The 987,830-nt window shown below is 36.2% G+C and overlaps 24 protein-coding genes, 4 long non-coding RNA genes and 2 pseudogenes across 70 annotated transcripts; 15 read left to right on the plus strand and 15 right to left on the minus strand.

Annotated features, from left to right (window-relative positions):
• Window positions 1–10,340: 10,340 nt before the first annotated feature.
• Phyhd1 (Phytanoyl-CoA dioxygenase domain containing 1) lies at window positions 10,341–26,761 on the plus strand. Of its 2 annotated transcripts, none has more exons than XM_089734670.1 (6): window positions 10,341–10,435; window positions 18,630–18,770; window positions 19,598–19,714; window positions 21,102–21,252; window positions 23,496–23,741; window positions 24,664–26,761. In XM_089734670.1, the coding sequence occupies exons 1-6, from the start codon at window positions 10,412–10,414 to the stop codon at window positions 24,849–24,851; spliced, it is 867 nt and encodes a 288-aa protein (XP_089590796.1). In that variant the 5' UTR covers window positions 10,341–10,411; the 3' UTR covers window positions 24,852–26,761. The 2 variants fall into 2 exon arrangements, with proteins under 2 accessions (XP_089590796.1, XP_089590743.1); XM_089734617.1 differs by lacking the exon at window positions 10,341–10,435 and adding an exon at window positions 18,350–18,539.
• LOC149503606 (uncharacterized) lies at window positions 16,806–20,400 on the minus strand. Its single transcript, XR_016324605.1, has 2 exons — window positions 20,318–20,400; window positions 16,806–17,083 (listed from the first exon to the last, which is right to left on the minus strand). It is a non-coding gene; the product is annotated as an uncharacterized LOC149503606 (long non-coding RNA).
• A 5,304-nt stretch (window positions 26,762–32,065) lies between the features above and the next one.
• On the plus strand, window positions 32,066–40,010 carry LOC149503607 (uncharacterized). The gene is made up of 4 exons (XM_089734849.1): window positions 32,066–32,256; window positions 37,800–37,934; window positions 38,250–38,375; window positions 39,701–40,010. The coding sequence occupies exons 1-4, from the start codon at window positions 32,214–32,216 to the stop codon at window positions 39,757–39,759; spliced, it is 363 nt and encodes a 120-aa protein (XP_089590975.1). The 5' UTR covers window positions 32,066–32,213; the 3' UTR covers window positions 39,760–40,010.
• On the minus strand, window positions 39,823–42,121 carry LOC149503608 (uncharacterized). Its single transcript, XM_089734786.1, has one exon. The coding sequence runs from the start codon at window positions 42,119–42,121 to the stop codon at window positions 40,121–40,123; it is 2,001 nt and encodes a 666-aa protein (XP_089590912.1). The 3' UTR covers window positions 39,823–40,120.
• Window positions 42,122–45,179: 3,058 nt separating this feature from the next.
• Tango9 (transport and golgi organization 9) lies at window positions 45,180–59,706 on the plus strand. Its single transcript, XM_089734914.1, has 8 exons — window positions 45,180–45,486; window positions 45,780–45,927; window positions 47,481–47,630; window positions 49,648–49,795; window positions 54,904–55,068; window positions 55,817–55,981; window positions 57,392–57,518; window positions 58,201–59,706. Exons 2-8 carry the CDS (start codon window positions 45,781–45,783, stop codon window positions 58,385–58,387), a joined length of 1,089 nt encoding a protein of 362 aa, XP_089591040.1. The 5' UTR covers window positions 45,180–45,486; window position 45,780; the 3' UTR covers window positions 58,388–59,706.
• A 9,099-nt stretch (window positions 59,707–68,805) lies between these two features.
• On the minus strand, window positions 68,806–70,604 carry LOC149503610 (uncharacterized). Its single transcript, XM_089734968.1, has one exon. The coding sequence runs from the start codon at window positions 70,456–70,458 to the stop codon at window positions 68,806–68,808; it is 1,653 nt and encodes a 550-aa protein (XP_089591094.1). The 5' UTR covers window positions 70,459–70,604.
• Window positions 70,605–76,737: 6,133 nt separating this feature from the next.
• On the plus strand, window positions 76,738–87,041 carry Ldh (lactate dehydrogenase). 2 transcript variants are annotated; one of them, XM_028187390.2, is made up of 8 exons: window positions 76,738–76,878; window positions 76,968–77,025; window positions 78,578–78,705; window positions 81,516–81,633; window positions 82,498–82,622; window positions 84,105–84,327; window positions 85,031–85,272; window positions 85,612–87,041. In XM_028187390.2, exons 2-8 carry the CDS (start codon window positions 76,986–76,988, stop codon window positions 85,774–85,776), a joined length of 1,041 nt encoding a protein of 346 aa, XP_028043191.2. In that variant the 5' UTR covers window positions 76,738–76,878; window positions 76,968–76,985; the 3' UTR covers window positions 85,777–87,041. The 2 variants fall into 2 exon arrangements, with proteins under 2 accessions (XP_028043191.2, XP_089591542.1); XM_089735416.1 differs by having other exon boundaries at window positions 76,738–77,025.
• A 1,014-nt stretch (window positions 87,042–88,055) lies between these two features.
• trio (trio Rho guanine nucleotide exchange factor) lies at window positions 88,056–254,249 on the minus strand. Of its 8 annotated transcripts, none has more exons than XM_028187433.2 (47): window positions 253,971–254,181; window positions 252,174–252,386; window positions 251,385–251,577; window positions 250,875–250,988; window positions 250,554–250,734; window positions 248,340–248,566; window positions 247,302–247,405; window positions 246,790–246,941; window positions 246,031–246,251; window positions 245,189–245,269; window positions 244,351–244,551; window positions 243,685–243,807; window positions 243,254–243,445; window positions 242,731–242,900; window positions 221,124–221,283; window positions 220,679–220,810; window positions 220,222–220,429; window positions 219,215–219,443; window positions 218,902–219,133; window positions 215,643–215,843; window positions 214,626–214,891; window positions 213,950–214,117; window positions 213,372–213,498; window positions 212,365–212,576; window positions 211,058–211,190; window positions 207,282–207,542; window positions 206,799–206,960; window positions 205,872–205,948; window positions 205,611–205,707; window positions 180,921–181,179; window positions 131,562–131,634; window positions 123,927–124,230; window positions 123,231–123,362; window positions 119,192–119,260; window positions 118,588–118,671; window positions 114,564–114,767; window positions 113,611–113,708; window positions 111,734–111,920; window positions 109,842–110,039; window positions 109,399–109,587; window positions 107,135–107,376; window positions 97,189–97,393; window positions 94,013–94,786; window positions 93,332–93,610; window positions 91,631–91,864; window positions 90,746–90,937; window positions 88,056–90,278 (listed from the first exon to the last, which is right to left on the minus strand). In XM_028187433.2, exons 2-47 carry the CDS (start codon window positions 252,353–252,355, stop codon window positions 90,168–90,170), a joined length of 8,640 nt encoding a protein of 2,879 aa, XP_028043234.2. In that variant the 5' UTR covers window positions 252,356–252,386; window positions 253,971–254,181; the 3' UTR covers window positions 88,056–90,167. The 8 variants fall into 8 exon arrangements, with proteins under 8 accessions (XP_028043234.2, XP_028043232.2, XP_028043231.2 ...); XM_028187431.2 differs by having other exon boundaries at window positions 123,927–124,233; XM_028187430.2 differs by having other exon boundaries at window positions 123,927–124,236.
• Window positions 254,250–254,492: 243 nt separating this feature from the next.
• LOC149503611 (uncharacterized) lies at window positions 254,493–259,118 on the plus strand. The gene is made up of 2 exons (XR_016324713.1): window positions 254,493–255,112; window positions 258,815–259,118. It is a non-coding gene; the product is annotated as an uncharacterized LOC149503611 (long non-coding RNA).
• A 5,330-nt stretch (window positions 259,119–264,448) lies between these two features.
• On the minus strand, window positions 264,449–270,647 carry LOC114252811 (uncharacterized). Its single transcript, XM_028187463.2, has 2 exons — window positions 270,557–270,647; window positions 264,449–266,613 (listed from the first exon to the last, which is right to left on the minus strand). Exon 2 carries the CDS (start codon window positions 265,960–265,962, stop codon window positions 264,802–264,804), a length of 1,161 nt encoding a protein of 386 aa, XP_028043264.2. The 5' UTR covers window positions 265,963–266,613; window positions 270,557–270,647; the 3' UTR covers window positions 264,449–264,801.
• Window positions 269,030–415,291, plus strand: hiw (MYC binding protein highwire). Of its 4 annotated transcripts, none has more exons than XM_028187449.2 (73): window positions 269,030–269,236; window positions 272,900–273,014; window positions 273,575–273,827; window positions 274,253–274,399; window positions 274,483–274,689; window positions 274,778–275,104; window positions 275,387–275,563; window positions 275,731–276,000; window positions 276,622–276,756; window positions 277,108–277,257; window positions 277,914–278,066; window positions 278,155–278,266; window positions 278,713–278,881; window positions 279,363–279,529; window positions 280,321–280,494; window positions 281,041–281,216; window positions 281,293–281,518; window positions 281,590–282,088; window positions 282,600–282,784; window positions 284,349–284,533; window positions 284,966–285,721; window positions 285,810–285,965; window positions 286,098–286,202; window positions 286,290–286,523; window positions 286,933–287,142; window positions 287,357–287,494; window positions 289,092–289,270; window positions 289,740–289,986; window positions 290,712–290,881; window positions 293,099–293,261; window positions 294,501–294,622; window positions 295,167–295,271; window positions 298,224–298,393; window positions 300,507–300,672; window positions 362,266–362,494; window positions 367,789–367,929; window positions 369,488–369,706; window positions 374,185–374,397; window positions 377,728–377,880; window positions 378,093–378,186; window positions 379,054–379,106; window positions 379,259–379,350; window positions 380,269–380,362; window positions 381,407–381,547; window positions 382,896–383,091; window positions 383,653–383,799; window positions 384,625–384,768; window positions 385,585–385,696; window positions 386,214–386,512; window positions 387,442–387,618; window positions 388,373–388,566; window positions 389,853–390,006; window positions 390,846–391,084; window positions 391,576–391,707; window positions 393,026–393,249; window positions 394,289–394,397; window positions 395,214–395,444; window positions 395,689–395,803; window positions 396,320–396,507; window positions 397,238–397,396; window positions 398,603–398,773; window positions 399,256–399,369; window positions 400,281–400,369; window positions 400,459–400,666; window positions 401,286–401,458; window positions 402,779–402,968; window positions 403,380–403,661; window positions 404,877–405,077; window positions 405,157–405,264; window positions 405,676–405,876; window positions 407,087–407,245; window positions 414,278–414,386; window positions 415,104–415,291. In XM_028187449.2, the coding sequence occupies exons 2-73, from the start codon at window positions 272,923–272,925 to the stop codon at window positions 415,223–415,225; spliced, it is 13,101 nt and encodes a 4,366-aa protein (XP_028043250.2). In that variant the 5' UTR covers window positions 269,030–269,236; window positions 272,900–272,922; the 3' UTR covers window positions 415,226–415,291. The 4 variants fall into 4 exon arrangements, with proteins under 4 accessions (XP_028043250.2, XP_028043252.2, XP_028043253.2 ...); XM_028187451.2 differs by having other exon boundaries at window positions 386,277–386,512; XM_028187452.2 differs by having other exon boundaries at window positions 377,728–377,751.
• LOC114252806 (uncharacterized) lies at window positions 303,291–314,870 on the minus strand. Of its 3 annotated transcripts, none has more exons than XM_028187455.2 (3): window positions 314,607–314,870; window positions 305,218–305,399; window positions 303,291–304,803 (listed from the first exon to the last, which is right to left on the minus strand). In XM_028187455.2, the coding sequence occupies exons 2-3, from the start codon at window positions 305,359–305,361 to the stop codon at window positions 303,628–303,630; spliced, it is 1,320 nt and encodes a 439-aa protein (XP_028043256.2). In that variant the 5' UTR covers window positions 305,362–305,399; window positions 314,607–314,870; the 3' UTR covers window positions 303,291–303,627. The 3 variants fall into 3 exon arrangements, with proteins under 3 accessions (XP_028043256.2, XP_028043258.2, XP_089587450.1); XM_028187457.2 differs by having other exon boundaries at window positions 314,708–314,812; XM_089731324.1 differs by lacking the exon at window positions 314,607–314,870 and adding an exon at window positions 305,575–305,903.
• LOC114252805 (uncharacterized) lies at window positions 322,171–352,904 on the minus strand. The gene is made up of 5 exons (XM_028187454.2): window positions 352,641–352,904; window positions 337,101–337,353; window positions 326,217–326,389; window positions 325,779–326,071; window positions 322,171–325,626 (listed from the first exon to the last, which is right to left on the minus strand). The coding sequence occupies exons 1-5, from the start codon at window positions 352,887–352,889 to the stop codon at window positions 324,039–324,041; spliced, it is 2,556 nt and encodes an 851-aa protein (XP_028043255.2). The 5' UTR covers window positions 352,890–352,904; the 3' UTR covers window positions 322,171–324,038.
• LOC149503612 (uncharacterized) lies at window positions 328,631–332,479 on the minus strand. The gene is made up of 2 exons (XR_016323850.1): window positions 331,383–332,479; window positions 328,631–331,065 (listed from the first exon to the last, which is right to left on the minus strand). It is a non-coding gene; the product is annotated as an uncharacterized LOC149503612 (long non-coding RNA).
• Window positions 415,292–420,555: 5,264 nt separating the features above from the next.
• Window positions 420,556–430,378, plus strand: LOC114252772 (sodium- and chloride-dependent neutral and basic amino acid transporter B(0+)). The gene is made up of 10 exons (XM_028187400.2): window positions 420,556–420,810; window positions 421,730–421,970; window positions 422,496–422,638; window positions 422,740–422,780; window positions 422,894–422,986; window positions 424,044–424,304; window positions 425,419–425,623; window positions 426,269–426,485; window positions 427,233–427,498; window positions 428,442–430,378. Exons 1-10 carry the CDS (start codon window positions 420,787–420,789, stop codon window positions 428,862–428,864), a joined length of 1,914 nt encoding a protein of 637 aa, XP_028043201.2. The 5' UTR covers window positions 420,556–420,786; the 3' UTR covers window positions 428,865–430,378.
• A 1,902-nt stretch (window positions 430,379–432,280) lies between these two features.
• Window positions 432,281–474,786, plus strand: LOC114252833 (tyrosine-protein phosphatase non-receptor type 11). Its single transcript, XM_028187497.2, has 12 exons — window positions 432,281–432,572; window positions 445,650–445,812; window positions 466,130–466,306; window positions 468,091–468,244; window positions 468,765–468,908; window positions 470,421–470,552; window positions 471,083–471,210; window positions 471,334–471,498; window positions 472,344–472,454; window positions 473,314–473,404; window positions 473,703–473,851; window positions 474,634–474,786. The coding sequence occupies exons 1-12, from the start codon at window positions 432,418–432,420 to the stop codon at window positions 474,670–474,672; spliced, it is 1,608 nt and encodes a 535-aa protein (XP_028043298.2). The 5' UTR covers window positions 432,281–432,417; the 3' UTR covers window positions 474,673–474,786.
• Window positions 474,787–476,219: 1,433 nt separating this feature from the next.
• LOC114252733 (coiled-coil domain-containing protein AGAP005037) lies at window positions 476,220–792,238 on the minus strand. 22 transcript variants are annotated; one of them, XR_016323828.1, is made up of 26 exons: window positions 791,896–792,193; window positions 780,011–781,692; window positions 660,732–660,767; window positions 635,616–635,761; window positions 613,713–613,817; window positions 604,977–605,148; window positions 597,441–597,639; window positions 580,083–580,236; window positions 577,739–577,807; window positions 497,680–497,812; window positions 497,413–497,529; window positions 496,734–496,869; window positions 494,588–494,683; window positions 493,550–493,737; window positions 491,502–491,558; window positions 490,395–490,484; window positions 489,770–489,832; window positions 489,323–489,483; window positions 489,058–489,177; window positions 488,873–488,982; window positions 488,640–488,781; window positions 488,121–488,221; window positions 486,640–486,790; window positions 483,050–483,093; window positions 481,672–482,002; window positions 480,546–480,761 (listed from the first exon to the last, which is right to left on the minus strand). XR_016323828.1 is itself a non-coding variant. In XM_028187345.2 (25 exons), exons 2-25 carry the CDS (start codon window positions 781,668–781,670, stop codon window positions 480,680–480,682), a joined length of 4,341 nt encoding a protein of 1,446 aa, XP_028043146.2. In that variant the 5' UTR covers window positions 781,671–781,692; window positions 791,896–792,192; the 3' UTR covers window positions 480,540–480,679. The 22 variants fall into 22 exon arrangements, 18 of the variants coding, with proteins under 18 accessions (XP_089587300.1, XP_028043135.2, XP_028043136.2 ...); XR_003625165.2 differs by having other exon boundaries at window positions 488,640–488,784; XM_028187345.2 differs by lacking the exons at window positions 481,672–482,002; window positions 483,050–483,093 and adding an exon at window positions 483,416–483,465 and having other exon boundaries at window positions 480,540–480,761; window positions 488,640–488,784; window positions 791,896–792,192.
• Window positions 497,858–509,206, plus strand: LOC149503613 (uncharacterized). Its single transcript, XM_089731247.1, has 6 exons — window positions 497,858–498,476; window positions 498,742–498,844; window positions 499,309–499,414; window positions 505,076–505,284; window positions 506,404–506,467; window positions 506,559–509,206. Exons 1-6 carry the CDS (start codon window positions 498,469–498,471, stop codon window positions 508,670–508,672), a joined length of 2,604 nt encoding a protein of 867 aa, XP_089587373.1. The 5' UTR covers window positions 497,858–498,468; the 3' UTR covers window positions 508,673–509,206.
• LOC114252735 (pentraxin-related protein b6) lies at window positions 517,270–574,771 on the plus strand. Of its 2 annotated transcripts, XM_089731276.1 has the most exons (10): window positions 517,360–517,429; window positions 533,126–533,168; window positions 547,640–547,773; window positions 550,379–550,629; window positions 558,205–558,325; window positions 570,717–570,810; window positions 571,032–571,125; window positions 571,248–571,853; window positions 571,937–572,112; window positions 573,841–574,771. In XM_089731276.1, exons 2-10 carry the CDS (start codon window positions 533,160–533,162, stop codon window positions 574,012–574,014), a joined length of 1,659 nt encoding a protein of 552 aa, XP_089587402.1. In that variant the 5' UTR covers window positions 517,360–517,429; window positions 533,126–533,159; the 3' UTR covers window positions 574,015–574,771. The 2 variants fall into 2 exon arrangements, with proteins under 2 accessions (XP_028043149.2, XP_089587402.1); XM_028187348.2 differs by lacking the exon at window positions 533,126–533,168 and having other exon boundaries at window positions 517,270–517,429.
• LOC149503614 (uncharacterized) lies at window positions 560,626–561,502 on the minus strand. Its single transcript, XR_016323847.1, has 2 exons — window positions 561,234–561,502; window positions 560,626–561,203 (listed from the first exon to the last, which is right to left on the minus strand). It is a non-coding gene; the product is annotated as an uncharacterized LOC149503614 (long non-coding RNA).
• Window positions 665,727–761,849, plus strand: LOC114252736 (uncharacterized). Of its 4 annotated transcripts, XM_089731357.1 has the most exons (4): window positions 665,806–665,883; window positions 669,230–669,280; window positions 752,521–753,174; window positions 761,515–761,849. In XM_089731357.1, the coding sequence occupies exons 3-4, from the start codon at window positions 752,540–752,542 to the stop codon at window positions 761,534–761,536; spliced, it is 657 nt and encodes a 218-aa protein (XP_089587483.1). In that variant the 5' UTR covers window positions 665,806–665,883; window positions 669,230–669,280; window positions 752,521–752,539; the 3' UTR covers window positions 761,537–761,849. The 4 variants fall into 4 exon arrangements, with proteins under 4 accessions (XP_028043151.2, XP_089587483.1, XP_089587494.1 ...); XM_028187350.2 differs by lacking the exon at window positions 669,230–669,280 and having other exon boundaries at window positions 665,727–665,883; XM_089731368.1 differs by lacking the exons at window positions 665,806–665,883; window positions 669,230–669,280 and adding an exon at window positions 688,692–688,716.
• On the minus strand, window positions 729,242–730,202 carry LOC149503615 (uncharacterized; annotated as a pseudogene).
• Window positions 792,239–793,651: 1,413 nt separating the features above from the next.
• Window positions 793,652–826,573, plus strand: meigo (Solute carrier family 35 member B1 homolog meigo). The gene is made up of 7 exons (XM_028187365.2): window positions 793,652–794,091; window positions 795,054–795,176; window positions 796,430–796,660; window positions 805,111–805,172; window positions 805,602–805,749; window positions 825,563–825,698; window positions 825,870–826,573. Exons 1-7 carry the CDS (start codon window positions 793,900–793,902, stop codon window positions 825,935–825,937), a joined length of 960 nt encoding a protein of 319 aa, XP_028043166.2. The 5' UTR covers window positions 793,652–793,899; the 3' UTR covers window positions 825,938–826,573.
• A 9,743-nt stretch (window positions 826,574–836,316) lies between these two features.
• Window positions 836,317–925,110, minus strand: NGR-B2 (neuropeptide receptor B2). Its single transcript, XM_089728776.1, has 20 exons — window positions 925,099–925,110; window positions 924,909–925,050; window positions 918,704–918,844; window positions 876,529–876,639; window positions 863,678–863,835; window positions 861,478–861,581; window positions 860,971–861,133; window positions 853,398–853,473; window positions 852,010–852,163; window positions 850,271–850,340; window positions 849,450–849,535; window positions 848,883–849,066; window positions 847,379–847,467; window positions 847,071–847,184; window positions 843,182–843,295; window positions 842,701–842,916; window positions 842,097–842,219; window positions 841,426–841,533; window positions 839,207–839,314; window positions 836,317–837,158 (listed from the first exon to the last, which is right to left on the minus strand). Exons 1-20 carry the CDS (start codon window positions 925,108–925,110, stop codon window positions 837,077–837,079), a joined length of 2,355 nt encoding a protein of 784 aa, XP_089584902.1. The 3' UTR covers window positions 836,317–837,076.
• On the minus strand, window positions 881,912–894,731 carry LOC149503616 (tubulin polymerization-promoting protein homolog). Of its 4 annotated transcripts, none has more exons than XM_089731108.1 (4): window positions 894,656–894,725; window positions 894,476–894,563; window positions 891,550–891,791; window positions 881,912–883,411 (listed from the first exon to the last, which is right to left on the minus strand). In XM_089731108.1, exons 3-4 carry the CDS (start codon window positions 891,732–891,734, stop codon window positions 883,222–883,224), a joined length of 375 nt encoding a protein of 124 aa, XP_089587234.1. In that variant the 5' UTR covers window positions 891,735–891,791; window positions 894,476–894,563; window positions 894,656–894,725; the 3' UTR covers window positions 881,912–883,221. The 4 variants fall into 4 exon arrangements, with proteins under 4 accessions (XP_089587234.1, XP_089587226.1, XP_089587252.1 ...); XM_089731100.1 differs by having other exon boundaries at window positions 894,448–894,563; XM_089731126.1 differs by lacking the exon at window positions 894,476–894,563 and having other exon boundaries at window positions 894,656–894,731.
• LOC149503617 (uncharacterized) lies at window positions 912,151–913,815 on the minus strand. The gene has a single exon (XM_089731133.1). It carries the CDS (start codon window positions 913,813–913,815, stop codon window positions 912,151–912,153), a length of 1,665 nt encoding a protein of 554 aa, XP_089587259.1.
• LOC114252913 (tubulin polymerization-promoting protein homolog) lies at window positions 916,662–917,735 on the plus strand. The gene is made up of 2 exons (XM_028187603.2): window positions 916,662–916,843; window positions 917,546–917,735. The coding sequence occupies exons 1-2, from the start codon at window positions 916,662–916,664 to the stop codon at window positions 917,733–917,735; spliced, it is 372 nt and encodes a 123-aa protein (XP_028043404.2).
• Window positions 925,111–925,195: 85 nt separating the features above from the next.
• On the minus strand, window positions 925,196–949,057 carry LOC114252773 (uncharacterized; annotated as a pseudogene).
• On the plus strand, window positions 938,426–941,423 carry LOC149503618 (uncharacterized). The gene is made up of 2 exons (XM_089731140.1): window positions 938,426–938,909; window positions 939,157–941,423. The coding sequence occupies exon 2, from the start codon at window positions 939,530–939,532 to the stop codon at window positions 941,306–941,308; it is 1,779 nt and encodes a 592-aa protein (XP_089587266.1). The 5' UTR covers window positions 938,426–938,909; window positions 939,157–939,529; the 3' UTR covers window positions 941,309–941,423.
• A 23,462-nt stretch (window positions 949,058–972,519) lies between the features above and the next one.
• Window positions 972,520–980,181, plus strand: LOC114252723 (uncharacterized). The gene is made up of 6 exons (XM_028187315.2): window positions 972,520–972,639; window positions 974,130–974,239; window positions 975,007–975,229; window positions 975,557–975,604; window positions 978,172–978,210; window positions 979,978–980,181. Exons 1-6 carry the CDS (start codon window positions 972,520–972,522, stop codon window positions 980,179–980,181), a joined length of 744 nt encoding a protein of 247 aa, XP_028043116.2.
• Window positions 980,182–987,830: the final 7,649 nt, after the last annotated feature.

Consider the following 987,830-nt stretch of genomic DNA (forward strand, 5'->3'; position numbering starts at 1 on the left):
TCAGTTCACACACACGGCCGAAGCAAACTCTTCATAAATATTCTATTGTACTGCATCATACTTTTTTTTATGATTGATGGGTTACTGGTGGCCCGGAGGCAATTCCAGTTTCACCAGGACAAGTGGGCGAGCAAAGGCTCAGCCTAGAGGGGTGGGATTTGCTAACAGCTGCCCGAGCCGCGAGTATATTTAATCCAAAGGAGACCTAACAGCTCAAGAGCAGCTGCTTCGCGAATGAATCTACTACCGGATCAAAATCGCGACCCGCTGAGAAGATCCGGCAAGAAACTCAGCGAGCTGATTCATGGGTTAGGTTGCACGTCGACCTCTTTGTCGAGTTCGACGTGTACGGTATTGGTGTCCTTAAGCCTGCTCCTAGTGTTAGAGCTGAAGGCGTCTAATGCAAAGGTTATTGGATCTGATGGATCCGTCTGGACGTGTGAATCATTCTCTCACACAGCCAAAGTCCTATAAATGTAAATGTTTGTTTCATTTTATCTTATTTCCGTTTCATCGGGTTTCAAATAACAACGCTGCTAAAGTTTTGACTTCCTTTTTTTGGGTCCGTAAATAAATTCGTGAATACCGAATCCACAACGTGAATGTAATAAACGCCACTCACTACGCAATACAATATTGAAGCCGCGAATGCACAGATATAACTTTTATGCGATAGTACAAACTGATATCCATAATTGTTTACCAAAATTAAAGCATGCAGCTATGACAGAAGTTGTTTATACATTTTTTTCTTGAAGTTTTATTCTCGTAAGTTTTTTAGCGAGAAAGCTTTCTTTCGCTCTACACTAACAGTTTCTTGTGTCCTGCCCTAAATTATGAACCATAATATCTTTTAATTATAGTGATTTACTGATTTAGAATAAATGCCTTTTAGATATTTTTTGGATTTTTTGGATATCTTGAAATTTTTTTTATTGCTTAGATGGGTGGACGAGCTCACAGCACACCTGGTGTTAAGTGGTTACTGGAGCCCATAGACATCCACAACGTAAATGCGCCACCCACCTTGAGATATAAGTTCTAAGGTCTCAAGTAAAGTTACAACGGCTGCCCCACCCTTCAAACCGAAACGCATTACTGCTTCACGGCAGAAACAGGCAGGGCGGTGGTACCCACCCGCGCGGACTCACAAGAGGTCCTACCACCAGTAATTACGTAAATTATAATTTTCAGGGTTCCATTTTTATTACACGATGTTATTCCTTCACCGTGGAAGTCAATCGTGAACATTTGCTGAGTACGTATTTCATTAGAAAATTTGGTACCCGCCTGAGGTCGAACACCGGTGCATCGTTCAACACGAATAGGCCACGACGACTTCACATTTGTAATAATGTTCATTAAATGTGAGCCTTGACTTTCTTGTCTGGAGTTCGCACAAACAAACTCCGAAGCATTCCGAATGGAAGCGCTTGTGAAGGTCTCCTCAATTTAAGGAATTCTAATTTTGTATTTTAGCTACTTTAGTTTTCTCCTCCGGGTGTGTTTGTTAAAAGGTACCTCACTCCTATCGCCAAGTCGAATAATTTTATTTCATTTATTAATTCGCAATGTCCCAGTGTTTAAACATAAATATAACGACCCAAAACCAGACCCAAACAAATAACATTTGCCCACTATTTCGACCGAAACTATTTCCGTATTTTGCGGTGCTTAAGTTAACAAACAACAACTAACCAAAAGTTATCTTCAATACCACTGTTTTCTTATTCAGAGGACCGCAAAGCAAATAGCAGTTCTGAGTCGATCGAGTTTATGAGAACTAACTGAAATTAAATATGTATTTCGGCGGTGAATTTTAGTAATTTAAGCTTTGGTACAAATAACAACTAGGCTGCTTACATTTTTAGTGAAATGCTTGTTTCACCGCATTCAACTGATAATCATGAAACAGTGAAACAAGTTGAAATTTCCCGGAATAAAGAGCTGCTTGTGTCATTCTGTTCTAGAAATTGTCAGTCGATTTATAGGCCCGATGCGTACCTATTCCAAGCTACTGGAATAAGCTAGCTTTATGTAGGTATTGTCACGTACAAACGAACGCACTCTCGTGATTATTTCAAACCGTGCAAAATTCAAACACTGACACGTCCATTTCCGAATGCCATGCCCCGTAACAGAAATTGAGAACAAGAGCATTTTAGTGTCTTAAAAATAAACAATTCGGAGTAGAATCACAATATACGAGTTGTGCCTTTAATCATAGATAATACACATAAATCTATATATATAAAAGGAAGTCGTGTTAGTTACACTATTTATAACTCAAGAACGGCTAAACTGATTTGGCTGGAAATTGGTGGGGAGGTAGCTTAGAACCAGGAGAAGGACATAGGATACTTTTTATCACGTTCCCGTGGGACGTGACGTAAAACGTGGTATATATAACAAAATGAAACTAATATGGAATAACAGAACGCAACTGACAGCTAAACGTCTATGGTTAATTACAAGACAATTTTGAAGTTGACCGGTTGATGTGTTTGTTTCGAGTTTCTATTGGCTTATTGTGCCGAGATAGGTAATTATTAAGAAAGCCATGCTGGGACTAATAAAAAATTTACCTTGATAAAATCAAAAGTCTGCTCATTTATTGGATCTAAGGCGGAACAAAGTTCGCCGGGTCACCTAGTTAGTTATAAATAAGCAACTCAAGCATTCAACAAAAATGTTTGCGGGCGTCGGCCACTAGATGGCTTCGCTTCGATTAGTTTCTCATTGCTCCTATAGATGATTAATTTTTAATAAAGGATTTTGTAAATTTTCAGAAACCACTAATTGATAAAATCTAATCAATTTGTCTATAACAAATAAAGACTTGTATGATTTATTAATTTTTTTTCTGCGTTTAGTTACACAATAATTAAACGCCTTAACTTTAACAACATATGAGTTTATGGGCATTCGCTACAAGATGTCGATAGGTATGGTATTCGATGGTAGGTCGATGGTATTCGTAATAAAAATTTTACTTCGTCACATTTTAATTACCGTTTTGAAGATTTTAAGAACACAAAGACAGATAGTAGACAGTAAAAAAAATTGTAAGTGAATAAACTGTGTTTTTTTTTCAATCAGTACTCCATCATCCATTCAGCGGCATGAATACTAATTGTTTACAAAAACTATTATTTCTAAATCTGATAATTTATTAATATTTAATGCAAAATATGACTTCTATTGAAAACTATGAAATACACGATGTTCATTTGTATAGATGTATTTTATGATTTTGCAATACTCGACTCTCGGACTCGAAACATATACTCGAATGATGGAGATTAGATTCAGACAGAAATGCAAACTAATTTCGACTGTTTACGCAAATGGAAAACAGGAATGAGATGAAGAATTTGAGTATTATTTTTACTTTAGCTGTTAAATTTGTTATTTAAAATACCTATTGTAAAATTGAATTAGATCGAACTAATGAGCAACGAATAAAACTCACCTGTGTCAATAACAAACTTAGCTGCTGTTATAATTGTTGTAATATATCTATAGATTTACTAACGCAGGGGCTGTAAGTTAATGTCAGATGACTGCAACAGACACAGCGCTCTGGGAGCTATTCTGATATTGTACAAGACAGGATAAAATTAATTTAGAAGACGATTGGACGTAGCTGGGAAATGTATTATTAATTTTATAAAATCGTAATATGGGATTCTGTCCTATGTCCAGCTGTGGACTGCTATAGGCTGATGATGATGATGAGGATGGATTTTTTTGTTAATTATAGAGATTGTAGATACAAGAAATCATATACGTATTTAATGATGTATCTCGTGATAAAACACAAACTTTTAATTAAGCAATATCAATACTTACCTTACAAGTTCTGGTTCCAAGAACATTTAATTACTTTGTCCATCTAACATTGAAAGCCTCGTCTAAATTTCAATTAGGTATTTTCATTTCATTATTTTATATCAACTAATTAATAATACCAACACATCTTCATAAATATTATTACCTGGACCTTTATTTGCACATGAAAAACAAAAAGTGAAAATAGAAGCTGAATTTTTAATGCTAAACTGAGAAAAGTAACTGTATTTTATTAAAAAAAGTTTTGGTCAACAGATATCCATTTTCATTTGTGTTTGAACGTCGCTATGGTAATTATTAATGTTTTATCTTAAACTTATTATAAAAGGACGAAAAGCTCTCGAGTGGAACGCACCGGAAAGCGTAGCGTGGGTAGGTCCCCCCCCCACGAGTTTGACGACGACCTGCTAGGGTCGCGGGAATCCGCTGAATTCAGGCTGCGCGAGTCTGGTCATTAATTATGGCGAACCTTGGGGAGGCCTATGCCCTGTAGTGGACCTCTGTGGGCTGATGATGATGATGATAATGATATACGATTATCAGATAGATCCATGTAAGAACACATCCACTAGTGACGCAAATGCAGCTTAGCATATTGTCATGGTTTTAAGTATGTTTGAAGCCACTAGAAATTAGAAAAAATAAAAGAAACTCGAATTATTAAAGAAGTTCTTTTGCTACAGTCAGTTTAAATCTATTATGGAAATTTAAAATCAAATTAAATGTTCTATTTAATAAATATTTTAAACATTTGATAAATTCCAAACAGCTAACGTCGAAATTATTCGGATTAACAATCCACCGATTAATTACTCTTTCTGTTTTCCGAATAAAATTCGAGCAGAAAAATTCAAGCTCGTATAGAATTTTTAAGCAACGAAAAGTTTTCTTTTGCATACGAATAAGGGATCAGTTGCACGAAAACGTTGAAACAAAATTCGTCGACCCAAAATCCCTTTCGATGTTTCAACGTATTTTTTTCGGTAACCAGAGCTGTGATACCGCGAATTCAGCTCAATGAAATGTGCTTGTTTGTTGTGCACTATGGCCGGATGCGTAGTACAGTTTAAACAAGTTTTTTTAATTACGATTACTCTGTAAAGCTCAATGGTACAGGCGATTTTAATTGAATCTGAAGAGCATATTTAAAAAACACATTATAGAGTGGTAGTAGTGGTAGTAAAAAACACATGATTATAGTAGTTATAGGTTGTAATGTTTTTTTTATTGCCTTTGTTGGCAGACAAGCATACGGCAAACTGATGGTGAGTGGTCACCGTCGCTTATCGACGTCAGCAATGCCAGGGGCAGAGCCAAGCCGCTGCCTACCTGAATAACTGTTAAATAACTTTTTAATCGAACTTGACCTTTATGATTGGGATTAATACCTATCTCACCGTGGTATCGGCATTTACTGGTGGTAGGACCTCTTGTGAGTCCGCACGGGTAGGTACCACCACCCTGCCTATTTTTGCCGTGAAGCAGTAATGCGTTTCGGTTTGAAGGGTGGGGCAGCCGTTGTAACTATACTGAGATCTTAGAACTTATATCTCAAGGTGGGTGTCGCATTTACGTTTTAAATGTCTATGGGCTCCGGTAACCACTTAACACCAAGTAGGCTGTGAACTAGTCCACCCAGGTAAGCAATAAAAAAAAATAGTGTCTTTCAAAATATTAAGTCCAAAATTGCCGCTTAGTATACAGAAAGTAAGTCTTTTATATATATAGTTCTATCAATTAAAAGATGCACCCGTGGTATGCATATCTGACAGCACAGTGACAAATTTCTTGATGCTTCCTGAAGAAGCCAGATGTATATAGCCAATAAACTCTTTAAAAGCATTTTGTACTACTTCTGGGGTAGTGAACATTTCCGTGCTAATTCGCTGTCCTAATTTTCAAAATAGTAGAAGAATGTCGACGCACCGCCTGTTGAGTACGGTATTTAACGTAGAACGGAGAAATATAATCGTAAAAACAGTAGAATATTGAAGAAACCATCCGCTAAGTAGGCCGTCCTAACAAAAGTAAGCGATATGGAAGAAATTGCTCTTATATCTATAAAAACTAATAAAGGACCGCAAAATACATTTACGTACTTAAGTTTTATTAGCTCAAAATATCTTACACTAATCATTAAAGAGTGCCATCGTCGTTACAGTAATGTTTTAAATTTTCACTAAGCGAGGACTCGATCTTCGCGTATTCCCAAATGGAAACTCATCATTACACAGAAAAAAATAAAATGTAGCTTAAACGTTCCCCAACGATTCCACGACTAATAATGTTCGGTTAAATCGCAATTCCTTGTAATTACAAAGTAATCTTAGAGCTGCTCAATTACACTAAGACAATACAATTGACGTACTTATCATTTGAAATCTAAAACCTGGTACTTATTATTTTTATATTCAACTAGCTGTGCCCGCGACTTCGTCCGCATGGTATTTAACAAGACATTACTTTATTTTATAATAATTTTAGAAAATATAAACTGCTTATGTTACTCCTTATTACACAAGCTATCAACCAGTGAAAGTCGCGTCAAAATCGGGCCAGCCGTTCCTAAGATTAGCCGGAAGAAACGGACAGTCAGACAGGCAGACCAAAATTGTAAAAAAAAATGATTATGGTATATGCCCCGTATTTACCGTATTACCGTTTATTTATTTATATAAATTTCAAATTACACGATAATTGAAAACGATTTACAGAACTAAATAATGAATTTACGATTGAATTTTTTATTTATTTCTTTTTGAATTTCAATACTTAATTCTTTTAATTTTTCGTCTATTTTAACATCTACTTCAACTAAGTCATATTTATTGTACACTGCCCTGTTTATATTTATGATACTAAAACGGTGTCCTTGTCTAAAATTGTTTTCATTCCTCTCACGGGGCATGGCATTAGGAAACGGACTTGACAGTTTTAATTTTTTAATTTCAACTGAATCTCATTGAAGCGACCGTTAATGTATTTTTTTTTAGAAAAGAGATAATACAACAAGACATCCAAAGTGCAGAACTTCCTTTGTATTAGATCCAAATTTGTATTTCTGCCGTGAAGCAGTAATGCGTTTCGGTTTGAAGGGTGGGGCAGCCGTTGTAACCATACTGAGACCTTACAACTTATATCTCAAGGTGGGTGGCGCATTTACGTTGTGGATGTCTATGGGCTCCAGTAACCACTTAGCACCAGGTGGGCTGTGAGCTCGTCCACCTAACTAAGCAATTAAAAAAAAACAAATATATATGGAATAAACAATATAACTAGTCAGGCCATAAGTATTGTCACACAGTAAAAACTTTTCTTTTAGAATGCTGGCCACAAAAAAGTTTATTGAATTCGAATTTCGAATTGTTCATGAAAATAAAAATATATATACTTTTAGAATTTTACTCATTTTTAAATATGGAGTGGACGCTTAAAGAAGACCGTGTTGCAGTTATTGCGTTGCATCGTTGCGGTTACGCGCCAATTCAAATTTTTAACATACTGAAAAATTTGAATATAACCAAAAGATTTGTTTATCGTACCATCAAACGATACAATGAAGACTCTAGTGTAGATGACAGGTCAAGAAGTGGTCGCCCTCGGTCTGTTAGGACTCCAGCCTTGATAAAAGCTGTGAAGGCGCGAATTCAAAGAAATCCCAAATGTAAGCAGAAACTGTTGGCCCTTCAGATGGGGTTAAGCAGAACCACGGTGAAAAGGGTGTTAAATGAAGACTTAGGGCTTCGGGCATATCGAATAAAAACAGGACATCGTTTGAATGCTCGTCTAATGGACCTGAGACTGAAGAGATGCCGGGCTTTGTTGAAGCGGTACGCGGGAAAAAAATATCGGGAAATTCTTTTTTCGGATGAAAAAATTTTTACCGTAGAAGAGAGCTACAACAAACAAATTGATAAGGTGTACGCACACAGTAGTGAAGAAGCGAGCAACCGTATTCCGCGTGTCCAACGAGGTCCTTTTCCATCCTCGCTCATGGTATGGTTGGGAGTTTCTTATTGGGGCTTAACAGAGGTACATTTTTGTGAGAAAGGTGTAAAAACGAATGCAGTTGTATATCAAAATACAGTCCTGACGAACCTTGTGGAACCTGTTTCTCATACCATGTTCAATAACAGGAATTGGGTATTCCAACAAGATTCGGCGCCAGCTCATAGAGCAAAGAGCACACAAGACTGGCTGGCGGCGCGTGAAATCGACTTCATCCGGCACGAAGACTGGCCCTCCTCCAGTCCAGATTTGAATCCGTTAGATTACAAGATATGGCAACACTTGGAGGAAAAGGCGTGCTCAAAGCCTCATCCCAATTTGGAGTCACTCAAGACATCCTTGATTAAGGCAGCCGCCGATATTGACATGGACCTCGTTCGTGCTGCGATAGACGACTGGCCGCGCAGATTGAAGGCCTGTATTCAAAATCACGGAGGTCATTTTGAATAAACTTTAGTGTCATAAGAATCTATGTTTTGTTAAGTTCATTTTGGTATATGAATGGTTACATAATGAATAAACTTGTTTCAATTATTTTACATTAAACATGTGACAGAATTTATGACCTGACTAGGTATTACTTCACTAATCGTAATTCACGTTTTAATCACACTGCACATGAAGCGAGCATTACTTTATGTAAACTTCGACATATGGTATAATACATTGTACCTTTATCCTATCTACTACAGCAATCATGCATATCTATATTACTTCTAGTTCTTGGCGAAATGCGGGGCTCGTTTGCAAGTCAACGGCGATAAAAATAATATTAGGCGTTGTATAAAAACAGTTTTAAAAAGCATTGCTCTGTATCTTGTCAAGGAGTTTTACCAGAAACATGCGAAGAAAATTTAACTACATATATAGCTCTGAACGTTTTTTTTTTTACCTAGTGGTAGCTGGTAGCATACGCATAGGCTATTTAATCTAAGCTCTGACGGGTAATTGACCTCACGTGCTCGAAAGAATTTACTAACATCAGCCCTAACACGAACGGTACTTCGCTGAATCTACCACCGGATCAGAATCGCGATCCACTGAGAAGACCCAACAAAAAACTCAATCGGGTCCTGAACGATTGTGTACGTTTTACAGTTTACGGTTTAGCCTGCCTATTTATTATTTATTGTAGTCGCGAAGTAGTCATGCGTTCCGGTTCGGAGGGTTGGTCAGCAACTACACCAAGCAGTTGACACTTCGACCATTCATCCAAAGGTGAATAGCAATCACATTGTGGGCTCCAATAATTAGATTTACAAAGTCATCATAATTCATTTCGGCTAATTGAAATGTAGTGATGGGATATAAAATTTTATTGTTTCGCCAAAATAATATCATAAATGGAATGAAATTTATTACTTAAATTAACGATGCAATCACAACCTGTTATTGTTCCGAGTGCGTTGAAATACTCAGAATAAATATTTATCAACGAAAATCGTTCGTTTGGATTTTAGAAAGCCCCAACATACGTTTTGCATTGTCAGATTGATATATTGTTCAAAATCAAATAAGATTTAATATTTTTCTATCGGTTGTTTATTTGAATTCGCAAAACTCCCCAAAAATTAACAACAACTAGGCTATTTAATAAGAAACTTAATGTGCATAACTAGTAACATGCACATTATATAAATTACGATATTTAATATATCTTATTGAGCATGAAAGGTTATAAATGAAAAGTTTTCTTACATTTTTTGACAGATATCACATAACCACAATGCCATACCAATCTTCTTTTGCCATTACACTATTCTTTCTATTTAAAATAAATTCAAATGCACAAATGTGAGCCACCTATTGTTTAAAAAATACAGTACGGGATAAAAAACGGTCTTTACGTTTGAGGTTTAATTCTGGAAAAATTTGTTCGCTCATCTTTTTTATAGTATGGTTCGCTCTGATCTTACTAGACATCAAGCGATCTAGTAATCACAGCTAATAAATTAATTAGTGAAATAGGATTAGTTAAGTAATTTGTATCTGCTACAATATGTAATCTACCGAGAGATTTCAATAGTTTAATAGGAAAAATAAAACGAATGAATTAGAAAATTGACGTATAAGTACAATCAATCAATTGTATCCAATAAAATTTATATGATAATATGTAAATATGATGACAAAATGCAAATACGATAGCAACATGAATAATTATTACAAGCTGCTATTAAAATATGACATGGCCAAAAATGTAAAAGCAGAAATCTCGAGAGCTTTGACCCAAAAAAAAGAAAAAAAAAACAATCGTTCGCATATGGGAATCGCGCCCACCCTGTGCTATGTCACGAACGCGTGCGCATACGATGCATCACTTTCTCAGCTCATCCAATGCTCGTTCAAAATGTACATGTACTCATCGCAATGCTATTCAAGAATCGTTGGACGTAGTATTTAAAGTATCGTGACGTCAATGAAGTGGGAGTCCCGAGTCCGCGGCATACTGTCGCCGTCGACCGCTGACGCCCCCAGTCAGTCTTGTGTTGCCACTCAGTATCGGCGGTATTTAAATTCGTTTTGTTTTTGTAAATTTATTGCTAGCATCATGCACGACTCAATAAAGAGCCAGGTAAATTTTATAATTATTTATATTGCACTCGCGAATTAGTTTTCTTGAGATTTCATCAGCCCGTCCACATGTTTTCCAGTTAAATTTAATTGAATTTTAATTTTTTTGCGAGGTGGTGGGTACTTTATGATTCGATATTCTTGTAAAATGCTCGCATGTATTGCATTTCTTCAGATTTTGTTTTTTTTTTATTTATTTAGACGTAGTCTTCAAGTGTTCGTTTTGATCTTTTATAAAAAACGAATTTCTGGTTCGTTCTCTAACTATCGCCCAAATGCGAAAGCACGTGCTTGACAATAAAATAAAAATTGGATGGTAGATGTGAATACTCTGTAAATTACATTTATGTATAGTGCATTTACGTATAGTGCATTTATAAATATATATTCTCTTTATATATTTATATATATTATGTACAGCATACGCATTTTTTTTAAATCTTGTGTTAGTTAAATGTTAAAATTTATCGGCTTGATTAGCACAATTATATCATTTGAAGCACATAATTTATACAACATACATTTGCCCCTGGCATTGCTGAAGTCCATGGGCGACGGTAACCACTCACCATCACGTGGGCCGTATGCTCGTCTGCATACAGGGGCAATAAATAAATAAAAAGCTTTCCATCAAAGCATTCAAACACATCTTCAGTTTACATAAATTGCATTGTGGATGTTCATCGCTTGCCTTTTCTTATCCATGAACTGTTCGAATAACAAAATGGCGATTTCATCATTCTCGACGCCGTTAAATATCTATCTACCCCCAAAATAATTTGTCAACGATATTTCGAACAATGTGTATTCAAGACGAGGATTAAATTGATTTTTTTTTACTGTTGAATTATTTATTGTTGTATTTTCGATGCTCAAGCCAAACAATCGGACAGACAAAAAAAAAAGTGTATTGTAATCAAGGACACCGGGTATGGTATAATTTAATTGTTTTTAATACGATATGTGGGACCACGATCGCGTTCTCTTTGATTATTATTAATTAATGGACAACACAACTTACATTGCTTGGGTTTGGGGGTACATGTGATTTTATTCTTCGGTTTTTTTTTTATTGCTAGATGAGTGGACGAGCTCACAGCCCACCTGGTGTTAAGTGGTTACTGGAGCCCATAGACATTTACGACGTAAATGCGCCACCCACCTTTAGATATAAGTTCTAAGGTCTCAAGTATAGTTACAACGGCTGCCCCACCCTTCAAACCGAAACGCATTACTGCTTCACGGCACAAAATAGGCAGGGCGGTGGTACCCACCCGCGCGGACTTACAAGATGTCCTACCACCAGTAAATGCCGATACCACGGTGAGATAGGTATTAAGCCCAATCACAAATGTCAAGTTCGATTAAAAAATTATCTAACACTTATTCAGGTAGGCAGCGGCTTGGCTCTGCCACTGGCATTGCTGACGTCCATGAGCGACGGTGACCACTTACCATCAGTTGGGCCGTATGCTCGTCTGCCAACAAAGGCAATAAAAAAAACCATTAAAATACAAAAAACAAACAGCTATAAAATATATGCTCGTAGTTTAGATAAGACACATTAGATTGGCGATTGTTGACCATGAACACAAACACAGGTTGTATTAATTTACATTTCTATGTTTAATTTATTTCATTTTGTTTATCAGCCTGTTCTTAAAATGTCCGTATTTCATTTTGTAAAACTTAATATGTAACAACAGATAGAATAATGCAACTCGTTGAGCATAAAATTAAAAGTAATTTTATTTACAAATAAACACAATAACACTCTGTCGCTATGTAGGTACTTTCGAACGATAATGCGCACTTTTGACCTTTACTATCTCTTGCTTCAGTTTGATATGATAATACTACACATAATAATATGTGTTTATTGGCACTAACACACACAGCCTTAAACACTTTATTTAAAAAAATATGAATATTTTTATCATTTAAAATATACATATATATATATATTAGACACTTTAGTTTTTTTTTAATTATTCGGTAATATTATATTAACAACGTGTGCGATGACACTGATACTTACTTATTCATAGCTTTAGCGTGAATTAGTAATTGGAACCGCTTTCTTACGTACATAATAATATGTACAATGAAATTGTCTACTAGACAGCATTTGTGCGTTCCAGTTTGAAGAGAGGGTTACTTCACTTACTTACTATAATATACTTTTGAACTACTAATACTAATACTGCTATACTAATACTAACTACTACTAATACTTTTGGATACTTCATCTCGTGCCTAAAAATGGACGGCTTTATTCACTTTTTCTTTAAAGTCATTTGAATACGGAATATTTATTTTTATAAGTCCACACGGATCAGTTCCACTGACTTGTAAAATATCAGCCGCGAAGCAGTCACGAGATCCGGTTTGTTAGATACATTTCTGTGTCGATGGTCGGGTAACCAGTCGATACTAGATTGGTTGTTGACGTCAAATATTACAAATGTATTAAGCTTAAGGTTTAATCGACAATACTTTATTCATTTTTGCTACTATAATGAGTTTCGGCTTCAAGTACTGCGGAATGAGCAATAAATAAAAATCTATATATATTATAAAGATGATTTGCTGTTCGTTGGTCTCGCTAAAACTCGAGAACGGCTGGACCGATTTGGCTAATTTTGATCTTGAATTATTTGTGGAAGTCCAGAGAAGGTTTAAAAGGTAGATAAATATGAAAATGCTCGGATTTAAATAAAAATAACAATTTTGTTTTTCCTTTGATGTGCACCCCGTTAGACGGATTCCTTTTGTTTATTTTAAGTTTATTTTATACAAAAGTTTAGGTCTTTTATTTATCGATTGAGGCACTACGAAGTCTGCCGGGTCAGCAAGTATAATATATAATTTAATCAAATAATACAAAATTTATGTTTTAATACCAGAAAATAACAACTAACCACTTCTATTATTAATTTTTTTTTTCATACTTATATCGTTCGTATTGGATTCGAATTGAATCATCACATCGTTGTCAATGATTTAAGTCAGTACATATTTAATACCAGTTCATGTATTCCATAATAAGAAATTATCTAGGTCACTATCTAATAAACAAAGAATGAAAAAATCATAGTAACTTATATAGTATTTGCACAGAGACGAAATTACACAACTAAGTACCAAATATAATGTTGGTGGCGAATAAACTGAATAATCATATTATTCGAATTTTTACCTAAAGATACATAATAATATTTACATACATCATAAACTTTTATATACTATTTGTTTTTTATTTTTCCGTTTTCACTTTAATAGATTTATTTATTTTACGTAATATTGATAGAAACGTGACCTACGCGCATGATTCTAGAACATTATTCTGGAACAAAACTATAAGTAGCTTGTGTCAACGAGAATATAACAGAATAATAATTTCATACATTTTCGCGTGGTACGCGATTAAATGCCTGTTTAACAAATTTATCAATTCATTGTCGACAAAATATTTAAGCCATGGAAACATTATGAATTGTTTTTGCTTCAGTGTGCTTTAAATAAATTACGACATGCTTTACTTTGATATTGTTGTTTGACGTTCAATTATAGACGTTATAAGAATTAAACAGATATAATTTATGTACTTGTATTGTTCGTTTTTTTTTTCGCTTAGAAATACAGAAATAATTATACATAAGTTCTCGAAAATGGTAGGCGGATGTCGTGAGCGTACATATGTTTCACCGCGAACGCTTATTATGAGTAATTCACTAAAGCGCTGTACAACTAAACTGAGTCGTGACGCTTCCATTGCCCACGTGAGCGAACGTGTGCATCTAATAATAAAATACCGTAAGATTTACATATAACGCAGGCGTACACTTTAGGACATTTATAAAACATTAAAACATTTCCCTTACTGAGAATTACGATTGAAAATTGGAATTATTGAAATTTGCCAATAAAATATTTAATCACACGTTTCGAATACTGTACAGTATTGTTGGCCAGCAAGTTTTAATTTGTCTAAATTTCAGCTTATATACATAGAGTGTACTTACTAATTTTAATACGATTTTATTAGCTTCAGACGTATGTCTGTAACGGAATCTTTGAACATGATTTTGACCCCCTTCAAAACGTCGGATTAACTCTAAATTTGGTATACTTATTAAGGACCGAACACAATTCAATATTAAAATTGAAAAATTTAAAATTCAACTAAAAAAATTAAAAATAAATAATAGTTTAAAAAAAATTACAAAATACGCTTTTACAGAAAATCCAACTAAAAAATAGAAAATGAATTTTAATTAATTTGAATTAAAAATAGAGTAAGAAAAAATAATTTTATTGTAAATTGATTTTTAATAACTTGACGTGCAAAAAGCTACAGTCAAAAGATCTGACAGTTTCTTCGGTTTGATCTCATTTCAGAATAACCACTAACCAATTACTGTGTTCAGATTTTGATATTTTAAATTTCCGTAGTACTGGTTGACATCATCTGGTTTTCTTTTATTTATTTAGAATATCAAACCAATATTACTTTTATAGAATCACATCTAAGTATATTGAAATACATTCGTAACTGAGCAATACTATACCTAATATACCAATACAGCTTAGGCAGCTGTTAAATTCTCACGTATTTCCTGTTTCTTGCGCATAAAAAAAGGAAAAGTTAACTAGTTTTGTGCTCATTTTTGTGTAGTTATTTCTTGTCCTATTTATGGAATCTCAATCTAATTGATATACCATTTTGGAGTCTCAATCTCTCGACTACAACTATTACCTAAAAATAATACAGGAAAACTCATCTTAAAGCGACTACAGACATCTTGATCCGGGTAACCATTGCCCGAGATGTTCATTGACCTTACTTGAGGTCATTACAAATTTTGCGATATATAGTTTCCACCTCGTCCACCCGAAATTGACAAATTGCATCTTCAGCCAGGTTAATCATACGTGGGTTGATACCTACATTAATACTAATTACAAGTGCAATTCAAATTGCTCAATTTGACATTGATTTTAAAGCAGTGGATCACTTTTAATATCAAAATATTCTTCAATGTCCTTCAATCCATTACCAATGTTTAATTAACTCTTCGATCTTATGTCGTGAACTTATAGCAGTCATTACAGAACTTTGCCGTTAATCAACAAATATAAATGAGAGAAATTACAAAAAGAATTCTTCTGAGTCGGTCTCTTCATTGGTGAAGGTCGTGTATAGTTTGATAGTTTGTAACACTACTGTATCATAATAACAATATATTTAACTCAACTTACGGTGATGCAAATTATATTGGCGCCTTTAATGAGTCCGTCGACTTAATCTCCTTGACAAATTTATTTTTTTCTTGACAATTATTATACATCAAATACAATGCATAGCACGCGAGCACATGCTCACACACACAAACACATGTACAATATGTTGAATATAATTTGAAAAACAACGTAGGGCGTGTATACATTTAATGACAAAATAAATTGTTTTTTGTACACGTTTTTCTACTGAGCAACAACATAAAAATTTCAAGAAATATTAAAGAATACATTGAAAATACAGATATTCTTTAACACTTTACAAACTATTCTTCAACAAACAAACAACCTGTGTTTTGTTGTACTTTTCGAGATTATTTGTATTTTGAGTAATGCGATATTAACCCAGCTTGATCTGATTTTGAAACTAGATTATTTTGTTCTGGTAGCAATCGTCTGACTTAACGTCACTACCATGTTTTCAATTATTCTGTCCTGTGGCAGTAAGAAAACGTAGGCAACGCAGATAACAGTGAGGTCATTAACACCAGACGACTGATTCCAGCATTTTAACTGAAATACGAATCCTATTTGAACTAAGTATTTATGTTTTGAAATATCTAATTTGTCGTTGTCATAATTTCTATTATTTTGAACTGGTTGATATTTTTTTTTGTGAAACAGGCAAAGAATCCAAGTATCATTCAATATTTAAAAAAGCTATTTCAATAATTTAGATTTCAACCATTAAGGGAATACCTTTATTTTGTTTTTTGATAACACGGCTATTGCGAAAGATGGTTTAAATTGGTTCGAAAAATGAGTTTATTATTTCTTGTAACGATCTATTTTTTCTCGAATCACTGTGCGAAGTGATGGCAATGGCTATCTGAACCTGACAAATCAGGTCGCCTCCTTGGCGATGCGAAACGTGTTCCACATGTTACACATATGTGGTTATAATGATGTGATATATAGTGAGCGATGTGAGCAAGCACTCACGTTTTCCGTAACACAATTTATCTCGGACACTTCTCTTAGTTACCTTACTATCAGAACTAATTAGAACTAACACCTGATTTTAATTAGGTACTATGTGATGGAATAATGATCATAAATTTCATACCATATATTTATATATTTTTTATTTACAACTAAATTTCATTAAATTTCAATTCACAGACTGAAATTTTATTTAAAACAATTAATTGTGATGATTACTTTGCGGCACAATCAGATAGCTTGCACTAACAAATCTTATTTTGATTTGTGTGTGTGCCAGAGCGTAGATACCTCGACCCGGTGGCTGTCCGTGCAAATACTCTTGATAGTGAATGTTGAAATAACTAAAAGCCCTCAACTCCGCGAATAACTGTCGCTGCAATGCGCGGGCATTTTCCACTTGGACCTGTCATCAAAGATGGCGGATTAATTAAACACTAAGGTTTTTGTAAACACAGGCACAATTTTTAAATAAAATTAGTTTCATTTGAAATTGAATATATATAGAGAGATCATTGGCCAGATTAAGCCTTTGTGTTCAAATGTCGTGTAGGAAGATGAACGTATGATGCTTCTTTGATGTTAAGCTCCAGTTCGTGGAACTTTTCTTATAAAAGACAGTATTTTGTAGTAAGCCTCCGACAAAAGATAGAATTTTATTTCAAAATTTCCACAAAGAGACATAAACACTAATATGTTTACAGTCCACACAGAGCGTTGAATCGAAATAATCGGATTTACAGAAGGACATAAAGGACACCTTGTGCAAACAATATTAGCTGTAAATGTGTTTTGAACATCCAAACATTTCAACAACAAGCACAAAAGAAAATTATAGCGTAATACTTTTGGAAAATAGTATTTTTTTATATAAATTATTAAGCTTAGAGTTGTTATTTTTATAAACATTATGCTAATAAACATATAAGTGTTAAAAAATTCAAGCATTCAAACTTGAAACTTTACAAATTACCTTGGCGTCCGTGACCAACGAACCCATACTATTTTTTTTTTATAAAAATTTATAGATACAGGTACAAGTCAATTTATCTTTGATTTCAACTTGAAAACAAGGAGGCACCTAGTTTGCCAGCTCGTGGATGTACTGTGGAGATACCATCGCTGGAGTTTTTTGCAAAAAAGACTCGATCGTCATACCGGATAATGAAATTAAGTTATGTTCACCGTATGAAAATAAACATATTTTTAATATAACACCGTCCATATTTTAGCGTTTAGCATACTATCAATAATCCTTAGTAAATGCTTGTGTTTCGATAATTCGTTTACATAACTAAAAGTAGTTTTAAAATCGATTAACATTAGGGATTGAAGGTGTTCGCGTATCTAAAATCGCCGATAACCTTAACTTTGGGTAGACCGTAAAATCATTCGCTCAAAGAGTCCAAACAAAAACATGTAGTTGTTTACCTACTGTTGCACTAATATGTCAAATAAACAAATGTATATTAGACGAAAACCAAACACAACGTTCGGCATTGAAATAATCGTTCTAAAATAATGTAGAAGTTACAAATAGAACATTCCGTGGGGGCGGCAGGGACTGTCACGATCATCGTACGTGCTTTGTTTACCTTTAATGTTTTGGAAACGAAGTATTGCCAGTTTTTCACTATTATATTGAAAGCGGCTTGTTGTTTTAAGCACATTACATTCGTGAACGTAATAAGACTATGTTATAAATTTTAGATATCATGTTCGTGAACATATGAAGATGATATCTTAATTTGTAAATTTGTATTGAACTCAAATCGTGGCTTCCAATGAACACGTATCGAGGGATTCCAATTCCTCGTTGTATTCATGGCGCTTTCAACAACGCTTGTGGAGAGTATCAAGCGGTAGGCAGCGGTTTGGCTCGGCCCCTGGCATTTCTGACATCCATGATTCGCATTTCACAGCAATTCTAATACTCCTTTTTTTCACTTTAGTTGATTACGGACGGCTACGCGATCCTAGAAGACTTTCTTCATGTTGCGGAATGTGATGAAATCAAAGCCGCTGGATTGGAATTCACTGAAAACTTGCCAGACATAGAGGAGAGAGCAACGTTCTCGACAACAGAGAAAACAGTAAGTGACTTTGTTTTTTTTAACATAATATTATATTCGTGTAGCCCTTAAATTAAAATATAATTCCAGCGCTCCTCCTTCGTTACTGGAAAATATGTTTATTAAATGATTATTCCACAAAAGATAGGGTTACGTTTATTGTTAAGCAAGTTTTATCAATAATAAACGCTATTCAAAAATCTAAATTAATACATAGAACGTGTTTAATTTGGTACAGTTGAAAACAAAACGTTTTATCGTACAGCCAAGATACAAGTTATCACATTATTTATTTATGATACAAAACAATTTCCCAAACAAATAACAAGAGATGCAATAGGAAATTCAATTCCTTTCAAATTCAATTCGATTCCTTTTTTCGCTTAGTTTCTCAAGTTGAATAACGAAGCATCGAGCGATATTTTATTGAAAAAATTAAATGAAAAGTCTTTTGTACTGCTTCGTTGTGAGTTGCAAGTCACTACAGTCACTTGCAATAATATTCTGCCTGACATCTACAATGTGAATGCGCCACCCACCTTGAGATATAAGTTCTAAGATCTCACTATAGTTACAACGGCTGCCCCGCCCTTCAAACCGAAAGGCATTACTGCTTCACGGCAGAAATAGGCAGGGCGGTGGTACCTACCCGCGCAGATTCACAAGTGGTCCTACCACCAGTAACAACATCAAATCATATCAAAACGATAACATCGTAGATGCCTATGATTGATTTGACGAATTTTAATAACTTAAAGCAGATATACATAGCCTGCTTGATAAAAAAAACATTCCAAAAAGAAAACTAGTCAACGAAAATGCTAAAAGAAAATTATTTTTAATTCCAGCATTTAAAGGATAAATATTTCCTAGAAAGCAACGACAAGATAAGGTGTTTCTTCGAAGAGGGAGCCATCGACGCCGATGGAAATCTTACAGTCGAACCGGAGATTTCATTAAACAAGGTACACGAGACTGCACTAGCTGTTAGGGCTGCCACGCTAGTAATCATAAATCTACTTTAACTACTTATTTTGTATATCTTTACTACAAATATTTTTATATATTTTTTTTCTTTTAAATGAGATATTTATTATTATTATTGCGGCTATACGCACACCGCGTTTAATTTTTAGATAGCTATAAGATCTATGAACTTGTTACTGTACTTATTAATATATTTTTTTAAATAAATATACCAAAATTTTACAAATGTGAGCCCCATTTGAGGACTTTTCGTTAAGTCTACTAAAACCCAAATACAAAAACACTCGACCAAGCGATTGAATGGTTTCTAGAATTGCGTTTGGCTCCTGCCGTGCAACGCTGTTACAACAATTCTTTCTATTACCGGAAATGAAAAAACTGTATAAAAAAAATTATGACAAAAAGTCAGATTCTAAATTCTGTTTTTTTTTCGTAATGTAACAATGTTTGCGACCAGAGTCTGTACACAGGATTATTTATTAATTTATGTTTATTTATTATTAAAACAAAATGACTAAAATCCCCACTAGCTAGTAGGTACTATATATAACAACTAGGCTGTAGATCAAAGTCTCACTCACCTTATTGTGTATTTTAATAAATTGAAAAAAAGGCACTAAATGTGTTGCCACAAGCACTGAGAAATAATCACTGTGCCATCGTATTGTTTGCGCGAATAGCACAAAACAATTTTCTCGCTTCGCACACCTGTTAATAAATTGAATTCACGCTCGCATTGACGCAGAGTATTTTACAGGCAAATAAGGTGTCACAAATGCTAGAACTGCAGTAGTGAGTGCTGATGTGATTCGAGTTTCTTTATTCTGTTCCGTTGTATAAATGCATTCTATTTGAAACTTTAACAAAGAACACAAATAAATAATACGTGAAGGAAAAACTTTGTATCCCTTTTTACGAAAATTGCGCGGTCGGAGGAGTATGAAATTTCCCACACTTATAGAGAACATAGAGAAGGAGAAGGAGAATGTTAATATTATTTTTTTAATTATGCCTAAAAATACATTACATCAATAAAAAAAACCTTACACACACTACCATATATTTGACGCACACACGCATGCATACTATTTATTTATTGTCAACTTTTGTTCTTGACGTCTGTGGTCAAATTGAGAATAGATTAAATATTTTTTGTCTTTATTAATATTTTTCTATAGTGTAGTCTTGGCGAAATTTGTGACTATAGAAGTATATCTTTGAAAATAGAATAATAATAGTGTACAAACTTACAATTTCAATTAATTATAGTCGAATTTCGACTACTGCGAGACCACTAGTACAAATAAATATAAGTACGTTTGATTTTTTAATTCTAATGATTTCTTTTTTCTATTTCACATTTAGGTCGGTCACGCACTGCATCTCCTACATCCGATTTTCAGATGTTACACGTATAGTGAACGCGTGAAGAGCATTTGCAAAGAGCTTGGCTTTATCGAGCCGGCTGTGGTGCAAAGCATGTATATTTTTAAGAACCCTGGCATTGGTTCCGAAGGCAAGTATTATTATTACGATAGATTACACTATTGTTATATTAACTATTATAATAGAATGGTTTGGGGCAGTGTGTGTTTGTGTATATCTTATATAAAACGCAAATTCACAATAAAAAGCTTAAAAATAAATTAGGGTCGGTGCATTAACTCTGATTAGAACTGTCCGTTTATTAGCATTTTCTTTAATACAAACTTCTGTGAAAAATTTGTAATATTTGCTCTTAAATGCTCATTTGACAACTTCCTGGATCATAAATATAAAAACATCGAAAATATAATAATCATCCTACACATGCATATATGTATAAGGTGAATTCGCTAGTATTATATATTCTAAACTAATTGCAGACGGGTTCACAAGAATCACCTTTAAAATAATGACTTCTAGCAAGCTTAAGCTCTATATTTTATTTAAAACTCATAAAATGATCTCCGATTCTTATATTTTTCACGAATGAAAATAACTTCTTAACATTAAGTGAGCTGCCAGCGTCGGATATTATAGTAAAATTAATGTACCTTTATCTTAAAAAGTAGTTAAAAATATATTTTTACGAACGTAAAGTTCCTCCTGAAAAGTATCTCAATTTTATACTAAAACAAATCAAATTATATCTAAGCAATTTAAAGAAGAAAACGTATTTCTTTCGACAAACGAAATTCTTTTCAGCAAATAGCATTTCTTGTCGTTTTAACATTTTTTTACTATTTGAATCGCAAATGAAATAAAATTTATTCACTCGAAACATCAAAGACCTTAAAAAAATATGTTTTATGTGCTAAATGTAATTTAGTAAATTTATGTAGGGTACCAAATGAATAGTTTATTGACACAAATCAGCTCACCAAAAAAGCCGCTTTTAAAAAGGTTAATTTTCAACGTTTTCTACCTAATGATGACTACTGGAGGCTTTTATCTGGAGGGCTAATGGAGTCCATCACAAAAAACAGCTCCTACGTAACTTTAAATCATGTCGTTGTCGTCTCAAGTTTGTAACCAACATACGGACCACCGCCCCGCCTATTTCTGCCGTGAAGCAGTAATGCGTTTCAGTTTGAAGGGTGGGGCAGTCGTTGTAACTATACTGAGATCTTAGAACTTATATCTCAAGGTGTGTGGCGCATTTACGTTGTAGATGTCTATGGGTTCCAGTAACCACTTAACACCAGGTGCGCTGTGAGCTCGTCCACACATCTAGGAAAAAATTTGAAGTCGTCATGGTTAAAAGAATATGACCCCTCGGGTACCCGTGTTGATTGATGCGGTCGTGCCGGTTTTCTAATCCAGCCGGCAGCTACCAGTTTTTCTAATGAAATACATAATAGGTTCACGAATTACTTCCGCTATCTATGGGGCAACATATATTTTATTCTAATGCCTGAAATATTCAGTTTTCGGCTGCGGCTTTCATGCAGCTTTAGCTGATGAGCTTGTCAACCTTATTTTATTAAAACACACCATGGTTTTGTATTGAGATGCTTTATGCTAAAAATTCAATAAAATTAAAAACAATCGAATTTAAATGCAATCCTCAAACGATACATTAAAACGCAATGAATCTTAATCTAAAGACGAAGAATTACGGTAAACAAAAATATCAAAATTAATTCTCAATTTGCTGGGAGCGCTATTATTTTTCTTGGAAATATTTATTCGAAGTTGTTATTCCGAAGCTAATTATCCTGTTTTATGGAAAAAAAGTATTAGACTAAGCCATTATTTTTGGAATTCGATAACTAAGCGATGCCAGGGAAACCGCCTACGAGGAGTAAGTACACCTACATTCAATACTATTAGTCAGGTATCGTAACAAATTACATACACATATTTTGTGACGGGTCCGCCAAATTATTTCGCATAAATGATCAGGTATCATATTCGTATAAATTAGTTTCATTTAACCTTACAATAACAAGGTCGACGCTGCGCCGATTTTATACTATCTATCTATCAGCCCATAGACGTCCACTGTCGCACAGAGGTCTCCCCAAGGCTCGTCACATGCGATGTTAGGCGACCTGCAACCAGCGGATTTCCTTAGCATTCGACAAGTCATCAGTTCACCCTCTGGAAGGGCTGCCCGCGTCGGCGTTACGGCTTCCGGTACGTGGTCGCCACTCGAGAACTTATTGATTTAGCGGCCACCTGTTCTACGAGCAATGAGCCCTGTACCCTTAAACTCGTAATTCTAGTCTTTCAAACCATTACGTACAAATCATTTAAATTATCGTTTCTCCACAGTGGTTGCACATCAAGACGCAACATATCTGTACACAGAACCAACTCCCCCAGTTGGCTTCTGGATAGCTCTTGAAGAAGCCACAGTTCAAAACGGCTGTCTGTGGCTGTCTCGAGGCTCTCACAGGTCAGGAGTGCACAGACGTTTGATCCGCAACCCAGATGAAGACAGTGACGAGGCTTTAATCTATGATAAACCTGCAGCGGTTTATCCACAATCTAGCTTTACACCCATACCGGTTTCGAAAGGTATTTTTTCTTTAATTTTACTTATTAGCTAAAATAATCAATAAGCAATAAATTGACATGTTTATCTCCTTTGTACAGTTTTAGCGATAGTCATAGACGTGAAATAGTCAACAGTTTTTACTAGCCCACGGTATTTATATATTAAAACGTGAAGCAAAAACTTTGTATCCCTTTTTACGAAAATTGCGCGGACGGAGGAGTATGAAATTTTGCACACTTATAGAGAATATAGAGAAGAAGTGCACAATGCTAATATTTTTTTTAAATAATGCATAAAAGATACATTAAATCAATAAAGAAAACATTACACACACTACATACCATTTGACGCACACACGCATGCATACTATTTATTGTCAAACTTCTGTTCTTGACGTCTGTGGTCAAATTGAGAATAGATTAAATATTGTTTGTCTTGGTTCATATTTTTTATAGTGGCGAAATTTTTAATTATAGAAGTATAAAATACAATCATAATAGTGTACAAACTTACAATTCCAATTAATTATAGTCGAATTTCGACTACTGCGGGACCTCTAGTATATTTTTAATTTGCGGTTTCTGTTAGAACAGCGTGGTACAATAACTATAAACACGAAGCTCCTTCCATCTTGTTATTGCTAGAGAATCATTATATATTTTATCTCGCTAGTTCATCTAATTAGTTTGATCGTGTGTGCATGAATGTAAATAAATAAAGTTTGTCTATAATTTAAATCAACGTTTTGAATTTCCATTAAAAATGATTACGAGCTGGCTATAATTCCTTATTACGTAACAAAGGCTGAATATATCACAATATTTCAATCGTGGTTATATAAAAAAAAAAAAAAACAATTCAAATTTAAATTCACGTAAGAGTATTACGATCTTACAATGATTTTTAAAAAGCTCTCGATACAGGATCCGTTTCTTTTTTCAGGAACGTGTATATTATTACACGGCAACGTTGTACATAAGAGCTCCCACAACAAATCTGATAAGAGTCGCCACGCCTACACTTTCCACGTGGTGGAGACATACAATAATTTGTACTCGACCGAAAATTGGTTGCAGGAAGGCGAAGACGCTCCCTTTTGTAACTTGTACAACACATTACAGATGATTTAAGCAATAGAATAATCTCGAAATCGAATGTTCAACTATTGAACATCGAAAATTATTATACTTTTTTTTTACATTTTAGAATAAATAGCATGTCTTAAAAAAAAATTAAAATTAAATGAAATTTAATAAATTAAAACTACACAAGTGATTTTTGCAAATGGTAGATCCGACTTGATGGTTGTGATTTCGAAATCGTACATTTCAACAGCTGTGTATCTTATTTTTTAAAAGACCTATGTACTTAGTAATTCGTGCAACTTATGTATTTCCCGCCCGCCGAATGAACGCACTCTTTCAACGCCTTGACAAAAACTAACTGTGTGTGTATTTATTATTTTACCGAGACGTCTTTGTTTTAAAATAAGAAACAGCTATATTTTATATTGATAATTTCAAAATGTCACAAGTACACACGAGCTCATAAGCAATGTGATTTTTAGCAATAAAATATATTTTTATGAATTTATAGAGATCTGCACAGTACCTACACTCCGCGTAATGAAAAAATATATTTTAGAACTCTGTTTCTAAAAAAACCATATATATTACATAAAAAATCTAATTTTAGAATTTAGAGACATTTTATTTAGTAGTGCTTGTTTTTTAGTTACGTTCGCAATACAAATATGAAAAATAAAATAAAATCGATTCACTGATTCTACCTAACAGTAATTTTAAAAATAATTTTACTTAATTCTTAAACTGTATTGGTCGACACTCTTTAATTATCACTAAACATTCTACGTTAAGTTTTCAATTCCATGACTGCGTGGATTAATACTGAAACATATTGTAATAAAAATGGAAAACGAGGCTTCATACCATCATTCCAAATTCCAACGTATCAAAATATTTCACATAACATTTCACAGCAATTTTGCTTCGGAAAAATGCTATTTACATTAAGCTCGGGCGCACATTGTACGTCCATGATTGTCCAACAAATTTCCGGCGCGCACCCAAAGATACAGGGTTTTATTTTTTCCGCAAACGACCCGTCACTTGCCGGATCGTTCGTCCTCTTCGACCGCCTTTTAATAATAAAGGTTTGCACGTGCTCTTTAAAACATAACTTAAAAAGTTAATCGTGGCAATCCTGAATTCGCAGAATGTTTAAATTGTAATTATTAAATAAACTTAAACATTGAAAACTTATTGAAGGATCATTTATTCGGTATTATAATGCTGTATAATGATATTCAAAATACTATTAAAAGGGGTGTGGAGTGATCGTTTATAGCATTGATATAGATCTATATATAGGTCGTCACTAGTAACTTTATATTTTCTGGAAACTGCAATGTGGTGCAAAAGGGTGTGATTGGAGGCGTGTGGCGTGCACGTGGTACAATATACGCATCAGCTAGTTTTTTTTATTGTGTTATACTCGTATTGCCTTCATGATATTAATAAATTATCAATTTTCGCTATGATTTTGTGTTCGTTGCATCGATACGGTAGACAGCGGCTTGGCTCTGCCTCTGGCATTGCTGACGTCCAGAGCAACGGTGACCACTCACCATCAGGTGGGCCGTATGCTCGTCTGCCTAAGCGGGGAAGAAAAAAAAAAACATTTCAATAAATCATATATAGTGTATTGTTTCTATTTTTAAGAATAATAAAAGTTTAGAAGTAGCTTTTTCGTTTTGTATTATTATAAGCCAACAAGTTCGTTGATATAATAAAATATATATTTTTATACACAATCTATTACATGTTTTGAGGCCAAATAGTTACTAACATTGATAATAGATACTTGTTGTTTGTTCTCCATACACGAAATTTGCGTAATTTCGTTTTTTTGTAAACATCTTCATCACCATGTACGATTTTGCAGCGTAATGTGATGTAATATTTCATTCGCAAGTTCTATATGATAATTTTTCATTAATAAACATGTAACTATTGGAAAATATCTTTTATTGCTTACCGACTAATTTACAAACTTTTTTTCCTTACAAGAATACTCTTAAGATTCAATACCTAGAAATGCTTAGATAAGTAAGTAACCTTGGTCTATTTAATTTTAAAACGTGAATTTAATTATTTACAATATTTTCTGTATCTTTTATATTAGTATCATAGATCTTAATGATATTGTTGAAGTATTATTTCAAGGCATACAAAAGAAATACAATTAAAGCTTACCATTAAAATTTTTAATACAATGTGCTTGGGTAATTCTCATAAAACTTATCCAATTAATTGGATTAAAGAGGTTGCATTTTATTTATAAAACTGAGCGTCAACTAAAGCAAGCACAAGCTCTAAACAACAACAAAAAATTGATGTTTTTACATTATTTCAATTTCTCGGTAACGTCTACTGTGACGAGAGACAAAGATTAATTTTCTAGAAAAAAACAATGTAAACTCCGAGCGATACGCTGAGTATATTTTTTATTTCCCAAAGCAAATTAGTTTCCCCTAGCTTGAAGGAAACTAGCGCAGGCTAATTTAATAATAAAATGAGCGGGATATTTCATAGTCTCAATTTGTTTAACAAATGCGCTATGTTCAGAAAAACATTATTTACATGTTACATGACGAATAGCTTTTAAGCTTTTTTTCTCCTAAAATTGGAGAATTTTAATTATTTGGATTTACTTATTAAATTAAGCTTTTGTAAGGTTCGGAAAATTTTTGGAACTTGAATGAGAAAATGTCACTTATAATTTTTATACCTATACTGTTTTAAAAAATAGAGGGATTCCTGTAAATTGTAAATTTACAACTACAAATAATCTGTTTTCCACAGTTAATTTATCATTAATTAAAATCACTGGTCATTGAGTATACATTACTGGTAACGTATACTGTTAACCCACACAGCTATTAGTTACCACAATATTATTTTGACGCCGGTAAGAGCAACGCCATCTATCGTCGAATAGCAGAAACGGATAACAAAAGGATTAGAAAATCAAGAATGCTTGGGAAGTACAACGCCATCTATTGTCAAATGGCGGAAACGCATATCGCCGACTTGTCAGGAACTTTCTCGATAATTCTAGGGATGTCGTATTGACTACAAAAGCGTTGCAGGGATGTCACGAAGTCAGTATTCGGATCTACTCGAAGCCAAACAGAAGCAGCGAAGCGGAATAAGCGATTTGAGAATTTTACAGTGTTCGTTAATCGTTTTAAGTGTTAATAAAGTTTCTAATTTGTATTTCAATAGAATTTTTATTTATCCCCAAACTCAGCGCGAAACATTATTATTAATGTTACCACAAAATCTGCTTCTTCTGGTTGGGAACACAATTGGGACTTAGACTTCATGTCTCAAGATTGTGGGTCACATTTGTGATATCTCTGAACTTCGGTGACCATATAAAACCAAAGAGGCTGCAATGTCATTCATTTATGCTATAAATAAAAACTAAATATATCTATAAAATGTCGAATCAAATTAGCCTTTAAGCTAAGCAGATCCAAAGAAATGTAAATGAAAAGAAAAGTAAACAATACATTTTTATTTCAATTTCAGAAAACTAAAAGAAATTGCTTCAGTAAAAGTACACCACTAAACAAAATAAATCTCCATATAAATAATCGACTTGAAAGTACTTGTTCCAATAAAGTAAATGGTTAACTCAGATAAGCTTCCAATTTTCAAGCGTCTAAAAATAATAGCAAATTTAAGCAAATTTAATTTCCTGTTTAAGTGAGTTTTGAAAGACGTTTGAAAAACTAATGGAGTTAAATAAACCTAAGTTTTATGGTTAAAAGTGCATTTAATTATATTTCATCATCACCATGTCTTTTTTTTTAATTGCCCTTGTAGGCAAACGAGCATACAGCCCACCTGATGGTGAGTGGTTACCGTCGCCCATGGACTTCAGCCAGGCCAGGGGCAGAGCCAGGCCGCTGCCTACCGTCTCAGTACCATATGTCATCACTGGGCAAAGACTTGTCTTACTAAACTAAATAAATAATTCATGTATCAATTTTAAATTATATTAAATCTAAATTTTAAAGATAGTTGAAATTTTTTTATTGTTTAGATGGGTGGACGATCTCACAGACTACCTGGTGTTAAGTGGTTACTGGAGCCCATAGACATCTACAACGTAAATGCGCCACCCACCTTGAGATATGGTTCTAAGGTCTCAGTATAGTTACAACGGCTGCCCCGCCCTTCAAACCGAAACGCATTACTGCTTCACGGCAGAAATAGGCAGGGTTGTGGTACCCACCCGTGCGGACTCACAAGAGGTCCTACCACCAGTGAATTTTCGTTCTTACTTTAAGCTTTACATGTTTCTTTCTGTTTGCGGCGTTTCCTGTAAATTTATTCTGATAACATTCTGTTTGGCATTATAGTTGCATACTCGCCTTGTTTACTTCATGTTCATTTTTACTTGATAACAATACGCCTACTGTTCGCAATGAAGGAAGTAACAAAAAAAATCTAACTGTATCATCACGCCTGTTTGTTCCAGCATCAATATCAAATGCCTGCTATCAAACTTCGCAATAAAAACAAAATGAGATAAAAAAATGCCACAATATGATAGCCGAGGACATTGACCGAACCATTTCGGTGTATTTTCATTAACGCATAATTTGACGTGATAAAAATGTTTCCAAGTAAATTAAACATTGTTTACACATGCGCTAGAAAAATATGAAATAACATTTTAATGTTATTTGTTATGCCTTTTACATTTTTATTCTACAACATTTTGAAGTGAAACTTCTTTATCGACGTAGAGAGGAAAAAACGTATGTAACGGTTTTCGGTTACGCGCCATCTTAATTTATTCCGTTACGCGCCATGTTTATTTTATTTCTATTTAGTTTGTTATCAACAAATGTCGCTGCACGTAAATTCAACAATTCCTGAATCGCGGTGACGAGATGTTACACAGTTGATAGACGCTCTCGTATTTCTCTTGATAGATCATACCTACCTGGCGTCGGGATACCGTGATCATGCAGGCGATTCCCCCGGGGTGCGGCTGCTCCATTGCACTGCGGAGTGGTAGACCCTTGCGATTATTTTTATATTTTATAAGTTTCACTTCTACCGCGTGTGACAAGCACAGACACATTTTTTTTTAATTATATTACAGCATTTTTATGTAATGCTTTTTGGCAAGCTATAAGAAAGGCAAGACAAAACAAATTTAACAGAATTTAAACAGAAGCCTATATTTCGTCAATTGCAATCTAAAACAAACTTAGTAGAATCTCCAACATCACTACTACTACTGCGCTGGCGCTAGGACCCTGAAGTGGGTCGACAATGAACGCCGCCATCCATCCCGGCGCTGCGCAGCACTTTGCCAGTTCGGCACTTGGAGCCCGCGTAGATCCTCTTCCACAACGTCAGACCAGCAGCTTTCGTCTACGGGGCGACGTCCCTCTGGTACCCCCACTTCACAGCCCGAACCCGCTCCTTCTACACTAAATGTCCTAGCCACGTGGGCCTCCGCGCCTTCCTCTCTCGTAGAATATTTGGCTTACCAAAAAGATTCTGCACATATTTTTTGTTCTTCTGGAAGAACAAAAAAGATGCCAACGCGCCAACCAACATCATCTGGGACTGGCCCCAGTATCTTTCTCAGTACCTTTCGCTCAGTTCGCTCGCGTAGTCGTCGTGGCCTAAAGGATAAGACCTCCGGTGCATTCGCATTGAGCGATGCACCGGTGTTCGAATCTCAGGCGGGTACCAATTTCTCTAATGAAATACGTACTCAACAAATGTTCATGATTGACTTCCACAGTAAAGGAATAACATCGTGTATAAAAATCAAACCTGCAAAATTATAATTTGCGTAATTACTTGTGGTAGGACATATTGTGAGTCCGCGCGGGTAACCACCACCCTTAGTAACTTTGAAGAGAGAACCCAATAGGGTTTTTTTTTTTTTTGGGTGCACTGCATCGTTACGTTTTTTGGGCACGTATTTCAATCTCATTTTCTCTGTCATGCTCTGTTACAGTTCAGCCAAGGTACCGGATTTAGGTCTGAAGTTTTCTCGCTTCCGCCTTGTGTTTTTTAATGTACGCGTGTGAAGATACTTCGTCTTTTCCTGACTTACACGAAGGCCAATCAGAGAGGCTTTCTGTTTTAGCCAATTCAATGCATCTCCTAGTAAGGCCATCGGCATACCCTATCATCTTATGTTGTCCATTGAGCTGCAATCCATTAATACAAGTGTGTACATATTCCGTGTAACGTGTACAAGTACCAGGTTGGACCATATCACAAGAAACTATTTGGTAATATTATACAGGTTTTGTTTATTTGTGTAGATTATGAGGAAGACTAGCTTGCATGGATCTTATTAAGCGGTTTCGAATAATAATTTGAAATATGAGATCGAAGTTATATGTAAATACATAAAATTACAATTTATAATGAATATCTGAAATGAAATTTCAAATACATACTTAACAAAGAAGCTGTTCTTCTAAACTACAATGTTGATAAGCAATGTTTCTTACAACAACCTCCGCAAAACCATGTTTTCTATTCATTAAAAGTCTAAGAAGAAAACTGTTTTGTAAGTTTTTTTTTTTTAATACATTGCATGAAAAGGGCTTATTACTTCGTATAAATTTTTTAAAAGACCAAGGCAGACTAATTCGTTATTAAAAGCTTAAAAAACCATAATACGAATAACATAAACTTAGCCAAATAGAATACGAACGCTGAACTTTGCAAAGTGTTGAGTTCATTTAGAAATTACTTATGTAATTATTTTAAAAAATGCTATAGATACATAAATAATATTGAGAGAGAGATAAATATTAATATTAGGGTGGGGCATTTTAAAACCCTTGTTGGATTCGATATAACGAGAGGAATAGTATCGATTCGTAAAATAACTAAACAACCAAATTATTTAAAAAATACACATGTGGTATCTGTACAGGGCACATTTATTTTAATCATTCTTTCAATAATTATTGTAATAGCTATCATCACGCAAAATATATGTGGGGTCGCGGACTTCGGGACACGAACCTAATGTCGATATTTAAAGATTCAACATATATTTATATATGAATGTATCCACTGCATCGCTCACTATAACATAATCTACTTTTCGTCAATGAATGCTGCTATTTTTTTCAATTAAATAGCTAAATAGCGAGACCGTATTTAATTAGCCCACTCTTGCAATCTAGAGGCCTCAAGAGTACTATTATTAACGTCGTAATATATGTAGATCGCTTTATTCGTCGTTGCCAGTCAACCGAACCTCGTTGTACTATCATACTAAATTAAAAATAAGTACGCATATGAATTTAGAGATAATACTACAGTTGGACTACAGCGATACGTCGGACGTTCACTTATAGGAAATGCGTATCAGTCCAGTATTAAACCCAGGGCCGTGCAGTTAGAAACATGCGTATCCTCGGCATCTTAGCTGCTGTCGCCTGCTTTCAATGTGAGTGTCATTATTAAATTTGAATATTATATTGCGAAATATGAAACATAGAATGCGTGTGGTGTGGCTTAAAAAAAAGACTCTTAAAAACATTATTTAAATTACAGTGAAATTATTTTCTTGTATTCAAAATAATTTTTTTTAGATTTGTTGACAAACGTATTATAAAACTGTAAATAGAGTTTCATTAAAAAATAATGAAAACCGAAAAATATTTTCTATATTAAATGTACATAATTGTTTGATTATAATTTAAATTATTGTTTTTAATTCTCGATGACATTCTGTTAAATATATATATTATAGCAATGCACTCTAAAAGCACTAAGCAAAAGCTTTTAGTCTACGCTACACTCATTACGTAGTCACAATTAGCGTTTTCAAAGACTGTCTTAATCCATCTAAGCCTTTTTAAACTTTGATTCATGTGACCAAAGAGGTAACTTGAATTATAGTCGCTATTACATCCTGCGTTTACTGTTCTCTGTTTTTGTGTTATACAATTTTTGCTTGAGACAAAACATCCTCAGGATTGAAATAGTAGTAGGTGCCCTCTTGATATAGGTTTCTTAGATCTGGCTTGCGGCTGGGACGGAGCTCACTCACCGGTCCTTATGAAGCTAGAAAAGTCTAACCAAAAGCAATCTGTCCATCCTAAAAAAAACGATCATAGCGTCAGGAAACTTTTTGTATGGACTCTTAGCTCTAGCTTAATGTAATTTAAAAAAAAAGTTTTCTTTGATAACTAAATTGATATTTCTCGAATATACATTAAAAACTTTCCGAGGACTGAAATGGTAATAGATGCCCTCCCGATATAGGTTTCTTAGATCCGGCTTCCGGCTGGGAACAAGCTCACTCCCCCGTCCTTATGAAGCTAGAAAAATCTAATCAAAAGCAATCTCCTCATCCTAAAAAAAACGATCATAGCGTCGGACAAATTTTTACATGGGCTCTTAGCTCTAGCTGTAATTTTAATAAACAGGTTTCTTTGACAACTAAATGAAAATTTCTCGAATGTACCTTAAAATAAACTACCCGTCGAATAATCAGGGAACATTTACCATAATTTAAATGTTCTAGAGTATTTGAAGAACAATTATCCAAATCCTCATAGCTCTTATCCGAACAAAAAACCATAGAACAAAAACTTTAAGTAAGGCTATATTATTTTATTTTTGTTTGTTTATGTACCAAATTACTTCTATTTTTGTTTTAATTTTCACAATCTAATTCAGTTATAACAAAGATAAACATATCAGAATATTTATCTTAACCCAGTTGGGTAGCAGGTTTGATGTGTAAATATAGGGAATTTGAAAATATAAAAAATACGCTTTATGTTACACCGGAATAAAATTTTAAATTAAGATTTTTCCCCCCGATTTTCTGATTGGGAGATAGGCCAAAACAACAAATAATTATTCTATTGTTATCGATCCTTGATTCGAGTGCCAATGTTAGTCTCATTTATTGAGGTTGGTCAAAATTACATTACAGATTCCGTTACATAGACAGGTAAGGGTTAAGCTAAAAATAGCATGTTAAAATACAAGTCAAAATTTACTCGATATAATTTTGATATTACGTTAAATTGAATACTTTTGTGTAACAAAAAAGTAATCAAGGTATCCCGTTCCATTTATTTCAAAACTAGTTTTATCATGCACAGCTGAAGTAAAATACAGGTATGACTATTTGACTACTGAAAGCTACTAGAAAAATCCAAAAGGCTAGGCATTAAAATGTAAGTACAAATATAGTACTTAGACTGCTTTTGAAATTTCTAAAAACGGTTTCAATCGTTTTGTAGACTTGAGTGAGTGCTTTTCGAACGTTTCGTACTTGTCGCATTAATTTTCTCTGATTTATCATAAAAAAGACGTTACTGTATCAACAGACAGATGCCAATAGTGCATAAGAATATAAAGAATAAAGAATATCATTAATTTAATAATATATAGCATTGCGTTATTTTATATCTAACATATTGACAACTTGGATAAATACCAACAAGAGATACTTTCTGAGGTTTTATGGATATTTTAAAACATATTTTAAAAAAAATTATTTCAGAGTGATTCGATTAAGTATCAACTTTATGACTGCAACAAATCTATTTATTTATGTTCATGTATCACTTTCTTTTAATTAATTTTCTGTTCGTCTATTTGTGTAAAATCGGAACCCGCAGATAGCGCTGTGATTCGATTCGGGGATTATTTTTTCAGGACAAGAAGTTTGCGGGACTCACTATTGAATTAATAAATATTGCGATATCTTTAAGAAAAATGAATTTTGTCTTTCGACCTTTATTACACAACTACCCTGTTACCCACATAAATAATGGCCGTAATGAAAATAATGGACGGTATAAAACGACTGATGTCAACAATGACGAGGAAGTTGGCAAACGAGGCATTAGTATCTATTTCGTAACAGTATTCCGAGGGCGAGTACCGCGTTACTGCTCGTACAAATTTAGATGTATATTCGTGCCCACGGTCCCATATTAAAACATCTGTAATAAGGCCAATGTCGGCCATTTTATCCATCGGACGGTTGTGAAACAGATACCACTTGTAGGGTATAGAAGTTGATAGTATGTACCGATAATTGTATCTTTGGCTTAAAATTACTAAACTACAACGACAAATGCTTTATATCATGATAATTTGAGCAATGAAAGCTTCGATTTACTTGTTTTTATTGGAATACTTTCATTCGCGTATTACTGGCAAGGTATACTGAACCCTCATAGATAAACTTGGTACGACTGGTGGTAGGACCTCTTGTGCGTCTGCGCGGGTAGCTACCACCACCCCGCCTATTTCTGCCGTGAAGCAGTAATGCGTTTCGGTTTGAAGGGTGGAGCAGCCTTTGTAACTATAGTTGAGACCTTAGAATTTATATCTCAAGGCGGGTGGCGCATTTACGTTGTAGATGTCTATGGGCTCCAGTAACTACTTAACAGCAGGTGGGCTGTGAGCTCGGCAACCTATCAAAAATATATTTAAAAAAAACGTTGACGTTGGTTGGTACTTAACAAAATTACAGATACGTTGCATTGTGTCTACCGCCGTTGTTGTATCAAATTGAAAATTTGATTCTAATGCAACGGCGATCCCAACCTTCAAACTAGAATGCACGGCTGCTACAGGTGTATCAGAGGAATATGGTATCCACATGTTGACTTCCATACTATTTATCTGGACAAGATTTATTGATTACTAAATTAGAAAAATTCTTCTCCATATGCAATAAAGATAATTTAAATCAATACAATATTCGTCATACGATTTCATCACACAGCTGCTACAGGTGTATCAGAGGAATTTGGTATCCACACGTTGACTTCCATACGATTTATCTGTACAAGATTTATTGATTACCAAATTATACAAAACCTTCTCCAATGCAATAAAGATAATTTAAATCAATACAAGATTCATCAGCCGATTTCATCACAAAAACATATTCAATAACAATAGGAATCATTTCGTAAACATAAAGTTTCAATAGCACTAAACTAAATAGGGAATTAGAATAGAATGATAACCAGAGCTCCATTTATTTTATCATACACAATATAATAACAATTACATTGCATACATACGTTAAACAAATATAAACGATTGAACGAACGAACGATCCAACTTTTCATGATTTAAATTGAATACAAAAGACACGTAGTTAATTTTAAATGAAATTTACGAGATTACTTATTTTTTAAATTATTATTTAATTCGAAAATGGCAGATGAGTGGGTAGATTCAATAACTACGAATTGCTGCTATTGCTAATCCGCATTGCGAAGTATAGAACATCAACCGTGGCCTAAATGTAGTTTATTTTTAATTCATGATTGTAATACAAATATGTATTCATATCTTGTACCTTCATATTTTACAACATATTGTGTAGGTATTCTACAAGTTTTTTTGTGTTAAGTGGTCACTGGAGCCCATAGACATCTACAACGTAAATGCGCCACCCACCTTGAGATATAATTGCTAAGGTCTCAGTATAGTTACAACGGCTGCCCTACCATTCAAACCGAAACGCATTACTGCTTCACGGCAGAAATAGGCCGGGTGGTGGTACCTACCCGTGCGGACTCACAAAAAGTCCTACCACCAGTTGATTTTTATTACACGATGTTAATCCTTCACCGTGGAAGTCAATCGTGATTATCTGTTAAGTACGTATTTCATTATAAAAATTGGTACCCACCTGCGGGATTCGAACACCGATTTATCGAAATGAATTTAAAAAGCGCCACATCCCACCTACATGGACATATTATATCTTTTTCAAAACACACAACGTCAAATTAAATGTAATAAGAGAACTAGGCAGTAAATCGTTATCTCTTCTTCGAGTTGAAGGTCTCCGTACACTTAAATAATATCTACATGTAATTATGAGAGAGTGCATTGAACGAACAAAGCGGTCGTGTATCCTTGCGAATCATAAATAAAACTGGTGTGGAACGGAAGTGTGATAAAAACATCCTAAAGCTATAATGTATTGTTATAATAGTGTGGTGTTACTTCACGATTCAATGAATTTAATTGTAATTCTTAATACGTAAATATTCACTATTTTTAAATGTATGTTTTGTTAAATTTTTTTGAAGAATAAGGCCATCATTAAATTACGCTGTTAATTTAGTTAATTGACTAAACTAACATAGCCTCTCCATCACTGGTGTAAAAAAATGTCGAAAGCGCGTCGTTCCTGCCGTCGGATTGTCATGGATGGAGTGTAATATAGATCTGCACAACGATTTGGAATTAGAACCAATAAAAAATAGCTGAAGACAGCTATGAAACGCCACGAAAAGGCGGCAGGGCACGATAACCGTTTTATCGTAGCCGCCGCAAGTTACATACCAAACCCAGACGACGGGGCAACGCCCAACCAGTGTCGCCCCAGACATATCATTTCGGATCCTCCCGATCCACTCTCGGTGCTTTTACGCACTCCAAGCACCACTCGGTGCTCCTGACAAACCCGTCGAATAGGAAGAGTTCTAAATGCAACTTAACCTACAGACACAACCCACAGAGCTTCTCAAAGGATCTTCTCAGTGGGTTGCGAATCCGGTCCGAAGCAAGTTTTTACTAGGGCAGATGTTAGTTTATTCTCTCAAGCTGAGCCCCTGTGCTCTCCCACCAGCCATGGCAAAGCCAGAATAGTCACTCGAGGCTCCTGGGAGTTAGTTAGGTAGGCCAAAAAAGCGTCTCCCTCTTTTACAGGTGCGCGTTCGTGCCATACGGACATATCTTAAATTTGGTCGGAATCGTTTTATTTTATTCATATTCTCAAGTTCGAGCATAGCACTGGCTCATATATTTCTTCTTAGAGTATAGAATATTTGCAACTAACTATTATAAAATTGCATTGACTATTTGTCAGGCTTCAGCGAATTACATGTAATCCATAAGCCATTTGCGAAATTCCATGAAAATCCGCATTTATCGGTGGTAAATATACTAAAATGAGATTTATTTATCAGACACATTTTTTTTTCATTTCAGTGGGCGTTTGGGCGTGTGAGCCCAATCAGGCTCAGAATGGGTGCAAAATATACGGTAACTCGTGCAGTTGTGGTTACGGTTGTAAAACTGAGTACATTTATAGGACAAGACGTTCTTGTTTGAATGCACTAAGAGGTAAGGACACTTCATTCTTGAAAATTTATGGTTGACACTTCATTAATATCGTTTAGTGCCTAGATCGATTTGCGGCGCATTCGCTCGTCACTCAGTGTACTGTAGTGCCGGGTCTACTTCACGTAACCCGAGAGAAAGCTAATTCGTCTTGAATCTCACAAAGTAAAATATCAGAAGACAAATAGTAGGGGTAAAATTTTAGTTTTTAACTGCTCTCCCCAAAAAGTAGTAAACATTAAAATGTTTTATGATTCGTAGTAAAATTCTTTCTTTAAGCAAACAAATATGATATTCGTTCGTTTAAATTTTCCGCAGAGAGAAGTTCAAACATATGTTCTCGTACGCCTTGCATTCGTGGCATATGCACGCAGACAATCCAAGATCCAGGATTCACTTGTAAATGCGAAGGCACCGGGTATTATGGAAAAAGATGTGAAAGAAGTAAGTATATTTTTTATTCAAGCTGTCTGTCTGGCGGTCTATACAATGTCAGTGAGCGCACCGTTAGTCGTCAAATTAATCTTTAACAAGTGAATACCACTACCACATTAAATCAAGAATTCTCAATCAATCAATAAACAACCTGTCTAAATAACTTTTTTATTATTATAACTACCATAATGGATGAACGAGCTCACAGCCCACCTGGTGTTAAGTGGTTACTGGAGCCTATCCACGTCTATAACGTAAATGCGCCACCCACCTTGAGATATAAGTTCTAAGGTCTCAAGTATAATTACAATGGCTGCCCTACCCTTCAAACCGAAACGCATTACTATTTCACGGTACAAATAGGCAGAGTGGTGGTACTTACCCGTGCGGACTCACAATAGGTCCTACCACCAGTAATTACGCAAATTAAAATTTTGCGGGTTTGATTTTTATTACACGATGTTATTCTTTCACCGTGAAAGTTCATCGTGAACGCGAATTGAGTACGTATTTCATTCTAAAAATTTGTACCCGCATGGGATTCGAAGAACGGTGCATCGCTCAACACGAATGCACCGGACGTCTTGCCCTTTAGGCCACGACGACTTCAAACTTACCAATCGACTTAACTACACCTATATTCTCACTTCTTCTATATCGTTCCCTCACTGCTGAGGATTGCGACCAGATGTGACGTTCCTCCTGAGTGTTCGATCATGGATGGCATTGACCGCATGGTACAGACTACCGCCAAGTGCTTCCTTTACTAGATCTGACCATTTGGCCGGTGTCCTGCCCACGGCACGCTTGCCCTGTATGCGACCCGAAATTATAAGCTTCTCTAATTCATATTAATTCATACATTCTCACTTATCACTATTCATAATATCTGAAAAAGATCAGAGCTAGGAATGAAACTAAGTCGAACATATTAACATTACATAAGGAAATTGTAAGAGTAACTGAAGCACTAGTATCTTCTGAATAAAGCTAGTATTTGGACAAACAGTATACCTAATCTGTTTTGATACCAGTATACATAATCTTTTAGATTGAATGACCATTTATCAATACATTTTACGTTATAAGTATTTAATGGCGATTACGTTGTAATATTTTTTCAATTATTTTGACAATTTAGGTATGTCTTTTAGAAAATAATTACTGACTAGTGATTCTTCTCCATCAACATCATATTATTGTTAAAATACAGCTTGAGTTTTGTTTTCAAATTGATTTAGGGTCGAATCTTCAAAAAACGGTCCTATAAAACATTGTTTGATCGAAACTTTATGCCGTTATTTTATATAAATAATTTTTTTTTTCTTTTCCAGTCTGTCCAGCTACAGCAATACCAGGAACGTTCTTCCCACATGAGTGCATCGTTATCTAATCAATGATTGAAATGAGATTCCAATATTTCTTTTTTTTTAAAGTAAATATGAAAAATAAAATAATTTTTCATAACAATATTTTTATAATATTCATATTGACATTGTGTATTATACGCAATATAATAATATTTTCTGTTAATTGAAATTTGTTGTACCCAACACAACTTTGCGAAACACAATTAGGTATGTAAAAAATAAGATTTTGATTCTATGAATAAAAATGAAACATTTTAAATAAATAATAAATTTACTTTGTCTTTTTCTTGAAACAAACATCTAATTATCTTATTTTTCATTGTCGTAGACGTCTCCGAAGACAAAGTGTTGATTTGTATTGACACAGTGTGTCGCATTGCTATCTTAAAGGCTTTTTTTACTTTCTTTTTCAACTTCCGATTGGAGAGTGGCAGTATTGATTGCAGTAGTACGCAAACTTTCATTGTAATTAATGTCTAATACATATTCTTTAGGTTCCGACTTTGATATTAAATATCGACTCAAAACTCTTGTCGCCTGGCATCGTATGTATACTCTTGAATCATACAATTTTCTTAAATACAGGACGATAGGATCCTTCGGACCCCAACAGCAATCAGGAGAAAACACTAATAGCCAACTTTTCTTGTATTTAAATACGTAAACTAAAATTATGTACAGTCCACCAAATAACACAGGAGTCAAAATAATGGACCACGTCCAAAAGTAGTACTTGAACATATTGCCAAAGTTTGCTTTGATTGTTATTTGAACGAAGTATTTAATAAACAGGTAGCATTTAAAGAGGTAATACACGGGTACGATACGTAGGTTGAGAATCCGGAATCGAGTCGGCGACAATCCATATCGGAATGTAATATCATCCAAGAGTCTTTCCACTGGATACATCCAATAAATAACTAAAACTTCGACGAGGCTCACTAAAAATTTACAGACTAAACAAAAAACCAGACGCTGGTTGTAAGCGGTTATGGAATATATTACAATAGCAAGGCACGTCAGAAAAGCTGTTAATGTCCATCGCTTTGCCCATTTCCACTGACACACGATCACTTCGATCAAACAGAAATACGTTACAATTATTGACAAAAACTCCATCACAAAGTTTAGAGTAAAAAATAAATTTGTATAAATATTTCCGAGATAAAAGTTTGAAAAATAGATCGGCCAAAAGTAGAACCATGCGTGCTGATTATAATCTATGAAGTGAATGGGTGCTTTAACTACCTTCTCAATGTGTCTCATGATTTTAAACGTAAACAAACCTCTAAACACGTATAAAAATGCATTCGATGTTATCATAATTGCACTATCGCGGTTGGGTTCGATGTCTTGAATACTTCTGGCCGTGAGAACATGAACAACGGGTGGGGCAGTAGTCGATTCGGCCAGCATGTCAATGTCTGCGTCCCATAAAGAATTGTCGAATTTCTTTTCGGTATCTGCAGTGTGTATTAAATTGGATGATAAAATTTGAGAATCAACTGCAAACTCGGTATACCAGAGAAACATAAACGATAAAACATCTATTGTATTTATAGTCCACTGAATTACGTTGAGGATCTTCCAAAATAATTTATTGTAAACTTGTGTGTGAAAAAGACCAGCCAATAATAAAATCGCTGTAAAATAAACAATTGCTATATCAGTCTCCCATAGGTTGGATTTATTCTGATAAAATTCTATCTGTGCGACTTGGAAAACTTCACCACTGCTGTCCACATAAAAATTTTGGACAACAGTCACTGATTCGTTCACAAACTTTTTAGAGAACTCTGTGAAATTATAACAGTGGATGGTTATATTTTTTCTAACATAACTGTTCGATAAACATCTGTTCCACGGGTTCCTATACAGAAGGCCGTTAATAACATAATCAAATAACATAATTTGAGAGTCAATGCTACCCATAACCTCTGTGAATCCCGCCATCACAAAAGTGTATTGAAATCCATAAGAAATAGGCACCATTTTAGTCATAAACAAATGTTCTTCGGGGGCGTACGACGCAAGAAAGAAATATAAGTAAGAATGCGGTAAACTTTTCAAGAACAAATTGATAATATAATACCAGAAGAACCAATTGAACTGAATGTTTTTCAAGCAAATATAATGCGCTTTATTTGCTGAAGCTACATAGGTGCGATAATAAGACAAACGTTCAAATTTCGTGGCCTGTACGACCCTCCGATGTGATGACCATTCTTGCTTCTTGACTAAATTTACGTGATGCTTCTGGTTTACGTTTTTATATTTTGATGACCTCCGTTCAAGCTGTAAGGGAAAACTGGAAAAGCTTAATTGCCATTGCGATGATTCTTGTTTTTCATCTTCACGATTATAAAAACCTGCGTCTACTTCCATTCGAAAATATATAAAAATCAAAATATTAGAGCAGTCAAAGTGAAAAGTATTAAGGAGATTATTATTTAAAAAACTGACATTTGTGTTTCTTGCAATTGTTTAACTACTTCTATTTTAGAAGAAGTATTCGATAATTTCGTATTGTTGCAGCGGTAACTTGACCACTATTACAAGCAGCTAGTAGCTAATAGTATCAAAAACGAATTTATCGAATCAATAAAAAAGCAATATTTTATATATTTATTTATTAAATACAATATTGTTTCATACAAAAAAATGTTCCAACTTATTTACGAGGAAAATATATTTTACGTTACCTAAACGTTTTTATTATTTCCCGCAGCAGAGCTACCAACACCATAATAATATTATCTAGGCGGTAATGTCTCTGGATCAGCCGCTATCTTCTTATCCATAAAAAAGGAACAAAAAGAGCTATTTACGACTTTAGAAACTTCCTTAGGCCTTCTTGGGGCGAGGTGTTTGTCGGTTTGCAGTGTTGACTACGGCAGCCCCTCTTACATCTCTCATTAAGTGGTTGGCCCCTACCATCTTGGCAGTCCCTTAAAACTAGCACGCCCCGTCGGCGGGGACCTCACAGAGATTCAAACAAAAATAAACTAAAATACACAACACAATCACAATTATGTACCTCATGATTCAATAAAAAATCACAATCTAAAGATTAAAAATATGTTTTTCATGTAATTCAAACCTTGAGTTAATTTCAAGCAAGCGGGCCTTTCTACAATCAGATACTGTTATTAAAAAAACGTACCAATTATACGGGGGTAAAACAAACTAAAATCGATTCACTAGTTAACATTAGGGTAAGGGATATTTTAAACCTACACAGGTTCCACTATCTTATTTATTTCTGCCCCAAAACATTAATGAGGTCTGGTTTGAAGGATAACCGTTAAGCAATTGAGAGTTCAATTTCATATTTTAAGTGGGTAGGTGGTTGGCCTCCGATAACCACTGAAACGTAGGACGTCTCGTAAATTCACACGGCTAGGTACCATACCACCACACTGCCTATTTTTGCCATGAAGCAGTAATGCGTTTCGATTTGAAGGGTGGGGCAGCCAGCCACGAAAGTGTAGTTTGCTGTAGCGATGCGCGTGCACAACACAGGGAACCAATTGCAACTGCCGGCTAGTGACGCGACGCGGAAAGATTAAATCACGTAATCGATATGATCGGCGCTACCCCCGTTCTTATCTCATTCTCTTTTTTTTCTCCTTACCTATGCTGATAGCCTTGAGAGGCTATTTCAGCTTCTTGACTTATAAGTGAGCTCACGGGGCTCTAACCGGGAGTGCTGCTAACACTGGCCCTACCAAGAGCAGTGCTGCGCAGAATCTACCACAAGATCGAAAACGCGACCCTCTGAGAAGATTCTGCGAGAAACTCAGTGGGCTGTGTCTGTGGGTTCTCGTTCTCCCAAACAGTTCCATAAATGCACTTCTGCGCATCTTAAGGTCAGAGCTCACGACTCGTGCCCATTACTATCGATTACCTACTCGATCATGTTAGTAGTAGCTTGATATACTAGGTAATCTTAATATATTATATTAGGCTGACACTGCGAGTCATACAAAAAACATTAATGCCGAACGTGTTTAGGGATGTGGGGTAATAAATTGAGCTAAGCTTGATAAACAGCTTTACCATTACTCTTTCGGTCGAAAACGAATTTACAAGAGAAAGGTAAGTGTAATGCAGTGAATTTTTTTACCGGTGGTAGGACCTCTTGAGAGTCCGCGCGGGTGGGTACCACCACCCTGCCTATTTCTGCCGTGAAGCAGTAATGCGTTTCGGTTTGAAGGGTGGGGCAGCCGTTGTAACTATACTTGAGACCTTAGAACTTATATCTCAAGGTGGGTGGCGCATTTACGTTGTGGATGTCTATGGGCTCCAGTAACCACTTAACACCAGGTGGGCTGTGAGCTCGTCCACACACCTAAGCAATAAAAAAAAAAATAGAATCATTCTGACTCAGGAAAATTAGAGTACCAATTGTCCAGGATGCTGATAAAAAAATATCATTAATTAAATAATGATTTCTGGTTCTATTAAGTTTCATAAAACTCAGAAAATAATAATTTTAATTAAACATTTTAATATTTGACGAGTGCCTTTTACTTTATATATAATTTACTATCAGTAATACGGGAATAGGCAGTTTCCCTTTTGATTTCTGAGCAATCTTCATAACATGCTGCCCAAAAAGCGTCTACCAAACAATAACATGTAATGATGCATTTTAGAGGTAACAATTTTTCCAACGGCGATCTGCTTCTGTTGACCGGTGGTTGTTTTATTTTTATTGGTGTTAAAAAGTTATAAGAATATATTATAGATGTATAATTGGACGAAAAATTTAATTCAATTATCGTTTCGTGTAACTACTTTTGAGATTAAAACAATCTAAGGGTTTTAAGGGAACAATGTAGTTTAATTCTCTAGCTTTGGATAAAATCAATTTCTTTTTCAGAAATTAGCTACTAAGGAGGACAAAGAAGAATAAATGTTATCTACTAGATACAATTAACTTGGGTTCATTGGGCAAAATGATAGACATCTACTAGACATAATTACCTCGTTAGATGTGTAGCAAAGCGAACACAAACTTTTTTTATTGCCTAGATTGGTGGAGGAGCTGACGAGCTCACGGCTCAGCTGGTGTTAAGCGGAAGCCATATAAATCTTCAACGTAAATGCCACCACCCACCTTGAGATATAAGTTCTAAGGTCTCGGTATAGTTACAACGGCTGCTCCTTCAAACCGAAACGCATTACTGCTTAACGTCAGAAATAGGTAGGGTGGTGGTACTTTTCCGTGCGGACTCACAAGACGATCGAACCACCAGTAAACTTAGCACTTTATTAAATCCCCCTCACATTATAGCGAACCATAGATTACTTACAAAACGTTTATTGCATGGTTGATGAACTATACAATTTCTCTCTTTAGTCTGTGGGTTATATGTCGTCTGTGTTGTTGTTTTGACGTTAGAAGTTTGTTACAAAGAGTAAAAGAATATTATTTATTGTCCAAGACATGTCCGAGGAATATGGTCGAAATCCGGGATTCTGAAACGTAAAATATAAAAACCACATCTTTCTGATTTATCGGCACTGTTCATATATTAAGAGCTCCAGTATTAACTTAGTATATTTGTAGTTAGGAAAAATTTATATTAACTATTATTTTTGATTGCGTTCTACAAACATTGTGTGATATATTTTAAATTAATACAATCGAATAAAAAAATGCGATAATTTGACATATGATTATAAAATTACTGTAAATTTAAAACTTGAAGAAATATTAATTGTTGGTGACCTTTATTAAGCAAGTAAGTATAGAACACGAAAAATGCAGGTCATTGTTTTGTTCATGTCTAAAATCTTATTTATCTTAAATACAAAAGCAGCTTAAAATAATAATCCGTAAAATACTTTCAAATTTAAAAAACTTCACTATAAAATTCTTTTTAATAATTGCTATTCTATTACAGTCATTGTTTGCGTACCTAACATAAACTTTTACTAGGTATTTAAAGAAAAATATTATCTCAAGGTGAAACGGTGAAACTGTCCACTTTCAATGGTTAGCAAAGCAACAATATTTAACCTATTTATTTTAAAGAATGGCCTGGACAAACTACCAGAAGTTCCTCGCCCTGATGATGTTGGTGACTGGCTCAATCAACTCTTTGAGTACAAAATGGGCTGATATATTAAAATCAAAGGGGTCAGACGGTGAAGAAAGATATTTCAACCATCCATTCTTGCAGGTACAACAATATACATTCTTTAAATATAATTAAAAATAATATTGTAATTAACTCAATACAAAATAAAAAAGTCAGATTCTAAAATATTATTATTAGATATGAGCACTTTGACCACCATATATCTTCACAGCCCAAGCTCACCACAACATAATAATTTGTTGTTCTTCCAAGGTTTTTGTGTTTGATTCCCAGATTGCCCAGCATTTGTTTGATAACAACTGTCTTTGTTCTTTTTCTGAGCATTTTAGGATTTTTTTTAAACATATCGACGCTTGAAAGGCAAACATGACTAAGCGACAATAACTGCTTTGTACATAAATGATAGGCAATAACCATATTCGACGCGCAAAAAATATATATTTCTAGGTCTATTAAAATCATTTCAATCCTACAGCTACTAGCTAAATTCTACTACAGCTAGATTCGTTAAGATAAATTTTGTTTTCAGGTATTTCAACTTTGAATTATTAGTCTTCTGTAAAGTTCACACATTGTCGCTTAGTCATGTTTGCCTTTCAAGCGTCGATATATAAATAGTATGTATATCAGTCTCTGGTTTCTATAATAATTTTCTACTGTAAAACTAAATAATTTTGTTTGATTTGTCCCAAATTATTCATTTATTTATTTATTATCTATGACCTTCACAAATTATTCCTTCAGACTAGGAGCTAATTTAGAATATAATTTTTGGCTAATGTAGAAGAAAAAATGGGAGGATTATTACTACAGTAGAGTTATCATGATATGTATGCAATTATGACATTATCAATCTACTATAATTCTCCCAATATCTGTCTTGTTTCTTTTCCCTACATATTCGCTGGTAGCCTATGGGGCTTATCCAACTATACACGGATGCGTAGTTGAACTCACAGGCTCAGCCTGAGAAAATTTGCAAACCCTGGCCCTAGCAAGAACATGATATTGGATATCTATATACTTCCACTCTATTACCATCCTAACCTTAAATAATCTTAGCCATTTCAAATCTCATTCCTCCCCTAAATGGTCCTAATAACTTGGTGAAAATATCCTAGGCCATTTCTGTTCTTCGATTTTTGTATCTATAAGCAATTTTGTAAAGCAAATGGTCTACCTGACGATGAGTAACCACTGTTGCTCATGACCAAATGTAATATCAGAGGCACAGCCATATTTTTGTCCAGCACTGAGGCCTACCATATGTGTCATAGTTATGAGAAGACTGAAAAATGGGAGGCTTAATATCGGCCTAAAGTAGGGAACGGCTTGGCTCTGCCCCTGGGATTGCTGACGTGCATGAGCGACGGTAACCACTCACGATCAGGTGGGCCGTATGCTTGTCTTCCTACTAGGGCAATAAAATACATATAAAAAAAGTTAAAAGCGAAATGATAAACCCAAATACGATTTTCAAAAATGTGTAGTCCATGATTCCAGTAGGGAATAATACCTCTGCTCATGTGGTGGGCTTTGGGTTACAAAAAGTTGATGGTTTACAGAGACTTTTACTTTCAGCCTAGTGCAAACTACTTCAATATTGCAATTTCTAATAATACAACTTTTTTCAGACCTTATCTATGTTTTTGGGTGAAATGCTATGTTTACTTGTGTTCAAATTGGTGTATTACAAAACACGGAACACTGGGGGACATTCATTAACAGCTGGAACACAAAACTTCAATCCCTTAATTCTGATGCCCGCAGCTATGTTGGATTTGGTAAGTTACTTCAGAATAAATGAAATGCAATATTCATTTCAAATTCAGCCGACTACTTATTTGTTATAACTAATCCTAGTGTACTGTTTTATCTTTTTAATGCATGTTTGAATATTAACTGTGATGAAAAAGTGGGATGTAATACATTACTTTGGTCAACAATAGGTTTATTTATCTATTTACAATTCATTGTAAAGAAGGTCTAATACTATTAGCATTTATCTCACTGTGCATAACCAATGCAATGCACTTTTGTTTCTAATAAGTCCAATATTACTTTTAATCGCATTCTCTCCATATCCTCTCCATATTTAAAGTCGTCATGACCTAAAAGATAAGATGTCCGGTGCATTCATGTTGAGCGATGCACCGGTATTCGAATCTCAGGCGGGTACCAATTTTTCTAATGAAATACGTACTCAACAAATGTTCACGATTTACTTCCACGGTGAAGGAATAACATCGTGTAATAAAAATCAAACCCGCAAAATTATAATTTGCGTAATTACTGGTGGTAAGACCTCTTGTTTGGTAGTTACCCATTTCTGCCTGGGCTGTGAGCTCGTCCACCCATCCAAGCAATTTTTTTTTTTTGTTTTATTATTAGTAACAATATGTTTACAAAACATATTGTAAAACTGATTGTGTCCAATAAGAGAAAAGAAAACAAGCATAAATTGAACAATATATTTAAAAAAAATTAGTATTCTCTGAAAAAGTTTCCAGGAATCGAAATCTGTCAAGAGTGAAGACATTACAATGTAAATATTAAAATTTATTCACTGCAACTGTAGACGATAAACTACTAGCAATGTGAAATTAGCTCAGTGATAACTTTATCATCAAAAAGGTCACTGTTACATTATCTTATTTTTATACAATGAGATTCATTCTGCCGTGAAGCAGTAATGCGTTTCGGTTTGAAGGGTGGGGCAGCCGTTGTAACTATACTGAGACCTTAGAACTTATATCTCGAGGTGTGTGGCGCATTTACGTTGTAGATGTCTATGGGTTCCAGTAACCACTTAACACCAGGTGGGCTCTGAGCTCGTCCACATATCTAGGCAATAAAAAAATAATAAAAAAATTCAGTTTCAATCTTATTTAAAGTACAGAAAGAACGTTTTTAAATAATATTGGAATCCATTTCACTCACAAAGCGTTTATAAGTTGACATTGTGTTAAATTAATTACCTGCAACAATATAAATGCAAAATAAAAAATTATCTATTACTTCATAAAACCACTCATAATACAAGAATTGACTTGATTCTATAAGAGCTTCCAATTACAAACAATAATCTACGTTAGCAAATTCCTTTTCTTGTTACCTCAGAGCTACCATATTCAAAGAAATATGTTATATATTCATTATCAATAAATTATTAATTAATCAATATTTTTTATAATAATTTATTATTATTAGCTTTTTAGATCGGTCCCTTCCCTCAATCTATACTTTCTACCCATGAGCCATCTCCAATATTTACGTGTATATCTTGTAGTCTCATTAACCTTTGTTTAAATAAAGTTTAAACCAATTGACCCTCAATCTTTTAATCATTCATAGAAACAATAATTATGAAATAAATGGCTTTAACATTTCATTTTCGATAATAAATTAAACATAATAAATGACACAGTACTTAATAGTGGATGTATTCATCTGACTGATGTGGAAGCATAGTAGTTATTGTCACTGATTGCCAGGTTAAGGATCTTGGTTCAATTTTCAAACACTAGGGAATCAGCATAAGCTGACATTGGTGTGACCAACAAGTTTGTTTGATTGTTGTTTGAGTGTTTAATATTTAAATATACATGGTAATAAGTATACATGTACATTATATATACATGATATACATACATACATCTGATTCCCATAGTACAAGTAATCTTACCTTCAGTTCAGATCATTAGTGATTTGTCCCTGGTTGTTTATTTATTAAAACATACCACTACATACTGTGTTACAAATATATTATTATGTTGAATGCTAATTTTTATTTATTTTCAGATTGGAACATCCATAATGTATATTGGTTTGACTCTAACCTACATCAGCAGTTTCCAAATGTTCCGTGGGTCTATCATTGTCTTTGTGGCTGTGCTGTCCATGACATTCTCCAACAAACAGATCATCAAAAGAGAATGGCTCGGGATTGGTATGTTTTTGTCATATAATTTGTTAGAAAAGAAAGATGTGCAAAACTCTTCTTATATGTTCCGTTAACATCACTGCTGACAGTTGTGACCTGCACTTTATAATGTTTTTCTGTTAATTAAGAACCAACTGGCAAATGTATAAACTTAAATAGTTTTAAATATATCATAATTATACATACATACATTATACATACATACAATAATAATTAGTTTTGACCTGTATAGAAAAAGGGGGGCTGAGTTATTTTAAAGAAATCATATACATGGGTACATTTTCATTGATAATGCAATAAAATACTAATAAATTACATAGCTAGCTTCTGCCCTATTTCTAGGTATTTAAATTATGTTTATAAAATAAATGTGGACACAATGTTTTGGGTGCCACTAACACAATCAAACAATCAAAACAAAATGGTCAGGAACACAAGCATTGATATTATCATAACATTAGTGTCACGTTTAACATTACATATACTGTAATTGGGTCTCCTATATCAAGAGTTCCTTGTGTAATTATTACAATTAATCTAAATAATGAATTTTTATCAATGTACTTTAAATTTTTATCCATATAGGTTCTGTTCAACTGTATTACACGTATCGACGTAATTTTAATAACAATATGTAGTTCTATCGGTACTTACGTACTAACGCCACTGCGGCAAAAATTCGGTTAAACTTTCCTTTATGGTCCATCGATTTTGGGTCGGGGTGGGACTGAGGGGTGTAAGGGTTTACTCCCTGCACCATTCCTACCCCGCGGAACCCCATGGTTATGAAGATATCCACGGTTAATTTTTTTGATAAAAATTGCATGCATTGCATTATTTAGTCCAAACTCGAAGGGAACTTAGTTTGAATCCGCCTTATCTCCGGCGCTGCGGGAAGAGCGGCCCTTCCGCCCTTGCGTGCCGAAGCACGGTCACACGTACTCCGCTGGACTGAACTGGACTGGATGACTGCTCTCCCTCCGCGCCTCCGGTTTTTTATATACACTCTAGGGGTAGAGCAGACAAGACCAGGTGGAAAGTGGGGTGCTCTGATTCGCTTTTCCATATTTTTCGAGTTGTCCACACTTGCTAACCATTAAATTTTTGCCGCGGTGGGGTTAATACGTAATTACCGTTCTATCTGTTTTGACATTGCCGGGCTGCTATTGATCAAAATGATGACTGAGGAAACGTGGTCGTCTTTTGTCACGATTTAAGTCAAAATGACTAAATGAAAAATTAATTGATATTTTATGTAGTTGGTTTTAAATGCTCCACAAAATAAAGCAATCAATATATTTTCAATGCGGTCTACCGGTAATTAAACAGTGAAATTACTTTGCGTCACTGAAAGCTTTGAAATAATAATAATATAATTCGATTTAATATTTTCTCATAAGATAGAGTCCAGATTTGGGACGCATCCAAAATGGTATCTATACTTTGTTTAGGTCATCGAAATGGCAAATTTTAATACAGTTGTAGTTTCAACTGTCTGGAATAAAGTGCCCACGAAATGAATACAAAGATATATACTTGTAGATTAATTTTAAATATTATTTATAAGACACATTAAATTACGTAATAGAATGACGTAAAAAAATTGATACTCGAACCGTTTCAAATGTCTATTTTATGCTCAAATGCAGTCTCGTGGGACTAACGATTACGACATTTCTCACGTAATACGATCGACAAAGTAAATTCCTTGAAACGAATTTGCGCACTCACTATAGCGGCAATATTAATTGATACATGAGACACACAATGTATTTTGATCATATAGTTTCAGTGCTATCGTCATCTAGCCTATTTCAATCGCGTACCGCTTTGAAAAACGTCATTTCAATGGAATATCAACTTCTATCTCGTATTTCAAATTAAGCGATAATATTGTATTAACTACTTAATATCGGGGTAGGGGAGTGGGGGCGGTCATTAGCTCATCCACCCAGTAAATAAAATTAACATGAGTCATCATCGATACAGTGTAGCATTTTCAAATTGTAGTAGAAATATTCAAATGTGATTCATGTTCGACATCGTTATTTCGGAATGCGTACATTCATGTTTATCTGTTAGCAACAAAGCTTGTTATAAAAACATCTTCACAATTTAATGACGATCAATCGGTATCGGCTGACAAATACGTAGGGTTGCCAGATGTCTCGTATTTCCCGGGACGTCCCGTATTTTAGGCTTAGTTTAAAACGTCCCGGCAAGACTGACTCGGTCCCGTATTCGAACCGTACGATTATAATTGTATTAATTTTTATAAATATGTTAAAACCGATAAAAATATGTTAAAACTAACTTGCTCATCGGAGAAATATATAAAAAAAATGCCACTATATAATTTGGTTTTTTATTTGTCCCGGTTAGAAAACAAAATTTCTGTATTTTTGCCTATTTAAGCATTTGCCCCTTATAGGCTAAAAAATCTGGCAACCCTACAAATACGCAACATTTTTGTTATACGATTTTTTATGAACGAGCAACCCCATTCATATCTCCAACGTAGGTACTATAAATTGTTTTAAAAGTAATTTTATTTAGCACCGTGTTGATTTGAAACGGAACTAAAATGACACTCAAAAGGCAACACTAAAATTATACGTATAGGAGTTAACCTGCGAGTGAATGAGATGAAGATACTTTTGGAGGTTCCACTTCTACCGCTTGAGCACTTTGATTTCCACGATGACCTGGAGCTCGACTCTGTCAGTAAGTATCTACAGTCGGCATCATTGCGCCATTTCGAGAAGGCGGCACGACATGAGAACCCTCTTGTCATGGCCGCTGAAAACTACATACCCGATCCTGTAGACCGAATGGTAAACAGTCAACGTCGCCCAAAGCACGTCATTACGGATCCTTCTGATCCATTAACGGTGCTTTTAGGCACCACAAGCACCGTTCACCGTCCTCGTCGAACCCGTCGCTCGCGACGAAGGGCTCGACGCGCGAATTAACCCATAAACACAGCCCACTGAGTTTCTCGCCGGATCTTCTCAGTGGGTCACGTTTCCGATCCGGTGGTAGATGGTAGATTCTGCGAAGCACCGCTCTTGCTAGGGTCAGTGTTAGCAACACTCCGGTTTGAGCCCCGTGAACTGACCTACATACATTAGGGTGAAGCTGAAATAGCCTCTCAAGGCTATCAGCATAGGTAGGGGAAAAGAGAGTACTTTTTCGACGTTTTTAACCGTGTACATATTTTCTCTTATACCCATACGAGAGAAAAACCTTGCAATCATAATGCTTCATAATCATTTACCTATGTAAAGTATCTATATACTGACACCAAAAGTATCCCGTGATACAGTAGCGGACACCCGAACGTCTTGTGAGTCCGCACGGGTACAAGTACCACCGCCCTGCGTATTTCTGCAGTGAAGCAGTAATGCGTTTCGGTTTGAAGGGTGGGGCAGCCGTTGTACTGTTAAAACTGAAATCTTAGAACAAATGTAGTTGTCTATGGCCTTCGGTAACCACTTAACAGCAAGTTGGTAGTGAGCACGTCCACCCATTAGAGCAATTAAAAAAAAAGTTAATGAAGTGTCCAAATAATAGCGAAATCCCAGTGAAAAGGTCGTTGACCGCGAAACACCTGTTATAGTCACACAATAAATTGCAAAACGTCATTTCTAAGTAAACCGTAAAAAGGTGGCACCTTATTTGCTGTTAAAGTTGAGCGAAAAAATCGCGGTATTCTATAATTCTACTATTAAATGCGTGTTTATGATATTTGTTTAGTCAAAGATAAAATAAGTTAAGTCGGGGTTAAGACGCCCGATCGAACAATGCGACTATGAAGGGTTCGAACCCCGCAGGCAGGTATATTTTTTATTATTAAAAACGACCTTAACTCTATTCACTAATGACTTGCAAGATGAAGGAATAACATCGTGTAATCAAAATCAAAACCGCAAGAATTATAATTTGCATAGTTACTGGTGGTAGGGAGTCGTGTGAGGCCACATGAATAGGTATCACCACCCTGCCTATTTCTTCCATGAAGCAATAATGCGTTTCGGTTCGAAGGATGGGGCAGCCGTTGTACTGTAAGAACTTAGAACTCATGTCTCGAGGTGCGTGGCAGCATTTATATTGTTGATGTCTATGGGCTCCGGTAACCACTTTTAACAGCAGGTGAACCGTTGGCTCGTTCACAATTTTGCATCAAAAAATATATATCCAAATACTTCTTTCTCGATTGACAGCGTTTTGGCTATGCCAGTCTTCTTGTGGGACGGGAATCACTTACCACAAAGTACGAAAGCGTTATCCAAAAAAAGTTTAACTTATATAATAATAATAGTTCTAACCATTGGTGGCTTGTGTCGTAGACACCGCCCGCGCCATCAGTGGCAATCTATTTTTATATACCTAGTGTTTTTTAGAAACTGTATTTATAATATTTTTTTTTTTAAAAATACTGTGTAATTAATAAGATTTTAAATCAATATATATTATAATATTAAAATTACCGCACGATACGCGCAGTATCGAGGATAACCGCCTTCTGTATCAGACCTTTATCCCGGCCGGATAACGGAAGTTTTTTAAGGTGATGATCGAAGTTTTTTCGCTATCAAACCGTGTACTGACACAACTTTTGGAACAATGATGGTTGAATCAACATGCCACTTGGCGGTAGTCTCGTCGGATAGGTCTAAAATTTTTATAATAATAATAAAAGCCTTTATTCAGACGCCAGAAGGATATTTACAATTGAAGACATGAGTGGATGAAGGGGTTAAGTACCATTTTTAGATTTTTTTAGTTTTTACATTGAATGAAAGTGTTATGTGCCTATAAACCATATTAGACCTTAAAACACCGGGCTTAAAGGCTATTTTTAGAAATGGCATGTGGTAACGGAGCTATTTACGAAGAAGAAGTATAAGTAACAAAGGTTTGTTTCCCGTTTACATAAAATTAAACAAATTGTATCATATCCCCTTCATCCACTCATGCCGTCAATTAATAAACATAACGACTCAGCTGAATCGATCACATCCACACCTTCATCTGTTTGCTCAACTTCAGCAAAACTTTATATACAATGGAACGATTAATAGAAACATTTTCGCATATAATTTTATTTTCAGTGTGCGTCATCATCGGACTTTTGATCGTGGGAGTTACGGACGCTTTGTACCAAACACCGGGAGAGTCTAAAGGCCGCAACAGCCTTATAACCGGCGACCTACTGATTATAATCGCTCAGGTTGTATCCGCCTGTCAGATGGTGTACGAAGAGAGATACGTTACAGGTTAGTAACGTGAAAGGGAATTTAAAAAAAAAGTCCACTTTATCTCGAAACATAATAATGTTGAACGTTTCGTTGATCAACTTTGAAAAGAGCTACTGGTAAGGTAAAGTAAATACATTACCGTAATCCTATCTAATTTCTTATTAATATTATTATTATTATTATTTTAAGAAGTCTGTGAGAAATTCTTCGAAACGACGACGAGTACAGTAAAGTTAATAATTTAATTTTAAAATCAAAATTTCGTTACTATAAGTAATTTTTTTTGTTGTAAAACTAATCAACATTACAACTCAAGAACAGCTGCTTCGCGGATGAATCTACTAGCGGAATCGCAACCCGCTGAGAAGATCCGGCGAGAAACTCAGCGAGATGATGTTAGGCTGCACATCGAACTCTTTGCCGAGTTCGACGAGTACGGTTACCGGGATCCCTAAGCCTGCTCCTAGTGTTAGAGCTGAAGGCGTCTAATGCAAGGGTTATTGGATCTGATGGATCCGTAAGGACGCGTCTAGGGTGTCGACCCGTGACTGACTCCTGTGATTCTGGGGGATAGTCAGCAGCAGCAACGATAACGCGATTATCATGACGTTTAAGCAACACCTTAAACCCGGACCTGTGGAATGGGATCGTTTGCGTACGTTTGCCGCTAGGGGCGCTGTTCCAACTGCATACAAAATTGGCTTAACTTTTACGCTATCGAGAACTTTAAGAAACTCGCACTAAGCACACTGTACCAATTTTTCAGGTCAAAATATCCCTCCATTGCAAGCTGTAGGCTGGGAAGGGGTGTTCGGTTTCTCTGTGCTGTCCGGTCTGTTGGTCGTGTTCTACTGGACTCCGGCCCCGCCCCACTTCGACAACAACCCGAGGGGAACCATAGAAGACGCTATCGATGGCCTGATACAAATCGGTGAGATTCCTTTACGAATTCTAAACTAAAAATAACAAGATTCCAATTACCTGTTTACTGCGCATACAAAATTATCTATTAATAAAAATATAGGTACATCTTCAGTTTTAATAACGAAAAAAAAAACACGTTTAAATAACATACAGATTAACCTCTTTATAACAAATCGGAAAATCGGAAGGGGGGGAACAAGTAAATATTCGTTATATAAAGTAGTTCGGCAAACTGAGGTTTGTTCTATTAAAGTTAGGTTGGTCATTTGCTACAACGAGGTAAAAAATAATAATTTTATTCACCTCAACATTACGTAGGTACTCATCTTGTTATAGCGAACAACTTCTACTAATAAAATATGATAACACATTTTTATCAAATTACTGTACGTATTTTTTATTTGCTTTACTAAGTAAATAATTAATTAATTATAATTATCTACGTTATTAAAGGTATAAAGATATTTTTTTTATAATTGAAAATTAGTTATAAAGAGGTTGTAGTTCGCAAGATATCTTCGCAGTTTTTTTTCTCATAACTTTGAGAGGCTATTTCATCTTCTTGACGTGTAGGTGAGCTCACGGGGTTCAAACCGAAGTGTTGCTAACATTGGCCCTAGCAAGAGCAGTGCTTCGCAGAATCTACCACCGGATCAGAAACGCGACCCACTGAGAAGATCCGGTGAGAAACTCAGTGGGCTGTGTCTATGGGTTAGTTCGCTCGCCGAGCCCTTCGTCGCAAGCGACGGGTTCGACGAGGACGGTGACCGGTGCTTGTGGTACCTAAAAGCACCGTTAATGGATCGGGAGGATCCGTAATGACGTGTTTAGGGCGACGTCGACTGTTTACCATTCGGTCTATAGGATCGGGTATGGCTTCCCAATGTAAAGTTATATTTTACATTGACTCTTATGGACAATTGTAGGGGATAACGAAGAATTTATTAAATCGAGGACGTCGTTATATTGACGCTCGTTATATTAAGGTTGCACTGTATAATAAAATTTAAAAAGAATTATCCGCTTATACTGATATGGTATGGATTTATATGATACTAGAACGTTATAAAATTGTTGTAAATTTTCAAGTTAATCGGATGTTTTGAAGTCGTTAAAAATGAGATTCAAAGAAAGTAATAAAAGCAAGTTTTAAGATGTTAATCGTCTTATATTCAAGGGTGTATCCCGTATAATGGGTTCCAGAAACTCACGTATGAAACACGATAAGATAGAGGAGATAATTTACAAATATGCTGATAGTCCGATCGACGAACCCGACAGGAAGTCTTGGTACGAGACTTGTCGAGCACCAAGCCAATGAGAAGCTCTGAATGTTAACAAATCTTGCATAGGGAAACAAAAGAATTGCTTCGACAAAATAAAATTTATTTTACTACAAACCAATGTTATGTTTCAGCCAACAATCCATTGATCCTCGTGGCAACGCTTGGTACGATTGTATCGATAGCTTTCTTCAATTTCGCCGGCATCAGCGTTACCAAGGAAATGTCTGCTACAACCAGAATGGTGCTCGACTCAGTGAGGTAATTACATTTTTTTTTTTTTTTTGTTAATATTTGTTTAATGTAATATGTTATTTTCTAATGAATACGTACTTAACAAAAGTTCACGATTGACTTCCACGGTGAAGGAATAATGTCGTGTAATAAAAATCAAACCCGAAAAAATATAATTTGCGTAATTACCTCTTGTGAATCCGCACGGGGAGGTTCCACCACCCTGCCTGTTTCTGTCGTGAAGCAGTAATGCGTTTCGGTTTGAAAGAGGGGAGGCAGCCGTTGTAACTATACTGAGACCTTAGAACTTATATCTCAAGGTGGGTGGCGCATTTACGTTGTAGTTGTCTATGGGCTACAGTAACCACTTAACACCAGGTGGGCTGTGCTCGTCCACCCAAATAAGCAATCAAAAAAAGGTCTACGATCCTGTATTTCTATTCCTTTCTAAATCCTATGTGTTCACAATTTAACCGTATCGTGCCACTTTGGGATCAGATTTTCTAATTGCCCAAATATTATCATGTTACATATATTAGTATAGAAGTATAGATTTTTATTTATTTTTTATTGCCCAACCAGGCAGACGAGCATACGGCCCATCTGATGGTAAGTGGTTACCGTCGCTCATGGACGTCAGCAATGCCGGGGGCAGAGCCAAGCCGCTGCCTACCGCTTAGAATAACTGTAAACCGCTATAAAATTCCAGGACTCTGGTCGTGTGGGTAGTGTCTCTGGCTGTCAGGTGGCAAAGCTTCCACTGGCAGCACCTTATGGGCTTCGGAGTTCTCATCGTCGGCACCTGTCTGTACAACAATCTCGTGCCCCGCTGCGGTACGACCACCGAAGACGACGACGACGACAGCGTAACCGATATCGTGAACACGGAAGCATAGGCTTACCTTGACGCATAGATAATCTAACCGCTCATACTAATATATTCCAATTTAGATTTAATGATTAAACGTTGATCTTATCTGCCTCTGTGTAATGTTGCAGTAGTAATTTTTGACATAACCCAATGAAGTCATCTTGAATTTTTAACATAGAATAAATAGGTAACAATTAATTTCCTATAAATGAATAATTTGAAGGCCTTTAAAAACGGTGCTATACACAAACTAATCCAGCTGATTGTTTTTTGATCTTGAGATAAAAAAATGATTTAAACTAAACAAATCATTAACGTTTTTTCTTTAGTTTCATAGATTTTTTATATTTTTTACTCTTTATTTTCTTATTTTAATTTTGTCTTTATTAGATAAGGACAAAAATTTTATATTTCTAAAGATATCTGCTGTAGCTCTTAAGACTTTTTTATAATAAAATATTATAGTCTCTAACATTCTTAATCTTCACCAATTCATTTACATTCATAAGTATAGTAATAATATAAGTAGTTTATAGAATCGTCATTATTTGTTAGTTTTGTGATTTTTTTTTTTTTGTTTATGATCTTGAAATTGATTTTATGTAGAAATTGATAATTTTTTTTGTAGTTAAATGACAAAAGTGTTAAAAACACAAGCGTTTTGGTCTCTAAATTTTTTTACTATAACTTCATATTATTATAACGCAGTCCTTAAGCAATAACGTAACGTAAAATTTAATATAATCGCGTTTGAAGCCTAACGGTGATTTCTGACTTAAAAAATACGTTTGAATAAATAATCTAAAAGGTTTACTGCATTCCGCGCAATGTACTGCAAACTGACGCTAAGGTTTCGTAATACGATCTTATCTTACTAAGCCGACAACTGTATTTACTTTGTTTAGTATATATTCTAATGTTCGCTGAATAAACGAAATCCGACCTTAATAACCAGTAACGCAAGGTTTCGAATCATTTCACTTTAGTTATTATGATTTATTTCTTTTACAATATGACGTAAAATCTTTTATATCATCATATAGGTGCTAAACAAAAGAAACTGGTTGACAATCAGAGATGGAAAAGGTACTAAACCTATAACTATATCTTTGTCTATAATTTTAAAGATTAATAATGTTTTATTTACTTTGGGGTAGCAGTCATCGCACCCATACCGTAAATCCTATGTAAGTGACATTTTTTTTTAATTATTAATAAATACAATTATCGAATGAAATTTTAAAACAAACTATAAGTAGGTACGTAAGATTTTTATATTTGACTGACATGTAAGTTTTTCTTTTTGTTTCTTGGCAAATAAAGATTATTAATAAAATGAAAAAACTCCGTGTTTCGCTTATTTAAGTTTTCCCGTTTTATTTTTTTACTATTGGCTCCTATTTTTTTTTAATAGAAACGATTTTATGCCTGTATATGGAAACATAAATACAAAAATATTATGGATGCGAGGTAGACAGAATACGTTCAAATTTTCAGCCTCATGTAGAAATAAAATCTTCACGAAATTGTTTTTTTATGCTGGGTTTGTTTGTTTCGGTTATATGCATTGGATCTTTTTCATTCCCTTTTCATAAGTTCAGTTTTACAATATATATTTTTTAAATTGAAAACTAAACTTTGAAACAAATAACGATTTTTATGAATTGGGACACAATTCATTACTACAGGCTAATAAGGCTGGGACTCGGATTAGGCAACGCTGATATTCGTTTAACAATAGTACTAATCCTTTCCCAGCGAAACTATTGTCAGATTACAAAACAATATGTAAGGGTTTGGTTTTTCGAACTTGGTATGGAACCCTATTCAAAAATTCATTGTTGGCATACGAATAAACTATTGCGTCCACAAAGTTTTAAAAATGACATTTACGCAACTTTTTTTCTTAACGTCGCTTCCTATTTCACGAATAAAACACTTCCACAAAAGTAATCATGTATTAATCGAATAACTAAGTTGTAGTTCTTTCCTTATCCGTCGTGGGCTTCTGACCGGCAGCTGTAAGAATATACAATACATTATATTGTAATCAAATTGTTTATTTATTTATTATTGAAGTAAAACTTCTAATGCGACTTCTAACAAGGTTGCGATAAACGTTTAACGCTACCATACTAGAAAGAGACAGAGCGATAGTGAATGCGTAGTACTTGAACGCAAGCGCGTAGTATACCAGCAACAAGCCAGCGCGAGCGTTAGCAACGAGTAACGTCCAATATTTTAATGACGTATTTAAAAGAATAATGATATTTATTTTTCTGTCTATAATTTAAAATATACGAGTATACTCGTATAATATAAATGTTAAAGATGCCGCATCTCGCTATTACAAGAAGAATCTGATTTAAGGATGAATAATGAAGAAAACCGAAAGTTTCACTTCATTCACGTGCACCAAGCTGCACGCGCACCGTTTTTTAGAATTAGTCCCTTATGGATCTGTTCTTGTCAACCAGGAATCTCTCTACGATTTTCTGTGACGCACATTACCCATATTATATTAGTTTTTCGTAACTCATGCGGATATGGAGAAGAATAACCTCACCCAGAAGGATGCTAAAGACCGGGCAAAGTGGAGGAGCTTGAACCTGCCTCGTCACAGCTCATCATTGCTCTCCAAGCGAGTTAGCAAAAAGTTTGAATTATTAGAATACGACTTGAACTGGGCAAAAGATAACCAGACGGAGCGGTGAGCTCATCGACTAAAACAATCGCGAATCGATTAGCGATTATATCGGTTGTTTAAACATAATCGCACTCTACTGGTGAGAGCTTGGGATACGTTTCCCAAACCAAGCGTGTGTATAATGCATTAATACATAATATAATACATTGCTTCCTGCACTGATCCTCACGACGCGACTATTCTCGTGGAAAAGTTCTTCTCTTCATCTTTGTTTAGTATTTTGCATTGATTTAAAGTTAACGAATGATCGTGCATAATAAGCTTAAAACACAATTAGTACCTACCTATCATACCCGATCCTGTGGACCGATTGGTAAACAGTCGACGCGTGTCGCCCTAAGCACGTCATTACGAATCCTCCTGATCCATTAACGGTGCTTTTCGGTACCTCAAGCACCGGTCACCGTCCTCGCCGTACCTGTTGCTTACGACGAAGGGCTCGACGAGTAAATTAACCCACAGCCCACTGTGTTTCTCGCCGGATCTTCTCAGTTTTACGGTATACAAAATGTAATTTAATTGCGTGCTTCACTCACGTAAAATTTCGCCATTAGCCCAATAGAAATATCTGATTAACGATTTATCACGTTTGGATGCTTCCTCCTTTAAGTTTCCTTTCAGAGATTTGCGTAAAGTACGAGCTGCTATGTTCGAGTAGTTTACGTAACTAGAAAGGCAAAAATTATTTTTTATTTATTTATTACACTTCATGTAAAATTTACATTGGCGGACTTAATGCCTAAGGCATTCTCTACCAGTCAACCAAAGGTAGTGCAGAGTAAATAGTGGTAGGTGCAATGAAATTTATATTAAGTTACAAAAAGTATATACATACATTTTACAAAATTATGTATTAAGTACCTATGTATATTTATTGGGTAAGACTCGATACCTTTTTTAATGCCTTGTAAGCAAACTAGCATACCTACCTGATGGTGAGTGGTTACCGTCGCCCATGGACGTCAGCAATGCCAGAGGCAGGGCCAAGCCGCTGCACACCGTACGTTTACGATTCAAAAGCGCAATAAAGCGTTCAAGAATACACCCGTTTGTAGTTAGTGAAATGGTACAACATAACTAAAAGCGAGAACGTGTAAATTTTGTTTTTAAATGCTTTTATTGTCGTGGTATGTATGTTTATTTTTATGTAAGGGAATCTTTGAGCGTCATTTTCATAGACTACAAGGCGTCCGATTAACTTGAAAATTTGCGCACGCATCATCGCAAGGCCGATGACTATTCAATAATTTTATAACTTCACTCTAATCTGGTCTGGAGACTAGTATTCACAGGATCAAAAACAAGATAAAGTTAATTGTTAGTTAGGTTTGCTATTTAAGCGCGGTTTTGTAATTTTCAAATTACATACATACCTATATTTAAATAATGTCCGAGGACAAAAAACCTGGGTTCTGAAGTTTGGTTTGTTATTCCAAAAAAATTACATACAAAAGTATATATCAACAAAAATTATGTATTTTGAGGGAGACAGAATGAATGTTTGGGATTTATTAGATTTAATTAAATAATTTGTTAAGGGTTCTTTAATTATTAAAATGCCTGAAACATCAAATTCAACTTCACGATACCCATCCATAATGTTATCTATTGCATGTCTAAAGTGAGATAAGCTTCACATAAATATTCGCATCTTTCAAGAATTCTGTCCACATCCTCGATCATGCAAGTACCGTCTCCAAGGCTATTGGTTTTTAATTAAATGCTGTACCCAAGTTAAATCGGCAGTGAACTTGGATGATAGAAAACAATGAGCAAATTCCATGACGATCGTACTTTACGAACACTATGACATATTCTCTCACAACCCACATTTAAATGGCCCAACATTAGATTTTATCATGAAATAAATGTCCATTTTCTTACTTCAGTCCTGCCATTCTCCAAGTACTCATGACCGTTAAGTTCAGTTATCGTATCTAAATCGGGCGTCGATTAACTTTCTACTTTTAATCTGAGTAGATATTTAAAGGTCTTAAATCTTTAAAATATATTTTAAATACTATATTCATGCAGCTATTTTTGACGCCTGCAGTCTTTCAATTTGAGCGGAAATTTGAAATGTCAGAAAAGTTGATTACTTATCTATGGTTTTAATCTACTTTGGACTTAAACTTTTTAGTACTAGAAATGTGTAAATCGAAAGGGCGTTGCAGCTGGAGCTCCGGAAACGGTCAAGATGTCTTGAGTCAAGGCACTAGCCTCTAAGCCAGAGGCGATCAATTGGTATAATAATTTTAATAGTCTCGTCAAATCCCCAAAGTAAATAATATTAAGTCAGTTTTATTTATCTGAGAATGCATTTTTTAAGCACACTGATCAGTGTTGGTTGATATCATCATTCCTGATGACAAGCAAATATTATAGAATGCACTTTTTTACTGCTATGATAGCTGTTTTGAATGCCTTAAATTAAAGACTAGGATAACGTGTCCATCCAACTACCAATCAATAGCGCCACAACCCGAAAAAAAACCATACTAATCTATAACATTGATCAAACGACGGAATATACATAGTTACCCGAACAAACGTTATTTCACTCGGAATCCAGTAAAGAAACCGTTTTTTTTACATACACATTTTACATTAATACAACTTAGGTATAAATAGAGTAGATTAAAATTGTAAGACTATAAGAACAGTCTAAACATTTCCTGTTAAAAAAAGACTTTAGACACATGGATGTATGAGGGGTAAGCTAGTAGCTAGAGGCAGTTGTTGACCATGAATCTCTAATAAATGTTTTTTTTCAATACTATGCGCCTTTCATATAATTCTATAGAATTAACCCTCTCAGTCACAAAGCATATTCTCTGTAAAGAATACCTACTAAATAGTAAGTAGGTAACGTTTTTGCAACTACAATAAAAACGTTACGTACCTACTCGTATGCTATCATTTTATAAAAGGGGACATTCATTTATTTTAACGAGAGTTTTTAACGGATTTGAATTGATCGTGGTCAGAAAGAGATATTTTATAGTTAAATCCCGCTTTATATTCAGTAGCCAGGTGTTCAAATTGTGAAAGCATATTATGCCTTCGATCAACAGTTGTATTGTTGATCGAAGAATTATGCATACAAAACCTTATTTTAAATGAATAACAAATTATTCAACCGAAGCCACAAGCGACGATATTAAGTACCTATTTTAATTTTCAAAAACCTACCTTTATTCAACTGAAAGATTATGTATGAGTCAGAAGGTACCTGCTAATTGTATTTATTTAAGTCATCAAATAAGTAGGTATGTATGTCTCAACATGTATTATGTTAAAATTGTATATAAGTGATGAAGTTGTGTAAGCGCTTGGAACGTCTGGGTCTACGGAGAGATTCTCTCTGTGCTTTGTACCGTATGTTCCATGGGAAATGCTCTGAGGAATTATTCGAGATGATGCCTCAATCTCTTTTTTACCTTCACACCTCTATTATTATGTGGAACAGTTGCGTCATCAACAGTGCGCTTTCAAAGATCTTTTCTGCCACGTACCATCCGGCTTTGAAATAAACTCCCCTCCATGATGCTTCCCGAGCGCTATGACATGTCCTTCTTCAAACGAGGCTTGCGGGAGAATACTCAATAGCAGGCAGCGACTTGGCCGTGTCCCCGGCATTGCTGACATCCATGAGCGATGGTAACCACTTACCATCAGGTGGGTCATAAGCTCGTCTATTTACAGAGGCAATAAAAAAAAGTTTAAAGGAATGACTGTTTTTAATGGTAGAATAATTTTAGCATGACTGATCAGTACAGTGTTTTTGACGAACATAATTGTAAAACAAAGACGAATGAGATTCCTTACCATAAATTTTGGAAAAGAAATACATAATTAAGAAAAGTAATAAGATATTTAAGAGTTCAATTGAAATCTCATTAACGAATACAGAAGAAAGAACGTCGTAACGTTATCAAATAAATTTATATACCTACGCGACACGCGACAGTGACATTCACGGAAATTTCACGACTGTTACGAAAAACACAAGCTAAACAGAATATTACGTGTTTTCACTCATGTTTTCTAATGTGGACCCCCCTCTACTTTATACAATAGATTTGAACGTGACCAGATGCGTGCATGACTGAGTTGTGAGATTAGTCAATGCTACTTGGCGAAGACGATGTTGTCGATTCGGACCTACGTGACCAATACACCGTCTACACTGCTTACGCTTATTTGAACAATTTGCACAATAATTTTTTGCGATTTACTTATAGTGACATAGTATATGTTTTGTATTTTTTTTCCATTCCTTACAAAAAACTAAGGCTGAATTTGTAACTGTCAACATTTTTTTTTATTTTTTTTAAAGTTGCTTGGTTTTGTGGACGAGCTCACAGCCCACCTGGTGTTAAGTGGTTACTGGAGCCCTTCTAAATCCACAACGTAAATGCGTCACCCACCTTGAGATATAAGTTCTAAGGTCTCAGTATAGTTACAGATAGTAGGTCCGTGATAATCACCTCACGGATCGTTTGGAACCTCTGGATCTGCGGAGGGACTTCGGTTCCCTCTGTATTTTGTACCGTGTGTTCCATGGGGAGTGCTCTGAGTAATTGTTCGAGATGATTTTTTTTATTTTTTTATTTTTTTTATGATTGAAAGATTACTGGTGGCCCGGAGGCCTTTCCAGCTTCACCAGGACAGGTGGGCGAGCAAAGGCTCAGCCAGGAGGGGTGGGATTTGCTAACAACTGCCCGAGCGCCTCCGAAGGAGACCTAACAACTCAAGAGCAGTTGCTTCGCGAATGAATCTACTACCGGATCGGAATCGCGACCCACTGAGAAGATCCGGCGAGAAACTCAGCGGGCTGATCCATGGGTTAGGCTGCACGTCGACCTCTTTGTCGAGTTCGACGAGTACGGTTACCGGGGTTCCTCAGCCTGCTCCTAGTGTTAGAGCTGAAGGTATCTAATGCAAGAGTTATTGGATCTGATGGATCCGTAAGGACGTGTCTAGGGCGACGACGGTGACTTGCTCCTGCGTGATCAGGATTCGGGGAGTAGTCAGCGGCAGCAACGATAAGGCGATTATCATGACGCATAGCCTTATCGAAGTAACGTTCCGACACTGACTTCATGTGTTTGCGGATCGATTCGAGGCCTAGGTCGTCGTGTAGGTCGACGTTCCTCACGAACCACGGAGCCCCGACGGCTAACCTGCAAAAGCGGGATTGTAGGGATTGGAGGGTGTCTATGTGTGTGCGGGCCGCGTGAGCGAACACCACACTCGCGTAAGTCATGACGGGCCTTATGCAAGTTTTGTAAAGTGTCACCTTGTTCCGAAGGGACATTTTACTCCGCTTACAGATCATGGGATAGAGTCTGCCGAGAATAAATGCGGCACGATCGCGGACTGTTTTTATATGCGGGTGGAATGTCATGGATGCATCCAGGGTGACTCCCAGGTACTTGACCTTCCTAGCCCAGGGTATAGGTTGGCCGAAGAGGGTGATCGGGGGTGTGATATTTCTCCTCCTAATGCGGGAGGAAATAAGCGGTGAGTTTCCCCTTTGAAATAACACTGCTGTGCTTTTCGCTGGGTTGATGTCTATGCGCCATTTTCGGAACCACTGTCCGAGGGTTAACGCTGCACTCTGGAACTTACTCGCGATTAGGGACTTGTTTCTACTTGAGTAGTAAACGGTTGTGTCGTCAGCGAATAAGGCTAGCTGGGTCGGCGGCGACCGGGGAATATCGTTAATAAATAAACTAAATAGGAGCGGAGAGAGAACGGAGCCTTGTGGGACTCCAGCCGTGAGTGGTCGCGGGGAGGAGCGGGTTCCCTCTACTCGATATCGAAAAGAGCTGTTAGACAAGAAGTCTCGTATGATGAGCACGAGACTGTCCGGTACGCCCATGTTGAAAAGTTTGAAAATCAAACCGTTGTGCCAGACTTTGTCGAACGCTTTTGCGACGTCGAAGAAGAGGGCTCCCGTATAGATCGGTTTTGGTCGGTTAAGTCCTACAAGAATGTGCTCCGTGAGGCGGTGCACCTGTTGTACGCATGAGTGATTTGCACGGAATCTGAATTGTTCATCGATGAGAATGCCCTTTGATGAGACGAAGTCTCTGAGGCGTTTGTAGAGCAAACGCTCATACAGCTTGCCCAGAGACATGAGGAGGCTAATCGGGCGGTAACTCGTCGGATGATTTTTTGGTTTACCGGGTTTATGTATGCCGATAACGTCCGCTTCTTTCCACACCGCGGGAAAGATACAGTTCGCCATAGCGGCATTGAAAATAGATGCCAACATCACGATGAGTTGGATGGGTAGAAGTTTAATAACGCGGTTAGATATACCGTCGGAACCGGGAGCCTTGCGAGGACGTAGGTCTTTGATCAGGTCTTTAACTTCCATTGGGGTGACGGGTGGTAACGCATCCGAGGGTGGCAAGGAGGCTCTGCGTTCTACCTCACTGTCTACTAATTCTACATGAACAGGGTCCGCGGATTGAATGCTGGGCGTGCACTGGGTTTGCAATGTATCGGCCAGCAGCTCTGCTTTTTCGTCATTATCAAACGCCGCGAGTCGACCTGATGGGCCTACGAGGGGGGGGCATAGTTACAACCGTATCCGATTTGAGAGTACGAGCTAAGCGGTAGTAAGACCTTTGAGAGAGCGCGAGTCCTTCTAAGAAATCAGACCACCTGGCATCTCGGACTTCGGCGATGCGAGACTTTACGTCGCGTTGTAGGGCACGCATTCTAATACGATTTTCCACGGTAGGATACCTATCGTAGGCGCGGATCGAAGCGTTCTTAGCTCTAAGGAGTTCCCTAATATCGTCGGGCAATTCGAAGCGGTGAAGGAAGTCCTCCGCTACAACTTGCTTCGATGACCTATCTAATGTCGAGGTAATGTGTGACGTTAGGATGTCTATGGCTTCAGCGGTATCCTGAAGAGACGGGGTAGAGTCCGGGCTAAACGGGAGCGATGGTGGATCAGATTCAGCCAGGCTGATGCCCAGCGTGTGCCAATCCACCACAGTCCTCGTGACGGGAACGGAATCGGGAGCGCGACCGAGCTTCATAACGACGGGACGGTGGTCTGAATCTAACTCTGAAACTACTTCGATCGAGTGTAAGCGCAGAGCTACGTTTTTTAATAACGCTATGTCGAGTATATCCGGGCGATGCGCGATATTTAGCGGGTACTGAGTCGGGGTTAGCGGAGCGATGATATCGAAGGCGAGATCATCGACTAGCGCGTCGAGCCGCCTGCCATTAGGGGTTGTGGTGTGAGAGTTCCACCTGATGTGTTTACAATTTAGGTCGCCCGCCAGAATGACAGAGCTTCCCATGCTGATCAGCGCCTCGATATCACTGCTTAGAACAATCTTATCCGGTGGAAGATAAACGGACGCGATAACGATCGGCGCGTGTCCCGTCAGTGAGATTCGGCATACTGATGCTTCGATGTTAACGAGCGCGGGGGGATCGAGCGGGATGCAGTGCAAGGCTCTTCTGTAGTAGATGACGGTACCACCACCACGAGCAGTGAGCCTGTCGTTCCTAACCATGTTATAGTTCGCGATTTTAGGGTCGCGGCGCGCGGGCTTAAGTAGAGTCTCCTGTACTAAAAATATGTCAATTTGATGGTCACGCAAAAAAACACAAACCTGATCACGTTGATTTGCGAGACCGTATGCGTTAAAAAATCCTATCGTTACGGATAGGGGTTTCAGCCTACTTTTGTACGCCATTGATTACCGGCGGAGTGAGGGGAGGACGTACGTATTTAACGACGCGTATACGTCGGCGTATTCTTGCACAAAGGCGATGAAGTGCTGTGCAGTGGAGGCGGCGCGGATGGCGTCACCTAAAGCGTTAACGCGCTCAAAGTTAATCGATTGAAAGAAGTCGATCGCTAGAGCAAGATTGTCGGACGCTGTCGGAGGGCAATTCGCAGGGGAGGGGCGTATCGCGGGGGCGGGACGAATCGCGGAGGAGGGAGTTGTAGCCGTGTTCGTGTACGGCAGCGGTTTCGCCCAGGCCGAGCCACTGGGCACCGGCGCCGGAACGAATGCTGGCTTAGCCTGCGACACAGAGGGTGCCGAGGCTTTGATGTCTGGGTGGGAAGCTCGGAGGCGGTTTTGGCGGGCGACGCGGCGATTTATTTTCGGGGCTCGGGGGCATCCGCGGTAATTTGCGGGGTGACCCTGTGTTCGACACAGGACGCAGCTCGGCGGTTCCGTCGCGGTTTTTTGATCGCGAGTGCAAAGGGCCGTAGCGTGATCGCCTAGACACTTGACGCATCGGGGGCGCGCGTGACAGTTACGGGAAGAATGCCCGTACAGTTGACAGTTATGGCACTGGCTAGGAGTGCCTTTTTTATGGGGGGCTTCGACGGCGATACCGGAGAGCCTACAGACGGTACGTATGTTAAAAATTTGCTTACCCTCGGGGGTAGGCTGGAGGGCAACTAGAACCATATTATATGGCTCCCTACCGCGGCCGGTGTGCATGCGGTGCACTGAATTTACTGGTAGGCCTTGTTCCAGAAGGTCGGCCTTGACGAGTTCGGCATCCAACTCTTTAGGGATGCCACGTATGACGGCACGAAGTTCGCGCTCCTCCTGGAGCGTATACGTATGGAAACTTATACGCTCCTTACGGAGGTAAGAAGAGAGGGCCCTATGGTCGTCGGGTGTTTGAACCTTAATTTGAATGCCGTTCGCGAGGTTACGGGCATTCGTGAAATTAATATTTTTGGCCTTAAGGGCCAGGGAAACTCGTTCCCAGGCTGCCTTCTCTTGAAGGATTACCGGAGGAGGGGCTTGGAATTTTTTTTGTACTAATGGACGCGGCGACGGTGTAGCACGGGCAGGAGGAGCAACGGGGGTCGGTGGACGGAGGCGCGACGCGTTCGCGGCTCTGCTTACTTTGGCGGCCGTGGGAGCTCGGGCTTCCGCAGCGCGCCTCTTACCTTTTTGGACTACTGTGAATCCATCAGTCGAGGGGGCGGGGGAAAGATCGACCTCCATGTCCGACTCCGAGTCGGATGAAGAGGAGGGCGCGGGCGACCCGCAGGCGGGCATTTTAGAGGGCGCGGGGTTGACGGTCGCGACGGAGGCCACGGACAATCGCTCGGGGGCAGAGGACGGCGCGGGCGCGATGGAGGCCGCGGATGAACGCGTGGACGCGACGTGTGCTGCGGATGAGCGCAGGGCTGGAACCGAGACCGCAGCGATCGACGCGGGAGCTTTGCTCGCGAGTATTGGGGACACGGGAGCGGCGGGCGCGACGGAGACCGCTTCTGAGTTCGCGGCGTGATTGGCCTTAAATTCTAAAAATTCGGCCGATAATGTCGGGTACCTCAGACGGAGGAATTCCGCGAACAGATCGATCGTGGACTCCATTGTAACTGTCACGTGCCCAGGGGGGGCTACCCCGGGACTTTAAACACACTCGCCTTACGGCGAGGCCCCAAAATTATAATAATCACGATTAATTACGGCACACAACCGTCCGCTCACAAACGGGCCACTAAGTTGCCGAACGAATTCCAGGAATTTAGGGGTCCGCCCGTTCACAAACGGCGGTGCGACGCAATTAGCACAGGTAGTCACTTCCGAGAAAACACTTGGACGCCAGATGTGCCACGAACCGAGGTCGGGCGATCGAACGAACAATGAGCACGTCAGCACGCGGCGAGTGCTTGGATCGGAATGTTCGAGATGATACCGGCATCTCGTTTTTACCATCGCACCGCCCGTCACCGGAGTAGAGTTCATCCATACTACCTGGAACCACTGCGGTCATCCACAGTGCGTTTCCAGAGATATTTTTTGCCACGTACCATCCGGCTATGGAATGAGCTCCCCTCCACGGTGTTTCCCGAGCGCTATGACATGTCCTTCTTCAAACAAGGCTTGTGGAGAGTATTAAGCGGTAGGCAGCGGCTTGGCTCTGCCCCTGGCATTGCTGAAATCCATGAGCGACGGTAACCACGGACCATCAGGTGGGCCGTATGCTCGTCTGCCTACAAGGGCAATAAAAAAAAGGTACATAATATTGCTTTATTACACAAGGTATATGGTATTACTTATTTTATTTTAATTCAAATTAATAAAAATTCTTATACCTTTTACAAACTGATCTCTATATTACTGTGCGAGTATTTATTAGGATTGCATTTATTTTTAGAGCTACGTCTGTTGACGGCTATTTGTGTCGAGTTTTTATGGAACGCGAACAGTGTCATTAACCTCAAACTTTTAAAGGTTATAAAGTACTAAAATTATTATGAAAACAACTTACAAATCGTGCAACTTAAATTTCTTTATTTGACTATTAAAAAGTCATCTCTATAAGTAGTTTCGTTACGCGATCGTAATTAATCTTCTTTTTAAGCGATAACAATTAATAAGTACCTAATTCATTTTTCTATAAGTAAAAAGACAACGAAGAAACTTCCTCTTAGAAATAAAACACATTTATTTAATAGCGCTGCCGATGAAATATCTGTTTTAGACAAACTCCGTGGAAAAGGGAGAACATGAAAGGGAAAACATGCAGTTTCACAGACAAAGGTCATGGTTGTTGCTGGCAATGAAATCGCTGCAAAAAATACAGTAAGTACGAAATCGATTGCTACATGGTACTTACTATTCGGTAGGTATTTACTAAGTGTTAATAGGAATGTGGATCATGACGTTTTTCATTAAAATTATTCCTGAAGCTATAATGATTTAATATCGTTTATCGTTTGAACAAAACGCCACTACAGAGCGTGTAAGATATGCGTGTTTATATTTTAATGGTAGTTAATTAATTTATTTACAGGCAATGGTTACAAGACCTTATAGCTTAATGGTAGTTCTGTATACAGTGTTACCTTTTTCTTTTACTTTTTTTTACCTGCTGCATGGGTTTTATGATTCTACTAAAACTCGAAACGTCAAAAATTATGCTGACTTCATTTCTGTTTAATTTTTTGGCAACTGCATTAACATGCGTCCAAGCAGAAAGTCATTTAAAAGCATTGATTCAACGTTCAACGTTCTCCTGGAATCAACATTCTAAGCTATGCGGTACTTAAGATTCTTCGCTTTGTGGACTGAACATAATTATGAGGAACAACAGTTCCTAAACTAAAATGAACAGGTGCTTATCATCCAAATAAATCCCATAAGAAAACAGGCAGCTAGGTACTATTTAAATAATTAAACAAAACAAATTCCTCACTGCATTTTAATAGTCCACAACAAAGTGAACCGTAAAACATATTTTTCTTCGTGGCCTACAAATAATAATTTCTCTCTTGATGTGTTATTCAACACGATCACTGAATTTGGTATCAATGAATAACGGTATTTAGTACACGTTTTTATTAGCTTATGTATGTTTGGCTGTATGTAACGAAATCTTTGAACGTCATTTTAACCGACTACAAAACGGTCAGCTTGAAAATTTGCACAAGCTTAATCTATCGATTTGCACACGAAATACCAATGACAATATAATAATTTTATAACTTCGCTCTAATATCTTGACTAGTATTGCTTGCTATTTAGAGCGGTTTTTATTAATTTTTAAGCTGTTGTACCTACATACATGTCTGTAACTCTTATTTTTTTATTTGGGTATATTTCGACTATTTATATCGTGTGTAACCAATCAACAATAAATATTGTAAATTTATTCCTCATTATTTCTAACATCGATACTATCACTAATGCGATTCTTTTTAAATGTTTCAATTTAGCCAATAAAATACATCGTGGAGACTATGATGATGTCGGACAAGGGTTCTTTAAATATCTGGCGCTATTTTCCATACAACATTCGTGAGGTACTGCAGTACAGGACATGAGACTTTGCAGCCATTTCATGCCATTTGAATTTCATTGCAGGACAAAGCCGTATTAAAGATACGACAGTGAATAAATCCAAAAACAAAACAATGCTCTACATTGTCATTATTTATTTAATAGTCGAACCCGGCCGATTCTGCTGGCCGATCTTTGATTTGACTTTAATCCCATAGCTACCGTAGGATCCTCGCTACGCCAATTGCAATATTTCCTGAAATTTTCATTGAAATCGGTCCAGCTGTTTCTGAGTCTATTAAATATATAGATCTAATTAATTGCATTAGGTTCTATATAATTTCTTTAAAACAAAACTGTTGGTAGATAGTATTGTGAGTCCGTACAGACAGGTACCATACTCCTGCTATATCTGGCGCGAAGCAAAGATGTCTTCACACTATGAGGGTTGAGACAACCGCTATACAATACATTTGAGAGTTCAACCTCATTCCTCAAGGAAGTTGGAAGTAGCGACGTTAAGGTGTTTATGGGAAACAATAACCATTTAACATCAAATAATTAGACATATATAAAATATACTAATCACTAACAAAGAAGCAGGATTTTATTTTAGAAATTTATATTTATTGTTTCCTCGAAGGTTATGGAAGAGAAGGAGAACATTTCAAAACAGCTCCTGATACAGGTACACATAAAAATGAGGAAAGGGCCGATATTGTCCAAAAGCTATATGTCAGATAATTATTACTGAGCCGAAAAATGTTAACAGGACTTTTTTAAGCCAAAACAAAAATATGCCCTATGATTTTCAATAAAAATTAATTTAAATTGAAAAAGTCCGTTATGCATAAAAATAAATTTCTCTGTCATGATTCAGTGTGCATGAAAAGTTAAATCCACCATCCATAGATATTTACGTTAATATAATGATTGGTGAAAGAAATTTCGTTGTTCGATGTCCTGGAGTCCTTGAATGTCCTTGAATAGGTACGATGCTCATAGAAAGACAGATAGATAGCTAGACACTCGAAATGTACTGGTCACAGTAAAATCGATAAACTCTGCTAAACATTGAGTGATGTGATGCTAAAAACTAGATATTGGAATAATAGTAAAAATCTCGTTAATTTATGAACGCCCGTACGCAACAATGATAGCTTATTTAGACCGGATATACGGCGGAGACCAAGTCAATAATGCTATTTAAAATTATTTTTATTTGTTATTCGTGGTGTAGGCGGACAGGGCGGATTTGTTATTGTTAACCGTAACAGAAGAAAAAACCTTAAGCTGGGGGGCGTTCAACGTGGCACGTATCCCTTTACATAAAAAAAACAAACGAATGGTCAAACTCTATTATACTATTTATTATTTAATAGGTAGGTTGCTATAGGGACTTTACTCCCTGCCAATTTTGAATACATATTGTGTTGTTTTGTAATCCAATATTATCAACGAAAATCTGTCATGTCCGATCCAGAACTCCGGGATCAATAATGTTGTTTATCAACAACATAACGAGTCTAAAGATAAAGCACGCCGAAAATCAACTCAAGTGACATCAAGAGTGAAAAGGGGTAAGATTATTGTGCAATATTAAATCACGCAACTTGGCAAGACAAGGTATTGCAACATGAACAGTGTTTTTGCGTGTAGTTTATTTTAACAAAAAGAAATTTCGTCTTTTTAGTAAAATGTGAAGTTCGTTCAAATATTTACAAGATAAATTAAATTTATGTTGAAGAAATTCGAATCTGTAAATTTCGAAATAAAAACCGGTTTTAACTTTTCCACAAAAATCTTCCTTGGCCTTCTTTTGTCGGCTTTAATTTGTAGTCGGTCTGAATTCTGAAAAAAGAAACAGCCAGTTTTGGTTCAAATGACACACAACAACTCAGTAAATAAACTTTTTCATTATTGTAAATGCAATAAGTCCGTAATGTTAAAATATGACTTCAAATTTAGTTCTTAAAGCACGTTACGTATGGTTGAAAACGCACATCATTTCGTAATGAGTCGTTTAATAAATGGAAATCCTAAATCAAAACGTTGTATAGCAAATAAAAAGAATCTTGTGCTGTCGTGATGCGGTGTATTTTCGTTTGGCGATGGTATTTAATTCGAGCATGCGCGATGCCGTGGCATTCAAAACGAATTGTTGAAGGTCACCTTGAGTGTGATCCGCGAAGCAGCCGGCCGGCCACTCGTGCAGACGCAAACCCTCACTAACTCCAAGCACTACGTGACCAGTCCCACGGAACGCTAACTGAACCGTAAGTAGGTGCCCGATTGGAATTCAACTTTTTAATACTTTAACTTCTTGCGAAGTATAGGCAAAAGGAACCATGCAGCTAATTATAATTGTTCATAAACTTGAACTATAAACTTGAACTTTGAACTATTTTAAACTTTGATCATGATATTAATTTTTGAGGATTTAAACGGAAATGCAATATTTTTAGTTAATTTTTTTTGTTAGAGAAATTATTCATTCTTTACATTCGCCTTCCTGTAGTTTTTTTAAATATTTTTTATTTGTATAATATGTGTTTTTATGTGTACAATAATGGAAACGTAAGCCTTCTATTGAAAATCTCAATCTATTTGGTTAGTCTCTAAAAATAAAATTTACTTGCTTCTTTCTTTCATATGACCTTTTGCTTTCAAGAGTGTAACTTTCACTAGTTGCAAAAAGAAAAACAGTAAGTATTAGTATAAAATTCTATCTGTTGGTAACATTATGGTCTTACGATCGCGCTTAACGTTTTTAAATCTAGATAAAATACCTATATGAAGGATAAGAATTGTGTATATTTTTAATACGCAGGACAAAATTTACTGTCCAAGCCGGTCATCGTCCTCGTCGAACCCGTCGCTTGCGACGAAGGGCTCGGCGAGTAAATTAACCCACAGAAACAGCACACTGAGTTTCTCGCCGGATCTTTTCAGTGAGTCGCGATGGGTCCGATTCGGTGGCACCTAGATTTTGCGGAGCACGGCTTTTGCTAGGGTTCGTGCTAGCAACATCGTCAGGTTTGAGCCCCGTGAGCTCACCTACTAGTTAAAGTTACGCTGATATGGTCTCTCTAGAGTCTAGACCATCAGCCTAGGTAGGAAAAAAAAACTGTCCGAAGGAAACTTGCAGCATCAGCCTTATCTTATAAATTGGGTATTCTTTTGGTACATTAAATTAAATGTAAATTTATTGTACGTTAATACATACGTACATAAAATTATTTTCTATTAGATTCATGAGAAGTTGTAATCCGTTGTTATAGATCAATGTCAAATTAATTAGGTACATATGGCTAATTCTAGATTAATACGGATTGTAAACGAGGTCAGGAACAAGTCAATCAACTACACCGTTATCCTTGAATAAGGGCGTTAAAAAATTAACAATTTGTATAAACAAGAATAATAATCGAAATCTAACGTGAATTTAATTTTTTATTGCCTTTATAAGTAAGAAAATATACGGCCTATCTGATCCTGAGTAGTTATCATCGCTCACAGATGTCAGTACCGCAAGGAGCAAAGCTAGGCCGCTCTTTTCAAACCTCGTTTAAGTCCATCAATTCATTACCCGGCTACTCTGTGAAACCGTTGAACTTAATCAACTTTATTTTCCTTATGTCTAAATTCATTCTGAAAAGTGCAATTTGTTTACAATGCTATAAAACATTGGTTCTTATTAATTCCGAATGAGTCATCGGCTCCCCTCTCCTCTTTTTGAACGTAGTGCAACAGCGGGAAGACACCTTTATACTTTAGCTCAGCTCTGCACTCTCGTTCATCGCTCATAGATTATACTCGTACTGTCTCGTTTCTCGTACAGTCTCGCTCAATAGTTAGTTTGCTGTGCACGTAGAACTGTGCACGTTATTGATTTGACTTGTATTTTCCTTCATATTTAACTTTGTGTGTTAACTGTTCATTTTAGATTTATTTTTATTTTGTTCGTTTTGTTTTCGATTTCCTATCAAGACACTACGGTCGGGCAGGGTCAGTTACAATTCGCTATTCATGAAATGAGATTATCCTGATTTATTTAAGGTTGATCATATTTGAAAGCGTATTTTAACTGCTTACAGTATTAAATAATATTTGAGATGGCGACAAACAACACCAACGGGCATTGCGAGAACTACCGTGAGTTTTTAATTCTACCGTACACGTATTTGTTTGCGAACCAAAAGTTTTTCGCTTTTCGCTTTGATTATTGATTGATGCAGGATGCGTGCAGTTGCAGCCATTGTGAAATGTGATGAGTACCTTTTGAATCTTAAACGCTTCTCTTGTTCTACTTAAAATTAACATTCCCCGTTTTATTACGTATTACCAGTTTACTGACGCAGTAATTTAATGTTCCTAAATGATTTTGATCATTTAAAAAAAATCAATTCATCATTATATTAAATTTAATAATGAAAATTTTCTGCAGCAGATATGTTGGTTAAAGCTCAATTAAATAGTGCGTCATTTTTTTTGTTTCACATTGTTTTTATGCTTTTATTTTATTTTAGTGCCCTTAAACTTGTGCCACAATACCTTGACCTTGCGTCCATTAAAAATAAATTCGGTGTGATTTTGCCTAAACCTAAACTAACCGCATGACGAAGTACGAAAACTCCAAAAACCTCGAACATGAAAGTTTTATTGATTTTTATCCTAAATTAATTATAATAAAATATTAGCTTCAATGTTATCTTCAAATTCAATTGTCCGTTGTATTCTACAGATTTCCGGCGAATACAGCAATCCTCCCTAAAGCACGGTAGATTGTTTCCGCGTTATAGGAAACTACTTGTAGGATCATTCTTGCATAACGCGCTTGTATATAACTTGTTATGTACAAATATAATATATTATATATACAAATATAATTATACATAACCAATGTGTTTACAATTCAAAACCTAGGAATACAAATTTAATCAATTAATTTAATTTAATTTTATAACAACACAATGTGCAAAGGTACACGAAACTAATTATGAACTGTACAAATCACTATAAATTTCACAGTACAGAAATATGTATAGCTTGTGAAAACTCCGCGTTATATGGTGAATACCCGTGTTATACGCGGGATTGAAATCGCGTAATGCGTTAGAATAGTACCGTGTTATAAGAAGGATTACTGTATATGATAAACTTTAAGCAGTGGTCTGACTGCGTGACGAACCGCGGTCTACAAACGGCTTAATCTTAGCACTCGTACCGGATCATCAGCAAAGTATCGTAAAAAAAAGCGATAACCACATTTATTCGTACTTAACAATTCGAACTAATTTATCGCGCTATCTACATAATATCGTCCCACTCACGATCGTATCGCGTTTAGTCGAAACCTCGTTCACGAACTAACTGATCGTTTGCAACGACAAGCAAAGGTACCTAAACTAATAATTGAGACATCAATTCAGTTTGAGTGTTTTGTTTTAGAATCACGCAAGTCTAGGTGCTAAACAAAAAAATAGTGATTGAACACGATATTGATCTGTGAAGCCATGTGTAAATGTCGAAAATTGCTTACACTACTGTACAAATACAAGTTGAATACAAGGTTATTACCCTAAAACCACTTGAGCGTTTCATTGTAAGACATATCGGTTTCCGGACATAGGTCGAGTAATTCGAAGCTTCTCTAAGAGTGAAAGAGGCGGTGTGACTTTCTCACGTTTCGCTCTGATGTTATTAGACAAGATGGAGTCCCTGAAGAAGCTGTTCCAGCCCGTGCACGAGAAGGTGGACGAAACTTGGAGCAAGGTGACCATTGTCGGGGTCGGTCAGGTTGGGATGGCAGCAGCTTTCTCTATGCTGACGCAGGTGAGGACCATTAAGCATGCAAAATACAATATTTCAACCTTATCTATACTAATATATTAAATCTACAGTGATTTTTACGGATGTTCCGTTATAACTACTGAATCGTGCATCCGATTGACTTGAAACTTGGTATCCATGTAAAAAATACTGTACTTAATGGATAGGCTAATATTTATATGAGCGTTGGACTCCCTACACCAGTTGCGGGGGCGTTAATGATGAGAATATTTGTGGGGTGAGAAATAATAATGTTAATTTTAAATGCCCAGCGTAGCGCACGGGTACAGCTAGTCATAGTATATAATTCGGAAATAATTTATTAACATCGTTTACAGATTTTCAAAGATTAAAGTTTTCTTATTCTAGAAGCTTCCAATATAAAAATTTATTTACTCTATGTAAATGTACGTCAATGAATTTCGTACTAAGTTTTTTAATTTATTTATTAAAACAATGTATGTTCATGCTTCTTCTTAGCAGGGAATAATAATTTACATTAATTGAATCGGCAAAAGTGATCATCTATCAGGTAAAAAGTGCGAATGAATATATGCATCAGTACATATTGAAACAGCCAGGTTCAAGGAAAATATAGCAATGATTTACGGTGTCATAGTTAATTTTAGCTTACGCGATTTCCTTCGGCCAGATGTTGCTATTACGTACAAAATCTACATTTCAAGTATTGATATTGGCTTATTGCAATGTAGTCAGTAGAAAGTTTTTTTAATCTTGAGTTTTTATTTATGATTTGTGAATTGCTTGATAATGGCAAAATCGTGATAAAACTTATTGGGTTTATGAGGTTCTAGTTGACTTCAAATCATCAATACTAGAACCGTAATCATTTGTGATATCATCAAAAAAGTCTAATCTTTGAGGAAAGGCCATATTTCCCCACATTTCTGTAGTCTACCACTAAAGTCACAACTGTTTTTTTAAGTTAATATAATGATTCTTTTTTGTCTTCTGTGATGGCGTGTTGGTGAGCAGTCTGTATGTAACGTCAAAATATCTTACGGTAATGGTAGATTTGTGCGTTTAATTTAACCTTTAGTTTAGATTAGATTTTGAAGCTTGTGTGTAAATATGCAAATTTTCGGTTTGAGCTTATGTATGTCACCATATAAAAAATCGTATCTTCATTTTAAAGATTAATTAGTTGCGTAATTTGTATCTGTCTATTGTTTTAAATTTTAAAAATTGTATGTCTTATATAGGTTCATAAACGTTTCGTCCGATTATAATGAAACTTTATACTGGTTGTTATTCGGGTTCCGGGAAAGATTTGTGATAATACCATCTGAGTGGTACGTGAGTAGTTTAAAAAAACAGATATTTTTATTCATACAATTACCAATATTCATAGCGGAGCGTTTTACCGGGTTTCACTATATAATAATGAGTTTGTCGTAATACAATCGAACGTGTTGTTGTCACGAAACTCCTAGTTGTTCTCAGTGAATTTATATTGAAATAAAATTGAACAGCTAATATTTAACGGTGCTAATTTATTTCTTTAAACAAACCGAGTCTCTCGAGGTTTTGAACAGATTCAAAAATTATGTATATGTAATATGCATTGATTTGAATACCTTTATTAAAAAAACATAAGGATTCCCCAACCACACTGTATAACTATACGTATATAATGTTCATTAAAAATACTACACAAATAAAGTTACAAACACATGTAGCAGAAGCTTTTAACCAAAATAATCACTAGGTATAACAATTAGGTAGTGCTTTTTGACCAACTATAAAAATAATTCAAAATATTTTACAACTTCGCCCGTCTTAAATTTTGTTTACTCACTGTTTTGTTTACTCACTGTTTAAATACTGTTTAATATTCAATAGTAGCTTAAAACTTCGGTGCGCGAAACTGTGGGAAAAGCGGACAATATCACAATTAATGTGATGAAAGTAACATTGTTTATTATTAACCCGGAATGAAAAATCCAAACCCCGTGTTTCTGCAGCAGAGATTACGGATTGCAGCAACAATCGCTTAGTCATCACGGAATCAGATAGTGGATCCGTTATTTAATTTTATATTTAGAACTGTAGATAAGATTGTCCTTTACGTACGTACACGCGTCGCATCGGTGCAATGCTATAAATTGCTCCAAATGACATTTCGTCTGGCTTGTATTTAAACCATATTTATTTATCTCACTTTCGTTAATGGTAGTACTGGTAAAAATAATAATAGACGAATAGTATTGATTCACGATGGCCATTCATAATTTTGTACTTCCTAGTTTTCGCACAGTCGTCGAAAATCTACCATGATCAGTACACCTCAAAATTTCAATTTAGTTTATGCATTATACATATATTCTCTTTTGTTTTTGAATTTTTTTCTTATTTTTGCAATGTTTTTTTTTATCATTAACACTCAATATCTTTAATAGTTACAAAAAAAAAAAAATTGTTGAAAGCACATGAGAAAAAGGTATTGAACTATCTTTGCCCTTGCCTGTTTATACATAGATTAGAATTGCTACTTATACTTTAATCTTTAGTGAAAATCATGGTTAACTTTTTTATTTTCTTTCACGAGTATTCATAGTAAATACAATATTGATGTACTTGTTCTTTTCTTTATTCAAGTTTAATTTGAATTTCAAATAGAAAGATAGAATCGCTTGTTTGTAGCTTACTTTTGACAAATTACCGTTTTGAGTGGCAAATTCTTTGTAATAAATAGTACATTTTAGATTTTTTAGATTAGCACTGTAGATAGAGCCTGTTGAGTTTACAAGAATATTATGGGTGCTTAAATAAGAGTATGTTTCAATGCACAGAATGTTACGAATAACATCGCTCTAGTAGACATGATGGCTGACAAATTGAAAGGAGAGATGATGGACCTGCAGCACGGATCAGCATTCATGAGGAACGCCAAGATCCAATCTAGTACGGGTAAGCGGAGATTTATTAATTTACAATTTTATTAGTCCCTAAGAATTTTATTTATTTGTTTAATATCATTTTAGATTGAATGCTACGATCAGCGAACCGTAGTCTTTTGTTATTCTAGTTGATATGTTTTCCAAGACGTAGTATAGTATAATATAGTATAGATATAGTATAACATATACTTAGTTATTTTCTCTATATTTTACTGTATATTATGAATTAGGTATACCAATCGAAAAATACTTCATATTTTAAATTTATATCGGAGAGTCCAAAGGTGATCTATGGGGTAATAAAATCTACGCGCGATTTCGTATTGTCTCTGCAAGCTTGGTAGCAAGAAACTAAGGCTTATTTCGAAGTACAACTGTGTCGTATTTTTAAAAAATCAAATTGAATTTGAGTATCCACATTATGTGATATATGAAGAGATGCAGATATGCGCGGTTGAATAATTCGACAGTAACAAAGATAGATTCTTTCACTAGATAAATCATCAGTAATAAATATAAATGAATTTTATTATTTGAATAGTATGCTTCTTATAACACGTAAATCTAAGATATTTTACTGGTGTTTGGAGTCTAGTGGACTGACACGGGTAGAACACACCGTTCTGCCTATTTATCCTGCGAAAAAATAATACATTTCGTTTTGAACGTTAGGGCAACCATAGGACTATATAACTTATATCTCAAGGCGATTGTTCGCATTCATCACGTAAAAAAAGTGAAAAAAAACACTCAACAGAGACCTTTAAATGCTTAATGAATAGAAAAATAGTTTTATGTTTAGAAAATCGTTGTGCATAAAATTTAAAATGCAAAAACTTGGCGACTTAAATTTAATGTTAATGTTTTTTCGCAGATTATTCTATAACAGCTGGCTCGAAGATCTGCGTGGTTACTGCTGGTGTTCGACAACGCGAAGGTGAATCTCGTCTCGATCTCGTGCAGAGAAACACCGATGTTCTTAAACAAATAATCCCGCAGGTAAAAATGGTTTTTCCCCAAGGGTATTGGTATGTTTAGTTAGGGCATGCATTCTCTCTTTTTTTAAATTTAGTATCCGTATCGTTTAGGAACGCAGCCGCTCAATATCTATATATATAAAAATGAATTGCTGTTCGTTAGTCCCGCTAAAACTCAAGAACGGCTGGACCAATTTGGCTAATTTTGGTCTTGAATCATTCGTGGAAGTCCAGAGAAGGTTTAAAAGGTGAATAAATATGAAATTGCTTGGAATTAAATAAAAATAACAATTTTGTTTTTCCTTTGATGTGTCCCCGTCGGACGGATTTCTTTTGTTTGTTTAAAGCTTAGGTCTTTTATTCATCGATTGAGGCACTACGAAGTCTGCCGGGTCAGCTAGTACTAAATAAAACTCTCAAATAAATAACTCGTAAGAGACAAGATTTGAACAATGAGGCCGCCGTTCAAATGCGAAGTAAAACTATATACCAAAACTGGCCTTGCCGAAAAAGGACAGTAGCTTAGTTTTCGCAAATGATTTGCTATCGAATTAAATTTTTTTTTTCAATAGATGTATTACGGTTTGATAATTCGTTAACTATAGCGGTCTTGGCAAACACGATTGAGTTGATTTGAATATCAAACTACCATTAGTTTGCGCATGTTTTAAGCATTTTCTAATACTGTAGTTAGATTTTAATCTACATAACTTGTATGTATAATATGGTTGAAGCGATGCGAAAATGTTCGCTTTGCTGTCCCAAGTCTCCGATCAGCACTAAGCATCAAATAGCTTAGTATCAAGCAAGCTTAGCTTATTATCAAATAGTGCTATGTAGGGTCAAGTTCATATTTACATCACGGACATCTAATCGACTTATGTACGGATAAATACATAACGATTGTGAAAGGCTATTTGGTTTAACTGACATTTTTGCAACTTTACAAGAGAGCCATTTAAAAGTTTAAAATTTGGAAAAAATATCCTAACAAAAAACTTCTTTCAGCTATTTCAAAGGAGTAAACATAATTGAAGTTCAATTAAAACCATCGAACTGTTAATTCTAATGCGAAATAATAGTACGCGCTTTTAATTACAAAGATAAATGTTGCGTAATAAGTAAAACGTCGCTTAAACCAAATAGCCTTTGACCTTTCTATATATTTTCTTGTGTTTTCGTAACTGTCTAATATGTTTTTTTCTATTGCTTACATAACTATGTAAGTACAGTGAGGAGCTCACAGCCCGCCTGGTGTCAAGTGGATACTAGAACCCATAGACATCTATGACGTAATATGACGTAAATGCGCCACCCACCTTGAGATATAAGTTCTAAGGTCTCAGTATAGTTACAACGGCTGCCCCACCCTTCAAACCTAAACGCATTACTGCTTCATGGCAGAAAATAGGCAGGGTGGTTGTACCTACCCGTGCGGACTCACCAGACGTCCTACCACCAGTAAAAAGGTCTCATAATTTAATTATTTTGTTGATCCGCACAGCTGATAAAGTACAGTCCGGACACAATATTGGTGATCGCCAGTAACCCAGTGGATATTCTGACGTATGTGACGTGGAAGATTAGCGGGCTGCCCAAGCACCGCGTCATCGGGTCCGGCACTAACTTGGACTCGGCACGGTTCCGTTACCTGCTGTCGGACAGGCTCGGTATCGCTACCACGTCCTGCCACGGCTACATCATCGGCGAACACGGAGACAGCAGCGGTAAGGGGAATTTATCGAGCAAATATTGTTTACATTTTAACTTTTTTTTATTTCTACCCACAGGCAAACAACGAAGTTAGCTTACGGTCCTATGATCATAAAAAGAAAGGGACATTTTAATTTGTCGGTATAAATATAAACAATATAAGTGTTATCAACCAATGGATAAACACATATCGTCTTCTTGCATTAAAACCGTATAATCTCAAAACTTACTAATTTTACAGGAGAGTGTTTTAAAGGTTTACCATGTGATATTTTTAATATTAATCATCTTTGCAAAATTTATTTTTTACCAGTTACATTATCTGTCTTTTAAAGTAAGATAAAATTATGTATTAATTTTGTTAATAGTAGTCAAAACATTTCTATCGTTAACCTTTTCCATGGAGTTCGGGCTGCAGGGCGGGATCGATGGAGACAGTTGGTTGACGAAATCGGACGGAGTCACGATCCTCAGCAGTGAGGAACCGATCGAAGAGAGAGTGAAAACATAAATAACTAAAAAAAAAACTAAAACTAAACTACGCTTTTTTGACAGTATTTATGAGAAAAATACTTACTGGCAAATGATTCCGCATATTACCTAACTCAATTTCGAATATTTTTGGAAATGGTACACTTTTAATGCGAAAAGACGATTTCATGTATAATAATAATAATTGTATCCCCGTTTAATCCTAACCTAAATTTTTGGACACAGTTCCAGTATGGTCTGCAGTAAACATAGCGGGAGTACGCCTCAGTGATCTCAACAATCAGATCGGAGCCGACGACGATCCCGAGAACTGGAAGGAGCTTCACGAGAATGTCGTGAAAAGTGCTTACGAAGTCATCAAACTGAAGGGGTACACTTCCTGGGCTATCGGACTGTCGCTGGCTCAGATCGTGAGGGCTATACTCACGAACGCTAACAGCGTTCACGCGGTCTCTACTTATCTAAAGGTAATCTGAGTTATGGGCTATGATGAATCACTACATAGTATGAAACAAAGTCGCTTTCTCTGTCCCTATGTATACTTAAATCTTTAAAACTACGCAACTGATTTTGATGCGGTTTTTTTTAATAGATAGTAATTGAAGAGGAAGGTTTATATGTATAATACAATCCATTAAATAGTGGAGAAAAACTGTTATTTTTGAGGTTTCTAATGTGATGTCGTAAAAAATCAAGAATAAAATTTCATGTTTCCGAAGCAAAGCGAGGGCGGGTCGCTAGTGTTTTATATAATACTGTAATCTTGATGATATGTAAATTGGCCTAATCTCAACGTTTCTCCTTAGGGCGAGCACGGCATCGAAGACGAAGTATTCTTGTCACTGCCGTGCGTGTTGAGTCACTGTGGAGTCTCTGACGTCATCCGCCAGCCTCTAACTGAACTTGAAGTGGCACAGCTTCGGAAATCTGCTAAAGTCATGGCTAAAGTGCAGAACGACATTAAATTCTAACACGAATGCATCTGAGTTCGAAGGAATGTGGTTTTGGTGCGTTGAGCGGAGTGTGTTGTTGATTTGAAGAACCCACCAAAACCGTAACAGGCTGCGAGCCATTTTTGTATGTTTGCTTTAATTCCTTTGGAGTTGTATTATTATTTTTACGTATTTAGTGTATAATCACGTGCATTTTACTTTTAATATACAACCCTGTTTTCGCATTTCATTTAAATTTCTTGGAAAATTCAATGAGTTTAGATGGAGTCGAATCCTTTAACCTCTTCAGGGACGATTTTTTTAAAGTACATACGAAAACATGAATTTTTATACTCTTTATTCCGATTTGTTTATTTTATATTGGAAGCAATAAGTAAAAAATTAACAAAAGTAGTAAATATTCATTAAACATTATATATATCCACATAAGTGGCCATTTAGCGTTATTATAAAAATAAAAAAATAAAAACAAATGTACCCATATGTGCCAATGTCCCAGAAGAGATTAAGAAGTGCGTAAGATTACTATAGGTACAATTGTGCTCTCAAATCGGTATTATTGTTAAGTTTTTCTCTAATCTGTGCATTTAAATGCTTTAAAGCCAGAAAGCAAATAGATTTATCCATTCACTTAGCTATAGCAATTTCAGTGCTCGTATAATAAGCAGATGGGTGCTAGGGACCGTTTTCGATCCTTTGACATAAAAGTAATATTTGACAGCAAAATCAATAAAACAATGTAACCTCATTATTCTAATTTTTTTTCGATCATACGTAATTAATTGTTCGATCTCTAGTGAACGACAGCTTTTGTAAAAATCTCATTACTACCTCTAGTCACATCTTTATGTCATCTTCTTGTTCTTCGGTTACAGATAAAGCATACATTTATTAAGAGATATATTATTCTATGATTGTGCGAGCACTTGCCCACTGCCAATACCTGGTTTCATAGATCAAGTGAACCCATACGTACCTACTTCAAATATCGTAATATTATTGTATATCCTTTTGCCTATTTTGTACCCAAGATTGGATTTTTGATTGTCATTAGCCTATTTAATTTAAAATGATTTCCAGTAATTTATATTTTTTACCGGTACCTCACTTAATATTCTCAGTTTTTAGACATTTATAATTTATCCTTCACTTTCTTAAAAGTTTGTCAATGTATTATTTACATTGTTTAATTAACCCTACGTTTTACTATGATAATATCCGTGTATTAAAATTTCCTATTTGATAATTTACTTTTTGTTTAATAAAGGAAATTGACTTTTTAATGATGTTATTATTTCTTTGCTATAAATGAACGACGATCTTACGACACGTGAGAACGTAATCTTGAGACGTGAACACGATGTCTCTGTTGTATTAGATGTTTTTACAGCACTATTTTTTATTTATTTTAAACCGAAGCTTCTTCATACGTTGCACGCAATGTAACACAGCAATCATACTATAGAGAGAACGGGGAATGTATGCAAACTACCTACGCGATACATTTCTGGTTTTAAAAGTAAAAACTTATCAAAAATATCCTTTTTTTAATGCACATAACTATATCTGCAAATATATACATATATGATAAGTGAATAAGTTCAGGGCCTAATTGGCGTTAAGTAATTACAGAAATCCTTAGACATCAGAATATGATAGCCGCCAAGAGGTCTAAATTTCAATTGTAAATCTCAGCTAATCGGTAGAAATAGAGTGGTGGTGGTGATGATATTTTGATGTATGAGCTCACGAGATGTGCTACCGGAAGCTCAATTTATCAAATTAATGGCTTTTACCGTTCATGTTAGATTAGTATGTATTTTTCTGGTGTTTTAGATTGAGGAATAACAGTATTTGTTCGAGCGGTTTGTCTTCATGTAAGATCTCTTCCCATTTAAATCGGTGTAGTAAAACACAATTGCTTTGTGAGATGGTAACAGATAAGTAGCTTGCTTAGTATGAACCACGTATTCATAATACCACTAATTATTTAGGCTGCTTCTATGAGATCTTAGAACTTATATCTCAAGGTGGGTGGCGCACTTAAGTTGTAGATGTCTATGGGCTTCATTAACCACTTAACACCAGGTGGGCTGTGAGCTCGTCCACCAAAGTAAGCAATTTTTTTTTTTGCGTGGATACAATCGTGCCCTTTTAGTTACCAAGCTTTAATTTGTCCCCTTGCGTAGCGTTTCTGGGACTCTATTACAGTGAATCCAAGGAAATACATACGTCAATATTTAGATCGTTTGTTTCTTGACAAAACAACATGAAAAAATTACAAATAAAATACAGAATTTCACAAAATGATATATTTGATTTTATTATATTATTAACATCAGTACTAATACACGGTGATGTTTGATCGCGACTGACTACAGTCCGATGCAATTTGAATGAGAATTATAATTACAATAAATAATCTCTACTGGAGATAAAACTGATTAAAATTGCTCCTTAGTCCCACATCTCCGGCGGAATCTCAATAAGTCTGTCGTATAGTTTCAAGTTCATAAATTGTCGATCGGGATAAGATAACCCTATTTAATTATTTCAGTTTAACATTTTATATTTGTGCGATTGTAATTCCAGAACAAACTTATTGGAAGTTATTTTAATAAATCAACTGATAAAATATTCACCTCTTGATTAATTTGAATCATATGACAATTAAATCATTTTTAATTATAAACAATTACAAGTTAAGATACTTAAGAAACGCGGCGAAGTTATATGTGTATATATCGTGATTAATCCAATAAACATTACAGTACATTGAAGGTATAATATTACATCAATATAAAAAGCGTTCTTTAAAATAATGAATGCAAGAATCACGAATTGTTGCGACTAACGAAATGTGATGTTTAAAATAAGTTTGACGATCCTTATCGTAAGATCTAGATTATTTTAAAACATTACGAAATAATTCGCATCGCCTTGTTCGGACGTTTCTTAATTAGAAAATAAAAATTCAAGTTAAAAAGTATTCGATCACGTAATACTTTGTGCGATAATATCAATCAGTACAGTGAATACAAATTATAATAATAGAGTTGTATCGTTACATCACTTACAACTAATCAAGCAAGCTGGAACATATATCTTAAACTATATTGACTGCGATCGCTTATAAAAATTTAAATAGATCAAAACAAACATTTCACATAATTCCTTCGCCTATCCAAACAGAGACACGAACGTTGTTACAGTCAAGTTAAAATTTTCACGTTGCACTTACTTCAGAATTTAGAAATTTTGGTCACAAATTAAGACGAACATTTACGTGCTAAAACTTATATCTATATACAAATTAATAGTTATTTTTTTAACAAAGTACGTACATTAAATTAGGAATAAGCATGAATTATTTTTATTTTAGCATAAATCACAGACACTTTTCCTTACAAACGGCCATTTTAAGAAATACACAATTTAGGTACATATGCCAAATATTTAATTGTTTATAAAACTAGGTTGTGTTATCGCCATCACTGGATTCTTACAAAGATTACTTAAAAACATTTTATATAGAAAATGTCATAACATTAAATGAAATAAAATATACATTTTAAATATCATATTGTTAGAACGCAAAGAATAAAGGTATAGATTACATTAAAACTTATTATTAATATATAAAAGAAATTAATAAAAAAATCTTTAAAATGATATAGAGAATAAAAGTTTGGAATCCAGAAACAGCAAGAAGCACGACCCTGCTAATTTAACTACACTTCTGGAATGGCCTAGGAATTTATGATTAATCTGTGAAAGAGCGTCTTACACAGTTACACACGAATACACGATTTGGCATGTTCATAGTGAAATAAAATAAAATCGCCATGTTGGTTTATTAAAAAGACACGCCGCTAAACAATTTCACATTACTAAATAACCGAACTCAAAAGGTGGGCACATTGACTATAGAATGATTATAGTAAAAAAGAATTAGTCTAAAAGGCTAACGATCGTGACGTCGCATTAACTTGAAAACTTAAAACAGGCCGCCGCCGCAACCAAACCTATCACTGCCCAATTTCCGGTGGTAGATTCTGCGAAGCACTGCTCTTCCTAGAGCTAGCCCGTAAGCTCACCTACCGATGCGCGCGAAGCTGGAATAGCCCCTTAGGCTTAGAGAAAAAAAAAACTGCCCAATTTATTCATCAACGTCGCGACTACTTTCATGAAAGCGAATTTCGAATCCACATCTATGGCTGAGCGTCGACTCCTAATCCACAAACGAGCGTGTGAACTGAATAACAATAATTTCGCTGTAATCAAGTATGTGTGTTCTTTTGTGTTATAGTTAAATGTTGGATGGTTGGATGATCAGTCATAGTCGTCACCTGTGTCGCGAGCCCTCGCTCCGACGGCGGCTGTAGACGGAGTTCCTCGCTCGCGTCTCCTCAGGTGTCGTTCGGTGACCGGAGCGAGTGTAGGGCGTTGCCGTGTCCCGAAGGTCGCCGCCGATCCAAGAAGGTCTTCAGTTGGGTCGCCGACAACAGCGTCGACGGAGCCTTGAACGAAACAACAGTAAACGCTTAGATACAGATCATATCATTCGACCCTACTGTTGTCCTTTTTTTTCCTACCTAAGCTGATAGCCTTAAGAGGCTCTTTCAGCGTAACCTTAGCTAGTAGGTGAGCTGACAGGGCTCAAACCGGAGTGACGCTAACACTGACCCTAACAAGAGCAGTGCTGCGCAGAATCTACCACCGGATCGCAAACGCGACCCACTGAGAAGATCCGGCGAGAAACTCAGTGGGCTGTGTCTATGGGTTAATTCGCTCGTCGAGCCCCTCCTCGCAAGCGACGGGTTCGACGAGGACGGAGACCGGTGCTTGAGGTACCTAAGAGCACCATTAATGGATCGGGAGAATCCACAATGACCTGTTTAGGGCGACGTCGACTCTAATATATTGCACTAGTGATTTTGTATGAGAATTTGATGAATTTTTAATAACAATAGAGTGAAGTCGTTACCTCGTCAAACCAGGAGTGCTTGAGTGCATCGTGCGGGGAGAGTCGGTTGGCAGGCGCCGGGTCCAGGAGGCCGCGTATGATCTGCTGGGCCCTCTCCTCGATGCCGGACCAGTGTTCGGGAGGGAAGCAGTAATCACACTTGATGATGTTTGCTGTCGTCTCTTCTATTGACTCGTCTAAGAACGGCGATAGCTAAAATTCAAAATAAAATACACGTTTTTATCTTATCTTATAAGGTATAAGGTATAAGGTAAACGAGCAATTCTTGTATATATATAATTTGAATCTCGGAAACGGCTCTAACGATTTTGATAAAATTTAGTATACAGGGGATGTCGGGGGCGATAAATTGGTCTAGCTACGATTTATTTTCAGAAAATGTTCTTTTATTCGTGTTCCCAATAATCAACTTTTTCGATAATCAACTTTATGACTCTTCCCGACATCTATTGGCAAATAATAATACAATTTTTCTTAATTGAGAGCAACTAACTGCTTTAAAGACAATAACACTATCAGATGACGGCGTTGTTAAGCTACCCGAAGCCAATGAGTGTTTGGTTTAAGGTTAGACCAAGAAAAATAATTGTTTATTTATATTATTTGTGTCCTTTTAACTCACGCGTTCACTTAAAAATGCCTAAACGATCTTGGAATATTTTATCATTTTATCAATAAGTAATTAGTACTTAAATATAATTTCAAAAAAACACAATTTATCATCATCATCTAGTAAATTTTATAGATTTCATGTACACTAAAGAGAACACATTTGATTAAAGCTTAATTAAGACAATACAAATTGTATTTGTAACAATGTAAATTAAAATTTCGAATGTTAATGATTTTAATTAAAAATGACAAAAATAATGCGTAGATACTGACTCCCGTGAGGAACACGTATAAGAAGACGCCCGCTGCCCAGGCATCCCATGCGGGGGCCGGGGGTCTGCCGAGGACACACTCGGGAGGCGCGAACTCCAATTGAGCAGGAGCGGGAGGCAGCACCTCCCTGCCAGAGTTCCCTGCTCCGCCATCGATGGTTTCAACAGCAGATCCCAAGTCGACTAACTTAAGTTGCGGCTGAACTCCGCCCAACTCCACTAGGATATTTTCCGGCTAAAACAATCAATACTTTAAATATTGAGGCAGCTAACAATTTTTTGTGTGGTTTTGAGACAGATTTTTTTTTTTTGGTTTGCCGACCTCTCTGCCCACCTCACGTTAAGTGGTTACTTTGTCTGTGAAACTGCATGTTTTCTCGTCCCTTTTCTAAGGTAGAGTTTGTCTAAACCAGATAGTTCATCAGCAGCGCTATTAAATAAATGTGTTTTATTTGAATTGAAGTGAAAACTTCTTTAGAATCGTTGTGATTTCAAACCGGATGCAACGGAAAAAACGACAGGTAAGAGACACAAATACAAAAGAATGAGACAGAAATATACATACTATTTAATACAGCGCCATCTGTGAGATTTTTGAAGTGAAAACTTCTTTAGAATCGTTGTGATTACAAACCGGATGCAACGGAAAAAAACGACAGGTAAGAGACACGAATACAAAAGAATGAGACAGAAATATACATACTATTTAATACAGCGCCATCTGTGAGATTTTTTAATACTAACGTGTGTATGAAAGCTCTTGTAGTGAATTTTAATTTAGGATTATACGTGAAATTAAAATATCAATTCACAGAGGGCGCTACCTTACAATTATTTACTAATGACAAAATTTTAAGACGTTTAGGATAATTGTATTTTAATTTTGGAAGGTTTCACTTCTACCACGTGTGAATTGCACACATGTATTTTTTTTTTTAATTTAAGCTTACTAAAATTTATAAAATTAAAAAATTTGATTTAATTATAAAATTATACGTTGAAGTAATTTTGTCGATTTATTATGGAAATATCCAAATTAAACGGGATAATCGAAATTTACTTTTTGTTAAAAAAAATGCCTTTCTCTTTGATGCTGTGTTGTTTTTATTGTAAAGATAAGATGAGTGTAATTGCGTGAGTATGTTGCACTGTCGAATGTATATGTGATCAAAACTTATTTTATAAATACATTATGATTACACGTTTTTAAAACAATTGATATTCAATGTCACGTTTTTTTTTATTGCTTAGATGGGTGGACGAGCTCACAGCCCACTTGGTGTTAAGTGGTTACCGGAGCCCATAAACATCTACAACGTAAATGCGCCACCTAACTTGAGATATAAGTTCTAAGGTCTCAGTATAGTTACAACGGCTGCCCTACCCTTCAGACCGAAACGCATTACTGCTTCACGGCAGAAATAGGCGGGGCGGTGGTACCTACCCGCGCGGACTCACAAGAAGTCCTACCACCAGTAATTACGCAAATTATAATTTTGCAGGTTTCATTTTTATTACACGATGTTATTCCTTCACCGTGGAAGTCAATCGTGAACACTTGTTAAGTACGTATTTCATTAGAAAAATTGGTACCCGCCTGCGAGATTCGAACACCGGTGCATCGCTCGATACGAATGCACCGGACGTCTTATCCTTTAGGAAACGACGACTTCAAGTTTTGGACTGAATAAGTTGTACGTACCCTGACATCGAGATGTGCGACGTTGATGGTATGAAACCAGTCGAGGGCCGAAAGTAGCTGGCGCGTGTGGTGTGCGACCGTTTGCTGCGTGTACAGGGCCGGGTTGGCGGCCGCCCAGTCCAGCAGCGGCCCGCCCCCCACCAGCTCCAGCACCAGCGTGTGCGCGCCGGCCCGCGGCACTTCCGCGAACAGCGCCAGCGCCCGCACCACCGCCCCGTGAGCGGTCCGAGACAATATCTTGTACTCGCGAGTCGCGTCAGCACCGCGTCCGGCCAATACCTACGTTATTATATAAAATACATATTACAGTCTACAGTCAGTATCTAACAATATTATATATTCTACTAGCGACCCGCCCTCGCTTCACTCCGGAAACTGTAATTTATTATTGATTTGTCCACTATTTAATGAATGTTATTATACATATAAAACTTCCTCTTCAATGACTATCTATTAAAAAAAAACTGCATCAAAATCCGTTGCATAGTTTTAAAGATTTAAACATACATAGAGATATAGGGGCAGAGAAAGCGACATTGTTTTATACTATGTAGTGCTTTATATGTTTTAATTCCAATACTAATTCAACACTCAATTACATAAATGTGACAGTTTTAGATTTAATCAAAAAAAAAATAATGTATATTTTTATCTTAATGTGTGCAGTGTAAAATAACAAACCTGTTTCAATGCGACCCGTTGTCCTGTACCGGTGTCCCGAGCAGCCAGGACTCGTGCGGTCCGTCCGCGTCCAATTTCTTCTTCCACGCTATACCGTCTGGCAAATTGTTCTCGCTGCCAGGCGCCTCCACCGCCGCAGGCCGCGGGACCCGAGGCAGGACCCGGTGCACCGCTCCGGGCGCACAACAACCGGAAACTGTATTGTCCAGCTGGTAATTCTTCTAAAGCCAAAGTGTTCGCAGTGGCCGGAGTCTCTGTAGCACGACGCCACTCGCCTTCACCGACGCGACAATATTCGAGATGAGTGGCCGATGGCTCATCCCAGTGAACGACGAGGCCCCCGCCGGGATGAGCGCGAACTGCCGGTACCCCAGGTGTACCACCAGACCCGACAGTTAATCGAGCAGATGTCTGGACGCCGCCGAGCTCGTTACTGACCAGGCAACAGTAAACTCCCGCATCAGAAGCGCGACAAGCATGTATCGTGAGGGTCGCGAGTCCATCTGGAGTAAAAGTAATGGCGAAGCGACCGCCATGTCGTAGAGCTCGCGTTTCAGGGGCGGTCTTGCGCCAGGAGGCGGTGGCTCTCGTGGCTCGGGCGCGGCACGCGAGCGACGCTGAGGCTCCTGGTGCCACAGTGACGTCGGAGGCGGGCTCAGCGAGCTCGGGAGCACGCAGCTCGACGACGTGCCCTTCAGTACTGGACTCGTTGCTGCCGCTGGCGGCGCTACCGCCGCGTCGCAGCTTCAGGCCCCAGGGCCGTTTCGATAGGCCCTGCATCATCAGAGGGCGATGAAATCAACTACGCCATAACAAGCTCGACAGTGCAGTTCACAAGCGGTGCATGCATGCTCACCCCCATTCCGTTCTGGCGTGCCGGTTCACTTAACAGTCATTATCATCTAACTTTATTTAGGTACTATCAATAAATAAACTTATGCATATTTTATTTAAGGCGGTTATTCCAGATCACTAAACACAATTGAAGTCTTGCGCGTGATTTTAAACAGCCCGCTATCACAGTCTATGTTAGAAATGCATTCCATTTTAAGGTATCACCTACAACAAAAGAAATATAGAAAAGCTTAAAAACAATAACATGCAAAAGGAAATATAAAAAGCATTGAAATTTTTTCACAGACTACACAGCAAATAAAGCTTGTTCAGAGAAAATTTACTTAATAGGTACAACAAGTAAAATTGTAAAATTAGCATTTTAGTAGAAAAAATTCAGCCAATCTACGTTTGATCGAAGGATTGATTACTCTTTGTTTATTTTCTAATGTTAGTGAAAGCAGAGGTTCATCATTTAATTTGATTACGCCACATTTCAAAAATCCATTAAATATAAAATTAAGTTAATCAGAACGAACACAGTATTGTTTTTCGACTAGAATATCATTGAAGCTATTTTTAATGAATACATCTCATACACAGTCTGGCCATAAATACTATTACGAAAAAAAAATATTTGAAAACTGTTTCTCTCAATTCAGATGATTTCAATATACATTGTTTCTCATTTTCGTTCAATAAAGAGACGATCGTATTATTAAAAAGTATGAAGCAAAACTGCTGTTTTAAAATTCTACGCATTTATATACCGGCCTATTGATAGGTGAATTAAAACGTTTATATGTAACTAAAAATATATGAAAATCGATGAAACAGTCAAGAAAAAAATACAAAGAAATCTCCGAAAGCAAAATATTTATTTAGGGGAAAATAACGTAGGAATTGCAACATATATAAGATGCACTATCGATAATTTAAAAATAAATAGGATGTAAAATATGAAACTGCTTCTCAAAGTGTTACGGAAACAGTGATCACAACTTTTTATTGAAAATGGAAATTATTAATTCCGAGCAACAGTTGTTAACGTTATGCAATAGCGGAACACTTCTTAAATATTTTTATGTGATATGTATAAAAAACTTATCCAGCAATGTCAATAAGATTTTCAGCGACAGCTGGCCGCTACGTTTAAAGAATTTTCAAAGGCAAATTTCAGTTTGTCTTTAATAAATTCTAGTATGTTAATGTATGAACCGAACCCACACTGCATTAATATTTCGTTGAATAGAAAAAAAAAGTTTTCCCTATAACAATATTTATGACAAAAATGAAGTACATAGTTCGAAACTCTAGCGCTACAATTACTTTAAATAAACGAATTATCACTTTAAATGATGAAACAAAGGATTAAATAGTTTCTTCCAATTATTAACTGTTTCTAATAAGCTTGGACATGCCTTTAGATCAGATTTGGTATGTAAAGCAATTATATTAAACTAAGTATTTTTAATTTAATAAGTATCTAGTTGTTTTAGAAAAATAACAAGTACTATCAGGACTAAAGTAAATAAATAAATTACGGAGTCACCTATACGGTCACATTACCCTAAACTAGGGGAACTACGGTACTATTGGAACCGGGACTGTTATATATACTTATATATACGTTTAGAGAAACACATCTATATATAAAAAATCCAGCCACAGCAAATTTGTTAGTCACATTTTTTTTGTCCCTGCCTATTCGCTGATGGCCTAAGAAGCTATTGCAGCCGCACAGCCGAACGGGTGGGTGAGCTCACGGGCACAACCTGAGACAAAGTTAGTCACAAGAACGTTCGCCCGACGTGAGAATCGAAATCACGATTCTCGGCCAAGGTCGAGGCCACTGAGTCAGTCGAAGTCGAACGTACAGAAAAAGGCTTTTAAAAGACGTAATAAAACTATAAGGTCTAAGTTAATTTAACGGTTATACGTTGAACTAGTTCATAATAATAAAAGGTTCACATTATTTTGGCGTCATATTTAAGAAACGGAAAAATTCTTAAGTTTCAGAATCACTCGTCAATCATGTTTACTTTCGATACCAAATCTTCTCTAATTTTAATGTTAATAACGAGACATAATTTCGAACATCGAAATAACAAGTGCATTTAACTCATTTTATATTATTATGTTGATCTGTGACGTATATTAGTTTTTTCTACAGTGCATTTGCAACCTAGTGAAAGTATCGAAGACCATTTATTTTCTTTCAAGAAAATCAAGTCTCAAATAATAGTTCCAAATTTACCGTAAGCCATCCCATGCCAAGATGATATTAATTTAGGACGTAATTGAATATTATGCCTCGTTCTATATTTGAATCAGATACGTACGTTCGCGTGCGGCGGCGACGTCGGACTGAAGGCCGAGCTGGCGACGCTAGCGGCGGCCTTCTTGCGGTCCTCCGAACGTGTGGTGGTTGTCGTTGGCAAGTTGATAGTGTTGGCTTTAGTGTGGGGTCGCTGCGTCCTCTGTCGCAATTCAGGGCGTCCGTCTAACGATAACGGTACGTAATGCAGCCCGCACCAACCCTCCCCACTATTCGGACGGGAACAGGAATGTTAAACAAAAAAAAAACAAAAAAAACAAAAATAAAATGGGCTCTCCAGCTGTGTTATCGACTTCAATTCTTACGTGTTCTTAAATTTGAATTTAATTTTATTTAATTGACTGTAAAACTGCTTTGATTTTATCGCCAAAAAAGGTATAGTAGAATAACTCGACAGTTTTAAATTTATGCATATGACATAACACACAGAGATCAACGAGTAAATTTGAAAAAAAAATTGTGTGACTCTAATATGGCCAATGCATAATTACTACTTGTATTTAAAAAAAAATGTTACCTATTTCTCACCTTTCTTCAACCATTAGATACTACAGTATATTCGGTCAGAAATGTTACTTTATAATTGTATTTTTCCCATAAGTAAATTACGTGTTTGTAATGTATACACAGCCTAATTTTCGTGTTTCGTTCTAGTCGTACTGCTGAGATAAAAACCAAACAATTTCTGGCCTGACAATAAATACCTCATGAAGTTTCATAACTAAATGTATATTGTCACTTTCTCTACGTACAGAATTGAAGTCGATTTTTCAGTCATTAATGTGTATAAGTAGCTATTAATCAGAACTTGTTACAGGTTTAAAAAACTACGGCTTAACTGTGTCTAATGTGATTCGTACAGCGTCGGTGATACGCTATCTACGGTGTTCTTGGGACAGTATTCGTGTGTCTGGTCTGCGGCAACACTCCGCGCACTTACCGTGATCAAAGCACAAGGTGTCTCGAAAGTATGGTCGTTTAGTTTACTGGGGGAACATTTAATGAATTCAATGGGACGTGGATGTTATGTACAATAACGTGGTTTTTACTTGAAAATTCAGTCACTATAGGCGATTCTCGGACTGAGCGTTGTGTGTGATGATTAGGCGGACAATTACAATTGATTACTATCCGGCCGAGACGAATATTTTAACCGTTTTGACTATACACAGATCTTCACTGCACCATATTATGCACCCCTACAAAATTCTATTGGTATATGAATTAAAATATCAAGATTCTAGTCTAGTCTTTAGATTAATTTAGACTACTGACGTCTTTAAATAATGTTCACATCTAACAGCGTGTTACTTTCAGATAAAACTCATTTTTATTTAATCGTGCCGCAACTGGATTTCACGAATCCCACACACAAGGATCAGAAATACCATAACTGGCCTAGAGTGATTGTATGGGCCGCTATATTAACGCGAGTAGTTATCGGGCCTTGCTTTTTCGAAGAGGATAAAAAGGGATTTGCATTTGTGAATTCGGAGCAATATGTGTGAAATATCAGGCCACTTTCTGGCCGCACTGCAAAACTTTCCAGGTTATATATCCAGAGACCGTTTTCATGTTTAAAATACATTTTTTTTCTTACAAACGTCTTACTTTTTTGTATCTCACTAATAAACATACATTCTTTTGAGACCCCTTGTAATTATAATTTAGAAAATTAAAACGAATGTTATTAATTTAAAATGTCTGAAATTAGTTACAAATCTATGAAATACATGAATTAACTGGTAGTAATTACGATAGTTACATAGGATATGTCGCTAGGACCGGAGCTTCGAGGCGTGTGTGTGATATTTGTTAGTAGCGTTAGCCGAAAAGCTGGGCCCCGTAAATAAAATAACCAAAACGATACCCAACTAAACCAAGCATGCAGGGCTAAAAGCAGAAAACCACAAGCATTTTTCTTTATTTAATATTTATTGATTATTCATTCATATTAGGCAGTATTACAGTGATGTTAGTATATTAGTGTCGGTACGTTTTATATACACAAAAAATGTTGTTTTTTTGATAATTTTTGACATTTAATTTTGATTAATGATGGTTTTGTTACTAAATTTTGATGTACAACTGTAACTAACACAATTTTATATAAGTACAGATCGATATGGGTCCGTGAAGGCTAAGTACACTAGTGATAGATAATGATGTTCTTAATTATATAATGTTACGCTTGTTACACAAAATACGAGGTCGGGGGCGATCCTTTCCCGTGATATTAAACGATAATACAATATGATTTGCTGAACAAAGGGCCACAAGGAAGCGTGAACAATTCCATCTAAAAGCGATATATCTTTTTTCAACTTTAAACCTAAAACACTAGACGGTACAAACTGAATTCGTTTGTCAAAACAAATGACACAGCGTTAAGGCAATGCTCCATGTAGTCACCGGCAGCTGTAGTACAAACACTGAGTTATTTATCATCACAAACGTGAAGCGATGCATAGCGGTGCTCGTCATATACAACTTTCAACACGCGAACTGAACTTTATATAATTTTATAAGCTGCTTCGAGCTTTCGATGGTGGACATTTCAGCACGTTCATTTCTTAATAACTATAAACATCAAAAGCCGATTTCATTAAGCATTTCATAATTTTATTACTAGTTTTTGATATTATAATTTTGATTAAATGTACTTATTACTATCCCTTTGAAAGTTGAATAATCCAAGTTCATGTTGTAAAAAAAATATATATATAAAAATAAAAATAAGAAAATCAATGTTGGCCCCTGTACCTAAAATAAATGGAATTCAAATACGAAAATTGAGTTTGCTATTGACATTGACACTCTGATCGGAATAGACGAAATAATGTTCACCAAGATACATTCGATTCCAAATTGATTTTAAATCATATAGATAAATCCTATTCATCAGATATGTACGAACATCTGTATAGATAATTGAGAGTAACTACATACTACAATAGATGATTATAAGTATAATTAGTTAGAAAGACAGACATTCAGAGATTGAGATTTTAATGAAGATTCGATTTGTTACATGGACGCCTAAACCTAAAATCGAATACAGCATTAGTTCAATATGCGCCAGGTAACATGTAGGTACAATCATTTATTATTCCATGAAACTTCGATTGCATCAAGCCTCCTTCCTCTGTATCTAGTAATGTATCGTATCAGTAAATAGTAAATATTAACTTCGTTTTATATAACGTTACCTGGCGTGTATTTTAACCTAACATGAATATATAGCCTTATCCTAACATGCAATACACACTAATCCATTTCTTTTTCTCGTCTTATTAGTATCTCATTTTCATTCCATCATATCCAGTCTTCTTCGATTCCTAATTAACATCTAATCGAACGCGTCAAAATATTCTCACTGATGATGATTTTGATGATATTCACACCGTGTAAGTGAGAAATAGTAGATGTTCCATCCTGAATATCTAACAAGAGTCACAAGTTTTCGCTTATATTCGTTTTTACACGTTGAACGTTTTTTTTTTTCGATAGTGAAGCATTCGCGAAACTCGTGCTAATCCATATCTATATATTAATAGTAAATCAATAACTATCCCGCGTGGTGTGATGAAAACTTGATCATTACATACTCGAGTATTGGCTCAAAAAATGGATTAATAAAAGTGCTGAAAAAACTACATTATATTTCTAAAACTGTTTCGATTAAATATGAGTTTAATATAGAAATTTTACCTTCCAATAAAATTTGTATTATGTTTCCTAAGACGTCCGAAGTCCATTATGAGAGTACATCGTATGATTTCCACTGCAGGTCGCTAAATTTGACTACTTCCGTTTCCTAAGTCCCATCTACAGCGCCCTCTATAACGTCTGGAACCGAACCAACAAGCAAAGACAAGCCGCCATATTTGTCATTGTTCGGCTCATAATGATGGATGTAGCCCCAGGAAGACATTATCTGGACTTCGGACGTCTTAGGAAACATAATACAAATTTTATTGGAAGGTAAAATTTCTATATTATGTGTTCCGTTTGACGTCCGAAGTCCATTATGAGAGACTGTTTGTTATCTCCTGGTGGCTTGTATTTGAAATAAAATAAGATTTATTTAAAAAGCAACAATGTGACTTATTGTGTTTAATTAAGCAAAGCTTAAATTAAGCACGTAATTTAAATTAATTGAAGGTAACCGTATAATATTACCCACTGAATTCAAATCGACCTAATAAGATTTAGGACGAAAATACTGAGAAATATTTCTCAGAATTTATATCAGTGTTTGATGCATTAATAATAAGTTTTTGATAGAACTTTCTAAAAGTATGCTCATGTTGTCAGTTATCTTTAGCTGAAATATCATTAATTTGGTAATTTCCTACCCAGTTTAAAGTTTTCACCACCGCTCTACAGCTTCCAACTGAGGCCTGAATGCCTGAGTCTCCTAAAAGACTTTTTACCCAACTACTAATCCTCGCTGCAGTAGCTGGCTTAGTGGAGCCTTTAGTTGCTAAGAATAGATTAAATATTCCCACTGGTTTGCTGTGTCATATTCACTAGATTGCGTAGCCAGTATACTGCATCGATGATCAATTGGTCAGGAGCAGCCACGAATGTCCAACTGGACTGTTGGTGTGAAGATCAATTAGTTTTCGACCCAAATATCAGTAATTTAGAAGGTTCAGGCTTTGTCAAGGAAATAGATTTCAGTATGTTTCACTGTCGGGCTCGAAGCTATTTTTTATATCCGATAGAGTTTCACAAACGGACGCTATATAACAGACTTATAAACTAGAATGGTCCGGTAGGAGAGACCATGAGATAAATACAGATAACAGAGAAATCTAGCTACATTTTCTAATTCGGGTACACGAGAATTAATACATTTTCTTGACAAAACCTTACCCCTTATTCCGAATAGGCTCGTATGTTCTTATCGTAGACTCTCTCCTGCCGATGTCCATGTCCCTGTCAGCGTGTCCCACCCAAAATGAACCAAGCTTCCAGGTGTAGATTGCTGACAGCCTGGCGGTAGCATTGTCAGTGTCCACCAGACTGATGTTCAGATCTCTGAGCTTCTTGAGTCGCTTGAGGGCAGGTGATTTCAGGTCTGGCCTCCACAGGGGCTTCTTGCACTTGGGTACCACTAGTATGTACCGACCTGAGGTTGAGTTGAGGTGGTCCAGCACTCTGGATATCAGACTGAGCGGCGGAAACGGCCATGCTAGTCAGTAATGCCAAGATCTGCTGAACGCGTTGTAGAGGCAGGCGTTCGAGTTTTGCTTTGATGGGTGGACGAGCTCACAGCTCACCTGGTATTAAGTGGTCACTGGAGCCCATAGACGTCTAGAACGTAAATGCGCCACCCACCTTGAGATATAAGATCTAAGGTCTCAAGTATAGTTACAACGGCTGCCCCACCCTTCAAACCGAGACGCACCACTGCTTCAGGGCAAAATACCTACTCGCGCGGACTCACAAGAGGTAAACAGTTTTTTTTTTTTTTTTTTTTTTATCCATGAGCGGTCCGAGACGCGAACAAGTTCCCCACAGGCTGAATAGCCTAGTAGTTGCTTTTTCTGTGAGATACCACTCCAAGCCGCCGCGATTGCGTAAGAGGTGATCGGCTTCAGTGTTGTACAGTCCCGGTAGGTGGTGAGGGAGAAGTACAACTTTGAGGTGGTCTATTAAGTTAAGCAATTTTCCAGTCAGATCTAGCAATTATCGTGACCGGGTTCCTCCCTCGTTCTTTATGTAGGAAAATTCTGTTCTGTTGTTTACAAGGGCTCCCCACTGAATGTCCGACGCGTCGGTGATGACGTGGTTCGTGGCCATTCTCTGTGGATGAATTGGTGTGCTCTGACTGACTTTCTCTAACCACCAATCCAGCTCTGTACGTACCTCGTCCGAATACTGCTTTGGTAAATGAGGATACCTCCTGAGCTTGTTGCTGTGGTACTGCAAGGACTCGGCAAAGCAACTTTCCCCGGTGGGTGATGAAAGTCGCAAAGTTGAGATATCCTAAGAGGCTTTGCGCCTGCTTTAGGTTCCAACCGCCGGCAGTAAGTCGCACGAGCAAATTCTTGGGCAGGGACTTTGTCTTGGATTTGGTGTCCCATACGATTCCCAGAAAGTCTATCAAGCTCGTCAGTGTCATAACCGGTTGCTTAGATGGGTGGACGAGTTTACAGCTTACCTGGTGTTAAGTGGTTACTGGAGGCCATAGACATCTACAGCGTAAATGCCGCCACCCACCTTGAGATATGAGTTCTAAGGTCTCAGTATAGTTACTTGAGATTTCAACAAGTCTTTTGCCCTTGCAGGCAGACGAGCATACGGCCCACCTGAAGGTGAATAGTTACAGTCGCCGATGGACTTCAGCAACGCCAGGGGCAGAGCCAAGCCGCTGCCTACTGCTTAATTCTCTCCACAAGCCTCGTTTGAAGAAGGACATGTCATAGCGCTCGGGAAACACCGCGGAGGGAGCTCATTCCATAGCCAGCTGGTACGTGGCAAAAAAGACCTCTGGTAACGCACTGTCAATGAACGCAGCGGTTCCAGATAATATGGATAAGCTTTGCTCCGATGGCGGGAGATGTTCTGCCCTGGTGTACAAGCACATAACCTAGTCGCAGACCCTTCTGGCGAAGTATTTCGGCTATTTAGTTTGTCACTGAAGCAAAAATCCGCGGTGGTGCAGCTAAGCCGAATGGCAGACATATCATCTGAAGTAGACGACCCTGATAACTGATCCCGAGAAACGTCATTGATAGATGATAATAGGCCTGGCTCATATCCAATTTGACATTCCAATCTGTTATAAAACTTAGGAACTCGATGGTGGAAAAGGTGAAAAAGACTGTTTCATGTACTTGTTCAATGCCTTGAGGTTGAAAATTGTTCGATTTTTTATTGGTCTTGGGAAGTATGAAAAGAGGAAATCTGAAAGATGGTGTCGGGGGTGCGGGTTCTAAAGCTCTATTGAATTAAATTTTGGATTTTGATTGACATAAAGTTATTATTAATTTCAATATTACGTTTGGTGGATCGAGTCCAGGTGTTTCGATATAGTCTTAGACATCCGCCTGAAAATGCTGTTGAGTAATTTATTTTTATTTCCTGATTTTCGTTCCACTTTGTACTTGTTTCCCCTCCCCGTTTTTCTTGCTGAGGAATTATTTGGATAGCATCGCTCAGAATATCTGTTTTCGGCCTCTTTAGATGTATTGGAATGTGGCCTACCTCGACATGGCTTTGCATTGGCAGTACAAGTCGAGGGTTCCGGCGATGCGGGCCGGATGCGAGTAGCAGACGGTGCCGCTTTTGTAATTTATCAATACCACCAATTTTCTGTATATATGCCAATAATAAGTTGGGGTTAAACATATAATCACAAGAAGATATTTTCTCTATATCTTCCCTGATATATCTATCCTTTAATTTCTTTATGAGGTATCTACGACGCTATCGTATAACCTCGGCTCGCTTACCGAAAATTATTTGAAGGATATCGTTAGAAACTTTTATAGGCGAAATCGTTACCGAATAGCTGTTTAAACTTTTCGTAAATGGCGGAAGTATTAAGCTGAACATTCTCTGAATTTGACCAGTCGGCAAGGTTTTGTATGGCAGCATAACGCATTCGTTCTGTGCCAAAAGAAATACTGCACCGCGTTCCAAGTCGGCTAGTCAAATCTTTGCATATCTGGTTCTTTTATAGAAATGCTCAAATTTCAAAACCTACCCGCTTCTGGTAACGGACGGTCTGGTGGCAGACGTAAAAACTATTCGTCGTTGTCTAATTTCGATTAGAAGTTGAAACCAGATAAGACATTATTATTATAAGATGTTGGTATTTGTAAGTGTAAAGGCGGGACCACTGGTGCACGACCAGCAATAGCATGATTCGAAGTTAAAATAATATTCACATGACTCACCCATTATTGCGACAGTAAGTCAAACCTTTTATTCAGATCTCGCGACCAGTCACTTTTTCGAAGTTTTCTTGCTGGTCCCTAGTCTTTATTTTCCGACGAACCCGAAGAAATATCCGAAGAAATCGAAGAACTATCCTCACTTAAATTTTACTTTGAAAGGCGCGATAACCTCGTCACTCATTGTAGAGCCTTGGAGGTTTCACGAAACGGAAGATAATCATAACACTTGTTTGAAACAAACTTTCTACTTCAAATCTCGAAAGTTGCTTATAACATTTTAAATTACTAACTTCTTAAAATATTAACGACTGCACGTGGGAAAAAACGACGCAACAATGACAAATATGGCGGCTTGTCTTTGCTTGTTGGTTCGGTTCCAGACGTTATAGAGGGCGCTGTAGATGGGACTTAGGAAACGGAAGTAGTCAAATTTAGCGACCTGCAGTGGAAATCATACGATGTACTCTCATAATGGACTTCGGACGTCAAACGGAACACATAATATAAGTGAATATGCATACTGGTAATTAAGAGTCGGTAATTAATTACGTCTCATACGCGGATCGTACAGAAACTCTGACTCTGTTACGTCATCAGTTTCGGGTATAGACGGGTGATCGAGCTCATGGCTCAAATGGTTTTAAGTGGTTGCCGCCGTTACCCACATTGAGACATGAGGTCTCAGTCTCTGTATAGTTTGACGGGTGTTCCTTCGAATGGAAACGCATTACTGCATCGCGGCCGTAACCGGCATGGCGGTGATAACTACTTGGGCTGGGTCACAAGATCACCAATAATACCACTTCTTTTTTAATTGTGCTTGTTTGATTTTTATTATGCGATGATTCTCTTTCATCGTGGAAGTTAATCGTGAACGTATTGAGTTTCATTGAAATATGCGATCGGTATTAATCTCAAATGTCTTCTCTCTCGATAATACCTAACGATACTGAGTAAGCTCCCACAAGATTCACTGAGACAACGAGAGATATCAGAACAGCCGATAAATGATCGCGTCTCAACATATAATCTCAGACGGCATACATAAAGCTACTTATTTTTGTTCACAGTTTGCCAAATTCCGTAGTATATCTCGTGGAAGCGATTATGACATCGGCAGTGTAATCTCGGCATTCTATTCGCTGGAAAAATTCCATCTATTGGGTACGTACAAATTCTCTCACTTTAAATCATTGACGACGGCTTTTCGATAATATTTCAATACACATCATCCTAATCATTAAATTTCAACATTAAAAAACTCCGAAATAAATTTATCTAAATATCAATTCCAATGTTATGCGTAACCTATCATGGACATTTATTAATGACTAGATTAGTTTTATTTATTAATTTTGTGATGAAGCAACACGTCGTCTACACCAAAGATTAAAATAGAAGCGGACTTAAGAAAAATAATAATTCTAAACTCCTTATTATGAATTCTTTTTACAATGTTAGTAGTAGTACTGCACCCATCACCGCGTGTTAGTTAGTCAATGTGAAACAAAACGTTCGGCAAGCACAGGTTCAAGTTTAATTCATCGAAGTTACATATAATTTACATATAAAATATTTATTCGTTACCGATAACAATATAATGTTTGTTTTAGATCGTGACGTCACACATACTTCGTGACGTCGAAGCGAGCACGCGTGACATTACAACAATGTGTGACGTCACTGAGCCGATGCCGGTCTCGCTTGGCCGGGTGCCGTATAGCAGCGCGTTCTTATTTAGATCGGCACAACGAACCGATTAATTCTCACACATACATACAATTATAATTCAAACGTCATCGGCACGAACGTTCAACAAACGTAACAACATCATCATTAACAATATATTTAACAAATATAATATTATAATATATAGGATTTGTTGTTATTGTACTCTTTAACAGGCAGCAGGTGCTTCTGGTTGATCGTTTTTAAGCTAAACATTTGTTGAATTAAACTTGAAACGTGTTTGTCTGTTCGACTAGGGGTCCGCCTCCTCCTCCTCCGTGGTACTTGGTGGTACTTGATGGTACTTACACAGTATTGTGTTCGCGGTTATTGTCGCGGTGCTGCTGTTCGCGCAGGTAGGCGCCCGGGTTCTCGAGGGCCTCGCCGAAGATGCGCTGCGACTGCAGGATGTTGGACAGAGTCGAGACCCACTCCTGGCGCTTGCCGTCCGGAGCGCGGCACAAGAACGAATGACGCGGCTTCTTCAAAGACACCGAGTGTATAATGAAACCGCCCAGAGCTTCGGCCTCCTCCAGTTCCATTTTGTTCACCTGAAAATCGATTCGGGCCACACGTTGTATCACTGCGTTTTTTATTAAAATTTCACCCATATTTTTTTCCTACCTAAATTGATAGCCTTGAGAGGCTATTTCAGCGTAAACTTAACTAGTAGGTGAGCTCACGGGGCTCAAACCGGAGTGATGCTAACACTGACCCTAGCAAGAGCAGCGCTTCGCAGAATCTACTACCGGATCGGAAACGCGACCCACTGAGAATATCCAGCGAGAAACTCAGTGGGCTGTGTCTGTGGGTTAATTCACTCGTCGAGCCCTTCGTCGCAAGCAACAGGTTCGAGGAGGACGGTAACCGGTATTTCACCTAAATAAATTTAAAATAAAGTAAAAAAAATATATTTAAATAGAGTTTATTTATTGTAATTCATCAAGCGATAGCACCGTTGCTTTAATTATCGTTATTCTGTACTACTCGATGTGCCCTGGGACTGCGAGACAAGACCTGTCCCTGAATATATTGTTAGTCATAAAGAAGGCCCGTGAAGAACGTATGCCCACACTGGATGGACTTACTGTGGACATACGAGAGATCTTCTATCAAGCTATCATGATCAACCCAATTTAATGGTTACCATCATATCGTCATCAAATGTACGACACGTTAGTTTCCAAGATATTACAATGCAATTGGATGGCTGACTAACGTCATATGTTTATTGAAAACAAAAGGCTTAGTGCAGCATATATAATATTATTGAGCAATTATATATTGCAAGTGTTGAAGATATAATGTAAGTGTTGCTAATAAATTTTTTTGGGTCATTTTCACACAAATCAAATATTGTATGGCACAAGTGAACATAATATACTTCATTAATTAATAAAGTACGCTCTCTGTCTAATATGAAATTAGGTCTATTTGATTATCGTTTCGGCATTATGCGGTCTCCCAGACATGAATTAGAGCTCATAATTTCGGGTCGCATAGAGGCCAAACGCGCTGTGGGCAGAACACCAACTAGATGGTCAGATCTGGTTAAGGAAGCGGTTGGTGGTAGTCTGTACCATGAGGTCCATGTCACTCATGATCGAACACTGTAAAGAAACGTCACATATGGTCGCGATCCTCAGCAGCGAGAGAACGATGAAGAAGAAGAAGATTATCGTTCAAAAAATAACATCCTTTAAATTTTGTATTTGTTGAACTGTATCATTTGCTTTTTTTATGAGAGAGAAAGAAAGAGAGAGAGAGAGAGAGAGAGAGAGAGAGAGAGAGAGAGAGAGAGAGAGAGAGAGAGAGAGAGAAATGCGACTAGGTGATTCCCCGTCGAATAAGCAGCGGCGTTCTCTGATAATTTCACCGTACTGGTGGTAGGGGGTAATGTTATTCCGCGCGGGTTGGCACGAAGCAGTCATGTGTTGCGATTCGAAGAGTTTGTATAACTGTATTACAATACAACTCGAGCATCGACCTCGTGTTTCAAAGCGGGAGCTGCCATTCACGTCTGTGGGTAGCCGTAAGTTTCACACAAGGTACTCCGTGGGCTGAGCAAATGGAAGATAGCAATAAAAAAAAACAATAAGCATACTGAATGAAACTTTGACCAAAGTTAAAAACTGAGTGTCAGCATTCACGTTACGGTGTCTTTGTATGCTGCGTTAATAACTCAGGTGACTTTAGTGGTGGGGACAGTTCCGCGACGCGAAGACCGTATCTTGTAAAATGCACTAAAAGTCAATGTAAATAAAACGCATTTCACGTAATCTTTAACGAACAATTTTGAAACAGGTGAAACACAACATTAACTGGTGGTAGCCTCTGGTGAGTCCGCGCGGATAGGTACCACTACCCTGCCTATTTCTGCCGTGAAGCAGCAATGCGTTACGGTTTGAAGGGCGGGGCAGCCGTTGTAACTAAACTTGAGACCTTAGAGCGTATATCTCAAGGTGGGTGGCGCATTTACGTTGTAGATGTCTATGGGCTCCGGTTGCCACTTAAGACCAAGTGGGCTGTGAGCTCGTCCACCCATATAAGTAAAAAAAAAAAAGGCAGCTAACCTGAACGTGTCCCTTGTAGTTGTAAGTAGGGCTGGTGAACTGGGATCTCTTGCCGACCGCCTCGCTGAAGATGACACACTGCTCAAACAGGAACACGTTCAGTTCCTTGCCCTTGTCGGTACCGGACGGGTTGTCGGACACCATCATCGTCTCGTGAAGCAACAGTTTCCCCTGGGCGGTTATGTTGCCCTGCGAACAAACCATACACATTTCAAGACGTCCCAGGGAAAGTGTGACCGTTTCTAAATTAATTTACATAAAAATTTTGAAACCGGATAAACCAAGCTCGATATATTTTGTCTCAAAAGATAAATTGTGCGTTGCCCATTCCGAAATTCGCAGCACATCACAGCAGCGACACTAAAAATTCGCATAATTTTTTTATGATAAAAACAATTCGCTTTTGCTTTGGATACGTTTTAATAATGCATTCTCATATTTACCGTGAAGCCCTGCAAGCGTCCGAAGTTCATCATGAGGTTGGCGTTCTTCGGTATAATATCGGTGCAGTGGACAGCCTCACGCAGTCCGGCCAGCACGTGCGGGGGACAGTTCGCTTGCTCGGAGTACGACAGAATCTTCTTCACCAGCAAATGATATTTCTGGATGCGCTGGATCGGTTTGATCAATAAATCGCCCAACTGTAAAGAAACGATCGAACGATGTCAAACATGACAAGAGCATAACGATCGTCTAGTTTCGCAGGCATGCCGACAGTAAGCGTTACAATCAATACATTGACGTGTTCGAAGGTGGTGATGTGAGTCAGGTCAGAGAAAACAAAACATAAAATCCAACGAAACGTAAAACAAAACATAAAAAATGATTTTCATGTGTGTGCGTGAGTGTGTGTGTGTGTGTTTATTTTAAAGTAACCTACAACGGACAAATGGCGCACTAAATGATCTCTTACTGATTGCAGTAGTTACATTCAAGATCCAATACGCAACCAATAAGGTATCATCGAGTGGATTCATTTATCAAACATGCTAGCGCCGATATATTCATTAAAGCATTTGCGCAATGTCACTCCATGTGAATGCTGCTCAGAGCAGAGCTGGTACCGGACGAGAATTATTTTGGATGCCAATTGTAATTTTTTTTTTTTCGTTTCATTAAGATACAAAATAATTTAGACGCAATCTCTACTAAGAGGTTGTTTTTTTTTTCTTTTTAATTTAAGTAGGACTGAAAGCGGGATGTGAACCAGCATTGTTCTGTCTATTTAAACACTTTTCAGAGTGATACCTGGGCCAACGTTTCGCGAGCACCAGACAGGAGTGCGCGTTCCCTAAGGCGGACCTAGAATCGCAATAACGTGTCATCTGTGCGGAACGAACATGTCACGTGTAATTCGTATAACTAGCGTTTATCTAATTAACTATAAACATCAAATTGGCAATAATTAAAAAGACTTATCTCGTTCCAACAACTAGTTATACGATCACGGTTTTAGCGGTGCTAATGAATTAAGTATTAATAAGTTTACGTTTAGTCAAACTGAAACATGCGAGTTTTTTTTTCCTTGTTATATTGTATTAAACAAAATCCAAATTACGTTTTTTAATGTTAATTTATTATTCATGTTTTATTTGATCATATACAAGTATACCATGTTTTCGATGAGTTTATAAGCGAACTGTCAAAAACTCGGAACAATGAATTATTGATGTGAAAAATGAAAGGGCTAAAAAAGTTAACGATAGATAGATACGTTATAATGTATGACACAACAAACAGCAATACGTAGTGATAAAACGAAATCGTAACCAAGATAACTATATTTGATTTGTACGAATCGTTTATGAAAAATACATTTACGGTAACATTTTAAGCCATATAAAATACGATTGAAAAATACGTGGATACAATTCAAAGCTGCAAGTTTGTTAGTGCGGAAATAAAAGTCACTACGTTTTATTTGCGGCTCGTGTGTGCGACGCATTCAATTCATAAAACGAACTACGTCCGGAAACGTAAACTGACATCCCATTTACGATACAAAGTTTTGATAATCGCTACACTTTTATGCCGCCCCGCGAAACAACAACAAAACCGAAATTGCAATTTTTATTAGTTAAACGATTTATTACGGTAATTTTAAAGTTTAACGGGAAACGAGTGCGCGCACACCTCTAGCCGTTTGCGTTGTCAAACATTTTTTTTGAAAGCGTTACGATGGCTGTAGAAGCAATGTGACGCGGTCGCGTGTGCAGTTCGAACGGAAGCAGTTAGAAACGTCGATCATCTCGTTGAAACCGAAACGCTGAGATATTGTCTGTTAAGGGGGGAGGGGAAACGAGGAAGGGGAGTTGGGGGGGGGCGTATCACGCACCTGCAGCTTATGTCCGAGCTTGTGACGCAATTCCTGGAAGTAGTGCTCGTGTTCGGAAACGATATATTCGGAGACTGGCTTGTTGCGGCAGTACGACTCGTAGAGACGTTTCTCGAGGAAGCGACGGAACAACGTGCCGAGCAGTTCCGGGTGGGTCAGCGACATACGCAGCTCGCGCAGGAACTTGCTGCACACACAATCCACACCCGTCAGCAATACACGTCACCTCACCTCACATCATAAATCATCGCGGAATATTATATTACATGCCGCAATCGATCTTATCGCTCTCTCTCTCTCTCTCTCGCCTGTAACGTTTTGATGAAACGAAACAAAAAAAAAGCAACGACAAATAATAAAAAGTAGAACGCATAGCGAATCAACAAAATGAACCAAATTAAATTAAAATAATTATTATAGTCTTTATGATATGCTGTTATGTTGTTTTGTAGTATCATTTAAAAATTGTATTATAAATAGAATTATATATCGAATAAGTACTTATTTCTGTTACTATAAATATATATCCCATAAATATTGATAATAAAAAAAAAAAGTAGATAAATTTCAGTCATGAACCCCACATTCACTTTTGATGTACATGTAATTATGTATTTATACAAATTTATGAACCTCCGTGAGAGTTTGTCTCTACCTGCTAAAATATGTTTTGTATTCATGCAGATTGGTAGATTAGTCAAGGCATTGTCTACTATAGGTGGAGTACGTTTTTGTTAAATATGATGAAAATCAAAAATATTTACTGAGTTAAAATAATGGAATATTAAATTATATTTAAAGTTAGTAAGAGATCGTTATTGAAACCGAAACGCTATTAATACTGAAATTTAGCTTTGATTTAACCTGCAAACAAATTCATTTGCGGATCTTACTGTCGTCTTCGCAATTTGCTATTATTACGTACTTTCTTATTCGGATAACTAAAAAAAGAACACACATATATGAGCAGTTTTTTTTACTACCTCACGCGGTGAGCTCACGGGCTCAACTTGAGGGAATTTGCTAACACTGATCCTAGCAAGAGCAGTGCTTCGTAGAATCTACCACCGGATCAGAATCGCGTCCCACAGACAAAATCCGGAGAGAAACTCAGTGGGCTATGAGTGGTTTATTTGTATGTCCGTAATCGCCAACAATGCGGTAGTTGACCGTCACGTTTTGTACGCTTTCTATTGCGTACTGACCCAAATGGAATTACTGAAGCGACACTTATAACTTGAACGCAAACGGAAATATATTTTTTTGTTACTGAATTTCGATTATAACTACATATAATACATACAGGTCTATAAATGAATACACACATGAATAAATATAATATTTACATAAATATTTATATATTTTATATTCAATAATTCAATTTTATGTTCAACGAATATACAATTTGAATAATAATGCGCTAATGTTTGTAAGGATTAGTTAATTTTTTGTTCTCTAAGTATAATGGTTGTCTGTACAGAATACGTATACGAAGGGAGAAATCTCTCGCGTTGTAATCGTGTTAGGCGCATTAACGCGTCGCTTTGACGAGGCAGAAATACATTATCATAAAGAAAGAAAAGAAAGAAAAAAAACGAATACATTTTCGCTCTGCTGTCATTCACTTATACACAGCCTAACGAATAATCGCACAGCAAATAACGGATTTATTTACATAATTTTACAGCCTCGGCAAATAAGACGATTCTAGTGACGTCACTTGGGTGTTATTACCGAATGGATGATGCAAATAAAACCCCTCGGTGTTATCTTCATCTCTTCGTGGACGCCGACCTCGACGTTCCCCGGTCTCCGGTCTGGGTGCTGCGCGTACATTTAAACAATACATTTGACCGATAATGAAACGTAAGACTTACTCTCTGTGCCATTCGTAGATCGCCTCGATGTTGCCAAAGATCATTCTGTAGCGACGATCGCGCAGATTATCGGGCAGGATCGGTTCGCCGTGAGGATCCTAAATCAAATACGCCTTTTTAATGGATGTCTAATTACAACAAAAAAAACCTACCTATATTCATCCTGGTATTAGCACAATCTAAAAATATTCGACAATAGATTTTTTTAAAGATCTTGCCAGCTACAATACCTAAAAGATATAACGGTCAATCTATGAGATTGTCGATTAAGGTAAGATAAACAAAAATAGACATCATCGAATAGAACGAACACATAAATCTATATTATTAAAAAAGCGGAACCAACGCGCAAGCACGTTTAAGTTAGGCGAGTACGATCACCTCAAAATAAATTAAACTGTGTTGTATGTACAGAGGCGATAGAAGAAAATAGTAGAGAGAGCTACAAAGTAAATTCTCGAGTAAATCCCAACAGCATGTTTCGTCGTCGTCTGACGAATTTTATAGTTTGCGCGGCGCAGATAGTTTATCTCTCTCCGCATTTTGTAGGCCTTCAGGGAATTACATCGTACAAAATGTTATCTAAAACTGTATTCGCTGCTACAACATAGTATTCAACTTCATGTTTCGTTTAATGATCCACTCGTACACATATGTATGTATATTACAACGCGTCCTGGTTGATCACCAGACGAACTGTGGGTGTCGGGAGACGAGGATTTTATTCCCCTTCTTTATAATCGTTCTAACTTTGTTATTGTCAGAAAATAAATTTAAAAAAAATCATGTGTCCGTTTACTTTGCTGTAACGCTATTTCGAAATGAATTAGAATTAGAGTTGGCATTCTAATCTTAATTCGAATTTATTGGTGCTATAATTGGAAACTGTTTTCGACAGTATGAATTTAGTCCTACAAACATTTCTAATGAATTCGATGTCTGATTGTAAGTACCTGCATGTGACGCATATAGCCTTCGCAGATGAGACGCAAGTCAGAGACGTATATCTCTTCAGTGTCAATAAGTTCTCGGAGCACATATTCCCTTTTCTTAAGAATGGCCAGTTCCTCCGGGGTGTGAATCGGCAGGGCCTCCCCTTCTTGTCCTGCTTCTTCTCCTGTGGGCTCCTGTACGTTGGCAGCCCCACCATGCTGTTGCTGTATCAAACGTGCATAATCTTAGATAATTTATTTATCTAAATCCGAAACGATTCGTCCCTCTTCTTATCGAATGCAAGGCAAACATGACCAAAACACAAGCCACTCATAATGAATAATGCGTTTTTATTTTACATTATTTTCATTAAAACTTCTTCGAAATGCGTTTCGTTAAATACTACATTATAAATCTATGTATTATATAACAATTCTACTGCTTTATATGGTCCTCGTATCTTAAATTACTTTCGGTCTCTGATAAAAAATGTTTAAAGGTCAAGTGCTTTGTGCTACTGAGTGCAAGTTTTTTAATATCTGCAGTGCACTCGATTGCTAAACGAATTCTACGTTGATAAAGCTGCGCTAAAATCGTCTCTCGTATCAAGGAGGTCGAGACGAGTCACAATATATTCTGTCGTTTGACACCTCCCGTAATGTAATAACAGGAGTGAGTGGAGCAGGTGCTCTATTGCAAAGCAGAGTTTCAAAGAGAGGATTTTATTATAGGCACTCTTCGCTTTGTCCATTAGTGATTACTGTACAGCCAGACAGTGAAATCAATCTGGATTAACTTCAGATTACCGATTTAAGCGGTGTATTTTTTTTGTTCTCTTGTTTCTTTGTATTAATATTTAAAATTCATATTTTAAACTTTTACTTAATTTTCACTTTAACAAATATTATACATAAATCAGTGATTAGTTAAAATCAGGAGATCAAATCATTACGTAAAACGTTTCAAAACTTCATCAAATCAAAAACAAAGCCACACCATACATTTTAGTTTAGTTATCAATAAGCAACCGAATACTATGTATGCCTTTTAGTAATAAACGCGACGTAACCAATACCGGGTCTCATCGGGTTATGTCTCTGTCAAACTGGTGTATTGACTGTAAAATGCTAAAGACAGGACGTTATGGAACCATTCCTAGGTTACAGCGCGTTGATTAATAAGGACATACGAGATTAAGGTTTTCGAGACGGTTGCAACACCAACGTTCATTACACAATACATGCCATGCACAAATAAGATAAGATAACAAGGCAATATGAAAAGCGAAAATAGCTTTTAATAACATGCAACATGACTCAACGTACGTAATAACATGAATTTTCCTAAGCACGTGGTCTACAAACAAACACATCGATACGTTTATTTTTGACAGGACACATTTAAAACGCCTAGTATCCGAAGCTATTATAAGACGGTCGGAATTGTATTCGGATAATGAAAAAAGGTAGGTCGCCGGACCGCAACAAATATGTAAATCAAACCGATAACAACCAATGTTACACCAATAATTATACATTTACCCAGAAAGAGAAGAGCAGTGTTGTAACTACATATAAAAAATACACGCTAATAACCAGGTATAAAATGTATTAAAACTCGTTAGCCTGGACATCTCTTTGGATATATTTTTTTATTAAATATACTAGTATTTGAAAGTGAATTTGTAATGCATCTTATTTAATGAACCTGTAGTGTTAAATTTACAAATTTTAAAAAAAATACGTCTTAAAACATAGCGTGAGTCGAATCTATTAATTCAACAATCTCAAATTGCACAATCATAGAGCATTTGATTACTCTGAAAACGATTCCGACCGTCAGTCCAAAACTATTTAGACTTCTTTATAAATAACCACAGTAAAAACGTAATATGCGTACGGTAAGTGATAAATCAACACTACAATAACATTCCGCCCTCCCCTTAACGTTTAACGCCCATTTCATTGACTGAAATTTTTAAATATAACATTTTAAAATAGAGGTTTGTAACTTCATATTAAAGAAAGCAAATTGGGAATTTAAAAATCGAAATCGGATTTCTTAATGTCAAATTATTATTAACCTTCAGATGAAAAAATACGAAACAAAATTAAGGAATAAAGACAATTGTATTATTTATTTCGTGTATGTACAAATATAGTGTTTATGAATTGAATTAATGACAAATAAGAAAAGTTAATAGAATTTAATTGTGAAGTTGTTCAGGGACAGCTGATAACAATTTTATTATCATATCCAGCTAATGACTGCCACCAATATGAGGAGTGATGGTTGTCACGAATATTTTCGTCATTTTTTAATAAGTTAATTTTGGTCACTTATAGGATCCGCAAACAATTCTCAATATTTGAATGTCTATAATATAGTTCAGTGTATTAAATTTTCGAAAATATTAACCACGGAATATTTATATGATCTTTATGGAACATTTCATTTGTAGAATTCTACATTTATTATATAAAATTATTAACGTTGTTAATGAAAACCTGATATTGAAATTTAATATTTCCATTTTGAAGTAAAAAATCGAAAGTACCCAATTTTTTGCTTTCGTAAATCGGATCTTCGTGTCGCCTGTTCTTTTGTCTCTCTACAGCAACGACAACGCTTACAATAAATAAATCGATCAAGAATAACAAAATAGGAATAAGAAACACAGATTATGAGTAAAATTATTGGTGTCTTAATTTCAAGCTAAACAGAGAACGCACTTTTATTAAACAAAGACGTCGTCAATTTTTACACAACACAATTACATTTCAGCGAGTCTGAAAGTGGCACCTGTGACAGAGAAGCTGAGGGGTGCACGTTTGGGATGGTATGAACATGTGATGAGACGAAATTAAAATGAGGTTGTTAAGAGAGTGTTAACTATGAATGTAGAAGGATTTAGAGGAAGAGGTAGACCTAAGAAGAAATGGATGGATTGTGTGAAAGACGATATGGGTAGAAGGGGAGTGAGCGAAGAAATGGTATATGATAGAGGAGTATGGAAGGAGAAAACATGGTGCGCCGACCCCAGGTGACTGGGAGAAGGGCAGGATAATGATGATGATGAATTACATTTCAGCGATGGCCGATTGAGATTTTTTTTCAATACACGTCTTCTAAATTAACTTTTAGATTTGTTTTTTAAATCAACATTATTCAACTATCCTATGATTTGGTAAGCGCAAACCACGCCCTGGTCGCTTCATCTACGGACTGTCACACCCGTCAAGACACGCACGTTTGAAGCTTTAAACATTGCATCGTAATTTATATTTTCTTTATTATTTCAATAACTGAAATTAACTTCCGAATTTAGCTATTACGGAGACTGGCGGAGGCTGGCTCAAAACGACCGATAAACTGAGCAAGTCTAAAGTTTTATAACATGTGTAGACACATAGGTATCGGAGACATGTATACTCGTATAATATACATAAATGATGAGTAAATACGGGATGAAATGTAGCAATATTTTTAAATCAAAACCATTCAAACTTGGGCTGTTTTATTTTCTCGAAGTTAATTAAACTTCGCGTTATTGTTTCCATCTTAATGATACCGCGTAAATCAGTTGTTTTTCTCTTCATGAATATTAAATCAATTTCACTGTTTTATGATATTATTAGCAACTGTTCAACTGTTTTCAACTTCTTGTTTCATTTCAAAGTAGAATTTTGTTGGAATAACGTACAAACCCTAAATTGGTTATCCTCAACGAAACAATGTTTTGAAGTAAATACATAAAATATTCGGACTGTTTTCATTATTATTTAATTACGGGTTAAAAGACGTCGGTGTGAGTTCTCAGATACGGAAGTTGTGGGATGCCTTTATAAACATTAAGTAGAGGGCGAACTCTGAATAAAAACATGCATCGCTACATAGTTCCGACGAGAACTGATAAAACTATTTATTTCTGTTGATTTGTTTTAAAATTTAATTTGGCAATTAGGTATAATATTATTGGAAGGCAGCGATGTTTTTATCGCTTCTCGTGGAGCAACGTGACCATGCTATGATTCTAACTCGAACCATTTTCTCCTGAACGATCCGTTCAATTTCTGATATATCAGCCGGACCGCCGTTATTATCCAACGAGTCCATTGCCAACGAGTTCTGAAAATTTTCACCAATCACAATTACGGGTATGCAGCACTCGAGGAAAATATGGCACGTACAAATGCATAGATTATTATAATATGATTTATTATTAATTTGAATGTTATTGAGACGAAGTTAGTATGTTGCGCAGTGACAAAAATCGAATTATGATAATTAAGTGCCAAGTTTATGCTCGAGAGCTCTTCTTGTTTTATTCACAAGCACCTACGGGTCACCATAAAGTTAAGATAATTAGTAATGGCTTGCGTGGACGGTATGTTACTTTGAAACGCGAGCACCGAGCTAATGTTTATAATTGTCGAAGGCATATGGAAGTCTAGTAAGGAAATCGATTTAAGATATTTGTCGTCCGACAGTTAAGTCGTATTTACACACTGACTCCGATTGATATTTACGTAATATGACTTCTACAGGGCATTCGTCCACGCAGACATAATGTTAGAACAGCGAAACATGGGAGTTACAGACTAAAGTGATTATTTTTTTCTAAAAGCTACACAAATAGTATACGTACCAGGGCGGCGGGCGTAGCGTCCGCTGGTACGGCAGTTGAAGGCGCCTGCTGAAGTACTGCTTGAGGATCCTATGTACAACGATACCACACTAAACTAAGCAGTTGTAAATGTATTCGTATTTATGTGTTACCGGTGTAGGGTGTTAGGTACACACAGGTATGTAGGTCGCGGAGAAAACTATGTAAATTTCGGGGTTGGAAAGGGAAGGCGATGGTACCGAATCTGTTGTCAGTCTCGATGGATTCAAACTTTTCTAATGGGATACTTGAAGGTTCCTTGCAGAACTACAAATTTGGATTATTTGTGTTGTAATTGGAAAAATTTGATTATAAACCAACAATTAAATCATCATGTGTGAAATACTTTACTTAATAATAGTAAAATAACATTTTATTGTTAAATTATTCGGTAATCTTACGTCATTATGTTAATATCGTCACTTCGGATTTGAATATAAAATTAATTTCAAATAGGTGTGGATTGGAAGAGGCCTATGTCCAGCAATGGACGACTATAGGCTGTTGATGATGATGATGATGATGAGGTGCTTTGATTCAATTGATTGCTCGCGTTGAAAATTTTCAACATATTGAAATGATGAAGCAAACAAACAGCATGAAATAGACATTATTTTAAGAATATTTTCGTTTTTTTGTCGGTAGAACGTGAGTAGATTAGTAATTTCTGCGTGCATAACGTGAATGATGTAGGAAAACAAACTGTCTTTAGACTAAACATGTTTTAATTTTAGTTGTTATTACGTCACAAGCAATGCGCGTGTGTATGTGTGTGTGTGTGTATTTATAATATTAGATAATAACATTCAAACAGTATTGGTACTTTATTCGTATATACATGTAAACATAATAAAATGTATTCATTTGTTTCTTGGTTTGTGCACATTTTAGTCTCAACACAGTTTCTCCGACACAACGTGTAATTCAAATTCGAATACAGGACGGAACGCAACTCTACATTCATACGCAATTTACTTAATTTACTGTATTCAGAGAGTGATGAGAGCGTATGAAATAAGCTGAAATGAACTCTCCTGTACGGTGTTTCCCGAGAGCTACGTGTCCTGTAGGTAGGCAGCGACTCAGCTATGATCCTAGTATTGTTTATTTCAATAAGTATCGATAACCACTCACCATCAGGATAGTAGTATGCGCGTCAATCTTTTAAAGCCTTAAAATATTGATGAAATATCCTTTAATATTTTATTATATTTTTTATTAATTGCGTAGATGCGTGAACGTATACTCATGGCCTTCGTGGTGCTAAGTGGTTACCGTCACCCATGTTAAACACAACGCGAATCAGACCATCCACTTTGAGACATGAGGTCGTCGATGTATCAATTGCTTACTGGCGGTAGGACCTTTTGTGAGTCCGCGCGGGTAGGTACCACCACCTCGCCTATTTCTGCCGTGAAGCAGTAATGCGTTTCGGTTTGAAGGGTGGGGCAGTCGTTGTAACTATACTGAGACCTTAAAACTAATATCTCAAGGTGGGTGGCGCATTTACGTTGTAGATGTCTATGGGCTCCAGTAACCACTTAACACAAGGTGTGCTTTGAGCTCGTCCATCCATCTAAGCAATAAAAAAAAAAAAAATATATATATATATATAATAACATTGCATTGCATACCGGCTCCCACTCTTCAAACCGTAATGAAATGGACTCAACGGTAGTAGTACCTAACCATGAAGGCTAAAAATATTCCCTACTACATAATCTTGATAAAATAACATATTTTCTTGATTAAAAGTAATGTGAATTTCATCTTGACAACAATAAAAAGTATTCATTGTGATATTGGAATGTTTATCATTGCGTAATAAGTCGATAATGTAAACGAGAGTATTGACAGCGACGAAGGTCGCAAAAGACGTGGCCTCGAGGAGTTTATCGTTTATTTCATGACCACTTCCACCGGATTTATTTACATGAAAAAAATATAGTATTACATCTTCTACACGAGTCTATCTATATACGCTGTATGGTTTTCTACACATATAACGTTGTGTTTTCGAACCTAAAGTTAGTTGAATACTTAAAGATCATCAATGGAAAAATAAATAAAATAGTAAAATCAACTAATAGGATGTACTGATAAGTGAATAGGTTATAAAGTTATTATAGCTATTTTATTGTCGATGACGTCACAGAGCGTCAGCTGTCACGGGTATAACCGGAATATTTGGTGATCGCAATCCCGCTATTGCTGACCCGAAACTACTCTAACAAGGCCTCATCAACAGTCAATTTTCACGAATTTTATCATTTTTCAAACCAAATAATACGCTCAAAAACATGTTGAATGGATCCCGACAAAACATGCGAGTTTGTTACACACACAGCTCGATTTAAGTGCACCATGAATTATTGGAGACCTATCTTAGAATTGCTGCGTTGTTGTCGAATGATTAATTTATTGAAATCCTACGAGTAACGAATAAATAATTTATTTATGGCTTTTCTATAAGTTTACATTTATATAGATTTGGAGAAAAAATACAATTTGTTATTTTTCTACAACGTATGTAAATTACAATTTAACATTGCGTAGCACTATAGATTTTACGGTACTTTAATATTTTCACGGCGGGAGTTAGGAAAGAATTAGCTATGTTTTGTTTGGATAATTCCCTCATAACGCGCGATCGACCTTAATTAATTCAAAAGTATTTTACGTTACAAGAAAATGACGTAAAGAAAAGCACAGTAAGTACACTTATTAAGCCACTCAAGTTTTTCCACTGTTGACCGTTCCATACCGTTATGAACATTTTAATACTTTAAAACTTTCATTGCTGTTTCTAAGATAAATTAATTAAAACTTTAGCATCAGGAAGCATTACAAAGTTTCTTCTGCTAGGAAGCAAAGCGAAGCCCTCCGTAGAGCAAGCACTTTCAAGTCTTCAGAAGGATTGTAAACAACGATCAACAAATGCTTGTTTTTGTTTGTATGTATAAAAAGTAATTTATATAGTGTTATTTAAAAATTGCAAATTCAACATATCTTATACATTAAATTTTTTGCACAAAGAGTGCAGTGGCGGACTTATTGCCTAAAGGATTCTCTATCAGTAAACCAAGGGTGGTCTAGAGAGTGTGGTGGGGTGGAGTATTTTATTGTTGATTAATAATAATTAAAACCGCATATTCTTTTGCTGATTAACAAGATCGGTACATCGGCAGTCCAAACTCACGTTTAAGTCTTTAGGATCACAAACAAACATTTTTTTTTTCTCAAATTCGAATGCACGAACCTTTATAAATAATGTACTGTTTGTTTTCAGTGAAATTATTTGTGATATGACGATAGTTTATCCGAACACCTACTAAATCGGCTGTGTCTCGGTTACGCCGCTTGTTATGGGCTATCGTCTGACTGACACAGCCTCGTTGTTATGTTTAACTCACTAGCTAAATTCAGTTTCTGAATAAAAAGAACCGTTTACACTTGAATAAGCTAGTGTCTTTGTATGTAAATATCACTTTTCTTTCTATTTATGTTGTAAATTTGAACGACTTAAGTTTGAGAAAATATCTCAAAATAATACAAAGACCAAGTGAAGACGGGTGTTGCGTGCGATCGTTATTTATATACTTTTTTTTAATTCCTACATGTTCGTGTAAATAAATGTGAGTACATTTATTTCGAATTTAAAAAAGTGAATAATACCAATTATAATGACATCGGAACCGCATAATACTGATACCACGAAATTCAGCACGCCACTGTAACACGAGCAACCGTACACATCATGAGCGTTGCGAAACTTCGCCCAGTATGATACGCTATTAAAACAAAAATTTCGAGTTTGATCCCGTGTTTATTTGATGTAGATTTACTAAATTAATGTTTGAAATTTGCAAATTTTCTGCCTTCCGTCACCACATAAAATTGTAAGGTATTTGAAACGTCATGTAACACCGAAGTTAAACTGTTTCCGTAATTATATTTCTATAACTCATGAAATCGTAGAAAGATTGCTTAGAAGGCGGTCGTCGAGTCGGTTGTGTCTTACCTGAATCGGTTTCATGGGAGGCGGCAGCTCGACGTCGGGTAGATCATCTTCAGCCTCGTCGAGAACGGCGCACGCACCAAGCTCGCTGTCAATGCTATCATCACTGCGTACGTTGTTCACAAACGAAGGGAACTAAAAGAAAGTATAGCCCCATAAAGTAATCAAGTCGCCTTGTTATATTTATTATTAACTAGCTTTTGCCTGCGACTGCGTCCGCGTGGAATAGTTTGGCATAACGCTAAATTTTACTCGCCTCTTCATTTACGTAGAATATCATCTTTATAAAAACACCTTCACAAATAATGCTTCATTTTAGAACAAATTTGGTTAGCATAAAAAACGGTATAGAGAGCCAACCTTAACATATAGACATATGCCGTCGCGAACTTTTTTTTAGATCTTTTAAAGGGGAACAATTCTCTTATACATTATTTTAGCGAAACTTTAACCGTTTCCGCAGCGCACGCAGTGGAAGCTCTCAAAAGGAAAAAAAGAAACGATTTTGAAACAATATTTATTGGTGCTCCGCCTGCATTGGTCTTAGCGTGATGTTATATAGCCTATAGCCTTCCTCGATATCTAACACTGAAAGAATTTTTCAAATCGGACCAGTAGTTCCTGAGATTAGCGCGTTCAAACAAACAAACTCTTCAGCTTTATAATATTATTAGTATAGATTTAATTAACAATTGCTACCTTTAATTTCTTTTCAGCCGACATTTTCTTGGCAGGCGTTTTCTCGGTGTTATTCGCTGAAGAGCCGGTCGTGGCGTTAGCCGCAGCTGATGATGCGAGTGACGCAGCAGCTTGTGCAGCAGTAGGAGCGGGTATAGGGACAGTGGACGATGCAGGAGCAGAGTTAGCAGAAGTCGATGTCGTGGCAGGAGCAGTGATGGGAGGTGGGGCTGGAGCGCTAGCATTAGTGCTAGTAGCAGGAGACTGCCCACCGCTCGGTGTCTTCTCCCCTTTGCCTTGAGTGGTTTTCCTTAACCCTAACCATCTTCTTCTTGAAGGTGGTGAAAAGAAAACAATTTCCCTGATTTAATGTTTTTAAAAGTTCTTAAAATTATCGATATAGCTTACATATGTACATCATCTCCGAGATTTATAACAATAAATTCTTAACTAAAAACTGAACGCAATAACACCATATTAATTATTATAATATAACCGCCATATTACGTACCTACGTTATGTATGAACCTGCCAACCAGCTTCTAGTTCTAAAAGTTTCCTTTTCACCTTTCAGTTCTTTCAATTTGCTTTCATACGTTTCGTTATCCAGAAGTAAAATATACTCAACTTACATACATAACTGCTATACCCTTCGAGATAAATTTAACCTTAGTTTCCAAATGGCACAGAAACTGGATATCTTGAAACATCTTGAATCGAAAGAATCTTAATACTTTTAGGTATTTCCGAAGGGAGCCGTTGGAATTTGAGTGGTAAACGAATTCGAAGCATGCGTGGTTTAATGGATAAGAAACCCGACTGAAACTAAAATTCCACTGTTTTTTTAATATATCTAACACAATGTTCTAGTACGTTCTCCAGGAGCTTGTCGGGATAGATACTACCAATTTCATTAATATTTCGAACGTATGTCTTAAGGCGGGTGATGGCATTTACGTTGTGATATTTAAAATATATCATATTTGTAAATAGGTTAGCTTCCGAGCATACAGAATAAACTACTCTAATATTTTTTTATGCAAACTTATTTATCACGTTTCAGTAACTTAATTTGAACAATGTGCAGATAAACTTTTTAAAATCAATAAAGATCTGTAAATAGTCAAAACATAAAACAAAACAATACAACAAAAGAGAAACCCGCAAGCCTTAATGAACAGGGAGAAGAACCACTCTTACCGAACAACTCGTTGGTATACGACATACTAAATGAAATATTCCGCTGAAAATGCATTTCCTGTGAGCCTTAATTAAAAGTCGGGATATAAAAGCTCCATCAATGTGGACTGTATTTTTTGCTCGTATACTACGGGAACAAATCACTATTCAAATGGTAATTTTTCTATATGTACCCTTGACGGAGTTTCGTTTCCCTCGTTGTAATGGTTCCTAAAAATTTATTATTATTTAGCTTGGATTGAAATCTTACATGAAATCATGTTCACCTTAATTAAATTCCTTATGTTACATTACTCTAAGTACCCGTACATTATAGCAAAGGCTCATGTTGAACCGCATAACACATAATGTAACCAAATACACAAACCGCAGTGCTCGGATTGTATAGTTTACGAAATCGAATAACATGTTTGTTCGACTTATAAATTCAACTCATTTATTAACTAAAGGATATCATTTGTAGATAAATATGTATTATTTTAATAAGTAAGTATACTGTTTGACTATTAAAATATGATTCCTTGACCAGACATAAAACCAGTTATTATTATTAAAATATTTCCAGTTACCTCGTAATAAAGTTTAAATCACGTAATATGCAGCTGAGCTATGCCGAAGCCTCATCGAAAACGCTTTCCAGGTCAATTTACAAAGTGTGGTGATAAATCTCATTACTGAAAATTTCATGTTCCCGTGTATCCTGTAGCGTTCTGACAGCATTCGACGACTATAATCAACTTGGGGATACGACCTAGATTTCAGGAAATGCTTTAAATTTATCGACAGCTATTCCAAACATACTTTTTTACATATATGTATAAACTCGCAAAGGTACCAACCCTGTTAAGTGCCATTTAATCTCATCATTCATCATAAGCCTTCTAGAATATTAAATCAGAGCGTGATAATTTTTATTAATCAATTGACCCTTGATATTTTTTCTTTAAGTTCACTTCATAATTATGGATTATAAATACTACGCTCTTAATCCTACAAATAGCGTATTGAATTTTATCAATTCCTTATTTTATTGATTTATTATTAATTTTAAGGAGAGCTTCCATTTGAATATATTGAGATAAATAGCGGGGAAACTATTCTGCAACACATGATTTCCACGTACATGAGTCCGCGAAATTTAACTAAAAGCGGCAAACGTATTCTATCATAAACTCTCATAGCATTCCTACGACAAAGTTTGTAGATAGTTGGTCAGAGTTAAAGGGAGTTAACTGTTTTGCAATGCACTTCTTTTATAAAAAGATATTAATTTTTATTAGTACATACTCTTATACTATTATTAGTATTCTATATTTAAAATAAATTAGATACTTGAGACATTATTTTTAAAGCGACCTGTTTATACTACTAAGTCGACTAATAATCGATAATAGCAAAGATAAAGTTAGCAGAACGAAATACTCAGGGAATTTAATATATATATAATATAATATACATAAATAGGCAATAAAAAGCTCAGTTCCATTTCCTCATCGGTTTGTAAGCCGCTTTTATTTTGCGACGAGCTTTAGTTTTCCATAAATAATTTGGAAATAATAGGTTTTTTCTAAGGGCAATATAAGCGTGCCTTTTTCGACTTTGTTGGTTAACCGATATTTTTCTATTTCGTTGTATAATTACCAAAAAGCATTATTGGTGTACACAAAAAATATTGGCCAGTCATTTTTTTTAAATGTCGAATAATACAACGAAACAGGTCATATAATGTTGAGGTGCCAATGATTATGATCGAATTTTGATGTTTTGGAGGCTATTCCCCCAAAACAACCAAAATGGTTTATTAAAAATCATGTTAAGTTCATCGTTTAAGTAAAGTTTGGAACGATAATTTTATTTTGCCCGAAACATCCAGCAAGGCTTCAATGGACTTTTACTTATCTATATCATTTTTATTGTGGCATATTTATCACAATTTGTTTTATAGATCCGCTATCTTCACATTAGCTGTGATATTATTTGATCTTTAATAATGCAGTATCGCTACACACAAATGAGTATGTATCCTTAGCTAGTGAATATCATTTATTGACACTTCGGTTTGGGCTGTTTGTGGTGTTTCTGAAACGCGAAGTTTGTATAAGTATTTGTGTTCAGAGTTGACTGTAATTTTTACGATGTGCGATTTAATATAGGTACTATCTTACAATGTAGGTCTCCCAAATATGTTTTTTTCTTTAGTAAGCAAACATATCGTATACATATTTAATTTCATTTGATTGCGTGCTTACATATTAAGAATTTCAATCAAAATGACTCTGTTATAGTCCGCTCTTTAAAACAATTAGGGGCTAAACGCTAAACGCCGAATCGGTGTGTGTGATTAAAAAACCATGGGCGACCAAACAACAGTCCAAGGACATGCCGCATTGCGGTCGCACAACGACAGAAAAAAAGAGTTATACCAGGAAAACACTAATAACATTAAATAATTGTTACTCACTTGACATGAACGACTTGCTTCCACATCGGGAATGAGTATTCGAGAGCACATCACTTCACCGTGCCCCTCTTGCGTTCACTTGTAACTAACATGCAAATATACGTAACACGACACATTGTTATCTCGACGCTTGAAGGAACCAATAATCGGTTCTGAACAAGGAACGGTATCAAGATTGTGGTGAACGATAACTTTATTACGAGCGCAATGTCGACGTCTGCTTTGGAGGGGAGGGGACACACCACACGCTCTGTCCGCCTATTACTAGGAAATTATTCTGACCGATATTAGTATTCATTTAATATCTTATGTGCCGAATGTGAAACTTCCAAGCATAGTACATCTACATACGTATTATATACAGCCCTTTCTTTTTAAACAAAACGTGTAGAACGGACTCGTTCAAAATTTACAACCATTACAAATGTAGTATTTAACATTATCTAAATTCAATTCTTAAATGTATTTATGTAAATTCATACCAATATACACCTTCACAATTAAATATATAGAAATGTTCACTATCAAATCTATTTGAGAGTGCTTAATAGAACAAAGGTCACCATCTTATTATCAATAACGAACTAGTTTATGACATACTGTTTGAATAATTTAATGAGAACAACGAATCAGCAACCCCCATTTGAAAGTCAGATTTCGACATCCAGGTGAATGATTGGAGGGACTCTTTTGGGAATTGTGCTGTTATATGAGCCAACGTGAATTTCGTGTTAATATAGGCGTTCGTATGAAAAGTGCTAAATCACATCCAGGACTGTTGGTTAGAACACAAAGCTATTTGTTGAAACTGTTCCTATCCAAAATTTAGTAATAACTATTTAGAAATTAAATCAACAACATCTTAATACGCTAATCCAGACAACGTACTGAAGCAAGCAAACTGTAATTGTACATACAACTATTCATCTCGTTTATTTTGTGACGGTTTGAGGTGACATATTTTGAAACCTATTTTTTAGCGATGACAATCGTGCATAGGGAATGAGTCAATTAGATAAATAGTTTGCAATCGATAATAGATATAGCATAACAAGTTATAAAATGTATTTATGTTTAGGGATTTATTAAATAATAACGGCGCGTGGTAGACCGCGGTCAGAACCGATGTAGAAGTTCAATTAAAAATAACGAAAATCCTCATCTTAATTTCTTTTGAGAGTATATGACGCAAGAACACGTTGTAGTTACTTAAGTTTTGTTAATCAACCAGTTCTTACCAAAATTTTAATTAAAATTCTGTATTTCTCAGTACAATAAATGAGAACGTATAATAACGTATAATAATCGTATACAAAGGCGATTAACATTCCTTCATTGTGATATTTCTGTTAAAGGGAATTGAAAAGGTAGGTTAACCGACGCATTGGAGATCGTTGAATTGTACTGACATTTCAATTGACTTCTTCCGGCGAATAAAACAAAGGATTGATTTGAAACCTAGTTGGATCTGTAAATCGAATAAATGTTGTCCGCAGGAAACAATTTAACCAGCCGGCTTTGTTGGGAGGATGCGGGCAGGGTTGTTCGTACCTTTTGCTTTGATTCCAATCGCAATAGCCCCTTGGCTAGTAATTTTTTTTTTTAAATTCTATTTAGCAGTTATAAATAAGAAAGGAAAATATTGTAATTATTTTTCCATTACATAACACATTTATTGCTGGAGCTTTCCTTAGTTAATCATTTATCGACTGATTTACATTAACTCGTGTTTTCTGAAAGTAGTAGTAAGTCTTTTGAGAGGAGTTTTGTGTCCCGGTGCTGAGGTGAAACAACCATTCTTGTTTGTTGTCAAAAGGCAAGAACAATCCACATTTACAAGAATCGTATCTCCTAGAATATGGCTTTATAATTTTCATACATTTTTCACAAAAATATATCCATAGCCCTAGCAGAGAATTTGCTGTGTCCCCGAAGGGGTAACGACGCCGCAGAATAAAACTATGACTTTTGACCTATCATTTCGTACCGCCTAAGAAGTTCGTTTTGATTTTAACAATTATTTCATTATTAAATTAACTGTTAATAAAATAATGACCAAAATTTTTCTTTTAAAATACAAGTTATTAAGCTTTTATAACAGGCGATAAGATTCTAAGTAGGTACTATATTCATTTTCCTAGCTAAAATCTTTTGGACAGTGGTATTTCTTTTCCTGTTTTAATAACCTTTAGTACGAGTCTCGTTCGGTCAGAAACAAACAAAAGACGTTTCATTATACCTATCAATAGCCCGGTCGGTAGACAAACATTCGACTAATCAATTTCATGCGAATGGAATTTCAAAAACCTCATTCGAATCCATATTTACAATGTGTGACGCTATCACCGCAGCTTGTATTGTAGTTTTTTGTATGGCCAGATTTATATAATAATATATAGTATAAAAAAATAAATTTGAAAGCGGATTTGTTTGAACAAAAGTAGAGTGTAAATAGTAGATTACATTTTGGCCCAATCGAATTATTTGCGTGTCATAAATAATATGAAAATGAAAGTACTAATACATATTTATGAAATCTACCATACAGATTTAGTTTTTACGCTAATATCAGTTTAGTTTAATCCACATTAAAATGATTATCCTCGATTGTATGTTGAAAGTGAAGTAGTCTAACTTGTTTTAAGCAAACCTTTATGATTATTATAATTAGATTTAACGTTATCAAGTTTTTATTCAAAAACTAACATTATTACATGCATAATTTACAAAAAACATTTCTTTTTATTAGATTATTATTGAACGATTACGAAAACGATTGCAGGACGCCAACAGAAATTTCATAAAAATATATTTACAGGATACATAGTTAAATTAACTGTTCACAAGATACAAGATACTCATCAAACATAATTATGTAACCATAAGTGGTGCACAACACGAGTGGAACACTGAAAACATGTATTGTATCGATAACGGACGCGCGTCAGACAAACACTTCAAAAAAACAGCTGGACTTTCCAACTACCTCCGAAAATACCATTTGACTTTCGCAATATAATCTCGTCGAACTTATCAAACTTTAAAAATTAGAAATTTCGAGAACGATTTGAAGTTACGATTTAGAATATAGGAAAATTCTCACTTGTAAAACAACCTGATAATTCGGCAACAGTTCGTACAAGGTGCACGCGAGCTATCCGATTCTATGCCCGTCATCGCTGTGGGTCACGGCGCTACCAATAAGCAACTGAATGGTCGCAAACATCTTATCTTCCGAGGAATTAGATAAAGCAAACAAAAGATAACAGATGACTAATGGAAAGCGGCGGTAAAAGGTTTACTACGAGATACAAACAGATAAACGAAATTGTTTCGGAAATTAATACTTCTGGAAAATTGCTTCATTGTTTTGTAACAGTACAAGTACTGAACCGTCCGTCCGACTTTAAGTTACGCTATTATGGCAAATGAAACGTGAACGTAATTTAAATTTTATAATGCTCGCCTTACAAACGTTAACTTTGAAACAAATAAGAAACAATCTAAAGTTAATGTATGTTAATTCACATAGAGGAAGTTACGCGTCGCTAATACAAACAAACGCACATGAACAGCATTTCATATTATCCTAGGAATACCACAACTACAGCATAACCGGTACTATCTTCGATTTATTTTAATTTAATTAATGATTTATAAAGTCCTAATAAAACCATTAAGCGCTGGAAATAATCTTATCACGATTATTTTATTATGCCTGATCTTCTCGAGAAGTTTATATAATTCTTTAAGTGGATAGCTTTGGAGATAAACGAACTATGAAGCTGCTTTCAGACTACGCTATAATATAATAGCATATTATCATAGTATATATCTCATAGCACAACAATATCGCGCACCATACATTGCTATGGACACGTTCACACTGTACTGTACTATGTATTATTGGTTAAGTATACGCTGCTATACTATATGGCACTATAGCATAGCGTAGACTCAAAGCAGCTTAAGAGTCCTGTGATACGGTTACTCACCCGCTGAAACCACGACGTTGCTTGCCTGGGCTGGCAGCGCTCACACTGCTCCCAGGATCGGAGTTGGAAGCCTCTGTTGACAATGAAAACAATTAGTTTCTGTCCAAACATTTCATTAAGCTTAGAACGATTTCACTAATGAATTTATGACCATGAATACTCATTTAATAACATTCTTGTAGATCCTATTTTTCAAAAAGTGGTAAAGTTTGTGTTACAATCCAGTGAAATAGGAAATTGTGTGAAATACGAAATTTCAAATATGTACACAAGTCACAAAATTACAGCAACACAGAGCACATGTTCAAGTTATGATAAATATTTTAACGCCTCACTTCAGCGGAATTTATATTTTTTTAGTGTTGCACATTTGGTCTTTCACCAATGACCAGTTTTACTCATCACTAACAGTGACTTTATCTGTAATTATTATAGAAATCGTGTATGTATATTTATATCTTAATAAAAGTAATTTACATAATTTCTAAAAATAGATAAAAATGAATGATTGACTTTTAATATTTTTTCGGATAACAAAAAAATAAAGCGCCTTACTAGTTAATATGGAATGAGTACATTTTCCACCCTATACCTTTAAAAATTGTTATAATGTATTTAGTATAATTAATTAAAAACTGAATGAAAAGACCAATGCCAAGATTACTTAGTCTTCTTCTTGCTTTTTGTATTCCTCGTATATGTTTGATTCCGTTTTTTTGTTTTATTTAGGTATGTACGCTTATTTACCGAAATTTATATATTGTATAAAACCTTTTTAAAAGAGGAAGAAAACAAACCGTAAAAAGTAGTATCGATTTTCCACGCTATAAACGTAAATAAGTCGGAGTGGACAGCTTGTTGATCGTAGACTCAATAACTTTACAAGTACTTTAGATATTGGAACGTAGGTCATGCATATAAATTTAGCACTAGTACAAACAATATTGTGTTTCTTATTTTCTCTTTCGAAGATAATTCAAATAAAACCAGATCAGTTTTCGTTTCGATGCAAATATTGAATTATTATTTTTATTTATATGTGTAAATTCAGTATTTATTTTTAAAGATTTAAATATAAAAAAATGACAACAGTTATTATTAAAATTGAACTAATGCAGACAACTAAGCGTAGGAAAGTTAAATATTCTATGGTGGAGATCGATATGCGAAAAATGTTAAGGATACTATACCATTTAACCACCAAAAACATATCATATTAGTGTTAATTGGATATAGACTTTTTATAATAAAGCAATTTTTATATAGATTTTGGCAATGTACAGTTACACTATAGAAGATAATAGGAAACAACAGATATTACAAGAATGATCTAATTGCAAAAAAATATAAAATGATATTATGTATTCGTTTTTTTTTACAAAATTTCTTTAAAAGTCAATACATAATTTCAAACCAAGCGAACGTGGATGAGAGAAGGCGAACAGAGCAAGCGATACCACGACAAGAATGGCGCCGTAAACCTCGAGAATTCGCATAATTCTCAATTTCATATTCTCTTGTTTTAAACAAAGACTGAATAATTAGCGGTAGAAATAAACCGATTCGTGGTACTTATCTATTTGGATAAGTACCTATTTAGATAGTTATACATAACATTACATAATTACCATATTTGGATAAGTAGTCTACTTAGACGATACTATGTTTAACATTTCTTTTCACTATTCGTTCATCGTGAAAGTCATTCGTGAACCGTATATATATTTTTTTAATTGATACCTGATTTAGTACTAAAGGAAGGAAAGGGAGGACAAGGTGTAAATGTATTCTATACGAATACACTTAAAGTTTTAGCTATCAGCAGACCATTTCCCATCAGACGTGCCTATCTGGTTAAGGACGCTGTTGAGATACACTTGAAATAATTACATAATAAACACCCGGAGTGCTACACACTCGATCCTACGCTTTCAGGTTCAATATTGATGTTACACACCTGATTAGTACAATTAGAAGTAACACGTTGATTATTACAGGCAGTGGAACCCCGTGTTCTAAGCTTTAATTGTATATATAATTATTATATAATATATAATTAAAGTTTACTGCAATGTACTTAATTACGTATATAATGTATATACAGTATAATTGTATATATATATACATATTAATTACGTCCAATCATTATTAAAAATTTGAACTGTAAAGTGCTCAAAATTATATTCCCGGCTCGCATACAATACTATAATATGTATTTATTTTAATTGAACCTTAAATAAATATGCAAAAGGAGCTGGCTTTTGGACGTTTTCGCTGTATTTGATCAAAAACCAGCAATCCTCGTTCGGGCTCGTGTTTACAGTACATTGTGAATAGAGTTGTGGACAGTTCGTTGAAGGTGAACGAACTTTTGGGGTCTTCTGGCGAATCCCGATAATTTGTATTCGCTTATGATCCGCTAACTCCCAGCCCAATAATGAGCAAACAAGCGAATGTACTTTGGTGTTCTAAATTTTAATAATTAGATTTATTGGAATTCAACAACAACATCTCTGGCTTTTGTTAAATAAACATGATAATTTTGTTTTCATTGAGCCTAGGATTCAATATGAAAAGTCCAATAAAATCACAAGCTAAGCCTCGTTTCACAAAGCTTTTTGAACCGCTTTAATCCCTTTGTAACTACAAACCTTTCCATCGAGCACGGGAAATGCTGCATTTTAAACAGCGTACTGCCGTACAGTTGAGCACACAGGCTGTGTGAGCCTACCTACTATGAATTAAATTAAAATATACGTTTCTTTTCTATTTCAATTAAATCGTTCGTCCTACTGATTTTTGTGCAAAAACAATTAAAAAAAAACCGTTAAATATCCCTAAACAATTCTATCGCACATGTCTTATCCAAATATGTAAGCGGCCTAATGTTTGTGGACATACATTCCATAACCATTCCAACAATCTGCTGAGCACAATGTCAATCACAATACCGACATTCGGGAATCTAATAATACAGACAGCCTGAGAATACGTTGCATTCCACGCATAATGTTGCGATATAGTTCTGCGTTACACAAATATTGTTCCCATTAAACGCATTCAAGTTTGTCGACAAACCTGAATACTATTTGCCGATTCAAACTACACATAGTTTAAATGAGAAGACGCCCGGAACTGACGTCTACAATCAACCAGCTAACTCTACTTAATAATAGTTGTTTATGTCAAAGCTTGCAAACTTACTTCTATTAAACTAACAAGCCTGTCTCGTACCTGAATTACAAATCAAAGAGGTCGTACCAATACGTATTGTGATTTCAATTCCAACTTATTGTTTTGGTTTCCTACTGTTTGTTCAAAGCGAGACATTGGCCAACAATACATGTTTAAACAGGACCACAGTTAAGTCAAAGGAAAGTGAATTTCCAGAAATGTGCAGTGGACTATCTCTACTCTAGGTTACATACACCCTTTAACCGAAATTGACTTTGTGCGCAGTAGGTACGGAACCACTATATTGGAGTTCAGCGCTATTCAAATTTGCAGAACCGTGCACCAAACAGACCGCGCCATCCTTTAATTAACATTTTATTTGACGATCATCCTAATGGAAGTGAAAATATAAAGTACCAAACAAGGTAATGTAGTTTTTTTATTATTTTTTTCTAACTTTCATTGATAGCTTTTCAAAACCATTACATTAACAAAATTCGGAAAGATTCTTGAAATGAAATAAAACTTAAGCCCATAAAAAAAAACAAATCAAATCAAATTGAATTATAATTATTAAAATTAAAACTGTCAACTACTAATATAAAATTTAAATTATATAAAGGAACTAATACAAAAAATAATGGTATACTCGTAATATTAACTGAGTAACCACCACTATATCAGTGACTGTGTTAGATTAGGTGTTAGATTAGCGAGAAATAGATGCTTATTACAACAGTGTCTGATATAAGGGAAGTCCAGTCTGTTGGCAATCATAACCAGGATCGTGTTGGAGCTGCCCCTGTTTTACGTACCGAGGATGCGCACCTCTTCATTTTTTCTCTAAATAAACGTCTTAGGTTAATTGGGAAAGAAGACACAAATTAAATTAAAACTTTTTCTCTTAATAATTTCGTACTCATGTACTCAGTCTTAGTCTCAGCACTCACATGTTGGTGTGTGCATGCGGCGCCAAACGCGGGAAGAATTGTTTATACGTATGTACATCATAAAAGCTGTGAGTGGAGATTGAATTTGTACGAAAATGATCGGATGATGATAATATAAACTAGAAAACTTTCAGTTGCTGCATACTGTATTTATTTAGTTCCAACTTTTGCAATCCTTTTGTTGTTTTTAAAACTGGTATTATTTCTGTGTATTTTGGAAGATGCAGCATTTTGTTTTGTTATATCGCTTGGTAGTAAAAAATCACAAAATTTTATTATGTTAGCGATGCCATTACTTTTTATCCCAATCCCATCGAAACGTGAATGTAACAATGGAATATTAATTGATTGTAAATACGGCTAAATCAGTACAAACGCGCAATCAGTATAACTTGTTGAGGGTGAAAGGGATGTAATAATATTATCATAACATCCATATATTATCATCATAACACGAATGCAGAGGCGATGGCAATTTTCGCATTCGCAATATGTGCAGTGTTTGAAACAAATCCTCGAATAAAACGAGATGCACATTTAATTTTATCAATTTTGTTTAGATATATAATTCATGTATTACAATTTATTGCCAACTAAATAAGGGTTTAGAAACACTTCAACTACCTTTTTTCATTTAACATGTAATTCTTAATTTTTATTTAGTAAAAAGTACAAAAATCTGTGTTAAGCATATATTACCAGCAACGAGTTGTCAAAGGACTGCATTCCACTCACAAATTAAATTAAAGTCGCCTGTCCGTATTTGGCTGCTACGATGTCTTTTTTTTTGTTTTAATTACTTTTATGTACCCACTTTAGAGTTTTAAATAAAAGGTATAACTTGAAAATTTGTTTACTAAGGCAAATCTACTATCGATCAGAAAGGTAAAAAGAAATACACGTCATTTATGTATCTATATATTAATACGTGAAGCAAAAACTTTGTATCCATTTTTACGAAAATTGCGCGGACGGAGGAGTATGAAATTTTCCACACTTATAGAGAATATAGAGAAGAAGTGCACAATGCTAATAACTTTTAAAAAGAATGCATATAAGATACATTAAATCAATAAAGAAAACATTACACACACTACATACCATTTGACGCACACACGCATGCATACTATTTATTGTAAAACTTTTGTTCTTGACGTCTGTGGTCAAATTGAGAATAGATTAAATATTGTTTGTCTTTATTAATATTTTTTTATAGTGCAGTCTTGGCGAAATTTGTGATTATAGAAGTATAAAATACATTCATAATAGTGTACAAACTTACAATTCCAATTAATTATAGTCGAATTTCGACTACTGCGGGACCTCTAGTATAAGTAATTAGTGAAGAGGTGCCTCGCGTGCCACTGGACTATTTTATTAGCACTAGATGTTGTTCGTACACGTTACCTAAATGGCAAGACGCATGCTTATAGAAGGTCATCGAGCTCTTCGTGTGTTTAGTTTTTATTCATAATTTAATTTTTCATTTAAGATTAAATTATATTTAAATGATTAAACAAATAAAATAAACCTAACCCCTAACTGGGAGTCCCCGTACTGCGGCAACTCGAGATTAATATATAAACGTTTAAATATATCGATATAAAGCCATAAAAACTGTTCGTCAATGAATGTTTTCCTGAAGTGAGAATCGAACGGACGCGACTTACCGGAGCAAAAACAATGTTACGCGGCATATTATGAAGCTGAAAAGGAATCAGTGAACGTTACTGTAAAATACGGATTAGGTGAATTTAAATCAATTGTTAATTTCAATAAATGACAATCACAAACTGTTCAGCTATTCATAGTTATGGCAGACAGTAGATAGATTTTAGTATTCTTAAATTATTAAAACTACCTTAAGTTCTCCCGTTTTTATATCATAATTTTTCCTAGTTACTTCTGTGACAACTTTTAAATAACAAAGAAAAAATTTCAAATATACTAAATTATTCAGTACCTGCTAAAAGCAGTAAGGCTCGGTAACACCACGAGCAAAGAAACATGTGGATCGCGCTGATCGAGAGCTCTGCGACTGCCTGAGGCGACTGTCACGTCCCACCTACCCGAGCATCAGCTAGTGCTGTCCAAACATTATTAACGCGATCTAACAACTCAATAAAACCTTTTACTCAAAAACATTTATTATCCATTTCGTTCATTTCACTTTTGGGATGAATATATTCTTATTCACGAATAATATAGCGTTCAATACTGAAATGTGATTCTTGACAAGTGTGTACCTTTTCATTAAGTTTGGAATGTAGCATAAAACTTACGACACCGGATGAAAATCGTCGTGATTAGAATTATATTCTTCTTTTTAACATTGAGATTATTTTTTTTATCATTAAGATATTTTATGATTACTGGTGACCTGGAGGCCTTTCCGGTTTCACAAGGACAGGTGGGCGAGCAAGAGCTCAGCCAGGAGGGGGTTGAGATGTTATTGATGAACTATTACTATAAATGAAAAACTCGTAATATTATAGGAACAGTGAACTTCTCTCAGTAATATTAAATTAAGGATAATCTCAGTAATATTAATCAGTAATAATAATCAACTAATAATATGTAAATATTTTTCGTGATTAGTTTTATAATTACGCGTTATGATAGCATTCGATTCGATTAAATTTAGTCTCGATAACAAATTGCTACACGTGATAAGCATTTATTGTATGAAAAAAAAAAACTAAGCCATATGGAGAACAATAATTTACAAATATGTCGCGCCTCGTTTAAAATATGTATACAGCCCCGAAATCAGTGTTCCGTGACATCGGCTCTGGAATGGGGTGGCGCGAGAAAAGGCTCATCTATCGATTCCCGTCCGGTTGGTTAGCGGGCTCTCTCAATATTGACATTACCTTATACTCGTATTCTAAAAGGCAATACACGTCGCGACTCGTGCCGTCTAACTTCCTTTTCGAAATGAACATTAGAATTTTCGCTTCGTTATTTTTTTTTCTGAAAGTTTTGAAGAGTCACAGCGGTATTAGACACTTGGAAACTGAAATAAAGTTGGCAGAAGACGTGACCTTGTAATCACTGGCTTCAAGCGAGTTTATGGTAATATCATCGTGAAACTCGAGTGTTAAATTAGGCGTTTGCTCCATACAAATCGTGACAAGCGGCGTAGAGTAAGAGCGTAACGAGAACCGTAATCTATTTGTAGCCTGATTGAAACGAACGTGCGAAACTGGCTGGCGTCCGGCCCATTTGTTTTATTTCACACAGCTATAATGGCCTGTGGTTAATAGTAGAAAAAATATCATTACCGTTTCACTGTCATGGCTGTGTGTTTTTGTTTTCGTACTCTTAGGAGTTCTTTCAGAACGCGTCATTCATTGTCACTTTTCACGTGGGAATCATTAATGTTTTGAGTTAGTCGGTGATGTTAGATGAAAGTACTTTATTTTTTACTGAATTTTTATTTAGAAATATTTCTACTTTTATTTTTAAAATCGTTAACATTTACTATACAACATGTGTAATTGTAGTTACATTAGAATTATACGAGCAATTTAGGTTTCTGATTTGTATACAGACCGGACGATCGCTTAAGTGCCAATAATTCACGTTATATTTCTCTCATTGATCACGTATTAAAGCAGGCAATGAAACACGGCAACTATGGCGGAGTTTTCAAATAAATAAACAACAATCATTCAGATATTTAACAACCCGCTAATAATCTCTACGCTTTTGATCGCCGAGTTTCTTAGTGATCTGAATGGTACGGGCTGTATTTGAGTTCGATTGATATAATTGGTTTCCGGAGTCTCTTTACTTGTTCTTGTTTTGTAAATTTATGTCTTTGGCATCCTTAACATAGTAAAATGTAGTAGAAATAATGGAACTACACATTAAAGACAACAGAAAATATGTATAGTGACTCAATTTAATATTCATAAATTATAATATTGAAAAACAATTCCTTTCTGGTGGTACGGCGTATTGTAAGCCCGTGCGAGTCATCGACACTGTCCATTTCTGCCAGGCATCAGACATGCGTTCCGGTTTGAAGGGTGAGATTAACTGACATTAATGAAAATTACATTGCCTTCTTCAAACGAGGTTTACGGAGAGCAAATGCGTTGCGAGCGTTCATGAGATTTACACTTTTACCATCGATGACGATAGTAAAAAATAAAACAATTGAAGACTTCGATTTCATGTTTCAAGGGGAGGGTCGGTGTTCAAGCTGTGATGTCTATGGACATCGATAACTGTTTAACACCATACTGGATACGAGCTTTTTCTCCCATCTGTTTTCGTAATGTGTGTATAGAACACGTCATGTTATTGATTCTCACTTAAGATTTGTTACGGTAAATCGTTCCTCAATCATTGACATTGGACAAAATATGGATACTGATTGAATTGAATAGATTACACTCATTACTGAGTGTGCTCAAATGTTTCATTTCGAAACGGCCGTCTGCCTCAGTTAAAGTAAACTGTTTATGTTGTGCCGTTCGGTAAACTGTATGGACTGAAGAAATATGTTAACATAATTTCAATTATACATATACTGAAGTTATTACCTATACTAGAGGTTCCGCAGTAGTCGAAATTCGACTATAATTAATTGGAATTGTAAGTTTGTACCCTATTATGATTGTATTTTATACTTGTATAATCACAAATTTCGCCAAGTCTACACTATAAAAAAATATTAATATAGACAACCAATATTTAATCTATTCTCAATTTGACCACAGACGCCAAGAACAAAAGTTTGACAATAAATAGTATGCATGCGTGTGTGCGTCAAATACATATTAGATATATCTATATATTAATTCACGTATTAATATCTATATATTAATACGTGAAGCAAAAACTTTGTATCCCTTTTTACGAAAAGTGCGTGGACGGAGGAGTACGAAATTTTCCACACTTATAGAGATTAAAGAGAAAAAGTGCACAATGCTAATATTTTTTTAAAATAATGCATAAAAGATACTTTAAATCAATAAAGAAAACATTACACACACTACATACCATGTATTTGACGCACACACGCATGCCTACTATTTATTGTCAAACTTTTGTTCTTGACGTCTGTTGTCAAAATGAGAATAGATTAAATATTGTTTGTCTTTACTAATTAATATTTTTTATAGTGTAGTCTTGGCGAAATTTGTGATTATAGAAGTATAAAATACAATCATAATAGGGTACAAACTTACAATTCCAATTAATTATAGTCGAATTTCGACTACTGCGGGACCACTAGTACATATATACCTTCAATTAAAATAAGAAATGAATTACTGGACACCGGTCAGAGGGTCGTATTATAGAGGACGACACTACATTTGGAAAGTTGTCCGTACGACGACCGCGAAAAACCATAATTATTATTATAATTGCAACGCAGTAACCCTGTATATGGGAGTCGGTAACCCAGTGGCCGAGTGTCGGTTACGTCGGCGGCCCTGGCTACATCTCGCCAGAGTATCGTGTGATCCCCGACATACCATAATGTAACAAGAACAAGGTGCATAATATATTGTTTGAGCCGCCAAAAAACTTTGCACATGTGTACAGATGCGAAGTTATATTTAAATCATGGCGATCATCAGCAATGTTAAGGTTGAATTCCACAACATTTACGTCACGGCTTTACGCCCGTGTATGGGAATGTACTATCTCTTTACTGAACGAACGCCAATAGCTTACGTGACAACGGGAAATGAAATGTCATAATTGGGGTTGATATTTAAATATTAAAATATAGCATGTGTTTGGAAGGTAAATCTTATTGTATTTTAAAATATTGGGAATTCTCAACATAGGGTACAAAACACCACGATCGGTCACTCATTTTTAGATTTGCACAAATTAGCCCGCACGTGGATTACGGTTTCAATACCAGTTATTTTTAGTTTTGTAGATAAGTTACTAATATTACCTCTCATCTCTTTTTAATAATCGCACCAGTCACCTCGTGATTTGAAATCTACTGCCTGGGACAATATGTTTTTGAGATCATTGCTGCCATGTATAATCAGACTCTGTTTTCAACTCCCAAATACGGTGTTCTTCTTGAACCCAATTCGAACTGGCCCTCAGCGGCTTCACAGTGATCTTGGTAACGATAATGTCGATTATCACCGATTATCACGAATAAAAATCAATTCTTTTCGAGGTGGTTTTGAAAGACAATATAATAATTAACGCAACATATTGACAAGTATTTATGCTTAACTTCCTGGATGTTAAGATGGTAAGTATACTATTAATATAAAGAATTCCGTTAGTGTGGAAAGGACCGAGGGTGTGAAACCTCAGATAGATAATAGTCATGTCACAAGTATTTTAATTACAGGGCATCCCTAGTCCTCGATTGCCAGTAATAAATAAACGGACTGAATCCTCGTTCGAACGAAACATTGTCAACTTATACAAATATGTTTAAGGGGAAGCGAAGTTTTTCAGCTCGGTCTAGCAAATAATTTCATACATCACGATGTATATCCGCGGATATACCGAATTTTAAGTATTTCTTTTCAGACGACTTGATAAAAGTTGTTGGAGCGCATGTATGCAGATCGCTTCCAATCGATCAGTCTGGAAATCTGTGGGCGAAGTCTTCCTACAGCGTAATACATTAAGTGGCTATTAAGTGATGACTGTTTTGAATTTTATTAATATTGCATATAAACGTTTAAAGGGGATTGCCCACTCTCCATAGTGTGCTAGGCCCAAGATGGACATCAAATATTACTATAAAAATGTACTGATTCAAATTCTTAAATGTATTGGATATCTAAAAAATATATTGAAATTGACGCCACTATTATAAAAAATATAATAAAAATAAAAACTCGTTTTGAGGTTCATTTTCTATATAAATAAGTGTCGGATTATGAGATACTTCAAGAACTTTTCTTTTCTTAATGTTTAAGATGTCCCTAATGTATTTTTATCCAATAGGGTATAAAAAACAAACTTAATTCTTTAAATATCTATATTTTCTTCATCTTCATACACAATTAGTATCATCTAAAAATAGCAAAAGAGAGCATATACACGGTTTTAAATCTCGGTCAGGGTAAAACCACAATTCACACAATGTTTTTTAGTCGTAGTATGAAACGTTATTGATAAAAGTAAAATAAATCGAAGAAAAATCAAAACACATCCATTTTGTACGCAAGCACAACACCACGAGCAGCAAGCGAAGTGTCAGTCAGTCAGATTAAATTCAGTGTTGTCAGTATAAAGAAAAATAATTACATGAAATTCATATATCGATTATTTTTTTAAATAACCGATAATTGATTTATATCTTAATCTTTTTTTTACGAGTAAACATTATTTTTTATGTTTTTGTTTTAGTTGTACATATTTAAATAACAATACTAGAAAAGTTTTTTTTATTGCTTAGATGGGTGGACGAGCTCACAGCCACCCTGGTGTTGCTAAGTGGTTACTCCAGCCCACAAACATCTACAACGTAAATGCGCCACCCACCTTGAGATATAAGTTCTAAGGTCTCAAGTATAGTTACAAGTTAAAGTCCAAAGGGTATGTCTTCGATGTTATTTTATGTGCATAAAATCCATTAAAGTCGATTGATTAATGATAATAATTAAAATGATTTATTTATATGTTTTATTTATATACTCAAAATATTTACTTTATACATAAAAGGTTTTGAAGCTGGCAATATTTTTCCCGCAAAAATAAAAATCCTTGTTTTTTCAATAGAGTTACTTTTTTTAAACTACTTATTGTAAACTGTAGTGGCGCTTATTTGCAAGAAAGTAAATGCATATTTATTTATGACAAAATTAATGCACTAAGTATTTTTTCTATAATCTATTGTCCGCTTTGGGCCTAAAATGGGCCATGCCCTTTTGGGTCGCCTTTGGCGTAATGAGTTTGGAAACACGTTCGAGAACACAAGAATATGTTAACAACGTGCGTACGTATGATATTAAAACCACATCACCCAGACGAAACAAAACTATCCGTACTGAAAATTATGAAATGTGACTGAGTCAGCGTATAGCTTAATATTATAATACTAGGGATTTATTGCCTACAGCCTGAAGAAAAAGACTGTAGGTGCCTTTAATTTTATTTCATCCCGAAATTTATGAAATGAATTGGTAAAAACGTTTTTTATCGAGTTTAAATTCATCCGTGATTACGTTCATATGTCGTAGACGAAAAGCATTTATCGGTTATTCATTAGAACATGGCATCTTTAAGGATCTCATCGACTATCCAGATTACAACGCTCATATGTGAAAATCTCAAAGACCCTTTGTCGGAAAAATTTTCGATTCTCACAATCTTTACAGACAAAATGGCCCCATTCTACAGTAACGGATGTACTCGGTATAAACATCGATAACTGAAGTCAATATCAAAATATGGTTCTCAGACAGAAGCCTTTGTAGATTTAAAGTGTTTTCTTTCATTAAAATAACAGATCTGACTGAGCTCTCGGCATCTAAAACAGATTTCACAATTGCCTTCGAGAAATGATTTGTGTGTTTCAACTAAACTCCATTTAAAAAATCAATTATGTTATTTTCTGAAAGTAAATACTTGTTGAACGTCAAAAGAACTACCGCCAATTCACAAAAACTAGCCTCCGTGCTGAGAAGAATTGGCAAGAAACTCAGCGGGCAAGTCTTTTTTTTTTAATATTAGTATTTTTTATATTCATTTTTACAATGACTATTATAACGTAATTTATAATATATTGTAATTTATAATTTATAATATAATATAACATTTAATAGTTTTCTTAAACCTATGTATATGTAGGTTCTGAGCATCTTGTGGGATTTTGTTGTACAGGTGCACAGACAAACACCCGAATGAATTTCGTATCTTATGTAACCTACTCATCGGCACAACAAGCTTGTGTTTGTTTCTAGTATTTCTATTATGTATGTCCGAATTTTTAGGAAACTCCTCAATATGTTTACGAACATACATCAAATTTTCAAAAATGTACTAGGATGGCATAGTGAGAACTTTAATTTCTTTAAATTTTTCCCTCAGGGACGTCATAGCGTAGCTCTGATTGTGTGATTTTATTTGTTTAGGTGCCCCACTCATCTTAATAGTTTTGTACATATTTTTGTTATATATTTAACAAACTCAAGAGTAATATACATCAAATTCTGTGTATTAATTAAATGACCATAGAATTATCAGCTGGCCTTTAAAAGCCAACCCTTCTTACCCGAATGTTTCTAGTCCCGAAAGTCTAATGTTTATTGGCTCATATCTTCAAAATTTTGAGAATGTGCTCAGGAATCACCGTAGCCAATATAAAGCTTTATATGGAGCATCTCCTAATTTTATTTATCTCTTGTTCTTTGTAAGCATGATGATAAATCATATGAATAAATGAAAATTGACCAAACTTTTAGCCGACATAATAACGTATTAAAGAAGTGACATCTGTGCGCTTAGTGCGAATTTTTTAACGTTCTCGATAGCGTAAAAGTTAAATCAATTTGTATGGATTTGGAACGTTTGCCTACGTTTGCCGCTAGGGGCGCTGTTCCAACTGCATACAAATTTGAGTTACTTTTACGCTATCGAGAACGTTAAAAAAAACTCACACTAAGCACACTGAACTTATTGGACAATATATTTAAATTAGATCTGTTTAAGGACGTTTAAACTCGTTTGGACCTTCGCTCGCACGCCTGCCATAACAATCCTGCTTACTTCTGTGAATAAGTAATGCTAAATTCTAGTTTGAAGGAATAGAAGAAGTTAGGACTCCGGTTTCAGCTCAATACAACGATATTCATAATGTGATAACGCTCCCCAATATCCGTTTAATATCAGGTTGGCTGTGAGAGCATCTACTCGCTTATGCCTAAATACTTTATCACTTTATGCAAAGCTTCTTCATCCCTATAAATTGCCGATTTGAAAGGCACAAATTTAATATAAGTAATTTAATTTAAAATCTGAGTAAGTCTAGCGGAAGTCCTTTCACCTCTACGAAGACGTATTGAAGCATATTATTCTGTCAAGAGCGTTCTGGCTTCAACCGATTTATCGATGGAGTGAAATTTATTGAACTCGCAGATCGTGAGATATTGGATAGTTTTATTTTTCACAAGCAGCAAGTCTCAACAATCAGGGCTGGCTGAACAATCTGCTTTAAAATGATGAAGAGAAATTGTATTTGATATGTATTTACATACAATATACATTAAGTTCGTGTCATTATTAGATATTTGAATAAAAATTGATAAGTAAGTAGTTATGGAATAAAATCATAAACACGGTGTCCTACTTATTTGTGCCGTAAAACGTAGTCGCATAATCTTTCTATAACCTGGATTCAAAAGAGTCCTGAGCAGCACGGAGAGTTTTGGTTTTACTACTTGAATTGCTGGTCATTCCCCATTCGATGGGCCGTAGGTTGGCTCAACTGCCGTATAATCGTGGTTCGAGATCAGAATGACTTTCAAAGTAGGTATATATTCGAGATAATGGAAATTCGGCATGTGTTTTTAGATCAGAGTGTCATCATCAATTTAACAAACTTGTTCTGGTTCTTTGCCTGGATTTACGTGATGAAATCGAATTATAAAGTGGAAAAAATAATGACTGCAATAAAATATTGATAAGTTCTTTGGCGAAAATGAAATCTGCACATTTACATAGCTTTGGCGTCAAAGTACTTCATCTTTTCCGATAACAACACATTTTTAACAATTAGATTGGCTTACTAATGCATTCAAGGGTAAAACCACTTAGTTTTTTTAATAACTAATTTTTGTATTTTTCTATTAATTAAATACAACGCTTAAAATTAATTCAACGTCAGCCGCCAAATCAGATACATAATAAATCAACATAATTTTCTATGTTGATTTATACATACACTCAGTCAAGATTATAGACTGGTTCTGAAATTATATCAAATAACGATTCTACAGTTTTTAATAATCTATTTAACTCGAGAGTACCTAAGAAAACACTAAGTATATATTTTTTCGAAAAGTTATTTGAAATCGTTCATAAACATTTTCGTAGCATCACATTTTCAGAACTTATAGTACATAAAATTACATTATAACGTAATAACTTATAAAAACACATTCATCGTACTTTACTTTGGATCATAATACTACTATAAGCTCCATATCTTGTTCATTTCACAACAATGTGTATCTTTTGTTCGGACGTCAAGACACTAAAAACTCTATCCCGCGGAACGTGACACGCAAATAGTATGGAAGCAGCGATACACGAAAATATGACACAGTTTGTTGTAGATCAAAATAATATAAAAGCTAAAATAAAGTGTGGCGCCAGCGATGGCCGCTAGGCGCCGTCGTGGGCAGTCCGCGTACGCAATGGGTCAACGAGCCACCAACCACTCTCTTATAGTAAATAATGAAACGTATTATCTAAGAAAGCAAAAGAACACGTGGCCGCGATTCTTAATTAATAGTATCGCAATCGAAATATTAGAAAGAATTACTTCGGTCCGGATGATCATGTTGCGGCCTTCACGAATGTTATTTTTATTTATTAAATACATTTTCAAAAATTTACTTCCGAAAACGATTATCTTATGTGATCAACGAGAAGAGAACAAAATTATTACAAAAGATGATGAAAATTTAAAATATTGAATTACCATTTTGATAGGAGCGTTGTTTTTTTTTTTATAAAACTTTTTGAAATCAATCTCTACATGCGTTGTCGTTTCAAATCGATGCGCCGCACCGCTCGAACGAATATAACAAGCGAGTTAGTATTCAAATACAGAGTTACCTCTGTTTTGATATAATCAACCGTGTGAATTACTGAGCGCTTCAGTGATTACCGAGCCGCGATCAGAAGTGCATTAATTTTAATACTATAGTGTTACAATCGGTATACCATTTACAATCTAAGCATTAGGTTAAAAAATGTGTATGTAGGCAAATTTTTACGAATCTCTATTTGTATCATGTCGTCGTCTTATACGAGCAAAAATATTTTATATGAATGAGTAAAAGCACATATCTCATATCACATTACAACTTAAAAAGTAATTTCGTCAGACAGAGGAAACCGAAAGTGTATTGACAAGAGGATGGACGACGCGACTCTCGATTAATTTTCACGTAATAAAATATCCATTAAACTGACAATAAGTAAGTAATAAAACGATTTATAGTTGAAGTAATATTAAATTAATAACACCAACAAACTAAATTAATAGTGCACGGTTAGATTACGTTGAGGAACTAAAATTTAACTGCTCATTGAAAACGAAACGCGAACATCAATCAAAGTCGTCACGTATTAACGCTTGTTTTATTAATTTTGAAATAATAAATAGAGAGATAATTGAAAAATAAAAGCACAAAAACCGTTATTGTCAAAACGGTTGCTTACCGCGATGTTTATCCATTTAATGTTTTAGCAATAAAAAAATAAAGCGCGCGCACGGCGGCAGTGTGCGGAGTCGAGCGCGACTCCTGCGCGCACCGCGACCACTACCGAGGCGCATTATTGTGCAGGCCCCGTGCGGACTTCTATTCAATTACAAATAAGGTAGCGGCTTCGCGCACGTCCCATTGGACAGTTACAATATAGGAACCAAAGGCTCCCAAACGATATTGTAACTAAAACGCAGCTAACCGATACTCCGTTATTGTTCAACTTTACACATAAACATGAATATAACTAAATATTTTACGGATTAATGAGAAAATGAACAAAATGAAAAAAAAATGTGTTGGAATTGACAACCATCCTATGGTTAGATTGAAGGTATTAAATTAGAGTCCGTGGACTAATTTAAATTATAAGACCCGCCTAGTTTATTTCCAATTAGGTAACACAGCTGGAAGCGCATAATCTAAATTAAAAATTATTTTAACAACTCGTCAGGGCTTCGTTAAAGCCGAAATTAAAATGAGGCGCAAAGATTCTTTCGAGGAATTTTACTGCCGGGTGCCTCGAGGCAGGTCGATATCTCATCATTACAATTTTTAAAAGTATACATCAATATCGGTCGTATCTATAAATTCATACATGAACACATTTAGTCCACAGAAAACCTAGATACGGCACATGTACCATATAGTGACGTATTATTAGTCTGATAGTGAATACCGTTTACTATGCGCACTCGGATGATTCATAACATCTCTGTTTTGTTTTAACTCTCAACTTTTAACGTATTTTATCAGTATGTCTATGTATTTTTCCCTCTACTAAATTATAAAATACAAAGCAATTGCTACCCGTCGCTTTACAAATAGTCTTCTCGCATTAAAACTGTATAATCTCAAAACTTACTAATTTTATAGGGGAGTGTTTTAAAGGTTTAACGTGTGATATTTTTAATATTAATCATCTTTGCAGCATTTATTATTTATTTTTTACCAATTACATTATCTATCTTTTTAAAGTAATGTATTAATTAATGTATTAATTTTGTAAAGTCAAAACATAGGTAAACTAAAAAAAAACTAAAACTAAACTATGCTCTTTTGACAATATTTATGTGAAAAATATTGGTGATACCAAATGATTCCACATATTAACTCAATTTCGAATATTTTTGGAAATTGTACACTTCTAATGCGAAAAGACGAAATAGCTGTTAACAATTTCATGTTTTGTTTTTTTTTAAAACAATTAACGTTTTGAAAAAAATACTTCATTACTGTGAACAAACTGTTAGACAATTTCTTAGTAACCCTGTTTGTCATTTTGTCCTCTTGTTCTGATATTTTGTGTTCAAATCCGCAGCTTACCTGGTTTATAGCGGTTATAAGATCATACGAAAAGCAGTAGTTAAATAGTGACATGAGGGCAGACTCAATTTTAGTACTAGAACACGAAATATTAATTTGCTGTGAAATAGTATTGGCGTAATAATAGTACATCACACCATGAATCGCCACCTAAGTTGCGGTAGTATTTTAACTTTTTACAAATGACCGATCCGTCATTCATATTAGAAGAAAATAATTAGATTAGATAAGTGTCTTGTCAGAATTTAATTTGGATTAATTAGTACCTAATGTAGGATTTCATGTAGTGTTGGAGGCCTATGCTCAGAATAATATAACGGACTGCTAAATGGACAGACCAATCAATACCGTCGATATACAAAATGAATTTTAAAAAAAATTCTATGATGTTGTGATGAACGATCAGAACGAACGAATCAAAATCGATGGCGAGAATGTGTTCATACTTGGATGATGACCACCAACCACGATCATCGGTAATGATATACACAACTAAGAGATAGTAGGATAAACTCCGACACGGTCCCATACCATATTTTACCCATTACACCTAAATTGATTCCCTATCTATTGAACATACATTTTGACCGTAAGCACTTTGGAAAATCGAACAGAAAAAAAGGCAAAGCAATGAAAACTTTTCAAATTAATTTCAATAAAGAAAATCAGCTGCTTTGAATCGGATAACGACATTTAAAACCAATCTTTATTTAGGAAGCTTTATTATCAAAGTTGTGAGATATTTCTCGAATCGATGTTTTATTATTTATTATGCACGCAGAACTAACTCCACATCCTATAATGTTACATGCATCGCAATTCCAATAACATTTTAGATAGCAGTTCACAGAATTTCAGCACAGTATGCTTCACAGAAAAAAAAAAGGTATTTTAAAGATAATTTATTATTCAGATGATTAGAGAAATAAAATTAAAATTAAGAACTAACCAATAAATTTTGCTGGTTTGTTTGGGATTTCTAAATTTTAAGCGTATTCGGTATATAATTAAATTGTAATTTTTTTTTCAGCTGGAAATATATCTAATATTTCTATACTAATTTATAAATATTAATTTATTAAATGCTGAATGACCATTCATTCAATGGTAGTTTATTCACATGTCATAAAATGAATGCAAATCATATGTATATTTCAATCATAGCAAATTTTCAACGTTGGTCTCTGATAGAATTTGCCTACTTTACAATAATATATAAGAGTTATTTCGGTCTCAAATCCACGAGGTTTAAATTCAGAAAATATTTTGGAGTTCGTTCCAGATTTTTTTGTTGCAGCTATTGTGAGAGCGTTACGAAAGCTATTTGTTTTTACTTTTAGGTAAAAAACAGAGTTCAATGAAAAAATAGTCAAAATGCATGCAACAAAAGTTTTATCAAAAGGACTTCACGATTTAGCCCTGAATAAAGTAACGGAAGATTTGTTAGCATTCGTAAATTAAAACATTACATCGCTAGTTGATAATATTGCATGTTTTTTGAAGCCATACATTTTGTTAACTACACTTTTACGAATTTAAACTTGCAAATTTATACATCTCGTAGTTTCCGACATTTAAAATAATACTACACACTCATGATGGTCACGGTCGATGTTAAACCGAGAACTCCAATATTTTATTATTATTATATTGTTAAGTGTATATTTATTCATTTATTTATTTGAAATAAAGTAAAAATTTAATTTAAAGGTAATGTAAAAAATAAAGTCAATTAAAAAAGTAATGAATAGTTTCAATTGAAATTTCTTATACAACTTACCTGCACTGTCGTCATCTTCATCGTGGCTGCCCGAATATCGTAGATACTTGGACATTCTGCGATAAGCTCGCCTCAATGATGCCACCCGCGAATTTATTGTATTCTTGGCAGTGCCAGTTCTTCTTAGAGTGCCCTTGATTTTTTTCGCGCCATTGTTACTGGAATTTCCGTTGTTGCTGGAAGATGCGTTATTGCCGCCCGAGCTTGAAGACGAAGGAGTTGAAGAAGTTTCTCCGTTCGTAAAATCAGTTTCACTAGCATGACCCGAGTCTGACGCCATCCCGAATTCAGTGCTATTTGCTTAGTCGATGTTCAAGTTTCAAGTGCCGAGTGACTGCCGCTGCAATGCGTGTTGTCAGACCGGAAGTTGAGCTTGCTATGAACGCATCAGTCGTCCGGTAAGTGAACCCGGGGGGTCAGGAGGCGTGTCCTCGGTACACGGGGATGCAACGATGCAACGCAACAGGAGGCGCGCAGAAACCGCTGCCGCAGGTGCGGCGGGCGGGCGCACTCTTACTGTCCGCCCGCCCGACTGACTCGCCCGGGCAAAGCACGCCCATTCATTGTCGTCGACACCTTTTCTAATGCCAAAATGAGTCACAGCTCATTAGCACCCACTTTAAAGTTTAAACCTTTTTCGTTTAACTCGAATTGTAATTACATTCATAACTTCTCTGAACGCATATTACCAACGTTATGCCGCGCATTATTAAATATACTCTTAATTATTGAAAAATACTTAACTCTAGGTTATTAAGAAAGTCTATAAGAAAAACAATTAAAAAAAAAAAAATTCGTCATGATTTGTAAGAGACAGAAAAAGTAACATTTTGTAGTAGTTATTTTTTTATTATAATTGGCGTTGATAGCAACAAATCATTTCAACTTTAAAAAAATCAACTAAAATTGGTATAAATGAATGTTTTAGTTAGGTCAACGTGTTTCTGCTTATATACTAAATATATTGGATGGAGCTTACGTTTATCGAAATTAAATGCTAAGTATTGCAAACTAAATTATATGCCGGGACGTCACACCCAACAACTAAGACTATGATAAAGATTAAATGATTTTCACGGAGATTGATAAACAACTTAATGTCGGAAAGGAATATTTTTAGGGTCTTGAATTAAGCATTCGGCCACAATATTCTTTTAAATTTGCATTCTAAATCTTACTTACTATTAATGGCTCAAGCCAGTTTATAGCAGAAGCGGATGTGAAGAGCCCAAAACTGAGCTCAGTAACGCGTATTAGGATAGAACTATGTCCTCAGTAGAGAATAAATTCAGAGGTAATTGATTACATTTAATTACTGAACGCTAGGTTAATGTTAGCTGTATTTTTATAGTATTATATATACTAAATATATGTTTCATCTGACCATTATTTCTAACTGAAGTATTTAATATAAATTACGATTTTCTATGTTCTTTAAAACGCAATATCTGCGGTAAGGCCTGTTTTAAGCTAATAAAATAATTATAAATATAAATTCGTAATAAAAACATATCAGCTCGTTATTTATACCCTTAAGACGTATTTTCTGGGCAGGGGTATGGGCTTAATTTATTACTAAGTTTGTCCGTGTATAAAAACATTAATGTACATATTATTATGTTTGTGCAAACAAGGTTTGCCGCGATTAAACCAGCGTTAAATTTGAAATCAATAATAAAATTTAAAGTTTACACATGAATTATGTTAAACTGAATAGTGAAAAAAGAGCCACTTTTTACTTTATTTTTGATCTGTCTCCGGTCGTCGCAATAATATGAAATATGAACCATTTACTACTACTACTTATTTTACTACTAATTTCTCAGTCAAAGTAGCAACGAAAAAAAGGCAAATTATCACCGTCGCTCATAATATCAACGAAACTAACAAATACATAGTGTTTTCCAAAACGAAGACAGCTTGTATGGTTCGTGTTTCGTTAAACGATTACACTAAAAATCACTTTTGCTGGTGGTAGGACCTCGTGTGAGTCCGCACGGGTGGGTACCACCACCCTGCCTATTTCTGCCGTGAAGCAGTAATGCGTTTCGGCTTGAAGGCTGGGACAGCCGTTGTAACTATACTTGAGACCTTAGAACCTATATCTCAAGGTGGGTGGCGCATTTACTTTGTGGATGTCTATGGGCTCCAGTAACCACTTAACACCAGGTGGGCTGTGAACTCGTCCACCCATCTAAGCAATAAAAAAAATACATTCGAACACATCTTACTTTACGCAAAGTGAACCATAATTAAAATCAATTGATGCGCGAAATCTAAAGTGTCTGCATTTTCGGGACAAATGAAGAGTCGCCAGATGCCTTCGAGTTAAGTGCACTTACCGCAGCGATAAGTACTTATGGCTAATTTGGTAAATGAGCAAAATTAACTATAGGCTAGGCTATCTACTATAGGTTAATTCCATTTCGGCTTATTGGTATCATTTTACCCTGGATATCCACGTCCAGACACAAGTTTGGATCTCAACATGAACAGTCTAACTACAGTTATGTTTCTCAACTTCCTTTAGGCACTATATTTGTAACATAACAAAAGTCGACAAGAATGTAAATAAAAGTTATTAAATCAATAGAAGAGAGAGAGAGAGAGAGAGAGTATTATACACCAAAAAACAAATAAGCAGTGCGATACATTAAATACAAAAACGTACAATTGGCGGTCTTATCGATAAGAGCGATCTCTTCTAGACAACCATCAGGTGGACAAGAATCATTTGGAAATGAATTAAGCGCGGTGTACCAATCCAGTGAAATAATAATAAATTTATATAACCGACCTTAATTTTAATTTTGTTATTCTTAGCTTATTTGTGTTTATTTTAAATGTGTTTGCTTTGTCTTCATAGAAGGCGATGCAAGTTCTCAAATGCGTGTAGTTCTTAAAACAACGTTTCATCAAAAGGTACAAAGTCCATGCAAGTATTTGCTTAGACAAGTCAAAATAAAATGTTATTCTCTTTTTATCCTAAATTTCTTGCATAAACGCTTGCAATTTCTTGCAGTGATTTGCATTCAATGTCTTTCACGTACAAAGTGTTGCTTACTATACAATTTTAAGGGTAATGCGTATTCTATTGCATTTAATTATTGCTCTTGTATGAAAAACAAAATGCTGTTATGCATATAAAGCATGTTTATAAAAACGATGGAATTTCATGGTTAAAAGAAAAACGCAGAATTACTTTTTGTGTTCTAAAAACGTGTTTGCATTTAATACATATTTTAGCAAATAAATAATTCAAAGAGAGCTAGCTAGCTATTGATTGCAAAACAGTATGTTGTTAATCAGCATTTCTCTAGAGCCGTCACTACACTGATACAGTTTCATCGTTATTAGATATTTCAAATATACTTAATATTATTACCATTTTTTTAAATCAGCGTTTCTATTCACATAAGTTCATCGGGCGGATTTTCGCTTCATGTTCACTCGAGCGTGTGTTTTTAACCCCTAATACGTATATCTCCACAGTTCAGCGGGATGATGTCCGATGGCCGCCTGAGGGCCGATATAGGTTGAACTTGGGAATAAACATTTCCAAGGTAAAAGGGTCAAGCCCTATTAAAGCGATACAAGGTCGGCCATCGTTTATCTGCAGTTGAAGTTTTTGGAAACGAAATAATATCAAATAACAATCGGTATCCGTTAATAATTAAAAACATATTGTGTTCTTTTTTTTAATATTTAATATAACAAAACCGTATATTTTTAATAGGTCGTCGTTCTGATTAATATACTAGTATAGATTAGAATTTTGAAGTCGTCGTGGCCTAAAGGATAAGACGGCCGGTGCATTCATATCTAGCGATGCAATGGGGTTTGAATCCCGCCGACGGGTACCAATTTTTCTAATGAAATACGTACTTAACAAATGTTCACGATTGACTCCCACGGTGAAGGAATAACATCGTATAATAAAAATCAAGCCCGCAAAATTATAATTTGCGTAATTACTGGTGGTAGGACCTCTTGTGAGTCCGCACGGGTATGTACCACCATCCTGCCTGTTTCTACCGAGAAGCAGCAATGCGTTTCGGTTTGAAGGGTGGGGTAGCCGTTTTAACTATATTGAGACCTTAGAACTTATATCTCAAGGTGGGTGGCGCATTTACGTTGTAGATATCTATGGGCTGCAGTGACCACTTAACACCAGTTGGGCTGTGAGCTCGTCCATTCATCAGAGCAAAAAAAAAGTTCTCGTATAGCCATGCCTTTATTTAGGTGGGTTTTCAGCAATAGTGGGACAGTTGTAAGTGATGTTGGGTGAGAACGCAATATCTTGCGGTCAACGTGATTGCGCTTGCTCCCTTTCCTTTTGGGAAGGTTAAGCCAAGAAGTCTTCTATAAAAAACTTCTATAATAACAATGCGGAGTACCTTGCTCTGGAGGTCCGTCTCGAATTGGAGAGGGTAATCCTTATCTCTAAATCTAAATCCCGAAGACACGAACTTTTTTTCGTTATTCTTTACCCATGCACACAATTTAAACTTATTATTATTATTATTGTTGCTTAGACGGGTGGACGAGCTCATAGCCCACCTGGTGTTAAGTGGCTACTGGAGCCAATAGACATTTACAACGTAAATGGGCCACCCACCTTGAGATATAACTTCTGAAGGTCTCAGTATAGTTACAACGGCTGCCCCACCCTTCAAGTCGAAACGCATTACTGCTTCACGGCAGAAATAGGCGGGGTGGTGGTACCTACACACACCTACACAACAGGACCTACCACCAGTAAAGTGTGGAAATTACCCATACACGAAAAACCGAATATAACTAAAATTTATTGTTTTCAAATTAATGTCTAAATTATATTACTGTACTGAAATCTTTCTCATGTAAGTATCTGTTCCTTGTAAATCTGTCCCATCTAAGAAAAATATTAGGAAGTCATGTGTGAACATATTATATTTTACTCATATTAGTAAATTAGGGGCCATCCATAAAGTACGTCACACGTTAATGGGGAGGGGGGGGTATCACCGAAGTGTGACATCGTGTGACAAGGGGCATGGGGGGGTCAATACTTTTGTGACGTCACATGTTAAAATTTAAAATACTAAAACGCAAAGTTTGTATGTGAATTAAAAATTTTAAAAATTTACAAACTTCATCTATATTTATTAATAATTTTTTGATATATATTTATTGATCTATATTTATTAATAATTTAGCGAAAATTCGTCCTCAAAGAATTGCGGCTAGACGTGCCCGAGAAATTCTCTGTTTAATGAATGATGACGATGCTTTATGGATGGAAGAGAATGATGTCGACACTAAGGATGTTCCTGACGTTCAAATTCAGAACGAAAATGAAGTGCCTGATTTACCAGTAATAGCTGATATAAAAGAGTGGATCCAAAGTCCATGGACACTCGATAATTAAGTTTTTTATCTTTAATTAATATAATTAATCGTTTATTATTTTCTAACTAGTCGTTTGTTTTTTCGGTTTTATGAAATGTTGGACTTTATGTTGATTTTATTAGATTATTATTTAATAAAAATAAGTAAAAAATGAAAATAGCTGTTTTCTCTCGATTATTTTTAAATACATACATAAATTTAAAAAATGTGTGACGTCACATCAGGAGGGGGGGGGTTATAAAAATGTGACAACCTGTGACAAGGAGGGGGGGAGGGGTTCAAAAGTCCTAAAATTCGTGTGACGTACTTTATGGATGGCCCCTTAGTATGCAGCATCCAATTCTCGCTTAAAGTTATTTGTTATTAATTTGGTATTAATTAAAAAATTGTTTAAAAACATTCATATCGTTTTAGGACCCATTAACGATACCCCATACGCTAATGGTGCACGCGAAATTCTCTTTCACATAATATAATTATCTAGGCCCGCCCTAATTAACGTTTTACGCTATTTCATTACACAATTGGTTCGCGGTTTAGATAAAACACTTTTCCGATTCTATCAATTTAGTACCAAAAATGTCTGAAATAGGAAAATACATTTTTTTTTTCATTGAATTATGGAATACTAAATACACCGTTATACTACTGTAAAACCTTATATACTCCATTACTTTTGTATTCAAGTAAGGAAAGCAATTTTTCACGTTCAACACTTTCTTTAGAATACCGTAACAATGTTACGTAGTTTTTAAAACGCTGTTCAATGAACCTTAAAGTAACTCATAAAACAGAACACTGCATCTAGCTTTAAACGTTGTTCGATAAATATGGGAATCGGAAAGGCATTGTATACATTTTCATCCCTTGAAAGCGTGCAGTGGTGCGACTTCTTTTATCTATTATTTTTCCACAATAAAAAAAAACTTTTTGAACGATTGCGTTCCACTTTTGTGAAACTAAGTAAATGTGCAATGTTCGAACGTAATAAATCTTTTACACATAATTTTCGTTGCGAATGCGTCATGTGATACTTGAAACGATGCTTATTATTTTAAGAATTACATTGTAAGTTTAGGAAATATTGGTTTGCAATTAATCATCCAGCTGGCTTAACTCTTAATATTTGTTTTTCATTTATTTTAAAGTAGTAATGTGGGGAAAAGTCTTTTCACATTTATAGTATGGATGAAATTGTAATAAAATCTCTTTGGCTATACTAATTGTATCTGGCTGGTTTTGATATAAAGAAGATAATTCCAAATTTAAATTAGGAAAATGTGTAATTTTTATTTATTTTTCGTACTGTTAGGATGAGTGTATCTAATGAAGAAATTCTATACATTTTAAAATTTTACTACAAAACAGGTAAAAGTGCAAGGTAAGCCGCGAAAAAATTTTGCGATGTTTATGAACCTAGTGCAGTGTCTGTGAGAGTAGCACAAATTTGGTTTAAGCGTTTTCAATCTGGAAATGTTGATGTCAAAGATGCACGTCGCAACTCGCGAACAACTGATGAAATTAAAGCAAGAAGTTGAAAAAAAGCGGCCGGAATTAATCAACAAAAGGGGTGTGGTTTTCATCATGATAACGCCAGATCTCACACAGTTTAACCACTCAGCAAAAATTAAGAGAGCTTGGCTAGGAGGAGTTTGTTAATGCATCCGCTGTATAATCCTGACCTTGCACCTTCAGATTTCCACCTGTTTCGGTCTCTTCAGAATTTTTTAGGCAGTGTCAGGTTAACATCACGAGAGAACTGCCAAAGAAGCCCCAAAATTTCTATAGCAATGGGATCATGTCCCTACCAACAAGATGGCAAAAAGTTATCGAACAAAATAGTACCTACATAATTTAGTTAAATGTAAATAAACTATATTAAAAAATGTTGTGAATTTTCTTAAAAAATGCGAAGAAACTTTTTCTCCAACCTATTATTATCGTCCCGCAAGTTCAGTGGATGTCTGGACAGGTTTCCTTGCTCTATTTAATTATAATTACTCTTTATTGGACCATTCAAATTTTATTACCAATTAGGATGGAATGGCTCTTCAAAACTTCACTGAAAGAAAGACGCTTCTGCATATATTGACAGTAAAATTTTGTAAGCTTAGTCGGTACACTTTGAACTTAACACAATTTGCATCACAAGTATGCAATTTTGTCTTTAATCTCGCTGTTGTTTATATCCTGTTATTTGAATGTACATACATATTTTACGGTATGTATGAAAATATTTTATGATAATATGTAAAATACATTCATAAAGCAAAATTCAGCAACGGACATTCAGAATACTTCATATTTAAATATTTTTATAACATTAACAAAGTTAGAGGTACCTTGGGAAAACGTTAACATAAAGTGTTTTAGCAAGTTGTTCAAGTGGTTTTTTTTGTGTTTAGTAACTTCTTCAGTAGCGGGTAGTCAGATAGTAAAAGACGATCGGATCATCTCGAATAATTATTCTGAGCGAAGGACTGATGTTATCAGAGCAATGTTATAAAACTCTTAAAATTTGATTCTCTCTCTCTCTTAGATATATAAATTATCTTTTCGGTTATTGGTTTGATAGTACCCGTAACCGTGTAACAAAAAGGACAATAATATTTACCTACTTTTTCGTTGAAGAAGGTAGACGAACGATACAATATCCCTCGGTTTAGAAAATACCAGACCCCTCAGAATTAGCACAACGTAGAATCAGTATTCAATGATGAAAGCTTTTACCGTTTAACCTCGCGTTCTTTCTTGTCATTATATCGTTTCTCGACGTTTTGAACATTAACTTTACAGTATTAATTATTTTAAAGGAACAACGTCGTCCGTGTGCACGGAAGCTGCAACTGTAACTGTATTAGTTTATGTTTAAAAAGGAAAATTATTTAGAAGTCATTAGTGAAACCCGGTCACGCTTTGTTGTGACGATCGCTAATTATGTGAATAATATAGGTTTCTTGAAACTTGAACTACTCTAAGACTACTCGACACACGTTAATGGTACTAGGTATCATAGAAATCATTCCGGGAGTGCGAATATTAATTGTCCTAGATTTATTTAGTATATCTCAATCGAAAATGGCTTTCGAAAACATAAAAGAAAAGCAAATACAAAATTTCATCATCCAAATAAAATTTTATAGAACATCAAACGGAAAACCTATCAACAGGGATGTATGATTCGCTGAAAACCCAATTTAAATAATATGGTTCTAGTAATTTATTGAAAATCCGAAATTTCTGAAGAGAGGTGAGGCGAGCTCACAGCCCTGTCTGATTTTCAGAGGCTATTAGATTAAATTACGGTATGAATGCGATATCTTAATTGTGTATAATTATGTCTACAAAATTTTAAACACAAAAGATAAGTTATTTGTAACATCAACGACTGAGTGACGCTCTCCCTAAATGTTGCCAACACGTAAAAATCGAATATTGCCAATACGTAAAAAATCGAATGTTGCCAATATGTAAAAATCCTTGTCGATCCATAACTTACACGCAAGCAACTTTGACATAGCTGAAATGGCAGCACGTTTCGTTTCTGCCAAATATTACCACGACAAGAATAACTCGATTCCAATTAGGGGAATGATTTTATATTTTAATGAACATTTTGATCGAAAAACAAAATATCGGAAACGAGCCGTTTAATTAACGAGCCATACGATTTAAATAATGAAACCTGAATCGGGTTTTATTACATTTGGCATTATCGTTTGAGAGATGTACGGTTGGATCAGTAATTTATTATGCGAGACTGTGTATGACAACAGCAAATTGGTTTTCCTAAATCTCATAATAGACAACAAAAGTTCAATCAGGAAATTAGGTAAAACGGGATAATACAATATAAATACTGCGACCGCAACGTCCGATGAAATTATCTTGTGCAGATTGTTATGATATTCTACAACATACAAAGTTACGGCATACTGTTGCTACTGGAACTAATTAAACTATTGATGTCATTAATTACTTGAATTCTGTAGATACGTGAGATGCAGACATAATTATCTAATATATTGGTGTAAATGATGGAAGTAGCTCATTGCCCATCTGGGATTAAGTTGTTACCGAAGCCCAAAGTTGATAACACAAGTAACACCGTCCAGCTTGAGGCCAGAGATATGTACATCTGGGTTAAAGCGGAATAATGGATATCGTGCTGATCGATTCAGAACTCATGAATGTCTTTTATATTTTTTTTAATTTGACGGTAGTTTGTAAAAGATTTGTTGTTGTGCGTCAGCTCAAGATAGAGTTGATTTGTTTTCGTCTGAAAAATTACTAATAGCAAAAATGTTTTTGCTAACTTAGTTTAACGACTGCCCATTTATCATTGTCCATCTGAAAAGAGATGTTTCAATACATATTCTTCGAATACACCAAACTTCGCTCTGCGGGTGTTAAAATTACAGTTTTCTGTGCCTCTCGAATTACAGATGTCCCTGAGCGACGGTAACGATGGTGTGGGTCGACTTTTCGTTGACGTCTTCCTTTGATCGTTAAAAGTACATCTCGTCGAAGTTCAAATATTACATCACTCAAAGCAGACATCGAAGTTAACAAGAAAAGATACGAAAAACCAATACGAGCGCGGAAATACTGTGCACAAGTCAGAAATCGTCCGCGTTTTCTACATTTTAAAGTAAATCTTTAATAATAGGTTTACCTATGATGTTGCCGTTTTGTAATATTGGCTATTTCAAATGTAATTTATGTACAGGTGGAATTAAATTTCACTTTAAAAGAATGGAAATATATTTTCAAATTCAGTTATTTGTTTATTAATTAGTACCCTTTCCACCATAGTTTTTTTTTTTCACCAATATGGATACGATAAAATTTTGGTGTGGTAGCAATGCCGTACAATCAATTCATATTAGTAACGTGTACGGAGTGAACACTACAACGATATCCGACCCAGGCGACGAAGCAACGCAAAGCCGCCGTCGCCCGAACAATGGCTTATCGGATCCCCCGCACCCGACTCGCTTTCAGTGCTTTTAAGCTCTTCAAGCATCGGTCACTATCCTCATAAAACTTGTCGATGGCGACGAAGAGTTCGACGAGTGAACTAATCCATAGACAAAACCCACTGAGTTGCTCGCCGGATCTCCTTAGTGGGTCGCTGTTCCGAACCGGTGGTAGATTTTGCGAAGCACTGCTCTTGCTAGGATCAGTATTAGCATACTTTCTCAGGCTAAACCCCGTGAGTTGCCCTACCAGCCATAACCTAACTGGAAATAGTCCCTTAGTTAACTTAGTTAGCTACCAGCAAAGAAATAGGGAAAAATAAGTGAACGCAAAACTTACTATTGGTTTAAACGCTCCCGACATGGCAATTTCGTACGTAAAAAACCTAAAATATGATATCAATAATCAGAATAAAAACAAATTGAAACACAATATTTAAGATTAAAGTTGTGGATTAACTGCGTGCTAATTGTGACCGGAAGTAAATAAATAGCATGAGCACGAAGCCTTAATAAAATCAATACCAACTTTTACTCGTATACTATCGTTTAGTTGGTTCCTCCCTTAATGCGAATACGTGACGAAAATTATTACGCTCCAACTAACCGTTTCTTGTGGCACAATTCAGGTTCAGGTATTTGCTGTGATCACAATTAATTCCCATTAAAAGTCTTTAACCTCTTCAGGGACGAATGTTTTAAAGTACAAAAAATATGAATTTAGTTTATTCTTTATTGCGATTTGTTAATTTTATATTGAACGCAATTCAATAAACAAACAAAAAATAACAAACATATATATGAATATTAATAAAAAATAAATATGTCCATATATTTGGCCATTTAGCAAAAAGTTAAAGAAATAAATAACAAAAAACAAAAAAAAACAATCGTACACATATGTACACATGTACCACTATGTCCCTGAAGAGGTTAATGTTTTTGTGTCAATTGAAAGATTGGTGTATTTAATAGAGAGATTACAAAAGTGACAGACGTAGATGCTCCTAACAAATAACGGATCAGTAAATCTGTACCTAAATATATTTCTGATTCAGTCGCAATTCTTAGATCTAAACTGAAAATTTCAGATTCGTATTAAATTGAAAATTCTTCGTTTCGAAGTAATACAAAACGCACAGAATGTGAACTACAATTTTCATATTTGAAGTGAAGTTCGAATCCTTTGTTATGGTGGACGGACACTCAGGTATTTGCATCACGTTAGTTTATAAAGAATTTTTATGAGAATTTGCAATAGAGCAATGAGCAAATAGATTTCTACTTCCGAGACTAAAAGGAATGCAAGATAGGTATGCTTTATCGCAGCAGTCATTTGAAGAGAGAATTATTTAAACGACCTCTCGCATTACCTTTAATAAAATCTGAATGGGACACCGACGGTTTGAGTAGATGAAACGGTATGTTTACTATACAATGATAGTAAGAATTATAATTATTTCTATTCATTTATAAGAATTTAGAAATGATATTATACAATCATTAATAAAAATAATGGACAAAAAAGTAAATATAAATATTATGCGTATAAAATTATAATGTAAGTAATTATGTAATCTACACGACAGAACGGATTTTATGATTATTTTTTTTGTGTTTGAGTAGGTCCGTTTGATGGATTTAGTTTTATGATCGGTTCCGATAGATACTACCATAGGGTTCTAGGTTTTATACTTATATATGGTAAGCTTATTATTATTATTACCATAATTATTATATCTATTTACTGTAGCTTTTCGCTTTCACAAATACTTCAAACTTTGTTAATAATATAAAAATGATTGGAAATCAAACTGTTTACAGATTCACTTATTTATTCATCAAAAATTAATAATGGATTATATATGCAACGTACCGCTTTTATTATGTAGTAAAATTGATTATTTGCTAAGAGACTACTTAGCTGGCTGATTGCTTCATGACATCAGGAAGATGAATGGGGCTAATCCCAATACCGGACGCAAAGATGGATGACATTGCTCTTCATATAATGCACCAGTGTAAATATTGTTAGCATTGAAATATTCACACATATACGATATGTATTGTATTTATATTAGATTATTTTGACATTCCCTCAATGTAGTTTTAGGTATCTATCTCTACAGTATACCGAAGACATTAAAACTTCGTGATAGAAACCGTGATCCAAGTACCATTAAAGAACAACAATCTTCAACACCAGGAAACTTTAAAGTTTACGAATAATTAATTCACCACACTTCGAAGCACACCGCACTTGTAGCGAAGTTGAAAAATTCAAGTTCTACAATGTTGTTTGTTTAAATTATAATGATGGAAGTCTTCCGGTAAGAACAGTAAATGAATTTAATTTATCGGTATTTTCATTAAAATAATAAGTTAGCGCGGTTCACCATAATGGTCTAGCACGATTGAGAGGCTATCTTTAATTCGTTATACTCATCGAATCCTTTGCATTCGGGCTAATAAAATGCTATCACCAACATGCCATCGCTTTACGAAGAACGTACATAAATAATAATATTTCTTTTTTTATTACCTTTGTAGGCAGACGAGCATACGGCCCACCTGATGGTGAGTGGTTACCGTCGCCCATGGACTTCAGCAATGCCAAGGGCAGAGCCAAGCCGCTGCCTACCGCAACTATTACATTTATATTTAAATAATACTATATTCTGCATTTTAGCTTACTTAACGTACACGAATTTAATGTCAAACCTATGATTGTTTCTTGAACAAACATTTAAATAAAAAGAACACAGGCCTCGGAAGAAAGCACAAACAAAAACCGATTAAACTAGAACTAGAATTTTCCAGCGTAGTTTTTATAAACACAATTATTTTAATTGAAAAGTTGACCAATTTGTGGGAATTTGTAAGACTACTGCGTCTCTTTCTCGAGTGCGCCGCTACGAACTTAGGATTGCAAAATAAAAAAAACCGTCTCTTTAATTTGAGGACATATTTACGAATTAGGATAATGAATGGAAGGAATGGACCACGACGCCATAAACGTGCTCATTATTCAGAAGCAAAGGATGTGGTGGATCGGTTTTTGTAGGACGTTAGTAAACACATAGTGGGTTGTTAAATTGAGATTAACATGAATAAAATAATACCACGGAGAGTTAGTTTCAATGACAAAACTGACGTAAAATTATTTACAAGCTGTTTTGTAAAGTACTCGTATGTATGGCTCCAGTTTTGAATTAAGAAACGAGCTGTGATATCCAAATGTAATCAAAAGTTTGATTAACTACATATATGTGGAAACAGCTAAATGTGCTGGATGGGTGGTAGAATTAATTTCGTAAAGTAAAACCCTGTGTATAATTTACACTAAAGTCAGGCATATTTTAATTTAGTTGTATAGAGTAGCAGCAGGCTCACTCAGTATTTTGCTAGTATGACAAATTGCCATAATCGAATTGTGCTTATTATTTGGGTACAAACTGATGCAAAGCTGTGCCAAACACGTGTGAAGTTGAAGTCTTCAATATATTTTTATTTGTCATAAATAAAATATTAATGTTGAATCCATTAATATTTTCACGAAAGTGCAAAATATATACGATACAACAGTAAAGTCAACTGCTAAATTCTCGTTATTGCGTCACCACTTTGACGAAGTCACCACTTTATCTCTTATTAATAAAAATATATTTATATACACCGCTTTTCATCAAAAGCATACTCAAATTAAACAAGTTAGTTTTGTACTTCATTTGTTCTTAGCTTGTAGTGCTACGACACGGTGACAGTCTCTGGTAGATAATTTAAATGGACGCAAACCGCCATTATTGGCAATAATTAAAATTGTTTATAGTTTATTTTATTCTGTTATTATTTATTTAATATTTAGTGACACCGTTTTGATGTAAAAATGTTCAGAAGATTTTTAACATCTATATATTAATACGTGAAGCAAAAACTTTGTATCCCTTTTTACGAAAATTGCGTGGACGGAGGAGTATGAAATTTTCCACACTTATAGAGAATATAGAGAAGAAGTGCACAATGCTAATATTTTTTTAAAATAATGCATAAAAGCTACATTAAATCAATAAAGAAAATATTACACACACTACATACCATGTATTTGACGTACACACGCATGTATACTATTTATTGTCAAACTTTTGTTCTTGACGTCTGTTGTCAAATTGAGAATAGATTAAATATTGTTTGTCGTTGTTACTATTTTTTATAGTGTGGTCTTGGCGAAATTTGTGATTATAGAAGTATAAAATACAATCATAATAGTGTACAAACTTACAATTCCAATTAATTATAGTCGAATTTCGACTACTGCGGGACCTCTAGTTTAATTTATTATTCAAAAACATCAATGACTGTCAAAATCAACTCAAATATTAATAAGCATAAATATTAAATTATTTTATAATTAATATTAATACTTAGAATAACTATTGTAATTGTTTATGCCAAAATTAAATGGTTCAATTGACAATTGAGTAGAAAAAGACCAAACATATTAGATAATCGAACAACACAGTGTTCTGTCCCTGTACCCTCTGTCGGTAAAATTTGAATTAGTGCATAAAATTAAAAATATCCTAGAAGTGTCCTCAAATACCTGGATATCTATGGAAATAAAATTATTTATCTCGGACAAGTCATGTCTCGTATAAGTGCTTTCTAACGTCAACGAACTTTGAAGCATTTTCCTATACTCGTACTTCATTAAAACGGGTGACGCGGGAAGCTTTTAAGCGACTTCGTAAGTCAGCTTAAAGAATCGGTTTCAACTATCACTTAGTTCCGGTCGGATAATGTTTTATTTTTGAAATATTTCTGAGACAGCGCGATGAAAATGCTGATCATCAATTCAGGTTTAAATTTCATTTATTATATTTATCATAAGAATATACAGTTCACTTAAAATGAGATACAAACAAATATATTTACGTAAAATTTTATCCTTTGTTCAGTGAGGGAAAAGCGACAATAACTTACCAAGTGTTATTGTAGACTGCAAAAAAAACTTACCTGAAAATCAAATGATTAAAGTTAGATTATTAAATCCAGTTAGCTCGTTAGGATTAATTGTACCTTTCAAGCAATGTATTTGAGAGAAGGTTCATTTTGAGAAATTTGTTGTGTCCTACATTTATTTACTAACTGTTTATTTTATATTTATATCTTTTATTTACTTTTCATAATATTTAAATTTTCTTGGTTAAGACTATTAGCACAATTGTAGAAGAATGTCACAAAAATAAAGTACAATTAATAAATAAAACATTTTATACGTGCGGTCGATCGTTCCTGTAGAACTCTACGTTATGTTCCACTAAAATTCGTGTTGATGTTGTTTGCGACTTATCATCAGACAACGTTTTCAAAATTAATCTGACAACTTAAATTTGTTTATAATCCAATACTTGAATGATATACTCGCAGATAAATAAAACTACTTCAAAACAAAAATCGATGAGGAACTCTTAAATTAAAAAAATAATATTTACTGCATTGAAAGCACGCGGCTGCGTTCTAGTTATAAAGGCAATGAAAGGCTTCCCCTGCTCGTGATTAATAGAACGTTCCTTCTTTATTTTGCGCGATGAACGTACGCTTGAACCGGTGCTTGATTACTAATATGAAATACAGTCCCCTTTATGAACTAGACGCCACACGTGGAAAAAATCACAAACAATATTTTCTCTTTATGATGGTGTATTTCCATTAAAAGTACTCTTAACATGTGTCTCCTTTTCTCTTGTTTTAAAACGGTCTTTTGTACCCTAAATATTGAATTTTGATAAATGATTTTGAATCAATTTTGGTATAATAGGTTGGGGAAAAGGTTTCTCCGCATTTTTTAAGAAAATTCACAACATTTTTTAATATAGGTTATTTACATTTAACTAAAGTATGTATGTACCATTTTGTTCGATAACTGTTTGCCATCTTGTAGGTAGGGACATGATCCCATTGCTATAGAAATTATGGTGCTTCTGATCAAAATACCGTGACAATTAGTTTTGGCAGTCCTCTCGTGATGTTAACCTGACACTGCCTAAAGAATTCTGAAGAAACCGAAACAGGTGGAAATCTGAAGGTCCAAGGTCAGGACTATACCGCAGATGCATTAACACCTCCCAGTCAAGCTCTCTTAATTTTTGCTGAGTGGCTAAAGATGTGTGAGGTCTAGCGTTATCATGATGAAAAACCACACCCCTTTTGTTGATTAATTCCGGCCGCTTTCTCTCAACTTCTTGCTTTAATCTCATCAGATGTTCGCAGTAGAGTTCAGAATCGATGGTCTTGCCTGGTGGTAACAGCTCGTAATTAATAATGCCCTTCCAATCTCACCACACACACAGCATCACCTAGTTGCGAAGTAGCCCGGGTTTCGCCAGTCTGTGAAGCCTGACCGGCCTTTGACGACGACCTTTTTCGCACGTTTTTGTCATCAGTTTCTTCAAAAATGGTTCGGTTTCATTACGTCGTAATAAAGAATCACAAATGAGTGCACGGTTCATTAGGTTTCTTTTAGTGAACTCCTGAGGTACCCCAAATATCGAGCTTTTTTGTGTACCCAATTTTTTTCAAATGCACCTAAACTGTTTTATGATCAATTCCCAGTTCTTCAGCTACGTCGTAACGACTGATATGCCGAGCTTGCTCCACTTTTTCAAAAATGGCATCCTGTTAATACGTGATAGGGCGACAAGAGCGACGTGCATCTTTGACATCAAAATTTCCGGATTGAAAACGCTTAAACCAAATTTGTGCTACTCTCACAGACACTGCACTAATTCCATTAACATCGCAAATCTTTTTCGGGGCTTGCGTGGCTTTTAAACCTTTTTTGTAGTAAAATTTTAAAATGTATCGAATTTCTTCATTAGATTCACTCATCTTGACAGTACGAAAAATCAATAAAAATCACACATTTTCCTAATTTGAATTTGAAATTATCTTCTTTAATATTTAAACTTTTAATGATACAAAACCAGCCAGATACAAATAGTCTATACTATTTGGCTATCCAAAGAGATTTTATTACAAGTTGATACATACTATAATACGAAAAGACTTTTTCCCCAACCTATTGTAAAAATAAAAAAGTTTAGTCGTGTTGAATTTCTTAATACAGTGTTTAGTCAGTTTATACATAAATTTATGTTAACGTCATAGTAGCTTAATAGATAGGCCTAGGCGCGTAAAATGTACAAAACCATTAAAAAAAATGACGGTAGGGTATATTTTGAGCCCGTACGCTACGTGTCTTCTTTTTTTTTTATAGGGAGATAGCCGCTATACAATACAATTGACACTTCGATCTCATATATTAGGGCAAATTACGGTACTAATAGCGCCTTTCTTTTTTCTTTTCAAAACATTCCTGTAATAATGTCCATGAGTGACGCTGATTGTTTATGATTAGGTTGTTCATTCATAATTACGTCTGCGTTCTTCTTTTTAAATGATTTCAACACTTTAATATCATATAAATTTATTTAATGGAAATATATTAATTAATTAGTTCCGAAAGTCTAACGAAAAAACAACAATTTACAAAGAGTTTTTATCGAAATATATACGATCGATATAACGTTGAAACTGCTTTTACACGCAAAATTACGATTCAGTGCACGGGCCGTATGGATAGGAAAATATTTTAAAGCAAACATGTGTCCGTGACAGTGATGGCTTTACATACCTGGTTTCATTTTCCGTTGAATTACATTACATGCGACTATTAAAAAAACAATTACCGTGTTATTTTGAAGTCGTCGTGGCCTAAAGGATAAGACGCCCGGTGCATTCGTATATAGCCATGCAACGGTGTTCGAATCCCGCAGGCGGGTACCAATTTTTCTAATGAAATACGTACTTAACAAATGTTCACGATTGACTTCCACGGTGAAGGAATAACATCGTGTAATAAAAATCAAACCCGCAAAATTATAATTTGCGTAATTACTGGTGGTAGGACCTCTTGTGAGTCCGCACGTGTAGGTATCACCGCCCCGCCTATTTCTGCCGTGAAGCAGTAATGCGTTTCGGTTTGAAGGATGGGGCAGCCGTTTAACTATACTGAGACCTTAGAACTGATATCTCAAGGTGTGTGGCGCATTTACGTTGTAGATGTCTATGGTTTCCAGTAACCACTTAACACCAGGTGGGCTGTGAGCTCGTCCACATATCTAGGCAATAAAAAAAAATTAACAATAAAAGACACTAGTTTGTTTCGATTGAACAGTAAGCACGTTTAATTAAATGACATTTTGTAAGCTGATTAACTTATCGTATAATTACGTAGCCGTCTTGTTAGCAAATAATTAACTGAAACGGTTTAGTAATTGTCGATCGACTGAAGAATCAATAGAAGTGTAATTGATTAATAATTAATATTTCACGTTGTAGCTGTTTCCAATTTTCAATATTCGTTTGTCGTCGAATGTTGTTGCGATGAGAGAGCCAAGTAGTTAAGACGAGTCATTACTCATTAAAGCTAGAACTTGCATATTGACCAACCGGGTAGTCAATCAGCGTGGATTTCAAAGAGCTTATTGTATACTCAAATATTGGGGCTGCAAACGTGTGTATGCGTGTGACAAGTGATTTAATAGTCAGGTCGCATTCGTCAATGTAACAAACGGACAAAGCAATCCCGCGCGCACCGAGTTAATTGAAATCATCATAGAACAACGATTGCTTGTTTATAAAACCGTGAATCTTTTATTATTTAAACATACTAGCGGACCTGACAGACGTCCTGTGAATGCATACAAAAAAATTCATTCCAATCGGTCCAGCCGTTTAGGAGGAGTTCAGTGACATACACACATACACAGTAGAATTATGTATACAAATATAAAGATGTATCTACTACTGAATGCTGTCAATCGCGACCATGAAGTTTTGTAAATCACTAGAGGTCCTGCAGTAGTCGAAATTCGACTATAATTAATTGGAATTGTAAGTTTGTACACTATTATGATTGTATTTTATATTTCACAAATTTCGCCAGGGCTACACTACCTATAAAAAAATATGAATACAGACAAACAATATTTAATCTATTCTCAATTTGACAACAGACGTCAAGAACAAAAGTTTGACAATAAATAGTAGACATGCCTGTGTGCGTCAAATAGATGGTATGTAGTGTGTGTAATGTTTTCTTTATTGATTTAATGTATCTCTGAAGCATTATTTTAAAAAAATAGTATTGTGCACTTCTTCTCTATATTCTCTATAAATGTGGAAAATTTGGTACTCCTCCGTCCGCGCAATTTTCGTAAAAAGGGATACAAAGTTTTTGCTTCACGTATTAATATATAGATAGATTTGATAAACGACTCGCGCACACCAATTCTGAGGACTTCCTATTTTCACTGTACAAGAATTCAATACAATTCAACAAACGAGTCTGGAGCATATGAATCTGAGATAAATTTTACGATAAATTTTTGATGCATGTAGACTATATAAAAAGGAAACTATTTAGTTTTATCATGCTAAAATGATGCATGATAATATGCATGCATTGCATAATAAAATCTTAATCTCATCTTAAAAAGCATTTTTTTGTAATTGTATTGAGTCGTAATGCCCCGGATTTATCAATCGAAGCGTGATAACATGACTGACTGAGCTCGTATTATGATGCAAGCCTCAAGATCTTAACACTCAGAGCTGAACGACGGTGATGGAAGATCTTACACATATGCTCCGTGTATTTATCTGCGACTTTATTTTTGTGTGTGTTCTTGTGTGTTCACTTCATAACTTAGTTTAGAATCTAATTATTTATAAATTCAATAATATGAATTGAGCAACATTCAAAAGTTTAAAATTCAAATCTAATGTACATCTTAAAGATTTGTTTGTGCTGTCTATAGTGTCCATGACTGTATCAGATAATTTGGTGTGAGTTCAATCCTTCCGTTACTTAATCTATGACAGACGGGGACCCTAGCGTACCAACTGGGGGAAGATTGCATCCTGGATGTATGTAATTCGCGGCGACAGGGTCGACGTTATTGATTACTATATATTGCGACCTTACTCGACCGAATGTTACACATACACTGTGCTGAGAACATTATCAAATATTGTTCAAAATATGTATTATCGATATACTTTAATAAGTTTTGCTATTTAGTCTAATATAAAAATTATTGAGTATTAGATGATTACACGTTGATTTTTCATTTGATCAGATCTTTATTTCACTAAAATTATTGAATTTATAACAAAAACAAACATCCTACATGTTACATTTATCCGTTAATATCATTATATCGTCTTTTCGCATTAAAAGTGTACAATTTCCAAATATATTCGAAATTGAATTAATATGCGGAATCATTTGGTATCACCAGTGTTTTTCTCATAAATACTGTCAAAAGAGCGTAGTTTCGTTTTTTTGTTTTTTTTTGTTTTACCTTTATTTTGACTACTATTAACAAAATTAATACATAATTTTATCTTACTTTAAAAGACAGATAATGTAACTGGTAAAAAATTAAAAATAAATGTTGCAAAGATGATTAATATTAAAAAGATCACATGTTAAGCCTTAAAGCACTCTCCTGTAAAATTAGTAAGTTTTGAGATTATACTGTTTTAATGCGAGAAGACGATATGTTAAAACGCACAGAACTTGAGTGAAATAACGTTAAAGTGCCTTGTTAAACAGTTTACTCGAACGTCGAGCTTGTAAACCGCCTGAGAGAAAATCCGCTTTGCTCTATCATTACGCTCTTTGATATTAATTAGTCATTTTCCGACAACAAGTTCATACAGCCCTGGTTCTAGTCTAATCCAGGCGAAATGTTTCAAACGGAAAACGTATTTTCCGAATACTGCAGAGACATTTGCCACTATATTTGTATATCAAAACATTAATGCTTGTCTCATAGCAGACGATAGTAAAATTGAGTGCATGTATGTAGTTGTATGTAATTATACGTACTAGAGGTCCCGTAGTAGTCGAAATTCGACTATAATTAATTGGAATTGTAAATTTGTACACTATTATGATTGTATTTTATACTTCTATAATCACAAATTTCGCCAAGGCTACACTATAAAAAATATTAATTAGTAAAGACAAACAATATTTAATCTATTCTCATTTTGACAACAGACGTCAAGAACAAAAGTTTGACAATAAATAGTAGGCATGCGTGTGTGCGTCAAATACATGGTATGTGGTGTGTGTAATGTAGTCTTTATTGATTTAATGTATCTTTTATGCATTATTTAAAAAAAATATTAGCATTGTGCACTTCTCTATATTCTCTATAAGTGTGGAAAATTTCATACTCCGCGCAATTTTCGTAAAAAGGGATACAAAGTTTTTGCCTCACGTATTAATATATAGATACGTAAAATGTATGTTATTATGTACGTAGGACGTTCGAATTAAACAATCATGTGTGACGGGGTTTGGGCAGACAATGGAAACGTTCTATAAGATTAGATTAAACACTGTATTAGAATATAATATATACGGTTGTTAATACTTAAGCGACTTGAGGAAAATATAATACGAGCATATTGCAATATAATATGTTTCAAATTATATAACATAATAATATTAAAAGTTACATCTACAGTTCCAGGATGCATTTATCGAAGTTCGGATGAGGAAATTGAAGTATAAGTACCAAGAATAATATAAACACCACACAAACATAACTATGTCTAAGACACGAGACAGTGTATATCAAAGTATTATATTTTATCAGAAGAACAGTTTAATTATTATCCTTTGAAAAAAATTCAGTCGTCGATACTCTGACACGTGGTACCTACCTACCCACAAGCAGACAACAAGAAGACCAATTTTCGCAAATTCATTTGGACATCGTATTGGATTATATTTATGAAATGTATGTAAACGAAAAAACAAAAAGGGTTTTTTAGAGTTACATATATAGTGCTTATTGTAAAACCTTGATCGCGACGGGACAACGCAAAGCCGCAGTCGCCCAAACATGTCTTTTCAGATCCCCCGGATTCATTCTCGGTACTTTTAGGACCCTCAAGCACCCGACGAACGAACTAAGCCTCACACTAGACACAGACCACTCAGTTTCTCGTCGGATCTTCTCAGTGGGTCGCGATTCCGATCCGGTAGAGTAGATTATGCGAGGCACTGCTCTTGCTAGGGCTAGTGTTAGCAAATTCTCTCAAACTGAGCCCGTGAGCTCACCTACTCGTCCCGGCGTAGCTTAATAGCCCTCTAGGCTACCAACCAGTGAATAGGTAGGAAAAAAATCAATTTGTAAAACTTTACAATCAATTTTTATTCTAAAAACGTCACTTGCTTATTAGACGAGTAGATTTTTGTTCAAAATATTTTTTAAATATTGTATTTAATAGAGTTACTAATAATACAGTCTTATGACATATATATATATATATATATATATTATGTAGGTACATAAAATCATTAAAATTTAATAAAAACGCACACTGAATTTCTGCTTGAAGTGCAACTCAGTTTCTAATTATGTAAATTAAGAAAACGTCAACAAGCAAACGAAACGGAAATTTTCATTAAGATTTTACGGACATTATGAATATAATGTAATTTTTTGGTTTAGCGAGTCGCCGACATAATTAAAAATCGTTTTAGGTATTTGAAATATTTTTAGGTGATTTTTTTTCTAAACATGTTATTGTAAATGTTTATTTTTTTAAATGTGGAAGAAAAATTTCAATGAATGTAATATCGCATGAATGAACTTCCTCAGTTTTATTTTTTCCCTTTTTTTAACGTTGTTAGTATAAATATTAAATGCGATTATTCAAACGTTATAATTGAAAAGAAAATAGTTGAATCACGTCGTCCAGTGAGTGAACAAACCGCTGTAAAGTGCTTTTAAGTGCAATTGCGCATATAAATCGAATAATCCAGAAAGGAGTTTAATAAATTCATCCCCTAAGTGTTTGTTTTGCGAGAAAATGGAAAATGAATTTCACCAATGAATAAAAATGCCATATTAGAGTAGATTTGTAAAAATAAAGGATGTTATGTTAGATAAAATAACAAAACACCGAAATATTTATCAAAATAAATTAGATATTGGAACTTTAGAAAAAAAGTAGCTATTTCTAAACAAATTATCAAACAATAATATTTTGTTCTCATGTAATTGCTTAACATATTGAATGCTTCTTTGTCTTTGTTCGGTTAAATTCAATTTATTTATGTTAATTCTTAATTCGTAAGCTATGAATGATTAATTAAAAGACGTGGATATTATGTTAAGGTATAATGGGCATAATATATTTCTTTTCAAAGAGACTCCTGTAAAATTCGGCAATATTATATATTTAAATGTACCTAAAATGTTATTTTTGTAATTATAAACTACTAATAGTAATAAACCAGAAGAAACATGCGTGATCAGAACATGTCCGATTCGCCAGTTCATAGAACAAAAAGAGTAAATTCTTCGACCAAGCCAATTCGGTAGACCGAATTTCCAGGATATCATTGTTAGCAACCATGATATTCCTTTATTAATTTAAGCTTATTAGATTAAGCCAATAAATGCTGGCTAAATTAATAACGTATCGCATTTGCCCGGTAATTCGAAAACGACCGTTTACCTCGCCATCTACTTTTGAATATTCCACCCTATCCGAGATTCAAGAAAAAGTTTCCTGAGACTCAATTTATCATAGCCAGACGTCTACGGTGCATCCGGTACACGTACAGAAACGCTCGGTACATAGGGAAAAGTTGCGAAAAACTTTGCGGAAAATTTAATATTCTGTTCGTTCCCGATTTAGTACATGTACAATGTGTAAAGTACCTATAAAACGTGTGGACTAATTAACCGTCAATCTAAAACTAGTCTTGTTGAAATATTCACCGCACATGATCGTTTTTATAATGAAGACAATGTAATTAGTGAATATGGGATCGGTCATTATAAACCTATTCAGATCGGTGGCCAGTATTCGTTAGGTGGTTATCGATTTAATTAAAACTAATTGTCCGAACGTTCGAATCTCGTAGCCGTAGCCGAGGGACTTGATAAACGAACGTAGCTGTGGTAACATTCAAGTTTTCGGCAACTCGTTTAATATAAAAAAGTACGTTCGCCTTGTTTATCTGATATTTACTGGTGTACATTTCCAGCACCCGTAACGGAGGAAAATCCCTAGTTTAAAGGTCAAGTTGAATTTGTAACAAAATTACTATTTCTGAGACTCACTCCCCTCGCACTATCTCACCCGACGTCCGATATTTGCCCGAGACCAGAACCGCAGAAGAGTAGGCGGGTTCCTGTGTTCAATCAACACTACAATCAGATTCGCGGCGCCACCTCGAGGACGCTCGACTGACGGCGCGTCGAGACAATCGTCGACGTCCAACAACGTCAGGCCGCCCGGGCGATTACACTGATGTTCCGGGATACCTCACTGGGTCAGATCCAGCCGGCCAGGTCGGAACGCGATACACTGCTGACCGGCTCTTCCACAGTACGTCCAGCGACGATAGTGACAACGGCCAAGTGGACCCCAGCCGCTACCGCGTCATCTTATTTTCCTGGTGCCAGCGTTCTAGAGTGACGGTAGCATGCGGCACAACCTCGACCTCCTCAAATCGCCTCGTGACCAGAGGATGGCAGAGGACGAACGCCATCCTCCGGCCCCCGACTCAGCGACATCGGTATGGCGCCAAGAGGGAAGAAGAATTGTCCGTCTCCCATTCCGAGACCTCCTCGAAATCGTGGACTAGCAGAAGTCGAGTTGCTGCCGAGAATCGTAGCTATGGCGATCGGCAGCGATAGGTCGAGTCCTATCTTCGCGATTAGGACGCGGCGCTATTGCGCGAAAGAAAGCAGTACGTGAAAGTGATCTCTGCCGCGTCCTTGGCTTGGCTCTGCCCCTTGCATTGCTGAAGTCCATGGGCGACGGTAACCACTCACCATCAGGTGGGCCGTATGCCCGTCTGCCTACAAAGGCAATAAAAAAAAAAACTATTAGAGTGGTGGCACTTCCGCGACTCAAAGCATCTCTCAACTGGATTCAAGTGCATCCATAATGACAAAGAGACACGACAGACAACACGTATGGCAGTAAGTGGAAATCACACAAAACCTAACAACGTTGTGATGGAAGTATGTTTCCAATTTAATTCTAAGTGTTCTACGGTCGATGTGGAAGAGAGCAAATACAATGTTCGCGGGTTGTAGACTTGTGCTACGTTCGATATAGATAAAATGAATCGTTTCAGAACAAACCATCGTCCTCCAACCCTATGAGCATTACTATGTCACTCAAATTCTTGAGAAAGCTCTAAGTTCTTCGAAACGGGGTTAACAGCATTTTAACCAGATTCTAAAACAAGAGTTCTATAATCTAGAAAATAGGAAACTTCGATAGTAAAATTGAAGTATTATCGTTTCATATATCCCACCCGGAGCGTCCTTTCTCGCCGACAGTTATTGTGCTTTTGATTCAGCTTGCCATGGGCTATTGAGCTATCTCACGATGACAATATCGACATAGAGCTCATATGGGAACACTTATCCAGTGAAGTAATGTACCAGGGTATCAATAACTCATATGGGAACACTTATCCAATGAAGTAGTGTACCAGGGTATCAATAATCCGTAAATGGATTCCCCAGCGTTTAAAAAAAAGGGTAGCAATAACAGAACTACCACTTAAAACTCAGCTCACTGACGCTTAACGCTGCTAAAAGGTGGTATTTTAATTGCTATGTGTTCACTTTTAATATGAAGGTAAACCAGAATGAGTTATACAATTTTTTTTAAGATTTACCCGTTCTAAAGTACTTTTCATCTTACTACATACATTTACCGTTCAATTTAAGTTTACATGAAAATATAATGTTTTCGAAAAGATAGAATAAAACCAAATAAAATCATACCTGTAACTCGGGATATGAAAGACTCCCATGACAAAGGAAAAACGTATTAAAGTAAAATGAAATAATAAAAGCAAAAACCCTACGTTCCACTATCGGTAAGTGTGCACACATTTCGAAGCCTCGTTCTCCACCCCAGGGCTTTCGTCGGCCCCATTAAGAATATTAACGACAACACTTCCAATAGCAAGATTCTAGCTCTTATTTAGATACGAAATTGAATTAAGATCATTTATTTCTAAATAGGCAAAAGCATATAATGAAATATGTATAGTCTTATTTAAACCTATAAATTTTGATGAGTTGTACTCATAAATATTGTGAAATTCCATATATTTTCAAATACCATGTATATTCTTCTCAATCTTTTCTACACAATTATTAAGCTTTTATTGGTTGTATGTGTTTATCTGTTCTTAAAACCAATGTTCCTGGGTAACAACAAGAGCCGCTGCAATCCCAGCAGACAGTTCTATACTACGACTGCTACAAGTTGTTTGGTTGCTAGCACTCTATTGAACAGATGACAAAAACGGATTCGATTTGTACAGAATTTGTCGGAACCCTTTAACTTTCAAACATGTATGAAAATTTTTATGCATGTTAAAATTCAAGCACGCATTTTAAATTACGTTAAACTCAAATAGTAATTGTAAAAAGAATAAAATTTTTTATGTAAATTTAGAGATATTCATAAACAATTGAAATCAAATTCAAACATGACGATATCGTTACTTAGAAAATATCATTATCACAAATTATTTCAACGTTTAGATCAATTCGATTTCGCACCCAACGATCAAACCATGTTTCAACATTTAATTAGTCATTAGAAAACAAAGATTACTTATCTGTTCTTATCGATCGATGGAGTTAGCGGAATGGAAGACGATCACAGGAATAAGATGAACTCATCTCCGTGTCTCGAAGACAATGTTGTCATTATTGATGACATGGTTTTTTCATAAGAATTCTTTACATTTTCCTGTTATTTTTATGTAACGATAGAACCCAATTGCATTCCCGATTTCAAGAACATTTAATTTTTATTAACATGCTATGATCTATAAATTTACCTAGGCTCCTAGAACAGTGTTTATACGGCTCGCGTCCCTCCAACATCCGTACCCACTTTCAATCCTCTCACAAAACCTACCAATTGTCTCGGGATTTATTTACCAAAGGTTGATAAGCCCTGGCTACTTTCCTCCAGCAATAGCCATTCGAAATAAAAATAAAAGTAAAAAGTCTTCAAATACTAAAAATAAATCAGAATATTAAACGTTTATAATGGGTTTATATCGTAACCAATAATTTTTAGCTCTATCAAACAATTATGAATAACATCTTTGACAGTTTTCGTGTAACATAAAGGACTAAGCGATGAATGATTATATGTAAATCGATAATTTTCAAATTACGAACCACCAATTGTTGAGGGTAAATATATATGGGTAAATTCATATGGGTAAATATATATAAGTAAATATGTATGGGAAGAACGCCATCGTTCTGAAGGAACAGGCACAAAATTCATTTTTAAAACGATATTAGATAAAGTTGAAGAAAAAACATTAACTTAAAATGTACTAACACACATTCATTGCACATTAAATTGAAAGAAATTTAGTCTTTAACTTAGCGTTCTTTTCATTACTTCTCATTATAGATAATAGAAACATGGCCAATACAATGAACTGTAACAACTAAAATGTACAACAGCATCTTTATTTCATGAATGAACAAGAGTTCCAATGCTGTAATGCTGTTTGTTCCTCGTAAGCTCAGAACAATGAATCATACTACTTATTGCTACTTTTCAAGTATTCTTACAACCCTAAAGGAGAAAGGAATACTTTGAATTCTGTTTTATTTCGAAATACAGAAGAGAATGATGTATTTGTATAGCGTTTATTATCTACATTCAATTTCAAGATAAATCGCAAATAAGTACAGTATTTTTATCTGATTTCTTGATTCGTATGGGTATAAAATAACTTATAACTTATGAAATGAATTGCTGTACTTTTTTACTCACGTTCCAAAATAAATTCCACGAACATTTTATAATTGAATAATTTAATAACTATATAGTAATTTAATTTTAAAATATGCCTACTTCGATATCAAATAGAAATTAGGATAACAGAGCCTCGGTATTCAATTAATTGATATATGTATGTACCTTCGAGCTTTATTCTGACAAAGAGAATGTTACAAAACATAAAAATAAAATCATGTAATTCACATGTCAATTCGGATTTGAAACAAAGTGACTTTTCTTTGATGATACGGATATAGGATTTGAAATACGTCACGCATGTCCTCGATAATATTTGGTTGGTTTTCATTGATAGAAGAGGATTTTTGAAATTAAAATGAGAAACGGTATTTCAATTAAAAAAATTAACGATTTACCTACCGAATAACAGCGTGTATCACGCGAGGTCTAAAAGCTTATATCTGAATTTGCTCAAAAGGCGGTGATCCTAAGTCGGAGTTTACCATTAAATAAAGCAGTATGGGAGCCCGCAAGCATATTAAATACTTATGCACGTAATGCCGTCAAAAGGTCATAATATTATCTTCGGCGCGCTTTACAAATGTCCAAGTTGAATGAAAATAGCTCTCGACTTGCTTATGCAACTTTTTTGTTCTTTTAAACTTTATTCTTTATTTCATATAATTTTTTTTTTTATTGCTTAGATTGGTAGACGAGCTCACAGCCCACCTGGTGTTAAGTGGTTACTGGAGCCCATGGCCATCTACAACGTAAATGCGCCACCCACCTTGAGATATAAGTTCTAAGATCTCAGTATAGTTACAACGGCTGCTCCACCCTTCAAACCGAAACGCATTACTGCTTCACGGCAGAAATAGGCTAGGCGGTGGTACCTACCCGCGCGGACTCACAAGAGGTCCTACCACCAGTAAAAATCTGATAAATTACACTAAAAATCAATACGCATTATTAATTTTTAAATATATGCTGCATTTTACTAATTAAATCGTGGCAGACTGCGCTTTGGCTATCTTTGTATTATACAGTAACTTATTAAAACTTGTAAGCCTCCTATTGTATCTTGACGTACGACATAATATGTACCTACTTTCCGCATGACAACAACGGCACCAAACTTCAATTAGAACGGATGAAGTAGGTATTCGCAGAGATGTAAGTAACGCAGGATACAAAATATGATTTTGATAATTAATTAATGCTATTATTTTGGTACTACATATTTTTCGGTGTGACAAAATTTTTTTGCGCATCCATTGTGATGACGATACGAAAATTTAGAGAACATAGAACAAAATATTAACTGATTATGGTATTTTTATGTTTTTCCAGTTTTTAATACTTATTCTAGGAAACATAAATTAGTCCTAGTTATTTTAATTTCTTCAACTTACCTAGCGTTTCCTCACAGGGTTGGCTTAGAGGACGTCTGGAGGGTGATGTCTTATGTGGCGGATGTTGTGGCTGCGGCTTGAGCACCTGAGCTGGTACTGCACCTTCTAGTGGTGGCTCCCCTGGAACCCGGACCACCCACCAGTCGGGCCGAGTGGTCCACGGTTCTACCACCTCCACTTGCTGGCCTTTTGTCACGGTTAGTTCACCAGTTCCACCCGAGGTGTGCTCATAAATCACCCATGTCATTTCTGGTCCGGCCTGCACCAAAAGAAAATATATTTAAAATACATCACTCGTCGACGGCATGGCTATATCGTTAATTCTAAGATGTGGGTCAGTTTCTAATTGATTTGAGTTTATAAAAAATGCTAATTCTCTATTACCAAGGTAATTTGCAATTCTTAATTTACTAAGTGGCATCTTCGAAACCTTAAGAGATCTTCGTTAAAAATTTACGCTGGAACAGTTTTAGTGTTATTTATATATTATTGTAATCCTAAAGAGAGAAACCTGGAAAATAATTAAGTATTAAAAAGCTAACAAACTTTTTATTAAAACAAAAAAAGGAACGAATCGCACGAAACTCCACTATTAAGAAAATTTAAGAAAAGAAATTTAAGAGAAAAACAAAGATATTTTAAATTATGTATATGATATTTTAATTAAAGTCCGAACTCGTATTTGGAATTTCATATCAGTTTCAGTATCCTCAACGAGAAAGGGGTTTTCTTAAGAGTTTACTGGAATCGGCCGTCGAGGGATCGATGACAATCTAACAATCGCTTACCGATAAGGAAATATACCAATAAACGATAAGATCGATCGCCTACATTAGATAAAAATGGGCATATCAACAGATAGCACGTACAATGGTTTCAGCAATGAATACATCCCAGTTAAAATTCAACTGTCACGAAATCGGAAATTATTACCATAGCACGAAATAAATAAAATGTAAGTGAACAAAACATCGACACTTCGATCAATTCAAAATGATTCATGTGTTAAAAATGAATCGAGGGTCACTTATCAGTCGTCCGAATACGAATCAAAGCACTGCTTTCGTGGCGAGGCTTCTATCAAGGTCACGAAAACGGTAGTGTATTACGAAAATTGGATATTTTATAAATAGCTTGGGACGGTCTTGTTTCCTTTAATAATATATAAAACGCAAAATGGTACGCATGGTATGGAGCTGGCTCTGTCAACAAGATAGATTTTTTTGAAACATAACGGATTTCATAGTTTGAAATAAAAAAACGAGTTACATCACAATACATACTACCTCGAGTATTCTAGAATTATAGTTTATAAGAAAACATTATACAATATTCGAAAAAAGAAGAAAAATAAATTTAACCTTTGATGGCTTTATTATTTGAACTCATTCATATTGAGAACCTTTTCGATTTTGGATAAACAATCATCAGCATTAAATTTATAAATTGCAAACTAAACGCTAATCACATTATACTTATGTTACTTCAATCATAGCAATCAGATACGGAGAATAGTAAGAACAATGAGTATTCTGATGTGATCAAATTTCGAAGTGAGGTCTTGCATATGAAAATAAAAATGGCATGTCAGTCAAAGATATATTATTATATTAAATAAGCAAGCGTCTTTTTTGACCAGACTGCTTTTTAAAATTATTACAATAGTGTCATTCTCGTTTCTCATCAATTATTATCTTTAGCGATGGTCGAGAAAACATTTTGGCGATCTAATCGATCCCAACACATATAAATTTAGTTTAAAACTTCAATAACATACTTTGCTACCAGTAGACTATTGGCCGTGTGATACCAAGAAGAATGATTTAACTTTGTGATAGTAATTTGATAAAGATCATGAAATAGATTTGAAGGCAGCAACATAGTGTAGGCAATATAAATGCATTTTTAGACGCAAGAAGAGCTTTACCCTGCCATATTATATATCAAAGTTACCCTATCATGTAGGAGAAAAAAAAATGTTGAGCTCTCAGGAATCAAACCTGGAGGTGTTACTAGCTAACTAACCCTAGCAAGAGCAGTGTTTCGCAGAATCTACCACCGGATCGGCAACGCGACCCACTGAGAAGATTCGGCGAGAAAATCAGTGGGCTGTGTCTATGGAAAAGAACTTATGATATTGATACGAATTACATTATTTCAAACTAAAGTGATGCCACGGACGAAAAAAATACTAATATAATCTTGTTATTATTTAAAATTCAGGAAAATCTTGAACCAATATTTAGATATGACAAAAATGTTCGTTTTGCAGAATTCATTGATTGAAATTAAATTCATAACATTAGTCAAGTAGGAAGTAGGCAAGTGTGGGGAAGCGTTCTTCAGAGTATGTATAAACATTACGTTCTCGTACAGCAAATTGAGTCCATAAAAGATTTTATTAGACATCTTTATTGTTGCTGTAAGGTCTTAAGGCTTGTAAATCTCTGTCGTTAGCTGAAAGACATCAAATAACTCGTTACAATCATCGCTAAATATTTAATAAACAAAATGCCCATTTTTAAATATTCAAAAGTCCTAGACACTTTTTCGAATTTACTAATTTTATTAAGATGTTGACTTGAAAAATTACAAAATTTTTGATAGCAACTATTGAAGTTATTGTAAAATGTAAAGAACTTTCGAAAAAAAAAAGGTCGAAAAAATAATCTGCGATGTAGAAATTGTTTAGCGTTATTTTTTTCGGAATATTTAAATTTAAAAGTAGGAAACTTTACTAATTGCGGTAGGTATATATCTACTTCACTTGTTTGCTGTAAACCGAGATACACAGGCTTTCACTGGTAGGTTTTGATCGAATTAATAATTAGTTGAACCATCCATCCAACCATAGTGCATATAAATTCGTTTTAAAAGATAGTTGTTCAACTAAACTTAATAGTTCTCGTATGTGTAATGTTTTATTAACTGTTTTCTTATTGATGACAGCTGTTTATTGTTTTCTAAACTGTTTAAGTCGATAATTGAACGAATTTCTCTCGCATGAAATAATACTATTCAATAAGATCACCGCTCGCATTCTGAAACACTCCTTGGGTAAACAGGCCCCGAATTGGCTTGCGACACATTTGTCACATTGTCAGCCCCGGATTGATGTTAGGTGTAATATATTATATGAACCTGAATGATGAGTTTTCTTTAGTTACTTTTGAAATCGTGACCTCGCTTCTCCGTTAATTTAGAAAGCCGCATTTACGAATAGGTTCAGAAGAAGACCTAAAGGAGCTTGCCATCAATAAGTATTATTTAAAATGTTGCTTTTGCTCTGTGACGTCAGCATCGGGTGGCACCACCCTGTTTCCGGGGGCGTCATAACGAGCGACTAAAGGATTTAGAGGAAAATGGGTAGCGACATTCTCTTAGTATTATATCAGTATCCTACGATCGGTATTTATTGGTGGTATACCCGCAGGAATAATTATTACCACCTTGTCAATTCTTACCGCTAAGCAATCGGACGTTCCGGTTTGAAAGATGAAACGGCCATTGTACAACTGCGACTTCGGCCTCACGTCTCTAGGTTGCTGAGGAAGGCGTTTACGTTATAATACTGATGCTCCGGAAATCATTTATCATCTGGTGGGCGGTGAGCTAGATCATCCATTCACGGAAATTAAAAGTGAGCTTATAGGTACTAATACGAGCAGTAAGAAGCCGAACGATTATTTGGCATTCGGTTTTTTTTTATTGCCCTTGTAGGCAGACGAGCATACGGCCCACCTGATGGTGAGTGGTTACCGTTGCCCATGGACTTCAGCAATGCCAGGGGCAGAGCCAAGCCGCTGCCAACGCGGATCGGATGTCCGATGGCTCCTTTATTTTTTTTCAATATCGCTATTATGTTCTTTTTCATTATTTTTTTGTATTGTTCTAAATTAAAGCTTTCATAATTCATTTTCCGCGGAACTGGAAGCTTGCAAGCAATTTCACGCTCATTACGTGCTTAGTGTGCGCGAAATAAGCCGGGAGATAATTACAACTACATTTATGGTTTAATCTCGTGTTATTATAATCCTTTCATTACTTCCATAAATATCATAAAAAATCATTAAAAGTAAGTACAATATTCAAAACTACTTCCATTCTATTCTATTCCACTAATAACTTCTTAGTCGTCCATTGCCACGAAAACATAAGAATAATCCACGAAGAGAAAAACACAACTTTTATTGTAACGATGTGTAGACTTATATGGGTAGGATTAAAACAATTAACACAAAGCAGCTATGTCAAGCAATATTGTTTTTTATTGATCTAAGTGCAATCTTGTTCACAAATAATAGGGGTTAAAGTATGAAATTGCCGTTCTATTGTAATAAGTATTTCGAATTGATATGGAACCTTCATGGGTTGAGATTTTTGAGTGAAACTTTTTAGTTCTTCTATTATAAAATGTGCAACATTTGATTACCTGTCGACTTTCAGTTGTTTTTTTTTTATTCAGCTCAGACAAGAAAGATGATACTTCGAAAATTCGAGTGATTTTTGAATGCGAGTTCCGAAGCGGAACTAACACTGCAGAAACAGCTCGCAATATCAATGTTACGTTTGGAGAGGGGACTGCTAATGAACGCACCGTGCGATTCTGGTTTAAACTCTTTCGTGATAGAAATTTCGATTTGAAGAACGAACCACGTGGAAGACCGCCCACGCATGTGAATAACAATGAATTGAAATAGATAGTGGAATCGAATCCGAGCCAAACTACCCAGGAATTAACGGCATGGTTTATTAACGTTACTTTACCAACAATGTGTCTACTGTTTACGCGTAATGTTATCTACATAATAAATTCCAATAAATCAACACGCATTCGTTGATTTAAACCAAAATAAAATTAACTTCTACAATTAATATTTTAGCTATTTATTATCGGGTCATAATTATAAGTAAAAATAGTTAGTTCAATAAAATAAATACCACAAATAATTGACTTTTATGTTTTCTTCATAAAAACTCTAATTTTTGAGCAACTTGTTGGTAAATTAATTCCACTGTTCTTTACTGTATTCATGAGTTGTACTGTACATATTTGTAAAAACGACTTTTATATGAGTAGGTCGTATGTGAGGCGTGGTCATTTATCCCGTCTTCAAAACCGCTATTTCCATTTTGAATAATCTAAAAGCGATTTTACGATACAACGATACGAACGACGCTCTAGTGTTTTGACCTTCTAGTTCTAGTGTTGTTTTCATTGGTATACATTTTTATAAAGATGAAAGTTTAGCGCAAAAAGAAACAGATTGTTTGATTTTGGAATTCTAATTAACTTTATTCATAACTTCAATACAAGTTACTCTTTAGAATTTAGCAGATTTATAACTCTACCGCTGACAAAAAAAAAGATTTCGTTTAGTAGATTTGGGTTTTAGTTCGTATATAGTTTTGATACTTTTAAGATGAACACTTTATTGTTTCGTAACAGCACATTCATTACATAATTTTCACTATTACAATTTGTTGTATTTACTATTGTATTTTATTAACACTGATTAAGGACTGCAATCGAGTAATTACCTATCTTTTAATAAAATTATTGAGCTCGCTGACAGAGAAGAACCTAATACAATATCTGTCAATATCATATAAAAACGCTTCCAGCTTCCCTATTCCTGAACCATTTTTGTTTGAGTTTTATTGACTTGCTGTTTATTTTTATCTCGTTTTCGATACAAAAACAATCAACAAACATAATTCTATAAACTACGAAACGAAATTCGAAATTCTTCAACACACGCTACTTCGAATTCTGTTCACCCACATTGCTTACAATTATAACGCTTACGCTATTTTAACCTAGCTCAAGGCCAATCATAATTACAACCAAAGGCTACGAAATGGCTTTCCGAAACATTCCAAACAAATAAAATTAACATGTACATATGTGAATGCAATGCAAATTGCAGCGAAATTATTTGTTTTCAGTAATATTTACTCACTAAAATGAATACTTATTTAGTTATGGTAACAATAATAGGAACACGGTTATGTGTTACTCATGATTTAAAATGAGCGAGTGCTGTTTGTTATGTTTTATACGGACTTGTTCAACGTATACGCGTTATTTATTTATAAAACGAAGTTTATTTCCTTGTTAGAATAATAATTGTGATCGTTTCATATGCGTTTAATTTCAAAATACGAATACGATTCACCAAATGTGTTTTTATATATGTTTATAAAACAGCTGTTAGTTCAATTGAATTACTTTTATCAACCAGTTCATTGCTAAGCATTAAATCAATCTTGCGAATGTGTCTTGGCAATAACTTGATTAATGTCTAACAAGTAACTGTTTTAGCTATAGTAGAAAACTGTCTTAGTCACAGATTGTGTTTTATATTTCTTATAAAAGGTCATAATATTGAACAATATTGAATATTTTTTCTGCACATCCTAGAACTCGAGTATTATTTTACTCGCCTCTCGAAGTCGCTGGGTGTATCAACGATGTTGTAAATTTTTCGTTTCATTTTGCTGCAAAGTAAGCTAATTGTGGTATAACTGATATATTCTGTATTGTAAATTTGGTGGAATCCATAGATATCAGAGATATATATAGGGCTCTTAGGCTATCTAGAGTACAGACCAATTTGCGCTTGTGACCGTGTCATCAACGGCGTTGTAGCCGTATCCAGTAATCGAATTCAATTTAATTGTATCAGTGATTTTAAGTCAGCTGAGTACTTCTAGCAGTATAAAATACTTAGAATATTTAGAAGATTATCATTTCGAGATGCATTTTTGTGTGGAATATTTAATTAACGTAAATTATCCAATAATACTAGACTGATTTTAATTATTTTGTTTCGTATTTTATGTTCTATTTTAATCTCGTTAAGATATAATTATCTCAATAAGATTTGAAATAGTAAGGAATAGAAGCACTACTTACGGTAATCTACTATAACCAGAAAGCATTGTTTTATTTTCTCCATTCTTAATCTATGTACATTTAAAGCCCTGTAGATTTAATTGTATAGTATTAATCCAAGAACTATATTACTTTACTTTAAATTTTAGGATACTTCCTTTCTGAAATGACAATAGTTCTTATTACAAATTTAGATTTTCTTTAGCAATACAGCAATAAAGGCGCTGTTTTTATGACTATCTATCTGATATACATTGAAATATAAATAGGTACATTATTTTCCGCGCGTAATAACATCCTTCTGATTCGGTGAACACGATTCGCAGTATTTGCACCGCTTTGTTTCCGAAGATGATAGAATTAGAGTAAATTTAATTTTGAACACACACTACATTAGTAGTGTGTGTTCAAAATTATAATTATTTTATATTAAATATATTTTATTTTCAGGTTCATTTTTTGGGTCCGGTTCCGGTACTCGTATCATACATGTCATTGTATTGTCGCTCCGAAAATAATCGCACAAATAAATAGATACAAGGCAAGGTTCGTTAAAAATTACTATTAAATGTGAGTACGAAGGTGCCGCGAAGTGTTGAAATTAGTTACCGCCACACAACTATTGAATTTGACAAAAACACGGACGAAAACAAACCAACAGTATTTGGAGGTTAGAATATTGTTATAACCAGAAAGCACACACACTAACGTAAAACTACTGAGAGCCTGTCAAAGTCACCTCGTACGCAACTATCAACGTCAGTTCAGTGCTGCCAAGGCTATAAACTAAAATAACCTTAAATAATACGTTCCATTCCACGCAAATATGGATGAACAATTTGAACTATTCTTCGAAAAAATTAAAACTGAAATGAAGAACCAATCAGATTCTATAACAAGTACTATTATGGAAAAAATTGGTGAAAAATTAGAACCTGTGATAGAAGAAAACAAAAAATTAAGAATTAAAGTTGAGCTTTTGGAAAAAAAGATAGAAACTTTAGAGAGAGACAAAAAAAACAACAATATAATAGTCCACGGGCTGAAAGAGGGAGAAAAGACTACAGAGCAACTGCTTAAAAATACTAAGGAAGTATTTTTGAAAACATTAAATATAAATATTCAAGATTGTGAAATAAACAAGATTTATCGTATAGGGAAAGAAATCAAAGGTAACAAACCTAGGCCGACACTCTTATCCTTTGTTAGTGGATTGAAAAAAAACGAGATATTAAGGAATAAGAAGAAGTCGAAGGAAATAACATTCACAGAAGACTACTCTAAATATATTTTAGAAAAGAGGAAAGCATTAATACCACAATTAACAGAAGAAAGAAATAAAGGCAAAATCGCTTACCTAAAATACGATCAACTCATAGTAAAGGAAAAATCAAACACATATTATGAGAAAAGAAAAAGGGAGGTATCTACTTCTCCGCAATACTCTCAGCCAAAAAAACAACAAATTTCATCTTCATCGAAGGAGATAGTGAACGTATATGACATGATGAGAGCTAGGTCCAACTCTCTTACCTCTACAACCTGTTCAAGAGACAAAAAATCATAGCAATTGGATATCGGCGATCGGAATCAAAAAACAATCTATAAACAACTTTACAAATCAATAATAGCAAACAACCCTCCCCCAAGCCGGCTGGTCCCCGTGGGGGAAAAAGACCACAACCCTCCAGCAAACATTAACATTAATAATACAACTAATGCAACCAAAACAACTGGCATAACAAAACCACTACAACCAACCCTCAAAATTGGAACATTAAATGTAAGATCACTAGCTACAACAAAAAGCTTTATAGAACTAACGTATATGTTGCAACAAATAAAAATCGATATACTTGGCTTAGCAGAAATTAGAAGAATGGGGTATGCAATTGAAGAACATGAAAATTATATATTTTGTTACAAAGGTGAAACACTCGGCCAATATGGAGTTGGATTTTTAATAAACAAAAAACACAAGAATAACATTGTCAGTTTTTCAGCGTTCTCAGAACGAGTCGCTCTATTGAAAATAAAATGCAACAACCAACTGCTTTCAATAATACAAGTATATGCACCCACTGAAAAAGCTACAGATGAGGAGATCAACTCGTTCTACACAACTCTACAGATAGCGCATGGTCACACAGGAGAAAGCGTATTCTTAATCGGTGATTTTAATGCAAAAGTTGGCCAACTGAAAACTGAAGACAGTGAAAACTTTGTTATGGGAAAATTCGGTTACGGAAATAGAAATGAAAGAGGAGAAAAACTAATTCAATACGCACTGGAACATAAGCTGTCAATTATGAACTCCTTTTTTAAGGCTCGAAAAAACCGCAAATGGACTTGGCTCTCCCCTTGTGGTAAAGTAAAAAATGAAATTGACTTTATACTGTCAAACCACCCCAAAAGGATTAGAAACATAGAAGTACTACATGGCTTTGGATTCAGATCTGACCATCGCTTAGTTAGAGCTACGTACACGCTAGAACAAGGTAAGAAGAGCAGAATATCATTTAATGCACAACCTAAGCTACTAAGGACAAATGAGGATACATCTTCATACTTAAAAAACCTTGAGATCAATATACGTCAACTGGAAACATGCCAAGAAGAAGATATTCAACCTTTTTACAACAAACTAGCTAACATCATCAACACCAGCCTTGCTTGCAGATCAAAAAATAAAGAACAAAAAATGATTAATAAAATACTTAGCGAGTCTACAAAAACTTTTCTCACAAGACGAACGGAACTGCTAAAAATAAAACAAAAAACGAAAGAAATGAAGGAAGAACTAAGCACACTATTCAAAACTACAAGTAAGGCAATAGATAAAGACTACAAAGAATATAGACATAAAATCATTGAAGATAACCTAAACGAATACAGAAGTACGAAAAAAGCCTATAAGAAATTGAGCACACACAAAAATTGGATTCAGAACTTAAAATCTAAATCAGAAGAAACGAAAACCAGAAATGATATCATGAACTGCGCCACAAACTTCTACAGAGAATTATATTCCGAATCGATTTCTTGTATTACTACAGTCGAAGCAGCAATAGCAAACTCTCAAAACACGAATGAATTGCCACCAGTAGATGAGAAGGAAGTCATAAAACATATTAGCAAACTTAGACCACATAAAAGCCCTGGTCCTGACGGCATACAAAATGAAGCACTGAAAACTGGCGCTATCCTACTAAGTCGGCCACTTATGTATTTATTCAACAAGGTTCTGAACATAGGCCAAGTACCGATCCAATGGAAAAGATCTGATATAATCCTTATATACAAGAAAGGAGACCCTCAAGACATATCTAACTACCGCCCGATTAGTCTTCTTTCAAGTGTATACAAACTGTTCACGTCAATACTACAAAGCCGGCTGAGCCCGCAGATAGATAACTATCAGCCAGTAGAACAAGCAGGGTTTCGTTCTGGATTTTCTACAACGGATCATATACAAGTTTTACAACAAGTAATGGAGAAATACAAGGAATTCAACAAGCCACTTTACATTGCTTTCATTGACTACGCCAAAGCGTTTGATACGATCTCTCATGATGCTATTTGGGAAGCGCTGAATAAATGCTACATAAACGAAAACTATGTAAGAGTACTGAAAGACATTTATGAAGGTAGCGTAAGCCAAGTCAAACTGGAGACGCGAGGTCCTGATATACCGATCCGTAGAGGCGTAAGACAAGGAGACCCTCTCTCACCTAAGCTGTTCATAATGGTACTACAACACGTTTTTGATAATCTTAACTGGCAGGCGGAAGGGATTAGAATTAACAAAGATCGGCTTACACACCTCAGATTCGCAGACGATATTGTCTTATTTTCTGAAACAAGCAAAGGATTGGAAAGAATGATAACAAGTTTAAATGAAGAAAGCGAAAAGGTGGGCCTCAAAATGAACGAAAATAAAACAAAAATAGTTACTAATGATTACATTAACGAAATATACTTGAACGGAAAGCCGCTTGAATATGTGAGCAACTACATATACCTGGGAAAACAACTATCATTCGATGACAATAATGAAGAACTAGAGGTGGAGCGGCGTATCAACATGAGTTGGAAAAAGTTTTGGTCCCTGAAGGAAATCTTGAAAGGGGAATTCCCCCTTTACCTAAAGAAAATTGTGTTGGATACCTGTGTCCTACCTACTCTTACATACGGATGCCAAACGTGGACATTCAGCACCAAAACAAAAAATAAACTAATAACATGTCAAAAAGCAATGGAAAGAAGCGTACTAAAAATAAGAAAAATACAAAAAGTAAAAAGCGAAAAAATTAGACAAAAAACTAAAGTTATAGATGCCTTACAATATGCTTTAAAACAGAAATGGCAGTGGGCAGGACATATAGCAAGACGCACAGACAAAAGATGGACATTACAGACAACTATGTGGAAAGGACCAAGAGGAAAAAGAAGGAGAGGGCGCCCTAGAAAAAGATGGATAGACGATATAAAAGCGATAGCAGGAAGCGATTGGATAAGGAAAGCCATGGACAAAGTGATCTGGAAGAAGCTGGAGGAGGCCTTTACCCGAGAAGGGGTTCCGATCATTGATACAGGAGAAAGCAACGTTAGCGAATAAAAGAAAATTAAAGAAATTCTACCCTAGTATATTTAGATATTAAATCGCATGTAATATATTATCATTATGGATTGGAAATAAACAGGCTTTATTATTATTATTATTATTATTATATTTTATTTTAATATATATTAAAAATTAGTATTAACTAATTTTATTATCTTTTTGTATAAAGCAGATAAGTAAGTCAATTCAACTGGTCTTTACCGCCACTTATTATGAGACATGAAGTTAGTCTCATTTGTGTTGTGACAGCTTTTCTAGTATTCAAACCATAGCTGCAGTACCTACGCCTAATGTGTAAATCCTACCTACCTACGCTACAGTCAGTACCTGTTAAATTGTAACATTAACCCAAATCTGACCTAATCTGAATTTCAAGTTAATGAAGCGCTATTCAAGCTGCAACAGTACATTATATAATATTGTTACTGATAGATTGTATCGAATGACGACGAATTGATCAATTTCAATTTGTCTCACTGACAGATTACATCTGGAAATTGTTCATTATACTCATAGAAGGGTGTAGATTAAAGTTTGTGCTTTTTGAAAATCCTCAAGTACGGTATGCTCGTAGATTGATTACTTACATTATTTTTGTGTAGAAATAAATATTCTATATTTTGAGTAGATACGCATTTCGGTTTTACCTGCTTTCAATTTGAAACTCGGGCCGAAGTGTTTAGTTTTTTTATTTATTACTTAGATGGGTGGACGAGCTCACAGTCCACCTGGTTTTAAGTGGTTACCGGAGCCTATAGACATCTACGACGTAAATGCGCCACCCACCTTGAGATATAAGTCCTAAGGTCTCAAGTATAGTTACAACGGCTGCCCCACCCTTCAAACCGAAACGCATAACTGCTTCACGGCAGAAATAGGCAGGGTGGTGGTGGTGGTACCTACCCGCGCGGACTCACAAGAGGTCCTACCACCAGCAATTATACAAATTAAAGTCTAAAGTCATCTATCTAGTTTTGCCATAAATATTATGATAAGAAGAACGTCCTGTTTTCTCTATTAAATTGCACATTTATTAGTGCAGTCAGCCTTATTTTAGAAATTAAATAACATAATAGTATTTTAAAAGTATAAAGGTCGTTCACAATGATTTCCATTGGCCTTAATAAAGTCTTTGAAATGTTATGGCCAGTTTTACATACAGTTTCCACGTAGGAAAGTTCGCCACTGCCAGTTTTATGGAACGTTTAAGGACTCGAAATTATCGTGGCATTTAGAGCATGTATTTCTAGATGAGATCATTAACCATGTTCGTGCGTATTAAGATTTGTATTAGATGACGGTCTTCAGCTCTGATGAAGTCAGAAACGGTCCTTTCCAGACAACAATCTTGTATGGACGGAGTTTTATGACCGGGTTCTGAATCTCAGAGAAAGTACCGTTCTTCGTATCACGATATAGTTTAGCCGAAGTTTTAATACTTTTTTCACAATTTCACATTACTGGTGGTAGGAAGTCTTGTGAGTCCGCACAAGTAGGTACCACCACACCGCCTATTTTTGCGGTGGAGCAGTTAAAGCGTTTCGGTTTGAAGGGTGGAGCAGTCGTTGTAGCTATATTGAGATCTTAGAACTTATATTTTAAGGTGGGTGGCAGCATCTACCTTGTAGATGTCTATGGGCTCCAGTAATCACATAACATCAGGTGGGCGGTGAGCTCGTCCACCCATCTAAGCAATAAAAAAAATTATATATAGCTCAGTCACTGCTTGATAGCTAAAACTCCATTATACAATCACAGAGGCCGGATATTGCTCTCGTTGTACCTATGCTCTATTAATTGAGGAGCTTCTGTAAAGCTTTGAGCATAGCTCGGTCGTTTCGATTATTAAAATGTTGTATCTATATATTAATACGTGAAGCAAAAACTTTGTATCCCTTTTTACGAAAATTGCGCGGACGGAGGAGTATTAAATTTTCCATACATATAGAGAATATAGAGAAGAAGTGCACAATGCTAATATTTTTTTAAATAATGCATAAAAGATACAATAAATCAATAAAGAAAACATTACACACACTACATACCATGTATTTGACGCACACACGCATGCATACTATTTATTGTCAAACTTTTGTTCTTGACGTTTTTTGTCAAAATGAGATTAAATATTGTTTGTCTTTGTTAATATTTTTATAGTGTAGTCTTGGCGAAATTTGTGATTATAGAAGTATAAAATATAATCATAATAGTGTACAAACTTACAATTCCAATTATTTATAGTCGAATTTCAATAACTGCGGGATATATCTGTGACCTATTATTACGTACCCCCCAAGAAGTTTGTTCTGATTTTAACACCCTTTTTATTTTTAAATTATGGATTAAGGTTAACGACCACTGCGTTCCTTACAAGCTGCAAGTCCTAAGTCATCATTTAAAAAGTGCGACATGTTTGTATATTCATCAATTTATTCAGAATTCTTTCGAACAATGTTTTGTTGTATATTATTTTCTTTTCTGCTTTATCGGCTTTTTAGTACGAATACTGCGAAAATTGTCGGTTTGTTTGTTACAAATAGAATATGTTTTATTTTACCTTCCGATAGTCAGGTACACACACATTTCGACTAATAACAAGCGTATGGAGATTCAAAAAGTGCATACAGTTCCATGTTTTGTATAATGCTATTACAAGAATTCGGATTCTTTTGTGACCTCACTCCATTTTCATATCACAGTATTTAATAAAGAATGACGCAAAAATAAAAATATATAGAATTATTGTTTCAACTACATTCGATCACCCTTTAGCTCAGCTTGAAATCTATTAGCTTGAGTGACAGATAAGCAATCTGTTATCACGAACAATTGACGGGAATTGTTGTTATGGCTCTCACAGATTACGGAGTCCACTCAGTCATATGATAAGTTGAATTATTACAGGAAACGTAAGTTCGTCAATAATGAACACAAAACAGGAAAATCAAACCCTCACTAAATGAATAAATAAATGAAATCAGAAAATATATAGGAAGCGGTTCCGAAGTAACAAAAAAAAAACGAATAATTGTGCCGATTACTGTTATTAAAAGTGGTGAAATGTGTCACTGTATATAATCAAAATAAAAATAAAATTGTTGAGCAGTTTAAGGTGTAAATAATAGACACAATTGTTCGTAAGTTACTTTATTAAGTAGAATGTTTTAAGCAAATGATGTGCACATATCTTGCAGTATTTCCATCATGTTATAGAAAATTCAAAAAAACAGTGATGACTTTCAAAGAATTCTATTCACATGTTTGATTGCATATAATTATTTAGGATGTTGTCCGATTAATAAAATTTATAAAAATTTATATATTAAATAAATTGGTAATATTTGGAGGGCCGTAGTGCAACGAGACGTGCAGACGGCTTGCCGTCTGGGATGCATATGCAGGCGAATGCAAGCGCAGGAGTAGCGTTGCGCGACTGGCGGGAAAGCGGCGAATGGGAGGTAGTGCAGTCTCACTGCAACTTATGCCGTCAGTCGCATCACCTGTCGTTGTCGGTTTCCCTTTAGCAGTCGCGCGTTGAACGAGCTTGGCGTGTCGATAGTGTGTTGTCGGGAGAGGGTGGCATGGGGGGCGCTCACAGAACTTTGCCTAAACCATGGCAGCGAGATCTTGCGCCGGCTCTTGTGTTTGGCGGGAGCGGGTGGCGGAGTAGTTCCCATTGCACCGGCACGTGATCGCGCGTAGTAGTCGCGGCGCCGCCTCCGTCCGTCGCGGCGCGCGGCGCTATCGCCACTGCCGCGGTAGTCCCGCGCCGTTTGGCTCTTGGTTCGCTCACTACGCAGCCTCCGTATCGAGCTACATTTCCCGAATTTATTCTGAAAAGGGTCTTGCCGCAGAGTTCTGAAGGACGATCCTAATCAGATCATGACCAGCGAAGCAATTAACACTGGGCTCCCCATTGCAGCGGTGCCAAGATGCAAGCGCAGCGTGCGCATGCCTGACACTTCAGCAGTTGCACTCTAGGCAACTGTCTCATTTATATATGTATATATGCCGTTATCAATCTCGTTATGGCCTTATGCTCTCGGATTGTTGTTGGCATTTATTGATTATTTATTTATTGATATCTGGTTATTAATTCGCGTGTTAACAAATAAAACAAAAAACGTAATTGATACAATAGAAACAGAATATTGTTGTGTATTTCTAAAGAGTAAAATTCAAGTCGTACTTCGCGTAACAATCTAGTTTCTTATTAAAGTTATTAACCTGCCAGTACACGTGTTTCTCTTAATAGCTCGAGGGGCTTCGTTAAGTCGAACAAGGCGGGTTTCAATTTCGAGCCCGGGGTCCTCAGTCTAAGCTTCCATGAAAGCTTCCATCTAATCCATCAAAGAGCAAACAGCAATTTACCGTTATAGACTAGGTTATATTTCTTTTCTTATTATTAATTAAAAGAAAAAATTCTACGAATATTACATTTGTTAGCTAATTAGAACAGAATAGATGTAATATGTCGCATGTATTAATTACAAAAAGATACGGCGTTGTGTTTCGATATTTTTGTGTGGACGAGAACATTTATCTTTTTTTCTTTTTCTTTTTTTTTTTCTTGGAGTAAGTTTAAGCAGTGTTTCTTACAGATCGTTAATTCAAATTGACTATATTAGAATAATACATATTTTTTATTTACGTTTTCGGATTATTTTGTTTGGAAGTAAATTAAAACATTTTTAGAAGGAGGAAGCGGTAATTTTTATGCAATGGTTTACTTGTAGATTATTAAAAGAACAATCTCTCTTGTCTTTGATAACGGAAGAATTTCTTAAATATTTTACCAAATGAAACATACTCGCAGTACATTTAAAAATATTATGTTTCGAATCTCATTTCTCAATAATGTTATGATCTCCCTTGTCTTGTGTCGCACATTTTATTATTGTCTAGTTCTATAAAAGTCTTAAAATATCCAGTATAGTATTTTTTTTGCGATGCAAGACTAACGTTAACCACGACATCTCGCAAACAACCGTTTCCGACCGCAATTAATTTATTTTACAACGCTTCACATGGCAGCACGTATGCAAGCAGCCACCACAAACTTTCTACGTTCTGTAATTTTGTTCATTGTAAGAAAAACCCTCAGACACAGCCCACTGAGTTTCTCGCCGGATCTTCTCAGTGGGTCGCGTTTCCGATCCGGTGGTAGATTCTGCGGAGCACGGCTCTTGCTAGGGTTCGTGTTAGGAACGTCGTCAGGTTTGAGCCCCGTGAGCTCACCTACTAGTTAAGGTTACGCTGAAATAGCCTCTCAAGGCTCTAAATTAGAAATAACTCTGATTCGTGCTATCAACTACGGTTAGTGTCATAAAGTTATTTCTGTAAACGCGTGTATTGGTTTGTTCTAATAGTCATACGATTATAATTTTTACTAAATTTTTAGTTGGTCCTGACCGTAGAATAATTGTATGTGTAAAATTGGTACTTCTAGTACGTGATTTTAAGAAAACCTTATATTTCGCTGAGTGTTCTTCAAACTTTCTTCAAACCAAAAATGATTCTTCTTCTACAGTCCTAGTTTCTTCTTTTAATTTCAAATAGGAAATCAGAACGAAGAGTGAGCAAAAATATATAATGCAATCCTTAACTGTTTTTAATATACTTAGTTGTACCTATGGTTCACCCACGCTCCGTGAACCTCGCCCTTTATCTGCCATTGACCTTACAAATTTAATAACTGTGTCACAAACGTTTTTATTACGCAGTAACGGAGATGCCCTAATTTTAATCTTGTTGATTCTGGGATTATTTTGGGCACTTTAGACTATTTTCCTATTTTGTCGTACCTCGTATTTCTACTTCATTAATGATGTGCTAATGTCATTTAAGTTGTCTCATAAGTGAGTGATACATTAATATTTATCTAATAGGAAATCCTAACATATAATTAATGCTTACTTTCGTCCCTTCTATAGTTTTTTTTAATGTACATTAATAATGTGTAATGTGTATTTATATGTATCAGTCTAAATTGACAACAACTGAAATTATTGAAAATAATTTAAATTGAAAAAACAAATCCTAGATCGGTACACATCGTTCGTATCCTTTTAGAAAGTATTGGCCAAACACCCCACCAGAATTTAGTGCACCATTTGCATTTCTATGTAAAGATTCTTTTTTGAATACGTTTCGGCCTAGTAATATTTGGTGGAGTTTTACCCGAATCTTGGGACCCTACTTTAGGTACTTACAGCAAATAAAAGTATTGAAATATGTATTACATATTTGATGTTTCTACAAATTATTTAATTTTAAATCTCGAGTAAGGTACTATTGATTTTGATTGAAAAGCAATTTAAAATAAAAGAATAATTACATCGGAGCAAGGAATAGAGTGAACTGACTTAAGGTGAAAGCGGCCCCTCTTGCCCTATGCTGTTCTGCTACACAATAAAAAAGGTATAGTATATGTCGATCCAACTAGAATTTCAAAGTCTGAGATAGATTTTTCCTTGCTGCCGATCATAACTTAACGCTAGAAGCTTTAGACTTTTCTCAGAACAGGTAACATTGCATAAGTTCGCTTTCTTGACACGTGACAGACACCGTGTGGAGCTTAAATTGCAACCCTTGCGAAGGTGCATACCATAACTTTACAAACAGATGTAGTAGAGACGAGCCTGCGCAGGTTAGTTAGGTTAAGAAAATTAGACGCAAAGATATATTCGCTAAAGAAGAATAAGAATTCAAACAGTTCATTTGAACTAAGGTTCATTCGCTTACGTAAAAATGTACATGTTATGTGTCATCCGATAATTGTAATACGAAAACACGTTATTGTTTCCTTTCTCTTGGGAAGGCGATCTTCGATGAGCTGACGTCACAACCAATCCTATTCCGTCTCGGAGCGTCAAAGGTTGTTCAATTTACAGTCCGTCGAGCTGGGCATACGGCCGGATAATTTGATGACCTACTATTTTTATGCAGTTGATTTTTAAATATAACATTAACAAACATCAATCTAAACTAACGCTTTTATTTTATTTTTAACTTCTTTAGCTCTTTTGTTTTGCAATTAAATAAGACTTGCAATATTATACTATGAATCTAAGGTATTTGGAATCAGTTAAAGCGAATTATGCGGTGGCAAGTAAACTTAAGGTTAGCGTTAGAAACCTAAACAACTTGGACCGCACGATGTTAGATTACATGCTCCGAAGCTAGAGCAATCTCCCGAGGGCTTTATTAGCGACAACGTACGAAGTCATCTTCTCCGAGTTTATAGTATTTGGTGAAGTGACAATTACCGTGAACAAATTACCTAAAGTGCATTTACTCCACAAATAGCTCGACTAATGTGAAGATTTTTTTTAATTTTAGTAGGAACAGCTTTTTGTGTAATTTGTATATTGCCTTATAGCAGGCTTATCAAAATCGATCTGAATAACAATTTTAAAGATTTTACAGAATGATGCTATAACATTGAATAAATTTAAATTATTCATGACGTAATACATCAAATTCAGTCAGTTTCAATCAGATACTTATTTATATTTACATTGAATCCTTCTATTGTTTAATTCTGTACATTAAAAATTAAATCTTCGTCGTCGTCTATTTCGACGAGTGATTTAATGTAAGTGTACATAAAAATATCTAAGTAAGAATAAATAAACATTTGTATGAAACAAGATAAGTTACCTGGTTTATTTGCCATCCATTTCAGGAAACAGACCTTCGTCTCGCAATAAATGTTGACTCTATATGAAAAATTCAATGTTCGAAATGCAGAGTGATGTGGGGTCTATTAATAGATAGAATGTTACTTTATTTTGAAAAAGAAAATCAGTTTTTTTTACTTCATTTTCATAAATTGTGAAAATTGTTCAAATTCAGTTATCGACGGAGAAATTCAGTTATGGAAACTAAAATTGATATTGCTTTGCGTAATGACAGCGTGATAGCAAATTTATTAAAAAAAAAAAGTTGTTAGACACGCTACGTGTATTGTCTAAGGTTCCCTTTAAAATTGGAAAAACCGTAATTTGCACCTCTTTTAGGGACCTGAAGGGCATTAAGCTTATGATTAAAATATTAAAAGTTTCCAATGTACGCAGTATTATACCGAATTTCGACCCGAGACTAACATTCTGTATGTCTTAATACGTATATGCGTAATATACAAATGAAATTTAACAAGTATAGCAAAGGTTTAGCGATGAAATACATTTAGGTACGTGAAAAATTATTTGTTTATGGCGTTTCGTTTACTTGGTCACAGCTCTGTGATATTTCATTACCAACAGTACATAGCGAGTATAAACACCGTACTTCATTTCAGGCGCGCCGCATGCGACAAACGGTTTGTGTAGCTTTAGGAAATTGAGCTGCGACCACCGAACTCGTCACGACACAGACTAGTAAAACGAACGTCCATTTCACAGTCGATGATAAAACAAATTCATTTTAACTGAACTTTGTAACGAAAATAAATAAATTCGCGTGTGCACGTCTCTCTGGCGACATTTTAAGTTTTATATTTACTCTAAACTACATATAGACAAACGGTAAATAAGCTTTGTATGAACCGCAACATGTTTTTTTTTTATATTTACTAACAATCACGCCACGTTAACTGGTCCCGTGCTAAGTTCGTAAAGAACTTGTGTTACAGGTACCAGATAACGGAAATAAATGTAAGATTTTTATTATTCACATACATATATACATCCATAACCCTGGAAAAGACATTTTATATTTATCATACAAATATCTTCCCTTGGCGGGATTCGAACCCGCGACCCCCTTGTGTAGTGACCATGTCACTTACCACTACACCAGACGGCCGTTAAATTGAGAGAAATAATTGAAATGAGATTTAATAAAGTTAGAACAACGAGCCTCACGGGTCGATAGATCCATCATTTTTTTAAGTTTATAGAGTCTATGCTAATATTTGTAATCAGAGATCTATCGGACAGTGTTCAATAAGCCACTGAGCTTAGAGCTAAAACCGTGCAGTTTACAGAGGATTTGGATTACATTAGGATTTGTTCAAATGAGACGATCGTAATGTAACGCACGCACACATAAAGTTGTGTAACAAATCAAGATACTGAATTTTTTGTTTATTAAATTTACATTGGATTTCACTGAGTTTTCATTCGGCTGTGGCTTTTGTGGCTTTCATCGGAACATGTACAGAGCGGTTCTCCGAGTGTATACCAGCGTATAACGATCGCCAACCAGCATTTACTGGTAGTGAACCCACACGGGTAGGTACCACCATTTTGTCTATTACTACCGCGAAGATCAAAGAGCTCCAAATCAAACAAAGACTTTCGTCGATTGTGCAATTGCGAATCCTTAATATGTTTAGTGGTTCAAGGAAGAGTAGACGGTCAACGCTCTCGCGGCCGATCATCCACAAGGTGGACAGACTTGGTTAAGTTATCTACGAAGTGTTCTCTTACTGAGTGTACACGTACCGCCACAAATAGAGAAAGATGGAGAAGTCTCTCAAAAGCCGCAACCAAACATTAAGACTTACGTAACCACGACCACTCCGCCAGGAGTGAACGACTGAGAAGAAGAACCGCGAAGATTTCCGGATTGATGGATTAGACAACCGTTTTATAATAAAATTGAGATTTTGACCTCTTATCTTAATATGTGTTGTGATGTCGACGGGCTGGTAATCACATTACACTATGTAGACCATGGGCTCGTCCACACATTTACTTATTTATGAATTAAAAACCTGTTCTTATCTCTAAAGCTATTAAATAATTGCGAGTTTGCTATTACTACATAATGTTCACATCAATATTTAGAAAACTTAGACCTACCTCAGGATCGAACTAAGAAACTGTGACACGACTAATCTAATTACAATTTTCCATATTCGTTCACGGACTAGCAGCTCTCTAATCAATTTTAATGTGTAAATACAAAGTTTAAATGGATTTTTTTAAATTAAGTGACACTAAAAACAGTTTATTAGATTAATTTCTGATATTATTTTCACAAATATTACACATGTATCGGTTATTTGTACTGTATATACTATTTTATTCATAATAAGAATCAAAATAATTGATTTACTTCTCAAGCTCAGCACTCTAGTTAAATTCGGTTCAACTGACATCAAACGACATATTGCTGGAGGATCGCCGCCCACGGCAAAAGCAATTAGTCCATCAACGTACTAAGTCAAAGTACCAAACAGACAGGTAATTCAAACTTGTCAGCAAAGGCTCTTCGTATAGGAAACATGTTTGTACCAAATATCGTATCACAAACCTATGCTTGCTTTTAATTACTACTATTAAATTAAATTATTAACCTAAATAAAACTACATTTACGCTTTAGTTCTGCGTGTATTATTTTCATTGTGTTGTATTGTTTTATTGCCGACGTTTCAAATCCTTTACAGTTTTGTGAACACCAAAGCAAATATGAAACCTTTCTATTTTAAAAGTCACATAGATAACGAAAGATATATAGGGTCGATATTAAGGATTTCATTTACTAACAACATTAATAGAAGTACGACAAATATGACGTTGCTTGGTTGTGCCGTAATGTGGAACTGGTGGTTGGAATCATTTTTACATGTCTTTAAGCTCACGCGCATTTTAATATTTTCCAAACATGCATACTTCACGATTAATTATTTGAAATGCGCACGTAAATTATCATATAGGTTTGTCTTTTATTTAAGTATTCATTTACTAAATTAGCGTACATATTTTCATTTAAATACGGTGATAGGGCGTCTTATGTATCAGCAAGCATAGATGCCACCACCCTTCCTATTTCTGCCGTGAAGCAGTAATGCGTTTCGGTTTGAAGGGCGGAACAACCGTTGTACTGTTAAAACCGATACCTTAGAAGTCATGTCTCAAGTTTGGTGGTGGAATTTACGTTGTAGATGTCTATGGCCTCCGGCAACCACTTAGCACCAGATGGATCGTGAGTTTTTCCCTCTTCTAAGCTATAAATTAATAAAGAAACACAGTGCAATAAGTGAAATCCAAAGAAAAAGTTGTTTAAATAAATCCAAGTCTTTGATTGCTCCGACCTTCGTTTCATAATCCGATTAGAGTCGGGATGAAACGGCGGGAACGTTAATTTAAAAATTTTCGTTTTATTTATTTTTATTTACCGTATAATTGCTACGGTTAAAATATATTATACCGATGCTGGTACGTAATCAAGGACTCCGATTAGGGCTGATAAAGAATTTTCCACGCGCATCAGGCCAACGTCGTAGATTTTTCATTACAAGCTGTTTTGTCACAAAATTCTTTGTCGGTGCGTGGTGTTTTTCGGGTTTTTATTTTATTTTATTTTATTGCCACTATAACAAGGGCACAGCCAAGCCGCTACCTACTGTGGGGTAATAATAAGTACTCTTAAAGTACCGTTTACATTTATTATAGTTTCCTTATACTTAAGTACTTCGACATTTCATCCACCTCTATTATAAAATCTGAACAAAATTTGTGCATAGGTAATAGTGCAGCCGTAAATCAGGTATAAAAAATACACAGTGCGATGGTATGATCGATGGTCGCAGTAAATATGCACAGCGAGATTATAATATGGAGCATTAGCCGTTACTGATCTTAACCAATAACGTATTGAATAATTAGAGATAATTAAACTAACGCTCGAACCTTCAATTATTTGATTATTTTTACACTTTTAAGTTCATAGGTTTTCGTTGATTGTTTAAGTTTCATCTCTGTGTTGCACTATATCATTTTGTTGCTATACAAATTAACATCAAATTAATGAAGCTTTCAAAGTAGATTGTATATTCTGCTAGTTCTTGTTTAGTTGTTCTAGATTGTATATTCTTCTCGAACTATAATTCTGACGATCAACTTTATTAGTTTAATTTCAAAGTTGACAGCCCTACTTGGAATGCCTCCAGGGCGGACAGCGTGGAAGCGCTAATGAAATGTCAGCCATTTTCCAATTTCGCTTCGTACTTATATATATTTTGTTACCTTCTGACACACCGTGAACCGAATAGTTTTTGCGTTCGTAAAACTAAAATTTATATTAAATACCCTAGTAAGAATACATGTTCTTTTGATCAGACACGCCCTAAGAAAAATATTCTTACAGCTTGTTTTAGAACTATTTTTTTTACATCAAGAAGAACTTTAAATACTTGAATTATGTTTCAGGAAACCAGAGTCAGCAACCCATTAAACAGGTTTAGCGGTTGTATGGTTTTCAATAAACGTGCCGTGGTACCGCTCACGCAGAAAAGGGTTCAAACGAGTTGTTAGTTTAATTACTAATTTAATTAACTTTTCTCTTGTTTACGATCAAAACGGTACGTTTTGTGGTGAAACGTTCAATGTTTGTTCTTTTTTTTTTATTGCTTAGGTGGGTGGACGAGCTCACAGCCCACCTGGTGTTAAGTGGTTACTGGAGCCCATAGACCCTCCAACGTAACTGCGCCACCCACCTTGAGATATAAGGTCTCAGTATAGTTACATCGGCTACCCCGCCCTTCAAACCGAAACGCATTACTGCTTCACGGCAGAAATAGGCAGGGTGGTGGTATCTACCCGTGCGGACTCCCAAGAGGTCCTACCTCTAGTGAATTACGTAAGACTGTCGGTTGATAAGAATCCGAGGTTTAATTTGGGTGTATTTAAAGGTTCAATTATTAGCGAACGCAGCCATACCCATAATCAGTTTACCCTTGTGATGGATGAATGATGAAGCTATTCCAAGCATTTCATTTTTCACTGATACGTACATAGTCGTTTATTTGTTGTTGATAATTTGCATGCATTTATGCATTTATTCATTCATATTTATTCATTGCATTTATTTTGCATGCACAAAGCACTAGTTAATTCACAAAGGACATAGTAAATTGTAAAAATATGGTCAAAGGTTGCCTAAAATTTTGTATTTATAAACTTCAGTTGCATTGAATAGATATTGGTACAACTGGATACAAAGTGGTAGTAGAATGAGCCACTCTAAAGTTACTGCGAAAATACGTTTGAAGTTTGAATAAATACCTACATTTATTTCATTCAATTTCATTGTCTTCAAACGAATGCGAAACAAAGTAGGTACTTGAGAATTAAATGGAAGTGATTGTTGCATTGGAATAATATTCCTCTCTTCGGGATAGGAAGGCTGGATGCTTCGCGCATTTAAGGCACTTACCTTATCGGAATCCGTGGTATTACCACTGCCGAAAGACGCGAGCGAGTTTCTGTCGAGATTTTCCGTCGTTTCGTCTAGTACGGTGTCTTCGAAATCCCTAAAACAATCAATAGTTTTTAAGTGCTCTTAACAAAATAGTTTGAATGCTGGAAAAAACCCATGCTTTAGTTACGTTCGTTTTTACACACAGATTTATTTTTTTGTGGTAAAGAAGAAAAACGTTTATTTGTCAAATTATGTTAAGCATTAAGAAATAATTACCTGCTAGATCGTTGAGAGCTTGTAGGGCGAACCCGTGCAGGGCTCCTGGGAGGCAGGGCACAGCTGAAATAAGTTTCCTAAAACAACGACAAAAAAACAAAAACGTTACATACATTTTTCAGTTATTTATTTTAGTACTAACAATACTAATTAAATTACTAGATCGATCAAATTAGAATCATACTACATTCTGAATAGCTCGTTCGTAAATACTCTGAACACGTTTTACGTCATGTGCAAAAGTCGTCTATGTAACGTCGCAGCGATAAAGGCAAATGACTAAGAACTAGTCGAGGACAAAAACCGCTGCACAAAAACAATATATTCCAAATAAATTATTAGTGCCACAATAACGTAAAAGCGAGGTTTGTGTAAACAAAAATATTGTTGCTTATAAAGTTTTGTTCCTTTCAAATCTTATTCGAACAACCGAACCCCTGGAGACTCATTAATCAAAGCTATATGACTCCATTTTTCAATATATGATTTAGAAAGTTCAATACATCTTCGCGTTGTACAATTCTGTTGCAGAAGATTAGTTGGTATGATTCGTTTTATGTTTTATTGTATAGTCTGATATTGCATCTCCCTATACAAATCGATGTCACAGTTTAGAAAAACATTCGACAAAGTATTTGGATACTAGATAGAGCAAAATTGTTATGTTAAAAACAGAAACGAAAGATTTAGTACAGATCCCAAAGTGGATTAGTTACTTTATTTCTTGGTTTTCGAGATAGGTGAGTATACGGTTAGCAATGCTCGCAAAATGCAAATTAGCCAATGGCTCGCTGTCTATAATCCAAACTTGCACACAAAATTAATTTCAAGTATTTTTATGAAACATAATATACCATTAGATTCATTAAAATACGTTTATATAGCAACATTAATTTCAGGTTTGACAATACAAGAAATATATTTTACCTGTATAACCTCCCTGAGACTCCGTACCCAAGTTTGTTTCACTTCAAGTGAGGGTGCCTTGAGTACGATGCGACAGTCGCTGGCCATTGGCTCGCGGCCAGTCCACACCGAGAACTTGCATTCGTCTCCTTCGATGTGTTCTGTCACCCCAAGTTCTGATGTCTGAAATAATAATTCGTATTGTATTTTTTAAAGTAGCATACTCTACCAGTTAAAAGATAGTAACCGTTGGATTTAAATACGGTCATCGATTATTTTCGGCATTAAAATTATTAACTTTGTATAAGACCATATATTTTAGTTTTGAATCATTTTAATTGAGGTGTGCAAATGACCAGAATGGTGGAGCATACCTGTGCGAGCTCAAAATAACTACACAGAGTTTATAAATCTTATGCTTAAGCATATATATAATTTTAAATTTCCGAATTTGTGGGTACTAAGAAAAAACCAGCTCATTGTTTAAACAAAATGCTTACTAACCATAAATTTAGTCTTGTAAATGTATTTAGCTTTTCCGTGCGAATCCTTCACTTCTTTCGCCAAAAGCAGATGCAAGTCGAAAAGGAAGACTCTCCTCTCGCGTCCCTTTTTGATGATCTGACGAAGGTCCCACACGTGGAAGGAGTCCTGGAGGACGACCTCGCCGAGGCTGTCGGTCGGGACGTCACACCCCTCGAGCAGAGAGAGGTGCATCGCATCATTGGCCTTCTTTGGCACTGAGAGCATAACTTCCAAGCCGTCCTGTACAAACAAACACATCAAATTTAATTACGTATTTCTCATAAATTTGTCCTCCTTGTAACCTTTATTCCATTAGATGAACTTTCGTTTTTTTCTTTTCTTTATTCGTTGTTTAAAGGCGCTAAAGAGTCCACTTGGTCTAAACTGAATACAGCAATTAATGGCCGTCATAGACATCACAACGTGAATCTCGCCACCAACCCCGAATCACGAGACCGAAGTCTCCTTAAGGGATTACCCTCACGGATGTCCCACAATTTACACTGGAAAAAAGTTTGCTTCGCAGTATCAATAGGGCTTAAAATACGCCCTACCACCGTTCAATGAATTACATACTGTACTATATTTCCGCTTTGCGGACATTGCGAGGTACGAAGGTGGGCCTTTGTTTGGCAAATCAGGACAGAATAATTAAGGTTAAGTTAGAAATAATGTGAAAATAGTACTATTAAATACAGTCGTGTAATAATAACTGAAAGAAGTTGCATCTTCAGATAAAAATCTGGGTAGACTATCATCGTGTAAGATGTTATTCACATCTGGCGTCGGTTTTTTTTAAATATTTTATTACTTGATGACGTTTAAAGTTTCTATTTAATTTTAAAGAGTTGCTCAACATAAATCACTAAGTATGTTTTTACTTCATTGAGTTCTGAATTGTATTTTATTTAATAAACATGTATATTTTCGACTATTGTATCGTCGTGTGTCGTCAAATACCTAGTTATGTCTATTTTTCAATGTATCAAAATCGTCGACGAAGTCTGAGCCATGTACACAATAGCATAAAATTAGGTGGGGCGTAAATGTTCTGTTCTGTTTAAGCTAATAAATATCAATACGGATTGCAATTCAGTCTATACACTATAGACATGAAGTTACAACAGTGTACGTGCGGTTAAGTTTAATATATGTAAGTTTTTATGCGGGTCGATTTATAAATCTTACGCGATATAAACTTACTAATTCAACGTTTTAAAAAGTAAAAGTTTTTACTTTTAACCAATTTAATATTCGAGTCGTTAATTTGATTCTTTTTTTTATACGAGTATGATTAAGTAGTGTTTTGTCATTTATGTTCCAAATTATCGCATTATTTTGTTTTCGGGGTATGTTAACATTGTGAAATGAGCTACCATAGCGAAAAACTAAGGCGTACAAACGTAAAGCATATTTACGACTTATAGAAAACTTGAAAAAGTTAAATTATATTGCGAAAGGACAGTAAAATACATACATTATATTTGTAGGTGTCGTGCTTAAACAACGGTTCGATGCGATTGCTCCTCGGATTAGTGAAATACTTCAACATGATACAGATTAAAAACTCAACACCTGAGCTGAACATTACATTTTAATTTTGAATTATAAAACGAATATGAAAAAACAGTTTAATTAATCACTCGCGTACACTGAACGGCGACACGAAACACTGTGTCACTGTAAATTACGACAAGTGAGTCACAAGGAAAATATTGAACACGAAATCTATTGTTAATTACTACAAAACGAACTGGCCTGTTTAATCTCGGTCGGATCCAGGAGCGACGTGTATTTAAGTCGAAACAAATACGAACAAGTGTAGATAGATACACGGTAATGGACTAAAGCCCATTACGTTAACATCATTAGCGACGATAATAATAACGTCTACTTTTGGTACATTGAGTACGTGGTTTAGTGTTTAGCGCAACGCCTGTATTTCATCATTGAAATTCGGGTACAACAAAATGAACACAAATTTTGAAATCATGTCAACGAATTAACGAAATATCGATAATTTAAGCGAATATTGTTATCTAATCGGCAAGCAGCGGCTTGGCTCTGACCCTGGCATTGCTGACGTCCATGAGAAACGGTATCCACTCACCACTCAGGTGGGCCGTATGCTCGTCTGCCTATACGAGCAATTTAAAAAAATTCATAGTAATCGAATGAAAACATTGATGAACACAAAAAAAATGTTTTAAGGAGATATAAAAATAGTAATAGTTAATACGTAAAACAGATTAACATATCGTTTAAATATTAGTCGTTAACGCAACAAATAGATAACAAAATGTCATTAATATTTTTTTCAATTTCGTTAATTAAAGTTCTATCGAAAAAAGAAACATTGAGGAAAACCACATACACGAAACAGTTTTTATTTGTTTTGTTTCAATTGTCTTATTAATAGTAAGACTAGAGTCAAATTCACATCACTTACGTTTCAAACTGTTTATGTTGCAATTCGGGTCACTTTACAATAACGTGAGTAAAATTAGAAAGTTATCACTAGGCAATAAACATGCGTTATCAGTCAGACATTCCAACTAATTAATTTTAGCTAAGCATTAGATAAAACGTTTAGTATGTACAAATTATAATTTTAATGCAAGTAGTATGATTGTGCACACTAGCTTTCAATTGTTAATTTTCATTCTTAATAAAGGTCATGTTTAGAAAACTTGCCGTAACAATCTTAATGATCACAAACAACGAATGGACTGAAAGACTTGAAAGTCTAAAAAACAACACATTTTATCTTATCGCGTTTCGTATAATCTTAGGCGTAAGTCATGTTCTTGTGATAACTTATTAGGACGACATCGTGCATCCTTTGCCGGCGAATAATGAATGAAGGATTAGTGTTTGGGGTTCTGGTTCGATTATATTGAGATCTTCTAACAAAAGACTGTATGTGGGGATTTGTTTATCGGGAAAATTAAAAAAGGGATAATTTAAAAAAACTTAATTTTAGTACTGGCAAGTATCAGATTGTACACATATTATATTGGTTGTATTTAGTAGATTTTAAATATGTAATAATGAAACACTGTTCTTCGGTAAGCGTACGACTTGAAAACGGCGCGATTAAATATTATTATATATTATATCATTTAATATATAGTCTACAGTAGTCTAATTAGCTGTGTACGAAAATAAAGCTTGGAAATTTTTCCAGAATAATAACTTTTTTACAAAACAAGCACAAGCAAGATTTATTGAAATTTAAACAGAACGGCTTTTGCGTAATAGAACAAGTATAAACTAAAAACTAACGCCAAGTGGTACAATCGCCAGCCATAATCAGATACAAAGAAAAATTTTTTTTTTTTTTTTTCATTTATGTAATGATGCTTCTAAATCTAATAATGATTCACATAAACAGGATCAGATTATTTCGTAATACTAATAAATACTAAGGTAAATAATTAATTAAAAGGCTATCCAGTGCAGAGAACCACTACATATTGTAAATATTCCTACTATATACTTCAAGGATAGGGTAACCGAGGAGGAGACATATTATTATGATTTTGTTTCTTTCCTCATTATAACGGTCGAGATTTGACTAATACCACAAATACGCTGAATAACTTTTTGTTGGGCAATCAAAGTTATTGCTGCATTAAAATCGAATAGCGATAAATAATACAAGAAACTCAAAATTTAATTTAACCATATTATCAAACTTCAAATTTATATTACATCTTCGTAAATTTAACTAAAAGAAAGAAAATAATATTCACCTTTATCTCTCCTTGTCCTTCAGCGCAGCATGCCTGAAGATCCTTCAGCAGCAGTTGATACTTGGTAATCCTTTGAACCGGTTTGATCAAATAAGCGGCGAGTGGATGCTCGAGTTTTTTCTTTCTTTGCACCCTAAATGAACAAATTGAATCTATTAATTACTGTGATTTTGTGATATATAGATAACTAGCTGATCCGTCGAACTTTGTTCCGCCTCAGAGGCAATACTTTTGATCTTATCCAGGTCAATTTTTTATTTAGATAATTAATGTACATTAAAAAAAGTAAGTATTTTAGATTCTTTATTGACCAAAAAAGTAAGTATTTTAGATTCTTTATTGACCATGTATTTTAGTACATGAGTTCCCTGTTTAGTGAAGCACCTTGTGATAGACGACATTTTAGTTTTATTATCAGGTGCAAGAACAAATAACGCAGATGGTCTTTCGACCCGTGAACATGCCACATATAATTGACCATGGGAGAAACATGGATATTCTAGATTCAGACCAAAAAATTTTAAGGATTGGCCTTGTGATTTGTTTATGGTCATAGCGATTGCAAGACGGATAAAGTTCTATATTGTTCTCCTGGTTTTAAGCTACCTCCCCACCAATTTTCAGCCAAATCAGTTCAGCCGTTCTTGAATTATAAATAGTGTAACTAACACGACTTTCTTTTATATATATAGAAGATGAAAAACTATTTTTAACGTCCCGTTTATATAATATCTTGTGACAGACAAACAGAAATGAGTCAAAAATTATAAAAATCAACCATCTTTTGACTTTCGATTACTGGTGCATTAATGGAACGGCCATATATGGATAACATAGCTAATTTAATATTTTTAAGCACACATTCTAGTACAAATTAAGTAATAAACACAACATTAAATCAGCAACGTTTTTATGTAGCAGTATTTATGGCCAGACTAGTTATATTAGTATGTAAGTATGTATATTGGTATATAAATCAAATAGTTATTTCAAATGATATATAAACGATATACATCTATTTATTGCATGTATATATTTTCTATAATAGCGTATTGTCAATTTGTATGCAAGTTAGTAAGTTGTGCAAGTATGTTGTGTCAAGAATTTCTCTAAATTAAAACGGTTGTCTGAAAGAGATCGCTTTTAGCTTTAGCGATAAGACCGCCTATTGTAGAAATCTATATGCCTTTTGACTGTTTTTGAATGTATATTGTGTTTTGGTGTGCAATAAAGTATATTCTCTCTCTCTCTCTCTCTCTCTCAAGTTTTATAATACTTGTGATTGTATTTAAAGTGTTAGAACGTGCCTCTCAAAGTAATCGCCGGCGTGTTGGACGACAGCCGCATTGCTGTCTGGCTTGTTGCGACAGTACGACACGTACATGTCGAACTCGCGCGCCCAAGTCACGAAGCAGTGGCCGACATCTTCCGGCATCGTCTCGTATTTGTCCAATTCTCTGAGGAAAACGCGCTCGTGGAAACGATGAATCTCTTCTATGTTACCAAATATCAAGTCCTCCTGAAACAAAATTTACATTACATTTTTTTTAACATGTTAAAGTTGACTAAAATAACTGTAGTTAATCGATTCAAAGTGATTAAATAAACGTATGTACGCGTTTGTTGCTCGAATATTGGGCGATCAAGTTTACATAGTGACAAGACCTCAAAGATCAGAAGGATTTTGGGAAATATACATAAAAACCACAACCACATTATGGAAAATGACATTGAGGAGTCCAAAATATTTTAAATTATGAACGAATTAGCGACCCATCAATAATAAATTACAGTTTCCGACTGTAATTTATTATTGATTTCTCCACAATTTAATGGATGTTATTATACATATAAACCTTCCTCTTCAATCATTCTATCTATTAAAAAAAACCGCATCAAAATCCGCTTAAAATGCTTAGTTTCAAAGATTTCATACATAGGGACAGAAAAAGCGACTTTGTTTTAAACTATGTAGTGATTAAGAGATAGGTAAAGAAAAATATTATTATATGATAATTTTATTTGAGTAAACTCCTATGTTGTGCGAAAAGTGACAATTATTGATCTGATCACTGCACACGATATACCGAAGACCAGAATAGCCAAGAACAAGATTTATTTATAACATCATTATTTATTTTACCCATAAGCATTTCCACAGGGTCGATCGGTAATATCATTTGATTTTTATGAATTCGATATTTTATATGGCACCATTGCCCTCATTTGTTTGCATTTGAGAGTATGATATATGGTAATCCAAAGAAATGATTTCGATCTGGAAATCCCTTTAAACTGCTAACCACTTACTTACCTTTCCTTGAAGTGGCAGCGGTACGGAGGCGGGATCGGTACGCATTTCACGCAAATAACAAGTAATGCAGGTCTCCAGATCTTTCACGTAGGCACGTTCAGTTTGTAGCAGCTCTGCCATTATAAACCTATTAACATAAATTTTTTCAGATTTATTAACTTCTTTATTAATTCTGGAAGCCATCCCCAATTAATGCATAAGACGCCCCGTGTATTTATGACGAATGAACGACATTATTGAACAACGTATGAAATACGTACTAAAATGCAATTAAGAATAGATTACATATCCGAGCTAGGCTACAAACAAAGCAAAGCCGCCGTCGCCCGAAATATAGCTTGTCGGATCCACCGGAATCACTCGCGGAGCTTTTAGGTCTCTCAAGCAAGAGTTCGACGAAAGAAATTATCGATAGGCACAACCCACTTAGGTTCTCGCCGAATATTCTCAGTGGGTCGCGATTTAGATCAGGTGATAGATTCTACGCAACTTGCTAGGACTAGTGTTAGCAAATTCTCTTAGGTTGAGTCCGTGATGTCAAACTGAAGAGTTTTATAAAGAGGGAACAATAAACTTACTCTTTACGTCTGGCGCTACGCCGTTTATCATCGCCTATAGTTGGTGGCTGTGGTTCGGCACGGGTGTCGTTATCAGCAGATTGCGATGATGCCAAAGATGGAGCCACGCCTGAGTCACTTTCTGGTTCGCTCTCTCCACCTTCCATAGAACCACTGAATTCCGCATATCTAAATCAAAATTAGATTTATAGATATGTATTAAAGTTTTTCAAGTCAATTCCAGATTTTTTTTAACTAGGGATCTATTACCGAATTTTTCACGTAATCTAATAAAATTCGCGATAAATACGACACGAGAACTCTCTCATCGCGGCCGCCAGTAACTACATTCCCGATCCTGTGGACAGAATGGAAAGCAGTCGACGTCGCCTCAAACACGTCATTTCGGATCCTCCCGATCCACTAACGGTGCTTTTAGGTACCTCAAGCACCGGTCATCGTTCTCGTCGAACCCTCCAATCGTCGAAGGGCTCGACGAGTAAATTAACCCCCACTGAGTTTCTCGCCGGATCTTCTCAGAGGGTCGCGTGTCCGATCCGATGGTAGATTCTGCGAAGCACTGCTCTTTCGAGGGTTCGTGTTAGCAACGTCGCCAGGTTCGAGTCCCGTGAGCTCACCTACTATTATAGTTAAGGCTATAAATACACTTTAGATACTATACAAGAATTTTCCGTACCTGGCATCAACAGCAGCAACCCACTCTTTAATCTGAACGGCATGAGGGTGTCCCTTCTCGACTAGTCCGTCTGCCAGCTGAGCGAGCAAACGCACTCGCTCGCGACTCTCCCTGGCGACGCCCGCAGCAGCAGCGGCCGCGGCAGCTCCGCAGCGTTCCTGAGTTTCACGGATCCACTCGACTGCGGCGCGGGCCGAACGCTCGAATAAAGCAAACTGCTGACATTGTTCTAGACGCTTCTTGCGTACCGTCCAATGTTCCAATACCTATTGAAAAATCACGTATTTTACCAAAGTACAGGGTACAAAAAAATAATATATAAGTTAATTGCAAAAAAAATAATACCGGTTGAACTAACGCCATGAATAAACTTTTAAACATGATAAACTTTCGTTACGCACATAGGCCAGCATGGTGTGTGGTCAACTGAGTGACGACCCTGATATCATCGCGCGACCTCAACAATAGCCTTTATTGTCTAACGTCCGTGTAACGACACTGGCAATGGCCATGTCCTAACAATTAATAACAATAAGCAGCCTTACTGCATCACTGCATAATCCATAACTAGCACAATATATGTATGTCATTGCTAACATAATTTGAATTGTCCAATATTGAAAACAAGATATAAATATCGGTTTTGTTTACAAACTTTAACCGTTGTATTGAAAAGCAAAAATATTGACTGTTACGTAATGCATCGATAAACCATTTTAATATTATGCTAAGTTATACATTTTTTATGTATGACCTACTTACTATCCTACCCTACTACACAGAACTTTGTCGCGTTTAAGGATTTATTAACTGTACCATACACTTTCCTCTTTTTGAAATTTATGAAACCATTTTCAATTTAGTAACCCAATATTGCAGTGCGATTTGTAACCGTTTAATAATTATAGCCCACAATAACTATATCAATTTTTAAATGATAAAATTCAAAAAATATTTTCTAAGCATGGACCATTTGATTGTTAGAGTACATAATAATATTCAAACAATAATTCCTACCTTCGTTTCTTGGGCCAATAAGGTGTCAAGTATAGCTCGTGTCTGCTCATGATGAGCCTTGCTTGCGGCTGGAGTCTGGCCGTGAACTTGAGCCGAACGTCCAGCGTACTTTAAGAACGTTTCGGCTGTTCGGCGAGCGAGAGTGCAGGCCTTCAGAAATGCTTCTTTTTGTTCGCCATGTTTTACTATAAGCGCAGCCACCTAGAATGCACGTCATTGATTTGTTAGTACTGAAATGGAACTTATCTACTGTATTAGAAATATTTATCAAATACTTTTTGATAACCTTGTTTTTTGTCACATGATTTAAACCCAATTTTTTTAATTTGTCTGCCTTGATATTTTGCTACATAGGTCCTAATGGATAGATTAAATTAGTCTTTTATTTTTATTAATCTCCCAGATAAGTTGCAAGAAGGTTTCAAATTAGTCAAGCGGTAGGCTATGTTGGTTGCGTGACGAAACTCACAAGCAGGTCAACAGCATGTCCTACACTTATCATTAAACATGCCGATACAAATCATAAAGGGAATGCTGCAACGCCTTGAAACGTGAGGTCTAAGCTATACTGTTTAACGGCTATCCCTCCCTGCAATCTGAACCCGCCTGTACTTCGCAACAGGAATAAGAAGAACAGGAATTAACAAGATTCTTCATCGGTCATTCAAATTTCAAAATTTCAAAGACAGCATAAAGTAGACGAAATAGAACAAATCGCGCGAAATGTTTTGGGTTGCCTCCAGATAACTTATAACTTTTAGTTTAATCTAAATTATTCATCAAAAACTTTTTGTCTATCTTCTTCTTCTTCTTCGTCGCTTTCTTCATTGCTGAAGGTCGTGTCCCTGAAACTTGACCGTTGCCTGTCTCGTGAGCTGTTTCCATCTCGTCCGGTCCTCAGCTGCTCGAATGGCGGTTGCGACTGGCAACCCAGTTAGAGCGGTTACTTGATCACACCAACGGCTAGGTAATCGGCCGCGGGGTCTCTTTCCTTCTACTTTGCCCGTCACAATCACTTTGTCCAAGTTATCTGACTGTCGGCGGGCAATATGACCGAAGTAGCTGAGGATCCTCTGGTAACAGATTGTTGAGAGCCTGACTCGGATGCGAAGCTGATCCAGGATAGATTTATTTGTCCTCTTGGCCGTCCACGGAATTCGGAGCATTCGTCTCCAGCACCACATTTCAAATGCATTTATTTTCTTGCGCTCGGATGCCTTAATTGTCCAGGACTCTGCCCCGTAGAGAAAGATTGAGAAAACTAAGGTTCGGACGAGTCTCATTTTCGTGACGTTAGAGACTTTGCGATTTTGCCATATTCGTTTGAGCTTGGTCATCGCTGTTTTGGCCATCTGCGTCCTCCTCCTTATCTCTCCCTCACTGCCTCCGCGGTCGGTCAGTAAGGACCCGAGGTATATGAACTCGCTGACGAATTCTAGATCTGATAGCTCTCCAGTTCTTGAGAGTTGACTGGTTCTGTCCACTATCATGACCTTTGTTTTGGACTTATTAACGGAGAGCCCCACCAAACTACTCTCATACTCCACTCTACGGAATAGGTCAGCAAGCTCCTTCTCAGATGACGCGAAAAGCGTGGTATCGTCCGCATATCTCAGATTGCTAATTTTTATGCCACCGACTGAGATGCCCCCCTCCCACTCCTCTAAGGCTTTTCTCATTACATATTCTCCATACACATTGAAAAGAATAGGAGAAAGTATGCACCCCTGTCGCACACCTTTTTCCGGCTTAAAAGGTCCCGAGATGACGTCATTCACTCTAACCATAGACACACCATCCCGGTAAAGGCTAGCGATCAATGATACTAGATGTTGAGGTACGCCCATTTCCCGCAGAATTCTCCACAAACAGTCCCACCGAACACAATCAAAAGCTTTTGTGTAATCTATGAAACACAAGAGTATTGGCTTGTTAAACTCCCGACTTTTCTCAATTATTTGCCTTACATTTACAATTTGTTCTCGTGTTCCTCGACCCTTCACAAAACCCGCCTGTTCACTAGGGATCTGCCACTGAATATAGGACTGTAGTCTTCCGTTAATTACATAAAGCATTACTTTACTAGCGTGCGATATTAATGCTACTGTTCGGTAATTACTACATGTTCGCGTTGATCCTTTCTTGTGTAGTGGAATAAGCAGAGATTCTTTCCAGTCTTTGACCCATTTGCCTGTCCTCCATACCTGGTTACACAGATCAAGCAGCAGCTTAATTCCTCGATCTCCTAAATGTTTTAATTCCTCAGCGAAAATATCGTCTCTACCAGCTGCCTTATTCGTTTTAAGTTTATGCAGGGCACCTCTGATTTCGGATTCTATAATCTCCGGTTCCCGGTAGTTTATTTCTAGCATTCGGGATTCTCCATCCTGTCCTGCAGGAACGGCATACAATTTTTCGCAATACGATCGCCACCTCTCCGTTACCTCATCTATCTCACTCAATAGCTTGCCCTCCTCAGTCTCTATAGCCCATGTTTTTGCCTTAAACTCTCTCGTGATATTTTTGATTTTCAAAAATATGTCTCGGGTTTGAAACTTCTGCGCATGATCTTCAATATCCTGACAGATTGAGTTAAGGTAATCATTATAGTCCCTACGGCAGAGCAGTTGAACTCTTGCCGAGGCTTCGCGGTAATCTGTAATAGTAGATTCGACATTGCCTATGAGTAGTTCCTTTCGCTCTCTGATAGCCTTCCACGTCAAAGGGGGACTCCGGTCATTTATAGATACTTTACACCGGAGGTCAGTCGTTGGCAGCAGGGCGTACTGACTACCACAACCAACATCACTGCGGCGCAGAAGGCAAGGGGAAACCACTGCGCTAGTTTTCCCAAGTAATCCTATGAAAGTGGACCAAGTACAGAATGAGATTTTTGTCTATACTAATATTATAAAGAGGAAAGATTTGTTTGTTTGTTTCGAATAGGCTCCGAAACTACTGGACCGATTTGAAAAATTATTTTTCCATTAGAAGCCGACATTGTCCCTGATGAACATAGGCTACTTTTTTTTAATTTTTTTTTATTTTATTTTTTTGGTTTCAGGTGTGTTTTAATGTTTCCGAAGCGAAGCGAGGGCGGGTCGCTAGTGAGATATAAAATTGAATAAAATTGAAATTTGAAAAATTCAATTTGAACAACTGATATCAATCATATTAGGACCTTAGCCGAGTATAGCTAATGTCAATATTTTCATTATATAATGTTCATAAATAAATGTAAGAAATTGTGAAAATCTACCTGTGCGGCTTTGTCAATAGACTGAGCTAAAGTCGGCTCGTCAGTTGATGGAGCGGCTGCAGATCCACACCAGTCTTCATCTCTGCGGTATTCACGTTCCAATGAGTCGAGCACCGAACACACCTGTTCGGCTGTCTTGTAGAAATTGAGTGAGGCCGTCACGAGCTTGTGACGCTCCTCGGCGCAGGTCACTAATCGCTGCCAGCGCTCAGTTACCTCCTCTGATATTTCTCTGTAGTATTAAAAAAAATATTAAAATATACACTGAAATATTTGTAGTAAATTTTAAAATTTTCGATCAAGTTATACTAACCTGATGGTATGGGGATCGTAGTGATTGGCAGCCCTCAACGCATCAGCCCTGTACTTTACTTGAACAGCACTGGCGTGTGTTTTCTCCACTGCCACTTGAAATTGGTCGTGCTCCCTTTTAAGCTGCTCGGCCTCAGAAAGAGTTCCAGGAATGGAGAATGACGCAGCCAACATAGCCTCTCCGTTACGTATCCAACTGACCACCTGAGCTGCGTCTTTTTGAAATTGTCCTGCAAAATGTCAAGCAACAACATATTTATCTACTTTAGAGGCCAATAACTATTCTACCGGTGAAACAGAAAGAGAAGACGGCATTTTGTGTCTTCCGAAATGGAGATTCGGTACCCCAGTCCCTTCAAATCTGTACAGAATGGAAAATTCGATACTGCAACTTGCTTTGGATACTGGGTAAAGACAGTAAACTGACAACAAACTATAACTCTATACTAAAGAAAATAAGAAGATATGGTATAGAACTGGGTATGGATATGGATAAGTGCTTGCAACTCTAATATATCATTGACGAAATAAATTTGAATATTTCGTTAAAACTTTAATGTTGATAATGATTTATAACGCTATAACTGACATTGAAGTTCAAAACCAATTACAGACATAAACTCTTAAAACGAATTCGATATCTTTATCGAGAAAACTCTAGGGATTTTGACAATCATCTTGACAAGCTGACAGCAGTCAGAAACAACGATGTACACCTTAAATTCTTTGTTATTGAGGGAGACAATTCACATGCCAAGACACATCTATACAATTGCTGATAGTCACTATAGTTATGATGAATATTCATTCAGTGTTAGAGTGAGACCTTAGCATTGCTAATGTGTGAAAATTCTATGGCATTCTAATTTTGAATAAAATGTTTGCTTCAAACGTCAACCCATTAGTCCCATGAAGAGAAAGACAATAAGAGGATATATCCTGATGTTTTCTGGAATCTTAAGTAATGATACTTGTGCGTTCCCAATAAGTATTGATGTTTTGACTTACCAAGTTGCACGCACTGTTCGAATCTGGCACGTCTTTCTTCAGCCAATTCTTCCAAATCAAGCTGCCTGTCGTGAAGGAACTCAAGCAGCAGCTGCACACGACCTTGTGCATCAAGAGGTGCAGTTTCAGTCCCGTCAGAACCACTAGATGCCATTACATCCGAAGCGTCTGCAATAGCTGCTGCCAATTCTTGACCCTGCTGTACCACCTATAAAAATACATAAAATGAAGCTGTTACGACCATACAATGACGTTTCCTATAAAATGATATCCAAGTATAATTATTGTATATAGGTCACTAAGGATATAGCTCTAGCTATTAACGATTTTTTCTTCACCATAGAACACGGACAAGCTTACTACGATTGTGACAGACATTTACTGATGATAACGCGTATTTGGAACACGTACCAGTCATGGCGTTCTGGCATGATGAATGCAATGAAGTAAAAAATACCTGAAAAGTAGCGTGTTGCATTCTAGCAACACTTTCGTTGTGTGCTGCAAGGGCCTGCTCCGCTTGCTGAGGATCACGAGGCGGTTCAGTGCGTTGCAATTCGTCACCCCACAACTCTAGTCGGCTTGATACCTAGAAAACAAAAAAAAACACTGGGCATTGTTACGAAAACTTTGATTAATCTAAATTCGGACTGCAAGATGTATGAAAAGAGATACTCTTTTAGACATTTAAGATGTGTACTCTTGCTTTTGGGCCTGTTGTTTCTCTGGCCTACTCTCTGAAACAGCTGAACAGACTTTGACGAAATGTTCATTTCTACGACAATATTAATTATATGTTACCTGGTTTAATTGAACTGAAAGAAGAGTATAATATCAGGGTACATAAACCTACAGTTAGGTACTTATATAATTCGAGATTACGTAATTAGAAAAATGTATACCTCCAGAGCGTCCCTTTCAAAATGTCTAAGCTGTAATGTGAGCTCCAGTTTCCTTTCGCGATCGGACCACAGTTCCTCGAGTGCACTGCGTGTTCCTCGCAATCGCTCTAAAGTGGATTCCACGGCAGCGGTGCTGGTTGCATCCGAGTCGCCTGAAGATCTGCAATAAGATCGACATTAATGTTAAATAGTATTTAATAAAAAGTATAGTTTAGATATTAATGATGTATTTATATAACTATACTATGATAGCACAATTAATGCCTTAGATTCCCAAACTTTTTGACGATGCTTAGAGTACGTTTTGCTGATTTTGTTCTGAGAAAACTGATAAAAAATTATTTGATATTGACAATTAATTTTTGGCATCAAGTTTATTCTCATTAGCTATTAAGCGGTGATTTTGTAAAATCCCGACTGTGTACCTAACGTATATTTTCTTTTTTTTTACATCATGAAAATGGCTTATAATCTAGTTTTAATAAAACCAAATTTATTTGAAAATTCGTTAATATCTGTAATCTGTATGATAATAATACAGGTACGATACCATTGATCTTATCTGAGGAGACGGGTAACAGAACCCTTTAATAATGTCTAGTAAACTTATCTAGTTTGATCTCATAGAATTTGTCTCAACGGATACTATCTATAAATCGTTTTAATTCACCACTTTCTTCATGTGCTTTTTAACACGAATTTATTTTTATAGATTTACATTAAAGTAAACTGCAATAGAAATGAGATAACCGAGCATTATTACTGCACCACAACTAAGTAAATCGAATGATATAATATCTTTATGACCACAAACCTCCATCTTAAGCACTGCACTGGTGATTTATTCCTATGCGATCTTCGATGATATCTGAGCATTTTGGGCAAAAATGTTCATCTCACCGGCTATTTCAAATCGTAAATGAAGAAAAGTCGTTTTTTTTTTCGTTTATCGACACTACACTTTCACTTTTGTATCACTTCTAAATCTCTCATAAATGAATTTAAGCTACAAAATCATTAATATTTAATAATATATATAATTAATAAGTTGGGTGTAAAATTGCTGGATGAAAATTGAAATGTTCTAGGACGAGTCTCCAATTAAAAAATTAAATAAATCAAGAATCTATATTACATAAATATTTAATTAAACGATAAGAAATAAGTAGATGACCAAGTGCACATCAAACCAACTGTTATGTTACGGCTGGTTAGTAAACGATTCGAGCCACGATTTATTCCCTATAGTGCAAGCTAACTGTGCGCAGACATAACTGATTTGTTTAACGTTATTATTTACAAAACACATTACGTAAGTGAAATCTCACTTTATAGATGATTCTACCGAATACCGCAATTGTGATGTTACGCAGGTGTCTGAGCGCTGCCGATCTATTAATTGTTTCCCGGCGGTGACCTAAATAATTTAAATCTTTCAAATTTATATTAAAAATATAAAATCCTACAAGTATGCTTTTGTTTAGATAACTTGTTTGTATTGCATATCCTACACAAATCGTGCGAGTAAAATTTTTTCACATGGTGAGTTTAAAACAAATATGCGAACCCTTTTCGGATTTCGTTTTATTGTCCAGAAACGTAACGTCAAACATCAAAATACGTAAACACACGCAGATGCTGATGTATTTATTATTTATATTTTTCATCAACACGCCGTCAATTTCGTAAAGCGTCTTCGGATGCAATATCCCGCCATTGTGAAGGTGGCCGTCTAAAGCAGAATACGACAAATTATGTCGGTTGCACATATTTATGATGCTGTTGCCGATTTCTCAATCGGAAACTGACTGAATGTTCTGATTTAATAAACTCCACTACTTAAGTAAGGATGCGTTATGCGTCTGCACGAATTTACTACTACCGTCCTGTTTATTTCTATTTTACAATTTGAAGGTTAGATTACCTAGCTGTTGTTCTGACATAGATGAGACTTCGATATCCAATCTAAATAGGTGGAATCCGATACTTCTACATTCGTTCAATCTGCAGACGTTCTGATCACCGCTTAAAATGAAGTTGACCGTGAACTAGTGTGAAAGTCCAGTATTTCGTACTTTACAAACATTACCAAGTCTGCCTTTACTAATAAATTTTGTTTACTAATAAATTAATTTAATTCTTTAATTACTAAAGAAGCTGGTTTGTTGGCGGACCAATAGATATTGTTCCGAACATATATATGAAAATACAAGTATAATCTCAAGCGTCTAGACTGATGGAACCAGTCAAATAACTAGTCATATTCCGTTTACATTGTGATCGTGAATACAGATAACGTTAGACACCGGGTAGACGCGCTCGCTCTCCGTGGCTAACATGAAGAAAGTTTCCCTTGCACGCGTTTTACCGCAATAAACTGCAACATGCTGAATCAAGAGACAGAATCTCAAATCTAGCATCACGAAGTTAGAGTTCAAAGGCTCGACTTGTAGGTTTTGTGTGTCTCATGTTCGTGTCGCATGTGTGCAAATTAGTCAGTACATTTATAATATACTAGTCGTACTCGCCCGCTCCGCTGGGCATTTAAAATTAACATTATTATTTATTGTCATTATTATTACGGAGTCCAACACTCATGTAAATAACATGTATTTTCTACATGGACACCAAGTTTCAAGTCAATCGGATGCATGGTTCAGTAGTTGTAACGGAACATCCGTAAAAACCACTGTAGATTTATATATTAGTATAGATTCATTGAAATTTCCAATTTCGTATCAAGAAATATGTTAGTTTTTAACGCTTGAGAGATATCATTTGTGGTCGGTACAATTTTTTAACGTTTTCCCTACCTGTAAAAAAACACGGTAAATCGTTACGAGAAGGTATATTATGGATAAACTTCCATGTAAATTGTGTTTTATATATATTATATTATGTAGATAAATATTCCGGTGCTCGAAACCGTTTTAATGTCGTTGCTAGTGCTGCATACCTCGCGCTTCGGCGCCCAAACGGAACCAGAAGATAGTGGTGAAGACTCATGCACTATTCATACAAGACACATTATCGTGCGAGAGTGATTGATTTGTCCGTTTCAAATGAGCTCTTATTTGTCATTACCACATTTATAAACATTTATAAACTTTCTATTAAATATCAAGTAAATCAGACATTTGCTATGAATAGTATTTAATTGTTTTAATTATATTACTCATTTTGAATATTGATAATAATTATGGTTATTTCGAAAGTATAAAACGCAAAATAATGGTAGTCTCAAAAAAGTTATTCTTGGATATATTTTAAAATTAGACAACGACTTACGAGTTAGTAATTGCGTGAACAGTAAACAAGTTCGGTTGCGATGTAAAATGGTGTCTCCCAGTTTAATTAGCTCCAAAATAGACCTTAGTTTCCAAGTAAAATAACTATTTACGTCTTTAAAATACAGGTGCAAATTTAATCCAATAAGGTTAAGCGCGAACATTAACAACAACCATAATTACTTTAATTAATAGTCTCAAAGCGATCAACAATGAGTGAAGGAAGACATAAACAAAACGCTCGTTACAGACACGAATCGTTCGGCGATAACTGTTAAATATAGTTGTTAAACAAAAATTATGTATACTGCGACGGTCGCCGTAGGGTCTTTAAGAGTTTGTTTAATTTTGAGCGTACAACTCGTAAATATTCCGCTCACGAACCCAGCAGAAGCCCTCTAGTACAGAAGGCTAAGCCGTTCGACAATTAGGGCTCAGTGGTAGTTTTATGGGCAGTTAAAACGCATCCACTGGCGGACAACATTTTATATCCGGTTTTATTGGCGCAAAGCAATGCACCGTTTCAACAAAACCCTCGCTTCGACGCCTTCCTATTCCTTAAGCTTAGATATATATACGAGGTACTTAATTATGTATTGCAAGAGTTAATGTCGACAGTAAGGCGCATTGCACATTGTACGTTCACGTAAAAATATAATGCGTTCGTAAACATTTAACCTACCTACCCTTGCAACTATAAAATTACACGGGACAATGTTAGTAAAAATGTACAAAACACAAACCTGCAATACACACTATCACAAATATACACAAAATGAAGAATAAACAAAATAAAAAGAATATACGCGTCGTGATTATCAAACAATAAGTGCAGCATGTGGCCGTTTCTCAAATATTATGATAACGAATACTTGAAGTTGTCCTCTGTCATTGTTTCAATGTCTATAAATGAATACCTTTTTCGATGAGCAGTCTAATGTTCCTTCTTCAGCAAGTTACGTCAGCATAGAAGTCACAACGAAATATGGTTGAAATATGAACCAAACAATGTAAAAGTATGATTATATTATAAAATTCGGTGCAAGATAAAATACTTCTAGAAATTTCTATTCAGCATAATCATAATTTATTTTTATCGCAGTAGTCTCGAACAATTTGGACCATTAAAAAACTAAAACGTTAATAAAACTATTATAATTCCAATATACCCAAACAAGAAATGTCATTGGCGTAGGCTTAATAGGAATGGTCTACAAAATCTAATATTAACATTTTCAGTATTATACAAATTTTAATGCTAAATTTTTACAACAAAGCATAGGTGTCACGTATGAAAATATTATGATAAGCTCGGCTCACAATATTTTAGATCTGTCATAATAGATCAGCATTTATTGCTTCAACCATTCTATATTGGCAAATAGCGAAAACTTGTAGCGGACCTTATAAATATCCTAAAACTATGTTAATGCAACAAGACTGCAGAACAGGGAAATAATTAAATTTACAAGAAAATCTTAATACTTATATGCTCGTAACTCTCGGGCGCTGAACGGCAGAAACGATCATTATTTCCTAAGTCAATACACAATCTTCAAGAGTCCCGCGAGGAATTTGTAAACAAGATTGATAAAAATACGTGAATAGAAAATTGTAGTAGTTGTCGGCTGCTTTCTACGCGAGGCATCGCAAATTGCGTGACTACTGAGCTGCGACTACGGCGCCGGCGTGCAAGCGCAGACTGCACCGAGATTTATACACGACTTCACGACAGACTGATAGTTCTACTAATGTCGTGCTCACAAGGACCAGGACAACATGACTTAGAATTAGAGAAAAATCTAAGGTTTCAGTTTATTTTTCTTCTGTTTGTTTAAATACCGTTAGATGCTATTTACACTATAAGATTTTTTAGATTTAAACATGACTTTCGCCCGATGATTTAAAAATCAAGAACCAATTTACAAAATATATTCATTATTTCAGTTATATGTATATATAAAATTGCATGAAATATATAATACACTGCAAATATTTTACACATTCATAATCGTATGAATAGTATCTAACAATACATATTTTCTTGTCCGTTTACACTTCTTACGCTTAAATCTTCAAACTTAAAAACGCGAAAAGACAACAAATCAATTGCTTATATCATGAAAGCATGCAAACCTTCATGAAAATTGTTAACATAATATGAAAGTATTGTTTGCACTGTTCTGATTTATATCAACATTAATTAAACGAAGACTGTACTGATTTTTTAATCCATACTGATTGATACTAAGGAAACAGTTACTCAATTACGTTATAAAAACATAGGAATGATTGTGTTTATTTTCGTAAAATAATATTAATTAGTGTGCCCAAAGTTTGAACGTCGGATTAATAAAATGAAGTTATTTTTATTTCAATAAATCACTAAATTAAACAGATACTGCTGCGACACTGCCACGGATGGATACATGTGGGAGAAACGACCTCAAAACCGAGCAATAATTCAGCAATTCACTGACATTGAAAACCTGTTACCATAAAAAACAATAGGCAGTAGTGTTTTTAATTAATAAATTAAGTAAAATAACATGAGATGATCTCTAGATTTTTTTACGAATTAAAAAATATTTGTTGAAAAGTATGTATTTTAAAAGATAAATTATAGTAAATTATTTTAAATAAATTATTAATATCTTAGTGCTCAGTCGACACTTCCTGCCTGCTTCTAAGACATATAAATTAAACAATATCATCATAAAGTGAACAAATTAGGTATATACATCTATTTCTATATAGACATCTATTTCTATTTTTCAAAACTGTTTTTACTTGAATACAAATATTCAATTAATCCGAATGTAATATTTTACCATGAAAAAATAATGATCTCAGTAGAACAAGCTTCTGGAATAGTCTGACCACCCTGTCATCATCTTGAGCTCGCACTTATCCAGTGAGCCCTGAAAATCAGACTTCCCCTCTTCTCCTCCATTTACTATCAGCTACCTTTCATAAAGTCAGCAAATCGAATTATGAGTGGACAGCTGGATAGCATATATTGCCGCCAGTCGAAGTCAGTATCTTTGGAATTCAGCGTTTCAAAAGTATATTCAATATACTTTTTTCGGTACGAAGACTCAATTCAATTTGTGAAAATTAAAGCCTATCTGCGTGTTTTTTGGAGTTTTCCGATGAGCTTTTGCTAAGATTTTTAAAACCAGATGCTTTTACTATCACAGAAAATATCTATATTTTATCCATAAAACAGACAGTTTCCGAATTTTAAGTCCCTATTGTGCGTTTGATAACGATAACAAATCCATTTAATGTATTGATAATGGACAGTTGACAGATATTTTTAATTCATCAAACTAGAGTACAAATAACAAGATGAAATGCATCTGAAGTGTTCCAATTGAAACAATTTTAATGTATTTGATGCGATAGCGGGGTATGAGACTCTTTGTACATCGTAGAATTCGAAGGGGAAGCGCGGGTCACAACCACTGTGTATATACTTGAAACCGCCTTTCAGTCATATATAATTTCTTATTGAGCAATTCTAAATAATAAATCTGATTCTGGTCACTACAATTTTTACTAAATTTGAACTCGCATACATTCGCATTTATAATGTCAATTTTGAAAGTAAAGTAAATGAATAATGTAATCGGCATACCTCTTTTAATTTATTGAATTTTTATATAAAACACCTGAATGGAACGGCTCCTTGTTGTGTATGTTGCGCTATCTGTGACATAAAACCGTGAGAGTTTCGATCATATGCACTTACGAGTTCTGATTAGAAGCGTTGTGGCAATCGATGCAAACAAGAATTGTTCCAAGTCGATTCCCATTATTATGTCTAAAGTAATAACTGACAGGATGAGTGTCTCGAGTGTGTAACAATCGAGACTGTTTGTCAAGAGGGCGCGGTCTCGCAGCGAGCATAGGTGGCAGGGTCGTGTGGGTCCGCGTAACGTCCGTCGGTAGCCAAATAGACGCAACGCAGCACCGGAAGAGTCGATTGTGAGACAATTTGAAATCATTTTGGTAACCTATCAAGAATTTTTGACTTCCCGGTCGTTTTTATTCAATGCCAGTCTTTTATTGTCTAAATATATAAAGCAAGGACTACAATGCCAAAATCATAACATTGATGATTCCGTACGGCAGATTTGTCTTAATCCGGGTAGGTGTATATTCCGTCACAAACCTTTAAATGGCTTCAGATATTTTTAACGTAAAATACTAAATAAAACTATTACGATACTGATAGAGTGAGTGGAACTCAACTATTCTTACTAAGCTTATTTTATAATCCTATAAAATCATTATTACAAAAATATACAACGAATCACAGATTGTAGAAAGTAATTATAATTGTAAAAATCTTGCTCAATTTACAGATAATATTAAACAGAAAATGAAAGTCAATCAATTTGATAATTATATTATAGTATAAAGGTCAATCCTCTGAAAGAAGGAGATAATTCAAATGAGCATTCTCAAAGGTTCAATATCGGCTTTATTTACATAAATTACGGCAAACGTACAAATGAAATATTTAAAAAATATACTTAAAATCCTTTTTTTTATAAACTAATCTAAAATATAAATTGTTAGATACGATCAGTTTTCATAGAAGTTTAATAGAACAACATATGGTACATTTATATAAATGTAATCTAGTGCACGTACGGATATATGTATCTTGAAGAAAAAAAATGAAAGGCTATTCTCTGTACAAATATTGGTGAAGAACGTCCGAGCCCGTTTTAATAAAGGGGACGTCGTGAACACTGTAGGAAATGTTGCAAACAAAAGAACATCTGCTCAATATTCCGCTGCCTGGGGTTAGAAAAGCTCTGTAGTCTAGATATTCTGATGTTTTGTTTAAATAATGACTATTTTTCTTGTAAAATTAATGCTTGATACAAATGTCCTCTTTAAATTTTATTACGATGAGAATAGTTACATTTACAATTTCATACAAATAGAAAATTATTTAAAATACATATTCCGTAGGGAAACGTGACCATTCTATTCGCGATAAGAGAAGAATTATTAATTAAGCGTTTATTAAATTCTAAGCAACATATAATTTTTTATACTACAATCCGTTTTAATTAGCATATGGAACTGTTAAAATGAAATCTCTATGAATTATTGTATTTAGGATGAGATAAAATAATTAAACCATTCAATATATTGAAAAATTATTCTAAAGTCATAAATACATTAAACTTAAAAACTACGCACATAGCATCCTCTTGTATCGCAATATATTAATTAGTATGTGAAATAATATCAAGTAAGTACCCTGTCTAAGATATACATGAGTGTCACCCGAGTTATAATGCTGGACATAAAATATAATTGCATGTTTACGAAGAGGCAACACTTTGTTATTTCCGTTACATAAACTGGGGTACAATAACGCTCAGGGATTTAAAATAATTTAGATACCGTTATATTCAAGCGACCGCATTATCCCAAGAGGCGAGTGCCTTAGCTCAATACCCCAGGAGGACGAATGTAAGACTGATTAATTTCTTCTTTACGTACTGTTTTGCTGGGTCACAGATTAAATTAAATTCTCAGCGAGCCTGGTCTTTCAATAGTTGATTTTGATTAATTTACATGGTAATTTCAGTCAGAGCTGTATTTGTCCCTTTCATACTATTCGTGTAAGTTTTAAAGGTGCAAATAGCTATAGAAATTTAAAAAAACATTAAAAAGACTTAATAGGAATCGGGGGAATAAAAATAGGGTTTACTGATTCAGTAAGGTACGGCATATATAAATTTAGTGCCGTCACTCACAGAATTGCACAGCGTTTTCGGTTTGGTAATGAAGTTAATGTTTATTCTCAAATCATTATAACAAACTTACATTTACTATTAATGGATTCTTCTTTAGTTTAATTTAGTGCTTGTAAACAAGCACAACATACTAATTCGCAGTTTTTTCTCGAATTCAAAATAGTTTTCTCTGTTCAAGTAACAAAGTTTGCACAGAAACTTGAACCCATAATGGATTATGAACGCTTACAAAACTATTACACGTATCCGCGTCATTTTATTGTTACATTCACAGTGTTGCCAAAAAAAGATGTTTTGCAATAACGTGTAATATTTTTCCTCTATACAAAGACATTGTACTTACACATAAAAACGATGTAATAATTTAATTGCAACGGTAATTAAAATTGCTTTTTTGGATAGTAACTTGCTCTTTCAGTTATCTTAAATTAATTTCGACAAAATCAGTACACAGGTTTGGAAAAATTGTGCATAAATATTATTTAAAGTTTAGATAAGAGAAGCAATAACAAGCTGAGATAATATTTATCAAATGATTAATTAAAATATTATTATTAAGGTTTTGAATAGCCTTTTGAAGAGGCAGAAAAAGTAATATTTTCATTACAGTATAGTAAATTGCTTTATAAATATTTAATCAGCTTCATCCCTCAGGATCCTCATTGGATCAAGCAAGAACTTCTCTTGAATTTTAGGTATAATATTTCAGTTCGTCATCCATAGTGTATTTGAAATAAAACACCATTACATGTGAACCATAAGAAAAAAAATGTATCATGAAATGAGTTTTTACTACAAATACCATATCATGTCTGATATGATGTTGACTGATGACATCAGTATACTTCATGATCAAGTTATAATGTAAGATCATTAACGGTTAATCACGAAATCTGCTGACCTTAGGTTAATGAAGTCGTAGTAATAACTGTAATGTCTCAAAACACGTGTGTGCATTTTATTTTATGCCCCATCTAGATCCCATAACGCAATTCATTGTGTAGTAGTTTAGTTTTATAGATACTCCAGACATAAATGCCATTCGCAGAATATCTAGTTCGCGTAATTGTCAATATGCCTACAAACGTTGTGTCGTGCCTAATGTTAAATTGTGACCGACGGTTGAGAAATAAACAATGCCGCATGTGCTGTTAATGCTACTGCAGACCGGGATGCCTCATCAATCTTTCCCTAACATGATTGTTTTAGACCTCATCGAATTTATAGTTAGGATTTAGTCAGACTTAACAATAAAAAAATTGTTTTTCTTCTCCCTTTAATTCGCAGGTCAATACGAGACGGGTTTTATGAATTTTTAATGTCAAAATGTGTACTGTGTGAACCGATTCTGAGATCAGGTGCATAAGGAGTACTGTTTGAAGCGTATTTCTGAAAACACGTGTACGTAATGTGTGATACATGCATGAGTTCTCACGATTAACAACCTGTTAACAGTGAATTCATAGCGTTAATAGCCACGAGTGACAGTGGCACATAAAACCAAGTGTGCAGCTCGTGAATATGCCATCTTATCAGATTATATAATACAAAATGTCAATGTTAGCTTGTAGGTTATAAACTCGAATGACGGTCAATATATTGAACTTTATAAAATATTATCTTTGAGATATTACTCGGGAAAATTTAGTAGAGCATCATCAATTAGTATTGTAAATTATGAGAACCCGCAACCCTGTAAGTAAAGCTGGACTGTAATAAATACGAGAGAAACCAGGGCTGATGTACGAATTTTACCCTCACAATCAGGTGAATAAGCGCTTTCGTTATAAACAAACAGTCACACGTTCAGTTTAATATAATATTTTATAAAATAGATGTTATATAAAATGTAAAAGCGACGGAAAACAGACAAAAAATAACGTTAATACACACGATTTTTCTTAGTTGTATTCTGCGGTAGCTAAAGTAGCTAACTGAGTATATATATAGCTCTAAGAGCAATACAACGATATAAAACATCAAACGACATTCAGCCTAAGGGAACGCTTATCGACTTATGATTCTGGCTCGTGTTTTGACATTGATGAAAATATCTTTGAATCGCTCCCCTGTCGAAGGGCAGGGGAACTCATGAGCTACGTATTTCGTAGTCCGGGAGCAAGTTACTAAGAGTAATTCACGGAATCCAAACCACGGGACGTCTCGGCACCTACGCTATGAACGTAAAAGCATCGTTAATTTTTTTACTGCTAGTAGTAAAACGAGTTTTGACAACGATCGTTTTTGTCTGTTTTTTTTGGTTAAGGGTAAGGCCTTATTTATTACGATTACAGTTGGCTGTGCGGTCTCGTGGTTACCACAAGTGGGAAAGTTCTTTTTGGACATTATTGGAAGCAATTGAAGGCATACGAGCGTACACCCATCGAATGGTGTATATTTATTATCGCAGATGTACAACATCGATCCTGGGGCATAGTCAATTGGTTGACTAAAGCAAAATTCAAATAGTTGAATAAATGTAACGTCTACTTGATTCCTTCGAAAATTTATTTCAAAATTATTTCAATTATGAATACTTCTCGTTATTTCAAAATGTTTTTACCACTTTTTCTAAGTAAAAATCAGCTTGATTCTAATTTGTCTCGCTCAAACAAAGGCATACGTAAGCACGAGAGATAAAATTGAAATTTAACTACGTACTTTTAAATTCAATTTGAACCTTTTTTAATATTTATGAATATAATGTGAATTCACAAAACGGAAGTGCTTACGGACGTGGCAACAGGACTAACAATTCCCCTCTTAGCGGATATTCAATCATACCTTAAACCAGCATGGATTAAAAGGGTCCCTTTAAAACGAATTTCAACTAATTACAAAAACGATACACACAATATAGCTACTCATTGTTAAAATGCATTTTATCTATAGTAAACAAAGCATTTAAAACAAGTTGATAACGTACATAAAATATTTTCATTTTATTATGGTGATCGGTCACATAAATTATACGTTTAGTTTTAATCAATTTAAATGGTAACATATACGATTATAGTTACTTGTTCCAGAGTCTTTCGTATAGCTAGTTTTATGGTGCTAAACTACTCGTTTGTTGTATCCTAAATTTCCTATAAATTGACGTGAAACATAATTAATTCACTATTATATCATGTAATTTAACTTCTCGAAATCATTAAAATAATCAACAAAAAAACAACTTGCGATTCGTAAAATATTAGTACATTTAAAGTTAAAAATTTGCAGGATGGCGCGAACGGAAAAGCCGCGAGATTAAACTCAGAGCCCGCGAGCGCGTCGTACACGTCGTTCTACGCTCTGCCCCGAATGTGAACTGCGGGAAGCGGCCGCTTGCGACACACTGTTCACAAGCCCGCTATGTACTGACGAAAACAGTTTTCCGATGCAACATTGCGAGGAAATTAAAGGAAAAATCTTTCGCGCGAAAGTATCATTCCAACACTTATTAGAACAATGTTGTTATTTTGCTTTATACTTTTTCTACTATCGTATTATGTATCGTGAGATTTAGCAATTCATTGTTTGATATCATTATATTTTATTCCACATGGTTTTTAACAGGTAACTAATAAGTTATAAATATAATCTATATATTAAAACGTGAAGCCAAAACTTTGTATCCCTTTTTACGAAAATTGCGCGGACGGAGGAGTATGTTTCCCACACTTATAGAGAATATAAAGAAGGAGTGCAGAATGTTATTTTTTTTTTTAAATATGCCTAAAAACTACTTTATATCAATAAAAAACCTTAACCCATGTATTTGTATTTGACGCACACACGCTTGCATACTATTTATTTATTGTCAAACTTTTGTTCTTGGCGTCTGTGGTCAAATTGAGAATATATTATTGAATATTGTTCGTCTTTATTAATATTTGTCTATAGTGTAGTCTTGGCGAAATTTGTCATTATAGAAGTATAATAGTCTTTAAAAATAGAATCATAATAGTGTACAAACTGATAATTTCAATTAATTATAATCTAATTTCGACTACCGGGGGATTACTAGTAAAATGAAATACATTTAATGTTTCTTAGAAAAAATCTATTGTAGAAGTAATATTATAAATAACATGCGACATTACAAATATACCTTTCTATAAAATAAAAAAAGAATTGTTTTGTTAATTAAAACTTCAACTAATGTATTACCGCGGTATTCAATGATAAATGTATATGAACTGACTCAATTGAATTGCAACGCATAATACTGCGGAAAAGCATTGAGTACCCTACAGAGATGAGGGGCAGGACTTTGTATTGGGTTCGCTCCCTGGTTTGTTAAACATTATATAACTACCTACTTTATGCTATAACTACTGAACGTCGAGTGCTGTACTTTCGCAATTCGAAGGACCGTTTCTTTTACAAATATTATTGTTTCAAATAAAAAAACCCTCATTATTGTTTCCCGAGCCTAAGAGATTCCTGTTTACTGCTTTTAGGAAATATTGATTAGATAATTTTAAATCTAACAAGAATTTAAGTTGTCCTAACCCATCGTGTATTTGCTATCAACGTTAGGCAGCCCGACGCTTTTAACTAGATTGGCTGCCTATTTGCTATCTTCTCAAATAGCATCACTAGCACTACTATGAATATAAATCGATTACTTTTGTGAAAATTATGTCACAAGCAATAAGTGTTTTTTTTTAATTAATTTAATAGGCAAACTAGCATACTACTGTACAGTAAATCTTATTATTATAAAGCTGTGACAGAAGTGTGTGTATGTATCTGTTTATTGAATATTTATAAAAAATTAAAAGCATGAGGTCTAGATAGCCATGACTCCAAATCTAATATTTTGTATCAGTCGGTTCAATCAGTCAACCAATTTTGATTAAGCGGTTTTTGTTTAAAGAATTCGTTTTAACATTATTTTTATTATTTTGGATTTATTTTAATTTAATATATGAAATAAATTTTAATGAATTATTATTAACACAGCTAAATCAACAATCTATATATTAATACGTGAAGCCAAAACTTTGTATCCTTTTTACGAAAATTGCGCGGACGGGGGAGTATGAAATTTTCCACACTTATAGAGAATATAGAGAAGAAGTGCACAATGCTAATATATTTTTTAAATAATGCATAAAAGATACATTAAAGAAAAACAATACATCAATAAAGAAAACATTACACACACTACATACCATGTATTTTGACGCACACACGCATGTACAATTTATTGTCAAAATTTTGTTCTTGACGTCTGTGGTCAAATTGGGAATAGATTAAATATTGTTTGTCTTTATTAATACTTTTTTATAGAGTAGCCTTGGCGAAATTTAAGATTATAGAAGTATAAAATACAATTATAATAGTGTACAAACTTACAATTCCAATTAATTATAGTCGAATTTGGACTACTGTGGGACCTCTAGTATTAATTAATCAGCAACTTGGGGGGAACAAGCCATGCAAATGCTTCATGTGACTAATTAGAACGATGGCACAAGGGCACTAACATCGACGAGATAAAATCCCTCCGACACTTTTCAATCAGCTTAGTATAGATTGACAACGATGACAAATTTTCTGTATGTAAAGCAATTTCCTGAAATTGTTTTACTCAATTAGTAAATCCAGCTATCATAAATCATCATTTTTCCACGAGCACGGGCATTGACTTTTCGATGTTATTTGTTCATGATGCATTTAAGGAATACGCAGTCGCAGCGTCCCGCAGGAGACACCGCAGAAGAAGTAGCAATCTTTCCAATTACGGTAAACGGGTTAGGCGAGGGCTGATTCATTTTATACCGAGAACTAATTATGTAATTTCTTCTCTGCCAACAATCTAGACCAAGTAAATGGATATTCTTCGTTGTTTATTGATTGTGCTTATATTTTTATAGAAATTGTAAAAGCGGCCAGCCAATCAGATATTATTATATTTTTCTGATCAATCCACTATTAATTTCACAGTTGTAATAGCGCCTAATGATACTTAAACTGGTTTGAGTTTGTTGACAATATTGAATGACATAAACAAGTTTTTAACATATCGTCTATGAAACGGTTGTACTTAACGCTATTTAATTAAATAGACTTTATAAAATTAAATTTATGAAACGAATTTATGGTGCGGGTATTACTTTTTCCATAAATATGAACTCGACTTGATATAGCCGTACAAATGTGCGATGGATATGGTAATAGTATGTGATTCGAAGAGCAAGTTTTTCACCAATATAGTAAAAGTCACAGCGTACGATGCAATCGCTTAGAGTTCTGCGACCTTTAACGGATATGACTAAATGTGACCACAGTCCCTATAGGTCTAAGGATATGTTGAAATCCAATTGCAATGATCAACTATACCTAAGTATCTATAGGTAAGTCTATAAAAAGACGATAAAAATAGAAATGACGTAAGATTATTATTTTTTATTTAAAAAAATAGTATTATATTGCACATTCAGAGGAGAATATACCTTTACTACGCATCAAGTGGCAATGTCGAAATGTTTTACTTTTCTCCCGCAGTGAGTTTACTATGTTATTACATTTTATTGTTGTTATTAATAATGTAATAAAGAAATTGCTGCAAATTTAAGTGATAAATGCGCATGTGGCGACCCTTTTTATAAGTCTTCGCTAAGAACGAAACCTAATTTTAGATATATAATTTACGTATATATATTTTGGAAAGTTAACTGTTTACTTGAAAGGCAGATATTTTTAGGGTTTCGCAGGGAAAGTTTGTTGTTAAGTTGTTTTGTAACTTAAAGAAAATTTCCAAGAAAATTGGTAAAAACAAAATTATAAGTATGATTTTTTACGGAGTAGCATATAACCGGACTTCCACTCACGTGTTGGGGAACGGCAAGTATGTTTATTGATTTCAAACCTACTAAGACATTCTGTTACTTAAACGCATAATATGTGCGAAGCGAATCAAAGCATGAAGTTGCCGTTCAAACATAGTTAAATAAATAAAAATAAGGACGGTCCGATATTATGATTAAAATATGTTTGTATATATGTTTCTTAATCAATTATAACGCGAAATCCATCATATTGGTCGAAAAACCCCAACAAGACCATCAGTTGGACACTATATATTTAAATTTCTAAATTAACATAATTTTTAAATATCTAATTTCTTTTTAGAAATTTTGACTTCTTGTTGTAATTAAGTTCTTAGGATATAGTAAAAATGCCTTCATAGACTTTGTAAAATTCAGATACCCAATATTCTAAGTAAATAATCTTCTCTCGAGATTGCATAATAATGATTGCATTGTTGCATTCCATGTTTTTTTTTTCATGTTAACGTTTGTATTCAATTTATGTTGAACTCTTGAACTAATGAACAGATTTTAATGAAACTTCATACACTGAGTGTAATTTGATTTATATAATTTATAATAATAATATTTTTTATTTCTAATTATTTGTTTATTAATATATGAAGAAAGGTTATAATTATCTGTGAGCTGTATCAGTTTCTAGCAGATGGCAGTGTGTATTCAAAGTCGAAACGTCTCATATAAGCTACAATTTATATACACATTTGAGATCGTCCACTAATCTAAGCAAAAAAAAATGTGTATACGTTTATATTTTTGGATTTATATTTAAATATATAATATTCATGTTCTCTCGATATAAATCAATCTCCTCTATGCGCTACTGTGTGCTTAATGCAAGTTTTTTAACGTTGTCGATAGCGTAAAAGTTAGCTCATATTTGTATGGAATGGGATCGTTTGCCTACGTTTGTTGATGCATACAAAATTGGGTTAACTTTTACGCTATCGAGAACGTTAAGAAACTTGCACTAAGCACACTCAACCGTCGATTTTGATGAAACTTGGTACAGTAGCGGTTGGCGCTTTAGGGATGGTTTCTGTCATAGTAATATCAATGTACAATTAATGGCACGTGATTAGTTTCAAGAGATCGATTTTTTTTTCATACAATTTACCTTAATAACGTTTAAAAATTAGTGGTGATTGCGAATTTGGTCAAAAAACGCGATAATAATGTAGCACTTTAATGACATTCGTGGTACGGAAAAAAGGTAAGGTTCAATCTATGAATTGGCTTCGTAAATAACCTCGAAATTTAAAAGTAGATTTCGACGAGGAATCTGTGAAGTTATAAAGAAACTCCAACGTTTGCGTAAACTGACAGGTACCGGTGGACGCAAGCGGTTGTGAATAATACAAACAAAATCATCCTGTTTAATTCGTGTTAGTGGAAATAACAATGCTCTAAAGAATACGTAAATAAAAACAAAAACAAAGGCCGCTTCTCAATGATCTACAAATACGTATTCTTCCCGAAGACAATTTGAATTACAAATTTCTTCATAACGATTTCATTAAGTGTTAATGATAATAACATAATGCTTTATTAATTGACAATAACACAAGCGTTCAAATGCTAAACGTTCATTAATTACTAATTTTTAAATTTGTCGAATCAAGTTCGCTTATTACAATCACAAACACGCGTAAGCCTAATTAGTTAATCAATCGGAATCCCCTTTATTTATTCCAAACAAGAAATCTAAATTTGATGAGCCAAAGCAACATCACATAACAACAGTATTCGAACGTCGTGCAAATGTTTACATTCCTTAAACAAAGCAATGTAAATTTATTGCAAATTGTTTCACTAAAAACTAGCATTGTTTACGCAACTCTTAACAATTTGAAAAATCTTGTTTATAATACATTTATATGGTTTCCGATGTTTGCCTATCAATCAAATAAAATGTAATACAAATTATATAATAATTTTATCGGAGTCAGTATTAAGCGGTTAAGATATTATCAGGACAACAAAATGTCAGCGTTACTAAAACTTCGTATCTTTTTTTTAAAATGCAATTATTATTTTTAGTTTTAGTTTCGTTTCGCAGTGAACTTGTGTAATGGGAAATAAAAGGTACAAATCGATTTAAAAAAAAAACGATATTCCTAAATAAAATTACTAAACCGAAATATAACTAATCCTTCACAAACAACAGTTAGAAAATAAACTATTATATCACAAACGCAATTCAAATCTACTACTACGATTATTGAAATTTTAGATTATGTATTATTAAGGAGTGAAGACTGCTGAACTACACAATTATGTAAGTGACCATCTGATTTCGAAGTCGGTTTCACATACGATGGAAAATATTACAAGTACACATATACTCGCGTACACAAAATTTATTTGTATGCTACATACATATTACATATTTAGCTCGAAAGCATTGTCCACAGGCAGGAGCGTATCTCGAAAAACACAGTGTTAGTATTGTCCGAGAAACCGTCGTCACGGGGCTATTGTCATTTAGATATCACAAAACGTTTGCAAATAAAGAACAAAAACTCACTTGAATGTTACGTAATTCCGGAATTTTCGTTATTTTAATAAATATATAGAAAGGATTGAAAAACGAAAAGTTATTTAAGAAGCAATATATAATACACTAACAAATATAAAAAAGATAGTTTCGAAATAATAAAAAGTAATGTTTGGCCTGTGTACAAGATAATGTGGAAATTAAACACCAGCAGCTTTACCCGACACGAGAACAGTCATTTTTTATTGCTTATGTGGGTGGACGAGCTCACGGCCCACCTGGTGTTGAGCGGTTACCGGAGCCCATAGACATCTACAACGTAAATGTCGCCACCTACCTTGAGATATAAGTTCCAAAGGTCTCAGTATAGTTTCAACCTCTGCCCCACCCTTCAAGCCGAAAAGCATTACTGCTTCACGGAAGAAATAGGCAGGGCAGTACGGATAGGTACCAACCTATCCGTACGGACTCACAAGAGGTCCTGCCACGAGTAATTATGCAAATTATGATTTTGCGGGTTTAATTTTTATTACAATATGTTATTTCTTCACCGTGGAAGTCAATCGTGAACATTTGTTAAGTACGTATTTCATTAGATAAATTGGTACCCGCCTCCGGGATTCGAACACCGGTACATCGCTAGATACGAATGTACCGGACGTCTTATCCTTTATGCCACGACTTCAAAGTCGACTTCTATTTTTGTAGTATTGCTAAAATATGTCTTCGACATTTAAGAATATCTTTCTGAATACCCCGGTTAGAACAACGAAACATAATAATCGTTAGTAAAAACTAGCTCTGACTGTAGTGAAAACAAGGCGTCAAATTTAACAATGTTTTATAACAATGAGTTCCTGCAGCGAGGCAGGTTAGTTATTACACAAAGAACTTTTGGTAAAATAAGGTCGCGTGGACAGCTCGCGACGTCTCACCTCAGTCGCTAGCACTTGAGTAACAACACCTTCATACAATAGTTTTGCGGGAAATAAAACGTGCAAGAACCAACGCACGTGCAAGTTTTTTCGGTTTTAAATATGTTGATTTGATGTTAAAATTCAGCAAAATAAAAAAAAAACAAAATTTTCAAATTTCAAACCATGAGAATTATGAGCCTAAAGCTTGTAAATAACACTAACATTGGAGAACACGATTACTAACGGTAACATGCTTACTGAATGAATTATCAAAGGTTTATAATCCGATTGAAAAAAGCCTTTAAAATTTTTCGTCATAATAAAAATTATAAATAACACTTATAAACAGTTTTCTATACCCGGCCTTGCAAACCCCCATGACGCATTCAAAATAAGTTTATATATATTTGTTTCTTCAATTAAAAGATCAATAGTAATCGTACTGTTTATAATTATAAATTGACTAGCTGTACCCGTCCGCTTCGCTGGGCATTTAAAATTAACATTATTATTTTTCACCCCCACAAAGATTCTCATCATTAACGCCCCCGCAACTGGTGTAGGGAACACTCATATAAATATTAGCCTATCCATTAAGTACATGTATTTTCTACACGGATACCAAGTTTCAAGTCAATCGGATTCATGGTTCAGTAGTTATAACAGAACATCCGTAAAAACCGCTGTAGATTTATATATTAGTATTAGTATAGATATCTCTTCATAGTTATTTATTATCATTATTTGTAATTAAGTTTGATTGGAGTATTATTTTTCGTGTTTCTGTAGCACGATTTCCCTGAACAAAACAAAAATGTTCCTCCGTCGAACGAGTTTGATAACTAAGTAAGCTGTTGTCGTTGATTTTTATGTTTATTATTATTTAGAAGTTCAACAGCGGACACTTTTCAGATGTTAAATCAATATTGACTGATAATTTAGTTTGTATTATTATATACCATATACTCGTACATATATATACTCTGAGTCGTATAAGTTTTGTACACGAACTTAAAAGTACGTAGCAATTTTTTTTAAAGTAGAAAATGGAAAACACTTGAATTTTATAATGGTTTTCATGAGTCGTGGATATAATTAAAGCTTCTTTTGTATTTGTATATATAATTGATTTGATTAGGAACAAATCACTCACGATCCCGGCCCCGATTTACGAATCCCTCTGTTACGGGTACCAGACTGGCAAACATACTTAAATACGTTTAAATATAAAGATAATATACACCCAGACAAAGACGAAAGAAACCTGTTCATTACACAATGTTTGTCCGATGTGGGAATCGAACCCACGACCCTCGGCGCAACAGTCAGAAACGCTCACTACTGCACCACCGAATCAGTCATATATATCGAGTGGTAAAAGGCTATTTTTATTGCCCTTGCTTTAAGCGACATTTTCGCTTTATACGCGACATTTATCTTAGTATTAATTAATTACGGTTCGGTCCATTTTATTTGGTATTAGTGTCAACAATTTGATGTTTTTAATTGAACTTCAATTAAGGTTACCCCCCGTTCAAATAGCTGAAGAGATATTTTGTTATAATATTCCATTTAACTAAGGACTCGTCGGCCTTCGCTGTCAATAAGAATGCTGATTGGTTTGCTCGTGTACCTAACTCTTTTACTAAGCTATAGTAGAATTATTTTGTCCGTGCAGTTTGGTTCACAAATAATCGGAGCGGTGAAGCGAGTATTTCGTTCTCTTTTCCACTCACGGGCCTTATGGGCGGGCATAGTGATGCGCATTATTGTTTTCGATAAGCGTTATAGATAGTGTATTTAGTTTTGTCGTTTTGTGGGTTAGTGATAAAAATGAAAGTAAAAATCACTAATCGAACACTTACACCACATATCGCCGCAGCAAGTTAACGAAAACAACAGAAATTAAAACTTTGTAACTTTTCGGGATCTATTTTCATTTCAGTGAAAAATTTTAACACATTGTTGATAACAAGACGTGCAAATATTTTGAATAAATTCTGCCATTTTGGTACAAAACAAAGGAGTAGCCATTGTGTTACTAAAGAAATTCAGAGAGCGAATGCATAAAAACATTCCACTTCGATATATTATTTTGTACTATAATTTGCAGGTAAGTACAACAAATTACTCATAGCATAACAATGTCTCACCACCCTTCGTATACCGCCCTGCCGGCTTCGGTAACTCATTTGTTTTTTATCGACATGCTCACCGCCCTAGCCGGGCTATGATTTATACCCAAACTGCGCGGACAAAATAATTCTACTATAGTTAGTACATTTTAACATACCTTAAGTCTTGCATTAATGCTTCGCCCTGCGCGATAGTTGCAGCGCATGCGTCCATGCTAGCTGCTCGATGCTGGGCGCATTGTTCTAAAGCTCTTCGTGCCGCTTCGGGAGTGTCGTCTGTAGCGCATACACCGCCTCCGCTTCTCAGTGTATCCAACCATTGCAGCAGCTGAAAAATAATTTGTTTTAATCATTGAAGTTAACAGAAAAGTTAAACTCTTAAGCACGTTTTAAAAGAAATAACCAGTTTTGATGAAAGCAAAAATGCTGGTAGTACATTTAGATGTTTCCGTCTAATGTGGACGACCCATATGAGTAACAACTCATATACATACATTTCTCAAGCTAAAAAAAATATCACATTTCAATTGTTTAAGCTAATAGGTGCAGTCAACGGATTGCCCCTCGTGAGTGGAATTAATTATTGTCACAAGAAATCCAGTTGTGCTGTCTTCCATAAAATTCGTTTTTTTTTTCTTTACATTATAAATATAAGCTACTTTCCCTTCAGATAAGACTTACCTCTTTCTCATGTGTATACAGAAGTACGGCCAGGTCGAGTCGTCTTCTTCTTCTATCGACCCTGGCCGCGAAGGCAGCTACATGAGCTTCGAGTTCCCGCGCTACTCCAAGGACTTCCTCTGGATCACATTCACCCGAACGGGCTAACTCCTCAGCAGCTCCCAGCAGCTTCTCCGCGTTTGTGTAAGTATTCTGAGCAATTATTTTTTTTTTTAAATATATTATATACCATAGCAGTGTTATATGCTACATACATTACATTACATGCGTTATTTTAGAATAATATGTCTAATCGTAACTATTATACCAACTGATATGATTATACCAAGACCTCCAACGACATTCAGTCTGAGCTCTATTAATAATTTAAAGCCAGAGAAACGGTTTCTAGATGAAATACGAGTTTTATTGTGATAAAATTAAATACTCACTTGTGCAACATTTTCAAAATGTTCATGAGATTTCTGATAAACCCTAGCTTTATGGAGATTTCTTCCTATACCAGTATTTTTCTGCAAAAATACTTCACCATGGTTTGCCAACCAGTCTAATACCTGAAAAGAATAATTATTTTATTTTTGTTAACTTCAAAGATAGTTTAATGAACTTCATACATGTAGTTTATCTTTCCCAGGCATGGAATGCAGTATTATTAGTGTGGAATCCATGGACTCTGTTCAAAATATAATACAGGCAATATTCTAGTACCCTAAACATAAATTGTTTAGTATTGTTTTATTACCTAAGATAAACACTTAACAATGCGAATCCACTGGCTGCCACATGTATGATGTAGTCTAAATTTTGTTGCTTTGATACCACAGTTATTAAAACATTCGAATCGAAAACAAGATTGCAAGATGAACAAGCAGATTGCAACAAGATTGTCTTAACTGTCAAACTCAGGATTTTTAATTATATTTATTTTTCGAATTACACACATATTTTTTTACATTTGACATAGCTAACTCCTTCAAAAAAATTCTAAGCTCCTAACCTTAATATTTACCTTTTACGTTGATGGCGGCAAGATTAACGGTTGTTGCTGGTTTAACACTATTCACAAATAAATGAGATGCACTAATAACTTTACTAACCTGTCTACAGTCTTCTTTATAGAGCAACAAAGCTAATCTTTGATGCAATTTAAGTCTCGCTTGGTGATATCTAGCTTCCAAAGCCCTGTGATGGCCAAGAATTTGATGTATTACGGCCAGCACGTGGTTTGCTCCCGAACTGTAATCGGCTGCAGGATCGCCACCACTGCTACCCGCACTACTCACTGTGCCTTCACTCTGCTGATGAAAAACAAACACAAAATCACTGGCATTTAGCTGTTGCTTAATTTTCTTACAAGAAAACAGCATTCATACTAATACGCCTATGGTAACCATAATATTATTATATTACTATTAGAAAAAAAAATTACGGCTATGCGTTTTTTCAAAAATACATAGTTTTACGAATGCTACACAGAATTGACAATTAAATTCAATATACTTTGGGTTAGGAGCGACGAATGTCTGTAAACGCTAAAAAAATTATGACATTATTTATATCAATTGCTTAAATAAAAAATCAAAACAGAGAAATTAAACTGAATATTTATGAATCTAGATTATGAATATCGGTAAAATGTATGGATCATTTTTTGTAACTACTGGCACGCCATCTATTGTACTTTGATGTAGTATTATAGTATATCATATAATAATGTGACATGTATTAGGTACTATATATAAAGACTCAACGTTTAAATATGTATCAAGATACGTTTCTCTTGAAAGCTAGTATTTCATATAGTAAAAATAATACTTCCTAATACGAAAATTATCCAATGACCACAATTCAGGTTTTTTCAATACCAGACATTCAGTTGTTATCGGTAATATGATTTAACTCTATTAACTTACTATTTGAATTAGATATACTTACCATATCTGTGGGATCCGTTTGATGACATACTTGAACTAAATGATCCAACTGATATAAAAGTTTTTTACTTGTTGAATGAACCTGTAAATAATAGTTTTTTATGAAATCTAGATTTATAAGTCGATGTATCTATGGATGTATATATTTCCTATAGACACAGTAGCGGGTGGGTTGATTTCGATGAGTTTGCAGATTGAGCAGGTGATCCTGTGCAGTTTGGCAACTTTCGGTTCAAAGTCAAAGATAAAATCAGCAAAGCAGGTCAGACTTAGTTAGTATGTAATAAGTTCTGTACTTTCAATATAACAACAACATAAACGCTCAATTTGAGACATGAGGTCAAAAAACCTTAGTATAAAACCCTTCAAAACAGCTATGTGGGATATTAATTTTTCAAGAGCTCACAACAGGTTTTATCATCCGCAAATTTTGATTATTAAAGTGAGATCCAAACATAATCTGACGCAAGATACTAGTAAGAAATAATAAATATAGACAAAAGGAGAAAATCGTGCCTGACAAACTGGGGTTAACAATTAAACAACCATCTATTCAAATGGCATTATGATCGCAGGCTTTCATTAGACGATAACAAATAGTTTGAAAAATATATTGTATTTAACGTACATTACAATGTAATTAGGGCGTTATCTTTGGTAAAGTCTGGTCACCAGGCGAGACCTTAGAGCTTATGTCTCAAGGTGGGTGGCACATTTACGTTGTAGATGTCTATGGGCTCCAGTAAACACTTAACATCAGGTGGGCTGTGAGCTCGTCCACCCATCTAAGCAATAAAAAAAAACTTCTGCCTTCACTATCGTCACACAAATACCGCTCCTCACCTCAGTGTAGGCCTGACACATGTGTTCGTAAAGCTGGCGATGTCTCTGGGCGTGTTGTTCTAACGCCCTCGGATCGTTACAAGGCGCTCCTCCTTGACCCGTTGCTAGTTGTAGAGCGACGGCACACTGCGCTCCCCACCCTCCCACCGCTGAAGCGTACGCCTCAGCTTTATGATGAAATACCACCGACAGTGACAGCACTGCAGAACGTTCTTCAAGACCTTGAGAATATTATTTTATTAAATCTCATTTATACTGATACAATATGAGACGGTAAGTAATATAGATTATATAATATATTCATGTTATAAATTTATCTGTCAATCAACATAAGACCAAAGTTCACTAGTGTTCAAATTTTTACTGGTGGTAGGTAGGACCTCTTGTGAGTCCGCGCGGGTAGGTCCAACCACTCAGCCCATTCCTGTCGTGAAGCAGTAATGCGTTTCTGGTTGACGGGTGGGGCAGCCGTTGTAACTATACTTGAGACCTTAGAACTTATATCTCAAGGTGGGTGGCGCATTAATGTTGTAGATGTCTATGGGCACCAGTAAGCACTTAACACCAGGTGAGCTGTGAGTTCGTCCACCCACCTAATTAATAAAAAAAACATTAAAGCCCATAGACAATAACATGAATACCCTTAAACGCCTTGTTACATGATGTTAACATCTAGATAGGTGTTAAAATAAAGGTTTTTTTTGCTTCGAATAAGATAGAAAATGGTTATAAAAAAACTGTCAATTAAAATTATCTTACCGGCTGCCAACTGTTTGTAAGCTCTTTCGAGTCTTTGTGCTAATGCTGATATCTGACTTTCAGCGTAATGTCTCTTGTCAGCGAGACGTCGCGCGGCTGTCGTCACACGTGCGACACTCGGCCTTCCGCCGCTCGTACACGCCGCTGCAAATCTAACACGTATCCACAATTAAAACATCACAAAACCTCAGTCGCATATTCATTTTAAGCCTAACTCGAACTTTTCAAATTGAATTGTGAGTTTTACTTTTAATTAAACATTACTTTAAAATGCTGATTGATACATTTTAATTCAAGGTCGTCATTAAGACTTTTCATATTGAACATTTCAAATCGCAATTGTTCCAAATGCATTATAAACATTTTGGCGATAAACTAAATCCATACTGATTCTAAAAATACAGTCTAGATCTTAAGTAATGAGCAAAAAAACTACAAAGGATTAGGAAGACGTATTCAATTGTTTTTTGCAAAATTCGATACGTCCTTGTGCATCTAATGTCTAGACTTACCTAGCGTGTTCTTCCTGTAAACGTTTTGCGGCCGCACATGACCGTCCGATCTCGACGTACGTGGCTAAGAAGGCCGTACGGTGGTTCACGATCCATTCCAACATCTGCGCATTTGAAACATTATACTAGTACTCATTTCTTACAGTGTTCAAAAGTGAATACCAATTATGGTGAAAAATCTTTAAGACCGTTGCGATTTTAAAGTCGATAAAACGAGGAAACATCACAGAAAGAGTGAAACACTATAGGATTTCAGACTACGAGAGAATGATACAATTCTTCTGAAAGTTGCACTTTTACAGTGCGTGCAATGAATCTTTATTTTTATTCATAATCATGTCGCCTTTTCGGATTCAAAGTGTACAATCTCCAAAAAAATTCGGAATTGAGTTAATATGCGTTAACATTTGGTATCACTAGTATTTTTCTCATAAATACTGTCAAAAGAGCGTAGTTTAGTTTTAGTTTACCTATGTTTTGACTACTGTAAACAAAATTAATACATAATTTTATCTTACTTAAAAGACAGATAATGTAACTGGTAAAAAATAAAAAATAAATATTGCAAATATGATTAATATTAACAATATTACATATGAGTCGAATAGTATCAAAGCCGGCAATGTGACTTTTGGACAATTATTGGGAAATCAGAAAAACGAATTATTGACTTTGTATTCCATTGGCAGTCACAAAACTCTTCTGAACGACATCTTAGATAAATAACAGGTTAAGTATTAACCTTTATTTAATGCAGGTTTTGAACCGTATTCTTTGAAAGAGACGATTATATTCAAATCAATCTGTATTGACATATCAATAACATTTTTTTGTCCAAATGCACAGATTGCCACCTTTGATAATAGACGACTCATATTAGGCCTTTAAAACACTTTCTTGTAAAATTAGTAAGTTTTGAGATTATACAGTTTTATTGCGAGAAGACGATGTGCGTTAATTCAGGTATGAAATATTCAAGGGTAAATACGTTACAATTAGACCTACAATTTAACTTTATAGCTGATAAAAGAAAATTACCTTCTCGCAGTCTTGTTCAAATAATCTGAGCTGAAAACACTGATCTAGCTGCATTTTTTTGTGCTGCCAAAGTTTATGGGCATGCGCATGCGCTGACCGCACAGCCGAAAGTTGAGCTCGCACAGCGCCCGGCGATCCGCAGTGGAAAGCAGAACCTTCGGCGCCACTACCGCTAGCTTCGGAACACGCGGCCTCCGCCACTTCTAATCGTTGTAACACCCTCTCACCTGTTTACAAAGTATATATTTTCAATATGTTTTGAACACATTTTAAGATTACAACTATATTTGGCATCATAACAATATCATATTTACCATATACATATTATTTAAGAAGTACAAATCAAGACTTCAATTATCAATTAAAAAACCGATGAAAACATGTAACTTTCGAGATAAACAAAATGGAATTTTCGACATACCATTTTTTAATCCAATACCATTTTTATTTGAATACCAAAGACAATCAAAACACATTGTAAAATTCAAAACAAACTATAATAGCACTCCTTCACTTGTTATAACACCGCTGTTTGTGAAGTAACACTGAAACTCAACAGTTATTCAATCGACCGCCGACGGCAAACCATTCAACCGTGGGACAACAAATAAATATCTTTTTCCGCTGTTTAACCATTTTCTAAAACAATTCATTACATTAAACTAATGCAACAAGTTACTCTGCTGCCTTCAGTTTTAATTCTATTTAGACAAATGAATAAATTAATAACGAAATTTTGTGCACTTTTATTACAATAATAGTTAGTGAAGGTAGTTTAAGATTAAAGAAACATTAAGTTATCGAAACATTAAGTTATGATGATACGAAATTTTCTTACGTACATTTTTAACGTTATTGTACAATTCAGTCGTATCATCAAAAAGTGTTGTAGCTCGTGTAAATCGTAATTATGATGGTGCCAATTTATTTTAGTTTTTGCTTTCGGAGAAACTGAGCCCACATCTCGCGTAATTATAAGTGATTACCGTTGCTTGTGGTGGCATTACAAAGCCCGATTATAGGTTTTGTTCGTGGCATTTATGTAAACATTCGGTAATGTAACACAGTTACGATGTAGGGATCATTTCCGGTCTTAGGTAGCCAGTGACGTAAGAGTAAAATTAGATGATATCGGATACCTCAAGCAACTCGTTGCAAACACTGTCATTTGCTATACCATTTAAACGGGCAAATATTTGGTTATTAACTCTATTACAATTGAAAGTACGACGAGTCGAACGTCATATTAAGTGAAAGTTCACAGCAGCTCAGAGCTCCGCACTAAGTTCCCCCTCGAATGTTAGGTTATAAGGAAACGGAGCTAATTTTAAAGATTTTATAATTATTCTTTACGAACAAGCAGTTTAAACTAGTTGACTTCAAGCCTAGTCAACTTATTCATAATAAAACGCTTACCAAAGCTTTATAGAAACTGATATTTATTTTTGATGAGACTATTTACCTTTATCGACTATTAATGAGAGTCTTACATTAGAGTAATGTACAAACGAAGGCACATTGCAATACAGTAATAAATTTCATGCATTAGAAAAAGAAAGATTTTCTTTGTAAAAATGCACATAACAACATCTAAGCATCTGAACGCATACAACGAACAACTGAACAGAGCGACAAGAACCTTTTTAAATAAAAACTAATAAATCTTCAACAGATCTTTCGAGTTTATAACCACCCTCTTTTGGGCCAGGTCCAAATCTACGACGTCTTCGCGCCGAGAGAATTTCTTATCGCCCATTCTAGCCTTTTTTATATTGAAACATTAGCAACGTTTTTATGGTTCATGTATGTTGCAATACAATACAATATATTCGTGGAAACGTTGCGACACTGTAAGCTCATTTTCGTGTCCAGTGCTAACTACACTCGCGATCCGACTCATGTAGCAACCAACCACCGTCGACGCCGTAAACACTATGCGATGGATCCCCCTGAATCCCTCTTGGTTATTATACCTACCCCTACTAATTCCATATATGTGAATATTGTCCGGGTTTCATTTTTATTAGACAACATTATTCCTTCTCTAAGATTTATTTGCGAATATGCATTAGTTCCGTAACTCACACATACCTACAAAAAATTGTGCTTGCTGTATAATTTGAGGCCCTGCATATTATTTGTACTACTCCGGTCGCCTTATCCATTAATCTAGAGACAATTGAATTCAGAAATTTATTTATAAATGCATCTTACCTTGTGCTTCTAATTCATCAACAGGAACTTTGGCAAGTCGTTTACTAATGTCTGCATGTGCATCAATGGCTCTCCTTGCACCCGTCACATCATCAGCAAAATCTGCTCTGGCTACATCCTCTTGTAAATCATCTAATCGATCTAGAAGCTCACCGGCCTGCCACATCAATTCTTCTAATGCCTAAAATTTTTATGTATTTAGAACATGCATGAAATACAAGGGTTGGAAACTAAACTAGCACTATAAAATAGGTTATTAAACCTATTGTTGTTTGTACAAATATGTATGTATGTTGTATAAATATGTTTTTGTATACTCACCAATCTTAGATCAATCCACTGTGGGTGATCATACTGCAATGTACCCTCTAGATCTGGAGTCAATTGTGAACTATCTATAACTTTAGGAAGTGCTTCTAAACTAATCATTGTTGTCTGAAACAATTTAAATAAGTCTTATGGGTGTTTTTATTCTATGGTTAATGATTACACCTAGCTTGAACTAATCAATTCCTGAATGGTATTTGATTTTGACTGTTGGTTTTTATGTATAATCTAATCATATATTATCATACCAAATTTTAGAAAGAAGATTACCATGTCGTTGTACTATCAGACCTAGTGGTTAATTCTTACAGCATAGTATTGAGGGGAACATTAATATAATGTTGAGGACAGTGGTGATAATATTAAGAACTATAGAAATTGCTGATGATACATCATTGAAATGACTCAATAAAAAGTTAAATTTAGATTCTAATAATTTTAGTTCAGAAATTTGTAAGAAATATGTACATAATGCTATTGAATTAAATATATAACAGGTATTACCTCAAATTTGTATTTATGTGCTCCAATAGTTGTACGTTGTTTCTGCCAAAAATTGTCAGGTTTAACTACCAGTGCCTGATGGACGGATGATGGGAAGTGTTCTTGAAGAACCTTTAGGATTGGCTTGATAGCAGCCCACGCCGAACCTCTCATGTCAATTAATATTGTGAATCCGAGACTTTTCACAGATTCACTATAACAAAGAACATAAACATAGCAGTGATATCAGCTAATAAAATTTCTTACTGTAACTTGTGGATTATCTAAAAAATCATTAACAAAATATTGAATGGCAATATAGTTAATAATTTTTACAAAAGATACACTTTTACATGTTGACTATGAACAAAAACCAAGTCTTCTATTGTTCTACTGCTCACTCCTATTATGAGTCTATTAAATTTTGAATCAGCTTACTATATAAATACCTTTTTTTCCTATCTAAGCTGATAGCCTTGAGAGGCCTTTTCACCGTAACCCTAACAAGTAGGTGAGCTACAGGGCTCAAACCTGACTACATTGCTAACATTAACCCTAGCAAGAGCAATGCTTCGTAGAATCTACCACCGGATCCTGACCCACTGAGAAAATGCATCAAGCAATTCAGTGGGCTGTGTCTGTGGGACAATGTACTCACTGAGCCCTTCATCACAAGTGACAGATTCAACGAGAACGATGAGTGTATAAATAGTTGCTTGAGGCACAAAGTTATCAGAATAATATAGAATAGAGACAAATGTTAACATAATACACATTGTACCTATTTAACAAATATAAAAGTTTTCTTACCCAGGTATACTGATCAAGTAATGTATCAAACGTCTATAGTCATCTGGAGCGACACGATCCCTCCTTGAGTTGGCCGGAAACCAGATGATAGGACTTCCCCGGCGATCCCGACCACCAGTGAGAGACGCCACCCGCTCCTGCAGAAGCGGGAGGACGTCGAGAGCCCTTGCTCCTGCCTCCATCTCTACCCCTTAGGGCACTGCTTGAAGAAGCCTAATCAAAATATAAAATCAATGAAATCAAATATTTTTATCATATTTGAATTAATAGTTAGTAAGAAACTTCTCCATCCATAAGAAAAAAACCCCTAGCATACTTTACTATCTAGCTTTATTTATCTTATTTTTATTTTGAAAACTGGTGGTGTCATGTTAAGCTCAAACTGATTATACTGTACCTCTTTCTCAAGATGTTATGCTAACAAAAAGTTGTTCTTTTAATTATTTACTTCATGACATCAATGTTTAGTAGGCATAAAAAAAATTGATTTTTGTCCTCTTTTAATTATTGTTTATCCTACTTTGTCTTAGCTTTTTATTATTAGATTTATGATATTAATTTTATATTCTAAAGGATAGAAAATCAAAGTTTTTGACCACATTAAATAATTTAATTCTTAAATTTACTATGCTATGCTATGCTATTGTTGTATAATATTGTACAATTAAATAATATTTAATAAATTTACTTTTCTTTCTATTTATTTCAGCAAGCATTTTTTTTTGTTAAAATATCAATACTAGTTGTCTAACATAGCTGAAGCAAACATTAACATCAACTGGTGCATTGAGAATTATCAAAACAAGGAGAAGTGCAACTGACAACTTGAACTCACTACATTTATAATTTTACTATTCATTATTTAGTAATATTCACAATATTATCCTAAATATTTTATAAGAGAACAAAATATAGCAGATGGGATTAATTTTAGGCATAGCCACTTGTAACTCAAGGATAGAAGATAGAAATACCTGAAAATAGAGGAGAGGCCTTACTAGGAGGCACACTGAGCTCAAGGCTGATACTTGATGTTAAGCAGGGTTCTCACTTTAGGATAGAATTCTAATAATTTTAATTCATAGTTACAACATTGTTTGTTTTTTATATAAATTGCATTTCCTTATGTACAATTTATGTAACTAAACTTAAAATTAGCTAAAATGCACTGTTAAGTAAAAGAATGTGTATGATGCTAAGTTAGTATTTGTACAAAATATAAAGACATGTTAAGTAAAGTAATAATGAAAATGATCAGAGATCGTATAATTAGGACTTTCTTGAAAATGAATATTTTTATTTTGTGATAATTTTTTATTCAAGAACTTCATTAAAATCAGAGTAGTAAGTGCATGTTGAATTTTTAAACATTCAATTTAAGTAGTGCTCCTTTCATTCTCTTGTTATTCACTGACTCACTAGCGTCAAACAAACAGTGTCAAATAAGCTCACTGCAATTTTATTAACAAATTGTTTTACTGACGTCAATTAGACTAAGTAACGAAAATTATTTAGTATCACTAACAGTAACTGGTCTAAACTGTGGAATTTACAGATGTTAAGTTGTCTTACTTCTTTGTGAAACATACGACCGACGCTAGGGAGGGTCATTGTTTTGTTACAAATGTAGCATATTCCAAATTTAAAATATAATCCTGAACTTGTTACTATTGTTGTATTCTGGTTAAACTCTGTTTATATTTCGTTTAAACATTAACCGATTACAAATTACTGCAGACATATTAACTTTGCGTGTATGTCACAACAAATAACCTTAATTATAAATTTTGAACTAACCGTGATGACTCAAGACGCCAATTAATCAGGTATAAAAGGTTCGGCACACATTATTGTCATAGTGATTACTTTCAGTAAAACATTTGTAAAAAATATATTCATTACTGCGCTAAAACATTAAAAAACACACAAGGCGCATCAGTGACACACACTGGTTCACAGAATCACCGACTACCTCAATCAACCATAATGGCGCGCCAGTTTTTTACCGGCCTTAGCATCATAATAAACTATTGTAAACAAGTTTATTAATCTGTTAATCAAATGCTATAACAACAAAAACTCATTCTTTACTTTTGTTTTATTAATTGTATCGAAATGTAAATTTAAAATTTGTTGAGTTTATCGAACCCACTCAGTTTTTGAACGCGTAATGGAATGTGGTTAAGTTACATTTATCAGAATTTACAGATGTCGCATGATTTGAAATAATAATTACAAATTTTGATTATTGAATTATTAGCAAAATGTATTATTTTAAAAAACTTTAAATTTAGGTATGTATGTACTTAGAATAGTTATAAATCAGGGTTTGACTGAATAGGTTGTTAGTGTACACTTGGTACATTTGCGATTTTTAAACGAAGTGTCGCAATAGCTTCAGTCACAGATGCTGCATAAATGGGTAGATAATAGTTAGATTACTTATTAGATTCTTTAAGATCGATTAAATTAAATTCTGGACGATAAATTATATCTTAAAGAATAATAGGTACCTACTTAATATATTGCAACACATAAAATCATTTCGTGCTGTAGTATGTAGTCCTATTGTGTAAAGATAAAGAAAACGTTTATGTTTGGTGACAAAAATAGTAAAATAAAAGTAACGAATTACGATTATAATTTTTTATACAAGAGTCTGCAAATGTCAACGACAAGCATGGAGTTTATTTAAATTGTTTACTCTTGGGAGTATATTATATCAAATCCGATTTATTTTATTTTGACAATTATTTAGTATTTCCCCTAAATACTACACGTATTTCCTCGAACCTAAGAAAGTATGGTAATGTAGAAAAATAGTATTTATAATTTAGGGTATGACCTCATAATTTAAGGTGGGTGGTTCCTACACGTCAAATTATCTATAGATCCAGTGACCATTTAAGATCAAATGGACAGTGAGCTTGGTCATTCATGTATGTATGTAAAAAGAAATATTAAATAGTTTCTCGTTTCACAATAAAGCTTCATTCTTTTCTTAAATTTCATTTTCATTTACCTTTCACAATAACATGCATTCCGGTTTTTGTGTAAAACATTATATCGTTAGTTCCCTTTGTATGTCATGATGGAGAACGCAAACATTAAAGGCGGTTTTATTATTGTGATGTCACGTACACCCATAATACATTTCATAGAGCACCCCAACAAAATCGTCATGGAATAATGCTCACATTGTACCATAATAACTAATTGTAGATCGTATGTGTGGCTTATGTATTCTATTCTTTTTTTGTCTGTCATTGATATCTTGAGTTGCCACTGTTGCCAGTGTCGAGTTTTTATCAATCTAGGGAAAAAGTTTCTTCGCATTTTGTAAGAAAATTCACAAAAATTTTAATACAGTTTATTTACATTTAACTAAATACGTAGGTACCATTTTATTCGATAATTTTTTGCCATCTTGTAGGTAGGGACATGATCCCATTGCTATAGAAATTTTGGGGCTTCTGATCAAAATACCGCGACAATTGGCAGTCTTCTCGTGGTGTTAACCTGACACCGCCTAAAGAGTTCTGAAGAGACCGGAAATCTGAAGGTGCAAGGTCAGGACTATACGGCGAATGCATTAACACCTTTCAGCCAAGCTCTCTTAATATTTGCTGAGTGGCTAAAGATGTGTGAGGTCTAGCGTTATCATGATGAAAAATCACATCACTTCTGTTAATTAATTCCGGCCGCTTTCTCTCAACTTCTTGCTTTAATCTCAACAGTTGTTCGCAGTAAAGTTCAGAATCGATGGTCCTGTCTGCCTTCCACAGTCTGTGAAGCCTGACCGGCCTTTGACCACGACCTTTTTCGCACGTTCTTGTCGTACGTGATCCACTTTTCATCACGAATTTCTTCAAGAATGGTACGGTTTCATTACGTCGTAGTAAAGAATCACAAATGAGAACACGGTTCATTAGGTTTCTTTCAGTGAGCTCGTCAGGTACCCAAATATCGAGCTTTTTTGTGTACCCAGTTTTTTTTCAAATGCGCCCAAAACTGTTTTGTAGTAATTCCCAGTTACCGAGGAAGGCTATAGGTTATATAACATCACGCTAAGACCAATGCCAGCGGAGCACCAATTAAGAATGATTAAAAATCGGGGTTTTAATCCATTTTGAAAGCTTCCACTGCGCGCGCTACGGAAACAGTTAAAGTTTCGCTTAAGTAATGTATGAGAGAATTGTTCCCTTTTAAAAGTTTAAACAAAAAGTGCGCCGCAGCATAATTATGTCTATTATCTAGTTTGCTCATTAGTATCTGTTAGTAGTTGTGCATAGTTTCTATTCGTAAAGTATCATTCTCTTAATTCCTGTCTTTTACTCGAATAGCTGACCTTTTTTTTTTTTTTTTTCCACAGGAGAAAATCGCCGGATCCCCACCCGCGCGGCAGGTGGGGTATGTGGGAGTTGAACCTCACTAAAAACTCCTGCCGCTCACAACCGGCGCCCTACCTCGGACCGGGCCGGAGCCCAGTCGGGGTTATTGAAACGGCGGGACAAGGTTGACGCAGAGCACATTACATCCATCCCACCGTCCCACGGACGCCGGACCGGTGGCCGCCAGCGACACGACCACCGGTTCCCTCGTTCAGCGGGCCGAGAGCCCGCTTTGATGGCGCCGCGTTACACCTTCCCCCAGAGCGGTCGGGGGAACGCGGTCTACCATCACCCGGCTTCCTATTGCGGGTGAGCGTACAGAGCACGCCACCCCACGTCTGGGTCCCTCCCCGCACAAAACGGGTGGGACCCCTAGCTCTTAGGGGGCCAGGTCACGGATACGACCCCGGTCCCGACCCCCTGCTCGGCGGCGGCGGGTTTCTGCGTAGTGAGGAGAGCTTTCCCTGAGAGCTTCGCCCCGCCGCCTCCTTCTGCGAGATGGTGCACTCGCAGAAGTCGAGCATAGCCTTCCATGACTCATCGCTGCCAAGCATCGACGCCACGACGTCAGGCAGCGACAAGTCAGGTCCTATCTTTGCGACCAGGACACGGCGCTGCACCTCCCAAGCGGCGCAGATAGCGAGCGTATGCTCCGCCGTGTCCAGGTCGTGTCCACAATGGTGACACCTCGTCGTCGGCTCAGCCCCTATCCGGCGCAGGTACTTCCCGAAGCATCCGTGCCCGGTCAGCACCTGCACCAGACGAAAGGTGAGACGTCCTTCGCCACGATTCACCCAGTCATCAAAGACCGGGTAAACCGCCTCGACGGTCCGTAGCCCCCACGTGGGGTTGGCCAATCGCCTCGACCACGACTCGAGCACGGACCGCCGAGAATGGGCCTTCCGCGCCCGCAGCTCACTTTCGGGGAGACGCGCCACGCCCCGAGCACGAAGCTCGCTGCGCCACCGATAGTCGGCAGCGAGCGACTCCGCCTCCAGCTCCCATGGCGGCGTCCCCTGAATAGCTGACCTTAGCTAAGACCTGTTGAGACATTAAGAAATAAAAGTAGGACATAGGTCCTTTAATAATATTCAGCTTATACTCAATACAATTTACCATAGTGAATTCGTAATAATTAATATTCGTATTGAGCATCTTACTATTGCTCAATACACCAGCTATTATTACGGAAAACTCGGTTTTTATATTCCCGTTGAAGCAATTTTTATTACACACTTACAAAAAAATAGAAAACTATAAAATATTGAATTTTCATCTTTGTGGCACTCTCCTAGTCGTTATCTATACTATCTATACTTACTTATAGGACTTTTTGGTGGGAACGCGAGGAGTGAAGTTGTGTGATTTGTTTTATTTTGTCTCATTAGTGTTTCTTCAGGTTTAAATGTGTAATAACAGTGGTTTATTAACTGTTTAGTATCTGTGAAAGTGCACAAATGAAACAAAGCTACTGAACGTAACTGCTCGGGATCTTCCAAAAAGCCCACTGTAAAAGTCTCAGTAAATGACCACCATTTTACTGAGATTATACTTCATCCCATATCATCTCATCTCATTTCATTTCATTTCGTTTTCATTTCACTTCATGCCATCTTTCATAATATTTAACTTCATATCATCTCATAATATCATTTTCATATAAAAAAGCTACGTATTATTAAAATTAAAATAAGATTTGACCTAAAGTTCTTAGCTACCAGGTCATAAAATCCCATTAAAAAAAAAACTTATTATATTATAATAATATTATAAAGAGGAAAGATTTGTTTGTTTGTTTGTATTGCGTAGGCTCCAAAACTACTGATCCTATTTGAAAAATTCTTTCACTGTTTGGAAGCTACACCATTCCCAAGTGACATAGGCTATAATTTTTTTTTTTAATTTAGGGATCCTTATGTACTAAAACTCCAATAATGTAACCCAAGGTGTAAAAAAAATCCTAAAATACCTAATCTTTACATCGCGTGCCCTGCGAAAACTATTGATGATAGAATAAAATAATGTACTAGGACTTTGTAAAACACATTATTATTTACACAAAGTGCCGCTACATATATATATATATATATATATATATATATATATATATATTATAGTTATGTCGCAATAAGTGTTCTTTTATTTACAAAAAAAACAACGTCAAATATCGTTGAAATGTTTGTTAAAGACCCGAGCGGAGCCGGAGCGGGCCGCTAGTTATATTTATGAAAGTATCTAAATTATTTATAGGTGCTGGCAGATATGGTCAAGGAAAATAAATATGGGACGTTTAGTTGTGATGTTTCATCAAAAAAAGCTTGACAAAAATCTTGCATAATTTCAAGGTATTATTTCGAAGTTTATACCGACCACCACCACCGAGACAGACCATTGTCTGGAATGGTTACCTCGGGGCCCATAAGGGCCCACATTTTTTTAATTTATTTATTGCTTGGATGGTTGGACGAGCTCACAGCCCACCTGATATTAAGTGGAAAACACATCCACATGGAAGAATCTGATGATGAATAAATTGTATTCGCCGAACAAACAATAGTGTTTCAATTATTACAACCCGCTGGGGCCTATAATGGACAATCGATCATTTGCTTTTGCGTGAACTGCACGTCGATAGCACATGAGTACGAGCTTATGTAAAGATAGATGATATATAAATTATTAATTAAATAGACGACGTCTAGACAACTACCGTAGGACTTAAATGAAGTATACTTTTAAATCAATGAATTCGCAACTGCGCTGTCGTCGTCAATGTACTTTCTGCTGCACTTTGGATCGTAAATCACTGCGGGAAACAACGCGGTTGCATTAAAATTTATGAGTTATAGATGTCTGTGTCTGGGCGCATGATCGATATCCCGACTTTACCTCTAAACATTTATAGGTGATCTGCAAGGTATACTAGGTATAGAAACAATTAACAGAGCTAGGAATAAAAACTATTAACGATCGACATGTACCAAAACTTTTTTCAAATTAGCAATTGTTAAATTTTTATATAATATAAGTTTTGAGATGTCTTTCGTTATGGTCGAATTACAATTTTTACATGAACACTATATAGTCAGCTTTATGATTGAATATAGAAATATCATAATTCCAGGGCCAGTTCCTTTGAAGGCAGATAGACCGAGATAGGGTGAACAAAGAATATTGATAACTGCCGTTAGGTCTTAATTATACCTGCTGTTGGCAATGCGTAAGCCTGTACTAAGTCTCACAATTATTCTGTCGCTCCGATAGAAATCGAAGCCGTAATAATATATACCTAGTCAGGTCATAAATTCTGTCACATGTTTAATGTAAAATAATTGAAACAAGTTTATTCATTATGTAACCATTCATATACCAAAATGAACTTAACAAAACATAGATTCTTATGACACTAAAGTTTATTCAAAATGACCTCCGTGATTTTGAATACAGGCCTTCAATCTGCGCGGCCAGTCGTCTATCGCAGCACGAACGAGGTCCATGTCAATATCGGCGGCTGCCTTAATCAAGGATGTCTTGAGTGACTCCAAATTGGGATGAGGCTTTGAGCACGCCTTTTCCTCCAAGTGTTGTCATATCTTGTAATCTAACGTATTCAAATCTGGACTGGAGGAAAGCCAGTCTTCGTGCCGGATGAAGTCGATTTCACGCGCCGCCAGCCAGTCTTGTGTGCTCTTCGCTCTATGAGCTGGCGCCGAATCTTGGTGGAATACCCAGTGCCTGTTATTGAACATGGTATGAGAAACAGGTTCCACAAGGTTCGTCAGGACTGTATTTTGATACACAACTGCATTCGTTTTTACACCTTTCTCACAAAAATGTACCCCTGTAAGCCCCAATAAGAAACTCCCAACCATACCATGAGCGAGGATGGAAAATGACCTCGTTGGACACGCGGAATACGGTTGCTCGCTTCTTCACTACTGTGTGCGTACACCTTATCATTTTGTTTGTTGTAGCTCTCTTCTACGGTAAAAATTTTTTCATCCGAAAGAATTTCCCGATATTTTTTTTCCGCGTACCGCTTCAACAAAGCGCGGCATTTCTTCAGTCTCAGGTCCATTAGACGAGCATTCAAACGATGTCCTGTTTTTCTTCGATATGCCCGAAGCCCTAAGTCTTCATTTAACACCCTTTTCACCGTGGTTCTGCTTAACTCCATCTGAAGGGCCAACAGTTTCTGCTTACGTTTGGGATTTCTTTGAATTCACGCCTTCACAGCTTTTATCACTGCTGGAGTCCTAACAGACCGAGGGCGACCACTTCTTGACCTGTCATCTACACTAGAGTCTTCATTGTATCGTTTGATGGTACGATAAACGAATCTTTTGGTTATATTCAAATTTTTCAGTATGTTAAAAATTTGAATTGGCGCGTAACCGCAACGATGCAACGCAATAACTGCAACACGGTCTTCTTTAAGCGTCCACTCCATATTTAAAAATGAGTAAAATTCTAAAAGTATACATTTTTATTTTCATGAACAATTCGAAATTCGAATTCAATAAACTTTTTTGTGGCCAGCATTCTAAAAGAAAAGTTTTTACTGTTTGACAATACTTATGACCTGACTTGTTATATATGCTTGAACTAACCACATAATGAGTTTGTATAAAAACAGATCATATCTAATGTGCTACGATCCGCAATGTTTCAAAGGAACATAATGCTAATTAAGGAGTCATGTGTACTTAAATACATATTATTTTATTTTTAGGGGTCCGATCCTTAAAAGTTAAAACGGATCCCTAGTGAGATAACTTTTATTTCTGTCCGAAACTTCGAATCGTATTTCTCCGCAACGACTTAAGATATCAAGTTTAAGCATCTGCCAAATAAGAAGTTCAACGGTCAAAGGAAGCTGTAAAAGTCTCAAGCTTATATGTCAACGAAATCAAAAGATATATAGTAACCGGCAAACATCGTGAGCAAATGACCTTGGCTGCGCAGAACCGAATTTTAGATCACTTTGGTGGTGAGGGTGAGGCGCGACGGCAGGGGAAATCGTATCGAGCGCGTTATTGGTAGATCAGTCGAACCTTGCGTAAAGTACGCTTGCGTACAGTGAAAAATCTATCGTTATTAATCGTTAAGTTATATTTTATTATAATTGCTTGTTGACTTTGTTGCCATTGCTATTTGTTGAGTGTTTGTTGATTTTTTATAAAAAATACACTATGCCGCGACAAACTGGTGGAGTATTCAAAAGAAAGAGTAGAAAAATTGTGTACGACGTATATTGCTTCATTATAAAACAGGGGAAGAATGATATTATGGAAAAAGTAAAACAGACTTCGGAAGCAACAAAAACATCAGTGAGTACTGTTAGGTGCATTATTAACGAAGCTAAAGGCTCTGGCTTGCTCATCGTGCTTGGGACTCCGGGTAAGAAAAGATCAGGGAAGAAGAAAGATACCGGAATGGATAGTTTCGTTCAATCTGTAATAAAAAGGCTTCGAAAATTTTAAAGAAGATATACATTTTAATGGCTCGGAATGAAGTTTACGACGAATTATGAAAGAGCTAGGCTTCAGATGGAAAAAAAAAACAGAAAATAATCGGAAGCTGGTAATTGAAAAAAGTAACATTCGATTACTACGAATCGAATATCTTCAAAAAATAATTAATTATAGACAAAAAAGAAGATCGAACCGACCGAGTCGTAAACTACACCGATGAGCCCTATGTCGACTTAACACGATGATGACGACTCGGGTGATGAAAACAGTGATGATGATAATGGTCAAGATTATGATAACGAAAAAAAAATTACAAATACCAGCTTCGCTTCAACTGAACGAAGACCTGGCAACAGCTCTAGTTTTGACTTAATAGAAGGAATATCTATTTTACCCCAAGATTAAATTATTACAATTATTAACCTATATTTTTTGTTGATGTTCTAATAAATATATAAATAAATACATATGTTGATTTTAATAATTTAATTGCATTATGACGCAGAGTAAATAATATTTTTGCACGTGAGTGTACCATGCGCAAACTTACCCCCACTACGTCAACAAATGCTCAAGAAGTTTGCCGGCTATTATAGCTATTTTTGAAGTGAAAACTTCTTTAGAATCGTTGTGATTTCAAACCGGATGCAACGGAAAAACGACAGGTAAGAAACACAAATACAAAAATGTGTAGGATGAAGCCAGCAAAGAATGAGACAGAAATATACATACTATTTAATACAGCGCCATCTGTGAGATTTTTTAATACTAACGTGTGTATGAAAGCTCTTGTAGTGAATTTTAATTTAGGATTATACGTGAAATTAAAATATCAATTCACAGAGGGCGCTACCTTACAATTATTTACTAATGACAAAATTTTAAGACGTTTAGGATAATTGAATTTTAATTTTGGAAGGTTTCACTTCTACCACGTGTGAATTGCACACATTTTGTTTTTTTTTATCATAGAACCCGTAGGCAAATTTGGCAAAAACAACTAAAAGTCTGATATTATACACTTAAGCCGCTTTCAGACTAAGCTATAATATAATAGCATATAGTATATAGCTCATAGCACAATATTGTTGTCGCACACTATACATTGCTATGGAGGACACGTTCACGCTGTACTGTACTATATATTATTGGCTAAGTATAGGCTACTATACTATATGGCACTATAGTATAGCGTAGTCTGAAAGCAGCTTCACATCTTGTATCATCATCATCATTTTTTCCTATTACCGTCTGCTGGGGTGTAGGGCTCGAATCAAATCCTTCCATTTACATTGGGCTTGGGCAGTCTGTTCTAGCTCCTCCCACATCATGTCCAAGACACCTAGCTCCTGCTCCACCGAGCGACACCAAGTTGTTCTTCCTTTTACCAGAGACTTTCCAGGTAAGTGCTCTCTGTTTTTTTTTTCTTTTTCCTACCTAAGCTGAGAGCCTTGAGAGGCTATATCATCGTAGCCTTAACTAGTAGGTGAGCTCACGGGGCTCAAACCTGATGACGTTGCTAACACGAACTCTAGCAAGAGCCGTGCTGCGCAGAATCTACCACCGGATCGGAAACGCAACCCACTGAGAAGATCCGGCTAGAAACTCAGTGGGCTGTGTCTGAGGGTTAATTTACTCGTCGAGCCCTTCATCGCAAGCGACGGGTTCGAGTTAAGCGGTAGGCAGCGGCTTCGCTCAGCCCGTCATTGTTGAAGTTCATGGGCGAGGGTAACCACTCACCATCAGGTGGGCCGTATGCTCGTCTGTCTACAAGGGCAATAAAATTTTTTTTTTGTGGAAAATGTGTAGTTTTACGAATACTTAGAATTAGAACGGATCCGTAAGTTTCTGAAGGGAGCGTCAGAACGTTTCTTTGAGAAGGCGGCTCGGCACAATAACCTTTTATCGTGGTCGCCACAAATTACATCCCCGATCCAGACGACGGCGCCAAGAACAGTCATCGTTGCCCTAACGTGTCCTTTCAGATCCTATTTCTGTGCTTTTAGGCATTTCAAGCATCGACTACCGTTCTCGTTGAAGTTATCGAATATGACGAACAGTTCAGCGTGCGATTTGACCCATAAAGAAAACGCACTATTTCTCGTTGAATCTTCTCAGTAAGTCGTGATTGTGACTTAGTGATAGATTGAACGAAGCACTGCTATTGCTATCACAAATGTTACCAAATCCTTTCAGACTTGTCTTGCAGAATTGAATAGACTCGAGGCTGCTAGCAGATAGGTGACTAAAAAAATAAGTTTCTTTATAGATATGTTCTATTTGGCATTAATAAATATATTAACTTATTAAATAGTATTATAGTAGTAGTTTATTAAACAAAAAATAAATAGGGAAAGACGAAACTGATTTTTTTATTGCCTTAGTATCATTGTCGATAAAAAAATGGAAATAGTCTGGCTAAACATTTAATGTTATTAATTTACAAAAGTAGAAAAACCTCCTCTGTTCACTTATATTTCTTTTAAACTAGCTGATCCGGCAGACTTTATAGTGCCTCCATCGATAAATAAAAGACCTATTACCTATTACCACTAATATCACGACTAATACTATAATTAAGATAAATTACTTATGATGTTACAGGCCTTAGAAGATTATGTATTTTTGCCAAATCTTGAAAACATATTCTCTATTTGATGACAAAATTAATATCTCTGTAACTTAAATTTCTTGCATTTAATCTATAAAATTTGCCTTAAAAAAGTGTCTGCACTTTCCATCTGTAATTTAAATTATTCATCTTTAAGTGTTTACTGGAAAGACATCAACTACATTTGGTTTATTAAAGCCGTCCCCAAGCTCCTTAATTTTGATCATAAATTCAAAGCCTGGATACAAGAATTTATGCAAGCCATTATCCCAGATTACGCTCTTGCCAGTTGAACAATATATGGCCATTGCTGGTTTGTTGATATACATATCACATGTAATTGGCTTTAGTTCCATTTGTGTAGCAGTAACAATATCGCCCCAATCTATTTTCTGTAAACGTAATTTATTTCCAGGCTTAATTAATTCCAAAATAACTGCTCGCTCATATGCAGTTCCACTCAAAGATTTATAGGCAACTAAATTTCCAACCTCTATTTCCTTGTCTACTATCACTCTTTTACTTTTACAGTAAGCTGTAAAGTCACTGTGATCTAAGGAATATTGTTTAAAATCATAAGTTCTGGCAACAAAGAAGCTATCAAGTGTTTTTCCTGATTGGACACGGACGTGTAGAACTTCATCAATATGCAAATTCAGGCACTTGAATTCTGGTTCGATAAGTTGTGGCATTGGAGCCCTGAGCCTGCTGATACTTATCTCATTTCCAAAGCTCAGTGATGAATAATTGGTGTAAGCCAACATTGTTGCTATGTCATCAGGGCAAGAGTTAATCAAGTCTACAGAAAGCTGGTTATACATTTTATTTTTGACAATCATTTTTGTTCGTTCTTTGCCAATATAAGTCAGCATAGCTTCAGTTGTTTTAGCCTCCCAAATATCGGTATTTAAAGGTACACAGTTTGCTAGCTTGCAATGTATAGCCAAAGGTACCATTTTACTTGGTGTTTTTGGTTTATAGATTTTTGATGTTGGTACACCAATGTCGGTACATCCATAATCAATGGCCTTTAAGTCGCATTTCATAACATTATGCCAATGAATAAAGTAAACCAGCCCTCTCACATGTTTCCTTAAAGTCCCTGATAGATAGATGACCACTCTGCCTATAGTTACTTCAGAGTCTTCAACAGGCTTTCCACATTCTTCAAGAATATCTATGTCCATTCTAAAGTCGATCAAGCGAACAAAAAAACTATGCGGATTATTTACGTGAGTGACATCTATCCAGTATTCCTGTCCTACGACACAATCTTTAATAGGGACAGATGAAACGTAATCACCGAAATCCATTTTGACTCTGAGTGCAAGGCAGGGACAAGGTAAAATATTGTTAATTGCAAGAATCTATAGATATTTGCAATGACCGATACTCGACTGTAGCAAATAGCCGCCGGATCACGGAATAAAACTCGAATATATTAAGTGTTTAATCTATGAATAAAACTGAGCTGAGCCAGCGAGGTTAGCTACAAAAGCATTAATAAAAACAAAACACGCTCTGCAGTGCTGCCAGATCAGATTTGTATATTTACAATGTTTTTATTATAAAACGACATTACAGAACATACATATCTTCTGACAAAATAGAATTTTTACAGTAAATAAAAAACCCTACCATGTTCTAAAAATTACATTAAATAAAAACGAATTTATTTATCTACATACTACTATTAATTTATATTATAAAGCATAATTCCAAAATTTACGCAACTATCAACTACAACATGATATTTTTCTTGATTGTATCTATGGTCAGTTAAATCTCTTTCCTTCTCTGTTTTAATCAGTGGTTTTAATGCCACTAATCTCGCTAAGCTTCCTTTCGCACTCTGCATTTGAATTTGGTATTGATAAAATGTAGAACATAAAGTTTTTCTAGTTCGAGAAATCCTCTTTGTGCATGAGCTAAGTAACTCATAGTGAGATTTCAACGTTTATTTTCTGAAACAAATATGAAAATTATAGATAGATTGATTTTGAAATTATATACATATACGCCTGATGTCAAAGATTTTTTGGTGCCTATTACCAATACCATTTTTAATCTGGGTATTTGCTACAGTGGTTGGTAGCTTAAGGAGCTTTTCCAATTTCTTGCAGACGGATAGATGAGCCCATGAAGGTTAAACCTCAGAGAATTTGCTAACAGTAGTCCCAGCAAGAGTAGTGCTACGCAGAATCTACCACTAGATCGGAATCGCGACCCGTCGAGATTATCCGGCGGGACACTTACTGGGTTGTGTTTATGGGTTAATTCGCTAGTTGAACGCTTCGTCGTAATCAACAAATTCGACGAGGATAGTAACTGGTGCTTGAAGATCCGAAAAGCACCGAAGGTGATTTCGGGATCTGACAAGACTAGTTTCGGGTGACGATGGCTTTGCGTTGCCTCGTCGTCTGGGTCGAATATGTCATGAGCGGCGGCAACGATAAGAGGATTACTGCGTCGCGCTACTCGCCCTACCTTATGATACTTACGTATCGGTTCTAAATTTAGCTAGTCGTGTAGGTCGACACTCCTCACTTACCACGGTGCTCCGTCAGCTATACTGTAGAAACGAGATTGGATAATCGGGAAAGAGATTATATTTATGCGGGCTCCGTGGGCGAGCACTACACTTGCTTATGTCGTGATCGAATGTATGCAAATTTTGTAGTGTCATCTTGTTACGAAGGGGCAACTTACTTTGTTTGTAGATCATGAGGTAGAGTCGACCGAGTCAGAACACGGCTCGGTCACGTAATAACCTGATGTTGGGACCGAATCTCATCCCTTTGTCAAGGTTGACGCCTAGGTACTTGGTTTTCGAAGTATGGACTGGCCAAAGGTTGTGTTGGCGGGAATAGCTTTATCGCGCCTTATTCTGGACAAGATGTTGGTAACGGTGTCAGGAGGGCAATCCCTTTTGAAGAGCACAGTTGCGCTTTTCGTAGGGTTAATGTCGATGCGCCATTTCTGGAACCACTGTCCTAAATTGGTGGCCGTGACCTGTAGTTTATTAGGCATCTTCCTACTTGAGCCGTAGATGTCCGTATCATCAGCAAAAAGGGCTAAATAAATTGTTTGCATGTGTCGCTGGTGCAAAGATGTAACGACTGACCAACATATTTAAAAAATATTATTCCAGGGCACGCCAACCGAAATCGAGTGAATACTGAGCTGTTACACCCTATCACAGTGTTCCAAAAATTACTAACAATTTGACCGTCAGTAGGACAAAAATATTCGACAACACAAATTTTCTTAGTTGTAGCTATATCAGTACTTTCGTCAATGATCACTCTTAATCTGTAAGGTTCTAAATCTCATAAATTCTGCTTTTCAGATTTACAAAGTTTTGTTCGCTACATTTTGATTTTCCTCTCAGTTGTAAAAGCTTTCATTTTTGTTTCCGCAGATTTACGCATATGTTAATGTATGTATGTCGCGTAGTTACCGATGTTGCAACTTTTTAAATACGACAGCAACAGAGTTCGAGAAGTTTGAGTATTAAAAATATTTTCTTTACTTTTTGCTTTGGCGTTTCAATGCCCCCGTACAAATCAAAGTCAAATTACAACCATTTTTTGAAATGTTCATGCTGTAGCCAATCAATGTATAACTGTTGCTTAAAATTTATATTTCTTTTATTCGACCTTTGTTAGACAATAGAGTACCACAGTACTATTACAAAGCAATAGTACAAAAAAGTATCGAAAAACATACATTTATATTTTGTTTATTAATAATTATCTATAAGTCTTGAGTCTAATAATCAGTGAACTCCCGGAGATCTCCTTCCTTCAACTGAAAAAAACTATTTGTGGGGATTTCCCTGTTATTGCTTATGGTGAGCATAAGCTTTGCTTTGCATATGAAATACATTATCTTGTTTTTCATACATTATATTTTTGCAATACAGTAAACCGTAAAAGCAGTGAAATTACAGTGAATCTACTGTAATTACCATGCACCTGGCATCACTGCCATAACTAATTGTTTAAAATAATAATCTACATAAAGCCTCTTTTTCTAGCTTTTTTCTTTTTAACTATTTAACGTCTTAGATTCTTGTCTTTTAGGTTATTGTTCATTTTATTTTAATAGTTTAGCGATTTAAAAATGAGTTTAAACGAAATACGAATGAAGTTACGTCTAGCGGCTTTATTTCATTTTCCCACATTTGTGCACTTTCACAGATATTCAACAGTTCATAAAACACCATTATTACACATTTAAACCCGAAGAAACATTAAAGAGACAAAATAAAACAAATCACGCAACTTCACTCCTCGCGTTCCCGCCAAAAAGTCCATTTTAAATATTTTAGTTAGTATGTACCATAGATTATACACTAGACGTAGGCAGGCTTCAAGTGTATAATCTATGCAGGCTTCTGAAGCAGCTAACATTTATAACTCGTAATTCCTGGTAGCACTCAATTTTGTTATTGATTTTTGACGTTGAGTAGGTAGCTGGTAGGTATCCATCCACTATCCAGGTACATACTTGGTCGAAAGACATTTTTGAACTTTAAGTGAATATGTGTGTTAAATAACGAAAATGTCACCATCTTATAGACAGGTAGTAGATTTTGTTTCATGTTGTTTAATTATTTATTATTTATAAATATTTAAATGGAAAAATCGTTACATATGTAGTTGCGAACATAAATAAAAAAAATGAATAAAATTGCGACTATCTACCTAGCTCACGCGATTATGATTTATATTTCTATATCACGCTTAAAATATTTGTACAAATCGAAAGTATGTATAGATAGATTCTACTATTTAAAAAATATTTCTTTCTTTCTTTCTTTCTTTATATTCGTTTTCTTTTTATATTTGCATATTATAAATATATATCTCCTTTATTTATATACTTATCAATTTTAATAGTTTCAATATATATTAAGTATTTAAGTGCCAAAGCTGCTGAGCTAGTCTTGCGAACCACTTCTTATAGCTAAGCGAAGATCAGAATACCATTACAAGCTGCATTTAGCGGATATTAGTGACATTTAAGTTTAGAATTAAAGTCACTAATCACATTATGTGTTATTATTACTTATTTTGAACTATATTAGATTGGTAGACTAAAAGTAGTATTAAACAGTAACAATCGTACATAAGTACTACTGTGAATGTTGTTTTGTCTTGAGGCATAAAACAACTCACTTTGAGCTCATAAGTTTACCACTCATAAGGTAGAGCTTCATGAAGTGGTGGATTAGCTTTGTAAGTTAGGATACATGGGTTGCAAGAGGATTATGGGTATAATAGGGACAAAATCTCCCTGCAGGTATAGCATAGCTAGTTAGTTAATTCCTACCAAACCATAGCTCAAGCCAGATAATGTTAATATTTTAATTATTTGGGATGCCACTAAATTCTTGCTGCTTAATAAATGGCTGCAGCAATAAGTGCTGGTCGATTTTTACAAATATAAAACATTGTAAACTAAGCTTAGACATATGGTAAATAACCTACTTTGACACATTAGTGATTTTGTTGTTGTGTGAAATAGTTTTGGTTGTGTGAAAATATTTGCTTTTGCACCAAGTGAGTGTTATTTGTGGAAAGTGTTTTTTTTCTTTTATATGGAAAAAAACTGTTGGTGTAGCAAATTAAGACCTCCAAATAGTTTATGGTGATGCTGCGCAGTGCTAGAAAATGAGTAAATGTTAGTGCTGCTGCTTCAAATGCAGTGATTTTGATGTTTCCCTATGAGATGAGAATGAGAAGATTAGCAGGAGAACCATGATAACCAACATCCCAAAGGACTGTGAGGTAGAAATGGCAGAGGGCTGGTTACATTGCTTATAGAACAGATGGCCACTAGGTCTGAACAGTTCTTGAGTGGCAACTGCCTATTGGAAGACTTAGTCCATGCAGGCCTCACCTAAAGTGGAACGATGACCTGTTGAAGGTAGCAGGAAACTGCTGGACACAGGCAGCGCCGGACTGGTCATTGTGGTGAAGCTTGACAATCTGTGGGCTGAAAGATAGAAGATACATTTTGATGTTATCGTTCATCTGCTTGTCAGAAAGTCTAAGCCTTTGTAGATACTGAATGCAATGCTTCCAGGTATTGCTTGATGAGAATCACTCGCTATGGATTTTTTGTTGAGACTGATTCAAAAGCAAGGAACTGGGGTACCTTATAAGTTAATAAGATATGTTGTGTGGTGTTTTGTTTCCTGTGAATTACTTATCCAGTAGTACAAAAGGAAGGATTTTCTTCCTAAGCAACTTAAATCGAAAAACCTAAATAGAATCTTGGGGATTGTCCAGTCATGTTTCTACTTTGTCGACTCGACCAAATAAATATCACGCTGCAATGGTTATGTCCAGGTCGGAATGCCGAATATACATCATAATTACAAAGTTACATTCCAATCGAACGAAATTACCACTGGGGAACGTTAGCTAACACAATTAATGCGATAGGCGAAGCACTGCGCGAAAACGGCCACAATACCAGCAGAGGCATGATAAAGTGATTCTCTTCTAAAGAATAACTTAATTCGTGGATAGGCTCTAAAAACGAACACTTCTATGTCAAGGTATTTAAAATCGGCGAGAATAATAGGCAATAGTTATGGCTAGTAATGGGCAATACTTATACTTGAGACAAATATTTGCCCATTCTTTTTATCTTGCTCACTCTTTTGAAGTCGTCGTGGCCTAAGAGATAAGACGTCCGTTGCATTCGCGTTGAGTAATGCACCTGTGTTCGAATCCCAGGCGGGTACCAATTTTTCTAATGAATTACGTACTCAACAAATGTTCATGATTGACTTCCACGGTGAAGGAATAACATCGTGTAATAAAAGTGAAACCCGCAAAATTATAATTTGCGTAATTACTGGTGGTAGGACCTCTTGTGAGTCCGCGCGGGTAGGTACCACCGCCCTGCCTATTTTTGCCGTGAAGAAGTAATGCGTTTCGGTTTGAAGGGTGGGGCAGCCGTTGTAATTATACTGAGATCTTAGAATTTATATCTCAAGGTGGGTGGCGCATTTACGTCGTAGATGTCCATGGGCTCCAGTAACCACTTAACATCAGGTGGGCTGTGAGTTCGTCCACCTAACTAAGCAATAAAAAAAAAATTGCCACTGTTGCTCTTAAACTCAAATCACAAAATTTTGCAGCAATTTTTTATATCTGCGTTTTCTTATTTAAATAAAAATGTGTAGTGTAAAAATGTGTAAAAATTTGTTAATAATGACGTGTTCTTATCATTATTCAGAACAAATGCCTTAAAAAAAGCCACTCTTGTTAACGATCTAAATATGTACATAATTAATAGAAATTACACAATACCCATTGCCACATTTAGAAATAAATCCGAGCGTGGGATTCAGCCCTTCCCACCGGTTTGATGCTTATAGAATACTGCCTACACAAGCATAACATGTAGCATGCAGAAAAAGAAAAAAATATAAACTTTTGGGGGATTTCATTATTGAACGGAAGATGACATTGTTTTGGCCTAAAGGATAGAGCGCTCGGTGCATTCGTATCCAGGAATATGACTGTACCATTGTTCGAATCCCTTGGGTAGTTAGGAATTTTATAATGAAATACGTATTTAACAAATGTTCATGAATGATTTCCACGCTGAAGGAATAACGCGTATAATAAAAATCAAAACTCCAAAAATAATAATTTGCGTATTTACTGATGGTAGGAAGTCATGGAGTCCGCACGGATAGGTACCACTACCCTGTCTATTTCTGCCGTCAAGCTGTAATTCGTTTCGGTTTGAAGGACGTTGTTGAGTCTTCGAACTCATTTCTCAAGATGGGTGGTGGCAATTACGTGGTTAATGTGTATAGGTGACCACTTAACACCAAGTGGGCGTTGAGCTCCTCAATTTATCGTAGCTATAAAAATATATATACGTATGTCTAATTTCGGAGTCGGACGAATACAACATCTCATATTTAGGTGTTATTGGAAAAGCATTCCTATCCATCCCATATTCCAGGATATGAGCGATAACTGTGCCAAATGCCAGTGCCAAATACTTAATAAAATTCATATTCAATTATTATTGTTTTTAAAGCGACTGTGGTAAGCGTAATAAACACGACTTGTAAATTCGTATCGATAAATTCAAATAAGTTGATTTTTGTTTTGTTTAATGGCTTTGTATGTTAGTATTATATTACGGTGTTAGTGTTATATTCTTGAATCTGAAGTTATGAAGCCTATTGTTAAAGTTTGATGTTTGTTCCAGACATAAATCATCTCACTGGAAACATGGCACTCAGGGTACCAACACCAGAGCTAAGCTGCATAGATCCCGAGAACTACAGACAGTATTTTAGAGCCTTATGCTGGAGTGGCACAAGGTAATATTATATAGCGCTACAATCTGTCAAAATTGAATAAGGAATTTGAATTGAATTAAAGAAATAAATCGTTATAAAAACGTTTTTGACAGTCGTCGTGGCCTAAAGGATAAGACGTCCGGTGCATTCGTATCTAGCGATGCTGCGGTGTTCGAATCCCGCAGGCGGGTACCAAATTTCCTAATGAAATACGTACTTAACAAATGTTCACGATTGACTTCCACGGTGAAGGAATGACATCGTGTAATGAAAATGAAACCCGCAAAATTATAATTTGCGTAATTACTGGTGGTAGGACGTCTTGTGAATCCGCACGCGTAGGTACCACCGCCCCGCCTATTTTTGCCGTAAAGCAGTAATGCGTTTCTGTTTGAAGGGCAGAGCAGCCGTTGTAACTATACTGAGACCTTAGAATTTATATCTCAAGGTGGGTGGCGCATTTACGTTGTAGATGTCTATGGGCTCCGGTAACCAATTAACACCAGGTGGGCTGTGAGCTCGTCCACCAATCTAAGCAATAAAAAAAATGTTATTAAATAGTGTTTAAATTATTATTACAGAAAAAATGACAAAAAGACTCATAAGAAAATTGGGAAAAAAGATAAGTTCCACAGACTAAAAGCTGGAGGTACTCTTACAATATGCTACGCACCTGCTCTTCTGGGCAATCCATCTCAATTTGCTGTTTATGCTACGGTTAGGCGATCCATATTGGCCCGTTGGAGAAATCTCCAAAGTAATTCTTCAGAGGCATCTGATGACAGCGACAATGAAGAAGGTGTTTCCCCAGTTCCTATCAACAAATTGCCTAAGGTAATACATACGCCATCATTGTGAACGAATTTTTTTACGAAAAAATCAACTAGTGCCGTCGAACAACCTCCTTTTTCACTAGATATGGCTTCAGCTGTCTTCTTCATTTTGCCTAAACTCAAGTTACCACTTTGTAGCATCCGTTTTCATTCGGTAGACGACAAAAAATAATTCGCGGCGAGAACTAAACTCAATTCCGGAAATAGTGCCTAAAATATTTTGATGAATGGATTATTCCTTGGCGTAAATGCCTAATCTGAAGAAGCATACTTTGAAGATGATAAAATAAAGTTGGATGAATAACTAAAGCTTTGTAGATTCTTGTACTTTTCCCGGGGTACTTTCTTGACAGATTTAGTACAAAGAACATATTTTAGATTACTTTTTTAAACAAACACCCAATAAATTCATTATAATGTTTACAGATCACAGGAGTAGGTCTTCGTACAGTTTTCTCTCTTATTTCACAAGCTAAGATAACCAATCCGCATTTTTGCGAGCAAGCGTTAAAAGCACTCTTAGATGTGTTGCAAGGGCATTCTCCTGAAGAGCTTTCGCAAGAACCAACCGATGTAAGTAGCTCCTGAAGAAGAAAATAAGGTTTAAAACAATAATATTCATTTTTCTAAATTGTCATTGCGTTATTTATTTACAGATGATCTTTAATATACATTCTATGCTAGTTGAAGTGTCTAGTGGTGTGAGTCCTAGTGGTCGTTCTGAACATCCTTCAAAACTCACAGCTTTAAGCAGCTCTTGTTTGATTGCATTGTCAGTCGCACGTGGCGAAGCTGAATTAATATTAAATGCAGCGGCCTCCTTGGCAATGTGTGCTCCATTGTACTTAGACCAATACTTAAAGGTGAGAATTTCAATATTTAAAAGTTATGTTAAATATGTATCTTTTTTTTTGTTATTAACATTAATTTTGAATATTCATTTATTTCTAGACTCCTGCAAATCTGACCACACTACAACGAAGCGTTCAGTCCGTTATTCTGGGTTCTCCATCCCGTAACCAGTGGTTGCAGTACGGTGTACCATCACTGTCGCTCATCAACAGTTTTCCTGTAGATCTTCCAGTGTCGTTAACGTCTGGTTCGGGTGACCTAGTTGTCCGGTCTCTTGTATCGGACGGTTGTTATCTCTATGTTTTCACTTCCAAAGGATTGTTGAAGATTGGCTCTGGTTATGGCAGTTCTATAAAGCAACATGTTTACTCTTATAAACCAGATTTTTTCGCGGGTGAGCGACATGGATGGCTTGGGTATTGTAGGGTAAGTGTTAATTTATATCTGACAAAAAAAAATCGTAACATATTATGTATGGCGTTGTCTTTCTAGCTTAATTTTCTGAGTCGTGTCAATTGCAAACTCAAATTTATCTTGCTTTCATACAAAAAAAAACAGACTTGAATCATCAAAACGAATATAAGTCAATCCCGTTTTTTAAGTAAATTCTCGTTGTTTATGCTAAAATGTTACAAGGTTGGAACAGTGACAAAGAGAAAATGTTTTAAAGATATTTCCAATGCTGTATCATATTTTTTTATATTTCAGACTAAGTTGTTTGTAAGAATTGGTAGAAAAAAGACTGATATCTACGAAATAGATAGAGATACACTAGAAGTACGACAAACAATCAAATTAGATCCAGGGCTACCAGCACCGATTGAATCTAAATCCGCCGTGTTTAGTGATGGCAATCAAATTGGGCTAATCTTACTCACAAAATTTGTAAGTAACTAATATCTATCGTTTTCATGTCTTATGACATTCACTTTGTGATGTCTTTAAACAAGAGCAAGCATGCAACACCGTGAGCTGTTCGTTGAAATAAGTAAAATAAATGCACATTGTAACCTACCGTTTTGTTATTAATCTATTGTTTGTGTTAAAATCAGGACACGTTGACAATACGAATGTATAGTGTGGACACTGCAAGTCGTCAGGAAGGAACAAACATCTTGACTTCACAGAAAGAATTCAATGTGCACTTATTAAGGCGTAGAACGTTAGTAATGGGTCGGGCGCCATTTGAAGACATCCTGCCACGTCGGCCCCTTGATATGGACGTACCGGTTGCAACACAACTTGATGATAATGACGACGACCCCCTCTTGAGTATTTGTGGGGGACAAGAATTTGGACTGCTAGCAACTGTATCAGGAAAGGTTTGTTTATTAGAGTATTTATTTTATTTGTATGAATAATAGCAGGGTGATTTGTCACACAGGGCATGTGGCGGCTAGCTATCATAGAACATAAGATATTTGACAATTGCCTGAACCTTGCTTACGACATTTTCAAGATAAGTTAGTATATATACAAGTTCCGAACAACAAAATTCGGTCTACCGAGCAATATCACCCGCTCGGTTTGTCGTATACGTGCAGGGCACATTCTGAATAAATAAAACACGGTATTTTATACATCCATTCATCATAACATAGGCTTGCGGGTTCGTTAGCGGCTTGACTATCGGCGGCTTACTTATCTTTAACTAGCAATTGGCCCATAATTGGGTTTTTGTTGTGGAAATTTTGTCATTTTACTGACTGATTTATGAATATTTTTAACAAAAGTTAGTAATTTTATTGCTATTCCGATAGCAGTATGTCCCTTTTCGATCGGATAGAATTGTTCTGAAACAGTATTTTCCAAAAAGTTATAAAAAATCTATAATTATATATTATATCTATAATGACTATAAAATTATATAGAATATTTATCTTAGAAATCTTTAAAAAATGTAATACGTTGACAAAATCAAATTAAATTAAAAACTTTTACAGGTATATTACTGCGGCAAAGGCAGCAGTCTCGGTTACAAAGCGGCATCTGCTAACACAAAAAAATGGACTTTAATGAAAGAAACAACAGTCACGAAGAACGAAGCGCCGAATGCAAAAAAAGCAAAAATTGCTCAGGTGAATTTTATTAAAATCTGCACAATAATACGTTTTATTTAAATAACGAAATTATATTGTAGGAAATATACACTAACTAGCTGTACCCGTCCGCTTCGCTGACCATTTAAAATTAACATTTTTATTTCTCAACCCCACAAAGATTCTCATCATTAACGCTCCCGCAACTGGTGTAGGGAGTCCAACACTCATATAAATATTAACCTATCCATTAAGTACATGTATTTTCTACATGGATACCAAGGTTCAAGTCAATCGGATGCATGGTTCAGTAGTTATAACGGAACATCCGTAAAAACCACTGTAGATTTATATATTAGTATAGATATAGATATTTATAAATGATTTAAGGTGGCTGTCGGTCATGAGGGCGTACACGCTATATTAGTACTAGACAACGGCACGGCTTTGTTTACCGGTGTGGCAAGACGAGGAGAAGATGGTGATGCGATCAGACATCGACGGACACCAAAACCTACAAGGCCTAAAAAGATATTCAAGGTTTGTCTTTATAATAACTTGAAATAACTATTTACTTTGAAAAACCACTAAAATTTTGCGATAGCAACATTAGTTCCAACCTCCAACCGTACCAAAGACGACAGGGTCGTATAATAACTTCGAAACTTACATTTGAATTAATATCCGAACATATTATTGTACTGGATAAAATCCCTTCACTACTCTATTAAATGAATAATTTTGAAGTCGTTGTGGCCTAAAGGATAAGATGACCGGTGCATTCGTATCTAGCGATGCACCGGTGTTCACGATTGACTTCCACGGTGGAGGAATAACATCGTGCAATAAAAATCAAACCCGCAAAAGATATAATTTGTGTAATTACTGTTGGTAGAACGTATTATGGGTCCGCACTAGTAGTTACCACCATACTGCCTATTTCAGCCATGAAGCAGTAATGTGTTTAGGTCTGAAGGGTGAGGCAGCTGTTGTACCTTAGAACCTTAGACCTTAGAACTTATATCTCAAGATGGGTGGCGGCGTTTACGTTGTAGATGTCAATGGGTTCCGGTAACCACTTAACATAACAACCACAGGAGGGCCGTGAGCTCGTCCCCCTACTTAAGTAATAAAGAAAAAATAAGTGAAGAAAAAAAAATCACCGAAATATATGTACATTTTTATTAATATTCCAGGCTGAAGGACATCACATAGTTTATGCGGCTTGTAACTATGGCTCCACCGCTTTGGTAACGCGTCAAGGTCTCTTACTAATGTTCGGAAAAGACACCCTGCATTGCGATTCGTCGGGACTAGTTCTCGGTCTCAGACACGAACGAGTCATACAAGTATGAAGTTTTCCAAAAACATTAGTGATATCATGAAATAAATGATAATGTTTTACATGGAATTGATGTCGAATTGAAACTTTTTCAGGTGGCGCTAGGGAAAGCTCATGCAGTTGTTTTAACGAGCTTCGGACTGGTCTATACCCTTGGTATAAACAATAAGGGACAGTGCGGTCGCGAATTTGGATATACAAAAGAAAGTAAGCACACTTTCTACTGGTGGTAGGACCTCTTGTGAGTCCGCACGGGTAGGTATCACCGCGCCGCCTATTTCTGCCCTGAAGCAGTAATGCATTTCGATTTGAAGCCGTTGTAACTTTACTGAGACATTTGAACTTATATCTCGAAGTGGGTGGCGGCACTCACGTTGTAGATGTCTATGGGCTCCGGTAACCACTTAACACCAGGTGGGCTGTGAGCTCGTCCATCGATCTATGCAATAAAAAAAACAGTTTGAGTCGTTTTATCGTAATTGTCTCTTACTCTAAAATCTTATCTTGGTAATCTTGGTCCAAAGGATAAGACGTCTGGTGTTAGGAACACCAAGCCACTGTAAAGATTTCTGTGATGTCACTACTCAAAATTTAGATATCGAATTGTTATGTCTTTGCTAATAAAGTTTTATATAGCGTATTGTTTTGTTTAGAACCGTCTCATTCTCGTCATCATGACGAGAACAAAGACGAAGCCCGCATATGCCAGACGCCGCATAGTTGGACGACGGACTATTGTCGCGTGTGCGTGCTCTGCTGCGAGTGCACGGGATTCTCTAATGCGTGCCATTGCTCTCATTTACCAAACAGAGTGCCCGGCGAGTAAGTTTTTTTTTAAGGGATTTTATGACCTGGTAACTAAGACCTTTAAGTCATGTCTTATTTTAATATATTTCTTAATTTTATGAAAAAATATAATATGGAGCGAAATGAAATGGAATGAAAATCATTAATTTAGGACATTAATCAACTGGGATGAAATAAAATAAAATGAGATGAGATGATATGGGATGACATATATAATCTCAGTAAAATGGCGGTCAAAAGTTACGTCCAGCGGCTTTGTTTCATTTTCCCACAATTGTGCACTTTCACAGATATTAAACAGTTAATAAACCACCGTTATTACACATTTAAACCCGAAGAAACACTAAATAGACAAAATAAAACAAAATCACACAACTTTACTCCTCGCGTTCCCGCCAAAAAGTAAAGTGACGGCGAGTAAGTTATCAACGCGATCGTTTTCGTTACCGAATCCTGGAAGTTGACAAAATAGTAAATTTGCTTAAAATTTGTGTAGAAAGTGTGGGTGCGGTGAAGGCGATAGCGGCTGCAGCGTTTGTGGGATTTGCCGTCGATGTGCGGACGCGTTTGCCGCGGCCGGACGCGCCGAATGTACCGAGCGTGTCTCGGACGCCGACGACGACGCGGACGCCGAGACATCGACCGCAGCAGAAGCTAAGAATGGTATTGATTCTTCTTCTTCTTTCTGGTCGTTCCCTCAATGCTGAGGATCGTGACTGTATGTCAATCTTCTCCACTCGGTCCGGTTCTGCGCCATATGTACCGCTCCCCATATCTGGCCTCCAGTCACCTCCTTGAGATGGTCAACCCATCTAGCTGGCGCTCTTCCTCTAGCGCGCTTCCCCTCCATCTGTCCGAGAATTGTGAGTTTCTCCAGGCTGTGCAATGAGGATCGCATTATGTGCCCAAAGAAACTCCGGATCCTTTCCTGGCACATAGTCAGCAGGCGCTTGGTGACCTTCAGCTCTTCGAGGATGGAGACATTGGTTCTCATAGCTGTCCAAGGAATGCGTAGCAGCTTTCTCCAGCAATACATTTCAAACGCCTCAATCTTTTTGCGTTCCTTTTTCCTATTTTTTTTTTTTTTATTGATATCAGTACATAAATGTGCGATAAATTATTTTTGTGTTGCTTTTCGAGTGTTGTTTCTTATTTATTATTTCAAAACCTCTTGTCTTTTCTATGCGCTATTTAAATTTGTAATTCTTTGGTTCGATGGCGAGGTTGTTAATACCAGTGTAATTGCAAGCTCATCGAAATTTTTATAGTAGATTTTGCCTGAGGAACGAAAGGTAACTTGCTCTTCAACGGTTACAAGAGATAACCTTGTTAACTATGTCATAAATTCATTATTGTTATGAAAATAAAGTTTTATTTAAAATACTGAATTCCTGCAATCCATTTATTTAGCGAAAGTCTTGGCTGTGCGGTTTAACTAGTAATATTTACTTTAGACTCGGAGCCATCGAGGTATACGCAATACGAGGCCCATTCAAGCGGTCTAGACGATAGAGACACCAGCTTCAAAGTGAGTTGTCTTCCGCCTGCTCGCGTGGCTGTGCCCGGAGGACACCGCGTCGCGGCCGTTGCGTGTGGGCTTCATCATACTGTGCTACTCACCGAACATGGTGAGTTTTGCTGAGGAATACCTCTGAGACCGTGCAGCAAAGGTAGATTTTGCCTGCACATTCTATGTTGACAAAATCTGTAATACCATTTTACTATTTTCGTAATATCTACAGATAACCCTATAACAATCTTGTAAAATACCCATTTTACAACAGGGTTTCACTCTAACACGAAAAGAAAAAATCCCTAAAACTTTCTTTTAATACGGTACTTCTACAATACGATAACGAGATTTTTGTTTAAAATTATTTAGTAAATTACATTATGCACTATGAACACACAATATATGGGAATAACGGAAATTTTAATGTTTATTTTCTATATATAATAGGTAAAAAAATACATACAGGCATAATTGAAATGTTTCATTCAGAAAAATTACTCTCTCTCTTTTTATACTGGCTTTTAGTCTCATAGCACGGTTTCGCACAACACGGGACTGTAGGAACATATCTACCGTGTTTTCAAAGGGTTATCTATTATACATTTACAACATCTATCCCATAGATCGATGTTTGTATAATAAATAGGCATTTCGTTATTAGGTGAAGTCTTGACATTCGGCTCAAACCAGTTTGGTCAGTTGGGCGCAGGCGATATATCAACACATCATCGAATAATCCGAGTAAAGGTACCTAAAGCTTCAGCCATCGCGGCTGGCAGTAATCACACTGCTGTCCTGACTAGAGATGGAGAACTTTTCACTTTTGGCAGTTATCAGGTTAGTTTCGCTTTGAGAAATTTGTCGTAATATATTTATTATCTGTGTTGTTATGATTATTGTTTTTCGTATTCAGAAAGGGTCACTCGGTCGTCCTTGCGATGACGACGCGCCGCGCTCGGAGAGAGGTCTGATATGGTACGCTACCCCAGGGAGAGTACCCCGACTGGGTCCGCGGTATTCATGCAAGGCCGTTTGGATTTCGGCTTCAGGGGACCAAACATTCGTGCAAATCTCTCAAGCTCTCATCAAAACCGATACGCTTTTCAGCTCGACCATTACTTCCAACAATAACTGTATTCGTAAGTATTGTATTTAAATTAGATTTGATCTCTCATAGTTCGGCGATTGGTAAACATAACGTTTATTACAGTGATTCTTCCGAATCGCCCGGAGCACACATTTAAATGTCTGACCATAAATAAGAACGACGGAACTTGTAATGCTTGGACAGGTTCAGAACAAGTCGACTTTGTAAACACACTCGCGTGCCTCGATCCGCTTTACGATGTCCTGTGGTGCTACCATCCTCAGGTGCAAGTGATAAGATGTTACAACATACTAGCATTCGATGCGCACAAGATACAGAGGTGCTGCAACAATGACCCTGACGGTTACGATGATGACAATGATTTCGATTATCCGAGCTGCGGAAACATGAGGCGCTTGGAAGATTTCAAGAACTTGGAGAGTTTCGAAGTGACATGCAGTAATGAAGAGAAGCCGACCGATATCGTGGCTCTAGTGAACATGTCGGTTCTGAGCCAAGAGCTGGCTATACCGTGTGCGCCAAAGTGTTCAATCACACGAATGCACGCGGTCCTGCATCTGCTCGCGTGTCTCGACTCCCTGAACTATGCACACGATAACAAGTAAGTGTGTGTTTTATCCTAAGTTTTATCCTGCAACGGTTTTACGCTACTAGGCTTAGCTGAAATAATAACAGAAATGACTATGTAGAAATAACAGTAACGCACTATTAGCAAGATTTCATAGAATAATTTTCGATGGTCATTCATTTTGAAAATAGTTTTTGAATGACATTGTTTTGATTGATTTCGTTGAATTTGAATTAGCTCTTCATGGCCACTGATATGAAACCATTTTCATGTTTATATGCATTTTGTAAGTATTGTATTGGTTTGCTTAGATTTTCTAATGATTTTTTTTTAATAGATGACCGATTCCCGCACTCTCGAACGGTTTTATTGCAAGTTTTTACCCTACTTTAAGCTAGACACATGAAGGCTCTACGAAGTCATCGTTAATACCTACGTCATGCAACAAGTCACAATCATAAATCACAGTTTTTGCATACCGTTTTCAGTAGTATAGTGTTTGGCAAGTAGATGCTTTAGTTGACTTAATTTTATTAATATATAGATTGCAATTTGACGTCAGGCTGAGTCAAGTGGAGTGTAAACGAGACAACGCGTCTGCTCCAGAGGCGTCCATGAAAGAGGACTTCCTCACCGTGAACCGTTTCGAGAGCCACGGCGGAGGGTGGGGATACTCTGGACATTCCGTTGAAGCTATACGGTTTATGTGCGACACCGATATATTGCTAGGTACTAAACGGGTTGAATTACACAAATTTTTGGTTATTTTAAAGCACTTTTAGCTTACCTAAATCATAATACGAAGGTGCTACCATTTTATCATTTTGACAAGCAACATTTAAGCTTTACATTTGTTGGGGGGGAACTATAAAATATCCCTTCATCATAAGCTATGAAGCATTACCGATCAATCTGCCAAGCTTTGTACAACGCTATTTGATGATTTATCTTACTAATATTTAATAAGGAAAAGCTTTAAGCAGCATTAACTTAGCACACACTGCTACTACATTGCGATTCAATTATTATTTGGTTGATTAACAAAAGGTAAGTGATAAAGAATGCAATGACTCATGAATTCTGGTCAACAATGAAAGCATGGAATTTTGTTTCATTAGTAAAAATTCGTATTATGTTATGATAAAATTATTATAAAATTTAAACGCTCCAAAGACAAAGAAATGTGGTAAGTGTGGGTTTTATAGTTCGTCAAAGGTCTAAGAGGTAAGCAAAGTATTTTGTACACATGAAAATAATTTTGCTTTACCATTATAATACCCAGGTTGAGCTTGTGAGTGTTTGGTGCGATCACGTACCCCCGTTATGTGAGCATTGCTACAAAATTAAATGAATATTTGTTAGATTTGAGAACTAATATCAAGTATACTCGTAATAATTTTCGGAAACATAAATCTGTAAAGTTTTAATGAGCAGAAAAAATATGTGTTACAGAAAACTCTTGGTATTGTTTCAATATTTTTAATAGTTAGGTATAATGAATAAATAATCTGAGAAAAATCTCACACGCTTATCAGGCTCCAAGAAACAATTATTTACTTAGGTACATACCTTTAAATAAATACTTAAATATATTAAATACCAGGACTAAGCCACGATCGTCGGGCCAGCAATCATGGACAATAACTACGGTTCTATCACTTCGATCGATTAAACTTTGCATTATGACTGATGTAAAATCTGGATTGATTATTAAATTCATAGGCCGTAAAAAAATCCTCTGATCCCCAACCCCCAGCTGTCACTTTTATCCTTTTGATCAAGTCTTTACGATTATACTTTACGAAAAAAAAATTTAGAAGGTATTATTAGAAGGTTATATACTATCTCGTCTACTCCTATTTAATAAATTATATTTTCGTCATCGATCTTTGTGTACGAAATATAAAAAAAAAACCATATTTCGTGGCAGGCCATTCCAAGTTTGGTATGAAATCACAGTACCGTGTGTTCCACCACAAAAGCGATTGTGATTCCTGGTTCGAAGGTAGGACAGTAGTTTTTCAAATGCAACGGAGACTTGACCAGATGGAATGCTCATCTGTATACTATTTATGGTTATAAAATGAATTCATTCAACCCTAACTGTTTAGGTTGGTCACCGATACCTATTGCAAGGTATCCGGTTAAGCAGTTGATTAGGCAGACATTTTAAATGACGATGCTATTCAATTTAAGTATAAGCGTTTGATGGTCACGAGGGCCTTGCAAGGGTAAGATACCGAGCTTCAGGGCTCGAGTTAACATTGAGATGCTACATGACTTATTTTCTTAGGCGGTTATGGGCTGTTTGGGGGTCGTGGGGATTACACTGCGAAGATAAAGTTATATGACATTGGACTTGATGGCGGAGATCAAGAGGCTGATGGTGAATTGTTAGCCGAGAGCGACGAAATTGTATTCGAGTGCGCGCCGAGGGATCGTTTCCCGGTACTGTTCGAAACACCAGTACCAATAGTTGTGAGTATTAAGGTCTTACTAAATATTTCACAATTGACTTCCACGGTGAAGGAATAATATCGTGTAATAAAATAAAACACGCAAAATTATAATTTGCGTAATTACTGGTGGTAGGACCTCTTGTGAGTCCGCGTGGGTAGGTACGACCACCCTGCCTATTTCTGCCGTGAAGCAGTAATGCGTTTCGGTTTGAAGGGTGGGGGAGCCGTTGTAACTATACTTGAGACCTTAGAACTTATATCTCAGGGTGGGTGGCGCATTTACGTTATAGATGTCTATGGGCTCCAGTAACCTCATAACACCAGGTGGACTGTGAGCTCGTCTTCCCATCTAAGCAATAAAAATTAAAAAAAAATACAATCGCCAGTGAGTTACAAGTATTTGATTTAAAATAACCAGTACTGTGTTAAGTGATCATTTAAAAATTTGCAGGCAAACCGATGGTATTTGGCGTGGGCTTGCATGAACGGTCCATCATCGGACTGTGGTTCTTCGGGACAAGCGATGGTAATAAATGATGAAGTCGGTTTCCATTTCAAATCCTCAAAGAAATCGAACAACGGTACCGACGTTAATGCTGGGCAGATACCGTGCCTCCTGTACAATATTGCAACGCCCGATCATAATCTTCCAATGAGGATTACCGACCCGGGAGAACCAATAATTCCTCTCAGTAAAAATATATCAAGGAAAGTTACAGTGCCGTGCTTCAGATCTTTAATATCACTATTAACTTGGGGATGGGCATCTTTAAAAGAATTCATTTTGGACACGAACGGACAGATTCCTATTACCTACCAAAAACTGCTGTTGATGAAGCAGCAAAAGCGATTAGTGTACGTGGTGAGGTCTTGTCTGAGACTCGTGAAGTTCTACATCAACGAAATATACCCTCAAAACAACAGAAAACGCAATTCGCACGAGTATATGTCATACTTTGAATCCATAGGAGAAGTGAGGAATTTAATACAAATGATAATGGCCGATTGTACCCCAACTTGCTCTCGGATCCCAAGACGAGTGGGCAGGATTAGGTCTAGTCGAGTTTGCTATGTTCAGTTTGCGTTGGAGCTGATGCATTCAGTTTTCAATGAGGCACACGACACGGTCACTGCCTGTTTTCACGCATTCTTTCCGACGCCCACTTTAAAATGGAACCACATGTGCAGCCTGCTGTTTTATGTAAAGGTATGTAACAAAATCCATAACTGATAATCCGATGACTTGATTATGAGTGATTGTTTTATTTTTTATTTTTAATATTTTAATTTTTCAGGAGGGCACAGTGCCTCCTGCCCAAATTCGTGAGCTGACGGCTACTTGTGCCGCGATGTGTGTATCAAGGAGTCTGCGAGATGTTTTGCAATACATAGTTCCCGTCACTCAAAATTATCTCATAACGCATGAGAATAAGCGCCCCGACAGTAAGGTGGTAAGAGAATAAGCGATGCCTATCAACATTTTTGCGCAATAATTTTTTATTCTTACAAATTAATATCTTTTGTTATTTTAGAACATATACGCATTAAAAGCAATTATTCTGTATTACGATGCATACTTTTAGGTTGTCAAAGAAATGCCATTGAAATCGGCGACCGTACCTAGATCATCGTACGCCCAGAAGCCACCTCCTATTCCGCCCAGAACGGGAAATATGGAATCACCGAAGGTAACCGACTTAATGAATAAATATCACATTGACAAGGTGTTGGAGCTTATTATTTTTTTTAAAACATATATATTTTTTTAATTATAGTTTCAAGAGACGACTGAAACGAAGCAGAACTTCAGCGACTGGCATCTGCTGGATGTGATTACCAAACTACTGGATATTGTACTTCTTCCGATCAAACGTCAGATGATGACGCGTCCTTGCAACCAGCCTCACGATCACGGCGAGATCAAGCAACACGAACGACTCGCCGAGTTTTGCTGCAAACTTACCGTCAGAATAGTCGCCGAACTAACCCACAGCACTGCCAATATTAGGGTCAGTATTATTTATTATAAGATATTTTTTTATCAAATGTAAAACGTAAAATATAGAAATACATAATGTTAGAATATTTTTGAAATTACGCAAACCCTAGTTTTTACTGGTGGTAGGACGTCTTGTGAGTCTGCACGGGTAGGTACCACCGCCCTGCCTATTTCTGCCGTGAAGCAGCAGTATTGCGTTTCGGTTTGAAGAGCGGGACAGCCGTTTTACTGTAAACAGGGATACCTTAGAACTCATGTCTCAAGGCAGGTGGCGGCATTTACGATTTAGATGTCTATAGGCTCCGGTGACCGCTTAACATAACCACCTTAACCCTAACCTAAGCAATAAAAAAAACCTGCTAAAATCCATATATGTATATGGAAAAGTTATATTCATACAAAGTTATGAATTTGTTCAGGACGACGTGGACTCTAGTTCGGTGAAACACTTAGTGACGCCTTCGCGTTTTATGCGCGTCAATCAGTCGCGCGCCTGGAACACCGGCAACGGAAGTCCGGATGCTATATGCTTTACCGTCGACCGGTCCGGCGTTATGTTGGTCGGGGTTTGCGTTTACGGCGGCCCCGGCAACTACGAATACTCGATCGAGCTGCTGAACGACGTCAGGGTTTGTAACACACCGTATTTAGTCTGTGTGCTTAGTGCGACTTTCTTAACGTTCTCGATAACGTAAAAGTTAACTCTAATTAGCAGTTGGAACAGCGCCCCTAGCGGCAAACGTAGGCAAACGTTATCGGTATCGAGAACGTTAAAAACTCGAACTAAGCACACTGGTCACGTAAATTTGAGAGTTACTTTTTGAAACTAAGTATATTTTACAGCAGTCACGGTCGTCCCCGGAAGAAATGAATCCTGCTCATTGTTGGGTCAGCGTCGAAGTTGCTCACGGCGCTTTCAGTGGAGCCGAGTGTCAGCACGATATGGTGCAGTTGAAGTTTGATCGGCCAATACTTTTGAAAGTAATTTATTATATTATCTCCTACATTATATTATAACTTATTATATTATTTCACTGGTGATAGGACATATTGTGGGTCCACACGGGTAGGTGTTATAGTAACCGGCAAACTTCTTGAGCAAATGACCTTGACTGCGCAGAACCGAATTTTAGATCACTTTGGTGGTGAGGGTGAGGCGCGACGGCAGGGGAAATCGTATCGAGCGCGTTATTGGTAGATCAGTCGAACCTTGCGTCCCGCACCGCGCCTTCATTCCGCTTGCTCCCAAAAGTACGCTTGCGTACAGTGGAAAGTCTATCGTTATTAATCGTTAATTATTTGTTATAATTACTTGTGGACTTTGTTGCCATTGCTATTTGTTGAGTGTTTGTTGATTTTTTATAAAACATACACTATGCCGCGACAAACTGGTGTAGTATTCAAAAGAAAGGGTAGAAAAATTGTGTACGACGTATATTGCTTCATTATAAAACAGGGGACGAATGATATGGAAAAATTAAAACAAACTTCGGAAGTAACAAAACCATCAGTGAGTACTGTTAGGTGCATTATTAAGGAAGCTAAAGGCTCTGGCTTGCTCGCCGTGTTTCAGACTTCGGGTAAGAAAAGATCAGGGAAGAAGAAAGTTACCGGAATGGATAGTTTCGTTCTATCTGTAATAAAAAGATGTAATCATAATAACTACATAACAAGCAGCGAAACTCCGTACCGTAGAAAGGCTTCGAAAAATTTAAAGAAGATATAAATTTTAATGGCTCGGAATGAAGCTTACGACGTATTATGAAAGAGCTAGGCTTTAGATGAAAAAAAAGAACAGAAAATAATCGGAAGCTGGTAATTGAAAAAAGTAACATTCGATTACTACGAATCGAATATCTTCAAAAAATAATTAATTATAGACAAAAAAGAAGACCGAATCGACCGAGTTGTAAACTACACCGATGAGCCCTATGTCGACTCATCACGATGATAGCGACTCGGGTGATGAAAACAGTGATGATGATGACGGTCAAGATTATGATAACGAAAAAAAAAATTACAAATACCAGCTTCGCTTCAACTGAATAAAGACCTGGCAACAGCTCTAGTTTTGACTTAATAGAAGGAATATCTATTTTACCTCAAGATTAAATTATTACAATTATTATAACCTATATGTTTTGTTGATGTTCTAATAAATATTAAATAAATACATATGTTCATTTTAATAATTTAATAGCATTATGACGCAGAATAAGTAATGTTTTTGCACGTGAGTGTACCATGCGCGAACTTACCCCCACTACGTCAACAAATGCTCAAGAAGTTTGCCGGCTATTATACCACCCGGCTTATTTCTGTCGTGAAGCAATAATGCGTTTTGGTTTGAAGGGTGGGGCAGCCGTTGTAACTATAGTGAGTGATATATGTAGATGTCTATGGGCTTCGGTGACCACTTAAAACCAGGGTGGGCCGAGAGATCGCCTAACTAACTAAGCAACAAAAAAAAAATTTTTTTTTACCTCGGAATGTATTTTAGGGTATTATTGAATTCCCTAACACAATGCAGCATGCGATGGTACGTGATATAAAAATATGTATTTTTTTATTGTTTTAGGAAGAGATTCGTTACGCTATACGACTATGTAATCATGGTGGTCGAACGGCCAATGGTGACTGCGGTCTCCCCTCGGTGAAGGGCCCCGACGGAACGACCTTCCGTTTTGCTTCCTGCTCTCTAAGCTTCAATGGAACTACTCTGGCTCGAGGACAGATACCTTGCCTCGTTTACTATTCGTAAGTTGATTATTTACGTACGAGTCGTCATTACAATGTCGGAGCTCGTGGTAAATTCATACTCGATCCTGTAGACCGAATGGTAAATAGTCGACGTCGCCCAAAGCACGTCATTACGGATCCTCCCGATCCATTAACGGTACTTTTAGGCACCACAAGCACCGGTGTCCGTCCTCGTCGAACCCGTCGCTTGCGACGAAGGGCTCGGCGAGCGAATTAACCCTCAGACACAGCCCACTGAGTTTCTCGCCGGATCTTCTCAGTGGGTCGCGTTTCCGATCCGGTAGTAGATTCTGCGAAGCACTGCTCTTGCTAGAGTCAGTGTTAGCAACACTCTGGTTTGAGCCTCGTGAGCTCACCTACATGTAAGGTAAAGCTAAAATGGCCGCTCAAGGCTATCAGCAGAGGTAGGATTTAAAAAAAAAAATAAAGAAAAGTGGTGAATGCTTAAACCAATTTTATTATTCAGGCGTTCGTCTACAACATCGCTCTGCAGCTCGGAGAGTACTGACTCTCTGGTCACCGCCTTACGTACTATAACATTACGAGTGGCGTCCTTAGTAATGGAGAGGGGCTCAGAACTGTTCTGCACGTTGCGCAATGAGCTTACGGCCGAGGATCTCAAGAGGAATGCGTCTGTGCTGCAACAATCGCCAGCTATCAATACACTCATACCATACACTCTGGCCAGCCTGGATGGACTTGACGATCCAAAGGTATGTAATATCTCAATTGTAGGTACACGATTGATTTGATTTGCAAAAAAAATATTTACAAATAATAAAGTATTGTTTTTCATTTTTGCATTTTATTAATCATATTAATAAGTGAAAGCAACTATTTCGATTTGAATTAATTAAATGTATAAGACTAAATCGAGTGGTGACAGGTTGCTTGGTTTAAGCAATATTTCGCTTAATACGCGAAATTTATCTTTGTAAATAAAGGTCCGTTTTATTTGGTATTAGCATCAACAATTAGATGTTTTTAACATAACTTCAATTATGTTTACTCTATTCAAATAGCTGAAGAAGTTTATATATTTTTTTCTTTAAATGGCTCTCCTGTAAAGTTTCAAAAATGTCGCTTACAATAAATATCCATTCACCCCTCGATATGTACGTAATATAATATGTAAAATTTATACTGTTTTATTAGTTTGGCTATAGTTAAAAGCTCGAGAAGCCCACATTTTTTTGAAATAGATTGTCTGATATAAATTGTGCTCCCGTTTTGAAATACATTCATTACAATTAATATCAAATTTGAAGCGGTTACCTGCCGAAGACTGGATATCACAGAGTGAATGCCACTAATTACCTCTAAGTCTATTTATTTTGTGATCATTATTTTAATATTCGAACCGAAACTTGTGACCGTAGCGCTGCCGGCTGAAGGTTTTGGTTCCTGCAGGCTTTGACCTAGGTTACATTTCTCGCAGAGCGTCATCAAAATATTGGAGATGATCCGGAAACTTTTACCACACGTGGGTGCTATGAATCTACTCGTGCCTTCCGTGGAGGAGGCCAATATAAACACGACCGCGGCCCAATACTACAGTTGGGTCGAAAGTGAGCACCCATACAAGCAGGCGACTGTTACCAACATGAGGTGAGGAATAACAATGCAATGGCGCAGTAGAATACCGAATGTTCGCAATAAAAGCGGCACATATCTAAATATTTGTATTAGAATTTGTGAGATACGATTTTCTTGATGGCTTGGCCTTTTTTGTTTTTTTTATTGCTTAGATGGATGGACGAGCTCACAGCCCACCTGGTGTTAAGTGGTTACTGGAGCCCATAGACATCTACAACGTAAATGCGTCACCCACTTTGAGATATAAGTTCTAAGGTCTCAAGTAAGTTACAACGGCTGCCCCACCCTTCAAACCGAAATGCATTACTGCTTCACGGCAGAATTAGGCAGGGTGGTGGTACCTACATGCGCGGACTCACAGGAGGTCCTACCACCAGTAATTTCGCAAATTATAATTTTGCGGGTTTGATTTTTACTACACGATGTTATTCCTTCACCGTGGAAGTTAATCATGAACATTTATTAAGTACGTATTTCATTAGAAAAATTGTTACCCGCCTGCGGGATTCGAACACCGTTGCATCGCTACACACGAATGCACCGGACGTCTAATCCTTTAGGCCACGACGACTTCAGATTCTACTATAAACAGATATTATTTAGTTTTGAAAAGCGTCACAATATTGGACTAAATTTAATTTGTTGTCGTCGTCAAAGCAATACCTTATAAGAGGACTTTTTGGAGATTTTGACGTTTCGGTTGTGTACCATTTGTTTTTATGAGAGTCGTGTATGGTCACTAAGAAATTCACCGGAGAATGGGCAGCAGCATTCTCTGAGTATTATACTGGGGGTATTGCGATCGATAACTGGGGTTTACTGGTGGTAAAACAAATGAAGTTTGCACAAATGGTGGTAGGACCTCTTGTGAGTCCGCACGGGTAGGTACCATCACCCTGCCTCTTTCTGCTGTGAAGCAGTAATGCGTTTCGGTTTGAAGAGCGGGGCAGCCGTTGTAACTATACTTGAGACCTTAGAACTTATATCTCGAGGTGGGTGGCGCATTTACATTGTAGATGTTCATGGGCTCCAGTAACCACTTAACACCAGGTGGGCTGTGAGCTCGTCCACCCTTCTAAGAATAAAAATTAAAAAAAAAAAACAACTATGTACTACCACCACACAGTTCGATCGCGAAACAGACTTGCGTTTGTATGGTGGCACAATTGTACAATACGATTGAGGTTTCGACCACATTTCACAAAGTGCTTGGCGGCATTGAGGCTGTCATGTTTATGGGTTCTGGTAACTGAACGCCATGAGTTATCAGCATGTTCACCAACCTACGCAATAAAAACAATTATGACTAATTGGGTAGCGCATAGCAGATATTGGTTTTATAACGACGTTAAGCCGGTATTAGGTCGGCCGATATTTGATAGCATCGGGATTAATTTATAGTCCCACAATTCACCCCTATAGAGAATATCATAGGACCACAAGTTTCGTTATATGCGTATTAAATCAGTCTGGCAGGCTGACTCTTTAGGATGAATTCTGTATCGAGAATCTTTAGGATACGAAATTTAAAATCTAAACTAATCGTCACTTTAAAGTATGATGCTTGAAAATGCTTGGTTGCGTTTGAGACGACGCTACCAGTAACTTTCATAAAACTTACCTTTAAAGCAATCATTAAGGTAGGCAAGGTAGGTAAGGCTTACACGAACAATTGCACACTTATAAAAAACGAAGGTTTGCCAACCTTTTTTTTTCTACCCGCTTCCTTCGGTTAATGAGCTCTATATTTCGTTGCGGGTTTTTCGACGTGCTTAAATTTTTTAATATTTTTACTTTGAATCTATATTTTAATTATGTTAACATTTTAAATGTTTGATTTGATAAGGTACTTTAAACGACCAACTTAATAATTATTTTTTCAATATTATTAAATGCAATTATTAGCACCTCTTTATATCTATATCTACGGTCTACGTTGGAACGGTGGCTACTTGATTGAGAAATTCTATATTACATATGAAGTACTTTTTTTATTCCTGGATAAATCTACAAAATCGTGTTTAAATGCGGTTTGTGTACTGTTCCTAAGTGCTAACGCGTCTTCTTCAAATCGGGCAGAATACGTACATCTTACGGTGTGCAACGTCCAGGTCTGCCTCTAACAATGACCATGTGGAAACACAAAAAAATCGCATTTACTTCTGCCTATTAAGACAATAAAGAAAAAAACGATGCCGTACCAAGATCGAATTTGAATTTATCCTTTAGAGTGCTGTTTCCAACTACGGTGTCGTGGATTGTATTGGAGATGGATCCGAGGAGTATAACAGCTCAGCCGGAAGACACGCTCACTGTGTTCGCTGTGGCTGGAGCACCGAAACACAAGTGTCATTGTACTGAAGAGCCTCGTACCGATATACCGTTTAAGAAGGTATCATATCTATACTATACTAATATTTGAAATGTTCAAGGATGTTACTTTGTCCTTTTTTCATGTCGAAACTATTATAAGGAACGGATTGACATGATATTTTTTAAGTAATAGTATTAGATCAGGAGAGTAACGTAGGCTACTTTTATCCCGAAAAGACATCTCGTTCCCACGAGAACTATACTGACACTTTTACTTGACAAGCGTGCGCGGCCGCGGGTAAAAGCTAGCTTTGTATTAGATATCTTTGAATTTGCACAAACTGGGGTACGCATTAGTAATTGACGATGTAAAAAAAGTGCCGCAGTTGATCTTGAAATGTTAGTCGGATGTAAAAAAAACCTTCAAACTAGAACGATCCAAAGTCGGTCGGTTAGAACAAACGACACGAACTAGCAACTCCGGCATCTATCCATGTATCCTCTAGGGAAGTTATCTTTTGTAGTTTTATAAGGCTGTGGACAAATTTTTTACCTGACTGCCGAAGGAGTAGGGTATTTTTTTTAGCGTATGCATGCCTAATTAATTGGCACGCTTCACAACCCTAAATCTGTTGCTGATATATGAGATGTCGTTAAATTCGTTACAGTTGTGCGAGTGATTAGCAAATAATTGAAATATAATATTTACGTGCAATTTAAAAATACCCATCAGCAATACCTGCCAACATTGAAGTTACATTTCCATTAAAGCATCACTTCACTCTCGACAGAGTGGTAGTGATTGTTATGTGCTCTTGAAGGGGGTCTATTAATAGTATTGTACTCTTGTATTTTAAATGCAGAAGAGTTCATTGTTTTATTTAATTTATGTTTTTTTCGGAAATAACCCATGTCAAGGATCATAATCGTTTTGTGTAAACAAATAACTGAAATATAAGTGTCATTGAAAAGAGATCGGTTTATGTATAGTTCACCTAGTGATAAATCATCATTACTTATAGATCATAGCAACGCTAGGGGTCACAGCGAAGCCGTTAGGACCTACTGACACAGCCCATAGACACAGCCCACTGAGTTTCGCACCGGATCTTCTCAGTGGGTCGCGTTTCCGATGCGGTGGTAAATTCTGCGAAGCACTGCTCTCACTAGAGCCAGTGTTAGCACGTCGTCAGGTTTGAGCCTCGAGAGTTCACCTACACGTTAGGGTTACGCTGACATAGCTTCTAAATTACCTACCGCTATTGACTCTCTTGTGCTTGAAGAATTACAATTTTTGTAATGTAATAATATTTTGCAGCGTCTAGTACATTTGGGACCGGAAGGCGATTTTGACGATTACGTAGAAGCAGTTGACACGGACGCCCCGTGCATGCAATATAACTGCACTTACGTCAGCGTCACACCTAAGCTCTCCAACGTGTAAGTAAATATATTGACTGATTCGGTGGTGCAGTTGTTAGCGCCTCTGACTGTCGCGCCCAGGGCCGTGGGTTCGATTCTCACATCGAAATTTTTTTTGTGTGATATACAGCTTTTTTTGCTCTTTATCTGGGTTTGTATTATTAACATATGTATATATTTAAACGTAAATCAGTATGTATGTCCGTCTTTGGTACCCATAACACAGGGAATCAATTTAGAACCGGATGAACGCGCGTGATTTGTTTCAAATTATTATTATTATTGGACTTGATTTGTCGTCCAAAAGCAAATCAATATTCATGCGATATATCTACAATATAGATATATCTAGAATATAGGACTAAACAAAAAAAAACTTCATCATAATTACTTTATAATAAAATTGTTGTATTTTTATCGGTACCAGAGATGCATTTGCAATTCTTTTCGTTAAACGCCTCAGAAAAGGCAGCGATAACGTCTACGTTAGCAGTAAAGGAGTGTTTTTGAAACATATTGCAAAATATTTTTATTGTTATGAACGACGTATGATAATTTTTAGAGCATCTGAATGGCCGCAAAGGTCGTTGCTGGTGCCGGGAAACGAAGTGATATTTTCACTGGAAACAGCCTCAGATTATCTCACCGAATACAATAAAGCTAACAAGTAAGTTTACAACATATAAATGATAATTTCTATAAACTATTTATAAATTTAATTAACGATACAGTAATTAAATGAATTATTGTATATTATTTAATTATTATTGATAGTAATATTTTAATTATGGTATCGCTAATTAAGTTTATATTACGTTATCAATATCATACTGGTGGTAGGTACCACCACCCTGCCTATTTCTGCCGTGAAGCAGTAATGCGTTTCAGTCTCAAGGGTGAGGAAGCCGTTGTGCTGTAAAAACTAAGACCTTAGAACTAATGTTTCGAGGTGGGTGGCGGTATTTACGTTGTAGATGTCTATGGGCTCCAGCATTCACTTGACACCAGGTTGGCTGTGAGCTCATCCACCAATCTAAGCAATAAAAAAAACAAAAAACCGAAGATGATTTTTGAACAACGGAAAAACTCCTAAATCGTTTAATAAACGATTTCATATAATATAACGACAGTATTTAAGAAGCAATTAATATAATGTCCTTACAAAAAAAGAAATGACTGTATCTTGAGGATAATCAAATCGATCGATATACTATGTGTATTTTTCTCTCTTACTAATTTATAATCCATGCGTTAGCTCGTATTTTATCAGACTGCCTCGAAAGATGATGCAATTGTCACTTCAAGGAAGGTTTTCGTTGTACTTCTTAGTCGTGCGCTCTTCTCAGTGTGGTCGTGGGCATGCATCAGTCGAATCCTGCGATACCGATGCTCTCGCGATGCGACACCATGTGACACGATGTTTCGCAGAGTGAAAGCAATCATTTATGTTGGAGTGAGTCACAGATTTTATGAGGTCGGTCCATCGTATTGGAGATCGTTCTCGAGATCTTTTGCCCTTGACTTTCCCTTGCACCACCAACCGCTTAATTGAGTCCTCATTACGAGTGATGTGCTCGAAGAACTTGAGGATTCGTATTTGAACTGTTGACGATAGTCTCTCCTTGATGTTGAGCTCTTTCAGGATCGAAACGTTGTTACGGTGCGCGGTCCACGGAATTCTGAGGAGACGTTTCCAACACCACATTTCCATTTCGTTATATTTTATATAGTACCCTAAATTAACTATATAGTATTGAAGTTGACTCAATGGAAATGCTACTTATAACCCACTAAGATTCTCGCCGAATCTTCTTAGTCGGTCGCGATTCCGATCTGGTGGTGGATTCCACTAAGCAAATAAGTTAATAAAAAATAACACAAATTAATAAAATGAAAAAACAAAAGTAAAGGATATTTTCGTATCGTATATCCCAGTTTTATCAAATAAAATAAATAACATATCTTCTTCTTCGTCGCTTTCTTTATTGCTGAAGGTCGTGTCCCTGAAATTTGACCGTGGCCTGTGTCGTGAGCAGTTTCCATCTCGTCCGGTCCTCAGCTTCTCGAATGGTGGATGCGACTGGCAGCCCAGTTAGGGCGGTTATTTGATCACACATTTTTTTTTTCCTACCTATGCTGATAGCCTTGAGAGGCTATTTCAGCTTCGCCCTAACGTTTGTAGGTGAGCTCACGGGGCTCAACCGGAGAGTTGCTAACACTGACCCTAGCAAGAGCAGTGCTTCGCAGAATCTACCACCGGATCGGAAACGCGACCCACTGAGAAGATTCGGCAAGAAACTCAGTGGGCTGTGTCTATGGGTTAGTTCGCTCGTCGAGCCCTTCATCGCAAGCGACGGGTTCGACGAGGACGGTGACCAGTGCTTGTGGTGCCTAAAAGCACCGTTAATGGATCAGGAGGATCCGTAATGACGTGCTTTGGGCGACGTCGACGGTTTACCATTCGGTCTACTGGGTCGGGTATGTAGTTTCCAGCGACTACGATGAGAGGGTTCCCAAAATGGCGCAGCGATGCCGACTGCAGATACTTACTAACTGAATCGAGCTCCAGGTCATCGTGGAGATCCACGTTCCTCAGGAACCATGGTGCTCCGACGGCTATCCTGCAGAATCGGGATTGAATAACCTGAAGGAATTTCAAGTGGGTGCGGGCTACGTGAGCGAACACTACGCTTGCATACGTCATGACGGGGCGTATGCAAGTTTTGTAGAGAGTTAGTTACCTTATTACGGAGGGACAGTTTGCTTCGACTACAAAGCATTGGGTAAAGTCGTCCTAGTATAAACGCGGCGCGGTCGCGTACCGTTTTTATGTGGGGACGGAATGTCATCCCTCTGTCGAGGGTGACGCCTAGATATTTGACTTTCGAGGCCCACGGTATGGGCTGGCCAAAGAGAGTGATGGGGCTAACGGCGGACGTGTTTGCGCGCCTATTAAGGAGTGGGTGATCACACCAACGGCTAGGTAATCGGCCGCGGGGTCTCTTTCCTTTTACTTTGCCCGTGACAATCACTTTGTCCAAGCTATCTGACTGTCGGCGGGCAATATGACTGAAGCAATACCGAATAGAAGCAGTAGAAATAACATATACAAATAAATAAAATAAATAAAAGAGTGTCTGTTTGTAATATTAAATAACCACTTTGTAATAAATGCATATGTATGTATACATAGTACATACACCAAAAATGATTCTTTTTTAATTTTCGTCTGTCTGTTTCTTCCGGCTAATCTCTGAAATGGCTGGACCTATTTTGACGGGACTTTCACTGATAGGTAGCTGATAACATAAGGAGTAACTTAGGCTACTTTTTTAGACTAACTTCGCCCTGCAGCGTTAACCGTGGTACGACAATAACCGCGAGTAACACCGCGGAGTGCAGCTAGTAATAAATAAAAAATAAAAATCTTTTATTTCAAGTTATTTCAGTCTCATAGTGTGTAATAATAGTATTACAAATAACTTAATAACTATGTTAGTAAATCTATCTACTCCGTCCCTGGCAGCCTCAGGTTACCCAGGTTCGGTCCATCCAGTGCCAATAAGGTCCATAACACTATGCTCTGTACGTGATAAAAAAAATTTTTTGGTTATTTTAGCGAAGAGAATCGTTTCGGTTTCCGTTGTCTGGCCGTTGGCTACGAGGACTCCAACTTGACATCGCAGAAGCAAGGTCTGGTCGCCCTAGAGATGGACCTCATGTTCACCGGTGCGGCGTGCGCTTCGAAACTGCTCGCACCCGATCTTGAGATACCACCGATGAGTTTCGGTATGTACTCGTTATTAGATGTTATAAGACTGAAAGGTCGTATATGCGTTATTAGATGTTATAAGTCTGAAAGGTCGTATATGCGCTATTAGATGTTATAAGTCTGAAAGGTCGTATATGCGTTATTAGATGTTATAAGTCTGAAAGGTCGTATATGCGTTATTAGATGTTATAAGTCTGAAAGGTCGTATATGCGCTATTAGATGTTATAAGTCTGAAAGGTCGTATATGCGTTATTAGATGTTATAAGTCTGAAAGGTCGTATATGCGTTATTAGATGTTATAAGTCTGAAAGGTCGTATATGCGTTATTAGATGTTATAAGTCTGAAAGGTCGTATATGCGCTATTAGATGTTATAAGTCTGAAAGGTCGTATATGCGTTATTAGATGTTATAAGTCTGAAAGGTCGTATATGCGTTATTAGATGTTATAAGACTGAAAGGTCGTATGTGTGTTATTAGATGTTATAAGTCTGAAAGGTCGTATATGCGTTATTAGATGTTATAAGTCTGAAAGGTCGTATATGCGTTATTAGATGTTATAAGACTGAAAGGTCGTATGTGTGTTATTAGATGTTATAAGTCTGAAAGGTCGTATATGCGTTATTAGATTTTATAAGTCTGAAAGGTCGTATATGCGTTATTAGATGTTATAAGTCTGAAAGGTCGTATATGCGTTATTAGATGTTATAAGTCTGAAAGGTCGTATATGCGTTATTAGATGTTATAAGACTGAAAGGTCTTATATGCGTTATTCCGGTGTCAGTTAAACTCCGACCTTGTTGCTATACAGTAAGCGTTCCAAATTAATCGAATTACAGGAATCGAATCCGGATTCCGTGGTACCGTAGTTAAGAGTCACCGAACAACGAGACGAACCAAATATGTATCTCCAGAATATAAAATAAAACTTCTAACAGTATTAGTAAATCAATTCACGCAGGAATTAGTAGCATCGTCATGTATTAAATTTATTAAGTCGCAGTGTTTTTTTGTAATGAATCATTGTTTCTAATCATTTGCTAAGTGACCGTATCGTATGTGGTAAGTTGCGTGGTGGTACACACCTGCACGTTGTGCAATCACACTTGACTTGCATACCAATCATATATATATATCATGACTGATAGATAGCAAATAACTTCCAAGTTCCTTTACCATATAAATTGAGTAAAGAATGAAGTCTGCTTAGTAAAATGAAAATGTTTTTTTTTTTAATTAAATGAATTATTTATGTACTATCTATCATAATAGAAAATCGAATACCGATAATAAATTAGTAAAATTCTTCTAATACAATAATTCAATTAAAAGAAATATACACTTTGTACGTGAAGTACTAATGATTAATTTTTAACTCGCTCATTAAAATGTAATAAATTTAACATTATTTATTTAACCATTATTTAAGTGAAACCGAACACCAATTACAACATACCTACGATGCTTAATGCGGAATAATCTATCCATAGCTTGGCGATTATTATGACTGCAAAAGACGCAACACATGATACGTCCAGTGGAGTTTTTTAAAGTTGCAAAATATGAGCAGTTCCCGGTTGTTATTAATAAGTGTAGTTTAAAAAGCACGCTTTAATGGCAAGCAAAACTGAAAATAGAAAAGTTTTTTTCCCCTTATCTCCCTCTCCTCTCCTCTCCAGACTATAAGGCTATAGTAAAAAATATTGTATAGCTATCGTTCTTTGATAAGTGTGCAAATTTACAAGTTAATGTGACGTATACAAGTTGCGGAAAATTATGATGAAAGATTCCGTTGAATAGAAACAGGTCGAGCCAGTAATAGCGTGTTGAAAATCTTTTTTTAAATAATAAGACTATCTTGTCGTCTAAGCCACATTGTAGGCATACCAGTATGTTTTCCAAAGTAAAATAAATTTAGTAAAACTGTCAAAACCAAACATAAGAATTGTCAGAAAATAAACTAAAAAACATACGGAATAATATTGACCAAATGTCCACTTACTGCAGCATATTTTTCTGCTCCGGTGGCTATAATATTGATCCCTTCTCCTTGAAATCTGAAGGAATAATGTTTATGCAAATCATAAATTAACTTCTTCAAAATCATTGAAATAGTTACATTTTATAACAGCAACACTACTAGAAGTACAGCTTCAAGCGATGATAGGAGGCAACCCTACCGGCTGCGAGGACGAAACTCCCCAAGATGCTTGCGAAACGCTTTTCCTATCCCGGGGACTCGATCTGACTTCACTTCCAACAGTTCATCAAATTTTTGATGACCAATCTCTTCAGCAGTGAGTATAAAACACGAATTAGTTTGCTTTGAATATTTTAACTGTTGTACATTTCATATCTTTAACTGATCATCTTGACAAAAGTTTCTATAAATTCATTAACTGCACTAAGTTTTAATGTTTTTTTTTTTTTTTATCACGACTTTAACACACTGTATTTTTTCCATACAACTTTTCTTGACTAACAAACATAAACACATATAACCGAGTGTAAGGGGTATCTCTTATAAGAAAGAGGTACTGCTGGTTAATAGAAGACTACAGACAAATAAATGTCAAGCGAAAAATCAATATAGAAAATTGTTTTTCTCTCACGCTGAAGCCGGCTACGAATTTTATTTCACATTCTGTATAATATATAGTATTTTATATGTTAAGATTTTCAGTATTGCATGCGTGTTTTAAAATTGCATTATAGCAGTAGTTTAGTGTGTGTATTGAGAACTTATATCGGCTGTTTTCCCTATTAATTTGTCTCCATAAATTTTATAATTCTTTGTTAATCTTTTACACTCACCTATGGTCGACTGATTTACGTTTTCCTTTGCTATCTTATACTAACTTATACTACAGACTAACATATTATTTTCAATAAAATTTTAACTTGTGATAACTATTTGCGCCTTAAGTAACGTGTCTTTGTGTTGTATGAACCGTATAACGTCATCGTAAAATTGTTTTAAGTTTCTAAGAGCAGTGCCAACGATGTGTTAATATAATGATATCATTCTGATGTAGATGATACTTTTTAAAGCGAATACTTTGTGTATAAATTACCTCGACACTAATATCGTAAATGATAAGCAATTTTTTTTATGCAAATCAGAATAATTAATAAATAAATCGTGAGACAGATTGCTAAAATAATGAATCACGAATCACGAATTAAAATCTGAATAACATAGAAACGAAATGTTGAAGATAATATTTTTTAACGTATTTCGCCGGCATCTTGTAATGTTTTTTTTTTTTCATTTATTTATGATGTGTTTTGATTTAGGCACTGCTCCAGCCGCGAATATAACTTATAAAATTAACAAACCGCTACTTAACTTATACTAACAGATTTTCAGGGATCCGTCACAGTTGAAAAATAGTTAATGCTATAAAATAAATTATTCAAAATATGTTTGTTATATATTATTTGAAACCTTTATATTTAATTTTAATTTACTTAATATGGCTAGGATGAATATGGATAAACTTGAGATTTTTTTTCTTGGTATACCAACATAGCTATTGTACACGTCAAATAATATTTTATTTAATGTCACAGCACAATATATATATTTTCTGCAATTCACTGGCATTACAGCAACACCTGTTTTTTTTTAATTGCATATGTAGGTACATAGTAAAAGAAAAGCTTATGGTATAGCTGATTGTAGTATTATTATTATTAGCAAGCAAGATTCTGACATCGACGAACATCGAGATACTTGTGCGGACGTCATCTTATTTGATGTTATTTGTATGTTAAACTACAAAGGTAAGTAAAGTGTAAGTATTACTGTAGATACGACTTATTCCATTTACAGAACATTTGCTTAACTAAACTGACAGAGTTTTCTAAATATATTTGATAGTAAATATAAGATAATGCATGTTTAGGAAAAGTCAAGATTTAATGCGCATTCGTATTATCTTTGTGTAGCATATTTGCGTATTATAACTGCTAAAAAATATGTAGCTTACATTAGCTACAAATCAGTAAGTTATCGAGAATGCAATTTAATTTTTATACATGTTTATTAATATAATTCGACGCTTGAAAGGCAAACGCGACTAAGGGACAATAACTGCTTTGTACATAAATTATAGGCAATAACCATATTCGATGCGCAAAAAATATATATTTCTAGGTCTATTAAAATCATTTCAATCCTACAGCTAGCTAGATTCGTTAAAATAGAATTTTTTTCAGGTATTTCTCAGGTATATTTTAAATTAATTTCAACTTTAAATTAGTCTACTGTAAAGTTCACGCTTTGTCGCTTAGTCACGTTTGCCTTTCAAGCGTCGAATATGTTCCAGTTATTATATGGACGTATTCTGATCGTTGTTTGCTTTAACGTAAATAAATAACTCATAATCATAATTAATATATCTGTTTATCTACTTAAACATCGGCGAGATCAGTCGTTCTTCATGAGCCACAATGATTTACAAGTACACATTATCTGCGTGTTAGTGTAATCGCACTGCAATTTAATGATTGTTTACAAAGGTCAATAGTATTCAATTACGTTAATCTGTACACAGTTATGCGGAGTAACGCAAAAGCAGTATCACATATTAATAGTTTGCTGTGTTCTGGGAATGTATTTAGGGAACTGTCACGTGTTTCACAAAATATGTATTGTATTTAGAATGATTGTGACTTCTGACCAAAAGCGGACGGTAAGAGGTGGACGAAATGACGAAAATATTTGTGATTTCTGATAATCTTAAAGTATGTATGAACGTAAATCATCAAAGTAAATATGAACAGTTCGCTGTGCATGTTTTGATATAAACTTTATGCTATGAGTTTTGGCATAAATAACTTGAAGTTAAACAAAAATCATTCGCAAGGCGTGGTTACTTAGCTGTTGATAAAAATAAATAAAAGATTGAAATTAATTGTTTTATTTTATTTATTATAAAGTAATTTAAAATTACTGAAACATTCGTTATTACATCGGGTAATACTGGTCGATGTTTAAATAACTTGGCACTATTCAAACTGACGATGAGGTAGACGATTAATGCTATTCACAGATCTCCTTAACTTACGATCGATTACATATCGTTTAACACAATCACATATCCAACAAATAAAAAAAAATACAAAACGATCAATATTTTCGTAACGACTTCAAAATATATTAGTTGCCTATTAGACCGAGTAGTTGCCATCAGTCACGAATTTAATTTATTGAAAATCGTGGAGCGTCAGTTTAACAAATCATAAGATCATAATTCGGTGGTCAGTAATTCGGCCCTTTCTACTACTATATGCAATTCAGTCTCTCTGTAAGTCTTTCCATCTGGCATAACTATCTGCACCTTTTTTTTCTTATCATTTTCATGTCGTACAATGAAAAATATCGCAATAGCTACGAGAGTTAACGCTAATACTATACCAATAACAACAAAAATCCAGAAATTCTGCTTGAATGGACCGCACCTACTGTCCGTGTAAGTCGGCAAAGAGACAAAATATCTTTCTAGTTCGTACCAACACGCAATATTTCCGCCTTCGTCTTTAAGGGCTTTACGCCATTCGTCGGCTAGTTCACAACTGCATGGCACGTCTATGTTTAAACCGTCCACTCGCCGATTCAGTCGAGTGCGATTGTACATTAATGATGATGGGTTTAAATTCGTTATCGTATTATTGTCAATCAATAATTCTTGTGCTCCTGACACAGATGCTACTTCCAATTCTACTGTGAATCCAAGTAAGGCACCTTTTTTCAAGTTTGTCACAGTATTATTTCTAAAAGTTATGGGTCCCCTTGTGACTATATGAAAGGCGTCTCCTTCCACTGTTTCTATATTGTTATTTTCGATAAGGACCCTCTTTGGTGAGCTAACAAGGAACGTTAAACTATACAAGGATCTGGCGGTAACTCCTTCCATGCGGAAAAGATTCGTAACTTCTACGTCAGAGAGAAACCTACTGGGTAAAACGTTAACGGTACCTCCGCTTATTACGAAATTTAACATTGAGAATTTTTTGAAGACTTGTATGTCCATATTTTCGTACACATTGTTCGTAAGTTCTACATTATTAACACCGAAAAGACTAGAAAACGCGAAAGGTCTTGCATTAACAAATTTGCTGTTCCTGATTATGATGTCGTTAAACCGCCCTTGTATTGCGTGTGACGCTATTTCATCAATCGTTGAATTGTCTATTTTTATCCTGAGACCTGGATTCATTTCATTTTCCCTCAGAAACGGCGACCACGCCAAAGCTCTCTCATTGATGATAACGTGTTGAACATTTCTGATCTCGATGTTACGTAGATTGATAAGATCTCGGACGGTATCCGACAGGAATGATATTCGTCCGCATCCGTTGATAAAAATTGCTGTGATGGTGGATGGTACCCGGTATGGGCCATCTGGTCTTAGGGTTACCTCCTATGGAAAAATATGAAATAAAAATATTACGTTCCTTTGTAGTGAGTATGTCTTATAAATGACTAGGTATTCAATACAACAGATAAAAATCTCATAGTACTTCTAAGTATAATAGTTTTGTCTTGTAATGAGCAACATGGAACACTTTTCAAAGAATTAATTAGAATTAATTAAGTTAAAACGATAGGATAACAACTTAACAACATCGAGATATTATATACTACGTAATCTCGATGCTTAACAATTGATTTGACATTCTCAGCCCCAACACAATGTATGGCTTTGAAAGATTTATTTCATTCAGCTGTAATTATATTTATCGAATTACCTAACGCTAACACGAAGATTTGAGCTATTGCCTATTTGGCAGAAACAATAAAGTACATTTAGTAAATAACAAGTAATATCGCATACCGAGTCTGCACTGGTGCAGTTGCATATGAGTCTCGTGAATGAGTCGCAGCTACAATCATCCTCCTGGCAGACGGTTACCGTGTTGCTCTGTGCCAGGGAGGTGTTTAACAGGAAAATAATCTGCCACCACGTCGTCCAACGCATGCTAAACTCATCACGTCACCATTTCAATCACGCACTACCTGAAATAGTAAATTACATTAATAAATAATCAATGTAAACTAGGGAACACGGCTTTGTTAAGAGTTATATGTTTCATTAGCACAATTTGCACAATCATAGCACACCATCACGGCGCGCGATAATTTTAGTTTCGTAGATGTTTCATTGATTATGTCATTAATATCTTTAACTCACTATGATTTATAAAATTAATCACAACGAAATCGATTCGGAGTCTTTTATCAATACAGGTTTTACGCGAAAATTTTTACTATTATTTTAAGTAATTATAAAAATGTTAGGAAATCCCGCAGTCGTTTCTCAAAATGTTATAAAACTACGTGTTCGAAAGGTAATGAAGTGGATCTGAGTCAGCTAGGTATATCGTTATCGGGCCACGTTATCAGATACGTCGGCGGGTCGGCTCGCGGGCAAACGTTCTAGTGTGTGATTTTAGCAAGGCTATCGGGGGAGATAGCGTCGCGTTTGATAGTTGTGACAGCACGACCTCTTTTCTTCTGTACAAACGAGTAGAAATTATTTTAAATAATAATCGATCGATATCAACTTTTATGCAGCAAATAACAACGTAATTACTTTTTCGGCGATCAAAAAGAAAAACAACCATCTGACTGTTAATTTATTTGCTAAATTAAGTATGTAAATTGTTGCGAAGTATTTTTCTAATAATTACCTAGTTTATTTACATAAGGGTACATGTTTTGAACTGCGAAACTATGAAACTGTGATTTTTTTATAGTTAATATTAATTCAATAAATAAGTGACCTATATGCTACTATAATTTACAGGTTACGTGACTTATCTTTAGTTATTTTCAAGTTTATAATTCACATTAAATTTAGTCTTGCAGTCTTAATGGATAGCATCGATACAAGAATTTAACTTATTTTCTTACATGGAATCGCTCTAAGCAATTAAAAAACGTTTACAATTAATATGGTTTTATATTTTAATTATATTTATTTTCAGTAGTAGGTATACTTTATTAGTAAAAAAATAAAGAACATTGTATACATTAAAAACAGAAAAAATCGGCCAAAAGGCATAATGGATAACTTTAGCGCAAATATTATTAAATAAGGATTATTTCTTATTTCTAAATAAAGAAGAACTTTATTTTCTTTTAAAACCTTAATATTTTTTAAAAATAAAACATTTCTATTGCATTTCTATATTCGTTTGTTTTCTAAATTAGTTTGTTACTACAGCCACACAACTGGTGTACGTTCTATTTCATTGCTGCAGTCCTCTTCGTTGTATCAAAAATTTAAGACATCTTTTGTTCAATTTATCGATTTTATATTCAAGTTTGTAAATATTGACATTTGGCTGACTTTTATAATATTAAGAAGCATTTTTTTTTAAATTTTTTATTCTGTATTAGAGCCATACACCTATTAGGTTAAGTCGGCTTTTAAGAAGCATAAAGATTTAAATTAATATTTAAATTACGCACAGCAAATTAATCTATTGGTACGTACGAATACTATTCAATAGGTTTTGAATTAACAAAGTTTTATTTTTGATCGTCAAGTGCATCTCTAAACGTATCTTATGATATTTTGGCACGGCCGGGAGCTGTTTCGATGATTCATCCTAAAAGTACATTTCTCGGTAGTTAATGATTAGCAATATGAATAATGAGTTTGTTTACGCAATTACGCGCTGTGTTTCCGTTCACGTAGAATGATCACGGTATTGTAGCCGTTTCGAGCGTACCCAGTATTTTCCATGTCGACGCTTAGCGTGATATTTGAGTTAGCCGGAAATTGGTAATTTTGTTGCGTTCGTGGTTTAAGTAAGACGTGTTTATTCATATTAACTTAAAGGATTATGCCGTGGTTTGAAGCAGCCACAGAGTTACTTGCCGGATCTTTTCGGTGGATCGCGATTCCGATCTAGTGGTAATTTCTGCGTTAGCAAATTCTCTCAGGTTGAGCTCGTGAACTCACCTACCTGTCCGCGAGAAGCAGGTAGTCATTTAAATAATTTAAATGATATTAAATTATTAAAGTGGATTGATCTGGCGGCTGGAATCAATTTTATAAAAAAAATGTTAATTACAAACTACGAAGGAAGAAGATCGAGTTATAAAATTGATGGATTCGCTTAATGTACGGTAGTTATATCGTAGAAATTATTTTAACCTTTCTGCTTCTGTCGTGAAGCAATAATGCGCTGTTTTTAAGTAAAATATCAGTTACAAAATTCAATTGATTCGTCCGACCTAACTTTGGGCGTTCACGCTGTGACTCGTGTATGTGGTACACAGTAACCATTTAACACCAGTTGGGTTTCAAGCTTGCCACTTTATACGTCAGTAAAATGCTTTTAATTAAGTGTAAATTAAAAGAGCCAACTCCGAGGCCACCGGTACGATTAATATTAAAATGCTTATACCGAAGAAACTCTTAAAACTGCTTAAGGTGAACTAAACCATTAGCGATATTTATCATAAATTATACTTACCAAAAAAAAACCTGACTGCTTTATTTACAATCTTGCTACTTTTAAATATTGTGTGCAATGTATTCACGACTGTGTCTAGATAATAAAACAGGTTATTTGTTTGTCTTTCTATCGCTCACGATTTCGTCCGTGTGGTCTTTCCCGGTCGAATAAAGTTAAACTTGTACATCTATACTTCTATCTTTACGATTATTTATCTTCTTCATAACAAAGAATAGGTTCACATTATTGGCATGTATTGCTTTATATATGTAAATTGCGAGACCGTGGAACTGTTAAAGCGTTCAATCCGACCAAAAAATTCCTTTTAAAAACGTTGTTTTCAAAAGGTCGCTTTGTAAGTAACATTGGTTACGAATTTACGATTGAGATTACGTCATGCTCTAACATAAAATTAAATTAGCTTGATTAGATCACTACATAATAATAGTTGTTGAAGATAAGCTCGAAGGTGTTCTAGTATTTTTGTTTATTTTATTGAAACAAATATTTTTCAATACATTAGGTGATCTGTTAAAATAATTCCTAAGATTTGTGTGCTAATTATGAAAAAACCTTTTTTAAAAGTGGGTTGTATAATTAAGTCTTTCATGGGCAGTAAGGCGCGCACCCATTCCTTTTAAATTTGAAAGAAAAGGGTATAATGCGGAACGAACACTCACGTGCACGAACAAGTTTGCGTTTTTATTGTTATATACTAGAACAATGTACGCCTTTCTTTTGCTGCGGAGTTGGCCCTTTTAATGTACATTTCAAGTAATAACTTGTTATTTTACATTAAAATTTATTCTTTGATAACACCCGCTAAAACGCCGTCAATATTTGATAAGACACATGAAATCATGTCTAAACATCTTCGATTGAGAAACTTAAGTTTATAACGCATTATTCGATACCTAATAATAGTAATTTGTACTAGGCTCAATTATTCGGGATTGCACATTTGTTTACCTCGCGCAAGCTGGCATCGAAGGTAAATTACAAAATTTGCAATCGGTGACATTTGCGGACTATGTTCTCTCGAGATTTCTCAGTACAGAGGAAATACGATAGTGCTCTTTCATTAAGACGTTTAGTTAGCCCACTGAGTTTCTCGCTGGATCTTCTCAGTGGGTCGCGTTTCCGATCCGGTGGTAGTTTCTGCGAAGCACTGCTCCTGCTAGGGCCAGTGTTAGCAACACTCCCGGTTTGAGCCCCGTGAGCTCACCTAGACGTCAAGGAGAAGCTAAAATAGCCTCTCAAGTCTATCAGAATAGGTAGGAAAAAAAACGTTTAGGTTTGTTTTATGATTGATATTTTGATGATGACTATATTGTTGATGTCCCCAGTTTTATATTTTGAAGATCGAAATAAAAAAAAATTTCAACATAATACTTCTGAAAAGGTCAAATAAGACGTTTAAATAGTCTTCTTTAATTAAGTTTGCAATATTTTTCTCTTCTAAATGAATTTTAAATAAAATTATTTTTTTACGCCTAATTAATAATGAAAATGAAATATATTAAAGTGGCGTTACTAACTCAGGTAATCTCATCACGAAAATTAAACTTATAAACCTTGAGGTCAATTAAATGATGAACGTAGCCTATTTAATGCGTAATTTGTATCGCACTGCTCATAAAGTGAATTAGTCGAGTGAAACTTGGTTCTTTAAAAACATTTCATTACATTTTCTACCTGATAACGGAGTAAGTGAAGTGAATTTGAAACTGACGAAGGTTGGGAACAATAAATCAATTAATAATTTAAATATTCGCGTTACATTAGCGGTAAACATCTGTAGCGAAGAGTTTTATCGCGCATAAATATTTGGATAACAGTTACTTTATCTCTGTCGTGACCGCTTTGAGTCTATTCGGAATGTACAGTTTCCGTATCGTTTCTTGTCTTTTGATCATATTAATTAACTTATCTTAATTATTATTTTTAACTTGTGCTGGTAAAATCGACTAGAATTACAATAAAAACATTCAATTTATAAGTATGTAACGAATCATAACATTTAATCGTGAACTAAGTAGAATTAATGTAGTGTTTCAACTTGACTTCTTTGCAATAATGCGGAAGAGAAGTGCAACGTTATTGCGTTGAGTTCGTGACAGTGGCAACAGTCTTTTGAGAATCATATCGAGCAAGATCGAGGGACTGCTGATCAATAGCCTTTTCAGTAGGCACTTGGAAGGAGAAAAAAATATGTAATGGTATAAAATGTATATAATGATAGTTATGTGTTAGATTTTTTAAGTTACTAACATAGATTATAAGTAATTACTACTAACAAAAAGTTATGGTTTAAAAAAAAAACTGAAATAAAGTATTAATAAATAAATAAAATAGCTCAATATGTGTAAAATGAAGTACATAAAATGAAGTAACTACGTGCGCTAACGCTTGTTCTCTTAAACTTTATTGAATTAACTCTTAACTGGTGACTTCCCGACATTCATTGTTCTGAAATTTAAATCGACCGGGTTTCCCGATAGTCTTTCATTGGCCGTCATATTAGCTTTTAATACAGATTTTACAAATAATCACAGTAATCGAAAGGATATGGTAGTTTAGCTATGTGTAAGTACTGGAAAATGTTTATTCAAAATTAATTCATTTGACAAAAATATCGTGATTTTACATTTTCTGCTTATTTACTTTTTTCGTTCGATAAACTGTTTGAAATAGGATCGTTAATCAAGAATTATATTACTAAAATCACAACCATTAAAATACTTAACGTCAATATAACCTTGAATTTACTGTCTAAGTTACCTAAACAAAGATGAGATTCAATGGAAGTCCTTTTCATATTTCGTCCGGTGTCTGTTTACACTGATTGAGAGTTCTTAAAATTACGTCTCCGGTCTAGGCGTCGTCAGTTCGGTGTGTTTGCATATAACAGCACTCGTGGGACCGACGCTAAGGTGTTATTATTATACACTCTCGCTATCGTCATCATCTATATTTAAGATAATCTCGGCTATTTAATCCGTACAAAAGTATCCCTACATTTCCTTCCGGGGGGAAACCATGGCCATAATGACAGTAGAGAAAATGTTTCTATACTATATACCCTCTATAGCTACCGCTGCCTTATCCAATATTTTATTAGAAAAGGAAACAAATTATGTATGTACTAACGAAAAAATATGTGATCAAAAATATGTTCGAAATAATAATAAAATTATACAGTTTTGGAGGAGGAAACAGGGTAATACGAAAATATCACTTTCTAATTATTTTAACATACACATGGAATTTATAGTGCATGCAGCAATTGTGGTTTTTGTTCGCAGAGGGCAATAAACTAAAATGTTCAAATTTTATGGGCATCCGTATTTCCTAGACGTTGATTATAAGTAATCGATAAAAGCTTGCTCTATAAGTTGTATAATTTCAAAACAATCATGGTTGTCGGAGTGTTTGTAAATTGCCCCGGGGCTTGCAGGTTCGTATGTTGAGCTTTATGGCGGCTACGGTTTCGTGTTACCGGTGGACTCACTGCTATCGTTCTTGCCTTGTGTATGGTTTCACTGCGTCCAGCCTCACAACGTAACCACATTCCAATCGCATATCATATACTGCACTACTTTCGATCATACATTTTGTTGTCGTATTTCAATTATAATTATGTCTTTAAGAATGCAAAAATATCGATTGAAGTCATTCAAACAATACCATGCCTCTTCAGGTTGTAAGAGCATTGCAGCAAATATCTTCGTCACAGCGGTTTTTCGCACAAAAATATAGTCATAAAGGACTGAAGGCTGACGAAGCAAGTGTTAGGTGTATTAAAATTTTACAGTGCACAATATGTAATTAAAACTTAAACTATAATTAAAAGCCCTTCGTTGCGTCTAGTGGATCACGGTATGCGCTCGATTAACAATTAATTATATCTTTTTTTAAGAAAATTAAATTGAAAGAGAATAAATTGATGAAAAAATCACGCAATTGTACTCATGACTTAACAAGTGAACGGGGCGGATTTGTATCATAGTCCGTCTGCCTGCTATGTCTGCCATGGTATCTACCACGCCATTTTCGGACTAAATATTGGAATAGGCATTATTCTAGTCCCACCGAAACCGGTGTGCGTTGGCTCCGGTAACCGCTTAACACAATTAGAGTTGCCTATCCGTCTGTGTCAATTAGATAGGTTGGTAATGGTGTAAACGGTATAAAGAAGTTTTAAAATCATGATTTAGGCACTAAATTAGATTAACAGTAATTATGTCACGAGTCTTAATGCTACGTACATTGACGGTTTGAATTCTGTGCCAGTTGTCTAACTGGTTCGTCGAGTTCACAAAGCGTGACGTCATACAAGATGCTGATGATGCACTATGAAATTTTAAATATTTGGAAAATGCTAAGCAGTGACTCAATATTTTACATTGTACATAAAAGCAGGCTCAAGTTACTTAATTTACATAAAACGATCGTTGCGTAATATTTATGTGTCTATTATGTGGTAAATCTCGTTGTGACTAGTTTTACTTTTGAATGTGATTTTGGATATTTTTATTTACAAAAAAGACGTAAGTAGAACTATCATATATGAATTTATGTAAAAAGAACATTTAAACACAACTTAAACATACCAAAGCTCGGACCGTATTGACCCTTTCATTCTGTTTTGAAGCTAACCTTCAATGCAATAGACGCACATTTTACAACGTGATCTGCAGCTTTTCTAGTGACATAAGCGAAATATATTAATGAATATGTAATAATAAACTGATACCTAATAAAAGTCAATTGTTTACAAAGTTCTCGGAACACGAAACGAAATGTCAGTTCTGAAGATCAATCGAGAGAAACGTAAACTTATAAAATGCTTCCGCTCAAGCGATTACGAATCGAAGAAAATATGTACTTTACTTTGAAATTTGTTACAAAATAAAGTGTTTATTGCGTTGTTTTCACTTTGAAATGAACATGTGTAGGTATGAATAAAACTAAAATACTTCATAAATTGAACTGGAACTTTGTGCAGTTGTTCTTGGCACTTCGGGGAAGTTTCCTGGTATAATATGACTTGCGAACGGCAGGAAGAGCGCGAGGAGTACTTTTAAGAAATGTTCGAATTACTTCGAAGCGCGGCCTTCTTTCATTAGTTAGTAATTAAAAAAAAACATTAAATCAGGGGACAAAAATGATATATTACAGAAACGATGTTGAATGAAGTCATGATAATATTGTCATTCAAGCGTTGCCTTTTTTACATGATTTTACTGAGTTGACTGAGGGAAATATTTGTTTTATTGTGCTAAATATGTTTTATTATCTTACTTTGATTGAAACTATTGTAGCTGCGTCTCGTCATTCCTCCTTAAGAATAATATTGCACTTGGTTGTGGACACTCGTCAACATAGTCACACCGAATATAATTCCAATCTAATCACCCTAACGTATAGTTTGATTAATATAAATATTCATTAGCATTTGCGTGATATACAATATACAGGTAACCATCCTATAACACGATATTTTACAACACGGCTACACTCAAACACGAAAACAAAAAATCTCCAAAACCCTCTCGGTACTTCTACAACATGATAATGAGATTTTTGGTTAAAATTATTTAGAAAATTACATTATGCACTATAAACAAAAAATATATGGGAATAACCGAAATTATACTGCTTATTTTTTATGTATAATAGCTAAAACATACATACAGGCATTGTAAGGGCATTGTGATGTTTCATTCAGAAAAGTTACTCTCCTTTTTGTACTGACTTCTCAAATAGCACGGTTTCGCACAACGCGGAGCTTTGTAGGAACGTAAAATGTGTTATAGGAGGGTTTATCTGTGCATTATATAATCGAAATAACAAGCAAACCGGCTAAAATAACGGTATTTGGGGCCTTGTACACTTGAGTATCGTCTAGGAATTTTTATTAAAAATCCACACTATACTTACATACAGTCCCGCGACAGATATAAATTTAGGTATAATGCAATAAATATATCTGTCCATAGATTTTAATTCGTTCCTAAAGCTGTTTTCTTCGAGAATGAGTTTTAGTATATTTTTCGTTGCTTGTTCATTTCATACATAATAGAAATACAAAATTAATCAAATATAGCGTCATTACTTATACGAACATTTTGTAATGGTAGGTACCTAACTAACACGTGAATACAAGGAAAATGTAATTATTAAAAAACATCGCAATGCAGTTGATATTGCTTTACTTTCAATTGTTATTTGCTATTATTTCAGAATCACTACCTATCTAAGGTAACAAAGTTTCGTAGTAAATTCACAAGATCCCATTTTCGAATTTTGAACTTTTTAGTTAGAAGGTAAGATCAAAATAATAAAATGTCATGCGATAATTTTATTATGGTGTATTGAACATATTAAAGTTTTGGGTACTCGTATAGAAGTGTTTTCTTAATTTCAACTAAAGTTCAATAATGCGCTACAAACCTATATATTTAAAAAAAAACACCTGTGTACGGTATTTTTTGGAAGATTTTATGGCCTACGGCTGTTCGGAATTGAAAACGTCAATAAATAATTGATTTGAATATGGCATATGAATTTCGATTGCATCTATAAACGAATGAACACACAAATAAACGAAACCCATTCAAGCTTTTAAATCTAAATTATTTTATGAGCCACGTGCTCTTCAATTTTGATCTGCTGCCAATATTACCAGGCACAGCATTCGAATAGTAAACAGTCGCAAAAACACATCAAAACATAGACATATATTACTAACCTCCCACTAGTTTCCGTAGCTAATACAGCACGTCAAACATCTGTAACTGTCTAGTTTGAATGTTTCAATTTAGGAAGATCAATGAGTAAACATATTTTCACCTGAATTAAGTTTGTACGAGAGTTAGGATATAAACTGTCTTGCGTGTAAAATAAACAATAATACGTGTTATTCGTGCCGTTCCCGCGCAACCGACTGACTTAAAACAGACAGCGGGCTGCCAGCACTTATTTTAGAATTCGGTAAGAGACGAAATAAATATACATAAAGTACGGATGTTAGGGTAACATCGGAACCTAGCCGGTATTCATGGTAGCACACGTAATTAGATCTTATTTAATTGTAAGGTCTTACTGTTTACAGAATAAATGTTTTTATTTTCTAGTAGTTTCATTAAATAATAAATATAATACCTATAATTAGGAAAAAAGGATTAAATTTTTTGAAATAACAATAGTTATATTATAGACTGTTTAATTTCTGAACGCAAAAATGTCAGCGAGCGTCGCGTCCACCATGACAACAATCCCTTTTTAAACCCAGCTGCCAAGAGCAACGCATCAATTTTGTATTTCTCTTATATGAAATTCTTAATCTATACTAATATATAAATTTACAGTGGTTTTCACGGATGTTCCGTTATAATTACTGAACCATGCATCCGATTGACTTGAAACTTGGTATCCACGGATTCATCCAATGGATTGGCTAATATTTATATGAGTGTTGGACTCCCTAATAATGATGACAATAAATAATAATGTTAATTTTAAAGCCCACCGAAGCGGGTGAGTATGGCTATTTTAAGTTAAATTCGATCCTAATTTGACTTTCAAATTCGCTTCATTGCTTCAACAAGGAATTTAGCGATATCAAGGATGTATTGGTACGACCTTCGCAGGATCGTCGTCCTTGTAAATATGACCTTAAAGATCGAAAAAGGTCTGCGGGAATGTATGAAATTCGTTTTATTTCATCGTTCGCTCGCGCGTAGACTACCCGTTTAATTGTAAAAGACACATTGAACGAAATCCTCTGTGTTTTCTGGTCAACAACTGAAAATACTATTGTTACGCCGGTAAGAATAATGCCATCTATCGCCGAATAGTCGAACGAATATCGAAGGATCTAGTTTGTCATATAAAGGTATAATAAATATCTCAAAACAATAAATACAGTCCACGCTCAATTACCACAACGCAACATAGACTTAAATTTAATTAAAATGCAAAATCAATACATGTACATGTAATTTATTAGAAAAGATTGAAAAAATATTCTGAAAGCTGGCAACATTTTCTACTCAATAAACGTCATCTGGCTCCCAGAGGTGCGCTTGTGCCGCGCGACCTTCAAATCTAATGCTCTTCACGTTCACATCAGTAGATTAATTTTAATTTGCGACTTCAATATCGTATTTCTTAAAAATCGAATTTCTTACTATTAAACGTAATTTTCGTTATCTTTTAGTGACTCATTACAATGTATTGAAACTTCTCCGTAATTTAGTTGAAACGCATTAACCACTAATATTATAATTTGTTTGTTTTTTAACCTGCCTTCGTTATTTGAATCATGAACCGCGACCAATTATGTTAATAGCAAATAGAAGAATTGTTGAGAAAATTAATATGTACCCAAGCACTTGTCGTGCGTTGTTTAAGTGCTTAGCGTATACCTCAGCTCGTAAGCAACAACATGAATGTCACCGCCCACCTTGAGGTCTGAAGTTGAAGTCTTAGTTGTTTGCGAAAACGATTGTCAAATTATTTGAACGTAGTGTATGAATTTTAAAGTTTCGCTCTAAGATTAAAACATAATTTCTTTAAAATTTAGAACACCAGTACACTGAACATGGTCGTTATTTACGTTTGTATGATACCAAAGTTTTCCATAACTGCTGAACTTGAGTGTTAATTCAACTAAAATTTATATCGAGATACCTCAAACTGAACCGTTTTATGTAGAACTAGCGACCCGCCCTCGCTTCGCTTCGGAAACAAAAAAACACACATGAAACAAAAAAAAAAAAAAAAAGTTGCCTATGTTCATCAGGGACAATGTCGGCTTCTAATGGAAAAAGAATTTTTCAAATTGGTCCAGTAGTTTCGGAGCCTATTCGAAACAAACAAACAAACAAATCTTTCCTCTTTATAATATTAGTATAGATGTAAAGAAAATGTGACGAAATGTTATGGGTCTGTTTTTGACGAAACTTGTTTGTTGGTTGCCTGGAATAGCTTTATGTCATATGCATATTTGTCATAGTGCTGCAGATTGTACACGGTCGTAACCTAGCAATTGTAACTGTTCTGAGACGGCTCACGTCGATTTGCGAAACGTTTGAAATGCACAGTCATATGCGGCGAGACCAGAGAACGATTGCCCTTTGTACTTTTGAATAAAGCGAATATACATTCAGTACCGACTACATATTTTCGAAATCTAGTCAAATTTTAAGTGAAAAAATCATTTTTAAGATGAATTAAAAATGAAATTGGTAGGTACTTCCAAAGATAATACCATTGAATTTAATGCCCAAATGACAATGTGAATAAAATCATTTTTTCAATGGGAACGCGTAGAGTAAGTAGTAGGTAGGTACATAAAAAAATAAACTTCGATAAAACATGCTATTCCAAATCCATAAACGAGATTTGACAAATATATAATACTCGTAATAAAAAAAAACAGCTATCTTACAAAAAAAATTTCACTTTTCAATCACGCATTATATTTTTCGAAAGTCAAAAACTGGCAGTATAATTAAGTGCGAAAACTGATTGCCATCATCAGCCTTATAAAAAAATAAAATGGTTATGGCCCACTTACAAAAGGTCTGTAACGGGATCACTTTTACTTGAATATGTATATCGAAGAATGGTTATCGGCGGTTACCTCATTCTATCTACGTAATTCATTCTTCTCGGATAACCCAGGGTTACGATTTGTGGATAACGCGATGAGCTTGTGTATAGTAAAATAAAGGAACAGACAACTCAAACGACAACATGTTTTTGTATTAGCTGTAGTTAGTCTAGAATAAATGCGAAAAAAAAACCACGATCGTAATTCACTAAAAGAAATACCCTAAAATTTCACGTCATTCATATAACGAGAGACGCATGCAATGATTAAGGAATGTAGTAAGCGGCGCAATAAATTTTTAGTGACTCAGATCTGCATACGTTTTGAATTTCTCTAACCTTGAAAATGTTGTTAATATTCTTATTTTGGATGGGAAGAAAATATTTGATCCGATAAAGATAAAGCTGCATGCTATCTGTAGTCGTTTTGATTTTACTCCTGGGACCCTCACGCGGTCACATCAAAGTGCTTTGCCGCTCTATGCGCATTTTACTGACTGATTACCAGGGTCAATGTTGCTGTTATCAGCAGCGAGTGTTTTCTAGTATTTATTTGTTGTAAAACAGCAATAATATTTATTTATGTTTATTTTTCACTTTCTTCTCTTTTTCATCATATACAGCGACAAAGCAAAGAATGACCTGTAAATAAATGTGTTTGAATATATGTAAATCAATATGGTATCTCTTTTCGATGAGTTAGGTCTCAGGTCAACCAAGTTTGCTAAAATTAATTGATTATATTGTTATCGTTTCGTGTCAGACATTAAACCGGAACGTCATGCGTCATTGGGTAACTTGAAATGTACCTAAAATGTTAAAAAAAATATTATATAAAATAGATATGTACCGTTTTGTTATTAAATGAAAAGTATTAAGTTTTGTACAGAAGGAATAAACTTTGAAATTTGATTAGAAAATCAAATATGAAAAATGCATAATATTAAAAAAAAAATTGCATAAATGCGGGAACGGGCTTGCGGATCATGCTGTAAAGTGCTTGCTGCAGCCCACAACGTGAATGTCGTGATTCACTATTACGTGTAAATTTCTGACCCTTTAAACTGGAACCGATGATTGCTTTTCCACAAAAAGAAGGTGGATGGTGGTAGCTACCGGCGCGGGATTACAGTGCGCCATACCACAGCAAAAAAAAACTATCGAATAAATTCATGTTTATTTTCCAAAATACTAACTATATTCAAATAACAAATATAGAATCGGGACATTATTTTTTCCGAAAATCGTATTTGTTCGGTCTTATTTGATTTTTTCTTTGCCTTTTTCTTGGGGTCTGGTCTAGACTAATTTTAAGGTAAATTAATAAAATTGTTGCAAATATCTCTTCAATACCTTAGGACCAATTACTATTTGAAATGTTTACTTTTAATAGTTGAATATCATGTTTCCAACCTTGATAAACATTATTTACTGTTACGGCTTCCATCAAGTTTTTTCAATTGGTATTCAAACAGAAGAAAAATGTGCCGGGATCAGACTCACATATACATTTTACGTGGCCAATACTTTTTAAGTTATGGTTATTAACCCAAAATAGCTTCGCAGACAGTGTTGATGTGTTAATTAGGGAATTGAAATTTAATTTTCTGACGACGGGCTCCGATTTTTGTCCATTCGTTTTGACTATATTAGAAACTCTTCATTTAATATTGTAATGACAAATTTTAAAAAGGAATATACTCGTATGTAAATAGCTGTTACAATCGATGTAGTTAAATTGCCTGTTGATTTAATATCTTTTATACTCAATAAGTTGTCACCGATGTGAATACGTTTATGTCTATATTGTTCTGTATGTTTCGTAAGATGTCTTCTAGTGTCTAGATATTTACCGCCGGAAGTTTGACAGCAAATATAGTCGCATTATTCTTTGACACTGGTTGTTCTTGTTTGTTGGTATCGAAGTTGTATTGGTAATTCACAAAGAGAATGGTATATTTCTACAGTCCTCGGAGGTTAAAGAAAAATATTTATATTAACGAATTTGAAGATAATTTTTTGAAAATTTTCAGTGATTGATCTCTTAAAACTTCATTTTAGTATGAGAACTGTTAATTTTGCCTTTTCGTATTAACGTGATATCCTATCCGAAGCTAAAGTAATCGCAATAGTTTGAGCTTGTGGTTTTGTTATTAGATAATAGTAATTGTATTCGGTATGAATTATCCATCGGTTTTTTGATAAATATATAGAATTTGGGATATGTATCGTTCATCTGTTCTGTAACTCATTCAAATAACGGAACGTTTATTTATAGTTACATGTCCGAAAGCTGCGTTCTTCTACTCTTCTTTGGGGTATATAAACTTAAGATTTAAATCCGGGGTATGTGAGTTAGTTTGTTTTCAAATTAATTAACCTCAGATATAAACAACTCGCTTCGAAAACTTTCAAAACTACGGTTGCGACTTTATCTACAAAAAAGAAAGGTCGGAAATCGTGTAAACTGTCGGACTTGACGTTAGTTTCTTCGAATGAAGACGATATCCAGGCTTTCATTACTCGGACACGAGCTTTATTTGAAAGCGTCAGTTTACGTAATAATATATTCATTTATGTTCGTTTGTAAATAATTAATTTGTTTAGACTTCCTTGCCACTCACTGTTCAAATGGACACGAAAGGATTTATTCTAATGAAATAATATACTTAGTCTGGCCGTAAATACTGTTACAAAGGAAAAAATAAAATTTCTATTGCAAATAACATTTGTTACTTTTACAGTGTGTTAGTTTAATACATAAATATAAAACAATTTAAAGTATAAAAAGCTTATTCGAAGTGGTCTCCATTGGCTGCAATACAGTCCTTTAAACGTTGAGGTCAGTTATCAATAGAAGCACGCACTCTTTCCATGGGAAAAATGTTCACTGCCAATCGTACAGATTGTTTTAGGGACTCCAAATTATCAAGGCGTTTAGAGCAAGCTGTACTCTCTAAAACTGACCATAAATCATAATCCAGCGGATTAAGATCGGGGCAAGACGACAGTCTTCAGCTCTGATGAAGTCCGAAACGTTCGTTTCCAACCAAGACTGCGTAGACCGAGCTTTATGACCTGGCGCCGAGTCTTTCTGGAAGGACCATTCTTGATTATTGAACATGATGTTGTTGAGGGGCTTCACTACGTTCTCAAGAATGGTATCTTGATGCACTTGTGCCGATGTTTTGATACATTTTTCACAAAAGTATGGCTCAGTCACTCCTTCATAGCTAATACCCCACCAAACCATCACTGTAGTCGGATAGTGCCTACGTTGCCCTCTGTCGACTAACTGGGAAGTTTCCTTAGAGCTTTGAGCATAAATACGGTCATTTTGTTTGTTAAAATGTTGCTCAATTGTCAAAAATTTCTCATCCGTAAACAAAAATTTTCTATGACCTCCTTTTGCGTACCGCTTCAGTAGTTGTTTCGATTTTACCACCCTATTCTCTTTTAAATTATCAGTTAAGAAATGACCAGTACGTCTCTTATAGGCTGCAAGTCCTAAGTCATCTTTTAAAATACGCGACATGGTTCTAGGTGCTATCTTCATCTCCCGAGATAAAATCTTTTGCTTTCGCCTTGATCGCCTTGATTCGCGCTTGACCACCTTTTTTGTACGAACACTACGTGGACGGCCAGACCTTTTTCTGTCACAAACAGAGGAGGTCTCATTGCACCTATTAATATCCCGGTACACAAACATTTTACTAATACCAAGCGTATGGAGAGTTTTAAAAATTGCATTTGGCTCCATACCTACTTTGTGTAATGCAATCACAGCGATTTGGTTTTCTTTATCACGATACTCCATTTTAATATCGCAAAATATTGTATAATGTATTGGCGCCAAAATGAGAAAACTCAATGAGCAATCAAATAAAAATGACAGATTCTGAATTCAAATGTAATATTTTGTTTATTTTTAATTGTAACAGTATTTATGGCCAGGCTAAGTATAATAGTTATTATCATATATTATTTCGTTATTTTATAAAGCTTGCTATCGCAGAACATCATAATATATTTCTGTTGTGATTTTTTTTTATTGCTTATATGAGTGGACGAGCTCACAGCCCACCTGGCGTTAAGTGGTTACTGGGGCCCATAGACATCACGCAAATGCGCCACCCACCTTGAGATATAAGTTCTAAGGTCTCAAGTATAGTTACAACGGCTGCCCCACCCTTTAAACCGAAACGCATTACTGCTTCACGGCAGAAATAGACAGGGTGGTGGTACCCACCCGCGTGGACTCACAACAGGTCCTACCCTAGTATTAGAAATAAATATGTTCCGAACCATATAAAAATCACAATGTGAATGCTATCCTAATTTGAAATCTATGGTCAGAGTTCCAGGTGCAATGAAAAAAAATTGAAATATCCAGATAGAATTTTAGATCTGTTCTATGGTTTGGAAATTGTCAATGTTAATTGTAATATGAGATCACCTCTGATTCTGATTGGACGCAAAGACTAAAGTCATAATAATTGGTATAATATGCCTACATAAGTAACTCAAGATTCGTTTATAGATACCAAGTGTAAGAGCTATGCACGAAAAAAAATCAGTTTATTAGATCCTAGCCAAAGTGTTTAGATTAGATACAAATATGTAAATTTCCTTGATCTCTGGTTTGGCTGTATGACGGTTTTATTATCTGAGTTTTACCGGATAGAAAGAAACAACAGTTGATCACATCCAACATTTATTAATTTAAAATTCAACATCAATGGAATAAACTTGTCATACAATAGAAGTATATGACGTTTTGAAGTTAAATTACTTTTATTTAATAGATACGAGTATAATATATAGCTTTAAGTTTATATAACATTACGAATTTGCCATAGAGTTTAAAGTTCTCATGTTTACGTAAATTTAAGAGTACATTATGCTAAATCGAATGTACGATTCTTTGTGAATAAAGTAACAGTGAAATTGTTACTTTCTTTAAATTTATTATGTTGAATTTCCATATGACAGCGCTTAGCACGTTAAATATACATTAGTATTTAGTATAGTACGAACATTAATCAGTAGGTTTTAATGTGATGTTACATGAAGTTTTTGCAAATTACACTTAATGCAAAGAACGTTAAAATATACCAATATCCAATATACATATATGAATTTTATTTTATACCGACGAAGTCTTCGCTTAAGATCAAATTGATTTTGAAAAGTTAAGATTTTGCTAATATCTAATGCATATAATACTAACACGTAATTAACAATTATATAGACTATCGACTGTCGACCAATTGTCGCATTGTTTAATTTTGATGTTTAGAAATCAAATGCTCTAATATCTTATATACACTTCTGAAACATAATTATCAGTTTATGATACTGGATTTTTATTACACCAACTATCTTATAACATATGTGAATAACTACAATGTGATAAGACAAATATTGAATCTAATCCTTTTTACATTACACATTATATTGAATGTAAGATTATTATAAACTACATAGACGAAAATACTAAATTTAAAACGACAATGGTAATCTTAAATGCTAATTTTAAATAGGTAACAATTACTATCAATAGGATTAGGTAATTTGGATATTTTAAAGCAGAACTCTATATGCTTTAGGGAACACCTTCATTAAAAACTAGAAAAGACATCTAGAAATATACGATTTTGGGCAAATATTTATCTACAATAAAATAAATGAGACTCAAAATTAAATCACTAACCTTTGGGACGAAAATATGTAATTAGAGCCTGAACAATAATTGGGTAAAATTTTAACTCTAAAATCTTATTCTAACACCTTTTTTTTCGTGTTTTTTAATTTGCTTCAATGTATTATGGCCTACACATTTCGTCCGTTAGATCGCCTGGTTGTCATGATTCTCAATTTATCATGATTTTCAAATTAATATTTATGAATGGCATTTGAAAAATGATGTTGATAACACAAATGCCTACTAACTCTTTATCTAGTGGAAAATTTATGATTTTCAAAACAAATATGATTTAGTTATTCTGAAATGGACTGATTATAATTATAATCGAAATGGTACTTTGAAAATACTTCACAACATGGTGACACGGTTTTCAAATACAGCATATTAAGTGATTGTATACGTAATACAATAAAAATATAAATAAAATATAAATATGCTCTACGGTCAATATTCTATGAACCGTGATCTTATTCAAATAACACAAATGCCTCTTGTTATCGCTTGAGATGACACAGTCAGAAGTCTCAGCTAAACTTTAAAATTAATTACAAAATAATTATTTACAACTCAGTGTAATAACCCCGTTTCAACACAATCGCTCTACATATAATAAAAATAAAGTATAGTCATCAAAAATAATATCACAGCAAATAAAATTTTAAGCATAAACATGCGTAGCCGTTGTCTCATCAGCTTGATGTGAGAACGGTGATGTCATCCGGTTACACAAGGATCCAAGTCCAGGTAGAAGTTACCAGTATTCATAGCCGGTGGCCGCAGGGGACTCTGGGAACGGTTCACAAATCGAGCTTCATTTCTGCCAACGTGGACCGTTACCTGCGGCCACGGGGCTGGCACTCAACCTTGTTTTATAGTAGACGTCTCTACAGAGTCGACATTCTGGGGTTTGGCAGGCAATGGTCGGTTGATCATTTTACGAGATGATCCCGAAGATGTTGTTGATTCATGAGAGCGTGCAGTCGAGGAAGAAGGTGGGCTGCCAGTGGAGCTGCTGAGAGATTTTGCCGAAGGGCTTGAAACACCGCTAGTATTCATGACAGCCCGTAAATATGGTCCACGCGGCATCGCTTGTTCTCCAATTACATCCGGCATGGCACCAAGCAATCCTCGTTTTTCTCGTTCGGGGTTTGTTATTTCCGCGTACAAGTGTACTGCCATATCTTGAGGTTCAAAATACTCGTGGGCCAAAGCGGTTTCTCTATTGTATGGTGAAAGTGGCGAAAGTTTATCTAAAGATGGAGTTCGTGTGCCCACGCTGACCATTGTCTTATTATTTTTCCCTAAACGTGGGGCTGTGTTCTGGAATGGAAGTTCATAGATATTTTCCGCTACATCAATCAACGTCGGAGTGTTATTCCTTCCACCGTTTTCTTGTAGCTTGGTCATCTCGTACAAGTGTTCTATCATTTCTCGAGCCTCAGTGTAGTTATCTGGATTATCTAATTTTTCTTTCAAATTTTCTAATAATTCCCTAGTTAATTCCTCGGGTAATGTTTGGGTTGTTTTATCAATAACTGGAACAGTTGCTTCGTCCTGTAGGTTTGATTCTTGAATGATTTCCTGTGGAGTACGAGGTTCATTCAATCGATGTCTTTCCGAGTATTCGTTTACTGATAATTGAGAAATAGAACGCGCATTATCAAGCCCCGCACTTCCATTACAGAGGCAAATCCTTGAGCAAAACGCACCGCAACTTGAGTTTGTCGATAGAAATGATTTGATATTGACACAATTACCACGTCGTCGTAGACATTTAATGAAACTCACGAACATTGCAATTATGACGCATATGAGACATGTGACAATAACTATGCCAATAATTTTTTTGTCTCTCTCGCTTATACCGCTTTCTTCTTGGGTATTTTTATGAGGAAAGCGTGGGTTCTTTATCTCTACTAGCTCTCCTTCTGATTTGGTTTTAAAGGTTTCACATTGAACCGTTGGTTTTTCAGTGCATACGCCATCGAGAAATTTTTTGAATAACATGTTCTGCTCAGGTTCGTTAAAGCAACGCGCGAAGAATTCATCGACAGTACAGTAACTCTCAAATTCGTATGGTTCTATTGATACCACGTTAAGGGATCGTTTTAGTACTTGACTAATGTTGCAGTGGCATCGTTCACCATAGTAATTATTTTTGTATTTAATGCTGTTAGCAGAATGAGCTTCTGCTTGACCTATAAATCCTAAACTATTCGGATGTATCGTTTCAATTTCGTTGTCCACAAAAGTTAGTTCGTGTATAGCTGCATCCGGAGCGGCAATCGCATTAGGTACCAGTTCGTCGAATGAGTTTTTCTCCATTCGTAATTTGTTCCAGGAAGACAACTCGAATCCTCTCTCCATAAATTTATGGAATTCGGTGTTGAGGATGATCACAGATGCTACTGTGGTGTTGATAGCACCGGTGTTGATATTATCGAGCCTGAAATTCACAAATAGAAAATGTTAACTATAACACTTTAATTGCTGAATTTGATAAAAATCAACGTGAATTCAGAAAAGGGTAATTGAATCATCAGAACAACAAAAGTTTTGGTGCCTACTATTTACAAAATTAAGATAAATCATTTTTACCGTGAGTCCGATATGTTGAGGTTTCCTACTGCGGAAAGCAAAGCCTTGGACGCCAACTGTTGAATTCGACAACCGATGAAGTGCAAATGATTGATAAGGGACTTTTGAGTAAATGCTTCTTCTTCAATTAGATGGAAAGAGCAGTTGACTGCCATCACAATATTGTATGTGTTCGCTGAAAATGCACCGGTACGTATGCCGTGCACCTCTATCGATTCCATAGTAATTCTAGCAGCGGACGACCCAAATGTTTGTGTAGGAAATTCTGGGACCGTGAGATTTTTTAACTCAATCTGGAAAGGGAAAAATAATACCTTGAATAAACCAATCAGAAATAAACCAATAAGTATTATTAAAATGGATAAATTCGCCTCAAGAATCAATTCGCGTATTAAAATTCGCTAAAGCGCGTTGAAACACAATAGTTATAATACTGACCGACATGCCAGGACCATGCTCGCCGACATTGGCTGCTGTGTTATCTAACATAAACGCTCCTGGTCCCAAGTCAAGCTTTCGAACATCTATGATGTTCATCGTGAGAAGCCAGGAGAATGCCTCTCCTTCGAGTGAAACGAAATCGCAATTTTTGATCGTCACCGAAAGTGGACCTGTAATGAGAATGCATTATTTAAAACGATGCTCCAAACACCTTCAGACTTACTTACAAATGATCCTCAGTTTCCAACACGAAAATGGAAACAATAATATTAATGATCTAATTAGCGAAATATTTTTATATATTTCGAATTTCAATAGAGAGATGCTTGTAATTATTTTATCTATACTAATATATAAATCTACAGTGGTTTTTTACGGATGTTCCGTTATAACTACTGAACCGTGCATCCGATTGACTTGAAACTTGGTATCCATATAGAAAATACATGTACTTAATGGATAGGCTAATATTCATATGAGTGTTGCACACCTTACATCAGTTGCGGGGGTGTAAATGATGAGAATCTTTGTGGGGGTGAGAAATAATAATGTTAATTTTAATGCCCAGCAAAGCGGACGGGTACAGCTAGTGTCTTATAAAAACAACCAATGATTTACTTTTCAAAACTATTGTCTAAAATATATTACAATATTTAACAGCGGATCTTCTTGTTTTGTGAGTCATTATCCTGTTGCACGAATACCAAGTCGGGGAAACGGATGTATTTTTAGAAGAGAAACCGCGGACGGACGCTCCCTGCCGTCCACCTATCGCCTTGCTGTCCTCGATTTGAAATATGTTTAATATCTTTTTTCATTGCTCATGTTTTTAATTAATGCTCTTTTAGGCATACATAATTAATTCTAAGTTTCTAAGCTGCTACAAGAATCCTACTGACCATTAGAACTTCGATTTCAAAACTTGGGTATTTACCGTAAACAACTATGCTTTGTCCAGTCGCGAAGATCTCTCGTGTAAATTTATAAATTTTAAACCTTTAAGATGTTTATAGGTCTTCTAAGATTGGTCTCTATACAAATCCAGATAAGATTGCATCGCATCCGATACAACTGGTTCCCAACAACCTGCACTTAGGACGTCTACAAATGTAATATTTATATATCGAGTTGATAATTGAAAAAAAAAGCAACAATCATACGCATTGTTAGGGGCTGTAAATTGTTTGTTACTACCATACCAACTTCTATTAGATTAATATTCTGTTGGATCAAAGAATAGAAAAAGATATGATTTTATTCAAATTACAAGGAGGGTGGAGGTAAAATATTTTTTTTTTTAATAAAAATTAAAATAATTATTACTGCAATACACTGTCATGTTATTGTACGCGTATTTAAAATGGGGTAGCGTTAGTTTGAAGCGATGAAAGGTAACAGGGGAATGTCGACACTATAATCTAAATGTCACCACCGATTCTCAAACATTTATTTATTGATATGACGTCGAAGTCTTTATTAAATACGAACAATAGATTTCAAAACAGATAGCTTGGTTGCTTTTGGGATGCCCGAATAATAAGGTTGGTGACATTTATTATACTTATACCATTTCGACCTCAGGATGAAATAAACTGTTTTAGACATAATAATAATTTTACTAAAAACAAATAATATCTAAATACGAAAATTCGCTTTTACAATGATATTCGCGTTTGCAAAACATCAAATTGTTAATTTAATATGAAAACATCGTACTATTAAGTGTGAAAAATGTTGTTGAGCCATAAAAAGTTTAAATGCATTAACCACGTGTAATTTACATAGTAAGAAAGTTACTCGTAGCAAACACGTTTCTCTTAAAACATTTTTGAAATAAGATAAGCTCATGGTGCTTTTTGAATGAGGATTTGGATATTGATTTGCAGAGGTTGGCAACTATTCGGCTGTGGCCCACAGTTTGGTTAACAATTAATAGTAGGCATGATGAGGATAAGGAATCATACTACTCACTGATAAGGACGTTACTCGACTCGAAGACAAGAAAACAAAACAAAAATTATTTTAACAAAAACAATTACCCTATTTGAACTATTAATCAGCATAAAAGGGTACACATAGTGATTGTCGATGTGTTTAGGCGGAAAAGGCATACAGAAATAGTCCAGAATTAGTCATCACTAATGCGCAGTGCTACCGCGATCTTTATCGCTTACACTTGGTCATACTTTGAAGTTTCAAACATGAACCTACACCGCTATGCATCAATGTATCCAGCTTTTTTTATTATAAGATACAAATATATAAAAAAAAACATTGGATCGGAAAAAGTTTAATTGAATTATTCTTTGTATTATACCAGTATACCTTTTTATGTTAATGGTATATGTGTATGTCGGCGTTAAGTCAGGATTTACACACATAAGTTCTTTTACAATGAAAATACAATACAATTCTATAAAACTTTAACATTACTTGTTTACAACAAAAAGCCACGCCTGAGTTATTCAGTGGTTCTTACACAATTAGCCATTTTGTGTTGGTTATAACAACTACAACTTCTTTTATACAAACAAATGTAATTACTGCGAAACAATTCACAAAACATAGCTTAATATTCAAAATACATATTTTAGTGATTTTACATGACTCACATTTAATTTAATTTACATGAATTACTTTTAAGTAATATTAACTAACATTGTTATTATCCAGCCTAATAATAGATGGCGCCAACAACATCATTGCATAACAATTACAATACTTAATTAAATTATTAGTACTGTTAATTATCATATAAATTATTATTAATATTTATGCTTTATTCATATTTAATCATTTATACAGTCATTTGTGTTTTTAAACAATAATATAAACATTAAACATATTCTGAACATTTTCACATCAAAACAGTGTCTGCTAATTATTAAATATGGTAGAATAACAGTTTTGTTGCTAATAATAAATAAATATTAACATATAATAAACTAAACTATATATTATTATGTTAATTATTGCCAACAGTGGCGTTTGCGCCCATACGGCCATACTGATTCCAGCGCGTCCCTTGCGCTGTTTTAGCATTTCACATAACAGTAAACAAGGCATATCCCCTACTGGGATCTACCCAACACACAAAGCACCATTCACCCTTACGAGATCTAGCTAACACACAAGAGGATTACCCAACGGGATTTACCAAACACACAAAGCATCACCCATACGGGTCTAGTTAACTCGCAAGCCATCACCCTTACAGGATCTAACCAACTTACCAGGCATCACCCTTACGGGATCTAGCCAACACACTCGGCATCACCCATTCGGGATCTAGCCAACTCACAAGGCATCACCCACTTGGGATCTAGCCAACCCACAAGGCATCACCCTCTCGGGATCTAGCCAACCCACAAGGCATCACCCATTCGGGATCTAGCCAACTCATAAGGCATCACCCATTCGGGATCTAGCCAACTCATAAGGCATCACCCATACGGGATCTAGCCAACTCATAAGGCATCACCCATACGGGATCTAGCCAACTCATAAGGCATCACCCATACGGGATCTAGCCAACTCATAAGGCATCACCCATACGGGATCTAGCCAACAAGACCAGGTTTAAGGATTCGCATGGTGGCCCGCCAGCGTTTTAGGAAGGATAATTGGATAGGAAAATAAAAGTAGATACCATAACAAATTATAAATCATTTTACAGCAGAACAAATCTCTCTGCCCATACGGTCAATTTGTCAGTTATCAGAATCCTCTGACATTAAGAGGATAGATTTACCTATATCAAACCGTTACCATTACCAAACCTTTACCTTTACCAAAACACATTAGATGACAGAGACCGCTCGTCCATCCATTTTTTACCAGCTGATTCAACTTCCCCTAATTCATCATTCAGCGGACCATTTTCAATTTGCTTTATTTTAATGACTGGTAGGGAACATCATCCTTCTAATGCCTCTGCATTTTTGTTTTATTGTTGTGCTGCAGCTTTTAATCAACTAATTCTTAAAGCTGCCTGTCAGATCTTATTAATTGATATTACAAACATGTTACATTTATGACCCATCAATCGTTCAGCATGCCTGTTGGCCATACTCACTCTCTTTGGAAATAATGTAGTACTGAATTTCATACAGTTCACAAGTTTTTGAAACTCCTGAATTATCTTTTGTCTTGGTGAATTTTTAAAAGTGACAGGGTTCCAAAAATGTAACTAAGATTTTGAAAACAGAAATCAATACATAAATATCTGTGCAATCCTTTTTCTTGACTAATAATGAAGTGGCATCCCCACTAGAAACCTAGGGTGCAGAGAGTTAATCACTCATCCAAAAATAAATAATTATGAAAGGAAAAGTAATAATATGGAGCTGCTGAACAAGGATGAGCTGTCTCTTATTATGGCATTTTATTACAAGTTTATTTTTATTTTTATTGTAATATGCTTGAACTCCTCACAATAAACAGGAGACATACAGTATGTACAGCGTTATACTATGCTATCCAAATTAATTATTTCAAATCCAACTTTTATCTGCCTGATCACCATCTATGAGACATGATTTGCAAAAGTTACATGATGATTGAATAATTACTCCAAACTTGAGCATTCACTGGATAGAAACTTATAAAAATAGATAAGTTCTCTTCAAAGAGTGCAACACTGAGAACAGTTATTTTTAAAAGATTAAAACCTATTAGGATGTCAGCAAGACTGTCAGTATTACCATATGATTATGATTACCATATGAAATTCTATAATAGTTCTAATATTTCTCTCCATTAAAAGTCACAATGCTTTGTTTTGAAATCAGTTGACCCCTTATGCTCAAAAACTTTACATGAAGTTGTTTAGCTTACTAAACTAGATCTGCAATAATTTAAGTCTTATTTGTGGTGATAGGTTTGTCATCTTGACGGCGGTAACAAGTTTTCTCGAAATGACGCAAGTGACGCAGTAACCACATTTAAAACCTTAGTGTTACTAAAAGTGCCACGAAAACTGAGGGAATCATTATGTGATTGTGATAAAACTGAGTTATATTTAGATTATTAACATTATATTTACTGTCTATTTTCAATTTGACGCTTTCGGAACGTTTATAGAATCGATATTATTTAGGAAGCGAAATACATACCACCGCGTATTTCTCAATAACTTGGATCGAATAAATTTAAGTTAAATACCTGAAATCAGTATTTTTACCATCTCAGCGTCGGTAGCTTTTCTAAAACATCCACGGTCGAGAACTCATTTTAAACATCCAAATCCTTACTGAATGCATGGATCAGTTCGTCCCTCACTTGCTCCAATGTGGTCCAATACAAAGACCAGATATCGGCTTGTCTTGCTTGCTCTTTTGAACTCGATGTTCATGCGATGAAACAATTAGCATCATGATAGTTTCGTCCACATTTCCGCATCGGTCTTGATGTCACGCCCTCATCGGAACTGAACGGCGGCAAATAAAAGTTATAATGCCACCACAAGCCACAAGGGTACAGCATTTGCAGATAACATCACTTTTCGCCTTTTTAATACAGGTTGAGAGACCCATCACTTGTTCAACAGTGGGTTGCTTCATTCGGAGGCTTACGATTCATTTTGGGGCTGTGATCCCACTTCTGATGTCGGCGTTAAGTCAGGATTTACACACATAAGTTCTTTTACAATGAAAATACAATACAATTCTATAAAACTTTAACATTACTTGTTTACAACAAAAAGCCACGCCTGAGTTATTCAGTGGTTCTTACACAATTAGCCATTTTGTGTTGGTTATAACAACTACAACTTCTTTTATACAAACAAATGTAATTACTGCGAAACAATTCACAAAACATAGCTTAATATTCAAAATACATATTTTAGTGATTTTACATGACTCACATTTAATTTAATTTACATGAATTACTTTTAAGTAATATTAACTAACATTGTTATTATCCAGCCTAATAATAGATGGCGCCAACAACATCATTGCATAACAATTACAATACTTAATTAAATTATTAGTACTGTTAATTATCATATAAATTATTATTAATATTTATGCTTTATTCATATTTAATCATTTATACAGTCATTTGTGTTTTTAAACAATAATATAAACATTAAACATATTCTGAACATTTTCACATCAAAACAGTGTCTGCTAATTATTAAATATGGTAGAATAACAGTTTTGTTGCTAATAATAAATAAATATTAACATATAATAAACTAAACTATATATTATTATGTTAATTATTGCCAACAGTGGCGTTTGCGCCCATATGTACTTCATACTCAATTTTTATGAACAAATTATTGAACAATTAACATTTATCTTTCTGTGTGGAACTACGAGAGATACCTACCTCCGTTAGAAACACTTGAATTTTTAGCTTCGTGTAAGTTTGGAAATATGTAGTGTATTTCGGGAGATAGTAAACATTTCCTGAATGCCAGCATAGAAGTAATACTCCCGCAGAGCTAACCTTTCGGTTATATTCATAAACTACACCAGCAGGTTCTAATAGCAACATGCTAATTAGAGAAAAAAACAAAATTGTTAATTCTAGTCACTTACATTTCGGTATTTCGAGGAGCCATATCAATGTCTAGATGAAAGCTATGAATTTAAAATTGAATAATAAAATATTTACGATAATTTAATAATTTTATTATGTCCTTGAAGCTATTATACATCAAACATGACAGTATTTAGATTGAAATAGTCAACTTGCTTTCTTGTTTCGCATTTATATTTGGCCGATATAAATTGGGTTCTTGCCTTCCGAGTCGACCTAGTATATGTATAAACATACATTGAAGGAAATAGTTGAATAATAATCGTTTACGGCCTGCCGGTATGTAAATTGGTGATCAGAAAAAGTTTTAATGTTTTTTTTTTCCGTCTGAACGATTCGTGCGTCATAATTGTCACAGCTTCTGTCCACATGTCGCCATGGCGCATCGATGCGGCGCATTGCCCCTACTACAGAACTATAGACAAACGCTTTAAATGAATAATACGTTTGTATTGAAGTATTGGAATATGTGGTAGATAATCTTCTCTCATAATGAACGGTTTTGTTGTCTGCGACTCACAGACTTTCTTCCACGAAGGCGAGATAATTATGTTTGTTTATTATGTATTTCATATGACCCTAAATGATAATTCAAATAGAGAGATAGAATTCACAACTTGCGTTTTCAGTTAAGAGATCCTACTGGGTTTCTGTGCGTTATAACAGGCATGCGGGTCTGACACAAAAAAAATGTTTGAATCAATTTTGTATTACATTGAATCTAAAATCATGCTGCAAGCTGTAAAACAACCTAAATTCTTTTAAAACGTAATAGGATATTCGTAATAGAATTGGAAATCGTATAAATAGGAACAGTGTTTAGTACATTGGAATAATGAAAACTAAAAATATGACAAACGAAACACAATTATACCATTTTACGGTCTCGTCATAAAACTAAAACCGAATAAAGTATGTTTACTACTTTGTGTGTTTAATTACATTTACAGTGTAAATAAATGTATTTTAGTTTACGAAATAAGTGCCAATGTATAATATACAAAGTATTTTTCTCACGGGATCGTGTTCAGTGTTAGTGCACGTTAAAACCACTTGTAAAACACAAGTAGCTGCTGGTACTGGAACCAGTTCTACTTACGTTTACATCCTACCGCGCTGTTCAGAACGCTAAACAGTCAACATGTTGCGTAAATTACATTCACAAATATTTCACAATGTCTACCAATAAATGGTTTTCGTCTTAAAACGCCAACAAATGTTTTTAATTCGTTTATTTTTACATTATAATATAATTTCGTCGATACCTCTGCGTTTTTTTTTTATATCTTAAATAATTCAAGAATTGACTAAAACGCAATCAATTAGCGGAGTTTATTACTCGTAGCGATTTTTATATGCGCGATATTAGAACACTAAAGCTGTGTTGTGGGTGGACTACGTATTAAACACAGATCTGTCGGTAATAATAAAATAGTGAATACGGCCATCTAGTTCAAAATTGGACGAATGACCCGATAATCGTGTCCATCCGGTATTTGCGGCCGTCCAGACTCTCGACAAACCAGTTATCTTCACCTAAACGATTGTGTTGTGACGCTTGCATTGCCTTCTAACACACGTACCTAGTGTAAGTGTTGAGAGATTCACGCGTCAGTCCGTTACCTACCTATGTGTAATACAGTTTCTATACAATGCATTTTTGTCAAACGGGAAGCGAGACCTCGATCAGATCATTATGTTTATTAAGTTCAAATATTTCGGTTCAAATAGTTCTGTTTAATTTAAAATTGAAGAAATCAATAAACAGATGTTAAGAAAGTACAATAAATATATTTAGAATTGGTATTTAACACTTAATTTAAAAATGTAAAAGTGTATCCTTTGTGAATGAGAATTTATTTCCAATAACAATCCGTTATCGGTTCTATTTAAGTTTCGTTTTATATAGAGTCATAAATCTATAAAAAGTGTTGTACATACTACCGATGTTTCGTACGTAAATATATTCTGCGGAGCGGGTAGTGATAGAAAACACGTGGTTTAAAGTATGTAGTTTTGCAGGCAGATCACGTTCACTGGTGATGTAAACCTCTGTAATCTTTCATAAATGTTTATGGAAATTGCGTTAAATGCAATTGATTTATGAGTAAACGTTGTATCAATCAAAGAATCAAAAAAGTAAAAGATCAACTAAAATTTGGTTCGTACTGATTCAATAACGGATAATCGTTTAAAATATTTGGCCACACGATGTAAGAAATGAGTCGACTATTAACAAAGCCGGCAATGTGACTTTTGGACAATTATTGGTAAATCAGAAAAACGAATTATTGACTTTGTATTCCATTGGCAGTCACAAAACTCTTCTGAACGACATCTTAGATAAATAACAGGTTAAATTAATACTTTATTTAATGCAGGTTTTGAACCGTATTCTTTGAAGGAGACGATTATATTCAAATCAATCTGTATTGCCATATCAATAACATTTTTTTGTCCAAATGCACAGATTGCCACCTTTGATAATAGACGACTCAAATACGTACATGGACATATTTGGAGGAACACGAAGAAATATTTCATTTCTTTTCTTATAGTTTGTTGTACGCAAAAATACCCACACGGGTAGTTGCGACTGTCCTGTCTATGTCCTGTCCACTGCGAAATTCCACTGCGTTTCGGTTTAAAGGGTGAAACAATCGTTATATGTATAAATAATAATACGAGGGCTTCCTCCATATTACGACGTTTATTAACTCCGGCGACCACCTAACACCAGAAGAGCCATGAGCTCCTTAGTCACCGCCACAAATAATCTTTATTAAGAGGAACAGTAATATAAACCACTTTAAAACTTGAGATTCTGCAGTGCATTTTGAAATAAAAACTGCGTAGCTAAACTAAATAACCTATTTTATTGTCTTGTTAAGTTATTTTGGTAGTGAATGTAGCTTGTATTCACAGAACTACGTAGGTTTATTAATATGCAGAAAGTAGTTCAAATATATACAGAAATATTTTTACCGTATGGAAGACAACACTCTCACAAATATCTATAAATAAGATAAATAGTTTTTTTGGATAAATATTTTTTTTAATTGCTTAGATGGGTGGATGAGCTCACAGCCCGCCTGGTGTTAAGTGGTTACTGAAGCTCATAGACATCTACGACGTAAATGCGCCACCCACTTTGAGATAAGTTCTAAGGTCTTAAGTATAGTATATAAAACTATATTATATACTTAACTGTTTACTATACTAGGTAAGTATGTATATACAACGGCTGCCTCACCCTTCAAACCGAAACGCATTTCTGCTTCACGGTAGAAATAGGCAGGATGGTGATACCTACCGGCGCGGACTCACAAGAGGTCCTACCTCGTACCAGTAAAAAATGCTTGTGTATAAATTTATGTATAAAAGGATATTTTTTATATCACTTGCGAAGAAATACGAGAATATAGCGTAGTTGATGATGGATGTATATCGTCTCTCATCAACGTCATCAATATTAGGAGCATAGCGGGCTCTTTCAATTCTCGTTTCAAGGAGGGTGCCTCATAGTGGTCAGAAAACATAGTAGGGGGCTTCATTCGAGGGACGAACGTACGGTACGGAAGACAAATTGCAAGAATGATCATGGAAAAGTCATAGAACGCGGCTGTTAGATGGCGATTTCTGTTATGTTAAAAGATTAGATTATCTTAGACCACGCTATCTTAGACCACGCTTCCAGAAAAACTGGTGCCTGGTCTATCACTACTCTCCCAAATTAACATCCGCGTGAGAATGCATGTCATAGGAAGATAGCATATCAATGGAGGCGAGGAGGGAACCGAATCTACTGGAACACCATTGTTAATGGTCATGCTATGTGAGTAGGAACCCTCGTATTCTAAATTGATTCACTGTCCCTGTATAATGCTAACGATCCACTTGCAAAGTCCCTCAGATTTTCGAAGGTAACTGCGACAGAAATGGTCTTCAGTCAATATCAGCCCCTTTCGAAAGTTTTCGATTTATCAAAGCTCACAACTGATGCTTGCATAATCATTCCAAGTGTGGTAAACACCGCTGGCTGAACCTGGTAGAATCCGATGAAATTGTAATAATGTAAATTATCTAGAATCTCCGATCCAACTAATAAGTGGTCCGGTAAATAAGGTAGACGTTCCAATAACTACAATGTATTTAAGAAATATCTAATATGTTCGTGCCTGCACGGAATTGTACAGAAATTGTATTTAAATCCAGATTTAACAAAGTTCACATTAAACCAGTTACTATGGACATAGAAAACTAGGTCGCAATTTGCAGTTGATACGGGTTTACATTCGCACTGTTGCAGGAGGTCATTTTAGAATAGCTTACCTTCAATGTTGCTGAAAGTCCTCTCTTCGATGCGAACTAGATCAACATTGTCTATGTCAAGATACATGTTGACTACGTTGATATTGACTGCTGCGAACTTCCTCATGACTAGAAGTTTCGGCCCAGTTACATGTATTTGGCGGGCGTCCTTGAGTCTTGACAGGGAGTTCATGCCGAACATGACAGCTTCGGCTCCGGTTATAATTAGCTCGGTTGTTGAATCTGGCAGATCACCTTCCAAAACGTCCAGTTTCTGGGGAAACATATGATTCAAAATTAAGGCAAATTAATTTGTACGAGAGGGAAAAAAATATAGTACTTACAATAACACTGTTTTTATTGCTTATTGATTTCACTACTTATGTAGTAAAGGAAGTAAAATGATAGTACGGTGTATCGTGAGCCTACGCCGCGGCGCCGGTGGCCATATCTGCCACGAAGCTGTCAATTTACTCATTCATTTCTTCAGTCAGTCATTATCTGTATCTCAGGCTTGATGGAAGCGTTGAGGTCGTGATTCTATGGGCTCCGATTACCATGCAACAACCAGTGGACAGCTTCTTTTATTATATAAAATGTGTATAAATAATACAATGACATCATCGAGGTAGTTGCCATGTTCTTATCATGATTTTATTACGACGAGATCTTTAGGGCCACTTGATGACCCGAGCTGGTCTTCGATCGTCTTAACCTAATACCTAATGATTTATTTTAGCAGGGGCTACGTTCAGTGTGTTATCGAACACATTATTGTCAAATTTAAATTTTAATTAGGACCATTGTTTACTCTACTGATAAGACTGTCAGTAATTGAAAGTCCAGCAACGATGCGTTACTTATGTATTTTATTTTATCCATAGCAACATTTTAGACCAAACACAAGTTTTTTGATTTATGTTTCGATCACTCTGCTGGTGGTATCACGCTAAGGGGTCTTATATGAATACGACTTATGATTTAATGAAATTACCATTTACGCGGGAAAAATTTGAACACCTCTTCTGAAAAAGAAGCGGTTAAATTCGGAGAAAAGTGATTAATTAATAGGTGGTTTAATCATACCAATTAAATAATTAGATAAAGAATAGAAGACAGGGCTTAGGTAAAAGCAAATGTTTGATAGAAAAATTGTAATACATTCGTTTTCAACAATTGCCCTTTTTGTATGTGCCGTACATTTTTGAGAATTTCATTTCTTAAATGCGTATGTATCTATTATTAACCAAACGAATTCTTGTGTATTGTTATCGAAGAGTTATGTTGTGGCGACTGTTACAGATAACGCTCAGTATATATACACAGATATAATTGTAGATAACGAATATGACTCACCGTTTTCTTTGATTGTTGAACGAACAAAGGCTTGTTGCCTCAAAATATTCTTAAAACATTGATTCAAGTGTATGACTAAGGTTATATATGTATGTATAATGTGTAATTTTTTGTAATCGCTTTTATTTATTCACCTCAATTGTGATGCGTGAATTATCTATAAAGCGCTTTTTTGAAACAGAAAATCCTAAACAGACTAGGTATTTATCACTGCTCTAGTGCACGTTAATCTCATCAACGAACAAAATATTGATGTATTTGCGGTTTTGATTGATGTATTGAGTTATGGTGTCACTGCACTGCATATCATATCAACACGACACCACTGGGCTGTCCGTAATGATTCCATTGATATAAAAGTTTTGTGTGTGCGTAAAAGTGTTTTTGTTGTTGTTGTTGTAATAGTATTTATAATTTTGTCGAGTTGAAGATTAAAGCGAACATTCGCGGATCTTTAATGCATCCAAATTAGAATGCCAATATTTGACAAATTACTTTGTTAGTCTTGTGGTTAGTAACCCTAAACTCTAATACGTGGTCCTGAATTCAATACCCTTCAGAATAACTGTCTAAATATAATGACATTATAACTGAATATTCTTTTGTTTCATTGCATTTCACAACACAAGTAATAGCCATACTTGAAGCCAAAAAATAAATAAAATACGGGCAGTTTCTTGATCAGAATAACTATTCAGTTTTTTTTAACCTTACCACCGTTACTTTTGACATCTGTTAATTAGGCTTTGTCAATAACATGGCAAGACAAGATAAACTCAAGAAAAGCTCTCGTATATGCAACAAGAGCTTTTACTTACGTATATTAAACATATTTCAAATTCAATGTCCCGGCCTAAGGGATAAAATTCTAGCTCGAGACTGTTGAACGAGAAACCTTCTACTAAAATGGTTTTTGATGATATTAGATCATTTAAAATACCACCACATCACTAGTAAGTAATCGCTACTTGAGCTAAGGACGTTTCTGTTCAGATACAGAATACAATAGCAAATACTAGTTGTCTTATGAAACTAGATGAAGAAAGTTTTTAGGTAAAATAAAACAAAAGTGTAACATATTTTAATAGATTTCAAATTTAGTTTATAACTGATGTTTATTACGGAAGTTGTAATTCATAGTATATCTCAATGAATTTTCCAGTTTGTTTACGTTTCGAGCCTGGCGTACCTTTTATGATGCAATTTTTTTTCATTAACATAGTGTGATGTTAACTTTTACTATGTGTGCTTCTCTTGTTGCGTATCGAATCTTGACTCACATTCGAATCTTTGCCGGGCCTTGTTTCGCAACGGCGACTTGCGTTTACCATTTTCGGAGTTGAAATCGATGGCCGCCAGATACGTTGCAGTCACTCCCAATTTTCGATTGTTTCAGAGTAATATACGTGTTCCCCTTTGAGAGCTACTTGCAGTTGAAAATAATTCTACAACTTGTCATTTAATGCGTTATGTATTATTATTATTCAAGTAGTTCACCTTTCTTGGTGTCGAAATAATGGTAGTTTCATTTCGTGAATAATACAATATTATTTATTATTTATTGATATTACAATTTATTTGAAATCTATACAACTTTTTCGTTACTTGCCGCAATTAAATCTCTTTCATTAAAGTAGCAAGTAACTAATACAGTAGAATAGATGCTGGCTTGAAAATATTTAAATTTTATTAATAATTAAAAATTGTTAACCCGTTTCGAGAAAGATCATTTTTGTTGTTAAATTGGTGTAAAACCTGTTCTCAAAGGTTCACGAGCGCGACACGTCACACCGGGCAAGCTTGTTTTAAACGAATACGGCACTACATAAAATTATGGACAAGAACCAACAATCAATGGTGTGTTTAAGTTACGATTTAAGAGTATGTCTATGAAAAGGTTGCATTTCGTGAAATTTCTTTTTCTATTAATGTTTGTGTTAGTCTAAAGGAATGAAATAAATCAAACAACTTCGTCAGGGACCAATTTTTAAAAGTACAAAAAAAAACATAAATTTAGTTTATTCTTTAATGCGATTTGTTCATTTTATATTAGAAACAATTCAATAAGTAAAAAAAAGTGTAGTAAATATTCATTAAAAAAATGTCCACATCCATATGTGGCCATTTAGTGGAGAATCAAGTAAATAAATAATTGAAAAAATAAGCAAACGTCCACATGTGTGCCAATGTCCCTGAGAAGTTACATAAAATGCAACTTCGATTACATATTGTGAGCTCCTGACGGGTCGATAGGTCAGGGATTCAACGTTATAAATCACGACGGCTTTCACGCGAATAGAATAGGACAGTATAAGATGCAGTGCGAACTTGTATGACAATGTACAAAAATACATAACGGCCAGATTAGTCTAATTCTTTAAAATGTAGGTGTTATCGGCGGATGTCAAACACAATGCCCGGAGATCTTAGTTTCTCTGCAACGGGGCATAAGTCATTCTAAACAATAGATGGGCGCGATTCTCCGTTATGCTAATATAGTTTCCAAGCTTCGTAACTAAAATCCTCAACATGCAATAAATCATTTAAATTCTGATTAACTACACGCTATATTTTTTTATTACTACATATATGATAAATTTTAAAATCTACATTCAGCACTCTGATTTATTTTTGGGAAAATCTGAGTATTTTTCGTGTTCCTAAAAATTCAGTTAACTTACTCGGCACGCCATAAATTGTTAAGCAGTGTTGCAATCCGTTATTAAGCGTCGTTCATACGCTGTTGTTAGTGAAAATATGACATTATTATTTTCTACAGAGTGCTACGGTATCATTGACGATGACTGGTGGTAGTGTTTTTTATTAGTGCTAAGTCGCCAACGGAGCCCTTTGTCATCGCGCCGCGAATATTGTAGGTGTTTGCGTTGCACGCAATGTATCTATTGTATTATACAGTTCCAAACGGGCTAATATGCGCGGTCAGCGGGGTCTCCTAGTTACCTTCGACTTAGATTCAGGGAAATAAGTGATTGTTGGAAATACGTATTTATAACGTAGCAAATGTATGTCATTTTCCGTTAATCTTAGGTTAGGTCCTTTTAGCTACGGGAATAATTTCATTGTGTACACTGCATTTACATTTATGAGCAAGATTGACAAGTGATAAAACACAAATCTTTGTAACTTAGTAAGTCGACCTCGACTCTCTGGATGTTCACCTCGTTCATTGAGCGTCAATTAGTTGTGATTTGCGTCGTAAAGCTTTACAACGTGCAGTTATAATTATGGTGATTTCAATCTTACCCCGACCAGCGCATGGTCGTTTTTCCTTCAATACAACAACGTTGAACTGAGACATACACGTATTGTTTGAGTCATAACGCAGGCGACTTTAATTTTTAAATTGAATGTTATTGCCAGTATATTTTTGTTTGTGATCTAGTTTTAATGGCTTAATCCAAATTAGGATCAATTTCTATAGGTATGTCAAAACTCACTACATACATACGCTAAACATCGGATCTGTTAAATTGTTCATTCAATTTAATTATCCATTTAAAAAAAAACCTTTGTACAATATTACTCGTTATTGTTGGCATCACTGATATTTCATTGTTGATAATACAACACCGGTCTGACGTAACGGAGTTAATTATTGAAAATGGAACACAGTCGGGTTAAGTTAATGTTACTCTTGTAAATTTATAAATTACAATATTATAATAAATCGTAGTTGACTTGTACAGTAATAGCACTCTGACCTTGCGGCAAGACAATGGTGCTCAGGTCTAATATACGATTGGGTTTATAATTCTACTGTGGAGAAGGCTGTTTAATTTTCAATATTTTAAAATGCATTCCCAATCTCTTACTGACAGTAGATCGTCTTGTGAGTTTGCACGGATATTTACCACCAGCCTGCCTATTATAATAGCCGGCAAACTTCTTGAGCATTTGTTGACGTAGTGGGGGTAATTTTGCGCATGGTACACTCACGTGCAAAAACATTATTTACGCTGCGTCATAATGCAATTAAATTATTAAAATCAACATATGTATTTATTTATATATTTATTAGAACATCAACAAAAAATATAGGTTAATAATTGTAATAATTTAATCTTGGGGTAAAATAGATATTCCTTCTATTGAGTCAAAACTAGAGCTGTCGCCAGGTCTTCGTTCAGTTGAAGCAAAGCTGCTATTTGTAATTTTTTTTTCGTTATCATAATCTTGACCATCATCATCATCATCACTGTTTTCATCACCCGAGTCGCCATCATCGTGATGAGTCGACATAGGGCTCATCGGTGTAGTTTACAACTCGGTCGTTCGATCTTCTTTTTTGTCTAATTAATTATTTTTTTAAGATATTCGATTCGTAGTAATCGAATGTTACTTTTTTCAATTACCAGCTTCCGATTATTTTCTGTTTTTTTTTTCATCTGAAGCCTAGCTCTTTCATAATTCGTCGTAAACTTCATTCCGAGCCATTAAAATGTATATCTTCTTTAAATTTTTCGAAGCCTTTCTACGGTACGGAGTTTCGCTGCTTGTTATGTAGTTATTATGATTACATCTTTTTATTACAGATTGAACGAAACTATCCATTCCGGTAACTTTCTTCTTCCCTGATCTTTTCTTACCCGGAGCCCCAAACACGGCGAGCAAGCCAGAGCCTTTAGCTTCGTTAATAATGCACCTAACAGTACTCACTGATGTTTTTGTTGCTTCCGAAGTCTGTTTTACTTTTTCCATATCATTCTTCCCCTGTTTTATAATGAAGCAATATACGTCGTACACAATTTTTCTACCCTTTCTTTTGATTACTACACCAGTTTGCCGCGGCATAGTGTACTTTTTATAAAAAATCAACAAACACTCAACAAATAGCAATGGCAACAAAGTCAACAAGCAATTATAACAAATAACTTAACGATTAATAACGATAGATTTTTCACTGTACGCAAGCGTACTTTTGGGAGCGAGCGGAATGAGGGCGCGGTGCGGGGCGCAGGGTTCGACTGATCTACCAATAACGCGCTCGATACGATTTCCCCTGCCGTCGCGCCTCACCCTCACCACCAAAGTGATCTAAAATTCGGTTCTGCGCAGTCAAGGTCATTTGCTCAAGATGTTTGCCGGTTACTATACCGTCGTGAAGCAGTAACGCTTTTCGGCTGGAAGGGCGAGGCAGCCGTTGTACTATAAAAATGGAGACTTTTAAACTAATGTCCCAAGATAGGTGGTGGCATTTACGTTGACTACTTAATGTTGATGAAGACTTTGCTAACACTAACCCTAGCAAGAGCAGTGCTTCGCAGAATACACCACCGGATCGGAAACGCGACCCACTGAGAAGATCCGACAAGAAACTCAGTGGGCGAAATTGCATAGATGGGTGGACGAGCTCACAGCCCACCTGGTGTTAAGTGTTTACTGGAGCCCATATACATCTACGACGTAAATGCACCACCCACCTTGAGATATAAGTTCTAAGGTCTCAGTATAGTTACAACGGCTGCCCCACCCTTCAGACCGAAACGCATTACTGCTTCACGGCAGAAATAGGCAGGGTGGTGGTACCTACCCTTGCGGACTCACAAGAGGTCCTACCACCAGTAAAAGTGGGGGGGGGTCCTGCTAGAACATGACGTCCCTTTTTGCAATAGATGGGTGAATCAGCTGATGTGATCCACTTGGGGTTAACTGGTTATCGAAGATATGACGTTGAATTTTCAATTTTGTTGCATAACGGATGTTTTATCCTTCGCCTTTGAACGGATGACTATTTCGTAACAGAAATATACGAGATTATGGTATCTGCCCGTGCAGGCTCACATACGTCCAAAAACCAATAAAAAATATTTAGCAGATAAAGAACATGTAGTAAAACAACAAATCCGTTTTGGTTAAATAAACAACTTTCACTTAAAATCGATTTAAATTTTGTAATTAATTTCATGTTATTCTAACATTGGAAAGGACTAACTATTTTGTTCTTTAAATCAAACTTTTACCATTTAGAAAATGAGAAAAACCAAGTCTTTCGATTTTAACTTGTGTTTTGATACATCTGGATCAATGTTTTGATACCTTTTTCACAAAAATATGGCTCAGTCACTCACTCGCACTTGGTAGCTAGCTAAGTGACCCCACCTAAAATAATGCCCGCATGGATACATCGGACTAATTGAAAAGTTTACATAGAGATGTAAGCCTAAACTTAGTTTGTTTATTGAAATGTTGCACAATAGTTTAAAAAAAAACCGGCAGTATATTTTATGAATTTTTACGACAACCTTACTTCGCGTATCGCCATATAAATTGTTTTGATTTTATCATTATTTTCGTTTTCAAATATCGGTTAAGTAAACGTGTTTCTTGTAAACTGCAATTTGGTTCTAAGTTATCTTCTAAAATATTTTTTAATTTTTGTAGATATTTTTTTTTGCTTTGGAATAGGATTTCTTTAGCACTTTGCACTGATTTGATAGCCTTTTTTATCATGAACACTACGTGGAAGGCCATATATTTTCAAGCACAAATACAGAACGTTTCATTATACCTATCGATAGTACACAAACATTCAACTAATAACCGAGTAATAATTCGTGTTACAAAAATAACATTTGACTCCATACCTTCTTTGTGTAATTTAATCACCGGAATTACGTTCTTTTTATCGCTACCCTCAATTTTAACATCACAATGATATTGAACAAAGATTAGCGCGAAAAAGAGAAAGCATAATGACAACAAAAAATGAATTAAATAGTATACTCATGATTATAAAACATTATATAGCTTAATATGTTGCCTATATCGTAAGATGCATTCTTGGACCTCTTTATTAAACACTGCTGTCGCGTTCGTAAGAGAATAATATTATTGCCTATCAATGTTTACTATGTGCAAGTAGGATAACTACTTTTTAAATAAAACTCGACAAACTAGATATAACAGTCAAATTAATTACATCTAACAGCGCATGCACAGATGCACAGTTGATGTCACCAAAGCCGAAGCGTTCTCAACGATCACACATTAAAAACTGTATTAGATTTATATTCGATATGGTCATATTTTAATTGGACGAAGAATTTTAATACCGTGTATACTACTAATCCGTTCCAGACGCCGATTGACAAAGCTAAAGTATATTATGTCAAGTGCCAATAAAAGTCACGAACGGCCGAATGCCACAAACGAGTCTGAGCGGAGTATCTCGTGTCATATATTTTAATATTAGCCTATGTTCCCGGAACATGAGCGCTGCAGTTAGAAGCCCGCGTATGAATAATGTGGAACTTATTTTTAAAATATGTTGCCTCCTTGGAATGCTTACTGATTTGACCACGATATAACTATAGATTAAAACAAATACTTATTATTATTATTGTCCCTGGTATTTATTATCAAAGTTAATGATTTTTGACATCTACTCGTACTTTAGATATCTTCAAAAGAACCTTACCTAATGTTTCGAGCCAATAGTCTGTAAGTTTATTAATTTTAATCTTTATAGTTACTAGCGTTGTTGGACTCTTGAAACAAGTAAATTATGCGAGTTTGTTGCTAGTTCATTATTTAAACTGATGTCTGTCTAAAGTAATACATCGATAAGTAGCGTGGTAATCTTATCTATGCACCCACATTTTTGTTACACCGATAAATGAAAAAAATCGGATTCGTGTCAAATAGGTATTTGTTTTCAAATAAAACTCTTAAACTATAACTAATATTCATTACTTTTTTTTTTATCAATATTAATGTTATCCTAAACGCTAATATAGGTAGCTCCGTTTAGGAGCCTAAACATCATTATTAAGTAACATACTGAGACCTATAATACTGAAACCTTAGAACTCATATCTCAATAATTATGTTGTAGATGTCTATGGGCTCCAGTAACCACTTTAGACCAGGTGGGTTGTGAGCTCGTCCATCTATTTAAGTAATAAGAAAATATAAAAAAATCTTTCTAAGATGTGACGATAATAGATTAGATATTCTAGCTACGCATAATTTGATTAGTAGTTCGGGGCTCAAATAGAAAGACTGCTAAGATCTGCTGTAGCAAGAGCAGTGCTTCCCTGAATTCGCACGTCATCTCGGATCCTTCCGATCCACTAACGGTCCTTCTAGGTACTTCAAGCACCGGTCACCGTTCTCGTCGAACCCGTCGCTTGCGACGAAGGGCTCGACGAGTAAATTAACTCTCAGACACAGCCCACTGAGTTTCTCGCCGGATCTTCTCAGTGGGTCGCGATTCCGATTCGGTGGTAGATTCTGCGAAGGACGACTCTTGCTAGGGTTAGCATCGTCGTCAGGTTTGAGCCCCGTGAGCTCACCTACTAGTTACGGTTACGCTGGAATAGCCGCTCCAGGCTACCAGATTAGGTAGGAAAAAAAAAACAACCTGAATTTAAATATCACCCGATCGGAATCGTATATATTAGTATTATGCGAAAGAGTAATATATTATCTAACGAGCGTGGTATTTAAACGTTCTGTAAACGAATAGCAGTTAATACACTATTAGTGTAGCAAAATCGCTAACGTCACGCAATAACCAAAACTATCACATTCGGGTTTTTTTTTTTATATATAGTTAAATAAAAAAAATGAAATGCTTCCAAATGAATGAAATCCAAATTTGAGGTACACTGAAAGTATTTGTTTTGTTACGAAAACGCAAAACTATTGCGCTTTAACAGTTAAGTGGATTTGTTCTGTATTTGTTGAAATGCTATTAAGCTAAATGCGCCGCATAAAACATTAGTTTCGTAACATTATTAAGCTTTTGCGGCCAGCTTTGCGATCCATTTATATTCTGAAGGCTAAAGTGAAATTTAATTTGCTGGAAAATCATTATCGGCTTATTAAACCAACGTCATCCTTGCCGGCATTGAACGAAGCATTAAATTGCAAACTAAATATATAGTTTGTATGGGTCCTTAGACACCGAAGTATTTTATAATGTTATAACAGATATTAAACTTCAACAGTAAATGGATTTCCAACCTATATTAGGCTAAGTAAACTCGTATTAAAAATATACTGGTGGTAGGACCTCTTGTGAGTCCGCGCGGGTGGGTACCACCACCCTGCCTATTTCTGTCGTGAAGCAGTAATGCGTTTCGGTTTGAAGGGTGGGGCAGCCGTTGTAACTATACTTGAGACCTTAGAACTTATATCTCAAGGTGGGTGGCGCATTTACGTCGTAAATGTCTATGGGCTCCAGTAACCACTTAACACCAGGTGGGCTGTAAGCTCGTCCACTCATCAAAGCAATAAAAAAAAACTGACCCGTAAGTTCACCTGCATTTCTAACGTAATCATTCGTTAAATCAATTATGTAGATTATTTCTGATACAATAATCAAATTCTAATTCTTCGATGGCGGTCACGTTTCGGAACATCACAGTACAGGCCTTGGTCGAGACAGGAAGCGATCTCTCATTACGTTTTTTTTTCCTATTTCGTACGTTGCTCTCGTTCTCTCCTGCACTAAATAGAGCATATTCAGTAGAACAGTCGTGACGTTATCTATATATTAATACGTGAAGCAAAAACTTGGTATCCTTTTTACGAAAATTGCGCGGACGGAGGAGTATGAAATTTTCCATACTTATAGAGAGTATATAGAAGAAGTGCACAATGCTAATATTTTTTTAAAATAATCCACAAAAGATACATTAAATCAATAAAAAAAACATTACACACACTACCATGTATTTGGCACAACACATATATGTATATAAATGTACTCTTTGTTTATTGTCAATCGTCAATCTTTTGATAGTGTTTAAGGTCTGTGGTCAAATTGAGAATAAATGAATATTTTTTGTCTTTATTATTAGTTATGTATAGTGTAGTTTTGGCGAAATCTGTGATTATATTATATAAATACAATAGTATTTGACAATAGAACCATAATAATGCTTAAACATAAAATTTCAATTGATTAAAGTCGAATTTCGACTTCTGCGGGACCACTAGTTATAATTAATCACCAATTATCTGTAGTTATAAAATTGAAAGGAACATACGCCAAGTTGATTGTTACGAAATTAAACTATAGAATTTTGTGCTAACAATGGCTGAGTTATTTTCAACAATTTATATTTGAAACTTTGGTCAAAACAGTATTAAAAAATATAAGCCTTTTTTAATGACGACAGTACTATCAGTATTTATGTAATTGTTATACCGTCTGCTATGTATGTTGTGTTCATGCGTCTCTGCATGTACCTACTCTCCTCGCGTTCATCAACAGATTATATGATTATTATTCTTTGACCGAATCCGACCGTTCCTTTCTCGATACAATGGCAAATGTTTCAGAGATACAAAATAACACACGCTCAAGTTACTTTACTGGATATTTTTAAAAAGTTTTGACTACAGTAAATTAATTTAAAATTAGTTGTTTACGTGTTTTTTTTCCGTTCCCCGGCTTCAATTTTCAGTTTTGTGCAGTAATATGCAGTATTTTTACTTGCTGCAATGGCCGCTTTTTAAAAATGTGCTAAAAAACAACGTTATATAATAAAAATGAATTGCGGTGTATCAAACACGCACTGGCTGCGACTGAGTATAATTTCTCAAAGTTACATTGGAATCTCCCCCTTAGTGACGCATGAGCGTAACAGGTGCCCTTTTACTTTTTATGGCGTCCCGAGTTGTTGAGTCCCTTTGTGAGATTCTCATAGATTTCCCTAACCGACGCACACAGGCAAACACAACGAAATATACACACAAAACAACACGTGTTTACTTGAATACCCGTCACCTTCACGCGTTATCGACGCGTTTCTCTTCTACCAGGTAACAATTATGTTTATATAATTAATCAATGTTAATTTTTTAAATAAAATCATAATGTATTTGTAGCGTCTACATTTCACAAGGATTTGGACAACAGTACGTCAGCCATGTAAATCATGGCGGGCTTGAGTAGGCGTAACTGTATCGTCAAACTAAACTCTAAACAATGGTTTCAATAAGGATTAATACAACAGTAATTAACTCCTAGCTTCCTGCATAATGTGTACAATAGAACCCATCTGTGCGCGCTTTGATGTGGGTATCAGCTCCTATGTAGTGACAGTGTAAATATTGTAAAGCTCTCGATTCCCGATACTAACCGAATAATTGAATACCAAACTCCACCTGCATTATTAATTGATAATATAATAAGATTATTTTTCCAAGAATCCATACTACCTATATGTTCATGGCGCGCCCCCAGAATCATAGTTAGTGCCTGCATCAGTATAGTTTATCTTTCTTTTTTTGCCATTGATTACTATAGTCTTAATAGGAGAAATTGTGGATCATTATTTTATTCTAGCCTGTAGTAATATGTTGTGTGAAATTATTTCTTACCGTTCCAACTTATGAACAGAAAGCAGGGTCGAGGTTTCCTTATCATAAACCGTTATCACGCAAGTCAACTGATTCATAATATCATAGTCATTAATAGTTAGAAGAAATATAATTATTATGTGACCAGAGAACTTCTCGAACCTAGTTGTTGTTTTACAAATTCTTGAACTGTAAATAACAGTTAACGATTAAATGCAAAGCCTTGCTCGCTGATTCGATTAACGACGTCAATCGTCAGGTCGTCCTGCTTTTTTTTTTTATTTGCAGCATTTTCTTATATATAGGTAAAGCCGCTATTGTTTTCATTTACTCTAGGCGTAAGATATACAAAAAGTAAAACCTTTTTTTCTTTAACAATTTAGTAGACACATTCATACGTATCATCGTCCTCTGATTATACAATGAAACCAACTGTACTACCATTATTACATTTGAGCTAGCGGAATAGAAAAGGACATTGACATATTGAACTTTTGTTTCGTTTGTCACTTTAAAAAAATATTTTTTTTGTAAATTTGATCATATCGTTTCTCATTCGAATTCTTTCATCTATATATTAATACGTGAAGCAAAAACTTTGTATCCCTTTTTACCAAAATTGCCCGGAATATAGAAAAGTGCAGAATGCTAATATTTTTTGGAAATTATGCATTTAAAATACATTAAATCAATAAAGAAAACATTACACACACTACCATGTATTTGACACAACACATACGTATAAATATACTCTTTGTAAATTGTCAATTGTGAAACTTTTGTTATTCTTTAAAGTCTGTGGTCAAATTGAGAATAGATTAGTATTGTTTGTCTTTAATATTATTTGTCTATAGTGCAGTCTCTCAAATATTAAGTGTATAATCTATGATGCAGTCTTGGCGAAATCTGTGATTATAGAAGTATAATAAATAGTGTTTGACAATAGAAACAATAAGAATGTGCAAGCTTATAAATTCAATTAATTATAGTCGAATTTCGACTACTGCGGGGACCACTAGTAAACTAAAATGCATAATTTTCAAACGCAAACAAACTGTATTCATTCAGACATCTGAAATACCGGCGTCGGTATTTACGTTTGGATGTGTGTGGTGTACGTCATTTTTGCGTATGTTGTCGCGCTACCGCAAATAGATGGGCCCAGAGTAGAGCGTCGACGTCGCGACCGGCAAATCTCTGCGTCTGACCGTTGCCCCGGCTGCACTAGGTCATCCTTGGAGATTTTACGTAGCTTCTTGCTTATTGAAAGCCATTCAGACTGAAAATTCACTTAGCCCGCTGATAATTTTTCAATAAAAAAACTCATAAACGATCCTTTCATTGTAGTTTTTGTGACTGATGTATAATGTCGATGATTTTAACGAAAAAGTAACAAAACTGTATTATCTAAATTTTTTTATATTTTTCAATCGTTGAACATACCGAATTTCAAGTCAAATCATATCATTAACTTTTTTTATCGTTAATTTAAAATCACTTGACGCTTCCACTAATTGAAACAACAAACCCTGACATATAGTTTAATATTAATTCAATAGTGTACTTGTTAATATTTGACGAGTTATGACTCAAAATTAGACACCGTATGGCATCTTGAAATAAATGGCGTTGAAGTTATTGACAAAGGCACGATTGTCCATCTAATTCACCAGCGGTTCGTATGAGTAATGATCTCATTAGGCAAACGTATAATAACCTACAACACTGGTTCGCTGCCGGGCCTTTAATTGAATATAATTTCGTGACACTGTTTGTTATGTCTGGTTACACTATAGTTTCTGTACGCGAATGCAACAAAACATTATCAGTGATTGTTACCCGTATACAAAGTTTCTGTAAAGAAACGACCTCTCAGGTAGGAACTAAATTTTTTCTTTAATTTTTTAACTGTTTCTGTAAGATGTTTGTTAATATGTTTTTAGCGAAAAACGTGCGCTCAGGAAATAATAAGAATCAATCATAACTTTGTTGATCGGACACATGGACATTTCAAAATCCCTAGAAAATTTCTTAGTATTTAAATGATCTATATCCATGTTTAAGATTCAAATAACCATGAAAGTTAAACACATGCAAAGTTTTATGTCTTATACAAAGGAACCAATATGGCTTGACTTTCCGAAACCTGTTGATTAAAAGGAGTTGCCACTGAAACGGGGCTTGGAAGAAAAACAAAATAATTTATCTCTAAAGTAACAAACGTGTTCATCAAACTAAAACTACCTGATATCCGTTTGACCTTTTCTGAAGAAATTCTAATAGTAAAAAAATAATAATTATAAGAAGTAGGTATTACTAATTTTGTTGTATTTAAGTTTTAAATATTTTATTATTTATTTATATAATAAAGTAACTGGCGTCATAATCGTAATTCATTAGTATCGGCTACAAATTTATAACAAGTGTAGTAAATAAGTTGTTGGTATCTGTTTTTTTGTAGATTCTTCAAATGGAACTATCATCGCTTAGTTTCGAACTGTGTTACCATTCGAGATGTGTTGGTATTCGGCTCCGAGCTATTTTCGATATGCTACTCTACATTAAATCTGTACTTTGCGTCTTTTTGTTTATTTTTTACATTTCACACAAGGGTTTTCTTTGTAAAATCAACTCTTGACTTGTTGGGACGTGCTCAGAATCAGAATAGACAGTCTCTTCCGTAGTTTATCGTTTCCTACTGTCAAGCTACTTATCGTTTTGTTTGATTTACATGACTTAATTTACTATTCACAAAACGTTTGTGTGAGAGCAACTCAAGCGTCGATGTAATATTATTTAATAAACTTCACTGAAACTTTTATTTTATAAAGACTTGTCTTAGAAGTGCACATGAATGGAAAGGATACGTACCTGGGTTGTTGGAACTGTGCAATTAACAATAGTCCAGGAGGGGTGAGCATCTGGAACGCATTTGCAAAAGGATAGTTTGCAAACTCCGTTAGTGTGTTCTGAACGGCTGGGTGCTAGAAGCACAAAAAGCACAGTGCACACGAGAAATCGCGACATGATGGTGCTGGCACGCGCGATGGTCCGCACGCGCTCAGCGTCGACCACGGACTGGCAGCGCTCGAGATCGCGGCTTGTTGTCTCCCGGTCCATGCTAGTGCTGCCGCGTTCACATCCACCCACCAATTATAGATATCGATGATGCCTGTTCATTTATACGTTTAACACTAGACATACCCTAATTTTTATCAGTTTTATCACATTCCATTGTTAAACGTTGTAAACGTGGTGATTTTGTAATGACATGATAATTGTGAAAATTGATGAAAATCAAAATTATGCGTTTTTTTGGAGTATTTCTCATTGGAATTGTATACCTATACACCATAATAAAATGAGATGAAAACGAGACAAGTTTAATTGAAAAATTGATAACACGATTCAATTCACAAATTTATTGTTTACCATCATTCATCGCGTTTCCGATCCGGTGGTAGATTCTATGAAGCACTGCTCTTGCTAGGGTCAGTGTTAGCATCACTCCAGTTTGAGCCCCGTGAGCTCACCTACTAGTTAAGGTTACGCTGAAATAGCTTTGAGAAGCTATCAGCTTAGGTAGGAAAAAAAAACGCGCAAAGACTGATTATTATAAAGCGTGTTTCGGTTTCCAGGGTTGTACCTAGTTAAAATTTTTCTAAAATTTAATTTAACATTGACTTTCTAAGCCGTGTAAAGGATCGGAGATGTACTAGCTTTTAATCAAGGAACAAAAAAGTTAAATTTGAGGAATACAATTTTTAAAATAATATAAATATATAAATATAAATATTTACTAACAATCACGCCACGTTAACTGGTCCCGTGATAAGTTCGTAAAGAACTTGTGTTACAGGTACCAGATAACGGAAATAAATGTAAGATTTTTATTATACACATACATATATTTAATATACATCCATAACCCTGGAAAACACATTTATATTTATCATACAAATATCTTCCCTTGGCGGGATTCGAACCCGCGACCCGCTTGTGTAGTGACTATGTCACTTACCACTACACCAGACGGCCGTTATTAGAATAAGACCATACAATTTACGTTTCTTTACTGCAACTAGGACCAATTGCTGGCTGGAGCTGGGTTCCATGTCGTATGTTGTTCCCTGGCCTAGAAAGGCCAAAGAATCTTATATGATCAGGGTCTCCGGTTAGACCTTTAAGAAACCGGCGCCATCTGGGCGGGCTCTGGATAGCCTGCCGACCGAGAGGGCTGGTGGTGGTGGTGGTGGCGCCGACGACCGCCAGTCCGGCGTCCCGAGAGGGAGGGTGATGGGAGAGATGTGCTTCGCACTAAACGCTTCATTTTCCCCCCTTTACCTTTTCATGAGTTCTGTTTCATGCGAGGTTTGGATGTTGATGGTTGAGCGACAGGAGGCATCCCCAGTGTAGGGCGAAAGTCCGGCGATTTCCTCCTGACCAAACAAACTCATACCTTTAAGAAATGGAAATATGACTTCTACCAATTTGTCCTTTATGTATCTACAATAGTAATACCCATATCTTATTGATTTAACCTTGCTAACTTCATCTTTCATAAATAAATACTGGTGCAGGGCGTGTTGTTGGTTACATGGATTGCTTCCAGTCGTTCTGTATACTGCTCGTTTATTATTTCTACGTTCCGATATGATAGGTGAAGTAACCGATAATCTATTATAAATAATCAGACTTTGGGTTATCTTTTGAGCTACCATCGTTTGAGTTATCAAGATTAATACGCAGTGAGGTCATTTGGCCGTCTATACAAAAAAAATTTGGCATAAATGGAGTTTTCTATATAAATATCTATCAATTGATTAATAAAACATTTGTTGAAGTAAATTATAATTTATATACTACAAGTAAATTGTAATTGATTTCGCGAAAACGGGTGATTTGATGAGCTATCCATTCATTCGCCTAATAAAGAGAATTTGTTTTCGCATAAGATACGAACATGTACAAGGTTGAATTGATTACGTTGCTTGACTGTCACAGTATTTTGTTCAGCTAGTTCTTACCTATAAAATGCCCGTTCTATATCGAAGATATAAAACATAGATACAAATACGATGATGTAGTTAACAGTTGCATCTCCTCCGATTTGAAGACCACCTTTCGTGCAATATCTGGTTGAGTTTGGTCCTGAAAGAACAGAGGGCTAGAGAACTTAACCAGTCTTGGTTGTTGATTTTCTATCGCTGATTAGGAATGCGTACAATTCACCCTCTTGCAGTGATTTTATGGCTTGATTGTAATAAGTTGAAGCGGTCAATTCCAGCACACATATGCCAATCATTGATCAGCGTATCCTTTTAAATTCATAATTGATTGGCACAACTTTTTAGTCATTTTGCAGGATTCGCTCGTTGTGACACCCTTTTCTTTGACTATCGTAAATAATCCATTGTGCATAAAGAGTAAAAATACGATTCGGAATATCCTCATTCTTGGGTTGAGTAACGTGACGTAGCATATCATTGCAAGAAATGCATGTTAGCTGATGGCTTTCACTCGAGTTCATTAAATATAATTTTATTTTCATCATTATTATTATTTATTTATTTCATCATCGATTATAGTTTTTATTGTAATCGTTATTAAAATAAAAATTAAAAAAACGGTGATATTACCATCAAAAATGTGACGTGCATTCGTTAACGGTGGTCGAGTATCTCATAGATTCTTGGTCGAATTCATATTCCCTCAATGATTGAGATTCCGTTCAATATTGTCTGAATAAGGAACTAATAATTTCATCGCTACAACAACATACTGCTATTCAAATTACTTCAAATTTATTTCTTATTCTAGTCGTATCACAACGGTGGTCGTATCATCCTGGTCGTATAGACATGTTTTTAAGGGTTGATGTCGTTTCCCTCATATCATTTAGCCACCTGGTTTTAGTTGCTTGTAAAATTTGTTTTTATTTTATGAGATAAAGTTGTCAAAAGAAGTTGTTTCCAATTTTTTTTAGTTTACACTTCTACCAGATAAGGTATTAAGTTTCTAACAGCTCTTCGAATTAAGGTTATATAATTAAAAAAATCTTACAGCGTATATTGTTTTGTAAATATATATCGATTCCCTTGTTCAAATGTATGATAGTTTTGTCACACGATATTTTGAGTTAAAGAACAAAAAAAATCTATTTAATTGTTATTTACTTCGAATTTAAACACTTCGCTATGTGCTGTACAAAATGCACTCCGGTTATAATTGTAAATATATGTCTTCTTACCAATTAAATATGTTTTTTCTACTTGTATTACGTCCACGATATGTCTTCACGCATAGGAGTAAATCGGTACATATTTTACTTGGTTTATAGATATCAATTTAGACGACAAAGTTCAAACAAACGACAACTACGAGTATAGTAAAATTTTTTTGATGAACATTTGATACTACTACCTTTAAAATACATATTTGTGTAAAATCGATAATTTTATCCAGATTAAAACTTTATTTGGGCCTAGTTTGGACAATATGTTCGTAGGCAAGGGCATTACGTATTAATAAGTAATTCACAGATCAACATGGATTTTCTCGACCGCTTTGGAAACTTTGAAATGTATCTATTTTTCAAACTAGTCTGAAGTGGGTATAAAATAATATTTTTGCTAAAAAATAGCATTATGTTTTGTGAAGAGCGAGGTAAACTCGTCAAGGTAAACCTTTTTTTAAAGTTGACCGAAACTTTGAAGAGAATTCGTTTCTTTTGGTCAATTTTGGATACTACTCGTACTATAACACCTTCGATTAAGACAAATGTAAATTAAAACAAATATAATTATCGAGTGTAATACTTAACTGTCAGAATTTATTAGACTTGTGATATAATTTGTTTCAATAATAAATAAGATTTAAAAAATTAAAATTAGGTTGATAAAAATGAACTAGAAATCCAGTAGGCATCAATAAAATTGCAAGGAAGTATGCTTATGTCGATGGATGCACACAGAAACATTCACGACCGTTGGTCACGATAATATGTTGTGTGACAAGTATACTCGATGTTGGATACTAATCACGACTCTTGGCCGTGGCTTGTTTTTTTTTTTCTCCCCACCTATTCCCTGGTAACCTAGGGGACTATTCTATCTACGTGGGGACGGGAAGGGTAGAATTTGCTAACAATAGCCCTAACAAAGAGGCGTTATATGATAGTCTAATCAAGTAATCACAAAGCATTAAATCCTTTACTGAGCAATTTGATTTTTTAAATTTAAATTGGATAAATAACCGAAGGAATGGAAGTTGTCACAGTAGTGTTTTCAAAAATAAAATGTGCCAACCACTAAATGCGACGAGTAGTTACTAACTGAAAGCAGTTGATCTAGGACTTACTTTTTAGTTTCACAGTTTTTGGCAGCACGCGATTGTTCCGTATTCCGATACTGAACTAATATTGGAGTATTGTGGGTTAAAGTTTAAACAAATACTGCAAAATTTGAAATATTTATAATCTTCAAATATTTTAACTTCAATAGTATATCTGTATATATTTCAATATTTTTTTTATCTGAATGAACTGATTTAAGAAAAAAATATTTTTGATATTGGTACATACGATTTAATAACCACGATGGTGTCGATATAGAATTCTATGACAGCTGAACCATGTAAAATGTTTTTTATCTTTGTGTGTGTTCAAAATAAACTATATTAAATAACTCTTAGCGTCGTGTTTTAGAATTTTGTATTAGTACATTAAAATTCTTTAAAACACAGTTTTACGTTACGACCAAAGATAGGTATTTGCGAACTTATAAAATTGATACATATTATCTTTACTACATACCAAACTTAAGAGATATTTACTAATAAATTATGTAGTGCTATATGAAAAATCGGTTCATACGAGGAAATAATATTATTACTAACAAAAACTCACTATTGTCTATAATGATTATTTTTTTATTATTCAGTTTGCAGTTACAAAGACATTCATGCACTAGCAAAAAAATTGGTCAGTTCATTTTATTAATATCTTTGTCGATATTTTGAAAGTTGTTAGTGTCTCATCACTGTTTATAGATCAGAGGTCGCAGGGGCCTGAGGATCGGGCGGCCCTACCGATACTACTGCACTTTAAACTAAAGTTGCATCTCCTTCTCCATCTAGGCTTTTAAAATTACATCATAATATATAAATTTGATCTATTAGGAAAGCCTCAAAATTAATACACAAGACCAAACTCGAGGTATGTATGTTTAAACTTGTTTTAAGATAATTTTCTTCAAATATGTACGTATACGCCATTCACAGTAGAGTACAAAGAAATTATCAATGTTTAGTTAAAATTGATTTATTGAATTTCTAGTCCTCCTCCTCGCGTCGTTTTCCTCATTACTGAGGGTCGAGACTCCCCCGCTGCATCAGTTTCTCCTGTACGATTTCCCTCCATCTGCTGCGATCCTTTGCTTCATGAAGGGCATTGTGGAAATTGATGCTTAGAGAAGATCGTATTTGATCCCACCATCGCGTGGGACTGTGTCCTCTGGGACGTTTGCCATCTACCTTTCCTGTCACCATCAGCTGTTCAAGATTGTGCCCAAGAATTTCTAGTACAAAAAGTAAAATAAAATTACTTCTGATTAGGTAGTTCTGATAATTTTTCTGTTGAAACAAGCCTTAAAAAACGCGAATATATTAAATTGTTTGATTCACTGAATTAATTGTGGTTCGTCGTTTAGGATAAAGCTCGTCTAAAATATATATTGAATTTCTACTGGGAACTGGTTAATAATTATAATTAGTTCTCGGAGCCGGATAATAATAATTCGTCTGCTTGATCAATTATTCAGACGTGCAGAAACGGGTGAAGAGTTTCAAATAAAGCATTTTATTAAATAAGAACATTTATAATGCCGTTTAAAAATGTTACGATACATAAGCTGAGCATGCGATACACTGACGCTCAAGGTTTACAATCTCTTAACAACGTACTGAGACTATCGAACGTAAATTCGATGTTTTCTCTTAAGACTAGGGAGGCGTCTTATGTCCTTATTTTTATTATATAGGTGAAGAAGTGCAGACTCACAACCCACTTAACTTCAAGTGATTATCGGAGACCATAGACATCGCAACCTGAATGCAAATACCCACCATGAGATAAAAGACCGTAGTCTCAATTGAATTGCATAAAGGTTGTTCCGCCCTTCAAATTGGTAAGTATGACTAATTGGCGCAGTAATAAGCAAGATTGGTTGATGCGGGACTACAATAAGCGCTTCTACCAGTAATTAGGCACCGAACGTTTTGCGGGGTTGATTTTTAATACAGGATTCTATTCGAATATCCTGGAACTCTTTCATAAAGATGTTAAGGTGTTATGATAAGCGGCTATTACAACTACGCGCGCTGTTGGGCTCACGGACTCAACCTCAGAATTTTCTACCACCAGCAAGAGCAGTGCTTTGTAGAATCTACTATCAGAACAATCCGAGGATCTGACAATGTGTCAATGTGATATGTAATTAGTGGCAGCCACGATAAGGGGGTTATTGTGTCACGCCGCTTTTTCGAAGTAACGTTCTGCCGCTTCCCTTAGATACTTAAGTATCGATTTTAAATTTAGATCTTCGTGAAAATCAACATTCCTCACATACCACGTACGGTCCGCGTCAGCGAATACTGCATTTGCATAGCTCATGATAGAACGTATGCAAGTTTTGTAGAGTGTCACCTTCTTATGAAGGGACAATTTACTGAGATATTAAATTCGATTCTATTAACGGGTACTTTGCATTTCAGACACTAACGCGTGATAGCTTTGTAATATTATAGAGAGGGCACTGGTAATTGCCTATGTACGCTTAAGAAACGTACTCTTCCCTCTTATTTCAACTCTCACATTACTCTCGTACTAAGAATTTGTCGTGGCCTACAGAATATATTTGGCGATACGTCAAAAATATCGAACCGGTAATCGAATCCTGCAAGCGGGTACCAATTCTAATGAAATACATACCCGAACACATCGTCACGAATGATGTCGCGGTGAAGGAATAACATCGCGTAACAAAAATCAAACCCGTAAAGAATATAATTTGTATAATTACTGAAGATAGGACGTCTTGTGAGTCCGCACGGTACCTATGTATCATCGTTCGCCTACTTCTGCCGCCAAGTAGTAATGCGTATCGATTTGAAGGCTGGAGCTTCCATTGTACTGTATAAACTGAGACTTAAAAATCACGTCGTCAATCAGACTGTTGGCCTTATTTTTGTTGTTGATTTCTATGGGCTTCGGAAATCACTTAGCACCACAGGGGCCGCGAATTCGTTAACTTGTCTAAGCAAAATATACAATCAAGCATGGAGATGTTGTATGAAGGTATATTTTTATTAAACAATTTAAATGTTATGTGCATATGCTCTATATCGACTTATCTGATTTAATATATCGTAAAATAGTTTCCCCATTAAGCACAAAACACTTAGTATAAAATATTGGTTTTCTCTGTAAAATGTATGTCGCTCTCGATAAACTTCAATCCGGGTTTTCAGTTCAAATTTCTATAGTACGCTTTAAAACCTATTATCTGAACGCAGTAGATGTGAAACATCCAATATCGAATTTCCAATGTTGTGTAAAGCTTTGTCATATATTGAATGTTTTATTTGCATGTACAAAATATATCCGCAAATTGAATAGCGTTCACGAAAGAGATTTTGTACAGTATTAATTAAATGACTTTATTCTGAGGGGGACATTAAACCGTGATGTGTATAATGAACATGCCGCCTGCTAATTTGAGCAATTATTAATCGTAATTTAGGTGTATATATTCTCAAGTGCTGACTCGGTGGTGCAGTATACCCGACCCTGTGTACCGAATGGTAAACAGTCAACGTCGCCCTAAACACGTCATTACGGATCTTCCCGATCCATTATCGGTGCTTTTAGGTACCTCAAGCACCAGTCACCGTGGTGGTGACTGGTGATCTCTCAGGCGGCGGGGCAGGTGAGGCAAAGCTCTCCTCACTACGCAGAAATCCGCCGCCGCCGGGCAGGGGGTCGGGACCGGGGTCCCATCCTTGACCCGGCTCCCTAAGAGCTTTGGGCTCCACCCGCTTTATGCGGGGAAGGACCCAGCCGTGGGGTGGGTTGATTTACACCACGCCCTTAATAGAAAGCCGGGTGACGGTAGACCGCGTTCCCCCGACCGCTCTGGGGGAAGGCGCAGCGTGGCGCCATCAAGGTGAGCTCCCGGCCCGTCGACCGTGGGAACCGGCGGTCGTTTCGCTGGCGGCTACCGGTCCGGCGTCTGGGGGACGGCGGGATGGATGTAATATGCTATGCATAATCCCTGTTTCGTTGTCTCAATAACTCCGACTAGGCTCCGGCCCGGTCCGGGGTAGGGCGCCGGCTGTGAGCGGCAGGAGTTTTTAGTGAGGTTCAACTCCCACATACCCCACCCGCTGAGCGGATGGGAATCCGGTGATTTTCTCCTGTGGAAAAAAAAGCCGTGGTGAGTCACGTTTCATTAATAACTTATATGAGTAGAGATACCTCGTGTTACGCGTTTTTTTAAGGCACCTTGAATAAAAAAGCAAAAAAATATTATACAATTCAAAACCTCAAGCACCGGTCATCGTTATCGTCGAACCCGCCACTTGCGACGAAGAGCTCGACGAGTAAATTAACGCATAGACGCAGCCCACTGAGTTTTTCGCCGGAACTTCTCAGTGAGTCGCGTTTCCGATCCGGTGGTAGATTCTGCGAAACATTCTTGCTCTTGCTAGGACCAGTGTTAGCTCACGAGAGCCTACACGCTGGGGTAAAACTGAAATAGCCTCTCAAGACACAGCATAGGTAGGGAAAAGAAAAAATACGGTGGTGCACTAGTTAGCGCTCCTGACTGTTGCGCTGGCAAAATTTTGAGTTTTGAACTGGTTTGTTTGCTCTTTGGCTGGGTGTTTATTATCTACATAAATATATTTAAACGTGTATGAGTATGTATGTCGGTTTTTGGTATCCATAACACAGAGAATCCTAATTTGGGGTCGGATGACCACGCCTCATTTGTTCCGAGTTTTTATTTTAATTGTTCTTCGTATTATTATCTCGTTATTTTACATTACATGCACCAAACACAATATGTAGAGGAGTTAGTTAGTTATCTGTAACTTTCGACGACAATAATTAACAAGGTAGAAGCGGTGCATTCTCCGCAAGTTGTCAGAAACCCGAGAAACTTGGATTGTTATTTGTCGTACTCGTAGTATTTCTCTACTCAACTCTGTTCAGTGGAATTATGTTTCTGTAGCTGAACTTAAAAACTACTTAGGCATAATGGAACTTTAAATGAACATCTATTAATATGATAATTGTAAAAATTCATAAGGTTTTGAAACTAATAGCTATGTAGTTTTAACTTTAGGTTTAAAATTATTATGCGGGATACTATAATTAAGCACGAGTATGTAGCGGTAATTTCAGGAAAATTTAATTGAATATGCAATTTGTTCTCAGGTGCATATCTACGGAACGTCAATTTTTGTCCGACTTCGTTGGGGGCGATGAAAACACAGCCGGTGGCCGCCTCGCTCGCTGGTTGGCGCCAACATCTCGCGTCGAGCCCAACAATTGCGAGTTGAAGGCACCGGCTGTACCAGCTAGGCCTGCTACAAGGGTAATACTACCGGTTCTCGTGAGAGATCAGTACGGAGATTACGTTGCTTCGCCGGCACTTAAAGTTGAGGTAAGCCTAAATCTTTGGCAACATTCAAATGAAAACAAATCGAGGTGTATCTAAAAATCTTGTTTTACAATTAATTAAATAATCAGGAGAACAAATAATTACTGGTCTCGGTCCAAAGTAGGATAACCGGTGCAATGGAAATCAGGCACAATATTTGCCCGATGCTGGAATTAAAACCAAATTGATAGATACTAGAGTATTTAAATTAATTTATTTTAATCACATAGGTGTACTGCTTATTTATGAACAAATTGAAATTACGTGAAACATGTAATAAATTTTATGTCACCTCAATATTTAACCTACTAGAAATACATGCGGTATTAAAAATGTTGTAAAATATAAACGCGTACAAACACGTAACAGAGTAGCGTGAATAAAATGCAACACAGTTTGCAGTATATAAATATAATCTTCTTAAGAGTAAAGAGGACTAGAAGTGAATTATGGTCACCGACATTGCGGCGATAACATCGTTTGAAGGTTATTTTGTAATAGATTGTCCTTGGTTTATTGTTATAAAAACTTCTTACACGTGTTGCACGAGCTCAACATAAATGAGCTTATCGTTCGATTAAGAATAAAATTAATGTGCAAATCTCCTTCTTTTATAAGGCGACTTTTGATGGTTTATCACTTCTGTGGTTCAAAGAAAGAAAAAAAACGAAATATAGATAATTTTTTTTTTAAATTTCATTACTTGTAATTTTTTATTATTACTAAACATGCGTTCTTGTATAATGGTTTTCAATGGTTAATACGTTAAATAAAAACACACATTTATTAATTGGCCTAGCCATTATCTAGATCCTAGAAGTCGTCGTGGCCTAAAGGATAAGACGTCCGGTGCATTCGCATATAGCGATGCAACGGTGTTCGAATCCCGCAGGCGGGTACCAATTTTTCTAATGAAATACGTACTTAACAATTGTTCACGATTGACTTCCACGGTGAAGGAATAACATCGTGTAATAAAAATCAAACCCGCAAAATGATAATTTGCGTAATTACTGGTGGTAGGATCTACATAGGCGGCACTGAAAATTTCGGGAATTAACATAGTGACACAACATTACTATTTAAAAATGTATTTATTGCTTTACGAAGTATTCTCCGCGAAATTTGACACATTTTTCCATACGATGGAACCAATCATTGAAGCCACCATTCCATTCGGAAGTTGGGGTCTCCAAAATGGCCGTTTTGTAGGCGTCCACAGCTTCTTCAGGTGATGAAAATCTCTGTCCACGCAATTTATTCTTTATTTTAGGGAAAGTATAGAAATCATTAGGGCTTAGGTCGGGGCTGTACGGCGGATGGTCTAATAATTCTATGTTTTCTTGCTCTAAAAACTCTTTTGTTCTGTGCGCGGTGTGAGAACTCGCATTGTCGTGATGGAGGATGATGCGGCGGTTGCAGTTCTTTTACGGAGTTCAGAAACGACCTGTGGCAAACAAATGCTAGCATACCATTCTGCATTAACCGTTCTTTGTCCCTCAAGAGGAATAGTCGTAACATGGCCGGTTTTAGAGACAAACGTGGCCACCATTTTTTTTGCAACACTCCGTGAACGAACAATTTTTGTTGGCTTTAACTCATTTTCGAACACCCAAACTCGTGACTGGTTTTTTGTTTCGGGTTCGTACGCGTATATCCAGGATTCGTCACCTGATACAATGTTGTATACAGCATTTGAGGATCCTGCGTGGAATCTTTCGAGAGTTCTGACGCACCAAGTAACGCGAGCCGCTTTTTGCTCTTCACAGAGCGAATGCGGTATCCATCGGGAAAACAACTTTTTTACACCTAATTGTTCATGCAAGATTATTTGTATTTGACTCATGTCAATGTCTAAAGTTGCTTGAATTTCACGGTATGTCACATGTCGATCTTCCTCAATCAGCTTACGCACAGCATCAACGTTTTCTTGGGTGACTGCAGTTTTTGGACGACCTTGACGGGGATCATCACTGAGCTTGACACGTCCACGTTGAAACTCAGCAAACCAGCGATAAATTATGGTTTTGGATGGGGCTTCATCAGCAAATGCAGAAATCATCCGGTCAAGACACTGTTTTTGTGTTAAGCCACTTCGAAAGTCATAATAAATCATCGCTCTTGAATTTTCTCGAGTCAATTCCATTTTCTCAATGACTAAACAAGTTTGACAAAACCTCGTGACAAGACCGAGAATTTTTTTTTAAATAAATAAATGGTATTCGATTTTTAAAACCAAGGAGTTTTCAATTAAAAATATTTTAATATGACAGGAACAGTGGAAATATTCCATTCCCGATACTTTTAGTGCAGCCCTCGTATTGTGAGTCCGCACGGGTAGGTACCACCACCTATTTTTGCCGTGAAGTAGTAATGCGTTTCGGTTTGAAGGGTGGGGCAGTATACTGAGACCTTAGAACTTATATCTCAAGGTTTGTGGCGCATTTACGTTGTAGATCTCTATGGGTTCCAGTAACCACTTAACACCAGGTGGGCTGTGAGCTCGTCCACACATCTAGGCAATAAAAAAAAAAGACAAAGCAAAATTTTGTCTTCAGTGTACTTAATAAAATATTTTTAAATTTTTCACTCCAACTCCAAACAAATTTGAGTTAACTTTTGCGCGATCGAAAAGTTAAAACATTCGCCCTAAACACACTGATGTATAACGCAGGATTTGCTTTGTAGTGCATCTATGAACCGCGGTAACAAAAAGTGCGGCCTTACTACCTCACTGTATCCTGAAATACAATTAAAACGCGATCTAAAAATTAATAGTTATAAAAGAGTCAGCTGTGGGTAAATAGCTGGTGTGAATGGTCATCGATGCACAGGATGCATTCATTGCATGCGTAATATTTATTTATGTCTGCTCCCAGATTGCATTTTGAGGTAATCTCTGAAACATGACCGATCAATATCTGTTTTAGAAGGCAATCTTTTCAGCGAAGCTTATCTTTCCAGGTAGAGGATGACACTTTCCAATTTCCGTAAAAATAGTAATGTATACAACATACCTATGTATAAAATTTGTGATGCAAAATCTAACAGCGACAAATGAAATGATTTTACCATGAAATTTGAATTTTTATTAAGTTCTATTTTTAACGTTTTCAAAAAGCGTTCATTTAATCGGTAGGCAGCGGCTTGGCTCTGCCCCTGGCATTGATGAAGTCCATGGGCAACGGTAACCACTCACCATAAGATGGGCCATATGCTCGTCTGCCTACAAGCGAAACATAAATTCACCCGGAAGTTGAATCTGTATTGAAGTATTTCTGTTTTTTTTTTTATAAAGGTGTGTTAAATTGAACTTGTTATTAAAAGCGTGCGATCGTTTCGGTCTTCAGATTTTGAATATCCCAAAATGGCGACTGAAATGTGAATACAATGTAACTTTAGTGTAAGCCCGAATAAAAAACTTTGATTCGAATACAGTTGCATCGTTCGAAACGAATGCACCAGACGTCTTATCCAGGCCACGGCGACAGGCAAAGCACTGCTCTTGCTGGGACTAGTGTTAGCAAATTCCCTCAGGTTGTGCTCGTGAGCTCACGTACTATTTCTTGAGAAGCCCGAATATTCCCTTAGGCTACCAGGGAAAAGTTAAAAAATAAAAATAAACTAATGCATTCGAATAAGTCCTTTAGAAGATTTTCGGAGCTGGAATTCAAGAGCAATGGAATTTAAAGCAACTGTATTTTTTTTCAAATATATTATTGAAATGCACAGTCGAATTTTCCAACAAAATAATGCGTTATTTATTATTTTTCTCAATAATGAATAACGTAAGGAATTATCACCCCGTAATTGAATTATTCAATAAATGTATATGTATTAAAAGAATCGTCGCGGCAATACTTGTTCTTATTATTTAACCTAAAGAAAAAGTTCTTCGTGATACACAATAAATAATAAAAAACGTGGCTGTAAAATCGATGTAGCTGTCTAATAAGCTACGGAGTCTACGAAGGTCGCGATTCAGCCTCGCAGAATGTTTTTACATCTAATAGAAATAAGTTTGCACTACACGAACAATTAGAATTTATCATTGATTTACACGCTGTTAATATATACGATTCCTAATTTGTGCCGAACGCTCACCGAGATCGTTAATTTCCTACATTAGTGTCCTTGATAGCTATTGTTTAACAATACAGTAATGAATACATAATAAACATATCACGTTTTTAGGTTGATCAAATGCAAAACTTCATTCTCTATTTTATAAATATTCAACGGATAAGGAAATTTAATAGGACAGTTCAAATTGGAATCCATATAAGTTTTAAGTTGCAAAATTTATCCAATAAAATCATTTGAATATCGATATTATCACAATATTTGTAATTATCTCGATTACCTAAAGAAACGTCGGAATTTTTTTTACATGTACAATCAATTGAATTCGATATACCTATAGGCTTCTTATTTTTGTTTATGGTTTGGAATGTTTATTTATGAGTTACGAGTATAGTACTTCACATCCAGCCGCGGTTTGGTCTTGACCCTGGTGTAGCCTAGATCTATGAGTGAGGCACGCTTACAGTATATATTGGTGTGAAATACAGCCTGCCTATCTGGGACAAAACTAAAGTAGCCTAGAACGTTTCACGTAGTAACTTTATCGTTTCAAAAAATTCCTAAGAAGTCGAGTTTTTTCTTTTAGTGTTTACACTAGTTTTCTGCCCACAGCTTTGCCCAGACTGCACTTTGCATAGGGTGGGCGGATATCTTGGTCAACAACCACTACCAGAGCTTATACTAAATTTATATCAAAATTCGTTAAAATTATTATAGTGTTTTGGGCGTGAAAACAGAACTATCATATTCCATATAACATCTAACATCCAATAGTATAGTATTTCAATATTATTTTTTAAATCACGACAACTTTTTTGTTACATCCGGTTTAGTGAAATAAAGTTTATACTCTGCTCCAAGTTAATCTATGTCTTGCTGTGACAAGTTCATGAAAATTCATTTAGTAGATCCCAAGATTTGCGAACATTTAAATATATTTCTAAAAATAGGTGGTATTCTATTGATCGGGTAAGTCGGATAGTAATATTCGCGGCCTTTACCCAATATGTAAAATAGACGCAATAAAAACAGTGAAGAAAACTTCTTAAATTTCTTAGATGTCGAGTTGGACATTTACATCCGATAATATGCTACGAAAGTACCTACTCTTTTATATAGAGAAGTTGAACAAGTAATAAACCTTACAAAGAATTTTTTTTTGGTTAATGTCTTTTTCGCGGGTAGATCATATTTCGGCTCAATGTTTGTTACAGGTGGTTGTGCAGCGACTCGAAGGAAGCGGGGCCCGGGCCAGTAGGGCTTCAGGTCCCGGTAATGACGAGGGCTTGCCTGATATACCATATCAGCCTACCGTAAGAGACAATATGTGCTTCCAAGCCATCAGTATGATGAAGGTAAATTGTAGCACCCTTGAATATGCAATCTTGTATTATGCAATCTGTCAATGCAATTTTATTTTTCTTAGTTAAGAATGTCAACAGTCTTACAAACTTGACTGAGAATAAAGGAGGATAAATTTGAAATTGAAGTGATATCAAATATATACTGTAAACTGAGAAATGTCGAGTCTTGCTTGTATTCTGAGCTATATTGAATGCCTCGACAACTCGTTTTACTTTAAGTGCATCTTGGAAAATATGTTACATTTTATTTTATTACCGAGAAACCGAGAGTGTTTGTCGACTAGAAAGAAGCAAGGTCGGCATGCCATTCTCACAATTTGTTTCAGAGCTATTGGCTGTTGTGACCTACTTGTGATTTATTTCACATTAACAATTTGTAATGAAAAGCTTCTGATCGAGTTTCCGTAATTTAGTTTTTAATTTGAATTCGATGCGATTTAATTTATTTTTAATTATGGTTACGAATGCAGTGCACTTAATTCGTACTGTTCGTTTTGATCGGATTACATATTACGTTACAGTAACATTATAAACATAGATAGTAACATTATCTGTAGGTTACTTCTAAATAAAGTTATGAACTATTTTCATATTAAGTTCATTTTGTTTCCTTACACATATAAATGTACATGCGTATCACAATTAGTCTTGGAAATTATCCGTTTTTCTTATAATTCTAGTAAAACTGACTTTGACTAATAATCAACAAATTAAAATGGGTTTTGGGCAGGAAAATCAAATTAAAAATATTTTTTTTTGTGTTAGGCAAATGTTGACTTGATAATTGTGAAAAAACTATTTAAAACTAATTGTAAGTGAATATTAAATCACTTAGTAAAATAATTTATGTCGTTTAGTGCCTTTAACCAAGTAAAATAACCAATTATATGTATTTGTATATCGTTAGGTATGTTGTATTGTATGTATGATCAACAGGTTGATCTTACTGAATTTGAGCTCTCAAATTTATTTATTTTCCCTATAGAGCACCATTTTAATAATAACGAGCATTTTAAGACCCAAAATACCCAAAACAGTCCAAGTATCATAATTTTTATTTATAAATTTCTGTATGTATGTAGAATATAATATGTATCGATCTGGAAGATGATGTGAATTTTACATAGCTAATTTATAAAATCTTGCACTCATCTTTGGATAAATTTAAAAGATCCGTATTAATAGCGAATAAACCAGTTTTGAATGAACGTATAATGAAGATATAATATAATACTAGCTGACCCGGCAGACTTCGTAGTGCCTCCATCGATAAATAAAAGACCTAAACTTTTGTATAAAATAAACTTAAAGCAAACAAAAGGAATCCGTCCGACGGGGGACACATCAAAGGAAAAACAAAATTGTTATTTTTATTTAATTTCGAGCATTTTCATATTTGTTTAAACCTTTTAAACCTTCTCTGGACTTTCACGAATAATTCAAGACAAAAATTAGCAAAATCGGTCCAGCCGTTCTCGAGTTTTAACGAGACTAACGAACAGCAATTCATTTTTATATATATAGATATACATAATGTTATATAAAACAGGCGTACCAGAACTTTTCGTTCGAAGAAATTCGTTTCACTGCCGGGGCCTGGGGTCGGTCGATGTCGAACGCTGTAGCGTTTGGAGGCACAGGACGCTCGCCGGCGGAGCGTCTCACCGTGCGCCAGCAGCTCGACGGTACATTCTACGCTTCCTGGACCCCGAGGTCCCCGGGCACTTACGTATTCAAATGCACCCTGGACGATCTACCCGTACCAAACGTAAGTACAAAATAAAAAGTAGCATCTTATTTTTAAAATGTTGACGTTTTTTTTATTGCTTCGATGGGTAAACGAGCTCAAAGCCCATCTGGTGTTAAGTGGTTACTGAAGCCCATAGACATTTACAACGCAAATACGCCACCCACCTTGAGATATAAGTTCTAAGTTCTCAGTATAGTTACAACGGCTGCCCCACCCTTCAAGCCGAAACGCATTACTGCTTCACGGCAGAAATAGGCGAGGTGGCGGTACCTACCCGTGCGGCCGCACATGAGGTCCTACCACCAGTAATTACGCAAATTATAATTTTTCGGTTTTGATTTTTATTACACGATGTTATTCACCGTGGAAGCCGATCGTGAAAATTTGTTAAGTACATATTTCATTAGAAAAATTGGTACCCGCCTGCGGGATTCGAACACCGGTGCATCGCTAGATACGAATGCACCGGACGTCTTATCCTTTAGGCCACGACGATTTGTTACGTTTTAAAAGTAATCTTTACTTTATTTTGTATATTGAAAATAACTTTGCCTAAGTTAAGGATCATCTTAAAAATTTACAACCGTTTAAGGAAACGATGTTCAGAATTTAAACATACCTTGCTTTCTAATTAGATCATTAGTGGTAAGTCATCACTGGTGGTAGGAACTCTGGTGAATCCGCACAGGTAGGTACCTACTTGTTTCCGCCGTGAAGCAGTAATGTGTTTCGGTTTGAAGGGCGGGGCAGCCGTTGTAACTATACTGAGACCTTAGAACTCATATAATAAGGTGGGTGGCGGCATTTACATTGTAGATATCAATGGGCTCCAGTAATCACTTAACACCAGGTTGGTTGTGAGCTCACCACTCCACCAATCTAAGCAATAAATAAAAAATAGTGATTTTATAAAGAAAAAGCGATAGTTAAATATTTTGTGTCCTGAAACATTCCTGAATCGACTTGGTTCAGTGCTTTCGACATAAAATTATTGTTTCATTAGTATTATTTTGGCGGTTATTTCATCGCTTAATCCAATTCGCGCTAATAGATTTGACTATGAAAACACAATAAAATCCACCACAGAATCTTTAGTTAACTAAGTAGGTGATATAGACGATACAGGTTTACGTAATTGAAACACGACAGTCAAGCATAGGCTGTCAGATTATTGGCTAGTCAGATGTGAGCAATTCAATTGTAGGAGAGACTAAGCCTGACCGCACACATCAGGATTCGTGATTGGGTTTTCGTGTCGGGTATTTCATACTCGTAGTAGGACACCTCACTGTACGAGTTTATATGTAAATTTAAAATTGTTTTCTAAGTTCTAAGGTCTCAAGTATAGTTACAACGGCTGCCCCACCCTTTAAACCGAAACGCATTACTGCTTCACGACAGAAACAGGGCAGGGTGGTGCTACCTACCCGCGCGGACTCACAAGAGGTCCAACCAGTAATATTATATAATATTGTATAATATTATAAGCAATGATATCGAACGGTAAAACAATATGCGCTCGTTACAAAATTATTGAAATAAAACAAAATATCTTTATTACATTTAGTTCAAAAAGTGGTGAAGCGATCGTCGATGGCTATAATTAAAAAGAATAACATTTTAACTGATGCACCTCCAAAAGTGGCAAATCAATCGTAGTTCGAAATATCTCAGACACCTTACCATTTTATTGTTTTAGGGCTATGTCAACCGTACAACAGTATGTAGGTTTTTACAATCATAATTGCTACTGTCCATCGATCTACACAAGAAAAATAAAATTTCGATTTGAATATTACAAATGTATAGATGAGATTTTTGAAATTTCTCGATCTCGTAATATTATGTTTCACTGAAAATACTCACTATAGTCGAGTAACTTAATAGTGGTTGCAAACTTGCTTACGCAGTGAAAGCACTTCGAGCGCTTGTTCTTCTAATAAATAGAGTGTGTTTCCGGAACATTGTAAATTGTGTGCTCGGATAAACAGAAAATCATAGTCTCCAAAAAATCTTGTGATAATTCATAGGTGACTTTTCTGATATTATAATTAAAATAACAACATGGGAAAAAATATGTCAGCAAATTCGCGTGTTTTGAAACAATCTGCTTTAGATTACCTGTTAGCGATAAATATGATCATTACATCAAGACCACTTAGATAGGCGAGGTTTTGATGTAAACAGTTAGTATTAGTTTAATAGATTTATGATTCGCGGACCCTTGGCTAAATAATATATCAACCCTAGTAATTAATTAGAACTTAAAATTTGCACACCTTTACTTACGAAAACAAAAGAGTTATTAATAATCGGGAAGTGCCGCTGTAGTATCAACAGAATAAAACTAGTTCAACATGAATAAATTTATGTACATCCTACATGTTCACTAAAAGGTTTATCGCACGTTTTCCGGTAGAATGCAATTTCCACAGGGCGGTAATGACATTCCTGCGGCGAAGCTGCCATGTTGATATTAGAGACATGTGCAGATTAATTTCGATGCATATTGTGAAACAATGTATACATATGTTTTTATAAAACACTTTGATTTGACTGTAGGGTAGGTACTTAAGGTGTATTGTGACACCGCTTAAACATAAGGTCTCATCAACCTCACTTATGAGCCGTGAAATTCATTTTCCTATGTACCATAGATGAATAGTCGAAGGTGAAAATAACACTTTGTTTTAGCGATGTTTTTTTTATTTTTTATTGCGTAGATGGACGAGCTCACATCCCACCGGGTGTTAAGTGGTTACTGGAGCCCATAGACATCTAAAACATAAATACGCCACCCACCTTGAGATATAAGGTCTAAGGTCTCAGTATAGTTACACGGGCTGCCCCACCCTTCAAACCGAAACGCATTACTGCTTCACGGCAGAAATAGCGGTGGTACAGGACCTACCCGTGCGGACTCACAAGAGGTCCTACCACCAGTAAATGTTTTGTTAGTACTTATTTTCATGTTTAATGTCTAGAAGTATGAACTAACGTAAGTTAGTCAAAATAATAAACTATTTCAGCTGAAATATTGTGTAATATAAAATGCCTAATTTAGTTAAGGTGCCGCTCTTCGATACATCGTGTGACTGGCAAGTTCATGCGTCACATAACATATGCTATATACGCTCTATATTATACTCGTACTATACATAGTATATTGGTTCAAGTATAGGTAGTGATGGACTTATAACAAGGCTACTTTTAGTTCGTAATATAACAAAGCGTATGATAGCTGTGCTACACTAAGTTCGAAACTTGCAATTGTTTTACCCTTGCATCGGAAGTCGCCTCTTAGAGTTTGAAATGACCTGGTTTCTCAATTTGTTATTCTGTGTCTCTAGTTCGTGTATGTTCCTAAATTCAATATGTATTCCATTTTAATTATGTTTCATATGTTTAAGTTCAACTGACATTGTGACGAAAATACTAAGAATGTGAGATGACGATTGGAAGTGAAATGAAATATTTTTTACCAGACAACTATGTAATGCGATATTTGTAATGAAACTATAAAAAGGGATTTTTTTTATTATGGACTTGCTGACCCGGCAGACTTTTCTATAAAATAAACTTAAAACAAACAAAAGGAATCCGTCCGACGGGGGGGACATCAAAGGAAAAACAAAATTGTTATTTTTATTTAATTCCGAGCATTTTCATATTTATCTACCTTTTAAACCTTCTCTGGACTTCCACGAATAGTTCAAGACCAAAATTAGCCAAATCGGTCCAGCCGTTCTCAAGTTTTAGCGAGACTAACGAACAGCTATTCATTTTTATGTATATAGATTATGTGAATTGTATTTTTATATAAAACTTCTAGTGAAACTGATAAATAAAGCTGCACCTAGTCGCTGTTTTTTGCTTCCTTGTTAACAAGCGGCAGAGCTTTCTCCAGGAAATAATGAAAATTAAGTTAATTGGTTGCTCGAGGCAACATTGAATTCTTTTTACTACTACTTAACCTGGTTTTTTATTTTTTGCTGCAAAATGAACGCTGCTTGTCTAGGGACTTGTGGTGAAAGTTTCAGTTGTTTTCTACAGAAACCGTCTCATGCCGGAAAGCATAATTGCTTCGCTATATAAATAGACAGGGTGAAGGTAACTACCCGACCTACCAGTAACAGATTTGTGTAAAGAATTTATCCATCCATATTGCTATTCTCTAAGTACTTGTAGAGTAATATCTTAAGGCTGGCTATTTGACAGAATCTCGATTCGTATTTGCAATTCGAGTTAGAATATTGCATCCAATGTGCATTAAAGCGTGGGTGTCGGGGCCTCGCTACGATGTTTCCTCAGCAATAATTGAATATGAAGATGCTCGTCAACCTCTGACCTAATAATAAAGGAATATGACCCATTTTCTGTTAGTAAACAATGTTTTGATAGCTTAGCTCACACGATAGCGTTAATGTATCGTTTTTAATTAATAATCTGGTTGTAGGTAAACAGTGCGCTCAAGTTAACAAGGTTTTGTTTTTCAGGAATTAACAATCGACGTTGTCGAATCAACGTACGTAGGTCCCGCCGAACGCGGAGCTCAACCGCTAGTTGCTGGACAATCATCACCTTCCTCGAGGGTGCGAAGTTTCACTGCAGAAAACAGCGCCGGTCTTCGAGTCCGGGCCAGCCCTAGCTTGCAGTCAGAAGAGTTAGGTCGCATCCCTCCCGGAGAAAACATAATGTTCGTGGAGGAGGTAAAGCATCATCAATTTTGCTTTGTCGTATTCATTTCAGTACCTTTTAACTATACTCACGCACAAATTTTGAGGAACGCAAAAACAAGGATTTTAAAACAAAGCGGTCATGGATATTTGTTAAGTTTAGTTTGGTTAATTCATCTCGTTTGATCGTTAGTTTTTTTGACGTTTTCAATTTCAAATTTCCGAATAATAAACAAAATCCAAATTAATTGTTTTCAGATATTTGCGATATTTTGTTTTCAACATATAACACTTTTTGGCGTTCCCTTATATTTGTCCTTGAGTGTATTTAATTATTAGCTGACCCGACTGACATTCTATACACATTTTAATAAAGTTTGTGATCATTTTGTATCATACTTGCGAATTTTTCTATTTTTTCATTCTTTAAAAACGTTATTCGTATATTATGAAAGTTAAAATAAATGCCAATCGGTCCAGCTGATCTCAGTGCTACTTACTAACGATCACCATATTATTCACTATGCACAGAAAACAGTTCTGTGTGTTTACTGCGAGTTTTTTAACGTTCTCGATAGCGTAAAAGTTATCTCAAAGTATGCAATCGGAACAGCGCCCCTAGCGGCAAACGTAGGCAATCGTTTCAACTCCATACAAATTCGAGCTAACTTTTACGCTATCGAGAACGTTAAAAAACTCCCACTAAGCACACTGTTCTTGTCTTTTTTGTATCGTTTACGCTGAAATAGTACATGATAATTTTCTCAAATAGAATTTTTAAATATTATAATTGCTGATCGTGTGTGATGTGCACGCGTTGTGATCGTCAACAGCATGTAACAAATTCTTATTTGATTTTAATGTGTAATTTAAATAAAAACGTAATAAGTAACGGCCTTATTCATAATGAGTTATTGGGTTTTTATAAGCCAGTTATAGGAAGACCAAATACTTATTTTTTTAATAAATACCATTTAAGTCCATCGAATGTTCGATAGTAAATATAAATAATGTAATACTGAAAAACCTTAGGGTCTCCTTATATATGCTTATATAACTTCGATAACTCGTTATGAATAAGATTATTGTTAATTATTTTATCGAACGCTTGATAGGCTTAAATGACTTTTTAACTAATATAGTTTAATAATATCGATACATTCGCGTTTCATTATGAATGATATCGTAAGTTTTTTTGTTTTATTTATACATTTGCATTGCTTTGCAGTTAATCAATAAATTTTAAAATTGTAATATTCTAGAATTTGGTATAGTGTAATGCCATCTAGCGTTCGAATAGTTAAGTAAGTAGTATTTAGTTAAGTTAATTTTAAGTTTTAGATATTATCTCCATACTAAGGGTACGTACTGATTATAATTAGAGTGTGGGCTTGTTTTTTAAAATTCATTAAGAGTTTGGGCTTGTTTTTTTTAAATTATTTGAGAGTGTGGGCTTGTTTTTTTAAAATTCTATAAGAGTGTGGGCTTGTTTTTAAAAATTCTTAAATATCTTTTTTTTTTATAAACTTATTATTTTTTAAATGCTACAATTAAAAGTAATAGCTTAGAGCGAACGTTTCATTCCCACGTTGTGTCATGAAATTAAGACGTCTAATCTCATAAACGATATTATAAGCTTTGTTGCGCGATCGTTTCGTTACAGTTTTAAAATATATGAACCAGGTAGGTACGTAAGTAGTAGAAGGAGAGAGAGAGAGAGAGTACGTGAGAGCAGAGGTAGTACGTGAGTGTTCGCGGAATTACGTTGAAATAGTGAATCGCGTTAAGGGCTGTGTTTGATAGAGCTGTTTTTTATAATTCGGATGGCTGATGTGAAAAAATTTGAAGCTTTATTGTCTTAATATTTAAAACACTTTGGTGTAGGTATTGGTGTTCATGCGACAACGCTGTGGATCGATATTAGGGTAGTATTCAACTATTCTAAACAATAGCATAGTATGTTTTTTTAAGTTAGCGATGAAATCGGATTAATAAGCTAACGCCCTCATTATCCTTAGTGGTCACCTTCACTCGAGAACATCAACGATTGCCCATGATATGTAAGCGGAGTGAAATATCCCTTCGGAACAAGGTGACACTTTACAAAACTTGCATAGGGCCCGTCATTACTTACGCGAGTGTGGTGTTCGCTCACGCGGCCCGCATACACATAGACACCCTCAAATCTCTACAATCCCGCTTTTGTAGGTAAACCGTTGGAACTCCGTGGTTCGTGAGAAACGTCGACCTACACGACGACCTGGGACTCGAATCGATCCGCAAACAGAAAAGCAAGAGTAACTGGATCCACCAGATCCAGTAACTCTTGCATTAGATGCCTTCAGCTCTAACACAGGCTTAGGGACCTCGGTAACCTAACCCAATGCAACAAACGGCAACCTAACCCATGCATCAGCCCGTTGAGTTTCTCGCCGGATCTTTTGAGCGGGTCGCGATTCCGATCCGGTGGTAGATTCATTCGCGAAGCAGCTCCTCTTGAGTTGTTAGGTCCCCTTCGGAGGCGCTCGGGCAGCTGTTAGCAAATCCCACCCCTCCTGGCTGAGCCTTTGCTCGCCCACCTGTTTTGGTAAAACTGGAAAGGCTTCTGGGCCACCAGTAATCCATCAATCTCAATCATCAATTTTGCTCAGGATTATTTTTTATGTTGTTTAAAGAAGGGAATGTCATAGTATTCGAAACGCTGTCGAGGGGAGTTCTCCGCGGCTCAAACTTAAGCCGCATAGTACAGAAAAAATCGTATCGTAATCTCGTGAGCTGTGCTATATAAATGTATTAGTTCCAGGTACTAGAGATGAACTCTAATTCAGAGCAGATGATAGATGTGAGATGATGGTATATACGTATGTACATATTATATCTTACAATATTCTCGCAAGCATCTCTCACGATTAAGGAGTAGCATCGTATAATAAAATCGTGGAAATCACATATTTGTATTAAAAACAATATTATTACGATTATTTGAATTGAACTTGGACAGATTATCACGGATTTTAGGATTAAAAAAAATTTGTAGTTAGTTCGAATAGCCCTCTTGCGAAAATGAAAATCTATTACTAGTACTGCCATGACTCTCGTCAGAGTGTAACTGTGCCAAAAAACGTAGACATTTCTGGTGTTCCATGGCACTCTAAAATAAATATTATATGTATATTAAACAGTAATACAGAGTTACTTGACCGCGAATTCGAAAGCTGGTGGACAACGGCTCTCTGCACGCCACACGACTCCTTAATTTTCGTTCAGTATTTGACCATCACCACCACGTGTCTTGGTTTTTGGGAACGGTTCGCTCTGATCGGATACGAAATTCATTATAATAAATTACTTATTTGTTTTTAGGTTGTGAACAAAGATGGAACGTGGGTACGTTTGAGTTTGGATTGCGCGAATCTATATGCCGAGGAAAGTTCGGGCGTGGCCTGGTGTCTCCAGCACAACAGACATCTCGACCGAATTTTGCTGGAGCCAGTTGAGCCTAGTAGTCCCATACCGGTTATAAATTTTTCATCTGTAGATAAGAGCTATTTTCAAACAAAAATAAAAATAAAAGGAATTTTAATGGTTAAAATTGTTCGTGCGAAACAATAGAACGTATTAAAAAACATGTAACAATGTACATGTTCTCTCTCTTTAAATAAACTTACTTTTGTTGGATTCGCAATGAGACGTTTAGCTAAAGGTTTTGCGTTTTTGTGTGGGAACAGGAAGAAGAGGAAGGTGGCTGGAGGGGCGCAGGTGAGATGAGAGACGAAACGCTCTCGTGGAGTCAGGATGAAGACTGCGAGGGGGCTGCAGCAGGTACTCGAAGCTAATTAAAATTTAAATAGCTGGGGTGGCAAGAGGGCGTGTAAATAGCCCTCCTGCGGCGGGAGCATATAAAGCGGGGGTAGTAAGGCGCGTAAATAGCCGTCTTAAGCGGTATGTGACAAATGTTCGACACTTATAATTGGCGGAGCGGTAAAACTATATTGCGGTAAACAAAAAGCTAGTAGCTAAACTAAAGATAGAAAACTAAATACATATAAATACATAAAAGCCTTTCTTCAGACGCAAAAAATATATTTACAATTATTAAACCTAACGACTCTGCTGAGTCGAGGACATCGACAAGTTCTCCTGTTTGTCCAACTTTGGCAAAGGCCTCCTCCGTTTGTTTCCACTCTACTTGGTTTAGAGCTTTTCTTGTCTATAGTTTTCCTGCTATCGTCTTTATCTCGTCTGCCCACCTTCGAATCGGTCTGCTTCGTTTCCTTTTTCTATCTCAAAACAGTATGTATTTGTTCCATTTTTCGATGCCTCTTATTATATGTCCTGTCCATTATCATTTTAGTTTCCGTATTCTAGTTAAAACATTTTGTATCTTAGTGATGTATTGATGAGACTAATGATTAGAATAATAAGATAGTGATTATTCTAATAAGACTAAGACTTCAACTTTCCTACCTATCAATATTGTCATTTATATTTAAACAGTTGTCCGCCACGCCTATTTGTTTTTTAGTTGACACTTCACCACTAAAATGAGTATGGCCGCCGGAAAAACTTATACCGTGCCGTTACCGGCAGCGATGGTAAGCTTATAAGACAAGTCATTGAGAGTCGAACATGTTTGTCAAGTTTTTCGCATGAATTATGATTAAAATACAAATATATGTGTCTCCCTAGATGGCCCCAGCGGGATTGATCACAGACTCCCTCTAGCTGAACTAAACGACGATGTAAGTATGAAATATTTAGTAATGGCTTCTTTATTGCGCTCGATGCATTGATTTTAATTGTATTAAAATTAACCTTTTTCTGGACAGTGATTGCCATTATATTATTGGTGGGCTTGAGGTGGTGAGATGAATTAACATATCTTATATTGCAGAGTGACAGCGGGTCAAGTGCCATCGCACAGGCCATGGAGCTTTGTAAGAGAAATCAAAGTCGCGAAGATCTCTGTTCCTCACCGTCATCGGCGTAAGATAATAATATTATTGTATTTGTGCACGAGGAACGAAAATCGATGTAGACTTAAATATCATTATTAGGAAGGGTATTGCCGTATACCTATGCACAAAAAAATGTGTTAAACGCAGATAATATAGGGATACTATATCATAATATTATATATAGCATAGAATAGTATAGTAGTACGGAAGCATGATGTTTCGCGGCACAGCCAATCAATAACAACAAAGTTATCCCCGTGGCCTATAGGATAAGATAGCCGATGTTATCGCACCGAGCGACAGTGCCAGTGTTCAAATCCCGCAGACAAATACAATTTTTTTTCCAAAAAAAAAACTTAACACTCGTTCACCAATGACGTTCATCGTGGAATAAAAATTGAATTCCCCAAATTAATTAATTTATGTGACCACTGGAGGTACGGCGAAATGAAAACTAAATAAAGTAAGGTATCATTATCCCACTCACATCTAAACTAGAGTACTAGAGAATTGGTAATTCGGTCTCATATCTAAATTTCAGAAATTTGAGATTTTTTTATTTTTTTAATATATTATGTATGATTTCATGAAACAGAACATACAGACTTGAAATCGGAATCTTTTATTTTTAACATACATACTTTTTCAATTATTTTTTTATTCAACTGAATATAAGTAATTAACTCTTATAATAAACAGCTGGTATATATTATAGTAATGAATGCACTAACCAGTATCGGTATTCTAAGTCCTTTAGGATTGAATTTAATAATTTTTTTATTCTACATAGACGGATGAAAGTGTTCAAAGTCGACTTAGCGTTTAGTGGTTGCCATGGATATCAACAACGTGAATGGTGTCGATCATCTCGAGAGTTGAGCTCAAAGTGCTTGAACTCAATTGCACAGTTTCCATGGAGGCTAAATGTTTGTTGTTTGAATAACAGCATTCAGCGTCGCAGCAATGGAAATAATGACGACTGGTGGCCCCCCAGTAAGAGGTCGAGCGACAACTTCAGAGATGTTGATACCATACTCGAGGTAAATTACGAATGCCCTACTAAAATTTTAAATTCTAAAATTATATTTTTTTTTATTGCCCGTGTAGGCAGACTAGCATGTGGCCCACCTGAGGGTGAGTGGTTATTGTCGCCCATGGACTTCAGCGATGCCAGGGGCACAGCGAAGCCACTGCCTACCGTTAAGAACTCTCCATAAGCCTCGTTTGAAGAAGGACATGTCATAGCGCTCGGGAAACACCGTGGAGGGGAGCTCATTCCACAGCCGGATGGTGCGTGGCAAAAAATATCTCTGGAAACGCACTGTGGATGACCGCGGTGGCTCCAGGTAGTATGGATGAACTCTAAAAAATGTTTGACCGTTCAAAATCAAAGAAAAACTAGACCCATTTAGATGAAACTTGTGCTTAGAAATTGTTAATTGTTCTGTTAATAAATTTAATTTATAATCTTATTGTACTGGCATTTGGATTATTATTTGCAATTTTCGGAAGCGACGCGTAATTCTTTGACGTTTTTACCTTTATTATCTATCCACAATTAGACGGTAGTTCCATAAATGGGATATTTAGCCGTAAAGGTAGTCATAACATAACATAATAGTTTACGATTCACGAAAGCCGAATAATACAATTGACGTTAATTAGGTAAATAAATAAAAACCAGTGTCCTTTGCTACGACGTCGGAAGTTGGAGATTTGAAATTTAAATCGAACTTAATAACGACCAATGGAAAGCGTTCTCATTAGAATGTTTATTGAGTGAGTCAATAGGGTCTATAGTGAACTAAGACCGGGTGATATCTATACTAAAATATAAATCTACAGTGGTTTTTACGGATGTTCCGTTATAACTACTGAACCATGCATCCGATTGACTTGAAACTTTGTATCTATGTAGAATACATGTACTTAATGGATAGGCTAATATTTATATGAGTGTTGGACTCCCTACACCAGTTGCGGGGGCGTTAATGATGAGAATCTTTGTGGGGGTGAGAAATAATAATGTTAATTTTAAATGCCCAGCGAATCGGACGGGTACAGCTAGTATTTTATAATTTCAGACTGACATCGAACCGGATGGCGATGACTCTGAGCAAGACAAGCGCTGCGGCAGTCGCATGGCACAAGCCGGCACACAGACTTCACCGGAGAGCGTTGACGATATGCTGGTTCCAGTGCATCTGTTCGCGACCGGACCGAAGGTGAGAACGAGGTCGATTACAAAATTCGGAGTCTCATTTTCTTGTATTTTGGGGAAATTCCAGAGGGGTGAGAACGAATAACTATCGAAAAAGTATTCGGATTGCTATCGAGAAAAAAATGTATAGGATTTAAACAGCGTCCCTACCGTCCGTAAAAAGAATTAATTTCAGGAGCACAAAGTAACGTAAATCTCGAAGGTTGGCTATTGAGTTTTACCAACTAAAGTAATACTCCGTTTTCGTATCGAACACTCGATACATTTACATTACGAACAAGATAGATTTTCGTGCTTGACGTACATTTCGTATGAACTATCACACATGGTTAAGATAATATATATTTTCATATTACAGTATCTTCATACAAAATGTATAGCGAGCGATATTGTATGTTAAGATAAAATATTATAGTACCTTAGTAGTGCGTGACGCCCTTTATAGCTCAGCGTGGTTTGTTTGATATAGCAGCTTCGTCAAACAGAACGCGTGTCTACTTAGCGCGCATCAGAACGCTAAACTGACGGCGCGCTATGACGCCGAAATGTGTTGTACTACTATGGTAATAAACTGTCAAACAGAGCTCCAGCGTTATAAGTACGCAACACTCTGTCACGGCGTTAGGACGCTTTGACGTTAGGGGCTGTAATTTTTTGCAAATTTTTTTTTAGCGTCCGAGTGAATGTTTATTAAAATACTGGATAATGCCCGAAACATTAATAGAATTAGGAAGAAAATACCCATGCTTATATAATGCCACATCTGAATCGCTCGATATCTTAATACTTTTACGTTAAAACGCGACGCTATAACACGTACTTAGCGCAGCGTTTTAACGTCGCGCTATTTTCATGTCACACAAATTGACTAGATGGGTCCAACGCTCCTTGACGCAAGGCATTCGCCAAATGATAGTGCCTTTCGATAGCAGTGTGAAACTTTAGTATTAAGATTTCGAGTGATTCAGATGTGGTATTGTATAAGCATGAGTATTTTCTAACTAATTCTATAAATTAGCATTATTCAGAATTTTAAACACATTAACTCGGACGCTAAGTGAAATTTGTAAAAAATTACAACGCCTGACGTCAAAGCGTCCTAACGCCGCGACAGAGCGGAGCGTATTTATAACGCTGGGGCTCTGTTTGACGGTATGTTACCATAGTATTACAACACATCTCGGCGTCATAGGGCGGCGTCAGTTTAGCGCTCTGACGCGCGCTAATTACGCGGTCTGTTTGACGAAGCCTTTAGGCTCATCTATAATTTATGTGACATGAAAAGAGCGCGACGTTAAAACGCAGCGCTAAGTACGCGTTTTGTTTAACGAAGCCTTTAATAATGTATTTAGGATGGTCGTGTCAGTCCAATGCCGGTGCCTCGCGAGCGAACACCGGCGCGGTCTCGTCCGTATCGACGCGCCAGCCCCCCGCCCCCGCCGCCGTCTCGCTCCGTGCCCGCCCCCCCACCGCCGAAGAAGCACGCACTCAGCCCGGCGCAGGCCGAAACTCTTCGCTGTATTTTCGCAGCACTTTTATGGCACGAAGGTGGGTTTGTTTTGGGTACCTATTATTTGGATACCTAATAAATTTGTTAACTAACGCATACACTTGCTTTGTGTGACTGCAAGGGACCTCTAAAGCTCGTCTCGGTCTTGTAACTGAGAATCATCGGTTCAATCTCGATAAAACGGTGATCGGTTCGATAGAGAATGTATTACTGCCGATTCAGAACTGGTATTCTGTTCGCATGACTAATACAAGTACCGTTTGCAACACCAACTTTTTAGTCAAATATATTCGGGGACAGATGATACACAATCATCCTATAATTGAGCCTGTTCTGTACAAGGGAAACATAAGACTCATATGTGTATATACGAGTATATACGTATAACCATTCTGTTCGTCACACGAATGTTTTCGTGCCGACGACCCTTGATTCAGTAATGAGGGGCGTTAGTTGCAAATTGATAGCGGCTTTTAAATTAACACCAGAGTCGTAAGGCCGCTTATATTTTTGAATTCCTCTCTCGGCAACACCAAGAACCCGGCATCCACCGATCGCTAAACTATTCTTCTCATTTTGATTCATTTGGGTATTTTCAGGTATCGTACATGACGCAATAGCATGCGCGGCATTTCTAAAGTTCCACCCGCAGCTGCCAAAGCAAGGGACACGTGTGGTAACGCGATCGTCTCACGATTTCAGCCTGGCTCGTAACCAGAGGCACTCCGTTGAAGTCTCTAACGCGGGTAAGCATTCGATTCTATTGAAATAATAGATTACTTTCCTCAGTACTTATGCATAGGCCGCAGTTGGGAAATTTTCTCATCAAAATACTTCATATTTTCACTTAATACTATTTCGTGACAGATCAATCATGCTATGACTTGTTTAGTTTTTTGAAATCGCATATAAAAGCACTTGGTTATCCTATCCACGGCATTGCTGGGCACTATCGCATATGTAACATACATCATTAGATCATATTAGACATCTTCAGCTCTAACACTAGGAGCCGGCTTAGGGACCCCGGACACCATAATCGTCGAACTCGGCAAACGGTTCGTCGTGCAACCTAACCCATGCATCAGCTCGTTGAGTTTCTCGCCAGATCTTGTCAGCGGGTCGCGATTCCGATCTGGTAGTAGATTCATTCGCGAAGCAGCTGCTCTTGAGCTGTTAGGTCTCCTTCGCAGGCGCTCGGGCAGCTGTTAGCAAATCCCACCCCTCCTGGTTGAGCCTTTGCTCGCCCATCTGTCCTGGTGAAACTGGAAAGGCCTTAGGACCACCAGTAATCCTTCAATAATAAAAAATAAAAAAAAACAGCTAAGAAACCAAGCTTTTCTTCTATTTTCTACTATTTGTTAACTAACAATGTATATCATTATAATATAGTGTCAAAGATCACAATATGCAATATAGTGGTTCTTGCTGTCCGAATTACCAGGTCACAGAGCGCTTTTTCAATTTTACTTTTGCATATTATGGTTATTACGAATTACTAAAAAAGAAAAATCGGTTTTGTTTTCTTCAAATATATGATACATTCAATATTGAATTTGTTTTTATAATAGGGCAGTACCTCAACATCAATCCCTCGACTTTGGAGACATTAACTCGCTCCGGAATCGAAGCTAGCGAGAGTCGAGCCCGAAAAGCTGATGTGGACGTCCAAATGAATGAAGATTATATGCAACCGCAATGCAGCACCTCAACGGGTAAGTTAAATTATTTATTTATAAATAGATAAATATGTACAATTAAAAATATATTAATAACTCAAAAGAATTTAAGCAATTGTTGAAATTTTATGCGGGATATCTTGTTATTGAATAGTGACGTCAGCGTCATTGTGGATTATACAAGTTCTGAACCAAAACGCGCTTTGAGGGGTGAGACGGAAGGGCTAGAGTACCTTGTTTCAATTCCCAAAGAATTAAATCAGTCGATTTAAGCTATTTCTTCAATATACCTATTTTATTTAATTGCGTTCTTTGTCAAGTAAAACTTCAGATTCGTTTTATTAACATTGAGAGACAGAAAACAATTGCTCAAAACCTCGACCATAAGAAACTTTTGAGTTACATCGCTATTCTTACAAGTAAGTATTAGTTCTTGGGTTTTTCTTTATATCTTTGATTTGTGGCCGAGATCACAGCCCACCTGGTGTTAAGTGGTTACTGGAGCCCATAGACATTTACAACGTAAGTGAGTCACACACGTTGAGATATAAGTTCTAATCCTTCTCAGTCTCAGTATAGTTACAACGGCTGCCCCATTCTTCAAACCGAAACGCATTACTGCTTCAGGGCAGAAATAGGCGGGGCGGTGGTACCACCTACCCGTGCGGACTCACAAGAGGTGCTACCGCCAGTAAAAAACTTTATTAAAACTTTACTTAATAAAAGTGACTTTATTTGGTCAGGTGAGATCTAAAATTAAGACCGTTTTTCTTAGAGACGTCCTGAACTTGCGTATTAATATGTGAATTTAATGTTAAGCATTAATTGTTTATTGATATCATTTTATCTTAGATCCAGTTCCCCCTCCGGCTGTAGTAAACGTCTTGCCTCCCGCATTGCGCGCTCTGGTGGCTCTGTGGGACGCTCTCTACGATGCAGATCAACTGTCTGCCACCACTGAGAAGTAAGTTAGAGCTATTTTTATTTGGATCGAGTCAATCGCATTGGTTCTAAGTCTCAATCTCAACTTGTGCCCAAACCTTCAAACCGAAACGTATTACTGCTTCACGGCGGAAGTAGGTACGGTGGTAGGACCTATCCGTGTTGGCTCACATGACCCTCTACCATCAGTGTAACTTTCCAAACGTTAGTAATAGGGGTATATTTAAAATCACTGCTCAGCTTAAAAAAAATGATATCAGTGAATAACATATCTATACTTAATATATAAATCTACAGTGGTTTTTACGGATGTTCCGTTATAACTACTGAACCATGCATCCGATTGACTTGAAACTTGGTATCTATGTAGAAAATACATGTACTTAATGGATAGGCTAATATTTATATGAGTGTCGGACTCCCTACACCCGTTGTGGGGGCGTTAATGATGAGAATCTTTGTGGGGGTGAGAAATAATAATGTTAAATTTAAATGTCAAATGGGTACAGCTAGTATAGTCATAAAATTAAAAATTCAAGGAACAAGAGGGGAGTACCACAAGATAAGACCGAATCAGAGGAATTGCGACCGCTTTTGTTAAGGATCAAACGGGATCTGGCGCGACGTCAGACGACCAAGACCCCGTACGTAGTACAGTGCGAGCTGTGCGGGGGCTCGAACGTGCCGCCGCCGCTGGCCGCGCACATGCGCCACGCCCACCCGGGCTGCCGCGCCGTCACGCTGCACGGATACGACCGCGCCGGCACCTACAGGGAGGCCGAGCCGCAGGCCGCCACCGCCGACACCCCGGTCACTGCGTGTGGACAACTCGCCCAAGGTTAGACGTCACTCCATTATAACATTAGATGACGACCATACCCGATCCTGCAGACCGAATGGTAAACAGTCAAAGTCACCCAAAGCACGTCATTACGGATTCTCTCGATCCATTAACGGTGCTCTTAGGCACCACAAGCACCGGTCACCGTCCTCGTCGAACCCGTCGCTTGCGACGAAGGGCTCGATGAGCGAATTAACCAATAGACACAGCCCACCGAGTTTCTCGCCGGATCTTCTCAGTGGGTCGCGTTTCCGATCCGCTGGTAGATTCTGCGAAGCGATGCTCTTGCTAGGGTCAGTGTTAGCAATACTCCGGTTTGAGCCCCGAGAGCTCGCCTACACACGTGAGGGTGAAGCTGAAATAGCCTCTCAAGGCTATCAGCATAGGTAGGAAAAAAAAAGATGGCCACTTTGTGTTGTGGTCAATACTACCTATACTTGCACCAATATACTATGTATAGTACGAGTATAATATAGTATAGTATGTATATAGCATATGTTATGTGACGCATGAACCTACCAATCGCACGATGTATCGAAAAGCGGCACCTTAACTAAACTAGGCATTTTATATTACACAATATATTAGCTGAAATAGTTTACTATTTTGACTAACTTACGTCAGACCATACTTCTCGACATTAAACAGGAAAATAAGTAATAATAAAACATTTACTGGTGGTAGGACCTCTTGTGATTCCACGCGGGTAGGTACCAACGCCCTGCCTATTTCTGCCGTGAAGCAGTAATGTGTTTCCGTTTGAAGGGTGGGGCATCCGTTGTAACTACACTGAGACTTTAGAACTTATATCTCAAGGTGGGTGGCGCATTTATGTTGTAGATGAGAGATTAGCGGTTGATATTTTCATTATCCTCATAATACATACTTCGCATTCGATTAATGTAAAACTGTATTTTTTCCGTCAGCATACGAACTATGGTACATCTATTGCGAGAGGTGCAGAGAGAAAACTCTGAAAGCCAAGTCGAAGTCGGCAATGAACATGTCGACCGAACGACTAGACATGATTCCCGGAATTGATCACAATGTGATGAAAGAGAACGCTCTGTTCCTCCTCGATTTGGCTCCACTCACTGATTCAGGTGGGTTCATGCTAAAATACTTTTAAGTACAATCACCCTTCAAGTCTTGTTGAATGTGAATGACGTCATTAGCCTTACTGAAATCGCATTAAAATTCGACTCTTAGATTTCAAAATAGAACAAAAGGTCGGATTTGTATCATTGTACGCCAGGTTAGAGCCCCGTAAGCTTACTTATAGTCGTTCGGTGAATCTAGTATGACTATACTCTATGGTAGCCAACTCAATTGGTTTTTTTTTAAAAGGGATATTATGACCTGGTAACTAAGACCTTTAAGTCATATCTTATTTTAATTTATATTCTTATTTTTATGTAAAATGATAATATGCAGTGAAACGAAATGAAATGAAAATGATTTATTTGAGATCAACTGGGATGAAATTAAATGAAATGAGATGATATGGGGCGAAATATAATATCAGTAAAATGGTGGTCATTTACTGAGATTTTTCAAATTGACTTTTTGAAGGATTCCGAGAAGTTACGTCCAGCGGCTTTGTTTCATTTTCCCACTTTTGTGCACTTTAACAAATAGCAGCCTGAAGAAACTAAGTAGATAAAGTAAAACAAATCACACAACTTCACTACTCGCGTTCCCGCCAAAAAGTCCTCAATTGGTATTTTGATACATATAAAGTAGGGTAGCGAAAGAAGGAGTAGCTCACACATGCTCGGTTTCTATACCCGTGTTGTTTAGTAGTGTCATAAGAAGGTAGTTTCTGGTTAATTAATATATTGGAGTTTTACGACACAGAACCTCTAAGCGTGTCTCCATGGAGCGAGAACTTGAGTCGAAGCCCCCCGACTTCGCCGGGGAGCGTATGGCAACCGGCGCCTCCCTTCCAATGCTTACAAGCACTCGGCGCTGAGCCTAAAGAGAACGACAACAACGACGCCGCCAAGTATCACTCGCTGGGACGCCCGCAACCTCCTGCCATTGCTCCTACAGTGAGTTTCAATACATATGTAAAGAAAAACCTTTATCGTTTCAAACCTTTAAAACTAATAATAGTAATAATAATTGCATTTATGTACTCCACAATACAAATCTATTTATTAATACATGAAGCAAAAACTTTGTATCCCTTTATACGAAAATTGCGCGGAGAGAGGAGTATGAAATTTTCCACAATTATAGAGAATATAGAGAAAAAGTGCACAATGCTAATATATTTTTTAAATTATGCATAAAAGATACATTAAATCAATAAAGAAAACATTACACACACTACATACCATGTATTTGACGCACACACGCATGCATACTGTTTATTGTCAAACTTTTGTTCTTGACGTCTGTGTCAAATTAAGATTAAATATTGTTTGTCTTTGTTAATATTTTTTATAAGTGCAGTCTTGGCTAAATTTGTGATTATAGAAGTATAAAATACAATCATAATAGTGTAAAAACTTACAATTCCAATTAATTATAGTCGAATTATATTAATATTATATATTATTATTATTATTATATATATTAATATTAATATATTAATCGAAATATATTAATTTCGACTACTGCGGGACCTCTAGTGCAAATAATTTTTCAATTAACATGACATAAAAATTCGAAAACTTTAGTTTTAAAACAGATTTTTCTTAGACGGAATCACTGACCTGTCTGTAATTCAGTGAAAAGAGAGTTCAGTTTTGTATAGTATAATAATACTGTTTAAAATATTAATTTTAAAAGAGATAAAGTGCTTTAAATATTGTTTTCTTATTATATCACAGAAAACACAATGAAGCATTTTATTGTTTTTGCATTGCATTATGCAAAAGTAGTTTTAATCGACTAGCAAAGTTTTGACATATGTACATAAGCGCTTGTATATGCATATGTACATAATTTCGGTGGAAATTTAAGACCTGTATGATTAGTGGGAGTATTTTAACGTTCTCTATAGCGTAAAAGCTAACTCAAATTTAAATGCAGTTGGAACAGCGCCCCTAGCGGCAAACGTAGGCAATCGTTCCAACTCCATACAAATTTGAATGAACTTTTATGCTATTGAGAACGTTAAAAAGCTCGCACTAAGCACATATATGCCGCATTGTTAATCGCAATGTATTTAGCATTGATGATATGAGAGTGTGCTCTGCTTGGCATTGAAAATTACCACTTCATACGAGAATGTAAAAACATTATTAAATTAAATTGGCTATTACTTTCTCATGAATGACGTTTACGTTTCCGAGATTAGGCATTTTATTAAAATGTGTTTCATTTGTAGGTGTCGAATTTCGCCGCTCCGGAGGCCAACCTTGGTTTCCAGCCCCGAGTGCACCGTTCTGTGTCTATGGGACAAGCCGGAGGAGACCTCGCCGCAGCCGCCCGACCTCTGCTCACTCGCAAGTTGCGTAGCGATTCGCATGACACCGCCACCGGTACGCTGTTAAATATCAACTTTTCTTGAGGAACTCACGAACTATCTTCTTTCTTTTTAATTTTGAGGGATTACTGGTTGCCCGAGGCTTTTACAGTTTCACCAGGGCAGGTGGGCGAGAAAAGCCTCAGCCAGGAGGGGTGGAATTTGCTAACAGCTGCCCGAGCGCCTCCAAAGGAGACTTAACAACTCAAGGGTATCTGCTTCGCGAATGAATCTACTACTTGATCAGAATCGCGACCCGCTGAGAAAATCCGACGAGAAACTCAGCGGGCTGATGCATGAGTTAGGTTGTACGGTTACTGGGGTCCCTAAGCAGGCTCCTAGTGTTAGAGCTCAATGCGTCCACGACCTATCTATTACAGTGTCAAGCAGTTCCAGAGCCCATATATATAGCATAATATATTTTCCGCCGTCAAAATTACTAATGAGAAACTAAAATTTAATTTTAATGATCTAAATATAGATATAAAGTATTTTTTTTTAAATTCACGTTAAATCGATTACACGAATGCTTATTTTTAATTATTTGTTCTTACTGAAAACTGTTTTATTTAATAATAAAATTTTAGCATATTTCATACTATTGTATTTTTAGTTTTTACCTAAAATTATTTGTTTATGTATTAATAAAAATCAAATGCTTTGTACATATTGGAATCGCAACCTTTCAATTGTGGTGGAATCTGTTTAGTTGTAAAAAATAGATATGGCAGCGTTACCTTCGTATGCTGACTTACAATACACTCTGCAACTGTCTATATTTTCCTAGTTCTACATCGATAAGCTTACCATAGACTAAGTAAAGTTGAATATCATAGATTCCTAACGACTGAACAGGTAGTGGATTGTCACTGCTCTCGCAACCGAGCAAGGCGCTGAAGGGTCTACTCAGCTGCGGTGATTGGAGTGCCACGGATTGTCCTTTGTCCGCATTTGAAGCCCCTCGACTAGACTCCAACATTATAATGAAAAGGCCGGTGCTGAGCTTCGTGCTCGCAAAACGCGATTTGGCCGCTCACCGAGAGAAAATGGACGCGGCCGTCAGGATTAACATTGTCAGACAATACGCGTTTGAGGTGGGCTTTTTATAGCAAATAGCATTTTAAATTGGTATTATAGGCGATTGCATGCAGCAGAGATGCGAATGTTGCGATAGATGTGTGGAGTAACGAGAATGGATATAATACGGAATGAATATGTTACAGGAAGTCTGAAAGTGGCACCTGTGACAGAGAAGCTGAGAAGTGCGCGTTTGGGATGGTATGGACATGTGATGAGACGGAATGAAAATGAGGTTGGTAAGAGAATGTTAACTATGAATGTGGAAGGATATAGAGGAAGAGGTAGACCTAAGAAGAAATGGGTGAATTGCGGGAAAGACGATATGGGTAAGAGGGGAGTGAGCGAAGAAATGGTATATGATGGAAAATTATGGAAGGAGAAAATATGTTGCGCTGACCCCAGGTGACTGGGAGAAGGGCCGGATAATGATGATGTATTATAAGTATTGCTTTCGGTGACAAAACTAAAAAAGAAAGAAAAAATAACGTCTCAATGTCTATTGTAGGCCCTCAATTGGCTGCTTCGTTCGGCGACACAGCCAATCTGCGCCCACGATGTTATGTGGTGGTTCTGTACAGCTTTGGAGAAGTTTGCCAGGATCGTACCACCACCGCATATTGTTGAAGATAATAAGGAGGTGAGACTTTATGTTTTTAAGATAAAATACTAACAGCGTTCGCAGTGATTGCTGTTAGGTATATAAATACACAATGTTTAACCCTTTTAGTGCTGAGTTTATTTTCACATATCTTGCAAAAACTGCTAAAAATTTGTGTAAAAAAGTACCTTACAAAGAACTATAACTTAAAAAAAAAACAACAATTAATGCTAAATTCATACGAAAAAAGTTACTGAGTTATTAAAAATGTTATACATGCGTGCGCTTAGATACGTCCGTACCTATCGGTATTAGGCATCGCGTAATATCTATAACCAAACTGTGCTATGGTCGGTATTCCGACGCTCTTCCCTTTATATGCATTAACAAAGAGTCGATCTATCGACGGCTCTCGCTCAAAGTGTTAAATCACTTTTGTTGCCTACGCCTCGGTCACGGTTCTCGTCGAACCCGTCGCTTGCGACGAAGGGCTCGGCGAGCAAATTAACCCACAGACACAGGCCACTGAGTTCCTCGCCGGATCTTCGCAGTGGGTCGCGATTCCGATCCGGTGATAGTTCTGCGAAGCACTGCTCTTGTTAAGGCCAGTGTTAGCAACACCTCCTGGTTTGAGCCCCATGACGCCAGGGTAACGCTGAAATAGTCTCTCAAGGCTATATATGGGTAGGAAAAAAATGCATACGCCTTGCAGCTTTAGTGGCACTCAATGCACAGTAATAGAAATTGAAAATGTAATCTATACTAATATATAAAACTACAGTGGTTTTTACGGATGTTACGGATTTACTTGAAGCTTGGTATCCATGTAGAAAATACATGTACTTAATGGATAGGCTAATAATATTTATGTGAGCGTTGGACTCCTTAATAGTAATGGCAATAAATAATAATGTTAATTTTAAATGCTCAGCAAAGCGGGCGAGTACGGCTAGTATTTTTATAAATAGTTTAATATACGGTTTTTGTTGACACATCGTCTTCTGGCATTAAAACTGATTAATCTCAAAATTTAATAATTTTACAGGAGAGTGTTTTAAAGGTTTAACATGTGATCTTTTTAATAGTAATCATCTTTGCAACGTGTTTTTTTTTTTTTTTTACCAGTTACATTATCTTTCTTTTAAAGTAAGATAAAATTATGTATTAATTTTGTTAATAATAGTAAAATATAGGTAAACAAAAAAAAAATTAAAACTAAACTACGCTCTTCTGACAGTATTTATTAGAAAAATACTGGCGATACCAAATGATTCCGCATATTAAGTCAATTTCGAATTTTTTGGAAATTGTACAACTTTTAATGCGAAAAGACAACATTTAAATTTCATATTTACAGAATGCAGTAGCAGAGCCGATACGCACGGTCCCGCCAACCGCTTCGACGTCCGCCATCTGCCCCGGCGGCCGAGCAGCCCGCGGCGCCCGAGCTGCTTTCCACTCGTTCCTGGGCTCCGTCAGTACTCTAGCACCATCGCTACCACACGCCAGTGCCGCGAGTCTGCAGGCTATACGATGCTGGGCGCTCCACTACTCAAGCCACGATCGGGCTTTCTTGCACAGGTATATTGACAATATATTTTTTTCGCATACGGAAATTTTTGGAAAGAGTTTTTAGGTGCAACTGGGGACTTGGCTGTACGCGATTAACTACCTTCTTCTGCCTAAAACTACTCACAATCGTAAAATATAAAACAACCCTAATCGTATTTAACCAATCAGAAATTATGAAATTTGAAATCTATTATATGTGGACTGGATAATTGTTCAATAGAAAAAAGGAAGCAGATGACGTCACCACCGTCATAATTTTAGTATGCGAGAGAGACAGAAGAGCATTTCCACGATGTATCCACTGTGCCTTAAACTCAATCTTAAAATATGAATTACTATAGCATTTAATATCTAAATACGATGCGGTTTTCATAAATAATAACAATTGTAATAGTATTTGCGTATTATAACTAAATCTGTAAAAACAAATTCAAGTAAAAAACAAAATTATCTTAAAATTGGCTACGCTTACTTTAGTATTTCTTAAGATTCAGTGTGACATGATTTGAGGCCGTAATGTAATTTATTTCTAAAATCAATTGACAATTTCTATGGAGCAGTTACACCTTACTGACAGTAGGTAGCGCCGCTTACCCTTAGATTAGCTTATGTTAATGCAAATTAATATCGACAAATATTCTACAACATCAGATATAGTAAAATGAAATAAGCAACAGAAAAAAAAGACTCTGAACGTGATTTTACAACATTGCTTACTTGTAAACTAGCCGAAAGATTTGTCGGCTTCACCTACGATTTATTTATTTATTACACTTCATGTAGAATTTATATTGGCGGACTTAATGCCTAAGGCATTCTCTACCAGTCAACCAAAGGTAGTGCAGAGTAAATAGTGGTAGGTGCAATGAAAATTATATTAAATTATCGATACATACACAAAATATATATATACAATGACATAATACATATACATACATACATATAATAGTTTATATAGTATTAAAAAGAATATATTAATATATTCATTAAGAATTTCGTATTCATATTAAACAACATAAGATGGAATTTTTCATGCTGCATGGATAAGATCGCAAGTGTTCAGTGTAATCAGCAAGATATTATCTCGTTCTGAGGAAGGCGTCCACGACGACGGCCCACATTGTGCCATACACGACAGCTTCCATAGCTATTTGAAGGTACAATGCATCTCAACAAAGGTAACTTTAGTGATAGTGTACGAGAAATACTTCGAGCGTTTTCTTTCGCGATTAGAAACAGCTTCTACCGTGATCTTGAATCTGGTAAGTTACGGCGTTCAAACAATCCTAAGGCCAAAGGATCTTGCACGGTAATAGTCCGTCAGGGTGTTAATTAATAGCTACTATTACTTCCTCGTCATCATAGAAGCTCGTAACCGTATTACCTTTGTACTTTCTTCGGTTTTGAATGATGGTTAGCTCTTATTGAACACCTGGGATCCTCTAATAGCGAAGATAAAAACTCAATCAAACCAGCCAGACCTCAAGGTACACAGTTAGTTCATTCAGTGCGGAACAAAACCTAAATTTAGCTTTATATTTAAATGTCGACGAAAAACACCTTGAGTGTGTGTTGCGAGTGTTAATCAAGATATTTTTGTTTTGATGGGTGGACGAGCTCACGGCCACTTGGTGCTTAAGAAGTTACTGGAGTCCATAGTCATTTACAACGTAAATGCGGCCACCCACCTTAAGACATGAGTTCTAAGGTCTCAACTTTAACAGTACAACGGCTGCTCCACTCTTCTAGCCGAAACGCATTACTGCTTCACGGCAGAAATATAACTGTCAAAACGTTCAAAATAATATATGTATTGAATATAATACAGATTATATATTCCTTTGCTTTATGAGCAAATATTTGGATTGGGTCACTACGCTAGTCCAAAGCGATTGATATGTCCATTTCATGTGTAAGTGTGGTTCGGTAATCGAAACTTTAATAATAGGTACTTAAATTATACTGTATTATAGGAGAACCATGTATGGAGCTCTTCCGACGTGACTGGCTGGTGCGATATTACGGTATCTTCGCGTCAAGGCATGGCCGGCGCCTTAACCGACGGCAGCACGGAGACGTTCTGGGAATCAGGCGACGAAGACAGGAACAAAGCAAAGTGGATACAGATCTCTTACCCGGGAGGCTCGCACGATGATCGCCCGCACATTGTGTGCGTCCACATCGATAACACAAGGGACACTGTGGTTAGTATCGAAATGGTTCTAAAATTTGAACATCATTATTTGAATTTCACACTTTGAGAGTTAAAAATAGGATAGTTGATGTTCGCAATATTAAAACAAGATGCGAAAAATCCGCCTAGTTTTTACTAATTTAAAAAAAAAATATTGATTTTGTGATACATAATTTAAAAAAAAAAAAACTTCAATTTTTTTCTTAACAAGTTACATATTTACTTATTTTAAATTATTGATTAACTATTTACAGAACAAGACGCTGCTGATGACGTTCCTGTATAGCTCAGGATCCACTGAGTTGATCCACATGCAAGACATAGAGGTCGATCCGAAGGTCGCTACCTGGCTCTGCTATACTTTACCACGTAAGTTACGAAACCGAGTTTTTTTTTAATTTTTTTTTATTGCTTAGATGGGTGGCCGAGCTCACAGCCCACCTGGTGTTAAGTGGTTACTGAAGCCCATAGACATCTACAACGTAAATGCGCCACCCACCTTGAGATATAAGTTCTAAGGTCTCAAGTATAGTTACAACGGCTGCCCTACCCTTCAAACCGAAACGCATTACTGCTTCACGGCGGAAATAGGCAGGGTGGTGATACCTACCCGCGCAGACTCACAAAAGGTTCTACCACCAGTAAATCCCTCTGTGTGATGGTGGCATGAAGCGGGGGTGGGTTGGGGGGAAGGTGTTGTGTTATGAGGTACGTGCACCGGTCACACATTCACACATTCATATTTATACATTCACATCGACTGAAATATTCATATTCTTAATATTGCGGGGCTTGATTGTGGTGGAGGTGTGGTGCCCGGAGGCCCCGACTGGTGTCAACTTTGATTGATTTTATTGAAACTACAGGTGTGTATTGAAACTACAGGTGTGTCTACCACGTCGCTGCGCGTTCGATGCGAGCTCCGCGGTCCCGAAGCGGCGGTTCGAATCCGCCAGATCCGGGTCCTGAGCGCGCCGACGCTCCTCCATTCAGCCGCCGTGACAGCGCCGCAAGTGTTGCACGGACTCTGCGAAACGGACACCCTGCGAGTTTTCCGTTTGTTGACTTCTCAGGTAAGACTTGGGCATTTAAATCTGTATTTAAATTATCATCGTTTTCGTTCGACGTGCAACAACCTAGTCCATAGACACAATCCACTGAGTTTCTCGCTGGATTTTTTAGTGGGTCGCGATTCCGATCCGGTGGTAAATTCTGCGAAGTACTATTCTTCCTGAGGCAATTGTTAGCAAGTTCTCTTAGGCTGATTTCGTTACCTACGAAAAGCATGCGTAGCTGAAATAGCCCCTCGAGGATACCAGCGATTAAGTAGAGTTTTTTGAAGTGAAACTTCTAATGTGACTTCCAACAAGGTAGCGTTAAACGTTTAACGCTACCATGGAATAGAAAGAGACAGAGCGAGAGTGAATGCGTCGCACTCGAACGCATGCGCGTAGTATACCTGTTACAGGCCATCACGAGCGTTAGCAACGAGTAGCAACTGATATTTTAATGAAGTATTAAAAAAAATATATGTATTTACTTTTCTATCTATAATTAAATATATATAACATCAATGTTGGAAAATATCGCATCTCTTATACGCAGTATTCCCTATTACAAGAGTAATTTGATTTAACGATGAAAAATGAACCAAAATACCATACTACACATCGAAAAAGAAGTTTCACTTCATTCGCGTGCACTAAGTTGCACGCGCACTGTTGTTTTTTTGTTTTCACGTCATCTGTACGTTACTTTTAAATATCTATTCGAAATATCTCGTAACGACTACTCGCTCGGTAGGTGTTCGGGAAGCTCTTGGAATGGGAGCAGTCTAGCGACGCGGGCGCCGAAGCCGCGGTAGCAATCGACGATGGAGCTGCCAACGACGACAGCGATCTCAGAGAGCACGTTGTTGGCATCCTATTCGCTGGACACAAACTTACATCTCTGCAACGACAAGTACGTATCTAAAAAACCTTAACATATTTCATGGTATCGAAAATATTCAATACTTTTCTCGATAAACTCTTACACTATGTGTACTTAGAATAAGTAGAACCTTTACCATAGTATTTACAATTATGGACTTACTGATTAAGAACTAACAAATCTCTTTCCCCTATTGTTGGTTCGGGTTTTGGGTTTTACTATTGGAACTCGAATTACTCCGATGATTTTATTTTATTAAGTCGTCGTGGCCTAAAGGATAAGACGTCCGGTGCATTCGTGTTGAGCGATGCACCGGCGTTCGAATCCCGCAGGCGGGTACCAATTTTTCTAATGAAATACGTACTTAACAAATGTTTACGATTGATTTCCACGGTGAAGGAATAACATCGTGTAATAAAAATCAAACCCGCAAAATTATAATTTGCGTAATTACTGGTGGCAGGACCTCTTGTGAGTCCGGACGGGTACGTACCACCGCCTTGTCTATTTCTGCCGTGAAGCAGTAATGCGTTTCGGTTTGAAGGGTGGGGACAGCCGTTGTAACTATACTGAGACCTTAGAACTGATATCTCAAAGTGGGTGGCGCATTTACGTTGTAGATGTCTATGTGCTCCAGTAACCACTTAACATCAGGTGGGCTGTGAGCTCGTCCACCCTATTAAGCAATAAAAAAGATAGACATAGATACTATTATCTCATCATCATAATATCTATATATTGCATTGCATTGGAGTTTTAAAAAAGGCCGGTAACCGTACTCGTCGAACTCGACAAAGAGGTCGACGTGCAACCTAACCCATGCATCAGCCCGCTGAGTTTCTCGCCGGATCATCTCAGCGGGTCGCGATTCCGATCCGGTAGTAGATTCATTCGCGAAACAATTGCTCTTGAGTTGTTAGGTCTCCTTCGGAGGCGCTCGGGCAGTTGTTAGCAAATCCCACCCCTCTTGGCTGAGCCTTTGCTCGCCCACCTGTCCTGGTGAAACTGGAAAGGCCTTCGGGCCACCAGTAAACTTTCAACCATAAAAAAAAAAAAAAAGTTTAAAAATTTAAGATACATTAAACATGTATTAATATTGTATACACATAATATGATCTAAATCATTTGAAACTGTCCTCGCTTTGTTTCAAAATTTTATTGACACTTTAATCGTGCTAAATAATTAATATCTCTAATCTAATACTTACAATTGTCTTCTGATTGTTTTATTTTTAGGTGATGTCTCATATAGTAAGTGCGATCGGATGCGAGACTGCCCGCGTGCGCGATGATTGGGAGACAACTCTGCTTTGTGTCGAACCCACGGATAGTGAATGGGAGGAGTCGCCAGCCGCCAAACACGTGGGGTCGCAGCAGGACAACTACTGCTTTGAAATGCTCTCACTGGTTAGCTTCTTCTGTATAATAAACATTTATAATAATAAAAAAGGAAACAGCCTGTCTGTGTATCCTATTTGGACAACGGCTCAAATAATTCGTATGTAATTTTTGAGTAATGCGTTGGAATAACAAAATACTTTGTTTCCTTTCAGTACATTTTTAAATTTATAATTAAATATAGGGACGTCAATTCAAAAAGAAATGTAAAGAAGTTATACAACTAAAAAAAACATTTTATCATAAGACTATCAGATGTCGCTATAATTATTTAAATCGATCTAAGGAATGACAATATAGTTTTAACTGGTATATGAAAATGACTTCTAAGATAAGAAAAAAAAAGGTTCTCTGTTCAAAGTGTCTGGTTCTTTGTACTTTATGAAATGATAAAATCTCCTTGACTGTATTTCAGTAAACCTTATTTAAAACGGGAATGGTGATGTTTAATTCAATTAACTGAAATTTTATAATATTTGTATGAATTTCAGCTATTAGCACTCAGCGGCAGTGCAGTGGGTCGAGTACATCTTGCTCAGCGCACGGAACTACTATCTGACTTGTTATCTCTGCTTCACACTGGTAGCGAACGCGTACAAAGACAGGTGACAATAAAAAAAAAAAAAAAAAAACGGCTTGCATTAACTTAGTGCACGTGAATGAAGTGAAATTTCTTTTTCGACGTGTAGTTTTGTGGTTTTCTTCATTTTTCATCCTTAAATTAGATTTACTCTTGTAATAGGGAATGCTGTGTATAAGAGATGCGACATCTTCAAATATTTTAATTTATAGATAGAAAACTAAATATATATATATATCATTAAATACTTCATTAAAATATTGGTTGCTACTCGTTGCTAACGCTCGCGCTGGCCTGTAGCAAGTATACTACGCGCATGCGTTCGAGTGCCGCGCATTCACTCTCGCTCTGTCTCTTTCTATTCCATGGTAGCGTTAAACGTTTAACGCTACCTTGTTAGAAGTCGCATTAGAAGTTTCACTTCAAAAAATATACATCTAAATGCCATAGTAAAAATGCTATATTTTTTGAAGGTATTTTATGACCTGGTATCTAAGACCTTTAGGTTAAGTCTATTTAAATTTTAATGAAAACTTTTTTATATGAAAAATGATATTATGAAATGAAATGAAGCTGATTAATATGAAACATGGCATGAAACGAAATGAGATGAGACGATATATGGGATGAAATATAATCTCAGTAAAATTGTGGTCATTTACGAGACTTTTTCAGTAGACTTTTTGGAGGATCCCGCGAAGTTACGTTCAGCAGCTTTGTTTCATTTTCACAAATTTGTACACTTTCACAGATATTAAACAGTTAATAAACCACCGTTATTACACATTTAAACCTGAAGAAACACTAAATAGACAAAATAAAACAAATCCCACAACTTTACTCCTCGCGTTCCCGCCAAAAAATCCTAAAAATGCTATACTTTAGAAACAGGAAGACATACTATTAATAAACTCTTTCTATTTAATACATTTCCAGGTAATATCGCTCTTACGTCGATTGGTCATAGAGCTACCGCCCCAGAAGATGTTAGCGGCCGTCAATTATGGCTCCGATCCGATTAGCAGGTTTGTTTGATGTGAATGATATTTTACATGATCGAAATAACTTTATATAAAATCATCAACGAATACCAAGTAATAATTTTGATTGGCAGGGTAACTTTACTCGACCATCTGGTTTGCTATTTGGGCAAAGCGATCACAGTTCAAATGAAGGTGAAAGGTTCAAGTGGTGCCGCCCCAGCTACGGTTATGATGGGGGGCAGTATGGTGTCCTTGTCCGCGAGTAATTGGTTCATGAGAGGCGAGACTACCAAAAAACACGCACATTTGGTAGCTAAACTTCTATCTGACATGGCAGAGGTAAGACTGAATTGTGTAAATAGTTTAAAAAAAACATAGGATCTAGATTTTTGTATCCGTATTTCTAAAGTTTATAAAGGCTATAGTGTATACTATCGTAACGACGGCCGGAGTCATGACAATAAAACCAGTGTAAATGCAGAAAATATTTACAAAATTATGAATCAGTGATGCAATCAAAATATATGTAAATTTCGGTAGGCAGCGGCTTGACTCTGCCCATGGTATTGCTGAAGTCCATGGGCGACGGTAACCACTCACACCATCAGGTGGGCCGTATGATCGTCTGCCTACAAGGGCAATAAAAATGAAACCCGCAAAATTATAATTTGCGTAATTACTGGTGGTAGGATCTCCTGTGAGTCCGCACAGGTACGTACCACCGCCCTGCCTATTTCTGCCGTGAAGCAGTAATGCGTTTCGGTTTGAAGGGTGGGGCAGCCGTTGTAACTATACTAGAACTTATATCTCAAGGTAGGTGGCGGCATTTACGTTGTAGATGTCTATGGGCTCCGGTAACCGCTTAAAACCAGATGGGCCGTGAGCACGTCCACACACCTAAGCCATGAAAACAAATTACAAAAGATATGTATTGGCATTGAATGATTAAATATTTAAGGATAAATTGGCTGGTTCATGGGGCCTAGAGACACGTACCCAATTAGCCAACTACGTATGTGCCATATCGCAAGTATCCGAAAAAGAGAGACAGCCGGCGCTTTGCATCGCGTCCCCCACTATATGGATGGCGCTAGCTTCCCTGTGCGTGTGTGAACAATCACATCTAGATCTGTAAGTATACTTGTGTAATATGATTACTGACCCTCTTAAGCTGAGCCCTGCGAGTGCGCCTTCCAAACCGCGCTTAGCTGGCACAGCTGGAAGAAAAAGAATGGCCCTAAGACCTATGAATTTTTATTTAACTTTAGTTCAGGAGCGCATGCATCTGCTTAGCGCATGAGTTCAGGGGGGACTGAATGCCTAAGGCATTCTCCACGGGTCTACCAACGGTGGTGTAGAGAGTGCTGTGTATGCATTGCTTTGTTGTAGAAAAAGAACATATAAACCGAACACACACGCAGCATACATATACATCTATATATTACAATTTACACAGATACATACATACATACATAGAAACCATATAAATATTTGTACATAACATATTACACATCAGAATAAAAAAAGATATTTGCCTTATTTCACTGATTGCATCAATCCAAATTTAATATTTCGAAATAAATAAAAAGTATAATGCGTAGTAAAATAAACATTTATATGTTACATTTTAATATTTCCCTATAATGTTTTATTTTTTTAATATTATTCCATTTATAATGTATTTTTATAATTTTATATTTCTTTAAAGAATTTACCTAAAAATTGTGGTCTGTCAAAACTTACCTCAAGAAAAGGAAAAATAGAACTACGTAACTTAGTTAATAATTTCCTTACCACTCAAAACTATGACAAGTTTACGTGAAATCCATATCTATACTCTATCTTCTATATATATAAAAATGAAACCCGTTTTCCGTTGTCACGACATAACATGAAAACGGCTTGACCGATTTGGCTAATTTTGGTCTTGAATTATTTGTGGAAGTCCAGAGAAGGTTTAAAAGGTATAAAAATATGAAAATTCTCGGAATTAAATAAAAATAACAATTTTGTGTTCCCTTTGACGTGTCCCCCGTCGGACGGATTCCTTTTGTTTGTTTTAAGTTTATTCTATATAAAAGTTTAGGTTTTTTATTTATCGATTGAGGCACTACGAAGTCTGCCGGGTCAGCTAGTACTAATATATAAATCTACAGTGGTTTTTACGGATGTTCCGTTATAACTCCTGAACCATACATCCGATTGACTTGAAACTTGGTATCCATGTAGAAAATACATGTACTTAATGGATAGGCTAATATTTATGTGAGCGTTGGACTCCTACACCAGTTGCGGGGGCGTTAATGATGAGAATCTTTGTGGGGATGAGAAATGAAACTGTTAATTTTAAATGGCCAGCGAAGCGGACGGGTACAGCTAGTGTATTTATAAAAAAATAGCATTTTTTACACACAAATACATAGCGTTTTTTAGCCAAAGTGCTTCTGTTAGCGTCAACAGTTCTGGAGACGGGCGCGGAGCTCGTGGTCGAGACTCTTCCTCCGAGACTCGTCCTCTGTGCGCCAACCACGACGACGGCGCCACAGCGGCGGTCATAGACTGCCGCAACTGTGGACCGCTCTGTGCTGAATGCGATCGATTCTTGCACCTAAACAGGACCGCCAGGACTCACCACAGACAGGTATCCTTGTACTGCGTTAATCCAATAAAACACAAGTTTTTGACTATCCAAATAATTTTTTTTATAGTTTGGATGGGCTTACGACCCACCTAGTGCTAAGTGGCAGCTGGAGCCTATAGACTTCTACAACGTAAAGGCCGCCACCTATCTCGAGACATGAGTTCTAAGGTCTCAGTTTTTACAGAACAACGGCTGCCCCGCTCTTCAAACCGAAACGCATTACTGCTTCACGGCAGAAGTAGGCGGGGTGGTGGTACCTACCCGTGCGAACTGACAAGACGTCCTACCACCAGTAATAGATATTAATACGATCGCATATATTTTAAATACAATTAAAATCAATTTTTTTTTGTATTGATCTATTGATTACTAAAATGATTTTAAATAAGTTGTGTATACTTGTTTTATTAGATCTGCAAGGAGGAGGAGAGCGCTATACGCATAGACATACACGAAGGCTGTGGACGCGCGAAGCTGTTTTGGCTGCTGCTCCTGGTCGACAGGCGTACGCTGAAAGCCTTAGCCGAGTTCAGAGGAATGGAAGGTGGAGTCTGTGAAGCCGGACCATCATCCGAGGGACCGGCCGTGGCTTCGGGACCGGTGGCTCCTTCTGGCACATGTCGCTTTTGCGGGGCCAGAGAATCTACCGGCATACTCACCATCGGAAATATCTGCGCCGATCAACAATGTCAGGTCTGTACGCGTGGGTGTAGTTATCCTAATAGATACCTAATAGATTAACAATGTGATCCCTTTGTATTATATTTTCTACTTTAGCTACCCTTTAGAGGCTATGCCAGCGTAACCGAGACAGGTCTTTTTGCTGCGATTCGTTCATCATTAAAAGCTTATTTTGAGTCCACTGTTGGACATAGGCTTCTTCCAAGACACGCCACCCGACCCGATCCTCCATCTTTCTCCATCCAAGCGAGTCGTTCACTTATAGATGATGATAGAGAATGGCCCAAAATACATTTGACACAAGTAATAAAAAACACAGCTCTATATGTACCTATCAGACTAAAGACACCTTAATCATTACTAGTGGTCCTCTGGTAGTCGAAATTCGACTATAATTAATTTAAATTATAAGTTTGAACATTATTATGGTTCTATTGTCAAAGACTTATTATACTTCTATAATCACAGATTTCGCAAGATTACACTTTAAACAACTATTAAGTCTTTAAGACAAACAATATTTAATCTAATTTTTTTTATGGGATTTTATGACCTGGTAACTAAGACCTTTAAGTCATGTCTTATTTTAATTTATATTCTTATTTTTATGAAAAATGATAATATGGAGATAAATGAAATGAAATGAAGATGATTAATTTGAGACATTAATTAACTGGGATGAAATTAAATGAAATGAGATGATATGGGATGAAATATAATCTCAGTAAAATGGTAGTTACTTACTGAATTTTTTTAGTGGACTTTTTGGAGAATCCCGAGAAGTTACGTTCAGCGGCTGTGTTTCATTTTCCCACATTTGTGCACTTTCACAGCTATTAAACAGTTAATAAACCACCGTAACCATTTAAATCTGAAGAAACACTAAATAGTCAAAATAAAACAAATCACACAACTTCACTCCTCATGTTCCCGCCAAAAAGTCATATTTAATCTATTCTCAATTTGACCACAGACTATAAGCAATAAGAAAAGTTTGACAATAAACAAATAGTATGCGTGTATGTGTCAAATACATTGTAGTGTGTGTAATGTTTTTATTTATTGATTTAATGTATTTATTATGCATAACTTAAAAAAATATTAACTTTCTGCACTCCTCTGTATTTTTTATAAGTGTGGCAAATTTTATACACCTCCATTTGCGCAATTTGCGTAAAATCAGGTACAAAGTTTTTGCTTCACGTATTAATATATAGATTTATCCAGGACCATGGTCGGGAAGCATGTAATGTCATCCTCGCTTGCGGTCACTTGTGCGGTGGAGTTAGGGGAGAGCAAACCTGTCTGCCGTGCCTACATGGGTGCGCGGGCGTCTCAGCCGGTGAGGCAGCGCCACTGAGACAGGACGCAGACGATATGTGCATGATTTGCTTCACTGACCCCTTGCAGGCCGCCCCTGCGATACAGGTAAATTGAATTGTTCTCAATGAAAACTACTAGAATGAGAATTGTATATAACTTTGTTGTGTTTTTTTTCCGCCTTTAGCTAACTTGCGGGCATGTGTTTCATCTGCACTGCTGCAGGAAGGTGCTTGTCAATAAGTGGAACGGTCCCAGGATTAGTTTCTCGTTCTCGCAGTGCCCAATTTGCAAGGTAAAATTTTATATCTATACTTCTATACTAATAAATAAATCTACAGTGGTTTTTACGGATGTTCCTTTATAACTACTGAACCATCCATCCGATTGACTTGGAACTTGGTATACGTGTAGAAAATACATGTACTTAATGGATAGGTTAATATTTATATGAGCGTTGGACTCCCTACACCCGTTGCGGGGGCGTTAATGATGAGAACCTTTGTGGGGGTGACAAATAATAATGTTAATTTTAAATTCCCAGCGTAGCGGACGGGGACAACTAGTATTATAATATATTTATTTATTATATACATTAATGAACGGGATATTAATATTGATCATATGCACGACTTGTAAATACTATAGAAATTAATATTTAAGTTTTAATTTATATTTTATGATTACTGAGTAATTTTTACTCCAGGAGGACATAAACCACTGGACCCTTGAAGAGTTGTTAACACCTATCAGGCAACTGCGTGATGAAGTGAAACGCAAGGCACTAATGAGACTCGAGTACGAGGGCCTGTCTGCTCCGGGCGGGACCAAAGGACGCAATGTTTCCGATCCGGCTTCCTACGCCATGGACAGATATGCTTATTACGTCTGTCATAAATGTGGCAAGGTAATTTTCGACAGGTTTTTATTAGCTCATGCGGGCCCGCATGGATAAGTACCTTCAACCTGCCTATTTCCGCCGTGAAGTAGTAATGCGTTTCGGTTTCAAGGGTGCGGCAGCCTTTGTACTGTAAAAACTGAGACTAAAAACTCATGACTTAAGGTGGGTATTAACATGGCCGTTTGGGTCGCGAGTGATGTCACGCGCAATGAAGCTGCATTTTGAATATGCAAGGTAGAGTAAGAAGCACCACCTTGTATAGGGGACAGGTCGATAAAGTGTCTGTTCGTCTGTAAACAGTAAGTTATTATTAGAAAATTCATCGAATTAGCGCTAGTGTAGGAAGCGGAAATGATGTAGATGTAGCAGTTTTAAACAGAACAAAGTGTGGTAGTTTATGGTGATGTTTTTTAAATCTTTCCACTTGCTACTGTGGCGCCACCTTAATTGGCTACGTTTCATCATCATCATTGTCGGTTGCTCTTGGCAGAGCAGTCCTGGTCATGTGCAATTCTTGTTTATTAAAGCCTTGACAGATGTTCTTCATAGTTTGCGAACTGAGGCTTGGCGCACCCACTCGTTAAGTGGGGTTTCCTTTTAACGGATACTTTTTAATACATTGAGATGGTGCTCCTTGGTTCTACACTCCGTAATCTTTAATTATAATAAACTAGCTGACCCGGCAGACCTCGTAGTGCCTCACTCGATAAATAAAATACCTAAACTTTTGTATAAAATAAACTTAAAACAAACAAGAGGAATCCGTCTGACGGGGGACACATCAAAGGAAAAACAAAATTGTTATTTTTGTTTAGTTACGAGCATTTTCATATTTATTCACCTTTTAAACCTTCTTTGGACTTCCACAAATAATTTAAGACCAAAATTACCCAAATCGGTCCAGCCGTTCTCGAGTTTTAGTGAGACTAACGAACAACAATTCATTTTTATTTATATAGATATGAATAATTAGACGTATCTGGTTTCCTATTGGGGCTATTAAGCAAACGTATTTCGATTGGATAACTTTATGTTAGCTACTTTATGTAAGCTGAAGTGGCATTGGGCTGGTCACATATGTCGCAGAACCGATAACCGTTGGGGTAGACGTGTTCTGGAGTGGAGACCGTGAACCGGCAAATGTAGTGTAGGACGTAGTGAACTTTATATTAGGAAAGAGAATATTTATTTAATCGCCATTATGTTTATAATGCAGGCCTATTTCGGCGGGCTGGCTCGTTGTGAGGCCGAGTCGAATGGCTGGTGGGAGCCGGCTGAGCTCGTATGCGGCGCTTGCAGTGACGTCACCGGCGCTAGGACTTGCCCGAAACACGGAGCCGACTTTCTCGAGTACAAATGCCGGTATTGCTGTTCGGTAAGTTTATGTTAAGAAATTCGATTTTTAATTGATCTTTTTTTTTTTTTTTTTTTTTTTTTTTTTTTTTTTTTTTTTTTTTTTTTTTTTTTTTTTTTTTTTTTTTTTTTTTTTATGATTGAAACTTTACTGGTGGCCCGAAGGCCTTTCCAGTTTCACCAGGACAGGTGGGCGAGCAAAGGCTCAGCCAAGAGGGGTGGGATTTGCTAACAACTGCCCGAGCGCCTCCGAAGGAGACCTAACAACTCAAGAGCAATTGTTTCGCGAATGAATCTACTACCGAATCGGAATCGCGACCCGCTGAGAAGATCCGGCGAGAAACTCAGCGGGCTGATGCATGGGTTAGGTTGCACGTCGACCTCTTTGTCGAGTTCGACGAGTACGGTTACCGGGGTCCCTAAGACTGCCCCTAGTATTAGAGCTGAAGGCATCTAATGCAAAGGTTATTGGATCTGATGGATCCGTAAGGACGTGTCTAGGGCGTCGACGGTGACTGGCTCCTGCATGATCGGGATTCGGGGAGTAGTCAGCGGCGGCAACGATAAGGCGATTATCATGACGCATAGCCTTATCGAAGTATCGTTCCGACGCTGACTTCATGTATTTCCGAATTGATTCGAGGCCCAGGTCGTCGTGTAGGTCAACGTTCCTCACGAACCACGGAGCCCCGACAGCTAACCTGCAAAAGCGGGATTGTAGGGATTGGAGGGTGTCTATGTGTGTGCGGGCTGCGTGAGCGAACACCACACTCGCGTAAGTCATGACGGGCCTTATGCAAGTTTTGTAAAGTGTCACCTTGTTCCGAAGGGACATTTTACTCCGCTTACAGATCATGGGGTAGAGTCTACCGAGAATAAACGCGGCACGGTCACGGACTGATTTTATATGCGGGCGGAATGTCATCGATGCATCCAGGGTAACGCCCAGGTACTTGACCTTCCTGGCCCAGGGTATGGGTTGTCTAAAGAGAGTAATCGGGGGTGTGAGATTCCTCCTCCTAATCCGGGAGGAAATCCGTGTAGAGCTTCCCCTCTGAAATAGCACCGCAGTACTTTTCGCTGGGTTGATGTCTATGCGCCATTTTCGGAACCACTGTCCTAGGGCTAGGGCTGCGCTCTGAAGCTTCTTTGCGATTAGGGACTTATTTCTACTAGAATAGTAAACAGTCGTGTCGTCGGCGAATAAAGCTAAATGGGTCGGCGGCGACCGGGGAATATCGTTGACGAATAAGCTAAATAGGAGGGGTGAGAGGACAGAGCCTTGCGGGACTCCAGCTGTGAGAGGTCGTGGGGAGGAGCGGGTTCCCTCGACTCGATATCGAAAAGAGCGGTTCGACAAGAAGTCCCGTATGATGAGCACGAGACTATCCGGCACGCCCATGTTGAATAGTTTAAAAATCAAACCATTGTGCCAGACTTTGTCGAACGCTTTTGCGACGTCGAAGAAGAGAGCTCCCGTGTATAACGGTTTTGGTCGATTAAGCCCCACAAGAATGTGCTCCGTGAGGCGGTGCACCTGTTGAACGCATGAGTGATTTGTACGGAATCCGAATTGTTCATCGATGAGAATGCCCTTGGATGAGACGAAGTCTCTGAGGCGTTTGTAGAGCAGACGCTCATACAGTTTGCCTAGAGACATGAGGAGGCTAATCGGGCGGTAGCTCGTCGGATGATTTTTTGGTTTACCGGGTTTATGTATGCCGATAACGTCCGCTTCTTTCCACACCGCGGGAAAGATACAGTTCGCCATAGCGGCATTGAAAATAGATGCCAACATCACGATGAGTTGGACGGGTAGAAGTTTAATAACGCGGTTAGATATACCGTCGGAACCGGGAGCCTTGCGAGGACGTAGGTCTTTGATCAAGTCTTTAACTTCTATCGGGGTGACGGGTGGTAACGCATCCGATGGTGGCAAGCAGGCTCTGCGTTCTACCTCACTGTCTACTAATTCTACATGAACAGGGTCCACGGATTGAGTGCTGGGCGTGCACTGGGTTTGCAATGTATCGGCCAGCAGCTCTGCTTTTTCGTCATCATCGAACGCCGCGAGTCGGCCTGAGGGGCCTACGAGGGGGGGCATAGTTACTACCGTATCCGATTTGAGAGTACGAGCTAAGCGGTAGTAAGACCTTTGGGAGGGCGCGAGTCCTTCTAAGAAATCAGACCATCTGGCATCTCGGACTTCGGCGATGCGAGACTTTACGTCGCGTTGTAGGGCACGCATTCGAATACGATTTTCCGCGGTAGGATACCTGTCGTAGGCGCGTATCGAGGCGTTCTTAGCTCTAAGGAGTTCCCTAATATCGTCGGACAATTTGAAGCGGTGAAGGAAGTCCTCCGCTACAACTTGTTTCGATGAACTGTCTAATGTCGAGGTGATGTGTGACGTTAAGATGTCTATGGCTTCAGCGGTATCCTGAGGAGACGGGATAGAGTCCGGGTTAAACGGGAGCGATGGTGGATCAGATTCAGCCAGGCTGATGCCCAGCGTGTGCCAATCCACCACAGTCCTCGTGACGGGAACGGAATCGGGAGCGCGACCGAGCTTCATAACGACGGGACGGTGGTCTGAATCTAACTCTGAAACTACTTCGATCGAGTGTAAGCGCAGAGTTACGTTTTTTAATAACGCTATGTCGAGTATATCCGGGCGATGCGCGATGTTTAGCGGGTAGTGAGTCGGGGTTAGCGGAGCGACGATATCGAAAGCGAGATCATCGACTAACGCGTCAAGCCGCCTGCCATTCGGGGTTGTGGTGTGTGAGTTCCACCTGATGTGTTTACAATTTAGGTCGCCCGCCAGAATGACAGAGCTCCCCATACCGAGCAGCGCCTCGATATCACTGCTTAGAACGATCTTATCCGGTGGAAGATAAACGGACGCGATAACGATCGGCGCGTGTCCCGTCAGTGAGATTCGGCACACTGATGCTTCGATATTAGCGAGCGCGGGAGGATCAAGCGGGACGCAATGCAGGGCTCTTCTATAGTAAATGACGGTACCACCACCACGGGCAGAGAGCCTGTCGTTCCTGACCATGTTATAGTTCGCGATTTTAGGGTCACGGCGCGCGGGCTTAAGTAGGGTCTCCTGCACTAAAAAGATATCAATTTGATGGTCACGCAAAAAGTCAGAAACCTGATCACGTTGATTTGCGAGACCGTAAGCGTTAAAAAATCCTATCGTTACGGATAGGGGCTTTATTCTACTTATATACGCCATTGATTACCGGCGGAGTGAGGGGAGGACGTACGTATTTAATGACGCGTATACGTCGGCGTATTCTTGCACAACGGCGATAAAGTGTTGTGCAGTGGAGGCAGCGCGAATGGCGTCGCCCAAAGCGTTAACGCGCTCAAAGTTGATCGACTGAAAGAAGTCGATCGCTAAAGCGAGATTTTCGGACGCGGTCGGAGGGCAAGTCGCGGGAGAGGGACGAGTCGCGGGGGCGGGACGAATCGCGGAGGAGGGAGTTGTAGCCGTGTTCGTGTACGGCAGCGGTTTTGCCCAGGCCGAGACACTGGGCACCGCCGCCGGAACGAACGCTGGCTTAGCCTGCGACGCAGAGGGTGCCGAGGCTTTGATGTCTGGGCCGGAAGCTCGGAGGCGGTTTTGGCGGGCGACGCGGCGATTTATTTTAGGGGCTCGGGGGCAACCACGGTAATTCGCGGGGTGACCCTGTGTTCGACACAGGACGCAGCTAGGCGGTTCCGTCGCGGTTTTTTGGTCGCGAGCGCAGAGGGCCGTGGCGTGATCGCCCAAACACTTAACACATCGGGGGCGCGCGTGACAGTTACGGGAAGAGTGCCCGTACAATTGACAGTTATGGCACTGGCGAGGAGTGCCTTTTTTATGGGGGGCTTCGATGGCGATACCGGAGAGCCTACAGACGGTCTGTGTGTTGAAGATTTTCTTACCCTCGGGGGTAGGCTGGAGGGTGACTAGAACCATATTATATGGCTCCCTACCGCGACCGGTGTGCATACGGTGCACAGAATTCACTGGAAAGCCCTGTTCTAACAGATCGGCCTTGACGAGCTCTACATCTAACTCTTTAGGGATTCCGCGTATTACAACGCGGAGTTCGCGCTCCTCCTGGAGCGTATAAGTATGGAAACTTATACGTTCCTTACGGAGGTAAGAAGAGAGGGCCCTATGGTCGTCAGGTGTTTGAACCTTAATTTGAATGCCGTTCGCGAGGTTACGGGCATTCGTGAAATTTATATTTTTGGCCTTAAGGGCCAGGCAAACTCGATCCCAAGCTGCCTTCTCCTGAAGGATAACCGGGGGAGGGGTCTGGGTTTTAATTTGTGCCACCGGACGCGGCGACGGAGTGGCACGGGCTGGGGGCGCAACGGGAGTCTGAGGGCGGGGGCGCGACGCGTTCACGGCTTTGCTAATTTTAGCGGCCGCGGGAGCTCGAGACTCCGCGGCACGCTTCTTACCCTTCTGTACCAGGGTGAATCCATCCGTCGATGAGGCGGGGGCGAGGTCGACCTCCATGTCCGAGTCAGAGTCGGAGCACGAGGAGGCGGGTGCAGGCGACCTACGAGCAAGTGTAGGTGTTTTAGAGGGCGCGACGGAGGCCGCGGATGATCGCTCAGCTGAAACGATGGTCACGGCGGACGACGCAGCAGCTTTTCTCGCCAGTATAGGCGACACGGGAGCGGCAGGCACGACAGAGGCTGCGGTGCTCAATGCAGAAGCTCTGCACGCAGGTACAGGCGACGCAGGAGCAGCGAGCGCGGCGGAGTCCTCGAGAGGGCTCGCAGTGTGATTGGCCTTGAAGGCCAGAAACTCTGAGGCGAGCTGTGGGTGGCGAAGTCGGAGGAATTCCGCGAATACAGCGTCCATGATCGCTGAGTACCCAGGTGGGGCGGCCCCGGGTCTTGAAACACTCGCCTTGCGGCGAGGCCCCAACTTCTCGGACCTGAGCGGTTCTATTGAACACAGGTGGCAATGCGGCGCGATTACTACAGGACAAAGAAAAAGCACAACAAAACAGAAATTACAAAAAGAAACAAAACAAATAAATACTTGCAGGAAAACACTTTGTCGGCAAATGTTCCACGAACACAAAAATAACTAAAACAAAACAAATAAAAGCTTCCAGGAAACACACTTGGTCGGCAGATGTATCACGAACACAGGCCGCGCGAACAATGGCCGGGCTAACAAAAGCCGGGCGAACAAAGACCGGGCGATCGAGTGGACGATGAGCACGTCCGCACGTGACGGGTGCCTCTATCGGAATGAGATCTTTTATACCTAGTCAGGTCATAAATTCTGTCACATGTTTAATTTAAAATAATTGAAACAAGTTTATTCATTATGTAACCATTCATATACCAAAATGAACTTAACAAAACATAGATTCTTATGACACTAAAGTTTATTCAAAATGACCTCCGTGATTTTGAATACAGGCCTTCAATCTGCGCGGCCAGTCGTCTATCGCAGCACGAACGAGGTCCATGTCAATATCGGCGGCTGCCTTAATCAAGGATGTCTTGAGTGACTCCAAATTGGGATGAGGCTTTGAGCACGCCTTTTCCTCCAAGTGTTGCCATATCTTGTAATCTAACGGATTCAAATCTGGACTGGAGGAGGGCCAGTCTTCGTGCCGGATGAAGTCGACTTCACGCGCCGCCAGCCAGTCTTGTGTGCTCTTCGCTCTATGAGCTGGCGCCGAATCTTGTTGGAATACCCAGTGCCTGTTATTGAACATGGTATGAGAAACAGGTTCCACAAGGTTCGTCAGGACTGTATTTTGATACACAACTGCATTCGTTTTTACACCTTTCTCACAAAAATGTACCTCTGTTAAGCCCCAATAAGAAACTCCCAACCATACCATGAGCGAGGATGGAAAAAGACCTCGTTGGACACGCGGAATACGGTTGCTCGCTTCTTCACTACTGTGTGCGTACACCATATGATTTTGTTTGTTGTAGCTCTCTTCTACGGTAAAAAATTTTTCATCCAAAAAAAATATTTCCCGCCAAAGCCCTAAGTCTTCATTTAACACCCTTTTCACCGTGGTTCTGCTTAACCCCATCTGAAGGGCCAACAGTTTTTGCTTACGTTTGGGATTTCTTTGAATTCGCGCCTTCACAGCTTTTATCACTGCTGGAGTCCTAACAGACCGAGGGCGACCACTTCTTGACCTGTCATCTACACTAGAGTCTTCATTGTATCGTTTGATGGTACGATAAACGAATCTTTTTGTTATATTCAAATTTTTCAGTATGTTAAAAATTTGAATTGGCGTGTAACCGCAACGATGCAACGCAATAACTGCAACACGGTCTTCTTTAAGCGTCCACTCCATATTTAAAAATGAGTAAAATTCTAAAAGTATACATTTTTATTTTCATGAACAATTCGAAATTCGAATTCAATAAACTTTTTTGTGGCCAGCATTCTAAAAGAAAAGTTTTTACTGTGTGACAATACTTATGACCTGACTAGTTATATGGCACCAAAGTTGCACGTGCTAATGTGCTAAAACAGATGGCGGCCCGGTTGTTCACAAACATCTGAATTTAATATCTATGTATTAATACGTGAAGCAAATACTTTGTACCCCTTTTTACGAAGATTGTGCGGACGGCGGATTATAAAATTTCCCCCACTTATAGGAACTAGCTGTACCCGTCCGCTTCGTTGGGCATTAAAAATTAACATTATTATTTCTCACCCCCACAAAGATTCTCGTCATTAACGCCTCCGCAACTGGTGTAAGGAGTCCAACACTCATATAAATATTAACCCATCCATTAAGTACATGTATTTTCTACATGGATACTAAGTTTCAAGTCAATCGGTTTAGTAGTTATAACGGAACATCCGTAAAAACCACTGTAGATTTATATATTAGTAGAGTATAATAAACATTCAGACAAAAAAACAAAACAAACCTGTTCATCACACGATGTGGGAATCGAACCCACGACCTTCGTCGTAACAGTTTGCGTCGCTAACTACTGCTCCACCGAATATGTGCTTACTAGTAATGTTTATGGACAGGTTGCAGTGTTCTTCTGCTTCGGCACGTCGCACTTCTGCAACGCCTGCCACGACGACTTCCAGCGCGTCACACACATACCGCGACACCTGTTGCCTCAATGTCCAGCAGGTGATTTTAAATTAAACTACATTCCTATATAAGTTACGTATTGTATTATAGCATATCATTGAATGTTTAGTTGAGTTGCTCGCTCCGGGCGTTTCAGTATTGCAATAATTGTTACGTTATAAAACCTCTTGTAAAAATGAATATAAAAAAATAGTATTAAAAAAAAAAAAAACTTAAGTTTAAAAATAATAAGACATGCTCGCTGAGTTTCTTGCCAGTTCTTCTCAGGACGGAGGCTTGTTTTTGTGAATTGGCGGTAGTTCTTTTTGACCTTCAACAAGTATGTACTTTCATTTATGTTGAAAAAAAAAATTGTTTTGATTTTGTTGACTTTAATAAAATATTAATAATATATATCGACGCTTGAAAGGCAAACGTGACTAAGCGACAATGCATGAACTTTACAGTAGACTATTTTAAAGTTGATATACCTGAAAACAAAATTATTTTAACGAATCCAGCTGTAGTAGAATCTAGCTAGTAGCTGTAGGATTGAAATGATTTTAATAGACCTAGAAATATATTTTTTTTGCGCATCGAAAATGGTTATTGCCTATCATTTATGTACAAAGCAGTTACTGTCGCTTAGTCACTTTTGCCTTTCAAGCGTCGATATGTACATATATCTTTGAAATTATGCATAAATATTTTGTGCGTTGAAGAAAAATATCGAATCTTGTATATTAATATGAGGAATATGTTATTGTATTGCATCAGGTCCTAAAGGTGAACAGCTGCCGGGTACATCGGATGAGTGTCCCCTGCACGTGCAACATCCGGCGACCGGCGAGGAGTTCGCGCTCGGCTGCGGCGTGTGTCGGCACGCGCAAGGCTTCTAAACCCAACATGGTCACACACGCGCCCCTATAACACACCTCCGCTGCGAAACTGCTTCTTTTACCACATCTGTGTATCTAGCATATCGACGCTTGAAAGGCAAACGTGACTAAGCGGCAATGACTGCTTTATACATAAATGATAGGCAATAACCATATTCGATGCGTAAAAAAAAATATTTCTAGGTCTATTAAAATCATTTCAATCCTACAGCTGAATTCGTTAAAATATAATTTTTTTCAGGTATTTGAACTTTAAATTAGTCTACTGTAAAGTTCACGCATTGTCGCTTAGCCACGTTTGCCTTTCAAGCGTCGATATGATTACAATATGACTTCTAGTTTGAACGTCTTCGCAAGTCAGTTCATTTTTGATAAATTTTTGATTCACAGTAGACAGCTTGGTTTTCCTAGTATTGCTGATGTCCATGGGCGACGGCAATCACTCACCACCAGACGGGCCGTATACTCGTCTGTCTATAAGGGCAATAAAAAAACCATTAACGAATTCAATATGCTCATTGATTTGATACTTGCCTTAAACCAAACTAAAGTCGGTCTGATGTCATGTTTATTTCATCGAAAGGAATTCTGATTAAAAGTAATTCGGAAAATGTCTCAAGTAGGGCGATTTTGTATGAAGTTGGAACAGCGCCCCTAGCGCCAAATGAACGGAAATTGTTCCAATTATATACAAATTTGTCGTACTAACCATATAGAAGGTGTAACGTGGGTAGGTAAATCGAAGACTTGTCGATGGTCACTGGAATCGACTGGATGTAAGACCGGTCGTGATGGTGAGGCTTGGGGAAGGCCAATGTTCAGCAGTGGACATCTACAGGCTAATAATTAGTTAATTCTGATATAATGAAATTTAATAATTTCAACAACAACAACAAAAAACCTACATAAGAAACAGAATAATTTATGAAACCATTTGTAAAATTAGCCTTTTCAACAAACAAACAAAAAAAGAGGTTTTTTTTTAAAGTATTCTTTTCACAAAATTTCCTGGATCCAGATACTACGATTTTTAATGTTAATAACACTATATTTTTTGCTTTCTATGATTATTAGTTTTCTTCTTAATATTAGTCTCACGATGTTATCCGAATGTAAATCGTATGAAGATAATGATCCAGTAAGATCCTAAGCTTGTTTCAAGAATTTTGCAAAATTGATTTCTCGGCGGAGATGTGTTAATAAAGGCCTCAATCACTCGCTCAACTATAACGTTTTTATTCAATTACCATAAATCTAAAGCTTCGTTGAACAACGATGAATTCAAAGATCCCAATTTAAAATAGATAATGGCGATATATAATATATCATATATTTAAGTCGTTATATTATAGTAAATTGGAAATATTTGTTGTTTTTTTTTTTTAAGAAACATATCTCATTTCAGGGGCATCGTTGTTGTACATTACTGGCAATGTAATTTACAAACAAATATGTTATATATAAAACGAAAGTAACTGAAGTACTTCTGAATTAAGACTGAGATAGGATGCCTAGCATAAATCACAAGACCTATCTTTCATTCTTCGTCAATTCGCGCCATAAGTCAAATATTGTACAACCTAAACTGTATCTATCGAACTTACGGAAATGTCTTTGATTAAGACGGGTATTTGAAAGCAAGTTATTTTTTAAGAAATATTTTCGTTTACCTTCTACGCAATAGTTTTGTTTAGACTTAATGACGTTAGTTTTTTTATCGACTGGAATTGATATAAGAAATATTAGGCGGGCGGACTAAGCCATCCGTCCTTGTTTGTCTTTAAGAATTAGAAAGTGATAAATGTTATACGCGGGTATTGCGAAGAAAATAATGTTTAATGTATGTAAGTGTTAATATGCCTAGCTTAAGGGATGTGCGAATGTAGATTATCTTGTCGCATATTTGCCAATTTTTCGGGTGCGAAAGAGATAGAGAACGATGTAGGTAAAACATGCAAAAGTCGGTTTGGTTGGTCGAAGAAAATATTTCCAAAATATTCTTTACAATTTATTGATAACAGCCATCGTAGTAAAATATCTAAATTTCGCACATTTAGTTTTAGTTGAAGAATTTTTTTATTTTTTTAAATATTAATATCATTAATGACATCGAAAATACCGGTTTTGTGTGATATCATCAATTTTGAAGGTTACCTTCTTTTCTGATTCCAAAACACGTACGTAATCAAAGCAATTGACAATTACACATACAAGTTAACGATCGAGTCGCTTAGCTTAGCTTAGCTTAGCTAGTCGAGCTTAACAAATCCAAGTCAAATGCGTGCAATGCCGTTCACCACAACCCCATACATTCATCTCGGATATTCAAATTAAAAACTATTGTAATCATTTCTTTTGTTGTACAGCGATAACCCTTGTACAAAGCGATTGCCGTCGCCTTGAGACATGAGGTCGAAGTCTCAATAGCATGGTCATTCTATCGTTCGAATTGAGACGCACGAATACTCGGCGACAGAATAAGGCCGAATGATGTTACCATCGAGCGTCGAGCGATGTGTCCAATAGTAATTACCGAAATTTTGGAATTTGGTTCAATTATCACTTATCTCGGAAACCGCTTATAAAATACATACGATTTACAACTATTTAATGTGATTATTTAGAATTTTTCTGGCTTTGATTGAACGACACCATAGTCTGACGATAACGAGTACACGGGAACTCTTACGTACAACTTACAAGGCCGCGGTCGCTTCAGTAAATACGATATCATTAAATAACCACTCGGATCTCTATAAGCCCGTTATTTGAGCATTATCATACGGTTTTATTCTTTTTATTATTATATGAATAAAACTTTTTGACGATCTTCTTGTAACGGGCTTATAAAGCCACAATAACTCACTATGAATATATAAACATAGATGTTTATTGTTCATCACAATTAAAATATATGCAACAGAATATTGAGATTATGCAGGGAGTGTAATGGGTGGTTTTGTCGCTAATGCCACGCATCTAAATAATCGTTAATTAAAAGCCCCCAAAGAGAAACCGATGACGGAATCTAGTATGGACAACAGAAGCTTCTGGAATATTGAAATTGGCATACTATGAGTTGCATTGCCAAATACATCAAATAATATAATATATTCCCGACTTAGAGGGCGGTAAAGAGGAGGTAGAGGTCTCATGCTTATAAGCGTATTTGAAATCTATTAAAACGCAAATATAAGCGGTAGATTTTAATCATGTCATTTTATACAATTATATCGCTTGGAATGAATGTGCGTTAACGTAATCAATATATAACATTGCGTAGTTTCATTATGTACGTTTATAAACGTCGCCGTGTCCTGCTTCAATTAAAAATCCAATTCGTCTCTTTTACAATAGGTATGTGTGATTATTATTACATTATCCATTATTCGAAGTATGTAGGTATTATTTATTTAAACTTAAGTACTAAACATAAAAATCCTATGATAGAATTTTGAGATGTTTTTACCGTGTGCGTTTATGAGTTATAATGCGGTTATATATATATATTTATATTTTTAGTACCGTCGACTGTCGAATTGAAATTAATTTGTACGGGAAAATAACGTGCGAGTTTTTATTTTATCCGCATCAATGGCAATATTTTTCATGACAAATATACTTTCGAAGTTTCATTCCCTTCCTTTATGATTGGTAACTTAACAAGTACATCAATGTACGTATTTACTATTTATAATTATGAATATTCACGCTTATACAAGTAGATTTAAGTATGTGTCTACACGATATTCTTATATGACAATGGAATTTCTATTAGTAGGTTATTATTAAGGAATACGTATCAAGTTAATTTATATTAGTTTATTTTAGGATTGTGTTAGAATTGAAGTAACTTTGGTGTATTCGTTTAATTTTTTTTTATTAGTACGTAATCATATTTTTACTACTAGATTTAGGTATGTGTTGAATGTCTATGTAAACCCATTAAAATATCGATGTTTTCATTAAAATTAACCTACATACATTATTAAATATCACCGTCTCAACGTCATAATCTCTCCAAACAGTATGTTTTACGTTTGCTAAGATGCAATCAGCATTTATTTTAATGGGGATCGTAGCCGTAACTAAATTCGGATTTGTAGCATCGCATCCCTAATACATGTGTAGGTAACAAATATTTAGTATTTATTTAAGATCAATCAATACATTTACAATAAAGGATGAAAAATAAATCGGGAGTTTTATTTGTAGATTTTCCTTTTGTCTTTGTTACGGAAATTAGCTTTCGTAAATAATTGTTTAGCCTTGACCTATTTGTATAGTATAGCGTTCGCCTAGTTGTCAATTCTCGGCCGGAGAGAGCCTTTTTGTTAGGGATATTGGATATGCGGGGGGCTAAATATACTTATTATTATTTTGTGTGGAATGTTTCCGACACAACGCCTTACAAAAACTCAATAATCTCGGAATTTTACCTCAGTTTAATGAGTGATTATTTCGCAACACAAGGTTTATTTTAACTCACTGAATCAGTGCTCAAGATCGAAAACTTATTTTAAGACATTAAAAATAGCAATTACTATTTATTCCACATTAATTTTGGTAATTTGTCAAGTTTTTTTAACACTTTATTCGGTGGGTGGCGAGATTTACGCTGTAGATGTCTATTGGCTCCGCTAATCACTTAAACCCAGGTGGGGTGTGAGCTCGTCCATCCACTTAAGCAATAAATAAATAAGTAAAATATTTGCCACGGCTGTTAAGTGATTTATGTATAAATCATTGAAATAAAATAAAGAATAAGCCGTAAAAGTGTAATAAGCCATCGGCCAGTCCAGCATGCTTTGAGCATGATTCTGTACATAGCACTTCTTATATCTGTCGTGAAGTGTTTGGGCTTAGGCCCAAAGATATTTGCCGCCAATACAGCTGTGATAACTTTGACTTTGTGTCAAGGATGGTGTGAGCTGTCACGCGATTATGATCTGTAAGGACATATTTTCCAATATATTTTATTGCTCACTTTGCCAGTGGTCTTAAGTGGTTATTCTGGCTTCATGACTGGTGGGCGAGCTTAAAGGGAAAGAGGAGGCTCAGCTTGAAAGAGTTTACATTTGACCAAAAAAGAATAGTGCTTTATTGAATCTACCACTGCATCGGAAGCACCAGCTACTAAATATATCCGGCGTGTATTTTCCAATCATATTAACAGTCAACTTGTTATCTTTTAAATAAATATATAGTGAACACAATAAAGCATTTCAATAGTATTAAAAACAACATCAAGATGCGTTGTTTTATTAGTAAACAATTAACAACGCAGTGTTTTATAATGAGTAACTAATGCTACAAACCTAAGATTGTAGTAGGTATGTGCAGTTCGAACGACCGGTGCTATTTCCACGAGATAAGGACAGGAATACCACTCGAAAGATTGATAAGTTCTCAAACCGATTTAGTCACATCGTTTTTATCTCGTTTATCTAGAATATCGGTAAATCTTGCGATCGTAAGTTCTGTGTTGTGTCAACATTCGTTAACACGACTTCAAATATGTGAAATATTTAGTGTGTTGAGTAAGTGCGAGCGTGCTCGAAATGTTTGATACCTATAAATTAAAGGTAAGTATAGTCTAATATTACGAATTGCAAAATTGCGAAAAATAAATGTGAAGTAATTTAAGAGATACGCCCACATCTTCGAGTTTAGTGTTCAATCATTAATTTTTTGATTGCTCATCATCAAAATAAACAAACAGAATTATATACTAAGTATATTATTTATATACAAGTAAAATTAATATTCGTTAATTTATTTATTTCAGTCTTCTTATGAACTAACAGCTGATCGAAAAAATTGTAAAGCAACAATTATGAATATGAAACTTACGTAATTAAATCAATATGAAATAAAGTATTTTCTACGGTTTTCGCGATAAACAATTAAAACTAATTTTACAATTTCATTTCGCATTTTTTTGTCATTAATTATTTCCCACTTTTCTAATAATTTATAGTTTTTGTGGTCACGGACGACTGTTTTTGAAAAAACTTTATCTGCCTGATATTGTTTACTATTTCCATGCCGCACTCGAATTTATTCATAACATTTGTGTAGAAACTTCGTAAATAATATAGTAAGGATAAAAAACGTTAAATTAAACTTTAATAGTAGTGCAATTATACTACTCTTCTTTAACCCATGTTCACCCAATGCTGAGTGTAGATTTCTTCATACGCACTCTATTGTTTAAGGATAAGGTGTTTCAGGCTAATAACAGTCATTACTCGTGGTAGCACCCCTTGTGAGTCCGCGCGGGTGGGTACCACCACCACGCCTATTTCTGCCATAAAGCAGTAATGCGATTCGGTTTTAAGGGTGGGGCAGCCGTTGTAACTATACTTGAGACCTTAGAACTTATTTACGTCGTAGATGTCTATGGGCTCCAGTAACCACTTAACACCAGGTGGGCTGTGAACTCGTACACCCATCCAAGCAATAAAGAAAATTATAGTACAAAACAATTTAAATTCCTTACAGAAATGGATCAGTTGGCCGTTGATTCGTGCGCACTTATGCACCGTGGCAGTTGCAGTGGGTTTTACGAGCACTTGGCGTGCGCCTCGGGAAGCATTCCGTTACGGCGGTCTAACATTCGCTCTGGTATTGACTCTGGCATTCGTGGTGGTAGCTTTGCCGGTTGTTCTGCTACAGTTGGCTATTGGACAGCTCAGCCAGCAAGATGCCGTTGGAGTCTGGAGAGCAGTGCCGTTCTTTAAGGGTAAGATATAGTATTTTTTAAATCATATTATATATAAAATATAATTATATAATAAAAATGAATTGCTGTTCGTTAGTCTCGCTAAAACTCGAAAACGACTGGACCGATTTGGCTAATTTTAGTTTTGAATTATTTGTGGAAGTCCAGAGAAGGTTTAAAAGGTAGATAATATGAAAATGCTCGGAATTAAATATAAAAAATAACAATTTTGTTTTCCCTTTGATGTCCCCCCCGTCAGACGGATTCCTTTTGTTTGTTTTAAGTTTATTTTATACAAAAGTTTAGGTCTTTTATTTATCGATTAAGGCACTACGAAGTTTGCCGGATCAGCTAGTATAATTCTTTTTTTTTTAAATTAACAGTTCCATCTTGGATGAGCAGTTTATTCTGTTTCTGTTTTTAGGATAAGATAAAATAATTAATACGAAAACGATTACAGACCACAAGAAAAAAAATGGCGAAAATTAAATTAGTAATTGGATAAATTATTTATCAAATTGTGGATCAAGTACATCTCTGTTTCAGGTGTTGGTTATCTCCGGTTGTTGGTTACGACTTTGAGCGCAATATACACGAGTGTTTATTTATCACTAGTCATAACATATTCTTTGTACACCCTAAGTAATAATATTCCCTTCCCGGAGTGTATGGGATTCTATATTACACCGGTAACTAGCCGTATCTACTATTCCTATACTAAGTTATACCATTTGTATGATATTCTATTAAAAGTTGCATATGAAAGTAATTAAAAATTACTTTTTTTCAGGAAATATATGTGAATACCATGAACTCTTCAGAATGCTTAGAGTGAGTAATAACCAAATTTGATCATATTATTATATAGATAGGTAAATGAACAATGTTATCGAATTATTTAAATTTTAACGTGATTTCGTATTGTTTAGTGATTTTATTTTCAGTGAAACATTTCTAGCACCTGCAAGCGAAAAACCAGAGTATTTTTTGGCAGTGGCGCTGATTCTTATTGTACTATGGATAATGTTTCCGTTTATGTAAGTGGTTGAATGATGTTAAGGTTAACTGCACTAATTAATTTTAGCACCTATATTAAATCAGATATAGGTTTGCAATGCTGCGTTTTTATTGCTTAGATGGGTGAACGAGCTCACAGCCCACCCGGTGTTAAATGGTTACAGGAGCCCATAGACATCTACAACGTAAATGCGTCACCCACCTTGAGATATAAGTTCTAAGGTCTCAAGTTTTTTTTATTTTTTTTTTATTGCCTTTGTAGGCAGACGGGCATACGGCCCACCTGATGGTGAGTGGTTACCGTCGCCCATGGACTTCAGCAATGCCAGGGGCAGAGCCAAGCCGCTGCCTACCGCTTAATACTCTCCACAAGCCTCGTTTGAAGAAGGACATGTCATAGCGCTCGGGAAACACCGTGGAGGGGAGCTCATTCCATAGCCGGATGGTACGTGGCAAAAAAGATCTCTGGAAACGCACTGTGGATGACCGCAGTGGCTCCAGGTAGTATGGATGAACTCTACTCCGGTGGCGGGCGGTGCGATGGTAAAAACGAGATGCTGGTATCATCTCGAACAATTCCTCAGAGCACTCCCCATGGAACATACGGTACAAAATACAGAGGGAACCGAAGTCCCTCCGCAGACCCAGAGGCTCCAAATATAGTTACAACGGCTATCCCCCCCTTCAAACCGAAACGCACTACTACTGCTTCACAACAGAAATAGGCAGGGTGGTGGTACCTACCCGTGCGGACTCACAAGATGTCCTACCACCAGTAATTACGCAAATTATAATTTTGCGGGTTTGATTTTCATTACACGATGTTATTCCTTCACCGTGGAAGTCAATCGTGAACATTTGTTGAGTACGTATTCCATTAGAAATATAGGTACCCACCTGCGGGATTCGAACACCGGTGCATCGCTCGATACGAATGAACCGGACGTCTTATCCTTTAGGCCACGACGGCTGCGTTTAGTTTCAAGCGTTGATAACTGGTGTCTAAGGATCTTTATTGATATATTTTACTAGAAAAGTTATTTTGATTATACAGGTGTTATATGGCTTGAATTGCAGATTTTACAACCCGGTAAAATTTATGAAACGCATATTCTACGCACTCGGGCCCCTGATAGTATTGGTGACGCTCATAATTTTGATCGCGCACGGGGATAAAGGCAATTTGTCATCGTTCGCTCGGTCCAGTGACTGGATGAACTTTCTGCGTCCTGATATTTGGCATGGGGCTATCGTTCAAGCATTGATATCAAGTCAGGTCGCGGGAGGGTTCCTCATATCTGCTGGAGATTCCGTTTACTCCAGCACGAACGTTCAGTGGTGAGTCACGTTTCATTAATCGATACTTATAATATTATAAAGCTGAAGAGTTTGTTTGTTTGAACGCGCTAATCTCAGGAACTACGATTTGAAAAATTCTTGTCAGTGATAGATAGCCCATTTATTGAGGAAGGCTATAGGCTATATAACAACCCGCTAAGACCAATACAGGTGAAGCACCAATAAAGAAGGTTTCAAAATAGGGTTTTAAATAGCTTCTTAACATTCTATACTTCAAAAATATGTTCACGTTCTACGTAAATGAAGTGGGGGGTAAAATTTCGCGTTATGCCAAAGTAACTATTCCACGCGGATGGAGTCGCGGGCAAACATAAACAAACAATAATAAGTAAAACATGCTAAAGCTTAATGTGATTTTGTTAACAATTTTTTTTTACTGTATACTTTTATTACTAAGCAAGCCTCATATTACAATGCAGAATAAAGGTGTCGCCTCAAATGAAAACATGACCTGTAGTAATCCTTAGAAAGATTAAATAACTATATTGGGTCTTTAATTTTACTAATCGTTTAGGGCAATCCTAAGCATGAAGTTTTGTATGATTGTTTTCGAATATGGGAGCACACTAATAAGTGTGGCAACACAGTTAGGTAGTGTAAGTTATAATAACATTCTGATCGTAGTACGTCCGCGTGTTGTACCTTAAAAGGAAATAAAAATCCTTCGCTCTGAATATAGCTTTATTGAAGCTAGCGCCAAATTATAGTTCACTTTTTTTTTTCTTTTCTTACCTAAGCTGATAGCCTTGACAGCCTATTTCAGCGTAACCTTAACTAGTAGGTGAGCTCACGGGGCTCAAACTTGACGACGTTGCTAACACGAACCTTAGCAAGAGCCGTGCTTCGCAGAATCTTCCACCAGATTGGAAACGCACCCCCTGAGAAGATCCGGCGAGAAACTCAGTGGGCTGTGTCTATGGGTTAATTTACTCGTCAAAGCCCTTCGTTGCAAGCGACGGGTTCGACGAGAACGATGACCGGGCAATCCACGCTCTACACACTATTAACGATGAAATATTTAGCTAACGTATTAACTCAATATTATATTATTATGTAAATCGATTTAAAATATCGAATATTCCTTCATCATTAGGACGGCTGTAGCTATCGTTGGCGCCAACCTATTAGCATGTTGGATAGGCATGATATTCTGGTACAGTGTTACTGGTCCTGTCAAACACGCAGGAGTGCTCGCAGTTCTCGAGCAAGTATATCAAACAGCAGGAGACGACCAACTGAATAGAGCGTGGACGCTACTCGTATTTGCATTGTTGTTTTTATCAGGAGTTGTTTCTACGGTACGTATTCAATGATTTAAAATTTACCATTTTATTTGTATAGATGAATCACAACATGAGTGTACGCTGTCCCACCCTCGGAACCGGAATGCATTAATGTTTCGCAACAGAAATAGGCAGGACGCTTGATATCATCTCGTGCATTGTGAATTACGCAAATTCATAAATTTTGCATGGTATTTGCATTTTTATTATATGATGCCACAAAAGTTTCGTCATTCAATACCTGCTCCTTTTTAAATAGATAACCCTCCTAGGAGTTTTATGCTTTTAAATTGTCAAGCCAGGAAGTGTTTTACATAATTTACTTACTAGTGGTAGGACCTCTTGTGAGTTCGCACGGGTAGGTACCACCACCACATTGCCTATTTCTGCCGTGAAGCAGTAATGCGTTTCGGTTTGAAGAGTGGGGTAGCCGTTGTAACTATGCTGAGACCTTAGAACTTATATCTCAAGGTAGGTGGCGGCATTTACGTTGTAGATGCCTACGGGCTCCGGTAACCACATAACACCGGGTGGACCATGGGATCGTCCACCCACCTAAGCAATAATTTTTTTTTTATATTTTCTGTTTATTTTAAGGTTCGTCGGTGATATTGTTTCATTTTCTTTATCAATCAAATATATCGGATTATGTCCTTTCAGCTAGCATTTCTTTATCCGGTTTACGATAGACTACGCCGGCTGGGAGGCTTAAAGTGGAGAGTCACTTCGATAGCGTGTTCATTGCTCGGGGCGTGTCTGTCTGTGGCGACATTGGCGGGTCGCCTACCGGCGTTGACTCTTATTGAAGACACGGCTACACCCATGTTGATAAGCTTGACTACTATTCTAGAAATACTACCTTTTATTTTTATTTACGGTAAATTTTGCTTTTTTTATCATAAATGAACTTCAACCCAGATTATTACAAACAAGTATTATTGTTATTTGTTAAAAATTCTGATAACTTTTAAATTAAAGTGAAACTTAATTTAGCCATTTTTTGAATTTCAGAGATAATGAACAACTTGTTTCAGCAGAAAAAAATATCTGTCCAAAAATAAATTTGATTTGTTTTTAAATTAATTTCATTTGTAGATTATTAATTATTATCTCAAGATATTACTACAGTATGTTTATTGTTTTAAAACAAATTATAATAAGCTTTAATGTAATCCTTTTAATTAATATAACGCTATATGTACATACTATTTCCATTTCTTTATTTTCTTGATGACAGTTCTAATTTGGTAGTTGTAGTGTTGTGATGAAATCAGTAATGATATCGATCGCATATATTTATTATGTTTTGACCAAAGACAAATACAACAAAAACATTTAAATACATTTTTTCAAGCTGGGAACACTCAATGGCCCACCGCCATTTTGTGTTTGTTTTAATCTGTCACTCGCAACAAGACGGTCATGCTATAGCAACACCTCCGGTTTGAGCCTAGAGAGTTCATCTACACGCTAGGGTAAAGCTGATGTAGCCTCTCAAGGCTATCGGCCTAGGTAGGAAGGAAAAATAAAAAATAAAATGTCTTTGCTGTCATCGAGAAAATAAAGATATGGAAATATGTAGTATACATACCTATTATATCTGGTATATGAATTTTATTTACAGGATGGAAACTTTTAGTGGAAGATGTAGAATTCCTCATCGGTGCCGAGCTGGTGAAATACTGGGTTTGGGGCTGGTGTGCGGCGCCAGGAGTCATTGCTCCGATGTTCGTGTGGTGGCTTACTGTCAATTCTATGGACGTTTGGGAATGGAACCAGCCACCTTGGTCAGCCAGTACTGCTTCAGTAATCGCAGTTCTAGCATTACTTATCTTCGCTATAGCCGCCGCAGTATCTGTGAAAAAACAAGTGCAGTTTGACTTTTTCGGGGTAAGATATAGAGTGCCTACGGTTTTTTAGATAAATTCGGCCATGGCGATTTTTAATTATCTACAATCTGCTTTGTCTTTTATAAAAATAGACATAATACTTTGTTTCACAGAAATTAAAGTACTGTAACGCTTTAAAAGAAAAAAAGGTATGTTATACGAAATGCACCAATTAAAATAGAAGTACATTTTTGTAACCAAATTTGGAAAAGCACTGATCAAAATCCGAAAGTATTTTATTAAGTATAACTATAGAAAGTCATCATACTCAAGCAATAGTACGCTTTCGGCAATTGAACGCGCTCTGCGAATTCTTTTTCGTATTCAAATCATAAACCACATCCATTGCTTATTTCCTCTTCTTACTCTTTGAATGAGGTCGAGTCCTTGTCTTTATTAACTAAAGCATATTAAGGCGTGCTCAGAATTCATAGTAATTTCCTTAATTATATCATAAACTATGACCATATCTCTTTGTTGAAAATGTTTTTCCGGGAGCATATTTTTCGGCAGTAAAATATTGTGTTGACTTCATAAAGCTATTTTAGGTGTTTGGGTGTAGCACACACAAATGGATCGTTTAGAATTTTAAAAATAAATGTGAATTGGACGATAATATAAACTAAGGGTATACAGGTCGCAATATCGACTGCCGCTAAGACAAAAACGTTCTTGATTGGAAACAAGGCAAGTTATTATAATGCGGGATGCACACCGCAAGGCAAACAGATTAGTTGACAAAGGTTGCGGTAATGCTATAGATGGAAACCGCATTCAACTGATCAAATTAAAAACACAATATGAGCGGTCTGTGTTCAGAGCAGGATCTAGACGAATTCGATTGAAATCCGGTTAAACATTTTTCAACAATGCTATCAAAGAATGTAGCTTTCATGGCATTTCTCAGTGGCATTCAAAAGTTGTAAAACAATATAATTCCACAGAAACTGCATTCCTCGTTCGTGTCATCCAGACAGTGGGGTCCCAGAGATCCGATCACTCACTACTACTGGCTGGCGTGCCGCGAGGAGACAGACCGTGGCAATGTTCCTCGATGCCGATACCAAAGACGACCACTAGGTCAACTCTCAACCAGACCCAGCTTCTTAGTTGTGCCCAATACACCACTGAAGATGGAAACAAAGCAAAGATCGAATTCTGATGATTGGTTGTACACCACTAACAGGCGAAAATATTTATCTCGTATTGTCGAACGTTACGTGGGCAGCCGGAAACGGTCCAAGTCCTTGGATTGGGATGTTGCTGGAGCAGCAAAAAAATATTTAAACGTTAGCTTAGATTCTATTCTTAGTGTCAACAATAATGATGTAGTATTTAAGGGCGCTTCGGAAAAAGTACTCAAATAAAGTTTGTAGAAATAAATGGGTATTTTTCTATGCGTGGAGTCTTGTCATGTTCATATTATTTAATGTTAATCCTATTGATTAGAAATCCGTATTATTTATATACATGTACTAGCCGTACTCACCCAGTTCGCTGCGCATTTTAAATTAACATATTATTTATTGTCATTATTATTAGAGCGTCTCCAACACTCACATAAATATTAGCTTATCCAGTAAGCACATGTATTTTCTACATGGATACCAAGTTTCAAGTCAATCGGATGCATGGTTCAGTAGTTATAACGGAAAATCCGTAAAAACCACTGTAGATTTATATATTAGTATAGATTATACGGACATATTTTAACAAGAACATGCAGCTTGTTATTTAGCGTTTCCTCAACAGTGTACATTATTAGAATCATCTCCTAATATTGTGATCAATTTCGTCACTATTTCCCCTACGAGTTAGCCTCGGGCAAAAAGGTTACATTATCTTTAGCATGACTATTAAGAGAGCGACGAAGCAGCCTAAATTACTTAAAAATGCGTAAATACGCGGAAGTGTGTGTTCGGCGAACGTGACTCTTGTTCTTGTTTGTCGACCTTCCTATGGGAAGATGACTCGAACGCCTTAATTGGCTAGGACCTTTGTTGGTCGAAATAGGGCTATATATTATTCTGAACAGGCCCGAATGCCGTCACACTGAAAGGTGCTGTCGATGGTTTGTTCCCTTAATTTGCTTAATGACCGTTTGTATTTTAAGTGGGATTAACATTACTTAATGGAAGCGAGGTTGCCATGTTTTTGGCCAGTGCGACCATTGTATCGTTGGCCCGAAGTGTGCCAACGTTTGTTATTAAAAGCAAAATGTTTCTCGCAAACAACATTTTCATGTTAAAGTCTTGTAGCGTCAGTAGCTGAATGCCTATCCATTTATATTCCTAAATAAGTACAAGTAATTCAGAAACCGAATTCTAATTTATCTAAATTACGACTATTTTCTTTAATATGCTGTGGATCGCTCAATCAGAAACGTTTTTACTTCATTAAGTTGGGTTAGTTCTAAGTACTTCAAGACAAATTAGAGATAACACGCAAAAAATGTATGTTCTGAAAGTTGGTCATAACGAGACACCGTTGTTTCTTTCGGATCGAATTAGACCAAATACCGTTCAAGAGTTGAATACAGTTAATTCAATGTCTTTGAAGATGATTGATCTACTCAGGGACGTACCGAGAGAAACAAATATGGTCGACGAGAAATGTATTCTGACAATGAAAAATGAAGTAAACAATAAGTAGCTTTTTGGTATGTTTTATTTTTATTAATGTGGAAAAAACCGTGATAATCTTTACAAGTTATCGTTATTATAATCTTTACTATCTAAATAAGGTTTTCAAATATATGACTGTGTCTATTATTACGTATAGAAAAGTGTGCGGAAAAGTGTTACATTTGTTATAATTATAGAAGAACCATTTTTGACTTTTATTTGACGATGAGAGCTGATGGGTAGTGGGACCACCTCGGAGCATGATATGTATGTTTTATATTGGCTTTATTTTATATTGGCTTTATTTAATATGAGCTAAATAATAATATGAGCTTTTCATTTATAGCGGTCTTAAATGTTGCTGGCCTAATAGTACATAGTAATTATTATGTAACTGCAATTAATGAATCCTGGTTACGTCTCTGCGTGAAGTTCTTCCGCAAGTGTTAAGGTCAGTTTGTCGCTGTCTAGTGTGACGCCTCTAACGGTTCCCGGGTCCATGTCCGTAATTGTTGTTTCTATTATACACATTGCATGTTATGATTATGATATATTTGGTTAGACAGCTTATTCATGTCCGAATAGTTGAGTTTACGTGTATAGTAAGCCTGTCTGCTCCGGGCGGGAACAAACCAGGTAATGGTTCCGATAAATCTTCTTACGCTATAGATACGCTATAGATTATTCTTAATATGTCTGTCACAAATGCGGTAAGGTAATGTTCGAGAGGTTTTTATTAGCTCTTGTGAACTCGTACAGATAGGTACCACCAGCCTGTCTCTTTCTGCCGTGAAGTAATAATGTGCTCCAGTTTGAGCAAAACATGCACTATAGAACTCATGTCTTAAGATGGGTGGCAGCATTAACGTTGTATTTAAATCTGTGGGTTCCGGTACCCACTTAATACCAGGTGGGCCTTGACCTTGTTCACGTGTCTAAGCAACAAAAAGAGGGTAACTTAGAGGAAATTCCAAGATTTTTTTAATTGAGTTTGTTGGAAGCTGACGAAATTATATAGGGTTATCCAACCACTGTAGTGTTTTAGAATAAAAGGAATTATTCGTCCATACATCGTATGGAGAGTTCAGGTGTCTTCTTTGCATTGCTTATAATTGTGATTGTAGTCGATTCCCTTCAAGATTCTTTGTCTATTTCCATAAATAGACCCCGCTTGAGTTAGTGATGTGTACCAATGCACACATCCTCACAACTAATCTGGTGCTAAATTATTACCTAAGCTATAAGACATCACTACGAAATTGACGCTCACCTTGAGACACGACCTCAAAGTTTCAATTTAATGGTAGAACGAGTGGGCCATCACATAATTGAAACCGAAAAAAGATTATTTATTTATTTATGTTCCTTTTCAGTATATTCTACGGTGGTGAGTTTTTTTAATATTTGTCATTTAACCGTGTTTTTCTGTCGTGGACCTTTTAGTATTTACGAGTACGATAAAGTTTGTATGCAATGTCCTTAAAGAGTACAAAGTCTGAGCCGGCTTCATCTGGTGTCAGCCGTATTCCACACATATGAAGAGCAAGGCATAGGCAACAGCATTTAAAATATTCAGTGTAACTATGATTGGTAAGATGAAACAAAATTTCCGCAGCGAAAATTTCCGTTAACGTTACATAAATTAGCTCAATTTTTTAAATATATATTAAAGAAATAAAAAAAAAACAATAAACTCTAAAATTTCCGAAACCACAAACCAAAAGAATGTTACCTTCATCCCCAAGCGGAATTCCAATCTTCCGATGACGAGGGTGATGCGGAGTATTTCTGAGCAATTTAGACTTATCGACACGATATTTGAGCGCGTAGTGATGTAAATAAACTCATTTACAAATACTGAAAGAAATTAAAATTTACTTTAAGGTTTTCAAAAAGCGATTTTTTTTTCATTCTTATCAGTCAGAAATTATGCATAATTGCGTAGTTCTAAAAGTAGTAAAAGTAGTTTTGCATCTATTATTTTAAATAGAGATTGTTCTAACGATAATGATGAAGTAATATTTTTATGAAATAGGAGGAGCTTAATGTTCGAACGTCATTTTTGAAATGAAAAATCGTATCGATACCGTGTCTGCGGCTATAAACAAAACCGCATAAAAACCAGCCAGCTAGGGGGTCGAGTGATTATGTATCGTGCGATCGAATCGCATTCGTAGTTCGAATCGCGTGCGAAGCGGATCGCTAAGCGGTGGCCGGTCGCGCGTTTGTTTACAACTCACGTAGAGAGACTTATCCAAGTTTTATAAAAAATATTTTAGTGGAGAAGACTTGAGTGATGTCGAAAGATAATCCAAGGTTGAGCCGGCTCGGAGTTTTGGCGCCGGCTGCCCTGTCGGCCTGCATGGATGCTTCCGTGCTCGCAGTCCCGGCTGCAGGTGCAATCGTCTCCACGGTTCTCAAGGAATTGAGCAAGGCCTTCATGCTCAAAAAGTAAGTAGAATTTTTAAAAGTTCATTATAATAATTTTATTATTATCAAAAATATCCAATTTTCTTTAATGTTTCCTTTTCTTTTGTGCTTTTTTAAGTCCAAAATTTTCTGTTTTTTGCAATCAAAACACTTGTTAATTAAAGTAAGACGTACCCTATAACAATCAATTATGTAATACACAACGTAAGTATTTTTTCCCATGGCTTAAGCACGCTGTATTGTATACGTTGTAAGATGTCGAAAGATATGAATGTGCCAAACTTAACTAATTCCCATGAACACATACATTACTAACCTATTATACCCTATTTATTACCTATTAAAACTATAAACCATTTATTAAAGTATAAATGTTCACATAAACAACATAGGATAAGAAAATATTTGTAATTCTGACAAAACATACGTACATCCTTCTTATACAAAAAAATAAATATTTAGTCTGTTGTTGTACTATATTTGTTTACTTTCGCAATTTGAACCAATCTGATTGACCGTGTATCCACACTGTCCACAAACCAAGGTCCCCGTCAGCTCAGTCACTTTAGTCGGCTCTGTCCTATTGAAATATTCGAACAATATTAATGCTAATGAGCATTCATTAAGTATAACGAGGTTTTAGGTTCATTGATCTACCACTAAATTACGTTTATTTTTTATGTACGCAATCTCATTCGTGAAAATTCATGAAATCGAACGAAGAACTACTTTCGGTAAAAACAAAGGAAAAGTAGTATTAAAGTAGTTAATTAATTCAAAAGTATAGAATTGAAACAGGGTCTTCGACCCGCCTCTGAATCCGTAACTTCAAATTAGACAATTAATTCCGAATATTAAATTTCGCCACTTCTTTAAATTTAGTCTTTTAAAAAAAAGAAAATATAAATCTTTTTGCTGTCGTTACATCGCGGCTTTAATTTCGTCGGTTGCCTTAAAAATATGATACCGGCTTAATTGTAAATAGGTACACATTTGTGAGCTATGTATTGATTACTTGTAGCGAAATTTTTTAAATAATAATTTATTATTTTTGTTTTCATTTACGTATTTATTAACAATGGAATGGAAAATCTCGTTGACAATATACAACTACCTACAATTTCGTAACAGTATTTGACTTTGTCATAAATATTTTATACCATTACGGTAATTACAAATTGTATAGCGTTTTATGCAAATGGATGCATAAATTGACATTTTTATTATTAATAAATTTAAATTAATGTATTTAAGCAGATTGCACTCTGTATATGTTACAACAATTATCGTTTTCATTTATTGTATTTTTTATGTATTTTAATGACATCATGATGATATCTATTGAATTTCTCATTAAACTTAAACTAACAGACTAATCGTGTTTGTAGCTATTGTAACGGTGTTGAATTCGAAATTACCTTCTGCTTGTTATTGTAATTTATATTTCGAGATCAAATACAATTCGTTTTATGAGCTTTGCGCTGCTTTATTAAAGTCCCAGCTATCTTATTCGATAAGAATCACATTTTTAGCTTGCATTACTAGATATAAAAAAAAAAAAAACGTGTGGCACTTGGGAACTGCCGCGGTAAAGTTATCGCATAGCATTTTTTATCAACTTATGCAATTCTAATTAGACAATGATAATTTAATATTAAAACAATAATAAAACAGACCACGCTATAATAAACATTAATAAATGCAAAACATTAACTGTCCCCTTCACACTCATAAGCTAGACCCCGCGAGAGAGAGACGGGCAGACTTTTCGTGGTGCGCATGCAGTGTGACGTCACGCAGCGCGCTTATTCACAAACACTACACAAGCGCAACGTGTGAATGTGTTGAACGCGAGCTACATGGTAGGCGGAGTGAGGGGTGTTAGGTTTTTTTCGTTACGGAATTTCATGATTCGGTCGCCGCGTTTAAGGTCCGCGATAGAAGCTATGCAATAGCTTAAAAAATTACTAAATTTCATTTGAAACTGCTTAGTATATTTTATTACCATTTATATGCGATGATTTCGGTTGCAAGTACATGTTGTACCGTGATGTTTTTTAAAAGATGACGAAAGCATTTGAGCGCCCAAACTGGTTTCTCACAAAAAGATGTAAATCCCATAAATTAAGGGTTACTCATTCTATAATGATACGAAATCTTTTTTTAGTGATCGCAAAGAACATTGAATCTTAGTGCATGAACAGCTTAACCCAAACTTCCTTGAAAGAAAGTAGTCTGATGCGTTTTCCCCCTTTCCTCATATGGTGTGAGTCAGATTATAAGCAGCAATTTATTGGGAATTGAATTCTGTTGTCGAAGACATAAGGCTGAAATTTACTTTTAACTGTTACAATGTAGGATGCACTACCAAATTCCAGTATATTTTTTGCAGTATTCAATACATTTCTCAATTGCGAATGTTAATTTTTTGTTGTAGTTAAATAGTCCTTATTCGTTTTAATGCATTCGTCGACCGGCTCGTCGTGTTTTTTGTTGTTATTGTTTAAATTCGCAAATTACTTTAATTGAGGTTCGCCATGCTCATTCCCTTTGGAGATGCTACGAGTATATGGATAATTCAATATTTTTTTCAAAATTTTTATCATTATTTATTCACTATTAATATACATTTGTCAAATCATTACAAAGACTTTTTTTTTATACTAGTGGTCGCTGACAGGTCCAAATTCGACCATATTTATTAATTTAAATTATAAGTTTGAACATTATTATGGTTCTATTGTCAAATAGTTGTATAATTTCGTCCAAGACAAACAATATTAATCTATTCTTAATTTGACCACAGGCTTTAAAACACTAACAAAAGTTAGACAATGAATAAAAGAGTATACATGCGTGTCTGTGTCAAATACATGGTAGTGTGTGTAATGTTTTCTTTATTGATTTAATGTATTTATAATACATAGTTTAACGAAAAATATTAGCTTTTTGCACCCCTTCTCTATATTCTCTATAAGTGTGGGAAATTTCATAATCCTTCGTCTGCACAATTTTTGTAAAAAGGGGTACAAGTGCTTCACGTATTAATTTATAGATAAACAAAAACATCACTAGTTTTGCTTTAATGTTTGTTCATCGATATGTTGAAAACAAACATTTAATATAATTATTTTATTAGTTACATTTGTTGTCTTAGGAATTTTTCTATTGAAGGTAACCTGTGATAAAACTTTAAAATAAACAAATTTGTTTGCTTGTAATGTTTGTTATTACGTTTCTGTCTGGCTCATTCTCACATGTTTTAGTGCGAGGACAGAATGTTTTTCATTAATAACAACATTTAGAAAACTATTCGATTTTCTTAAAATATTGATTAAATTTTAGTTTTTCACCTCGGATTGGTTATTGCGAAAAACAAAACGGCAATCGAGTTTTTGTTTTTTCAAAGGAATTTTTATTAATGATGTCTGGATTAAAAATGAAACATGTCTAGTGCAATCTGTTTATTACTTCGATCAACAATAATAACATTGTTGATGGAAGGTTTATTAGGTAATTTTTCTTAATTGATCGAATAATTTTTATAAATCAGAATTGGGATTAGAAGCAGCTGCTCTTGAGTTGTTAGGTCTTCTTCGGAGGTGCTCGGGCAGCTGGTAGCAAATCCCACCCCTCCTGACTGAGCCTTTGCTCGCCCACCTATCCTGGTGAAACTGAAAAGGCCTCCGGGCCACCAGTGATACTTCAACCAAAAACAAAAAAAAATTGGGATTATCAGCGATTTACAACCAATACAATTGATAATTTCAATAAAAAATATTCTTAATAATTTTCTATCAACAAATATCAATTACAAGATAACAAGATATTTTTTGAATACATTTAAATTTCATATCGGGGTCTTTAATTGATGCTTTAATCGTTTTCATTCCTGAGACAAATAAATTATAATTCTAACAAAAAAACACTTGGTCCGCTCAACACATAGCTCAATGAATCGAATCTGGTTCTGAGGCGGCAGTGGGCAGTGTGACGAAACCAACACAAACATTGAGACCGAGGCCACAACTGGCGGTCGAATCGGCGGCGTCCAGAGGCCGACACGAAAAACCTACTATTATTCACACTTCCGCTCTTAAACCTACAACATTCTTGCAAATAATCTCTTTGTATCCTGTTATTAATCTCGAAGAAACACATGTTTTTTGGGATATGTAAACACTGCGGCTCTTGTTGTGTTGACTCATTGCGGCTTACGATAACTTAGCGGACGTGGAATATTGTAAAAATAGTAAAAAAACCTTTCATAGAATAATTATGAATACGCAGGTAGGAATCTGATGTACATATACTCATACAATGTACCTACTTGAACAATAGGATTATTTTTCGATTCTAATTGTGAAATTTGTAGAAAGCTGAATATTTTACTTTACTAAAGCTGGTTATAGTTTATAAGTGCTTTTAATAGTGAACTTATATACTAATTAATTCGAATATTCAAACACGTTGGACAAGAATTCAATTCTGAACTCACGCAACGTTTTCATTTCCTATAAGTGTTTTTCTCCATGTCATTTATCAACTTTCTTTTTATTTTCCGCTGTATTCCTATTGTATTATTACATGTACTGTTCAAGATATCTTATCGCTATTGCGAAATTTTAATCTAAGCATTATTCTGTTCACCGATTCATTGATTAAAGATCCAACTGCCAGTATTTTATAAATTGAGATAGGTTTTCAGAGGATTGGATGAATCTGACCGACAGTTTCACGTGAAACTTAACTCATAGACAAAATCCATTCAGTTTCTCGCCGGATCTTCTCAGTGGGTCGTGATTCCGATCCGGTAGTAGATTTAGCGAAGCAGTGCCCTTGCTAGGGCAAGTGTTAGCAAATTCTCTCAGGCTGAGAGCTCCATCAGCTTGCCTACCAGCTCGGAGAAGCTGTATAGCCTCTAGAGGATACTGACGATTAGTTAGGTTATAAAATCACAGGATTTCTCAATATTCCATTCCTGAAAGTGAGAAGATATATTTTAAGTTACAATTTGTACATAAAATATTTTACAAGACAAAAATGAGTGTAAAATATGAATTTTTTGAGAAAATAATGTTAGGAACTATCGAGAGCGAATTTTGTGCAATTTATTTTGTGGTCCACATGTATCTTTCCAGTATACGCACTCACAGTACACTAATATATTTTATAAAATTTGATTGATGCGACTTTATGTTCCGTGTGATTATCGCTAAATGACTAAACTTTAGGTATTAGTGCATAAATTCATATAAGCGTATTGGTATTATTACGACTTTGCTATTTAAGCACAAACAATTGTATTTAAACGATCCAATTAGATTTTAAGACGTACATTTTAAGATTGACATGCCATTGGATACGAAGAGTGAATAAGATGCAATCAGTCAGTGCATGCCCAATCCGAGGCCACAATGGATGATTGGCCATATTGAGGCCGAAATCAAAGTTTTTTGTAAGCATTATTTCCGGTCTTAAATTTTAAACAATTTTGTTTTTTTCCAATAGAAGACGAACCCAAGGCTTCACGGCTTACTTAGTATGGAAAAGTTATTGCATGGTCACTGCAGTATATTGAGACGAGAGCTCGAAGTCTTAATCCTATTGAAATAGCAATTATTCTAACCCACAAATTCATATCTCTCTCTCTCTCTCTCTCTTCCCAGCTATTTATCCCACATAGTGGTGGGGTCAGCTTTCCTGACTTTACTCCTCCGCTTCGCTCTGTCTTCGACATCCTCGTCAGCAACATTGCATTCTCTCTTGTCCGTCAGCACTACGTCCCTCCACATTGTCTTGGGTCTACCTCTAGGTCTCCGAAAGGGGAGGTCGAGCAGTAGCGCCAAATTTTCGACGTAGTCAGGTGGCTTCCTTTTCACGTGACCATACCATCTCAGCCTACTCTCCTGCATCTTGTCGGCGATGTCCCGTACACCTAGACTTCCACGCACGTACTCGTTGCGGATTTTATCGAGCCTAGTCACGCCGCACATCCACCTCAGCATCTTCATTTCAGCAAATTTATATATATATATATATATATATATATAATATACACATGGTTACTTCGTTACTGAAATCGAATAGACGGTTTAGCAATCTGCTAATGTTACACAATTGTAAATTTACCTTATTAGCGACTTGAGTATTTTTAAATCTTTTTACTGCGTTGATTTTACGAGGATCAAGCCGATGCTTACATTGCCTAATCGATTAAACTGAATGACATTGGAATCCAAAAAGTTGGTTTTTCGTAATAGCTTGTGAGGCATTAGTTACGCGAGTGGGCCTTATTCTACTCCAATAAATCTTGTCAGTCTGATTTGTTGGCAGTTTTATTTCTCCAATTTATTTTAACTAAGTTCTTGGTGTTCTGTTTGACGCCGGTCATCCATTTGAGGGCATTCTTCTACATCCGCAGACTTCCAGACCTCGTCTATTCGCGGCATACGATATGCCCATCACAGGCTTCCAATCTTTATGATCTTCATGAAGTTTGGCTCATCGTACACACTATACACACTAAGTTATAATACAGACACTAGGACATTTTTTCTTATTATATAGGCAATTATTATAAAGTAACACTGGTTTTTCTTTAATTGCCTTAGGAAGCGCAAAGGGCCAATTCCCCGAGCCCAAATTATCAACATTTTCGCTTTAACACCACCGAACACTCGATGGACTGTGAGCTCTTTTACCGGCCTTTCCAATAAAAAAAAGAAACCTAAAACTAATTAAAACATTGGTCGTTTTAGTATGATTATGGGTCATGAACCTACAATGAAACGAAAAGGTGCAAGAGGATGCCTCGCGTTACATCGTAATTGCAGATTCAGCGCTTCAGGTAATAAACCGATTACCTTAAGTCATCAGTCACGCTATTTCGCACCTTATTACCGAGCCATATCAGTATGTAATGGATTACATTTTCAGTTTAATTTGCAGACAATAATATACTCATTGTTTAAAATAGGAAGTGTTCGTTGTATTCGACTGTCGCGGTTCATTAATTCTCGCGATACGTCTTTCATGTAACGTTATCCTCACTACGTTCTGTAAGGCAGTTTTTTTTTTCTATTTGCTACGTAAATTTCTTTGTTTGAAACTATTCAATCTTTTATGCTATGTATATTCTGCGTTTCTTTTTGTTTGACTCTTTGTTGACTTGATTTAGGTGATTGTTAATGATTGTTTAACTATAAATAACGTAAATCAGTATGCAATCTCAACTTGGACGTACCACTTCTTTATAATTTGGGGGAGTATGCTCAAGAAAATGTTGCTAAGTAGTTTACGTTTGAGTTTACCAATTTCAATTGACGGCCGATGGTAGTAGCTTGTTTGGATGACCAGCTAGCTTCTCTGTGTATTGCAACAAATGAAGGAAAACCTAATCCAATAAATATGTTCGGATTTTATCGAATGCTATGAAACTCGATTCGTACCGGATTCCAGGGATGTGACATCGTGAATGCATCTTGAAACATTATGTTAAAATCTTAATCGTTTTGTGTAATGGATGTCCCCACCCTTCGAACTGGAACTCTTCGCGGCGGGAATGGTCACTAACACCGCAATTACGAGAAGGCGCTCACAGTGTACACAATAAACACATTATGATCTATTTGAAATAAAATCGTTTAAGGTAACTATAGTCATGAAAAAAAAAACAAATAGAGAACAATTAAATGTATTGAAATTTGGTTACGCTTGTCGGGTCAAATTATCATATACGAAAACATTGAATTGTAAATATCGCAATTGCAATTACACGATCAATTAAAAAAGGAATTTAAAAAATATAAATCCTTTGCTTTACCAACATCCTCATCGCAAATGCGCGTTGGTCCACGTGAATGTGTACGTTCCCACAATATGCAAGTATTTTTACTGCATATTTTTGTATGACTCGCGAATACTTATCGTTTGTATATAAGACCAAATAAATAATGCATGAAGCGGGTAATCGAGTCAGGAAATATGTGAAAAAGAATACACACATAAACATACTATTACATTGGATACGGGCTGATTCAATAATTACATCACTAAAGAAAAGAAAAAGAATAGCTTAAAATTTGCTAGAAAACTAAATCGCTTTGAAGAACCTTGCGTTTTGAAAAAAAAAACATATTTTTTTAAAGTAAAGCAATTTCGTTCGGTTTTAATCTATATAAATGATGACCGAGCTTTGCTCGTTTTTTTTTATAACGCCATCTTGTTGTGTCTTTAAAGCGGTTCCCTCAATTAAGAAAAATAGTATTATTATTCGCCAATAGATGTCGGGAAGAGTCATAAAGTGAAAACACGAATAAAACAACATTTTCTGAAAATAAATCGTAGCTAGATCGATTTATCGCCCCCGAAATCCCCTGTATACTAAATTTTATGAAAATCGTTGGAGCCGTTTCCGAGATTCAGATTATATATATATATATATATATATATATATATATATATACATAGTCAGGTCATAAATTCTGTCACATGTTTAATGTAAAATAATTGAAACAAGTTTATTCATTATGTAACCATTCATATACCAAAATGAACTTAACAAAACATAGATTCTTAAGACACTAAAGTTTATTCAAAATGACCTCCGTGATTTTGAATACAGGCCTTCAATCTGCGCGGCCAGTCGTCTATCGCAGCACGAACGAGGTCCATATCAATATCGGCGGCTGCCTTAATCAAGGATGTCTTGAGTGACTCCAAATTGGGATGAGGCTTTGAGCACGCCTTTTCCTCCAAGTGTTGCCATAACTTGTAATCTAACGGATTCAAATCTGGACTGGAGAAGGGCCAGTCTTCGTGCCGGATGAAGTCGATTTCACGCGCCGCCAGCCAGTCTTGTGTGCTCTTCGCTCTATGAGCTGGCGCCGAATCTTGTTGGAATACCCAGTGCCTGTTATTGAACATGGTATGAGAAACAGGTACCACAAGGTTCATCAGGACTGTATTTTGATACACAACTGCATTCGTTTTTACACCTTTCTCACAAAAATGTACCTCAGTTAAGCCCCAAGAAGAAACTCCCAACCATACCATGAGCGAGGATGGAAAATGACCTCGTTGGACACGCGGAATATGGTTGCTCGCTTCTTCACTACTGTGTGCGTACACCTTATCATTTTGTTGGTTGTAGCTCTCTTCTACGGTAAAAATTTTTTCATCCGAAAAAAGAATTTCCCGATATTTTTTTCCGCGTACCGCTTCAACAAAGCGCGGCATCTCTACAGTCTCAGGTCCATTAGACGAGCATTCAAACGATGTCCTGTTTTTCTTCGATATGCCCGAAGCCCTAAGTCTTCATTTAACACCCTTTTCACCGTGGTTCTGCTTAACCCCATCTGAAGGGCCAACAGTTTCTGCTTACGTTTGGGATTTCTTTGAATTCGCGCCTTCACAGCTTTTATCACTGCTGGAGTCCTAACAGACCGAGGGCGACCACTTCTTGACCTGTCATCTACACTAGAGTCTTCATTGTATCGTTTGATGGTACGATAAACGAATCTTTTGGTTATATTCAAATTTTTCAGTATGTTAAAAATTTGAATTGGCGCGTAACCGCAACGATGCAACGCAATAACTGCAATACGGTCTGCTTTAAGCGTTCACTCCATATTTAAAAATGAGTAAAATTCTAAATGTATACTATATTTATTTTCATGAACAATTCGAAATTCGAATTTAATAAACTTTTTTGTGGCCAGCATTCTAAAAGAAAAGTTTTTACTGTGTGACAATACTTATGACCTGACTAGGTATATATATATATATATATATATATATATATATATATATATATATATATACAAGAATTGCTCTTTTAAAGGTATAAGATTACATGAAGCAAAAACTTTATACCCCTTTTGATGAAAATTGCGCGGACGGTGGAGTACGAAATTTTCCACACTTCTAGAGAATATTTCTATAAGCAGCTTAAAAAAATATTTCAATAAATAAATAAAAAAACATTACACACACTACCATGTATTTGACATACACACGCATGCATACTATTTGTTTATTATTAAGCTTTTCTTATTGCCTACATAGTCTGTGGTCAAATTGAGAATAGATTAAATATTGTTTGTCTTTATTAATATTTGTCTAAAGTGCAGTCTTGGCGAAATCTTTGATTATAGAACTATAATAGTCTTTGACAGTAAAATCATAATAGTGTGCAAACCTGTAATTTCAACAAATTATAGTCGAATTTCGACTACCAGGGGACCACTAGTAATTCTGTTAATTGCACAAAAAATAATTAGTCTAAGATAACATATGTGTATCAGTTCAGCTGTATATTATAGTCTTTGAAGTGTCCTTAAGAATAAGTTAATTTTTAATAAACTTTATGTTGGCAATTAAAGACTCGAGCACATGTCTTTGCGGATGTGTGTGTAGTAAACGTTGAGCTATGTACCGAACAATGTTTTTTTGCTTAATTGTATTATTCCATTCGACTTGTCGACTAGTCGTATCACTTGTTTAGAATATATTTATGTTAGACGTAAGTTTATTATATTAATTTAATTTATTAATATCGTGCTTTATATAAATAAATTGTAGATTTTATCACTGAATTTCAGGAACAATAGACCTCGTGGCTAATCGAGGTTAAGTTTTTTTAAATTTGTTAGCTAATCTCTTCGTAGTCGCACGTTCTTGTCAGAGTGGTCGTGGTTGCGCTAACGATATATATGCAGAAGCACCCGTTAGGTCGCCCATGCTCCCGAGGATCGCCCTCCAGGCAATGCGCTTCTAGGTCTGGCGGTTCGAAGCGTTTCGAGTATATTCGGCCATAGTGGACTCAGTTGCTTTCTTTATTAGTTCAGTCCAGCGGGTTGGAGATCGGCCGCGTGATCTCCTGCCTTCGACCCGGCCTTGGAAATAATAAATTATATTTTTTTCTGTACGATTTTAATGAATCTATTTTCAGGTTGAAGTTTTTTTTGTTAAAAATTCGTATTATTTCCCAACATATTTCTTGTGAAAAAAATTTTTAATTGCAAATTACCAAAGTCATTATTTTATCAATACTTTTTGTCTCTATATATATAGAAGCGTAACAAACCAGTGTACGTACACATAGACTCGTGTGATTTAACAATAAATATTGTTACTAAAAAGTTTTCTGAACTCAAAAAAAGAAATGGTCCAGCTGCATTCTTATTACATAATCAATCAACGCACGTACCTACTTCCGATGTGTTTTACCAACGATTTCGCTTCCAGCTACAGACAGACAGTTGCGCAGTTGTACGTAACTACCAGTTAATCTGGTTTGGTTTAATGCATTTAGAAAATGCATTGAGCCTGTACGCAATCATTAGGGACATAGATGGCTAATTGGCAAGATGCCAAGTAGTCGCTACTGTAGAAATAATATATTGTTCTTAATTTAAAATTAGAAATGGAAAAGATTATTACGTTACAAATATGATATTACAAAATGAATTAGAACTTCTATTTTTTATACGATCGCCCAAAAAATGAATGTAATACATATTTCCAGGATAGCCTCTTTACATAATCCTCAGTAGCTCTGTTGTTTTTTTTCGTACAGTGGTGTTGTATAATTTAAAATACAAATGGTTTTTATTTTTTAAAACAAAATAAATTGAAATGATTATAAAGATTGGGTTTTGTGGTTTTGATTTGATTACAGTAAGTTTTACAGTTGCGACGGTTGTTGTTTATTGAAATACTTCGCTATCCACACTAGCTACTTCCACTACTGTCTCTAATAATCTGGATAATGCTTTTCATAAATAAAGTTAAGTAAGTTTATATAGGTTTCTAAAACCGTCTTGTGATCATAAATTAAAACATATAGATAATCTGAAAAACGTTCCTGTCCATGCCAGTCTAACCTTTGTATAATTGTAGACAAGTAATAGTCATTTTTGGATTATATTATTGTGTTATATACGTTTATCATTCTCGCACGTTTTTGCAGCAGATATATGTGCGTCTTGTACCTGCAAAACTTGAATCACACTAAAATGAATCACATCCGTTTTATTAAAGTTAAAGTAATATAGCCTTTCGATGTGAGTGATTAAAATTTATATTTGTTTACATAACCAATTCGATATGCCATTTTGAATTGATTTGATTTGTACTTTTTTGATAGAATTATTAAGTCACGTTTATAAGTCAAAATTCTCACATCATTAGGTTTATTAGCATGCTCTCTCGCTAAAAGGTGCTAAAAAACGGAAAATTTACTACAAATACTTTAGCAGCCATTAGAAGATATTTTTAGAAATTCTCTATGTAGGGACCTCTCGGAAATTTCCATTAAAGTTCATACATAAATTTTAGGCTGGAAAACATGGCTGGAAATGTGAGAATATTTAGCTGAGTACTTTAACGTAGATTAGTTTGCGTATTAAATAGTTTTGGTTTACAATTTAAATGAGGATATTCTGGAATTACTATTAACTATGTATTTTGACTGAAACATAGAATAGAGCGTCTACATCCTAATTAAGAACACTAGTCAGACTGTTTTTTTTATTTTTTTTATTGCTTCGTTGGGTGGACGAGCTCACAGCCCACCTGGTGTTAAGTGGTTACTGGAGCCCATAGACATCTACAAAGTAAATGCGCCACCCACCTTGAGATATAAGTTCGAAGGTCTCAAGTATAGTTAACTCTCCTGCAATTTTTATTGAATATCAGTCACCTAATTTATCTCAAAACTAAAATGCTATAAGATTACTCGTAGTATATGATCCCCCGAAGGAAAATAAGTTTTAATATTATCAGTAAGTAACTCATTTTCATTAAATCATTTTTGGGTTCTTATGTATTTATCATAAATTGATAAGTCCGGTGTGTTATTAATAAGCTGCTTTACTCCAAATCGTATAATGAGAATTCAATATGGGTTAAATAAAGATCACGATAAAACCTAATATCAGAGTTCATTAAATGTTTCATTGGTTAGGATCCATGCAGTGGTGTTACGATGGAGACAACCACGGGTCATTGGATTACTTAATTTAAAGATACCTTGTTTTACCTTGTTTTACAAATAATTCTTTGTGGATTTCTAAAGCAGATTGTGTTTCGCAGATGGTTCCACGGTGTTATGTCAGCCAAAGAAGCCGAGAGCCTCATCATGGAGAAAGGGAAGAACGGTTCGTTCTTGGTCCGAGAATCTCAGGCGCATCCCGGTGAATACGTGCTGTCTGTCAGAGTCAGAGGTCGAGTTAGCCACGTCCTTATCAGACGACAGGTTAGTTTATTTTTTCTTACCCACTAAAAATTGACACCTAATAGAATGATGTAAGGTTTATATTTATTGGACAGATGTTGCCATTTCACTTAGGAGTCAGTCGTCTCGAGCTAAGGCAGGTCGTGGTGTGCTGCTTTAAAGTGCCGATTATATGGATGCTTCTCAAACTTAAAGGAGTAGGGCCTACCTTGTATCTCAAATGTAATAAAAAATTTCACTTAAACGTTTAAGATACAAGCTAATAAAAAGAATACATTATTTGTATAAATAATAATACATAATACATATATATTTGAATAATTAAATATACAATATATATATTTAAATGTTACGTCATTGTATTATTACAAAATTTTTGATTTCGGTACGAGTAATAAATTGCTACAGATAAACAGTATATTGGTTTTATAATTTATTAATAGTTTTTAGCGATAATTTGTTAAAAAAATGATATAATTAATTATTATTAAGCAAACAACATAATGACGTTAAGATTCAGAAATAATCACTTCAAAGATTCCTTTAAAATTTTGGAAAAAAACATTAACATCGCGTTTATGTATGAAAAACACACTTTTCAGTTATTATTGTCGTTTATGACGTGTGGGTGAAGGCTAAATGAAATTACAGAAAAAATAGCTTAGCGTCAGAGTCACTCAGAGTCCACACATAATGCATAACAATTATTATGATGTAACAAACAGAACGATTGCTTTTACATTGACATAAAATCCATTTACAGACTTTGTATTTCAAGAGCGTTACAGTTTATTTCCATGATTTTATTAATTATATCATATTTTTTGTTATTTGTATACTATTTTTAGCAAATTATAATGTACAAGCGGCCCGCTCCGGCTCCGCTCGGTCTTTAACAAAAATTTCAACGATATTTGACGTTGTTTTATTTTTTTAAATAAAAGAACACTTATTGCGGCATAGCTATAATAGTTAGACATATGCTGTCGCGACACTTTTTGTAAATAATAATGTGTTCTACAAAGTCTTGGTACATTATTGTATTCTATCATCAATAGTTTTCGCAGGGCACGCGATGTAAAGAATATTTTAGGTAATTTTGTTACACCTTGGGTTACATTACTGAAGTTTTAGTAAGGACCCCTAATTTTTTTCAGAAAAGATTATAGCCTATCTCCTTCATTTATGAAAGATAGCAACAATTGATACTATGATTATTTTCGACTTCCATAAAAAATCGATATGAATAAATGTTAATTGCCACATGTATTTCTGACTAAATTGCGGTCATTTTAGTTGTATTCGTAATTACATACAATAGAGTGCGGGGTTCGAAAGAATATTGGCATGACAGAGTTTTGGAAATTCCACGGGAAAAAGTTCATAACATAAGTGAATCATATCGGAGCGTAAAAGGGTATTTACTATATAATAGCCATCTTTTTTAATTGCGCGACCGGCATGAGTGGTAGCATTGCTTATCTTCTCTAATGATGACGAACAAAAGGAAATATTATATATCTACCTGCACACGTCAAATAAACGGTCAAACTATCTTTAAGAAAACAGTTTTTTATTTGTACTATCGTGTTTATTACTAGAATCTATTTTACGTCATAATAGACCGTCAAGTACTATTATTGTGATGAATTATAGGAAAGTATGTCGATGTGTTTTCCATTGTACTGTCAACCGCATTTACTGGCCAAACGTAAGCTTAAACAAATAAACATTGATAATAATTGTTTGTGGATTATACTCGTACAAATATTGTTTTGTTAAATGGAAGGCTGCAACTACTATTAATTGTTTAAAAGTATGTAGGTAATTCATTCTTAGGATTCATTTTGATTATTATTCTGATATGATGTTCTTATTAATTGGAAGTGTTGATTATGTTATGAAAGATTTAATAAGAACTAGATGATGACCGAGCTTAGCTCGGTTTTTTTTTTGATAACGCCATCTTGTTGTTTCTTTAAAGCGGTTAGTTAGATATAGATGTCGGGAAGAGTTGATTATTGAAAACACGAATAAAACAAAATTTTCTGAAAATAAATTGTAGCTAGATCGATTTATCGCCCCCGAAATCCCCTGTATACTAAATTTTATAAAAATCGTTGGAACCGTTTCCGAGATTCAGATTATATATATATAGCAATTCTTGTAATTCAGAATTCGGAATGATCCCGTAATATTAGCTAACAGATAAAATATTCAACTTAAGAACAGGCAAATAGTATGCTTGTATTATACCACAGAAATTAAATTTAACTATTAAAAGTAATATAAAAAAAGTAAAATAGTTGAACATTTTGACAATCTTGGATATCACCGTGTCTTATTAATCTTGAATAAATAATTTTTGTGAAAATTTTCCACGTTATTTTTAATTTAATGTACGTAATGTAGGGGTTATGTCATTTAAGAAAAAAAAAAACTCAATTTACATGTTATTATAATATTATACACGCATATACATATATTTGCATAACATTACATTACAATGAAAAACAATTTATTCCGAAAAAAATTAAATTATTGGAGAAATACATACATACGTTTAAGAGACTTTTTTACACAATTATGTGATATTGATCATTTAATTAAAAAAAAACTATTCTAAAAGAACATGTGAAATGATAATAACAGTAACCTAAAATTGGCTTGACCGCGTTTTGCCACAGATTTTGTAAATTGTTTTAAAATGTCTCAATTAGGAGTTGTCTATGGAGCAGTGGGCTTTTGGAGATTATGACCCCTCGAATTATCGACACGTATTTTACTCTTAAGCCTTGAAATATCGGTAACTTCTCTTCGAATGTTTTTTTTTTTTTTGTGTGCCAATGATGATAGCGGCATCGATACTGTATATAAGCATTTGGTATTACCGCTATCATAAATATCCAACTGTAACGTTGTTTATATTATGAACGAGAGCATTTCAATAATTAGTCTCCTGTAGATCGTGACTTCAGTACACACGAAACAATGATTTCAAAAAACTCCTACGACATTTCGACGCGAGATTCTCATGTATAAAACGGGTTTTCGGCAAAAAACGTTGACATCCGGTGACATCCATCTTCATGAACAACTTTTCTTTCTACCATCAGAAGTATCACTAATTTGTTGCTCTTGGTTAGTCTTAATTAAACATCGTATATGAAGGTATACAGCCAAATTTGTAGCTTGTGAAATCTAAGTTAATATGCGGGATAAAAATCGATACTGAACATTAATGAAAAATCTCTTTTCTCGAATAGAAAAGAACGTTAGTTTCCATTCTGACGCCTGTTTTGCGTTTTGAACTATTATTATATATTTAATAAACTATTAATAATTAGAATCGTGTTTGTCATTGAAAAAAAAGCGTATTCACGAGTGCGCACTATCGGCAAATGATTAATTACATTGTTTAAAAAAAAAACAGGGTCGATGCAAATGTTTTGTCCTGCTCCTAGTGTGATGAATCAGTTTTTTATTTATTTTAAATCGATTTTACATAATCGTAACACTTTTCAATCCGCTCGAATTTATTTTGTAAAGAACTGCTCTACAACGGTTTAAAGTGATATTTGATTTACATAACATTTGTAGTTGATTAAGACGCGATACGAGATACTTCTACGTGTGTACGTAAAAAAATTAAGATGATACGTTAATATTTTTTTATTATCTTCACTCTTCGCTACCAACAGCATGGTAGGCAATTTCCTTCGACGTATGAGTGTATTTTTCAGAAACTTAGCGAAATATAAGTCTCATTTTGATTATGATGTGTCCGGCTCCCATTGTATTAGTAGATATTTAAATTTAATATAGTAATATATAGTGCAAATTAACATCATTCACCTAGTAGTATTTACCAATTTAAACCAATCGGAATTTTTTAAACATGTAAATAAGTATTTGCGTGATGCTCAAACGACAACAATAAAAAAAAATAGTAGAAAATATGTAATTACGGACAAATTACACAATCTTCTTTGATTAAACATAAACTAATGCATTTTTCATACTTTCTTGTACTAAAATACAACATCATTAGCACTAGGTATATACTTAAAAAAGCCTTTACATACACAGTAATTAGTGTCACCGCACTCATTACGATGACCAATTAACATAATCATATGTTTTGAAATGTCGGACAGTGAAAAATAAATGACTGCGAACGATGTTTTGTCCTTTGAAAATTAGTTATTATTTATTAATTTTCAAGTGTTCGTACAATGGTGCATGATTCAGAGTCTGCTCCTGGTACCGTATAAGGCAGGAGGAGTATTGTCATTAAATCGTCACTTATCGTCGAGACGAAACTGTGTTCGGTTACAAAAAAACATACGCGGTTCTGAGATGTGGATGGTATGGGGTTCCGTCTTATTACCGGCCGCTGTGTATTAATGATATATTAGTTTGTTTAATATATTTACTATCTTACGCTTTTCTGTGTGGAATTCGGAGATGTTGTGTTAATGGTATTCGTGGTCTTCAAAAGGTAATATGCATGGATGCTTTGCGTCACGAAATAGACAGTTCTGACAGACGTTCTGGTACAGGCTTACGATACGCTCTGCTTTAAATGGTTTTTACTACATGTTACTAAATAATAATGTAATACAATAATGTAAATTTTGTGTAAAAAAAGTTTTACTACATGTTATTAAATAATAATAACATGTAGTAAAACTTTTTTTATAGTAATAGAAATGTAGGGAAGATAAGGCATTATTGAGGTTTCAAGAATGACAGCCTTAGTGTACGCACATCACATTGAGAAATGGTTTAAATTTTGTAGTCTCTAAGCACTTTTTTCAAAGTTCTTACAAGTACGGCATTTTTTTTTTCTACCTATGCTTATAGCCTTGAGCGGCTACTTCAGCTTCTCCTTGAAGTGTAGGTGAGCTCACGGGGCTCAAACCGGGAGTATTGCTAGCACTGGCTCTAGCAAGAGCAGTGCTTCACAGAATCTATCACCGGATCGGAAACGCGACCTACTGAGAAGATCCGGCGAGAGACTCGGTGGGTTGTGTTTATAGGTTAATTCACTCGTCAAGCCCTTTGACGAGGATGGTGACGGTGACCGATGCTTGTGGTACCTAAAAGCACCGTTAATGGATCGGGCGGATCCGTAATGACGTGTTTATGGCGACGTCGACTGTTTAGCATTCAGTCCACAGGATCGGGTATGTAATATGGCAGTCGATGACTATACCTTATATTAATTAGTATTACTTCAGTCAACTCTTGCTCCAGGAGTTCTTTTGATCCCGATGGATTGATATGAAGCAATCGGATGATTTTCTGTTTCAGAAGTCTAGCTTTGAAATGGATACGTACTATGAATTTTGAATATTTCGTACCGCTTAATGAATTAAATTTAATAGTTTAATATTAAACATACAGAACCATTGTAGACTTTTCGAAGCGGAGAACGAATACAATTATTTTTTCTCCGATCGTTTCTGACATGCGATCGTTAATATTAAACCAGGGGAGCATCCCACACGTGGGCCAAAAAAATAATGACATGTTGTTATATAACGTTTTTGTTGTTCTAAATTGGCATGTTTTATTACATTATATACGTATTTCTAAAGTTTCAAACAATGACTTTCGAAATACGATTCACGTAACATAGGTAATAAATATATTTTGTTTATGGACCTAAGATGTCCGTTTCGAAATTGACTTTAAATATCCAGATTATTACTAACATTCCTAATATTTAGAACTCACTAAGTACATCGGCCAAACTGATTTAATTATTGAGCATTAAATACCATATAGAAATTGATACACAAAAACGATAGTATGTGATTTTATTAAAAAGTCTCTTTTGTAAATATTGTAAAATTACACACATTTTTCTTTTTTTCATTGCTTAGATGGGTGGACGAGCTCACAGCCCACCTTATGTTAAGTAGTTACTGGAGCCCATGGACATCTACAACGTAAATGCGCCACCCACCTTGAGATATAAGTTCTGAGATCTCAGTATAGTTACAACGGCTGCCCTACCCTTCAAACCGAAACGCATTACTGCTTCACGGCAGAAATAGGCTAGACGGTGGTACCTACCCGTGCGGACTAACAAGAGGTGCTACCACCAGTAAACACATTTTTTGAAATTACTCGCGCGTCATCTGTTGGTGGTACAATTACAAAAGTCTTTCCAAAGTTTCTAACAACAACAGTACACAGTTGAAACTTAGTCGAATAAACGATGCCAGACCACGTGTTCAACCCACAAACATACACAGATAACAGAAATATTCATTTTGACTAATTAACCGATGTAAATATTTAAAGCAGTCAATCACTAAATGTGTTTATATGGCATTGCTTAAACAAGGCGTAGCTATTAAAAGTGGGCCTAAATTCAGAAGTTTAACGAGTTCATTAAATGTATTTAATTATAGTGAAAAGATTTGAATATATAACTTGTGTTATTGGCAAGAATGACATCGAGGAGAAATTGTGTGTACTTACCGATACGTCTATAGCCTTCATTTCAATTATGTAATATGACATTTTGTTAAACTATGTGGCACATAGTATGGCGTGGATTTTTTTAATAATCACAGTATTAAAGTTCCGAATGCTATTTTAATGTTTTTATGTGTTAAAATATCATGTGGTTACCTATGCTATTTGATAGGTTTCCCACCCGTCTTATCACTATTAAAATCAATATATTTGTTAAATTTGCGTCTAAGTTCTTAATTGAATGTCTTCATCTCCAATATTTTTTTCCAGTTTTTCGAAACATTCAAAGATATTTTATGTAATTGACTAATATAGTCAATACATCTGTTAGATTTGTTTCCAAGTTCTTAATCGAATATCTTCATCTCCATTTGTTCTTGTCCACTATTTCTAAACGTCTAAAGATATTCTATGTAATTGCCAAAATGATACCTAAAGTAATAGTTTGGAATTCTTCGAAATGAATAATATTCTTTGCGTGACTTTGTGTAATTTTGGAAATTTACGGGTAAAAATACTTAACAACTTAATTATCGTTGTGAATAATTATAATTGTAGCTTAGAATTGTTGAAACAATTTTAAATATATGATATTTTAGTTGGACATATTAAAAAAGGTGTTTGTTTATGGTAGCAGAAATAATAGGTTACAATTTATTATTATTCTTCAATACCTACTTGATTGTGTGAAATGATTTTTAATATAAATTGAAATTAAACAAAACAATTTATAAATTTTAACAAATGTATTGCTTTGGTCGGTACTACCTCTACTTATGTATATCACGAAGCTATTAGATATTCCAATCCACGGCTACTGATAAAGATCCAAACAAAGCAACAATAAAGCAAACTAAAATGTATAGTAATAAAATTCCGCATAAAAATGCACACTTTACGCCCTACAATTTTTCTTGTCTCTGCCCTTTTTATTTACGAGAAAAATACCTGTACGATCTTCGATTTATCTCCACAACAATTGATTGTCGACGACTCTGTTTGGATACAGCTCGTAGGCGGCAAGGTCACCGAACCTAATGTAATGATTGATATGTCAGGAAATATGAATGCAAATATTGCGCTTTGGTCGTAAGCTTTGAGTAAACATTGAGAGTGTTAGCAATGCATTTTAGCATTTTTAGCAAGACGAATATGAAGGATTTTTCACAAATATGAATTCGAATACAAAAAGCAGCTGTGCAGATATGTTTTATAAGAATGCATAAGGTCTATAGATAAATAATACTCTTTGGAAAATCAAATTAGACATCGTTGATAGCTTAAGAACTAATTTCAAAAATATTTAAATTAATAAACTTGAGCCAAGCTATCACAAAAACAAGTTGTTTGGAAATACAAATGTCCATTGCTTCCCAAAAGTCTTAACGTTTTGGGTATATAACTATTAGCTATGTATATAAATTGGTCGGACTATTTGATACCGCTTTATTTAAAAAGTCTCAACGAGGAATCTACGTTCAAGCATTTCTTAACTTAAATACCTACACACACCTAGTTAATTGTTTAAAAAAAAAAATTAATTCGCATCGAGACGTGTGCTCGCATCTTGCAGTGTACTACAGTCCAAGAAAGAATTGATTTATTATTGTGTTACATAATCATTAGTAATATCTAAACTTTTTATTTATTTTTGAGATCTAGTAGTGATCGATACTGGCCTGCCTTCATTTTGGTTCTAATATATTCCTATATAATCACTTCTAGAATTTGAGTTTTTCGTATGCGGTTATCGGCTTAAACTGCTTACACACTGAGTCTCTCGAATTGAACGGGTGATTTCAGAGAAAACATTACTAAGCGACACACACTTCTGGTGATATTCTTGCGAAGTTTTAAAATAAAAGCCTTCTTTGTATTAAACGATGTCATTAGGCTGGTATTCTTATCTCGTAGTCTGGTACTATTTTCTTAAGAGAATAATTATAATAAACTTAACATGCGTTCCCGAACGATTGCAACGTTGAAGGAAGACTTAGGCTGGTACTATTTTCATAAGAGAATAATTATAATAAACTTAACATGCGTTCCCGAACGATTGCAACGTTGAAGGAAGACGTAGGCTGGTACTATTTTCATAAGAGAATAATTATAATAAACTTAACATGCGTTCCCGAACGATAGCAACGTTGAAGGAAGACGTAGGCTGGTACTATTTTCATAAGAGAATAATTATAATAAACTTAACATGCGTTCCCGAACGATTGCAACGTTGAAGGAAGACGTAGTCTGGTACTATTTTCATAAGAGAATAATTATAATAAACTTAACATGCGTTCCCGAACGATTGCAACGTTGAAGGAAGACGTAGGCTGGTACTATTTTCATAAGAGAATAATTATAATAAACTTAACATGCGTTCCCGAACGATTGCAACGTTGAAGGAAGACGTAGTCTGGTACTATTTTCATAAGAGAATAATTATAATAAACTTAACATGCGTTCCCGAACGATTGCAACGTTGAAGGAAGACGTAGGCTGGTACTATTTTCATAAGAGAATAATTATAATAAACTTAACATGCGTTCCCGAACGATTGCAACGTTGAAGGAAGACGTAGTCTGGTACTATTTTCATAAGAGAATAATTATAATAAACTTAACATGCGTTCCCGAACGATTGCAACGTTGAAGGAAGACGTAGGCTGGTACTATTTTCATAAGAGAATAATTATAATAAACTTAACATGCGTTCCCGAACGATTGCAACGTTGAAGGAAGACGTAGTCTGGTACTATTTTCATAAGAGAATAATTATAATAAACTTAACATGCGTTCCCGAACGATTGCAACGTTGAAGGAAGACGTAGTCTGGTACTATTTTCATAAGAGAATAATTATAATAAACTTAACATGCGTTCCCGAACGATTGCAACGTTGAAGGAAGACGTAGGCTGGTACTATTTTCATAAGAGAATAATTATAATAAACTTAACATGCGTTCCCGAACGATTGCAACGTTGAAGGAAGACGTAGTCTGGTACTATTTTCATAAGAGAATAATTATAATAAACTTAACATGCGTTCCCGAACGATTGCAACGTTGAAGGAAGACGTAGTCTGGTACTATTTTCATAAGAGAATAATTATAATAAACTTAACATGCGTTCCCGAACGATTGCAACGTTGAAGGAAGAAGTAGGCTGGTACTATTTTCATAAGAGAATAATTATAATAAACTTAACATGCGTTCCCGGACGATTGCAACGTTGAAGGAAGACGTAGGCTGGTACTATTTGCATAAGAGAATAATTATAATAAACTTAACATGCGTTCCCGAACGATTGCAACGTTGAAGGAAGAACATCGTTTAGTAAAATGAAAGCATTTGCATATGTAAGGATCATCCTGCCTATTTCTGCTACAAAGCAGTCATGAAAGAATTAGAACAACTGTTTCACAATACAACTGAGATTTCGCCCTCAAGGTCCAAAATTGGGTGGCAAGAGTCATGTTGTGGTGTCTGTTCCGGTCCCGGTATCCACTTAACAACAGACGACCAGTGAGCCAGTTCACCTAGCGATCCAATAAATAAAAAATGTTTATTTAAAAATAATATTTTAAGACACACCAGAAACTACACAATTCTTCCGATTTTATCAATCTTTAAAATCAATACAGTATGTATATGTACATTACGTGTTATTGAAATGTTATTTATACACGTACTATATAACGTAAGTATGTATGTACAATAGCTATTCGTTGTCAAGTCTGCGTGGATGACTCGCTTTAAAAAACGACATACAGATACTGCGTTCGTGCAAACATTTTATTAGTTTTTGGACCTACATACCTACCTTATTTTCTCACTTAGCGTTCACGTTAATACTGAGGACAGCGTGCTTAGTGCGAGTTTTTTATCATCCCTCTCTTTTTAACTCAAATTCCTATGGAGCTGGAACAGAAGTTGGAAGCTGCGGACACCGACGTCGTTGGTCGTCGACTATCGCCTCGACGACCCGTCGGTCGGGCGTCTTCGGGGTGGCGCCGCGTGTCTGGTTGTAGAGTTGACCGCGGGAACCCCCCTACTCTGACCGGGTTCTGACCCCGGACGGAGATCGGACGTCGGGTGTAAGAGTGCAGGGGAGTCGTTTAGTGGGTGGGCCCTAAAATCCTTGGGCCCGCGGTCTGCTCACAACACCATGCAGATCGTTGAGTCTCACATACCCCGCGCGCCCCTTTTGCGCGGGGACCTCGTAGAAAGTTCGGCACTCTAACCGAAAAAAAAAAGAAGAAGTTTGAAGCTGTTTCAACTTCATACAAATTTGAGTCAACTTTTACGCGATCGAGAAGTTAAAAAACGCAGGTCATGTTGTGTTCTCGAATAAACTTTCTGCCCATTTATGTCACGAAGCACGCCCAGTTCTGAGACAGTATTGATGATAAGAATGGAATTTATATTTCAACGTCATCAAAAAAAAATAGGTTATATCAAAGACAATACGTTGGGATAATCATTTTACAAACTTTTCATTCGTATGTCTCGCGATATGGTCAAGCAGAACGCAGCGTTTAACATGTTTGCATATGCTAATGCGATGCTAGAGTTGTTATACGCGAACTGCGCATTACTCAGCAAACAGCTACCTCTGGTAGTCTAACAGCGTGTAGTGTAGACCAAAATAAACTAGTCACGTAAGTTTTTTTTTGCTCTATTTAATGAATAACATATTTTAATGTTTTACTATAAATTCGTATGTTATTGATTTATTGAATCTGTTTGTTCTATTCGACATATTGTCGTAATGTTTATGATAATCTTGTAGGTACTGTTGCGTTTAAGTATAATTAATAATTTTTCGTTTTCTTAACATCAATCAATAAACAAGTATATAACATATATTACTATAAATTCGTATGTTGTTGATTTAGTGAATGTGTTTGTTTTATTCGATATATTGTTGTAATGTTTAAGATAATCTTGTATTGTTGCTTTTAAGTATAATTAATAATTTTTCGTTTTCTTAAGATCAATCAATACACAAGAATGTCGTTTGGAATTAGCATCTGTGAATGTATTGTTCTATACGCATAGAAACGTGAAATTGTAAATTCATTAATTTCTTTTTGTTTAATATACGCATAGAAACGTGAAATTGTAAATTCATTAATTTCTTTTTGTTTAACTGTAATATAATACGTAAGACGTACGCGTTGTATGCACATTGATTGAACGCACCAAGGAAAAATTCTTGTTTAACAATTGTTATATCTGTAAGTTAAAGTCTTAATAATTAACCAGTCCTAAGCATTCGTGAAAATACAATTTACAAACGAAGTTACCGAAAACGTAAACAAAACTTTACGTTCTAATTTGGCTCATGATTGGAAGACACGCATGATACGGACGTGTCAAAAGGGAAATATTAAGAATCGAGCTGATAAATGTATTTCAATTGCATTTAGGCATCAAAGTTTAGGCCGAGATTATTGGATTTAATTTTATTGCTTAGATGAGTGGACGAGCTCACTGCCCACCTGGTGTTAAGTGGTTACTGGAGCCCATAGACATTCACAACGTAAATGCCGTCACCCACCTTGAGATACAAGTTCTAAGGTCTCAAGTATAGTTACAACGGCTGCCCCACCCTTCAAACCGAAACGCATTACTGCTTCACGGCAGAAATAGGCAGGGTGGTGGTACCCACCCGTGCGGACTCACAAGAGGTCCTACCACCAGTAAAAATATAGCCACTCATGTTTCGATATCGGAAAAATAAGCTCTTTGAGAACAATGATTTTTAAATCACTTTTAAATGTTTTTCCGTGTCGATCGATTTACACGATTTTGACATATGTTTTGAGGTCTCTGTAGTGATCTGTTGATTCCAGCTTCCACGTAATTTAAGAAATCTTGTCCTAAAACTGGTTGTGTGATAATTACTATAATAAAACTTTAAAAACATATTACAATGTTAAATACATTTGACAATATAAGATTCTGGATATAAAATTAGAAGAACACTAAAAATTTCTCTATTAATTTCACATTAAGTTAAATTTTTATTATAGAAATTATTTTGTACATGACCGACCTGATACAAACAAACTACCAATGAAATGAAACTTGATTTTAAAAGGCTTCCAATAAATATTACAGTAACTTTTTAGTAAGGAACAATTTTTTTTATTATCGTAAATCGTGAATAAAACATTTAAAAAGTTTTAAGCAGTTCTGAATGTATAAAGCTATTTATGTGAATCATAAAATTAAGTCATCTACGGGGATGACTGGTTTTCTAAGAACACCTCTAAATAATGATTCAATCGGAAACGCAACCGTAATTGGTAGATCTTTAAGTTTATTGTGGGACGATGAAAATAGTGTTTGAGCAAAACTTCCTATTTTGAATTTATTTTCGTAAGTTTATGAATATGTATAACAAGAGTTTTAAAAATATTATTATATTTTATGTTAAATATCTGATTTAGGGAAAATAGCACATAAAAAAACATGGAAACGAAACTATAAAGAGAACTAGTTTTATATCTTGCCCACTACAGAAAATGCGAATGGAACAACTTATCGTCGTATGAGACGCGAAATCACATGCCCGCCAACTAAAACAAGTCATCTCGCTACCGAGGTTATCGCGCCAAGCTAAAGACATTTTACTAGTTTTGTTGATGTTTTTAATGTTCAAACATCACATAACACACATCCTCTTCGAAACATATCGTAATTACGGCCTATCATCAGTGACGTGCCATGGGAATTTTATTATATCAAAGCGTCCTATTGTTCGCGCGTCTATAGATATATTTACTTCTGTGAACTTTTGCATCTACACAGATACGTAGGCGGAATGTTATTTTTTATATTCGCCGATACAGATTGTTCTGCCATCGAAACGCTTAAGAGGACATCGCCGATCGATATTATCGAAAATATCACGAAATTAAACACGCAATGTGTGTTGTTGTTTATATAAGCACGTTGTGTCCTTTCTGGTAGCAAATTTGTGGTGAGACAACATTCTTACCTATAAGAGTACTTATAGGCAATATTTTAGAAAACGGATATCATTTTTATACGAGTTAATAATTCTAGTATAGAGTAACGTTGAGAGCTAATTATATTTTCTTGTTGCATAGGTTGCAGTTAGACCAGTTAATGACCTCATGACCGCACCGGATGTTTTTTTTTTCTAATTTTATTTTTTATTTTTATTACTTACATGGTTGGACGAGCTCACAGCTCACCTGGTGCTAAGTCGTTACTGGAGCCCATAGACATCTACGACGTAAATGCGCCACCCGGCTTGAGATATAAGTTCTAAGGTCTCAAGTATAGTTAAGTGCCTATCAGGGGCCAATAGACATTCAAATCAAAATCAAATCAAAAATTTTTATTCAACATAAATGAAAGTACATACTTGTTGAACGTCAAAAAAACTACCGCCAATTCACAAGAACTAGCCTCCGTCCTGAGAAGAATTGGCAAGAAACTCAGCGGGCATGTCTTTTTTTTTTTACATATGAAATTATTATTTATTTATTTTTTAATATTAGATTTTTTTTTAAATATGAATTTTTTACAATGAGTAATATAACGTAACAATTACTACAATATTGAAATGCCTGGAGCGAGCAACTCATTCCCACTTTGTGCAATCTTCTAGATAATCATTGACTTTATAATAAGCTTTATTGCACAGATGTTCATTAATAGTTTTCTTAAACCTATGTATATGTAGGTTCTGAACATCTTGTGGGATTTTGTTGTACAGGCGCACAGACAAACACTCGAATGAATTTCGTATCTTATGTAACCTACTCATCGGCACAACAAGCTTGTGTTTGTTCCTAGTATTTCTATTATGTATGTCCGACTGTTTAGGAAACTCCTCAATATGTTTACGAACATACATCAAATTTTCAAAAATGTACTGGGATGGCATAGTGAGAACTTTAATTTCTTTAAATTTCTCCCTCAGGTTCCCTTGAGTGCATGTTATAAATAGCACGTATAGCTCTTTTCTGCAGAATAAATATCATTTCTACATCGGCCGCATTGCCCCATAGCAAAATGCCATAGGACATGACACTGTGGAAGTAACTAAAGTAAACTAAACGAGCCGTGTCCGCGTTTGTTAACATTCTAATTTTTTTTACTGCGTATGCTGCAGAGCTGAGCTTACTCGCCAATTTATGAATATGAGGTCCCCATTGCAGTTTGGAGTCCACTGTTATACCAAGAAATACGGTTGACTCAACAAGCTCCAATGATTCCTCAGAAACAATTACATCACTATCCACTTGTCTCACGTTTAAAGATGGTTTAATACATTTTAAAGTAAATTTAATACATTTAGTTTTCTTACTATTCAATAATAGGTTATTGATACGGAACCAATGAACCACACACGAAATCGCATCATTCACTTCGTCATAGACTTGTAATTGTCGTTTAATTTTAAATAATAAAGATGTATCATCTGCGAATAATACGACCTCGTGTCGGGACTCAATAAAACTAGGTAAATCGTTTATGTATATTAGAAATAAAAAAGGACCCAAAATGGAACCCTGAGATACACCCATTTTCAACAAGGTGCCTGAAGATCTATTACCTTTCACATCTACTGTTTGTATCCTTCCTGATAAATAGGAAGTAATAAGTTCCAATGCACCATCCCTAATACCATAGTGATGTAGTTTCCTCACCAATGTTTCATGTTCAACACATTAGAACGTAAATACCGCCAGTCTCAACTGTATAGTACGTAATGGTGTTGCAAACCCTTTAAATAGGAACGCATTACTGCTGCGACAGAGACCTCACAAGCTCGCTAATAATTAATTACGCTATATTTTTTGTGGGTTAGATTTTTATTACACGATATTATTAAAACATCAAGGAAGTCGTTCGCGAACATGTGTTTAATACCTATTTCATTAACAAAATAGTATCCGGTACCTGCCTGAGGGATTTCAACACTATTTACATCGCTTCATGGGAGTACAGCGGCCGTCTTATATGTAGTTTAGCCTAGGACGAATTCAAAATTTTTGTCTTATTTAGGCTTGCTGCCTTTCACAAGGTGAGATTCTCCCTGGCCGGCCCTTCACACCAAGCTAGCCAAATAACGGTGTCCACTTTAAAACAATTCTTATCTAGCAATATGGAACAAAAAAAAAATGTGAGAAAAATAATGTGTCAATACGTCCCTGAGTTTCTGAAACTCATTTAAATGCTAAATGCAGAAAACTAGTTCGTTTCCTAAGTGACAGAGAACAATGACACAGGTAATCCTAGTGTTAATTATTATTGTGACGTTTTTTAGTATGGAAGCTATTTATAGACTAGGTTCGTGAAGTCGAAAAGTATCGAAAAGTATCGAAATCAACGTACATATTATGTATGTTGCCTTAACCTGATATTATAGACTTCGTAATTTGATACTTTGAGACTTGATAATTTTTACAAATAAATACATTCTGTGCAATTAAATACCTAGTCAGTTGGTACGAGGGCTGCACTAAAAGTATCGGGAATGGAATATTTCCACTGTTCCTGTCATATTAAAATCTTTTTAATTGAAAACTCCTTGGTTTTAAAAATCGAATACCATTTATTTATTTTAAAAAAGATTCTCGGTCTTGTCACGAGGTTTTGTCAAACTTGTTTAGTCGTTGAGAAAATGGAATTGACTCGAGAAAATTCAAGAGCGATGATTTATTATGAATTTCGAAGTGGTTTAACACAAAAACAGTGTGTTGACCGGATGATTTCTGCATTTGGTGATGAAGCCCCATCCAAAACCACAATTTATCGCTGGTTTGCTGAGTTTCAAAGTGGACGTGTCAAGCTCAGTGATGATCCCCGTCAAGGTCGTCCAAAAACTGCAGTCACCCACGAAAACGTTGATGCTGTGCGTAAGCTGATTGAGGAAGATCGACATGTGACATACCGCGAAATTCAGGCAACTTTAGACATTGGCATGAGTCAAATGCAAATAATCTTGCATGAACAATTAGGTGTAAAAAAGTTGTTTTCCCGATGGATACCGCATTCGCTCAGTGAAGAGCAAAAAGCGGCTCGCGTTACTTGGTGCGTCAGAACTCTCGAAAGATTCCACGCAGGATCCTCAAATGCTGTATACAACATTGTATCAGGTGACGAATCCTGGATATACGCGTACGAACCCGAAACAAAAAACCAGTCACGAGTTTGGGTGTTCGAAGATGAGTTAAAGCCAACAAAAATTGTTCGTTCACGGAGTGTTGCAAAAAAAATGGTGGCCACGTTTGTCTCCAAAATCGGCCATGTTACGACTATTCCTCTTGAGGGACAAAGAACGGTTAATGCAGAATGGTATGCTAGCATTTGTTTGCCACAGGTCGTTTCTGAACTCCGTAAAGAGAACTGGAACCGCCGCATCATCCTCCATCACGACAATGCGAGCTCTCACACCGCGCACAGAACAAAAGAGTTTTTAGAGCAAGAAAACATATAATTATTAGACCATCCGCCGTACAGCCCCGACCTAAGCTCTAATGATTTCTATACCTTCCCTAAAATAAAGAATAAATTGCGTGGACAGAGATTTTCATCACCTGAAGAAGCTGTGGTAGCCTACAAAACGGCCATTTTGGAGACCCCAACTTCCGAATGGAATGGTTGCTTCAATGATTGGTTCCATCGTATGGAAAAATGTGTCAAATTTCGCGGAGAATACTTCGAAAAGCAATAAATACATTTTTAAATAGTAATGTTGTGTCACTTCGTTAATTCCCGAAATTTTCAGTGCCGCCTATGTACAATTTAGTCACATTGCAAATTGTGACCAAAGTTAATAATAAAATAATGCAGATGCACTTGATTTAGAATAGTTGGCGACAATTAGTACATACTCGTCAAAATACAGTATTTTACGAAATGCAACACGTGTTTAAATACATTCTTAATATACGACAGATCACGTCAGGCATGTGACGTTATGTCACATTATTTTCTTTGCATGGTCATGTCGTTTCCATTAAACTCTCGCCTTAAGTGTATTATTTATGCTCTTGCCGTTTGCTAAAGCAATTTTAATTTTATTAGTTTAATTTCTTTATAAGTTGATTTTATTTGGTAGTTTTTGGCTTAAGAGGTGGAGAGGTTGGAGGAAAAGGGAAGGAAATTACAGTTAAAAAAACATACACATGTATGTATTCGTGAACAAGTCAAAAATGTCTTTTAAACGTTCTAAAAAATAATTCAAATTTTCCAAAGGATTTTTCCTCAAATAAATGTGCAAGTAAAATGAAAAAAAAAATGACAATGCGGAGAATGTCAATAGTCATCTTACTTTGTTACCGTCGCGTTCAAAGCGAGTACGTATTAAGCGTATTGAAATATTATTGCGCACAATGTAACAGAACGAACGATACTTGAATTTTGATGGCGTTCGTCCAATCAGTTGCATACTAAACATAAGGATATAAACGAATTTCGTGTAGGTTATCACAGCTCGAAGGTTGATACTCGTTTTAACACAATTTATTAAAATTCAGGAAGTTCAAGTGAAAATTTAGCGAAGTGACACAGGAAGTCAACTTAAAAGCTAAATTAGGGCTTAATGAATAACAACTTGCCTCGATAAAATTGAAATTCTGTAGTAGTACATTTTTTTTCTTTTTTTTATGAAGGATTACAATTGTGTACAAAAAAAGGGTGCGTGTACTTATGTACGCGCGTAAGAAGTTATACTTTATTTTTATTAAATTTATTTCTTTTTTATTTATTTAAATTTTAATCAATTTGAATAAAAATCGATTTCTCGACATTGTATAAATTCAGTAATTCTCGGTACGGTTCGGAAAGTTCACCTGCGGCTATATTCAGACTCCCCAAGTTACATCGGTCGTATTGTAATGAGCGATTTAGTGGGCAACTTAATTCTGTTAATTTTGTGTCACGGTGCGCGAGTATCGTAAAATTTCACTCTCATCAATTTTTCATAACGCGCCTAAAGAAGTATAACTTCAAAAACTCTAGCCTGCAGAATTATTTCCGCCGCTATTGGCAGCTAAGCGTATCCGAGACCCGCAAATGTCATCATCATTATTCTAATGCATTCTGATTTAAAGTCATCGCATATATACCTGATTTCTCCAGAATGTTGATACAAAAGATCTCAGGGGTCGAGGTAACTAAGCCAATCCCTAAAATATATGAGCTCCAATTAGCACCAAATCTGGTTATTGGTCGCCTTTTACAAATAATTTACGAAAAGTAGTCTTTTTCGTTTTACTCAACAGATAAAGAAACAATTACTCTTATTATTATTAAATAATACATTATTTAAATAATAAGGAATATTATTTTCGTTTATTTTCGCCATTTGGCCCTATAGTCGTCATTATTAGTGAAAATCAACAATGTCAGAACCAAGTCGATGTGTCTATTGCAAAAAATATGTATATGGTACCTTTTTATTAACGATATTTTTGTTTTAATTAATCATTAATCATTCGATTATAATTTACTAGTGGTTAAGAAAAAAATCGATCACTAAGACTTCAATGCTTTTCCAATTACCAAAAAAACACTATGTAGTCATTTTAATTGCACGAGTACTGGTAATGTTTGTACAACCTATTGAATTTCTTACAGATTTTTTTGTATCTTAATCCGCGTTCTGATTGATAATTAATCGCAACAGGCAAAAAGATAATTAAATAACGATTTTGACGCTTAAAAAAAAGTGTAGAGCTTAATACGTAATCATGATTTTCACGTTTTGAAATAAAGACTTCGTTAAAAGAAGGATAGAGGGAGAGAAGAATGCATTAATGTTTGAATTCAAGAAATAAGCAAAAAAAAATTGCGGCATTAGTGGCTGAGTGCTATGGCATTTTTTGCTCCATTAAAAGGCTTGGTGCCTTATGGAGATCGTGTGACTTTAGTTTTCTTTTTGTATGACCTACGTATAAAACAATTTTTTTTTTAGCACTAATTTCTAGTGGTTTCTAACCAATATTTATCTTCTTCTTCGTTACGATGATCGTTGAGGTCTTTTTTGAATACTTTCTATTGTCTACTTTCTATTATCATTTTATTCTATCTTTATGAACAAAAATACCAAGGGATGTTTTCAGAATTGTATATTTAAATACAAAATAAACAAATAAAAGTGTTATTTAAATTATTGACTACCATATTATTGTATTGATCATTCTAGAAATTCTACTTATGTAATCTGATCATAATGTAACCGGTAAACATTAAAGTAAAAATGTAAATAGGCACTTCATCGGTATTTATATATAAGTTCCGTGCATAAGTAATGTGTATTGTACAAGTCTTATATAATTTATTTATTCATTAGATAAATTAATATTAAGTAGCAATACTGAATATACTTATTAAATGATAAATCGCTGCGACCCAGTCCCGTGAGAACATTATTGATAAGGTTTATTATTGGCTTCTGCATCGTCCAGATGCACTTACAAAATGGATTATCATTCTTGTACGGTGCTGGGAAGGGACAACAGTGACATTAAAATAATACGGTTAATTTTATGATAAATTACTAATTTCGACTTCACAATAAGGTAATATATTAAGTGGAAAACGCTTGAGTAAATCAATAAATCTAGCATCGTATATATTCACTTCATTAACGATATAACTATTGGAAAATTCACAAATTTACGAAAGTTTTTATTACCTCCTAATTTGTAAAAGGTCGCCAAGAATTTGATAGGTCGTTCGCTTGCTACCGCAATTATCTCGATCGACACCGTTTCCTCAAGCAACGAGGGTTACGGAGTGCGGTTATATAGAGGTTTATCTTATATCTTTTTACTGATTTAGTTTTATTTCTTTTCAGCATAACAAATACGACGTAGGTAGCGGTGAGCAGTTCGATGACCTGGTGGGTCTTATTGAACACTTTCGTTCGTATCCGATGATCGAGACATCAGGAGACGTACTGCGTCTCTTGCAGCCTGTTAGTGGCACCAGACTAAGAGCTCACGACATCGACCAGAAAGTACAGGAGATGCAGGTAATTCAAGGTCTTCTCATAATATGGAATTAAACTAAGTTATCTTAATCAAGACTTTATTTCAAAAATTTATTAATTAAATTTTTTTTTGGCTAACGGATTTACAAATTCGTTGAATATAATTTTTTCTTAGATTTTTGCGAGCCGTAAACATAGTTAATTTACGATTTAATCTGCTCTCTGACGACTGACTATGATAACGGTAAAGTATTTGGAACATCAGAAATAATATAATTAAAACAAAAAAAGAGCTTACATTTATTTACTTCATAAATAAATAATAAAAATAAGAGACTAGGATTATTTTAGGTTATTAACCCATAAGCTACTCAAAGGATTTTAAAAAAAAATAATTATGTAGCAGTTTTTATAGTGGAAATCATAGAACGATCGAATAGGCACTGTGAGTTAATATAATCTTTAGTTGTAAACGCGATGTAAAATGAATGTGAAGGTATAGCTTAACTTGATTGCACATAAAAATGTTTGAGAAAATATTATTACTATATTATTATATTATTCATATTTCATCATTTTATCAATATGCAATTCGTATTTAAATATAATTTCTAAAAAACACAATTTATAAAAGAAAAACAGTCATTATCTAGTGATTTTATGATGTGACAAACGATGTAAACAACAAAAATGAATTAAACGATCACCATAAACTTGAAGGTGATTCTGCCCACGTACCTACGTACGTACGTGTACGTGGTATCATATTAACTTTAAAAACAATTGTGATCTTGAAACAATAACGTTTGCGAGGATAAAGTCACGTTACGAAAGGCATTGAGAAGTCGACGTGCGTTATTGTTTGAATTTCAAAGGGCTTGTAAATCATGAAAACGGAGGACGGACGCAAAACTAAAAGTTTTTTATTGTAAATCTGCCCGATGTTCGTTAACGATACACGGCTCTCGATTCTTAAGATAAAATTTATTTCGTACACGGGAATCATGTGATATGTATTTTCGTTAAGTTTAAAGCGAAATGTGCTTAAGATAATCGGTAAGAACCGCTGGGTCACGTTGGATGCAGGTGGCAACGGACCGGCCGCACTGGAAATCACTTGGGGAGGCCTATGTTCAGCAGTGGACAATGGACAGGCCGAGATGATGATGATGATGAAATGTGCTTTTAATAAGATGTATGTTTAAAACATTTACTGGGCAATGTCATATATATTTATTTCAGTCTTCTTACAAACTAACAGTTGAACGAAATCATTTATAAGGTATTTCATTAATGACAATTTAAGTCGCTTTTTGCAACAGTTACAAGTCGCTGGAAACCATCATGGATATATGCGTCTCCAGAGCATAGGCTAGTAAGTCATTAACTAGCGAGACAGTCCGATGTGTTGGAGAGTTAGGTATATTATTAGAATAATATCGTGGTCATCGTTAGAGCACTTTCAGCGCTCATGTTCATATATATATGAACATTGACATGACTTTGCAGAAATAGTATGCTACATCTTCTTAATAATTAAAATATATAATGTGTAACTAATGCATATATTGCATAAAAAAACTATTTGTAAAAGTATTTTGTTGACATTCTGGTGTTAAGAGAGACATACCGCTTTTCTTCGTTTTTGAAAATAATACTCTCTGATTTAGAAGTTAGCAGACATCTTAAAAACATTCTCGCTTAATTGCAGCAACTTTATTCAGTTTCACACCTAATAACGTATTCACAAATTATTATTATTATTACTTGAAACTGTATAATTTCATATTCATTTGTTTATTTAATGTTGTTCACATTTATTTTAGGGAATAGAAGATCGACAAAAAATGGAATGTAATACCGGTTTCGATGGTGAGTTTCAGTCATTGAAGCTGCTTGAAGACAGACACGTGTTCACAACTATTGAGGGAATGAAGCCTGAGAACGTTTCGAAGAACAGATATAGAAATGTATTGCCTTGTAAGTGCTGTTCATCATATTGCAATTCATCTAATATAGTGCTAACAGTATGTTGTTTGGGTATAACGTACATTTTTTGGTTGTCCCCAATGATTAGCAATGAAAGTGAGAGTTTTAGTAACACGTAGTTTGTAGATTTACTAAACGTATGTATTATGTCACTCAAATGTTTTAATTTTGATTATATTACGAGTACATTATCAGTCAGTTCATATGGTGAGTAATAAATAATATTTCAGAAAGAAGTTTCTATAAATCCGTTGCTGAATCACAAAATGAAGTTTCGAAGAACAAACTTAGAACGAACCCATTGCCTTAGAAAACTGAATGATCGATTGAGTTATAGTAGTGTAGATGACTTGTAACTTATAATGTTCCCAAAATATGACACTTACCTAGAATCTTCTTCTTCTATATCGTTCCCTCACTACTGAGAATCGCGACCACATATGACGTTCTTCCACCTAATTTCTTCACCGTTCTTACCTAGAATATTTATACTTAAGTATTGGCTCCACAGATGACCAAACGCGAGTAGTTCTTCGTCGTCGAGATAACAAACTGGAATCGGACTACATCAACGCAAGCTTCGTACGATCATCGCGTCTCAGTGATTCTACAAGCTCTGTGCAGTCATCGAACGAAAGTCTTGACAGTGTTCAATGTACGTTGTTTTCGAAATACTTCTTACCATCAAAATATAGATTATTTTCGATTTTCATTAATCCAGAACTGTATAACTGAGTATGCACTGGAATGAGTATGCAACGGATAGGTACCACCACCCTGCCCATTTCTGCCGTGAAGCAGTAATGCGTTTTGGCTTGAAGGGTGGGGCAGCCGTTGTTACCATACTGAGATCTGAGAACTTATATCTCAAGGTGGGTGGCGCATGTATGTTGTAGATATCTATGGGCTCTAGTAATAACTTAACACCAGGTGGGCTGATAGCTCTTCCACTTTAGAAAAAAATACCGAAAGCGTCGGTTGGTAGACCATTCGAATCCCGCTTAGACGTTGCCTCCAACTCAGCTAGTAATACTTACTTCAATGCACCAGCTGTTCCCAACAGCTGGGAGGAGCAGGTTAACGAAATGAACGCGAAGGGTGGAATGTAGTCAAAAGCCTTTGACCAAGAATTGGGCATCGATAGATGGTGCTACTCGAGGCCTGGCAAGCCACGTCGAGGGCTTATTTTCTAATCTTTCCCCCAACGAATACCACGTCAGTAGTAGCAACATAGACTGACTCGAGAAATTGTTCGTCTGGACGAAGACCAGCTATAGTTTACGTAATAGATACTATCGGAGGGCCCTCTTTAGCACCCAGTCATACGCGATGCTTTAAAATAGACTAAGGACCGACCCCTATGGAAGATCTTGCACCGACCTCTCCTGTCCAGCAATCGCAGTTGCTGAAACCAATAAATACCTATTCGAACTTCAGAAAACGCATTCAATACCCTATATCTACATGCACAGATCCGTTTGCCAATAAATAAATACTGTTTAAGGAAAAATTTATAATGCGTCATTAAAATGTCGGTGATGTCCGATAATACAGGTGCTACAAATACAATCGGAGATGCCTCCGTAATGTCGCAACACAATGCATGATTATGTTAGATAATTTGAATCTTAATGCGCGGGTACGTGCAATAAATACGTGGACTTTAAAGTAGGCGAATGGTTAATTCAATTTGTGAGCCCGTGTTTGTGTACGTTTTACATTTCAAAGGCATTCTGATTCTGAGAAAAGTACTTACATATCACATGTGTCGCATTATACTATATGCTATAGAATAATTTTTTTTCACATAATATTTCAACTAATCAATAAATCGTATGATTTTCAAAAACGTTTACATGTTTGATGAGTAATAATTAGAAAAAATGTTTTAAAAATTGAAGTTGTAATTTAGAAAATTCTGCACTGAAATAGATCACATTTTTCCTTTCCTTTGTAGTATCACTCTTGTCAGAGCGGTCGTGATCTTCATTCAGTCATTGCTGAGGACAGATATTATGTGCCTCACGAGCAAAAACTGAAAAAATGAAAATCGGAAACAAATGCGTATACTCGTAGTATTGTCTTGATTTCTGACATTAAAAAAGTGGCTTGTAATGCTTTTAGCAATTTTAGCAATCTCAAATCAGAGATTCCTCATTTGTTTCAGCGTTGATCCTGAATACTGAAAAGAAGAAGGCAGTACCACTCGTCACGAAATCGCTTTCAGACGACGCTCTGAGAGAAATGAAGAAAAGTCTTAAATTGGATAAAATTAATGGGAATCTAAATAAAGATGCAGGTAATGAAAATTAAATCTTTAATGCTTCTTTCATTCTAATATTTTAAGTAGAGAGTTCAAATAACACAATTTAGTTATATTTATATATTATTATGTACCCATTTCAAAATAAATCCCGGCAATAAATTGGCATTTACAAAAATTTTAAAAAGTGATTTCTTAATAGATTTTTAACTCTGTATTTTTCTTTTGTTCAACGCAAAATGCATGTGAAACATTCGACACATATGTACGTATAATAATCTAATGTGTTATGTATTATCTGACATCAAAAAAGTGGCAGGAACGATTTGAATGAGAAAAATGCACGATAGAACTTTATGGAGAAACCTTGGCGTGAGGCCTATGCTGTACAGCAAGACGATCAAGAAACCGTGATCGAATAATAAAAACTAGATAATTAGTGTATACTTAAATATACTATGTCTCGCTAGTGACATATAAAAAATGTAGCCTCAATTAGATTGTTAATAAAGGTTATCTTTACCTTTATCTAAATGTATTATCTGACTCAACAATATTTATTGCAGTAAAAGACAAAATATATATCGCCGCTCAGGGATGTTTGCCGAGCACTAAGGATGACTTCTGGCGAATGATCTGGCAGGAGGACGTCAGAGTTATAGCGATGATCACGAACGAACATGAAAAGGGGAAGGTAAATAAAATTATATAACATCTGACAGTCGTTACCGCCATCTTCCAGTGGAATCCTCCTTTTTTGGAGCTGGTTAAAAAGAGCATTCATTAAATTATTTATTTAAATGTATTTTGACTACAGAGAAAATGTGAACGTTATTGGCCCTTATCGGGACAGGAAGAGAGATATGACAACCTCCTTGTGAGATCCATTTCTGAGTCGCACTACGAAGATTACCTAATTAGGGAGCTTGACGTATGCGACGAAAATAAATGTTGCAGAGCAGTTTATCAATATCAGTTTACGGTGAGTTCCAGAGAAAATACATAAATACTTAGTATTCATTTATATCTCGCAAGCTCACACAAACACGCCCGTAAAAGATGGGCTCATTTAAACACACATATACTTTTGTTTTGACCACATTATATTTATAATATGCAATTTGAATACTAAAACGCGTGGTCCTTCAACATCAACCACTTTTTTCAAATGCTATTTAAACAGGATGATAAATTCAAATAGTATATATTTTTTTCATTACTTAATATTTAATACAATACCGAGACACTGTGACTATTTCTGACTATTTCTGTTGCAAAACTGTCATACAATATAATTTAAACTTAAACCTCAAATCTTAAGTTCAGTATATGTATAAGCATTCACATTGTGGGGTAAATGAGCTCCCGTAATTGCATACCCGGTGGGCGCCAGCTGCAAACGAAAATTGCGCGGACGGAGGAGTATGAAACTTCCCACACTTATAAATAATATAGAGAAGGAGTGCAGAATACTAATTTTTTTTTAAATTATGCATTAATAATACATTAAATCAATAAGAAAAACATTACATACACTACCATGTATTTGACACACACACGCACGCATACTATTTGTTTATTGTCAATCTTTTGTTATTGCTTAGTCTGTGGTCAAATTGTTATTTGTCTATAGTGTAGTTTTGGCGAAATCTGTGAATATAGAAGTAAAGTCTTTGATAATAGAACCATGGTAATGTTCAGACTTAAAATTTCGACTACTGCGGGACCACTAATATTTTTAATACTTCATCAATAATTTTGATTTTCATAAAACTTTTCGACTAATATTTTTTAGATATGAATGTTTTTCATTTATCTATTTCGCAGGCCTGGCCGGACCACAGTACTCCACCGGAGCCGGATAGGATCATCTCATTCATGGAGGATATAAACAGGAGAATGTTTCTAGTCACACAAGAGAAGAATGCTCCAGATCAGGTGAGAACTCCTTTATCGCAACTAGTTTTAATCATAATTTTTATTATTAACAAACAATCCCGAAGACGCATGTTGCGAGTGTGTGATTAAATATGTTATGAGTTCTGCTATGTATAAAATGGTTAAAGAGTAAAGTTCAAAGCACATATTTATTCAATTTTAGCCACAAATTGATTTCCGCAGCGTACATTTTGGAGTTGGCGAGAATATGGATGTACATATTTAGTATCGACATAAATACGAAAATATATTGCGTAAATTCAATCAAAGAAGCGAACTAAAGCCTAAATGGTATTTCAACACAAACATTCAAATATAAAATATATTTTTCTCCTACCGACGCCGAAAGTTCGGTTTTCGTCCCGCTGTACAGGGAAGAAAGTGTAACTTTTCCTCCCTGGGTACTGACAAGTGCGCATGCGCGTTAATGTCTACGTCTGCTCTCACGCACCTAAAATTCTCCGCCATTGTTGTGCTCGGGTAATTTGTAATATTGTGTTTAATGTAAAAGTAAAATAAACAAAAGGCAATCAAATTTAATAGTTAAGTATTAAACAAAGATGAGTTCATCAGACAGCTCTTATTCAATTAGTAGTAGTTTATTTAAAAATAAAAAAACGGTTAAATTATTTTTTTTATGAGTACGGGGGGGCTCCGCCCGAGTATTTTACACGCCGGAGGAAATGTCCAACTTTTCTCCTTTGGTGCACAATGTACTATTGTTGCACTAAATGATTTTGTTTTTTTCTAAGTAAATTAAAAAGCAATTTCGTCGTCTTGTTCCTTGTTACAGTTCTTATATACCTAACTTGAGTTTCAAATAGTAGTTTGAGAATATTTCTTTATTTTTTCATTACAGAATGTGATTTGCGTGCATTGTTCCGCGGGAGTCGGGAGAACCGGCACGTTCATAGTCTTGGACATCCTTCTTGACAAAATCAAATCATCTGGTGAGAATAAATAATCATAAGCTCACGTCCCATATTATTATTTATTACATATCAACAAACATAATTTTTTGTTATTTGGCTTTATTTATTTTATTCTGCAGTTGCGAAATTTATACATCCAATGCATTTGTTGCTTAGCGAGCGATTTATGCTTAATTCATAAACAAATATAATAATTTGGCAAAGCGATATTGGAGGATGACAATTACATGCTCTGTTCTCCTCACACTTAAGTCTAATCTAATGTGAAAAAGTGAGACGAATAATTAATTCGCAATTCATCTTTTTTGTCGTGCAGGTTTTAACTGTGACATCGACGTACACAATACAGTGAAGCTAGTGAGGGCTCAGAGAAGCGGCATGGTACAGAATAAAACCCAATATAGATTCATATATCTCGCCCTTCAGGATTACATTGAAAACAAAAATATTAAATTAAGACGGAAGGTTTGTGTATTATTTTTGTGGCTTTAGCTGATAGTTTATAAAGTCAGTTGCTAAAACGTAATCATTATCCGGAACATCACAGTCCCGAAAGTTGGCAGCGGCAAGCGGTAGGCAGCGGCTTGGCTCTGCCCCTGGCATTGCTGAAGTCCATGGGCGACGGTAACCACTCACAATCAGGTGGGCCGTATGCTCGTCTGCCTACAAGGGCAATAAAAAAAAAAAAAGTTAGTCCTGTGTGCTTAGTGCGAGTTTCTTAACGTTCTCGATAGCGTAAAAGTTAACCCAGTTTTGTATGCAGTTGGAACAGCGCCCCTAGCGGCAACCGTACGCAAACGATCCTATTCCATACAAATTTGAGTTAACTTTTACGCTATCGAGAACGTTAAAAAACTCGCACTAAGTACACTGTAGCATGAAACGCAAGTTGTTTTTTTCACGGCAAATAAAAAATATTTATGTGTTTTATGAGTGAGCAATGTTATGTAATATTTTGGAACAGAACGCAATGAATTCGTAATTCAATTGCAATTAAAATATAACTTAAAACACTAAGAGAACTCACGTACCATCTATTAATCTGTCATGATTGAATTTTATACTTGAGTATTACGCCAAATTGTGAGCCTTTGAGAAGCAGCTTTACCTATTCTGATACTAGATGGCGCTGTAAGCTAAAAGCTTGCGTTCGCTGTACACTGTGTAAACTCTGAGATTTTTTTAGAACGTTTGACAAAATGTCGTCCTTTGATATTGTTAATTGACCTATGAAACCATTATTCCAGGGCTACCGGCCGGACATCTGTCGCGACTTCCATCACTAAACCAAAGCGAACTAAATATAAGCTCTTAAATATAATTTAAATCCAACGATTATTCGTTCTAGATTTAATGCAACGTGTAGTTTTAAGTTTTTTTTTAATAAAATATACTTCATTTTTATTCGTTTCATTGTCAATATATTTTACTCGATTGCCACAGAAGGGGTAATTTTTATACAAACATTAATGAGCTCCTTGGGATTGAGAAATCCATATTTCGACATGCTTTATAGCTTATATGAGTTAATTATTAATTTCTTCTCGTTTTAACATTTTTTTTGTGTAATTTTTTAATGTTTAAGAAATTGGTTCGTACCAAAAAGAAAAACCACGTTACTAAAGTTGTAATTTTGAAAATACAAAGGGTAATAAATAGTCGACTGTATACAGTTGTTCATTAAAATTGCAAAGTTCATGTGTGATTTACGGAATATACTATACACTATTATTGAATGGAGGCGATTGATTTATATTGCGAATTAGAGCACTTGGGCTAGCTGCGTGTTGGTTAATTGGGTCCATAGTAGAGATGAGTCGAATTTATTAGAACAGACCCGAGTATTAGGTATTTTACGAGATTAGGCTGCACCTAATCCCATTTTGTTAATGTGTATAATTCACCTGTTCCACCTAATGTTCGTATTCATAAAACATTAAATCGAATATTCAGCATACGCTCCCACCTGTTCCTGCGCTATCTCACTCACTTAAACATTGCAACGTATCTCACAATCCCTAAATGCTTAATCCTAATCATTCAAATAGTGATCCAATGATCACATTAATCAAATCATAATAATGAACTCGGAACTTGAGATTAGGAATAGGCAGATTGAGATTGCTTACTAAATAAAGTATTGGTTGTGAATGAGATTAGGATGATTATGTGGATTAGGTATTTTGATTAGGTATTTCTTAAGATTAGGAATATGTGGATCTAGTATCTGATTTAGTACGACCCATCTCTTGTCCATAGATATCTCAACGTAAATATTGTGGCTCATCTTGAGACGTCTTCTGACGTCATCCGACGACGCTTTAACCTGTTGCATTGGACTGTCCAATCATTTAATGGATCTCTAGGATATTGGCTAGGTTAAATGTGCAACGCACCCGAAACATTGTATCCGAAGGCGGCATACTCTGGCTGGCTGAAGGGGCTAAGTACCGTTTTTAAGATTGTTGAGTTTTTACATTGACTGAAGGTGTTATGTGCCTATAACCCATATTAGACCTTAAAACTCCGGGTTTGAAGGCTATTTTTAGAAATTTGCATGTGCTTGAGCATGTACGATGGAAAAATACAAGTAACAAAGTTTGTTGGCTGTTTTGTCAAAATTAAAAAATGGTATCATATCTTCTTCATGCACTCATGTCTTCAATTATTAGAAGTAGTTTAGAAATAATCTAAAGCTTTACTACTGATCAGGCCCAACGATTTTGGTTCTTGGTACTCATAGTATGTATTTGGTTTTCTATTATTACTATGAATTTTGTTGTACATATATGCTGTCACGAATTAATCTTAGAACTAAGAGATCAATACGCAATTTGACGTGTATATTTATTTAATTTCACATTAAAACATTATGAAGCTATTTCAAATTTACCTATTTTATAAACGTGAATAAAAATTGAAGAAACAATAATATTATTTAATCATATAATTAACAGATTAAAAAGCTTTCAGCTTGAACTTAATTCGATTGTTTAAAGTAAAAACAATTTAATTTAGAAATATACTATACAAATTACAGCGATAATGTAAAAAATCTTTACAAATAAAAAAAGGCTTTCTATTAATCATGAGATTTTATTTAGAAACATTTATTCTTGTTCAAAAGTTCTTCTTCAGAACAAATTCTTCTTCAGAACTTCAAAATATGTAGAAAGCTCTATTTTGATTTCGGTGTATGCTTTAAAACCAAATAATACTTACTAGCCAATAATAGACTTTCATTCTGATTGAATTTTTTTGTAGTTATTGGTTTATTTGGGGATTTTAAAATATTTTCGTTCTTTTTTTTCAATAAATTGAATTCCAAACGTTGTTCCGTAATGTTTCTATATAAAATTCTTGTTATAACATATTTAATAATAGTAATGATCCATCATTTTTGCACACACCGTTGAACAAGAGGCCGCAAAATAACGTATTTCGTGGTTCTCTGTGAATCTAGCACATCATAGCTGGGATACCTTTCCTCGACTTTACCATACAAATATCATAATATGTTAAATCAACAAGAATTATTAACAATTAACTTCAACGTAAAAAATACAATTCCTTAATAATTATTTACTTAGCTATTGTGTTATTTACCTTTCTCGATTTTATATCCCCTGTCAAGCGATAGATTTAAATCTCCGTAACAGCACTCCGACTGTACATTGAACAAATTACACACCTAAATTTGTACAATGTACAGCTGTACTGCCAATTTCCATATTGCGTTATTCCTGTCTAAAGACAGCATCGAGAATTATAATTCGAGAAGTGACACTTAATTGAATATGCAATTTCAAAAAGGGCACATGTCGCATATTTTGTCAAATATGTTTTTTCATATAAATGTAGTTTTGAGGCTTACCTACACCCATTTTATAATAATTCCAGTAATTTTCAATTGCTAATTAACACTAAAATATATCTCAATAGTTAATATTTTAAACTTTACACTGCTTTAGAAAATAATCAGTTTTTTTCATTTCCTGAACATTTTACATTTTCAGAGATGTGCTCTTTTTGAAATTGCATTTTCAATTTGTATTGTCTAAAATCATTGCGTTTGACGGCAGCGGATAGAAAATCGATCTTATTGAAATACATTAAGTTGATCATTACACGACTGTTATCTATTTCGATAAAAGTGTACACACATTTAGATAAGAAGCTACCGACTATACTGAGTAACAATTTAATTGAACTACACACATATTTTGTAAAGTCCAGCGATTTAAGCTCGAAAAGCAAAAAATATAATTATATCATTAATTTGCTTTCGGTAATGTAACTTATTCCAAAATTGTCTAAGTGCTTGTTTGTTTGTGCATACTCATTTAATTGTTACGATTACTTTGAAGTTTCTGATTGCAACGGACACCGAGAAGCGTGAATATTTATTTCGTATAACATAATATTATTACGTCAGAGTAGCAAAATGAGTGGTGGGGTTTGTCAAAATACCAAATTAAGGCATTTTCCATATTTTTTTTTAAATAAAATAGTCAATTTAGATATAGAAGTCTTGATATCTTTTTCGATTTTTTTAGTTACACGAATATTATGGTTTTTTTTTCAAGAAAAGTACAAAAGTAAGACTTTGTAAAAATAGTTTCAGAACAATTTTGGCACATGGAATCCAGTAGGAAATAAGAACTATCTCTGACGTAATAAGTTTCCTAATTCTATATACGTTGCCTAATGCAGATATAATATAATTTCAAGTCTAAAAATAAGAATATTTTAATGAATCTACACAACAATATCACTCGTTATATCATTATTCATTCAAAATGACAAAGTAATATCCTTACTATGAAGAATTATTTGCAAAAGCGTGAAAAAAACGGAACGTGTTTTTAGATTTGAATCGAAGTGGTTATCCACGAAATTACTAAAATTATACATAAAATAAACAAATCTAATTGAAATATCAGGACCACATATGGCGGAATGTAATGCGTTGAAGTTATGTACGTGAAAATTCATATTTACGTCTAAAAAGTAATAATTTTTGTAGTAAGGATGTTACGAAATTGTAAATGTATGACTATAGTAATATTAATGACGGTTTTAGTGCGAGTATGCGTTGTTTAAGAAGCAGACAAATAGCTCATACCGAAGCTACTTAATTCATCCTGTATAATGATTGGGAATCTCGAAAATTTTTACGACTAGTAATTTTATTACTTTCCTACCAATTTATTTCTATTAAGCGACATTATTTTACTGCCGAATGTAATTATGTAAAAATAAATCTAATTTCACAGAATGTTTTGGTCTGAACGATCAAATTAATAACATATCTGATTTTCAGTTTAATTTTGCGCGATTATATTTTTCACCGTGACGAAAGTGCCTTGAATGTGTAGGTGGAAAAGAAATATTAGCAAAGTCAATTCATATGCATTTCATTAGAACGGTAATCTTTATCACAGTCGTATCAATATATCAGCTTTATTGAGCCGTCAAAAATATTAAATAGTTCCCAAGTAAAAGTAATTAGCACGTAACAAATCCATACGTCATTACAATGAATTCGTTGTAAATTACTCCAGGGATCTTATCAAATCGATTTCGAATCGTTGCAATTCATAGCGAAGAAAAAGTAAATTTGGCACTTATACAATAATATTATTTTATATAATATAATATATAGATATAGTGAACTATTCAAGGGGTACAGTTTATTCTAAAATAGTGATATATAACATATTACAATATAGATAGTATATACAGTACAAGCAAAGGAGCAAAATGTCGGTAGAGAACCGCTTCCATTCACTCATTCGCTCAAATAATGTATTAAGGGTACAACTACAAGAGTAACGTGAACACCGACTTGAACCTGCAGAGGTGAGCTAATCTATGAATCCACACATATATTTAATATTAATTTGATTAATTTATAATTATTAATGTTACTTCTATCTCTTCATTACTTGTATTTCGTATGTGCATTTGTGTTCTCGGTCTCGTGTGAAGCAGTCTGTAGCGTGCATTGAACACGTAAACATATCGCACATACGGTGCTCTATAAAGTCGATTATCCAATTTTTGTTACAATTAAACTGAGTATGAGAAAATACATTTTTTAATAGATATCAGTGAGATGTTTGCTTTTACTGATGATGTTTAAAGTTTTAGTTTAAATATTATCAGTTTTCATTTCTTTAGTCTAGTGTATATAAGAACTATAAGATGTTGAATTTTCCAATTTTTCTCCGGAAAAATTATATAATTTGCAAAAGTGACGTTATCGCACCGTATCTGCGATATGTTGATTTGCTTCGGAAACGTAATGCACATGTAAATATAGGAAAGCAATAAAGAGACAAGAGAGAGATCAGTTTCCAGAATCACGCCGTAGTCAATCAGTTTAAGCTTTGTTCGTTAGTATCCGCAAATGGTCGATAGACATTTAGATGAAGATAATTATTATAGTAACCAAAACTGAACCAACAATAATACTTGTTCGGTGTCAACTTAAGAAAATCTTACATCTACCAGCGTTTTCACGCAGATCTTAGTGCCTTAAACGAGATGAAAAAATATGTAATTTTAACATAAGATAATTGTTTTAAATAAATCATACAGACACGACGTCATAACGACCGCTGGGTCACAGGATATCTGTCTCATAAACTTTGTTCGTAGTCGCGATCGTTTCACTGTTGGACACGTTTTGTGAATTCTTCTCGAACGGTACGCGTTCCAAGATGTTGTTCTTGCAATCGCTGGCCAGGTGAGTCATGCTCCCGGAGAGATTAGCTGGTGCCAGATTTAAATTCATCTTGGTGAGGAGGTTCGATTCGCTGCCGGTCTTCTTCAAGTCTGGTTGCGCATTCGGGGGCAACGTGGGTCCGCTACGTTGGATCATTTGTAATCGGGCATATTGTTCCTGGAGAGCTTTTTGTTTCTTGAGTAATTCCTGATGGCGCTGTTCGAGAAGGTTTTGTCGTGCGGCTGCCTTATCGTCAGTGGCATTCGGATCCGTGGGGCAAGATTCAGAGTCGTCTCGGGGCGGTGAAGAGGGTGAAGTGGGCGAGGCTAATGGCGAGCGTGAGGTGGTACGTGGCGGCGGAGGCGGAGGGGCCCGGCGGGCTGCCATGGCGAGCAGCTCTGGGTGACGCTCCGGGACCGGGGGCTTGGGTGGGTGCTGTCCCCGGGCTCGTACCGGCGGTGAGGCGTCGGTGTCGCTGCCGCTCGGGTATGAATGCAGACGCCGCAGTGGCCCTTCGCCCCTACCTCCGCGCTCGCACGGTTTTGCGAATGTTTGCAGTTCGTCTAAAAGAGCGTCGAGTGCGTTCTCTGGACGTACATCTGCTGCTCCGCGTCCCTGGCCGCCTCGTCCAGCACACCCGGACCCCTGCACAGCATTCCGTTATTTCTAGTAGTTTTCTTTAAATTTCTGTGAAAACTATAAACCGACCTTGCGATTTTCCAATAAGCACGTTGGTACTGCGTATGGCTTAGCCTGCTTCTTTTTGGAAAATCGCAATGACGTTTTCCTTTAATGAAATACGAACACTGAACGACTCCAACAAAAACAAACATACAATTAATACATTACATGAAATATATTCACATTAAGATGAACAAGACTATCAATGATAACACAACATCGAAACAAAAGAATTTATGTCAAAAAATGCGGCCGTCTCTCTTTGTGTTCTCGATAGCAGATGAAAACAGTATTAGTCTGTTCAAAATGAATTATATGTAATGACAGGTACAATGAAAACGACACACTACCAAAAATAAAAATTAATCTGAGCTTAAGAAAAGTGGAACCTTTAACTGGTATGTGAAAACCGCGAGTAGCGTGGTGGGGGTGTATCGGACGATGTACTTATGCAAAAAAAATATTGTTTATCAACCAAACAGGAGGACGCGGTCAAGGGGCGGTGATATTATAAAAATAGTATAAAACGGCTTCTGTGATATACATATAAATATAATCAAATGAAAAATAATCGAATATTGAAAAAAAACGGACCCTTAACAATTGTGACGATTTTGCCATTAGTCAAAAAATTTATAAAATGCGTGTGTTTTAAAATTTTTGGTTTCAATTTAATCCAACAAATCTACTGAATAGGAAGCTAATAATTAATAGTGAGTTTTCAATAATAATAAAAATACTATACTAATCAAAGCTCAAGTGAGTTAATGCTGTGTCTACATTATTTAGAAAACGTGTGCTCGTTTACTCGAATTGATTTTGTCTTAAAGTTTAATCTGAAATTTGGAAGCGAATAAAATTTTGAATAAATTACCTGTGCAACCTGATGCGTGGCTTACTGTTAATATTGTCCTCTAGCGAAATATATAATTGAGTGAATGAAACAAGAAGCACCATCAAAGGTTGAATTATGTACAGATGATGCATCAGATACGACGCCCGTTTCAAGGAAAACACAATTCATATCTTAAATTAAAAAGGATGATAAGAAATGAAAAAGAAAAACAAAAGAGAAAAACTAATGATGGGAAGTGATGGTCTCACTCGGAAAGCACTCGAATATCAAATACCAAGGGGATGTTTTAAGCCAATCATTGATTTTCATACGCAGCGGGCTGTGAACTGCTCCTGATATTCACAATGCACTGCAACAGAAACAGAAAAACGGGCAAGATGCACTACAACTAATTTCATATAAAGCACATTACATGCGTAGGTATCACAGACAACAACGATTATAACTATGTCACAAAACGTTTTCATATTCGCACACTACACACTAAATGCAGCACGGATAAACTGAAAAATATTTTCTTTTTGTAAAAAAAAAACATTTAAAAAATTCCCTTTCCTAATTCTATTGATTATAAATAAAGTATGCCAAATTGATATTCAACCTGCGTCAATTGATAGTGTGCCAAATATGATAGCGCTTTAAAACTAAAAGTGCAATAGTGAGTTTTAATATTGAAACAAAATGATACCTGAATGACTAAATATACATTATCATTACATTTTGTTTGTTATAATACTTAATTTTGCGGAATAATTTTAAAGGTAAACATTTAATCGGATATTTTTACTTTGTTTTCATTAAGAAGATGTAAATTTAAAATGTATTAAGCAAGCTTGAAATTGCACCTAGTCAATTTCACGGTATCATTTTACTTGCAACAACCTAAATATTATTTGTAACTAGTTAAACATAATGCCATCATGCTTCGTGCAAGGTACCTGTGGGCGTTTAAAATTAATCATTTCATTTTATTATTAAATTTCTGATCTGCAACATTTAGTGGCAAACTTGTTCACGGAATACGTTGTTAAATATAATATGATATAATTTGGAATATAAAATAAAATTAGGGATGCAACTTTCAATTGTAAAATAATATAAACCAACAATCATAGTAACTTGGAAAATAAAGACAATAAACAGTTCGAAAACAAATTAAATGTTATTAATTTCATTTTGAAAGTTGCATCGTAAGTTAGAGAACAGGCCCCGCATTTATTAGAAGAGAATCGAAGAATATAAGTTCCGTGAAAACGGCATAGTTCCATAAAAATTTACAGATTATTTTATCTGTTTTAATTCGATCGGTTAGATAAGACTTCAGCCGTTTCCATAGATACTGAACACTGTCAATTCAAAATCGTTTTGTTACACCGAAATAATGAAATGTATGTACCTAAAATGTTAGCATGCGTAACGATTCTTTCAAAACTCTCTGAACTGAAAAAAGAAACGTAAAATTTCAATAAGTCGATTCGATGTTAGTGTTTAAAAAGCATATTATTCTTTATGTAACCGCTAGAAAGCTTTAATTATAAATTCAGTGCACCAACATGCCTACTTAAATAAAATATATAGCAAATTTATTGTTAAAAAAGATAAATTTGTAATTTTAATATTATAATTAAAACAATTAAAAAATTTAATATTTTGTAAAGTAAAATATTGATGTGGAATTAAAATTTAAATAAATAACCGAAACATAGTACAAAAGAATAATTATAATAAATAATTTATATAATATTACGGAGAGATTTATTACTCGTTAATAACTATAGCTTCTTTGAAGTATTGGCTCTGTCTCCAGGCGAACTGAGGTTGTACCATCACGGGAAAAACACCATGAAATCCATTGTTAACATTAGATTAAAAATAAAAAAAAATACGTTAATATTTTGAAAAAAGTGTGAAAATATAGCATGTTTTCTCTACGCAAGTCCAAAGATTGTAATGTACCTATCGATGCGCTTGCAATTTTGTTTTAAGCCATTTCATTATTAAATAATGAAACATGACCGTGTGATTGAACTACTTAAAGTAATTAAGCGACTTGAGGTATGAAATTCATTTGCATACGAAATATCAGCAACTATTTTGTAAATAATTCATTCTTTTGTAGTTGTAGCACCAATCAGTCGAAGATGACATAGCGTTCACTGTTCGAAGCTTTCGTCATCTAACCGTTGGTTGACTATTCTGTTAAAATTGGCATTATTTTCCTGAAGCAAGGATAGTAAAATGCAACGTTAATTGGATGGTGCGTTAGTTGCAGGGGTATGTGCAAAAAAATTCAATTGTATTCTGAATGTTTTATAATATCATCACACTCTGTTGTTATTTTATTACGATACGACTGACTCGTTTAGTGTACCGATTAATTGTAGTTAACTATGAAGGCTATTTATATAATTTTCGTGAGAAGGTGAGATAAGTTCAAAGCTCTACTTAATCGCAAAATCAAACAGTGATTTGCTCTCTTTTTCGTAGTACCACTGGCTATAGACATAGATAATATGAATGTCGCTTCTTAAATTTGAAGTATAATAACAAATCTTCATTGTTTCATATCAAGATCCTGACATAATTCATAACGAATATTGCTTAGTAGTATAAATACTTGGTAGTTATATGGAAACTGTATGTAATGATGTACATAGGTTGTACTATATCGTATTGGTTATTTATATATTATTTTTAATAAAATAATAAATTATAGGATTTAATTAAAACTGCCTTCATGGCTGGATTTCGCGTTTTGTATTGGTATTGGTAATGCACTATATCCGACATTTCGAATAATTTATAGTAGTAGTTTCGTAGTCGGAACTATTAATAAGATTCAAACGTACAATTGGTCTTAAGTATGTCTGTGACTCACAAAAACCAAGAAAAATACAATAGTATTGTTCGAAATAATTATGTTTATATATTAAGTATATAAATTCATGTCAATTTGTTTAGCAATACCAGACAGAGCGTGATGTACTATGAATTTAGATATTTTTTTAAATAAATTTTGTTGTATGCCAATTTCATTTTGCTATTTTACCAATTTAGAAAACAAAAACATGCGTCCGTAATAACAATTTTGAGGCCAATTAGTAAACACAGAATACAAAGAGGGCTAAGAAGATACAAACCGGTTCATTCCTTGGTGGATCCAATTCTGCTGTGCAAAAATGTTAAGTGTTTCATCAAAACAAAATGAGAAGCTAATATTATAGATATTATTGCTGAAACTAGTAGTGTTGGTGTTTGTTTAATGCACTAGTGGCAGAAGTAAGTACGTGCAATTAAAACTCATTACAATCATTTTAGGAGCATGCTGTGTCACTGTGTGAATGCGTCACGGTCAATCCGATGAAGGATGAAGTAGGGAGCAAATAAATAATACATAACACCTCGCAAATTATCGAAGTGTTGGAAAAAAATGCTAATTTTATAACTCTTGGCAAACCTGCAATTGTTAAGCGCATGTTCATTAATTTATGTCATAAATAATATTTTATTAAACGTTTGATTCCTATCTTGAACCTGTTTGCAATAAATATCTGTAATAAATAATTTACTGTAATGAGGTATCACCCATTAAAATAATGTTAGTATTATAAAATTTACAGCATAATTAATAAATAAATAACACCATTATACAGGAAGAAAATGCTACGAAATACATTTAGCAGTATATACTACGATATTTTTAATTCGCTCCTTTATATTGTTTTCTTTTTATAAAGTTTCATTTTTCTCACATAATACAATTTGCCTGCCCATTGTCAAAACTCAATAGATGTTATTGTTGTTGTGTTGTTGTTGATGTATTTAACGAAATCTTTCAGTTACAGCTAATATATAAAATACCAGAAAAAAACAGCTAAAAATCGCTGTGAGTATTATGCGTCAACTACATACATCAAGTTAGCGATACTGTTTACTAAACTAGAGTAAAACATAATTAATGCGCTATGGTTGGACGCCTACGGTCTTCTAGTTTTCTACTTTAATTGGTTCTGTACAATCAAATGATTTGTAGGTTAGATTTCATTAAAAACAGAAGTCGTGAAGCAACCATGCGTTTCGGATTGAAAGGCCGGAATATGCTTTAGAATACAATTGAGACTTGGATATGTTTCGAAGTGGATGACGGTGATGACGCTGTGACGTATATGAGCTCCGAGTGTGAGCTCGTTCGAAGCTGAGCAATCAAAAATAATTCAAATTTAATTTTTATAATTATCGTTTATTACAGAAATATTACTTCCCTATGAAAAAAAATAACGGTGTAGTAAATAAACTGTATTAACACGTAATTTATCAAGTTCTTGACATTTCTAGATTTAAATAGTAGTGTTCATTTATCAATTTGTTCCTATTGGATTTTAGTGGTAACTAATTGTAATAAATAAGAGAGCTTCAGTAAATTTTATTGAATTACTTGAATTACTTGAATTACTGGTGGTAGGACCTCTTGTACTAGTGGTAGGACCTCTTGTGAGTCCGCGCGGGTAGGTACCACCACCCTGCCTATTTCTGTCGTGAAGCAGTAATGCGTTTCGGCCTGAAGGGTAGGGCAGCCGTTGTAACTATACTTGAGACCTTAGAATTTAGTGGTAGATGTCTATGGGCTCCAGTAACCACTTAACACCAAGTGGGCTGTGAGCTCGTCCACCCATCTAAGCAATAAAATAAAAAAATTACAATTATTACCACTTGGACTTTAGATACTGATATGGTTAAGACGTATATATATTTAATGGTCTATGTAATGCTTTCATCATTTTTACAATATTAATATATATATCTTCTTCTTTTTATTTATGCTTAAGTCCGTAATATTTATCTTACCGAATTTTGAAATTGGGCAGCCAAATAAATATCAAAACTTCCTAACATTTTCTTCCTCCTTGTAACTTCATTTCGTTAACCCAAATCATCATATTCCTATGACCTTAATCGTTTATTTATTAGTTGCATTTAATAATGTACCTTGTTGTTGTGAGCGGTCACCATAGGACAGGTGCTGTCCGAGTTGAAGTCCTCGGAGGAAGGGCAAGCCGTGAAAGTGGAGCTTTGGGATGATTCGGGTGAGATGCGACCATCGTTCATCGGGAGACGTTGCTCTTGAACACAGGCCAGCCTGGAATTGTAGATACGATTCTGTATTAGTTATTAGAATTGTAATATATTTAATTAAAGTGATTACTGGAGTGAATAGATATCACACAGCGTGAATGAGGCGCCGGAGCTTGAGGCATTATTACTAATATTACTAAGTTTCAATAACGAGTATACTATAACAATATTGAATATGGATATATCAATAAATGAAACAAATTGTAGTCCATCGTTTTAGTAAATTGAAGAAAAATGAAAATTTAATTTAGATAAATTAGAAATAAAACATAAAACAGTTATTTTTAGATTTTTTTTTTGTTTCTCTGTTTGTGGTTTCGTATTTACAGGTAGCCAGAAATTATAATAATTTGGAGCAGAATTGGTTTTATTAAAACCAGATGTTCCGAAACAAGTTAATTTAGTATTAATATAATATTAAAATAAAATTAAAATAATATAATATTGATATTATGAATATATTTAAAAAAAAACAAAAAATATAAAATAAAAAATATAAGAAGTCAATGAAATAATTTTAGTATTTCCTTTTAAACTGTTATATATAGCTGATACTGTTTTTTCCCTCCTACCTATGCTAGCCTTGAGAGGCTATTTCAGCTTCACCCTAGTGTGTAGGTGAGCTTTTCGGGCTCAAACTGGAAGTGTTGCCAACACTGGGCCTAGCAAGAGCAGTGTTTCGCAGAATCTACTACTGGATCAAAAACGCGACCCACGAGAAGATCCAGCGAGAAACTCAGTGGGCAATGATATTGCTAATCATGGCATAACATGACCACTGAACCGATTTTAACGAAATGTAAATTATTTGCATCCTATATAGGCTAAGGTTTATCTCACGGCCGCCCAATCTGTATGAAGTACAGTCCATGTGGGTAGAAAACCAGTAAACATAATTTATAAGCCTATTAAAACAGGTTGAATGCCATGCGACACACCGGGGGTCCTAGCGTACTATATATACCATTCGGGCCAAGTCAAAATCAGGGAATCGGTAGCTTTTATCAACTTGAGATTTTCATTCTAAAATTTATAAAGTGCGGTAATTTACACGGAACTTAAAAAAACAGCGACTTTTACAGTTTTTAAGATATCCTAAAAGGCTTTATTAAAAACTACAACTTTCTTTTAGATTTGAAAACCGAGGCGTTCGGTCCGGCAAAAGATCCACGTGGTTTACTTCCATACGCGTTTTGTTTGATAGCTGTAATCTGTGGCTTGTAGGAAGCGTTTACGTTGGAACCCTCACACGGCTCACGGGGACCCTCATAGCCCGAATGTGCTAAGTTAGAAAGTAAGTAAGAAACTAGTCATAGGAACAAACATAATCGCACCTCTTGAGAGTGACGAGTGTTCCGGTGAGCTTCTTACAACGACGTAGAGCGAGCTCGAGGCGTTCCGGTTCGTCTTCCAGAATCTTCTCCTTACGCACCACCTGGCCAATAAGTTACGAACTAATTCATTTTAAGAAGTTTAGTTTCCAAAGGTACCTTGCACATTCATTTTCAAAAAAATCCAAACCATCATATTATCAGCCCCCAAAATTATAATTTGCATAATTACTGGTGTTAGGACCTCTTGCGAGTCCGCACGGGTAGGTACCACTGCCCTGCCTATTTCTGCCGTGAAGCAGTAATGCGTTTCGGTTTGAAGGGTGGGGCAGCCGTTGTAACTATACTGAGACCTTAGAACTTATATCTCAAGGTGGGTGGCGCATTTACGTTGTAGATGTCTATGTGCTCCGGTAACCATTTAACACCAGGTGGCTGTGAGCTCGTACACCTGTCAAAGGAATAAAAAAAAAATTCATTGTAATCACCAACCAATCTGAGTAGTTGATTATAATAGCGTACCTTCTCCATTTCAGCAGACAACTTGGTCTTCATAGTGTCCTGGAGCACGGGGAATTTAAGCTTCCAATCAGCAACTGTCTTGCTGCTCTTTGATAGCACCATCGCGATGCGTTCAATGTCCGCCATATTGACCCGAGTCTCCCTACAACGTATTTGAATATTAAAAATAAAAAGATCCGCTTGTTCCATCATTGATGATATCATTTATGATGATAATATTTCTTTGTTAATACCTATTAGCAGCTTGACCGCGAAGACGTTCAACGGTAGCCTCCAGCTCGTACAGATCATTCTCCAGTAACAGCATGTCCTGACGGTACATCTCCTCCTCGCGAGTCAGTTGCTGTAAGGACAAAAGAAATTGAAAAAGGAAGAGTCCAAACCGAACTATAAATATAAAATTTAATAATGCACAAACCGCGTCCGGATTTTGATCGCAGAATGTAGCGGCCAGCTCCCCGATCTTGACAATGGTCTCGGCCATCATCTGCCTCATCTGTATCGCGTGAGTCAAGGTCGAACGACGCAAATTGCGGGTCTGCGGACCAAACACCATGGCTTATGTATGACCAGCTAATGCTTTAATCAAAGCATGGCTACTCGCGGGTTGCGATAAATTCGCTAATTGCACGTACATTTAGTTCGTCATTCGCATTAGTAAAAGCCACACAGTTCTCATTTACCTCGATCCTCAGGTCGCGGCTCTGTTTCTGCAACACCCGCAATTGCCCGAAGAAATCCGAAGTCACATTGATGGTGTAAATCTTCTGCGGTCCCATTGGATTCTGCTTGCCGACCAGTCCAGCTGGCTTCGGTGGAGGAGCCGGCTTCAAGCGATCACGCTCTGTAAAAAGCACGATTTTGATTTACCATTTCAATAATCTAAATGTTTTATAAACAAACATCTGATACAAAGCCAACTTTAAAGCAATCCGTTTACTAAAGTTCTGTTTTATAATAGGTATTATTATTAACAGCATAACGGGAAGTGACGTTGAGGCCAGTAAGCGGTATTTGTGAGAGCGTCATATAACGACGATCGGTGAGTTTAACTGCGGGTAAATAGTACAAAGCCAATTTTATTTTCTTTCAAAGCTTTCATAAGCTAAATCAACTGATTTCATTATTACCTTGAGAGGATGTCCTCGGCAATGTCGATGATTTGATTGCCGGTTTTGCAGGTTTTGTATCAGCTTGTTATGGCAAAGAAGTAAGCGGAAAGAAATCAAATACAAAGAATTATGAACATGGTTATGATATAAACTACGAGAGCGGAAGAGTTTTCTAATAGGACACTTAATAATAACTTAACAAATAAATAGTCTCCACAACGCGGCCGATGAAATAAATACATACATAATACAACAAATTTTTGAAGATACGACAATGCAACAGAAAATGGATATTAACTTAAACAATATAACCTTATTTGAATTTTTTTTAAATGCATGTAATTCTCTAATTGATATCTGCCCAAACTATTTAAAGATTAAGCCAATTAAATCATTATTTGCTGGATAGATATTATGTATTACGTATAATAAAAAAACAAGAAATTGGACAGTCGTCTTTCTCATACACTACTTTTCTTGGATTTTATATTAAAGTACAAATCTAAAGGATTTTAAGATAATATACAGATGTCTATAAGTGACCTTCACCTCTGAAACTATTTACTTGATTTTTTTATAAATATTTCGATTGTTAAGCTACACATTCATTTTATAATATGGTTTTAAATGCTGGTATAGTTACCTGAGTGCTGAGGCGAATGTTGTTTGGGCGAATTCATGTCTGGCGGATCATCACTGAACGACACTGACTTTTCGAAGGACACGGATTTCTCTGGAAGTGTAAATTTTATAAAAAAAATCAACCTATGGCATGCGAGTTATCGTCGTTTCTATCTACTTTCACATGACACCGTGACTTTTAAAAAATAAAATACAATGCCAAAATCTGAATGTGATCAATAATGCTTTATGAAAAGTAAATATTTACGTGCATTGGTACTGAATTTAGAATAGATTCGTGGATTTCACAACGAACTGATAAACAGTTGCTACAAGTTCGTGACAAAAACTTTTTTAGACGCATCATATTTTTATGTATGCTTCCTTCCAGCAAGGGTAACCTTCGAACCATTTTACGAACACCCAATAAACTTATTTTAAACAAAATATGAATGCTATTTTTAAATTAATGTAAAAATATGGTATATTTTTGTTAATGTAAACATACATGGAGTTTATTATTGTATACAGAGCACTTTAAAAATGTTTATTTACACTTGTTTCATATAAGTTAAACTAAGAGCGGAATTGTTTTGATACTTCTTGCATGGTATAAATCGAGTGATATCTGAGGTGATGTAGATCTATATGGTGCATTTGACTTTTGCAAATGTATTCTTGAATGTCAGTGAGGTGATCAAAGATCAGATCGAGCCTTCTAATGCTGTTTGAAGCTGGAAAATACTTCGATCGGCAAGCAAGCGTTTTCGTGATTATTTAATGAGAGTCGATGCATTGCGAATGTATCCTGTTCTTCATCCTAGGATGGTAAAGAAATAATTGTTTTTTTTATTTGTTTACAGTGAAAGTCGAAAACTTTCCCCGTCGAACACGCTGCGTACGGAAGCGTATAAGATGTAATAAGTGTCTTGGAAACGGAATGTGGTGGAGCTCACAATTTGCGGTTTCGTTTTTCCCGTTGAAAAACACCCGACAACGTCGCCTATTTGGTTTTGTAATAAGAAGTTTATTTGCATTTCGATTATTTGCTTGAATACGGTTAGTTATTGAAATTTTTTGAACACTAGCAATGCAACGACAGTCCGTACCCGCGTCCAATCACACTTACGAAATTTATCCCTCCCTAATTTGGGAAGTCTCCCGTTGCTGGTAAAACTCGCGGCATCTGAGTGCAGGAAAAGCTACATTAACTATTAAAACCTTCCCTTGGATTACAGATGCTACGTACGTACCAAAATACCAGCACACAATTCCAAGCGTTCGAAACTTTAATAATATTAAGAATTTTATATTTACATAAATGTTACTATGAAGCTATTTCACATTACAAAAACCGCGATTAAACTGAATTTTAAACATTAAAAATACTCAATTTAATTTTAAATAAAATTTCGGAAAATATCGGTTAGTCACTTCTCAGCCAACTCACTAACCGTCAAGCATTGAAACAATGATATTTTCTTAAATATTAATTTATCCGTTGTTCAGTTGAAAAATGTAGAGCGATGTGAAATACATACGCGTACCACAGCACAGATTTGACATAAAAAATACCGAACAATAATATCACGACCTTTTCATCTATCGTAACTCTAATCAAGGTGCTTAGTATATTGAAAAGTTTAGAGTCCTTATGGAATTTATAATGTCGGGAAGGTTTTAACGAAATCACGACTCACTTGGTGTTCGTTGATTACCGCAAATCACAGAAAATATTATGCGAATCCCGCTTCGTTCTTGGGGTATGCCTCAATTGATTTCCCTGAGTTCGTATTTACTGGAAAGTCTTTTACTGGATTGAACAGTTTCAGTAGATTTTTTCTCGTCGGGATCTCATCGAAAACTTTCTTCTCGTGTCGTGTTTCTTAGGAGATTTTCAGTGCATGTTTAATCATCTACACTAATTCTGGTATCAACAGCAACTTATTTGTTTCGTTGGCAAATGGTATACTTAAAATACCAACTTAATTCATTCTCTTCCGAACGATAACGTCAACTTGTTGGAGCATATTTCTAATGTGAAGCTTAGAATAATCGTCTAGTTATAAATGAGTGGTAAACATCGATACTTTTACTTTATTATTGATTTATATGTATGAATAAAAAAAAAACTTTATTCTATAACCAGGGTCTTATTAAAAAAGTGTTGAATCCAAATTCAGGTGTTTTATTTGTGTATTAACGGTGCAATTTTGCACTTTTTTGTGTGTAAAATTGTTGCTATAGCATGCCCCTGATATTGGCCTTGTTGAATAGAGTATTACCATACGCACTGTTGTGGATTAGACGCAAGCAGTACAAAGCGTATGTGCGTGAGTACTCCCACAAATTTGAGATTATGGTTATCTGTTCACAGTGCACAACTTACAAACACAACATCCACGACTGATTGTAAGACGATTGTTAAATTTGTAGATGTTCTGACTGATGAGATAATTTGGCGGTTATAATTTGGGTGCGATATTGTCCAGAACAGCCCTACGTCTTCTCGTGGCATAAAAGGTAAATAAGAGATTCATCAGGGAATAGGTAGCTGTTCTCTGAGCATAACATCATCCTGCTATCGCCTTCTGGTATTTGCTGGCTGTAGACCGTATTATAAAGTTGCGTGGGCATGTCCTATCACATTCTGCGAAGCGAAACGGTCATTCGGTCTGGCTTGTAGGGTGTGATATAGTTAGACCTCATGTCTCAAGGTGATCCAAGGCTCTTGGACCCCGTAACCACCCTCCACAAATAAGCTATGAGGTAGTTCATGCAAATTAGCAATAAATATTTCAGAATAAAACCCGCCAATACCAAAAAGTCAGTAGTTTTAAATTTATTTGCTCTAAGCACTAAAACCCCGTTAATTAATATTTTTTCTATATTGTTTATTTGCAGGTTTGTGACCAATAATTAGTAAATGCTGTTACAAGAAAACAGTACAACATTGGGGAAGATAACAAAATATTTGAAACCCAAGTAACCAATTAAGCAATGTTCAGAAATTTCAAACTTACCAAAGATAACATGCAAAAACATTTTATTATGTTAAAATTACCGTATTCAAATAACACGGTTCCAAGAAAGAATCGAGCGGCTTTGTTTTTAATTCTTATTCTTTTTATATTAATTTCCAAGAAGTATTAAGGAGAAAAAAAAGAATTTACAAACCTTGTCCTGCTCCTTGTCGAGCTGCCCCATAATTCTGGAGCTCCTGTCTTGGCGCTGCTGTCGGAGGCGTAGCAGTAGATGGTCCTGGGACCTGCAGTGCTTTTTGGACCAGACCAGTCAAGTTAGCCAGTTGGCGTTCCATCTTTTCAACACGGATCCGCTGCAGCTCATCGACTGGGGGCGGAATCCTGGAACAAGGACATCGAATATATCCTCTCTGACTAAAGGCATGGCTTTGCGAGGTATAATAAATGTTATTTATTATCAGGCGCTTTTCCTTTTTCATCATATATTTTAAAAGTTAATGCGCCATCGTGAGATCTAACGTTTTGACGATGTGGTTCACATTAAAAGTTATGAATTAATTAATTTTAGATTGTGAATTCATGTCAAATAATATCCATTTCATGGAGAGCCACAGCAGTGGACGCAACAAAAGTGCACATTGTATTGTCACGCATGTTTTGGTCATGTTAGAACGCTTGAGGCACATATATCGCACAGCAATAGAAAAAACCACTATCGCAAGAACGCACAGCATGGAAAAGAAGAAAAAACGCGTCGTTTCAAAAAAATTTAAAACTTTTTTGTATCGATATCGGGGCCTTGGCTTCGAGAAGTTTATTGTTACAGAATTTATCGTAGTTTTTTAAAAAGTTTTCATGATTGTGAGCTTTTAATAAATGATGGTGAACATACAGTACGGCTAGACAACATGACTATTATAGCCAGTGAAAATTTGTTGGATATAGAAATAGCAATTGTTTTATTTTTTATTGCCTTAATGGTTGGACGAGCTCGTTTCCCATTTGATGTTAAGTGGTTACTGGAACCCATAGACATCAACAACGCAAATGCCACAACCTACCTTGAAATCTGAATTCTAAGGTCTCCGTTTTTACGGAATCACCTATTGTTCCTTCAAAGCTGTACATTAATGAAATTGAATTCTTATTCAGTAGCGACTAAAACAGAACGGTATCATGTTTTGCGAAAATCATAAAGTTACGTGAAAAGTGAAGTTTTTTTTGAAAGTACCTTGCATCGTAAGGAGGTCGAGGCATTGGACGGGGCGCCGTGGTGATCGGATTCACCCCGTACATCTGATACGAGTCGTCGATTATCAACGTATCGCTGGAAATTTATATTTTTATAAATATTCTCAAAAAAAAAAAAAAACCGATATAATAACTTTGATAGCTATCGGGTTCTGTAAAATAATAATAATAATAATAAATAATAAATACCTTCTTAGGTAAATAAATAATAATAATAATAATAAATAATAAATATTTACTAACAATCACACCACGTTAACTGGTCCCGTGATAAGTTCGTAAAGAACTTGTGTTACAGGTACCAGATAACAGAAATAAATGTAAGATTTTTATTATACACATACATATATTTAAGATACATCCATAACCCTGGAAAAGACATTTATATTTATCATACAAATACCTTCCCTTGGCGGGATTCGAACCCGCGACCCCCTTGTGTAGTGACCATGTCACTTACCACTACACCAGACGGCCGTTAAAATGAATTATCAACGAGGGTTGAAGTACAAAGAAATGTTGTTTATCTTTAATTAGTTACACGAATTATCTTTAACAGATTTTGTAAACGAAATATACCTTTAGGTTATTGTTTACCTTTGCAAATATATTCAATTCATTTCTTTATTTTTATATAATAAATAACCATCATAAGATTGTATCGAAATAGTGATTTGGATACAATCACTATTTAAAAACAAATCTTCTGTTTCATTTTACTTTGATCTGTTTGTTTAGTTATTCCGATTCTTCTATTGAGAACAGATTTTGAAAGATCACATTAACTCAAATATTTTTTCTCGCAACAATAACTCGCATCCAAACAGTGAACCCACATTTAACACGGTAATCATAAATTATTATACAATAGTTAGGTTAAAAGTGTTCGTTCCAAATATTTTAGTGAATATTAACGGAAACGAAGGGACTAAAAAAGGTTTTTTTTTTTTTTTAAAAGCCCCAAAAACAATAGTAAGAAATTAACTATCGAACTTTGTTGTTGAAAGAGCGTCCAGTTCAATTTTTAGACTTAAAAATTATCATATTTTTTGTAGTCCTAATTGTATAATTTAAAAGGTGTCATACTGTAAATATTCATTAAAAAAATATTAATTTATTGCGTAATTATTTTAAATAAACATGCATTATTACAAACTGGTTGGATTTCATCATTTACAGCGCAGGTGCCAGTATTTTTAAACTCACGTCGCTCTTGATAATTTTTTTAAGGCCGTTAGTTCTGAATGAGCTACTGCTTTATGAATATTGAATATATTATATTTTAAATAAAGCTATTTTTGACTAGGCCGTAGTAATGATTGTACGAATTTTGACAAATAATAAATTGCCTTCTTCTACGCGCGTAAAAATGTTACATTTCTGCCGTGAGCTATTAAAGATGTCATTGTTGGTAAGAATATTTTGTAGAGAACACGCATTCGCATTGAAACAAAAAGAAAACGCTCTAGATCAAACTTTTCTTTCTGTAGAGCTGATGATTTCTAAAAGATATCTGAAAGAGCGTAATTGTTTTTATGTTAACTTAGTTCTAAAAAGTGCTTGGTCGCGAATTCTAAATACACAGTACAAGTTAAACATTATGTATTGAAATAAATACTCGTGAAATTTTATTACTCTTTAAAAACGGTTAAAGAATCATGAGTATTAATTTAGTTAATGATTGGTTTATTTCTATTCATTTTGTTAACATGCATCGACCTAAGTACGAACTAAAAAATAAAATTACCAAAAATAATTATCTAGATGATAGTTTAAGACTTTCATGCAGAAAGTGTACGGATTAAATACATGCTTATAATGAAGTATATCCATACATTTGTACATTGTTTGCGATGCGAATTTTTTATATTCTTCAACAATTGTATCTTGTACGTAACATTATGCCTACAAAAGTGGAACCGCTTTCGTTAAATTATAATAGGCCATTTTAATAACGTCGCCCTCAGCCTAACATAGTGATTCCGATATAGAATCAAGTAAGATATATTTTTTTACAATAAAATAAAAGCATCGGCAACGTAAACAGTCCTCGTTATAGATTGATATACTTTATTTGCAATAATAGAAACACATTTGTTTTATTTATATTTCATTTCACAGCTTACCCTGCTTCCTCATCAATGATAGGTGCGATAGCTGGTCTGCCCGCAGCCGGTCCCAGGAACTGGGTGTAGTACGGATCTTCATAGGGTTGCCTGTTGCTACTGCGCTCAGGGGATGACATGTAGCCATCCGAGTGACCTACAGTGAATTGACAACCGACATACATACCAGTGAAAGAATCTATTTAAACTTAGGGTTCATGTGTCTGAATAATTTTCTGTATAATTCACGAATAAAGCGTTAGAGCGTTAAGACTGTTTAAGTAATAAACTGTTTTTAATTATTTAAATGTTGTCAAAACTACATCAGCATGCAGATTCTTCAAATAAAATAATTATAAAAAAAAAACCCAATTTTGAAAAAAGATATTCGTATGTTAAGCTCCATTTAGAAAGAAAAGAAAAAACACCCATATTCATTTGACGTAATATATTATTTAAATAAAATGAAAAGAATGAAAATAAGTAAAGAGGAATTTCATAATACCACATATTAAAACTTTGTTCAACAATACAATATCATCAACATTCACACCACAGATAAAAATGCAGAATATCAAAAAACTGTTAATAAGCTTTAACATCAATATTAAAAAACGTATTTCAATTAGCGCAACAGATGAAGCGTTGAGCAAATCAATGATGTGAAGCGAAATTAATTTGGTTTGTTGAGTCCTGTTACCGGGGATCGTGTATAGTTGTTCCGCGGCCCGGGCGCAATCAGGCGCCGTGAAGGGGAAACATCTTTCCGACCCGCCCCCCGGAACGTATGCACGCAACGGCTTGGCCGGCGAGGGACCTAAACACAGACCTCTCTGTACCTTGAACCCTAGCATGCCTCAACGTCAATACAAACAGGAAATCGATGTCGAAATCCGGACGTTCAAGGAAATGACTACAATTTACCAGCTTCCTGGAATTGATGACGTAAACGTCAAACGGGTTTTACCTGTTACGGGGATGGTCTTCACTCGGTCTGCGGGGACAGGGGGGCCGGCTGGAGAGAAGGCCCGCAGCATGGAGCCACCACGAGGCAGCGTACTTGGAGCTTGGTTCCCCATATAGTAAGCTGGTGCCTTTACCTGGGTACAAATAAGATTTACGACATGTTATTTACTTCTTTTTTTTTATGTTTGAAAAATTACTGGTTGCCCGGAGGCCTTTCCAGTTTCACCAGGACATGTTATTTACTGTTTCGTAATAGATTCGTTTGCGATAGTTGTTTTTGTATTAAAAGGCCAAAATTGAGCCATGACTGATTTACATCCGGAGCGCTTAATTAATTCAAAAACATAATTAAAATTTAGTATTATGCTCGCTCGTTTCCAAGATAAGCTATATTATAGTCTTCTTAAATGAAATGGTCTCAAAAACATTACATTTCAAACCTGTGAATAATAGAACATTCAAGATTCAAGAACATTATTTATTTCAACATTAAAGAATTTTCTAAGAGATAGTCAGATGAGAGCAATTTAATAAACATCGCGGTTTACAAACATACAATCGAAGCAATTGTATTCGTTGAAGTCGGATTATGTCAGTTCGACTGTTGTTTCTTGCACAGTATAGACATTTTAAGAGATAATTCAGACGGAATTCTTTAAAAAAAGATAACAAATTTACACTCAAGCATTTCGGATTTGTATTTAAGTCAAAACAAGCCTGATATTATTTTAGTTCTTTTGCGATTAGGTATCTTTTACGCGAAGAGAGCACTTTAACGAGCTTTTTGTGAATGATCAAGTAAGTGAATCTAGTTTGATATTTTAGTATTATAATATTTAAGTTAAGGGTACGGGAAGCCACCTTTATTGCCAGCCTTATTTGGTAAATGAGCTCACTGCCCAGCTGGTATTAAATTACCAGTACCCGTGTAATGCGAGTTCCTTGAGACATGAGGTCATAGTCTGAAATGTATTACATAACGGCTGTCCCATTCTTTTAATCGGAAATCATACCCAACGCACTTTTGTTCTGTTGAAATCTTATCCTTTATTGTATTTTATAGAATGCTGTTTCACGTTTTTGTGCTCTTCAGTTTGTTAATTGTCGGGGAAGCAATTAACAGATCCGTTTACAAGATAATTCTCATTCAGAAGGGTTACGCTCAGGTACGAACTTATTACAGAATAAAATGTACTACTAGGTATTTCTTTCATTTTTATAATTTTATTTGTCAGTGCAAGCAGTACAAAAGTAAATCTTTCTCAGAAAAATAATTTTCTCTTTGCTCTCAATCCATTTTCAATCGCTCTGCGATTTAAGTTGAAATATTGTACAGTTGCTTGTACTTTAGCTGCAGGTGAGTATTTATAAAATCTTTATTTCTTCTAGTCACCGCAAAGCGCACACAATATCAATTAATAACGCTAATCATCTTAATTGATTTAGTGTATTAAAATAAAAAAAATATCTTTTCAAAGTCGGTGTTAATATAATTATACAATCTCAGTATAAATTATCCTTAAATATTTTTATGTGTACAAATTTATTTCCGTAATTTCATTTTGTAAATTTTTTTTACAAAATATTTCTTGTTCCTTTTAAAGTATGTTTCGTATCTCTTATCTTGTAGTTTCTGCAGTATGACGTCGAAACACCCCCATTGAAAGAGTTTACCTTTTGCTCTTGGATTCGTGTTTACAAGACAAACGGTGATCAAACAATTTTTACCTACGTTGGTAAGTAATACGTGCTATTAATTGATTTTTATGAAATCAAATTTATTTATGCAATGAATAAAAAAACACAAATTCTTCAAGGAATGCAGAAGTATTTTTGTGAGGCTTTATCTTATTAAACTATTATCTAGGATATTAACTTAATTCTATATTATATGAAGAGAAATTTGCATATTTATATCGCGAGAGTGACTATTTTTGAATTCACGAGATCAATGACATATGTTTCAATGAATCTGGATCCGTAGTAATGCTGGAGCCATTAACAAGAAGTTGAGAAGCTATGATGAATTATACTGGCACTAGACCACCAAACATTGACCATGACTTTTTTAAGGGCTAAGTTTTCGTTTGGGTCGTAGCCCAGGTGCTGAACCAGGATCTAACCAACATGACCACCGCCCTTAATTCGTCGTTGTTGTCCTTAGTTTTTGGGTGACCAAGTTGTTCAATTTTTATGATCAAACTTTCCACTTCGGAAGCGCCCAAATCCGTAACGTGTCGTGCGTTCGTTTGCAGTGCTCACTTCGTATTCGTCATTAATGTTATGAGTCGTTTGCGCGGCATTACTACCGCGATGTCACTCGTATTCCAAAATGACTGGTATTTTTATTGTGTCCACATTGATGAAAAGGATACAAATTTAGAGAAAACAACGCACTAGTCAATAAACGAATGACCGAATTTTAAAATAGAATTCTTAAAATAAAATTCATTTGAATCTAGAATGTATTATTGCCAAGCATACATAAATTAAGGTAAATAAGTTTCAAATCGTCAGTATTGTAAACCGGCAACTTCATAATATAATGGTAATGACTTATTATTTTTTTAACTATCAATTTATCAATACGAACAATGATTTTCGGAAAAGTCGATTCGATTGCTATGAAGCTTAGTACAGTTGTGGTTGTCGTAGTCCAACCGTGACGCCTTCAGCTCTAATACTAGGAGCAGGCTTAGGGACCTCAGTTACTGTACTCGTCGAACTCGACAAAAAGGTCGACGTGCAACCTAACCCATGCATCAGCCCGCTGAGTTTTTCACCGGATCTTCTCAGCGGGTCGCGATTCCGATCCGGTAGTAGATTCATTCACGAAGCAAATGCTCTTGAGTTGTTAGGTCTCCTTCGGAGGCGCTCGGGCAGTTGTTAGAAAATCCCACCCCTCCTGGCTGAGCCTTTGCTACCTATCCGGGTGAAACTGGAAAGGCATTCGGGCCACCAGTAATCTTTCAATCATAAAAAAAATAAATCCAAACGTGGTTTCCGTCATAGTACCATAAACATAACATAGATGGTGCGTGAATAGTTTCAAGAAAGCGATGCTTTTCACAAAATTACCTATCATCACAGCGAAGCATGACCGGTTTTACTACATAATTATGTATTAAAAGCAGTTCTATTTATTTCTACGACTCGAGGAAAACGACGAAAATAAAAAAAAAATCGTATGTTTTATAACTAATTTGAGAAATTTTAAATTTTAATGATGAATAATTTTGTGATAACGCAAAACATTTCAACTGTCCAATTCCTTGCTAAAAGACAGTCGTTTTTGTTTTTTTATATAATATCTTATGCCATGCTCATAATTGTTTTAATGAAACAAAAGCAAAATATTGAGTAAGCATTCTCTATGCTGCTGTGGGCACATAATTCATATGACCCGCTTTATAAAAATGAGCTTGTCCAAAACTGGTGTGGTGTTGCCCAAGTGCGTTTGCTTCGATTTCATCATTTAAGCTGAAAATATAAACTTGCTTGCTTGTGTCATTTTATCGCGGCTCGGCTGTTGGTGTTTCCTTTCATTTCTTCCATAATATACATACATACATAGTAATAGTATGCTTGTAGTATACATTTATAAATTGGCTTATAAGTCAGCACAATGGTGGTAACATTAGTTGAATGTTCTAGAAGCTTCTGGATAGTTTCTGGTGAAATAACTATATAACTATCGCCCTGCCTATTTCTGCCGTGAAGTAGTAATGCGTTTCGGTTTGAAGGGTGGGGCAGCCGTTGTATCTATACTGAGATCTTAGAACTTATATCTTAAGGTGGGTGGCGCATTTACGTTGTAGATGTCCACGGGCTCCAATAACCACTTAACATCAGGTGGGCTGTGAGCTCGTCCACCCACCTAAGCAATAAAAAAAAGAATTCGAAGTGAAAATGGTTAGATAGCAATACGTTTAAACACTGGGTGGCTTAGTGTTCCTTTTGCAGAAAGGCTACTGAAACGGAAACATGTACACATTTTTAATGCTAACTTTAAAAGCTTTTTCCTTTAGTAACTTCACACGTGGTGAGGCTGTTCATCAAAAGTGGGGGGTGCCTTACAGCTCTCTCAAGATGGAATCACGCGCGCCACTGCATTTAACTTTAGGTTAAGCTAATCGTAATGCAAAAAAAACAATTGAATATGATTTTTCCATCGTCTTATTTTGTATTAGGATCCAACTTTTACTATTATTATCTATTTTCATGAATGATTCCAATACATAATGTTAACCGTGGTACTATTCTGACAAAGCGAGGATATTCAACTACAGAGTAACGTGCGGCGAGAGTTTTCATCTCACACTGAAAACTTAAAGCATGGAGTGACGCTTTGTGATATCCAACAGAAAGTCTATTTAAAGGGGGTTTTACTGTGTGGTATCATAGCTTGGCTTCATAGCATTGATGTAGGGTTTTTATATATCAATGCTTCATAGCCCCTAATTTCAAATAAGAATTAAGATGTCAAGGTCACTATCGGACAATTCAGAATAACATTTAGTACACTGCACAAATGTGGGCGAAATTCATTATTACTTATACGGCCCGTAATGCCTATGTTTGGTTTTTATATGTCTGTGTTATTAAATGTAATTTGCTATAAAATATGTTACCCGTAACTTATTTAGTCTGCCATCTGTGCAAAAGGTGGACAGAGTGTGCTTAATCGAAAAGTGAATGCTCAGTAGTGTACCAGTTATTGTAATTGTAGTTGACGAAAAATTATGGAAATGACTTATAAAGTGGATCATATAAATTGCAAGAGCACTTCAGAACGTAAGCCTCTGATTCAACAGACCGATTTGACGTAATTTATAAATATATCGGGAGTAAAGACATAATGGTCGAAAGATGTTAGAGATTATAGAGATTATTGAGACAAAAACAAGAAACAAAATTTCAAACGACAAAGCACTGCGCGTAATGTCATTCGGAAATAGGTAAACACGAAACAGCTTATTACCATTTTATCGTCTCTTTGTCAAGCGCTTTTTAATTTATGTTAATAGTTAATAATAAACTTTAGCGTTATCAATTAAAAAAAGAGGTTAATTCAATTTTGCACCTTCAGTTAACTAATGTCAAAGAGAACACACGAAAATAATAATGTATCTTATCTCATACATAAAATCAATGTAGGACTTAGTGATTATGATTGAGTCTCAACAACTGAATGAACATTATTGTATTAGAAAAAGTGTCGTTCGTGTGAGAAAATGTCATATCTTTATATACCGAACTCCCGAAAATTTACATTTGACATTTTTATGCTTCCTACAATTTATATAAAATATATTATAATACTATATCTGCAATAAATTTTTAGTGTACATCAACACCCTCATTGAAAAGAAAATTTTGATATTACAAACCTGTATTTTGTTTAAATCGAGGAGTGTTTTAAACGACGATTCAGTAAAAATATGAAAATTGTCTTTTTTATTTATTTATTTCTTAAGAACATTAATACATTTATTAACTCATTTACAAATTTACCGACGTAGGCAGTGAGACGTTTTCATATTAAACTTAAACGTGAAATTCGCCACTTATGGTAAACATTACCCGATGATTTGCAAGCGAAGTAAATTGTCCCTTCGTAACAAGGTGACACTCTACAAAACTTGCATATATGTATTCCGCCAGGATCTATGCAAGTGTAGTGTTCGATCACGCGGCACGTACACACATTAACTCTCTCCAGGTTATCCAGTCCCGTTTCTGCAGGATAACCGTCAGAGCACCGTAGTATCTGAGGGAATGTTGATTTTACGACGACCTAAATCTAGAACTGATACTTAAGTATTTTAAGGAAAGCGTCAGAATGCTACTTTGAAAAGCGGCGCGACACTATAACCCTCTTTTATCGTGGTAACCGCTATCTACGTATCAGATTCAGCGATGGGCCAACGCAAAGCCGTCGTCGTCAAAAACATGTTTTGTCGGATCCCCCAGATCTACTGTCAACTACGATGAAGAGTTCGACTTGCGAACCCATATATATAACCCACTGAGTATCTCGCCAGATCTTCTCAGTGGGTTGCGATTCCGATCCGCTAGTAGATTCAGCGAAGCTCTGTGTTTGCTAAGACAAGTGTTAGCAATTCTCTCAGGTTGAGCCCGTGCGCTCAACTACGGGTCCGCGCGAAAATCGAATAGCCCCTTAGACTATCGATGATAAGTTAAGAAAAAGTACTGCAAACATTCAAACACCAACAATCTAAATTCGTCACATAGAAGAGTTTATTTGCTTTGCATTTGGGCGTTTAATATGTATTTATGTATATATTTAAATGTAAATAGATATTTCTCTAAATCTCTAGTTCCCCGAGTAAAAAGAATCCTAGTTCGAGGCCAGATGACCGGATGTGATTTGTCCCCAATTATTTATTTATTTATTGTTTTCCAACAAGGTCTAATTCTCAATGATATTGCATCAACGGGTATCTCACCCTTCAAATACAAACCACGACGTTACAAACTTTTGACCATTCACTACTATCATAACAGCTCACTATATCTCGTAATAAATACGTTCAAATAGCATTTAATGAGCACATTATCGGCAATATCATGTCATGCTCGCGCCACACGCAAAAAGCAAAACTTACATCGTAATCGCATAAAGAATTCGCGGATTACGAAATAAATAATGAAACCTGTTTTAGTTACTTCAAAAAAAAAACAATATAATTTACACGTTTTTTTTTTATTGCTTAGATTTTGGACGAGCTCACAGCCCACCTGGTGTTAAGTGGTTACTGGAGCCCATAGACACTTACAGCGTAAATGCGCCACCCACTTTGAGATATAAGTTTTAAGGTCTCAGTGCTATTTCACTATTTGTAAGAAGCTGTTGCAAATTCTGAGAATTTATAAACGCTTAAATTACTACATAACAGAGCAGGTAATATTACGATCAAGCATTATGCAGAGTAAAGAAGCATGTTTTATGAATGATGTAAAAAAAACAGTGACTGTGTATTTTTTATTGCCATTATAGCCAGCCGAGCAAGCACATGGCCTACTTAATGAATAGTAGCAGCCGGTGCCTATAGCTCTGTTATCTATTAATATTAAATACCCGTTCTAATATTTTTTTATTGCTTAGATGGGTGGACGAGCTCACAGCCCATCTGGTGTTAAGTGGTTACTGGAGCCCATAGACATCCACAGCGTAAATGCGCCACCCACTTTGAGATATAAGTTTTAAGGTCTCAGTGTAGTTACAACGACTGCCCCACCCTTCAAACCGAAACGCATTACTGCTTCACAGCAGAAATAGGCAGGGTGGTGGTGCCCACCCGCGCGGACTCACATGAGGTCCTACCACCAGTAAAAAAATTCACGCACTTATGGTTGTTTTTTTGTTTCCACAGCAAACGGTAACAATCGTATCGTTAGGCTCTGGTTAGATTCTGGCGGCCGTAACTTGAAGCTATCTATTGACGGTAGAGTCACGTCTAGCACCGCTGTTGACATAATAAAAGATGCCTGGAAACACATATGTCTGTCTTATCAATCGGACTACGGAGCTTGGGCCTTGTACGTTGATTCCAGGCTTGTTTCTTGCGAGGCCGCACAAAGCGTAAGTTTTACAGGCGCAGAACATTGTATTTTTTTTATTAACAACTAGCTGTCCCGGCAGACTTCATAGTACCTCAATGTATAAATAAAAGACCTAAACTTTTGTATAAAATAAACTTAAAACAAACAAAAGGAATCCTTCCGACGGGGGGGACATCGAAGGAAAAACAAAATTGTTATTTTTACCTACCTTTTAAACCTTCTCTGGACTTCCACAAATAATTCAAGACCAATATTAGCCAAATTGGTCCAGCCGTTCTCGAGTTTTAGCGAGACTAATGAACAGCAATTAATTTTTATATATTATTATAATATATAGATAGATAAATGTTTTGTTACGATTTAAAAAGTTTGGCAAATATCTCTCAGATATCGATTTTTAAGACCAGATATCGTTAATTGACAATGTAAATGAAATGGAAAAGATTTGAAATTGTGAGAGTTACGACGACAACAGCCAATCAATCAATAAACATCGAACAACGAAATCGCACGAATACGTGTAATCTGTCAGTTATGTGTGAGCCATGTAATATGTACAATAATTTGTAGTTACATAGTGTTGGTGAATTTTTCATCAATTACATTACGTTATTTTTAAGTTTGTTGTGATGCAACGCGCCACTTCGTTTTCATTTTCTTGTCGATAAAATAATAGCCCGATTAAAAATTTCAAGCGAACACAAAGTTAATGATAATACAATTATCGGGTTTACTAGCAGTTACATCAATTAACATTAAATCGCGCAAAACCAAACGTCGGAAAGCATTACACCGTAACGCTTCGTTGATTAAAACAATATAAAATTTGTGAAGATATTTAGGTTTGAACAACTGCTTAAGGTCACGCCACGTCAGGTCGTCGAGATTATCATGTGATAAGTGCACATAGACGGCTATTACGAAACTAGACCAATGTGAAGGTCGCCGTTCTTACAGTAAAGAGACAGCTCTTGAAATCATGATCACCGCAGGCCTATCAATGCCTTGAATGTTACGAAATGTTATTCTTATTCCTAGCATTAGATCGGTCGCGAAATTTAATATACGACTTTCGTTATTGAACTATTGTAATTGATAGTTTTAAATTAAATAAATATTAAGTGCTTTTGTTTTGCAGCTTTATGGTCATGTTCTCCCAGGAGGTGGAAGTATTATTGTGGGATACGGCACCGCTGACAATGGTATCTTTATCAAAATTCATTTCGAATGGAATATTTAAATTATTTCACATTTTATGAATACAAATAAAAATTATTAATAATTGCTTTCTAGGATCATCAAATGGTTTAGAAGGTGAAATTTTTGGCGTGAATATGATTCTTGCTTCAACTATCGAAAAAAATTATACGAATAAAAATGATCCACAACACACGCAGAAACCTTTTTCCAAAAACAAGCTAAAAACTCAACATCGTAATAACTACATCATTCTCGGAGATCTACAAACGGATGAAATTCACAACAATTTCGAAAATATTCCTTTTCAGCCAGTAGTCACCAATGAAACAAAAAGTTTTATAAAATTCAGGACTCCTTATAGTTTCGTTGAACATGAAGTCGGTGTTAATTTAACACCCACTAAAACAGACAGCGATACTTCTAAAGAAATTTTTGATTTTAAATTACCCAATCATTCTAGGTCTACAACAAAAAATCCAATGAATTTTTGGAATTTCGTCAATGACGCTGGTCATGCCGGAAAATTTAAAACTACCACAAAAACATTAAGTAGAACCGAACAATCCGTAACTGGAACTCATGAATTGCCAATTATATCAGAATTTGAAACTCCACCCCCGCTGATCCCTCCGAAGCAAAAATTGAAACCTCAATTATTTGAAGTTGAAAAGCCACCATTATCTTTTTATAAAATAAATGATGATTCCAGTATTCGAAATAAAAACTCTAGCTACAATAAGTATCTGAATACGATATCAGAAGTTGAAACGCCTCCACCAGTTCAAAAGAATACAAAAGTTTATGGTCAATGGACGAGTTCAAAATTTGCTGGCAGTGTATTAAATTATTTGAAAAGTATTAATTTTTATAATAGAGAACATAAAAAAGTGCCATCAACGATACCTCTAATAAAGTTATCCGATTCGTTTCCCTATCCTTCAGAATTAAAAATAACTAAATTGCGGCCACCTCCACAATTTCAGCGGCGTAATTTGGTTGAAAGAAGATTCGATACAAATAAAAAAAATGCTCAAATTAATGTACAAATACTTGAAGATGACTTGAGAAGTAGTATAATCAAGACTCATGCGATGACTCAACCTAAACAAGTAAAAATTACAAGTCGAGGTACATCTAAGAAAAACAAAGAGCACCGATTCTACAGAAATGTTGATGATCAAAATAGTGATGAAAGTAGTAATAGTGTTGAAGAAGTCTTGAAACCACAGCCGTTTTCTTTACCGAAAAATACAAAAAGTCTTAAATATTCACCACAAGTCACGCTTCAACACAATAATCTCCTAACCATATTACCTTTTTTAAAATCACTAGAATATTTCTTTGAAGATTCACAAAATACCGAGTCAAAAAGAGTTGAAGATATGTATACAAAAAGTTTATCAAACGGGAACAAATGGCACAATGTAAAGACTTACAGCAACGATTTTACACCGCGACAAATCAATATGGATTCTGATGGAAAATCTGGATTCGACAAAAAGATTTCTGCTTTCAATAAAAAGTATCCATCGGCCCTGGTTAAATATAGAAATCAAAATCACAAACTTGATAAAAACGAGGAAGCAACCCTTCTGAAAGGACGTGAATTGGCTGTAGAAGTATCAAACCAGTCTGATTATAATAAAAATTCTATATCCATACTTAAATATAATCACGGTTTTCTTCCCGAACACGAGAAGAAAGTTAAAATCTCTGATAAACTCAATTTAGTGATATCCGGGAACTCGAAAGCCCGGATCAACAATAACTTCAATAAAAACGTTAAATTAGGCAACGCGTTGAATGAACGTAATGTTATTGGCGTAGATGAAGAACAGAAGAAAAAGAGTTTCGTTGGGGGTGACGAAACAGTTCCTGATATAAATAGGTATAGATCAGATTTAGACAAGGAAAGCGTGAGGATTCCTGGATCTTTAGGACCGAGAGTATGTAAAAACGTGGAATTATATGATCGTGTACTATACGTTCAACCAGATGAAAGTATTGACATGACGCATATTTTGTCCCCTGTCAGGGCTAAGAATGTTGGCATAGAATTTATAGTACAGAACTACAAAAAATGTTCAATGGTCGATTCAACGATGAACAACAACGAAATGCTTTTTATTGATTGGAATAAAACTCCAGTTAGATTGTTTGGTGGGGCTCATACAAAAACTACTACAGATCTTTGTGGATTCTTCTAAATTAATACTTATTTGTACCATTTTTGTTAATATTGTTCTCAGTAAATTCTAAATTCAGAAACTAATAAGAATTATTTTGTTAAAATTATACCTAGAATCTATTTCAGCTTAAAATTAATTTACATTAAAATATGGATGTAAATACTATGAGTCACGACAGTCCACCTGTTACATAAACGGATAAATACCATTCTTGTACTTTCATCAAATGTCAAACACAGATATTAAATTTTTTTAGCAACATTCCGTTTAAGTATTATTAACACGTTGAAAATAATATCAATGCTAATTAATTATCATGACAAACAAGCTATTGCGTGAATATCGCCAGTGGCAATTCTCGATGTATGAAAAAAATAATTAGATCAAGGTGTGCATTGGAGAACAGCCGAAATTTAATAACTAAACTAGCCTAACTAGAGTCTTCAGTATGAGCTAATCAGTGCATTGCGCTTACATAATTTAAGAATGCACGCATAATACTGATTTACTGTGTCGGTTAAATTGCTAATGGAAATAAATGTTTCAATGCGCAATGCACAAAACAATTAACCTAGCGGAACCGCTTTGATTGATTAGACGTATAATATCTATTAAAACATAAATTCGATAGAATATTATATGGTTTTCACGAGTATTTGATGACAGTAAAATTTTTATTTGTGTCTAGTACATTATCCTCTGACAACACCATACATACATGTTACGTCACCCACAAGTAGGTATGGGGTAAAGATAAATTAATATTTGAAATTATGGAAAATTACAATGACATTATTAGCTTTTAAGCGAATTTGCTAAAATCATGAAATAATAATAATCATGACGAATAACCGTTCAAGAGTTTTAATGCAGACTGAAAACTTCCGTGTTTAGACAACTGTATAACTCCATTCATCCCGACACGTAATCTTTCTATCTAAAATAAAGCATAAAGGAAAAGGAAAAATCTAGAATAAAGGATTAGGACAAAATTTATTATATTTACTTTGGAAATTATGTGTGCGTCGTGTCCAGATCAAGTATTTGCTTCTTATATCTGCTGTCCAGCATTAACGGGGCCGTTTCCTCGTCTCCATTCAAAGATATTAAAAATGCTTATAGACCATTGTAATGTTAATTGAATTGTAATAAAACCAAGTCACCAGCATGTTCCCACAACACTTCGGATGTGACCGTCATTATAGTGGCCAGTCAATTAATAGAAAATTAGTTTGTTCCAGTTTTAACGCAGTTTAGATATCCTTTAGATCTATCTGAATGTGTTGCGAAGTTTTTAATTGAAATAATATTATGTGGAATGAAAAATAAATCTAATTTTTATTTGAAGTTATGTATTCATTTTGATTTTTAAATTATTGAGTTAAACATAATAATTAAACATATTGTTACTTAAACATAATATTATGCCTGTCCTACGCTAGATGAGCAAATAATTTTAATTTCTACAGACGCTTGCTATATATACAACGGTAACAATTTAAATTATGATTAGATTTTTCTATTTTCTTCTTAACACATTTTTAGGCCTCTTGTCTGATTTACCTTATTAATTTACGAGCGAATAATTGACCAGTAGAGAAAGCCTCATAGTGTAATACTCCCACTTTTACTCTTTATTTTTTCTTACTTAATCGCTGGTAATCTAAAGGAATATTGAACGTTACGTGAGCTCACGGGCTCAACCTGAAAGAATTGCTAACACTAGTCCTTGCAAAAGCAGTGCTTTGCTGAATTTACCACCGGGTCAGAATTGTGACTCGCTGAGAAGTTCAGGCGAGAAACTCAGTGGGTTGTGTCTGTGAGCTAGGCTGTCGTCGAACTCTTGAACGGCGAGCAGTGCTTAAAGGGCCTCAAAGCACCTAAAGTGCATCCGACAAGACATGTTTTAGGCGATGGTGGGTTTGCGCTTCTCTAGCGTCTGGATCGGAAATGTAGTTAGAGGTAGCCACGGTAAGAGGGTTATCGTGACACGCCGCTTTATCAAAAACGCGTTCTGATCCTGTCTAGATACTTACGCTTCGGTTCTAGTTGTAGGACGACGTGAAGATCTACATTACTTACATACCATGGTGCTAGGAAAAGGCTATTCTGCCAAAACGGGATTGGACGACCTGGAGAAAATTGATGTGTGTGCGAACTGCGTGAATGGACACAGGGCATTAGGAACGTTTGCAAGTTTTTAGTTTTTAGAGTGTGAACTTGTTACGAAATGGAAAATTTACTTCGCCTGCAGGTCGCATGCCCTTTACATTTTTGCAGAATAAAGTTTATAAAAATAAATATTTTGTATGTGCACCCTTATTTCTGCCGCCAAACACTTATCGTTTTGGCTAAAATGTTGGGGCCGGAAAAATCTAAATAATAAGTGCCTCCTTAATAAGGACGACTTAGATTTATGTATTAGGTCATAGTTATATCATATTAGTCAGACTTCACATCGTAAGATGAATGGTGGCATTCACGTTGGAAGCTTGTTTTCCTATCCGCCTGATTGATGAAGTGGTTAGTGAGCCGGGCTACTATCCACAGGGTGCGGCTTCGATTGCGGCCCGGTGCTATCTTTGTGAAAGATATTTGATATTGGGACTATGGGTGGGGTTGTTCTAGTTGGTTAGTGTTTCTGATAACCATAAAGATACCCATAAAAGAATAAGAAATTATAGTTTCGATTTTTTAATGCCATTATTATTACATGCGTGTGTGTGTATGTCAAATACATGGTAGTGTGAGTAACGTTTTTTTTAATGATTTAATGTATTTTTTATGCGTTATTTAAGAAAATATTAACATTCTGCACTCTTCCTGTATATTCTCTATAAGTGAGGGAAATTTCATGCTCCTCCGTCCGCGCAATTTTCGTAAAAAGGGGTAAAAATTTTTTGCTTCACGTATGAATATATAGATTACTAATAAAAAAAAAGAATAAAACCTAGCTTAGCTTATATTCTCAATTAAAAAAATCTTCTGCTAAGTCAGTAAGATTAATCTGTTTATCCAAATAATGTTTTATTTGGGGTTATTTGGATATTTACTTTCTATTTAAAAAATACATTATAAATTCACTGATTATATGCAGTTTAACAAATAAAAGAACACGAAATAATTTACTCTATGCTGTATCGTAATGAAAATCAATAAAAAATTTAACTAAATATAAGAAGAAATCGACCCAAAATAAATAATTTCTTTTGTTCTAAGATTCAATTACACCACTTGCAAGTTGCGTTCAAAGATACACCGCAAAAGCATTTTGTAAACAGTATTGCTTTAGTATATTCTAGACTGCTTGCGAACAAATCGAAACACTCTGACTTGAATTATTAAACATTTAAATTAGGGTCCGTTTCAGTGAGACTCGAATATCATATGAAATTTAGCAGCATGGAAATAATATTTTAACTAGTTTTTTTGTTGTTTTACAAAAAGATTTTATTTTAATTGCTATTTTTTCATCGAAGGTGCTAGAATATTCCTAATTCTATTCTATACTTATTTAATTACGTAAGAATGAAACGTACAATCAATTCTTCATTCACGCAGAAATATATCTGTATCCACATACATTATGCATCATGTTATATCCGGGGTTCGTTCGAATATGAAACGCATATCTCGTAATCAAACATTATATTTATGTATGTACATAATAATTTATATTTCATTAGCCTACATAAGTATATTTGGTGACGGGAGTTACAAATCGAGGCTTATGGCATTAGCATTGATTTCAATACTCATATTGACATCGTTATTAGAGAGAGACAGAGAGAGAATATACTTTATTGCACACCAAAACACAATTACACTGGTGGTAGGACCTCTTGGGAGTCCGCACGGGTAGGTACCACCACCCCGCCTATTTCCGCCGTGAAGCAGTAATGCGTTTCGGTTCGAAGGGTGGGGTAGCCGTTGTAACTATACTGAGACCTTAGAACTTATATCTCGAGGTGGGTGGCGCGTTTACGTTGTAGATGTCTATGAGCTCCAGTAACCACTTAACACCAGGTGAGCTGTGAGCTCGTCCACCCATCAAAGCAATAAAAAAAAAATAACTGTTTTTTTAAACAGTCAACAAGCAGATACATTTGCACAATAAGCGGTCTTATCGCTAAAAGCCATCTCTTCCAGGCAATCGCTTAATTTACAGAAATTCTGGAAAAGATATAGATACAGCAGGTATGTTGCGGTGTAGTATTAACAATACATTATTATTACTTCAGTTTCATCCTTGAAAACAAAATTAAACGAGACACGTTCCGTTTTTATTGCTTGGTTGGTATCATGTTTACTTAGTCTGACTACGATACAATGGGTTCTAGGTTTAATTATTGCTTACTTAGTATCTATTATATATAGGAGATATAAAATATTTAGAGCTGATTATCGTTTTATTATTCTTCAAAATTCTCTGTCAAATTTCAGTTAAAATATGCCCAACAAAAAATTTAAGACATCTATGTGCAGAAAATAATAGATACGAAAATAACTGAAAAGCTAATTTGAGAAATGACTTCCCAGCTACGCAATAAATTATGAATAAAATTAAATAAAGCAACACTGCAAACAAAACGCAGGAAGGAAATAGTATGGTACGGAAAGGAAGTCATATATAGACCGTGAAAAAATTGAACGTGGGTTGAACTGATGTCGCAGCATCTAGAAATCCCAGTCAACGAAGATGGTTGAAAAGACAGAAACAAACATTACGAGATTCGTAATAGTGAGAGAATTAAAGAACTCATTTGAAATTATTAAAAGCACGTGTTGATAATAGGTATAAAATTCTTCAGAATACCAGAGAGAGCAGTGATATACATACGCACATCCGTATGAACGTTTACGATACTAAATTATTCTTGAACAGAAGTGAAAGCGTAATGTTTTATTTAGATCATATATTTATAGATGTTGTTAATATTATTTACATATTCGAAGCGTTTTTTTTTTTGCAAAATGTACTCGAGCTCGTCAATCGCGTAGCTGTCGAATGACTGACTACATTGTACATATTACATAACGTTATGTAATCCACTACCGGTTTTGTTATCAGCTAACATAAATTACGTTATTGCTATAATTAAAGGCGTCTTATTATTAGCGTGTCAATCTCTTATTGGTTTCATTAATTTCAATAAAGTTAATAGCTTAGGTTAGTTTGATTTTTTTGTAGGCCTACAGTGAAACGAAGATAATGTTTATGAAATTTGTTGGTGATGTAAAGTAACTGTCCTAAAAATGTTATTGGAAACATAACTCATAGTTTAACTATAATAATATAGGACGTCCTTCTTCGGGTACGGCCTGGCATTGTCAATGTTCATGAGGGATGATATTCAATTATAAACGCGAGGACGTTGAGCTTATTTTATGTAAAAAAAAATACATTTTATCAAAGCTTCTAAGCTAAATTGGAGTAAACGCGGGACTAAACTACATTAAATAGGTTATTATTTTTAATTATTATTTATTTTTTATATTTATATTATTTATATTTAAATATTAATTATTCTTATTTTTTATTATTATTTAATAAACACGATTATAGAACAGCCGTCAATATAATTGTTCTGTTTAATTCCTTTGAAGGTATTTCGTTTTGTTATAGGAACAAACAATTATGATTGTTTCGAGAATCGAGATTTGCTTGTACGGTATTATGTGTAATAATAATTGTATACTCAGCGGAAATGGATCATTCACGAGCCTGTAAGGTTAATAAATTACAGCACAAACAGAACTTGGTTTCATTTTTGAGTACGCCTCAATATATTTCCAGTCAAAAATACGGTAACAATCAATAAATGAAAAATATCTATAACTAGTCAGGTCATAAGTATTGTCACACAGTAAAAACTTTTCTTTTAGAATGCTGGCCACAAAAAAGTTTATTGAATTCGAATTTCGAATTGTTCATGAAAATAAAAATGTATACTTTTAGAATCTTACTCATTTTTAAATATGGAGTGGACGCTTAAAGAAGACCGTGTTGCAGTTATTGCGTTGCAACGTTGCGGTTACGCGCCAATTCAAATTTTTAACAAACTGAAAAATTTGAATATAACCACTAGATTCGTTTATCGTACCATCAAACGATACAATGAAGACTCTAGTGTAGATGACAGGTCAAGAAGTGGTCGCCCTCGGTCTGTTAGGACTCCAGCAGTGATAAAAGCTGTGAAGGCGCGAATTCAAAGAAATCCCAAACGTAAGCAGAAACTGTTGGCCCTTCAGATGGGGTTAAGCAGAACCACGGTAAAAAGGGTGTTAAATGAAGACTTAGGGCTTCGGGCATATCGAAGAAAAACAGGACATCGTTTGAATGCTCGTCTAATGGACCTGAGACTGAAGAGATGCCGCGCTTTGTTGAAGCGGTACGCGGGAAAAAAATATCGGGAAATTCTTTTTTCGGATGAAAATTTTTTTACCGTAGAAGAGAGCTACAACAAACAAAATGATAAGGTGTACGCACACAGTAGTGAAGAAGCGAGCAACCGTATTCCGCGTGTCCAACGAGGTCATTTTCCATCCTCGCTCATGGTATGGTTGGGAGTTTCTTATTGGGGCTTAACAGAGGTACATTTTTGTGAGAAAGGTGTAAAAACGAATGCAGTTGTGTATCAAAATACAATCCTGACGAACCTTGTGGAACCTGTTTCTCATACCATGTTCAATAACAGGCACTGGGTATTCCAACAAGATTCGGCGCCAGCTCATAGAGCGAAGAGCACACAAGACTGGCTGGCGGCGCCTGAAATCGACTTCATCCGGCACGAAGACTGGCCCTCCTCCAGTCCAGATTTGAATCCGTTAGATTACAAGAAATGGCAACACTTGGAGGAAAAGGCGTGCTCAAAGCCTCATCCCAATTTGGAGTCACTCAAGACATCCTTGATCAATCTATGTTTTGTTAAGTTCATTTTGGTATATGAATGGTTACATAATGAATAAACTTGTTTCAATTATTTTACATTAAACATGTGACAGAATTTATGACCTGACTAGGTATATATAAAAATGAATTGCTGTTCGTTAGTCTCGCTAAAACTCGAGAACGGCTGGATCGATTTGGCTAATTTTGATCTTGAATTATTTGTGGAAGTCCAGAGAAGGATTAAAAGGTAGACAAACATGAAAATGCTCGAAATTAAATAAAAATAGTAATTTTGTTTTTCCTTTGATCTGTCCCCCGTAGGATGGATTCCTTTTGTTTGTTTTAAGTTTATTTTATACAAAAGCTTAGGTTTTTTATTTATCGATTGAGGCACTACGAAGTCTGCCGGGTCAGCTAGTATTATATAAATCCCGATGTGTGTCGTAAAAGACGACTAAGGGCTTCCCTGAAGAATGGGTAGTAGTTTTTTCTGAGTATTCTACTAGCGCATTGCGATAGACAACATACATTAACTGGTGGTAGGGTGTACTCCCTAAATTAAAACCTAAATGGACAGTATTTATTCGGATTATTTTCTCTATTTATCTATATTATAGTGTTTATCTGTCACAAACAGAAGGAGTTTTATTATTTGAATTAATCAACATGTCTGTACAAAAAAAATTGGACAAGCAAGCTAATGAAGTCTCTAAAAAATTACACTTAGCCTTATACTTTCTTGGTAGCGATTTGTTCGTCTTTATTACCGGACTCCGTTTTAATATCATTCTAATATATCACAAATATTAGCACTCAAACGAGAAAACGCGATGTATAGTCAGTCATATATAAAAAATGACAGGTTCCAAATGTTTTATTTTTATTTTTTATAACATAGATAGGCGGACGAGGTCACGGAACCCTGGTGTGAAGTGGTTAGTATCACTCATGGACAACGCTAGATGTTAGAGGCTTAAAGGCTTAAAGAATGATCATGTCACAGCGCAGTGCTTTCGAAAGAGCGTACAGTGCTCGCATTAAATATGAAAAAAAAAATGAACCACTAATACACTGAAAGATAGTTTTTAGTAGTCGTCGTGGCCTAACGGATAAGACGATCGGTGCATTCGTGTTGAAGCGATGCACCGGTGTTCGAATCCCGCAGGCGGGTATCAATTTTTCTAATGAAATACGTACTCAACTAATGTTCACGATTGACTTACACGGTGAAGGAATAACATCGTGTAATAAAAATGAAACCCGCAAAATTATAATTTGCGTAATTACTGGTGGTAGGACCTCTTGCGAGTACGCGCGGGTGGGTACCACCACCCTGCCTATTTCTGCCGTGAAGCAGTAATGCGTTTCGGTTTGAAGGGTGGGGCAGCCGTTGTAACTATACTTGAGACCTTAGAACTTGTATCTTAAAGTGGGTGGCGCATTTACGTTGTGGATGTCTATGGGCTCCAGTAACCACTTAACACCAGGTGGGCTGTGAGATCGTCCACCCATCTATGCAATAAAAAAAAAGACTATTATTGTCACTTTGTGGTTGTCAGACACATGTATGTAGATAGCGCATGCAAACATTAGTTTTAAGCTAGTTAATTAAGCAAAGGAGGTAAACAAAGTGAGAGGTCCGCAGCAGCAAAAAAATACGTGAGTACTTTTTAAGCCCATAACGAGCTCAATACGTCAATTAAAACGTCGTGCACCGAATCGGATTGAGCGTTACGCAAGACGTCTGCGACACTATCGCTGATCTCGCGGTCTGCTGGTTTCTGAAGAAAGCTAGGTGGGGACCTGTATGGTTGAACGCGTGCGGTCGTCGGTCAGTGTGTGAGGTGCTAGTGAGCGAGTGAGCCGCGACCATCCGACTTAAAGTAAGTGTTACACTTTCGTTTGACAAACGTTTTCTTTGCGTGACGGGGTGATGGCGTTGCGATTTTATTAGCACGGCGAATTTTTTTTTTTTTTACTTATTTCGTTTATATTCGGGATACCGGTTATTATTAAAATCGTACTGCAATAAAAAAAAATACTTAAAAACCAAGAAGGTTACTTATTTTAAGTAAACAAATATAAAAAACGAGCTTTCATTTAAAATTAAGTTTACAATAACGGAAACTAGAATTATATTTATTTATCGAATATAATATTTGAATATTTTAGTTCCGAACTTTAAACAAAATATCGTGTACAAACAATTGTTTAATAACATCTAATAGCTTTTTCACATGACAGTGTAATTTAACACTTCGCTGACACGAATCAATATGAAACTTTTGAATGAGAGCTTAGAGTATTATTACGTAAGAATTGTTTTTTTTTTCATTTTGTTTAGCGCTGTCTCATTTAAAATCGGTTTTGTTAATTTGAATTTCAACACCGTCACTTTTTGAACAACAATTCCGGGTTGCAAAAGTAGCCAGTGAAGAGATTCAGTTTTTGCAATACCTCATTTTTATTCGTTTCAATAATTTCCGAGCAACAAAATGAACGAAAATAACGCGTACAGAACGCTAAAAATTAAAGGATTGTTTCAAAAAAAAAACCCAGAAAAACTAAAATAACCAAAATACTAACAAAAACTAACCTCTTTGTAACCATTTCTTACATTCATAGTGCGAAGGTTAGTTTCGAACCAAATCAAATCTGTTTAATAAAGTTACCAACTCGTATCCTGAAAGACGGTTGGTAATACATCTTTAGACATGGTTCAATGAATAAGTCGGCGGACGGCATTGACAATGAATGTCTTTCCGTGATCGAGTGTTTGTCATTCTGCGTATTTACGTTGGACAGATTAAGAAGATTAAGAATCATTGAGAATAGTTATGGCGTTGAGTAGACAACAAACACATTTTTGAAGCTGTCAATGTGTACTATGCGGTAACTGAGGTTTAGTAACCTCATCGAGCCAAACCAACGTTGCCGCAAAATCGATTACCGACTACGGTAATCGGTTTTGCGCGACAGGTCTTGCGTGGCTGATGCCACGAAGCGTCTGGCGCGCCATTCTCAAGACGAAGTCTCCCGGCAGGAATTAGAAGGAGAGGAGGACCTAGGTATTCCTATTCTGTGGAGGCGCTAGGGTCCGACATAACCTGGTCTGTTATCCCCCTCGACCGGGTATCCGTAAACGGATTTCCTCAACGTTAAAAAAAGGATAGGTCGTTATCAAAAATAATTATAAAAAATCGATTGTCTGTAAAGTCGGTTTACTGACGATAGTTGAACGTGACAACGTCGTAAGAAAATACGCCTCAGAGCGAGGTAACGCCGCATGAGTCGGCTCTATCGAATTATAAGACGTTGTCACGTCAAAAGAAGAAATCCAATATAGAGTCATTAAGACCTTTCTGTTTAGAAGAAACAAACAAATGGACAGAATTATTTTATCCACAGGGGCTTGCAATATACCCAGGTCAGTAAATCAGTTTGACAATGATTTTATTAGATCTACCCATTACTTACAAGTTAAATGGTGATACAATAATTAGGAATGGGTGTGTATAAAATTTAATGATGGATAAATGTGACGAGAAAGTAATAACAAATCTTTCTTGTAAGGGTTGTCACTTGATTTAAAAAATTGTATTGACTGACTTGGGTATCTAGCGTTCCCGATTGATGCTCCAAGGGTAGTGGGCTCTATTCGCACATCGGAATACCTTTCATTTGATGAATAAGTTTGTTTGGGTGATATCTATAATAGCATAATTTTTATGTAAACCTATATAAGTAAGTATGTATATGTAATTTGCGCTAGTTTGCCGTCATATGAACGTGTATGAGTCTCGGAATATATTATTTACGTTCAAAAATCCTCAATCTAATTTCTAAAACTAATATGAGATAACGAACACAATTCTGACCTTTCAATAACAAACATACCTTTGTTCGTTCTCATAGGATTTAATGCAAAAATCAAAACGTCTACGATTTCCTACCTACCTACTTACTACTAACTGTATTTCTTGGTCATAAACAGATTATTCGAAATACTGTTCTACTATCCTAATACGAGTTTTAATGTTAGATTATATTCAAATCCGGTCAGCACAGGACCGGTCGATGCGGCGAATCTTGTCCAACCACGTCCCCATTCCAATTGCCCATGTACAAAAACGAACAACGTCTATTTCATGACGATGATGAAATTCGACCAACTACACTCGATCGAGGATCAATGTGGATTGGCTATTATGAAATTTAAGTTCGACGGGACAACTTTTATATTCAATAGCTCGAAGTTATTCCTATTACAGATATTCAGATATTGGTTTATAAACTTTTCATTGACATGCGATAATGCTCGTGACTATATTTTTTATTATATATCGACTGAGTCACCTTTCAAAGCAAATGCATGACCTGCTTCGCGACAGAAAATGCAGTAGCTACACAGATGCTTTGAAACGATTTTACTTTGTAATTAAACTAACGAATGCAACTGACCGATTCGAACAATTAATCTTTGTCCCACTAGCGATTTAGCATTCAGACAAGTGAGAAGAAGGACAGCGCTAATGAGTAATTGAATATATTTCTACACGGCTGGTAATTCTTATTAAGTGAATAATAGATGACGTAGTCGGAATATCGAACATGGTCCCAATCCCAAAAATGTGTCATTTATTATAGCATCCAAGAAAATGGCAGAACGTATTGTAATGTATAAGTATCGGATGGGTATGTTAATTCTTACAATTTAAGGGTTAAAGGCTGAATATGTATTTGAGATTTTGATTTCACGCCCGGACGTGGTTGACGGCATTCGGGTTTGTGATATTTACGAGCTCCGGTTTGAAATAAGGTGGGCCGTGAAATCGAACTGCACATCTAGAATAATTATAAAAAATATTCTTGTTAGAGGCTTTAGGTTTTTTAGTTCACCTTTTTATTCATAGTTCGCTCGGTATATCATAATAGACCTCATTTTAACAAAACAAGAATCACGGAAATCCACATTGCTTTCGCATGTGCTTCACTGCTATGAGGAAGATAATAACAATTTTATAAAATGTCATTTTATAGTTTTAGAAGTAACATGCTTGGTAGTTTGAGAATTTTTATTATAATAGAAAATCGAGAAAATTATAGGAATGATACAATTTTTACTAACCAAAGGATGAATAAAATAAAACTTAAGAAATGCAGTTATTCAGAACCATAAGTTCGCTCGCACTAGATTCTTATTAATCCCGGATCTTCCTCCGCTCCTATATTTTATTGTTACATTTTCAACCATATAACCATACCTTTTGAAAAATATTTTGCCTCCGAAAAACACAAAAGTACAAAATAACATTTAGAAAAAATCATATTTCACAATGATTTCCTTATTAAAAAAAAGTAGTCAAAACAGTTTCAGGGTTGGTACTCTTCTATGCTGTAACGTGACAATTGCGTATTTAATAAAACGAAGGTGCGAAATTTGGCTTTTAAACATGGAGAATATGATCAAATGTATCATTTTTCGTAATCAGCTACTACTGACCGCGATTGCGAGAGAAACTTATTCGGTTATGACGAAAAAAATAATTTACTATGTGGTCGCTTGTGGTGGTGCGCCGAAACAATTTGTAACGAGTATTCTTCGTAATAAAGGCCGTCTTGATATCTTATTGTGTTTTTCCTTTATTTCGACATCGAAACAATGTTTGAGCTACATAATCAACCTTGTTTCCTTCACGCTTTGTCAACTTTACAAAAAAAAAAAAAAAAGAAAATGACATGATTTGTACGGTTTGACTTTTTGAAGAGTAAGTTGCATACGTCTTTGCCTTAAAAATAGTATCGTCAATTATATTAATGTAGAATCATAAAATAAAACCTCCCCTGTTCCAAAATATTCTCTTCTAACAATAATTAATAATTAACACTTTTATTACGTCTTCCTCATTTTTCGACCGTCCTCGCCATCTTCCAATTCTCTGTCATTCTCTTCTCTCTTTCTTTCCATTTTGTCTCACTCACATCTTAACGCTCCGTTTCACACTTTTTTCATACGTTCCATTCTTACTAATCCTACATTAATAATAGCACGGGTGTTATGGCTCAAAACTAAAATGATGACAGAATGATGCCAACCGGTGTGATAAAACCTAGATTTCTATTGGGTACCTAATGGGTTTTGGCTAGAGTGGTTTTGAAGTATCAGTTCCAATAAGATGCACGCTTTGTTTGAATTGAGTGATGTGACTGCGACCGACAAGAACCACCATTTCTAAGTAAATAGTAACCCGACCCGTAAGTAACGGCTTCGACGAAGACGCTATTTCACCATTTGTAAGAAGCTATTGCAAATTCTGAGAATTTATAAACGCTTAAATTACTACATAACGTAGCAGGTAATATTACGATCAAGCATTATGCAGAGTAAAGAAGCATGTTTTATGAATGATGTAAAAAAAGCAGTGACTGTGTATTTTTTATTGCCATTATAGCCAGCCAAGCAAGCACATGGCCTACTTAATGAATAGTAGCAACCGGTGCCTATAGCTCTGTTATCTATTAATATTAAATACCCGTTCTAATTTTTTTTTATTGCTTAGATGGGTGGACGAGCTCACAGCCCATCTGGTGTTAAGTGGTTACTGGAGCCCATAGACATCCACAACGTAAATGCGTCACCCACCTTGAGATATAAGTTCTAAGGTCTCAAGTATAGTTACAACGGCTGCCCCACCCTTCAAACCGAAACGCATTTCTGCTTCACGGCAGAAATAGGCAGGGTGGTGGTACCCACCCGCGCGGACTCACAAGAGGTCCTACCACCAGTAAAGTAATTCAAAACTTAAAGTATTATTATTAAAATATTAATTTACATTGCACGAAATAATCAACTAGAATTACCTCCGTTATTATAAAAGATTACGATAGTAAAAGCCCAGCAAATTGAATCCTTTCAGTGCACGTAATACTCGTACGTGTCTATTTTTTTTTTGTACCCACCACTGAACGCTAAATTGGATTAAACGCAACCATAACGCGCAATTAAAAATTTCAGTCGCTAAAAGAGCGCGTATCGTGTGAACTCGTAAAATATACCGAGTATTTACGAACGTAGTTCAGTTGAGCATATATGTATACCTTTCAGAATATTTTTTATTTTGCATATTAATTTTTTTAAAAGGTTCTAAAGGTTATTTTCGAAAATAATACTCATTTCTAGGCATATGCGGCCGATAGTAGCTTCGGTCAACTGGATTTATATTAAATTTAAAATATATTAGCCATTTAAAATCAAGACTGAGATTTGTTGAGCTCAACAGTTCTATGATCTCCGTTTACAAAAATATAATCGTAGATTTCCTAGATTTAGTGATCAGTTGTTTAGGAAGCAAGAAAGGGCAACACAGATCCAAGTATTTTGTACTCTAATAATGTCTTTTTGTATTTCCTCCGTCGCCAAACTATTATTTAAAACTAGCTGACCCGGCAGACTTCGTTGTGCCTCAATGGATAAATGAAAGAAAACAAAAGAAATTCGTCCGAAGGAAAAACAAAATTGTTCTTTTTATTTAATTCCGAGCATTTTCATATTTATCTACCTTTGAAACCTTCTCTGGACTTCCAGAAATAATTCAAGACCAAAATTAGCCAAATCGGTCCAGCCGTTCTCGAGTTTTAGCGAGACTAACGAACAGCAATTAATTTATACCAAACCAAAAATATTTCATTGAATAAAAGAAAAACAAAATAGTAAGTCAAGACTGTAAGATATATAAAGAAACTCATGCATTCATGGACGTGTATGTACGTGATTGCCTTCTTAAGTTTCAAGTGATCAGTCGAGCAACATTAGCGCGTGGCAAGTAAGGTCTTCACGCGTCTCGTTCATTTCGCTTTAAGATTATTGTGTCATTTTACCACACCCACGCATGTGATCGCGTCTTTAGAACAAATGATTCTACCTCGTCCAGCATGTATGAGTAGAGTGTGCTTTTGTTACAGTTCTAAATATCACAGATATAAAGTACCTATTGTAATGAAATAGAGTAGCTATTTAATACTAATCTTTTCCTATTGATATAATATATAAACTATTGATCTACATAGAACCTATGAACTTGTCGTTTGACAGTAATGATCATTTGAAACTTAATTTGTCTATGGCTGGAAATAAAATGTAGATTCAAATTAATTTTATTTATTAACTAAGGAATTCTATTTTCAAATTCAATCATTTATTTATTGATTAGTGTTTTGTTCTCTCTACATTTGTATCTTTATTTATCAAATTCGAAACAATAAAAATACAAATAACTATGGAATGAGAGTTCCGACGCGGTAGCAATGGCGCACAAACAGCTCACTACATTAATGACGTGTACGAAGTGAACACTACAAACGAATGCACGACCGGTTGATGCTTCGCTTCCGAAAGGGAAAAAAAATATTAAAAAAATCTCCAGTGGTCGCCCGAATGAAGTTACTTTTTTACAATACTGACGATTTGAAACTTAATTTATGTATGCTCGGCAATACATTCTAGATTCAAATGAATTTCATTTTAAGAAATCTATTTTAAAATTAAGTCATATGTTTATTGATTAGTGTTTTGTTTTCTCTAAATTTCTATATTTTCATCAATGTGGACACGATAAAAATACCAGTATTTGTGGGGATACGAGCTGCGTTGCGTCAGCAATGCACAAACAACTCATAACATTAATGACGAATACGAAGTGAACAGTGCAAACGAACGCACGACACGTTATGAATTTAGTCGCTCCCGAAATAGAAAGTTTGATCATAAAAGTTCAACACCTTAGTCACCCAAAACTAAGGATAACAACGACGAATTAAGAGCGGTCGTCATGTTGATTAGACCCCGGTTCAGCACCTGGGCAATGCACCAAACGAAAACTTATTCCTTAAAAAAGTCATGATCACTGTTTGTTTGGTGGACTAATGCAATTTTTTTTCTTCTTTTTTTTCCTTTTTCTTACCTAAGCTGAGACCCTTGAGAGGCTATACCAGCGTAACCTTAACTAGTGAGCTCACGGGGCTCAAACCTGACGACGTTGCTAACACGAACCCTAGCAAGAGCCGGGCTTCGCAGAATCTACCACCGGATCGGAAACGCGACCTACTGAGAAGATCCGGCGAGAAACTCAGTGGGCTAATGCCAGTATAATTCATCACAGCTTCTTAACTTCTTGTAAATGGCACCAGCATTACTGCAGATGTGTACTTGGGATGGTGATACTTGTGTAGATGGGAATAGGACACAATAATGGAGAAGCTTACGAAGTAATTTTCTCATCCCTACTGCTCCTACAGGACAACGCTTGACCTCATACGGCAAAAAAAACGGTCCCTAAGCTACAAGTGCTAAAGTTGGAAGTTTTTCGTCATCCGCCTTAGTCGTCAGACTTTGCGACGACAGACGTCTTATTGCTATGCTAAGGTTTGGACAACATCACTATGGTAAATACAACTGATGGTTTGAAGAACTGTTTGCCTCCCGTAAACCTCACTTCTTCAAGTAGGGCGTAGAAAAATTAGCACTGCACTGGCAGACATGATTTGATACCATAGGTGCAAATTTTGGTTAATAGGAATAAAAAAGTTTATAAAAAAACCGCTTTTATTTTTTATATTGAAGTCGTCGTGACCTAAAGGATTAGAAGCCCGGTGCATTCATATTGAGCGATGCAACGGTGTTTGAATCCCGCAGGCATTTTTCTAATGAAATACGTATTTAACGATTGCTCACGATTGACTTCCACGGTCCAGGACATCTTGTGAATCCGCACGGGTAGGTACCACGACCCCAACTATTTCTAACGTGAAGCAGTAATTTGTTTCGGTTTGAAGGGTAGGGCAGCCGTTGTACTGTTGAAACTGAGACCTTACAACTCTTGTCTCGAGATGAGTTGCGGGATTTTCGTTGTAGATGTCTATGGGCTCCCATTACCACTTAATACCAGGTGGGCCGTGAGCTCGTCCAACCGTCTAAGCTAAAGATATACATAGACACTATAGACTATAGACAGCTTCATAGGTAAAGATCTAAATTGAGATCCCGAGTGAAGAAACTACGCTAATCCGTCGTATTAAAAAGTAATATTTAAGAAAACAAATTCAGTCTGATATGTATAAAGAAGATCACAAAGCAACTATTTAAATGAAGTCTTTTTGGGTTGACGATGCAATCACACGGCCCGCAGAACACGCGTTACATGTTAAATATGGCTTTCATCATATATTAGGCTGGTAGGCAAGTTTGAACTCTCTAAAGTGTTAATTATGAATAACCCAAAGATCATTTTAAGTAGGTATTGATTATGCAGTTTATGGTTTTCAAATATCGTAACATGGTTTGAGGTTAATGTTAAGTTAAGAAATTCTATATAGAACGTTCTCAATAGGCTAAAACTTGTGTCCACATATTTTTATTCACTTATAGTTGGGTTGACTATCACACGATCTGCTCAATGTTTACTGGAGTATGTAGACATTAGAGTCTAAATACTTCGATTCGCCTTGAGACAAATAGTCGAATTCTCAAAGAACAATTATTCAAATTGCAACGCAAACTTTATAATACTCGAAAATTTCACACAAGGGACGTCATTTAAGGCAAAAGCACTGTACACTATTAAACAACTATTACCAAAAAATGACATCATAATTTGTGAGTATATTTATATAAAAAAAATGTCTTTAACATTTGGTAGGCCGTTATAATATAACCTTTATAAGAACGGTTTCTGAAAATGGATTTTGGTGGTTGGTGTAAATGATAAACGATGATAGACGTCAATGAAGGCAGGCGCGTCAATTAGCGTTTTGCTCAACTATATCAAGAGTACAGAAGACACGCCGTCTCAAGTTTTTATTTGTGTAAATAAATTTTGTATTTTAACTAGAGCTACAAGGTATTTATTAAAATAATCTTCTTAACCGTACCTTGATTAAACTACGTTGAAATTTTAACTGAATTCAAGCTGTACTTAGTTGAAAGTAATTTTACTTTAGTGGAGAAATTTGGAAACCCGAGAGCAATTACGGCTCGCCTTAAAACTGGATTATAATTTTTCAATATGTATTCGTCGGCGAACTTTGCACTAGTTATCGAGGAATGTTGTTGGATTTAAGTGTCTTAAGAAATGTTGAATATTAATGGAACACGAGGATATATTGAAGAAAAAAAAAATGGTGTTGCACCAAAACGGTTAATGAAATCAAGAATATCATAACATAGATCGAGGATATAAATATCATGTGTTCAATTTGTTGTTCTTTTTATTATGAAGCATAAATAAGAGTGGTTATAACCACGTTTTACTGGTGGTAGGACCTCTTGTGAGTCCGCACGGGTAGGTACCACCGCCCTGCCTATTTCTGCCGTGAAGTAGTAATGCGTTTCGGTTTGAAGGGTGGGGCAGCCGTTGTAGCTATACTTGAGACCTTAGAACTTATATCTCAAGGTGGGTGGCGCATTTACGTTGTAGATGTCTATGGGCTCCAGTAACGACTTAACACCAGGTGGGCCGTGAGCTCGTCCGCCCATCTAAGCAGTAAAAAAAAAAGAAACGTATCAAGTACATTAAAAATAGATATATTTCTTCTGGAAGATATCATGTTCAAATCAACCGCTAAGTTCGTTTACATCACTTTATTTATTATTATTCTAATAAATTAAATATCACTTCTAAATCTAGATTCGCATGCTAATGGCTAACGAGGAAGCGACAGAAATCAAATCTATGAGTGAGTGAGTTGTTCGAGCGACAATTTGTTTATGAATTCATACGGAATGTAATTAACACCACGGATCCGTGTGGGCACAACGCTTTCACGTTGCAACTTCATCTGCTATTTTAGACGGCATTAAAGACGATTTCGCTTTTTGTCATGTGACAATGATTTTATCGGTAAAAGTTTATTCACATCATAATCTAGAAATCGCTAACTGCGTTCGATTTTAGTTTGGAATTTCTAAACATTTTATAGTTTACTCAACGATCGTATTATTTTTTGGAATTTCTAGTTTTTGTAATTCCGGATTAAATTAAAACGGTTTCTCTGGTATTTTGTTTAGATTTGTTGACTCATTGTGCACGCGAGTCTTCGTGGTCTCGGAAACAGTATGATAATCAAATCAAATTGTCAAATTTTAAAAATTAACCAGTTATAAATATCGCGTCCATTATATTATTGAATTGGCAAATTTAGCGTAAGCCACAGAGGACCGTGATTTTCTTTCATCACTAATTTATAAAATTAATGCAATGAATGGAGTGTTCATTCTTTATAAAAATAATTGTGAGTAGAATAATTCGATATTATTAAATTCGAAATTATTGTATTTTAGTTAGTATAATATGTATGGTAATATAGATTTTTAAATAAAAGTTAAAGAAAATAATAGAAGCGTTTAAAGCCGGATGCTTACGTTATTAAAAAATCACAAATAAATGACCGGAACGAGTTACAAAAAGACAGTAATTAATTTGAGATTAGAGCACTGTTGGTTTCCATACAAAGACATCGAACCTCAGGATTCAGGCCGTACTTCCTCTGAACTACACGAGCATCACTTGTCTACACCACTATTATGTAATCATGCAGGTATTTTAGGTATCTTAAGTAGATACTACGATTCTATGTTCCTTGTTACCTTGAATATGATTCGAGATGTTGATTACATGTTTCTAGATTATGCACCGCAGTAATGCATTTCGGTTTGAAGGGTGGGGCAGCCGTTGTAACTATACTGAGACCTTAGAACTTACATCTCAAGGTCGGTGGCGCATTTACGTTGTAGATGTCCATGGACTCCAGTAACCACTTAACACCAGGTGGGCTGTGAGCTCGACCATCCATCTAAGCAATAAAAAAAAAAAAATAGTAAGGCTAAAGTGAGTTTGATTTTATCCTGCACATGATAGTACATCGGTTTCCCTATTTCTAGGTATTAAGACTGCTACTCCCTCCTCCTCCTCAACTCCTTAACAAACTAGATGATTTGGATGGTCAGATACCGACACAGGCTAATCAAAAGAAAGGCATACAATGTGTATAACTATTTAAAAAAAACCAATAACCGCCTTAATCGGTGACGAAGTTTTGCCGTGTAATCATCATCATAACCGTTGGTTGCATGTGAAAACGCGCAAAATGATTAAGTGAAATTATTCAAGAGGCGAGCCGACGTTACATAAAGCATTAGTCTTCCGGGCAATGTTCGCGGAATTAAGTGATACCCGTTCATTTAGAATTTCTTTGATTTTCACTTCTTGTTTTATCTATTATGTTTCGAGTTCGGTTTTGGATTTAGTATGTTTTATTAAACAGCGTCAACCTCAGCGGCTAAGGGTACGTCAAACGTTTAAAATTTATTTATCAAAATAATATTTTTCAATATCGCGATGGTTTTTTTTTTCGAATTTTGGAAGTAAAAAAGTCACTCGAAAAAAATTGTGGTCGGTTACGAAATGTTTTTTTTTAAATTTTTTTATTGCTTTTGTAGGCAGACGAGCATACGGCCCACCTGATGGTAAGTGGTCACCGTCGCTCATGGACGTCAGCAATGCCGGGGGCAGAGCCAAGCCGCTGCCTATCATTATAATGATTCACATTATAATGACAATTAATTGTGTTTCTATTTCAAATAAAAGTATGTACATATATATGGCTTTCGATATTCCAAATCCAATGTTTCGGATTTTTGCACAAATCAAAATAAATAAAGTATTGTTAGTAATGGCCGAACTTAAGTAGCACCAATATTAATTTTGATATTTGATTGAAGTTTATAATTATAATCATAATTACACCGCTCTTGGATATATTAAACTCCTCTGGCGAGTTTTCCTTATAGGGCCAAATATATTTCGTCAACACCCTAGTTCTCCTGCTATTTATCAACACAATAACCCTAACGTAATGTAGGGATTAAATATTATATTATTGCCACAATTTAAAACAATTTACATGTCGCAATTAAAATTGTGCGCGTGTTACATGTAATGCAATAGAAATAAGATGCTCTTTACCAGGTCAAGGTAGTAAGTAGTTAGTTAACTCTGATTATAATCATAGTTTTGTCTTAGTGTTTACATAGAACGTTCTAGACTTGACGTTCTGATGCAATCCAGTTTTTCGATAAGCTTTAATGAATGTTGCACTGTATTCAATAGCTGTTTTTGTTTCTTATGTAGATTGATGGTATTTTTAAGCTATTGCACAGATTTTATCGAGGGCTTTGAGCGCGGCGACTGAATCAAGAAATCCCGTAACGAAAATAACCTGACACCCCCACTACGCCTACTATGTAGCTTTCGATATTGCTACTATGTAGCTTGCGTTCAACACATTCACACGTTGTGCTTGTGTAGTGTTTGTGAGAATAAGTGCGTGGCGTGACGTCACACTGCATGCGCATCATGAAAAGTCTGCCCATCTCTCTCTCGCGCGGTCTAGCTTATGAGTGTGAAGGGGACAGTTAAGGTTTTGCTTTTATTAATGTTTAATATAGCGTGGTCTTGTTTTATTATTGTTTTAATATTAAATTATCATTGTCTAATTATAATTGCAAAAGTTGATAAAAAATGCTATGCAATAGGTTTACCGCGGCAGTTCCCGAGTGCCACAGGTTTTATTTCTTTTATTACTTTGCATAAAAATAATCTTGGATTAAAGCATTTATTGTTTGCCTTCTATGGTCGATAATGGCAACTGACTATTCATCGTAGACTTCAGTATTGCCAGAGGGTACCTAAGCTTAGGATTTTGAAATGCTCATTTGTAAAAGGGCATGTTGGAACACGTAGGTATTACAATCAAAACGTATTCAAAATGACATCAGAACTAGAACCTCCAAAGAGTTTGACTACAAGAAAACTTAAAACATGAAAATCGAATCAAATTTAACCTGAGATAATTTACAAAATTTATCGCGTTCCAGAATTATTTCAGGAACTAATTGAAAATTGAAAGTTTCAATTAACGGAACACGCTGCAAGTTATTAGAAATCCCCCCCGTTTAAGAGTTCATTAGGAGAGGCGACAAACTTTGGTCCAGTTTCATATAAACTAGGCTGAAGAGGATATCCCAGTAAACGAACTACTTGAAACTTCGTTTTCAAGGATTTACAAGTACAGCGTCTATATGAGAACCGAAGTTCCAGTGAACACTCGAAATTTGTAATTATTAATTAGTTTAGGATTATATTTTTAAAACAGAAAATGGATATGTGATGAAACGAATACTGTACATCCGTTTGTCTGTCTTATCTACACCACGACCGCGCATTAGCTTTATTCATACGCTCAAAGGACTGGTTTGAAGAGATATTTAAATAGAAGAGAGAATTTGAAAATGTGGTGGCCACATTTAACTACAAAAGAATGATTTTTTAGGAAAATAATGTGTGATTTTCTTGCAGTGACATATATTACAATATGATTTTTGTTGATTGCTCATTATACTATGTCACATAGTATCATTCCAGGTATATTGGTTTCATTTTGTGTGTGACGTGATTGCAGAAGCATTACTCACAATATGCTATGGGATATAACGTTTATTGTTCACGGTTCATTTATCGGTTGGGGTAAAGCTTTGTACATTTCTTGCTGGTACCTTAGGGACGATGTCTAACATAGTGACGTCACAGTACGACAATTGGCACGCAGTTTGGTTTGGCTAATATCTTCATTTCATATTTAATTTTGCGATAGCTATGTAGCCTGACTTCAATCTAGTAGGCGGCTAGTAATGTTAACATGAATGCTGACGTTTTAGTATGTTAATTAACGTGTGTTTTTTTTTTAAAGAGTATAATATTGAAGAGATCTATTTAATTATTATAGTTACTAACAAAGTGACGCCCGGACGCTCGTCAGCCTTTTAAAAAAACAAAATAAAACAAGTATCTCATTCTCGTCATGCCAGTTATGATCATTGACATATACATTATTATAGTTTTATTACTCGGTACGTTATTTTATTGTTGAACGTCGAATGCATCAGAGCAGAGCCATACCTTTCCGCAAATCCGCCATCCGGTTCAGTGAAGCAATATTTTTAACTGTGTCGCTAAGTGCCCTATGCCATCGAGAAGTGGTCCAAGTTAAAAACGAATAATGTCTTAAACAATAAATTATTTATTTTAAAGGTAGGACCTCTTGTGAGTCCGCGCGGGTAGGTACCACCATTCCCGCCTGTTTCTGCCGTGAAGCAGTAATGCGTTTCGGTGTGAAGGGTGGCGAAGCCGTTCTAACTATACTTGAGACTTTAAAACTTATATCTCAAGATGGGTGGCTGGCGCATTTACATTGTAGATGTCTATGGGCTCCAGTAACCACTTAACGCCAGGTAGGCTGTGATTTCGTCCACCCATATAAGCAATAAAAAAACTTAATTTTCAATTCGAATATATGAATTATATTAATAGTTTTTATAATGCTGAAGTGCAATGAAAAATGTTTTCTATAGAACATAATGAATTATACATAATCTATTAGGTATGTTCAAATGCGAAATGAATCACAGTAATCACACTTTCCCTAAAATAGGGACAATCGTTCAAATACTATGAAGGTTCGCAATCTGTGTTAGCCGATATTTATCACTCGTCTGATGAAAAAAATACTTTATAAAACACGCGTTATTAAAAACTACAATTAAAATCTATACAGAAACAAGGAAGAGGTATGCTACAAGATTTCTAACATTATTTATTTATTAGTTTTTTTGACGTGACAACGTCTTAATTTGATGGGGCCGGCTGCACGCACAAAAATACATAACTCATGCGGCGTTACCTCGCTCTGAGGCGTATTTTCTTATGACATTGTCACGTTCAACTATCGTCAATAAACCGACTTTACAGACAACCGATTTTTTTTACTTTCAGTTCAAATTTGGTTGTTTGGTTTATATTGTTTTTTTTTTGATAGTGTTTAAAGTACTCTAGAGAAGTTTGTCGATTTGCCTATTGAAATAGGCGAACATCAAGGCACATTTCAAGACGTCTATTGCCGAATAAAGTGTGATTTCCAAAGCGAGGCCTACAATGCGGTGAAAGGTTGAAGGGAAGAAAGGAGAAGGAGAGTCTGCCAAGCTTATCCTTAATATTAATTTTATTTAAAAACTAGCTGAGTCCCGCGATGTTACCCGCGATTATTATCGTATAAGGACAAAGCTAGTCTAAAAAAAGTAGCCTAAGTTACTTCTTATATCATCAGTTACCTATCAGTTAAAATACCGTCAAAATCGGTCCAGACGTTCCAAAGCTTAGCCGGGACAAATAGACTGACAAACAAAAATTGTAATTGGTGTATGTACCGTATATATTCATATGCATGTAGTAAAAAGCGGTTATTTCAATATTACAAACAGACGCTCAAATTTTATTTAAATGTATAGATAAATGAGAGTATAATACGCAAAATAATCGCTTCAGTAGTTGACCTGAAGACGACCACGAGACTATTATTATTTATTTATTGGTTATTTATTCAGGTGTTTCTAAGCATGAATTTATATCTTAATTCTATGTAGCTTGAACAGCCAATACTACTGCGAATAGTAGATGTGAAATTTGTTCCAGATTACACACGTTTTAAATTAAAAACAAGAAAGGAATGTCTGCTGTAAGTATGTGAATACCATTCTATATTATCTGTTATTGTTATTAGGTATGTTAATATATTAAATAAATTATTTGCATAACATATTCTATATAGCGGCGTTTGAGAAAAATTAGCATTCATTAAATTGTAATTAGTGTCAAAGCGAAATGGTCATAATTTGTAGAATACGTGCCGAGCTACTTTTGTTTTAGAAAAGACTAAGCTGTTTTGAATAAATAAATAAAATACTAAAATATGATCAAAGATAGCACTCAGAATAACCTAATTAATTATTGAATCGAGTTACTTACAATCATTAGAACGATCTAGCTCAAAAAATTTAAATAAGTAGATTTTAGATTTCTTTTTAAATAGTTATTTGTGAAAGTCAATTCAAAAGATAAATTGATTTCTAAGCAGACACATTGAAAATTAAAAGCTACTTTTTGACGTGACAACACGAAACAACAACAACACAACGTGAAAAAACATGACTCATGCGGCGTTACCTCGCTCTGAGGCGTATTTTCTTCTTATGACGCTGTCACGTCGTCAGTAAGCCGACTTTACAGACAACCGATTTTTCGGTTACGAAAAGTAACCACAAATGTTAATTATCAATCTACAAACAATAAATATTTTAATAAACATAGTTCCAAAAATTCTGTTTAACTCAATTCAGTATGCTTCGAAACGGTTATCAAACACGTTCAAAATATTTATTCATTATTCGGTATAGCCATTGAAGCAATAGTTCATCATTCATTAGTATATTAATGAGAAATATTTGGAAGTCATCACGTCCGTTGCATTCGTATCTAGCGATGCACCGGTGTTCGAATCCCGCAGGCGAGTACCAATTTATCTGATGAAATACGTACTTGACAAATGTTCACGATTGACTTCCACGGTGAAGGAATAAGATCGTGTAATAAAAATCAAACCCGCAGAATTGTAATTTGCTTAATTACTGGTGGTACGGCCTCTTGTGAGTCTGCACGGGTAGATACCACCACCCCGCCTATTTCTGCCGTGAAGTAGTAATGCGTTTCGGTTTGAAGGGTAGGGCAGCAGTTGTAACTATACTGAGACCTTAGAACTTATATTTCAAGTTGGGTGGCGCATTTACGTTGTAGATGTCTATGTGCTCCAGCAACCACTTAACATCAGATGGGCTGTGAGCTCGTCCAATCCAAATCAATCAAGTCTCATCTAAGCAAAAAAAAACATATTCGCTAAAAGCTTACGTTAAAGACGGAATCAAAAAACGCTACGATACGCGACCCGTTGAAATCGGAGATTAATCCCGGTTCGGATGCACATCCCAGCCTACTTACAACTAAGTATAAAACTTTCGATGGTTGAAATCTGGATAAGAATAGAGGGTTATTACCACTATGTTTCAATTAAAAAAAGTATTTTTACGTCGTGTACACACATTTATTTTGGACTTTTATTGAGATCTCGATCTTAGATTTTGTTATTTATTTACTAACGGTGAATATGCTCGCAGCTCATCCGGTCTTTAATTACTGAAAACGACAGTTATTACAGCGTGTATGGTATAAGGACAGACTGACCCTTCGACCCGAAACACAACACAAGCCAGCAATAACATGCGTGCGTATTTCGACGCGTTAATTAGCCCAATACTCTAGCCTTCTGCCTGTTAGCATAGAGTCCCTTAGTTCGCATTCTCGCATGGTTCCACAGACCGTGCGTTTTTCATAGCCACTGTCTTCTAAGAACATGCAAGGAAAAGCTTTCCATTTCTCCGATTTCGGTTATTTCTGCCATAGATATAATCACAGAGGAATGTTAGTTACACTTTTCCGGATCTTCTCAGTGGGTCGCGATTCCGATCCGGTAGTAGATTCATTCGCGAATCAATTTCTCTTGAGTTGTTAGGTCTCCTTCGGAGGCGCTCGGGCAGTTGTTAGCAAATCCCACCCCTCCTGACTGAGCCTTTGCTCGCCCACCTGTCCTGGTGAAGCTGGAAAGGCATCCGGGCCACCAGTGATCTTTCAATCAAAAAAAAAGCGTGCGTATTTTAAATAAGAACATAAAAATTAATGAACGGATACAATCTAAAATCTCGTATTACGATTACAGCTAAACGGTTTATTAAATTTAATAGAAATAACAAAAAAAAGTACTGAACTGAAAAGAAAATTTTAGATCGGAATCGTGTCGTGACTAATAGAATAATGACTAAATGGCGTTACTACGTTACAATTGAGATTATGATCGATCATAAAATGACTTATATAATGTTATATGTTAGCGATGTTTAATAAAGTTAGAAAGCATAACGTTCACATTAAAACTTCTTGAAAATTTCTCATCGTGTACATAGATACAAATTCTGAACGTAACTCTGAACGATTCTAAATAATATTATAAAAAAATGGCTTACGATATTGAATTGTAATTGATGACTACATATGATTATTTGGTCCATCAATTTATTGGAAATTGATATAATTTTATCTTGCTTAATACGGAACAAAAATGTGAATCATAGTCAATTATTGTGTGCAATAAAATAATATTGTAATAATATACATACATGCATACGTAATCATTAAGTTTAGTATGTTTTGTTTATTCTCATAAAGGGTAAAGCAAATAAGCACATTCAGTGTGCGTTCAATGTGTTACATGACAAAGTTCGACATTTGGCTTAAAAGATTTCACTTCAATTTACAAACCACAATGTGTTTGTAATTGTTTTGAAATGTCAAATTTAATAATTTCTTGAATTTGATATTGCGAATCTCAGTTTTATGAAATTCGAGAAAATAATTAAACGCTCGTTTATACGAGCGCTTAATTATTTTCTGCAAATCTGCAAATTCGCGGATGTATTTAATCGCGGGGAACCCACCGTTTAACTAACCCTTACCCATGTGTCAACCCGCTGAGTTTCTCGCTGGATCTTCGCAGCAGGTCGCGACTCCGATCCGGTAGTAGATTTATTCGCGAAACAGTTACTCTTGAATTGTTAGGTCTCCTTGGGAGGCGCTCGGGCAGCTGTTAGTAAATCCCACTCCTCCTGGCTGAGCCTTTGCTCGCCCACCTGTCCTGGTGAAACTGGAAAGGCCTTTGGTCCACCAGTAATCCCTCATTCATAAAAAAATGAACAACCAACTCTATCCTACTGAATAGAGTAAGGCGGTGCTATTTAGCTAGTGCGAGATGTCAATATGCCCGACCACCAGTAAATTTGCATATTTTTTGTTTCCGAACTGCTTATCCTTTAGGACACGACGACTCTAAGAATAGTTCCGGCATATTTAACTTTTGCATTGACAGTGAGCTTCGAATGCGAAAGAAAGGGACAAAACACGGAAGATCTCTGAAGAGATTTAATATTTAGGTGGAATGATAATAAAAAAGGGTACTTTTTGTTTTGATATTTTGATGTTTGAATAGATTTGTAATTTTTTTAACAGCGGCAACATTTTGCCTGTCACTTCTTGTCGATCGTTAGAGCTGTCAACACTATGAAAAAGTGGAGGTAGTCAAGAATAAAGATTGGCTATGGTGTCATGAGGGTCCAGGCGGGTGGCCGAACCTTCGGTTGGTCGCAGGACCCTCGAGGCGATTCACCCGGTCCTTTTGGGTTGAGTGAATTTTGGATGGGGCCAGAGAGGTAGCTCTCGCATAAGCCTTGGCCCTCTAGGCGTTTCGAGCCCCCCTCACATGTCAGTCTGGGGACCGGCGAGGGGGGCCTTAGAAGATGACGTGCAAGCTGCTCTGCACGCGTTCTACGCAAGAGCATCCGGGTGATGGAAGGCTGGCTATCGTCGACCCACGCTCATTGTGACCCAGCGGGGTATTCCGTGTGATAATCCATTCAAACCGGCGCTATCTAGGCGGGCTCTGGATAGCCTGCCCACCGAGAGGGCTGGTGGTCGCGGCGCAGACGACCACCGTTCTGGCGTTCCGAAAGTGGGGATGATGGGAGTGATGGGAATGATGGATGGGGATGGAGGGCAGAAGTCCGGCGATTCCTTGAGACAAAAAATAATAATAATCTAGTCTACGATTAAAAAATATGAATTAGAACAAAACCGATTGAAGCATCTAAAAACGTCATGAGCTTCAAGGGTGTTATTGTGCAAATATAACAGTAAAATTATCATGAGTGACGTTTCACTAGTAGTTTTATTTCATTAAGATGATTCATGTTTTTAATTATGAAAAGTAATCTGTAATCTTATACCTTTAAACGAGCAATTCTTGTATATTAATATATAATTTAATCTGAAATAATATAATCTGAATCTCGGAAACGGCTCTAACGATTTTCATAAAATTTTGTATACAGGGGATTTCGGGGGCGATAAATCGATCTATCTACGATTTATTTTCAGAAAATGTTGTTTTATTCGTGTTTTCAATAATCAGCTCCTCCCGACATCTATTGGCGAATAATAATACTATTTTTCTTAATTGAAGGCAACTAACCGCTTTAAAGACACAATAAGATGGCGTTATTAAAAAAAAAACCGAGCAAAGCTCGGTCATCGTCTAGTGTGTAATATTTCAGAAGAAAATTTTTTAATGAAAAGTCAACATTATTTTTTTGTTTTCTATATAATATACCACATTTGGCCAGATCGGTTCAGTCTTTCAAATGACGGGATTGCCAACGAACAGTTTTTCTGCTTTATAGACTAGATTTTATAAATGTATTCGCTCACGTTAGTGTAGGAAAATATAGCTCTCTTGGGAAAAGTACTTTTGTTATGGATGAAAAGTACCTTGTGCCTTTTCTATACTCCTGAGAATGTGTGTGCAAAATTTTATGATATTCAGTTAACAACAAAGTAACTTAGTAACTAACTTTCACATTTACATTATTTCAAAAGTGATAATATAAAGGAAACAAAATCATTGTTTTCCATAATTTGAAGTCGTTTGAAGTCGTCGTGACCTAAAGGATAAGACGTTCAATGCATTCGTATGTAGTGATGCACCGGCGTTCGATTCCTGCAGGCGGGCATCAATTTTTCTAATGAAATACGTACTTAACACATGTTCATGATTGACTTTCACGGTGAAGGATCCATCGTGTAATAAAAATCAAACCGGCAAAATTATAGTTTGCGTAATTACTGGTTACTTAGTAGGACCTCTTGTGAGTCCGCTCAGGTAGGTACCATCACCCTGCCTAATATATTTCTGCCGTGAAGCAGTAATGCGTTTCGGTTTGAAGTGTGGGGCAGCCGTTGTAACTATAATACATACATTTGAACTCATATCTCAAGGTCGCGGCGGCATTTACGTTGTACACGTGTGTGGGCTGTGAACTCGTTCACCTATCTAAGCAAAAAACAAAAAAACACGACCCACTGAGAAGGTCCGGCGAGAAACTCACTGCTTTGTGTCTGTGGGTTAATTTACTCGTAGAGCCCTTCGTCGTAAGCGACGGTTTCGACGAAAACGATGACCGGTGCTTGAGGTACCTAAAAGCACTATTAGTGGATCGGGAGGATCCAAAATGACGTGCTTAGAACAATTGCTTGGGAATTTTAGAGCTTAAATGAAACTATTCGAAGTCTTCGGGTGTCACATAAAGTCGTTACAAAAACGTTTTCCGAAACAAACAAAAAACAATATAATAAGCTCGTTAGTATCTCTAAAATAAAGTATTGATTAAAGTCCAGCGTTGATGAGTTATTAATGTAAGTCTCTCAACGCTATCACATTTTATAATTAATGAAATAATCCGGATGGCTTAAATCACGTTGCTGGTATCTGAGCGAAGCTTTCAACAATGCAAATTGCCAACTATCTATGCAAGTTATTCAGTAACGGTATTGTTCCAAGATTATTTCATGAAGTATTTAACCACTAATCATCTGTAGAGGATTAGCGTCTGTGAGCGTTATTCAATCATAAGCTTTATGTACATCAATAATTATTGATGATTATATTGATTATATTATATTATATTAAATTGAAAAATTCGCCGTGCTTATATATAAAAAAATCGACTCAAACTAATTAGTTTATTAGGATATCTGAGAATTAAGAATTACTTATGAAAAAAAAAACTCAAAATTACATAAATCTAATTATTTATCTATCAAGTTGGTTTTTGGCGAATATGATCCGAATTTACGCACAAAATCAATCACTAAAATAAAACAAAGACACGCAGTTTAGTTAATAGCATATTTTATAAGTCCTCAAGTTCTTTTACACGTAAAATTTATTAATAAATTATAGTGTGCTATTATTTCTAAAAATAAGTTCACGGAAACAATAATAGCACTTACGAAAAATTAGATCTCATTTGTTCGGGTATTATTGTCTTGTGTTTTTTAATGAAAATCGTCTTTCCTTTCTGAGCATGAGCCCACTGAGCCATCATCTGAGCCCCCCAGACATAGCCCACGGAGATTCTCGTCGTATCTTCTCAGTATATCGCAATTCCGATCCGGTGTTATTATAGATTCAGCCAAGTACTGCTCTGGCTAGGGCAGATGGTGGCAAATTATTTCAGGTTGAGTCCCGTGAGCTTCATCTACCAGACAGAGACAGGGTGAATCTAGAATAACCCATCGAGGCTGTTGGTAAAAAAAAAACAAGTATTCTATTACAAAAAATATCATGGACGAAAAATAATATATCAATGTTGAATACAAACCATAGAAACAAAATAAAGTACCTCCTTAGTTTGAATTCTAATCCGAAACACGAATTCTCAATATATTTTTTCACAAACCCTTGCAGTTTTCGTAAGCTCGTATCTTGTGGGCCCGCAATAGTAAGCGAATGCCTCCCGTGTTCTCTCGACACGTTTTCTCCGGGTGTCACTTGTTTTTAATACGCGAAATTCGGTAAATATTCTAACTGTGATTTTTAAATGTTTTCATGTCTCGAATTGCCATAACTTCCGTTTGGCTTCGCTTACGGGACCGGTTTTGCCTCACCCTGTATATTGTTAAAGCATATCATGCGGAAAACGGACGCGAGACAGTTAATATGTTCCTGATGCGCTAACGTATCTATATGCAGGATGCGTCTGTAGACAGCCGAGAACGGTTTCAATTTACAATATATACGGTAATTTGAGCGCCGTGTCCGCTTCAAATCACAAATCGGATTAGTGCACGTATCGGCATTTATTCCTATCGTATTTTCTTAGTCTTTTTCAAATCGTAAGCATAATTTATCTGTGATCTTTGTGGATTCATAGTTAGTGTAAACAAAAAAATGAATGAATGAATACAAAAACCTTGGAAATTTGCAATAAAGAATAATTTATACGAGATTAAACCGTAAAAGTCGTTTAATCATGAACTATATAGATATGCTGTTTTACCGTATTCAAAATAGTATATTATTGTAATAAATCTTCGTTAAAGTAAGGTAGGTGGAACGATAACTTTTATTAACATTTTCGCGGACAATAGGTGCGTAACAATAAATATGGACGAGCTCACAGCCCATCTGGTGATAAGTGGTTACTGGAGCCCTTAGACATCTACGACGTAAATGTGCCACCCGCCTTGAGACAAGAATTGTAAGGTCTAGTATAGTTACAACGGCTGCCCCACCCTTCAAACCGAAACGCGTTACTGCTTCTCGGCAGGTCCCACCATCAGTAATTACGCGAATTGTAATTTTGTAATACCGGGTTTTATTGTTATTACACGATGTTATTCCTTCACCGTGGAAGTCAATCGTGAATATTTGGTACGTATTTCATTAGAAAAATTGGTACCCGCCTGCGGGATTTGAATACCGGTGCATCGCTACATACGAATGCACCGGACGTTTTATCCTTTAGGCCACGATGAGTTTAAAAAAACGAAGGTTAATTAAATGGACAGTAATATGTTTTTCTAAATAATATTTGCTTAATTAATATGCAAACAATAGAATGTGAGGATCAACAATTAGGTAAATAATTTTTTGGAATAATCGATCCGGAAATTAAACCTAGTAAATTCACCGATTTGAAATGGCCGAAAAACATTTTTAACGTTGTCGTTGTAAAACATTTTTTATAATCGGTCGGTTATAAATTTGTAGTCACAACAAATTCTTATTCGATCGGGGAGGTAACGATATCAGAAGGCAAAGAGGCGTTGCGAAGCTCATGATCGCGGAAGCCGCTTTGATTACAAAAAACCGCCAACGACATAATGATATCGTAGCCGCCCCGCCGATAAACCGACTTAAGGAATTCGGATGTATTCCCGAACCGTTTCGGTAACAGAGCCGGTATTCAGAATTGTGTTCGCTGATCGATTTGGAAATTTCGAACATTCGTGTTATTACATGTTTTCGCAAGCGACTGACATTGTGCGGCGTTTGTCTCGCCATACGAAATACGTCTATTGAATTCGAATTGATACCCGGGTAATACGAACATTTTACGCGTCGCATAACTTTTCAGATATTTTATTAGGGGTACGACGCTTTAATACGCATCTCTGGATACGACCGCTTCGCGTTCTTCGGCTGCGAAGCAATATTGTTTTCAGACTTGTAAGAACAACCTTAATTCAATTACTAGTGCTGGCGGTCTAGTTGTGGTAACAATAGGCTTTCGATTTTCGCGTTTCTATCCAAGTTGATCTAAATCTAGAATCTTAGGAACATTGTATGTAGGCTATAGGCTAAAGGCTGTGTAATGGGAATAGTCAAAAGCGACTAAGGACCGGAAAATGGACAGCAGCGTTCTTGGAGTAATATAACACCAGCTTAATGTGACCGCTAATCTGTATTTATACTATCTCTTTCTGCCGCGTAGTATTTAACGCGTTCCGTTTTTAGGGAAAGAACAGCTTTCATCTATACAAATTTGAATTCAACCTCATCTGTTGAAGAGGTTTGCAGAAGTCACGTTACGTTGTGCATTTATGTTGGTGTTTATGAACTCCGGTAGCTACTGTGAATTGTAATTGAATATTAGGAGAACAGTTAGTTCGTCCAGTCAATTAAGCATTAAAAAAAGATCAGTGGGTTAATGTTTTTCCCTGGCACTTACGCAATCATAGTAAATCATCTCGATCGCACTGAAGCACTTTATTTAGTATCTATTTGTACCTTCCAACTCAAAGGAAGGTCCTTAGTCCACAGGAACAGCAAGAGTAGTTACTTAACAGGACCAGAACAGTGGCTCGACACGCCGTTAAATCACAAGCGGCATCAATTGTGTACTATGTCTTAATGAAAAAATCGATTATTTTGGTTTCCGCATCTTACTTATGCATTGGTATCCAGATTTAACTGGTTTCTAGTAAGTGGTGATTTTTGCTAATAGAAGTCGCCAATGTCCAGGGCAAAGCCGAATCGCTTGGAACTCGTTTTAAGGTGGTTTGATAAAGGGCAAATGTTATCTAGTTTCTAGGAAGTGGTGATTCTTGCTCATTGAAGTTGCCAATGTCAAGGGCAAACCCAAATCGCTCGGAACTCATTTCAAGGTGACTTTAAAAACAGGCATATTTATAGCGCGCCGGTAACAAACGAACCATTCCAGATAGTGTTTGAAATATTGAATACCTAATATTATAAAAAATATGTTCAGCTTAGAAAACGTGAACCAAATTCACTATTTAGTTAAGAAAATAGCAAAATCTCAGCTCGTTTTCTTTCGTCGAATAGAATTATACTAATAAAACCTTGAAAGAGATTAGTAGCTTTGAAATGCTCTCGCATTTAAATTCTGTGAAATTAAGATAAACATTGCAGTTACTTGCGCTGAGTCGTGAAAATTGAGTTGAGCGTTTTTCTTATTTTGCACTTAACGTCTCGGTTAACATTTATTTGCTAGTTTTTATAGAGCTTATTTTTTTGTAGCTAGAAAATACTTTGAGAAATGAAAATAGCTTTATAAAGATCCGATTTTCCATACTATCTACTGTGAATGAAGAGGTTTAAACTTTTAACACGATTCGCTCATAAAATGCTTTGAAACGATTTGCTTTTGGTTTTAGATTATTAATTCTGAGGATTACTTAGCGATGCAACGAATACTCTTTTAAAGGTAATAAAACTCCATAATGTCGGTAGGACGTCTCTAGAGTCCGACGGACACGAGTATCTTGTTCTATATCCGATTTCTGACAGCTTATCTGTATATCAAAAGCAAAAGAAAAGTCGCTAATATGAAAAACATTAAACACGTCCGTGGTATTACTGTAATCTCTTTGATGAAAACAGATTTATTAATTTCTTATTCCGATTTAATGCAACGGAGGACTTAATACGATTTAACTTTATAGTTTTTTTATTTTTTTATTTTCATTTATTCATTAATAGTACTTAATTGTAAAATTTGATTATTAATGTTAGCTTTATAAGTAAATTTTTGTAGGCAGCGGCTTGGCTCTGCCCCTGGCATTGCTGAAGTCCATGGGCGACGGTAACCACTTACCATCAGGTGGGCCGTAGGCCCGTCTGCCTACAAAGCCAATAAAAATAAAAAGTACCTATTTGTGGATTATAATATGTTCGTGCATTTTTTGTTTTAAAGTGGAAGCATGGATATGTCGTAGCTTGGTAAATGAAGATAAAACAAAGCGCTTGTAATATATTGGACGGTAGTTTCACGAAAAGCTGATCTCAAAGCTATTCGGGACCATCTGTTTACCACCAACACTCTGCATTAGCATTTGCTTTGCGCTCCTTGATTTCAGTAACGAATGGGACAATATACATACCAAAAACCCTTTATAGGTCAGCTTCGTAATTAAACTTAAAGCTTACAGTATGAGAATAGCACCGAATAAAGCCTGAATTTCAAACTGCGTCTCGTGTTTCACGTCTCTTGGCTTAGTTTAATTTTTGTATCCGTGTGAATCTATAGTTCAAGATTATGGGTAATGATCCGGATAATTTTTAATGCGAAATACTTTTAGTTTATTGGTAATACTTTAAGCCTTTAATATTCTCGATAAAGCCCCGTCAGCTTAGGATTCCGCACGAACAAGGTCTTGCAAATTGCTTACATTTTCGTCAATGACTTTATCAGGGACTATTAATTTCACTTAATATGCGTATCAGGCATAGCAACGTAATCATAAAAAAGATTAAGATTTTTTATTGGATTACATCTTCGCTCATTATACAGTGTGATTCCTTATAATGTGCACATATCGAAATGAGGTAATCTATGCTTCATTTTATCAAGGGAAATATATTTAAAAACACTATATTTTTTTATATTTTTTTTTATGGAATTTTTAATTTTAATAATAAACATATTAAAAAATCCCAGCGATTTAAATTTTACCAAGGTTACAAAGAAAAGAATTTTCATGATATTTAAGTACCTCGAATTAATCAAGAGTAGTACTTCAGATCGATTTTATACCAGGTGGTTTAGGTACCTACAGATCACGTTTCAACCTTTTCGAGGATCTTCGCTACAGAAAGAGGATCTCATCAGAACTTTCGAGTGTACTTAGTTACATCCAACGGGCAATATTTTGAATAATTTTGTACCCGTTTTGTAATCCGACAGTTTCGTTTCATTGCTATTTAATTATCCAGAAACGTTCTTCAGAACCAATAACTGAAACCAGGTGCTATTTAACGCTTTTGGTTATTTATTCATAGCATACTTATGACGTCACTCGTAAGCACGGAAATAAGTTAAGAACGTTTAATTGAACACATATATCACATTCGGTAGTATATTAATCTCTATCAAACATAAACACAGACGCCACGATTTAATGTTAGAATAAATCTATCTGTGAATAAAATTTAATTCAATCTGGATTTGCTTAAGCAGCGTTGTAACGTTTTTGATTAAATTATAAATTAATAGACTTGTTCAAGATAGATATAGGGATTGCTGAAACCTTAGAATTTCGCTTTTAGACACATCGCATCTAACCGTATCTCGGCGCGGTCCTTTTAATTAGTTTCATCACACAATTAACAAATAAAGTAACTACATAAACTACATAAATTGAAACATTTTTCTTTCATTCATTAAATTAATTAGTTTCTAACGATCTTATTTCAGATTTATTTTCAACGTGTTTAATTAATTAGCATTTATTAATTAGAGATTTGTCTTAACTAAAAATATAACAAGATTATAATCGTCTTTAAGTATTATTATTTGGTTGATGTGTGACGCTCAATGTTCTAAGCTAATGTTCAGAATTATGGTTAAAAATAATAAAAAATATATACATACAAATAAAACAATGTTGTCGTCATAAAAACAGTTTTAAACTTTATATATAACAGTGATTAAGTAAGAAAAGTTAAAAGTTTTTATGACACAAAATCTCTTTATTACTATTGTGTGGATAAATCTGAAGCTTCATTAGAAAATACGAATGAAAATTGACTACTCATTTGTGTTAAGTTACTGATGGTAGGACCTCTTGTAAGGCCGCACGGGTAGGTACCACCACCCCGCCTATTTCTGCCGTGAAGCAGTAATGCGTTTCGGTTTGAAGGATGGCGCAGCCGTTGTAACTATACTTGAGACTTTAGAACTTATATTTCAAGGTGGGCGGAGCATTTACGCCGTAGATGTCTATAGGCTCCCGTAACCACTTAACACCAGGTGGGCTGTGATCTCGTCCACCCACCTAAGCAATAAATAAAAAAACTAAGTAACGATGGAACACCATTTATTATTTTGCAATAATGGATTTTATTTTCAGTTTACGCTAAAGTGTCTATTGCTGTTTCATTCCCGGGAAATACCTCTTTATAAATGTGTCTTTTATATTGCCTTTGCAATAAAACCGTTGCAAAATACAACAGAGTCGAGTAAAATCTGAAGCAGTAGAACTCACAATATCCAATGCATGAATCGATTAACTTAGACCAAGCTAACCGACAATGAAAGCGATGAGGATTTTTCTCTTTGGCTTTCAAAAACGGAAAAAAAATAATAGAATTGTAAGTAATATAAACCGATAAAATATTTCGATTTTATGTTCGTTCGAACAAAACCTAATGAAACGTTTTCATTGAAAATGATTTGTATTATTGCAAAAGCAATGAATGAATTTCTATAATGTGACGGGAGCATGAGAGTTCAAAATAAATACAAGAAAATCGGTCATATTAAACATATAGATCATTTATTTATATTATTAATAATAATAATAATAAATATTTTACTAACAATCACGCCACGTTAACTGGTCCCGTGATAAGTTCGTAAAGAACTTGTGTTACAGGTACCAGATAACGGAAATAAATGTAAGATTTTTATTATACACATACATATATTTAACATACATCCATAACCCTGGAAAAGTAATTTATATTTATCATACAAATACCTTCCCTTGGCGGGATTCGAACCCGCGACCCCCTTGTGTAGTGACTATGTCACTTACCACTACACCAGGCGGCCGTTAAATTAATTATTGATTTCAAATGTAAAGTAGATTGAATCGCCAACACTAAATGAATCAAATAAATAAAAAGAGTTTTACAATATAAGCAATGTTAAATAAATAAAACATTATGAAGATCGTAGGAAACGAGCTTCGTCAGAAATCGCCGGACATGTTTGCTGTAACAACTTTTACTGGCCTTCCCTTGTACGAGTAGATTAATACACTTGTTTTTTTAATGAATAGAAATCCGTAATGCTAAGGAAGCATACCTCTAATTTAGTAAAGACACAGGATGTCTCCGTAGAAAGTATGATAAAATATTTTTACTCATCCCGATGCATCAGTTCCAAAAGGAACCGGTGTGTACTTGTATTGCAATTTCGAACTAAAATTATAGTCTTTACACGTATTTTTATAAATGTTAAACTTTTCCTTCGTCAAATATTGAGCTCGTTTTTAATAAATATTAAATATAATAGTTGTTAATATTGTTGCCTTTTTACAAATATTGTTATTCGTGCAAAGAACATTTACTGATATTTTTGGATGCTCAGATGACGTTGCTGAATACTTAGGAAATGAAGGTTGCATCCATATATTATATTATCATGGTAAAGCAAATTAGTTCAGGTCGTATTTTTTCCTAAATTGGCAAGTAAGATCACGGATTTCCAGCTCCCAAGTGGATGCTGTATCTCTTAGACATGACAACGTGAATACTACAACTCATATTGAGACATGAAGCAAAAGTTTTAATTTTGTGTCATTTACTATATATACTTCGTAGTATACGATCTTGGAGATCTATCCTCAGAACCGCTTAAATCGTTTAAAATATGAAATTTATAATTTTATTTATTTTATTGCCTGGATGGGTGGACGAGCTCACGGCCCACTTGGTGTTAAGTGGCTACCGGAGCCCATAGATATCTACAACGTAAATGCCACCATCCACCTTGAGATATGAGTTCTAATATCTCAGTTGAAATAGTACGACGGCTGTCCCACCCTTCAAACCGAAACGCATTACTGCTTCACGACTGAAATAGGCAGGGTGGTGGTACCTACCCGTGCGGACTCACAAGAGTATACAGTTTCATACTACGACTTTTGTACGATTAACGTTTTATTTATTTTTTGCTGCAGAAAATGCGAGTGTTCCTGCTGTTAGCTCTTTTCGGGGCCACCTTAGCGAGAGAAGATGACTGGCAGCCGATATTGCCGGAATCTTCTATCTCCTACTCTTCATACAAATCAGCAGAACGTTCCTTGGACTCCAGGTAAACGATCGTATAAACAAAAAATCAATAAGTCAAATCAAAATACGCAAACTGTTCTTTTGTCAGAATAAAAAAAAAAAAAGGTATATTAACTTGCCAAAAAACCTTTGATCCATAACATACGAAACTAGGATTTGTTTGTCAACCCAATAATGACGGATGAAAATAATTTCATCCGAACGCTCTATAGGATTACGAGATAACAGAGGCTTTGTGTAGTACATCAGCGCCGTACAAACAGACGGTACACATGTTCATTTCGACCGATCGGGGATCAACCACTGAGAGACGTAAATAAATAAATAAATTAAAACGACATTAATGTCGAACGTTTTTGCAAACAAAAGTTTTTAGGTCACAAACTACAAGAGACTGTTTTTTTTTTTTTATTATTTAGATGGGTGGACGAGCTCACAGCCCACCTAGTGTTAAGTGGTTACTGGAGCCCATAGACATCCACAACGTAAATGCGCCACCCACCTTGAGATACAAGTTCTAAGGTCTCAAGTGTAGTTACAACGGCTGCCCCACCCTTCAAACCGAAACGCATTACTGCTTCACGGCATAAATAGGCAGGGTGGTGGTACCCACCCGCGCGGACTCACAAGAGGTCCTACCACCAGTAATTACGCAAATATAATTTTGCGGGTTTCATTTTTATTACACGATGTTATTCCTTCACCGTGGAAGTCAATCGTGAACATTTGTCAAGTACGTATTTCATTAGAAAATTGGTACCCGCCTGCGGGAAAACTGTGTTGGATTATAACATTAATCTAGAATATTTACGATGTTAAAACACAGTGTTAATTAGACAGGAGGCCATGAGCACTCGTGAGCTCGCTTCACGTAACATCGTAATATTACTTCAGAGACGAGCCAGATTAACTGATAAATTATAATCGAAATACGAATGTCTCTGTATAGGTGAGAATTTGATTCCCACGAGTGCCGCAAAGCCTAACTCCAATTTGATTGAGACGCGATGTTTCAAGATGATTATGGTATTTATCTTTAGTATCCAGGTATAACTAATATATATATATATATATATGGAGAAGTTATTTATGTACAAATATAACTGAGTAGAAACAGACGGACAATATAGTTTTTCCCAATTATGTTGATTTAAAATTTAGACAGAAAACCTAGCAAAAATCAATCAAAAATTTTCCATAACACCAAAAATAAACTACCTAGTCAGGTCATAAATTCTGTCACATGTTTAATGTAAAATAATTGAAACAAGTTTATTCATTATGTAACCATTCATATACCAAAATGAACTTAACAAAACATAGATTCTTATGACACTAAAGTTTATTCTAAATGACCTCCGTGATTTTGAATACAGGCCTTCAATCTGCGCGGCCAGTCGTCTATCGCAGCACGAACGAGGTCCATGTCAATATCGGCGGCTGCCTTAATCAAGGATGTCTTGAGTGACTCCAAATTGGGATGAGGCTTTGAGCACGCCTTTTCCTCCAAGTGTTGTCATATCTTGTAATCTAACGGATTCAAATCTGGACTGGAGGAGGGCCAGTCTTCGTGCCGGATGAAGTCGATTTCACGCGCCGCCAGCCAGTCTTGTGTGCTCTTCGCTCTATGAGCTGGCGCCGAATCTTGTTGGAATAAATACCCAGTGCCTGTTATTGAACATGGTATGAGAAACAGGTTCCACAAGGTTCGTCAGGACTGTATTTTGATACACAACTGCATTCGTTTTTACACTTTTCTCACAAAATGTACCTCTGTTAAGCCCCAATAAGAAACTCCCAACCATACCATGAGCGAGGATGGAAAATGACCTCGTTGGACACGTGGAATACGGTTGCTCGCTTCTTCACTACTGTGTGCGTACACCTTATCATTTGTTTGTTGTAGCTCTCTTCTACGGTAAAATTTTTTCATCCGAAAAAAGAATTTCCCGATATTTTTTCCCGCGTACCGCTTCAACAAAGCGCGGCATCTCTTCAGTCTCAGGTCCATTAGACAAGCATTCAAACGATGTCCTGTTTTTCTTCGATATGTCTGAAGCCTTAAGTCTTCATTTAACACCCTTTTCACCGTGGTTCTGCTTAACCCCATCTGAAGGGCCAACAGTTTCTGCTTACGTTTGGGATTTCTTTGAATTCGCGCCTTCACAGCTTTTATCACTGCTGGAGTCCTAACAGACCGAGGGCGACCACTTCTTGACCTGTCATCTACACTAGAGTCTTCATTGTATCGTTTGATGGTACGATAAACGAATCTTTTGGTTATATTCAAATTTTCAGTTTGTTAAAAATTTGAATTGGCGCGTAACCGCAACGATGCAACGCAATAACTGCAACACGGTCTTCTTTAAGCGTCCACTCCATATTTAAAAATGAGTAAGATTCTAAAAGTATACATTTTATTTTCATGAACAATTCGAAATTCGAATTCAATAAACTTTTTGTGGCCAGCATTCTAAAAGAAAAGTTTTTACTGTGTGACAATACTTATGACCTGACTAGTTATTTTCCCAATAGTCTCGCTGAACAGGGATTAAGCGACTCATAACAGCACAGCATAAATTTCTGCCTAACTGTTTGAAAAATCACTTAAATACCAAAATTTCTAGTCCATCATTGAAGATTCTCAATCGAAGACCGATCTCCAGCAACTACGTAGCGAACAACAAAGTGAATCTGCTCAGTTCTGCCGCACCGATGTCTGACGCATGCAGCGTGTACAAGGCGTCGCTGAATCAGGAGTTGTACTTCCAGTACGTAGAATACGAGAGCAACCTGCCAGACCTCAAGGAGTTTACGATGTGCTTGTGGATGAAGTTCCATAATCACTCTACTGATCATCCACTTTTCTCATATGCTGGTGAGTAAAATAAAATTATGATTATATATTAATTCGAAGGCTGAGGTGATTGCAAATGAACTAATAGGAAGCAGCCACTATGTTAGATATATTACAAAGAGAATGCCACCGCCCATCTTGAGGTATGAGGTCGAAATCGCATTTGTGAAATATAAAGCTTTCCCACCTTTCAAACCGGTAGGCTTTATTGTTTAGCTACAGAAGTAAGCAGGACGTGTGGTATTCGCGCCGGCTGACAACAATTCCGCGTGTTCTAATACAGTAATTTGCCGCCAATGAGAAACAAGCTTTAAGCTTCAGAGAATGTGATCCACAATCCTAAGCATTACGGAGCACCGGCCTTTTGTACGGAATTAGCTGGTAGCATGGAATTGATAATTTCATAATTGATTTTGTAATGCAACCTAGATTTATAAGCGTGGGAAACGAGTTCGTGAAGGATTACTTGTAAATGGTATCTCTGTATAAGTCGCTAATTATTACTAAATAATGTGATACAGTTACTATTTATTTCGATACAACTAAATCATTATAATAAAAAAATAGGCCCTCAAGAATATCCTTTTGTAGAATTTTGACTAAACCACGCGCTATATACAGCATAAAGCTTCGATTTTTACTGAAGCTTTCGATATTCAGTATGTTTGAGAGCGTAGTACAAAGAGAGGATCATGACGCGTATTGTGAGAAGATTTTTCATGCACCTCACCACAGGTTGCGTTTGGTCGCGAACACTGCCACGTTTAAAACAGCGGTGATCCATAATTAATAATTAGTATTTTTAAATCAAATATTGTGGTTAATTTCAGCTGTATTTTGAATATCGTACAATCTGATATCCGAATATTTTTGGGTGTGACCTATCTTATAGATCATCTTGCTTGGTCCATTCGCAACCAGAGATGCGATCATGAAGGCAAACGTTTTCTAACGAAATACATAATTAACATGTTTTCCCAAACAATTTCCATAATTAAAGAATAACATCGCGTAATTAAAAACAAACTCGCAATATACGTACGTATATCTTCGTGGTTATTTCTGCCACGAAGCAGTCCTGAGTTACCATATTAAAAAAAAAAACATAATTTTTTCAACGAAAAAGAACGTGTAGATTATACTATGAGCAACGGCTACAATCGCGATTTACTCGAAGCGCTATTAAAGTTTTAAAAAACATTATCTGCTCGTTCAAACAGTTCGTTAATCGCATTATGTTTTAAGAGGCACTAAAAAAATTTGCTCTTAAAATCAAATGCATTATGGAATAAATAAGTTAGTTTCGCTAGTACAGGCATTTCAGATGTGTGTTTACAGAAAGCTTTTACTAAGTCAGTACTTTAAGTGATCCTCGCATGTTGCAAAGCTTTATTTTAGCATAATACTTTTAAATTAGTTTTGCGCTTCACTTACGCTACATTACGAACTGTATTAAGCTTGCGAATCTTAGCTTTATACGGCTTTGATCATACGCTAATATTAGTTTGATGTAGTTTTCGATAATACATTTTCATAATTTGAAATAACTGACGATCTATTATGTTTTAGAACATCAATTGTGAAATAAAACGTGTAAAAAATTGTGGAACTAAACAATGCCTAACGATTGTAACTTCAGGACTACTTACTTTTTTATTTAATATATTAAACAGTTAAGTAAAAACTCAGATTGTCTATAGGTTTAAAGAAATGATTTAAAAAGTACACGACAGTCGCCTTTGACGACGAAAACTGTAAAGTCATAGAAAACATTCTTTATTTTCCTTCCTATTCTAGTAATTTCGAGGGGATATTCTAGATTCACCGAGCTAGTAGGTGAGCTCACTGGGCTCAGACCGGGGGCGTTGCTAGCACTGGTCCTAGCGAGAGCAGTGCTTCGCAGAATCTACCACCAGATCGGACACGCGACCTACTGAGAAGATCCGGCGAGAAACTCAGTGGGCTGTCTATGGGTTAATTTAGTCGATGAGCCCTTCGTCGCAAGCAACGGATTCGGCGCGGACGGTGACCGGTGCTTTTAATTACGTAATTACGTGCTTAGGTGACGTCGACTGTTTACCATTCGGTCTACAGGATCGGGTATGTAATTACCGGCGGTCACGACAAAAGAGTTTTCATGTCGTGCCGCCTTCTCAAAGTGGCGAAATGAGGCCGACTGTAGAGAACCGTACTTACTGATTGAGTCAAGCTCCAGGCCATCATGGAGATCCACGTTTCTTAGGAACCGTGGGGCTCCGACGGCTATCCTACAAAAACGGGATTGAATGACTTGAAGGGGTTTCAAGCTGGTGCGAGCCGCGTGAGCGAACACTACGCTTGCATAGGTCATGACGGGGCGTGTGCAATATTTGTAGAGTATCACCTTATTACGAAGGGACAATTACTTCGCTTGCAAATTATTGGATAGAGACTTCCTAATATGGAGGCATCCTATACGGCACGGGTGCGTATCGTTGTGATGTGAAGTCGGAATGTCATCCCTTTGTCGAGGGTGACGCCTAGATATTGACCTTCGAGGCCCACGGTATGGGCTGGCAAAAGAGAGTGATGGGGCTTATGGCGGATGTGTTAACGCCAGTTGCCGATCCAATAGCGATTTCTTCCTACACAAGTAGAGTAGATAGCCGTGTCATCGGCGAAGAGGGCTAGATGGGTCGCCGGAGACCGGGGAGAAGTATCATTTAATCTTCTTTATGTTATGGTGTCGTATTCTAAAAGAGTTCGGCCTGATATTAATTGAATGTTATTGCTAAATTCAATAGGTAAGCCTTCAAGCAATATTTTCAATGGCTTATTAATAATCTATAAAATTATTATCGGGATACAATGCTACCAAGACAATTTAAAAAATAATATAGATAATCACATCTTTTGTCAATTGACGTCACAATCACAAGTATTAATGGAAGTCGCGACCAGCTGGAGTCCAAAAACATTTGGGCAAATGACCTTATGGTATTGACCTTATGGTATGATCATGAAATGACTTTCCGTATTTTATTAACGACTCACTCAAGAAACATGTAATGAATTCGATTACACGTGTTCCTAAAAGCGAACTTCGTATTCCTTTGACCCAACATAGATTTCACGCCATTAGAATTTCTTTGAAGATTCGTACAGGTGTTCTATTTTTTTTTTTTATATATAATATTTTTTTTATTTTCGGTCGCATGTGAATTTTTGTTTGGAAATAAAATAAATTTATAGATTTCAATCTATACATTTCTATGTATTAAATTATGCAGTGTATTGTGTTTTATACGACTATTTAAAGAGGCTAGAATTTGCATTGATGTTAGGTGTAGGTTTTTTTCAATAAATTGATAGATGACCTTAAGCTCCACTGGGCTTATGCCGGCTTTTAATAAGTCCTTCATCTAGTAAATATTAATGTAATTATACATTTTAGTGATCACGTTATGGTCGCACGATCCTCCTCCTCCGTGCGTCGTATTCCTCAGTGCTGAGGGTCGTGACCTTTACGGAGCACTTTTGTTAGGACTATGTTCCTCCATTCACTCCTGTCCTCCGCGCAGTGGATAGCGACGTTGATGCTGGATTCCAAAGTCGTCTTAACCTGATCGGACCAGCGCATGGGACTACGCCCCCTAGGCCTCTTTCCTTCCACTTTGCCGGTGATGAGAAGTTTTTCGAGATTGTCACCTTTTTTCCTCGCAACGTGGTCGCACGATAGAATACAAGAAATTTAAATTAAATTAACGAAAGGCTAGTCTAACCGCACCTTAAAAATCAAAACTGCACGAAAAGATTCAAATCCTATTCAGATAGATGACAGTTGTTTCTTATTCTATTAATCAAGTTTGAGCGAAAGTAATACATAGAAACGGCTTAATTAATTCAATTACCGAATCAATTTAGATTTTATCATTTAATAAACGTAAAATTAATAGTGATGTATGCGTCAATTATTTATTATGCAATTTTTTCTAAGCATTCCATTATAATTCTAAAAGTAGAATTGCATCCCAATAATCATATTTCTTATTATTCCTTTTTTTTTATTGCTTAGATGGGTGGATGAGCTCACAGCCCACCTGGTGTTAAGTGGTTACTGGAGCCCATAGACATCCACAACGTAAATGCGCCACCCACCTTGAGATACAAGTTCTAAGGCAAGTATAGTTACAACGGCTGCCCCACTCTTCAAACCGAAACGCATTACTGCTTCACGGCAGAAAGAGGTGCCCACCCGCGCGGACTCACAAGAGGTCCTACCACCAGTAAAGTAATTCAAAACTTAAAGTATTATTATTAAAATATTAAACCGAACTGCTTCACGGCAGAAATAGGCAGGGCGGTGGTACCCACCCGCGCGGACTCACAAGAGGTCCTACCACCAGTAAAATATTTTTATTATAATTATAATCATCTAGTTTACTTTACAAATTTTACGTACAACGAAAATGAAACCTAACCAAAGTGATTAAAGATTTGGAATAAATCCACGCCTTGTTCATACGTCTACTAGTCTTACAACATTTTTGACCTATAAACGTATCATGTTTGAGAGGTTGCCACATAAAGCGTGATCTACATTGCATAATACCGATCAGGACTTGTTGAGTTCGGCGTTCAGTAAACGAACCACCTCTCCAGCAAGCAACTGCGAATTTAATACAAATATTAACGTTTCCTAGGACCATGTTGCTATAGATTTTTTTTTTGAAACGATTAAAGGAAATAATAATTATACCAATAACTAGCTGACCCGGCAGACTTCGTAGTGCCTCAATCGAAAAATAAAAGACCTGAGCTTTTGTATAAAATAAAACAAATAAAGGGAATCCGTCCGACGGGGGACACATCAAAGGAAAAGGAAAATTGTTATTTTTATTTAATTCCGAGCATTTTCATATTTATCTACCTTTTAAACCTTCTCTGGATTTCCACAAATAATTTAAGACAAAAATTAGCCAAATCGGTCCAGCCGTTCTCGAGTTTTAGCGAGACTAACGAACAGCAATTCATTTTTATATATATATAGATAAGAAAAGCTGTGTGATCACATTGAATGCTTACCAATTCGTTTGAATTTTTAAATAACTGTAATTGAGACTTATTGCCGGATCTAGAAAATCCATTGCACTACCACAGACAATATAAACTGAATTAGTAAGGGAATACAAAAACAACGGTTTTGTTGTCCAAAATTCAAATGAAAACGACTCGATTAAAGTTAAAAACAACATTTATAGGAAATAATTTTGTAATTTAAACAAAATACAACGTAAATCGTATAATTATGTAATGCGTTTCAGTTTGAAGGGTGGGGCAGCCGTTGTACTGTCTCAACAGAGATATTAGAATTCATGTTTCGAGGTGGACGGCGGTATTTACGTTGTAGATGTCTATGGGCTCCGGTAATCACTTAACCGTCAGCTGGTCTGACCACATAAGCAATTAAAAAAAATATTTCTCGAATCAGTTTTGTTATTACGATAAAAAATATGAAAGTTTGGATTTGTTTGCTATTAAAAAGCTCGGATCGCCATTAGTGCAGTGCAGTTCGATTTTTGCTAGTCTGTTCTGACACTTTATAAATTGTGCGCACCTGGTCTTAAGTGTTTTCCATTCGTTTGTCGCGTTATTGTAAATCCTAAATGACTTTCAGCTGTGACTTATACACGTTTTCACCGACATTTAGGGATCCCTTAACTGCATTTAAGGAGCCCCTAATTAAAAATTCGTTTTCACCAACCTTTAGGTATCTCCTAAGTTCTTAAAAGGCTCCCTAAATTTAGGAACCAGATTTTTCGTTCCTTAACTGTCTCCTAACTCTAGAAGACAGTTTTATGTCTGCTGTCATCTATTTCAATACATAACATTCAAAAGGTTTGAAAACCATTTTTACACTGGATGATGATTTAACTCTATTTTAGAAAGTTTGGAAGCAGTTGAGTCTTTACAGTTAGTTTCTAGTCATTCTGTACTTAAAAGGCCGCGCTTGTATTGTCAGAGAACTGAAGATTTCGGAAAATACGATGACAAAGACTTTGTCTTTAGGTAGAGACTGTGGTATTTTATTAGAAAAATTTTTTTTTTTACCTTATAGATGAAAAGTAAGGTTTTTGGAGAGAACGAGTGTTTGAGTAAATTTTAATTACAGCTCTATGGGTATAAAATAAAAACTAATAAATAGCCAATTCTAAATTCATGTTCATTATAGCTCTTGCTACTATTTTAATACCAACTGAAAGAAAAGAAAGTTAATATTTGCAGTCAGGTTTTACTCATTTACCTATAATCTTTAGTTAAGTAAAAATAAATTATTATTTTAAATTACATTTTAATTATTGATGTTTTGTATCAATTTGTTTTGTATTTGTTGTGTATTTCTTTTATATTCTAATTCTTCCTGAAGAATTTGTCTTTTATGTCTTCTATATCCTCTTTCTTTTTGTTCACGTTTTGAAAACTTGTACAAAGCGAGGACATAGCACCTGTCCTCTCATTACTGAGTGATAATCGTGGTCGTCTCCTTGACCATAGTGGTGTATTATTTGTACTATAATTCTGATAATTTAATTATTGACATTCAGGACTAAAGTGCGTTATTCAATTTCATATTTATATAACAGATTGAGTTTTTTTAATAAATTATATACCAGAGACGTATAATTATGATTTTTTGTCATTAATATTTATTATTCTTTTATTTGATGGATATTTTAAAGGTAATCGCGGATCACATATTTTTATCGATAAAACAGAACTCAAATCAAAACATTAAAACGTTACCTAACTAAGAAACTCCTTAAAACTTAGCACAAAGCATGGTGAAAATGAATTTAGGTAGGTGGTTGATTTAGGTAATCTCCTGTCTAAAGTGTTTCCTACGTAGGACCACTTTGGGAACTTGTCGGTGAAAACGGGCATTAGTATCACAAATGTATTTTACACAGAATATTTATCTAAAAGCACACGTCTAATGTTCGTTTAAATTATATGGGTGGCGTATCTATTGTAAATCAATAATGTGTTTTCTTTGAAGCGTTTTATAGGCGTTTGATACAATTAAAGGAACTAGAGGTCCCGCAGTAGTCGAAATTCGACTATAATTAATTGGAATTGTAAGTTTGTACACTACTAAGATTGTATTTTATACTTCTATAATCACAAATTTCGCCAAGGCTACACTATAAAAATATTAACAAAGATAATTTCAATTTGACAACAGACGTCAAGAACAAAAGTTTGACAATAAATAGTATGCATGCGTGTGTGCGTCAAATACATGGTATTTAGTGTGTGTAATGTTTTCTTTATTGATTTAATGTATCTTTTATGCATTATTTCAAAAAATATTAGCATTGTGCACTTCTTCTCTATATTCTCTATAAGTGTGGAAAATTTCATACTCCTCCGTCCGCGCAATTTTCGTAAAAAGGGATACAAAGTTTTTGCTTCACGTATAAATATATAGATATTTGTATACGTTCACATTGCACATCTCTTTTGTTTCTTCCTTGCTAAGCTTTCTTAGAGCATCGTGGGGACGCAGCAAGCAGTAAAAACATAGTTAGCCATATTAAAAATTTACTTTGTCCACAGTTGATGATAACCCAAAAGAAATATCTTTCTGGGTCTCCAATACCAAAGAAGCCAGTTACTTCAGCATGGCGGTTCACGGACAAACGTTCTTCAGGCTCAACTATCCTTTGAAGCTCAATAGGTAAGTTAATATATTTAACAAATTTAATTTATCTTTTTACAGAACTAGGAATAAGTATGTCACGATCTATATGCAACAAATGCAAGCAATGCATGCCAATTTAAAGGGCTTATCTGATATGATCAACCCTCGTGTCTGGTTAGAACATTAAAAACAAAAGCAAACGAATTAATTAAATGTTTTACTATATGTGTATTTCCTTATGCTAGTGTTCGTAAAATGAACGAAATCGCTAAATTATAGCTCTACAGGTGGCTTAGATTCATTTTATGTATATGATTTTGAATAATTTTAGGTACTGGATCATCATTTGGTACTAATAAAATTATGGAGAAAATGGTACTAAGCTGTTTTGTCGTTGCCTAGCTTATGTACCTATAAATTTATTATTGTCGTATTATTCAGAAGAGTGAACGATCTCATGACCGATTGTTACATTGTTACCGGAACGTATAGGCCTCACAGTCTCACTCGTCGCGAATGAAGCCACTTGCCCTAAGACTGCTTCGCAACTGAAATAAGCAGAGCAGTAGACTCACAATACGTCTCACAACCAGTATAAAATAATGATTAATACCATTAATAATAACTCAATAATTTAGAAAAATATAGATAGACACTATCAAGATTAAGGACCGGAGATTTTCTTATGTACAAAAAAAAATACGATATACTACTTCTTAATCGTTCCCTCTATGCTGAAGATCGCGACATTCCTGCATAGTGTTCGATCATGGGTGTAATAGATCGCATGGTATACCACCAAAACCCTTCTTTTACCAGATCTGACCATCTAGCTGGTGTTCTATCCACGGCGCGCTTGCCCTGTATGCGACCCGCAATTATGAGTTTCTCTAATTCATGTCTGGGAGATCGCATGATGTGTCCGAAGAAGTTCATAACACGTTAGAGCCAGACGTCAGATAGCCTTTTTCGTATGTTTAGCTCACTTACAATATACGACAGTAGATTTATTGAGAACTAGCTGACCCGGCAGACTTCGTAATGCCTCAATCGATAAATAAAAGACCTAAAATTTTGTATAAAATAAACTTAAAACAAAAAAAAAGGAATCCGTCCGACGGGAGACACATCAAAGGAAAAACAAAATTGTTATTTTTATTTAATAATTAATATATTAATATATAATTCCGAGCATTTTCATATTTATCTACCTTTTGAACCTTCTCTGGACTTCCACAGATAATTCAAGACCAAAATTAGCCAAATCGGTCCAGCCGTTCTCGAGATTTAGCGAGACTAACGAACAGCAATTCATTTTAATATATATATATAGATATTTGTTACTAAGCATTTATATACACATACAAGGTAAATACTAGTTGAGTTTCCCCGAAAAATACGTTCGATGCAATACAATAAAAAGAGTCGTACAAAAGGGAAATGTAATCGTTTATACTCGATAAAAACGGAATCTATTGTACGTCATAAATGAGAAATATACAAGGATTCGTTAATGGCAAATACAAAATATGGTGTACATACTGAGTTATGGTCAGATTATATATATATATATTTTTTTTTTTTTTTTTTTGGAGTTTACTCCTTTAGAATCGATTTACATATATAGGCCCGGGGTATGAAAATTATGGGGACCAAAATCGTACTAGCATGTCACACGAAATGCGTTATGCGCATGTCACACGAAATGCGCGCCGGGCTGCTGCGCCGGCAGTCCGCCACAAAGCCTCGTACTGATCGCGCGTTTCTCTCATTATTGTATTTTCATATATTTGTTAGTCGTTTGTTTTGTGTCTCGTTAATTTGTTAATAATCTGTAGTGTATCGTGTTGTCGTAATATAGAACTATTTCTCGTATTGTTTCGTTTAATTTTTATATCCAGTAAACTCCAGTCGTGCGTCGGAGCGGACACACACACTTTTTTGAATATTAATGAGTGTGAAAGTTGTTTTTTTCTTTCACCCTGCAAAAAATTGTTATGTTTTAAATAGTTTATAGGCTGAACAATGACAATAGTTAACTTTTTATACTGAAAATTTGCAACATTACTTAAAAAAAACATGAAAGTTACTATTTAAAAAATGTGATATATTTTTTGGAGTTTACTCCTTTAGAATCGATTTACATATATAGGCCCGGGGTATGAAAATTATGGGGACCAAAATCGTACTAGCATGTCACACGAAATGCGTTATGCGCATTTCGTGTGACATGCTAGTACATGCGCCGGCAGTCCGCCACAAAGCCTCGTACTGATCGCGCGTTTCTCTCATTATTGTATTTTCATATATTTGTTAGTCGTTTGTTTTGTGTCTCGTTAATTTGTTAATAATCTGTAGTGTATCGTGTTGTCGTAATATAGAACTATTTCTCGTATTGTTTCGTTTAATTTTTTATATCCAGTAAACTCCAGTCGTGCGTCGGAGCGGACACACACACTTTTTTTGGAGTTTACTCCTTTAGAATCGATTTACATATATAGGCCCGGGGTATGAAAATTATGGGGACCAAAATCGTACTAGCATGTCACACGAAATGCGTTATGCGCATTTCGTGTGACATGCTAGTACATGCGCCGGCAGTCCGCCACAAAGCCTCGTACTGATCGCGCGTTTCTCTCATTATTGTATTTTCATATATTTGTTAGTCGTTTGTTTTGTGTCTCGTTAATTTGTTAATAATCTGTAGTGTATCGTGTTGTCGTAATATAGAACTATTTCTCGTATTGTTTCGTTTAATTTTTTATATCCAGTAAACTCCAGTCGTGCGTCGGAGCGGACACACACACTTTTTGGAGTTTACTCCTTTAGAATCGATTTACATATATAGGCCCGGGGTATGAAAATTATGGGGACCAAAATCGTACTAGCATGTCACACGAAATGCGTTATGCGCCTAGCATGTCACACGAAATGCTTTATGCGCCTGATTGGCTCCTGATTGCGTGATGCGTGCGCGCGCCAATCAGGAGCCAACGCGCGGCCGCGTTATCGCAGGTGACGCCGGGCTGCTGCGCCGGCAGTCCGCCACAAAGCCTCGTACTGATCGCGCGTTTCTCTCATTATTGTATTTTCATATATTTGTTAGTCGTTTGTTTTGTGTCTCGTTAATTTGTTAATAATCTGTTGTGTATCGTGTTGTCGTAATATAGAACTATTTCTCGTATTGTTTCGTTTAATTTTTTATATCCAGTAAACTCCAGTCGTGCGTCGGAGCGGACACACACACTTTTTTTTTTTTTTTTGGAGTTTACTCCTTTAGAATCGATTTACATATATAGGCCCGGGGTATGAAAATTATGGGGACCAAAATCGTACTAGCATGTCACACGAAATGCGTTATGCGCATGTCACACGAAATGCGCGCCGGGCTGCTGCGCCGGCAGTCCGCCACAAAGCCTCGTACTGATCGCGCGTTTCTCTCATTATTGTATTTTCATATTATATTTGTTAGTCGTTTGTTTTGTGTCTCGTTAATTTGTTAATAATCTGTAGTGTATCGTGTTGTCGTAATATAGAACTATTTCTCGTATTGTTTCGTTTAATTTTTTATATCCAGTAAACTCCAGTCGTGCGTCGGAGCGGACACACACACTTTTTTTTTTTTTGGAGTTTACTCCTTTAGAATCGATTTACATATATAGGCCCGGGGTATGAAAATTATGGGGACCAAAATCGTACTAGCATGTCACACGAAATGCGTTATGCGCATGTCACACGAAATGCGCGCCGGGCTGCTGCGCCGGCAGTCCGCCACAAAGCCTCGTACTGATCGCGCGTTTCTCTCATTATTGTATTTTCATATATTTGTTAGTCGTTTGTTTTGTGTCTCGTTAATTTGTTAATAATCTGTAGTGTATCGTGTTGTCGTAATATAGAACTATTTCTCGTATTGTTTCGTTTAATTTTTTATATCCAGTAAACTCCAGTCGTGCGTCGGAGCGGACACACACACTTTTTTATTTTTGGAGTTTACTCCTTTAGAATCGATTTACATATATAGGCCCGGGGTATGAAAATTATGGGGACCAAAATCGTACTAGCATGTCACACGAAATGCGTTATGCGCATGTCACACGAAATGCGCGCCGGGCTGCTGCGCCGGCAGTCCGCCACAAAGCCTCGTACTGATCGCGCGTTTCTCTCATTATTGTATTTTCATATATTTGTTAGTCGTTTGTTTTGTGTCTCGTTAATTTGTTAATAATCTGTAGTGTATCGTGTTGTCGTAATATAGAACTATTTCTCGTATTGTTTCGTTTAATTTTTATATCCAGTAAACTCCAGTCGTGCGTCGGAGCGGACACACACACTTTTTTTATTTTTTTCTTTTTCTTCTCAGCTCACAGCACACTTTTTTTTTTCTCAGCTCAGCTCACAGCCCACCTGCTGTGAAGTGGTTACCGGAGCCCATAGACATCTACAACGTAAATGCGCCACACACTCGTACTTATTAAAACTATTTTCACTCATGGACAGCAAACCCTCAATCTACTATTTAAAGGCGCTAATAACTTCTCATCTGCTGTCAAATTTATGTGGATTATATGGCAATAACGAAAAGGAACTCTAATAACAAAAACTATATTTAACATTGAAAAGAAAAATGCATATTTCTCAGTATTGCTTCTAGAATACCTAATGCTTGTAAGATAAGTTTCGTTGGGAAAATTATAATAGCACAATAGAGTATTATAGAGTGATTTATCTAAGTGTTAAATAGTTTTTCAGACACAAATATTTAGAATAGTATAATTAATAGAACTAGAGGTCCCGCAGTAGTCGAAATTCGACTATAATTAATTGGAATTGTAAGTTTGTACACTATTATTTTTTTATTGTATTTTTGATTGTATTTTATACTTCTATAATCACAAATTCCGCCAAGACTACACTCTAAAAATAATAACAAAGACAAACAATATTTAATCTATTCTCAATTTGACAACAGACGTCAAGAACAAAAGTTTGACAATAAATAGTATGCAATATGCATACGTGTGTGCGTTAAATACATGGTATGTCGTGTGTCTAATGTTTTCTTTATTGATTTAATGTATCTTTTACTCGTATGCATTATTTTAAAAAATATTAGCATTGTGCACTTCTTCTTTATATTCTCTATAAGTGTGGAAAATTTCATACTCCTCCGTCCGCGCAATTTTCGTAAAAAGGGATACAAAGTTTTTGCTTCACGTATTAATATATAGATAAATGTAAGCGCCACTCATAATTAACATACACACGTCAGCACCGGTAATTGAAGTAATTATCAGGAAATAAATTAATTAGCTCATAAATTAATTTGCATTGACGTTTCACGATCGGTAATTTCAACGTGTGAATCGTGAATACGCAACGATAGTCTCTAAGGTGCTGCCTATTTCTAACCCGAAGAAGTCATGCGATCAGCAACAAATGAGATTTCGTCTTTACGTCTTAACTGGGTGGCGGCATTCACTATGTGATATCTACGAACCCCAATAACAAATAAAAACAAGGTGGTCCGTGTGAGCTCTTTCACTTATGTACCTAGTATAATAAATATATATTTTGTTATAATATCATTGGATTCGTTATTTCTCTTGTGAAACTAAAACTTTTGTATGGAAGCAATTTTACGTAGAAATTAGGTCTCTAGCGTATTTCCGGGTATGGTGTAACTGGTCTTTGGTTATTGCTAAAAACGGGTCCATGTTTCTCTTTGATCTAAAAAATCAAACATCAACATTTCATTGAACGTGAATCCAAACAAAAATGGATTAATTAATTAACGTCGGTTACCGGGATTCATAATCAGAAAAAGCTCATCTTAAAACGAAGAGGTTGACATAGGGACTTTAATTAATTCATTTATTTTTACTTCTCAAAGAGTAAAGTTTACGTAGTACGTTAGTAAAGTTAGTACGATAAAATCCGGTTATCGTTCTCGTCGAGGCCGTCGCTTGCGATGAAGGGCTTGGCGAGTAAATTAACCCACAGACATAGCCCACTGAGTTTCTCGCCGGATCTTCTCAGTGGGTCGCGTTTCCGATCCGGTGGTAGATTCTACGAAGCACGGCTCTTGCTAGGGTTCGTGTTAGCAACAACGTCAGGTTTGAACCCCGTGAGCTCATCTACTCGCCCGGTGACGCTGATATTTGAAAACCATCAGCTTAGGTAGGAAAAAAAAACGATAATACGTTTTATTTTTCTCTTAATCACTCTAATTGTTTGTTTAACAAAGACTAAATTATTTTTACTTTTTAGTTTAGCTACAAAAGTGGGTTTTTTAATTTTTAAACTATTCTTTATTTTTGTTATGATGATAATATCATAGTTCACATATAGGGCTATCATACCCAAGAATGGCAGCTGAAGCCTTAGTAGGTACGTGGCACAAGACATTACCGTGTTTTCAGGGTTAATCCCAAAGATCCTAATTAGGATAATCGGACAATTTCATTAATTTATTATAATATCATCGGTCCTTGATAAGTGTGCCAAGTTTCCAATTAATCCGAGGTTTTGACCAGGGTAAAAATCTCGAATTCCGTTACACACATACCAAACTAATAAAAGCGAGTTGAAATAGGAAATATAGCTATTATTTTTCAGTTACCTCGACAACCGTACAATCAATAACCTATTATTAATTCGCGATAACTATAGTTACGTAAAAACTTTATACGTTTGCAACTAATTAGGTATATTCCCATTATAAAATCTCAATAATTTATTATCTGCATCGTGTTGCATCAGAGAGAGGTCGGCCTTGGTATGCCAATATGCAGTAATGTCATTTAAAAAGAGAATAATCTAAATCAAGGCCCATGTCTCGTAGAAAGTCGTCGAACGTGTGTATAATGTAATTACAAACACGAGTGAACAATGGTTTTTATACATGTTCTCGTATATACTCCTGAATCATTTATTCGTATGTCAGTTGAATAGCAATTGCAGTGTATGAAGCGATTTCTATTGCTTTTGGTTCGGAATTCTAGGCTGTTATATCTACGTGCCTTTAGAAATGTTTATTTAGCATGACAAATGCATCTTTTTGTAGTTTTACTTATTCGTTCCGGTTCGAATGGTTATGTGACCACCGATTGTGCACTACGACTTTGACTTTTAAGTGCTAAATAGCGCTGCTAAATTTGTTATTTATTAAATTATCCTTTAAGAATTTTCGGGGATACGGACGATTAATTATGAATTATAATTTTAATTCCAATATCATGATTTATGCAATTACTTTTTGGTATTTACATTTCTTTAAATTTATATTATTGTGGTCTGGCAAACAACTAAAAAATTTATCGTCCATTGGTTGTTTATAAATGTGGAATGATTTGAACTATTTCTGCGCAGGCTATTCAATGAAACTTGTTGACCTGATTACATCGAGAACCATTCCATATGAGTTGATGAGTTTGTTTATGGAATTGTTCACTCATTTTATAATCAACTGAAAATTATATTTTAGTATCTTGATGTATTACGGGTATATTAAATATCGATTTTTTTACCTTATATATTGTATTAGATCGACTGTTAAAAAGTCCTAAAAATATATTTTCTAACAAATTATATTTTTATTTGTTATCTAGAGATGTGTAAAAAAGATCATTACATAATTTCTAAATTGATCTGAACGAGTTTTTGTCATAGCGCGGTGTTGATTTTACTTATCGTCAAATTTGGTTAGTAAAAAATAGCGTATGATATCTTAAAGCGCTTAATTTAACCACGATTGAGGTTTGGTTGAATGAAATATATAAGTTAAAATAAGTTAAGGAATTTGATGAGATTGGCATAATTTGTGACAGTAAAATTATTACATATTTTTTGAAATTCAATTTCTTAATTAAGTATTTTTTAAGCAGATATCAATTGTTTTGCTTACAGATTGCTTGTCAATTACTCATTATTATGTACGTATTTCTTACGTACAAATTACCTAAGTAGCTGTTTATTACTAAAATTAAAACAACGTCCTAAAATTTGATTATTCAATAACATCGTTGTGTAAACAATAATAGCAATAGCATAATCGATATTATGTAAGGCCTAATTATGCTTTAGTATTTTTTTGCATTATACATAGTAGAATGTTACTGGCTTAGTTATGAATTTGTTATTTTTTGTAATATGCAATTGTATTTTACCTTTAGAATGAATGTTGGTAATTTTAATATTAGCCTGAATATGACTCTGTCCACCAAGATCTGAATATATTTTTTTATTTATGACATCTAAATATGCATCATGCAATAATGTGATCTCAGCGGTTTCAAACACAATCAATATAAAATTTATATAACGTATACATATTATAAATGTGCATAATATGTATTTTATTTCATTTTGCTTAATTGGCTCTATGCAAGCCTAGTTTTATCAACAAGGGAAATAAGTCTTTCTACCAAAACAAAACCAAACATTTGCTCATATTTTAATTAAAAAAAACATTGCAAGTAGCTTCCATTGACAGTACATATATACATACGCTGACTTAAATCTATGGTGGTCCTTTGAATTTCAACGTCAATCCCATTGCTGGTTAAGAAATAGTAACACATATTTTACCCAAAACTACACGGCGCCAACATTGTGAAAGTTGTTTTAATTTGGCCACGAAACAAGCTGTAAAAACGTAACCATAAATTTGATACATACATAATACATTTATGTGTGTTTGTCTCTCAATTTATAATTAACTAGCTGGTCATATTTTGTTCATTTTTTCGTTATTTGTTAGTTAGAATACTTGAATGGCTCAGACTTACTGAGTACATCGCGTTGTTATCGTAAGGTTTTTTGTGTATGTTTGAGTGAGCCCCTCAATACTTTGAATCTACAACTGTACCTAAAGTGGAACAGGGATCAGATTACAGATTTTTTAATATATTTTCAAAGTAAAATAACCTTTTCCGGGCCGAATAGTATTAATATATAATACAAATTAGAATCATTCAGTTTTTGTTTAGTACATAAACTTAATGAGTTCGCTTGCTTCGGAGCCACAAGCATATATATAAAAACGTCGTTGTCGAACAATACGTTTTTTACTATACATGCGTAACTTTGTTTTATTTTAATAATTTGATATTTTTAATTGCCAATTATGTGTTTTGTTCAAACGTTATGTCACAAGGCATATTCGGTTCGATTTCGTCTTTTTTTTTTGATAGTTACAAAAGTAAGAGTCTACTTTATAAAATATTCGATTACTCAGTATTAAGAATACGAAGGCGAATCATGCTACAGCTATTGAGGCATTTATAGTTTTATACATTTTCCATATATAATTATAGTGAATGCTGATAGTTATCTAGGCATACGAAGTTGAGGTCTCAATCAATCAGGATAAGGTTATCCCATCATTCATAAAGGAAACGCAAAATTATTTTGCAGTAGAACTAGTTTCTTTAATATGCTATTCAATTAAATATCAAGACTTAAATAGACGATCACTACAAATTCAGGAAGCGACGTCTTTATACATAAACGTGTTCTATAAAAATAGTTCTAGGCTTTCGTGTCTTATGTACGCTAAGTATTAGTAGGTACTTACTTTAGTATAACATGGAATGGCATGCGGTACTTGTATCATACAAATCCACTCGTAAATAAGAAGGAAAAGTATATACTTTTTTCTTAGTGATACGAGCTAGCAGAAACAGTCTGCATCCACAAAAACAATATATTCAAACCAACAAAAGTTTCTCGACAAAAATATCTGGCGCTTAAAAGAAAACGAAAATAAAATTAACATAATCCAATAGCACCTGTCTATTTTTATATGATGTATATGTATCTATTTTTGATAAATTTAAACAAATTATTCTTGCACGGAACCCATTAACGATGCTCCACTTTTGGCTTTTTATTTGGACACGGGCGCGTGGACGGCATTACGCAATTACGAAACAAGACATAAGTAGATCAGTTTCGTTCTGCCACTTAAAAAATTAAATAATACAGCTAAAAAGGCTCGAGTGAGTAAACGCTACTCGCTTAAAATGCCAATGCTGACAGAATTAAATATTAAGCTTTAAAAGGACAAGAATTTAAGAGGATTGCGCTCAAAATGTTGCGCTAAAATTTTGGAGCCTCTCTAGTAATAATTGGGTTTCTTACAAATAACCATGAATTTCTCAGTTAAAAACAACATTAGCATATGTTGAGCTATTAAGTTAACATTGAAACATACATATGATTTCAGATTACTATGAGAAGAGTCTCGACTTTTATACGAACGTTAAACTAACCTATTATATATTTTTTTTATTCTAATTAGTTAAACTATAATAGGGAAATTAGTTAAAAAAGTATTAAGTGAGCTAGTGCGGAGCGGTACAAAAGATATAGAAATTATGAAAGCGAAATGTTCAATGTTAAATTTTAATGAAAATAAACAAATAAACTTGTATTGCTATGTATGTGTTAAATGATGATAAACAATGTTATTTATATATTAAATATTAATTTGAATAATGTGGTAAATGTATATGTATCTTATATTAGTTGTGAATCAATTAACTTTCTATTACAAAATTTACAAAAAAAATTAAGTATTTGAATTAATATATAATTAATTAATTACAATAAGATAGGTACCTCATTTAAGTATACGAAAAACCTGAGGAATGCTGAATTGTTTTTTATTTAGTTGCGTAACATTGGCGAAAAGTGGGTGATTAGATACGAAATTCCAGTTGAAACATGACTTGTGTTCTTGATTGTGCTTTGTATTGTTTAGGGATCCGTGGCTGAGCCAGTAGTGATACGGATTAGCGGTATTTGGAACAGTTCGTTTCTCTTTTGGAGTCCGTATCTTTTTTAAATACGGCTCTTTATAGTTAATACAGGAAAGAGATTCTAACAATAAAGTAGTAGACAAATATGAAAATTCTCGGAATTAAATAAAAATAATAATGTTGATGTCCCCCCGTCGGACGGATTCCTTTTGTTCTATCGATTGAGGCACTACGAAGTCTGCCGGGTCAGCTAGTTAATTATATTTTTTGAGTGGCTGTCGGTTGATCATTTCGTATGCCAGTTTACCAATTACCAATTTACTCTTCGACTATTGGCAAATAGTTTCGTAATGACCTAAAAAAATATCTATATAATAATACGTGAGCAAAAACTTTGTATCCCTTTTTACGAAAATTGCGCGGACGGAGGAGTATAACATTTTCCACATTTATAGAGAATATAGAGAAGAAGTGCACAATACTTATATTTTTTTTAAAATTATGCATAAACGATACATTAAAGCAATAAAGAAAACATTACACACACTACATACCATGTATTTGACGCACACACGTATGCATACTATTTATTGTCAAACTTTTGTTCCTGCCGTCTGTTGTCAAATTGAGAATAGATTAAATTTTGTTTGTTTTTGTTAATATTTTTTATATTGTAGTCTTGGCGAAATTTGTGATTATAGAAGTATAAAATACAATCATATTAATGGTAGTCGAATTTCGACTACTGCGGGACCTCTAGTATTAATAAATAGCTTCATTTACATTATAGTCAAGAACGGTTTATGCTAGCTACGAGGCCAATTACGGTTCGTTATTTAACATAAACTTGCTTGTTTTTTTTCCTGTACAGTATATTGGCATTATAAATATCTAGAGATACGTAGGCTTTTTTAAATAATTTAATCCAATTAGCTATAAATAATAAACTATAAATACTATTTCAAAGTTCGATAACTAATTGTCTAAAGTGTTAGTGCTGGTACATAATGTGACCACATACTAGTGGTAGGACCTCTTGTGAGTCCGCGCCGGTAGGTACCACCACTCTGCCTATTTCTGCCGTGAAGCAATAATGCGTTTCGGTTTGAGGGCGGGGCAGCCGTTGTAACTATACTGAGACCTTAGAACTGATATCTCAAGGTGGGTGGCGCATTTACATCGTAGATGTCTATGGGCTCTAGTAATCCCTTAACACCAGGTGGGCTGTGAGCTCGTCCACTCATCTAAGCAATAAATAAAAAAGTACGGGTAGGTACCGCTGTTCTGCCTATTCTTGTCCCAACACAGCTATGCATTCCAGTTTGTATGGTGGGACAGAGGTTACATTATACAAATGAGACTGACGTCATGTCTGGAAGAGGATGACGCATTCGCGTTATGATGTACTGATGATGATTCGACTCGGAAACCCGTTAACACCAAATAGGCCGTGAATTCGTTAACTCACATATACAACCAATAAAAAAAAATCCTAGTTGCAGCTATGCTTAATTATCCTTGTACGAATAATGTTGTGAGAGAAGCAAATGAACGGAGTCATCTTTTATCAATTACTAAGCTCTTGCTGCTGAGAGTTCAAACAGATCAGTACTTGTATATAGTTTTTCAATAATTATTTTTATTGAAACGTAAATTTATATCCTCAGGTGGTATCATTCATGTCAGTCGTGGAACGGCAAAACTGGAGAATGGCAGATTTGGGTAAACGCTGAACGTGTTGGAAGAGGGTTCCACAATCGGGTGAGAAAAAAAATCTCTAGGGCTTTGAGATTGAATTGATATTCTAGAACATTCGAATTCTAAAAGTAGTTAGCTATTTCCGATTGGCTTCCAATTTCAATATCGTGTGATCGCTTAGATCATTTAATTTCTTTTTATTAAAGTATGTATCACTACATGCTATATTTGCAATGTATTACGAAAATAATCAATAGTAAACAATTAGTAAATTAATGTTTCAGTTGGTCGGTCATATTATCAAAGGAGGAGGAGTTGCTATTACTGGACAAGAACAAGCTTTGATTTATAACAAGGACAACGTCGAACAACTACAAAGTAAGATTTTGTAAAACTATATTCAGAATTCAGTTTTATCTCAAAAATATTATTAAGAAAATGTAAATACTACTACTAATACCGCTGAAAATATTTTTACTAACGTTACTTTTGTTTTCTAGGACAAGCAGGTTTCATTGGTGAAATAACAATGCTGCAACTTTATCATGTCGCTTTAACTGCTGGCAAGGCGCATAAAGATCACAAACATCATCACGTACACCACTTCAGACACGACGGAACTCCGTTCGAAACGGCCACAGAGGCAGCAAATGAACTTCCAGAGCCGCAAGCCACACCTCTTGGAAACGGGAACTTCCTTATCGGCAACCAACTGCAGCGAGCGCCTAATCTGAACCTCGCAGGCTCCCAGCAAATGGTACCAGTACACCTACCTAACGGTCTTCAATTGCAACAGGAATATGTAAACGGACAACTTGGCAATAGAATCGTATCGGAGCAGTTGTTGAATAGCGTTCAATTACCAGACATGAGAAGAACTCCAGTATCCCAACTCACTTTAGTACCGGTTACATCAAGTCAATCATACACACAGCCCCGACCACTTGGCCCTTCAAAAGGAACATCAGTTCTCTTGTCGGGTAGTCTACTAAATCCAGCGAATGTCCAATACATCGATGATACTCAACACAATGTTTACCGAAGGGAATCTAAAAGAGACAAACGAGACAACCCTGAAAAGGAACTGGCTGAAGAAGTTGTCACAGGCGAGTATTTTAGACGGTATTTAGTTTCAAAATGCCTAAAACTACATATTTCAGGTAAATAATTAATTCAATTACTTCAACAGCGAGAAAAGATAAGCGCGGCCTCGTTGCCCTTTCGGATGGCTCCATAGTAGATGAGGCTTTATTAAGCCCCACAATCCTTGATAAAGATGAAGAAGCTCTATTTCAAGAGTCGCTGCTACATGGTCTTGCCGGTGTTGTTGGCAATCTACCAGTACAGAATGTACAAAAAGAGACTGTGAGTACTTTTATGATAACGAAACTGCAAAATATGATAATTCTTAAATCGAAATCCAATACTTTATTCAGGCTTTTTTAAACTAAATAAATACTTATCACATTTTCTTGATTCAAATTTCAAATAGGAACGCGTTAGATCTTCACCGCAGTAATAGACCAGTCTTAGTCTTAGTCGCCTATAACGGCATCTAAGAGATTATTAAAAAGGATGAAATTTTCTTTATTTATTGCATTGATGGTTGGACAAGCTCACAGCCCACCTGGTGTTAAGTGGTTACCGTAGCCCATAGACATCTACCTCTTACTTACCTCTTAGTCGCCTATAACGGCATCTAAGAGATTATTAAAAAGGATGAAATTTTCTTTATTTATTGCATTGATGGTTGGACAAGCTCACAGCCCACCTGGTGTTAAGTGGTTACCGTAGCCCATAGACATCTATAACGTAAATGCTGTCACTCACCTTGAGATATGAGGTCTAAGGTGTCAGTATAGTTACAACGGCTGCCCCATCCTTCAAGCCGAAACGCATTACTACTTCACGGCAGAAATAGGCAGGGTGGTGGTAACTACCCTTGCGGACGCACAAAAGGTCCGACCACCAGTAGATTCTATTTTATTATAAATGCTATTATAGTCTGCCTCACGCCCAACTAATTATGGAAAAAACGGTTTGCACCAATAACTATACTGAAATGTGGCTATTTGTGTATCAAAACAAACACTCATCATACTTCATTGAACGCACCGTTGAAACCCATTTAATACGTAAACATGGATAAACCAAACTTTAACAACGTATAAGAGTTTTTAAGCTTTCCGGTGAAATTCAAATATTCCGACGCGAAAGCTTCCGCATGAATTCTTCTAAACGAAAATCATGAAAGGCGAAACTCGTATATAGTTCCAACTTTTAAAATTTTTATTCTCGTGCACTACGACGCGTCCGCCGAGTTTCGTGTTACCATTTTCAAAGGTACAACAAGTTGTATCGCACCGCAATGATCACTGACGTCGCCTTGTAAAAGGAATCTGCAATTTCGCTCACTTTAAGTGTACAATTCCGAAAATAACATTCAAGCTCGGAGGATGTCTGTTTTGCTGTACCTGTTTCGCGAATGTGACAGAAAATGCTTTTTCGTTCACAGAATTAGAAATTCATAAGCATTATGTACATCGCTTATTTGAAATACATTGTTTTGTTCTTGGATTTAAAATAAATTTTAATAAATTTGAATTAAAAGCAGTGTAAGAAATAATGATTTTATTGTAAAAAAGCGTGTGGAAGCACCACACTCTTTTTTACAATAAAATCATTAATATATATATATTATACAATAAATAACCCTTCTACTCATATCTGTTCATAAAATATTTATAACTACTGATACCATGCTGCCCACGCTTTTTTTACAATAAAATAATTTTTCTTACACTACTTTTAATTCAAATTTTTAAAATTTATTTTCTATTTTTTAGTTGAATTTTCTACAAAAGCATATTTTGTTAGTTTTTTAAACTATTATTTATTTTTCATTTTTTAGTAAAATTTAAATTTTTTAATTTTTTTTTTTAAATATTGAATTGTCACCGGTCCTTAATAAGTATACCAAATTTCGAGTTAATCCGACATTTTGAAGGGGCTCAAAATCATGTTCAAAGATTCCGTTACAAACATACATACGTCTGAAGCTAATAAAAGCGTATTAATAAATTTTATTTGCAGGTGGATGAAAGAGAACCAGCTGAAGCCGAAGTCAAAGCGGTGATGCAAGTGTGCAGCGGTTGTACACCCGAACCGTTCAAAAAGGCTCTAGTTTTATCATGGCGGACGACATCCAAAAAACTATACAGCGGCGCACATTACTATAAAGGTCTTCCCATCTGTCGAGCTTTCTAAGAACATTAAAATTGATTATTGTTAGATGAAAACTATTTGTTAGATGAGCTCAAAGATGAATAGTAATTTGATATAGCAAGTTAGTAAGAATAGACAACAATGAGTGTAGTTGTTTACCTTAGTCTCTTAATGAACGGTTGAATGATATCAAGTTATAAGGCGTCTCGATAAATCAGATATAAATTCAAGGCCGTTCTTTATTCAAAGTTTTCCAATACTTGTTTAATGCGGGACAATTTAATTTCCAACATCAAAATTTGCAACTTAATTTAAAACTGTCCTATATCACATTAAATTCAGACCTTAAATGCATAATATCCAATTGAATTCTGTAACTTGTAAAAAGTCAGAAGACACGAAACTTTCATTATACTCATGTTACTGTATGTTACTACTTAAATATTTAGCGTAAATACGATCAGTTCTATCGAGTTCGTTAAGGCAATAATTTATATTATCATTTTAAAATTTAGTTCGTCTTTCATTGGAAATAGCTTGCCATGATGAGTTGATTTATTTATTGTAGTCATAAGTTCGAGTCTTATAATTTACTTTTATACTAACGATATTTAGTTTAGGAGGTATGTGCCTTTTTAGAAATGTTTTATATTATTACCTAGGTCTAAATTAATCGATTTAAATATATTGTTTTGCACGTCTCTTAGTATTGAGAGCTAGATGCTTCATTTTTTTCTATTTTAGATTTAAGATTCCGCTTACCTATTTGTTACCATTTTATAAAATAAAGATTTCAAAATATCGCTTCGTTTCAATATTTCTTGTTGCTTCGTTTCCTATACGATTGTATATTATTTCATGTTAGTCAAAAACTTGTATTAAAGTTTTTTTTATTATTGCAAAAATACAAGAATCGCATCATAGTCATACCTGAAACTATGGCAATTAAATCATATTTAAATTCTTTCTTTTTTGGTGTTTTTCCAAATAATACAATAGAATGTAAATATATGAAACAATTGGAATATACTAGGTAATACAAAAATAAATTGAAAAAGATTTCACTGCTAAAGCGTTTGACCGTTGTATTTAATGTGCAAGTGAATGTGCAGTGAATAATGCAAATAGGTAAGCCCTGGAGCACCGCTTTGGTGATAGTACTGTTACGCATTTTTATTTAATCTGTACATATTAACAAATATAGGAGATGACGTAAAGTGATTTTTGAATTACGCAATATACTTTGGTTAAATTTTTGATGTATAAAATACAGCCACCACAGCTGTGTAGCATTATACTTTCTTTGGTTTTATTCTTGACAACATTGAAATTGTAACGAAGCATCCATGCCCACTAGTTTGATAGATGGGATAGGCGTTTCAAAATTGAGCTTTCGACTTCATGTCTCAAGATGGGCAAATATGTTGCAACATCAATCATCACTTTATGACCTATGCGAGGGTAGTGTTCGCTCATGCGGCCCGCATGCACATAAACTCTCTCCAGGTCATCGAATCCGTTTCAGCAGGATAGCCGTCGGAGCACTGTGATACGCGGAGAAAGTCGACCTTCACGATGACATAAATTTAGAACCTATACCTATCTTAATGAATCGTCAAAGCGCGTCTTCGACAAAGTGGAGTAATGCTAATCCCTCTTATTGTTGCCGCTGCTAATTACACATTGGACTGCCGTTGCTCGAAACTTGTCTTTTCGGATCCCTTTGGATCCACTCTCGGTGCTTTCAGGCTCTTCAAGCACCGCGCACCGTTCTGGTCGAACTCTTCAGATACAACAACGGTTCCAAGTACTACTCAAGTAATAGGCAAAATGCACTGAGTTTCTCACGGAACTTCTCAGCGGGTCCGATTCCATTTTGGTTGTAGATTTACTAAAGCACTCTTGCTAGGGCAAGTGTTAGCAATTCTCTCAGGTTGAGCCTGTGAGCTCACTTAACGGTTGATAGTCCTTTAGGCTACCAACAATTAGGTAAGAATAAAAGAAGAAATGGATACTAGTACTAGCATTAGGTGGCAACACGATAAGGCATTCTCTACTGGTTAACTATTGACTCGTAATCTGGAAATTTATAAGGTAATACGGATAACAGGTCTAAAAATTTGATAAGGACAAAATAGAAAATACTAATAATAATTTAAATGACCACCGTTATTTAGAAAGCATCTGTTGAATACAAAAATATTTTCTTATCTAGTGTAGAACAGTCCTAATACTATTTATTATGTTTAAATGTCAAATAGCCAATCGCGCGTAGCTGAAATAGCTTTTTAGTCTTCCAGGGAATAAGTAGGGGAAAAAAATCAAAATCACTGAAGGCCACTCGGAACTCATACCTATATAATATTTTTTTTTGGCAACATTGCACAAAAATGCTTTATTTTTAAAAGCGAGTCAAAACAATACAATAACTGAAGTCTCCTTTTAAGCGTGCAAGCCTGTACTAGGAGAATAGAATACCTATAGAAATATAAAATTGAAAAACAGGATTTACGTACCTTCTTGTGACGAGAAGCTCTTATCATCGCCATCGTTTCTCCTTACAAATACTTTGACTTACCTGATATGAACTAATACTCATACAGCCTTAGAAAGGCTACATATAATAACAATAAACAATAGACTGCATCTGTGTAAGTATGGTACAACCGGTTAATAATGCCGTGTGGATATTTGTCCTTTGAGGGTAATAACAACGTGTGGCACTCGGGAACTGCCGCGGTAACGCTATTGCATAGCATTTTTTATCAACTTATGCAACTATGATTAGACAATGATAATTTAATATTAAAACAATAATAAAACAAGACCACGCTATATTAAACGTTAATAAAAGCAAAACCTTAACTGTCCCCTTCACACTCATAAGCTTGACCGCGCGAGAGAGAGATGGTCAGACTTTTCATGATGCGCGTGCAGTGTGACGTCACGCCACGCGCTTATTCACAAACACTACACAAGCGTAACGTGTGAATGTGTTAAACGCGAGCTATACGGTAGGCGGAGTGAGGGGTGTAAGGTTTTTTTCGTTACGGAATTTCCTGATTCGGTCGCCGCGCTCAAGGCCCGCGATAAAAGCTATGCAATAGCTTAAAAATTGTAATACTAGCCAAGATCAATCAAGACTGGTTTAGTTATTTCATCATCAGCATATCTTATATGTTGATAAAACATGATAGCCTCATGATATGGAAAGCGGCCAGAAATTACCTTAAATACACGCTCTATTCGGTTAAGTAGTTGAAAATCACGTGTACGAGTGTATACTATTAATGAAAATTCCGTTATTCCATATCCAAATCCAAAAAGTATGTATTATAAGAGATTTAAAAACTGTATATTTTCACGAAAAAAATATAGAAGGTCAATATACTGCTTAGAAATATCTAATTGATTCGTTATTTAACCACAAGAAACATTGCTTCAACTTGAAATCAGGCATCGGTCACAATTTTTAATTAGAAATTTTGCTTTGCTTTTCCTTCATTACATTTGTGCTTTTTAATATTTCGTTAAATTTACATGGTTATTTTAAATTGGCGTACTCTGATCTAATTATACTTTGTGTCAATATAGTTCAATGCTATTCATATTTTAACTCTCAGAATAAATAAATAATAGATGGAATCGGTTCCACGTAATCAGATATCGTTCTCATTCTCAATAAATTTATTTACTGAATTGATTCAAAGAATGTAATAAATGATGTAATAATTTGTTTAAGTAATTTAATTTATTTAAAACTCACCTTGGTTTTGTGGACATGCTGATGGTGGTACTCGGAGTCTATTTCAGGCTCGCTGAAGTAGCTCTGGTCCTAAAAAAAAAAGAAGCACATTAAAGGATTTTTCCTTCCTCCTTACTGGTGGTAGGACCTCTTGTGAGTCCGCACGGGTAGGTACCACCGCCCCGCCTACTTCTGCCGTGAAGCAGTAATGCGTTTCGATTTGAAGGGTGGGGCAGTCGTTGTAACTATACTGAGACCTTAGAACTTATATCTCAAGGTGTGCGGCGCATTTACGTTGTAGATGTGCTCCAGTAATCACTTAACACCAGATGGGCGTGAGCTCGTCCACACAATTAGGCAATAAAAAAAATATATAAAAAAATACTTCCTCCTAAATACTGCTAAAATTAAAATCTATTCCTACTAATATCCGAAGTAATTTCATTGACTAGCGTTGATACAAAATACGTAAATCTACTATCAATTTTCTCATAGATTCTATTACAGATAAAAAGACAGTGAATTTCTTATTCGTTCCATTATCTTTTTAAAATCCATCTTACAAAAGTCTTGATCAAACACGGTGCTCCTTTAAACGTGCAGCGGAATATGTCGAGAAAATATTTAAATTACAAATGGATCCGCGTTCTATGAGAAAAATAAATGAATTCACGTTCGAGTGCGAATGTGGGTACTGCTTTGGTCAGTCCGTTTTACCCATCCACTAGGTACATATCAGAACGATTTGTTTCTCTTAAATTACCAATGAAATCTAATGGATTTTACCGATCGATGCCTTGAGCATTCGAATATCAAGACAGACTATTCGTTCGAAACCAATGTTAATTGCGTTTATTTGTGCTATTATTACACGAGGATATGAATTTTTGATTACGCTACACAACTGGCTTCAAGCTTTATTTAAAAAAAGAAACATTTTTTAACTATTTTTATTGGTGCGTCTCTAGTTTGATATGCTTTAGTATATTTATTTAAAATCGATAAGAAAGAGGCTAGATTCTATTTATCAATTTATTGCAGTGGAAAACACAGTTCTCTTTTCAAAAAAGACACTACAACATAATTCAGTTATCTAAAGCAAGTGCACTTTACAAAATATTGTTATGTTCCTTTTAATGAAACTTTTATGATTTTTAAAAAGAATAGAAGGTAAACCAAATATGGAGAGCATTCAGGACAATTTGAAATTAGTAACTAGATTCTGATATAACTAAATAAATAAAAAATATCATAGTATTTTTGGAACGAAGTTCCTTACGGCAGGCTTGGAGGGGATAGGGATTTTGCTGCGCGACCGAACTGAAAAAAATGTGATAGTAAAACCGTAAGAAAAAATCCGTGGAAAAAAGTGCGTGGAATAAAACCGTTAAATGAGACGTGCACAGGCGCGAGCGCGACAGTTGTATACACAAGCGAGTAGTGTATAATACCTTTCTCTTTCTCCTTCTTTTTTTTGCAAATTGTGTCGTTTCTACATTAGCCGAAGGAACTTCGTTCCTACCTGGTGTCCCACGACACCACATTTTAATTTTTTATTATGACTATGTCTCTTAAATAGTTGTTATAAAATGCTGTTGTGACTTACACCTCTAGGATAAGACTGTGATTGCGAAACTACAAAATCGCAAGTTTGCAAGTTGCAACTTTGTTGATCTTTATTTATCAGTAACAGTCAAGTAAAGTAAAGTAATTTATTTTAGAAAATAAATGTACATTCTTAATTTAAATTTTAGTGACTTTGGTGTTCTGCCACGCTGTTTAAAACAGAAGAGTATTTGTGGGACAAAATGAAAAGCAGGTTCAATCTAAAACTATAAAGACTTCTGCTTTGTAACTTTAGCTTTGTAGTATCTCATTAAAAACTCATTATTTTTTAAATTAACAATCGCTCTTATAGCGCTTTACTTGCTTGTGAGAGCTAAAAGTTCAGGAACAGTTACCAAGTGAGAAGTAAAGTCATTTTCGTAACAAAATGGATCTGATTATTTTTAATCAGCATGAGTAAAAAAAAAAAAAAATCTAAATAAATACTTGTCTTTTTTCTTTACTAGATTCCTTTTCAAAGTTTTTATAGTATATTTGGGAGGTAATCTGAATCGACAAAAGGATACAAAGGGAATTAATTTAATAGAAATAGTTGTGTACAGGCTCTTGAGTGGTAACTGCTCACCAGCAAATGTAATGTGGGGGGCCCGTCGGCCAGGTGGAGCTATGACTTATTATAGATGTGGAGAATCAAATTCCTGGGTTTAATTATGTAAATTAGGAAAGTCCTACTATGTCCAGTAGAAGACAGCTGTGAGCTAATAATGATAGCGATAACGATACTAATTGAAGTTCTCACCTGATCCCAGCTGCTAGGGCCTGAGCAATTGGCTGCAGGCGGTGGCATAGCTAATGATCCCACGCCGACGACACCGGGGAATGCTCCTCCTCCTATGTCGGTTGCTTCAAAAAGTCGCAGCACAGAACGGTCCCGGATGTCATGAAGATGAGCCCTGAATGCATTGTAAAATCAGATGTATAATGAGGAAGAGCTGCGTCAATCTATCTATATATATATAAATGAATCGCTGTTCGTTAGTCTCGCTAAAACTCGAGAACGGACCGATTTGGATTGAATTAATTGTGTAAGTCTAGAGAAGGTTTAAAAGTTAAATAATTAACATAAATAAATAAATATAAATAAATAAATGCTCGGTATTAAATAAAAATAACAATTTTGTTTGTCTTTTGATGTGTCCCGCGTCGGACGGATTCCTTTTGTTTGTTTTAACTTTATTTTATACAAAAGCTTAGGTATTTTATTTATCGATTGAGGCACTACGAAGTCTGCCGGGTCAACTAGTTTAAGATAAAATATCAAATCGAAGTAATCGTAGTAACTATATTAGGAGTAGTAGTAATTAGTACTAGTAGTAGTAGTAGTAATAGTTCTTCTCAGTTTTATATTCAGATTGTTTATAATTTATTTGTTGATTGTTGCTTTTACAATGAGACAACAGAATTCAGCTACAAATAGATTATTTGAAGATTTTTTCTCTAATGAAATCCCAATATTACGTAGATGAAATAAACGTTGACTTTAAAAAATCCAACTCTTACAATCCAATAGAATTAATAAAAAAAAAAAAAAGATTTGTTAAACAGATCCTTTGCTGTTTTTTTTTTTCTAATTCAAATACCTATTCTAATTTCTGATGGATCATTAAATAACAAACTGTGTAAAGTTTTCAAAGAAACCTACAATTTTATTCAAAGGTTTATTTACTTTGTCTTAAAAGACTTTCAAAGGTTCAAGGAATAGAGAATGAAGTCTTTGAGGATTACGAATATAACAATTAAAATGTATCTTAACGTTACTTTTCATTTTAAATAAGACGAACTGTAACAGTATTTAGAATTAAAAACGTAATCTTCGAGAATTTTTTAATTTACATATTTCTTTCACTCAAGCATATTAAGTCTCAAGGTTCCTTTTGTAACAGTAATAGGATTAGTGGGCGTTAGAATCTCAGCGGCTACCCCGCAAACGTTGATTGTGCGTTTTGTTTAATTGCGTTGAAACGTGAGCGCATTCTCGGTACAGATAAATTACTTAGAAGATAATGTATGCACATTTGCGGTGGACGTGTAGGTATATTGAAGAATTTCTGGATTGGAATTTCTTGAGGAATAAGGTTAAATATAGATTGATGTGGAATTTATTAGGTTTAAAAGTGCTGCTACGCTCTTTTTTCTATGGCAAATACATAATAAAATTTGTCATATCATCTACGTAATTGATGAAATCATACATAAGGAAATTATTTTTACGAGTTAAAGTTTTTTATCAGAGTCAGTGTACACGGAAAATTCATTATCATTCATAATTTAGAATAGGTAAGACGCGCAAATTCCTGTCATGAAGTAGATATGCGTTGCGGTTGTCAAGGTAGTACAGATTTTGAGAAAATGCAGTCGATATTCGATCTTATCTGGACTGGCTACCGGAGCTTATTAAATCTAACAAATGTGAATGACGTCACCCATCATAAGGTCTGGGTTTTAAGCTCAGTTGTATGGAATAAAGGCCATTAAACCGAAATGCATGATCAAATAGATGGCAGAAATGGGAAATTAATTGTATCTAACCGTGCCGTACAGATCCAGAACACGTTGCCATGAGTAAATATGTCCCATGGTGAGTAGCGACAGTCATAATACGAGCTCGTTGGATTCGCAGAAAATCCGAAGTCCGTAACCTTTGTCTATCCGACTGTTTACCGTGAAGAAAAAAAAAGGCAATAACCATTAGCTAATAAACATTTTGTTCGATAAAAATCAGCTCTCTTCTCAATCTCAATTCAAAGGGGCATTACAATGGACATCATAAGAAATAAAATTACGAGGGAATTCTCAATACTTATTAACTGAATAAAAAAGTTGTTTGTTTGTTAATAATACTATATTTATTATACGTCTCTGAAAAAATATAAGGTTCAAATTAAATGTGACATTTCAAAGTTTTTGTATAAAACGACGAAGCTATAAAGTAAAAACATGTACGGGTATAAAATACATTTTTGCGTTACTTTGTTTCATCCCTAAGTTGAACCTTGATCTGAGTTATGCATCATCAATATTTTAAGGAATTTTATATACAGATGCTTTTTAAAATCGAATCGATAAATTAACATACAAGTACTAAGATTTGACGAGTCGCAGATAGAACTGATCGAAAGCTTTAGGGAAATACTCGGAGAAACGTGAATTATAATACAATAAATGCTCATGAACTAATTAATATGTATTTGAGAAGGTACTTAATATTTCAAATTGCTAATTACAAAAATAATTAAATGTCCTATCATTTTTTAAAGTTAATTTTAGACTACCATGACCGCAGTGAAATCGAAACATCCATAATCCTTTTTTGAATCACTTTATTACGTAATTTCTATTATCCCCAAACCGACCCTTGACCTTTTTCTTTGTTATTTTTAATTGGAATATTTCATAAAAGGGAGAACCGAAACGAGTATGTACAAATAACTAATGAAATATGAAGAGGTGTACAGCAAAATAGACCGTAAACAGACACAAGGCAGTTGAAAATCTATACTAATATTATAAAGAGGAAAGATCTGTTTGTTTGTTTGTATTGAACAGGCTCCTAAACCACTGAACCGATTTAAAAAAATCTTTCACTGTTGGAAAGCTATGCTATCCCCGGGTGACATAGGCTATAATATTTATTATGTTTTCAAAAAAATTAGGGATCCTTACTGAAACTTCAATAATGTAATCCAATGTGTAAAAAAATTACCTAAAATTCTTTATATCGCGAGCGCTACTTCCCAAGCGAAGCCGGGTGGGCCGCTAGTTAGATATAAATGCAATACAACAGGTAATTTAGGAAAAAACAACTAAAATCGAAATATAATATAAAAAGTGTTATTTATAAATTCACTAATACCTACTTCTCACATACTTATCTCCTTAATATTTCTATCAAAAATATCTGATCAAACATAATATAACATAAGCCTTTAATTTTATGCCTTAATCTTCCAAATATGTATATTTATTCTTTCACTGAGATGCTACCAAGTTTTCGTACGAAAATAGAATGGATCCACATTCAAAAGTAACAGTGACCTCATTTCTCAACATGAAGTGCATCACCAACTTCCATTTTTAACTTGGCAAGTGTGAGCCAAGGTTCCATGTTTTCTCTTTTATTAGCTTACGCTGGCAGACGACTTGATTGCAACCGTCACCTGTACACTAGATAATATGAATCGATTGATAAAAGCAACCGACCGTGAGCTTTTGTGAACATTTCGGTTTACGTACTTAAAAGTTCAGAAAAGCTGCTGCGCACAGAGGAACAACTAAGATGATGAGATACTGCAGCTGACCAAGCTCCACAGATACGGAGAATGAAAAACTTTGATTTTATTCAAATTTTATAACATATGTGTTAAATTTTAAAATTTATTAAAATTTTAACCAGTGACCAAACATTTCAATAATTAAATTTCGGTAATGAAATATTGAACGAGTATTCACGTGTCGCCGTTTATTTATAAGAATAATCTCAATAAAAAATAGATGATATTTATTTTCTGAAGTCGTCGTGGCCTAAGGGATAAGACGTCCGGTGCTTTTGTGTTGAGCGATGCACCGGTGTTCGAATCCCGCAGGCGGGTACCAATTTTCCTAATGAAATACATACTCAACAAATGTTCACGCTTGACTTCCACGGTGAAGGAATAACATCGTGTAATAAAAATGAAACCCGCAAAATTATAATTTGCGTAATTACTGGTGGTAGGACCTCTTGTGAGTCCGCGTGGATAGGTACCACCGCCCTGCCTATTTCTGCCGTGAAGCAGTAATGCGTTTCGGTTTCGGTGGGGCAGCCATTGTAACTATAATTGAGACCTTAGAACTCATATCTCAAGGTGGGTGGTGCATTTACGTCGTAGATGTCTATGGGCTCCAGTAACCACTTAACACCAGGTGGGCTGTGAGTTCGTCCACCCATCTAGCAATAAAATAAAAAAAATCTAATGTCTGTTTCTGATATTTTCATGTGAAAAGCTACTCTTCTGATTTACCAATTTTTTTATCGAAGTCACCAAACTAAACGTCTTGTTCTTAAAGGTATCATCCGCCAAAATAACCCACTAGTGTGATTTAAGCTCATCAGGTTAACGTATAAGTTTAAATTGCACTTCTCGTAACCCAGTCAAAGTTTCAAGTGCTCAGAGCGTATATCATTATTTTTCACTTCAGGTGCAGTACCGAGCATAAATGAGGTTGGAGTCGGCATATTGCGATGGCTATTTACAAAACATTGGAAAATGAACTCACTCTTCAAATTTTCCTTTTAAATGATTACCGAAGCCTATGCTTCTACGTCCCGTCCAAATGCATAAATATTCTATATTAGATATTATGTCAGAGACTGAGAATGTTTTTATATGAATTGTATATCAAACACATAACTCTATCACTGAAATCATGGCTTAGTGCGTCTAGAGATTCAATTGAATATGTATAATTGATGTGAAGCTATTACCGAAGCCTTTATACCGCAGAATATGAATACGACATATGACATTTAGATATGGGCTTTAGTTGCATCCCTATAAGAAGCGTATTAATCTTCAATCAGAAAGCTTAAGTTTGACATTACATATTTACTTGTGTTCTAATAAATAAAATATAATTTTTTAAAACTGACGAACCATTAATAATAAAATTGTTGCACATCATTGCAAACTTTATTCCGTAAAAATTAAAAAAAGGTCCCATAAGGCTCATATTTAAATGGATTATCTTTAGCAGTGATGATAAGTCCATTGATTTCTGAGCCCTCGACGCCATACGAAGCGCCGACGGGATCGAAACGAAAATAGAATGTCCCTACATGTTTATGTATTAACAATTTAAAATGATTTTAAAATTTTCCTCTCAAATTTTACATATAAAATAAATTCCGCATACCTATGCAAACCTATGAATACACTGCTAACTTAAGCTGTCAGTCTTAAGACATGAAAACACTGAAAAGCTCTTAGAAAAATTCCCTCACAGGTACACATTTGAAAAAAATAACGAGAGACTCCTCATAGGTCCATTAAGAATCACTAAATGTGATTTGACAATAAAAAAGCAACAAATAAATTCAAAGATGTACAATATAAATCAAGATAATTTTCTATTCAAGAAAAAACTCCAATAACAATTAAAAGATTTGTATACAAAAAAGCAATACTCAAATTTTGATAGACGATTTAAAAAATTTTTTTTTTTTACACATAAATGTGTATTAAAATTTCATGTGCCCAAAGTATTAAAAGTAAAAAGAATAGTTAATAAATAACTTACGGGCAACGATAGTCGTGTATGTGCGTGAAACTGCGACTTGACCGCATTGTATCTCCGACAGATAGCTCGGGAGTTGTATGCTTAGGCGGGCGTCAGGGTTTACACTGATGGGGTGCCGTCCTACCTCGAATGGGGCAGCTTTCGCGCAAGGTCAGTCCGCTCTACGGCGTATCCCGCCAAAACTTTTTTCGAACTTATTCCATTACCGATTTTGATTTGGGATATTAATATGCGTTCAAGTATTGTTTTTCATCGAGGATGTTTCGAAAATGTGATTTTATTTTACATATTTATCAGTATCCATAATTATTTCCGAGTATTCCTTTTTTGAATTATACGTTGGTTTTTATTTAAACGTCAAAATTAAAATATATGCTTAAGTCTCGTGTTTGTTTGTTGGGTGTTTTTTTTTTAGAAAACATATTTTTAAGTGAACCGTAAAACGATTTTTTTCGCATTTAAATTTCATATTGGTATCAATGTAAGGTACATTCTGGATTGGAATGGATTCAAGGGGCTCTACCGTAATTATTATGTTTTGGAATAGTTAATGGATTATAACTGTAGATACACCGTTACACTTTTTTTTATTTATTGCTTAGGTGGGTGGACGAGCTCACAGCCCACCTGGTGTTAAGTGGTTACTGGAGCCCATAGACATCTACAACGTAAACGCGTCACCCACCTCGTAAAGTTATTGAAAGTAAAAATTATTGAAAGTATCTTCATGTACATCTACTATCTACCTGTTCTTAATTGAAGGATGCAGAAAGACTCGTACACATTGTATGAGTGTAAAATAAGACTTAAGCATCATGATGAAATAAATATCGAGCGAGAGAAGAGTACGAAAAAGTCGTCAAGGGTCCGTAGTCACGAAAACTGTAAGTATAGACACGTCGAAAATAATAATACAGTCAAAACTGGGTAAGTGAGAAAACTCTATAAGTGAGAGTAATAGCCAGAACCCGTCATTTTAAGCTCCTAAAACCTCTATTAGCGAGAAACAGAAACTTTTGTAAGAGACAGTCGTTTTTCCCTCATGGACCTCCGTAAGTGAAACTGCTAATTATCTATACCTCTATAAGCGACAGTCGAGCTGTATTTATTTATAGTATTTAGGAGAAACAAATGACAAAATAAATCACAAATGTAACATCTGCTATTTTATGACTCATTATTAACTTTCGTGGAACTTCCTACCATTGTTTTTGTATTGTTTTTTCCTCAATAATGAACCTATTCTATTTCGTGGAACTAAATAAAGTAGTTATTTTATCAGATTCTTTTCGAATGGACACGTGTACCTGTGTACTGTCCTGTTTGTCGGACTGACTCAGTTTATCGTTAATCAAATGTGAAGGAATGGTTTGTTCAGCATCATGTCAAAACGGAAAATTAAAGTACTGTCATTAAGTGATTTACTTAAAATACTTACTGATTTGAACTAAAATAGTGAATGCGTGGATCCGGAAAATCGCGAAACGAAATTCAGAAGGAGCATTAGCGAGAAACTCGGGTTAGTGAGAAACCTCTATAAGCGAGAATGAGATTGTGCTTCCTTGAACTCTCGCTTATCCAGGTTTGACTGTATAATGAAAAGAAATAATACGGGATAAAACGGTAAAAGTAATTTTAGTTGAGTGTAAAGATATATCGATGAATTTTTAAGATAATTCCATCTACGCTCTATTTAGGGTTCAGTTATATAGTTTTGTGTGTGTGTGTTTTTTTTTTTGTTTTAACCTAGACCGCTCATTTCGATTACTGAAAAATTTGCTATGTGTAGCAAGCAACGCACGGACACGCAAATGAACGGTTCATAATTTTGTTCTCATATAATATTACATTAGAATCCTTGACTTCATAAAGTATTCGAGAATCTTAGCAACATTAAAGCCCTTCGAAACACAAAAAAATATAAGGAACCAATTCAATTTGCCCATTAAATATAGGCACAGGAAAATGGATACGAAAAACAAAACTCGTTTGATAATTTTATTTTTTTCATGAAACAATCATTATATTATAACGTTAAAACAAAAAATATTAGGTAGCTTTTTGAATAAATTAGTTAGCTTAATATTTGTGATATTAATACCAAAAAAGTAAAAAAATGATCAAACTCAAAAATTCTGGTGGGCCAAAGCTTCGGAGAGCAAGGACGAGGCAGGCTGTAAGCCTGGATATCGCGAAGGCCTTCCGACAGGCATAGGGCACTTCTGTCGAAGTTAACATCTTACGGAATTCCCGAGAGGATCTGTAAGTGGATCGCTAGATTTATTGATGGGCGGAGCATCAGTGTCGTTGTAGACGGTTGCTGCTCGGATAATTAACATTCAGTGCTCTCTCCCACGTTTGCATGCATGCTGAATATCAATGACATGCTATATACTGATAGCATGCATTGCTATGCGGATGACAGCACGGGGGATGCGCAATATATGGGCCATCGGAGTTTTCTCAGAGTATGTGCAGGAGAGACGATCTAAACTTGTGTCTAAAGTACTCTCTGGTGCGAGTCACCGGGTCTCCTTTGAAGATACAAGTTTGCGCGTTCACTGCAATGAAGGACCTCTTTGTCATGAGACCGCAATTCCAAGAGGTATCCCTGCAAGCATCCACGAGTATTGGGATACTTGGGCTCGATATTTCGAGCGATATCCAGTTTTGGGGTCATTTGGTGAGCAAAGTCAAGCTGGCGTCCAAAATGCTGAAAGTCCCCAACAGAGCGAAGCAGTACTTTAAAGCCTGGACACAGACTTTCGCTTTACAAAGCATAAGTGCGGCCTCGCACTATAAGTACTGCTCCCACCAGCTCTGGGCCGGGACTCCCAAATATTCCAATACTTCCATTTGACTCTATTGAGAAGAAGGCCGTTCGCATTGTAGGTAGTCCCATTGCCACGGATCGCTTAGAACCTCTGGGTCTGCGGAGGGACTTCGGTTTTCTCTGTATTATTTCAGTTTCACTTTAAAGCTACAATTTGCAAAACAAACGAAGAAGTGAGTGAGAAGTCGGTGTACTCGTATTAGCTAATCCGGCCATGCCGATATTTAGGTACAATATTCAACAAAAAAATACACACTTGGCATGGATTCGTGAATAATTTATAACAATTGAATAATCAGTATATTCTAAAAATATTAATATCTTCCAATATATTAAGGGTTGGATTAAGAAAAAAAATTCAGACATATTCTTTGAAGAGCTAGCCAATAAGTGTTAAGTTTCGACTACAAAAAAAACAAGCGCCAAACAAAAGAAAGCATAACATATGATTTAATTAAGAATACCTTTTAATTTTCATGTCATATTTTCATTATTTCTTTTGTGACTTTTAGAATCAATCGAATTTAATCGAATTAAATCAAAACTCAACACAACTTTCTGCGCTATATTATTAATCACAGAACCTTGAGTATAAAAATATAATACCTAAGAATACATAAATTATGCATATCATCGTGTTCAGTTGCGACAGACACTTCAAGTGAAAAGTTCTGACGTCATACATCGTTCGTACATTATGTCACAAGCTTTGCTGGATAATACACACTGAATTTGTGTTTATCCTTAGTATTTGTATTAGATTATGGATGCAGACTGACACTGAATAAATACATTCAAAATGTTCATACTTCAAATCGGAAATAATAGTGTTGTTTACAATATCAGGGTATCTTGCGCACATTGCGTAGAAACTGATAACGTGAAAGTGACTTCCTTCGCGTGGACTTAGCAGTTTTTTTTAATTTCTTCGGCGCGCACTTTGCGGTACCGTGGGTTTCGTGGAGTCGGAGTGGTGGGGCTCGATGGGGTTTAGTCAGTAGTCGGTTTTGCGGGGTAGCTCTTGCGTGGCAGACGCCGTGCAGTGTCTCGCGCGCCGTTCACAAGGCGTAGTCTCCCGGCAGGAATTGGAAGAAGAGGAGGACCCCTGTCTTCTTCTTCTCCCTGTTCATTTCTGGAGGCGCCGGAGTCCGACATAACCCGGTCTCTTACCCCCCTCGACCGGGTGGATATACATAAATGGATTCCCCAGCGTTAAAAAAAAAAAAGATTTTTTTAATTCCATTATTATGTTAAACGATAGATCACACAGCCTTAGCGCGATTAACTAAACCAATAGCGTCGCCTTTCGAAGTATAGCTCGTATTAATACAATTATTACGAATTACGTGTAGTTGCTTAAAATTGTAATACCTTTATATTATTATGTATTAAATGAAGATATATATTATGTATGAGCTTCAATAATACTATAGTGACGTTTTTGTCGCATGTTTCTTATTTTTATTTTAGTTTTTCCTCTAAATATCATTTTGCAGGAAACATAAGAGTAAAGTATCCCGAACGACGGATATAATAAAATTCATATAAAAATATTTTAAATAATTGCATAACCAATACAATATCACCACAATAATAAATACCTAATGAAACAATATGTTTATTTATCATATTATTATACGTATTTTTTTGTAACTTATTAACGAACGTTTCATTTTTTTATTTCTTAGATGGTTGATCGAGCTCTCGGCTCACCTGATGGTATCATGGTATCATCTCAAACAATTCCTTCTTAAATAGGGACCGAGTGTCTAAGAAATACAATTAAAGAATTTATCGAAGTATAATGCTTTTTTCTTTCTTTCCTTAGACACGTACAGGCAGAGAAGGTGTTCTAAGGTGCCTAATGTTAGATTATTGCCGAGGCCAAATATCACGTTGTGAATGGCGGCTTTCATCTATTACGACAAAAATGTAATTGAATTGTCAATTTTCGTGTGTAAGTGACGACCGTGTCGCTGACTGTGACACACTCGACAAACCGTGACAACGTCTGGGTGTGTGTGTGTCCTTTGAAATAGTGCACAGACCGTTCAAAACACGACATGCAAACTTTTCTACGTAGTATTCGAATATTAAATATTAGTTGTATAACTGTGCAATTGTGCCTATTTGGGTCAATTGATATTGCAATAAACCAGATGACGAAGGAGATCGATAAAACAATAGCAGCCGCTTCGACAAAGTACTGAGCTTTCAAATATTTACATAATAAAAAATAAAGACTTCAGTTTTTTTTAACTTGCATTTACTATAAAGCTTCAGAGTATCACAGAAAGGAAAACGCTCTTCTAACATGTCAAAAGACAATGGTGAGAGGAGTCCTGGGTTCAGAAACGTGAATCACTCGCAAAGACCCGAGTCCTTATTTATTATACCTTACTTATACGGGCTGGTATAAGAAACATTGTAAAAAGCTAAAACAGAACAGAAAGCTGACAGACTGCTTAACCTCATTTTAAATTAATCAGAAGACGATACATATAACAATGCAGAAGGAAAGAAGAAATAAAAATAGCAGTGTGATCGTGTTCGGGGTTCGTAAGGCCCTCCGCGAACCTTAGAGACCCCCCGAGAATCTACGAGAACCTCCGAGAGCTCTACGAGAATCTCAGCAATGTTGACGTCACACCTTTTAAAAACACCGCCTATCCTCCATCTCCGTTATATCCTCCATCTCCGCTAATCCACCTATACATTTAATATAGATTTAAGATGATTAATAACAAAATTAAATTTCATAGTTGCAACGAGTAAGATAATTCTATTTAGGTGCTATTATATCTACGTGTGCAGATTATTATGGTAAAGCTTTACTGTGCTTATGCAAACTATAGTTCGTGTTGACGTGGTATGTTTAGTATTTTCTTCAAGGATAAGGCGCCTGTATGTGGTTAACATGCCTTTGAGAAAACCAAAGCGCTTCGAAGTGAATTCTCCAGCCGAGAAAATGTTGAGCTTCGAGAAACCCTTGCAAGTTTTAAGTGCAGTTTTCGCTTATGTATGAAAAATTTATTTATGGATAGGAAATAAATTTAAAATGTTTTATATTTCTCTCAAAAATGCAAGTGTTTAGAAAATAAAAATAATTGATATAGATGAGATCAATTAATTGAATTTTATTGTTTCGTAAGTTGGTCTATCACACTGCATATTTCTGTAATGAAGGGAAGGAATATTAAAATTTGAAATATAGTATACTCGTAGTAACAATTAAAGTGTACCAAAAAGTTGAAACTCTGTACCTTTAAATATAAAAATCAACTAAAAAACGTGTGGCACTCGGGAACTGCCGCGGTAAAGCTATTGCATAGCATTTTTTATCAACTTATGCAATTATAATAGAAAATGATAATTTAATATTAAAACAATAATAAAACAAGACCACGCTATATTAAACATTAATAAAAGCAAAACCTTAACTGTCCCCTTCACACTCATAAGCTAGACCGCGAGAGAGAGAGATGGGCAGCCTTTCCATGATGCGCATGCAGTGTGACGTCACGCCACGCTCTTATTCACAAACACTAGACAAGCGCAACGTGTGAATGTGTTGAACGCGAGCTACATGGTAGGCGGAGTGAGGGGTGTTAGGTTTTTTTCGTTACAGAATTTCATGATTCGGTCGCCGCGCTCATGGCCCGCGATAAAAGCTATGCAATAGCTTAAAAACACAAATTTTTAATAAATATTTGACAAAACTAACAGTATTACCAGCCTGCGTTATATTATAATTTCAGTGTAACTGGTTTCATGAACCGTGAAATAATCACACTTAGGTTATGCGGCCCGCACACCCACGCGCACGCCTGTACACATCTAATGCTGTTATTTAACAAATTAATTTAGTTAAGCTTAACAAATATAGAATTTCAATTAATTTTTTTTTATTGCTTAGGTGGGTTGGACGAGCTCACAGCCCACCTGTTGTTAAGTGGTTACTGGAGCCCATGGACATCTATAACGTAAATACGCCATCCACCTTGAGATATAAATTCTAAGATCTCAGTATAGTTACAACGGCTGCTCCACCCTTCAAACCGAAACGCATTACCGGTTCACGGCAGAAATTGGCGAGGTGGTGGTGCCTACCTGCGCAGACTCACATGATGTCCTACCACCAGTAAAAATACAACATACAATAAAAAAGCAACATATATGTAAGAGCAATGTGGCCTACTCTGTCTCATATTCAGAATGCTGCTGCATTTAGCCCGTACTCTAGGCACAGGCACACGGGTACACAAGGCGCATCGCTTCCACATGACTGCATGAATGTTTTCATTCGATGCGAACGTCCGCAAACATCCCTGGGGCGCTACAGAAACTAAACAATCCTATCTACACCCCAAAAGCGTCATTGAACTATACGTTTTAGTATAGTTTTCAAATAAACGAGAATCTTTCTGAAGTATGCTTAATGATAACGAAAGCGGTCATGACGACAGATGTAGCTTTTTTTTTCCCCTACCTATGCTGATAGCCTTCAGAGGCTATTTCAGCTTCGCCCTAACGTTTGTAGTGAGCTCGCGGGGCTCAACCGGAGAGCTGCTAACACTGACCCTAGCATGAGCAGTGCTTCGCAGAATCTACCACCGGATCGGAAACGCGACCCTAACGTGATTATAACATAATAATATAAAGGTCGGCATATGAAAAAATAATATAGTCGAAATAGTAAAATTCATTATTAATGCTGGTAGGTAATTCTAGAACTTATTGTGTTACGAATTAAATTAAATCACAAAAATGATTTTAGTACAACAAGAAAGATCGGAAGAAGAAGGTTTATTGAATTTGAGAAGGCGAACTCAGATATTTATTAAATTTGTTCAGTGATGGAAGGCGCTAAAATAAAGTTTTTTAGAAGGAAACGGAAAGTGAAGGTGACGCTCAAACAAATTGTATCGTAAAATTCAAATGAGACACATCTATTTATTGACTCGCTCCGGCTCTGCTCGGGTCTTGAACAAAATTTCAACGATATTTGACGTTGTTTTATTTTTTGTTTGCTGTTTTATAGACGTACTAACTATTATAGTTATGCGGCAATAAGTGCTGTCGCGACATTTTTTGTAAATAATAATGTATTCTAAAAGTCGTAGTACATTATTTTATTCTATTATCGATAGTTTTCGCAGGGCATGCGATGTAAAGAATATTTTAGGTAATTTTTTTACACCTTGGGTTACATTATTGGAGTTTTAGTAAGGATCCCAATTTTGTTTTAAAAAAGATTAGCCGATGTCACTCTTGAACAGTGTAGCTTCCAAACAGTGAAAAAAATTTTCAAATCGTTCCAGTAGTTTCGGAGCCTATTTAATAGAAACAAACAAACAAATCTTTCCTCTTTATAATATTAGTATAGAAGTATAGATCAAACAAAACTTTAAGAGATTTGAATTTCTATATTCACAAACTAGTTTTCCGTAATGCTGTAGTGTCGTCTGCCAGCGAAAATAAAGCTCACCTACCCCGGAAATGATTCTAATGTACCTCTAGATCTCATATCTACATGTCGCATCCGGACAAGACAAACGAAATGAAAGCGCGCCATCTAGTGGGTGTGAGTGGCAACTGCTCGTCAAACGTCGGCTCAGTTCGGGTGGCGTGCTTCGGCAGAGTCGAGATGTCACTTGAGTGGAATCGAGACACATTCGCTCACAGAACACTATTACTTCTAGCGAAGCATTCGCTGCCCGACTTAGGAAGAGTGAAGACGTCTCGGGACTGTTATCGTTTCGTGTTGCGCAAGCTCTTTGTGCGATTACCAACCATGCGCCCATAGATAATAGATAATCTATATATTAATACGTAAAGCAAAAATTTTGTATCCCTTTTTACGAATAATTGCGCTGACGGAGGAGTATGATATTTCCAACACTTATAGAGAATATAGAGGAGGAGTGCAGATTGTTATTTTTTTTTTTATTATGCATAAAAAATATAATAAATCAAAAAATAAAGCATTACACACACTACCATGTATTTGACACACACGCATGCACACTATTTGTTTATTGTAAAAAAATTCTGAGTCTGTGGTAAAATTGAGATTATATTAAATATTGTTTGTCATTATTAATATTTGTCCAAAGTGTAGTCTTGGCGAAATCTGTGATTCTAAAAGTATAACAGTCTTTGACAATAGAATCATAATTTCGACTACTGCGGGACCACTGGTACACATAAATTAGTTATAGATAAGGAACTCAACAAAAATGTTTACGGGCGTCGGCCACTAGATGGCTTCACCACTTCTCTTCTCTTCTCGCATAAACGTTGTAGAAGGCATAAGCGTGAATCACCATTTTAACGTTTTAAAGTTATCCGTTGTCCTATTTCGCCAATTTTGTGTAAGTAGGTACCTACTCGTATTGCTAAAACGATTAAACACATTTGTTTCTAAAGAATCTCTCAATAGTTTAGTTAAAAAAAAACAACAATGCGCCATGTTAATTAAAGAAAAATTAAAAACCTAAACGAATATCTTAATCAATGCAAAACAAGTTTGTGTTATTTTGTTCCAAGTAAAATTGATTTACCCTCCTATCCTTTATGAAAAAAAAGCAAGAAAGCGAAAGATACATTTGATTTTTCTTAGTTTTCGTCAAATTTGTTCCTTTCTTAGAAAAACCATTACGTTTAAATTAATACATAGGGATGTACACACATGTAAAAGTTTCAATTCCAACAAATAACACGAGTCTAACACAAATTTTCCCGAGACGAGAGTAGCTTTCAAAAAAAAAACGCCTACATTAGGATACGTACATAATTCATCCGTATTCCAACTTTAATTTACTCAAACGTAAAAAGACAAATTAAGTAGCGTAGGATATACACAGCCGAGATAACGGTTCACGTTAAATGAAAACATGGCTTTTCCAAATCTCAGCTCGTGAAATATCTTAGTAAAAATTATATTTATTATATTTATTTAAAGAAATCAAAAGATATTTATCCGAGCCAAATTAAATAGATATTATAGAAAAGCAAAATCCACAACAATTCAGCGCTTGTTTCTCTGTATGTTAACCGATTTTAAGATTTTTTAGCTGTTGACGAGCTTTATCACTGAAAACACTTCAAGAACAAAAGAGAACGTCTAATACAAAAATTGTATGTTTTGCGATGCGACAATGGTCGAATAGTAGTGATGTTTTATAACAAATTTTATTGCTGTTTCTTATGGCGCATATGCTAATAATAATTTAATAGCCGAATTCTTAAGTAACACCGATGTTGAAACGTATTGTCAGACCACATAAATGTTATAACAATACGATTAAAATAAACGTGAAATGTTTGAGGTAGTTTTTGCGAAGCACTGCTCTTGCTAGGGCTAGTGTTAGCAAATTCTCTCAGGTTGCGCCCGTGAGCTCACCTACTCGTCCGGGCATAGCTGGGATAGCCTCTTAGGCTACCGGCAAAAAGGCAGGAGAAAAAAATAATTGCAGTTAATACTGGTGGTAGGACCTCTTGTGAGTCCGCAAGGGTAGGGACCACCTCGCCGTCTATTTCTGCGGTGAGACAGTAATGCGTTTCGGTTTGAAGGGTGGGGCAGCCGTTGTAACTATACTGATACCTTAGAACTCATATCTCAAGGTGGGTGGCGGCATTTACGTTGTAGATGTCTATGGGCTCCAGTAACCACTTAACACCAGATGGGCTATGAGCTTGTCACCCACCTAAGCAATATATAAAAAAAAAACCAGTAAGTATAAATTCAGTAATTACGGAAATTTAAAAGCTCTTTTAAGTTTCAAAAGTAATGCAATTCTAATTTAAGCAATTGCGAACTTCATTTAAAATTTCTTTTTAGAAGCTCGACGTTTCGTGATCCAGTAACTTGTAAATTAAAGTCTCTTGAGCTTCAAGACTATAATTCAATTCGGTACATTTCACCTTCCGAGTTGTATTCCAGTTTTGTAACGAGATAGTAGGATCATGCTTTGAAAAGATACTCAAACAAGTTTCTCTGACAAAGCTGGCTTCATCTTCCTTGCGAAGTTATATCGAATTGACTTGATTAGAGGTAGCAAAATGATTTAAACTATTTGCGATTTTGTTTTTAAAAAGTTTTTTGTTTTTTAAAACTTTTGTTTTGAAATAAAATTTTAAGCCCGTATTATGAAAATTTTGGTTATAATTTTGGAATTAATGCGTAAATACTAAAATCATTCAGTGTTGACAGAATACGAGGACAATATTGGTTGACAAACATTTTCCTAAGAATGTGAATCCTACAAATCTTTGTATCGATTTTGATGGAATGCCAAGCAGTAGTCAATGTTCCGCATCAATTGAGATGAGAAATTCTGGTTTCCAATGCATTCGGCTGCGGTTTGATTTGGAAAACGCACAGGGAATACGCTGAATTGTGGGTTTTGAGAATGGGTAGAGAATTAGCTTGTATTGAAAATGTGTTATTGACAAAGATAGAATTTTGTAACTTACAAAATAGTACGTCTGATGAAACTAATTCAAGAATCTAATATTTTTTTATTCTTGGTGAATCCGGTCAATGTATTAGGCCAATGTAATAAAAATATTTTATTGTTATAGGTCTTATGAGCCTTAGACAATTTCTCAAGTTAGACGAACCTCATGAAGTTAGTGAAAATTCCATTAAAAGATTCGGTTACATAGAAAAATAGTAGTCAGCAGAACTTAAACTAGGAAAAGTGTGTTTTTTTTATTGCTTAGTGGTTACTGGAACCCATGGACATCCACATCGTAAATGCGCCACCCACCTTGAGATATAAGTTCTAAGGTCTCAAGTATAGTTACAAGGCTGCCCCACCCTTCAAACCGAAACGCATTACTGCTTCACGGTAGAAATAGGCGGAGTGGTGGTACCCATCCGCGCGGACTCACAAGAGGTCCTACCACCAGTACCACCAACAGTTTAAAAAAAAAACTGTATCAATTAAAAAGTTAATGTTACACAACAGATTAATAGCTTACCGTTCGTCTTCGAGTTCGTAAAACATGTCCTTGGATGAGTCGTGAATGTAGATTTTAACCATAGGGCTGTCCATATATTGCATAGTAAGTTGTTTTGGGAAACTTCTAACAAATAAAGCTTTAACTGTGTCGATTGATGTTATTTCATTTGGCAGGAGGGCACGCTTGGTTTCGTTTCTGTACTGCAGGAACACCAAACCTGAAACAAATGTCCGAATTAAACAAAGTGAGCATAGCATGACTACATAAAATTTACCCATTTGTTTAGTGGTAGCCAATAGCCCAACGTCACCTCAACACGAATGTCTGTCACTACGGGACATGACATCGAAGTTTCAATTGTGGCTGTTCTAACCACCAATCCGAAGCTCTTAAATCAATTATTCGCAATTATAATGGGAATGATGTTGAATGAACGGGAGCGTGACACATTTCGCGGGAAGCATATTTATCTACGCTTTATAAAATCCGCGAGATGTTTTTTTTTAAGATAAATCAATAAAGAAAACATTACACACTTTTTTTTTTTTATGATTGAAAGATTACTGGTGGCCCGAAGGCCTTTCCAGTTTCACCAGGATAGGTGGGCGAGCAAAGGCTCAGCCAGGAGGGGTGGGATTTGCTAACAACTGCCCGAGCGCCTCCGAAGGAGACCTAACAACTCAAGAGCAATGGCTTCGCGAATGAATCTACTACCGGATCGGAATCGCGACCCGCTGAGAAGATCCGGCGCGAAACTCAGCGGGTTGATGTATGGGTTAGGTTGCACGGCGAACTTTTTGTCGAGTTCGAGAAGTATAGTTATCGGGGTCCCTAAGCCTGTTCCTAGTATTAGAGCTGAATGCGTCTAATGCAAAAGTTATTGGATCAGATGGATCCGTAAGGACGTGATGCGAGATGTCACGGCTACTGAACCACTTCATCGGCAGGCTATTTGAAGAACACCTAGATGAACTCGGGACTTGTATCTCTGGGATATTTCCAGGGTTAGAATCGGCGTGGATTGGTGACTACGGTCATCTATCACTTGCTTTTTTATCATCTTTTCTTCTTATTCCTTTGTACCGTCGAGGGGAACCGCCACAAACTGGCCTATCGAGCAGAAGCGAAACACTCAGGGAGCCAAGATTCGAGTGATACCTCCGTTAGGGCTTTCGACTCGCAGTCGAAGGGCCTATGTGGAGAGAGAAGAGCGGTTTCTAAATCACCTCGCCGCCTACCTCTGCAAGATTGTGTACGCAGAAGTTCAGCCTCACCCTCCGTTATGGTCACTTCAAAGTATTGTGGCTATAGTGCTAAATGCAAATATGTACCGATTTGTGCGGCAAAGACACTAAGCCACCGCTCCCATGCGAGGCAGATCGCAAGCGTGTGCTCCCTGTCGTCTCAGTTCCAATCTGATGTGGGCATTTCTTGAAGCGATCATGCTAAAACAGCGGTCGGGTAATCGGGGTAAATTACCCCAAATGGGGTAAAATGAAATTTTGGGGGGTAAAAATGAAGCTTCTGTGAATAAAAAGTATATATTGAAGTGAAACTTCTTTAGAATCGTTAAATTTTTACTTATTGTTTTTTTCTCAAAATTATCATGGGGGCTATAATATGAAAGATGCTTAAAAGAAGCGATTTCGTTTTTTTTTGTTCTTCGCCATGGGGTAATATTAACTTACACAAAAATATTTGAACAATAATAATTAAAAAAATATAAATTAAAAAAGTTCTCCGACCGCTGTGCTAGAACAACCATTAGCACCAGCCAGATTGTAGGCAGTATATATTATCAAATTCTAAGATCGTAAAACCAAATTGAGGTTTATAAATTTTATGAAATCTGAAAATTCTTTGATGTTTGGATTTAAAAAAAATGGAACTCGACATAATGATTTAATAAATAAAAAATTAAAAGCACTTTCAACATTAACAACTAAACTACATAAATTATCTATACTAATATTATAAAGAGGAAAGATTTGTTTGTTTGTTTGTTTCGAATAGGCTCCGAAACTACTGGACCGATTTGAAAAATTCTTTTTCCATTAGAAGCCGACATTGTCCCTGATGAACATAGGCTACTTTTTTAATTTTTTTTTTTTTTGGTTTCATGTGTGTTTTAATGTTTCCGAAGCGAAGCGAGGGCGGGTCGCTAGTGTCTAATAAAATAATAATAATATCTTATCCACGTAATGTCTAATTCGTGTTAATATATAATATAATAAGCAAAATTTTGTACTGTCTAACACTGAAATCATGTTTTACAAGTACAGGTTATACGAGTACCTACATACAAGGCACACATGTGTTTGTAGGAAAATTAATAAATAGGACGTAATTATTTCATCTTCCAACCTCTAGGGACACAAACGATCTGTCAGCAATATTATGTATAACCCTTACTGGTGGTAGAATCTCTTTTGAGTGCGCACGGATAGATACCACCACCCTAGCCTTTTTCTGCCGTGAAGCAGTAATGGGTTTCGTTTTGAAGGGTTGGGAAGCCGTTGAAACTATACTGAGACCTTAGAACTCATATCTCAAACTAAGTGGGGGCATTTACGTTGTATATGTCTATGGTCTATGGGTCAATAAAGACAGAATACAAATAATCTTTACTGGTGGTAGGACCTCTTGTGAGTCCGCACGTGTAGCTAACACCACCCTGCTCATTTCTGCCGTGAAGCAGTAATGGGTTTCGTTTTGAAGGGTTGGGAAGCCGTTGAAACTATACTGAGACCTTAGAACTCATATCTCAAACTAAGTGGCGGCATTTACGTAGTAGATGTCTATGGTCTATGGTCAATAAAGACAGAATACAAAAATCCTAATCTAATCATCATAATGTCCAATTACCATTTAATTATTTTTTTCTACAAAGCCGTTTTTGCAGTAGGAAGCCTTGAAAAAGAAATTCATTCAAATTAAATAATACATTTAAAATAGGGATGGCTTGAAAATTGTTGCTTCATTTCGGTTTCGCAATTATGCAATGCAATTATTTTCAATACGATTTCTACATCTCTGATAAATTACTCTAACAGTGATTAGATTTACCTCTGCAGTTTTAATTAGAGAGCGTTTTTTGCTTGAACGCCAGCACGGCTTTCAATTATCGCACGCAAATAAAATAAGTGTTCGATGCCAGTCCAGATTTCTGTGTTTCTTTTAATCGGCATTTCAATATTCATTAAACAGTCCGAATATTATTGTTAGGAAGTTTTCTAATAAAATCTATTAACTCTTCTTATAATTTCCTTTCTTCGTTTTATAATTAGCTAGCTTTTATTGAACAAGTTCTTGATTCGAACGTAGCATTATTATGTTTACTAGAGGTCCCGCAGTAGTCGAAATTCGACTATAATTAATTGGAATTATAAGTTTGTACACTATTATGATTGTATTTTATATTTCTATAATCACAAATTTCGCCAAGACTACACTATAAAAAAATATTAAAAAAAAGTGTGTGTGTCCGCTCCGACGCACGACTGGAGTTTACTGGATATAAAAAATTAAACGAAACAATACGAGAAATAGTTCTATATTACGACAACACGATACACAACAGATTATTAACAAATTAACGAGACACAAAACAAACGACTAACAAATATATGAAAATACAATAATGAGAGAAACGCGCGATCAGTACGAGGCTTTGTGGCGGACTGCCGGCGCAGCAGCCCGGCGTCACCTGCGATAACGCGGCCGCGCGTTGGCTCCTGATTGGCGCGCGCACGCATCACGCAATCAGGAGCCAATCAGGCGCATAAAGCATTTCGTGTGACATGCTAGGCGCATAACGCATTTCGTGTGACATGCTAGTACGATTTTGGTCCCCATAATTTTCATACCCCGGGCCTATATATGTAAATCGATTCTAAAGGAGTAAACTCCAATAAAGACAAACAATATTTAATCTATTCTCAATTTGACCACAGACGTCAAGAGCAAAAGTTTGACAATAAATAGTATGCATGCGTGTGTGCGTCAAATACATGGTATGTAGTGTGTGTGATGTTTTCTTTATTGATTTAATGTATGTTTTATGCATTATTTAAAAAATATATTAGCATTGTGCACTTCTTCTCTATATTCTCTATAAGTCTAGAAAATTTTATACTCCTCCGTCCGCGCAATTTTCGTAAAAAGGGATACAAAGTTTCTGCTTCACGTATTAATACCTAGTCAGGTCATAAATTCTGTCACATGTTTAATGTAAAATAATTGAAACAAGTTTATTCATTATGTAACCATTCATATACCAAAATGAACTTAACAAAACATAGATTTTTATGACACTAAAGTTTATTCAAAACGACCTCGGTGATTTTGAATACAGGCCTTCAATCTGCGCGGCCAGTCGTCTATCGCAGCACGAACGAGGTCCATGTCAATATCGGCGGCTGCCTTAATCAAGGATGTCTTGAGTGACTCCAAATTGGGATGGGGCTTTGAGCACGCCTTTTCCTCCAAGTGTTGCCATATCTTGTAATCTAACGGATTCAAATCTGGACTGGAGGAGGGCCTGTCTTCGTGCCGGATGAAGTCGATTTCACGCGCCGCCAGCCAGTCTTGTGTGCTCTTCGCTCTATGAGCTGGCGCCGAATCTTGTTGGAATACCTAGTGGCTGTTATTGAACATGGTATGAAAAACAGGTTCCACAAGGTTCGTCAGGACTGTATTTTGATACACAACTGCATTCGTTTTTACACCTTTCTCACAAAAATGTACCTCTGTTAAGCCCCAATAAGAAACTCCCAACCATACCATGAGAGAGGATGGAAAATGACTTCGTTGGACACGCGGAATACGGTTGCTCGCTTCTTCACTACTGTGTGCGTACACCTCATCATTTTGTTTGTTGTAGCTCTCTTCTACGGTAAAAAATTTTTCATCCGAAAAAAGAATTTCCCGATATTTTTTTCCCGCGTACCGCTTCAACAAAGCGCGGCATCTCTTCAGTCTCAGGTCCATTAGACGAGCATTCAAACGATGTCCTGTTTTTCTTCGATATGCCCGAAGCCCTAAGTCTTCATTTAACACCCTTTCACCGTGGTTCTGCTTAACCCCATCTGAAGGGCCAACAGTTTCTGCTTACGTTTGGGATTTCTTTGAATTCGTGCCTTCACAGCTTTTATCACTGCTGGAGTCCTAATAGACCGAGGGCGACCACTTCTTGACCTTGTCATCTACACTAGAGTCTTCATTGTATTGTTTGATGGTACGATAAACGAATCTTTTGGTTATATTCAAATTTTTCAGTATGTTAAAAATTTGAATTGGCGCTTAACCGCAACGATGCAACGCAATAACTGCAACACGGTCTTCTTTAAGCGTCCACTACATATTTAAAAATGAGTAAAATTCTAAAAGTATACCTTTTTTATTTTCATGAACAATTCGAAATTCGAATTCAATAAACTTTTTTGTGGCCAGCATTCTAAAAGAAAAGTTTTTACTGTGTGACAATACTTATGACCTGACTAGTTATATAGATTGTTGTGTTACTAAATAAACAGAAGTCACTAATATTAGCTGTACTATTTCTTACCAAACAGCGACAAATGTATAAATCAGTGCGTGTCATCGACAAAAAATGTGGCGAGGCAGCTATCATCACTACGAATGCGAACGAAGATCTCACTCACACCGCAATCGTTGATTTTCATGATACCTTAATTTCCATAATGTAATTGCCTAATAATAATATGCGGTCAATTTCTATTCGATTTACGCACTGAATTCATTTTGAAGCTTCATCTATGCTCGGTTTTGTTTGGAGTTGCGAGTACAGGTACAATGCTAACATTAATTCGCTAATGTTTGATTATTTTAAATCATATACGAGTATTATATAGAATTGACATGAGCCATTACTCAAAAAAATTGTGCGGGAAATTTTGTACTATTTTTATCTTACTACAATGAAAGCTTCTTTAGCTCCGTTGTGATTTGAAACTGTAATTGAAAAGGCGATAAACATACGCATCTAAATGATTTATCCTGCTAGAAGATGAGGTTTATCTAAAGGATTTAGGGATTGTACATATGTTGGGTTAGGGATGTTTATGTTCTAAGGTCTCAGTTGTACAACGGCAGCCCCACCCTTTAAACCGAAACGCATTACTGCTTCACGGCAGAAATAGGCATGGCGGTGGTGCCCACCCGTGTGGACTCACAAGACGTCCTACCACCAGTAATTACGCAAATTATAATTTTGCGGGTTTGATTTTTATTACAAAATGTTATTATTCCTTCACCGTGGAAATCAGTTGTGAAGATTTGTTAAGTACGTATTTCATTAGAAAAATAGGTACCCGCCTGCGAGATTCGAACACCGTTGCATCGCTTGATACGAATGCACCGGACGTCTTATCTGTTAGGCCACGACGACTTCGACTGGTTAGAAATTTGTTGAAAATCTACTGCTGCGTATTATAGTTTTATTATGTTTTTGTCACTTTGTCTTATGTGTCTCATGTTTTTATCTTAAAGTTGCTCAAATTGCTGATTCTGCTGTTTTTACTATCGAGCTGGGACGCATGGAATTTTTGCGTTACAAATAAACAGCCACGACGACTACAAAACAGGTAATATAAGCTTGAAATATGTAACGTGTAAGAAGCTTGAAACTTTCAGAACCTGTTCGTTTAACGCAAATTTTTAAATTGAATATCACCAATTCGTTGCCAAGTGCAGTCCTGATGAAATGAAAAAAAAAAAAAAAAAAAAAGGTTTTTGATGAAGAAACTTAGTAAGCTTTTGCGCCGAGCGTAGCTTGAAACATACATATTGAATACATAATTACTTCTGAAGAGCTTTTCACAGTATTCAAAGGAATTAACATAAAATTAAAAGTACAAAACGATTTTCAATTTAATTTTGAGTTCTTTTCTTTAGTGCAGGAACTACATATATAAGTTCGTATTATGCAGTCAACTTATTTAGAAAAAGTTTAGCGGAAGGGAGGATTTTCAGTTATTAAATAAGTATCTTATTTCTTCTACTTTCATTACTACTGCTTTAATTTGGATTCAGGATCCCGCACTATGACTTCAGTTTGGTGTCTGCTCTCGAAATTGGAAGCAGAATGTCGAAGATAAGTCTAGAAAACTTGATCTAGACTTCTACATTGGTCTATTATTGGCGTACATTATCGCCCGATTTACGTAAATTTTCACATCAATGTGCTTCGTTTTTTACCATATTTTGGATCTCATGTATTGTCATGATCAATTGTATAGCTTATAGTATCTTTGAATTTAAAAAGGTTTTTTTAAATTTATTTCTTAGATGGATGGACGAGCTCACAGCCCACCTGATGTTAAGTGGTTACTGGAGCCCATAGACATCTACAACGTAAATGCGCCACCCACTTCGAGATATAAGTTCTAAGGTCTCAGTATGGTTACAATGGCTACCCCACCCTTCGAACCGAAACGCATTACTGCTTCACGGCGGAAATAGGCGGGGTGGTGGTACCTACCCGTGCGGACTCCCAAGAGGTCCTACCACCAGTGATGAAAAGTGAGTTCTTACCGAGCGGTCTCTCCAGCGTCTTGCTCGGCGTCCTGACTACAGGTAAAGAGGACCTCTGCTTTCCTCCTCTCCTGAAGCCAGTGGACGCCGTCTCGACCTCCGACATGATTCCAGGGTCTTCGTCGTATAGAAGACTGTTGGTGGGTGGCGGATAGCTCCGTGGCAGGGGAGGCTGGTGACAAAAAAAAATGAATAAAATACAAGTGCCTCTGAGCTTAGGTCACCGCTTCAATTCAAACCTTGGCTCTGGACCAGTGGTGTTGTTAATTGTTATTGTTGTAACATTAAACAGTTTTAAAAAAATAAAAAATACGGTAATTGTTTATTAATTTAAAATACGCAGCTAGATTAGTATTAGTTTTAAGAAGAAAATGAAATGTTAGTAATTTATTATAATAAAAAAGTATTTTTAATTTATTAAAATTACTTAGAAGTCAAGCTGGCTTAGATAAAAGATAACAAAAAATGCACAAGCATGCAGATTGTATAGTTTTATACATTTGGCATAAAGGGCCTAGTTTCTAATGCTTGTACTTATTTTGTATTCAGCATTTAGTTTTAGCTTTAATTCACAAAGTTTGTCAATTTTATTCGTACCATTTCATGTAAAATTCACAATCCAGTTATTTCGATATTTATTATAGTTATCTAGATGTATGGATCAGTTGGCTTACCAATACAGGATTGGAGCTAGACTGAAGTAAAATATAAAAATAATAAAATAGTTGGAGTGTGGCTGAAAATGTATATGAAAGATATTATCGAAATCTTATTTTCAGTGACTCTTCTCGGTTTAAATAGTATAAGAGCTCTAATTGAATATACTAGATTACAGTAGTGTCCTTCATTATAAATCAAAGCGAATCATAATAAGGAGATGCTATAATATATGAAAGTATAATGACATTATCGTTTAAATCGACCTCTTTTAGACAACTGTTAGATAATCAAGAATAATGAGAATACAAAAAGTTAATAGCTGTGTGCTTACAGTTTATAAATGAACAAATAAACTGAGGAACGATACACACGTAGTAATCTAAAATTTAGGATTCAAATATTATAAAGAGTTCAAGGCAGAGTTCATCAGAGTTCATTTTATTATGAGATTTGAGGCCAATCCTCGACAGTAAAAAACTATAACCGCTTAGCACAAGTTACTTTATATACGACTTGAAAGCATCAGGAAGGATAATATCTAACTATAGAGAACCAGATTGTATTTGACTGACCGGGTATTATGATAATAAATGGATGAAACTTACTTATTTTGAAAATTTGAACTTAAGTCTTATAATATTGGCAGACATGTTAAGGTTTGAAAATAATGACAATCATAGTAGCAGTTCCTTATCATATTACCTGCAATCGTTTTTGTTAGTGTTGAAATTGAAACATGGAATACAGATCCTACAGCTGCTATTCAAATGGAAACCCTAAAAATGAGTTGTTAAGGAAAAATATAATAAACTAGCGGCCCGCTCCGGCTCCGCTCGGGTCTTTAACAAAAATTTCAACGATATTTGACGTTGTTTTATTTTTTTAAATATTTATTTATTTGGACAGTACAGTGTACAGCGTGCTGCATGACGCCGTGGACAGGGGAAAGTGGAAAAAGATCCTAAGATTGAAGCTTATATGTGATGGTGGTCACGACCCTCAGACATGAGGAGCACGACTCGAGGAGGAGGATTGAGGCATAACTAGTTTAATAGTTAGACATATGCTGTCACGACACTTTTTGTAAATAATAATGTGTTCTACAAAGTCTTAGTACATCTATTCAATCATGAATAGTTTTCGCAGGGCACGCGATGTAAAGAATATTTTAGGTATTTTATTTACACCTTTACATACATACACATGGGTTACATTATTGGAGTTTTAGTAAGTATCCCTAGTTTTTTTCAAAAAAGATTATAGACTCAGGAATAGTGCAGCTTCCAAACGTTGGAAGAATTTTTCAAATCGGTTCAGTAGTTTCGGAGCCTATTTAATACAAACAAATAAACAAATCTTTCCTCTTTATAGTATTATATAAGTATAGAAGTATAGATAAGCCATGGAAATGAATTTCGAACGAAAAGTTCATAATGAGAATATTTTGGTTTCATCTAATAAAGATATCAATTGAATTGTCCTGGAAAAATTTCGATTTCGATTAAAATAACCGGCTAAAATAACCGGATAAAAATGCCGGCTGACATCCGAGTTTGCAAGTCTGTTTCTGTTTTTAAATACAAGGTCAAACAATTTTATCTCTCATCAACCGAATGATCATGGTTCTATACTCTTCGTATATACGAGTGTTACTGTGTTACTTATAATATTTGCTATGTGTATGTGCTATAATTCTCATGTTGTATTTGTTATTTTAGTTATGTGTTATTTGTTTTACACACAGTCATCACTTTTTATTATTATTCTCATTATCCTCTCGCAGGTCTGCTGGAAGAGATTTCTCAAAGAAATAAGCAGTGCCTTTGTACATAATTTTCCTATTATTCTGTACTGTGTCTTGTTTTCTGTGTGTACATAAATAAATAAATATTAGGTATTCGGCCACAAATCGTTCGTTGAAAGAGTATCGTCGTTCAAAAAGTAACGGTAATCAATGTAGGTATATATGACAGCTTCGTTTTAGTTAAAAATAATTCAACTTCTACTGCGACCATTATGAAAGTATAACACTTATATTTTTCCTGTTTTTATTTTTAAACATACATTTAAAATGTTAATTAAATATTAATTCAATCTTGAATTTAACCATGCCATTCATTAGTCAGCCTTTGCATACTGGTGGAAATTATTTCATTTACCATAACTCTTCCCAAATTCCACCAAAACTTTCAGTTTTATTTCTACATCAACAGCCCACAGTCGTCCACTGCTGGACGTAAGCCCAGGGCCGGACTTAAACTTAATGCCGCTCCTGGGCACCGGAAAAAATCCGCCCCAATACCGGAATTTTAACTAAACTTATAGTTCATATATTTTATTTTTCAAAATTAAAATAACTAATTTTTGCGAAAACTTTATCATATGTCATATATTCCAAAAACATAAATAAATATTTGTTTTTTTTTCTAACAATTGTGTGACAAACAAAAGTGCCAAAATTATATTTCACAAATAATGGATGGATTGAATTTCTTGAGTCATCAATTAAAAAGAAAATTAATAATTATTGGAATTAATTAATTATATTTAGCAATGTTGGTATAACTAAAAAATTTTTTTACTTTCAAAATTGTGCCGCCCTAAAAAAATTGCCGCCCCGATTGCCCCTAGTGTAAATCCACCACTGCATAGGCTTGTCCCAATCCACACCACTGGGCCCGGTCTTGGGCTCTCCTCATCCACTTCTTGCCGGCCACCGTTCGGAGGTCATCGCACCACCTAGCCAGGTGGCGTTTCACGTTATATCTTCCGCTGCGCGATCTCCACTCCAGTTTTATTTATAAACATAATAATGTACGTTTTATATCAGCTCTGAATTGAGACGATAGTTTCCGGATTTTCTCCGGCTTTCCCAAGTCATAGACGTACATAATTTAAATTTATTTCTGATTTAATCCCGTATTTTTTATTTTTGTTATATTACTTCAGACGCTTTGAATACTTTCCAGTTTTCTTAGTCACGGTGACTTAGGTGTTATTCGTCGTCTTTTGAACTTTATGCCAACAAGCTTCTCTATTTTTCTACAATAGCTATATATAAATTATGAATAGTCTTTTAAAGACATTTCACACCAAACGGACTAATAATAACAAAAAAAGGCAAGATTAAACTAAATGAAGTTTTAATTAAACTTTGCGAAATTGAAAATATCAAAACAAATCTAAATGTTACTATAGCAATTATGATAAAATGTAAATGGCGATATATTTGATAGCGGTTCAATAAACATAACAATTTGCTAACAAACATGGACCCTCAGAAAAGTTTAGGAACTGATATTCCTAAACTTTGTTTACGTTTATACTAACTATGTTTATTTTGAACTAAATAATATACTAATAATTCCAGTATATTTTATAACGCAAACACGAATAAATTACGAATAATATAATCAATACCAACTATGTAGTTTCAAGCTTGTAATTGTAGACATCAATCGGATACATTTGAAACTGCGTCGGAAGTTTTAAATATCACTAACAAATTTAAATTACGGGGCGCCCGGGTGGGGCCAGTCCCTGGCCGTGGGGGTAGCGAAGCTGCTGCAACGGCCGCAACGCACCATCGCGGTCAGGGTCATCCGTGGTTATCGCACCATCTCCTTCGAGGCGGCGTGTGTACTGGCTGGGACGCCGCCTTAGGTCCTGGAGACGGAGGCGCTCGCCGCTGACTATCAGTTGCGGGCTGACCTTCGTACCCGGGGCGTCGCTCGTCCCAGCCCCAGTGTGGTCAGAGCGCAGAGGGCCCAATCTCGGCGGTCCGTGCTGGACTCATGGTCCAGACGGCTGGCCGATACTTCGGCTGGTTGTAGAACCGTCGAGGCGATTCGCCCGGTTCTTGTGAATTGGGTGAATCGTGACAGAGGACGCCTCACTTTCCGGCTCACGCAGTTACTCACTGAACATGGTTGCTTCGGTGAGTTCCTGCACTGGATCGGAGCCGAGCCGACGGCAGAGTGCCACCATTGTGGTTGCGACTTGGAAACGGCGGAGCCCACGCTCGTCACCTGCCCCGCATTGGAGGGGTGGCGCCGTGTCCTCGTCGCAAAAATAGGAAACAACTTGTCGTTGCCGAGTGTTGTGGCATCGATGCTCGGTGACGACGAGTCGTGGAAGGCGATGCTTGACTTCTGCGAGTGCACCATCTCGCAGAAGGAGGCGGCGGGGCGCGTGAGAGACGCACAGGCCCGCCGCCGTCGAGCGGGGGCCAGGGAGGCGGATCTCGCCCAAGCCCTGGCCCTCTAAGTGTTTCGGGTCTCCCTCACATATCGGCCTGGGGACCGGCGAAGGGGGCATAAGAAGACGACGTGCAAGCTGCTCTGCACGCGTTTTATGCAAGAGCATCCGGGTGATGGAAGGCCGGCTATCCTCAACCCACGCTGGTTCTGACCCAGCGGGGTATTCCGTAGGATAGACCATTCTAACCGGCGCCATCTAGGCGGGCTTCGGATAGCCTGCTGACCAAGAGGGCTGGTGGTCGTGGCGCCAACGACCGCCTGTCCGGCGTCCCGAGGGGGAAGGTGATGGGAGAGATGTGCTCCGCACTAAGAGCTTCACTTTCCCCCCTTTGCCTTTTCATGAGTTCTGTCTCATGCGAGGCTTGGATGCTGGTTGTTAAGCGAGAGGAGGTTTTAGTCGGTTCAACTCGGTTCATGTCGGAGGGCGGAAGTCCGGTGAATTCCTCCTGACAAAAAAAAACAAATTTAAATAATACTATCATAATAAAATAGGAGAATCCCATGCCTATATGATACGAAAAGAAAAGCTATACACGTAAGACGAGCGAGGTCAGATTAGAATTTATGTTCAAGTACATTTGAATTCACTTTGCGCGCTCTTCGATCGGTTTGAATGCAGCGAGAGAAAACGCATTGATATCCGTTTAAAAGACTACGTGATTAGATTGAAAAACGTTTAGTATATATTAAATAAATTACATATAGTAAATAAAGCGATTCAAACTGTCTACAAGTTGTATCAAATTAAGTTCATCCAAAGAAGTTAGATTTATAAATTCAAAACTTAGATTGTTCATAGATCCGGGTCGGGTGTCGCTTCGGGTGCTTTATAAAATACGGCACCAACTTTGCGGCAACTATTCACAAGAGCTCATTCAAGTTTGAGGATTATTCACAAGATTTGAATATTGGACTGAAAGCATCCTGCGGTCGACTGATATGGGACAGCGCTCTGAGTAGTACTAAACGGAATAATGTTTGGAATTCTAACTCTCGGGGAAACGCTTAGATTTTCGTATACTTGAGACTGACTTATTGAGAGTCGTATAATGTGAAATCATTTTATTGTGTGTTTAAACTTTATTGTACATATCGTATCGACACAATTATGAACACAAGAAAAGCAAAGTTTTTTTTTTTTATAATCCAGAAAATTGTATCGTTCATAACAATTCAGGTAATTACAGCATTAAGTTAGAAAAAAACATCTATATATTAATACTTGAAGCAAAAACTTTGTATCCCTTTTTACGAAAATTGCGTGGACGGAGGATTAAGAAATTTCTCATACTTATAGAGAATACAGCGAAGGAGTGCAGAATGATATATATATATTTTAAATTATGCATTAATAATACATTAAATCAATAAAAAAAACCTATACTACCATGTATTTGACACACACACATATATATATAATCTACTAGCTGACCCGGCAAACGTTGTGTTGCCTTAAATAAGATTTCTAGGGAAATTCTACTGTAGAAATAAAAACCTCATTTAACCACATAATACCTCATTATAAACAAAAAAATATATCCAAAAAATTTAAATTAAAAATAAATGTTTGGGGTGGACAACCCTTTTCACTTAGGGGTATGAAAAATAGATAGTAGCCGATTCTCAGACCTACTGAACATACTATTGATACACAAATAAAACCAACAAAACATGGCTGAAAAATGTATAGTATTGTATAGCTCTCAAATATATTAAGTGTATAATCTATGATGTATAGTGAGTAAGTAAGACAGGAGACCGGCTTCGTCCTCATCCCTACTACGTGATGTTTGCTGGATGAGAGGCGACACCTGGCGGGGATAACTGATCGATTGAATTTAAAAAAAAACATAATTAAAGGAACTTGAAATTATAAACTCTGAATAAGAATTTATCGTACTACAATTATAATATTTGATTGCCATCTTGCAACCTTATTGCGGATCTGTGCATAGAATAAAAAAAATAAAAATCGGGATGGAAAAATAGGGGTTGATCGTATAAGAGTGAAAATTGAGAGTAATATATTTTATTTTTATTTTAAGTCATGACAAAATAAAAAATAAAATCTTGCCAAAAAATTTAAAATTTATAATTAACAAATAAAAAATAGGGGTTGATCGTAGAGGAGTGAAAATTTCAGAGTAATATGATTTTTTTATTCTAAGTCATGACAAAATAAAAACAAAATTCTTGCATAAAAATTTAGTTTTTAATTAGCAAATAAAAAATAAGGGTTCATTGTAGAAGGGTGAAAATTGAGGATTGTATGTATTTTTGTATGTTGTATCATAAAAAAATAGAAATTAAAAATTTTGTCTAAAAAATAAAAAAATAAAATTTAGGGGTGGACTACCCCTAACATTTAGGGGGATGAAAAATAGATGTTGGCCGATTCTCATAGATACCGGATAAGCACAAAAAATTTCATCAAAATCGGTCAAGCCGTTTCGGAGGAGTATGGCAACGAAAACTGTGACACGAGAATTTTATATATTAGATGTTTATTGTCAAACTTTCGTTATGCTTAAAGTCTGTGGTCAAATTGAAAATAGGTTAATATTGTTAATCTTTAATATTATTTGTCTACAGTGTAGTCTTGGCGAGATCTGTGATATGTTTTTGATAGACATTCAAAAAATCTGTTAATCACACCCTCACATAGAGAAACGTTAGCGTTTTGTTAAGTTATCACAATATTTGCCTTTGAAGCACTGTTCGAGGTGTATCGTTATCATGTGGCACGTAGGCGTCAGTGTCAGCTTCATATGTTACGTAGCTCAGACGAATTCAATATCGAATGGATGAAATAAACGTACCAACTGTGCTTACTGACAGCTAAATAAAGAAATTGCACGAACTAAATGAGAACAACATTTGATATAATAGAAATTGAATCCGTATTGAGTTTCAATTCATTTGGAAACCTTACCTACCTAACTTTGATATATTCTCGGCTTGGTCTATTTGAGTATGCGAATATGTTAATTTATTACCACGCTAATATATGTTGTATATTGCTAAGTTAACGTAACGTTTAGTAGAAACAATAACGATTTGTCATTGTATCAAAACGATACATTTTCCTCGGGTAGTTCGAGAGTTTTATGAAGAATATTATTTGAGAAAAGTTTGCCAATTGCAGTTTTTGAGCCCTTACTAAAGATCTTTGCGAGCTAAAGCTGGAGAGAGGAGATATCAGGGAAAAGTGATTGTAACCGTTAAATTCCCCTATTGTCATAACAAAACTGTACACTATTGTCTCTTACAAATGCAGAGAGAGCTCCGCCTGGAGATGTTCCGATTGTTCTTATTTAGCTGGTGCCCGATTTGCTCTTTCTATCTGTTTTTCTCTACCAGAAACTATATCTTGATTTCATAATCTTTTAGTAAAATTTTATAGACTATAAAAGGTAAGCATCACATACATTGTTACTTAATCTTTTACATAATGTATGATTGTTTAGAAAAAACTTTTCTCATTACACCAGAAATGAATTTCATCGGAAAATCGATGTAAACTTTTCATGTTATGCTATGAAAAATATGAAAAAAAAATTTTAAGCGAACATATTTGATATTGGTCTCACTAAAACTAGCACGGAGCGCAGGATTACAAATGAAGCTTCTGTGATTAATGAGTACATTTTTTGTTTGAATGCGATAATTAGTAATATTAGAGAGGCCAAGAGCAGTATTACATAATTAGTGGCATTGAGAAATTATATTTGAAGGTTTCTTAAATAAGTTATTGTTAGTCGAAGGTTCGAAACGCTGTATAAATCTGTTAGTATGTATTATCATGCTTCGTCCAAACCTTCCTCATTCTCGGGTCAGAGACACGGCTTTGTCCGCTAGCCCGAGGCTTCATTACAGATGCGTATTCCGAAGGCTTAGCTGACCGTTGTCCGCTCCTGGGTAGCTGATTAAATAAAAATAAATTAAAATAAAAATAAAAATGAGTTTTTCCATTAATATATAGTATGTCGGAATTAAAACTGTGAAAAAAATTAACAAATTACTTTTAAAAATATCTGCCGTTAAATAACAACGGTAGACGAAGTAGATTTGAATCATGTGATTTTATTTCGTTGAATCTGTATTAATTTGTCTCTGATCCGGACTCTATCGATTTCGATACCGAACCTTGTTCTTTTTTCAAGTTAATATCATGAAAACACTTGTTGAATATCAAAACACGCTATGTCCACCAACGGTTTCAACCGGCGAAACAAATTCAACGGCTTAAAAAAATTCTTTAATTTAATTTATTGTGATTCATTTTTGTTCATTCCTTTGTTCATAAGTTCACAAGATCTCGAGGGGGATCTAGAATGGGGGATCGACGCTAGGACACACAATAATCCGGATGGATTCCTCTAACTGCATCATTTTAATCTGGATGGGTGGTGGGTGAGGTGGTTTATCGTGTTCCTTCTTGTTTCGAAAAGCAGTAATCTATGAAATGAAGTCATATATGAAGTCTATGAAGAAAAATAAGACTACTATGAGGGACAACAAGCGGCCCGGCGACAATAGTGGTTTATAAGTTTCTTTCTTTTAAGTTCCTTTGGAGGAAAACGTAAATTAAAATTGGTCAGATTATTTGAATCGTTATAATTTATATGGCATTATTTAGTGAAAAAAATCCACTATTTTAATGCACCTGCTATTTATAGAGCCTATGACTATGGCTAAGATGCTGGATGTACTATCGTATCGAGCGCTATTAAAACCTTATCCGCTAAATTAATAACTAGTTAATTTAGTATTTAACATCCGGTGTAACATGAGCGCGTTCTTCGTATCTATAATTTTGCTCAGTGATCAAAATTCGACCTTGATGACTGACTTATTAAGACCTAAACTAATGTAACGCATCGAATTTTATCTTTTGTTTTAATAATAGCGTAGTATATTGTATAGCTAGAAAAAACTGCTTCTATTTTTTTGCTAACACAGGAATTCGCCTATACCTAATAAAACATTACAAATCAAAATTTTTTGAAAAACATTCTGACCTTTTTTTCTTTAGATATTTCAATTGATAATGTAAAAAAACCGATCTTATATCACAAAGTGAGCAACAGTGTTCATACTGTCCTATTTGTAGACTCCAGAAACCGCTTATAGCCGTGTGGACTCTGAATTAATTAGCCGTTACTCCCCAATTAGCGCTTTTGAAACAGACCGACTCATGTTTCAATATACAACGAACGGTTATTTCATACATACGTGAACTCGAAATACACGTAAGTCAATAGTAATTATACACGAGCTTCCACGTAATCGAACCGTTAAAGCTACAATTACGCCCGATACTCGAGTTCTGAGATATTTGGAACGTAATTCGTTTGAGAATTATTCGAATTTCACAATTCAAACGAAATCAATCACCGTGTTTTAACTTGGGAAATGTTTTCTTAGAAATGCTTGAAACTCGATAAATCGAATGATGTAAATACGTGCGGTTTGAATTTTAGATTCAGAATAAGTACTGAAACGTTTTTTTAAGACTTTAAGGTTGTAAGTTGACACAGGCTGTTCCAATACTCAACGATAACCTGGCATCGGGTGAGAGCTCAAGTTATACCGTGTCACTCATTTAAGCTATAATAGACATTTCCTCAGAAAAGCTTAAAGTCCTTGTCCGTATTTTTAAGTACTGTAATCACAAATTTTACAATTATGTTAACTTTTTTGATGGCGTAATCTAAAATAGCGGCGCCATTAATCGCGACCACAGATCAACATAATAAACATTTTCATCTTTAGATTCACTGGATTTCTTCTTTCAACAGCATGGTTTTTTTTTTCTAAACTGGTATAACTTGGCCTCTTACTCGGTATCAGGTTCTCATTGAGTATAAGATATTTATCAAAAATCACACCCTGTATAAGATATTTATTAAAATTGATTAGTATATGTAATTATATCCTTAAAAGTGTTTTGTAATTTAAACAACATTTTATCGAAACGTCGGAAAAGCCATTTAATTACATATACGTGTGAATCCAATTTACTTAGAATAATTATAAACTTCTAGATATCAAACTTAATAGAATAGATAAAGTTTGGGATTAAAATGTAATTCACAACACTAAAATAAAGCACTTGGCTTTGTGAAAAGACTGTTCACACAATAAAAAAATTAAATTCATTAAAATTCTTCATTTCAAATTTCTCCGCAGTATCCTTAAGTGTAGCTGTCAGCTATGTGCAGTAGAAAATGCAAATTCATAGTTTACAATTAACACGAGATTTCTTCAGTAGAAATTGCAATTTTTATTAATTTTTTATTATTTTCTTAGATGGGTGGACGAGCTCACAGCCCACTTGGGGTAAAGTGGTTACTGAGGCCCATAAACATCTACGACGTAAATGCGCCACCCACCTTGAGATATAAGTTCTAAGATCTTAAGGATAGTTACAAAGACTGCCCCGCCCTTCAAACCGAAACGCATTACTGCTTTACGACAGAAATAGGCAGAGTGATGGTACCTACCCGCGCGGAGTCATATGTCCTATTACCAGTAATTATGCAAATTATAATTTTTCCAATTTGATTTTTATTACACGAAGTGAATCCTTCACAGTATTTGTTAAATACGTATTCCGTTAGCAAAAATTGATACTTGCGTGCGGGATTCGAATACCGTGGCATCACTCGATACGAATGCACCGGGCGTCCTATCCTTTAGGCCACTACTACATCAAAAGTTCCTACAAAGTCAGCTAGACATCAAAACCTCGACCGAGAGGGCTGGTGGTCGTGTCCCGAGGGGGAGGGTGATGGAAAAGATGTGCTCTGCACTAAACGCTTCACTTTCCCCCCTTTGCCTTTTCATGAGTTCTGGCTCATGCTAGGTTCGGACGTGAGTTGTTGAGCGACAAGAGTTTTTAGTCGGTTCGACTCCAACATACCCCGCCCACCATCCCCAGTGGAGGTCGGAAATTCAGCGATTTCCTCCTGACAAAAAAAATAAACCAAAGCCTTTACAACGTAGTCTTTATCCGTATATCACACGTCATCATAGGGCGCCTAAATCGAAGGAAACATTTCTCACTAAGAACCGCCTCGTCCTCTAATACATTGGCCGATTTTCTTCATTTAGATTTGTAAAACCACAAGCAGATCAGTACAGCTGATATGTACTCTCAAGAGCCATTTGATTTGATTTGGTTCAGTGACTTTCAATTATCACTTTAAATAGCCTTTTCCTTGTTTTTATATATTATGATTTTACTTAGACGAGCAATGTAGTTATCTACATTCCTGAACATTTAAGCGATGTATGATGTTCAGTATTTTGTTTATTCAATAGTATAGATAAAACTGAAATTGTATGATAACAGCGTTTAATAGCGTCGTATAATAAAAAGCAAACCCAAAATAAACAATCTTCCCCTGTGAGCTCTCAGGATACAGCAGCATAACCAATATACATATATAATTATGTTTATCTTCACGGTCTGTAGTAGCCTTATAACATTAGGTGGAACAGCCCAGATGGAGCAACTTTTGTGATCTAATATTTTATACATCTCGTGTTTTATACATTAATTGATTTACATATTCCATTAAACATTTACTTTCCTTTAGCACAATTTTTATTACTGAATAGAGAAATGTAACATAAAAGAAAAGTATTTCTTGTGGAAAGTCAAGCTGAGATTGCTTCGACTAATGGACACGGCAAAAATTGCGCAGGCAAAGTATAAAAGGAAATATTTTGTCTGCTTCAATAACGACGATGCAACTGAAAACACAAAAAAAAAATTACAGGAATAGTGTTTTCCTTTCAAAAAGTATTGTAGCTTTTACGGGAATTAATTCAGAACAGTAGAACCAAGCACAAAATCCGATACGAACAGTTTTGTTGCTTATAATAACAGATATTTGGTATATTTTGGGCAAATTGTCAGAAGAAGTCCTGAGGACCTGGAACGGTTGATGGTGACAGGACAAGTGGAGGGGAAAATTCCAGGAAGCCGAAGTCCAATACGCTGGACGGATCAGATTTCCTCCCTGCTGGATATAACTCGCGTCTTCCTTAACCAAGCGGTAGATGGAGAAATACAGTCGAAAGAGTGACACGATCATGAGCCGTGAAGGAACGATTAAGAAGAAAAAACTCATTTAATTGGGCAGTTATTTAAATATCTACATGAACATAATAAATATGCACGATTATAACTGTTACTCATAGAAATAAATGGGCAGAATACATTTTCAATTAATATTATAAACCACATACTCATAAATTTGAGTGTTAACAGTCACACATTCACTTATAATGACATGAAGCAGAATTAAGTCTTAAATATGGGTTCTTCTGATTGCGTAGTGATGTGTAAATAGAAATTATTTGAAGCTTTCGGCTCAGCTAGCGTCATCTAGCGTCGTGCTGATGACAACTCCGACAGTCTGAAGAACAACTTCCTTGACGTACGTTTCATTACAGATATTAAATCTTCACAAACATATGAATAGTTTCATTAATACTCCAATAGGTGGCCTGTTTAAGGTGGCCTGTTGAAAAAACAACAACGACAAAGATAATTGAAATCGTTTTGAAGTATACCAACGAGAAAGCAAAAGTAGGTACGATTTTATGCAGGTATTGATTAGAATATGTCGAGCCTTAACTCATCCACCCGCATACCTGTACATAATTTGTATACTAGGCAGGCTCTACGTCTAAAAAGTAGTGTATATCTGATATTAAATTCAAGGCATTCAAACAATCCTGAATCCTACATAATGTTCATAGAAAAAATTATACTTTTGTGTGTATCTTTAACGTAGACGGTAATATTGGATATTACTTGGCGGTTTCCTAGTAACATTTCCTGTGATGTAGGGATCATGCATTTAAATAACGTCTTATAGATATTCAATTCGGTACGGCAAAACGGACGAATAAAGTATGAACGTTCGTAATAATAGCCCGTTTCATTGACAACACTTTACAATAACATTATTGTGATGTTTAATTTCATTGCTATCAAAGACACATGTTATATTTTATGTATGCTTATTACATAAAAAAATAAAAGGCAGTATAAAATGGCGTTATTCATTGATGTGTGTAAATTTTCGGTGACCTAAAATATGCCGTGACCTAGGTATTCTTAGCACTTATTTATTTCACATTATTTTCACGAAGCCCGTTGAAAAAAACACATGGAACAGCGCCCAGGAAATATCTCGCAACAAAATTGCATCATTCCTGTCGCTGGGAACAAATTCTAATTGATCGGTTTTTGTTTTTATTAAAAAAAAAAAATTCAAAATCAACTTAGGTGCTGAAACTGATTTTTATTATTTATTGCTACTCGTTCCCCTTATTTTTATTAGCATGCGCTTTATTAGCTTAAGCAAAAAAAATTTGAAAATCATTTTGAAAGACTTCAAAACGTCCGATTAGCCTTAATATTTGCACCCGCATCAAGAGGCGATAACAATACAATATAATTTTAATCAATAGAAACTGGTAGCGACTAAGTTCATCTTTTACAGTGAATGAAGTTTATTGTGCTTTTATGAATAATAAACCCAGCTATGTCGAATATAACAAGCGAACCCACTGGTTATTCATTCTCGAACAAAACCACAAAAGAAAACTTTAATTGAGTAACGTAAAACTTTATTCATTTTGCCAAAATATTACATTTTGTTTTATTTTTAACTAGCTAGCTGACCCGGCAGAATTCGTAGGTCCTCAATCGATAAATAAACGACCTAAACTTTTGTATAAAATAAACTTAAAACATACAAAAGGAGTCTTTCTGTCGGGGAACACATCAAAGCAAAAAGAAAATTGCTATTTTTATTTAATTCCGAACGTTTTCATATTTATTTACCTTTTAAACCTTCTCTGGATCTCCACAAATAATTCAAGACCAAAATTAGCCAAATCGGTCCAGCCGTTCTCGAGTTTTAGCGAGACTAACGAACAGCAATTCATTTTATATATATAGGTATATGTATATAGATTTGCAAAATAATTGACTTTATAGCATTTAATAAATCTATGATAATTCATTTAATGATTATGAATAACATAATCTAGTTTTAAGTGTTTATTGTGGCCCACAGACATCACGACTTGATGATGTCTCCTTAACCTCTTACCATAACAGATGAAACGTGAGCTCGTTCATCCTTATATGCAAGAAAATATAATATGTATAATACTATTCCGGGCTCACAATACGACATTACAATATTATTGATTACGTAAGTTTCGTTATATAAATAAAAAGTAGCTTCATTTTTTTACGAATTTTCTTAAGGTGGCTTGCGGTTCGGGTGGACTGATAGATAGAACTGATAAATAGATTCACAGGTGGTAGGACCTCTTGGGAGTCCGCACGGGTAGGTACCACCACCCCGCTTATTTCCGCAGTGAAGCAGTTAATGCGTTTCGGTTCGAAGGGTGGGGTAGCCGTTGTAACTATACTGAGACTTTAGAACTTATATCTCAAGATGGGTGGCGCATTTGCGTTGTAGATGTCTATGGGCTCCAGTAACCACTTAACATCCGGTGGGCTGTGAGCTCGTCCATCTATCTAAGCAATATATAAAAAGAAAAATCACGTTTATACGAAATAAAGAAAAAGTATGCACTAGCTCTTTTTTTTATTTATTAACTAATTACAAACGTGACACTTTCACAGAAGAGCGTAAAGACTAAACCCGTGCGTTAGAGTTTATTCATCATAAAGTTATATTTATAAATCACGGTCATAAAAAATCAGATTTGAAGAGAAACTTTTGTGTAAACTTATATTTATTCAGTTCGATCTTATAACATTGGCGTCAATGTTGCAATTTTGAAACAGAATACGGCACTTTAAGCAACCAAAACCTAAATTGCCATGAATGCTTTTGATACAAATGGACACGAGAAGATCAGCAGATATAAAATAGTCGAAAGTATTATAAATTTCAACACACAAGAATTTATGAACGATTTTGTTTATACTTAAATGCGTTCGTCATAATAGAGTAAAGAAATTTGTTTCTCACGGGAATCTCTCTAACACACACGTCTTATTTATTACCTGATGCTATTCCCTTTATCATGAAAATTCGAATACCGTTAGGTCCATATTTGTTTTGAAACACATCCCAACTATTCTGCCAATTTGAATAATCGCATTACTCAGTACAATTATCTGTGGTAAGCATTCGATAATGGTCACGTTGTTCAAAGCAATTTGCTATGTGTAGGTATTCAATACTGCTATTTAGGTTAGGTTTGCATCAGGTATACACTTTGGTATGGTAATATGTATTTGCTATCGACACAGTTACTATGCGGAGTTTTACCTACGTGATAAGGCCACACACGTTACAACCAGTATTGCGTTTCATTACATAAAACATTCTTCAATTGCTGATGACTGTATAATCTTAAGGTGGCTCGTTGCTACTACCTGACTTAGCGGAATGTCGGACGGTAAGGGGATTTTAAAAATAAAAACTCAAATAAAGAAGACATATTTTTATGCGATGTTAGTCTAGAGCAGGAGTGAGCAACTTTTTTAATCAATGGGCCAATTTAAATTAATTTTTTTTTGGCGTGCCGTTCATAGATTAACTCTTATTAATAATTTATGAAACTTTATTTCTTTATTAAAAACAAACGAACAAAAGAACCAAAAAGCGAATTGATGGGAGAAAGTCGATAAAATAAATTCAATTTTAGAAATGCGGGCCGCGTGTTGCTCGTCCTTTATCTGAAGAGGTAGATATTTGCAGGTGTACTGCGGTTAAGAAATGTAGGCTATACCATTTAAAATTTTTCACCAACATCCAAAAGCACTGTCACCGTTTGAGGACTGCTTCGGAGACAGTTCTAATCTTCTTATTAGTAAGCACCGATGGTAAAATGTGTAGGTCTATGATGCTGAAAATGTAATAAATAGAAAATGATCTTTAAATTTTTTTATTATTTTAAACAACATTATTTTTTCTTTCAAACTGCTTTCCTATATTATTCTCGATCGGTAGATGAGTCATATATGAAAATTGTAATCTGATAGAAATTCCCAAAATCGAATAATGTTAAATAAACGATAGGTTAAACCTCAGAATTAATAAAAACTACGTTTTAAAAGAGATGGGACTACAAAACCTCGGTACGTATAAACATCGACCTAGTAAATCAGTTATTTTGGTATTTCCTCAAGCAGATAAAGTCATTTGGAGTGATGCGTTCACGTTTCGGCCGCTGCTAACAGGTTATTCGATTAGAAACTCTATGATCTAATCGAAGCGGTCGAAAAATACAAACGCAAAAATAAAATTCGATCTGTTCCAGTGTAGATACCATCGACCTACCTATATCAGGTACATATTATACATTTTTTAATTTGTTAGGTACTCCAAAACCAAAAAAATACAAAATTTGTAAACGTGGATTAATTTCTTCAACTAGTTTATGAATCAAATAGCTATTCGTTTATATTTGAAATAAGGTTTTGGATTTGTCAAAAATGGTGACCTCATATCATCCTATGAAAAAAAATTTTTTTTTTACACTTACGAATCTTACTACCAAATCATCACAGTTACTTTTTAGCACCGTTGGTCTCCATGAATTCAAAAACAAATGACTTAATGTTATAAATTCCTAAATTGTAATTTTCACATTATCGACACGATCCTTCTTGTTACATTCCATAGAACGGAGAATGAATATGTAGGCATACATTTTTTGATAAAATCAGACGCTGGATTGAAAATACTAAACTAAATAAATAAATGATATATGTAATAAATAAATATATAAACAAAAACTTAATATTTTCTTTGGGAAAATACGTGTGGCATATAGTATTTGATGTCTCGCATTCGTTAAATATTTTTAAACATACAATGTTTCCATCTCATCTTCGGTCTTTACAATTTCATTTAATTTCCAGTACAGAATTTATATAAAATCTTTTACAGAGCAAATTCATCTGTAATTTCATAAGAGCTATTTGAAACATACAGTGACTGAACATATTTCCTGACTAAAGATACTCCTTTTAAAATTTATATATTTCTATTACATTATTGAAGAAGAATTAACGTGTTTTAGTGTTATTTCGTAAAATTGAGACATAATCTTTTCTGAGTTAAGAAATACTGACATGAATTGTACAAGTTATTTGCATTTAAAAATTAAATAAAAACATTTGGAGGAAGATTAAAAGAAATTGCCTATATGAATTCTATCTGCGTGGATAAAGCTTTGAAGCTTAAGAAAGTATTGTTTCGGCATCATCATTAAATTCCTTAAAGAACACGCGCGAAAGTTTTGTTCCTGTACAATGATAATGACGAATTTGCCAGAGTAGAGAAAATAAAAAATCCACATGATTCTCCTACGCTTTTCATTTCAGCAAAATATTAGTTCTATTTTTTTATTTCTTCCATAAGCCCACTGGTCCATATGATAGAACCAGCCAGTACTAGTAGAAAACCAAAAATATTCCAGAAAAAATATTCACAGAGTTGGAGAAAAAATAATAGTTCAGGAAATATACGCTGCTTTGTTCATATCACTCGGTGTAGTGCATGTTTGAATGAAATAAAAAAAGATTGAGTTGACCGCGACCGATGCTGGACACGATTATGATAAAGAGAAAGCTCGATGTCGAAGGAACATATCACAAAAAGTCAATACATATATTGACTTTTTGTCAAATATATATGTCGGCGCAAATATGACTATTTACCTACCTATTATAAAAATAATAATGATTCAATGTGATAATCGGATCATCTGGTCATCAACCAATTACTCTGTGTTTGTTAAGATGAGAAATTGATGTTAAACAGTCCCTTTTATTGTAATTTCAATACTTTAAAAAACTTGTAAACACGCTGACGTGTACCGAGCCCTATAAATACGGCCGTACTGTCTAGCGATTAGTCACTTTTTTTTGGGAGTTCCGATTGCATCGCCGTACAGTCCGGACGCGTTTTTACGAAAAATTGTCGCTGCCGTCGCGATCTTGTGTCTCGAGTTTCGTTGCATTGTCGTTGTCGCACCGATCGCGGCATTGTTGCGAATTCTTGACGCACTATCGCTGGCGTCGCGACCTTGTGTCGTAAAAGCGATTCGAGCTTGTTGATTGTGCACTCGCAACGACAACTTCACACTATCATTTCACTCATCTCATTTATTAAATTTAATTATTTATTCGGCGTGAAAAACAGTCTCTTTCGAGACTAAAACTCCACTGAGATCACCGCTTGTTGTGGCATTCTCACAACCCAGTGGAGCCCTACCTTCCCAACTTTCCACCCCAATTCCCAGCCGACTGCCGTTTTCACGGCAAAGGCACTCCCCCCCCTTGGAGCTGGTAAAGCTCAGGGGGTGAACTCCTACTCAGGGGACTCGCCTTTCGGCGAGTGTGTCTTAAGTCCCGGGGACGCCCCCCCCGGGCAAAAGAAACCATGGAAGAAGAGTTATTAGGGTTTCTCGGGTTACTTGCCGAGAAGTACCCGGTCCTATCTAACCTCACGGCCGAATTCGCGGCCTACAGGGCCGCCCGCGCAAGTTCCCCCCCGCCCGCGTCCCTCGCCGCGTCGTTCAGAGCCGCACAAACATGCCCCGCCCCCAAATCCATTTCGAGCGCACGTATTCACGTAGCGACTCACGAAGCGCCTAGCGCCAACGAAGCGCCTAACGCACCCGCGACGTCATTCTCGCCAATATCATCCGTCGCGTCGTCGGTAATAATTAACTCAGGTTCAGACTCCGATACCGGATCGGAGATGGACTTCGAGTCCGCGACGAGCCCGCAGCCCGGAACCTCGGATGGGTTCCAAACGGTAAAACGCGGGAAAAAACGTACTCGCGCCGTGGAGTCCCGGAGCTCCACGACAAAACAAACCAAGTCAGCGACTGCCTCCCGTCCGCAGGTAGTCGTGACACCGGAGTCGGACTCCGGCCGCCGCGCAACCCCACCGCCGCGTCCCAAGCCCGCATCCGCGCAAAAAACCGTCGCCCCGCCCCCGCTGATTCTCCAGGAGAAGTCAGCGTGGAACCGCGTCTCCCAGGCCCTTCAGGCAAACAAAATAAATTATACCCATGCGCGTAACGTCGCGCATGGGATTCAGATAAAGGTCGCAACGCCGGGCGACCATAGGGCCCTCTCAGCATACCTCCGAAAGGAGAACATAGGTTTCCACACCTATGCTCTTCAGGAGGACCGCGAGCTCCGCGTAGTAATACGCGGAGTTCCGAAGGAACTCGACATAGAGTACGTAAGGGAGGATCTGACCGCTCAGTCCCTCCCGATAGTAAGTGTGCACCGGATGCACAACGGCCGCGACAAAAAACCATATAACATGGTTCTAGTCGCTCTAGAACCAACCCCGGAGGCCAAGAAAAAGATCGCATGTCTCGCGACAGTATGTGGCCTATCCGGGGTTACCATTGAAGCCCCCCATAGACGTGGCACTCCCGGACAGTGCCACAGATGCCAACTATATGGCCACTCGGCTCGGAATTGCCACGCGCGCCCCCGCTGCGTGAAGTGTCTCGGCGATCACGCCACGGTAGATTGCTCGCGAGTTAGGGAAACCGCGACCGAACCTCCAAGCTGTGTCCTATGCCTTAAGCAAGGGCACCCCGCGAATTACCGTGGATGTCCTAGGGCTCCGCGAAAACGTCCGACCCACCCAGCCCCCCGTACCGTCGGCCCAAAGACTTCGGTGCCTTCAGCACCGAAACCCGCCTTCGTACCGGCTGCGGTTCCCACCGTATCGGCGTGGAATAAACCGCTGCCGTATACGAGGTCGGGAACACAAACCGCACCCCAGCCCCCGCTCGCGACACGTCCCGCGCCGCAGCCCCTGCTCGCACCTCCCCCCGCGCCCGCGTACCGTCCCCCGCAACCCTCAGCCGTCAACGACTTCACGCTCGTGCGCGACTTCGTCACGGCGGTCAACTTCGACCGTCTGCGATCGTTCGCAGACGCGTTGCGAAGGGCGGTAAACCCCGAACAACGGCTCGCGGCCGCGTTCGATTACATGGACGTTTACGAGTCCGTGGCCCGTACTTTCTAAAATCACCGGTAATCAATGGCGCAAAACGCTAGAGAGAAACCATATTCCCTTACGTTAGCATTCTACAATGCTAACGGACTCGCGCGACAACGCGATCAAATTTACGAATTCCTCCGCGACAATCTTGTAGATATTCTGCTAGTGCAGGAGACCTGCCTGAAGCCCTCGCGTCGTGACCCGAAAGTCGCGAATTACGTCATGGTTAGGAATGACAGACTCACCGCCTCCAAAGGCGGGACTGCCATTTACTATAGGCGGGCCCTGCACGTTGTCCCTCTCGATACCCCCTCGCTCTCACATATCGAGGCGTCAGTGTGCCGTATCTCGCTGACGGGACACCAGCCGATCGTCATCGCATCCGTTTATCTCCCCCCGGACAAGCCCCTTCTGAGCAGTGACATCGAGTCACTGTTCGGCATGGGAGACTCCGTCATCCTGGCAGGCGATTTAAATTGCCACCACACTAGGTGGAACTGCCACAGTTCAAACATAAATGGTAGGCGTCTCGACGCGTTTATAGACGACCTTACCTTTGAAGTAGTCGGTCCCCCAACTCCAACATGTTATCCGTATAACATCGCGCTCCGTCCGAGCACTATAGACCTGGCACTGCTGAGGAACGTAACTCTGCGCTTGCGTTCCATCGAAGCAATGTCAGAGCTCGACTCAGACCACCGACCTGTCGTTATGCAGCTCGGTCGCCCCCACAACCCAGTCACAGCTACGAGGACCATGGTGGACTGGAAGAAGCTGGGCAAATGCTTAGCCGATGCCGCTCCACCAATCCTCCCCTGCGGCCCGGATTCAACTCCCTCCCCCGAGGACACAGTCGAATCCATAAACATCATCACGGATCACATCTCTTCCGCGATCATAAGATCCTCAAAAGAAGTCGATGTGGAGGATAGCTTCCACCGCATCAGACTGTCCCCCGAACTTAGGAACCTCCTAAGAGTTAGAAACGCGGCAATCCGGGCCTACGATCAACTTCCCACGCACTCAAACCGGATTCGGATGCGTCGTCTACAGCGGGATGTAAAATCTCGCCTAAGCGACGCCCGAAATGAGAATTGGGATAGTTACTTAGAAGGACTCGCGCCCTCTCATCAAGCATACTGGCGACTAGCAAGGACTCTCAAGTCCGAAACTACCGCTACTATGCCTCCTCTCGTACGCCCTTCAGGCCAACCACCGGCTTTCGATGACGATGACAAGGCAGAGTTGCTGGCCGATGCACTGCAAGAGCAGTGCACCACCAGCACTCAATACGCGGACCCCGAACACACCGAGGCAGTCGACAGGGAGGTCGAGCGCAGAGCTTCCCTGCCACCCTCGGACGCGTTACCCCCCATTACCTCTGACGAAGTTAGAGAAGTAATAGACAACCTTCAACCTAAGAAGGCACCCGGCTCCGACGGCATCCGCAACCGCGCGTTAAAACTCCTACCAGTCCAACTGATAACAATGTTGGCTACCATCTTAAATGCTGCTATGACGCACTGCATCTTTCCGGCGGTATGGAAAGAAGCAGACGTTATCGGTATACACAAGCCGGGCAAACCGAATAATGAAACCGCTAGTTACCGACCGATTAGTCTCCTCCCAGCGATAGGCAAAATTTACGAACGGCTCCTTCGGAAACGCCTCTGGGACTTCGTTACCGCGAACAAAATTCTAATAGACGAGCAGTTTGGATTCCGCGCCAAACACTCGTGCGTACAACAAGTGCACCGCCTCACGGAGCACATCTTAATAGGGCTAAATAGGCGTAAACAAATCCCGACCGGCGCCCTCTTCTTCGATGTAGCGAAGGCGTTCGACAAAGTCTGGCACAACGGTTTGATCTACAAACTGTACAACATGGGAGTGCCAGACAGACTCGTGCTCATCATACGAGACTTCTTGTCGAACCGTTCGTTTCGATATCGAGTAGAGGGAACTCGTTCTCGTCCCCGTCATCTGACTGCCGGAGTCCCGCAAGGCTCCGCACTCTCCCCGTTACTATTTAGTTTGTATATCAACGATATACCCCGGTCTCCGGAGACCCATCTAGCGCTCTTCGCCGATGACACGGCTATCTACTACTCGTGTAGGAAGATGTCGTTGCTTCATCGGCGACTCCAGACCGCAGTAACCACCATGGGACAGTGGTTCCGGAAGTGGCGAATAGACATTAACCCCACGAAAAGCACAGCGGTGCTATTCAAAAGGGGTCGCCCTCCGAATACCACTTCGAGCACCCCACTCCCCAGTAGGCGCGTAAACACCTCCGCCGTTAGCCCCATCACTCTCTTTGACCAGCCCATACCGTGGGCCCCGAAGGTCAAATACCTAGGCGTCACCCTCGACAGAGGGATGACATTCCGTCCCCACGTAAAAACGGTACGCGATCGCGCCGCGTTTATACTAGGACGACTCTACCCAATGCTTTGTAGACGAAGCAAACTGTCCCTCCGTAACAAGGTAACCCTCTACAAAACTTGCATACGCCCCGTCATGACGTATGCAAGCGTAGTGTTCGCTCACGCGGCCCGCACCAACTTGGAACCCCTTCAGGTAATACAATCCCGATTCTGCAGGATAGCCGTCGGAGCACCATGGTTCCAGAGGAACGTGGACCTCCACGATGACCTGGAGCTCGACCCCGTCAGTAAGTATCTACAGTCGGCATCGCTGCGCCACTTTGAGAAGGCGGCACGACATGAGAACCCTCTTGTCGTGGCCGCCGGAAACTACATACCCGATCCTGTAGACCGTTTGGTAAACCGTCGACGTCGCCCAAAGCACGTCATCACGGATCCTCCTGATCCACTAACGGTGCTTTTAGGCAATACAAGCACCGGTCACCGTCCTCGCCGAACCCGTCGCTTGCGACGAAGGGCTCGACGAGCGAATTAACCCACAGACACAGCCCACTGAGTTTCTCGCCGGATCTTCTCAGTGGGTCGCGCTTCCGATCCGGTGGTAGATTCTGCGAAGCACTGCTCTTGCTAGGGCGGTGTTAGCAATTCTCCGGTTTGAGCCCCGCGAGCTCACCTACACAAGCTAGGGTAAGCTGAAATAGCCTCTCAAGGCTATCAGCATAGGTAGGAAAAAAAAAAAAAAAAAAAAAAAAAAGCGATTAGTCATTCGTGTTCGAGCCGTAGTACAGTACGGATCTCTCTGTAACGTTATTATGCTTCTCGTGAAATATACGCAGTTATTGTGAAGTTCTGGTGAAGTTTTGTTTCGGAAGCCCAAACATGAGTCATCGTCGAGAACTTAATGACCGTGACGTCAGCAATGGTGACGTCACACTTTTTAAAAACATTCCTTCGGCGTTTCTCCTCCGACATCAGAAGTGGGATCACATGCCGCCTCCGCTCAGCAACAACCTGGAGACCATTTAACCATATCGGCGGAATAAGACTACCCTCCAGCAACAGCCGATGAGCCTATACATCTACTTCACAAATCAGCATGGTCGAGCAACAAAATCAACACTCAAAGATAAGTTTTTATTTTTGATTACTAAAATTCCACCACATAAGTACCACAGTGTACGCCCACTACATAAGTACCACAGTGTACGCCACAACATCACACTACACAACATCCTTATCCGAACACCTTAAATAAATCTACGAGAACCGCCGAGAAATCTACGAGAACCGCCGAGAAATCTACGATACCCTCCGAGAAATCTACGATACCCTCCGAGAACCCTACGATACCCTCCGAGAACCCTACGATACCCTCCGAGAACCCTACGATACCCTCCGAGAACCCTACGGTACTCTCCGAGAACCCTACGATACCCTCCGAGAACCCTACGATACCCTCCGAGAGCCCTACGATACCCTCCGAGAACCCTACGATACCCTCCGAGAACCCTACGATACCCTCCGAGAACCCTACGATCAAGTGCATTAATAGTCTCAAACTTACATAGTTACAAGTAACGCAAGTATAACAGATGCGCTACTCAGAGAAATTTTTATTCCTGCAGGTCAATGAGAATCAAAGAAAAACCTACGAGAATCAACGAGGCCGGTGCAGAGCGCGCACCGCCTGTCAGTATGGCTGTGTCGGCGCAAATATGACTATTTACCTACCTATTATAAAAATAATAATGATTCAATGTGATAATCGGATCATCTGGTCATCAACCAATTACTCTGTGTTTGTTAAGATGAGAAATTGATGTTAAACAGTCCCTTTTATTGTAATTTCAATACTTTAAAAAACTTGTAAACACGCTGACGTGTACCGAGCCCTATAAATACGGCCGTACTGTCTAGCGATTAGTCACCGCAGCTACCACCATGGGACAGTGGTTCCGGAAGTGGCGCATCGACATTAACCCCACGAAAAGCACAGCGGTGCTCTTCAAAAGGGGTCGCCCTCCGAACACCACGCTGAGCATCCCCCTCCCGACTAGGCGCGTCAATACCCCCGCCCCCGCCGTTCGCCCGATCACGATGTTCGACCAGCCCATACCGTGGGCCCCGAAGGTCAAATATTTAGGCGTCACCCTCGACAGTAGGATGACATTCCGCCCCCACATCAAGACGGTACGCGATCGTGCCGCCTTCATTCTAGGACGTCTCTACCCGATGATATGTAGGCGAAGTAAAATGTCCCTTAGAAATAAGGTGACACTCTACAAAACTTGCATACGCCCCGTCATGACCTATGCAAGTGTAGTGTTCGCTCACGCGGCCCGCATACACTTGAAATCATTCCAAATTATTCAATCCCGTTTTTGCAGGATAGCCGTCGGAGCCCCGTGGTTCGTCAGGAACGTCGACCTCCATGACGACCTGGACTTAGAGTCCATCAGTAAGTATCTGCAGTCGGCGTCCATGCGCCACTTCGATAAAGCGGCACGACACGAGAACCCTCTCATCGTGGCCGCCGGTAACTACATTCCCGATCCTGCGGACAGAATGGAAAGCAGTCGACGTCGCCCAAAACACGTTATCTCGGATCCTCCCGATCCACTAACGGTGCTTTTAGGTACTTCAAGCACCGGTCACCGTTCTCGTCGAACCCGTCGCTTGCGACGAAGGGCTCGACGAGTAAATTAACTCTCAGACACAGCCCACTGAGTTTCTCGCCGGATCTTCTCAGTGGGTCGCGTTTCCGATCCGGTGGTAGATTCTGCGAAGCACGACTCTTGCTAGGGTTCGTGTTAGCAACATCGTCAGGTTTGAGCCCCGTGAGCTCACCTACTAAAGTTAGGGTTACGCTGATATAGCCTCTCAAGGCTCTCAGCTTAGGTAGGAAAAAAAAAAAAAAAAAAAAAGCGATTAGTCATTCGTGTTCGAGCCGTAGTACAGTACGGATCTCTCTGTAACGTTATTATGCTTCTCGTGAAATATACGCAGTTATTGTGAAGTTCTGGTGAAGTTTTGTTTCGGAAGCCCAAACATGAGTCATCGTCGAGAACTTAATGACCGTGACGTCAGCAATGGTGACGTCACACTTTTTAAAAACATTCCTTCGGCGTTTCTCCTCCGACATATACGTTATATATTATATATATATAATTAATGTTGGATTTTGATCATAATCAAAAGCCAACATTAATTATAAATTATTTTTAGATTGAGCGGTAAAACCGCCAGGGGAAGACTTCACTAAATCTATATTATTTAAAAAAAAAAAAACCGTGTGTATTGTTGTGAACTCCTCCTGAGCAGCTGTACCGATTTTGATGATTTTTTTGTGTTCGTGTCGCTTCGAGTTTGATTTAAATTCACAATTTGGTGTTCTAAATTTTTTTTAATATTTTACTTTAAATAAAATTGTAAAATTTTCGGGTTTAAGACGTGCGTACAGGACGTCTGTCAGGCTCGCTAGTAAATTACATAACACTGCCATTTAAAACGAACGGGCATAAAATGTCACTTCAATTACTCAGCGAGCTAATTTTGCCCAAGGTGGTAGAACGTCTTGTGAACCCCCACGGGTAGGTACCACCGCCCTGCTTATTTCTGCCGTGAAGCAGTAATGCGTTTCGGTTCAAAGGATGAGACAGCCGTTGTACTTTAAAAACTAATATAATACTAATTGTTAGATTTTGAAAATACATTGAAAGGAAAAACATCAACGGTATAAATATTTTGACGGCCGCCCAACGAATGATCTCGAGGTATCCCTATCACATCTAGTCATCAAGTAGCTTTTACAAAACTTTTAGATGAGCCTCTTCTTTACATCAAAAAAGGTTTTAAATTAGAGCCTTCACAGTTGCGAAGTCGCTTCTTTAGAGATCCATTTTTAATTAACGTCTTTAAAGTCACTCCTCAAGCACTGCTTTTATAACTACATAACATTTTATGGATAGGTTTTATTGAACGATCTCTCGGCCTTTACTTGGCGTTAAGTGGTTACCAGTTTAGTTTTAATTACACACACACAATCAATTACGACGTCAATGCTACCGTCCACCTCATGGCTTGAGGTCGATTTTTTTTCCAAACTTTAACGCCCCACTGCTTTAATGTGGATAGGTAAATAGGGTGGAAAGACCAACCCATGCGGGCTTTCATCAGAAAAATCCACGATCGTAGTACGCTTAGAGTACGCTGCCATCCATTCTCCGGTGAGTCCATTAGTCGCCTTTTAAAACGCGTATATGGAAGGAGAGATGCTATTCTGGACATAAAACACGCCGTCCAGACAATTGCGTTTATTATTTGTACAGTATTCTAACCGGTCGTTAAGTGCGAAGTTTTCGTGAACTACGCATTTTAAATTATTTAATTATTATTGAAATTATTATTAAAAGTCACGTGTGACACCCCTGAGAGTCAAATACGCAATTCACATAAATTAATTTAAGTTGAACTAAGGGATAATTTTTCGTTTCGTATTTCTTTTTAGTCTAGCTGGTTGGATTCATGGCTCGCTTCACGTCAGTGAATTATCATAGATAAGACGATAGTCAGCGCCGTTCAACCACTTCTTATTCGGATAGCGGCTATACCTCTTGCTAAAGTGTGTTTACTTCATGATTAAAATATTCAGTCGGTTCGTAGCGACCCGAATAGGTTTACGGATGTGGCACCCGCCAAACTCCAGTATAATCTCTTAAAATTATACAGTTCTGAACTGATAAATTAAAATAATCCAGTTTTTTTTTTTTAATAAATAAATAAATAAATATTTACTAACAATCACGCCACGTTAACTGGTCCCATGATAAGTTCGTAAAGAACTTGTGTTACAGGTACCAGAGAATGGAAACAAATGTAAGATTTTTATTATACACATACATATATTTAATATACATCCATAACCCTGGAAAAGACATTTATATTTATCATACAAATATCTTCCCTTGGCGGGATTCGAACCCGCGACCTCCTTATGTAGTGACCATGTCACTTACCACTACACCAGACGGCCGTACATTTACGTAATTCATTGAAACATCATGTAAATGAAACAGGCGTTTACTTTCGTATTTGCAAACGAACAATGTAATCCGTGTTCATGACAATCGACCAGAAATCCGAAACGCTGTCGATTCAGATAACCGCGAACGATAAATTATATACCGATATTCATAAAGTAATTAAGTTTCCATTACCGTTGTATCGGATCATTGATTGGCCTCGTGAAACCCGCGCCGATAAAGGATATAAATTGGAAACGTCATTCAAAATCTAAAAGCCTTCGTTCCCTGATGATTATAATGTAGAATTTTACATGTAATTTCCGTTACTGCAATCTCCCCAGTACACGTTTTAGTTACTTAAGTATTATCCATACATGTTCCAGGAGCCGACAGGTGGCTTAAATGTTCCGCAATTTTGTAATCTCGACACAGTTATGTTTCTACGTAGCATCCGAAAACTTATTAAATTTATTACAATAAACTTAGAGTGTAACCACTTAATAGTACTCGCCAGTTAATATGAGGGTACTATTTAAGGAATTAATAGCTTGCGGTGGTCCGATTCCTATGATGTTAATTAAACTCTTCTGTATGTGTGTGTGTGTGTTTTATTTTTCAATGATCGACTTCTTTAGAATTATTTATTATAATTATATTTATTACACAATTATCTAACTAAGTTAGAAAGTATTGCTATAATCGTTAATTTTTTACTAACAACTACTAGTAGAATATAAAAAAAATATACATAAACAATAAGTACCTACATCCTTACTAACCATACCATAACCCGCTTATGTAACTCATACATTGTAATTAAGTGTGTATCTAATAATAATTTGCCGGGAATTCAATATAATTATTGATATTAATTCTTTTATAAGTTTAATATATTTTTTTTAATTCCTATCTGTAAATCACATTAGATTCTTGTATTACATTATTACTAACATTATTCAATTGATTCGGAAAAATACTTGACGGTCCAGACATCGAATGTGGGCCACCATTTGATGATCCCAATATAAAAGACGTCTGCCCGATATTAAAAAATGATCATAAAGAAATGAAATTTTAATTTAAATTACAAGGTAGCACTGTATTTAATACTTTAACAAATTAGTTTTCAGATGTAACGTTATGCTATTCACAATGTTTGTCATAAGTCACTAAAGCAGTATACGGAAGACGAAATCGTATGCTGTTGAATACCCTATTGGAATATCATTTACAATTCATGTTAGCTCTCTCTCTCTCTCACTCTGAAAATCGAATTTCCAACAATTACGGTCAATGCGACTCGCATTAGAAGTCAAATGAGTTTGTTTACAACATCCGGCTATGGAATGAGCTCCCCTCCACGGTGTTTCCCGAGCGCTATGACATGTCCGTCTTCAAACGAGGCTTGTGGAGAGTATTAAACGGTAGGCAGCGGCTTGGCTCTGCCCCTGGCATTGCTGACGTCCATGAGCGACGGTAACCATTCACCATCAGGTGAGCCGTATGCGGCAATAAAAAAAAAAAGATAACAATTATAAATATGTTCCTTTTATCGTTTTACAAACTCCTATGTCCGTGCCTATTCAATTAAATGTTCAATCACATAAACCGAATTTGGCAATAGTATAGTGTAGTTTCTTTATTATTTTACTAAGAGCAAATAAGGTTATAACCAGGTATAATCACGCTATTTTTAGAGCCTAGGAAACCACTTAACCCCAAATGAGCAGTCGTTCACACGTCTATTTCAATAAAAAACAAAAACGATTCATAGATAAGACGGCGGATATTTGAAGGCGTCGTGGCCTAAAGGATAAGAAGTCCGTTGCATTCGTGTGTAGCGATGTACCAATTTTTCTAATGAAATAGGTACTTAACCTATGTTCACGATTGACTTCCACGGTGAAGGAATAACATCGTGTGATAAAAATCAAACCCGCAAAATTATAATTTGCGTAATTACTGGAGGTAGGACCTCTTGTGAGTCCGCACGGGTAGGTACTACCACCCCACCCATTTCTGTCGGGAAGCAGTAATGCGTTTCGCGGTTTGAAGGGTGGGGTAGCTGTTGTAACTATACTTGAGACCTTAGAACTTATATCTCAAGGTGGGTGGCGCATTTACGTTGTAAATGTCTATGGGCTCCAGTAACCACTTAAGACCAGGTGGGCTGTGAGCTCGTCCACCCATTTAAGCAATAAAAAAAATATAAAAAAAAGAAAGATAAAGAAAATGATTAATTAAAAACTCTTACCTCCATCTCGAGCGAGTTGATCTGTGCAGGGTGATGTGGGTGCACATATAAGTGGTTCCCCGCGAGGGTGTGTCTTCGCGGGTCGTCGCGTCGAGATGGGCGTCCTCTGACAGGACCTCGGCTCGCCTCGCCATCCGACAATCCCCCTGTTTAAAAAAAAAGAACCTTAGTAGTAAGCAATGTTAGCAGAGCACACCGAGCATATGATCCATATGTTTTCTTTAATTGCGACAACACTCAGAAGAACGAATCAATTATGAATTAATTAAACTGCTAAATATTTCACGTTTTAATACCAGATGATTATGAACTCTATAACGAAGTTATATTAAGTCGAGATCAGCCCGATTCCTGTACAAAATTACGTCTATAAAGACTCTGATTCTTATTGTCTAGTGCGCTGAGAACCTAGCAGAGCGGGAAAGTTTGATTCACAATTACATGAATACCCAAACATTTATGTACCTTATTCGATTGTCGATTTGAAAGGTAAGCTAATTGTTATTATAATACTTCATAGCCTAAGTAACTACTAGTAACTACAATTACGTTATGATTTCTGTGAGCGCAATTACACATAGACAGTAAGATTGTGATGATATGTGTAAGTTTTTTTTTATGCCCTTGTAGGCAGACGAGCATACGGCCCATCTGATGGTGAGTAGTTACTGTCGCCCATGCACTTCAGCAATGCCAGGGGCAGAGCCAAGCCGCTGCCTACCGTTGTGATAATGTATGTGATAATAAATACATTAAGCAATCCCGAACATAATTCTATATGCCGCCTTTAACGAAATTGTACATTATACGCCTGGCAATTAATTAATTTAATTAATGAATAAGAAACAAACCCAAGTTTTAAAAAAATATAAAAAATTAAACAAATTTTATTAGATTGCCTTGTACTGTACGCAATTTTCACAAATTTTAGGACGTGCGATCAGGATTAGCTTGGTATTTTGTACACGTATCAAATATCAAGAGTCGATGGCGCTATAATATCCCTATTGCTTTTGCTTAACATCACAGCTAAGATAACGGGAATAAAAAAAAATTTTAGTATTTTAGTTCGATTTTTTTATTTTGTTATACTATTGAGCTCTAAAAAAAATTTATTTTTGAATTATTTAGAACACTAATACTCGCCAATGCCTACTAAATAAACTAATAATACTTAAATTGAAAAGTAGAAGAGAAGGGATTTTGTTTTTATTTATACTTGAACGATATGATTGTTTTTGAAATACGAGGAGACGTAACAATACCGTAGCCGGTCTCCGTACATGATTATTTTCATGTTCTATACAGCTTTATACGTAAATATGTTATAGTCCAGAATAAATTGTAAGCGTTTTCAGTAAAATATTTCAACATCTCTTTTATCATTCAAACCTAAATTTAATTTAGCATTCGATAAGCCCGGTTTGTGTTCTAATTGATTCTATTAAAATACACATAAAACATTCGTAATCGCATTTTATCAACTATTTATTTACTTTTCTTTTACTGAGACATATGGGCTGTCAGCTTTTCACGAGTTAATTAAAGTATTTCTAAAGCATCCGACCTACTTTTGAAGAAATACCTATAGTATTCTTCAAGGCTTCATAGCGAAATATATATACAGAGTTTTCGAATAATACATCTAATAATATAGAAACAGGTTCAGCAACGTGTTAACTAATTACATATTTCTCACAGCCCTGTGCGACCTAAATAGGAACAGAAACTTTTACGTGTTGCATTTGAACAAAGAACCATTTTATTATAAGATGCTATATCATAAATGAAATAAAATTAATTATGTATTCTATTTCAATGGTTAGGGTAGTTAATAATAGCTGCTTTTTTTGATAACATTCTTAAATTGATTTTGTGTGCTTTGAAGGATGGTTGTAATGCTTAGGGGCTCCGGAAATCGCTTAACATCAGGTGAGCTATGAGCTCGTTCACCAATCTAAACGGATATTTTTTTTAATTTATGTTTTTTTTTTAAAACAGCTCCTGATATAATTGGAATTCTCCTGGAACGACACTTAATTCCTAATAACATATATATTTTTATTAAATTTCAATATACATCATATAACAACATCGTAGAATAAAATCGAAATCACGGAAAATGTTGCGTTATTATTACCGCGCCGGTAGATACAGTCCCACGGTTATATCGAGTGGATACTTCGACTGCACATCATTCGTATTGTGTTGTGTGTGAGATTGGACAACTAATTTAATACAAGTAATATTAATAACAAAAAAAAAACGCACCTTAATTTTAATCGTTAATCATTTGTTGTTCTATAACTGACTTGTTGTTGCTTGATATTGTATTGACATTTCTTATTTTCTTCTTTTTGATATGCCATGACATTTATTAGACATTTTTATTAATATTTCAACAAATAGTACTGTTTTACTTGTAAAATTTGAATTTCAAAGTATGTTTTCATTAGATATTCTTTTTTTTATTATTGTATTCCATCTTCGAGCCGATGAATCGCTAATGTTATGTACGCCATTATTTTCACATGCATCAGGCCATCAATTAAATAGTTTAAGTTGGCTCTACGAGCGAATTAACTCACAGACACAGCCCACTGAGTTTCTCGCCGGATCTTCTCAGTGGGTCGCGTTTCCGATCTGGTGGTAGATTCTGCGAAGCACTGCTCTTGCTAGGGTCAGTGTTAGCAACTCTCCGGTTTGAGCCCCGCGAGCTCACCTACAAACGTTAGGGCGAAGCTGAAATAGCCTCTCAAGGCTATCAGCATAAGTAGAAAAAAATAATTTTTTCAATGTTTGTGATGTGGCAGTACTTTTTTAAATAAATAAATATCACTAATTATTAAATTAATTAATGACGTGGAAAGTGTGATATCTATTAATTTGTAGTAAAACCAGAGGTTGAAAATAATCTCAATTAACTCAATGCAATGTCTCGAGTCTACGCCCTTCATCGCTTATGACGCAGTTCCATGAAGTATGTACCATTGCTTTGGAATCTACTCTTTTATGATATTTATTTACGTTCCCATCTAGAACTTCTAGAATCTTTACTGGTGGTAGGGCCTCTTGTGAGTCCGCGCGGGTGGGTACCACCACCCCGCCTATTTCGGCCGAGACGCAGTGATGCGTTTCGGTTTGAAGGGTGGGGCAGCCGTTGTAACTATACTTGATACCTTAGAACTTATATCTCAAGGTAGGTGGCACATTTACGTTGTAGATGTCTATGGGCTCCAGTAACCACTTAACACCAGGTGGGCTGTGAGCACGTCCACCCATCTAAGCAATAAAAAAATTTTAAAAAATACAATCGCGTTTTCTTTTTTACATTTCAAGTTGACCGAGCCATAATTGCACGTATTGTATGAAGTTCCTTTAATTTTGCTTTTTTATGGAATTATTGTGATGTAAATATGATCTTCAGTAGTTAATTAGGTTTTTCAATTTCTCTAAAAGGAAATACAAATTGAATTGAAACGGAACCGGGAATGCGATTGTTCCTCGAATACCAGGAATTCTAAATCAATTTTAGACGCAAGTTCTGATGTCGAAGCGCGACTTCAATTATATTTGGAGTGGATCAGATTTTAAGATACAGAGGTCTGAAATCTTATCGACGCTTGAAAGGCAAACGTGACTAAGCGACAATAACTGCTTTGTACATAAATGATTGGCAATAACCATATTCGATGCGCAAAAAAAATATATTTCTAGATCTATTAAAATCATTTCAATCCTACTAGCTAGCTAGATCTTTTTATTAAGTATCTTTTTTATGTAAATTGCTTATTCTTATTTTTGTGTAAAGAAGCAAAATTATTTTATTATTTTTAATGATTTTTATAATATTATACTACTTTGTATTAATTATTATTATGTATATTTACGGAGATATGTATGTGTGTATGTATGTGTATATGTATGTGTACATATATGTATATGTATTTCACTGGAATGGTACATCGCGCGTAGTTCGTTTCCAAATGATTCTTGTTCACCTGATGGTCGTCTGGAAGAGATCGCTCTTAGCGATAAGACCGCCAATTGTACTTTTTTGTGCTTAATGTATCGCACTGTTTATTTGTTTTTTGGTGTACAATAAAGAATACTCTCTCCCTCTCTCTCTCTCTCTCTAGATTCTACTACAGCTAGATTCGTTAAAATATTTATTTTTTTCAATTATTTCAACTTTAAATTAGTCTACTGTAAAGTTCACGCATTGTCGCTTAGTCACGTTTGCCTTTCAAGCGTCGTTATGAATTAATTAATAGTTTGTGATTCCGGCCGAAGTTGAAATTCGAATTTATCAGGAGTGTCAGAACTGATGCTCCATCTCTGTAACTTTAAATCGAATCCGACTACTAGTTTGTTTAATCGTGATGTCTTTGCAAGCGTGAGACGGAATCTCAGTATGTATATCGCAGTAAGCGGTAACTATTAGCTCCTTGTAAACTAATACGTTCGTGCGGGCAATGGAATTCACTATTGTGTCTTAAGTGCTGGAGTGGCTTCTTTTTCTTTGGTTCCACGGGCGTAATCTCTTTCCCCTGTCTTGTGTTTTAATACCGTTATTGTACCCCCGGTATTGTCTTGTTGTTCTTTGAGATCGCCCACCATTTTAAGAAGCTTGTCGACTCCCATAAAGAGCTTGGGTGGTAAGAATTAACTTTTCCAATTAATAAAAAGGAGAGGCCATTTAAGACTATTTTTAATGGTGACAGGACCTCTTGTGAGTCCGCACAGGTACGTACCACCATCCTGCCTATTTCTGCCGTGAAGCAGTAATGCGTTTCGGTTTGAAGGGTGGGGCAGCCGTTGTAACTATACTTGAGACCTTAGATCTTATCTCGAGGTGGGTGGCGCATTTGCGTTGTAGATGTCTATGGGCTCCAGTAACCACTTAACACCAGGTGGGCTGTGAGCTCGTCCACACATCGAAGCAATAAAAAAAATGACCAGTTATTAGTTCGCCAATATAATTTATCACTGTCGTTACTTTTTGACGACGCATTCAAATCATTGAACTATCAAGTTCGATTACTAGTGAATCAATTGACGATCAATGTTCGAATTATCGATCTATGATAATAAAAATAGTAACTTCCACTGTTATACATTATAGATATATTATCAAATTGTGGTCATACGCACTATGCGGTTAACCGCGTCACAAAGAGCAGCCCGGTTGCTGAAAATCAAAAACTTATATTGGGCTGTAACAGTACCGATGGTATTTCGGTCGCTATAATAATAAGGTCAACAAAGCCTTGGCAATCTACTTAATTACACACTTAGTAGTATTATTTAAATAATATATAATTCATAATAATAAATTGTTCTGAAAATTGATCTAGAAAATATAGGAGGATCAGCCCTAGTAGAACATTTTTACATATTTGCAATTTAACTGTACGAAATTAATCATAAGTAGACTTGATTCGTCTAAGTAAGGACTTCATACAGGTTGCAATATTTTTCATTGTACTTCAAACTATTGATAAAAAAATTATAATATCCTTTTAACTATTAAGTTTCTTTAGTTCAGTTTTTTTTGCACATTATTAATATCGCGGTTTTTTTTTTAATTCATGACTCTGTGGATTATAAGTTTATTTACTTAAGCTTATATGTAATACTAGCCATACTCGCACGGTTCGCTGAGCATTTATTATTTATTGTCATTATTATTAGAGTCCAACACTCATATAAATATTAGCCTACCAATTAAGTACATGTATTTTCTATATGGATACTAAGTTTCAAGTCAATCGGATGCATGTTTCAGTAGTATATATATTAGTATAGATATAATGACTCTAAGCCTCAGATGTAATGGAGTTTGAACCTAAACAAAATACGCAATGAAAAGGATGTCATTTTAAATTTCATTCCAATGGCTGCCGCCAGTTGAATACCGCACACAAATATTCGATACCTCCCGATATGAAACAATACCTAACGATCGAGATGCACATTTCCAATTTCAGTATGCAACGAAACAAAAGACGTAAATGGCAGTCGAATTTCCCGTTTCCGAACCAACAAAGCTTTTTGTATAACGAACCTTTCTAGAAACAACATCTAAAGCATCTACATATTTATTTATAGAACGGTGACGCAAAAGTTTTTTTGAAAATATAAATATTACTATGGCTATGGTTATGAAAAGTCTTTCTCTAAACGAAGTTTGTGGAGAGTATTCAATTGTTGACTCATTGATAGCGCATTGGTAGTGATTTAGCTGTGCTCCTGGCATCCCCTACAATCACTGGTAACCTAAAGGACTATTCTAGCCACGCTCGGATGGATAGGCTGAAACTCATGGGCTCAACGGGTCGAAACTCACTGAGAAACTCAGTGAGTTCATTGCTGACGTCCGTGAGCGATAGAAACCACTCACAATCATGTGGGCCGTAGGCTCAAATCCCTAAAAACAATAAAATAATAATAAAAGTAATCTACAGTCATTTTAAAACATAGAGAACGCATCAATGTTTAATACCGAGCAAGTTAGCAAGCGTTCACAAAAGAAGCAAATTGTGGCTCATGATGTCATCGTCATTAAGGATGGGGTATGAGAATAAGACGTAAATGCCCTTACGCATCCTTCCTTCACTTCGTAACTTCAAAGCTAATTTTGATGCAATTTTCACAGAATGGTATATTCACTTAGGATAGGATGGGGAATATATTTACTTATTTAGGTATATTAGGTTTTTTTTGCACTATAAGCTATTGCTATTAAGCATGAAAGAAGACTAATTAAAGCCGTTTTTTTTTTGCATTTATTGGGAAATCATCAATCATTTTCAACCTGTATATCTTAATTAGACTATTAATATTTGAGAAAAAAGAAAAATGTGATGCACTCAGCAAAATTTATTATTTGAATCACTAACTTCATATTTTAAATATCAAATTTTAAAACATATCAGATCATGATGATTCAATATCCGTGAAATCCGGTTGATAAACTAGACATTTACTAAGAAGTCATCATCATCATCATCATCAGCCTTTATCTGCCCACTGCTGGACATAGGCCTTCCCCAATGCCTTCCACATAATGCGGTCTATACTAAGAAGTATCTGCAATTAATTCATCTCACATTTCATACCTACTTGTACAATGCAATACGAGATTTCACACTACTATTCTCCAAGAACGTAAGCTACCTTCTTGAAGTTAGTCGTCCTAGAGAGTTATAAAGCTTTATAAGAAACTTGACGCGATGTCAAACTTTATTTTCTGCTCCTACATTTTATTTGAATTGTATGCATTCGAGCATCTTTATTTGTGAACATCTTCTCTACCGCTTTTAATACTTTTATACTAATCTTATATTTAATAATATGTCATACATTATTAAGTATAAAATGGTTATCAAAGCTTTATTCTATTTTGTACGAGCATGACGTGAATTTATATTCAAACGACAACGGTAAGATGATATATTCGAAGATAGTGACGGAAACGGATTTTAAATATCGGACGATACGATAACCTAATGATAACATTTGTAAGCTTTCAAAGATTTCTTTTACAAACAACCGAGCATATGATCCATATGTTTTCTTTAATAGCGACAACACTCAGAAGAACGAATCAATTATGAACTAATTAAACTGCTAAATATTTCACGTTTTAATACCAGATGATTATGAACTCTATAACGAAGTAATATTAAGTCGAGATCAGCCCGATTCCTGTACAAAATTACGTCACCCTTGAAACAACCGGGGGAATTAATCTGTATGGTAATTAAAATTGGCTCAAGCTTATTCCAGATACAAAAGTCGTTCTTGGAAGGATGAATTCAGATATAATGGGAGAGAAACCTAACAATAATGGAACTAATTTTACTCACTACTAAGTTCATATTGAGATTAATATTTCATCTGACGTAATTAAGAAAAGAAAATCCACTTGAGATAAATATATGTAAGTATTGTATATTCATTTCTTTTTACCGTGTTTTGTATTATAACAATATTGATTTATTTTATATTGCTGAAACGTTGCAATATAAAAATGGTCGGAAAAATTATGATTTTACCCGAAGTTTGAAAAAAATATATCTATAACATATTTTTTATATTTTTTATTGCTTACATGGTTGGACGAGCTCACGGCCCGCCTGGTGTTAGGTCGTTGCTGGAGCCCATAAACATCTAAAATGTAAATGCTGCCATCCACCTTGAGGTATAAGTTCCAATGTTTCATTATTTAAAGTACAACGGCTGCCCCATACTTCGAACCGAAACGCATTACTGCTTCACGGCAGAAATAGGCAGGATGGTGGTACCTACTCATAAGACGTCCTACAATCACCGTCCAATATGTTATTTCTTTACCGTGGAAGTCAATCGTGAACATTTGTTAAGTACTTATTTCATTAGAAAAATTGGGACCCGCCTGCGAGATTCGAACACCGTTGCATCGCTATATACGAATGCACCGAACGTCTTATCCTTTAGGCCACAACGACTCCTTCACTCTATTTTAATTCGTTCATTTTTTATCGTAGTACTTGTTTTGGAGAATGGTAATGTTAAGAGATTGCGTGTTATCCGTTAATATCACTCGAACAGAGTAGTTGGGAGATTACTGTATGTAAAATGTACGCGATTACAGGTTTCAGGAATAAGACCCGGTCCGACTGTGCCAATATCTCTGCCACCATTTTTATTATTCTGGTTACGATATTGACTAATGCGGTAGAGGGTTTTTTATTGCTTAGATTGATGGATGAGCTCACCGCATTATTATAAATAGTAAAATCGTGGCTTAGGGCCACATTATTTGGGACATTAATCTCAACAAAAACGTTTGTACTGTCAAACCCTGGGTTCGTATTCCCAATTTATGTATAAATTATTTATGTATGTTTTTTTTTTTATTGCTCTTGGAGGTAGACGAGCATACGGCCCACCTGAAGGTGAGTGGTTACCGTCGCCCGCGGACTTCAGCAATCCCAGGGGCACAGCCAAGTCGCTGCCTACCGTTAAGTACTCTCCACATATCTCGTTTGAAGAAGGACAAGTCATAGCGCTCGGGACACACCCGATATTATATTTATTAATTACTTTCAGAAGAATGTCAAACAAACTGAATGCTGGTTCGGCGGTTTCGTGTTTAACCGATGTACCCGTGTGTATCACGATGTGATAGCATCTTGGAACTTGAGTTCACCGAAGATTATTTAGGAAACATAATTTCCATATTATCTACGGAACACGAAGCGTTACGGATTAAAAAAATAAACAGATGCACCGAGAATTTAAATATCCCTGATTTAATTAAAGTAAAAGATAACCACGTGTTATTGAAACCAAACTTCGTAACTAGTCGTTTTTTTATGTAACCGTACGTGAAAATTTTAATAATTTAACGTATGTAGTATATTCAATGGTCTTCACAAGTTACTTAGTACTGGTACGAATATATTATTAAAAGTGAAAGATAACACAACTAAATCTTCTTAAGCCATTAAAAAAATCTACGGACTATAATAATAATAAATCAATCACACGTCGAATATAATCTACACAGTTACGCTCAATCGATTCTTATCCTAATTTATGTGTGGCACAAGGGATTTAATTTCATCTGAAGAATAGAAGCGATTATAACAACCGATTTTTTTTCCTACCCATGCTGATGGTCTTGAGAGACCATATCAGCGTCACCGAGCTAGTAAGGGGGCTCAAACCTGATGACGTTGCTAACACGAACCCTAGCAAGAGCCGCGCTTCGCAGAATCTACCACCGGATCGGAAACGCGACCCAGTGAGAAGATCCGGCGAGAAACTCAGTGTGCTGTATCTGTGGGCTAATTTACTCGCCGAGCCCTTCGTCGTAAGCGACGGGTTCGACGAGAACGAAGACCGGAAGAATCGATATACAAATAGCGTTGGTCCGCGGCCGAGCAATGGATTACGAGTCAATTAAAAGTATTTCTAGTATTTTACGACACCAAACTCTTAGGCAACAAGGTACAACAACTCTTAGGTAACAAGGCTTAGGTATTTGAAGTTCTGAGCTGGCCTGCACGTTGGGACAATACAGTAGAATTTCAAATATTGTTCGTGGACAAAGTTTCTATACTTCGTAGCTCTGCCAATTTAATAGATTCCAATATACGAGCACCTTATGTAAAAAAAGCAATATTACATTTACGTTTTTAAGAATTTTGGTTATACAACTGGGTTAGGGGTCTGGTGTCAGAGCAGTGGAACCTTAACCACTTGTGGCTTGTATCATACACATCGTGACCCGTGCAAACTAGTTTTCGTATAGAATTTTTTATTAATTCTATTTTTAAATTTTACAATAAATTGTTGTTTAATAAAAATTAAAACTATGATATATTAACTAAAATATGTGTAGGTATATGTATGTATACATTTAAACATTTATATATATTCATACTCGGACAAAGGACAAAAAAAAACTGTTCATCACACAAATGTTTGCCCGATATGTGAATCGAACCCACGATGATTGGTCCAGCAGTCAGAGGCCTGCACCACTGAATCAATCAATGTACAATACAATACAAGAAATATAAGTCAACTTTCATTACAAGGTTTTCGAACTAATAAAAATAAGAAAATTTTAGACTGATCCTGAACCTTTGTTTTTGATATAGGTCTTTAGTGTTTAGATTCGATTATTTGACTATTTTACAGTTTTGAATTTTAAGAATAAGTAAGGACACACTCTTAGAACATCAAAATAAATTGGTTTATAACTTAAATGTTGCAAATAATGCATACGGTCCAAATAGCAAAGATACTTCGTTTAGAAAACGTCGTTTAAAATAACCTTTATATTTTTCGCCTAATTTCTTAAATAAGCAAATAAAAAATTCCCATCGCATTCACAATACGTGAAGTCGTAGAACTCGTCGGTGCCTGGAGGATAAGATACTAGAGGTACTCGTATAGAATGATGCGACTATACAGATATTCAAAACCCGTGGTCAGATCCCAATTTTTCTATCAAAGGTCACACAAATTTACGGATGGCTTTCGCGTTGTAAGATGAAAATCATTTAATAAAAATCTAACCCGCAAAATATAAAGATTGCATTATTTCTGGTGGCAGGTAGTCTTGTAAGCCCGCACGCACAGGTACCACATTCCCTACCTATTTCTGCCGCGAAGCAGTAATTCGTTCCGTCTAAAGGGCGGGGCAGCCGTTGTACTATGTATATCCGCGAGAGCTAGAACCCATGCCTCTCTCATGAGCAAGAGCTAGTGTTAACAACGTCGTCTTTTTGAGTCCCGTGAGCTCACTTTTCAGGTAACGTTCAGAGGCTATGTCAGCGTAACCTGACCAGTAGGTGAGCTCACGGGGCTTAAAACTGACGACGTTGCTAAAACCAACCCTGCTCTAAGAGGTTACTACACTAACCCTATCAGGTTACGCTGACATATCCTTTCAAGGCTATCAGCACAAGTAGGAAAAAAAGTGATATCTGTGGGCTCTGGCACCCACTTAACATCAGGTGTGCCGTACATTTATTCAGCCATCTGTGCATAAAAACTATCTAACGGATAATTTTTAATTATTATTGCATTATAAGTAATTCTTAGGTGCAACTTAAAATTCATCCTCAATCCTCTTCCATAATTATTCCACTAAAAAAATCGTAGAAAGAAATGTATTTCATTTTAACTTAGCAAAGGCCAGCAAAACTTCGATGAAGTGCATGAAATGCATCAACTTGTTGAAGCAACTCGCGCAGGTGGCAAAGCGTATTAATATTAAGTTGATGGTTATATACAAGACTGGCACAAAGGATTAATTTACAAACTGTACAATTCTCGTACTCGAAGAGTTCGACGTGCGAACTAGCCCATATACGCATTACTGAGTTTTCCACCGAATCATCTCAGTGGGTCGCGATTCCGATCCGGTAGTAGATTCAGCAAAGCACTGCTCTTGCTAGGGATAGTGTTAGCAATTCTTTCAGGTTGAGTCCGTGAGCTCAGCTACCGGGCCGTTTGAAATTGGAATACTCCCTTGGGCTACCAAAGATTAGGTAGGAAATCGACATTTCATTAATGGATTATATTGAAGAGGGTGTCGCGGAGGTTAGAATTGAAAAAAAAAAATTAACATGCTGCTTAAATTTGTAATTACATATTTGCATACCAACTTTTAACGATAGAGGACAATATTGTTTATAGAAGCTTTGGAATTAAGATTTTATTCTGATAAAATCTTTTAAGAGATTTATAATACCTTTTTTTTTGTTTAAAAAATAGAACCATCTATTTATACCAGCAGTTTAGTAGCAATTATTTTTCTTGGTAAATTTTACGAAAAGTAAAGGTAAAAATTCGCAAAAGTTCTGAAAGAAGATCTAATGGTGTTATAAGAAAAAAAATGAAAAAATGGTCTGAAAAGAAAATCTACGCTGTTTTCGCGATAGAAAATTTATGCGTTTTACGAATATAATTTTAATAGTAACCCAACGCTCCTGAGATGCAAATATATAAATTAAAAAAAAAACGTTATTTAAAAACAAAACAGTATTTAATAATTTTAATAGAGAAGTTAAAGACCAAAATATTTAAAAACAATCCAAACAAACGAAATATTATATTAATACTAGATTTAAAATAAAAGCAAGCGTTAAAAAAAAAAGATTGTAACGTTATTCGTCTACGTAATTTCACCATGTATTTTATCTAGGAAATTACTATAGCTCGCATTAATGCCTAGAGCATTTAATTTTCGCGTCGCACACGTTAAAAAATGCAAATGATACTTACTATTCGGCGGCGGACCCAGGATTTCCCTGGATGCTTTGGGCACTATTGTCTGAATTGGAGGTCGAATTATATGTGGTCATATCGGCATCAGAATCGATTGAAATATGCTGCGCCGAGACTTCCACTAATGAATCTTCAATTGTTTCCGGTATTTCATTGATTGCAATAATTTCCACAGAGTTATTATTGCAATGACAATTATTGTCCTGGCTCTCGTTCAAGCCACAGGGAAGTGTTTCATGTAGGCATTTGCACACTTTACAACAATTTTCGACTGCGCTCCATAGGTGCTGCACAAAATACTTATAAGAAATTGAATTGAGGAAAACAAACCAAAAAAATATATATAATCCAAAAACATGAACGAAAAATAACCAAATTTGAAAATAAAGTTTTAAGTATTTATTATTATTTTTCATATCAAACTTACGCGAAAACCATTCGAAATGAAAACGAAACACCGCGAAAACGATTCCATTGTTAATTATTTTATTGACGTATTTAAAATATAAATTTATAACTTAAAATATTTTTTTATTATTTAGGAATACGCGTGAGCGCGAATGCAGCTCCGCGATACGTTCGGGAGGATAGCAGCGTAGTAGATTTCAGCGCGTACTGCAGGCCGCTTGTAAACAGTTGTTAGTTTTAAACTAGATCAGTCTTCAAATAAAACTACAGGAACGCACTACAACATTATTTATAGTGTCTGTGTTTTCAAACGTATCCAGAATCTGGTACACGTAAAAGTGGTCAACGTCAGCCGAAAATAGACATTATCGTTCCAGACCACACGTGCTTTCTCGTTCGAAGCTCACAAAATAAATTTGTTTCTTATAAGTCGTTTAACTTATTGATATTTTGTTCTTTTACCCGATACTATTTTCAATGAGTATAAAACCAAATTCTTTTTTTTTTCTCTTCAAAAGTATGTATAAAACAGATAGATTATCGTGACAAAAAATAGAGAGAACTCTTTAATTATTTTTTTTTCCTAGTTATTTATTGTGTGTAGAATAAACAAATATTAAAAATATATTAATCGTTAAGTGTTAAATCTACTTTAAAGTTCACCTATGTATATGACCTAAAAAAATAAAAAAAAATCCTTGATACGTTTAGATTTTATTCATTTTTTTAAAAATAATTTCGTCTCTTAAGACGTATCAATGATTATTTTTTTTTACAAAATTGACAATACTGAACTACTTCGAGCTGCATCTGGGTCAAGGCCTTGAAGGGCGCGCGGTCCCATTCTCTCTCAGAGAAGCGCATGCGTTAAGATGCAACCATCTACCTAGACACCTGCACTTAATGCATCATTGCACAAAGAGAGGTCTAAAGGGATTTGTCAACCAGCGTTCTTCTTAAAATGGTTTTGCCTGTGCGTTTCAATGATCAAGTTTATTAAGTTAATAGAAGTGTATGTAGAAAAATTACATTTGACGTGGCTTTATAAATTAGAATTTACAAGGAGGTAAATTCTCATAACCATTTTAATAATATACTAGCTGACCCGGCCGACTTCGTTGTGGCTCAATCGATAAATAAAAGACACAAACAAAAGGAATCCGTCCGACGGGGGGACATCAAAGGGAAAACAAAATTGTTATTTTTATTTAATTCCGAGCACTTTCATATTTATCTACCTTTTAAATCTTCTCTGGACTTTCACAAAAAATTCAAGACCACAGTTAGCCAAATCGGTCGAGCCGTTCTCGTGTTTTAGCGAGACTAACGAACAGCAATTAATTTTTATATATAGAGATTGCTATGTCAATCTGAAATTATTATTCTTAGTTACTAAATAGCCATCTTCTTAAAACGTTTCCTACTACCCCTCAGCTAATCTTTGATTCATGTTTCACAAGTACTTGTGAGCTGATACCTCACCAAGCGATTACTGAAACCGGATAATGCCAACGTTGACACGGGGCTACGTAATTGAAAATCTTCTGTAGATTGTATAGAGATATCTGAGAACTAATACCGTTATTCTGTTTATTGAAACGCTAAAAGTAATATGAAAATAGTAAAAAAAATGTTGCCAGTATCTTGCGTATTGCTTAAGGATATTATTTTGTATGACTACCACATAAGCTAATTATCAGTTAAATAATAATAATATTTATTCAAGCCTCTTAAAATACAAACACGTACAAGAATTCTTAACACTAGTTTAATAATATACATGGCTTTTTTATGAGGTATACAATAATATTGTCAGATTCATTTCCAATGCATCTCTTATTAGTAGTAAATGTATGGTCGTCTTTTAATATACACGAATCCACTGCTTTTATCGTTATTTTAATACTAATAATATGTGGACTGACAGATAATTTTCTGACACAAACAGTAGACGTGTCATTTTGCCAATAAATAGGGTACGATACGTGAACATTCGACCAATACCAAGCTAATGGAGAATTAAAACGCATATACCTTTTACCTCTGTGTAATGCTATCACTGCCATCCCGACCGTAGCCCTCTTCTTCGATATAGCGAAGACATTCAAGGCTGGCACAACGATTTTATATACAAACTGTATATCATGGGAGTGCCAGACAGATTCGTGCTCATACAAGATTATTGTCGAACCGTTTATTCCGTTATTATTTAGTTTGTATATCAATGATATACCCCGGTCTCCGGAGACCCATCTAGCGCTCTTCGCCGATGACACGGCTATCTACTACTCGTGTAGGAAGAAGTCGTTATTGCATCGGCGACTCCAGACCGCAGTAACCACCATGGGACAGTGGTTCCGGAAATGGTGCATCAACATCAACCCCACGAAAAGCACAGCGTTGCTCTTCAAAAGGGGTCGCCCTCCGAATACCACTTCGAGCAGCCCTCTCCCTAATAGGCGCGTTAACACCTCCGCCATAAGCCCCATCAATCTCTTTGCCGAATATCGTGTAATTAAAATAGGACACGCGAAAAAAATCAAAAGTGCGTAAATACCATAACAGTCAAGGTGGGTGGCCGCAATCACATTACTTTGAATTTGGGCTTCGGTAATCACTTAACATTAGGTACCTAGTGCTTGAATTCATTCAATCGTCTCAGTCCCAAGAAGATTTTATCACAGCGTACAATAAAAAATATAATGATTTGTGTATTCGTAATAGAAAACTGGATGACATTTCTGACCTAGAAACTTACATAGCTACGAGAAACCTTGAGCAATACGAAGGAAAGTGACGAGATGAAGCTTTTAAAATGCATTACCAAGAGCAACTAGCTTTGCTTTGACGCAAAGGTGAGAAATGTTTCATTTTTATTCAAAATTGTGTATAAAAATTGTTATTTCTAGGTCTGACGCGCTGAGAAAGTGAAAGTTTTCATACTTTAGATTACTTTTGACTTGCGAAAGATTTTTTTGGAATTATGTTTTAGTTTTAAATTTTGATATGTATTATAAAATGCCCTCAGACACAGTAGCTAGATTTGAGAGTTTCTATTGTTTGGCTCCAAAATAATTAATGTTTTTTTTTTATTGCTTAGATGGGTGGATGTGCTCACAACCCACCTGGTGTTAAGTGGTTACTGGAACTCATAGACATCCACGACGTAAATGCGCCACCCACCTTGAGATATCAGTTCTAAGGTCTCAGTATAGTTATAACGGCTGTCCCGCCCTTCAAGCTGAAACGCATTACTGATTCACGGCAGAAATAGGCATGGTGGTGGTACCTACCCGCGCGGACTCACAAGAGGTCCTACCAACAGCAACGTTTAAATATACACCGAAACTTATGTAATTTGAAAATACCACAAGAGTATTCTTGTATTTCAGATAATTACAATTTCCGTGATTTGTATGCTCCTATAACATAAAAGCCTTTGTGCATAATTTTCCTATTACTCTGTACTATGTCTTCTTTTTTGTCTGTACATAAATAAATAAATAAATAATAAATAAATAAAATTTAATTAATATTTACAACTAGTGCCCGTACGAAAGTTGAGTTTCGAAAGCTATTCATTAATTTATATTTTTTTTAGTTTGTATGTTACTGGAGGCGTGTCCTTTGGAACTCATAAATAATTTAGAGTATCGAATATCCAAAATTTAGAATAATTAAAATCCTTATCCAAAATCTCACAATCCTCCGTGCGTTCTAATCAAATCAAATGTTACAAAGTCTTTACTTTAATTTATCTCTTCTTCTTTACTTTTTTTTTTTTTATTCCGTTATTAGCGGTTTTAATTGCTCCACATATTATTATGAGCTTTTGTCGTATCAACTAACCGGTGCGAAAGATTTTCTTAAACAAAAAAAATACTTCGTGATGTATTATATATAATACAAAACGATTCATATTTTCAATGGCATTCCTGATATTCAATAAAGATCTGAAGCACCGTTTCACATTGCAATATCGGAAGCTTATTCTAAGTTTGCTGGAAGATTGAGTTTGCAAACTAAATTAATGAAATGGTCTAGCGGTTTGTAGAGCTAACGGTATATATTATTGATGAAAATTGATAACATATTGGTGAATATGTTTTTCTCATATGAGTTTCGACTTATAGATATTACATGATAATTTTAACTATCCACCCTGTCTTGAGACAAAAGGTTGAAAATCCATAATGAAACAGCGACTATTCTCTTCTAACTGCGATATGTGAGTTTCAAATACTCATTGCCGTCAGTAAACATGAAACATTGTATTTTAAACTTGTCGACTACGCTCTACAATTTATTTTAAACTAAATAAAATAAATAAAATCTATTTTATATGAAAGCTCTGTTGATATTCTTGATAGAAGATTCTGGAAGAGTCAATTTGAACGAAACGTTTTATTATTTAGCGGGGAAAAGTAATTTTATCTACATTCAGCTGTTTGACCCTGATTGAGGTCAGGTTCTCTGTAATAATTAGTTGGAATGCTTAATTCTCAATAATTACTACTTTCTTACTACGATTCGAGCTTTTACCTTGTCTAGCATCAACAATGATAGGAGCACAGGCATGTCGCTAACTATTTTAATTACTCTTCTAAAGTCCTGTATCAAAATGAATTTCCCCTCGGGGTATACTGGTGGTCTTACGAGCCCGCACGAATATGTACCACTATCCCGGCCATTTCTACCGCGAAGCAGTAATGCGTTCCGATTTGAAGGGTGAGGCAGTCTTTGTACTTTATAACAGACTTAGTAGTCACATATGGTGGTGCTGGTGGGGGTATTTACGTTTGTTGATGTCTGCGAGCACCAGTGGGGCGCGAGCTCGTTGACCGATCACGATTATCATCATCATTATTTTTATGATGAATCATTATGTTTATTACTCGATACGCCGATATTCTTCACGTGAATATTTACAGACATATGTTGATAGATTCAACGATAGGTTTAGCTATCCGATTACGAACGAGCGGCCGAAGCGATTCTAATGAAATTGGAGATAGCCACAGCGGCTTGATATGATATAGGCGAGCAGTAATCTATTTCGGAAATTGTGGGATTGAGTTAGTGAAAACTTCGTTCAGTACATTATTGAAGATCTCATTATATTCCTGGATGGCTATTTCCATATTTTTGTTGTTTAACTCAATACTCACTATTTGTTTAGTAGTTAATCATTGTTAATCGTTAACTCAAGAATAACATAATCAGGTAATTTACATATATATAGCCTCTGAGATCATAGTCAATGAATGATAAAAAAAAGATTTGTGGTGTCGTGGGACACCGGATAGGAACGAAGTGCCTTATTATAAAAATATTAATTTTAAGTTCTACTCGAGGTATAATGAAAATTAAACTGGAGGTTTCGCAACAACCCACGGTAATTTGGTAACGTGCGAACCTATTGTGGTACACTTCATTCACGGTTGTTTGCTTAAGAGTTAGTGTATTACGCAAACGAACGCTCTGAGATCGTGGTCAATGAATGATAAAAAAAAATGTTATTTTTTGTACGTTATTACAAAGTTAACTCGTATACTGTGTGCATTACTAATAAAAATCTTACGTTACGGACGTTTTTTCCCGGTTAGGGTAACTCTCCGCATCATCCCATAAGGATTTTCATTCCAAAAAATAAAAAAAAAACCGCAATCACGGATTTTTAGCATGGGTCCTGAAATGACTCTTTAGACCTAGTTTTAACTACTCAACTACAACTGTATCCATATAGTTGACCCGAAAAGTTGTAAGTGCAAGCATAGGAGAGCTTTGGCACATCTTGAAGTATTTGGTAGTTTATGTCACTACGACCGGTGCAGCTTGAACGCTTACTATACTGATACCGAAAGCTGGGAGAACCCTACTGAAAAAGGTCATCTTGGCGATCTACCATCTATATATAAAATTAATAAGCGGATGTATGTCTTAGACAGAAAAGTTCCGACTGACTCTGACGTTCCCGATTCAGTTGAAACTTGGACAGTTGTTATAATAAATTAGCAGAAGTCACAACGACGCGTGACTTCACTATTCTAGTACAGTGTTTTTTATTATTTACATAAATAATAAATTGTTAAGTAGTTATATTTGTTTGTTTGCAATCTCATCAAGTCTATCTTAGCCTGTGACATCGGTGACATACGATGGTATGACATCTAATTCCGGAGCGACGTCAAATGGAAGAAATTTTGGCAAAAAGCTAAATCATGCAAGTAACAAATTCCGGAAATTTTGCTTTTATACAAGTAGGTATCGAACAATGTCACTTAGACTTTACCAAATAATTTATTTCTGGAGGAATAAGAGAGAAATTTTACCCATGTATCAGAAAACACGAACACGTTTTCCATACTGGTGTTTATTATAAGCGATGCATATGTATGCGATTGATGATCGTAACATGGCTAAGTAGTTCACTTAAGTTAGAATTAGAACATTTCTCGACAATCCGCAAGTTATACTCGTATGGTTTCGAAGTGCTTGTATAACAAGCGATGCCACAGCCAGTTACGGCTAGTCAAGATCGTCATTATCGCGCAAGATGCTTTCGAGCTGATTCGACGGATATTACACCTAATTATCAAGATTGTAATGCATATATTCGCATGCATGACGCGAGAGACTGAGAGATAATTATTTTATGAAGTTTCATAGAAGGGTTTAGTCTGTTAATACTTCGAAGCTGGGACGTGTTCGAGAGATGAGAGCTCTTGTATGGATTAGAAGTTGCAAAGATTGTTTTCAAATTTACCAAGTATTTTCATTATGTTTACACAATATTGCGCTATTGTGTAAATTATTTCTTCCAGAAGCATTTATAAATTCCAGGTTGAAAACTGGAACAACTATTATTTAATATATGTTTCCAAATCCAATTTCTGTGCTAAGTAAAATACCTAGCTCAATTACTTTGTTGCCGACGCAGTTTATTGTCAGGATATCTTTTAAGGTCTTATAAAATTAGTTAAACTTTGTAATATCGAGGCGCTACAAGTTAATTTAAGTCCATTGTACCTACACCGGCACTAACAAATGTTTAACGGCTCTAAATAAGACCATATTAAAAGAACAATTTTGTAGACATAAAGAAACTAGTTTCTACAAAATCGTACATGTTTTGAGGTGATATATTTTTTCTCGAGGAATAAACAAACCCATTAGTATTGTACAGGTAGAAGACATAGCTACGAAAAAATTAAACGGAAAATGTTTGCGAGATTCATTAACTTTTAAATATTAATTTATTCAATAGGATAGCTCCTTCATTGGCCTTTATTTATTATGTTTCCGTAATTGTTTACCTTTGGGAATCAATCTATTTATTACTATGTTCTGACTGAATTATACGTAAGGTTTTCTAAATTAATTAAAACCACGGCGGAGACGTTCAACTGATTTGATTGGAAATCTGAGGAACTTTACACAATTGCGTCCCGGGGCAAGTTCGATTAGTCTGAACTATGGATCAGGAGCGTTCTAGTTTATTTGCTCGGTCCGTCAAGAGGAAATCTCCGATTTGAAATTCACTCACTATATTTTAATCTTGGTTATACTATGTTACTAAAATGCTTAAAGTTAATTAATACTAAGACGACGGACATAAAGCGCTCAGTGAACACATTTGGTTAAAGGATTAAGCCTCAACTAAAATGTTCTACCATTAATGCTATATGCGAATATATACTGTATGCTAAATGCTAATGCCTGCTATACAAAGAAAAAAGAGTGGCGCCTCTCTGATATAAGTGGATACTCCGCAAAGAGCTTTATAGTCTAATTAGCAACCCGCCCTCGTTTCGCTTCGGAAACTGTAATTTATTATTGATTTATCCACTATTTAATGGATGTTTTTATACATATAAATCTTCCTCTTCAATCACTTTATCTATTAAAAAAAACCGCATCAAAATCCGTTGCGTAGCTTTAAAGATTTAAGCATACATAGGAACAGATATAGGGACAGAGAAAGCGACTTTGTTTTATACTATGTAGTGATAGGTACAAATACGGACCTCTAGGGCAATGAATTTAATTCTGAACAGAGATGTCTATGGGCTCCTAATTCTACAAAACTAATACGAGCTGTATTTGGATATGCGTATGAGATACAAAATATCTTAATGGGTCGGAGTGTGAAAAAATATTTGCAGAGCCCTTTAGGTAGTAGGAGACGGCACCACGCAGGCCCCGCAGTACAGGGATAAGTAACTTACAATCTGTTTTATAGGTCGTTTTCTAATTTCTTTATATCTGCGCAGTTGCTACTGTCATCCACTCTAACATGTTACAGCTTAAATAAATAATAGTTTAAAAAAACTAAAAAAATACACGCTTTTATAGAAAATCCAACTAACAATAGAAAATAAATTTTAATAAAATTGAATTAATAAGAATGTAAGAAAACATTATTTTATTGTAAAAAAAGCGTGAGGTGCTTTTGAGGATATTATTAATACCATGCAACCTACGCTTATTTTAAAATAAAATCATTTTTTCTTACACTATTTTTAATTCAAATTTATTTTCTATTTTTTAGTTGGATTTTCTATAAAAATGTATTTTTTTGTTTTTTTAAACAATTATTTACTTTTTTAGTTTTTAGTAGAAATATTTTTTTTTTTTTTTCAATTTTATCGTATTTCATCTTGGTGTGGTGGTGTGGAAATAGGTGATCGGCGCGCCTGGTAGTTTCCCTTCTTAGTCTTGACAGACACTCCGGGTCTCAGGAAACAAAAAATCGCTAATCCTGATTATCCTAGTACGGATAACGGATCAAATTGCTTAAAATATTGAATTGTCATCGGTCCTTAATAAGCATGCCAAATTCCGAGTTAATCCGACGTTTTGAAGGAGATCAAAATCATGTTCAAAGATTCCGTTACATACTAACATACGTATGAAGCTAATAAAAGCGTATTAATTAATAAATATCATCTATTGTATATTTAAGCTACACGTTGTTGTTTTTGGCGTTGACAGCTCCGGCTTACCGGATGTTATGCGGTTTCCGAAGCGAAGGTGAGCTCACGGGGCTCAAACCTGACGACGTTGCTAACACGAGCCCTAGCAAGAGCCGTGCTTCGCAGATTCTACCACCGGATCGGAAACGCGACCCACTGAGAATATCCGGCGAGAAACTCAGTGGGCTGTGTCTGTGGGTTAATTTACTCGCCGAGCCCTTTGTCGCAAGCGACGGGTTCGACGAGAACGATGACCGGGTTTACAACACTGTTCCACTCTAACACAAAACGTTGTTGTTGTTACAAACGTGTGTTATGCAGATTTGTGACTAAAATAAGCCAATATTTCCAAGACGTGTAAGCGTAAAAGTCGCCGTCAGAATTACGAGTTTTGTTGGGTAATATTTTCTTACTAAGCTTTATTCCTTAATAGTTCAAGTCAGTACGTGATCACTACAAATAAATAATTTATCAAAACGAGTTTCAGTATAGACTTAGTGAATTAAAAAATTACTTTCTAGACGTACAAATAAGGTTGTTTTAAGTATCAAGGCTTTTGTCAGATATTGGTCAACGATCACTATTTCAAATGTACGCTTTAAAGAGCAGTTCCACGTACCCACGTACACACGTACGTACCCATGAATATAAATTAGATGTCAACAATTTTAAAAAATTAGATAAATTTGACGAGCGTCTAAAATCAAACATTTGCGAATGCTTTTTACACAGACTACTATATTATTCGTCAGAACTAAGAACGTTTGATAAAAATCCTTATATTTAGGTCAGAACAATTATTTAAAATTTCATTGAAGACTATTAATTGATAAAAAGGGTTCAAAGGAACAAAGAGTTGCTTTGGCATATGGCTGACAACGGCCAACTTTTGAACAAAGCTTCACACTCAGTGAGTGCACAAAGGCAAAATTGTAACAGCATTTGTGAAGAGACGTTTCAGATTTTACAGCTTTTTGAAATATTACTTGGTAACTGGAATTTAAAATGTATTTCGAATTCATATACTGTAAATTTGCGCTTTGTTAATTACGGCTATCGATTTTGTGTCTCTTTAGAAATATATACTCGTATTCTGAAACTATTTGTCTCGAATAATTATAGGATGAATTGAATTAATTAATTTCCGTTCAGCAACAATGCGCTCTTAAGATAATTCTATAATATGCCATTCCATACCACAGGGATAGAGTTAATCCATCGATGACTGAATCCTAATTACATAAGACCCTCGGGAGTGAAAGTGAAATTATATTTGAACTGTCCCCATTACTTGCGAGTGATTACAAATCCGCCAAGATTTTTCTGGGTACTATTACTGACTACTTTACAAATGGAGACAATAGCATATAACTGCATCGTTTGTCTTCAGAAACTTAATTGTTGAAGTATATTATTGCAATTTTTTGTTTTAAAGCAAACATGTTACCATTAGCATGATCCTCGATTATTCTCAATGTTTACTGACTGAAGATTATAGCTTTTTTTTTTATCAAGAGGAAATGGGCTGACTTCCGCCTTCCACTAGGGATGGAGGGCGGGAACGTCGGAGTCTAACTGACAAATCCACTTGTCGCTCAACAACCCACGTCCGAACCTCGCATGTGACAGAACTCATGGCAAAGGCAAAGGGTGGAAAGCAAAGTGCTTAGTGCGGAGCACATTTCTCCCATCACCCTTCCCCTTGGGATGCCGGATCGGTGGACGTCGGCGCCATGCACACCGGTCCTCTCGGTAAGCAGGCTATCTGAAGCCAGCCTAGATAGGGCCAGTTAGAGGAAGATTATAGCTTGCGTTAGCGCTACTAAAATGTTCATTATTTCGTAAAATATATCCAAAAAACATTCTTGTTACTGGTGGTAGGACCTATTGTGAGTCCGCGCGGGAAGGTACTACTCTGAGACCTTAGAACTTATATCTCAAGAAGCTCACAGCCCACCTGGTGTTAAGTGGTTAGTGGAGCCCATAGACATCCACAACGTAAATGCGCCACTCACCTTGAGATATAAGTTCTAAGGTCTCAGTATAGTTACAACGGCTGCCCCACCCTTCAAACCGAAACGCATTACTGCTTCACGGCAGAAACAGGCGGGTGGTGGTACCTATCCGCGCGGACTCACAAGAGGTCCTACCACCAGTGGAGACGGTGAACTGGCCAACGGCCGGTGGAGGGTGAGAAATGGATGCGCGAAGTCGAAGACCGGGCTCAGTGGTGTAAATTGGGAGAAGCTTATGTCGACTGGTGGATATAATACGTACATACATAATAACGCTACGATAAAAGATGCCCAAATGCATAATTGAATTAAAATATAATAGAGAAAAACTAAGAAATCATCGTTATTGCTAAATTAATATTAAAGTTTTGGAATATAATTTTATACTTGCAGAATTTAATTTATGACCCAGTAGTTCAGGTATACCCAGTAGAATTCTGTTCTTGTTAAGTAGGACAAGCGCGGCTTATGACACATATTCGGCACCGATACAAAATTATTATGATTGATCCTTATGATATAATTATTGATCGCTTAATTATAAAAATAATTACTTATAAACACGAACGAAGTGAAAGCTAGAACCCCTAAACTACTTGATACTATGTAATCGTATTTCGGAGCTTCACGAAAAAGCAAATAACTAACTGTGTAAGTTAGTATTTTATAATCGTTCTTTGAGCTCTGAACAAGATGGAAAAATATTATTATTCCAAAATGTATAGTCGTTATAGTTCGGGAGAGATTTAGATTTAATTTTTAAAAGTAAAAAAATTCAGGCGATGACGCCCGCATTCAATTCATAATAATATTCTTAAATTTAGAATAGTTCTCTGTTTCAAAAAGTTTAAATAAATTATGCTGTCGCAATAGCTGTAGTGCACTATAAACAAACTCTGTAAATACTATAATATTAAAACACATACCATCAATCCGAGAGCTATCTCCGTGCCAGTCATCTTCTGAAACAAAGGAAAAAGCTTGTAATGAAAACGAGAAGGATAAAATGAGATATTTTTAGAGATCAGCCAGGTCGGATTTACTAACAACTGCACGACTGCTTTTAAAGGAAATCTATCAGCTTGAGGCCATTGTTTCGCAAATACACCTCTTACGGGTTTGGAATCACGACTTTCTGAATTCTTCAATGAGCATGTGAGCATGGGGACCTTTTTTTGTATTTTTTTTTTGAGCTGAGCGTCATACCGTCCCCTTGGGGATGACTTTCTTTTTTTTATTGCTTAGATTGGGGTACGAGCTCACAGCCCACCTGGTGTTAAGGGGTTACTGAAGCCCATAGACATCTAACACGTAAATGCGCCACCCACCTTGATATATACGTTCTAAGGTCTCATTATAGTTCTAACGGCTGCCCCACCCTTCAAACCGAAGCGCATTACTGCTTTACGGCAGAAATAGGCAGGGTGGTAGTACCTACCCGCGCGGACTCACCAGAGGTCCTACCACCAGTAATTACGCAAATTATAATATTGCGGGTTTGATTTTTAGTACACGATCTTATTCCTTCCCCGTGGAAGTCAATCGTGAACATTTGTTAAGTACGTATTTAATTAGAAAAATTGGTACCCGCCTGGGATTCGAACACCGATGCATCGCTCAACACGAATGCACCGGACGTCTTATCCTTTAGGCCACGACGACTTCGACTGCTAGGATATTGGATCATTGCTGTCACAATGTTGGCATTCCATTATGGGCTCCCTCGTGAAACAGAAGGCGAAATATCCTCGGTCACAGTTCACCCTGTCCACGAAGGCAGACGTTCGGAGTCAATAATGGAGCATCAAGTTTGGACCATGACAAGTCTACCAGTAGAGATCGGCTTGGCTTTACTCTTCGCATTTAAAGAGAACCAAAGACTCTTTAAAAATAACGGGGGTCTTTTAAATTATCTGATAGAACAGAAGTATTATAAATATATCTAATATAAATACTATTATTTCGTCACGACGAAGGAAACTGGTTGTTCTAGTATGGAAGTAGTGGTGGAAAATCGCTACATGTGTTTTAAAGCGCTGTGGCTTACAAGGAGTCATCTTTACCATCTTGTCGGTTTTTATCGTGAACTAGTAATAGTCCAAGATCCCAGGGCCACCAGACGTCACGTATTTTCTGACGAACGAAATGTGGCCGATTTTGTAGTGTAAGTATGTAATAAGAACGCATGTCTACCTGCTAGCTTGCTTAGACGACCAATTCAGGTATCAGGTAATCAAGGTACATAAAATTATTACGAACTTCACGTAAATTCTAAAAGCTGATTTTTACGTATATTTTAGGCAATATCCTTAAAAAAAAGTCGCCAATACTCCCAGACACTTTCCATGGGCCGAATTGCTTTGCAGACGCTTTAAAGCTCCCAGAATAATTACCTAACTTCACGTAAATTCTGATGCTTCATTTTTATATATGTCCACCAGACAATATAATAATTTAAAACTTTCTATTTACTGTCTCAAGGTGAATGTCAACAATCCTTTATGAAGTTCATAGACTCTAGTAGCCATTGAGTACCAGGCAAATCAGAGCTCGATCACTCTGTTAGTGCAATAAAAATAAAATCCAATATGCAGACTTCGAGAGTCACTTTGTTTAATTGAGGTTAAATCGTTTAGAGGCGTAGTATCGATTTCCAAAGTATTGGAAAAATAATACTATTGTTCTGAGTGGCACGTAACATCTACAACCAGGTAGGCGAAACTAGCAGGGCGCCAAGGTTTAATTATCGATTAATTCGATGTACTTTTACACGTTTCTTTCTGTATGAATCGTCGAAGTTATCAAAAACAATTGAAGTAAAACACTCACCGCTGTCACGACCTTTTCTCTTTTTCTTCCCGGAGCCGGACTTCGATGATTTTTCCGACTTATCTTTGCTTTTCCAACGACTCAGCATTTTCAAAGGCTTTAAAATGTCGATGTATTTCTTGCACACATTATTCTAACTAATAAACGGTTCACAAAAACAAGATTCGTTTTACGAACGAAGAACATGTAAAATTTTCACTAATCGTTCACTATTTGTAATATAAGTTCATTAATATCACTGTTATGTATTCACTTTTATAATTATGGATATGTACTGTTTGTTATGATCAATTCCGAATGTTTTGAAATTATTCTTATATCTTTGGAAGTAGATGATGACGTAAATCTAGAAAACAAAGACATAGCATTCAACGTAATGCAAATTTAGATAAACAATATATATATCTACTATGGGCAAATCTTTACATTAACACTACCCGCTTCATCTTGCCTAACTACCTGAAATATTCAATCCAGGTTGTTACTTGGTTGTACTGCTATGTCACGGGTTCTGAGTTTGCGCCCCGGTCGTAATTAGTCTTGAATTTAATCTCCTGTCGTGTATAAGTAGCTTTACGTCATAACACAAAATAAAATCTTTGTTTGAGACCATTGTACTATTAGTACAGTACTATGGTACCCAATTATGGTACCCAGAAAGGAAATGCTCATCAAACTGCTTAATAAACTTTTCTACCAACATCCATGAAGTAATAAATAAAAAGCTGATTATAAAAATTAAAACTTATAAAAACCAACCAAAAAATGCAATAAATTAAAAGCATTGAGGCTAAATATTCAACTAAAATGCGATATAAATTTTTTATTATCATTTTATTAGAATGTAACCCAATTTTTTTTTCATTTTACACAACTTAATTCATAGCACATTTAGATTTATAATAAAAAAACACCAAAAGTCTTCAAATACAGAACAACATAATAAATTTAGAAAACCAATCTAAATCGTTTTTTAAGTGCGTCGTAACCCTGACTATTAGCAAACAGTCAAGGAATAAAACGTTACACATCCCTGTTATAAATTTGTCGGACCTCATTGTAAGTGAACTGTGTGTATTCATGAGTAATATATTATCAATACAATTGTGATACAGAAAATAGGAAATCTGAAAACATTGAAAGTGACATTTCCAACAGTACTTGTAATATTATTGGAAGAAGCCGGTGATAGTTTCTTCCCTATTCAAATATAAAATTGAAATAAAGTTGAACGATGTATTCTATAGGTTAAATTGATTTTAGATATTTTTTATTGAAAACGTGTTTTTCATTGTATTGAAAACAGGGACATAGATGAAAGTAAGAAATAATGTATGACAAGAAAATCATAGTCGATATTCACTATTGACCAATATTTATAACTTTTTTTTTAAATAAATGAAATATCAGATAACGAGTTAAATTTCCTTAATCAGTGACAAGAACGATAAAATATTTTAAATGAACGCGTGTAAGGTACGATGTGTGCTCGTAAAGTGGACCAATCGCAAATTACCCCAGCACATCAATGGCGGAGAATTTTAGGTGCGTGAGAGCAGACGTAGACATTAACGCGCATGCGCAATTGTCAGTACCCAAGGAGGAAAAGTTACACTTTCTTCTCTGTAAAGCGGGAGGAAAATCCAACTTTCGGCGTAGGTAGGAGTAAAAATAATTATGTTACCTAAAAGCAGACTATATAAAATAATGTGAATCACTCTATCTATTTGTTTTAATATTCAATATACTATATTACAAACGCATGAATAATTTACAATCTTGTGCAATAAATAGGATAAAGTAAATTAGAGTTTTTTTTCAAATTGAAAACCTATACTTTATATTTTTTTTATTTTTGATGTTAATGCACTGTCGATTGCATCTATAATTGAGGTGACATCTGCCATGAACTTTTATCAATTTGTCAATGTTTTGTATTGATGATCACTATGTTGGTGCAACTTAATAAATAAATAAATAAATACCCGTGGCCCCTGGTACAAACCCATCCCTGGTACACTCAATTGTTTGAAGTGAATTATGACCGAAAGCTTATACAGATGATTTGAAGTGGCTATTTTAATTCTAGTACTACATATTATCTTAAATCGGCCATATAACATACACCGTAACGGTAAATTAATAACGTTCTTAAATATTGTGAATGAGACTATTGGGTTTATAAAAAGTGAGTGATTTTTAGATTATATCTGATACAATTTTTAAATGGAACATAATATTTATTTGGTATATCCCATATTCCCTTTAAGTTTGAGAGAGCGCCCTCTCATGAAACGACGAGGTACTGCGATGCAGTTGCATTATTCAACCCCAACCATCCCCTTGCAAGTTTTCAGCGCAGGAAAATTTTAGTTCTACAGATTTTCGCTAGATACCGTTTTATCTCAAATCTAGTGTTGCTCCCACGAGATCACAGTACCTATCCCGTTACAGAGTTAGTTTGACAGTTGCAATGTCAAAACATTGACATTTCGTTCAAGGTTATAGCAAAGTTTAGACATTTCATTGCTAGCGTTAAGCTGTGGTAAGTGCATAAATCATAAACAAATTTTATTCGTATTGCTATTTTCCAAGATCTTCACAAACAAAACCTCTAATATAACATAATTTTTAAACTAAAAATATTCAAAAATTTTACTTCAATACTTAAAAATTATGTCTCGTCAAAAAACATATATCGGGGTGGTAAACTGCAGTATTTTAATTTATGCCGTTCTTGAGAAGAAAAATTTTTACAGCCAATTTACGTCAAATGCCGATTTCTCATATTATTATCTTCATTACGGCTTTTTCGTCACCTTCGAAAAAGCCGTAAACGTCAAAAAACATTAAAAGAAATCCAAACCCTAATAACAAACCATAGAGTCGATTTTCCTAAAGCGGAAAATTTCTGGATATTTAGGGTGGCATCCCAGCAACAGGTTCGAAAAATCCGGTTTTTTGTTAGTATTTTTCCTATAATGTTTGTCTTTGCTTAAAAATAGTAACAAAAAATAGTTATCTTTCATACCAATAAAAAGTAATAAAACTATTTGACTAAAATCTCGATGGGATTTATGGCAAAAGTTGCGGTAACTTTGGAGTACCTGGGAACACCGTCCGGGCAATGTTATGATGTATTGATCTCGCTTGGCACAGGAAGCGGCATCGTGTCGCGTCAGCTCTGCATTTATAATTGTTTTCGACACATAAATCGGAAATCTCGCGATCTTTGGAGTTGGAAATCAGGTAAATAAGATTATTAAATAGAATAATAAATAAAAAACTTGAATGGTGCCTGTGTAAATTAAATGTTAGGCGGGATTTTAAGTGCAAAAATCAAAATTAAACATATGTGGCAATGGCGAAATTTAAAAATAATGTGCTGATGTTTCTTAAATTGTGATGAAAGCTATAGAAAAAAACATTTGTGTAGTTACATGAAAATTTACATTTTGTAAAAGCGGTTCAGATAAGGAGTATTGATTTGGTCCTTGCTTGCGCATAGTTGTTGCGTGGTTGACTGGCCCTTTATTGGGTGATGCGCAATTGCGATTTTTAAATTAAAGTTGTTAATTATTTTTTCATACATCTAGATTTCCAATGAACCAATAATAACGAATGTTTTGTTGTAAAAATTTACTGAATAAATAATTTCCAATGATTGCGTTTTATTAACAATGAATGTCCGCCATTTTGAGTACCTTAAGGGTTTAGCGTTACAGAATGAAGTTCCTAAATTTAATCATTTTTAGATCATTCAAAGTGATTTCATCAACAAAAAATGGAAACTCGGCACATTTTATTTTTGATTTCACCATTTAGCACTCCTTGTCCAAAATTAAATCTAATCGTTTCTTTTTGATAATGTTTCAATAGCAGCTTAGCTTAAATAGTATTACCGTAAAAAGTCATCGGATGATTATAAAGGTGATTTCGGCAATTTTATTTTTGATATGAATTTATTTAATTATCATAGCTTTCAGACTATTTTAGGTAATTTTTCGATAATAATAATAAATAACCCTCTCTGTTAAAAAAAAACATAAGGTAAACATAAGGTAATTTCTCGATATTAAAATTAGAACGTGGGTTTTGAAAGTGGCTTTTTTTTTGTATTGAATAGTTGGAAGAGTTTTTAATAATTTTAGAAGAATTAGGTATGAAACATGTAAAATTCAAACTATAAGAGAGAAGTCACTATATAACTCAAATTTCTTGTAATATGCATTCAAAATAATATGTATGTTGCAATAAAAACTAAATTTCCGGGTATTTTTCATTTGACTTGTGTAATTTTTTGAAAAATAATATTTCCGGTTTAATATGTTTATTTCTTAAAATATTGCAATATTTTCTTACAGAGAAAGATGTTACTTATCAAAAACTACCTATAGTATACTCAGATAAAAAGGTAGCTGTCATATAAAATTCATCATAGGAAGGACAACAAAATTAGGAAGATATATTTGGAAGTTGTTCCATGAAGATCGACTGAAGGGTTCGATTAAGGTTTATATAAAAACGATATATTTTAAATAAAACAAATACACTGCTATCAATCTGCCTGAGAATATTATATTATGAAAGGTAAAGAAAGTCGTTTGAAATAACGGAAATTTTTTATTCTAATTTGGTGATTTGAACATTGATGTTTAGGTAAATTGATATATCATGAGGAAAGTAAAATTTCATAAAAAAAATCCACCTATTTTTTATAGGAACCAAATGAAATGCTCTTTAAAAACCAACAACTGTTCTCAAAATGTAGATATGTTACAGTTTTTAATAATTCATTAACAGTAACTATTTTTTAATGCCCTGGTGTCGTAAAAATAAGACAGCTGTGTAATAACGTTGGTTGTAAGAGAGAGAGAGAGATAAAGTTCATTTGACATTATTTTGATACTTAAAATTATTTCACAGCAAAAACTAACCTCCAAATATAAATATCTCTGTTTATATACTATTAACTAATGAATTTTGTTAAATTAAAACAGAGTTAAACATACGACTTAAACCCATTCTTTCAATAATTATAAATACAATCAGATTTTAAATAATTACTTAAGAGTATCAAAGCGTGTGTTATTGAAAGCAAATTTTATAAATTACGGTCTATGATTCTCGAATAAATCAACAGATAACTAAAAGGAAATGATAGGTTGATTTTTTAAAATACTCATTTCAGTAATTTTCATGAAAATAACGGAATGACAATGGTGTAATTAAATTTTCTTTTATTGTTTTACAAGTAAAAGCTATAATGCTATGAAAATAATTTAAATGTATTACGATATTTGATGAAAACTTGAATTCACAAAAACAAATTGTAGAAGACAGAAAACATATAGTACATCTATTTAAATAAAATAAAAAAAACAGTATCATTATGATTTAAATAAAATTCAATAAATTAAAAGGATTGAAACGATTTAATTTCTTTAGGAAAAGACAGTAGCGGCCACATTCCATGACGGTAATATTTAATGTTAGGTCTTACAATATAAATTCTTTTTCATAATCATACTATTAATTCTGTAAGTTTAGACTGAGGACCTAATATACCTAGTAGCCATGTTAATTGCTATTGAAACAATATTTTAAATAAGATTTTTCGTTCTTGTCTTAAAACAATCACAAGCTCGAACTGTTTTGGTATTATAAACACCCATAAAGGTACTATTCATGTTGTTTTATTTATTTATTAATCAGCTATTTTTGTATTTATTTCAAAAACAGTGTTTCTGGATAATAATATGTGTAAAGGGATGATATTCGCATTTGCGCGATAACAGTGCACTCTGTTATATTGCTGTAAAAAGTCATTCGCGGTAAACATACAGTGGTAGTACCCATCAATAGATGGCACTAAAAGAATTTTTCCAAAAACAATAGTTTGTATGTATAGATTGCCGTTGTAATTTTTTTTTACTAATACAGTTAATTTACAATTAAATTCGTTATTCCAAGTAATGATTCGGAATTTTTTTTTTTCTTCAATTTAGAGTGTCGAAACTGGCGCCAGATTTTCTCTCATCGGTAGCGGAAGCCTTTGGAACTAGGGACACGTCGGAAATATGCAACCGGTGCATCGCCATTAAATATGACCTTTACCGTTAGATGGCGTTCGCAAATTGCAAGCTGAATTATTTAAGTTCATAAATAAGAAAATCTATGCAATTAAAAAACATAGTCATTTGTTATTACGGTTTATTAAGCACATGATTTCAAATTGAAAGAAAATTTCACACGTAATCATGTCTCAAGAGCGTTCAATTTTCATGTTCAAGAAGTAGTAACCCTACCACTTTTATGATGTAGTCTATGTACTTAATAACTAGAAACTTAGAAAGATAAACAAACAGTATAGGAATATATGATAAAAATAAATCGTATATTTCTGAGTAGCGCAGCCCTTCACTCCTCCAAATCTCCTGAATGAAGAATTGCTTCAAAGGACGGGACATGATCTAGACGTATTTTCCAGAAAATAGTCCTGTTTCGTCAACAATAAATTCTGTATGAAATTAATTGAACTCAGATCTTTTTAATAATTAGGAAGATATATTTTATGTAGAGTTGAATTTATTAGGGAAGATCGCAACGTTCAAAACTCAAATCGCTAGTGACCACTTACGACCAGGTGAGCTTCCTGCATGAAGAGTATGACAATAATGCTAATGACATACATTCAATAGTTTTCTTTTTAATTAATTAACAGTCTGATGGAGTTTGTGCTTGAAAATAGATCCACACATGAATTCATTATAAGTTCATATCCCAGTAAAGACAGATAACAAAGAGCAAATAATCATAAACACATTATTTTCGACCGGGTATCGCACTCGGTCATAAATCAGTCAAGGTAATCAAATATTTGATCGACGATTAAGCTTTATTTTACTTTAAGTAGGTACGGAAACCTAAGAAGACCTAAGAATAGACCAAAACCTAATAAAACTAACAGTATACGATTTCTTAAATAATCGAGTAATAATGAGTTATTAAAAAAAAAAAAAAACTTCTGTGCTAAATATATCCACTCTAAGAAGTTTTCAGTTCTTTTTCAAAGATATTTGATTTTAATTGTTTTTGTCTAAAATAATTTGCAAATAATCATATTATAAGCTACTGTAGGCCAATTCGTTTCAATCTATTATCATTGAACATAATCGCATGCAACTAACCTCACAGTATGATGAAAAATGTGTCTTAATATTTATAGTAGAAAGCCTAAAGTAAAATAAGTAGCAGGTGTAATCGTGTCGTTAAGTAATTAGCTTTCTAAAATACTTACTAATCCAGATGCATGAAATAAGAACAATCTACTTCTACAATCTACTAATCTTGATTTTATTTTATTTGATTTAACTTAGTATTTATTTAGTTGATATTAATTACAGCTTAACCTGAAAAATTCACACACCTGCTCATATTTCTACTTCTATTTTTTGTTTTGATACTGAATTATTTGCTATAGTGTGCGAGGAAGCGCTAGGCATCTCCTGAGGTATGTGGCGGGGTAAGACGGGGGAGAGCGCGATTGATAAGACGCACGCGATATTATATTAAGTGCAGATAAATCTCAGAATAACATGTTAGAATTTATGTAATGGGTACCTAATTGTAATATTGTATTTTTCTATTTCTTGGTGAAACAAAAATGCATATTCAAAAGTGTTTATTATATTTAATTATTTACGATACAAAACAATTTTATAAGCAAATTAACATTTCTTAATAAGAAAATATAAAAAAAAAAACGCTGTCACTGTTATAGTACATTATAAAAAAAATATATTTATTTATCTGTTTTGATTTTTTATCACCCCCATGTCGAAATCATTAATGTGGATTTTCTTTTTATTTCTTTAGGTTTTCGTTTTGGTTTTTCCGATTCGAATTTCCTTCAGCTACAAATCTCATTACGGTCTGAGAAAAAAAATTGTGCACATCGTAAATTACATTTTACACTGGTCGTGTAATTGGTGAACCTATCTTAAGATATTTTATCTCGTGTATGTTTGGAACAAACTGGCAAGAACAACTATATCGTGCACCCGCCGCGGTGGTCGACGGCAGACTGAGTTAGCTTTACGTTTGTCTACCTCGCCCGCCCTGCCGCTCACATACCTCAGGCAGTGACTAGCGCTTCCGCGCACCCTATAATAAATAGTGAAACTGATTGTCTGTCTAATTAGTCATATGATAGACAGCAAAATCGCCACGATCTCCAATGTGTCAAAAAAGCTTCGTAGGCTAACGAATGTAGCCTTTAAGGAGATATACGAGTAAATAGTAATATATTGAACTCCCTCAAGGTCGTAGCAATCTCGTAGCACTTCTACGACTACGACATTTTTGGGTATCGGTTGAAATGTTTTTGTAGTAGATTTATTTACGAGTGAATGTGTGACGTAAAATGTAGTGGATATTATTACTACAGTATATGACGGCTTTTTTTTAGATAAATTTAAAAATACTATACCAGTATTTATTATATATCAACTCCTAATAAAAATGTATACTAAATCTCGTAAGGGTCTATTATTTGGTATAGCTAAAATTCTAAATTGAAACCAATGTTTGTTTATGTATAATAATTATAAAATTGGTATATTATTAATTCATCGTTATAGATTCAACGTGTAAACATCTGTTGAAATTTATTCTAGTATTTCAGACAAAAATACATGTCGTTTTGAGTTTTTAAAATGCGAGTTAAAGTTTAACATTAAATTTAAATGTTTTTTTAAATAAATTTTCAATTATAAGTGATTTTTTGCTATCTTTAAATACATTTATTTAAAATAATACAAAATTAGCCTTCGATTATTATCCATAACGATGTTCAACATCAAAATTAATTTATTATCGAATCGTAATTTCATTTAAGTACTGATGCAACAATCTGACTACATAAATATTATCAAAAACCATTAATAATTCCTACTTTGCCTCTGATTCATCTTTAGAACAGATTTAAGATAGTCATGCTTAATGCAAATACAATCTTCAGTTTTCTTCACGAATACTATAAAACTACTAAATCATTGATTTAAAAAATATATAAAAAGTATATATTTGTATCCAAACAAAGTTACATAAAATAGGTTAAATAACTTTTTGTTGGGGAATGACAAAGATTATTAGTAGAAATATGAAACATGACATCGTGGTGTTTTAAAGCATGCGTAAAATTATGAAATCGAATATCTGATCCCTGATCCTGTATTTAAACTTTTTTTTAAAGAACATACCTACGCATGTCTTTTGTTTGTGATCTTGAAACATACTATATACGACGTTCGATTTATATAACATTTCTCTCTCAGTCCATATAATACTAATAGTAATAAATAAATATTAAAATTGTTTAAAAGGCCATGAAATAAAACTAATATCAGGCACCGACCAACAGCTTTTTATTTAACAAAAAGTACATCGTTGCCAGCTTTAACAGTTAACAGATTACACCGAAGATCTAAATCAAATTTAAAGAACTTGCAAACTAATGAAAACACTAAAACTTCATGAAAGTTATTAATTCGAAAACACTGACGTAACTCAACAAAGACTTACGCGCTAATGAAACGAAACCAAAGCGCAAGCCCGTAAGAGTGATGTCGGTCACCATAAGTCCAAAGTAGGTCGTGAGCTTTCTACGAAACGTCAAACACCAAAAGCTGCTTTTAAACATAACTATATCCACTGTTTCGGCATCAGACTCTAGATGTTTGAGTTTTTAATGACACTATACTGTAGACAAAAAGGTTAACTTAGCGCGTTTTTTATTCAGACTAGAAAGTAAATTTTAAAGGATAAAGTAATAAAATGAAACGTTTTATATCGTTGAGGAAATATTTTTGTACATTTCACGGGCTTGAGCGTTTTTCGGAACGCGGTACCCTAGTATGCTGTCAATGTTAGCCCGTATGGGTTGACAAAGGGAATACTTTTGGGTCCACAAAGAGAACCTTTATGCGCCTTTCTAGCGTCAAGTAGAGCATTTTATGATAAGGGTGGAAAGCTTTCGTGTCTATCTCACTGAAGGGTTAGAATATATCAATATTTAATCTTCGATCTTGAAACGGGTCGTATTTTATTTTAGATTTGTAAGATAAAAGTACATTACGATCTACATTAGTGTAGACAAAGGCGTGATTGATATAACAATGGGTTTCGGACGTCTAAAGATGAGATAAATATCATATTTCTTGTGCGTGGGTTACTTAATGAGTAAGTGTTTATCACGATGAAATAGTAATAAAATCTTATAATAAAAATAACATTTATAGATGCGCATAGATAATGTAGTGAGTAATATATAACAGTAGACATTTTAGGACACAAATTTATTATAATATTTGAAAAGTTAATATAAATAAACAAATTCAGTGGTGATTGTTGTAGTTTTTGTATTTTCGTTAAATATTTAGCAATAATAGTACCATTATTGAATCAAAATAAAAATAAAAGTTTTTTTTATTATTCATTATGTTATTTAAAAAAAAATCAAACAAAAAACTCAAAATGCAAATTTAATCAATTAATAAAAGCGTCTCTCTCAAGCTCGATCGAAGATTTCAACGTTGTCGTCATTATAATACTTGAAAATAAGTACCGAAATGTCGCCTACCTTTCAACGCTTGTTTGCGAAGACAGCTACCGCGTAAATACCACCGAGTCTAGTTTCAACATTGGCTTAACAACGAGCCTGTGATCTTGAAACAAATTAGCTGTTTAAATTGAACGCTGCCTCTGTATCCCTAAAGGCTTAGTTTGCTAACGAGGATCACGAATGTTTTAAGCATAAAAAGCTAACGAAATAATAACTTAATTAAATTTATAAATGATATGGACATAATGAAATGTGCGTTATACTATTTTATAGTTATACTAGCTGACCCGGCAAACGTTGTGTTGCCTTAAATAAGATTTCTAAGGAAATTCTAGTGTAGAAAAAAAACCTCATTCAACCACATAATACCTCATTATAACCAAAAAATAAATTATCCAAAAAATAAAAATAAAAAATAAATGTTTGGGGTGGACAATCCTTATCACTTAGGGGTATGAAAAATATATAGTAGTCGATTCTCAGATCTACTGAACATACTATTGATACACAAAAAAAAAACATGGCTGGCAAGCTACGATTGATACACAAATAAAACCTAAAAAAACGTAGCTGAATAATATATAGTGAGTAAGACAGGAAGGAGGCTTCGTCCTCATCCCTATTACGTGATGTTTGCTGGATGAGTAGTGACACCTGGCGGGGATAACTGATCGATTGACAGTTGATCAGTAGTCGACCGGCGAGGTAGGAGATCAAATTGAATTAAAAAAAAAGTCATAATTAAAGGAACTTGAAATTATAAACTCTGAATAAGAATTTATCGTACTACAATTATAATATTTGATTGCCATCTTGCAACCTTATTGCGGATCTGTGCATAGAATAAAAAAAATAAAAATCGGGATGCAAAAATAGGGGTTGATCGTATAAGAGTGAAAATTGAGAGTAATATGATTTTTTTATTTTAAGTCATGACAAAATAAAAAAATAGTTATTGCCAAAAAATTGAAGTTTATAATTAACAAAAAAAAAATAGGGGTTGATCGTAGAGGAGTGAAAATTTCAGAGTAATATAATTTTTTTTATTCTAAGTCATGACAAAATAAAAACAAAATTCTTGCAAAAAAATGTAAAGTTTTTAATTAGCAAATAAAAATAAGGGTTGATTGTAGAGGGGTGAAAATTTAGGGTTGTATGTATTTTTGTATGCTGTATTATAAAAAAAAAAAACAAAAATAAAACATAATTTTTGTCTAAAAAATAAAAATTAAATTTAGGGTTGTACCACCCTTAACATTTAGGGGGATGAAAAATAGATGTTGTTCGATTCTCAACCCTGACCGATATGCACGCTAAGATTCACGAAAATCGGTCGAGCCGTTTCGGAGGAGTTCAATCACGCATACCGTGACACGAGAATTTTATATATTAGATATAATATTATACTCAGAGTGTCCAATTCTTATTTTAAGGTTAAGTATTAAAGTAGTTGTATGTTTCTCAATTTCTTTTTCTTTATAAATTTCTTCTAGTATTTAAATTTGATATAACTACTTTGTAAGTGAAAATTTCTAGTGTTTATAAGCTTAATCAAATTTTAAAAAAGTCAAACAATCTCGTTGTTCATCCTATCTAACCTAAACGTCACTTTAAAATAATATGAAATATTTTTTTTTAGTGGCGTTAAGCGCTACTACATCCATTCGGGATCACAAAACGCCAGTTAGAGGTTAGGAACTGATACATTATTACATACTAAGAATTCTTTTTGCATATCTTTTATCATATTTGAGTAGAAATATATGTTTTTTTACGTGTCATGTCAAATTATTATGAAAATTGAAACATTAGTTTGAGGCCTAGATTTGTTAAAGCTATAACAGACCGTTTATTTCTATTTTCTTAGTGGTCTGTTAAATAACCTAGATGGCGTTAGTTTTTTGAGGTCGGAGCGACATCTCGTTTAATGTTTCTCAATCTGGCTTAGTATTATTCATGGCTACTAGATCGCGCTGTGCTACAAAATTCAAGTTTTCAGTGACTTTCGAGTTTCAACGAGTCGTAGAGATGAGGTCTAAGTTTCTAATTGTATAGAATAACAGCCGTCCCACGCACACCACGGATGGTGATACATAATCTACCCGAGCGCACTTATAATAAAGAACAACAATCGGTAATTTAAGCAAATTGTAATTGCCGGTTTCATTACTATTGTTCGATGTTAATATAATGTTAATGTAATGAATTTTGCTCATTTTTAGAGAGTCACAAAATTGAAATTTTCGTACAACTATACTGAGACCTTAGGACTTATATCTCGAGGTGGGTGGCGTATTTACGTTGTAGAGGTCTATGGGCTCCAGTAACCACTTAACATCAGGTGGGTTGTGAGCTCGTCCATCCATCTAAGCAAAAATAATTTTGTTCCTTATTTTTCATTTCGCTCATTAATAATGAACGAATAGTAGAAGGTATCACCACTCGGTCAATTTTTTTCGTGACGCAGTAACGCGCTTCGGTTGGTAAGTCAGCTTTTGTACAAAACTGAGACTTAGAACTTTTGTGCCGAAGTGTATGGTTTTTTGTTTTTATTGCTTAGACGGGTGGTGGGAGGAGCTCACAGCCACCCTGGTGTTAAGTGGTTACTGGAGCCCATAGACATCTACAACGTAAATGCGCCACTCACATTGAGATATAGGTTCTAAGGTCTCAAGTATAGTTACAACGGCTGCCCTATCCTTCAAATCGAAACCCATTACTGCTTCACGGCAGAAATAGGCGGGGTGGTGGTACTTATCCGTGCGGACTCACAAGAGGGTGATATGTAAATATGTTGTGACGTCTATAGGCTCCGCTAAACACTTAAAATCGGGTGGGCTGTGAACGTCGATGCATCTAAGGCAATAAAAAATAAAAAGTCAATCTTTGGACGGATCCCAGCTTAATAAATAATGATATTAACAAATTTAAATAAACAATTCAAAATTGGCAAAGAGAGCAGATTATCATGAATCTATAGGAGTGTCTGTGCACTACAGCTTACAATGGTATTGAGCCGACTATAGCGATATTACATACTAAGCCTCCTATAATTGAAATCATTGTCCGAATTGTCGAGGCTCGCATATGTATGGAATTACTTATAATACACTCAGTCATTGCTAGTGCATACCGGGATTATAAACTTATGTGCGGAATTTCGTGTTAGGATAATTGATCTGTATTTGCGATAAATGATTGGCGAGAAGCGATAAGCATTATGGTAATTGCTTTAAAACAATAATCTTCATTTCTATGACATTTTTTTTAGATCATAGGTAAATTGTAATATATATTATAAAAAAAATTCAAGCTTCTCCAACCTTAAAATAAGAATTAAACATTCTAAGAATAATATTATTAATAACTATAAAATAGTATAACACACGTTTCATTATTTTCATACCATTCATAAATTTAATTAAGTTATTATTTCGTTAGCTTTTTATGCTTAAAACATTCGTGATCCTCGGTAGCAAACTAAGCCTTTAGGGATACAGAGGCAGCGTTCAATTTAAACAGCTAATTTGTTTCAAGATCACAGGCTCGTTGTTAAGCCAATGTTGAAACTAGACTCGGTGGTATTTACGCGGTAGCTGTCTTCGCAAACAAGCGTTGAAAGGTAGGCGACATTTCGGTACTTATTTTCAAGTATTATAATGACGACAACGCTGAAATCTTCGATCGAGCTTGAGAGAGACGCTTTTATTAATTGATTAAATTTGCATTTTGATTTTTTTGATTGCTTTTTTTTAAATAACATTGTGAATAATAAAAAAACTTTTGAATAAATTTTGTGTTTGGTTTTTTTATTTTTAAATTTTGATTGAAGAATGATACTATTGGTAAATATTTAGCGAAAATACAAAAACTACAACAATCACTATTGAATTTGTTTATTTATATAAAATTTTCAAATATTATAATCAATTTGTGTCCTAAAATGTCTACTGTTATATATTACTTACTATATTATCTATGCGCATCTATAAATGCATGGTATTTTTATTATACGATTTTCTTACTATTTCATCGTGATAAACACTTACTCATGAAGTCACCCACGCACAAGAAATATGATATTTATCTCATCTTTAGACGTCCGAACCCCATTGTTATATCAATCACGCCTTTGTCTACACTAATGTAGATCGTAATGTCCTTTCATCTTACATATGATATAAGTTACCAATTGTCCTTCAAGGTAACCTCCATGGGCCATTCATGTTTAAAACAATTGTTAAAGTTAATCAGAATAAGAGAGTAATAGATAGATAAATAGGATTTCCGTTAAATATTATAATAAAAAATATATTTTCTAGCTCCTAGTTTAAGGATGAGATTTTTAAAAACATAAAATGTTAGAATGCGTGAAATTAACAGAAAGCAGCACGTGTAGAGTAAAGGCGGATCTTACGATAAGTAGATTCAGTATTAACCAATGTTTTTGTCGATATAAATTTCATTGCGCTTAACAAAAATTGGGGTTGTACTTAAACCCACCACCCTACCTATTTCTGCCGTGAAGCAGTAATGCGTGTCGGTCTGAAGGGTGGGGCAGCCGTTGTAACTATACTTGAGACCTTCGAACTTATATCTCAAGGTGGGTGGCGCATTTACGTTGTGGATGTCTATGGGCTACAATAACCACTTAACACAAGGTGGGCTGTGAGCTCGTCCACTAATCTAAGCAATCAAAAAAACCAAATCGATTTAAAATTTTATTAAATCAATATGTTATGAAATCGCACCGTTGCCTTTAGACCGTGGATCGTTCGTTTTCTTTCGCCAATTAATATTTTTACTTTCATTCTCTTTTTATAACATAAAGAAAACCAATTAGTGAGAGTGGCAAACTTTGCTTGAGTAATACATAAATATGAAAGATTTAAAATTAAACTTGTCCGCTTATAAAAGAGCAACGTAACTTTTTTCATAAGACGTGCTTAAAATCCCCCTGTTCAATCTACGTTTATTTCGTGTCAAGGACGTCACTAGTGAAGCGTGCTCTGAGCTTCTCAAAGTCCTCATTTTAAGGCTACGAAAACGTGCCCACATTTGTTTGTTCATGTAATTTAATAAGTATTTTATAGTTTGTGGTTGGACTGTTTATTTATTCAAGAGATTGCTACTAGGACACTCGTGAGAGGAGTATTGATAACTAATTATTAAGCTAAGCCACAATTAATGTTGGGATATCTATAGGGTTCGTTGGTAACGGAAAATCAGGAGAACCGTTAATTCCTTTTACTCTCGTAACATAACTGGCCCAGTATCACACGCCGTGAAAGACTTCCTCTTCGCGATATTTAATATGTGCGATTAAAAATTAAAGTGAATATTAACATGAAAAATAAATGGCCGATAAGTAACAAAAAGAATTAGCGATTTAAAAAAAATAACCCTTATCTCGATTACAGTTGTTTTTTTTTTATTGCTTAGATTGGTGGACGAACATCGTAAGAGACCTTAATAAAGCCCAATTGCCAAAACCGACAACCCAGGACAGATCAGCCTGGCGCCGTAGAGTGAGGAGACCCGACCCCAGATAACGGGAACAGGGACGGATAGTAGTAGTAGTAGTAGCTTAGATGGGTGGACGAGCTCACAGCCCACCGGTTGTTGCTACTATAGAGCATTTCCTATAATTTAACATATTTTGAGTTTTGCGTTAAGCAGTAGATCAAATGGAATATAAATGCGTCTGACTTTAAAAGAAAAAATAATGGCGTCTGGATGTATTTGTTCTCGTCTCGTACGTGTTTCCATTGTCATTAACTGTCTTCAGTGGAAACACGTTTAATATTTTCTCTTGGAAATCCTAGCTTGGGGCCGTTAGATGTGATGAAAATGATACGTATTCATAACAAAAATTAAGTTTGATTGAAGGCAAATGACAAAAAAAACAATCACAATACATCAATCTTGAATATAACGAAATTATATTCTACATGTTTGTAGATTTTTGTTTTAGTCACATGATGTAATCTATATATAATAAAAATGAATTGCTGTTCGTTAGTCTCGCTAAAACTCGAGAACGGCTGGAACGATTTGGCTAATTTTGGTCTTGAATTTTTTGTGGAAGTCCAGAGAAGATTTAAAAGGTAGATAGATAAATATGAAAATGCTCGGAATTAAATAAAAATAACAATTTTGTTTTCTTTGATGTGTCCCCCGTCGGACAGATTCCTTTTGTTTGTTTTAAGTTTATTTTATACAAAAGTTTAGGTCTTTTATTTATCGATTTAGGCACTACGAAGTCTGCCGGATCAGCTAGTAGAAAATGAATATACTGAATTTTAATAGTTCAAACACACGTTGAATGCATCTACGTTCAAAATTTTTGTGCCCTGATATAAGGATATAAACAACAGTTTTAGTAACAACTAAATAAAACAGTGAATAAATATAGATTAACTGGACGAAAATAAGATGAATATTTTCTCTCATATATGTATTTGTATAATATGTATTATGACATAATAAATAACTGGAAACATCTCAAGCACGATCATCCGGCCCCAAATTAGGATTCTCTGTGTTATGGATACCAGAGACTGACATACATACTTATATATGTATACATATATACAGACAATAATTAGCCAGATAAAGAGAAAGCAGACCTGTTTATTGATCACACGAATGTTTGGCCGATGTGGCAATCAAACCCACGTCCCACGGTGCAACAATCCGGGACGTCAATTACTGCACGACCAAGTCAGTCAGACATGAGATATAAGTCTCAATTTTATAAAATGACAGCTGTTCCACCTTTTAAATCAGAATGCATTACTGTTTCGCGGCAGAAATTGGCTAAGAAATCGCAGAAAATGCTACTCAGTCGTGGGGGCCCAAAATATTCCCTATTATTACGCAAATTATAATATTTGGAGGGAAACTATAAGGTCTTATTTAAATGCAGCATGAGATACTTTATGCGAGAATAGGTAGCAAGTATTACGTAAAACGAGTAACAATGTCGTAAATACATTGTGTCTGCTTACAAAGAATCAATATCGCAACGTTAATACTTCGTGCAATAAGTTCAAGATTCAAGCTAACTTCAATATTGGAACAATTATTTCTAGTACTCTAACTTTATCAAAATAGGTCTTGATCGTTACATAGTAGTGTGGATTCTAACCATTTACGATTTCCGCTCTCGGTGGAAATAAAATTCTAGTACTTTAATTATGACGACCTCATTCAGTTGTGTGTTCGTTATGAAAATTTTATTTCGACGGGAAAAGTTTTTGACTAGTTTTAAATTTAAATACGTATACTATACGTTACCTTGTGTGAGCATTTACCATCAAATCATAAAAGGAAAGTAATTAGAGCTAATCTATATACTTATATATAAAAATGAATTGCTGTTCGTTAGTCTCGCTAAAACTCGAGAACGGCTGGACCGATTTGCCTAATTTTGGTCTTGAATTATTTGTAGAAGTCCAAAGAAGGTTTAAAAGGTAGATCAATATGAAAATGCTCGGAATTAAACAAAAATAACAATTTTGTTTTTCCTTTGATGTGTCCCCCGTCGGACGGATTCCTTTTGTTTGTTTTAAGTTTATTTTATACAAAAGTTTAGGTTTTTTATTTATCGATTGAGGCACTACGAAGTCTGCCGGGTCAGCTAGTCTATTAATATAACTGTGGTTTTTGTGAGCCCTTTGTTGGAATGCTTAACTTTATTTAACTTTTTTCTGTGAAATAATCCGACGAAGTTTTTAGAGTACAAACGATTTCAAATTAGCAAATTCGCTGTATACGTAACACAAAAGTTCAAAAAGTCAACCGTTTTTTCATTAAAATCTGCAGTGTGTGCTCTGTGAATTCAATCTTGATCATAGTTTATTTGAATTAGTCATATCAGTGCTATTGAAATTTCTAGACTGTTCTCTAGTGCAGTACTGGGTTTTCCCACTAACGATTTATTTTATTGTCTTTACATGTAGCAAAGTGCCTTATGGTGAGCTAATATTATACTGCTCCTGGTTTTCGACAATACCACGGATTCATTCTAATTCTGATTTGAAGAATATAGCAAGAAGAATAATCAAAAAGCATGGAAAGTTCATTGTAGATGGTACTTGGACACAATTGTCCCTGGAAAAGAATTGTGGAGGAGTGCAGGGTTGTCACGTCGTAGGGATGTATTTTACTCAGGTAGTGCGATAGTAAAAATGATGAGATTATCACAAACAATACTCCAATTACATTAGTGTCAGACGCGTCGTTTACACAAACGCAGCGGTATTGTGCACGGTGCACAAAGCAAAGTGGGGCCGTGGTACTATTATTCAGAACAGGCTCGTTCTAATTATGTAGATAGAACGGCCACTATTGTAAATTATGTTTGCGATGCTTCTACAATGTAATCGCTATAATTGATTCATGTGCCGGTGCAAGCGGTGTCAGAACAAAAGACCTCGGGCCGTTGCAATAATTATAAACAGGCTACTAGATAGTGCTACGAAAATTCTATACTTTTTTTTATTCTACCGAAGCTGATAGCCTTGAGAGGCTATTTCAGCGTAACCTTAACTAATAGGTGAGCTCACAGGGCTCAAACCGGAGTGTTGCTAACACGAACCCTAGCAAGAGCCGTGCTTCGCATAATCTACCACCGGATCGGAAACGCGACCCACTGAGAAGATCCGGCGAGAAACTCAGTGGGTTGTGTCTGTGGGTTAATTTACTCGTCGAGCTCTTCGTCGCAAGCGACGGGTTCGACAAGAACGATGAGCGGTGCTTGAGGTATCTAAAAGCACAGCTAGTGGATCGGGAGGATCCGAAATGACGTGTTTTGGGCGAGGTCGACTGTTTCCCATTCTGTCCGCAGGATCGGGAATGTTTGTATACGAAGTATAGAACGTAGCAGCAGTGGATTCGTATACAGAATACAACAATACACGGCATTCCGAAATTCTAGTGCCGTAATAGGCACTAAAACGTAATCATCGATATAATCATTGGCATTTTTATATAAATATAACATAAACAATATAAATATATAATTCCCGCCCATAACACCAACCCGCTGAGTTTTTCGGTGTATCTTCTCACGGGTCGCGGTTCCAGAACGGCGGTAGATTCTATTATTTTTACTTTTTATTGCTTAGATGGGTGGACGAGCTCACAGCTCACCTGATGTTAAGTGGTTACTGAAGCCCATAAACATCTACAACGTAAATGCGCCACCCACCTTGAGATGTAAGTTCTAAGGTCTTAGTATAGTTACAACGGCTGTCCCACCCTTCAAACTGAAACGTATTACTGCTTCACGGCAGAGATAGGCGGGGTGGTGGTACCTACCCTTGCGGACTTACAAGAGATTCTGCCACCAGTAAATTTGTCCGTGAAGCAGCAGTCCGAAATGATAAACCTACCTTTGGGAGTACTTGCCCATTAGTTAGTTAGCCCCTGCCTACTTGACTGAGCTTCTGAGCTCGCCTATCCACCACAATGAAGTTGTTTGGGCCAAAAGCAAACATTCCATCTAACATTTCAATTCAGGCATACTAAGCACTAGACCAACGAGCCGGTCAAATATCGTATGTATTATATTGCATTATATGTACCGCTTAATATTTAAATGGAATTACTAATATTTAATAACAGGAATTGATTATTTAGTAAACATACCTTTTATACTGTATTACTTATAAAAATAACAAGTGTAATTAATAATAATAATTTATCTAAAACCTGAGATCCTTCTATCGTGAACATGAAAACCCAAGTAAAACAAACTGCCGACCTGAAGATACTGTTAGTTCGTTCTGAAATCTAGAAACTAAAGAGTTTTAAATAATAAAGGTTTTCCTTTACATACATATATATATACCCCGCATTTCAAACATTTCGCAGTTACTATTCAAACAATTCAATAATTTATTTTAGCACGCGAACCGAGGTAAAAGCTCGAAGGTTTAAAATTTTAAATCAAACCCTTTGAATTAATTTTAATTTATTAAAAAAATAAATTAAATAGTTTCATAATATTTATTGACTGAATCTGTGGCCCAGTAGTTAAAACGAGTACGCCTGAATAGCTATTTATTAATGTGTTATTGTTGGATCTTTGTCTGTCGTAAGTATTTGTTCTTTAATTTGTTTTTTCTTTTTTTTATTGTTTAGATGTTTTAATTAAGTTATTTATTTAGGTCTTCTTCTAGTATATTTATCAAAATAAAATGAATCCATGTTAAGCAGTTATATAATTAAATTCAACAAATTATTTTTTCTACGACATAAAACACGAACTTTATTAATGGAAAATTCATTTATCTATATATTATGAATTTGTTACATATGCATATATAAATAAACTTATAAACTTTCAATTTAATATAGTTTTCACGCATTCTCAACATATAACTAGTCAGGTCATAAGTATTTTGTCACACAGTAGAAACTTTTCTTTTAGAATGCTGGCCACAAAAAAGTTTATTGAATTCGAATTTCGAATTGTTCATGAAAATAAAAATGTATACTTTTAGAATTTTACTCGTTTTTAAATATAGAGTGGACGCTTAAAGAAGACCGTGTTGCAGTTATTGCGTGGCATCGTTGCGGTTACGTGCCAATTCAAATTTTTAACATACTGAAAAATTTGAATATAACCAAAAGATTCGTTTATCGTACCATCAAACGATACAATGAAGACTCTAGTGTAGATGACAGGTCAAGAAGTGGTTGCCCTCGGTATGTTAGGACTCCAGCAGTGATAAAAGCTGTGAAGGCGCGAATTCAAAGAAATCCCAAACGTAAGCAGAAACTGTTGGCCCTTCAGATGGGGTTAAGCAGAACCACGGTGAAAAGGGTGTTAAATGAAGCCTTAGGTCTTCGGGCATATCGAAGAAAAACAGGACATCGTTTGAATGCTCGTCTAATGGACCTGAGACTGAAGAGATGCCGCGCTTTGTTGAAGCGGTACGCGGGAAAAAAATATCGGGAAATTCTTTTTTCGGATGAAAAAATTTTTACCGTAGAAGAGAGCTACAACAAACAAAATGATAAGGTGTACGCACACAGTAGTGAAGAAGCGAGCAACCGTATTCCGCGTGACCAACGAGGTCATTTTCCATCCTCGCTCATGGTATGGTTGGGAGTTTCTTATTGGGGCTTAACAGAGGTACATTTTTGTGAGAAAGGTGTAAAAACGAATGCAGTTGTGTATTAAAATACAGTCCTGACGAACCTTGTGGAACCTGTTTCTCATACCATTTTCAATAGCAGGCACTGGGTATTCCAACAAGATTCGGCGCCAGCTCATAGAGCGAAGAGCACACAAGACTGGCTGGCGGCGCGTGAAATCGGCTTCTTCCGGCACGAAGACTGGCCCTCCTCCAGTCCAGATTTGAATCCGTTAGATTACAAGATATGGCAACACTTGGAGGAAAAGGCGTGCTCAAACTGCTCAAAGCCTCATCCCAATTTGGTGTCACTCAAGACATCCTTGATTAAGGCAGCCGCCGATATTGACATGGACCTCGTTCGTGCTGCGATAGACAACTGGCCGTGCAGATTGAAGGCCTTTATTCAAAATCACGGAGGTCATTTTGAATAAACTTTAGTGTCATAAGAATCTATGTTTTGTTAAGTTCATTTTAGTATATGAATGGTTACATAATGAATAAACTTGTTTCAATTATTTTACATTAAACATGTGACAGAATTTATGACCTGACTAGGTATATGTATGTATGTATTATACGTAGTAGTATATGCTAGGAGAGTAGAACTAGTTTAGTTTTAATAATAATGAGATACTTCGCAAGCTGTTGGGGTCGTCGGCTATTTATGAATCCATGTGTGTGTGTGCGCGTTTGAAGTTTTGTAGTCGGTTATCTCCTAACACACTAGCTAACTAATATTAAAGCTATCCGCGGCTAGTCATCTCATAAAATATTATAGTGACATTTATATAATTATGCAATACTTTTATTGAAACAATATATCGTCGCTGTCAAACCAAAATCTGCTATGTGCAAAAACTCTATTTTGAATTAACAACTAAAAACATTTTCGTATAAAATTTTATATGAAGGTGAATTTTTAAGAACTATATCAAATGAAAGCTATAGATAAATATTAAAGCTATAGACACATAACAGTCTTTTTTATACGGTAGATAGGGCTGTGAACTATGTATACGAAAAAGTCACAAAGTAAAAATCTCCAAAAGTGCACATAGTTAGATTTTGGTTGGTTTGACAAAGACGATATTCAGTTTTAATTTTTAATTAGCGCATACTTTCAATTGTCTTACATCTTCGGTACACATCGGAACTAGTACTATACGTATTAAAGTAATTGATAAATGATGATGATAATTCAATATTAATTAACTAAAAACTGAAACCGAATAAAATTAGCCCTATGTAGATAGATGACCTTTAAGCTGAGTTGTTTTAATATGAGACTTCCGTTCTAGTGTAGCTGCAGCACTAGTTGCTAGTTCAGCATTGTTACCGGGACAACAGAATTCTACGATCGCATTTTCGATATCGACAATTTAGCGGCAATAGTCGAGCGATTAATAACGTTCAGGCTTTGTGCGCGATTCATGGATCGGGGTTTATTGTCTGTCGTGTTCAGATTGCAGTCATACTTTGAAGCCGAAGTTAAATATATAGAACTATGTACATATTCGATATATGTGTAATTAACGACTATCTGCCCGTTTTGCTAGATTTATAAATAGAACATAGCACACTTCTCGACTTTAGATGATAAAGTAAGATTTTGTTTTTTTTTCAAATCGGCTTTTTACGCCAAGTCGTCCGTCGTGGCCTAAAGGATAAGACGTCCGGTGCATTCGTGTTGAGTGATGCACCGGTGTTCGAATCCCAGGCAGGTACCAATTTTTCTAATGAAATACGTACTCAACAGATGTTCACGATTGACTTCAACAGTGAAGGAATAACATCGTGTAAAAAAATCAAACCCGCAAAATTATAACTTGCGTAATTACTGGTGTTAGGACCTCTTGTGAGTCCGTATGGATAGGTACCACCACTCTGCCTATTTCTACCGTGAAGCAGTAATGCGTTTCGGTTTGAAGGGTGGGGTAGCCGTTGTAACTACACTTGAGACCTTAGAACTTATATCTCAAGGTAGGTGGTGCACTTACGTTGTAGATGTATATGGGCTCCAGTAACCACTTAACACCAGGTAGGCTGTAAGCTCGTCCACCCATCTAAGCAATAAAAAAAAGAACTTTTTGAAACGAAATTCCTAAACGCGGATCATGACAGGGACCGAATGATAAAATAATTCTTCTAACGAAAAAAAAACATTAAAACATTATACCACTTGTATGATTCACTCGGTGTTGGAATATATAGCGCCCTTGACTGGTGTGTCGAGTGTCGTGGGTTCGATTCCCACATCGTGCAAACATTCGTGTGATGAATAGATCTGTTTGTCTTAGTGCTTATTATCTGTATATTATATACATATTTAATCGTATATAACTATGTATTTGTGTCACTCCCTGGTACACATAACACAGGGAATCTTAATTTGGGGCCAGATGACTGATTTGATGTCTTAGAAAGCTGGCAAAGAATGCTTGTACAGTAAATCAAAGCCATGTTGTAAGTTTTCTCATTTAATGTCACGACGGAAGATTAAAGTATTTGTCATTGAATTGTATAAGTGTTGGGAATTAAAAAGAAAACAAAATACTGATAAGCTAAGCGGTAGGCAGCGGCTTGGCTTGGCCCCTGGCATTGCTGAAGTCCATGGACGACGGTAACCACTCACCATCAGGTAGGCCGAACGCTCGTCTGAATACAAGTGAAACAAAAAAAAAAACTGTAATTTCAAAAAAAAAACCTGTGTAGAAATATAAAACAGTAGAGTTTGGTACGAGCATACGACTTCTTCTGTGAGGGGCACGCTTATAGCTACTCTGTAACGACCTCGATTATTATACCGAAGTTTGAAACATTAATTCTGCATTAAATCGCTATCGTCCTTGACGTTCGGACAATTTTCAAACTTTATTAAGGCACATTTACCTAGAAACTCGCCTGGAAGGACATTGTAAAATCGCACATTAAAAAAACAATTTATTAGTATTCCCTCGTTTTTAGATTCATAAGCGCCGCGAAGAACTTTGCGCTACATTTAACTAAAGTATGTAGGTATCATTTTGTTCGATAGCTTTTTGCCATCTTGTAGGACATGATGATTGCTATAGAAATTTTGGGAAATTTTGATCAGAATCAAAATACCGCGACAATTGGTTTTGGCACTCCTCTCGTGGTGTTAACCTGACACTGCCTAAAGAATTCAGAATTCTGAAGAGACTGAAACAGGTGGAAATCTGAAGGTGCAAGATCAGGACTATACGACGGATGCATTAACATCTCCCAGCTTAGCTCTCTTAATTTTTGCTGAGTGGCTAAAGTTCTGTGAGGTCTATGTTATCATGATGAAAAACCACACCCCTTCTGTTGATTAATTCTGGTCGCTTTTTCTCAACTTCTTGCTTTAATCTTATCAGTTGTTCGCAATAGAGTTCAAAATCGATGGTCCTGCCTGGTGGTAATAGCACATAATGAATAATGCCCTTTCAATCCCACTACACACACAGCATCACCTTGTTGCGAGTTAACCCGGATTTCGCCACAGTCTGTGAAGCCTGACCGGCCTTTGACCACAACCTGTTTGGCCCGTTCTTGTCGTACGTGATCCACTTTTCATCACCAGCTGTCAGCTTCTTCAAAAATGGTTCGGTTTCATTACGTCATAATAAAGAATCACAAATGAGTACACGGTTCATTAGGTTTCTTTCAGTGAGCTCGTGAGGTACCCAAATATCGAGCTTTTTTGTGTACCCGGATTTTTCAAATGCGCCAAAACCGTTTTGTGGTCAATTTTCAGTTCTTCAGGTACGTCGTAATTTAGAGCGACGTGCATATTTGACATCAAAATTTCCGGATTGAAAGCGCTTACACCAAATTTGTGCTACCCTCACAGACACTGCACTAGGTCCATAAACATCGCAATTTTTTTTTGCGGTTTGCGTCTCATTTTTACCTTTTTTGTAGTAAATTTTTAAAATGTATCAAATTTCTTCATTAGATTCACTCATCTTGACAGTACGCAAAATAAATGAAAATCACACATTTTCTTAATTTGAATTTGGAATTCTCTTCTTTAAAATTTAAACTTTTAATGATACCAAAACCGGCCAGCGACAAATAGTATAGCCAAAGAGATTTTATTACAAATTCATACATACTATTATACAATGTGAAGACTTTTTTCCCCAACCTATTACAATAAAAATCTTCTACTAAATCGGATAAACGTCGCGGAAATACAGATAAAGAGTTGATGCCGCATTATTTTATTTTGTAGTTACTTCGGAAGGCGACTTCAGAAGCCGAAGGCGGCTTTGGGAGACTACTGTAAATACGCACTGTTACCAGGTACTCCAGTAAGGCTAGGAACTCGTCTGGTTATGCCCAACCACTAGTACTCTTTTAAAGCTCCTTTGAAAAAGGACATTTCATGACATACATACAATAAACGCCGCTAAAACTCAATGATTATGTATGGACCAGGTAGTGGGGATTCGTTTTGCTCGAGTGATGTGTGACAAAAAGTCGGTATCATCTTAAGTTCATCTTCATATTATATTTACGACTTAAAGTAAGCTCTTAATGTCTCAGAGTTATGATATTTTACTGCCGCACGAACATTTAACAAAGTTTGGCCTGTCGGTTAAATTACGAGTATATGGGAGTTTGATCAACTAGTTTAGTTCCTTATCGGTCGTCTATCACATCTTTCGATTCCAATCTGAAAAGCCTATGCTAACAACATAGTTACTAGAGAAACATCGCCCACCACTGCTGTAATAAGCATCGGCTTGGCTATGTCCCTGGCGTTGCTGATGTCGAAGGCAATAAAATATACTCGTATGTAGAAAAAGAAATGACAAGGCATTAGACGTGAGCCAAACAAACCGCCGTCATCGTGACAGATGCACGAGTAAAACCTTTATATATGTTTGTGAGTGTTAAATAAATCAATATCAGTCATCAATATGTATATTTTTTACAGGTCAAAATACAATATACAAAATACAAGTTTAGATTATATGTTTTTGTTTTTCATGTACAAGTCAACATTTTTAGGCCGCTAGTTTTAAAGCGGAGCTCTTTTTATACTAGTTGAGTTTTAATATTATGATTTTTATTTCCTTAGGAAAGCATACGCATGAGATTTTTTAATTGGGAACTCATACATGTTTCGTTACAAAGTGTTTTACCAGCAATAGTTCGTGCGTAAATATGGAAAATTATAGTTATTTTTTGTCGTTGTACCTTAAATATATGGACATCCGAAGCTTGTACGTCAATTTAGAAAATTTACAGGTTTCTACGTCGTTGTACATTATAGAGTCATGCCACCGGTAGTTTGTATGTAAATATAAAAAAAAACAGGTTCATTCATGTATTTACTGAAAAAAAAAAATGTTTATAATCCCAAACACGGAACAGTCGTATCACTCAGCAGTAAAAGAATAGCGGGAGTCTTGAATAGCCAAATGGGTCACGGATACAATAGAATAATTTTAAACTTATTGTTGCATATAACCATAAGAGAAAACTCGACGAAATTAAATAATAATATCTAAAATGTTTTTACACTCAATGCGGATACGGAGAGAAAGAAACTGTCATAACATAAATAATACATAGAAATGTTCTCATTCGCAACACAAAAGAGAATTTGTCTGATATTCCGTTATTTCCTTACTCGCGTAATAAAATCGAACTACTGAATTGATTATTTTTTGCCGCTCGAAATACTTTATCCGTAATATAATATATTATAGATGAAGTAATATCATATTCGAAATATTATAACATCCGAAATAAAAATGTTGGTCTTTTAAGTTTTTTAAAATTTTCAAATTGTTTCATCTACGGAATGCCATGGGATTGGCAGGTACTTTCCCTTAAAATAATACAGAAAGCTTCGAAAGGTTCGTTAAATTATTTTAGCTAATTAGAAAAAGTTTGGTATGGATGCGTCATTTGGGAACATTTCTAAGTAAGCGTACAATCTCAAATTAATTCCTAAGTTAAATAAGTTAGAAAGTTTCGAGTAAATACATAATTATTATTTTATTGCGGAGACATAAAATCTAAAATTAAATAAAATGTGCAAGTCAAACAAACTCGAAGGTCAGAATACGACAATATGCCGACTAAATCTCATTTCTATAAAACGTTTTAGAGTAGAAATTAATAGTAAAACCAAAAAAATAGTTTTGTAAATAAAAGTAATATTGCAATGATTGATACGTATAAAATTTTATTTATTAGTTTGCATATTGTTATAAAACTATATTCGAGCGAAAAAAGTGGCGAAAATTAAAAAAAAACGTGGCGGAAGTTGTGTAAAATGATGCTTGTTTAATAAGGAAAGAGTTTAAAAAAATAGTTTTAAGATAATATCTGTGAGCAGCTTTGAATGCAACCAGAAAAAAGTCCGCGAAAAATATTAACTTGAAATAGAGAAATTGTTTTTAGATTAAGCCATAATCATCTTTGAAAATTATGCATAAATCGAGTTTGGGTACAATTTTATTTAACAAAATAATTTAACTTATATAAACGCCTATTCATGGCGAAATCATTAAGGGACACAGTAATTAAAGGGACTGAAAAGGACGAGGGTCGACGTGTTAGCAGTAAAAATAATCCGACCTTGTTACGTGGGTGACGGCGTGCGTATCGTAGCAATGATGAATGAAAACTATTTACGTATCTACTACGCGATCGTAGTGAATCGAACACACTTGTAAATGCTATGGCTTTCCATCACTTACTAACTCTGTTTACAAGTTCTCACTGGTCTGTGCAGCTGCATCGGAACAACGAGAAAATGTCGTAGGTAACGTTGCCGGCATGTGAACCTTATTCCCACGTTGTAGAATCGCTTATCGTAAACGAGTCAACAGTCTACGCCACTCAAATGTCGCACCTACGTTTCTGAAATTGCAATGCGCAGAATCAGATGCACCGGCGATTCCACAGGGGAAGGGCGTCGTTGTGCGGTTGGCTATAAATCACGTGGCTCTCACACCCTGTCCACCCCTTACGCTAACGGCCGCGAATTCGTAAGTTTTACCACACCCATGCCCGTTAAATAAACAATTCAAAAGTTTGTGAAACTACTCTCAAGTTGATTTCGCGAGTTTACCTAACGTTGTGTTGCATTGGTGTTTTGTTATATCACAGTTGAGGGTGCTTTAAGAAGTGACGCGCGATCGGCGAGTTTTGCCGGTATCTTGTGCCAGGGGCGCCGACTGCCCCCCTAGACGCCCTCGTTTATACTGAACGAGCCGGCTTGTGTTTTCACTATACACGGGGAATGTTAGGAGTCTGGTTGCGCGTTGTGTGCGGTTCGGCACAGGCGCGAGTCTTGTCGCAGGCGATCGATGCGGCCGACGACCTTGCGCGATGGTATTCCCAAATTCACAAAACGTCCTTGCCAAAATTTGGTGTACCCGTGAGGAAGTCTTGAGAGTTGTTAAATTTATACGGGACCACCGAAAAATATTTGCGGTTGACTCTAACTGAATTTTAAATTCATCACATAAATTCATAGATAACTAATAGTAACTAATGTAAAATAACTAAGAAGTTCAAACCTAGAAAAGTTTGTGTCGTTACCATAGCACCGGCGGGATGTAAACACGCCAATGTTACGCCAGAAGATTCTTGATAACGTAACAAAATTTCTACAGCGAACTCCTACGATATATTTTCGCAAAAAAATAACATTTCGTAATATTATTGTAGGCTTACTCATTCATTCAAGTGAGGAGGCTTGGCTACGAATAACGTAAATGTTTTTATTAGAGCTCAACATTTTTTTCATTGTTAATATTCTCGTAGAATTTCGTATTTATTTGTCACAAATACCTTCGAATTTTCTGAACAAATTTCAGTTAGTTGAATTCGCAATTTAAAAATGTAACGTCTATTTTATAATTGTTCCGAACTCGCGTGAAAGTACATAGAAAGTGGGAGCTGATAGCTGCTATTCGAAAAGCCTTGTAAATGAAAATCACTCAAAGGTCGGTTATCCGCTATCGATAACAATCCCCGTCTGTTGGTGTATCGAGCTTGTTTGTTAATCACTCGCACATTTCATTCGGGAAATTCGAATGAACAGTCGGTAATAGATTTGACCGCGCTCCCAGTGCCACCGAGACCGAGTTAAATTGAAACCGAAACCATTTAACTAGTAGTGTTGTTCTAAATGTCATGACGTCACGAGTTCCTATTTTAAAAGAATATATCTATTGCAGTAGGTATTTTTTTTAAAGAAATTATTGGATTTTGAATTTAATGTGATTAATAATTATTTATGTTGTTTCGGATATTAAAAAAAAAAAAGAAAAGAATCCTAAGAGTTTTTAATTTAGGCTACGACGCAATTTGAAGAATACGAGGGGTATTTTTTAATTGGGATTCCGACTTATCTTGTGCCCAAGTACGATATTGTAAAACGCATATTCTTTTAATCCGACGCGTTCATATAAAGATTATTGAAATCTTTAATCACTTTTATATAGTAAAATTGTACTTTAGTGATAAATTACTCTATTTTACAATACACAAAAGGTGAAACTTTTGCATTTTGAGTATAGACTAGTCATTATATAAGTTTCGAGTAGAAATAAACTTAAATGTAAATTATGTATATTTGTATGTATGCTCCGGGACTGCGTTAGGGAGCTAATCCAATATACTTACATGAAATGAATATTTGTTTACCTATTCGTTCGAATTCAATGAGGCTGCATGCACGTCGCTAATCAGATGAAGTTGAAAATTTCTGCATTAATTTTTAATGTTGCGTGGGAAAGTTTTTTTTTGAATGATTTACTGCATAGTAAGCATTAGTTTACGGTCCAAATAGTATTAAGTGGTTACCGGAGCGCATAGACACTACGTGAATTACGCTACCTACCTTGAAGCTTGAGGTCTAACTCACAACTGTATAGTATAAAGGTTGTATTTTAAGCTGTATAAATACTATACTGTATGACTCGTCAAGGTGGTAGCTACGCGTGTTTTATTTTTATTTTTTTTATTGCCTAGATATGTAGACGAGCTCACAGCCCACCTGGTGTTAAGTGGTTACTGGAACCCATAGACATCTACAATGTAAATGCGCCACACACCTTGAGATATAAGTTCTAAGGTCTCAGTATAGTTACAACGGCTGCCCCACCCTTCAAACCGAAACGCATTACTGCTTCACGGCAGAAATATGCGGCGCGGTGGTACCTACCCGTGCGGACTCACAAGAGGTCCTACCACCAGTAAAACCGTGTTGGCTCACAGGAGACAGTTACTCTATTAATTTTAATTATATTTAATTGATGTAGCTTGAAACGCTGCAGCGCTGACTAGTAATTAACAGTTCACGTAACTGTTGCATACGAAACATGACCTCAGATTCTTTTCCTCAATTTTTTCCTTAGGCGATAATGTCACATTACCTCATCGTCTCAAGGATTTATTTACGTGAAGTACAAAAATATTATTCAATCTAAAATAATGGTAACAATCGTTGTGACGAACTTAAGAGGAGACTTATGTCGAGCAGTGGTTGCCTTTGAGCTGAATATAATTGATGATCGGATGATCTTCCCTTAAGTTCTATAAAACAAAAGATTGGAAAAATTCATCTAAATAAAAACAATTGGAAAATAACCTAGCGCCTGTTAGCTTCAGCGTGAATATTGTAACTAATGTGTCATAAATAAAAATGAAACCCGTTTTCCGTTGTCACGACATAACATGAAAACGGCTTGACCGATTTGGCTTATTTTTTTTTTTGTAGTTTTCTAATACTCCGTACAAGGTTCTTACGGAAACAAATATTAAGAAAATCTCTCAGAAATATTGAAAAATATACATTTAATTTTGCATATTTATTTGTGAACTATTCCACGCGGACGAAGTCGTGGGCAAAAGCTAGTGTGTCATAAATATAGTTTATTTTTACAAAAATTACGGTCTGAATCGTTGTCGTCATTTTTAAAAAAATATTTCCGGCAAAAATACACATTGCTTAAATCGAAGATTCTTCTGATGTCTACATACTGGTGTTCGTTCGTTTGGTGAGCAGACATACCTAATATGCCGATGCGTGTGAAAATTAAGGTGCGTGATTATTTTTTTAATGTATTAAATATTTCTATGCTTATTATATTATTATAATAGTAAAAAAGATTTTCTGACTTGATTAATAAATAAGCTAGCTGTGTAATTTCCATTTATTACTGCCGCGTATGCTGCTCTAGCTCCTTGTAACAGCGTGTGACTGCGATCATATTATTATGACTCCGTGGACATTAAGAACGCCATTGCTCAGCTTCAGACATGAGAATTTTTTTTTTTTGCTTATCTTGGTGGACGCGCTCACGGCCCACCCGGTGTTAAATGGTTACCGGAGCCCATAGAGGTCTACAACGTAAATGCCGCTGCCTCCTTGAGATATAAGTTCTAAGGTCTTAGTATAGTAACAACTGCCCCATCCTTCAAACCGAAACGCATTACTGCTTCACGGCAGAAACAGACAGCGTGGTGGTACCTACCCGTGCGGACTCACAAGAGGTCCTACCAGTAGAATATCTCATTATTTATTTTTTTCAGGAAGACAAAACAAAATATATTCTGAAAAAGAAAAATCTTTTTAAACTCTTTGACTCGTGAACGAAGCTCACGCTACACCTAGTGTCAAATGGTTACCGGATCTACAACATAAATGCCTCCACCCATCTTGAAACGGGAGAGGTCTCGGTTTATAAAGTGAACATTTTATATATACTGTTTAAAAACTATAATCGAATTTCAGAAACTATTTTATGTTGTGCATTTTGTTCTCAGAGCCGAATGATTGATTAGTTAGCTTCAGCCTTTTGTTTTGTTGTAATAGATGGGTGATTAGGTCCAAGGACCAAAGTTGGTTTTAATTTAAACCGAAGTTCCGAAGTCTAATATCTATCATCACAATCAAGATAAAAACTAAGATAAAAACTGCCACCCACTTCGAGTTCGAAATCTCAAGTTTTACTGAGCCCACTCTGCCAATTGGAACGCCTGACTATTTTGGGATGAATAGGTCAATTTGGGATGAATGGATAGGATGTTACCCAAATGTCCCACGATTCGCAATTTTTAATTTTTACAATATGACATTATTCAATTTATCGCTCATGAGCCTTAATGTGTCTAGCGTCACGTCTTTTAGGCCATGAACGACTTCATTGTATTGAATTATGTTACTTAAAATGACGACAATACTTCATGCAGGCATTGTTTTGTAGAAATCTGGGAAAAAAAACCTAAAAGGTATCCGACCTGTATTCCATGGTGCACTCAATTTTCAAACAACAGTTTGACCGTCGACTAAAAAAATATACAGATATGTACCGGTGCAGAGAAAACATTTTTCTAACTCAAAATGGACTCTTGGTGCGGTTTACGTACTAACATACATAAAACTATATGAGGCCCCGAGGCGATGTTAGTTGAAACCAAATAGTTTATTGCATTTTAAATAGTTTTTCAAGAGAATATTGTTATAGTACTTTACGAATATTATTATATTATTGCATATTACTATTGATTAATCTAATTATTTGAATAACTAATGACATAAAGTTCAAAACTGTTTGATTTTTTATTTATTTTTTATATACCATGCTTTGTTTTAGTTTCTTGTCGGCAACTGGGGAAACTTAGCTTTCAAACCAAAAGTATTCTTCATCTAAAATTCAACATCTTAAGTTCAAGACCTCTGAATAAATATTATTTTCAGATCGTGATGATATAATCAAAACTTTTAGAATTTCTTTATAATTTAAAAATAATAATTTTCTTTACTTGACGTGAATAAAATAAAACTGGAATTTGTGAATCGAAACGTTTTGATTAAAAAAAACTATGTAAATTTTGTAAATTATTTTTTTATTAACTATAACAGCTCATTGTGATTCGGGTTTTTTTTACCTATTTGTACTAAAATGTATGTGGGGCACGGCACTAGTACTTACAATTTAGCTTGATAAGACTTATAAATAAATAATTTTAATTTAACGTAAACCATTTATTATATTAACCTATTTATATTAGTTAGTTCACTGACCTTACATAGTGTCTATTAAGGTTACATATTTAGTCGTTTGTTCTTAAATTGCGTCATTATCACTATTACGTCATTTCGAAAAAAATAAGGACTACATTAACTCAAGAGCCTTAAGGCTTTTTTTATTGAAACTATTAAAATTTTTACTGAGATATTTCAGAGTAATCCATGAATGTCGTGGTTCGCCTTCTTTCCATTATACATTTTGCTCTGAAGCGGAGTGCGGTAGAAATTTATCATTTTCTGTTATTTTTAATGGTTTCAGACAAACGGCTGTGTCAGTAACTAACGACCAATTATGGTCATTGGAGATGCACCTCATTTATACTATACGCTTTTTTACAATAAAATCATTTTTTTTTACACTATTTTTAATTCAAATTTATTAAAATTTATTTTCTATCTTTTAGTTGGATTTTCTATAAAAGCGTATTTTGATAGTTTTTTTAAACGATTATTTATTATTCATTTTTTAGTTGCATTTAAATTTTTTCAAATTTTTTTCAAGTTTTTTTTTTCGATATTAAATTGTCATCGGTCCTTAATAAGTATACCAAATTTCAAGTGAATTCGACGTTTTGAAGGGGGTCAAAATCATGTTCAAAGATTCCGTTACAAACAAACATACGTTTGAAGCTAATAAAAGCGTATTAAAAAGCATGCAAAATAGTACACGTTAAAAATACTCAGAAAAGCTCTCTGAAATATTAATGAGTTCTGTATAAATTGCTGAACATCCTAAGCGGTTGAAATAGCGACTCCCGGAGTTTTCCGACTGAAAACGCTGTCTCTTTTCATGAAGTTGAAAATTGCAATATCGTTCCTATTATACAGCCTAACACATTGCTAAATTCGAAACTGTTTCATTTAACTAAATCACTATTTTTAAATTGGCTGGATACACCGGTCTTCCAAAAAACACAACTTTAAACATTCTTCGTTAATATGTAGTACAAATTTTCAAAATAATTTATTTTGTCGATTAAAAAAAAAGTGTTGTTGTTCCAAACGAAATATAGAAAAGAATGGATTCAAACTTAAACACCGTTATACAAATAAAAGAGTGAACAGTCTAATTTTATCAAGGCACTGATTTATTGTATTATATATTCTTAGATATAAAAAAAAAAATGTCTTTGTTTTTTCACCAACTGTTATACCGTTCTCCATTTTCTGTATTATACTACATTACATAAATATTATAAATAAATAATTAAATATTTCACTTTACAGAATTTTATACTATTTGAGGGTTGTCCTTATAAGATTACACTAGTACTACCTTATAGTACTCGTATATGCCGGCGTTACGCCAGGGTTTTCACATATAAGATCTAGCGGTAGGCAGCGGCTTGGCATTCTCGCTCACGACTCGGTCGTGCGCGGACGTGCTTTCCGATCCGTGGCCCGCTTGCGAGCTGCGTCTCTGAACTCACAGTTGTGCTCGACAGTGTAGTGACCGTGAATACATCGTGCTTACAATTCGGTAGTGCGGACGTTCCGATCCGTTGGTCGCTTGCGATTTGCGTCTCGGAGTCCATTTTTGTGCGCTAAAGTGTTGTAACCGCGAACCCACCCTTTACCAACTGCCTTTTTCAAGGCAAAACCAATCAACGATCAGGCTTCCTGTGGCACTATCACAGGCTAGCGACATCCTAACCCTTCCCAAAACAACAGTCTTTTTCAAGACTAGACCCCCGCTCGCGATTCTGCCTGCTGTAGCATTATACAGCCCGAGCGGGTTCCTTTCCTTTTCCCCGCCGAATGCCGTTTTCACGGCATAGGCATTCCCCCCCCCTGCTCCTTGCTGTCCTGCAGCACAGGGGGGTTACAAATCCTATCCGGGGCCTCGCCTTTCGGCGAGTTCAACAAAAGTCCCGGGGCCGCCCCCCCGGGCAAGAAGACCGAAGCATGGAAAGTGAAAGTGACATTGTCGGGTTCCTTCGGGATAGGTACCCGTCAATTAGGGCCGAGTATCTCGAGTTTAGGGCCTCTCGTGGCAATCCTTCCCCCCCCCCGCGTCCGTCGCCGCGTATCTCAAACGTGCCTCGGAGGCACGCCGCGCGCCCCCCACCGCCGCGTCAAGTTCGAGCGCACGTTCCCACGATGCGGCTCACATAGCGCCTAACGCTACCCCCACCCCCGGGCCCGCTTCGACTACGTCATCGCGCGTTTCGTCCGTCGCGACCTCGATCGTTTCGAGTTCAGGCTCCGATACCGAATCGGAGATGGATTTCGAATCCGCGTCAAGCCCTCAGCCTGGAACCTCGGATGGGTTCCAAACCGTAACGCGCGGTAAAAAGCGTACTCGCGCCGTGGAGTCCCGGAGCTCCACGACGAAGCAGACTAAATCCGCGACCGCCTCCCGCCCGCAGGTAGTCGTGACACCGGAGTCGGACTCCGCTCGCGGTGTAACCCCACCGTCGTGTCCCAAACCCGCGCCCGCTCCTAAAGTAGCTGCCCCGCCCCCGCTGATTCTCCAGGAAAAAACTGCGTGGAACCGCGTTTCCCAGGCCCTTCAGGCAAATAAAATTAATTATACCCATGCGCGTAACGTCGCGCATGGGATTCAGATAAAGGTCGCAATGCCATCGCGCCGGGCGACCATAGGGCCCTCTCTTCATACCTCCGAAAGGAGAACATAGGTTTTCACACCTATGCTCTTCAGGAGGACCGCGAGCTCCGCGTAGTAATACGCGGAGTCCCAAAAGAGCTAGATATCGAGTACATTAAGGAGGATCTGACCGCTCAGTCCCTCCCGCTAGTTAGTGTGCACCGGATGCACAGTGGGCGGGGCAAGCAGCCCTACAACATGATTCTAGTAGCGCTAGAACCCACCCCGGAGGCCAAAAAGAAGATCGCATGTCTCACGACAATCTGCGGCCTATCCGGGATCTCAATCGAAGCCCCCCATAGACGTGGCACTCCCGGGCAGGTCTACAGATGCCAGCTTTACGGCCACTCGGCTCGTAATTGCCACGCGCGCCCCCGCTGCGTAAAGTGCCTCGGCGATCACGCCACATTAGATTGCTCGCGAGTTAAGGAAACCGCGACCGAACCTCCAAGCTGTGTCCTATGCCTTAAGCAAGGGCACCCCGCGAACTACCGTGGATGTCCTAGGGTTCCGCGTAAACGTCCGACCCACCCAGCCCCCCGAACCGTCGGCCCAAAGACTTCGGCGCCTTCAGTGCCGAAACCCGCCTTCGTGCCGGCTGCAGTTCCCACGGTCTCGGCGTGGAAAAAACCGCTGCCGTATACGAAGGCGGGAACGCAAACCGCACCCCCGCCCCCGCTCGCAACACGCCCCGCGCCCCAGCCCCTGCTCGCACCTCGCCCCGCGCCCGCGTTCCGCCCCCCGCAACCCTCTGCCGTCAACGACTTCGCGCTCGTGCGCGACTTCGTCACCGCTGTTAACTTCGACCGTCTGCGATCGTTCGCAGACGCGATACGTAGGTCGGTAACCCCCGAACAGAGACTCGCGGCCGCGTTCGATCACATGGACGTATACGAGTCCGTGTCCCGCACTTTATAAAAATCTTTACCGGTAATCAATGGCGCAAAAAGGTAGAGAAAAACCGTATTCCCTTACGTTAGCATTCTACAATGCTAACGGACTCGCGCGGCAACGCGATCAAATTTTTGAATTCCTCCGCGATAATCTTGTAAATATTCTATTAGTGCAGGAAACCTGTCTGAAGCCCTCGCGTCGCGACCCGAAAGTCGCGAATTACGTCATGGTTAGGAATGACAGACTCACCGCCTCCAAAGGCGGGACTGCCATTTACTATAGGTGGGCCCTGCACGTTGTCCCTCTCGATACTCCCTCGCTCTCACATATCGAGGCGTCAGTGTGCCGTATCTCGCTGACGGGACACCAGCCGATCGTCATCGCATCCGTTTATCTCCCCCCGGACAAGCCCCTTCTGAGCAGTGACATCGAGTCACTGTTCGGCATGGGAGACTCTGTCATCCTGGCAGGCGATTTAAATTGCCACCACACTAGGTGGAACTGCCATCGTACAAACGTTAACGGTAGGCGTCTCGACGCGTTTATAGACGACCTCACCTTTGAAGTAATCGGTCCCCCAACTCCAACATGTTATCCGTATAACATCGCGCTCCGTCCGAGCACTATAGACCTGGCATTGCTTAGGAACGTAACTCTACGCTTGCGTTCCATCGAAGCACTGTCAGAGCTCGACTCAGACCACCGACCTGTCGTTATGCAGCTCGGTCGCCCTCACAACCCAGTCACTGTTACGAGGACCATGGTGGATTGGAATAAGCTGGGCACGTGCCTAGCCGAAGCCGCTCCGCCCATCCTCCCTTACGGCCCGGATTCGAATCTATCCCCCGAGGACACCGTCGAATCCATAAACATCATTACCGATCACATCTCTTCCGCGATCATTAGATCTTCAAAAGAAGTCGATGTGGAGGACAGCTTCCACCGCATCAGACTGTCCCCCGATCTTAGGAATCTCTTAAGAGTTAGGAACGCGGCAATCCGGGCCTACGATCGTCTTCCCACGCATTCAAACCGGATTCGGATGCGTCGTCTACAACGCGAAGTCCACTCCCGCTTAAGCGACGCGCGTAACGATAATTGGCATAGTTATTTAGAACAACTCGCGCCCTCCCACCAAGCATACTGGCGACTAGCTAGGACTCTCAAATCCGAAACTACCGCTACTATGCCTCCCCTCGTACGCCCTTCAGGCCAACCACCGGCATTCGATGACGATGACAAGGCTGAGCTGCTGGCCGATGCACTGCAAGAGCAGTGCACCACCAGCACTCAACACGCGGACCCCGAACACACCGAGTTAGTCGACAGGGAGGTCGAGCGCAGAGCTTCCCTGCCGCCCTCGGACGCGTTACCCCCCATTACCACTGACGAAGTTAGAGACGCGATCCACAACCTACAACCTAGGAAGGCACCCGGCTCCGACGGCATCCGCAACCGCGCGCTAAAACTTTTACCAGTCCAACTGATAGCAATGTTGGCTACAATTTTAAATGCCGCTATGACGCACTGCATCTTTCCCGCGGTGTGGAAAGAAGCGGACGTTATCGGTATACATAAGCCGGGCAAACCGAGAAACGAAACTTCTAGTTACCGTCCGATTAGTCTTCTCCCGACGATAGGAAAAATTTACGAACGGCTCCTTAGGAAACGCCTCTGGGATTTTGTTACCGCGAACAAAATTCTCATAGACGAACAGTTCGGATTCCGCTCTAAACACTCGTGCGTACAACAAGTGCACCGCCTCACGGAGCACATTCTGATAGGACTAAATAGGCGTAAACAAATCCCGACCGGCGCCCTCTTCTTCGACATCGCGAAGGCATTCGACAAAGTCTGGCACAACGGTTTAATTTACAAACTGTACAACATGGGAGTGCCAGACAGACTCGTGCTCATCATACGAGACTTCTTGTCGAACCGTTCGTTTCGATATCGAGTAGAGGGAACTCGTTCTCGTCCCCGTCAACTGACTGCCAGAGTCCCGCAAGGCTCCGCGCTCTCCCCGTTATTATTTAGTTTGTATATCAATGATATACCCCGGTCTCCGGAGACCCATCTAGCGCTCTTCGCCGATGACACGGCTATCTACTACTCGTGTAGGAAGATGTCGCTGCTTCATCGGCGACTCCAGATCGCAGTAGCCACCCTGGGACAGTGGTTCCGGAAGTGGCGAATAGACATCAACCCCACGAAAAGCACAGCGGTGCTCTTCAAAAGGGGTCGCCCTCCGAACATCACTTCGAGCATCCCACTCCGTAGTAGGCGCGCAAACACCTCCGCCGTTAGTCCCATCACTCTCTTTGGACAGTCCATACCGTGGGTCTCGAAGGTCAAATATCTAGGCGTCACCCTCGACAGAGGGATGACATTCCGTCCCCATATAAAAACGGTACGCGACCGCGCCGCGTTTATTCTAGGACGACTCTATCCAATGCTTTGTAGTCGAAGCAAACTGTCCCTCCGTAATAAGGTAAGTCTCTACAAAACTTGTATACGCCCCGTCATGACGTATGCAAGCGTAGTGTTCGCTCACGCAGCCCGCACCCACTTGAAATCCCTTCAGGTTATTCAATCACGATTCTGCAGGATAGCCGTCGGAGCGCCTTGGTTCCTTAGGAATGTGGATCTCCACGACGACCTGGAGCTCGACTCTTTTAGTAAGTATCTACAGTCGGCATCGCTGCGCCATTTTGAGAAGGCGGCACGACATGAGAACCCTCTCATCGTAGCCGCTGGAAATTACATACCCGACCCAGTAGACCGAATGGTAAACCGTCGACGTCGCCCAAAGCACGTCATTACGGATCCTCCTGATCCATTAACGGTGCTTTTAGGCACCACAAGCACCGGTCACCGTCCTCGTCGAACCCGTCGCTTGCGACGAAGGGCTCGACGAGCGAACTAACCCATAGACACAGCCCACTGAGTTTCTCGCCGGATCTTCTCAGTGGGTCGCGTTTCCGATCCGGTGGTAGATTCTGTGAAGCACTGCTCTTGCTAGGGTCAGTGTTAGCAACTCTCCGGTTGAGCCCCGCGAGCTCACCTACGTTAGGGTGAAGCTGAAATAGCCTCTCAAGGCTATCAGCATACGTAGGAAAAAAAAAAAAAAAAGCGGCTTGGCTCTGCCCTTGGCATTGCTGAAGTCCATGGGCGACGGTAACCACTCACCACTCCACTAAAAGGGCAAAAAGATCTATTACAATGAAAATACGATACAATTCTATAAAACGTTAACATTACTTGTTTATTACAAAAAGACAAGTCTTAGTTTTTACACAATTAGCCATTTTGTGTTGGTTATAGCAACTACAACTTCTTTAACACAAACAAATGGAATTACTACGAAACAATTCATAAAATGGAGCTTAACATTCACAATAAATATTTTAGTGATTTTTACATGACTTTGAATTTTTTTTTTACGTATATTACTTTTTACTAATATGAACTAACATTATTAGTAGTAGCCTTATAATAGATAACAACAACATAGATACATTCAATTACATACAATTTTACAATTTTGTAATTTTACAATTACTAATTGCATACAATTACAATACTTAATCAAATTATTAATGTTCATTATAACACTATTTAATTTTATTATTAATATTTATGCTTTATCGATATTTGATTATTTTAAGTTATTTGTGCTTTTAAGCAATGAAATAAACATTAAACATATTCTGAACATTTTCACATAAAAACATTGTCTAGTAAATATTAAATATGGTAGAATAACAGTTTGATTTTACTAATAATTAATTAATTAATAATAGAATAAAATAAACTATAAATCATGTTAATTATTATCAATAGTGGCGTTTGCGCCCATATTTAAACTTATAATAACCAATAATATCAACATTAAGGAAACAATTAACTTTAATTAATCTCGATTAACTAAATAGTAACCTCGTGCCGATATAATATACTCGTATACAAACCACATGCCAATCAATATGCTTTAGTTAACACGTTGACAGCGGCACTAAATTTTTAACTCTTTCCATTCCTGCGGTGCGAGGCGCTTAAGACCTCGTATGAAAACAATCGTAATGGCGTTACGGGTATATTAGATCTCGAAACGTTTAAAAAAAAAAATGTTATTCGAAACCAATGAAGAAAAGTTCTAAAACGATAAAATTTAAATCGCGAATACTTTTCTCGACTACATACTTTGCATTGTTAGTTAAAAACAAAGCCGAAAGACAAAACTTCGAACGCTGTCATAACAGCAACTAAAACAGCGAAGGCCAGACCCGAGTTGATCTCTGGCGTACAAATTACAGTTGAAATAATAACGGAGCGAGTCGCTTCGCCCACACGAATGCGAACTTGATACAGTCAATGTTTGATGTTAGCTGATGTTTGTTTAAAGGAACTAATAAACGGAAAACTAAAGATAAACTAGAAACCGAAGCAGGAAATGCGACCGACTAAACGTTTGCTAACGTTCTCGGGAGCTTGCTGTTTGATCAATACATTTAAAATGGATTGCTCTTTTGTATACTAAAGCTATAAACCGCCAAGTCATGTTTGGCTTATCATAGTGTAGTTTATATTACTGGTTACAGTTTATATTACCGGTGGTAGGAACTGTTGTGAGTCCGCGCGGGTAGGTACCACCACCCTGCCTAATTTCTGCCGTGAAGCAGTAATGCGTTTCGGTTTGAAGGGTGGGGCAGCCGTTGTAACTATACTTGAGACCTTAGAACTTATATCTCAAGGTGGGTGGCGCATTTACGTTGTGGATGTCAATAGGCTCCAGTAACCACTTAACAGCAGGTGGGCTGTGAGCTCGTCCACCCATCTAAGCAAAAAATATAATGACATCGAACTAACCTATTTTTTACTGGATAGCACATTGATGTCGCGCCAGTACACTCCGATAAACGCTCAGCATTAAGTGAACATCTAATTCTAGCCAACGTGGAGAAAATATTAATTTGCGCCAAAAATAAACAAAAATGTAGCCTATAGTACAGCTTGCTGAGTTGGGAGTCGCAATTTCGATTCTGTGTTAGATGCGTTCCCGAAGCATCCACCCTTGATATTACAGGTATCTGGATGCACTCTGGTAGTTGCTAACAAATCCCGCTCCTCCTGGCTGAGTCTATGTTCGTCCATCCTATCAAAGCTGGAAAAGCCTTTTCTTCGATTCTCAGAGAGAAAAAGCTCACGAGCTATCGCGGTCACCTAACGATCGCTGCAGAATACTTATTATAATTCCATTTATGTTAATGAATTCATTTTCAAGTACTGAGATATATTCTCAAACAAATTTATATAAAATTATTGCTAGCAAAAATAAAAATACAACATAAAATTTTACGGACGCTAGCAGACGAGACAAAATCGATTGCCGTCACAAATAATCAACTTTATAGCTTTTAGTTGCACCATTAGGACATTCCGCAATGATTGGCTGTGGCTAAGTAATGAAATCAATACGAACTCGAATTTTAGTTGAAACGGGAAGGTTCTATCAAAAACTCAAGTTACACTAAACTATACGTGCCCCATAACTTTGTTCGCATTATAATTGTTTTCAAAAATGAATGAAATACGCTGAATTCACACAGGACATAGAGTTGCTTACTTCACTCTCTGGTCCATTAACTATTTATCTGTTTGTAGATCCGTTCGTAAGCAAAATCACAAAACTGGCGACAAACTGTCATATTTATTATCAGAGATATACCATAGTCTTGCCCGGGCTATGTCATTTACTACGATAAAAGTATGTTAATCCATCATAAACTATCTTCTGTCAAAATTTCATTGAAATTCATTGTGCTTCTCTGCGACATTAGGTCATAAAAATTTGAACATAAAAAATTACGATTAAGATTAAGAACATATTAATATAAGAAAGAACTAATACTGATACTAATACGTTCTATATTAATATAATAAAGAACGTATTAGTATTAATATAATATTGATACTATGAAGTGGAGAAAGAACAAATAAACCACCTCAGAAGTATGAAATAAGTCAGGTACCCATTTGGAGTGTCGTAAAAATTTAATATCGATGGCTAAGGAATTCTGTTTGGCTTCCTGAGAATTCAGTACCAACGAGTTCCTACACTCAATTACGATTTTATTACTTTTCTTCTTTTCACTTGGAACTACTTGCCACCAAGGAAGATTGATATTTAGGTACCTAACATGTGCCTTATTATAACTAACAGTAAATTAAGTCTTTAATAATTAATTAGTGTTTTTTATCATCATATTTTGTTATAAAGCTAAGTATTGTTTCATGATATTATTTCAGTGCCTTAGGAAACATTTCCATCCTACAGCTCCAAGGTTAATCGAGACAATATTGAACTTTATCAAAACTTCTTCTTATGTATAAATATGAATAATTCATTGTTTAATTAAAATGTTTTGATTAAGTTTACGAATAACATTCAGAGTACTTTCATTATGTAGTGTGATTATGAAATGTAGTTACGACTTTACGTCACTGAAAGTGATTAACACTAAAATTTTATACAACTCGGTTTTTAATTGGACAACGAACTGCATCATATAATGGTACTATACTCATAGCTACAAACTATGTACCAATATGGGGCACTAGAATAGACTATACTGGACTACCTTTAATACGGGATGGAATTTTTGATAGGTGAATTTACTTTACCTAAACGAAGAGTATTACAGATTTTTTAATTTTATTTATTGCTTAGATCGGGTGAAAGCCCACCTGGTGTAAAGTGGTTACTAGAAACCATAAGCCTCTACAACGTAAATGCGCCACCCCCATTGAGATATAAATTCTAAGGTATCAGTATAGTTACAACGGCTGCCCCACTCTTCAAACCGAAACGCATTACTGCTTCACGGCAGAAATGGGCGTGGTGGTAGGACCTACCCTTGCGTACTCACAAGAGGTCCTACCACTAGTAAAAGCCACCAGAAATGACGCTTCACAAGCATATAATATACAGGGATAATAATATGTATTCCTGGAAATGTAATCCGGGGGTCGTGGGACGCCTAATGGATCGATCGGCCTTTGGCGATGTCGCGGAGAACATAATTGGTTTTAATTAGAATGATACAATCATTTCAGCCCCTGTTTCAAAAGCTTTTAAAGGTATGTTTACATATTTACTAGTACAGTAATTTTATCAGCTTCAGGTCCTATTTCGTGAAAACTATTTTGTCATTTAACTTCAAATTCGCAACTAGAAATACTCCACTTCTAAGAAACTATTCTGCATTATATCTAAGTAAAGGAAACATTTTAAAACGATTTCGTGAAAAGTTTTTTTTTTAAGTTCTGTTGTTCCATTATTGTAGTCGGAATGGAATAAGGGAAATATTTAACGATATTTGAAGTACAGGTCTCTATATTGTAAGCTTTAATGAAATGTTACTTAAAAACCTCTGTATTGGTTTTGAGGAGGATTTACGTGTTGCATTTATTAATTAATTTGTTTTCTAAATTCCAAATGGCTATAATATAGGTAGTGTTACGCGCTGGGGTTAGGGATAAATAAAAATTCTACCGAAAGACTAACTAACACTGTATTAAGACTTTAAAATTCTCAATTCACTTCTTCCGCTTCGCTTCAGGTGATCCGTTCGCTGTTTCGCTTCGAATAGTTGCGATTACTAAATGCCTTCGTGACATCCCTGCAACGCGTTTATAGTCAATACATCCCTAGAATTATTGAGAACATTCCTCACAAGTCGAGTATTCTCGATATGTGTTTCCGCCATTTGACAATAGATGGCATTGTACATCTCGAGCGTTCTAGATTTCACTGGTTCTTTTGATATTCGTTTCTGCTATTCGACGATAGATGACGTTGCTCTTACTGGCGTAACGTACGGGTTCCACGTGAAAGAAAATTGGATGTCTCTACATGTTTTATTAATTGTCACATTTATAATAGGGGTTAAAGTATGAAATTGCCTTTTATTGTAATAGGTACTTCGAATTGACATAAAACCTTCATGGTTTGCAATGAATGATGAAATGCTCGATAAAGGTAGTGATATAAATTAACATGACTTATTACTAATATTAACTGATAGAGCTTTTTATTTTGTGTAGAGCTAAGGTATATATTGTTTAGGATTACATTTCTTTTGTGTTAATTTTAATTTTCTACCTGTAATTAATTATTATTACTAATGTAGTTTTGAAGTCGTCGTAGCCTAAAGGATAAAACGTCCTTTGCATTCGTGCAACGGTGTTCGAATCCGCACCAATTTTTCTAATGAAATAGGTACTTGACGAATGTTTGCGATTGACTTCCACAGCGAAGGAATAACATCGTGCAATAAAAATAAAACCCGCAAAAATTATAATTTGCGTAATGAGTGGTGGTAGGACCTCTTGTGACTCTGCATGCGTGGGTACCACCGCCCCGCCTATTTTTGCCGTGAAGCAGTAAATTTTGTTTGCTAACCGTACGTGCTCTCACACCTTCATTGACGCGTATACAAATTGGTCACTCACACAGCTAAGGACGTCGCGCAGTCGTACTTAGCAACAACTCTATTCTTCTTAGTGCGTGCCGCCACGCACCGGCCGGCCGGCGCCTTTTTACGTCATTATTACGCGCTTCATCATTATTTTGCTGCGATGTTAAGATGTTATGTTAAGCCATCCTCGATAAATGTGCTATCTAACACTGAAATAATTTTTCAAACCGGACGAGTAGTTCCTGAGATTAGCGCGTTCAACCCAACAAATAAACTTTTCAGCTTTATAATATTAGTAACCATTATATATACTATATTTTATATATAATAGTATTTTAGGATCCTAACATAGCCTAGATTGCCTCACTAAGAGATTTGTGGATTAATTTGTTCTATTAATGTTATCGTTAAGCTAGCAGATAGTCTGCTTTGAAACCGACCAGGGACTGTATTCATAAGTAATTGGAATTACAAACTTGACAACCACAATATTCCAGTCATTGCAAGCTTAACCCATTGGGAAACTACGGTGCCATTGTAGTAGTTATACCTCGAAAGGCGAATTATGGTTGATTACGCCAACGCCCTGAGGCTAGATCGTGCTACCTAACTAACCGACTTAAGATTTCATTGAAATTTCAAGCTTTGTGTAAATAACAATAATAGCGGCTTTGTCGTGAATTTCGTTGGCACGCTCTACAGGATTTTAGCACAACCATCGCTTACCCGAAATATTTGAGGTATGAACAGGATCCAGCACTAAAGATAATCGTGGTTGACTCATGTCGATACACTTGGTAGCTCTTTTGAGGAAAATTTAATGTCCGAAACGAAATATCTTAAATGTATTCTTGTTTAACTCCCTAATTTCTTCTACATTATTCACAACTGTCCGCTACATTCAAAACAAAGACTTGTACATAAACTTTTATAAACAATGACGAACATGAACTCTTGCGAAGAATTTTTTTTGACATAATAATTAAGTCGACTATTTTCAAAGTCAAGCTTCAGTCCGGAGTAAAGTTTATCCTTTATACTTAAGCTGCTTATTTTTTTTAAAAGTTTCTACGAGTCAGCGTCCTTGTTATACTTACACATATAAGAAAGGGAAGGAAGTTGGAGTAAAAAAAACTTACACAGCTGATACTCCTAAAAATCAACTTTCCGATTTGGTTTAGTGTGCTGCAATTTATTTTTGCGTAAAGAAAAAACAATCAGCTTTCTTTATTCATTTATAATGAACGTAGACTTTCATTAAGATAACAGGACAATACTCGTACCCATTGAAAATAATCAAATTGTTTGAAAATCTCAACTATCAACTCTCCTCTCGAGATCCAAATCAAATTATACTTGTAGGAGAACGGCGAGAACGTGTCGACCGCTCTATTTAAGATGATTGCCGTCGGGATAATATGCTCGAGGAGCCACTCATGTGTGTCTGTAGTCATGCCAGTCTACACAGTGTAGGCGGTTTGTGGTCGCTAGTTCTTATTCCAATGGCGTACATATTTTATTTCCTTCGACTTTCGCGGTATGTAGACATAATTAAAAGTACTTATTCAAAGTATCTATATATTAATACGTGAAGCAAAAACTGTCTATCCCTTTTAACGAAAATTGCGCGGACGGAGGAATATGAAATTTTCCACACTTATAGAGAATATAGAGAAGAAGTGCACAATGCTAATATTTTTTTTAAAATAATGGATAAAATATACATTAAATCAATAAAGAAAACAGTACTACATACCATGCATTTGACGCACACATGTATACTATTTATTGTCAAACTTTTGTTCTTGACGTCTGTGGTCAAATTGAGAATAGATTAAATATTGTTTGTCTTTATTAATATTTTTTTATAGTTGTAGCCTTGGCGAAATTTGCGATTATAGATGTATAAAATATAATCATAATAGTGTACAAACTTACAATTCCAATTATAGTCGAATTTCGACTACTGCGGGACCTCTAGTATAAAGTAAAAGGTCATTTTAATCTTATGTTAATAATGTCCTTGTATATAATAATTTCTGACGTTTCGAATGCTATCCGGTTTTCGTAGTCACGCACGACTCACAGTCTAAAAACTATCCGTATTTTGGTTTAAATTTCTTAAGCCAAGCCTGTCTCCTATTTGTTTTTCAAAGTAAACATTACATTTAAAGATTACGTATACTCTCATCGCTAAAGTACAGTATTGAAATTCTATTTTTTAGTTACATTACATTAGATACAGTGCTAAATCAGTATTCCAAACTTAGTAACCCGGTACCTGATACCTAACTACCTGATACCTGCCTCTTTAAGGCGCAGAATAAATGACTGCTTTGCGGCTCATGCTCATGAACGATTTCGGACTCCGTGTATTAAAATAAAATCAGCAAGATTGATAGATGTAATGTGTATAATATTGGCCCACGTTTGGGAATACCACCACCCTGATTATTTCTACTGAAAAGCAGTTATGTATTCCAGTTTGCAGAGTTGAACAGCCTTTTTGAATTACAATTGAGGCTTCGACCTCACGTCTCAACATATCGTTGTACACGTTGTGATTTCTATGGAACGTATCACTTTACAGTAGATGAGCTTTGAGGTCTACCTAGTTAAAGCTCTTTTAACTTTTAAAGCATGTAAATTTGCATCTCATAAAAAAATCATATTTTATAGTTGAAGTTTTTTATAAAAATCGCGTCGATTATGAAAGAGCAGCTTAAAAAGTCAACAAGTAGACATTTCGCTTGGCACGAGACTAAAGTTGTATGGCTGGCAGCGGAGAAAACCCTACTTCATTATATTCGCTAAAACATTTCCAGCTGCAACCGTTTCTGTCATTTACATTTTGATTAATCAAATAGGTCTTTTTAATCTGAAACGTACACGATATAGAGCGAAGAAAGACTTGACTTTAATCAATTAGATGTGAATAAATTACAATATTTTTTTGTGGGGGATGGTTTTGTAAGCATTTTAGATTCAGTATTTCACAATTAGTAGATAATAAAAGCTAAATGCAAAATAAAATTTATTGAAAGCAAACTATTAACGCGGAATTACATTACATTTAAATACTTTACTTCCGAAAAAACCAAAAAAATAATTGTGTGTCACTGGGCTGTAAGATTGAGACAAAAATTTCATAAAAAATTCCGTGTTCATAGAAAAATAAATTAATGGTTAAATATTGAGTTTAATTGGTATATTTATTTTTCATAAGTCAAACTAAGCAAGCATCTTGAGACGTTTAAATTCAGTTTTACCTTTGAGGCAAATATTTCAAATATCTAAAATTTTTTCTTTTTTTTTTCTACCTATGCTGATAGCCTTGAGAGGCTATATTAGCCTTAGCGAGTAGGTGAGCTCAGGGGACTCAAACCTGGCGAAGTCGCTAACACTGACCCTAGCAAAGGCAGTGCTTCGCAGAATCTACCACCGGATCGGAAACGCGATCCACTGAGAAGATCCGGCGAGAAACTCAGTGGGCTGTATCTGTGGGTTACTTTATTCGCCGAGCCCTTCGTCACAAGCGATGGGTTCGACGAGAACGATGACCGGTGCTTGAGGTATCTAAAAGCAGCGTTAATGTATCGGGAGGGTCCGAAATGACGTGTTTTGGGCGACGTCAACTGTTTACTATTCGGTCCAAAGGATCGGGAATGGATTTTTACATAACAATATACATACCATACATGTGTTTTTTTAATGTGATATAATCTAGAACACAGAAACTTTCTAAATGCGTCCAAGAGACAAAGCAACAAAGGAATCGTGTCCTAGAAAGGAATCCTTGGAATTACGGAATGCTATAAGATATTAAATCGATATTGCAGCGAACACGAGAACTGTACTTTATTAAATTTTATTGGGAATGCTTTGACTCACCACTGTGTTTTTATGGAAACCGATGTATGTTTAAACTATGTATTATTACCTGTGGAAGATAAATTAAAGATTAATTGATGGTTGTTCAATAATAAATATGTAGCTGTTTATTAAATTTCGTGAGTAGTCTGACAAATCATGATTGTACAAAATTTTCAGACGAGGTCTCGGCCCTTATTTAATCATCACAATCTAACTAGTTAGGTCATAAGTATTGTCACACAGTACAAAACTTTTCTTTTAGAATGCTGGCCACAAAAAAGTTTATTGAATTCGAATTTCGAATTGTTCATGAAAATAAAAATGTATACTTTTAGAATTTTTACTCATTTTTAAATATGGAGTGGACGCTTAAAGAAGACCGTGTCGCAGTTATTGCGTTGCATCGTTGCGGTTACGCGCCAATTCAAATTTTTAACATCCTGAAAAATTTAAATATAACCAAAAGATTCGTTTATCGTACCATCAAACGATACAATGAAGACTCTAGTGTAGATGACTGGTCAAGAAGTGGTCGCCCTCGGTCTGTTAGGACTCCAGCAGTGATAAAAGCTGTGAAGGCGCGAATTCAAAGAAATATCAAACGTAAGCAGAAACTGTTGACCCTTCAGATGGGGTTAAGCAGAACCACGGTGAAAAGGGTGTTAAATGAAGACTTAGGGCTTCGGGCATATCGAAGAAAAACAGGACATCGTTTGAATGCTCGTCTAATGGACCTGAGACTGAAGAGATGCCGCGCTTTGTTGAAGCGGTACGCGGGAAAAAAATATCGGGAAATTCTTTTTTCGGATGTAAAAATTTTTACCGTAGAAGAGAGCTACAACAAACAAAATGATAAGGTGTACGCACACAGTAGTGAAGAAGCGAGCAACCGTATTTCGCGTGTCCAACGAGGTCATTTTCCATCCTCGCTCATGGTATGGTTGGGAGTTTCTTATTGGGGCTTAACAGAGGTACATTTTTGTGAGAAAGGTGTAAAAACAAATGTAGTTGTGTATCAAAATACAGTCCTGACGAACCTTGTGGAACCTGTTTCTTATACCATGTTCAATAACAGGCACTGGGTATTCCAACAAGATTCGGCGCCAGCTCATAGAGCGAAGAGCACACAAGACTGGCTGGCGGCGCGTGAAATCGACTTCATCCGGAGCGAAGACTGGCCCTCCTCCAGACCAGATTTGAATCGGTTAGATTACAAGATATGGCAACACTTGGAGGAAAAGGCGTGCTCAAAGCCTCATCCCAATTTGGAGTCACTCAAGACATCCTTGATTAAGCCAGCCGCCGATATTGACATGGACCTCGTTCGTGCTGCGATAGACGACTGGCCGCGCAGATTGAAGGCCTGTATTCAAAATCACGGAGGTCATATTGAATAAACTTTAGTGTCATAAGAATCTATGTTTTGTTAAGTTCATTTTGGTATATGAATGGTTACATAATGAATAAACTTGTTTCAATTATTTTACATTAAACATGTGACAGAATTTATGACCTGACTAGGTATAAGCAGCGTTACTGATATATTGGAAGCCGCTGCGCGTTTTTGCCTTTTTTCAGCAAATTGACATCCTTTTTTTTATTGCTTGGATGTGTGGACGAGCTCACAGCCCACCTGGTGTTAACTGGTTACTGGAGCCCATAGACATCTACAATGTAAATGCGCCACTCACCTTGAGATATAAGTTCTAAGGTCTCAGTATAGTTACAACGGCTACCCCCCCCCCTTCAAACCGAAACGCATTACTGCTTCACGGTAGAAATAGGCGGGGTGGTGGTGGTACCTACCCGTGCGGACTTACAATAGGTCCTACCACCAGTGATTACGCAAATTATAATTTTGCGGGTTTGATTTTTATTACACGATGTTATTCCTTCACCGTGGAAGTCAATCGTGAACATTTGTTAAGTACGTATTTCATTAGAAAAATTTGTACCCGCCTGCGGGATTCGAACACCGGTGCATCGCTACATACGAATGCACCGGACGTCTTATCCTTTAGGCCACGACGACTTCAAACTTCATGAAACGTGCACAGTCTTTTATTCGATATTCGTGGAAAAATATTAGAAATCAGATCTCAAAAAATCGGTGTCGTATCGCTTCGAAGTCGAGCAGATGACAGCTAAAATTATACCCTTATTTACCATCGAAGTGTCAATAACAAGTGATTTTTTTGCCTGTTTTATACCAAAAATTGTAGATTCGGCACTCAAAACTAACTGCCTTTAAATAAAACGAGGAATTGGACCGTCCGTCCTTAAAGCCAAAAAGGTAAGCTAGGACCTTTATTTTAAAATAATATTCGTTCGATGAGCTAAGCGTCAGTAATACCTATTGTACATGGGCAATATAAAATGGCCGTCCTGGCCAAGCGACAAGGCATCCAGAACAACACCAATGCATACATCTATATATATAAAAATGAATTGCTGTTCGTTAGTCTCGCTAAAACTCGAGAACGGCTGGATAGATTTGGCCAATTTTAGTCTTGAATTATTTGTGGAAGTCCAGTTCTCTGGACTTCCACCTGGACTGGACTGGTTTAAAAGGTAGATAAATATTAAAATGCTCGGAATTAAATAAAAATTACAATTTTGTTTTTCCTTTGATGTGTCCCCCGTCGGACGGATTCCTGTTGTTTGTTTTAAGTTTATTTTATACCAAAGTCTAGGTCTTTTATTTGTCGATTGAGGCACTACAAAGTCTGCCGGGTCAGCTAGTTAAAAATAATTATTAGATAATGGATGGAATCATCTATATAGGTTAGAATTTCTATAGTTCATAATCAATCAACATTATTTTAAAGTATAATCTCGCTTTTTTTTGCCATTTTATTATATTATTTACAGTCATAATGGTCATGGATGACGAATTCATGTCTACTGCTGCTCAGTTCCGAGAGAAACTTCCATTTGCATCAATAAAAGTATGAACAGAAGAAAAAATAATTTAATAAAACGACAGATAGTCCCGATTTTCCGTGAATAAAACAGATATCCTAAGAAATTTAGTTACATTTCAACAATAATTTGATATTAATTAAAATGTGATAATAAATTTTATATGTATGTATATTAATTAAAAGTCTCATACTAGTAGTGCCTATGAGTATACGAGTATATAATGAATCTCATGACCGTACAATAAACATTCTTTTAACGTTTGAATGAAAAAATTCATTGGCATGATCACAAATGTTATTTTCTAAACAATATTACTCTATACATGATCATACTTCATGTTTTCAGGTCAGTTCCGTGAGCTGTTCAATTTAATCTAAGCCACACTGGATACATTGTCGCTCACCAGCGTTATCGACTCACTCGTCAGCGGGTCAGTCTTACCCCCCATATGGGTGGTACCCACCCGCTCTGTTTAGACGTCCATTCAAACCTAGACTTTTAGTTAGAGGTTAAGGCCGTGAACTGTAGTCACTGGAGTTCAAATTCGAGGCAACTTTCGGTTCCTTATTCACATTCATTTTAAGGGCCGCTTTGAATTCCAATAACAACTGCATTTTTTATTTGAACAGTGTTAAGAAATGACATCGTTTTTAAATTGGTTTGTAAAACAAAATCATTGCCCTTTATTAGTTGCAGGGTTTTTTATAAACTTTCGGCCCACCTAATTGAGTGGTATATGGGCTCCGTAAGCGCTACCGCACAAATGCCATCTTCCGGCATAAGAAATAAGGTCGTAATTGGGTTGTATAAACGCTTTCTACTCTTCAATCTGAAGCGAATGAGCAGCTCGCACCAGCGATTTAGCAATTTTACTAATTCGAAGTACGATTTTTATACGATGCTATTTCTCAACAGCGGAAGTAGTCCGAGAACACATGCTACCTACAAATGTACTAAAAAGATCGGCCCGTGAACTAAGGCACGATTCGTAATACTGAATTCGAGTTACCGCGGACATGTTGAAAATACGCACTAAGCCACGTACATACGTGTCGTATCAATTACGTTGGAACAATGGCTGTCCCGAGCATCATACTAGAATGCATAATTGCTACACCGCAGAAATCCATGGATTGATGGTATCAATTAATAAGCTCTTAAAATCAACTATGCTTAGGAGCAAAGGGAGTTAGGTAAATGAGGAGAAGATTATAGCCGAAAGTTTGTATCTTCTTCAAAGTAGGTATGCGAAAATATTGAGGTCCTATGAAATAATATATCCACGAATTTATCAATGAGTTTTTTTTTTTTAATTTCATTATTTCTTATTTATTTTCATTTCTGACTTTCTTTATTCTTACAATATTTGTTATTTCCTTTGAACAGGAAAAATAACATTATCATATTCTGCTAATGGAACAGTATGAAACTAGCCATATATATTTTCATTTTCTGTACAAAAAAGTGGAAAAGATAAAAATAATCTCGCGAGCTTTCTTTCTTTTGTTGTTTCGAACAGGTGGTACAACCTTGAAAGCTCAATTTTCAAGTTGACCAAAAAAAAAGTTATTTCCGCTTTCTCCGACCTTAATTACAGAAAGCTTTTAATTTATGAAAGGATCGTATCAAAGACAAAGTTGTTCTTGTAATTTAAAGTAGCGTTTTGCAAGTTTTTTTTTTTAATTAACAGCAACTAGAAATTGCATTATGTGTGTTTTACGATTCATTAATAAATTAATATTGATATATGTATGTTTTTGATTGTTAATTATGTTTTAATTTATGTCAGTTTTTTCTCTTTTTAGAATATTTTACCTTTTATTATTTTTTGTCTGTTTAGCCGCGCCCTTTCCCGAAAGTACATGACTAATTTTCAGATAGACAGAAATTACTTTAGAGCAGAGCAGCTAATAATTCTACAAGTTATTTGGCTAATCATTTTATTAAGTTGAAATCTCTGCCTGTCTATAATGTTTTCCTAACCAAATTACTGAACCAATTTTGACGTTTCTTACAAAAACACAATATATCCCATTTTTAATCTGTAATTCAGATATATGAAACAATACGAAAAAAAAATCAAATTTTTTAAATAATATGGTTTAGATCACACATTTAGATCATTAAGAAGGTGAAATCGCTTTCGGATTTTATTATATAAAACTTATTTAGAAGTTAGCAAAACTTAATGTTTTCTAATTTTAGACTATATTGGGTTCGCCACGCTTATTATTTATCAAGAGCTATAACAACACATTTTTTTTTGTTTTTCGTATAAAGTTATAATTGTTATATCTATATAAAAATGAATTGCTGTTCGTTAGTCTCGCTAAAACTCGAGAACGGCTGGACCGATTTGGCTAATTTGGTCTTGAACTATTTATGAAAGTCCAGAGAAGGTTTACAAGGTAGACAAATATGAAAATACTCGGAATTAAATAAAAATAACAATTTTGTTTTTCCTTTGATGTGTCCCCCGTCGGACGGATTCCTTTTGTTTGTTTTAAGTTTATTTTATACAAAAGTTTAGGTCTTTTATTTTTCGATTGAGGCACTACAAAGTCTGCCGGGTCAGCTAGTTTATAATATATATTATAAGTTACAATGAAGATGAATTTCTATTTAAGCATTTGTGACAAATCTGTACAATCGAAATCCACAGTCGCCCACTATAATTCATTTAATTTTAAAATTTCAAAACTACACCGCTGAGGATACACAAGAAAAGTGCTAAATTAAATCGATCTCTATTATTAAACTATTAAAGCTCAGCTAAGTAACAAATAAAAATATAAAACCGTTGAAATCATATTCTGTGGCCTCGACAACTAATCTTTATTAAGGTGAAACCTGAACATTGTAATGTGAGTGAGCTGAAGCCTCATTGCAGTTAATGAAAATAGATTGCTGAAACCAGGTCGGAGATCTAACGAGGCGCCGGCCGATTGCGAGTTTTGTCACGTTTAAAATGCTAAAGTTTTTTTTTATTTTCCATTAACGTAAGCTAATGCAAAATTATAATATCATTTTACATGATACCAGTACAATGATCCTTATAATATAGTCTAGTCTATTTAAAATATATTCAGTGAATAGCTTTGTGCTCTCAAAACTGTCTTGAAACAAATAAGTATCTATTAATAATATATATTCTTATAATTATATTTAACCATTAAAGTGAAAGTAATTCGAATAAAAAGAAAGTATTTCAAGTCATTAATGAAATTCCATACGATCCGAGGACTTAACAATGGAGAGTTTCTTATAGGAATATTGGATTCCGCTATCTGTCTCGGTTCAGAAATGCGAATGAAACGCGATTGCGAACTATGAGATATTGGAAAGGCATTCATTAATTCTTGGACATTTTTGGACACTTAGTGGAAGTTATTACGTTAACTGAAAATATAAAAAAAAATTATTTTTAGCTGATCAATTGAAAATACGGATCAAAAAAGAAGTATTGATTACCGATACGCTAATATATATAAAATACGCTAATATATATGTAACAATTTATTATTATAAACTAAAAGTCAAATCAAAATAATTTAACATAAATCTGAATAAACTGACACAGTAGAACAGATCTTCCAATGCGCTTGAAGGAGGCACAGTTCCCAAGATACTGGCTACGTTGCCTCGTTGGACAGCCAGACTCACTCTCTGTGCAAAGTACCAGCCAGCCTTGGCATCACGTGTAACCTCCTTCAAGCGTTTGGAGATTTCTGTTAAGTCTGTCTCTTTTTAGCTCATAATCTTGGTGTAGTTTCATGCGATATTGGGTTTGTATTCAAAATTTGGAATGGTGGGAGGGAGTTCAGTTCCAAAACCAAATGAAATATCGTCTTTCCGCATTAAAAGTGTACAATTTCCAAAAATATTCGAAATTGAATTAATATGCGGAATCATTTGGTATGGACCAGTATTTTTCTCATAAATACTTTCAAAAAGTGTAGTTTGGTTTTAGATTTTTTTTTGTTTGCCTATGTTTTGACTACTTTTAACAAAATCAATACATAATTTTATCTTACTTTAAAATGCAGATAATGTAACTGGTAAAAAATAAAAAATAAATGTTGCAAAGATGATTAATATTAAAAATATCACATGTTAAAGCTTTAAAACACTCTCCTGTAAAATTAGTAAGTTTTGAGATTATACAGTTTTAATGGGAGAAGACGATATGGTAGATAGCTAATGCAAGCTATGGAGGAGCGCAATATCAGGTAGTAAAGATGTACCAGACCCCAAACTCACGTGTAGCAATAAAGAAATGGGTCATATCAAACACTGCATGACTTACCAAAAAAAAAGAACATTAGCTGTTAGATCACGATTTTGGAAACACTCATGGAAAACATTTATTTGAAGTTTTAAAAAGATCCACCCCGCTCCTTTTAAGTCTAATTGAATTAGAACGCATTTCAATCAGATCGCTTAAATTCGGCAAAATCATTGAAATGCTGAATTTACTAATCAAATATGCGAACCTATTCGAAAAGGAGATTTCAATGATATGTTAAAATCAAACACTACAGCCCCTAGCTATTGACAGGCCTCGCCTTATTTACTTGGGCAATTTAACCGATCAAAATAATATAGACTAGCGACCCGCCCTCGCTTCGCTTCGGAAACATTAAAACACACACGAAACCAAAAAAAGAAAAAAAAAAAAAGAAAAAAAAAGTAGCCTATGTTCATCAGGGACAATGTCGACTTCTAATGGAAAAAGAATTTTTCAAATCGGTCCAGTAGTTTCGGAGCCTATTCGAAACAAACAAACAAACAAACAAATCTTTCCTCTTTATAATATTAGTATAGATATAGATTTGCTAAATTTGACATATCCGCTGCAAGCAGGCAGCGCAGGACCAGTCTTTGTGGCGAGGGTTGGGAGAGGCCTATGTCCAGCAGTGGACGTCTGTAGGCTGATAAGAAGAAGAAATTTAACATAATTTTTTATTTATTAAACTGCATACAAACCTATTTATTGGTTATTATCATCTAGTCCTACTTGTTTAGTATGGCGTAACAGAAACAATATTATTTAGGTATTTTTACTGATATTATTGGTTAATTTTTAAACATCCTAGCTAAAAAATAACCAGTGATCATTTACAGAAAAATAATTTAAGTCAAAGCATTAGGAAAATTCAACAGAAATCATTACAGTTTTTACTTACACTTATATTTTAAAGGTTTAGGTGTAACAATATACAAGTTCAGGCCCTGACGGAGTTTAACATTTTCGGTTCATAAAACCCAATATCAATGTCGTTTGGGTTGTAGATTCTTCTTCTTCTTGTCAGCCCATGGAGGTCCACTGCTGGACATAGGCCTCCCCCAAGCCTCGCCACAAAGGCCGGTCCTGCGCTGCCTGCATCCAGCGGATCCCCGCGAACCTCAATAGATCGTCGGCCCATCTTGTGGGAGGCCTACCCACGCTCGTTTTTTATGGTTGTAGATATTTATTTTTTATTCTCGCGTATTTTGAATGTTCCACAGAGAGAACTCTAAGTGAAACCGTATCTATACTTAATAGTGATTGCTTCTAAAAAGAAATCTAACGATTCTGCGATGACTTAAAATGTGTTTAACCATTTTGTTATCGTGTAGTGTTTTCTTTTCGTACATGTTTTGCGGTACTCAATATGGATAATAAGAAAAAAAACAGGAAGATGTTGAATACGGATTTATTTCACAAACATTCCACCTCGATATAACACCTTTGAGAAGTCAGTTCATTACAAGAATCATGCAGCACGGATAACAGGCGTTGACTTATAAAAGTACCTTTGAAGGCAGCGTGCAGCCTGCAACTTCTTAATGGCTTTACTTTTGCTTTGTTGAGTGTAGCGGCGTTCCGTAGGCGCGAATGTTTCAACGAGTCGGTCTGGAAATTTTCTTTGTGAATTTCTCAAGTCATTTTCGCTTGAAGACTTTTATGGATGTGACGTTGCCTTCAGTGTACTTTGATTACTTTTATTTTGCACGATATTTTCACGACGCAGATTTTACTAACGAAGGTGACTTCATTCTGATGAAGACACGATACATTTGGTGTATGTATACTGTAGTGTAGTTACATTTACTGTGGGACAACGCTGTCGATGTTGAAATGAATTTCGTTCTGCAGTAGAGCACTAAAATCTCATAAAAGTTTTAAGTTTAGAAAAGCTATCAAGGATCGTTTGTGGAGTAATGTTAATGGTTATAAAGTGAATAGTTACCTAATAGACAGTACGATGGGTAAGGCTTGCTCTGAGATCGTATTATTTTAAGTATTAACTCCCTAAAATTTGGTAATATGCGAAAAAGAAAAAAAAACATAGCTATATATAAAAGAAAAGGGATATAAAACGAGTAATAGTAATGAAAAAGATTAATCTGCCGAGTTTATTTAGAGATAACATGTTTTGACAATGAACAAGTATGTATACAAAGGCATCCATCTAGTTCCGTTGTGTAGTACTAAAATAAGACCAAAGTGTTTTTGTTGCAAATTTAAGAGTATTATCTTACAATGAATGTGGGAGAGATTAACATATTTATTTTCTTTTTGAAGCTTTATATTAATTAAATAGCTCCTCACCCCTCCATAGGGTTGCCAGCTCAGCTTTCATTAGTTAATGAGTGCTAACAAATGCTCAGATTTGCAGCCCATTAGCAATGTGCCGGCACATTATGTAGTAAGTAGGTTTATTGGTCCAAATAAACACTCAAACAAAAATCGCACACAGAAAATTACGTTTTCGTTTATTACTTAATACGTATTTATTTTATTTTCTATTCACATATTTCGTTTAACAGAAACAAAGACTTCATTATTATCGACACGGTGTTTATCACACCTGTCTGGTGAGTTTCGTTTTATTCTTGGTATTCGTGGTATTTATTATACGAGGCTATTTAATGTCTCAGAACCAGAACAATAATTTCACCCACGCTCTCGAAGCGAAAAAGCCCATAGAATAATTTTAAATAGATAAACCAGCTATAAGAACCAATGGCTATTTTGGTTAGAACATTTTTCATTTTGTACTCTGGCAACAATTGCGGCTACGCAAGTCCGGCTCCGACCTTTTGTTTTACTCCCACATCGTAGTCACCTACTATTTCAGGGTTCTTAATTTCTAACTGCCTATTCACCCTGTAATTTCTATGTCAAAAGTATGAGTAGATCTTGTTGTAAGCTAACGCGGTACTACCACCATCATGTCACGAAACAATCATGGGTTCCGTTCTGAAGTTCACAAAATGGGTTAATCCAATGCCATTACGATTTATTGGCTCTTCGAGGTAGATTGATGGACGGTAAGCATTGTTCCTTCGGTAAATAAGGTTCAAATACTTAATAATCTTTGGCTAGAAAAACTTGTAAACACAAAAGGAATCATTAGTGATATTGGATTTTCAAACATATTATGTAATTTAAAAGACAGTGCCGTACTAAGCTGTACTGTGACATGAATTAATAATCCAGTAACACTTAATGAGAGAATACGATATCTTTCATTGTAATTACTTCAGCGTCGCAATTAATACTATTGTGCGTTCATTCTGGTCTAATTAGTAACACAATCACGATTCCAGCTTTACGCAAATCTTCGGGCTGAATTATTTCTGTGTATTTTTTTTCTCAATTATTATCACCTCCTCTCATAAACCTAATATAAACTTTACATTTTAAGAACATTTTGTGTTTAATATCAATATTTTTGATAATTTAAATGTAATGGAAGTTACATTACTCGAAACAAAATCAAAAATTTTAAAACGATTAGGTTGTTTTCATATCCAAATTTCACGTAAAATCTGAAAGTTCACATTAATAACTTGCATTGATTAGTAATAAGCAGTTATAAGAATTAGGAAATAATTCTGTTCAACTCGAATAACTATGACGAAAAAAATTTCGGGCAAGCTCTGTATTCTCGGGCCACACAAACAAAATAAATAAAATTACCTTCAAATTAATCAACAAAAAATATAGTTAATGAAATTGTGCCAGAATATAGAAGGGAAATATGTGACGTGAAACGTGTGTGAGCTACGAGGACCCTTGTTAAAGCGATGCAAAGGTTGATGACCCTTCAACCCCTCGCAAAGCGCTACGGCATTGAAACGCGGAAAGCGAATACTCATAATTCCAGATCGAATGCACTTGTAAATCCCAAGAGGAGTCCAGTTTCGTTACGTCAAATAATTTATTTTCTGGAAAGTTTCGAAAGTCACTTTTTCCACAACCTTTGGTGAAAATGGTACTCAATATTACCAATACAGCGTAATTGTATACACTTTTAATAATGTACGATGATTGGCCATAATGCTCTACATAATTTTCTGTTCGTTACTTTTTTAAATATAATGCACCATAATTTCGTCTTTATAATCTTAAATAGGTACTTTTTTCGACCAAAATTCATATTTATACCGTCTGCTGTGGTCTATACCATCTTCAAAAATTTCATTGCATATACATGTGAGCGGACGGTAGTAAGTAATGACAATAGCGGCTGATAATTTATTTCAATCCAATAAATAATTGAAACAAGCTTTTATTTAAATTAAATAATTTGTAGTAGCTAGGATTGTTCATTATTAAAGTTAAGCTAAAAGTCAATTGACATTCTTTCGGTTCGTACTTAGGCTTAGCTAACGGAATTAAATGGTTGCGCTTGTGGCATCGTTATACAAATGAGGTCAACCAGCAACAGGTGATTCTAAACAGGAACATCACTACAGTGTCACGTAAGGTATAATAGCAGTATAGTCTTCAAATGGCCTCAATTCATTATTCCTTAATGCACACGTAACATTATTAGGCGTATAGTTGTCTTATTTTGAGAGCAATTCTTATTTCAAACCCATAATCCATCTAACTTAAAAACTCTATCAAATCTATGTGTACCTTTAAGATTAATGAAAAGAAATAGGATTAAAGTCAAATGGGTATCGTCGATATATACAATATGTTAAGAGCTCCTGATATCAATAACGCTAAGTATTAGTAGCAATGCCATCTCGAAACAGACAAATAGCTTGAATGGCACAACACACTAAAATTATGACATCACAATTAGACTATTTTGATACTGGTTATGGTAATTTGATTCTTAAGTCGTTCACATAGGGATTGAAATTTTAACACTAGGCACACGGCATACCACTACGACTAACGCTAATCCTCTGATACGAATTTTCTCAACAGATGCTAGTGCATAGGATAGTAGCACTGTAATTTATTATTTAAGCAATGCGACAGTAAAGTGCAGAATTGAAAACATGAATAATCAACTCTAGTTGTAACGGATGTCAGAATATTGACAACGTTATTTGAATTTCGATATATCTGTGATATTATGTGTTTACAATGAGGTATTCATATTAAGAGCAATATTTTAAAGCGCCATTGATTGTGCATATTAATATTTGATTTTGGGTGATTTTTAAACTTAGTTGGTTGATCGCAATTACTCGATTATGTTTAATTATTTAAATGATTAAATACGCGACTTCAAGTTCATTTCTCAAATTGGGTGTGTGTAGACACGTTCGCAGTATCCACGAATAAGTATGCTCATATATCTTCCTATCGTGTTCAGCTCAAACTTCTATCGATTCGTCAGCGTCGTAATTTATGTACACTGACGACACTTCATTATTTACTTGTGTCTCCCGACCTTCCTTCGTACCCCCTCCCTATTTTTAATATCTTCACTAAGCGGGCCCTTCGTTCTCTCCATAGTCTATTAATTCGTTGTCCCATACATAGTTCTAGTTATGTTCGTGATTCTTATGTCGTGCAGTCTGTTCTGCTATGGAATGCGCTCCCTCTCGAGATCAGGACCATTACTGACCGAAGTTAAATGTTTTGCGAAAGCTGTTGGAAAAGCTAGTGGAATTTTCGTGAATTTATTGAGTTTTGTTTATGTGTATTTATATATTTTTAAAATTTTTTACAGTTATATAATATAGTGTGTATATATTTTTGAGTTTGAGTGGTTAACTTTTATTTCAATGCACCTACCATTATTTTCTCTGCACTACCTTCAGTTGATTGGTAGGGAATGCATTAGGCATTAACTCCGCCGATTTAAATAATACATGAAGTGTATAAACGAATTAAAATAAATAAATCAATGGGAGAATGAGCCTCTCTTCAGGGTTTACCGAAAGCCATGGATGTCACAACTTGAATATCACCACCCACATTGTGACCTAATATTGAAGTATTTTTGTCTAATAGCCGCCCTTCAAATTGGAAGCACAACTATTTCGTGATAATAAAAGATAGGACGGAGGTATCGCGTGGTACTGGTGGTTGATATAATGAAACTTGCCATATATTACTATGAAAATACATATATATTTGTCTAAGAAAATTTATTTTTGATGTCGTGTACGAACAGAAATTCAATGGGAACACAACCGCTTATTCTCCGAAATAAGGTCGAAATTGCAATTGTAATAAATGTAGAATGTTTTGATCCGGAATGCGTAAATACCTAGTCAGGTCATAAGTATTGTCACACAGTAAAAACTTTTCTTTTAGAATGCTGGCCACAAAAAAGTTTATTGAATTCGAATTTCGAATTGTTCATGAAAATAAAAATGTATACTTTTAGAATTTTACTCATTTTCAAATATGGAGTGGACGCTTAAAGAAGACCGTGTTGCAGTTATTGCGTTGCCTCGTTGCGGTTACGCGCCAATTCAAATTTTTAACATACTGAAAATTTTGAATATAACAAAAAGATTCGTTTATCGTACCATCAAACGATACCATGAAGACTCTAGTGTAGATGACAGGTCAAGAAGTGGTCGCCCTCGGTCTGTTAGGACTCCAGCAGTGATAAAAGCTGTGAAGGCGCGAATTCAAAGAAATCCCAAACGTAAGCAGAAACTGTTGGCCCTTCAGATGGGGTTAAGCAGAACCACGGTGAAAAGGGTGTTAAATGAAGACTTAGGGCTTCGGGCATATCGAAGAAAAACAGGACATCGTTTGAATGCTTGTCTAATGGACCTGAGACTGAAGAGATGCCGCGCCTTGTTGAAGCGGTACGCGGGAAAAAAATATCGGGAAATTCTTTTTTCGGATGAAAAATTTTTTACCGTAGAAGAGAGCTACAACAAACAAAATGATAAGGTGTACGCACACAGTAGTGAAGAAGCGAGCAACCGTATTCCGCGTGTCCAGCGAAGTCATTTTCCATCCTCGCTCATGGTATGGTTGGGAGTTTCTTATTGTGGCTTAACAGAGGTACATTTTTGTGAGAAAGGTGTAAAAACGAATGCAGTTGTGTATCAAAATACAGTCCTGACGAACCTTGTGGAACCTGTTTCTCATACCATTTTCAATAGCAGGCACTGGGTATTCCAACAAGATTCGGCGCCAGCTCATAGAGCGAAGAGCACACAAGACTGGCTGGCGGCGCGTGAAATCGGCTTCTTCCGGCACGAAGACTGGCCCTCCTCCAGTCCAGATTTGAATCCGTTAGATTACAAGATATGGCAACACTTGGAGGAAAAGGCGTGCTCAAAGCCTCGTCCCAATTTGGAGTCACTCAAGACATCCTTGATTAAGGCAGCCGCCGATATTGACATGGACCTCGTTCGTGCTGCGATAGACGACTGGCCGCGCAGATTGAAGGCCTGTATTCAAAATCACGGAGGTCATTTTGAATAAACTTTAGTGTCATAAGAATCTATGTTTTGTTAAATTCATTTTGGTATATGAATGGTTACATAATGAATAAACTTGTTTAAATTATTTTACATTAAACATGTGACAGAATTTATGACCTGACTAGGTACATTACGGCAGAAATAATCTAAACGTTCGTAACTAGCCGTGCGTACTCAAATTACCTGCAATAAATCGTATCATATATAATTATTTGAGGTATAGAAAAGCTGAAAGCGGAGAGAAAATATTTACCAGTTACAATACAAACAGCCAAAATAAACTCTCAAAGTTAAATTAAGCAATGATATTAAATAGGTTTACGATACAACAAAAATCTATTGTATCAATACTTCAAAAATATAATTGAGGTTAAAATAAACCTGCAAATGCATTTAAAAAAAATGAATTTTACTTCATTCGAGCCCAAGGAAAAATAGGTTTGTTTCTCTAACTACGAGTATGTTGTACAGATATTTTAGTACGCGGCTTGGGATTTACACTAAAATCGTATAGGTAGTGTAAGACTCCACTTCCAACAGTCAGGAAATAATACACAGATTGCAGTAGTTTACTTAATTCTGTATTGCTTTATTTGTGACTCCACTTTTACAATCTTTAGACATCTGCTCACTACCCAATACACTGATTTCTGTCCCGTTTTTTCAGACTACCGCCTTTTTTATTATGTTACGTCCCCACTACTGTAATTGCTCCCACCAACAGTGTTGCTATTTGGCAATCCGAAAATTGCCCTAACATTAACTATTTTAATTATTTTACAACAAACCTTACATTCGACCGTCCTGACACCATGTATGTCCCCATACATGACCCAGGTGGTAACCTTACATTAGGCCAATATTGACCCAATTAATCGTCAGGTGTCCTTTCAAAGAAGCGTGCCTTTGTTGGTGCCAAGGGAAATTTAACAGTAAATTACAGATAATAATCAAATACAAAAAAAAATTAGTGGCACTTGAGATCCAATACATTTTCAGTGAAATAAAATACTTCTCAAAAGCTATACATATCAAAATTCCCTTGAATTAGACAATTTTCAGTTGTAAAACTTCCTTCAAACCAGTCAATTCTCAGTTGTGAAACTGCCATGACAAGTCAATTCTCAGTCGTGAAACTGCCATGACCAGCCAATTCTCAATCGCGAAACTGCCATGACCAGTCAATTCTCAGTCGTGAAACTGCCATGACCAGTCAATTCTCAGTTAATGTGTGCCTTGAACCAATCAATTCTCAAGGACTTTAAGAAATACACAAACTGAACCAATCAATGCTCAGCTGTAGTATTTCCTGTCTTGCTTTGAACCAATCAATTCTCAAGGACTTTATGAAATACACAAACTGAACCAATCAATTCTCAGCTGTAGTATTTCCTGTCTTGCCTTGAACCAATCAATTCTCAAGGACTTTATGAAATACACAAGCTGAACCAATCAATTCTCAGCTGTAGTATTTCCTGTCTTGCCTTGAACCAACCAATTCTCAAGGACTTTATGAAATACACAAGCTGAACCAATCAATTCTCAGCTGTAGTATTCCTGCCTTGTCTTGAACCTCTCAATTCTCATTCTGGTCGAGGTGCGAACCGATCAATTCTCGCTCCTGACCTGTAAACAAAGAAAGAATAATTCTGTAGCGTAAGTGCTTCATCAATTCAGTTATATATTTGTATTATTTAACCATTCACTTATTACAAAAGACAACGTTATGTACAGGTTTATAACAGCCCTTTATTATTATTTTCTGATAAATAATTATATCTCAACGATAACGATTACTTTAAATTTACAAATGAATGTATATTATTTTTTGAAGATTTAAAGACAAAAATTATTAAACACTCCTACAATGATTCACTGTCAGTTGCATAGTTAGTGGATCAGTGCTAAGTTCAGATGACGCGATATGTACCCATGGCTGTATTAAATCAAATATAGCAGTTTTTTTATGCTTATTTCCCAGTCCCTCAAACCCAGGGATCGGAACTACTCTATAACGATCTAAAGCTTTTACAATCGGAGATGCACTGACTGACCGAACTTGATTTATAACTAGGTATCTCAAAATATTATTTAGATGCTCTACATAAGATCTTAACTATTTCAGCTGCTCAGTCCTTATACAAATCTAAGTGAGACAGTTCAGACTCCATGCTTAAAAACCGTGAAGTAGCGGAATTTCCATAATGATCGATTAACGAAGAATTATCCAACAGCTGGTTATCACCTAACCTACATAACACTAGCACGAAAGTCATCAATCTCGATATGAAAAGGTTTACTCCTCGAGGACTATATTAGCTTATAACCAGAGTCTTTCATGATAGTTGGGATATTGTTTTGAATGTTCTCTATTCTATGCGTGACACGACTCAAAGACAATATCGTTAAGATAAAAGTTTTCGGTAAATTTTGCACTAGAGCTTTTAGAGACCGCACCGAATTCGGTTGAGGAACCCCCTTCCTGATTAAAACAGGTTTCCATGTCGCTTACCAGGAATACCACATAGGTTTAACAGAGACAGTTTCTTATAGTAGCACTCCTCTATGAGCTCATTAAGCTTGCTTCTTCGTTTCAACATGTCTTCTAAGCACTGGCCATAATTTTTTCGTGAGGAAACGCGTTTATAATTTATCTTGCCCCTATTGCCACGTATACAAGATCGTATTTAAACTCTCGAACCACAATTTGGACAGTCCTTGAAGTTTTTTGTAGTGAAATGTGTATAGTGGTCCTATCGTCCCAACCATAAACCGACGCACATTCATTAACCTTTTGCAGCCACACATCTATTCGCTGATTTTTAACAGAAGAGTCAAAACTTTAAAGAATATTCTTGTGATCTATATTTTTATTAATCATTGTTGTGTTCTGCGGTAACGGTTGAGATTCGGGACAGTGCTTAATAGACTATTATTTTGACAACATCATTAGTAGAAAAGGAAGGACTACGTGACCTGATATCTGTTGCCCATCGTCACTCCGACGCGCCTCGGTAGCTTCACGAAGCGAGGTCGCACGTGGCCTCTCGGTTGAAGAGAGCCGTGTATTTCTCTCGCATCGCCGTACAGTCTCCCGCTCTTGCTGCAGTTCTTGTTCTAGTCGCTGGATACGTTCGTGGTATAGTTCCAGTTCCCGGGCCCGGCTGCACGTGCGAGAGCTGCGGCCGCGAGTACGAGATCGGCTCTGACCCGCTTCGCCTCTGCGTCCTTTACGGCTGCGCGAGGGTGTCATCAAACGACGATCGTCTATTCATGTTCTGGAACTTGCAGACGTTGCAAAATGTTATTTTAAATTGAACGTGAATAATATGAACAACGTTCAACCTATACTAAAATGGTAGAGAGAGAACAATAATAATTGTTTTTCTATAAATTCTCAGTTATCGCACCCATATCAAAATTATTTCACCTACCCCAAACGAAAATATCAATGAAAAGCATACGCAGCGTTTTATCGACGAACCTACCATGCGAGCAAAAATTAGTAGAATGATAACTATGTATATAAATTTCGTAACTAGTTATGTCTTATGCATTAAATTCATGGTTGAAGCTCAACAAACTTTTGAACGTTGAGTTAAATTGAAACATGTGACATAAACATAACATCAGATACATTTTAGTTCGCAGTTTTTCTGAATTAAAATAGTAGATACGGCAGAAGACGCAGCAATTATTCCGTATAATACTTTATTCCGTGCTAAGCTTTGAAACTACCTTCGTAGTCAGCGCGGTTCTTAATTCATTTTCTCTTTTTTTTTTTGCGAATTAAATAATCGCGGAAAATTAACAAGAAACTTAAGAATGTACTTACGTGAGTCGACCACACTTCTGAGATGTAAGACTCCACTTCCAACAGTCAGGAAATAATACACAGATTGCAGTAGTTTACTTAATTCTGTATTGCTTTATTTGTGACTCCACTTTTACAATCTTTAGACATCTGCTCACTACCCAATACACTGATTTCTGTCCCGTTTTTTCAGACTACCGCCTTTTTTATTATGTTACGTCCCCACTACTGTAATTGCTCCCACCAACAGTGTTGCTATTTGGCAATCCGAAAATTGCCCTAACATTAACTATTTTAATTATTTTACAACAAACCTTACAGTAGCTATAATAATTGAATTTCAAAGGAACCGACACCCATCAATTTGTAAGTTTATGTTCGTTGACACAGTAATACCACAATATATTATCTTGCCTTTGGACATTGTAAAATATGATTGACATAAAGTCATCCTATTATTTAGTATATAAACGGTACTTTATAGAAATCATAAAATATATTTTTTTGTGTAAATTTTATCGGAAAATAATTTCGAATAAGAAATTATTAAATGATATTAATCATTACAATTACAATGGAAAAAAATTACCAAAGCTTTTTCGTTAGAAATTGGTGCTCATGAAGATTAAGACGGCGGGTTATTAAGTAATAAAACAATTAAAAAAAATTACATGGGACTATATCACCATATCACTAACAAGACAAGTTAGCAAATTATTTAAAGTATGCTGTTTTTTTAGCCTCAAGTAGAACGGACTGTGAATCAAAGTAATTGACTTAAGTTACCAGGTTAAGCCACTGATGGGTTGGTCGGTCAATTAGATGCACAAGATGTAGATGGTTGTGGCGTAGTTGAGGGGAGACCTACTCCTAGATCCAGTTGTAGATTTCAGTGGGCTGTTGAAGATGAATATGAGGAAGATGATGGTGATTTTCATCAAAGTAAACTCTTAAGTCTCTTATGACAGTTTACGCTTCATACAGTCACCGTCAGTCAATATAACACGAGTAAAATGTATTTTGTTTTTATTTGCGAAAGACCCTACAAACCACTTAGTGTTAGAGCACGAATTTGAAACTACATTAAGATTCTCTTGAAAAGAATCGCAATCAGCTTAGGTTTAGTTGGTAGAGTGGATTTTCGTGTCGTCCGACTAAAGTAGTAGTAAAGTAGTTGATAAGAACTACGAACAGCAAATAAGTATTTTGATTAGTTCTGTTGACTTTTCGCAGTAGAGTCGAGTTTTGTATATTGAGTTAACTAGAACGTTTTTTTTCTTCTGTAGCCACACTGATATCGCATCTGCAGGCCACTGAATTTTAATTGGTTTAATTCTTACTTTTATTATAATATAATCCCGACTGTTGCGTCTCTTTTTGAGATTAACGAGCAGGATAGCGGTCTTATTGTAGCGAACGGATTCTTTCATCTTCTTTCTTCTTTATGAAGTTGATAGAAAATTAATTACACAAGACAAGGAGGGTAGGAATAGGTTCCACGCTAAAAGCTTTATCAGGAAATCTTAGGAGCTAGTCCATTACTTGAACCACGAAAGCAGTATAATGTAACTTGTGCTGACACTTTGTAATAGGTTCGGATGTTAAATTTGTTTAAGATGATTATTCCTCTTTACGGTCGGTTTCATGAAACTTGCCGTGAAGCGTTGAACCGTGAAATTTGTTTTAGTATTAAGAGGTGTTTGTAATGAGAAATTGCGCGCTTGAGAATCGCAATCGCAAGGCAGACTGTTTTCTTGGGTAGTTTAAACTTTCATTTATATGTTCGGCTCGATTAATAGAGACCTATTATAAGTGAATTAATATTTCTACTAACGTTCACAAGCGGTTTCACCTGCACTCATGCAGATAAAAAGTCGCTCGATTAAATTGTTTTTTTATCTCTACTTTTCTGTACTCTTGATGACGTGCGTGCAGAATTTCATTGTAATAAGTTGAATTTTTTGATATAAAATAGTAAAAGTATAGATCAAATTCAGTACATATTCATCAACGCGGCTAATGAAATTGATGGCTTTTGCGGAAGTCTCAAACCAGAAAATATTATAAATATTATGAAACGTAATCTTGTTTGTTTTCGCAAAGAAGCCTTTTGATTAAATTACTTGGAGCTATGTTCAATCGCATTACGATAAATTAAAAAAGTTTTTCCTCAAGCATATTTTTATGACAGAATAAATGTTTGTGATAGACAAATTAAGCCCGAATATGCTGTTTGGTTACTTTGTGTAAATGTTTGCAACGTTTTCTACAATTATCACTAAGTACATCTGTACACATTGTATTCATGTTAATTTTGAAATTTCGTTTCAAAATTTTAGTCAGAAAAACAGCGTTCCAGTGACAGCAAACTGGGCGATATTTTACATTCGTTCAACATATTATAAATCCGAAGATGAATTTGTTTGTTCCATATGCTGGATTAACTTGTTTTATATGGCGTTTATTTGGATTTTGTCAACAGTGAAAGAGCTTGTTGACGAAGTGCAGAGTTAGGACCGGTTTTTCTTGACATCCGCAATATACATATTTCTTATATCTAACCGACATTGACACTGCCTTGGGTCCTTGGGTCCTGGAGGTGGAGGCGCTCGCCGCTGACTATCAGTGGCGGGCTGACCTTCGTGCCCGGGGCGTGGCACGTCCCAGCCCTAGTGTGGTCAGAGCGCGGAGGGCCCAATCTCGGCGGTCCGTGCTGGAGTCATAGTTCAGGCGGCTGGCCAATCCTTCGGTTGGTCGTAGGACCGTCGAGGCGATTCGCCCGGTCCTTGTGGTTTACATATAGGTGCTCACTAGGCATGGTTGCTTCGGTGAGTTCCTGCACCGGATCGGAGCCGAGCCGACGGCAGTGTGCCACCATTGAGGCTGCGACTTGGACACGGCGGAGCACACGCTCGTCGCCTGCCTTGCATGCGAGGGGTGGCGCCGTGTCCTCGTCGCAAAAATAGGAAACGACTTGTTGTTGCCGAGTATTGTGGCATCGATGCTCGGCGACGACGAGTCGTGGAAGGCGATGCTCGACTTCTGCGAGTGCACCATCCCGCAGAAGGAGGCGTGGGGCGCGTGAGAGACGCACAAGCCCACCGCCGTCGAGCGGGGGCCAGGGAGGCAGATGTCGCCCAAGCCCTGGCCCTCTAAGTGTTTCAGGTCCCCCTCATATGTCGGTCTGGGGCCCGGCGAAGGGGACCTAAGAAGACGACGCGCCAGCTGCTCTGCACGCATTGCGTCCCGAGGGGAGGGTGATGGGAGAGATGTGCTCCGCACTAAACGCTTCACTCTCCCCCCTTTGCCTTTTCATGAGTTCTGTCTCATGCGAGGCTCGGACGTGGGTTGTTAAGCGACAGGAGGTTTCAGTCGATTCGACTCCGGTGGAGGGTGGGAGTCCGGCGATTTCCTCCTGACCGACATTTTTGACTCTCTTAAGTACGAGATTTAAATATCTGGTTTATGACACCGGAACCCCGTAAGGATATGGCGCACATATGATAAACTGACCCAGTACTGAAGTACTGAAGTACTGGGTCAGTTTCTTGTTTAATCTATAAAGCTATTTTATAGATGCTTAGATATGTTGCCAACCTTATTTGTAGGTTCTCTTGATATATGGCAAGAACACTGAAGTTTTGACCGTTGGTTTTGTGGTTTCGCGTAGAATTTTCTTTATTTGTTTAACTTTAGAATAGATTTATGAGTCATGACAGGTTTATTAGTAACATCATCGCTTTTTGCTCAGTTATAATTTAAAATCTAATTCCTAAAATTTGTAGGCCACTTGCACCAATTTTTATCATGTCTGCGAGTCGCGAAATCCTGAGGAAATCTAATACGACATTTAACATAAATTGGAAGTGTATGCATGATGAATTATGAGCCGAATCTATGTTCAGCTCATAATTAACAGAAAACTGGTGGTAGTTTTTATTATAATACATATTTACGTCTTAATACTGAAAATTCGTTTCAAACTTAAGCCGAAAAAGCACTTAAATTATTACGATCTATGAAAATTTATAACGAAGCAAAAACGTTACTATAACGAAGTTTAATAAACCAGACCGTGAAGGCAGATACTCTCCGTAAAAAAGGATACTAGGCTGATATTTATTACAAATCAATAAGCGAAATCCGTCTCTATTTCATTCAAAATTCAATTTTAATAAAAGGAATAACGAAGGTTTTCGAGAAAAACGAGTTTGTGGGTGAACATTAATACTATAGATACAGTTATACTGAAATAAAATTATCCACGGCAGTTTTTGAAAAAGAGGGAGTGAGCTACTTTATTAAACTTTTGAAGAAACATTGTTCATGCAGACGCTCGGAACCATTCTTTGTTCGGGTCAATAAGCTTTATTGCAAGAGCCGCAAAAACCACTTTACATCAACATTCATTTCAATGAACGAACGGTACCAAGTAAACTTTGAACAAGTGTAAGCACTCTTTAACTAGGTTTCCTTGGTTTTCGGTCTTTGTGTGCGATTACATCCTAAAAGGGGACCTTCGTACTATTTTTTCAAGCACAATATATATAAATTATTTCAGTTGTCTTTGTAAACTATAATTACCGTCATTGTCACATGAAGCTCCACGTCTACTTCTATACCATTAGAAGTTTATGGTACTTTTGCTTTAGTACTCTTGAACCTAATAGATATTTGTGTGTTTAATTTGCTTGCCACTCAAAAGCCGGTCACCGTCCTCACCGAACTCGTCGCTGGCGACGAAGGGCTCGACGAGTAAATTAACCCAGAGACACAGCCCACTGAGTTTCTCGCCGGATCTTCTCAGCGGGTCGCGTTTCCGATCCGGTGGTAGATTCTGCGAAGCACTGCTCTTGCTACGACCAGTGTTAGCAACACTTCCGATTTGAGCCCCGTGAACTCACCTATACGTCAAGGAGAAGCGGATATAGCCTCTCAAGTCTATCAGCATAGGTAGAAAAAAAAAGCTAAGTAAAATAAATCGTAGCCGTTTATTTATGCGCACAATACCGGTCTTAGTTCGTAAATCAAAGAAACTAATATCGGATGAAATGGATTCATATCTCATTTCATTTTATAATGCGCGCAATGTTCGTGTCAGCTGGCGTATGTTATCCAAGATCTCTATTGAATACACTGAGCGCCCGTAGACTATCTGCTGCGAGTTTAAATCAATGAACCCACGATCGTCCTGGACTCTAGTTGAGCTCGTTGAACGTAAATGCCGCAGTTCTACTTGAGACACGAGGTCAATGTCTCAATTGTATAGGAAAAGCAGTTGTCCCACATTTGAAACCGGGATAATATATATGCTTTTAGATTTTATTTTGTTCTAAAATAAAAATGTAAATACACTCGTTATGTGACAATCTGTCATACTTTTTTACTGTAACAGTCTACCGTCATCTGTATATTAATACGGGAAGCAAAAACTTTGTATCCCTTTTTCGAAAATTGCGCGGACGGAGGAGTATGAAATTTCCCACACTTATAGAGAATATAGAGAAGAAATGCACAATGCTAATATTTTTTTTAAATAATGCATAAAATATACATTAAATCAATAAAGAAAGCATTACACATACTACATACCATGTATTTGACGCACACACGCATGCATACTACTTATTGTCAAACTTTTGTTCTTGACGTCTGTTGTCAAATTGAGAATAGATTAAATACTGTTTGTCTTTGTTAATATTTTTTATAGTGTAGTCTTTGCGAAATTTGTGATTATAGAAGTATAAAATACAATCATAATAGTGTACAAACTTACAATTCCAATTAATTATAGTCGAGTTTCGACTACTGCGGGACCTCTAGTATTTACTAATAACTACGAGACTATTAATACGGTTTACAATGTACAGATCATCTCTACAGTATATATCATACAGTAACAGACTTCATATTGTGACTGTTCTTGCTTGTGAATTTCAGACTGTATCTCTTTTGTACATAGGGGGTTTGTGACTTCTACCGTTAAATAATGAAATACTATTAAATTATTTTAGGTTTTAATGTGAAAGTAATATTGTACATATTGCGCGTCTTGTTGCTGTTGAGTCCCGTTGAGAAGTGAAATTGATTGTGTATTTTTTACGCATCGCGGTGTTAGCATAGTTCCGCCGGTTTGCCGCCCCCTCCCTCGCCGCGCTGCCTCCGTATTTCCCGACTTCACGAAAGAGGAGATGATGCGTAAGCAGTAACTTTTTTTATTGCTTAGATGAGTGCTCGAGCTCACGGCCCACCTGGTGTTAAGTGTTTACCGGAGCCCATAGACCCCTACGACGTAGGTGCCGCCACCCACGTCGAGACATGCGTTCTTAGGTCTCAGTTTTTACAGTACAATGGCTGCCCCGCCCTTCAAACCGAAACGTGTTACTGCTTCGCGGCAGATATAGGTAAAATAATAGTACCCACCCATACGGATTCACAAGTCGCCCTATCACCGAATTGCCCTAGAGAAGAATATTTTGTTTATACTTTTTTTTTATATACATCATCATCATCATCATCATCATCATCATCAGCCTTTATCTGCCCACTGCTGGACATAGACCTTCCCCAAGGCCTTCCACATAATGGTCCTCCGTCTTCCGCATCCAACGACTTCCCGCCGTGCGCACTAAGTCGTCAGTCCACCTGGTTGGAGGACGCCCCACGCTCCTTGTACCCATCCGTGGCATCCATTCGAGGACTTTCCTCCCCCACCTGGCGTCGCTGGCTCGACAGATGTGACCGGCCCTATACTACTTCAGCCTGCTAACTTTGAGAGCTATGTCGTCGACTTTGGTTCTCCGTCGAATTTCTTCGTTCCGGGCTTTGTCCCTTAGAGAAATACCGAGCATAGCTCTCTCCATCGTCTAATTATTAGTTTACAAATTGAATATTATCTCAAGGTGGCTGGAAGCATTGATATTGTGATGTCTATAAGCTTCGATAACGACTTAACGCTTAGCTTAGCTTAAGCTGGCCGTGATCTCGTTCACTTTGTGCAATAAAATAATTAAATTAAAAATATGGTATTTCTCATAGTAATCAAGTCAAGTAAATGACACACGAAACAAATGTAAAATTCTTTGAAATTAGGACTAGCTAAAGTTTCACTCCAACAGACTGACAACTGTTCCGTATGGATCGCACCACTGCGAATGTTAGTTAATTCAGGTCGCATAACACAACACAACCAAAACATTGAATAAAATGTACTGAAACGGACTTTATCAAAAATATTTTATTGGTGTATTTTTTTTTATTTTCCAGTACAATGAAATATGTATTGAGTAACAGTTAAAAAAAACCTATTGAAAAATACGAAAAACCTTTAAGAACTTTTCTTTCTTTCTTATTGTTTGTTTAATGTAAGGTAGGTATATGAACAAAAAAAAAGAGTTGACTACACATACGATGCAGATAAAAAAAGTCAATTCCAGACAACTTAAAATTATACGCTCAAGGATTGCTCTTAGTTGGTGACATAAATTTTCTTGACGTCTCATCACATCTAAGACGTCCATTAAGTCCGTGTTTACGAGTCAGGAATAACTATCTCGAATAATGGCTTTCTTCCAAGGTTTATTGATAGTTAAGGAAATAATTTTACAAAAGCGTTATGAGTTCTTTACTGTCTTAATTTTAGAATTTAATCGTACCACTCACTATCTGAGTGATCAAATCTGAACTTTTTTGCTTCATTACTTTGTATCTATAATAGTACTGACGAATAAATTACAGGTTTAATATGAATACTGCGTAATTAAAAACAAACCAATTTAATTAATGAATTTCCGTTAGTATTTGTTGTCCTATTCTATGCTCGCAACAATATCCTACCTATTTTTACCGCCAATCTCTTTGTTGATTAAGACTACAAAATTGAGTTCGAATCTCAGACCTCAAGGTTCATGGTGGCGTCTACATTGGAACATATATGAGATCTCTAGTAAATTAATATAAAATGAGCCAGAACCTAGTTTGGCAATTAACGTTGTAAACTAGTTGTGCCCTGACAAGCTTTTCTTTGGTTATCGCTTAGCTATAAAGCTATTTAAAAGAATATACGGGCTTAGTGTACCTTAATGATACTAAAATATAGAAACTTTCTCGAAGAATATTTTAAAATCAAATGAATTATTATAACTCAAACGACTAAGTATTGCTCAAACACAGAAGACAAGCTTGATTTAATATAATGTAAAGGATTTGACGAAAAACTAATCAATATAAATATTAACTTTGGGCTTCTATGTAATTACTTGTAAAACTATTATATTAATAAAACACCTTTGAGTGAATTTTTTTTGAGTTAACCTGGCCACCACGAATGCCGCAGACGGATCATAATACCGGGATTAAAGTTGGTTAAAAATACATTACTTTGATAAGCTGTCACATTTTCTTTTAATTCTTAAACATCTTCTTCTTCTTCTTCTGAATCGGTCTCTTCATTGCTGAAGGTCGTGTCTAGCTTGAAGTGTTAATCACTTGATGCACTACACTTCTCCACATTTTCCTGTCCTCGGCGGTCTTTATAGCCTCGGTTATTGGCAGGCCGGTAATTAAATTATCTTTAAATGGTTGCAAATGTAGATAATACCGATCATATTATAATGTACTATAATTATTGAAATACCTCGCACGTATGTCACACAGCACGTAGATAGAAAGTTTTTTGAAAAAAAAAATGGTCAAATTATTAACTAACTAATATAAACTAAACTAACAGTAACTAACAATACTAGCTTTTGCCCGCGACTTCGTCCGCGTGGAATGCTTACTTTGGGATAACGCAATTTTTTTATTAAACATTTTTTTAAGTTTAAATAAGCATTTTTTTATTAAAAACTAGGTTGACTGAACTGAACTGAACTCTTTAAGCTGTCCCAACAATATAAAAATATATATAACAAAAATAAAGATATATTGAAATATTTTGATAAATTGAAATAAAAAGTATCCAATTGAAATAGGACATAGCTTAAACCGAAAGGTCGTTAAACCGGATTCCTCATAATATTTGTATCTCACATAGCCCCAGAGAGAGTCGTGAAATGAGTGAAATGGATATATACGTATAAAACTTGAAATCACGAATCCACTTTATGACGCTAATGTATATAAAAACAATCCTTAAAATTAATTTATTCTAACATTCACATACTCATGAATTGTGATTTAAATCTTTATAGTTTATGTAGGTAATTCTCAGTGACTTGTATCAAACGGTGGCATAAACTTACAGGTTACTGTCTTAGACGTCAAAAACAAACAATAAGTATTTTATTGGCTAACGCCAGTCTTAAAAAGAATTATCAAGATAAAGAGCACGGGAAGCAAGTCCTCCTTTTGGGACAGCCGGTAACTCCTGATTTAAGCAGGGCAATATAGCTAAATAATATCTAACTAGATGATGACCTTTGATGAGGCTTTGCTCGGTTTTTTTTTTTATAAGCCATCTTTTTTTGTCTTTAAAGCGGTTACCTAGTTGCCCTCAATTAAGAAAAATAGTATTATTATTCGCCAATAGATGTCGAGTAAAGTTGATTATTGAAAACACGAATAAAACAACATTTTCTGAAAATAAATCGTAGCTAGATCGATTTATCGCCCCCGAAATCCCCTGTATACTAAATTTTATGAAAATCGTTGGAGCCGTTTCCGAGATTCAGTTTATATATATATATACAAGAATTGCTCGTTTAAAGGTATAATATAATATAACTCAGCTGTTTAAAACTTTGAGGAAATTCATCCGAAATTTAATCTGTGTATATAAATATGTACTATATACGGACAAGGATTATGCTCCACTCTTTAGCGGGTAAACGATGTGTAACTCAATTAACACGAAGAGAACAGGGATGCGCCGATACGGAAAGAAAATACGAAACATAAATAAATATTAATGTATTTCCAATTCGATTAAGGAACTGAGATTGCAAATTAACGATTTTAATTGGATCGAAGCGAAATGACAGGGCCGCTACAACACAGTAATGTATAAATTGCAATAATTATCAACATATTATATCCCGCCACGCCAGCATAAATGACATCATCCGTCGGGCCCTTGTCAGCGCCGGCGTGCCAGCCATTCTAGAATCGAATGGTTTGGTGCGAGGCGATGGTAAGAGACGGCATGTCGATTATTCCCTGGAAGATGGGTCGGTCGCTCGTTTGGGATGCGACTGTGTAGATACCATAGCACCGACACATCTTCCGGCGACTAATTCTAACGCTGGCAGCGCTGCTTCAACGGCTGAAGGCCTCAAACGGCGGAAATATGAAAATCTTTCTAAAGATTTCATTTTTGTTCCATTTGGGGTAGAAACTTTGGGCCCCTGGGGTCCATCTGCTAAAAGTTTTTTTAAGAACCTTAAAAAAACTATTTGAAGCCTCGGGAGACCAGAAGGCCGGTACGTATTTTGCACAAAGAATTAGCATTGCTATCCAGCGTGGAAATACTGCCAGCCTTCTGGGAACGCTGCCAACACAGATTTTCTATTTATAAGCTTTAATTAAAACTAAAATTACGTTTTTACGGTATAAAATAGTTTTATGTATTTGTATTTACGTTCAAGTGTTGTATACTGTGGTTTTCGTGAGACGTAGACATAGATAGCATCATTTTCACTGTTAAATCTCGTGCTTTTTAATGTAATGACATTAATTTAAACTCTTCGAAACAACCAAATTCAACCTGGCGGTTTGTAGCGCGATGCATCGCCAGCCGATTGCTCTTCCACTGCCGTCTCGCAGAACTGCTGTCATGTTTTTTTTCCTGCTTATGCTGATGGTTTAGGGAACCATATCAGCGTCACCGGGCTAGTGAGTTCACAGTGCTCAAACCTGACGATGTTCCTAACACGAACCGAACAGCAAGAGCCGGGCTCTACACGGAATCTACCACCGGATCGGTAACGCGACCCACTGAGAAGGTCCGGCAAGAAACTCAGTGGGCTGTGCCTATGGTTTAATCTACTCGCCGAGCCCTTCATCGCAAGCGACGGGTTCGACGGGCTCGACGGTTCGATGACCGGTGCTGTCAGGGAGTGCGCTTAGTGCTAGTAACGCGCAGCGTGGTACTACCTCTGCACCTAGCGTTTAAGATGGACATAATATTGAATTTTTCCCGAACACTACTAAAAGTTTTTCTTCTAACGAGATTTGAAAAAGACCTCACAGTACAGTTGTTTGTATGTGTCACTGCTATACTGAGACCTTAGAACTTATATCTCAAGGTGGGGGGCGCATTTACGTTGTAGATATCTATGGGCTCCAGTAACAACTTAACACCAGGTGGGCTGTGAACTCGTCTGCCACCTAAGCAAAAAAAAACTTTTGATAAACAACAATAATCACTCAATATCAAACGAGCCGTAAACTAATTTGCTTTTGATAACAATACAAAACGATTCATAAATTATTTTCATGATTCAACATCTAAAATTATTATATCATTTCTATAATACAAAACAAAAACTAAGAGGTCAATCACATCCCTGATGAAGTAAAGGGATCCGGATTCTTGAAGCGTCGTGAGATAATTATACTTGGTAACTTGCAGTAGCTGCAAGTGGCTCCGAACTTGTGATACTGCAGAAATAGCCAGTGAAGACAGCGTTCGATTCATGTCTGTTTAGATAACAACTTTGCCTTTTCATTGCTCTCAGTTAATTAACGAAGAAAATCGATTTAATAACTTTCTTGGAAACTGTTGTGTTTTACTTAACGTTTTGTTGTTCTTTCGAATAAATACAACAACAGCTACATTTGTTTTTGCACTGTTAGTTTTAATAATAAGATTAACACTACAAATACTTCTAATATCAGTTATTGTTATCAGTATTGGATATACTTAGTCTGGCCATAAATACTGTTACAATATAAAAATAAAAAAAAGTCTATTGCAAATAACATTTGTTACTTTTACAGTGTGTTAGCTTAATACATAAATATAAAACAATTTAAAGTATAAAAAGCTTATTCGAAGTGGTCTTCATTGGCTGCAATACAGTCCTTTAAACGTTGAGGCCAGTTATCAATAGAAGCACGCACTCTTTCCATGGGAAAATTTTTCACAGCCAATCGTACGGATTGTTTTAGAGACTCCAAATTATCATGGCGTTTAGAGCAAGCCATACTCTCTAAAACTGACCATAAATCATAATCCAGCGGATTAAGATCGGGACTAGACGACGGCCAGTCTTCATCTCTGATGAAGTCCGAAACGTTCGTTTCCAACAAAGACTGCGTAGACCGAGCTTTATGACCTGGCGCCGAGTCTTGCTGGAAGGACCATTCTTGATTATTGAACATGGTGTTGTTAAGGGGCTTCACTACCTTCTCAAGAACGGTATCTTGATACACTTGTGCCGATGTTTTGATACCTTTTTCACAAAAGTATGTCTCAGTCACTACTTCATAGCTAATACCCTACCAAACCATCACTGAAGTCGGATAGTGCCCACGTTGCACTCTGTCGACTAATTGGGAAGCTTCCTTAGAGCTTTGAGCATAAATACGGTAATTTTGTTTGTTAAAATGTTGCTCAATTGTTAAAAAAATCTCATCCGTAAACAAATTTTTTCTATGACCTCCCTTTGCGTACCGCTTCAGTAGTTGTTTCGATTTTACCACCCTATTCTCTTTTAAATTATCAGTTAAGAAATGACCAGTACGTCTCTTATAGGCTGCAAGTCTTAAGTCATCTTTTAAAATACGCGACATGGTTCTAGGTGCTATCTTCATCTCCCGAGATAAAATCTTTTGCTTTCTGACAGGATTTCTTCGAATTTTTTCCCTTACTGCTTTGACCACCTTTTTCGTACGAACACTACGCGGACGGCCAGATCTTTTTCTGTCACAAACAGAGGAGGTCTCATTGCACCTATTAATAGCCCGGTACACAAACATTTTACTAATACCAAGCGTATGGAGAGTTTTAAAAATTTCATTTGGCTCCATACCTACCTTGTGTAATGCAGTCACAGCGATTCGGTTCTCTGTATCACCCCACTTCATTTTAATATCGCAAAATATTGTACAATGTATTGGCGCGAAATTGAGAACTCAATGAGCAATTATATAAAAATGAAAGATTCCAAATTCAAATGTAATATTTTGTTTATTTTTAATTGTAACAGTATTTATGGCCAGACTAAGTAGTTATCAGTAACTATACAGAGACATTAGAACTGATATCTCAAGAGGGGTGGCGCATTTACGTCGTAGATGTCTATGGGCTTCAGTAACCACTTAACACCAGGTGGGCTGTGAGCTCGTCCGCCCACCTAAGCAATAAAAAAATATATTACTAGTATGTGAGGTAATTAAAATTGTATCACAACAGCTGACTAGCGTAGAAATACATTAAGTCCACTTATAACGGCGTAATAAAAATGAAGTCTATTAATTTCTAGTTAAAATCTAATTTACCTCAGCCTCGACACAATCAAGACTACGTAACGAAGTTATAACTTAAAGAATCCAATAACAGTATTGAGCTCCCGTATGTAGCTACATAATTTTATTAATGTATAGTAACTACGCAAGTGTAGAGTTTATGCTGTAGCAGCAGCTACAGCATGTAGAGAGCTACGTATTATAAAACGCCACCTGGCGTGCCAGCTTTCACATAAATCTTCATACAGGGTAGATGACCTGTCTAAAAGTTATAAAAGACTTCTACTCTTACTACATGCTTTATTGTATGAAGAAAAATACTGCTTTTTTTATTGCTTAGATGGGTGGACGAGCTCACAGCCCACCTAGTCTTAAGTGGTTACTGGAGCCCATAGACATCTACAACGTACATGCGCACCCACCTTGAGATATAAGTTTTAAGGTCTCAGTATAGTTACAACGGCTGCCACACCGTTCAAACCGAAACGCATTACTGATTCACGGCAGAAATAGGTAGGGTGGTGGTACCTACGCGTGCGGAAATTGCACGCGAAAGTTACTTACAGTATTATAATGTTGCGTAAATCCCGACATTCCCGATCCTGCAAACTGAATAGTAAACAGTCGACGTCGCCCAAAACACGTCATTCCGGATCCTCCCGATCCACTAACGGTGCTTTTAGGTACCTCAAGCCTCGGTCATTGTTCACATCGAACCCGTCGCGACGAAGGGCTCGTCGAGTGAATTAATCCACAGACACAGCCCACTGAGTTTCTCGCCGGAATCTCAGTGGGTCGCGTTTCCGATCCGGTGGTAGGTTCTGCGAAGCACTTGCTAGGGTTAGCAACGTCGTCAGGTTTGAGCCCCGTGAGCTGACCTATTTGTTAGGTTTACGCTGAAATGGCTTCTCAAGGCTATCAGCTTAGGTAGAAAAAAAGTAAATCCCGAATATCAGACTCAATGATATTCTACCTTAATCGTAACACGATTATGGAAATAAGCAACCACAGTATTTCTCCCCCTTTTACAATGTTAAACTCTGTTACAGCATGTCAAATCGTGTTTAGAACATTATGATTCACGCCAGAAAGTGTACAATCACAAGCAAAATAAATAAAATCTCTTAAATAAATAAAATGAAACCTACCTATTTACAGATTTTAAAAATATTAATGTTTACTAATCGATTTATAAATATTAATAAGATAATGGAAGTATCTAGAAGAAGAAGAAACTAAATAATAGGCGCAAAACCGATCTTTGTGGCGAGGCTTGGGGTAGGCCCTATGTCCAGCAGTGGACGTCTGTGGGTTGATAGAAAGCTTAACGAGATCTAAGCTAATTTTGTATTTTTTTTCTTTTTCATAGTTTCATAGTATTAGAGACAAATAAAAGAGACATTAAGCCGGTTACAGTGATTAAAATTACCTTCAACTCCGGATCCCAATTTTGTACACGACAGTACGCGCGCTTTCAAATTTGAAGTTAATTTATTTAGACTACGCTTTCATGTATGCCAGTCTTGTTCGATTTTCATAATTAAAATTGTTTTCGTACGTAAGCGTACTGTCAAATTCTTAACGGTTTACGAAGCTACTTTATTGAATAATAAATACATTTAGGAAATTTACTTTTTAACTAGGTAAATATTTTACAAATATTCTATCGTGACACACATAGTTAATAATAATGTGAATGTGTGTGAATAGAGAAAAAAATTAATTTGACTGTTAGGACCACAATGCATTATGGCAACGAAGAAAATTATGTGCATAGAACTATGATAAAACGCGACGCGCAGTGATTTGTGTTAGGTGCTATTCCTACTTGTCTGGAATCTTTATAATATGTAGTTAGTTCAGTTCTATTTTTTCTCTTGTGTAATAATTATCAAACCCATAATATCGAAGCGTTCGTTCTGCTATTGAAATTGAAATACATTGCACGACTTGTCTTGTCTTTGAAAAAATCAAGCAAGTCCTAACATAAAAGGAATATTTAGTTTGTTATTTGTGTTATCATCAGAAATTACGACTTATTGGTCAACAATACTTTACTTAAAACAGTTAGAAAATTAAAGACTTTTTAGGACTTTTTGTTCTAAAAAATATTATATATTTTTTATTGCTTTTAAAATTTATTTGTACAATTCTTACTGTTGTGCATTTATATTTTTTGAGCGACACCTATACTTTGTTCAACTCAGTACCATTTACGGTAGTACATTACAAAGAATTGTTGAGTTCCTTGTCTATTCGTAGCATAGACGCTAATATGAGTAAGTATATGTGTTAATAAATTTAAGTAAAGGTCTATACGACCTATAAGGTACATATCACCAATGCGAACATAGTTTGGTTTTCTGACATAAAAAGACCTGGTGGATTAGTATTCTTGTTAACAACGCTACACCGTCAGAATGCGTTCTGGCTCTTCTTTATAGTAACAGAAGATCATGAGCGTTTTAATAAGAGTTTTAATCTATCTCTATTTAAGAGTTTTAAGTTAAATTTTAATAACTTTACTGGTTTTAGGACATCTTGTGAGTCCGCACGGGTAGGTACCACTACTCTGCCTATTTCTGCCGCGAAGCAGTAATGCATTTCGGTTTGAAGGGCGGGGTAGCCGTTGTACTGTAAAAAGTACTTGTATAAAACCCGTCATGACTAACGTAATAACGCGAGTATGGTGTTCGCTCACGCGGCACGCATACACACACAGACCACCCTCCAATCCCTACAATCACGCTTTTGCAGAATAGCTCATGTCTCAAGGTGGATGGCTGCACTTAAGTCGTAGGGGTCTATGGGCTCCGGTAACCACTTAGCACCAGGTGGGCCGTCAGCTCGAGCACCCACTGCACTGTATATAAATAGATATGTATATTGTAAACCGTATTAATCGTCTCGTAGTTATTAGTAAATATGACGGTAGACTGTTACAGTAAAAAGTTATGACAGATTGTCACATAACGAGTGTATTTACATTTTCATTATAGAACAAAATAAAATACAAAACCATAATATATTATTTACATGATAGTGCTTCACCATCGCTCTTAGTGAGATCCGTACTTTATTCCTTGACCTTTTCACATGAATTAAGATGTTCTAACAAGTGTTAAATATGACATACCGTATAATTAATCCATAAATATGTATTTAGAAACTACGAGCTAAAATATGACATCGTAGGGACTCCAATTTGATACGTTACGTTTGGAAAATGTAAATATATTATGAAGCCGTCGTGACCTAAATGTCCGCTTGATGTACTTGTATCATGCGATGCGATGCCTGTGTTCAAATTCCGCAGGTATCTATGTACGTTTTTATTTTTATGAAAAAATAACTTTTGTAATAATACTGAAGCACGAGCAATGTTTATTTATGTAATGACTAATAAGTAGTAGGGCATTTTGTGAGTCCGCACGAGTAGGCATCACCACCCTGCCTATTTGTGCCGCGAAACAGGAATGCATTCTGACTTGAAGATGCACAGCAATCTACAGCCGTAATAACTTTAAAATAAAAATTATGTATAATTTATATTAATAGCAAATAATAGCAAAATATTGAATAGCAGTAGGAGCTTTAATGTTTATTTTCGCCATATAAGGCCGCCGAAAAACAAAAACAAATAACATGAATTTATAAGGTCACGTCCCGTCCTTCTTGACGTAGGGCTCTGTGATTGAACTTGTATGTTAATGCGAATCTTTGCCGTATCCAATAAAGGAAGGGGTTTGTTTATCTTTATCTTTTATTCAACGCTAAACTATCTTCTTTTCTGATTATTTTCTATAGGATTGAACACGTTATTTAAAAATAAATGTATTTTAGACCACAGCTTTAGCTAACAATTAACGATTTTTCTTGCCTAGTTCTTGCTCTTGCTTAGCTCTTTCCTAGTTCTTGCCGAGATCCTCCTCTTCTTCCGATTCCTGCCGTGAGACTACGTCCTGAGATAGGCGCGCGAGGCGCTGCGTGGCTTCAGCAACATAAGATCCGCCCCAATAAACCGACTACCGACCAAACCCCATTATAAGATTATAAGCCTGTCGTGTCTATAATGTATTTTCTACAGATATTTGTTAGATTTGTAGAACAGTTGCTGTTATTGGAATTCTCACCTCGTTTCTGTAGGTTGAGTAACAAATGGATTCAGTGAATTTCGCAAAAAAATGTGCGTCCTTAATTTGTTGCCTTGCTGTGGATATAGGGCTCTAACCTCTGCATTTTTAAAAGCCCCATCCAATCGATCTTGCTAGCTACGAACCTACACGTGAGTCACGACCGACGGCATCGAGAGGTACTAGATTCTACTACAAATGGGTCTGAACGAACACTTCAATGGTGATTGGTTTGCTGTAGATTCAAGTACGTTCCAGTGAACGTTGAATCTATTGAATTTCGAATATACTAGTATATACTAGTATACGAGCACTAGTATAGTATATATATATTAGTGCTTGTTATTTGTACATATATTCGATATTTAATTGCAACAAGATATTTCAAATAAAATATCGATATTGACCAAGGCCGGTTTATTCCAACATGTCCCATTTTTATTATGATCAACATGTAATCGTAAATACGCTCGAAGTAGCATAATAGGCACAACGCGATCGGAACGCGTCTTTTCGTATGCCAGAACATAATTTAATAATCCAATTTTGATGTCTGAAATTTACAACATGACAATGGTAACTATAATGGTGAATTCAGAACTTTTTCGTTTCACACAGACTTTCTTTCAGACGACTTCGCAAAATTACATAATATATAAAACACGGACCTTCTTAAATATGAAGTTAACTTTGACATTTCAAATAACTGAGTTGAGTTAAAAGTGTCATCGCGCGTCACGCGATCGTGAATGTTGATGCTAATATTCGTATAATTCTTCACCGAGTTCTTCTCTATCTAGCACGAAGCTAAAACTTATCACTCCCTAATTTCTGATATAAAATTTGCTTACTTTAGTCGGCCTTATTTATGAATCTCTTGAAGCTCTGTATCCTTATTGTCGTGTTTCTTCTAACAGCTGTGTGTACAAAATATATTAAATAAAAATATATAAATTTTGAACGAAAACAGAAATATGATTTTCGTTTTAGAGGCACTTTTTAAATACAATATCTATAGTTATGTTACACAGCGATTTTTGTGATCAGATTAATCACTAATCAATCATATTGAACAAATAAAACATTTTTTTTTTTGTCAGGAGGAAATCGCCGGGCTTCCGCCCTTCACTGGGGATGGAGGGCGGGGCATGTCGGAGTCGAACCGACTAAATCCTCCTGTCGCTCAACAACCAGCATCCAAACCTCGAATGAGACAGAGCTCATGAAAAGGCAAAAGGGGGAAAGTGAAGCGTTTAGTGCGGAGCACATCTCTCCCATCACCCTCTCCCTCGGGACGCCGGACTAGCGGTCGTCGGCGCCACGACCACCAGCCCTCTCGGTCGGCAGGCTGTCCGAAGCCTGTAGAATGGTCTATCCTACGGAATACCCCGCTGGCTCAGAACCAGCGTGGGTTGAGGCTAGCCGGCTTTCCATCACCCGGATGCTCATGCATAAAACACGTGCAGAGCAGCTTGCACGTCGTCTTCTTAGGCCCCCTTCGCCGGTCCCCAGGCCGACATGTGAGGGAGACCCGAAACACTTAGAGGGCCAGGGCTTGGGCGAGATCCGCCTCCCTGGCCCCCGCTCGACGGCGGCGGGCCTGTGCGTCTCTCACGCGCCCCGCCGCCTCCTTCTGCGAGATGGTGCACTCGCAGAAGTCAAGCATCGCCTTCCACGACTCGTCGTCACCGAGCATCGATGCCACAACTCGGCAACGACAAGTCGTTTCCTATTTTTGCGACGAGGACACGGCGCCACCCCTCCCATGCGGGGCAGGCGACGAGCGTATGCTCTGCCGTGTCCAAGTCGCAACCACAATGGTGGCACTCTGCCATCGGCTCGACTCCGATCCGGTGCAGGATCTCACCGAAGCAACCATGCCCAGTGAGTACCTGCGTGAGCCGGAAAGTGAGGCGTCCTCTGTCACGATTCACCCAATTCACAAGAACCAGGCGAATCGCCTCGACGGTCCTACGACCAGCCGAAGGATCGGCCAGCCGCCTGGACCATGACTCCAGCACGGACCGCCGAGATTAGGCCCTTCGCGCTCTGACCACACTGGGGCTGGGACGCGCCACGCCCCGGGCACGACGGTTAGCCCGCCACTGATAGTCAGCGCCTCCGCCTCCAGGACCCAAGGTGGCGCCCCAGCCAGTACACACGCCGCCTCGAAAGAGATGGTGCGATAACCACGGATGACCCTGACCGCGATGGTGCGTTGCGGTCGTTGTAGCAACTTCGCTACCCCCACGGCCAGGGACTGGCCCCACACGGGCGCCCCGTATAAGGCCATTGACCGCACCACCCCCGTATAGAGATGGCGCGTCACCTGGTCAGGCCCCCCGATATTGGGAAGAAGCCGGCTTAACGCGCCGGCCACTCCCAACAAACGAGGGACCAGGTTCTGAAAGTGAACACGGAAGGTCCAACGACTGTCCAGAATGAGGCCAAGGTACTTCAACTGCACCCCGACCCCGATACGGACGCCTCCAACCACGATATGGGCATCGACAGGTGGCACTCTCCGGGGCCTGTGGAACTACATGGCCTCGGATTTACTGAGCGCCACGTCGAGGCCCAATCTCCTGATTTTGCCAACGACATATGCCACCCCAGCGGTGGCAAGACGAGCAGACTCAGCAAAATTCCCTCCCCGGGCCACGAGCAGCGTATCGTCTGCGTAACAGATTACGCTTAGGCCCGGGAGGAGGGCACCCCTCAGTACCCAGTCATACCCGATATTCCACAAAAGGGGGCCGAGCACCGACCCCTGTGGAACACCGCGCACGACCGGGAACGACAAATAAAACATAACGACTTCATAATATAAAAAATAAAAACCGATGACCGAAGAACATCATTCGTGTTTTATAAATAAAAACATTCGTAGCGCATTAATTTTGCTTTCTTTCTGTTTCAATATTCGATCGATACAGGCATGTTCTTGCATTGAGTTTCTGTAAAGTGCCTAGACGATGAACGATTTTGCGCATTTAAATTTTGTAGGACGCCGCATTCAGGCTATAATAATTTTTTAACGGATAATTATTATTAAATTTTCAAGTACTGTTAAATGAATCTCTCACAATTTATTCGACCGCAACTAAAATGTATTCTGTATTTCTTTTTGAATGATATTTTTGATTCTATAATTTTGTTACTTGTTGAAATGCTAATGATATTAATAGTCGAATTGTTTAAAAGTATTCACAATGATTAAAAAATAAAAGTTCCGTCTTCCGAATGAATACTTTGGGAACCGTCACAATGGTACATAATTATACTGCGAAGTCGAGAGGTTTGTTTAAGCTGGAGCTCATTCAAAGTGAAAACTCGTCCCCGCGAGATGAGAAAATGGAACGTCTTAGACGCTCCCTTAAATTTAGCTTCATTGTACATGTATTTCATTCTTGTCTTTACACTGCTGTTAATTTCTGTTTAATTTACAAAGACGAATGTTACCCATATTAATTTTCTTAGATCAGTTCAGAAATCCTGCAGAAAATAATTTTGATGAGATATCATCAAAACTATTTTTAAAATTATTAAAATAAAACATAGTAAAATATTTATGTATTTGGGGGTTTTAATATACTCACAGTATGAGTAACGTAATGTTTGTGTACGAGGTGGCTAGTGGGAGTATTTTGACATATCTCTTCTTGCACCGATAATGTTGGTTACGTCATACCTATAAGTTAACTGCTTCCTTATTAATTGTAAGCTTTTTAATCTTTTTTAAGTAATTCTACTACTTGATTTTAAAAGTTTAGCTTGATCACTGTTGGCATAATTTCTCCAAAACAGTCCTGTTTTTTTAAATTTTGGGTACAAATTCTGGAATATAAGAAAAGGGTTAAGTCATAGTGAAAATTGGATAACTAGGTTTTAAATGGATTTTTTAGGACAACTCACGTGATTCTTAATAAATATATCCCACTTTGAGATCTAATTCATATTTAAAAAAATAGCAAGGAAGAAAGTAGCCATAGCTAGACGAGATTGTGTCCTGTATCTTTTATTTATAAGCCGTAGTAGGCGTAGCCGTACTATTATTTGCAATCATCATTGTCCATAAGAACACATAAGTTAAAAATCCCTGTTTGGACAGTATTTAGGGAATAGAAATGTATGAAAGCTTTTCTCTTATCATCGTTCAATTAAAAATTACAAGTAAAAATATTAGGACATAATTAACTTAGTTCTTTAATTCACAGGAATATCGAAAAGGCTATCATGAATACTGAAGGGACATTCATCATGCAGGAAGACAACGTTGATGATGAAGTTTTCGTTATGAACGAAACAGCTGACGCGTTAGCTGTAATCGAAGCAGATCAAGACCGTTACCTAGTTGCGGGAAATGATAGCCTAGCTCAACACGGAGGTGGCTTGGAAATCAAACCGGGCGACTCCGATGAACTCAATGAAGAAGATGTTAGAGATCTGAACCCTTATGTGAATGTTGCCCCACGTAATGAGGTTGTGAATTTTGATATTGAAGACGATGATAACATGCCCGCATTGATCCGCGTTAACGATAATAGGGGTGAACTACGGATTTTCCTTCGTGTGGATCAACGCCTCAATGCTATGGCGAGACAAAATCCTCCTATTATCATTGACCGTGCTGATGATGATGCAGATGATGAGTCCGACAATGAGGAGGAAAATGGGGTAGCTGAAGTAGCCGAAGTACCCGAAGTAGCTGAGGTACCTGAAGTAGATGATGTAGATGAAGTAGCTGAAGTTGATGAAGTAGCTCAGATGGCTGAGGTAGCTGAGATGGCTGAGATAGCTGAAAACCAACAGCAAATTGAAGGAGGGGACCATCCAAATAACGGAGACCCTGTGGAAGACGAAGAGGCTCTGTGAGTAACGTTTCTAATTTAACAAAGTAATTTTTAAGCGCGCCTTTGCTCTCATCTATGTAGTAAAAAAAATATATGCCTCGGGAGTAGTTTCTGAATTAGAAGTCTATCCTTTTTGTACCTTTGACAACATGTATTTAAATTTACATGATTTTCCGTTAAAGGACATTATTCGCACTCACACATTTGCATTTATAAGTATATATTTATCATTAAGTAACAAGTATGGATTTCATACTGTTAGTATCATCACAATTTCTTCTAATAAATACACCCGGACAACTGTTGGCTGGCATCGGTGTCTGAGTATAAAATATTAACATAAATAGCTAGCTGTTCGATATTCCAATCACGTCTCTGCTTGGATCTAAGTAACTGATAAGTCTGGTTCACAAAAATCGACCGAACCGTCGACGTCGGAGATCCTTTATTATCCAATATCTTTAACCAGCAAAAACAACATGGCGATATTAGTACATTTTAAACTTTAATTACAAAGATTTGCAATGGGAACACTTTCATAGGATTTGAGTAAAAAATAGTAGAAAGAAGCTTAACAATTGGACACGCTGTAAGAAAAACTACTGTAAAACCTGCTATTTTTAATAAAGCAGATGTAAGCGCTTAGATAATGCCTAAAAAGCTGTAAAGTTGGAACTCTGTAAGTTGGTGTCAAAATATTGTTAATATCATAGTTTTAAAAAGTGTTTCGCATTTTTTTACAAATCATTTAACCTTATACGTTTATTATTAGGTTAAGGTTTATACTTTAAAGATAAAGAAGCCTTTATTAACAACTTTAATTCATATTTAGGTACTTTTTTCTTTTCATTTGACATCGGCTAAGATTGTTTTGCTTTCGCATAGGCCTCCCCCAAATCCTGCCATAAGTTCCGGTCGTGGCATTTCCTCTTCCACGTAGAGCCTGCAACGGCTTTTATATCGTTTACCCACCTTTGGAACGGTCATCCTTTTAATCTTTATTTATTTATAATATATATTTTTTTTATTTTTAAGGTTTATACTTAGGTACTTTTAAATAAATGAGAAAAATCTCATATTCCACCGCGTGTTAAGTATTTATCGTAGCTCATATACTTCATAACACAAATGCTACGAATCACAAACCCATACGCAAGCAGACGTTTTGAGGTTACAATAGCAAGGGTCGGGGTAGAACACTCTGACCATGATATCTCTCTCAGTGGTGGAAGATGCATTAACGGATCTTCGCTAAGAGAAAGGTGAAAGGAGTAATACAAGTTTTGTGACTCACAAAAAATACCATGCCAGTGAAAATTAGTTTATCCTTAGTCTTCTTAATAATTGATCATTAATTCGTGGCCTAAAAATATCCGATATCCTCGCATTAAAGCTAGAATGTCGCATGCAGGTACCAAATTTTCTAATGAAATAGGTACCTAGCTCATGGACGGCTTTCATGATAAAAAGAATAGCATCGGATCTCAAAAATGAAACCAGCAAAAAATTTGTTAAGTTGCGTAATCACTATACTTTTTTTCCTACCTATGCTAATAGCCTTGATAGGCTATTTCAGCTTCTCCTTGACGTGTGGATGAGCTCACGGAGCTCAAACCGGAGTGCTGCTAAGAGCAGTGCTTCGCAGAATCTACCACCGGATCGGAAACGCGACCCACTGAGAAGATCCGGCGAGAAACTCAGTGGGCTGTGTCTATGGGTTAATTTACTCGTCGAGCCCTTCGTCGCAAGCGACGGGTTCATTGAGGAAGGTCATCGGGGCTTGAAGTAACACTATATAATTAAGACACAGACCTCAAGTTTCAAGGTGACAGCATTTATATTGTGATGTTTATGGACCCTATATAATAAATAGTATTAGAATCCGACAGAATTCCATCAATTTATGGGGCCGACTAGTATTAAAATTACTTAACCTGCCTTAAATGCAACTACCCTTTTCGAGAGCCGATCCTATATATGTATATCGGTTAACATCTAACCAAATCGTATTATGTTGTGAACGCAAGTTTAGAGCATGCTCGAAGGTATTAATACAATTTCTAGGATCCCCCGAACATCGAGCACTTAACGGGTCATAATAGAATTAGATACGTACACAAGCTAAACACATTCACCTATAAAATTAAATGTTGGAACGGATATATTGTTATTCTCATCTTTGGACATACATATACTGTTTTTGCATATCGTGTTTCCTTGAATAAAAATATTAAGCTTTTTTTTTTATTGCCCTTGTAGGCAGACGAGCATAAGGCCCACCTGATGGTGAGTGGTTACCGTCGCCCATGGACTTCAGCAATGCCAGGGGCAGAGCCAAGCCGCTGCCTACCGTAATGTTTATAATCTTGACATTAATATATTTATTGTTGGTGGTATTACACCTGTGTGTTATTAGCTTGTATTGTTTGAAGATTAAATCCAAATCAAATAAAAAATGTAATTTTGTGGGACATCCGAATGATGCGTAGATGCGAAAGATGCGATGGTTCATGTCATAACGATGACGATTTGCTTGAGTTTAATCGTATAGGTATCCAATCGACCTACCATACTGTAAGCTTCACTTCAAAATACATTGTAACTATACTCTGATTATGTCATCATATATTTATTGGGATAGGTGATTACAATAAGCGTATGCCAGCCATCTCTTATGCGCATAATATGAGGGCTCACTTTATGTTGGTTGTTATTTTATGTAGTTTTATTGTTATAACTCCGGCTTTTGTCAGCTGCCGACGATGCAGTGCATAAATTGAAACCGGATTGTAAATTAGAGTACAGTAAAAGTTTCATAAAATGGGAATAAAATTTTAAAATCGATAATTTCGAGTCAAGCTTACCCAAATGCTATATTTAGAGGTGAAAGGCTATTTAAGCGAATTTTTTTCTTTTTTTTTTTTCCTACCTAAGCTGTTAGCCTGGAGTGGCTATTCCAGCGTAACCGTGGCTAGCAGGTGAGCTCACGGGGCTCAAACCTGACGACGATGCTAACACGAACCCTAGCAAGAGCCGTGCTTCGCAGAATCTACCACCGGATCGGAAACGCGACCCACTGAGAAGATCCGGCGATAAACTCAGTGGGCTGTGTCTGAGAGTTAATTTACTCGTCGAGCCCTTCGTCGCAAGCGACGGGTTCGACGAGAACGGTGACCGGTGCTTGAAGTACCTAAAAGCATCGTTAGTGGATCGGGAGGATCCGAGATGACGTGTTTTGGGCGACGTCGACTGCTTTCCATTCTGTCCGCAGGATCGGGAATGTAGTTACCGGCGGCCACGATGAGAGGGTTCTCGTGTCGTGCCGCTTTATCGAAGTGGCGCATCGACGCCGACTGTAGGTACTTACTGATGGACTCTAAGTCCAGGTCGTCATGGAGGTCGACGTTCCTGACGAACCACGGGGCTCCGACGGTTATCCTGCAAAAACGGGATTGAATAATTTGAAGGGTTTTTAAGTGAGTGCGGGCCGCGTGGGCGAACACTACACTTGCATAGGTCATGACGGGGCGTATGCAAGTTTTGTAGAGTGTCACCTTATTTCTAAGGGACATTTTACTTCGCCTGCATATCATCGGGTAGAATATTTTTTTTGAATCTTTACAGGAGAGCCATTTATAATTTTGAAAAAACATCACTACAAAAAACTTTTTTCAGCTATTTCAGCGCAGTAAGCTTAATTGAAGCTAATTAAAAACATCGAACTGTCCATGCTAATCTTTACATATAAATAAAAATGGAGTGTCTGTTTGTAATATTGAAATAACCGCATTTTACTACATGCATATGAATATATATATATATATATATATATATATATATATACGGTGCATAGACCAAAATAGCATTTTTTACAATTTTTGTCTGTCTGTCTTTCTGTCTGTCTGTCTGTTTGTTCCGGCTAATCTCTGGAACGGCTGGACCGATTTTGACCGGACTTTCACTGACAGGTAGCTGATGATATAAAAATTAACTTAGGCTACTTTTTTTAGATAAGCTTCGCCCCGCGGCGTCACCCGCGGTTATTTTCGTAACATCGTGGGACTCAACTATCAATAATAAAATTTAATGTTTCCGAAGCGAAGCGAGGCCGGGTCGCTAGCACCAAATAAAATGCAACTTTAATTATAAAGACAAATGTGACGTATTAAGCGAAATACTCCTCGATATTGTTACGTTTTTTGTCAATATTATCAATATGTAAACACCCTTCTTTAGGACAAAATGAATGCGATATACCTAGTCAGGTCATAAATTCTGTCACATGTTTAATGTAAAATAATTGAAACAAGTTTATTCATTATGTAACCATTCATATACCAAAATGAACTTAACAAAACATAGATTCTTATGACACTAAAGTTTATTCAAAATGACCTCTGTGATTTTGAATACAGGCCTTCAATCAGCGCGGCCAGTCGTCTATCGCAGTACGAACGAGGTCCATGTCAATATCGGCGGCTGCCTTAATCAAGGATGTCTTGAGTGACTCCAAATTGGGATGAGGCGTTGAGCACGCCTTTTCCTCCAAGTGTTGCCATATCTTGTAATCTAACGGATTCAAATCTGGACTGGAGGAGGGCCAGTCTTCGTGCCGGATGAAGTCGATTTCACGCGCCGCCAGCCAGTCTTGTGTGCTCTTCGCTCTATGAGCTGGCACCGAATCTTGTTGGAATACCCAGTGCCTGTTATTGAACATGGTATGAGAAACAGGTTCCACAAGGTTCGTCAGGACTGTATTTTAATACACAACTGCATTCGTTTTTACACCTTTCTCACAAAAATGTACCTCTGTTAAGCCCTAATAAGAAACTCCCAACCATACGAGCGAGGATGGAAAATGACCTCGTTGGACACGCGGAATACGGTTGCTCGCTTCTTCACTACTGTGTGCGTACACCTTATCATTTTGTTTGTTGTAGCTCTCTTCTACGGTAAAAATTTTTTCACCCGAAAAAAGAATTTCCCGATATTTTTTTCCCGCGTACCGCTTCAACAAAGCGCGGCATCTCTTCAGTCTCAGGTCCATTAGACGAGCATTCAAACGATGTCCTGTTTTTCTTCGATATGCCCGAAGCCCTAAGTCTTCATTTAACACCCTTTTCACCGTGGTTCTGCTTAACCCCATCTGAAGGGCCAACAGTTTCTGCTTACGTTTGGGATTTCTTTGAATTCGCGCCTTCACAGCTTTTATCACTGCTGGAGTCCTAACAGACCGAGGGCGACCACTTCTTGACCTGCCATCTACACTAGAGTCTTCATTGTATCGTTTGATGGTACGATAAACGAATCTTTTGGTTATATTTAAAATTTTCAGTATGTTAAAAATTTGAATTGGCGCGTAACCGCAACGATGCAACGCAATAACTGCAACACGGTCTTCTTTAAGCGTCCACTCCATAATTAAAAATGAGTAAAATTCTAAAAGTATACATTTTTATTTTCATGAACAATTCGAAATTCGAATTCAATAAACTTTTTTGTGGCCAGCATTCTAAAAGAAAAGTTTTTACTGTGTGACAATACTTATGACCTGACTAGGTATAATAAATTGTGTAGATTTGTGCAAGCCAAAAAGCATGCAAATACTGATCACGGAACAGCTAATTTGAGTGCACAATTTCGACAATCCGGCTTAAAAACAAAAGCGGCTCGATACGATTTCTCTTTGTAATTGGTTGATGTTCAATATTCAATCTGATTGTTAATAATAATCTTTAATATAAAAATGTTATTGAATGATAGTTTTCAACGTTTTAGTTAAAATCGATTTCTTTTTTATACGGCCATAAATTGATAGCTGATCTTTTTGACACGCTTTTACGCTAATTAGTACTTACTGTGTTACGATTTGTTGGGTAGGTCGTTATAGATAGAATTGAGACTTAGACTTCAAATATTGAAGTCGGTTAAGAGATTCCCGTTGTTATGTTTGTGTGTTTTTATTTATTTATTACTTAGATGGGTGGCCGAGCTCACAGCCCACCTGATGCTAAGTGGTTACTGGAGCACATAGACATCTACAACGTAAATGCGCCACCCACCTCGAGATATAAGTTCTAAGGTCTCAGTATAGTTACAACGGCTACCCCACCCTTCGAACCGAAACGCATTACTGCTTCACGGCGGTAATAGGCGGGGTGGTGGTACCTACCCGTGCGGACTCCCAAGAGGTCCTACCACCAGTACTCCGGTAACCACGTAACGCTTGGTAGGCCGTGAGCTCTTTCACCCATCTATGTAATAAATAAAAGTTGAGTGCGAAAGAAAGCGCCCTTAGGGATAGCTCGGCGATAAATAACATTTTTATCTATAAGAACAACACGCATTACGTTGTGTTGTAGCCGCCGGCTGCACTAGTTTTTAAGCTGATATATACATATATTCTTTGTTGCTTATAGATAAACAAGCTGGCAACTCGTCTAGTCTTAACCGGAGCCCATAGACATCAACCTCGTCAATACCAATCCATATCCATCTTGAGACATAAGTTCTAAGTTTCAAGTTTAACAGTACAACGGCTGCCCCACTCTTCGCGCCAAAATGCGTTATAGATTTACGAGACATAGAATTGCAGTATGGTGGTATCCACCCGTATGGGCTCATAAAACGCTTTACCGCCGGCAATTAACCAAAGAATTTTTTTTTCGGGTTTGATTTTTATGCGCGATGCTATGCACCGTAGAAGTCATTTGTTAAGTACGTAAAATAAGCAGAGATCATAGTTTTTAGCGTGCCACTAAGCTTTCCTGAATTAAGCTCGATGTAAGGATATAGTGATCATCGATCGTACGGTACGAACATAATTTCTACCTTCATTTCTACGTTCGTAAACAAAATAATTTGTAAATTTATCTCTCATTAGAGCAATTTATGTACTGTTTTCTTCGAAAATGTTTTCGATAAATGACATTTTGGTGTCATTTTTTCATTACCAAAAATCAGTTCAAGGGGATCGTTAAATGTTAATAACATCGAGATAATTCGATTTCTAAGATTACAAGGCAAATTCGGGCTATAGAAAATTATTTGAGATAATCCTGAAGCATTTTATTATTAGTTTCATGTATATTTTTATGTATAAGTCGATAGGCATACTAGCGAGCAGTTGACATTAAAAAATAATGTTTTTGCTGTCGATGGCTATGCCCTAAAAACACACGCACAGGGGTATCATGCTGACGGCAATTAATTCCAAAGCTATAAACAAATTATGTTCACGATTGACTTCCGTGGTGAAGGAATAACATCGTGTGATAAAAATCAAACCCGCAAAATTATAATTGGCGTAATTACTGGTGGTAGGACTACTTTTGAGTCCGCGTGGGTAGATACCACCACCCCGCCTATTTCTGCCGTGAAGCAGTAATGCGTTTCGGTTTGAAGGGTGGGGCAGCCGTTGTAACTATACTTGAGACCTTAGTACTTGTATCTCAAGGTGGGTGGCGCGTTTTCGTTGTAGATGTCTATGGGCTCCAGTAACCACTTAACACCAGGTGGGCTGTGAGCTCGTCCACCCATCTAAGCAATAAAAACAAAAACAAATATATCGTTAGAAAACAAAATTATTTCTGAAAATGTGCTTAAGCTTACACAACGAATGTCGCCAACATGAAACATGAGATCTTAATAGCCCAGAATGACAACTACTTTTGATGGCTGTCAAGAAGACTTGTTTCCGGTGATTGACTTTTATTTGGAAGTCGGATGTACCTTACTAAGTCACGTGTCCTAGATACGTAATTGGGTCACGTGTACTCGCAAATCCAAGGATGTCGTTCTCAATATTTAATAGGATACATCCTTAATGTTCGACTTTCGTCACTATGTGTCAAAGCCTGTTTTAGCAATAATGGCAACGCACGGTGATGGCGTTAGGATATATCCATACACTAGAGTGTGCGAATGTGTAGATTTAGCCTTTTTGTGTTGATAAGAAATAGCCGCTATTTAAAAAGTTCCCTCACTAATGCATACATGGTCGATTTTGTATATTGTTATTGGCATGTAATTTATGCTATTCTACAATATTATTTAATATATTTTTTATTTAATATATTTTGTACACACTGCTGTTAGAAGAAACACGACAATAAGGATACAGATTACAAGGGCACTACTTATTTCAAGTTGAAATCTCTTCCAGGCCTCTCTTAGGCCCGCAAAAGGAAAGAAGAATTAGGAACACAAACATAGTGCATAGAGTACATAAATATAATATAATACAGCATACATATAATAATATATACATATTATAATTATATTATTTAAAAAAAAAAGCCTTTATAAATTTAAAATATGAATATAACGTGTAATTCAACTGATGTATTATTGTTTCAGTATCTTGAGGGGTGCCCAGTAACTTCGTTACAGCTGCGCTCTATCTTGCAACTCCGATCGGTCACCTTTAATGACAACGAGCAACCAGCTTCTTCAACAACTGAAGATCATGAAATTTTTTAAACATCTATAATCACACAATTATGATAGGGTGTCATATCGACCCTACCTAGCCGCCATTTTAATAAAACCATCATATTAAATTAATTAAGCTTGGTGTATTTATTTTGCAAATTCTAACAACGGCGGCTTGTATTTCATTCATACTAATATAATCATTATTCAATACGTATATCAATGTAATAATTATCTGGTTAATAAACTGATGCATAAAATATTTTGTTTCACTGAAAATCATGCAGGACGTAAGGTCGTCTGCTCAAGCGCTAACAGTTATTAATTCAACGCAAATAATATTAAGGTGAGTATTTGATTAACAGAAAGATCCCACCTTTATTAGCCGAGGAGCATTTGCGCTTTCTTATATTTAGAACAGCCGTATTTTTATAGTGTTGAGATTTTATTTCAATCCTCCAGTCTTATGTCTCAACTAGTTACTCTAATAATTATTTAAGAATTGGTGTATCGTGAGTACTTCTAGTATACAGTATTGCTCGTGTAATGCGGTAAATAAGGTTCCTTAAATGAGTTTGGTATGATGGCATCGAACAGGGAGAGATGGCGGGATCGTGAGGCACATCAGAACTGCTCTCTCCAATACGACATGACGACCATGACTTCCCTGTCAACAGTGTAACGACTAAGCAGAAGCGCAATAAAAAATATTACGTATTTGAAAACGTATAAAACGCCTTATACCAATGTCATAGCAAGTGATTAATTTTGAAAAAGGTTTTACCTTCTTCTCCGTTGGATATGACCGGTTGCTATGTGACATTTAACACAAATAATAACACTTTTAGATGACATCGGATGTGTATTTCTATTTAGAAATACTTCAGCATAACAAGAAGGGAACAAACAGTATTATACAAAAAGTTAATTGAATTCAGGGAGCTGTTTGGGGATCCGACAAAATGGTTGAGTTTTAATGAGGTTGTTTAGAAGTTGGACATCCTAACCCCTAAAGGCAAGCCTCGTTTCGTGTAATATACTCTACGACCGTGAATCATATTATTATTTCAATTCCTCATTAATATCATAGTAGATAACGGCGCGAAAGCGAACTGCAGTTAAGATTCTTAGTTCAATTAACCATTAAGGAGAATAGCGGTATGCTTTTAGTATATAGAAATACATATATATAATAGTTATACAGTTTTAAATATAGAGTATGTTTTGTCGATCGAGGTTTCAGAGTTAAAACAAGGGATTACGAAATATCACGAACCAAATCTCAAAAAGCATATATTGACTTGCTCAAAAAACTGTGTTCTACAAAATAAATATAATTTTTAACAATCACAGCTGCATCCCAAAAGACAAAACAAGACTAGACAAAAATAAATATGTTCTAGAAAAAGCTGAAATATACAAACCGAGACACTTCGACATCCATCAATTATGATTGCGTTCTATTCGCATATATTCGTGAAAATACTGTTCCTGTATCACATGTAATACACACTTCAAATCCAAATAGCACGCTACTTCACAGTATTGTCGGAAACAAAGGGATCACAACACAAAGCGGCTCGCATATTTACAATTTTATCATGCTGCTGCAGCTACAGTCCATGGCCAAATCTGCGTCACATTTTCTACATGACAATTCTGACTACAATGGCCTTTGAGGCCTTTACGCAGCGTAGATCTGTTACAACATACAGGAGATTTTAGGAGCACTTGTATTGGCGGATTAAAATTAACATGGACACTGCTATACTTGTTGGCACGACGAATAAGCCATCGATTGTTAATTGGTGGTTAAATGGTATTCATAATAGAGTGGTATACATAGAATTAATTCAGGCGGGGTTATATTTTTGATTAAATTATTTTAAGCTCCACGAATCTTCAGTACATATAATATTAAGTTCTTAGCAATTCATTGTGGTCAATTGAATTAGTTGTCAGTTGAATCTCCTAATTAATAAAAGCTCCATCTTCTCTATATTAGTTAATTATATAATATGAAGAAATGAAGTATCTTTTGAGAGTTGTGCACGTCTTGTTTTTTGTACAAATACCTAATATGATTTTTTAGAGAATTACGATGTGACGATTAATTTAAAAATCATCTTTATGCCCATACCGTATGAAGTGCTAAACCTTCACCAGATCCCCTTAGGTATCGATCGACAAAGTTTAACGGAAGAGTAGTTCTAAATATTTGAATTGTCGTTTAGTAAGCAAGCTCAATCGTGAAATAAAATGGTGCACATGAGCTAGTAAAACTTTGTAATGTTGAGATTATGAATAAAAGTTTACGTCTACGATTTTCTTTTAATAAATAATAATTTAGGTACGTATTTACTTTTTTTCGGATATAAACGTGGAGTAACTTTTTCAAATTAATCACTCACTTACTTCCCTTTATGAAATCCATAAATGGCAAATTTAAATTTTTGTGTCCGTATTAATAATCATTTAGTACATTAAACTTCAACAAGTACACTTAGCAAAAGAGATGAAATACATATATTATTGAAAATAATATATTATGTATATATATATATATATATATATTAATTCATAGGTACCATTACTAGAATTCAAACAGATTCTCTTCAGTAATATGCCTCGTACCTAGTTCATTGTGTATAACTGTAGGAATATAGACTTGAATATTTTGTGAATACTTGTGAGAAACTAGCTTGAAATATTCTGCTTCCCATTTTAAAGAGCCGTGACATTTATTCGTAGAACTGTGGAATACACGGGTGGCGACAACACTCGACATCAAAGGCATTCCAGACGTATGGATCGTGAAGTGGTGCCTGTAGGGGTTAGGTTTTGTGACGCAAGTAAAACATCAGCGTCGATGAGACCCGATAAAGGTTTTTTTTGCTATTTATTTAGTTAAACCTTTAAGACAATCAGGAGCGTAGAGCATACCAATGCTCGAATCAGTTAAAGTTGCAAAATAAGGATACACTCATGTTAAAAACCAAATAGAATATATGTACGAGGTACTGCTGAAGATACGAAACTAGCCTAATGTTGAAATTAAGTCAATATATGTACATACGTACTTAAAGAGGAAGTTATACCGCTGAATCTATAGCTTCAATTGCAGGCTTGACCATAAAGCCAAAAGGCCAAGAACCCAGGATAGCTCACACTTTGTAAACAATAATTATATCTTTGATTCTCACTAAGAAACTATCTATCTATTAATCTGGATGCACAGATATCCTTAAAACTGAAAAGAGACAAGAAACTACTGTGCAACTCGTCTTCCAACTATGTATTACCTATCCCATTAGCTCCGAATAGTAGTTGGAGAAATCATGATCAACAGACCATACAACAAACACTTGTATTATTATTACTATGTATTATAGAAAATCTGTTGTTTAGGTCCTACGTGGAGGATAAGCTCAAGAACCCGAGACAGCTAGCTTGCTTGCTACAAGAGGTGAGATGGTGCTCGCAGGACCTTTCTAACCCTGTGCTAAACAGATAAATAGACGTCGATCTACGGAAAATACGCGTTTATGTTACAGGAATTATATATAAGCAGCTTAGATCCTCAGTAGTGATATTCACCTGTATAGGATAGAATGCTCGCTTTCGGTCTCTAGTGGTAAGTAGGACGCAAAGCCGAGTTGAGTCATCGTCATCGTATGCATTATACCATGACGCATCATGACGAGTCTATTTGCGTCGTTTTTGTGTGGAATCTAAATTTGAACGCTTTTAAGATACACGTCCATAATATACTTATGTGTATCGTTTTTTAATAAATGAAATAAAACTTTATATTTATATTAAGGTAGCCAAGATATGGTATATGCTAAATGATATGGCGGTATGGTAAAATACCAAATTTGGGCTGATCTTGTTAAAATTTAAACGGGACCACATATGAAGCACTGGCTTTCAAGCATAAAGGAAATCTTCAAAATCGATTCACAAATCATTCGATTTATCAATAAACGATTCAAAAAACTTACGGTCGAATTGAGAATCTCCCCGCTTTTTAAAGTCCGCTAAAAATTAATAAAAGCGCACGCCATGGTGTAAATTTTTCGTGAAAATTAAGTGTTTTAACATTTTCTGGACGCTCACATAGTCTATGTTTCGTACACTGAACTTTTATGCTTTTAGCATTCCTTTTGATGCAGGCTTTCATTTGACTTTTTTGTAATTTCATCCTTTGTAACGTTTTCTATCCCAATCCCAGCATTTTTGCCGGTCACATGAAACCCCAATTTTTCCCAATTTTGTTAATTACTTAATAATAGTCTTACCTTTTGCGAATTATTTAACATAAAAAGAAAGCCAATTCATAGTTGTATGAAACAGAAACGTTTTTGCTATTAGAAACGAAATGCATTACATACATTTATAAGCAGACATTGTTTGTGATAGGCAGGCTCTTGTCGAGCTGAATCGAGTCGAAGATTTGGATGATTTCGTTTTCGTTGTCAGGAGAGTTTTTTGGAAACATATAAATACGTTATATCATCTATAGTTACAGCAGAATGTGAACCGATTTCATTATTTAAATTATCTATATATTAATACGTGAAGAAAAAAAATTGTATCCCTTTTTACGAAAATTGCGCGGACGGAGGAGTATGAAATTTTCCACACTTATAGAGAATATAGAGAAGAAGTGCACAATGCTAATAATTTTTTTTAAATAATGGATAAAAGATACATTAAATCAATAAAGAAAACATTACTACATACCATGTATTTGACGCACACACACATGCATACTATTTATTGTCAAACTTTTGTTCTTGACGTCTGTGGTCAAATTGAGAATAGATTAAATATTGTTTGTCTTTGTTAATATTTTTTATAATGTAGTCTTGGCGAAATTTGTGATTATAGAAGTATAAAATACAATCATAATAGTGTACAAACTTACAATTCCAATTAATTATAGTCGAATTTCGACTACTGCGGGACCTCTAGTATAAACAAATCGATGATTTAACGATTCCGAGCTCCTCAACAGATTGGGAATCGTTCAAATAAATTAAATTCACCCGAAGGCTACGTGCTATTCGATATTAACAGATCGCTAGCTCGCAGCAATTCGGTAAATTACTTTCAATTGTGTTTCGGTGATTAAGTAGTTACTATCGTTTGCTCTCCCGAAACTTTCGTTAATTTTGTTTAGACCGTAACTCATGAATAGCGGAGTGAGCGGCGCTGCGGCAAACATAAATTTAGTTTAAATTTTTGAATCCTGTTTAGTTGTTGTTAAACACATTTTCTGGTGTTTCAGTGTTATAGTCTCGTGGAATACTCACGGACTACTGCTTTATGAGATTTTATTGCTTAGATGGGTAGACGAGCTCACAGCCCACCTGGTGTTAAGTGGTTACTGGAGCCCATAGACATTTGCAACGTAAATGCGCCACTCACCTTGAGTTATAAGTTCTAAGGTCCCAGTATAGTTACAAGTGCTGCCCCACCCTTCAAGCCGAAACGCATTACTGCTTCACGGCAGAAATAGGCGCGGTGATGGTACCTAAACGTGTGGACACACATGAGGTCCTAACACCAGTAAAAAAGAAATACTATGATAAATAAAAAAAAGTATTTTACAACTTAAAATGGGTAGTTCAACTCAGATAAGTCACCGTTGACCAGCGTCCCTGGCCTAGGCCACAAGTAATCGGATGCGATAATTTTGACCTATGACTATATTATCCCTGGGTTAGAAAGAGGCCCAACACTTGTGTTTAGACTTTTCAAATTAAATATTCAATTTTAATATGGGATCCTCTCTGCAAAGAGACATCAACCCAGCGAAAAGTACTACGGTGCTATTTCAGAGGGGAAGCTCCACACGGATTTCCTCCCAGATTAGGAGGGGAATCTCATACCCCCGATTACTCTCTTTAGACAACCCATACCCTGGGCCAGGAAGGTCAAGTACCTGGGCATTACCCTGGATGCATCGATGACATTCCGCCCGCATATAAAATCAGTCCGTGACCGTGCCGCGTTTATTCTCGGTAGACTCTACCCCATGATCTGTAAGCGAAGTAAAATGTCCCTTCGGAACAAGGTGACACTATACAAAACTTGCATAAGGCCCGTCATGACTTACGCGAGTGTGGTGTTCGCTCACGCGGCCCGCACACACATAGACACCCTCCAATCTCTACAATCCCGCTTTTGCAGGCTAGTCGTCGGAGCTCCGTGGTTCGTGAGGAACGTTGACCTACACGACGACCTGGGCCTCGAATCTATCCAGAAATACATGAAGTCAGCGTCGGAACGGTACTTCGATAAGGCTGTGTCACGATAATCGCCTTATCGTTGCCGCCGCTGACTACTCCTCGAATCCTGATCACGCAGGAGCCAGTCACCGTCGGCTACCTAGACACGTCCTTACGGATCCATCAGATCCAATAACCTTTGCATTAGACGCCTTCAGCTCTAACACTAGGAGCAGGCTTAGGGACCTCGGTAACCGTACTCGTCGAACTCGACAAAGAGTTCGCCGTGCAACCTAACCCATGAATCAGCTCGCTGAGTTTCTCGCCGGATCTTCTCAGCGGGTCGCGATTCCGATCCGGTAGTAGATTCATTCGCGAAGTAGCTACTCTTGAGCTGTTAGGTCTCCGTCGGAGGCGCTCGGGTAGCTGTTAGCAAATCCCACCCCTCCTGGCTGAGCCTTTGCTCGCCCACCTGTCCTGGTGAAACTGTAAAGGCCAATAATAATAACAAAAAAAAATATTCGAGATTCGAGATAACAGAACAAAAAAATATAAATTATACATGAAGTTCGAAAATAATATTATTTCTCAATGTAAAACCAAAGTTTTACCTCTGATATCTAGTAAAAGAAAAATAATAGCAAACCAGAAAAACCTATACTTTCAATGTAATAATTTCATAATAGTTATTAAGTAAGTATGTGTTTTATTATTTAGTATGGCACGCTTGAAAAAGTACGTACATGAAAAAAGTTTACTTAGAACTATTAATAATTATTAACTAATAATTCACAAAGGGTGGTCCTCAAGTTGGTCAACAAAAAAAAATATCGATCTATATTTTTTTATTATTTATTTCTATATAGTTTAGTATATATTTAATAATTAATTCGTAACTGCTTGGAATTCAAAATATACGCTCAACACTGAATTAATTTATAGAGCGCTAGCTAACGAAAATCCAAGATCTTCCCTGATTTATGTGTCATCAATACTTTGTAGATAAATCAAGGGCGTGAAAGCGGAGTTGCTTTAAATATTTGAAGGGAAATTCTGTTTTATTATTGATAAGTTTAACGAACGCCCTGTTTATCTGTTTAAATAAGTTGTATATAATAATATTTGATAAAGCTAAACGATTAAAAAATAACTGGAAACAAATTACGCACCGTCATACGTCTCCAATTTAGAATTCCCTATGTTAAGGGCACCAGAGACTGACAAACATACTTATACGTCTAAATATATATAGATAATAAACATCCAGACAAAGAGCAAACAAACCTGTTCATCACTTAATGTTTGCCCGATGTGGGAATCAAATCCACGACCTTCAGCGCAACGGTTATGGGCCCTACCGAGTTTTTCCAGTCTTCTTAGTAAGCAAGGTAAATGGGTGAATCGCTATGCCAAAAAATAGGATCGGTTACGTAGTATCAGTATTTATATTATTTCTAGTTTGAAGTGCGTCATTCATGGCGTATCTGAGAAGATAAATCTATTAATTTGTGTTTGATATTATGCACTATAAAACTGAGTTTTTAGAACTCATCCCCTCATCTATTTCTGCCGTGAAGCAGTAATGCGTTTCGGTTTGAAGGGTGGGGCAGCCGTCGTAACCATACTGAGACCTTATAGAACTTATATCTCAAGGTGTGTGGCGCATTTACGTTGTAGATGTCTATGGGTTCCAGTAACCACTTAACAACAGGTGGGCTGTGAGCTCGTCCACATACCTAGGCAATAAAAAAATAAAAAAATCATGTCTAAAAGGGTGGAGTGGCATTTACGTCGTTGATATCTTTGGCCTCTGGTAACCACTTAAAATCAGATAGGCCGTGAGCTCATCCCATGTAAGCAAAAAATTTAATTCCGTTAGAATAATTTCTCAAAAATGGCATTTATTAAATTAAAGTGAGCTAACAGCATTTAGAACGGCAAAATACTTAATTATACCTATATATATGATGTTGTTCGCCTTTTTATCATTATTATGTTGGTAAGATTTAAATAAGGAAAGGACGACCTATTAAACGATGGAGTGATGATATCATAGTCACCGCTGGGAAGGAGTGGATGAGGCAGGCCGGGAACAGGGAAAATTGGACTAAGCTGGAGGAGGCCTATACCCAAATAGGGGTTCCTGTCGAGGAAAAGTGAACAGCAATGGAATTGGATCTGAATGTGGGAGTCATATATGGTTGAGAATATTTACATGTAATATTTAGGTTTCTAGATGGGAAATAAAAGGCTTATTATTATTATTATTATATTATTATTATAGGATTTAAATAATATATCATTGTATTTGTCGATTTCAATATAGGTTATTTCTAAAAGTATATCTGTAACTATTCCTGTAGTCGATTTTCTGCAAAGTGTGCCGAAGCTATGTCTATCAGACGCGCACATAGATTGTTTTTACGCTACCATGCGTAAGAGGTGTGCATCTCTGGTAAGCAGAGTGAAAGCCAGCTCCAACAGTATCCTGAGCATGATCGCAAGCAGGCTGGACTGTGTATACATGGGTCGCTGTGGTGCCATCTCCCATGGGATGTTACGACAGTAATTCATTGTGATGTAAATATAACTACTAACATAGGTGTAAGTCTTACTAACAATTTGTATGAGTCATGGTTACTTGCAATAAAAACATTATTATTATTATTATAAGAGAAAGTCAATAATAAACTATAAAATGGAATGTAAGCAAAAATATTTTCATCAAATCACCGTGGACGGGGTCAGAGACAGATAACGAAAAAATAATAATTACAAATCACCGTACATATTTATTAATACGTTGAGCAAAAGATTTGTACTTCATTGAGAAAATTGCGACCCCGCGGAGAAGTGTGAGATTCAGCATAGTTAAAGATCAGCGGTCCGTACTATGTTCTGAACCAAATTAAATATGTCTGAGAGATACAAAATGCATAAACGTTCAAACTTTATATTCAACAGATTATTCTAACTTTTGCAACACAAGGCAACTACACTTTAATTTCAAAATGGCTAATTTAACAAATAATAATAATATTATACGAGTAATATGAAATCATAATTTTCAGTTCATCATAAATGAAACAAACCCCCAAAATCCAAAATTAAGTTTTATGTGAAAGATAGGCGATTTAAAAAAAAACAGACCTATTAAGACACCTCGCAAATAGGCGTAAATGTATTTATTATTCAGAAACGAATTTACTTACTCCAGTTTGAATCGTTACGGAAAACCGGATGTCGCTCTCTATTATCCGGCTAGAACTGACATCGAGCGTGGCTTACTCTACCTGGAGCTATATTTGTTTGCGCAATGGTAAAAAGAGATGGAAACTCTAAAATGAAGTGTCTAAAAAAAGCGATTAAGACAAAAATCCGCGTTAAGTTGCAGGAATGAAATGTAACACGTAATGATGCTGTAATTATATGTGTATACAAAAACCAAATTATGAAAATTCTGTTAGTTAAAATAATACGTTTTCCAAAACAATAATGCTGAATGACACTCGTCCTGCATAAGATCAAATAAAGTTAAATCTACGCTAACATGTCGAGTAATAAGTAAGTTGTATTTTATTTGTGTAATGATTTCTTCGATATTCGGGAGCTATCGTTTTAATTATGTATTTTTAGTTGCAAACACTAAAATTGCAGATTGCATTAGATCAGTCAGATGCAAATACATAAATCGACATGAACTCTGAGCTGAAAGATAACCTTAAATAATGGCAAAGGAATTGAAAGGAAATCACTTCCAATAAAATGGTTTTCAAAAATACCTTCCCATATTAAATATATATAATTCGTATTCTAAAACCAAAGAGTTGGTATCTACATTCGTCAGCCCCTGTGGTGGATATTCAATTATTGGATTTCACAAATCGTCAGTCGAATTGGAGCAGACGGTCAGACAGCTGAAGCTGTACTTCGATGAATAGTGGTTGAATGTGGCAAATATTGAAGGGACGAAAATATACTGTAATTTAACAATAGGTGAAGAAAAGTTTGATTAAAATTGTGTTACAGTAAATTTGATAGTTTTTGTTTTGTAATAAAAGTCTTTGTCTTTACGTTAAGTGTCCATTAGAAGTGGTAGCTAGAAAAGCTAGCTAGACGGTAATCACTCACCATCAGGTGGGCCGTATGCTCGTCTGTCTACTAGGGCAATAAAAAAAACGAAAAACTTTCTAGCTAAGTATTGACATTTTAATGAAATAGATCTTAATAGAAGTATGTATTATCCCAGTGATTGTATTGCAGTGGCGATCATACTTCTTTGAGCCTTACATGTATATCGTTAATCAGCATAAGTATTAAACTTATAATTAAAACTTATGCTACTTTTTTCTTGTATTTATATGCGGACAACAAACATACACATCACTTGGTTGTAATCGATCACCGGTCGCTAATGGACATTAGCAATGCTAGAGACATAGCTATCTACCTACAGAAGAAAATCAAACACTTCGTAATATTGAAACGAGTGAAAAATGTAAATGTAGATTTATACGCAGTTTTGTAATTGAAATGTATTTATGCATTGATTCATTTTCCATTACAGATGCAGAGAAACATGCAAATATATATTCATAGAGGTTAGTTTTGAATTTTAAAAAAACTGTCACGTCCTTTTAAAATAACTTGTAAATTCGAAAATGTATGAAGATATAAATATGGCTGATTGACGAATCACGAAAGATAAGTGCGAATCTAAATTGATTCGCTCAGATACCTACATATTTTCTGAAAGCCGTTCGATATTATAATGAGAGCGCCTATTATTTTTTAAATAATTATTTACCCTAGCGCCTAGCATGAAATTATTCAAGCGTTTTAAGGTTTTTCTATGCTGAGAAATGGACATATAAGAAATAATAGAGCACTATTAAATAAATTATATAAGAAAAAGTATACACGATAATGACGTCAAACAGACACAGGAACCAAGAAACGAAAGAAGATTTTTTTCCGGTTTACTTCACTTTACTAGCTCTACTTCTAGCTAGCTACGTGCTTGAATGGTTTCTGAAGCACGTAGACACCATAAACTGAATGACACTATCCCACTGGAGATATGTGGTCTATACCAGAATGCACAAACTTGAGAAGAGCAGGAACCTAATAAGGTAAGAGCTTCAGTACATTTTTAGATTTAGTCCTGACTCCAAACAAAGTCTTAAGTCATGATTCATTTTTACATCATTCCCAAAAAATTATATATATATATATATATAAATATATAGCAGAGCTTAAAATTTAGTTTCGAAACTATTTCGAAGCATTTCTTGAACAAAATGGAAGCATTTATTCCAAGATAACATAAAATGATTACCTACTTTTTTCCCGCAAGTCGCTGAAGAACCATTTAGTCGCCCTAAAGTTCCTCGGTGGCGGAATAAACCGTTTACCATTTTATAATTTATTCATTGCTTTAACAATAACTCAACATAATGGAGATGCTTCACTGAAGAGCAATTTTAACGTTGCCTTGGTTGTGATCTAATACTTTCATATAAATTATGATACTTTGTTTGAATAATGACCGATCGAAGGCATACATGTTTGACGTACATTGCACGCTTTCTTTGGTCGTTCGAAAGTTGGACTTTATATTGTGTTTCGAGTTTGTAGAGCTATCGTAATCGTGAACAACTTTGTCATTTACAAAATTGCTTTCTTAGAGTAGTTTCAGTAATTGTTTTTAAACTTTTATCGGTTTCAAGAAATAAATTAAAGTTCCTCGATGCTGCTGCTGTTTACTGTTGGAAAAATAAATAATAGACTAAGCCACGGCGTAGGACTACGCACACAACGTATTGTACATATTTTATTACTAATGAAACTCGGTCCAGCTCCAATGTGATTATTAAATCAGGGCTCTGAAACTGTGATACTTTAAAACAAAAAATGTTTTTTGTATGGAAACTAGCGACATCTAGTAGCGGATGCCCCTGAGCTTATATTATATTGTTAAAATTAACGCATTTAATTATTGTATAACTAAACACAGAAAATAAAATATTAATAAAATTAATAAATCATACAAGTCTTTGTTTGTTGTAGACAAATTGATTAAATTTTATCAATTTGTGGTTTCTGAAAATTTCATAAATCCTTCATTAAAAATTAAATATAGGATAGGTATTGGATATTACTGCCATCTACAGGAGCAATGAGAAACTAATTGAAGCGAAGCTATCCACTGGCCGACGCCTGTAAACATTTTTGTTGAGTGCTTGAGTTGCTTATCTATAGCTAATTTATGTGTATTATCTATGGTACTAGGTACAAATATAAGTACCTAACAACCTAGGAACCTAACAAAAGACAAACATATCAAACTTAATTTATATTTTTATTGAAGATGTTGTTTTTATTACTCTCCTAAAATATTTGTAGAAGTTAAACTATATTTTCATAGATTTTTTATTTAATTCTAGTTAATTTATTCTACTAGCTTTAAATTAAAGTTGCTTAGATTTTACAGTCCAAATAACTTATCACCTATTGGAATTATACCCTAGATCTTTATAAATGACTACATATACCTCTTTGAAATATAAATAGTAAAAGCAGTCAGCATAGAAAATTTGCCAATAGATTTATTTACATTTTGAAATCAGCAATGATGATAGACGAGTTTGTGACGTACCGGTTTTCACGACTATGTCACTACACCACTTCGAACATTATTGTCGTATAAAGATTGATTAATACGTGAAGCAAAAACTTTGTATCCCTTTTTACGAAAATTGCGTGGACGAGGAGTATGCAATTTCCCATACTTATAAAGAATATAGAGAAGGGGATTGGATTGGAGAATGTTAATATATTTTTAAATAATGCATAAAAGATACATTAAATCATAAAGGAAATATTACACACACTACCATGTATTTGACACAACACGCATGCATACTATTTATTTATTGTCAAACTTTTGTTCTTGACGTCTATGGTCAAATTGAGAATAGATTAAATATTGTTTGTTTTTATTAATATTTTTCTATAGTGTAGTCTTGGCGTTGAAAATACAATCATAATGGTATACAAACTTACAATTCCAATTAATTATAGTCGAATTTCGACTACTGCGGGACCTCTAGTAAAGATTGATATCTCATTTCCCCGGGGAATATTCAGGGAGAGAATTTGATTCCACTTTTAATTTTCGAGATGCATCAGCGAGGTAAGCGGCTCAAGATAAAAGAGGTGAATTTGTATAGGTCGGGTCTTCTATTCTAGTACATATATTCAACAAATCAAAGCTTGAAAAAATAAAATTGAATAGCATTAAATCGTCGATTTATATACAGAATTGAAAACAGTAAAATATTATAATGTACATTGATTATGCTACATTATGTATATTTCATCCAATTGCATTTAAACTTTTGTATGACGTAATTCTCAGTTCTCTTATTTAAACTTTGTTTGAAACTGGTAATTGGTTTTATGGTTATGTTTTGTTTAGAGCAGTGGAATTTATAGTGAAAGACTTGTTTAGACTCTTTGCTTCGAGAGCAAAAGTTTTATAGAAAACGAATGAAGCATATCCGTTTACCGATGTAAAGAAACATGTGGGTATAAATGTTTTTTCTAGATCATATGAATGAATTTGAAAAGAGACATCAGGTTCGAATGTACTTTTGAATATAAAATCTTTGCTATTTGAAGGGTCTGTATAAGAATAAAACAAAGTTTCATTAGTAATATTGTTATTTTCCCCTCAAGCCAATCTACTACGATGTGACATAACGCTTGTAAACATGAACTGTCTGAATATATTAACCGGCAAACTTCTTGAGCAAATGACCTTGACTGCGCAGAACCGAATTTTAGATCACTTTGGTGGTGAGGGTGAGGCGCGACGGCAGGGGAAATCGTATCGAGCGCGTTATTGGTAGATCAGTCGAACCTTGCGCCCCGCACCGCGCCCTCGTTCCGCTTGCTCCCAAAAGTACGCTTGCGTATAGTAAAAAGTCTATCGTTATTAATCGTTAAGTTATTTGTTATAATTGCTTGTTGACTTTGTTGCCATTACTATATGTTGAGTGTTTGTTGATTTTTTATAAAAAATACACTATGCCGCGACAGACTGGTGTAGTATTCAAAAGAAAGGGTAGAAAAATTGTGTACGACATATATTGCTTCATTATAAAACAGGGGAAGAATGATATGGAAAAAGTAAAACAGACTTCGGAAGCAAGAAAAACATCAGTGAGTACTGTTAGGTGCATTATTAACGAAGCTAAAGGCTCTGGCTTGCTCGCCGTGTTTCGGACTCCGGGTAAGAAAAGATCAGGGAAGAAGAAAGTTACCGGAATGGACAGTTTCGTTCAATCTGTAATAAAAAGATGTAATCATAATAACTACATAACAAGCAGCGAAACTCCGTACCGTAGAAAGGCTTCGAAAAATTTAAAGAAGATATAAATTTTAATGGCTCGGAATGAAGCTTACGACGAATTATGAAAGAGCTAGGCTTCAGATGGAAAAAAAAAAACAGAAAGTAATAGGAAGCTGGTAATTGAAAAAAGTAACATTCGATTACTACGAATCGAATATCTTCAAAAAATAATTAATTATAGACAAGAAAGAAGACCGAACCGAACGAGTTGTAAACTACACCGATGAGCCCTATGTCGACTCATCACGATGATAGCGACTCGGGTGATGAAAACAGTGATGATGATGATGGTCAAGATTATGATAACGAAAAAAAAATTACAAATACCAGCTTCGCTTCAACTGAACCAAGACCTGGCAACAGCTCTAGTTTTGACTTAATAGAAGGAATATCTATTTTACCCCAAGATTAAATTATTACAATTATTAATCTATATTTTTTGTTGATGTTCTAATAAATATATAAATAAATACATAATATGTTGATTTTAATAATTTAATAGCATTATGACGCAGAGTAAATAATGTTTTTGCATGTGAGTGTACCATGCGCGAACTTACCCCCACTACGTCGACAAATACTCAAGAAGTTTGCCGGCTATTATACAAAAATATAAATCACACAATCCCGAATTATTATTCCGTCTAATACTCGTAATAAATATGGTTTGCCGAATGCAGATTATAATATGTAACATTTATTTTTGAAGCACCTGGTTTAACTTATAAACTGTACACCATGCGAGTACCAAAGAGTCGTATTTCTTGTCGAATCGTTCGTTTCTGTGTTGGCTTAAAAATTGAATTGAACTCGCTATTTTCCGCGACGGATTTCAGCCGGTGTCCCACAAGGCTCCGTTTTTAAACCATAAGTATACAACATATTCCGGCCGCCGGTGACCTACTTAGCCGTCGCTCCTGATACAGCTATCTACTACTTGAGTAGGAAGATATCTCGTCTCGAATTAGGCGCGGTAACTTATACCGAGGGCCAAGTACCTAGGCGTCACCCACTGACAAATGGATGATATTCGGCACGGTCCGAGTGTAGGGCCGAGCCTCGTTCCTACTCAATCGACTCTACCCCATGATCTAGAAGCGAAGTGTATTGTCCCTACACAACAAGGTGACACTCAATAAAACCTGCACTAGGCACGTGAAAAATGTCTATCTTCACGACGATTTAAATTTTGATACACAAGTATCTTAAAGTAGCGTCAGAAGGATACTTCGACAAGGTGGCGCGTCACAAAAGCCCAGTTATCGTGGCCACTGCTAATTATATTATGTCTTAAAGTCTTCTTGAGGATGGTTATGAACCGAAAGGTCATAAACACCTCAACCCGAAACATGACGTCGATGTCTCAATTTTACTCTCTCAATCCAACTCAATTCGATCTCAGGTCTGAGCATGGCCGACGGTTTTCCAGTTGACGTATACCGCAATTTCGCTAACCCGTTCATTCGTAGATACCAATCTAGAAGAGCACTGGATAATCAACCATAACTTTTTGTGATTGAAAGCATTTTTCATTACGACTTCCAGTTTTGATGTATTTTATATCGTTGTGAAAAACGCACCGCGAACATTTTGCAATTAAAATCAGAGTACCTTTTGCAATGCAACGGAGTATCGAACGCAATATCCCAATTCGACTATCGGAATCAAACGTTTATTCACGGCATTGATCGTTACTCGATTAATTATTTATTGCGCCATACGATTTTGACGAGCGCAATGCGCCATTAGATGGGTTTTAATTAACATCTCTTTTTAATGTTCTAGATGATCAGACATTGAGTTTTTTGATTATATCATTAAAATCTCAATAGCTGTAGTACAGTGTTCCACTTTTACTTTTTCAGTGGAAACGTCTGGTTGCTTCGCGGCACGAATATACAAAGTCCTGATATCCATTCTAGTGGGCTGACTACCTTAATTACCCATAATTCTTAGACAACATGCAGTGGGTTTTTTTTATTGCTAACATGGGTGGACCAACTCACAGCCCACTTGGTGTTAAGCGGTTACTGGAGCCCATAGACATCCACAACGTAAATGCGCCACTCGCCTAAGTTCTAAGGTCTCAAGTATAGTTACAACGGCTGCCCCACCCTTCAAACCGAAACGCATTACTGCTTCACGGCAGAAATAGGTGGTGGTACCCATCCGCGCGGACTCACAAGAGGTCCTGCCACCAGTAATTACGCAAATTATAATTTTGCGGGTTTGATTTTTATTACACGATGCTATTTAATTCCTTCACCGTGGAAGTCAATCGTGAACCTTTGTTGAGTACGTATTTCATTAGAGAAATTGGCACCCGCCTGAGATTCGAACACCGGTGCATAGCTCAACACGAATGCACCGGACGTCTTATCTGTTAGGCGGCGACGACTTCGACTGGTTAGAAATTTGTTGAAAATCTACTGCTGCGTATTATAATTTTATCATGTTTTTATCTCTTTGTCTCATGTGTCTCATATTTTTATCCTTAAAGTAGCTCACATTGCTGATGCTGCTGTTTTTATTATCGAGCTGGGAGGCGTGGATTTTTTGCGTTAGAATTAAAGAAGATGGATATTTACATAATATAATAATAAACATGACTTATATTTCGTAAGTGAACTCTCTATAATATCCGATTTAAAGGGTTGAATATCTTGTAGAACTTTTACATTTTCCACGGACTCGTTGGGAGTTTAAAGAGGAAGCTTTTTTAAAACGCAAATCCACAATGCATAATAATAGGTATAACGAGAAAATAGCGTTCCAGCTCTGCGATTTCGAGAAATTATTCACCGCTTGGCCGTGACTTGAGCGATACTCGATGGTTACAGCCAAGCGTATTAGCAGGTGTTGTTATGATTATAGTAAAGGCAATTAATCAATCACCATGTAAAATAATCAATCAATTTTAAATAATGTAAATAAAATACAATTAATTAAAGTATAAACTTCATAATAACTGTGATGCAGTAATTATTGTGAAAAGGTTAGACTCCATTTTTTTATATATTCTTTACTGTAAATATAAAGTGAATTATGGATACTCTAGGGGTAGTATTATAAGTCTTAGGTTATTTACACGCTCTGATTAGCGGGGTATGTTTGTATGTAAAGGAATCTTTGAACATCATTTTCACCGATTTCAAACGTCCTATTGAGTCAAAAATTTCTCACGTACGAAACACCGATACTATAATTTTATAACTTTCTCTCTAATATCCTGACCAGTTTCAAGAGGATTTGATACTTAAGCGTGTTTTTTGAGTTTTTAAGTTACATTTGAATCATTTTAATTTGATTTCTGGATCGGGGATCTCCAGTAAAACATACACGATAAGAAATATGAGGTTGAACTATTTTACATTACAGTAATGGTTCTATAATCAATTTTCGATTAATAGTAGAAAAGTGACACTAAACGCGCGGACTTGCATCACGGCTCACACTGCGTATACATTTTCTGAATTCGAAATAAAATATGTTCTTGTTTACTTTGATAATCTTTTAAGTAATTTAAAAAAAAGCAGCAAATCTTCTTGATACTGGCCAGGATCAATTCAGGCGGAGCAATTTAAACATACGTATTTTCACACTAATAGATAACGGAGCAGTCACACAGTAATTCACTGTATGTATTCAGTAGTTATCTAACTGTAAATTTATCTTCGAATAGATACTTTGCAAATAAGATTCAAAACAACAGCGTGCATTTTCCCTTGTGTTACAAAGAAATGAAAAAAAAAATACAAAACGAACATACCTTTTTTTGAATTTTCGTTGAAAATTCTCTGTATTTCGCCAGCTTCCGAGCCACTCTCCGACTCTGAATATACAGAATGGCCTCCTCCAGGTAAATGAATTAACTTCGTATTGTTTATGACATGCGTTTTTTTTCCGGCACCAACACTTGTTGTTCTAACAGGAGGCAAGGGTGGAGTCCTTACATTATCAGTCACATTAACACACTGTGGTGCACTCAACACTTTCCTGGGATTATGTCCTAAGTAATTAACTTTGTTGTTTTTGACGGTTTGTTCCTCAAGATGAGCTTGTTTATTGTACATATCAGGTTGAAACACTCTCCTTTCTTGCAGTGAAATGGGCGATAAAGTAAGTAATTTTTCTGGATTCCTATAAATGATTTCTGGTTCCATAGAGGAACGATTTTTTATAAAAGTATCAGTGCGTCTTTCGGGGGCTCCTCTTTTAAAAGAAGCTTGAGCATAAACTGGTTGTTTCGTGTAACTTCGGAAATCTTGACCACGTGGAAGGCTGTAGCTTCTAGGTTCTACAGTAAATGAATTCGGAGAACTACAATTCGATAATGTAGAAGCATTTCGAGCAGAACCTCTTAGTGACTGCTTAAGCAAATATTCATCTTCTTTCTGGCGCATTTCTCTCAATTTTTGCCAGTAAAACGCTTCAACTTTTTGTCTCGTTTTTTCTTTTTCGTTTTCTTCAGGTCTAGGCCCTTCATTTTGTGATGTAGGAGTAGACTGGTAATTAAAATCCGATCTTGATGGTGACAAAGGTTTGTTACGTTGACCGGTCCTGTTCAACGAATTCCTTTTTTCCTCGATTTCGATCATGTTTCTTCTCAAATGGCCGTATGGAGAAACCGTCTTGGGCATGGATGGTATTTTATGAGTTACGGGCATTGGAGACGTCGGTGCTGAGTAATTATATGGTTTCTTCACATTTGTCTGGCTTACTTCCTTTTTTACTTCATGACAATTTCCTTCCTTTTCTAGAGATAGGCTTCGAGCTCTAGTCGGCTGTATAGTACGCACTTCTGCTTCTTTTTTCGGAGATATTAAGAATTTTGTGCTGACTCTTTTTATTTCAGCACCAACAGATGCAGGATTCACTTGAGCCTGCGACGCCTTATAAATTTCAATTTCATCCAAAGGCGATATTTTATCAGACAGCTTCTCGAGTGAATGGTAATAAACGTCTGGGTAGAGTGAATTATCGTAATTAGTGTTCGCCGTCGGATGAACCATTTCGTTCTGGGGCTTCGGAGGTACCTGCGGTCTGGCCGCGTAATGCGAGCACTCTTTTCCGACGAAACGTGCAACCGGTTCGTTTAAATGGAGATTTCTATTTTTGACACTCTCAGAAACAAGCGTGCTACTCGACGAATGATTGCTCGGTATATCGATGTTCAAGGTTTCATTATCGACTTGTATGTTTGTAGTCGTTAAATTTTCATATATTCGCTCGCTATCGTCTCCTTGAGCATACTTATCTGATCTTATCGATCGTGGGCTCTGATATTGATTACTTATTGACAAATCAGCGTTACATTTCAAGGTCGACTTCGAATCTTTGCTCGTCTTTCCTCTTGTTTTACTCGAGAAAAATAAATTTGGAAACAACTTCCGGAAACTTCCGGTTTTCTTTTTATTATTTTCTGACATTTTCAAGAATATCAGGTTTTATCTGAAAAGTAAAAATGTTTTAAATAAACATTGACAAAGCACAATAACTAACCACTTTTCATGTTTTTATAGAAACACTGGAATAACCAATATTTTGTTATAGGAATTACGCGAAAATGTATAAAGGTAATTCTAGGCTAGGCGACGTTACGGTATGTAGCTGCCAATTAGCGATCTCTGAGTCTAATTGAACGTTTGCTGCTCCATATATATCGATAGCTAAAATATATCGTTATTCATTCTCTTTTTATCGATAACCACAGCGATATATACATAAGTAAACGAATTATAGTGTAGACAATAAGCGCACGTCAAATAATTAGCATTTGATAATATTAAAAACACGATTGTAAGTTTTAATACTATTTCAACACAGTTGCTTGAAATTTTTGCGTCTTTCGTGGGCAATACTATCTTCGTTACGGGTTTTTCTCGTACGTTTGATATACAACTTAACGATATGCACTAAAATAATTACCTATAGTGGCAGTATCGTCAATGCTTGTGGAATATTAAAAGAGTATTCCGATCTTGAAATCAAACCACACTGTGCATAATAGAGTCGAAAAGCCCTATAACTTTATAGAAAAACGTAATTGATTTTAGAAGTTTTAATTGCTTTGTTTTTTATTACGCATGTAGGATAAGCTGGCACCTATCTGGTATTCAGTGGATACCGGAGCTCACAGCGTGAATATTGACCCTAACTTGAGTTGTGTCAATTACCGAAACCTCAATTTAATTTTATAACACGCAATGGAAATTTGAAGGATGGTAGTCACCAAGTCATAATGCGAGTTCACAATACTCCCACTAAAAACGGAAAACTGGGCAAGAGCCATCATATTCAGTCTTACTTTAGTTTCTAAGGCTATTTATCATATTATTATATTTTTATTTTTACGTATAATCATCACTGACGCGACTTCATATTTTCCTATCTTGATTTTAATTTTTTTTTTCTTAACAAAACCGTTGTATATCTTCCGGTTTAATCAATAATAGTTATAGGTAGTTAAAATATTTATATTCTGCTAGCTGATTAAAAAAATACAGGTATTTATTGCACAACCTTTGGATCTAAAATATTCCTAAACTACTGTTTTACAATTATCACACTACAACATGATTTAAGTTTTTTTATTTTTTATTTATTGCTTAGTTGGGTGGACGAGCTCACAGCCCACCTGGTGTTAAGTGGTTACTGGAGCCCATAGACACCTACAACGTAAATGCGCCACCTACCTTGAGATATAAGTTCTAAGGTCTCAAGTATAGTTACAACGGCTGCCCCACCCTTCAAACCGAAACGCATTACTGCTTCACGGCAGAAATAAGCAGGGCGGTGGTACCTACCCGCGCGGACTCGCAAGAGGTCCTACCACCAGTACTTACGCAAATTGTTGTCCTTCAATAGGATTTTATCTACATAATAACAAATAATGAGAGCGCCCGTTTCTTGTTCTAATTAAATGAATTCTTCGGGGCAGAAAGCTACTTCGATTCACACACAAAGCTACACGCATTGCGGATGAATTAAATCACAGCTCAACAAAAAATTCAACGAAAGATAAAAGAAACACATACTTAGCAAACGCATATAAATTCGAGTGAAGCAGCAAAACATTTTTATCACGTATTACAAATATACTTTGTAACAGGCAGCTGGGCTTGTACGAGATAAGTTTTTAGTTGGCTTGTAGAATATTTTTCAGTATAATCACGAAGTCCGAAGTCAGATAAGAGAACGGGTGTATGTTTTATCACACCGTAAGGCGTGCAAGATAAATATGCAGTACAGGGAATAAGGTCAAACTCGTACTGCACAACGGGGCATTGTGCTTATTCACTTTTTATAACATTGAGACGAATTCCAGTCTAGATGATTATTGAAGACAAGATGGTGGTATCTCATGAATTATCTGTTGTATTAGAATAAGCTGTCTTTTTATCTGTTTTTTATCACTGAATTGACCGTTATCTGTATCTACTAATCTTTATATAGATATTTCTTAAAATTTTAAATCGTTTTAGAAAGCGCTGAAAAAAAAGATCATGCTGAACCAATTAATCGTGAATTTCGCGTCTTGTGATCATTGGCAATTAAAACAAATAAAAGTACTCTAAAGTATAACACCTAATGCTTTGGAGTGAACATACTTATGTAATAACTAGCGACCCGCCCTCGCTTCGCTTCGGAAACATTAAAACACACATGAAAGCAAAAAAAAAAAAAAAGAGTAGCCTATGTTCATCAGGGACAATGTCGGCTTCTAATGGAAAAAGAATTTTTCAAATCGGTCCAGTAGTTTCGGAGCCTATTCGAAACAAACAAACAAACAAATCTTTCCTCTTTATAATATTATATTAGTATAGATAATACTCGCAGATGTTTGCAAGGAACGAAAGTTTGATAGTAAATGTTGCATTGCGATTGTGCTTAATTAATCAATAAGTTTATGTTGGAATGCGTTTGGAAATTAGAGTACTGTTGTGTGAATATCTATGAGAATCCGGTGACTAATTGATATCAGATACATGGCGAGCTCCTATTTAAACCTTAGCCGAAGGAAATCGTGCCTTATAGATGACAAAATAGATAAATTAGTTCGTCGTACCTACAGTCAGAATATTACAATGATTACATTAAATTACAAAAAAAGAAAAGCTCGTCAAAGCTATCAAACAAATATCACAGAATGTAGGCTGAAAAACAGTGACGACAGAGGCTACGAACTGTTTTGTCTTGGTTTAAAACAGAATATTATTCAAAAAATATAAAAATCTGTTAAATAAAATCGTGAATAACATTACCGTCTCTAAAAGTCATAAAAATTTTTTTTGGTATTTTCAGCCAAAAATATCTACGATAGAGATTAAAAAAAATGCCTATTCTATATTTTTTTTGAAAAATCCTGTTATTTTTTCAATTAAAATTTAATAACAATATCTTAGAACGTTGAATTTGCAAGAACAAGCTCGAAAATTTCATCACAAAATTTTAACCTGCTTAGTTGATTTCCTTTACGATTTTAGTTAAACGAAATCATGGCTCTTTTATTACATTTCTCGTTCGTTCATCTCGGAAGATTAATATTCGTAACTTTCATCTCAGTTTCACAAATTCATCCGTTACATTGAAAATTTCATTTCTGTCATTTTCTAATAAAAAGCTTTGATTAATGACCTAATGTTTTTGTCAGGGTATTTTATTTTTTTAAATCAAATTATCATCTTCGTACACAGGTGTACGATAATTAAATTTTATTGAATTTTAAAGTTTTATAGAAATACGGCCTTACCGCCAACTGCTAATGATCTCACGACTGACTTTTTGAAATGTTGCACAAACTGCGGTAAAGCCTGGCGCTAGTATCACGTTCAGTTGATTGCGCGGGTACCGGGCAAATTGACGGGAGATTTCAAAATATAAACCCTAAAATCGAACATTCCTGCCAGCGAAATCCGCCCCGATTTCCCATTACGATAAAAATAACAATAATGTTGTGTTGATTAAATTTTACAGTGGACTGTATTTATATTAAAAATGATGAGTAACTATTAAACAATAAATTTGAGTTATAACAAAAATTATCACACAAAGACCTACCTTTATGTAATCTTAAGTAATCTCAATCTTAAGAAATCTTACTATGTTATAAGACCAACTCTTTTTATTTCGGGACGGGGGCCGAACTTCCTATGATGTCCGCGCCTACGGAGCACCCGGGGCATATGGGACTTGACGATCTGCTGATGTTGAGAGTAAACGAATCCCCTACACTCTTACACTCGACGTCCGATCTACACCTGACAAGTTGAGTAACTCGTGTTATATTCCACTGTTAAGATGGTACATGTGATTTAATTAGAATTAAATTTCCGATTACTAAATTTCAGCAGCTGCAGAACCATTTTGGTCGCTGCTGAAATGTGTGGAGGTAATATTGACCTCACCGTTTCTAAAAAAGTAGTGAAAACAGGTGCACAATTCTTTACCTCTCGTTAGGCAAAATACGCTGCTGATATCGAATACGGGTAAAGTCAATAATTCCAGCCCGATCACAAAATGTGCCGGCGTCAGCACTTCGAACTACATTAGACCACCAAACAGTGGACATAGCGGGCTACAATTGAGAACTGCCTCAACCCGAGCAAACAGCGTTCTGAACACCGCTCTTTGAATAAAAATGATTTATTGAAAGTATTGTAGGAAAATCCCTTTCAAATATAATACAGTAGTACTTTATTGTTGACTCATTTAAACTACACATTTAAATTACCACCACTCCGAGGGTTATGGCTCCAACGAATATTGCAACAAGTTCTATTAACGGATTGGGCTATGTTCCTCGCAGGAGACTACTCCTTGAAAAAGACGCGCGAGTAACTCGCCACGCAAATGAACTACCTGCTAAGCCCCATCGGGCTCCACCACACCCGTTACACCAAACCAGCTACGCCTTCGCCGGTACCCGTCCTTACGATATGACGGAATTTCGCGTCCGGGAATATCCCGAAGGACACCGTCTCAGAATAAAGTACCTAAGGTTTTTAGTTCTAGGCTTGCTAGTTATAGGATTGACTGGACACACAGACTGGAAGTCATTAAGCCAAGAGAGACATAGTTGGTAGATTTCCGGATAATTTTGCAATAATGACTGCATCGGTAGTTAATGTGGGACTGTTACACTGACGCGGTTTTACAGTACAGGTAGTTAGCTCCAGATTTCTAAAAAGATTGGCACCTAGTCCAATGGAATCTAAATCACACTTTCTTAGCTCTAGTCCTAGCCTTAGTGCACAGTCTTGAGTTATGTAGCCCGTCATGGCACCACTATCAATTATAGTACGCACGGGTTGATAAATGCCTCAACAATCTGCGACGTGCTTAATTGCGATTTTGAGCATGACTGTGGAAGTTGTAGAACAGGTAAGAGAGACTGAGCTGACATTAGACCCTGAATTGGCACCAGCCCCAGCATCGATGTTAAGTGTGCGATGTGCATATTTTTACAAACTGTAAAACGTACTCTAGATGAACAATTCTTTAACGTATGATCATCACGCAAACAGTTTTCACATAATCTGAACTGTTTTATTTTTTCAAGCCGTTTTTCAGGAGTGAAATTAGTGTTTTCGAAACATCGACATATTGAATGAGGTTTTCTGCAATAATAACATTTTTTGTCTTACTAAAAATTTTATTCGACTTTTTTCAATTATGATGATTCTTAATAGCCACAGTTGCAGCCGAGGCGCACCTACCCTTAACTTAAAATTATTAAGCTTTATATCAAAACGACTGGTGTTCCGGTAACATTTGGCGTATCTAGATTTTTCATTTACTATGCTTTGTTTTGTGACTGGCTTACTCTCAGACATTTCCAGGATACGGACTTGGTGTTCTACAAAATCGATAAGCTAAATTCAGATTACGCAAAGATACATAAACCAAAACAAAACTTAAGAAATCTGGTATGTTTAATGATTTTAATGCTTTGACGCTGTCTTGACACGTTAGTAAAAAGGCATTTAGGCCCTCTGCTGATTCATGAATCTACAGAATTGATTAAAAAATATAATTTTAGAATAATGTTATAAAATATGAATAATCAAACAACCAATAATAATATCAAGAACCTTTTTACCAATCAAATTGTAACAAAGAAAAATATAAATGATTTCTTTACTTCGAAGACAATAACTCGGTTAGGTATTTTAATTCGACAAGATTAAAGATTCTAAGATTTAATTCTATAACAAACAATAACAATCATCAGTAAAAAAAGTAAGGTTATTTTATATTTGAAGTTTAACTTTGTAATGGTGGCAAGTAGACAGATATTATGTAATTCCGCAGTATAAATTTCGCAAAAAAATTAAATTAAGTTAATATTGCTACGAAAAGAATACTAAATACCTACCTGAGCACCAATTGTGCATTATAAACCATTGCATAAGTAAAGTCCTTTATTGTAAAACACAAAACACAGAAGATATGTTGTTGTTGTTGTTTGTAGGAACTATTTTTACAATAAATTACATTTTTATTATACTGAATCACTGATATTTGATTTCGTAACGGTTAATATCCAGCAGAATGTTCATAAATGTCCGATAGCTTAGTTTTATTGAATTTTAAAGTTTTAAAGAAATACGGACTTACCGCCAACTGCTAATGATTTCACGACTGACAATATTCTCAAATATTAAGTGTGTATTATCTAAGTACTATCTATATTAAGTGTATTATATAAGGACCGACTTTTTCAAATGTTGCACAAGCTGTGGCAGCGCGTGGCGCTGGTATTGGTATAATTTGATTGAGCGAATACCGGGCAAGCTAGCGAGAGACTTTAAAATTTAAACCCCAAAATCGAGCAATAGGTATCCTGCATATAATAGGTTTTTCTTAAAAACAATATGCAGACTGTGCGCAAATTTTCATCACTTAGGGCTATTTTACGAATGTGTAATGTGGCTATCTGATATATTATTATCACCTATATCACCACTGTCTTACAAAAGAAATGGGCATAACTAAAATTACTTTTACGTTTTCCCGTTTTTTATCTACGGCAGGTCGTCTGAAAACTTTCAAGTATTCGATGTGTTGAAAACAATACAAATGATGGCGATAATAAACGCGCTGAGACATACTGCGACAATTAAGTACAATATATAAATCAATTCAAAATAATAATGGTTCCCCGCATAAAAGGTGCAATAGGTTCATATTTCATTCAGAGCATCGTAAGTTAAGAGCCTCGAAAGTTCGAGAAGCGAAATCAAACTATCTTCAGTAGTACGAAGTTCGAAGAAGAAAATTGAGACTGCGGATAAGTTCCACCGTGTTTCCGCACACAATACGAAACTTGGGCTGCAAGAGGCTAATGTCTAAAACTTTGAGGTCCTTCGGATGGGTTTCATGAATCTCCCTACCTTTTATTAGGTCGATTTTACACTTTAGAGGCGTAATTTAGAGTGAATAAGACAATAAGGTGAAAACGCATGTCTTAGTTATTTTGTTGCGATAGGAAGTCGAATATACGGTCCGGTTCGTTTCAATTGATTATTCTTCAAAACTTCTTTGCACCGTATTACTGTAATACCGTGTTCATAGTATGCCATTTACCACCCACCTTACAACATGAAATCGAAACCTTGCTTGTATCATATCTATTTACCATACCCGTGTAGATGATATCGATGTTAAGGACGCAATAAAAAATGCGCTATTTACTAGCTGGTTGAGCCCTTGTTCGCCCACCTGCCCTGGTAAAACTGGAAAGGCCACCGGGCCACCAGTACCTTCTCAAAGATAAAAAAAAAACTACTAGACATGTGGAACTAATAAGACCATACAAACACACTCAGGTTCTAGTTAGCTAAGACGTATTTGCACGACGGAGCCATAGACAAAGTGATATTAAATAATAAATAGAATTAACTGCATTTTAGACTAGGGAACTAACTACATTTGCAGATCTTAATCAATCCAATACTTTTCAAATATCCGTTTAATTGGTTGATGTAATATAATATGACGATTAACGTTGCTTGCTGTAATTCGTTCTCCGATTCACCTAATGTGATAAATACATCGATAGTAGAAATATGTTGACGCTTCGATTTCATAGTTTTTCTTTTTTCGTGTATTTCAAAAATCGACTATTCGAGAAGTGGATAATGAAGCATCTTTAAAATAGCAAACAGAAATAGGCTAACTGGTTAATCATGCATTATCATACCATTGCATCATAGGTGTATTCTAAACACAAACTGAGTTAAGTTCGATGTTGTAAATTGAGTATACGAATCAAACATTATTCGTAGCATTTTGCAAATTTGAGCAAACTCGTAGTCGTTGAGTGGCAGTCTAGGATATAAAATTTTATGTATGCAACGAATCGTGTTCTCAATTCTGTGACTGTTTAACAAACTTGTTTATGAGCGACAGAGCGACAATTGAGAAATAAACTTGCCTATTTGACTTTATAGGTAGAACTGAAAATATATACATAAAAAATATATATGTATGTATCAGCAAAATCTATATACGTAGCCCACGTGGGTTCCATAAGGCTTTTTTTATTGCTTAGATGTGTGGACGAGCTCACAGCCCACCTGGTGTTAAGTGGTTACTGGAGCCCATAAACATCTACAACGTAAATGCGCCACACACCTTGAGATATAAGTTCTAAGGTCTCGACCGAACCGAAACCGAAACGCATTACTGCTTCACGGCAGAAATAGGCGGGGTGGTGGTAACTACACGCACGGACTCACAAGAGGTCCTACCACCAGTAATTACGCAAATTATAATTTTGTGGGTTTGTACGTATTTCATTAGGAGAATTGGTACCCGCCTGCGGGATGCGAACACCGGTGCATCGCTCAACCCGAATGAACCGGACGTCTTATCCTTTAGGCCACGACGACTTAAATCTATCGCTACTATCGCCTATTTTTTAATACAATTGAGATTTCAAGCTATTGTGTCAAGGTACTATTCACTTTGTGTTTATCTATAAGTCCAATAATCATTTGAGGGAGGGAGAGCCGTCTCTTACGACATTCCGAGTATATTATATTTATTTTTTATTTCCGTGTATTTAAACTCTAATTATGAACATTAATATCAAACAGTGCTTGACCACTTGAATACTTTTATTAATTTTCCAACCGATTAATTTCACGGTCAAATTAGTTGTAACTAAGATGATTAGTAACATAGAAGTATCGTTAAAACTAGTGAACATTTTACGAACGTTATTACTTTTAACACGATCGCTGGTTGTACATGACACAGATAACATATTTATGTATCTTTTTCCGTTATGAATGTTAAATTAAATTGAAAAATTGTGTGCATGTTGATTGTGGATACTCGCGAATCGCTAACCGATTCTGCATTATCTTTTTATCTGTTTGTGCCACAACGCTGTCATACATTTCAGTTTGAAGATAACTTTCAATTCAATGAAATTATGACTGACCACAAGATTGAAACGGCGTAATTGCCATTGACGTTTGCTTTTGTAGACACATTTTGAAGAGTAAATTGAGAAAACCTCACATTTACAAATATCTAGGCAGGCCTGTGTATATTTTTACACAATTTAAAACTCAACGGTACAAAATGCAAGTTGGCGATCGCGATATTGTGAATCAGATGACTTGAGTGGACAAATAAAAAAACGTACTCGGAGATTAATGGACGAGAAAAATCGGCATTAAATTTAAGATGATCCTTGAAACAAAATATTGAGATATCCGTACACAGTTTTTGTGAACCGTTTCTAGTATTTTCATTATCTACATAGGTACATTGTATAGTACAGGTATCAAGTGTATGTTTGGTAAATTTCAAAACTACAGACAGCGGATGCGCAAGAATATTACTGCACGTCTCAAACCGAACTAATATCAATTACAGCTATCATATTGTGACGTTCGTTGTAATGATATTTGTAATTAAATGTATTCATTTGTATGATACAGATAAACGTGCTAATGGATACTTTGGACGAAATATGTGAATCTTTGAAAAAATCGATCACGTTTTCAATTTATTGTTATAAACTTGTAAAGTTTCAATTTAAATCATTGACTTAATGATATAGGATTGGTTATATGGACCGCTTCAAACACGGTGAATGCTAGAATTAGTTACCGCGATAATTTATGATAGACTAGGTTAATAGGGTAAAGATAAGGCCATAATTTGCCTAATAGTTAAAATGCCAACTAGGCTAGTGCACTTTTAGAGTACATTATTTTTCTCTAAATAATAAGTTACACAAAACGATTCTAATATTCTTATTAGACGTTATAAACCAGTAACGGAAATACGTGTTTTACGATTATCTAAATAAACTAGAAATCTCGTTGTTTTTAACTTGCGTGCTTAAAACTGAACGAACTCACCGTATTGTAATTATGAAGTAATAAAATTATATTTAAAACTGCATATTGCTGTTATAAATTTCGAGTCGTTTATGTCACAGAACAAAAACACAATTCTTTGTAACTACACTAGTGAGTCATACTTGAAAATAACCAAGAGTTTACTTCAATTGAATTTACCGCATTTACGTTATGTCATCGCTGACAGTTCGTCAACTTAAAAAACCCCTTCATAAATGTTCAATATAATATTTCTAAGCTCTATACGTAAACATACTTAATTTACACTTACTTACTACAGAAGTTTATTTCTGTGACATCCGGCGAAACCAAGAAAGCGAACTTGAACACGACTTTAACTTAACACTACGAACATAATTTACTTTAAAAGTTTACTTCTTGTCTTGGTTAACTTCAAAATAATAAAAATCAAGCGCAACGCATTATTTATCAATAAAACTTTGGCATGAGCTTGGAAGTCATGCAACAAACTGATTTAAATGATATATAATATTATAAAATAACCTTTTAGGAACATATCTGCATCATAGCTCTAATATTTTTTGTATTATTGAAGGCCATGCGCTCATATCTCTGTGTACGCCTTCGCTCTACAAGATAGAGTTCGTTTTGCTTTGTTTACTTAAGTTCGTAACTCTACAAGTTTCGAAACGTTCCGTTTTGCTTAACTTTAGTGCATTCTTAAATACCATTGTAGGTGCCTATGAGAAAAACTTCTATACTTAACAATTTTTGAAAACTTTTTCAAAAACAAACATTAAACAAGAAAAAACAAACATTTTTTGAAACAATGAGGAGCTATTAAATACTTTAAAATTTCATCTGATTTGTCCGTTATGTATGTGGTCGGTAAAGAGAAAAGTATTTTTTTAATTAAACCTCAACTTCAATAAATTTTAAAAACTTTACTTAGTAGTGTTCGATAAAATCATTTCACTGTTTTAAAATTGTAGAGTCAACTTAGTTGTATCTGCGTTCCTTCAAGTAAATACAAAATGTATACAAAACAAGCTTAATAATACTCGTAATCAAAAATATATGGTTTGAAGGGAAACAAAATCCGTTTCTGATACTCCACTACAAATAAAGTGCACAATGTCAATCATGGAGCATTTTCTGTTTGATTCGTCCATTGGACAGGCAGAGGGTACATAGCCCTTTCACCGTATTTTGTGACAAAAGTCTGTCTGTCTATTTTATGAAAAGTAAAATGGAAAGAAATGGTGGTGGATTTTTCTGGTGTACGATAATATAACATCGTATGCGTTGGATGAGATTAAATATAAAAGCATTTTAAAAAAAATTGTGAGATTTATTAAGAGCTTATGAAGGATTTTAGGAAGAATCCGAGAACCCAAGTCTACTTTATCAGTTTCATTTATTTTATTAGAGAATATAAAAGAGACAGGTTATATCAAATTTTTTAAATTGTATGAGGTCCATGAGCTCTTTTATATTCTATAGGTACATGTACATCAGTCTTTTCTTGACATACCTATTTTAGGGCTTTGTAAGCTGGAACGCAAAATTGCTTCACACTAGAAAGAGCCAGTATGGTAGTCACTATGGTGGTCACTTTTAAATATCATAATCAAATTCTTCATAAAAGTTTTAAAAGTAGGTTAGCAAATGAAAATAGGCAGAAATGAAGCAAATGAAAATAAGCAGAAACGAAATAGTCGAAAGTAGAATTGATTTTTTTATGCCAATTAAACGTAAATTTGTAAGCGATTTCATATGAAAGTAACCGGAGAAAGAAAATCTGTGCACCCGCTGTGTTCCGCTGAAACAAATTTGTGAGGGAAAATGAACAGCTTATATGAATACTCCATAGATGGCATTGTATCGGATTCCCCAACTAAGAAAATAGTTTAAGGGGCTTAGTAAATCTTATATTCTGTTACTGATCTAAGGAGAGAAATCTCAGTTGCAGCTCATGTTAATTAGCAACAATAATTTATTGTGAAATTGATTATTAAAAAGTTTTTACTCTATGGTCCGATTGTGTGGAACGGATCCACTAGTTTTGACGTTGTCCATAGATTATACACTTCATATTTGATCATTGACATTCGTACATTCGTCATTCGTATACCTACCTAGCGACGAAATTCATACGTGTTAAACCTCAATTAGCCAATATTATCGTCTTTACTAAAAAAATGAATTACGTGTCCACTTTTTAGTGTGATCAATTCAGTATATCGTGAGGTTGTCTAGAATTAATTTCTAAGTGAGGAATAGTTCTAAATTTACGTAAATACCATCAGCAAAAATGGCTAAGAGCAGCACGGAATTTCGATTCATATTTTATGCCGGCTCTATTTTTACATGTTACTTTATTTATGGAATGCTTCAAGAAAAAGTAACTAGAGGAGTATATGGTAATAATGAGAAATTTACGGCCACCTTATCATTAGTTCTCGTACAATGTACAGTGAATTACATCTTTGCTCAAATTTTAATGGTAAGTAACAAATAATTGAAAAAAACCTCAATATTGTATGTGTCAACGTATTTTTATATTTATTTTAAATCATAGTATACTATTACAATATCATCTATGTCTTAGATACCAATAATTATATACGAAAACCTTACAATTATTTCATAACTGGATGCCCAATTTATTACTGGTCTAAATCTTTTGTAATGTCCAATCATCATTAAATATAGTAGTAAATATTGTTTTTTTTTATTCATATTGCTATTGTTTTTTTTTTCATAGCTATCCATAGTAGTTTTATGAGCACTTTTTGAAGAAATTTATTGGCTAGACATAAACGCAAATCAGTAGATTTTCTGTTTTGTTTTAACTTTCCAGCTGTAGGAGCTGGTTTAGTTTATAACAAAATCATAGGTAGTTTTTATTCATTTTTATTAAATTGAGGGTCACCATCAGTTTAATCCGATGATTAATGAATATAATTTAGCAATAAAAATTGCAAATCAAGGGTAACAATTCACTATCCAGTGATAATCTAAGCATACTACAGCTATGCAACAAAACAAAAACTATGTACATATAAATGGTACTAATTACAAAAAAGAAAACATAAATTTTCAATATTAAAACCAAAAAAATTAAATTGAATATAATACACACTTAAAACTGTATTACATAAATTCAAACTAGAAATAGATAAAAGAATATAAAAAATAACAATATAAAATAATAGTGTGCTGTTAGGATAATCATTAGCTTTACGATGATAGATTTTTTTGGAAGAATCTAGTGTTTTCAGATTTCCAGTTTATTTCTGACCTAGCGCACACTTTTGCTGTAACATTTTCTTAAATTATTAGAACTGTATTTCAGCTTTTCCATTTAAAATATTCTAATTTAAAAAATCACCTAGGAAAGCAGCAGTATCGACAATAAAACATATATTATATCATAGCTTAATTGTTTTTTTTTTTAATTTTCAGTTATCTTGGAAACATGAAAAAGACAATACCAAAAAAATTTACTACTTCTCTTCTGCTCTAACATATCTTTTGGGTATGGTCTGCTCTAACATGGCGTTGCAATGGGTCAACTACCCTACTCAGGTAATCTTTAAAATTTCAATAAATAAAACGAAACATGATATTGAAAATAAAAAATCTAAGTCAGAAGTATTGTTTTTGTCAATATAGGAATTGGTTTAAATTATAGGTGTTACATAAAATAACTTCAACAAATTGTGTGAATTCTTTATATGGATCATTCTCTGCAACTCAAATATAGCCATGTTATAGGTAGGCAGTAGATAGTGATAGATGGGCAATTTTTTTCTAAACTCAAAGAAGTTATAATAAATTTATTCAAAATTTCAATAATTAATCTTGAATGTGAAAAAAAACCTAACAATTCACATTCAAGATTTTATAGGACAAATATAAGGTACAGTAAAATAAATCCCATCCCAAATCCCAAATGATTGTAACAAAGATACTGACTGTGGAAAATCTGCGCCCTGTAGTTACAGGGTCAGTATAGGACCAGTAATTTTTATGCAGGGTGTCTTTTTTGTATGAATAAGCAACATCTATTCTACATGCCAAAAAAAAAACATTACTAACTGGGGCACTCATTCTTAACAAAATGTGCCTTATAACTAAAATCCATCATGGCGTAAAGGATAAGATGTCTGGTGCATTCGTATTCCAATCCTGCAGGCAAGTGCCAATTTTTCTGATGAAATGCGTACTTAACAAATGTTCACGATTGACGGAACGGATTTGACTTTCACTCTGAAGGAATAACATCTTGTAATAAAAATCAAACCTGCAAAATTATAATTTGTGTAATTACTGGTGGTAGAAATTCTTGTGAGTCTGCACGGGTAGGTACAACAACCCTGCCTATTTCTGCCATGAAGCAGAAGCGTGAAGGGTGGGGCAGCTGTTGTACTGGACAGAGACCTTAGAATTTGTGTCTCGAGGTGGGTTGCAGCATTTGCGTCGAGGATGTCTATATAACAACTAAACACCAGGTTGGCCATGAGCCCGTCCACTCAACAAAGTATAATTTTTTTTTATTAAATCTTGTCTTTGCTTATAGATATTGATGTCCTATTCTCTTTTTTATAGAAATTGTTACTAAGGGTGATTTTATAAAAATATATGTACATAAATATCACTGAATCGACATGTTAGTCATAAATAATAAATAATATAAGAAAACTATGTATTGTATTTTATTAAATATAATATAATATTTTAAGTTGATAAGTTTGCAACTTGGTTCCATTATAAAATAATACTATGGTGAGGCGATCACTTCATGAAATGATACATCATGTGCATTTTATAAATTTCAGGTTGTGGGAAAAGCGGCAAAACCCATCCCAGTCCTGATGCTCGGTGTCCTACTTGGGCGCAAGTCATATCCTCTGAAGAAATACCTGTTTGTATTTCTTATTGTTATTGGTGTTGTGCTATTCATGTACAAAGACCAAAAGAGAGTAACCGATGAAACACCAGGCATCGGAATTGGAGAACTGCTCTTGATATTGTCACTTCTCATGGATGGCCTGACAGGTGCTGTGCAGGTAAGCATTTTTTTTTGTGTATTAATAAAATTTTAAATAAACCTTTTAGAATTAGTTCAACATATTCTTTTATAAGGTTATGATGGCTGAGTCCAAATATTGTGAGACACACAGAGTACACAGAGCAGACTTCATCGAATTATACCGGACTCAGGATTATTGAAGTCCAGTATCTTTTGACTTTATCAGAACCTTACATTAGCTAGTGTACCCACTCACTGTAGAACTGATTCTACAGTGAGTGGGCTTGTATGTCGCTCCAGTCAGGCTTTGTTAATAAAAAATAAAAACTGTAACATTGGGTAGAATACAAAAATTCATACTTGCCAATGGGAATCGAACTCCGGTGCATGACTGGATACAAATGCACCGGACCTCTGATCTTTTAGGCCACGACGACTTCAAGCCATAGTCTTTGAGAATAGAACTATAATAATGTTCAAACTTGTAATTTCAATAAATTAGAGTCCAATTTCCACTAGTGGGGGACCACAGTTGTCCGTCCGTGCAGTTTGGGTCATAAATAATCGGAGCGATGAAGCGAGTATTTCGCTCTCTCTTCCACTCACGAGCCTTATGCACGGGCATAGTGATGCGCATTATTGTTGTCGATAAGCGTTATCGATAGTGTGTTTAGTTTTGTTATTTTGTGGGCTAGTGATAAAAATGAAAGAAAAAATCACTAATCGAACACTTACAACACATATCGCCGCAGCAAGTTAACGAGAAAGGCAGAAATTAACACTTTGTAACTTTTCGGAATCTATTCTCATTTGAGTGAAAAGTTTTAACACATTGTTGATAATATCACGTGCGTGTGCTGGTATTTGAATAAATTCTACTGTTTTGGTACAAAACAAAGGAATAACCATTGTGTCACTAAAGAAATTCAGAGAGCAAATGTCCAAACACATTTCTCTTCGACATATGTACTACAATTTGCAGGAACAACAAATGACTCATAACATAACAATGCCTCACCACCCTTCGTATACCGGCCCGCCGCCGTGTACCTGCCTTCGATGATTTATTTGTTTTTATCGGTAAAGGCGTTGTGCCCGCGCAACATGCTCACCGCCCTAGCCGGGGTAGAGTCTGGCAAATGAAAGTAGGAACTGAAAAAGCGCCGCAAATTTAAAAAAAATCAGTATAGCAACCCCAAAATTAGTATGACATACCTGGGATAACCTAATTTGATACTTTATAATATAAAATAATTTGTTTTTGCTGAAAAATAGTATTATTTGTACACTACTGCTTGACTGCATGTGGACAGATCCAAGAATGGGAATAAGTCTATGAAATAAATCAATACTGCGGTAGGAGTAGTACTAACCTACCTCGGTAACCTCTTATCAAAATAAACTAATCACTAACTTTTTGATAAATACGATTGCTATAAATTCAAGTTCCCAGAAGGATTCGGGGGAGGCCTTTGCCTGTAGTTTAGGTTAGGTAAGTTAAAGATAATAATATTAAAATGGCTAGCGCTAATCGCGTAAAACCGAATTTCTATTCAAAGATGTAAAATCACTACTTATATTGATCCAAATCAAAGAAACACGTGACATTTCGAAAAATCATCTTACTACGTATGAATCAAAAATAAGAGTAGGTATTATGTAGCAATCTGATTTAAAAAAACAACAATATTCTATAATAATTTTGGTTTATTCACTTTCATAATCAAAATCTGAATCTAAAACTTCCATGTGAAAAGATTCATTAGAGTCACTGGAATCACTGTTTCCTACATTAATAATAATATTTTCCAAGTTATTTTCTGTAATTCTGTCCCTTTCTTTATATTTATTTTCAACATGTATGACATGATCAGTAATTTTCTTCCACTCCTCTGGAGTTATGGTTTCAAACGATTCTTTTATAACCCCCTCTAACTCCATTGCCGCCAGGGCAATATTTTTACTTGCCACTACGTTTAGCCAAACTCCATACCAGCTCAATGGCGTTTAAATCGAGTGGTAGGGGAGAAGTCGTAATACCTCATTCTGCTTCAGAAGTTCATCAGCTTCATATACTGGTTCTGGTGTGTTTCGTTTTACAAAACATAGGAGCTTTGCTTTTGTGTGATATTCTTCAAACAGAGTATCATTCAAAGTAAGCCATTCTCTTATGTCGTTTTTGCGATTTTGTGATGTAGGAGCTTTATTTACCATGATTGAATGGTAACTGGCGTTATCCATAACTATTACACTCGGCTCATTTAAATTGGGTATAAGCTTTTCTCTTAGCCATTTATTAAAGTTTAGAGCATTCATGACGTGGTGGTAGTCCGCCATTTTGGGTTTAGTGCTAAAGACTAACAATGAGTTTGGCACAGGGCCTTTCTCTAATCCAGCATTTAAAACTATTTACCTTTTCTCTGTCGAAACATTTTCAATTGCACCACTTGTAGATGGGCCTTGCCTAGACTCCTTGGGCTTGTAGTTTTTATGAACATAGGTCTCGTCTAAATAAATTATTGACTTTCCTTCTCTACGTTTCAAAGCCATGGTTCTTAAAAACCGATGTCTCCAGGCAGATATGTCATAACGTTCAATTAACAATGAACGCTCATTCTTATTTTTCTTAAATTCATAGCCATTGGACAATAATAAGTGGCGAAGAGTTTCTCTGCATCCATTAAATCCGATACTTTCTCTTAATTCCATTAACAGAGCTTTCAACGTAGGAACTTGTTTTCTAACGATATAGAATAGCATCTATGTCGAAACTATCTAGGTCGGACACTGTGGGCTTATGTGGCCGTTTTTTCCCTGGGGTATTCCAGACAGTTCATTTACTGTACCTTCCTTTTTTATTCTCTTTAATGTTGTAACACTCACTTCTGTAAAGAATGATGAAACAGAATGATTAGGTGCTGCATTTCAAGTCGTCGTGGCCTAAAGGATAAGAATAAATATAAATAAATATAATATACTCGGAATATCATAAGAGACGGCCCTCCCTCCCTCAAATGATTATTGGACTTATAGATAAACACAAAGTGACACAATAGCTCGACACAATAGCTCGAAATCTCAATTGTATTAAAAAATAGGCTATAGTAGCGATAGATTTAAGTCGTCGTGGCCTAAAGGATAAGACGTCCGGTGCATTCGTGTTCAGCGATGCACCGGTGTTCGCATCCCGCTGGCGGGTACCAATTTTTCTAATGAAATACGTACTTAACCAATGTTCACGATATACTTCCACGGTGAAGGAATAACATCGTGTAATAAAAATCAAACCCGCAAAATTATAATATGCGTATTCACTGGTGGTAGGACCTCTTGTGAGTCCGCACGGGTAGGTAACACTACCCCGCCCCGCCTAACAGCTCGCAATCTTGTTTTGACAAATTGAATTTGACATTTTGTCTAACATTGCCATACGAAAAGACTGCAAATAATTTGAGTGTCTACTTTCGCTGGCCAGGCTCTATGTTTTATGACCCAAACTGCACGGACAAAATAATTCTACTATAGTTACTTTAGATTCCTAAGGCGATCTTTCTTAGTGTTTATTATAACGATTTCCGACCAACATACTTAAAGTCCGCCTAAGAAACAAATCTATTACAGTGCATCTTCATTCTTGAATCTATATATAATATGTGTAAGAAAATATGCAACAGTTGTCCAAAGAGATAGCACGGTCCTAGATTAATCTGTACCAATCTTGTCTACATAGCACCAGTAGACAATACAGCTAGGAATTTGCAACAGCCTTTAGAATTTATACATTACCATGCCTTACCATCGAAGTCTGCTCTGTTTTTTTATAGGATCATTTTTTTGTTTTTATTGTATATACTTAGTCTGGCCATAAATACTGTTACAATTAAAAATAAACAAAATATTACATTTGAATTTGGAATCTGTCATTTTTATATGATTGCTCATTAAAGATGGGTTAATACCGATATTTGTCAATACATATTAGCTAATACTAATATTATATTCATTATATATTGTATTCGTGAAATAAGTTAATAATCATAGATAATACACATAAATTAGTTCTTAGTAATATAAATAGTATATTGTATCTAGGTTGAATTTGACTTCATACTAAATATTTTACAAGTAATATTATGTACATTAAAATTAATATTATTATTAAATCAGAATTTGGTCAACATTGTACATTAATATAAACAACAAGTTAGTAATATTATTTATTTCTTATTGGTGCATAAAAACATCAGCTTTTTTACTGTTTCTACCGAAAGACTGGTACGTCGGTCAGAAATAGTTATAATCCACGAACCGTTTGTTTAGAAAGTCATTTCGATTCAAAAATCAAACTTTTATTTATATTTTGAGAAGTTCTTAGAAGATAATTAAATACCACCGCAAAAATATATTGTCATCTTAATTTATTACGTAAAAACACTTAATTTAGTTCTGGCCGTATTACGTTTGTGTAGAAATATTTTAATTTATGAAATTGGTAAACAATGTCAACTTCCGTTTTTCAAATCATCGTTTTAAACCCAACTAATTCGAAGGGAACAGAAAATAAAATTAAAATAATGAAAATAAAGCTCCCCGATTTTATTCCAATAAATGTAAAAATGCACTATTTTGCCTTGAGTAGAATCTTTAGTTGAATCAAGAAATGAAGGTTCAAACATTAAAAAGTAATGCATTTAAAAATTCCCACTAGCATCTTTGACATGTAAAAAGTGCAATACAAAATAGTTCTTAAGCTCATAATGATATGTACTTTTTTTCATTGCTCAGTATATAAACATGTAGTTTATCTCACTTACTCTTAGCGCATGCAGTATTGTTATGAATGTGATAGACAGATATTCACGAGACACATACGGCGTATGCCAGTATATTTTCGAGTGATAGATACAACCCGACCGATGTGAGTTAGCTGAGTATTATGAATAAAGTGAATACGGAATATTAGCATATCAGAATTCGACGGGTTACCGATACAAGAATACAAGCTGTATTACGAATATCGTAATGAATAGTAATATATCGGTCTCACCCTTATTGCTCAATGAGTTTTCTCATTTTGGCGCCAATACATTCTACAATATTTTGCGATATTAAAATGGAGTGGGGTGATAAAGAGAACCGAATCGCTGTGATTGCATTACACAAAGTAGGTATGGACCCAAATGCAATTTTTAAAACTCTCCATACGCTTAGGATTAGTAAAATGTTTGTGGACCGGGCTATTAATAGGTGCAATGAGACCTCCTCTGTTTGTGACAGAAAAAGATCTGGCCGTCCACGTAGTGTTCGTACGAAAAAGGTGGTCAAAGCAGTAAGGGAAAGAATTCGAAGAAATCCTGTCCGAAAGCAAAAGGTTTTATCTCGGGAGATGAAGATAGCACCTAGAATCATGTCGCGTATTTTAAAAGATGACTTAGGACTTGCAGCCTATAAGAGACGTACTGGTCATTTCTTAACTGATAATTTAAAAGGATGGTAAAATCGAAACAACTACTGAAGCGGTATGCAAAGGGAGGTAATTTTTTTTTTCCACAGGAGAAAATCGCCGAATTCCCACCCGCACGGCAGGTGGGGTATGTGGGAGTCGAACCTCACCAAAAACTCCTGCCGCTCACAGCCGGCGCCCTACCCCGGACCGGGCGGGAACCCAGTCGGAGCTATTGAGACGGCGGGACAGGGTTTACGCAGAGCATATTACGTCCATCCCGCCGTCCCCCAGACGCCGGACCGGCGGCTGCCAGCGACACGACCGCCGGTTCCCTCGGTCGACGGGCCAAGAGCCCGCACTAATGGCGCCGCGCTACACCTTCCCCCGGAGCGGTCGGGGGAACGCGGCCTACCACGCCACCCCACGCCTAGGCTCCTCTCCGCACAAAGCGGGTGGAGCCCGAAGCTCTTAGGGGGCCGGGTTACGGACGGGACCCCGATCCCGACCCCCTGCTCGGCGGCGGCGGATTTCTGCGTAGTGAGGAGAGCTTTGCCTCACTCGCCCCGCCGCCTCCTTCTGCGAGATGGTGCACGCGCAGAAGTCGAGCATAGCCTTCCAAGACTCGTCGCTGCCAAGCATCGACGCCACGACACCTGGCAGCGACAAGTCCGGTCCTATCTTTGCGACCAGGACACGGCGCTGCACCTCCCAAGCGGGGCAGACTGCGAGCGTATGCTCCGCCGTGTCCAGGTCGTGTCCACAGTGGTGGCACCTCGTCGTCGGCTCAGCTCCTATCCGGTGCAGGTACTTCCCGAAGCATCCGTGCCCGGTCAGCACCTGCACCAGACGAAAGGTGAGACGTCCTTCGCCACGATTCACCCAGTCATCAAAGACCGGGTAAACCGCCTCGACGGTCCGTAGACCCCACGTGGGGTTGGCCAACCGCCTCGACCACGACTCGAGCACGGACTGCCGAGAATGGGCCTTCCGCGCCCGCAGCTCACTTTCGGGGAGACGCGCCACGCCCCGAGCACGAAGCTCGCTGCGCCACCGATAATCGGCAGCGAGCGACTCCGCCTCCAGCTCCCATGGCGGCGTCCCCGCCAACACACACGCCGCCTCGAAGGAGACGGTGCGATATCCGCGGATGACCCTGATAGCAACGGTGCGCTGCGGCCGGCGCAGGAACCGAGCCATAGTGGCCCGATTGCGTGGCTCAGCCCATACAGGCGCACCGTACAGGGCCATCGATCGCACCACCCTTGCATAGAGGCGGCGCACAACCCGATTCGGCCCCCCGATATTCGGGAGCAGTCGGCTCAAAGAACCGGCTGTCCTCATTAATCGGGGGACCAGCTCCGCAAAGTGAGCACGAAAAGCCCACCGGCTGTCCAACACGAGGCCGAGGTACCTCATCTGCACCCCGACCCCTATCCGGACGCCTCCAACCACGATGTGGGCGACGACAGGTGGCGCTCTCCGCGGCCCGTGAAACCACAAGGCCTCGGATTTACTGAGCGCCACGTCGAGGCCCAGTCTCTTTATCCTCCCGACGACGAGGGCCACTCCAGCTGTGGCGAGACAGACTCTCTATAATCATCCCCCCGGGCCACGACCAACATGTCGTCCGCGTAACAAATAACGCGGAGGCCCGGGAGGAGGGCACCCCTCAGCACCCAGTCATACCCAATGTTCCACAAGAGGGGTCCGAGAACCGACCCCTGCGGAACACCACGCACGACCGGAAAACGGTGAAGGGTCCCACCGTACCCGGTACATTCGACCGACCTGGCCTCCAAATAGGAGCCAACCAGCCGGCGGAGGTAGAAGGGCACTCCATGCCTCTCCAGTGCCCCCCCTATCACGGACCAGGGCAGGGTGTTAAATGCGTTGGCGATGTCAAGAGACACCGCCAGCGCCACCCTGCCCCGTGAGACAGCCTCGTCCGAAAAGGGAGGTCATAGAAAATTTTTGTTTACGGATGACAATTTTTTTACAATTGAGCAACATTTTAACAAACAAAATGACCGTATTTATGCTCAAAGCTCTAAGGAAGCTTCCCAATTAGTCGACAGAGTGCAACGTGGGCACTATCCGACTTCAGTGATGGTTTGGTGGGGTATTAGCTATGAAGGAGTGACTGAGCCATACTTTTGTGAAAAAGGTATCAAAAATCGGCACAAGTGTATCAAGATACCATTCTTGAGAAGGTAGTGAAGCCCCTTAACAACACCATGTTCAATAATCAAGAATGGTCCTTCCAGCAAGACTCGGCGCCAGGTCATAAAGCTCGGTCTACGCAGTCTTGGTTGGAAACGAACATTTCGGACTTCATCAGAGCTGAAGACTGGCCGTCGTCTAGTCCCGATCTTAATCCGCTGGATTATGATTTATGGTCAGTTTTAGAGAGTACGGCTTGCTCTAACGCCAGATAATTTGGAGTCCCTAAAACAATCCGTACGATTGGCAGTGAAAATTTTTCCCATGGAAAGAGTGCGTGCTTCTATTGATAACTGGCCTCGACGTTTAAAGGACTGTATTGCAGCCAATGGAGACCACTTCGAATAAGCTTTTTATACTTTAAATTGTTTTATATTTATGTATTAAACTAACACAGTGTAAAAGTAATAAATGTTATTTGCAATAGATTTTTTATTATTTTTAATTGTAACAGTATTTATGGCCAGACTAAGTGTATTAAGTGAACGACCTCATGGCCTATTTGGTGTTAAGTGGTTACCGGAACTCATAGTAACACAAGGTGAATTCCGTCACCCATTTCGAGACTTGAGGCCTAAGTCAAAGACATAGTTTTATGATTGTCACGCACTTCAAACTAAAATACACGATTACTTCGCATGAAAGTTTGATTGAGCATAATTTTTCGATAAGATGCTTTCAACATGTGATGAATTCTTATAGTGGGGCTCGACAATATATATAGCCCAATAAATTTTCATTTAGTTTGAAATGAAAATCCTACTCAGAAACTTCAGTTGGAATAAATTCAAAATAATCATTTTTTCTTTCTCTTTTTATAGGAACGGATTAAAAGCGAACATTCTCCAACTGCGTACGCAATGATGTTGAACACAAACTGGTGGTATGTCGAGTTTGTGCCTATCGTATCTGAAAAATGACATAAAAAAAACTGGAACAGTGTAACAGTGATAAACAAGATGTCGCGCGAGAAGAACAATAGATCAACTAAAATTAGAAACGTTCTTCACTTTTCATTAGAATTGCTATGCCTCAGCCTTAGCGAATTATCCGTATATTTAGCGATTGCACACCGCGAACTTTGTTTTGTTGGCATTTATTTTTATTCTCGTGAATTAACATATTAAATAAAGGCTTATCTGCCTGTGCCACACAGACTGTTAAATTGTAAAGCTAGAACTAGAATTAACAAAACTAATATAATACTTTTAAAGCTTAACATAGCAATTTCTAATAAAAAGGAAAATGCTGAATGCGATCATATCGTAAATAAGTGTTGATGTTTTAAATGAGTATTGAAAATGCATTTTAGGTCTACTATAATTCTAACGATCGGCGTGGTATTGAGCGGTGAAATATTCCAGTTTATCCGTTTCGTGTCTGTGTACCCCGAAGTCATCGTATTTATCATCAGCTTGGCTCTAATGGGAGCTCTAGGCCAACTGTTTATATTTTATATGGTGAGTTAGTTTTGCAATTAAAAATCCCTTTTGTAAATTGAATTTTAACGAATTTTCCAACAATGTTTGCTTAAATTAGAATTTCATAAAATCATTCATATCTCAAAGGTGCATATTTAATGATTATTAAACGTTTTGTAAAAAAAATGAATCTCGGTTCAAAAAAAAAAAGGAAAGCTACAAAGCAAAATAACGTTTGACGTATGCGGATTCCCAATGGTAAGATATTATTATTAAACATTATTATTGAGCCGACGAGAAATTGCGATCCTGACGGTCTGTCAATTGGTCATGCTAGTGATGGAAAATATAATATACTTAATTATACTAATAATTATTTGTACTTACTTACACTTATTTATTATATTTTCTTCGGATTACGGGAGTCTTACATGTAGTTCAAATTTTACGGTTTCATTTGCCATTTATTGTTTTCACTTTATTAGTTTCATTTGTTTAAATGGTTATACATATGGATACAAAAATGCTAGGCGTGCGCAACTAAGTTTTCGCTGTTTGTCAATAGATGGCTGCAGCCATAAGTCGCTCTATTTTGACAGATCTAAAACATTGTGAACCGAGCCTAGAGATACGGTAAACAAACCTCTTTCACACATTAGTGATTTTGTTGTGTGATATACTAGTTTGGATTGTCTGAAAATGTCTGCTTTTGTACTAACTATGGCATTATTTGCGGGGAGTGTTGCTTTTATTTTGCCATTCGAAGAAAACGGCGACTGAACCACATCGAGGGCTCCAAAATGCTTACGGCGATCCTGCTTTGAGCGAAACAATCGTGACGTGATTGGTTTCGTCGATTCAAAAATAGTGATTTTAATGCTCACAACCGTCTGCGTAAAGGAAAGCCAAAATCCTTCGAAGAGGCTGCATTAGAGGCATTGATGTTCAGGAGTCGTGCCAAACGCATAGTCAACTTGCTCCAGTATTAGGATCTGCTCGCCAAGACATTTCCAAGCAATTGAATGCATCGGGAATGATTCATAGGTAAAGAATTTGGGTTCCTTATGAGTTGAAGCGAAGAGATGCCGAGTAACATTTTGTCGCCTGTGAAAAGGCTGTATAAAAGAAAAGGCTTTGTTCATAGCTTCGTGACGGGTGGTGAAAATTGGATTCAATACTGCAATCTAACCAAATTATCTGGTATTACCTGGTCAAGAGTCTACGTCATCAGGCCGGCCGAATATTCACACTGCCAAAGTTGAGCTGTGTATTTGGTAGGACCAGGTCGGCATTAATTATTATGAGCTATCGGAACGGAATGAAACCGTCATTGGGCGAAAATATCGAAGTTAGTGAAAGCGATTAAACCGAGCATCGTGCGAACAGCAGCCAAAATACGAACAGATGCTCTTGCATGATAACGCTCATCCTTGCTTTGCCAAACCCGCTAAAACTTGGAAACGATCAAATGGGTCTTTCGGCGCCATTCACAATGGATCTCTAGATATTACGCCGTCCGATTATTATTTGTAACGTTCAATGGCTCATGGTCAGCAGTTCCGCTCATCAAAGGATAAATTAAATCTTTAGACAATTTTTCACAATAAAGTTACATTATCAATTTTAAAAAACAAGCGAGAATTTAGCTGCGGACCTTTATTTTAAATTAATATTAGCGCTCAAAAGTATTTTGACGAATTATTCAATTAATTTAATTCAATTAATAGTCGATACCGTCATGTGACATTAAATTGAATCTGCTTTCATCACTACAAATTTTTCGTAAATTCACAATTCGTAGATACCAATAGCTTTTTCGTCGGTCTTCGTCCACGTAATCAAAGAGTTTCAAGAATTGTTTAATAGTGGAAATGTGAATGTAGACATTATATTTTTCTTTCTTTGCATCGTTCCAACTGATTTTCGGACATAACTTGTTGATGATTTATCTTGTTCGCGTGTGGTTGGAATAGTCCCGTAGGCTGTAAACGATTGTGTAAGGAAAAATAAAGAACTTACGTAGTGATTGCGTGTAGGAGACAGATTGTTTTGGACGTCCACTATTTTAGTTAGTCTTTATTTATTTTTTATTGCGTATATAGGGTGGACGAGCTCACAGCCCACCTGGTGTTAAGTGGTTACTGGAGCCCATAGACATCTACAACGTAAATGCACCACCCCACCCACCTTGAGATATAAGTTCTAAGGTCTCAATATAGTATTCGTTTATTATCAACTTATTCCATACAGTAACGATCTTGAAATACGAGCTATTTGGGTTTATTTCAGTCCATTCTTTAGTGCCTTTATTGCGCTTTTTCTACTCACCGGAATATTCTCTACGTTTCGGCTTATTGAAATAATATCTGTAATTAAATATCAGTAGAAATCAAAACTAAAACATAAGTAACGTGCATGAATTTTTATAGTTAACGTTATGACAAAAATATTTGGAGCTTGCTAAAAGACCTTCGTCCGGTAACGCAAAGTGTAAACAAATAAAACCAAATAAAAAACATGAGATATTCAAAGAATAGCAGTTATACTGCTCGCCCTTCAAGACATCGTCGGATAGTGTTCTATTTTAAAATAAATATTGTTACGCCGGTAAGAGATATTGCAATCTATCGCCGAATAGCCGAACGAATATCAAAGGACTTAGAAAGCTCGAGAAGTACAACGCCATCTATTGTCAGATAGCGGAAACGCACAATACTGGAAATGTGTGGAATATTCTCGACGATTCTAAGGATGTCGTAACGACTATAAAAGCGTTGCAGAGATGGCACGCAGTCAGTTACTAATCGGAACTACTCGAAGCGAAACAGCGAACGGATCACCTGAAGCGAAGCGGAAGAAGCGTATTGAGAATTTTAAAGTGTTTTAAGTGCTCTAAGTTCTAATACAGTGTTAATTTGTACTTTGGGATAACTTTATATTTATTCCGAACCCCAGCGCGTAACTATTAACGACTTTAAGGCTGTCAAAATATTTTTGAGTGCTGTTTATCGATAATTAAAATTAATGAGAAATTCCAAAACAGTTGGAAATAGTGAATTAGGTTCTGATTCCTTTGAGGTGGCGCTGTTTTCTTAATTACTTACGTCTACATATTATGTGTACTATAATATAATTATTATGAACTTCAAAATATGTATAGATAATCAATTTGTTATTCATGATAGATATTTCTCTGTCTCGTTCATAGGTTTCGAAACTATATTTTACTATTTTAAGGCAACCGTCGCCGAATTTATCTTATGTAATTTTATCGTTTCCTTAATAGTTTGATCGTATCGTGGCGTGTTGCGTTACCTTTTATTTTGAGCTTGAACTGCCTCAATCGTATTATACTGGTAGGACACGAAAAAATATTGAGAACGCCCGAACCACATTCTAGAACAAATTCTTCTTATTTCATAACGCACTTGTGCCTGCTTACTTGTCGTAAAAAAATTGATTAGACTGACTTCCGAAAATTTTCTGACAATGTTATCAAGCCACCGCCGAGTCTTCTGTTAAATGCTTTATTTATTTAAACGAACAGCCTTGCTATACAAGCCGGGCCTTTTACCCTTTATTGATGTCGATTATCTATCGTCTATCTAAGAAGGAGCGTGTGATTGCTGTTTTTGTATATCTCGGCAATGAATAGGATTTAAGAGCAATAGTCGGATTAATCTCCGCAAATATATATATATATATATATATATATATATATCTTTCAAAAATAACTTTTCTTTAATTTTAATATAATATAAATAAAATATTTTTACTTGCGTTAAACAATTTAGCTGCTTTCAATGATGTCATATAAATCCTGTTCACTGTTTTCAGTTCCCAAATAGCTGTCTGATTTCATTGAGGTCAAATTAATCACCTGATTGTAAATTTGTCCTACGGGTTTCACTTTTCATTTGCCGCTTTATTATGCACCGCTTCGGTACAACACAACACAATATAATATAAGGATAGCTTATTCCGAAGCTCAGTTATAAGCAAGAGCACCAAAAGGAAAACCGCATCACAGGAATAAACGGAACGGCAAAAGGGGTAGTTGTAGAGTTGTTGTAGAGTGTGAGCTCAACATGCCATTTGGGAATGCCCTTTTTTACCATAAATATTTAAAAAAAAGCTAGTAAGTATAGGTACGCTACTTGCCTTCGCATGTCATGTGTGAGCGCAGTTTTATGATTCAATTAACTTTTTTAGTCCCTTTTATTCTGTTATTTGTAGATTATAACTACAAAATATAATTTTATAAGAAACGTAACAGTTCAGTACTTATGTTTTCTTATTTGTTTATTTTTTAATTTTAAGCCGAAGCCTTTTTAAGTTGAGTTGAGCTATAACTTATTATTATTATTATTAAATTCTTTATTTCAGATAATAATCCATATAAATGTTAGTAACAGTTATTTCTTACAAATAAGTTAGTAAAGACACAGTAATAAAAGAAACAACAACATACATACTACATACGATTGCAATAGCTGCATTACGAGAAAATTTTGTGAACCTCTCTGCAATGATTCACAAAAGGTCCATCTAACCTAGAGAGCTATAGTTAATCCCGTCCTACCTCAAAGTTATTTAATCATAAGTTATCGTACTATCAAAATTGCGATCACGACCTGTCAGGAGCGCATTCTTTCCACGGCCGGAAATTAGGATTGTGTCCCACTCATCCAATTTCTTTGTCAGATGCTGAATTAAATGTAGTGGATAATATCTCTCGACAAATGAGATATTTCTTAATCTGTTTCATTGATCCCATATTTTTTACAAATTAAGTTAATCAGTGTTGCCACTTTCCGAGCGTTAGGTACTTAATTTATTATATTACAATTATTTACATGAATAAAATGCTATTTTTTTTCTTTAATAGTCGCTTATTTATTCAAAATACAAACATATTTATTCGACATAGCGCTTCAAAATTAGTTTTATTCTTGTTTATTGCTCAAGCTATGATACACAAAAAACAAAAAAAAACACTTCGGTTCAAAATAATATATATGAAAGATATGCACAGTTATAAACATAAGTAAATAGACAAATTCTATATTTACGGTGATTATTGATATTTAATTTGTTTTATCTTCTTAATTACTTAGTATGTAAATGACTATCATATTACCTAAGTAAACATACCTGGTTTTCATAATTTGCCAAAAAAATCTTTTACCAATAAAAAAAAGCTATGTTTTTTCTGAAAAAACTTCTGTCTATCAATTTCACTGTTGGCACCACTGCGTAGAAGATTTCATGATACATAGTATGACACACTTCATGACACATAGTATGATCAAAGAAATTGGATTAGTGATATCAGGGATTCGACAAGTATTTTTTGTTGAATCTTGGATGAGGATATTGAACTAGTAAGTAATATGGAAACTAGTTAGTAATATGGTAAGTAATATGGAAAAAAAATTGACGTAACAAAATGTATATGTATACTGTTATACCATATCCTATTTATATATGTACGGGATTAATTTTATGTTGTATTTATTAAATACTAAAATGTTGGTAATCTTATATATGCTGCAAAAATAGTTTGTAAAATTTTCTAAATTTGACAATACATTTTTGCAGTGCATTATACATATTTATGAGTAGTGATATTTTTGGCAAAATTACATCAGGTGTCATGATGACGAATTGGATATTGCAAATCAAAAACTTAAAACAAATAAATAACTGATGTGAATGACTGCATTAATGTTCTCAATGCAATTTCCTCAGCTAAAAAAACGGCTTGGGTGAAATTGAAGCATGCATGCATGTTTCCAATATTGTTACGTACAGTATTGGTAAATTGTATTATTTAATACATTTAGAATCACAAAACTGTTATTTTGGTAAAATGAAGAAAGTAACTTTCTTGACCGTGCTCACGAAAAAGAAAAAAATTAGTTGTCTGTAAAGTCGGTTTACTGACGATAGTTGAACGTGACAACGTCATAAGAACATACTGATGGAATGGTTTCATTTTTCAATTATCGCAATTATCTTTGCTATAAACAATTGACACCACATTCACTTTCCACTGAACTTCATACTTGACGAAAACATGTAAATGTATTATTGTATAGCAGCTGTCCACGCGGATGCATCGCTCACTCAAGTAGGAGAGAGACAGATGTCGAACGCTGCCGAATGCGGAGGCCGATTGTGCCTCTTTGTCGCTCGTTGCGCGCTCTCGCTTGTACTTCAAGCCTTAAATGGAACATCTCAGAGCGAGGTAATGCCGCATGAGTCATGTTTTTTCGTGCGTGCAGCCGGCTCCATCGAATTATAAGACGTTGTCACGTCAAAAATACATTTATGTCATTATCCAATCCCTCGCCAAAAAATAGGAACGCATCCCCATAAATGAAGCAATAATAGATTTAAAACAAACAGCAGGAGCCCATTTTATTTTAAACACGCATAGGTACTGTAAATACCATATCCATGTTTGTTATAAAAGAAAATATATTGTAGGGTGTATGTAGTTATTTTCTTCATCTACTGAATATAGGAAACAATAGAAGTAATGAGTTGTGTATTATTTTAAGTACATTTAGAGCTAAGTACGAAAAGAGCGGCTACAAATTAATAATATGAATTTCGTGAAATTGAAACTAACTAAAAGATACTAATCATATATTGTGAAATAAAGCATTTTTCGACAGAGGCTATTTTCAGTTAAACTCAGTGTTTTAGTTTGAGTTGAACATAAAACATTAGAAACTTTCCTAGATTTTTAGTTCTTTGCTGTTTTTAGTATGATGACGTCATTAGCATCGTCTTTGTATGCCTATAGGTTAGAAAGTAAGGTATGCATAGTTTGTTCCCCTTTCATCAATCTTACGTATTTTAAACTGAATATTTGTGTGACAATATGTATGTACATATATTATGTACTTATATCATAAATATTTTTAGTATTACTGTCAATCATAAAATCAGGAGAAAAATAAATTAATATAAAAAAAAAAAAAAAACAAAAAAAAAAGGAAAAAAATGCGTTTACATTTGCCCCTTGCTTAATTTGGTTTTTTTTTTTCATGTAAAAACCCTTAACAAACTGATACAAATATTTTTATTTACAAATTAGGCGATTTTTTTTATACTTCAGTAAGTATTAATTCTTATTCGATATGAGCTTCGCATACCATTATTTCATTCGGTTGTGTAATGTGTCAACTGAGCCAGATACGAGGTTGAGGAAATGTGTAACTTTTACTGTAATGTTCAACTAGTTTACTATTTACCTCACAATCAAGAGACGGCGCCATTTATATGGCGGGCCCGACCATCCAGACTCGTAGCTGTAATACAGCTCTAGCTCTACGATGTCAGAACTATTCAGTAGCAGGGTTGCACAAATTAATGAAAGACAGACTTTTGCATAACATATCGCATCTTTAGACCTATAGAGACCCGACCCAAAAAATGTGTTTTTGGAAAACGTCGAATAAGGTTTTCAAACCGAAAAGACGTAGAGGTAGAGGAAGGAGTGAAAGAGACCATTGGATAAGTTGGTCCCTTTCTAAGCTACTTTTGGTCATTTGATTATTATGAGTTCTTGAAAAAGGTCGTTCTAGGTCTATTTTTTAATTAAATTCGAAATCCTAAAATTTCGAAGCGGGTCTCTATAATTCTAAAGGTGCGATATGTTCAACTGCTGAGTCCCGGGCATTGACCAAATTAATGGCTTAGGGAGGCATAGAGAACATCCATACATATGTACATATGAACAATGATTTTTATTTACGAGTATATACCTTGTCTTGCCATAAATACTGAGACGAAGGAAAAAAAAATTCTATTGCAAATAACATTTATTACTTTTACAGTGTGTTAGTTTAATACATAAATATAAAACAATTTAAAGTATAAAAAGCTTATTCGAAGTGGTCTCCATTGGCTGCAATACAGTCCTTTAAACCTTGAGGCCAGTTATCAATAGAAGCACGCACTATTTCCATGGGAAAAATTTTCACTGCCAATCTTACGGATTGTTTTAGGGACTCCAAATTATCTGGCGTTTAGAGCAAGCCGTACTCTCTAAAACTGACCATAAATCACAATCCAGCGGCCAGTCTTCAGCTCTGAGAAAGTCCGAAACGTTCGTTTCCAACCAAGACTGCGTAGACCAAGCTTTATGACCTGGCGCCGAGTCTTGCTGGAATGACCATTCTTGATTATTGAACATGGTGTTGTTAAGGGGCTTCACTACCTTCTCACGAATGGTATCTTGATACACTTGTGCCGATGTTTTGATACCTTTTTCACAAAAGTATGGCTCAGTCACTCCTATATACTCCATAGCTAATACCCCACCAAACCATCACTGAAGTCGGATAGTGCCCACGTTGCACTCTGTCGATTAATTGGGAAGCTTTCTTAGAGCTTTGAGCATAAATACGGTCATTTTGTTTGTTAAAATGTTGTTCAATTGTAAAAATTTTCTCATCCGTAAACAAAAATTTTCTATGACCTCCCTTTGCGTACCGCTTCAGTAGTTGTTTCGATTTTACCACCCTATTCTCTTTTAAATTATCAGTTAAGAAATTACCAGTACGTCTCTTATAGGCTGCAAGTCATAAGTCATCTTTTAAAATACGCGACATGGTTCTATGTGCCATCTTCATCTACCGAGATAAAATCTTTTGCTTTGTGACAGGATTTCTTCGAATTCTTTCCCTTACTGCTTTGACCACCTTTTTCGTACGAACACTACGTGGACGGCCAGACCTTTTTCTGTCACAAACAGAGGAGGTTTCATTGCACCTATTAATAGCCCGGTCCACAAACATTTTACTAATCCTAAGCGTATGGAGAGTTTTAAAAATTGCATTTGGGTCCATACCTACTTTGTGTAATGCAATCACAGCGATTCGGTTCTCTTTATCACCCCACTCCATTTTAATATCGCAAAATATTGTACAATGTATTGGCGCCAAAATGAGAAAACTCAATGAGCAATCATATAAAAATGACAGATTCCAAATTCAATTGTAATATTTTGTTTATTTTTAATTGTAACAGTATTTATGGCCAGACTAAGTACATAGTCTAGTCATACATAAGTTCTGTTATAAATGAAAATGCATTTTTTTAAATGAAGTAATGTAATATTATAAAAAAATTATACCTACATAATTATTAAAGTCTCAGCAAAAAATAAAAATATATTGTATTCGAAATGGCCACCTTTTGCTTTACACAGGCCTTTAATCTGTTTGGCTACGAATCTATGGGTTTACGCACTGTTTCCAAGGCAAATTTCACCACTGCTTGCTTCCAAAGATTTTTTAAGAGACTCAATGTCGCCGTGTCGCTTAGAGCAGGCCATGTCCTCTAAAACAGTTGCAACAAATCAACACAAATCTTGATACAATTTGACTGAAGTTTTCACTTCATTTTCACAAAAATGTAGCTTTGTGACTCCTTGATAAGATACGCCCCACCAAACCATCACAGACGCAGGATGATGACCACGTTGTACTTTTCCGACCACTCGAGCAGCTTTAGAACTGTGAGCATACTCTTTATAATTTTGCTTATTGTTCCTCAATCGTGAAATTTTTTTCATCGTAAAGATTTCTGTGCCTTTCACCTGCGTACCGCAACAGAAGGCGCTTTGATCGGACCACTCTCTTTAATTGTAAAGATAGATTTAGGGCATGTCCTGTATGTCGAGGGTAAGCACCGAGCTCCAGTCTTGTTTTATAATACGCGAGAGTCCTAGCGGGAATCTTCATTTCTCGCGATAAGATTTTTTGCTTCCTAATGGGGTTTCGACGAATTCTGGCTTTAACAGCATTAATAGCCTTTGTAGTCCCAACAGCACGCGGCCGCCCCGATCTTTTCTGGTTTTCGACAAACGAAGTGTTGTTGTATCCGTTGATAGTACGATATACGAACATATTACGGCGAATACCAAGCTTTTAAAATGTCTGGATTCTGAAATTTGAAATTACCGACGGCTCTTTACCCACTTTATGCAAGGCGATCACTGCAATCCTATTTCCTTTAACTTCGATATTGTAACTTAATAACGTAGGACGTATGTACGAACCACCGCAGAGAATTCCGACGAGTACAATGTAGCAGTCGGCTTACACCAAGAGTCTGTGCTAAGTCCCTATCTCTTCCTGCTGGTGATGGATGCCTTGACATCTGAGATAAAGGAAGAGCCCCCTTGGTGTATGCTGTTTCCCGATGACATAGTGCTCGTCGGATAAAACGGGCTCGAGGTCCAAAACATACTGGAGAAATGGCAATGCAAGTTGGAGAGTGTTGGCCTGAAAATTAGCAGATCGAAAACCGAACATCTGTTCTGTGATTTTGGCGGTCTCTCCAATTTTACACCCATTGCTCTCCTTTGCCAGTATGTCAAGACTTCCGATACTTAGGGTCTGCTATCCAAAGCGACGGTGAACTGGATCGTACTCTGAGGCACAGGATCGACGCAGGATGGATGAAATGGCGGCAGGTCACGGGTACCACATGTGACTCACACATTCCTCTTCCCCTAAAAAGGAAGATATATAAGACCTTAATGAGGTCTGCCGTCTTGTATGGATCATTTTGTTGGACCACTAAAGTGGCGGATGAAAGGCGATTGCATGCAGCAGAGATGCGAATGTTGCGATGGATGTGTGGAGTAACAAGAATGGATAGAATACGGAATGAATATGTTAGAGGAAGTCTGAAAGTGACAGAGAAGCTGAGAAGTGCGCGTTTGGGTGGTGTAGATATGTGATGAGACGAAATGAAAATGAGCTTGGTAAGAGTGTTAACTATGAATGTGGAAGGATATAGAGGAAGAAATAGACCTAAGAAAAATGGATGGATTGCGTGAAAGACGATATGGGTAAGAGGGGAGTGAGCGAAGAAATTGTATATGATAGAAGAGTATGGAAGGAGAAAACATGTTGCGCCGACCCCAGGTGGGAGAAGGGCAGGATAATGATGATTGTAACTTAATAATGAACACGGAAAAATATGTGAAATGGTGCAAAATCGAAAGAAGGTTTTATAATAACATACGTGTTCCAAATTCAAAATAATTAAAATGTTGAAAAAAGAAAAGTTTTTATGTAACAGTATTTATGGCTAGACTACGAGTAGTTGATTAAGCTGTGGGTTTCAAAAAATGTGACATAAGTCCACATTTTCTAAAGATTTTTTTTATTTCAACCATAAGCTAGTCTGCGAATTGCAGTAATCTTAGATTTAGATGGCACAATAATCTCATACCAACCGGAAATGGAATTGTTATCTTTAACAATTCCATTTCCGGTGGTATGAGATTGAAGAGATGAGAGAATGAGATGATGAGAAAATTACATGACCCTTTAGAAAAAATCAATGGCACTTCTTTTAACTACACGGGCGACGCCGCCGGCAACAGCCAATAAAACAATACATCAACTCACTATCAAGACGAAACTTGAAACAGGAGTAAGTTAGAAAAACTTCATAGAAAAGATGAACTACAAACGTCAGTTTTCGCTCCTTTTTAGTACGTATTTTATGGGCGACTTCCGAACGAAAACATATTTAATACAGTAATACATAAATCTATAGTTGCACCCAGTAATGCATAAAAATTTAGTAGTATTTACATACATAAAAAAGCAATAATTGTTGATGATATCTTGATATCAGAACGCGCAAAGCTTAAGCTAACGTGCATTTATCAGATGTCAAATAGACAAAAAAAAACTATAAAAATGTTCTCTTTTGTGATTTTCTATATAGTTATATAGATATAAATTATTTAATTATTAATTAAATTAAATTATATAGATAAATTATAATTTGCGTAATTACTGGTGGTAGGACCTCTTGTGAGTCCACACGGGTAGGTACCACCACCCTGCCTATTTCTGCCGTGAAGCAGTAATGCATTTCGGTTTGAAGGGTGGGGCAACCGTTGTAACTATGTTGAGATCTTAGGACTTATATCTCAATGTGGGTGGCGCATTTACGTTGTAGATGTCTATGGGCTCCAGTAACCGCTTAACACCAGGTGGGCTGTGAGCTCGTCCACCCATCAAAGCAATAAAAAAAATATGCTATTCTATTTTTTTTGTGAGATTACTTGCTCTTTCAGAAGAAACAACATTTTGGTAGCTGACTGTGTCTGCTTCTCTAATCTTTTACTAAAATGTTAAAAAAATATTCACATGATTACCTTTATCCCACATTCTAAATACGGGAGTAATCTCCTACCTCTTTTGAATATTCGTGGGCTCCAGCTTAATATGACACTAAAACGTTAGCTAGCTAGTCAGTATAAGTCATGAAATAAATAAAAAAAAACAGGTACTTTATTTCATCAAATAATGCTTATTTTAACGAGCAGAGTTGTCGCGGATTTTCGTTTGATTTTATTCTTCTCCTTTACTGCATTATGCGAGGAACGTTGTGTGAAGGCTGGACGTTGATGGAGACACCCAGTAGCTCCCTGGAAAAGGTTGGGTCGGCGAGTTGGTGAAGCCTACATGTTCTTCTTTATATGGGACCCTGGAATAAAACCTTCGCGGAAAAACGATTTTTGATAATAATATATGATCTACAAATTTTATAATCCACAATACTAAGATTGACGTTCTTGCGTATTCACAATACTCGTTTAAAATATTTAATTTTCGAAATCCGTATATTTGAACTGAATCAAACACAATTTGATTATAAAAATATAAACCTCAATATAATAGTAACATTTAATCAAAGCCAAAAGTTATTTATTTACTAAAAATTGAGTCCGTAGACAAAATAGTTATTACTGGTTATTTATTTATTTAGAATACCGACAATAGGTACAATGGGGAAAGAATAATAATAGTTGGGTATATTCAGTAAGAGTAATAATAGGTTCCGTTAAAATATTGTACATTTACAATGATGATAACAATGATGATCATGATACAAAACGAACCTTAAGTAATTTAATTAAAACAAATAAAGGATAAAAAAATTGTATGAAAAGAATATAAAAAAGTTTATGAGAGGATAAGTATTATAACAACCAGAACATAAGATATATTTATGACTAAATTTTTTATTTGTTTTTTTTTTTATTCTTAGGTGGGTGGACGAGCTCACGGCCCACCTGGTATTAAGTGGTTACTGGAGCCCATAGACATCTACAACGTAAATGCCGCCACCCTCCTTGAGATATGAGTTCTAAGGGGAGTGCTCTGAGGAATTATTCGAGATGATATCGTCATCTCGTTTTTGCCATCGCACCGCCCGCCACCGGAGTAGAGTTCATCCATACTACCTGGAGCCACTGCGGTCATCCACAGTGCGATTCCAGAGGTCTTTTTTGCCACGTACCATCCGGCTATGGAATGAGCTCCCCTCCACGGTGTTTCCTGAGCGGTATGACATGTCCTTCTTCAAACGAGGCTTGTGGAGAGTATTAAGCGGTAGGCAGCGGCTTGGCTCTGCCCCTGGCATTGCTGAAGTCCATGGGCGACGGTAACCACTCACTATTAGGTGGGCCGTATGCTCGCCTACCTGCAAGGAAAATAAAAAATAAAAAAAGAAACAAGGTAATGTCCCACCCTTCAAACCGAAACGCATTAACTGCTTCACGGCAGAAATAGGCAGGGTGGTGGTACCTACCCATGCGGACTCGCAGGAGGTCCTAACACCAGTAATTACGCAAATTATAATTTTGCGGGTTTGGTTTTTATTATACGATGTTATTTCTTCACCGTGGAAGTCAATCGTGATCATTTTGATAAATACGTATTTCATCAGAAAAATTGGTACCCGCCGACGGGATTCCAACACCGGTGCATCGCTACATACGAATGCACCGGACGACTTATTGACTTTATATGCTTACTATTCATCCAGATAGCCTAATATGTATATTTACTAACTGTGTGAACACGGCATGGAATCATCGTTACAAGAAATTTTATTTCCGCCTTAATATACGTTCGAGTTTTTATTTTCAAGTACAATGCATAAATACATTTAGTGACACGAAAACGTAACGATATGATCATAAAATAAGAATAATTTACAGAAATCAGTACCTATCGAAAAACAGATGGCGTTAGCTAAGCGAACTTGAATCTCCAGGTATCGTTTAGCGTAGTGACGTCAACATTGCCCTTGGCCGGCTATAGGCTTTATCGTCGAGCGAACATGACCTAGTTCCTAGTTCGATAGATTTCAGCTTTACAATTTCAATGTAGGTATATTTCACAAACACACTGATCGCTCACTGCAAGAACTCAGTTTCAGAAGGCAGTTTTAATGCTCACCGTGGTGATAAATGTCACAAATTTTAATACCAGCTATAAATGTGAATATATGATAATTTTATTTGCAACAACCGTGAGACTAAATTGTTTTAAGTTGACGAATAAACAACAGTTAAAAAAAACCCTTTCTTCACACAAAAATGGATAAAAATATAATTGAATATTGCAATGTTTAATTTCATAAAACCAACCGGATCTTCTCAGTGGATCGCGATTCCGATCCGGTGGTAGATTCTGCAAATGACTGCTCTCACTGGGGCGGGTGCTAGCAAATTAACTCAGGTTGAACGCGTGAGTTCACCTACTTGCCCGCGCGAAGCTGTAATGGCCTCCAGCAAATAAGTAGTGAAATAAAAAAACTAACTTTGGACGTTCGACACTGAATACCTTTACCTTTTTGCTTTCTCACGTAACAGTATTAAACAAGATTCTATCGTAGTCACTACCATTTCAGGACGGACCGTATATATTAGGAGTATAAAGTATGAAATTGCCGATTTGTACTTAAAAAATGAAATTCGTTTTTTTTATATAACATTTTTATTTCATCAAAATACCTACCCTTATTATCTATACATTGCTGCCATCTAATAGAAAGGTCAATTATACCTTTGCGATAGAACTCGGGTGATCTAAATTCTACCAACTGTGTGAAAGCATTTTGTACTGCCTCCTGGGAAGAAAACTTTTATCACATAGAAAATTGTCCAAATCACGAAAAAAAAAATGGTAGTCCGTTGGAGCAAGGTCTGGCGAATACGGAGGGTGACGAATGGCTTCTAATTGCAATTCCTGTAGAGTTAAAACGGTTTCTCGTGCTGTCTCGCGTTATCATGGAGCAATAATGGTGAAGATCGATTCATGAGTCAGGGCTGTTCCACTGCAAGTTTTGCTATCATTGTTCTGAGTTCGGCACAGTAGATATCTGCCGATATTGTTTGACCAGATCGAAAAAAGGTGTAGTGAATAACATCATGCTGAGACCACCAAACAGTTACCATAACCTTTTTATTGGTAAGCTTTGCTTTAGGACATTGTTGCGGCGTTTGACCTGAGGTCAGCCATTGCGTTTTTCGCTTACGGTAATGGTAAAGAATCCACTTTTCATCACATGTCACAATTCGATCCAATATTCCTTCATTTCTATATCGATTCAACAAGGCAATACAAGTTTCAACACGTGTTTCTTTCTGCAGATCAGTCAAATCTTGAGGCACATATTTTTTCCTAGTGAGATACGTATTTAACTCATATTTACGAATGACTTCCACGATGGTCCCATCATCGTTCAATAAAAATCAAAACCGCAGTAATTATAATTTGACTAAACTATACAATTGAGACATGACCTCAAGCGTCAAGGTGGGTAGCGACACGTGATGCCTATGGGCTCCAGTTTATATTTAACAACAGGTGGGCCGTGAGCTTATTGACTGACACATCTAAGCAATAAATAAAAATTCATGACGACTTGAAATTACCGGTAAAGCCTGAATGCTTGAATAAAGACAAATTTAACTCTAGTATGCACCCGGTATATACTGAACCTAATCGATTGGAAAATACGTTGTGCGTTGTATTTCAGTGCAGTATTACAGCATGGAATACGAGTAAAATGTTACATCCTTATTTATGAATAACGTCCGTAGCTTGGCTAAAAGCTTTTTCTGAAACAGTAATGAAATTGTTAGCATTGAAATAAAACAAAAATACATATTATATTATATTAAAATCGTATAATTAAACTAGCGCAAAATTGAAACTGAATTAAAGAAATACTATTCTTATTTATTCTAAAAACTGCTTATCTACAGCTATCTATACTGCTTATCGATAGCCGTCTATAATAGCCTTTTTGTTTTGTAGACTAAAATATAAATTGGATTTTAAAAAAACTTAAAAGCATATAATCCATTCCATTTTTCAGTACAATCACCGTTAAAATATCATTCCTTGACACATTATACTCGCTTGAAAAAAAAAGAAGATACTCAATGTAATCGTGTTCCCTAATATCGTAATCTCTAATACGTAATAATACGAAGTATCGTCAAGTGTGTAAAGTTTGTAGTCTTGTGTACATATTATGGATATTTCTATCGTAAAACATTCACATTTATTCCAATATGAATTTGATTTGAATGTCGTCATTAGGGTCTAAAGTAGTAAAAGTAACAGCTAAAAAAGCCTTTAGTGATATTATGAGACAAGACATCATTTGGCGGACTGGGATATCTAGGTTAGTCTTTCCCAGATGCTACCTACTTCTGACAAATAGTTACACTATAACTATTAAACGTAGATATTGCCGGTTGACCAAAGAGCGTAGTAAGATTGGATGCGCCATTTGACAACAAAATTTTCAAAATTAATTATTAATCCAATTAAAACAAAAACTACTAATGTCAACATAATTAAAGTATATCGATACTTTACACATAAATAAACATTAGAATTCATTATTTTAACTTTGTATCGGATATATTTTGTTCATGTCTTTTAATAGTTCAATAACATGTGATCCAATAGGTCTATTCATCAATATACAGCAAGAGCCCGCGACGGCCAGACCTTCGATATTTTATTAAAGCTGAAAGTTTCTCTGTGTATGTCACCAACACAGGTAAGAACGACCCGCGACTATAGAGTTCCGATTGTGGTTACTTGGGTAGGTAACTAGCAGTAAAGGTATATAAAATAGTACCTTAAATTCGTTACAGTATAAAGCTATTTTTTATTATTATTTACTCCAGAATATCTTTAGAAATCACGAGTTTTTCTAATTTTTATTTATTGCTTAGATGTGTGAACGAGCTCACAGCCCACCTGGTGTTAAGTGGTTACTGCAGCCCATAGACATCTACAACGTAACCTTGAGATATAGTTCTGAGGTCTCAGTATAGTCACAACGGCTGCCCCACCCTTCAAACCGAAACGCATTACTGCTTCACGGCAGAAACAGGCGGGGCGGTGGTACCTACCCGTGCGGACTCACAACAGGTCCTACCACCAGTAATTACGCCAATTATAATTTTGCGGGTTTTATTTTTATTGCACGATGTTATTCCTTCATCGTGGAAGTCAATCGTGAACATTTGTTAAGTGCGTATTTCATTAGAAAAATTGGTACCCACCCGCCTGCGGGATTCGAACACCGGTGCATCGTTCGATACGAATGCACCGGACGTCTTATCCATTAGGCCACGACGACTTCAAAATCGACTTCGATATTCATTGCCGGACACTTTTTACAGTTGCTACCCCCTGCCAGACACCCCTCCCTTAACTTTAATAAATTTTAATTATACTTTCGTTATACTATAAAAGCTGAATTTTATATATGTTACTTAGGAACTTATAAAAATATGTTACCCCAATAGCCAGACAGTTTTAATGATTCTTACATCTTGCCAGACACACTGAGACTCCGCTGTAGGTGCGCGCGCGAGGTAACAACTGTTCATGCGGGTGTGAGTGAGATAGAGTGCTTAGTCTATTGTGAACGTTTACTGCATATCAGCTGTCATTTTTGAAATTTATCCTGCGTTCTTTAGGAAAGGAAAATTAAAACCATACAAAACATTAAAAAAAAATCCAGAGTACTAGGAAGTATTAGGAAGTACTTTAAGGTACTATTTTATATACCTTTACTGCCTGTTACCTGCCCAAGTAACCACAATCGGAACTCTATAGTCGCGGGTCGTTCTTACCTGTGTTGGAGACATACACGGAAAAACTTTCAGTTTTTATAAAATAACGAAGGTCTTGCCGTCGCGGGCTCTTGGGCTATTACCCTATTTTACCTTGCGAAACAACATAACTTCTTGGTTAGATGACTGCTGTGCAATAATGTGACCAATCGTACCATGGGATATCGCGCTATCAAAAAAAGCGTGTGTATTTCTTGTGTTTCCGGCTAATTTCACTCTTGTCCTATCGATTAGCTGAAAATGGTTCTCATTGTCCCCTCACGAGTTCGCGGTTTCCCTGGTGTCCGATACTCGATGTATAGCATAAAGCCGAAGCACAGCACAATGTGGATACCACCGCTGCTCTCGCTCAACACGAGGTCAAAGTCTCCATTGCTTTAGAATAATAACAGTTTCGTGGCCTTCAACACTAAATACACGATTATTGCAGGCTTATGATACGCCTTCCCACCAGGAATCAGGCAAGAAAATAAGACATTGATAAATACATATTATTATGTACATTTAAATATCTTAGAACTAGCGGCGGGATACAAACTTATTATTGCTTCAATACTAATTTAATAATACCGTTTTATTAGTGCTATTTACTGCTAGTGCAGGAGGGGGAGTATTAGTAAACTCCGTTAGGTACCACCAAGTTGGCTATTTTCTACTGTAGAGCATCATGTGTTCCGTCTCCAAGAGTTATAGCGCCAGAATCATGAGCTAGTCCATCCCGGTCTAGGGCTATAAAAAGAGTACCATAGTAAAGCTGAAGCTGTTTACGATGAGGGCAACTTTTAACCAGAAACTGTATCATAGACCTTTTCTATTAGTTATTATTATCTGGGTAGGCTTCCTCTCGTATAATTCCAAAACTATTGGTGAGATCATAATTAAACGAAATAGAACCGGGTACACATACATAATATGTATAAACAAATAGAGTCAAACTGAAAACCAAAGTTTTTGTTTCTTTTTTGAAGGCGGTTAAGAATAAATAGATCGTAAAACATGACATGAATGTCATACGCACAAAAATTTACCGTACAGAAAAATTGTACAGAAAATCTACATTTCGGAACCCATATATATGCATTTTTTATTGCCCTTGGTAGACGAGCATACGGCCCGTCTGATGGTGAATGGTTACCGTCGCGCATGGACGTCAGAAATGCCAAGGGCAGAGCCAAGCCGCTCCTTACCGTTAAGCTTACTCCACAAACCTCGTTTGAGGAAGGACATGTCATAGCGCTCGGAAAACCCCGTGGAGGGGGCTCATTCCAAAGCCGGATGTTGTGTGGCAAAAAATATCTCTGAAAACGAACTGTGGATGAACGCAGTGGCTCTAGGTAGTATGGATGAACTCTACTTGGGTCGCGGACGGTGCGATGGTAAAAACGAGATGATGGGATCATCTCAAACAATTCCCCAGAGCACTCCCCAAGGAATATATGGTTCAAAATACAGAGAGAACTGAAGTCCCTCCGCAGAGGTTCCAAAGGATCCGTGAGAATGGGATTATCGACAATCCGAACGGCCCTCTTCTATATGGAGTCAAATGGAAGTAGCTGGTAGCCGGGAGCCCCGGCACAGAGGTGGAAGCAGTACTCCACGCGAGGCTGGACTTGTGCTTTTAAAGCAAAAATCTTTGTCCTGGCGTGAAGTACCGCTTCACTCTGTTGAGGACTCCCAGCATTTTGGACGCCACCTTGGCTTTGCCCTCCAAATGACTCTGAAATTGGACATAACTCGAAATGTCGACACCATTTAAAAAAAAGTAGCTATTTAATATATTATAGGATATAGATAGAATATCCTGTATTATGACAATAATAATAATACGTAAACACATTTATATTCCAGGTTTCGGAATTCGGTCCACTGCCATGCTCGGTGGTGACGACCACTAGGAAATTTTTCACTGTCCTAGCATCGGTTATATTCTTTGGCAACGTTCTTATACTGCGTCAATTTATCGGAGCTGCTCTTGTGTTTTCTGGTGAGTTTATATAAATCGCTGTCTTTGTCAGTTCTTTACGATATTATCTTTACAAATTGAAGTAAAATAACTCTGTACTCTTGAAAATATGAAATTACCGTTTAGGTTATATACCATTGAAAAGGCGGGTAGTAAAAAACATAACATTAATTTTTATTTATTGGTTTCCAGGTTTGTTTTTGGATATCTTCTACAGCAAAGGAAAGGGTCAAACACCCAAGCGGGCTATAGACAAATGATATAACAATGAATTCGTTTAAATAATTAGCCAAATAATATGGTAAATACAAAAAGATATATTGTCTATTAACTAATTAATTTTTCCCAATATAAATGTAAGTACATGTCGTTTGAATTATGCCTTAGTAGAACCGCGAAACTAAGAGATTTCGCTAAACGGATACCACGTAATATGATCTCCTGTGACAATCTTTATTTATTCAAATCAAAAAATATTTGCCGGAGATATCTTTTAAAAAAAAATTTTTCGTATGCGTTGTTCACCTGTATTTGTAATAAATTAAGCAAAATTATTTTTTACATTTTGTACAATAGTATAATAATATGTAAGTGTAGCTTTTTATATTGTGTATTTAGACACGTCATTTCTATTGAAATGACGAGACAGTTTACATTGTTTTACGATAGTTTGACTGATAATGAATTTGAATACAGAGAAAATTATATTGTGTGATTTTTAATTCCAATCGTAAATCGTAAGTTTTGACATAGTTTTTAACCAATAGTTAATTATATAATAATCGGATATACCATATCTGTTTAGATCAATAAAAAATACGTTACTGTTGGCAGTAACAAAACATTTTTTTTTTAAAGAAAATAAAAACAGCTCTCTCAAATCATAAAATCAAAAACATTGAAGTTTTTTTTATTATTTAGTCCCGATCGTTCTAGGTGAGCCTAAAGTTCAATTATTGGTGGCCTAAAATAAGTATACTATAGGAATATATATAATATATACTATAGGAATATACTATATAAATTGTTATGCATTGAAAAACCACGCTTTGTAAATTCTGTTCGATAAGACAAACGTAATGGATACTAAACTTGATGAGTTTGTCAGTAGGAAAATGCTTCGTTTCTCGTTCAGGGCTACATCAGTCAGATTGTATGTAGTAGGTACATTAGTGTTGTGTCATCAGTTACAAAGACTCATGATACACAAATTAGAACTCGTTGAAATTTAAATCGAGACGTTGAATTGCCTACAAACCTCCTCTAAATGCATACGCACAGGTCAAAAAAAAAAGGAACATGGACGGATCTTTTGTATTTATCATAGTGATTTTGCCTCATTCTATCATTTCAAATATATAAGTTTATTAAAACGCAAACTGCCGAACCGTTTCCTTAAAATCATACTAACATTTAATTTCAATATAATAGTAATTGTGTTGCGTCGCGTAAAATGCCACATCTACCTTGTACTGCGATCTGTGTGCTGAATGACTGAAATCGATAATTACCGGGCTTGCGGCAGAGAAGAACGGGGACACAATGAGAGCAAAAATTCAATGTAATTTTTGTAACAAAAATGCATTCACAATCATACCTACGTTAAACCGTCAAATAGTATGTGCAAATCATTGTTTACGTTCGTTAAAATAGTACATACATACTTTCTAACGGTTTACGCGCTTACAAAATATCAAAACGATTGTTTTGATCCTTAGTCGTGAACGTGGTAGTGTTAGGAATCAATTTCTATTGATAATACATAAATCTGACAAAATCCGTAATCGAAGCAATTACACTAATTGCTTATTCTTATCTTTTATTGTTTTCTTATAGCTCACCTGGCCTAAAGTAAAGTGATTATCGGAGCCCATAGACCTCAACGGGAATGGCGCCACCCACCTCGAGAAATGAGGTCGCAGTCTTCATTGTGTTACATAACGTCAGCTGCATTCGTCAAATCGTAACGCATAACTGCTTCAAGGTAGGAATAGGCGGGATAGTGATTGCCATTCACGCGGGCTCACAATACGCCATATCACGTGGAAATGCCGGGTGACGATCGCAATATGATGATATAAATACTGAGACAAGGGTGTAACCCACTTTTCATTGAGATCTCAGGTCTCCTTGGGAAGCGCTCGGACAGATGTTAGCAAAACCCGCCCCTCCTGCCTGAGCCTCACTCTACCTGTCCTGGAGAAACTGGAAAGGCCTCCGGGCTCTAAGTAATCCTTCTTTCCTAAAAAAAAACACCGTTTTCCGGAGAATTCCTTAGTCGCCTTTTACGATTCTTACGCGAAGAGTGGGGGTGGTGTTAGTTTAAGCCAAATATGTCTCAAAAATAAGAATCATTTCTGACACAACTTGCAGATCATGCCAAATTCAAAGAGATTGAATAAATATCAACACGTATAGTATATATAATTTTATTTTAAGGGTGAATAATATATTTTTTTCAAACTACGGGTGTTGAAGGAATAGTTTTTTCCACGGAAATCAATTCAGAAATGAGTGACAATTATCCTTAACAAAATTTACCTGCAATTTGTGTTTTCAGCATTTAAATTTTTGCAATTGTCGCCACTTTTAATAGTGCGTTTCCATTGTTTCGGTTTTTCTACATTATATTAGTATTTTACATTATATTATACTTTATTGAAATAATTAACTCTTAACTAGATACGCACCAATACAAATGCGGCGTCGCTTCGAGATATCTTGCAGATCCACTCCCTCTTTATATTAGAAACTCGTCTTTAGTGCATCGCTTCTTGGTGTCACATATAATAAAACATTTGGATAAGTAAAAACTTAATAAAGTACAATAATAACAACAGAGAAATTTTAAAATGTGATATTTTTATTTACATATTCATTAAGGTCCTTGTAATTTGTTCTTCATACAATATTTTCTGTATCTTGAGAGAAAGAATATATAGAATCAATAAATAGACACCCGTTGGACTGGATATTTCTTCTAGTTTCAATCTAAATGACATGTATTTCCGGCCCATAAAATTTAAAGCCAACACGATTTCCGGTTTTCAACGGGGAGTGGGCAAGAGTGATGAAAGTAGGTCAGTCAATTAATAAAACGAGCTAGAATAAATTACGGAAAAAATACTATTTATCGATATTCCAGTATTCGAGACGAACATTGAGCAAGGTAAATTTTAACAAAATAACTAATAAAGACCCAACCTCAGCATATTGACGTGACAACGTCTTATAATTCGATGGAGCCGGCTGCACGCACGAAAAGACACGATTCATGCGGCGTTACCTCGCTCTGAAGCGTTCTATTTAAGGCTTGAAGTGCAAGCGAGAGTGCGCAACGAGCGACAAAGAAGCACAATCGGCCTCCGCGTTCGGCAGCGTTCGACATCTCTCTCTCCTACTTGAGTGAGCGATGCATCCGCGTGGATAGCATCTATACAATTATACATTTACATGTTTTCGTCAAGTATAAAGTTCAGTGAAAAGTGAATGTGGTGTCAATTGTCCATACAAAATATCTATCAAACAAATAAAATTAAAATTTTCTTTTGAAAAATGAAACCGTTCCATCAGTATTTTTATTATGACGTTGTCACGTTCAACTATTTTCAGTAAACCGACTTTACAGACAACCGACTTTTTTTGTTACACTTAGCCGTTAGTGAAATAATTTTTGTATCGGAAATACCCAATGTGGATAATTAAAGCCACAATTCACACAACGCATTTGCAGTCAATAAACAACTACATAGCGGCGATTGAAATGCGCGTAATTTATCGCTAGGCCATGACCTAGTTAGATGTGAGGTATCGGATGCTCTATGCTGTCGTAGTTGTCTACATTTTATCAATGTTGACATGGAATAGGTAGATATAGGAGATCAACAACCTGAAAAAAAAAACAGTAAATTCGCCTTTGACCCCTCAATAATACAATGAGCAATTACAATGAGTTATCGAACCTTTGAAGCCAATTACTTACGCTTATTCGAGTGATGCCTATCAAGAGTTCGATAAAATTATTTCCAACAGTTTGCTAGGTCGTTGATAATTGAGCTGGTGAGACAATGTCGTCAAATGTAAAAAAAAACTTAATACGCATATGGAAATCAGGACTGTCCCTTTTTTAATTGTTCCAAATTCTGACGGCTTCTCGACGTTGTCTCCTTTTAATAGGACTATAAAGCTTCCATAACTCATCATTATATTTAGAATACCACCAATAAGAAAATACCAAAGACCGAATACATATCGACGCTTGAAAGGCAAACGTGTGACTAAGCGACAATAACTGCTTTGTACATAAATGATAGGTAATAACAATACTCGATGCGCAAAAAAAAAATTTTTCTAGGTCTATTAAAATCATTTCAATCCTATAGCTAGATTCGTTAAAATAGATTTTTTTTCAGGTATTTCTCATGTATATTTCAAATTAATATCAACTTTAAATTAGTCTACTGTAAAGTTCACGCGTTGTCGCTTAGTCACGTTTGCCTTTCAAGCGTCGATATAATATGCTATTAAACAAAGTTACACATGGATAATATATATTGGATTCCCCAAATAATATGAATGTGAACCCTTAAATTAACTATCATACTCTTGTTAGCATTAAAGATCTGTTGAATCTGTCTGTCTGTTATTGAAAGTACTGATTTGTACAATAAAATCTATTAATAGAATAAAATACGTAAAACGTGTACCGACTAGATTTTAAAGCTGTAATGATAATGTAATTATTTTTCCGTACTAAATATTATGTAATCCATTATATTTTACATTTAATTACAGTCTTCCTTGAAGTAATTATAATTTAGAGTATTATTAATGTTTATATAAACTTATTACGAAGCAATAACTTTCTTAAAGAAACATTCGTAAATATTTTTTGTATTAATGCAGTGACTACTTTCCAATATTGACTTCATTACTAAACTTAAATATTGACTTATTAAACACTTCGTAGTTTTGTAAGACTTAAATTGTTCTAGCTTTTATGAAAAGTTATGACGATTAATGTGTTAACCTTCTTACTAGTAAAGAAACTACTATTGTCAAAATCTATTTAATGTATTTTACTTAACAAAGTAATTCTTGTTTAAGTAACTACTTAGATTGTAATTCTTCTTTGTTTTGTAGACATTAAGTCTAATTGCATAAGATCGAATTTCGTTTGTGTCGTGAATTGGGTTAGATATAATGCATTTCCTTCGAGTAAGTTATTTGTTGTTCGTAAATATATAGTGTATATTAGTTACAGAATTGTATTTTAATGTATTTTTTTTTGTATGTCGTACTAATATATATATTAAATATTGTTAAAATTGATGTTTAAGCAACATCTTTTAAAGAGGGATTTCTGTCATGTACATATTAATCTGAAACTTAAACAAATTGCGTAGTTTGATTGTGCCATCGAAACTAGCGAAGCTAAAACAAAGAAATGCGCGCTAGGGGGCTTGCGTTTGCTTGTATTTCGTTAGAAAAAAAAAACTCAGTTTGATTGCGTCATCGAAAATAACGGAGCTAAAACAAAGACTTTGCTGCGTGCCTGTATTTCATTAGAAATAAGACGCAGTTTGTGCGCGTCATGAAAATAAACGGAGCTAAAACAATGACATGCGCAGTAGGGGCCTTGCTGCTTGCCTGTATTTCATTAGAAATAAAACGCAGTTTGATTGCGTCATCGAAAATAACGGAGCTAAAACAAAGACGTTGGCAGTAGGGGGTTTGCCGCTTGTCTGTATTTCATTAGAAATAAGACTCAGTTCGGTTGCGTCGTCTTAACTAACGGAACTAAAATGAAGACATACGCAGTAGAGGGTTAGCTTCTTGCCTGTATTTCATTAAAAATAAGATGCAGTTTGGTTGTTTCATCGAAACTAGCCGCGCTGAAACGAGTTTGCTTCGCGCTCACAATTCATTAAAGGTCAAAGTGCATCATGTAGTGTGGATCAATAATGACATCCGCATGGTGTGGGTATAGAACGCCCCCCAACCCCCAATCCCCAACACCCCCACTGTAACCCCCCTCTGCAATGCAGATTTTCAAACAAAAGTGTTCTGGGTTTCGAATGACGTCACTACATCCCCGTCCCGGCCCCCGGAATATTGATTCTATCTGAGTAAATACTCGTTTTAAGCTGATGGCGGGTCATGAAAATAATTGTTCATAATTTCTTATCGAGCATTGAATAAAATTTGTTTAAAATTTTATGATGTGCTATAGACAAACAACAATAACCGTTTTTTAAATGACTTAAGCAAGTTAGTGTTTTAAGTATGGACTTTTGGGTAATTAAATAGAACATACCATAATAATATAGAAGTATTGAAATGCGATATATTTGTCAATAAACATTTATTAATTTTTTTTTGTTAATTCTGTTGTAAGATTGAGATTTAGGAAATGTTTATTATAAGCATAATTTAGTTTAAGAATTGATTGATTACGCTATTTGGGGGGGGGGGGGGGGTTGATTAACTGTCGTTATCTTCAAGAGATGCGTCGAACATTACAATAGTTAATTTTAGCTGATTTGATCCTAATCTATTAAGAAGGCTATCTCTGTTTTTAAGACCGTAATTCTCCTCAATACGAACACTGTACTTACTACTTACCAATAATGTTGCATTTTATAAAACGAAACCATCGAAATATTTTTAAGCAGCGCCAATGAAAGTGTCATTAGTTACTTCTCGCTCTCTCGCTCTCTATCTATCTCTCTTGGTCACAGGAGAAGGTAACAGTAGGTCTCTTTCTATTCTAGGGATCCGTGTGTTGGTTTGTGTTAACTGTCGATTTCTTAAATATTTTTTTTTCAATCGTGTGAAGTATTATGGACTGTCAACTGAGAATATTTTCCTGGTGGTCTACTTCAAATTTCTTATTGTGGTTTTAGTGTCGACATAATAATATTTCCTAGAGTTTTCTATCATTTATATATTGTGGAAATTTCTACAACCTGTTTTCACAATTTTAAGCTATTTATTTTACCTCATTATCAGTTATTGTACGCTTCGACTTTGGAGATGAAGCTTCTCGTCGATGTTGCAGATCGAAATACATTTATCTTTATTTGCAACTATAAACATACATGGCTGTCTCAAATATCATGGTTGTGTAGCGTGTAAAATGTACCATTTTATAGTTTCACTTTCGTTGGATTCGTGGATGCAGTAGACAGATTGGCCTTACCTACAATAAGACGGTCAGATTTTGTAAGGGCTTAACATGCGTTTTAGTAATTTTGAAATCAATCAGATAGTGTGTCATTCATTGTAATAACTAGATTAATTCTGTACCATATCCAATTGACTCATAAAGAGCTATTACACAATATTATGATCAATTTTATGACAACTTAATTGCTGCCATGACTAATCTGAACAGATATGTAGCTTGTTTTAGGCAGACGAGCATACGGCCCACGTGATGGTGAGTAATCGCCATCGCTCATGGACATCAGCGATGCCAGGATAAGGGCGTTGTATGATATTATGACAATTTACATATTAAGGTATCAACATTCACAATTAATGAAAGATTTTGATCGAGTGATCTGACTCTAGTTCTAATGACCGACAAAGATAAGGGTTTTCTTAGTATACAAAAATGTATTCAAAACATCGAATTGTTTTTAGATTTTTTCGGCAAATACCAGTAACTGCAATTGCCTTACAAAAGAGAATCACTTTTACGATTCTATGAAAACCTCGGTCTAAGGAGGTTCTTGTAATATATTGTTATCTAACATGTATTCCATGGACTCCCCCTGAGGAATTGTTACAAATGTTTCATTCATCTCACCTCCATACCACCTCCGTTTTCGACTTATAAAATACCCCATAGAATCATTGCGTTTATCCACGGTGCATTTCCAAAGATCTTTTTACCATGTACCATCCGGCAAAGTGGGAGGAAAGAGGCTAAGGGGGCGTAGTCTCATGAGCTGGTACGATCAAATTAAGACGACATTTGACTCCAACATGAATGTCGCTGTTCACTGCGGCGAGGAGAGGAATGAATGGGTGGAACCTAGTCCATACAAAAATTCTCCGTAAAGGTCATGGCTCCTCAGCACCGAGGAACAAGATGCAAGGAGGAGGATCATTCGGTGATAGAATTAACTTCCCTCAACGATGTGTCCTGCCCACCATGCTTCAACTTCCCTTTCTTACTAGAGGTTTGAAGAGATTTCTTGGTTAGAAGCGGTGTTACTGTCCGGTATTGCTGACGTCAATGAAAGACGATGACCAATTGATATTTGGTGTGCCGTATGATCGTCAGACGATCATAAGTGATATTAGTGTTTTAGGTTTCAAAATTAACCCTACATAATAATTCAGAAATGAGCTTTATAATACGGCAGCAAGTAAATTCGTTTTTTCACTCTATATTTTTTTCTTTTTTCCATTTGCACTCACACGTTATTAATAAATGTAGAGTAACTTATGAAATATATATTTTGGTAAATGTAATAAAAACCGGCCAGTTCCATCACAACATTTATTAATATTTAATTTTCAGAAACATCGAGATTATAATTAATTATTTGATAAGAACAAACTTTTAATATCTACTTAACTTTGATTAAAATCTCAATATATATTTATTCATACTATAATATAAATACTATATTATACATATTTTATTTATTTATCGTTAATCTAAATTACATTGAAGAAATTATTTATTAATTGTAAGGTTTATTAATATATAATAATATAATACTATATCATACTATATATTTCGTATAATATAAATATTACAAGCATTGAATAAATATTATCTAAAATTACTTTTTAACAGCAAAAGTTTCTTAAAACTAACAATATTTGACTAAACATCGAGATCCGCAATAAAATACATATTATGTTTATTTATCTTTGCTTGTGTACACATTTAAAAAGTGAGAATATTATATCTTATATTAATATTTCACGCACACACTGTATGTTTCGTTCGCACCATGTTTGTAGAATATTTTATATATATAAAAAGATCATAAATTGCTACTATCAAAATATTAAATCTCTAAAATTAGTCATGAAATAAGCAAAACAATCGTACGTACCAGAAGGATAAAGCTTTTAATAGATGTGATGAAACCCTTAAAAAATTTCAAGATAGTTCTGTTCAAATTTTGTACATAGCCCTACCAGAACCGACGACGAGTATTAAACAATTTTCCGGAGCTCTTGATGGTGAAAAAATTAACTATCATATTTTTGAAAAATATTTTTTTGCTATATCTGCAAAATGATTCTCGGTATTTTTAAACGGTTTTATTTAGTATTCACAATGCCTAGTTTCTGACTCGCCGTTTCGTGCGCGTTTGGATAAATTCACGCTTAATACTGTTCGGCAAACATTTGAATATTATACATATTAAATAAATTCAAGATTAGACAGCGATACGGATCTCTATGTGGAAGGCTTACAATCTATAAAATTTCAAAATCTTCTAACACCTAATTTGCAACAATCTAATCTACGATTATATCATGTATAATGATTTGAAAAATCTCATTCACACTCGACCGGAGATTTAAAAAATTGTAATAAAAACATATTCGCTTCATGAATGAATCTAAAAGCTTTGTTCTTCTGATGCGACGTAAGCGAAGAAGATAGTGTCCTACAGCCATTTGATGACTTCATTCGTGAAGACCCTTTGGCTCTAATATATGAGCATTGGTTAGGTACTTCGGCGTGCAACCATTTATATACAATCTTACGAACTAAGCATAATGTGTACCATAAAATATTAATTTGATTATAAAAACGAAACTACAATACCATATCTTTACAACATTCATAATGTTTATGCTTTATGCCTGACTTCCAGGATGTTCTACTTTGTTTTTTTACATTCCTTAATTAATTAATAGTACCAATAACAAACAATATATTTTTCTTCAAAACATTGTACATTGAAAACAAACAGTCAACGGAACGATCTCCATCAAAAAGTCCAATGAAGAAACGAATATGCTTTATTAGATAAAAATACTTAAATTCAACGTTGATGGTAAAGATTGTTTTCTTTTGGTTTACCAAAGCTCGTCGCTTACCTAACATTAATTCAAAAAATGCTCGCTTACAGCGCTCATTTCTTCATTCGTTTTCCGTCTTTTGAGTACCATTAAAGCCCAACGTTCCACGTTCTTAACTGTTACATTGTTTGATAATTGTACTGTGCATTACGTTACAGGAGTGGTTAGATCTAAGTCATACATGGCCTATGTAAAAATAAAATTATAATATATAAACGGATTAATCCCAAATTCTGATCTTAAAAATATTATATTAAGAATTTAATGAAACACTTAATAAAAATTAACATTTTGTTATAATAATGAAAAAAAGATTGAACACAAGTGGGTTTAAAAGTTTAACATCAAAAATATTCCGGCCCAATTATACGTAAATAAAATTTGATTCACTAAAATTCATACATAACAATAAAACAGTTGTTATCATTCAACCACAATCATTCCAGCACAGAATAAGATAATTACTAATCTAATCTATAATTTTGTGATTGTAGCTACAGCTGGATGTTTCATGATTGCTTCAAGAAAGAATACAAGTTGTATTTTGGTTTTGCATTGATTGATTTTGAATCATAAAGGTATTATTATAAAAATATTTAGTTTCATTTTGTTTATTTTGTAAATCTATCAAAACGGAAATGGATTCCACGTAGAGTATTTTAAATATATTTTTTTTAGTAATAGTAAAATTAAATTTATTCCAAAAAATTTTTATTTCGAGTAAACTATTTTTATTAAAATACATTCAATATGTTTCATAAACGTTGAATTTACTGTGTACTTTTATTGTGATTTCAATTTTTATTTTACGAAATCACACTTTGTACTGTACGTTACGATGAGAAAAATGTATTCTGAAATATTATAACATATGTTCGAAATGCATGATGCTAACATTAATACATCCAGAGATCTAGATTAAACATCTAATCTAGGTTGCTATCTTCGTCAAGCGAGAATCTAACATGTTTACATGCTACATGTATAGTATACACCACTATTTTTTAATAATCAAAAACAGTGTAATGCCTACACAGAAGACACACAAGAAATCCAATCTCCAAAAAATACACGAAAGGAGCCAACTATTGGACAAAACATTCATTAAGTTTTCAATGAATTCACGTCCACCCATACAAAAGGGTCTTATAAAAATCCTTTTGGTTCGTGTGCCGCCATCATGACGGTCTTCAATCCCAAGCCAAACTCGAAAAATCTATCATGATTACACCTGAATGACAAGCTTGATATTGCCTGTTAATTTCATATTTGATGATTAAAGATTAGTGGTGTATTTAATGTACTAGTTATAATACTACATTAATTGTTGACAAGGTTCAATATCTATATAGAGTCAAGCTATTCCTAAATTGAACTAAATTTTCGGATCTATAGTGCCCTTGTTCGACTTTGAAATGCCTGAAACAGTCATAAGTTTTATCGGTTGCCTTCTTCGTGTATCTTATTTGGACCTGAAAACATCTACCAGCTTAGTCTTTCTAAAAATGTGTAAAATATTTGTCTTTTTCATCATTTGGTGAACAACTTACATATGAGAAGCTAGACAGAAACAAATTAGCGTGCAATAAACCATGTAAATTATTGAAAGCATGCAAAAATTTTGAAATGTTAAAAACTCTTTTTTTTTATTGTAAAAAAATACCGAGTTCGTAACCTTGAACGCAGGGACATTATCTCTTATGCCTTATGCCAAAGAAAACAGCTTTGAAGACAGCCAATTTTCATTATATTGTCAGTCTTAATTTATATTATGTTCGTGACATGGAGTGCGTTCAAGAGTGGTCACTGTTGTCAATCCGTTAGCAATATTGACAACTTGACGCTAACGTTCACACCACCTTTTCTTTACAAGCGCTTCCTTCTGTTTGCTTAGTGCGAGTTTTTTAACGTTATCGATAGCGTAAAAGTTAACACAATTTTGTATGCAGTTGGAACAGCGCCCCTAAAGGCAAACTTAGGCAAACGATCCCATTCCATACAAATATGAGCTAACTTTTACGCTATCGAGAACGTAAAAAAACTCGCACTAAGCCTACAGGTCTCTGAGAGTTTTGAAATTAATATCGGTTTTAATAATAGCAACAATACGTGTACTACTTATTAAAATATTTTTTTTCAAGTAACTATTTTTTCGTGTTAATTGTCTGACCTGGGTTGTGTAGCAAAAAGTAAACAAATAAAACTTTAGTTTGGTTCCGGTACTACATCGAGAAACAAATATATATATATTATATATTATTTTCTATCTATGCTGATAGCCTTGACGGGTTATATCAGCGTTACTCGAGTGTTTAGGTGAGCTCTCAGGGCTCTAACCGGAGGTGTTGCTAACACTGGCCCTAGGAAAAGCAGTGCTTCGCAGAATCTACCACCGTATCGGAAACGCGACTCACTGACGAGATCTGTCGAGAAACTTGATCGGCGGTGTCTGTGGGTTAATTTACTTCGTCGCAAGCGAACTTTTCGGCGAGGACGGTGACCGGTGCTTGTGGTACCTAAAAGCACAGTTAATGGATCGGGAGGATCCGTAATGACGATTTTTAGAGCATGTGGGGTCAATTTTGTGCCACTGTAGTTTTCACATTGGGCTACATACCCCTTGTTTTTGTAGAATAGCAGCAAATAGCTTTTGCGCCACGATTTTGGGGTTTCCGTGGTTACAAGATAGTATTAAACAGTTTAGTTAGCCAGTTAACCGCCATGGGACTGAGTCGTTTCCATAAATCAGCTAGTATCTCGTCTGGCCCTGCAGCTTTTCGGTTCTTCATGCTAGCTAATGCAAGTTTCACTTCATGCGAATCTATTTCCGTTAATGGTTCGCAGACAGGTTCAAGGGGGGCAGGATCTTCGTGCGGGTGTACTTCATTTAGTAAGTGTTCATAGTATTCTTGCTAACGGCCTAATTTGGATATTATCCATTAGCAAGTCTTGCTAGTAATATCCAATATTGCATAATAAAAATATAAATAAAAAAATGTTCTAAGATCCTATATGCTAGTATAGTAAAGTATGTGTGACTGGCTTAAAATTAGATTAAAGCAGAATATTTTTTCCCGCAACATTTTATACATCATGAAATTAAAGTCACTAAATGTTACCTACGTTGTATAGATAGCTTTTCATACGAACTCAATACGAAATTGCATAAACGAATTAAAAAAAAAAAGAAATTTCCGTGAAATGTATTACAGTGCTGTAAATTATAGGTAATGGGAAACAGTAAGCCATAATAGAATCTAAGAGCAACCTGACAAGAGCTCGAACGGTCACAAAAGTAGATTAAAGAAGACTAGATAAAATTCAAAGTTGGCCAACCGCACTTCAAATTTGAATTTGAATTTGAAAAAATACACTACAAATTGTGTAAATCACTCAAAGTGAGGTTCGCCTTTAAATTAGTTTATTCGTACGAATAGTACGTAATACTGAATGCTGAATTTACTTACACTTCACGAGCATCAGTGTCAGCCACATAGGGTGAGCTCGGTACGATAACCCTAGTTGCGTGTATATAGCCCCCAATATGAACAGGAGACTGCTCATCGCACGAGCCGCTAAATAAATGAAAATACAAAATTTAGGTTATTTAAATCTTGAATAGGAAATGACATACGAAGGAGGTTGATCTGCCCTGGGTAGTTGGCTTTAACAATTGGGCTTTCTTAAGGTCTCTTTCGATGTTTGACTACCAGGTCGATGGCGGGCGGTCTCTAACTCTTTTGTTCTGGAACGCTTAATGCAATTTTCAATACATGGCCTTGGTCCCGTCTCATGATATGGCCATACCATTTAAGGCGATTTTCCGTCATTTTGTCTGTGATTGATGCGTCTTTAAAGCTCCCACGTATGTATTCATTCCGAACTCTGTCCATCCTGGTCACCCCACCCGCCCAGTGCAACATCATCTTTTCGTTAACATGTGCCATCTGTTCATGCGTTTTCTTGACTGTCCAGCATTCGGAACCGTACAGTAAGGCTGACCTGACGGCTGTCTTGTATACTTTACTCTTTGTTTTTATGTGCATACAGAGCACCTGTCAGCGACCGCCATTTCTGCCACGCTACATTTACACGGTGCGCAAAATCGGCCTCCACATTGGCATCTGGTGTGAGCATAGATCCCTGACATTTAAACTTGTTCACAGTGGGGATAGGTGTTGATCCAATACATATGGTTTCAGGAGTTGCATTTCCACTAAAGGGGCATTTCATGTACTCGGTCTTATTTCTGCTCACCCGAAGTCCGTTCTTCTCTAAAGAGTGTCTCTACGTATTAAAATTTTCTTGCAGGTCTTTTACAGTATTTGTCGCCAGTACTATATCGTCGGCATACAGTATGGTTCACGGTAAAGGTGCTGGAATATGGTTTGTTAGATAGTCCATTATTAGGTTAAATAAAAAAGAGCTTATAGCCGATCCCTGATGGACTTTGACCTTGAACGCGTTACTTAACCCTGCTGGTGCTTTGACTTGTGTACTGATGCCGCTGTAGATATCTTGAATTATTAATATATATCCGGTAATTTTTGCGCTCTAAGGGCATGCCACACGAGTTTGCGGAGCACTCTGTCAAAGACCTTTTCGAAGTCGATAAAGGCAAGATGTAAATCTGTTCTGTTTATTTTGTGTTTTTCCATCAGGATTCTGACTGTCTGAATAGCATCAGTGGTTGATCTGGGCGATGTAAAGCCAAAATGGTTTTGGGATACATTTGTAATAGAAGACCGGCGCTTATTTATGATCCACTCCCTGATTTTTAGAGCGTGTGGGGTCAATTTTGTGCCACTGTAGTTTTCACATTGGGCTACATACCCCTTGTTTTTGTAGAATGGCAGCAAATAGCTTTTGCGCCACGATTTTGGGGTTACCGTGGTTACTAAGATAGTATTAGGTAAACAGTTTAGTTAGCCAGTTAACCGCCATGGGACTGAGTCGTTTCCATAAATCAGCTAGTATCTCGTCTGGCCCTGCAGCTTTTCGGTTCTTCATGCTAGCTAATGCAAGTTTCACTTCATGCGAATCTATTTCCGTTAATGGTTCGCAGACAGGTTCAAGGGGGGCAGGATCTTCGTGCGGGTGTACTTCATTTAGTAAGTGTTCATAGTATTCTTGCTAACGGCCTAATTTGGATATTATCCATTAGCAAGTCTTGCTAGTAATATCCAATATGGCATAATAAAAAAATAAATAAAAAAATGTTCTAAGATCCTATATGCTAGTATAGTAAAGTATGTGTGACTGGCTTAAAATTAGATTAAAGCAGAATATTTTTTCCCGCAACATTTTATACATCATGAAATTAAAGTCACCAAATGTTACCTACGTTGTATAGATAGCTTTTCATACGAACTCAATACGGAATTGCATAAACGAATTAAAAAAAAAGAAATTTCCGTGAAATGTATTACAGTGCTGTAAATTATAGGTAATGGGAAACAGTAAGCCATAATAGAATCTAAGAGCAACCTGACAAGAGCTCGAACGGTCACAAAAGTAGATTAAAGAAGACTAGATAAAATTCAAAGTTGGCCAACCGCACTTCAAATTTGAATTTGAATTTGAAAAAATACACTACAAATTGTGTAAATCACTCAAAGTGAGGTTCGCCTTTAAATTAGTTTATTCGTACGAATAGTACGTAATAGTAAATGCTGAATTTACTTACACTTCACGAGCATCAGTGTCAGCCACATAGGGTGAGCTCGGTACGATAACCCTAGTTGCGTGTATACAGCTCCCAATATGAACAGGAGACTGCTCATCGCACGAGCCGCTAAATAAATGAAAATACAAAATTTAGGTTATTTAAATCTTGAATAGGAAATGACATACCAAGGAGTAATTCTACGAAACTAGACCTTAAGTAAATATGCCTTTAAATTATAATATATTTTAATAATTGTATGTTCACTTCATTATTGAACCAATAACATCGCTTCTAATATTAATCTACATACGTACTCACGCGTTCCTTACGATTGGAAAACTTTGGAATTCCGTAATATGCATTAAATTGGATAACTCCTACCTTAATCGCCACGCTGGTTTAGTTGTTGGTCACCCTGACTACTTTACCGCGGTATCCTGATTAGATCCCCGGTCGGAGTCTTTTTATATCATACTTTGCAATCTCTGGTATACTTGCTCGATATCAGTGTCCGAAACCCAAGACGGAATTTTATCTTGGATGCCGTAAATGTGTAATATTTATTTTAACTTAACCTATATAAATGTAAGTTAGAAATACGTATAAATCGTGCAAGTATAATGTTTAATCATGAAATTATTTAAAATCTTTGATGTTATCTTTTTGTGACAAAAAATATCCGAACTTACCGCGTCAAGCTGCAGGTATCGAATATTCCCATCTCTGGTGGCGAGCATCGTCGCCTGTAAACCCAGGGGCTTACCGCACCCAGTTCGGCCATTTCAAGAGTATCAGCGTAGCACGAGAAGGGCCTATCATAAATGGTAATTAAAATACAATCAGAACGTTTCGAACAGTTGATTTAGCTTATTTCCGCTGATATAAACATTCAAATATCTATAGCTTACCTCATAACGCTACCTATAGACTACAGAATAGAATAATTCGCCTGATTTAGTTCATCGTATAATTCTAGTTTAGGTTTTCCACCAAATACTGATGGATCCAATTAGTTTAAACTGTTGCAATCACATGGTTTAATACAAGGGACTGCACAGGTAATAAATATGTGGATCATTATTCCTGCTATGAAACCATTGTACGTTCCGATCTGCATACAACTATTAATACAATGAAATTCAGACTTCCATTTCAAGACTTGAATTGATTTCGGTGACGCGTCACTCGGGACGTAGGTCATCGACTCTTCTGCGCATACACAACTGCACATCCATAAATATGAAGGGAAAACTACATACGGGTTCATAAATAATGTATTCAAAACAAACTTACTCCTTAGTGACGGCATCATCGTCGTCATCAAACGGAATCCTTACGGCCCTCTTCGGAGCCGACACGATATGCCGACGGGGAATTAGCGGAGTGGATTGTTTGAGCTCCTGCAATTCCATCTGTCTACGAACCACAGCAGGACATGGCGATTGTAATGGAGTAGGCAATTGGGAATTGCTCACCATGTGCAATTCGAGGCGACGCGCGCGGGCCGTGCTGTCGTAATAATAAACAATTTAGTCAAATGGACTTCGCCGCTTAAACGAAGCGATTGATGTTATAAAAAATATATATATAGTTGTGTAGGTATTATATTAAACAAGAAACAAGGCGATTGATAGCTGTTCGACGTCTCGAACAGGAATGCATTACTGCTTCACGATCAAATTAGGCAGGACTGTTGTTCTTAGACAACACAACTTTTTCTTTGCATTTTTTCTTCTCTATATTGTCTTCAGATGCTTTTATTTATTTCACTTACTTGTTGAAATCCAAAGCACCAGCCCGATAGTCTTTGCTTGTTCGCTTTTCAGTCTTGCTTGGGAAGCAGAAAGATAGACAGCTTGCCTTTTTTTCTTTAGCTGGCTCTTCATCCCTATAACAATATACTTCCTTACTACAATTTAGTCAAATGGATTTCGCCGCTTAAACGAAGCGATTGATGTTATAATATATATATATATATATAGTTGTGCAAGGTATTATATTAAGTAACTAGTCAGGTCATAAGTATTGTCACACAGTAAAAACTTTTCTTTTAGAATGCTGGCCACAAAAAAGTTTATTGAATTTGAATTTCGAATTGTTCATGAAAATAAAAATGTATACTTTTAGAATTTTACTCATTTTTAAATATAGAGTGGACGCTTAAAGAAGACCGTGTTGCAGTTATTGCGTTGCATCGTTGCGGTTACGCGCCAATTCAAATTTTTAACATACTGAATAATTTGAATATAACCAAAAGATTCGTTTATCGTACCATCAAACGATACAATGAAGAGTCTAGTGTAGATGAAAGGTCAAGAAGTGGTCGCCCTCGGTCTGTTAGGACTCCAGCAGTGATAAAAACTGTGAAGGCGCGAATTCAAAGAAATCCCAAACGTAAGCAGAAACTGTTGGCTCTTCAGATGGGGTTAAGCAGAACCACGGTGAAAAGGGTGTTAAATGAAGACTTAGGGCTTCGGGCATATCGAAGAAAAACAGGACATCGTTTGAATGCTCGTCTAATGGACCTGAGACTGAAGAGATGCCGCGCTTTGCTGAAGCGGTACGCGGGAAAAAATATCGGGAAAATCTTTTTTCGGATGAAAAAATTTTTACCGTAGAAGAGAGCTACAAAAAACAAAATGATAAGGTGTACGCACACAGTAGTGAAGAAGCGAGCAACCGTATTGCGCGTGTCTAACGAGGTCATTTTCCATCCTCGCTCATGGTATGGTTGGGAGTTTCTAATTGGGGCTTAACAGAGGTACATTTTTGTGAGAAAGGTGTAAAAACGAATGCAGTTGTGTATCAAAATACAGTCTTGACGAACCTTGTGGAACCTGTTTCTCATACCATGTTCAATAACAGGCACTGGGTATTTATTCCAACAAGATTCGGCGCCAGCTCATAGAGCGAAGAGCACACAAGACTGGCTGGCGGCGCGTGAAATCGACTTCATCCGGCACGAAAACTGCCTCCTCCAGTCCAGATTTGAATCCGTTAGATTACAAGATATGGCAACACTTGGAGGAAAAGGCGTGCTCAAAGCCTCATCCCAATTTGGAGTCACTCAAGACATCCTTGATTAAGGCAGCCGCCGATCTTGACATGGACCTCGTTCGTGCTGCGATAGACGACTGGCCGCGCAGATTGAAGGCCTGTATTCAAAATCACGGAGGTCATTTTGAATAAATTTTAGTGTCATAAGAATCTATGTTTTGTTAAGTTCATTTTGGTATATGAATGGTTACATAATGAATAAACTTGTTTCAATTATTTTACATTAAACATGTGACAGAATTTATGACCTGACTAGGTACTTAGTCAGGCCATAAATACTGTTACAATAAAAAAATAAAAATCTATTGCAAATAACATTTATTACTTTTACACTGTGTTAGTTTAATACATAAATATAAAACAATTTAAAGTATAAAAAGCTTATTCGAAGTGGTCTCCATTGGCTGCAATACAGTCCTTTAAACGTTGAGGCCAGTTATCAATAGAAGCACGCACTCTTTCCATGGGAAAAATTTTCACTGCCAATCGTACGGATTGTTTTAGGGACTCCAAATTATCATGGCGCTTAGAGCAATCCGTACTCTCTAAAACTGACCATAAATCATAATCCAGCGGATTAAGATCGGGACTAGACGACGGCCAGTCTTCAGCTCTGATGAAGTCCGAAACGTTCGTTTCCAACCAAGACTGCGTAGACCGAGCTTTATGACCTGGCGCCGAGTCTTGCTGGAAGGACCATTCTTAATTATTGAATATGGTGTTGTTAAGGGGCTTCACTACCTTCTCAAGTATGGTATCTTGATACACTTGTGCCGATGTTTTGATACCTTTTTCACAAAAGTATGGCTCAGTCACTCCTTCATAGCTAATACCCCACCAAACCATCACTGAAGTCGGGTAGTGCCCACGCTGCACTCTGTCGACTAATTGGGAAGCTTCCTTAGAGCTTTGAGCATAAATACGGTCATTTTGTTTGTTAAAATGTTGCTCAATTGTAAAAAAATTCTCATCCGTAAACAAATTTTTTCTATGACCTCCCTTTGCGTACCGCTTCAGTAGTTGTTTCGATTTTACCACCCTATTCTCTTTTAAATTATCAGTTAAGAAATGACCAGTACGTCTCTTATAGGCTGCAAGTCCTAAGTCATCTTTTAAAATACGCGACATGGTTCTAGGTGCTATCTTCATCTCCCGAGATAAAATCTTTTGCTTTCGGACAGGATTTCTTACTGCTTTGACCACCTTTTTCGTACGAACACTACGTGATCGGCCAGATCTTTTTCTTTCACAAGTAGAAAAGGTCTCATTGCACCTATTAATAGCCCGGTACACAAACATTTTACTAATACCAAGCGTATGGAGAGTTTTAAAAATTGCATTTGGCTCCATACTACTTTGTGTAATGCAATCACAGCGATTCGGTTCTCTTTATCACCCCACTCCATTTTAATAGCGCAAAATATTGTACAATGTATTGGCGCCAAAATGAGAAAACTCAATGAGCAATCATATAAAAATGACAAATTCCAAATTCAAATGCAATCTTTTGTTTATTTTTAATTGTAACAGTATTTATGGCCAGACTAAGTATATATACTTTTTTGTGTAAGTATTTGTAATTTAATATAAATTTCATTGGAACTACCACTATTTACTCTGCACTACCTTTAGCTGACTGGCAGAGAAGACCTTAGGCATTAAGTCCGCCAATGTTAATTTTACATGAAGTGTAATAAAATAAAATAAATTGACCTCGTACTGATTTCCTTTTACGTACGTACGTACGCGAAATATTGTATCTACATCAAACCGCTTTGTTAATCAGGCTGACTATGGTAACGATGGCCAAGGTGTGTAAACCGCTCTACATTGGATAAAAGGTACAACGCAAGACAGATTTTCGTCATAACGTTACTGACGTCCTATTTCTGACACTCATATACACTTAAACAGCTCTGACGTTGCATCCAAACCAAACATCAGACAAATCGGCTGCAAGAACTAGCTGTTGTAGCCATTGTGTTGTTGTTGATGAATCGTCATACTGCTCAGCCAAGTGAACGAGTTGCCCACATAGTATTATGTGGTTATGGGAGTCCATAAATATCAAAACCTGAATGAAAACATGGGGAGTGCTCTGAGGAATTGTTCGAGATGATACCGACATCTCGTTTTTACCATTGCCCCGCCCGTCACCGGAGTAGAGTTCATCCAAACTACCTGGAGCCAGTGCGTTTCCAGAGGTCTTTTTTACCACGTACCATCCGGCTATGGAATAAGCTCCCACCACGGTGTTTCCCGAGCGCTATGACATGTGCTTCTTCAAACGAGGCTTGTGGAGAGTATTAAGCGGTAGGCAGCGGCTTGGCTCTACCCCTGGCATTACTGAAGTCCATGGGCGACGGTAACCACTAACCATAGGGTGGGCCGTACGCTAGTCTGCCTGTAAGGGCAATAAAAAAAATGTATTCAAAAACCAACCCTTAGAAACAAGGCGATTGATAGCTGTTCGACGTCTCGAACAGGAATGCATTACTGCTTCACGATCAAATTAGGCAGGACTGTTGTTCTTAGACAACAAAACTTTTTCTTTGCATTTTTTCTTCTCTATATTGTCTTCAGATGCTTTTATTTATTTCACTTACTTGTTGAAATCCAAAGCACAAGCCCGGTAGTCTTTGCTTGTTCGCTTTTCAGTCTTGCTTGGGAAGCAGCAAGACAGACAGCTTGTCTTTTTTTCTTTCGCTGGCTCTTCATCCCTATAACAATATACTTAAAGTATTTTCTATAAAAACAGTACATTTTTGGCAAATTTATTGTTTTCATTGGCTCTACTTGAACAAAAATTTTTTTCCTAATACGACTACAGATTATCTTTTACTGTATTTCATTGCTGTTGTTAGAACTCCTTAAATCGATTTTAATTCTTACTGGTTTGTAAAAAAACACTTACATAGATGGTACACAAATGGCATTCTGCCGAACCAGGAGTGCCCTTTCCGCCATGTAGTTGGTGTATGCCTTCGACAGGCACTGCTTCACCTAATAGAAAGAAAAAAAACTTGACACATCACGAAATCGATAAAATACGTCTTACATAATAATTCATAAATTGATTGCACATTGAGTGACATATAATAATATTATTGTACATAACATACATATTATTTATATTTGAAAGTGATACTATATGCCTAGGTATATTCTTAATTGATCAGTAGAAACAAGTTATTGAACACTAATATTGCTGAATTCAAAGAATCAATTGATTAGAAATATGTCTACTAGCAATGGGCAATATAAAAAATGCGTTTTAAATTTTAAACTTACTCGACGAATGCTTTTGTAACCATTTTTTAAATTTACTTAATTTTATTTTACAAACCTATTTGATGGAAATTTCTGTACATTTTAAATTACAAGTAATTCATCGTCAGCCTTTCGATATCCTCTGCTGGGCATAGGACCCTCTATACAAAAAGTTAAATTTAACGATATCTGTACATAATATAAACCGCAAATTTCTTTCAAATATATTTACCATTTATAATTTGAAAGCGATTAGTATTTTCAAGCGAGCAACGAAGCTAAATATATATAAGAGAATAAAATAGCACATAAAAGAGATATTTTGTTATACCTAATTATTACTGATGAACATTATGTAAACATTTAAGTAATATTTGGTAAAAAAAAAAACTGCTAATCATCCTGTGAAAATACATTCTGTCAAATATTATTATGCAATTAGAAGTAAATTAAAAATCACGTAGAAAAAACGTTTAAAAAAACTTAGGTAACATGTTTAAGCTATCGCAAACTATTACGTGTAATTTCCAATTCAATCAAAATTTTGGAATGAGGTATGAAAGAATCAGTGCCCACTGGTTTGGTGCTCGCAACAACCGGATCAGCTTTATTGCACTTAATATGTATCGACGATATATTAATTATCAATGACGTTTATTAGCAAAATCAAAAGTTATAACTAGGTTTCACTAAATAAATAAATAAATAAATAAATGATTGCATAGGTACATAGATAACATAAAATTTACACGGTAAACAGAAATAGACCATTTTTTAATTTTATTTAGTTCCAATCGCGATTTTGTAATATAATTAATGATTTTTAATCGTTTCATGTTTAATTGAACGTCATAAAATCACCAAGTCAATTATCAAAGTAGTTTACGCAATCACATGTTCCTTCTGATCTAAAATGAGCAGGATGACCTTATGTCCCATCTCGCGTTAAGCAGCTACCGGAAACCATAGACATCTACATAAATATAAAGAATTTAATCTTGAGATAAAAAATTAACACAAATTTACACACAGTTTAGTGCTTAAAGCAAGAGCTCTAAGAAACCAGTTCTAAAAACCGCTGATCTATTTTATTTGTATAATACAAAGAAAAAAAGGAACCACAATCCTTTATACTGAACCGTGCTCACCTCGCCGTTTAAGAAACAGTACATTAGCGCGATGAAGAAGCCTTGAAAAGATCTTAAGAAATGTGTTAAGTAACTCCATACGGCAAACCGGATCGGATCAGAGCTCAGAGGAGCTTCGAACATATTCATAATGTTTGTAATTCCTAGCAGAGGTAAGAGTACCAGAGCCGCCCGCACCGCTTTCCTGTTAGAAACAAGTCACATTAGTCTACGTTATGCTCTCGGGACTACCTCCGAAAATATTCATCAGCTAAGAAAAATCTATAAAACTGTCGAATTTTTTTTTTTGTTTTAATAGCCCACGATGTTTTCTCGAAATACTTACACAGATACGAAAAAAAAAACCAACACCAATCAATCGAATCGATCGAAATGATGAGTAATATCGCCTTACAAATATCGATTGACAATTTATCAGTCAATTATTAGTATTTTACTATTATTAAAAATATCGTATAGATCTTGTCCGATATAATTCACTTGATTGTAATTCACTGCATAATTACAAAACAGTTTTGATTAATCTCCTAAATTGCATGCATTTTAACGAAAGCGAAATTAACGAACCTGACTTTAACAATTTCGCGACGTGCAGATTTGCTGAGTTTCATTATAAGAACCCTTAGAATGTTCAGTAAAAATACAAAGTTGATCTGCAAGAACACAAAGACGTTTTTTTTATTTCGTTATTGATCATCAGTACATTTTGTATGAGCATCAAGCATAATAAGCACTTTAATATTGAAAACAGAAGCTTCACTAGTTAGTGTTTGTCTTGTTTAAAACTAGGATACTCAAACGCTTTTAATTTAAATTCAAACGTGCAAGTTAGAAAGATGATATGAACACTATCATTTTGATTGACAAAGTTAAGATACGCTTAGATTAGAATTGGTTCTCAACTTCTGTTTCTGTATGTGTTTCTACGGTGAAACGATTATAAAATAAAATAAAAAAACAAACGTGTGGCACTCGGGAACTGCCGCGGTAAAGCTATTGCATAGCATTTTTTATCAACTTATGCAATTATAATTAGACAATAATAATTTAATATTAAAACAATAATAAAACAAGACCACGCTATATAAAACATTAATAAAAGCAAAACCTTAACTGTCCCCCTCACACTCATAAGCTAGACTGCGCGAGAAAGAGATGGGCAGACTTTTCATGATGCGCATGCAGTGTGACGTCACGCCAAGCGCTTATTCACAAACACTACACAAGCGCAACGTGTGAATGTATTAAACGCGAGCTACATGGTAGGCGGACTGAGGGGTGTAAAGTTTTTTTCGTTACGGAATTTCATGATTCGGTCGCCGCGCTCAAGGCCCGCGATAATAGCTATGCAATAGCTTAAAAACGTATCTACAAAATCTGGAACTCACCAAGATAACGATCAAACGTGGACCTTGTACGATCCAATATATTCCGGTGAAGTTATATCCGTACCAACAACTGAAAATTTTAGTTACATTCAAATAAAACAAAACAAAAAGACTCGGACATTAAAACAGTTTTGAAGTTACAATTCAAAGCTACAATTCAATCTAGGACAATTAACTGACGTGCATGTTAAAATACATGGAATATTTTTATCGCGACGGCATTAAAGTTTCAGACTTGTTAAATTTTAATCGGATGGATGAATCTGATGTATGGAAATCTGAAAACTTCTGCAGGGATAAATTTTAAATTGTATTCCTAGAATTTTGCGAGACCGTATCAACTTTGAATCGACTAATGCCCGGTTTCTATAATAAGCGAATTTTATTGCAAGTAAGTACCAACCGTTTTTTTTAATAATAATAAAAAAATCTTAACTAGCGTTCCTATAATGTTTTGCATCAACTGAATGTATAGTTAAAATCAGCTGGACGAAGCATTTTGACCGCATTATTAAAAATAAAAGCAATCAAATAAAATAATTCTAATATGAGAGACAGTACAATTAACAAAAATAAGTACCTACATAATAGTGTTTATTTTTGTTATTTCTTAAGTTACAAATTACAGTGCTTTTTAAAATGATTAGAGGTCGCAGGTCTGAGACTGTACACTTTCCACAAAATTTATTTGTAATAAATAAGGTACACATATCGCAATGTGCATATTATCACCCGCTTTGAGATAAGAGTCCAAAGCCTTCAATTGCATTGTTAATTTCCTACCCTACAAAATATATTCGATCCTGTAAATTTAATTTAAGTACTCCAAATGCTACAGATTTTTTTGCAAATCAAATAAATTAATAAAACTTTATTCTAAGTTTTTTACAGGTATAAATATATAAACTATAAATATTTAAAAGAAAATATGCTGTAATTATTATAAATTTTCAGCGAAAACTTTCTATATTATCAAGCAATTTGATGATATTAAAAATTAATATATCATAGAATATCATCAAATTGCGATGTCGTCATGGCCTATTGGACAAAGTGGCTGATACATTCGTATCAAACGATGCATTGGTGTTCAAATCCGGTACCATTTTTTCTAATGAAATACGTACGTAACTAATATTCACGATTGACTACCACGGTTAAGGTATATAACATCGTGTAGTAAAAATCAAATCCACAAAAATTATAATTAGTAGTAATAGTAGTAGTAGTTAGGACGTCTTATGTTGTTGATGTCTATGGACTCCGATAACGGCATAAGACCAGGTAGGCTTTGAGCTCTTCCGCTCATGTAAGCAAGAGAAAAGGAGCCAATTAAGGTGTCGCCCTAGTAGCAAGTGGAAGGATTTTAAAAACAACACCATAAATTGCCACACTTTAAATCTGATTCTGCTCCTTAGTTTTACCCTTCAGAATCCGCTTATTCTACTTACTAAACGTTATCCGTAACCCTCCCATCGGGAAGTAGAAAGCTCAGTAGTTTAGCTTACGTCGATGAAACTTTTATAGGAACGGTTTTGGCTTAACTCATGAACAAAACTGTGATGCTCTTAGGCAAAACCAATCGCTAATCGATTACAGAAACCGGGCGTAAATGTATTTGAACAACTATTAATTCCGTTATTATGAGCTACGTTGAAGTTAATGATCAAAACAAGGTAATGTAAATTCTAAATAATCAAACGAGGCAATTTCTAAACAACCTCCAAAATTATACTCACGTTTGAACTTTTTCACCGCGATATTTAAGAGCTGTTAATATAGTCCAAATTGATGTTATAACAACGGGAGCGCCCCAGGCCCAAACACAATACCATTGGTAGGGGACACGTTCTCGCAAATTGTTCGCAGCTACTACGTTATGTAGGTAAAGACCTAAAATTCGTGAATGTAATCAACAATAATCAAATACATATCTAATTATTTTGCCTAATAAAATCGTAACATGAATTCGTAATTGTTTGCAATTGTATTTAAAAAAAAACCCTTTCTGATGGATCTAACAAAACTCTTTAAGCTAAATAGGACAGTTTTTTACTGGTGGTAGAACCTCTTGTGATTCCGCGCGGCTAAGTACCACCGCCCTACTTATTTCTGCCGTAAAGCAGTAATGCGTTTCGGTCTGAAGGGTAGGGCAGCCGTTGTAACTATACTGAGACCTTAGAACTTATATCTCAAGGTGGGTGGCGCATTTACGTTGTAGATGTCTATGGGCTCCAGTAACCATTTAACACCAGGGTGAGCTCATCCACTCATCTAAGCAATAAAAAAAAAGTCGATAGGGATCGACCAAGTTTCGTAGTTGTCAAGAGATGGATGATATTCTAACAGCCAACAAAAAATGCATTCAATGCGTCCCGCTCGTATACTTCATAGACTAGACTTCATAGAATTCATTTTAATTACTCAAAAATATATGTGATGGTCTAGGGAGCGGTTCGAATGCCGTTATTCCAAACACAGAAGTACTATTATAATATGCAATATAATCTAGAAACTATTGTTAGCGCGATCCAAGTTTTTAACATAATATTTCCTCTGTTCATTGATAATTACCGCTGCACGTGTAAAACTTCCACGATAAAATATGATACACGTGTACCACAGACAGCAGCCGAATGATAAGTTTAAAAAGTGAGGTCTTTAATACCAAAGACTTCCATTAATACTTTTTATCGTTCAATATCATGCTGTTTTCCTTTTTTTTTTAGTGTGAATATAATGCTTTCACACACGATCCGGTATCTACTAAGGTCACAAATCGTATACTTATTGCGATCTGTAGTGAGGATAAATAGGTGAAGCACAGTAAATATATAGCTTGTGTTAATTACACAGACACTAGAATTAATTATGTTTCCTTCCACAGAAGAACGTACTAAGTGTTTTTTTTAAGCCATTGATATGACTGCAGATCTCTAGCTAATTTAAAGTTAGCGGACGGAACAAGTTCAACTTGCGAGACAAGAATCAAACAGCAAAGAAACCCTGGAAAGCACACAAGTTTTTTTCTGACTGCAGTATTAAAAAAACTTAGTATTTTAACATGCTAATTCCGCCTTTAATTTTCATAGGTCCGACTATTATGCTATAGCAATTTATCACTTACCTTCCATGAACATCCATAAAAACATCGCTGATGTAGCGTACTCAAGTAGAACATATGATCCTTCGCAAATGTACGGCTGAAATGTTATAAAACGCGAAGAACATGTTTCTAAAATCGATTTTGAACAAAGATATTTGAAGAGAATTGAATGAAAAGAAGATATTTGAATAAAGATATTCACGTAAGAAGATTTCTTCATTGAAATAATTAAAACTTATCTAATTAATACCAGGTTAGAAAAAACAATGGAACCCATAGCCCACGATAAAAGTAAAACACTAAAGATCATACGTCTTTACAAGCTTGACACAAAACGATCGAAAACTTTTTTTATAAATAATATTCAAGAGAATCATAACGAAAATCTTGAAATAAACCATTCAATGAATGGTGTTATTGAAAGAAGAATAACAAAAAGAAATATACAAAGCATTCTCTGAAAAGGGATTTAATTATTTATAACGCACTTATAACGTCTTTTAGAACGTAAGTATTTTTCTCAAGCGATTTTACACCATGGCAACAGGCTTATATCAAGTATTTTTTTTTCTGAGCAAACCCACAGCTCTCCAATTCCCGAAAGTGTAAGAAAAAATATACTTCTTAGATTTAAGAAATAAAATAAGGATCAGTTTTTATTAATAAATGTATTTAATTGCTTCAACAAGTCGCGAATATAATGAATAATTAAAAAAAACAACTGAAAACATGCTTTTATAGAAAATCAATGGTGCAAGGTGCATTTGTGCATGGTGTCAATAGTCATAAATATTTGACAGGAAAGATCTTAAAAAGCAGCCCACGTTTTTTTAAATAAATTTATATTACATTTTTTAGTTGATTTTTTTATAAAAGCTTGTTTTTTAATTCTTTTTTAATCTATTATGTTTTTTTTTTTTTTAAGTTTAGGTAGCATTATGTATCATAAATTTTTCATTAATGTACATTCAGGCAAATATTGCTAAGTGAAAAAATGAAGGCGCTTATATGAATTCGTTGTTTTGACTGCCGAAAGTAAATAACGGGTATTTTTTTATTGCTTACTAGCTGACCCGGCAGACTTCGTAGTGATTTAATGAAGAAATAATTATTACCTCATCTTATATATTTATCTACCATATTTATCTAATATCTACCTCTTATCTATATTTATCTACCTCTTAAACTTCGTCTGGACTTCTACAAATAATTCAAGATCAAAATCAGCCAAATCGGTCCAGCCGCTCTCGAGTTTTAGCGAGACTAACGAACAGCAATTCATTTTTATATATTATATACCTAGATATGGTCGGTCGAGCCCACAGCCCACCTGGTGTTAAGTGGAGCCCATAGACATCTACAACGTAAATGCCGCCACTCACCTTGAGATATGAGTTCTAGGGTCTCAGTTTTTACAGTATTAACGGCTGCTCGGCCCTTCAAACCGAAACGCCGTACTGCTTCACGGCAGAAATAGGCAGGGTGGTGGTACCTACCCTCGCGGACTCACAAGAGGTCTTACCACCAGTGATTACGCAAATTATAATTTTGCGGGTTTGAGTTTTATTATACGATGTACATGTTTTAAATATTTTTGTCATCGGCCCTTGATAAGTATGCCAAATTTCAAGTTAATCCGACGTTTTCAAGAGGTCAATATCGTGTTCAAAGATTCCGTTACATAGTAACGTATGTATAAAACTAATAAAAGCATACTAAAATGAACACCGGGATTGGCAAAGGCATAGTAACATCACTGCTTGTCGTAAGATCTCATTTGTCAAATTATTTTTTTAATATTAAGCAGCATATCTATACTAATATATAAATCTACAGCGGTTTTTACGGATGTTCCGTTATAACTACTGAACCGTGCATCCCATTGACTTGAAACTTGGTATCCATGTAGAAAATACATGTACTTAATGGATAGGCTAATATTTATATGAGTGTTGGACTCTCTACACCAGTTACGGGAGCTAGTGAATGATGAGAATCTTTGTGGGGGTAAGAAATAATAATGTTAATTTTAAATGCCCAGCGAAGCGGACGGGTACAGCTAGTCATAGAATAATTTCAAATTGTATTTAGGATCACATAGAAGACACAAGCTCCTGCCTATTATTTCGCTTTACACTGTTCGTAGGACACAATTGGACAACGAGCCGATACATTTTATTTCGTAATTTTCTTGTTACGAAAACTAATTACTTCGAATGATTAATCATGTTGTTTTTATTTGCTATCTAGAGCATGGCTGAGAGCCTCAAAACTTTCAACACCGAAAAGTTTTTTTCATTTACTAGAGTTTGCGAAGAAGATACGAAAGAAATGTTAGTTCATTCTGAAACGCAAACATTGCAGTGCCTTTTTATGGTATCTTTAACTTTAAAAGATTTCTCGGGATTTTTATTTTGCACCTCTTCCGTGCGCCAGCTGTTGTTGCGTTCTCCTGCAATAACCCCAGCAGTGGCGAGCATTAAACTAACCCAATTAACGTATATTACATTTTTATTGGATAGATTTCTATTGGACCAATGAATAGGCTTTGACGATTCCAAATAAAATCAAATGAAATCAAAAAAAATTATTCAACATAAATGAAAGTCAACATACTTGTTGAACGTCAAAAAGAACTACCGCCAATTCACAAAAACTAGGCTCCTTCCTGAGAAGAACTGGCAAGAAACTCAGCAGGTATGTCTTTTTTTTAAATATTAGATTTTTTTTTGTACCAATACGTAGTATCCTGCGATAAGAATTTCTCTGGTAGTTAAAACGCTGACTGCCATGTAGGTCACTGATTCCCTATGTGGCGCGTTAAAGTAGTTATTATAGCACATGGCAGTCAACATGTTAATTTTTTCAACGTAGCAGACTATGCAGAACTTTCTGCTGTAGCTTGCTCGCCATTAGAATCATCATTAGTTAGTCCAAGCGTAAGCCTGAGTCCAATAGCTCCAATGGGAACATTTGGTTCACAGTTTCGATACGGAAATATTATTACTTCATCGGAGTCATCTACTAACACGATGCCGAGAAAAGTTCTTTATCATCGCTTACAGCTACTAGTTATTGATTTCGGAGTCCATCAAAAATCAAAATAAAATAAGTCTAAAATAAAAATAAACAAATAGGCCTGCAATTCACTACTAAAAAACACCGAATTTGTTGAATAAAACTGACTAACTCATTTATACTATTGCTAATATACTCGTACATATTATGACGTATTAACCAAGGTGAATTATAAAGAAAAAAGGGTACATTAAATATCATTATCACGCAATGCTACGAAAAACATAGATGAAATTAATTGCGTTATTGTGTCTAGACGTATTAATTAGTACCGCATGTTTGACACAACAAAAGCGCGTTCTCGGGTGCATGTAATCATTTCGTATGAGTTAAAAGTCGTCGTGGCCTAAAGGATAAGACGTCCGAGGCATTCATGCACCGGTATTCGAATCCCGGCGGGTACCATATTCTCTAATAAAATACGTACATACTTAACAAATTTTCACGATTGACTTCCACAATGAAGGAATAGCGTCGTATAATAAAAATCACACCCGCAAAATTATAATTTGCATAATTACTGGTGGTATGACGTCTTGAGAGTCCCCATCGGTAGGTACCACCGTCCTGCCTGTTTTTGCCGTGAAGCAGAAATGCGTTTTGGTTTGAAGGGTAGGGCAGTCGTTAATGCTACAAAAACTGAGACCTTAGAACTCTATCTCAAGTAAATGGCGGCGTTTACGTTGTAAATGTCTATGGGCTCCGGTAACCACTTCACACCAGGTGGGCCGTGAGCTCGTTCACCAATCTAAGCAATAAAAGTTATCATTTAAAAAACATAAAAATATTTGACACAGGATACGGTTACAGAGTGTCTTAATGCTCTGGAGAGTGAAAATCAACGCTATTTTTTAAATCTTCATTTCATTGAAGTTCAGAAACTTTAATTTACAAGTCAAAAGAGAGCCCTCACCTTTTAAATAAATGCAATTTTGCATTTTAAAAACTTGAACGAGGAGACAACTTCAAATCTAATTAAATCTTCACAAAGAAGGCTAAGTACGAAACCTTTGATGGAGACCAAGTCTTGAAGTTTCGTCCCTCTTACGCTTTTTATGTTTTGGTAGTTTGCGAGCGAGACGTTTAGTTTGACTGAGTAGTTTAGAAGGCTAAGTTTTGTCGAGCCCAGTCAAGGATCACGAACGTCGCATAGTCTACTGAATTTTGTAGGGTCCTTATTAACTTTTGCAATATTTCGTAATACGGAAAAATGTACTTAAAAAGGTACAATGGATTGTGTACGTACAGTTTTTAGTGAACAAGTAAAAGTTGTTATCGTTCTGCACGAAAGTCTATTATTTTTGACTTTGTTTTTTTAACTGTCGTAATCAGTTCATTTTATGTGAGTGTCTGTTTACAATTTGCTCGCTAAGTAATTAATTTAATTATTATATATTAAATACATTGATTTATCAATTTACTTTTTATGGTCTTCGTAATCACACCAATATGATTGTAGTCCTCTGGCTTCCTACCGCCGAAGACTCTTTAATACCTAGTTTGAAACAGGACATATCGAAGAACTCAGAAAACAATGTGGAGCGAATTTCAATCCAAAATTGCATAGTACCTAGGTAACAAAAACACTCTAGAAACCCACTATGGATGAAGGGAGGGATGAAGTATACAATATAAAACACAGTGAATTTCAAAGGCTCAGAGATTCAAATCAATCTACGAAATTAAGATTAAAAACATATCAAATTAAATTCAAATTGAAAAACTAATTTTCTAGATTTTTATTCGAAATCTAATAATACTAGACTAGCTACTAAAATAGATATCTTCAAAATAGCACCTTATTTAGTTTTAATCGATATTTTGCAATAATTTTGCCAATTATTTATTTGATACTCGGTTTATTAGTTAATTTTTCATTAGTATGTCTAATGAACTGCCGGCCCACCTGGTCTCAAGTGGTTAGCGGAGTCTACAGACATCCCTATCTGAATGTCGTCACATACATCAAGACCTGAGATTTAAATCTCAATACAGTCAATAATATTACTGTTTCAAACTTTTAAACCAAACACATTGCTGTAACGCTAAAATTATAATTTAACGCTTTTTAATAAGCGTTTCGAATAAAAACTAACTAAATTGAATCTTGACTGGCGCTTAGAAAACTCAATTGGATTCTCGTAACGCTCTTCATGTATAATTTCATATTTTTATACTCAATGCGAAATAGCCTTTAGGCATCCTCCTGGCACCGGGAGAAGGGGGAATCAATTTGGGGTGTGAAATAGGGCCTTTGAGGTGATATTAATCTCTAGTGATTCTACAAAGTCCGTCTTCACCCAACCTCCTTTCTTAGGACGTAGAAAAATAAATAAATCACAAACTAATCCAGTGTATAATGGTTATCTATTGCAGCCTTGAGTCATGAGATCGAAATGTCTGTTGTTTTAATTGCATTATAACTTTTTAAAGAGATTTTTAGCATTGCCATAAAATTAGCTGAGCGTGCAAGTATCTATTTTGTGTCCTCGCCTTTAATAAGTTCGTGCATATTGCGCCCATCTGCATCTCTGTGCTTATCTAATGTAGAACTACTATGCCCTAGACATCAAAAGGTACTAACATCTCGTATTCTGATACTCTCTTAAGAGGAGGTAAAGAAAATTTATCTAAGGAAAATGGTCCTAGTAAAATAGTAGTCACTTTATGCTTAATCTGGGCCTAGACAAATATTTTTAAGCTATTGCATAGCTTTTATGGCAGGCCTTGAGCGCGGCGACTGAATCAAGAAATTCCGTAACGAAAATAACCTGACTCCCCCACTACGCCTACTATGTAGCTCGCGTTCAACACATTCACACGCTGCGCTGGTGTAGTGTTTGTGAATAAGCGCGCGGCGTGACGTCGCACTGCATGAGCATCTCTCTCTCACGCGGTCTAGCTTATGAGTGTGAAGGGGACAGTTCATGTTTTGCTTTTGTTAATGTTTATAAATATAGCGTGGTCTTATTTTTATTATTGTTTTAATATTAAATTATTTTCTAATTGTAATTGCATAAGTTGATAAAAAATGCTTTGCAATAGCTTTACCGCGGCAGTCCCCAAGTGCCACACGTCTTTTTTTATAATCGAGGGTAGCCGCAAAATATTCATGCCGGGACAGAGAACGGAAATTGCTAATTCTCTACTTAAAAGCTAGCCAGAGCTAACAGAGACGAAGAGGATCTCTCTTAATATCTCTTATCGACTCCTTATTTTGTGAGTCTTACAGCCTTTGAAACGAAAAGTAGGAAGAAGCGGCTATCCAAAACAACCTTAGCAATAAATATCGGCGAGTTAATTGTTTTTTGGTGAGTCTGCTTTAAAACTCACCTTGATTATCATTCTTTATTGTGACAATACCTACCGAAAGAGCATAATATACCTATATATATAAAAATGTATTGCTGTTCGTTAGTCTCGCTAAAACTCGAGAACGGCTGGACCAATTTGTCTAATTTTGGTCTTAAATTATTTGCGGAAGTCCAGAGAAGGTTTAAAAGGTAGATAGATATGAAAATGCTCGCAGTTAAATAAAAATAACAATTTTCGTCGGACGGATTCCTTTTGTTTGTTTTAAGTTTATTTTATACAAAAGCTTAGGTCTTTTGTTTATCGATTGAGGCACTGCGAAGTCTGCCGGGTCAGCTAGTCTATTATAAAAATAAAAACGTCCCCCTTTCTTTAATGCTTAAAACAGCTGTGAAAAATCGTTAGCTATATTTGTAGCTTTCTGAATAGCTGGAATAGTAGTATGCTACCAGTACGTATTTCTTTTTTTAAAGGCAAATTTTCTACCTGTTATGTTAATGTAAAACGAACTATTGAATCTAATGCCCAATAAATACCTTTGTGTTTGGATGCCACAAAATCAATATGGTCGCCCTAACCTAAGGTCGAGACCTGCAAGCTTATGCAATAACCGCTATTCTATCCCTCAAACCAGAACGTATGATTGCTTTGTGGTCAAAACATGTCTAGCTTGGGCGTGATGTGAGTATTTATAAAGCTGGTGGATGTTCGTTACGAACATACGAGTATATTCCTTACATTATTCAATAAGAAAATAATTAAGCAGATTACGTTTCATGGTATAAATAAAAATTTAGAATTGTTTTTTTAATTTATCATTTTAAAACTTTTTGCTTTGAAATAAATTTAAAAATGACTGAAGTTAAAAAAAATGATCCTTATTCTCATCTTGGTATCGAAAGGTACTTGAACCATAATTATAAAAATATACAATACGCATCTAACGTATCAATTATCATACTAGCTTTAGATACTTTCTATTTATAACCATATTAAGAGAGCTTGGCGGGGTATTTGATATACATATTCAAATCGGTATATAGTTCTAATGATCACGCTAGGGAATCAGCAATATTATTAGTGCTTCTTTTTTTAAACAATTTCCAAACTCGATGATATTACAAATATTAAGTGATTTAAATTGTGGTTCAAGTCACTTTATTAAAGATAGTTTTTTTTAAATCACGTTTTAAAACTTACTGACCATATTGTCGATTCCTCGGGTCATCGTAGTGTTATCATCCGTAGCGCTGATCGATGATCTTACCACAGCTTGATCGATGTAGACAGTAAGCCTGATGAGAACTTGGACGAGCATTGCACCGAAAAGATGCTTATGAATGCGAGTACGGTGATTCCGGAGTGCCCTAAGTCGGTACGCTAATTCAAATTTCTATCTTTCCATCAAAAATTTACAAGTGAATGCAAGTTTGTATTATGTTTTTTTTTTTTTTTACTAAAAAAATAAATATTTCTGTATAAATGAAATCGAATTTGGAAAATTGTTTTCCAGTAAAAAAAAAGGTTATGAGTAATGCAAAATATAACATAAAACAAAATTGAATTACGATCAGTGTAAGTTTCTGATTTTAAGATAGAGATTAGTTTCCAAAAAAATATGGCTTTATATTCAATGCAACGTTATATAGAGTACAATTTGGAACGACTGACTTAAGATTGTTCTCTTAGTAAAAAAATAAAGCAAACTCACCTAAAATGAATGAAGATGTAGAGGGAAATAGAAAGTGCGATGAACGATAACGTAAACCCGAAGATTTCCAAATAACGTGTCCTCAGAGCTACGTTGAATTTATCCTAAAGAAAATTAAGAATAAAAAAACAACAAAATAAAATTTATATTTATATTCTTGTATTTAGTACCCTCCTACGTTTTTTTTTATGTGACGTGTATTTCGAAGATTTCAACATACTTAGTTTCGTTAATTTTAATTTGTTTTCTTAGCGTATTTGTATATATACAATCATAAAAAAAGACTTAATACAGAGAATCTTAAAAACATTTACAAGACAGCGAACAAAGTGTGAGGTTTGTTGATGTTGTGGGTTTATTATACATTCTCCTCAGGAAACCTCATCAGAGTGGTCAATAAAACACTAAGTATAAAGTATAAATTATATGTTTATTCGCGCAGCGACCGCGGTGGATCGCTGCACTTTAACCACTGACTGTATGCACAATAACTGCATGGTAAGCGAAGCGGGGCGGGGTATCATTCCCCTACAAAAGTTTTAAAATAACCGAAATTCAGCATTAATAAAAGTGCTAAACAAACGAGAAATTTAATAAGTAAGCAAATAGCATGTACCGTGTTTAAAAACTAAAAACAAACTCTCCAACAAGGAGATTGAATGCGACACGGCTCGGATTCAACGACGAAGCGATCCAAATGTAATTGTTTGAAACCGAAAACTTCGCTATATCGAACGAAAGTTCGGATCGCATTGAAGTTTTCTTAAAATAAATAAACAATATTTAATTAAGTTCAGAAATATCTTGAATCGGAATTGACCGATACAAACTAAGATATCGTTCAGATATTTGACTAAAAAAATACATTTTATGTATATCTTAATTCATATAGACAAGGCATAAGCGAACTGTAGATTTAAATATATCTCTAAGTGATACATCGAGTCTGAAATACTCTTATATTAACATTTCCGGCTATCGGTTAAAGTGAAATTACAACAAAAAAGTTTAATATGACATTTGATATAAATATTACCAATAAGTTCGTCTCAATAACCATCATATAGTTCCGTTTGATTGCTTCCGAATAGGTACCCGATTACGAATGAACGCCTGCCGATTTCACTTAAAAAGGTAAACTATAAAGGCGAAACATATCTAAATGGTTTGCTCTATTGGTGTGTCGCATTAAATTATTTCGAACTCTATAGCAATCAGCCTTAAAATAAGAAATCATTTGTTACGGTACCGTTTTTTCAATGAATTTGAAAAGTTCATTCATATTTAAGTGAGCCCCACGAAAATTTTAAATCAAACAAACTTTCATCTTACCCGCAAATACTCTACAACATTTATAACATGATTATTTACTTAAACCACGTCGCTCATACCAAGTCCTTTATTAATGTATGCAAAATTGGTTTTTATTTATTCGTTTGTAAAGGTAAAACGCTACAAAGCGCTACCGAGAAAGAGCCTTCGTATGTGAATACAATTTGTGGAACGAGTATAAGAATAAAAAAATATATATTAACTTTTGCACAAACAATTATCCGAAAATCAGCGCTTTTTTCATGTCTAATATTGAACACACATGTAATTTAAATACGCAGAATATACTGTTTGTGTTCAGCCATTCAAGTAAAAAATATATATATAATTGAACAACCCTATGCTAGGGCTCTCTCACGCATTAACGGATCAGAATACAAAACATACTAGACTAGGATATGCGGAAGCGTAAGGAATACGCCTAGATCCCGAATGCCAAAAACCTCTAGCAAAAATACTTACTGTGAATCGAGCGTGGAGACTGGTTAAGACAAAGTAATATAACCCTAATGGTGAATGATAATACGAACGTCGAAGCTACAATATGAACGGTGACATACGGAACACCATTCGAACTGAAATACTATGATTTTTTCCCTGTTTATTTAAAACGTAGGGGGGTACTAATTTAACCAAAAGTAAACTAAATATATAACATTCAAATTTCATAAGTTTGAACCAAAAACAATGTTGTATAATATTTCAAATAATCTTAAAATATGATAAAATGATTCATTAATATAATACGAACCTGTTCATGAATAATTGCTGCATTATTTCTGTTGGAGCCTCGAAGTCTGATTTTTGGGAAATGGTCGTAAAAATATATATTTGAGTTATAAATTACAATACTAATTGTCCATCTCACCTGCGCTCCCGTTTCATCCTCTTCATAAAGTTCGTTGAGCATGTTTCTAATTTCCATTGGGAAGCAAGGAGTGTAGTTTGTCCACCCTATCTCTGAAGTCTCGTTAAATTTCTTTGTGTTCCAAAGACCGTCGATACCACACCTCCGATACGCGTTTTCTGATGATTATTTATTACGAAAAAATAAAAATGAAAACATAAAACATTATTTAGCAAATCGACATAAGCGTCGGCAGCTATAAACCATGTATATATATAACGTGTATCGCATATTTATGAGTCTTAAGAAAATATGAGTTAGTTTTCCGAACTAAAAATCAAACGGATCTTCAAAATATAAACTCTATGATTACGAAGAAAGATAAAATAATCCTTTTTAAAATTTAATATTCCAATTCAAATACTCAAGCTGGTCGCTTTTGTGTATTACTTATTAAAGAGCGGTAACAATATATCATTTGATGTCCTTTTGATTAAAAAAAAAGACAAATTTAGCGACGCTATGTACTTAAATTTCAAATAATAAATCTTCCACTTCTAGTTAATTTCACATTCATTTTTTATCTCTAAAAAGAACGCTTGATAACCGCATCGATTTTGCAAAAGAAATCTGAAGCTTCCTGATATTAAAAAAAAACTTTTGTTTGTTCAGTTTTCAATTTCCACTCATCCGAATATACGGAGTAAGATATCGAAGCGTCGCTTTGAGCCCCTTTGAGTAGTTGAATTTCAAATTTGAATGCACCACTATTTAAATTTCAGTGCCTCAATGTTTACCAATACAAAGCGCTGAATAGCCAACCGTGTAAATTGACCTGTACGGCAAAAGCTTATTCACTGCCCAATTCGGCCCAACCTTCTCCATGTAACAGGCTTTTTGAAGCACAAATGTTTACATGCAGTCTACAAACTACAGCACTATCAACAATAATTAAATTCGAACGATATCAGAGCAAAACGAAACAAAACTCCTAGTTTATAGACAGCCCCGGGACATGGATTGCTATTTAATTGCTCCATAAAAAGAGACGGTAGGTGTCTGTTGTCGCCATGATACAGTGTTCTGTTAACAATCCGAAATCATCTTGTATCAATTCTTCAAATCTTGTATTTTATATGAAAAAATAATTAATAAATTTAAATAAGGTTTTTTTTATTGCTTAGATGGGTGGACGAGCTCACAGCCCACCTGGTCTTAAGTGGTTACTGGAGCCCATAGACATCTACGCCACGACACAGAAATAGGCAGTTCCTACAGTACAATGGTGGTATCTACCCGCGCGGACTCACAAGATGTCCTACCACCAGTAGAAAAAAATCGGATTTGTAATACTTTGCTGATTTATATTTTATTCAAATACCAGTATTTCGAAATACATCTGGCACTGACTGCCCGTAATGTTTTAAGATCGAATGCTTTGACGACAAACACAAATATAAAGCAATGCATGAAGACGACATTATTGTCTATCTGTTCATGTGCTGACGCTGATTATCTATCACAGATTGGAAACATACTGACGGCTGTGGTAACGTTATCTCATGACAAACGATAAAATTTAAAACAAAGAGTTTATGATGTGAGTGGAATGCACATAAAAAGTCATAATTTAGATACAACCGCATTGTTTTGACGGAAACAACAACCTTTTCATAGGTCGTGTAGAAGACCACTTAAGGAATATTGGATCATCAAAAGCTTAAATCTTAAGCGCGATTAATCCCATTTACGACTCGAAAAATCCGAACAAAAGTAAATATGAAAAGTAAAAAAAATTATCAAGTTTATTTTCAGAGGTCTATTTAAATCGAAAGCAATTTTGGCAGACGGCTACCTATCCTAGCATCCTACGAGACCGTTGACCTTGCTCGTGAACTGTATTTTTTTCTTATTTAATTGCGTAGCTTCGTTTATTGTAAACATCAGAAAAAAATGTAGTTGTCCTGAATCTCAAAGCAGCGGCAACTCGCATGAAGTCAAGCGGTTAACATCCACTGAGTCACGAGCTAGCTATCTTTCGTAAAATTAAACAAATAGCGTTACATTCGTTTCCGCTTTGCGCAAAAGTATAGATAATTAAAATGACTTATTTGTTAATTAATTTTCAATTATTTTACCATTAACCTATCATTCGTTGGGCTTAAATGGTTTTATGTTATTTGAACGCTAAGCCCTAGGCTGTGTTTACTGGAAATGTATTTTCCTTATCAGAGAAATGTTGTAAGCAGAGTAAAAAAAACGTATTTCTCTAGCCAATAGTCTTGTATGCTTCGAAAACATGCAACAGCATAGCTATGTATTCATATAAAAGTCGTTGTGTGTACGTCTCCTAAGGACTCGGAAATGGCTGCATCGATTTCAATCGAAATTTCAGAAAATCTTCAGGTTGACCTAACGGGTGATCTTAGAGGCTTTGGTAGCGATCAGATCAGAGTCATGTCAAAGATCGGCCAACAAAACGAGTTTGATTAATACAAGTGTAAAACTGCAACTCTTAGAGAGTTTTGTCCGAATAAATACGCTTACCGTGTAGTAAAATTTTTAGTTAATTTTTTCATCATATCAATAAAACTTAAAAAAATTAGTTAATTTTCACCTGTCATAGCTCGTAAACTCTGAAACATTACATTTTTTATATAAAATATTATGGACACATATTCATGATCAGAAAAGCTATCCTTCTTGACGTTTTCGTAAGTTGAAGACATTCTTAGAAAAAGAACAACACATTCCGGTCTATGATAATTTATGCTAGTTTTTAATTCTTAGTATTCTGTTTCGAATTTATACTGGTGGTAGGACCTCTTGTGAGTCCGCACGGGTAGGCACCACCACCCCGCCTATTTCTGCAGTGGAGCAGTAATGCGTTTCGGTTTGAAGGGTGGGGCAGTCGTTGCATACTTGAGACCTTAGAACTTATATCTCAAGGTGAATTTATTTTATTTTTATTTTATTTTATTAGGCTCACAATACACATCACAAGCTAAAGATACATAAAAAACACAAATAAAAAGAAACAAAATCTGGCTTGCAACATAAGTTATGTGCGCACGACAAAACAAGACATATAGTGCTGAATTTGTATAACAATGTTCCTTACAATTATGACAAAACAACACAATAACAAAAACTAATCTAACGAATAATGTAAGGAAAAAAATATATTCACAATATAATACATTAAACAATTACATTAACCTACCTATTAATAAAGTGGAGGATGCCCTTATGGCGCATTTACGTTGTAGATGTCTATGGGCTCCAGTAACCACTTAACACCAGGTGGGCTGTGAGCTCGTGGGTATAAGCAAAAAATAATAATAATACAGAAAAATAAAAAACAAAAGTTACACACACAAAAAATGATTTTTCCCTGATTTCATCTTACAGAACTGAACTAAAGCTAAATGTTTTGGCCTCCGAAGCTAGCATTTAATAAAACAAGACGAAAAATTCATTTAGATTTGCTTACAATATAAAAACTTAGTATCACGTCGAACGATGGGTTTTAATCAAATCGAAGCACTATTAGCCTAGGCACAGACAAATCAATACCGACAGTTGTGATCACGAAATTTACTAAGCGAATATTTTTAAGCAGCGTAGCGATCGGAAACTTTAGAAGCATTGGCTTCCGATCGCTTCGAATGAAATCTATTGCCTCTCCCAATTGTAATCGAGTTTTGAGTATATTAAGTGGATTCGAAAGTTAATTTTACGTAGCAGATACAAAGACAGTACGGTACGTGCTTATTGTTGATAGATATTATTTACGATTTGATGACGCCATCTGTCATCTATTAAAATATAAATGGATATAGATACGTTAGTTTACTGAGACTAAACAAAAAACTAAACTCACTAAATCAAAATTCTCAACTGGAAAATTAAACTAGAAACTTTGGAAAGTCCTCTGTAGTTCTGAACATAGATTGTGTATGGAAACAGTGCATGTTACGAACAAGGTTCACAAGTTGTTGGTAAGATGAAGCCCATGAAAATGAACTCATCGAAAACAATATTCCAATTAGTCCTTCTAGAATTTTTTTAACGATTTCAAGTTAAAAATGAATAGTTAAAATTCTCCGATATATAATTTGTATATATATATATATATAATATATATACTTAGTTTGGCCATAAATACTGTTACAAAGGAAAACAAAAAAAAAACTATGGCAAATAACATTTATTACTTTTACAGTGTGTTAGTTTAATACATAAATATAAAACAATTTAAAGTATAAAAAGCTTATTCGAAGTGGTCTCCATTGGCTGCAATACAGTCCTTTAAACGTTGAGGCCAGTTATCAATAGAAGCACGCACTCTTTCCATGGGAAAAATTTTCACTGCCAATCGTACGGATTGTTTTAGGGACTCCAAATTATCATGGCGTTTAGAGCAAGCCGTACTCTCTAAAACTGACCATAAATCATAATCCAGCGGATTAAGATCGGGACTAGACGACGGCCAGTCTTCGGCTCTGACGAAGTCCGAAACGTTCGTTTCCAACCAAGACTGCGTAGACCGAGCTTTATGACCTGGTGCCGAGTTTTGCTGGAAGGAACATTCTTGATTATTGAATATGGTGTTGTTAATGGGCTTCACTACCTTCTCAAGAATGGTATCTTGATACACTTGTGCCGATGTTTTGATACCTTTTTCACAAAAGTATGGTTCAGTCACTCCTTCATAGCTAATACCCCACCAAACCATCACTGAAGGGATAGTGCCCACGTTGAACTCTGTCGACTAAATGGGAAGCTTCCTTAGAGCTTTGAGCATAAACACGATCATTTTGTTTGTTAAAATGTTGATCAATTGTAAAAAAAATCTCATCCGTAAACAAAATTTTTCTATGACCGCCCTTTGCGTACCGTTTCAGTAGTTGTTTCGATTTTACCACCCTATTCTCTTTTAAATTATCAGTTATGAAATGACCAGTACGTCTCTTATAAGCTGCAAGTCCTAAGTCATCTTTTAAAATACGCGACATGGTTCTAGGTGCTATCTTCATCTCCTGAGATAACATCTTTTGCTTTCGGACAGGATTTCTTCGAATTCTTTCCCTTACTGCTTTGACTACCTTTTTCGTACGAACACTACGTGGACGGCCAGATCTTTTTCTGTTACAAACAGAGGAGGTCTCATTGCACCTATTAATAGCCCGGTACACAAACATTTTACTAATACCAAGCGTATGGAGAGTTTTAAAAATTGCATTTGGCTCCATACCTACTTTGTGTAATGCAATCACAGCAAATTGGGTTCTGTTTATCACCCCACTCCATTTTAATATCACAAAATATTGTACAATGAGAAAACTCAATGAGCAATCATAGAAAAATGATAGATTCCAAATTCAAAAGTAATATTTTGTTCATTTTTAGTTGTAACAGTATTTATGGCCAGACTAAGTATATATTGTTATTAATAATATCTTGAAATTAAGTTGTATTGGCTTTTTGACTCTTTTGGATTGACTTTGTTAATTAAAAGTAATGAATATTTTTAATATTTGGGGGTTGATGCTTCCCGCTTCCGTAGGTTTAACCCGCGATTCCCTACAAGTAACCCCTGGGTGGTGCTAAACGGGAGCCGAAAACACAATCGGTGGTAGGACCTAGTCCGACTGGCTGGCGACCACCCTCCAACTAGAGTCTGCCGCCAAATAGCCTAGCTGTGTTCCGGCATGTGGGTTGGAGAGCCAGTTCTATTCCTTTCCTTTCCTCCTCCTTGTTGGGGGTGAGTCTTGGTGATACTTGGAACATGCAGAGCAAACGTGCGCGCAAGTCCGCGGGGCGTGGGTTGCTGACGGGGGTATAGGGAGACCCAGTGAAACGGTGCCTGCCGCCGCCCGCCGGTCAGTAGGGGACCTGAACCTGGGTGTCACAACTAAACTCCGCCCCAGGAAGCTGTCCCGCCAACCGGTGCAAAATCCTGTCATGCGGTCGTCGTGCCGGAGTCGGAGACCGGAGTGGGTCCCGGCGATCGTATGCAGGGTGGACTGGGGGCCCTTCCATGCCCTGCGTCAGCTTCTCGCGCAACCCCGGATCGAGTGTTCATTGTGCCCTGCGCTTTATTCAGGTATTGCCTTGATCTCACCTCTAGCATCCTATCTCTCCAAATCCTTACTCTCCAACTAAAATTATCATGAAAGTCGACAAAAGAAAAAGAGTTTTTTCGGCGGATCCCCATTCCACGTTTAATGTGGATTTCAGCAATGTCAGGGGCCTACACAGTAACCTTGACGCCGTACATCACCACCTTGAGACGGCGCAGCCTGCCCTCTTTTTCCTGACTGAGACGCAGATATCTGCCCCGGACGATACGTCGTACCTCGGATACCCCGGCTACGCATTGGAGCACACCTTCCTGCGTAAAGCCGGGGTGTGCGTGTTTATCCGGGAGGATGTCTGCTGTCGTCGGCTTCGGGGCCTCGAGCAACGGGACCTGTCCCTCTTGTGGCTACGCGTGGACTATGGGGGCTGTACCAGAGTCTACGCTTGCCTGTACAGGTCTCACAGCAGTGATGCGGGGTCAGCTCTGTTTGAGCATGTACAAGAGGGGACTGACCGCGTGCTTGAGCAGTACCCATCTGCGGAGGTGGTGGTCCTTGATGACTTTAACGCTCATCACCAGGAGTGGTTGGGGTCCAGAACCACTGACCTCCCGGGTCGGGCTGCCTACGATTTCGCCTTGTCCTACGGCCTCTCACAACTGGTGACACAGCCCACCCGTGTCCCAGACATTGAGGGGCACGAGCCTTCTTTGTTGGACCTTCTGCTGACCACTCACCCAGCTGGATACAGTGTGGTGGTCGACGCTCCACTTGGATCGTCTGATCACTGCCTTATCCGTGCTGCCATACCACTCTCTCGTCCTAGTCGTCGAACGACGACCGGGTTTCGAAGAGTTTGGCGGTACAGGTCAGCAGACTGGGATGGATTGCGTGAATTTTACGCATCCTACCCATGGGGGCGGCTCTGCTTTTCCTCCGATGATCCTGACGTCTGTGCGGACCGACTTAAAGACGTGGTGCTTCAGGGAATGGAATTATTCATTCCTTCTTCTGAGGTGCCCGTTGGGGGTCGCAGCAAACCCTGGTATAATAAAGCCAGTAGGGATGCTGCACGCCTCAAGCGGTCTGCATACGTCGCATTTAATGTTGCTAGGAGATGCCGGGATCCTGATATCTCGGAGAAAAGGCGGAAATTTAACGCCGCCTCTAGGTCCTATAAGAGGGCTATTGCCAAGGCGAAGTCGGAGCACGTTGCCAGAATTGGCGAGCGACTGAATAGCTATCCCTCTGGGAGCCGTGCTTTCTGGTCGCTAGCTAAGGCTGCAGAAGGTAACTTCTGCAGGTCTAGCCTTCCACCACTGCGTAAGTCCAATGACAGTCTGGCTCATAGTGCGAAGGAGAAGGCTGACCTTCTGGTCAAGCTCTTTGCTTCATGCTCGACTTTGGATGACGGAGGAGCCACGCCGCCCAACATCTCCCGGTGTGACAGCTCCATGCCTGAGATTCGCATCACACAGCGTGCGGTCAGGCAGGAGCTTCGGCTTCTTGATGTTCATAAGTCGAGTGGGCCAGATTGCATCCCCGCAGTGGTTCTAAAAACATGCGCCCCTGAATTGACACCCGCGCTAACGCGTCTATATCGCCTCTCGTACAATACCAACAGGGTTCCGTCTTCATGGAAGACTGCTCATGTCCACCCTATCCCCAAGAAGGGTGACCGGTCGGACCCCTCGAATTACAGACCTATCGCGATAACTTCCTTGCTTTCCAAGGTGATGGAGCGAATCATTAACATCCAACTTCTTAAGTATCTTGAGGATCGCCAGCTGATCAGTGACCGGCAGTACGGTTTCCGTCATGGTCGCTCAGCTGGCGATCTTCTTGTATACCTCACACATAAATGGGCTGAAGCCTTGGAAAGCAAGGGCGAGGCTCTCGCTGTGAGCCTTGACATCGCGAAGGCCTTCGACAGGGTCTGGCATAGGGCACTTCTATCGAAGCTTCCAGCATACGGGATCCCTGAGGGACTCTGCAAGTGGATCGCTAGCTTTTTGGATGGGCGGAGCATCGCAGTTGTCGTCGACGGCTGCTGCTCCGATACCATGACCATCAACGCTGGTGTTCCACAAGGTTCGGTGCTCTCCCCCACGCTTTTCATACTGCATATCAATGACATGCTATCTATTGATGGCATGCATTGCTATGCGGATGACAGCACGGGGGATGCGCGATATATCGGCCATCAGAGTCTCTCTCGAAGCGTTGTACACGAGAGGCGATTAAAACTTGTGTCTGAAGTGGAGAACTCTCTGGGGCGGGTCTCCAAGTGGGGTGAACTGAATTCAGTTCAGTTCAACCCATTGAAGACACAGGTTTGCGCGTTCACTGCGAAGAAGGACCCTTTTGTCATGGCGCCGGAATTTCAAGGAGTATCCCTGCAGCTTTCCGCGAGTATCGGGATTCTGGGGGTCGATATTTCGAGCGATGTCCAGTTTCGGAGTCATTTGGAAGGTAAAGCCAAATTGGCCTCTAAAATGTTGGGAGTTCTCAACAGAGCGAAGCGGTATTTCACGCCTGGACAGAGACTTGCGCTTTATAAAGCGCAGGTCCGACCTCGCGTGGAGTACTGCTCTCACCTCTGGGCCGGGGCTCCCAAATACCAGCTACTTCCATTTGACTCCATACAGAAACGGGCTGTTCGGATGGTCGATAGTCCTGCTCTCGCGGATCGCTTGGAACCTCTGGGTCTACGGAGGGACTTCGGTTCTCTCTGTGTTTTATACCGCATGGTCCATGGGGAATGCTCTGAGGAATTATTCGAGATGATTCCCTCATCTCCTTTTTATCATCGCACCTCCCGCCATCGGAGCAAAGTTCATCCATATTATCTGGAACCGCTGCGTTCATCGACAGTGCGTTTCCAAAGATCTTTTTTGCCACGTACCATCCGGCTTTGGAATGAACTCCCCTCCACGGTGTTTTCCGAGCGCTATGACATGTCCTTCTTCAAACGAGGCTTGCGGAGAGTTCTTTATGGTAGGCAGCGGCTTGGCTCTGCCCCTGGCATTGCTGACGTCCATGAGCGACGGTGACCACTCACCATCAGGTGGGCCGTATGCTCGTCTGCCTACAAAGGCAATAAAAAAAAAAAAAAAAAAAAAAAAAAAAAATAATACCGTATATTCTATAATAATTAGTTTATTGTATTAGCACAGAATATACTTACTCAATTATGCTGAACTTCAATACGAAAATGTTTTATTGAAAACTCTCAAATCTCACAAAGTTGCCCTGACAAATAATAATAATAATTAAAAAAACAGACATATCTGATCTTTCATTCGCACGTTCATTAAAATAGGTTGGGGAAAAAGCCTTTTCGCATTATAGTATGTATGAACTTGTAATAAAATCTCTTTGGCTATACTGCTTGTATCTGGCTGGTTTTGGAATAATTAAATGTTAAATTTTAAAGAAGATAATTCCAAATCCAAATTAGGAAAATGTGTGATTTTTATTTATTTTTCGTACGGTCAAGATGAGTGAATCTAATGAAGGAATTCGATACATTTTTTGAAATTTTACTACAAAAAAAGTAAAAATGCAACATAAGCCGCGAAATAAACTTGCGATGTTTATGGACCTAGTGCAGTGTTTGTGAGAGTAGCACAAATTTGGTTGAAGCGTTTTCAATCCGGAAATTTTGATGTCAAAGATGCACGTCGCTCTGGTCGCTCTATTACGGATAAAATGAATGCCATTTTTGAAAAAGTGGAGCAAGATCGGCATATCAGTCGTTACGACGTAGCTGAAGAGCTGGGAATTGATCACAAAACAGTTTTGGCGCATTTCAAATTAAATGAAATTGAGATTAAAGCAAAAAGTTGAGAGAAAGCGGCCGGAATCAATCAACAGAAGGGGTGTGGTTTTTCATCATGATAACGCTAGACCTCACACATCTTTAGCCTCTTAGAAAAAATTAAGAGAGCTTGGCTGGGAGGTGTTAATACATCCGCCGTGTAGTCCTGACCTTGCACCTTCAGGTTTCCACCTGTTTCGGTTTCTTCAGAATTCTTTAGGCAGTGTCAGGTTAACATCACGAGAGGACTGCCAAAACCAATTGTCGCGGTATTTTGATCAGAAGCCCCAAAATTTCTATAGCAATGGGATCATGTCCCTACCTACAAGATGACAAAAAGCTATCTAATAAACTATTATATATTAAAAAAATGTGAATTTTCTTAAAAAATGCGGAGAAACTTTTTCCCCAATCTATTATATAGTTGGCAATTATTAACCACAACATAAACTATCTGTTAATAATAATGTTTCCATGAACCAGACGTTCAGTGGTGAGGGCCGATTCAATATTGAGGCGTTAATAGTTTTAAGCATCAATGTGAATAGTTTGCTATAGTTTCCGAATGCATAAACTCTCTCGACACGCTTCGCACATATTTGTGACCGACTACGTTGCTTCGACAATAACGTGCATTATAAACTAGTTAACACATGCTACTTAGTTGTTGCAAGTGTTATAAAGAGAAAAAAATATCATCTCTAAATTTGCTCTGTAGTAGTAGTTATGTAAAAAGCATTCATGTAACTTGTTATGATTAGCTATACCTACCTATAATAATATTATACGATTTTATATTTTACGATTATATATTTTGTAATACCTTTTTACTTTACTTATTGAATTAATAAAATCATGTTCTTATTCATATCGGTCGTAATCTAAGAATTATTTTTTGAAAAATAAAAAGATTTAAACAAAAAAAATAGATTAAAATATAATCGATTAAACGAGTTTTTTAAGAATATATGATTCAAAAAAAAGGTTAAGATTAAATATCATAGTTGTGTGTTTTGAAAACAAAATATACTATGACACAACAACGACTTAAGTAATTAAAATGACATCTTTGCCAATTTTAAAGGAATTAAATTCCTTTAAAATTGGCAAAGATGTCATTTGTCACTTTTGAGATTGTAATTCGTTCCAGTAGCTTAGAGTGTAAATTTCACCAATTAATTTTACATAATTGAAAAAAACCGATAAGATGTACTTTCGTTGTATTTTTTTTTCTCGAACCTTAGAAACAAAACGCTATAATACAATTTGTTACTACTATTTTGTCAGTGTCACGTGATACACGTAGCCAAATGTCTGCGATTATGTGAGGGGCTTCCGATAGCTGCTCTTGCTTTAGATAGCGTAATTAGCATTTTTTTAAACATTAAACTTTTATGTATTAGATCATTGGTACGGAAATTTTGTACTTTCTTTAATTTTTATTGAGATATTTAATCGATTTCGTGAGATAAAACACCCTTTATAATAAACGTGATTGTTTTTATTTAGAATTTGGAATAATTTAATAAGGGATTTTCATGGTATAATTCACGTTTACTTTATAATTTTATTTAAAAAAAACCTTTGTTTTTGTTATTTAACAGTTACCGAAATTATCGACTACTTATAATATGTAATTATTTTAGGTGTACGTTCGATTGCTACAAATACCCAAGTTAACTATTAAGAAACGTTCTTGGCATTAAGATATACCTACATACATTCTGTAGTTAGCAATTACTTAACCGACAGCTTGACGTAGAAACAGGGTTTTCACCCCTTTTTATTCCTACGATTATAATTATTTTTAACAGTAAATAAATTTATTTTACGTTGAAAGTCATATGGAGAGGATAAAAATTCGTAATATAAGTATTGATAATATAAGTCCTCTGAGTTTATTTAGCCAGCTATCCAACACCGCGAGCTTCTAAATGGTGATAGAGTTGATGATATTCAACAATTATTTAATGATAATATCTAAGTAAATAAATTTCACATCCGTTTTCTTTTCTTTATTCATCAGCTTTGTTTTTAAATTTTCATCTTCTTTCATTACTTTGGTTAAATAGTGAAGCATTTTAGAAGGTAAATCAAGATTTTTTTTTATTGCCCGTGGATATGTCATAGCCCTCTGGAAACACCGTGGAGGGGAGCTCATTCCAAAGCCGGAAGATACGTGGTAAAAAAGATCTCTGGAAGCGCACTGTGGATGAACGCAGTGGCTCCAGGTAGTATGAATGAACTCTACTCCGATGGCGGGCGGTGTGATGGTAAAAACGAGATGGTGGTATCATCTCAAACAATTCCTCAGAGCACTCCTCATGGAACATACGGTACAGAGGGAACCGAAGTCCCCCCGCAGACCCAGAAGTATTATTTTAGAGAGAATTTATTGTATTGTAGACTTATTTACATAAGTAGGAGGGGGAAGAGGTCGACCAAAGAAGACATGGATGGAGTGTGTGAATGACGATATGAGAGAGAGAGGAGTGACTGTTGAGATGACGGCTGATAGAAGAGAATGGAAGAGAAAAATTAGCTGTGCCGACCCCACCTAGTGGGATAAGGTGGAGAAAAAGAAGAAGAAGACTTATTTACATAACTCACGGCCCAACTGATTTTGAGTGAGTACCGGAGCTTTGAGACAGCAAAACGTGAACGTTACTACCTATTTATAGATTTGAAACTTAGATAAAAGGTTGCCAGTTTTAGATTTTCATTACTGTACTTTCACAGGCATTAAATGAGAAATTAAGTAATTATATTTTTAAAAATACTAAAACTTAAACTGTTAAAAATACTAAATATATTTTAAGGGGGCGTACAATTTTGTTTTACATTAGTGACTGAAAGGTTCAATATTGCTTGTGGTGGTGGCACAAATCATATATCAACTCTTGTTGTTGTAGTAAAACCGTGTAAAAATTGTTCACCCCCCATTGTAATGCAATGAACATTTTACTTACTCGTCGAGTCGCTCAGCCGCGCAACTGGACAACGCAAGTATGTGGTTTCCCCGGCAGCCGTAGGAGGCCAACAGAGGTATCCGTCGAACCTGGGTTGACAGTAGCGAACGCCTGCGAAGAAAAATAAAATCAAGCCCTTGGAAATTTCTACAGGAATTAGTAAATGAGGATTTAGACATCTCATGTGCTTTTGGTTAACTCCTCCGCCCTAACCAATTACACTATGTCGAAGAATACTCACAAAGCCACGATAAAAAAAAATGAAATCTTACAATTATCCAATACTTTGCAATTATCCAGCTGCCAATTTATCAGTATCATCGGTGTTCAACATGTTTTTTCCTATGAACGGACTACAACAGGCTAAAGCCCCTTGTAAAATGCGCGCATTTATCATATATTAAATTAGTTATGCAATTAATTATTAGTGGATTAAATTAATATAGTATTACTTTTTCAGACAAAATAAAACAGAATTTTGAGATTTTAATTATTAACGGAATGATTTTAGGAACAAAAAACTAGTACATATATTAGGTTACTGACTCTATAATTTTATTTTTGTGAATCAAAGTAATTCTTTCGGAGAGTTTGGAGTATGGTTTCAATAACGCAGGTATCGCGAAATGTCTTAATAAATCCGTTAATTTTATGCTACATCGTTATATGTACAGCGGAAAGACGGTTTCTTTTGTTTAAAACATCGAGCCAAGCGAGCGAGTTGTAACAGAAGCTACAGCTCGCTTTTCGTTAGGGTGACTAACAAGCATCAAAATCTAACTTTTTGTTTGTGTTCTAGACGTCCCCGTATCATGCTTGTTAATCCATTTTCACTGCTACCTACGTACTAATTGAAAGCCTAAAAAGTTTCAACAGACTTTTCTGAATATTCTTTCTTTAAAATAAAATTTTGAACGTCTTCTTTCATCCGTTACGGTGTATTTAATGATTGAGTCCGCTGAATTCCTTTCGCAATAACTTTGGCCATATTTAACCGCAATTACCGGGAGGGACATAAATTAAATGGGAGCCCCACACCCAATTGAAAACATAAAATAAACGGAGATCTAAAGTACTACAGCCTTTTCTTTGCGGTCAACTGTAACGCCAACGTGATCATCTCGCTCCTGGAACAGCAGCGCTGGAGATAGTTTCCTGAATCCTCAGGATAGTTTCCAGAAAACGTTCCATGTGATGAGCCTTGGCCTCAGTATTATCCACCTGGAGATTTTTGCCCTTTTATGGAAAAACGGACCTCACCTTCCGCAAATGAATAATTGTGAAATGATCTTTGCGGTTTCTGGTGACTTTCGAGGGCGTCGCATATAGAAGCACCGATCACCGTCCTCGTCAAACCCGTCGCTTGCGACGAAGGGCTCGACGAACGAATTAACCCATAGACACAGCCCACTGAGTTTCTCGCCGGATCTTCTCAGTGGGTCGCGTTTCCGATCCGGTGGTAGATTCTGCGAAGCACTGCTCTTACTGTGATCAGTGTTAGCAACACTCCAGTTTGAGCCCCGTGAGCTCACCTACTAGTTAAGGTTACGCTGATATAGCCTCTCAAGGCTATCAGCTTAGGTAGGAAAAAAAAAGCATATAGAACTATTGTGAGCGTCGAGGTTAAGCCTTTCTATAAAAATATGTAGATATAAAACCGCGCTATTTAGATTAGGACACCCGTCGGGTGGAATCTGGAATGGAAAAAGCTGGACTGAGAAGGCCGGTGAGACACTAAGATAAAAAGTTGACGAGAAGCAGGAGTAGAGTATGCAGAAAGGGGCAAAAATTTTTTTGGGCCATGTGCCAAATCTCTAGGTATGTTTCCGTGTCTGGTGGGCGCACCCTATGTGGCGAAGACGTTAAGCGTCTACTCACTAAGTGACTCTCCCGCACTCTCACTTTCGAGGGGGTTTACCACCGTTGCCCTATAACCAGACATGCAGCTCACCTCAGGTCGTCAAGCCGGCGGAGTCGTCGAGGCGACAGTCGACGACTCTACGTCGACCGTCACAACACGGTAGCCCGCCAGATTGCTCCAGGCGGTGCTGTTGGTATTCAGAAGTACCCCAGTCGATTAAAACTAGACTGCCGGGTCAAAAGCGGTACATAGCAAACCAGTTTCTCTTCTAAATAATTCCGTAGAACTGCAGTCACGTAGTACGAAAATTCTGAACCGATATGATGCAGCGCGTCACGCTTCCTTGATCTCTCAGGTTGCTCCGAAACCTTTAGCGGGGTAAGGGCCTGGTGAAAGCTCTTCTCCGGCTTCTGACTCGGCGACGAGGGATGAGCCTCTCTAGTTTCGCCGCCTCCTTCGGCAAAATGGTGTACACGTAGCTCCAGCCACGTGGAGCAGTGCACGACGGTGCTTGGTCGTATTTTCGTTGCTACCAGTTAATCGTCAGTGCCTTCTGTTTTAGAGCCCTACCCACTAAACGACTCCCTTTGCACTCTCTCACCCGACATCCGATCTCCGCCCGGGGTCAGAACTCAGGCAGAGTAGGGGATTCCCGTGGTCAACACTACAACCAAGCTCGCGGGCCTCCCTTAGGACGCCCAACCGATGGGTCGTCGAGACGGTATTCGACGACTCTATGTCCGCCGTCTCGGAAAACAGCAGGGCCTCGGATTTCTCGAGTGCTACCTCGAGATCCAACCATCGAATTTTACCGACAACGAGTGTCACCCCTGCGCAGGCAATACGGGCTGATTCATGGTAGTCTTTCCCACGGGCCACGATCAACGTGTCGTCCGCGTAACACACAACGCGTATTCACCCGGGAGAGGGCTGTGAAGGGCTCCTCGCACGACCCAGTCGTAGCGGACATTCCAGCACCACCGTTTCCTGTCCGCGACCTGTCCCCAAGATAATAATATGACCCGATCAGCGGGCGGAAGTACATGGGGGCCCCGTCATATTCGAGCGGCCCTGCGATCATTGCTATGTTGGACTGAAGGTGTTGAAAGCATTGACGATGTCCAGGGACACCGCCAAAGATACCCCGCCCCGGGCGACAGCTTCATCAGGGAGGGCACGCAGGCGCACACTCGCGTCGATAGTAGAACGACCCTCTCTGAAGCTGTACTGTTCCGCCGATAGATCGGGACCCGTCCCAGTCAGGTGCCAGACGATGCGGGTGACGACAACTCGCTCCAGCCAAGAATTTGCCAGCCCCGTCCAGCAACATGATGGGCGGTACCCAGCGGGTGAGTCCACCGGGCACCCCTCTTTCCTCAGAAGTACGGGTCTGCCCGTCTTCCACTGGGTCGAAAACCGTGTCGACTGGAGGCGTGCTTCAAAAAGCCGTACGAGCCGGTCACTCAGAGCACCGAAGACTAAATCCCAGACTCAGCCGTGAATACCATCAGGCCTTGGGGTCACGTCCCTCCTCCTCATCTTTGATACAGTCGCACGGATTTCCACCTCCGAAATCTTAGGAGAGCACGTCGGCAGGGGCATCAAGCACCACCATCGTGACATGGTGGTGGGCCCATGGAAGGGCGCTGGAAGGTCTCCGATCTCTGTGAGGCCAAAAACTACGGGGTGAGGAAGCTTAAGAATCTAGGTATCATCTTGGATGCATCCATGAAATTCTGCTCTCACATAAACTCTGTTCTTATAGTATAATAATATGATTAGCAAGCTGAAGTGGCAGTGGGCAAGCCATAAAGGGCGAAGATCGGATGGCTGACGGAGCATATGTACTAACAAACTAGTGAAAATCGCTGGTACAATACAAGTGGAATCGGCCCTGATAGCGATCGCAATGCTTTTATCCTCAGCAGACATTATCTCATGATCTGCAACCGAAATAAAATGTCCCTTCATAAATCTGTGACACTTTACAAAATGTGTATACGAGTGTGACATACGGTGCCGCGACCCACCTGAATACAGACTTCGACCAAAGTATTGAATCTCATTTCTACAGAATCGCTGTTCGAGCGCCATGGTGCATGAGGAATGTAGATCTTCATATGATGATCTAGGTCTCAAACCCATGCGAAAAATTATGAAAGCTGTAGCGCCGCGTAGCGCAGTGTAGCTCCACGTAGCTCAGTGTGGCGATGCGTAGCACAGCATCGTAACTGACTACATTTCTAAGTCTGGCTCGTGGCGGAGCCAGTGAGCATCGAAATGTCACTACGGGTCCACACACCGCTAAGTGTTATGCTACTGGTAGCAGAAACCAAAGCACAGGTCATTGTAATCGTCAAATTCGTCGATAAGTTCGACATGAAAGTATGCCACGCATGAGGTAGCCCATAGAATCAGCCCGCTGAGTTTCTCGACAGATATCCTCAGTAAGTGCGATTCAGATGCGATAGATATACTCACGACACAGCTGCTCTCAAGCTGTTAGCCCTCCTCTAGGGGTATTTGGGCGGCTGTTGGTAACTGGGACCTTGAGCCCATGAGTCCTAGTCAAGCGGGTAGGTGTCTGAACCAGCCACGCTTCTCTCATTACAATAAAAGAAACTAGTGTAAGATTAATATATAGTAGATATTTTGTATTGAACCTAGTGAATTTGGGTAAGTTTTCCTATAAAATATCTGATCGTAGATAATAATATCTGATAAAAAGTTAAGCTTTACTTCACTTAAAATTTAAAATACTTGTAACTATGCATAATATGTATTCGAAATATTGAATGGCTAAATTAACAAGAAACATATTTTGTAGGTGACATGAAGCCTCTCACAAAGAGGAGTTTACCATGACAACGGACTACAGAGGGGTCTGTTCCCCTTTCTACTAGATCCGTATTGTGACGTCGAAGATCATGAAGGGCTTGTTAAAAATTTGATAAAAGGACTCAACACTGACGACAGATGAAATTAATAGCTTATAACCTTAGTTCCATGTACCTTCAAACATTAGTTCAGTCTTTAATTATTAAATGATTTTGAAGTTTGACTTTTTTTATTAGTAGAAAGTGTTGAAATATTTCATATCACAATTGACTGTGCGATGTCGATCTAGAACCTATATCTTCCGATAGGTTAGATAGATAATAATTGATCAGACGCAACCCTATCCATCGATAGCCACGACTACTCTTGGCATCCCCTAGCCTCCCTAAAGGATTCACCAAAAAATGGGTAGAATTGTTCTTAGAGTCTTTTACCAGCATGCTTTGAACGCACTTACTGCCGGTAGGGCCAGTTTTAAGTTCGTATAGATAGGTACCCATCATCTTGGCTATTTAAGGCGCAAAGTAAGCACGCATTCTACTTTAAAATGTGAACATTTATTAAACAATCTTAAATTATCTTAAATTTACGAGTGAAAGTGTTCAGATACAAAAAATCATATATATCATTGTAAGTGTATGAATGAATAATCTTTATGTAGATACATTCACTACTGAAGCAACGACAGGTGAATACAAGTTTTCTGTTAGAAGTTTTACAAAAAATATACAGTTGCGATAAAAATACGAGACTCGTAGTGCATGTGGAAACGCAAAGAACTCGATATACAAGCTGACTATTAATCACCGAAGCTTCTATTCACGTTTTCCAATATTCGATACTATTACGTTGGTTAATATTTTTCACAAAGGACTCCTTTTTAATCGAGAACTTTGATATTGCATCGTTCGCTCGCTTACAAACGAAATAAAAACAAGTGCTTGATATTACATTCGATTGAGTATTTCAACGGTACAAGCTAACAGTTTATTTGATGTCGAGTTGCGGTCGTCACTCATTGACACTGCAAGGCTTAACAACATAAGGGACACTCCTGGTTGGTATATGACAACTACAAGATTTAATACAAAATTTACATTGGTCCACTGATAAGATTTTTTCACACGAGAGATATCTTTCTGAATGTAATATCGAATCTCCGCCTTATGTATCTTACGACAGTAGCAGTCGTTGATTCCGTACTTGAAACAAGAATAAAACTTTACAAAATTTCCTAAACTAAATCGCGAATCTATTTTATAGTAAATGGATATACAAGTCGTATGTATACTCGGTGTTAAGGGGTCGCTGGAAAACATAAGTTAAAGATCTCAATTTTGCTATAAAGCAGCTCTTTGAATTTAAACACATGACTGCTTTGTCTCAGAAATAGGCAGGACAACACTTAAACGTACGGGCTCACAGCATCTCATCCCTCAATTAAGGGTGTTCTACTTAGCAAGTTAGCATAACCGTGCTCAATTATTATAACACTAGATATTAAATTCAGTCAGAGAATGCCTATGGCATTAAGTCCGCCTTTATACTGTCTAGTATATAAAGATATAAATAAAATAAATTACCATAATATAATGTCGACGATTTATTGTTATTGAACAATGTCTGTACCGTGAGTACAGCACACTTGTGTTGCACCGTATAAACAGGTCTGACCATACTGAAGAATGCAAATATTATAGAGAGGATTTTGATCCGTTAGTGTAATTATTTTTGAAGCATCCTATTGAATTGAGTGTAAATGAATACTGTGTCGCGTGCGAATATCATTCAGAATGTTTTAGTTATTTTCGAACTGAATACGAGATGAATTCCGTAAAAGATAAATGAATTACAACATTTATTTTAAAAGAGTAAATTTATAACAAATATACATTTAAAAAATAAACTAAATTTTACAAATAACATGTCTCTAAACAAAAACGTACTTAATTGTTTTATATAAGGTAATAATATTAAATGTATTATTTTGTATATCAAAGAGGCATCTTTTCCTTAGGCTTGTATGTTAAAAAGTAATCTCTATATTGTGGTACGATGACAGGATTCTGTCCGGGTAGACCGCAGTTGGTTAGAGAAGTCTTCACTGCTTCCTCATTAAGTCCCTTTACTTCACACAGTTCAGACAAAAACTCGAGCCATTCGTCGTAATTTAACTCTGATTTGCTAGAAAAAAATGTATCAATGGTTAACGTTAAATATGAGTGAATCTTAATAAGCTTTATTCTATACGTGTATCTTTAACGATCCCTCGTTGAATAAATTCACTATTTCACCTGCAGAAAATTGTTACCCAGTGCTTTAGCATAGTCCATTTCAAGTAGAATTTCGAAGCTTTTGTAGCCTAATGAATAAGGCGGCGGGTGTATTCGCTTCGAGGGATTTTACCGAAGTTCAGATCCTGATCTTATGTTGTATAAGCCGTATAAAAAAATGTAAATTAATGAAATTCTAATGGATACAGTTAATTAAAAAAAAGTGAATTTTGCAACTGAAAAAATATTTTCACGCGTCTTTAAATGACATATTTATTGAACTAACTTGCATACATTTATTTAAAATCTATTTTTTTATATAGTAGAGCATATCGCCTATTTGGTGTTAAGCTCTTATTTATCGACCATCTTACCTTAAATTATTTTAATAAAATATGTAACTTAAAAGATACGAAATTCAAAGTGATATTAAGAAATAATTAGACAGTGCTTAGATACACAGTTCTAATAAAAGTTTCAGTTCATTATAGTGGAGAATCATTTAATGATCTCCAATCTCACAAAAATTCAAACGTTTCTGCCCCACGCTGTGAGCAGCAGCAAAGTTGGGAATATAAGCTCACTGCATACAAGATTGTTCAGCGAAAGTCGTAGATACCGGAGCACCTTTCACTATCGCGATTCAAAAAGCGATCCCTGCCATCTGTTGACGACATTCGAAAAGACCAGCGCCCAATACAGAACTGAGAGTTTGAAATGTGTTTACTTACTTTTTCTCATTATTAACGAAGGGCTTTCTAAATTATCATTATTATGATTATAATAAAAAAAATTCGATTCCAATCTTTATATTTTCTTCATGTTATATAGTTCAAGTACTTTAGGGTTCCTCAACACTCAATTGCAAATAATTGTTGAATAAATTAGAATAACAAAATAAAATTATGTTTCAGTTATTATTAATTTATGTATATAATATTATGATGTATCCGGGAGGTCTCAATTTTTGTTTCGTCTAAATGCAATCTTGTTATTATGTAAATTAACTGATCCGGGGGACACGTCAGAGGGGAGTGTTTGCCATCTGCTGTCGCAACGGATACAGATTCACAAAATACTTTTACACAATACTAAAACAACAATTTATTATACACACGTTGAATAAGGAGTAGTATTTTAATACTGCGTCACCGAACGTCCGATTATTGTGTAAACAACATTAAGCTCGTCTTGCATAATTCCACTTACTGCCACAAAATTATATTATTTGTAATAAACAAATTAATAATAGCGTGCCACTAAGTTGACGGCATAACTAAATGGCACGGATTTTTGACCGTAACTGTCTGGCGTTCATATAAATATGTTTACATGCGAAATAAATACACGCTGATCCAATTCTCGTTGTGAGGATTATTCGAGGATAAAATTACTCATTAATTCGATATGGAACTGAAGTGCCTATGAATAATTAGGATAAATGTTTTTTTATATATATTTAATATTGTTTTTTTTCCATTTCCATAAACCTCCTAGTTACATTTATCTTCTCTCTGTACATCACATGTCCATACCACATTAATCGTCCGTTCTTTCATTTGTTAATTACCGGGGCTACTTTCACACTTCCTCTGATATACTCATTCTTTATCTCGTCCATTCTTGTCACTTCATACATCCATCTCTTCTCGCATTCGCATCTCTGTCGCATGCACTCCTCTTTCATGCTTTACTTTCCTCGCCCAATATTCAGATCCATACAGTACGACAGGTCTAATGATTGTTTTGTAAATTTTCCCCTTGAGCTCAAGGGGCATTCTACGATCGCATGCTGTTGCAGAGACCTGTCGTCATTTCACCCAACTATCGTTTATTCGCTTTGCTACGTCATGGTTTATGTTGCCTTCGTTCTGGAGTATAGAGCCGAGGTACTTGAAGTCGGAGCAGTCCGGCAGGGATACACCATCTAAGGCGATTGACGTGAAGTCTGAAGAACTACCAAAATCACAAAACATGTACTCAGTTTTTGTTTGACTGATCTTCAGACCCACGTTTTCCCACCTTTCTTTCCATTTTGCCATTCTCCTCTGTACCTCAGGCCTTTCCTTTCCAACGCGCACAGTGTCGTCGGCAAACAGCATACATCAGGGTGCCTCCTCCTGTATGTTCTATGATAGGGCATCCGATGATAGGGATTATTAGGATGAACAGGTAAGGGCTTAAAGCTGTTCCCTAGTGTAAGCCTACCGCCACACTGAACTCTTCGGTGTAGCCAGCTGCGAAGCGTACGTACGTACTGGTTCTACCGTACCTAGCTCGAATAAGCCGCTGGTATTTCCCTGGCACCCCTTTCACTTTCATGCTTTACCATAAAACCTCAAGGGGAACTCTATCCGTACGCCTTTTCCAAATCAAGAAAAACTATGTGCAAGTTTTTACTTGCACGGCGGTATTTTTCGCATCATTGGCGAAGGGAAAAAATGGCATCCGTTGTATTCCGTCCTGGCACAAACCCGAACTAGTTCTGTGACACCTCACTCTTCTCCTCTCTCATTCTTTTCGCTATCACTTTCTCCCAAGCTATCATACTATGTCACATGAGCTTTATTCCCTTATAATTGTTACATACCTATACCACCTTTGTCTTCATCTTCTTAAGTCATCTTAAGTACAGGTATCTTTTGAACCAATCGTCAGGCATGGCCTCTTCTTGGAACAATTTATTGAAGAATAAAAGTCAACCACGTCCGTCCATCCACTTTCAGAAACCTCAACACTTTTATTGGGATACCATCTGGTCCAGTAGATTTACCATTATTAATATTTTGTACAGCCTGGCATACTCTACAACCTTTAGACGAATATATGACGTATCATTAGATTCGTTTTAGTTAGATTGACATAGGTTGCTAGCAAAACGGAAAATAATAATCGAACAATTACTACTCATTGTGTTCTGTAATCTATATATTAATACGTGAAGCAAAAACTTTGTATCCCTTTTTACGAAAATTGCGCGGACGGAGGAGTATGGAATTTTCCACACTTATAGAGAATATAGAGAATAAGTGCACAATGCTAATATTTTCTTTAAATAATGCATAAAATATACATTAAATAAATAAAGAAAACGTTACACACACTACATACCATGTATTTGACGCACACACGCATGCATACTATTTATTGTCAAACTTTTGTTCTTGACCTCTGTTGTCAAATTGAGATTAAATATTGTTTGTCTTTGTTAATATTTTTTATAGTGTAGTCTTGGCGAAATTTGTTATTATAGAAGTATAAAATACAATCATAATAGTGTACAAACTTACAATTCCAATTAATTATAGTCGAATTTCGACTACTGCGTGACCTCTGCCTCTGGGTCTGCGGAGGGACTTCGGTTCCCTCTGTATTTTGTACCGTATGTTCCATGGGGAGTGCTCTGAGGAATTGTTCGAGATGATACCAGCATCTCGTTTTTACCATCGGACCGCCCGCCCCCGGAGTAGAGTTCATCCATACTACCTGGAGCCACTGCGGTCATCCACAGTGCGTTTCCAGAGATCTTTTCTGCCACGTACCATCCGGCTATGGAATGAGATCCCCTCCACGGTGCTTCCCGAGCGCTATGACATGTCCTTCTTCAAACGAGGCTTGTGGAGAGTATGAAGCGGTAGGCAGCGGCTTGGCTCTGCCCCTGGCATTGCTGAAGTCCATGGGCGACGGTAACCACTCACCATCAGGTGGGCCGTATGCTCATCTGCCTACAAGGGCAATAAAAAAAAAAAAAACCTCTAGTTGAAGATAAACTTGTCAAAAATATGTTATAATATATTTTAAACCTGCATAGTGCATTTTGTTCCTGCATAGCACTGATGCACCTTATAGCTTTTCTCCAATCCCTGTACTACAGCAGCAAGGGCGCTGTAAAGATCGGCAATACTTTGTTAAACCAGTTTAAGTTCAGAAGAGAACTACGCCAGGGATATACTTTGTCATCCATCTGTTTAATATATACGGCAAATACATCTTGCATAAGACCCTAGAAAACTGAGATGGAGGCATCGCCACCGATGGCTAGAGAGTGACAAACCTACGCTACGCAGATGACACAACTCTGCTTGCTACAACGGAAGCGGAGATGACAGAGCTTTTGAACAGGATGGAGCACACAGGGCCAACCCTTGATTGACCCAAGATTGAACTTGCCATCAACAAATCCAAAACCAAAATTATGACCGTTGATCGCACAAAAAAGTTGGAGCTTAATGGACCACTAAGCCTTGAGCCTGTTGACAAATTTATTTACCCAAGCTCCGCACTAACAATCCTGGATATAGCGAACCTGAAATACGATGGCGTATCGAAATCACCGTAAATCTGGAAAGACCGTAACTTTACCCAAAAAATGAAAACAAAACTGGTGTTCACACTCATGTATTTCTATTTTTCAATACGGTGCGGAGACCAGGAGCAGTGGACAAAGCAGCTGATCGCAAACGTGTGGATGTTCTTGAAATGTGATTCTTGAAGAATCTATCTTTCTATGACGTGTCTATCTTAGAGCAACTGAAGATTAAAACAAGACCTTCCACACTCTGCCTTCGCCGCGTACTTGAGTACCTCGATCATATACCTCGGGAAACATCTGATAGCTTAGAGAAACTATTCGTGACAGGGAAGATCGATAGAAAGAGACCGTGCAGCTCGACAAGCTTATTTGATCAAATATGCACCACATTAGAAACCCCATTCCATGAAACCCTTCACGCGGCTAATAATCGGAAACGCTGGAAAGACATAGTAAAAATTTAATTCTGTATAAACATGATGGTCACGACCCTCAGCAGTGAGGAAAGGACGCGAGGAGGAGTGTGCATTTTCAATTACTACGTTAATTTACTTTAACTATTTCTAACAGTTTTAATTTACTTTCAATCGAAAACTGAAAAGTGTGAAATTAGTGCTGCGTTTTAGTTTGAAGGCTAGGCGAGAACGAAAGTTTGAAAGCACTATGCAGGCAATTATCTATCTAGTCCATTCTCATAGTCCGTAAAACATGTTCCTAATTTTTATTCTATTTAGCGGTACGTTCATTAGCTTTTGCAATTGTTCAAAAAACTATCGAAGGTATGAGAAAAAAATAACCGTCTCAATTTGTTACTAAAGTACACCATAAAATAAGGCTTAAAATTATGAAAACGGTAAATATTGTTCTTTGATTTGTGTGTGAAACAAGAGTTAACTTTATTCTTTCAGAAGTTTTTTTTTCGGCCGAGGAACATCAATGTTCTCTAGCACCTCCAAAAAATGAATCATTAATGGCACACCTCTGTTAATAGACTACCTTTAGTGCCAACAACTGTACAGATAAACAAACTAAATACTCGGGGAGTATTCAACAACAAGATGCAAATATCGCTGGCACGATTGGTAAAGTATATCCGCGCCATCTATTGATGACATGCGAATATTCCTTTCAGAATTACACAGGTGCTGACAATATTATTATTGTTGTACTACCTACGTGAAGCGTTTGTTGTAAGCTCTCGAAAAAAAATTTTTTTTTCATACCAAACAAATCTTACAAAATATTGATTGATTGATTGACAGCTTACTGTCATGTCGGACTTCCAATAATAATATTAAGCGTATAATGAATCAACATTGAATAGTTTAATGGAAAACAAAACAGCTTACCGTAATTGAAATTACTTCCAAGATACAATCTCGGGTTTTTTTACTGTCTCAAGCCTCTTACGGACTTTCTGGACGTGTGGCTACGCGTATAGTAACACATTCGCTGAACGCGTTCCCCGCGAGCCAGGCTAGCGGCGATCCATTCGCAGTCGGTATTTAGTCGCGAGTCAAAGAAGTTGTCACGCGTTATTTGGCCGGCACAATGGCAAGCCACGCACGCGTTCCCGTGTTTCGATAATGAATTATGGAATACGAAATCGTCGGATTATAGAAATGCATCATTACGTGAAGATGCGTGGAGAGACATTTCAACAAAAATGAAAATTCCTGTGAAAGATACAGACATTCTAGTAAAATAAATTGCTGAATTTTCAGTTTCGTGACTTAAATCGTACATAAGCCTGTTTCCATATTGCTGTCCCTCGCGATATAATTTTTTAATTCAGTATCGCGGTTTCTTCTATGTCTATAAAAACGCGGCAAACACCGTAGCCGTTCTCTTCGTCAGCATTACACAAGGGTCGCGCGTACACTGGTTTCTTTCGGCTCGCACTGATTACGCGTAGTTGACTCGTGTTGCTTTATAAACGGGTACGCCTGTACCTTTTTATACGCGTATCTTGGGTACGCGTTCCTTGGAACGCAAAATCCGTACGAGGCTTTTAATATATTGTTTTATTTCCGGCGACTCGAATCATTTTCAGTTTTCGTGATTACGGACGACTGTGCCTTTCCCTGATCTGATCCTATAGCATACCCTAAGCCACGAGAATACGACTCTTTAAATCCGTCCCGGGGCCCATTTTCTTATTATAGATTAGTTTGTTAAAGTGATACCTTCTAGACGAACCAAGCCCATGCGTCCATTTCACAAACTCCACCGTTCTATCATTAAAAAAAAAATCAGAAAACATTGAACACGATGTAACGTAACGTTTTAACTACTCGAAAGCTTTGGTTAGTTCCTTTTGTGATGCTATTCGAGGTATACCGAATCACTGGCTAGCTAGACTACGCTGTGGCTACGTTCAAATTGAAATTTTTGAATTCTTCATGAAAAAAAAAATGAAAAAAAAGTCACGCATATTTATAAATCGTCATTTTGTCGTCGTGGCCTAAAGGATAAGACGTCCAGTGCATTCGTGTCTTATTGTTAATACGATACGCGATTTCTAGTATTTATTAATAAATCTAGGCAATAAAAAAAGGGCTCAACTAAACGCTTAGCACTAGTTTATTTTTTATTGCTTACATGGGTGGACGAGCTCACAGCCCACCTGGTGTTAAGTGGTTAGTGGAGCCCATAGACATCCACAAGGTTAATACGCCACCCACATTGAAATATAAGTTCTAAGGTCTCAAGTTTAGTTACAACGGCTGCCCCACCCTTCAAACCGAAACTACGACGATAGGCCACGACTTTGTCTACCCACGTTTTTAAGAAATAAATTTCACGTTACACATTATAATGACAAAACTATTCAGTCTGCCTTGATAGTAGGGAGTTCCAGCCCGGGTTGTGGGGTTCGATTTGAGGCCTGTTCCGTGCCCCCATAAAGGAGACGATGACCTCCACACACAAACATTCAGTGTTAAATCTAGTGTTTACGCTTCGAATCTTTGATCCCACTACTGTTTCACCAGAATGCCTTTAGACTCGTTATCAAATTTCACCAAACAGAAACCCCTTATTGCTGTGATCGTTTGCGAAGAGGTTTGAACAGACTTAACTCTTTATCATTCAAGCTGCCATTCCAGGGAAGTATTGTGCGGATTCACAATGAATTAGATCTGTCACAGTTCGGTCAGTTCGTAGGCTTTGAGGAATATAATCCACAAAATTATCGATCCTCAGCGAGCATTTTGTAGAATTACTGTAACGCGTTTATATTTCATATACTATTCGATAAGTTCACTTTTTGTTCACAATATATTGTGATGTATATATTAATGATAGAATGGGGACTGTTTGTTCCAGTTATAATTTTGTGTAATATATTTTAAACAGCAAGACACGTGTTTTTTTGCTCCCACATTACTAATTGGTAGTAAATTCGTATTTGAAAAATAAAGGCAAAAAAGGAAAAGCTATATTTGATTTTATTTTAATGCTTATCTTTATAACTACCATTTGCTAAATGCAAGGCATGTGAAGACGTGAACAAATAAATAAACCAACTCTCTATATTATATTGTATTATTAATATTTTTTAATTATGGATTCATATTTAAAAAATCTTTAGTATTTTTTTCGATAAATGTTTGTATGATTTTTTTTTTATCAATACGTTGTAATTAAAATTATTCTATTGATTTTGTATTACATTTTTTTGAAGCTACCATAAAATGAACGTTTTATGATGGATATGTAAAACTTACTATCATTACCTGTACTTATTAAAGATAACTCCGGTGTCAATCATCGTGATTCTACGGTCATCCAAAACTTTCGCCTGTCTGAACCAAAAATCGGATTGGTATAATGTTATTGTAGTACCATCTCTTTTGTTCTCAAATAGCTTGCTGAACTCAATGAACTGGTTGTCCAAGGTAGCTTGCTCCTCGTCACCCATTGTTGAAAAAAAGTCTTACCGCTTAATGTTAAGATGTACTATTGGTTGTGATGGTCGCTAAAAACAATAGATTTTTGTTTACGAATTGTCACATTATAGAAGACGTCCACTACCTATCTGAAGCATATAAAATTGCATAGTAAAAGCATATTACACTGCATTGAAAAGTCTATTTTGAGATGAAGTAAGCATTATTGAGCAATGCCGGAAATTTATTTATGCTACATTTAATAAATATTTCAAATTTGAACGCTGAACCACAAGCTTTCCGTAAAGTTGAGAACAAGAGAAATGGAAAAAGCATACATTTAAAGACTGTTGAAGAGAAAACTAAATTAGGCTTAAAAAAGTGAAAAATAATAGGGTAGTCCTAATAAAATCTTTGTTGATCACAGTGATTGGCGGCCTTAAAATTCTACCACCCCTTCATCAATAAATTGAAACAATACTTAAAACGGAGACCAACCACATGGTACCGCAGGATCATCTGACTTCTAGACCAAAAAAATTGTACTATTTTTTTTCCTTTTTTGCCTATCTGGATGGACGAGCTCACGGCCCACGGTTAAGTGGTTACCGGAGCCCATAGACATCTTCAAAGTAAATTTCGCTTAAATTTATTTCTCAGTTCACACCCGATACAGTTATGTTTCACTTACATTCACGAGCTATCCCAATTGAAATGTTCCTAAACTAATTTCCGACTCGTAAATTTTTGGATCAAAGGCAAAAATTCTGTGAAATTTGAGAATGCCATTGCAGGTGAGAAGTGTCCCAGCTGTGTGAGTGAAAATAGCTTTGAAAGCGTACAATGAAAGCCGATGTCAATAAAAGCTGCAGACGGCTTTGCACTCTGAGAACAACTCACAAAATGGACACTCGACTCTTCGTATCTCCGTTAAAAAATCCTTTTTTGTTTTTATTTCAGTTGAGAAAAAATAATTGTAATCCAATATTTTTATTTTAAATTTCAAAATAAATTTTATTTATTTCCTTAGAATATAATGCCACCCTGCCTATTTCTGGCGTGAAGCAGTAATGCGTCTCGGTTTAAAGGGCGCGGCAGCCGTTGTACTGTTAAGCTTAGAACTCATGTCTCAAGGCGGGTGGCGGCATTTGCGTTGTAGATGTCTATGGGCTCCGGTAACCACTTAACGCCAGGTGGGCCGTGAGCTCGTCCACTCATCTAAGAAATTATATATATGTATATATCATTTTGGTATTTATTCAAATTTCCGAACATATTTTACTAATAAAAATAATTTTTAATGAAAAATATATATACAATTTTTTTTCATATTAAATTTTTTTGTATCCTAAAACAGACTGAAAGAAAAAAAAATCAATTGAAGTTTTCATTGAAAGTTGGAAAAATATCTTTCGATATTTCTCTTCCAGAATTTTTATTTATTTATTTTTATTTATTTATTTATGTACACACAAAAAAGAAGACATAGTACAGAGTAATAGGAAAATCATATAAGAAACTTTTTTTACAAAAATTAATCCGAACTCATTTTCAAAGGAGACTGTCTTTCCTTTTTATTGTATCTGAAACTTTGGAATTTAAAATTTCTACATTCAAAACGTCTTGATTAGTTCGGGCTTTTGAGCGCGACTTCTAGAAGCGAAATTGTGCGAATTATTTTATTTCAAAATTACCTTCGTATTTCCATTCGTCTGCGACCCCCGAAGTAATTTAATTACAATAAAACGCGAGAATATACCGTAATATATATTTTTAATAATTCTTTCATTTTAGCTATGTAGGTATTATTTTTTCAAGTTTAAACGCCTAGTAATGGCTTATTAACCGGATAGCATCTATGAAAGTGAACAAGTGTGGGAAAATTAAATAAAGTCACCAGAAAAGGCTTATTCGTTTTTTTCCAAGAGTCTACTGAAGTCTAAATACCCGCTATTTTATTGCGTTGTAGTGTGCAACGCTGGCACGCATAGATTAAGTAAACATTTAATATCTAGCACGTCAAGTCGCGCTCGGGCGTCTTCGGCCGCGATCGGAGTTCCAGAATACGCGGGTTTCACTACATAGATGAGGATAGCCGATGTCAGTCGACAAAATTCGCGCGCCGATTTAATGTTTATCTTAAAAATACTAGGTATATAGTACGTAATATAATATAATTAGTATCACCTAGTGCCTAGCTTCATTTTCTCCGTTTCTTGTTAATATTATGATACTTGAAGCGTTTATAAAATAATGTGTTTGACTTATTTCTTTTTGTGTACAAATTTCTCGCTAACAGGAGAGTAAATAACAAACTACAGCATCATTATATCATTACACATCAAACGAAATGAATAGTTTTATTCCATTTCGTTCCAATTGAGTACAATTTCAAATAAATCAACTTCATCTCATTTCGCTCCATTTTACTTATAAGATAAATAAGTTGGTAAATAATAATTAACAATTATTAAAAATACGACATTGTACCAACATTGGATTCGCAAAAAAAAGAAGACACAAATTCCATGCGTCGAGTTCGTCTAGTTCGTCGAGTCGAGTCTAGACTGCTTTCTATAATTCGCAATTTTTGTACAGGCAGTAAATGGCTCAAGAGAAGGAAGATCCTAACTTCGGCATTCCATTTTGATATACTCAAGGACTTCGCAAGCCTTTTTGAGGAGAAGAGCCGTCGTCTGGTGGACCAGCTTAGGGCCAATAACGGAGAGGCAATTAGTTTATTACCTGTCATGAGTAACTACACTTTGTTTACCCTTTGTGGTGAGATGATCCGATACTTTTTTAATTTTTACTTCGTGTTGTTACATTTGCTTCACGACATAAAGATGGGCATTACGACACTAAAACAGATATTTAATCTGGTTCACTTGTTGTTGTCGAAACATAACATGAATGTGTAAATTACTACCAAAAAAGTGTAAAAATACCTCACCCAAAAATACTCAAAAAAATCTTTATAAAACACATGTATAAATAATTACAAGACATTTAATCAATGTATATTTGACTGTTGCTAATAACAACACAACAGCTCTTATCTATGCTTTCTCTGTGTTGCTAGAGCATAGAGTATAGACTTAAAGAACAGCCACTACGTAAAGTGATACCCGCTGCTTATTCATATAACATTTAATCCGTAGCCTCGCAATACTCGTAGCTAATTTCGTAGAGGCTTCAAATTCGTAGCTAGCTTAGTTTGTAAAGCCTTTTAAAATGTAAATTGTTGTAATAGGTTATAGGACTTACGGTTTCAATACAAATTATATTGTTTATTGTTTTATTCATGTAATAATATTGCAATGGAATATTTTTTGGATTTACATTTTTCTTTCTTCGCATTGGTGATGCCGTATCGAAATATTAATTAGGATTATAATACTGAGTTTCTATTGTCAACACATGTTGAATGAATAGTCTTCTAAATCTGGAAGTATTGTGCACACAGACGGCTGGCGTATTTTCAGTAAGGTAAGGTTTGAAGTCGTCGATAACACGTCCAGTGCATTTATATCTAACGATGCACCGGTGTTAGAATCCCGCAGGCAGGTACCAATTTTTCTAATGAAAATGTACTTAAAGTACTTAACAAATGTTCACGGTTGACTTTCACGGTGAAGGAATAGCATGGTGTAATAAAAATCAAACCCGCAAAATTATAATTTGCGTAATACTGGTGGTAGGGCCTCTTGTGAGTCCGCACGGGTAGGTCGCCGCCCTTTCTTTTTTTTTAAAGCTGGGGAATCCGTTTACGGATATCCGGTCAAGAGGGGTAGGTAGGTACCACCGCCCTGCCTGTTTCTGCCATGAAGCAGTAATGCGTTTCGGCTTCAAGGATGTCGTAGCCGTTGTAACTATACTGCGACTTTATAACTTATATCTCAAGGTGGGTGGCGCATTTACGTTGTAGTTGTCTATGGGCTCCGGTTACCACTTAACACCAGGTGGGCTGTGAGCTCGTCCACCCATCTAAGCAATAAAAAAAAGATAAGACTAGTCTATTGTACTACAGTTACAATCTCCATTTACTACAACCGAGGCTTGTTCCGAACATTTTCATTTTTTTTTTTTTTATTTATTGTTAATTTTGTTTATGCTATGAGTAAATTATCACGTATCTATTACAAATAAGAGCTTCTAATTTTTTTTAAAGATGAGCAGATGTATCGTTGCCGCTGATGATCCGGAATAAGCCGCTGGACCAGAACCAGCCTGCTGTATTGGAACACCATACACCGCTCATAGGCTGCTCCGTAAAAGTTTCGTAGAACTGCTGCCACGTAGCGCGTTAGAGCGCGGGTAGCTCCTCCGCAGGTCGCCCCATAACCTTCACCGGGGTGAGGTCACCGCCTACAATGGCCGGACCCGGAGAGAAGCGGTGCAGTTACCCGCCACAAAACTTGCATCAACCGGAAGCTGAGAAGCCCTCGGTCACGGCTCAACCAGTCCGCTAGGACCGGGCGCCTCGACTGTCCAAAAACTGGTTGAAGGGTTCGCCAAGCAGCGACACCACGGTTCTAGTATGGACCACCGAGATTGAAGCCTCTGCGTTCTAATCGTTCAAGGCTCGTCATGAGATACGTGACTCCTCCAAGCATTGGGGACCCAACGAGTGCCTCTGCATGTACGTCATCAGCGCAATCTACTGTTTTCATTTTAAATTAAATTTTACCCCAAATTGGGTAAAATGTAATTTGCGCAACATTAAAAGTCAGATTTTTAATGTTATTAATAATTTTTAATTAAATATTAAAATGATAATTAATAAATAGTTATATTAAATACAATTGTAGCTGTCTCTCTAAAATTAAACAATATATTAAATTATCTTTCTGTAAAAAAATCTGCTGAACGAGACAAGAAGAAGGCCTCATCTGAGGACTTGCTGCGTTCGCATTTTCACTTTTAACATTCTCAAGTAGTACTTTGGGAATCATCTCGTTTTTAGTCAGAGTGCGAAGAACGATGAATATCTCTTCGTCGATAATATTAAGCGGACTAACATTATAAATAGACCAGTATTCACTGGTTAATATTTATGGAATTTTAAGCCAGTGCTTATATTATATACCTCTAAATGGCTCAAATACGCTATGCTAATATCTTAAAGACATCAAGGCGACGTGTAGATAGAGCATAGATCATTCTTATTATTCAGTTTAATTCAATTTGTTTTAAGAATCCAAGTAAATAATACGAAGCATATTACTACAAAATTAATAAAGTTATAGAAGAAATAATATCAATTGGCTTGGGAAAAGTAGAACATTATTAATTTGATGAAACGCTTGACGGAAATATTGTGAACTCTCACGTAACTTTATATTGCTAGTTCTAGAACTCAATATGATGAAAATTAGATCGAAACTTACCTAATATTAATCTTATATAAGACAATAAGTTTTTAAGAAGGAAAACAAACTAATACCCAGGCGCTTATTTTTTTTATATAACTTGATGAAGCTTATCATTTGCATTTATGCTTTTCGAATACTATTTAAATTAAAAAATAGGTCCAATAAACAAAATATAAAAATCATCAAAAACTGTAACACCTAAATTAATAGTCAACAGATGATCACCGGAGAGCAAAATTAAGAATAACTAAAAAATAAGTCGGATGATAAACTGCACAATAAAGTCATCTCAAGGACTTATAAATGCATCCCGTATTTTTTTGTATTCTCCAAAATAATGAAGAAAACAATGTAAACTAATTAATACCTAAACACATCCTGTACACTAATGATTAAAAAAATAACAGCTAAATAATTTTAATTAACATTAAACAATAATTTAAAAAGAACATTGATAAAATTACCTTTAGACAAAACACAGGCTCTGAACATAATAATTCAAAGAACATCAAAACATGGTATATTCATATTATTATAAAGAAATAAAAAAAAACAATTAGAAACTCCTTTGATAACTATAATAACTCAATAGAACACCCCTGAAACCTTAAGACATAAAACAAGCGACAAGTATTAATAATTATGTCAAATAATTATAACACAATCTACCTGTGAAATCGTTTTTTTATTAAAGTAGATACAAAATTACATCCGCAATAAAGCGGTATTTTATTTAAAGAAATATAAATCTCAATTGGAATCAAGCAGGTTGTAAAATTCAGTAATTTGATTATTGACCAAAATTTTAAAACTGATGTTGAAACGATCAACTTAAAACAAGGTAAGAGTTATTGTTATTTAATTTAAATAATAGCTAAAACTAGATGATATACATTTAAAATAATCTATTTAGTTAAAAACAAAAAAACAAAACACCCATAAAAAGGAAACGAAACTAACAATCGATTTCATCTTTTTTTGTCCTATTGATATTTGTTATGATTTGAAGATGTGTGCAAATTTTCAAGTTTGCATCTAGAAATCGACGAAAATAACGCTCCAAAAACTCCGTTACATACAGACATACATACACATACCAAGGTAATAAGATCGTGTTAATTACACCAGTGAAACCTAGCGTACGTACTGCTGTAGCTCTCACTAATGTATTATATGAAAACCAATTGCTGAAATTATCCGCATTCAACACGTCAAAAGTAAATGGTAATATGAAATAGTATTCTGTGAAGTGCCAATAATAACTATATAAAGTTTCATGTGAATCCAATAAATCACACAAGAACGCATCGATTACGATCAAACAAAAAATGAATTTTAAATATAAAAACTAAAATATATTTTAAAGTAAATTTAGTTTTCCGAAAGACTGTCTTAATCGCTTTGTAGATACAATATTCTTAAGGCACGAGTCTAGGCAATATTTTAAATGGTGTCATTAATATTTAGATTAATCTACCTGGAGTAAATACTCCAGATAGCTTTCCGGGAAAAGCGATTAGTTAAATGCATTTTGTCTGAGCAGATCGGCTTCCTTTGTGTAACGGTGTGGTCCATCGACAAGCTTTCAGTCCCTATACGGGCTTATGTAAATGGCTTAGTGTTTCCATTTCAGACACTAATTAAGTTTTATCATTACATATATACCTATATATAGTTAGTTCATTAAATATAATTTTGAATTCTTAACACAAAATTTAAGTTACCTACAGTCTTTCTTGGTTTTTTATCCTATGTTATATCACACAACAACGCTCTAGATTACTTTTATTCAATAACATATGGGTGTAGTTTTTATGTTTAATGTATGTTAGATATATTGTGTAGTTAGTTTGAGGTGTTTTAAGACAAAAAACCAAAGTGCTTCTGTACGGAAGTTTTTTTTTATTGCCTTTGTAGGCAGACGAGCATACGGCCAACCTGATAGAAAGTGGTCACCGTCGCTCATGGCCGTAAGCAATGCCAGGGGCAGAGACAAGCCACTGCCTACCATTAAGTAAGAAGAAGAAGGACATGCCATAGCGCTCGGATAAGACCGTGGAGGGGAGTTCATTCCAAACCCGAATGGTACGTGGCAAAAAAAATCTTTGGCAACACACTGTCGATGAGCACAGCGGTTCCAAATAATGTGGATGAACTCTGCCCCGATGGCGGGAGGTGCGATGATAAAAAGGAGATGAGGGGATCATCTCGAATAATTCCTCAGAGCATTCCGTATGAAACATACGGTATAAAACCCAGAGATAACTGAAGTCCTTCCTTAGGCCCAGAGGTTTCAAGTGATCCGCGAAAACGAGACTATCGACTATCCGAACAGCACCTTTCTGTTTGAAGCCAAATGGAAGTAGCTGGTATTTGAGAGCCCCGGCCCAGAGGTGAGAGCAGTACACCATGCAAAGCTGGACTTGTGCTTTATAAAGCGCAAGTCTCTGCCCAGACGTAAATTACTGCTTTGCTCTGTTCAGGACTCCCAACATTTTAGAGGCCAATTTGGCTTTACCCCCAGAATTCCTATACTCGCGGAAAGCTGCAGGGGTACTCCTTGAAATTCCGACGCTGTGAAAAAAGGGTCATTCTTCGCAGTGAAGTAGTTGTTATTTGAGACCTCGGTCTGAGTATGAAAGCAGTACTCCAGATAGGACTGGACCTGTGAAGTCTTTGTCTAGACCTGAAGTATGCTTCGGTCTGTTAAAATAACTTAAAACTTAAAACATTTTAAAAACCCGACTTGGTTTTACCTATTGGAAGATCTCCCTATAATGGTAGCAGGGAAATAGTTAGGCCGGACGAGTAAGTATCATCACACTACTTATTGGTGCTGCGAAGTGGTAACCTGTTCCAGTTTGAAGAGCGGTATTAATGCCGCCACCTACTTTAGTACAAGAGGCCGATGCTCTATTGGGTTATACAACTAAGAATTTGATCTCTTGTATCAATGTTTCTGGTAACAATGATGTTCGGTTATGTATCGATTCCGGTTACCAATAAATACCAGTTGAGTTGAGAACCCATTCACGCATTTACGCAATAAAAAAATTGTATAAAAAATTGCTCCAAGTATGACATTCAAGATATCCAATTTTCTCTAAAGATTGTAAGGAATTGTACTCCCCGGAATTGCGGTATAATAAGAGAATACGTTTTTATTCGTATAGAATGCTCAAACTGGTATAAATATAAAATTAAATGTACTCCGGGCCTAATATTCACATCAGATACAAGTTTCAATCCCAAACTAAGCTCCTACAGAAAATCCGATCACACCAGCTTCAATGGTCATGCCTTCAGAGTAGCCAGTGTCAGCTATGATGCTGCATTCAAAAAGTTTGCTATCCATTTGCAGAGTTTTGTCAGATCGGAACATTATACAGTTACCCATGCAGTCTCTCTTTACTTAAAGTCCCAAGCGGCTCGCTACAGCGCGCAATGTAGTACCACCGTCCTCTTTAATCACCCAAAACAGTATGCCAATAGAGGCTGCCTACTATAGGGTCTAAAGTCAGACCTAAGTCTATAATGTACCCTCACGAAAGAGATCTTTTTTCCTTCTTGGCCAGCGGTCCTGGTCCAGCCTTGCCTCCGTTATTACCTCGACCGAGTTATGCCTCTGGCGAGGTTCAGATGCTGCTAGTTTTGATTTTGATTTATTCACCATGGTTCGCGGCCAAAAAACTCGGATTCACATTCACAGTGCACACAATCCGATGGTAGTGTCTCAATTATATGATGGTTTTTTAATGAAGCGAATGTATTTGTTTCCCTATAAAATCGGTAATGTGCGAAACTAAGACATACTATACATAAAGAAAACGGTCTTTTCTAGGTAGTGATTGGGAATCCATCGATTTCATGTATCTGCACTCTAAATTACTGCTTTGAACCAAAATATTATTATCAAAATTTCTATTAACTTTTCCTTTAAATCCAGACATCTTAAAAATGTCGAAGGGTGCACGCGACTGAATCGTTTCGCCTGTTACTATAGCAACCACTCTCTTTAGACACTGGAAACACTTGAAACTCAACAAAGATGCTGTTGACCTTGACCCGAAAAATCGATTTTCTGTGTCATGACGTATCAATTTTGAATCGATATAATTAATGGTACTTTTGTTCAATTTTCGTGGCATTGGCATGACTGGGTTTGTTGTTTGAAGTGCAGTTTGAAACATAAAAAAGGCTCAATGTGTATTTTTGAATAGACTTTTAAGGTGTTTTTAAAATATTTTTAATTTTGTTTTTATATATTTTATTCTTTTATTATTTAATAATAACTTAAAAGGAACAGGGGCACACAAAATATGTAGTTGGCAATTCTCGTTATTTATAAATAGCCAATATTTAAATAAAATATATTGCTTGCCATTCAATTGGAATACAATTAACGTGTGTCAGTTATCGCCCAACTTTTCGTACAATTTATCATCATCGATGTTAATCGATTATTTGATTATGTTAATAATCGGGAATTTCGATTTTCACTCGTTCGTTTCCTGTATTACGTATGTACATTTGTTTGGGACTCATTGATTTATATTCCAATTGAGTTAGTCTTTAATAATGTAACATGTGTTTTACTGCTGTGCAAAAACGTAGTGCGGCTTGGACGATTGATTTTAAATGCGTTATTTACTTAAGAACGAATATACGATGGTAGATTAATAACAGTAATCGAATATTTAAAGTGGCCGAATAGTTTTTAAGTGCACTTGTACTACGTGAACTCCCGAACTCGAGTCACTGAATTATAAAGATTTAAAATCGAATTTCAGAAAACAAGTGATTGGGAAACCTTTGTAATTTCGAACGGTGCGTATTCACATAGCTATTTTTAGTTAACGCGTAACACTCAGTCTAGTCTGCATTGGCTCTGGCTAATACTCAACATATTTAAACATGAAACTCGATAAATCTTTCAATAGCACGCGCATTTACACAGGTTCTTGTATACGAATGTATTACAAATGTTTTCTTTTTGAAATCTGACTTCTCGACATCTGAAGCAAAAATCGGATGAAATTTATCAAACAATTGCTAAAGCTACACGTTTATCTGTGTGTTTGAGTGTTTTTTAACACGCTTTATATTAGCTTCACTTGTATGTATGTTTGTATGTTTGTAACAGACTCTTTTAGATGCGATTTTGACCCACTTTAAACAGCCAGATTTCATTCAAACTTTGTAGACTTATCGAGGACCGATGACAATACACTAATTTGATAAGATTATTCCATTATTCCATTTGCAAAATAAGATTTTTGTCAATTTATTGAATTTTTATCTATAGTCGATAAGGCAGGAATTGATGTTAAAGTACTTAATAGTTTTAAAAACACGCTTTTATAGAAAATCTAACTAAAAAATGAAAAATAAATAATTGCTTAAAAAAACTAAAAAACACGCTTTATATAAAATTCAACTAAAAAATTTAAAATAATTTTTTTGAAATAAAATATATTTTACACTATTTTCAACTGAAATTTATTAAAATTTATTTAATATTTTTTTGTTGAATTTAATATTAAGCGTGTTTTTTTTATTTTTTTTAAACTATTATTTGTTTTTTTTTTGTTATGAGTAGAACATATTGCAATATTAAAAACTTGTTGCTTTTTTTCCCTACCCATTCGTTGGTAGCCTAAGGGGTTATTCTAGCTACGCCCGGATGGGTAGGTGAGCTCACGGACTCAACCTGAGAGAATTTGCTAACACTAGCCCCAGCAAGAGCAGTGCTTCGCAGAATCTACTACCGGAACGGAATAGCGATCCACTGAGCAGATCCGGTGAGAAACTCAGTGAGCTGTGTCTGTAGACTAGTTCCCTCGTCGAACTCTTACGACTCTAACGAGGACAGTGACCGATGCTTGAGAGGCTTAAAGCACCGAGAGTGAACCCAGGGGATCTGACAAATCATGTTTCAGGTGATGGAGTTTTGCGTTGCCCGGTCGCGGTCGGATAAGTAATTAACGGCGGCTACGATAACAGGGTTTTCGTGTCGCCCCGCTTTGTCGAAATACCGTTCTGACATTTCCATAAGATACTTACGTATCGGTACTCAATTTAGGTCGTCATGAAGATCTACTTTCCTCATATACCACGGTGTAACTTGTCGCGTTAGCTATCATAGATTAAGAGAATTTATCGAAAAACGCATAAGAATCAAAGGAACGACATTAGAAATTGCATTGTTACCGTAGCACGCAGTTTCTTACAATTTGATCCGCTGATGCGCGTGATTCACGGTTTTGCCTTAAGCGATGCTGGGCATTATCCGACATATTAGAGCGTGGTTGAATGAATCCAAAAAAAAAAAAAACCAACAAATATTTGGCTTAGCCCGAAATATGAATAATGATTTTCGTTGAAACAATTGGTACTTTTGCATAATTTTATTTACTATTTTATTAACATAAACGGATGATTCATCTCATTCACGAGCTTCTTCGTTAAATTACTATTTTACGATTTTGTATTCTTGATGAACGATAGTTAGACATAAAACAGATGGAATGATTAGTTTCAGCCATAATTTTATCGACTTTGTATTAACACAGGAAATATGTAACTAAGTGTACTAATACGGTATACAGTATATATAAATTGCCAATAATGTTTTTTTAACGTATTACTATAAATAATTTATTTTTGAAGCTACTTATGCACCACACAACTCGGTCTTCGGAGAGATCGTCCCTGCCCGGGCTTGTTCTTCCTGCCTTCATGGCAAGGGTGTCATTTTTGCTAGTATGACCAGTGCAACAAAAACCCACTTGTGTAAGATTTATGCATTCTTTGATATTAATGAGTTTCGCTGAAGTGTCAAACACCACCATATACTCGTAAGTTTAAGCTTTATCGAGCTATACAACGACTTATTACGGGTACGAATGGTAAATGATATCACCAGCAGTGATGCAGGTTCCGCTCTGATAGAGCATGTGCAAGAGGGGACTAACCGCGTGCTTGAGCAGTACCCATCTGCGGAGGTGGTGGTTCTTGGAAACTTTAACGATCACCATCAAGAGTGGTTGGGGTCCAAAACCACTGACCTCCCGGGTCGGGCTGCCTACGATTTCGCCCTGGCCTACAGCATCTCCCAGCTGGTGACACAGCCCACCCATGTCCCAGATATTGAGGGGCACGAGCCTTCTCTCTTGGACCTTCTGCTGACCACCGATCCAGCCGGATACAGTGTGGTGGTCGACGCTCCGCTTGGATCGTTTGATCACTGCCTTATCCGTGCTGCCATACCACTCTCTCGTCCTAGTCGTCGGACGACGACCGGGTATCGAAGAGTTTTGCGGTATATGTCGGCAGACTGGGATGGGCTGCGTGAATTTTACGCATCCTACTCATGGGGGTGGTTCTGCTTTTCCTCTACCGATCCTACCGTCCTACCGTCTGTGCGGACCGTCTTAAAGACGTAGTGCTCCAGGGGATGGAATTGTTTATTCCCTCCTCTGAGGTGCCCGTTGGGGGTCACAGTAGACCCTGGTATAACAATGCCAGTAGGGATGCTACACACCTTAAGCGGTCCGCATACATGGCATGGGTTGACGCCAGGAGACGTCAGGACCCTAACATCTCAGAGGAAATGCGGAAATATAATGTCGCTTCCAGGTCCTACAAGAGGGTTATTGCCAGGGCGAAGTCGGAGCATGTTGCTAGAATTGGCGAGCGACTAAAGAGCTATCCCTCTGGGAGCCGTGCTTTTTGGTCGCTCGCCAAAGCTGCAGAAGGAAACTTTTGCAGGTCTAGTCTCCCACCACTACGCAAGTCCGATGACAGTCTGGCCCATAGTGCGAAAGAGAAGGCTGACCTTTTGGTCAAACTCTTCGCCTCGAACTAGACTGTGGACGACGGGGGTGCCACACCACCGAACATCCCCCGGTGTGATAGTTCCCTGCCAGAGATCTGCTTTACACAGTGTGCAGTCAGGCGGGAACTCCGACTCCTGGATGTTCATAAGTCAAGTGGGCCAGACAGTATCCCTGCAGTGGTTCTGAAAACGTGCGCCCCTGAGCTGACGCCTGCGCTAACGCGTTTGAATCGCCTCTCTTATTGCGCTACCAGGGTTCCGTCTTCGTGAAAGACAGCCCATGTCCACCCTATCCCCAAGAAGGGTGACCGGTTGGACCCATCGAGCTATAGGCCTATCGCGATAGCTTCCTGGCTTTCCAAGGTGATGGAGCGAATAATAAATATACAACTCCTGAAGTATCTTGAAGATTGCCAGCTGATCAGTGACCGACAGTACGGTTTCCGTTACGGTCGCTCAGCTTGCGATCTTCTTGTATACCTTACTCACAGGTGGGCTGAAGCCTTAGAGAGCAAGGGCGAGGCTCTTGCTGTGAGCCTTGATATCGCGAAGGCCTTCAACGGGGTTTGGCATAAGGCACTTCTGTCGAAGCTACCATCTTACAGAATCTTAGAGGGTCTCTGCAAGTGGATCGCTAGCTTTTTGGATGGGCGGAGCATCACGGTCGTTGTAGACGGTGACTGTTCTGATACCATGACCATTAACGCTGGCGTTCCACAAGGTTCGGTGCTCTCCCCCACGCTTTTCATCCTGTATATCAATGACATGCTGTCTATTGATGGCATGCATTGCTATGCGGATGACAGCACAGGGGATGCGCGATATGTCGGCCATCAGAGTCTCTCTCGGAGCATGGTGCAATAGAGACGATCAAAACTTGTGTCTGAAGTGGAGAACCTCTGGGGCGATTCTCCAAATGAATTGAATTTGGTTTAATTCAACCCGTTAAAGACACAAGTTTGCGCGTTCACTGCGAAGAAGGACCCCTTTGTCATGGTGCCGCAATTCTAAGGAGTATCCCTGCAACTTTCCGAGAGTATCGGGATACTTGGGGTCAACATTTCGAGCGATGTCCAGTTTCGGAGTCATTTGGAAGGCAAAGCCAAGTTGGGGTCCAAAATGCTGGAAGTCCTCAACAGAGCGAAGCGGTACTTCACGCCTTGACAAAGGCTTTTGCTTTATAAAGCACAAGTCCGGCCTCGCATGGAGTACTGTTCCCGTCTCTGAGCCGGGGCTCCCAAATACCAGCTTCTTCCATTTGACTCCATACAGAGGAGGGCCGTTCGGATTGTCGATAATCCCGTTCTCACGGATCGTTAGAACCTCTGGGTCTGCGGAGGGACTTCGCTTCTCTCTGCATTTTGTACCGCATGTTCCATGGGGAGTGTTCTGAGGAATTATTTGAGATGATTCCATCATCTCGTTTTTACTACCGCACCGCCCGCCATCGGAGTAGAGTTTATCCATACTACCTGGAGCCACTGCGGTCATCCACAGTGCATTTCCAGAGGTCTTTTTTGCCACGTACCATCCGGCTATGGAATGAGCTCCCCCCTCCACGGTGTTTCCCGAGCGCTATGACATGTCCTTCTTCAAACGAGGCTTGTGGAGAGTATTAAGCGGTAGGCAGCGGCTTGGCTCTGCCCCTGGCATTGCTGAGGTCCACGGGCGACGGTAACCACTCACCATCAGGTGGGCCGTATGCTCGTCTGCCTATAAGGGCAATAAAAAAAAAATTAACAAACAAAACAATGGATATTCAGTTTTATATATTTCATGCATTTTTCATGTATTTCATGTATTATTTAGGCCTACAATTTTTCCGTTTACTTCTTTTCACTACTAATATTTTTTTCAATATTTGATCTAATATGTTTTGTTTTGAAATTATTGTTTAGTTAGTGGACATAGTTATAAAGATAACATGGTTTTAACGCTGTCTCTGGAACTCATCAATATGCAAAACGAAAGGTTTGACAATGAATGCGCTATCCCACAACGATTGGATGGATGAACGTAAAATTGCGCGGAATTCTCTTTCTGAATTCACTCATAAATACTTTGTAAACTGATTGCAAACCACCTTTGGATGTGCCTACATGTTTCATGTAGCATAAAAACAGTTTTCCGATAAAGGCCACAATAGGATACTGACAATGAAAAAAAGGACCACGCGAATAACGCTGATGTGAAACATGCACATCCCCCCGTGCACATATTTTGTTACAAATCTAAAGCTACGTCAATCATTTAGGTAAAATATTTTTTGTACTGTAAATCTACACGACAACACAATCTGTTTACGCTTGAGGAGATATTTAATTACCATAGCGTGTTTTGTTATAGTATAAAAGGAGAGTATGTTATTCATTGGTCATAATATGATCCTGAATAATTCTGTTGTTTGAGCATGAGAAATCAATAAAACCTTTTATAACATTCGAATTTCAATAGTTCATTTTAACGTATTACCAATGTCTGTTTTGTTAATGATTTTGCTAGCATACAGACGTAGTATTGATAATGGCAGTATACTATTCGGGGAGGATGCGAACATGATAATTATAATATATCACAGCGCTGCTTTAAAATATATTGTGGACATAATTATGATTTACCAATAAACCAGTTTGTAAACCATGTTTAACTTGAATCGGTACAAGTGTTAAATTCACTTCAGAAACATACAATTTAGTTTACTGATATTGCATACGGTATTCCTCATTAACGAAAGACGAGAGCTTTGATTTAATTAAATTGCATTCAAAATGATTGCCACGCATACTCAATGTGTTCATTAGTGACGTAGTTTAAGATGAGAGAAAATTTGAATTAGCTGAGCAAATTTAATTTGTTGGAAACATTACTATCGACCAAAATGTCGTGCCTACTTGTGCCATAAATTAGTTAACTTAATGACGACGTGGAATATGATGTCCTTATGTGTTCGATTCGAACCCAGCGACCTCGTGGCAGCCTAGGGCTACGGAAACCAGCACGAGGTGCGCGTCGAACATGTGCCGCGATTCGCGGCGCCGTATGTACTATTTTAACAAAATATCATGCAATCACTCACCGGAACCGATGCCTTCGTCTTCTCACGCCGTATCACTTAGGGAGAAGGGTATGGGGCAGGAATGGATAAGGATTAGCGATGATACCCAACTTTAGCGTAGACCGTCAATATACAGGTACCGTCCCGTTCGAGAAGCAAGACAAAGTGACAGATGTCAAATCGCGACGGCACCGTCAAATCGCGACCCGTGTTGCCGTGGTAAGAATTCAAAAACTAACGGATTGGTTTCGAACAGTCACCCGCCCGGACAGGTCCCCTACCTGTCCCTAATCAACTGGCAGCCGGGACAACGTTGTGACCGCTCGTTTGAGAACCGAGTCCCCGACCAGAACCTCTGCAGACCGAGGGGTCCCATCCTTACCGGGAAACAGATTAACAATGCGCCCCCTACGCCAACGCAGTGGCGGCAGGTTAGCATCCTTAACCAACACAAGGTCACCGACGTGAGGGGGACTGGTTCTATCCGTCCACTTAAAGCGCTGCTGGAGCAGATGTAAATACTCAAGGGACCAACGTTTCCAGAAATCTTGGGACATCTGCTGCAACATCTGGTATCGCCTCAACCGTCCAGGCTTGATATCCGAGAGGGGATACTCCGGCAACGCATTCAGTGGCTGTCCTATCAAGAAATGGCCTGGAGTTAACGACTCCAAGTCATTCGGGTCTGAACTGAGCGGGCACAACGGCCGTGAATTAAGTACCGCTTCAATTTTACAAAATACCGTAGTTAACTCCTCAAAGGTGAGCGAGGTTTGCCCTATCACGCGCATCAAGTGAGTCTTAGCCGATTTTACTACTGCCTCGAAAATTCCACCCCAGTGGGGGCATCCTGGAGGACTGAAGGTCCACCGAATACCGCGACGAGAGAGGGCCGTTTCAATATCCACCTGGTTATTGTTCAAGAAATTTACTACATCCCGCAAGTAACGGTCCGCACCTACAAAATTCGTGCCGTTATCGGAGCGTATCAATTCGGGTAAGCCTCGACGGGACACAAATCTATCCAAGCTCGCAATAAAGGCTTCAGTTGTAAGGTCGGCAACAACTTCAAGATGTACAGCTTTGGTTGAAAGGCAGACAAAGACGCACAGATAAGCCTTAATTAACCTAACATTCCGCAAACGTGAAGCCTTGATCATGAAAGGCCCAGCGAAGTCCGTACCAACTCCAGAAAACGGCCTCATCTTCTTCACTCTGTCTGGAGGCAGATCTCCCATCTGAGGCTGCATCGTAGACGCCTTAAGCCGATAACAGGGTAAACACCGGAAAAGGACGCTCCGAACCGTACGACGCCCTGACAGAATCCAAAATTCCCTCTGGAGGGATGCCAACAACGCATTGCAACCGGAATGCGAATTTGCGATGTGGCGATCCATCACCAACAGGTCAACTAACTGGCTCTTCTTGGGAAGTAAAAGAGGATGGCGCGCCGAATAAGGTAAATTTGAGTTACTTAATCTACCTCCCACTCGAATCAACCCCTGGCCGTCTACAAAGGGGCTAAGACGAGCGATAGCTCCACGAAGCTTAGGGCGCTCAGTCCTTAGCGCCTTCAATTCTGAATGAAAGCTGGTGGCTTGCACAACTTCAATTAATTTCAGCAGCGCCTTCTTCCGCTCGATGGGACACACAACAGGTGTCATATTGCGTTGAGACACCGACAAACGACAATTCCGAATAAACCTCAAAATCCAGGCGGTAACCTTAACCAGCTTGTCCAAGGAGCTATAACGGTTGATGAGCAGATCCAAATCCAACCCCTGAATCACTCCTCGATCCTCGAACTGCGCCGGTGCAGCCACGAGACCTGGAGGAACTTCTATGCGAGAGGGAGGCCACTGAGAAGCCTTCATGGTGAGCCACTGGGGACCCCACCATAACTGATGATCAACTATTTCCGATGCTAAGCATCCCCGAGAAGCGCAGTCCGCCGGATTGAGCTCACCAGGCACGTGTCTCCAGGTTAGAGGGACCTCAGAACCTTGAATCTGGGAGACACGGTTGGCCACGAAAACTTCAAGTGTATGAACCGAAGCCTTCAACCAGCACAACACTATCTGGCTGTCTGTCCAAGCATACACAGTGTTTTCTAAATCAATAACCGACCGTAAACTAGTAGCTGTATGGTTTAACAACCTAGTCAACAGAGCGGCACCAGACAACTCGAGCTTCGGAATCGTCATGCGTGTCCGAAGCGGAGCGACCTTACTCTTCGCTAACACCAACCGTATATCAACCCTTCCAGTTGAAGAAACCGTTCGCAAGTATACCGCAGCTGCGAATCCACGTTCCGAGGCATCCGAAAACCCGTGCAGAGACGCCTTGTATTTGCCCGCAGGAACCAGCTTCCGAGGTATTGACACGTGGTTAATATCAGGAAGAGACGAGAAAAAGTTCAACCAATCCTTCAATAGGTCACCAGCAATCCCCTCGTCCCATGACAGGTTAGCAGACCACAGTCGCTGCATGAAGCACTTCAAGAGAAAAGTGACAGGAGCGATCCAACCGTTTGGATCGAAGGTTCGAGCAATTGTGGAAAGCACCGTTCGCTTAGACCATACCTTTGGATTTTCCAACTCCACCCGATAGGTAAATTCGTCTTGAATCGGACGATATTGTATCCCTAGGACCGACAGCATGTTAGGGTTATCGACATTCTCGAAAAGATGGGGATCCTGTTGAAACTCCGTTGGCAAACCAGTCAACAACTCAGGACAGTTAGACAGCCATTTTCTCAACTCGTACCCGCCCCTGCTCAAAAGGCGGATCAGTTCATCCTTGCGTGATAAGGCCTCTTCGACACTGTCGGCGCCCGTACATACGTCATCGACATATAGGTCCCGTTCCAAAATGTCCGCAGCACGAGGGTAGTGCAACCGTTCCCTCACTGCCAGCTCCCGCAAAGAACGAACCGCCAAATATGGACTCGACCGCAACCCGTAAGTGTTCGTGTTCAGTTCATAAATTTTTATGGGCTCATCTGAGCTTTCACGCCAGAGAATGAGTTGATACCGCCTATCCTCCGGATGAATCACCGTTTGCCTGAACATCATACGGATGTCTGCCACGAAAACGATCTGGTGCCGGCGGAAGCTCGTCAGTATGTCTGAAATGTCCCGGTTCAGCTTTGGACCCGAATGGAGACACTGATTTAACGAGACGCCGGAGGAGGTCGTGACCGAACCGTCAAACACGACCCTAATTTTCCCGTTAGGAGTTTTCAAAACCGCATGATGAGGCAGGAAACAGTGCTCTGTAGCACTCCAATCTACCTTGGAAACCGACATGTGACCTAAGGATTCATACTCCCGCATAAACTCTACATATTTCTGCCGGAACACCGCGTCGCGCCTCATGCGTCTCTCCATTGACAAAAGTCTAGTCTCTGCTGCCTTCCTCGAACTGCCTAGCAGTGGGCGATTCGCCCGAAAAGGAAGTCTTAACAAGAACCGGCCCGAATAGAGACGACCCGTATTATTCTGGTAAAACAGCTCACATTCCTCCTCATCCGGGTTAACTCGATAAGCTGTAGGAGGTTCTTCTAGTTCCCAAAACCGTTGGACTACTTCCGAAAGCGTAGACCCGACCAGAAAATTGTCCGATTTCCTCGCAGCGACCGGCCGGAACGCAGGACCCAACAATACATGCCCTAATTTTGTGTCCATTGCAACCAAACCCTCCGCATGAAGAACGCGCTTCCCAGTCAGGAGCAGCTTCCCTAGTACATCCGCCCCAAGTAGTACGTCTACTGGCCCCGGGGTGTCAAACTTGGGGTCCGCTAGCCGTAAGTCTGAAGTCAATGACCGTATGTAACTGTTTACCTTCACCGGAGGGTGACGACCTATCACCTCAGGCATCACCAAAGCTGAGACTCTAAACTGTAAGCGAGGGTTGGGATTCGATGAGAAAATAAATGAAGTGTGACCGATCACGTCCGAAATTCTAACATTGCCCACTCCACGAATAGAATAAGAAGACTTGTAAATAGGATTGCCCAACCGTACTGCAAGGTTGCTCGACATAATACTGCCCTGTGCGCCGGAATCCAACAGAGCTCGAGCAAACACAGTGTTGCCATCCGAATCCAACACCCGAACAGAAGCGGTAGGAAGTAAAACAGCTTCTGGGGCTGGGGCAACACTGCAGTGAGCGGCAATTTCCTAGCGGGGGCCCGGGTCCCCGCTATCCCGGTCGGCGCGCGACGGAAGGTCGTAGCGTGCCAGCGGATCCCACGCTCCCACATAAGGCCCTCGTTTCCCGTCTCGCCTCATATACCTCCGTGTACGATGGCCAAACGGGCCAAACACTGGAGGGAGTCGCTCCAGCGTCGGCCGCTCCCTCAGCGGAGGGGAAAACCGTACTTCTGAGGGAAGGGGAGACAAGTGAGCAGGGCTACTCGATCCAGCAGGCGAACACGGCCCCGCACGGGGGGACAACGTGGCCACCCCGGCGTAGCTAGTGGGCATCCGCTGGCACCCGCCCGCAGTACCTAACCCGGCTCCTCCCTGCGAAGCTTCTTCCCGAGGGTCCACGCCGCCGAATTGGCGAGGGCTACGACCGGTGCGCTCACCGGTCGGCGAGGCTGGATGACTGCGTCCGGATGACCTCGGAGTGGCGGCAGACTCCAGACACAGGAGGGCATGGTGCCGACCGTCGCAATTAGGGCACAATTGTGGCTGTGGACAGACGCTCGCCGTGTGCGGCCCAAAACAAAAAAAGCACCATCGCCGCTGGGCAACGATGTTGCGTCTACCCCTGATGCGCGTCGACCGGAACCTCGGACAGGCGGCTACGTCGTGCCCGCTCTCATGACAGAAGGCACACCGTGGGCCTCCCACCGCTGCCATGAGCGCAGTCAGTCGTTGAGACGGCCCCCTCTTATCCCCTCCCCCTCCCCTCTGAGCAACCGAAACGGCGTGGCCGGAAGCCGGCACACGCGACCCAGAGGAGGAGGGTGGTGGCATAATCTCGTGTCTGCGACTTTCGGCTTCTAAAAATGCCAGCAGATTGGCCAGGGTAGGCAGTTCGTCCCTACCTGCGTTGTCCTGCTGCTCGAAGCGAGTGAGCACCTCAACCGGCAGCCTACCTGCAACAATATAAAAGAGCAGATATGACCATTGGTCTACTGGTAGACCCAGATTGCCCAAGGCCTTAGTGGCCACCGTAACTGGATTCAGTACCTCGGTTCTGATATCGGACGCCCGAGAAAGTTTGGGTATCGCAAACAGCCTGGCCAGCTGAGCGTCTACCAACCGTCGTTGATTTTGATATCGGTCGAATAGGATCTGGCGTGCCACCGCATAATTGTCGTTGGTGATAGGCAAGTGTGCCACCAATTCACCAGGTTCACCTCGCAGAGCACCCCGAAGCTGAGCCATCTTATAAGAGGCAGTCAAGTCCGACCGACCATGGACCAGGCTGTCAAACAAATTTATAAAGCCGACCCACTCGTTCAGATCACCGTGGAAGATCGGCAGGTCGATGGAGGGGAGGCGTGATATGACGCCTGACGAAGTTCCCGAACCTCCATTACCACCGGAAGGCGACTGCTTCTTAATATCGGCCACCCGTTGCAGAATGGCATCAGCGTACTCCTGACACTGGTCCACGTCAAGACCGATGGCATGGATCACCTCCTTCTCCACTTCGGACCCCAAAGCAACGAGGTCAGACAACCGATCGTACACTACCTCCAACCGTTCGTGCACCTGAGACGCCCTATCGAGCAATGCCGCATCCCTATCCGTTCTGTCAACCAAAGCATGAGCTGATGCGAACCATCGGAGCTCACTAGTCACCTTCCCGCGAATGTAGGACACCGACATGTTACTTGCAGTTTACAACCAGAACAAAAAAAATCAAAAAAAAATTCAAAAAAAAATCAAAAAAAAAATCAAAAAAAAATCAAAATAAAAATTCAAAACAAAAACAAAGGAATTATTTAAAGGAGTGTACGAGTGAGCCCACCAAAATATTCCTACTCCTAAGTATTTAGGTAACCTAGACCTCACCACTGTACCAAGGACACCCCAACAATAAGAACAAACTTAAAATTAAAAGTTATAAGATAGAAAATTGCTGATACCAGGTTTTGAGTTGTAACTAAACTCAAGCGCACCTGGCCTCTAGACTATAACTAGAAGCTAGTCACCAAACAGGACCCAATCAACAATTTACTATCACAAAGTATTCACACCGTTCAACGGGTAAGTCAAATAACAAAATTAAAATTAAAAATTAATTATATGATAGCAAATTGCTGATAAAAATTTGTGAATTAATTTTCAAACACTGATGGCCTCAGGACTATACCAAAGCCAGTCACCAAGCAGGGCCCACAGTCAGCAATCCACTACCACAAATTCAAACAAGTAATTTAAATTTAGAACAAATTAAAACAAATAACAAAAAATATATATAATAGCAAATTGCTGGTATAAGTTTTGAAATGACACTCATACACCGTTGGCCTCTGGACTATAACTAAGCTAGTCTCCAAACAGGGCCCAACCAGCAATCTACTACTACAAGTTCAACAAGTACTCCAGTTATATTCAATTACAAATGTGTTGCAGCTCAATTATACTAAAATATAAGTAGGAAGTGAGCTACAATCATACACAAATTAATAATAAATTATAAACCCAAACTGTAATAACATTCAGATTGTTACACACAATTATGCTTAAATAGATGTGGTAATCTACTGCTATGATGAGCAGAATTAACATAAATCTGTAGTAATAGTATGAAAATAGCTGACCACTGTAGCAGCTGTGTGCTAGGTCATAAACTCAGCCAGCACAGCTGTCCAACTCACGTACAATTAGTCAGCTATGCGCAGTGGAAGCTAATAAATCAGTCTTACTATTACTAACTATTACTACTCACTAATTTTCTTAACCAGGTGGATAGAAACACACTAAACGACCTGACCTAGGTCAGCAGAATGATAGTTTAAACAGAACCGAACCCTATGCCTACACTACTTCTGCTGACTAGTAACAAAATTAAGTGAGGTTAGACGTAAAAATTTTTACAATTCGTGGTAATTACTATAGATTTCACAAATCTAACCACGCTCTGCTACCAGAAATTGTTCGATTCGAACCCAGCGACCTCGTGGCAGCCTAGGGCTACGGAAACCAGCACGAGGTGCGCGTCGAACATGTGCCGCGATTCGCGGCGCCGTATGTACTATTTTAACAAAATATCATGCAATCACTCACCGGAACCGATGCCTTCGTCTTCTCACGCCGTATCACTTAGGGAGAAGGGTATGGGGCAGGAATGGATAAGGATTAGCGATGATACCCAACTTTAGCGTAGACCGTCAATATACAGGTACCGTCCCGTTCGAGAAGCAAGACAAAGTGACAGATGTCAAATCGCGACGGCACCGTCAAATCGCGACCCGTGTTGCCGTGGTAAGAATTCAAAAACTAACGGATTGGTTTCGAACATTATGAATTGAGACTTTGATTTCATGTCTTCAAGTAGCAACCTATATTTATATTACAAGCTGATGATATTACGAAAATTATAATTTCTGCGAGTCTCATTTTTATTACAAAGTGTTATTTCTTCATTGTACAAGTCATTCGTGAACATATTATTAGGTTAAATACGTATTTCTTTGAAAAGTTTTGTAGCTGCCAGACGAGAATTGGCACCGGTGCAGACGTATCACGAATACTTCTAACGATTGACGATTTATCGCAATAGATTTGTATAGAGAAAATAATCAGTCTTATTAGGGACTATAGTTCATTATGCGTCTTTACCTAAAATTATTTTGATATTTTGTCCGATGTCTGCAATACCTAAAAAAAATTATAATACTATGCTAAATATTAAAGTAGGTATTGTAGATGATTAACACTTGGTTAAAATCAATTACTTATGTACATGTGTCTGGTTTATTGTATTAAGTAATCTACGTAGTACTTACCTTGAGAAAATCCACGCATCAGCCAAATTAGTACGGAAAAACAGGTTTTCATACTAGACACAAAATTACAATATACATTATTGTTAAGTTATTGTCGTTCAGGGCAAAGTAGAAGGCACCAGACCGCGTGGAAGGGTGCCCATGTGATGGACCGACCAGATCAAGTCGGCAGTTGGCGGCTGTTTGCATGAGTGCACCAGGCTCACCACAAACCGGGAGGAGTGGCGATTGCTCGTGAGGCGTATAGCATCTGCCCACAACAATGATGCTGGATGACGACCACGACCGCTCTGACAAGAGTGATACGACATAACAAATTTTTAAGTTAAGAAGGACATGAGCACGATATCGCTAATGCAAATAGAGTTCTAATTAAAGTTGTCTATTTCATATTTAAAGATAATTGTCAATTGTATGTTTCAAAATCTGCTTTTCAATTGAACTTAATACACTTCAGTACATCTTTGTGAAAAGTACACGTAAATTAATTAACAATAACAAGGAAACTTGATGAAATAGCTTAATCCCTCACTCGCTTGTAACTGGTTGTAATTTCATGCATTTTGATCTGTTCCAATGGTCAGTCGAATTTGCACAACACAAAGCCCGTACAGACGGACATTCCTGTTGCTTAGCCAAGGGTGATTAATTAATGCATCGCCCGTCACACTGCTTTTCGGCGCATTACCTTGATCGTACTCAATTATTATTCAGGAAATCATGGAAGAAGAAGAAGCAACATTAGAAGGCCAGTTCCACGAGTTTTCTCGTCTTCTCGATAATAAGAGAGACGGTAATACTATGACTCTTTACCGTTCCGATTATTGGATGCGTCAGAGCAAAGTTCTAGATGACCGAAAGGTCACCATGACTGACACTGGAGTGCTGTGGTGGAAGTACTGGTGAGAACCACCACGATTTTGGTATTTTTTCGTTTTGAACATTACTTGAAACTCATTCTCATCCAAACTGTGATGAACTGTGTCTTCGTGTATTGCCATCGTGAGATTAGTACTATAATAGCATCAGTCTTGTGGAAGCGGCAAATGGCTGTGTTTCAACCCAATCCCTAATCACTACAAATTCAGAAGTCACCGTTTTGTCCCCCTAGATGGGAAGAAGATGAGATGTAGTTTAATCTGATTTACCAAACTTTTTTGTTTTATCCAGACTAAACAAAGTTCAAGTAGTGATGAACATGCTCGCATTCTATTCGTTTTTTTTTATCTCATTAGTTGTTTGAGTCCTGTTTTAATTCCAAACAGCTTAATTTCTTTACTACATTCGTCCGCAATTAATGTTCTTCATTTTATCAAAATTGCAACTTGCACATAATGACTTTTAGTATTTCCAACTGTGATTTCTCTTCTTCGTCGTTCCCTCATTTCTAAGAATCGCGATCACACGTATGTAAGTATTTCCATGTGGATCGGTCCACTGCGAGATAGAACGCCCGTTGGATGCTGCCCCCGTTGTATCCATCCCATGATGTCCCACAATTTCGATGGTGCCCTTCATGATACCAACTCTGATAGACTAACGAAATATTGCATTGGTGTTTCGTGTATAATTTGTTTTGTATTTGTAAATAATTTGTTTTTCAGCAAAACGGAACTAAATTGGCAGGAATGGTATAATTTTTTCACTGATCTGTGTGAACTTAAAGGATTAGATCAAGAATTTGTGGAGACTATGATGACGAACTGCGGTATACCAGGGTCGTCACCTGTTCTTATACCTCAGTATAGAGAGTTCTTCGACACATTTAAACCAAAAGAAAAACTGCCGTTTTGAAATAGTGTGATTTGGAAGTCTAATTCAGTAATTTGATTTTTAGCGATTGCTAAAAATCTTAAGTGATTACTTTAAGTTACATTATGTCATTATTTCAATTTTAAATATAAGACTAAAAGGTTTTTTTAATATTTTACATCAAGATAATTTACAAAATTCCATAAAAATATTATTAAAAAAAACCGATGAAATCTCATTTTATTATCAGAACAGTTAATGTTCAGTCTGATATTTAATTTTATTTATATGTTAATAAATATATTTCAATTGTTTTTAAAATACATGCAATGAGACAAAATAAATAAAGAAGCAGTAGGCAGCAGTTTTACCTCAATTACTATTTGGTAATGCTTTTGAAGAAATATTAGGCATTATATTTACATTTTTCCATCCACACATTCCATCTCTTTTCATCGACAGCAGAAAATAACGTTAGTAATGTGAAAATGCTTTTAATTTGAAATGAAATGTGTGTTTGAGTAGAAATAAACTTAACAAAATGTGAATTCTAAGAAACATATAGAAATTGAGATTGTACATTAGTGTTAGTTGGTGAGTGATTCCCTTCGTTTCATTTTTATTAGTGAAGTACTTAATTCATTTCTTGTTTTCTTTACTACGCTTGCTTTGCTATGCTTCCAATGCGTTAATTTAAAGCTGTTTCTAAATAATTATATATCTAAATGAATTTTCTATTTGTCCACACAGCTCTAGATAATATTTTAATGTTCATTTCATTCTAGTCTCATCAATTTTCTTTCAGACTCCCTGAAATTAAATTCGATGATCCTCTGGAACTAGTTTTAGGTGCGTTCTATGAAACCGTTGCAAGCACGTGTCAAATGCACTATATCATGAAGACGTTGACATCATTCACACCACCACACGATTCACAACACTAGCTGTTGTGTTAGTCAGCGTAAAGCTAGTAGCGTTAATATGTGCACACAACCGGAACTAAAACTCACCTTCCTCGTATACGAACTGGGTATATTTTTGAGTACATGACTGATTCTGTAGATGCGGGAGCGCATCTCGTTCCTTTGTCTCCTGCAGCCTCACGGGCGTTCCAATCGTGTTCGACGAGAGCAACAGGCTGTCGGTTATGACTGCAGAAGAAACTTTGATCATTATTGTGTCATTGAAAATCCTGAAGCGTTACATTCTGTTGTATCTGGAAAACGGTGTATCATAAGCCTTATGGCTAGCGCTGAGACATCCTTTAGTTCAAACTGGCTGGCTAGGTTATAATCTAATTATCATTACTTAAAAATGGTATGATATAAACTATTGAATTAGGGACTATTGAAAACACGTTTCTCCTCAATTCACTACTCAAAAAGAAGTGCCACATTGGTTCGTTTTACAGCAGTGAACCTATTATAAGGGGCTTATTGTGAAATAAATCCCTTATTGGGGACCTTAAGGGGAATCACAATAGTCCCGAAATATATATTTGTACAAACGTACATCTTGACGGGTAGCTCTCGTGAAAACAGCACGTGACTAAATGCTGTTACTTACTCTTGAATTCGCAAAATTTCCATGGATACTTTCGTACTTTTAAGCTCATGGCCTCTTGTTGGCGTAGTCCGTAATTATCGTGATATTTTTTTTTGTATTGGTGTCGTGTATTTCGTTAGTACGATGTGTTTCATATTAAATACGAGCATCAAACATTATATATAATTTAAAATAGGAAGCGTATCTGTTTTATCGAAGCGTGATTATTTTATTGAATATGGACACATTTTAAATGCTTATGGAATTTTAACAAAAGATATTTCGCTGAACACGTTGACAATGAAAACATAAAATATGATGATATGTTTTTCTCTATTGTTTGAGTTTCACGAATTTTACAATGAACAAATAAAACCGATACTGAAATGAGCAGCAATGGCACATTTCCGAATCGATTAAGTATACAGAGTGTGTAGTAGTTTCATGCAAAACCTAATTTATTAATTTTGAGCTATTGAGTGACAGCCCCAATTTTATCAAGGCTATTCATTCAATTAAACGCGTCAGAAGGAGATAGACATTACATTAACAAATTCAAGGGTTGACAGAATAGTTTGTTCATAGGAACATAATATATATTATTGTCAAATCGATTCTTTTATTAGAAAACTATCTGCTGTTTTTACTAATCAGACATACTTGTATACTGCAAGCAAACTAGGTTATTCTTAAGTGGTATTAGTAATAGTCGTGGTACTACTTTCATATAAATCTGCCAAATCAAGTAACACTTTCAGCACATTAAATAATTATTAAGTAAGTGCTTTAATTCAGTTCTTCGATTTCGACTAATAGCATATTATGGTTCACACACGCTTTAGTACATAAGATTGATCGGTGAAATCACGGCCTATCTGACGTTAAGCGGTCACTGGAGCTCACATATATCAATATAATATATGCATATAGCATATATTAACGTAGGTATTAATTAAAGCGCTAGTTCTAAGTCTCAACTGTAAATTATAGAGGCTAGCACTTTTTTAATTGTATTTTTTTGGTCTGATTTATTATAGCCGTTCTGGTCTGACGAAGTAGACGACTTTTTAGCTTGATTTGTTTACTGGAACAATGTACTAAATACAGATATTTCAAATAAACACAAGTAAGCGTGTATAAAAACCCTTCGGACAATAACCTTTCAGTGTAGCCGAGATGCCATAGTGGTGAGTCCTAAAATGTATAAGGACTTGTTCTTGAAATCACGACATCGATGAAAAATTATAGGAAAATCTACTTTAAAAAAACAACCGGAGAATATTATTTTGACTGTGTTAGCTATAAATAAGGCTCTTGTGATATTACGATGAAAGACCAAGACGTCTCGAGAAAATATGATTTTTAAAAAGCATCATTTTTCGTCACAAAGCTCGTTTATTTGCGAACTTTACTGAAATGCGTTCTAACATAGTATTAATGTAAAGAGGAAACGTTTTTAGAAAGATGTGTGTTTACATCGACCCATGTAATGAATTTATGACGAGGGCGATGTTTCGTAGTATTTCCTCAGTTTTTTACTATGAAAAAGAGAAAAAAAATTATGAATTACGAAAAAAGTCACTAAGCATTTAAAAAACGATGCACACGGATTAAATTTGTCATTCATTAATGGATATTGTAAAACTAATTAGCTGTTAGCTACATTATTCTCATCGAACATATTATCTCGTTACTCAATTTTCTTATTAATATGATATTTAAATGATACCCTTAAATAAATCATTCTAATCACCATCACTGGTGGTAGGACCTCTTGTGAGTCCACGCGGGTTGGTACCACCGCCCTGCCTATTTCTGCCGTGAAGCAGTAATGCGTTTCGATTTGAAGGGTGGGGCAGCCGTTGTAACTATACTGAGATCTTAGATGGGTGCCGCATTTACGTTGTAAATGTCCATGGGCTCCAGTAACCACTTAACACCAGGTGGGCTGTGAGCTCGTCCACCCATCTAAGCAATAACAAAAAAAAAATCTACCTAACTTAAAAACCAGGAATCTTTCAATATGAACATTACTTGTGAAAATTTTCGTCACACCCGTATATACTAAAAATTACAAACATTAACTTTACAAATGCTGTCAGTATTAGCTACAGAATCACCAAACATTCCTTATTTATTTATTTACTCTTCTTCTTTTTACTTATAGTTTATTTTACATGGCTTTCAGTATTTAAATTCGTTATTACAATAATATTGCAGTTAAATCTATTAAAATACAGTTAATTCTCGATGCAAAAGAAATCCATCCACCTTGTAAGTAAATTCGAACCTTATTTCTTTGGGTTATAAAATGTGTATCCTGACATCGTCAACTAAATGAAGCGTCAACGAAATTTGGACCCTAAGCTGTTTAACTTTTAAGAGTGCTTTTCGAAATTGTAAAAGGTGAATTTGATACTATAATTGACCTTAACCGCGTTAGGATAAGAGACTTTCAAGTACTTTTGTCCCATTAACCTGAATATCTTGAGTTATATCGTAGAATCGGGCCAGTAAAGTACAATTTAGGAAATCAAGACAATCTATTCGACTTACAAGACATTACAGCAATCGTAAGAGAAATACTATACATTGAAACACCTCATTAAATCACTTATTAGTTTGTAGTTGAGTTAACATTAAGCATATTTTATTACCATTTTTATAAGATTTACAACAAAAAAAAAGGTTGTATGATACTCGTAATAGATGTGGGTTATATGATAATAGATTCAAAAAATATACATGCCAATTGAATGCTTGTTCGGCAAGTCTTTTATTTATCTAACGATATTTACTTCCAAAAGGTTTTTGTATTTTCATTTGTCAATATAAAATATCCTCACAGACAAAAAAGTTATCCATTAAGTAGTGTAATAGTCGAAATCCGAAATTCAAGTCGCCTCTGGATAACACATTAAATTTCCACATAAACTGCAAGTTTAACACAAGAGAAACCGTCCAATTAATAAAGACATTTGATTCCCACAGTGGATCTGTAGATGAGGCGTCTTCCTAAAATGGACGTTTAAGTGCTCGTTTGTAACACATGTAATCTACCTATCAGTAACACATCGTAATATCGTTATTTTATTTTGCACGTGTATTCAGTACTTTAAACGTAACTGTGTCTTGACTTTAGATCCGGCATAAAAATCGATTTTTATTATCATTAGCAATAACATCATTATTTATTAAAATCTCATTGCTGTACAGAATGATTAATATCAACAATGATGTTTATGATTCATAGCAGTTGAAGAGTCCTCGGCGATGGGGACCAGCTCGAGGGTGTGGTCTTGACAATACCCACATACTATCAGATAGATCGTAGGCCCCGTCAAGCAAGCTTTAGCCAGCTTTAGCTTTATCTTCGCTACGAAGATGAATTTGGAATTAGTTTAGAAGCGCAAAAAAAAAAAAAATTTTTTAATTCTTATATCGTTCGTATCTAATGCCCATTACGTACGTACCTACTGGCCTTTAATACGTACGTATCTTGAAACTCTTTCAGACATCGATGGTCGAAAGCTTGTTTAAACTTCACTCGACTGTTACATTATTTTGAAATTTAAATTTATTTTATTTTACATTATGACGAATTCCATGAGCTGCTTTCGAGTCGACCGTACTTTATCGACAAATAAAAATCTATCTATAAACAGTTGGCATTGAAATAAAGTAAACAACCCAACCTTTGATTAATTAACTCCCAACATGTCATTTGATATGCGCTGCAATTAATTTATCCAGAACACGGTGCACATTCGATTGAAGTCTGTTTGAAATTAATACTGTGTTTGCATTAGTTGCTGCGTTGATGTATATTTTTTCCTTCAGTGAATGCAGACTCAGCGCATATCGTTTAATTAAGAACTAGTGGTCCCGCAATAGTCGAAATTCGACTATAATTAATTGGAATTGTAAGTTTGTACACTATTATGATTGTATTTTATACTTCTATAATCACAAATTTCACCAAGACTACACTATAAAAAATATTAACAAAGACAAAAATAATGAATCTATTCTCAATCTGACAACAGACGTCAAGAACAAAAGTTTGACAATAAATACTATGCATGCGTGTGTGCGTCAAATACATGGTATGTAGTATGTGTAATGTTTTCTTTATTGACTTAATGTACCTTTTATGCATTATTTAAAAAAAAATTAGCATTGTGCACTTCTTCTCTATATTCTCTATAAGTGTGGAAATTTTCATACTCCTCCGTCCGCGCAATTTTCGTGAAAAGTGATACAAAGTTTTTGCTTCACGTATTAATATATAGATGGTTACCGTCACTAACATCAACAGCAACAGCAAGCTCCATCTAGAGACACGGGATAAGAGCGTTGCCTGTTAAATAGAAATTAGAACCATGCTTACACTTCGACCAGATATTGCTTCGCCGCAGAGATTGGCTGTTATTATGTGCCACTAACTTTTTCTAAATTTATTGCAAAATACCCAAGATATATGAATAATTATAATATGATTAGCCTGAGCAGAGAGTTGAAGATATTAAATCTATATAGGGTCTTCAGGTTAATGTTATTCCTCAAAATTTTGATGTATTCTTGATAGTGTTGAAACTAAGAGTTAATTAATGATAGAAAATGGTGCGCGTGCAATTTGGTGCAAGTTAAAAGAGTGAAACTTCTTTTGCGGTGTGTAGTATTGTGGTTTTTCTCGTTTTTCATCCTTCAATCAAATTTCTCTTGTAATAAGGGATGCCTCTTCACCATTTATATTTATTTTAAATTACAAATAAAAATATATTTTTTTTAAATGTTGCGTAATAATTAAAATTTAAGATATGTTACTGCTATCTATAGGAGCAATGGGAAACTAATAACAAGTTTAGTCGTCTGGTTGGTATTAATAATGTATTTTACAAGTTACACACACAAATATAAATACGAAAAAAGTTTTTATTTCAAACAAAATATAGAAAGAAGGAGACATTAAATAAGAAATAGTCCAAGCAATAGTACAAGCAGGAACTCGGAACAAGAAATATTAATAAAAAAGGGCGTAGCACAAAGGTGACACAGGATGCGCGCTCGCAAGTCAGATGTCGACTAGTGGCGCTGGATCGGTAAAAATGCGACGACCGGTTCGTCTACGCAGCAATATAGTTAACTTATAGCGAAATATTATTGCCGCCGCTATACTGCAGCTATCGCCTGACTATGCTTATAATTTAATTTTGTTTAGTGTAAATAATGTTTTCATTGATTATGTATAAATAAATGAATTGATATAAAATAAATTATGTATGTATTGTTGTATAGTGTAATTATAATAAAATATTATAAAATAAATAATTACATGTGAGTAACCACCCCCACACAAGCCATCTAGTGGTCGACGCCCGTGAACAGATTGTGTATAAGAGAAACGACCTAGCTCGCTTTCTCCCTCTCTCCAAGGTCAAGCTGTTCGCGAGACGCTCTGTCTATTTTCTCAATCTCGCTCGTTCTAAATTGTATCTTTTCTCTCTAGCCGTAACGAATCTGTCGAGAGTTAAATTTTACTCTCAACGTGCCTAAAGAAGTTTCACTTCAATTAATTTTTATAAAGACCGAGTGTTGCACAGGTGAAAAGTAGTTAGTAGGTTCGAAATCTCTTTAATTGTTGGTTGGAAGGTTGGTGTTTGCAATCACCGAGTAGACGGCAGCACCGAGTATACGGTAGTACTGTAAGCCTGAATACTTCCAGCTTTTCCAGCCCGCCGCAAAAAAGGGAAAGATACGCCTTTATGATTATAATGTCAATTAAATTAATTGGAGAAATGTTGTCACTTAACTGATGACGGCACGGATATTGTTAGCACAGTGACAAGGTGTGGGGCACGAATGTTGACATGATCTCAAGGTAAAGAGAGTGTTATTTTTTTATTGTCTGTTTAGGCAGACGAGCATATGGCCCACCTGATGGTGAGTGGTTACCGTCACTCATGGATGTCAGTAATGCCAGGGGCAGAGCGAAGCCGCTGCCTACCGTTTAATACTTTCCACAAGCCTCGTTTGAAGAAGATGTTATAACACTTGGGAAACACCGTAGAGGGGAGCTGATTCCAAAACCAGATGGTTCGTGGCAAAAAAGATTTTTGGAAACGCACTGTGGATGAACGCAGTGGCTCCAGGTAGTATGGATGAATTCTACTCCGGTGGCGGGCGATGCGATGGTAAAAGCGAGATGACGGTATCGTCTCAAGCAATTCCTTAGAGTACTCCCTGTGGAACATCCAGTACAATATACAGAGGGAAAGAAAATACACATGTTAAGAAAATACATACATGCCTTACTAATTGCAATACAAGATATGTTCAATTCGTTCACAGAAACGTACACTGGTGGTATTCTTGATGGTCCCTAAAATCATAAAAAAATACTATGTATATCAAAATTTTACATTTTACAGTACCTTGCACTAAGTCTGTGGTAATTAAAAAACTATTTTTTACTACTGGACCTACCAGACCTAGTTTTTTATTGTTTAGATAGGTGGACAAGCTCAGGGCCCACTGTGGTGTTAGGTGATTACCGGAGCCCATAGACATCTACAACGTAAATGCCGTCAACCTACATTGAGAAATTAGTTCTAAGGTCTCCATTTTTACAGTACCACCCTTCAAACCGAACCGCATTACTGCTTCACGGCAGAAATAGGCAGGGTGGTGGTATCCACCCGCGCGGACTCACAAGGGGTCCTACCACCAGTAAATAATAATTTATTTTAATGAAGTTTCGCCATCTTCCTCTGTTCTCGGCGGTGTATGGCGCCGTAGACGGTCAACGTAATCTAACATCGTGTAAAATATCTAACGCCCGAAATATTAATTTTCGTCATCACTGGTGCTAACACGTGTGTCCGCACGGGTCGCACGCTAGGTTAAAGCTGATATAGCCTCTCAAGGCTATCAGTAAAGGTAGGAAAAAAAAGAAGCAATCCAAATGCATAACATTATAAAATTGAAAAGTCGTCGGTCACAGTGAAAACAAAACATATAATACAAACTTTATTGCACAATCATAGGTCTATGAACGTTACGAACACTAAGCTATAATATTTAAATGTCAATAAGAAACCAACTGGAAACATTGAATCTTCCAGTTGGAATATTTCTGAAATCAGACAGACTAGACGGTCTCACTTTGTAGTACTGATATTCGAACCGAACAAGCAGTTTCTTATTCGAGTACCGACAATACTTTTATTAAAAACTAGCGGCCCGCTCCGGCTTCACTCGGATCTTTAACAACAATTTCAAAGATATTTGACGTTTTATTTTTTTTAATAAAAGAAGACTTCTTGCTGCGTATTTATAATAGTTAGATATATGCTGTCGCGACACTTTTTGTAAATAATCAAGTGTTCTACAAAGTCGTAGTACATTATTTTATTCTATCATCAACATTTTTCGCAGGACACGCGTAAAGAATATTTTAGATATTTTTTTTACACCTTGGGTTACATTATTGGAGTTTTAGTAAGGATCCAAAATTTTTTTCAAAAAATATTGTGGCCTATTTCACTGAGAAATAGTGTAGCTTCCAAACAGTGAAAGAATATTTTAAATCAGTTCAGTAATTTCGGAGCCTATTCAATACAAACCAACAAATAAATCTTTCCTCTTTATAATATTAGTATATAAGTAGATAGGTGGAACTATAACTTTGTCTTCGTATTCTGTCTACAGCGTGCTCTAATGTAATAAATCAAATCCGTAACCATTATTAACACACGTCTAATCTAAAGAGACCTGTTAATTCCAAGAGATAAAATTTTAATTCAACAAAGCTAACGTAATTGAACAAAGTCTTAATTTATTGAAGTCAGCAAAAATACGTATCGCTTTGAACAAGTAAGCGAATTGTCAATCCGCAATGTATGAACAACAAAAATAGGACAGTGGTCTTGATTTACATCCCTATCAATAATAAGTTTTGATGCTGTTTCATTACTTGCAAAATGCATTTTAGTTTTATTAGTCACGAAAAAGTCCGGTAGCCTGCCTTGAAAAAAATTGTTATAAAATCCAATGTCAGCGCTATTTTCCGGATCCAATTGTAAATATGGAAGAATGATATACATGACATCAATACACTACTAGAGTACAAACCCATTTTATATTATTGCTTCCGCAGAATTACCCATGTGGTCTATTCTATATATTGCGTGGGTAGATACCTGATTCCATCGGTGGAATGGAAGATATGTATTTTGTCTCAAGCCTTAAAACTATTTTCATACTAAACTTCGTCAAAATCGATTCAGTGGCTTCAACGAGAAAATGAAAACGCGTGTATCGAGTTTAGAATGCAACAATTTTCTAGCTTAATTGTTTTGTCACAAACATTATCTCCGTTTTAAGCGCCCTTTGCGGTTTAAGCACATATGGTAGGGGGCGAGATCGGGAGATTGGTGGTTTTAACCAAACTGTTGGAGTTTGTAAGAGTTTTTAGTTTGTTAGTAACCTCACCAAGGAATTGTTTATCTGATACAGTTTTTTATTCGTTTAATAAATTTCATTGTGCTATTCATATATTTCGCGCTGTATGTATTCCGACCGCCCCCAAACGTATATAAAGATGAGGTAGTTAATGGTTGGCTGGAAACGGATCGTAAATTTTACTAAATTACCCGTTTCAGGAAGTTTTGGGCCGGGGAAGTAACGCCCCTTAATAATTTGGAGTGTTCCCACCCCCATTCAACGCTTATTCGAATGGTATTTTGACTTAGTAACGAAAATAAGACGGAGTACTGGAACGAGAGGTTATGTTAAAAAAACTTTATTTAGTTTCAAATAATATGTAAGCGTAAGAAATGATTTTCATTTATATTTTATACTAGCGACCCGCCCTCGCTTCACTCCGGAAACTGTAATTTATTATTGATTTCTTCACTATTTAATGGATGTTATTATACATATAAACCTTCCTCTTCAATCACTCTATCTATTAAAAAAAAACCGCATCAAAATCCGTTGCGTAGTTTTAATATAATAAATACATAGGGACAGAGAAAGCGACTTTGTTTTATACAATGTAGTGATGAAGATATATAAAAAAAAATTAAACAGTTTTTATCATCCGTCTTGAATAATAAAATAAATCATCTTAGATTAAGTATTATTTTTATCGCGTTGAGAACTTAAGTTCTAAATAAACTTCAAAACTAAAAGATTTAAAATTTTGATATTTGAACCCTATCAATCATTCTTTATTGTTAGATCTTATCAATTCCCAAAGTAGTCATTGGCTATTTTTCTATAATATGAATTTGAAAATATACGAACAATAACTGATAGCATTAATTCTTTTGAAAATAATTTGATCAGTGTAAATTTAAATTGTAGAATTTAAAATTATTTAATGAATTTCAACAAATTAAACTGTCTTATTAAAATGTAACTTTTTGGAAATAACACTATAATACTTTTTGTTATTATTAACGATATAGAATTGTATTCTATAATTTATGAATACAACATTTCTTCAGAAACGATGCAAATAGAAAATATTTTAACAATATTTAATTAATGTCATGTAGGTTAATGTTCGAAGTTGTCGTGGCCTAAAAGATAAGACGCCCGGTCTATTCATAACGTGCGTTGCGACTGTGCCGGTGTTCGAATTCCGTAAGTTAATACCATTTTTCTACTTTAATTTTTTTTATTGCCCTTGTAGGCAAACAAGCATATGGCCCACCTGTTGGTGAGTGGTTGCCGTTGCCCATGGACTTCAGCAATGGCAGGGGCAGAGTCAAGCCACTGCCTACCGTTGAGTACTCTCCATAAGCCTCGTTTGAAAAAGGACAAGTCATAGCGCTCGGGAAACACCGTGGAGGGGAGCTCATTCCAAAACCGGATGGCACGTGGCAAAAAAGATCTCTAGAAACGCAGAGAGAAGTGAAGTCCCTCCGCAGACCCAGAGGTTCCAACGATCCGTGAGAACAGGATTATCGACAATCCGAACGGCCTTCTCTGTATGGAATCAAATGGAAGTAGCTGGTATTTGGGAGCCCCAGCCCAGAGGTCCGAATAGTACTCCACGCGAGGCCAGACTTGTTCTTTATAAAGCAAAAGTCTTTGTCCAGGCGTGAAGTACCGCTTCGCTCTGTTGAGGACTCCCGGCGTTTTGGACGCTAGCTTGGCTTTGCCCTCCAAATTACTCCGAAACTGGACATTGCTCGAAATGTCGACCCCAAGTATCCCGATACTCGTGGAAGGTTTCAGAGATACTCCTTGGAATTGCGGGTTTCAGGGATACTCCTTGGAATTGCGAACATTTACGAATTATCTCCACGATTAAGGAATGAAATCGTGTAATAAAAATCAAACCCGCAAAGTTATAATTTTCGTAATTACTGGTGGTGCGGGCTCTTTTGAGTCCGCGTGGGTAGGTATCACCACCCTGCCTATTTCTGCCGTGAAGCAGTAATGCGTTTCGGTTTAAAGGGTGGGACAGCCGTTGTAAATATACTTGAGACCTTAGAACTTATATTTCAAAATGGGTGGCGCATTTACGTTGTAGATGTCTCTATAAGCTCCAGCAACCACTTAACACTAGATGGGCTGTGAGCTATTCCACCCACCTAAGCAATAAATAAATAAAAAGACATAAGTAGGCCTCAAGTCTCAAGGTGAGTGCAGGACTCACGATGTGATGTCTGTGGGCTCCGACTATCACTTAAGACCAGGTGGGCCGTGTCTCGAGTATCCGTCTAAAAAATACAAACTAAAAATGAACAGTAGTCATATCATTAAGCGACATTTTTGCAACTTTATAGGAAAACCTTTGAAAAAAATATCTTAACAAAAGAACTTCTTGAGGTATTTGAACGGAGTAAACTTAATTGAAGTTCAATTAAAAACATGCTGATGCTGTTAATACCAAATAATATTCACCCATAATTACAAAAAGAAATGTCGCTTAAGCGAAATAGCTTTTCACTCCTCGATATGATGTAACTGTTATAGATTAATATTAATATCGCAGTAAAAACTAACTACCCTCGACTACAAAATATATCAGAAAAAAATAACACAATCAATTTTTATTTTCTTATATTTGCAAGGCTTATTAGTCCCCTAGAGGCGAGCTTAAGCGACCGATTCGCTTGAGCCCGCAACCGGGAGTGCAGGTTGCAGGCTCTGTCTGACGCGCATCACGTCGGACGAACTGCGCATGCGTGAATATTAGGCATCAAACGCAAACTACACTTGTGCAGCTAACTTAATTCCGTCTGGGGCATCTTTTGAATATGGCGGGAACTATGCACATTTTTAAAATTACTAGTCGTCCCGCAGTAGTCGAAATTTGACTATAATTATTTTTTATACTTTGCGCACAAAACAAAAGTTGTACACAAGCGGACTTAATGCCATGGGCATTCTCTTTCAGTCGACCATAGGGTGGTGCAGAGATAATGCATGGTAGGTGCATTAATAAAAGAATAACAATAACAACAAAAAACAAAAAAAGAACAAAATCAAAACAAAAATTTTCCTTAAAGTAACATCTCTTCCTTAAAGTAATTAATTGAAATTGTAAGTTTGTACACTATTATGATTCTATTTTCAAAGACTATTATATTTCTACTAGCTGACCCGGCAAACGTTGTGTTGCCTTAAATAAGTTTCTAGGGAAATTCTACTGTAGAAAAAAAACCTCCTTTAACCACATAATACCTCATTATAAACAAAAAAAAATATCCAAAAAAATTCACTTAGGGGTATGAAAAACAGATAGTAGCCGATTCTCAGACCTACTGAACATACTATTGATACACAAATAAAACCAAAAAAACATGGCTGAAAAATGTATAGTATTGTATAGCTCTCAAATATATTAGGTGTATAATCTATTATGTATAGTGAGTACGTAAGACAGGAGACCGGCTTCGTCCTCATCCCTACTACGTGATGTTTGCTGGATGAGTGGTGACACCTGGCGGGGATAGCTGATCGATTGATAGTTGATCAGTAGTCGACCGCCGAGGGCGGGAGATCAAATTCAATTTAAAAAAAATCAATATAAAGGAACTTGATATTATAAACTCTGAATAAGAATTTATCGTACTACAATTATAATATTTGATTGCCATCTTGCAACCTTATTGCGGATCTGTGCATAGAATAAAAAAAATATTAATCGGAATGGAAAAATAGGGGTTGATCGTATAAGAGTGAAAATTTAGAGTAATATGATTTTTTTTTATTTTAAGTCATGACAAAACAAAATAAAAAACTTGCCGAAAAAATTTAAGTTTATAATTAACAAATAAAAAATAGGGGTTGATCATATAGGGATGAAAAATTGAGAGTAACATCTGATTTTTTATTTTAATTCATGACAAAATAAAAATGAAAATCTTGCCAAAAAAATTAAAGTTTATAATTAACCAATAAAAAATAGGGGTTGATCGTAGAGGGGTGAAAATTGAGGATTGTATGTATTTTTGTATGTTGTATCATAAAAAAATAGAAATTAAAAAAATTGTCTAAAAAATAAAAAATAAAATTTAGGGGTGGACTACCCCTAACATTTAGGGGGATGAAAAATAGATGTTGGCCGATTCTCATAGATACCGGATAAGCACAAAAAATTTCATCAAAATCGGTCAAGCCGTTTCGGAGGAGTATGGCAACGAAAACTGTGACACGAGAATTTTATATATTAGAAGATAATCACAAATTTCGCCAAGACTACACTATAGAAAAATATTAATAAAGACAAACAATATTTAATCTATTCTCAATTTGACCACAGACGTCAAGAACAAAAGTTTGACAATAAATAAATAGTATGCATGCGTGTGTGCGTCAAATACAATGGTAGTGTGTGTAAAGTTTTTTTTATCTATTTAATGTATTTTTTAGGCATTATTAAAAAAAATATTAGCATTCTGCACCCCCCTTCTCTATATTCTTTGTAAGTGTGTGGGAAATTTCATACTCCTCCGTCCGCGCAATTTTCGTAAAAAGGGATACAAAGCTTTTCCTTTACGTATTAATATTCTTCTCAGTCGCATGCACTCTTCACAGAGTGGTCGTGGTCATCACTTCAGGTGGTGGTGCGCTTTACCAGACGACGCCATTCCTCGCGTACCGCGGCCCTTCTTGTGCACTCGTTAACGGGACCGTTTAGAGCTGCCTTTATTTCGTCGGTCCATCGTAACGGTGATCTGCCGCGCGGTCTTGTACCCTCTATCGTGCCCTGAACCACAAGGCGCTCAACTGAGTCGTCACCCCGCCGCCACACATGCCCGAAGAAAGTGACGTATTAATATATAGATGTTAAAAGATAAACAAATCAAGTATCGAAGTTTCTTTAGATTTTCTATTTTGTTTGATACTTTTTACTACAATCTCAGTTCGTATGAAATGTAAATGTGTCTAAACACATTTTACATATTGCTCAGAATTAAACTGTCAGTACTTTGAAACTGAGTGTACTCATAATATAAACAATGATTTATTTGAAGATAGCTTTTCATTGTCCTCGAAAAATTAAAACAGATTAAAAGAATTTAATATAATTATGTATTTAATTTATTTTGGCCCCACGACTAAACAAATATTCCTAATGTTAAGTTATTATCGTTACTTGTGAATATTAGCAGTGTTAAGTTGATTGCTAAATAGATGTCCACGACTAAGCATTTTTTTCTTCAAATATTGAGTTATGAACACCCTTATTTAGTAGGTTATTTTTACCATTTTCAATTAGATCTAGTCTTGAAGTCGTCGTTGCCTCAAGGATAAGACGTCTAGTGCATTCGAATCTAGCGACGCATCGGTGTTCGAATCCCGCAGGCGGGTACCAATTTTTCTAATAAAATAAGCGCTTAACAAATGTTCACGATTGACTTCCACAGTGAAGGAATAGCATCGTGTGATAAAAATCAAACCTGCAAAATTATAATTTGCATAATTACTGCTGGTAGGAATCTTGTGAGTCCGCACGGATAGGTATCACCAGCCTGCTTATTTCTGCCGTAAAGCAGTGATGCGTTTTGGTTTGAAAGGCGGGGCAGGCGTTGCACTGCTAATAGTAAAACCTTAGAGCTCATGTCTCGAGGTGGGTGGCGGCATTTACGTAGTAGATGTTTAAGGGCTCCAGTAACGACTTAACACCAACCGAGCCGTGAGCTCGTCCCCCCATCTAAGCAATAAAAAAAAGTTTCCAACAGAGTATAATACAATATGTAAATTATTTCTTTTTGCCTTTAATTTATTTTACATTTATGTACACTTTGTTAATGTACATAATGTTGGAACTCAATTTTTATTGTTCTTTCTATAGAGATATAGATATATTGTTCTTCCTATAGGAAGGTTTTTTTTTCTGGTAGCATAACGCATTTCAATTTGAATTTTACTTTGCTAATATTTAATAGGTATATCCCGTTTTAATTAGTTTATTTCATGTTTTGTTATTGACCAATAAGTTTATATACATTACTTGTTTTGTCAATATGGTTGGTCGTGATTAATTACGATTGCACATTTTGAAGTTTGATTTTCAGTTTCAGGTTGTTCATAGGTTTTCGTTTGAATAACAAGATCTTATTAATAATAGTTTCATCATCATCATCAACTCAACCAATAGCTGTCCACTGATGAGCATAGGTCTGTCCAATCGATCTCCTCCCGGTCCGTCGCTACCTGCGTCCAACGTGACCCAGCGACTTTCACTAGATCGTCGGTACATCTTGCCAGTACGTTGTCTCCACTCAAGGATCTTTTTGCGCCACTGGTCGTCCGATCCATCCATTTCATGTGAAACGGCTTTTAGACGAAAGAATAGAATTCTGGGCTTCTACAGCTTCAGATTAAAGTCTCCCTTAACAACAATAAATTAGGTTTTGGATCTATATAGTATATATATCTATCTAGTCCTCATACACAGCTTCTACCTGATCGTCTGGGAGTGTCTCATCGGGAGCGTAAGCCTGTATGACTTTCAGCGTATATATCGTTTGAATATTCTGAGTATAAGGCACACTATCCTATTCGACACTCTCTCGACGTTGTCAATGTACAATGTTGTTCATAAAAGACTTTGGGACGATAAACCGGACACCGGATAAACCGGAATAGCGGGGCCGCCGGGGACAAGGGGTCTGATCTCTGTTTATTTCCATGGATATATTTAGGCTATTGTACTACGCTGGCTAAACGGATTGGTACAGGGCTTAATTTCGTGTTTTTCTTCTCTTTTGTTGGCGTCTTGTGTATATTCCCTTAGTCGGTTCTTAGGACTTCCTGGTATAGTGTAGGATGACACATTGTATTACAGTGACCCACCGTATTCTTATTCCATAACCACACAGAACAATAGCTTGTCTGGCTACTAATATGAAGACTTGATTCAAAAGTCGAGCTAACATCAGCGACGGACTCTAATTCCTAACTGTCGAATTCCTATTGTAAGGGAGTATTGTGGGATATATACAAGACCCAGTTGACATGACTGACTTTAGCTTTTGATCGACTTTGGTGTGTTTTTTTCGGTTTGGATTCAGTTGGCAGGTATCAATCACTCCGAAGCTTGTTGACTAGTTTTTATGTCGAATTCATAAACCCACGTCTCGTCACTACTAACAATGCGTTTTATGAATTCGTCGTGGCCTAAGCGATAAGACGTCCGGTGCATTCGTGTTGAGCGATGCACCGGTGTTCGAATCTCAGGCGTGAACCAATTTTTCTAATGAAATACGTACTCAACAAATGTTCACGATTGACTTTCACGGTGAAGGAATAACATCGTGTAATAAAAATCAAACCCGCAAAATTATAATTTGCGTAATTAGTAGGACCTCTTGTGAGTCCGCGCGGATAGGCCCCACCACCCTGCCTATTTCTGCCGTGAAGCAGTAATGCGTTTCGGTTTGAAGGGTGGGGCAGCCGTTGTAACTATACTTGGGACCTTAGAACTTCTATCTCAAGGTGGGTGGCGCATTTTCGTTGTGGATGTCTATGGGCTCCGGTAACCACTTAACACCAGGTGGGCGGTGAGCTCGTCGACCCATCTAAGCAATAAAAAAAAAATCTTAAAATGTTAATTTTAGTTGCAGACGTTGATGGTCTCCAAGAGCGAGGCAAATCTTCCATCACATCGCTCACTTCTGAGGATTGCGACCACATGTTACTTCTTCCATAGTATTCGGTCATGGGTGGCATGGACCGCATAGTATAGTCTACCACAAACCGCTTTCTTAACCAGATCTGACCATCTGGCTGGTATTCTACCCACGGCGAGCCTAAGCGCTTAGTGCCACTCATAAGCACGTGTTGATAAAGCCGATTCATCGTAAGCCTTCTGTAACTCCGAACACGAAATTCCATTATCGATGCATAATTTAAAGAAAATCTTTGTTCGATATTTTTCTCCATTATGAAATTCGTAATACACACTAGTTATGATATAAATAATAACAGCACTACATATATTTGATCGAAATAACAGACGCAGCTCAAGGATCGCGCCAAAATGGAAAACAGTTGTGCCAATCTAACAAAAAAATCAAATAATTGAGTTTGGTACCATGAACAAATAATCCATTCCCGATACTTTTGTGACTGAATGTAAGTTGCGAAGAAATAGCCGCTATGGTAAATTTTGAAGGAGGAACTTATCCAGTAGCAGATGTATTTCAGCACATAATGTGATATCGATTTTAATTAAATATAAATTTTCCTACAATTTACGTAGTAGGCATTATAAAAAAGTGTGTCTGAATAATGATTCTAATCAGATAAACGAAGGCTATTTAAATTTGATATGTCAAAGCCGTTGTGGCCTAAAGGATAAGACGTCCGGTGCATTCGTATATAGCGATGCAACGGTGTTCGAATCCCGCAGGCGGGTACCAATTTTTCTAATGAAATACGTACTTAACAAATGTTCATGATTGACTTCCACGGTGAAGGAATAACATCGTGTAATAAAAATCAAACCCGCAAAAATTATAATTTGCGTAATCACTGGTGGTAGGACCTCTTGTGAGTTCGCACGGGTAGGTACCATCACTCCGCCTATTTCAGCCGTGAAGCAGTGATGCGTTTCGGTTTGAAGGGTGGGGTAGCCGTAGTAACTATACTGAGACCTTAGAACTTATATCTTAAGGTGGATGGCGCATTTACGTTGTGGATGTCTATGGGCTCCAGTAACCACTTAACACCAGGTGGGCTGTAAGCTCGTCCACCCATCTAAGCAATAAAAAAATAAAAATAAAAATCAAACCCGTAAAATTATAATTTGCGTAATCACTGGTGGTAGGAACTCTTTTGAGTCCGCACGGGTAGGTACCACCACTCCGCCTATTTCAGCCATGAAGCAGTGATGCGTTTCGGTTTGAAGGGTGGGGTAGCCGTAGTAACTATACTGAGACCTTAGAACTTATATCTCAAGGTGGGTGGCGCATTTACGTTGTGGATGTCTATGGGCTCCAGTAACCACTTAACACCAGGTGGGCTGTAAGCTCGTCCACCCATCTAAGCAATAAAAAATAATAATAAAAATCAAACCCGTAAAATTATAATTTGCGTAATTACTGGTGGTAGGACCTCTTGTGAGTCCGCACGGGTAGGTACCACCGCCCTGCCTATATCTGCCGTGAAGCAGTAATGCGTTTCGGTTTGAAGGGTGGGGCAGCCGTTGTAACTATACTGAGACGTTAGAACTTATATTTCAAGGTGGGTGGCGCGTTTACGTAGTAGATGTCTATGGGCTCCAGTAACCACTTAAAATCTGGTGGGGTGTGAGCTCGTCCATCCATCTAAGAAATAATAAAAAAGTACCCTAAATAAGCATCGTAGAAGCAGGGCAGTAGCTTGGCTGTTGTGCACCTGGCATTGTTGACGTCAATAGGCGACGGTAACCATTCACCAACAGGTGGGCCGTAATTTAGTTTTCATACAAGGGCCAAAAAAAAAAGGAAAACAAAAACTTCAACCCCAATAAAATAATTAACTTATATGTACGTATATGAATGTGCTCAAGTGCATTGATGCGTTCATGCTGAAATTAGATGAATTTTTTTCTAACATGTGAAACTGCAATAATAAAAATAAGATTGTGAAATGAATAAAAAAATAAAAATACAGAATATCCTTACTTTAAAGTTTTCTATTTCCAATTCTCTTAAATTGGTTTATCCTAGTTATTGTAAGAGCCTAAATAGAAACCTAAGTAAGTGAACTCAAGGTTTTAGGCCAAGGACACCGAAGAAATTAATAATCATAGATAAGTAAGTAAAGTAGAATTTTATGAACCTGGCTGAAATCGACTAAAAGAAAAAAACAAAAGGGTCTACTGAAATAATAATTATAATAATAAAAGTGTATCATAAAAAAACTATCTTCAATTCAATACAATTCTTCATTATGTATATCTTGCTGCTCACAGCCGGCCGGAGTCCAGTCGGAGTTATTGAGACGGCAGGACAGGGTTTACGCAGAGCCTAATACATCCGTTCCGCTGTCCCCCAGACGTCGGGAGGATTTCTGCATATGGAGGAGAGCTTTGCCTCACCTGCCCTGCCGCCTCCTTCTACGAGATGGTGCTCACGCAGAAGTTGAACACAGCTTTCCAGGACTCGTCGCCGCCAAGCATCGACGCCACGACGCCAGGCAGCGACAAGTCCGGTCCTATCTTTGCGACCAAAACACGGCGCTGCACCTCCCAAGCGGGGCAGATAGCGATCGTATGCTTCGCCGTGTCCAAGTCGTGTGCACAATAGTGGCACCTCGTCGTTGGCATTTGGCGTAATATTATATAAAACAAGAACCGTATAACACATCTGTACTGAAGGGAGAAGTCAATTTCAGAGAATGGTCGTAGCACGCCGTCAAAATCAATACAAATACAAAAAGAAATTTGTAACCGAAAATAATTATGTCTATATATTTAATAATTTCTTCGATTTCGTGAAATGCATTTAACCTATCAAAGTTATATGTAGGCATTGTGCAAACAACCTGAACGCTTAAATATTAAGAAAACTTTTCTAACATTAAATATTTCACTTTGAATAATTTTAAATAATAAAAAAGTCAATTCTTAGCAAATATCACTACTTTTCTTACTAAATACTAGCTTCTGCGTTCCTATTATCTTAATGACTGATCAAAGAAAGGCTTTTTAATTAACCATTTCAGAATATTATCTGTGGTCATAGATCAGACAATGATAAGTACATTTTTGCTCAGTACGACTTATTAATATAGGTATAATCGCAAAAAAATGCTCTTTCATTTGGTCATATTAGGATAACTACATGCAAAATATTACTGTTGTATTGAATATTAATCAGATTATGATAACTTTTATATTTCAACTTTTGTTTTAGTCATATTGCGTTAAGTGATTTTATTTGGATCTGACCGAAAGGACAACGCGTTTTTTAATGATCAGAATATGACAAAAGCACACTTATCAACTTATGATCAAAAATTACTCGGTTAGAGGGAAACATGTCATAACGTGTCGTGTCATTATGGTTTCGCGTACCGCACATTTCGTAGTTTATTGTTAGTTTTCGTTATTTCGCCGGTAAAGGAACATTAATATAGGTTATAATTACTATTTAAATGATGAGTGCTCGCTGTAAGAAGTTGTTGGAGTTAGCTATGAGGCAAAAAGATTCAGAGGTATGTTTATCATTATTTTTATTATTATTTTATTCAAAGCGCGTCAAAGTGTTTATTGCGAGAGTAAGTACCTAGGCGTTTTAGTGAGCAATATTGTAATAATTGATAAAATATGACTGCTTGTGCCTAGTATATTTTATATTAAACGAACTCTGAACAAAACATAATGACCGTTAATTTAAGTAGGTAATCGTTCAAAAGATAAAATACTGGCATCTAGGCCTAACGTTGTTTTTATTCATTTTAGGATTTAACTGTGAAACAACGTATGAGAGAACGTACTCCATTAGCTCAGAAGGATATCTTGCGATCCCTGCCCGGCCCGTCAGGTACTCTGGTAGCTAGCTCAGCAAGATATCTTGCAATCTCTGCCCGGCCCGTCAGGTAATCGAGCTTATAGTTCTGATCGTACTTCTCTCGGCGAAGATTATAGTTCTGATGACGATGCGCAGGATTGTAATTGGTTCCCTGCTGGTACACATGATGAACACGTGTCATCATCGTTATCTAGCAAGACATCTACCCCTAGAAGTATTGGAAGCCTTGCTGTCCCAGCTGTCCCAGCGTTGGTTTCTCAAACACAGGATGATGTGAGAAAAAAAAGGAAGCGTGGTGTCGGTATGATGCAAAGAAAACTCCGTAAAGAAAGAACGGAAAAAATTAAAAGGGGGGAAGAATACATAAATCAAGCTGGGAAAAAAATATTGGGTAAATCTGTAGGTGAACTAAAAGAATGCAGATTAAAATGTAAAACTAAATTTACAAATGCACAATTACAAAAAGTTTTTGCGGATTATCGCACCATGGAAACTAGGGATATGCAACGTTTACATTTAAGTAATCATATACTATTAACACCGCCAATTAGAGTTAAACAGGTTGAAAACAAAAAGAAAAGAGAAGTATCTGTAGAGTACTTTATTGAAAATGAAGGTAATTTAGTAAAAATTTGTCAAAACTGTTTTCTTAACGTGTATGGTGAGAATCGTGGTTTTGTGAACGGCATAATTGACAAGAAGAAAAAGTCAGCTACAGGTATAATTGGACGGGATGAAAGAGGCAGACATGAGCCAAAAATTAAACATTCAAGTGAAGCAATTGATTATGTGCGTAATCATATTTCTAATTTCCCTGCATACGAAAGCCACTATTCAAGACGACACACTACGAAAAAATACCTGGAGACTAGCTTGAATTTACAAAAAATGTATAACTTATACCTAGACCAACATACCATGGACAACATAACTACAAAAATAGTTAGCCTTTCTACATATAGTAATATTTTTAAGACATTCAATTTAAAATTTAAAAAGCCACATAACGATACTTGCCATACTTGTGATACATTTGTAGCAAAAATAAAAATTACTATAGATGACACCGAGAAAACGAGACTACATGACGAACATGTCTCTCATCAGGATAAAGCGAATTTCCATTACGAATGTAAATCATTCGATAAACAACGCGCCAAGGCATCTGGGAATACTATCGTTGTCGCTGTGTGTGATTTACAGCAGTGTCTCGCTACACCATACTTAAATACTAGTGTAGCATTTTACAAAAGGAAGCTATGGACTTTTAATTTCACAGTCAGAAATTGTAACACTGGGAAAACTACTTGCTTCATGTGGCATGAAGCTATCGCGCAACGTGGTGCTGACGAAATAGCATCTTGCCTAAAAATGTTCATAATGAGTTTACCCGAAGAAACAGAGCACGTTATTATTTATTCAGATACATGTCCCGGACAGACCCGCAACAACACATTACCTGTTGTATATAACTACATACTTACGCAGAAAGTTGGTTTGAAGACTATAGATCATAAATTTCTAGTTCCTGGTCATACACATTTAGAGTGTGATGCTGACCATGCCTCAATTGAGCGTGCCAAGAAGAAATATAATGGAAGAATTTCAATTCCAAATGACTGGTACATGCTTGTGAGAATGGTCAGCAGTAAGTTCACTGTGATAGAATTGTCACAAGACGACATTTTTGCATTTTCGAGCATTCTAAAGCAGTCGCTTATAAAGAAGACCAAAGATCAAAATAACGCTCCTTTTCTGTGGCGTAATATATTTTGGATACGTGTCGAGAAAGAACATCCTTGTTTCTTTTCTTTTAAGTATTCACTGAGAGTGGAAGACGAGTTTAAAATATGTGACATGAAGAGGAAAGCTAGAGCCAGTCGAAGCAATCAACCAATAATGGATGTTCGTAAGGCGTACAATCAGCCATTATTAATAAGTAAAGAAAAACATAAGGATATTTTATCTTTATTACAGTACATTGATCCAGTGTACCATGATTTCTATAACAATGTAATAAAGTCTGACAACGACGTAGTAGACACATCACATATAAGTGATTATAATTCCGATTCTGAATAGAAATTATTCTATTATTAAGTCTATTATCTTATTTTTTTAATGCTGCTTCGAGCTCAATGTTATATGCCAAATATTCTGCATTGGCATTTTAAATCTAAATAAAGTATTTTTCTCATATTTGTCTTTCATTTAAGATCATAACACGATAACTACCTACTTCTTTTGATCAGAATGTGACAAGTGCAACCATTCTTTAAAAAACAAAACAATACGTGAATACTACGCATTCCACAAAGAATTTTACGTATTTTTACAAATTAGTAACACATTTCCTTAGTTTTAAAAACTTTTTTTTTTTCATATATCGAGTGTCTCATATTTTAATAGTGCCTTCAAGATTTCTTAAAAATTTAATTGCTTGTCCTGTAAAGTAATGAAATTGTATTTATCATATTCTGACCTATGGCCACAGTTATATAAGTTTAGTTTGTGTTCCAATTATTAAGTTATATTTATGTACTCATTCACAGGAACAATGTATCACTAAACATTATTTGGAATTAAGCATTTATATGCAGTTTGCAAAAAAATAACTTAATCATCATTTAATACATCGCGAAGAAATAAATTTTTACTTGATTTGTCATGTAAAATCATCAAACTATAGCTCTTTATCAAACAGAACCTACCTTAGAGTTCCCTATATACTCTGCAGCACTGAATAGCGAACCGAAATGAAACAAGCAGCGCGTCCTTGAACTGGAACTCGACTAAAGCTCAGCTACAGAGGAGTTTGTGCAAACGCACTCCTCTTGCGAGGGGTGAGGTAAATGTCAAGGTAACTCTCGGTCCCTAGTGCTCTATAAAACTTTATGCTAGCATAAAATAGGTTTTCGCGAGTAAATCACTTTACTTTACATTTAATGCGACTGAAGCTCAACTACAAAGAGTTTGTGCAACCTCACCCCTAGTGTGAGGGGTGAGGTAAATGTCAAGGTAACTCTCAGTTTCTATTGCTCCATAAACAAATAGCATAAAAATTGGTAGTGAAAATTCTATTTAATAAATTGATCTTACTCATTAGGCTCAATATTTGGGAAGGGCAAGCCCAGAAAAATGAGGAAACTAGAATCATTCTTTTAAAATATTATTGAAAAAAACTAGTATATTTTGGAAGTGACTGCTATTCTAAAAGTTGGACAATATATTTTGTTAAAATTCTTGATGCCCTGAGTATATATAAATATGTTAAAATACATAAACGTCGTTGAAGACAAAACGAGGAAAAAGCGGTCCTAACTTTGAAATCGGTGCATTACGTTGTGGTTTTTAAAGACATCAATTTTCCAAACTATTCTTTTTTCCGAACAAAGTGTAATTTTCAATATTATTTTTTCCTTTATATTAATCCTATTTTATTTCATCGTTAATAACCTAAAAGAAACAAAGAATGACTTCGAACTTATATTATTACTGCGATTTTTTTTCCATTTCTAAGTTTTATTCTAATATTGTCAATGTAATTTTCTCAATAATGTTTGAATTAATAGATTATTCTACTTTGATTAACAAATATAATAAAAAATTTATCATTCAATTTGAACAAGAACATCAAAAGGTTAGATGCTCTTTCTCAAAACCTATGTAAAGATTTTAAGTCCTGATTTTCAAAAGATTGTACTTATTAAGATCTATCAATTGAAAAATTTATTCTTCTTCTTTTATTTTAAATACATTTAACTTTTAATGACGAATTAAATTAAAGTTATATTTCAAAACTTGGCAGGTCAGCTGCTGTAGGTCGCAATAAAAAGGATATATCTACAAAAAAAAAAACTGTGATAATATTCATTCATTTAAATTGTCTTTAGTTATTTTTTGTTGGCTGGATTTATTTCAGATTTGGTGTGCCTAATTAATCAGATAGTAATACAACAAATGTTTAATAATTAAAATCACTACATAGGACTGACCTTGAAGCAACCGGCTGTAGCTTGTTCCGCAGTGAGCTCTTAACACCAGCACGATTTCGCAAAAGCTAAAACATGAAACTCTAAACAAAGGATTCTATGTTAGAGTTCAATGTTATTAAAAATCGCGCGCGTTTACTTTGGCGTCCGACCGACAGTAAAGCCGATGATCGAATCGGGGCATCGCGTGTGCAGCGGGATGCGACGCAGGCTACAGCGCGGGTTGCGGTGCGGGGAGTGCCCGACCTAGGTAGAGCCTGACCTTGCACTTAGATTGCACTGCCGGCAGCTTTGCGATACAAGCCTCCCCGGGAAATCTATAGAGCTAGCACAAATATAATGTCAAGGCCAGGTGTATTATGTTTTGCTAGAGCAATTTGTTTTCTTTTAATGTTTTCTACGTCGTAGTTGTTCGACGACCTATTGAGGTTCGCGGGGATCCGCTGGATGCAAGCAGCGCAGGACCGGTCTTTGTGGCGAGGCTTGGGGGAGGCCTATGTCCAGCAGTGGACGTCCATGGGCTGATAGAATAGAATAGAATAGAATAGTTGTTCTTAATAAATTTTTTTCAAAACTGACAAATATGCATATATCCACGAATCATTTAAAGCTCTTGCCTATTACTGCCGCAAAATCTTCAAACATTTCAAATAAGACTTCAACCTCGTGTTTGTGCTAGTCTGATTTCACATTATGATATCTAATATATATCTCTCGGTAACTGTCTAACATCGAGTAGATTTATAATGTACGAGTATATTCATTGGCTACTGGGCACTATTTTAATAGATAACTAAGATAATGCTTATGGACTACGCTCAGCAACTACAAAGCACAAAGATACACACATTAAGCCATTCAGTAAAAAGGACCTGAAATACGATTAGGTTTCAAATCAATAACAAAAAATACAATAAATACTCTCTCTGAATTATTAAATGTTGTGTTTACAGTTGCAAGCAAGGTGACTTCTAATTATTTTGTACTGTTTTTGAAGCCAGAGTGTTAAGTATTAAAAATTATGTATTGAATTTAATGTTCGAACTCAAGTATTTTTATGAATTTTGGATACAAATAGCTTAAAAAGTAAATGTGTAAGTTGAAATGTTTTGGTTTCAGTTGAAGTCCTGAAAATATTTCGCAACGCAAATAAAGCAATCGCAAGTAAAGTAAATATAATAGGTATGAAGGTTACACGTGCAAGGCTTCGAATTGGGTCACGGTTATGACCTAGATGGATCTAGGTTGTGGATAAGCGAGCCTTTATTTTCATGGCCACTAAAGACTGGAATATTCTGGAATTATACTGGGTGGTGTGAGGGAGAAAGCTCTATTAACCCTCTATATAAAATGACCTAGATACGTATAGACTCCTCTTGTCACCCTTGACCTTTAAAAGAAGAGCGACACAATTCGTTGAAATTTTACAAAATAAATAAAGTTTGTCTAGATGTTTTTCTACGCAAATTAAATTTATATATACGTATAAGCCAATTTATAGTCTGTAGTTTACGGTTATAGTACATATAGAAGGTTAATTTTACATATTTTTTGGAGACGAGACATTATGGCTGTGAAAATGACCGTGATTGCCTGAGAAGTGGTGTAAATAATGTTATTTTATGTTCAACAGTGTTTATGTGGATAGAGAATTTAAATTCATCGGATAAATTCGCAAATAAATACATGAAAAAAATAACTTTTAAATAAAAGCAAAAAACAGTTTCACTAGCATACATTTTATAATTTTTGCACCCACCTTTACTTGAAAAATCAGATATTGCCTATCTCTGCTACCTGCGATCAGCAGATCACTTGCAAATTCTTTTCAGATTCACCTAGAAATGCCCGTGTAAAAAAATTTGTAAAAAATTGAGAAAAAACATATTTTCGAGCCATTTACAGGGGAGAAAACGCTAGAAAAATCGCTCCACGCTTTCTTGAACTGAAGACTTAAACGCGCGACGTAATACTGAAGATTTGATATAGACGGATTTGGTGTCTGGAAAGTGACGGACCCGCAAGAGTTTTTATAACCGATTTTTACGCTCTGATCAAACTTCGTGGACTGATTGCCTCTACGGCATCATCAGCCTTCATGAGCGGCGAAACAAAGGGGCCTGCGCGAAGAAGTTTCGGGGAAATGGGCGGCTTGCCCCGCCTATGCTTTTGGCTAGCTCAGATCTCGTGCCAGAAATAGAAATAGAATTATTCGAATTGATTTACAATATTCTAGTTCCAAAATTATTTATTCTCAAATCAGGTACAGTCAATTTAAATTAAAAACCCGCATAGCGGAGAGGCTCAGTGGCTTATCGCTGCTTCGCCAGCAAAATTACGCTAATGAAATATGTTGGATATGCTATACGGTTGTGGTCATTGTATGCAGACTTCTAATTATTTTTATTTGCATAAATTGAAGTTAATCAGTTCATATTTCCACCAAAGCTCCGTATTTTTTCGACATAAAATACGTAAGCTGAAAAAACAGATTGAAACCATAGTGAATACTAATCAGTTAAACAATTTTTAACATTTTCGTTGCTATTATTTCAGTTTAATTTTTTTTTTGCATAAGGGTGTAAATAAACAAACTCTCAGCTCGTCTGGTATTAAGTGGTTAACGAAGCCTATAGATGTCAATGTGAATGCCGCTACCTATCCTAGAGCGCGAAGTTTAAATCTCAATTATTTAGGATAACCTAACTGTCCAGCCCCACAAATTGCAACTAATGACAGTTGTGGTACCTAAATAGGTTTACAAGATGTCTTTGTACCATAAAATGTACATTGTAGTTTTAATCACTTCGAAAAAGCTGTTCTAAATAAAGAGCTATGTAAAAATGTAAGGTCTTTTATTAAACGAGTTGGTGGACAATATTCAATAGCAGACTGTGGCTTGACTGTGCCTGTGGCGTTACTGACATTCTAGAGTGACGATAACTATTAACCATCAGTTGAACCGTATGCTAGTTCGTTTGCCAATAAAGTCAGTAAAAAAGCTGTTAATTCTATAATAAAACTCTACTTTTTACTAGAATTTTCAAATATAAAAATTCTGGATATTTATAATCATTATTTAATTGTTTTAAATTCTAAAAAAATAATATAATAATTAACATAATATATGTTTTAAAGACCAATTTCATTGTTAAAACTTTTAACTAGGTAACGTATGGTTTAGTATTGTAGAAATTTTCTATCTGTTTATAAAAAAACAGTAAGTAATAAATGACTGTTGCTCGTTGGCAACCGTCTCGATTGAGAGCCTCTTGACAGATTTCGAATTATTTTATCATTCTCAGTTAGACGAACAATTGACTAGCGTTCATAGATTTTTCGTGTTTAAGGCAACAAAAAAAAACTCCTCATGGAACATACGGTACAAAATACAGAGAGAACTGAAGTCCTTCCACAGACTCAGAAGTTCCAAACGATCCGTGTGAATGGAATTTTCGACAATCCGAACGGCTCTCTACTATATCGAATCAAATGAAAATAGCTGGTATTTGGGAGCCCCCGCTCAGAGGTGGGAGCAAAACTCCTGTGCATTGTAAAGCAAAAGTTTTTGTTCAGACGTGAGGTATCGCTTCGCTCTGTTTAGGATTCGCAGCATTTTTGACGCCAACTTGGCTTTTCCCTCCAAATGAGTACGAAATTGGTCATCACTCGAAATTTCCACCCCAAGTATTTCAATACTCTTGGAAAGCTGCAGGGATACTCCTTGGAATTGCGGCACTATGACAAAGGGGTCTTTCTTCGCTGTGAACGCGCAAGCTTGTGTCTTCAACTGGTTGAAATGAACTAAGTTGAATTCACCCTACTCGGAGACTCGCCCCAGATAGTTCTCCATTTCAGACTCAAGTTTCGATTGTCTCTCCTGCATCACCCTCCGAGAAAGGCTCAGACGACTGATATATCACGCATCCCTACTGCTGTTATCCGCATGGCAATGCATGCCACCAATAGATAGTATGTCAGTAATATACAGAATGAAAAGCGTGCGGGAGAGCACCGAACCTTGTGAAATGCCAGATGGTCATGGTATCGAAGTAACAACCATCTACAACGACAATGACGCTCCGTCCATCTAAAAAGCAAGCGATCTACTTGCAGAGTCTCTCGGGGATTCCGGAAGATGGTAACTTCGACAGAAGTGCCCTATGCCAGACCCGATGGAAGGCATTCGCGATCTCCAGGCTTACAGCGAGAGCCTCGTCCTTGCTCTCTAAGGCTTCAGCCTCCAGCTGAATGATCATGACGGAAACCGTACTGTCGGTCACCCATCAAATGCCGATCCTTAATATACTTCAAGAGTTGTGTATTTATTATTTGCTCCATCACCTTGGAAAGCAAGGAAGTTATCGCTATAGGCCTATAACTAGATAGGTCTGACCGGTCAACCTTTTTAGGGACAGGGTGGACATGGGTAGGCTTTCATGAAGATGTAACCATGTTAGTACTATACAAAAGGCAGGCAGGTGACACCTCAGGGGCGCACGATTTCAAAACCACTACAGGGATGCAATCTGGCCCAATCGATTTATGGACGTCCGGGGCCTGGAGCTCTGGCGTAAGTGCACACTATGTGAAATGGATCTTCGGCAGAGAATCCGGGGATATTCGGTAGTGTGGCCCCCCGTCATCCATAGTCGAGTTCGAGACGAAGAGTTTGACCAGAAGGCACTATGGACTAGACTGCAATCGGACTTGTATAGTGGTGGGAGACTAGACCGGTAAAAGTTTCCTTCTGCAGCTTTGGTGAGAGACCGTGACGAGCCGTGCTTCGACTTCGTCTTGGCCATAGCCCTCTTGTAAATCTGGAAGCGGCGTTATATTTCCACCTTTCCTCTGAGTAATTCAGATCTCGACATCTCTTGGCATCATTCCAAGCTGCGTATGCAGACCGCTTGAGGTGTGCAGCATCCTTACTGGCATTATTATACCTGGGTCTAGTGCAACCCCCAACGAACACCTCAGAGGAGGGAATAAGCAATTCCTTCCCTTGGAGCACCACGTCTTTAAGTCGGTCCGCACAGAGGGCATAATCAGCAGAGGAAAAGCAGAACCGCCTTCATGGGTAGGATGCGTAAAATTCACGCAATCCATCCCAATCTGCTGACATATACCGCCAGACTCTTTGATAACCGGTCATCGTTGGATGACCAGATTCAGAGAGTGGTATGGCAGCCCGGATAAGGCAGTGATCTAACGATCCAAGCGGAGCGTCGACCACCACACCGGCTGGATTGGTGGTCAGCAAAAAGTCCAACAGAGAAGGCTCGTGCCCTTTAATATCTGGGATACGGGTGGGCTGTATACAGCTGGGAGAAGCCGTCGAGAAATCGTAGGCAGCTCGACCCAGGAGGTCAGTGACTCCGAATACCAACCACTCTTGGTGGTGAGCGTTAAAATCTCCATCGACTACCACCTCCGCAGATGGGCACTGCTCAGGCACGCCATCCCCTCTTGTACATGCCCAATTAGAGCTGACCCCGCATCACTGCTGTGGGACATGTACAGGCAGGCGTAGATTCGGTTACAACCCCCATGATCTACGTGTAGCCACAAGAGGGACAGGTCCCTTTGCTCGAGGCCCCGAAGACGATGTCAACAGACATAAGCCCGGCTTCACGCAGGAAGTTGTGCTCTAATATGTGGCCAGGGTATTCAAGGTACGAAATATCATCCGGAGCAGATATCTGTGTCTCCGTCAGAAAAAGCAGGGTACACTGTACCGTCTCAAGGTGATGGCGTACGGCGTCAAGGTTGCTATATAAGCCCTAGCATTGCTGAAATCCACATTTAATGTGGAATAGGGAACCGCCTGTGAAACCATTTCAATTTTACTGAACTTCAAAAAACATTTTTTTCCAGAGAATAGTATTGGCAGATGTATGATATTTGAGGTACGATTAAGGCAATATCTGAATAAATCGCGGAACACAACTTGTGTTCGATCACGGGTTGCGTGAAAGGCTGAGCAGAGCAGAGCAGAGCAGAGCATGAAAAGGGCCCCAGTCCACGCTGCGTACAATCGTCAGGATTCACTCTAGCACGATGACCGCACACGACAGGATTTTACAGCGGTTGACGGGACAGCTTCCTGGGCTTCGAGTTTATTAGTGACACGGTTCGGGTTCCACACTGACCAGCGGGCGGCGGTGGATACCGTTTCTGCGGGTCTCCCTATACCCCTCAAATAATCACGTTCCACAAGCTCACACGCACTTCCACTCCGTGTCTGAGCCATAGTACAGTACGGATCTCTCTGTGACGTTGCTACGCTATTCATGAAATGTATGCAGCTCACCAAGTTCTCGTAAAGTTTTGTTTCGGAAGCCTAAACATGAGCCTTCGTCAAAGAAAGTAATGACCGTTAAACACATTACGGACGTTACTCCCCCGTCATCAGAAGCGAGATCACATGCCGCCTTAGCTCAGTAACAACCTGGAAACCAGATAACGGTATCGGCGGAAGAAGACTACCCTCCAGCATCAGCCGATAATACAAAGGATTAGTTTTTATTTTTGATTGCTAAAATTTCATCACTACATAAGTACCACATTGTACGCCACTACATAAGTACCACAGTGTACGCCACTACATAAGTACCACAGTGTTCGCCCACTACATAAGTACCACAGTGTACGTCCACTACATAAGTACCACAGTGTACGTCCACTACATAAGTACCACTTATTACTGGTGGGAGGACCACTTGTGAGTCCACACGGGTAGATACCATCACCCTGCCTATTTCTGCCGTGAAGCAGTAATGCGTTTCGGTTTGAAGAGTGAGGCAGCCGTTACAACTATACTGAGACCTTAGAACTTATATCTCAAGGTGGGTGGCGCATTTACGTTGTAGATGTCTATGGGCTCCAGTAACCACTTAACACCAGGTGGACTGTGAGCTCGTCTACCCACCTAAGCAATAATAAAAAAAAAATGTTCCAAGTATCATCGAGATTCACCCTCAGTAAGGAAGAGATAATGGAAGGACAGGGTCTCCAGCCCATACATCGGAACACAGTTCAGCTATTTCACGACGGACTCTAGTTGGAGGGTGGTCGCCAGCCAGTCAGATATGGTCCTACCACCGCTTAAGTTTTCGGCTTCCGTTTAGCATTACCCAGGTGTCATTAGTAAGGTATCGCGGGTAAAACCTACCGAAGCGGGAACCACGCACTATGTTTTTCGTATATTTATTTGCATAGTAATAAAGCGACAACCCAAATTTAAATGGTGGACAGACCTAGTATACTTATTAGCTATAATGAACTTCAAAACTTGGAATTTGATGACCAGTTCGCTTAGCTCTCGCCATAGTGACAAGGGTGGCAGCAAGAAGGAAATAGCCAGAAGAATCCAAATGTCCAAAAGAGAGATTACTAATCCCACTAGAATATAGAAAGACCGCAAGGTAAGGCTGGTACGTACATCGGTCTTCTCAATTTTACTTTATGGTGCCGAATCCTGGAGACCTTGGAGATCCTGAAAATCCTGGAGGTACGGGAGATCCTAGCTAAATCCTGAGGGAGAGGGAAAGATCGACACTTTTGAAATGTGGTGTTGGAGGCGGATGTTGCGAATACCATGGATTGTACGCTGGACCAAGTTATCCATTCTGAAGGAGCTCGGTATTACCACAAGGCTGTACGTTACCCGCTATCAGCGTATACTCGCCTATTCATCGCTCTTCACATCGTTCGTAGAGACCTCGATAGCCTAAGGTAGCTAATGGTAGTTGGTCAGGCTGACCGAAGAAAATCACACGGATGCACACCTACCTGCTGGTAAAGACACTCACCGACCTGCCAATAACCGAGGCTATAAAGACCTCCAAGGACAAGAAGACGTAGAGAAGCACAGTGCATCAAGTGATCCACACTTCAAACTATATACGACCTTCAGGAATGAAGATACCGACTCAGAAGAAGAAGAAACGTATATTCGTTGATGTATATGGTTTTATACAAATTACGATAGGTAACGATATCGGTAATCATTTTAAAATAGGAAAATTAAACTAACTATTACTGTTATGTTGATGGATTTCAAATATTTTACTGAATACAGACTATCTATGATTAAGTTCGTTTACTTATTCTCTAAAATGCGAACCTAATTGCTTTCGCTAACGCCGTGTGTCGTAAAATATTTGCGGAATAAAACTATGATTCTATCTTTGCTTACTCTCCCTCTCTCTCTCTCTCTTCCTAGCTATTACATAGATACATCCAGATATTAGAGATGAGCTCTAGATAAACTCAGGTGGTGGATAGTGCTAGTAAAGTAATGATAAAAAGGATAATATTATAAAAATGTAATAATGATAATGATAATTATAGTAATAAGGATAAAATAATAAGATAAAGACATAATATGAGATATTTAGACGTACATATGGGCGCAAACGCCACTATTGGCAATAATTAACATAATAATATGTAGTTTAGTTTATTCTATGTTATTGTTTATTTATTATTAGCAAGATTAAGTCGTTATTCTACCATATTTCATAATTAGCAGACACTTTTGGTATGAAAATGTTCAGAATATGTTTAATGTTTATATTATTGTTTAAAAACACAAATGAATGCATTAATAATTAAATATAAAAAAGCATAAATATTAATAATAATTTATATTATTATTAACAGTAATAATTTAATTAAGTATTGCAATTGTTATACAATGATGTTGTTGGCGCCATCTATTATTAGGCTGGATAATAACAATGTTAGTTTATATTAGTTAAAAGTAATTTATGTAAAATAAATGAATGTCAGAGTCATGTAAAAATCACTAAAATATCTATTGTGGATAATAAGCCATATTTTGTGAATTGTTTCGCAGTAATTACATTTATTTGTATAAAAGAAGTTGTGGTTGCTATAAGCAACACAAAATGGCTAATTGAACTAACCACTGAAGAACTAAGACGTAGCATTTTGTAATAAACAAGTAATGTTAAAGTTTTATAGAATTGTATTGTTTTTCATTATAAAAGATCACTTTCATCAAATAAGTCCGTATCCAGTAAAAAGTTTTAAATTAGTTTGGACACACATCGAGAATACTAGAAAACATTAACGCTAAGAATTCGCAGAATTCATGACAATCTGCCGAACGATATCAGAGCCGACTCGTCCTGCTCGCCAGGATTCCGTCAAGGAAACGATGAAGGAAACGAGCGAGGAAATGCGAGTGAAGCTGTCGTCAATAATAATAAGCGGCAATAGTAAAACATAAAATAATAAATCCGAATTTAAACCGTCAAAGTATCAAAGAATTAACTTCATAAATTAAACTAAGCAACAAAAAACTAAGTTATTTAAACCTAATTTTTACTTATATTAAAACCCAAAGATGAAACGCGTATTACATGCTACCACGAATAATTAAACCGTTGCAAAGCTAAATAAAAATACATCTCGTTTTTGTAAATGAAATTCATGAAACCGCTATTTCAAAAAAAGCATCTGGTGAACGCTACTCGTGTCGTACTGCACCGTGAACAACGCGAGCAGTTAATTTTTTATAAAAAAAAAAAACATAAGGAATAAGCACCATCATTTATGACGAGTCTCGTACACCCGTTCTGTATGTGGCTCATTTAAGTCACTGACTAAATAAGTAGATAACACGAAAACCAACCGATTATAATTAATGTTAAAATTAAAATTAAATAATTACTTTATAAAACACAAACCTAAGTTTTAATTATCAATTAATTGTATCAATTCAGTAATCAATTTAAAAAGATATAATAAAAAAAATGTTTACGAATACTTATTCGTCTAAGTCGGCATCTTCATTTCTGAAGGCTGTGTCTGTTTCATGATTGATATTCCGAGGAATATACAACCTCATCATAGATGAACGTGGATGACGCATTCTGTATGCCGTTAGAATCGCCGGATTTTTCTGTCCAGTACGTCCAATTCTGATCGTGTCCACCTTAGTATGCCAAAGGAATATGTTAATATAGGCATGACCCAATCATTAAATGCCTGAATCCTGATCCCGCCTGGTAAATGGTTTTTGTTTTAATTTATAAGGCAACTGAAGAACTAATCTCTTAATGTTTGCTGAAGCTGAAACGCAGTTATGAATAACTTAACTTAGTCATTCATAACTTCGTTTCAGCTTCAGCAAACATTAAGAGATCTGATGTCTGTGATCAGTGTGTCATACCAGGGCACGGTATGTCTCCGATTCACAAAGAGATTTGAGAACTACACTATGATTAAGTTATAAGGAATCTGAGTTTACAATTTTAACACTCTATACATATATGAAGGCACATTTATCAAAATCAAATTCCATCCCAATGGTTTTATTAAAATTAACGATTATTATTATTACAAAATTCACCACTAACAAAAATTCCGCCTTCCTAGTCATAGATGACTCGTCTCATTGTGTATTCTCCATAAGTATTAGGGGGAATCAGAGAAACCCTTGTCTGATACCGTTTTGCAGTTTGAAGGATTTCGATAGTACGCTGTTGACCATAATATAACCATCCATTTAAAGATTTTCAATCAAAATCGTGAAGTGTCTTGAGTAGACAACAAAGCAAATAAGCATCGGGATATTCACGACATTCTTCTAAAATTTGTCTTACACTCACACTCTGTTCTCTTATGCCACGGTTTTTTACAAATCCCGCTTGCCCTACTGGAATTTATCTTTGACTCAATTTATCTTTGACTTTAAACTTTTAGTTCATAAATTATGTAAAGTCCTACTTGCATGGGAGATGTGCTACTGTGCTATAGTTTCTACAGGGCTTAGCCGAAGCCTTTTTATGTAGAGGTATCAGGATAGATTCCGCCAGTTCGTAATTCGTTTCTCCGTCTTCCACATTTGATTGTACAAAGTTTTATACTAACACACCAGTCTCCAAGCAAATTTAAGATAAAAAAGCCCCCATCAAAAATGTAATCACTACCGCTGGTGGTAGGACCTCTTGTCAGTCCACACGAGTAGGTACCACCACTCTGCCTATTTCTGCCATAAAACAGTATTGCGTTTCGATTTGAGGAGTGGGCCTGTCGTTGTGACTATACTGAGACCTTAGAACTCATATCTCAAGTAGGGTGGCGGCATCTACGTTGTAGATGTCTATGGGCTTCGGTAACCACTTAATACCAGGTGGGCTGTGAGCTCGTCCATCCCTGTATGCAATAAAAAAAAACTAAAAAAAACAGCTGACTTATTCGACTTGCATTTCTTCAAAGGAAATTCGATATCTGACTTCAGGGTTTCGTTTCCAAGTGGACATTAGCTAAACTGTATCGAGAACTCAACGGAGGAATTCTTTTATCTACGCATGTCAGAGTCGAAATGACTAAAACCTCCTGTTGCTCAACAACCAACGTCCAAACATCGCATGAAACAGAACTCATGTAGAGGCAAAGGGAGGAAAGTGAAGCGTAGTGCGGAGCACATCTCTCCCATCACCCTCCCCCTCGGGACGCCGGACCAGCGGTCATCAGCGCCCCGACCACCAGCCCTCTCGGTCGGCAGGCTATCCGAAGCCCGCCTAGATGGCGCCGGTTAGAGTGAGCTATCCTACGGAATACCCCTCTGGACCAGAAACAGCGTGGGTCGAGGATAGCCGGCCTTCCATCACCCGGATGCTCTTGCGTAAAACGCGTGCAGAGCAGCTTGCACGTCGTCTTCTTAGGCCCCCCTCGCCGGTCCGCAGACCGACATATGAGGGGGGCCCGAAACACTTAGAGGGCCAGGGCGTGGGCGAGATCCGCCTTCCTGGCCCCCGCTCGACGGCGGCGGGCTTGCGCGTCTCTCATGCGCCCCGCCGCCTCCTTCTACGAAATGGTGCACTCGCAGAAGTCGAGCATCGCCTTCCACGACTCGTCGTTGCCGAGCATCGATGCCACAACACTCGGCAACGACAAGTCGTTTCCTATTTTTGCGACGAGGACACGGCGCCACCCTTCCCGTGCGGGGCAGGCGACGAGCGTGTGCTCCGCCGTGTCCAAGTCGCAACTACAATGGTGGCCGTCGGCTCGGCTCCGATCCAGTGCAGGAACTCACCGAAGCACCATGCCCAGTGAGCACCTGCGTGAGCCGGAAAGTGAGGCGTCCTCTGTCACAATTCACCCAGTCCACAAGGACTGGGCGAATCGCCTCGACGGTCCTACGACCAGCCGAAGGATCGGCCAGCCGCCTGGACCATGATTCCAACACGATACGTATCTAGGTAATATACTTTCATAATACCTACCCATCTTTCGACAATTTTGTCGATAGTAGTTAATAAAATTCTGTTCTGGGGGATGAACTCTTCGCTTTGCAGTCCTGTGTTAAGCTTTTTATTTTCATAAAAGATCCCGAATATGCATTTTGTGGGTAAGAATTCATACAGATGTTTGAAGTCTTCGTTTTTGTCTTTCTCGCTACTACGTTATATTTCTTTCGAAAACATTTTACCATGCAAATACAAATTGGTCACGATTATCTAGAGGTTTTTTAGAAAATCTTTTCTTTTCCTAATTATGCCCCGCGTCTGATAAATATGAGCCACGGGAGACATCATACTTTTCAGTCAGTTCTCTTTATGAAATCAAAGCAAAACTTTTATAAACTCTCTCCAATTCTCACCAATGCTCCAACTGTAGACTATTTGTATTTTTTTCTCTGCTAATTTACTTTACCAATACTTTTACAGTTACAGTTTATTTTCCCTTCTATCTTTAGTTAACGGCAATTCATTTTCTTTGACGACTGCGCTATTGACAATAATTAAATAAACAATCTACACTAAATGCAGCCTCAAAATTACCAATGTAATGAACGCCGGATTGGCGTCCCAGGACGTAAGGTGCAACGTTGAGTGTACAACACACCTCGTGCTGTCCGTAGAACGTTTCATCGCACCTCCTTTGTCGGGACTGAGGTTTTTTTTTACATAAAGTTTGGTTGCGGTATATGAACTACCAGCATATTTTAGTTGATTGAACGCAGTTGAAGCTACTTCTACTGAAATATAAACCACACACCACCTCTTGACGTAAGACGTAAGTTCGGGGATTCCTCTCCAAAAAAATGGCCCCTCTAACTTTTCAACTAAAGTGATTGCGTAAACTTTGAAAAAAGTGTACCAATTACATACAAAAGCCACAAAAGGTTTGAGGAAAATCGAAATTTGTGTGGTGGAATGGAATATTTTTTGTAACACGAAGAAAACAGAATGGGGTTCACGGATGATTAAAATACTAAAATCGTCCTACTTAAATATTGCGATTGCAGAAATTACTAACTTAAAGAATTTCCATCTTGTCCCGTTTTCAAAAGTCATACTAATGGTCTCATGTTCTAAAAATGTACCTGAAAATTTTTTTTGTTTTGTTACAGTCATTATATATAAATTATCAGCGGCACAAATTCAGCTAACATTGTCTAAAGGTATTTATTTTCTTTTTTGTATATTTTATGAGAGGCAAAAAGAGCAAGCGGGTCACCTGATGGCTAAGTGATTTCACCGCTGCCCATAGAACCAAGAAACAACAGGAGTGTTACTTGTGTGTTGCCTTCTCATAATACCTTATGAGAAGATAGGAACAGGATTCGTAGGAATGGGAGTAGGACCTTAAAGAAAGGGAAAAGACCACCAGACACTCGCTAGTAAATCCAATATCACAGCTCCTAGAACAATGCAACGTCACATCGGTTTATCTAGCAAAATCTATCTATTTATCTAGAATGAAATTCTATCTATCTAGAAATGGGAAAAGGAACGGGCATCCGAAACTCTCACCCACCAAACAAAATATGGCATCCACTAAGAAGCTAACCACTTCACGCTGATTTCTGTGAGAGGGTAGTATCGCACCGGTTGACCCTGATCATTTATGTGTTACAGTTAACTGTAGACGTGGATCTACTACCAATTGTTAGTTGCTTAGTTACCAAGTTAGCTGCTTAATATTAAAATATTGAATTTTTTACGTTTTTTGGTGACGAAAACGGTAAAAGGTACATACGTGTACGTAATTGTGTTTAATATTATCTTGGCATTAACAATAAAAGATTTTATATGATTAATCTTTTTCATTTTCTGTATAATCTTATCCAAGTAAAGTGAAAAGCTTAAAAACTTCTAGTTGAATTTTTCCCCGGCGGGGCAAGATTGAACTTTTTTAATTTTAATTATTCTGAAGTGTCAGGACAATTAAAATTGTAGTTTCATTGTAGCTTGTAGTACTGACCATCAATATCGTCTGACATTAATTTGAACGATTTTAGAAACTACTTCGATCTTTCTCCACCACCCTTTCATCTTTCCCCTTCTTTCGTCCTGTTTTTTTCTTTTAATAAAAACATTGTAATATAAAAGAGGGGCTTATCGATATGACATAAAAATATGCTCTTTGTACTTTATTCACTATAGATATAATTTTAGCTTAAGTTAATATGTACTGTTCAACAAGACGTCAAACACAATAGTGCTCATCTCATCAAAAAACCGTTCGATCTTCCCCCACTCACCCTATTAGATTTTAATCAATAAATAATAAAGGCGATATTCAACTGTAAGATTTTTAATATTGTGTGATTTTTACCGTCATAATATTTACAATTAGACTGTATAATTTAAAAACAATTCATTTGAAACTAAAATTAACTGCAACTATAACGACTCGTATAGATACATTTATTGTCCCCTAATCTAAGCTTTTATTTAAAATATATACGGTATTTTTATTCATTCGTGTAACTTCTCATTCTGTTTGGTTAAAAAATGAGACGTGGCAGGCGAAATATGCAAATAACGAGACATATCTAATATGATTCTGTGCTGTCAAGAAAGTAACCCTAAAAGATAGATCTAAATATAAAAGTGCTTGTGAATACATTAAATTGAATTGACAATGTCACTATCAGTCATGAGAATCATTTAAAAAAAGCTTTAACATAGATTGATTGGTTTCAAATATAATGTATTCCCATAAATATAAGAATAATAAACAAACTTAATATTATTATTCAATTCGCTTGAAAGTAATTGGTTTTTCGTCCCACATTCAGACCCATTGATGTTTATAAAAGATACAAAAAATCCGGTGAGAGCTAAATTTTAAATATTTAAATGATTTTACTATTAATCTTAATTAAAACTTCAGATTTTTCATCGGTCAGGTGGGTAAACGAGCTTATGGCCCATCTGACGTTAAGCGATTACCAGAGCCCACAGACCTCATAGTAAAACAAGACTTGATTCAGTAATTCATAACAAAAACAGTGATTCAGCACTTAGAATCCCAACTGTATTTCACGGAACACTTTTTACGAAAAAGGGAGAAATTTAGTTAATAACACTTAATTATACGAAACATCTCCATCAATTTTAACGGCAGGATGCACTTTAATTAGAAAAATAATATTTAACGTCACACGCCTTTGTCGCAAGAAAATTTAATGAAAATTAAGCATCACATCAAAAGGCTGCAAAGTGCTACATTTATAAGTTAAACTTTGGTATACTTTCATTCAAACTGCATTAACGTCTTGCAACAATGTACACGGTAAAGCTCACGGGACAAATCTCATTTCCTTATCTATCTTAGGCACAAAGGCGTTTACATTTCTGAAAGGTTGTTAGATGCACTCACAAAGGGCTCTTTAAGAAAGTTCTTGATAGAGACGTAAGCTTCGACGCGACTAGTATATTTTTCTGGTCATTTTATATATTCGAAGCTTTTCCCAGGAATTATTCATGTCAAACAGAAAATTACTATTTAGTAACGTATACAGGAAAATGGGAGTATGTCCCGTCTAAAGTTAAGTGCTTAATAGAGAGACAAATTTCCTAGTTCAACAACTTTTTCAACAATTTATAACGTTCAATTAATTATGTTTCGTATCTAAGCATAATATTTTCAATTTGAATATTATATTGTAACATAGTAATTTACGTACCTAACCAGACTATATGATGATAGGATATTTATTATTTACATAATATCTAAAATGATCTTAGTACATGTTTTTTTTTCAAATTAAATATAATTAAAAGTATATCTATTCATGTCTTTAGTATTGTATGAGATGCGTTTATTTACTTACTTTACCTATATTATTATTGATAACAATCGTAATTAAAGAATAAACTCCAGTAGCGCGTTGAAAATAACATATATATTTTTATTGTAACGCCTGCCTCGACTTTTAAAGTAGAAAATAAGATTGTGTCATTAAAGACAGACTTGCTATCTGATCTTCTAAGTGCCTCATGAAATGCATTATGATAATCACTTTGCCATTTATTTTACTAGTCAAAATGGTATCTGACAAAGTAGCTGAATCCGATATCCTCCATACACAAGGCATATCTGAGTTATGAAGAATGACTACTTTAAACTTTGTACACATCATCAAGCCATGGCTCTGCAGTTAACAATTAAAATCAATTGAAGAATTAACTTACCAAGTACAGCAGATAATTGGTAGTCAGGCTTAATGTTCTGATTTATCTGCACGAAGTACCCTTCTAAATACTTAAAAAGGTAAGCTAATCAAGAGATTAACTGGCTCCATTACAAAAACTATATTACAAGAAGTCCTTTATTTTTTTCAAATTGAATTTTGTAACTAGTTGGCTTTAAATTAATCCGATAAAAACAAGAAAACATTACTTTTATAGAAACATTACATTTTTCATGGTTTATAGATTTCCAAAAGTGTATGGAATCATTTAGTTATTTGGTAAAATTCAAAATTCTCCACAATATAAATTTATCGTCCGCATCCAATAGGTAAAATTATTTGATAACGTTTACGGTTTTTTCATAGTTTATTTCCTAAATATCCAAATATTCTAATTTGTTATTATGATCACAGTTGAACCCCAAACTGGTTTGATAGACAAGCAAAGAAAACAATGTTCAGATAACGAGTAAAAAAAAACTCACCACAAACACGCACTAACAATATCACCCAACAGACCGAGCGGAATATTTCGATTTATTCACACTTTTATTTTTGAATGCAAACAGCATTTTGTGTCCCAAAACATTGTTTTGTGGCTAGAGTGAAACATCGACTCATGCTATCCGTCGGCCACGGGCTGGCTAGAGGCTAGTCGAAGATTGAGGACTAATTAGAAAAAAACCCTGACGTCTATTAGTTACACTGGAGGGACCTTACGGCTATTTTCGGAATCTTCCTTCTTGCCTGGAACAACAGTTGCGGTTGTCGCTAACAGGTAATGAGAACCGACGACGGTGTTCGCGACAAGTAATCTCACGATCTACTTGCTGTTAATCGGCTCTTTATAGCCTCTTGAATATTCCTGAATAATGTTTATCAATTTTAAATCTGATGCCTATAATACGCTATTGAAAAGTACAAGTATTAACAAGGATCCTCTTTTGTTTGAAGTATTGGCCGTCACACACGACGGCCATGGATAAATTAATTTATGACTGTATAGTTATTGTAGCTGGATCACAGATTTATGTCTAAGAAAAATAATTTAAATATTTTTTTCTTTAAGCCGCAGTAAGTTAATTCGCGCACCCAGCGTTCGAAACCTTTTTTTTAATTCTCAAACGCCAAGGAACGTAACGCGTAATAAAAAGTCGCTAGCAGCTGCCCAAGTGTCTCCGTAGGAATCGAGATACGCTGAGAAGGTCCAAGAAGAAACTCAGCAGGTAGATGAATTTATAACTGATCCTGGGGCTGCAGGAGTCGCCTCACGAAAACGATTTGCGGAAAACACATTCAAGTATCAACTATAGCGGTTGTTTTTGAGGCCTAATGAAAAATAAAACGCAAGTTGGAAGCTAGAAAATTATCAATATTCTCTTGATATATCACTATAACGCGCATTTAATATTTATCGCACTAAATTCAATGCTAGCTCCAAGTGCTCTGTCAAGTTTCATATCGATACAATAACAAAAAAGTAGATTAAAATCTCAACAAGGCAAGAATAGCCTCCGAAACTAGTTTCAAAACCGCATTGTAAACTGTTGGTAAATTTATTTAATTATTTTTAGACAAATCTAGTGCACTAGTTTAGTTAATTAATTTAATTTAGTTCATAATGAATTGATTGAGAAATTTATAAATAATGTGGGGTATGGAAGCATACAATAATTATTCTATAATTCCATCTCAGCTTTCATAGAGCGTGCATTTGCGTTGTAATATCTATATGACTCGGCTAACTAATTAATGTGGGAAGCCAGCTTATCTACCCACCTACATTTAAAAAGTATCAAAGAAAATGTAGCGACACAACAGAGATCCGCAACTTTTTGCAATTCTCGGTAAACACTTAAATATGGAGACAATTATATTTTAGTACCATGGATATACCAAAAAATGTGTGCCTTTATAAGTATCAGAGAATGAATTAAGTAAAAACCGTCAGTATTTGGCAAAAGTTATTTAGTTCCATATGTACAAACTAAATTTTATCTCAACCATATTATTTATATACAAACTGAATCTTATCTCAAAAGGATTTTTTATGTCAAATAATGCAGACAAGCTTACGGGCTTGCATTGTAAGGTTCTTCATTGTAAGTGGCCTACGCTGGTCATCGCGCACATCAACATTGAGCCCACTACCAAGCAATCTCCCCAAAACAATTTTGGAAAACACACATTTTGTTTTAGTACATCATCATCATCATCATCATCAGCCTTTATCTGCCCACTGCTGGACATAGCCCTTCCCCAATGCCTTCCACATAATGCGGTCCTCCGTCTTCCACATCCAACGACTTCCCGTCGTGTGCACTATAATATATATTCTTCTCAGTCGTATGCACTCTTGGCAGAGTGGTCGTGGTCATCACTTGGGTTGGTGGTGCGCTTCACCAGACGTCGCCATTCCTCTAATAATATATATACGAGGAATAATATATATACATGAATATAAATAAATGAATTATCTATTAAAACGAGGGTACTCTTATTAATGAAATATGTACCTCTCCACCCCTGCTCTAACATGGCTTTCCGAAAAACAAATTTCTTTGATCTCTAGTGAACTGCATGATAAAATTGGAAAATCTACAATCACAAGAACCTTTGATGCCATACAAACTCCATTCACCTTCAAACGTTGCACTGAAAAGAAATATCGATATTATTGCGAGAAGGAAACCTCAAAGCAGACGTGGAAAGATTTGTTTTCTGTTTATACAAAATTTATTTATCTGTTATAATAGTCTGGACACATTGTGGGCACACAGATAAGTACTACCCGCAGTTTTGACTGTAACATTGTCGGGAACATTGGATTTTTAACTTTGCCCATGAATTCTCACGGTACTTTCGCTATGAAATTTATAATATGATTAAGCAATTTATAGAAAAAAACTCCCCTATGCTACGTTGCAATAGATATATGGAGATATAACTCAAGTCGTAAAACTTATTCAAAAACCATAATATGTAGCATGACAAAAAGGATATGCTGTGCTGATCATAATGTCGGATTAGGGCAAGAAAAAGAAACTGACATCCGAGAAGAAAATGAACAGTAATAAAAAACAGTAAGCATACTGAAATTTTACAATTCCATAATTTTACTCTGAAAGATCGCAATATTTGAAATTATGACGCCATATACAACGGCTAATTGAAATTGGTTCGACGTTCCAAGAAATCTTTTGACACAGTACTAGTTGCTAACAAACGGTATATTGGAGATATTTTATAAAATTAATAAAATTCCTGTTAATAATTGTAAACAAAATAAAAACTTTAATAATGTAATATTTGGTTATAGATATTAAAGTGAACGTCAATTTGAACCATTAGATCTAAGTCTCATTTTTATTGTGGCTGCCCATATGGTTGGGCAAATAAGAACACATAACTGCATCTCACCACAAAAGGACACACATAGGTCGGTTTAGGCATCATTACGTGTTTGAGCCCGCAATACGCCAAAGGGGTTGGTCTGTGAGTTAGTTTGCCCAAATCTATGCTGTTTCACTTGAAAATTAATCTTTTGATGTTCCTTTTTAGCTTACATCAGCAAAATGTTGAATAAAGTTATAGCTAACAAGCTACCAACTGCGAACATTTACAATAAGTCTGTAATGAAAATGAAAAGATACAGTTCTCATTTCAGGTTCTCTTTGAAGCCTGGACAAATCTTTTAATGCCGAACGCATCGCTTTTTGAAAGCTCGTTATTACTTCAAGCTCTAATAGGTATTAGAATTGCTTGCTACATTATTTCCTAAATAAAATTAGATGTTTTTTTATTCTAACTCAGTGGCGATGAAGTTTATTTTTTGTAATACATTTTTATGTGCATCGTAGAAGCTTACAAAAAATGCCTTTACCTTTCAATAAAAAGCATTTTGTATTATTCATGATAATAATTAAATTTTGTTTGTCGAAAAATAAATGTTGGTTTTAATATATTTTTCTTAAAATAGAATAATATTTTCTGCCAATTATAAGCTGCTCAATTCACTGCGGATTCTCATATTATTTGGTAAACAGTAGAAAACACAATAAGAGTTTTCTTATCTAAAAAATAATTTGAGAGACTTGTGGAAAACCATTAAAAATATATTTACATAGACGTAAAACAAGAAATCTATTCAATAGCTTTTATTAAAAAGAAAATGCGGTTTTAAGTTCTTTTTAAAAAAAATACAAATGTAAATTACTGGAAATTACAGTACCTAATTAGGAAATATACGTTAATAATAATATATATTACGTGTAGGCTCCCGACGTCCACTGCGTTGATTCAGTTTGTTTTAAAATAAATGTTAAAAATTAACAAATTTCACAATCACATATATTCATATTTTATTTTTAATAATTAACTTAAATATTTTACAATAGCATTCGATCATACCAACATATTTATAGCAATATTAACACCAGCTAGGCCGTGAGATCGTCCATCCATAGAAGCTATAGTAAAATAAAAACATATCACTACGACACCTAATGTCAAATTCATCATAATACTTATTTATTTTAAAGGCACTGTAGAAATGTTAAACACTTAATAAATAAATAGACCGATTGCAAATATACATCTGTCACGACACTTTTCACAAACGTAATATCTTATATTATCATAAAACATCACTTTATAACAACGATTTACTATTAAGATTGGTTAACTGTAAAGACGTTTCACATTTGAATTTCAAAAACTGATTGAACATTCATAAAGTACTACTTAAAACACACTCAAAATTCAATGACGGCTGTATAGGGCAACAACACTCATTAGCATTTGCCACATAAATTCACCAAAATAAACTGCATTAAATAAATCATATTTTAATATAGCTTATCACATTAACAATGTTCATAACCTTTAGTTTTATATTATTTCGTTTTTAGATTTCCTCCTCCTCCTTGTGTGGATAAGCCTCAATGGTGAGAGTCGTGGCCTCATGAGGCTTTCTTGGAAAAATAGTCAAGGTGGGATCCCGCGTCCTTCCGCGGCAGTGCTTTTGGAAGAGATTTAGTTCTTCGAGGCCGCTGAATCCTTATTTGGGTCCGGCTAATTGCCGCCGCCAGACATTTGGCGTTGACTGTTTTACCATGGAAAGGTCGAACTCCAACTCAAGCCTTTTCTTTTTTCATCCGATAACTTCTCTAATAAAGTAATGCACATATTCCATCTTCCGTCACAGATGTCATTGTATGCATAACACCAACACGACACCAATAATTTCAAATGTCACTCACTATAACAAAGTAAATTTTGTCGAATACGCTTATACACGTAATTATAATTTCACCGACACTAAAACTGTTTCTCTGACTTTTTTTTCAGTCAAATGTTTACTCTTCCGCCTTTAATAAAAAAAAATTAGGTGCAAAATCCGAATGTGAATATCAAATCAAAAAAAAAGTTCAAACGAACATAAAGAATGTGTGAATCGATAGAACAAATAAAATACAGAGTAATGTTTGTATACTTTCGTCAAAAGAAGATAACACGAATATTATTCGCTTATTTCCAATTTATTTGTCTAAGCATGTGCGAACCGAAATTTTAGTTAATATATTACTACGATTTCTCAACTAAAATGCGACAATTTTATTGTAGATTTATTTGAAATTTTGTGTTAACTAATCATTAAGCTACATTAAAGAAGTTACAATTCTCAGCATTAAGAGAATAATCATTTTTTGGTAATTTTTTTTTATAAATACTAACATTATCTACACATAAATAGGTACGTAAAATTCATTTTTTAACCTATTTCAAATTTTAGTGCTATTAATTATATATAGTACAGTAGTATTTAGTAACACAAATGAAATTCGTTAGTGTTGGAATAATTGAAATTCATTATGAACATTCCGTGTTATCTATCTTGTACTATTTAATTTGAATGGTGATTCTATGAAAAGTGGAAAGATTTTGTTATAATAAATTAATTTTAATATTATACAGAATACTAAAGCACTAATTTTATTAATATTATTATTATTAAACTAATATGATTAATTAAATTGATTATATCAAAAATCAACTTAATATTATTCAACATACGTCCCATTCTGAATATTTTACATTTAAAGAATCGCGGCGTTGATAATATCTGCATTTCCGTAAAGTGCATACCCGTCGGCAAACGTAAGTCTCATAAAGGATATGAAAAAAAAAATTGCTTTCGCATTGAGAATTCTGGAAAAGCATGGAAAAAATATTTCCTTAAAACGAGCGAAATTGTTGTAGTTTGTTTTAGAAAAATAAGATTTATTAATATACAAATATGTATCTAATCATAAATAACAATAAGTAAAATATATTATAAGAACATTAAATAAGAAAGATAGAAAAGACCCGTTTGTTTTTATGACTTTCAAATTAATTTCCATGTTTATTTTAAACTTAGAACGATAGCAATTACAATATATTTTGTAACGCATCAATTTTACCAAAATTGTTTTTCCGTTTGTGGAAAAGACTGAATGATGAAAGGTATTATTATTATTAATCTCAGAATTTTGTGTAATTATAAAACTTTCGAATACATATTGTGACAAACGCGCGTCGGCAAAACTAGGACTCGCTGATTCTCTTTGAATTGCTCTTTTAAAAATCAAATTTTTAATCCGAATATTTATTACAGATAATCTACAATAATTTTAAAGACTATCCAATAAAAATAAGATGTTTGAAAACTTTACGAACCCGTCGGTAGTTATTTCCTTTGAAATTGAGCAAGGAGGAGCGCGCATAATACGATCAAATTTAAAAATATTTAAAAAGCACAGATAATATAATGCTAAAAAAGTATTTACCTTTCGTTGCCTGGTAGTAAGTAATTCACTCGCGGCAAGTTCACCTTTGGCACTTGAACGTTATCGTTACGCGACCGGAGCTTAAACGCACAACGACCGTCCAGCTCGGCTGTCGAATCCCGAATGAGCCCCTGACGTTCGGACGCTCATTTGCAAACGTTTCGGCACGTAAAACTCTTTACGAGCGGCTAGGAAGTAACAGGTGGAAAAATCTTGAGATAACATCTTAATATAGTAAAAATATGTACTTCATTGAGTGTTTCTGATAAGCAGCCCAAAACATTTTAGCCGTTGATGAAGTTCCAAATTTTAATTCGTATTCTTTCAAAAATGAATGAATGTGAATTTTGGACTTGCAAAAATTCAACTGAAATGAAAACAGCTATTAATGGTTAAATATTTTTGCGCCATACATTTTTCTATTGTTATTTTATCTATGATTTAATTAAAATAATATATCTATTCTCTAAGTTAATATGATTAATCAACTTTTAAGTGTAATGTCAAAATGAAAAACCTGTCTGGGGTTTGATTTCGTTCAAGTTTATTTAATTACTATCTAAGATTATTTTTTTCATTCTATAGCTATAAAATTAATAGTTTCCAATTTTTGTGATTACAAACGACTTACATCTAATAGATATAGATAAACGTAATTTTAGTAAATTTTATATTTTGTTAATTTAGTTTTAAGAGGTAGACAACACATAAATTATTTATTATCTTTAATGTATAATGTACGTCGCTTTCATAAAAATAACCTTTTAAATCTCATTACTTAAAACAAACAGAAAAAAATTCAGCTCAATCAAAAGCTTATTTTTGTATTGTTCTTTTTAGGGTTAAAGACATGATTATTTAGATGTCTATAAAAGATGGAACGAGATAAACATAGCGGCCATCATAGATGAAATCGACACTCAGCATTGGGTGTCCACAACATTGAATCCGAACCTTTTACTTTTGAAGTCTGTCGCAACCTACGCCGGCTGCTATTGTTTGTAGTCTATTGTATAGCATTTCACATGCCAAACAAATAGAAGATTTACGGATTAAATAACTCGTATGAATTTGTTTGGATAAATCTGCTCTCTCTATATGTGCGATGTAATCTTTCTTTTAAACGAACATATGGTACGTACTCCTTTGGTTATTATTCTTTATACACATAAAAAAGTTTTTAGGATTGAAGATTTATTTGTAGAATTAATTATTATAAATTTTTCAGTTTCCGCGAGTGGTTAAGATAATTGTAGCTCCTCTATTGGTATAATCTCGCATTGATTATTGTGATTTATTTGTGATATTTCAGTAAGTTCCGTAATCGTGGACGTCTATGGGGTTTTATTCGCAACATTTGAATATTGTGCTACGAGTATATTAAAATTTTCTATAGAATTATTTATTGTTTTCATTTACGATTTTTTGCAAACAGAATTCAGGTAAAGTCCAACAATTTTCTACAGTATTTTTTTTAATTAGATAGTTTTTATTTCTTGTTTTATCCCATATTTTTTATTGCTATGGCATCTGCCACAAATGTATCAATCTATCTAACGTACCTACGTATCCTTTGCGTGTACATCAAATACGACTTTCCAGCTATAGACTCTGCCTATCCAAACTAGTAGAAAACTAACACAAAAGACTGCCGCTATCTTAGTGATGTGCTACATTCCCCTAATGATAACATTTCACTGGAGGTAGGACCTCTTGTGAGTCCGCACGGGTAGGTACCACCACCCTGCGTATATCTACCGTGAAGCAGTAATGCGTTTCGATTTGAATGGTGAGGCAGCTGTTGTAACTATATTGAGACCTTAGAACTTATATCTCAAGGTGGGTGACGCATTTACGTTGTTGATGTCTATGGGCTCCAGTAACTACTTAACACCAGGTGGGCTGTGATCTCGTCCACCCATCTAAGCAATAAAAAAATAAATAAAAACTTTACATGTTTGTATAAGTCTGCAAAATTTTAGATAATTCAGATGTTCATAAATGGGCAAAAGGGTATTGAATAAATAAATTCGAACATGCATAGTTCAACTAATAGCTATTCATATTTTAAAGGTTTTGTGGCGGTAGCTATCATACGTCATAAGATATTTGATAGAAGCCTGAATCTCGCTAACGAAAATTTCAAGGTAAACTTTCAAATACAAGATCCGAACAATATCATTTGAATCGTCGGTCTGCCGAGCAATTGCAGCCGCTCGGTGGAAGATCTTATTTTTGTCGTTAACCCTTAAAGTTTTAAATCACAGCAAGTAAGTACACAAATACTTTAATTAAATACATTCTTCTAAAAAACAATAATTAAATCATATGATGAGTAACATAAGAGAATACAAAAAATACCGATATACATAATATTATATCATTTTTCTAACATCATTACTAAGCGAGCTAGTTGTGTAAACAGTTTCGTTACGTATTTTACGATAGTCACGTTGAAAATCAGGCGAGCTTAGTAGGTCAGCTTTAAACTAATAAAAAACCTTGCCTTGAATAATCTGAAATCCAATTTTCAATCGAATAAACAGTCCTGACTCGTAGTAATAAAACGCTGACTGCCTTCGTACTCGAATACACGTGACAGCCTGCGGTGAGCTGCATAAGAAAATCAAATAATAAAACAATTTAGTTACTTCCACTCAGCATCTTTCGCTTGGCTGGTTTAAAAAAAAAATCAAGTCTCGACTGTGGTGACATCTCTCTCCCCAGTGCACCGGTACCTGCGTATTACAACTTAATTATCTTTGACTCGCTAATGAGAATACGTACTTTCAAAGAGATTTGTGTTTATAAATAAATAGTAAGTAATCGTTGTTCTTTTTTTATTAATGTCTATAAAAAAAATTGTAGAAGTCATTGTGGAATTATTGTTATGAACAAATCAGTCTTAAAATCATTATTTTAACAAATAATTTTCACCCAAAAATGCTTTACATTTACAAATAAAACATTAGATAATTAGCTTGCTTATAGCCATACCAAGAATGTACATACTATAATGATTTTTGCTATGACTTACTCTGTACAAAATTTAGAAACTGTTTTTCTTTAAATTTACACAGTATAATTAACTACATTTATTTACCGTAAGCTAATTCAAGGCGAGATTGAATTATCGTGTCCTTTTTCCAAAAGCTTTTCCATTTTGCTAAGACATTACATGAAAAATATGCTGAAAGTAAGATACATTGAAATTTAAAATTAAAATCTTCTTATTCAATTTTTTTCACTTTTATAATAATATCAGCATCATAAAGAGACACTCAGACTCAGTTTAATGTTAAGATATTAATAAAGTTTTATATTCAGATCATATATACATTATATATAACTAGTCAGGTCATAAGTATTGTCACACAGTAAAAACTTTTCTTTTAGAATGCTGGCCACAAAAAAGTTTATTGAATTCGAATTTCGAATTGTTCATGAAAATAAAAATGTATACTTTTAGAATTTTACTCATTTTTAAATATGGAGTGGACGCTCAAAGAAGACCGTGTTGCAGTGATTGCGTTGCATCGTTGCGGTTACGCGCCAATTCAAATTTTTAACATACTGAAAAATTTGAATATAACCAAAAGATTCGTTTATCGTACCATCAAACGATACAATGAAGACTCTAGTGTAGATGATAGGTCAAGAAGTAGTCGCCCTCGGTCTGTTAGGACTCCAGCGGTGATAAAAGCTGTGAAGGCGCGAATTCAAAGAAATCCCAAACGTAAGCAGAAACTGTTGGCCCTTCAGATGGGGTTAAGCAGAACCACGGTGAAAAGGGTGTTAAATGAAGACTTAGGGCTTCGGGCATATCGAAGAAAAACAGGACATCGTTTGAATGCTCGTCTAATGGACCTGAGACTGAAGAGATGCCGCGCTTTGTTGAAGCGGTACGCGGGAAAAAAATATCGGGAAATTCTTTTTTCGGATGAAAAAATTTTTACCGTAGAAGAGAGCTACAACAAACAAAATGATAAGGTGTATGCACACAGTAGTGAAGAAGCGAGCAACCGTATTCCGCGTGTCCAACGAGGTCATTTTCCATCCTCGCTCATGATATGGTGGGGGTTTCTTATTGGGGCTTAACAGAGGTACATTTTTGTGAGAATGGTATAAAAACGAATGCAGTTGTGTATCAAAATACAGTCCTGACGAACCTTGTGGAACCTGTTTCTCATACCATGTTCAATAACAGGCACTGGGTATTCCAACAAGATTCGGCGCCAGCTCATAGAGCGAAGAGCACACAAGACTGGCTGGCGGCGCGTGAAATCGACTTCATCCGGCACGAAGACTGGCCCTCCTCCAGTCCAGATTTGAATCCGTTAGATTACAAGATATGGCAACACTTGGAGGAAAAGGCGTGCTCAAAGCCTCATCCCAATTTGGAGTCACTCAAGACATCCTTGATTAAGGCAGCCGCCGATATTGACATGGACCTCGTTCGTGCTGCGATAGACGACTGGCCGCGCAGATTGAAGGCCTGTATTCAAAATCCGGAGGTCATTTTGAATAAACTTTAGTGTCATAAGAATCTGTTTTGTTAAGTTCATTTTGGTATATGAATGGTTACATAATGAATAAGCTTGTTTCAATTATTTTACATTAAACATGTGACAGAATTTATGACCTGACTAGGTATATTATTGTTATAATATTGCGTGAATTTTACGCATCCTAGGGGGCGGCTTTGCTTTTTTTCTCTTGAGATCCTGACGTCTGTGGGGACTGACTTATAAACGTGGATGGATTTGTTCATTCCTCCTTCTGAAGTGCCCATTGGGGGTCGCAGAAGACCCTGATATAGCAATGCTAGTAGGGATACTGCACGCCTCAAGCAGTCCGCTTACGCGGCATATGATGATGACAGGAAACGTCGGGATTCTTACGTCTCAGAGGAAAGGCGGAAATATAACAGCGCTTGTAGATCCTACAAGAAAGCTTTTTGCCAAGGCGAAGTCAGCGCATGTTCCAAGAATTGGCGAGCGACTAAAGAGCTATTCCTTCGAGAGCCGCGCTCGTCTTGTGCTGTGCCGTCTGAACGCAATTCCGATGACAGTCTGGTCCACACTGCGAAAGAGAAGGCTGAGCTCTTTGCCGGAGATCTGGTTCACACATTATGTAGTTAGGCGGGAGCTCCGACTCCTGGACGTTCATAAGTCAAGTGGGCCAGATTACGTCCCTGCTGTGGCGGTAAGACCCATCAAGCTATTGGCCTATCGCGACAACTTCCTTGCTTTCCAAGGTGATGGACGAATATTAATACGCAACTCCTGAAGTATCTTAAGGATCGCTAGTTGATCAGTGACCGACAGTACGCTTTCCATTATGATCGCTCAGCTGGCGATCTTTTTGTACACTTTACTCACAGGTGTGCTGAACCTTTAGAGAGCAAGTACGGGGCTATCACTATAAACCTGGATATCGCGAAGGCCTGGGTCTGGCATAGGGCATTTCCACAAGTTTCAATATTTTCCCACACGCTCGCTAACCACTCACCATCAGGTGGGCCGTATGCTCGTCTGCCTACACGGGCAATAAAAAAAAAGTTAAAAGTGAATCAAACTTCTGTTGGTATCGCGTGGGTTACTTGTTTTTTTTTCTCTTATTTTTAGATAAAATGAACGTGCTCAATGTCGTCCTGGGACGGCCCACACACATAACTACCTACTCACTTTGAGATATGCTGTCGAAGAAAACCAACAAAAGAGTTTTTTTGTTTTTTTTTCTCGTGTTTATATTTTTAGTTAAACCTGTCTCACAGTAATTTTTTGTACCTTACTATGCTTAAACACGAATAAATCCATCAACTGGTTCGTAAATTACATAATTACATTATAATTTATATATTTTATGCTTATTAAATACGTAATTTTTATTGTGTCTGAAATAATTAAAAATTCATGACAAACTCTTTTAACCAAAATAATTAGTGAATTCAAAAGCTAAAAAGCTGTTATTAGCGGGTTTGACAACATATTTTTACAAAAAATAATGAACAAACCTTACGTCAAAATTGTCAAACACGACTTTTTAATACGATCTATAATAATGGAGTTTAATTTAAATAATAAGAAGAGACAAAGAAGCGAGAATTGGATTGCAGAGGATAAAGTTAATTTTATTTATTTTTACCTTTTATGTTACTTTTTGTTACTAAGCTAACACGTGTTGGTGGTTTTCGGTCCTGCGCCTCTTAAAACCTCTAAAGGCTACACTTAAAATGCATGCACATCTAGTTTGCCACTATCGTGACTTTTTTCCCCTCCCTATGCTGATAGCCTTGAGAGGCTATTTCAGCTTCACTCTAATATGTAGGTGAGCTCACGGGGCTCAAACCGGAGTGTTGCTAACACTGGCCCTAGCAAGAGCAATGCTTCGCAGAATCTACCACAGGATCGGAAACGCGTCCCACTGAGAAGATCCGGCGAGAAACTCAGTGGGCAGGAATTAATGCGCGTATCAATATTTAATATTATATTACTTAACACGAGCTGTATATAAAGCTCACATTTCTTATGGCCGCTGTTGAAAAATATCGGCTAACGGCCTACCTGATGGTAAATGGCTATAGTCACTCATGAGTACTAGAAATGCCAGGATCATAGCCATAATAATATGATTGCCGTTGTCGTGAATGAACTCTTTAGGTCTTTTTAAATTCCGTAGTTAGGTTAATGAACTCCAGCCCATTTGACGTCCAGAGATCATCGAATACATCGAATTCTTAACATGAATACACCTACCTTGAGATAAGAAGTGGAAGTCTCAATTATATTATATAACGGCTGCATGAAATGTCCAATTTATATAATTTAATTTATTTTTTATTATGTTCTTACTTTTTTCTGTATTCTAATCTTTTTACTCGGAACATTTCAAGCTTAGACTATGTCTTAAGCACACGCCCTCATTTACTTAGAAATCTTCTTCTAAAACAGTAAAAAAGATAAATGAATGTTGGCTTACTTTATGTAAGAAATTATTCCCATTTTGCTTCGGAACTATTTATAGACCTTACGGTCATAATATACGTTAACAATTAATCGTAATACAAAAATAATGTTTTACGATTCTTTTTTATTGCTTAAATGGGTGAACGAGCTCACGGTCCGCCTGATGTTAAGTGGTTGCTGGAGCCCATAGATATCTACAACGTAGATGCCGTCACCCACCTTGTGATATGAGTTCTAACGTCTCAATACAGTATAACGGCTGCCCCACCCTTCAAAGATCGCTCTTAGCGATAAGACCGCCAATTGTACTTTTTTGTTTTCAATGTATCGCACTGTTTATTTGTTTTTTGGTGTACAATAAAGAATACTCTCTCTCTCTCTCTCAAACCGAAACGCATTACTGCTTCCCAGTAGAAATAGGCACGGTGGTGGTACCTACTCGTACGGACTGACGGTAGGACGCCTATCACCAGTAAAGTATAATGCACATTAATAATGTCCTGTCATAAAGCGACGACCTTTAGCGATCAGTGAGACAAATGGAACGTCCCAATCACGTAATGCAAATGAAAAGACTGAACAACCCAAAGTTTTGCCACTAAACATGAGATTTTAACTAAAAATACAACATGCTATTCTTCCCTACAGTGTTTATTAAAAGAACTAGTCAGAGGAAATCTACGGTACATCGAAAACAAAAATACTGATAACATATCAAATAGAAACAAACAGAAATCATGGGAAGATCTACAATTTAGGTAAGTTAAATATATTTTTAAATACTTTTGTAAACCATTTGCTTGGGTGTTTTATACATATATACATAAGCTTTAACATATAACTATTATAGTATTTATATCAGTCTCTTGTTTCCGAAGTGCTGAAAATCCTAATTTTCGGCCAGAGGATCGCATGTGATTTATCCGTATGATTTTCTATGCATAAATATCATTGACGACCTTTGGATATAAATACGAACTAGTATTTATAGTATATAGTATCAGTTAATAAAACTTTCCAATCAGACTAGTATAGTATCAGCTAATGGTAGCTAGTATAGCCACAGCTAATGAAACTTTTCAATCAGAACGACGTAGGTCGTAGTGGCTAAAGACTAAGGACACAGGAATAATCCCATTGCTTAACACTAGCCCTGCACTAGCATCAAACATTGCGATTATCCCGGTTTTCAAGTTCCGTATGCAGATATCGATTTTTTTAAGATAAAATAATATTATACTGCAAATGTGTTCAAAAACGACTCATACGATAAATAAATAACATCGTGTAATAAAAAAACAACTAAAATATATATATGGGCAAAAATATAAAATAAAAAAAAATATATTTGAAAAACTGAAAGTGGACACAACGACAACCGTAAAAAAAACAAAATTGTTAAAATTGTATTTATTACACGATGTTATTTCATCGCTACAGAAATCGTTTGTCTACGTAATTATTTAAAATAAAGTGAAACTAGATAGCGTTTGCCAAAAATAATCACAATGAGAATTTATTTCAGATTTAATTCCGCCTGTAAAGGCAAGCCTAGAACGGTAGCACAATTGAAAGCGCAATGGGCTTTCTTAAAAATGTATAATAGAAAACACAAAACTAGTGATATGGATACTTCATCAAAAAATATCCCTAATAATCCAGAGAACGATACCCCTCAAGATGACGTCACTTTATGCGTATCAAATAGATATATTGATAGCTCGGACTGTGACTCAAATAGCATGCCGGTACATTTTTTTCATCTTCTAATTAAAAACCCTCGTATTTGGTAGAAGATTTCTGAAAATGGTATTATAAATTTTGTCATACGTCCACTATAATGCCCCAGGTTTTTTCTTTTCGTGGAGAACTTTTTGATGCTTATGTAACAAAGATAAAACACACGCTATATTATTATATTGATCGAGATGTTGCTTTTCGCTAGCCTAAAAAGTTTTTATGAAATTTCTGTATGCGATACATAATTACTATGATTTTTTATTTGCACTAACCATTTTAACCAACCACTTTTTTGGTGCAAGGGCTTGAAAAATAGCACTTTATAAATTTCACAGAACGACAAGCCGCCTCGCGATACCAAAGTATTTCCCGACCTGGCTACCGTGAGTAGTTTCAAGCTTTTTTTTCCCTACCTATGCTGATAGCCTTCAGAGGCTATTTCAGCTTCACCCTAACGTGTAGGTGAGCTCACGGGGCTCAAACCGGAAGTGTTGCTATCACTGGCCCTAGCAAGAGTAATGCTTCGCAGAATCTACCGCCGGATCAGAAACGCAACCCACTGAGAAGATCTGGCAAAAAACTTAGTGGGCTGTGTCTATGGGTTAATTTACTCGTCGAGCCTTCGTCGCAAGTGACGGGTTCGGCGAGGACGGTGACCGGGTTTGAGACTGAAACAAGAATGCTCGCTTACAAATTGCATTTACAGCAATCAAAACTGTAATTACTCAGAAGCATTAATTATAATTGCCTAGCTGTGAGCTCATTAAAGCAACTTTTGGAAACTAAACAAGTGATTGTGAGGAGCCAACTGTGAAGGCACAATTAGGGCCTCTAGTGAAGACTTTTATTAGTTTGAGCTAATTAATGTTAATCTCACTGTACTTTAATTAGTTGTTCTTATTAGTGTAAGTGGTCGCTTATAGGTAGCGGACGGAATGGGATAGTCGTGGTACCTGTATCAACTTTGTGTAAGAATAGAGGTTTTTATGAATCTTTTTCACTTCCTATTTTATTTGGTATTTATTGTAGACATATAAAAAGAAAAATTGTAAAGTCAGTCTGAAATGACGAGTTCAAACGACAAAATATTTTTCTTTTTAGTAGGTTAATACTTAGTCTGGCCATAAATAATGTTACAATTAAAAATAAACAAAATATTACATTTGAATTTGGAATCTGTCATTTTTCTAAGATTGCTCATTGAGTTTTCTCATTTTGGCGCCAATACATTGTACAATATTTTGCGATATTAAAATGGAGTGGGGTGATAAAGAGAACCCAATCGCTGTGATTGCATTACACAAAGTAGGTATGGAGCCAAATGCAATTTTTAAAACTCTCCATACGCTTGGTATTAGTAAAATGTTTGTGTACCGGGCTATTAATAGGTGCAATGAGACCTCCTCTGTTTGTGACAGAAAAAGATCTGGCCGTCTACGTAGTGTTCGTACAAAAAGGTGGTCAAAGCAGTAAGGGAAAGAATTCGAAGAAATCCTGTCCGAAAGCAAAAGATTTTATCTCGGGAGATGAAGATAGCACCTAGAACCATGTCGCGTATTTTAAAAGATGACTTAGGACTTGCGGCCTATAAGAGACGTACTGCTCATTTCTTAACTGATAATTAATTTAAAAGAGAATAGGGTGGTAAAATTGAAACAACTACTGAAGCGGTACGCAAAGGGAGGTCATAGAAAATTTTTGTTTACGGGTGAGAATTTTTTTACAATTAAGCAACATTTTAACAAACAAAATGACCGTATTTATGCTCAAAGCTCTAAGGAAGCTTCCCAATTAGTCGACAGAGTACAACGTGGGCACTATCCGACTTCAGTGATGATTTGGTGGGGTATTAGCTATGAAGGAGTGACTAAGCCATACTTTTGTGAAAAAGGTATCAAAACATCGGCACAAGTGTATCAAGATACCATTCTTGAGAAGGTAGTGAAGCCCCTTAACAACACCATGAAAAATATATACATAATCAAGAATGGTCCTTCCAGCAAGTCTTGGCGCCAGGTCATAAAGCTCGGTCTACGCAGTCTTGGTTGGAAACGAACGTTTCGGACTTCATCAGAGTTGAAGACTGGCCGTCGTCTAGTCCCGATCTTAATCCGCTGGATTATGATTTATGGTCAGTTTTAGAGAGTACGGCTTGCTCTAAACGCCATGATAATTTTGAGTCCCTAAAACAATCCGTACGATTGGCAGTGAAAAATGTTCTCATGGAAAGAGTGCGTGCTTCTATTGATAACTGGCCTCAACGTTTAAAGGACTGTATTGCAGCCAATGGGGACCACTTCGAATAAGCTTGTTATACTTTAAATTGTTTTGTATTTATGTATTAAACTAACACACTGTAAAAGTAATAAATGTTATTTGCAATAGATTTATTTTTATTTTTAATTGTAACAGTATTTGTGGCCAGAATAAGTATATTGTGAAAGGGTAATGCAAAAATCGCGCGCGTCTCCGAGTTCATCGTTATCGCGCAACAGCTGGTTATATATTGTATTACATTGCGTGTCAATATGGAAGGGTACATTATATATAGACGCACTATTCGCGCATCAACTTAAACTGAGATTTTTGAAAAAAATAACTATAAGCATGCACTCCAGTACCTTTAAAAAGTTAGTGATAGCGACCCTGATACCATGTTGCCACACGCCGACGATGGCGCAATATTAAAGCGAAGAGGCTTCTGGGAGGTAGTGCACAGGACTCCAGATACGACTTAAAGAACAAGATATTTATTATTCAAAGGTCTTTCTGGGCAAATGAAGTAAAAATCTCTACACAAGTACAACAATACAGAAATAAAAAAAAACTTTGTTGTTTTTAGATTGTAGCTTCTTTCTATTATCTATTGCCTCTCTATTATATCTATAGCTTATCAGAATTTATCATCATTTATGCAAACTCGTAGATTAATTGATATTATTTTCTACAGGTCATCGAAGTTCAACATTTAGAAGAGCCTAAGAAGATCGTACGTATCTTTAATCTTTCTGTAGTTTTTAAATAGGATCTTTTTCTTTTTCTCATTTTCTAAGCTGGCATAAGAGCTTTCGGCCTTTTAAATTACTAATTAGTAACTGGACTGATATTGTTAGGACCTATTGGTTTACTCAAGTTGACCATTAAAGGTGTATGGTGGTATGCTTCGGTACATATAATAAATGTACATCACATATAGTTGTTGCAAAGTAAGACTGCGCGCCGCCCTTATTTGTGTGAGTGACCAATCTGTATACATGTCAATGTAGACGTAAGAGCAAGTACGGTTTGCAAACAAAAAATCATTAATTCAAGTTATGGATTTCACCCATTTTGATATTTTAAGTATTTTTAATTGCTTTATTGGAGTGGTCTTAATAAAAAATAAACAAAATTGTTAAAGTAGCTACTAATTTACATTAGTAATAATAGTTACTTACAGGTAGAAAATTAAAATAAACACAAACGAAATGTAATCATAAACAGTACTCTACACAAAATAAAAACTAACAACAAACAACTAATAACAAACAAAAAAATCTTTAAAAAAATTTAAACGTCATAGTTGAAATTCATGTCTTTTTTGTAATGCTTCTCTGTTGTTCCCAATTTCTCTCCATTTGTAGCCTAATTTATTTATTATCGAACGTAATGTGTTTAAGCACCCATGAAAACCAATCTTTTCTTTGAAATTGATCGCAAATTTGCCAATGTTGATATTTCCACAATATGGAAATTTTGCACATTTTGTTATTTTTGGAAAATTTGCACTTTTTTTTGATTATTTTGTCTAAATCAAATTTAATATTTATCTCTTACCTACGTAGTTTTATTCATAGGTGAAGTAAAACTAACAGAAGAAGATGGCAGCTCTTTTTCTTCTTTTAAAATTGCAATTACAGTTCGTTCACTGATCCCTATAGATTTAGTTGTACGTTTCCGTATATTAGCCAAAGGACTCAAATCACCATTATCCACATTGTTCGCTTTCATAAAACTATACTCTTCTTGAAGTAAGCGGTACACGCGGGTAACAATGACACGTCCCTGGAAACAATAAATAAATATGTTTTAATTGATAAGTATTTTTCTTAAACATTTGTTTTTAAACTTTTTTGATACGACTTATAGTTTTCGAGCAAAAAATTTAAAATACCAAACGCGTTCCACGAACCGAACTTTACCGAATCTAAAATGTACCTTTGCATTCCCTCCGGTGTGGGAATGGTTTTTTTAAGTCTATAAATGTATGCGTTACAAATTAGTTACTACATCAATATCTGGGCACAAGTTGAAAATTTAAAAAAGTCTTACCTTGACATTAATTACTTTGCGTTTTCTTTCACTTTTAAGATTTTACATGCTGACCGTACTTCGTGAACAAGAGCAACGTGGAAACAATAAGTACAAGTGACTCGAGCGATGGCTCACTCGCTACTGACCGCTCCGTCAGATACACACACTAACGAAAATGTGTATTTACGATTACAACTACAAATAAAGGCCACGCGCGCTCGTACTTTGCAACAACTATAACAGAAAAATCACAAAATATTTTGATTTTAGTCATTAGATTTTAATAATATAGTATGTATCGATATAATATAATAATATAATAAATATACATCGCATACATGAAAATTTACAGAATATTTTCAAACCCCTCCATAGGTAATAATAATGACTAGAACTAAAAGAAACAGACTGTTATTACCGATCGGCTGTCTGTCTCTGTTCCAATAATATTTTTTACTTACAGGAACAAACTAATGATGAAACACTAACGTCAAACAAAACAAACAAATGCATAGAAGAATTAATGATGTCCGAGATATTATGTAGGAAAGTATTACTTGAACTCCAAATGGAAAATGAGAGGAAGAAGTCAAGGAATTTAGATTTGAAACATAAAATACTTGAAAATAAATTATTGAACGCACCAAATTATAGACATGAATTTTAACTATGAATGCTTATTAAAATACGCTTCATATAATTCATAACATACCATAACTGCGTCAGTGTAAAAATGCTTTTCAATGTATTGTTGTTCTTTTTCTATTGTACAAAACCTTTTAAATAATGTAACTAAAATGTTTAGTACATTTTATTAATGGTATTTATTAATGGCATATTGTATGGGCGTAGGAGTTTGTCTTAATACCGTGATTATGTCTACTTCGAAGCTGTCATGCGTTCCAGTTTGAAGGGTAGACAATACAAACATTGTACAATGTCGTGTTTTAAGTATGGTCATTCACCGTGTGATATCAGGGGTCAAAGTATGAAATTGCCGATTTGTACTTAAAAATTTTAATTCGTTTTTTTTTTCATTTAACCAAAATATCTACCATTATTATTTATACATTACTACCATCTAATAGGTAATTCATTTATGCCTTTGTAATAGAACTCTGGTGATCTAAATTCCACAAACTGTGTGAAAGCATTTTGTACTGCCTCCTGGAAAGAAAACTTTTTATCACGTAGAAAATTGTCCAAATCACGAAAAAAACGGTAGTCCGTTGGAGCAAGGTCTGGTGAATACGGAGGGTGTAGAATGGTTTTTAATTGCAGTTCCTGTAGAGTTAAAACGGTTTCTCGTGCTGTATAAGGTCTCGCGTTATCATGGAGCAATAATGGTGAAGATCGATTTATGAGTCGTGGCTGCGTCACTGCGAGTTTTGCTGTCATTGTTCGGAGTTCGGCACAGTAGACATTTGCCGTTAATGCTTGACCAGGTCGGAGGAAGCTACAGTAAAAAACACTGTGCTGAGAGCACCAATCAGTTACTTTTTATTGGTAAGCCTTGCTTTAGGACACTGTTGCGGCGTTTGACCCGGGGTTAGGCATTGCATTTTTTGCTTATGGTTATTGTAAGGAATCCACTTTTCATCACAATATGTCACAATTCGATCCAATATTCCCTCATTTCTGTATAGATTCAACAAGGCAACACAAGTTTCAACACGCGTTTCTTTCTGCAGATCAGTCAAATCATGAGGCACTCATTTTTCATATTTTTTTTATTTTATTGTTTTGGCGCAAATGAGTCAATATTATTCGTAAGGTAACGTTAAACCATGCCGCTAACTCCTGGGTAGTTTGACTCGGATCTGCTTCCATCATCTCTTCCAATTCATTGTCATTCACATGTATAGGCAGGCGGTCTTCCACGTGGTTGGTACTTCAAATCAAAATTTCCATCGCGAAAGCGCCTAAAGCAAAATTGCACGGTGCGTTCATTAGCAGTCCCCCCTCTAAAAGCAACATTGATATTGTGAGCCGTTTCTGCAGCGTTCGTTCCGCGTCGAAACTCGTATTCAAAAATAACTCGAATTTTTGAAGTATCAATTTTTCTTGTCAAAACTGAATTAAAAAAAACAACTGAAAGTCGATAACCGAATGTTGAAAAGAAAGAAGAAAGAAGAAGAAAGAAAAGAAAATCTCTTTCTGATATCCTTTCAATATTCTACTATTTAATTTCATTAAATTTAATTGCAACAACACAAGGTCTACATTACCTTCTAAGTTTCGATATTAAATCAAGCCGTGCAAGTCTTAATGAAGAGTTTAAGGTCTCGTAATTAGCACACACGTGACGTATGCAAGTTGCGAAGCTTTGTTGTTTGAAGCCAAGCTAAAACGCATAGCGTTCGAGCTCTATGTCAGTAGGTAGCAACTTAGCCATGCCCTAGACATTGATGAAGTCGATTAGCAACAGTAACTACGTAATAAATCAGATGGGTCGTATGAATGTATGCCTAAAAGAGACAAAAAATATATCGCACGCTTGTTTTAAGGACACGAAATTTGATGTTAAAATAAAAGCATTAAAATTTCGATGAGAAAAATATTAGCTTTTCATGAGCCCGACTATGAAGCCGCAACGTCATGCTGATACAGTAGTACGCGGCACGTACCCTTAACGTGGGAGCTTACAGCATAGCACCGTATTAGGCTGTTTAGAGTTCCACTGTGAAGTAATATCTTGTAGTGACAAGTCTATTTTTATCGGAGCACTGCGCGGGCCCTACCAACACCGCATAGCACCTTATGTTTTTTTTATTGCCCTTGTAGGCAGACGAGCATACGGTCCACCTGGTGGTGAGTGGTTATCGTCACCCATGGACTTCAACAATGCCAGGGGCAGAGCCAAGCTGCTGCCTACCGCTTAATACTCTCCACAAGCCTCGTTTGAAGAAGGACATGACATAGCGCTCGGGAAACACCGTGGAGGGGAGTGGATAGCCGGATGGTATGCAGCAAAAAAGACCTCTGGAAATGCAAAGTCGATGAACGCAGCGGTTCCAGATAATATGGATGAACTCTGCTCCGATAGCGGGAGGTGCGATGATAAAAAGGAGACGAGGGATCATCTCAAACAATTCCTCAGAGTACTCCCCATGGAACATCCAAAATACAGAGGGAACCGAAGTCTCTCCGCAGACCCAGAGGCTCCAAACGATCCGTGAGAATGTAGCGAGCTCCCCCTGAATACTTCATTGAAAGTAGTTTCAGCTGCGAACCCATCACGCATTTCTGATTTTAGTAGATTCTTGTCCTGAACACTGAGAAATTTTAACCATTAACTAAGATAATTTTTTTCTCAGACATACAAAAAGTCACAGCTCAGTACTCGAACGATCGTCCCACGTTTCGAATTAGAGCGTAAATTTGCTGCGCGTCAAGCATTCCAATATACTCGTACTTAAGAGTACTCTAATTCAAATATCAACCCGTACTAGCAAATGTAACTGTAATAATAACGAGCTGACAACCGTAAATAATAACATTAAACTAGAAGTCCCGCAGTAGTCGAAATTCGACTATAATTAATTGGAATTGTAAGTTTGTACACTATTATGATTGTCTTTTATACTTCTATAATCACAAATTTTGCCAAGACTACACTATAAAAATATTAACAAAGACAAACAATATTTAATCTATTCTCAATTTGACAACAGACGCCAAGAACAAAAGTTTGACAATAAATAGTATGCATGCGTGTGTGCGTCACATACATGGTATGTAGTGTGTGTAATGTTTTCTTTATTGATTTAATGTATCTTATAAGCATTATTTAAAAAAAAATCAGCATTGTGCACCTCTTCTCTATATTCTCTATAAGTGTGCAAAATTTCATACTCCTCCATTCGCGCAATTTTCGTAAAAAGGGATACAAAGTTTTTGCTTCACGTATTAATATATAGATTCTTTCAGGATTATTGCTGCGCATCTATACATAAAAAATACATTATTCTACATTAAATACATCGGTAACTATGATAAAATGTAAACAAGTACCTGAGGAAATAATCATTTTAGCTTTTCCGCAAAACTGTTCGGCTTAACATTTTAGTAATTAAGTGATAATAGAACTTTAGAACGTCGGGTCGATTCCTCGGACTCTAATTCAATACCAACTTTTCGATAGGGTCGGGACTTCCTAGCGCGTTAAATTGCATTTCGTTTCTGAAATTCCTCTGCATTCCAAGCTATGACATATTGAAGTAGCACGTCAGCTTATAGTTTGGAAATCCTAATTAGATTCGGACTTGAGTCTACGATTCTCGATTTCAGTCTCTCTTTTCACAAAGTCGAAGTTGAAGATTAATATTGCTCTATGATATTTTCAATTATCAGCTGTAGATTCCGTAATGAAAAAGTCTATAGTGCTTATGTAAATAAATGGAGATTCTTAATATTTAATAACTTGGGATTTATGTTGTCCTGGACCAAAAGCTTATTTTGAGTGTGGTGGGAATTTTCACTCTTGCCACTCCATCTCATTCAGGGGATCGAACGGCCTCTTAAAATTACCGACAACTTCCAGAAGAGATTTCGGAATCCCTGGATATTTCACCCGGTAGTTTCGTCTGCAATACAGCAAGATACGATGTGCTATCTCATTTATCCACGAAAAATGAGTGTTTGAGGTATCCATACACAGTTGCAGCCTGAAACTTTCGAACGACGTGGACAACAAAGTATTCACTAACTTCTGTCAACGCGTCGCTTTATAGGTGTTTCTTTAAGCATCCCTGTTTACATTTACCGTCAAATAAATTTGCATGTTACCCGCACAAACATAAAGTCGCCCTCTTTACAGCTGCTCTATCTACACTTGAACGATCAATGTCGTTCGGTAGCATTAAAGCGGATCATTAATCTGCTTATGGTCGTAACCACTTAATAGATTTGAGAATTTTATCTCGGGTCTCAATTGTCTCATGGTTGGTGCAAAGTAGTGTCTATCAGCTGCAGTAACTACTAAAGGAACTGGGAACAAATCATGCATAGTTATTCGGCCCCAATTTAGGATTCGCTGTGTTATGGGTACCAGAGACTGATAAACATACTTTTATATGTTTAATTATATACATATATATATTACAAATATATATAGATACCCAGACAAAGAGCAAACAAACCTGTTCATCACATAATGTTGACTGATGTGGGAATCGAACCCACCAACCTGGCCATAGCCAATAGCCAAGATGGCTAATTACCGCACCACTGAGTCAGTCACCATTAAGATGTCAACAAATAATTATAGAGGCTTCATGTCAAGGCTCTATTTCAAGGTAGGTGGTGACATTTTGTATATATGTAACCGTTTTGTTTCTATGACGTGCAGATGGATTCGTACCTTATATTATGATGTGACACAATTAGCAAAGCCCTGTCGATAGCAACGTGTATGCCACACTCGACCTTGATAAACAATATAGGAAAGGAAAGTAGGATAATTTTTAGGCAATAATTACAGAAAAACAATATCCATAGTTACAACTAAAAAACTGGGCCCTTAGGCATATACATTTTGTCTGTCTATGTGAAATTAATACTAATATCCCCTAACGCATTTATACTCAAGATTATCTGTTATTTCATCAATTCCAATAAATTATATTATAGTCAATATTCTAATTTGAATAGAAATTATGTAAACAGTAGCTAATTTTTTTTTTCTTTTTGTAAGAAATTCACTAACGAATCCATTATTAATTTTGGCTTAAATCAAAATTTTGTTAATATACAAACTTTTCAGTGACCGGTTCGACAAATGTCCAATTTTCGTTTGTGGGTGACATATGTCAGCTTTGCGTGAGCGTCATAGACTTCAGTGGTGAGCGTACACAACGGGTAAAGAAAGATTCAGACCCCGTTGGTATAATTTAATTTTAAACCAGTTAATATTTTATCATTAAGTTTTCTTTCATTCAAAAAGTTCTTCTATACAAAACAAAGTATTGTACAGTTTTTAAACTAAATAGCAGACTTAGCCTTTTCATTAATGAACTTTTTGTAACCTTTAGTCAAAATCACAGTCAAGGTTCCAAGTTACATATTTTACTGAATGACCACTTTTACTAAATTGATATATATGTAGTGACCTCGAATTTACAACTACATAATTCCAACTGTCCTGGTGAAACTGGAAAGGCCTTCGGACTTCAAGTAATCCATCCTTCATTAAAAAAAACCCATAGTTATTTCATAAATTTACTTTAAAAAAATACTTCTAATTTTAACTTAAAATATTATAATAATGTGCTGCTTTACTTTAAAAAGATACACATATCTGGTAAGCTCAAATAAGCACTACACGAGATTTAAGCTGTTAAAGCTTTGCCTACCTTTGAGCGTGGTTGTTAAGCAGTTCTTAAAATGTAATAAATTTTAATACGAACTAGGCTGTACGTCTTTTTTATCTCCAATAGGTTATTAGGCTTTTTTTTTTCAAGACATTGTTTTCTTTTTACTTTCCTGACACCATTTCGAACAAAATTTTTAATCAGCCATAAAAATAACAAAAAAGGCGTGATTGACAATTGATGATGAAATCATTAACAATACGTGCAAGATTCACTGGTCAGATGTGATAGGTATCCAAATAAATATTGAGCATTGTAGGGTTTTTAAAGAGACTCACAAATAAAACAGTGCAAGAAGAAATGAACGGGGAGGATAATATTAATTTTGCACTCTCATTTTATTTTAAAGAAGCCTCCTATAAACATCCGCTGCATAGCTTAGTCGTTGCACAAATCTCGTATTACTTCAACCATGTCTGTGTAACAAAATTATTCGCGTAGGTTTGTCAATTTCTACTGGCGACGGCGAGCCTTCGGCGCGCACTGTGCGGTACCGTGGGTTTCGTGAGTGGTGGGGTTCGATGGGGTTTAGTCGGTAGTCAGTTTTGCGGGGTAGCTCTTGCGTGGCTGACGCCGTTCAACGCCTCGCGCACCTTTCTCAAGGCGTAGTCTCCAGGCAGGAATTGGAAGAAGAGGAGGACCCCGGTCTACCTCTTCTCCCTCTTCTTTTCTGGAGGCGCCGGAGTCTGACATAGGCCGGTCTCTTACACCCCTCGACCGGGTAACCATAAATAGATTCCCCAGCGTTAAAAAAAGGTTTGTCAATTTCGCAGTTACGTGTGTAGCCACCTTTAGTTTTGTTTTAGTGAAACGAACGACCGCTTTGTTACACCTACTCGAGATTTAAGTTTAGTGCTGGAACTAACGTAGAATAATGAGGTTTTAGTGCAAAGCGGTGATTCGACGCGCAGTTTGAAAAGGTTACATAGAATAAATTCTCTTCGATCTCTGCTTTGGTTTTATAATATAAATGCTGTAATAACCTATGTGTCTGCTTCAGGAATCGGGCAGTGGTGAAGGGTCGGTTTTTTTTTGTACTTGGGCAGACTAGTTCACAATTCATATTAGGTAAATGGTTATCTTACACGATAGACTTTGGAGAAGCTAAACACAATTCATATGAGGTGAAAGCCTCAACCTTATTGTTAATTTCAGCCTCTCTTGAATTGTTACTAATTGCGAAAAACTATTGAAATCAACATCAAGGATCAAATTTATCCATGAAAAGGTCTAGTGGATATTGGCGGTGATGACTAAAATATTATAACATTATCAATTATTTCAAAAGTCAATACTTCGATCTATCTGTGAGTGTTCTATGTCTGTGGACCCATTATAAATTATTAGTTAACACGTTCACGGTACGGTACACGGTTTTCGCTGGTATAGAATATAACTTAAAAATACTTACTTATACCTTTTTATTTCGCGTTTATTTCTTAATTTTATTATTTAAAGTTTTATATAATAATTATTATATTCTTGGTGTACCACGTTTTATTAATATCTTGTCTTCATCTAATCGTATCATATATTGCCTTAGTTACCTGATAATGTCTCTCGATGCACTTCGTCCTCCGCGACTTATTGCTTCATAAAATTGTCTAAAAATATTTGTAAAAGGTTTTTTCAATTTTCATTTCTCTTCCTTTCTTAGGTATAAACGAAAATAAAATAATATGGAAATAGGGAGATAGCCATAGCAAACTTATTTCGTAAGGTTCTGTTAAAAAAAAAACGACATAAAACAACTACTATAATTTTCTTTTTACAAAACTTTTACCATTTTTTTAAATAATGCCATGATTGAATTTTAAAACAACAATAGGAATATTAAAAAAATTAATATGAGTCAGTATAAAGTTTTGAACGAGATTCAAAGCACGCCTAGGTCAATGTCCTTTACCTTAAGCTTGAACCTGTAAACCTAAATTCGTAAATCGAT

The sequence above is a fragment of the Bombyx mandarina genome, chromosome 01 (assembly GCF_030267445.1).
Source record: "Bombyx mandarina strain Sakado chromosome 01, ASM3026744v2".
In the NCBI taxonomy this organism is placed as follows: domain Eukaryota; kingdom Metazoa; phylum Arthropoda; class Insecta; order Lepidoptera; family Bombycidae; genus Bombyx; species Bombyx mandarina.

What these genes read in the sequence shown, in the direction of transcription:
- Phyhd1 (XM_089734617.1), top strand. Translation starts at nt 18,462, where the DNA reads ATGAACACGTATCGAGGGATTCCAATTCCTCGTTGTATTCATGGCGCT. An exon ending in TCTCGACAACAGAGAAAACA is followed by an intron (nt 18,771 to 19,597) that starts GTAAGTGACTTT and finishes TTTTAATTCCAG; the next exon opens with CATTTAAAGGATAAATATTT. An exon ending in CCCTGGCATTGGTTCCGAAG is followed by an intron (nt 21,253 to 23,495) that starts GCAAGTATTATT and finishes GTTTCTCCACAG; the next exon opens with TGGTTGCACATCAAGACGCA.
- LOC149503607 (XM_089734849.1), top strand. Translation starts at nt 32,214, where the DNA reads ATGCGTATCCTCGGCATCTTAGCTGCTGTCGCCTGCTTTCAAT. An exon ending in TGCTGTCGCCTGCTTTCAAT is followed by an intron (nt 32,257 to 37,799) that starts GTGAGTGTCATT and finishes TTTTCATTTCAG; the next exon opens with TGGGCGTTTGGGCGTGTGAG. An exon ending in TTGTTTGAATGCACTAAGAG is followed by an intron (nt 37,935 to 38,249) that starts GTAAGGACACTT and finishes AATTTTCCGCAG; the next exon opens with AGAGAAGTTCAAACATATGT.
- LOC149503608 (XM_089734786.1), bottom strand. Translation starts at nt 42,121, where the DNA reads ATGGAAGTAGACGCAGGTTTTTATAATCGTGAAGATGAAAAACAAGAA.
- Tango9 (XM_089734914.1), top strand. Translation starts at nt 45,781, where the DNA reads ATGGCCTGGACAAACTACCAGAAGTTCCTCGCCCTGATGATGTTGGTG. An exon ending in CCGCAGCTATGTTGGATTTG is followed by an intron (nt 47,631 to 49,647) that starts GTAAGTTACTTC and finishes ATTTATTTTCAG; the next exon opens with ATTGGAACATCCATAATGTA. An exon ending in AAGAGAATGGCTCGGGATTG is followed by an intron (nt 49,796 to 54,903) that starts GTATGTTTTTGT and finishes TTTTATTTTCAG; the next exon opens with TGTGCGTCATCATCGGACTT.
- LOC149503610 (XM_089734968.1), bottom strand. Translation starts at nt 70,458, where the DNA reads ATGGAGTCCACGATCGATCTGTTCGCGGAATTCCTCCGTCTGAGGTAC.
- Ldh (XM_089735416.1), top strand. Translation starts at nt 76,986, where the DNA reads ATGGCGACAAACAACACCAACGGGCATTGCGAGAACTACC. An exon ending in CGGGCATTGCGAGAACTACC is followed by an intron (nt 77,026 to 78,577) that starts GTGAGTTTTTAA and finishes TGATGTTATTAG; the next exon opens with ACAAGATGGAGTCCCTGAAG. An exon ending in CAAGATCCAATCTAGTACGG is followed by an intron (nt 81,634 to 82,497) that starts GTAAGCGGAGAT and finishes GTTTTTTCGCAG; the next exon opens with ATTATTCTATAACAGCTGGC.
- trio (XM_028187430.2), bottom strand. Translation starts at nt 252,355, where the DNA reads ATGGAGGCAGGAGCAAGGGCTCTCGACGTCCTCCCGCTTCTGCAGGAG. An exon ending in ACCCTGTGAGGAAACGCTAG is followed by an intron (nt 131,635 to 180,920) that starts GTAAGTTGAAGA and finishes CATTGTCAACAG; the next exon opens with AGGCTTCCAACTCCGATCCT. An exon ending in AGCACTCCTGGTTTGACGAG is followed by an intron (nt 90,279 to 90,745) that starts GTAACGACTTCA and finishes GTTTCGTTCAAG; the next exon opens with GCTCCGTCGACGCTGTTGTC.
- LOC114252811 (XM_028187463.2), bottom strand. Translation starts at nt 265,962, where the DNA reads ATGGATTTCGGTGATTACGTTTCATCTGTCCCTATTAAAGATTGTGTC.
- hiw (XM_028187449.2), top strand. Translation starts at nt 272,923, where the DNA reads ATGGCACTCAGGGTACCAACACCAGAGCTAAGCTGCATAGATCCCGAG. An exon ending in GATGGCTTGGGTATTGTAGG is followed by an intron (nt 275,105 to 275,386) that starts GTAAGTGTTAAT and finishes TTTATATTTCAG; the next exon opens with ACTAAGTTGTTTGTAAGAAT. An exon ending in TAGCTGAACTAAACGACGAT is followed by an intron (nt 379,107 to 379,258) that starts GTAAGTATGAAA and finishes CTTATATTGCAG; the next exon opens with AGTGACAGCGGGTCAAGTGC.
- LOC114252806 (XM_028187455.2), bottom strand. Translation starts at nt 305,361, where the DNA reads ATGCGTTGGACGACGTGGTGGCAGATTATTTTCCTGTTAAACACCTCC. An exon ending in ACTGCACCAGTGCAGACTCG is followed by an intron (nt 304,804 to 305,217) that starts GTATGCGATATT and finishes ATTTTTCCATAG; the next exon opens with GAGGTAACCCTAAGACCAGA.
- LOC114252805 (XM_028187454.2), bottom strand. Translation starts at nt 352,889, where the DNA reads ATGGACCGGGAGACAACAAGCCGCGATCTCGAGCGCTGCCAGTCCGTG. An exon ending in AGCATGGTCCTGGCATGTCG is followed by an intron (nt 326,072 to 326,216) that starts GTCAGTATTATA and finishes TTCCCTTTCCAG; the next exon opens with ATTGAGTTAAAAAATCTCAC. An exon ending in CTCAACATATCGGACTCACG is followed by an intron (nt 325,627 to 325,778) that starts GTAAAAATGATT and finishes TGTGAATTTCAG; the next exon opens with GCTCGATAATATCAACACCG.
- LOC114252772 (XM_028187400.2), top strand. Translation starts at nt 420,787, where the DNA reads ATGTTTGATACCTATAAATTAAAG. An exon ending in AGCAGTGCCGTTCTTTAAGG is followed by an intron (nt 421,971 to 422,495) that starts GTAAGATATAGT and finishes TCTCTGTTTCAG; the next exon opens with GTGTTGGTTATCTCCGGTTG. An exon ending in TCCAGCACGAACGTTCAGTG is followed by an intron (nt 424,305 to 425,418) that starts GTGAGTCACGTT and finishes CTTCATCATTAG; the next exon opens with GACGGCTGTAGCTATCGTTG.
- LOC114252833 (XM_028187497.2), top strand. Translation starts at nt 432,418, where the DNA reads ATGTCGAAAGATAATCCAAGGTTGAGCCGGCTCGGAGTTTTGGCGCCG. An exon ending in ACGAACATGAAAAGGGGAAG is followed by an intron (nt 471,211 to 471,333) that starts GTAAATAAAATT and finishes TTTTGACTACAG; the next exon opens with AGAAAATGTGAACGTTATTG. An exon ending in TGACAAAATCAAATCATCTG is followed by an intron (nt 473,405 to 473,702) that starts GTGAGAATAAAT and finishes TTTGTCGTGCAG; the next exon opens with GTTTTAACTGTGACATCGAC.
- LOC149503613 (XM_089731247.1), top strand. An exon ending in TTCAGAAGGGTTACGCTCAG is followed by an intron (nt 498,845 to 499,308) that starts GTACGAACTTAT and finishes CTTATCTTGTAG; the next exon opens with TTTCTGCAGTATGACGTCGA. An exon ending in AACAATTTTTACCTACGTTG is followed by an intron (nt 499,415 to 505,075) that starts GTAAGTAATACG and finishes TTGTTTCCACAG; the next exon opens with CAAACGGTAACAATCGTATC.
- LOC114252735 (XM_089731276.1), top strand. An exon ending in GAAGAGGGTTCCACAATCGG is followed by an intron (nt 570,811 to 571,031) that starts GTGAGAAAAAAA and finishes TTAATGTTTCAG; the next exon opens with TTGGTCGGTCATATTATCAA. An exon ending in AGAATGTACAAAAAGAGACT is followed by an intron (nt 572,113 to 573,840) that starts GTGAGTACTTTT and finishes TTTTATTTGCAG; the next exon opens with GTGGATGAAAGAGAACCAGC.
- LOC114252736 (XM_089731346.1), top strand. Translation starts at nt 691,676, where the DNA reads ATGTTAGGAGTCTGGTTGCGCGTTGTGTGCGGTTCGGCACAGGCGCGA. An exon ending in GCCGACGACCTTGCGCGATG is followed by an intron (nt 691,768 to 752,520) that starts GTATTCCCAAAT and finishes TTTAATTCACAG; the next exon opens with GAATATCGAAAAGGCTATCA. An exon ending in GTGGAAGACGAAGAGGCTCT is followed by an intron (nt 753,175 to 761,514) that starts GTGAGTAACGTT and finishes TTATTGTTTCAG; the next exon opens with TATCTTGAGGGGTGCCCAGT.
- LOC114252733 (XM_089731174.1), bottom strand. Translation starts at nt 781,670, where the DNA reads ATGTCAGAAAATAATAAAAAGAAAACCGGAAGTTTCCGGAAGTTGTTT. An exon ending in TACGAACTCGAAGACGAACG is followed by an intron (nt 580,237 to 597,440) that starts GTAAGCTATTAA and finishes CAATGCATTCAG; the next exon opens with GGCTCATCTTCATGACATCC. An exon ending in CGCGGTCAAGCTGCTAATAG is followed by an intron (nt 488,785 to 488,872) that starts GTATTAACAAAG and finishes TCAAATACGTTG; the next exon opens with TAGGGAGACTCGGGTCAATA.
- meigo (XM_028187365.2), top strand. Translation starts at nt 793,900, where the DNA reads ATGGCTAAGAGCAGCACGGAATTTCGATTCATATTTTATGCCGGCTCT. An exon ending in TCTTTGCTCAAATTTTAATG is followed by an intron (nt 794,092 to 795,053) that starts GTAAGTAACAAA and finishes TTTAATTTTCAG; the next exon opens with TTATCTTGGAAACATGAAAA. An exon ending in GGGTCAACTACCCTACTCAG is followed by an intron (nt 795,177 to 796,429) that starts GTAATCTTTAAA and finishes TATAAATTTCAG; the next exon opens with GTTGTGGGAAAAGCGGCAAA.
- LOC149503616 (XM_089731126.1), bottom strand. Translation starts at nt 891,734, where the DNA reads ATGGGTGACGAGGAGCAAGCTACCTTGGACAACCAGTTCATTGAGTTC. An exon ending in GTTATCTTTAATAAGTACAG is followed by an intron (nt 883,412 to 891,549) that starts GTAATGATAGTA and finishes ATTTTTTTCTAG; the next exon opens with CAAATCAGAGTTAAATTACG.
- LOC149503617 (XM_089731133.1), bottom strand. Translation starts at nt 913,815, where the DNA reads ATGTCGGTGTCCTACATTCGCGGGAAGGTGACTAGTGAGCTCCGATGG.
- LOC114252913 (XM_028187603.2), top strand. Translation starts at nt 916,662, where the DNA reads ATGGAAGAAGAAGAAGCAACATTAGAAGGCCAGTTCCACGAGTTTTCT. An exon ending in GTGCTGTGGTGGAAGTACTG is followed by an intron (nt 916,844 to 917,545) that starts GTGAGAACCACC and finishes TTTGTTTTTCAG; the next exon opens with CAAAACGGAACTAAATTGGC.
- NGR-B2 (XM_089728776.1), bottom strand. An exon ending in TCGGTGCTGCCGTCTACTCG is followed by an intron (nt 918,845 to 924,908) that starts GTGATTGCAAAC and finishes TTTCTTCTGCAG; the next exon opens with TCATAACCGACAGCCTGTTG. An exon ending in CGCGAAATTGTTAAAGTCAG is followed by an intron (nt 849,067 to 849,449) that starts GTTCGTTAATTT and finishes TGTTTCTAACAG; the next exon opens with GAAAGCGGTGCGGGCGGCTC.
- LOC149503618 (XM_089731140.1), top strand. Translation starts at nt 939,530, where the DNA reads ATGATGCAAAGAAAACTCCGTAAAGAAAGAACGGAAAAAATTAAAAGG.
- LOC114252723 (XM_028187315.2), top strand. Translation starts at nt 972,520, where the DNA reads ATGAACAAACCTTACGTCAAAATTGTCAAACACGACTTTTTAATACGA. An exon ending in ATTGGATTGCAGAGGATAAA is followed by an intron (nt 972,640 to 974,129) that starts GTTAATTTTATT and finishes TCTTCCCTACAG; the next exon opens with TGTTTATTAAAAGAACTAGT. An exon ending in GTGACTCAAATAGCATGCCG is followed by an intron (nt 975,230 to 975,556) that starts GTACATTTTTTT and finishes TAAATTTCACAG; the next exon opens with AACGACAAGCCGCCTCGCGA.